At 36.1% G+C, this 1,153,433-nt stretch overlaps 3 protein-coding genes, 1 non-coding gene and 2 pseudogenes across 11 annotated transcripts; 5 read left to right on the forward strand and 1 right to left on the reverse strand.

Annotated features, from left to right (window-relative positions):
* Nucleotides 1-65,387: 65,387 nt before the first annotated feature.
* Nucleotides 65,388-65,850, forward strand: LOC114238051 (programmed cell death protein 5-like; the record flags this gene model as incomplete). The annotated part of the gene is made up of 1 exon (XM_028166760.2): nt 65,388-65,850. A coding segment is annotated over one exon (321 nt), but the record flags the coding sequence as incomplete, so codon positions are not given.
* A 3,613-nt stretch (nt 65,851-69,463) lies between these two features.
* GALNT13 (polypeptide N-acetylgalactosaminyltransferase 13) lies at nt 69,464-643,634 on the forward strand. 6 transcript variants are annotated; one of them, XM_057551814.1, is made up of 13 exons: nt 69,464-69,689; nt 104,575-104,645; nt 134,943-135,188; nt 285,351-285,519; nt 398,987-399,153; nt 399,775-399,982; nt 402,726-402,896; nt 425,344-425,461; nt 460,277-460,457; nt 565,245-565,384; nt 592,870-592,968; nt 623,428-623,562; nt 639,629-640,000. In XM_057551814.1, exons 3-13 carry the CDS (start codon nt 135,047-135,049, stop codon nt 639,815-639,817), a joined length of 1,719 nt encoding a protein of 572 aa, XP_057407797.1. In that variant the 5' UTR covers nt 69,464-69,689; nt 104,575-104,645; nt 134,943-135,046; the 3' UTR covers nt 639,818-640,000. The 6 variants fall into 6 exon arrangements, with proteins under 6 accessions (XP_057407797.1, XP_057407798.1, XP_057407796.1 ...); XM_057551815.1 differs by lacking the exons at nt 69,464-69,689; nt 639,629-640,000 and adding exons at nt 69,739-69,816; nt 643,188-643,634; XM_057551813.1 differs by lacking the exon at nt 69,464-69,689 and adding an exon at nt 69,739-69,816.
* A 44,290-nt stretch (nt 643,635-687,924) lies between these two features.
* Nucleotides 687,925-707,823, forward strand: LOC103004236 (lysocardiolipin acyltransferase 1-like; annotated as a pseudogene).
* An 89,373-nt stretch (nt 707,824-797,196) lies between these two features.
* On the reverse strand, nt 797,197-797,329 carry LOC114238075 (small nucleolar RNA SNORA72). The gene has a single exon (XR_003623503.1). It is a non-coding gene; the product is annotated as a small nucleolar RNA SNORA72 (small nucleolar RNA).
* An 84,921-nt stretch (nt 797,330-882,250) lies between these two features.
* Nucleotides 882,251-1,048,861, forward strand: KCNJ3 (potassium inwardly rectifying channel subfamily J member 3). 3 transcript variants are annotated; one of them, XM_007183091.2, is made up of 3 exons: nt 882,251-883,418; nt 893,840-894,056; nt 1,045,547-1,048,861. In XM_007183091.2, exons 1-3 carry the CDS (start codon nt 882,717-882,719, stop codon nt 1,046,131-1,046,133), a joined length of 1,506 nt encoding a protein of 501 aa, XP_007183153.1. In that variant the 5' UTR covers nt 882,251-882,716; the 3' UTR covers nt 1,046,134-1,048,861. The 3 variants fall into 3 exon arrangements, with proteins under 3 accessions (XP_007183153.1, XP_007183154.1, XP_007183155.1); XM_007183092.2 differs by lacking the exon at nt 1,045,547-1,048,861 and adding an exon at nt 995,875-995,939; XM_007183093.2 differs by lacking the exon at nt 893,840-894,056 and having other exon boundaries at nt 1,045,547-1,045,630.
* A 55,738-nt stretch (nt 1,048,862-1,104,599) lies between these two features.
* Nucleotides 1,104,600-1,104,970, forward strand: LOC103004521 (heat shock cognate 71 kDa protein-like; annotated as a pseudogene).
* Nucleotides 1,104,971-1,153,433: the final 48,463 nt, after the last annotated feature.

Consider the following 1,153,433-nt stretch of genomic DNA (forward strand, 5'->3'; position numbering starts at 1 on the left):
TTGAATACATTACATATTTGATGCAGAAAATACATAGCAAGAATATCAATGTGGCAAGAATAAAACTTTGGAAAATAGCATAAACACGGAAGAGAGGATCTGGCAGGAGAGCCCAGGAAGGACAAGTTCTAGAAGTGAGATAGCTACAAATGTATCTTGAAACCAAGGGGAGATGACCTAATCTTGAGGTTAACAAGACAAAAGAAGAAATAATCCCTGGAGCAAAGGTTTCTGTTTCTTTTCCTAGTTGCGTATATATACCAGAAAAATCTTCTACAACCCTCATTTTCTCCACTTCCCTTCTTTCATCAGTCACCTTCAATGGCTCCTTATTGCTTTGAGGGTACATTTTACTCACAACCTGGATTTCCACCCCTCCTTCTAATTGGCCAGGACCAAGCCTTATATCTGTCAATGTGTACGTCATCTCTCTGCTCTATTTCATCATATCTCCTTATTACTGCCTCCTATATACAGTTTATTATTTCTAATTCCATAACTCAAAAAATTGACATATGCTACATTTGAGTGTGTGTCATTTGTATTGTTTTCTGTACATTTCTGTGTATGAAATATTTCATTATTTATAAACTAAGCCAATGAAAAAAATATTTGGGAGCCATGGGAAATAATTTTTTACTAAATAGGAATTGTTCATAATTCTACTACCTGTTGGTAACCACTATAAAATGTTGGCCCATATCTTTTCAGTCTTTTTCTATATATATGTCTGTATGTAATTATTTTATTGAGTGTTTAGATTATTTATATTGGGATTATGCTTTATAGTGTACTGTAACTTACTGTTACCATGTGAAGGTCATGCTGAAAGTTTTACAAAGCTTTATTTTTCCCAGCATGATTTTTGAAGGCTACATGTTAAAGTTTTGTATGTCCAAGTTTATATAATCCGTCTGCTACTATTGGTCATGAAAGTGATTTTCCTGTATCATAGAAATGCTTATTTGAATCACACTCTATCTTTAAGATAAATTTCTAAAAGCCGATAAGCATGTTCTTAAGGAATCTGATTTGTATTGTCAAAGAGTTCTCCAGGAAAGTTGTATATTTAATTTGGGAAGAATTGGCATACTTACAATATACGTACTTCCTGGCAGAAACATAGCAGACTTCTTCATTGATGTGACTTGGTGTTCTGAGGTAATATTTTACAGATTTTTTAATACAAGTTTTATACAATTTTCCTGTGCATTTTTAATACTCTTCTTTGAGATAAAATTGTTCTTTCACTTTCTCTCTACAATCAAAACCCAGGACATTCTTCAGAAAATGAGCACAATATTCTATAATCTATAACTCAGCTTCCTAATCCTTTAATTGTATAGTAGAATGTTTCTCAACTGATAGTTCCTCAAATGACAAAGATAAGCTATACTACTTCCTACTGCTCGTTCACTCTGCTTTCTCACTTCTGGAATCAAAACTGTAAAACTGAAACCTATTTTGAAAATACTCTTCCAAGGTTGGACAATGGCGTTGTTAGTTTCCTTTGTTCTTTTCCACACAAGAAAATTGCCTTCCTGTTTGACATGTTATGTATCAAAGGAAATTTCACATCTTTGGATATAAGGACTAATAATCTAACCTGGCAAGTAAAATGAAAGAGAGCATTTACTTATATTTTATCCCAACAGTATTTCATGCATCTCCATAAAACCTAAAATGCAAGCAAGATAGAAACACTAGTTAAACAGATGAGTGAATACTCTAGAAATTTGGCAGTTTCAGGATGTAATTTCCCACAGTGTACATAGATTTTCTCTTCTAAGGAAGTTGATCCTATTAATGCTATACTTATTGTGATACCTCTTAGCAGATTACTTTGAATTTTCAGAAGGTGAAAGAAATGTCCTTTTTACTATGAAATGTCTGTTTTAGCAGTCAGTATCAAAGTGTTGAGTTCAATCTTGAAGACAGGAAACAAAGATGGGCAGCTTCAATCTTGGAATTTAAAATTACCCATCAAAAGGACTTTTATTTCTCTTTCTTAAGATCTAAGTTAATAAACTTTTAAATTAAATCTCACCTAAAATTCAAAAAAAATGTTTCTTAAAAATCTTAACATTAAAATATTAGGTGATAATTTAGTGTCCTACCTTTATTTTTTTTTAATTCAGAGACTTTCACTGGAATTTTCTTTAAAATTTCTCTCGTTTCAATTTTTTCTCTTTTAGAGTTAGTTTATCATCAGTTATTCAGAAAGATCTCTAGCACCATAAAAAATAATTTAATATAGCAACGTGCAGCTAAACAGATCTATGCCTAAAATTTTTTAAACCAGTGAATGTTAGCTTAGGTTCTCAGAACATATTCTGTTAAGTATATTAGGAAAACTTCACATAAAAGCAATATATCAGAAATTTTTTGAAGCAGAAATAAGACAGATTTAAGCAATGATAAGCATAGTAAAAAGATGTGTTATTTCTGTCTCTGGTAAAGAAATCTTTCACTTATAGGTAAAATAATGCTTTAGCACAGTTCGTTCCATTTTGTTCCTTACCATAGTTTCAAAACACAGGTGACACAAATGAAAAAGAAGGTAAGAAAAGGTTAAACAAGCCTAGCAAATTTGACTTTTATCTGAGGGTGGTGGTGAGTGGCCTAAATTTGTTTGTTTGAAGCTTTCCTCACTGTGTCAGTTTGCATTCATTTCTCTTTTTAAAAGAGTCACACAACTAATATCTTGCAATTGATTGACAGTCTGTTTATAATATTATAATTTATAGACAAAATAATCCTCCTGCATTATTTAAACTCGGTTGGAAAATTGGCTGAAAATTGGGTCAACTTGGGGGAAATTATAACACAGTAGCTAATTTTGTAGAAACCTTCCTTACAAAGCTAGTAGGAAATGCACTCCCTGTTTACCGCCATCAAAGCTGAAGGGATTATTCTCAGTGGAGGAAACAATGAGCCGAATTACCTGACCTTGGACTTGCTACACACCTGCCAATGATCACAGGAACTACCTGATGAACTCCTGGACACAAAACAAGAAATATATTCAGAAAAACAAATCCAGTTAGACATCTTTTTTGTCCCATTCACAAAAACCAATCTTTGGAAGTTTTCTTTATGACTTCTACAAAAAATACAATTTCCTCTTGGATTCCACCCAATTTAAGGTTACAACTGATTCCTCAAAGAGAGACAGTTGTGGATATTCACTATTAGAAAAGATTATTTCACGTTTTTATCACCGGGTCTGTTTCTTTTTTCTAGTTAGTTAAAGGCTACTCTCAATGTCATAAGCTTCTTAAATTCACCTGCTATGTCAAGGGTGAAAAACCATGCCCACAGGCAGTCAATTCACAATTATTTACTTAAAATAAACTATCTGTGGTCCATTTTATACCCATAATAGGGTATGTAGGTTGGAGTGCTCTCTTCTAAGCATGTGCTCTTTCCTCCACCCTTGACTGGCATGCACTGGCAGATAAAATTGTACCAGAGTGCAAGGAAGACGAAAGCCCTCTCTTACACTCCGTAGATCAGAGAGTACAAAATTCACTTGACTCCTTTCTTGCACACATGCAACTTTAGTAATGAGGGCATTTCTGTGCAGATGGGGAGTTTATATAGATGATGTGTTTCATGCAGGAAAGAACCCATTACAGTGCACAGCATCAATGTTTTCCACTCGACTTGTGGCCCATGGTCAGGCAGATTCTGGGATGCCACAGATTGGGAGAATGTGAGGCCAGTTACTGTGGAACAGAGGAGAGAAGAGAGGGTAGAGTGGGAAACGTTTCCTCCCGAATACAAGTGAATCTCAAAAAAAAAAATAAAGAAAAGAAAAAGGTATCTGTGCTGTGATCTGCACTATGCATTATTTAATAAAACACATTATATCTGTCATAACGAACTCCAATGTTTATATTCCGCAAGCAATCTAGTGGCACTGAAATTGCTCATATGGAGTAACTAATGGAAGCCCTGGCTTACCAATTGCCATGGCAAATGATCTTTTACAACACTAAAGATGATCAGTTAAGCATAACAGAAATTATATCATGAATTTAGTACACTGAAATTTAAAGAAAACATCTTTGGCTGTATACAATGTTTGAAATTCAATGCATGTTTCCAAATAAGCATAGAAGACATTGCTATAAAATACAGTTTTTGGCCAAAATATTGTGTTTCCAGTGTAATGAGGTGTCTATTTATAGAATTTTGTATATTGTCTCATGAAGGTGAAAGTGGCCTTGTTGCCTCTCAATATTTTCTTTGGTGCCGTAAACTTAAAAAAGAAAAGTTAATGTCGATTCTCTCTCTACTGCCTATCTGGTTACTGAGCCCTTCTACTGTGAACAAATATACGTTTTACATTTTCAGCAAATAAATGTAAATCATTAAAGGGAGTAAATTTCTCTTCCCTTACATGTTTGGTGCAATGAATTAAAAGGTTTATTTTTTACCATTAATTTCATTTTAGTCACATTTTTTTCACAAATGGAGAGAAATGTTTTCAGCTTTAGTTTTGTATGACCTGTATTATCAAAGGAAGAGTTAATAATGCATTTGATGATCATTAACATGAAAGCTAGCACACGGGCCACAATTAAAGCTTACCTAGTCAGCAGACACAGAAGAGAGGTGAATAGAAGAGAACCTAATGGCAAGTCTGTTAAGCGTGCCATTGACAGAAGGGTTTAAAAATTTTTTTAGACAGTAAAAGCATCTAGTACCCAGCTTCAGTCTGAGAGAGAAAAATGTCCAGAAGCATTGCCATTAGGCTGTAAATCACTACTGGAAAGAGGTAAGCTGTGTTTCCATAAGTAGTTTAAAAAAAAAAAAAAAATGGCTTGGTGTTGCTCTTGGTCTTTTAAAAAGTGTTAGGTTGTCATCGGACCAAAGACCTTTTTTGACCCACTCTCTGAACTGACAAAATAGCATTCACTTTGCACAGGTTAGAGACGATCAAACTCTCCTAAGAATTAATCACATTGGCTAAACATGTTTAATCTCATGGGATCCCTCTAGGACGTTTCCTATGACTCTGCTTCCTATTTCACCTCCAGTCGGCAGGGGTAGAGATCAGAGGCTTAATGTGTTTCCCTGAAGAGCCCGCCAACTACATTCTTTTTGGTCACTAGTAGTACATTATAAAAGAATTACAAACCTCCCCTTACAATCAGAGGTAGAACTCCTGTGGGATTCAGTTACACCTTTGAAATGAAGTAAAGATAAAATTACAACAAAGACAAGCAGTGCATAGGCCTGCCGTCTGACCTTACTGAGACCCCTCTCTCATGCTATTGTTGGCCTATTGAAGTATTCTCGTAAGCATGTTAGAAATACACTGATATTTGGCCTAAAGCCAGTGGAAGCACGTGGTGTAGAGTGCCTTCTATACTCTATTGTGTCTTTCTGGAGTAATTCTGACATAGGTTCTACCATCATCTAGCCCCCAGCTACTTGTGGGCCACACCACTGGAATTACCTGGAAACTTGTTAGAAATGAAGAATCTCAGCCCCTTCCCAGAACTACTGAACCAGTACCTGCATTTTTAAAACATCCCCAGGATATTTGTGTGCACACTGAAATTTTAGAAGCCCTATTCTATGTTTCCCTATTTGATTTAAATCAATACATAACTTGTTCTATGCTAACCAATAGTTTCTCTTAATCTTACAATTCAGGGTTTCCTGTGTTTTTTCTCCTGCTGCCTTTTTACTTTTCACTGGATGCATGAAAAATCACTTAAACTTTTCAGTTTTCAATTAAATTTTGAACAAAATTTACTGGTGATAAATATAACAAGGAGTAGAATAATTAGAGGTAAAACAGAACATATAAATGAATTATATATTTTCTGAGTTATTCCTGAGTGTGTGTGTGTGTGTCACTGTTTAATCCTCTATGTTTTATGTGTACTTATATCTTAAGATAGATGCAGTGTTTACTACTGATGATGCAGTGGTAGTAAATTGGATTCCAAAATCTTCAAAAATGAACTGAGACTTTAACACAACATAAAAATGTCCTGTTAGATTTCATAAAGATATACTTGCAATCAATTAGCTCCTGTTTCCTAGTGAATAGGGAATAATTAAATTTCCAAAAAGACTCCTTTAAGAACCAGTTTTAAGGGGAAAATTCATTATAGTGTTGTTGCATGGGAAAAGATTCTTTTACCTAAGTTATTATAACAGATGTATTAATTTTCAAATTGGACTCTTTAAAAAGTTATGTTTGGAATCTTTCCACGGTATAGTTAAACCAACAGTTCTTTAGAGTTTACTACATTTTACTTAAAAATAGTTAAACTGATTTTTCCATATTTCTATCTGTATAGCACTGAGTGCATTATTGCTGATGTTTTAAAGAGGATATTATAAATGTTTCTGAATAAGCATGTATGTGCATCTGAGAAGTACTGGTAGATTATTTTCACATCATACAGACACCAACTCTATATTTGTTAACTAGTTCTAACAGGTTTTAATTTTCCAGAATGCAAAATGCCAGCTCATAAGCCTACCCCATCTATTGGATGACTTAATAAGTGTCCATATGAAGAAAAATGAGGATTATGAAGGCCATAAGAAAAGCCAAACACAGTTACAAATAAAGTGAAACCTTGGTGGATATTTTCTGTTAAAAGTCAATATTTATTTTATCAAGTTGTATGTGTTCTTGTTAAATTTAGAACATCAGTCTTGCTTCATTTCCCTGAAAGGATTAAAAGGGCAGCTGCATAAGCCAGAGCTTCTTGGGGCTTCTTAACCTCTTATTTAGGTGGCTTCAGACTCTGCTTACCTCCCCCCCCCCAGCCTCCCTGACCAGAAAGCCTCCTAGAGTTGCTGGAAATTCCATTCATTTCTCCACACTCAAACCCTGAAAACATTCGTATGTGCTAATGAAACAGGGAGTGATGTAAAGGAACTGGACAGACACCCAGGAGTCTCAACAATTGCCAAGCCAAACCTCTTTAAGAACCAAGAATTGTCAAGTAGCTATCCATTGCTTCCTATTCTGTTGCACTGCCATTAAGGTAACTGTCCTCAATCATGTTTTTGTTCCAAATTACTTACTGTCTATTCCTATGAAGAACATATATTTCCCTATCCCATATCCCTATATCAGGCTTGATTGTATGAGTTAGTATGGCCAATGAAATGTGAGCAAAAGGTGACAAATGCTATTTCCAAACAGAAACTCTCCCTCTTTAGAGGAGATAAATGCTATCTCTCTTTATACTTGGCCAGGAGAGCGGCGTGTACCTGAATCCTAGAATGAAGAAATGGAACAAAGCTACAGCTAACCTATGACTTATGTTGTACATGATGTGAAGGAGAAATAAGCAATTTTTTGTTAGGCATTGAAAATTTCGGTTGTTTGTTATGGTAGCATGATCTTGACGAGGCTGACTGATAAAGTGATCAGCTATCCTCTCTCTCTGTCAACTAATTTCTCTTCCCTTTAGTGCTCTCCTCATTCTTGCTCTCGTGTGTTCTCTTTCTCTCTTTTATATATAACATTATATATATATATTTTTTTTTCATTGTTTCTGCTTATGTATATAGTATCATGTCTTCTCCTATTGTGACTTTAGTTATTTTTGGACTTCTACATCTTTCCTCTTCTGTTTCTAACACTGGCTACCAACCCTCTAAGACTCTCATTAAAATGCCCAAGAGCATAAGTCATTTTATAATCCTTGTTGAATGGAATTCTCCTGCCCAGCCGGTTAACTGGCCACTAGTCAGCCTTTATATTGGTATATATAAGGAATCTGTTCTGGCATGGCATTTGCTATGTGGATATTATTTTGGTATCAATTTCTATGATTGAAAAAATATTGCATAGCTTTAAGTTTTCTTAGAAATAATGAATATTTATTAGAGTCTCCCTCTTCAAGGCTTTTTCAAAACATTAGCATCTATTTATGGAGTAACTGTACAATATTACCATGGAATTTATTAAGGAAATCCAGAAGTAACCAGAAACTATAATAAAATTACTGTGTTATGAGTCCATCTAATCCTTAAAACCACCTTTCAGGTTTACAGTTCTTAAAACATCAGTGGATATGGATGCCAATTTCATGAAACATCCCTGAGAATAATACATCCTGAGTTTTTTTTTTTTTTTTTTAAACTAATTATAGCTACTTTATTTATTTATTTTCTTTTTTTTTTTTTTTTAATTTTTGGCTGTGTTGGGTCTTCGGTTCGTGCGAGGGCTTTCTCCAGTTACGGCAAGTGGGGGCCACCCTTCATCGCGGTGCAGGGACCGCTCTTCATCGCGGTGCGCGGGCCTTTCACCATCGCGGCCCCTCCCGTTGCGGGGCACAGGCTCCAGACGCGCAGGCTCAGTAGCTGTGGCTCACGGGCCCAGCTGCTCCGCGGCATGTGGGATCTTCCCAGACCAGGGCTCGAACCCGCGTCCCCTGCATTAGCAGGCAGATTCTCAACCACTGCGCCACCAGGGAAGCCCCTGAGTTATTTTTATAACTTAGAGTGTTCATCCTGCAGAGGAGAAATAGCTTCAATGTTCTTTCATTTGTGTTCAATCAATTTTTCACAAGTTAATATTCCTATACAGGCCTGTTTCATTTAGTTACAGCATTACAGAAACCAAAGGTTCAAAATACCTCTAGGAAAAACCCTCAGAAAAACTGTGAAGTTTGTAATGACAGCAGAGGGAGAAAGAATGAATTAGAAATAGTACTGGGTCTTGGCCTTAAATGTTTCTGCTATTTTTTGGGTGTGTGATCTTCACTTCTCTGAATTTCAGTGCTCAAAACCATAACACAAATTAGATTCAGTATTCAGTACAACTAGTTGGAGACTCTCATTTTGATGACATCCTATATTCCCCTAATTCAATGTCTACAATTACAGGCTGCCTCTGTAAACTTAGTCTTCCTCAGGACCAATGTTAGCCTATTAGGCCAAACAGCGTCTCACACTTTCACCTTTCTCAAACTCATCTTTCCCCTGTTCCAAATCCAGATGAATATTTTCATTGTCTTATTTAAGTAATTAACTTATTTCATTGTACTAATGCTATGGACTGAACTGTGTCCCCATAAATTTCATACGTTAAAGCCCTAACTCCCAGTGTGACAGTGTTTGGAGATAGGGCTTTCTGGAGGTAATCAGAGTTAAATGAGGTCATAAAGGTGAGTTATAATCTGATAGAATTGGTGGCCTTATAAGAGGAGGAGGAAAAAGAGATTTCTCTCTCCCCGTACATACAAAGAAGAGGTCTTGTGAACACAGCAAGATGGTAACCAATTGCAAGCCAAAAAAAGAGGTCTCAGAATGAAACCTACTTTCCTGGCACCTTGATCTTTGGACTTCCCAGCCTCCAGAACTATGAGAAGTTTCTGTTATTTAAGCCACTCAATCTATGGTACTTTGTTACGGCACTCTGAGCTGACTTCGTAATTAATCACTATATTACCTCCCATCCTCCTAACACACAACCTGCTGGAGTGGAAATGTCAGCTTTTGTCAAAAGCCTCTTTAGACATCCTGAAACCAGTGAAATGGCATAAATAGTAGGGATGGAATGTCTGGCTTGGAACATGCAGCAGAATAAAATTAGCGTTAATGTGATGATAATAAAGAGCAGATAAAAGATTCTGCCAACAAGGGGAATGTGTCAGAGGTGACAAGACTTATGTGGAAAACCCTCAATCTGATCATCCTCTTGTTCTCCTTCCTTGGTTTTCAAAAAAGCTAGTGACTAGTTAGAATGGAAAAGGAAGAGTAGTTATTTCTTTCTTAATTATTTAAAGAAAATGTTTAATTTTTTCCCTATGGTCTGAAGAAGTTCTGAGCAAATGATGTAGAAATAACTAGAAGAAAAATGTAATTATTTCATGTTAAAATAGGGGACAGAAAAGTATAATGTCAAACCCCATACATTTTTATAATATAAAAGAATGGATCAGAATGACATCTACAGAGAATGAAGCAAATCAGAAAGATATACTCAAATGAAGTATGAACAGTTTCACATTTTATTTCTAAGTGAATTGAAAGACATAAAAATGTTATAAAATAAAAGAAATAACTTTAATAGGACTTAGAAAAGCTTGGAACATGAGTGACAGAATTTAAGAAAAAATTAGATATAAAAGAAAATATTATTAGAAACTAAAACTAGACTAAATTAAACACAAGAACAAATGAACAAAAATTTGGAATATAAGTATATATGTAATTATGTAACATGTATAATATAGCATATGAAATATAATGTATAATGTATGTGAAATAAAAATGAAAGAGTGAAAGTAGAAAAATTAAAAATCAAAAAGAAAAGAGGGGTGGGATAGGGAAAGTGGGAGGGAGATGCAAGGGGGAGGAGATATGGGGATATATGTGTATGTATAGCTGATTCACTTTGTTATAAAGCAGAAACTAACACACATTGTAAAGCAATTATACTCCAATAAAGATGTTTAAAAAAAAAAAGATATGGAAAAGGAAAAAAGGATTAAATTAGGAAGTGGGAGCTATTAATAGGTAAAGAAAAGCCAATATATGCATAACAGAAATCTCCGAAAAAAAAAAAAAATCAAAGCAAGGGTATAGAATAAATATAGCAAGTAACTTATACTGAAAAGAAAAACTTATATTGTCATTAAACTTTTCCACACCAGTGATTTATATCAAAAGAAAACTGAGCAATATAGTAAGATACTCAAGATATGAAAATGTGAGCCACAAATTTTACAGCAAGCACAACTTACTTTCTCACATAAAGGTGACAGACTAACTGTTGTTGACATGTATAAATTCAGGGAAAATTGTTCCCTTTTCTGAGGAATCCATTAGAGGGCAGCCATTCAGAAAATCAAAATGAGTAGGGAGACATTGACATAAGAACTAGTGATGAACTGTAAACATAGTTATTTGTAGAATTAATTTTAAATGAGAGTTAAAAGGGAGAGAATATAATATCTTCAGACCATCTATATATAGTACACCTATCCCAAAAATGAGGGGCGGGGAGTATGAGAATAATATATGCAAAAATATTTTTTGAGAATTATCAGTGGAAGTGGTGATATTAATATTGTTATTATAAGACTTTAGTATATGTAATGTGTGGGAAAAATTAGTAATTGTGGAATTTTTCATTTCTAAAATCCCCTGTGTTCTTTAAAACCAGGATTCTAATTCATGGTGAGGAAGAAAACATATTTAGATGTAATACAAATGATTAATTTTAAAATCCTGTAGTACTAAATTTGAAATGGAAGTATGAAATCAAGAGTATTTATCCTGATACATATTATATGTATATATGTAGTGTGTACATACATGTGTGTATATATGTACATATATACACAAATAGTATGTGTATGTGTGTGTATATACATATACATACATACATATAAATATAAATGTATTCATAGCTTTAGCACCAAAAAGTCTAGAAACAGTGGCCAACTCAGGAATAATTAGAATTTTTAGCACCAAGTATGCAGGTTGTAGTCTTGAAATATCTCTTACCATCAAAATACTATGCTTGGAAAAATATCTGATGGCAGATCTGGGGCAGCCTATGTACCAGCTAAGCCTAGAACACTTCGTTAAACCAGTTGGTTATGAAGCTATCAAAGTTTACTAGGGTAATGTTTAAAATGACTAAGATTATGTCAAAAGGAGCAAATTTGAAGAAGCTCCCACTGGCCAAAGATGGGATAATTTATACTTCAATAAGGATAATAATTGCAATTGATTTAAATTTATAGATAAACTATCTTTAAAATAGTTAAATAAGGGGAAAGAAACAAGCACATATCTTGTACCACTGACTAACTAAGTAATAGATGAGGAGTATCTCTTTTAGTAATACTTCAGCTAAAAAATAAGCAATAAATGATGGAATTGAAATACTATTAATTTGGCAGATGTTGAATGGCTATACAGTATTCAAAGGATCATAAAATTATTTTAATTGTTTTATCAAATACTATGTATTTACAAACATTTATAAAAATATGAAAGATATAAAGAATAGTGATACAATGAAGACTTGTGTTCTATCCCCCAGTTTAAGAAATATGTTAGTAACTTGGAAATTCTCTATATGTCAGACCTCCCATTCTTTCTCATAGGTTATTTCATAAATCAACTTGGCTACTGTCAAAATTTCTTGTTCTGTGCTATTTCCAAGATTTTATTCCATTGCTTTACATATATTATGTACAGTTATTTTAAAGTCTGTGTCTAATAATTCTAATATCTAGTCTTGAGATCTTGAGATTATGCTGTCTAGAATTTCCATTTGACCATGGGATCTTGTCTTCTTGTACATTTTGTAATTTTTTTTTCCATGAGTCCATAATTTTTGGATCTTTATTTATGAAAATGCAGTTTGAAACTTAGATTAAAGGTGTCTTTTTTCCTAATGAAAAAGCATTTTTTGCATATGCTTTTGATAGATGCCTGGCTAAACTATTAACCTGGAAGCATTTTCAAATGAACTCTCAACTTGAGATTTTTAAGGCTGCCCTACAGAGGTGAATTTTCTTATCACTGGCTCTTCAATGTCTACTTAAGAGTACATGGAACAAAGTAAAAATCAATACAAACAGCCAAAAGAGCTATATTTAATATTGTGGGTGGCACTTTAAAACGTGAGTTATAGGGATATGACTATGTTTTTTGTCCTATAATACTGACAACCTTCTTGTGTTTTATATGGTTTCTCATTTTATCCTCAAACTACTCTAGACAGTTAATATTAGCCACATTCTATAGTTAAAGAAACTAAAGTTCATAGAATTTAGCTAACTTTTTCCCACAGCATTATCAGTTTGTGCCTGGTTTTTCTGTCACATTCCATTACTGTAGGACTTGGAGGTGGAATAATTTTTCTCCTTAATTCTCATTACCAATTTCAGCCCATTTCTCTTTTCTGCTCCCTTTTCTTAAAGACAGTCCTTTGGAGTGCCTGATTTCAGACTAGATTTCCTATTAGTTCTCCATTTTGCTGTCATCCAAAGTTTTGAAAGTTCTTCTCTTAGTTGTTAAATATCTTAGTACCAAGCTCATTCCCTTTGCAACTTTATGCCTATCATTTTCCCATTTTACCCTCAATTTTATTGATGTGTTTAGTACTTAGCCTCTCACAAATGTCATATATAAGCACCCTCCTCTGACCACCTCCATGCTCTTTTGAATTCACTTTAGCTTCTTCTCTCCAGCAATTCTTTTGCCTTCACTGAAGCATCCAATCTTTTGACCCAACCTATTATTCACTGTCATCTGCCTTATCTTATTCTCAATTTTCTCTTTAACCATGTTAGCTTCCATGATTAATCACTTTAATCACCCCTTGTTGAAACCCTCAACTCCTCTGCCTTTCTGCAGTGCTTTCAAAACTTGCCTGACAAAATGCCAAATCTGATTATGCACATCACTCTGCTTACTCTGTACACGCACCTGAATATCTGAACATGCCTGGAGAGAAAACAGAACCATACTGACTGTTTTGCACTTTAGATTTCTAGTCACTAATCTTCAGTGGGCACTCAGGAGTGCTAAGCAATCCTCTAATTCCCTAGTAAATTTGCTGGTCTACTCACCAAGATGATTCTTTCCTATTTCCCCTCTCTCAAACATCTTAATCCCTCTCATTTTCCTCGAGGACAGTCAGTAACATCTATTCTTGCTTCACTGATAACATAGAAGCCACCAGGAGACAATTCCCTTGTCTTTTTATCATCAAATCTTTCAAACTCCATGCACATGCATCCAATACTCATTGGACCACTTAGGATGCTTTTGCCAGCAAGCAGCAAAATACACTATTAAAACTGTTTTTTGGGTTTTTTTAACATCTTCATTGGAGTATAATTGCTTTACAATGTTGTGTTAGTTTCTGCTGTATAACAAAGTGAATCAGCTATACATATATATTATATCCCTATATCTCCTCCCTCTTGCATCTCTCTCCCACCCTCCCTATCCCATCCCTCTAGGGGGTCACAAAGCACCGAGCTGATCTCCCTGTGCTATGCAGCTGCTTCCCACTAGCTATCTATTTTACATTTGGTAGTGTATATATGTCCATGCCACTCTCTCACTTCGTCCCAGCTTACCCTTACCCCTCCCCGTGTCCTCACGTCCATTCTTTATGTCTGCGTCTTTATTTATTTCCTGGCCCTAGGTTCTTCAGGACCTTTTTTTTTTCCAGATTCCATATGTATGTGTTAGCATACGGTATTTGCTTTTCTCTTTCTGACTTACTTCACTCTGTATGACAGACTCTAGGTCCATCCACCTCACTACAAATAACTCAATTTCATTTCTTTTTATGGCTGAGTAGTATTCCATTGTATATATGTGCCACATCTTCTTTATCCATTCATCTGTCGATGGACACTTAGGTTGCTTCCATGTCCTGGCTATTGTAAATAGGGCTGCAATGAACATTGTGGTACATGACTCTTTGAATTATAGTTTTCTCAGGGAATATGCCCAGTAGTGGGATTGCTGGGTCGTATGGTAGTTCTATTTTTTGGTTTTTTATGGAACCTCCATACTGTTCTCCATAGTGGCTGTATCAATTTACATTCCCACCAACAGTGCAAGAGGGTTCCCTTTTCTCCACACTGTCTCCGGCATTTATTGTATGTAGATTTAAAAAAATTTTTTTAAATTTTTTAACATCTTTATTGGAGTAAAATTGCTTTACACTCGTGTGTGAGTTTCTGCTGTATGACAAAGTGAACCAGCTATACATGTAGATTTTTTGATGATGGTCATTCTGACTGGTGTGAGGTGATACCTCATTGTAGTTTTGATTTGCGTTTCTTTAATGATTAATGATGTTGAGCATTCTTTCATGTGTTTGTTGGCAATCTGTATATGCTCTTGGAGAAATGTTTATTTAGGTCTTCTGCCCATTTTTGGATTGGGTTGTTTGTCTTTTTGATATTGAGCTGCATGAGCTGCTTGTAAATTTTGGAGATTAATCCTTTGTCAGTTGCTTCATTTGCAAATATTTTCTCCCATTCTGAGGGTTGTCTTTTGGTCTTGTTTATGGTTTCCCTTGCTGTGCAAAAGCTCTTAAGTTTCATTAGGTCCCATTTGTTTACTTTTGTTTTTATTTCCGTTTCTCTAGGAGGTGGGTCAAAAAGGATCTTGCTGTGATGTATGTCATAGAGTGTTCTGCCTATGTTTTCCTCTAAGAGTTTGATAGTGTCTGGCCTTACATTTAGGTCTTTAATCCATTTTGAGATTATTTTTGTGTATGGTGTTAGGAAGTGTTCTAATTTCATTCTTTTACATGTAGCTGTCCAGTTTTCCCAGCACCACTTATTGAAGAGGCTGTCTTTTCTCCATTATATATTCTTGCCTCCTTTATCAAAGATAAGGTGACCATATGTGTGTGGATTTATCTCTGGGCTTTCTATCCTGTTCCATTGATCTATATTTCTGTTTTTGTGCCAGTACCATACTGTCGTGATTACTGTAGCTTTGTAGTATAGTCTGAAGTCAGGGAGCCTGATTCCTCCAGCTCTAGTTTTCTTTCTCAAGATGGCTTTGGTATTCGGGGTCTCTTGTGTTTCCATACAAATTGTTGAAATTTTTTGTTCTAGTTCTGTGAAAAATGCCATTGGTAGTTTGATAGGGATTGCATTGAATCAGTAGATTGCTTTGGGAATTATAGTCATTTTCACAATGTTGATTCTTCCAATCCAAGAACATGGTATATCTCTCCATCTGTTTGTATCATCTTTAATTTCTTTCATCAGTGTCTTATAGTTTTCTGCATACAGATCTTTTGTCTCCTTAGGTAGATTCATTCCTAGGTATTTTATTCATTTTGTTGCAATGGTAAATGGGAGTATTTCTTAAATTTCTCTTTCAGATTTTTCATTATTAGTGTATAGGAATGCAAGAGATTTCTGTGCATTAATTTTGTATCCTGCTACTTTACCAAATTCATTGATTAGCTCTAGAAGTTTTCTGATGGCATCTTTAGGATTCTCCATGTATAGTATCATGACATCTACAGTGACAGTTTTACTTCTCCTTTTCCCATTTGGATTACTTTTATTTCTTTTTCTTCTCTGATTGCTGTGGCTAAAACTTCCAAAACTGTGTTGAATAATAGTGGTGAGAGTGGGCAACCTTGTCTTCTTCCTGATCTTAGTGGAAATTGTTTCTGTTTTTCACTATCAAGAATGATGTTGGCTGTGGGTTTGTCATATATGGCCTTTATTATGTTGAGGTAACTTCCCTCTATGCCTACTTTCTGGAGGGTTTTTATCATAAATGGGGGTTGAATTTTGTCAAAAGCTTTTTCTGCATCTATTGAGCTTATCATATGGTTTTTATCCTTTGATTTGTTAATATGGTGTATCACAATAAGTGATTTGCATATATTGAAAAATCCTTGCATTCCTGGGATAAACCCGACTTGATCATGATGTATGATCCTTTTAATGTGCTGTTGAATTCTGTTTGCTAGTATTATGTTGAGGATTTTTGCTTCGATGTTCATCAGTGATATTGGCCTGTAGTTTTCTTTTTTTGTGACATCTTTGTCTGGTTTTGGTATCAGGGTGATGGTGGCCTCGTAGAGTGAGTTTGGAAGTGTTCCTCCCTCTGCTATATTTTGGAAGAGTTTGAGAAGAATAGGTGTTAGCTCCTCTCTAAATGTTTGGTAGAATTCACCCGTGAAGCCATCTGGTCCTGGGCTTTTGTTCATTGGAAAAATTTTAATTACAGTCTCAATTTCACTGCTTGTGATTGGTTTATTCATATTTTCTATTTCTTCCTGGTTCAGTCTTGGAAGGTTGTGCTTTTCTAAGAATTTGTCCATTTCTTCCAGGTTGTCCATTTTATTGGCATAGAGTTGCTTGTAGTAATCTCATGATCCTCTGTATTTCTGCAGTGTCAGTTGTTACTTATCCTTTTTCATTTCTAATTCTGTTGATTTGAGTCTTCTCCCTTTTTTTCTTGATGAGTCTGGCTAATGATTTATCAATTTTGTTTATCTTCTCAAAAAACCAGCTTTTAGTTTTATTGATCTTTGCTATTGTTTCCTTCATTTCTTTTTCATTTATTTCTGATCTGATTTTTTTATTTCTTTCCTTCTGCTAACTTTGGGTTTTTTCTGTTCTTCTTTCTCTAATTGTTTTAGGTGTAAGGTTAGGTTGTTTATTTGCGATTTATCTTGTTTCTTGAGGTAGGATTGTATTGCTATAAACTTCCCTCTTAGAACTGCTTTTGCTGAATCCCATAGGTTTTGTGTCATTGTGTTTTCACTGTCATTTGTTTCTAGGTATTTTTTGATTTCCTCTTTGATTTCTTCAGTCATCTCTTGGTTATTTAGTTGCGTATTGTTTAGCCTCCATGTGTTTGTATTTTTTACAGGTGTTTTCCTGTAATTGATTTCTAGTCTCATAGCGTTGTGGTTGGAAAAGATACCTGATATGATTTCAATTTTCTTAAATTTACCAAGGCTTGATTTGTGACCCAAGATATAATCTATCCTGGTGAATGTTCCATGAGCACTTGAGAAGAAAGTGTATTCTGTTGTTTTTGGATGGAATATCCTATAAATATCAGTTAAGTCCATCTTGTTTAATGTATCATTTAAAGTTTGTGTTTCCTTATTTATCTTCGTTTTGGACGATCTGTCCTTTGGTGAAAGTGGGATGTTAAAGTCCCCTACTATGATTGTGTTACTGTCAAGTTCCCCTTTTATGGCTGTTAGCATTTGCCTTATGTATTGAGGTGCTCCTGTGTTGGGTGCCGAAGTATTTACAATTGTTATATCTTCTTCTTGGATTGATCCATTGATCATTATGTAGTGTCCTTCTTTGTCTCTTGTAATAGTGTATTTTCAAGTCTATTTTGTCTGATATGAGAATTGCTACTCCAGCTTTCTTTTGATTTCCATTTGCATGGAATATCTTTTTCCATCCCCTCACTTTCAGTCTGTATGTGTCCCCAAGTCTGAAGTGGGTCTCTTGTAGACATCATATATATGGATCTTGTTTTTGTATCCATTCAGCCACTCTATGTCTTTTGTTTGGAGCATTTAAGCCATTTACATTTAAGGTAATTATCCATATGTATGTTCCTATTACCATTTTCTTAACTGTTTTGAGTGTGTTATTGTAGATCTTTTCCTTTTCTTGTGTTTCCTACCTAGAGAAGTTCCTTTAGCATTTGTTATAAAGCTGGTTTGGTGATGTTGAATTCTCTTAGCTTTTTCTTGTCTCTAAAGGTTTTAATTTCTCTGTCAAATCTGAATGAGATCTTTGCTGGGTGTAATCTTGGTTGTAGGTTTTTCCCTTTCATCACTTTAAATATGTCCTGCCACCTAAAACTGGTTTTAAGATAGGGTTTTTGATATTTCCTTAAGGAAAACCAGAGATACGTGGTTTCAGGAATGGTTAATTAAACATCCACCCCTCTACTTATCTACTGGATCCCATCGCCCCTTAACTTGCTCAAGGATTTTATCCCTCAAATAACCCCCGTTTCTTTTGCATCAGCAATTTCTCCCTTCTAAGTAATTATTCCCCTTATCATACAAATATGCTTTAATATTACTTCGTTGAAAAATTCTTCCTTTTAACCTGAAGATCCCCACCAATTACACCAAAGAAACAAAAATTTTTGAAAGTTGTGTATGATCACTGTCTTCACTTTCTCTTTATTCCCTCTAATGAGATTAAATTATTGGCAATCTACGTACATTTTAAGAACTTTTATCTAGTTAAAATTTTTGTATTATTATGAGTTACTGTCATCACAGGTGTTCTGAATGTGTTTCACTAAGTTCCATTGACTTTGTCTTCTTACTTATATCTTTGTTATTTTATAATAACATCCATTATTTTAATTAATACCAAATAGAAAAGAAAGAGAGCTGGGAAAAGAGAATTGAAGAATAAGGAGAGGATAATGAGTGTATGGAAAAGATCAGCAAAATTCTTGGAAAAGTGTAGGAAAGGATGGAGTGAAGGGAAGACATCTTTATATGAGGGACTGTCATGGCCATTGTCTTTAGAGTCATGACCTTTTATTAAATCAACGCAGAGTACCATTTACATCTTTGTGGACTGCAATTTGTCTAGTAAAATGCCTTCCTTATAAATAGGTACAAAGTAGTTATTTGTCCATTTAAAATTTTCAAATTATAGAATATTTTCAGAAAGACTAACCAAACATCACATGTAATTTGCACAATCACTTGGTGAGGAAAACTGAATAAGAATGACTATCTTTGTTTTATTGCATCTGTGATTTGGGACCAGTCATTTAACCTCTCTGAGCCCTAATTTTATCATCAGTAAAATGAGTATAAAGGCCCATATTAATAGAGCTTTAGTGAGGATAGAATTAATTTAGCACCCAGCACATAGCAAGGGTATTTGTGTTATCTGTTTTTTTTGTTTTTTTGGGTTTTTTAAATTTTTTATTTATTTATTTAGTTAGTTAGTTTTGGCTGTGTTGGGTCTTCGTTTCTGTGCAAGGGCTTTCTCTAGTTGCGGCAAGCGGGGGCCGCTCTTCATCACGGTGCGTGGGCCTCTCACTATCGCGGCCTCTCTTGTTGTGGAGCACAGGCTCCAGACGCACAGGCTCAGTAGTTGTGGCTCATGGGCCTAGTTGCTCTGCGGCATGTGGAATCTTCCCAGACCAGGGCTCGAACCCGTGTCCCCTGCATTGGCAGGCAGATTCTCAACCACTGCGCCACCAGGGATGCCCCCGTGTGTTATCTGTTAATATTATTATCATTATTATTTTAAAGAAAGGTTAGACTTACCCAACTGCAGAATGATGAATTCTTGATTGTAGTCCAGGTATTTTCATTTTTAAATGATCTTCTGCTTTACCATATCATTGGATTCAGTGGGTATCACTTAGCATGGGTTTAAACATAAATTTAATTCCAGGCAAATTTTTATTTCCTTTGGGAGATTGATATTTGTCTTCTTTCCAGATAACGAGAATTAAAAAACTGATTAGCTTTACCTCTGTTCACTGGCTGCTGAGAAGCTGAATCAAATTTAAAGTGTAATCATAGCAAATTATCTGTCTTTATTGCCTTTATCTTCATTGCTTTTATCTATTTCTTATTAGTATTCTGCTTTTCCCTGGTAATTATTTTTTACATATATTTTCTTATTAGCTGTCCTTCTGAATTTCTTAGAAGAATTACTCACCACTGTTGAACAAATAAATCTCTGCTACTACTATTGTTGGAAGTTGCAATGTAGAGTTACCCATGCGAGAAGTAGGTAAATTGCAAGCCAAAGCCTACAATTTGAAGCTTCCACCCTTGTGGCTTTTTATTTAGGGCTCATAATTGAAACCATTATTTGTTTTCTCTGTCTGTGATGTCTTAATATATGCGGAATAGTTCTTCCAATTGTCAGTTACACAAGCCTTTTTTGTTTCTCAGGCTCAGCTGCTCTGGGGGATGACAGTCTTTCTTTTGAAGTGCTCACACCAGGGTTCTTCAAAACACATATGCCACAGAACCTGTACCTTTTTTCAATCTCTATCTCTTTCTAAATTGAGATATAATATACATAGTAAAGTGTATAAAGTACAGTACTCTTAATTATGCAGTTTAAGAATTATTTGCATGTTTACACCTTTTAACCACCACCCAGATAAAGATATAAAGCATTTCCAGCACTCCATGAGATTCCTTTGTGCCTATCTTGTCTATACCACTTCCCCCAAGAGGTAACCACTATTCTGATTTCTATCATCATCAGTTAGTTTTGCCTGTTCTTGAATTTTCTGTAAGTGAAGTCATACATACAGTATTAACCTTTTTGTGCATCTGGCTTTTTTCTTCCCACTTCACATGTCTATGAGATTCATCCATATTTTTTCTTGTGCCTGGTATTTGGCTGGTGTTATTTGTTTGATTGCTTGCTACACATAAAAGGCTCTACTTAGCTAATACAACAGATTGTTCTATTTTATTGTTATGTCCTATTCCATTGTATGAATATAACTCAATGTATATTTCGATTCTCCTTTTGATAGACATTTGGGTTGTCTCCAGTGTGGGAGTATTATGAGTCAAGCCACTTTGAGCACTATATATTGGCTGTAAAACCATCTCCATCTAGGTATTTATATGATGTAGAAGAGACAAAATTACAGCAACATACATTATTTTACTTTCCTTCACTCCTGGGTTTTTGTTGTGAAACTCCTCGATTCTTTGTAAAAATGTGATAAAGATGGAAGTCTTGCAAAGGAAGAGGAAAGGAAACTAAAGGACATAAAATACCAGTTAGAAGGATAGAATGGGAGAATTTCATTTACTATGAAAAATATTTCTCTACACAATTTCTTCAGAATCACAAAACTAATAGAAATTTTAGTTTTCTTTACACCATGTTTTACCTTATTACTTTGCACCCACAGCATAATAGAGAGAAGAAAAGACTTGTTTAGCTGTGGCCATCTCCTACAGATTATTTTCCTCCCCAGTCCTAATTTATATTCCTTTCTCTTTAACGTTGGCCCCTTACTCCTTTGCTTATCTGAGGTAGAGGCAGAGAATACCCAATGGTTTTCCTAATCTGATCTTATCTGGCAAACACTGGTAGTTTCTCTATAGTGTTTGTACTGCTTTCTCTATGCACAGAAATTGTTCCCTTTCTTATATAAATGATGATATCTTATAGGAATGTGACTTTAAAAGATCCTCCAGGTTTTCTTCATCCTTACAAAATTATCTGAACCATTTTACATGCAGACATATAGTTATTGTGTTATCTTATTCAATGATATTGCTGATAGATTAAAATATATTAAAAAATTCAAAACGGTTTTCCCCTTCATCTTACCTTTTCTCTTTTTATCTATGTTTCATTTCTTATCAACTTTGTACAGAGATCTGATTTCTTGTTGAGTTCATCACCACATTATCATTCTTTACTTACATTAGAGTCTGTATATGAGTTTTGCATTCTTATCTATTTTCTTGACAGGGATTCAGAATCTAAGTATACAGTTCTCTATTGCAAACCAGTGGAATAATATTACCAAACTGGAGGTAGAAAGAGAGTGAACAAGTGTAACACTGTTTTTCAGGATTTGGGGGGACTGAAGCATTTATATATTGATAAAACAAACTTAATATCATGTAATATTGTTACTTAAAATATATTTTAAATATTTATTGGCTATCAAGAAAACTAGAAAAGTGTTCTCAATTTTCCTAAGTCTTAAACCTAAGCAACTTTGAGTAAATTCTGGAATAAGAAAGTAACAGATCACCCAGACCAATTCCCCTGCCTTAGTCAGCTCAGGCTGCTTTAAAAAAATACCAAAGACTGGGTGGATTAAACATAAGAAATTTATTTCTCACTGTTCTGTAAAATGGGAAGTCCAAGATCAAGGTTCCAGTCAGCCAATTCAGTTCCTGGTGAGAGCTCTCTTCTTGGCTTGCAGACAGCTGACTTGTAGCTGTGTTCTTACTTGGTCTTTCCTTAGTATATGCACGCAGAAAGAAAGAAAGAGACAGAGACAGAGAGACAGACAGAGGCAAAGAGATGATTTGTTATAAAATCACTAATCCCATCTTGAAAACCCCACAGATTAGGGTTGTTGCTCTAACTGCATATTGTCAATGAGGTCATTCACTTGGTTGCATTCGTCTGGAAGCCAGGCTGGGCCTGAAGATTCACAAAGGCAATTTGGTACTTCCCCACATCATCTCTCTTTCCTTGTGGTGTCTCATCCTTTAGTCTCTACATGGTCCTCTCCCCAACAAGCTAATCTGTAACTCCCTGTAGCATGGCATCTGCCTTCCAGGAGAGAAGAGAGAGCTGCCGGGCATCTTAGAGTCCAGATCCAGAACAGGCACATTGTCACTTCTTCCACATTCTATTTATTGAAACAAGTCCCAAGCAGTCTAAATCAAGGAGTGGAGTGGGGGACAGTAAAAATAGACTCCATTTCTTGATTAGAGGAGCCACAGAGTCTCATCACCAAAGGCTGCAAGATAGGATATCATTGCAGCCAACTTTGGAAACATTCAACCACATCCAGAATGTAATAAAATGGGCCAGGACTACCTCTTCTCCCTTACCCTCTGCCAATCAATGTTCCTGATTATTTTCATTCCCATGTTCTCTCCACCCAGTTTCAAAGACCTTCTGACTCAGGCTTTATGAATTCTAATCTTGAACACTAATTCTGACCCAACTGAATTTTTTATAATATGTTAATAGACTTTAGTTTTTAGAATGATTTAGGTTCATGACAAAATTGAGTGGATGGTACAGTGATTTTGCCTGCTCCCACTCATGCATAACCTCCCCCATCAGAGTGATACATTTGTTGCAACTGATGAACCTACATTGACACATCATTATGTTTGGACCCAAAGTCCATAGTTCACATTAGGGTTTGCTCTTGGTGTTGTACATTCATTGATTTTGGACAAATTTATAATGATATATGTCTACCATTATAGTATCAATTGGTCAACACTTGTATTCTTCTGAAATACAGTTTTGCTCATTCTTTTAACTGCCTGAGGTTGAAAATCCCACCTCACTGAGAGGAGGTAGGGAAGAATTGATCAGTGTTGAAACACCTCTGCTTGTCAGAAAGATTCTCCACAGAGTGAATACAATTCAGTGCCTTATAAATATTATTAATTTTTCTTAGTTTTATATGTAAGCTCTATTTAAGTACTAAAGACCATTACCACACTCCCATCTAAGCTTTTGCTTGCTCTTTTCTAAACACTCTTATCCTCTGTCATTGTTTCCAAACCCTTCACTAGCCTGACCATTGTCTTACCTATGGGCTTCATTTGGCTGATATATCTCTTAATGGGAACACAGTTCATTTGGAGAGTCTGGGCAGTGCAAAATAGAGAGTGTCATCTATGCCCTACTTCTGGACACTATAAATCTGTTGACACTCTTGTCTTTGTTTGAGCTTGCGAACAAACAAAAATTCTTAGGTTTTGTTCACACTTTCTGTCCAGTCATCTCTTCCTCATCCTAGAGATAATACATCCATTTTTCTGTGTATAAACTTAAGTGAAGTGTCTGGGGACATTTGAAGAAACTATTGAAAATTTACATTCACCTCACTCAGGTAGAGCCCGACAAAAAAATTGAGGTATATACATCTTCAAATAAAACTTCTAAATGAGAAACTCATAATTTTTAATACGTTAAGATTTACTCCTTCAGACTCATTAATCTCCAAATCAACACATTTTGATACTGTTAAGTAATAGCTATAAGCTACTTCATAATGGGGGCAATGCAGATCTGGTTAAGTAAGGTCATTAACTCTGCATGTCTTAAAATAAGAATGGTTCCATTCTTAATAAGTTTTTGCTAAACATAATGGAGCATTTAGAAAAAAAATGTTCTCAAATAGTTACTTGTCATAAAATCCTGAGGTAAGATTTTGTTATAGGTCTCAACTCCTATTATTGTGTTCCATTAAAATGTGCTGAAGGTTTATTCTTTTCTATTAAGAAAAGTCTTCACACCTGAGATTCTTCATTCTAATACCCATCCAAGTTTTTAATCCTACACCCTGATATACATTTATTTATTCAGTTAAAAATGTCAGTTTCTTCTTTCTATAAAATGACTATCCATGATAATCCCTCTATTTTCTTCATTCCCTCATTCAACACCTGTGCTAGATGGAAGGCATATACCAGTGGTCCAGGCAGGCAAGTTCCATGCTTCTGTGGAGCTTACATTCTTATGGGAAAAAATAAATAACTAAAAATATGTTATAATTTTAAATATAAGTTCTATGAAGAAATGAAAGAGGGGATTAGGATGAAAAGTAATGCAAAGCAAGGAGAAGTGAATGGAGGGAAGAACTACTTTACAGGCAGTCCGAGAAGGGCTCTCTGAATCTGTGGTGGTATCTGAACAGAGACCTGACTCCTGAGAAGGAGACAGTCTGAGGAGATGTGTAGGTATTCAGGTCAGAGGCACAGAATGTGTGAAGGCCAGAAGGTGGATCAAATTTTGTAAGAAAAGGGGGAGTGGTAGGAGCTGAGGTCGGGGAAGTGCGGAAGACAGTTCATGAAGTGATTCGCATGCCATGCACATATTGTTCAGCTTTTAGTTCTGAATACAGTGGAAACTGTAGCAAGAACTGCTGGTGCCACACTTAGAAGTATTCTTAGATCCATTTATCAGGCTACTTAAAAGGCTGCCATTTTTTAGTAGGATCTACAGCAAGAGACAATTTTGTGACAAATTCAGATTGTGGTGCAAGCAGTCTTGCCACTTGATGCACAAGGTCTGGCAAATTCCAGAGTTCTTTAAGTATTTGTGGTAAATAATGGCAACATATTGAGTCTCAGGCAACCCCCAGTAAGAGATTTCAAAGCAGAGTCTTTAGCTTCTAGAGCAAGATCAGACATTATACAGGAGAGAAACCTACATTGTTCAAAAAGCATCTCCTGCCATGGTATTGGGCCCTGGTAGAGAAAGTAACTGACCACAGAATATCAAATGTCTGTGCAACCAGAGTTTCCATCATAAATTAGTTTTTTTCACCCACCAAGTTATAATGTCTGGCAGGAACAACAACAAACCACCATATAAGAGGAGTGCTACATGTGGGATCAGCCCTTAGCAGATGGCTCAGAGCCCAGTGACATTCCTGCACCAGTGACTCTCCCTCAGTATAATTACATACAGAGTTTAATAAGGTGTTTATTAAGTCTGTCTGATAGAGGAGGAAAACTCCTGGCTGGGTTCAAAGGTGTATTGACCCACACAAAAATTTGTACATGAATGTTCATAGCAGCATTATTTATAGAAGCCAAAAAGTGGAAACAACCCAAATGTCATCAACTGATGAATAGAGAAAAACATGTGGTATATCTATAAATGGAATATTATTCAACCATATAAAGAAAGTAGTACTGATACATGATACAATATAGATTAATCTTGAAAATATTATGCCAAGTGAAAGAAGTCAGTTACAAAGGACCACATATTATGATTCCGCTTATATGAAATGTACAGAGACAGAAAGCAGATTAGTGATTGCCCATGGCTGGGGGAGATGGAAGGTTTGGTGGATGATGGATAGCACTTTTTTGGAGGGAGGGTCATGAGAATGTTCTAAAATGGCAACATTGTGATGGTGAATGCACAATTTTGTGCATATACTAAAAGTCATTGCATTGTATACTGTAAATGGGTGGGTGAATTGTATGGTGCATGCTTTATATCTCAATAAAGCTGTTTTAAAAGAAGATGGATTGGCTTGTTAGCATGCTAAAAGCTTAAAATTGGTTACTGATACATTATAGCTATAGGTAGCAGTGGTCCTGAAAGACAGTGATGAGGGGTTAATCCTCCCAACTGGCAGAACTTTGAGCAGGACTCCTAGTCACCAATTTAGAGGGGAGAGAGAAGTGGTTGAAATTAAGGATATACACAGATACTTCATCAGTGGCAAATAGTTTGGTTGATTGTTCAGGGACATGGAAGGAGCAGGCCTTGAAGATCCAATGCAGGAAGGTCTGGGAAAGGAGCATGTGGATAAATCTATAAGAAGGAGCACAAAATGTGTGGATCTTTTTGTGTCACATTAATGACTACCAGGAACATCCACCATACTGAAAATCGGTGGATAGAGTGATCATCCCACAGAGATCAGCCAATTTCTGCCTTCAACCATTTCACTGCTTGCACAATGGGCCCAAATTGGAGAGGCTCTGGGAGCAAGGATGGGGAATATATATAGGTCCAAGGCTGACCTAGCTACCGTTGTTGCCAAACATCTAACCAGCCTCAGAAAAAACTCTGAGACCCCATTCTTCCAGGAGATTAACAAGTAACTTGGAACAAGTTGATCACATCAGACCTCTTCCATCTGTAGAGGGGCATCAATTCAACATTATTTAGGTGGATACATATTATGAATATGGTTTTACATTTCATGCCAACAGTGCCTCAGCTAGCACCACTATTCAAGGGTTCTGACTGTTTGATTTATCAAGATGGGACTCAGCATAATACAGCCTTGGACCAAGGAATCCACTCTTTTTGAAGGAGGTGTGATAATGGGCATATGACCATGGACCCCACTGCTTCTGCCTTATACCATATCATGGTGAAGCTGAGAGATTGATAGAACATTGGGGTGATGTGATAGGCAGAATTCTAAGATGGGTCCGCAAGAGTTCCATCCCCTGCTGTATACAACACATTTTCTCCCACTTATTCAATCAAACACTAATCTAGCTTTTCTGTAAAGGGATTTGCTTATGTGATTAATATTCCAAATCAGTTGATCTTAAGATAGTGTGATTATCTGGATGGATCTAGTCACATGAGCCCTTAAATGCACACAGTTTTCTCTGGCTGGTGACAGAAGGGGAAGTTAGAGATTCAAAACACCAGAATGATTTGGTGTACTGTTGCTGACTTGAAGATGGAAGTGGCCACTTGGCAAGGAATTCAAACACCCTTGATGAGCTGAACGTAGCACCCTGATAACATCTAGCAAGGACTTTACAGGGGACTTTAGTCCTAAAACCACCAGGAACTGGATTCTGCCAGTAACCTGAATGAGCTTGGGAGTGGTTTTTTTTGTCCCTGAGCCTCCAGATGAGAGCTAAGTGCAACCAACTCTTCGATTTCAGCCTTGTGATACCCTGAATCCAGCCAAGCTGTTCTGAACTTCTGACCTACAGAAGTGAGCTAATAAATGGGAATTATTTTCAGCCACCAAGTTTGTGGTAATTTGTTACATAGCTATAGAAAACTAATACAGATGGCCTCTGAAAGGTATACCTAGAATGCCAATCTTACGGAGTTGGGACATTTTCTTTCAAGCTGCAGCATATACTTTGAATTATCAGCTATTATATGGCGTTGTGTCCCAATAGGTAGAATAATTAGGTCTGAGAACAGAGAGGTGGAAGTAAGAGTGAACTATCTAATTGTCACTTTTTACTTTTCATCTCTACAACTTTAGGCTCGTTTGGACTAGAGATCTTGGTTCCAGGCATGACGTGATATGGCCTTCCACCAGGAGATGCAGGTAAGGTTCCAATAAACCTGAAGCTATGGTGGCCACCTGGTCATTTATCGATCCTCACACCGGTAAGTACAGATAAAGAATGGAATCGCTTTACTGCCATGAAGAATTGAGCCTGATTTTCTTGAAGAAATAGTGATGATCCTATTTAATGGAGGCAGACATGATTATGCTCGGAACTCAGGGAACTTATTAGGGCTTCTCTTGTTTTATTTTTGCCCAGTAATAGCCATGATTAGGCAATTACAACAGCTACAGCCTGCCAGATTCAGCCTGACAAGTGTACAGTAATGAGAGGTTCAAACCCCTAAGGGTAGAAGGTAACGAAGACCCAAAAGGCTATTCACCTAGTGATTCTCAGCTTGGAGAAGGGGAAAATTTTGTCCCCTGGGGGACATTTGGCAATATCTGGAGACTTTTATGATCACAACTTGGGGGAAGGTGTACTACTGGTATCTGTGGGTTGAGGTCAGGGATGATACCTGACATCCTACAATGCCCAGGGCATTTCCCATAACAAAGAATTATTTGTCCCAAAATGTTAACAGTGCTAAGGTTGAAGAACTCTAACTTAATTCAACATAAATGCTGACCAACGTTAAATGGAATGTAGAAGCAGTGATAGAGGAAAATGATAGATATTAATCTCCACCTTGAGATCAATTTCAGAAATGGACTCGTACTGTTGTATGTCTGTATGTATGTAAAGAATACAAGCCATTTTCCTGAGATTAAGTAAGTCATGCATGGATCAGAGTGGTACAAAAGGTGCAGTATCATTTAGCTCTCAGGGTTCCATCCTTGATGGAACTTAACTTTTCTAGGCCCTCAGGCCTGCCTTCCAGTTGTCAGTGTCTATGACTCTTTGCTTGAGTGCTCTCTCTCTCTCTCTGTCTCAGTCTCTCCCTCTTGGTCCACGGAGGCTGTTCTGCATGAATGAGTGGCAGGCCAGAAATGCTGGGGAATCAATGCCTACGGTCCCCAACCACCATCCCTTGTAGGAACAACCTCAACAAATGTCTAACAGGAACTGACTTCTTTGCTCAGTCAAGTGGGATTACATGAGGCACATGTTCTATGCTGGCTTCTAGAATTCCCTATAGGATTCATCTTCACTTGCTCACACTGGCAGTTTGCTTAGTAATGCACTGTTTATGGCTTTTTCCCTTTTTCTGTCTTACGTTCCCCAGTCTGACTGGTATTCCTTGGGATCAGCTGTCAAATAAATTATTTGTACTTCATCCCTTACCAAGGTCTGCTTCTGGGGAAACCCAAATTAAGACAAACTTTTGGAGATTTTTAAGGTGGAGAATGATGTCATCTAACTGACATTTTTAAATAGCTGCTGTAGCTGTTTCATAACAAATGGGCAATTGGGAGGGTGAGCCATAGTGTAAGCAAGAAAAGCAGATAGAAGGCTGTTTCAGTAGTTCAAGAAAAATGCTGGGGGCTTGGACCCAGATAGTAGCATTGGATTAGGTTACAGCTGGGTAGATTGGGGAGAGAGCTGGAGATTGAGAAAAATGTGAAAATTTTGGCATGAATAATTAGATGTGTTCTTAAGAAAATGAGGAAAAGGAAGCTGCTGATACATGGGTGCTGAGGATATAGAACATGGCCGAGGGAATAAAAATTTCTTTTTTTTACACGTGGTCATTTGGTGAACTTTAACTTCTAAGGTTAGGTGCTGGGTAGACAGTTAAATGTGTGAATCTGGAGCTCTGAGAAGAAGTCAAAAAATTAAGCTTGAAATAATAAACATATGACTGGCATTTAGCCTATTAGTTAACCTAGAAAATAGAATTTGATAGTTGATATCTGACAAATGCTCAGAAAAATGCTTGTATACTACTGAACTTTAGAGAACTGGCAGTTGAAGTCTGAATTTAGAGAAGTCTGAATTCTTTTATTTTGCTATTGTAGAAGAAGTCTCTCCAAATTTAGTTTTGGGGACAGTGAGGAAACCTATTGGCTCTAAGAATGATGTTCAAGTTCTGAGTAAATATTTCCTTCTTATATGAAAAGAACAACTATACCTTAGCAGTCTGATTTTATAAATGGCAACTTTTAAAAGATATTTTAAGAAGTAAAACAATCACTAATCATTTCACCATACTGAGACAATAACTATTAATTTTTTGTATATTATCTAACATCATACCCAAAACATTATTTTGTATTTTGCTTTTAATTTTTACTTTGCATGTTTTGAAAGGTTTCCAAGTTTATCAAATGTTTATTTTTAGAACACTAAAACATATCAGTGCAACATATTTCATCACATAGCTCTACTACAATTTACTTATTGTTAGACATTGAGTTTATTTACAATTTTCTATTACTATAATAGAATATACGCTTACCAAGCCTTTGACTACACCTCTGTTCATTTTCTCTGGTTAGATACCTAGAAATGAGAAAGTTATTTAAGGTTGTAGGCACATATTGTTATCATGTATTCTAAGCAGGCTATACCAGTTTAATACTGCCAGCTGAGTGTGGGAATGTCCTTATTATCGCCTTGGCAATTTCATACAAAAAATATATATAAATTTTTCATCTTATCTGCATTTCTCTAATTACTAAAGAGAATTAATTTTTCATATATTTTTTGCCATTTTTATTTCTTCTTTCTCATTACATGTTCAGATACTTTGCTCATTTTTCTAAGGAGAAATGTTTGTATCTATCATTTGTTTATAAAATTTTTGCATGACAAGAACTGTGTCTCTTTTTCTGTACAAATTTGCAAAATTGTCCCTATGTACCATCACCCTTTCATTTTTGCATGTAATGACTTTGTTTACAAAATTTGCACATTATAGGTAGTCAGTCGAACTCTTCCTTTGAAGTTGTCCTTTCTTTGTATGCTTATATATTATTTCCATACTCTGAACAAGTAAATGGTAACCATTATTTTCTTCTATTTTTTAGTGTCCTTATTTTACATACTTGAAATTTTAATTCAACTGAAAATAAATTTGGTTTCAAGTGTGATATATAAAATAAAGATATCTTAGATTTCTTCCTAACACCATGTATTGATTAATCATTACAAATTTGAAGATATAACAGAGTCTATTTCTCAACAGTTTGTTTTCTTTAATTAATTTCACTGTTTATATTGTGGAGTATTGTTTGCAGTATTGTTTATCATGAATTTTCATGTTCATACTATAAAGTCACTTTTATTATGTTGGTTGATTATCTTTGCCAATTTTTTTAAAATTACAGTTGAACTCTAAAATATTTAAGTTACCATCATTCTGCCACCCAAACCATTTATATCTATAAAGGTACTTGGGGAAAATGGACATCTGTTGTACCATTTACTATGTTATTGTCTCTCAAACCCAAACCCACCCTTCTACACCCTGCTTTGTGATGCTGGAGCTCGGGCTCTACAAGCCACATTTCCTCTTTGTGTCAACTTCTTGGAGGGAGGCTATAAATCAAGAGAAGGGTCAAGGAACTAGCTCCTTCTTATCTGCTTCCTGTGGGCTCCAGGTATACTTCCGTTCCTGTGAGCATCTCCCTAGCAACACTTCTCCCCTTTGGCAGCAGCAACTGTATTCATTTTGCAGATTTTCCCACCTTCACAGAATCAGCCTAACTATGTCCCCTCCGAGACCTCAGCACCAACTGCCAGTGCCCCCTCCTCAAAGGTCTTTCAGTTCTGTGAGACCTCCGCAAACGTCAAAGTATTAACAAATCCAACTTCTTTCCTTTGTTTCCTCAGCCCTAGGAGTGGTATCCTTGTGATTTATAGAGTTCTCTTTTTACCTCAGTGATCTAATTAGGGGCTTTATACCTTTCTCTTTTAATTGGGTTGATTATTTTCCTGACTGGGCTCTAATAACTGGAACAAAGTATTTCTCCTCTGTATTCGTCAGGGTTTTCCAGAGAAACAGTACCAATAGGCTGTACACTTATATATGATTATATACAGTTATGAGATGGGCAAGTCCCGAGATCTGTAGGGTGAGTCAGCAAGCTGAGGACCGAGCAGAGCTGCTGATTTAGTTCCTGCGTGCAGGCTGGCAAGCTCGAGACTCAGGAAGAGCCAGTGTTTCAGTTAAGTCAATCAGTCAGGAAGAATTCTCTCTTACTCGGGGGAGTATCAGCTTTTCTATTCAGCCCTTCACTGGTTGGACGAGCGGCACCCACGTTAGGGGGGCAATTTGCTTTACTTAGTCTATTTAAATGTTAATCTCATACAAAGACACGCCCACAAAAACACCCAGAGTAACGTTTGACCAACTATCTGGGCAACCCAATGCCCAGTGAAGTTGACACATAAAATTAACCATCACATCCACATTTATTGACTTAACTTTTAAGTCTTTCAACAGAATTTCATAGTTATAGCTATACATTCTATATTATGCATTTCTAGTTAATTATGAAGTATTTTATGCTTTGTTGTTTGTATGCTGGGAGTAGCTTTCCAATATGCTTTCTAGCAGATTGTTGCTGGGATAAAGGAAAACTTTATTTCCATTTTCATTTTAAGTGCTTTTTTTTTTTTTTCTGCAGTTAATGAAAAAAGAGAACTATACATTGAGAGGATAATTATGTTTCTAACAGTATATATTAAAAACCTATGCTAGCATAAATTGAAGCTACCTGTTTCATCAATGCTTGAACAACCTGACTGTCTAGGTGAAGGTCTATATCATAATACACATTCGCTGGTAAAAAAATGGGGAAGGCTTAGTGGAGACTAGTAAAGGCAGGAAATGTCACAGGAGGCATTGCTAAAACTGACAATTATTTCCAAAAGAAATTCTATTTATAGTGAATTACAAATGTTATTGGTGGATGTGAATTAGAATTAGAATTAGAATTGGTTGTTTGCTAACAGAGTTCAATATGAATAAATGTCTTTGGTGATATTGTGTTATAGTCCTTCATTTCAACCAAAGTCAAAATGAAGGGATTAAATTAAACTGAGCCAGAATTTAGATTAGGTAGGAGAAGAGCCATTCTCCTACCTAATTGCATTAGAAGGGCCATTTTGTAATATATTTATATAACATATTTATTTAGTATGTCTTTCTTTAGAATAGGGATAGGCAAGCTTTCTCTGTGAAGTGTCCCATAGTAAACATTTTAGGCTCTGTGAGCCAGTCAGTCTGTCACAGTTACTCAACTCTGACTCTGTAGTGTGAAAGCAGCCACAGACAATAATAAACAAATAGGCAGAGCTGTGTTCCAACAAAACTTTGTTTACAAAACAGGCAGCAGGCCAGATTTGGGCCCTGGGTTGTAGTGTGCCAACCCCTACTTTAGAATATTAGAAGAGAGAATGTAAAATCTACTTGCCAGGGAGAAACATTTTGGTTTTTAGCAGCTCTCAAAATATGGTGAGAGTTCAGGGCTTTGTACCACCAAGCTTTCTCTTCCATGTGATCTCCTTCTGAGGCTACTACTGGGTATCTGCACCCTGCAGTCTTCTGACTTATCACCCTGAAAAGTGTTGTATGATTTCTAAGTCATGTTACTGATAAAAGTTGTTGAATCTTCCTCCAGTGGAATTTTTCTTTTGTTATTTAAACATACTTAAGTTTGTTTTCATTATGATAAATTAGCTATGTTACTATATTGGCCTGCCTATCCTTACTCTCTTGCAAGGGAAATTGCATCACCTGTAGCTTCTTTTAGTTACGTAGCTATATTTTCTGCTCTAAAGCCGCCCTCACTTTCTGGATCAGGGGCCTGTGGTTTCTTCTAGAGAAGCTCAGTCACAGACTGGCCACTGTGTTGCGATGTACCTAGTGTGCCAAGATGAGATAAACCAGGAGATGCAAACTGGAAAGCTCCCAGAGGCCAGGCAGATAATATAAAAGACTGAAGGAGGCCAGGGTAACAAGTAGTTTCCTTTCTGCTGCTTAGAGGTTCTCCTCTAAAATAAGTCAGTGCATAAAGACAAAATTAAAAGGCAAAAGAATTTCAGCTTAGTGTGGGACACAACTGGGAGAGGTGGCAACCTGGACTCACAAGCTCTGTCTAGAGGGCTGTAGCTAATCAGCCCCAAGTCATTGTTACTTTGAAAAGAATGTCTAGTGTTGCCAGAAATTCTCCCTACCCCCTTCCTCCAAGGGATAGCAGAAATTAAATTTTTTTTCTGGAAGAAGTTTTCAACTTGTAAATGTCAGGATAAAACCGTGTTATGGGGCCAATAATGTGTCAGTTTCAAGCAAAACAGATCTGGATGGCTTGAAATAACCCTTGAGCCACAATTTACAGCTTCTGTAGTAGAGAGCAAGTTTCTTTTTGGAGAATTTAAATTTGGAAACATAAAGAGGCAGGTAATAGGCTTGTGTAAGAGGCATAAGAGGAGGAAAGAAACTGACAGAAAATGAGACAGATTTGGAGCCATGGCAAAATGAAATCATCTGTACCTAGAACACAGGTTGTGCGTAGTAAATATTTGCTTTTCAAATTGAATAAACAAATCTTCAAGTTAGATATTTGAGCTACCATAAAGTATGAGTCAGCAGAGTAAGTCAATTGGCAGTGTCTATTGAGAGAAGAGCAGAAAAGACATGCAAAGAAAAATAGAAACTCAAAAGGTCATCATTTACTCTATGAGAGAAAAAGGAAGAGAATGTGGTCACTGGAGTTGCCTCTTTTCATGATGCTTATTCATTCTAGTTCTGGACCTTTACCACGCATAAGCTTACAATAAAGTCTTCTTACCCTGGGCTAACTTCAGTGGATTTCTTTTCTTTGTAATTAAAGAATCTTAACCAAGCATATAACATTAATGAGTATAGCTGGTTGTTGTAAAATCAGTGACTATAGGATCATGGTGGTTCATCTTATCTGTGGGGTCCAAAGAAAGCCCATAGGCAAAATATGTTCAACTCCTAAACATAGGAATTATTCATCATCCAATGATGTACATTGTTGTCAGTTAATTTAAGATTATAAAAGTCGTTACCTATCATTCAAAGACTCTTATGCAATCTTTGGTGCAAAAATTTCAAAATACATAAATGCTTTGTTATCCAACAAGTGTATACTTCATAATATAAAAAAGACTATCCAACTATCACATATATTTATATCATTATTTTAGTGCTATCATTTCATGTCATATTAAAATATTTTAAATATATATTTCAAGAACAGATTTTAGATTTATGGAAACTGATGCCAAAAACTCAGCCTCTGTACACCAGTGCTGAATTGAATCTGGCAGACAGAATTTTGGGTGAAGTAGAAAAGAATAGCTTTATTGCTTTGCCAGGCAAAGGGGGACACAGTGGGCTCCTGCCCTCAAAAACTGTGTGTCCCCACCCGGGGGATTTGGTGAGGAGTTTTATAGCAATAGTTCAAGGGTGGGGTTGCTGATAAGATTAGGTTGTGTGCAGGGCCTTCACTACTTTAATTTGGCTTCAGGTAATATCTTGATGAGCTTCTCTGGTTCCTTTAATCTGGCCTCAAGTGGTCTTCTCTGGAATGAAGAATGCTACATCTTCCAATTGGGGGTTTTAGTTTTATAAAGAGCTCAAAAGATATTATTATGTGTATCCCTTGAAGGGGAACCAGGACCTTGCTCCAAGGCTGCACTATTGTTTCTTGGCTGTTCCTCTCTTATCTCTGCATCCCCTCCCTTCCCTGATTAGCAACTGTTTGAATCTGCCCTCTGGAATTCAGGGAAGGTCATGGAGGCTGGAGTCTATTCCCTACAAGAAACGGGGGACATGTAAAGTCTTCCATGCCCAGGAGCCCCACAGGGTCCTGCTTGGTTTCACAACTAACAGATTAACTCAGATTTTGATGGGTAATGAGGCCACTTGTTCCACGTGACTTGAGGCAATTTGGCTACTCTAAGATTGACTATCAGATTAATCTATACTAAGTCCATTTTAGTCTGGCCACTTTTTGGAATAGTGAACTTAGCAAGAGCACTAAATTAGCCTTAATGTGCTGAATAAAATAAAGCAATATGGGTTGATTTTTTTACACCAATCCTTGCTTAAGATAATATAATTTTAAAGACTTTAATTTTAGACTTCCATTTCCAGTTGACAAATTATCAAAAAAAATCTGGAGAAAACATGCAGCTTTAGCTATGGTTTTAAAATCCGAATGCAATGAAGGTGAGATAACACAGGAAGAATTTATTGATGTGATAAGAAAAAAAGTATTATAAATTTTTATTTTAATTATGAAACCATCTCACAGTATTTTTGAACTTGAAATCCATGTACCTAACAGATTACTCATAATTTGTAGCTTCATTCGATGCTGAACTTTTCCTGAACTGTTTTGAAATGTACATTTTTATTATTTTTTAAAATTAATAATACAATTAGAAACTGGAAAATCTGGGCCCATGTTAGATGGACTTTCTCTTCTGAATCACCATGGAGGCTTTGCATGTTCATGAACTAAAATACTCACAACTTCAAGACAGGGAGTAAGGAGTAAATAAAACACAATTTTAAAGTTAGTAAATGTACTAAAACAATCATGAAAATCTGGCTCTATAAAGAGTTTAAATTTGCCATTAAAAGATGTCTTAGAAATGGTGAGAACATAAAACATTTTTTTCAAAAAGTGGTGGGATAGGAGATGGGGTGACAGGTACTCTTGGTAAGTGACTATGCTTATTTTTCTCTACTGCCAATTAATGTGGTTGGCACGGATAGCTATTGCGTGTTCATTTACTTGCATTTTTCTATGTAAATTTGCCCCAATGCACTGAAGAACTTTAATTACAAAAAAGTATATACAAATAAAGTAACACATAATATAATATAAATCCATTGGCAAGAGCATTTCACTGGACTGTTTTGGATACATTGTTTTTCTCAGGGTTTTGAAAATTTTTGGCATTATGTAATTATTATCCTAAAATATCTATTTACATAAACTTACTTTCACAATTAAAATTACATGTTAAGAAACAAAATAGGAATATGTGACATAATGCAAGAGTGATTGGCCTTATGAACATACTTGAGGATCAGAACATTCTATGTAATCTGTGTAGTAAATCAATAACTTTTCAGGAAGCAACAATCTGATCATATTGAGAAGCATAAAATGTTTAGTAAAGAACCACAAAATTCTGAGCTTCCAGTTAAAGACTTTCTGTGTGTATCAGGGTCCAAACAGAAAAAAGATGGAGCATGCAACTGGGTAATTTGAAAAAAGCTTAATAAAGGGAAGAACAGAGGTAAACCACAGGGATAGTGCAATACCCTGAGGCTTGTAACAGCAGCTTTTAACAGCTATGTTGTGAGGACTGCCTGGCAAACAATATATAAATAAAATAAAACCTTAAGCAAACAATAGAGTCAGCCCAGAGTGACCATGGAGGGAGGCGATTCAAGGATTATATACATTGACCTCACTCTCTTGCCTCCCTCTAATCTCCTGATAATGTTGCCCATTGGGTGAAGTCAACCAGAAGCCTTTCAGACCACAGTTCAGATTACACAAGAATGGTGAGTGCAATTGAAGAGGTAGATCAAAGTTAATCAACACAGATCCCAATTTCTTATATCTCGGCCTTTGTATGTGTGTAACCTTGGAAAGTTACTTAACCTTTCTAGGTCTGATAATCTTTTAAATACCATCTTTTAAATACCACCCCTTACAGTTGTAAGCTATCATGATTCTCTGAACACAACTTTAGAATCAGTTTTGCTTTAATTTGCAAGGTTTTACACTACTTAAAATCTATTTTAAAAATATACTTTAAAATCTCATAACAATTTAAAGGTTTACTTTCAACTACTCCTAATTTTTATATGCCTTTATGACCCTATTACTTACTCTTGGCAATTAACCTAACCTTAAGTACAAAGGTTCTCTAGTAAGAACTTTAGCTATTTAAAATTTTTCCTTCCTATAAAGGAATTCTTTTGAGCCTCTAATCATTTCTCCTCTATAATTCATTATTTTTAAAAAAATATATATGTTTACCTACTTTTCTTTCTTTTTTAATTAATTAATTAATTAATTTATTTATTTATTTTTGGCTGTGTTGGGTCTTCGTTTCTGTGCAAGGGCTTTCTCTAGTTGCGGCAAGCAGGGACCACTCTTCATAGCGGTGCGCGGGCCTCTCACTATCGCGGCCTCTCTTGTGGCAGAGCACAGGCTCCAGACGCGCAGGCTCAGTAGTTGTGGCTCACGGGCCTAGTTGCTCCGCGGCATGTGGGATCTTCCCAGACCAGGGCTCGAACCCGTGCCCCCTGCATTGGCAGGCAGATTCTCAACCACTGTGCCACCAGGGAAGCCCTTCATTTTGTTTTATATGTAAAAATTTTCATCACCTTTAAAACTATGTAGATATTTAACCTAAAATAATCTATTCCCTTATGATTTTAAAACCCAGAATTCTAGTGTAAATCTAATTTATTGCTAGATACTTTTACTTAGCATGAAAAATTATTTTCAAAGAACATGAATAAGTGACTAATATTGATTGAGCAGTTTGAGTCAAGCAAATTTTGAGTTACACATTTTATACCTATTTTTTCATTTAAACTTACAAAATCCTCATATTACATATGTTACATATGTTATTACATGTTTTTACATGTTACATATGTTATCACACACGTAACATATGTTGTTACACATGCTACACGTGTTGCTGCACATGTTACATATGTTATTACATATGTTACGTATGTTGTTACATATGTAAATATGTTGTTGCATATGTTACATATGTTGTTACATATGTATTAATGACTGATTTAACAGAAGAGGAAATTGAGGAGTAAGGATTTTAAAGCCTAGGTCACATAAGTAATAAGTGGTCAAGCCAGGATTTGAGCACATATCCATCTCATCCATCTCACTTCCTGAAATACCCAACATAGTATTTATACTCTTCTCCAGCTTTCTCTAATAATTTTTACTATACAAGATATGCCTATGTTTTGAGAAAATCACATGAACATCTGTGTTATGGTTAGATTTAAAGTTTAAAGTGGAGCATCTGTAAGTACAGAATTATATTGAGGTCCTTTTTTAGTAAGTGATCTGTGTCTATAACAATGTATTTTTGAGATCTAGAGAGTTCAACACTCAAAGTACACAAAAGATGGTGTTTACATTTTTAATTTTTATTGTTGACATATTTCAGATTTAAGATTTAAGCTTGTTGATCCAAGGGAAAACAAATGAGGCAAGTACAAAAATCTTAGGGAATGTGTTTTCCTATACAAAAGAAAGTACAATGCATGTAGAGGAGGAGGGTAGAAGTTTAGAGTGATTATATTTCCAATAATGGTAAAATAGCTTGTTGGTGAGCAACTACACCACTGAGAACAACTAGAAAAGAAGAGAAAACAAAAACAAAACAAAATCTGACTAGCAACGTAGCCAGAATGTGAAGAAAGGGAAATAAATTGAAATAAGCCTGATATTTAATCCCTTTTTCTTTTAAAATTATTTGCCAATTCATGTCATACAGAGGTGAGAGACCAAGAAGTTAAACAAAAAGAGGCGTTTAATGGATAAGTAACTGCACAGATTTTCAGACGTCTCATAAACTGATGAGACAAATATTGAAGAACAGAGAGTATCGAAGAGAAGAGGTCCTGGATTGTACATTTGGGAACCTGAAAGTGTCACAACCTGAGAGCAAGAGTGACCTGGAAATACACCTGCTTTCACAAAGGACTGAAAAAATCTTCAAACTAGCTCAGTCCCCAACTGGATGAAGGTCATCTTTTCTTACTCAAACTGCCTGCAATAAATCAGAAGTATGTATTTTTTTCTTATGGAAAGAGACTATATCAGTTAGAACCTGATTAATTTTTTATTTTTTATTTTTTATACACAAGGACTGGCATATAATAAAAAATAAAAATATCAACACTGCCAAAAGAAAGGCAAATTATAAAATAAAAATCAGAGGAAAAGGAAAACACATTACTCCACCAAATAATCCAAATATTGGAGTAATCATACATGGACTTTAAAATAACTGAGATTAAAGTGCCCTGGAAAATGTATCACAAAATTGAAAATGTCACCAAGAAACTGGAATATATAAAATGGAATATATTGGACATTCTAGAACTGAAAAAAATACAATAGATTTTATTAAGAATTTAATACATATATAAATATATAATAGCAAATTAAACATAGCAAAAAAGAAGATTAGTGAACAGGAAAATATGTCAATAGGAACTATCTATACTGAAGCACGGAGAATAGAAAGAATGCAGAGTATGTAAAAAGAGCTTATGAGACATGATAAAAAGATAAAGCATTGGTATTTTGGAGGTTCCAGAATAAGAGAAAGGAGAATGGGCAGAAACAATATTTGAAGACATAGTGGTGAATATTTTCCAAAATTGGCAATAGATATTGTGATGGTTAATTTTGTGTGTCAACTTGACTGGGCCATGGAGTGCCCAGACATTTGGTCAATCGTTATTCTGGATATGTCTGTGAGGGTTTTCTGGATAATATTAACCTTTGAATTGGTGGACTGAGTAAAGCAGATTGCTCCCTCTAATGTGAGAAGACCTCATCCAATCAACTGAAGGCCTGAATAGAGCAAAAAGTCTTAGTAAGAGGGATCTCCTCCTGCCTAATGGCTTGAGTTGGAACACTGGTATTTTTTTGGCCTTCAGACTCAGACTGAAACATGAGTTCTTCTTGGTTCTTGAGTTGGCCAGCTTTCAGACTGGAACTTACCCATCAGCTCTTCTGGTTCTCAGGCCTTTGGACTCAGACTGGGACTACACATTGTCTCTCCTGGGTCTTTAGCTTGCCAACTATATACAGATCTTGGGAATTCTCAGCCTCCATAATCACAGCATGAACCAAATTTGTTTTACACACATACGCAATCCTATTTGTCCTGGAGAACACTGACTAATATAGATATTAAGCTATTCAAGAATTTCTTTGAAACCCAAGCAGGATAAATATAAATTATCACACTTCAGTATACCACTGTCAAACATTTATAAACCAAACACAAATCTTAAATGCAGCCAGGGTAAAAGTGTATTATTTTCCAAGAATAAACAACAAGAGAGCTGATTTCTCAGAAGAAATAAAGGAAAAAATAAGACAGTAAAATTACATATTTAAGGTGCTGAGAGAAACTGCCAGACTAGTAAAATATCCTTCAAGAATAAAGGCAAAGTAAAGGAAAGGCTTTTCCAGACTAACAACAATTTAGAGACTTCTGTATCAGTATATAGGTACTAAAAACTTACTAAAGAAAGTTCTTCAGGCAGAAGCAAAATGATTCAATATAAGAATAAAGAAATAAAGGAAGATGCATGAAAAATGATAAATGGGGAAGTCCAAATAGATGTTTTGTAAAACACTGATAGTTATTGTTTCAGGGGTTTAAATATATGTAGAATTCAAATAGAGGATTAGAATACATACAAGGTGGGAGGGAGGTAAAGAGAGAGAAAGTTATCAAAACACTACCATTGTCAGAGAAGAAACAAAAATAGAATGTGTGTTATAATATATACAGATATTCATCAAGAAAAAAAAATAAATGCATACTTAAAAAGTGAATGAGATCACAGCAAGATCTTTTCTGACCCACCTCCTAGAGTAATGGAAATAAAAACAAAAATAAACAAATGGGACCTAATGAAACTTAAAAGCTTTTGCACAGCAAAGGCAACCATAAACAAGACAAAAAGACAACACTCAGAATGGGAGAAAATATTTGCAAAAAAATCAATGGACAAAGGATTAATCTCCAAAATATATAAACAGCTCATGCAGCTCAATATCAAAAAAACAAACAACCCGATCAAAAATTGGGCAGAAGACCTAAATAGACATTTCTTCAAAGAAGACATATAGCTGTCCAAGAGTCACATGAAAAGATGCTCAACATCACTAGTTATTAGAGAAATGCAAATCAAAACTACAATGAGGTATCACCTCACACTAGTTAGAATGGGCATCATCAGAAAATCTACAGACAATAAATGCTGGAGAGGGGGTGGAGAAAAGGGAATCCTCTTGCACTGTTGGTGGGAATGTAAATTGATACAGCCACTATGGAGAACAGTATGGAGGTTCCTTAAAAACTAAAAATAGAATGACCATATGACCCAGCAATCCCACTACTGGGCATATACCCAGAGAAAACCATAATTCAGGAAGACACATGCACCCCAATGTTCATTGCAGCACTATTTACAATAGCCAGGAAATGGAAGCAACTTAAATGTCCATCAACAGAGGGATGGATAAAGAAGTTGTGGTACATATATACAATGCAATATTACTCAGCCATAAAAAGGAATGAAATTGGGTCATTTGTAGAGATGTGGATGGACCTAGACTGTCATACAGAGTGAAGTAAGTAGGAAAGAGAAAAACAAATACCATATATTAATGCATATATGTGGAATCTAGAAAAATGGTACAGATGAACCGATTTGCAAGGCAGAAATAGAAACACAGATGTAGAGAACAAATGTATGGACACCAAGGGGGGAAAGGGGGGGGAGCGGGGGTGGGATGAATTGGGAGATTGGGATTGACATATATACACTAATATGTATACAACAGATAACTAATAAGAATATGCTGTATAGGACAGGGAACTCCTGTGCTATACAGCACGGGAGTACACTTCACTGTACAGTAGAAACTAACACAACATTGTAAAACAACTATACCCCAATTAAAAAAAAAGTGAATGAGGATTTTAAAAGTGCTGAAAACAGCAGTTAATCAAAAAAAAAAAAAAAAAAGGAAAATAGGGGGGAGAAGTAGAAAACATTTGTAAGATAGTAGATTTAAACTTAAGTAGAAATCACATTAAATGCAAATGGTCTAAATAATTTAATGTGAAGATGATAATAGATAATTCTCATAGCAAATTAATTCATGAGTCTAATATAGAAATAAAAATAAACACTTATTATTAAAGAGTTTAACTCATTCATGAGTAAACTTGGCATATGTTATAACCAGTTCAAAAGAGAATTCTAAGAACAGGCATATTTATAAATCAGGAATAATAAAATCAATATGTATATAGTGGGAAACTTTTTTCCTCAGTATGGGAGGAAAGATAAATCTCCACCAAACCAGACATCATTTGCATATATACAAATTTACCGATTTATGAAATAGCTCAAAGATAACGAAAGGCTAGAATTAGTTAACCTGGAGAGATGTCCACATTAAAACAATTTTTTTCCAGTAAAGATTTCTAAAATAAATATAGAAACAAAATATAAGTCATGCTGTTTATAAGAGAAACAAATACAAGGATACACGAAAATTGAAAGTAAAAGCATGAAAAAATATATTGCATGTAAAAACTAACCAAAAACCCAGTGTAGTCAAATGATTATCAAAGAATTTAAGAAAAAAAGTATTAATATAAATAATATATTTCACAATGATAAAGGGATCTGTCTACCAGGATAGATTATTTATATTGCAGTTGTAAATTTTAATGCATCTAATACTAACCTCCCCTCAAATTATATAGAAGGAATTGACAGATTTAAATAAATAGACAAATCTACAAGCATTACCAAGGATTCTGAATACACGTCTCTCAGTAACTCATAGAAGCAGACAAAAAATAATAATAATAATAGAAGATTTGAATAACATGATTAACAAATATATGTGCTCATTAACACACATACCCAACACACATAATATTGCACCCCAAACTAAAAAAGAATGATGTAGATATGGAACATATACCAAAGTCCTAAAAAAAAATTGAAAAAAATGAAATCATACAGAATGTTTCTCTGATCATACTGGAAATAAACTAGGAATCAGTAATAGAGATATCATGAAAATTTCCACATATTTAGAAATTAGGCAACATAATTCTAAATAATCCAGGGATAAAAATGTAATTATAATGAAAATTTGAAAACATTTTGAGCTAAGTGATAATAAAATTAAGATATATGTCAAATTAGTGTTATCCAGCTAAAGCAGTGCTTAGAGGAAAATGTGCAGTATGTATTAGGTTTGATTTTCCCAGAAGCTCTCCCTAAGTCAAGGATGTATTGGGAAATGCTCTAGGGAGAAACTGATAAAAGAGTGAGTGAGAAAGCAGGTTGCTGAAATGTAAAAAGCCACAAAATATGTGATTTCCTCTAAAAACTCAACCTCAGTCTGATCCTGTGAAGAACTCTAGAGAGAAAATTTCATCTCAGTGTGAGTCTCCTCTGGAAGCCAGAGAGAAGGCCTCTGGACCTCTGAAACAGTTAGCAATTGACTAGTCTGTTCCAGGAAGGTGTAAACTTCTAGGCATCTCAACCTCTCCAAATAGTCAAGGTGGCTTAAGTATTCCAAAGGGAATTCTTTGAGTATGGTCTCAACTGCAAGCCAGAAACTGGGAGATTCAAAGGCACTGGTAAAAGGTATTTGAGGGAATCTATGTACCATACAAGAGGTATTTAAGCTCCTGGGCACTTATGGATCTTCATGGATGAGGTAGTTTCAGTATCCTGAGGGTAATACTCAGAGAAAGATTATAGCTATCCACGGTCAGCAACAAAGAAGATAGAAAGTAGGAGATGGGTATATAGCACTGGTAAAATGAATACAAGAGGATTTGAGCAAGGCATTGATGGTGTCCACCAGATACACTTAGGCTGAAAATTAGTCTCTAAGATTCCATCTCAAGAAGTCAGAAAAGTATAAGTAAATTAAATGTGAACAATGTAGGAAGACAAAAATAGTAAATATGAGAATAGAAATTAATGACTAGAAAGCAAATATGAAATAGAGAAAACGAACTAAGCCAAATGTTGTTTCTTGGAAAACACTAGTGAAATTAATCTGGTAATATTACCTATCAAGAAATCTGAAGAAATACAATTTACCAATAACAGGAATTTTAGAAAAGGTGAGTATCATTACAGACCTTACAGGTAATAAAAACATAATATGAGGAAATAATGAAAAAAAAAACCCTATGCCATAAAAATTAACATTTAGAGAAATACACAAATTCTTAGGCTAAAAATAAAGTTACCCCAAATGGAAACAATATGAAATAGATAATCTGAAGTTTTCATAGCTATTAAAGTAATCAAATCTATATTTGAAAACCTTCCCAAAGAAATTACTGGCTCAGATGGTTTTATTGGTGACGTCTACAATATATCAAAGAAAGATATTGTACTAATATTATGAAAATTCTTTCAGAGAATAGAAAAATTTATTTTCCAAGGCCAGCAAAATCTTGATCTCAAAACCTGACAAGGACATTAGAAGAAAGAAAATTACAGGTCATTCTCTCTCATTTATTTAGCTGTAAAAGTATTTAAATACAGTATTAGCGGGCTTCTCTGGTGGCGCAGTGGTTGAGAGTCTGCCTGCCAATGCAGGGGACATGAGTTCGAGCCCTGGTCTGGGAAGATCCCACATGCCATGGAGCAACTAGTCCCGTGAGCCACAACTACTGAGCCTGCGCGTCTGGAGCCTGTGCTCCACAACAAGAGAGGCCACGATAGTGAGAGGTCCGCGCACCACGATGAAGAGTGGCTCCCGCTTGCCGCAATTAGAGAAAGCCCTCGCACAGAAACGAAGACCCAACACAGCCAAAAAAAATAAAAATAAAATAAATACAGTATTAGCAATCAAAACCAATGAAATATGGAAAAATACTATATCAAGATCAGGTTGGATATATTCCAGGAGTGTAAGATTGTTTTAATATTCAATTCACTGCACTAACAGAATAAGGTAGTAAAAACTATATTGTTATCTCAATGGAAGCAGATAAAGCACATGAGAAAAAATAAAATATTCAGGATGAAACTAGGAATAGAAAAAACTACCTTAAGCTGAAAAAGAACATCACAAAATTCTACAACAAAAATCATACTAAATAGTGAACTATCTAGAGCTTTCCCTTAGAAAATAGAACAAGACAACAATGTCTGCTCTTAAGTCTCTTATATCAATAATGAACTGAATCCAATATTGTATTCTTGCTTAGCAGTGAAGTGAGGCAGGAAAGGGAATAATGATAAAAGGGTTAGAATTCTGCTTGCAGCGAAATGTATGAAAAAACAGTTTTCAGACAGTGATGACTGGGCAATGGGAGATACCGATCTATCAGAAAGGGGAAAACAACAAGGTGAGTTCTACAATTACCACAGTTTGTGACCTTGAGAATGTAGGGAGGGAAAACCGAGATAGGTCTCAGCAGTCTCCCTGAGTTGAGGGGACAGAACTGGGAGGACAAGGAGGGCAGAGAGGCCAGGCTTGTAGAGTTTGCAAAGCAGACGTCTGGAGAGCTGCACAGAGAACTCAAGAAATCTGTAATGGGCTCTTTAAATAGTCAGCTGAGTACTAATAAGCATATATGTGTAGAACCTACCTGGGGCTGCCAAAGCAGAAATAGCAATCCTTGGAGTTCACACAGGTCTGGGAATGGATTCTGTTCCTATTAGTAGGATGCTGGATAGAGTCATCAGAATGGTTTCATCTCTGTAATGGGGAAAAAGCCTAGAATAAAAGCTGTTCTGGTCCTGTCTAACAAATCTCAAAATCTAGCCTTGAAAAATATCAATCTATTGCCAGACAAATTAGCTGTGTTTCAGAACAAAGCCCAAGGAAATGTATAGAAATACAAAAATTTCAGCATTCAATGTCTGTCATCCAAGCAAAAATTACCAGGAAAGAAGCTGGAAAATCTGATTCATGATGTGGTGAAAAATCAATCAGTAGAAACAGAAACAGAGGAGACATGTATGGTAAATAATAGACATGGACATTAAAACAATTTTTATAACTATATTCCATACATTTAGATGATGGGGAAAGATTGTGCATGATTAGGAAATGTGAATATATATTTTAAAAAATAACCAAATCAAACACCTAGAGGTGAAAAATAAAATTTCTGAGATGAGAAATGCATAGGATAAGAGTAAATGCAGATAAGACATTGTAGAAGAAAATGTAGAATAGTAACAGAAACTAAAAGGATACAGGAGATAAGAGACTAAAAAAAAAAACAGTGGAGGAGCATCAGGATCTATGGGACATCTTCAAGTAACCTTGGTGTAACTAGAGATCCCAATGAGGGTTGAAGGAGCTGATAGGGGAAATATTAAGAAATATTTACAGCTTCCCAGTGCCCCAATCCCTCCCAGCACCACCAGACGTGGACGTGCCCACCAGAAAGACAAGATCCAGCCTCATCCACCAGAACACAGGCACTAGTCCCCTCCACCAGGAAGCCTACACAAGCCACTGAACAAACCTTAGCCACTGGGGGCAGACACCAAAAACAACGGGAACTACAAACCTGCAGCCTGCAAAAAGGAGACCCCAAGCACAGTAAGTTAAACAAAATGGGAAAACAGAGAAACACACAGCAGATAAAGGAGCAAGGTAAAGACCCACCACCTAACAAATGAAGAGGAAATAGGCAGTCTACCTGAAAAATAATTCAGAATAATGATAGTAAAGATGATCCAAAATCTTGGAAATAGAATGGAGAAAATAAAAGAAACGTTTAACAAGGACCTAGAAGAACTAAAGAGCAAACAAACAATGATGAACAACACAATAAATGAAATTAAAAATTCTCTTGAAAGAATCAATAGCAGAATAACTGAGACAGAAGAACAGATAAGTGACCTGGAAGATAAAATAGTGGAAATAACTACTGCAGAGCAGAATAAAGAAAAAAGATTGAAAAGAATTGAGAACAGTCTCAGAGACCTCTGGGACAATATTAAACACACCAATATTCGAATTATAGGGGTCCCAAAAGAAGAAGAGAAAAAGAAAGGGTCTGAGAAAATATTTGAAGAGATTATAGTTGAAAACTTCCCTAATATCAGAAAGGAAATAGTTAATCAAGTCCAAAAAGCACAGAGAGTCCCATACAGAATAAATCCAAAGAGAAACACACCAAGACACATATTAATCAAACTATCAAAAATTAAATACAAAGAAAAAATATTAAAAGCAGCAAGGGAAAAGCAACAAATAACATACAAGGGAATCCCCATAAGGTTAACAGCTGATCCTTCAGCAGAAACTCTGCAAGCCACAAGGGAGTGGCAGGACATATTTAAAGTGATGAAAGGGAAAAACCTACAACCAAGATTACTCTACCCAGCAAGGATCTCATTCAAATTTGACGGAGAAATTAAAACCTTTACAGACAAGCAAAAGCTAAGAGAATTCAGCACCACCAAACCAGCTTCACCAGAAATGCTAAAGGAATTTCTCTAGGTAGGAAACACAAGAGAAGGAAGGAAACACAAGAGAAGGAAAAGACCTACAATAACAAACCCAAAACAATTAAGAAAATGGTAAAAGGAACATACATATTAATAATTACCTTAAATGGAAATGGATTGAATGCTCCAACCAAAAGACATAGACTGGCTGAATACATAGAAAAGCAAGACCCATATATATGCTGTCTACAAGAGACCCACTTCAGACCTAGGGACACATACAGACTGAAAGTGAGGGGATGGAAAAAGATATTCCATGCAAATGGAAATCAAAAGAAAGCTGGAGTAGCAATTCTCATATCAGACAAAATAGACATTAAAACAAAGACTATTACAAGAGACAAAGAAGGACACTACATAATGATCAAGAGATTGATCCAAGAAGAAGATATAACAATTGTATATCTTCTTTTGTATAATTGTATATCACCCAACATAGGAGCACCTCAATACATAAGGCAAATACTAGTAACCATAAAAGGGGAAATATCAACAGTAACACAATCATAGTAGGGGACTTTAACACCCCAGTTTCACCAATGGACAGATCATCCAAAATGAAAAAAAATAAGGAAACACAGCTTTAAATGATACATTAAACAAGATGGACTTAATTGATATTTATAGGACATTCCATCCAAAAACAACAGAATACACTTTCTTCTCAAGTGCTCATGGAACATTCTCCGGGATATATCATATCTTGGGTCACAAATCAAGCCTTGGTAAATTTAAGAAAATTGAAATTGTATCAAGTACCTTTTCGACCACAATGCTATGAGACTAGATATCAATTACAGGGAAAAAAATTGTAAAAAATACAAACACATAGAAGCTAGACAATACACTACTTAATAACCAAGAGATCACTGAAGAAATCAAAGAGGAAATCAAAAAATACCTAGAAACAAATGACAGTGAAAACACGATGACCCAAAACCTATGGGATGCAGCAAAAGCAGTTCTAAGAGGGACGTTTATAGCAGTACAACCCCACCTTAAGAAACAAGAAACATCTCAAATAAACAACCTAACCTTATACGTAAAGCAATTAGAGGAAGAAGAACAAAAAAAAAAACCCCAAAGTTAGCAGAAGGAAAGAAATCATAAAGATCAGATCAGAAATAAATGAAAAAGAAATGAAGGAAACAATAGCAAAAATCAATAAAACTAAAAGCTTGTTCTTTGAGAAGATAAACAAAATTGATAAACCATTAGCCAGACTCATCAAGAAAAAAAGGGAGAAGTCTCAAATCAATAGAATTAGAAATGAAAAAGGAGAAGTAACAACTGACACTGCAGAAATACAAAGGATCACGAGAGATTACTACAAGCAACTCTATGCCAATAAAATGGACAACCTGGAAGAAATGGACCAATTCTTAGAAAAGCACAACCTTCCAAGACTGAACCAGGAAGAAATAGAAAATATAAACAGACCAATTACAAGCACTGAAATTGAAACTGTGATTAAAAATCTTCCAACAAACAAAAGCCCAGGACCAGATGGCTTCACAGGCGAATTCTATCAAACATTTAGAGAAGAGCTAGCACCTATATTTCTCAAACCTTCCAAAATATAGCAGAGGGAGGAACACTCCCAAACTCATTCTATGAGGCCACCATCACCCTGATACCAAAACCAGACAAGATGTCACAAAGTAAGAAAACTACAGGCTAATATCACTGATGAGCATAGATGCAAAAATCCTCAACAAAATACTAGCAAACAGAATCCAACACACATTATAAGGATCATACACCATGAGGAAGTGGGGTTTATCCCAGGAATGCAAGGATTCTTCAGTATACACAAATCAATCAGTGTGATACACCATATTTACAAATTGAAGAATAAAAACCATATGATCAACTCAGTAGATGCAGAAAAATCTTTCAACAAAATTCAACACCCATTATGATAAAAACCCTCGAGAAAGTAGGCATAGAGGGAACTTACCTCAACATAATAAAGGCCATATATGACAAACCCACAGCCAACATCGTCCTCAGTGGTGAAAAACTGAAACCATTTCCACTAAGATCGGGAAGAAGAGAAGGTTGCCCACTCACCCCAGTAGAAGTCAACATTGTTTTGGAAGTCTCAGCCACAGCAATTAGAGAAGAGAAAGAAATAAAAGGAATCCAAATCAGAAAAGAAGAAGTAAAGCTGTCACTCTTTGCAGATGACATGATACTATACATAGAGAATCCTAAAGATGCTACCAGAAAACTACTAGAGCTAATCAATGAATTTGGTAAAGTAGCAGGATACAAAATTAATGCACAGAAATCTCTTGCATTCCTATACACTAATGATGAAAAATCTGAAAGTGAAATTAAGAAAACACTCCCATTTACCATTGCAACAAAAATAATAAAATACCTAGGAATAAACCTACCTAAGGATACAAAAGACCTGTATGCAGAAAATTATAAGACACTGATGAAAGAAATTAAAGATGATACAAACAGATGGGGAGATATACCATGTTCTTGGATTGGAAGAATCAACATTGTGAAAATGACTCTACTACCCAAAGCAATCTACAGATTCAATGCAATCCCTATCAAACTACCACTGGCATTTGTCACAGAACTAGAACAAAAAATTTCACAATTTGTATGGAAAAACAAAAGACCCCAAATAGCCAAAGCAATCTTGAGAAACAAAAACGGAGCTGGAGGGATCAGGATCCCAGACTATACTACAAAGCTACAGTAATCAAGACAGTATGGTACTGGCACAAAAACAGAAATATAGATCAGTGGAACAGGATAGGAAGTCACACACTTATGGTCACCTTATCTTTGATAAAGGAGGCAAGAATATACAGTGGAGAAAAGACAGCTTCTTCAATAAATGGTGCTGGGAAAACTGGACAGCTACATGTAAAAAAATGAAATTAGAACACTCCCTAACACCATACACAAAAATAAACTCAAAATGGATTAGAGACCTAAACGTAAGGCCAGACACTATCAAACTCTTAGAGGAAAACATAGGCAGAACACTCTATGACATAAATTATAGCAAGATCCTTTTTGAGCCACCTCCTAGAGAAATGGAAATAAAAACAAAAGTAAACAAATGGTACCTAATGAAACTTAAAATCTTTTGCACAGCAAAGGAAACCATAAACAAGATGAAAAGACAACCCTCAGAATGGGAGAAAATATTTGCAAACGAAGCAACTGACAAAGGATTAATCTCCAAAATTTACAAGCAGCTCATGCAGCTCAATATCAAAAAAACAAACAACCCAATCCAAAAATGCGCAGAAGACCTAAATAGACATTTCTCCAAAGAGGATATACAGATTGCCAACAAACACATGTAAGAATGCTCAGCATCACTAGTCATTAGAGAAATGCAAATCAAAACTACAATGAGATATTATCTCACACCAGTCAGAATGGCCATCATCAAAAAATCTAGAAACAATAAATGCTGGAGAGGCTGTGGAGAAAAGGGAAACCTCTTACACTGTTGGTGGGAATGTGCATTGATACAGCCACTATGGAGAACAGTAGGGAGGTTCCTTAAAAAACCAAAAATAGAACTACCATACGACCCAGCAATCCCACTACTGGGCATATACCCTGAGAAAACCATAATTCAAAAAGAGTCATGTACCACAATGTTCATTGCAGTTCTATTTACAATAGCCAGGACATGGAAGCAACCTAAGTGTCCATATAGAGATGAATGGATAAAGAAGATGTGGCACATATATACAATGGAATATTACTCAGCCATAAAAAGAAACGAAATTGAGTTATTTGTAGTGAGGTGGATGAACCTAGAGTCTGTCATACAGAGTGTAGTAAGTCAGAAAGGGAAAAAAATGGTTCTGAAGAACCTAGGGGCAGGGCAGGAATAAAGACACAGACATAGAGAATGGACTTGAGGACACTGGCGGGGAGAAGGGTAAGGTGCGACGAAGAGAGAGAGTGTCATGGACATATATACACTACCAAATGTAAAATAGATGGCTAGTGGGAAGCAGCCGCATAGCACAGGGAGTTTAGCTTGGTGATTTGTGACAACCTAGAGAGGTGGGATAGGGAGGGTGGGAGGGAAGGAGATGTAAGAGGGAAGAGATATGGGGATATATGTATATGTATAGCTGATTCACTTTGTTATAAAGCCGAAACTAACACACCATTGTAAAGCAATTATACTCCAATAAAGATGTTTAAATAATAATAATAATAATAAAAGAAAAGAAAAGAAAGAAATATTTACAGACTTACCACGTTTGATGGAAACTCTAAACCCATAGTTTTAAGAATCTCCACAAGAAAGAAGAAAACTACACTGTAACTTATCATAGTCAAATTGCTTAAAATAAGTAATAAAATCTCAGAATTACCAAGAGAAAAAAAAAAGACACATTACATTTAGAGGGACAAAGAAAAAATTTCAGTGTAATTCTTGTTGAAAACAATTCAAGTCTAAGGTAATGAAGCAATACCTTTGAAATGCTGAGAAAAATGAAACCCCACAATCAATCTTGAATTCTGTACACTTATCCTATGTAAGGGAAAATATCTTTTTAAAAATTTAGCCAATTAAGGACTTTTAGAGAGAAAGAAAAGCTGACAGAATTAGTTGCCAGCAGATCTCCACTCTAGCAAATTATAATGAAACCTCTTCAGGCAGAAGAAAAATGATGCCAGATAAAAACATGTATCTACACAAATGAACGAAGGGCACCAAATATGTAAATATATAGATAAATATAAAATACCATTTTTCTTAGTTTTAATATCTTTTTTTAAGATAATGATTTAAAGCAAAAGTGGTAACAATGTATTATAAAATTTTCAACATATGAAGAAATAAGATGTATAACAAGAGTAGCACAAAGGTTTTAAGAAGGGAAATAAAGTATACTGTTGTAAGGTCTATACTATATGTGACATACAATATTACTTGAAGGCAGACTGTGGTAAGTTAAAGATGTATACTATTAATCTTAAATCATTTGTCAAAATAACAAAGAATTACAGCTAATAATCCAAAAAAGGAGATATAATGGAATCATAAAATTACTCAATCTAAAAGGAGGCAGAAATAGAAGAAAAAGGAAACAAGTAATTAATACATGCAATAAATAGAAAACAAAGAGCAAGATGATAGATTTAAATCCAACTGTATTAATAGTCACATTAAATGTAAATAGTCTAAACACAAAAATTAAAAGGCAGAAATTGCCAGACTGGATAAATTTTAAAAAAGAAAAAAGACTTAACTATACCCTGTTTACAAGAAAGATACTTTAAATATATATCAATACTATGCAAACATTCAGGCTGCAGTGGTTATGGTAATATTAGATGAAGTAGGTTACCTAGTCAACAAGGTTTTCGGAATTTCAAAATACATAGAACAAAAATGCAATGAAAGGAGAAATAGATATATTTATAAATATTTAAAGATATCAACAGTGCTTTTTCTATAAGTGATAGAAGGACATGGAAAATCAGTACTTATATAAAAGACTTGAAAAACACTATCAACTGAATTGACTTAATTGAAATTTATTGAACAACCCATGCAACAACAGTGGAACACACACTGTAAAATGGTATAAGTACTGAAAAAAACACTATGGTGATTTTTAAAAACTTTAAACATATAACAGCCATGTAACAGCCATTTAATTCTCAGGTATTTAGTCAAAATAAATGAAAGCATATATCCACAGAAAGACTTGTACACAAATGTTCATAGCAACTTTATTTGTAAGAACCCAAATCTGGAAACAACCAAGTATCCATCAACAAACAAATGGATAAACAAATTTTGATATATATATGGAATACCCCTCAGCACTGAAAAAGAATGAACTACTGATACATGCAACAACATGGATTAATACCAAAATAATCAGACAAAAAATAATATAAACTGTGTAATTCATTTATATAAAATTCTAGAAAAAGCAAACTAATCTATGGTGACATGAAGCAAAATAATGATTGCCTTAGAAAAGGGAAGGGAGTTGGTGTGAAACTCACCAGGGAGCAATTACAAAAACACATGCAGAAATTTTGTGGGCTGATGGATATGTTCATTATTCATTGTAGTGATAGTTTTAAGGGTGTACACATATGTCAAAATTCATCAAATTGTACACTCTAAGTCTCTGAAGTTCATTATATGTTATTTATACCTCAAAAAATCTATAAATATATACATATTGGAAAGAAAGAAATACAACGGTCATTATTACAAGTAACAATTAAGGACCTAGAAAATCCAAAAGTAACCACAGATAAACTGTTAGAAATATGTTGCTAGATATAAAATTAATATATAAAAAGCAATTATGTTTCTAAATTTCAGAAATAATTTTAAAATAAATATAAAAATACAATTTATATTATCAAATAAAGTTAAATTCCTCAGGATGTAATGAAAAATGCATAAAATATTTGTAAAGACAACTTCAAATATTATTGAAAATAAACAAGGGAAACAATAAATGGGAACATATAACATATTAACAAATAGGAAGAGTCAATATTTTAAATATTCTTTTTTTTTTTTTTTGGCCATGCTACACAGCATGTGGGATCTTAGTTCCCCAACCAGGGGTCGAACCCATGCCCCCGGCATTGGAAGCGTGGAGTCTTAACCACTGGACTGCCAGGGAAGTACCTTTTTTTTTTTTTTAAAGATTCATTTCTTCACAAATTAATATATGGTTTCAGTATAACTCAAACAAAACCAAGCAGATTTGGAGGGAAAATGGACAGAATGATTCTAAAACGTATATGGAAATGCAAAGGGCTAAGAATAATCAGGTCAATCCTGAAGAAGAGGAAGAAAAATGGACTTCAGCTACAGAAATCAAAACATTATCATACTACATTAATTCTGGCAATGTGATATTACTATGAAATATATCTTGCAATGATATAGACTCTGGAAACAGTTCTACATGTATATAAATACTATATTTGTGACAAAGTTAGAATTTTAGAATGATGAGAAAGATTGTTTTCTCAATAAATGGTATTGAATCAATTAAATATCCACATAGAAAGGGTTAATCTTGACCTATATCATATATTAAAAATTAATTCCAACATAATATAAATTCAAATGTCAAATGTGAATCAGGAATGCTTCTAGAAATTAACATCAGAGAATATCTTCATGACCTAGGAGTGGGGAAAGGATTCTTGAAAAAGACATCTAATGCATTAATCATAAAAAAGGTTGAGAGCTCTTAGAACTCAATAATAATAAGAAAAATAATCTGATTAAAAAGTGGGCAAAGGGAAAACAAACAAAAGATGGGCAAAGGACCTGAATAGACATTTCTCCAAAGAAGATTACAAGTGCCAATAAACACTTAAAAAATTATTCAACATCATTAGCCATCAGAAAAATGAATATCAAGGCCACAATGAGATACCACTTCACACCCACTAGGATGGCTATAATCAAAAAGACATAATAACTAGTATTGTCAATGATATGGAGAAATTGTAACCTTCACACACTGTTGGTGGGACTTTAAAATGTTGCAGCTGCTTTGGGAGAGGGTCTGGCAAATCCTCAAAATGTGAAACGTGGAGTTACTGCATGACCCAGCATTTCTATTCCTAGGTATATACTCAAGAAAAATGAAATCCTATGTCCACCCAAAACTCATATATGAATGTTCATAGCAGTATAATTCATAATAGGAAAAAAAGTGAAAACAAATTCAAATGTTGAATGAATTAATAAATAAAATGTAATGTATCTATGCAACTGAATATTATTCAGCTTTAAGAAAGAATAAAGTACCAATCTGATCTCAGCAGTCATTAGGGAAATCAATTGAAATCCAAATGAGATATATCATGCCAGAATGCATACAATTTTAAAAGACTAAAAATTTCTTGCCTAGATAAAAATGTGAAGAAACTGGAATTCCCACACACTCTAGTCAGTAGTGTAAATTCATGCAATTACTTTGGAACCATTTTTGGCCATTTCAAATAAATCTGATATATCCTCTGATTCATCAATTCTTCTCTAAGGAAGAAAGTGTGGCGAGTATCAGCCCCCAGAAATGAGTGTATGTGTTTACCAAAGGACATCCATCAGAATTTTCATAGCAATATTATTTGTAATAACCAATGACTAGAAACAAACTAAATGTTTGCCAACTCTAAAGAAGAGTATAAATCATAGCATCATACAGAATACTATACTGCATTGATAATTAATGATCTACCAGTACTTTCAACACATGGGTGCCTTTCATAAACACAAAAATGAGAGAAAGAAACCCTATGTGAAAGAGTGTGTATGATTACTTTATATTAAGGTTAAAAAATAGGTGTTAGAAATCAGGATACTGGATACCTTTGGGAAAGAGGGAAGTAGTGATTCGAGGAGAAACATGATAGAGCTTCTTGGGTTTTAGTGATATGTTGCAACTGCGTTGCATCAAGTTGCAAGAATTGATTGTTAAATTTTTTAATTTTGCAAGCTGGTTGGCATCAATTTGGTAGCTTGAAACTGGCCATGCTGGGAGTATTCACATTATGGATGTTGTGTTTTTTCAGTGTGCTTTTGTTTTTTGTTTTGTTTTGAGGTGGGGGGACTAGTTGTTATATACTTATCAGCATAATACTGGTCCAAGATATGCTCACTTTGTGAAATTCACAGAGTTATACACATGTGATTTGTGAACTTTTCTTTATTTATATTCTACTTCAAAAGATAATTCATATTTCAAATGAGAAAAAAGTGAAAGTCACTATAATTTCAAACAAATATCCTTAGTATAGGTTAATCCTAATCCAGAGAAAGTGGAGCAGGAGAGCTAGGTAGGCAGCTGTGAGAAGCAATGGGGCCAAAGCACTAATACAATCATTGATTTATCCGTTTTCACTACTTAAGTCAAAGGTCATGACCTTTTATTTTTAGAGGTCAGACAGGTGACATAAAAGAGTGAAGATAGAGTTTGCATATTTATGCACATAGGAATATTCTGTACCTCCACACAGAAATTTTTTTCTATTTTCCTTGAAAATCACATACTTCTTCTTGATATATTTGTAATCTGGTTGTTAGGATATTGAGCCCTTATATCAGACTGACAAGGTTTGAATATAGCTTTTTTATTTTTTAGTTATGTGATCTTGGACAAATTATATAACTCTACCTTCTAGTTTCCTCATTAGCAAAGTAGTGAACATAATCATACCCCATCACTTATTCATTCAAAGAAACTTATGGAGCAAGGGCTATGGGCCAGGGATGATTCTTAGAGAATGGGATATAGCAAGAAGTAAAATATACAAAGATTCATTATCTAAAATTGTTTCTATTATAAGAGGGACACAAAATAAATAAGGTACATAAGTAAAATCTGTATGTGGTGCTAGCCATGAAGGGAAGTCAACTAGGGAAGGGAAATAGGGGTGTTAGTGGCTTAATATTCAATTACCTGGTTAGTTTTCACAGAGAAGATGACATTTAAGTCAAAACTTAAGATACAACTCTTTGGGGGAAAGGTGTTATAGGCAGAGGGGACAGGAAATGCACAATCATGCTTGAATTATTTGAGAAATAGCAAGGAGGCCAGTATGACTGGAGTATAGTGAGAAAGTGTCAGAGATATAGGCCACCATAAGGATTCTGAGATGCGGGTGTGTGCAGAGTTTTGAGCAGAATAGTAACGTGACCTAACTTGTATTTAATGGGATCAGTTCAGCTGCTTTGTTGACAATAGATTCAAGGAAGGCAAAGATGGAAAAAGGAGGCTGTTATAATATATAATCCACATGAGAAATGACAGCTGCTTAGTCCAGTGAAGTAGCTCCATTTTGCATTTAGCAAAGTAGGTTCAATTTTTCTAGATCTTCTAATTTTTTTTTAAATTAATTAATTAATTAATTAATTTTTGGCTGTGTTGGGTCTTCGTTTACTGTGCGAGGGCTTTCTCCAGTTGCGGCAAGCAGGGGCCACTCTTCATCGCGGTGCGCGGGCCTCTCACTATCGCAGCCACTCTTGTTGCGGAGCACAGGCTCCAGACGCGCAGGCTCAGTAGTTGTGGCTCACGGGCCTAATTGCTTCGCGGCATGTGGGATGCTCCCAGACCAGGGCTCGAACCCGTGTCCCCTGCATTGGCAGGCAGACTGTCAACCACTGCGCCACCAGGGAAGCCCTAGATCTTCTAATTTTTAAGACAAGCCACATATCAAGATTTTTAGTGAAAAATATCCTAATTTTCTAATATTGAATTAATTTGTTTTGTTTTTTTAACACATGAAGACACATATACAAAACCTATATCTACAGATGTTTTACTGGAATCATTGTGTCGCTGGAATACTGCTTCTAGTTCTCATGACTGCTCTTTGTAGCTAGGTCTATTCTTCATAAACAGGCGAGTCTCCAATCAGGTTCTGGCTTGATGTTTCTCCTTACTTATTCCCTACTTTTTGGTATTGGCTTTCATTTCCGGTACTGAATCTTGAAATATGACACATTATTAGAGAAATATATCCCTTACTAGAAGAAACAAATAGGAAACTTACTAGTGTTCTTTTAGCCCTGGAGAGCTATTTTTGGCAATATTTTTTCTTGGATATTTATCTCAAAATATGAGAGGTTAATAACTGACAGAGGAAGTAGATGAGTAAAACACTATCCAACTATTAATATTAGAAGAAAAAAAGCAACAACATAGATTGGTTCTGAACCACAGATAGTGACTCTAAAGTGCAGATTGGGGAACACTTTCTAATGTTATTGACATACCCATCTAAATTTCTATTTAAAAGTGGATATTTATTTTAAAATTTAAAAATCATCATTTCAGGGACTTCCCTGGTGGTCCAGTTGTTAAGACTCTGTGTTCCCACTGCAGCGAACAGGGGTTCAATTCCTGGTCGGGGGGCTAAGATCCCACATGACACGCGGTGCGGTCAAAAAAAAAATCATAATTTCAGAACTTTCTAATGGGAGACTTTGCAAAACCTTGTAGTAAATTCTGCATTATTATTCAGTATTAATAGAATAATTGGCTTAGAATTCAGTTCAGATAGTTCTGTAGCATGGTTTATCATGGTGAAGTTTATAATTTATATGTGTAAAATTGGCTCTTCTTTCCTTTGGAACCAATAATAAAAAGTCAGTAGTTAAAAGGTAGATTTAAAAAGTGGGAAAAAGAAGTCCTAGATATCTACTTCTCAATAATGGGTAAATAAATCAAACTAGGAATATGAGAGAGAGTTACCTGCTTATTTACTTGGTCCTAAATTGGTTGGATTGTATCCTCTTCTTCTATGTGCAAAGTTACAGAGGATTCAGCAGGTGGTTGTTGGCAAGATGTTCTTCACAGAGGAGCATTCATTGCCTAATTAGGGGCCATTAAAAAGGTCGATCATGAAGAGACTGATAAAAAGCCAGTTTTCTCCTGGTATGCAGTGGTTATTGAGGAGAGAAGAATATAGGCCTATGTGATGATACATGCTACTTATTGGGCCCTTATTAAGTGGCAGGCACTCAGTTCTCTCTACTGGGACATTTTTATGACCAATGCAGACAAAGCCCATGGAGCTTACATTTTAAAGTGGAATCTGTATGCATATGTGTGCTCAAGTAGGGTTGTGTGTGTGATGCTTGCACACGTGCACTTGTGCAAATGATAGGGGTAGCAATTAAGACTCAGCAACTTTTCATACTGCAAATGTTTATTCTGATTCTTGGTTAGAACCATTACTGAGTTTAGAGATTTGAAGAGGGGGAAAAGCAGTGAGAGAATTTCTGATATGTACTCAGTTTTGATCACCTTAGCTCCTATCCCAACATTGTTCCCAAAGCAGGGAGCATGAAATCTAAGATTCACCTTAAGAACCCATTATATTTGAAAATTGATAACAACAGCATTTAAAATACAGGAAACTTAGAAATAGTATCACTTCTTGGGTACCTAGTATGAGCCAGGTATATATATATACTGCATCATTTAATTCTTAAAACATCTGCTTTGATATATAGTGCATACTTATTTTACCAAAAAAGTGACTACTTCTCAGAAAGGTACATGCCCAAGGTCACATTGTTGCTAGGTGTCAGAACATTTACTCCATGTCTGTTTTGCTTGAAAGTCTACAAACTGATTGTGGCCCTCTGAGCTTGAGAAGAAAGATGATGTATATATGAAAACACATACACATGCAATTTTGTATAGGTTGATGAGTAAATATGAGTGTGATTTTTTCATTTACTAATTTCTGTGCTTTGTTTATGATGGAAATGGAAGCGGAAGCACCCCCTTTTGAAAAGCTGATTCTAATATAGTTAACTTTTGATGTGCTTTCCTTTCTTCAACGGGTTTCTAGAGGCCATGACACTAAGTTTTATATCAATTTTTAAAATCTAGCTACTGGCAGCTCACATGGCTTGTGGATTTGGGGGGAAGGAAGTATTAATTTCAATTTTTCACTCTGAAAAATTTCATCATTGAGTACTGAAGTATCCTTGAAAGTCAATATAACGCCTACATGTTACGTGGTGTACTTAGTCCCATTCTGTGTTTAATGAGAGGTAACTCTAAAAGCTGATTTTCACATTCAAGAATCTTAGAGGAATTAGAAAGATAACTCTGGGCATTCATAAAATTAAAAGTTAATTGTGCTATAATTCATAGATTCACACACACAGACACACATGTACACACATATATATGTACATATATAATGACGTTTTGTTCAGAGAAGCAGCAAAAATATGTCAATCAAATTTATATAGCTGAAAATATGGAAAGGTTTTGAGAACTGTTTTGTATATTCTTGGAGCAAAGATACACTTAAATACATTAAAATCTATCTTCTTTTCAAACTTGAGTAATTGTTAACATCTTAGTATATAAATCGTGAAAGGTTAACTCCCTTGTTTATGAAATTCTTCTTGGAGTCTATTATTATTCTCTTTATGGCTAATAAAATTGATTGCTTTTATATGATACTAGTGATTGTTCCAAGACAATAGTACCTTAAAACATCATTGCAAAGCAGCCGCATAGCACAGGGAGATCAGCTCAATGCTTTGTGACCACCTAGAGGGGTGGGATAGGGAGGGTGGCAGGGAGACACAAGAGGGAGGGGATATGGGGATATATGTATACGTATATCTGATTCACTTTGTTATACAGCAGAAATTAACACAACATTGTAAAGCAATTATACTTTAATAAAGATGTTAAAAAACAAAACACAAAAAAATAACATCACTGCATACTCTACCCTAACATGTCTTCCTTAATATTGTCTATTAAGTTTAAAATCATGGGGCCTATTGTTTAAATGTTCCATAATTTTTCTTATTCTTAATCTGTTAAGTTTTAATTCTATACTTATTACAATACCTTACATTTGTAAAATGCTTTCTATTTTTCAAGGAAATACATATATATACACATATATACACATATATATATATTTCCTCTTTCTATATCATAATATAACTATTACATATTTCTGACTTAATAGATTATTATGCATTTCAGGCTAATTAATGAAAAATCATAATAACATGTTCACTTTTTATATTTAACCGGTAATATAATATGAACTACTAATCTTTCAAAATGAAGTGAAATATATCTTTATTTAAATTTCATAAATTCCTCACAGTTAATTGCAGTCCCCTTTCTTACTAAATGATAGTCATTTTTCTGTCATTTAATGTTGAGACAGTTGCCTCATCACATAAATTTGGCAACACAAATGGATTTAAAGTGAAACAGATTCTCTCCTTTTATCCAGACTCTAACTGGATATTTAGATAGAGTTCAAGACAAAGAATTTGTGACACTCTACTGAATACTTTCTACTTCCTGTTCCCTGTTAAACACTGAATAATTTATGAACTTGACTATTTAAAATTTTCTTGTCCAGTACACATAATTTTTGTTTTGTACATTGTGTAGCAGCATAAATAATTTGCCTTGAATAGGATAGCTGAAGAAAAATGAGGCTGAAAAAGAAAACATCATATGATTCTGGGAATCATTTTTTAATATTTAAAATTAAAAATAGTGGCTTTGATACTTTTCTTTGTTCCTTATATCTGACTTTCACTCTGTAAGACGATAGCTTTTACCTTTGTGCATTGATGGAGTAGAGAGCTATGGTAGCTATTTGTTGGCTAAAATATTCTGTGGTTGTTACATTAATATGCTGGAGTTATGAGTAAAGCTTCAAATAACTAATTAAAACACACTGGAAAATTCTTCATTACAAGAGGGTGATGTTTTAAATATAGCTTTAAAATACAGAAATCAATAAAGTTTACCTGCCATGTAGTTGTTTCCAATAAGCATTCATATTCAAATTTTAAATAGAGAGCATTAGATTCTTAGATGTGAAAATAGTTTTGCCAATATAATGGATTATTCCTGACCTTTAACAAGCAAGTGAAATATTATTGACAGGATGATATAACTTAGTACATATATTTAATGAATACATGGCTAATACTCATTATGTGCCAGGCATTGTACTCAGTGATACAGTCCCTGCTTTCCAGGGATTTATCTTCTAAGAAGGGTTACGTCCACATGGTATATATAAGTGAAAAACTCTGAGGTTGTGGATATGTGATTGCTTCATGTTTTGAACTCTGATGGTACTTAACATTTTACTTCATGTTTGCCTTTTGATTTAATGGAGATACAGAGAGGTTAAATGATAACAAACCCACATTCCCTTAAGTGAATGCCAATGATTTTCCACATTGTCCTGCTTTCCGTCTACTTATATATCTCTATTTATGAATGCTGAATAGTGGCTTAGTTTCTTCCACATTGGCCTGCTTACTATCTATTTACGTATCCCTGTCAATGTATGTTAAATAATAGCGTAGTCAGGCTGGTGTGACCCCTAAGTTAGTTGGGAGACACTCATTTGTCGCTCTCCGTGGTGCTGAAAGATTTTAGTGGGCTAAACATGAGTTGTTTCCCCTAATTCTTTGGCACTAATGATTACTGCCCAATCAAGAATTCAAAACAAGGAGAGAAAAAAGTCTAGGAAAGGGAAGGAAAGATAACATAGGACGATAAAGGAAAGGGAAGGATAAAAAAGAGAAAGGTTTACAGGAAAGGCATAGCTGTTGATTAATAGGTGGTTGGATTGATTTATTCATTAACAACAAAAGTTTACTGTACAACAGGCACCCTGCTTGGAGTGAAGTTACAACAACTCCCTCCAACCCCACTGCCACCTTATAAACCTATACTTTACCCTGGTGTATCCTACTGTATATTGGAGGAAACAGACATTAATCACACAAATATGGAAAACTAAATTTGCAACTATGTTAGATGCTAAGAAGGACACAGGTCTTTGTGGATCATGAAATAAACTAGAGCAAATATTAGTGTATCAATATGGAGCTTGGTTAAAAATTAGTTATATTTTCTTCACATTATTAAATTATTATTATAAAAATAATATATCAAGGAAGATAAGATCTACTGAATTGTTTGACTTCCAATCTTTAAAAAATATTTTAATGAGATCTTGCCTCCATGAACTCAACTTTATATTTATGCTTGAAATAGCTATAATATTTCCTAATCATGACATTTTCAATGATGATATAATAGTTGGTCAACATCAAAGGTGAGAAAATTTGTTTGCACAAGTAGGTAAAAAGGAGTTTAAACATTTACTTTTATGACCAAATATTTATATCTGTTAAAATGGTATTTAAAATATATCAGCTCTACTTTTATTTCATTAATAGTTGTGATTTTGAATGTTTGTGGATATAAATGGATTTCAAATATGTTCAAAATGATTATCAGAAAAATAAAAATAATTATAAAGTTTGAGTTTGAAGAATGCCTAAGCATTATTAAAATAGCTAATCTGCAGTTGACATGGCTACCACAAAAAATAGCAAATCAGCTGCATACAGAATAGGATTATCTGTTATTTCTGTTGCTGGAGCTTTGGGTCATTAACTGGAGCTATGCTCACTAGAAGTTCCTGCCCAATCTCCTTGCTCCCCCATCTGCAGTGGGTCACATTTTGAACTTCATGTGATGTTCCTTTGCTCCTGAAAAAAAAATCCTCAAATCATTCCATGAGCCCTTGTCAGTTGTTTGCAGCTGAATGCTGAAGCAGATGTCCAGAAGTAAACACCTCTTTATCTATGCCACAGGAAGAATTGAACACACACTCAGATACCACTGGCTTAGGCCATTATCCAAAGAGCTGTGAACAAGTTTCTTATGATCAGAGGCTGCCTGGCTATGGACTCTGGCAACTTGAGGCCACCCTACTTGGCAACTCCTGATGGGTGAGGTGATCAGTATATCATGTGATATCTAAATATCATTTGTGGCAAACTAGTTTGAAAGCTCAGCTCTTGGCCTGTTTCAATTTTCTTCTGAGAATTTGTTACCACCTGCCATAGTTACATACTTGCTTATTTGTTTAGAACATAGCACAACAAAATGTAGCATTCATGAAAGCAGAGTCATTGTCTTTTTGCTCACTGTTGTAGTCAAGTTGCATGGTCTAAGTATTCCATACATATTCATTGGATGAAGGACTAGACTCTAAGTTCAATGGGGCTGTCTTTATTCTTTATCTTCAGTACCCACCCCAGTGCTTAGCTCATCGTAGGTACTAAGGAGGTAAGTAGGGCCCAGATTATAAAGGTTTTGTAGGACATGTTAGGAATTTTAGACTATTTCTTAAAAGCAATGAAAAGCCACTGAAGTATTATAATTAAAAAGAAGTATTGCCCTCTCCCCGCCGTGCGGGGTCTCGGGCGGCCAGCGGACCACGTGCTGCCCTGGGCGGGTGGGGGGGGGCCCTCTCCCGGGCAGGGGCTGGTTCTCGCCCGGGCAGGCATTGGTCCCAAACAGAATTCTCATCCCCTCGGGTCTCTCGGTGCCCTTAGCTCGTGGATCTAGCCTGCTTCGACTAGCGTTCCTGCCGAATGTTTTCTAGAATTTAATTGTACCGACCCAAGGGTCTGCTGTGTGCCAGGTGCTGAGGGTACAGCGGGGAACATCGCCTTATGGAGTTGACAGTCCCGGAGAGGGCCAGGCACCAAACTAATCCCGTAGATAAAACGCCCAAGACCCTGGCGATGTAGCACAACAGGAAGCAAAGCAAAGGGAAGCAGAAATGAGAAACAGTATCTTAGCCCAAGTTCTGGATCAGTCAGCCCGGGCCCGATTAAGTAACTTAGCACTTGTAAAGCCTGAGAAAACTAAAGCAGTAGAGAATTACCTTATACAGATGGCACGGTATGGACAGCTAAGTGGGAAGGTATCAGAACAAGGTTTAATAGAAATCCTCGAGAAAGTAAGCCAACAAACAGAAAAGAAAACAACAGTTAAATTCAGCAGAAGAAAAGTAATGGACTCTGATGAAGATGACGATTATTGAATTTAAGATGTCTAGAGACTGGGACTTAATGGAGCAATTCTAGGACAGATAATACTTGGCAGAAGTTAAGATCTTGATGTGATGTTTACTTTGTTTACTGTCTATATGCCTTTTAAAAATAAACTTGTTATGCAAAGTAAAAAAAAAAAAAAAGAAGTATTATTTCACTAAAGTAGATTTTCACTTTAGAAAATAAAATTCTTGCTTTCTGATTCTCTTAACAGAGAAATGTTAGGCATCTCCTTTCTCCTACTCATCCAATCTTAACCTCTCTGAGTTATATAATACATTTTTCCTACTCCTTCACTGCTAATAATTTGCCCAAACCTGACAATTTAATTTCAGCATATATATGTGTGTATATGTAATTTGCCTTCTTGGTTAACCACAGGATGAGCAAGTGTACCTGATAAACTCATATTCATATCTTCAGTATATTCTCCATCTAAGTCACTCTGTGCCTTATAACTGATTAATTGTACAGTGTTGGTCATCCCATTTATGTAAACAAATACTTGCAGTAACTCCTTATGGATTAAGTATAAATTTTTAGTGTCCTATTTGAAACAAAGTACAATATAAATTTTTATTATATTTAATACTCATTTACATAAATTATTACATCTAACCTTCTTGTAAGATAAGCAGACTGTTTCTGCTCTCATTTGAAAGAAAAAGAAGGAAAGAGAAAGGAAGGAAGGGAGGAAGGAAGGAAGGGAGGGGAAGGGAAGAAGGGAGGAAGGAAAAGGGAAAGAATATAGCAAATGTTGGCAAGGATGTGGAGAAATAGAAACCTTTGTGCACTGTTGGTGGGAATGTGAAATGGTGCAGCTGCTGTGGAAAATGGTAGGAAAAGTTTAAAAGAGAATTACCATAAAAAATAAATAAATAAATTCAAACTTAAAAAATGTTGCAAACTTACTACAAAGAATTCCCTTATATTCTTCACCCAAATTTAACAACTGTTAATATCATTCTCTCTATAGATGTTTCTGAATCATTGTGAACAAACTGTAGTCACTAGGCCCTTTTTATTCCAAAATATTTCATTAGAGTAATCACAGTATAATTAGCAAAACTAGGACATTTAATATTGATACAAAAGTAGTTGTAATTTAACACAGATAAAAGACCTAGAGATGAGATATTACAGAGTTTATTCATATTTTGCCAATTGTTCCAACGTCCTTTATAGTTATGTATTTTTTCCAGTTGAGTATTCAATTCACGTTGTATTACATGTTGCATTTAGTAGTCATGTCTCTTTAATATCCTTTAGTCTATAACAGTTCTTCAGCCTTTTTTTTTTTAACTTTCATCACAGTGTCATATATGAAAAGTACAGATATTTTGTGGAGTTTCTCTGTTTAGGTTTGTCTTTTGCTTCCTCATGATTATAGTTGATTATGCTTTTATTTTTTGGTCTGGAATACTAAATAAATTATATTGTGTCTTTCTTAGTGCATCACATCATGAGGCTCATAATGTCACCTGATTCCATTATTGGTGATTTTAATCTTGATCACTTGGTTAAGACGATGTCTACCAGATTTATTCACTATAAGAAATATTTTTTCCTTATAAATTTCCCTTGTAATTGAGAAGAAACTATGGATTACACAAATGGCCTCAGGTACTTCCTTCCCCTTTGTGTGTACATTCTTCTCTGCAATATGATTTTGCAGTTTCACCCATCAAGACATGGAGTATATTACTTCATCCTTTGAATCTGGGCTTGGCCATGTAACTTCCTTGGGTAAATGTGTGTCAGCAGAACTATGAAAAATGCTCTACATTGGAGTTTGCACTCTTCTGTTGCTTTTCGGAACAATTTGGAAATTATAGATGTTTATTGTTTTAAGCCACTAAGTTTGGGAATGGTGTGCTATACAGCAAAAGATAATAATTCCCAGGGAGATACTTTGGGACTACATAATTAACTGCATGTATAACTTTTACCAACTAGTTTTATGATTCTTGCCTTAGTTAAATATTACTACAAAGCTTGCAAAATGCTATTGCTATCTTTTTTAGAGATGAAGAATGTAAGAATGGGGGCTTATATGTTTTTCAAGGACATATGTCTAATAAGTGGCTCTGCCAGCATTAGAAGCTCAATCTTTTACCTGCTGGTCCATAACTTTTCTCAATATGCCATACAGAGGTGAGTGATGTGATGACAGAACTCACAAAAGCAAGCAATAGAGAAAAAGACCAGTGTCCTTGGTGTTATGAGTGGCACCCTGTGTCCTCACACATGCACAAAAAGCCCTCTGGTAGATGCTCCCTAATTGATGAGATGGGGGCGGGGGGTTGGGCAGGATGGACAGTGTAGGAGGAAACATTAAATATAGTTATTTTCATACCAGTTTAGATAATAATTGATTCATGAAAGGATATAAAGATAACATCTCTAAAAATTGCCTTTCATGAATATAATCAAGAATGTCATTGACATACTAGATTAAAATTAATATATGTTTGTACAATATGGCTCTTAATATTTTTGGAGTAGGTCTCATATCCTCCCCTACTTTTGCCACATAAACTAAAAAGAGGGAGCTAAGACAACATGAAGTGACCCTGTGAGAGGAGGAAAGGACCCCTATGTTACCCCCTCTCACAAATAAGAAAACTGAAACTGTACTAAGTCAAGAACCAAAACTAACCAAGAGTCAAAAGTGAATAAATGGCAAAGCAGAGACTTGAACTCAGCAACCCCAATTTCCTGGAAGAGTCCCTCCCACATGGCAGTGGGGGATAGGTCCCAAGTCTCAGAATGCTAATAATACCTCAGTCTTAAATTTGTGCCTTGTTCCATGCACTGTTCTAAAATCCTTACATGTATTTTAACTCATTTAGTATCATGGACTTTTTATGACACTACACAGTAACTTTACTCTGAAATGCAAGCATTCAGGCGCCTGTGTGTGTGCATGTGTGTGTGTGTGTGTGTGTGTGTGTGTGTGTGTGTGGTGTCAAAGACCCTGTCTTCCTGACTGAGAAAGGAATTCAAAGCCTCGCTTTTTTCTTTACCGCTCCCTAAAAAATTCAAGAGCACAAGGAAGCGCTTTGCGTTTCCAAGTCTCTTACAGTGCTTTTGGTGGCAGCAGCTGTCACTAGCCAGAACACTAGGATCCTGGCAGGGTAAACGAACTGTAATGGACAGGAGGTCAAACTCTTGTCTGTCCTTTCTGCTTCAGGGCGCCTAAACCTCAAGTTCCCCGCAGCCTCTCTCCACTGGAGAGCCGATAGCGGGGGTGAGGTTGCTAGAGCGTTCCCCGAGGGCCGTCTGCGAGCCCCTGCACCCCCCCTCCCCACGCCAGCACCCCTCTAAGAGGCGCTCTGGTGCACTGGGCCGACATAGTGCACGCAAGCCTGTTTTCTCACGGTGGGGCCCGGGGGCGACCAGGGGTCGCCGGACGCTCTCGGCGGAAAAGAGCCGACCCCTCGGTTGCAGCTGGGGGCCGTGACTGCCAACTATCGCGGGACTTGTGCACATCGCAGGAGCGCCAGCTCCAGAAGCAGCTGGAGCGCGCTCTGTGCGCACCGCCCAAGCCCGGGGAGGAGCGGGAGCCGGGAGGGAGGAGGGCCGGGGGGGCTGGTTACGTAAATGATACTAGCCCCGTGAGAGGCCTTCAGGCTGTGGCTACGGGAGGGGGAGGAACCACGCGAGGAGGAGGGGCTGGGAGGGAGCGGGCCGGGGTGGGAGGGGGGAGGGGGGCGAAGTGACCAGGCGGTGGCGGTGTCTCTGCCGAGGTGACAATGTGCTAGGAGCCCTCGCTCGGTCTCCTGCGCCTCCTCGGCCTCGGCGCCCGCTCTCGCGGAGCCCCTCCAGCCCGCCGCTGCGCTATGAGGGCGCCTCTCCGGGGCTGGCCGAGGCCGGAGCCGGCTCGCTCTGCTCGCGGGCAAGTGTGAAGAGAGAGGCGCGGGCGGGAAGCGGGGCTGCGCGCGGCGCTCGCGGGCCGGCGCGGGTTCCAGGTGAGCGCGGGCTCCGCGCGCCCCGCACTCGGCGCGGCCGGCTGGCGCCTGCCGGTCTGGGTCGGAGGCTGAATTCCGTGCGTGGACCGCCGTTCCCTCTTCGCGGGATCCCTGGCCACGATAGCAGGTCTCCGTCTCTCTCTTGCTTCCCCTCTCTTCCTCTGATTGTCTGGGGCGAGTCCTCTCTGGGCGGCCCAGAGTGCCCGGGTGGGCGCCGCAAAGTCCCGCAGCGGGTGGCAGGGCTCAGAGCCGAGCGCCCCGGGTCGGTCCCGGGGCGGGGGCGCCGGCGAACCCGGTAAGGCGGCCTCCCGGGCTCTCGAAGCGCGCTCTCCCGCTGCTGCAGGTGCCGAGGGAGGACCGAGAGGCGCGGAACTTTCTACCGCTGCCCGCCCTCTACCCTGCTTTCTCCGCTACCCGGCCGAGCTGAGGGGCGCTGGCCACCCTCTGCGCTCCGGTGGCGCTCGGCGCCGGGGGCGGCTCGGCCTTCCCGCCCCGGCAACTTTCTCCCACTAGCTGCGGGCGGCCGGGGGCTGCGGTGCGCGGGCGCTTCTACACCGTCCGTCCGACACCGGGGACGCGCTGGGTCTCGGGTGTCTTCCTCGACGGTTGCCTTCCTCTCTATTTCTGCTTTCCTTTGCCTCTCAGTCTCTCTGTCTGTTTCTGACTCGGTTTCTTTCTCTGATTCTTTCTCTGGCTCACCGCACCCGCTCCGGGTCTCACTGTTCCTTTTTCGTTCTCTTTCTCCCTGTTTTTCTTGGGATGTCCCCGTGTGCCTGTTATTCTGTCTCTTCCGTTGTCTCTCCGTCTTGCCGTATTTTCTCTTTCTGTTTCTGCCTCTCGCTGCCTGTCTCCCTCTCTTACCTCTCCTGCCTGGTCCTCCCGAACACCACCAGCTCCCAGATCCCGAGGCTTCTTGTCCAGGAGATCACACCCCGGCCCGCCTTCTGGGCACCTCCAGGTACAGAGATCTCCAGGTACAGAGACCTCCCTTCTCGGGGCCGGAAGGGACGAGGGGATTGGAAACAGAGGGCTCTTGTCTGGGCTGTCATAGAGTCGAGGGGCTGAATGAGGGTCGCGAGGGCCGCCTGCCCTCCCTGGGTCCGAGGGAGCTGCGCTGCCACGAACCCGGGCGCACGGAGGCTGCTGGTTTGGACAGCGAAAGCTGCGGGCGCCCCTCCCCTTACCCCGTTCTTTGACTAGGATCAGTTGAATTTCCAGGTGGAGAGCCTACATCTCCAACCTTTACAGGCAGCCACGGGAGGAGACAGTGGGCAGATAAACACAGAAGCTTCGGGATCCAGGGAAAACTAACCTGGAAAGGGTGGGAGCTTTCCTGAGGCAGAGGTGTTGCTGACGGAGGAGAGGAGCACTGGGGATTGCCTGCTTTCGACTGTCATAACACTCAATCCTTGAGCGGTTTCCTTGGGAGAGAGCGCGGTCACTCTTCCCACAAATACAGCATGAAGATTTTATTTGCAGGGGTAAAGACACTTGGCTGCCCGAGCCCCCTGAAATTTCGAGCATCCTTGGGGCCCCCAGATCTTCAGCTTTGTATGAAGGCTGCCTTTGCTCAGGGTTGCCCCCACCACCGTGTGTGTGTGTGTGTGTGTGTGTGTGTGTGTGTGTGTGTGTGTGCGTTCATGCCCTCTAGTGTTAGAGAAACCTGCTGGTTTGAGACTATTGCAAAGTAAGGTCAACCTATTGGTGACTTACTTTTGATCTCTCATCTTCCCAGATCATTCTCCTTGCCTTCACCCATCCTTTCTTTTTCTTCATCTTGACTTTTCTGTTGCATTACTAATCTTTCCTTTCTCCGGATCTCTGCAAACTCCTCCTCTCCTGCAGAATTAGAACCTTAATATTGAAACCGTTTGAGTGATTTCAGAGGTGGATAGATTTGGAGAATTTTCACAGCCTAAGGCGGGCTTTGAACATAAGAAACGTGCATTTCTCTGCACCATTCACCACAAACCAGGATTTCACATCTCTTCCTTATGCCCCTGCCCACCTTCAACTCCATTGAGAATTTTCCCTGGCTGCTTTTGCTTGTTTAGTTAAATGTTTTTAATTCACCATTTCTGTGATGCTCATCCCATTCCAGGGCTTAAGCTGCTTGCTTAAGTAGAGGCACTGTGTCTCAGATAAGATTTGGGGGAGAAGAAAAGAAAGCTTTTCCAAAGGAAACACAGTGCTGCTGGTATAGATTAATTCTGGATCCCAGTGTCCAGAGTGGGACAGGTGCTGTTTCAGATATGCAGGCCCTAGCACAATGTAGGAAAACTAGTAAATGCTTGCTGGAAACTTGTTGGTTGATAGATTACCATGGAGCTAATTATTGGCTTTGAAGTTACCTAGCTATGCTTATAAGCCTACATACGAGAACTTGAATTCTGCCTCTCTTTTTTGTTTCATTTAGTCTTTTATGAATGGGAATTGAAGACTAGTAGAAGGGATGTTGAAACGTGAGTCCTCTGTGTCGTTTTAACTCATTCGCTGCTTGAATTTGCCCCTCTGGGCAAGTGTTTAACTTGACTGATATTCTTTAACAGTCACTGCAGAACTAAAGAAATGAGTTTAGAGGCTCTGATGGGTGGCCTCTCTCAACCTTCTTACCTGAAAGTGAACTAGGGCATGACATCATTTGCGAGTGAATACTTTCCTGTGTGTGGTTTTTTTTTTTTTTTAAATTAATTAATTAATTTATTTTCGGCTGTGTTGGGTCTTCGTTTCTGTGCGAGGGCTTTCTCTAGTTGCGGCAAGCGGGGGCCACTCTTCATCGCGGTGCGCGGGCCTCTCATTATCGCGGCCTCTCTTGTTGCAGAGCACAGGCTCCAGACGCGCAGGCTCAGTAGTTGTGGCTCACGGGCCTAGTTGCTCCGCGGCATGTGGGATCTTCCCAGACCAGGGCTCGAACCCGTGTTCCCTGCATTGGCAGGCAGATTCTCAACCACTGCGCCACCAGGGAAGCCCTTTTCCTGTGGTTTTAACAAGTGAAAAGTTCTCTTTTTTAATATAAAGAACAGATGTATCAGCTTAAAATATTTGGGGGCTATAAACTGATCTTCAAACTGAATCACTTACCGTGAATAATTTATAGGTTTCCTTACTGCTTCAAATATATATGAGAGGTGTGATACTACATGTATATGAGAATTTGCCAGAGTACCTGGAAATGTAATGCCTCCTGATACAATGTACTAGTAGGAATCCCTGTGCTGCAATATTGCTGTTTTGATGATATGTTAGTTACTTCTTAAAATAGTTGGGGATTTACCATGAGTATTGTTCAGGAGCATGTTCAAGGCAATTTTGCTTTAAAAATATTACTTATAAATCAACTCATACTCTATGCAGTTTTTTTTGTATTTAAAAATAGCAAAGACATAGTGAAGGTGGACATGCTGATATTGGTTGAGTTACCTTCTGATTTCTAACTGATAAGAATATTGAGACACATTTAACTTTCTAACAATGTACATTACTTTCAGGTTAAAGTTATGTCAGAGTGAAATACAGTGCTTCCATTTTGCCACCTTGATTTTTAGAAGTGGTAGTTGTACTAGGAACATTTCCATGTAATAGAGATTTTGCAGCTTTTTAAAACTTTGGCATTTTAGGAAGAGGGTGAGAGAACATGAAATAAATGAATATTTTTATTCTTTCTAGTTAGGAAAATGAAGAAGATATTGGTGTTTCTGAATAACAAGAAAAGTATAGAAAATGGCTGAGAGTAAAGTATGAATAAAGTCCCACCATGTGAAATAAATAACAATACATGTCTCTGATAAGTGTTTATTGTGCTTTATGAAAATGAACAGATCCTATAGTTTTGTCCTTTAATTTGCCTTATTAAACATCCTGTTTTCAAGAGGCACCTTTTGCAATAAACAACAAATTCTGGATTGTGACTTTTAATACATCACGTTTTTGGGCTCATGTCGCCATCAGTAGTAGGAACATGTAGACATCTTAAACCTATTGAGATCTAGCAGGACCACTACTTTGAAATCTGAGTGACCATATGCCTAATTATTCAAGAATTTTAATTGGGCTTTGGTTCTAAATGCTTCCTGTCATCAGAATAAACACATGTGAAGCATCAAATCAAGACTTAAGTATATTTATACTCATATTGACTCTGAAGTCTATTTGATGACATTTCTCAATATCCCCCCTGCCCTCTCCACCAGATATATACTAAGCATATGTTTGAACAGATAAATCACATTTAAAGATCCTGTACTGTCTGCTTTGATAAACCATTTACCATTTTAGCAGATTAGACTTCTATTTACAATTTCTATCTTAGAGCACATTGTTTAGTTAAGTATTTCTGCCATTCAGTTACAGGCATACATTTTTTTTTCAAGGTTTAGGTGGTGTTTTTATTTATTTTTTTAAATTAATTTTTATTGGAGTATAGTTGCTTTACAATGTCGTGTTAGTTTCTACTGTACAGCAAAGTGAATCAGCTATATGTATACATATATTCCCTCTCTTTTGGATTTCCTTCCCATTTAGGTCACCACAGAGCATGGAATAGAGTTCCCTGTGCTATACAGTAGGTTCTCATTAGTTACCTATTTTATACATAGTATCAATAGTGTATGTATGTCAATCCCAATCTCCCAATTCCTCTCACCACCCCCCCTTACCCCCTTGGTATGGATACATTTGTTCTCTACGTCTGTGTCTCTACTTCTGCTTTGCAAATAAGATCATCTATACCATTTTTCTAGATTCCACATATATGCATTAATATACAAAATTTGTTTCTCTCTTTCTGACTTACTTCACTCAGTATGACAGTCTCTAGGTCCAGCCACATCTCTACAAATGACCCAATTTCGTTCCTTTTTATGGCTGAGTAATATTCTGTTGTAAACAGGCATATATATTTTTGAAGAGTCCAGCTTTCCATTGTGAAATTTAGTACTTAGAGAATTCAAAGAAGTTTGTGAAAATGAATACACATATGAATTTAGTAGTAGTTGGTCATTCATTGAGGGCATTATAAGCAGTTATCTTTGGGAGCAAAGTATAATCAAATAGGTTTTATTCATTTGATACTTCTTCTTGATTCAAATTTATATCTATTTGTATGTTTTCAAGGTAGTTTATTTATAATAATATGTTTAATTGGTCCAAGATGATTACCAAGAAATAATTACAGGTGGCTAAAGACCTCTGTGTGATTAATATGTATTCTAATGTCCCTTTTAAATACAATAACTAAAATTCATTTTTAGCTATGAGTTTTCCAATTTTTTTTTTAGTATATCTGGGACCTATTTATTGAAGCTGAAATTCTTAATTTTTAAAAGTTATTACTGCAGGTTATTAAGAGATTACTGGAGCCTAACTTTCCTCTGAGGGCCCAGCTTTACTCAAATGTCCACATAATTACAGACCTCATGAACTATCAGGTTCTCTCTTAATGTTTACTATAATTGTCCTCCCTTCACAATAGACCTAAAGTAAGATGCAAAGTATCAATTGTTAAAAATTGTTCCGTATTAACGGTTAATCCTCCCAACATAGCTTGAGAGGGATGTAGGGAAAGTAGTGACTGTTACCATCATAGGTGTGAACATATTTGTGATTCTATTTTCTGTTATGTGAGAAAATTAAACACACTGTCCATATTAAATACTCAGGCTTCTTTCCTGTTTTTTTTTCAGGAGTGCTTACTGTTAAGATATATGGGAACTGTCCAAGATATATCAGGATTTTTAACATGATGTAGAATTAATTGGGACTCTGTTTAGTACATTAAACTACATTGAATTGTCACTTAAATCTTATTTAAGGTCTTGTAGAACATTATAGGAAGAGTGTGATTAAATTCTTCGTTGGCACTTTGGTGAACATAATACATGTGCTAAGTAGCCACTGTAAATAGAAGAATTTAAAGCACAGCCTGCACATTCAAAATCTTCTAAATTACACCTCAGAGACTGTAGTAAATGTCAACTTAGTCTCTTGCCTAATATTAATTGCCTTGATATTGTAACCACAGTGCTTTTTTTTGGTTAAGAAATGAATTTTGACATATGGGGAGAATTATCTTATTGTCGATCAGAAGAATAATAACTTAATTTCCTCTTGAGATTTTTGTTATATAATTAGTTTTAGATAGAGAGGATGAGATTTACATGACTATCAAGACCCACATGCAGTACTGCCATTAGTCTAATGAAAAAAAACTGGGAATAAATACTTGGAAAAAAATATATGTAAAGTTACAGCCATTTCAACTTATTTATGAGGGAGTTAAAAATGAAGAGTTACAAACTGATAAAATAACTAAAATTTATTGGATACATACTTTGCACTTGTATTGTGAGTAAGTAAACATCTAATAGCTTGAACTACATTTTATCCTCATAATCGTATGAGCTGTAAGTAGTTATTACTATCCCCATTGTATAAATGAGGAGTCACTTGCTCAAAGTCACACAGCTAATATGTACCATTAGGGCCGGGGATCACATCAGTTCTGTCTGTCTCTGAAGCCAGTGCTCTGATAGTTCCCAGTCTGACATTTTCACTGACTAATAAAATTAAAAAAAAAAATGAGCATCAACCTCCATGTGAACATTTTCTTTTGCATGGTAAGAATGATTCTTAAAAGTCTATTATCACCATCATTTTATAAAAGACTGCACATTGTAACACCAACTAAGGTGGCAGTACTAAATCTCAAAATATAGTTCTTAAAATAGAATAAATTTAGCTCCCTGTGCATTTTTCTACATTGCATTTATTTTTCTAATTTAACAAAGACTGAAGAAAATTTCATCACAGTCTGGTAATTTATTTCACCACATTCTGTAGCCTGCGGTTGGGAACACTTCCTTAGTCTGAACCACTAGATATACTGCCTACCCAGTGGATCCCGAGCACCCAAGCAGCACAGGCCAGCATGGTTGTGATACTCATGACTTGGTCCTTATAGCTGTTCCCTTCTCTTTCTACTTGGCAGTTTGGGCAATAAGATTTGTACCTAGGAAGGATGCTAGCAATTACACTAGCCTCAGTTTATTGCATCAGTGTTTCTTGAAAGGATTGGAGAATTGGAGGCAACTTGCTCCTTCGTGGCACGTACCACAAATCACTGTCACTAAGATGGTGCCAATCTGTGTCCTTGAATAAAGAATGAATGCTGGGCAAGAACAGAAGGAGCGTGTCTTAAGAACTTATTCTGTCCTTCCCTTTAACCGGTATGTCCCAGCCTTTAGGGATCAGTTTGCTCCTTTTTTACGTCTTTGTTTGCCTTGGTGAGGACAACGCAGTTTTGCTTTAGGTAAGAAAGAAAATTCCAAAGCTAAACTTCTGCTCTTGGAAAACTGGCTGATGCTATTAAATCCCAACTTGCTTTGGATAGTGACTATTGCGGCCATTGAAGAGGAAAAGGACGCTGATGGAGTGTGTGAGATGTAGTTAAACTGAACTGTGACATCGTATAATGTCACTGCTGACAAACCACTTTGGAAACTGAAATTACCTCAAGAGATTTTTGTTTGTTTGCTTGTTTTAATACAGGTTATCAGATCCTACTGATACAGATTCTCATTTGCCTGGGATGGATCCATAACGATCTATCTTCATAAACATTTTTCCAGATGAGACTGTTGTACAGTGAGGTTACAAGCAACCAAACTACATCTAGTACATTTTTCAGATTTATTTAATTATTTTTCTTTAACAAAATATAGAAGCTACTATGTTCTGGACATTGTTCTGAGTGCTTTACAGATATTAATTCATTTAATTATAACCACCCTCCAAAGTAGGTTTTATTAGTACCTCTATTTTACAGGCAAGGAAATTGAGACCCATAAAGGTTAAGTAAGTTGTCCAGGGTAAGCTGATGAGTGACGGGGTACGGACTATGCCATTTTGATGAAATGATTTAAATGATCTGCTTTAAGTCACAAAGTATGAAGCAACAGAATTGGAAATGGAACCCGTGTTTCTATGTTTTGTTTCCTATTTGAGTAAGTTTTGCCTTTGAAAGTGAAGGAGGAAAATCTGACCAACAAACTCAGATTTGTAGAGTTGGAAACAAAAAATATTTACCTTTTAGAAGTCATAGCACCAGATTAAGAAAGAAAACTAATTATGAAAGGGACAATAAAATAAATATGGAAAAATCAGAGTGATTTTCTCCAAGTAGATTCATTCTTGTCTCTTCATAGGTGCAGGCCACCCTCCCCCCTCCCCGCCCCAGTCCCCAGTAAAAAAGAAAACAAAAAACAAGTTAACACACAGTGATGCAGACCAAAGAAAAAAAATTAAAATCTATAAGTAGGATTTCTATATATAGACTTCAATCTATAACTAAGATCTACATCTGTAACTAACCTAATAAGAAATAGCTTATTTTCCTGCAGTACTATTCATAAATTGTTTAAATTACATTAGGAAATACTAATATTTTCATAAATATTAGTATTGGAAAAATCCTCCTGAAACTTCTGGATTTTTTTCTCCAATATGTTTTTTGTAAGCTTTATATATTATAGAATATCTATATTAATTTGTAATCACTGTTAATCTGTAAAGAACTGATGTATTAATCTTTGATGAGGTACATTTTTCTCCTTACTTCTGGCCTTTGGTTGATTTTTAGCAACTTTCTGTTACTTATTTTGGTTTAATACACTCCTGCAGTGTTTAATGATGTTTCTTCAGTCTTAAAAATATTATTTTAGACTGACTGATACTTGGTTAGATTGTGTAAATTATTTGAATTAGATACCCTAGTAATGAGTCACTCTGGTTTTTTTAAAAAATAAAAATCTACTTAAAAACAGTTCGGTTTTCAGATTCTTTAAGTGAAGTGAGGTTTATGAGATTACTGATTAGCTGAGTTTTAACACTTAGTACTGCAGTCTTTTCTCTTTCTCTCATGGCAAATTCCACCTCTTTTTGAATCCTCAAGACTCATGTTTCTTTAATTCTCTTGATAGTTCAGTCTCAAATGGGACTATACATCCCTCATCCTGAAAAATATTAGAAACCAGCCTGTGTCTGTTCATAATTCAGATTTCACTCATATCCTATAGATTTTCAGTGCAGCCCTGTGTTTTCTTCTCAAGTAAATACTGTGTTTCATCATTTCTCAATACACTTTTTCTTCCATATCTTTTTCCCGCTCCTCTTTCCCTTTCTTCCTTCTTCATGATGCTCTCGACTTTCAGTTGCCTTTCTTCTGTGGCTTAATACATCCTCATGTAGCAGGCCTGGACTATCTAACTATCTATTAGTTCTCTTGATTCTATATAAAAATGTAAATAAAAAAGAGCTCTTGTTCATTTCATCATTTAGTCCCTGAGTAGGTAATAGACAGACTCTCTAGCTCTTGCATCTGGGTCATTTAACCGGAGGATGGGGATTCTAAATTCGCATCTCATTACCTTTGTCTGCTTTTAGAATTGTGTGCTTGGGCCCCGTGGTCAGTTGGCAGGCCCTGGCTCCAAGGGACCACTGTATTATTTGAGGGGATGCCAATTTCAGTGGCCACACAGTTCTCACATTCCTTGGTCAGATTTTCCTTATAAAATTTCCAATATGTATTTCATTATTAACTCTAGACTATTGACTTCATGTCAGAAATTCGTTGTGATATTAATTGATAGATTGTGATGGATAATTTTTATAATTTATGTTCTGTGGCTCCTACTCCCATTTCGGGATAGTATTTTTCCTATGAGTTAAACCTAGAGCATATATTTTGTCACAGATTTTTTAAGAATTTTATTGTTGTGCACTAAGTTGAGATGAATTGTAGGTAATTGGATGGTGCAGCTGAATTAACACGTTGAATTGCTGGTTATGAGACACTTCATTTGCTGTTGCAGACAACAGTAGGCCCATTTTGCTTCTACAATGCACAAATTCTTATTACCTATATAAAATTCTAATTCAAGTGGGATAATATGTATGCATCATTCCCATTCCTTTTGTAGGGAAAAATAACCTCCACAAATATAAGATATGTGCAACTATCTCATTAAATAATTTTGAACTTCAATACATCTTTTTTTTTGAGAATGTTAGTGAGTTATTGCCCACAAAAAGAACATTTCAGAAACATGAAATCAGTAGTCCTTTTTACCGTGTGTACCCTAAGATACATGCAGATGTGCAGTTTGCATTTATTTCAGTACAGAGACTTGTCTGAATGATTCTTAATAGCAGTGTCGCCATGATGACTATGGTGATGTGCAACAGTATAATAATTACGTTTGTTCTTGGGTTTTCTTCATTTTAGGTGTTTTAAGGGCAGCTTCTCTAGGTCAGTGAAAAGGCTTTTAAACAGGCGAGTATTTATTTTACAAGGAAGGATTGAGGCGTACCTTTATCTAAACTTCCTCCTGAAACCTCATTAATTTATGCATTAAATTAAGGCATTAAAAAGATATCAAACTGTTACAAATTGGATGCAATGAAGCAAGGCAGAGGAAACTGCCAAAGATGGGGCGAGGAGGGAGCCCTTTTGCCTGAAACAAGCACCCAAAGGCTTAAGGTTCAACAGTGCCAGGAAAAATAGAGGGCAGAAGTGAGACGCTGGGGCTGAAACAAAATCATCAACGTGGATAGATGGACTAGCCACCCTTCTATTCACCAATTCTACTTCCTACACAAATATCCTTGTAGCAAGATTTTTTTCACTGCCCCTCCTGACCATCCCCCTTAACATAGACTAATGAAATTACATGGACTGCTGAGGGACAATAAGGGCAATTAGGAATGCATCTTACAACGGTAGAATAAATTCTCTTTTATTTTGATACTTAGGGACTTTAAGCCTAATGATTAGCTGCTGGCTTACCCTAAAGTAAAGTCTTCTAAACAACAAGACCCACTCAAGTACAGAGGGCTCAGCCATTTCTGTTCCTTTATTCTTAAATATAAAACAGCAACCAAGTATCACCAGACATTTAAGAAATAATTTAAGAAAAAAAATTAACAAAAATATGCAACATGAAAAAGAGACAGAGCCTTGGCTTCAAGATGGTGGAAGTGTAAGACACGGAGATCACCTTCCTCTCCACAAATACATCAGAAATACATCTACATGTGGAACAGCTCCTACAGAACACCTACTGAATGCTGGCAGAAGACCTCAGACCTCGCAAAAGGCAAGAAACTCCCCAAGTACCTGGGTAGGATAAAAGAAAAAAGAAAAAAACAGACGCAAAAGAAAAAAGAAAAAACAGAGACAAAAGAATAGGGATGGGACCTGCACCAGTGGGAGGGAGCCATGAAGGAGGAAAGGTTTCCACACACTAGGAAGCCCCTTCGTGGGCGGAGACTGCTGGGGGTGGAAGGGGGAAGCTTCGGAGCTACGGAGGAGAGCGCAGCACAGGGTGTGGAGGGGAAAGCAGAGAGATTCCCACATGGAGGATCGGTGCAGAGCAGCACTCACCAGCCCGAGAGGCTTGTCTGCTCACCCACCGGGGCGGGTGGGGGCTGGGAGCTGAGGCTCGGGCTTCGGTTGGATCTCAGGGTGAGGACTGGGGTTGGTGGCATGAACACAGCCTGAAGGGGCTAGTGCGCCACGGCTAGCCAGGAGGGAGTCCGGGAAAAGGTCTGGAGCTGCCGAAGAGGCAAGAGACTTTTCCTTGCCTCTTTGTTTCCTGGTGCGCGAGGAGATGGGATTAAGAGCCCCGCTTAAAGGGGCTCCAGAGACGGGTGCGATCAGCGGCGATCAGCGCAGACCCCAGAGATGGGCATGGGACGCTAAGGCTGCTGCTGCAGCCACCAAGAAGCCTGTGTGCAAGCACAGGTCACTCTCCACACCTCCCCTCCTGGGAGCCTGTGTAGCCCGCCACTGCCAGGGTCCTGTGATCCAGGGACAACTTCCCCGGGAGAACACATGGCGCCCCTCAGGCTGTTGCAACGTCACGCCGGCCTCTGCCGCTGCAGGCTCACCCCGCATCCGGACCCCTCCCTCCCCCCGGCCTGAGGGAGCCAGAGCCCCCGAATCAGCTGCTTCTTTAACCCCGTCCTGTCTGAGCGAAGAACAGACACGTTCAGGCGACCTACACACAGAGGCGGGTCCAAATCCAAAGCTGAACCCCGAGAGCTGTGGAACATTCTCCAGGATAGATCATATCTTGGGTCACAAATCAAGCCTTGGTAAAGAAAATTGAAATCGTATCAAGTATCTTTTCCGACCACAATGCTATGAGACTAGATATCAATTACAGGGAAAAATTTGTAAGAAATAGAAACACATGGAGGCTAAACAACACACTACTTAATAACGAAGAGATCACTGAAGAAATCAAAGAGGAAATCAAAGACACCTAGAAACAAATGACAATGAAAACAAAATGGCCCAAAACCTATGGGATGCAGCAAAAGCAGTTCTAAGAGGGAAGTTTATAGCTATACAAGCTTACCTTAAGAAACAAGAAACATCTCAAATAAACAACCTAACCTTACACCTAAAGCAATTAGAGAAAGAAGAACATAAAACCCCCAAAGTTAGCAGAAGGAAAGAAATCATAAAGATCAGATCAGAAATAAATGAAAAAGAAATGAAGGAAACGATAGCAAAGATCAATAAAACTAAAAGTTGGTTCTTTGAGAAGATAAACAAAATTGATAAACCATTAGCCAGACTCATCAAGAAAAAAAGGGAGAAGACTCAAATCAATAGAATTAGAAATGAAAAAGGAGAAGTAACAACTGACGCTGCAGAAATAACAAAGGATCATGAGAGACTACTGCAAGCAACTCTAGCTAATAAAATGGACAACCTGGAAGATATGGACAAATTCTTGATTGAATGATGAACCACCTTCCGAAACTGAACCAGGAAGAAATAGAAAATATGAACAGACCAATCACAAGCACTGAAAATGAAACTGTGATTAAAAATTTTCCAACAAACAAAAGCCCAGGACCAGATGGCTTCACAGGTGAATTCTATCAAATATTTAGAGAAGCGCTAACACCTATCCTTCTCAAACTCTTCCAAAATATAGCAGAGGGAGGAACACTCCCAAACTCATTCTATGAGGCCACCATCACCCTGATACCAAAACCAGACAAAGATGTCACAAAGAAAGAAAACTACTGTCCAATATCACTGATAAACATAGATGCAGAAATCCTCAACAAAATACTAACAAACAGAATCCAACAGCCCATTAAAAGGATCATACACCATGATGAAGTGGGGTTTATTCCAGGAATGCAAGGTTTCTTCAATATACGCAAATCAATCAGTGTGATACACCATATTAACACATTGAAGGAGAAGAACCATAAGATCATCTCAATAGATGCAGAGAAAGCTTTAGACAAAATTCAACACCCATTTATGATAAAAACCTTCCAGAAAGTAGGCATAGAGGGAACTTTCCTCAACATAATAAAGGCCATATATGACAAACCCACAGCCAGCATCGTCCTCAATGGTGAAAAACTGAAACCATTTCCACTAAGATCAGGAACAAGACAAGGTCGCCCACTCTCACCACTATTATTCAACATAGTTTTGGAAGTTTTAGCCACAGCCAGAGCAATCAGAAAAGAAAAAGAAATAAAAGGAATCCAAATCGGAAAAGAAGAAGTAAAACTGTCACTGTTTGCAGATGACATGATACTATACATAGAGAATCCTAAAGATGCTACCAGAAAACTCCTAGAGCTAATCAATGAATTTGGTAAAGTAGCAGGAAACCAAATTAATGCACAGAAATCTCTTGCATTCCTATACACTAATGATGAAAAATCTGAAAGTGAAATTAAGAAAACACTCCCATTTACCACTGCAACAAAAAGAATAAAATATCTAGGAATAAACCTACCTAAGGAGACAAAAGATCTGTATGCAGAAAACTATAAGACACTGATGAAAGAAATTAAAGGTGATACAAATAGATGGAGAGTATACTATGTTCTTGGATTGGAAGAATCAACATTGTGAAAATGACTCTACTACCCAAAGCAATCTACAGATTCAATGCAACCCCTATCAAACTACCACTGGCATTTTTCACAGAACTAGAACAAAAAATTTCGCAATTTGTATGGAAACACAAAAGACCCCAAATAGCCAAAGCAATCTTGAGAAAGAAAAACCAAGCTGGGGGAATCAGGCTCCCTGACTTCAGACTATACCACAAAACTACAGTAATCAAGACATTATGGTACTGGCACAAAAACAGAAATATAGATCAATGGAACAGAATAGAAAACTCAGAGATAAACCCACGCACATATGGTCATCTTATCTTTGATAAAGGAGGCAAGAATATACAGTGGAGAAAAGACAGCCTCTTGTATAAGTGGTGCTGGGAAAACTGGACAGTTACATGTAAAGTATGAAATTAGAACACTCCCTAACACCATACACAAAAATAAACTCAAAATGGATTAGAGACCTAAATGTAAGGCCAGACACTATCAAACTCTTAGAGGCAAACATAGGCAGAACACTCTATGACATAAATCACAGCAAGATCCTTTTTGATCCACCTCCTAGAGAAATGGAAATAAAAACAAAAATAAACAAATGGGACCTAATGAAACTTAAAAGCTTTTGCACAGCAAAGGAAACCAGAAACGAGAGGAAAAGACAACCCTCAGAATGGGAGGAAATATTTGCAAATGAAGCAACTGACAAAGGATTAATCTCCAAAATTTACAAGCAGCTCATGCAGCTCAATATCAAAAAAACAAACAACCCAATCCAAAAATGGGCAGAAGACCTAAATAGACATTTCTCCAAAGAAGATATACAGATTGCCAACAAACACATGAAAGAATGCTCAACATCATTAATCATTAGAGAAATGCAAATCAAAGCTACAGTGAGGTATCATCTCACACCGGTTTGAATGGCCATCATCAAAAAATCTAGAAACAATAAATGCTGGAGAGGGTGTGGAGGAAAGGGAACACTCTTGCACTGTTGGTGGGAATGTACATTGATACAGCCACTATGGAGAACAGTATGGAGGTTCCTTAAAAAACTAAAAATAGAGCTACCATACTACCCAGCAATCCCACTACTGGGCATATACCCTGAGAAAACCATAATTCAAAAAGGGACATGTACCAAAATGTTCATTGCAGCTCTATTTACAATAGCCAGGACATGGAAGCAACCCAAGTGTCCATCAACAGATGAATGGATAAAGAAGATGTGGCACATATATACAATGGAATATTACTCAGCCATAAAAAGAAACGAAATTGAGTTATTTGTAGTGAGGTGGATGGACCTAGAGTCTGTCATATGGAGTGAAGTAAGTCAGAAAGAAAAAAACAAATACCGTATACTAACACATATATATGGAATCTAAGAAAAAAAAAAAAAAAGGTCAAGAAGAACCTAGGGGCAAGACAGGAATAAAGACACAGACCTAATAGAGAATGGACTTGAGGATAAGGGGAGGGGGAAGGGTAAGCTGTGACAAAGTGAGAGAGTGGCATGGACATATATACACTACCAAACATAAAATAGATCGCTAGTGGGAAGCAGCCGCATAGCACCGGGAGATCAGCTCTCTTCTTTGTGTCCACCTAGAGGGGTGGGATAGGGAGAGTTTGAGGGAGGGAGATGCAAGAAGGAGGAGATATGGGGATATATGTATATGTATAGCTGATTCACTTTGTTATAAAGCAGAAACTAACACACTATTGTAAAGCAATTATACTCCAATAAAGATGTTAAAAAAAGAAAAAGAAGAGACACCAAGATAAATGAAAACCAATGACAAAAAATGACCTTGCATGGTACAGATCGTTTAAAAAAAATCATAAAAGAGACCAAAAAATGAAAAATTTTTAAGAGATTCAAGAAAATATTACATTCATAAAACAAGAAGATGATAGGGAAGAGACAAAAACTAAACGAGAAAAACTGTTGGAAATTAAAGATTTTCAATCAGTAGTTTTAAGGGACGTTTGTAATTTCAAATACAGAAAGTCTCTCAACAGTGCAAAGAAAAAGAACAAAAAGATGAGAAAGATGAGTCACTGAATCTCCCTGAAGTGTGACTTCCTGCTAATTGGAGTTCTGATTGTAAGAAAACAAAAAAAAATAAAGTCAGAACATGTTTTAAAAATTAATAGAATAATTCTCAAATTTATGAAGGAAGATGATTTGCAACTCAAAATTCCAAAGAAAACTAAGAGAAGGAATAATTGACTATATTAATAGGAAGAGTATGGAGAAATGTGGAGTGTGGTATGTGAGATAATTTAGATAATGTCTAAAATACTCTGGGTCTATTTGTTTGGTCAAAGTATGTTTTAACTTGATTTTTTAAAAAAATATGGTTTCTTTAGGTGTGTCTGTACTAAATCTGTACCAGATTTCCAGAGATTCCAGTCACTCTCTGTTGAATCCCCCTGGTCCATAAAGACATTTGAATTTAAGCTTTTTGTTGTGGAACTAATAAACAATTAAAGGTGATTCCCTCTGAGGAAAGAAACAGGTTGGGGTTCGGGGAGGGGGCTCCTCTGTATAAAGAAATATAAATCCTTGGAACTTCTGTTACTAAACACAGTAGCAGTCTTCCCTTACAGTATGATAAAGATTATGGGACTAAGAGGAGAGAATTGGATTCTAGTCCTGGTAAAACCATTACTAAATTCTGTAGCGTGTCATTGAAGTTCTTTGGATCTCCGTTTCCTCATCTTTGAAATGATGCAACTGGTAAAAAAAAAAAAAAAAAACCTAGTATGACTCTATGTTCTAGTGTTTATTTATTTTGCAAATGTAGGTCTATCATTTTCTTTGAGAATGAAATGAACTATAAATTTTCTAGGTCTTATTTTCTTATAATTAAAAAAATAACTTTTATTTTTGCTGATGTAAAAATACAAAGCCTTACTGAATGATTCTCTAGAAGATTTTATGTCCATTCCACCTCTGTTTTCCTGAACATTTAAATAGTACTAAACAATAATTTTAAACAACATTTTGTAGTGGTTTCCATATAGAGACGGTAAATTTTATAGTCCTCTGCGTTATTAAATTATACCAGTTATTCTGATTACCTGATGTGTCTGCAGATTCACAGAGGAATTGATAGATGAAGGATGGCCATTTCAACATTGCACAGATGTGGGGATATTGCCATCTTAGATCGGCAGCTGCTCTGGAAGTTCTCACTGCTTCTTATTATTTGGACTAACACTTTAATTTTGTAGCTAATCAGAAATAGTTGCTTTAAAGATGCTAGCTATTCCTAATGAATGTGAGAACACAGATGGGTCCCATAAGAAATGTCTAACCTGCTGGTTGTTAGATTTCTCTGTGTGTGTGTGTGTGCATGCATGTGTGCTTTAGCATCTTTTAACTACGAATATCAATTCAACAAACCAAAAGAAAATTGTAATAGCTTTCTATAGATAGATAGAAATAAAGAGATTGACAGAAAGAGAGAGGGACTGAGGCAGAGACAGAGACAGACAGAGAGGGAGAGGAAGAGAGATAAGGAGGAATGAGGAAGTTTCCCAGTCTCTCCCCACCACCAACTTGGGGCTTGTATACCACAATAACGTATTGTGAAAATTGAGAACACAAATTACATATTAAATAATATGTTAAGATCAATTACGTATTAAATAATATGTTAAGATCTAGTATTTTTATGATTTGGAAGGATAGGGGATTCTGAAATGAGAAAAAAGTTAACAATGAGGCATTCTTTAAAGCTGTGGATATCTGGTTTCTGTTGACAGGTTGTGATAATAATCCCTTGGGTCCCCTCCTTTTACCATTTGCTGAGTGATCTGGTTTTTGGACAGTCACTGGGGGCAGTGAAGAGCTCCTCTGTCCTGTTATCTCACCTGGTTTGATGAATCGAGGGTCCATTAAATTTCCTTTTAAAGGTGAAGTTCTTGGCCATTAATTAGAACCGTTAGCATATGAACCATCCCTTGATTCTAAGATAAGGAAAATGCCTGGACTCAAGTTTGGAAGAGGCAGTGGAACATGGTTGTGCTAAAGCTACAAGTTTAAGACTATGGTGCCTGCATAAATGCAGTTCACAAGTTCTGAATTATCCAATTACTTAGCAGAATGACAAAGCATATTTAGATAGCCTCTGTGGGATTTAGTTACTTCATCTTTAAAGTGAAGGTAATAGTAATAGTGGCTAACACTAATACGACCCAGGTTTCTAACTGGTTTTGCGGGTCTCTTTTAAGTGCTTTACATAATATTAGCCCTTTTAATTCTCACGATTCTAAGAGCTAGATGTTTATTTTCATCTACCTAATAATTATAACTGCTTTAATGTGTTGAGGTGACAGTGCATGTAATGTACTGATTATTGTGCTTGGCACTTAGCATGCGCTTAACGAATACTAGCTGTTATTAGTGTATCTCCTCTTCCAGGGTCCTCTATGGGCATTTAGTATGGCAGGTGCCTAGTAAATCTGGCCTGCTTAACCGATTTCTGAAATAAAATTCTCAGACCTGGAAGAGTTACTGTCAAGAGTAACTGCAAAATCAGATCCCAGGAGGCAATAAATAAATAGCAGTCAAAGATAGGATTGAAGCCAAGCAAAATAGAAACACAGTAAAACTATATTAGTGAAATATTTATAAATCTTGTTTAATAGAGAGTTGAAGGTAAAAGAGGGAAGGCAAAGGAATATCATATCATGATAAATATATCATAGTATTGCACACATTGTACACAGTGCTAAACACTGAAATGCCACTTTGCAGAAAGTGCATCTAGCTTAAAAAAAGGGTGGTAAGAGTCTTCTGTTTCCTTTAACTTCTAGTTAAAAAATTTTAGTGTCACTGCTGATTTTTGTTAGGTGTTCTTGGCTATGTTGAGCGGTCATCCTCCCCTTTCCCCTTAGTTTTTTGATCAGCTTTGACTGTTATTTTTTCTTGGCTGATTCTTAGAGAAATTGAAAAGTGAGTGCTTTTTTTGTGTGTGTGAGTATGAAAAATAGTAACAATTTTAAAATGTTTCCAATCCTAGCCTTAGTCCCTTGAGTGAAAAAGATGAAACATTATTATTTTTTGTTCTTTAGAGACACAGACTTCATTTTTAGTATGTGATGTCTTGTTGTTTTTAGTGATTTTTATAAAAGCTTAATTGGAGAATTTCTATTTTTTTATGTAGAAGGACATAATTTGAGATAACAAATTGTAATTGATTTCTCATTTAGAAATATTTGAATTCCAGTTCTCTTTTCTTGTCATATGAGGAGAATATGTTGTTTTGAACACTGATAGTTTGTCAGTTCCTCCACAATAATTTGTACAAATGATAATTGTACATAAATTCATAAACTGCTGGTGGGAATCTAATGATGCATCATGCTGTTTCTGATTTATTTCTGAATCATTTGCAGTCTGTTGAAATGTACCAGGACTAATTGTTTAATGTAACCTGTAACTTCCTCAACTCCAAAAACATGTTCAGTAAAATAGAATATTTATTTTTAAAAAATGATGAAGGACTAGCTTATGTTTTGTGAGAGTTTATAAGAAGTGGTTGTATGGGTTATTAAATAGTTTATGTGTTTTATCTGTGTTTAAAACTCCTTTTCATATTAAAAATAATGAAATTAGTTAAATAACCTTTTACTACTTTTCTTATTGTGATCCAAACAGTTTTCTAGAGCTGCCTAAAATAACGTTGGGTCCTTAGCTTACATTTGCCTAGTACTCCTGTTGCCTCCCATTCTGAAGTTTTGTGTTTGAATATTTTTTAAAAGTGATTAAAAAGAAAAGTTTAACTTAAACTTCAACAACCTTTCAAGAAATCTCTACATGAGAAATAATTACAATCAAGTAATAACTCCTTCTGTGTCTGGGAACCATGTATGAGGTTAACCATTTTCAAACAAGGTTACATTAAGTCACAGACAGACAATTGATTTTTTTGTAGTGTTGCATCTATCTGCCAAAATACTCCACTTGTAATTATTTTATAGTGTGATAGTCCACCGATAATTAACCTTGTAAACTCACTTTGTGAACAGTTTTCATTTTATTTAAAAGTGCTTTGGAAGTTAGTAGCTCACAAAAATATTCACCATCATTGTAAATATAAAACCAAGATATAGAAAGATTTAGCATTATCATTGGTTTTGCAGTGTGTTTTTGACTAACACTAAATCAAAGGTATATACTCTTTCCTGTCACAGAGCAGGGCTGATGCCCACTATGTGTGTGTGTGTGTGTGTGTGTGTGTGTGTGTGTGTGTGTGCCCACGTGCACACGAGCATGCGTGTTCCACAAAGGGCTTCTACTGAAAGTTGAGTTTTTCTTTTTATGGGTTTCCTGGGTATTTATTTATTTATTTTATGGAATATTGATTTACAATATTGTGCTTTAGGTATACAGCAAAGTGATTCAGTTATACATACATATATACACATACAAATTATTTTTCAGATTTTTATCCATTGTAGGTTATTATAAGATATTAAATATAGTTTGCTGTGCTGTACAGTAAGTCCTTGCTGTTTATCTATTTTATATATACTAGTGTGTATCTGTTAATCCCATGCTCCTAATTTATCCCCCCCCCACTTCCCCTTTGGTAACCATAAGTTTGTTTTCTATGTCTGTGAGTCTGTTTGTTTTATAAATAAGTTCATTTGTAGATTCCACATATAAGTGATGTCATATAATATTTGTCTTTCTCTGTCCGACTGACTTCACTTAGTATATAATCTCTAGGTCCATCCATGTTGCAACAAATGGCAATATTTCATTCTTTTTTATGGCTGAGTAATATTCCATTGTGTATATATACCACATCATCTTTATCCATTCCTCAGTTGATGGACACTTAGGTTGCTTCCATGTATTGACTATTATTGTAAGTAGTGCTGCTGTGAACATTGAAGTGCATGTATCTTTTCCAATTAGAGTTTTCATATTTTCCGGATATATGCTCAGGAGTGGGGTTGCTGGATCATATGGTAGTTCTATTTTTAGTTTTTTAAGGAAACTCCATACTGTTTTCCATAGTGGCTGCACCAATTTACATTCCTGCCAATAGAGTAGGAGGGTTCCCTTTTCTCCACACCCTCTCCAGCATTTATTATTCGTAGACTTTTTGATGATGGCCATTCTGACTGGTGTGAGGTGATACCTCATTGTAGTTTTGATTTGCATTTCTCTAATAATTAGTGATGTTGAGCATCTTTTCATGTGCCTGTTATCTATATGTCTTCTTTGGAGAAATGTCTATTTAGGTCTTCTGCCCATTTTTTGATTGGGTTATTTGTTTCTTTGATATTAAGCTGTGTGAGTGGTTTGTGTATTTTGGAAATTAAGCCCTTGTCGGTAGCATCATTTGCAAATATTTTGTCCCATTCTGTAGGTTGTCTTTTCATTTTGTTTATGGTTTCCTTTGCTGTGCAAAAGCTTATAAGTTGGATTAGGTCCCATTTGTTTATTTTTGCTTTTATTTCTTTTGCCTTGGAAGACTGATCTAAGGAAATATTGCTACTATTTATGTCAGAGAATGCTTTACCTATGTTCTATTCTAGGATGTTTATGTTGTCATGTCTTATATTTAAGTCTTTAAGCCATTTTGAGTTTATTTTTGTGTATAGTGTAAGGGAGTGTTCTAACTTTATTGGTTTATATGCGGCTGTCCAGCTTTCTCCTGGGTGTTTTTAAGTGTGGCTCTCCATGATCTCTTGGGCACCACTCAAGTTACTTATTTTATGATAATTCAGATTTATTCTTGACTGTTAATTGTTTTATTAACTTTAGAGTTTGTTTTGACCTTTTGTTGGACCAAATTAAGTTTTGGTCTAACTTTTTTAAACTTCCCTATCTAAAACCTTATCTTCATTATAACTTTCTTTTCAGGTTTAATTCAATAGTTTTGAGTTTTTAGCCAATCTTCCAGGTTCACACCTTCTACTTATTAGAAAGTTCATGAATTCCTATCTTTTTGCTGATACCCATATATACAGCTCCCTTTGCAGGGCCAGGTGTGTTTATTGAAATGGCCTGATGCCAACAACATTTCACCACCACCAACTCTTCATATACCCTTTCACTTTCTCACTCCTCTTCACAATAACACACCCTAAAACCCCCCCATTTAGTCATTTTTTAGCTGATGTTATTTTCTGTCCATCTATTTTTTTATCATATATGTATTTAGCACTTGCCTAGGAAAAAAAAATTATGTGATTTTAATAAAGTTGTATGCATCTGTATTTTATTATAAATCTCTAAATACCCATGCACTTTTAATTGGCCAGAGGGCTACATCTCACAATAACTTGATATATAAAATTGTGGGCTAATAAAATGTTGCCACATTTTCATACGGAAGTGCACTTCACTGCTGCATGAAATGATTCCTGCTTAAGCAGTCAGTATACATAATCAGTTAATAAATCTGGCTAGTGGTTTGGGGGTCTACTTGGTTTAAGACACTATGTAAATGCAAGATCAGGAGCTTCCAAAATTTCGTTAAGAGGCACATACTTACAGATGGGTTTTCAGCAAGGGGTTCATGTGCACTGCATGCAATTACTGAGTGCTTTTGAAATTCTAAAGCCCTGGGGGTCCACGTGGCAAAATCCTTTTTTCTTTGGGTCTGCCCTTCTTTCTTTCTGTCAAGTCTCTGCCTTACTGAAGTCTCATACTATTAAAAAGATGACTTTCTCTTTCCTGTTTCTAGGGGTTATGTCCTCATTCGAAATGAACAACATTTGCAAAATAGAGCTACATATTTTCATAAGGCCAAGCCATTCTGTCAAGAAAGGGTCTCTTATACCATAAAAAATATAAATGTCAAATCTTTCCATGTGAACAATATTACAAATTTATTAATAAGGGGCATTAATTAGAGACATTGTTATCGTGTAGAATGTTTACTTTTTCTTCTCTGTGTTTTTCAGCAAAGGCATTCAGACTGTGTTATTCGTGGCTGTATTCTATAGGAAAATGTGTGCCTTTACCACTGTGCGGGGGCTTCAAGGACAGTGAGCTTCTTCAGTAGCTAAAATTCTCATCTGATGATATGCTTGGCTGATTGCCATCAAGCAAGTCATTCAGAGTACTTAAGAATTCTGATTTCACACACCGTGTGTCAGTCTCAGGGGTAAAATTCACACTGCACCCCAACTTCAAACTTTTTCACGTGTTAACTTTCTCAATCCAGGTTCACACCTTCAAGTCATTAGGAATTTCATGAATTCCCGCCTCCTTGTTGACACCCATATATAGAGCTCCCTAGGCAGGGCCAAGTGGCCCAATATCAACATCAACAACAACAGAAAGGAAGGAAGGGAAGAAAAGGAGCTTGTATCCCTAGAATGATTCTGTGCTGCGCTTGGCCTGTTCTCCCTCCCTTTAAGCAGCTGCAGTCCTGTGGCTTGTGCCTCAGACCCCTTCACTGACCTTGGCTTACAGTGCTGTTAAATCTGAGTAAGGCAAAGCTTTCCTTTTTCCTTCCAGCAAGTCTCGGGAGTGAGATCGTGTCACTGGCATTTATCCTCTGACCCTCAGCTCTGTTTCTTCTTGAAAGGGCACTAATCAAGTTGTCCCACTATGGATGCTCATGAAGCATTTAACATAAGTACATACATTTTTCTTTCTGCAGTATAATGAATCCTTCCTTTCATCGTCCTAAATTGTAGATGTATATCTACATCCATCTGTCTTTAATAGATTATGAAATGCGAGAAGGCAGTCAAACGTAGTTCTTTTTGTGCTGTACCTAGCAAAGTGTCCTACACAGTTAAGTCCTTCCTACATGCATTAATTAGATTGCACATGTACAGAGAGGTCCCCTAGGCCTTCCAAAGCTGTAGACGCTACTTTGGAAAATGATGCAGGCCCAGAAGGATTTGGGTCAGTCAAATTTTTATCTGGCTTTCCCAGAAGGATAGTTGAAAATGCCTTTCTACTGTGCTGTATTAATCTCTTCCTTGTGATGTTCTTCCCTCTCACGTTCCATTGTCAGCTCGTCAAAGATTGTGCACTTTCTGTACTTCTTGTCAAACTCATTGGGTATTTGAAATAGCAATGTCTTTGTGATTTTCACCAGAGTGGCCCAAGAGTTCTGCCACCTCTGTCATTTTAAAGAATTTGTCTGCAACTTGTTTCCTTTGCAAGGGACATAAGTCACAGAGTTTAAGATTGAAAGGGATCTTGAGGGTGATCCTGTCACCCCACCTTCCCTCAGTCAAAGTGGTACCTAATCTAAACCCAAGACTGACATCTTTCTTTAAAATAAAGTTACTCCACATCGTGTAGTCCATTACCTACTCCACGCTGCCAATAGGGGGATCTCACTACATATAATTCTGGGCATGTAACTCCTGGGTGTAAAAACCTATGAAAGTTCTACAGGTTAAATTTAAAATTCTTTAGTATTGATATATCATTCAAAACCCTTCATAGAAATTTATCCCAATGAGCTTTGCAGCCTCACTTCTCATTTGTTACCCTCTCCTAATCTATTTTAAGGATTCACTGAATTATCTCTTTGTTACCTGGACATGGCATAGATATCCATGACTGTTTCTTTGCTCGCACTGCTTTGTAGCCTTGAATTACCTATCTTGTCCTTTCAAGGATCAGCTTAAATGCTAACTCTTTTTACAGGATTTCCCCAATCTCCAGGGAAGAATTTTTTCTATTCCTTTTTCCAGTTCCCACAGTACTTTGTTCTTACTGCTGTTGCTAACTTATACCATGTTATCATGGTTTTGTCTTCCTCTGTCTCCGATTTTAAATTATAATCTTTTTCACAGTGGAGGCACCACATTCCTCATTGTTCCCCCGAGGCCTACTAAAGTCCATAATATAGCTAGTTATTCAATAAATGTCTTGAAAACATTGATTCAGTAGGATAAAGGGCTGTGAATTTAATGACGCTCTATTGAATGAATCTTTGTGACACTCCTCATATCTGTTTCTAGAATATGATGGGAATATAAAAATATTAGCATAATCTATTCCAAAGATAATCACCACAAATTTATCAAAATAGTGGGTTCAAGAGGGTATTTAAAAAACATTTAATTCCAGCAACAAGCCACAACTTGAAGTCCCTTTCAGCATTTCTGGAGAGTGGACCTTCAACTTCTTGAACTCTTCATTTGGCCCTTTCTTAGGGAAGCCCATTCTATTTTGTCATTCTTTACAGTAAGAGGGCTTTTCCTTATTCTGAGCTTAAATTCTATTCCTTGTGACTTTTCTCATTGGTCTTATTGGTCTTAGTTCTGCTTTTTGGGAGCACAGAAAACAAATTTAAGCTGTTTTCCACATTGTCAGTTCAGCATTCAGGTTTCTGCTATATATTCTGTTTTACAGGCTGAATGGCCCCAAATTCCACTGTGTGTGTGTGTTTGTATGTGCACATAAATGCACACACACACACACACACACATATATATATATCTCCATGTTTTATACATATATATATATATAAAACTTCTGTGTTAGTGCACGATCAGCCAGAAAGCAATCGAAAATCATTTTAACTGGATGTAAGATAACTTGCATAGATAGAGGTAGAGACAGAGACAGAAAAATAGGTTACCATATAAACAATTCACATTCTGGTCAGTATATGTTCATATATATAATTTTAGATTTTACATAAATAAAGGATGATAAATATTGCGTTATACTTCTAGATTTTAAATTCTAGGATGATCACATTTTCTGGTTATTTTATTGCTATGCAAGAAATTATCCATACATTTAGTGGCTTAAAAATAGCAATTTATTCTAATCTCTCATCGTTCTGTGGGTTGACGGAACTCAGCTGGGAGATCCTCATTTGGGGTCTGTCATGTAGTTGCCATCAGGTGGTGGCTGGGACCGGAGTCACCTAAAGGCCGGATGAACTGGACGCCAGTATGGTTTCTTTACTCACATGTCTGATACCTTGTGCTCCTCAAAATGGCCACTCTCTCCAGAAGAGTGGCCTGAACTTCTTCCATGGCAGCTGAGGTCTCCAAGAGGCAGAAGACAGAAGATGCGAGTTAAGGGTTACTCCTGGTCTGGTACAGTGTTGCTTCTATCATATCCTCTTGGTCAAAGGAGTCCTAGTGTCTGCTCAGATTCCAGGAGGTAAAGAAATAGCTTCATCTTGTGATGGACGAGTGTCAAGCTCACACTGCAGAAGACCATGCAGAATGGGACATGTTGTGGTCGTCTTTGGAAGATACAACCTGCCACACTCTATATTTGGATGGTGTAGTGGAGTTAAGGATGCACTTTCAATCAGTTTTAACTTATTCTCAGAAGAAGTGAATACAAATGTGTACATTTAAACAGTGGTGTAAAACATAAAGAAAGCACCAAAATTGTCCATAAAACATAATAGAAAACTAACTCACATCCTCTACCTAAAGTTCATCACATATTTACACTACATTTCTAATTGGATCTCATGACTTGAAAAGTCCCAGTTCTAAATTTAGGTTCAAAAGAAACTTCACTTAAAAAAAAGCTAATATCTAAATAATCTTTAGTTTCTGGAAATTCATTTTTAGTGTGTATATAATCTCTCCTGCTACTGTTAAAGCAATTTCATTACTTGGAGTCTAACTTTAAAAATAATCCTTCATACAATTAAATATAACTAAACTACTAGGTATTTCCTTTTATGAAATATAAATTTTTCTATTTGAGCCATTTTTAATGTATTGTAATTTCCTAAATGTTAATTCTTTCCATTCCTCTCCTCTGAATTCCTTTGAATTTTTTTTCATTTTAAGTATTATTTGACATATGAACCCTAAGATTTGCTAATATATTCTGGTCAAATAATCATTAAATCCTTGACAGAGAAACATTTTCTTTATTCTTACCTGCAAATTCTCAAGTAGTTGTATGTTTCACTTAGAAATTGTGTCCAGTGTTTGCCCAGAGTGGCCTGAAGAAATTAGTGCTTTATTTTTCCCTCACAAAATATGAAGTCTTGATGTCAGCAGTCCAAGCCTGAGAAGCCTTGGCTCTTTAATGTCACCAGGGATCTTGGATTCTTGTAGACATTTTAAGATCTCAAAATAGCTGCCAGAGTTCCAATCATATCTACATGTTGGACAGGCAAAGGCCAAAGAGCATAAAGTACATATAGCATCTAAGGCCGGAGAGAATAAATATTGGGGAGGCAACTGGTAGGTCCAGCCATATCACATCAAAAAAATCACATTTTATTAACTTTTTGCGAATTTAATCTTACTGCTTACTTATGCCCCAATTTTGTCTATACTAGTCTCCAGCTCTTTTAATGCTGAAGTTCTGCCTGATTTATAGCTCTGTATTTGGTTCTTACATATGCAGCGTGTTGCTTTTGTTCCCTCTGAGTTTTCAAGCTAGTATTCTTTCTTTTTGAATTATAAGATTTTATATATATATATATATATATATATATATATATATATATTTGCAGAAGGTTTGCAAAATTAAGTAAAATATTAAAAAGTAAGTTCATATTACTTATATTTTTACATTATTCAGAGATCATAACTATTAACATTTTGCTGTATAGTCCTCCAGTCTTTCTGAATTTTATACATATATTGTGTATATGTAAATACATGTGTGTATACATATTTATAATTATTTACACAATTGCTACTTTATTCATCATGTTATTTTAGAAAGTATTTATATTGTTTTAAAAATATATTGATATATTGAAGATTTCTGCATATAGATAAATACTGTTTGAGACATGAGTTCTGTGGCTGCCTGGCATTCTATCATCTACACAAACCACACCTTACTTAGTTGATCTCTAATTGTTAGACACTCTAGTTGCTTTGAAGGATTTACAGTTATAAATATTATAAATGACACTGATGAAGTTCTCTGAACATAAATCTGCCTGAATCTCTAATCTGTTCTTGGAAAAACTTCATGAAAGTGAAGTGAGTCAAAAGGTAGAGATATGTAAAGGAAGAGGTGAAATTTTAACAGTGAGTAGAAAGTAATGAGGGAAGGATATAAAATAAATCATGCTTTACTGTGTGTTTGCTGAGAGTGAGGTTAAGTGAGTTAAGCAAACATCTTTCACCTTTCATCTCTGAGGACGAAGGATCCAACATCTTCTCATATCTCTGCCGGTGAAGCAGGGGATGAAGGTGAAGGCATTCAGTGTTCTTTACAAGAGAGGCTAGTGAATGTTTGGAACAATCACTTTGCCAGTTCCTTGAACATTCAGTGGAAAAAAAGTGAAATAAAGTAAAGGGAACAAAGAATTGACTGAGAACCCACTTGAGTTAGGAAACAGGTCTTGACTTCTCAACTGGATGAATAGAGAAGAGGGACGGATGAAACAGTCTTCAGTTAGGGAATGCCACAATGTAGACACTGTCTGCAAGGTAAGCACACTGTCAAAAATCAAGGGATGAGGGTGTTCAGGATCTTGGTCAAGGCATTGCCTACTGTTTGAACCATGGAGTATACCCGATATGGAATTATGCAGTGACTTAAATTGGCTAATGGGCTTCAGGAGAATTACATTTTTAAATGCAATGTTGAGGAGATCCTGATTCGGCATGCTGTTCATGATAGAAGTTATCATAGGATTATTACCAAGCCGTATTTACAACAGAAAGTGTACAAGGAGTTGACTTAGGGTTCTTGAATGCCAAATGAAAATGGGGAGGGAGAGAGAGAGAACACAGTGATGACTTTAGAAGTTATAGATTAATCAGCTTGCTTTGATATCTAGGAAAATAGAATAAATCAAAAAGACATTTGATTTTTCATACACCTCAAAGAGCAGAACAAATGGGGGTAACAACCAACATGGCTTTAAAAGAAGTAAATCACTGCAAGTTCATCTAATTTTATTATCTGACACAATGACAGGACTTAAATATGAGGGGAAGCAAAAGAGTTCATATATCTTCATTTCAGTAAGGTTTAGTTTTTATCTCATATGACATTCTCATCAACCAGTAAAGAAAATGTAGTCTTGGGTAAAGGGAGGCATGGTTTGTTATGTGTTATTGAATCAGTGGCCTGCCAGGGCAGACCAACTGAGACTCCAGAAGGGTTGATTGGGTGCTTATACTGAATAATATTTGTATTAATCTCCAGAACTTAATAATACAAAGTATGGATTCTACAGACTAGGAAAGTTGCTAAATCTGTGTGAATTTGCAAGAATACAAAGTAAATACAGGAAAAAAGAAAGGTGGCTAAAGTAACTTGAAGACTTATGAAAACTATCAATTAAGGTGGCACTTAAAATGCTAATAGCTAACATAATAAGATGTAAATGGTAGTATGTAGACATACTGATGCATTGTTGCTATAAATTAGAAATGAGACTTGGTAGAGGGGCTTGGATTATTCAGGGGTCTCTAGTGTTTTCTGTCTTTGCTTGCATCACGCGTCATGTAGTAATCAATCCTCTTGTATGTTCTCAGTTACAAGACTGTAACATATCTTCATCTTCCTTAGGTCCTGTAAAATCTCAACTGTTGCTTCCTAAGAAAATAGAAAGTGTTAATTCCTCCAAAAATAAATAACTATTTTACTTAAAACTGCTCTGTTTCCATGCTTTTCCATACGAACAATTTTTTATTTCAAGGTCAAATTTTTGGCTAACCTCTTTGTAGACATTTTAAAAGGTAAACTCAACACTTGTAACACCAAGAATGCATAAAACTCAATTCAAGACATGACAATATGAAGAACTGGGGCCAAATCAGGACACAAACATGCAAAAAATACTGTGTCACAACTGCAAATGGCTGCAGTGACTGTAAAATATAAACTGATTGTGGGGTTGTTTAAATATGAAAATATGAAAATTTTGTGCATCTGTGTTAATAAAATATAGTTGAGCAAATTTTAACAGCCTCATGCTATTTGATCCAGCAATTTCCCTTCTGGGTATTTTATCCTGAGGGAACAATCATGCTATGGCAGAAGATACATTCAGAAGGACCTTTGTAGTGTTTTTTATTTTTTGGTAACTGATACTTGATAACAAGTTATAGATAAAAAATAAATCAATGATGGCATCTATGGGATACCAATCAATGAAATAATTTTGCATTGTAATGATAAACAAACATAATGTTGTCACGGAATGAAGTTCACAATAGAGTAAAAAAAAAGAATCTATGAGTTTTTATTGTATAATTCTTTAAATAATGGTTTGGAAATGAAGATAGTAAATATATTGTTTGAAATGAAATATATTGTTTTAGGAATTAAGGGCGATTTTTATTTTTTTATGTTTCTTTTTTTCCTGAATTTGAAAAAAACAGAAGTTGGTAATTTTGATTTAGAAAAACAGTCATATAAGGAAGAAACACTTACACTGATGACCTTCAAGGACTGTTTGATAATCTTTTTTTTTTTTCTTTAATTGCTCAACACTTTTATTTGTGCATATCACTTTATTATTTAACTTTACGTTACTGAATTCACTGACTGTAATATTGTTTGTATGGTTTATTTAAAAACCCAAAGCTAAATTCCATATTTACTTTCATTCTCCTTTATTTTATGAATTTAATATGCATATATAAATATATGTTATTAAAAAGATATCTGATTTAAATATATGCATATTTAATATATGAATTATATATAATATATAAAATGCAGGAGAATGTGTATATATATCTGGATTTTTGTTATTTTAGTTGTCCAAAAACATTGAGCAATGATTCTGATTTGTTTTTTAACTTCTTAATTTTTTTCTTAATTTAAAAACACTTCATTGATTATCTCTTTGGCTATTTTTCTGTGGTCCCAAAATATCTCAATGAAAGTAAGACATTTATTTATTTCTACCTATTTCCTCTAATTTAAAATTTTGATATAGCTTCAAACATACAGAAAATTGTAATTATTATACTTAAGAACCCTGAATACTCTCTGTCCAGATTCGTTAGTTATTTACATTTTACCCCTTGTGCTTTATTATTTCTGCTTGCTCTTTCTCTCTCCATATATGCTCATATATATATATATATATAGATAGATAGATATAGATATGCGTTGTATAATTACATAATTATATATACATATACGTATGTATATATGTACATATATATAATGTTTCCCTGAATCCTTTGAGAATAAGTTACATGCAACGTGCTTCTTTACTTGAAGTACTTTAGTGTGTATTTCCTAAGAATAAGGACATTTTCCTATATAACCACAGTACAGTTGTAAAAATTAAGAATATCCTTTTCAACAAAATACTATTATATAACTCACGGTGCATCTAGGATCACACGTGCATTTGGTTGTCATGTCTTTTTAAAATTTCCTTCAATCTGGAACATTTCTTCAGTTTTTAATGACTTTGAAGAGTTCAGGCCACATATTTTTAGACTTTCATCAATTTGGGTTTTCCTGATATTTCCTAATTATTGATTCAGTTTACACATTTTTGGCAGACATACCACAGAAGTGATGTTGTGTCCTTCTCAGGTGCATCATACTTGGAGGCTTGTCACGTGTGTTTGTGCCGTTTTGATGATGTTGTCTTCGATCATTTAGTTAAGGTGATCTCTGCCAAGTTTCTCCATTGTTTTCTCCATTGTAATTAGTAAGTGATTTGGGGAAGGTACTTTAAGACTATGGAAATATCCTGTTTGTCAACACACTTTCACCCATGAGTGCTGATCCGCAGGTGTTTTCTTGACTAAATCAGTTAACTATAATGTGTGCTTAGTGGTGATTTTCTAACTCCAAGGTATATTCTACAGAAGGGAAGAGTTTTCCAATTCTTCCTTATATACTTTCTTTTATTTATATTTTATATTCTGTAATGAAGTTTAATTCTTCATAATTATTTATTCTGATTTTCCAATTGTCCCAGATTTGACTTGTGAGAATTTCTTGAAGCTGGGGCCTAAGTCCTTTTGACTTAGCCCCATCATTTTAAAATGCCTTATTCCTCCCCAAGAAAAAAAATGTTGTCACCTTGAATTCCGTATACTTTTTTTTTTTTTTAATTTATTTATTTTTGGCTGTGTTGGGTCTTCGTTTCTGTGCGAGGGCTTTCTCTAGTTGTGGCAAGCAGGGGCCACTCTTCATCGCGGTGCGCGGGCCTCTCACTATCGCGGCCTCTCTTGTTGTGGAGCTGGAGCACAGGCTCCAGACGCGCAGGCCCAGTAGTTGTGGCTCACGGGTCTAGTTGCTCCGCGGCATGTGGGATCCTGCCAGACCAGGGCTGGAACCCGTGTCACCTGCATTGGCAGGCAGATTCTCAACCACTGCGCCACCAGGGAAGCCCCCCTGTATACTTTTAAGTCTTCTCCCTGTGTTCACGTTATAATATGTCAGGATAATTTTTCAACATTTTCACAGTTTCAGTGGACTTTCTGAGAGTGAATTTTGTGTCACTCTTAGGACCTTTGTTTTCTTCTTCTCTCTCCCTCAGTTTCTAGACCCTTTAGATAGATCACTGTAATACATATAGTGGGAGCTTGAAAGGTAGCTCTGTTAGAAATTGGTGTTTAATTATCTGTTTACAGGTAATCTGACATTTTTATTATCCTCCAACTTCCAGTTATGCTGAAGGCCTAGGATTTGTGTGTTTTTATTTGTATTTGTTGGCCGTATATTTTACAGCGTGTGTGAAGAGTTTCAGATTTAGGTGGCTGCTGTTACCACAATTATCCCAAATTACAGGTCCATGTTTTTTAAGCATTCTACAAAACATATTGATATTTTAAGTTATTTGCAATATGCCATGATATAACCAGAATGTGTGGGTTACATTGTTTTACCTTTAGTGGTCACTGTTCTCTTAATCTAGTTTATTTAATTAAATTAAAGGTTTTTTCTTTATCATTATAATTATTTTGTCGAATAGTACACCTATCAACCCAGGAGGTATCTCTCTGAAAGATGTGTCCATTGTAAATGAAAAATCATGATTTGAGATGATTAATGCTTATGACTATGTACCAGTCAACTGTGTTTTAAAATTTCTCCTTTAGCTTTAAAAATTATCAAATATATATTTAAATACCCGGAATTTCAAGCCCATGAAATTTTAAATTGTATATGTAGGTTAAAATAAGGTCATCAATAACGCCTGATTAGGAGAGTATAGTGAAATGTAGTTAGAAGCAGTCACTTCAACTAATGAAATATGCTCTTGGAGGATAATTAATATTATTCTTCCTGTTTCACAGCAAAGAGGTCTGATAGTAGTTGGTAGGTAAAGGGGTTTTTTGGATCAGGAGCAAATCTCTCTGGTGCTTGACAACTGCAGAGTAGAAGACAATTTGCAAAAGTAGGAATTAGATGAGTGCAGGAGGCATGTCCCATGTGAGACTGGCAACCATTTCTCTGCTCTCTGGAAGCTGTGAACCCAGCCTTAAGACCTTAAGATATCTTTGCTCTTTCAAAAAAAAAAAAAAAAGAAATTAGAACTCTTATGAGAAATCTCTTGCTTTTGAATATTTTTTAACATGCCCCAGTTTGCAACTTCTGCCCTGCAGGAGGTGTAGGGGCTAGTAGGTGTTGTAGTGGAAGAAACTGGGGTCGGAAAAGCTGGCTCTGAGTCCAGCATCACCCCTATTAGCTGTGTCAAATTGGGGAAGTCATGGAATTAGTGTTAGCTTCAGTTCTCTTGCCTAAGAGGATGACTATACTAAAGCATGAAGAAATACACAGACCTGCTAATTGTTATAACTTTATAATTCTATTGAAATTATGTGTGGACATGAGTTTGTATCTTCTATTAAGCTCTGAGTTTTAAACTTAGAAAAATGAAATTTATAAAAATACATGGTTTCTTCAAAACTTTTTGACTTACTTTTGACCTTTAACTATAAATTCGCTAACTATCTCTAGTTTCCTACTTTTGAGAAGCTCTCTGTTGAGGATTAGTAAAATCATTCATTCCTGTACCAGGTAGAGGCCAGTGCCATCCTTTTGTCTTACACACACTAGAGGAAGATAAATTAATTAGATGTTCGACTCAGAATGCCTGTTCTGCTGTTGAACTGTTGATTTGGTAAACTAGTATTTCTGCTTAGTCCTATAAACAACTAAATATCTGGGCGGAAATTCTGCTGGTTGCTGAAAACTAATGTCTCTCTAAAGATGCTTGCTACTTTGTATTGTCCATAGTGTGTTTAATCTGTCTGAAACAACATGTTGTACTTTGAAGGGTTACTTTAATTATCATTACGTTGTGTTTTGTTTTGTTTCATTTGAACAGTTCTTTTATAAAACAGTATACCCAGAAGCATAAAATTCACTTAAGCTGAAATATTTTGCACTTTGAAATTACTGTGCTTTCCCTAACACCTCTCCCCTAAAACGAACACATTAATTAATGAAATCTGATTAAATAACTTTCTCCTTATAATTGGCCTTCTGAAAAAAAAAAGAAATGAATGTCTATTTTTGTGAGGTGTGCAAGTGGCATGCCTGCATTTTTCTCAGTATATTGTTTTCAATTAGAATTGAAACGCAGTTACAAAGTGAATTGGTGTAATTCTCTGCATAAATCAAGCAAAATTCTCCTCCGACTCTGATCTTCATATATTAGACAAAAGTACATTTGTAAAACTTGAATTATGTAATAACTACCTAAAATCTCCAACTAAATTTACTTATAAATATCTCATTTTTGAATTGCTTTTATGTTATTCTGGCTTGTTCTGGGGGCCTGTGTTTTTTGCCCCCAGAACATTGGAAGCCAACGTGCAGATTCATCTTAAGAGTGTCCTCCTTGACTGATGTATAGAATGTTTGCATATAGTTGGGAACATTTCTGTTCATCAGCCCATTATAATATACTAGATGTATAATCTATATTTTGCAAAAGCTCATTTCGGTATGTTAAAATATGTGGTGTCTAAGTGAGTGTTGTTCTGGATTAGTTTTTCTGTGACCTTGGCAAATTGCTTACTCTTTTGCATTTCTTTCTTTTCACAGATGCATTTTGTAGGAGTATTTTGAGGATGAATGTTTGCAAATCATTTTGAAATTGCCAAGTGCCACATACAGTAAGTAATATGTATTTTTATTTTTCCACTCAATTGCAGTCATGCTGAATAAATTTGGCAGACAGTCAGGAAGAATACATTTCTATTTACAGTTCTTGATATTTGTGAATACTGAGGAAAAATGTATATAAAAGATAAAGATTTGAGCTATTTGCTAGTCTGAATTAAGTTGTATAATTTCAAGATTTCTAATGACTGATTTTACATTTGTTCTATGTACATAACTGGTACATAATATTTATCACTTTTTATTTAAGTGAGTTTTTTTCCTTTTAATCATAAGTTGACAAGCATGAAGAAAAATTAGTGTTATTAGCCAGTGTTGCTATGGAGATTTTAAATAGGAGTACAGAATTAAATATTTGGATTTGCTGAGGATTAAGATTTGCTGTGTATCAGGCATTTATATATTTTGTCCTAATTCTCCCCAAAATATTTTAAGATTACTATTTTTATTCCCATTTTATAAATGAGAAAACTGAGATCCAAGAAGTTTTAATAACTTGTTCAATATCTATTCAAAGTGAAGACCTGGGCTTTGATCAAAACACACAGCTTTTCAAAAAATATTACCTTCACCAACAACTTAGAAAAAGTTAAATTAATTTTATTTAAGAGCCTGAATATTTAAATATTTATTTAATATTTAATAAGAATACAAACATTTTCTAATTATTTCTTTGGATTTTTGTTTTGCTTAAGCAGTATCATGGAAATGTTGCAAATTTTTTTTCTGTATCGTCTGTCATGTCATTGCTTCCATTTCAAATGATGCTTTCAATTCCTGACTTGGATGGCTTTGAACTAGTAGGAAATAAGTGAAAATGTTAATTCTGAAAGAAAGTTAATGAATCACCTAAATTATTCTTTGATGAGAAGTGTTTAGAATTAGAGTTCTGAAATTCTCTAAAAGTCATCTTTCATTTATTAAAAAAAGCAAATGCTCTTACATTATCATTTTAAAGTTGGAAGGAACCATAGGATCATAGAGTCCTAGCCTCTGCATGCCCAAATTCCTTGTTTGATGAATTGGGATAATCTGGAGGACAATTCTAAATTAAAATTTCCAAAAAATGTAGAGGCAATGATGTCAGTATTGATGTTTGTACATTGTCTCCCAGTATAACTACTTCAAAAAAAAAAAAACAAAACCAGGTGGCATAGTGTAGTGTTTTAAGAATTTTGACTCTGGATTCAGACTTCCTGGGTTTAAATTCTGGATTTATCTCTTTTTAGCTGTGTGACTTTGAATAAATTACTTTAAAATGTCTCTTTAAAATGGACATAAGATTAGGAACTACTGAATTTGTGGTGAGTTAATACATGTAAACTATAGCACAATTCCATCTACATAGTTAATGCTCGATTAATGTTCATGGTTATTAAATTGGAATTGATTCATTTGGATATTTCAATTCAAGTATGTTTGTTAATAAGCATCATAACTTCATGATCACGTCATATAAAATATACAACAAAGGTACTCAGTGAATACTGTTGATTGATACGCTCAAAAAGAAACTAAACTTCAGCTTTCTTCATACACAAATCAAGATGCTCTTAGTGGATGCTTTTCCTCCTTGAACTCTTAGTGAAGAAACAAACTATTTAGTCAAACAATATGTATATCCTATTATGTGGTGATTGCAAATCTAGACTGAAAGTGTGTTTGTGTGCTTTTTGGAGAAAAGAGGGGGAAGTTGTGTGCTTATGGAATCTGAAATGCTTGTTTTGAAGGAAGCCAGGCAAACTTATAGATACAGAATAAAGAGAATTGTTAAAATGATTGTCAAATAATTTGGAGGAACAACCTCATCCAATGTTTTGTTAAACGATTCATGGAAATTGAAGGGATGTGGGCAAGAAAAAATATATGTTAAGTATCGACTCTATCCCATGCACTTTGCATTCAACATCTAAGTTAATGTAAGCAATAATATCATGAGGTAGATATGATATTATCTCAATTTTCATGTGAGGAAAATGCACCACAGAAAGTTTAAATCTATCATTCATGGGAATGAAGCTTGAGGTTTATCTAACTTTTTATTGAAGCATAATTGACATAAACGTTGTGTTAGTTTCAGGTGTACAACATGATTCAATATTTGTATATATTGCAAAATGATCAGCACACAAAGTCTAGTTAACATCTATAACCACATATCCTTATACATTTTTCTTCTTGTGATAAGGACTTTGAACATCTACTCTCTTAGCAAATATCAAATATGCAATACAATATTATTAATTATAGTCACCATGCTGTACATCACATCCCCATGACTTTTTATTTTATAACTGGAAGTTTGTACTTTTGACCCCCATCACCCATTTCACCCACCCTTCACCCTCTCCTTTGGCAACCACCAATCTGTTCTCTGCATCTGTGAGCTTGGGGTTTTTGTTTGTTTTAAAATTCCACATGTAAATGAGATCATATGGTATTTAGCTTTCTCTGTCTAACTTATTTCACTTAGCATAATGCCCTCAAGGTCTGTTCATGTTGCAAATGGCAAGCTTTCATTCTTTTTCACAGCCGAATAGTATTCCATTGTGTGTATATATACATCTTCTTCATCCATTCACCCATTAGTGGACACTTAGGTTGTTTCCATATCTTGATCATTGTAAATAATGCTGCAGTGAACATGGGGGCACATATATCTTTTCAAGTTAGTGTTTTCATTTTCTTCTGATAAATACCTTGAAATTGAATTGCTGGAGCATGTGGTAGTTCTATTTGTAATTTTTTGAGGATCTCCCATACTATTTTCCACAGTGTTTGCACCAATTTACATTCCCACCAACTGTGCACAAAGGTTTCCTTTTCTCCAGATCCTCACCCACATTTGTTATTTCTTGTCTTTTTGACAATAGCCATTCTAATATGTGTGAGGTAATATCTGATTGCCGTTTTGATTTGCATTTCCCTGATGATTAGTGATGTTGAGCATCTTTCATGTGTTTGTTGACCATCTGTATGTCTTCTGTGGAAAAATGTCTAATTTGAATCTTCCACCCATTTTTTTAGAGGTTGATCTAATTCTAAAGCTTCTTTTCTTTATCCTCTTAACCTGATGTTGAGCACTGAAATTGTGACTGATCTTTCTTTTATTTGCCTAAAAACCTTACTCTCAAACCTCAGATCATAGATATTAATTCTTTAGTAAATAAGTAGTTGATAATTGAATTTCAACTAAATAAATGACAATTGCTTTATATTAAGTGTTGGTAGGACCACTCAGCAACCCAAAACTTATTACCTTGAAAAAAGTGCTGTTTGAGTACAGAAAACTTGAAAAATACCAAAGTTTCTTCCCTAAGGCCAGAGATCATATCTTATGCTTCTATTAATCTTACTTCTTAGAATCTGAAGTGACTGAACACACCTTTTTCTTGCAGTTCTTCAGCCACTTCATGCAATGCTGAGAGGTTTGAAGAGTCCAGCTTGACTTAATCATTCTCCTCCCTAGTCATCATTTTCAGGAGTGTCCAAACTCAGGGACATCCTTAACAACATACCAGCCACACTGATACTTTCCTTTTCGCTCTTTGGTGATCTTCATCTTCTTCCATTTCAGTCATCCATCAATCCCAGTCCCTTTACACATCACTTCTTGAAACAAACCATTAGCAACATTCTACCTCAGGTATATTTTCAAACTTACTAGTATACAAAATATTATTGCTCTAAAAATGAATGGGTCAAGTCTTTGGTTGTTCTCACACTACTCTTGGTTTTGAGCCTGAAGGACTTATGGAATTCTCCTACTTCCAATTTCCAGAGTTGATCTCTGAAAGACAAAGCTAGTGATTACATTTAATAATTCTATTTCACTCAATTCAATAAATACTTATCACATGCTGCCATAATATGAGAGGCACTGTGTTGGTTAAGTATGAGAGCAGGTGGGAGGGAGAGACAAAAATGACTTTCAAGAAAATTCTGTCTTCAATTTGAGGAAATAAGATATGCCCAGGCCTAAATAAAGCAGAGGATGTGGTATTAGTTTATGATATCATCAAAATAGTCTAAACTAGTCAAATTAATAAAGTCATTTCAAATAACTTGAGAAATAATAAGGTTATATTAATGTATACATATATATGAAAAATAAAGCATTAGAAGAGATTTATGAAAGGAGATACAATTCTAAACTGCATTCATTCAAAGTTTCACCATGGAGATTGCATTTGTGCTAGATCTTTATGCAGGTGGAAAATATTAACAGAAAAATCAAGGAAATGACATATCCAGGGTTAGAGGTGAAAAGGTATACTTCACATTCAATGAATGGTCAATTAATTAGTTTGACAACAGAATAAGTTTCTTGTCTTGGACTGAAAACAGAAAACACTGGAAAATAAGGTTGGAGCTAGTTTGTAGGAAATACTGATCATCAGAATAAGAAATTTGAATTTACTAGGCAATTGACAAAACAAAGAGAATATTTTGTAAGACCAATCCTGTGAACAAAAGTTTCTTATTTGAATATTAATCTGGTGTTGTCTTCACGAAGGAGTCCAGTCGTAGTCAAGAAGAACAATTTATAGGAAAATGTAGCACTATAAGAATGAAGGAATGAAGGTGAGAGACCTAGGTCATAGCAGTGGGAATGGAGAGAAAGGAATAGATGTGGGTGAGATTTTGAAGGCAATAGGTCAGGAAGTAATAATAGTAATTAACACTTGTGTAGCATTTACTATGTACTTGGCTCTGTTTTAAATGATTTACATTTATTATTTAACTTAAACTTGAAACAACCGTGAGCAGTAGACGCTAATGTCATCCCCATTTGCACAATAGAAACTGAGGCAGAATTAACTAAGTAAATTGTCCCAGTTCAAATAACTAGAAAATAGCAAGGCTGATACTCGAGCCCATTCAGTCAAACTCCAAAGGATCCATAGTTCACCACTACATATCATTCCTCTAAAAAATAACTGAGATTTCCAGGTTGACTGAACTGGAAAATGATGTTACCAATAATCAGAGAAACATATTTTTTTTTTAAGAGTTTTCCCTTTGTTTAGTTAAGTCTTTGGTAGGGAGAAAACTCTTCTGACCTTTGGGGAAAAATATCCCTGTAGCTGGGATGAATCTTCTATACATATGCACTTCTATGCTGGGCAACAGGAACAGTGTAATTTATGATATTGCTCAATTATAAATGAGGTAAGTAAATATGTCATCTTAATGTGATTTGTCTCCCTTCCTTAGCAGAGCTTACAATGAAACAAGGATAGAGTGCTAAATTAAAGATTTAATATCTTGTATCCATGAAAGATTAGTATTTCAGACTTAGTTTACCTATCATACTAAACTGTAATTTTGACAAGAGAAGAAAACTAACACCTAGCATAGGGAGTATCTCTCTTTTTCTATATTGGAGACATAGTAGAATGCATGGGTTCAGATCTTAAAATGAGACCTCTGTAGCTGTGTAACATGTAAGCTCTCTCTGCCTCAGTCTCTTCACCTCTGAAATGTGACAGTAATAGTACTATGTCTTCTGAAAAGTGTAAAGATCAAATGAGATAAGGTACTTACAGTGGCTCCTAACACAGTAAATTCTCAGTAGATGTTAGTTATATTCATTGAACTTTGTCTCATATACAGTTGACCCTTGAACAACATGGGAGGGAAGTTAGGGATGCCCACTCCTGTGGAGTCAAAAGTACGCTTACTGCTATCTCTGCCTTAAAAATAAAGGAATTGATAAATGATTCAACCAAAGGCAGGAAGCTGAAACAGTTTGGATAGAATCAGGACTCAAACACTAGTTCTTTTGATTTTACATACTGTGATCTCTAATGAAACACAAACTCTTCCCCACACTTAGTTAAAGAAAATACAGGTACTATATTTATTGAAAAAAATCCATGTATAAGTGGACCCACATAGCTCAAACCCATGTTGGTTAAGGGTCAACTGTATCATAATTTTTAATTTGTAAAATTTAATTACAGAATTATTGCCATTTTAAACATTTTTTACTGTGAATTTTTATACATTAATCACACAAAACAATAATTTTTATAAGCAAAGACCCATGCATCCATCATACAGATCCAGAAGTAGAACATTTTCTGCATTCCAGAAACGCTGCTTTTACTTCTCCTAAAGATTAACCCCCCCTTCCATCAATTCCCTGACAGATAACATTTTTGTGACCTTTGCAGTAATCATTTCCTTGCTTTTCATTAGAGTTTTAACCTTTCATTATGTGTCGCTAAATACAGAATTTTAATTTAGCTTGATTTTTGAATTTACATAGATAATAGTCATATAACATGTATTCTTTTGTGTTTGGTTTCCTTTCCTGAACATGTATTTCTACGTTTCATTAATTTTTTTATGTGGTTCATTAATTCTCATTGCTGTATGGTATTCCATTGTATAAAAATACTACATAGTATTTATCCACTGTGTTGTTGATGGACATTTGGGCTGTTTCTAGGTTTGGGCAATTATGAATAATGCTACTATGAACATTCTTTTAAATGTTTCTTGCTGCACATGTACATGCATTTCTATTGGATATATACTTGCCAGTGAAATTGCTGTTACATTTTATGCAAATTTTCAATTTTAGTAGATATTGCCATACAGTTTTCCATAGTAGCTATACCAATTACACTCCAGTCAGTAGTATATGAGAATTCATAACTGTTTCATCCTTACCAGTACTTGATTTAATCAGTCCTTCTAATTTTAGCCATTCTGATGAAAGTATAGTTTACATTTCCTTGTTGAATAAGGCGGTCATGCTATGTGGTTTAATTGCCGTATGTTTATTATTACTTATAAATTGTTCAGGTGCTTTTGCTTATTTTTCTATTGTGGTGATTTTTAAAATTGTTAATATGCAGAAATTAGTTATATTTGTATTAAGAACCCCCTATAAATTAAATGTTGCAAATACCTTTTCCCTCTCTGTGACTTGCTTTTTCAATTTCTTAATGGAGTTTTTGATGAGGAAAACTTTTTAAGTTTAATCTTGATTATATTTTTGCCTCTTTGCATTTAGATTATTCCAGTTCAGTTGATTTTCATGAATGGTTTGAGGTAGAAGTGAAATCCTATTTTCCTTTCAAATGGATATCTAGTTGTTACAGAATCATACTGAAAATTCTCTCCTTTGCCTACTACTCTTCATTGCCAACATCATAAATTAAATGTCCATATGTCTATGTTTTGGGGGCAATTATTCTTTTTAATTGGTCTTTTAGTGTCTTCTTACTACTTATGACACTATTTTAACTATGGCCACTTTTTCATTATTCTTTTTTTAAATTTTTATTTATTTATTTATTTATTTATGGCTGTGTTGGGTCTTCGTTTCTGTGCGAGGGCTTTCCCTAGTTACAGCAAGTGGGGGCCACTCTTCATCGCGGTGCGCGGGCCTCTCACTATCGTGGCCTCTCTTGTTGCGGAGCACAGGCTCCAGACGCGCAGGCTCAGTAATTGTGGCTCACGGGCCTAGTTGCTCCGCGGCATGTGGGATCTTCCCAGACCAGGGCTCGAACCCGTGTCCCCTGCATTGGCAGGCAGATTCTCAACCACTGCGCCACCAGGGAAGCCCCCATTATTCTTGATATCTATTAAAACACACTCTCTGTCTGACTTACTTCACTTAACATAATACCCTAAAGGTTCATCCATGTTGTCAAAATATATGTGGAATATAAAAAATAAATAAATAAATACATGAACAAACCAAACCAAAACCAAACACATAGTTACAGAGAACAGAGGGGTTACCAGAGGGGAAGAGGTAGAAGGTGAAATGGGGAAAGGGGGTCAGCAGTACGGTGACTTACGGAAAGTAAAATTTATTGGTGGTGAACACACTGTAGTGTATACAGAAGTCGAAAAACAATACTGGGCACATGAAACATATAATTTTACATACCAATTAAAAAATATTCTCCCACAGTATTTTTATTCAAGGAATCTTGACTTTGCCTTATTTCATATAAATTCTAGAATTACTATGTCAAATTTGACAAAAACGTTAGGATTTTAGTTGGGATTACATTCAATCTATTGCTAAATAAATTCTTAAAGAATTGGCATAATTACAATGTTGACTTCTTTAATCTATGAACATATACAAAGTACATACTTTATATATTTAGGTCTTTTTAATTTCTCTCAATTATATTTTCTGGCTTTCTGCATAGAGGTCTTATTCATTGTGGTTAATTTGTTCCTAGAAGTTTTACACGGCTTAATATTATTATGTATTATATATTTTTTAAAACTTAATTTTCTTTCTCTTCCTCATATAAAGAGATGTAATTTTTATATTGACCTTGCATACAGCAGGTTGTAGACTCACTTATTAATTTTAATAGTTTTTGAGTGGATTATTTTGGATTTTCTACACAAAGAACTATGTTGTCAGTGATCAAAGATAATATTATTTAATAGTTTTCAAATTTTATACTTTTACTTTTTTTTCATATCTTATTGAATTAGCTAGAATGTTCAGAACAAGACTGAATGAAAGTGGGAAGAAGAGTGGAAATTCTGTTGTTATTTCCAAATCAAAGGGAATACTGTCACCATTTTGCTATTAAGCATGATGTTTATTGTAATGGATTTTGTAAATATCATACATTAGATTGAGAAATTTATTTTTATTCTGATTTTGTTGGGATTTTTAATCATAACTGGGTTTTGCATTTCATCAAGTGCTTCCTCTGTATCTATTGAGATTATCGAATGATTTTCCTTTTTTTCTTTGTTCATCTAACAGTTTATACGGATGGGTGTTTTTTTTAAAGACTTCCAGTTCCAGCAGCAGTGCTGCTGCTTCCTTGTGCTTAGTGTGGGTCCTAGAGGGCCAGAGGATTTTTCTCGGCCTCTGTTCTCTACCCTCCTACGCTTGCAAAATGCAGGAAGCCTCGTGTCACATCTTGTACCTCCCCAGGGTAGACTGCTGGTGCTTGTTACTTGGCGCTGTGCTCCTGGTGGGAGCGGAAAAGCTCTGGGTTACTTTGCTCCAGTCTTAATCTTACAATGTCCTGTGCATCTGGGCCTTAGTTGTGTGGCTTTTTCAGTATTCCTACCCATTCCTCTCATCATGCTCACCTTCTTCCTGGATTCTGGGGTTATTTGGTGAGAGAAAGTGTCCTGCTCTTCCCCCAGTGGGAACAGATCTCTGCGTTGCGTTAGGGTGAGATTCTGGGCTCAAGAGTGTTACCTGCTCCTCCAGCAGGGCCTGATGACTTTTGCTTCTACCTCTTTCCCAGAGACTGTGCATCTTTTCCAGGGCCCTTGGGGGTATGAGGGTTTTCTGTCCTAAAAGGCTAAATTTTGCTTTTTATTAGAGAAGGGTGTGGGGGAAGCAGAAAGGGTTTTGTGCCTTTGTGACACCAAAGTGCTCTCTCTGGCTTTCTGCCCTGACCTTAATCTTGCTGCTGAGCTGCCAGGAGATGCTTAAAAAAAAAAAGAGCTTATGAATGAGTATGTATGCCTTTGTGTCTGGGAGATCCCAGGGTGTCTATACTATTCTGTCAGCCCATTCTGGCCTTTGAGTATTTGTTACCATTTTAGCTGTTTTCTTCTTACCCACTTTCAAAATGAGCACCCATCCCTCTCATGTTCTGCTAAAGGTGAAATCGTTCCTATGTCCTGTCTCTCCTCACAATGGCTGTTACCCTTTGAAATTGAGTTAATCTCTTGGCCTTGTGACCCCAGCTCTCAGATGAGCTCAAGAAAAGTTATTACATTATAGATTATCTGGCCCTTTCTCATTGTTAGGATAAGAGTGATATTCTGTTGTGGCTTTTCACCTTCTAAGTGGCAGGAAAACTGCAAATTTTTTTTAATATATATATATATATTTTAACCCAGCTTTTTAAGTTTTCCAAAGCAAGATGAGTTTTTTTTTTTTTCTCTATACATTACCTAGTCTGCACTTACCAGAGCCAGAACTCTTGAGTCAATACTATTTTTAGTAGTTCCACACAAAGCGAATTGCTGCTATCACAGTTTTGTGAGCAATTGAGGCTCAGTGGGTTATGTATAACAAAATTTCATTGGTTTAAACAAGGTAGAATTCAAGTTTTCTCCTGCATAAAGGAGTCTGGTCACTGGCATGTAGGGCTGGAATTGTGGTACTTTGGTCATTAGGGAATCAAGTTTCTTTATCTAGTTCTGTTCCAACATTTTAGCAGTATGACTTCATCCTCAAGGGTTTTCCAATGGCTAAGCTGACTCCTGGATCCCAGCCATCATATTTGGGTTCTATGCAGCAAGAATGAAAAAATAAGACACAAAAGGGAGGAGATATGGGGATATATGTATATGTATAGCTGATTCACTTTGTTATAAAGCAGAAACTAACACACCATTGTAAAGAAATTATACTCCAATAAAGATGTTAAAAAAAAAATGCAATGGTAAAAGGGCATGCTACCAGCTGGTTTAGCCCCGCTCAAAAATATTCCCTGGAAACTCTACCCAATATTTTCTACCTGACCATCATTACTCTTTGCTGCAAACAAAGCTATTATGTATAGTGTTTTAGCTGCACACACAACTCCTCTGAACGTGTCCCTAGTAAGGAAGGGGAAGATTAGTATTGGGTAGGCTCTTAGCAGTCTTAGACACAATTAGAGGATGGAGACTACATTTAAGTAATCAGATTTCTGAGACAGGATGGTATGGATTAAAATACACAGGTTCTATCATCAAACAGAGCTGGGTTCTGATCTCAGCTCTGCAAATTACTAGGTATGTGACCTTGAGCAAGGTCCTTATCCTAACTGGTCCTACTTGCTCAGCTGTAAGAGAGCATGATAGCAACTACTTGAAACATTTTTGTGAGGATTGAATATGATAATTCATGCAAAGGGTCTATCACATAGGAGAGGATCAATAAGTGGTATGTTTTATTGCGCCCACCTTATATTAACATAAATTCAGTTCTTTAAGGGAGGAGAGAGTCTATTCATGACTAATACTGATTGAGAGCATAGAAAGGCAATTTGCCTTGTTTCTCTTGGGTAAAGCTTTTACCTTTTAGCTGGGATGGAGAGTCTCAATTTCTACCCTTTAAATAGATCCATTATATTCTTTGAACTATACTGAAATATTGCTCAAAATTTAGGTTTATGATAGTAATATGTATGTAATGTCAAACCGAGAAACAGATAAGAGGAGTTCTAGTTTGAATTCTACTGCTAGAAGTTATGAAACTTGTGAAAGTCATCAGAACTCGCTGGACCTCAGTTTTGTCAGCTGACAATGAATTAGGTGGACGAGTGGACCTCCACTACCTATTCCACAGCTTTAAAGCACCACAATTCTATGCATTTTTATTTGCCCCAGACAGATCTTCTTGTCAAAAGAAATATCCTAAAGACCAGGAAATAAGTGATAAAGACATATTTAGTCAAACTAAAGTTGAATTTTTACAGGAACTGGCTTGGTGGGGAGGTTTTGCCAGTTCTGAAAGAAACAATAGGTATTCGTTAAACAACATGGTGTGTGTTAGAAAACTGGCTTCAAATTCTGGTTGGGAAGATGCTGGCTTAGATAAGTGTGTCATTTGGGGCAAGTCACTTAAATTCTCTGAACCTTAGATTACTTATTTATAAATTGGGCAATATTTATTAAAGCCATGATGAGCGTAAAGAACAACATAAAAGTACTTTTAAAAGCTGTACAACTTTAGTGCTAAGCTATTTAGAAGGTCCAATGGGTAAAGTACAGAAAATACCCTCACTCTTTGGTATGGAGATCGTAAGATAAAATTTTATAAATAAAATACAGCAAAATAAAGCTACTAAGGACCACTGTTTTAAAGTTTGTGTTAGATTTTGCCAATGTATTTTTCTGTCCATGTTATGTTGTAGGAAGTGGTATGTCTAGCTCACCCCAGAGAGGCCAGACCAGCAAGGCATGTGTATGACTTGTGTATGAAGTCTCTCCTTGAGGTGAATTTCTAGATGTGATCTTTCTCTCCATCTGAGGCATTCAGCTTGCGATCCAGTGAAGCTGAAACAAAAAGCAAATCATCTGCAGTGTGTGGCTTTTAGGGCTGTCTACTCTCCTCAATTTGTCCAGTCGAAGTGACAGTTAAGGCTCCTTCTCTATAAATAGCAAGTTATTAGTAAAAGCATGGTTGCCATATGGCAAAACAGTCTCTGTTGTTAAACTGATTAAATGCAACAACAGTGTCTGGTCTTTTTTTTTTTAATATTTTATTTATTTATTTATTTATTTATTTATGGCTGTGTTGGGTCTTCGTTTCTGTGTGAGGGCTTTCTCCAGTTGCGGCAAGTGGGGGCCATTCTTCATCACGGTGCGCGGGCCTCTCACTATTGCGGCCTCTCTTGTTGCGGAGCACAGGCTCCAGACGCGCAGGCTCAGTAATTGTGGCTCACGGGCCCAGTCGCTCTGCGGCATGTGGGATCTTCCCAGACCAGGACTCGAACCCGTGTCCCCTGCATTGGCAGGCAGACTCTCAACCACTGTGCCACCAGGGAAGCCCTCAGTGTCTGGTCTTTAAGAAGATGTTATGTTCTGTGATAAAAGCCTAGAGATTATTTTTGTTTTAAAACTTATACCAAGCTTATAGAGCTTCTGCTTCTAGATGTGTATGTGTGTTTATTCATCTTGTCAGCACCTTTTAAAACTCTAGAATGTATATTAAAGTGTGTAAAGTGCACTAATATTAAGTATACAGATTGATGAATTTTTACATAGTTATGTACTTGTGTTACTACTACCCAGATCAAGATACAGAACATTTCCAATCCCCAAGAAGTTCCCCTTATATCTCTTCCCCATCAATAACCTTTTGGTTTTTAATATTCTTTAAAATTTTGGCTTTATGATAGTGCATATGAAAAGGTAGGAAGTCTTTTGAAGGGCAATCCAACCTCTTTAAAAATGTTGGAAGTATTAATAATAGTTTCAAAAAATAAAAACCTCTAAACAATGATGAATAATGCAATGAACTATAGTAATAATATTGTAAGCAATAAACTTCATTACACATTCACTGGAATGAAACAGAATTGCAATGTGGAAACCTTATGAAATTCTATCCAAATCTTCCACCTGCGAACCAAAAAATAGAGCCACCACACAGGCTGGTGAATGTTCCATCGGTCATGTTGCCAGGCAACCTCAGTCAGTACCAGAGACACCCAATTGAGCAGCAGAGAGTCAAACTAGAAGGTATCTTGGAAACAGTAGGGTCCAGGTGAAAAAGAGGGAGGGAGGAGGGAGAGAGAGAGAGAGAGAGAGAGAGAGAGAGAGAGAGAGAGAGAGAGAGAGAGAAATAGAGTCACTTGGGCATTTATCCATGTTAGTCACGACCAGTTTCCCTCCCCCCCCCCCCACCCCAGTAACATGCAGCTAGCTTAGAGCAAAATTCTTTGGGTTTCTACTTACTTCACTGTGCTTTCCTCCTTTGCTGTGTCTGTAGGTATGAGTGCAAAGGTTTGGCGAGATGCATCATCATTAATTTTTAGGAAAGAAGGGTGTTACAAGTCATTTTCAGCCCATCCAAATCATGTTAACTAAGAGTTCATTGAGATTTGAATCATACAGTATTCTGTTTGCTTTAGTCATACTTAATAAATCTGATTTTTAAATTGATATACTTTGTTAAAAAAAATGAAAAGTATAAAATAAAATACCTACCACCTGGAGTTAACCCCTTTCGTGGAAGGCATAAAGGAATAGCGAGGGAGGCATGCCTGAGTCCCTCTGGGCAGGCATCAGAGGTGATATACCCCAGGCAAACAGGGTGAGAATCTGGGATGACAACTTCAGCTGAGCCCTCTACTCTGAGATGCAACTTCTATGTATTTTTCTAGAGAGGTATATCTTCCATTCTCCATAATTTGGTATAAAACATTTTCTACTGTCCTGTGCTCTAACCTCACACTACTCTCCTTTTCTCCTTCTTAAAAGATGCCATACAGAGAAAATAGCATCTGTGAACTGCAAGGTTCCTGCTAATTTACTTCTATCCATAAATCCTTTCATTCTTCCCTTCTGATGTGTCTTCCTCCGTGAGCCAGTGCCATCATGCATGCTCTGGACCTTACACCTGTATGTGTCCTAAGAGCCCTATAACTCAAATGAATATTTTCCTCCTCTTCTGTATCTTCAATCTTCTCCCTCTTTCCTGATTTCCTTCGCATTGGCATTAAACATGTCAAAGTATCTTTCTGCTTAAAAACAAATAAGCATCTATGCACAAATCCTCCCTTCATTCCAAGTCCACCTTCAGCTATACAGTAACTCTTATCTCTACTCACGATTAAACATTTCCAAGAATTGTTTCCATTCTCTGTCCCAAATCCTCATCCTCCATTCACACCTCAACACACGGGGGCTTGCTTTCCCTGCTTGTCTGAAACTGTTTTTTCTTATACCACTGAAGTTAGTCCTGGGACTACATATAGACTATACTTCTTTGATCTCTTAGCATGATCTTGTACCATTAATCATGCCCTCTGTTTTACAATATTCCTTCTATTGGAATCTTTAACACTACACTCTCATGATTTTCTCTTCCCTTGATAGACCTCGCCCAATTTCACTTGTAGGCTTAGCTTTCTTTTAAATTGGACTCCATAGGATTCTTTGTGGATATTTTGATGCCTTTAATTAATATTGGTTTGCTAACTCCCTCATCTTTATCTGTCCTAAAATTCAACTCCTATACTCACCTGCCTTCTGGGCAGTCCTACTTTATGTCTCATAGGTGCCTCAAAATCGTCAAAGTCTACCAGCGAATTTATGAACACCCCTAATTTTTTATATAATAAACTTAATTAAGAGATATATAAAGTGATGGAATGCATAAAGAACAAAGTAAAAATAATAAAATGGGTACTCTTAACAATGGACCTGCTCTTAGCAGGTCTTTGATTTTATCTGGAAATACTGTATTAAAAACTCTGAGAGGAAAGATGTCCCAAGCATCTAGCATAGGGTTGAGAGACTTTAGGTAGTTAAATTTGCCAAATAAATGAAATAAATAGCTTATATTTGAAGGAATCTTAAATGCTTTTCTCTTTCTGAGTTGTCTTAACAAAATTTTTTGCTCATCATAATATTGATCACAATAGTAGCAATAGCTAAAATGTACTGATTAGTTACTATGTGCCGGTTCCTCTGATTCTCATTTTATGTGCATACTCTTTCCCATGACCTTTTAAGTAGGGAGAGCTCTTATTGCTATTTGATAAATCTGGGAACAACTGGACTTAGTTGGGCAAATTAACCTCTCCAATATCTCCAAATTGAAGGATGGCAGAGATAGGACTTGAATCAAAGTCTGTCTAATACCCCTAGCCATACTGCATATGGCTGCATTTTTAGAAAAAACAACACTTTGTATGTTTCTGTCTCTTTCATATAAATGTTCATTGTTCTGGTATTTTTGTTATTATTTAGCCTCTTCAGTGTCTTAGTAGTAGCACATGACTACAAGTACAGTCTTTCTTAGGGATCATCAATTGTCATTTTGGTTTTGGTTGGAATAAAGAAAGAACTTAAAATATGCATTCAGGCGCTGGGTAAGAGAAAAGGAGCTTCTGTATAATGGCCAGTGGAGATTATAGAGAAATATTGGGATGGTCAAGAGATATGGTGTTTTCTCCATAGAAGAGGAAGAAAATACAAGAAAGCTGGAAAAGAATGGGAAAAATAATTGACATGTGGAAAAAACAACTGACAAACATATCCTGCAAAACCAATTGTAAATTGAAATGAAAAATCCTGGTTCGGTGACTTTTATAACTGGAAAAAGAGGAGAATATGGCGAGGAAATGAGATGAATAAAAAAGGAATATACGAAATATGATGAAGAGTAACATGATTAAATCTGATCAATGAGAAATGTAATTTAATACAATGAGAGAGTGTGAATAACCAGGAATTAAAATTGGTATAAAGAAAAAAATCCCATGCAGCAGTTAATAGGTTTCATTGATTCAGATTGCTGCCTTTGTACCTATCTGCCAGAAATGTGAAGCAAAAAGAAAAATAAAATGTTGATTGCTGTTCTGGTGGTATGGAGCTGAATGGATGTGGGAAATCTGATAATTTTTATATTGATTATGGTTTTTTGCAAGAGAAGAATCATACCAGCATTTTCTTTCTCAGTTTGAACACTGTTTCATTTCACAGAAATTAATAGATAAGAGATTTTGATGCAGAGCACACCTACTGATTTGTTCAGAGGTCAATCACTGGTTGGAATTATTTATTCTGCTTATCAAAATCAAAAGAAAGTATCATAAACATTCAGCCACATAAATAGTGGAGCTTTTCCTTGTACTAACAGATGTTATTGATCTTGAAGCTTTATACTTTGCTGTTTAAGCTATGAAACTGTAAAACCTTTGCAGAAAATTTATGAGTTGTTTGCTTTTAGAATTTGACTCTAAAATTTTGACCTTGACTCAAAAATAAGCTGTAATAAGAAAAACTGCCTATTAATAACATTGTTTCTCACTGCTATGATATAATCTATAAAAATACCATTTCTAGAAAGTAATCTAACAATTGAGATAAGTTTGAGTAGGGTGATAATCACTTTTCTCCTGCCCCTTACTACTCCCTCGTCCCCCACCATATTCCCCATTGCTAATTTCTGGTGAATAATACTGAAAGAAGAATTGTTTCCAGAAGTTGATTTAATTGGCAACAACAGGCACAAAATGATAAATGCACATACATTTTTTTGTACCCCAGAGATGTAATGTTATTTAATTATTGTATTAAAATGATAACTAAGGTCACTTAAGACAGTATTTTTAGATTGGTTGTTTAAAAACAGACTGTAGGATAGATTGTATTAGCTGTATACTACATCTGGTTTTTTTTTTTTTTGGACTCTGAATAAAAACAAATACTGGGGTGCCTTGCTTTTAACAGGGAGGTTTTCTTGGTTGTGGTAATTTGATTTTTCAATCTAATCATTTTTGCCATTATCTCAGTAATGATTTTTTCAAATGACAGTATACTATTGATAGGAGACTTTTTCTAGAGTAGCAATCACTGTAGTTCTCAGGTATTTCAATTAACATGCCATTTCAACCTGAATCATTTATAAGGGAAGAACATTTTGGGGTCTGAATAGGTATGTCTTCAATATATTACAGTTTCCTTACATAAGTGAAATACAAAATCCATTTGTGTTGTTTCTTTCGTAAAAATGTAGTTGGATTTGATGAAATGCAGGCTGCAACACTGAGAGTGATTAGAAGTCCTTAGTCTTCCCCAGTTTCAGTAATTGCTTTTAAATATTGGTCCTGATGGTTTTAAGAGGGTATTTATTTGGAAGAAAGGCCACAAATGCAAACAGAAAAAAAATAGCTCCTGCATCTTGGGTGAAACTCCAGGTTTGGAAAGTTAGCCATTTTTTAAAAAGGAATGTGGAGGTTAATAGAATATGACATGTAGGGTGAAATTTTATCTTTCCAAAGTCACATAGATTCTCTAATACTGGAGACCAGTAGAAGAGAGAAATTCTGAAACAGAATACTTAAATCAAGCTTTATTTTTAATGGGAGGTTCTGCCTTCCTTTTCTTTCTTATTTATTCTGTTTTATGAATAACTTTTGACAATCCTTTGGGTCTTTCTATTTGTTATAATTTATCATAACTGTGTATACCTATGTACTCTTTTTATAAATAATGCTGTCATAACATTGTCTATGAAGCCTTTTCTTTAGTATGGCGTTTTAACAAGAGAGTTTTGCAGTGGAGAAATTTAGGATTATTTTTAAGAAAGCAGGTCAAAAATCATTTTTATTTTTAATAAACCACATTTCTCCCCAAAAAAGTTTTTACCAATTTACATTTCTACCTGTAAGGACCCATTTTATCCCATCTTCGAGAAAACATAATTTTCTCAGAAACAGTGTTTAATTTACAGTTTTTTAATTGGCATAATCCCTAATTAAATGAAATAATAGTTTCCCCAGATGATAGGGGAAATGTAACCTTGTTTTCCGCTTGCTTACTCATGTGCTTATATATCATGGTAATCTCTGCTCAATTTTTAAATTTTGTAAAGAGGCATATTTTTCTCTTTCTCATGTATTTTTGGCAAATATCCTTACTTTATAATATTTCTGTGTTTTCTATTATTGGATTACATACTTCGTTATATTAGATTGCTTTATATTGATTAACAAGTTACAGTTTTTAGCAATTTCCTATGACAATGTTGCTCTGCTAATAAGAATATGAATGTTAATTGTTGGGGGATATAATAATTTTACTTTACTTTTAATTAATTGGGGGCTAATTATTCAATATCCTGATTTTTCACTCTTTATTTACTTCTTTCCTCTAATTGCCTGTCTTTTATGGCACTTAATTTATGGTTAATAACTTCACCAGGAAGGTTGCAGAAAAAACCCCGACAAAACTGAAGCTGCAAATCAAACTAATAAGTAAGGATATAGTGGCTTTAATAAAGTGTTTTTTGGTTTTGATTTTTGCTTCTTTTGAGTGGAAGAAGTTGAATATTTTACTTGTTAATAATTTTAAAACTAGTTTTAAGAAAGGTGTGCATTTCTCTCATGTATCAATTATGGTAAAAATTTTACTAAATTAAAATATTCAAGCCGACAAATAAAATTTTATTTACATTTGTGTAATTTTAGGATAGAATATCAGAAAGCAGCTTTATTTAGTCTATTTTACTTTTGGAGTTTTCTGTAACCAAGACCCTTCTGCATCCTTTCCTTTGTGCTGCTGGGATCCTTTTGTGCCCTAGAGTTCTGGGCTTTTGTTTGATGATACTTCACTCTCTTTTTATCTCGCACTAATTGCTTGTTGAAACAGAGTGGCTGTGATATAATTTTACAAGCTAATTTAATATTATTCTTCATTATTTTCTACATATAAACACCCCTGTTTTGAAAAGAATATCTAGACTATAAATAGCCACATTACCCTGACTATTTCAAAGAAGGAACACTTGTAATTCATTCCTTACATCTTTTGTCATGAAGAATTCAAAATCCTTAAGGCCAGCTAGGAAGTAGGAAGCTGAGGTTAAGATTTTCTAATGGTTTAGTGTCTCAGTGGATTCATTTATTTTCTTTTTAATCATGAGATTTATGGCAGAAGATGGCCAGCTTGCTGGTGAAAGTCTACTGGGGACTGTCTAAATGCTCTACTGTTGTCTTAAATCTCTGGGTTTTATATCCAGTTGAACACTTTGGATTTCTGTTTGCCTCTCTTAGCAACTATTAATGAACAAGCTTAAACCACTAGTATGTCATGTTATAAAATGAATACTGAGCAGTTATTAAATACCTTAAACAAATGAAAGATGAGCAGTTTTTAGGTTGATATAGTTTTTACAGCACTTAATTTCATTATTTTTTGAGGGTCATGTATTTCTTTTTACAAGCTTTTTTTAAATGAAGACTTAATTTCATAATGTTTTAATGAGAATCTATTGCTTGTAGAGTCTCATTAACATATATTTTAGGCTTTGACATTCACAGTATCTTCATAGAATGGATATTGCTGTACCCAAGCGTGACTGAAAAGACCAGTGTGTAAAAAACTGCCTTGAAAAATGATGTCTGCAATATATACATTCTCTATAAAGCTTCACCTTTCTTTCACTCTCTCTATACCCAATTATTCTATCTGTTGCTGTATTCTCTTAACATTAATAATTACACATTATAACTATCTGTTGAAAAGAGTTCCACATCTTGGAATCACTGCAAATGTTTCACTTACCTCTTTTCTTATCCCTACTCTGACGCTCTTGTCTATCTCCCCTACTGGATCGGAAACAGGAAGGCAGAGATTGCATCTTTGTATCTGTTTTATCTTTGGTGCCTAGCATAGATGTTGGCATCTGTGTAGATACTCAGTTTTGTCTGTAGGATAAATGAAAGGCGTACATTACTTTTTATAATTAAAGTAGTAGTTTTATTCTGGAAATAATACATGCTTTTATTAAAAATTCAGAACTACAGAAGACTATAAATCAATTCTCCTCGTAGAGATTATCAAGTTTAGTGCGTGTATCCTTTTAGAAAAATTTCTGTATGTATGAAAATCCACACAACACATATACACACACACTTCCTGATTTTTCTGTGTGTGATGATTTCAGGTCTCTGAAGGGTCTGGAATTTGATTGTACTTAATTAAACACTACTAAGTTAGATTGTTACTGTGTCATGGACGTTGGCAGACTAGACTCCTGTGTCAGGGCAAAGGACAGTTTTAGTCATGGCACAGTAAGTAGCTTAAGTTTCAACGTGTTTGCCCCAGCTCCCCTCGCCGCCCAGATGTCACAGAGGTAATGGGGACCGCACCAGTGGATGCCTGCACGCCGGACAGGCTGCATTTCAGGAAAAGAACGATAACCACAGGGAACCCACCCTTTTATCGAAAGCAGTAAAAGGTTGCTCTTTGTCCCAGAGAAAGACCTCACCTCATTCTTTAAGTTGCTCGCTGTAAACACAGCCCTGAGAAATGGCCTGTGTGAAGAGTGTTTGGGGCCCTGCCTATAGGCATACACAGCGAGAAGTTTAGGAGTGTGAGAGACCCTAAGGAGGAGGGTCTCCCAGCAATAGCTACCTTTGGGTCCTCCATCATTTTGGCTTCTGGTGAATTTTCACATGAGTCTGCCATTCCGTTGAACATCTTGATTAATCTGATAGAGGCTGGGAACGATTCCATTCAATTTTTCTCGTACTGTATTTACTTAAGGTTATTACGAGCAAAACTTAAAACAGCAGGATTAGGCAAACCTGCAGTTTTGACTTCAATCATGTCTCCCAGGGTCCTGGACTCAATCGTTGTAAATAAGTCTCAGAGGGTATCAGTGGGTCTTATTTTATGCAGCCCAGATGTAGTCTAAGGTCACCTTATTATCCAGGGTGACTAGTGCAAGAGAATTTAGCCCGATTTGCTGATCCTTGGTTGTCATTGCAGTAGGCAATCAAGTACCTCAGTCCCCAGTGGCAAGATAGTCCACAGGCCAATCTGCCCCAGATCCAAACATAAAGTCCAAAGGGACACGGGTTACTCTAGTTCAATCTTTGTTGATAAACTTGATTTGGATCACCATTACATTGATATGGTTAAGCATGTGCCGTGTCACTGAAGACTTATTTAAAGCCTGGATTGCCATATAGAGCATAACCCAAAGCTGCTCAGACATCAGGAGAAGCAGAGAAAGGGTCTCTTTTTGGTAGCTGCCATTGAGGGCATCAGGCACAGCAGGCTAGTTCAGATCTGGTCATGCCCATATGAGTGTTTCGGTTTTATAGCATATGGATGAGGTGACAAAGAGATAGTAGTTCAGACTGCCAGCTGCGGAAGCTGCTTCACTCGGGCAGGCCATGTGATTATATTGCCAGGCTCTAATGTTGGGGTGACAAAGAGAGTATGAATTGACCGCCCCCCGCCCACCGCTTCCCTCCACCTCTTCGGATACAATTTGTTTTCTCCTCACATATCAGGGTTGTTAAGCTCCCTCCATAGCCATGACATTTTGTGTGTCCTAGCCTAATAAATATAACATCACCTCTTTTTTTCAACATCTTTTACTGTGACCCAGACCTTTCATATGGAAGGGTTAAATATGAGTGGGACAAGGGCATTTTTACAAAAACTACAGATACCACCTATGTTGGCTCACATTGTCCATTGTAGTTGGATTCCATTAGCAGTGTACACAACAAAGAGCTTATTACCCTCATGGTCTAGGACCATGTCAGTCCAACACAAGAATCCAGGTGGTGGAGTCAGAATTAAGTTTTAATGCTCCAGGCCTCTCTGTGTCTGCACTGCCCATTAGAGGTATGCCAACTGGACTGACTTGAGGTTGTTGTTGGGGAGAGAAAAATGCACCATGTTCAGGAATGGACAGGGTGGAATCCATCTTTTCAAAAATAATTTTATAAAATTCCCCACCCATTTCATCCTGATCATTAATCAGTAGGCGGCCAAGAGAAGATGAACTTTCTTTTGGGAAGACCAAACTTAGTAAGCCACTGTCTTGCTCAGGTGGGTGGACCAGGAGTTGATTAGAAGTTTGGTCAGGTGTCTTTTTCAGTCAGTTTCTGAGGAGGTCATTCCAACATTCAGCAAAAACTTTGGTAGAGTTTATGGAAAATCTAATACCTTTACTATTACTTCATCATTGAGTGGCCTTTGCGACAGAAGACACAGCATTGTCAGACTGTAGGCGGTCTGGAAATCAGAAAACGACCCAGTTTAGTTTCATGAGCCACAGTACTGTTGCCAGAGGTGGCTGATTGGACGAGAACAGCAACAGTGTAACCTGAGACTGGGTAAGATGATGACTTGGGTGCCTGTACCAAACAGAGCCATACTCAAACAGAGCTGTAGGTGGAAAATCTCCTCCCACCATCCCCCCTTAACTTCTGAACCATATTTATACAGGTACATATGAACTTCAGTCTGCTCTGGTGAAAACCTCCCTCACCTTCACCCTTAATCATATTTTTGTCTTAAAGCAGTTGAAGTCAGGGTAGAGGGGACCAGAGGTTTCAGAGGGCATGGAGCAAGAGAGCAGCTTTATGCTGGTGAACAAGTTATTTTCAGTTTAGAGCACCATTCACCCACAGCTCAGCCAAATGAATGTTTAATGTTTTCAGTTTTCATTATTATGACTTCCAGGGTTTGTTTAATTTTCCCCACATTTTTACCAGACCTTTTACTTCTCGGTCCTTCTTGCATTCATTCATTTAACAGGTGTTTATCAAGCACCTATTTTGTGCCAGAAAATGTTTTTGTTGTCTTAAGGATAACACAGAGAATAATAGGCATAATTCCATGGGGGGAAGCAGGCAATAAATAAATTAACAAGTACTAGTGATATGTATTCCGAATAAACCACATAAGTATATTGCATAGATGGTGGAAGGGCATTATCTCTGATAAGTTGGCCCAGAAAAGAAGACTCTGGGGATGTTTGAGCAGAGATCTGAATAAAGGGTGAAGGGTTGTGCCATTGGATTACTTAGGGGAACGGCGTTCTAGAGGGTACTTCAAGCACAAAGATTCTGGAGTGCATTAAGTAAAGGAGAGAGAGTTAGAAGATGAAATCTGAAAGGTAGTCAAGGTCCAGATTTGTTTGTGTTATAGCGAAGTTAGGGATTTGGAATTTACTTTAAATGTGATAAAAAAGCCATTTGTCAATAATGATCAGAACATAGAAGAGATCTGATCAAACTTAAGTTTTAGCATGATCAGACTGCCTTCTGTGTGGAGAATTTCTATGGGGGTGTATTTAAGAAAATAGAGTGATCCCACTCCTATGTATATACTTGAGAAACAAATACATATGTCTGTATAAAAACTTGTACATGAATGTTCATCACCAAATTATTCATGATAGCCAAAAAGTGGGAACAACCCAAATGGGGATCAACTGCTACATGGATAAATAAAATGTGATATATCCATACAATGAAATATTATTTGTCAAGAAAAAGAAATAAAGTACTGGTACATCCTACAACATGGATAAAGTCTTGAAAACATTATGCTAACTGAAGAAGACAGTCACAAAGGACCACATATTGTATGACTTCATTTATATGAAATGTTCAGAATGGGCAAATCTATAGAGACAGAAACTCAATTAGTGGTAACTTAGAGCTAGGGGCAATGGGAGGGTTGGAGGGTTATAGCAAAGGGGAGTTGCTTTCTTTCAAGGTAATGAAAGTGTTCTATAATTGATTGTGGTAATGGATGCACAACTCTGTGCCTATACTACAAGCCATTGCATTGTACACCAAATGGGTGAATTTAATAGTATGTGAATTATATCTCAATAAAGATGTTTAAAAAAAAAGAAGTTGAAACAATATGTCAAGTTGGTGATGGTGGCTTGGTTTAGAACGGCAGCAGTGGAACTGGTGAGAAGTGTGTTAAATCTGAAGGTAGAGCCAACAGAATTTGCTGTAAGATCAAATAGGGGATGTGAAAGAAAAGAGTTGCCAGAAAAGAGTACAAAGTATTTTGGCTAATTTACGTCAAATTCTGCCTAGGAGTTTTGTAAGATGATTGAGAATTGACAATTGGACTTGGCCATGACTGTATCCAATATGTTTTCCATATAGTGGAAGGAGCTTAAGCCTGTTGAGTTTAAAAGAGAATGGGAGGGTAAGGATATGGGATGTGTAGACAGTGATTATACATAATTCTTTGCAGAATTTTGCATTATAGGTGAGCAGAGAGCTGGAAGGATCACTGAAGAGGAATGTGGGTGGGGTCAACTTGGTTTAAGATGATTTTCCATATAGCATCTTTGTATTGATAGAAATGACTCATTCGAGAAGAAAAACTGGTGCAAAAGAGACAAGTGCATCTGTAAAATTTGTGAATGTGTGGGAGCGGAGGGTGTTGTACTCCTAAAAGGATAGTTCCTCCATTGTCACACTTGGACTTGCAGATTTAGGGGTGGCAGTAATAGGAACCAGCAAGTTGATACACTCCACGTGGCAGTATGCAAAATTCTCTTCTGATTGTTTATATCTTCTCTGCTAAATGAATACATGTAGTGATGAGCTGAGAGGAAATAGTATGGAGATGGCAGTCTGAAGGCAAACAAGGTGCAAATGTTATCTGAGGGATGGAGATTGATTTGACTAGAACTATTGCAGGATGGCTGCCAGGCACTGCAAGTCCAGTGTGAATTCATAGATTTAAAATGAGAACAGGCAGCATATTTTTGGGGTTTCTTTCTAGTCATGTTCATCTGTTTGCATGTAGGAGTGGTGTAGGGGAAAGTTAAATTTAACCAGTGTATTGGTTTGCTAAGGCTGCCATAACAAAGTATGACAGACTGGGTGACTTAAACAACAGAAATTAATTTTCTCACAGATTTTAGAAGTCCAAAATCAATGTGTCAGTAGAGTTGGTGTCATTCTGAAGCCTCTCTGTGTTGTGTGTAGATGACCACCTTCTCTGTCTTCACATGGCCTTTCCTCTGTGTGTGTCTGTGTCCTAATAACCTCTTCTTAGATAGATACCAGTCATATTGGATGAGAGCCCATTTGTATGACCTTATTTTTACTTAATTACCTCTTTAAAGGATCTATCCCCAAATACAGTCACATTCTAAGATACTGGGGGTTAAGACTTCACATATGAATCTTTTGGGGGGAGGGAGGAGTACAATTCTGCACATAAAACACTGCTGGAGTTTTAAAATTTAAATATATTGAAGTGAGAGAGGGCATATGTAAGAGATATGAAGCCTTGTTCTCATACAGCTTACTATTTAAGAAAAAGGGACAAATAATAAACAAATTACAAAAAACCTTTTTTTAATATGCTGGGAGGTTGTTAATGGGTACCAAGAGAAAAATAAAGTGAGCTAAGGAAATATAGAGTGATTAAGTTGTGTGCTCTTTTATATAGGTTGGTAGGAAAGCTCTCCGTGTGCTAGAAGCTAAGATTTGAAGGAAGTAAGAGCAGGGAGCTATGACCATATCAGTGGGCAGAGAAAAGGGACTGGTCACTTGGTAAGAAATGAGATCAGAAAGGTCATAAGTAGAAGCACTCTTATCTGATGCAATTGGACTATAATTTCTTTAGTTAATCAAAATGTCATTAAATCAGGGAATCATATAATAGGTACATAACCATTTTGGTTTTGCCTTAAGAAAATGAGCTATAATTTACATAGAGTGAAATGCACAGATCTTAAGTGTACAGTTCAATGAGTTTTGACAATTGTAAAATCCTGTGTAACCCATACTCCATCAGCAACTACATCTGTTAAATATATTTTTCATAATTAAATATAAAATATATTTGTAATGCTCAAATATTGAATATATTTAACGTTAAATACATTTTCAATTTAATATAAATATACTTTAAATACTGAATATATTTGTGATGCTCATCTTGTCTCCTGACCCCCTAAACATACATACTGAACATATACTGCTTCTAGAAGGATTGGGGAAGAGAATTCTCATTCTTTTTATCTTGTTCTTTCTATGCTGTTCATGATGATAATATTACTACTAATAATAACTAGTGTATATTGAACTCCTCCTATGTGTCAGGCACTGTTATAAGAGCTTTATGTGTGTTAATTCATTAGATACTCAGAGTCTTATGAGGTAGCGCCTACTGTTCATATTTTGTGAATAGAAAAATGGAGGCATAGAATATCTAAGAAACTTGAATTAAGCCTTACAATTAGTGAGTGTGGGAATCCCGATTCAGATCATGGCATTGTAACTCTGCAATATAGAGTCGTAGGTCTTATGCTTGGTTTCATCCTAATAGTCAAATTTTATGAATATTTGAAATTTCCTTAGTTTAAATGCAAGTGAAGTAATTTTTTTTTCTTCTTTTCCATCATCTTTCCACATGAGGCATTCATTTAACATTATCATTGACTGCTTCTTTGTCTCTTAGTGTATCTTTCCTTGTGGCATGGGTTTTACGGTTTACAGTGGTTTTTATGGTGGACTCTGGTTTAGGCTGCAGATAGATTCCTCTAGCCCACCTGAATTTTAAATCTTCATTCATGTGAAGATCAGACTTTCTGTCAATAAGACCTGTAACTAATTCAGGGTATTTTTTCAAAGCTTACTCACTAGATGTATCAGTCCTTAAACCAAACTGCATAATTGTTCAGTCATCAGCTCTCAGAAGCTCCTGCCTAGCTATTTAAAACATTTAAAGTGTGTTGGGTCCCTGCAAGTTCTGGAAGTACTGCCCACAGTCTTCCACGAGCTTCATCCTTGGGCAGCCTCAAGTATAGCCTCATAAAACAGATTTAATAAATTTGCACCTATTATGCAGTTTTCTACAAAAGAAAATATTTGGCTACAGTAAAAATATGTCTAATAGCAACTAGAGTAGATTCCCCGGGTAAGTGATAACTTCCTAATTAAAAACAAAAATTTCTTTCTTATTTTAAAAACATAGTTACCAAACTCCTAAGCTTCACTTAGATCTTATTTTTTTATATTTGAAATACATTTTTTTATAGAATAGTAAAAATGGTGTATATTTTCAAACAAAAATTCTGTAATACCTCAGAATTTCTGGCTAACACCATTATCTAGTGGGCAAGAAGAAAAGGAAAGGCAATATGACTAGCAAGATGGCACTTGAGGACTTCGCTGGTGGCGCAGTGGTTAAGAATCCGCCTGCCAATGCAGGGTACACGGGTTCGAGCCCTGGTCCGGGAAGATCCCACATGCCGCAGAGCAACTAAGCCCGTGCACCACAACTACTGATCCTGCGCTCTAGAGCCCGCAAGCCTCAACTACTGAGCCCACGTGCCACAACTACTGAAGCCTGCACGCCTGGAGCCTGTGCTCCGCAACAAGAGAAGCCACTGCAATGAAAAGCCCGCGCACCGCAGTGAAGAGTAGCCCCCGCTCGCCGCAGCTAGAGAAAGCCCACGCGCAGCAACGAAGACCCAACACAGCCAAAAATAAATATAAATAAATAAATTAATTAATTAAAAAAAATAAAAAGATGGCACTTGATAGCTTTCTAACTCCTGACGTTTTCCTATCTAGAGAAATATTTTTAAAGAGGGGAATAACTGTGCTCAAAAGATTTTGAAACGATTAGAAAAGGGGTCGTATTTTTGGATAGAAGAGCCTGTAGTTTATGCAAAGTTAGTCATGCTGCACACTGATTTGGCAAGCCAGGGATATTGCAGAACTTGGATTTGGCTTGAAAACAGAGTAGTGTTTGCAAATAAATAGGGACTTACTGGAATAAAAACATAATACAGATGCTGATTCTCTTAAATAAACCTGGGCCACCAACTGTGCTTATGTTGGTTAGTGTTACTTTGTATATGGTACCATGCTTCTGCTCAATCAGTTTTGTTCTTATGAAGAGGAGTATTGAAACAGTGTACGAGATTACTATTTTACAAGTACCACCAGATAAAGAATGACAAAATTTAGTATGTTTTAGGTAGAGGTGTTTTCACAGTAGGTAGAATTAAAAACTTGAAATATATAAGGAAAGGTTGTTTCATAAATAAAAATGTTTACAGCAGCTTAGTTTTATCACATAAAATAGTAAAGTCAGAGTTTTCTCAGTGTTAATATCTTGACATATAGGTGTACCAGGGTATGAAGTTAGAATAATTTGAGTGATGCTTGAAGTGGCAATAAGATGTGATTTTCACTTTCTATTATGGCTAAAGTTTAAATTAAATTCTCAATAACCTCTACTGTTAGGCTTTTATTAGGAAATGACTTATCTTAGACATTTTAATATTAAGTGATTTCAGGTTTTCTATTATAATAATATTCTTTATATTTCTTTTAAAAAATGTTCTCATTCGTTATTTTGCTTAAGCCTTACAAGTTTGTGAGGTGGATGGGGAAGGAAATATAAGTAAAGAAAATGAAGCACAGAGAGGCAAAATGCCTACCTAAACTCATGTTTCCATTTTATGACACAGCCAGGGATGGTTCTTTTTATGTCTTTTATTATAGATCTTTATGATAAAAAGATCCTGTAATATATAGATCTTATATAATATATAGATTTTTATTATAGGATATTTTATTTTAAGGTATTCCTTCTAAATCTGGGAATGGCCATCTAGTTACCATTAGTGCTATATATGCTTTTCCATAGGACTTTTTTCTACAACAAACTGAAGGCACCTGTTCCATCTTAGGACCAAAGAAAGACAGAAAATTTAACAGCTTGAATTGTTTCAAATATCATATTCAGTGAAATATACATAAAGTAACAGGAAATATATATATGGGAATCCTTCCCTTGTCGTCAGGTTTAGAGGTTGAGTTCCAGTGTTTAGTTATAATTTTTACAGAAAAATGAAGTTGAAACGAAATAAAATAATTAGCATGCCATTTTTTCAAGAAAAATAACAAATAAACCTCAGATATCATGCATTCCTTGGATTTGTACATTTTGTATCTTTCTGTTTTAAATATATGTTGAATAAATGTAAATTTTATGTAGACATTGAAAGTAGAGTCTTTGTTATAATAATTTTTTAAATTGTCACTTCATGTAAACTTTGAATTTGTTACTAGTCTGGTTAGATTTGTAACAGGCAACAGCATTTGTGTTGCTTTATGATGCAAAGTCAGCTGCCATTAATTTAAAGAACTTCTGCCTCAGCAAATTGTACATTGATGTTTTTATTTTGAGACAAGTGTTTCTGAAATAGTCCAAGTATCTTTGTATTTAATAGCTGTTTCCTCAAATATCTGTCAAAACTGTTACTTATCTTATTCACATCAATAAATATATACTTCAGTTTCTATTATTTTAATGTAGCAAATTATATGAGACTTTTATTTTGATATAGTTACTGTATAGATAGAAATGAATTAACCAGGTAGTTATTGTTCTATGTAGTGTAAATAAAACAAATATGTGTATGGTATTGAATATCTCTCAATAATTGCACACATGTCTTTGTCATGCCTTTAGAATTCTTGCTCTGGTTATTTTAAGTCACTTTATATTAATGTATTATCCTCTGAAATTATTCTCTGATAATTTCTTTGAATTTGTACTGCCCATTCTCAAATGCACATTTGTAGTGGATACTTTCTATGCAGACCAGCTGGGCTTTTTAAGTCTAAATAACTGGTGACTTATTCCATGTAATTGCCCTTTTTGAGAATCTGAGAATTTTTTGTGTGTGTTTGTTTTATATCTTAACATTAATAACTATGTGTTCTGTAGGACAGTTTGCAAGTGTTATCGTATTTGGTCCTCATAGCAAATCTTTAAGTTTGGCATTATTATTTTCATTTTATAGATGAGAAAACTGAGGCTTAGAAAGTCTCCCCTACATAGGAAGTAAATAGGCCCAGGCCTATCTATGCATAAAGTCCAGCTCTTAGCCACTGCAATATATAGTAGTCCAGGATGATTTCTAGTTCAGCAGTATTGGCTCCTTAAAACTGCTGAATCACAGTAAATTTAGAATTGCACTATTTTACAACCTGGTGCTTTACAGAATACCATGAAAGGACTTTAAGAAAAAGGCAATACAACTTGAAGAAATCAAGTAGTTGTCAAGGGCCCAGCAGAGTAGTGGCAGATCTAGGATTAGCTGTTAGAATTTTAGCCACCTGGCTTACATACAACTTTCATTTATTTGAGCTTTTAATTCTGAACTTGAAGGCCAAGTGCCGGTATATATGGGAGCATTAAATAAGTCATATATTTCATGTTATATCACATTTATGCAAAATAAACTGTTCAATAATTAATTTTTCTTCTTTTTTTTTTTTGTAATACAGTGGGATGCATCCTGCCTTTATCCTGGAGTTCACCCCTGTGGCTTGGATTTGTCACAGTTGTATCTGTCTCCGATCTCTGTGTTGACTAGAAATCAAGGAAAGACATGAGGAGGTTTGTTTACTGCAAGGTGGTTCTAGCCACTTCACTGATGTGGGTTCTCGTTGATGTCTTCTTACTCCTGTACTTCAGTGAATGTAACAAATGTGATGACAAGAAGGAGAGGTCCCTGCTACCTGCCCTCAGGGGTAAGTGCTTATGAAGCAAATGTTTCTTTCATAGCGATAAAAATGGTGGTGACTCATGACAAAGCATGAAATTTCAAAATAGAAGTTTATTGACTCAGAAGTGCATTTGGGCAGAACTATTAATGTACATTTAACCATGGGAATGCTACTTTACGTTTCTTGGCCTCAGGTGTCTTGTCAGAAGAAATGAGGAGTTAGCTAACCTCTAAGGTACCTTCTAATTCTAATAATTCCAATGTTTTGTGACTGTAGTGAACATTCAAATTGGACAGAATTTTAAATTTAGGCTTCCAGAAGCATAAGCCTTTAGAGTCCAAGCACATAACATAAAAGAGGAAAACTACTGAAGTGAGATGGTGAGGATTGTAGCAAAATGAGACTACACATGACAGCCCTTAAAACTTCCAAAAGCAATGCAAAAGAAAAAGGCACAATGTATTTTTAACAAAACACATGTTGGTGGCCAGATTTAACCTGTGGGCTACCAGGTTGTTGCCCTATGTTAAAGGCAAAAGATAATTTCAAGTGTATTACAAAGTCACTTTAACTCAATATTCCCTATTTAGGAACCAGTTTCAATGACTAGATAAGAGTGAATGCTAAAGAAACATAATAATTTATATAAATGGTGTTTTATTAAGTAAAGTCATAGAGATTCATTTCCTGAAGTTATTCCAAGTAATTTTTCTATGCTTTCTGTTGACTTAAATACCTATTAATTTACTTCTAAAATATTCCTAGTAAATGAGTGCTTCTAAAGTACTTAAGCATGCTTGAAATTAGTTTTATTCTCATTGAATTAAACATTAAAAAAAAAATCTAATTTACATTAATTCTCTACTTAGCAAAGTGTTTCTTTATAGACATGACAAAAGGTAAACTTTGAGTCCCTGTTGATATGTTTGTATCTTTTGGAAAAGTGGATCTAAATTACTGACTTGAGATTTGCATTTATTTAATGAATGTAATCTGCTTTTAATGTTACAGATATTCTTGAGGTTATTTATTAATCAAAATATGCTAATAAAATGAATTTCATTGATACTATCAGTTGTGTGAGGTTTAGGGAAACAGAGAAAAGCATTTCCAAAAATTAATTTTTGTCAAAAGAGTTTGTTGGACATCTTTAGTTTGCTTTGCAATAATGCTCTGGCCCAATTGGAGAAATTCTGATTATCTTCCTCTTTTCAAAATGAGTCTAATTCTCTCACTACAGTTTTTGACTAGTACAAAGAATTGAGAGAAAGTACTTTGGAACTGACAGAACCTAGACCCATTTAGGTAGTTTACATACATTTTTTATGCCTTTAACTAGAATTATTCAAAGAGGAGAACTTTATGAGTCCATCAGTTTTTGATAAATGAATATGGGGATTAATTTGCTGATCTTTGGTTAGGATCCCAGAATAAATCAGCCTTTTTTGTTTTTTTGTTAGAACCAGTTGAGCTGCTGCTTGGCTGAAAGTGGAAGTGTGTTTTGATGGATCACATCAGTTTAGAATGATCACTTTATTATTTGTTGAACGGAGACTTCTAGATTGGTCACAAAAAATGTTATAATCTGATTCAGCAAAACTATGACAGCCTTTTCTGGAAGTACCAAAAAAGCAGTTTTGCTGATTTAAGTGCTTAATGCTCAGTTTCAAATCTCAAAATGTAAAATTTAATGATGCAAGGCAAAAATAGTAATTTTTCCATGTACTTAAACTGTAAAATTAAACAATACTCTCTTTATTTTTAAGACTTATTTAATGTTATACAGTAATATTTGTCTTGAAAAAATGAAAGTTAGGCTTTATGGTTTTTAATTTCATATTCTACTGTTACTTATTATTTCAGAATATTATTTTATTTAGGAATTTGTGCCATGTATTTCAAATAATATTTTATTTACAGGTAGGTGATGTTGTGCAAAGTGCACTTGACTGAAACTTTCATGTTCTAGATATGTTAAAAACAGGCTTTTTTGACAAAAAAGTTGACCTTTCTGGACCTTTGTGTCTCCATTATTAAAACAAAGGGCTTGGAATAGGTGTTTTCTGAGATCCCTTCTAGTTCTAAATTTTAAACAGTTTGTAAATACCCAATATTAGCATACACTCTGAATTAATTTTTGAGATATGTTCATTCATTCACCAAATCATCAATTATTTAAGTGCCTCTCAAGTTAACATGTTGTACATCTTAAACTTACACAAAGTTGCATGTCAATTATATCTCAGTTTAAAAAAAAAGAAGAAGAAGAACATAGCCCAGTAATGGGCAAAGAAAAAAATCCCAAGCATCAGGACCTCTGGCTTCATAGGTGGTATAACAAGATTACCCCACAGTTAAAAGCCCAGCTTTGTTGACCAACCTGGTCCTCATCTCCTCCGCCTTGAATTAGTTGTATGACTTTTGGCAAATTCCTTAACAAAATCTTGGTGATCAAGACTGTAGTAATTGGCACAAAGGGTAGACAAACTGCACAATGCAACAGAATAGAGACCGTAGAAGTACACACACACACGTTTGGAACATTCAGTATATGACTGAGGAAGCACTACAGATCAATGGGGGAAAGAAGAGCTCTTCAATAAATATAGCTGAAAATAAAATGGTAATCTGGGTGGAAAACAGATAAAGCTGTCTGCTTAACTCATGTCATAAACCAAGATATACTGTGGAAATATTAATGTCACAAGAAAACTTAACTTTTAGCAGAAAAAATAATAGGCATTTATAAGACCATGAATTAAGGAACAATTCTAAAACACTGTACAAAATCATTGACCATAAAAGAAAATATTGATAAATTTGACTATATTAAAATTGAGAAAGTTGATTCACTTAAATATACCTTAAAAAAAGTAAAAAGGGAAGTTACAAACTGTAGAAGATGTTCAAAGAACATGTAACTGAGAGGTTATTGTCAGGTATATATAAATAACTCCCGTTATTAGTAAGAGAAGCCCACATAGGCCAACAGGAAAAAATGGGCAATAAACATGAATAGACACTTCTTGGAAAAGGAAACAAATATAACAAAACTAAAAAAGAACCTTATGAAAAAATATTTAACATTAATTGTGATGAGGGAAATGCAGACCAAGACTTTAATGATATATTTATATTCATTCAATTGGCAAAAATTAAAAAGGCTGATAATACCAGTTGTTAGAGGTGATGCATCTCCACATTTTTATAGTAACTTCAGATAACGGTTTGGCATCATCTCTGAAATCTAAAAAATTCATGGATGACTCAGCACTCCTAGTGATATAAGTTTTTCCATATAAACAAATGTTTCATAGTGCTACTGTTCATAAAAATAAAAGCTGAAAATAATCCATAGGTCAGTCAAAGGAAAAGCTGATGTATGAATAGTGATATAAAATGAAATAGAATAGTATATTTTAGTCAAGATGAATGAACTACAGCAACCTGTACCAGTATGAATTAATCTTCATGATACAATAGTAAGTACAGAAGTTATATTGATATCTTTCAGAGATGATATATGGCATGGTACAGTTTGAAAAGCTAAAACTAACTAAAAATTTAAAATACACACTTTAGGACTCTACAGAGATACGACAAGACTTTTTATAAAGCAATAAAGCTAATTATGAACATAGGATTTAGGATGTCGTTTGTCATGTGTAGGGGGCAACAGTGGCATGGGGTGGGTGTGAGTACTTTGACTGAATGTGGGGCGTAATTAGGGTCCTAGATTTGTTTTGGATGTGGGTTTGATGTATCTGTTACCTAATACAGATAACTAAGCGAGTGAATAAGAGCCACTGAATGGATTTGAAAAAAATGGGAAGCCACTGAAGAGGTTTAAAAGACAGCAGACATGATCACCTCTGTGTTGTGGAAAGATCACATGTGGAGACTAGATTGGGGAAGAGCCACCTCTTCACGGAGGCAGGGTAGGAAGTTGTGGTAGCCTTTCGTGAATTCTCTGCGGGAAGTGAGGCCTGCTTAGAGTGGAGTAGTGCCAGTGAGTTGTGAGAGAAGTGGGTAAAATGAAGAGGTATTTGAGATACTGGGAGCTTGCTTGACTGGCTCTGGCAGGTGGAGGAGATGGAAATGTCAAGGACAGATCTCAGGTTTCTTGCAGGGCATTATTTGATCCAGGTTCCTGAGAGCGGAGATGGAGGAGGAGACGATTTGAGGGTGGATATTGAGTTTATTTTGGACATGTTGAGTTTGAGACATGTGTTGGGCAACTGAATGGAACGGTTCAGTAGGAAGTTGACTACATTATTAAACTCTAAATATCAAACTTAAAAGCCATCATTATTCTTTCTAAAATGGATTACATTCTTCTCTTCCTTATTAAATGGAGTATATGGGATATAATTAAATCTTTGCTTCTGAGTCAGCATTATCATTTCATACATAAATTTTTGAACGATGCTGTAAAAAAAAATGATTATTTTAGGGACTTTCATGGGAGCACAAAGACTTGTTCCAATATTAGATACAGACCCTTGAATCCTTTTCCTTTTCCTATTTTCTAGAGGATTGCTTTTGGGTCACATAAGTTCTTGTTAGGGGAGTGTGTTAACTCTTTTATGCCACTCTGGGGCCACTTAGAGCTAAAATGCACTGAAGGATATTTCCTTCTTATTTATTTATTTATTTACTTACTTACTTTATTTCTGGCTGTGTTGGGTCTTCGTTTCTGTGCGAGGGCTTTCTCTAGTTGCGGCAAGCGGGGGCCACTCTTCATCGCGGTGCATGGGCCTCTCACTATCGTGGCCCCTCTTGTTGCGGAGCACAGGCTCCAGACGCGCAGGCTCAGTAATTGTGGCTCACGGGCCCAGCTGCTCCGCGGCATGTGGGATCTTCCCAGACCAGGGCTCGAACCCGTGTCCCCTGCATTGGCAGGCGGACTCTCAACCACTGCGCCACCAGGGAAGCCCTGAAGGATATTTCTAACTCCTAACTGGTATGGAGTACTAAGTGGTGCTGCTCCCAAGTTGGAAGAGTTAGAATAGCTATTTGAGAGAACAGGTATTTAAAAGGACCAGTGCTGCTGCAGTGCACCCACAAACGCTTTGGGTACGTCTGAGGTCACGTGGCCAGTCTGCATGAGCACCATGCATAATGAGTCCTCCTCCACCTCCTCCGCCCAGGGCCGCACGTCCTCAGGCAAGTTAATTTGTCTCTCTGGGCCTCAGTCACCATCTGTAAAACGAAATGGATATGAGTCATGGTTTTAAATCATGCTCATCTCCAAATGAAGAATTATGTTTCTAGCTATTTTTTTCAATAAAACTATGGAAAATGAACTATTTTCGTATCTGGCTTTTGGTCAGTCCATAGACAATGTGTAGTCTGCTATGAGAACTGGCGATGTGGAAGTGACATGGGGAGAGGTCTGCTTAGAAACCCCAGAAGAGCCTTCTCATCATCACAGAAGACAAAAGGGATTTAAAGTTATGAAGGGAAGGAACCTGCAATTCTTTAACTGATCTTGAATCTTGAACATATTACACATACTTGGGAAATGAAATAAAATTTACCTTCAAGAAAAGGGGAGGGAGAGGAACATCTAAGAAAGAGTTGTTGCTTGTATATAGACAAAGATAAGTACATTAGCCAATGATAACAAAAATAATTATAAGCTATGATTGTTCTAAATTCTTTACACATGTTAACTTAATTTTCACAAAAAATATGTGAAGTAGACGTTCTTCTTCTTTTACATATAAGGAAACTGAGGCAGAGTGAGCATATGGGGAAATCACTTCTGTGTTTCTCTTTTACTCACACACGCAATACTTCTAATACCAGATGTGTGGACTTTTCCCCCACACCAAGCAATTCTCTGCAACATCAGCTGAGTGTCCTACAATTCTGACACTGCCTATCTGGAGTGAGCACCAGACCCCACAAGTTAAGGGCTCAGTCCCACAAGGATGCCCCCACTTCATACACGGATCGCCGGTCCCAGGTTGTCACCAGTACTTCTGATCGACCAGCTATAACTTGGCGTTTCCTTGACCTCTTCTTGAGTTTGATAATTTGCCAGAACACCTCATGGAACTCAGGGTAACATTTATTTACATTTACCAGTTTATTATAAAGGATATAGTAAAGGATATGTGTGAACAGCCAGATGAAGAGTTACATAGGTTGAAGTCCAGAAAGGTCCCAAGTGCAGGAGCTTCTGTGCCCATGGAGTTGGGGTGTATGACCCTCCTGTCATGTAGATGTGTTGACCAACCCAGAAATTCTCTGAACCCTATACTTTTGGGATTTTTATGGAGGTTTCATCATATAGATATGATCGATCACCAAGTCAGTCTCCAGCCCCTCTCCCATTCCTGGAGGGTGGGAGGTAGAGCTGAATATTCCAAGCATCTAATCATGGCTTGGTCTTTCTGGTGACCAGCCCCATCCAGGAGCTATCCAGGAGCCCACCCAGAGTCACCTCATTAAAACAAAAGATGCTCCTATTAGATGCTCTAATCCCAGGAAATTCCAAGGGATGTAGAAGCTCCGTGTCAGGAACCAGGGTCATGGACCAAACATTAGAACAAAAGATGTTTCTGGTGCTCTTATAACGTAGGACATTACAAGGGTTAGAGTAGCGCTGTGCCAGGAGCTGGAGCCAGAGACCAGTACCTCCTATGATTTCACGGTGTGGTTAAGAGGGAGTGCCAGAATTTTAACAACCAATGGAACAGGAGTTGGGTGTTACAATGCAAGTTCAGTAAAGGGCTTTGTTATCACTTAATGCCAGTTTGCACTGGAGTTTAAGTGCCATGCTTTCATTCAAATACCAGTATGTAGTACACAGTCTGAAAATGTGAATTGAGTGTCTTGTCTTCATTCTCAGAGACACTAGAGAGACTTAGCCAGAACTCCCTGTCTAGTAGGATGTATAAATCCCAGTCAGGAAAATATTTCCTAGGGACCATTCTGGTTTCAGATCGTTTATAAAACAGTATCACCTTATCTGGTATTTTAAGGTTTTGCAAAGTTACTTTCATCCACTTGTATCCCTTAAGACCTCTTCACTGCTGCTCTGAATTGGCGGAAATCAAGAAGATGAGTGGAATTGTTGACTGGAATCTCAATGCCATACCTCCACGTTTCCCTTGGTCCTGCCTGGGACCCTCCCTGGTTTCTTCTCATAAAGCTGGGGACAGGATCTTAGTTTCCCAGCCAGGGATTGAACCTAGGCCCTGGCAGGGAAAGAGCAGAGTCCTAATCACTGGACTGCCAGGGAATTCCCTCTTTTGTTTCTTTCTAAATGATCTCCTTGTAACATTAACGCCTAGCCATGTACTTATTTATTAAACAGTAAATATTTGTTGATTTTGTTTGATTAATCTTTAGTGCTTCAGGGGAGAGTTCCTGTGAGTAGGTGTGAGAGGAAACTGAAAACTTGTGAATTAAAGTGTTAAAACTAACACCACATTTGGGACTTCCCTGGTGGTGCAGTGGTTAAGAATCCGCCTGCCAACTCAGGGGACCCCGGTTTGAGCCCTTGTCTGTGAAGATCCCACATGCCGCGGAACAAGTAAGCCCGTGCGCCACAATTACTGACCCTGCACTCTAGAGCCCGCGAGCCACAACTACTGAGCCTGCGTGCCACAACTACTGAAGCCCACGTGCCTAGAGCCTGTGCTCCACAACACGAGAAGCCACTGCAATGAGAAGCCCGCGCACCACAACGAAGAGTAGCCCCCGCTCGCCGCAACTAGAGAAAGCCTGTGCACAGCAATGAAGACCCAACGCAGCCATTAAATAAATAAATTAATTAATTAATTAAAAAGAAAAAAAACCTAACAACACCACATTTTTCTTGTTTTTTAAAAATATGACTTTACCTTTTGGGGGGAGGGTAGGAGAGTGTGATTGGTTAAAATGCACTGTCAGTATTGGAATTGCCCCGCATAAATTATGATGACCACTGGAACCTTCAGGTGATAATATTTATAGTCATACAAAAAGTGGGACACATGGACAGTCACCTTGGATTAAAGGCATGTATGTCCCAGATAATTTTCGATCAAGTTTATAAATAGTTTTCAAAAGTTAATAGGCTTTATACAATTTTGCCCTTTGATTTTGCTTTTGCCTTTCATAGTTTTATTTATAATTCACTCTGAGCCTGTCTCCAGTCCACATGGACATAGCAATGTCAGGAAGAAAAATAAGTTGTAATAATGAACAATTATGAGGTTTACTGTGCCAAGTGCTTTATAGATACACTGCTTCGATTAGTTCTCACAGTGGCATTGAGGGTAGGTACTATTATGATTCTCATTTACATATAAGAAACTGAGATCTGAAAAGGTTAATTAATTTCCCCAAGGTTGCAAAACTAAGAAGAGGGAAGAAAGGGCTCACAGCTTGGTTTGTCAGACTTTTGAGCCCACACTTTGAACTACAGTGTTATGCAGTGTCCCTGACTCAGGTGCCTAGACTCCTTTAAGGCAAAATAATCATGACATTTATATAGTATTTATAAAATATTTACGCATATAGGAATATTTCTGGAGGACAAAGAAGGAGGTGGCCACGACCTTGGGTAAAAAAATGTCTTATTTGATTAGGAGAAAAGTACTCTGGCAGGCTTACCCGTCTGAAAGGTAGGCTTTCAGACTTTAGCAATTTTATATTTATTGAGTTTCTACAGTATACAAATTAATTTAGGTTGCAATTTTCCTCAGCAGTTTCCTTTGGGGCCAAGCCTCTGAAGTCTTACAAAGATTGATTAAAAGTTCTGAACAGTAGTGAAGCACTGTTTTTTCCCAAAACTTTAATAAAAACTATTGATACAATTTTTGCATCCATTTATTCAATGGTACTGGGCTAGGTACTATGAAATATCCAAAGTTTAATCAAATAGAACATCTGTCTTCAGAATCACACAGTCTACTGGAGACATGACATGTACATTACAGGATAGAAAGTGGTGGCTGGTGTAAGAGAGATACCAAGTAAACTGCTGTGAGAGGCCCTGACAGATATAAATTATGTGGACATTTGAAAATTGGGAGGGAGCAAGTACCAGGAGGGAATAAATTATCAGGGGAAAGCTATTGGCTTTCCCAAAATGAGGATGTAAGAAATCAGTGAATCGGTTGATTGGGGCAGAGTCAGACTCAAAGGGGATTTCTAGATTTTAGGTTGAAAGTTAGGATAAAGACAGATTTTAAAGGACTTTGAGTGCTGGGGAAATGAATTTTTAACTTTGTTCTTTAGGAAATGGGGAACTGTTGAAGGTTTCTGGAAAAGAAAAGATGTGTTTATCATCAGATAAGGTTTGGAAGGGTAATGCAGTGCTGTTTATTAAATATGCAAGAGAGTAGCACTAATACATTTTTATTTTTTTAATTTTTTTTATTATTATTTTTTTAACATCTTTATTGAAGTATAATTGCTTTACAATGGTGTGTTAGTTTCTGCTTTAAAACAAAGTGAATCAGTTATACATATACATATGTTCCCATATCTCTTCCCTCTTGCATCTCCCTCCCTCCCACCCTCCCTATCCCACCCCTCTAGATGGTCACAAAGCACCGAGCTGATCTCCCTGTGCTATGCGGCTGCTTCCCACTAGCTATCTATTTTACATTTGGTAGTGTATATATGTCCATGCCACTCTCTCACCCTGTCACATCTCACCCCTCCCCCTCCCCATATCCTCAAGTCCATTCTTTAGTATGTCTGTGTCTTTATTCCCATCTTGCCACTAGGTTCTTCATGACCTTTTTTTTTTTTTCCTTAGATTCCATATATATGTGTCAGCATACTGTATTTGTTTTTCTCTTTCTGACTTACTTCACTCTGTATGACAGACTCTACCTCCATCCACCTCATTACAAATACCTCCATTTCATTTCTTTTTATGGCTGAGTAATATTCCATTGTATATATGTGCCACATCTTCTTTATCCATTCATCCGATGATGGACACTTTGGTTGCTTCCATGTCCTGGCTATTGTAAATAGAGCTGCAATGAACATTTTGGTACATGACTCTTTTTGAATTATGGTTTTCTCAGGGTATATGCCCAGTAGTGGGATTGCTGGGTCGTATGGTAGTTCTATTTTTAGTTTTTTAAGGAACCTCCATACTGTTCTCCATAGTGGCTCTATCAATTTACATTCCCACCAACAGTGCAAGAGGGTTCCCTTTTCTCCACACCCTCTCCAGCATTTATTGTTTCTAGATTTTTTTTTATCTTTATTCAGACAGAGACTCAGACGCTTAAGTTTTATTTATTAATTAAAACCACTTGAATTAGATGGTAACTAAATGGAATATTAATTCATTTAAATTCTTTGCTCTGTAAATTAACTGGTAGAACAAGAAAGTTTTCTGTTTTTGTAAAATCAAGTTTAGATAGTGTATAAAAAAGTAACTCTTCAAAATCTTTACTTATTTAGTATGAAATAAAATGAGACAATCCATTCAACAAACATTTGAGTGCTTGATTGTGTCAGAGCCAGGGTTAGAAAAATAATCACTCTTATTTTCACGTTTAGAGGGGGAGAAAGGAATTCAGAATTGTATGAATGAAATGTCAGCATATCAATGCTGTGCTATCAGGAGGAGTGAGAATATATGAAATAAAGAGAAAAAACATCAATAAGCCAATATCTGCCTTTTGAGGACAAGATCTAATTTTCAATTCCATAAAGACTAGAGTAGACTGAGCAGAGAATGGAGGACAAAACGTATTACCAAATAGTCCACCAGTAAAATGGAAATGGACAAGTTTTATCTCTACCCACTGGAAATCATGGTCACTAAAGGGCTGTGTTGCAGCAGAGACAGGTACTCATCCTGGGTGCTCAATTAATAATTGTTGAATGAATGAAGAATAAATGCACAAGCAGCGTGGCACTTTCTGAATGTTCTCATGATAATAGAGTATCCAGTATAGGTGGATGATTAAGCAACTTGAAATAACTCAATTATCATGGCAAACATATTGTTGTTGTTGTTACTGTTTACACACATAGTCCAAACGTTTTCTTTTACTTTTTATTGGCTTATGTAGTTTGATTTATAGCCCCAACTGGCAAATGTATAGCCAAGGGACTCTCTTTTTTTCCTTCAGAATGTGTCTTGCGTTGTATCAGAGCTTCTATTGCTGAGCAGTATTCTGTTGTATGTATATATTACAATTTGTTTATCCTTTCACCTGTTGATGGACATTTCCATTCTTTCCATGGCTGTTGTGAATAAAGTTGCTACATTTGTACACAAATCTTTGTTTACATATGTGGACATATGTTTTTACAACTCTTGGGTAAATATCAAGGAGTGGTAGAGCTCAGTCATATGCTAAATGTATTTTAATTTTGTAAGATACTGCCAGTCTGTTTTCCCAAGTTGTTAGACTTTGCTATTCCCATCAGCAACATAGGAGAGATTTAGTTACTCACATCCTGGCCAACACTTCCTAGTCAGTGTTTGTAATTTTAACCATTTTTGTGAGTTTGTAATGATACATCATGGTGGTTTTAATTTGCGTGTCATGATAACTAGTGATATTGAGATTTTTTTCATGTTTTTTTTTGGCCAGTTTTCTTTTATGAAGTGTTGGTCAGATTCATTTGGCTATTTTGTAATTGGGTTGTTTATGGCTTGCCTTTTAAAATTTTTTTAAAGGTATCTTTCAAAGAGCAGAGATTTTTTTATCTTGATGAAGTCCAGTGTATCTTTTTTTCTTCTTTTATTGTTCTTTCAGTATCCTATTTAAGAAATCTCTGCCTATGCCGAGGCCACTCTGTATTTCTTCTAGATTTATGGTTATAGTTTATAAGATTTGAGTTAATTTCTATGTATGATGTGAAGAGAGTCAAGGTTATATTTTTTCAAAATAAAAACTCAGCTGTTCCAGAAACATTTGTTCCTTGAAGATAAGAAAGGAATGGATTTTAGAAATAAGAACAACACTTCATTGTAATATTTCTCAGTATGAATCTATAGGTTTTTCTATTGCTTATATGTATGATTTAGTTATAATTATTTGAGTTTAGTTTCTAGAATTCATTGCATATTATACAGAATTGATGTAAAATTTGTTATATAACTTGAAAAGTATCCAACTGTTACTAACCAAATCTTCTTTAGATATTTTAACTTGAAGGCAAATGAAAAATCTAATCTAATTTATCATATTAACATAAAAAAGTACTATTTATTTCTCTGATAATAAAATTAATAAATAATTATAGTAGTAAAATATAAAATACAAATAAAGAGAAGAAAAATAATGTGGAATGCCACCCAGAAATTTCCCATACTAAAATAAAATTTAATATTTAAACTTTTTTGATCAATATAGCATGAGCATTTTGTCCTGCATGAGATAGCTTTCAAAACATAGTTTTAATGGGTAATATTTTATCATGTGTATTTATCATAACTTCCATAATTAACTACCTTTCATTAATTTTCATGTGTATTGCTCCTAATTTTTTTACCACTAAATAATGTTATAAACATTTTTAGGAAGTTGTTTTTAAACAATTTTAAACATATTGCTGATTATATTCTTAGGCTGTATTCTTGGTTATGGGATTTATTTTTTAAAGGTGTACATATTTTTAAAATTCTCTTGATAGACATTTTTAATGACTTCCTGGAAAGGCCACTAATATTCACATCTCATTATCAATATATGAGAATACGTATCTCACCATGTTATTTGTAATTTAATTTAAAACACATTTGCTAATTAGAGTACTTTCTAATCACAATTTTAAAAATCATTTTTATGTTTTATTGTACTTACATTTTTATGTTTTATTGTATTTACATTAAAATTTTACTATTAAATACTGAACATAAATATATGCTGTCCTCATGTTCAGAGTTTTGAAATGTAAAGATAAATGGACGAAGGCTTAAAAGATGTGATATATTAGACATTGTAGAATACATTAAGCAATTACAGAATCTGGGTGTTGGTAAAATTCTGCTTCTAACTATGACACATTTGGTGGTACCAGTAAACTCCATAGGGAAAGGAAGATAAATATAAAACTTTGGGCTGTAATTGGAGGAAAGACCTGTTCAGGACTAAACTGAGAGGTTCTTGTCTTCACAAATTCTTTGAGTTTTTGTTTTTAATTTTTTTCACATTGAATGATTTGATCTGTATGTATTTTATTTTTGTGTAATAATGAGGATGTATTTTTTTCAATAATTACTTGTGATGTCTTTCCTCTCATTACTGATTTGTAATGTTAAAATTGACATGTAGAAAATCTTTATATCTAGCAAGATCTTTATATGGTCTAATTATTTGATTCTGTTGATTCCTTTCCATATGACTAGAAATGATACGATTTTAAATAGTATTCCAGAGTTAAACTATTTTAATTATTTAGTGTTATATTATCTGATGAAACACTTGACAAGTTGCAAACTGCTGTAGTCAGGAAAATGAGTACATTATAGTTCTAATCTTGGCTTTGCTACTTTTAGGGTGTCTCCCTCTCCCTGTATCACTGTGCCTTGATCTATAAAATGAGAGGCTTGGAGCAGACCTACTCTTCTCTGTATCTAAACTTTATGATTTTTTTTCATGATAAATGAATGGAAAGTATTGTGTTATCATTGAATCTCACCATATTTCTAAATAGAATCAGGCTGTGGAAATGTGCTAGAATATTCATCTAAAAATTACATTTGGCATTACTAGAACCAGTATCCTTAATCTTTTTTGTTTCATACTTTTTGGAAGTACTTTCACATGAGTTTTCTTATAGGTCTGTCTCACTGATTCTATTGAGTTGGTATAATGAGTGGGGATATTGGATATAAAATAGTATAGTGGCAAGAACACCCGTCCTGTGGTTGGAAGATCTGGACTTTATCATGGCTCTGGCCTTAACTAGAAGTCTTATCCAAACATAATCTCACTTCCTCCATCTTTTGAGGATTAAATAGCTGCACTAAAAAAATGCTTTAGGAATCATAGAAAACTCTACAAAAAGAAATTAGTGCAAAAAGACCCCTAATTTACCTGAAGTTAATAGTTCTCAAAACAAAATCTTATTCCTTTAAATAAAAATACTTTACAAATATTGTTATTATTAAAAATCCCTTAGGACTTCCCTGGTGGCGCAGTGGTTGAGAATCTGCCTGCCAATGCAGGGGACACGGGTTCAAGCCCTGGTCCAGGAAGATCCCACATGCTGTGGAGCAACTAAGCCCGCGTGCCACAGCTACTGAAGCCCGCATGCCCTAAAGCCCATGCTCCGCAACAAGAGAAGCCACCACAATGAGAAACCTGGGCACCGCAACAAAGAGTAGCCCCCACTCTCTGAAACTAGACAAAGCCCGCACACAACAATGAAGGCCCAACACAACCAAAAAAAAAAAAAAATCCCTTAAATATAATACATGATTCCCTCTTTGGAAGATTAATTCTTCTTTCAAGTTACAGTAACGCACAATCTTTATTTAAAAAATGTTTTTTCAATGTAGAAAAATATAAGAAAGGATATAAATATACCTATAAGCGAACCACATATAGATTATTATAATTAAAGTTTTGGTTTTTTTCTTTATATTTCTAATAGGGATCATACTTTATTTCATTTTTATATTCTGCTTAAGTCTTTGAATTTATATTTTGGACATTTTCCTGCCACATCAAATATTCCTTAAAACAGTTTTACTGGCTGTACAATATTCTATCTCATACATCATAATTTGTTTCCCTCTAGCTTTTAAAGGGAGGATAAAAAGTATCAAAAGTCTTTATTAGTTCCTCACTTATAACTGTCTTCATTATTTGCTGCTGTGTAGTATGTTTCTATTGTAGTTTTGTCGTTTTCTTTAGTGTAATTGATGAGTTGTAATTTATTTCATTATTAATGTACCCATTTTGGGCATGCCTAATTTACTCATTATTACATGAGATATAAACTGGATCTCAAAAGATAGATTCCTGGAGGTGAGAAATTGTTGTTGAGGAGATTGGCACTCCTATAGAATTAGAAGTTTTGTGTGCATAATTAACAACATCTTTACCATCATTAGAGCTACTGCTTATTTTCTACTGTATGCCGGGCCTTCCACTCAACCATGTGCTGTATCGTTTAGACTTCAGACATCTTCATGAAGAAGTTAAGAGAAAATTATCTTAATAGAATTTTCTGAACTCACTGTTTTGAATTATTGCTTTTAAATATAAACTACTCACACTATCAAACTCTTAGAGGAAAACATAGGCAGAACACTCTATGACATACATCACAGCAAGATTCTTTTTGACCCAGCTCCCAGAGAAATGGAAATAAGAACACAAATAAACAAATGGGACCTAATGAAACTTAAAAGCTTTTGCACAGCAAAGGAAACCATAAACAAGACCAAAAGACAACCCTCAGAATGGGAGAAAATATTTGCAAATGAAGCAACTGACAAAGGATTAATCTCCAAGATTTACAAGCAGCTCATGCAACTCAATAACAAAAAAACGAACAACCCAATCCAAAAATGGGCAGAAGATCTAATTAGACATTTCTCCAAAGAAGATATACAGATGGCCTACAGACACATGAAAGAATGCTCAACATCATTAATCATTAGAGAAATGCAAATCAAAACTACAATGAGATATCATCTCACACCGGTCAGAATGGCCATCATCAAAAAATCTATAAACAATAAATGCTGGAGAGGGTGTGGAGGAAAGGGAACACTCTTGCACTGTTGGTGGGAATGTAAATTGATACAGCCACTATGGAGAACAGTATGGAGGTTCCTTAAAAAACTACAAATAGAACTACCATACGACCCAGCAATCCCACTACTGGGCATATACCCTGAGAAAACCATAGGTCAAAAAGAGCCATGTACCAAAATGTTCATTGCAGCTCTATTTACAATAGCCAGGACATGGAAGCAACCTAAATGTCCATCGACAGATGAATGGATAAAGAAGATGTGGCACATATATACAATGGAATACTACTCAGCCATAAAAAGAAATGAAATGGAGGTATTTGTAATGAGGTGGATGGAGTTAGAGTCTGTCATACAGAGTGAAGTAAGTCAGAAAGAGAAAAACAAATACAGTATGCTAACACATATATATGGAATCTAAGGGAAAAAAAAAAAAAAAAAAGGCCATGAAGAACCTAGTGGCAAGACGGGAATAAAGACACAGACCTACTAGAGAATGGACTTGAGGATATGGGGAGGGGGTGGGGTGAGATGTGACAGGGTAAGAGAGTGTCATGGACATATATACACTACCAAATGTAAAATAGATAGCTAGTGGGAAGCAGCCGCATAGCACAGGGAGATCAGCTCGGTGCTTTGTGACCACCTAGAGGGGTGGGATGGGGAGGGTGGGAGGGAGGGAGATGCAAGAGGGAAGAGAAATGGGAACATATTGTATATGTATAACTGATTCACTTTGTTATAAAGCAGATGCTAACACACTATTGTAAGGCAATTATACTTCAATAAAGATGTTAAAAAAATATATATATATATAAACTACTCCAATCAGTTTCTTTCCACTATGACTTCACCAAAAAGACTTTTTATGAAGACAACTTACCTCCTCCCTCTTACTAAATCCAATGGCCAATTCTCAACTCGTAACTTGCTTGACTATGAATAACATCCGAAACACCTTAATCATTCCTATCGCCTTGTAATACTTTTGTTACTTGTCTTAGAGGGTATCACACTCTCCTGATTTTCTACCTCATTGACTGCTCCTTCTCAATCTCCTTTGCAGGTGTCCTCCCTTCATGTCACCTTTTAATGTTGAGGTAGCTCAGAAAATGGGATTGGATTTATCTGTTCTTTATCTATACTCACTTCTTTAGTAATCTCATCCAATCTGATCTCATTGCTTTATATGCCATCTTATAATTTTACAACTTGAAAATTGATAAATCCAGCTCACACGTTTATCTTAATTTTTAGATATTTACAACCAAGGCTTACTAGATATATTCTTTTGGATTCTGAGACCTCTCTAACTTACTGTGTTTGAAATTGAATTATGAATCTTCCACCAAAGACTTCCCGACTTGCAGTCCTCTCTACCTCAGTTTTTAGCAGTTCCGGCACTCCAGTTGCTTAAGCCAAAAATCTTAGTCATTCTTAACTCTTCTCCTTCTCTCACATTTTATATTAACACATCCTATTTATTCTTCCTTCTGAATATATTCAGAATTCAAGCACTTCTCACCAGTTCATTGGCCTCCCTGTTTCTACCCTGCTCACCTATAATCTATTCTCAACAGTTCAGCCAGAGTGATTCTTTTAAAACTTAAGTCAGATAATGCCTTTCCTCTGCTCAAACCACTTTGTTGTCTGTCACTCACTCAGCTGGAAGCATCAATGATTATTTTCCTTTTTCATATAACTTTATAACATTAATAAAAATTTGTGCCTTGATATATATGCTAATTTATATAAATTGGTAGAATATTTCATAACTGCTTTAATAGGTTGAATAATGTCTGAAAAAAATTCATGTTCACCTGGAACCTTAGAATGTGACCTTGTTTGGAAATGGGATCTTTGCAGATGTAAGTATTTAAGATGAGAGTTACTGCCTTAGGGTGGACCCTAAAGGCAATGAACCATGTCCTTCAAAGAGAAAGAGTAGACAGAGAGAGACACAGAGGAAGAAGAAAACCATGTGTAAATGGAGGCTGAGATTGGAGTTATGCTGCCGCAAGCCAAGAAATGCATTCCAGAATCTGGAAGAGTCAAGGAAGGATTCTTCCCTAGAGCTTTTGAAAGGCTCATGGCCATGCTGACAACCTGATTTTGAACTTCTAGCCTCCAGAACTGTGAGAGAATAAATCTCTGTTGTCTCAAGCCACCAGGTTTGTGGTAATTTGTTAATGGCAACCCTAGAAAATGAATACAACCACTAAGAACCATTTTTAAAATGTTCCATAGTCTTGAAAGCATAGAAAGAGTGAAGACATGGCTTGTCCCAAATCACAAAGTAGCTCAGTCAGGATACTGACAGTGATATTAAGAAGTCTTCATCTCTGGTTCAGGTACTATCGCAAATACAATTCTCCATCTTTTTAACTTTAATATAAAGCTAAAAATAAAATATTTTAGAGTTATGTAGGAATACATATTTCAGAAAGTCACCTCTGCTAGAAAAAAAAGGTTAAGAAATATTGAGACTATATAAACTTTTACCAACTTATATAAGCAGATTACTGGAGTGATTGTCTTATTTCATAATTTGAAGTTCTCATTTCTCATGACAAAAGGAGCTACAATGAATTGGAAGCTATGTCATAATATGTGCACGTAACTCTTTATAGTAGGTACACAGCGTAAATCTCACTAGTATGGATCACTCAGGGTTATCTATAAAGTGGCCTATTGGTAGAATTTATAAGCATTTTAGAATTGATACCCATATGACAAAGAGCAAATGAAAAGTGGTTACTGGTTCATAGACTTTTTTTTTCTAACAAAGAAATTAAGATCCAAGGAGGTTATATCAACTATCAAACTTAGACAAGTAGTAGAGGCCAAGGTAAACCTACTGAGAGTCTTGAGGATTCCAACCTAGAACCCTACTTAAAAATTATAGTGGGCTTCCCTGGTGGCGCAGTGGTTGAGAATCTGCCTGCCAATGCAAGGGACACGGGTTCGAGCCCTGGTCTGGGAAGATCCCACATGCCTCGGAGCAACTGGGCCCGTGAGCCACAACTACTGAGCCTGCGCGTCTGGAGCCTGTGCTCCACAACAAGAGAGGCCGCGATAGTGAGAGGCCCGCGCACCGCGATGAAGAGTGGCCCCCACTTGCCACAACTAGAGAGAGCCCTCGCAAAGAAACGAAGACCCAACACAGCCAAAAATAAATAAATAAATTTATATTAAAAAAAAATTATAGTGACCATTAAAAGGGCCTGTACAATTTGCAGTCTTGCTTTTGGCCTCATGAGTTTTACAATGTCTCTTCCAGAAATGCATCACGATCGTTATATTTTTTTGTTCCCAGTGTCATTAAAAGTTATTTATGTTTACCAAGAATTACACACAAAATCCATTAATGCATTATTTTGGATGTACTTTGGTGGAATATATTTTATAGCTCAGTTACTAGCAATTCACTGAAGATTTCTGCAATCCCAAGTTTAAGGTTATCTGCTTCTCCTCTCAGTTCACATAGTACTTTATCTAAACTTCTTCCATCATAATCTCTTTATTTTCAGGCTATTTATGTGCATTTTGTTGTTGTTGGTATTGTTCTTACTAAGGGCACTTTGTATTCGGGGAGTAAGATCCATTTCTGACTCAGGAAATAATCTGAGTGTCTTTCATAGAGCAAGTACAGAACCAACATTTGGTGAATGAATAAACTTTTTACTACTTTGGATATCCTTTTCTACTTTCACTTTTATTTTTACTGTGGTTCTTTGAAGATCTTTCAGTTATCTATGCTATTCACATGCCCACCAAGTGGAATGAAATGGGCATGACCATGTACAGATGATCTTGTCTTATTACTTGACATAAAATGTTTGATAGAACCTGTTGATGACTGTTATGAACATTGTGTGCCCTCAATAAATATTTGTTGAATGAACATTTATAACAGGTCTGCATTTCACAGGTGAAGAATAATTTGATGTTACCAGTGATTTATAGACTTTATTTTGACAAGTTCCTAAAATTATCTGGACGTCATGCTTTTTTCTTTGAACTATATTGCTGCCTTGTTGTTCTTCTCCTTCCCATCTATTCTCCACAATGATGGCAGATAAATCTTCTTGAAACACTACTTTGATGCTGTTACTTTCCTGCTCAGTGTCCTTCAATAACTTCCAACTAATGGCAGCTCAAAGTCATAACTCCTTACTCTGGTACTAGAGGCTGTCTGCAGTCTGACCACAGCACAGAATTCTAGTCTCAGCTTTAAATGCTTTACTAAAGATTAGTGTGTAGTGGTTAACACACGGACTTTAGGGTGAGAAAGATGTGCATTTTAATCCTAAATTTGTTATTTCCTAAGGATGTGACCTTATACACTTCATTTGCCATTTTGAGCCTTAGTTTCTTCATCTGAAAAATAAGAATAATGACCACATCTACTTTCATTCCATTCTTCAATAAATATTCATTTATTGAATCACGAACTATGTGCTAGGCACTTCTCTAGATGTTGGGGTAAATCAATAAACAGATTTGACAAAATTATTATGGAGCTTGAATGCCAGTGGGGAGGATAGACAAGAAATGGAATAAATGAATGAATAACCTAAATAAAAAATAAGAAATCTTATTTCAGAAGGTATAAGTGCTATGAAAAAATGTGGGTAAGGAATTTTAAGAATTGGGAAGAGGTGGCAATGAAGAGGGAGGATGGAAATCAGTCGTGGAACTACTGAGGTATTTTTCCTGCCTTGCTTTCCAGAAGTCACAGAGCTACCAGAAGAATTCAGATTTTAGAGATAAAACTGATTCAAGTTTCCTATTACTTGTTGGTCAGAGGGTCCTAGGACACTGGAGTTATGTGTCAGGAAAAGAAGTTGGTTTTGACACTTTAATCTTCCTGAGTCTTTGTAATGTAAAATAGTCTAGATGAAGAAAAAAATGAATGTTTTTTTCTTATGTGATGAGAAACTTTCAGAATTCTTGATCAGTGTGTTATATGGGTATTACCATTAGAAAGAATAGAAAATGCTTTTATACCATTCTCTGCTTGCACGTGACCATCTTTGTTTTCTCTGTGTTTGTGTATAAATACACAAATTAGGTAGAAGGAAAAACACATGAAGAATTTGGGCAAAGTATTTATTCTGAATCTTAATTCAAGGCTATATACATCTTCATGACATTATTGATTTCCCCCTGATAACCCTGACAAGGCATTCATTGGCATTCATTGACTAAAACCAAAATTCTTATTGTGCCTTCAAGTCTGTGGATCATTGGTTCTTAACCTGGAGGACTTAAAAACAAATGCTTCTGTTTGAATACCACTTCTCCCTCCCTCTGCTGATGGGGCTTCTGGTGGGGCGTAGGCACTGGTGCTTTGTAAAATTCCTCAGGTGACTTAACGTGCAACCTGGCCTGAGAACTATTGATTTAACTGATCTAGATTTTGCCTTTCTTCAACCTCATCTCCTACCATTCTCTCCATAAATTACCTTTCTCTGCACATAGGCCTTTTTTCCATCCCCCGAAAACTGCAAGTTACTCTCATCTCAGGATCTTTGCATTTTCTACTTTACTGAAAATGCTTTCCCACAGATGCATTCACTTAACATTTCAACAAATGTTTATTGATCACCTTCTCTCCCTACTGTGGATAAAACTGAAAAAAAAAATCCCTCTTAGCTTGGCTGCCTCTTTCTCATCATTAAATGATTCAATTTAAATATCAAATCCTGATGCACCTTGCCTAACCATTTTAGCGTAAATAGCCAGTTCTAAACTATTCTCTATCTCCTTACCCTTTTAAATTTATAGCCCTTATTTTGTTATGTATTCTGGATTTGTCTAATCTATTTATGTATTATTGTGTCTCTCACCTTTAGAACATATGCTCTAGGAAGATGAAAATTTTGTATGTTTCATTCAACATTTCATTCTCAGTGCCTAGAATAGTATTGGTTATTCTGTAATATTGGAACATACTATTGGAACACAGTAGGTACCCAATAATTAATGAATTAATCAACAATTATATAATATTGTACAACAAAATTTGGGCTCTAGAGTTCCTAAACTGAATCTTACTGACCATAAAGCTACTGAAGCATAAGCTTTAGGGTCCATATGATCAGGAACCATTTTTGATTTTATATTCTTTGTAAAGACGTCCTCCAAAATTAATACATTTCAAGCTTTGTAAAACCTGGATGTCACATGTATCTCAACTAAATTTTCTGCCAAGCTAATCAGATATTAATCTATCAGAATAATATTTGTATTACCTTAATTACACAAGTAAAATAATTCTCCTGTAAAGAACAGGCTGTGTTGGAATCATGTGAGGTGAGTGAATAAAACATTTGGAACCAATAATAAATGTCTGAGGTAATAGCTCTCTTTGGAAAACAAGAGGAGTTCATTTTAGCTTTTATTTCAGAAACAGGTTTTTCTGTCAGTCTTCTACGTTGGGCTATTTACAATAACTTACTTAGTAAATATATTTAATACCATACTGTTAAGTAATTAATTGCTGCAGAGCATTTGATATTTGTATATTTACTAGAACATTTTCGGTAAAAAATGAATGACATGGAAATATGTGAATTGGCAGTCTTCAATGCTTGATTGAGAGTGGTGTGGTACTCATACGCATGTTCAAATTACAGAAGTAAGGTTCAGTTTTTGAAATTCTAACTTTTTTTCAAGATCACACTCACATCCGTACCTGTTGAAGTCTTCCCTGAATCCTCTAGAGAAATATAATGTCTCAAACCTAGGAATTACTGTATTTTTAAAATATTGCCTTTAATTACTATTATTTGTATACAGCGTTCTTCCTTGAGGATACTATTCATGCCTAAATCGTCCTGTAGCAAAATGGGTTTCATAGATTTCCTAAAAGTGTTCTGTCAGTAATGTCTGTGCTTCCCAGAACTTTGCAAATGGAATACTGAATTTAATGCAAACTAAATTTCTCTGAGGTAAGAAGACAGAGTATTGTCTATAAACTCCATAAGCTATTGATTAATTGCTGGCATTCCTGGTTCTGAGTCAGAAACTTTCCACTTTCTCCCTCCCTAAGATGGAAAGAAAAGTTGAGGAAAGAAAAGCTGAAGAAGCTCCCTACATTTTCATTATGGCCGAGACCCTATAGAGTTATGCTTGTATCATCATCTCTACTTGCAGTGAGGCAGCCTGGGTGTGAATTCTTTCTTTGTGTGATTTTTGGCAAGTTTATTAGCTTTCTAAGTCTTAGTTTCCTCATCTATTAGATAGGGATAATAACAATACATTAATATACTACATACTTCATAGGGTTATTATTAGGATTAAATTATGTGATATCTGCAGAAAATTTTGCATAGTCCTGAGAACATTCTGAAATGACTATTATTAATTAAATTAGTAGTAGTAGTAGTATTTTGTTATTTTAAATCTAGGTTACTCTAGTGTAGCTATCCAGGGAAAGCTCATGCAAAATGTCTTTAAATTAATTTATATTCACCTTTAATAAAATTACACAAAATCAATGGTTTTGAACTTTAAATATGGATAATTTCATGAATCTTATCAGTAATTCAGCTAGCCACACTTATTTAAATAATTGCCAGGTTGTTGAGGGGCAGAGGATCAAAAAATTAATGTGGTAATAAAGGCTTCCTTGCTTTTGAACAGATCAATATCTGTAAGTGAACAGGAGGCATTTACAGCTAAATATTTAGGAATGAAATAAAAATAGATTCACTGTTGTGGGATGGAGCTAGGGATCTAAGATTATGGTCTCTGCCAAAACTTAGTGGCCTGAATACATGTTCCTCTTCTACCATCCTCCCTTTCTGTAATTCTTGTTAATATCAGTAGGTATTGATATGCTTGGATGCTTAAAAGATATTAAAGAGTCAAGCTCTTTAATCAGTAAAAGCTTTGAAAATACAAATGCAAATCATAATCATTCTCTAGTAGAATCTTTGTACATAACATCATATGTACAAATAAAACATTTGTATGTATGATTCTAGACATTCTTCAACCTCATTAAGTTTATAAGATAGCGGAAATGAAATAGAGAAGAGCAATTTCAGAATCTAAAATGAGGCTGATCTGCTTCTTGAAAAGAGACTAAAAGGATTTAAAACTTTAAATCTTATCAAAAGTCTACAGAAATCAAATGAAAGATAGGTCATACTCTTCTCCAGATCCCAGATTATCACTTACAAATTCAGCCGATAAAGGCTCATGAAGCTCTATTATGTGCAAGGCATTATGCTATGTGCTGGGATATGAGCGTAAGCCAGACAGTCCAGCAAATGTGAACATAAACTTTAAAAACAGAATTGCATGTTGATTTACAGTTGTGATAAATGCTTCTAATCCAAAGTGATATGACAGCATTTAAATAAATGACCAGCTCTTATCTGCATCAAGGCCCTGCAGCAAACAGGAACTGACAGATTTTCAAGACTGAGAGAATGGTAATATTGCTGGAGGACAGAGCCCAAGGAAGCTAGTGGTGTGATCAAGTCATTCTAGGTTATATTAAGAGGTTTGCTTTTAATTTTAAAAGGAGTGGGACACCACTGAAGGATTTTAAACAGGGAAGACCTAAGGTCATAACTAACTGCTGTGTGAAAAAATAGATTAGAAAGCCTGAGGAGTGGGTGGGAAGGAAGACCTGTTGGGAAGTAATTGCTGAAGGACACATAATGGTAGTTTGAACCTTTTAGTAGCAGTAGAGATGGAGAGTGGGAAAAATAGATGGACTTGAGAAAGAAACATCTAAGAAGAGTAATGGGCATAGCTTATAGACAGTTGGAAATTGAGGATGAGTGAGAGGGAGGTGATGAGGACAATACCAGGTTTCCTTCTTGAGCTAGTACACGGGTGATCGTGATCTTTGCTAAGAAAATGAGTTTAGTCTTGGATATGTTACACTTGAGGTACCCTTGAGAGATTCATGGAAGAGTGTTGAGTAGGCAGTTGGATACATGTTTCTGAGGCTTAAAGAACTAAGAGGCAACTTTGAAATTTGAAAACTATCATTTTAAGGCAAATGAAAGGAAATACTTCTGTACTCATCCTATGAACCTAGGAAACTTGTCATCTTACTTTTCTTGAAATGTGAGTAGGAAATAGTAGGCTTGCAAAGGATTTGGAAGCATGCAGTGGTTTGCAAGCTTATTTTTTTTCTTCTTCTTTTCTCAGAGCTCTAAGGTATTGTGAAGGAGCCTCAGAGCACCCTGTGTACTAAGGTAGTGCCTGGGCATAGGAAGCTAGGCCCTTAAACTCCTTTTCAAGGAAAGGAGTTCTCTTACCTAAAATGTGAGTTGCAATTTCAAATATTATACTTTTAAAAGGATGCATTTTTTAAATTAAAAAATACTTACATTCCTGGATGGAAATGCTCTGATCCATTATTAAAGATGAGTAAGGGGTCTCAGTTCACATCCATAACACATGAAGATGAAGTCATGAAGGACAACTACTCATAATTATCTCCCAAATTATTTCTTTAGAGACTAAATATTAGATTGGAAGGACTGTTTGTTTGGTCTCATGAAAATTTATTTTCATCATTGTGATAGTTTTGAAAGATAATTTTCAGAAATGATAGAGCAAAAGTAGCTTCAATTTGCAGGTTCATATTGTGAGTTTTGCCTTGTCACCTGAGATTTGCAATTCACTGAACCAGATTATCGCCTTTCAGCTTGCAGATTTTTTCTAGTTGCATGGATTATAGACTAGTGATCCATATCCAGTATTCCTCTTCTTGAGATGGAATGGCCTATTTTGTCTTGCCTAGTTACTTTTTTCTAAAGTCTTACTATTAATATACTATACATTTTATCATGTCTATTAATGTAATGTCATCTGCAGGATTAGTGAGTCGTCTTGCCCTTTTTCTCGCTATGAAGGACAATTACCACACACAGAATACCCCTCTACTACAGTACCTGTAAAGGTAGAATTTCAGCTTTCTGATGTTCTTTTAAACTAACACTCAACTCTAACAAATCTATGCTGGGAGAAATTAACATTTTTTTTCTCTCATATTTCACTACAATCCACAAGAACAAACACAGTTTCAACGTTGATCATTTTAGGCCAGTGAAACATTAGGAATCAAAGTGACAGGCTCAAAGAGAAGTTATACTATGGAATTAAACTTTATGATCCATTTGCAAGGATGAAAATGTACGTGGCTCATCTTAATACGTAAATACTGCTAAATTTATTTAAATATTGATCTGTTTTCAGTAGAAGGATTAAATGAATTTCAAAATGGGGAAGTTATAAATAAATATATGCAAAACATTTTCTTCTGTATACAAATCCTGTGCCGTTTCCCTTTACAAGTCTGTAAATAGATTGCTGATAACTGCAAATTCTGTTGTAAGTTGTAACCATCATCTATCACCAAGTTTATATGTTGAAGTCAGTGTTCCTAAGAAAAGATAGTGACAGGGACAGATTAGTTTCTTCATAGCATCTGTCAGTATAGATAGCTACCTCATTTTATAGGTGAAATGCTTAACTATCTTTAGCAGGTAATATGGGGCTGACTCTAAAATCCACTCTCTATTTCCTTTAACAGGTAGCATGATGAAGCTATAACTTCTAACTTGACTTTCAGAGATAAGTTGAATGATCTTAACCACACATGATGTTTTGTTTATCAAGATGATGTATAGACGATCACATAAGTATAACTTTATACAAAAATGAAACAAAACAAAACAAACACCACACAGACAACAGCAACAAAGGCCCCCAAAACAGATAACAGTAGTTCTGAATCTGCCTGGAGAAAAAAAAAATGTATTCGATAAAAAGTTTTAGTGTTTTCTGTGCCAAGGTGCTGAGAGTATTTAAGGTACTGGGTATATTTAAGACGCTGAGAATTTTTGTTAACACTTGGAAAGAAAAAAAACAAGACTAAATTTACTTAAATTATTGAAAGGTGAGCTATTTCTATCTGGAAATAATTTAGGTAAAAATAAGACGTATTTTCTAGAGTTAATTTTTCAGAAACAAAAAGAAAATTTGCTATGTCTATTCTATCTATAAACTGTCTAATTTTCTCTATTATGTACAGAGTGAAATTTGGTATCAGTAGTGTGTAGTGGGATGTGCTATAGCTTTCTGCAACTTTTACTCTTTTTAAAATAAATACAAATGTTACTTTAGTCTTTATCAATTCTGAGCTGGGGTAGAACGTCCAAAGAAATTTGATACAGGTTATTACATTAGCTTAAAAATATAATTATTTATGGCATTGAAATGTTATCATCTCTACATTATATAATTTTAAGTAAGAAAATTATTTTCTTTTTCTTTCTTTTAAATATATATCTCAGTTTTTTCTACCTAAATACTAAGGTATGTTAATCAGACTGAGATATATATTTATAAACTTTGTAAATATTAGAAACTACAACTTAGATTATAGATTTAAAATAATGTAATTTAGTTCCTTTCACCCTCTTTCCTCCATTTAATTTTTGCTTTGGTTAAGATTATTTGGTAAAGTTAGTCTGTGATCATACACTGAAGTGTCCATTAGATGGTTTATGTTCATAGTAATGAAAGGTTTAGGCTTTAAACATTCTCTCAAACTGATTTCCAAATATGACAAACTAAAATTCATTTGCATAATGAACTAATAGGAAAGATTTTGAGTGGGATTTATTTCATTGCAACCCTTTATGTCCTTGGCATTCTATTTTAACTTTTAATGCCCATTTAACATGTGGCAGTGAGTATGGTCTAAATGAACTAAACATATTTCATTCTGTGCCCTTTTTAGTGTGACATACTGGCAATTTCAAGAAAGGTGGTGTCACTTACCTTGTTCCCTTTAGAGAAAATATTGTGCTGAATCCTAAAAGAAAGGAAAGATAACATGAGAATAGAAATAGGTAACTGTTTAATGGTATCACAGAACTGCAATAAATTTTACTGTTTCGCTTAAGGAAAGATCTATCATATTTGATTATACCTGTCATCTTTAATTTTAAAGTTTTATTTTTTACAATAAAATGCTTCTTTAAGGAAATACATTGAATGCTAATTTTTTATTTATAGGGACTGCAGCTTTAAAAATTTAATGACATACCTAATTCTTACATTGTATTGTGGTCAGGGATCATTTCCAATAATATAATGCTTTCTTTGAGTTCTTATGTCTTAGGATTTATGTAGAATTTGAAATTAAATAAAATAGAGGCCACATTTATGGAAACCTTATTTTTGCGATTGACTACTTAGATCACTGGCAATAGTTCTGATGTAGAACACAACCACTGTGTTTGTAGTTTCATCCTAGATACTTAAAAGTATATTTGGAGGCTAGTATAATAAAAGGTACTATACTAGCTCCAGAAGACTTTGATGTACTGAAGGCAGCAAGAGAAGTTAACATTCACATATATGTATATTAAAAGTGAAATTTAGAGAAACAATTACCTTTAATATTATCTAAATATTACTAGTAATAATATTAACATTAATATTAGTAATGTTTTAGTAATATTGTTTAGTATTACTATTACCTTTAATAATATTTAACTCTTGCTAATTGAATTACATAAATTCCAACTTTTAATTTCCATGAGATGTATCACAGTCTTTTTTTAAGCCAAATGGTAAGTTACCCCCTTTCAGTTTTTTCTTTAATCAGCTTTATAAACAATTGCATTCACCAATTTTAAGGGTGCACCATGATGAGTTTTGACGAACATACACAGTTGTGTAGTCACCAACATGGTCCTCTCCCCTCACCCCAGCCCCTGGAAATCACTGACCTGGTTTTTGTAACTATAGTTTATGTCTAACATGTCACTGATGATTCTGTTTACTTCTTAAGGTGTTTTCTTTTCCTCTCTTTGTTTCATTTTGGATAGTTTTCATCACTATCAGTTTCACTGCTCTTATCTTCTGTAGTATTGAAACTACTGTTAGTTCTACCCAGTTCTATTACTGTATCTCTATAGGGACTTCAATAATAAAATATGCATAATTTTTCAAATGACTATGCAGGATCAAATCCTGTCTCTGACGTTTGAACATGGGGACTTTCATTTGTAAAATGAAAAAAAAATTATATGTGCCTCATAGTATTAAATGCAATCATTTATTTATGTATAGCCCTGAACAGTAAATAGTAAACTCTCCGTGGGTACTCTCCATGTTATTTTTATTATTACTCAGTATTCACGACTTATTAAATGACGATTCTTGGATAACTAAATATGTTCATTATTTCTAGTTGTCAGGTCAGAGCATCGCTTTCCTAAGGAAAGGCCCCTTGCTTCCTGGTTAATTCCTCTTCCTTCCAAAGTTCGAATGTCAATTTCTTTTGAAGTCCTCTTGACAGCATTCTGCTCAGATTTCTCTCCTCACCTCCACACATACAACATAGCTTCTCTACTGGTAGTTGAGTTTTGTGAAGAATTCCTTTCCTATTCACTTGGTATTCTTTTTTATATCAATTTTTATATTAAACTTAGATTTATTTATGAATTCCTCTCCTTTGGACTGGGAACTCCTGGAGAAATTGGGTTTTCATCTTATTTGTTGTATTTTCAGTACCAAACATAATATCTGGCATAATAGTTATATAATATTGAAGGGCAATAGGTAACAAATTCTGGAAAAACCAATTAACTTTCACATGTGTCATTTTCATTTTAGCAGTTTTGATGGAATACATCAGCTTCACACATTAATGGGCTTCCTTCTTACCTATGTTGGCAAATTGCAGAATATGAAGAATTAGCCCCAACAACTCCTTGACAATACATGAAAACATATCCTGACCAGATGCCTCCAGAAACATTCCAGGCCTGTTTGCCCAATGCATTTCTCTGTTTCATTATTTGTAAAAAAGCTCTTCAGGAGGCCAGATTTGGTGATGGTTTGCAAAGCTGTGTTTTTATTGGAAATCTTTGGCTGTATATAGTTTCTTTGGTATAACTTGTTATGTGATCTCAGCACAGTTGGACAGGTTAGAGCACTTTTCTACTCTTGTGGTAGTTCTAAAACTGGCCCTCAGCCAGATTATCAAGCATTATCTACAAGTAATGTGAAGTTGCTAGATAGCATTTCCAATGATGAGGTACTGAAACACTGAGCAGGAGCCCCTGGGACCTACCTTTCTCCTACTCTTTGATTCTGGCAATAAAAAGACAGCTATATCTCTGTGACTTTGCCTCTTTTCCAAATCATTACCTTACATTTGCTTTTTAGAGTTAATAGTTGGCTTCCAAATATCAAATGCTACATGCGTTGATATGGAGGTTGATTTATTCTTGGAAGAGTGTCACTTAGAGATTACAATATTTTCTTTTTGACTCTGGGCTTTCGAATCAGAGGAGAAACATGACATTCTCAAATAATGTATATATATCTTATTCAAACAAAAGGGAAAGATTGCTACTGTTCCAAAGGAGATGTTCCAGTTTTAATTAGCTGTAATATGATTAATGGGTACTTGAACTACAACAATATATTTGATCATATAACAACCATCAGCTATATAAATACCGGAATTTAGTAATCACACATTTGAAAATCATTAAGATGGAGACATAATCTTGGCATCCCAATTTGAATTTATGGACATTTGCAATTGTAAAATTGCCTTGGTGTTTATTTTTAACCCCTCAACCCTGAAAACCTTTTATCTCAAGTTTATCCCAATAACTTGTGGCTAGATTTTCATGTCAGAGTGGAAGACTCAGTGTTCTGTACTAGTGTTTTGAAAAGTAAAACACCCTCTAATTGTGGAACCTCTACAAAGAGCCCAGCCTGCCCCCCCCAGATTAAGGCTATATTGGGTTTAGCCCAGTGGATGAAGGGGGGAAAGTGAAAACTGTAGAAGGTTAGGCCAGAGGCAGCAGGATCTTCTAGGTTCTGATAAACTTTGGATTTTATCTGAAGTATAGTGGAAGCCATTGAAGAATATTGACAATAGAGGAAGGGCATGAGAGGGAAATGACATAATTAGCTTTACATTGAAAAAATCTCATTGTGAATAGTATTTAGTAAAGAGTTGGAGGGAAATAAGAGGAGAAGCATGAGGACCGATAACTAGTCTATTACAGTAATCCAAGGGAAGAGAAGAAGGGGGTTTGAACTTAGGAGGAAGAAATGGAGATGGAGAGAACTGAGTGAAGTTGAGATACATTTATACACAAATGTGTCTTGTTAATAGATTGGATCTGAAAGATGAATGAGTGGAAGAATCAGGATGAGATTCAGAACTCTGGCCTAAGCAATGTATAAATGCTGAAGTCATTTAAATAAAATTGAACAACCTTGTGGGGAGAGGAATTGATTGGGAGTAAGGGGAAGGAGGGTTCTTGTGAGACCCCAGTTTGGTGTTGGCTATTAGATTTGAGAGGCTCATAATCCGTCTGAGTGGAGTTGTTAGGCAAGTGGTAGAAAAATTAGTCTGGGCTTAGTTAAGAGGACTTTGCTGCTTCTACCTTGGAAACAAAATAAATACTTCACAAGAAAATAGGTACATATCCGAACATTAAAGGAGATCAATATTATTAGACACAATCTTTGTATTTAAAGATCTTACATTTTAATTGGAGAGATCAAATGTATATATACACATTTAAAGAGTCCCAGGATAGAGCCTATGTTGTGCTTATTGTAAGGAATTTGGGCATGTTAACTCATGCCAGAGCAAAACATAGGGATTATATTAGTGTGAGGTGTCTTTGAAGAAATTATACTACAAAAGTAAGTGCTGAAAGATGACCTCAGAGTCTTGGCCTCATAGAAAAATCATAGAAATAAGATTTGCCCCTTAATTTCCTAGGCATAATACCAAATGGAATGGAACTCATCCTGAGTTTGGAGATAACTGACTTTAAGCCAATGGAAATATATTTTTTGCAGAGAAGGATGTTATAGAATCATTCATTTGTTTTTCTAACTCTGTCGCATCTTTTGCAATAGAATTAAATGGAAAAGATTTGGTCAAATAAAAGAATTGTAATATTAAGGGCTCTTTGGCAATCCGCAAAGTAAGCACTAAGTTCCATAAGAACATGGTGGGAAAGAATACTGTGAATCAGGAATTAAAAATATGGGCAATGTTGGAATAAAGCACTGGCAGTGATGTCTAAGTCAGCTGACATCGTGTGGTTGTGAGAAGCAAGGACATTAGTGGCCCTCTGAGTAGTATGTGTCCACCTCCACTCTTGAGGAAATTGTAAAATTTGAGAGGACAGTGAGGACCTAAAGTCTTAATATGTAGTAAAGGCTATACATATTTTTTTTAAAAACCTTTGAATTATTTATTAACTTTTTTTTTTTTTTTACTGACCTCAGGTGACAAAGTGAGAAGGGTGGTTTATGCATAAATCAGGAAATATATTGAGTCTATGAAAGAGTAAATGCCAGAGATGGTAGTGAAAAAGGATGAGCCCCTCTCCCTGAGAGAGTTATCATGTTGGATTTAAATTGAATCCTACCAGATGGGGTAATTTATGTCAAATTTGATTAATCCTGGCCATGGTACATGCTTGCCATGATAGAGAGAGGTGTGATTATGGAGCAACTATTAGATATTATTGTTAAAATAGCTTGACCAGTATATCCGGAATCCCTGAATCCTCTCTTAGTCAAACTTTCCCAGAAATTTTCTAGGGAATTAATGCATAATGATTCAAACCAAGGCAAAGCAATGTTTTATGCAGATAGATTTGGTTCTGCTGAAAACTCCATTATCTGACTTGTGGCCTTAATAATCTAGATCAAATTACCATGATAGGTCTGCATTGTACATTTCAAGGTCTAAGTATAAAGCTAAGTCTCAAGTCATACCCCCCATTGCTTGAAAAGGCCACATCCTTTAGGGCCAGAAGGAAAGAAACAGAGAGTGGAGAGTTCTTAGTCTTTGCCTGATTATTTATATGCCTTCCTCTAAGCCATCAGTTATTAAATAAATGTGGCCCAATTATGACACTAAAAATCAATCCATTTAATTTTCCCCTTTGGGTTGGTGGTGCACAAGGAAGCATGGAGATGAAGTGAACTTTGAAGCAAACTGATGGGTAGACTTTGGATATCTGTAAAGATGTGGAATGGTCTTGGCCAGTTGGATTGTGTGAGGAAATGTATATGAATGTAGAAAGCCCAGGATAATTTCAGGGAGAGAATGAATATCACAGAGAACTCTCTGCTGAGCATTTTCCATATCTATTCACACTATAAAATACGGCAGCAGTAAAAAGATGCCTTAGGAACTTAGTTAGAAATGTTAGGTAGTAAAAGATACTGATTGAAGTGATATTCTAAGGCATGTTGATAGGATCTCAGAACTCATGAAGTTTTGGACAAAGAAAAGTCTAGAGGTAAATAAACCTGTCAGAATACAGGTAAATACACTTGTCAGAAGACAATAATATTAGTTCCTTTATGAGAAGGATGATACCTGTAGAGAGAAAACAAAACAAAAAAGATCAACAGTGTATCAAAATATGCTCATTGAAATGTAGCAACACATCAGAGTTTAATCTTTCTTGGGTCTAGAGGAGGTATACTATTGATAGCAAAATGACTAGCATTTATTGAAGGCTTCCAGTGAACAGTTCTATACAGCACAAGTATTATTTTATTTACTCTATCTATAGGTTGGTGCTTCACCCCTCCCCTATTTTTTAGATGTAAAAAAATTGTCACACAGAGCTTCAATAACTTGCTCAAGATCATACAATTAGTAAATGGTGGAGCTGGCATTCTATATGAGTCAGCTATCATTTAAGAAAAGATGAAAAATATGTAAAAAGGTGGCAAGCTGTCGCAGAGGAGCAAGAGAGAAGATATATTTACCAACAATGTGTTCTTGTATCATAATTTGTATTTAGAAGACTTTCCACACTTAATTATATGGATTGCCAACGTTAGAATCCTAAATCTCTGTGGTATACAGCATACTTGGAATAAATAAATGAGTAACTAGTATGTGCTTTCAGTTTCTTAGAATAAAGTCTTTCCACATTTAATGTAGAAATGAAAATGAGTCACTGGAGGATGATAAATTTTAGAGATCCCTACAAGGGAATTAGCTTCACTTAATCATATTTTAAAAATATGTTTCAGAGTCTGGCGTGACATTCATTACAGAGAGTGGTGCTCTGTTACTTTGGAAAGTAAAACAAAAGAGTAGGCTTGAGAATATGGAATGATAAATGATAAATAAACTGTGCTGGAAGCCAGTTTAAATGAGTAATCTAATGTGCACTTTTCTAGTCATACAGTTTACGAAGCAGAACTTAAAGCTTTCTTCTGAAACTTTGAGCTGGTTCAGACTAACATTTTAGAAAATTGTTGTACAAATGATGAAAGCTATTGTCTCAACATTTGTTGAGCAGACTGAAACACAAAATCGGCTATTAGCCTAAAGCTTAAATACTTTCTAGGAGGGGGAAAACAACTGAAGCTAGCAAATCGACTTCTGTTTGGGGTCGGTGCCCAGAGTTCTGCCTAAATTCACCTGTGGTAACTTTCAAATCTCTGGAGACATGTGCTCAACTGACCTTTAGGAAATGGAGCAAAGAGAAGCAGGGCAGATTTATAGAAAACCACACTCGGAGTTTCACTCAGCAAATCCTTCTCCGGGATAGTCAACCAGAACAAATCATCACATACATTTCATAGAAATTGAAGCCTAACTGGGAGAAGGACAGAACCATTCTTCTCTAATGTTGGGAATAGTGTACAGCTCGTTCCAATAAACCATTTGGCTGGGGCAGGATTGTGCTGGGACAAAGAACGTGAGAAGGAGCTGACTCCTGGCTGAGAGGAAGGCTGGGGGTGGAGAGGACTGAGCATGAGCCTGAATAGGGTAGCAGAGAGAGAGACCAAGAGTACAGAGGGTCAATCCAAAGCAGAGAGATTATGAGACCTGAGCCTGCACTGCAGGACGTGGGCAAGATTCAGAAGAGAAAGGGTGAACTTTTTCCCAAGGTGCAAGTCAGGGAGGAGTCTACGGGCAGGGGAGTGTAAAGAGCGTTTCTCCCTCAGAGACTGGTCTTCACTCTTCAAAGAAGGAACTATCATTCAAGCACTGTTGAGTTATGTTACAAGAAAAGAAGGAATTTGGGGGACTTCCCTGGTGGCGCAGTGGTTAAGAATCCGCCTGCTAATGCAGGGGACACGGGTTTGAGCCCTGGTCCGGGAAGATCCCACATGATGCAGAGCAACTAAGCCCATGCACTACAATTACTGAGCCTGTGCTGTACAGCCTGTGAGCCACAACTACTGAGCCTGCGTGCCACAACTACTGAAGCCCGCGTACCTAGAGCGTGTGCTCCACAACAAGAGAAGCCACCGCAATGGGAAGCCTGCGCACCGCAAGGAAGAGCAGCCCCCGCTTGCCACAACTAGAGAAAGCCCACACGTAGCAACGAAGACCCAATACAACCAAAAATAAATTAATTGTTTAAAAAAAAAAGAATGGATTTGGTGTAGTTCATTCTACTGAAGAGTTTAGAAGCTAGTGGTGAATATAGACCTATAAACATAATTACCGTATAATGTATTAAACAGAGACATTATCATGTAGTGGTCAAGGGCATGGGCTTGTACCTCATTTGATTCTTATTTCTGCCACTCCTGGACAAGTTAACCTTGAGAGATTATTTAGTTTATAAGCTTCTATTTCCACTTCTTTAAAAAGGGTTAATAACATTACTGATGTTATTGGGCTGTTGTTGTGGATCAGTGTTTTGAAGATTATCAAACCCTTCCACTTTACTAGGGTCAAGATTAGACTTAATGCCAAAGATAGATGTAAACTTTGTGGAAGGCTGATGGCATCAATAATGTTTGAAATAATGTGAGAGTGAAGTCACACTACTGAAATATTAATTTCATAATTGTTACACTACTTGGGAAAACTAAACCTTTTACAGAAATAATATTATTTTTCCTAAAATTTGAAGAATGAGTCAATTATCATTGGTATATTTTTATGCTATGCTTTCAATCCATGGGTTCTTCTAAGTAACGACAATCAACCACTGTGTTTATTTAAATATTTGAATATCACGGGGTAGAAGAACTCAAAATGAAGTGATAAGTAATAGTTCAGTGTATTTTAATATCTCATATGCATGTTTGCAATTAGTGTGGTAAGATAACATATACTTGTTCATCTGACTAATTTCTAAAGGAAAAGTTCCAGCACAAACCATGCTTTGATGAAAATAAAATAACAGTGAATATCAGGAATATTTAAAGCTATTTAGAATGCATATTGCAAACTACCTCAGTCTGTAGAAACATATCTGGAGCTAAAATAGAATAAGACCAAGTAATTTAATACTAAATTATTCATTTTTTATATAATTCATTGAAAAAACATGTATGGACAAAGTTGGATTCAACCTGAACACTGAATGACCTGATTTTACAACTTCCTTCTGGGCTTCTATGGTCACAGAACTGTTTTCTTAGTAATAATGGTGATTCTGGAATAAGTGTATCTGTTTCTAGTAACTTTCCTAAAATACAAAGTGCATTTGTAATATAATGTCCTGGATTATCATTTTAGTTTGGGAAAATATGACAGTACTCATAATTTTTTCTATTTTAGAAAACAAGGTGGAATAAAAACTCCTGGCAGCACTAAGAGCAAAAAAGTCAATGTGTTCTAACTGCTGCTTCATCACCCATGCCTATTAGTCAAGTTAATTATTATCCTCGAAGCCCACAGAAGTAAACTAATTTTCATGATTGTTTTCCTTGCACACCTTGTATCTTTCCCTAATTCTCAATTTTCTCCCATCATTAAAACTTTAAAACCTTACAAATGTCTACTTTATAAGAAAATATACTGTGAAATCAGACATGATATAGTTTGGGGAAGCATTTACTTGATTAGGGAAGGTTAGTCCAAGCTTTTCTTTACAGGGTAATTTTGAGAAATTCAGAAGTCCTCTATTAGGACTAATATATTTTATATTCTTACCAAGTATGTAAAGTCAATTTTTAAACACACACCAAAAAGTTTAGATAATTCAAACACCAAAGTGTTACAACAATTAAATATTTTAAGTTGCTATATTTAGCGACTATAGATTTTTGCAATAAATTAAATATCCAATTCATGCTGAATAGGTGGATAAATTTTTTAAATGGCTGTAAATTCACTAAGTAAAACAGATTAAAATATTAATATTATTTAATATACTGAATTGATTACGGCTACACTAGAAAAATTAACAAATGATTTTTTTCCAAAATTCACTGTAGAAGCCAGCATTAATATGGTTAAATTCTACTAACATTTTAGAAGAAATGCTGTAAAAATGCAAACATTTTGTGGTAATGATTTTTATCCTCTTGCTTTTCAAAAAATGTGTGTAAGCCCACTGTGCATCCATGATCATACTTTAATTACTTAGAATAAAAGAAAAATTTTCTTATTATTTAACTCATGTATTTAAAAAAACATTTTAAATAGTATAAAATATCAAATAATTTAAGAAAGTTGAAGTCTAGTGGAATGAACCCATATATATCTAATTAAGATAAAAAATATTGTCATGGATACCTCTTAGGTTAGTATAGATGCTTTTGAATTATTTGCACATGCAAAATTATTATTTATCAACTTTTAAATAGATTTGTTATAAACATTTGCTTATCTATTTGAATCTTTTCATTTTTTAAAGTTCATTCATATATTTAACAATTTTAAAACACACATTGGTAACTTGTGTAAAATAAGTAAATCAACTCTTGAATTGCTTAAGTGGTAAAAAGAAAAACCAAACTTTAAAGACTTTCAATTCATTTTAATTAAAACACATTTCACTTTATTTTACTCTTCCAAACTTAGTCCCGTGTCAGATATACAAATAAACACCAACTGCATATTAATTTTGGAACCAATAAAGCATTTTTTAATAAATTAATAAGATAAGACATTGCTGTTGCTCTCAACTTAGAGGCAACTTAGACATATTTTCAGTTATTTCATAACTGACATTTTAATTTTATTTTAATCATGTTGAATACATAGTATTCTTGTCTACGTAGTATTCTTATCTACATTTGATTTTTTTTTCCCACAGGATTATGCCTAATTGTTACTAGTTTACTATAGAGTATCCAAATAAATTATTCAATTCCCCTGAAATTATAAACTATTCACTATGGACCTGACTTCATAAAATGGAGTTAAATACAGTACATTGAAAATGAGATTAGTTTCTAACAGAACATGGAATTAAAATAAATATGGGTCAACTTTTCTTGCTATGTATTGTAAATTGGTCTTTCAAAAATTTTTTTATTTGCTGCTACCATCTCAGTGGGTCCAAAGATTAGTACTTACCTTTAATGATACCAGTGCCACAAAAATTGATCTGCTTTCTCTCAGTTAGCTCGTTGATGGCATAGGATGAGCAGCTATTACAACTTTTCCATTGGTGAGAATACTTATAGCATAATTATCTTTCAAATGTGTATCCTTGATTGTGAAGAGAATAAATCTTTACAAAATTCTAATAAGCAAATAAACATACCAGGTGGATAGTGGCTCAGTAATATCTGGATTTTACATATTATTTTATTGCTTGTAGTCTCAGGAAAATATTTAGTCACTAAAGAGTTATATTTCAAGTTAGAAAAAAATGGAATGGCAAATTTAGTCATTTTAAATTTAGGATTTACATAATATGTAGCTTTAGAATTCAGTCACTGTGAGGAAAGATGATCATATTCTGTGTGTTTCATTTTTGACCTTAGGTTTTACCGCTTTTAATTTCTGTGACTACTACATATTTTTGAATTTTGTCTTTTTAGGTCATTTTAAATAATTAAACTTTAAATTTATATCACGGTTTTATTGAAAATGATTTAAGTTGTTGGTTGGTGAAATGGCTGTCATATTGATATTGCTACACAAGCAGTAATTAACTTACCTTTTAGAGGAATTCCAAGCAAGATACTACTATATTACTGTTTTGGAAGCTTGATTACTTATATCATTTTTTTTTTATTGGTTGTGAATTTTATTTTCAGGGTTATGCTTTTACTCTGTGAGATTCTTGGTGTGTTGGAAACTTGTACCCACTATTATATTTTTTAAAATCCACTTTAAACTCTTCACTACATAATCTGCGAGACTGAAGTGCTAGTATCTCTGATTTATCGTTCAGTTGTTTGCACTGTGACAGAATTTATGGCCCCAAACAGTCATGTGGAAATGAGAAATAACACTGGAATCTACATGCAGCCTGGGACCCTTTGCCCTGTGTCCCAGAGGTGTATCCAAGCATGGGGTGGATTTATTATCCTCTTTCTTCTTGATGGGACCGCTTATGGACTAATTCAAAGATGGGCACAAATATAAGGGGGAAATTTCACATATATGCTTTGATCTCTTTGTTTGGTGGTTGTTAAAAATTCCTGCTGCTATCGAGATGAGCTAGATTAATGCTTCTCAAACTTTAGCATGCCACAGAATCACCTGGAGAGACTGTTAAGACACAGATCCTTAGCTCTAAGCCCCAGAGATTCAAATTCAGTAGGTGTAGGCTTAGGGTCCTTAAGCTCCCAGGTGTAGCTGATACTGCCTGTTCATGGACCACTTGATGAGTAGCACTGAGGTGGATAACGTTAACCAAGCAAAGATATCAACCAAATGTTTAAACCTTTGAGGAGAATGAGTACATTTATTAATTAGGCACACAAAAACATCTTCCACATGTTTGAACGTTAATAATTAACAGAACTTTAAGGGCCCAAATTTGGTGGTAATTATGCTGAACATCTATTTTTTGTTTCATAAAAATTTTACATTAGAATAATCCTGTGAGATTCTTAATTCCCAAAACTCACTGAACTAGTTTAAGCCTCAGAATAAAAGCTGTTTCTCTTAATGATCACTTATCAAAGAAAAATAATAACATGCAAATTATTGATTATTTTAAAGAATATTTTAAAAAATATCATGTCTGATGCATACACTAAAATTTTTGCTTAATGTCCTTGGTGGTGTGAATTACAATTAAGTAGAATGCTTAACGTTAAAAGTGGAGTTTTAAAATCTATTTTCTAATTAATTTATCACAGATGTTACTGATTAAAAAAGCAGCTTTTTTTCAAACTTTACAACTTGCTAGCTTATTATTGTTATGCTACATCTTGTAAATTCACCTTTTGCAAATAAAATCTCATAAGATACCCGAATAAACAATTTCGGGGTCCAGTGATGGTGGACCATCTTGTTGCAGATTAGCATTCCTAATAAGAACAACCAGGAAACCTGGATGCTATTTTTTTTTAATAAATAAATTTAGCTAACGTGTTTGAAAATCAAGCCAAGGCAGGGAGCACACGAGGGGCCAAGGCTCCTGGAAAGAAGGGAAGCTGAGATGGGAGCCCAGCATTCAGATTTATTTCTCCGGTAATTGCTAATTTGCAAGTGAAAGTTACTAGACTATGAAGTCAAGCAGAGCTTCTGATAGTTTTCCAGGGCTATGGAGTATACCAAGCACCCCAAGGAGGAGCTGTGATAAATATGCAAGCTTTCCACTTGAAGCACTGAAGGGTGCATCTTGGATATAAGGGTTGTGCTAGGCAGAATTCTAAGATCACTCCCCAATACTAGGGTCAGCAGAATTCTAAGCTGGCCTGAATGATCCACATCCTTGTATCATCCCCTCCTCTTGAGTGTTAGAGAACCTCTCAGTATGATAGGATATCATCATGTGATTCGATTTAACTGTGTGACAAAGGTGAAGAGATTTTGCAGATGATTTTGAGTTAATCACAAAGGAGATTTTCCTGGGTAAACCCAACCTATTTACATAATTGCTTAAAAGCGTGACTAGGCACTTTCTAGTGAGAGAGCTTCTCCTACTGGCCTTGCAGTAAGAAGTAGCCATGTTGTGAGAGGGCCCTGTGGCCTCTAGAAGTTGAGAACCGCGAGAAAACTGGGACCTTATTCTTGTAACTGCAAGGAACTGGATTTTGTCAACAATCATGTGAGCTTAGAGGAGGATTCTAAACTCCAGAAAGGCACATGGCCTGGCAAACAACTTAATTTCAGCCTTAGTAAGACCCTGAGCAGACGGCATAGCTCAACTTTGCCTGAAATACTGACCCATGGAAACTGTGAGAATCTTCAAAGGTAAGATGAAAGGTTTTGATTAGGTAATTTGTATAGTGCCTTTCATTTCTAAGTGTTATATTCCCTAATTGTGTTAATATTACATCCCGAATTGAGGTTTTTAGAATGGACTCTGTGTGAAGAGATTTGTTCTTTGTTTCATTGAAAAGGATTTTATATACCTAGGAAAAGCCCTATGAGAAAATTTGCCAAATCCTTAACATTTGATGTCATTTTGGCTATATTAGGCATAGGATTAGAAAGTGCTGGATGGGAGAAAGAGAAGAAAACTCTAACATTTTCTTTACACACTTCTATACTTTTGACTTTTTGGTAGGAGTGTTTACTCTTCAGCCTCTTGCACCCTGATATCAACTTTGATATCCACACTAGGGCCAAAAATTATTTCCATGTGCAGTCCTGAGGGAGTCCATTACCAACTACAGCCTAACCTCGATTTAATGCTAGTGAGGAATCCATTCTGTATTCAATGAAAAGAAAGAGGCCTCATGTTGCACTTCTTCCCCATATCCACTCCTTCTTCGGTGCTTCCCAACTACAACCATAACCATCAAATTTTGGTTTCTGGATGTCTAACCTCAGTTTATAATTTACTTCATTATTCTTTATTGGAATCTTATTATAGTTGATAGGGTGATCCAAAATCTTTCTCTCAAGAAACAGGGAATCGAGTCTGCTTACTCACTCCATGCTCCTTTATGGACATTTGTGTTACCCATTATCTTGCAACATAATGCCATATTCTCTTCCTATCTGACCTTAGTGTATTACCACTTGTGCTAATGATTTATTCCTCTTTGGGGTCAATTTTCTAGTTGTTTTTTCTGCAACTTTTTATCTGTCTGACAGTTACCTGTATCTACCCGACTAAATATACCAATAGAAAATATATATAATTTCCTTTTATTGACATATATATGAAATAGAAAAACAAAACAGAACATGCACATACTATGTACAGAAAAATATATATCCAATCTTTAAGCCAGGAAACAAGCATTCATATATGTCAGCACAGGAAATTTAAAAAGATAATAGGTACTGCTTTTCCAACATCAGGGTTTGAAGTGCTTCAATTTTTACATAACTTTAAGATTTGCCATAATAACTTAAAATATAAAATCGCCAAGTTGTGAGTGGAGAGTATGAGAAAAAAAATTAACAAAATTACTTATTTCCTGATACTAGATAAGACCCAAGGCATGGCATCACTGATTAATTTTTTAGGAAATCCCTTTGCTGAAGTAAGGGTTTGCAGTTAATAGGTGGGATTCTGCCATTTATATCAGTAAGGGGTGTCTGTAAACTGTGGCTGGTGACATCGCCATGTTCTCTTCTCCTTAACGATACCTCCGTGGTTTCTCAGTTCCTCTATGAGAAAAGCCATCTCTCAGTGAACAACGTTATTTATTCCGGATTTTAAAAACTAATTTTTTAAAATTTCACTTGGAAACATATGTTACTCACCACATTGCCATCTCTACACTAGTCGCCCTGAGGCTTGGAGGAAATGAACAAAAGCTTAAATTTAAAAAAGATAACGTCTACAGGGAGGATTTTACTCCCAGATATTTTGAATGTTCCTAATTGCAATCATGTTTTCTTCCCTCGGGTATTTAGCTTGTTAGTGCCATAATTTTGTATTCTTCTACCTGAAAAATAAATCCTATGTTCTTTCTTTAAACTTTTAAATCTTTGTAGTCCCCCTAACATCTTACATAACAAAAAGCAAGTACCTGTAACTATGCGAATTCTGATGTGAAAATGTGAAAGTTTTAGGTACAGCCTCAGGTGCCAACCAAAATGAAACTAATTAGTATCTACTTGTTCTAGGCAGTTACCAACACATATATAGCAAATTAGGTTATTCTTTGTCTTAAGATACATTGTTGGCCTGAAATAGACTGCCAGATATTTCTCCAGCATAGATGAGTTTATTTGGGATCAGCAGAGAATTGCAGTAGGGGATCTGCAACTATGGTGAGCCATGTGCAAGTTCCCTCACTATAAGGGAAGGAGAACTCTTCTACAGAGAGGAAAAGGAAGTTGGGAGGGCTATAGTAATCAAAGAGTCCCAAAGTATATGTGTCCCACTCTGGAGAAATACCTGACAGACTGACACAGACCACTTGAGAAGCATGTGCCTTTGATTGATAGTGGAATGGGAATATTGACTATTATAACTATAACTTAGCTTAATACAGTCTAAATAATTTTAGATGGCTCCCTCTCAATTTTCCATGAACAGTTGATCTCAGTTTACAAGATTGGAAGCTGGGACAAAGTGAATGAAACAGAAATTAAGTTGCATATAGGATTATAATATTGGATTGTTTGTTCATGAACATGGAGGCAATTTTTACAGCTTTAGTTTTTGAAATTTAAGTTTTTATTGTTAGCCTCCTCAGAAGAGATTGGGCAGATTGTCATTGTGCCAGACCCTTAAATCAACAAATCAAGCCAACCAGATGATTTGAATAACTTATATGAAACAGCTAGGAAAATGAATAACAGTAATAATTTCTACTTTTAAATGAGATAAAAAATCAATAACTGAATGCTAACGGGTGTGATGTAGATGATCATTATTGAAAGGACAAAGTGATAAATCAAGGGGAGGTTTTTCTTAATGTGCTAGAGCTTAAGAATGAAGAAAATGGAGTTAATAGGAATTTCCTGAGAGTGTGGGTAGGAAAGTACAAGTAGAGACATGGAGGAGTTGTGTAATGTATCTGGCAGGATTATCACATAGATAATAGAAGATTGATGAGGAACCCATGATCTTGGGACGAATGGTGTATCCATAGGCAGCGTGGTATCCCATGAAAAGCACTGCTAGGAATTCAGAGACCTCCTTTTTTATTCATAAAGTGGGAATTGTTGATTCTGTTTATTCTAATATGAATTTTTGAGTGTATTTTTAAAACTGTAAGTTATGTGAATGTTATAATTGTTATTGTTAAATGTAAATGAACTTATATCTGCATATACTCTTAACTTACCTGTATAAGTGGGAATGGGAAGTGTGGAAGTACTAGCTTTGGAACCATAATATGCTCACTGGTTTAGAAAACCATCAAAAGCCATTCTGTTCTTAAATAATTGCTATGATATTACAGTGTAAACTGAAGAACACTATCTTTGGAAATAACAAACACACTACTTTAGGTCTTATTCAAAGCTTTGTTATTTATAAATTACTAAGGTGTTATATTAGTAACATTTGGAAATCTACATAGTTTACAAGAAATTTGGCACGGATGTAATGACTAGTATTTTTTATTGCCTAGATGCACAAAAATTAACTTCCTATATATGACTGACAAAAGTATTTAGATTTCCTGCCAAGCATGAGCAAAACCAGCACTTTTCTGAAATACAGGGTTAACTTTTCTTCTCTAAATAACCATTTTTAATATTTTTGAAACTTATTGTGTTTGTATCTTGCCACTGCGACTTGACGTGCACAGTGTGGACTTTATTTTGATTCTTTATATGGACTATATTCGGCATTGCATTATAACTGCCTTCTGAAATGCTGAAATGAGCTTTAGTTATGACATGTACTGTCTTCAGATTCTAACTTGTATCTTTAGTACATACAGGTGGAAATGAGGTTATTTGCTGACACTTGTCATTGTGTATTGCTCTTTTATGCCCCCCAAAGTTGTTCTTTTTAATCAGTGTACCTTTATTCCACTTCAGTTTTCATAGCAAGTAAAGATGTAATCATGTCAGATTTCATTCTCTCCCTTTTGCAACTGAGGAAATTGCTAATTAGAGAAATTATTGGATTTTATCATTGTCACATATATTCTAAATGGGAAAACTGGTTTAGACTCAAGTTCTTATCTCATGTCTTGTGGTCTTTATCATATATCTCTCTAATTTGTTATAATAAAATTTGAGTGATTTTTAGAGGATTAGGTAGTTGTAGTCAAACAGAAGAGCAAACAATGTATACTGACATATCACTATTTTTGTTAGCAATATTTGTTCTATTGTTTCTAATTGTTTTTCTTTTTTTAAAAAAAATTGAAGTATAGTTGATTTACATTGTTGTGTTAGTTTCTGGTGTACAGCAAAGTGATTTTATATATATAAACATATATATGCTGTTATATATATATAAATATATATGCTTTTCCATTATACTTATTACAAGGTATTGAATATAGTTCCCTGTGCTATATAGTAGGACCTTGTTGTTTATCTATTTTATATATAGTAGTGTGTGTCTCTTAATCCCATACTCCTAATTTATCCCTCCCCCTGCCTTTTCCCTTGGTAACCACAGTTTGTTTTCTGTCTGGATGTCTGTTTCTGTTTTGTAAATAAGTTCATTTGTATCATTTTTTTTTAGATTCTACATATAAGTGATATCATGATATTTTTCTTTCTCTGATTTACTTCACTTAGTATGATTATCTCTAAGTCCATCCATGTTGCTGCAAATGGCATTATTTTGTTCTTTTTTATGGCTGAGTAATATCCTGTTTTGTGTGTGTGTGTGTGTGTGTGTGTGTGTATGTATCAAATCTTATTTATCCATTCATCTGTCGGTGTACCCTTAGGTTACTTCCATGTCTTGGCTATTGTGAATAGTGCTGCTATGAACGCTGGGGTGCATGTATCTTTTCCAATTAGAGTTTTCATCTTTTCTGGATATATGCCCAGGAGTGGGATTGCAGGGTCATATGGTAACTCTTTTTTAGTTTTCTAAGGAACCTCCATACTATTCTCCATAGTGGCTGCACCAATTTACATTCCCACCAACAATGTAGGAGGGTTCCCTTTTCTCCACACCCTCTTCAGCATTTATTATTTGTAGACTTTTTGATGATGGTCATCCTGACTGGTGTGAGGTGATACCTCATTGTAGTTTTGATTTGCATTTCTCTAATGATTAGTGATGTTGAGCATCTTTTCATGTGTTTATTGGCATTCTGTATATCTTCTTTGGAGAAATGTCTATTTAGGTCTTCTGCTCATTTTTTGATTGGGTTGTTTTTTCTTTGATATTGAGCTGTTTGAGCTGTTCGTATGTGTTGGAGATTAAATCCTTGTCAGTTGCATCATTTGCAAATATTTTCTCCCATTCTGTAGGTTGTCTTTTTGTTTCTATTTTTATATGTAAATATTCAAGGGTGATAGCAACCTGAGAATTATTCTTTTGGAAATCTCAGATGGTATATTCCCAGCTATAAATTCAAAATCCTAGTAAATGTATGAGTGAAAAACGATTTTTACATTTTCATTTGTTTTGCTATTATTGCATTGTTATTTATTGCTTGGGGTTTATTCTCTCCTATAAACTGGCATTCACAACTGTAGGAGGAAAAAAAATGTATTTGTAAAATGTAATCTGTTAGCCCCTCCCCAGCAACCTAGACACAGCTGATTGGCCACACATTATCCAAGCTGAGCCAGTCAGATTCTTTCAGAAGTTTAGAATTGGGATTCATTGATGTTAGTCTCTATGGTCACTCAAACTAAAGTAATATGAACTCAAAATGGAAGGGTTCAGCCTTGCTTAGTCTATGTGTACAGAAAAGCACAGAAAGCCAACCCAGAGAGAGAGTGAGGAGAGGGGGATATTCTAAGAAAAAAACAAACCAGATGTATGGAGAACAGCATGATCAAGAGATTAGGTATCCTCAGAGAAATAAAGATTCAGGTTGCAGACATTTTTTTATTCCCTTATTCTAGTTCCCAGCATCTTGACTGAACAACTTGCTCTTGGCTTCCTTGAGTTGCACTTGTATTGTTTGTTCATTTATTTTGCTTCATTCTTACAACCCTAAGAACCTTAACTAAGACATAAATTAAATCAAAGCTTTACCAGTCTCATATTTTGAAAATAAACACATGTTTAACAAAAATAAAATTTGCCTCTAATCCCACCATCTGGAAGTAGCTTCTGTTAATGTTTGGTATATTTTGTTGTAATCTTCTGTGTATGCCAGCATGCACTTGAGCACACACACACACACACACATATTAATTCTAACTGAATCATGATCAACAGCATGTATAGTTTTATGTTTTACTATTTTTATTTAACAAAATTATTTTTGGAGATGGTTTTTATTTATGTAACACCATTTAATGAACCATTTTCCTGTTGATGATCATTCTGATTTTTAACTTAAAGGATATTAACTGTAACCTCATTGGTTCTTTGACTTTTTTTAAATTTCTTTTTTATTCAACAAATCTTGTGTCCACTGTGTACCAAATAGTTTGATACAACTAACTAATAAGATATGTTTGCTTACCTTGTGGGGATTAGAGCTTTAATGTAAAAGAGCAATATGTTCATCAAATTTAGATCAGTCATTTCTTTGAGGGAAAAGAGGTGAAGAAGTGCTTCTTAGGGGGAAACTGGGTCTTGAACTGAATATTGACATATGAATAAATGACTGGAGAGGAGGGTACATGTGAAGCAACAAGAGATAAATTAGAAAGGTAAGCAGGGCCCAAATCATGGCCATTATATAGGCAATGGATAAAACTGACAGTTTCAAGGAGGAGGGGGACTTGGGAGATTTGCATTTTCAATTGATTATGTGACAGCAGAAGATGGATTGCTCAGGTGTAAAACTTGATGTGAGGAAGCTACTCGAAGCGAGAAATCTGCTAAAATAGTCCATGTAAAAAAAAAAAAAAAAAAAAAAACAAATGAGATCCAATATCACCACATTAGGAGTGGAGAGAGATTAAGTTATGGATATATTGAAAAGATGATTTATGGTAGTTGATGACTGTCAGAGGTGAAGGGTAAGGAGAATCCCAGATTGTTCTCAGTCTTCTGGCTTGCTACTATTACTTGTTACATAGAATACAAGAGAAGGTGCAGGTTTACTGAAAGATGATGAGTATTAATTTAGATGTGTTTGGCTTGAGTTACCTGTTGACATCCAGGTAGAGATGATCAGTAGTCAGCTGTGTACTCGTCAGTTCAGGCTGATTATAAAATTACCATAGACTTGTGGCTTAAACAACAGAAATGTATTTTCTCATAGTTCTAGGGGCTGGAAGTCCAAGATCAGGGTGCCGACATGGTCAGGTTCCGGTGAGAGCTCTTCTCCTGGCTTGCAGTGCCCACCTTCTCTCTGTGTCCTCACATGGTGGAGAGAGAGTGAGCAAGCTCTTTCACTCCCTCTTCTTCTAAGGCCACAGTCTTATCAGATTAGGGCCCAGCCCTTATTACCTCATTTAACCTTAATTATCTCCTAAAGATCCTATCTCCACATACTGTTACCTTGGGGCTTAAGGCTTCAGCATATTAATTTAGGGGAGACACAATGTAGTCCATAGAAGCTAGATATAAACCTAGAATTTAAGTGACATTTTGGAACTGGAGATATAGTTGAGTATGCCTCATGAGAATAGATGAGTATGCCCAGGTTGGACATCCAGAGTAAGAAAGGAAATGGGTCAAGAACTCAAAGATTCATGTTGCACTCTATGATTCTATGTTACATTGTTTGTAATGAACATTGTTAACAGCACAGCATTTAGACTTGCCAACTATATAAAAATGTTGTTTGATGTCTACTCTTCCATAGTCAGCAGATTACAATTTTTTAATGTTAGATCTTTTAAAAAATGGTCATTGATGAAAGTTTGCATGGGATTAGTAGGGACAGATTGTCGAATAGGCAGACAATATCCAATTGGAGAAAATCTGTCACAGATGTGTCCCCCTTCAGATGCCAAACCATAGTGGTTCTCTATTTGGAGTCATTTGAATGATACACGAGATATATAACTCAGAGGACGTGAACTTAGAACTGTTCAAGCGTGAACTTTCCTGAAAGAAAGAAAAAATTTTTAAAGAGTTTGTTTTCAGAAGGAAAGATATTGAGAGTTAGTGTTAAGAGAACTTAACATTTTTAGTGTTAAGAAAAGAATGTTAGGAAAAGATTTACAAAATACTGTATAATATATAGAAATATAATGAAGGAATGTATAAGTAGGAATTGGAAATCTGTCTCCAGATATTCCACAGAACAATTTGATGACAAAGGCATTTCCATAAGCTTAAATTTAACATTATGTTGAATTTAAAAAAGAAATTAAACAATATTTGTTAAAATTCATCTCATATGTTATTAAATATTACATATCAAAAGTATATGTGAATGACATGAATATTACATATCTTCTTTTTTGGTAAACTTTGCCTATAAAATTTTGGTTTTTGCCATCAAACATGAACCTTGGTTATCACATGGTAATAGCTGTATCTCTAGAGCATTGTGGCCCAAGAAATATGGCGAACTATTAGTTAATGCTGAACCTCCTAGCATGTAAGGACATTTGGTATTTAGACAATGATATGAACTGAAGGGAATATTGACTTTGTCTTAAACATTACTTTCTGGATTTTTAGAAGTATTTAATTGAGGCCCAAATCAGAAGCTATGTAAGGTCACAGTATATTACAGCTTATTATTTTGCCTATAATATTTTGCTGCGGAAGTAAATTTGATCATTTGATAAATTTATTCTTCACAAGGGCATGATTATTTTTTTTCTTCAATAGTCTGTAATTTTATTATAGCTTGCAAATTGATTTTTTGTTTTATGATTTGCACCAGTATATTTGCAAGCATGAAACTTTAATATCCCTATCAATTGGGGTGTTATTCCTTCATTTACTTCTTTCTACGTAAACATATGGTTTTAGGAAATGCATCATAATTGCCCATTTCCAGTCTTCTAATATCTTAATATTCCATGAGTTCTAATAAATAATAGGTAACTTTTCTGTAATTATTTTTACCAATTCGTTCAGGTAGTTGGAGCCTTGCCCAGAGTACATTAAATTTATTTATAATTTAACCTGACATGTGTGTATGAGAATTTGCTTATACTTTAGTTATGGTTTTTAATTCTGCTGCATTTTAAGGGACATGATCATGCCTTTATAAAGACATATTATACAACGTATGGATCAGTAAGTAAACAAGAGACTTCTAGTTTCTGCTTGGGATGTAGAAATCTGGATGGAACATTAACCTTTAAAACAGCAATAATAATAAAAGCTGGACAATCTGAAAATTCAGTTTTTCTTGGACACAGCAGAGAGCTGAGGTGATAGGGCAACCAACTAACTTGAAACTTAAGACAGGACACAAGCACTTGTTTGCTTGGGTCCGATGCCATCAGTCAGAAGTCATGTATGAAATCAGTTATATGTGGAATCTAAAGCAGCTAACTCATAAAAACAGAGTAAAATTGTGCTTACCAGGGGCTGGGGGTTGGGGGGATAGGGGAGATGTTTAAGTGTACAAACTTGCATCATGTAGAAAGTAAATCCTAGAGATCTAATGCACAGTATAGTGAATATAGACAACAATATTGTATTATAATCATCAAACTTGCTAAGAGACTAATCTTTATTATTCTAACCACTAAGAAGAGATGGTAATTATTTGATGTGAGAGGTGCTAATTATTGCTACAATAGCAACCAAATTACAAATATAAATGTGACAAATCGATGTTATATACCTTAAATTTACACAACGTTATATGTCAAATATTTTTCAGTAAAAACAAATTTAAAAATGAATTTAACTGAACTCTTTAATTAATAAAGGCAATGCAGGTTAGAAAGAGAATATAGTAAACCCAGAGGCCGCAGATTTAAGGGGGATTTTTGTTCACTTGTATGCTTTTCTCCGTGGACCTTAATGGATGCTCATTAAGAAAAATAAAGGTTGGCTGGCTGGAGTCCTCAGAAAGCATCTATTCTAGCACAGGCTTAGTGTAGGATGCAGCAGCCACTCTGGGAAGGGCAGGAAACACCACCTGGATTTTTCATTCCTCCTTCTTTATAGAAGAAAAGCCTCAAGCTGCTAGGGGAAGGGCAAACCATGACTCATAGCGTCCCAGCTGAAAACCCACTGAAGCAGGGGAAAGACAGCAGAAAAATACCCTCTTTCCCTAGAGAAAAGGCAAGAATATGCCTAGTTACAGATCTACAGCTGGAGGAAGAAATTGAAGTGCTGAGAGGAACACAACCTCTAGGCCCAGAGCCACAGAATCTAGTTAAGACAGGGTTAATCAGAACAGAAGAGAATACCCATCATCCCGGTCTGCCACCAAACAGGCTAACAAGCTTCAAATAAAAGTAACAGTGCAACACTGCTGGGTGAGTAAAAGAACATGCAGAGAGACTTTCTCAGAGGCACAGAGCAAAGGGAAGACTAAAGTTGAGGGTTGAGAAGCTATTGAGGAAAATCCCTCCATACAACTAGTCCCTACCCTAAACAAAGATAATACTTGAAGAATATGAATCCTGTGATGCAGACAGTAAACTTGGTAACAATAAATGCCAAATCTGGCTCAACTCCTGAGCATATTGATCCAAACCCTAGCACTAACAGAAGGACAGTCACTCTCATTTAAAAACATAAAAACTATTTACTCAGTCTCTAACGTCCAGCTTTAAAAAAAATTTATGAGGCACACAAAATGAGACAATAAAATGGACACACTGCCAAGAAAAAAAATTCAACAAACCAGACATATGACCCAGATAATAGAACTATCAGACACATTTTAAGTAACTATTATTAATACTTTAAAGACCCTAATGTAAAAGGCAGATAATATGCATATCACATAGGCAATTTTAGCAAAGCTGGAAACCATAAGAAAGAATCAAACAAATGTTAGTAATGAAAAACAGTAATGGAATTGAAGAATGCCTTTATGGGCTCATCAGTATGCTTGGTACAGCTGAGCAAAGACTTATTGTACTTGAATAGTAGGTTCATAGAAATTACTCCGACTGAAAAACCAAGAGGAAAAAAAGTTTAAAACATAGAAAAATCAGAAAAAAACAAGAGTTATAATATCAAGTAGTGCATTTGTAATACCAGAAGTAGTTTTACATATGTGTAATTGTAATCCAAGATGGAGAAGAAAGAGAACAGAACCAAATAAAATTTGAAGAAAGAATGGCAAATAATTTTTTTAAATTAATAAGAAAAACGTTGAGAATTTAATGAGAAAAAAAACGAGAAACACCAAAGCACAGATTGAAGAAGCTCAAAGAAGAAATTACAACCAAATGACAAATTAAGACAAACAGAAAATCTTGAAGACATCAGGAGGAAAAGACATATTATACACAGCTGACTTCTCATCAGAAATAAATCCAGAAGACAAAGGAGTTGGAAGTCAAACATCAGGATTTAGTATAATCTAGAACTTTAAAATGGCCCAGAACTAGGTTATATTTCACCTACACTGGTTAATGTCACTGCAAGTTGTCTCTCCATCACTGAACTATATATATAGTAAGAAAATTAGCAGATGTCTAGTGTACTGTGATTGAACAGTTATTTTTTTGGAAGTAGGAAAACTATTTCAAAGTGGAGTCATTTAAACTACTAATTGATTTTAGTTTAAACAGTATGTTTGATCCATGGAGGCAGACATATTTTGATCACTGTGTTATTTATTAGTGCCTACATCAGTGATTGGAACATAGTAGATATCTGATGCATATTTGTTGAAAATTTTGTTAAATGAATCCGTAATGAGAACACATCATAACTAAATACAACAAAACCATTTTTCTAAGGCATGCTTTAGTAAAATCTAGAATACACACACACACACACACACACACACCCCTTGAACATGTTTTAGTATTATTGTGCTACAAATATTGATTGAACCTTACTCATAGTTGGGGGACAGAATAATGAAAAATAATTCGCTTTTAGGTGAAGACCTCCTTCCATGCTTAATATTGTAGGTACCCAATAATCTTTGCTGTTGATAGACTTATAAACCTGGCTTTCTATTATGTCCTTATTTTTTTGATGATTTCTTTGTTCTGGTGTTTCTAATTTGTCCCTAATAAGAGCTGAATGGTTATTTCTCCTAAATATATATATATATATATATATATATATATATATAAATGTATCTATTTTGAAGAATTATTGATTAAGAGAAATTTTTGTCCCATTTATTGATGCGGTTTCCCAACTCTTAGTGTCCATCTTAAATACTGCTATAGCAGCAGTGACTTCTCTAGAGACCTTCTTCAATCTTAAAGTCAGAATAGTTAATATTACAGCTCCTTTGTTTACATTTATCTCTACTGAAAATAGCAAAATTGATCCCTCGATATATTCTAATTGCCTAGAATGTGACCACAAATTCTGCATTGCAGTTACCGTCATGGTAAATGCTGTTTACCTTATGCAAAATTTATAGAATGATGACAAAACAAAAGCTTCTGAGAGAATAATTGTTTCACCACAAGGTAGTTTTATACATCTCAGACTCCATTCCTAAAGTGGAAATCAGCCTTGACTTATCATTGACTCATTTGATGCACACAAGTAATGGCAAGAAAATATACAGTATTAAAGAGACATTCTATTCTTCAAGTCCCATGTGTGTGTGTCTGTGTGTGTACACACATGTATATATATGTATATTTTTTCACATAAACTTTCTTCTTTTAACTATTTTTTTTCATTTTTCTTTACACCCTCATGTGTTGTTGCTTTTACCTCTACAACCTAACACAAATCTGCCCTCTAATCCAATAAGGGGAGAAAGACAACACTGCCAGAGTTGATGAAAACTCAGAAGTCCACAAACTTGGCTGCACATTGGAAACACTTGTGGGGTTTTAAAGAAATATTGATGCCTTGGACACAGCCCCAGGGATTCTAATTTAAAATTTCTGGTGCATAGATGGGATATTAGGATTCTAAAAATATCAACTCCCCAAATGTTCCTAATGTGCAGTAAAGTTTGAAAACCACTGCTCTAGAAAACGTAGTATATAGAAGTACCTAATAAGCAAGGCTTCTTGTGTATTTTAAAACAAGAAGCAACCATTTTATTAATGTTTTATGATTTACAAATGTGCTGAAGTTATTTTTATCAGGAATTTAAAGTGATTTGATGTACCACAGCAATCTTCAAGAAGGGGTATGAATTAAAGTGTAACTTGTTCTTTTTGTGGAGTGTACGTAAGGGAAAATGACCCGCCTTAAAAGTCAGAAAACATGGGTTTGAGTGGTGATTTTACCAGTTCCTAAGTATATTGCTTTGGCTGGGCTTCTTATGAAACTTCCTTATGTATAAAGTACAGGTAGTATTGTAGTCCTTATGGTATTTTGCAATTTCAATGGAGTATGTGAAGGAAATTCTTAATCTTATAAGTACTGCACAGATTTTAGATGTAATTATTCACTGTTATCTCTAGCCTTTTATGTGTACAATGTATGTTTTTGAGATCATTTTACTGACGTATTTACTGTTAACTCATTCATGTATGTTTTCATTAAGTAGTCCTTTATTCAAATGCCTGCTATGTGTTTTTCAGACCCTTGCTGGGTATTGTAGATACAGAGCCACACCTGGTTCCTGTCTCAGTTGAATCACTGTCTAATGCAGAAGAAAGATACACACACACACACACACACACACACATACACAATTGTATTTCTAATGGTGAGAGAAAGCTAAAAGTCCAGGATATGCATCACTAAAATATGAAAATGCCAAATCCAGAAGGTCATTTTGGAGTCCTTTAAAGCCTAAACCAAATGTATTCAAATATAAGACATTTTTCTGATGTCTCTTGGGCACTGACGTTTTGGTCCATTGAGTGGAATACACTGTGATTAAGAAAACGTTTTTATTGGGAGGTAGTATAAACTACTAATGGATAAAGGTGTAGACTCTGAAATCATGTTGTCTTGCTTCAAATCTTTGCTCTACTGGAAGTCAGCCACACAACCTCAGGCAGATTTTTAAATTCTGTTTTACTCTCCTCATCTGTAAAATAACAATACCTACCTCTCAGAATTGTGAGAATCAATGAGGTAATACCTTTAAATTTCTTTGAATGATGTGTGACACATAGGGAATGGGCATTAGTCACAATTTATTGTAAAATTGCTCTGATGATATTGCTTAGTCAGGGAGAATATCCTTTCTGCTTTTGTACGTGTCAAAATATTTAAGTGGAACTATATTACTCTTAAGGTAGGTGCGAGCCATTACTGAACTAGAGAAAAAATGATTTCATTAGCAAGATAAAGGAAAAAGTTGGCAAATGTGAAATACTTTTATTTTAAATCATCATATCAGTATTTTCTTTTTCTGCTTTCTGACTCAAACCTATTCATTATTATTCATAAGACACTCGTATCCTTTATAATACCATGTGGTAATTTTAAAGAGAACATCTGTTTTTGTAGAAAGTGCTGCTATGAAACTTCATCAGTAGAAAAATAGTAAACCTCTATAAAAAGTTTAGGACTACTGCTAAGGCATGGGATTTATATTGATTTGATTTGACTGTTTATTATGTGTAGGACACAGTTATAAGCTAAACTACACATTTCAGATGGATTGGTATTGTAAATTCAGTGGTTATCTTGTTCTTTGATAAAAATCTTTATTTTATAGATTTCAGGGCTTCTGAAGGGTCTTATGAAATGTGGCTTCCTCTTCCCTGGCTGAATGTGTTTTTTTGTAAAAATTACTCAAGCTAACTTAAATGGGGAACTCTCTGGACTTTTTTTAGACTATGGTATTTTGCTTGTTTTTTCCAATAAGTACATTGTCACTTTTAGGCATTACACTCTTGCTTCTTTTATTTATTTATATATATATATATATATATATATATATATATATATATATATATTACAAAGGAGTCTCTTGATAGATTCAAAAAATGGAAATTTTTCATTGCCTTTTTAAAAAAATTTTTATTGGGGTATAGTTGATTTGCAATGTGTTAGTTTCAGGTGTACAGCAAAATGAATCTGTTATACAAATACATATATTCTCATTGCCTTTTAATTATAATTTTTGTCTTAGAAAATGTGCTGTGGTTTTCTTTCTGGGCCAGTATTATGACAGAATTGAACTAAACCAATGTAAACACAGTATTAACTTTACACATGAGAGAAGAAGTATACCATGAATTAATTTACATAAATCATCAAGATGGCCATAAAACCTATTGAAAAGTGAGAAGTTCAGAATTCCTTCAGCCTAGCTTATCCTGTTGAGAGTACGTAGTTTTAAACTGACGTAAGAATTTATACAGATACTCCAGAAAATTTCTCTTACAATATAAAATATAATTTGTATATAATTACTGCTGATATAGGAAACCTCTAATGTCTTCCAAAATCATCATGATGTTGGAGATGAGCTTTATAATACATAGCTAATTCAGATATAGATTTTACGACTTTTTCTTCTTTGTTTCTACACAAACTGCTACACCAACCAAAAATAAAATTGAACTAAGGTATGATTTTTTTCCTCATCACAAGGCTATGTCTAAGACTTAATATTAAATCACCATAATACGTGTACAGCCACAAATCAACTGCTAATTTTATTTTTTTCCTGACATTTAGAAATAAAGACAGAGAAAAAGAAAAACAATTCAGAATAGGTGAAACAACTTTATCAACAAGAAACATCTAATTTATTCAGTTAAACGGTTTATTGGTGCGTTTTCCCCTTGGATTGTAAGCTTCAATAAGCCTTTTAGGGCTAAAGCTTGTGTGTTTTCTTTTGTTCTGTACCTTGAACAGTTCTTTGAACATTTGGATGCTAACTTCTGCTATGTTTCCATCAAACTTCATGCCTTATAGTGTTTATAGTTAGTTTTTCTCATGTTTGTCTTTCTGACTAGTTTTTAAATCTCACAACAATAAAATAATATTTCTTTCTTTCCATGGCATTGTATAAACTAGGTGTTTGGTGAATTTATGGAACAGATTCAAACCGAAAACTTTAAACTGCAATGTTTTCTAATTGATTTAAACACATCACAATGCAAGTGGTATTCTTTCTATACAATAACTGTACTCCATCTACTACAAATATATCAACTCTGTGACTTGATACGGAAGACTTACTGGCAGCATATCATAGCTTTTAAAAGGAGGAGCAAGGTCAAGATTTTGATGGGTAAAAAGATTGGAGAAGCAACTCAGGCAGAACTTGGGTTCTACTCTGAATATCCATTATGATTTAACTTCTTTGGATCTCTTACCTTGCACAGAAATTGGAAATGATCACATTTGCCCCATCTAATCAGTTTTTTTTTTCAGCCACCTTAAAGATAGGTACTGAGTACTATTATGTGCTACTCATTCTTCAAAGTACTAAAGGTTTAATCCCTACCTTCAAAGAAGGATCTTACAGTCAGTGGGGTAGACAAACTAGCAGACTCTTTTATTACAGGGTTACATGTTACAGCATTATAATTTGAGTTTTATTTCTTGGTCACAGCTTAAATGACACATCTTCAGAGAGGCGATCCCTGACCACCCAGTCTAAAGCAGTCTCCCTGACAATATCATAATCATTTTTAAAGTGCACAACACTCTCTAAATCTTCCTTCCTTCCTATCATTCGTTTGTCTATCTATATCTATCTATCTATCTGTCTATCATTTATCTATCTATCTAATCATCTGTTTTGTTTCTCCCAAATGAAATGTCAGTCCTGTGACAGCAGATGCTATTTTATTCACTTTTTTCCCAGTTTTATTGAAAAATAAGTGACATACATCACTGCATAAGTTTAAGTTGTACAGCATAATGGCTTGATTTACATATATTGTGAAGTGATTACTATAATACATTCATCTAACTTCCACCTTCTCATACAGGTACAATAAAAAGAAAAGAAAAAGATGAAAAGAAAAGGAAAAAAAAAACTTCTTATTATGATGAGAAAAATTAGGATTTACTGTCTTAAAACTTTCCTATATATCATACAGCAGCATTAGCTACAGTTGTCATGTTGTACTTTACATTCTAGTACTCACTTATCTTATAATTGGAAATTTGTATCTTTTGACTTCCTGCATTTCTCCTTCCCTCACACTTCGCTTCTGGTAAGCACAAGCCTAATCTCTTTTTCTCTGAGTTTGGTTTTTATTTTAAGTGAGATCATAACAGTATTAGTCTTTCTCTGTCAGACTTATCTCACTTCACATAATGCCTTCAAGATCTACCCATGTTGTCACAAATGGTAGGATTTCCTCATTTTTAATGGCTGAATAATATTCCACAAATATTTATACAACAACTTCTTTATCCATTTATCCATTGATGGACACCTAGGCTGTTTTGATGTCTTACCTATGTCTTGCCTAAATAATGCTGCTATGACCATGGGAGTGCAGATATTTTTCCAAGTTAGTATTTTTGTTTCCTTTGGATATAATCCCAGAAGTGGAATTGCTGGATTATATGGTAGTTCTACTTTTAATTTTTTGAGGAACTTTCATACTGTTTTCCATAGTGACTCTACCAATTTACAATCCCACCAAGAGTGCACAAGTATTCCCTTTCCTCCACATCCATTCTAGTGTTATCTCTTGTCTTTTTGATGATGGCCATTTTAACAGATATGAGTTGATATTTCATTGTGGTTTTAATTTGCATTTCCCTAGTGACTAGAGATGTAGAGCATCTTTTCATGCACCTGTTGTCCTTTTGTATATCTTTTTGGAGAAATGTCTATTCAGGTCCTTTGCCCATTTTTAATTGGGTTATTGTTTTTATTGCTGTTGAGTTGTATGAGTTCCTTATATATTGTGGGTATTAACCCCTTATCAGATATATGGTTTGCAAATATATTTTTCTATTCCGTAGGCTGTCTTTCACTTTGTTGATCGTTTCTTTTGCTGTGCAGAAGCTTTTTAGTTGAATGTAGTCCCACTTGTCTATTTTTTATTTTGTTGCTTATGTTTTATATGTCATATCGAAAAAATCATTACCAAGACCCATGTCAAAAAGCTTTATTTTTATGTTTTCTTCTATGATGTTCATTGTTTGGGGTCTTACATTTAAGTCTTTAATCCATTGCAAGCTAATTTTTGTGAGTGGTGTAAGATATAAGTCAAGTTTCATTCTTTTACATGTGAATATCCAATTATCCCAGCACCATTTATTAAGGAGACTATCTTTCTCCATTGAGTATTCTTGGCTAGCTTGTGAAATATTAATTGACTGTATATGCTTGGGTTTATTTCCAGGCTCTCAATTCTGTTCCATTGGTCTATTTGTCTGTTTTTATGCCAATACCTGTATGTTTTTAAGACTACTGCTATATAGTTTAGTGTGAAATCAGGAAGGTTCTCCTCCTTTGTTCTTGTTTCTTAGGATTTCTTTGGCTTTTTTGTGATTCCATATAAATTTTAGGAGTGTTTTTTCTACTTCTGTAAAAAAAAGGAAAAAAGAAAAAAAAGAAAAGAAAATGCCATTGGAATCTTAATTGAGATTACAGTGAATCTATAGATGACTTTTGTTAATATTGACATTTAAACAATATTAATTCTTCCAATCCATGAACATAGGATACCTTTTCATTCTTCAGTTTCTTTCATCAGTGTCTTTTAGTTTTCAGCATAGAGATCTTTCATTTCCTTAGTTAATTTATTCATAAGTATTTTATTGCTTTTGGTGCTATTGTAAATGAGATTTTGTTTATTTCTTTTTCAGGTAACTATTGTTAGTGTATAGAAACACTACTGATTTTTGTATGTTAATTTTTTTATTCTGCAACATTATGGTATTCATTGATTAGATCTGGAATTCATTGATTGGATATGGCAGTTTTTTTGGCTGAATCTTTAAAATTTTCTATATATAAAATCATATCACCTGCAAAGAGACAATTTTATTTCTTCCTTTCCAATTCTGATAACTTTTATTTATTTTTCTTGCCTGATTGCTCTAGCTAGGACATCCACTACTTTGTTGAATAAGAGTGGTGAGAGTGGGCACTTTTGTCTTATTCCTGGTCTTAGAGGAAAAGCTTTCAACCTTTCACCATTAAGTACGATGTTAGCTGTGAGCTTGTCATATATGACCTTTGTTGAGATATGTTCGTTTCTTCTATGCCTAATTTGTTGAGAGTTTTTATCATGAATGGATATTGAGTTTTGTCAAATGCTTTTCTGCATCTATTGAGGTGATCATATGATACTTTCATTCTATTAATGTGGTGTTTCATATTGATAATTGTATAGTGACCTTCTTTTTCTCTTTTTACTATTTTTAGTTTAAAGTCTATTTTGTCTGATATAAGGATAGCTATTCCTGCTTTTTTTGGTTACCGTTTGCTTGAAATGTCTTTTCCCATCCTTTCAGTTTCAGTCTGTGTGTGTCTTTAAGACTAATATAAGTCTCTTGTAGACAGCATATTGTTGGATCTTGTTTCTTCATCCATTTAAGCCATTCTGTGTCTTTTGATTACTTTCATTCATTAACATTCAAAGCAATTATTGATAGGTGAAGACTTACTACTGCCCTTTTGTTAAATTTTTGGTTTTTTGTACATCCATTGTTCCTTGTTTCTTATCTAGCTGTCTCTTTTTGTGTTTTGATGTCTTTTGGTATCAGTATGCTTTGACTCTTTACCATATTGTGTTGTATAATTACTACAGGATTTTCCCATGGTTACCATTAAGCTTACATAAAATATCTTAAACAAATGAAGCCCTATTTTAAACTGATAACAACTTAACTTCATTAGAATTCATAAACTTTACACTTTCACTTCTCCTTCCCTTCACATTTTAGGTGTTGCTGTTACAATTTATATGTTTTTTATGTAGTGCTGCTAATAACAAATTATTGTAATTATGGTTATTTTCACTACTTAAACGTTTAAGCTAGAGTTTTGACTTATGTACCGCTTTTACCATGTTGCAGAATTTAACCATGACTGTGTATTTACCATTACTAATGAGATTTATGCTGCCTTTTTAAACTTTTATGATGTTAATTAGCATTCTTTTACTTCCACTCAAAGAATTCCCTTTAGCATTTCTTGTAAAGCAAGTCTGGTTTTAATGAACTCCCTCAGCTTTTGATTGTTTTGGGGATGTCTTTATCTCTCCTTTGTTTCTGAATGACAACTTCACTGGATATAGAATTCTTGGTTGACATTTATTTTCTTTTAATATTTTGAATATGTCATCTCATTTCCTGGCCTGAAAAGTTTCTGTTGAGAAATCTTCCCCTAGTCTTATGGGGTTTCCCTTGTATGTAACTTTTCTCTTTTCTCCTGCTGCTCTTAAAATTTTTTCTTTGTCTTTGACATTTGCTAATTTAATTATAATGTATCTTGGTATAGCTCTATTCAGGTTCTACCTATTTGGAGTATTTATGGATCTGGATGTCCATTTTTCTCCCCAGGTTTGGCAAGTTTTTAGCCATAGTGCTTTACATATACTTTCTGTCCCTGTCTCTTTCTCTTCTTCTGGAATTCCCATAATGTGATTTGTTTTCCATTGTGTTTCATAATTCCCATAGGCTTTTATCACTCTTTTTTATTCTTTCTTTTGCTCCTCTGACTGGGTAATTTCTAACGTCCTATCTTTCAGGTCACTGATGCTTTCTTCTGCTTTGTTGAATCTACTTTTGAAGCTCTTTTGAATTCTTCAGTGCAGTGACTGTATTCTTCAACTCCATGATTTCTGTTTTTTGTTGTAGTTTTTTTTTTATGGTTCCTATTTCATGGTTGAACTCATGCATTGTTTTCCTAATTTTGTTTAGTTGTCTGTTTGTGTTTGCTTGTAGTTCACTAAACCTCCTTAAGAGTATTATCCTGAATTCTTTGCCTGACAGTTCATAGATCTTCATTTCTTTAGGGTCAGTTATTGGAGCTTTCTTAGTTTCCTTTGGTGTCATATTTACCTGACTTTTCATGATCCTTGATTTCATATGCTGGTATCTGCACATTTGAGTAATGGGGCTCCTCTTCCAGACTTTATAAGTTTGCTTTGACTGAGACAATTCTTCATCAGTCAGCTCAATTTGGATTTCTGGGTGTGTCTGCTGTAATGTCCTTGATCAGGTGGGGCCTGCTATTATGGTCTATTTTGGAGCAAGGCAACTGTTCGAGCTCTGTGGACAGAGAAAGGGAGATGTGGCATTGGCTGAGAAAGTTAGATAGGACTGCTGGCTTGGTTCCCTGCCCAAATGAGGCTGTAGGATGAGTTCTGGGGTTGCCTGGAATCTCTAGTCAGACGTACTAGATGGTCAGGACTGGATACTATATTCAGTAGTAGATGGGACTATGAATTAGCTTCCCTGCTCTGGCAGCAGGCCAAGTCCCAGGGCCTGTACAGCTCATTGTTTGGGGACCTGAATCAGGTCCTGAGTGTGCAGTGAATTCCCTGATTAGGTGAGGCCATCAGTTTTACTCTGCAGTTGGGAGAAACTACATGATGTTCTCTCTGTTCAAGTGTCACTGTATGTAGGGCTGGTGAATGGGCTTTGTAGCTTCCTGTGTGCTCTGTTTAGGTTGCCTAGTCAGACCCACTGAAAGCTGTATTTAACAATGAGTAGGGGTATGGATTAGATTCCCTGCCTGGATGCAGTAAGAGAAGCAGCTCTAGAACCAGTAAAGCACTTTGTTTGTTGTCTTAACTCAAGCTGACCTGCACCCCAAGTTCCTGGCTGAACAGGGCTACTGGCTTTGGTCTGAAAAACTATTGGATCTGCCTTCCTTTCTCTGTTTGAGCACTGCTGGGTCACACTGCTTTCAGGTGTATTCACCAGCCCTTCTGGCAAATAAATAAGCACAGATAAAGCAACTTCATTCCTTGAATGGGTATTTATTATGTGTTTACTGTGTTTCAGAAACATAGTACTTGCTCCTGGGAATACTGTGTGAATCTTAGCTTGCTGGGGAGACAGACGTCAACCAACTATATAATTACAAATAATTGTAAATACAATGAATGAATAGTCCAGGGTGGCAAACAACCATGTAACAAAATATAACCTAATATGAGAGATCAGAAGCCTTTTGAGGAAGTTTCATTTGGACTAAAACTTGAGTGACTTGAGTTAACCATGCAAAGGTAGTGATACTGTCATACGCAAAGGCACTGTGGTGGTGGTAGCCGGGGTCGAAAGTGAAAGAAGTATAGGTGACCTCTAGGGAGCACATGGTACAGTAGGAGAGATGTGACCAAGATCTTGAACCCAGAACATGTAGAGCATTTTGCTCCATATTAATAGTTAATATCAAAAAGCAAAATGTATATAGAGGAAATAATATAAGCAAAGGAAAAGAGAAAAAAGTCAATGATACATATAGTCCTGAGCTATAAATGGGTTACTTTGAAAGATCAACATTTTCAAAATCTCTTCTCCTACTTCTACTGTAAGGATTTAAATGTGTTTTACACACACACACACACACACACACACATGCATAGGAACACACACCCATTGCACACAGAAATAAGATATCTATGAAACAGTTGTTAACAGTTATTTGCTAATCGCTTATATTTAGATGGGTAAATCTTTGAGAAAGTAAAAAGCTATCTGTCCAACTGAAGTAAAGTAAAAACAATAGAGAATGGAAAATTGCAAATACATTTATAAATAAGTCAAACTATTTATTGAATATCTACTTGGCATAGAAGGAGATAAAACAGCTAGTTCTACTTTCAAAAAATCAACTGAGAGCTAAAACTTATATATGTAAAAAGTATCATAGCAAACACAAGGCTGATACATAATTTAAAAGGGAAGAGATGAGTAAGATCTGGGCTTAGTTAAGTATTTAAAGCTCTGAAAGGGATCAGATTTGAATTTGATTTTGAAAAAAAAGGTGTATATTAATGAATAAGTGGGGAGAATGGGAAAAATGTTAATAACAAAGGCACAAGGTCCAAGTCAAAGAAGTAAGAATTAGCTAGATGTGTAAAGTTAACGTAGATTGATTTTTATGAAAAGACTAAGTTCAAGAGTATAAAAACCAATACCTTAAATGAAAGTTACCTTGACAAAATATTATAATGAAGTAGATCTTGCACTATGAATTACAAAGGGAAAATAATTCAACATCTAGTTAAAATTCTAGAGAAACTGGCTAAAAAGCTTTCTAAAGCATAATATTATCATTTATGTATGAGTTGAAACTTTGAATTATCTTCAAATATAATAAAAATTGATCTCTCTTAAAAATATTGCCTTCAAAGTAATTTTCCTATTTTTGAGATAAATACCTTTCTTGTTTCATGGAATTGCTTCTTAACATCCTACATTTTTATTTTCAAAAATATTGAGCCTAAGTAACAATTTTTGCTAAAACATGTACAAATACTTCTTCACAAGGCCCTTTAAAATAGCAAAATATTGCTTTTCTTTTTGTTAAATTGGTTACAAGCTAGTTATTTACTGATGTAATGGACACTTTTGCTATGGATATTACTTTGTATCAATTTTATATCTCATGTAATGGTAAGGTATTTTCTTCTAGGATTTCTGTGGAATATTTCACAAGATATCATGTCACATGTAGTTACATTGTTTTTGTTTAAAATATTGTTAGAGTATCATTAATATACTCCTACACATTTTAATATAAGAAGATACCAAGGCTTACCATTTTCTTAAAACTCTGAAGTTAAGTAATGCTTTAGGTTTTTAAACATCAGAATTACTCTTAAATCTATAAAAGTTGTTTGTGGATTATCTGTTTTTATAATGCTTCCAGCTAATATGGTACTATACATATATTAGATGATTAATCCTTGTTTTGTCAATCAGTTATCATGCATCTATTTGGAATCTTCTGTGGAATAATTACTCTGATATATTCTGGGAATATATAAATGAAAAAAAAACTGCATGATCCAAACCTTCAAATTGCTCACAGGCTACTTGCTGGGATACTGTACAAGGAATATGTTATAAGATTATCAATGTAAAAACAGAGTTTGTACAAAATAGAATTTTGGAGAAGATGTGACCAAGTCTGCCTGGTGAAGTCAGGGAAGACTTCATCAAATAGGTGCAATTGAAATGCTTTAACACATGTATAAGAATTTATGTGAAGGATAACAGAAGAAAAGGCATTTTAGATCGAATCTCCCAGTGTAATAACTTGGAGACATTCACCATCAGTCATGTGCCAGGATGATATTGCTGGCTTGGGGATGTCACAGTGGTAGAAGTTGACCACTATGCCAGGTGCTAGATCAAGATGGGCCTTGGTTCCCCTGCTTAGAGCTATAGTTTGGTGCATTAAAAAAGGATGGAGTGACAAAGAAGAGAGTTAGGATGCTAACACACTGGGCTAGGTGGGGGATGATGAATAACATGGTGAAGAACACAAAGAGGCAGTACTAGATGTGAGAGTCTTTTAAGGAGTCAGTTCAGTAGTATTTAATGAATGACTGGATGTGGGGGAGGGTAAAGGGGAGGGATAGTGGAGGTTGACTCTTGGGTCTGTCTTGGCTGAGTATGTAAAGGGAACCTGGGACAAGAGCAGCTATTTTTGGAGGAGATAATGAATTAACTGTTATGTTTAACCTGAGGTAATTTTGGGAGATACAGGGTAAGATATCCAGAGGGTAGATGGATTGTTAGGTGCAGCTCTGGTATTATCCATTTGGAAGGCATCAGGTGGCAATGGACTGGCTATTAGCTGGGCTTCAGAAGATGTGGTGTCTATGGTCAGTACAGGGGAAAAGAGAAGACATTCTGGGCTGACTGGTGACATGATCTTAGAATAATGAGGAGACAGGCATTACTAAACTGAGTGTGTTTTGGAGTAATGAGTAATAAGGATGGATCGTGGACCTACAGGGCGAGGCCAAATTATGCAGAGAAGTAATAGAATGATTGAGTCCTTTTTAATTGAAAAGACTTTTAGAAAAGGGGAATGAAATCACATGATGGAAGAGCTGTTTAAGGATAAGTGATCAAGTTGAGGTTGAAGGGGGAGGGCTTATTACAGTCAAACCCATGTGAGTTTTGGTTCCCGTGGTTAGAAGAGATAGAGGAACATTACAGACATGATACAGGAAACTAAGAAAAATAATGAAATGGAAATTTATATTAAAATGACACAAGATAGATAATTATTAGTGATTTGCTTATACTTAACAAATGTTCTTTGTTGTTATCATGCTTCTTCTTATCTTGCTCCAATTAGCCATTTTTCTAAGAAAACATTATGATGCTTGCTTCAGTCATCTCTCCATTTGGTCTTTTCCTTCTGTTCTGCTTGACTCTCACTCATCTTTTCCTCTTTGTTTTTGCTGTCCTGCTGAGTAGGCAGACAGCTCTGGAGGCAAGTTGTGTTGCTTCAGGAGTATGGGGAAGAAAAACATGTCCTGCAGTTATTATCTTGCTTTCTTGGCAGGCACAGAGAAGCAGGCTTTAAATTCTAGTGAAAACAACTCCCTTAGTTTCAAGGCAGCAGTTCTGAGGTTCCTGTGAGTTTAGGGAAATAAAAAAAAAAAAAGCAAGAACAAACAAACAAAAAAGAAACCTAGCTGAAAGCAGAGGGACTCCAGATTGCCTTTATCTCTTCCTCACTGACACAAAGATCCAATACACTTTGACTGTCAGTGCATTTTTGCCATTAAGGTCTTTCATTTATTATTTTTCTGTCTAGTAAATGTGGGGAAAACATTACAGGGCTATTGATGAGACCATGATTGCCATTTGTAGACACAAATTTCAACATGGGTCTGGAAAAAGTTGAATCTTGGCCATCTCCCTTTAGGTTTAGTGCCTGTGCTGCCACCTTGGAATGACACTGTGCTATTTATTCTCATAACTGTTTTATAGATTTTTCCTAATATCTGACAAACTGTTCTTTTAATCCTCCATGAAAGAGTTCTGGGCAGGTGAAACCCCATGTGTTCTCAGAAATTGTCCTTGGTAGTTTGGCAGAATTATGTACTCCCAAAATCTAATGTTGCGGTCCCAACCCCCAGTACCTTTAGAATATACCATATTTGGAAATAAGGTCTTTAAATAAGTAAAAATGAGGCTGTTAGGGTGGGGCCCTAATCCAATGTGACTGGTATCCTTATAAGAAGAGGAAGTGAAACAAGTGTTGTGCACACAGAGGAAAGGCCATGTGAAGACACAGCCATCTGCAAACTAAGGAGAGAAGCCTCAGGAGAAAGCAAACCTGCCAACACCTTGATCTTGGACTTCTAGCCTCTAGAACTGTGAGAAATAAATTTGTTGTTTAAGTCACCAAGTCTATGGTATTTTGTTCTGGCAATCCTAGAAAACGAGTACACTGTATTTTCCAGTTAGTAAGTTTGTATTTTTCCTGAGAGAACTTTTGGTAGCCTATAACTTATCTCTGCTGTACTAAAAATATGAGACCTCCTGAGGATTTGATGAGGCTTTCTCTTCTCCTAACCTGCTTTTACACTTGTAGTATTATACCAGAGCTAAGTGTTTTCTGTTCTCATTTTCTTGTTAGTGTGATGTGTTTCACTTAGTTGCATCTTTCATTCTTCTAGACATTGTGAGTACATTTGTTAAAGCTGAAATGAGAATCTCAGTAAATGAATAAATAATGATTTAGTGACATCTGCAGTGTCTTAAACTTTTATTGATCTTCAAGAATGGGATTTTCTAGTAGAGAATAATACATCAGGGTTTCTATAGATTTTATTAAATATGATGCATTTTCAAAAACCTATGTCAGAAAGCATGTTCTCTGATCAACACGAAGACTATACAGTTGACCCTGGAACAACGTGGGGGATGGTCTGTGCAGTCAAAACTCTGAGTATAACTTCACAGTGGGTCCTCCGTACCCACAGTTCTGCATCTGCAGATTCAACCAACTGCAGGTGGTAGTACTCTAGTATATGTTTAGGGAAAAAAATCCATGTACAAGTGGACTGGTGCAGTTCAAACCTGTGTTGTTCAAGAGTCAACTGTATAGTGATGTAGTCGAGAGTATATGATCTAGAGTTAGCAGGCTGTGGTTGAAATCTTGGCTCAGCTTCTTGGAAGATGGGTAACACTGAGCAAGATGATTAAGTTAAAGTCTCATTTTTGTCATCCATAGAAGAAGGTTGATAATAATGGTGCCTAACACGTAGGACTGTGGTTAACACTGATAAGAGAATTAATAAAACAGCACTGGCTCATGATAAATACTCCCTACATCTAAGCTATTATTATTATTTTCCTGAATCCTGTTGCTTGCTGGTCTGAAAAATCATTTTGTATTAATATTCCTATTAGAACCTTATTGTGATATTAACTTAAGGCAGGGTTTCTCCCCCTTGGTTCTGTTGACATTTTGGACTCAATAATGCTTTATTGTGAGGGCTATCCTGTGCATGCAGAATGTCTAGTAGCATCTATGAACTCTGTGTATCAGATTCCATTAGCCAGTGCCAATGGCCCCTAGTTATGACAACTAAAAGCACCTGCTTGACATGGCCAAATGTTCCCTGGGGGACAAAATTGTCTCCAGTTGAGAATCACTGGAAAATATTTGATTGACAAATAAAAACCTGATTTGGAAAATATTACATCTATTGCCTGCTGCTTAAGTAAGCTAACCTGATGCTTGATTTATTTTAAGTGTTACTATTGGGATTTTGTAAGACAGTTTTTCTTTTAAAATACAATTAAACTAGGTCAGCTGAAATGTAACACATAATTTCTTTTATTGTGGCATAAGGCCAAAATATCTTGGTATGTCTTTTTTAAATAATAATATATAGTAATGAAAAAATATAATTGACTTAATAATTGATCAGATGCATTGTCATGAAGATCTCTATTTGGATAAAACAAGTTATACCCACATCTTATCAGAGTAAACTCAAATATTATCAGCAATGGAAGTAACTACTGTCTGATGTTTCTCATGTACTGTAGAAAATTTGACTAAAGTAGTATTGGGTGTAGGAGAGAGAAATTTAAATATTCATCAAAGTGTGCTGCCATATTTCATGGTCAAAGGTGTAGAAAGATGAAGTATGTGGGGAATTTTAGAAAGTACCATAGATGTATATTTTGTTAGAGAAATAAAATACATGGTGGTTATATAGATATGAATAATTCCATCCTCTACATTACAGTATTAATGTGATGTTCTTGTGTTTTAAACAATAGAACCAGTAAAACAATAGAAAGTTTTTTTTAAAAGTCCAATGTATTTGTGTAAATCCCAAAGTTTAATATATCAAATCTTATCTCTGACATTTCTTTGGGATCAGTCAAAATGATTAGCACCTGTCAATTACCATCCATTACTCCTTTGCTTCTTGGAAGTTGGGGTGTATCATTACCGTATACTGGTCCATGGAATAGTAATATATGTGTGTGTATATATATGTGTGTGTATATATATACATATTTCTTTAATACATGTATCATACAGCTTTTGTCATTCTCAGAATTTTAAACTTACTTCTTTTATTTTCATTTTCTTGGATACATTTTCTCTTGGACCAATTGCAGCAGGTCTTTCCAAAATAAGAATATAGCTCTATCTAAACATATCTTGCTTCCTCAGTTATTTTAAATGTTTATTATTGGTTTGGGTTTTTTCTCAATGTTATTCTAATTGTGCCATCAAAAAATTAGATGCAAAATTTTTTTCAATCCTACTTCCTTTCTCCTTTCTTCTTTTTGTCTTATAGAGTCAACATTGAAATCAATAATAGAAAGAGAAACAAGGGATTTTAAATGTAATGGTAATTAACATTTGTATAATTTCCCATGCATGACTTTTTTAAAACTTTCATAACTGTACGGTGATGCAGATGTAATTGCTTGTGGTGGGAAAACTTGAGCCTGTGGGTTGAACAGGGCTTGGTAGGTGGAGCAGAAAGAGGCAGAATTGGTATTTGATCCTCGTTTCTCCAACTCCATAGCTGGTGCTCTTTTGTTGCACCACAGTGTCTGCTGGATAAACTTCTCTCACATTTGTTGCTGAGAAAATGAACTTGGGTTCCTTATTGTAATGTGTAATTCCTTTTGGTGGAGTCTTTGAAAGACCAATAAAGAGAGCCACAAGGTTTTGGAGGATGATGAAGTACTGCTCCCCCCAGCTTTTCTTCATTTTACAAAGCCTTGAGAATCTCTTCTTCTGATGCTGAAAAACACAGCAGCCAGTTTAGAAGGGAAATAATATTGAAATATAAATATTCATTTTAACAGTTAAATATCAGGTATGGTGGAGTGCTCAAAGAGGGAATATGTGAATAGATTGCTGCTTTATTTTCAAGGATTAACAATATTAGGAGATATACATGTAAATATATATATTACATATATACATACTATATATGATATTTATACTATATATATACTATACTATCATACTATATGATATTTATGATATGTATATATGATATATGTTATGTATATATGATATATATTATGTATACTATATATGATATATAGAGAGATATATAGTTTATATACTATATATATAATAGAAAAGTGAGTTGTTTTACTTCATGGGATCCAGCATAGTGAAATATTTTAATGCTTAATATTTTCATTATGGCATTTTTCTACATACTTATCATCTTCAAAATCAATTAATCATCATTTCAGAAATACTGTGTCCTTATATTGTACTACACTGGAAAAGCCCTGAATACATCATTGAAAAGTTTAAAAGAAATCACATGTCATTTGTTTCAATAACCAAAGCTGAGTATTTTCTGTCTGTTTTATAGCACAGACACACTATTTGACCCCCACTGTGAGGACATAGGACATTATAAACTCCAGAATAGAATTTCTCTCGGAAACTTTGGGAGCATTGTGTCAGACTGAGGGGTGGTACTCAGATAAGAGCCAGCAGTAGTTCTCACTCTCAGTAACAATATCTGTCTGATCATCTCATGAATCGGGCATTGTCTGAGTGGAAATCAGAAGATAATGCCAAGGAGACATCAAATGCGCAGAATGTTCCGTAGAGTAAAACTTGTTAAATTTCACTCCTGTTTAAATCTCAATTACTGAAAGAAGCAGGTGGTGAAAAATTATCTCCTTTCTAGAAGTTAAGCCTTTAACAATTAAATATTAATTGGGGTTTGAATCTAGTTAAAGAATCTATTTAATTTAGCTTTTCTCCTCTAAATAGAGTGTACATACTCATTGGTACAAGTATTATTAGGTGGATGGAAGTCATTAAGGTGTTTAGATACAAATTACTTTTCTTTCTAGATTAACATATTATAAATTCCACTCCACTATATGAACTTTATGCTCTATATGTAAACCTGCTTTATTTTCAAGGTTTAACAATATTAGGAGATATACATGTAAATATATATTACATATATACATACTATATATGATATTTATACTATATATATATACTATACTATCATACTATATATTTATGATATGTATATATGATATATATTATGTATACTATATATGATATATAGAGAGATATATAATTTATATACTATATATATATGGTACTCAGATAAGAGCCAGCAGTAGTTCTCACTCTCAGTAACAATATCTGTCTGATCATCTCATGAATCGGGCATTATCTGAGTGGAAATCAGAAGATAATGCCAGGAGACATCAAATGTGCAGAATATTGCACATTATAATGTGATTCTCCTATTTAGCAAAACATTTTATTCAGGGTACTGTCCCATCCAAACTCTAAACGTTCAAAAGTCTATTTAGAAATGATTTTCATTTATAAAACACTATATATTTCTCATTGTTCACACTTTTTAGCAAAATCAAAGTTAGGATGCAAAAGAAAATAGTTTGAATTTTTTTAACTTGTTTTCCTGGTTATACTAATATTCCTCTACCATCTCACCTCCCAAAACCAGCCTGACTGCTTGAAAATCTTCATTAAGAGCCATTGCTTCTTTTTTTTTTTTGTCCCAGTTTACCCTTCCCCCTCCCTGTGTCCTGAAGTACATTCTCTATGTTTGCATCTTTATTTTTTTATTTTATTTTTTTGCATTTAAGAAAGCTGTTTAATTTTGTTAAATCTAGTATTTACCAAATTTTTTTTTTAACATCTTTATTGGAGTATAATGGCTTTACAATGGTGTGTTAGTTTCTGCTGTATAACGAAGTGAATCAGCTATACATATACATATATCCCCATATCCCCTCCCTCTTGCATCTCCCTCCCACCCCCCTATCCCACCCCTCTAGGTGGTCACAAAGCACCGAGCTGATCTCCCTGTGCTATGCAAGAGCCATTGCTTCTTGAATAAAGTCCAAACTCCTGAGCCTCTAGACTTTGCCTTCATGAGGGCAGGCACCTTGTGTGTCTTGTTTGTGGCTAATATTGTCAGTGCCTGCTGGTGTGCCTGTCTTTTGGTAGGCACTCAGGAAATATTTGTCATAGGAAGAATAAATGTCATAGCAAGGCATGCATTATCTGACCTCAGTCTACTTTCCGAAGGTTATCTCCCATAACTTATCTCCACATATTCTATGTGTTAACCCAGTGAGCTTATTCTTTCTGTTCCCTGCACATACCCCCACTTTCTCCATGCATTTTAAGTGCTTTTTCTCCTTAACATGGCGTGTCATCATATCTGCTTCTCATTCTAAGAACCACCAGCTCAAGTGTAGTCTGTTCCTATGGTTTCTCTAATCTTCCCATTTAGATTTTTTTCTTTTTGTCTTCTTAAAACTACCTCAGTATTTTGTTTGCATTTCTTTTACTAAATATTTTTCTCTTTTCTTTCAAATCACAGTTACTGGATATATCTTTTCTCGCCTCCTTGAGGTGCCTAAGAGGTTGGAGTGTGTCTTAACTCCTCTTGCTTCAGTGGTACCCAGCATAGGCCCTTCAGTGTGCTGATGCTCAATGATTGTTGAATGAATGGACACATGGCTTCCTTGTCCACACTTCACTACAGAATTGATTATCTTTTAGTTTGTCACTTGTTTCCTGGATATCTTAAAAACGTCCCACAGTTCATGTGATTCATTAGGAATTCAACAGAATTTGGCTCTTAAAGTTATCTGAAGAATAACTTTTGATTTGAGATACATAACAGGATTGAACATTGAACTGGGCGGAAGAATCTTGACTTCTATGATTGCCTTCTCTACAAACTGGTTAAATAAACTGGTATCAGAAACAATGATTCAAAATAACTAACATCATGTGAAAAAACACCTAATATGGTGTATGGTAATAATAGGTGCTCAATAAATGCCCCCCCTTTTTTATCATTTTCTATTTTTCTTTCCCTTCACTTTCCTATTCTCCTTTCCTTTCCTTTTCTGTCATCCCATTTGATAATAGTAATTTTCTTAAATAAATTTTAATCCTTTTAAACTTTTAACTCTTTGAAAACTTCTATGACCTGGATTTTATATCAATTCATCTTTTTTTCTTTTAGAGCCTTAAAATTTGTCCAGTTTTTGCATACGGGAAATCAATTTGTTTTATGTTGACTATATAAAGCAGAAGACTAGTGAAACAATACTGCCTTAAGCTCCTAGGATGAAGTATATGAATACAGCTATTTTAAAAAACATTACTGGTTGGCAATACCTAGATATGCTTCTGGCATCTACTTCCTAAGTCTCCTTCAGAATGAATTGCTTAAATAGAGAGGCCAGATGTAGACTCACACATGTATGGTCAATTGATTTTCAAAAAAGATGAAAAGGCAATTCAAAAAATTACATTAGAACAATTGAACATCCATATGCTGAATAAATGAACATTGATCCATATTTTGCACCATATATAAAAATTAACTAAAAAATGGGTCATAGGCCTATATCTAAAACCTAAAACTATAAAACTTTCAGAAGAAAATGTTGTAGAAAGTTTTTGTGACCTTGTGTTAGGCAAAAGGATTTCCTAAATAAAACTCCAAAGCATAGCCCATAAAATGAAAATACTGGTAAATTAACCTTCATCAACATAAAAAAATCTGCTATTCAAAGACACTGCTGAGAAAATGAAAATACAATCAACCTACTTGTAAGTTATCATATACCTGATAAGGTTCTTTTACCCAGATTATATAAAGAGTTCTCAAAACCCAATAATGAAAAAATCCAAACAACCCAATTATTAAAAGGTCAAAATATTTGAATAGATATTCAGCAAAAAGTTATACACCAAGTAAGCACATGAAAACATGCTCAGCATCTTTAGTCTTTAGGGGAATGCAAATTAAAACCACACTGTGATACCATCTTATGCCTACTGGAATGGTTAGCAACAACAAAATTGATAATACCATGGAGAGCAAATTGGACTTTTAAATCCATACATTGCTAGTGGGAATGCAATATAGTATGATCACTTAGGAAGACTGTTTGGCTGTTTCTTAGGAGGTAAAGTCACAGTTACTGTGCAACCCAGCAATTCCATTGCTAGGTATTTACCCAAGGGAAGTAAAAACTTAGGTTTACCCAAAGACCTATATGCAAATACTTAGAGCAACTCTGTTCCTAGTCACTTGCAGACAACCCAAGTGTCCTTCAACTAGTGACTGGATAAACAAACTGTGGTACATCCATTTAATGCTATACTTCTCGGCAATTGAACTAACTACTGATAAATGCAACAACTTGAATAAATTTCACATTCATTATGCTAAGTGGAAATCTGGACTCAAGAGGCTATAAACTGTATGATTCTTTTTATATGACATTCTGGAAAAAAAAGATGTTTATAGAGACAGAAAACGGATCTATAGTTGCCAAAGGAAGGGGACAGAGGGTGAAATTTTCTACAGAAGGGCACAAGAGAGTCTTGTGGGGATGGAACTGTTTTATGTCTTGATTGTGAAAGTAGTTACACAACTGTGTGTGTTTTCCAGAACTGATAGAACTATACGCCAAAAAGGGTGAATTTGGGGGTAGTGGAACTACTATTTTATAACTCACTTTTGGTGGTGATTATATGGCTGTAACTCTTAGAACTGTATGTAAAAAAAAGGTAGGTTTTTCTGAAGGTAAATTATGCTTTAATTTAGAAAATTACTTATTTCATAATCATTCGGAGAAAGTTCACTTCTAGTTACCTTGGAACCAAAATTACATAAGTCAGTGCTAAGTAAACTCTGGTTTAAATAGAAGATTGGAGGGTAAGGACCAGTGTTGCCACAGCTGATGCGATTTCTGGGTCCTATTATGGGTATTTCTACCTCTACTAAGATATCTGGGAGGTTAAGAGTTATTGGGTGTGGGGTCGGTGTTTCTGGTTTGATGCAAAGAGTGAGTAGGCAAAGGAACTCTGGCTGGAGGACCCTGCGGGAGGTACATTGGCCTTGGCCAATTAAAATGACACTCATAAACTTTGTGGGTTCCTTAGTGAAGAAACAGAGTCAAGTCTTTTGTGGCTTCTTTCTTTATACTCATGGATTCAGGAAGAGAAATATTGTTCTTTCCTATCCTCAGAGACAAGTACGTGTGAATAAATATGAAGAAGAAAGAAAAAGTATTTTTTTAAGAGAAAAGATCTCTTATATCATCATATTGCCTCATAGGATGACTCACTCAATGATGGTGCTTAATTCAAATTGTTTTTATTTGAAACCTAGAGAATTTAGCTATTGTGAAAAACATTTAAAGTGACTTTACAATTAAGGAAAATTGAGGCATGGCAAAAAGCCTAAATAATTTGCCGGTGGTTGCATAGCTAGTTAGTTGCCAGGTCAGCCGTTTAACATAGGATGCTTCATGAGTAATTCTCAGCCTTATGAGTTTACCCACATCAGGTTTATATTCTTCTCACCTCCCCCAACTACAGGACTTAAATCATTGGACAAATTACTTAACTTTTTGTACCACAGTTTCTCAAAGTAATTGTAATGATAGCACTTATCCCATAGAATCATTGTGAAATAATACATGTAAATAACAGTGTTTGACACATAATAAGTGTTCAATAAACTTAGCTTGTTTTTATTTAAAACAAGTTCTCTTTCTATAGGGCTATCTTGCCTCCCTGCCTGAGACAAGTATCATTTCTAACATTGAGTTCTTTTTGTGTTAAGGTATTTAGATCCTGTGTCAAACAGTAGAGTGGATGTTTTTAGATATTAGAGTATTCGTAAAGGAGTTTAGATAATTTGCAGTTTTATGACTTCGATTTTAAAGAAATAGGGTGTAAAGAAACTTGTAGTTTGAATTTGGGCTAACAATGGATGAAAGGCCAATGTTGAGAGTCACTTTTGAGGTAAATGCTCTTTTTTGGTTTCTTTTTCTGACTTTCCTTTTCTTATAAAATCAAAGAGTATATCTGTTCTACTATGTTTTGGGTGATGATAAACATTTAACAGAATGGGTAGATTTTCCTATTAGTGTACCGACAGGTAAAACATTGGGTTCTTGACACTTCTCTTTCTCCTTTTACCGCCTTCTTGCATGAGGAATTGATCATTTCCCTTTATTTTATAATCACAGTAGTTTTCTTCTTTGCTTTTACTCTCTTCACATGAATACAATGCATTGTTTTTGCATGAAACTTTTCTTTTACGTTCACTTTTAATATTTTATCATTTGAATATCTATTATACTGATGGGAGGTTTTCTATGTATGATTGTTTCCTTTTTATAGTGCAGGTTCAGTGTCTGTAAATGTAATATATATATATAAAAGTTTCAGGTGTACAGCATAGCATTATAATTTGGCATCTGTATACACTACAAAGTGATCAGCACAAACCTAGTTACCATCCATCACCATACAGCTGACCTCCTTCCCCATTTCACCCACCGTCCAAGCCCCTTCCCCTTTGGAAACCACAAATCTATTCTCTGTATCTATGAGTTTGTTTGGTTTTTTTTTCTTTTTTAGATTCCACATATGAATGAAATCATATGGTACTTGTCTTTCTCTGTCTGACGTATTTGACTTAGTATAATATCTTCAGGATCTGTCCAGGTTGTTGCAAGTGGCAGGATGTCATTCTCTTTTTTTAATGGCTGAGTAGCATATATATAAATATACCACACTTTCTGTATCCATTCATCTGTCCATGGACACTTAGGTCGCTTCCATATCTTGATTATTATAAATAATGCTGCAATGAATATTGAACATAGAGGTGCATATATCTTTTTGAATTAGTGTTTTCATGTTCTTTATATAAATACCCAGAAGTGGAATAGCTGGATCATACAGTATTTCTAGTCCTAGTTTTTTGAAGACTCTCCATACTGTTTTCAATAGTGGCTGCACCATTTTACAGCCCCCATCAACTGTGCATGAGGGTTTTCTTTTCTCCACATCCTCTAATATTTGTTATTTCTTATCTTTTTGCTAATAGCCATTCTAACAGTTGTGAGGTGATATATAATTAAGGTTTGATTTGCATTTCCTTAATAAGTAGTGATGTTAAATCTTTTCATATGCCTGTTGGCCATCTGTATGTCTTCTTCGGAAAAATGCATATTCAGATCCTCTGACCATTTTTTAATTGTTCATTTGTTGTTGTTGTTGAATTCTATGGGTTCGTCCACATTTTTGTTATTAACCCTTATCTGATATGAATTGCCAATATCTTCTCCCATTCAGTAGGTTGCCTTTTCATTTTGATGTTAATTTCCTTCTCTGTGCAGAAGCTTTTGCTTTGATGTAGTCCCATTTGTTTATTTTTGCTTTTGTTTCCCTTGCCTTTGGATTCAGATCCACAAAATCATTGCTAAGTCTAATGTCAATAAAGTTACTGTCTGTGTTTTCTTCTAGGAATTTTATGGTTTCAGGTTTTACATTCAAATCTTTAATCCATTTTGAGTTAATTTTTGTGTATGGTATAAGATAGTGGTCTAGTTTTATTCTTTTGTATGTGGCTGTTCAGTTTTCTCAGCACCGTTTATTGAAGAGACTATCCTTTCTCCATTGTATGTTCTTTGCTCCTTTGTTGTAAATTTATTGTCCATATATGTGTGGGTTTATTTCTGAGCTCTTAGTTCTGTTCCATTGATTTGTGTGTCTGTTTTTGTGCCAGTACCATACTGTTTTGATTATGGTAGCTTTGTAGTATAGCTTGAAATTATGGAGCATGATACATTCAGCTTTGTTCTTTCTCAAGATTGTTTTGACTATTCAACATCTTTTTCTTGGTTTTCTTTTTGGTGCCCCCCCCCCCCCCCGCACTGTGAATGTTTTACATGCTACGTTTTTCTTATTTTTCTTCCAGAATGCTTTCTGAACAATTGTGTTGTGAATTTCAAATAATATACTTTTATTTTCATGCTCTGAAGCAACATTCTCTGTCTCTGCTACTATCCATATGAGAAACAAAGATGGAAAAGTGATAAAAGAAACAGAAACTCAACCATCAAAGTTGCTGCCAGTTGATTACTTATTCTAGTATTTAAGAGATTTATTCATGAAATATTTTGCATTTCACTTAAAAACCCATGATAAATAGGGAAAAAATTCTTAATATTCATTTAAAAAAATTAAGGTATAAATCATGTGTGCAAGCATATGTACAATTCCTCAAAATTATATTTGTGTACAAATATTCACAAGAATAATTTCCCCATTCTGTACTGACTCCCTTCTTGGCCTTATTCTTCCATTTATAACATCCCTAAGTGCCTTATTTCCATTTATAACATCCCTTGAGGAATGTATGCTGGTAGCCAACAGAGCAACTTCTGTGTAGCAGGAAAAAAGCAATCAGGCTGATCAAGTTGACAATAAAAATATTGGTAGAAGTTTCTTTACAGGAAGCTTTATGAAGTGAAAACTGTATCCATAATAAAATATCTAAGCAATTAGAAATTATGAGAACACCTTCAAATGGTCTTTAAATGCTCTGTATAATTTCAGTGGGTTGTATGACATGTTCAGTGTCTAATTATATTGCTAAAATGTGATGTGGGACAAATTTTGTTAAAAGTAAAAGAATTCCTATTTAACCCTTTGCATATGTATGCCAAATTTCTCTCCTCAGGCAAAGTTAAGTGGAGGTTTGATCAAGGATCTAGACTTTCTGGGTCACTAAATCCCACATAAGTATTTCTCTACTCATATGATTTCCCTTATAAGTAGGAATTTTTGGCATACAGTATTTTACTTTGCTACTTATGTAGATACAGCTATCACTCTGAAGCAGCAGTTCTCCCTATGAGAAGGCAAGATACTATCTTTGATAGGTTTATCCACAGCAGGAATCCTTCTTCTTGAGCCACATTTTCTAGCCTGTAACCTGTAGATCTTCTTTTTTTCTTTTTGTTTCAACCAGTATTGTTCAGGAAATACAGACTGAAATAAATACAATGCCTTTTTTATGGGACTGTGATCAGTCCATTAGTCATCTAGTATTTATAATCTCACCACAGCATTCACAGCAATTCAAACATATCCCTTCCTCTGCAACCTGTACAGAGTTTCAGAAACAAAACAAATGTATAATCATTAAAACAGGGATAAGCACATAATTACAAGATTGCATTGAGTTTCAGCTATAAGAATGGGAATGACTATTTAGCGGAAGTATCCTAGGTACAATTTTAGGGAAGAAAGCTCTATGGATAGGAAGAAGGATGCTGTTCTATGGAATTAAAACAGTCTGAGTAGAGTAGAGGAGGTTCACTTTTAAAAATAAGCAGCTAACTACAAAGACAGCACAAAGGCAAGTTAGTGTCTGTATTCATAAACATATGCTTGTTAAATTTCCAGTTTCAGCCTCATTCTCATTAAGAATATTACATTTCAAATAGGCTTTTAGAGGCTTGTGACCTAACCAGAACAAAGGCAATAGGATATGATCTAATGGTCATTCTCCAACTTTAATGCATAATATATCTGTCTACTGGATCAAGCATTGGCTCTTCCGTCAGGCAAAGAGATTAACTGAAATCTAAATTTTATTGTTAAATAAACCAATAAGAAGTTTTATCTTTGTAGTTATAATTCTGTGATAGGCTTTTCTTCATGACAGAATTACTGATCCCACATAAAGGCAAAAGCTTAGGTAAGAAAAATGTGTTAAGCTGATTTTATCCCTATTTCTTAGAGCTGTGCATCTTTTTATATTGTCAAGTTGAAAAGAAAAAGAAAACCAATGAGTTATTTTTCTGGATAAAATAATTGGAAAACATGTTGGCTAAAGTCAGTACAACTCTGAGTTTTTCTCCGAAAATGCTCTCCAATTTGAAAATAAATAAATAAATAAATTCCTGAGTTGATGATACATTTTATTTGCCTATAATAATTTAAGTGTTACTGGAGAGTTAGGTTTATCTTATTCATCATAGAAATATCTTAGTAGCATCCTTACATTTTTAATCTAAGGCAAAATATTGATCAGCCTATCCTAGGATGTAGTTAATACGTTAGCTGATCAATTTAACTGTTCTGATAGCTTCAGATTCATAGATCAAGTGCTTTTTATAGTATTTAGAAAATCTTGAGTTCTTGATTCTTGTGCTTGAATTAATTTTCAGTCTTCTTGCTGTACTTCAAGTTATTATTGGTAGAGCCATCATTAAATAAATGGGAATTTGAAATCAAACCCATAGCTGATACTGAAGAATTGCTCAAATGTTAGTTAAGCTCTTAAATATGCCTTTGCTTAAAGCACCATGACCCAGGATCCCTGAATTTGTTACAAACACTAATAAAATTTTCATGGTACTCTAAGGGTGATAAAGAGTGTTAAAACAATAAAAATGTTAGCATGTTTATGTGACATTTTGAAAACAGTCAATTACCTACATGTAGTAAAACTAAAACATTAGAAAAATTAATTCATTTTAGTCTTTGGTTGAGTTTTCATTCTTTTGTCTGGGCTTTTATATAGGCTTCTTTTATCTGACTACTTACAACTGAAGAAAACTTTAAGAAAAAAGCAAGAAGGAAACTTCTTCTTTTTCTCAATTTTGAAACAATTAATACGTTGACAAGTTGCAAAAAAATATACAGGGAGGTCTGTGTGCTTTCTTATTCTCTTCTTTTTCTCCTTTTTATTCATTAAACATTTATGCAGTACCGACTTTAAGTGCTGGGAAAACTAAGGTGAATGCAATAGACATAGCCCTGGAAAATTTCTTAATCGATTATGGGATAGAGACACGTTAAGAGATAACCCCAATCAAATATATTAAGTGCCATGGTGGTACAAAGAGAAGTAGAACCACATAATCCAGCTTTGGAGCTGAGATGGGAGTGGAGAGCAAATATAAAGGGGAGTAATGACAAGATAAATCTTTCTGTTTTGGTATGTTTGAAATATATATACAGAAATATTTGAGTAGGATTTACTCAGAAATTAGAAATTCCTTTTTTGTGAAAAAATTGTATTATGATTTTAATACATTTAGATATTCAATATCATTAACCTACAGAATATGTTTATTAGAAAAAAACTTTGAGTACCTAACAATTTTGGAGGCATTCAATACATATTTTTTTGCATGTATTAATTCATCAATTCATTCAACAAATTTTTATTGAACACTTGCTTAGTGCCAGTCACTGCACTTGAGTCACAGGAGGCCATAAATAATAAATGGAATATATAAATGATATAGAAAGTTATGACAATAATTCTTGTGAAACAAAGAAAATAGAAAAGAGTGGGGGATAGGATGTTGGGGATGAGGGACATCTTAGAAATATTAAGTAGGAGGTCTTAGTAGACCCCTTGAAAAGGTGACATTTAAGAAAATACATAAAGTTTATCTTGTGGATCTTTGGAAGTTGAGCATTCCAGGCAGTGAGCATAGCTAGTATAAAGGTGGCAATCATGCCTGCTGCATTTGTGGGGCAACAAGGAGGCCAGTTTGGCTAGAGGAGAGAGAACGTGTTGAAAATTAGTAGGCAGTGAGTTTTGAGAGGTAATGGGAAAAAGATCACTTAGGGCCTTTTAAGCAGGTGTAGACTTTGGGTTTTACTTTGAGTGAAACGAGGAACCATTGTAGAGTTTTGAGGAAAAGTGTGACATAGTCTGTCTTCCTTTTAAAGGGATTGTTCTGGCCACTGTGTTAAGAAGAGATATTAAGAGAGGCAATCGGAAGGATATTATAGTAACCTAAGTGAGAGGAGAAGGTAGTTCAGATGAGGGTGGAGCAGTGGAGAAAGTGATGAGTAGTCAGATTTTATATTTTGAAGTCAGAACCAATAGTTTTTGCTGATGGATAGGATTTGAGGTACAAGACAGAGATAGGAATCCAGGATGACTCCAAGATTTTGAGACTGAGCAACTAGAAGATGGAGTTAACATAAACTGAATGAAAGAAAATGTCCCCTTTTACCTAACCTGCTGATATTAATATTCAGTGGTAGAATTCAGGTAGATTTTGTTAAAGAATATGGACAGAATGTTTTGAGAAAAATGGAGGGAAGATAAAGAAAAATTAGGGAAAATAGCTGTCTTTTGTATTTAAATTGCTTTTAGTTACTTTGACCCTTCCTTTCCCTTGAATGGTCTTTAGGATGTTAACCATGGCTGCAAGGAGAGTGATAAAATTTAAGTGATAATAATTTATAATGTAAATGATCAGAAATAACATGGGCTTCATTTCGTGTTTAAGGTGTTGCTTCTGGTAGCCATATATAAATATTTAATCCCTACCAAACTATATATGCACCATTACGTTAAGCTACTCTGTAGAAATCTTTTGAGAAAACGTATGATGCTTCCTTTTTTTTTTTTTTTTGATGTGGACAATTTTTAAATTTATTTATTTATTTACTTATGGCTGTGTTGGGTCTTCATTTCTGTGCGAGGGCTTTCTCTAGTTGTGGCAAGCGGGGACCACTCTTCATCGCGGTGCACGGGCCTCTCACTATCGCGGCCTCTCTTCCTGCAGAGCACAGGCTCCAGACGCGCAGGCTCAGTAATTGTGGCTCACGGGCCCAGTTGCTCCGCGGCATGTGGGATCCTCCCAGACCAGGGCTCGAACCCGTGTCCCCTGCATTGGCAGGCAGATTCTCAACCACTGCGCCACCAGGGAAGCCCATGATGCTTTCTTAACACAATTAGTTTCATCTTTTTTTCATCTGTGAAACAGTCCATGTAGATATTTCAAAATGATTAATGTTACATACTATTTCACTGCTTCTACTAATAATTGCATTTTTTGTAATATACAGTTTTCAGAATATTTTCAGCATTTAAGTACATTCCATTTTTTTGTAGGTTTTTTTGTTTTTTGTTTTCCATTAGTATTATGTACCAGACAAGATCCCTGCAAGAAAGATACAACACTCTCAAAAAAGAGTGACTGCGGAAAAGCTTAATAAAGGGAATATTTACAAAAGTGTGGGCAGGGTTAAAGGAAACCAACAAGCGACAGTGAAGCTTGGGCAGTAGTCTCACAGACTAAGGTTGCTGTTACATCCCCTAAGCAAGGGAAAGAAACCGTTTTGCAGGTTCCTGAAGATAGAGTTGTAGCTTTAAGTACAGTTGTGTCTGTTCAAAAGGACCACTCAAAAGAAATAGTAAACTTCAGTAGAGGAACAAAGGAAGCTTGACCTAACTTATCTCACACATGGTGATCCTACTTGCATATCTCATTGGATAAACACAAGAGAATACCTTAGGAAAAGGGAGCCAATTCATTCAGTCCATAAATGTCAGCATCCAGAGGGACACAGCAAACTGTAGAGAGCCAGAGACCAGATTTGGAGGAGCAGAGAAATCCAGCCAATGTGAAATTATATTTTGCATGGGAGGAATTGATTTATATTGAGATCCACAAAGACATCAAATGTTATGACCCCTCATTATACTCCCCAGTAAATACATTTTGCAAATAATTTTACTTTTTTAGTTTATACATATTTTTGAATTTTTATTAGAAGATATTGTCAAACATAGAAAAGTTGCAAAAATAAGAGTATTATGAAGAATATCTGTATATCCTTTAACCAAATTTATTCTTGTAAACATTTTACTGCTTTTGCCTTACCATATACTCTTTACCTCTTTCTCTAATATATTTTATGTTATACTATTCTGTTCTAAGAACATGGCCAGCCAGTAGGACCTGGGTCCTTGACTAACAACTTCCTCAGAGACTGCAATGCGCTGGCCTCCACCAAGTCTGGTGTGGGCAGCTTTCCCCCATGAGGCCCGAAAGATCACACACCCAAACACCGAACTTTGGCCAGGAGCCAGACTCTTCAATACTTTGTCATAAATTATAATTTCATGAATATTATTTTTCTACCTGTGAGTCCACCTTTGTTTTAGTCTTAATTGTAAAAGAAAACATATGGAATGCTCACCATCAGTGCCTTTGCAAGTTTTTCCAGTCCTCTCTTGGTTAGATGAAGCTCATCCTCAAGTAGACTCCTCAGGAAGTGTACACGTGTACAATATTCCCTGAGTCCTTCACATTTAAATCTGTTTTTCTATAGCCTTGATACTTAAAAAAAGGTTTTGACTAAAGATAATGCCTTTGGCTCACGCTTTTATTCTTTAACTTTCTCAAAAATACCACTCGTGCTTTGCTTTGTATTTGTTTTTGAGAAGTCTATTAACATTCTAATTCTGTTGAATTTGCATCCCTTTTTTTGAAGGTTCTGAGGACTTTGTCTTTAAACTTTAATAGCTTTGCTAGATATGTGCCAGAGTTTACTGTTCTGTTCGGAGTAAATTCAATATGTGGAGTCAGGTATTCTTTTGTTTTCAGAATGTTTTTTGATTATCATTGTAAATATTGAAATATTAATTTTTATTCTTTTGGTTTTCCTTTTTATAGACTATAATTATACATGCCTTGGACTATTGGTTTTTTAAAAATTTTATTTATTTATTTTATAGAGGACGTTCTTATTAGTTATCTATTTTATACATATTAATGTCTATATGTCAACCCTTATCACCCAATTCATTCCTCCCCCACCCCCGCCTTGGACTATTTTTGATTGTCTTCCAATTCAAACACTTTCTCTCTGGCCCTTTTTACTTTTTTTAAATATAATTTTTTATTCTCCTGGGGATTTTACTTCTTTTATACAATGGCCTTTATTAAATTTTCATTTGAACCTCTTTTCCCTTGGGAATCTTTTCCTTTAGTCTTTATTTCTGATATGTTACTCTTTTTCTTTTATTTCTTTTGTGAGTTCATTCAGTTCTCTTTTCTTCTAATTTGTCCATTTCTGGTATTAGTTTTTGTATTTATAATTCAAGGTGTTTTTTTCATGACCCCAAATACATGTTTTAGGATGTTTAATTCAACTTGGAATGTTTTTGTTATTTCTTTTAGCTTCATGTTTGTTTCTTAGGAGACAGTTTTCATCAGTGGAATTGCTTTAGTCACAATTTAAAAATTTTAAGTCATTTTATATTGACATTGTCTGCTTTTTTCTATTGTTTATTCTATGAATAGCATTCTTAATTCAAAAGTACAGTTTGTCATTTTTGCTCTTTTCTGTTCAGTTTTTAAAAGAGTGTTGTTGATTGGTGTTGGAGAGTTGAAGAGTTGGTGTTTTGTCAACTTTTTCTGCAAGAAGCATTAATTTTGCCCTGTTATTTTCTCGTATTCCTTCATGCCTCATTCCAGCCTCTTTATATTTCTTTCTCTTCAGGAAGCAGTGCTTCTTCCAGGCTGCCACTGCTGACCCTGTATACCACCAAGCCCCTTCTCTATAGCTAGTGTTATAATCAACCACATTTTACCTGAATTTATTATTTTGGAATATAATGCTGCAGTTTGTTTTTTGGGAATGATTTGGTCTGTGTTTCATCTATGTCCTCTGCTTCCTTCACATATTTTCTTGGAGTCTCTGACGCCTTTTCTCTCTCGCTCTTCATACCTGCAGGCTTAACATCAGGTGGAAACTCTGCTGGAATTTTCTTTTCTCTGTTTTTAAAGATTGTTGTATTCTCTGTCTCTTAGTGATATTGAAGTCATGGGTTATTTTTGGATTTATTTGCCATTATTGTCATTTTTATGATTTATTTGGAAGGGTGTATGGGGGAGATTCAGTGTCAGTTGGCCATCATTGTTCTCCAAGCCCAGCAATATTCATTTATCTTTATTTTAAACAATATCAACAACAGCAGCAAACTTCAAAAACTTTAGTTATTTTGTTTAAATAATCACAAAGTTTTACTGTTAAAACTGCTGATTATGAAATGAGAGATCTGGTTTCAAAAGCAAGGGATTTTTGGCAGAAATATGTATTCTATAAAAGAACAATATATAAAGTTTCTTATTAGCATAAGACAAGTAACAAGAGACATACTTTTTTAGAATTTTGATACTCTAATGACATTAAAATATTTGTGACACAAAGCTAATCTGCTGCTTAGTAGTGATATAATTAATCATGAATAACATTAAGAAAAATGTTTAGTAACCAGCACATATTTACAGGTTTCTGAGAAAATGTTAAGTATTCTAATTTATCTCTGATTTTTTCTAAAACAGTTGGCATACTTACTGTTTTGACTAAATTGACAGGGCAATTTAGTCATTCTACCAGTTTGATAGACATTTTAATGTAATTAGCCACTTCTTTGAATAACATCATTATAACTTAGAGTATTTAGAAGTCAGTAAGATCTAACTTTAATGACTGTCAAAAACTGAACACGAGTTTAGGTGGAATGTTCCTACCTTGAAAAAATGAGACAAATTTTCAGATAAATTTCCACTATTTGGTAGAATGAAGTTGATGGTAGCATGCCATTGTTGTCACTGAGAGAATTTGGGGAAGAAAATGACAGATATATTACAGATTCCTATTTTTAAAGGATGGCAGAAAGCTGTGAAAACAAAGAGTAGTTGAATTAAAGTTTCAGATAGGGAAGAGCCTTTCTCAGGTGTCCTGAAATTATGTCATTGGCTTTTCTTCTCTTTTTCTCTTCTTCAATCTCTCTCTCTCTCAATCTTTCTCTGTTCCTCCCACCCACCCTGGACATAGGGTTGGTTTGGGTTAGACAGAATTAGTCTCATGGAGGAATGAAATATCAGAGCTTTTCATATTTTGTCATGTCACAGATCAAAAACTAAAGGAGAGACAAATGGCAGCTCTTCCTATCCCCTCCCTCATGGGCATGTGCTGAGCTCTGGGATCATAAAGGAGAATAGGTTCTTAGTTAGGAAAGTCAGAATCAACTTCCCTTCTTATTATGTTGCTTGGGAAACAAAGTCCCACTAGAGGGAGGAGCCTGAAATAACCATGAAACAGATTTCATCCTTTTGATAATTGAAAATAGAGGGTGGGCTAAGTGTAAGTAAAGTTCCAACCCAGCCTCGACTCAGCTTCTCAGTCTACCTGCCTAATGGAAGAAATGCAGCCCACTTGGGGAATTATTGTAGGAATTTTATCTCAAAGTTATTTTTAGTGTCTACATAAACTAATAAGAGAAAAATACTAGACATGCTAAGAGGCAAGAAAATGTGGCCAGTAAGAGAAAAGGCAGATAATAGAAGCAGAACCACAGGTGATCCAAACAAGGACTCACACATGACTATTATAAATATGTTAAAGAAAATAGAAGGAAGAATGGAAAAAAATCAATGACAAGAGATCTTAAACAATATCTGAATATGTATATGTGTGTATATATATATAAAATATAAAATCAAATGGACATTTTAGAACTGAAAAATACAATATATAAAATTAAAAATTCATTGGATGAGGATTAACTGCAATCTTGACAGAATTAATGAGCTCAAGTCAGGCCAGTGGAAAACATACAAGGTGAAGCTCAAGATGAAAAACTGAAGAAAAAGAAAATATATTATAGGAGAGATGTATTATGTAGTCAAAAGGGTAAAAAATGTAAATGATTAAAATCTCAGAAAGAGAAGAGATAGACAGAATGGGACACAAACAATATTAGAAAAAAATAATACATGAGATATTTCTAAATCTACAGATTTAAGAAATTTAGTAATCCCTAAAAGGTATAAATGTGAAGAAAACACCACCAAGACATAGCAGGGCCAGATATCTGATGCCAAAGGTAAAAAGAAAATCTTGAAAATAGCCAGAGTAAAAAATATACATTACCTTTGTAAGAGCAACAATAAGACTGGTAACTGACTTTTCCCTGTTGCAACAAGAAAACATGAAATGATGTATTTAAAGGGCTAAAAGAAGAAAAAAAGTCAACATAGAATTCTACACTTGACAAAAATATTCTTCAAAAACATGTACAAAATAAATACTTTTTAAACAAAACAATGTGTCTATAGCAACTTTCACTACAAGAAATACTAAGAAAGTTCTTTGGCTTGAAGGAAAATAATTCCAAATGGAAGCACACACTGCAAAAATAGTAAAACAGCTCCAGAGTGGTCAATTATAGATACAGGTCAGTATATAAAAATCACTTCTATTTTTATATACTAGTAACAAACGCTTACAAAATGAAATTTTAAAAATACCAGCTATGATAGCATAAAACCACAAAATACCCAGGAGAGAACTTCACAGATGTGTGAGATCTCTATACTGAAAGCCTTAAAACATTGCTTAGAGAATTTAATGAAGAGCTAAATAAATGAGGAATATAATTGATCTATAGATTTATTACTATTCCAACTATAAGTATAGTTTTTCATTTTGGTGAATATTAATTAGATAATTTTCATGTTTATATGGACATTCAAAAGATATAGCATAGCTAGTACAATCCTTAAGAAGAATACATGCTACCAGATTTCAGGACTCATCATAAAGTTTGAGAAGTTAATAGAGTATGGGATTAGTGCAGGGATCAACAGGTCAACCAGTAGGACAGACTGAAGTATAGAAATAGACCAACACATATACATTGGGGAAAGGATGATCTTCTAATGAAAATAGTGATTCTTTCTTTCCATACATAAAATTAACTTGAAAAATGGCAATTGACAGAAATATACAGTATCATTCATTTTCTATCCCAGGTGACTCACACAGTTCAAGGAATATATTAAATAAATAGTTGATAAATCAGTGACACTTAACATAAACCTCATTACTGAGAAAATTTTATTAGAATGCATAGTTAAGACTAGCAATATGGCTGACCCAGAGTTTAGCCTCCTAGAACCTTCCCTATTGAGGGTTAGAGGAATATAAATGAGGGCTGTTCCTACAGGTGCTTGATATATGACCCCAGGTTTAACTTAAGGAGATTCATAACTGAGCTGTCATCCAAGGATTTATAGTTTTGCATTAACTGAGCCTATCACAAAGCAGAGTTGTTTACTTGGTTTTGAGGTTGGTAGAGCAAAGAAGAAGTGGAAGGGTAGTCTTTCGTGTTGCTTCTCTGTCACTAAATAAGGGAAACTTCATCATATAAGATGATTTCTTAAATTTCTGAGATTTAACATTATACTATCATATAGTTCCACATGTTGATAACTCCATACAAATTAGTTGACTCAAGAAGGTTTAATCTAACTTACCATGAAAACCAGATATAGGAGAGACTAATATGGATGAAATAACATGGGGCTGGTATATTTTAAAGAATATGAGAGGACTTGGAAAAAGAAACAAAGAAAAACTGTTAAGTCACAAAAAAAAGAAAAAAAACTACTACTTTTTCCTCTTCATATTGTGATAAAGCATGATTCAAGTTTGAGATAAGAAAAGTTGTAGCATTTAGCCATTATTAAGGAGATCTTGAAATACTTATGGATGATTTAAAACGGATAATAATGAGGTTTTTCTATAAATTGTGTTTCTACATTTGGTTGCCTTCTCTAAAACTTCTGGAATTAATCCTAGTCAGGGAAATTGTAATTTTCCAATAATGAATTTTCAAAATAAAATTGAATGCTTCATAAATGTTTTCTGATTTATTACTTTTTTATTCAAGTTGGCACTTTTTCTTAATTCAAGTATCATAGCTTTTCTACCAATATTCCATTCAATACTAAAAACTAATAACTGAAATGTATTTTCTTTCATTGGACTTATACTGGGAATTGATGCATTTGGATGAAGAGCTCATAATTAAAATTGTTCAGAATTTCTGGGTTTTTAATGTTACACCATATGTAACAAGCTAATTTAATATCCTTAATAGTAATACAGTGTCATCTCTAAACATTAGAAATTTATAGGTGAACACTTCCACTACCGAAAGCAAAAAAAAAAAAAAAAAAAAAAATACACTTGCAGTTTCATCTTTCTGTTCTTGGTTATATCTTTTTTATAATTCCAAATACCTTTGAACTTTAAATTCTGTGTAAGTACAGTAAACCCTCATTATCTGTGGATTTTGTGTTTGTGAATTCACCTACTCACGAAAATATACTTGTAACCACAAAATCAATACTTACGATGGTGCTTTTATACTTATTCTTGCACATATGCAGAGCAGCAGCAATTTTTAGTTGCCCAATATACACATTCCCAGCTGAGAAGGTAATGCCCGCCTTCTTGTTTTAGTTCTTATGCTGTAAAAAAGCATCCTTTTAGCAGTCTATTTAGTGCCACGTTCTTTGCTTTTTTTTTTTTTTTTTTCTTGGTGCTTTTGCTGCTGAAAATAGCCCTCAAACATAGTGCTGAAGTGCTGTCTAGTGTTCCTAAGTGAAAAAGGCTGTGATGTGCCTTACGGAGAAAATGCATGTGTTAGATGAGCTTTGTTCCACCGCGAGTTCTAGCGCTGTTGGCCGTGAGTTTAATCTTAATGAATCAACAATAGGGTCCACCCAGAAAAAGGAAGAGAAAGTTCACTGATCTGTACATGAGGCCACTGTACAAAGTGCCAAACTAACGTGTAGTGCATGATAAAGCTGTGGAAAAGACGAGAAAGTGGCTAAACTTGTACATTCATGAGATGATGACCCATAGAAAGCATAGTGGACAGCACTGTTGTGAGGCTGATAGCCAAAGAAATTTACCGTCACGTTACCCAGGGTTAGGAAAACGCTAAACACTTCTCGGTTACTGCTAGCTGCCTTGCTCATTTCAAAGGGTAATACAGCAAGAAAATGTTAAACTTGCAAGTGAGGCAGGTTCTGCAGATAGGAGGCTATAGAACAATTAAAAAAAAAACAAAACCCTGCGAAAAGAGTTATGTAGAAGAGTGGATTTTCAAGGCAGATATGTCTACCTTAATTTATAAGGAATTTAGCAAACAAACCTATATGACGCAAATAGTGTTTTGAATGACAAAAATGCTGTGACCACAGGCTTGCAGGAACCTAACTCTGTATTACCCCTGAGAACAATAGTTCAGTATTGATTAATTCAGTATTCACAGAAACTCTATAGAACATAACTACTGAAAATAATGAGAATCAGCTGTACTTTATCTATTACATATGTGCATAGTAATCGTGCTTGAGCATCAGACTTCTGTATGGGACTGTTGTTCATATCTAGGGTGGAAAACAAAACATTGACATATAGCTTACAGTCTATTGTTCACTGTCAAAGAGACTAAAGCTGATTGCAACTTTTTCTCTTTTCATTACCATGTATTCAAGACTTGGCTAAAAAATCACAACCTAGCCCTACAGCTCATAACTGTTAGTAGTTTATCAGAGCCCATACCTATACTTCCTTGTTTAATGCTCCCTCATCTACAGCATTTCACCCAAGAGATTATGTCATGCTTTAACAGAATCAGTTGAACATTGTTGCCTTTTCATAAGTAAGCTTCATAAGACTGAAGCTACCCATCTGTCTACCCCTGAGAAACCTTAGGACAGGTAGAGGTGGGTCTGCAGCTTCAGCATGTAGATAAAGTTGATACGATGAGACTGAAATCTGCTAACAAATTTTTTTACTGGAAAATTATTGACTGGCTATCAGGAAAGTGAAGAGTTAAATGATGACAGGAGAAATTTCTCCTAGAAGGATAAAGCAAAGTGTAACAAATTCCTCCCTACCTTGGAGAAGTAAGAATATGTAAACATTTGTATGACTCCCGGACTTGTATATGTTCTATGTTGGTGATTCTCAAATTGAGGTCTGTGGACCTCTGGAGATTCCTGAGACCTTTCCAGAGGGTCCATAAGATCAATATTTTTTTTTCATGATAATACCAAAATATTCTTTGCCCTTTCATTTTGTTAAATTTGCTCTTATGGAGATAACAAATAGCGAGTTGAGTAGAACTGCTGATACCTTCATAAGAATGAAGTCAATGAGTATATATCATTTATGATAAAATGGGACGTAAACATAAAGCACTTATACCTCATACTGTCTATGCAGTGGCTGTCTAGAGTAAAAGCTCTTGTGCAATTGTTTGAGTCGTAAGCTAATCTAACTACTCTTTTCATAGCATCATTTTAAACTGGAAGAATGACAGAGAAACTATGGGGATTTAAAGTTGGTTATTTGGTAGACATTTTCCTTGAAAGATAAAGTGAGTCATTCACCTCACGGAAAACAATTAACAGTATTTATTGCCAATGATAAAAGTCGAGCTTTCAAGTGGAAATTAGAATTTTGGAAAACTTGTATGTCTTCTACTGTGAAGTTCGTAGTTCCCTAATACTTAAAGGCTTTTCAGAGGAGATTAGTGATGATATAAGCAGATGTGATTTTTTTTTTATATTCTATATGAAATGTCCCAACATTTGGAAGATCTGCATAACTCAAACCAGTATTTCCTATGCATAATGTTACAGTGCATGATGTTACAAAATTATTCATAGATTTAAAAAGCCAGTTCAAAGTTTAAGGTGGACCAGCAAATTTTATCTGCTCTAGTATCAAATATTCATTGTATGGCTTCCATTTCCTCATTGCAAGTAACCTTTCAGAACCTATTACTTGTTGAATTTTGATGTAGTATCAAAGAAGCGTATCCACAATTATTGGAAAAATGCTACAAAAATACTTCTGTTTTCTAACTGAATATATGTGTGCAGCAAAACAGTGTAACCAAAAATAACATATTGCAACAAATTGAATTCAAAGGCAGATATGAGGATTCAGCTGGCTTTTCTTAAAGATAGATACTATAGAGATTTTTTTTAATGTATAAAAATGTTACTCTTCTCACCAGTTTTTGGAAAATATTTTACCTTAAAATATTTTATGTGTTAACATGTATTAGGTTTATTATTATTTTACATTAAAAATAATTTTTGAAATGGGTAGTCTTAATTTTTAATACAGTAATTGTTGATAGCTATGGCCAAAACAAACAAATGCTCTTTGGGTCCTTAATCATTTGTAAGAAAGTAAAGAAGTCCTAAAAGCAAAGTTTACACTACATGTTGAAGATATCTCAATATGCGTATAAATTTTCATTATTAAGTTATGCTTAAAAGTAAAGATGGCAGTTATACAGAGTAATCAAAAGGAAGGTCTTGGGACTTAGTTATTTTATTACCAATTGAGGTAGGTAGGTACCAATACTGTTTGACACAGTCCCTGGAGTAAGTACATGGGAAAAGAATGACAGCAAAATTCTTATTCAGTTGTTATGTGGTGAAAGGATGTAGATAAACCACAAGAACAGAAGAAATATTTTGCTTGCTTGAGGTCTGGAGAATCAGTCAACTGGTATAGCGTAACACCTCTTCTTATTCATGAGTGGGCAGTAAGATGCTAACATTTATTGAGAACAGTTTTTACATATATGATTTTGTTTCCTTTCCACACAACCAGTTGAGGTGGATACTACTATCATCATTTGGTAGATGTGGAAAATGTGGCTCATTGACTAAGCTGAAATCACACAGAAGTGAGTGAGTTAAGCCTCAGCCTAGGTATTCTCAATACCACAGTCCTTGCTATTTCTGTTGCACCACATTGCAATGAGACGGATTTCTGTTTTTTTCCTTTTTCGGTTTTACATACATATACATACAATAAATAAAACCTGGTATGTTTTAATTTTAAATGATTTTTATTATTATAAAATTAATGCATGTAAAAATTGAAAATATAAAAGGCAAGAAAATTACCCATGTTTTTCTGAAATGAAGTTACCGTATACTCCATTTAATATATCTGTCTATAATATCTTTATAAATATATATATATATTTAACATTCTTATGTATCATTGATATTCCTCTATATTCCTCTGTAACAGTTTAATTTCCTAAGAAGAATTTAACTGTATGGCTATACCAGAATTTATTTAATGGATTCCTCTTATTAAGGATCAATATGCTTCCAGTATTTTGCAACTGTAAATAATGTAGCAGTAGATACTCTTCAATTAAAATTTAGAATATATCCATCATTCCTTCCCCAGAAAAATATTGAATCTGGAATTACTGATATATACCTCTGAATTGTACTGCATATATATATATATATATCTATATCTATATATATATATATCTATTGTTAGGTTACTACTGCAATAAATATTTTTGTTTTAATGTTAATTTTTTATTTTTATCGCTAATATCACAATGAGCTTTACATTGTTTCATATGATCATAAGCTATTTACAATTAAAAATATTTATTAAGATATTACTAGAAGTAAGCATCATCAATTATATATTAATTACTGCGTGCCATGCACTGTTCTAAATGTCATATATATATGTATGTATATACACAAATATATATATTATACCGATGTAACAAACAACCCAAGATCTCAGGAGCGTACAACAGCAACCGTGCTTTATTTCTTGCTCACATTACATATCTGTTGTTGATCAATAGCAGCTCTGCTCTACCTTTTCTTCATTATAGGACCCAGGCTGAAGAATTAGTCTCTATTGGGATTTTGTCAATTTTATGACAAATGGGACGAGAAAAGGCTTAACCATACAATGACTCTTAAAATTTCTGTGTATAAGTCACTTTTGTTCACATGGCTTGACCGAAAGAATTAAATGGCTAAACGTATCTTAATGGGGTGAGAATGTATAATCCTTTCATGTGGAGGGGCAACACAAATCACAGATCAGTCATACTTTCAGTGGGGAATGGAAAATATTACCTTCTTCATAAGGATGGGTGGCAAATACTTAGGAACAAAAATATCTGTCACATTAGATACTATCACTTTCCACATTTTATGGTTGAGAAAACAGAGTTCTAATGTTTCTAATATTGAAAAACAGCAAACTTAAGTAACTTGCCCATACTCAGAGATTTAGTAAGTGTTGGAGCCGGGATACAAGCCCAGGCACTCTGGTTTTAGAGACTATGCTCTGGTCCAATGATACAAAATAAATTACATCCAGTAAAAATCACCTAGCACCTCATAGTATTTTATAAATATAACAGATCTATAATTTATTGTCCAAACCTGGGCCCCTTTTCTGATAATGCTTAACTGAATGGGCTATATGGACCAGTTTTAACCTAGGGCTATCCCAAGGAAACCAAGATGAGTGGTTAAACTAGAGACAATTTTTATAAAACATTGTACTATTTGACAGTAATTAAGGGCTTTGGCAAGTTTGGATAAGGAGTATTAATCATGTAAACACAGAGGCTTCACTGCAAAATACATGAAGTAATACCATTCAAGGCATAGTAAATTTCTAAGTTGGCTTTGCTTGTTTGCTGTACACTGTAAGTGAAACTTATTAATCTTTGTAGTGTTTTCCAAGATGGTCTCTAAAATTGGCTCTATTTTAGTTTACTCTGAAGTAGTAAATATCCCTAAAGGATGCTAAATAATAGTTCCAAAGTTTTAATATTTAGAGTAGAATAAATAATCAAACCTAAACTAAGAATTGATTAGTGTAACAATGAAAAGGACCAAGATTTTCTGACCTGAGATTCTGTACCTGTTGTTGTGTGTGCTTAGTGAAGGGATTTATAAATGTAGCTGAGTATACAAACTATAAAAGTGTATTAATTTTGACATTGCTTATTCATGTACTAGAAACCTTTAGGGGAGTTTTGGTTTACAAGCGTTTGTAAGCTTACCAGACTCATTAATTGCCCTGGAGAACTTTTATTTACAAGGCTTCTATTGGCTTCTAATGTTCAAAATTGGAAAATATAGGATCTGAAATAAGCAGAATATTCCCAAAAGAAATACAAAATAATAGTAAACAAATATATATTCCATATCACTTGTGATGTTATTTGTGAATACCCCTTTAAATTACAATAAGACACCATTTTCATCTACCAAACTGGAAAAATTTTTTAAAAATATAACATTCAGTGTTGGTGAGGGTGTGGTTAGATGAGCATTCTCATATACTGCCAGTGAGAGTTTAAACTGACACAACTTCTGCGGAAAAAAACCTGAAATAGTAGAGCAAGCTTTTATAAATATTTCTACACATTGACAGCAAGGAATTTATCCTTTGGAAATACTCATAAATTTGATGAAAATGTATCTACCAGTATTATTTATAATATTGAAAAACTGGAAATAATAATGAATGGTTAAGCAAATCATGCATTGTCTGTTCATATGATATGTCTTGTTGTGAGTGTGTTTATGTTCATCTTATTTGGGATTCTGTGTTTCCTGTGCCTGTAGATAAGTTTTCTTCTTCAGGCTCAGGAAGTTTTCAGCCATAATTTTATCAAACACACTTTTGACCCTTTTCTCTCTGTCTTCTCCTTCTGGGACCGTCCCCACCCCGACCTCTTCCAATGCAAAAGTTAGTATGCTTGTTGTTCCAGAGGTTCCTTAAACTGTTCTCATTTATAAAATCTGTTTTTCTTTTTGCTGCTCTGATTGGGTGATTTCCATTATTCTGTCTTCCAGGTCACTTATACCTTCTCCTGTGTCACCTAGTCTGCTCTTCATTCCTTCCAGTGTGTTTTTCATTTCAATTATTGTATTCATCAGCTCTGATTGGTTCTTTCTTTATATTTTCTAGTTCCTTGTTAAAATATTCAGTTAACAGCTTTATTACTGATGCTTTGAACTCTTTATCTGGTTAATTATTTATCTCTGTTTCATTAGTTGTTTTTTTCAGGGTTTTTTTCTTGTTCTTTCATTTGAAACAAATTCCTCTGTCTTTTCATTTTGTTTAACTTTCTCTGTCTCTATGAAATTAGGTGAAACAGTTACCTATCCTGGCCTGGAAGGAGTGTCCTTGTGTGGGAGCATCCCTATGCAGTCTGTGTGTGCCCAGTGGCTTTGGTGGGAGAGCTAGATCTGAAGTGAGCATTGGCTGTGCCTTCCCCCAGGGTGTGCTGGCAGCTATCATGTTGGTGGGAGGTGGGGCTGGATATGGAGGGGCTAGAGCCAGAGCCAGGTGTGAGCTGGGGCTTCTTTTATATTCAGTGGCCATCACCACCTTATCAGTGGTGGGGTTGGGTCCCAAAGTGCTGGAGCAGAAACCATGAATGTAGGGTCTAAGCAGGGTCTGCCGTTCCCTCCAAGTGTGCACTCTCCCCCTCCCAGCAATGGCAGCTTTGCCCCAGAGGGAAGCAGTGCTGAAGCAAGAGGGGCTGGAAGGGGCACCTTGTGCAGGTTAGGGCATGCCCTGGGCCAGTCCCTTCACAGCAGTCAGAGTTCCAGACAGCTCCAGATCCACTGCCTCTGTGAGAGCCAGTAATGGCCGCACTCACCCCATTCGGATGCAGTGCCAGATCGAGCTGGCTCCGTCCCTTCCCAGTGTGCACTTTTCTGGGCAAAAGCAGCCTTTAACCTAGCGGAGAGCTATGCTGGAGATAGAGGAGCCAGAGTCCTGGGCAGTGTCAATCTGCTTCCACTGCCTTGTTTCCAGGAGTAAACAAGTGTGTGTGCTCTTCGCAAGCTGAGTCTAGGTTTCTTACAGCCCTCCTGTAAGTCCCACTGATTTCCAAACCAGCTAAGGGGACTCGTCTTCCTGGTGTCAGACCCCAGGGCTTGGGTACCCACCATGTGGCTCAAACCCCTCACTCCCCAAGGAGGGTCTCCAAGCCCTTGATATCCTTCTCCTCCTCTGTGACTCCTCCTAGGAGGGTGGGATCTTAGCTAACTGCTTTCCTCCCTTCCTACCCGACTCTGTGTGGACTTTTCTTTACAGCCTTGGTCATAGAAAAGCCGTTCTACCAGTCTCTGGTTTGTTTTCAGTGAGAGCTGCTCCACATGTAGATGTATTTTTGATGTGTTCATAAGGGAGGTGAGCTCAGGGTCCTCCTACTCTGCCATCTTGATCTCTTCCCTTTCTGTATCTTTCCAAACTACCAAATAATTGCACATGTGAGATAAATGATTGAGACTAAATTACTAACACATGTTTGCATTCACACAGACAGGCAGTATACAATGCTTGAAAGAGCAAACTCTGGACCCAAATCGCTTGTGTTTGAATCCCAGTATGTATTACTACGTGACCTAAGGAAAATTACTTAACTTCCTGTGCCTCGGTTATCTCAAGTATACTTATGTGGGGAAAACAATGCTACCCATCTCCAGAATTGTGAGAATTGCCTGAGTTAATGCTTACAAAACACTTAGAATAGTTCCTGGCACATAGCACGTTTAGTTATTATTACTGGAAGATAATTTCCTCTCTCAATGACTACAATGATTGCAGTATAAACATAAACATATACAGACCTGGGAATAATTTGTTGGGAGCTCTACTGTTATATGTAGGGATGTTGGAGATAATCGACATGTAGGCTAATCAGGAATGTGTGATAACCTGATTGCTTATTGATTAATTTATAATTAGATAAAACTTTTTAATGATATCCCATAACATTCATGAGCTTTTAGAGGATGATACTCTTACAGTATGTTGATAAATATTCGTGGAGCAGGGTAAAAGCAAGTCTTTAATCTCGATAGAAGACATTATGCAAATAGTTTTCCTTAATTGAAATTTTCTTTTTTAAACTTAGATAATTGATAAATAAGAATACTTTGAAGTACAGAAAATAACCTTTTAAGTAATTTACAAATGTAAGTTGTTACTACTTTTCTTATTAACTATCACTATCAAACATAAAAATTTAATACAAAAAATCAAATAACTTTGAACCCTCTTTAATAACATTGAAAATATTGAGAAAGAATATTGAGCTAAATGAACATTACATTTTACCCTTTTGTTTATTTTTAAATAGTTTTTTTTTTTTAAGGTAATCCATATTATGGACTTGAGAATATTTGAATATAATGTGCCCCCAAAATACTTTCGACTCCTTCCATCCCTTTGTTTTCTTAACAACCTTTAGTTAATAGAGTTGATGATCTGCGCAAGTATTATTTCAACAAAGCATGCTAGGAAGGAAGTATACTGTGGAAGTCTTTATCTAGGCAACTTGGCTGCTTTACTTGGCATCATTTATTTATTCTATAAAAATTCACTGGGTATGGACGAGAATATGGGTGACTCTCGTCCAGTCCTCCCCACTGATGATTGAATGAAACTAAGGGGGGAAAAGAAGAAGAAGAAGAAGAAGGATTAGGGGTTATCTTTATGACCAAGGTATTGAAATGGTTGCTTTAGCGTTTAATGAATAAATTGAGAACAGAGAGTTAAATAGCAATAAGGAAAAGTTAAAATGCACCTGGACTAGGATATCAGTCTGTAAATATGATTAAATTCTAGACCCAGCAATCAGTAGAAGGAAATTTTAGATTTTTTTTTTTCCCCTTAGGGTTCTTAAAAAACATGGTTTTCCTATAAGGAGGTGGCAAGGGGAGGAGCGTTTACTTGATTTCTAACTTGGCACCCTCTATAGATTCTCCTGACATATTACATTGCCAAATTCCTGGATATCCAGAGCCCAAAGCATCCTTCCATACTCCAGAGGCACCTGTATATTCACTTTCTCCCTAATCCTTAGGCTCTTCTAATGATGTTATCAAAGCACGATGATTTCAGCTATTCGTCTCTGTGCACTGGGGACCTACGTCAGCAAAACTAACTACTAGTGTTAGTAATTTTGCAGTTCCTTGGGTAAATTCAGAGATCAGTCTCTCTAAGCAGAGCATCACATTTATTCTCTGAAACAGAGAGCAGAAAGTGTTGGATTTTGAAGAAAGTTTATTTTTTCATTCTTTCCATGGCCTCTAATATATGTCACCATGTTATGTGGTCACACTGAAACATTTGATATTATATTTTATGTTGCTGTGCATACAGGATTCCCTGATACTTCTCATACATCCTGAGTTTTATGCCCTCGCTGTCTGGATGTACCTGGGGAACCTCTATAATCCAGTTGATTTTAGTATAAACTCCACGAAGAAGTTATGAAGCCTGCAGACTCATCCTCTATCTAAGTCTCTCCTTCATTTCTGGATACTGATCTCCACCCTAGCACCCTTCTCTTGACTTTTTCATTTCTAATTTCCTTCTACATTCTTTTCATATTTGGTACCACCTCAATATTAGCATACACACTTCTTTTTGAGACAGAAGCAGGCATGCTCTTAGCCTTCTATGTCTGCTCTCTGCTCCACGACTGCCTCTGTTCAGGACTCACCTTCTTATAATGACTTAAATCAGTTTTAATTAAGCAATGCCTTTGTGTCCTCTTACCAGAAAATCCACATCACTGCCCATGAGTTCCTTTTATGTAGCAGAACCAGCAGTTCTATTTTAGTCCTTGCTATGAGTGAATGATAGTAGAAAAATGGACTCTGATGGACCAAACTCGGGTCATAGACCCTGGACACACCCTGAATTACTTGCTACTGCTATTCCACACCCAGATTATACCCCTTTACCCCACATTGCAATGATTTTTCCCATACTACTGAGTGACTTCCCATGGATATGAATGTTATCAGAAACCGAATGCAGTTTACTTTGAAAATAGTCCATTGTCAAATGACCATTGATTTATCTTATTCATGTTTGGATAATATGTCTGGTGTTTAACAATATGAGGTAGCCTCAAGCTTAAATGGACACTTGTGGTCGAACCACAATAAAGCAGTGTGCTTGAGCCTTGGGTTCTCTTAGTCTCTGGACTCTAATTCAAGCAATTTCCTGTCTCTACAACCAAAAGATTCTTTAAACATTTTATAAATGAGACAGATTTCTTCTCAACTAACATAGGTTAGTAGTACCTGGCTCCAGGGTAAAATCCAGAAACCAGTATACTATTCCCTGTCCAAACAGATTTTCTGGGTACAGGCTTATTCTTAACTATTAGGAGTGCCTTATATCCATGAGTGTAAAGAAAAAGAACACGATCATGGTTTTATGAGCTGACATTTGGCCAAGTGCTGTGTGTCTTCAAAGCAAGAAGCTTTCTCTACCATGTTTCAGAGCAATTGAAATTTCTATATGACATTAAAAATCTCTTCATATTTATTTCATAAACTTTGAAAATTAATTTGATTATTGATTCTATTAATTTCCTTGTACCTCTGTTTCCTCACTTCTTAATTTGGGTTGTTGAACACAATGGTGTCTAAAGTTCTTTAATGCTCTCACTTTCTGAATTAGCAGGAATGGTTGTGTTTTGAACATACCTTATCTGCACCTCTGTTATGATGAATATCATGAAATGTAGTAAATAATTCCTTCCCTCAAAGGAAGAAATGATAAATATCAAATGATTGGTAAAAGATATAAGTGGTGTTGTTCAGCTCTCTAAGTTGGAGAAAGAATAGGCTTCCTTGAGGAGTGAAAGGTGAGAGAGACATCTTCCTTCTGTCCTCTGCTGTCTGATGCATGTATGCCTCTTTTTGGGACTCACCTTTTTATAATGACTTGCACACTGATAATTAAGCAGTGTCTGTGTCCTCTCATCTGATAGTCGCATTCTGTGTGCCATTTCCCTTTCTGTGGGAGCAACAGTTCTAGTTTAGTCTCTGCCGAAGTGAAAAAGGCAGCAAAGTAATGGTGGGGGAGGTACGGGTGACAATGACAGGCTTTAGTGTCAAGAGGAGATGGCCAGGACAGGGGAGTCCTGGAAAATAAGTGTTAAATGTCCTGAGGAATAACTCAACCTTGATGTTTTCATGGATAATAGGAAGGGAGAAAGGGCTGTATTCTGAACCCAAGGGCTGAAGGGGCAGCTATTTTGAGACTGTCCATCTGGTGGAAGTGGAGAGCAGATTGGAGGGGTTTGAGAGAGTTACCATGTATGCAAATGGCTGCCTCAGGAATACTAAAAATATATGCTTTTCAGTTTTTACTATAGGAGAGATTTAACTTAAACGCTATCTGTTGGTGGCTATTTTTAGAGGCCCAAGCAGTAATGCTCCATAAGTAATATTTTAACTATAAATGTCGCTTTTTATTGTAATAGATTAAAGGATATGACAAAATCATTTTTATTAAGTTCCTTATATTTGTTTTCCTGGGATTCTCTCTATAATCTAATTATGAATTTATTACAGGAAATTTGTTACTGAACTGGTTAACAAGATTCTTGGTTTATATAGTTTCTACTATACAAATCCGACTTGGATTTTATTTTAAAAAATTGGTTGATATATTTGAGTATGAAAAGGACTGTTTAAAACTAAGTTAGATCCATAAAACAGTATTACAACTCTAAGGTAAGCTCACTAAATTTCAGGAAATTAATTTTAAGTATAACGTAATCCCTAAATTATTTAAATATTCTTAGAAAGGTCATATTTTATTTAAAACTGCTTACTATATAATACTAATGTTTTCACTTGCCTCTATCACAAATGCTGACAAACCCATGTATGAAAACAAATTCATCTTTCATGCCAACAAAGGTATTGGTTTTAGCTAAAATAATAGGGAAGCTTGCTCTTAATGTTCAGATAAGATTTTATGCTATTGAGTACTAAGATAAACTAAGATAAACTTCAGTACTAAGATATTATGAATATTTCCTTCGTCATTCTGAATGTTATTCTTTCATTTTTACTCCTCTTCATAGACCAATGATTAGTCACGTTTTATTTAAAATTGTTCAGAAATCTTTTATATTTTGAGTAATTTACCACAAGCATCAATTTTGAACATTCACATCAAATTTTGTGGCTAAGAATGAAATTCCTATATTGTCTGTCATGGTTCAAATTTTTTTTTTTTTTTTTTTTTCTCACTGAGGCAGTTTAATTGCTTTCAAGCAATTTCAAGGTCATGCTTAGTTATTGGTCCTGTGCCTGGTCCTACAGAGGATTTTCCGGAATGAAAATGCCAGAGAACCCAATTCCCACACAATTGATTTATATTTATATTCCTGCTGAGCTGTGTTAGTCCCCTTTCACCCACCCCTCCCCTTGCTCAGGAAATAGAAATATTTGGCAGGACTAATTCTCAGAAGATAAAAACACTCTAATGGAAGAAAAGTGCCAATTTAGATAATTTCTTTGAAGAAGAAAAATGTTCCTTATTTTCTTGCTTAGGTTTGAAATAGTGGGAACTAAAAATTGTGGATTGGGACTCACTGTTATGACAATGAACAATTATGATTTTCATATAAGCTGAAAGTACAGTATATGAATGACTGTTTCTGTAAACCTTTGTTGTTTTCAGGTGCAGTTTAGCCTCACAGAGCTAGTTGTAGTAATAATTACATCCAAAGGAACAAATTGGAGAAACCACACTTAGAGGTTTCATTCAGAATTCCTTGACTTTGTGAGAGACAGGAGGGTGTGTTAAGAGTCTGTGTGCCCTAACTGATGAGGTGCAAAGAAAGCACTAAAGCCTGGAGAGTTCCAGAGTCTTGGGTTTGATTTCTGCTTCCATCATTTAATTGAAGTAAACTTCAGGCAAATTACCTAAACTCTGAGCCCCGCTTTCTCATTGATCAAATAACAGAGTTTCTATGAGGATTACATGTGATAATATATTTTAAGCTTTAGGCATAAATAGGGTTCATCTCCCTCCCACCTTCTGATTTTTTCAAATGAAGACTAATTCATGAAAATTTTATTTTCTCAAGTCCTTTGTAATTTGGTTTGTTTAATTTTACAGTGTCATTATTAGTCTATGTTAAAAAGTTATTATACTGTGTTTGTTGCCCATTGTCAGTAGACAAACTTTCAGCAAGCTGTAGTATGAAACTGACCAACCCTTCTTCCATTTGCCTTTAGTGAGATGTATACTTTTCTCTTTGCACAGAAAAATCTTTTAATATATACTTTTAAGGTTTTGTCTGAGCTAAAGATATGAGTACTTGTAAATTTATAATCAGTATTCTACATACTCATCTACTTAAACTTTTGATTGTGTGCATCTTTATTCAGAGCACTAATTTTTTTTTTCACCCAATAAATGTAACTCTGTCCACAGAAGATTTACCTTTGAATTTGTTTTTGGTGATACCTTAAAGTATGAGTTAACTTTTAGAAAACTGCTGTTTAAATTACAACTTGGGAACTAAATATTTACTAAAGCAAGGTATACCTATTTATATTTCTAAATGTTATCAACATAACATAGAGGGAACTGGCAGATTTATAACCTCAAGAAAGTGACTTTATTAAAGAAGATGGAATTAATTTACAGATGTACTATTAAACACAACTAAAACAGCTTTCTGGATATAAAAAACAAATCTAGCTTGTGATGAAATAGGTGGAATTCACTACATGGACTCTGTCATCGTCATTTGTTTTTCATGAAAGAATTTTGTTATCTGTATAGAAACCTTAACTGTTTGTCAAAAAAATTGTTCTTCTAACAGTGTTACCTATACCATTGGCTCATGAGCTAATTTTTCAGAAGTTGTACAGATTAGTGGAGCCTTAGATAAACACTATGGTACATGATTTTTTTTTTAAAAAGTCTCTGAATCATTAAGTATCAAAATATGTTGCATGTTAACTGAAGGCACATTGTGTGTGTAATTCATAGCACTTATATTCTGATTATACAGACCTTTTTTATTTTTTACAGGGTCCTTTTTTACTTTAACATTCATGAGTCTGTCTTGGAGTTTCTTCAAATTCATTTTATTTTAATGAGACTATGATTTGATATCATAATCTATTATAAGTTTACTTGTCTAGGTCTTGCTGTCAATTTGTCACCATCGCTTTTTTTTTAAAATTTTATTTATTTATTTATTTATTTATTTTTGGCTGTGTTGGGTCTTCGTTTCTGCACGTGGGTTTTCTCTAGTTGCAGTGAGCAGGGGGCTACTTGTGGTGTGCAGGCTTCTCATTGTGGTGGCTTCTCTTGTTGCAGAGCCCGGGCTCTAGGCGCGCGGGCTTCCGTAGTTGTGGCACACAGGCTCAGTAGTTGTGGCTTGCGGGCTCTAGAGCATAGGCTCAGTAGTTGTGGCACACGGGCTTAGTTGCTCCGCGGCATGTGGGATCTTCCCGGGCCAGGGCTTGAACCTGTGTCCCCTGCACTGGCAGGCGGATTCTTAACCACTGCGCCACCAGGGACGTCCACGGGGGCCACTCTTCATCACGGTGCGTGGGCCTCTTACTGTCGCGGCCTCTCTTGTCGCAGAGCACAGGCTCCAGACGCGCACGCTCAGTAGTTGTGGCTCACGGGCCTAGTTGCTCCACGGCATGTGGGATCTTCCCAGACCAGGGCTCGAACCTGTGTCCCCTGCATTGGCAGGCAGATTCTCAACCACTGCGCCACCAGGGAAGCCCGTCACCATCACTTCTTGACTCCAAACAGTTGGAAGACTTTATTCTTCTAAAATGTGATTATGTTTGCTTGACTAGTAGTCTTCAAATATATTTATTCATGCACCCCCTAAAATAACTGAAATTGTGTAAATTCGATAACATTTTCAAATTTGATAAATTCAGTTTAGGCTGCTACTATATTTATGGTGCACTTTCCTGTTGTTACTCAGTATTCCCAGAATGAGGACTTGTTGGACATGTTTCTGTCAGACCTCAGTGCTGGGATAGGCTGACCTTCAGAGCAACAGTATAATTTTCTTGGAATAAAAATGTATAACTAAAACTCTTCATGTTTTTCTCTTTTCTTTGTCAAAAAAAGAGTCAGAACTAAATCTGTATCTTGACTTCATAGTTATTTTGAATCTTATAACATTTTTGCAGGAATTATTCATGGCTATATGCTACTGATTGTTTTCCACTTTCCATTAATGCTTTTGTTTTGGAGAGTTTTCAAAGTGTTTCTGTAAATTGTCTTATATCCTTTTTGAATGAAGTAGATTATAAATAAAAAATAAACAGAGAACTATAATACAGTGTGAAAAGTTTTACCATTTGGTGAAAATGTATTAACAGAAGTGGTCACAGGCTGTGTTCTTTATACTTGATTCTTTACAGTAGCCTTGAGGCTCTAATTTTGTAAAAGTAACCCCAGACTTCATCTCTTCTGTTCTATCCCATTATTCTTTTTTCTTGTTTAATGTTTAGTAGATATGAAGAAGAAACTATTCTGTACTTTCATTGAACTAGATTCAGATCCTATTTCCTTTGCCTGTTAATCTTACTTTAATCGTCCATTTTCTATGTATTTTAAAAATATTTGTCCACCTTTTCTATGAGTGTTCTGTATATAGTTAGTCATTTCTATATACAGCAAAAAGTAGAGGTAACCATGCTTGTTTTAAAATAAATATCAGGACAACTTTGGGAAGCATTTTGCACAAAGTATTAGAGCTATGTTTGTTGTTCAACACCAATTGCCAACTGATTGCTCTATTGTTTTTAAAAATGCCTGGGATTATAAATTTCTGCAGAGTCTGATCCAATTGCATTGACTCCTTTGCAGAGGTAATGTTAGAGACTAGTCTTTGAGATTTGTTCTGAAGCCAGGAGGACTCTTCTTGCCTGTTTCTTTATCTGGTTTCCTGCCCCCTCCAGTTCTCACTTCCCAATAATTCTCGTTATGGAGAATGCCTTTAGGCTTGATCTTCTCTGCACTCTGTTCTAAACAAAGCTTGTTCCTTTGGGAAGAACTTTGGAGCTCTCTGTTTTTATGGCCTGCCTTCCCCCTGGCCAAAATCTCTGTGCCTGTCTGCTCTGAAGCTGAGGGTGGGACAGTGGTCTACTTTTCTTAGGAGTGACACTCCTGTTTCACAAGAAGGATACTGATGGAGGTGGTAGCTTCTGGTCTTCTTGGTTTGCCTCTCCTAGCATAGAACTTTTGGCCTATGGGTGTGTGTTGGGGCAAATGTGATTAGGCCCCCACTATTCTTGACCTGCCAGGTGTTTTTTCACCCTGCCATACCTGGGGTATGGGGTATGGCATACCCAGGCCACTCAGCCATTATTGTCTGGAATAGAGCTTCTGCAACACAGACCTTTGGTGGGGGAGGGGTGTTGAGAATGTTGTCTGTCTACAATTTAAAATTTATTTTATTAATTCAAGCCCCAAATGTAAACCCATTAAAAATAGCAAACTTGTTTTACTCATTCGATCCTTTTGAAAACCCAGATTTTCTATGCTGCAAAATGTACCTTCAGCACTTTTCCCAGTCTACTTTAAAATAACCTCTGTGGTTGAGCTTATTCCACAGTCTCAGGAAGCTGTTCCATAATTCATTTTATTGTTCGTAGTCAGGAAGTTGCTCTGGGTATTCTGAGTAATATTGAGTAAACTCAATATATTGAGTTTAATTAAACTCAAATTTAGTTTAAGTAAAGTTTAAGTAAACTCAAATTTCCTTTACTGTTATAAAAATAAGTTTTCTCAATTAGGATGATTTATATTTATCCTACTCCCTTTTATGCCCCTGTTTCTTTCCCCATTTTGCATAAACATGTATGTTACAATTGTCCAACAGAAATATCTATACATCAGCACCCTTTAAAATTTAAAAAATCTAAAATGCAGCATTAAAGAATGTAATGCACCGTATTAGATTTCTTTGATATAGGAAGAAAACAGCAAATGTTCTCATTAGAATCTTTTGCATAATGGTTTAGGTTCTTAATTTGATGGGCCAGACTAAATATTAAATATAGAATTAGCAAAATTATTAGCAGGGATGAAAAAGGGTAATTCAGTAAGAGCCAACTGTTGTTATAAAAATTGCTTAAAATGATTTCAACTACATAAATAAACTATAATATTGTAATGATATACAATAAATAATATTTTCCCTGTTTTATTGGTAAGACTATATTTGAAGTCTAGGGCTCAAGGTATTTGAAGTCTCTGATAATATTCTTGTTGAGAAGATTTCACTTTAGAATGGAGACAATACAGTATATGCTGAATGACATATTTATATAGGTTTATTCACCTATGTCTATATAGTTTTATTAACTTATTTAACTGATAGTTTTATTTTTAATATTTATATCATTTTATGTACTTTCATAAATGTATAAATAAATTTGATTTGTATTCAGTTTTTAATCTTCTACTCTTATTATTGATTAGAATGATGATAAAAGGGCATACTTATTACATGTTAAAAGATGGCCAACCTGGGGAAGATATTGATTATGTGGCTCAAAAACTCAAGACTCTCAAAATAATCTTCACAAGCTGAAGAAAATGATCATATCAGTATATACATATAGTCTGTATTAAACATTAAAATATGCTAAATAAAAGGGATGACATTACCGTTTATCATTTTTATAGCATACATCATGTTTTCTGGTTGTATGTTATTAAACTTGTGCTTTCAACAGTTTTAAATAGAAGAATTGAAGACCATTGATTAAGAACTTTGCCATTTTCAGTATCTTTTGTAATAGGGGATTATTATATTAAATCATTTTTAAAATCTAATTTATATATATAATAGTGTTCATAAACCCTTTCCTCGGAATTCTAAGCGTTTCCGTCAGACAATGAAACATAATGGTTAAACTGAAAGTTTTTATTTTTCACTCTATTGGGGTAATTATAAATATTTATTTAGATATTAATTAATGGCTTAAGGAGATCAAGTGACCAGTGTAAGGCTCTATAGTCAATAACTAAATGGATCAGTTAGATTACAGAACTGATTTGAGCTAATCAGATATTTAATGGTATCCTGAGTGTTTATTATCAAAATTTAGATAGGCAGAAGCCCTGCCTGGCAATGCTGTTATCACAAGCTAAGTATAGAGAATCTTGCTGTCAGGGGAGGCATTTTATGCTTCATGTCCGCCAAAAATGCTGTAATTTAGTTGTGTATGGTTGTTCAGATGGTTTCGAGTCGGCGCTTTGACAGTCTAAGTTCCAGCTGCTCAGGCCTGTGAGTCCTCCTGTGAAAAATTGTAAACTCCCAGCTAAGTTAACTGCAGTAATTTTTGACAGATCTCATTTATATTGGTAGGGATTACTCTACACTGCTCTCTTTAAAACTAATTTGGTTCTAAAATAAGAGCCAATTAAAATTATTAAGAAGAAAATTGAGGCAACGTTTGACGTTTTGTATGCATTAGAAGGCCCTATCTTTTCTGTGAAGGTGTTTTGCTAGACTAAATGAGATATGCAAAATGTCTGTTATAATATGGATCTTTTGGAGTTTAAAAGCAACTACCCAATTTGAAATGCTTGCTCCATGTAGGCTATATCTCCTGGAATGCTGAAAATATCTCCTCCAATTAACTTAATTAACTGAAAACTGTCACTGTTGGAATTGCGCTGGCATAGTCAAATACTTAAAATGTACAATTATTCTTGCTAGAACCAGAAGTTGCTTTAAGAGGACCTAGGACTGTACTTAGCATCAAGACTAAGAAATTTATGGTTGTACAGAAGGATCGTTTACTCTATAATCAGCACTACCAATGGTAACTGAGATGAGGTTAGGTTAGCACCTAATTTTCAATAAGAAAAATAAATTGTGTGTACTCGGTAAGAGGCATGAAACATGAGTACAGGGAACATTGTAGGATGTAGGCAGCTGAAGGTACTTCTTTACTTTAAAGGACTCCTTGCAGAGAAAAATGACTTGTTTCTGTGCTGTGCCCAAGTAAGTATCTGGATTGTGTCCCACTGCTTGTTCAAAAAATATAGAATATTCAACACATCTACTTTTATAGCACTAAGTAGAAAAATTTAAAATATAAATTCAAGTACTTAAAGGCTCAAAAGATTTCATGTCCCATTAAATGAAAATAATATAGTCCTACTTATGTCTCAATAGAATCTCAATTGTAGAAGAAATAAAATAATATGAATAAAGAAAATGAGATGTGAAATAGGTAGTAAATGCTGAATATTTCTTTTAAACTGTATTTTTATCAACTATTTGAGGACAGAGGATTCTTTTATCTTTTTCTTTGGCGCCTTTTCTTTAAGTGATATTTGTAACCAAAATATTAGTGATTGTGGAGATTAAGAGAAAGTCAAAATACAATTAATGCTTATCTGTAGTCAACACTAATCCCCTTAAGCATTTAAAAAACATTAATTTTAGCTTAATGCAGTTCATCAGTATTTGTTTAGCATCTGTAATATACTATGCTGTGCCAGTACAGAAATGGATAGTACATACTTGCTGTGGGTTTGGTGAGGAAGATGAATTAGTTACTCATTTGCACTAGCTTCGAAAAAAAGTCCAAACTGAAAGTTTAGGGGAGACTTCTTGGAAGAGTTGCCACAATAAAGGTAAAACAGTTAAATAAAAATAAATACAGAAAACTATTTACAAAATATCCTGTTAACATTTAAATTATTTTGCCAGACTTTGTTTCATTTGAATCTCATGGAGATTCCAGACATTTCACAGGATAGTTTCCTCATTTTGCAAATGAGACAATGTCTCATAATATGGTAAATATCCTTGCTCAATATCTATATACTTCAGTATACAATTAGCATATCATAAAACTTAACTCCAACCCAGGAAATCTTGTTCTAAATACTTCCCCCCCGACCCCCAAACTACATCAAGCTGTTTGTTAAACTGAATAAAAGTAGTATATAAATGTGACCACATAAGGCAATAAATGGAACTGCCTGTTGACTTATTTTAAAAGTAGTATCTTTTGATGTGATGGTTTTGTGCCCATTTGCTACATGTAGAGTCTGTCACTGTTTAGAGGTTGGCATTTAATTTTCCCAAGATGTTGCAGAGAGTTATCTCCGAGTTCATAAATATAAAGTGTCTTTAAAACTGGGCACATGTTCTGTGTAGATAAGTTATTATTATTGTTTTTCTCAAGCTTGTTTCTTCTGTGTAAAACTCAATGCTATTGAGCAGCCTGTTAAAGCCAGCTGGACAAGTTCCTATAAAACTAGGCCACCAGGCAGTTTCCAGGGTAGCAAAAGTATAGTAGCTTCCCAGTGAGACGAGCAAAAAGTGCAGTCACGAAAGGAAATATTTGGGCAATGAGGTTCCCTTCTGTGAGATGGCTTGCTGGGCTCAAAGCCTTGATGTAATGCTCTGCAGCTTCAGCATATACTCTTATCATCCTTTATTACACTAGTCGCCTATGATTACTAAGGCATTGACTTTAAGACACAGGATAGCAAACGTGTAAAAATTATTTACCAGCAGTAACTCTTGTCTTAAAATTGCCACTTCAGATAAACTCTAAAGACCTATTTGGTTGAAGAATAAATGTATCTTTTAAAATAAAAAGTAAGATTTCATTTTAATTGGTACATATCATAATCTTGTATTCAATCAATTTTTCTTTCTCTGTGTCTCTGCCTCCTTTTCTCCCTCCCTCCCTTCCTCTCTCTTTCTCTCTCTCTCTCTCTGTTTCTCCCCAAATACATTTCAATATTTAACTTGGCACTGAGTAGTTATGTACAATACTTAATTGGCTGACTGATTTCACTTCCGAAGGAAAATATTTAACACATTCTCTTGGTTTACACGTTAACTATTTCTCTCCCGGTTAATTATCTTGCTTGCCCTCATCTTCAGTATTTCTATTTTCAGAGCTCTCAGTCTTATATAACCTAATTTATTTGTTGAATTAAGGAGAAAAGATGAATAAAATAATTTTATGTTCAAAATAATATAATGCATATTACTATTTTTGTTACTATACAATGCTTTCTGTCAGTTAATTTCCCAGTACCTACACTTATTTCATTGACTCCAGGTCTAGTTTTAAAAGCTGAATATTTTTGGAAAATAATATGGAAAAGAATATATATATATATATGTGTGTGTGTGTGTATGTGTATGTATGTATGTATATATATATATATATATATATATATATATATATACACACACACACACACACATAAATATAAGTGAATCACTTTGCTGTGCACCAGAAGCTAACACAACATTGTAAATCAACTATACTTCAATTTTTTAAAAAAGCTGAACATTTTTTTGTTTCAATAGAAAAAATACTTATTTACAGAGGATGAATGTCTGTCAACTCTACCTGATGCAAAATTGTCTGATGTGAGCGATGTTTTCGAAGTGAGAATTCCTACCGCAAACGTCTAGTACTTAATAAATCTGACCTGTGTTGTTCAGATATAGCCAATTTAATGGGGCACCGACAATTTTAGTGGCTAGATCTTTTCTGTGATTCTTTGAGCTGTTAGTTTATTGTCCAGATGTTCTGATATCTTTGAGTATCATTTAGTCTAATCACTACTTCAAAATTATTGGAGATAGTAGATTTGGTACTTCGTCATGTTATATGATGAGTTAGAGAAGAATTTATATTACTGTATCATAAATTTGCTTTTTTAATATTTTTATAACTGTATTTCAGTAGAATTAATGTCTCATATAACCCTATACATTTTATTTTATATATTTAAAACATTAATCTGAAAAGAGCTATAAGAGCTTCACTGGAATGCCAAAGGGATGTATGGAACAAATGAAGGGTGATGATGACTCCTATTTTTAAAGGTTTAATTTAATATTTACTTTCAAATCATTGCCAAAAACAGGCTAATTTTTGCACTCCACTCCCAATTCATTTTTGTCCTCAAATCTCTTTCTTTATGCATAATGCATATGGTCTCTCTGCAAGAAGAGAAAAGGAAGAGAACAGCTTTTTCTTTATATCTGAATAGAATTCAGTTCTATTTATTTAGTTCTATTTATTCATGGGTTGTGCCCAAAAGTGTTCTATTTATTAAACTTAGAAGTGAATAACATGGATTACTTATGGGATTATTTAGAATTTGCATGTTTTTATCTGAATAAATTTTAGGAAATTAAATCATATTTTATCATATTTTAAAAGGCACTGGCTTTAATATTTATAATATTGAATACATTGATTTTGATTTTGTACCTTATGAAAGATTTCAGTGTTAATCATGAACCCCATAAGTTGAATACTGTCTTTTTTCAAAGTATGCTCATCAGCTCCTATAAACCATAAAATATGTAGATTCAATAATTGATTTTATTCTCTCCAGATACCACATCTGTTGATAATGTTTATCTTCTCATTAGCAACGTGTTAGACCTGATAATGATTTGAAATTTCTCTCATATCTGAGAACAGGTATTCTATTCTATATATTATTAGTGTATGTATAGTAAGGAAAATTATATTTATCCTTAAGATATCACTTTTATTAAAATACATATTTTGTAGACAAGCAAATTGAAACAGGATTTGAAGTCTCCCAGTGAAATTTATGTAACATTGAAAGAAAATAAAATCACAAGAAAATAAAATCACAAAATATTGTTTTTCATCCTCATTCCTGATACCATTCTTGGCACTAGGTACATACCTACTCCTCTTCTGGCTTCTGGCTCTAGAACAAACTCAACTAGCATAATCAGTAGAGTGGAGAAAAGAGACAAATACTTTTGTTATGAATCAGAAGAAGTTCATAAGAGGCATGCCATCTTTCCAACTGGCTGTGGGCAATGACATTGAAATGGCTATAGTAATCTCAAACTGAGTTAAAAATAACAAATATGTCTCAACACTGAAATGGTTCTCAAGCCTTCTCATCGCATATATACAGTGGCTCAGAGACTTGGATACACAGAAATGTTTATCATCACTTACAGTATTTTCTCCAATGATATTCTTGCTTTTCATTTTTATCATAAACAACCATTCCCTTTGCTAACACTGATTAGTTATAAAATACTATATTTACACCATGTAGTTCAAATACGATTAATAACTTCTTGCTTCCAGGATAAATCCAAAATTAGTAGCGTAGTTATCAAGTTCTTGCGGGCAATGTCTATGAGGAATACCAATAAATAGCAGCCCTCTTCCCTGCATGGGTCCTAAAAAACTGAAAAATATAAAAAGGTGTTAGTATTTGCAGGTTAAAATAGGACTTCTATTAATGATAAAGATTAAATTGTAAGACAGAGCTTCGTATGAGAACCAAATGGTCCTATTAAATGAATCAGAGAATCAAGCACACCTGGCCAGTGTGACCCAGGGTACTTGGGAATACATATCTTGTACCATCAACATAAGTAAGTAAGTAAATAAATAAATAATTTTTAAAGCCTTGAAACACACAACAGATCACATCCAGAGTGATCTTGTTTCTTGTGATTGTTAGGTCTTTAACAGGGGATTTGCTGTACATTTACACAGTTTTTTTCTTTCAAATTAGTGCTAGATTATTGTTTTATTGAAATTTTATTTTGTGCTTACTCTGTTGAAAGCATCGTACTAGGTTTAATGGGGAAATAGAGACTAGGAAAGTCTCTGTGCTCCCGTAGTTCATAAACTAGTGGGTAAGATGGATGCACAAATAAAAGCAATAACACAAAACCTCTGGGATGACACTAAATATGGGAAATGCTATTACATGTGAATGATGTGCTATGACAGTAGGAAGGAAGAAAGTTAAATTTCTGTTCAACAAGAGATCCTACTTAGAAGAAAAATGTTTGAAATAAATCAGAATTAAGAAAAAGCTTGTTTCTATATTTTTCTTGATAAACCTAACAAGGAAGATAATATACACTATTCATTAAAATAATCATATTATTGAAACATCTCTCAGGAAATATTCTGAAATTTGAAACTAGTACCTGTTCCATTGTGACTCTTCATCAAATACTGCAGTACTCATCATCTCCGTTAAATATGCCTAATACAATAACTGTTAGGTTGTGAAAGGTCCTTCAGATTTAGATTTTGCTTAGGAAAAAAATAAGAAGCTTAACAACATCTTATTTTTTCATATTATAAAGAACTTGGACAGGATTTTTAAAAGTTTATTTGGACCAGTCTAGAGAATCTAGATAGTGCTGTCCCATACAACTCTCTGCAAAGCTAGAAATATTTTAAATTCTCACTGTCCAGTAAAGTACCTACTAGCCCCATGTGAGTCTTGAGTACTTGAAATGTGACCACTGCAACTGAGGGACTGAATTTTTATTTTATTTCAATTAATTTAAATTCAAACAGCTACATATGGCTAGTGGCTACTATATTGCACAACACAGCTTTAGAGAGTATTTATGAAAACTATCTGGGGTATTCTTGGTTAATTGATGAGGCAAGGAAGCCAGAATGACAAACCAAGGTAGAAACTGTTGAAGCCTCTCCTAGTCCCTGAAGCCCATTCAGCCCTCACTCTTCTCCTTCAGTACATAACTAATGAGGTAGGTTTCCCACTGAATGTAAAGAACAAGTAAAGGAACAAGTGATCCAGACAATTGGAGTCATGAAAAATGATGCATGTAGAAGGTGGCAAAGTGAAGCCACCTGCATCAGGAAAGTGACAGCTAATGGATTTCATAGTTTCCTTATCTATGTGCATGTCCAATAGGCAACACTCGGTTCCTTGCTGAGTAGATCCTCAAAGTGAATTAGCTCTATAATCAGAAAGGAGTAAATAAATGGGAAAGATGGCAAGTAGAATGCCTAGCATTTGGAGTTAATGGAATGGAGGGGCTCTGGAGAGATTTGTTCAAAGTTGACCACAAAGAAAAATTGGGAGCCATTAACAGAAATACCCAGGGAAAGAGGTTGGTTTGAAGGACAAGATGATACTGTTGTAGTCCTGGAATTTACTTGAAGGACCTGGTTATGCTTGCCTACTTTGGTAATGTTTACTATCCACGTTATTAAAAACAAAAAAGAAACCATCCCCCGTATTTTGGTTAAATCAAACACTAACTAGATTGGGTATTTTTCTTGTATTTTTTGTTTTAAGACTACCATTGTTGTATTTTATTCACAACTATGAGGTACATAAAGTGAAATAATAACATCAGTTTTCTTTTTCTTTTTTTTTTTTAGATCTTTATTGGAGTATAATTGCTTTACAGTATTGTGTTAGTTTCTGCTGTATAACAAAGTGAATCAGCTATATATACATATATCCCCATATCTCCTCCCTCTTGCATCTCCCTCTGACCCTCCCTATCCCACTGCTCTAGGTGGTCACAAAGCATCAAGCTGATCTCCCTGTGCTATGTAGCTGCTTCCCACTAGCTATCTATTTTACATTTGGTAGTGTATTTATGTCCTTGACACATTCTCACTTCATCCCCGCTTACCCTTCCCCCTCCCTGTGTCCTCAAGTCCATTCTCTACGTCGGCGTCTTTATTCCTGTCCTGCCCCTAGGTTCTTCAGAACAATTTTTTTTTTTTTTAGATTCCATATATATGTGTTAGCATACAGTATATGTTTTTCTCTTTCTGTCTTACTTCACTGTATGACAGACTCTAGATCCATCCACCTCATTACAAATAACTCAATTTCATTTCGTTTAATGGCTGAGTAATATTCCATTGTATATATGTGCCACATCTTTTTAATCCCTTCATCTGTCGATGGACACTTAGATTGCTTCCGTGTCCTGGCTATTGTAAATAGAACTGCAATAAACATTGTGGTACATGACTCTTTTTGACCTATGGTTTTCTCAGGGTGTATGCCCAGTAGTGGGGTTGCTGGGTAGTAGGGTAGTCCTATTTTTAGTTTTTAAGGAACCTCCATACTGTTCTCCATAGTGGCTGTATCAATTGACATTCCCACCAACAGTGCAAGAGGGTTCCCTTTTCTCCACACCCTCTCCAGCATTTATTATTTGTAGATTTTTTGATGATGGCCATTCTGACTGGTGTGTGGTGATACCTCACTGTAGTTTTGATTTCCATTTCTCTAATGGTTAATGATGTTGAGCATCCTTTCATGTGTTTGTTGGCAATCTCTATATCTTCTTTGGAGAAATGTCTATTTAGGTCTTCTGCCCATATTTGGATTGGGTGATTTGTTTTTTGATACTGAGCTGCATGAGCTGCCTGTAAATTTTGGAGTTTAATCCTTTGTCAGTTGCTTCGTTTGCAAATATTTTCTCTCATTCTGAGGGTTATCTTTTCGTCTTGTTTATGGTTTCTTTTGGTGTGCAAAAGCTTTTAAGTTTCATTAGGTCCCATTTGTTTATTTTTGTTTTATTTCCATTTCTCTAGGAAGTGGGTCAAAAAGGATCTTGCTGTGATTATGTCATAGAGTGTTCTGCCTATGTTTTCTTCTAAGAGTTTGATAGTGTCTGGCCTTACATTTAGGTCTTTAATCCATTATGAGTTTATTTTTGTGTATGGTGTTAGGGAGTGTTCTAATTTCATTCTTTTACATGTAGCTGTCCAGTTTTCCCAGCACCACTTATTGAAGAGGGTGTCTTTTCTCCATTGTATATTCTTGCCTCCTTTATCAAAAATAAGGTGACCATATGTGCATGGGTTTATCCCTGGGCTTTCTATCCTGTTCCATTGATCTACATTTCTGTTTTTGTGCCAGTATCATACTGTCTTGATTACTGTAGCTTTGAAGTACAGTCTGAAGTCAGGGAGCCTGATTCCTCCAGCTCTGGTTTTCTTTCTCAAGATTGCTTTGGCTATTCGGGGTCTTTTGTGTTTCCATACAAATTGTTGAAATTTTTTGTTCTAGTTCTGTGAAAAATGCCATTGGTAGTTTGATAGGGATTGCATTGGAAATGTAGATTGCTTTGGGTAGTATAGTCATTTTCATAATATTGATTCTTCCAATCCAAGAACATGGTATATCTCTCCATCTGTTTGTATCATCTTTAATTTCTTTCATCAGTGTCTTATAGTTTTCTGCATACAGGTCTTTTGTCTCCTTAGGTAGGTTTATTCCTAGGTATTTTATTCTTTTTGTTGCAGTGGTAAATGGGAGTGTTTCCTTAATTTCTCTTTCAGATTTTTCATCATTAGTGTATAGGAATGCAAGAGATTTCTGTGCATTAATTTTGTATCCTGCTACTTTACCAAATTCATTGATTAGCTCTAGTAGTTTTCTGGTAGCATCTTTAGGATTCTCTATGTATAGTATCATGTCATCTGCAAACAGTGACAGCTTTACTTCTTCTTTTCCAATTTGGATTCCTTTTATTTCTTCTCTAATTGCTGTGGCTAAAATTTCCAAAACTATGTTGAATAACAGAGGTGAGAGTGGACAACCTTGTCTTGCTCCTGATCTTAGAGGAAATGGTTTTGCTTTTTCACCATTGAGAACGATGTTGGCTCTGGGTTCGTCATATATGGCCTTTATTATGTTGAGGTAAGTTCCCTCTATGCCTACTTTCTGGAGGGTTTTTATTATAAATCAGTGTTGAATTTTGTCAAAAGCTTTTTCTGCATCTATTGAGATGATCATATGGTTTTTCTTCTTCAATTTGTTATTATGGTGTATCACATTGATTGATTTGCATATATTGAAGAATCCTTGCATTCCTGGAATAAACCCCACTTGAGCATGGTGTATGATCTTTTTAATGTGCTGTTGGATTCTGTTTGCTAGTATTTTGTTGAGGATTTTTGCATCTATGTTCATCAGTGACATTGGCCTGTAGTTTTCTTTTTTTGTGACATCTTTGTCTGGTTTTGGTATCGGTGATGGTGGCCTCGTAGAATGAGTTTGGAAGTGTTCCTCCCTCTGCTATATTTTGGAAGAGTTTGAGAAGGATAGGTGTTAGCTCTTCTCTAAATGTTTGATAGAATTCGTCTGTGAAGCCGTCTGGTCCTGGGCTTTTGTTTGTTGCAAGATTTTTACTTACAGTTTCAATTTCAGTGCTTGTGATTGGTCTGTTTATATTTTCTATTTCTTCCTGGTTCAGTCTCAGAAGGTTATGCTTTTCTAGGAATTTGTCCATTTATTCCAGGTTGTTCATTTTATTGGCATAGAGTTTGGTTTATCAATTTTGTTTATCTTCTCAAAGAACCAACTTTTAGTTTTATTGATCTTTAGTATTGTTTCCTTCATTTCTCTTTCTTTTGTTTCTTCTCTGAACTTTATGATTTCTTTCCTTCTGCTAACTTTGGGGTTTTTTTTTCTTCTTTTTCTAATTGCTTTAGGTATAAGGTTAAGTTGTTTATTTGAGATATATCTTGTTTCTTGAGGTAGGATTGTATTGCTATAAACTTCCCTCTTAGAACTGCTTTTGCTGCATCCCATGGGTTTTGCGTTGTCATGTTTTCATTGTCATTTGTTTCTAGGTATTTTTTTATTTCCTCTTTGATTTCTTCAGTGATCTCTTGATTATTTAGTAGTGTATTGTTTAGCATCCATGTGTTTATATTTTTTACAGATTTTTTCCTGTAATTGATATCTAGTCTCATAGCATTGTGGTTGGAAAAGATACTTGACATGATTTCAATTTTCTTAAGTTTACCAAGGCTTGATTTGTGACCCAAGATATGATCTATCCTGGAGAATGGTCCATGAGCACTTGAGAAAAAAGTGTATTCTGTTGTTTTTGGATGGAATGTCTTATAAATATCATTTAAGTTCATCTTCTTTAATGTATCATTTAAAGCTTGTGTTTCCTTATTTATTTTCATTTTGAATGATCTGTTCATTGGTGAAAGTGGGGTGTTAAAGTCCCTTATTATGATTGTGTTGCTGTCAATTTCCCCTTTTATTGCTGTTAGCATTTGCCTTAGGTATTGAGGTGCTCCTATGTTGGGTGCATAAATATTAACAATTAAGACATCAGTTTTCGTAGGCAGAAGAATACATTAAAGCTTCAAATGAGAAGTTTGATTTATTGTTAACAGAGGATCAGCAAACAAAATCAGTATCAGTTACATACATCAGTGGGATCATATTCAAAACATTTAAGAGCTCTTCCCAAATTTATGTATGTGTGTATGTATATGTGTGTGTGTGTTTGTGTATATGTGTGTATATATATATATATATATATATATATGTATATATATATAAATTATACTATGAACCTGTATATAGAAACGTCTCAACACCTTTTCTTTTTTTGACATCTGACACCATATCCTTTCATTTATTTTTAGAAAACTGTAGGGGTGAAAAACTTTTCCTTTCTCAAGGCTCTTTGGATGATTTAATAATTATATTGTCATAAGCCAGATTAATGAGAAAAATTTAATTTCGTATGTACAGGAGCCCCATTAAAAATATGAGACTTAAAGAAGTGATCAAGGCAGACAACTTTTATATCCTTTAGTCAAAGAAACAATAAATATGTGAAGAATTTAGAAGACAAAGAAATTTGGGCTTGGTGTAATAAATTAGGAAGTAACAAGGTTTATTTATATGGCCTTCTTTCCCCTAAATTCCCTATCTCTGGTGATAAGGATGTCTCTCTTTTTCCTGGTACAGGAGGGTACCTTTTACATGGGAGATTTATTTTCTGTTTTCAGGGGCATAAAGAAGGGTCAGAGTATACTTCTTGCACTGGCTGTTTCTCAAGCAACTTTAATTCAAATAATCCATATGCCAAAGTAGCAACTTTGGGGATACCATATTTTGCTCCACTTAAAAACAAAGGATAACAACTTTTCATGAACATAATATGCAAAAGAATGTATTTCAGACTAACTTTAGTCATCTTAAGGTTTTTAAAATGATTTTGCTTTGTTAGCAATGATCTCATTTTGGCTCAATGGAATTAATGGATATATTGAGTTAGACTTGAAAAGGATGTTTGAGAGTATGTTATATATATTTATTTCAGTTGGGGTTGTATGATATGTTTATCAAATCAAATTGAATTGAGGCTTGTTAGTGTTGCTTTGGTCAGATGTTGTTTATTTCATTGTTAACAAGGGATAAACTCTAGGACAAGGCAATGCTCAGACTTGAGTTGTTTAGCAGTTATACTTCAGATAATAAGCTGAAGCTGTTTATATCACAGCACAGGAAGTACTATGAGAAATGAAAAATATATGAGTAGAAACAAATACTCAAAATTATGTGGAAACTAAAATCTGCTCTTCTCTAGCAGAATTTGTCTCTGGCAAAATACTTGGAGTCAGTAAAATATACTAAAATAATATGAATTATTACTATAAAATATAGTGTCATGTAATTGTAAAAGTGTTGCTCATAGATTTTGGTGACTATAAATAAATCTGCTGTAAACATTCACACACGGGTTTTTATGTGAACAAAAGTTCTCAAATCAGTGGCTAAATACCCATGAGTGTGATTGCTGGTTTTAAACGTAGTGTTTAGTTTTGTAAGAACCATCTTACAGTCACTTGGAAGCCAAACTGTCTTCCAAAGTGACTGTACTGATCTGACATGTGAGCTTGAGAAGAATGTGTATTTTCCTGTTATTAGAGTAGTCTATAAATATCAATTAGATCAAACTGATTCATAGAACTATTCAGGTCATCTGTATCCTTACTGATTTTCGACCAACCAGATCTATCAGTTACTGAAAGAGGAGTGTTGACATCTTTAATCATACAGTGGGTTTCTCTATTTCTCCATACAGTTCTATCAGATTTTGACTAATTTATTTTGGTGTTCTTTTGTTAGATGCATATATGTTGAGGATTATTATCTCTTTTCAGACATTTGACCACTTTATCATTATGTAGCACCTTTTTACCCCCGATAATTTTCCTTGTTCTGAAGTCCACTTTGTCTGAAATTAACATAGCTAATTCAGCTTTCTCTGACTTGTGGTAGCATAATCTGTCTTTCTTCATCCCTTTACTTTTAACCTAGTCTTTATATTTAAAGTGGTTTCTTGTAGACAGCAGAGATGCAGTTCCATTTTATTAATCCACTTGGACAATTTGCCTTTAGTTGGTGTATTTAGACCATTTACACTTAAAATGTTTATTTGTAGTGTTGGATTAATATCTTCCATGTTTGTAACTGTTTTCTATTTATTACAGTTGTGCCTTGCATCATTTTTTCTCTACTACTTCTGCCTTCGCTTAATATAATTGTGGTTTTATATGATTCTATTTTATTTTCTCTTACTGTATATATATTTTTAAAAATTTGCATTTCTCTAATAATTAGTGATGTTGAGCAGCTTTTCATGTGCTTCTTGGCCATCTGTATGTCTTCTTTGGAGAAATGTCTATTTAGGTCTTCTGCCCATTTTTGGATTGGGTTGTTTGTTTCTTTAATATTGAGCTGCATGAGCTGTTTATATATTTTGGAAATTAATCTTTTGTCCGTTGATTCATTTGCAAATATTTTCTCCCATTCTGAGGGTTGTCTTTTCATCTTGTTTATGGTTTCCTTTGCTGTGCAAAAGCTTTGAAGTTTCATTAGGTCCCATTTGTTTATTTTTGTTTTTATTTCAATTACTCTAGGAGGTGGATCAAAAAAGATCTTGCTGTGATTGATGTTAAAGAGTGTTCTTCCTACGTTTTCCTCTAAGAGTTTTATAGCGTCTGGTCTTACATTTAGGTCTCGAATCCATTTTGAGTTTATTTTTGTGTATGGTGTTAGGGAGTGTTCTAATTTCATTCTTTTGCATGTAGCTGTCCAGTTTTCCCAGCACCACTTATTGAAGAGACTGTCTTTTCTCCATTGTATATCTTTGCCTCCTTTATCATAGATTAGTTGACCATAGGTGCGTGGGTTTATCTCTGGGCTTTCTATCTTGTTCCGTTGATCTGTGTTTCTGTTTTTGTGCCAGTACCATATTGTCTTGATTACTGTAGTTTTGTAGTATAGTCTGAAGTCAGGGAGTCTCATTTCTCCAGCTCCGTTTTTTCCCCTCAAGACTGCTTTGGCTATTCGGGGTCTTTTGTGTCTCCATACAAATTTTAAGATGATTTGTTCTAGTTCCATAAAAAATGCCATTGGTAATTTGATAGAGATTGCATTGAATCTGTAGATTGCTTTGGATAATATAGTCATTTTCACAATATTGATTCTTCCAATCCAAGAACTTGGTATATCTCTCCATCTGTTTGTATCATCTTTAATTTCTTTCATCAGTGTCTTATAGTTTTCTACATACAGGTCTTTTGTCTCCCTAGGTAGGTCTATTCCTAGGTATTTTATTCTTTTTGTTGCAATGGTAAATGGGAGTGTTTCCATAATTTCTCTTACAGATTTTTCATCATTAGTGTATAGGAATGCAAGAGATTTCTGTGCATTAATTTTGTATCCTGCTACTTTACCAAATTCATTGATTAGCTCTAGTAGTTTTCTGGTGGCATTTTTAGGATTCTCTGTGTATAGTATCATGTCATCTGCAAACAGTGACAGTTTTACTTCTTCTTTTCCAATACAATATATACTTTAACTAATCTAAGTATATCTTCAAATGATGCTATACCATTTCACATATAGTACAGGTAATTTTTTTTTCCGTTTTAAATATGCGTTTTAATAGAAAGTTAAAACCTAACTACAATAGCTGGTCTTCCTATACTCTAAGACATTTATAGTACAGGTAACTTTTAACAGAGTATTACCAATACCTCCATCCTATGCCTCGTGACATTTCTTTCATTCACTACTCTTATCTATATGCTATCATCAACCAGTATCATATTACTATTATTACTTTAGACAGTTGTTGGTCATTTTAAACAATCTTGGAAAGGTGATTCAAAAGAGATAGGACAGTCTTTCCAACAAGTGGTGCTAAAACAATTGGCTATCCACATGAAGATATAAAACAATAACGACAGAAAACTGAACCTTAAACTAAACACTTATCTATTAAAAATTCATTTTCAATGGAGTATAAGCTATATGTAATAGGCATAACTATAAGAATTGTAGGAGAAAATCCAGTGACTTAGGGCAGTTAAAAATTTCTCAGGTAGGACACAAATGAGCAAATAATAAAGGAAAAAGACATTGATAAATTGGAGTTGATAAAAATTTAAAATTCTGTTTTTCAAAAATACCGTTAAGGAAAAAAAAAATCACAAAGTGGCAGACAACATTTGCAAAACACATATCTTATAATGTACTTTATCCAGAATACATAAAGAACCCCTATAACTTTATAATGAGATGACAGACTACCCAAGTAAAACAAATGGGCAAAAAATTTGACCAGACGCTTCACCAAATAAGATCATTTGATGACACATATGCACATAAACAGATGCTGAACATCATAGCATTAGGGAAATTCAAGTTAAATTCAAAAGAAGAACACACATGTACTAGAGTGGCTAAAGCTAAAAGACTAAAAATACCAAGTTCTGGCTAGAATGCAGAGCAACTAGAAATCTTATTAATTGCTGGTAAAGATGGAAAAAGATACACTTTGGAAAACAGTTTGATAGCTTCTTGTAAATTTAACCATGTACTTACCATATGCTCCACCAATCCTATTCCTTAATATTTAACCAGGAGGATATGTCCACACAAATACCCATGTGCAAATGTTTATAACTGCTTTATCTTTAACATCTAACAATTGGAAATGATCAAATGTCCATTAACTAGTGAATGAATTAAGCAAATTTTGATGCCTACTTACTGAGAAGTACTACTTAATAATAAAAAATAAATTAATGCACAGAGGAACATGGCTAAATATCAAAAACATCATGCTAAGTAAAAGGAGGCAGATACACAAAAAGACAAAGAAAACTGAATAGTGTGCAATTTGATTTATATGAAATTCTAGAATAGTAAAAATTGTAGGAACACAAAACAGTTACAGTGGCTATTGGGCTGGAAGTGTGAGAAGTGGATTGTCTGCAACTGAGCACAGTGAAACTAATTGAAGTCTGGAAGTAGTGTATATTTTGATTTTGGTGGTGATTATATCTATATACATTTGTCAAAACTAATCTTAAGGATGAATTTTATTGTATGTAAATTATATTAATATATCTGATTATAAAAACTTTAATGGGATAGATAGAATAAACATCAAACAACCCAACTCTTGGCCAGATTCTCATAAATTCTCACAGTAAAGGCCTGTTTACTTCAGTATTCATTACCCTCTACAAGTTTGCCTTTCAACAAAAATTTCTAAGGCATGCCAGAAGGCAAGATAAAATATATTGAGAAGCAACAAAGTCATCATCAGAACCAGACTCAGATGTGGTTCAGTGCTGTAAGTATCAGATATGGAATTTAAAATGATTATGATAATGTTACACACTCTAATGGAAAAGGTTGACAACATGCAGCATCACTTGGATAATGTCAGCAGAGATATGGAAACTATAACAAAAATTTAAAAGGAAATATTAGAAATTAAAAACACTGTAACAGAAATATAGAATGCATTCAGTGTGCTCCTGGCAGACTTAACATAAGCAAGGAGAGAAAGAACAAACTTGAAGATAGGGCAGTGAAAGTTACTCAAACTAAAACGCAAAGAGAAAAAACATTGGAAAAGTTTTTTAAAAATCCAAGACTATAAGAACAAGTAAAAAGTGTAACATTTGTGTAATTGGAATAACAGAAAGAGAAGAAAAGGAAAACGAGCAGGTAAGATATTTGAAGAAATAATAGTTTCCTTGAACCACAGATCCCACAAGCTCAGAGAACCCTAATAGGATAAATAACAAAAACACACACCTAGGCAGGTCATATTAAAATTGCAGAAAACCAAAGACAAATAGAAAATGTGAAGGGGGAAAACCTTACAGAGGGATAAGAATTATAACAAACTGCTTATCAGAAACCACGCAAACAAGAAGAGAATGGAGTGAAATCATTAGAGTGTTGGGGGGAAAAAAAAAACTACCAGTGTAGACTTCCATATCTAATGAAATTATCCTTCAGTAATGAAAGTGAAACAAACATTTTCTTAAACATAAACTGAGGAAATTGATTGCTTGCACACCTGTACTGTAAGAAATTTTGAAAGAAGTTCTTTTAAAGAAGCAAAATAACATAGCAGAAAGTTGGATCTACATAAAGGAAATGTGTCAGAAAAAAAGCAAATGAATATCAGTATATTGATAGTGTTCTACACCCAAAAGATCTATTTTTACAAACAAGGACCATGAGAGATAGAGGTGATATCTATTGAAATATCTGAGATCAGCAAAAATTGGAAATGGGATCGTGTGTGACTGACACACAGAGAAGCATAAGTCAGCTTTTATGATGTCCATCTAGAGAAAGAAATTTTTGTCATGTGGACATAAAATGTATTTCTATAGTGTCCTCTCTAGAACTGTGTAGGGGAGTTGAAGCTAATTGTTTCCTTATTGATGCCCCTACAATGCCTCAATCTAGGCTCACCTACAAAGGTTTGCCAGATGGAGCTCAAGACAACAAATATGACACTCATACTATTTATCTAAATATTTACAATTTATAAATCAATATCAAACTATCAAATAAAATATATTTTACCCTTAGAATAAAAGCTATAATGAGATGTAGCTGCATACTCATTTTTAGGCCCAAATCAGAAATGATAACAACATCTAGTAGTGGTGAGGATGTGGAACAACTGGAACTCTCACACATTGCTGGCAGGAATGTGATTTGGAGAAAGATTTGCAATTTCTTATAAATTTAAAAATACTCTTACCATACAATCCAACAATTTTATTCCTAGGTGTTTACTCAAGAGAGATGACTGCTGATACACTCAGTATCATCTCTACAGACGCATCTTAACAATATGCTGAGGGAAAGAGATCAGACACAAAAGGCTACATACTGTATCATTTTATTTATACAGATGCTATAAAAAACAAATCTAAACTCTATTGACAGAAGACATAGGAGCAAGTTTGAGCATCTGTGTGGACTTGACTGGAAGGGCACATGGGGACTTTGGGAATGATGGATATTCTGTGTTTTGGTTGGAGGGGTGGTTAAATAGATATATACGTTTGTCATAATTCGTTGAACTGTACACAAAATGAGTGCATTTTATTGTGTTTAAATAATATTTAAATAAAGTTAGTTTTGAAAAATATACCTTAACTATGAGGGCCAAGAATTAACCTTAAAACTAGTGGCATTTCTGGGTTTTCTTTTCTTTTTTTTCTCTTTTTTACCTGAAGATGGATATGACTAGAATCTACTTCATTATCTCAGGAGATATTTAATCATCCAGAAGAGGGCAATCTCATTTATATGGAAGTTAGGGAAACTATATTTGTATCTAATAAGTATATAGATGTGATAAAAAAAGAAAGAGATATCCAGTATTCACAGGTTTCTAGCCAGGAGAAATATGCTCACAGGCTTGGAACAATGGATTTAGAATAAGAACCAGGTACATTTGTCATTAGGTATTAAATTGATTAACTTATTCTGACTCACTAAGGTTTGCTCTTTTATGTTTTATTATATGTCTGTGTCAAATTAACAATATGCAAATTAAGCTACTATCTAAAGGGACTTTATGTTTCCTTCAGAAATAATTATACAATTATTAGAATCATTTTGTAAGGATGAAATATTTGGTTGTATAGACTGCCTATGCTTTGTCACAAGGCAGAAAAGTCATGGCATTAGGGAGTAGTAAAATATATACACTATTCTCTTAATACAATATATCTCTCACTTGTAGGGAAAATTTAATTATTTTTAACAGATGTGAATTCTCTGAGTTAACATGAAGAATATCAGTTCCGTATTAAAGAGGGGAATTTTAAATCAGTGACCATGAGATTAAGTTAAATTGATTACAAAAAGGAAAAATACTGTGCTCTGAAAATTATTCAGTAGAATTTGATGCCTTTAGATTGATTTTAAATATACAGCATATTTTCAGCTAAATCAGAGATCCTGAATTGAGTTTTGGATTGCTTTGCTATCAAACAGGTAATTAAAGTAAACCACATTAAAAGGAATGCTGTAAAAACCTTTCTGGAGAGATTTTGGGCTGATACGGGTGTGTGTGTGTGTGTGTGTGTGTGTGTGTGTGTGTGTGTGTGTGTGTGTGTGTGTGTGTGTGTGTGTTTACTGGTAAATAGCGCAGACTCTGAGGTTAAGCTGCCTGGGTTTGATCAGGACTTCACTTATTAACTGGGCAAGCTTTGACATTAAGTTTTCTCTATTTCTGTGTTTCCTCTTCCATAAAATTGGGATTGTGATAACTAGTGCACATTCCATAAACTTGTTATGCAGATTGAGTTAAGTATTCTGCTAACAACAGTGCCTAGCACATGAACACAGCTTAAGTTTTGCGTGTTTTGTTCTTGTTTATATTGGACAGTAACACAACTTTCCAACGAAAACTTTCTAGTGGTACTGGTAAGAAAGATATCATAGAAGAAAATGAAAACTGTTGGTGGGTGAAGCAGAACTGTGGAATGTATAAGGTGTAAGAAACACTAGGGTAGAAATTTGTTCTGTATTGTTTACTGACATGTGCCCAGCATCCCAAATAGACCCTGGCATAGTGAAGTCAATAAATGCTTGTTGAATTAAATTGAATTGAATGTGAGGAGATGGTTCCACCATATCTTATAAGAGTTAAGTGTTCAGTTATATCTCAACAATTAAAACTAAACATGCAATATACATAAAAACAGAACTTGAAACTGTTTAATGAAATACTACCCCACACACGGGGCTTCCCTGGTGGTGCAGTGGTTAAGAATCTGCCCGCCAATGCAGGGGACATGTGTTTGAGCCCTGGTCCGGGAAGATCCCACATGCCGCGGAACAACTAAGCCCGTGTGCCACAGCTACTGAGCCTGCACTCTAGAGCCCCCGAGCCACAACTACTGAGCCCATATGCCACAACTACTGAAGCCCACATGCCACAACTACTGAAGCCCACCCACCTAGAGCCCATGCTCTGCAACAAGAGAAGCCACTGCAATGAGAAGCCTGCACGCCGTAACAAAGAGTAGCCCCCGCTCGCCACAACTAGAGAAAGCCTGTGCACAGCAATGAAGACCCAATGCAACCAAAAATAAATAAATGAAATAAATAAATTTATAAAAAAAAATACTACCCCACACTTGAAAAAAGAAATCTGCATGAACTGGATAATTTGTAGGCAGGAAGAAAGGCTACAAAATGTCTTGATAAGTTGTTGGGATTTGACAGGACAAAGAGAGGGTGACAATAATTCACATTAGATGAGAAAAATGGGAAGAAGAGGAAAAACTCTAAGAAGAAAAAATTTTATTAATCTATGAATTTCTGAGTTGTACTCTGTGGGGAAATATATCCTGAACCTTGCACAGTTAAACTTGACAAAGTTTGGTTCTGTCTTCCCTGCTTTCTTTCTTCTAATCTGCATAGTTTAAAATGAAGATTACCTAAATAATTACAGTTAAATAATTATAACTTCTGCCTTGCACCTCCTCTTAAGCTTGCTTTAAATTTATGGGAACATCTTTTAGCAAGAGCAGAATGCTTTCACATAATGATCCCATATTCTTTCTTACAAGGGAGATATCGTACCATCTTTACCATCTCAAGCTGGGGATCCCTAAGTAGTTTTCAGTGAGTGAACATGTTATGTCAGTTAATGCAAGGCAATAACAAGTTGCTACTATCACATGATTCTGCTTATTTGGATGTGATACTCAGTATGTAAAGGAACTTTACTGCATTAGTCTACCTGCTTTATTTTCCCATGAATCTATTTTTCCTGAGACACTTTTTATTGTTAAAATCATAGAGATAAATTTGCAAAACATTTGCAAGCTAAACTCTGTTTTGTATCTCAGATAGCTGAGGTAAACTGGCTCTAAACAATTCTCTGTTGAAAACACTTTTGTGCATTCAGACAAAACACCTAAATTTCCAATCTTGAGATATTGTGAGTCTATAATTTTATAAGCTATGTAGGTGTCTGGGTTTTGATGAATGCAAGTCAGTATGGCAAAACGTGATGCATATAACCTATCCAGATTAAGTCTTTTCATCCAATTGGTCTCCCATTTGAGACTGTATGAATTAGCAGAGTACATAGGAAAAAAGAAGCCAGAATGAAGAAACAGAGCTGGAAGGAAACAATATCTAAAGGATAGTGAAATTTTTGTTTGCTGTGCCACAATGGACAAGGAACTAAAATATGGTCAATAAGCAATCTTAAAATCCACTTATTAAAAAACTCATAGCTGCACTTCAATAAAAGGAAGCAAAACCACCTCATTTTGAAATCACTGGAGTATTTTTACCTCTTTGAAATATAAAATAAGAAAGGTAATAATTCAAATCAGTTTATTCATGCAGAGGAATAAATATAAAATAACTGAAAATAAAACAATATAATGATACATATGAAACTAGCTGCCCCTTCCCAGTAGCATGAATAAAGAGCTATTAACCATAAATTGCAATGGAATTACCTATTGGATGACATTAACTACTAATGCAAACAAATTTTAAAGTTGTTTCCTAAAGTGACTGCTATTACTTATTTCTACAGAAAACTGGATCTATTACAAACGTTGGAAGGCAGCTATGCCAGAGTAAACTGCTTTTCCTTCAGGTTAAAATAATTTCATGGGAAAAATTACTCAAAAGATTCATAGTTACCTTGAAACTCAAGTCCTAGGGCAGAATCTCCATAAATAAATGTTAACCTCAATAGGTTTTATGTAGTGGAGGATTAAACTAGCAATGTCTATGTAATGAAAATTAAACACTTCTATAGGTAGTTATGAAAAGGTGACAATGAAATTATTAAATATGAAAGAAAAAAGTAGTATCGGTAAAGATATTTTAAAACATTACCATCCCCCAAAATCTGTGTATGTATGTATGTGGGTATACATATATATTTTTGCACAAATATAAACATATATGTGTGTATATGCATACATATATATGATATACGTATTATATATAGTCAGGTAGAATGTTAAGGATTTTAAGAGTAAACTATAGAGAAAGAAGAAGAAAGGGGTCATTGTTTCTCCTCAGGCTCAGAGCACCGTCTGCTGTTTTTTATTGGGTCACTAATTTAATCTGTAGCTTGTCTAGGTGAGTAAGCACCCACAATTTGCCCTTGACCCTACGAAGTAACCAAAATTTCCTTTAATAAAAATGGTTTAGATAATAAAAGCCAGGGTATATTTGACAGTATTTCATATAGATCTGATGAGTTTTAAGGAAGAGTGTGTTCACTTAAATATGTACCTTACTGGTGGTTGAGCATTGTGTTGATTTTTATAACAGCATTTAAATTTTAAAATTATCATACTTCTTTGGCATAGACAGTAAATGCTTATTAAATGAATTTTGATTTAGGCCTTGTGTATTTTGAATGGTGAGTTCCTGGAATATTTGAACACTTAACAAAGGACAAAGGTAGTATATGATGGATTTCTGAAATTTTAATGACTGACATATTTGCATTATTCAGCCAGCACATTCAATTTAATTCTATTGACTATTAAATAGTCACCCTTTATTATAGCATATTATTAGTATTTTGGTTATTTTTATTATTATTAACTAACAAAATGCCTGGAGGCAATGGAAAACTCACAACTTAGTACAAAGTAATGCTAAGTAATAAGATTTATAATAACTGTGAATAAATGCAAAGATCAGCAGCTGGTTTATACAGATGGCCAATAAAATGTGTGAATGCCCAAAACATATAAGGGGTAGCGGCAGGAGGCAGGTAGTGATTAGCTATGTGATCACTGAGGTTAGCTTTTAGTTTGGGTAGAACATTGGACTTTTTTTTCCTTCTACCAGAAATTGTCTCATGAAAAATAATTATCAAAATGTTACATTTCACATCATGATGCCTTTTGCAGCAAATTTACATCAGTTTGTTCTGATGGCCTGAAATTATTGCTGGAGCTTCTGAAAAAGATCTGATTTAAAAATCAAGTCACCATTTAGGTAATAGGAAATCTGAGTCCATTACTTGACAGCTAAATTGAAGAATTGATGTAATTTCATTTTTCGGAATTTACTGATGAAAAATGCAAGCTTCCTGTGAGGGTTACATCTGATAATTCTGAAATGCAAACCTTACAAACCTTCAATTAGCCCCATGATGTTTTTAGCATCATAGAAACTGGCAGTATTTCCTACTTCAAGGAATATATTGTGATTAATACTTTAAATGAAAGAAGAAAATTTACTTTCATGGTTTCATGCTATGTGCCTCACCATTCTAATCTTCCTTTTTCAGTTTTTGTCCTCCCCACCAACCCCACTCACCATTCCACATCAGAATATATACATATATACAACACCTTAACACACCTTATGCCATGAAATGTGACAATGTGATTATCAGTAAAGGCAGCAGAACATGTCTACCATTTGAACTTAATCCATATATTTGCCCTAAGAAATCCTATCCAGTAATTTTATTTTTTTCTTGATATTGTACCATTAAGAATAATCAGTAAGAAGGTCAACCCTTTGCCTAGCATGAAGAGGTGAGTACCAAAATGAAGTAGTACCTACATAACAATCAACCAGCGATGACAACAGACAACATCTTTTGACAGCAAAGTGTCTTGAGACAAGAAGAAATGTGTGCTATCATCACTGTATTTACAGTAATTTGCAAAATGTGCTATAGGCACCCCATGTTACTTCATTGGGGTGGGAAAAGAAAATATTACAATTTTTCTTTATTTTTTACCTTACCTCTAATTTTTTATTTTTGGTTTGCTGCGATACCTATATTCATCATCAACAAAAAACATGAATTATTATGAATATGTGCTCGTACAGTTTTTAATTGATTAGAGAACATGGCTGCAAAAGAAAATGTTGAAGACCGTTAGGAAAGTATATTAGAGAGTTAAAGTAGAATTCAATCCAGAGAAAATGATGGGTTAAGTGCTAGTTAAACTGGTCAAACCATAAACTTTGTCATGTAAGTGGGGAATCCACTACAGCTCCCACATACCTTTTTAAACTTTTATAAGCAGGAAACAGATGGCACTTTCAAGCAAGTAGCCAAGGAGAGTATAATTACAAGGCTGTTTACAAAAGAATCAACAGAGTTTAGAGAATGCAACAAAAGATGGTTGTTCACTGGCACTGGCGCTAGTAATCAGGGGTTAAGTCATTACCACTCCTGGACTTTAAATGGGAGGGGAGGAAACAATTATATGAACTCGTAAAAAATACCTCTATGGAGAGGGCTACCTGAGAGACTATGGCCTGTAGTTTGAGGACATAGCCAGTTTGTGGCTACCACACAAAAAAAACCCAAGGGGGTAAATGTCTTGATTTTATTTTGTCTTACTGTCCAACTTCTTACTGGTTAGTCTCATTGGCCAAATCCAATCTGAAGCCAGAGAAGACAGTGTATAAAAGTCAGCCTCGGGCTTCCCTGGTGGTGCAGTGGTTAAGAATCTGCCTGCCAATGCAGGGGATGCGGGTTTGATCCCTGGCCCAGGAAGATCCCACATGCCGCGGAGCAACTAAGCCCGTGGGCCATAACTACTGAGCCTGTGCTCAAGAGCCCATGCTCTGCAATGAGAGAAGCCACAACAATGAGAAGCCCATGGACCACAACATAGAGTAGCCCCTGCTCACCACAACTAGAGAAAGCCCGTGCGCAGCAATAAAGAACCAACACAGCCCAAAATAAAAGCAAATAAATAAATAAATTTATTAAAAAAAAAAAAAAAAAGTCAGCCTCCTGGGGCATAGTTTGAGAAAGGTTAAGAGTGGAACGTGGATCTGGAGGAACAAATGGAAAATTTTCTGCATTCCATTCCTCTTTTTTTTTTTTTTTTTTCAGTATATGCTCTTTTCCAGGTAAAAAGTATGTGTCCCTAGTATAAGGGATATGTGAATCATATTAACTACCATATTCTTATGCATTGATATCAGTTTTATCATATTCCCAAACAAAATCTAAAATGTTAGTAAACCTCAGTGCTCTTTGTATAAGGTAATCTAGAAAAAAAAAGTAAGGAAAAAAATTCTTAAGATAAAATATAGCTGCTATAGTCTTATGACGTGTAGCTGCTCATGAGGTCTTAGATGATAATTATACATTCTTTTAGCTACAACTATTCTACGTGTATCCTAAGCTGTGTCAGTAACTGGTCTGTATGGTATGATCAGACGAGTTACTAGTGGTATGATCCTGTGTTATAAGCCTGATTGGTCTACCTTTATTGTGTTGCCTCATTATTCTATTACCCAGCGTATCACATAAATAAGACACTCCAGAGAAACCTCTAGGTTCAGAAATAGTTCTCCTTGCCCCCATTATGTGGCAGCAATCTAATTTCCTACTGGTAAATAATATCAATCATCTCAAGCACTATTGTTGTCCCTTTCTCTGTAGAGAGGGTTAGACAGCTTAAGGAGTTCATAATGGCCAGAGGACAGACTCAATTTCCAATTTTACAGATCCTTGATTGTGTTCTCTAGTGGAAGCATTTTTTCCCATGGAAACTAGTACCCTTCTCCCCATAAAGGCTAGGTTGTAGACATAGAAATTTTCCTTCAGTGACTTAGCTGATAGAGGCCACTCTCACATCCTCCCTTGGTTCCTGGACCTGTGCATTCTGTCTTAGGAGATATGACATTATGCATTGGATAGTGCTTTAAGGTACATAACATCCTGTGGGATGGCATCCCCAATCCACAAGATTTTTCTCCCCAAAGTTCCTATAGTAGTCTAGCACATTATTCCATTCTATCAAGTCAATTGCTTCTAGATGTTGAGGGCTTGAGATTTTTTTCTTTTGGTGAGCCCGTGGTCATTTTCTTTTTCCCCCCATAAATTATTTCCCCTGGTCTGTGGTAAGATTATGTCAAAACCGAAGTAAAATAAAAGTTTTGTAAGTCTACAAATGGTGGTGCTGACAGAATTGTGGCCAGAAGAGACAGATCCCAGAAATCGGTTTCTCCCTTTAAGAAGACATTTTTTTTTTTTTCACAATGATGAAAGGGGTCCAATAGAATTGACCTCATACAAGTTGGTGAAGAATGGTGCCGTATGATTGGCTGTGTGTTGTCTTTTACTATTGGCAAGTCGGGTGGCCATAACCATGTCAACTGTGGTGAGAAGTTCATGTTGTCAAACCAGTGCCTAGTGTGCATTTGTGCCATCCTGGCCTATTAGTACTTCTCCAGCAAGCACTGGATTAATTGAAAAAAAAAAAAGAGAGAATGACAGCTATAGGAAGGATAATTTTGTCCATGTGATTATTGAGAGGCTCCTCTACCATGGAAGCCCTCTCTGGGAGATTACATGCGACCTGAATCTCCATCTTTTGTGCCCATTTCAAGGGGACCACTCATATACTCCTCCATCAGACCTCTTTGCCATTGATTTTCCAGTCTTGGTGTTTTAAGTCCCCTATCAGTTGTCCAACCTGTTAGCCACTGCTCATGGATGAGTGTAGATCCCTAACTCAAGCCATCTCTCCTGTCACACAGTATTCAGCCAAATTTCCTCTCTGACTTTCTGCATGATGGGAGGATTTCCTTTCACCCACTGACTTTCAGGACCACCCCTGAGTAGAGCTGTAAAGTAGCAGCTTTTAACAAGGACTAGTAGATTCTTAGTTAATCCAGCCTTGCACTGTTTCTTCCTTCATTAACTGGTCATAGGGCACTCCCCATGAAATAAATTATAGTTGTGAGTGAGAGAACCAACCGTCAGCAACCCCACAGAGAAGGAACCAGGGAAATAAATACCTCAACCTCGTTCATCTCCTATCCCCTAATATCTGTCAGTGCCTTCCCAACCAGAAGTCAAAGGACAGGGGAACCTGGATGATGTGAAATAGAGGTCAGCAACCCTTGACACAGTAGGCTGGAGATGTTGCAGAGGGAGACCTAGTGGACCAAATAGACATTCAGCACAACTGCCGTCAAAAAAGCACAATCCAGCAGTAAATTTAATTTTATGGCTTAAAATACTTTAGGGTATTTGAGATGAACCATTTTTCTGCTCACAGTATTATAATTTTTAATTGCAGACCTTTGTGAAGGATTTTTTTTTTTTTTTACTTCTGACATGTGGAATCATAAGAACCTCCTGAGTAATATTTGCTTCACATTTTCTGTGACTAATAGTAGCTAATAAATTTCGAGCTTTATCGGACATCTTATGCAGTTTCATAAGTAAAATGTTACATTCAGAAATCATTTAAAAAATATGTATCTACTACCTCAATTAGATGTACAGTCAATGAATGCAGTGCTTTTTTTTTTTTTTTTGGCCAAAGTGGGTATATTTTTGCGAACTTGGTGAATCATATGTGTGATGATATATCAAATGCTGAGAGTTTATTATTGTGTATTTTAGGAATAATTTGTAGTGTTGGGTTATGTAAGGGGCTTCTTTAAAATGGCCATTGTTCCACTGCGATGTCTCCTTACAGAGGGCTTCCCAATGCATCTTGAAGCCAAAATTCGTGTTCTGTTTCCAAAAAAAAAAATTTTTTTTTTTTTGGCAGTGTAGGCAGAAGTTGGGGGATGGGGAGATTTCCTATTTAAAGCTGAGACTAAGGTTATTACTAGAGCCATTGCAAGCTGAGGACCTTTTCAATACTTTTAATGAGGAATCTCATTCTTAATGCAGAAGGAAATAATTTCATGTTTCAGCATTATTATATTACCTTAGTGAACATTTTAAAAGTTGGGTCCGTTGTTTCCAGGAAATATTTATGACTGTAACAGGTGCCAAACAACCTCTTAATGTACAGAAGAATAGCGCTGGCTTTAATAGACATGTAGATGGTTTTGTAAGGACGATTGTGAAAGGAGAGTGAAAACATTTTATACTAATAAAGAAATTTGCTTTTTCCTAAAAGAGGAACCAAGAACTTTGCTATCTGTCCTTACTCAAATAGTTTTCCTTATCTGTAAATTATAGTGGAGCTCCTATAATTTCCTTATCTGTAAATTATAGTGAAGCTCCTGTGAGAACTTTCCTGCTAAAACAAACCATAATTCTTTATGATACTCTTCTACCTGCTCGTCATCTTAGGTACATTAAGTAGCTTTCCTTCTTTCAGGAACTCCACTCAACACTGATGCCTTCTTTTTCATTCCCCCAACATCCACTAACCTCACCTTCTGTATCTATCACCGTAAAAGCCATGTTATATCCATCATCACTGAAACCAGAGTTTTGGTTAATATGCAGCTGAAATCCCCTTATTAAGTACAGTTGAACTGATTTAAACAATACAGATGATGCTAAAGAAAGAATGTAAAAGTTCTTCTAATCTAAGGAACCACTGCAAGTCTCCATTGGTGACAGATGTTTATACATCATATAAATTTTTTTCATAGAAATGGGCATATTTTTTAGTATTGTTTCATGACCTCTTTTTTCACTTAAGTATAATATGAACATCTACATAATTAAATATTTTTCTATAGCATAATTTTAATTACTTTATGTTTTCTGTATGTGGATATAACATAATTTATATTGTATTTAAAATGTAGTATATGTAGTATTTAGTATAATATATATGTAGTATATAGTATCTATATGGAGAGGGAGAAAATATACATTTATTTTTTTCTTGCATGTAAAAACATATAATATTACTTTAATTATCTATGCCAGTAAAATTTGGGACATATCCATATTTCCTTAGAATATATTTTTATAAAAGATTTCTGAGTCATAATTTATAAGCTATGTTTCATTTTCTTTTATAGAATATTACAGGAATGTGTGATACGGGCATCTACTGTAGTACATATATGCATTGGCATATAATTTCCATTTATGTAACACTGTGAAGTTATTTAAATATTTTACAAAGGAAGAAATTATGGACAAGAAAGAAAAGTCCATTATTGTAAGGCTAATTGCTGCCAGTATTTAAGCAGCCATACTTTGTATTGAGTTATTATTGAGAACCATTTGTAATAGTTACACAAACTACTATTTTTAATAAAAATTACCATTGGGGTCTGAAATAGATTAATTGCATACTCCACTTTATTTAAATGGTTTCTTTAACTATCTGCTTAGGGTCTGATTTGTGATCTAATTAAAACCTCTTAAGGCCATAGTCTTCACACATTTTAATTGTGTGCCACTATCTGTAGAAATTTTTCAGCTTGTATTAATGTATCTAAATTTATTTATTATGCATACATATATTATTCTCAACCTAAATATTAAATACTAGTGAGGACTAATTTTTAATATAAAAAATAGGTATGAAGCAGAGATTTTACTTTTTTTAAAATACCACATGGATCATTTTATACATCTGAGGTGGGAAACACCTCTACTTTAATTGCTCTGTTCATCAGTCTCTCGACAGAACTAGATTGTCTCAAAGTTTCCTTCTACTTTTTTGAACTTATTCACTGATTGAATGAATGGTGTCAGGCACTGAGCTGAGTCAAAGTTGAGGCAGAATACATTGGTGAGTCTTCATAGACCAAAGGGGAAAGAACAAAGTGCTCTAATAAAAATAACACTACCAGGTATAACAGATAGGTCTGCAGTCCCAATGGTTTAGCAAAATAAAGTGTTTTTGCTCTCATATAAATTATGCAGTGGGCATACCTGATCAGCTGGTGGCTGTCGTCCAAGCGGTGATTCAGGCATCTATGTTACCGCCTCCTTGTGATGGCTCTGCCGTTTTCAACACGTGGCTTCCAAAGTTGCTATAGCCAAGGAAAGAGCATGGAGAATTGCACATGGGAAATTATTATTGGCCAGGCCCATAGCATTTCTATCCTCAGTTACAAAACCACACTTAAATGTAGGGGAGGCTGAGGAATGTTGTATATCTGTGTATCCAGGAGGAAGTAAAATGGGACAGTTCACTAGGTAGACTGTCTGCCATTACATGTAAACAGATAGTGGTAATGGAGTATTATAAAAGGCGTAATGGAATAAAGTAAAAGAGCTATAAAAACAGAGAAGAGAGAGTGTTTACCTTATCTGAAAGTTGAAATTGGTGAACAGGGATTATTTCAGTCATCAGACAGAGGAGGAAATTCCTAGCCAGAAGAATATCAGAAGGAAAAGTCAAAAAAGATGAGATAAACAATAATTATATTATAGCATGGTTAATCTGTAATTTCCTCATTAAATTTCCACCATATTTTCAAAACAGATTCTTAAACAAATTTTTAAAGATGTAGACTAAGGAAGAAAATTAATTGAATCACCGTTTATAATAGAGATTATGGAAACAACATAAATGTTCAAAGACAAAGAATTAGTTAAATAAATCATGGTAGAGCCATGTTATGCTATATTTTGCAGCCATTATAAGGTAGGTATGGATTCACATATTTATTTGGGTAGATTTTCACAATTGCTTTTTAAACGATAAAAACAAGTATGTATGATAATGATAAATGAAGTGATAAAATTCAGCATGCATGAATGGTCATATTTAAAATACATAAGTATGTTTCTGAATAAATTAAAGTTGACCATTCAAGCAGAAGTTTAACTGATTTTTCACTTTTTTTTCATCGTGGCTACCTACCTATCTCTATCCATCTTTCTTTCTCCCTTCTTTCCTCCCCTTTTCTCTCTTTCTTTATTCTTTCTTTTAAATGAGCATATATTATTTTTATATATAATAAAAAGAATATATTTTTGATTTAAAAAATAAGTAAAAGACAGTTTTGGAAATTAGTGTTCCCTTGGTCCTGTGAATGATCTCTCACTTTGCTGGTGGAAAATGCTGCCTTATTAATATCTAAAAAGGGGTACCACCCTACTGGGAAATAGTAGCTAATATCTGCTGGACTTGATCCCATTGGAGCTTGCTATTTGCAACATTCTTGCTGCATAAAAATCTAGTTACTGAAATGTAATGGGCAGAAACCAGAACACCACATATGGCCATGTTAAAATTTTTAAAAAAGTATTATTGACAGATGTATCAGATTTATAAAAATGCATAGTATTTTTAAAAGTGTAGTAAATGAATTGCCATTTATTCCCACATAAAATAGAATGAATTTTGTTTGATATATATGTATATATATATTAAGCTCTGTATTATAATATTGATATTTGAAGTCTGTCATTGTTTCTAATAGAAATGGGCCAAAGTAAAGATATACTGAGTTCCTTTACTTTAACAAGAATTATTCTTTATAAACTCAGGGTCTGTAGATTTGCAAAAGAGCATGGCCCACGGAACACTGAGTGGAAGGCAAAATGGTTTGGATGGTGGGATGGTGATCCAAGGGCTAGTGTGATTTCCTCATCTTCTGACTCCACTGCAGACTTGTTTATGATTGACAAGACAAACAGCATTGTCTTAGGGAAACTGATTTATTAGCCATGAAGTATGAATATTCAAAGATGAGAGAGATTAAAAGTCAAGGTTTTAAATTTATTTCAATTGACAATTTGGAAGAGATGAAAATTAGAGAAGAGCTGCAGTATCATTGAAAAGAAAGATTTTAAAGACAAATATACAGAAATTAACAACTGAGTAGATCTGAGGATAGAAATATAATTTGAGGTAATTTTTTGGAAAGTATGGCAGATGGGATAACATTTAGATTTTGGTCCAATGTCATGCTTTTACCAATATGCATCATATATTACTGTGTTCTTTAACATAATAAAATCACTACTTTAAAATGACCTAATTTTATTTTACTCAAGTTTGTTTTTAAATATAAACTGTCTTATCTCTCTTTTTTCAAAGAGACAGTGCTTATTGTTAATGGGATATTTCTGCAACTGAAAAAGTGTTCATAATGTACATAAGCCAATAATGCAATTAATATGTAGTATTCGTTTTGGTAGACTGATCAGTTGGTTTATTTATATTTTGGTGGCCATGATTTTATCAATGGGAATTCTGTGATAAAAATAAATCTCATTTAATCTATACGGTATGCACTATGTTAAAGAAAGTGAAAGATATATGTTATATATATGTACATATATATAATGATTCTGCTTTTATATTTTAACAAGTTTTATAATGTCATATTGAGTCAAATTATCTATCATTTTTAATTATTTAACCATATTATTAGGAAGAAAATACCTTCCAGCATAGTATATTAATTTATTTTTACAGTCCAAACCAGATTTGGAATTGGGACATTTCCATCCATATTTAAATAAATAGTCAAGGTATAATGTAGATTTAGTTGCCTTCTCCATTATATTTGCCTATTAAGAGTGGAAAAGTAACACCAAAACTTCAATGACTTTTCTTTCTGTTTTTTTACTTTGGCCGTGGAGGAGCATGGTATCTTGTAGGTGTGTGGGTGGATTTTTTTTTTTCTTTAAACTATGTAGAGGTGAGAAATAAACAGGTGAGAAAAAAAATAAAAGTTGCTATTTAAAGGTACTGGAGGTCAGAGATAAACGACATACTAAACTGCACAATCTTTTCTATTTCCTATTTATATTATTTGAATTAAAAAAAAAAAAAACTGCTTCTTCTAGCAATATGTATTCTGCCAGGTAAGAGCCAGGAAAAGAAAAAGGCTGCTTCCACATTATAATCACTTAGCATTTTTTCCTTGAGCAAGGTGAAAAATACCAATAGGTCTGCTCATGCATAAGAAAAAACATTTTGTAAAATGTCAAATATGCATTCATTAGAGGCTATTATAGAAAAATATATTTAACTTTGGGGAGGAAACATTTTAACCTGATACACATTAAGTTGTCATCTATTCTTCACTAAGAAGTGAGAATAATTAAGGAGAATGATTATATGTGCTTGCAAACTAGTTCTAAGTATATGGATACTGTTTATGACAATTTTATCTTTGTTGATAACACTACAAGATGATATACTTACTCTACCACTGACAAACTATAATTTTCATAATGCTAAGCAAAGGAAATGGTCACAGCTTTGAATATATTACAAAAAACAAGTACTTCAATGTGCTATAACTTGATCTTCATTCTCTACAATGATGGAGTTGAGCCCCATGGTTTTTCTACATAGCGTAAAAGTCATTCCTATCTATTTCATAGTCTTGGTAGCATTGCATTGATGCTAGCGCCTTTCTCTGCAATGTAATGTGTTTTTGTTGGAATTTATAGAGGACATTTTAAAGAACTGTGAATGGTGAATGAATTGCTTTCTTAATTTCTAAAAATTCTAATTTTTTAACCTCAAATTCTTTAAGCTCTCTTTAATGTATCAAAAATCAAAAATTCTTTTTCCCAGAAAAAAATTAGTCCTATATTTTCTTTTTTTTTTTTTTCTTTGCCTCTGAGTCCTTGTGGGATTTTTTTTTTTTTAATTCAGACAGAAAGTCACAAAAATTATACTCATCCTCATCAGTTCACTCAGTCCCATGTAATTAATTTTTTTTCATCTTGATCTTTTGTTAGCACTTTTATGAGTTCATCAGTTTTTCATTAGAGTTCTGAAAATGCTTATTCATTCAGTTCAGCAGTACAGTCAGTTACCAGAAACCTGTACTTGTCAGAGTCTTTTCCATGAATTTCTTGAAGATGAAACCCTTTTATAGGAACATATTTGCAAAATCATCAGAGTACACTCAGAACTGTCTGTAAATGACAAAAGACTTAAAAATGACCACGGTTAAAGATTTGATGAAAGTTCATAATAATGCAGTTGACAAGAAAATTAGTTATTTCTGAGATATACATTTTAAAGTAATAACTAGGATTATTACTTATAACATTATACCAGAACATATAAGATTTTTAGAAGTTTCCTGTAATGTCTGAAACATTTATATTAACATATTTCCATACATATTTCCATACAAATACAAATATAAGATTTTTAGAAATTTCATGTAATGTCTGAAACATTTATATTAACATATTTCCATACATATTTCCATACAAATACAAATATAAGATTTTTAGAAATTTCATGTAATGTCTGAAACATTTATATTAACATATTTCCATACAAATAACCCAATGAAAGTTTAGTATTAGTTGTTTTGTTTGTTTTTTTATACTGCAGGTTCTTATTAGGCATCAGTTTTATACACATCAGTGTATACATGTCAATCCCAATCGCCCAATTCAGCACACCACCATCCCCACCTCACCGCAGTTTCCCCCCTTGGTGTCCATATGTCCATTCTCTACATCTGTGTCTCAACTTCTGCCCTGCAAACTGGCTCATCTGTACCATTTTTCTAGGTTCCACATACATGCATTAATATACGATATTTGTTATTCTCTTTCTGACTTACTTCACTCTGTATGACAGTCTCTAGATCCATCCACGTCTCAACAAATGACTCAATTTCGTTCCTTTTTATGGCTGAGTAATATTCCATTGTATATATGTACCACATCTTCTGTATCCATTCGTCTGTTGATGGGCATTTAGGTTGCTTCCATGACCTGGCTATTGTAAATAGTGCTGCAATGAACATTCGGGTGCATGTGTCTTTTTGAATTACGGTTTTCTCTGGGTATATGCCCAGTAGTGGGATTGCTGGGTCATATGGTAATTCTATTTTTAGTTTTTTAAGGAACCTCCATATTGTTCTCCATAGTGGCTGTATCAATTTACATTCCCACCAACAGTGCAAGAGGGTTCCCTTTTCTCCACACCCTCTCCAGCATTTGTTGTTTGTAGATTTTCTGATGATGCCCATTCTAACAGGAGTGAGGTGATACCTCATTGTAGTTTTGATTTGCATTTCTCTAATAATTAGTGATGTTGAGCATCTTTTCATGTGCTTCGTGGCCGTCTGTATGTCTTCTTTATAGAAATGTCTATTTAGGTCTTCTGCCCATTTTTGGATTGGGGTGTTTGTTTCTTTGATATTGAGCTGAATGAGCTGTTTATATATTTTGGAGATTAATCCTTTGTCCGTTGATTCATTTGCAAATATTTTCTCCCATTCTGAGGGTTGTCTTTTCGTCTTGTTTATGGTTTCCTTTGCTGTGCAAAAGCTTTGAAGTTTCATTAGGTCCCATTTGTTTATTTTTGTTTTTATTTCCATTACTCTAGGAGGTGGATCAAAAAAGCTCTTGCTGTGATTTATGTCAAAGAGTGTTCTTCCTATGTTTTCCTCTAAGAGTTTTATAGTGTCCAGTCTTATATTTAGGTCTCTAATCCATTTTGAGTTTATTTTTGTGTATGGTGTTAGGGAGTATTCTAATTTCATTCTTTTACATGTAGCTGTCCAGTTTTCCCAGCACCACTTATTGAAGAGACTGTCTTTTCTCCATTGTATATCTTTGCCTCCTTTGTCATAGATTAGTTGACCATAGGTGCGTGGGTTAATCTCTGGGCTTTCTATCTTATTCCATTGATCTACGTTTCTGTTTTTGTGCCAGTACCATATTGTCTTGATTACTGTAGCTTTGTAGTATAGTCTGAAGTCAGGGAGTCTGATTCCTCCAGCTCCATTTTTTTGCCTCAAGACTGCTTTGGCTATTCGGGGTCTTTTGTGTCTCCATACAAATTTTAAGATGATTTGTTCTAGCTCCGTAAAAAATGCCATTGGTAATTTGATAGGGATTGCATTGAATCTGTAGATTGCTTTGGGTAGTATACTCATTTTCACAATGTTGATTCTTCCAATCCAAGAACATGGTATATCTCTCCATCTGTTGGTATCATCTTTAATTTCTTTCATTAGTGTCTTATAGTTTTCTGCATACAGGTCTTTTGTCTCCCTAGGTAGGTTTATTCCTAGGTATTTTATTCTTTTTGTTGCAATGGTAAATGGGAGTGTTTCCATAATTTCTCTTTCAGATTTTTCATCATTAGTGTATAGGAATGCAAGAGATTTCTGTGCATTAATTTTGTAACCTGCAACTTTACCATATTCATTAATTAGCTCTAGCAGTTTTCTGGTGGCAGTTTTAGGATTCTCTATGTATAGTATCATGTCATCCGCAAACAGTGACAGTTTTACTTCTTCTTTTCCAATTTGTATTCCTTTAATTTCTTTTTCTTCTCTGATTGCCGTGGCTAGGACTTCCAGAACTATGTTGAATAATAGTGGTGAGAGTGGACATCCTTGTCTCGTTCCTGATCTTAGAGGAAATGCTTTCAGTTTTTCACCATTGAGAATGATGTTTGCTGTGGGTTTGTCATATATGGCCTTTATTATGTTGAGGTAGGTTCCCTCTATGCCCACTTTCTGGAGAGTTTTTATCAGAAATGGGTGTTGAATTTTGTCAAAAGCTTTTTCTGAATCTATTGAGATGATCATATGGTTTTTCTTCTTCAATTTGTTAATATGGTGTATCACATTGATTGATTTGCGTATATTGAAGAATCCTTGCATCCCTGGGATAAATCCCACTTGATCGTGGTGTATGATCCTTTTAATGTGTTGTTGGATTCTGTTTGCTAGTATTTTGTTGAGGATTTTTGCATCTATATTCATCAGTGATATTGGTCTGTAATTTTCTTTTTTTGTAGTGTCTTTGTCTGGTTTTGGTATCAGGGTGATGGTGGCCTCATAGAATGAGTTTGGGAGAGTTCCTTCCTCTGCAATTTTTTGGAAGAGTTTGAGAAGTATGGGTGTTAGCTCTTCTCTAAATGTTTGATAGAATTCACCTGTGAAGCCATCTGGTCCTGGACTTTTGTTTGTTGGAAGATTTTTAATCACAGTTTCAATTTCATTACTTGTGATTGGTCTGTTCATATTTTCTGTTTCTTCCTGATTCAGTCTTGGAAGGTTATACCTTTCTAAGAATTTGTCCATTTCTTCCAGGTTGTCCATTTTATTGGCATAAAGTTGCTTGTAGTAGTCTCTTAGGATGTTTTGTATTTCTGCGGTGTCTGTTGTAACTTCTCCTTTTTCATTTCTGATTTTATTGATTTGAGTCCTCTCCCTCTTTTTCTTGATGAGTCTGGCTAATGGCTTATCAATTTTGTTTATCTTCTCAAAGAACCAACTTTTAGTTTTATTGATCTTTGCTATTGTTTTCTTTGTTTCTATTTCATTTATTTCTGCTCTGATCTTTATGATTTCTTTCCTTCTGCTAACTTTGGGTTTTGTTTGTTCTTCTTTCTCTAGTTTCTTTAGGTGTAAGGTTAGATTGTTTACTTGAGATTTTTCTTGTTTCTTTAGGTAAGCTTGTATAGCTATAAACTTCCCTCTTAGAACCGCTTTTGCTGCATCCCATAGGTTTTGGGTCGTCGTGTTTTCTTTTTTTTTTTTTTAACATTTTTTTTTTTTTTTTAATTTTATAGCTACTTTATTTATTTATTTATTTTATTTTTGGCTGTGTTGGGTCTTCGGTTCGTGCGAGGGCTTTCTCCAGTTGCGGCAAGCGGGGGCCACTCTTCATTGCGGTGCGGGGACCGCTCTTCATCGCGGTGCGCGGGCCTTTCACTTATCGCGGCCCCTCCCGTTGCGGGGCACAGGCTCCAGACGCGCAAGCTCAGTAGCTGTGGCTCACGGGCCCAGCTGCTCCGTGGCATGTGGGATCTTCCCAGACCAGGGCTCGAACCCGTGTCCCCTGCATTAGCAGGCAGATTCTCAACCACTGCGCCACCAGGGAAGCCCGGGTCGTCGTGTTTTCATTGTCATTTGTCTCTAGGTATTTTTTTATTTCCTGTTTGATTTCTTCAGTGATCTCTTGGTTATTTAGTAATGTATTGTTTAGCCTCCATGTGTTTGTGTTTTTTACGTTTTTTTCCCTGTAATTCATTTCTAATCTCATAGCGTTGTGGTCAGAAAAGATGCTTGATATGATTTCAATTTTCTTAAATTTACTGAGGCTTGATTTGTGACCCAAGATGTGATCTATCCTGGAGAATGTTCCGTGCGCACTTGAGAAGAACGTGTAATCTGCCGTTTTTGGATGGAATGTCCTATATATATCAATTAAATCTATCTGGTCTATTGTGTCATTTAAAGCTTCTGTTTCCTTATTTATTTTCATTTTGGATGATCTGTCCATTGGTGTAAGTGAGGTGTTAAAGTCCCCCACTATTATTGTGTTACTGTCGATTTCCTCTTTTATAGCTGTTAGCAGTTGCCTTATGTATTGAGGTGCTCCTATGTTGGGTGCATATATATTTATAATTGTTATATCTTCTTCTTGGATTGATCCCTGGATCATTATGTAGTGTCCTTCCTTGTCTCTTGTAACATTCTCTATTTTAAAGTCTATTTTATCTTATATGAGTATAGCTACTCCAGCTTTCTTTTGATTTCCATTTGCATGGAATATCTTTTTCCATCCCCTCACTTTCAGTCTGTATGTGTCCCTAGGTCTGAAGTGGGTCTCTTGTAGACAGCATATATATGGGTCTTGTTTTTGTATCCATTCAGCCAGTCTATGTCTTTTGGTTGGGGCATTTAATCCATTCACGTTTAAGGTTATTATCGATATGTATGTTCCTATGACCATTTTCTTAATTGTTTTGGGTTTGTTTTTGTAGGTCCTTTTCTTCTCTTGTGTTTCCCACTTAGAGAAGTTCCTTTAGCATTTGTTGTAGCGCTGGTTTGGTGGTGCTGAATTCTCTTAGCTTTTGCTTGTCTGTAAAGGTTTTGATTTCTCCATCAAATCTAAATGAGATCCTTGCTGGGTAGAGTAATCTTGGTTGTAGGTTCTTCCCTTTCATCACTTTAAGTATATCATGCCACTCCCTTCTGGCTTGCAGAGTTTCTGCTGAGAAATCAGCTGTTAACCTTATGGGAGTTCCCTTGTATGTTATTTGTCGTTTTTCCCTTGCTGCTTTCAGTAATTTTTCTTTGTCTTTAATTTTTGCCACTTTGATTACTATGTGTCTCGGCGTGTTTCTCCTTGGGTTTATTCTGTATGGGACTCTCTGCGCTTCCTGGACTTGGGTGGCTATTTCCTTTCCCATGTTAGGGAAGTTTTCGACTATAATCTCTTCAAATATTTTCTCTGGTCCTTTCTCTCTCTCTTCTCCTTCTGGGACCCCTATAATGCGAATGTTGTTGCGTTTAATGTTGTCCCAGAGGTCTCTTAGGCTGTCTTCATTTCTTTTCATTCTTTTTTCTTTAGTCTCTTCCGCAGCAGTGAATTCCACCATTCTGTCTTCCAGGTCACTTATCCGTTCTTCTGCCTCAGTTATTCTGCTATTGATTCCTTCTAGTGTAGTTTTCATTTCAGTTATTGTATTGGTCATCTCTGTTTGTTTGTTCTTTAATTCTTCTAGGTCTTTGTTAATCATTTCTTGCATCTTCTCAATCTTTGCCTCCATTCTTATTCCGAGGTCCTGGATCATCTTCATTATCATTATTCTGAATTCTTTTTCTGGAAGGTTGCCTATCTCCACTTCATTTAGTTGTTTTTCTGGGGTTTTTTCTTGTTCCTTCATCTGGTACACAGCCCTCTGCCTTTTCATCTTCTCTGTCTTTCTGTAACTGTGGTTTTTTTCAGTCCTATATTTTCTGACATTAAGGTTACAGACCAGAATATGTAAAATATCTATTATCTACCTGTCTATCTATCTATCTGTCTATCTCTACCAATCTAGATTGAGAATCTATTTCCTTCTAGATAGATATAGATACAGACACAAAGATAAAATATCTATGGTCAGTGGGTAGTATTATATAGCCTGATTATGTCCTTTACTTCAGAATTAGAAGGACTCCTATGGAAACTATAAAAATTCTTTTTAGCAGTTTCTATGGAATCAAAACTTAAAGAAATCCTAGAAATGAAAAGTACTTTAAGCCCTATCTAAGTCCAGCGTCTCACCAACAGCACAAATTCACCCAAAGCCAACGCCAACAACTCCATCTGATTTCAGGGACAATAGGCTTACTAACTCCTGAGGGAACATATTACTGTTAGAATTCTAATTCATAAATTGAACAAAACATGCTTTTTCATAAAATTCCTGCCATCATTTCTATTTTTGCTTCTTAAAGTGAATGAGAGTCTTATAAGCTTTAAGATAACTTTTTTAAATAGTTTTAGGTCGAATACATATATCTTTTTCATTTAAAAATTTCCCGGTTCTTACCATTTTTCTACGTATAAGAGGATTTACAGACTAATTACCTTCATGATACCCGTATCTGAAGTTCCCCAGAGATGCCTAAATCTCTTTTATAGTTTGACTCCTGCCATTCCAAAGTCAGAATAACCTTTCACAGAAAATAATCTACTGGAAGACCCATTGTATATTAGTACTAGTAATATCAGTCTCGATGTTTTATAACTATGGTCAAATCAGAGGAAAGTCTCCTTATTGTGTTCTACCCTAGTTTTGACCATATTCTTATATTATATTAGAATTTATATTCCATGAAATGCTGTAACTTATGGATTATTTTCACATGCTTTTTATCCTCTAATTTTGTATTGAAGTATAGTTGACTTACAAAATTGTGTTAGTTTCAGGTATCCTGCATAGTGATTCAATTTTTTTTTTTCTTTGCAGATGATATTCCATTTTAGGTTATTACAAGATATTGGGTATAATTCCCTGTGCTCTACAGTAAATCCTTGTTGCTTATCTATTTTATACATAGTAGTTTGTATTTGTTAATCTCATACCCCTAATTTGTCTCTCTCCCCCTCCCTTTCCCCTTTGGTAACCCTAAATTTGTTTACTATGTCTACGAGTCTGTTTCTGTTTAGTATGTACACTCATTTGTATTATTTTTTATATCCCACATATGAGTAATATCATATAGTATTCATCTTTTTCTGTCGGTCCTATTTCACTAAGCATACTATTCTCTAGGTCTATCCACATTGCTGCAAATGGCAATATTTCATTCTTTTTTATGGCTGAGTAATATTCTATATATATACACATATATATACATATATATACACATATATATGTGTGTGTATATATATATGCTTGCCACATCTTCTTAATTCAGTCATCTGTTGATGGGCACTTGGGTTGCTTCCATATCTTGGCTCTTATACACAGTGCTGCAGTGAACATTGAGGTACAGTGCATGTATCTTTTCAAATTATTGTTTTAGTTTTTTCTGGATATGTACCCAGGAGTGGAATTGCTGGATCATATGGTATTTCTAGTTTTAGTTTTTTAATATTCTTTAATTTTTTAAATACATTTTAAAGTAATCTGGGTCCAAAGATTTGCCCTTTAAAGTATATGGAAATTAAACTCAGTAAGATTAATGTGTTAGGTGCTATAATACAGCAAAATGTTGGAAGAATCAAGACCAGAACTACCAGTTTCTTTCATGGTAACCTAATTTAATATCATTATGAGAAGTAAGTTAAGGGTACATTAGGATTAACTGGAACCTTGGCTTATTACTATATGTTAGCATACATACAGACATATGCATGCATGCATGTGCCTACACACACACACACATTGAACCATGTATTTTATTGCTAGAAGGGACATTTGTGTGGTGATAACTTGGAGGAAATGGCAAGAACATTAGCTTGTATAGAATCCTGAGTGTGCTTAATAAAAACAGTCAAGCGCAGAATATTGCTCTGAAATTCCAGTTATGGAACACATAGCCTCCAAATCCAACTTGACATTTAAAATTACATGTCACCGCTATGAAAGTTCTTTTCACTTATTTGAAAATGATTTGACAAAGAAATCAAATTCTGATGGGGATAAAGCATTGCCAACCTTACTTGCTTTTATAAAGATATAATGGCAGTAGATATTTGAAATACCAAAATATTTAAGTGGATGTGAAAATAAATTAATCTTGGTAAATTTTTAAAATTTCTCTTTAATCATTTTGCACAACTTAGTCTGCCCAGAGCTCAACTTCATCCCTCTCTAATAAGTGTATTAAAAAACATTAAAGAGAAGTTTTAAGTTTGGGTGTTTTGTGTTGCTTAATTATTAAGTCTTAATGATTAGTCAGATCATATGATGTGTGATAGACTTGAAGGACAACATGCAGCATTGAGTTAATGAATTAAAATAAGTTGTTTCTTTAGTGCATGGTTTGTAAGTGGCAATAGAGATTTGATGATTGTATCATTAAGCCAGTTTATAATTGATACCCTTTAGAATCTAATCCAACACATGAGTTTATATTTTCAGTTCATTATCTGTATGTTTGTATGTATGTGTGTACCTGTGTGTGTCTTACAGCTGTTATTTCAAGAAACCAAGAAGGGCCAGGAGAAATGGGAAAGGCTGTGCTGATTCCTAAAGATGACCAGGAGAAAATGAAAGAACTGTTTAAAATCAATCAGTTTAACCTTATGGCCAGCGATTTGATTGCCCTTAACAGAAGTCTGCCGGATGTAAGATTAGAAGGGTGAGTTTACATTTGTTTTATAATCTTATATATTAGCAATCCCCAAATTTCAGAATATCTCAGAACTTCAATTAACTCAGATTATTTGAAATCTAGAGCTATATGGTTCTGAATACCTTTGCCATAGCAGGAATTAACTGTGCATACGTATGATGAGAGATATGAACTGTCTTTCTCTGGCAGAGCAAAATATGTTACTTGCAAAGACATTGCAGAATACACAAACCTAACAGGTTTTTTTCCTTCATGAGATGTCTTTTTGTTTTGCTTTGCTTTATCTTGCTAAAAATAGAGCAAACATGATCTTTGATAAATTATTTTCTTGCCTGTATAAAAAGCTCTTATACTTTGCTTTGAAAAACTATATGCTTTGCTATTCCAGCATAAAAATAGCCAACTGCCTGTGTGATTCTTTGACCCTTTAAAATTATTTATTGTGAGCTCTTTAGCAATTTATGATGCTATTTATCGATATAATTAGAAAGCTCAGTTAATCAGCCATGGAGGAAATACTCACTTGGAAATAATAATACTGCATGAAAAATTATGCTGAAGAATTCAGCACTTATGTGATTAACTGTAAGCCATGCTCTAGATAGTTGAACATATTTTAAATGGAGGTAATAAAAATCAGAATATTTAGTGGCAGTATTGTCATCCTTGTATACAGTCCTTATAAAGAAAACTCTTGGCACTTAGAAAAGATAGGTCCTCAGTTTGTAGAAAATCTCCAAGTTTACAAATATCCTCCAGAACACACTTCTATTTAAAACGAAGTTGTTCTTTTAGACATGTAATGGCCTATACATAGTTGATGCATACAACGTTTGCTACATATAATGGCTTATATTACATTAGTGAGATGGTGACATTGACATATTTACTAAACATGATTTTTTCTCCTTTCTGGATTACTTCAAATAAGACCAAAATAAATTAATCCAAGCCTTGTTGAGATGCTGGCCTGGGTTGTCAGAAGGTTCATTTGATAGCTAAGTAACTGGTTTTGTATACCCCTGTATGCTTTTGAAATGTCTCTCTCAACAAAACCACAAATAACTACATATTATGGATATTTTTGGTTCCTAGCAAATAGCTTAAGCATCAAATTTAACATTTTTGCATTCCAAAGGCTTAAATAATTTTACAGGTAGTTCTGTCCTTATTTGTATGTGTGTGTGTGTATATGTTTAGGTACATTTGAATTTTTAAAGAAATACAGTAAGCATATTCTTCTAAGTAATTTTGAGCATTTTATATGCTGAGTTCATAATGTTATAATGTTGCTTTTATTACCTTGTTTTATATACTATGTTGTGATAAAATGGGAAAATGTGATACTTATATGTTCAGGAAAACCATGTACACACTATTTCAAATTTTTTTAAATCTTCATTTTCAACTATCAGAACATATAAAATTAAATTTTATATCAGATCTAGTATAAAATTAAGGTAAGAACTATTTTAATACAGAGCCGTCACAAAAGAAAAAAAGAAGCAACATCATTATTGAGCATCCATTTAAAATATCTGTGGCCAGTGGTATTACTTGTTTTAAGAATTACTGAGTGTATTAAGTACTTGAAGATTTAAGTCTTAAACTATGGAACAATTCAACATTTTAAAAATGTAGGATTCAAATATCAGTATAAAAACTATAAAAAAATGCCATACCTACTGTAGATATTATTGCTTGAATTTTGAGATTTTGCAAATAATAGTAGTGAAATAAATCATTTTCTGTTTTATTCTTATGACAGCACAGTGTATGCAATTAGTAAAAAAAAAAAAAGAAAAAAAAAAAGAAAAAAAGAAAGAAATACCATCTACAATTCCTAGACAAATCATAAAGTGTGTGTGAAGTTCACTGAGGACATTTGCAAGTCATCTTGAATGACTCAATTGTGACTGCCTGGGAACAACTAATGTTGAGAAACACACCATGAATCAGACATCCAAACTTATTTAAAAGATGTAAAAAGCTGTTAATACTCATTTGATGTAGAAAACTATATTTTTTCCAATTTTGGTATTACAGTTTGGTTTTTGGATAGTTACATCTCAAGAGATGACACATAAAGCTAGCCTCAGTGATGACTGAAATATCAAGATATAAAAAGATGGGATTTATAAATAATTAGTTTAAAAAGATCTTATTTTAGTGAAAACTAGAGTTGATATTTATTTAGAAAGGGTCTGAACTGCCCAAACTGTGAATTCATTAAAACATCTCAGCATATTTTATGACTGCATTCAGAAAATTGTCCAAATAGTTTAATGTTGTGTTTGGCTTTAATATCAATCTACAAATATTTGAAGATGTGTTCAGAGTGTTGACCTGAAACAAATAGACTGCCAGATATTTCTCCAGCAAAAATGGGTTTATTTAGGATCAGCAGAGAATTGCAGTTCAGGGTCTGCGACCATGGCAAGCCACATGCAAGTCCCCACACAGCAAGGGAAGGAGAACACTTTTATAGAGTGAAAAAGGAAGTTGGGAGGGCTGTAGTAAACAAAGAGTCCATGGCATTTCATTGGCTGAGTTCTTGCCAGGAAAGAAGTCTTTCTTTGTCCAGTTGGACTCTGCTATTCTTGCAGGGTATGAGACTCCCCTTTCTGATGCCCAAGCTCTATTTAATTGAGGTTTCTGTTTATTAATTTTTTTACATATCCCTCTTTTGATCATGATCTTTCTCTAAAAGCATCACTGATCAAGAGTCAGGTTTTCAGGTTTCAGTGGTTTTTGTCCCTCCGTGTCAGGAAGGATCTTTCCTGGGTGGTGTCTCATGTCAGAGGGAAAGTGCTCAGATTGGAAACCTATTAAAGTCATATTCGGGTAACAAGGAGGGTGAGGAGGGAGGACTCTCAGGCATTATTATTTAAAGTCTCTATGTTGTCAAGATCATAGACATTGGCGATCATCTGATGTGTTATATCATTATCAAAGGTTTAGCAGCAAACTTCCAACAGGCCTGCTCTGGATATCTTGGGAAAACTGTCTCATCAGATGTCCTCTCCTTCAATACTGGGAATTTTTTTTACTTTTAGGCCACCAAATTATGTGCGGGTCCAGTCAGTGCTTGGCGCTCATTTTTAGGTGTGTGTGTCATGGAAATCCAAGAGTCTATTCCTTGGGGTTTGGTGGCACAAGGGTTGCTTAGCAGTAACCTGATAGTGACCTTTCCAGCAAGGTTGAAGAGAGTACTTCTGGAAGTGTCTTTTTCAACAGACAAAATCTCAGGTTGCAAGGTATGATGCTTGAGGTCTTCGTCCTGCAAGGGTGCACTGTGAACAGATTGCTCTACGAAAACTCAGTGATTTTTAATACAACAAATTAGGTCTTTGCAATATTGGAGGGCCTCTCCTTTTAGCAGTTGTGGGTCAAAAGAAGCAAGAGCCAAGTGCACTGGCGTTCTATCACTATCTCAAAGGGTGAGAGTTTATGAGTTCAAAAATGGGTGAATCTGAGATTTAGAAGGACCAACCACAGTGCTTCTGGCCAAGCTATTTGGAGAGCCTCTACAAATTTTGCCCGTTGAGTCTTAATGATGCACTGAGTGTGTTCTTCTAAACCAGAGGACTGAGGCTGCAATCCACACCAGTGACAGTGCTGTAAAACCAGCCAAACAGCAAAGACTTGGCAAAGCACCTGGCCAATAAAATGGGTTACTCGAACACTATGAAACTCAAGAAGACTTCTTCTGGGAAGGAATAATCTTTCCCAACTTTAGCCACAGAAGAGGCAGTAAATGGTCTGCAAGGGAAGGTTTCACTCCACGGCGAAGACATATAGACTGTGACTGAGACATATTTATATCCATTAGACAGAGAATGTTGTATGAAATCCAGTTGCTAGACCTCAAATGGTCCATTTGGCAGTTTCAAATGTCTGGGAGCAGTAGGAACAGACTTCCCTGGGCTGTACTTTGGACAAGTGGGACAGTGAGGTAGGCACTTTTTGTGGCCCTGTTAATGTTTCCCCACCAATACTGATTCATGAAGGTCATCATTTTTGTCAGTAGATCAATGGTTTAATGCACGTACAGTAGTGAGGAGTGAGCATTTTAGAGTCTCAGGTAGGACTGCATTGTTATTTGGTTCAAACCAGAGCCTTCTCTTTTTATCAAACCAACAATAATTGAATTTCCAATCTTGTTTTTCCTTTTCTGAGGCCAATTGTTGGACCTCTCAAGCCAGTTTTTCTAAATTATCATTTGGATAATTTGGAAATACCTTTTGGACCATGACAGAGGTTTTGGATGCTGTTGGTTTCTTTAAGGACAGCATTCCTTGCAGAAATATCAGCAAGGTGATTTCTCTTAGCGACCAGAGATTTCAAGTTTAGAATATCCCAGAATCTTAATAATAGCTAAAATGGCAGGTAACATTATTGTGCACAATAATTCCTGAACATAAGGGCCATTTTTAATGTTATTTCCACTGGAAATAAGGATGTTGTGGAAATGTTGCTTCCACAACATTCCAAAATCATGAGCTACTTCAAAAGCCTATCTACTGTCAGTATGAACAGTTTTGTCCCTGGCTAAAGTTCAAGCCCATGTAAGAGTGTGTAATTCAGCCTGTTGAGCTGAAGTAGCCACAGATAAAGATGCTGCCTCAACAACATCATAACAAATTATGATAGCATGCTCAGAGCACTATTTGCCATTGTCACCTTTAAAATAAGAACCATTGGTGAACCTTCAGAAGTCAACATTACCTAATGGAATTTCTGATAGATCATTATGAGGAGTCAGGAGGTGGTCCATCAGTGTTAAGCAGTCATGAGGAACTTTGTGGGTGATGGAGGGGAAAAGAGTAGCCAGGTTAAGGTTATTATAACAGAAAAGAGTTATGTGAGGGGCAGTTAACAAAAGAACTTCATAGGAGGTAAGACGGCTGGTGGAGAAATATTGAATGTGGTGAGAATTCAGGATAGCTTCTAATGCATCAGGTACAAAAATAGTTAAAGGGAATTCCACAACAATTTTCTTGGTGGCTTTAACCAAAAAAGGCAGTGGTTGATATGGCACTGAGGCAAGACAGGTATCCCGGTGTCACAGGGTCTCGTTGCTGGCTATAATACCTTATGAGTCGATGGTGGTCTCCATATTTTTGGGTGAGTACCCCAAGATTATTCCCTTCCTTTTCATATACAAAAAGGAAAAAGGAATCCGATAATTGGGATGCCCAAGGACAGGTTGCTTCATCAAACTCTCCTTTAGGGCCTTGAAAGCTGTGTCTTCCAGTTCTTTCCATAAAACTGGATAAAATTGGGTTGGGGTTGTTATTGTTGAGTAAAACATGCAGAGGTTTGGTCATAAGAGAGAAATTTCAAATCCAATTTTGGCAAGAATCAAGTAGCCCAAGGAAACCTCACAGTTGGTGCTTACTTTTGGTTTTGGGGAAACTTAGGATACCATGAAGTCTCTGTGGATCTAGGTAGAGCCCTGTTTTTGATAGCATATGCCCTAAATATCAAACCTGGGGGACTTCCCTGGTGGCACAGTGGTTAAGAATCTGCCTGCCAATGCAGGGGACATGGGTTCAAGCCCTGGTCTGGGAAGATCCCACATGCCATGGAGCAACTAAGCCCGTGCGCCACAACTACTGAGCCTGAGCTCTAGAGCCCGTGAGCTGCCTACTGAGTCTGCGTGCCACAACTACTGGAGCTTGCACACCGAGAGCCTGTGCTCTGCAGCAAGAGAAGCCACCGCAGTGAGAAGCCCATGCATCGCAACGAAGAGTAGCCCCCACTCGCCGCAACTAAAGAAAGCCCGCATGCAGCAACGAAGACCCAATGCAGCCAAAAATTAAAAAAAAAAAAAAAGAAAAAGAAGAAAATATCAAACCTGGGTTTGGCCAAACTGCAATTTTCCTTTGGTGACCTTATGTCCCTTTAAGACTAAAGGCTTTAACAAGCAGATGCTGTCTTCCTGTGAGGGCACTTGAGAAGGAGAGTAAAGAAACAAATCATCCAGATACTGCAACAGAGTAAAACCTCTAGGGAACTTGATGTCATCCAGATCCGCCTTCAGGATTTGCAAGAAATAAGAAGGACTCTCAGTAAAACCTAAGGCATTACTGCCCAGGTGAATTGTTTTTTCTTCCCAAGTGAAGGCAATAAGTACTGGCTAGCTTCATCATCTGGAATACTAAAAATAAATTGCATAAATCAATTACATTAAAGAATTTACTTCCAGTGGGAATGGATGTTAGTAAGGTATGAGGGTTAGAAACAATACGGTGTCCAGGGATAACAGTGTTGTTTATTGCTCTGAGGTCCTGGACAAACCTCTACCCTCAGCCCTTAGGTGTTCTCACCAGTAAAATGGGAGTGTTACAAGGGCTAGTACAAGGGGTAATGAGTCCTTGAGCCACGTAATCTTCTGTTATGGACTTTATGCCTTGAAGGGCTTCTTTACTTATAGGATATTGATTAATTCTGGGAAGAGGTTTTGAGGTATCTAATTGAAATTTGACTGGAGGTACGCTGTGAATTTTGTCACATCAGTTGAAGATTTTGCCCATATGGAAAGTGGTAGTTGATTCAGTAGGGACAAGTGACCAGTGTTTTCAGAATCTGCTTTAGTACCATCAGAGTAAGAACAAATAAAAGATGTCAAAGGGCTATTTAATTCACCTGGGGGTTACTTTGATGACTACTGTCAATTTTTAGAATTATTTCCCCTCTGGGAGAAATAAATTCTGGCATGATACTTCTCTAAGCCTCAGCTTAATAACTGAATAGGGGCAGAGGAACTAAGGATAAAAGAGTGAGGATCTCTCAAAGGACCTAAACAAAAGGGAATAGGTTCAGAGACAAGAACCTCTTGAGGTTCATTAGAAATCCCCACTATTTGAACTATTTTAGTACTCCGAGGGAGGGGTTGCTTTATAGTAGTGGGGTTGAGCACTAAGCATGTGGCTGTGGTGTCATTTAGGACAGGAAGAGATTCCTCCCCAATCGGAAGAAATGTTTCTCCAAGTCAGGAGGGAGAACTGGGAAGAGCCCCTGTAGATCCCCAGAGCCCTGTCATTGAGAATAAGGACGTTGGGAAGGCTGGTTAGAGGGCTGAAGGTGCCTGAAGTGCTTAAATTTGTAATAGTCTCTTTTCCAATGTCCTGGCTCTTTGCATTAATAGCAGAAACTAGAGGGTTTCGGTTTTGTGTAGGAGTTTCCATTTGCTGGAGTTGAAGATGAAGAATTTCGGTGGCCTTCTTTGGAGGTGACTCATCTAGAGTAAGAGAGCTACTTTCCAGATTAAGTAAATGTGGAGTGGACATAGTTTCCCATTCCATCTGGGTCCTTTTTAGTAGAAGGAAGAGGTCCCAGTTCAGCCCATTAATAAACTAGAGTTAAGAGCTACTTGGATGGAATCAACATCTTAAGGAAGACCAGAATTTTCTTTGAAAACAGTCTGAATTCAATAATAAAAAATCACGAACAGGTTCAACATATTTTTATGTGCAAGCCTGAATTTTTTTCTAATCAACAGGCTTTGGAAAAACTCTAGGAATTGCTCAATGATGTCATCTAGCAATTGTCTGAGACTGATCATGTAATAAGTTAGTGGGCTGTTCTCCTGGTTATAATTCTAGTGACCTTGCAGAACTTTCCCAATTAGTGGTTTTCATCCAATACTAGACCTGACCTTAATTGACAAGCATATGATCTAGCTGATATAAGTCAGAGAAACCAGGGTGATAAGTTTGAATGAGTATAAAATAAATTTCTCCACCATCCGAGAGGATCTTTGGTTACTTTGGGAAAATCTTTGACTATGGCTCCTAGTTCAGCTTTAGTCAAGGGAAGATAAGAAACTAAGGGTTTAGCCTCTGGAACCTCAGAAAGCTTAATTTTAAAGGTACATGTTCTGACAACTTTAAGAGGAAAAGGGAGAGGGGAGAGTTTCAGAGAAAAGGGAAAGATTGGCAAGAAAATTAAGTATGGGGGAATTGAGGGTATATTGGAGGCAGCATAGAATGGATGGAGGCAGGCGGCACCAAAGGTGGAATCTGGACATGAGGAGAAGAGCAATCGAGACAAGATGGGACGAGAAGCAGAGCCTAAGACAAAGAAGCCAAGGAAGGAGAGCCTGGGGCTTTGGGAGCCATTGTTTCTCTCTTTAATCATTTGTTTGCCTTAGTTAATCTTAAAATCATACTTTGCAGAGAGGCAATTTTAGATACCTGATAACATTGGGAAGCCTCAAAATACCAATTGAAATAAGTGTTCCAGTCAGTTTTGGAAATTTTTGAACCAGTTCAGTTTTAAGGAAATTAAGTTTAGGGATTTCAAAAGTTCCCCATCATGGCCATTGAGATTCTAAATCGCCTTTGGTCAAGTCAGTCCATTTATTTAGAAATTGTGCATGGGGAAGGACCTTGGTTTTAAAAATAAAATTAGCCAGAGTCCCTGTAGGGAAGGCACCCTCAAAAAAGCTAGATAACTGGGATCCCATTTCCTGGAGGTTTTTCCTTTAGAGCAAAGAAAATTTTCAAACAGTTTAAACAGTTTGTAGAACAAATGGCTTAATTCAAAAGCTTGCAAGCCAGTCCTAGCCAGTCCTTAGAAAACATTGGTCCTGGAGGAGCCAGGCTGAAGGCTTTTTTTGTTTTTTAGCCAGTCTTCAGAGGACAGCCCTTCTAAAGGAATAGGCCAAAAGTTGAAAAACCAGAACAGTTTCATCTGAAGCAGCCCCTTCCTGAAAGAGTTGAGCCAAAGGCATTTTTAGACAGGTTCAATTGAAATAGTCTGATCTCAAGATCACACCAAAGTGCCAAAGGAGTAGTTACACACAGAACAAAACCTTAACCAGAAAGACAAAGCCTTTAAATAGATCCTGAATAAAGCCTGCAGGGCTTCAAACACAAGAGGATGTGAGCTGAAATCCAGGAAAAACTTCACATTCCCGTGCTGGCGAGAAATGCAGTGAGAAACAATGGGCTCAACTGTAGGTACCACACCTGTTTGTTCCGCAGCCCTGGAGCCATAGGGATTCTCCTCTGGTCCCTGAAAAGAGCCACCAAAATTTTGACCTGAAGCAAATAGACTGCCATCTCCAACAAAGATGTACTTATTCAGATCAGCAGAGAATTGCAATTCAGGGTCTACAAACATGGCAAACCACAGGCAAGTCCCTGCACAGCAAGGAAAGGGAGACACATTTATAGGGAGGAGAAGGAAGTTGGGAGGGTGGGAAAAAAAAGTCCATGGCTTTTCATTGGCTGAGTTGTTGCTGGGAAAGAAGGGGAGTCTCTCTTCTTCCTGTTGGTCTCCACTGTCAATGCGGGGCATGGGAGCTCCCCCTTCTGATATCCTGACTCTGTTTAATTGAGGTTTGTCTTTATTAATTGTTTTACAAGAGGAATAAATCTAAGTAAATATCCCATGTTTTCAAAGAGAAGAAACTAAATAAAAAATGTTTTTTCATGGAGGCAATTGTGATGAAACATCAGGACAAATTGGAGTTAAGTTCTAGAATGTCCATCCCTAGGGATGTTTAAATTTTTATATTAATTTGCTTATTTACTTAATATATTTATTAAATTTTATATTACACTTATATATTATCTTTAATTATTTGAGGGACATAAAATGATAGTATCACAAAGAATCATGGTACTTGGATATTTTAAGTACAGTGAAGGCTGAAGCACTTACCAAATTTCTTACTTTTTTGAAGGCCCTCAGTTTCTGGGATTCTTGTGGTTAAATCTATATAAATATAAATAAAATTCCAGACAGCTATAAGCAATCCTCTCTCCCCTTTGCCCATCCTCCATAAATTAAAAAAAAAAAAATAGTACAATGTCATAAAATTCTATTCAGAACTTTGAGAAAAATGACTAGCAACTTGCGTCAATGGATCAGCATTAGGGATTAGTTAGCATGTTTCTCATCTATTACGGGTCTAATATTTTGTAAATTGATATAGTTTGAATTTAAGAAACTGGGCCTAAATATTTCTGTTTAAAAAAGCAAGTAAATAAGTGTCATTTTGTTTGGTTTTCAATGTAAGAGTTTTCAAGTAATATTTAAATAAGAGAGAGAGAATATATTACCAAACTAAAGAAACCCATTAAGTGATATTAAACACATTATTTTAGCACCTAATATGCTGGTATGTGCCAAATACTGTTCTGTGTGCTGGGGATATAGCAGTAAACAAAACTAAGTCTCTGCTTCATGGAATTTAGAACAAATAAAAGAATGAAGAATGGTAAGCGATAGAGAATAGAGCAGTAAGGGGAGGCCTCTTTAAGAAACTCTCATTTGAGTAACCTGAGTGGACCTTAAGCAACTAAATGTTATAATTTCCCTTTACTAATACACAGAGCTGTTACATATTTACTGGGATCCTGAAACAGACAATGCTAGAAATATAGCAGACCTATGCATATATAAAACTCCATAAAGATACAAAAGCAATGGAACAAATGTTAAGCAAATGCATAGATGTATGTTTGTTTGTGCATGTGTATTTGTATCATTTTTTGAAAAGAGTGAGCTATATTTCCATGAAATCCAGCAAAAATCACAATTTGGTTTGCAAAAGCTGTCTGCAGCCAATGTTATCCCATGCCTCTAGGCTTTTCTGAAGCAGAGAAAGCAATATGACTATGATTATAATCAATGACGTACATGACTGTATTCCATTATACGCAAAACAAATAGGTGGAACAAAAAGCCTACTGTGGAGAAATTTTTCAAATAATTAGGGGGAAAATCTCTAGGTATGGAGCCAAAACACATAGGTTTAAGATCTGGCTCTGTGGCTTTCTACTGGATCTTGGGTAAGCCATTAATTTTCTAAGCCCCAGTTTGCTTTCACTGATGAAACCAAGTAATCAGTCAACCAACCAATCCCTGTCATTTACCTAATATAGGTTTAGCCTTGAGAACAAGAAAATGGATATAATAGCCCCTGACTGTGAAGAGTAAAAAGAATATATTTACATAAACAACAAATTATATTATCGTATGAACACACTAAAAATGATGAAGGATAGAATTGTGCTGAGTTCCTAGTGAAATTTTTAGATTCATTATCATTATTATTCTGTGCAATTCTTTTATGTCCTAGCCTTCTTTTTTGGACTAAGCAAGGAAACTTTTTAAGCAATTGGCTTCTCCCTTTACTATGCCATTCTTTTTGAATAAGAAATTAACAGTAATTATTGAGTGAATATTTATAAAATAGCTGTGGCCAATTAAAACGAAATGTTAAGGTTTTTTAGCATTTACTTGTATTCAGCCATTTAATAGCACTTCAAGTTCTGGTATTGAGTTGTTTGAAGGTTATAATGCAGCTGGCATTTAAATATATTTCATTAGGGAAAAAAATGAGGAAATAGGAAATTTATTTCAGCTATTTATATCCTAGACAAATAACTGCTTCTTACGTATGCACGCTTGCAAGCTGATAAAGAGAAAAAGACTCTAGCGGTCTTGCGATATTAGCGGAAAGGAGCTGTAGCATACAAATTCTGAATAAGATGCTCTCAAAGGACAAAGAGTTTATTTACTATATCAAACAGAAATAAACCATAGTATATATTTTTTCTGTGCTCAATCTCATAAGTATACCTTTATATGGATTATCTTTCCTATGAATTAAAATACAATAAATACAGCATTGATTGCACTAGGAGATATAGAAAATGAGACTATTGGATTTCTGAACTCTGTTCCACATCTTTTCTTTATAATTTGAGAATTACTACAACTTTCATATGCTGGCAAAAATTCTGCCTCTGAAGATAATAATAATTTCTATAATACTTTGATTTATGTAATGTGCTCATGTGTAGAATTAATTTCACTTCCCCAGTTAGAAGTGGTGTGTAAGAATCTCTGTCTCTGTGTGTTTGTGTATGCACATAAATATATACATTTATATATATTTATTTGAAGAAGATAGAGATGATAGGTATTATTATTATCTTTGAAATAATAATACTGTTTCACTATAACTTTCCTTTCAAATAAGAAAGTTGATTACAACATGTCTAAGTATGTTTTCAGGGACACATTTGTGTACCACTGTAGGCAGAAAGCATGCTGCGTAACTCCATTTACACCTGAACTACCCCTCGACAATCTATTTAATTTTCTAACAACTATTACTTTGACTTTTTAAAAATTATAATAAGCTATACAAAACATAAAATTTACCATCTTAACTATTTTTAAATATATAGTTCAGTAGTGTTAAGTATGAAGGGGGTCAGAATATGCCATCTTTAAATATACCACTTTGGCATGAAGATTATTTTGACTAAAGGCAATTTAGAAAAAACAGGCACAGGAAAAGCTGTCTTCCCTCCCTTGTCTGCCTAAAAGCAAGGCAAGTTTCCCTCGTGAAGATGCCCCTGTCTCTTGAACAAGAAAAGGAACAATAACCTTTATCACTGGTGATGGACATGGCACTGAGATGACTGCATAAACTCAACCTTACTAAATAACCCTTATCTTCTGTTAGCTTCCCCCATATATTTGCCTTCCCACATTTTACCACCCCTAAAAGCCCAAATACCTTTTCCTTTGTCTTTTCCATGATTCATCACCATTTGTTACAATGACATCTAAGACCCCCCAACCCCAGCCCGAGTTTAACCACTTCTTTTGGGTCTTCCTTTATTTTCTAAAAGACCTCCATATACATAAAAACCAAAACATTAACATCAAAATAAAATGTATATGCATTTTCTCCTGTTACTCTTTTGTCAGTTTAATTGGCTGGCCTCTGGTACTAACCCAAGGTGAATAACCCAAAGTTTTTTCACTACCCTACAAGTATATGCGCACTGTTGAGGGACCAGTCTCCAGAACTCTTTATCTTGCAGAACTGAAACTCTATACCTATTAAAAAACAACTCCATATTCTCCACTATCCCCAGACCCTGGCAACCCCCATTTTAATCTCTGTCTGTATGAATTTGGATATTCTTGGTAACTCATATAATTGGAATCATACAGCATTTGTATTTTTATGAGTAACTTATTTCACTTAGCATAATGTCCTCAAGGTTCATCCATGTTGCAGCATGTGTCAGAAATTCCTAACTTTTTAAGGTGAATAATATTCCATTAGATGTATATACCACTTTTGTTTATCCATTAATCTGTCAGTGGACACTTGGTTTCCTTCTACCTTTTGCCTGCTGTGAACAATCCTACTATGAAGATAGCTGTATAAATATCTCTTTGAGATCCTATTTTCCGTTCTTTCGAGAAATGGAATTGCTGGATCATATGCTAATTCTGTGTTTTGAGGAAGCACCACACTGTTTCCTGTAGCAGCTGTACCATTTTATTTTATTTTATTTTTTGACATGAAATAAGTCTATGACATTTTTTTTTTGTTTTTGTTTTTGATATGGACCATTTTTAAAGTCTTTATTGAATTTGTTACAGTATTGCTTCTGTTTTCCTTAATGTTTTGGTTTTTTGGCCACGAGGCATGTGGGATCTTAGTTCCCCCACCAGGGATCAAACCTGCACCCCCCGCATTGGAAGAAGTCTTAACCACTGGACCACAGGGAAGTCCCTATGGCTTATTTTTAAATGAGAAAAACAAATTACAGGGCAGTTAAAAAACAAAAACAACTGAGAAAAGTAAAATTATTTATCACTTCTAGCTTAGAAATGAGGCCTTGCCTCATCACCACTGTAATACTTGTTAAATGACCACCTCCAGCTGAACCTATATACTGACCTTTTTTGTTACAACAGAACAAACATTTCATCATAGATATGTGGAAAAAGTTCTCCAGAAGTAGCTGAAATAGCTTGGTTGTGAGAGCCTTAGACTGAAGTTCTAAAGGTCCCTGGCTTGATCCTGGGTTGTGGCAATGGTTTTATTATTTTTATTTATTTATTTTTTATTGAAACATAGTCGATTTACAATATCATATTAGTTTCAGTTGTACAGCATAGTGATTCAGCATTTTTACAGATTATACACCATTGAAAGTTTTTACAAGATAATGGCTATAATTCCCTGTGCCTTGTTTCTTATCTATTTTATACATAGTAGTTTGTATCTCTTTATCTCATACCCCTAATGTGCACCTCCTCCCTCTCCCCACTAGTAACAACTAGTTTGTTTTCTATATCTTGAGTCTGTTTCTATTTTGCTATATATGTTCATCTCTGTCATTTTTTAGATTCCCCATATAGGTGATATCATACAGTATTTGTCTTTCTCTGACTTATTTCACTAAGCGTAATATTCTCTAGGTCCATTCATGTTGCTGCAAATGGCAGAATTTCATTCTTTTTTATATTGCGTTTTTTATATTTATGTTGCTTGTTTCTGTATTATGGCTATTGTAAATAGTATTGGTATGAACATTGGGGTGCATGTATCTTTTCAAATTTGTGTTTTTACTTTTTCCAGCTATATATCCAGGAGTGGAATTATGGTAGCTCTAGTTTTAATTTTCTGAGGAACCGCCATACTGTTTTTGATAGTGACTGCACCAATTAACATTCCCACCAACCATGTTCAAGGTTTTCCTTTTCTCCACACCCTTTCCAACATTTGTTATTTGTCAATTTTTTGATGATAGTCATTCTGACAAATGTGAGGTGATACCTCATTGTTGTTTTGATTAGCGTTTCACTAATGATTAGTGATGTTGAGCATCTTTTCATGTGCCTCTCAGCTATCTGCATGTCTTCTTTGGAAAAACGTCTATTCGAGCTTTCTGACCATTTTTGATTGGATTGTTTGTTTTTTTGATATTGAGTTGTATGAGCTGTTTATATGTTTTGGATATTAACATTACAAATATTTTCTCCCATTCAGTGGGTTGTCTTTTCATTTTGTCAACAGTTTCCTTTGCTGTGCAAAAGCTTTTAAGTTTAATTAAGTCCCATTTTTGTTTTATCTCCTTTGCTTAGGAGACAGAATACTACAATTTATGCCAAAGAGTGCTCTGCTAATGTTCTCTTCTAGGAGTTTCATGGTTTCAGGTCTTACATTTAGGTCTTTAATCCATTTTTAGTTTATTTTTGTATATGGTGTGAGGAAATCTTCTAATCTCACTGTTTTATATGTGGCTGTCCAGTTTTTCCAGCAACACTTATTGAAGAGACTGTCTTTTCTTCATTGTATATTTTAGCCTCCTTTGCCATAGATTAATTGCCCAAAGGTGTGTGGGTTTATTTCTGGGATCTCTGTTCTGTTCCATTGATCTAGGTGTCTGTATTTATGCCAGTACTATGCTGTTTTGAATCCTGTAGCTTTGTAGTATAGACTGAAGTCAAGGAGTGTGATACCTCCAGCTTTGTTGTTTTTTCTCAAGATTGCTTTGGCAATTCAGAGTCTTTTTTGGTTCCATATGAATTTTAGGATTATTTGTTCTAGTTCTGTGAAAAATTTCATGGATGTTTTGATAGGGATTTCTGTAGATTACTTTGTGTACTATGGCCATTTTAATAGTAGTAATTCTTCTAATCCAAGAGCATGGGACATCCTTTTATTTCTTTGTATCATCTTCAATTTCCTTCATCAATATTTTATAGTTTTCAGAGTATAGGTCTTTCACCTCCTTGGTTAAGTTTATTCCTAGGTATTTTATTATTTTTGATGTGATTTTAAACGGGGTTTTTTTTTTTTACTTTCTCTTTCTGATAGTTTATTATTGGTGTATAGAAAAGCAACAGATTTATGTATATTAATCTTGTATCCTACAACTTTGCTGAATTCATTTATTCTTATAGTCCACAGATGGAGACTTTAGGGTTTTCTATGTAAAATATCATGTCTTCTGCAAATAATGACAGTTTTACTTCTTCCCTTCTAATTTGTATGCCTCTTATTTCTTTTTCTCGTCTGATTGCTGTGGCTAGGACTTTCAATACTATGTTAAACAGAAGTGGCAAGAGTGGGCATTCTTGTCTTGTTCCTGAACTTAGAGGGAAGGCTTTCAGCTTTTCATCATTGAGTATGAGATTAGCTAAGGTTTGTTATAAATGGCCTTTATTACATTGAGATATGGTCCCTTGAAATCCTTTTTGATGAGCGTTTTTATCATAAATGGATGTTGAATTTTTTCAAAAGCTTTTTGTGTATATGTTGAGATGATCATGTGATTTTTATCCTACCTTTTGTTAATGAGGTGTATCACATTCATTGATTTGCAAATATTGAACCATCCTTGAGTTCCAGGAATAAATCTAACTTGATCATGGTGTATGATCCTTTCACTGTATTGTTGAATTTGGTTTGCTAATATTTTGTTGAGGATTTTTGTGTCTATATTCATAAAAGATATTGGCCTGTAACTTTATTTTTCTGTACTATCTTTGATTGTGGTATCAGGGTAATGGTAGCCTTGTAAGATGAATTTCGGAGTGTTTCATTCTCTTTGGTTTTTTGGAATACTTTGAGAAAGGTAGGTATCAATTCTTTGTTGTATGTTTGGTAGAATTCCCCTAGCCATTCTATGCTAGGCTTTTGTTTACTGGGAGAATTTTTTATTACAAATTCAATTTCACTACTAGTGATCAGTCTGTTCAAATTGTCTGTTTCTTCTTGATTCAGTCTTGGCATTTTGCATGTTTCTAGAAGTTTGTCCATTTCTTCTTGCTTGTCCAGTTTGTTGGCCTATAACTATTCTTAATCTCCTATTTTTTGGTATTTCTATGATATCAGTTGTTATTTCTCCTCTTTCATTTTTTAAAAAATTTTTATTTCTTGAGTATTCTCTCTTTTCTTCTTGGTGAACCAGACTAAAGGTTTGTTGATTTTGTTTCTCTTTTCAAAAAACGAGCTCTGGGTTTCATTGATCTTTTCTACTGTTGTTTTTAAATCTCTATTTTATTTATTTCCTCCCTGATCTTTATAATTTCCTTCCTTTTTCTGACTTTGGACTTTGTTTGCTTTTCTTTTTCTAATTCCTTTAAGGTGGGAGGTTAGGTTGTTTGAGGTTTTTTTTTTTTTAATTGAGGAAAGCCTGTATAGCTATAAACTTCCCTCTTAGAAACTTTTTTCTGCATCCCATAGATTTTGGAGTGTTGTGTTTCCATTTTCATATATCTTGAGTTAATTTCTTATTTCCTCTTTGATTTCTTCATTAACCATTGGTTTTTTTAGTAGCATGCTGTTAATCTTGTTGTTGTTTAGTGTTTGTTCTTTACCATTTTTCTTTCTGTAATTGATTTCTAGTTTCATACCATTGTAGTTAGAAAAAAAAAAATGCTTGATATAATTTCTGTTCTCTTAAATTTGTTGGAACTCGTTTTGTGGCTAGCATGTGACCTATCCTGGGGAATGTTCCATGTGCACTTTAAAAGAATGTATATTCTGTTGTTTTTGAATGTAATTCTGTAGCTGTCTATTAAGTCCAACTGGTTTATTGTGCCATTTAAAACCACTGTTGCCTTATTGATTTTCTGTCTGGATGATCTGTCCACTTATGTAAGTGGGCTGTTAAAAGTCCCCTACTATTATTGTAGTGTTGTCAATTTCTCCTTTTATGTCTGTTAGTATTTGCTTTATATATTTAGGTGCTTCTGTATTGGGTGCAGATATGTTAACAAATGTAATATCCTCTTCTTGTATTGATTCCTGCATCATTATATAATGCCCTTCTCTGTCTTTTGTTATAGCCTTTGTTTTAATGTCTATTTTGTCTGAAATGAGTATTGCTACCCCCACTTTCTTGCTGTTTCCATTTGCATGAAATATCTTTTTCCATCCTCTCCCTTTCAATCTGTGTGTCTTTAGCTCTGAAGTGAGTCTTTTGTAGGCAGCATACATAAGGATCTTATTTTTTTACCCAGCCAACCACCCAATGTCATTTGATCAGAGCATTTAGTCCATTGACATCTAAAGTACTGGGTTGGCCAAAAGGTTTGTTCGTTTTTTTTCCATAAGATAGCTCTAGTAGCACTTAGTTCTCTTTAACTTCATTCAAGACAATTTTGTTAGATTTTGTGTGACAGCTGTCATATCAGTGTGCACCTAAAAAAAGACATCAAAATTGGTGAATTTTTGTGTAGCCATTTTAATATCAAAGATGGAAGATAAAAAGCAACATTTTCGGCATATTATGCTTTATTATTTACAGAAAGGTAAAAATGCAACTGAAATGCACAAAAAGATTTGCACAGTGTATGGAGAAGGTGCTGTGACTGATCGAACATGTCAAGAGTGGTTTGCAAAGTTTCATGCTGGAGATTTCTCGCTGGACGATGCTCTGTGGTCGGGTAGACCAGTTGAAGTTGATAGCAATCAAATAGAGACATTAACTGAGAACAGTCAACATTATACCATGGGGCAGATAGCTGACATACTCAAAATATCCAAATCAAGCATTGAAAATCATTTGCACCGGCTCGGTTATTTTAATCTCCTTGATGTTTGGATTCCACATAAGTTAAGCGAAAAAAACCTTCTTGACCATATATCCCCGCATGCAATTCTCCACTTAAACATAATGAAAACGTCTGTTTTTAAAACAAATTGTGATGGGCAGTGAAAAGTTGATACTGTACAATAATGTGGAACAGAAGAGATAATGGGGCAGGCAAAATATACCACCACCAACCACACCAAAGTCCAGTCTTCACCCAAAGAAGGTGATGTTGTATATGGTGGCTTGGAAGGGAGTCCTCTATTATGAGGTCCTTCTGGAAAAGCAAACAATTAATTCCAACAAGTACTGCTCCCAGTTAGACCAAGTGAAAGCAACACTTGATGAAAAGCGTCCAGAATTAGTCAACAGAAAATGCATAATCTTCCATCAAGATAACGCAAAACTGCATGTTTCTTTGATGACTAGGCAAAAACTGTTACAGCTTGGCTGGGAAGTTCTGATTCATCTGCTGTATTCACCAGACATTGCACCTTCAGATTTCCATTTATTTAGGTCCTTACAAAATTCTCTTAATAGAAAATATTTCAATTCCATGGAAGATTGTAAAAGGCACCTGGAACAGTTCTTTGCTCAAAGATAAAAAGTTTTGGGAAGATGGAATTATGAAGTTGCCTGAAAAATGGTGGAAGGTAGTGGAACAAAAGCGTGAATACATTGTTCAATAAAGTTCTTGGTGAAAAAGAAAAATATGTCTTTTATTTTTACTTAAAAACCGAAGGCACTTTTTGGCCAACCCAATAATTATTGATAGCTATGTAATTATTGCTGTTTTCCAGTTGTTTATGTAGTTCTTCTCCGTTCATTTCTTCTTCTTTTTGTTTCTTCCTTGCAGTTTGATGATTTTCTTTCGTAGTATGCTGTGTTCCTTTCTTTTTAGTTTTGGTGACTCTATTGTAGGTTTTTTTTTAAATATCTTTATTGGTGTATAATTGTTTTACAGTGGTGTGTTAGTTTCTGCTTTATAAAAAAAGTGAATCAGCTATACATATACATATATCCCCATATCTCCTCCCTCTTGCGTCTCCCTCCCACCCTCCCTATCCCATGCCTCTAGGTGGTCACAACTGTGGTTGCCATGGGGTTCATAGTTGTTGATCCATAATTATATCTACTTGTTTCAAACTGGTAGTCATTTAATCTTGCTGGGTAGAATATCCTATGTTGCAGGTTTTTCCCCTTTCAGCACTTTGAGTATATTATGCCACTACCATCTGCCCTGCAAAGTTTCTGCAGATAAATCAGCTGATAGGCTTAGGGAGGTTCCCATGTATATAACTTTTTGCTTTTCTCTTGCTGTCTTTAGAATTCTCTCTTTAAGTTTTGCAATTTTAATTATGATATGTCTTGGTGTGGATTTGTTTGGGTTCATCTTGTTTGGAACCCTCTGTGCTTTCTGTATCTGGATATCTGTTTGTTTGGGTTTTTTTTCCTTCAGGTTTGAGAAGTTTTCAGCCGTAACTGCCTCAATACATTTTTGATTTGCTTCTCTCTCTCTCCTTCTTCTGGAACCCCTATAATGTGAATGTTGGTATACTTAATATTATCCTAGAGACCTCTTAAATTCTTTTCATTTTTTATAAATTTACTTTTTCTTTTTGCTGTTATGATTAGGTGATTTCCATTATTCTATCTTCCAGATCCCTTATGTGTTCTTCTGTATCACTTAGTCTGCTATTCATTCCTTCTAGTGTGTTTTTATTTCAGCTATTGACTTCTTCACTTTTGATTGGGTCTTTTTAAAATATTTTTAAATATTTTCTAGTTCCTTGTTAAAATGCTCACTGTATACATTATTTTTTCCCCTAATCTTTTAACGTTTTTATTACCAATGCTTTGAATTTTTTATCTGGTAAATTGTTTATTTCTGTTTCATTATTTATTTTTTCAAAGGTTTTTCTCTTGCTCTTTCAGTTGAGAGTAGTTCCTCTGCCTTTTCATTTTGCTTAACTTTCTCTGCCTCTTTTAATTTAGGTGAAACATTTACTGATTGTGGCTCTTGTGTGAGAGCATCCCTATGCAGTCTACATATGCCCAATGCCTCTGTGAGAGAGCTGGATTTGATGTGGGTCTGGAGGTAGAGGGGATAGAGCTGGCATCGGGTGTGAGTTGGGACTTCCTCTCAGTTCAGTGGCCATCACCACCCTATAGAGGGTGTGGTCTGATCCCAAGTTGCTGGAGCAGAAACTCTGAGGGATGAGTTCAAGCTTGCTCTGTTCCCTTTAAGTGTGTGTTTTCCCCTTTCCCTGTACTGGGACCCTTGCCTCAGAGGGTCATTGTGCTGAAACAAGTGGAATCCATGTGGACTCTCAGCTCATGTTGGCTACAGACCAAAGTCCTGTTCACTGCCTGTGCAGGTGACCACAGCTCTGCTCAGATGCAGCCTTGGGTGCAAGTCCCTTTTGTGCTTCACAGCAGATAACTGCCCCCAGCCTCCATTGCTCCCGCCCTATTGTGAACTGTTCTGCAGGGAAGGTGGGGCCCTTGTGGCCTCTCAGTGTGTATGGGGCAGGTGAGCTGAAGTTTAGTAGCTGCCATCAGAGATCTGGGCCGCTTTTTTTGCACCGGGTAAGCTCCAACAATGCCACTCCCTCCCCATCGATGCTAAGCCCTGGGACCAGGTCGCATCTGCGTCCCACAGTCGAGTCTTCTCCCCAGTCATGGCTGTCCCAGATCCGGTGCTGCACTGTGATGTGGAGTGAGTGGGGCCAGAATTTTTGCCCAACTTGGTCTGAGGTGTGCTGTGAGGCAGTCTCAAGAAACTCAGCAGCCGGTAGAGCAAACCTCTCTCCTCCCTGCCTCAGGGGCAAGCCAGTGTGCGTACTCCCTATGAGCAGAGTCTGGGCTTCCCACAGCCCTTCCGTTAGTCCCAAGGGTCCTCCAACCAGCCAAGGGGGCTTGTCTCTCCCACATAGGACCCCAGGACTGGGGTGTCCAGTATGTGGCTCAAACTGCTCACTCCTCAGTGTGGGTGTCCCCCCCCTTGTAATCTGCATTTTCCTCTGAGTCCGTTTCCAGGGGCACAGTTCCCAAACTAATTGCTTTTCTTCCCTTCCTATCCAATTATGTGTATATCTTTCTTACAATCTTCATTGTACAGCAGTTCTTCTGCCAATCTCCAGTTAGTTTTCAGTGAGAATTTTTCCATATGTAGATGTATTTTTGATGCGTTCATGGTGGGAGATGAGTTTCATGCCCTCTTACTCCATCGTCTTGATCTGAACCTTGGGGCTGTACCATTTTACATTCCAGTGCGCAAGGGTTCCAGTTTCTCCACATCCTTGCCAACATTTTTTAAAATTTTCTTTTTTTCTTTCTTTCTTTCTTTCTTTTTTTTGATAGTAGCCATCCTAATGGGTGTGAGGTGGTATCTCATTGTAGATTTGGTTTGCATGATTAGTGATGTTGAACTTCTTTTCATGTGTGTTTTGGCCGTTTGTATGTCTTCTTTTGAGATATGTCTATTCAGGTTCTTTCCCCATGTTTTAATTGAGGTATTTGTTTTTTTGTTGTCACTGAGTTGTATGAATTCTTCATAAATTCTGGATATTAACCCCTTATCAGATATATGATTTGCTAATATTTCCCCCCATCTACAGGTTGCCTTTTCACTCTGTTGATTTTATCCTCTGATTAAAAACAGAAGTTATTAATTTTGATATAGTCCAGTTTATCTATTTTTATTTTTTTGCCTGCACTTTTGATGTCATATATAAGAAAATATTGCCAAATCTAATATCATGAAGCTTTTCCCCTATGCTTTGTTCTAAGAGTTTTAGAGTTTTAGCTCCTGTGATTAGGTCTTTCATCTACTTGAGTTAATTTTTCTATGTGTTATAAGGTAAGGGTCCAACTTCATTTTTCAGCATGTATATATACAGTTTTACCAAGATTTCTTGAAGAGTGTTCTGTCCCCATTGTGTAGTTTTGGTACTCTCGTCAAAAACAATTTGACTGTATCTGTAAGGGGTTACTTCTGGGCCCTCTTTTTATTCCATTGGTCTATGTGTCTGTTTTTATGCCAGTGCTAGAGTTTTTTGATTACTGTAGCTTTGTAATAAGTTTTGAAACCTGGAAGTGTAAGACTTCCAACTTTGATCTTTGAACAGTTTTTTTAAAGGTAGACACTTTCTTCCCAGAATTGCAATTATAGTTTTCAGCTTTCATTCACAGCCTCATCTTTGTATAAAACAAAAATCTTTTATTATCTTATGTATTTGCACTTATCAAGATCTAGTTGTGTAGCCGTGAAAACCAAATGATACAGTTCTCCATTAGAGAATGTTATACATGCAAGACAGAAAATGTATTAAAAAATATGGTATATAGAAATATGAGTTTAGAGGTACCATTGTATGGAGGTGAGGTGAAGGAAAGCTTTATAAGAGGGTGTATTTGGAGCCAGGCTTTATAGGGTGGATGTGTGTGGAACCACGTTAGATAGAAAGGAGATAACATTTTGGGCAGGAAGAAAAGCATATTGAGGAGAAAGCCAGTTCTGATTAGATCAAAGACAGTGAAACTACTTGTTAAGAACATGGATTATAAGCAAACTGGGCTTTGTATCTGGCTATTATTTCATTTTTACTCTTAAGAGTTTATATATTCAAGCTGACCAAATACATTTTTTCTTTTGTTTTGTAAATTGTGATTGAGAAAGCAGAGAACTTAATTTTTATTTTCTAAATCTACCATGGCAATTATATTTTTATTTACATGTTTCCTCACGTAATTTGGGACTAAAAGGGTTTTTATACTTACCCACTATTATGGCTGTTAATGTTTTCTTCTGTGTGTGTATATATATATATTACATATATGTATACATATACACACACATATATATAGTTTTCTACATATGGATTCTCTGTAATTTGGGGCAGAATGTTTATTTTTTAATCTTCATTAAAAAATAGAGCTCATATAAATAAAATGAGATAGTTTTTGTTCTAAAAAAATAAAGAAAAAAATTTAAAGGTAATGAGAAAAGCAGTCTTTAAAATGCAGAAATTTTGGATGATTAAATGGAAAAAGGTGATAGAGTCTAGACAGAAACTCTATGAGGCCTTGTTATACCTTGTACAACTAGAATGGAAGTTGTAACCAGCCATTCTGGATCACAGACGTAGAGAAGATGATGAAGAATCTTAAAAACAATACCTCTGCCTTTGTTTAGACATGTCATGGTAGGCAACATGGAGGCGTTGGAGCAGAAATATGCCATGAACAAAATGATACTTAGGAAGAGATATATCTGAAGTTTTATATAACAAATATTATAGATAGGAGAATCTTGAATTTAACAGGATTCCCTACTGGCTATTATATTCATGTAGATATGATTAGATAGGAATTTGTCTATAGCAGTTGCCTTAGAAATAAAAAACAATGTGTAGTAATATGCTAAAATGAAGGGAAATGATAAAGAACAAATTCAGGATAGCTTCAGGAGAGATGGGCATGTAATTGAATTTTCAGTTGTATGTGTGTGTGCATGTATCTGTGTTTTGAATCTGAAGCAGATAAGGAGGAAGGACAGGAACTATAAGTAGAGATGATCCCAAGTATATTTTGAAGTGATATGTCAGAACTGGTGACTGAATACAAGGCAAGAGAAAACAGAGGAGTCACAGATGACTCTAATGTTTCAAATTTGAGTGACCAGGAGATGGGTGGTATTGCTGATTTCATACACACACATAATCCCACTCACACATACACTTTCTCACATATACAGAGGCATACTTACCACTGTTAATCTGGGTAGTGAAATTAAAATGTACATATTTGATAAAACCAAGGGTTATAGAAACTATTGTTATCTATAGTTTCTATAAAAGTTTTTGCCAGCATATGAAAGTTGTAGTAATTCTCAAATTAAAAAGAAAAGATGTGGAACAAAGATTAGAAATCCAATTAATATTCTCATTTTCTATTTCTTCTTTGTGAAATCATTACTATATTTATCTTTACAGTGTTAGCAAAATTGAGTAAAATATAAATTAAGAAAATTTTGAGATTCTAATATTTCTAAAATTGGCCCTTGCAAGTTGATTTTCTCATTAAAATGTGGAGTTTTTTCCTTACTATATGAAAAAAATCCGATTTCAAAAGTAAAGAAAGTTTCTTAAGAAACATTTGCATATTGATTCAACTTAAGAAAGTATGTAGTTCTGCTATTGCTACAAAAATCCTATGTGAAAGGAATATATGACTTCTATATAAAAATCTTCCAATTTTTTTCCATGGACAGATGTTTTCTATACACATATTAGTGCCTTAAGGGAAGGCTAAATTGGTCTAATGCCAACTTGCAATGTTATTTTTCTGAGGAAGAATTTGATTTCATAGTTAATATAATTTAACCCATGAAAGTAAGACAGTTTCATTGACATGGAGATGTTGGCATGTCTAAAATTCTCATAATATATTGCAATTAATATTTTCATGACCTTGAAATGTCTCCTATAGAAGCCAATCCACTTTCTGAATGACAGTTGCTTTATAAATAAGACAATTTGTGCTTAGTCTTTGAATTTAAATGTTTAATATCTTAAATGCTATGTAATTTTGTTGTATCAAAACATATTGAAAACAATGTCAAAAATAAATTTCACTATGTATACTCCAAGTTCAACTTGAACTGTGTGGAGCATATGTAATAGTTATAATTTTAGGACAGCAAATATATGTGTACAAATACATGTCCCACTATACCCTTATTTATTGCATTTAACGCATCTTGCTTTATTTTTCCCCTGAGGAAAGGCATTATTTCTGTTCCTTTTCTGTCTTTTTCTTTCTTAGCAGTGAAAAAGTATAGACATAGATAGAGACATTTTCACTAAAATGTCATAGGAAGCTATCTGTTTATACTTTATGAGATAATTTTTTAAGACAGTATTCTAAGAAATTCAAATGGAAAGATCCAGTATAAAGTAATTATTTTATCATCATACTAAGTAAGATAAAGTTAAATTTTACAATGTAAGTTAATAAGTAAAATTCAATTTCATAAACACTCATCCAGTGCCTCCTTTCTGATCAGTATATTGTGAGAAATTTTAAAGCAAATGTAGCACACCATCCCTATCCTTAATGAGCTTACATAACATAGTGGTTAGGGAAAGATTTTTTTCTCCCATGACTCAATTAATATACATGAATTAATAAATTATGTAATAATAGTAAATGTAGCTAATAGTCAATATTTGTTGAATTTTTACTACCTGACAGGCATCACATTAAGTAGTTTACCTGCATTATCTCATCAAATTCTCAGTGAAAGCCCCATGAAGTATATTCTATGTTTTATTGTGTTTGTTTTATGGATTTAGAAACATACCCAAGAGGTGAAGGAACTTCTCCAAGGTCATGCAGCTGACATTTGAATCGAGGCAGTATAACTCCCAGTGTGTGCTCTCAACCACCAGAGAACACCAATGAATGTAACAGGGGAAAAAACAAGATAGAGAGTTATGTTACAGAGAGCTTTGTAGAAAACATGAGCCCTGGGTTAGCCCTTGAATAATTATGTGAGACATACAGATATAAGAGAGCACAGAGTGTCCAAGGGAGGAAGAGATGAGGAGTGGACAAAATACGATGACTATATGGTGTGCTGAAGAGAATGACCTAATACAATAGTGAGTTATTTTAAGGACTACTCGTGTAGTCACGCTGACTCATACAGTTATGGTCACTACATTCAAGGAAGCCCCTGATGCTATCCATCAACTACATGAAACTTCCCTTGTCTATTTTCTCTTCCACTTTGTGCATTATTATTTCATAATTTCAGCATTCCCTTCACACTTTTGATACCTCTTCTCCAATCCTTACTCTCAGCTTATGATATTACTTTCTTTTTTATTGAGAAAAATAGAAGGAAATAGAAGAAAACTTCCAGTAGTCCCACCATCACATTCACCCTCTTACTTGCATTTGCAGCCCTGTACTCTGCCTTCTGTCCTATTATTATGAGTGCATTGTCCCTGCTTCTAATGACAGGCAGCCCATCTATTGCATACTGGATACCCTCCCCTCTAAATTATGCAAGTGCATTGTTCCAAAAACTCTGCCCACCTCTTCGACATCAATTGTTTTTTCTCTCTTGGTTATTCCTAGCAGCATGGAAGCACACTGTGTATTCTCTCTTAAAAGCAAACAAACATATAAATAAAATACCTCTTGAGACAACACTTCTCACAGGTACATCCACTTCTCTTCTTGTTCAAAATCTTGAAAGAATTGTCTACATTCACTGTCTTTGACCACTCCCCACCTCCATTTTGTCCTAAACCCACTTCAGCTAATTTTATTCTTCACAATGCCAGCACTACTGCTCTTGCCAAGGTTGTTGATGATCTCTGTGTTGCTCCATTTAATCATATATTCTCAGATTTCATAGTTCTTGAGCTAGCAGCATGGTTTGACACAGTTGATTTCTATCTCCTTTTTGAAACAAATTTTTCACTTGGCTTCCAAGTTACTATGGTGTCCTAATTTTCTTATACCTCTATGGGCTTATATCTCTTTGTTATTTACTGGTGCTTTTTTGTTTTCTCTCCCTAACCTCTAAACATAGGTATGTCCCAAGAATAAGTCCTTGGAGTGGGCCTATTTTCTGTCAGTACTCACTCCCTTGGCAATTTCTGTAGTCTCTTCATTTTAAATATCCTCTTGACCTCCAATCTTGACCTCTCCTCTGGCATCCAGAATTGAACATCTAATGGTGATCTCTTTACTTGAATATGTAACACTCATCTGAAACTTAACATCTCCCAAACTCAGCACCAGATAATCCCATGAAACCCCCTCTTTTCATGGAGTCCATCATCTTAGGAAATGTAAACATCACTCTTCCAGTTACTCATGCCAAACCTTGGAATCTCATTTGAGCCTGCTCTCTTGCAACCCACATCTGACACATCAGCAATTTCAAAATATTAGCTCTTTTCATCATCCCCACTGCTACCATATTAGTCAGAGCCACCAACAGTTTTCCCCTGAATTATTGTAGTAACCTACTAAGTGCTTTTTGTTTTGTTTTGTTTTGATTTTTGCTTTTCCTTTGGTGTACCCTACAGTCTCTAATTCGATATAATGGTCAGAGTGATCCTATTAAAATTTAAGCTACTTTTTGCTACTACTTTGTTTAAATCTCTCCAATGCTTTGCATCTCCTTCAGTGAAAAAATCAAAGTCCTTTTAATGTCCTACCAAGCTCTACATGATCTAGCTTCCCATTACATCTCCCACATCCTGTGTTAGTACTTACCCACCTTCTCTCTCAGTTCCAGGTACAGTGAACACTGGAGCACACGGGGAGCACTCCCACTTCAGGGCTGTAGAACTTTCTATTCCCTCTGTCTGGGATGTTTGTTCCCTGAATATTCTTATGGTTTGCTCCCTTACCTTCAAGGTGTTTGCTAAATGTCACTTGCTCTCTGGGGTCTTCCTTGGCCACATTATATAAAATTATACACCCATGACACATTCTATCTCCTTTCTCTACTTTATTGTTCTCCTTTATACTACTGGCTACTTAACATAGAGCACGTTTTACTTATTTATCTTCTTTATTTTCTGCTTCCCACACTAGAGCATAAGTTCATTGAATGTAGAGATCTTTCTATGTTTTATTCACTGCTGTATCCCCAGCTCTTAGAAGAGTTTTTGCTGTATGATGGGCACTCAATAAATATTTGTTGAGCAAATTTATAAGTTAATAAATGATAGGATATATTCTGATGGTATATAGGGGATGTGACAGGTGGAAAATCTTGACTTTGATTTTGTAATCAAAAGAGAGCTGTTACAGGTTTTCAGAGGGAAACTGACATGATGACAGAAGTATATAGATCTGCATTGGGCTAAGCTGGCATTTTTGTCATCTTTTCTTTCAGCAGGACAGTTAGCCTGGAGCAGAATAAGAAAAAAATGAAAATTGGAAATAGTTCCATGTTGGGAATACTACAATGTGTTCTGTGAAAAAAGATCAGAAATAAATGAGTAGCTAGAATTTAGTGATAGCTAAGACAGTGCTAACAAATTGTTAAATTTTAAGTTGAAGTGTCCTTTTTTTAGTTTCCATTTATTGAGAAATTACTGGGTGCAAATCACTATGCTAGGTACTTATAAACCATCAGCCTTTTGTTCTCCTTCTCAATACTCAAATTGGGCTTTAAAAGTAAGTGGCATTATTCCCATTTTACAATTAAGGGAACTGAGGGGAGAAGAGACATTTTTGTTTAGGCTGAACTATTGGAAATGGCTGTTTTTCCATAATTTCTTCTAAACTTGCTGCCAGAACTGTCTTCCCAGTCTTTGGATGATTGATTTAGTTGCATCTTGTGGCTATTTTCAACTAGTACAAAAGCCACATTTTCAAATAGTAATGGTGTAACCTAGTTTTTGGGTAAAAGTGAGTGGCCGTCATGTTCTCCAATGTGGCAGGCATCCATGTTTTCATTTTTAGTGAGGGGCATTTTGGAGACCTCTTCACTGAACAGTTGTCAGCATGGACCAAACACCTCAGCTGACATCTTTTTGTCTCCCACCCCAGCCCAGGTTTCTGCTTCAGGCAATAAACCAGCCAAAGACTTGCTTCTGGGGCTCCCTGCCTCAGCAGACAGTCCCATAGTGCAGAGCCCAACCTAGAGGGCTTGAATCCAGCTACCTTTTACCCTGTCCAGTTGTTTTTAGAAACCCGTGGCTCCTCGCCACCAGAAAGTGTGGAAATGTACTTCTTCAACCACTGATACTTCTTTTCCCCACCCAGTCCTTCAGACTCCTCTAGAATATTTCCTGCCTCACATATCTCCAAACATCAAGGAAGTCATGCCACTGTTCCCCAAGTGCTTTCTCATTGTATGAGACCAGCGCATTACTACAGGTTACAGTTTCACAGCCAATAAATATCTATGCAAGAGTGAGGTGCTGATCTCTAAAAAGCAGTCACAACTTCTGAAAATTAATATCTTGGGATCCCTGTCATTTGGCTTGAGAAGTGAAAAGTACCTTTCTTCCCTGCCCCAGAAGTAGGAAATACCACCACATATCCAATGCCTTTGAATTTCTTTACTTCATTGAACACTTCTTCAAATTCCTACTCTTCTCTCATAGAGTCTGGAGGAGGGTGATAGAGATTCAGAGTCACAGTATCCGCTCTGATATCTTTCCAGCAGTTTCTTTTAGAATTTGGGTTACCTATCACTTTCTGGCTTCAGTTTTGAGACTGGCTGAAATTCCAAAAAAGTATTTTTCTTATGCCATTATACCTATCTATATTTATCTTTTATCAGACAGCGTACAAGTTGTAAAGCCAGAATTTGTACAAGGCTCTATGACTCCAAAGTTGTACCCTTCCTGATGTTCCTTACTTGAGTTCCTGGAGAGGGCAGAGGACAATGAAATATGTGTAGAACAATGAGGAGGCAATGGTAAGAAGATTGAGATTATAAAGGGCAAGCATACATATCTATGAAATGCTGCAGTGTATCTTGTTCAATGTAAACTTGAGGTCCAATTAATGTGTACTGTACTATTAACGAGTACTCAGCTAGAATGGATATGTCTGCATTTAAGGCATCTAGAAGTTCATGCCAAATGCATCTCAAGACCAGATGATTTAAGTGGACTCTGGCATAGAAAGGAAAATGAATGTGAGTCCTACAGTGGTACCATTTTAGGGAGTCCAGAATTGACATGCATTGTGGTGGGAGTGGGGCAAGAGGCACAACAGGACTGATTAAGTGGGTGTCTGAGACAGATGGTGTAGACTTCAAATAAAGAAATCCACAGGGTGGTGGATAAGTAATGATGAGGGTAGCATTGAGGAATAAAGAAAAACTGGCCATGGACAACCCAGTTTCAAGAATTCAAGGAATGTAAGATGAGATAAGATCTTTAAATGTTTACTACCTTTGACAATAAAAATTATGCAAGATCAAATAACACTTGGAAGAATGTTTCTTTCAGTGTTTTTGTTATAATCTCTTATTATAGTCAAGAGGATCAGGTAATAAGAAAAGATAAGACTGAGCAACATATCAGAATCAAGTATATCTTTTTAGAAAAAATTGTTGTTTTTCCATCCTAACGTAAATACTCCATCAGAAACAAACAAACAATAAACTGAAGTTGAGTGAGAAAACTTGTCATATACCTGGAATTTAAGTAATAAAGAATATTTCATTGGTAAAAGAGCCACCAATGTGCATATGTGGGGAAATGTCGATTTAATCGTGAAATTTTTGTGTCATGTACAATTCCAAAATAATATAGTAACTTAAAAAAAAAAGACATTTAGTGCCTTTCATAAACAGTTTCAGTCATCTGAGAGTCAGTTCAGCTGTGAGTGATTTTAACAGAAGTAAATTGCTTCAACTGTGTGTTTAATAGACTGTGTCACAAAAGTGCAACTCGAAAACAGGAGGCTGAAAGACATGAGGCAGACATGAGATGCATATGTTTCAGCCATAGCCTGGCTGTGGCAGATACCTCCTGGGAGAGCCTGGCTGGGGCTACACAACTACCATGTTTTCATATTTCTTCTTGATAATATAGGGGGTAGACAGAGATAGGGTCTCCCTAATAAAGCATATTCCTTTGTTTTTATATATGCATGGAATATTTGTGTCTTACAGAGAACATTGTTAGAAAGAGATAAAGTAACACAAGGTACCCATTTTCACTATGCTTAAAAATGGCAACCCAAAATACTTATGGGTAGATTATTAGTTTTACCTTTATGAAATTATAATGATAAAAGTTTTAGTTTGGTGCCACTTTTAAAGATGTGAGTAGATTTCACATGGCCCTTGTTGTGTTTGTAGCGACCCTAACCCTTACAGTTATGTTTCCCACTGACATGTTTTATTACATTCAGTACACAAAACGTCAGATGAGTTAGTCTCATCATCATCACGTATAATGGTTAGCTGAGTTCCTCAAAGTCATTTATGAAAATGGACCACACTATGTCTCAACCCACAGTCTTTGAATACATAGGAGCTCCCTCTTCATCTCACTGCTGTTGTCCATTTGACAGCCAGGCTGTGGCAGCTATGTGACCATTGGGGCAGTTTTCCATTTGACATATGATAGCTGTGCATCCTTTGGTACAGAACACACCAAACTAGTTCAACTAACTCATTCAAGAAATACATGTCATTGGAGCCTAACACATGCCAGGAACTGTGCCAGATCCTATGACTGCACATATGAGTTAGACATATTCCCTGCCACTGTGGGATTTAAATTCTAGTTGAGGTAAAGAGAAACACACACAAGAAACACCTTGTATGTTTGAAAACTTTTTGCATGATCAATTGATCTGCTTCTCTAACACACACATATAGCACTTTTAAAAATTGTATTTTTCGGGCTTCCCTGGTGGCACTGTGGTTAAGAATCCACCTGCCAAAGCAGGGGACACGAGTTCGAGCCCAGTTCCAGGAAGATCCCACATGCCGCGGAACAGCTAAGCCCGTGCGCCACAACTACTGAAGCCCACGCGCCTAGAGCCCATGCTCTGTAACAAGAGAAGCCACCGCGGTGAGAAGCCCGCGCACCACAATTACTGAGCCTGCTCTGTAGAGCCTGTGAACCACAAATACTGAAGACCGCACACCTAGAGCCCGTGCTCTGCAACAAGGGAAGCCACCGCAATGAGAAGCCCACACAGAGCAGACAAGAGTAGCCCCCGCTCGCCGCAACTAGAGAAAGCCCGCACGCAGCAGCAAAGACCCAACGCAGCCAAAAGTAAATAAATAAATTTTTTTTTAAATTGTATTTTTCAAGGGCTGATAGAAGACTTTTAATACTAATTGAGCTTTTGATGATTAAGCAACTTTGAGGAATTAGTTTAAACGTCTGAAAGTTTAAAAAGAAAAGGCAAAATTTTCTTCGAATGAGCTTTTGGAAGTAGTCACAACAGAAGCAAACTTCTCCTTTGCCAACAGCAAACTTCTCTTTTGCATTCAAATAAAGGAAAAGGCTTTTTTCTTTTTCCTTTCCTTTCCCCTTCTCTTCCTAAACATTTTGGTCCAAAAGCCATTAGGTAGGGCTGAGCCTGGGAGGAGGGCCATGGTCAGCCAATCAGAGTGAGAGGCCATGCAGGATGAAGAAGGTGTCCGTGTGTGGTGCTAGTGTCCGAGCCTGTGGAGTACAAGGAGGACAAACACACGGGCATCTGAGCCCAAGCAGGGTGAGGAGAAAGGCCTCATAGCTAAGTGCACTTGTATGGGGTGTCAGAAGCTGGGTAAGTTCAGATGCCAGTCCTGTGGGAGGTGGCCTGGAATGGCATATCAGAATGTGAACAGCACTAAGAAAGCATCCTCACAGGAGAGCTACCAAGAATGGTTAGCGCCTGATTGAGGTGAACAGTGCTTTCACATGAGGGCCAGCCTGTTGGAGGATTCATAGCCAAGTCAGATCTGCAGGACATCAATGCATGAGGAGAGGCATTTTGCATGAGGAGTCCAAGTGGGGTGAATAGGTTTCCATGCAGAAGCTGGCTCAGGGCAGGATGCTGGATCCTAGGTAAGGTTGAGGAGGACTGCTGGGTGTCAGGGTAGTCCAGAGCTGCATGGATAAGGTGTGGAGGCAGCTGGCCACATAGAGTTAGGGCAGCACCCTATGCTGAGTTTCAGAGGTCATGTATATGGGGGAGATGACGACAGAGGTGATGGGAGATTGGTTTCATACAGTGGGATTGATCAAATAAATCAGGATTCTTACTGTCAAAAAAGAGAGATAAAAACATGGAAAGGGAAAATTTAGAATGAACCCTGTGGAATTGGAATGGAATTGGGGATATCAATATTAACTTCTAGATTCTATTATAGAAAGAAAGGTAAAAAGATATTTTAAAGGCAAGTGTGCATGTGCATCCTATGTGCTTGGGTATGTGTGTATACACACACACATACACACACATATATTCCGACTGCTGTCCACTGAGAGGGCTTGGGAACAATGACATCCCAATAACAGTGAGCATACCTATCACCCATATCTTGAATTTCTTAATAAATCTAAAAGGAATCAGAGCTCCTTAGAGAAATGCCTTATTGCTGTCTTGGGTCAGGGATAGTGTGAGTTTAGAACATCTTGTCCCGAGAGCAGGGGAGGGCAAACAGAGTGATGGAGGATCCAGAAGCCAGGGTGAAGGGGCTCCAACTACCCCAATTTGGGACAAATTTAATGTCAAATAAATAATGATATGAATGGATCATAACCTATTGAAAAAAAAATAAGATTCCATGAATCTATACTATTGCGAATAAATGAATACGTAAGTAGACATTTTGGTGAGCAATGGAACATCTAAACAGCTTTAATTGTCCTCCACACAAAAATACTTATTAATTACAAAGGGAAAATAGAGGATACTGTGTTAATTAATGAAAGTGAACACCATCAGCAATCGGATGAGTCAAAATCTTACCCCACCTGATTGTGTGTAGCAGCTCTTATTCAATATTCCTGCCAGAGATGTGTAATTTGAATCTAATCATGAGGGACATTAAACACATTCAAGCTGAAGGACATTCAACAACAAAAACTGGCCTGTAAACTTCAAGATGTCAAGGTTATAGATGTCAAGGATAGCCTGAGTTTGAAGAGCCTAATGAGACATGACAGTCATATGCCACTCATGAATTTGAACTTGAGCCTTTTGCTATAAAGATATAAAGACTTTATTAGAACAGTTGGTGAAATTTGAACAGGGTCTGAGGATTAAGTGGTAGTAATGGGTCAATTCTAATTCCTTTATTTTAATTGTTATATTGTAGTTATATAAAAGAATATCCTTATTTGAAGAAAATTCTAAAGTATTGAAATTGATGGCTCATCATGCGAGTAACTGTATCTCACATCATTTGTGCTACTTTGTGTTTTTGAAAATACAATTTTTTTAAGTCGACATAATTGAAGATGGGTCATTTGTTCAAAATTATTTCAGAAGCTGAAAAAAATATGTTTGTAGTATCTTAAGTATTATAGATTAGTTTCCTTATGAAGATTATTCTACAGTAGGTTTATTAGGGAGTGCTCTTGGGATTAATATCTTTGGGCAGGAAGAGGAGGAAGCAGGATTGTGCAGATGGAAAATTCCAGTGGTTTGCTGATAAATGTTTAATATATGGTTCTCTGAAATAATAGTGATATTTTTAAAGCCCTGATTTATATTGTTTATACTTTCCCATAGTGTGAGTACTCTCACTGTGGCAGATTTTAAGGTACCCACTTGGCATCACTGGATGTAAAGTAGAGGAACAGTTAGATGCACAAACCAGCCCTGGCGTGCTGCTACTAGCCAGTTCCAGCACATCACTTGAGTTGAGCTGTGATGCAGTCTGAATGGAAGCTTCAGCCACTCCTATGGGAAGAGTTTTGAAGTTAGAACGCACTTTCAAAATGGTCCCAGATTGGCATAAGTGGGCCAGATCACTATACCCATGGATTGATCAGCCATTGAATACAGGTGCCTTAGGAAGAGGGCATGCCATTGAGAAAAATCAGCTCTCTTCCCCCCAGGCAGTCTTCAAAGCCAGCCTGGCAACTGGGGCTATTTGCCAGCAGCACTCAAGCATTTGGATGTTTGTTTGTTTGTTTTCCCCTGTGTGAAGAATCTAGGTAGCAAGTCATAGCACCCATCATGTTCAGTGATGAATCCTCATATTTGGGTCTTACTCAATTCATAAGAAGAAATCAGGGACCATATATATATATATGGATCATAGAGAGAGAGAGAGAGAGAGAGAGAGAGAGATAAATAGAGAGAGAGACAGACTCTAAGAAACTCTTCTCACTCCCAACTCTGTATCTGCTCACACCATATCAGGAGTTCCAATCAGTTTTACTTAAAACTCCTAACTTTAGCGCGTTCAATGACATTTAAAACAAAAAAAGTTATGAAAAGTGTGCATTTTTTTAATTCTGAAGAACCTTTATAAATAGAATGATAATCTGGGATATATAGAAAAAGCAATTTCTTTCCCTCTTTGGAGGTAGCTTTTTGCAATGATAGTCCATCTTTATTCCCATAGTGTTTCATTAAGTTGCCAGTTTTCGGAGGCTGAAGGGTGCCACTCCCCCCTCCCCCCGCCCCATATGTCTACATCCCAATCCCCAGAACCTGTGAACGTTATCTTATATAGCAAAAGGGACTCTGTGGATGTGATTAAGTATATTGAGATGGGGAGATTATCGTGGATTATGTGGGTGGGCCCAGTGTAATCACAAGGGTCTTTAAGAGGCTGCAGGAGGGGTCAGAGTGAGAGAGAAGGCCATGTGACAATGGAAGCAGAGACTGGAGTGACACACTTTGAAGAGGGAGGAAGGAGTTGCAAGGCAGACTGCAGGAGCCTCTCCAAGCTAGAAAAGGCAAGGCAGTGGGTTCTCCCCTCAGAGCCTGCAGAAGGAACCAGCCCTTCTGATGCCTTAGCTTTAGCCTAGTGAAACTAATTTCAGCGTTCCGGCCTCCAGAACTATAAAAGAATAAATTTGTGCTGTTATAAGCCACCATGTTTGTGGTAATTTGTGACAGTAGCCATAAGATATGAATACACCAACCTACCCAAAGGAGAGCCCCAGAGTCGAAGGTGTTCTTCTAGGTCTGGCATTCAAAATCTGCTTAAGGATTACAAGGACTTGAGATGCTGATTGTAGGTGATGAGCAGCTTTCGTGGGATGTAAGGAGTCCTCTAGGTTGACCTTTGTACCAACTATTTTTCTTTGGTTTCAAGGATGAGAAGCCATTTCTAACTGAAACACAAACTAAATATATTTATAGTATGTGAAGTAATACATAGAATCCAAGGGAAGAGGAAAAGTGAATGTCTAAATGCACAGAAACCCAAGCATGTCCAGAGATTGGGGGAACAGGAGCATGACTTCTGGAATGAATGAAGCTCACCTGGCTTTTGGGCAGGCCAAGATTCCGATTCCAAAAACAGGCTTTTTATTGTCCAACTTGGGTCACAGAAAAGGTGTACTTTTAACTGATAGGTCTACCAAGACTATGGTCAATGGGGGGGACGTAGGAGATATCATTCTTGACGGCTCTCCACTTTGTCTATGGTGACCATAAATCTGATTGACTCAGGTCTATACCTGCTGCCTGGAATAATTATTAATTATTAAGAGCCCAGTATGGACAATAAATCATATAGTTATTATAACTCTATTGCTTCTGCCAGAGAGGCAGCATAGTGTCATGGCTAGTGTCACAGACCTCCTCTTTGATCTGTAACCTGGAAATAATAATAATGCCTACCTTTAAGATTGTGGTGAGATTTAAGTGAGCTAAAATATGCAAAAATATGAAATACTAAAATGTTGGAACAGCATCTGAGTATTATTACATTTTCCTCGTGATGTCATTTTATATTCTCCCGAAATTATTAAATAATAAAATAACCCTATAATAAAATTCCAACATGAAAACATCCAGCACTGGTGATTAAAGAAAGGTTTAACTTAACAAATGATGCCTCCAGAACAACTTGTGTAATTTGCTGGGAAATCTTTGGATTCAGAAGGCCTTAGTCAACTCCAAAATTGAACAAGCAGTAGTCGTGCCTTGGGTATTTTACTTAACCTTTCTCAGCCTCGCTCTTCTCAACTGTTGGGTTGTTAATGATCAAAAATGATATCTTTAGGGGCTTCCCTGGTGGCGCAGTGGTTGAGAGTCTGCCTGCTAATGCAGGGGACACGGGTTCGAGCCCTGGTCTGGGAAGATCCCACGTGCCGCGGAGCAGCTGGGCCCGTGTGCCACAACTACTGAGCCTGCGCGTCTGGAGCCTGTGCCCCGCAACGGGAGGGGCCGCGATAGTGAAAGGCCCGCGCACCACGATGAAGAGCGGTCCCCGCTCGCCGCAACTAGAGAAAGCCCTCGCACAGAAACGAAGACCCAACACAGCCATAAATAAATAAAAGATTTAATTAAAAAAAAAAAAAAAAAAAAAATATATATATATATATTAAAAAAAAAAAATGATATCTTTAAAGCACATAGTATCTGGCTGGACTTATTAGACACTCAGCCATGTTGATTTCCTTCTCCTGGCTGAAAAAACTGACTAAGCCTAGAAATATTTTTTCAGACTGCACAACTACATAAAGGGCTTGGAAGGAGTCTTCTAAACAAACTTCCCCAGCCAGAGGAACCCCAACCACTCTTTATCAAGTTACAAAATTCTCATTCACAGCGTGGGACGCGAAGGGGTTAACACTACCTTCCATTCTAGGAACTCCTCCTCAATCCCACTTGCTTCCCACCATTTCCCTATAACTTAAAGCATAATAACCTATAGTAACTATATTATAAATTTGCATGCTTTCAATCTATAAAATGGTTTCACATACTACATCTCAAATGAATTTCATAACAGCACATGAGTTGGCAAGTTAGATAATAATCCCATTTCACAGATGGGAAATACGAAATTCCAAGAGGTTAACTGACTTGACATAGCCAATATCGTTAATAATGGGAAGAGACAGGCAGGATAGGAAGCTAGTTTTCTTGACTCCAAAGTGTCTGTCTACTTTGAACACTCTGAGGTCCTTGACTCTGAAATAGAAGCTCCTGGATGTCTTATCAAGGTGAGCAGCAGTGAAGTATGAACACATAAGTGCTAAACTGTTTCTCAGCTTCACAACTTGTTTTATCAGCTATTTCAAGATTATTCCACTTGAGAGTTTTGTACTTCTGCCCTGCTGTGAGTCACTAATGATATAATCCATTTGTGGAAGTGGTGGTAAATTGTGGGTTATGATAACTTTGCTAGGAGTTTCTTATTAATTACTTGCCCTCACTTTCCATCTGATACTTTGTTGTTTAGTAGACATGGTATTTGTGCTCAACATAGAATGAAATACAGAAACACATACATATACACACACAGGGTTAAGCTAAGCAAGTGAGGTTTTACTTTACTTGACCTTGAGTTTGCATATCAACTATGAATCTGGATTCCTTAAAACTGAGTTTGAAATTACTTAAAAAGAATTTTGAGGGTCAGTTTCAAATGGCCATTCCCAATAAAAATCTTCTTGGAACTTAAATTAGGCATAATTTAATTGCAACAAGTTTACAGTATATGATTTTCTTAGCTTGTTATCTTCAGGAAGGAGATTTAAGGTGCCTTGAAATTGTGCAGGCTCAGTCTCTTCGCTGATAGGTTGAATGATCGAAGAGTAGCTAGAGAGTGTCAGCAAACCTCTCATCAAGTCCCAGTGTCCGCGTTAAGGGGACGTGGAGGGAGGCAGTTGCAGCCACTGTGGGAGCTAGGATGCACAGCCCTAGCCTAGAGCACAAAATCTGTGGGGCCACACAGAAAGCAGATACCAGTCTATAGAGTAAAAAAGGCTGAGAAATCAGGGAAATATGGGATATAGGGGGTATGATTAAATAAGAAATTCAGGGAAATAAATTCTAGGATTTTCTAAGCTTGCATCCAGTTCTATGAGCATGTTAGAAAGCATTTAATGGAATAGACACACATAAAATTTGAAAACTTGTCTAAATAATCCTTTTTAGTTAAAGGAAGTTTTTAAGCAAGACTAATAGGAGTTTTTGACTGTTATTAGATTTACTTGAAGGTATAACATGTATTTTAGCCTCTATGTAAGGATACACAGGAAATTTGACTTTTGCTTTACTCGCTTTTTAGATTTGGCGTTGAGAAATAAAGCTGAAGCTTTTTGAAAATTCTAAGCAATTGTGAAAGTGGGATTTTGTTTTTGTTTTTGCTCTCTCTCATTTTTTATTGTTGACTACAATAGATCATCACCACACTTTTCTGGCTGCATATCTATTATCATAAGGAAATGTTTTTAGTCTTAGGGAAATAAGGAAATTCTTCTTGTCAACATAACTACATTGCTGCCCATACGCTTCATTAAAAAGTCTCTGCATAGTAAAAAGAGATTTATCATGAGTTCTTGTGAAAACTTGAGCTGATATTATTTCATTTCAATTTGGTTGTAATAACCATTATCTTTTTCCTAAGCAAATTGTGGTAATATTTCCTATCATTTTGTTAGTTTGATTAGAGAAGTTGTAAATTCAGGTTTTCTAGTCTTTGAAAAGAACCAGTGAGCCAAACATCTGCCTAGTCTTACCAAATAAATCTATGACATCATTGGGAATTTAACTAATAATTTGAAAATATTTACTTTTAGCTTTCTCTCACTTTCTGAGGAAGCTTGGTTTATGCAACGAATATATCTGTGTGTGGCATAACTAATCTGTTCATTTCAGCTATTCTCCTGATCAATACCCTGGTCAACTCAATTTATAGAGAACCACATCGATCATATCACTTTTGACATCCAGAAGTTCATTGAGAAAGATCTGAGTCTTCCTATTGCCTGAATAACCACATTTCTAATGTACATACCAAATATAAAAGGCAGTAATCAAATGGCAGGATTGAGAACTATTCTGGATGGAATAATTCAAGCCAATGGGATCCTTAGGGCTAACTTGGAACAGGAAGAATATTTTTACCAAGTTCTGCAGGGTTTCTTAAACTTTAGGTGTCATGGACTCCTTGGGACATCTGGTTAAACCTATGGGCCCTTTCTCAGAATGGACAAAAATATGAAGAAAAGGAAAAAGAAGCCAATTACATAGAAACATATCCACTAAACTATTTTTAAATAAATTTTGTAATAGAGTAATATGGCCTGCCACGTTACTTCTATCTTGAGGTACTTCTAATAACTACCATAATTTCAAAACAGTGTCAAATATAGATGCAACTATGATATGCTTATGAAAATATCTATGATTACTATTAGAGTCAAAGTAACAGGTACTACAGTATGTCCATAGTTTGTTACCTACATTTATAATTAAAGTAAATGCTGTTTCTCATTTAGAAATATGTATTTTTCCTATCCAAGTTTATGAAACCCTGATTTATATCCATGCACCCTCTTTGGGGTAATAGAAAGCCACAATAGGCAACCTTGTGTCAGTTGTTCCTCTGAGAGGTAGAAATTATAATAAAAGTCTTGGACTATGCTATTTAGATTACACACACACACACACACACACACACACACACACACACCACTGTCCCGTACACACTCAGGAAAAAAAGGAATGTTTCCCATTTTTGTATTTGAATTTCTGTCCCTCTTTTATGAGGCTATGTGCCTCTTGGAAAGTCTGCACGATCCAGAATATTTTTGTTGAAGTTCTAGTACAGGAACATATAATTTAATTAATAAATAATCATCTTAAGTAACCCTGGTATCAAAAGAATGAAAAGCAGTTACTTTGGTTTAAGATACAAGTCTATTAGGAATACTGGTATGAATGCTTTTATACAAAATGGAAAAGAGGAAACAATTCTGATGGAGATGTTTCTTTATTCTGTAGTGTTTCTGTTATGGTTATTGCTGTATTCATATTCCCCTAAAAATGTGGATGTTGAAAAATAGTGTCCGTTATGTCTCATTTAACACATCAACTAAAGCTAAGGAAAAATTCTTCATGAGAATACTATCAGTGACTTAATATTATCCAAAAATTATTCTTAGGCCATATTTATAGTTTGGATGATCTAGACCAGTGTTACTCAAACTGTGGGCCAGGGACCAGCAACATCTGTACTGGCTGGGAAAGTGTTAGATATGCAAATTCATGAGCTCCCTTATGATCTGTTGAGTCATAATTTGGGGGAGTATGGCCAAGGGATCAGTCTTTTAACAGACACAGAGAATGGTAAACAACAGTAACAACAACCTGAATTAGTTGCCAATATTTAAACAATAAAAAATCTTCACATTATAAGAATCTAGAATTCTAGTTTCATGAAAAAAAGAAAAAAGGAAAGGCCAAACTTCTGTGTTACATCCAGGCAATAGAGTATTATTTAGTGATAAAAAGAATGCACTTTCAAGCCGCAAAAGGACATGGAGGAAACTTAAATGCATAATGTAAAGTCAAAGAAGGAAGTCTGAAAAGGCTACATATTATATGATGCCAACTACATGACATTCTGTAAAAGGCAAAACTATGGAGACAGTAAAAAAAAAAAAAAAAAAAAAAATCAGTGGTTGCCAGGGCTTAGGGCCTAGGCAAGGAGGGATGAATAGGTGTAGCCCAGGATTTTAGGGCAATGAAACTATTCCGTATGACGCTATAATGGTGGATACATGTCATTATACATTTGTTAATAATGATGTCTCTCTACTGGCTCAGCAATCGTAACTGAACATCCCACACTCATGCAGGTTGTTAATGACTGGAGACACTGTGCTGTGTAGGTCGGGGGTGTAGAGGGAAAGGTGGTATAAGGGAAGTCTGTATTTTCTGCTCATTTTTTCCGCAAACTTAAAACTACTTTAAAAAATAAAGTCTGTTAAATATGTATGTAGACACCAGACCAAAAAAAAAGGATCTGGCAACACTGGGCTAGATTTTTAGTATAATAATATCCTGCAACTGAGTAGTAGCCATTCTCTTCTGAAGGGCTCAGACATATCAGTTTGCCTCAATGCCCAACTTTCCATTTTAGGAATTTGATTTATATACTCCAAGCCCTCCCACCTTAATCACTCAAATAATCCAAAAGTAAGTTTTAAGAGCAGAATTGTCATTCCATTCATTCCATAATTGAAGTCCTGTCCTCTTGAGGCCTCTTGGTGAAATGACCTGTCTCCATATCTGCTACTCCTACACCTCGCTGTGATCATTCCTCGATGGACCAGGAAATGCCTTGCTTATTCTAGCTGGTTTACTACTCTTAGGTTGACCTCTATGAATTAGGTGCTAAAAGATAGAAGCTACTTGCTTGAGGTCATAGGAGCACTAAAAGGAAGAAGTGGTAGCACTTGTCTACCTGCCTACCAGCATACAAAGCCAGTGCTCAGAATTGCCGGCCTTGACCAAAATGTCCCTGACAACTTTTGCATTTGACAGGTTTGACAGGGCTTTTTCAAATGGGAAGTAGAATATGGAATGAGGAAATAATGTCTAAAACATGGGAACTGCTAAGTTTGAGAAATAACTCAAAACTTTGCATGTCTTCCCTCTCATGACTACCTCATATTGATAGTCACTGTGTCCTTAATTCTATCAGTGACATATTCCTCAAGTCTCTCTCCACTCTTCCAGTTGCACTGTCCTCATCATTTGCTGCCTGAGGGTTTGCAATAGCTTCTTAATTTATCTCCCTGCCGTCAGCTTTGCGGTCAACTTCCTTCCCCATTCAGCCAGCTCCAATTTCTTTCACAAGTCTGCTAGAATTATCTTCTAAATGCAAATATGATCATATGGCTCCCTACCTAACATCTTTCACTGACATCCTAGTCGAAATGCCTTGGCATCATTTAAACTCCTTCAGACACCCTTTCTAAGTTCATCTGCAGCCACTGCTCCAAAGGTGCCTCAGGATCCAGACATACGGGATGCACTTGGCGTTTTTAAAGCACTCAGTTTTCTCTTACTGACATAACCTTTTTACTATGTTGTTCTCTTTTCTAGAATTTCCTTCCTCACCAAGTCTGCCTGATAATCTCCCACTCATCCTTCACCACCCAACAAAATCATCTCCTTCCTCTAAAATCTTTTCTAATTCCTCCCACCCCTAATTCTACACCAGGTCTGGTTAAGAAGTACCCCTCACCAGAGTACCCTCTTTACACCTTTTTAATAGCACTTATTATATGGTTTATTATGATTATTTTTTTTACATGTCTGTTTCCCTCCTCTAAAGTACAAATCAGGGACTATGTTTCCTTTGTTTCTCTTTTCCTAACGTATAGTAAATATTTAGTAACTGTGCAGTCAACAAACAGATACATGCATACATAGGTGAATTAATCTGCATGTGAAATCCATAATGTTATTTTTTTCAGCCTGATTTCATTACAGTTAAATTACAGAAAGGGAAATTTTGTGACAAATTGCACATATGATTTAACTTCTTGTAGGTTTTCTCATAGTCACTTTAAAATTAGAAGTGTGCGTAAAGTTTTTCCAAAGTGAGAGAGGGTAGGGAGAAATTATGTAAAATGTGGAAGATAATCCCTGAAACAGAGTGATATTTCCAGGGTTGTAGGATTGAGTGGCAAATGACTTTACTAACACACTTGTAAATTTTTTTTTTTTTTACTCTGAAATAAGCCCTGAGGATACGCTAAATGTTAATTTTTAAGGGCTGTTCCTTTCATCTGACATTTATAACTTAAAGAGGCTTCAGCAATACTTTCGTATCCAGGCTGAACAGCGTTTCAAGAAAAACATTTAACTGTCAGTGTTGTTGGGTTTGGGGCCCTCTTTCATGATGAAAATTTTGAAGAGTGTTTTTGGCTAACTCTGACATAATTCTATTTGTTACTTGACTGCATATCCAATTAGATACTTTGGGAGGCAGATATTTTTGGACATGCATTTCTCTATAGCTGACTTAGAGTGCATTTTATTATGTGCTTGATTTGAAAACAAATATCACAGCAAAATTTACAGAAATATGCTGCTTAGTTTGTAGTGTAATTCACATACTCAGCGTGAATACCCGATTTATGAAGGTGTCATCAAGCTGCTTAAACCAACCCAAACACACATAATACAGATGGCATTGAAGGCATCAGTGCCTGAAAAATAATTTGTGACATCTGTAGCCTTCTCATAATCATTTCAGGTTTTTGTGATTTTTGTTCAGTGACTATTTTAAGCTATTTCAAATACATGGAGATTCATAGCAACATGGAAATTGTTTTCCTGAGCATTAAAAATTAAAAAAAAACTATATAATTATTCTGTAATCTTCTATTACTTTAACGTAACTAGTATGTTAAATATGTTTTGGTAGTTCATTTTCTTTCCTTGTTTGTGTGTGTGTGTGTGTGTGTGTGGTTTTATTTCTCAGTCAGTTCAACAAACCACTTATTTAAAAAAATCAGTGTAAATATTCCTTCTGAATATCTACAGTTACAATTTCTTAATGAAAGGTACACATTTCTATCATTATGTATTTGTTGAAGCAAGTAGATTTATTTCTGCTTATAAATGTAATAAATGCATTTGGGAATTTTTCTAAAAAATTTATAACCACGTAACAAAAAAATCTAAAAATTACCACCCAAAATAAGCATAGTTAAACATTTGCTATTCATGATTCCAAACTTCTTTTTCTAAACTAATATCTCATATAACTATCTCTATCTGTACATGTAACTAGGCAATTCATCTATGTATGACTTAGTCAGATTTTATGGATACTTTTTAAAAAATCTGCTCTGTGTATTTAATTTCGTGGCTATCTTTCAATATCAATTAACTGTAGATTTTCATAATTATGATAATGATAAAAGTATTCAATAGATATACTCTTATTTAATTACTCTTTTATTGTTGTATATTGAGTCATTTTTATGTTGTTGTAGACCATATTGACAAGCATTTAATAGGAGAATAGGCTTTAGAAGTAAGATCAGAATCCAGAAGCACATTAAGAAAATGAGAATCTAGTCTTTAAAATAAAAATATTTTATCTTTGAAGAGAAAGCATTTTAAGGCTTAATGACCAATAAGGCATTTATTTAATACTCATATTTGTAGCATTTCTCACATTTACATTAAAATTTTCCTTTATGGTAAGTACTTCAGTAAAATAACAATTTTAGGTTTTATTACGTGATTTAAATTGAATTCGTGCTTTTCCCAAAAAGATAATTAAAACTTGAAGATGAAGCAATGCCATTTTGCTTTTTTAAAGCCAGTACTTTTGATAAAATTTCACAACATGAGATATCGCCGTTTTTTTTTTTTTTTTTTTTTTTGGCCCTGTGGCACGTGGGATCTTAGTTCCCCAACCAGGAATGGAACCTGGGCCCTTGGCAGTGAAAGGATGGAGTCCTAACCACTGGACAGCCAGGGAATCAAAGATATGTTCTTTTTTTATATATATACAATTTCATTTATTTATTTTTGGCTGCGTTGGGTCTTCGTTGATGCGCGTGGGCTTTCTCTAATTGCGGTGAGCAGGGGCTACTCTTCCTTACAGTGCGCGTGCTTCTCATTGCAGTGGCTTCTCTAGTTGCGAAGCATGGGCTTTTGGCACGCGGGCTTCAGTAGTTGTGGCACAAGGGCTCAGTAGTTGTGGCACGCGGGCTCAGTAGTTGTGGCACACAGGATTAGTTGCTCCGCGGCAGGTGGGATCTTCCCGGACCAGGGCTTGAACCCGTGTCCCCTGCACTGACAGGCAGATTCTTAACAACTGCGCCACCAGGGAAGTCCCAAAGATATGTTCTTTTTAAAAACTGGGGTATGGGGGTATATGGGCATGTGGGGGAGAAGGAATTCATTATAATTATTTTTACCACAGAGTTCTTAGAAATACACTTGGAAGCTTTTCTTAACAGTTCCAAAATTTTAATAGATACAATGTACAATAGACAGTAAAAGAGAGGGAGAGAGGGAAGACACAGAGAGGGAGTATAGACAGCGGCAGAGAGGGTGTAGACAGATTCAGAGTAGAGACAGAGACAAAGAGAGAAGAGACAGAGGCAAAATGTAGATGGGACAGAGTGTAGACAGATGCGGAGACGGATGGACAGGGGCAGAAAGCGTGGCTGTATGTCATTCACCGCTCCCAAAACCAGAAGGAACCCCCTACCTACTGTTGAGAAGGTTGAGATCTCAAACCTCAGAAGGTCCAGACACGCCCCGCTCTGGGTGCCAGCCTTACCTCAGAAGGTCCAGACACGCCCCGCTCTGGGTGCCAGCCTTCCCCGTTTCCATTTCTGTCTCTCCGTTTTGAACTTACGATGTCACCCTCTCTTCTGTGACAGGGTCCTTCCCTGCCCCACCCCCTCCAGGGCCCACCCCTGCATCTTGGGGTGGAAACTTGTCCTTTTCTCTAAGTCTTGCCCCCTATCCGTAACTGCCTCTACATCTCCCTCCCCAGCCTGAGCGATCCCCCCACCCTTCCCTTCCCTGTGAATAATCTTGGGCCCGCCATTCATTCATTCATCAAACATTTATAAGCAGTTCCCATGTGCCAGGCCCCTGCTCAGCAATGTCAGGGACCCCTTACCTAGGCCCTGTCTTCCCCCACCGCCATCTATCTAGGAGGGGTGGGGTATGGGAGGGCCATGTAAGCAGTGATAACAGCGTGCTCTGAGTTTGATGGGGGAACATAAGACACTGTCAGCCTCAGAGAAGATACCTAACCCGGCCTAGATGAGAGAATGGGACAGGCCTGAGTCTCCGATGTGACACCCGGACCACCCAAAGCCCCGCCCTCAGCACAGAGCCGGGCTCAGAGAAGATGTGGTCCCTCAGCCTAAGGGATTTGTGGCCACGCCCCTTCTCAGACCCAACCCATTAGCGAGAGATACCGCCTTTTAAGTTTTCACTGCAAAACACTTTTTGCAGTTCACTATAAACAGCTACTAGATTTCATATGTAAAAATAGAAATCATTTATTTTCTTATTTGATCCAGGATAACTGCAAGTTACATTTACATGTCTCTTGGAGGTTGTCAACAATTTTTCTTACTTTAGAAAATGCATTACAGATAAATACTTAATATTAACAGTATTTCATCATTTTAATCATTCCCTTAATATCTAAGCCAATATTATGAATGTCGAAGTCCACTAATTAGTGTATTCTTTAATAACATTTTTAGACGTTCTCTTTTTTTACTCTTATATTATTAGTAAGTATCTCTCCTCTCTCAGAAAGTCTTTTAATCTGGAAACCTAATAAGAACAATAAATAAGAGTGAAAACATAATTGAAATACTGACTAATACTTAGAGGATTCTTACTGACTGTGAGATGCTATGCTAAATATTTTATATGCGTTGTCTATTAAATCTTCTTGGGGCTGTTGAGGCTGGTACTATCACAGCTCTCTTTGCTTATAAAGAAACAGACTTATTATATAGAGGTCAAATAAATGGACCAGGCTGACAGAGCTAGTAAATTGAGAAACAGTTTCAAACTCAGGCTGTCTGGCTTCCAAAGTTGTGCCCATCATTTGACTACCAATAGTTTCTTCCATGCATGTATAGTTACCCAAAGGGCAAAAGCACAGAGTACTACAATTGTTTTGTGAATATGGTGGTAGTATTTCTAGATATTTGAAAGTTGTCATCCTATTCTACATACCATGATCAGAACTAGTCTGAGCCTCAAGGGCTGCTCTGGTTTACAGTGATGTCGGTTCTATTCTGGAGTCATTAAGGATCTTTCTTTCCCACTATCAATGTGGAGAATAAATCAATAGTTCTCAAACTTTAATCTTAAAATTTGTTAAAGGACCCTCAAATGGTTTTTATATGTCGATTATAACAAATGATATTTATTTTATTAAAAAATAAAACAGAAAATATTAAATAAATATTTATTGATTCATTTAAAATAACAATAAACCCATTATATGTTAAATAAAATGTTTTTATGAAAAGTATTTTACAAATTTAGAAACTGAGTAGTATTAACCTCTTTAATAGCAGTCTTAGAAAACTACTGAAATCTTATATCTGCTTGTGCGTTCAATCTGTTGGAAAGGTTGGTTTGGTTTAAGTATATGAGGAATATTAGACCTCACAAAGATGTATAGTTGGAAAGGGGAGATGTATTTTAATAGTCCTTGAAGATAATTATGGATATTTAAAATTTAATACTCCACCAAAACTCAAAGATGCTACACCAAAACTTTAAGAAAGGTAGTTTCTTAAAGATCACCTGCGATGTAGCATCTGAAACAATATCAGTGAACTTTCTATACTCTGCTGTATTAAAATCTTCTACTCATGCAATATTGGTAACATTATTTATTGTTTACTGGGGAAATATTTGTTCACTGAATTATGTTTGTTTTCCAAATTTAACCCATTTCCTATCACACAGTTTGACAGATTTACAATAGCAAAAAATCTCATTGGTAAATATCACAGCCAATCTCATCATATAACTTTTATGTAGCTGTTAAGCTATTTATGAAGCTGTTGAGCTCAAAGAGATGGATCCAAGTTCTCCCAGATTGTAATTTTTGCTCTAAGTCTTGACTTTTTATCATTGGCAAAAATCTACTACCGTCATTTGTCTTCCTTGAAAAAAGCAATGATTTTTGTTAATTTTCAAGAAAACGTCAGGCAAATTCCCAGTTGTTAAATGATAGCTTGTCTGTCAGTTGTTCCTTCAGGTAACAATAACATTCCATGAAACAAGCAGCTAGTTAATTTGCAACTCAGGTGGTCTCAAGAGTGCTTTTCTTTAGACAACCATTAAATTTAGGTATGTTGCAGGAGTGCTTTAGGCATTGTATTCGTCTGGATTCTCCAGAGAAATGGAACCATAGAAGGTGTGTGTGTGTATGTGTGTGTGTGTGTGTGTGTGTGTGTGTGTATAGAGAGAGAGAGAGAGATTTATTATAGGAATTGACTCACTCAGTTATAGAGGCTGAGAAGTCCCACTGTCTGCTGTGTGCAAGCTAGAGAACCAGGAATGTGGGTGGTGTAATTCAGTCTGAGTCTAAAACTTGAGAATGGGAGTTGGGGGGTGGCGGCAAAGGAGGCTGATGGTATAAATCCCTATCTGAGTCCAAAAGCTCAAGAACCAGGAGTGCTCATGCCCAGGGGCAGAAGAAGATGGATATCTTAGCTCAGACAGAGAAAGCAAATTCTCCCTTCCTCTGCTTTTTTGTTCTATTCAGGCCCTCAACAGATTGGATGATACTCACCCACATTGTGGGGGGGGTGGGCATCTGCTTTACTCAGTTCACCAGTTAAAATGCTAGTCTCTCCTGGAAGCATCCTCACAGACACACCCAGGAATAATATTATTAATATTAGCTATCTGGGCATCCCTTCACCCAGTCAAATTGACACATAAAATTAACTATCAGAGGCGTACTTTCCATTTCATCACACAGAATATTTAAAAGGTATTTGTTATTGTTTGTACTGCTTGTTTGCTGGGAGATGTGTTACTATTGCTTTTTTACTGGGAGGTATATTGAAGGATTTAATGTTCTCTCATACAGTTTGGTGCTGAAGGAGCCAACAATTACTCACGATTGATTTTAAACCATCAGTGCAAATGTCAACTCTGAAATAAAGGCAAATAACATCTTAGTTTTGTTTGGAAGCTATTTGAGAAACCCTGCAACAATCCATCCACATTTCTTTACTTGATTCTCCTTGAAATTAGCTATGGATATTTGTGAGCTAAAGTTGTAAAACTGTTTTTCACAGTTTTAAGGAGATTTTCAAATTAAACCTATGACTTTGATCCTGAATGCACAGGAGGACTAATTTAGAATAATGGGTTGCATAAGAACCTGCTGTATAAAAAAATTTTTTTTAATAAAAATAAATAAATTAATTAATTAAATAAAATTCAAAAATAGAATAATGGGTTGCATTACTTGTAGCCCCTCTCTTTGTCTTCAAACTTAAGCTAAACCATATAGGAAGGCAGATAGCAAGGAAGTGTTCCAACGTCTCTTCAAAATTTATATAAACAGACTGTATATTAGGCAAGCACTTTTCTCACTAGCCACCATATTAGCCTGAGTAAATGTGAGAAGCATGATAAAATAAGAGAACCAAAAGAGACTGAGTCTATTATGAAAATGAAATTGCACCTAAGCAGTCTTGCGATATTTCTAGTTTTATACATTTTACAACAACGATCTGAATTGGTGAATTTATTGTTCTACAGAAAACTGTCATGGTTATATGAGGAACAGCAAATTCTGGACTACCAATCCATGTTGCTTGATCAAGACATAATAAAATCCTTGAACTTGATGCTTTGTGTCAAATATATATGATTTTAAGTTATTTTAAACTGTCCACATAAATGTGGTTTTGATTATTTAAATATAATTTTAATAACTTTGTTTGATCATTCTTAGAAACTTCTTGAAATAGATGAGTAAATGAATAAGGACAAGATAGAAAAAATTTTTTGAAACGTGTGTGGAAATCTCTAGTGGAATCGATTCTGACCGGCTTGAGCCAGAGCAAGCATCTAATATATCAGCGCTCACCTCTTGGTGATTTTGGACATTTCTCTCTTTTGAAAATGCTGGTTGAGGCAAGTAAGTCCAGTGGTACATTTATAAATGTATAAGTATAGATAAGCTATCCTTTATAATTACTACAGCACATGACTCAGTAATCATGCTAAATGTTGTAGTAGAACAGGGATACATATGAGTTCAAAACGATTAGATTTGAAGCTTGAACAACTACCTGAGATCACACTTAGAAATGAAAAACTGAAAATGGTGGAAAGAAGTACAACTAATTTGAAGTACATATTGAATATATTAAAGACGGAATTTTGTTTATATTACAGTTAAAAATAAAGTAAAAATCTTTTCTGTCCCTATGGCATTTTTATTAGGGTTCTTTTGACTATAAGTAACAGAAATACAACTCATATTAGTTCACCAGTATGAGGTAAATAATGTACATTGTCATCCTCTATTAGTGTTGATGAGAAGAATTTCCTTATTTTACAGAATAATTAAGCCAAGGAAAGAGTAGTGATGCAGCTGGGAATTGGGCATCTTTCTCTGTTTCTCATTTCCACTCTTTTCTCTGCAGTAACTTCATACGCTCACACTGTTGTACCACTTCCCCAAACAGTGGAAAACATGGCCTTCCAAATTTTTATCTTACAGTAACTTGACTCCTCTGGAGAGATGGCCAAAAATTAACAGGGAAGGGACTCATTGGACCACCTTTGGTCAGACAAACACTGTGGACCACACAGAATAATGACCAAGAACTAAAATCATGGAAGTCCCCATTTGTACTAAATGGATAGAGTATAGGATGATGACAGTATCCAGATAAATAATAGCATTGTCCCTGAAGAAGGGAGTAGCTGGTAGGCAGAAAAATAAATGTATGCACTGCAGAGATTCATTGTTACAAGATTTTTTAAATTAGTCTATTAAAAGTTATTATAAATTATAGTCATAAAATGTATCCATTATGAATAAAAATGAAATCCATTACTAGGCTGACTACCAGCTGAGGAAAACAAAAACACAAAAAAATGCTATGATTATTAGCCCAGCTGAAGCTTTGCATGTAAGTTAATTAGTACTTATTAATGTTAAAGCAGCAAAAGATAAGCATATTAATCTCCTAACAGCAAAGAACATTTGATAAACAGCAGACTATTTCTCAATTAGATTGGTGAATGTTTCATTTATACTTGCATATAACAAATGGAGTAAGATGTGACTTTTATTATTTTTGTTTACTTTTGAGTTGGAAACAAAAAGTCATCATAGGGAAAACAAGTATTTTATTTCATTCTTAAAATATAAAGCATTATCTCACACTCAAAATACGGCCTTTCATTTTTCTGCACCTTGCCTTAAATTGAAATTATTTTTAAGTCTCTGCTTTCTCCACTTACTAACTATAATAGTCTTGAATCAATTATTTAAATGTAGTGTGCCTCAGTTTCCTAATATGAAAAACAGATCTAATAATCCTATCTCATAGGAGTGAAAGTTTTGAATGAGGTGATATAAAGGAAACACTTTGAACTGGGATGATTAAAGTGTTTCTCTTCATACATAATTCTTCTTCCTGACCTTTTTTTTTTCCTAACCTTTCTGAAAGTAGCACATATAGAGAGAATGGAGACATTCTCAGTCATAAATAGGACATATAAAACTAAGAAGTGGGATAAAAATTAGAAGTTAATTTAGAAAAAAATAGATTGAGACTAAATATGTATGACTAACAGCACACATCACCCGCTCTTACTAAGGTGGAGTGCAGGGAAAATGTTTTAGTGATAAGTAAAGCTGTTTTACCAACATTAGTAAAAATTGCCTCACATCAGAGAAAAAAAATAAAGAGGCACATTTTTATAACTACAATAGTGCTGCTTGAATTCTTCTGTCATTAGCTTTAATTTGAAAAATGCAAGGGGTAATCAAAACCATAAAAAGTATGAAAATAAAAGTTTTAAGCCAAAGTGTCCAATCATAAAAGAAACTTTGTTTTTCTTCTTGTGTGTTTGTGTTTTCACTGTCTTGTTCTCAGTGAAATTCTCTCAAATGCTCCTTAGAGGCAGGCTTGCTTGCAGCAGGTTCCGTGATGTGAGAGAACTGTAACGCAATTTTCTGATTTAATAGTGCAGGGCTATTCAAGCATGAAATTAACTCCTTCATGTAGAGCAATCCCCTTTGCCTGGCAAGTCAAGGCTCAAAAACTTGATGTCTACTGTGATTACAGCTGTTGACCCAACCAGTTGTTGCTGGAATCAGAGTTAAGCTTTTCTGTTTACCCTACTGAAGAAAATATGCCTCTTCAGACAGTTACAAGGTGAAAATAGATATGGGGCTTTTATTAGAATCTAAGCACTATGTGATTAACATGCTGGGTTAAAAAGAACCAGATAGGATTATAGCACAGATGGAAAATGTTGTATTTTTTAAATTGGCTAGAAAATGTTTTCATTAGGTATAAACAAGTTTCTTTTAATAAAAATTCTACCAGGTTTAAAAATTATAAAGGAGGCAAAATCTAGCTCAGCTTTGTCTCTGACCATCTGCTATGCTAGAAACAGTCAATTTGTTTTTTCCTCATTAACTTAAACACCCTAAGTGCTGTTTTTTTTGTTTTGTTTTGTTTTTTCCACTGAGGCCTGTGAAGTCCTGAAAAAGGTAATAGTGTACAGAGCTGTTCAGTAGCAATCTAATTTGAACCACAAATGCGAGCCGAATATGTAATTCTATTTATTCTAAGGGGTCATTTTTAAAAAGTAAAAAGAAACAGGTGAAACTCATTTCAATAGCATATATTTTAATTCACCCAATATATCAAATACATGATTATTTCAATGCAATCAGTAAAAACCATGTTTGATGAGAGATTTTATATTCTTTTTATATACTAAGTCTTTGAAATGTGGGATATAGTTTACACTTATTGTAATCTCAGTGTGAAGCAGCCATATTTGAAATACTCAGTAGCTACATGATCCTGTTATTGGGTGGTACAGATCCATTATCCTTAAAATCCTAAAACAATCTGGACTCAAGAGTTCTTGGAACCCTTTAATAAGTGGCAAACACTGGAGATGTGGAATGGTTGGGAGGAAATGACAAGGATACTTAATTTAGTTGGGGCCTTTTTCAATATGATAAGGCTATAAAGGATGTTTCCTTTCATGTACAATGGAAACAATAGCAAATATTCACACACACACACAGAGCACTATTTCCCTGGCTCACTTACTTTTCTGGTCTTGAGCAAAATATAGATTAAGAAGTTTAGATTTATTTAGATTTTAAAGGATAGAAAACTACTATTTCAGAAGAAAAGGTAGATCTGGAAAGGTTACAGTTGGAAGCAAGAAAAGTGTCATTGTTGGATGAGATTTAGGGAGAGTGATGGGAGAGGTTGAAGGAAGAGAACATTTCCTTGTGCGATAGGACAGTAATCACCCTGAACTATCCATTCCATTGCCTCTGGTAAAGACTTAAATAACTTTTTAGCGTGATGAGATGTTGAATTAATGGTTTTTAGAATGTGACATGATACCTAGATGGCTTATGAAGCTGGCTAGGTTTATTTGGGTTACGTTTATATTCACAGGGGTTAAGTGATGGACGGAATAGCTTTATTTTTAACAAATACTGAATGTGCCTGTCACCAGTTAAATAGTGTACACAACTGTCTATACTTGACAGAAATACGAACTAAAATTGTGTTTTGCCTTTTTGTTTTTGTAAGTGAACTTGGAAAAACACTACGTCTATCTTTATAAAATTTACTTTTTCATTATCCTTCTTAGCCAGAAATTAGGTTGATGTTCATAGAGGTTTCTAATAAATAATTTCCGTTTATGTCAAATACATAACATTTTCAGAAACACCTTTTAAATTTTTTAAAGTCAGTACTTGGAAGACGAGGAATTTTCTCAGCAAATTCTAAAAGTTTTAAGGTTGTTGTTTCGTGATTTACTTAAGACTTAGGTGTAGCTTGAATAAAATATTAAAATACCTTTGTTGCCAAGGGCTTGTTTCAGTATTTTAGAACCACGTTAACTTAAAAATGACATTAATAATTCACATTCACAGCAACACAAATTGAAATTTGTCAAGTTCTTTAAATTGGCTCTAAGTTCCATGTCTTGCATAAAAGAGCTATTGACAAACATTAATTAAAGTAGTTAAAGAGTAAATATCACACATGCGTTTCTGAACAAAAAAAATATAAGCATCATGCATGTGTTTTGCTTCAGATCACGATAAGATATCAGATGTCTCTGGCTATTTCTGAATAACGATGGCAAATAATTTTGTTTGAAAATACCTGTAAAGAACTTATAATTCTTGCCCACAGAATCAGATAAGCATAAATATATGTATATACCTATGTGATTCACCCCATCTTCTCTCCAACAAACTTAGATGATACTGATATCTCTAGCTGGTTGTTTTTCATTATTACTAAATAGAACCCATGGGCTCAGGCTGGAGGTATCCAAGTTTGTGTCCTTCAGTTGTCTCTCCAGAATTAGGGTGACCATCTTTCTGGGACAGTTGCTGGCCTTCCTTAGAGCTGACCAGTCTGCTATAGGCAATTAGTTCCTGAAGAACCATGACTGAATATCACTTGAACGTTAGAAGTTTTCCTCCTTCTACAACTTTCCTCAGGGGGCCTGATTTCCTCCAGACACCTGGTCTGTGGTCAGTCACAGTGCTATCTTGACAGGGTCTGACAGAAACACACTGCTCTGTCCAAAGAAGCTCCCACTGGAGTGCTGCACAGAATTCCCCTTTGCCACAGAGATAATAACTAACGACAATTTTCCTCACCTAATTTACCTCCACTAATTCCTTGAGGGTGAATGCCAAAAGTTTGCTTTGCTTTCTAATACTTCCAGGCAATAAGTGGCCTCTGGAGCCAGACTTCCTGGGTTTCAATTCCAGCTCCACTTCGTACTAGCCATGCTGCTTTGGGCAAGTTAGTTAACCTCCCCATGCCTCAATTTTCTCATCTGTGAAATGGAATAACAATAGCAGCCTACCTGTTAGGATAATTGTGAGGATTAGATGAGTTGAGGGTCAAATGAGTTAATTCATGTAGACCACACTGAATAGTGCCTGGCACTTGGTAAAAGACCAATGGATGTCAGTTACTATCATTACAGGATAATAGTATTCTCACAGCAGTGATTTTAGATTGCACACCAGAACTACCCAAAAAATTTAAAAAAATCACAGTATTTTAGCCTCAACCTAGACTTACTGAATTAATATCTTGAAAAGTAACCTCCATCATGTGTTCTTTGTAAAAAAAGTTCTACAAGTGTTTCTGATATGCAGCCAAGTTGGAGACTGACTGCTTTAGGAGACATTATCATTCTAATGGATGTCCAGTTTTGAGTGGTTATAAACTGATCATGTACTAACAGCGAGCACGCTGTGTTTTGATTCTAGACCGCTATTTAATATCTGTATTTACCTGGAGATCTCAAATGAGGGGATGAGACTAATTTTATCTATGCCATACACATGTAGTGAAAACAGTGGAATTAGAAAAAGGTGCACAAGCGGTCAAAGTTTAGCCATGAAAAGAAAATGTAGACAAAGAGAGAAATCAAGATTTCTGTTAAGTGCCTTGGAATGAACCATCATTTCCTAGGGGATTGATGGTGAACTTATTGGGTCTATTTGAACCAGATGGTGCATCTAAATCTTTTTATGTCTTTGTTTTCCCCTAGACTTCCACAGTTCCTTCCAGAGTACAACTGCACTCTACTCAGGATAAACTTCTTAGGTTATCTCCGTTATTATTGTTAGCTCAGATTTATTAAAGGCAGTCAAACACTATTTATTGGGAGTCAAACACTATACTTGTATGGGCTTTGCATGATTTTATCACAACAATGCAATGAACCAGGAACTAGTAATATCACCATTTTACCTATAAGGGATGTGTGACCAAAGAGCTTAAGCAAATTGCCCAAAGCCATACAATTTAGAAGTGATGCAGCCAGGATTTTAAGCATTTTAACCTTAAAGAGTCAACCCCAGAGCCACATTTTTAGCCGCTGCTCTGTGCTGCTGTCTCCCCCAACTGCAATTCCTCAGCAAGATCCTTCTGAGATAATACATCCCTTTCTACAGGCTACTGTTTCTGAGAAATGAAAATATTCTTACTTAGGAATTTCTCTCTCCTGACTTTTGTCTTTAGCTCCCAGATTTGGCCAATACCATACCTCCTTATCTGAAATGGCTGTTCTTAGCATTTCAAGTCTGAATGCTATTGAGAACTGTTTTCCATTTTCTTCTAAAAACTTACCATGGGAGAAATACAGCCATTTCTCCTTCAGGGTTCTTTCCTTTAGACATGATTAAATACTCTATATCAATATATGTGCTCAACCAGGTGAAACAGGGAATTCCTAGGAAACCATAATTCTCGTAAGTTTTAAAGCTGCTTCTCACTTCAAATTGTTCAGATAAAATACTTCACCTTAAATTCAGCTTTAATCATATCATTCCAATCTTCTCTGCCCTTAGCACTTCTCAGATTTTCAACACTTTGGTCTGACAAAGAAGGTTTCATATATCTTTCTTTGTTTAGTGCTTAAGGCCTTCCAACAGATGGGGAATATAGCACATAGCTTCTTAGTGGTAATTAAACATGGACTTCTTCAAATTTTGAAAAAGTCACAGCTATTAGACTTGAATTATTCTGTCTCAACTTTTAGACTAGTGGATAATTATATGTGCAAACCAACCCTGCACAACTAAGTTCTTACAGTGAAATGATTTTGCCACTGGCAAACATTCTTCCTGCTGCCCACACCCACTTTGTGGTAACAGAACGCCAACTTCACTCTGAAGAACTGTACTACTTCTATTCATAGAACTATGATTTGGGTAATATTGACCCAACCAGGCTAGAAGCTGAATTTATGAAGTCCACTCTCCTGCCCACATTCATTTCATCAGGCCTGGGTCTGTGAGTCAGTTTGAACCAATAAGACATTGCAAATATTTGCTGGTGTTCTCTGAGTATGAAAGTTCCTCTTTCCTCTGAGGAAGCATGGGGAAATATGGGCCCTTTTCTTTTGGATATTGGGATATAAGATTGTAAAGGGACTGTTGCAGCTATTTACTAGAGAGAGAGAAAAGCCAGTCCTAGAAAGGATATGATATTAAGAAAAAAAAAAAAAATCTCTAACAGCGTTGCGAGAATTCAGATCAAACCATATGGGAAGTCAGAGAACCCTGAACTTTTCTTGCTTACGGCTATGTTGTCTGGGAATTTGATTACACACAACATAAAGAGTCCTAATGATACTTCAAGAGAGAAAAAGAGGAGTTCATTCTTGAATTATAAATCTTTACAGTAGTTCTTTTATTTGTTTTTAATTTTTTTTTAATCTACCAGTGTTAGTCACACCAAAGACACAAGGAAGTGAATTCCTTATCTAATCATAGAGTCAGAGGTAACATCAAGACAGAAATATGTAATATAATAGAATTCGATTCCTGTTTAAAGGCTTTGATTAAATCAAACGATTGATGTGTATTTGAAAGCAATGGTGAAACTAATAGGAGGCTACTACTGGTCGCTGTTGGTAAGTTTACTTTTAATTATATCAACTGTGATCATTACAAATAAAACCATGTTTGAATAGTTACATTGTAATTGTAGATATAGACTTTTCTGTTTTTTGATGCTCTTTGTATTCCAATTTCAAATAATGAAGTTCTCTTAAAACCATCATTTCGTGAACTTTCTTTTGAATACCTTTGGCAATGTAATTGCTAAGGGGTCATCAGCCTATGTTTAAGCCCCATGAGTTCTAATTTTGTTTGGTTCTGTTATTCTCCTGCTTTCTACATCAAAACATGAATTATTCCATTGCTATTCCATTCCCTTGGTGCCCAATAGAAATTCTATTTACACATGAAAGCCTTTTAGAAATTTAAAGATATATTTCATAACTCTTTTTTCCCCAATCTCTAACATCTTCTTCAGGATAAATTCCCTCAACATTCTCAAGTTTTTGATTACTTTTTCAATGTGTTATAAATATAACAGGGTGCTTTCCCCTTAAGGATGTGACTACAATCTTGGAACAGGAAATTGGGATGGAGAAGGTAACTGAAAGAGATTGTAACTTCCTCCACTTTTATGGAATGCGACTTAGAGTTCTAAGGGATACTTTGAGCATATAGCCCTTTCAGCTGAGATTACAGAACAGAATATAAATGTTATTAACCTCAACAAAATAAAAAGTAAAATGACAGCAACAAGAAGACAGAATGGGGTAGAGTTCAAGGGTTGAGGCGTTAATATGCTCATCTTAAAAACTGGAAAATCAAGATATACTATTTGTCTTGCTTTGTTGACAGCAAGAAATAGAGATTTAAATATGGTACTTACAAATATACAAATATCACTAATAGAGTAATTGACAATAGTATTAAAACTATATTGCAAAGAGGAGCATGATATAAATGAACTAAATATTAACCTATTATAGCTGAATTTCAATGGTTATTGTTAAATAACTGAATAAAAATGAGCATATATGTTCAAATTAAAAAAAATAATAGTTTATTTGCAGCTATGGAAAAATAACAACAGAAAGGGGCTCCAAGTATATATATATGAGGAGCTGGACACAGTGGGGAGGATAATTAGGAGATTATGGCTTATAATTGTAAGTTCCTCTATAATTTCTTTAACCATTTGCATGTATTGTTTTTATTAAAAAAATTTTTTTTTCAATCATCATTTTTTTAAGTTCAGAAAACTGATTCTGTTCTGCCACTAGTGACTCTCTTAAATGTGTGTTATATCTAAATTTTAATATTTTTTTTGTTAATGGAAGAGTATACCTATTATAGGATTACTGTAAAAAATGGAATGCAAGAGGAAAGGGGAAATATTTTCACTCTAAGAAGTAGAATAAAATACATTATAAATAAATGTTTTTAGGTTTAGTATATTGGAAATACCTTGATTTTAGGGAAGATTTTAAGCTGTATTATGCTTTCTTTATAATCAAACACAAGCACACAGTGTGTACATTAAACTTCAGGAAGCTTGAGATTTAATCACTTTGCTTTCCTTAACACTTTATCCAATATCACAATGGTTTACTTAATTTGATTTTTAACTTTTATGCAATTTAAGACAAAGTAGTTAGTGAGATGGTTTTGCAACTATTTAACAGTAGAAGCTAAACAAGATATGTCTGAGTGGAGTAATTTTTGCTTATTTATATGTTAAAATATTTTATTCGTGCAAAAATAATCAGTCTTATAATTTTGTCGTAAAATTTGATTAGGGACATAAAACCGGAGAGTGTAATACTATTAGAGTTTGGAGACTCTGCATTTTTTTAAAAATCTAATTTTAAATGTGTCTCTTTTGGATTCCAAAACAAGATTTTTTGACCCCAGGGTAAGAATCTTTTATCTGAACTCTGTCTTGAATTTTCTAAGACTTGTCATAATCAAGGCTTAGATTGAAAGCATAATACATTATTCAGATATGCAGTATGTCCTTCATCTTATAATTGCAGAGCAAGAAGCCCAGAGACATGCACAGTTGCCATATTCCACGTAGACTCCTCAGAAATCATATCTTCAACATACATAAAATTATTTCCACTAGCAAGACATTTTTTTTAGCTGAAGGTGGTGGAGGGATTAACTCAAAGAAACTTAAATATTAAGGCATTGAAGTTTCTATAAATTGTTATCCCTAAAGATTTTATTTTAGGAATCATAATGATACGTTGGGCAGTGAGCATAGAATTGCACGTTGTCCTTGCATATTGAAGTCAATTCTCTAGGTATTAAACTTAGGCGTGAAGAGTAATTTTTCTTGTCTCCTTTACTCGAATTAAAAGCTCTTGCTACTTAAACCATGGCAGTGGGTGTGGCGAATAAGGAGAGGATCCCTCCAAAGATAGCAATGTGTGGTTTGGTGAGGGTGTGGAACGAGGATGGAGGAATGCCACTGCACTACTTTTAAATGCGTTTTCCCATGGAATCTATGCTATACAGTTTGGCTAACGTATATGACGATACTGTTCATCTTTTTACCTATACTGTGAGCTAAAGAGGCTTTAGGGGCTTAGCCTAGAAAATTCAACACCTTATATAATTTTGTTTTTCTAAGACAATGCAATCCAATTTTGCAACAACTAAATGAACTTTAAAAAGATGTTTTGGAATATTATCAGTTCTTACATTTGAGGTCACTTTATATGTGTGCGTGTGTGTGTGTGTGTGTGTTATCATATTGGGTGGTATATGTGTAAATAATATGTTTTGTATTAGTTCCTGAGAGTTGTTATCAAGTTCAACTGCCTGATTGAAGGAATCATGGTCGGCCTATGAAGAGTTGTCATAGGTTTTAATAATTTAATCTGAATGACTGTGCAGTGATGAAATTATAATGACAGTAGTTAATAAAGACAATAGAAAGTCTTGCATGAATGTATATCGATGACAGCTGTGGGAGAATAATTCTCTCTAGGTGCACTTTTGAAACCCTGGCATGTCATAGAGGCTTTGTCTGATTTGTTGATGTTGCTTTCTTGACAGAAATTCAATTTAGGAAGGAAGTTCTAAGACCAACGCATCTGTTACTTGCTTTGTGAAGCATGGCATTGAAAGCTGTCTCACACCTATTAGCAGTCATGACAAGAAGACATTTGTGATGACAGCATACATGTGTATTGTCAACCTCTAACTTTATTTAGAGTGACATGGGATTGGTCCCCTCCAATAACTATCCCAAATGGGCTTAGATAATTTTGCCACTTCAACACAAAGACAATCAAAATTATAAGCCATAAAATGTTCTTTAGATCACATTTTTTTTAAACATCCTTCATTATCTGCTCCTTTCACAGGCTTCCTTTATCTTCATTTGTGTTCTGATAACGGTTAAGAGTCAATGCTAAATGTTTTTTGCCACAATCATGTGTATTTGAGAATTCTTTGTTTTTCACTTACACAACTGGCATCTAGTTGAGCAGGTATGTCCAGAAAGGTTGATTTGTCTGTCAGTGGTTTCCTTTTACCTAAGCTCTTGTTCAGCTGGAGTGACTCATGTTGAAGGATACTGGTGCCGTCTGTGGTTCGTGCTTGACATCTCAAAGACTGAGAGATTTACCTAACTTTATTATTGCTGTTTACAATCTGTCTCTTGACAGTCACATTTTCACAACTAACCTGCATGGAGGAAAGTAACCTGCTGGCATTTATACTGCTGGTACTGCTTACCCTGAGATTTAATTCAATCCAAAATGCTTTTATGAAACACCGACTCTACGTCTGGCTTCAGGAGAAGTTGCTCTTTGTCTAGCAGGGAAGACAGATAGATAAATACATGACTGAAGAAAAATGCAGACATATATAAAGTGTTAATGGAGTATCTGTAGTGGAGAAAATGAGAACTTTGCCTTTCAGTGGAAGAGGCTCAATCAGGGTAGTCAGAGAAACCCTAGTAAGGTAATATTTGAACTAGATTTTGAAGGATATATGTATTTAAACTGCATATAGTAAATACGGCATGTTCCCTGATTAAGGATCTTTTTTTCAGGGAACACTGCATCTCTGAATGTCCTTGAGAACACAGTTCTGCTTTTGGATTAGTATAAAAATTAATGAAAGCAGCATATTTTTTTTTTTTTTTTAATACAGATCCTTCAGGTGGACTCTTCACAGGTTAGGACGATGGCTAACAGTATCCTCTTTCTTTGACCAGTGTCGGAATCCCAGAATAACTTAAAACCATATGGTGAAGTAATAGATTATTAGCTTGAGAGAATTTAGGAGTTTTATTGGCAAACTGATGGCCAATACCAAGGTCCAAGCTTCTGTCACTGAAATATTTACTAATCTCATAATTTTATCCATCTTTCACCACCATGACATTCTATATAGAGAGATGCTTTGTTTATGTTTAGAATCTAGACTCTTGATATTCCAAATAGGCTAAGACCATATTCCTTAGCACTTCATGATATATATTAATAATCCCAATTGACCACTGTGAGTGATTTCAGCCTAACTGGGCATCAGATTCACCCAGGGAAATTAATAAAAAGGCAGAATCTTGAGCCTAGCATTGAATGTTTTGCTGTAGTAGGTCTGGGGAAGAAAAATAAAATAAGGACTTTGAATATGTAATTTAGGTGATTCTGATTGTTAGTCTGTGAACTGGGCCTGGAAACCATTGATTTAGATTTTGTATACCAGTTGGTGAAATATGCATTTCTTACATTTTCTAGTCTGTGCTTTTGTTCTCAGAGGCTGTGATTAGCCCCCAAACAAAAATATCCCAGCACTTAAAACTTACTGCAACCCAGTTAGGGGAGATACTTCATAATGAAATTCATTGTGAGTACTCATAACCATTCAGCCATTTTTGTCTTGAGCAGCCCTGGCAAAAGATGATGGGGGAATGAATTGTGAGTGTTTTATATTCCTTCTTGTTCACTTCCAATTCTGTTTTCCTGTTAAACCTCTGGATGATTAATAACTTATTAATATTTTGCCTTAGGAAGCTCTTAATATCTCAAGGTTGAAAACCATGCTGTCAAGCTATCAGGATTGACATCCCCACTTGTAACTGAATTGTCTTTTCTGTGATATGTCGCATGTCATATATATGTACATATATGTATATTTTTAATGTCAATTTCTACATATATGTATATTTCTACATATATGTATATTTTTCTACATATATGTATATTTTTAATGTCAATTTTTCCTTTTGCTTCAAAACCACCTCCTACTCTTGTAATTTCTTTCAAAGTCATTCACACTAGAAGCCTGAGGCTTGCCCTAACTTCTAAATCCTAGGGGACCCCCTTCATCTGTCCGACCTCCGGTCTTCCCTACGTGAGTGAGTAACAACACCTTCCACCCAGTGCTTTGGAGAAAACTCCAGGAGTCTTTCTAGATACTTCTCTTTCAATTATACCCCATCCTCAATTTCAACTATCTGAAACACTTATTCATCTAACTCCATAATGCATCCTGAGTCAGTCCACTTTTCTCTGACTGTTAGGCTGTCACCCTACATCACTGCCATTGCCCTTGTTGCCTATCTCCAATCCATTATCCACAGAGTAGCAAGAGGGGGGGACCTCATAAAAATCACGTATGACAATGTCACCACTCGGTAGCAAATTCCCAGTAGATTCTAAATACGTTAAATGAAATGCAAAATCTTTACCTACTAGGTCATCAACAATATGGCTCCTCCCCACCTCTTTGACCATACTTAACACAGTCCCACAAGCTCACTGTGGTCAGACGTACAGGACATAGTACTGTTCTTTGGACACTGAAGCTCATACCCTCTGGACCACTGCCCTTTGTTATCCTCTGAGGCACTTCACTCCTGACTGACTCCTTGTTAATCAAGTCTAAGTTCAAACATCAACCACCTCAGATAGCCTTCTCTAAACAGCCTAACTATAGTGCTACCCTTCCATTCTCTCTGTCAATACTTTACCCCACCTAATTGTTTCATGGAATTTAACTTTTTTAAATTGTATGTTGATTTAATCAAAACTTGCTCCCCTTGAAATGTGATATTTTCTCTGTCCTGTTATTACCATACCCTCACCCTGGAAAAGTGCCTTATACATTGTAGGTACATAATAAATATTATTTGAATAAATGAATTAATACATTTCAATGCATGATAACTTGAATTCTTGACTTTTTTTTCCATTCTAAAATCTGAATTATGAGAGGACTTTAGTAGGTTTTCTTTTTTTAAACTCCCGATTATTAATATTCTAACAATTCTTTCTCCAGTTTTGATTTCTCTGCAGTCTCTCTTCCACAGAGTTGCCAAAGTTAAATTTCTAAACGAATAAGATGATGGACTTTTACCGTTCCCCAGATCCATAAGATAAAGTCCAAAGTCCTGAGCACGGCCTAAAGGCATTTTGTAGTTTAGTCTCCGTCTTTATTTCTGCCTTCATTTTCTGTTACTTCCCCTTATGAACCCTACTAACCAATCACATAAAACTATGTATAGTCTCAGACATACCATAGTATTTTGTGATCCATGCCTTTGCCCATGTGAGTACATTATTTCTATGGCCGTTCACCTCATTGTCAGTTCTCCCCTCTTCATGGGCAGTTAATGGCTTGTACAAGTCTCCATCTTAGCATTTATTATGCCAAATGGTCATTAACTCTTTATGTGCTACTGTAGCTCTGGAGACTAACATAGTGATCAGCATATGTTCCAAATGTGCAAATTGAATGAGAGATGGATGGGTGGATGGAAGATGTCTTCCTAGTAATCCATGATTATCATGTGGACAAGATCCTTTCTAAATCATCTGAGTTTTGCCTTGACACAGGGCTTTAAATGTGCTAAGGTCTTAAAACTATTTATCAAACGAGTGTATAAAATAACTAATTACTTATTTTTTTATAAGTTTTTATTTTACTTTTTAAATTTAATTTTATTTAGTTTTTTATACAGAAGGTTCTTATTATTCATCAGTTTTATACACATCAGTGTGTACATGTCAATCCCAATCTCCCAATTCATCCCCCCCCCACCCCCCGTCGCTTCCCCCGCTTGGTGTCCATACGTTTGTTCTCTACATCTGTGTCTCAATTTCTGCCCTGCAAACCGGTTCATCTGTACCATTTTTCTAAGTTCCACATATATGCGTTAATATACGATATTTGTTTTTCTCTTTCTGACTTACTTCACTCTGTATGACAGTCTCTAGATCCATCCACGTCTCAACAAATGACCCAATTTCGTTCCTTTTTATGGCTGAGTAATATTCCATTGTACATATGTACCACATCTTCTTTATCCATTCATCTGTCGATGGGCATTTAGGTTGCGTCCATGACCTGGCTATTGTAAATAGTGCTGAAATGAATATGGGGTGCATGTGTCTTTTTGAATTATGGTTTTCTCTGGGTATATGCCCAGTAGTGGGATTTCTGGATAATATGGCAATTCTATTTTTAGTTTTCTAAGGGACCTCCATACTGTTCTCCGTAGTAGCTGTATCAATTTACATTCCCACCAACAATGCGAGACGGTTCCCTTTTCTCCACACCCTCTCCAGCATTTGTTGTTTGTAGATTTTCTGATGATGCCCATTCTAACTGGTGTGAGGTGATACCTCATTGTAGTTTTGGTTTGCATTTCTCTAATAATTAGTGATGTTGAGCAGCTTTTCATGTGCTTCTTAGCCATCTGTATGTCTTCTTTGGAGAAATGTCTATTTAGGTCTTCTGCCCATTTTTGGATTGGGTTGTTTGTTTCTTTAATATTGAGCTGCATGAGCTGTTTATATATTTTGGAGATTAATCCTTTGTCTGTTTATTTGTTTACAAATATTTTCTCCCATTCTGAGGGTTGTCTTTTTGTCTTGTTTATGGTTTCCTTTGCTGTGCAAAATCTTTGAAGTTTCATTAGGTCTCATTTGCTTATTTTTGTTTTTATTTCCATTACTCTAGGAGGTGGATCAAAAAAGATCTTGCTGTGATTTATGTCAAAGAGTGTTCTTCCTATGTTTTCCTCTAAGAGTTTTATAGTGTCCAGTCTTACATTTAGGTCTCTAATCCATTTTGAGTTAATTTTTGTGTATGGTGTTATGGAGTGTTCTAATTTCATTCTTTTACGTGTAGCTGTCCAGTTCTCCCAGCACCACTTATTGGAGAGACTGTCTTTTCTCCAATGTATATCCTTGCCTCCTTTGTCATAGATTAGTTAACCATAGGTGCATGGGTTTATCTCTGGGCTTTCTATCTTGTTCCATTGATCTATGTTTCTGTTTTTGTGCCAGTACCATATTTTCTTGATTACTGTACCTTTGTAGTATAGTCTGAAGTCAGGGAGTCTGATTCCTCCAGCTCCTTTTTTCCCCCTCAAGACTGCTTTGTCTATTCGGGGTCTTTTGTGTCTCCATACAAATTTTAACATTTTTTGTTCTAGTTCCGTAAAAAATGCCATTGGTAATTTGATAGGGATTGCATTGAATCTGTAGATTGCTTTGGGTAGTATACTCATTTTCACAATATTGATTCTTCCAATCCAAGAACATGGTATATCTCTCCATCTGTTTGTATCATCTTTAATTTCTTTCACCAGTGTCTTATAGTTTTCTGCATACAGGTCTTTTGTCTCCCTAGGTAGGTTTATTCCTACGTATTTTATTCTTTTTGTTGCAATGGTAAATGGGAGTGTTCCCTTAATTTTTCTTTCAGATTTTTCATCATTAGTGTATAGGAATGCAAGAGATTCTTGCATTAATTTTGTATCCTTTACCAACTTTACCAAATTCATTGATTAGCTCTAGTAGTTTTCTGGTGGCATTTTTAGGATTCTCTATGTATAGTATCATGTCATCTGCAAACAGTGACGGTTTTACTTCTTCTTTTCCAATTTGGATTCCTTTTATTTCTTCTTCTTCTCTGATTGCCGTGGCTAGGACTTCCAGAACTATCTTGAATAATAGTGGTTCGAGTGGACATCCTTGTCTCGTTCCTGATCTTAGAGGAAATGCTTTCAGTTTTTCACCATTGAGAATGATGTTTGCTGTGGGTTTGTTGTATATGGCCTTTATTATGTTGAAGTAGGTTCCCTCTATGCCCACTTTCTGGTGAGTTCTTATAAATGGGTATTGAATTTTGTCAAAAGCTTTTTCTGCATCTATTGAGATGATCATATGGTTTTTATTCTTCAATTTGTTAGTATGGTTTATCACATTGATTGATTTGCGTATACTGAAGAATCCTTGCATCCCTGGGATAAATCTCACTTGATCATGGTATATGATCCTTTTAATGTGTTGTTGGATTCTATTTGCTAGTATTTTGTTGAGAATTTTGCGTCTATATTCATCAGTGACACTGGTCTGTAATTTTCTTTTTTTGTAGTATCTTTGTCTGGTTTTGGTATCAGGATGATGGTGGCCTCATAGAATGAGTTTGGGAGTGTTCCTTTGCAATTTTTTGGAAGAGTTTGAGAAGGATGGGTGTTAGCTCTTCTCTAAATGTTTGATAGAATTCACCTGTGAAGCCATCTGGTCCTGGACTTTTGTTTATTGGAAGATTTTTAATCACAGTTTCAACTTCATTACTTGTGATTGGTCTGTTCATATTTTCTGTTTCTTCCTGGTTCAGTCTTGGAAGGTTATACCTTTCTTAGAGTTTGTCCATTTCTTCCAGGTTGTCCATTTTATTGGCATAGAGTTGCTTGTAGTAGTCTCTTAGGATGCTTTGTATTTCTGTGGTGTCTGTTGTAACTTCTCCTTTTTCATTTCTAATTTTTTTGATTTGAGTCCTCTCCCTCTTTTTCTTTTTAAGTCTGGCTAATGGTTTATCAATTTTATTTATCTTCTCAAAGAACCAGCTTTTAGTTTTATTGATTTTTGCTATTGTTTCCTTTGTTTCTATTTCATTTAATCTTGCTCTGATCTTTATGATTTCTTTCCTTCTGCTAACTTGGGGTTTTGTTTGTTCTTCTTTCTCTAGTTCCTTTAGGTGTAAGGTTAGATTGTTTATTTGAGATATTTCTTGTTTCTTGAGGTAGGCTTGTATAGCTATAACGTTCCCTTCTAGAACTACTTTTGCTGCATCCCATAGGTTTTGGATCGTCGTGTTTTCATTGTCATTTGTCTCTAGGTATTTTTTGATTTCCTCTTTGATTTCTTCAGTGATCTCTTGGTTATTTATTAACGTATTGTTTAGCCTCCATGTGTTTGTGTTTTTTACGTTTTTTTCCCTGTAATTCATTTCTAATCTCATAGCACTGTGGTCAGGAAAGATACTTGAGAAGATTTGAATTTTCTTAAATTTACTGAGGCTTGATTTGTGACCCAAGATGTGATCTATCCTGGAGAATGTTCCATGTGCACTTGAGAAGAAAGTGTAATCTGCTGTTTTTGGATGGAATGTCCTGTATATATCAATTAAATCTATCTGGTCTATTGTGTCATTTAAAGCTTCTGTTTCCTTATTTATTTTCATTTTGGATGATCTGTCCATTGGTGTAAGTGAGGTGTTAAAGTCCCCCACTGTTATTGTGTTACTGTTGATTTCCTCTTTTATAGCTGTTAGCAGTTGCCTTATGTATTGAGGTGCTCCTATGTTGGGTGCATATATATTTATAATTGTTATATCTTCTTCTTGGATTGATCCCTGGATCATTATGTAGTGTCCTTCCTTGTCTCTTGTAACATTCTCTATTTTAAAGTCTATTTTATCTGATATGAGTATTGCTACTCCAGCTTTCTTTTGATTTCCATTTGCATGGAATATCTTTTTCCATCCCCTCACTTTCAGTCTGTATGTGTCCCTAGGTCTGAAGTGGGTCTCTTGTAGACAACATATATATGGGTCTTGTTTTTGTATCTATTCAGCAAGCCTGTGTCTTTTGGTTGGAGCATTTAATCCATTCACTTTTAAGGTAATTATCGATATGTATGTTCCTCTGACCATTTTCTTAATTGTTTTGGGTTTGTTTTTGTAGGTCCTTTTCTTGTCTTGTGTTTCCTACTTAGAGAAGTTCCTTTAACATTTGTTGTAGAGCTGGTTTGGTGGTGTTGAATTCTCTTAGCTTTTGCTTGTCTGTAAAGCATTTGGTTTCTCCATTGAATCTGAATGAGATCCTTGCTGGGTAGAGTAATCTTGGTTGTAGGTTCTTCCCTTTCATCACTTTAAGTATATCATGCCACTCCCTTCTGGCTTGTAGAGTTTCTGCTGAGAAGTCAGCCGTTAACCTTATGGGAGTTCCCTTGTATGTTGTCATTTTTCCTTTGTTGCTTTTAATAATTTTTCTTTGCCTTTAATTTTTGTCAGTTTGATTACTATGTATCTCGGCATTGTCAGTTTGATTACTATGTGTCTTGGCGTGTTTCTCCTTGGCTTTATCCTGCCTGGGACTCTCTTCACTTCCTAGACTTGCGTGGCTATTTCCTTTCCCATGTTAGGGAAGTTTTTGATTATAATCTCTTCAAATATTTTCTCTGGCCCTTTCTCTCTCTCTTCTCCCTCTGGGACCCCTATAATGCAAATATTGTTGTGTTTAATGTTGTCCCAGAGGTCTCTTAGGCTGTCTTCATTTCTTTTCATTCTTTTTTCTTTATTCTGTTCCACAGCAGTGAATCCCACCATTCTGTCTTCCAGGTCACTTATCCGTTCTTCTTCCTCAGTTATTCTACTATTGATTCCTTCTAGTGTAGTTTTCATTTCACTTATTGTATTGTTCATCTCTGTTTGTTTGTTCTTTAATTCTTCTAGGTCTTTGTTAAACATTTCTTGCATCGTATCGTTATTTGCCTCCATTCTTTTTCTGAGGTCCTGGATCACCTTCACTATCATTATTCTGAATTCTTTTTCTGGAAGGTTGCCTATCTCCATTTCATTTAGTTGTTTTTCTGGGGTTTTATCTTGTTCCTTCATCTGGTACATAGCCCTCTGCCTTTTCATCTTGTCTGCCTTTTTGTGAATGTGGTTTTTGTTCCACAGGCTGCAGGATTGTAGTTCTTTTTGCTTCTGCTGTCTGCCCTCTGGTGGATGAGGCTATCTAAGAGGCTTGTGCAAGTTTACTGATGGGAGGGACTGCCTAATTACTTATTAAGTGGTTAAAATAATGGTATTCTAATATCTTTATCTGAAGGAGAATTATCTTCCTCTTAAAAAAGTATATTTTCCTATGTTTTACACCTGTGTTCTCTAATATAGTAGCCACTAGTCACTTGATTCTACTGACCACTTAGAATGTAGCTTGTGCAAACTGAAATGTGCTATAAGTATAAAATACTTGCATAGACATAGTAAAAAACAAAGAGTGTAAATTACCTAGGTAATAACTTTAAGTGGATTACATACTGAAATGTTAATAATTTGGATATATTGTGTTACATAAGCTAAATAATTTAAGTCAGTTCTACTATTGATTCTATTTAAATCAATGTTACTTTTTTCTTCTTTAATTTGGCAACTAGAAAATTTAGAGTTACATGTATGACTTGTGTTTTATTTTTATTTTATTACAAGTGTAGTTGTCTTTTTCCAACATGTCTCTTATTTGTTAACAGCAGTCATTTCTGACACATGCCATGTTTATCCCCATGATGCTATTCTGTTTCTAGGAGTTCCTCTTTTCATCATATTTTCTTTTTGTTGAGATTAAATAACGAAGTCAGATGAGTGTCTCTATCAGTTACCCTCCCAAGTCATAATAACCAAGTGACTCAGTTTCATTTTTACCTCCACCACCTGAAAAATCTAGAGATTATTTATTTCCAAAATTTTGGAATATGCCCAACTTTAGTATCAGAAAACAATTTACGGCTTTAGTTTTCTTTATTTAAATTTCATTCAACTTTATTTGTAAATGTTTTATTTTGCATTGTGTCCTATGTATAAGATCTGCCTTACACGGTTTGGGACATTTATGATTTTTATGTTTACTTATAGTAAGGCAAGTTTGGTTTTTGAAAACTTTTATGTATTTTCTTTATTTGAGTGAGAGTCATGGTTCTAAAAAGGTCTGCTTATTTAGGCACAGATATTTACCTACTAAACATCCTATGTTTAGGGTCACATTTGTCTCGGAGTGAAAGAGGAAGTGGACTTTGAAGTTAAGGAGTAAGTATAAGGTCAATAGTAAAGAGTCTACTTCACCAGGTAGAATCAGCCATCAGGATGCATGTATAAAATTTGTTCATCTGCCTCACCTCTGATAGCATGTCCTATTCTAGGACTTTCTTATCTTTTACCTGGATGACTTCAAAAATCTCCTGACTGCTACCCAGTACTCTCTTCATCAAATTTATTCTCCGTACACATGACTACCAGAGAGATGATTAAATATTTATAACCTGAAAATACAACTTTTCTATGTAAGAGCCCCTGTTAATCATTAACTATCAGCTCATTAAGTACAGAGATGAAGTCTAAACCCTTGGATAGAGCATTCATGGCTCCCATGTAGTTGAACTTGTGGCTGCTTCTCCAACATTGTGTCTTGCTGGCTACTCTCTACTTCCTGACATTTTCTAGCAGCACAATAGCATCTTTCTCATCTCCACACTCTGCTCCTCTGTTTGCCATTACTCAGTTCTACTGTTGCTCTCTCCTTAAAAACCTGTTACTTTATCTGTCATTTCCAAACCCATTTTATTATGTATCTGTTTATTATAAATCTCCCCACTTGACTTTTCTATAAGGCTGAGATCTTGCCTTATTTTTTGTGGCTTAGTTTCCTCATAAGTGAGAATGACACATTACTTACTTTATAGGAGGATGAAGTGAGTTAATACATGTACCTGGCAAATAGTCAGTGTTCATTGTGTTAGTTATATTGAGATTATGTTGTCGTTATTATAATTATCAATAGCAGTAGTAGTTTGTTATTATCACTTTGTTGACACATAGTAGGCACTCAGTAAATGTATGTAGACTGAATAAAATTAGGTAATCAACTTCACCGAGGAACCCAGGAATAAGGGACAGGAAGAGAACTGATTGAATTAAGAAAGACAGAAGTGTGATAAGAAAGTTGGAGGCCCAAAAACCTCAGCTAAAACTAGTCATGCCTCCATCCTTGTCTGAACCTTGATCACTCAGTTCGACTGTCCCCTGAGGACTCATTTTTCACATAGTCATTATAAGTTCCCTCAGAGACCATAGTAAGTATTAGCTGATGTTGGATAGGATTAAGGGAGCATATGTAATGATGAAATGGGACTTTTCAGTGTACCCTCTATAGCAATATCCTGATTTACTTCCTACAGTTCTATACTACTAATTTGACTCTTTTCTACTTAAACAATAAATAGTGTAATTTTTTAAGCAACCAATAAAGCTGTTAGCAATTTTTACTAAATTTTCAATTAGATGAAAGAGGAACTATATCATGTAATTTCTAAAAACAGCATTAATTACCAAAAGATCATCCCAGAAAACCTGTAAAAAGAATAATTCTATATTAATTAATAGTTGGTTTTTTCTTTGTGCCTGGCATTCATTATTCAGTAAACGTAACATGTTGATTTATAGGATAGGACTAGTTCCTGGGCTTTTGAGTGTTTATTATGAGAAAAATAGAACTTAGAGTCAGAAAAAATGAATCTGTATATTGTATTTATAAAAAAAATGAATATAGTAGTATTGAATATATATTGTTATAAATGTAATATATGAAATGGTATGTGAAATCTAATAATATTAGATCATTTTATTGATTATTTATTATGTTTTCTTATTTAATCTTTACAGTAAGTTGGGGCTAAGGTTAAGTAAGTTTCCTAGAGACATGGAGTCACAAAAGCACAAGGTCCAACCTAGATCTGTTTGACCCTGGAGTCTGATATTTGAAGCACTGCACTATTTTCTTTTAGTCACTTATGTGTGTATGTCTGTGTGTGTGTGTGTGTGTGTGTGTGTGTGTAGCTTATTGAATATTTATGCCTAGAACAGTGCTAGTCATACTTTAGATGAGCATAATATGTTTTTATCACCACAAATGCCCTCAAGTGTCATAGCTTTTCATAATCACTTATTATAATTTCCCTTCATGATCCCTTTGAATCTACATATATTTTATATCACATCTGAATATTTTTTATAAGGAGACCATGACTGTGTTACTTGTATTGAAGTACAAAGAAGTAGAAATTCTTTTTATTTCAACTAGGTCTCTGTTGTGCTGGAAGGGGTACCCATAATAATAGTACTTAAGAATTTGATGAGTAGGTCTATATATCCCCTTTATATTTTCTGTATGACTTTAAAAACAGTGATCAAGTCCCTACCAACCTGTCCTAATTCCAGATCAAAGAGTCAGAATCTTCGGTGTGTTGACGTATTAAAACAAAAACAGGAAGGATTAAAGGGAAAAAAAGGAAAGGAAAAGAGTTTGTGAAAGTTCAGGAAAAAGAAAATCAATAAAAGGGAGTAAATAGGTTTCTGACTGGATAAAATGAGAATACCCAAATCCTTCATAAAAGCCAATTTAATTAAATCTCAGGATACATGGGGTTCTGCTGTTATGGTTTGTTGACCTATTTTTAGGTCACAAATCCTCAACGGAGGATTTAATGAAAGCTTAGATTCTTTTCTCCCAAGCAAAATGCATGCATGCAAATAAATACGAAATTTTTTCATGTAATTTCAGGGAATAAGACCCAAAGGATGGACTTTAGGTAAATAACTTCTGACCATATCTATAAATTAAGATTCACTTTACTGAAATGCACTCAGCTTCCACTCCCTCCTGCTAAAGATGTTTTCCTTCTAAGCTATAACTTTTTTTTTTTTTTTTACTGCTTTAGCACTCATCTCCTCCCATCATTTACATAATGCTGATGTTAGAAAGTTTGTTCCCAGTAAAAAGTTTTAGAAAAAAATCCAACCTTTCAAATATTGTCCTCCATGCCTAGGACAATATTTGAACATCTTCTGAGTGATCATTGCATGTTTCTTCAATTCTAGTCATATGTCCATATATCTCTTATGACAAAATCAGTAAATTTAAACTTCTTGAGGGATATTATGTCAACCTTCTATCCTAGTTTCTACACTAGAGTGATATACAGTCTTTCTGTATTTTAACTTTCTTACATGTTCATGTAAAACATTTAGATCATTAAAATTCCTTGAATATTCAGGTCGTTTATCTTAACAATGGTGTTCATAGGGTTTTTCCCCTGTTTTTTGTATTTTCCTCATATTTTATGAATATTTAGTTATTGGAAAATGCTACCAACTTTTGGTCATAAGGTATAAAGTGCATTTTAAATAACATTTTATTAATTTATGTACTTACGGAATATATGTACCCAGAAACTTGCTACATTCCTGGAATACAATGTGATTGATACAAAATAGACTCTGCCCCAGTGAGGCCTACAGTTTAGAAGAAGATAGCTGATATATCATTAAGCCACAAAAGGGACCTGTAATTATAATTTATAACAAGTGGAAATGAGGAAATGTCAGGGTATTATGAGATAAGATAATTTATGAAGGGACTTAGTTCACAAATATATCTGGGATAATATATGTTTATAATATTTGGGGGAATATATATATTCAAGCTGAGGACAGTAGAATGACTAGCATCTGACCAGATGAAAATGGAGAATAAAATTTGCATTAAAGAGAAAAACCTGACTTGAAGCTGGAAAAATCTTGGCACATTTAAGGAAGTAAATGAAGGTCCATATGCCTACATATATAAGTTATTGGGAGAATGTCAGACAACGTGGTTTGAGAGGTAGGCCTATTCCATATTATGCAGGGTCTTGAGGGTTATGTTGAGGAGTTTGTATTTCATTTAAATGTAATGGGGACCATTTAATGGTTTCACACCGGGGAATTATATGATCATAATTCCATTTTTTAAATATTGTTTGAATGGTTTTTGAAAAGTGGGTTGGAATTGGACAAATATGGTGGCAGGGAAAGCCTTTAGGAGGCTATTTTTCTACTATTGGTAAGGGAATTATGGTGATTTGAACTAAGAAGGTATAGTGATGATAGGAGCAGATAGATTCAAGATATATTTAGGAAATATAGTTGACAGAATGAGGGTGGGTGGGGCAGTATTAGAAATGACTCATAGGTTTCTAGTTTAAATAACTTAATGGATATGGGTATCATTTATAGAGATGCTGAAAACTAGAAGCGTGGTAGGTCTGATAGTTGAATTTTGGGCCTGTTAATTTTGAGATGTCTGTGGGACATCCAGCAAGTACTGTCCATTCTTTGCCCTTGTCCTAAGCTTATCTTGAATCCAGCTCTAATTTTCCATCTCCTTAGGGTAAAGCCTCATCATTTATTACATGGTTTACTAAAACCTTCTCACTAGTGATCCACCATATGGACCTAGCTTGTTGTGCTTTTGTTTTTCCTTCTCATCCTCACTCTCATCTTATTTAAATAACATTATCCCAGCTCATAATAAGGGGAACCATCCTTTCGCTACTATCAGTCTATGTTGATTAGAGTGGAATTGCTGCCAACTCCCTGCCTTGAGGGGTGGGCTTGTGATGGGTGTGCTGTTAAGAGCAGTGTGTTCCTCCAGCCACAATGTTGGATTCAGGAATGACACTTGACTAAAGATGATCTATGAGAACACTCACTCAATTTGAATTTGGGCTGCTTGGGGAAATGCCATATTTTTCAGACGTATTGCTGAGCTGGGTGGTGTATGTAAGTCAAAAGTTTCTGGTGGCTAGTTCTGCAACCACATGTGGAAAGAGAAATCAACATAGAGGAAAATTGAACCTAGATGGAGGAGAGGGTTGCAACTTTCAACCCCTTTCCCTGACCTCCCTGGAGGGACGAGGGGCTAGAGATTGAGTTCAGTCACTATTGGTCAGTGATTTAACAAATCATGCCTATGTAATGAAGACTTCATGAAAACCATAAAAACCCAAAAGGAGAGAGAGCTTCTGTGTTAGTCAACACATGGAGATGTGGAGAGAGTGGCACACCTGGAGAGAGCATGGAAGCTCCATGCCCCTTCCTTCATACCTTGCCTTTGCATCACTTTTATCTGGCTGTTCCTAAGTTATATTCTTTTATGATATACTAGTAATTCAACAAGTAAACTGTTTTCCTGAGTTCTGTGAGCTGCTCTAGAAAATTAACTAAACCCGAGGAGGGGGTTGAGGGAACATCTGATCTAGAGCATATCAGTCAGAAGCACAGGGAACAACCTGAACTTGTGATTGGCCTCTGAAGTTCGGGGGTAGGCAGTCTTGTGGAACTGAGCCCTTAATCTGTGAGATCTGACTCCCAATTCCAGGCAGCTAGTGTCAGAATTGAGTTAAACTGTAGGATATCCAACTGTGTGCAAAGATTGCTTTATATTTGAAAAACTATCCCACATTTGGTGATCAGAAGTGACAAAAGTGAAGCTGAATATTAAAAGTAGAGAAGACACCCTGGGTGAATGTTTTTCTTTTAAAATTTGATATTCAAGACTAGATTCAGAGTATGTCATCATTATAAACTGTGGCATCTGAAGGAGTGACTGAAGGCTCTTCATTCTTATAGACCAAAAACCTATTTATACTGCAAATACCGCATAACATTAGAGAGCTGTTTTCCTTATATATTTCCATATTCATCACCTTCCAGGTATAAAAACTGATTGGCTTTTGAGTATTTTTTCAATAATATTCAAGAAGTCAGTGAAATAGAGTACCACTGTACACATGAGGTTATCAAGCAGTTGATATATGGCTAGTCCTAATTGGGATGTTCTATAAGTGTAAAATATACACTGATTTTGAAAACAGTGCAAAAAAGGTATGTAAAAAACCTCAACAATTTTAATTTTGATTATGTGTTGACATGATGATATTTTGGACATACTAGTTTAAATAAAACATATTAAAACTAAAAAAAGAGAACTATATGTTAACTATCATTGTTTTGGAGTGACAATATAATATATGCGTAAGATTTTCTATATCATTTTCAGCATTTTCGACATTTTCTACAATGGATGTCTAATGCTTTCACAATCAGAAATAACACACACACACACACACACACACACACACACACGCATGCACACACACACGTGCACGCACACAAAAGAAAGAGAATGTCCTTCAAGGAGTCTTTTTCTTCTTAGCTAATGGAAGCAAGAACAACGCTTGCTTTGGTGGAGGGGAAGGAACAGCATTTGGTTTCTTGGGTTTTTTTAAATCTCTGTAGCTTTTAAAGAGAATATGAATGCTGCAAAACACTCATTTCTTCTATGCTAGTTAAATTCGGCACTCAGGGCAGAGGCTAAAGATCACATTGTTAATTTTGATTTTGATTTTTCTGAAGGGCAAGAGATCAAAAACCTTTTAAGGAATTAATGTCCATTCTCAATTTTGTTAAGAGGGTGATGACTTATTGGGTCAAGAATGTTGACTTTCTTCTCCTGTTCTTCCCTCAGTTTCCTCATCTGCAAAATGAAGAGGTTGATGCAGTGATCTCTAAGGTGTCTTTAAGATCTCACTTACAGTAATTCTAAGATTCTTCCTGCAACTCATGTATTTACCATTTGAAAATGCATGCTCCAAAGTGAAAGGTCCAATTCTTTAATTTGCTTTATACTGACATTATTCTAGTAACTTGCACAGAAGCCCACATGGGCAGTTCTTTGAATATTGTTTTCTAGTTGTACAAATATTAATGTGTATAATAGAAATTTAAAAATATAGAGAAAAGAAAATAAAAATCACCTACAATCCCACCAGTGTAAGAAATCCCAACCTTTCACAGTGTTTCCAGTATTTTTTCAGTGCATGTGTAATTTATTTTTAAAAAATTGATCTAATTTTAAATTTTATCTATTGTGACATATCCCCATGCAATTAAGTTATCTTCTAAGTAAGCAGTTATCTGAAACAGCTAGATAAGATTTAATAATTAAACATTTTTCTTCATTAACTATAAAAAAAACTAAAAAAAAGAACTTAGTAAGAATGTAGTTGTTTTATAGATCCTATTTCCTCCATATGAAAAACGTTCTAATTGTTTTTCTGATTATTCATTATGATAACAAATTATGAATTTGAAATGTAAATGACTTCCATTTCAAAAATACTCCAAATATTACCCTTCTATTTATTAAAATGAGACTAAACCAGGAAGATCCAAAATATTACAATATTAGTTTACTTTGTTTTTATTTTTTTATAAATTTATTTATTTATTTATTTATTTTTGGCTTCATTGGGTCTTTGTTGCTGTGTGTGGGCTCTTCTCTAGTTGTGGAGAGCAGGGGCTACTCTTTGTTGTGGTGCACAGGCTTCTCATTGCGGTGGCTTCTCTTGTTGTGGAGCACAGGGTCTAGGCGTGTGGGCTTCAGTAGTTGTGGCATGTGGGTTCAGTAGTTGTGGTGCATGGGCTTAGTTGCTCCGCGGCATGTGGAATCTTCCTGGACCAGGGCTCGAATCCATGTCCCCTGCATTGGCAGGCAGATTCTTAACCACTGCACCACCAGGGAAGTCCCACTTTTCTTTGTTTTTAAATCATTGCAATTTTGTATAGGTAGAACTTTCAGGATAACCACTTTCCATAGATTTTTATCAATGTTTTTGCATATATGTATTAGGAAGAAAATACAATATTAATCTACTTCCCTTCTTTAAAGTGCTTTGTAAATGGCAGGTATATTAAATATCTTCCTTTTATTTCTATTTTTTAAATTTATTCAATTTGCTTCTATCTTCCTAAAAGACTTTTATATTTTATACTAATGGAGAGGGTGGGAGATAGGAAAGGTCTTTATCATTTATCTTACCTCTAGTAAACACTACCTTGAAGAACATGTCAAATATCAAATAAAATTTAAAATTCAGTTTCTAGTGATGAAATTCTCACTATTTAGTACATAACTCACATTTAGCCTCTTATTTTGAAACATAAAATTGAGCAAAGTACTATTTCTGGAGGGGATTATATCTGGCCATACACTTGGAAACCAGCCTGGTGTGCTTGAAGGGAAAATGTAATTGTGTAAGTTAGTGGAAAGAAAGGTTATCAACGTTTTAAAATGTATATGTTAATTTTGTATATTATATGTTTTATTCTAATTTGTATACCTCTTGATTTCAGTGGCATCAAATGATATTATACACACATTCTGGCAGTTGTTAGCTTCATGAATTTTATAGCCCAAGCTGACTCTGATAATTCCCTTACATACATAAAGCTTTGGAAATAGCTATCCAAAAAAAATCCCTTGCTGAGGAATTAGCACTCCAGTAATATAAAAATTATGCAATGTTAAGATTAAAATAATTTTCATTTTTCATGATTCTAAGCAAAGTGAATGCTCATGGCTAAAAATAAAAAAGCAACAAATTAAAACTGCACAGTATTTAAAGTAGAAAGTAAAAAAACAAACAAACAAAAACCCTTTTCAGAAAAACATTTCAAGACATTTTCAAAAGAGTCTGTGTGAACAGAATTTATTAGACTAAACCTCTGACCTTAGCTGACAATAGAAAAATCATCCAAAATAAGATCTCACCTAAGCAGTCTATGAAGTATACACTGCAAGGAAAGACCAGGAATATTCACCAAGACAGGAAGCATCTAACAATGACATAGTGTGGGGACATGAGGACATTTCAGCTTCCAGGACACCAGAATATGACAGCAGATAAACAGATAATCAGATACTAGATTCCAGGAAATAATAGAAATCTGATGAAGGAGCTAGTCAATAGAAGGTCAAATACATAGATCAGTGAACCCAAACAGAGAATGGTCTGACAGTGGGGTGTCAGTAGTCAGCCTGAGACACTGGCATTCAAGCAGGATTATATTGATATTTACTCAGAGACTGTGAAGAGGTGATGCTATCTATACATTCTGGTATCAGCCATAGACAGAGATGTGTCAGTAACCACAGTTCTTTCCTCATTCTTTGAACCCTCCTTCCCTACTCACTCCTTCGACAGCCTATAATCACTCTGACATCACTTCTATCATATAAACAACCAGGTAAATAAGCCTACATACAAGAAATATGTCCTCAACCCCCAATCCTCCAAATGTTGCACTATTTCTCACTGTTCCTTAACAGCCAAAATTTTAGAGAAAGTAGTCTTCACTGACTGTCTCTACTTACTTACCTCCAATTTATAACTCTATCTAGTGTAATCTTTCTGTCCCCAAGACTCTGTATTGAAATTTCTCTCAGTAGGGTTACAGAGGGTCTCTGTGTTGAGACATCCAGCAGGGACTTTTCAGTCTTTGTCTTACTATGTGCTACTGACTGTGCCTTCCATGAAAGCACTTTGTCTTGAATCTTATCTAAATTCTCTGAGTTCTTCCAAGGCTCCTCCATGAATTTTGCCTCTCACATCTTGACCATTAGAATCCATTCTTGACACATATTTTTTCATGCATTATTACCAATTTGTGAGAGATTATCTGTTGATAATTTCCCATTATCTGTCTCAACATTTGACTAACCCCAGAGCTTCAAGGTCATATATTTTATCTTTTGCTTACCATATCTTCTTGTATCTATCAAAATCAAAGTCAACAAATGACCTAAAATGATGCATGATCTCTCTCTTTGCCTCTTCCGTACCAGTTCCTCTTAGGGTATTGCTTATGTCTGTTAGTGATACTTGAAAATCTGAGGTCTTCTCAAACTCCTCCATATCTTTCCCCACACATCAGAATTAATCACCAAGACTCAAATATCTACTGTGTGTCTTTAATTTTTATCTTCTTCCTAGCCTATTTTAATAATGATTATAATAATAATATCTAACATTATTAGCTATGTTCTCACTATGATGCAGTCACTGTGCCAAGTGCTTTACATGTTTCAATTCGCTTGATACAACATCTTTATGTGTTGTAATTAATTCCATTTTAAAAATGAGAAAAGATGAAAGATGATAAGGTCACTCTACCAATTTGCCATCCCAAGTAAATAATGGGGTCAAGGTTTGAATCTAGGTGTTCTGATTCCAAAGCCTGCCTCCTAATCTCCTTACCTGTCGCCATCTTTCAAATATTACCACTTCCCAAACTTAAATCTAAATCTATATTTAAGGCATATTTTTAAGGCAATACCAGTTGGAAATCCACATTAATAGTATGTTTTACACCAGTAGCATGCCTCAAGTTTAGTTTCACTATTTCAAAAGTCTCTTACAAACAAACCACTTCAGCTTCTACTTATGATGAAGTCACACCTCACCTGATCCTGCTCCCAGTTGAGCTGTTTTGAGATGGCCTTGGCCTTGGGAGCGCTTTGGGAGCTAACATTTTGCCAACACACCTCTATGGTCTCTGGCCCCAAATGTGCCACGATCAGACCCTGTTCCCTGCTGAGGTAGAAGAATGCCACTCTCCACCTGAGAATGATGGTTTTTAGCAGAGTTTGTGGTTTTCTAAAACAATTAGTGCTGAAATCTCAGTCTGTGGGCACATATGACCTCTAGATGCCTGATGCACTGAGATAAAATTGTGTTCAGCGAGAAGGAAGCTAATTTCTGATAAGTGAGGAATGATGAAATATCTCATATACTTCATACTCAGCTTCCAGAGCAGATCTATGTTTGTGGCCCTTGAAACAAACTATTTGGGGGTCTTCTTTAAGAGAAAAATAATAAAAAATGAGATTATAAAATTCGATAGTGTGCTGAATAGGCTGTGCAATGGGCTCTGATGCTTGATCTTCTTTGGCTTTATGGTACGTCTGCCTTGATCCACTTCATTAAGTATCAGAATCATGTTGACTCAACAGTTACCCCCATGAGTGAATGTTCCATATGTTCCAAGAATAAATTTTATCCATGAGACATAAATGAGAAGTTTGACTGTATAGTAAAAAAAGACTTGAAGTGATTTTAGAGGTTACAATGTAGAATAAGAAACTGAAAATAAATATTAGGATTAGGAAAATCTTGAAGCTCAAAAAACTGATGAGAAACTAAGTTACTCAGTGATGTACCCTCCCCCCCAAAAAAAAGGAATCACCCACTTTCCAGTACTCACATTCTCTCAGAAATTATCAAATCATTTTCTTCTAGATCACAGGCTCTTATGTTAATTTCCTTTATGTTTATTTCTTCACTTGAGATCTAAAAACTACATGTTCATATATGCATACATGTACATGTGCATATAAACAAACATATATGTATTTCTGAAGAATCAAATATTATTTTAACTTGGATATTTATATTATGACCTTGTGTTAGAAGTTCTTAAAATGTTAGTATTATACAAAATCCTACACTGGAATTTCTTATTATGAATGCTACTAATTTGGTGTTAATAACACTAAAAAGCAAGCTGTAACATCAGCAGTCAAGCATGAATCATCTTCATCACTATGTTCAAAGCCAGTATCTACTATAATTAGGATTCTTATGAGAATAAATCCTTGACTTAGTACTTCACCTAATTGAATTGTTCTGTTTTGGGGGTGGGTATTTCTTTTGACTGTTGGCTTGAGGTTAATTTTGTTTCCTAAAATTGGAATCCATAATGTACCATTTGAGTTCTGAGAGAGGAGTGACCTTGAGTATGTAACAGTTTAACAATAACACTGCAGTAATTTCTCCTTGAAGTATGAAAGGCAGTAAATACTAGTTGAGGTTTCTAGTAACAGATTCTAATGATAACTCACTTATTCCTTCAGCATGTGGAAAAAGGAATTAGATCTGACCCTAACTCTACTCACTGCTCTTGAAACCTTTCTTACGACATGGAGACATTCTCTTTCGGAACACAAAGATTGCTGTTAACATGAAGTTTGTTGTTGTCCTGGCTAAAAACACCTCTTATTTCTCTTATTACAGCAAATCATGTGTTTTACTTTTTATTAGTGTTTGAAGTGGGGCACAAAGTGGCCTTTCCTTTTTTCCTAGAGGCTACACTATTATAGTCCTCCAAGAGATGGGATCACCCCAACATTTCTCTGTAATAGTTTGCAGTTCCTCCATAGTTGTCTCAGTTCAAGCTTTGTTTGTTATATTGGGAAAAATTTTAAATGCTAGGTATGACTGCCTTTTACTAACATTTCAGGAACATTTTTATCTTTTCTCTTCACCATTTATTCTGTATATACCTTTGTTCTATTCCTGCCTGTTCCCTTTGTACAATTTACAGGTTGATCTCACTCTCCCTAGAGAAGAAAGCATTGAGTATTTACTCTATAAATCCTACACAGGAAGTCTTAATGAAATCAAGTATCTAACCTAGATAAAATTTAAATTCCTAAAAGAATGCTATAAAAAATTCTACAGTGAATTATAAAAATTATTGGTCAATGAGAAAAGCTTTTGAAAACTTTCACTCCTTTTCCTAATCAGTACTATGTTGTTTCAACGAAAATATGTATTTTAAACAGCCAACATCATGAGAGATAAATAAGGTTTAATAATAAGAAAACCAGACAAGGATAGACTATACAAAAATGAAAGAAAAAGTACCTTATAGTAATCCCTAAAATTATTTTTGAAAAACCACTGAATGAACTTTGACCTGGCCTGTTCCTTTGGTTTTTAATATGTTGCTATATGTTTCAAAGGAGGTGAAATATGTAAAGCACTCGTATTTTATGGGTGAATTTCCCCCAGTAGCTCCTAGATATACTGAAGAGACAAGGTCACTGTTCAGGGATTTCAAAGACCTAGAATTTGATCACAGCACAGCCACCAACTATTTGAGAGATTTTGTCAGGTTGTTTTCTTTGTCTGTGATTCAGTTGCCCCATCCATAAAATTAAAGTTATTAGGTGGTCTGTAAGGCCCCTTCTTTGTCTGTGATTCTGCGGATACTATTACAAATATAATATAAAGCAAGGGAATAGGAAATATACACTCACACATAGCTTTGCTCATGTGGCAAGAAGCATGGTTTCTTAAGGGTCTTGGTTCCTTAGTAAGACCCAGTCTTGATATCAGTCATTTCCCCCTCCTCTTTTGCTAGCTTCCACCTCTGCTTCCTACATCATGGGGCCAAATGTCTCTATGGATATAATTCTTCAGAAAGGAAATGGGGTTAACTGTCCCAGGGAGTAAATTCCATTGCTGGTACCAGGAGTCTAAGCCATATGAAAACTAAATGAAACAGGGGTTGCAATGAGAAAATAGAAGCTAAACCTCCCCAATGTGGTTCTCTCTCAGGAGAAGTTAGGAAAAAGAGTCAGTGCACAAATGTTGTCTCTTCAAGTCGGGACTGATTGAGCAAATGTAAGTGTATGGAGTAGCTTTATGAGCAGGAGAGCACCATTGATGGAATAGGAAATACAGATGTGAACAGAAGAGAGAGGCAAACAGTTTTTTTTCCCCCTACTTTATTCCCAAAGGAATAAAAGCAAAGGAGCGTGCCAATTAAATAAATCATAAAGAAGACTAAATTATGATAAATTTCCAGGCCTAGTCCAGAGCTTATGTGTGGCAGAGCAGAAATACTTATTTTAAGTATGTGATTTCTATTTTTTAAATATAAAATTGTAGCTTCTGGTTAATTTATTTGAACATAATATCTATAATTTCTTTAACATATAGAACTAGAAAAGTATTCACCTTTAAGTATTTAATCAGGTGGTCTAAAGTCTTAAATATGATTTAAAAGAGAAACCCATTATACTGATATTCAATTTGTTTTATGGAATACAGATCTGAATTTTTTAAATACTGAAATTAAGTGAACACGTACATGTTTTAGATAGCTCAATACAACAGACACCAGCAACATGCAAAGGCTGCTGGACGGATAACAAACCTCTTGGGCAGTAATTATAGTCACTATTTCTCTTCACTAAGTGATTGTAGATGAATAGTGGTCTACTTTGCTAGAATCCCTTACTTCATTTTTAATAAATCATTTGGAAATTATCTTATTACAGGTAAAACTATTTATCACCCAGGATTCTCATTCTTTAATAGTAATAGCTGCTCTTAACTAACATTACATTGAAATTAAGAATAGATGTATTTGACATTTTGATATTGCTTGCAGTCACTGAAGCATGATATTTTATGTTACATTTAGCAATAACAATTGAGGCTCAGGACATTTATGAAGTGTAATGATGAGAAGGGAGTAATTGATATATGGAGATTGCTTTGACTTCAGTTATTCATTACAATTCAGGAAATGCTTGGTAATATGTTGTTCTTCAGATTTTTTAGGTAGAAAGAGAAGTTTACTTTTTTTTTTATTGGGGGGGTGTGTGTGTGTATAAGAGAGAGAGAGAATATAATGTCTTATACAAAAGAGCACATAAGATTTACATATTTCATTGTATTTAAATTTTATACTAAAAGGAAAAAAAACTAAGAAAAAAGTAATTAAAAATCAAACTCTAATAATTGTGCTGCAAACTTTAAGGGGGAGTGCACTTATACTTTGAAATGCATTAACATAAGATGGATAGGGAATAAACATGCCAGAATAACAATGCAAAAAAAAAAAAAAAGCTGTAAGAGAGAACTTGGTTTACCATACAATAAAACATAGTATAAAGCTCTATAATTAAAACAGTGTGATAGTGAAACATAGAAAAACAGACAATGAAATGAAATAGGATGTATAGAGATAAATAACAAGAATAAATGGAAGTTTAATATAACAAAGTGACATCTCAAATCGCTGCCCTGCTCCTAATAATAATAATTGGTTAGTCATTTGGAAAAAAGATATAACTGGATCCATACTTCACACCATGCTAAAGAATAAGCACCATATCAATCAGCAATCTAAATTTAAAAAAAAAGGTGAATTCCTCTATAACCTTGATGAAGAGAAATACTCTTCTATTTGTCATTATAATGCATGTGCATAAAAGAATATATTGATACATTTGAATACATGTAATAAAAAGCCTTTCACATGGAAAAATATAAGTAAAATAAAAATATAACTATCAAACTGATAGAAAATATTGGCAGATATATCACAAATAAAGGGACCATTATTTCTATAATTGAAGATTTCTGAAGAATCCAAGAGCACAAAGCAAAACAAACAAGCAAAGAAACAAAAAACCTTCAAAACAAAAACGAACAAAAAACTAGAACAGGTATTTACACACACCACACACACAGATGGAAAGTTGACTTTTAAACATATTAAGCACATTGAAAGATGTTTGACTTCATTCCTCCTTCGAAAAATGCAAGTTAAAACTTCTTTGAGATATTTTTACTCACCTATCAGACTGGTAAAAATTTTAAAGTTTGATAACACTTCCTGTTTGCATAACTATGGGAAAACAAAAGCTGTCAAGCATTGATGATGGGAAAGCAAATTGGCACAGCGTTTATAGTCAGAGGTTTGTCAATGTCTAATAAAATTGTATGTGCATTTACCTTTGAATCAGCAATTATACATCTAGGTATTTACCCTGAGACAACCCCTTGAAATATATGAAAAATATACATACACAAGACATAATTAGAGGCAATAATCATCAATGGATGGTATAACTAGTGAGTGAAATTTTGATAAAATAGAATATTTTACAAAATCTCAAGTTATCTCCTCACAAGAGATTACAATGGGAAAATATATTGGGGAAACCTGGCAGACTCCACCCTACTCAAGTGGTCAACATTAATATTAGTAATGACACAAATCAACATCATGAGCCTCCTGTTATGATGCACTAAGGATGACACAACATCACTTCTGTTGTACTCTTGCCCCCAGATGGTGACCTAATGATGTGGAAACACCAGACAAAACTCCCTTCCCCCAAAATGATGTGCCTGTTGTTGCCATTGATAAGAATGGTTGTATTTAATGGGAAATAATGGGGACAGAAAAGAAATTATTTCTTATTTAAAACTGGGTGGGAGGGCTTCCCTGGCGGCGCAGTGGTTGAGAATCTGCCTGCCAATGCAGGGGACACGGGTTCAAGACCTGGTCTGGGAAGATCCCACATGCCACGGAGCAACTAGGCCCGTGAGCCACAGCTACTGAGCCTGCGCATCTGGAGCCTGTGCTCCGCAACAAGAGAGGCCGCGACAGTGAGAGGCCCGCGCACAGCGATGAAGAGTGGCCCCCACTTGCCGCAACAGAGAGAGCCCTCGCACAGAAACGAAGACCCAACACAGCCATAAATAAATAAATAAATAAATAAAGTAAAACTGGGTGGGAGAAATATAAAAAAAAAGAATTTCATGATGCATATAGTCTTTTAATTGATACTTAATTTAGCAGCAATTAAGCCTTTCAATTACTATTTGATATTTTAAAATTTTTATCTTAGTAGATAATGAAACTTGGTTTGTATTATTTAATTTCGTCACTTGTTTTATACATGAGACTTTGATCTTAATTTTGTTCTCATTCATGGATTTAAAATATTTTTGTAAAAATATATAACATATGGTATTTATGTTCTGTGATAGGGGAACAAAGTATAGTTGTTCCCTGAATCATTCCTTCAGTGTCAGAAATCCATGATATTCAATTTCATAGAGTATTATTGAGTATAACTTATACTGTTTTACTTATGTATTTTTATAAATAAATATAAATATAGATATAGATAGGTATATAGACATGTAGTGCATTATAGCAAACAAAGCTAGAAATAAGTGAAAACACTAAGCCAAAGTGAAAAAAATAAGTTCTTACAAAGCCCACATACTTTACTCCATACAGATAGGCTTTGCACAATGACCCCATTCAAATAAAGTGCAATGACCTGCCTGATTATTTGCCCCACTATTCATTATATCTCCAATTCTTAATCTAAAGATACAACTGTGCATTTGAAAACAGAACTAATCATCTCTGTAGTCAGGATAATTAAAGTATTTTAAGGCTTAGGGCACCCCTGTAGAGTTGTCCAGTGTGTGCACTGCACAAAGTCATCCAGCTGAAGGAGTGAGTGGTGCAGACTTACGATGCTGTGGACCTCAGTGAGGGGCTGTGTCTCACTGGAAGAAAGAATGCCTCTTTCTGGGTACAAAAGCCAAATTTGCTATTAAGTCTGCTGTAGCAGGACTCCTCTGTCCAGAAGGCACACATTTTTCTAATCACACAGTGTAAGCTAGTTGTGGCCCTGATTCAAGTTCAACAAGTCCGTTTCACATCTTTCCTCATCCTGTGTATCACTTTCAGATACCACTTTGATCCTAAGATGTAGTTCCTATGTTATACCGTAATCCATGAACTGAGTGTGCTTCCTGTACTTGTGTGTCAATACATTTAGCCCAATAAAGCAGAACCCCAGTTTTTTCATGAGTGAATTCTTTACTTTCTCTGACCTTTCAGGGACTGTGGTCTTCTATTTCTCAATATATTCCCTGGATCCTTGTTACTTGATACTATTCCCACAAATATCACCGATTTCTCTGTTAGTATCTTTCTTTTGCTTGTTGCTAGGCATCCCATGGCAGTGCTTTCACCCCTTGCCAACACTGCATCGTTCTTTTTTTTTAATCATTTTTTTTAACATTTGTTTTTTTTTATAACATCTTTATTGGAGTATAATTGCTTTACAGTGGTGTGTTAGTTTCTGCTTTATAACAAAGTGAATCAGTTATACATGTACATATATATCCCCATATATCCTCCCTCTTGCTTCTCCCTCCCACCCTCCCTACCCCACCCCTATAGGTGGTCACAAAGCACCGAACTGATCTCCTTTGTGCTATGCAGCTGCTTCCCACTAGCTATCTATTTTACATTTGGTAGTGTGTATAAGTCCATGCCACTCTCTTACTTCATCCCAGCTTACCCTTCGCCCTCCCCATGTCCTCCAGTCCATTCTCTACGTGTGCCTCTTTATTCCTGTCCTTCTCCTAGGTTCTTCATAACTAATTTCTTTTTTTGTTTTTTAAGATTCCATATATATGTGTTAGCATACGGTATTTGTTTTTCTCTTTCTGACTTACTTCACTCTGTATGACAGACTCTAGGTCCATCCACCTCATTACAAATAACTCAATTTCATTTCTTTTAATGGCTGAGTAATATTCCATTGTATATATGTGCCACATCTTCTTTATCCATTCATCTGTAAATGGACACTTAGATTGCTTCCATGTCCTGGCTATTGTAAATAGAGCTGCAATGAACATTGTGGTACATGACTCTTTCTGAATTATGGTTTTCTCAGGGTATATGCCCAGTAGTGGGATTGCTGGGTCATATAGTAGTTCTATTTTTACATTTTTAGGAAACCTCCATACTGTTCTCCATAGTGGCTGTATCAATTTACATTCCCACCAACAGTGCAAGAGGATTCCCTTTTCTCCACACCCTCTCCAGCATTTATTGTTTCTAGATTTTTTAATGATGGCCATTCTGACTGGCGTGAGGTGATACCTCATTGTAGTTTTGATTTGCATTTCTCTAATAATTAGTGATGTGAGCATTCTTTCATGTGTTTGTTGGCCATCTGTATATCTTCTTTGGAGAAATGTCTATTTAGGTCTTCTGCCCATTTTTGGATTGGGTTGTTTGTTTTTTTGATATTGAGCTGCATGAGCTGCTTGTAAATTTTGGAGATTAACCCTTTGTCGGTTGCTTCATTGGCAAATATTTTCTCCCATTCTAAGGGTTGTCTTTTCGTCTTGTTTATGGTTTCCTTTGCTGTGCAAAAGCTTTTAAGTTTCATTAGGTCCCATTTGTTTATTTTTGTTTTTATTTCCATTTCTCTAGGAGGCGGGTCAAAAGGATCTTGCTGTGATTTATGTCATAGAGTGTTCTGCCTATGTTTTCCTCTAAGAGTTTTAAAGTGTCTGGCCTTACATTTAGGTCTTTAATCCATTTTGAGTTTATTTTTGTGTATGGTGATAGGGAGTGTTGTAATTTCATTCTTTTACATGTAGCTATCCAGTTTTCCCAGCACCACTTATTGAAGAGGGTGTCTTTTCTCCATGGTATATTCTTGCCTCCTTTATCAAAAATAAGGTGACAATATGTGTGTGAGTATATATCTGGGCTTTCTATCCTGTTCCACTGATCTATATTTCTGTGTTTGTGCCAGTACCATACTGTCTTGATTACTGTAGCTTTGTAGTATAGTCTGAAGTCAGGGAGCCCGATTCTTCCAGCTCCGTTTTTCTTTCTCAAGATTGCTTTGGCTATTTGGGATCTTTTGTGTTTCCATACAAATTGTGAAGTTTTTTGTTCTAGTTCTGTGAAAAATGCCATTGGTTGTTTGATAGGGATTGCATTGAATCTGTAGATTGCTTTAGGTAGTATAGTCATTTTCACAGTGTTCATTCTCATTCTTCCAATCCAAGAACATGGTATATTTCTCCATCCGTTTGTATCATCTTTAATTTCTTTCATCACTGTCTTATAATTTTTGGCATGCAGGTCTTTTGTCTCCTTAGGTAGGTTTATTCCTAGGAATTTTATTTTTTTGTTGCAATGGTAAATGGGAGTTTTTCCTTAATTTCTCTTTCGGATTTTTCATCATTAGTGTATAGGAATGCAAGAGATCTCTGTGCATTAATTTTGTTTCCTGCTACTTTACCAAATTCATTGATTAGCTCTAGTAGTTTTATGGTAGCATCTTTAGGATTCTCTATGTATAGTATCATGTCATCTGCAAACAGTGACAGATTTACTTCTTCTTTTCCGATTTGGATTCCTTTTATTTCTTTTTCTTCCCTGATTGCTGTGCCTAAAACTTCCAAAACTGTGTTGAATATTAGTGGTGAGAGTGGGCAACCTTGTCTTGTTCATGATCTTAGTGGAAATGGTTTTAGTTTTTCATCATTGAGAACGATGTTGGCTGAGGGTTTGTCATATGTGGCCTTTATTATGTTTGAGGTAAGTTCCCTCTATGCCTACTTTTTGGAGGGATTTTATCATAAAAGGTGTTGAATTTTGTCAAAAGCTTTTTCTGCATCTATTGAGATGATCATATGGTTTTTCTCCTTCAATTTGTTAATATGGTGTATCACATTGATAGATTTGTGTATATTGAAGAATCCTTGCATTCCTGGGATAAACCCCACTTGATCATGGTGTATGATCCTTTTAATAGGCTGTTGCATTCTGTTTGCTACTATTTTGCTGAGTATTTTGTCATCTATGTTCATCAGTGACATTGGCCTGCAGTTTTCTTTTTGTGTGATGTCTTTGTCTGGTTTTGGTATCAGGGTGATGGTGGCCTCGTAGAATGAGTTTGGGAGTGATCCTCCCTCTGCTATATTTTGGAAGAGTTTGAGAAGGATAGGTGTTAGCTCTTCTCTAAATGTTTGGTAGAATTCGCCTGTGAAGCCATCTGGTCCTGGGCTTTTGTTTGTTGGAAGATTTTTAATCACAGTTTCAATTTCAGTGCTTGTGATTGGTCTGTTCATATTTTCTATTTCTTCCTGGTTCAGTCTCGGCAGGTTGTGCATTTCTAAGAATCTGTCCATTTCTTCCAGGTTGCCCATTTTATTGGCATAGAGTTGCTTGTAGTAATCTCTCATGATCCTTTGTATTTCTGCAGTGTCAGTTGTTACTTCTCCTGTTTCATTTCTAATTCTATTGATTTGAGTCTTCTCCCTTTTTTTCTTGATGAGTCTGGCTATTGGTTTATCAATTTTGTTTATCGTCTCAAATATCCTGCTTTTAGTTTTATTGATCTTTGCTATCGTTTCCTTCATTTCTTTTTCATTTATTTCCTATCTGATTTTTATGATTTCTTTCCTTCTGCTAACCATGGGTTTTTTTTTTTTTGTTCTTCTTTTTTCTAATTACTTTAGGTGTAAAGTTAGGTTGTTTATCTGAGATGTTCCTTGAGGTAGGATTGTATTGCTATAAACTTCCCTCTTAGAACTGCTTTTGCTTCATCCCGTAGGTTTTGGGTCATTGTGTTTTCATTGTCATTTGTTTACAGGTATTTTTTGATTTCCTGTTTGATTCCTTCAGTGATCTCTTGATTATTAAGTAGTGTATTGCTTAGCCTCCTTGTTTTGCATTTTTTACAGACTTTTTCCTGTAATTGATATCAATCTCATAGCATTGTGTTTGGAAAAGATACTTGATACGATTTCTTAAATTTCCCAAGGCTTGATTTGTGACCCAAGATATGATCTATCCTGGAGAATGTTCCATGAGCACTTGAGAAGAAAGTGTATTCTGTTGTGTTAGGATGGAATGTCCTATAAATATCAATTAAGTCCACCTTGTTTAATGTATCATTGAAAGCTTGTGTTTCCTTATTTATTTTCATTTAGGATGATCTGTCCATTGGTGAAAGTGGGGTGTTAACATCCCGTACTGATTGTGTTACTGGTGATTTCCCCTTTTATGGCTGTTAGCATTTGCCTTATGTATTGAGGTGCTCCTATGTTGGGTGAATAAATATTTACATTTGTTATATTTTCTTCTTGGATCGATCCCTTGATCATTATGTAGTGTCCTTCTTTGTCTCTTGTAATAGTATTTATTTTAAAGTCTATTTTGTCTGATATGAGAATTGCTACTCCACCTTTCTTTTGATTTCCATTTGCATGGAATATCTTTTTCCATCCCCTCACTTTCAGTCTGTATGGGTCTCTAGGTCTAAGGTGGGTCTCTTGTAGACAGCATATATATGGGTCTTGTTTTTGTATCCATTTAACCAGTCTATGTCTTTTGGTTGGAGCATTTAATACATTTACATTTAAGGTAGTTATCAATATTGTATGTTCCTTTTACCGTTTTCTTAATTGTTTTGGGTTTGTTATTGTGAATGTTTCCCTTCTCTTGTGTTTCCGTCCTAGAGAAGTTCCTTTAGCATTTGTTGTAAAGCTGGTTTGGTGGTGCTGAATTCTCTTATCTTTTGCTTGTCTGTAACGGTTTTGATTTCTCCATTGAATCTGAATGAGATCCTTGCTGGGTAGAGTAATCTTGGTTGTAGGTTTTTGCCTTTCATCACTTTAAATATGTCCTGCCACTCCCTTCTGGCTTGCAGAGTTTCTGCTGTTAACCTTATGGGGATTCCCTTGTATGTTATTTGTTGTTTTTCCCTTGCTGCTTTTACTATTTTTTCTTTGTATTTCATTTTTGATAGTTTGATTAATATGTGTCTTGGAATGTTTCTCCTTGAATTTATCCTGTATGGGACTCTCTGCACTTCCTCGACTTGATTGACTATTTCCTTTCCCATATTAGGGAAATTTTCAACTATAATCTCTTCAAATATTTTCTCAGTCCCTTTCTTTTCCTCTTCTTCTTCTGGGACCCATATAATTCAAATGTTGGTGAGTTTAATGTTGTCCCAGAGGTCTCTGAGACTTTCCTCAATTCTTTTCATTCTTTTTTCTTTATTCTGCTCTGCAGTAGTTATTTCCACTATTTTATCTTCCAGGTGACTTATCCATTCTTCTGCCTCCGTTATTCTGCTATTGAGTCCTTCTAGAGCATTTTTAATTTCATTTATTGTGTTGTTCATCATTGTTTGTTTGCTCTTTAGTTCTTCCCGGTCCTTGTTAAACATTTCTCGTATTTTCTTCATTTTATTTCCAAGTTTTTGGATCATCTTTACCATCATTACTCTGAATTCTTTTTCAGGTAGACTGCCTATTTCCTCTTCATTTGTTTGGTCTGGTGGGTTTTTACCTTGCTCCTTCATCAGCTGTGTGTTCTCTCTATTCTCATTTTGCTTAACTTACTGTGTTTGGAGTCTCCTTTTCGCAGGCTGCAAGTTCATAGTTCCCGTTGTTTTTGGTGTCTGCCCCCAATGGCTAAGGTTGGTTCAGTGGGTTGTGGAGGGGACTAATGCTTGTGTTCTGGTTAGTGGGGCTGGATCTTGTCTTTCTGGTGGGCAGGTCCGCATCTGGTGGTGTGTTTTGTGGTGTCTGTGACCTTATTATGATTTTAGGCAGCCTCTCTGCTAATAGGTGGGGTTATGTTCCTGTCTTGCTAGTTGTTTGGCATAGGGTGTCCAGCACTGTAGCTTGCTGGTCGTTAAGTTGAGCTGTGTCTTAACGTTGAGATGAAGATCTCTGGGAGAGCTTTCGCCGTTTGATAGTACGTGGAGCCAGGAGGTGTCTGGTGGACTAGTGTCCTGATCTCAGCTGTCCCACGTCATAGGCACAGGCCTGACACCCAGCCGGAGCACCAAGACCCTGTCAGTCACATGGCTCAGAAGAAAAGGGAGAATAAAAAAGAAAGAAGGAAAAAAATACAATAAAATAAAATAAAGTTATTGAAATAAAAAATAAATAATTATTAAAAATTTAAAAAATTAAAAAGTAATAATAAAGAAAAAAAGAAAGAAGAGAGCAACCAAATCAAAAAACAAATCCACCAATGATAACAAGCACTAAAAACTATACTAAAAAAAAAAATAACGGACAGACAGAACCCTAGGACAAATGGTAAAAGCAAAGCTATACACGGAAAATCACACAAAGAAGCATACACATACACACTCAGAAAAAGAGAAAAAGCAAAAAATTATATATATAGTTGCTCCCAAAGTCCACCGCCTCAATTTTGGGATGATTCGTTGTCTATTCAGGTATTCCACAGATGCAGGATACATCAAGTTGATTGTGGAGATTTAATCCGCTGCTCCTGAGGCTGCTGGGAGAAATTTCCCTTTCTCTTCTTTGCACAGCTCCTGGGGTTCACCTTTGGGTTTGACCCCGCCTCTGCGTGTAGGTTGCCTGAGGGCGTCTGTTCCCGCTCAGACAGGATGGGGTTAAAGGAGCAGCTGATTCGGGGGCTCTGGCTCACTCAGGCAGGGGGGAGGGAGGGGTACGGATGTGGGGCAAGCCTGCGGCGGCAGAGGCCGACATGACATTGCACCAGCCTGAGGCGCACCGTGTGTTCTCCCGGGGAAGTTGTCCCTGGATCACGGGACCCTGGCAGTGGCAGGCTGCACAGGCTCCCAGGAGGGGAGGTGTGGAGAGTGACCTGTGCGTGCACACAGGCTTCTTGGTGGCGGCAGCAGCAGCCTTAGCGTTTCATGCCTGTCTCTGGGGTCCGCGCTGATAGTCATGGCTCGCGCCCATCTCTGGAGCTCATTTAGGCTGTGCTCTGAATCCCCTCTCCTCGTGCACCCTGAAACAATGGCCTCTTGACTGTTACGCAGTTCCAGACTTTTTCCCAGACTCCCTCCTGGCTAGCTGTTGGGCATTAGCCCCCTTCAGGCTCTGTTCACGCAGCCAACCCCAGTCCTCTGTCTGGGATCTGACCTCCGAAGCCCGAGCCTCAGCTCCCAGCCCCACCCATCCCAGCGGGTAAGCAGACAAGCCTCTTGGGCTGGTGAGTGCAGGTTGGCACTCATCCTCCATGCGGGAGTCTCTCTGCTTTGCCCTCTGCACCCGTTGCTGCGCTCTCCTCCATGGCTCCGAAGCTTCCCCCCTCCGCCACCCACAGTCTCTGCCCACGAATGGGCTTCCTAGTGTGTGGAAACCTTTCCTCCTTCACAGCTCCCTCCCACTGGTGCCAGTCCCATCCCTATTCTTTTGTCTGTTTTTTCTTTTTTCTTTTGCCCTACCCAGGTATGTGAGGAGTTTCTTGCCTTTTGGGAAGTCTGAGATCTTCTGCCAGCATTCAGTAGGTGTCTGTAGGAGTTGTTCCACATGTGGATGTATTTCTTATGTATTTGTGGGGAGGAAGGTGATCTCCACGTCTTACTCTTCCTCCATCTTGAAGGTCTACCCCACTGCATTGTTCCTGATACAGACTTGTACTCTGAAACACCATCCATCACAATTCACTCTGGATATAGAGCCCCACTTGACCAATTGAACTTTCTTTCATTATCTATAACTCCATCTTTCCTCAAGAATATATGGTTTATAATATATATATGTATGTACTTGATACACAAATGAATATTTTACATTCAGAGAATCCTTTAGCTAGAAAGTCTCATTAGAAGAATACTGAGAAGAAAGGGTTCTTTTCTGGGAACATTTCAGACCTTTTCTTGAAAACAGTAGCTATAGTATGATAGGGAGTTTTCCACACACTTCAGAATGACTCCATTCTTGATAGTTAAGTAGGTTACATTGAAACTGGAAAATGTTTGACACAGTGAAAACCCAAATTTTGCAATGTGGTCATAATCATGCAAAAGATGTAAATGCACAAAAACCAGAAAAAAAAAAAAAAAAAACCCTGGTCGATTAACCAAGATGGCGGAGTAGAAGGACGTGCACTCACTCCCTCTTGCGAGAGCTCCAGAATCACAACTGGCTGCTGGACAATCATTGACAGGAAGACCCTGGACTTCACCAAGGAGGATACCCCACGTCCAAGGACAGAGGAGAAGCCACAGTGAGACGGTAGGAGGGGCGCAATCAGAGTAAAATCAAATCCCATAACTGCTGGGTGGGTGACTCACAGACTGGCGAACACTTATACCACAGAAGTCCACCCACTGGAGTGAAGGTTCTGAGCCCCACGTCAGGCTTCCCAACCTGGGGGTCCAGCAACGGGAGGAGGAATTCCTAGAGAATCAGACTTTGAAGTCTAGTGGGAATTGATTGCAGGACTGTGACAGGACTGGGGGAAACAGAGACCCCACTCTTGGAGGGCACACACAAAGTAATGTGTGCATCGGGACCCAGGGGAAGGAGCAGTGACCCTGGGGGAGACTGAACCAGACGTACCTGCTGGTGTTGGGGGGTCTCCTGCCGAGGCAAGTGGTGGCTCTGTTTCACCGTGGGGATAAGGACACTGGCAGCAGAGGTCCTGGGAAGTTCTCCTTGGCGTGAGCCCTCCCAGAGTCTGCCATTAACCCCACCAAAGAGCACGGGTAGGCTCCAGTGTTGGGTTGCCTCAGGCAAAACAACCAACAGGGAGGGAACCCAGCCCCACCCATCAACAGTCAAGTGGATTAAGGTTTTACTGAGCTCTGACCGCCACAGCAACAGGGAGGGAACCCAGCCCCACCCATCAACAGTCAAGTGGATTAAGGTTTTACTGAGCTCTGACCGCCACAGCAACAGGGAGGGAACCCAGCCCCACCCATCAACAGTCAAGGGGATTAAGGTTTTACTGAGCTCTGACCGCCACAGCAACAGTCAGCTCTACCCACCACCAGAGCCTCCCATCAAGCCTCTTAGATAGCCTCAACCACCAGAGGGCAGACAACAGAAGCAAGAAAAACTACAATCCTGCAGCCTGTGGTCCAAAAACCACAGTTACAGAAAGACAGAGAAGATGAAAAGGCAGAGGGCTATGTACCAGATGAAGGAACAAGAAAAAACCCCAGAAAAACAACTAAATGAAGTGGAGATAGGCAACCTTCCAGAAAAAGAATTCAGAATAATGATAGTGAAGATGATCCAGGACCTCGGAATAAGAATGGAGGCAAAGATTGAGAAGATGCAAGAAATGATTAACAAAGACCTAGAAGAATTAAAGAACAAACAAACAGAGATGACCAATACAATAACTGAAATGAAAACCACACTAGAAGGAATCAATAGCAGAATAACTGAGGCAGAAGAACGGATAAGTGACCTGGAAGACAGAATGGTGGAATTCACTGCTGCAGAACAGACTAAAGAAAAAAGAATGAAAAGAAATGAAGACAGCCTAAGAGACCTCTGGGACAACATTAAACGCAACAACATTCGCATTATAGGGGTCCCAGAAGGAGAAGAGAGAGAGAAAGGACCAGAGAAAATATTTGAAGAGATTATAGTCGAAAACTTCCCTAACATGGGAAAGGAAATAGCCACCCAAGTCCAGGAAGCGCAGAGAGTCCCATACAGAATAAACCCAAGGAGAAACACGCCGAGACACATAGTAATCAAAGTGGCAAAAATTAAAGACAAAGAAAAATTACTGAAAGCAGCAAGGGAAAAACGACAAATAACATACAAGGGAACTCCCATAAGGTTAACAGCTGATTTCTCAGCAGAAACTCTGCAAGCCAGAAGGGAGTGGCATGATATACTTAAAGTGATGAAAGGGAAGAACCTACAACCAAGATTACTCTACCCGGCAAGGATCTCATTCAGATTCGATGGAGAAATCAAAAGCTTTACAGACAAGCAAAAGCTAAGAGAATTCAGCACCACCAAACCAGCTCTACAACAAATGCTAAAGGAACTTCTCTAAGTGGGAAACACAAGAGAAGAAAAGGACCTACAAAAACAAACCCAAAACAATTAAGAAAATGGTCATAGGAACATACATATCGATAATAACCTTAAACGTGAATGGATTAAATGCCCCAACCAAAAGACATAGACTGGCTGAATGGATACAAAAACAAGACCCATATATATGCTGTCTACAAGAGACCCACTTCAGACCTAGGGACACATACAGACTGAAAGTGAGGGGATGGAAAAAGATATTCCATGCAAATGGAAATCAAAAGAAAGCTGGAGTAGCTATACTCATATCAGATAAAATAGACTTTAAAATAAAGAATGTTACAAGAGACAAGGAAGGACACTACATAATGATCCAGGGATCAATCCAAGAAGAAGATATAACAATTATAAATATATATGCACCCAACATGGGAGCACCTCAATACATAAGGCAACTGCTAACAGCTATAAAAGAGGAAATCGACAGTAACACAATAATAGTGGGGGACTTTAACACCTCACTTACACCAATGGACAGACCATCCAAAATGAAAATAAATAAGGAAACAGAAGCTTTAAATGACACAATAGACCAGATAGATTTAATTGATATATATAGGACATTCCATCCAAAAACGGCAGATTACACGTTCTTCTCAAGTGCGCACGGAACATTCTCCAGGATAGATCACATCTTGGGTCACAAATCAAGCCTCAGTAAATTTAAGAAAATTGAAATCATATCAAGCATCTTTTCTGACCACAACGCTATGAGATTAGAAATGAATTACAGGGAAAAAAACGTAAAAAAGACAAACACATGGAGGCTAAACAATACGTTACTAAATAACCAAGAGATCACTGAAGAAATCAAACAGGAAATAAAAAAATACCTAGAGACAAATGACAATGAAAACACGACGACCCAAAACCTATGGGATGCAGCAAAAGCGGTTCTAAGAGGGAAGTTTATAGCTATACAAGCCTACCTAAAGAAACAAGAAAAATCTCAAGTAAACAATCTAACCTTACACCTAAAGAAACTAGAGAAAGAAGAACAAACAAAACCCAAAGTTAGCAGAAGGAAAGAAATCATAAAGATCAGAGCAGAAATAAATGAAATAGAAACAAAGAAAACAATAGCAAAGATCAATAAAACTAAAAGTTGGTTCTTTGAGAAGATAAACAAAATTGATAAGCCATTAGCCAGACTCATCAAGAAAAAGAGGGAGAGGACTCAAATCAATAAAATCAGAAACGAAAAAGGAGAAGTTACAACAGACACCGCAGAAATACAAAACATCCTAAGAGACTACTACAAGCAACTTTATGCCAATAAAATGGACAACCTGGAAGAAATGGACAAATTCTTAGAAAGGTATAACCTTCCAAGACTGAACCAGGAAGAAACAGAAAATATGAACAGACCAATCACAAGTAATGAAATTGAAACTGTGATTAAAAATCTTCCAACAAACAAAAGTCCAGGACCAGATGGCTTCACAGGTGAATTCTATCAAACATTTAGAGAAGAGCTAACACCCATCCTTCTCAAACTCTTCCAAAAAATTGCAGAAGAAGGAACACTCCCAAACTCATTCTATGAGGCCACCATCACCCTGATACCAAAACCAGACAAAGACACTACAAAAAAAGAAAATTACAGACCAATATCACTGATGAATATAGATGCAAAAATCCTCAACAAAATACTAGCAAACAGAATCCAACAACACATTAAAAGGATCATACACCACGATCAAGTGGGATTTATCCCAGGGATGCAAGGATTCTTCAATATATGCAAATCAATCAATGTGATACACCATATTAACAAATTGAAGAATAAAAACCATATGATCATCTCAATAGATGCAGAAAAAGCTTTTGACAAAATTCAACACCCATTTCTGATAAAAACTCTCCAGAAAGTGGGCATAGAGGGAACCTACCTCAACATAATAAAGGCCATATATGACAAACCCACAGCAAACATCATTCTCAATGGTGAAAAACTGAAAGCATTTCCTCTAAGATCAGGAACGAGACAAGGATGTCCACTCTCACCACTATTATTCAACATAGTTCTGGAAGTCCTAGCCACGGCAATCAGAGAAGAAAAAGAAATAAAAGGAATACAAATTGGAAAAGAAGAAGTAAAACTGTCACTGTTTGCGGATGACATGATACTATACATAGAGAATCCTAAAACTGCCACCAGAAAACTGCTAGAGCTAATTAATGAATATGGTAAAGTTGCAGGTTACAAAATTAATGCACAGAAATCTCTTGCATTCCTATACACTAATGATGAAAAATCTGAAAGAGAAATTATGGAAACACTCCCATTTACCATTGCAACAAAAAGAATAAAATACCTAGGAATAAACCTACCTAGGGAGACAAAAGACCTGTATGCAGAAAACTATAAGACACTGATGAAAGAAATTAAAGATGATACAAATAGATGGAGAGATATACCATGTTCTTGGATTGGAAGAATCAACATTGTGAAAATGAGTATACTACCCAAAGCAATCTACAGATTCAATGCAATCCCTATCAAATTACCAATGGCATTTTTTACAGAGCTAGAACAAATCATCTTAAAATTTGTATGGAGACACAAAAGACCCCGAATAGCCAAAGCAGTCTTGAGGCAAAAAAATGGAGCTGGAGGAATCAGACTCCCTGACTTCAGACTATACTACAAAGCTACAGTAATCAAGACAATATGGTACTGGCACAAAAACAGAAACATAGATCAATGGAACAAGATAGAAAGCCCAGAGATTAACCCACGCACCTATGGTCAACTAATCTATGACAAAGGAGGCAAAGATATACAATGGAGAAAAGACAGTCTCTTCAATAAGTGGTGCTGGGAAAACTGGACAGCTACATGTAAAAGAATGAAATTAGAATACTCCCTAACACCATACACAAAAATAAACTCAAAATGGATTAGAGACCTAAATATAAGACTGGACACTATAAAACTCTTAGAGGAAAACATAGGAAGAACACTCTTTGACATAAATCACAGCAAGATCTTTTTTGATCCACCTCCTAGAGTAATGGAAATAAAAACAAAAATAAACAAGTGGGACCTAATGAAATTTCAAAGCTTTTGCACAGCAAAGGAAACCATAAACAAGACAAAAAGACAACCCTCAGTTGGGAGAAAATATTTGCAAATGAATCAACTGACAAAGGATTAATCTCCAAAATATATAAACAGCTCATTCAGCTCAATATCAAAGAAACAAACACCCCAATCCAAAAATGGGCAGAAGACCTAAATAGACATTTCTATAAAGAAGACATACAGACGGCCACGAAGCACATGAAAAGATGCTCAACATCACTAATTATTAGAGAAATGCAAATCAAAACTACATTGAGGTATCACCTCACTCCTGTTAGAATGGGCATCATCAGAAAATCTACAAACAACAAATGCTGGAGAGGGTGTGGAGAAAAGGGAACCCTCTTGCACTGTTGGTGGGAATGTAAATTGATACAGCCACTATGGAGAACAATATGGAGGTTCCTTAAAAAACTAAAAATAGAATTACCATATGACCCAGCAATCCCACTACTGGGCATATACCCAGAGAAAACCGTAATTCAAAAGGACACATGCACCCGAATGTTCATTGCAGCACTATTTACAATAGCCAGGTCATGGAAGCAACCTAAATGCCCATCAACAGACGAATGGATAAAGAAGTTGTGGTACATATATACAATGGAATATTACTCAGCCATAAAAAGGAACGAAATTGAGTCATTTGTTGAGACGTGGATGGATCTAGAGACTGTCATGCAGAGTGGAGTGAGTCAGAAAGAGAAAAACAAATATCGTATATTAATGCATGTATGTGGAACCTAGAAAAATGGTACAGATGAGCCAGTTTGCAGGGCAGAAGTTGAGACACAGATGTAGAGAATGGACATATGGACACCAAGGGGGGAAAACTGCGGTGAGGTGGGGATGGTGGTGTGCTGAGTTGGGCGATTGGGATTGACATGTATACACTGATGTGTATAAAACTGATGCCTAATAAGAACCTGCAGTATAAAAAAACAAACAAAACAACTAATACTAAACTTTCATTGGGTTATTTGTATGGAAATATGTTAATATAAATGTTTCAGACATTACATGAAATTTCTAAAAATCTTATATTTGTATTTGTATGGAAATATGTATGGAAATATGTTAATATAAATGTTTCAGACATTACATGAAATTTCTAAAAATCTTATATTTGTATTTGTATGGAAATATGTATGGAAATATGTTAATATAAATGTTTCAGACATTACAGGAAACTTCTAAAAATCTTATATGTTCTGGTATAAGGTTATAAGTAATAATCCTCGTTATTACTTTAAAATGTATATCTCAGAAATAACTAATTTTCTTGTCAACTGCATTATTATGAACTTTCATCAAATCTTTAACCATGGTCATTTTTAAGTCTTCTGTCATTTACAGACAGTTCTGGGTGTACTCTGATGATTTTGCAAATATGTTCCTATAAAAGGGTTTCATCTTCAAGAAATTCATGGAAAAGACTGACAAGTACAGGTTTCTGGTAACTGACTGTACTGCTGAACTGAATGAATAAGCATTTTCAGAACTCTAATGAAAAACTGATGAACTCATAAAAGTGCTAACAAAAGATCAAGATGAAAAAAAATTAATTACATGGGACTGAGTGAACTGATGAGGATGAGTATAATTTTTGTGACTTTCTGTCTGAATTAAAAAAAAAAAATCCCACAAGGACTCAGAGGCAAAGAATATACAAATCAATTTTCACTGCAAAGTAAAGGAGCTGTTGCAGTGGAGGATTACTGGACTGAATGTCAATATTATGACATAGTATGAGTGTGTTTCATGTTTGGTAATTGCAATCATTGTTGCTTTTGTTGTGGTCATCCATGTACAATGCTTGGTGTCAGTCTATTTATCTCTTGTAAAAATAAAATACAGTGTGTGTGTGTGGGAAAAAAAAACAAAAAAAAACAAAAAAACAAAAACAAAACAAAACAAAACAAAAAACCCTTGTGAAAATGAAAAAAAAGAGAAGGAAAAGGGAATAAATACATAAAATGTTCTGGGAGGTTAGGAGAGTGAACAGTTGGATATCCGTGCAGGAAATACACTTTCATTGAGGAAGTGTGACTTGAGTCCTACCATGAATAATGTGTGTGAGCACTTCAGGGAAGACAGCATTCCAAATATGAGGAATTCTAGAGATTGAGGAAGATAAAGGCATGAGAGAGCTTTGTTTCCTGAAGGAAGTTTGAGATGTTCAGTATTGCAGAAGAGTTAAATGCTATGGTGAGAGGAGAAGGTGACATGTGTGAGACTAAGCCAGGAAGAGCCTTTAGATTTTAACATTAGGCAGTGAAGAGCCATCAAAACATTTGAATAAAGGAGTGGCTGCTTAGATCTGCATTCTGATCTGCAATGAGAAGGATATACTTTGGGGGTCAAAATGTCCCCCAAATGCACCATATTGATGCCATGCAATAACTTAGAGAAGGGATGATAGTCTATGCAGAGGACATAGTAACAGCGAAGGATAAGAAAGGTACTGAGGGAGGAATCATCGGATTGCTGACTCATGATGTCAACATCACCACCATAATGTCAACATCAAAGTTTCTGCCTGTGTACCTGTGCGGTGGTTTCATTGTCTAAGAGAAGTGAAACCTATAAGGCTTAGGGTGGTCAGTTGACTTGGATAAAGCCATGAATGAGGACAGAAGCAAAGCTTGTTCCAGATTCCAGGCCTTACTGAAATCAGTGTTATTTTCACTAACAAATGTGAGAGTTTAAACTTATGAATGACAATAGTGAGTAATTTTGTTGCAAAGTCACTTTAATTATAGTTACTGCATTCTACAAGCACATTCATTTTAGACAACTCACTGTTAAGTACTTTCAATAGCATGAAAGAGTTATATTCAGAGGTCATAGAAAGAGAACAACCTTCTAAATTCATGTTCCAAAACAACAAAGGCCACAACACTTACTTGAATGGTGTTCTTTTACTTCTAGATACAGAGTTGAATTATAGTTCATTTCCAAAAAAGAGAGTTCTTCACAATAGAAAAAATATAAAACTTGTTTGTACAGTGCTTATTTTTATGTGCTGGAAAAAAGAGATTGTTTAGCAACTGTTGACATGGAAGTAACTCCAGTGGGAGTACACGGTTGCCATTTATTTGGTAGAAATTAGACTTATGATAAGTTTTATTTTTTAATATAAAGCAGATGTCAACTTAGTGTACCCAGTCTGTTAAAGTCAAGATAAGTCAGCTTAAACCCAAAAGAATCGTCCTCCCAAGATTTACTCAGTTCCCTGGTAGACATTCTTTTGTGACTGCTTTCTCAGTTCCTCACAGTGCAATCCAGATACTACACCTGGCTTCTTTCTTAAATGAGAGACATACTTATGTAATTACCAATGCAGTGCATTTATGAGTAGAGCAAATTTAATGGATAATAGGAAGGGAGGTGGGGTTGCATTATAACATTGTAGTCAAATATGAATTTTAGACATAACTCATCTTTAAAACATCTTGCAGTCATCACATCACTGAGGAAAGTCCACTGGCCACTTTAGCCTCTCATCATTTTACTTGCTCATCTCCTCTCCCTAGTCCCTTTTTACTCCTTTCTTTAGTCTTTCCCACCTCAAGTGCCCACCCCACTGGAGCAAAGCAAAATTTCCCCTCACCTCATTCAAAACAATTAATGTTTTCCTTTGTTTTCTGGGAATGCATACCTTCAGGCTCCCCAAGTACCTATTCTAAGAATTCTCCCTAACAAAGGCAGTTTCTTCTCTAAATGAGAAAGGGCCTTATCCTATCAGGAAAGAGGTTGAATAGCAGCTATTAAAGTCAGATTTCCAGGGTTCGAAACCCAGCTCTGTCACTTAGAAGCAAGTTACTTAACTGATCTGAACATTAAGTTATTATCAAATGGGAGTAATTTAGAATAGTATAAGAATTGTAATTATAATTATTATAAGAATAATTATTATATGATTATTATATAATATTATATGATTATTATATAATATATAGTTATTAATGATTATTATAAGAATATTATAAGGACTCCATAAAAGATCACCAGAGTAACCACCACCTTAACAGACAGTTCTGTTGAGTTCTAGTAGTCTTGGAAAGAGAGGCCATGTTAGAGATTTATCGAGATTGGGGGTCTGGGTTTAAGTGGCTTAAGACTGGTCTTTTAATGCAGGAATCTTATTGAGCCTGGTGGACATACTGAGGAAAAAGTCTTGAGGTCAACTGATAAGCAAGCAGTTTGTTTAGTTAAGATATATATTGTCCTGAGAAGACAACCAAGCAATGTACTCTCCTTAAAAGGGGATTGTTTGAGCAATTAATTGTTTGAATAAATTTATTTTCTGGAAGTTCTTGAAGCATGCAGTGAAGCTATTTATGAGTTCATAGCCTTCTCTTGGTTCTGATATTTAACCTGTGTGATTGCAGGAGATTTCAGTTCTCAGGGTCAAATGAGATGATACATAGAAAACATATAGTACAGTGTCTGCTACGTAACTAAGAGTTCAGTAAATGTTTGCCACTTAGTACTAGCTTTCTTATTATGATGCTTCTTAAATCAGAGCTTGACTACAGGAGGAGATGGCCTAACTAGCTGAGGAATGCAGGATTTGATAATCAGACTGACCTATAGGGTGGGGATCTATTCCAGCTTTGGTAATAGGAGGGAACACAAGTTGATAAACTTAACTCATGGATATTCAAGAGCAGGCAAGAAGCAGAGATCTCAGCAGAAATTGACCCTTTGAGATCTTCCAGCAGAAAATAATAAGCAGAGGTTAAGGTGAGCAGGAAGATTTAATAGCAAGCAGCCACAGCCAGCAACAGAAATTTCAGATTACGGCAATAAATGATGTATTTTTTTTTAATTTTATTTATTTATTTATTTATTTATTTATTTATTTAATCAGTCATCAATTTTATACACATCAGTGCATACATGTCAATCCCAATCGCCCAATTCAGCACACCACCATCCCCACCCCACCGCGGTTTCCCCCCCTTGGTGTCCATATGTTTGTTCTCTACATCTGTGTCTCAACTTCTGCCCGGCAAACCGGTTCATCAATAATAAATGATTTAAAAGAACTAAAAGGGAAAGAGGCAGGACCTTTATTCCACACTGCTACACTGGACAAAGAAGTAAAGCAGTTCTCAAGCCAGGATGGTCTAGACACCAGACCTGTTATTGAAAATGCATTGGAAGTAAGGAATAAAATGGATGCTTGGCCACAGAATCTAAGAATAAAAGACAAGTTAATATGGCTATGGTCAGAATCCTATCAGCAGCAAGGCTGAGCCAAATAATTATAAGACCTTATCTGTAATATTTCATATAGTGCTTGATAATATTAAGAATAGTATAATAATAAATTACATTCATATAATTCCTTAATAATTCCATTTGTTTCCTCAAAAGTCCTGTGATATAGATGTGGCAAGCAGTTTTACTCCAATTTAGGTGATGACAGAACTGAAACTTCAAGAGTTTGCTCATAGATCCTAATGGCAGAATGAGGAGATAAACATAGATTTTCCAGACACAGAGCCTTCTCCAGTATATCAAAATAGAATGATGTTACTTATGTTTGAGGGGAATGTGCTGTAATAAAATGACTTGCAGACCAATTTTCTGATACTCTTCGCCTTTCCTATCCCGAGCTCATTTATTTGCCCTGGCTCTAGAAACTTGAAAACCAAAACCAACTGAAAATATAAAAAGATGTAGAAAAACTGGTATTTCTACACCTCTAGTTCAGATTATAATAGTGTAGAACTATGGTTGGGGGACTTCCCTGGTGGCACAGTGGTTAAGAATCCGCCTGCCAGTGCAGGGGACACGGGTTCGAGCCATGGTCCAGTAAGATCCCACATGCCGCGGAGCAACTAAGCCCGTGTGCTACAACTACTGAGCCTGCGCTCTAGAGCCCGTGAGCCACAACTACTGAGCCCTCGTGCTCCACAACAAGAGAAGCCACCGCAATGAGGAAGACTGCGCCCCGCGACAAAAAGTATCCCCTGCTCACCGCAACTAGAGAAAGCCCATTCACAAAAACGAAGACACAACACAGCCAAAATTTAATAAATAAATAAATAAATTGATTTTAAAAAACTACGATTAGGAAGTTAATCTGATAATTAATACAATAGCCTGCCTCTTGGTGAAGTTTTCATGCGTCAACCCCTTACTAAATATATTTTGTGACATGCAGAAGGCTAGTTTCTGGCGACACAGAGATAAATAAGATTAACCTTCCCTCTTCTTTTTAAGAAGCCCCTAGTCTACTGGATTAGATGTATTTGTTGTGAACGAGTATAATAAGTAAAAGGATTGAGGCATATATGAAGTACAAGGTTGGGGGAGGGGCTGAGTAGTCTTCTCCGGGATTACGGAAGTAGAGAGAAAGAAATTCCCTGGCTCCCTGTTCCTCCTTTCTGCTGCACAGCGCTCTCCACCCAAGGTCCTCATGGCATATTTCAAACAGAAACTGACAAGCAGGGGCGTCTTGGAAGAGCATCCTGCTCAATAACTCTCCTGCTCCGCCCACCCCAATACTTAGAAGAAAACAGAAGGAGCAAAGAGTAGATCTGATAGCAAATAGGCAAAGGATGAGTACAGGCTCTACCTGGATGTTAAAATAAAGGTGATTGGGACAGGTGAATAACAATTTGATTTTGTAAAAAAAGAAAAAAAATTGAAATAGTCAAGTAATGATGACTTACAGGAACTTACTTTTGGAAGGTTTAACACAATGGAAGTACAAATCAACATACAGAAACCCATGCAAAAGTAAGTGCTTCATTTTACTGAGGCACCAAGCTTTCAATTATGAAAGAAACACTTTCCTGTTGCCCAAGTTTTCTTTGCAGGGGTGCATTGGAAAATGATGGAATTTCTCTCTGTGAATATAAATGTTAATGATGGGGAAACATGGAAACCACACATAATTCTGCAAGGTTCAATGCAATTCCCACAGCTCTTAAAAATAAGAAGTATATAGAGGACTTGTAAGTCTTTATTTTAAATCACTGTTATTACTCTTCTTTGTTTGAGGCAGTTAAAAGTATTCACTGAGCAGCAATCCAAAAAGGCATGCAAACTACAGTGTTGACAGCCTTTGTTTGGAGTCCGAAATGCACTGTGTCTAACTAAACCACTGTGTAATTATGGATCCTTTGTGATTTCCCATTCTCATCTTATAGTCAGTTTTTCTTTGATATGGCATGTTGTGTTCAGTAGCTTATCTGAAATCATCAATATGGTTTTGAAAAGGATAAAATGAAATTGTAACAGTCTGTGTTCCCATAATGTGTGCATAGCCAAAAGAAAAGATGGTAAATAGGTACACTATCTCACTATTTCCATGTTCCAGACAGTGGAAAAATGATTCTACCCCCGAATTATCTCCAAAGAAGAGCAGTTGCATTTATTTCTCATATATTTACAAATCAACAGCTGATACACAGAAAACTGAATGAACATTAATATGTATCCAGATGACAGAAGAGATTGTAAATGAAGTAGGGACTTTCTGACTCCAGTACTTATAATTAAAGGAAATAGTGCCTTATTTTAATTCATATAAACACAAAAAGAGACACTAACCTTATACATCCTATTTTAAAATGTTGATGTAAGCAAAAAGAAGGTTTTACATACATATATATGTATGTATATCATATCAGTGTTTCTGTTAAATACATTTAGGTAACAGTTGTCAGCTTTGGCTGCACATTCAAATCCCCAGGAGAGATTTCTTTTTAATCCAATTACCCATGGCCATACCCCAGACCCCTAAATCAGAATCTCTGTGGCTGAAACCCACATATCAGTAATTTTTTTTCAAGCTCATGGGATGATTCCTATGTGCAACTAAGAATTAGAGCCAGAGATATATTATTACAGAATTAAAAGGAAATAAACTTTCATTTTCTTTCAACTATTATAGATTTAGAATGTCAAAATATAGTGCAAATATGAAATGCTGCTGTGATAAAGCTTATGATCTTATTGGAATACCAGATTTCAGGAGCTTAATTTGAGTATTGGGTATCAGATATTCCTTTCAAATTGATGAAAATTGCTGTTGCAGTCTGCCACTTTTACTCTCAAAGTTAATTACATATACATTGTGTTCCCACAATTATGTCAAATTTTCCAGTTCTATTTAGATGTTTACATAAAAGAGAAATAATGTCTTTGAAAGACAGGTTGCTAAGAGTATTTGATCTATATGTACCTAATTTCAATGAAAGCTGTCTTTCTATGCTTAGTTTTAATAAAATGATCCTAGGAGAATCTACTTCTCTTTTTGACTTAAAGATAAATATTTATAAAGATATAAATTATTTAAAAAGGCATAAAAATGCTTTTTTTCTAATTTTTCAGATACCAACAACATCATTTAAGACATCTAGCATATAATATGGAGCAGAAATCATTACTATTACTAATATTATTAAATAATAAATTATTTTATTAGTGGTATTATTTATTACTTTATTATGCAGAGTATTGAACTAGCTCTGTGACTTGAGACTTGTATTCTGTGAAACAAATATTTGAATTAGTCAACTTTGAAAGTCCTTTGCAATTCCATCTTTTGGAGATTCTGAGCTTTACTCTGCTGTGTAGACCAAGCAATGTCTACCACACATTTCAGAGTACATAGTTTAATCTTATTATGAGAGATGTAAAAGCTGAGGTGAACAGTGGTGAAATTCTTCCTGTAATACCACAGAGAAGAAGTTTGTCATGTGTGAGGGTGAAGAGATTATTAGAGAAGTCCAAACTATCTATTTATTTTAAGTACTTACCTCCACCTACATCATATAGGTTCCTTGTTTTGTTTTGTTTGTTTTTAACTATTTCTGGAAAAATCAGCCAGTTAAAAAAACTCTGCCAGTTTAGATACTAAAGGCATTAAAAAAAAAAAAAAAACGTGAAAAAATCAAACAACACTTTAGTACTTATCTGTGGCTAAAGAAAAAATTATTGTATTCACCTGTTTTAAGTGTACGCTTTATACCTTTTATATGTCTGAAATCAGGATGAGTTTTACAGTTAATGATTAGTTACAAACATTGTCTACCAGCTGGCAGTTGTCATGTAGGCAATATTCCTTAAGCTTGTGTGAATGTGGTCATGGCCGTTTACATAGTCAAACTTCAACTAAGTTATGTGCACTATTTGTACTGTATGTGTAGAGTTTGTCATTCAACATTTCTTCAGAAAGATTACAATATGATTCAGTATTAGAACAAAAAGTTATTGTCTGAACAGAAAGACAAGGAAACAGTGGCAAAAATTATATTTCATTTGATGAAGCCAATATTTATGGTTGGAGCAATGACTGCAATTTCATATTTTCTTGTTAATCAACAGCTGACTGATTTATAGAGCCTTGTTGCTTATCATGTCAACCCAGGACCAGCAGTGTCCACATCACCAGGCATCTTATTAGAAATTCAGAACCTTGGGCCCATCCCAGATCTACTGAATCAGAATCTGAATTTTATCAAGATCCCAACATAATTCTTTTGCAGCTAAAAGTTTGCAAAGCACAGCTTTATAGTACCAAGTAGGAGACTCACAAGATGAAGTTGTTTTGTATTTTGTTACTGAGGTATGCGCTAAATGCATGCCTCTCATTTGTTAAGCAATACAACCTAAAGCTGGAGAAATCCCCTTAGAACAGATGAAAGAAACTTCAAAGCAACAAGAAACTCGTGTGACTGATTTATAAGCAAGCCTGAAAATATTGATAGGAATCTATGTCCAAATAAGTTTAAAAGCTTTTTCTATAGGCTTTACTTAGGTATTGAATAGAGCCTATTCAAGATAAGAAAGCATTATATTTTAGTTTATTTGACAACATTTTTCTAGTGGAACATAAAATTTTTCCTAGTGAAACATTTTTCTTTCCTAGTGGAACATAAAATCATGATGTATCTAACCCTAGGTGAAACAATAGGTTTGATGAATTACGGGCAATAATTCAAGTTCAGTGTGTCACAAATCCATTAAAAACCATGAAAATAAAAACTCTTGTTCATACGTATCTATGCACTTGAGATAACTGGGTAAACTGACATAGAAAATGATTAATTTGTGCAACAAGAATTATCCTATAAATTATTTTATTATTACACAAAGTTTTCTTTGCTAAATAACTGTTTACATAGGAGGAAGAGGAAGAATTAATAGCATATTAGCCACATTTTATTTTTATGCTACATTAAATAATGACATGGTGGAAGTTTTCTCTAAGTAAGCAAAATAGCTACATTAATAGTAAATTAGTTCATTATAACTTTGTCACATATTATGAATATAAAATTAACATTTGTGAGTGGACTTTTTTTAACCACAAAAATAAAGCATGCTGGAAATAGTTTAAGAAGCTGGATCCAAATGTCTGCTTTTATTTCGATATTTTAAATGATTTATCTAAATTAATATCTCATGCATTTTTTCTTTATTAGCACTTAGTGTAACACGTGAGAGATTTAATTTAAAAGAAATGATTTGTATCCAAATGATACTAAGTAGACTTTATAGACTGTTATCCTTGGGTTAATAAACCAGTATTTGTTGACTGTTGGACAGATTTCAGCCTGCTTTTCCAGCTTTACTTCTTTATTGATGATAGTGATTATCTTTATGATACATTTTGTTCAGCATGCTGAAAGTGAAGGGGGTGTTTTGCTGAGACAGAAGAATGGAGGTTTGAGGAAAATCATGGCAAGAACCTTTCTGACTTACCAAGACAGCTTTCTAAGTTCATTTACTGATGAACTGCCTGGAGGCACAAGTCAAATGATGGTGAAGCATATAGAAACCATTTGAATCTTGCTACCAGAATGGGAAGAGATGACTATGAATCAACCTACTTTTCACCCCCTACATTTTGATTTTTCTTATATACACAGTGTCCTATATAGTGTGGCTGCTTAAAGAATGTTATTCAAATAAATATATGCTGAAAAAATGTTATGGTTAGACACATGCACATTCTTATCTGGCTATATTGCAGAGCACTTCACTGAGTAGGTGATATTTTAGACTGTTTTAAAAGATGATTAAAATCTCAGCAGGCATGCAGTCAGTATTTGTTTTATTACATGCCTTTGATGCCCACACTTTAGTGGATTTTTTTTCACTCACCTGTGAAGGAGACTAATTTTAACGATGCTAGTTTTGTGTCATAGATTAGGTCATTTATTGGTGGGAGGGTGTATCTGGTTCATTTTACTTTATGGAATTATTTTAATTTTCTAGCTCTTTAGAGTATTTTACAGGAAAAAATAACCTAAGGTGAATAAACTTCTATTCCTGTTCTGGACACCCAGTGACATTCTTTTTTTAATATTCTGTAATCACAGTGATTTAACATTATGTGACAGAAATGTCTAAATGTTGAAAGTTGATATGGGTGAGAGCCATCTGCATGTTAAATTTGGGGTGACCACCTAGAACATGCTGCATGTTATTTATCAAAATGTACCTTTTTCGATTGATGGCTTGAAAAGTAAAATCTGGAGTTCTTTTAACTTATAAGCAAAATTAAAAGTTTTTCTCAAAATATCAAGTTCTAAAAGTAATAACAATTATGATGTAACCTCTTACTAAATAGTGTGCTCCAGTGATCAGAAGCATCTGAATCACCTGGAAACTTTTTAAAAGCTGCATATTCTCAGGCTGCACCCCAGATCTTCTGAACCAGAATCTGCATTTTAAGAAATCCCTAGGCAATTCCTCTGCACATTAAAGTTTGAGATGTTCTGGTAGCCTATACCCTTTCATAATCTCTGATTTTGATTGTACAGTACTCATTGAGAATCTGTAAAGTGTATCCTTGCCCCTAAATCTTTACCTCAAAGTAGACATGGATTATGGCATTGTCAAACAGAATAGAAAGCATACGTGACTATATTTTAGAATAGAAAAAATCATTTCAGTTTTACAAGCTTCAAAACCCTGTGAACCTATGCCTTTTTATGTTCTTAAGACTTTTTGAGTTATACAATAATTCTTTTTCTAAACAAAGAAGACAATTATATCTACTAAGTGAATTCATCTGTCCCTGTTTTACCTGGTCTTCTATTGATAGACTCAGAATGCTATTTTAGCTTTCTTAGACTTGTGTAAATCATGCCTCGTTGTTCCCTGGAGTTAATGTAAAATTAGTCAAAAATAAAATCAGTTAATATTAATAAGTATGCATATTTAATTTTCAAAGTGCCAAGTGATTACTCACAGCAAATATTAAAAGGAAAATAATTTTAGATAATCATAAAGTGTTTCTGTAGTAAAGGGCTTTCAAGTCTAAAGTTGTGTCATAATGGATATTTTTATTACAATGATCAGAATGAAAAATGAACTTCTTAGCATGTCCCTCTTCTTTCCTCTCTTCCAGATGCAAGACAAAGGTCTACCCTGATGAACTTCCAAACACAAGTGTAGTCATTGTATTTCATAATGAAGCTTGGAGCACTCTCCTTAGAACTGTTTACAGTGTTATAAATCGTTCTCCACACTATCTACTCTCTGAGGTCATCTTGGTAGATGATGCCAGTGAAAGAGGTACAAATATTTTTTTTGTATATTTTTTTAATTAGAAAGCTTTACTGTGTTCAAAAAGATAAATGGGCAATGATCTGTATTTTCCTTGTAATTATACTAACTCTGTAACCACCTATCAAATTTTCATTAATATACCAACTCCAGAAACAAGTAACTAATTCTTTGTTTATCTCATGATTGCATGGTTCTTACTAACCTAAGAAATCAGCCAAAATGACTTTCATAAGTGTTTCTTTTTTTTCCAAGCTCAGTTGATCTTATGACTGAGCATTTATATGACTTCGTGGATATTTGTCTTTTTATTTTTCTTAGTGTAGGTAAAAGAAAAATAACTTATAATTAAGGAGATTGCATTTGCCAATGTGGCCCAGTTTCTAAATTAGATTCTGGTATATTAACTTCCTAGTATATCCTTATCCTTGTCAGCCAAGTGACAGAGTCATAATGAACTGTATACTAATTCACTGATGAAATCTCTACATCTTTATTTTGTACAATGCAAAAAATGTTGATAGGAGTTTACCACCATTTCTGCGTGTTGAATTTCCATCTGGGTAGTAGTATCTCTTCTCTGTCTTAAAACAGTTTCAAAACTTTATAAATTCTTATTGCACGTTACAGATTTTCTCAAGTTGACATTAGATAATTATGTGAAAAATTTAGAAGTGCCGGTAAAAATTATTAGAATGGAAGAGCGCTCTGGGTTAATACGTGCCCGCCTTCGAGGAGCAGCTGCTTCAAAAGGACAGGTCATAACTTTTCTCGATGCACACTGTGAATGCACGTTAGGATGGTTGGAGCCCTTGCTGGCAAGAATAAAGGAAGACAGGTAAGAATTCATGTGTTATGTCTGTCTGGGTTTTGACTGAACCTGTTAGGACCTTTTCAGCTGTCCATCAAAACTTTTCTTCCAAGTTGCTATTTTCAGAATGTTTATTTCCTAGCTTTTAAAAAAGTAGGCCCCCTACTCCTTATTTAATAAAGATCTTGGCTTATTTATGCTGAACCTGAATATTTGATTAAGAAATAGTCAGACAATTCAAATAGTAAAGATGTGCTGAATATTCATTTTATAGGTGACGGAAATCAGTCCAATCAAAAATAGTATCGTATTTTATAAAATACATTTTCAAAGCACCTTTGTCTTCACCATCACCCTGTGAGGTAGGTAATAAAGGTATTCTTGTCTGTATTCAATAAGAGGGAGGAACAAATGAGTTAAATAACTTGTCCCAGTTATTGGAAGTGATGGGAACAACAGTTTAGTTCTTCCCACTCCCAGAACAGTCTTCCCTCTACTACGTCAGTGCCCTTATTCAAAGTCTAGTCCAAAGCCACCCTGAAGATCTTAAAAATAAACTCACACTCATGCACCCCACTGAAATGAAATCAGGATTAAAAAAAAAAAAAAGCATAGAAAGCACAGCTGTAAGAATGTTTAATTATTTAAATAATATTGTCCTTTTGTACAGACATATTATGAAACCTGAAAAGTTGAAGAATATAGAAATTAAGAACCCTCATAGTTAGCTGAAATTCTTTCTGATGATGATGGTATGAAGTGGGTTTTTTGCAGATACTCGTAAACATGGATGGTAAATGAGTATCATTCCTAAGCGCCTAACGAAGACAGCTATGCTGATTGCTGTCTGATATAGTAACAAAGCATTGCATAACACCTTGCTTGCATAGTCATTTCACCTACAGTAGAAAGGTCTTTTTAGAATTGAAGTTTTTAATTAAGCTTCCAAGACAGGGGCTGCTTAGTGTGAGCTAGTGCAGCTGTATCACATAAATGGCAGGATTTGGTACTTGCCAGGAAGATGGATAGAAGTTGTCAGTAAAATGAACCATAGCAGTTGAAGAAAGCAGTGGGAACCTTTTAGTCAACTGAGTGTAATATATGGCTAATGACATTTTTCCATTCTGTGTATTGTACAGTATGCACAGGAAGGTAAGGTTGGCAAAGTAAAATGAACTTAGAACATCTTAAATTCATTTCCTGGCAGCTTTTCATATATTATGCTGCTTTTTAAAACATGTGTTTCGTATTCAACTTAGTGAGTTTTTAATATAGTGTTGTTTCACTATGGTCATGAATGGATCATTTATTTTTTTCATCTAACAACATATTTAGGTTGTATTTGCATATAGTGAACTCTAATGCCTTGTCCTGCTTATATGTTCTAAAGTTGCCATAACTAGATAGTAAGGTCCTATTCAAGGTTATTAGATCTAATTTCATCTGCCTATAATTTAAATTATTAAATGTAATGAAGAAAGAGAGAAAGATATTGCTTTTATAAGGACCAAAGTTACCAAGAAGCTTTTCCAAGGCTAAATTAAATCTATTAATTTCAGAGGACTCTACGCTTTGGCCAATTGTGTGGCATATAAGACCTAATAGAAAATGAGTGTTGGTGATGCTGGTGTTAAAAAACCAGAATAAATAATGGACAGCATGTCCTTGCTTTCCACATCTATGGGTGATTCAATTGTATGTTTACCTTCTATCTTATATGAAAAGGAAGCTCTACTCTTAGGAATTAGCTACAAACAAGGCACAGTTGTTTGAACATTTACTGTGGAGATGACAAAAGGTTGATCCCATAATAAAACATATAAGCCTGGAGTAGGGGAAGACTGGAGAAAGCACAACATGGATTAAAAGAGTACCTAATGATCGCCCACGGTGAAAAGTTCCTTACCCTAAAAAGCCACCATCAAGAGTATCAAATCTGTATATGTATAACTGAATCACTTTGCTGTACAGCAGAAATTAACACATTGTAAATCAACTATATTTCAATAAAAATAAAAAAAACCCAAATCTCCTGGCTTTTCCTCTTACTTTAAGAAAAAATGGGTCATGAAACACCAGAAACTGAAGTTGCTTATCTTTTCCCATCTTAAAATATGTAGATTGTTAGTGTAAACTTGTTTTTTTTTTTTTATTTTAGTGTAAACTATAAGTCTAGGACAATTCACTCAGAAATTGTCATGACACTAATGTCATTCATAGGAAATATTTACTTATACTGATGATCATGATATTTATCGTTACTTCTTGGATTTTCATTTGGTTGTTTTTCTATGAAGATTTTCTCTGAACTATCTCTTTAAACTTACCTATCGCCTTTGAGAGTCAAACTACCAGATCTAATTTGCCATCATTCATTCTTCACTCCCTGCATGCTGTTGCTTTTCAGTGGTCTATAGCTAAAATGATGCATAATATCAAAGCAGCTCTACTAATCATGCTGTGAGTGGAGGTTTTATGAAAAATAGACCATGTTCATCCTGCTGAGTTAGTATTTAGAATGCATTTGAAAGTCAATTTGAAGATCAATTAGTATATTTGATTAGATTATACATGATAGAATAAAAGTAGACTGAAGTAAGATGCAGTAAAAGGAAGTAATTTTACAGAGAAAAAGAATAACATGAAAATAAAGGCAAATTAAAGTCACAAAATAATTAAATTTCAACATATCAGCTATATTAAGTTTAAAGAAGCTAAGGTAACATTTAAATTATTATTTATATGTAAACTGATTTTAATTTTTCTGCAGGAAAACAGTTGTATGCCCCATCATTGATGTGATTAGTGATGATACCTTTGAATATATGGCTGGGTCAGACATGACTTATGGGGGTTTTAACTGGAAACTGAATTTCCGTTGGTATCCTGTTCCCCAAAGAGAAATGGATAGAAGGAAAGGAGACAGAACATTACCTGTTAGGTATGTAGAGCATATCTTCCAAAGCATAGCATGTGTATTCCTATAATAATTAAGGAATATTATCAATTTGTATGCTCATTTTTTAGACTTTTGAAGACATACTTTTTATTCATATGCATATATGTATTATCATGTTTTACATGATCATCTAAGAATCAATGACAATATTAAATCTAATTTAAATTGCACAGACAAATTAAGTACTGGAAGAAGTGCCAATTTTTTCAAAATTGTGTATTCTTATATTCAAAATATATGTATTGTGAATTTTCTATGTGACAGGTATGTGTTAACCTTGATACTTCAGGTAGATGTAATATAATTTATAACAGAGGTATAACCAAAAATGTTTTAGTAAATATTTTAAATTTACCAACCTTAAAGAGCTATCTTCCCTATAGATACAAAAGAAAGATCCATTTGGAAAATTTTAATATATGAACAATTATGAAGGATTTATTGTTTGTTCCAAATTATTTAAAAAGCTACTTAATTTGAAATATTTATGTTTAAAATATGTGTTTGCCCTTAATACAAAATAAGAACTATCATATAAATATTTAGTTGTCTAGATAAGCATTATCTACTTTATTAACATAAAATTATCACCTTCTTATTTTAATATATTATTGTGTACCTCTTGCCTGCAACCAAAAATTGATTTCCTGAACAATACTTGGGGAGGGAGTTCACTAGTTTAGCTCTTTAAAGATGAATTTGGTAAATCATCATTTGGTTGGAACAATAAAGAAGTACCCTAACATTCTAAAACAATATATATAACCCATTATCTAGACAAGAATGTCTCCTAGCCTACTGAGAGAATGACTTATCCATTGGCAAGACTAATTATATAATAATTAATTAAAACTAGCTCAAAAAATTGCCTAATGGAAGTGAACAGCTCTAAATGCTTGTTATTGGACAATTAAATATTGGGTCTGTTAACCCTCTTAAGGATACATTAACTACATCAAAGAGAAAATAACATGTAGTTCCAAACAGTTGCGTAAGGATGCAAAATTATTATGTCAATATTTGGAGTGTAATTTAGCAGTCCTTAACTCTTGCTGTCATCTTCACATTCACCTTGTATTATTGATCCTTGCCTCTAACAACTTGAGGAAATACAATGGCTCATATTACCATTGTTTTTTAGAAATCCTATTTTCTTAGATCATGGTTTCATTTAGTGTTAGATAATTTTTCAGCTTCAGATCCCAAGTGAAAATTATCAAAATACATGACCAGTACACTCAAATATAGACAATATGTTATTTATTTGAAAAAGAGGTTTAAAAGATTACATGTGCATACTTATTTTTTTAACACATTGGCAAAAGACATACTTTTTTAAACTTTATCTTCTCACAGAGTCAAAAGGTAAATAATTAAGAGCTAGCCAACATTCATAGTAAGAAATTGCTCATCTTATTCATAAAAGTAAAGATCTACATAGAAATCTACCATTATTTCTCATCTTTCATTAACTAAAGCAAAAGAGGAAACATCCAAATTGCTATATTTTCATCACAGTTTATGTGATTTTATTGTAATAACATGGAGAGATTATGAAATCTGAGTATATTTTATTTGTTTGCCTTAGTAACTGCACAGTATTTCACTGTGAAGGAGCAATGTTTCAATGTTAAGAGAGCTTGAGCAAGAGAAAGAGAAAGCTCAGTCTTTGCTGAAGTTTCTAGATTCTTATGGCAAAAGGTTAATTAATTCACTGGCTCTGTTGTAACAGCCTGCAGGTAATTTTCATCAGCATAGCTGTAATGTGAACTTTCTTTGTACTTGTAATCTATTACTCGAGGATGTGATCATTTTTCTCACATTCATACAAACAGATAAATCATTCTAGGTGTTAAAGACAATTTTTTTCCTACTTGATTAACAGAATTCTAAATAGCTAAAGTGATTAAAATTAGGTTGAAATTTTGGTTTTCTTAGCTGAATGCTTTATTTAAAATGTCAGTTATGACAGAACTTTCTAGTGACTATAATTGGCTAGTTAGTCATCATTTAGAAATACAATCATTCATTTGCATACATAGAGGAACAACTTGAACTTGTACCCTAACCTTAGTTATACCTCATTTAAAGTAAAGTTTATAATGGTTATACTTATTATTCTATTCTCAACCTCTGGGCTTTGATATTTTCTTTTTGATAATAAATGGAGTTTGCGAAATGCTTGGCAATTGTGAAGTTATGAGTATGGAATAATAGCAGAGCATACATAGTCCAGCTTTGTTCTTCTTTCTATTTAGTTTTCTTTAATCAGTAAACTGTCCTTGATATTAATTTAGTAGTCAAATTATATGACTTTTCAGGAATATCTCAATTATATGTGCAACAATACAGTAATCAAATCGTTAAACCAGAGGTCATAAACCAGGAGCCTGTGTGTCAAATATGCTCTGTTGATGTGTTTTCTTTAGCCTACATAATGTTTTGCACTTATTAAAATTGCCAACATTTAAAAAATGAGATATTTTAACTGGTAGCGTAAGTTATCTGGTAGTGCAGATAATCTCCCAAATCATTTAATTAGTTTGGGGGTGTAGTATGCATTTTTTCTATATAATAAATATAACTGTTCAGCTGATTTGGTTCAGGCTATTGAAATGAGTTGGATTCCACATGCAAAAACACATGCGCGAACACTGTTGAGCACTGTGTTAGGTTCTACACATGCAAAGCTGAATAGAGCTATCTCTGCACTAAAGTTGCTCACTATCTGGCGCCAGCTGTAAGTCTGCTGGATAAGGGGAAAAGGGCAGCACAACTGGCTAGAGAGTGGATGTACAGGAGTTAAATTGTGTCAACTGATAGAGTGGTGTGTGCTTCTGGAAAAGAACCTGGCTCTTTAATCTTATTGATGGCGTTAGTCTCCTAATTATGCTCTGTAAGTAACCCTAAATAAATAGTTATAAAAGTATTAGTTTCTACTTTAATTTCTCACTGATTGAAATAGATTATTTAATTAAAAGCCTACGGGTTATTTATCAAGTCTATTTATCTTTCTTTACCCTTTGTGTCTTACCTTATGGACTTTTTTCACATTTAGTCATTATTAATATTCTCAGTATGGCTCCCCTCTTTCTTACATTGAGTACCATGTTCAGTATTTTTCTAAAGTAAAACAAAAGAGGTTTAGATTTTCTTCTAATCCATGCTAGCATAATAAATGAAACATAAATGTATTGATAACTATGAGTTTTTATTTCTGACACATTTGACTTTGGTATCCATTTTTATTAACATTTGTCTTATCTCATACATTTATTTTTCTCTCAATTGGAATTAGGAATTTATAAAGAAGATCAAATAAATTAAACAATGGTATTAATAACAACTTAGATTACAATCATTGTGAAAAGCTCTTGGAATATTCACATATATTATTTCCTGTATCCTTCTAGTATGATATCATAGAAGAAGCATTAAAGCTGGCTTTGGAGGATCTGGGTTTTATTTCAAGCTACTCCTATTGGGAATTTACCCAATTCTTCTCAACTATAAAATGGAAAATTATTCTCCCTGCCTTGCTTAACTGGTGAAGTGCTATAAAATATTAAATGAAATTTGAAACTATTTGCAAATAGTTATTTTATCCTGCTCTGCAGTAGTTATTTCCACCATTTTATCTTCCAGGTCACTTATCCTTTCTTCTGCCTCAGTTATTCTGCTATTGATCCCATCTAGAGTATTTTTAATTTCATTTATTGTGTTTTTCATCATTGCTTGGTTCCTCTTTAGTTCTTCTACGTCCTTGTTAAATGTTTCTTGCATTTTGTCTATTCTATTTCCAAGATTTTGGATCATCCTTACTATCATTATTCTGAATTCTTTTTCAGGTAGACTACCTATTTCCTCTTCATTTGTTAAGTCTGGTGTGTTTTGACCCTGCTCCTTCATCTGCTGTGTGTTTTTCTGTCATCTCATTTTGCTTATCTTACTGTGTTTGGGGTCTCCTTTTCACAGGCTGCAGGTTCGTAGTTCCCGTTGTTTTTGGTATCTGTCCCCAGTGGCTAAGGTTGGTTCAGTGTGTTGTGTAGGCTTCCTGGTGGAGGGAACTAGTGCCTGAGTTCTGGTGGATGAGGCTGGATCATGTCTTTCTGGTGGGCACGTCCACGTCTGTTGGTGTGTTTTGGGGTGTCTGTGACCTCATTATGATTTTAGGCAGCCTCTCTGCTAATGGATGGGGTTGTGTTCCTGTCTAGCTAGTTGTTTGGCATAGGGTGTCCAGCACTGTAGCTTGCTGGTCATTGAGTGAAGCTGGGTCTTGATGTTGAGATGGAGATCTCTGAGAGATTTTTGCCGTTTGGTATTATGTGGAGCTGGGAGGTCTCTTGTGGACCAGTGTCCTGAAGTTGGCTCTCCCACCTCAGAGGCATGGCCCTGATGCCTGGCTGGAGCACCAAGAACCTTTCGTCCACACGGCTCAGAGTAAAAGGGAGAAAAAATAGAAAGAAAGAAAGAAAGAGGCTATAATATAGTGAAGTAAAATAAAGCTATTGTAAAGCAAATCTATACAGACAAAATCTCACCCAGAAGCATATACATATACACTCACAAAAAAAGGAAAAGGGGAAAAATTAATATATCCTGCTCCCAAAGTCCACCTCCTGAATTTGGGATGATTCGTTGTCTATTCAGGTATTCCACAGATGCATCACATCAAGTTGTTTGTGGAGCTTTAATCCACTGCTTCTGAGGCTGCTGGGAGAGACTTCCCTTTCTCTTCTCTATTCGCACAGCTCCTGAGGTTCAGCTTTGGATTTGGACCCGCCTCTGCGTGTAGGTCGCCTGAGGGCGTCTATTCCCCGCCCAGACAGGACGGGGTTAAAGGAGCAGCTGCTTCGGGGGCTCTGGCTCACTCAGCCCTCGGGGAGGGAGCGGTACGGAGCAGGCGGGGCGAGCCTGCGGCGTCAGCGGCGTTGTGACGTTGCACCAGCCTGAGGCGCGCAGTGCGTTCTCCCGGGAAAGTTGTCCCTGGATCACGGGAGCCTGGCAGTGGCGGGCTGCACCGGCTCCCAGGAGGGGCGGTGTGGAGAGTGACCTGTGCTCACACACAGGCTTTTTGGAGGCGGCAGCAGCAGCCCCAGCGTCTCACGCCCGTCTCTGGGGCCCGCGCTGATCGCTGTGGCTCGCGCCCATCTGTGGAGCTTGTTTAGGCGGTGCTCTGAATCCCCTCTCCTTGCGCGCCGTGAAACAAAGAGGCAAGAAAAAGTCTCTTGCCTCTTCAGCAGCTGCAGACTTTTTCCCCGGACTCCCTCCCGGCTAGCTGTGGTGCGCTAACCCCTTCAGGCTGTGTTCATGCAGCCAACCCCAGTCCTCTCCCTGCGATCCAACCGAAGCCCGAGCCTCAGCTCCCAGCCCCGCCCGCCCCGGCGGCTGAGCAGACAAGCCTCTCCGGCTGCTGAGTGCTCCTCCGTGCGGGAGTCTCTCCGCTTTGCCCTCCACACCCCTGTGGCTGCGCTCTCCTCCGTGGCTCCCAAGCTTCCCCCCTCTGCCACCCGCAGTCTCCGCCCGCGAAGGGGCTCCTAGTGTGTGGACACCTTTCCTCCTTCATGGCTCCCTCCCACTGGTTCAGGTCCCGTCCCTATTCTTTTGTCTCTGTTATTTCTTTTTTCTTTTGCTCTACCCAAGTACGGGGGGAGTTTCTTGCCTTTTTGGAGGTCTGACGTTTTCTGCCAGCGTTCAGTTGGTGTTCTGTAGGAGCAGTTCCACGTGTAGATGTATTTCTACTGTATCTGTGGGAAGGAAGGTGATCTCCGCATCTTACTCTTCCGCCATCTTCTCTCCTCCCCGCAAATAGTTATTTTAAATTTATTTCTGGTAATATAAGTAACAGATATATGCATTGAAAAATAAATGTGACAAGTATCTATAAGTTTAAAGAAGCAGAACACCAATGAACCAGCTCTTTTAGTATTTTGTTATATTTACTTCCAGAGCATTTATTTCCAGATACATTTCCCCACAATTTAAAAATTGCTATATCATTAGTATTTTTCTATGCCATTAAAATTTTATCACAAGTAAAAATTTTAATGGCTGTTAATATCTAAATTTTTTTACTAAACCCTGTCTCTATTTTTAATAGTCTAAAGTCAACTAAGAGTTTTACACTTTGTTTTTGCCATGTATGTCTGTGATCTACAGTTTTTGCAATAATGTAATCTGTTTAGAATTATGCAATCAAGCAATATGAAATTTGTTTTAGTATTCTTGATACCTTTTGCCAATTTGATTTTCTTGCCCCAAATCATCACTGACTCCAATTTATAGTTCCTCTAGGAAGTATAATAAATGAAAAACACCTAGTTTATTCTGTAAAATCTTATACAAATATAAGACAATGTTTGTAATTCTATAATAGCAACTAGTAATATATTTCTTAATTTTTATCTATCAGGTTTTCTTTATTGTATTTTCCTCAGTCTAATGAAAATACACTTTTAAATTGGAGGAAAGAAAGCAGAAACAGATAAAGCCTGTGAGACACTTCTTTACAATAGGAGATACTAAAACAACAGCACAGGGAAAGGTCAAGGCTGTGCATAGAACAGACTTTGAAAGGACTTTAGAATGTTCAACAGTTCAACATTCAACCCTACTTGTGTTAAAATCTAATGTATGTTGACTTTGAGAAAAAAAAAAATTCTACCTCAGGTGGAATCTTTAAATATGTATTCTTTGGAGAAAATAGTACATTTACAGTATATTATTTCCTAATGGTTTAGGGGATAATTTACAAGACTTTCCTAGCAGTCTGTTGAGATGAGAAGAAAACAGGAGTGGTATAGAAAGATTACAGGGTGATGAACTAAATATCACATTTATATACTGAATAATTGTATCACATTAACAAAAACATTTTAAAACATCTGGCCCCATTGTTATATTGACCCCTCTGAAGCATTAAATGAAAGCAAAAGGAAAGGTTAACATTTGCACCATTTACTGTACATTCTCTTTGGAAGCTTAGAGTTTTATCAGGTGGTGAGGATTATGAAAAAGGATTAAGGAAAAAGGAAAAAATAACTATTCCTTTTTTGGTAATATAGGTCTTTAAGCACACGTTAAGGTATCTGATTCCAATATTTCATGGTAAATGGATTCTTTGGCAGAAAAATGAGCCATTTGCCCATACTAAACAGAACTATCCTTTAAAAATAGCTTTGATTAGGCTTGGAAGAGGGGCTGGAAAAAGTTGCTGCTGCAGGCAGCCTGACTTTAGGAAGACCAGCTTTAACTACATGTTGAAAATTTTATCCCATAAAACAAAAACCTAGGTCTGAGGGGGCTAATGGCAGACTCTGGGAGGGCTCATGCCAAGGAGTACTTCCCAGAACTTCTGCTGCCAGTGTCCTTGTCCCCATGGTAAGCCACAGCCAACCACTGCCTCTGCAGGAGACCCTCCAACACTAGCAGCCGTGTGGCTGACAGGGTCTTGGTGCTCTGGCCAGGTGTCAGGCCTGTGCCTCTGAGGAGGGAGAGCCGAGTTCAGAACATTGGTCCACCAGACACCCCCCTGGCTCCACATAATATCAAATGGCTAAAGTTCTCGGAGAGATCTCCATCTCAACGCTAAGACCCAGCTCCACTCAACAACCAGCAAGCTACAGTGCTGGACACCCTATGCCAAACAACTAGCAAGACAGGAACACAACCTCACCTGTTAGCAGAGAGGCTGCCTAAAATCATAATGAGGTCACAGACACCCCAAAACACACCACCAGACGTGGACGTGCCCACCAGAAAGACATGATCCAGCTTCATCCACCAGAACACAGGTACCAGTCCCCTCCACCAGGAAGCCTACACAACCCACTGAACCAACCTTAGCCACTGGGGGCAGACACCAAAAACAACGGGAACTACGAACCTGCAGCCTGCAAAAAGGAGACCCCCAAAACAGTGAGTTAAGCAAAATGAGAAGACACAGAAACACACAGCACATGAAGGAGCAAGGTAAAAACCCACCAAACCAAACATATGAAGAAGAAATAGGCAATCTACCTAAAAAAGAATTCAGAGTAATGATAGTAAAGATGATCCAAAATCTGGGAAACAGAATGGAGAAAATACAAGAAACGTTTAACAAGGACCTAGAAGAACTAAAGAGCAAACAAGCAATGATGAACAACACAAAAAATGAAATGAAAAATTCTCTAGAAGGAATCAATGGCAGAATAACTGAGGCAGAAGAATGGATACGGCACATGGAAGATAAAACAGTGGAAATAACTACTGCAGAGCAGAATAAAGAAAAAAGAATGAAAAGAATTGAGGACAGTTTCACAGACTATTGGAACAACATGAAACACAGCAACATTCGAATTATAGGGGTGCCAGAAGAAGAAGAGGAAAAGAAAGGGACTGAGAAAAAATTTGAAGAGATTATAGTTGAAAACTTCCCTAATATGGGAAAGGAAATAGTCAATCAAGTACGGGAAGAGCAGAGAATCCCATACACGGTAAATCCAAGGAGAAGCATGGCAAGACACATATTAATCAAACTATCAAAAATAAAATACAAAGAAAATACATTAAAAGCAGCAAGGGAAAAACAACAAATAACACACAAGGGAATCCCCATAAGGGTAACAGCTGATCTTTCAGCAGAAACTCTGCAAGCCAGAAGGGAGTGGCAGGACATATTTAAAGTGATGAAAGGGGAGAACCTACAACCAAAATTACTCTACCCAGCAAGGATCTCATTCAGATTTGACAGAGAAATCAAAACCTTTACAGACAAGCAAAAGCTAAGAGAATTCAGCACTACCAAACCAGCTTTACAACAAATGCTAAAGGAACGTCTCTAGGCAGGAAACACAAGAGAAGGAAAAGACCTACAATAATAAACCCAAAACAATTTAGAAAATGGTACTAGGAACATACATATTGATAACTACCTTAAATGTAAATGTTCCCACCAAAAGACATAGACTGGCTGAATGGATACAAAAAGAAGACCCGTATATATGCTGTCTAAAAGAACCCCATTTCAGACCTAGAGACACCTACAGATGGAACGTGAGGGGATGGAAAAAGATATTCCATGCAAATGGAAATCAAAAGAAATCTGGAGTAGCAATTCTCATATCAGACAAAATAGTCTTTAAAATAAAGAATATTACAAGAGACAAAGAAGGACACTACATAATGATCAAGGGATCGATCCAGGAAGAAGATATAACAATTGTAAATATTTATTCACCCAACATAGGAGCACCTCAATACATAAGGCAAATGCTAACAGCCATAAAAGGGGAAATCGACAGTAACACAATCATAGTAGGGGACTTTAACACCCCACTTTCACCAATGGACAGATCATCCAAAATGAAAATAAATAAGGAAACACAAGCTTTAAATGATACATTAAACAAGGTGGACTTAATTGATATTTATAGGACATTCCATCCCAACACAACAGAATACACTTTCTTCTCAAGTGCTCATAGAACATTTTCCAGGATAGATCATATCTTGGGTCACAAATCAAGCCTTGGTAAATTTAAGAAAATTGAAGTAGTATCAAGTATCTTTTCCGACAACAACGCTATGAGACTCGATATCAGATACGGGAAAAAATCTGTAACAAATACAAACACATGGAGGCTAAACAATACACTACTAAATAACCAAGAAATTGCAGAAGAAATCAATGAGGAAATTAAAAAATACCTAGAAACAAATGACAATGAAAACACGACGACCCAAAACCTATGGGATGCAGCATAAGCAGTTCTAAGAAGGAAGTTTATAGGAATACAGTCCTACCTCAAGAAACAAGAAACATCTCAAATAAACAACCTAATGTTACACCTAAAGCAATTAGAGAAAGAAGAACAAAAAACCCCCAAAATTAGCAGAAGAAATGAAATCATGAAGATCAGATCAGAAATAAATGAAAAAGAAATGAAGGAAACAGTAGTAAAGATCAATAAAACTAAAGGCTGGTTCTTTGAGAAGATAAACAAAATCGATAAACCATTAGCCAAACTCATCAAGAAAAAAGGGGAGAAGACTCAAATCAATAGAATTAGAAATGGAAAAGGAGAAGTAACCACTGACACTGCAGAAATACAAAAGATCATGAGAGATTACTACAAGCAACTCTATGCCAATAAAATGGACACCCTGGAAGAAATGGGCAAATTCTTAGAAAAGCATAACCTTCCAAGACTGAGCCAGGAAGAAATAGAAAATATGAACAGACCAATCACAAGCACTGAAATTGAAACTGTGATTAAAAATCTTCCAAGAAACAAAAGCCCAGGACCAGATGGCTTCACAGGTGAATTCTATCAAACATTTAGAGAAGAGCTAACACCTATCCTTCTCAAACTCTTCCAAAATATTGCAGAGGGAGGAACACTCCCAAACTCATTCTACGAGGCCACCATCACCCTGATACCAAAACCAGACAAAGATGTCACAAAGAAAGAAAACTACAGGCCAATATCACTGATGAACATAGATGCAAAAATCCTCAACAAAATACTAGCAAACAGAATCCAACAGCACATTAAAAGGATCATACACCATGATCAAGTGGGGTTTATCCCAGGAATGCAAGGATTCTTCAATATACGCAAATCAATCAACGTGATACACCATATTAACAAATTGAAGGAGAAAAACCATATGATCATATCAATAGATGCACAGAAAGCTTTTGACAAAATTCAACACCCATTTATGATAAAAGCCCTGCAGAAAGTAGGCATAGAGGAACTTTCCTCAACATAATAAAGGCCATATATGACAAACCCACAGCCAACATTGTCCTCAATGGTGAAAACCTGAAACCATTTCCACTAAGATCAGGAACAAGACAAGGTTGCCCACTCTCACCACTATTATTCAACATAGTTTTGGAAGTGTTAGCCACAGCAATCAGAGAAGACAAAGAAATAAAAGGAATCCAAATCGGAAAAGAAGAAGTAAAGCTGTCACTGTTTGCAGATGACATGATACTATACATAGAGAATCCTAAAACCTACCAGAAAACTACTAGAGCTAATCAATGAATTTGGTAAAGTAGCAGGATACAAAATTAATGCACAGAAATCTCTTGCATTCCTATATACTAATGATGAAAAATCTGAAAGTGAAATTAAGAAAACACTCCCATTTACCATTGCAACAAAAAGAATAAAATATCTAGGAATAAACCTACCTAAGGAGACAAAAGACCTGTATGCAGAAAATTATAGGACACTGATGAAAGAAATTAAAGATGATACAAATAGATGGAGAGATATACCATGTTCTTGGATTGGAAGAATCAACATTGTGAAAATAAGTCTACTACCCAAAGCAATCTACAGATTCAATGCAATCCCTATCAAACTACCACTGGCATTTTTCACAGAACTAGAACAAAAAATTTCACAATTTTTATGGAAACACAAAAGACCCCGAATAGCCAAAGCAATCTTGAGAACGAAAAATGGAGCTGGATGAATCAGGCTCCCTGACTTCAGACTATATTACAAAGCTACAGTAATCAAGACAGTTTGGTACTGGCACAAAAACAGAAATATAGATCAATGGAACAGGATAGAAAGCCCAGAGATAAACCCACACACATATGGTCACCTTATCTTTGATAAAGGAGGCAAGCATATACAGTGGAGAAAAGACAGCCTCTTCAATAAGTGGTGCTGGGAAAATTGGACAGGTACATGTAAAAGTATGAAATTAGAACACTCCCTGACAACATACACAAAAATAAACTCAAAATGGATTAAAAACCTAAGTGTAGGGGGCTTCCCTGGTGGCGCAGTGGTTGAGAATCTGCCTGCTAATGCAGGAGACACGGGTTCGAGCCCTGGTCTGGGAAGATCCCACATGCCACGGAGCATCTGGGCCCGTGAGCCACAGCTGCTGAGCCTGCGCGTCTGGAGCCTGTGCCCCGCAACGGGAGGGGCCGCGATAGTGAAAGGCCCGCGCACCGCGGTGAAGAGCGGTCCCCGCACCGCGATGAAGAGTGGCCCCCACTTGCCGCAACTAGAGAAAGCCCTCGCACGAACCGAAGACCCAGCACAGCCAAAAATAAATAAATAAATAAATAAATAAATAAATTAAAAAAAAAAAAAAAAACCTAAGTGTAAAGCCAGACACTATCAAACTCTTAGAGGAAAACATAGGCAGAACACTCTATGACATACATCACAGCAAGATCCTTTTTGACCCAGCTCCTAGAGAAATGGAAATAAAAACACAAATAAACAAATGGGACCTAATGAAACTTAAAAGCTTTTGCACAGCAAAGGAAACCGTAAACAAGACAAAAAGACAACCCTCAGAATGGGAGAAAATATTTGCAAATGAAGCAACTGACAAAGGATTAATCTCCAAGATTTACAAGCAGCTCATGCAGCTCAATAACAAAAAAACAAACAACCCAATCCAAAAATGGGCAGAAGACCTAAATAGACATTTCTCCAAAGAAGATATACAGATGGCCAACAGACACATGAAAGAATGCTCAACATCCTTAATCATTAGAGAAATGCAAATCAAAACTACAATGAGGTATCACCTCACACCGGTCAGAATGGCCATCATCAAAAAATCTACAAACAATAAATGCTGGAGAGGGTGTGGAGAAAAGGGAACCCTCTTGCACTGCTGGTGGGAATGTAAATTGATACAGCCACTATGGAGAACAGTATGGAGGTTCCTTAAAACACTACAAATAGAACTACCATATGACCCAGCAATCCCGCTACTGGGCATATACCCTGAGAAAACCATAATTCAAAAAGGGACATTTACCAAAATGTTCATTGCAGCTCTATTTACAATAGCCAGGACATGGAAGCAACCTAAGTGTCCATCATCGGATGAATGGATAAAGAAGATGTGGCACATATATACAATGGAATCTTACTCAGCCATAAAAAGAAATGAAATGGAGGTATTTGTAATGAGGTGGATGGAGTTAGAGTCTGTCATACAGAGTGAAGTAAGTCAGAAAGAGAAAAACAAATACAGTATGCTAACACATATATATGGAATCTAAGGGAAAAAAAAAAGGTCATGAAGAACCTAGTGGCAAGATGGGAATAAAGACACAGACCTACTAAAGAATGGACTTGAGTATATGGGGAGGGTGAGGGGTGAGATGTGACAGGGTGAGAGAGTGTCATGGACATATATACACTACCAAATGTAAAATAGATAGCTAGTGGGAAGCAGCCGCATAGCACAGGGAGATCAGCTCCGTTCTTTTGACCGCCTGGGGGGGTGGGATGGGGAGGGTGGGAGGGAGGGAGATGCGGGAGGGAGGAGATATGGGAACGTGTGTATATGTGTAGCTGATTCACTTTGTTATAAAGCAGAAACTAACACACCATTGTAAAGCAATTATACTTCAATAAAGCTGTTTAAAAAAAAAGTAAATTAAACCTTGTCAAAACCTAAAATAATAAAATAAACAAAATAAAGAAAGAATAAAAATAGCTTTGAAACTGTGTTCCATAAACTCTACAGGATTTGAGCAAGCTTCCTTTTCTCAGAGCCTAAGTCAGCATAAACTTTTAAAGTAACAGTTTCTTCTCTACCAAGATCTGCATCTCCTTACTCAACATATGTTCAAATGAGTGTTGTGGTGTGCAGTATTCCACTAAACTTCCCATTTTTTTCTCTGAAAAAACCTTTAATTACATTCAACATGCAATTATTCGTTACTCTAGTAAAAGAATGGCTATGCCTTTGATTCCTTTCTTCTGTTTTCTATATTGAGTATAGTTGACAGAATATGGAAGGACAGAGAGATACTCACAGCGTCTAATTTTCCTTTGGTTTCTAAACCTTCACAGAGGTTAACAAAATGAAGTCATTGTATTTTATGATTTGAAAAAATCAAAATTATGGCAATATTTCAACTATTTGCCTCACATTTGTGTAAATAATAAAATATTTATGCTTATCATTTCTCTTTATCATGGTTTATAATATATGGGAAATGTTATTAATACAGAGCTAAACACTAACAGTCTAGATATTGTGTAATTTGACCATTTCAAATAACAGCCTAAAGCTGTGCTATGGTCTCATAAATCTTCTTTACACTTTTTCTCCAGAGATCTTGGTTATTTCCCAAGTAAGATTAAATAGAATCCTGATATATCAAAGGATTAGTGAGAAGAAATGATGTTTCAATAACTTTAAAAGAAATTGCTTTGAAGAGCAGTACTAACATTCACAGGAAAACATGGTACATAAATTTGGAGCTTGAAATCAGAAAAAGTGTATTTTGAATTAGCTACCTCAAATCCTTTGTTGTGTGAGTTATAAGGATAAATTGAGAGATGACGGATTGGCAGATGATGAGATAGATAGATAGATAGATAGATAGATAATTTATATGTAGAAAGAAATTGTTTTCCTCACTGGACCACTAACTACCTGGGGGGGTCCTTGAACAAGTCATTTAAATACATTGCAATTAAATTTGGTTGACCAAATCTGTAGGGCTTTTAAAACTCTAAAATATTACAATTCTATTAAAAATTGATTAGACTCTGAAAACAATAAGATAAAGCTGATTATAATCTTGATAAACAGATGTTTTCCTCTTCATTAAAATTAGTATTTAAATGTGCAGTACTTGCTTTGTGTTGATACTATTCTAAGAGTATTACATTAAAACGTATATCCCCATTTTACAGACGATCAAATTAAAGCATAGAGTTTAAGTGACTTGCTGAAGGTCACACTGTGGGACTGAGTTTTGAACCCAGTCAATCTAGATACAAAGTCTATACTCCTAAAAACGAATTGGCTGCCTCTTAGAGTCTCTTTACTGTCTGCCTGCTTTTCACACACATGGTGGTTATCCCAGTGTGAAGTACGGGATATATTGTCTTATTGGAGAAAATGCAGGCCTTGCATTTTAGCATTACTGAATAATCAAATGTATTCTATCACAATTTCTTTGGACTTATCAAGTTCTGCTGAAAAGCTTCAGTATTTTTCCAGGTCAGATGCTTACTTTTTGAGTTCTTTACTACTCTACATTGTTATATAAAGCTTTATATCTGTAATTCTAAAATACTATCAAACTCAATCCCCAGAACTCTAAGTAGAGGATAAGGTCTTTAAACACCCTAGAATTAGTGAAGGCATCTTTATTATCAATTTAGCAGATGTAAGCAAAGAATTTTTTTTGCAATTTCAGAAATAAAATTGCAGGTAATTTTGACTTTCAAACATGGAAGGCAAATACTCAATATTCATAATACTCAATAAGAAGTGGCAATTGCCTTGAGAGAAACAGAGTGCTATAGTACAAGGTAGAAGGGAAAGATTACAACCGAACTGGAGGGAAGAGGCTTGTACTAAGGCCAGCCTGTATGGAATATATAAACTTTGCATTGCCCTAAGAATGGAGCAGGTTTGAACATATAAGGGGAGTTTACAAAGGAAAATTCAAGTGGCAAATTGATGTGAACAAGTGCACCAAGGTGGGAATGTATGAAGCATTTACTGGTATAACTAAACACTTTAAGTACAGATAAATAGTTAAAAGGAATGGAGGAGCTCATTGGGTAGGTCCAGATCCCTGCTGCCAAGATAAAAAGCTGGAATTTATTAAAATAGGTTTTGGAACATCTGGTTAACAGTTTCAGAGGAATTCTGATTTAGAGAAATTAATCTGGCAGTGATTTGTAGGATACATTTTAGAAGTAGCAGACTCTAGAAGCAAGAGAGTTCCATTAACAAATGGTTAGAAATAAAAGGACTAAAATTGGAAAGTGACCATGATAACAGAGGTAAGTGTCAAAAATACTTAAGAAAAAAAAAGGAAGTATTTGGGAAATGACCAAATGAGGCAAAAAAGAAAAAGGTGCTGGAAGGTGGTTTGATGAAATAAGGTCTGATGAATAAAGTCTTAGGACGCTAGAAAAAAATAGAGGACTTTGAAAGAGAAACAGATGTGGTAGCACATTCTCAGTTCTATGTTACATACACTGAGAAGAGTCAGAAGGAGTTTTTTAAGTAAACATCTAGTGAGTACTTAGAAAAGCACAACCAATGCAGAGGAGGGAAGAGAGAAAAGACAACATAGATCAGGAGTCATCCTCATAGAGGTGATGGTTAAAGGCATATGACCGATGATCTGATACAGGTAAAGAGTTAGAAAGAGAAAAGTGCCACTGAGAGACCCTTGAGAAGACTACATTTTGGGGAAAATAAGATAATTATTAAGCACATATATCTGCAAAACAATACTGTAATGGTATATTATACTCATGTCACAGATGTCAAACTAAGAGCTTGACTGAGATCTGATAGCCAGCAAGGGAAAGGAAGAGGAAGGGGAATCAATAAGCATCATAAAATAAATATTTAAACTGATAGAAGGAAAAACCTCTCTAGAACAATGCAATGGGAGTCAGAAGTGCAAAGAATTTAAGCAAGGAGGTCGGTAAATTGTGTTAAATGCTTTCAAAGGAAGAAGGCAAGGAAAGGCTGTTGAAGTTCATAATCAATGGGCCCTTTCAGAAAGAGGTTATTATAGAGATGGGAGCAAGATCCAGATTCTAGTGAGAAGGTCAAGAGGAGTTGAGGGAGTATGTAGAAAGTATCCTTTCAATAAGGTCACCAGTGAAGGGAATAGAAAATATATGTCCCTGGTTTGAATGAGTAGTAGGATGGAGTGAAGATGTATTATGGTTTAGGGTAGAAATTAGTTGAGCAGTTTTGTAAGCTCAAGGGGACAATCTAGAAATCAAAGACATAAAACACAAATGTAATAGTCAATGAACAAGTAGCTGAAAGAGTACAGGCATAGCTCAGAGATTGTGGGTTTGGTTCCAGACCACTGCAATAAAGCGAATATCACAATAAAGCAAGTCACAAATTTTTGGTTTCCTGGTGCATTTAAGAGTTATGTTTACATTATGCTGTAGTCTTTTAAGTGTGTAATAACATTGTGTCTAAAAAAATGTACATAGCTTAGGTGAAAAATACTTGCTAAAAAATGCTAACCATTATCTGAGCGTACAGTAAGTCATAATCTTTTGGTGGTGAAGGGTCTTGCCTCAGTGTTGATACCTGCTGACTGTGGGAATTTCATAAAATAAGCGACAGTAAAGTTACCCCATCGATTGACTCTTCCTTTCACAAATTATTTCTCTGTAGCATGCAGTGTTGTTAGATAGTATTTTATCCATAGGACTTCTTTCAAAATTGGAGTCAATCCTCTCAAATCCTGCCACTGCTATATCAACTAAATTTATGTAAAATTCTAAATCCTTTGTTGTCATTTCCCAGTTTTCACAGACTCTTCACCAGGAGTAGATTCCATCTCAATAAACTATTTCCTTTGCTCATTCATAAGAAGCAACTCCACATCTGTTAAAGGTTTGTTATGAGATTGCAGCAATTCAGTCACATCTTCAGGCTCTATCTCTAATTCTAGTTCTCTTGCTATTTCCACCACATCTGCAGTTACATCCTACACTGAAGTCTTGAACCTCCTAAAGTCATCCTTGAAGGTTGGAATCAACTTCTTCCAAATTCCTATTAATGTTGATATTATAACCTCTTCGCATGAATCATGAATGTTCTTAATCGCATCTAGAAGGGTGAATCCTTTCCAGAAAGTTTTCAATTAACTTTGCCCAGATCCATCAGAGGAATCACTGTTTATGGCAGCTATAGCCTAATGAAATGGGTTTCTTAAAGAATAAGAATTGAAAGTCAAAATTACTCCTTGATCCATGGGCTGCAGAATGGATGTTGTGTTAGCAGGCATGAAAACAACATTAATCTTGTTTTACATCTCTATTAGAGCACTAAGGTGACCAGGTTCACCTTAGTAAGTCTCAACAGTGGGCTTAAAGCATTCAGTAAACCATGTTGTAAACAGATTTGCTATCATCCAGGCTCTGTTGTTCCATTTATAGTGCACAGGTGGAGTAGATGTAGCACAATTCTTAAGGGCCCTGGGATTTTCAGAATGGTAAATTAGCATTGGCTTCAACTTAAAGTCACCAGTTTCCTTAGCCCCTAACAAGAGAGTCAGTCTATCATTTGAAGCTTTGAAAGTCAGGCATTGACTTCTCCTCTCTAACTATGAAAGTCTTAAGATGGCATTTTCTTCCAATATAAGGCTGTTTCATCTACATTGAAAATCTGTGTTTTAGTGTAGCCAACTTCAATAATTATCTTAGCTAGATTTCTGCATAATTTGCAGCTTGTACATCAGCACTTGCTGCTTCACCTTGCAGGTTTATGTTATAGAGACAACTTCTTTCCTTAAACCTAATAAACCAACCTCTTCTAGCTTTAGAAGTGTTCTTCTGCAGCTTTCTCACCTCTCTCAGCCTTCATAGAATTGAAGAGAGTTAGGGCCTTGCACTAGATTAGGGTTTAAGAGAATTTTGTAGCTGGTTTGATCTTCTATCCAGACCACTCAAACTTTCTCCATATCAGCAATAAGGCTGTTTTGCTTTCTTAACATTCATGTGTTCACTGGAGTAGCACTTTTAATTTCCTTCAAGAACTTGCCATTTGCATTTACAACTTGGCTGTTTGGCACAAGAGGCCTAGCTTTAGACCTATCTCGATTTTCAACACGCCTTCCTCACTAAGCTTAATCATTTCTAGCCTTTGATTTAAAGTGAGAGATGTAGGACTTTTTCTTTCACTTAAACACTTAAGAGATCATTATAGGATTATTAATTGGTCTCAGGGAATAGGGAGGCCCAAGGAAAAGAAGAGAGACAGGGGAACAGCTGGATGGTATAGCAGTGAGGACACACACAACATTTATTGATTAGGTTCACTGTTTTATATGGGCGTGGTTCGTGGTGCACCTAACTACAATAGTTAACATCGAAGATCACTGATCACAGATGAGCACAACAAATATAATAATAATTTAAAAGTTTTGAAATAGTGTGGAATTACCAAAATGACACAGAGACATGAAATAAGCAAATGCTGTGGGAAAAATGATGCCGATAGACTTACTCAACTCAGAGTTGCCACAAACCTTCAATTTGTAAAATACACAATATCTGCAAATCTCAGTAAATCAAGGGGTAATAAAAACAAAAAAAAAGTATGCTTAGAGTCAGAAAAGAGCTGGCTGAGGGCAAAAGGGTGAATGCTATCCCACAGTGAGAGGAAAGGAGACATTCTTTTCTCTGAGACAAGAGGAAGGAAGAGGCCCTGAGAAACATATACATATTAACGTAGAGATTGAGGGAGGTTAAGAGTTCATGATTGAGAGAGTTTAGATTTTATGCATTGCCTCAATCTTCAATTTCTTGAGAAGAGTCCAAAACTTTTGGAAAATATTCAGTTAAAAATGAGACAGGTGAACAAATAGAGGTAAAAGGATTGTTAGGTCTTTGTGGACTTGCAGAGGGTCAATAACATGGACTTGTAGCGGGACCAGATGACCTCAGCTTATTACTTTTTTAGTGATTCTCTAGGTCTTAGGAGCAGAGGTAGATGAGGAAGGGTAAGTTTACCCAGGAACTAATATTTATAAAAAGAGAATGGGATCAGTCAGGCAAGGACAGAGAACCTAGGGTGCTCAGCTAGGTGCTCGCTGACATGGCAGGGTCTTGGAGAGGGGGTGGGAGGAGGGAAACAAACAATTTCTGCAGGGAGTTATTCTGTGAGAATATGGAGTAGCTAAGGAATGATAACCATCAATGAAGGATAAAAAGTGACTTCCATAGGATTGAAATAGGAGGGGTTAAAAAATTAAAAGGTGTGGCAGATTTCAGAGTTCAACCTCTTGGATCTGAAGTGTTTTTAAATGATTTTGAAATCCAAAATGAGAACATGTATATGGGGAGCCAAAATTAATTGAAGGACACTTAAGATTTTGATTGAATGATTAACATCAGCAACAACAAGAAAGATGTATTACCCAGCCTTATTAACAATTTATAATGTACCAAGCGCTGTGCCAAGTGCTTCAGTTCTATTAACTCAGTTCATCTTCACCTACTTACTGTGTGGTAGGTAATATTTGCAGCCATTGGGCTGATTATATTTTCCCCAATAAAATTGATGGAATTGATTGGTCTGACATTGCAGAGACACAACCTTAAAAAGACAATTTTAGCTAACTCAACTATAATCAAGGTTTTTAATTTTCTAGGTACCCTGAAAACTTAAGGTCTGCACAGGAATATGTAAATAGTTCATGGGGGGACATTACAGAGCAGTTAACTTAGAACAGAACATGCTACACAGCACTGTCTGCGGCTGTAGATATTATTTAAGGCACCACCTCCAGACTGTTTGAGAGAGCTGACATTGCAAATACAAAAAAAAAAAAATTCTCCCTAGGAACATCCATCTTCAGAAAATACAGGAATTTTTTGAGCAATATTTTTTTAAGCTTTTGTTACTTTTCAACTAAAAGTAAAACTTATTTGAGTCATTTTTATGGTTAAGTATATAATTAATTGTAGCCATTTATAATATATTTCTCACATATTTGTAGGAATTATCACCAACTGTAAGATGAAAGTCAATACATGTATTTAAGTTAAATGCATTAGTTCCCTATTAGTAAATAGATAAGTGAACAGGCACTCTAATCGTTAAAAATGCATCCTTAACATTCTTAAGCACCTGGTTACATTATGATAGGGTAATTGCAGCAATTTCTGTTCCTCATTTCATTAGACTATTCAGCACTATAATACCTTATACAGTTATTTACATGGAGTTCCAAAGCCCCAATCAGGTGAGGGTCATGGCTACTCCGTAATTACCATCTGCTTAGCTTTGTTAGTGTTTCTCTTTATTACTCTGTAGGTCAATGATACTGTTCTTGATAGGAACCCAGCAAGACCAAAAGTAATAAAACAGCTCAGACCAAGTGAGGCTCTGCTACTCCAACTGATGGACAGTTAATTACCTGAGTATAAAACAGTGAGAGCACTGGGAGAAATAGAGAACTCTGTGTTATTGTAGATATCCAAGTACAATATTATTTGGTGGTTTTTCAATGAGCTACACTGTTCAGTTAGAGAACATGATCATATCCTGTGGCAGAAGAGGATATAATTTTGAGAAAAATAGAACATTTGGTTTTCTAACAATCTCAAACTATCCTTGAATAACTCAGGGGTTAATCTGAGTATAATTTATAGTCAGCCCTTGGTATCCAAGGTTTCTCCACATCAGAGGATTCAACCAACCATGGGTTGTGTAGTATTGTAGTAGTTACTGTTGAGAAATATCTGCATATAATTGGACCCAAGCAGTTCAAGTCCATGTTGTTCAAGGGTCAGCTGTACCTGGATGAGCATTCCAAATCTAAGTTATTAGATCAATTTCTCCTCTTTAGCAGCACAGTAGACTTATCTGGGAACTTTATACAATATCAAAGATCTGACCGCACTCCTGGCCAATTAAATCTAAATCTGCAGAGAGTGGCACCCAAGCATGGAAATGTATTTTTTAAAGTTGCCTCAGGTGCTGCTAATGTGCTACAAAGGTTGAAAACCTCTATTCAAAAATAATCATTGCTAATATAGATTCATTTGTGAACAACTAGAACTTTCTTTTTCAGTTTCAGTTCATATTGCTTATACAGAAAGACTTGTATGGTTCACACATTAACCACTGATTTTAATGAAACTTTTCAAATTAAAAATTAATTATTCTTTTTGAAACTTAACACCTGACTTCTTAGTTTCTATAGAGAAAGTTTGAATATGAGAACCAAAAGTATTTATTCCTAGTAAAAAGTTTTGGATCTTGGCCAACTGTCCTTCTAAACCTGTGAAGAGCATACAGGATTTATGTTTATCCATAGGGTTATATGATTCATTCTATCATTTTAATTAGGTAAACAGCTGTAAACAATTAGATATAAAGTTCTACGGTACTTATGATACTTATGTAACTATCATTAGATACTTATTGCCTATAAACATTTTACAGCATTTAATATTTTTCATATTTAAATAGGCTATAGATCTTTTTATAGAGAAACCACTTCCATATGTTTCTAGAGTTCATATTAAAATAATTTATAATTAAGTGACAAAAGACAATTGGTAGTTTCATGACCAGTTCATCTCTTTACGAATAGTGCTAAGAGCCCTAACTTCTCTTCACTATGCCTTTCAGAAAGGATGTATATGCCTCTGTCTTAAATGGCCAGTGTTCCTTCCTTGTATCTGTTTGATCACCTATAAGAAAAATATAGACTAATCTAAATTTAGTTTTACAGAAAGTGTGAAATAAAATGCTATTTATTAATTTTAAAACCTCTAACAACTTGGCTTTATGTTTCCAGTTTGAGATTTTTGAGTACTATTTTTTTAATTTAAAATGTCTCAAAAATATTTGCTGTAGTCTCATTAAACTCCACACATTGTTTTCAAAAGATATTCTTTTCTTTTTGTTTTTTTTCAACTAGGACCCCTACTATGGCTGGTGGCCTATTTTCTATTGACAGAAACTACTTTGAAGAGATAGGAACTTACGATGCAGGAATGGATATCTGGGGTGGAGAGAATCTTGAAATGTCTTTTAGGGTAATTGCATTTTACTTTATTTTTTGACTCTGAACATACTATGCTGTAGCATGCACATATAGACTCAGTAATTTACTGTCAAATCTTTTTTGTAAAGTGATACAAATTACTGATCAGTTGGTCATTTTAATACTTGTTTAGAAACTCCGCTAGAGTCTTTTTGCATGCAATATTTACTGTTAAATGGGAAATTAGAGGCAATTTTTAAGTTTTCAAAATAATTCTTTTATACATAATTCAGAGACACTAGGGCTTTTCTAAAAAGATGGGCTTTATTTTTTAATAAAGCATTATCCTATGAAATCACTTTGTGTTTTTGAACTGAAACTTGGAAGTGTTTATGATATCTGAATTTGCAAGTGCTGCTTGAGGTTATTCTCAAATACCTTTAAGAATAACCTGTGGTCAAAGGAATTCTGGGTAATTCAAGTAACATGACTGTTTTCACAATCATAGACATTATTGTTTGATAAATCAGTTTTAATAATGCAAATGCACTTATTAAATGGCCTTCCAAGTAAACAAAAATTAAGAATTAATCCCTCATATAACCAATACTAGGAAGCATATGAATAATTTTAATACATTATTACATTCAAAAATTTTAAATACACATGAATGTTCCTTCTTACTAAGAAACAATAAGGGATAGCATACTGTTTTTTTCTTCAAACCACATTCAGTATCATTTAAAAAATGAGTTAAATTAATAATACTGTTGTTTTTTTCTTTCCTATAATTTAACCTGAATGATTTGAAACACTGTATCGTTTTGCTGGCATTATTTGCACAACAAAATTATTAGAGTTTAGCTATATTAATCTATGAAGTTCAAGAGTTATACCTTTTAATTTCTTATTTAGAAAGTAAACTTTGTTTTTCACAAATATAAATATGTTTGATGTTGTGTAAGCAAACGTCAAAATTTGAGAATAAGAATTACTTTGAATTTATATAATGTGGAATTTAATGGATTTTGGATAATCTGAATTATTTTAGAAGGACTAGGATGTCCTTGTTATACAACTTTTTGCCTATAAATCTTCCTAATAGTCCAATGTCTGAGAAGATCATCAGTTAATGAAATTTTATTCTTCCCATATTTGCTTATATACTCATAGTCGGACGGAGCTTGCTCCACAAGACTTAGTAGCATACCCAGGAATGTCTTCTTGTTATGAAGTACAGAATACATCTTTGCACAATCTTTGGGACATTTGGGGACCCAACTTTTTTACTCAGTGTAGTTCTCAAAGTGCAGAATATAAGAGCTGACAGTTTAAAAAGGAAGAAGAGAAAAGAAAGAAGGAAAGGAGGTAGGGAGGGGGGAAGAAAGGAAAGATAGTATACTCAAGACCTTAAAAACAATTTTCTCTTACCCTTAGATTTAATGAAGAGAGCATTTACACATTTGTTAACCAGTATTCCTTGGATGCTGTGCTGGAAATTCATAGGGAAAAAAAATCAGCATAGCAGTACTACTCTTACCTAGTGATCCTATTGCCCATCTTTTTTTTCCTTCTTTCCTAATATTCTTATTCACCTCTTTTCTGCTTACCTGTTAAGCTTGATTCTCTGCCAGTAGACTCCCCTTACTTTCATCACAGAGCTCCCAGACTAGATGGATGCTCTTCATCTAACTGATTGAAAGATGTGTCAGGGAGGAATGTATTAGGAAGGAATTTAGTGGAATAATGTGATATGCCAGGAGAACATGATCAGGAAATACAACAGAGATATTAAGGTATCAGAAAGGAAGATTTGAAAATATGGTATGTGATGCAGATACCAGGTGAACAGAGTGAAAGCAACTAGTGGCCTTAAGAATGATCAGATCACTAAATAATAACACAGGAGGTTTTCTGTGATTGGTTGTTTGAGATTATTAAGAGATAAAGTACTCCTGAGTGACTGGTCTTTGATTTAGTTTCCGTATGCTATCAATAGAAACAAAATCTATATTTTGCTTTTTATTAGACTCTTGATTCATGTTTTACTTTACTTTTCTTTCTATGACATGAATATGTGTTAGCTTAATAGTTGTTACCCTGGCTGAGGAAGATATTGAGTGAGAGAAAACGCTGGAACAGTACATTAGCAAAGGGATGACACTCTCCTTTAGATTAATTTCATAACAAGATGTGTGACTTCAGGAAATGAGAATATGTTGGAGATTTATAATCAGAAGATCTATGTCTAATATCCAGCTTAATTATTATACAACAAACATATATTGAACATGTAGTATGTCCTTTACACTTTCCGGATCCTGAGACTGCCAAAGTGAAGAAGGCCTGATGCTTTTACTCTCAGGGAAGCACATCTCAAAGAAGAGATACATAGGTATCAGTGACAGTAAAATGTGATCATTTCTTTTGTAGATTTATGTATAAGGTTTTCTTGTCTCCATCATGTTAGTATAGGCAAATTACTTAACCTCAACTGTGAAAAGGTGGTTATAATAATAGTAAAGTTATAGTTGTTTTATAGCTCTGGTCTATGTAGATTTGAGGATGAAAAACATAGAAATATTAAATTCCTGCAAAAAACTAGTACTCTGGCTGGCCTTATGGGAGTTTAAGCCAATTCAAAGAATACACTTTGGGGGATTTATTTATAACAGTATCACTTGATCTTTGATGCCCAGAGTATTGTAAGTACTGACAGACCTTGAATATCTGATGAAAACTGGAGACCCCCCAAGAAAGATGCATCCATCTCCTACACACAATAGGTTTGAACACAGTTTCAAAGTGTTGAAAAATCCCTTGAAGTCTCTGGATAAAAATTCTTGGCATAAAATAATAGTGACTTCTAATATTTATAGAGCTAGTAAGTAGAATAGTTGAAAATTGAACCCCAGCATTCTGAGACCAGTGGCCGTGCTGCTAATTACTATACCACTACCTCCCCTATAAAGGTCCATCCCTCCGTAACATGACAGCCCTGACAGCTGATGGTGTTATCAGGAGAGAGGGGAGAAGCTAACATGCAAATGCGATCTTCCTGAACAATGCTGAGATGGCTGTCTCATCTAGTGACTTATCTTCCTCTTATAGGCTTTAGCCTCTTATGGATAATACATGTCCAATAGCAGTGAGAATATGTACAAGTAGATCCTAATGCTCCTGAAAACTTAGTCTCAGATACTGTTCTCCACTCCTTTACACAACAATCATCAAAATAACATAAATTCCAAGATGTAAATGTAAATTTAAACTGGTATTATTGATTTCCTACTCAATAGGTACAGGGCATACAGTTGTGAACAAAATAGACAAAACCATGTGTCCTTACGGAACTTATATTTTAGTGAAGGAGACAGACAATAAACAAGAGAAGCAAAATACATTAATATATTAGTGATAGGGCTTCCCTGGTAGCGCAGTGGTTAAGAATCGCCTGCCAATGCAGGGGACACGGGTTCCAGCCCTGGTCCAGGAAGATCCCATATGCCACAGAGCAACTAAGCCCGTGCCCCACAACTACTGAGCCTGCGCTGTAGAGCCTGCATGGCGCAACTACTGAAGTCCGTGCGCCTAGAGCCTGTGCTCCGCAACAAGAGAAGCCACCACAATGAGAAGCCCACGTACCACAACAATGAGTAGCCCCCGCTCGCCGCAACTAGAGAAAGCCCGCGTGCAGCAACAAAGACCCACTGCAGCCAAAAATAAATAAATTATATATATATATATATATATATATATATATATATATATATATATATATATACTGGTGATAAGTGTTAAAGAGAAAAAACTAAGGAAGAGAAAAGGAATATGAAATGGTAGATCCTGCAAATTGTTAGGGGTTGAAATTTTATACAGGAAGAACTCAGAAATGAATATTCATATAAAATAGTTTATGACAAAATTAACCCAGTATAGTATGAATTTATCATCAAAGGTATCATCTATCTTTAGAAGTCCAATGCACTATCCATTGCACACAGAGCCACTCATCTATCTTTGAATAATATCCCTGATGTTATCAGTACCACCCAATAAGCATCACCACCTGAAATCCTTGCCTTGCATGAGGCAATAGCACAAGAGCATTATTTCCAAAAGCGCACAATATGTGAGATAATCTGTCACTGTAGAACCAACTGAGGTCATTAAAAAGAGTCAGAAGACAGCAAAAGACTCAGAAGAGTGTCCCACTGCCCTGAAGCATAGACTAGTGGTTACAAGAATGGTCTGGGAACGAGGTAGCCTGTGTTCAAGACCTAGCTCTAGCACTTATTAGCTGTGTGAGTTTGGGTAAGGTAGCATGTCTCCTAAGCTCTAGTATGTTTGCATCTAGGCCTTAACCATAGATAATCAAATGAGAGAATGTTCATGAAAAGCCCTTTAAAGCCAGAATATGCAATACATATATAAAATACTGCTGCTCTAAGTGTTAGTCAGTATGTGGTTCTAAATCTCTCCTGACCAGAAAGAGATTAAATTTTAGAAAAAAACAAACAACAACAAAAAAAAAAACCTTTCTTTTTAGACTGCTGCAACATCCTCTGAGATAACCACTGACATTCTAAGAACTTACAGTGTAAAATGTTTACCTACACTCATAAAATGGCTTAAATAAAACAACTGAGTTTAAAAAAAAAACAGGAAAGTGTCATCTAGAGTTGGTGTAACAGGTACTGAATTTATACATACACACACACAGACAAACCTAAGTCAATTTTTTAAACGGACAAAATATATATGGAAAAAGAGGTTCAAGACATCAGACAGTAAGTCATAAATGATGATGGTCTCTGAGAGATGGGAAACAAACAAGGAGGGCCCTTGAGTTTCCTTGGCTTACTGCCTTGAGATAGTGTCTAGACTTCAGCAACATGAAGGGAGACTTAGCCAGATCCCAGTGGACTCCATGAGTTGAGGAAATGGACCTGGGTGTCTGGAGAGCTCAAGGCAGCTAGAATTTAGTGGACAGAGTAATGGAGAGGAGAGAGCTGCACAGACAGAGAACTCATGAAATATGGAGTACTGAACAGTGCACATGTGTGAGAAGATGACCCAAGTTTGAGGAAAAAACTCATAAATCTTAGAGGTCTCACTGCCCCAGTGCTCACTTAGGACCAGCAATAATGCCTGTACCCTCCAACCACACTGATTTGTGGAGCATGGTGTAGAGTAAATATTGGGAAACTACATAATATGCTTTGACATAGGCCATGCAACAGAAAGAAGTCAAAAGTAAGAGTAATAATATTTTGGACTGAATGAAAATTAACATAAAGCATATCAAAGTTTGTGGTGCCACTAAAAGCAATACTTAAGGGGAATTTATAGCACTAAATGTCTATATTAAAAGAAGAAAATATAAACGATCTAAAATCAATGACTTCAGCTTCTTCCTTTAGGGACTGGAAAAAAAGGAGGAGAGTAAATCCAAAGTATGTAAGAAAGGAAATAATAGAGATCAAAATAGAAATTATGAAATATAAAAGAGGAAAAGTTTAGATAAAAGCGAGTAAATCAAAAGCTGTTACCTTGAGAAGATCAGTAAAACTGATAAATTTCTGACCACACTTAATAGGAAAAATAGAAGATACAAATTACCAACACTGGAAATGATAGCAGTCACATCATTATGGATTCTACAATTCTGTAAAGGATTAGAAAATATTATTTACAGTGTTATGTCAATAAACTTGGCAACTTTGATAAAATAATTTCCTTAAACAACAAAGACTATCAAAGAAGAAGAAATAAATCACAAGAAGAAATAAATCAACCCAATAATCGTATATTCAGCAAAAAATAAATAAATAAATAAATTTGTAGTTTAAAAATCCTTTTCACAGAGGAAACTCCATTGCCAGCTGACCACACTGGTGGATTCTACCACACATTTTGGGTGGAAATAAGAACAGTTCTATACAAAGTTTTAGAAAATTGAAGAGGAGATAATACCTCCTGACTCATTTTATGAGGTCAGCATTTTCAAAGAGCAAAACTTGACAGAGACATTACAAGAATTGAAAACGACACACCAATGTCCCTCATGAATATAGATCCAAAAATTCTAAATAAAACTTTAGTAAATCAATCTTCTCAATATGTAAAATGAATGTACATCATAACTAAGTGAAGTTCATCCCAGGAAAGCAAGACTGGTTTAACATGCAAAAATCAATCAACTTAATTCACCAAATTAACAAACCAAAAAAAGAATAATCAAACAACCATTGGAACAAATGCCGAAAAGTATTTGATGAAACCCAAATTCTATTCCTGATTAAAAAATAAAAAGAAAGTGAGAAAAAGCCCTGAGCAAACTAATTATAACAGGGAACTTCCTCAACCTAATAAAGGGCTTTTGTAAAAATCCTACATCATTATTTAATGTTGAAATACTGAATGCTTTCCCCATAAGACCAGGAAAAGATAAGGGCATTGGCGTTTACCTATTCTACTTAACGTTACGGTGGAGGTTGTAGGCAGTGGAATAAGGCAAGAAGAATAAACAAAACATTAGAAAGGAGAAAGTAAGCTGGTCATTACAGATGACATGATTGTCTAGAAAATACAACAGAATGTATTTTAAAAAAGCTACTAAAACAAACATGATCTTATGTTTGCAGGATACAGGAATACTATAGTTGTTGTATTTTTATATACTTGTAACAAACAATCAAAATTAAAATAAAAAGTAATTTAAAATAGAATCAAAAATATGAAATAGTGATAAATCTGACAAAAGATATGCAAAGACCTTTACTCTGAATACCACAATATATTGCTGAGGGAAATTAAAGAGGAACTACAAAAATAGAGAGATATATACATTTATGATTTGGAAGACTCCATATGCTATTAAGATGTCACGTGTATGGACACCTAATTTAAAAGAAATAGGCAAAGGCTATTTAGTGGAAACAGGATAGTATTTTTAATAAATAGTACTGAAACAACTGGATATCCATGTGGAAAAAGTATCTAAAATGCACACCTCACACTATATAAAAAGTTAACTTAAAAGTAAAACCTAAAATTATGAAATTCTAAAGAAAACATAGGAGAAAAATTTTTGTGACCTTTGATTAGGCAACCCATAAAGGTAGAAATCAATAAACTGGACTTCATCAAAATGAAAAAAAATTTGCTCTACAAAGCCACTGTTAAGAGATTGAAAGGACAAGTCACTGACAGGAAGAAATTGTTAGTAAATAATATATCTGATAATGGACTTGTATCCAAAAAAAAAAAAAAAAAAAGACCCAAAGGTTCTCAAAACTCAGTAATAAAACAACCCAAGGAAAAATAGCTCAAAGATTTGAAGAGATACTTTACTAAGGAAGGTATATAGATGGCGAATAACCACATGAGAAAATCTTTAACATTATTCTTTATTAGAGAAATGAAATTAAAATAATGAGATAGCACTACACATGTATCAGAATGGCTAAAATTTAAAAAGACCATGTTGGTGAGGATGTAGAAGAGCACATACGATTGAGGTGGGAATGGTACAATGGTATAATAACTCTGGAAAATAATTTTACTATTTCTTAAACAGCTCCTAGGTATATCCCCAAGGGAAAGGAAAACATGTCCATACAAAGAGATGTACAGTAATTTTCATAGTAGCCTTATTTGGAATAGCCAAAATCCAGAAACCATGCAAATCTCCATCAAAGGTTAATAAACTATTATTTATCCATACATGGAATTCTAGTCAGAAAAGTGAGTGAACTATTGATACACCCTAGAACATTGTGAATCTTGAAATAATTGCAAATGAATGAAACAAACCAGACAAAAGGATAACATACAATATGAGTCCATTTACATAAAATTTTAGAAAATATAAACTAACCTGTGAATGGCAGGAAGCAGATAAATTGTCTAGGGTCTGGAGATTGGGGTGGGAGAGGAGAGCTGGAGGGAAGGATTACAAAGGGTCATGTGAAGACTTTGGGGGCTAATGGAGATATGCGTTATCTTTTTTTTTTTTAATTTTATTTATTTATTTATGGCTGTGTAGGTACTTCATTTCTCTGCGAGGGCTTTCTCTAGTTGCGGCATGTGGGGGCCACTCTTCATCGCGGTGCGGTGCGCGGGCCTCTCACTATCGCAGCCTCTCTTGTTGCGGAGCACAGGCTCCAGACGCGCAGGCTCAGTAATTGTGGCTCACGGGCCCAGTTGCTCCGCGGCATGTGGGATCATCCCAGACCAGGGCTCGAACCCGTGTCCCCTGAATTGGCAGGCAGATTCTCAACGACTGCGCCACCAGGGAAGCCCCATGCGTTATCTTGATTGTGGGGACACGGATTTCACATATGCCAAAACTTATCAAATGGTACAATTTAAATATATGCAGTCCAATGTATATTAATTATACTTCAGTAAAGCTATTAAGTATTAAAACACACACACACACACACACACACACACAGAGGCATCTTCCAAAGAGAAACAAATGAAGGAAAATTGTAATTGATGGTAACTAGTCAGCTGTAGACCTCTATAGTTTAGGGGAGATTCTCATTATTCTCATTATATCTTAGCCTGGTTTCTTTTAAATACACTGGATATGATTCTAACAATCTACTTCTCAGGACAGCTATGTGGATTAAATAAGACAATACTTATTGAATTTTTTATAAACTGTACCATACTGTGGACATTTTAATTTTATTATTATCACTACCCTTAAAAAATAAGCTGTTTTGTCAACAGCCAATAGTTTAATTAACAGGGTGGAATTTACTTTAAATGCCCCAATTTTCTTTCCTTCCAAGTCACTATGTAAGCAGCAATATATTTATCTGAAGAACATAACCAAGTGAAATGTTTCATGATGTGAAATCCATTTATTTCCAAATTGCACAAGAAATGAGGTAGAAAAGAAATGAGAGTTGACATAATAAATAATGGAAAAATGAAAGGCAGAAGTTTTCATTGAACAGAATAGCATGGTAAATGAGGTGAAAATATTTGTAGACTTTTTGGGGATTGTGGTACCCAGGCTTTTGAAAGTACTAAAAGAAAGTAAAGAATTTTCTAGAAATATCCGTGCAGTTCTAATTTTGACAAATGAAAATGTCAGTCATAATAATTTGTTAAATAGAAATCAATTTTGACAAAAGTCTAGTTGAATTATTTGTTAGCATTCTTTGCTTTTATTTAAACTTAATTCATGCAAATCTGAGCATACTGGATTTTCTATCAGTGTATAAAACTTGACTGTTTTTGTTTTATTTGGCTGGTCATAGAAATCAGACTATAATAGAAATCTTTTAGTTAAGTTAACTTAATCTAACTAAGTTCATGTGTTATCCACATGAACTTAGTTATCCTTAGTTATCCTTAGTTATCCTTTTGGTGGAGATGGTTTTGTGAAATAGTTTGATTTAAATATAATAAAGTACTCTCTTAATATTAACGTAGAGATTTCTTAGCCTCTTTTTCCCCCCAGATTTATTGAGGTATAACTGACAAAAATTGTATATATTTGAGGTTTACAACATGATGTTATACATATGTGACGTGGGAAATGATTACCACAATCAAGCTAATTAACACGTTCATTACCTCACATAGTTATCTTACGATCTACTCTCAGCAAATTTCAGGTATATAATACAGCATTATTAACTATAGTCACCATACTGTACATTAGATCTCAGAATTTATTCATCTTATAACTGAAAGTTTGTACCTTATTGGCCTCTTTTTTAAAAAAGCCTAAGAGGTCATAAACTTAGACATAAAAGTCCAAGAGATCATGTTCACGTACAGCCTCCATAAAGAATATAAACCAATATCAATGATTTAGTCCAGCAAACTACTCTAAGGTTACCTATCTGGTGCAGGATAAACCTTAAACACATTGCAGATGGCTTAAAATTTTTGCTTCTGTGCTTACAGTTAGATTTTCTGGCATGTGGGCCACCACTCTAACTTAAACAATTGTTTAAGCATCTCTCTTTATTCAGTCTCCTTATCCTTTGTTTAATTGATATTATCGAATAAAATATTTCTAGATAAGGGATAGCTGAGACTTTGTTTCTAGGGACTATGTTACATCTATTATATATTTTTAGAACATTGGGTCAGTAGGATCATATAATGGTATTTAATTAAGGTGTCTATAGAGAACTCTATTTTTCCAAAATAAATGGGTTAGAATTTTATTTTGAATGTTAAGTACAATACATACCTGATTTCCTGTGTTCCCTTAGAAAGCACAGGTTAACGACAGGAAAATTAGATATTAATCAAACTTTAGGATAGTGTTAGAAAATGTTAGCAGAACTTGTTTTGCTTTTAAAATTATAATAGCCTAAGGCTTGGTAATTTTCATAACTATACCTCTTCACTTGAACTTTCTAGTTCACTGAAGCAGAGTATGAGAACAGACTTACACTGGATAGCCATCTATGTGATGTTTCACCTCGTAAACATTCACTACATGGAGACATACTTAGTTTTAGAAATATAAGGCATTGTAGGAGACTTAGGTACACTAGAACTTGTTATTAATCTCTGGTTCCCTTTTACGGTCACTTAGTTATCTCTTAAAGTGATTTTTTTTTGAAGAATATTCTTTGGGGTTGTTAGTACCACTCACAGTTTATTACCTTCTTGAACCAATAACATTCATTGCTTCTTTTTCATGACCTCATAAAGTCTTATCATATGAGTGTTTCTCTGAAAATGTAAACATATACTATATATGTCAACCTGCAAATATACTCATCTAATGTCCAAATTATTCTGTCTGCTCTCTGTTTATCTTATCCATTTATCTGTCTATCAATCATCTATCGATCTACCTATCTATCTAAATTTATGTGTATGTGAGTCTGAGTGCAAATAATTAAATATTCATGAAGACTCAGAATGCAAGTCTCGTAGTTATTATAAAGGATATAATGTGACAATAAATATATGGATTTTAAAGTTTACAGCTTAAATGATCTCTATTGCAAATGAGTGTTGAGAGATACTCACCAGACATCCTGAAGGAGTTGGGACTCAGATAATTAGGAGAATTAGTGAACTATGAAACTCTGAAGATAGATAGAAATGAAATGCATAAAATGAGAAAGAAATGGAATGAAAATGATATAAAAATAGTTATCTGTAAAATCTACATTTTTATTTCCATTAATATATAAACCAGAGTTGAGTGATATTTTTACAGGGTTTATTCAGAAGTCCTTATTGGGAATAAATTTTACTGCAAGATCACTCTAAATTTTTCTTCTGTCTTCTTGAATTAAACCATTAAATGGAAATAAAGATACAGGAAAGAGAAACTATTGATTTCTGAACCATGATAGAAACATTTTTGATGATGTTATTCTTTAACAAATGCAGGTACATTTCAGAGATACTAAGAGGAATTTCCCTGTATATAGCAATAGCAATAAGCCAGATGTACCTAGCTTTTTACTGAGTTTTAGCACATTAAGAAACCAACAATCTTTATTAGAGACAAATATCTGAAATGTCACTTTTGGGAAACACACTACAATTCTTTGACTGTTTTCTGATCCTTCTCTGCTAATGTGCTGATATCCCATGTGTATTCACATTAACTATAAAAATCTTTATGATCCTTCTGGTGCTAAATATGAAAGACTTCAATTTAACTGTTTGAATTTATGGTGATAAAAAGCGCTTTTCGAAGAATTTAATGTGCTCAGAATTATTGCAAAGAAAAATTTGACACTTTCTGCCATGGCCATATTTTACTAAAGCTTCCCATTAAGTGTACTTAATCATACAAAATGGCGCTGAGAATTAAGTCAGTTATCCTGCTAATTTACATTTAAAGTGTGCCTAAAATATTCTGATAATGAAATGTTTAACTTTCTTTTTGTATCTAAATATGTGCTCAGTGAATTAACTTTGAACTATTTATTTTACAAATTAAGGTTCCATTTTTTTTTTTTAAACATCTTTATTGAAATATAATTGCCTTACAATGGTGTGTTAGCTTCTGCTTTATAACAAAGTGAATCAGTTATACATATACAATATGTTCCCATTTCTCTTCCCTCTTGCATCTCCCTCCCTCCCACCCTCCCCATCCCACCCCTCTAGGTGGTCACAAAGCACCGAGCTGATCTCCCTGTGCTATGCGGCTGCTTCCCACTAGTTATCTATTTTACATTTGGTAGTGTATGTATGTCCATGACACTCTCTCACCCTGTCACATCTCACCCCACCCCCTCCCCATATCCTCAAATCCATTCTCTAGTAGGTCTGTGTCTTTATTCCCGTCTTGCCACTAGGTTCTTCATGGCCTTTTTTTTTTTTTTCCCCCCTTAGATTCCGTATATATGTGTTAGCATACTGTATTTGTTTTTCTCTTTCTGACTTACTTCACTCTGTATGACAGACTCTAACTCCATCCACCTCATTACAAATACCTCCATTTCATTTCTTTTTATGGCTGAGTAATATTCCATTGTATATATGTGCCACATCTTCTTTATCCATTCATCTGTCGATGGACATTTAGGTTTCTTCCATGTCCTGGCTATTGTAAATAGAGCTGCAATGAACATTTTGGTACATGACTCTTTTTGACCTGTGGTTTTCTCAGGGTATATGCCCAGTAGTGGGATTGCTGGGTCGTATGGTAGTTCTATTTGTAGTTTTTTAAGGAACCTCCATACTGTTCTCCGTAGTGGCTGTATCAATTTACATTCCCACCAACAGTGCAAGAGTGTTCCCTTTCCTCCACACCCTCTCCAGCATTTATTGTTTCTAGATTTTTTGATGATGGCCATTCTGACCGGTGTGAGATGATATCTCATTGTAGTTTTGATTTGTATTTCTCTAATGATTAATGATGTTGAGCATTCTTTCATGTGTCTGTAGGCCATCTGTATATCTTCTTTGGAGAAATGTCTATTTAGATCTTCTGCCCATTTTTGGATTGGGTTGTTCGTTTTTTTGTTATTGAGCTGCATGAGCTGCTTGTAAATCTTGGAGATTAATCCTTTGTCAGTTGCTTCATTTGCAAATATTTTCTCCCATTCTGAGGGTTGTCTTTTTGTCTTGTTTACGGTTTCCTTTGCTGTGCAAAAGCTTTTAAGTTTCATTAGGTCCCATTTGTTTATTTGTGTTCTTATTTCCATTTCTCTGGGAGCTGGGTCAAAAAGAATCTTGCTGTGATGTATGTCATAGAGTGTTCTGCCTATGTTTTCCTCTAAGAGTTTGATACTGTCTGGCCTTACACTTAGGTATTTAATCCATTTTGAGTTTATTTTTGTGCATGGTGTCAGGGAGTGTTCTAATTTCATACTTTTACATGTATCTGTCCAATTTTCCCAGCACCACTTATTGAAGAGGCTGTCTTTTCTCCACTGTATATGCTTGCCTCCTTTATCAAAGATAAGTTGACCATATGTGTGTGGGTTTATCTCTGGGCTTTCTATCCTGTTCCATTGATCTATATTTCTGTTTTTGTGCCAGTACCAAACTGTCTTGATTACTGTAGCTTTGTAATATAGTCTGAAGTCAGGGAGCCTGATTCCCCCAGCTCCATTTTTCGTTCTCAAGATTGCTTTGGCTATTCGGGGTCTTTTGTGTTTCCATACAAATTGTGAAATTTTTTGTTCTAGTTCTGTGAAAAATGCCAGTGGTAGTTTGATAGGGATTGCATTGAATCTGTAGATTGCTTTGGGTAGTAGAGACATTTTCACAATGTTGATTCTTCCAATCCAGGAACATGGTATATCTCTCCATCTATTTGTATCATCTTTAATTTCTTTCATCAGTGTCTTATAATTTTCTGCATACAGGTCTTTTGTCTCCTTAGGTAGGTTTATTCCTAGATATTTTATTCTTTTTGTTGCAATGGTAAATGGGAGTGTTTTCTTAATTTCACTTTCAGATTTTTCGTCATTAGTGTATAGAAATGCAAGAGATTTCTGTGCATTAATTTTGTATCCTGCTACTTTACCAAATTCATTGATTAGCTCTAGTAGTTTTCTGGTAGCATGTTTAGGATTCTCTATGTATAGTATCATGTCATCTGCAAATAGTGACAGCTTTACTTCTTCTTTTCCAATTTGGATTCCTTTTATTTCTTTGTCTTCTCTGATTGCTGTGGCTAACACTTCCAAAACTATGTTGAATAATAGTGGTGAGAGTGGGCAACCTTGTCTTGTTCCTGATCTTAGTGGAAATGGTTTCAGTTTTTCACCATTGAGGACAATGTTGGCTGTGGGTTTGTCATATATGGCCTTTATTATGTTGAGGAAAGTTCCCTCTATGCCTACTTTCTGCAGGGCTTTTATCATAAATGGGTGTTGAATTTTGTCGAAAGCTTTCTCTGCATCTATTGAGATGATCATATGGTTTTTCTCCTTCAATTTGTTAATGTGGTGTATCACATTGATTGATTTGCGTATATTGAAGAATCCTTTCATTCCTGGGATAAACCCCACTTGATCATGGTGTATGATCCTTTTAATGTGCTGTTGGATTCTGTTTGCTAGTATTTTGTTGAGGATTTTTGCATCTATGTTCATCAGTGATATTGGCCTGTAGTTTTCTTTCTTTGTGACATCTTTGTCTGGTTTTGGTATCAGGGTGATGGTGGCCTCGTAGAATGAGTTTGGGAGTGTTCCTCCCTCTGCAATATTTTGGAAGAGTTTGAGAAGGATAGGTATTAGCTCTTCTCTAAATGTTTGATAGAATTCACCTGTGAAGCCATCTGGTGCTGGGCTTTTGTTTGTTGGAAGGTTTTTAATCACAGTTTCAATTTCAGTGCTTGTGATTGGTCTGTTCATATTTTCTATTTCTTCCTGGTTCAGTCTCGGCAGTTTGTGCATTTCTAAGAATCTGTCCATTTCTTCCAGGTTGTCCATTTTATTGGCATAGAGTTGCTTGTAGTAATCTCTCATGATCTTTTGTATTTCTGTAGTGTCAGTGGTTACTTCTCCTTTTTCATTTCTAATTCTATTGATCTGAGTCTTCTCCCTTTTTCTCTTGATGAGTCTAGCTAATGGTTTATCAATTTTGTTTATCTTCTCAAAGAACCAGCTTTTAGTTTCATTGATTTTTGCTATTGTTTCCTTCATTTCTTTTTCATTTATTTCTGACCTGATCTTTATAATTTCTTTCCTTCTGCTGGCTTTGGGGTTTTTTTTTTCTTCTTTCTCTAATTGCTTTAGGTGCAAGGTTAGGTTGTTTATTCGAGATGTTTCCTGTTTCTTGAGGTAGGCCTGTATTGCTATAAACTTCCCTCTTAGCACTGCTTTTGCTGCGTCCCATAGGTTTTGGGTCGTCGTATCTCCATTGTCATTTGTTTCTAGGTATTTTTTGATTTCCCCTTTGATTTCTTCAGTAAACACTTCGTTATTAAGTAATGTATTGTGTAGCCTCCATGTGTTTGTATTTTTTACAGATCTTTTCCTGTAATTGATATCTAGTCTCATAGCGTTGTGGTCGGAAAAGATACTTGATACGATTTCAATTTTCTTAAATTTACCAAGGCTTGATTTGTGACCCAAGATATGATCTATCCTGGAGAATGTTCCATGAGCACTTGAGAAAAATGTGTATTCTGTTGTTTTTGGGTGGAATGTCCTATAAGTATCAATTAAGTCCATATTGTTTAATGTATCATTTAAAGCTTGTGTTTCCTTATTTATTTTCATTTTGGATGATCTGTCCATTGGTGAAAGTGGGGTGTTAAAGTCCCGTACTATGATTGTGTTGCTGTCGATTTCCCCTTTTATGGCTGTTAGTATTTGCCTTATGTATTGAGGTGCTCCTATGTTGGGTGCATAAATATTTACAATTGTTATACCTTCCTCTTGGATCGATCCCTTCATCATTATATAGTGTCCTTCTTTGTCTCTTGTAATAGTCTTTATTTTAAAGTCTATTTTGTCTGATATGAGAATTGCTACTCCAGCTTTCTTTTGATTTCCATTTGCATGGAATATCTTTTTCCATCCCCTCACTTTCAGTCTGTATGTGTCTCTAGGTCTGAAGTGGGTCTCTTGTAGACAGCATATATATGGGTCTTGTTTTTGTATCCATTCAGCCAGTCTGTGTCTTTTGGTGGGAGCATTTAATCCATTTACATTCAAGGTAATTATCGATATGTATGTTCCTATTCCCATTTTCTTAAATGTTTTGGGTTTGTTATTGTAGGTGTTTTCCTTCTCTTGTGTTTCTTGCCTAGAGAAGTTCCTTTAGCATTTGTTGTAAAGCTGGTTTGGTGGTGCTGAACTCTCTCAGCTTTTGCTTGTCTGTAAAGGTTTTAATTTCTCCATCACATCTGAATGAGATCCTTGCTGGGTAGAGTAATCTTGGTTGTAGGTTTTTCTCCTTCATCACTTTAAGTATATCCTGCCACTCCCTTCTGGCTTGCAGAGTTTCTGCTGATAGATCAGATGTTAACCTTATGGGGATTCCCTTGTGTGTTATTTGTTGTTTTTCCCTTGCTGCCTTTAATATGTTTTCCTTATATTTAATTTTTGACAGTTCGATTAATATGTGTCTTGGCGTGTTTCTCCTTGGGTTTATCCTGTATGGGACTCTCTGTGCTTCCAGGACTTGATTAACTATTTCCTTTCCCATATTAGGGAAGTTTTCAACTATAATCTCTCCAAATATTTTCTCAGTCCCTTTCTTTTTCTCTTCTTCTTCTGGGACCCCTATAATTCGAATGTTGGTGTGTTTAATGTTGTCCCAGAGGTCCCTGAGACTGTCCTCAGTTCTTTTCATTCTTTTTTCTTTATCCTGCTCTGTAGTAGTTATTTCCACCATTTTATCTTCCAGGTCATTTATCCTTTCTTCTGCCTCAGTTATTCTACTATTGATCCCATCTAGAGTATTTTTAATTTCATTTATTGTGTTTTTCATCATTGCTTGGTTCCTCTTTAGTTCTTCTACATCCTTGTTAAATGTTTCTTGCATTTTGTCTATTCTATTTCCAAGATTTTGGGTCATCCTTACTATCATTATTCTGAATTCTTTTTCAGGTAGAGTACCTATTTCCTCTTCATTTGTTAAGTCTGGTGTGTTTTGACCCTGCTCCTTCATCTGCTGTGTGTTTTTCTGTCATCTCATTTTGCTTATCTTACTGTGTTTGGGGTCTCCTTTTCACAGGCTGCAGGTTCGTAGTTCCCGTTGTTTTTGGTATCTGTCCCCAGTGGCTAAGGTTGGTTCAGTGGGTTGTGTAGGCTTCCTGGTGGAGGGAACTAGTGCCTGAGTTCTGGTGGATGAGGCTGGATCATGTCTTTCTGGTGGGCACGTCCACGTCTGTTGGTGTATTTTGGGGTGTCTGTGGCCTTATTATGATTTTAGGCAGCCTCTCTGCTAATGGATAGGGTTGTGTTCCTGTCTAGCTAGTTGTTTGGCATAGGATGTCCAGCACTGTAGCTTGCTGGTCGTTGAGTGAAGCTGGGTCTTGATGTTGAGATGGAGCTCTCTGGGAGATTTTTGCCGTTTGGTATTACGTGGAGCTGGGAGGTCTCTTGTGGACCAGTGTTCTGAAGTTGGCTCTCCCACCTCAGTGGCACGGCCCTGATGCCTGGCTGGAGCACCAAGAACCTTTCGTCCACACGGCTCAGAGTAAAAGGGAGAAAAAATAGAAAGAAAGAAAGAAAGAGGCTATAATATAGTGAAGTAAAATAAAGCTATTGTAAAGCAAATCTATACAGACAAAATCTCACCCAGAAGCATATACATATACACTCACAAAAAAAAGGAAAAGGGGAAAAATTAATATATCCTGCTCCCAAAGACCACCTCCTGAATTTGGGATGATTCGTTGTCTATTCAGGTATTCAACAGATGCATCACATCAAGTTGTTTGTGGAGTTTTAATCCGCTGCTTCTGAGGCTGCTGGGAGAGATTTCCCCTTCTCTTCCCTGTTCGCACAGCTCCTGAGGTTCAGCTTTGGATTTGGATCCGCCTCTGCATGTAGGTCGCCTGAGGGCGTCTGTTTCCCGCCCAGACAGGACGGGGTTAAAGGAGCAGCTGCTTCGGGGGCTCTGGCTCACCCAGGCCACGGGGAGGGAGCGGTACAGAGCAGGCGGGGTGAGCCTGCGGCGGCCGAGGCCGGCGTGACGTTGCGCCAGCCTGAGGCGCACAGTGCGTTCTCCCGGGGATGTTGTCCCCGGATCCCGGGACCCTGGCAGTGGCGGTCTGCACCGGCTACCAGGAGGGGCGGTGTGGAGAGTGACCTGTGCTCACACACAGGCTTTTTGGAGGCGGCAGCAGCAGCCCCAGCGTCTCACGCCCGTCTCTGGGGTCCGCGCTGATCGCCGCGGCTCGCGCCCTTCTCTGGAGTTCATTTAGTCGGCGCTCTGAATCCCCTCTCCTTGTGCACCAGGAAACACAGAGGGAAGAAAAAGTCTCTTGCCTCTTCGGCAGCTGCAGACTTTTTCCCCGGACTCCCTCCCGGCTAGCTGTGGTGCGCTAACCCCTTCAGGCTGTGTTCATGCCGCCAGCCCCAGTCCCCTCCCTGCGATCCACCAAAGCCCGAGCCTCAGCTCCCAGCCCCGCCCGCCCCGGCGGCTGAGCAGACAAGCCTCTCGGGCTGGTGAGTGCTGGTCAGCACTGATCCTCCGTGCGGGAGTCTCTCCGCTTTGCCCTCTGCACCTCTGTGGCTGCGCTCTCCTCCGTGGCTCCAAAGCTTCCCCCCTCTGCCACCCGCAGTCTCCGCCCGCGAAGGGGCTCCTAGTGTATGGAAACCTTTCCTCCTTCATGGCTCCCTTCCACTGGTGCAGGTCCTGTCCCTATTCTTTTGTCTCTGTTATTTCTTTTTTCTTTTGCCCTACCCAAGTACGGGGGGAGTTTCTTGCCTTTTTGGAGGTCGGACGTTTTCTTCCAGCGTTCAGTGGGTGTTCTGTAGGAGCAGTTCCACGTGTAGATGTATTTCTACTGTATCTGTGGGAAGGAAGGTGATCTCCGCATCTTACTCTTCCGCCATCTTCTCTCCTCCCCCCCATTTTTTTTCTTAATGGAACAGGAAAGTTAAAGCAAATAACTTCCAAAAATATTTCTAGTTTTGAAATTTTAAGGATCATTTATATATCTTGGGTTTGGTGAAATGAAATAAACCTGCCATTAAGTTCAAACAAAGTTTGCAAGTAAATTTAGTTTGGAGAATTCACTAATTAACTCAGAAATATTTGTTAGTAGTTGGACATACAGACATGTGGAAGATCAGTCCCTGGTCTGATAGAACTTGTGCTATAGGAAGATGATAGACAATAAATGAGTAAGCAGAAAAATAGTCTGTTAAATTCAGATCAAGGTGAGTGCCTTGAAGAAAGTAAAATGAGAGGTAGAGCATTGCATTACCTTAGAGTGGTCAGGGAGGACCATTCTAAGGAAGCATTTTAGCTGAGACCAAACTGACAGGAAGAATCCAGCTGTGCAAGGCTTTGCAAAGAGAACATTCAATGTAGAGCGTAATGCAAGACAGAGTATTAAAACTCTCATTCCAAGTCTGTAGGAGCACAAATATCCTATTGCTTTAGGGGAGGGAAAGCTTTCTTATTCAACAGTTAAGAACAATTTATTCTCTCAGAACAATATTTGCTGAACAAACTAAACTCCCCTAGGAGTTTATTTTTTGATGAGGCTTTACATTTGAATAGTGCTTTATAGAATTCTTTTACACATATTATCGTAATGGATCTCAGTAGCTTTTCTCCCCCCATATATCTGGTTTTAACTTTAATGCATTTGTAATGTTTGCATTATACTTCAGATTACCTCTCTATAGCAGTCAGGTATCAATCTACCCTCATCTTATCCATCAACCAATATAAATAATTATATACCTAGACCTGCGCTAGACACTCTGGATGGTATATCTGTAAGGTATACCATCTCCAAATTGCTTGAGAGTTTGGAGAGTATAATGGCATCTAAGATCATTTCAAGTTGCAAACATAAAACTCATTAAGTTCAAAGAAGGGAGAGATTTCTGTGATCTAAGATAACCAGGGAAGAATTTATAAATGAAAAATTCAAGAGTCTTGCCTTATAGACAGAAGGGCAGAAGAGGAACAGGGGCCAGAAATCAGTGAAATCTCAGATCTTTACTCTTGTGATCCTACTTTGTGCTTTGAGCCATACCTATGTTTAGGCTAGAATGTCTGGTTCCCCCGCCTTTTGTTTTCCCTCTTGAGAATAAAATATCAGTAAGCCATTAAATATATATTTTGCCAAACTAGGCTTCACGTGACAGAGTTAATGAAGTATCCATTAAAAACTCCAGAAATTGAACCTATTATTTTTTTTTATATACCTATATTTGACCCCTTGAAGATTTCTAGGACAAAATTCCAAAACTGTTGTTTCTATATATGTTCATTCAATTAGGAAACCTAGTGTACTTTGCTAACCAAAATGAACACATTCAAAATCAAATTCATGTACTTTTTATTAAAGAGCCAAATTTAAATCTCTATGGTAACTACTGCAGTAAATGTACAACATCTTAAGCTATGATTATACTGTCACTCTTAGTGATGTCTGTCTTAAGTACATGACTATCAGTCGTTTCACTGTTGTTCTAGTCAACCAGAAATGTAGTTTAAAAAGGAAACCTATGATGAGATTTATTTAAATAAGGCTGAATGATTTCAGCAATAACTGATTCTAGATGCCAGGAATGATTCTTTTGAGGGTGTGAGATAATGTGGAGGGAAGACTTTGATCCAACTCTTCAGAATTTGAGTATTATGTACCAATGAAATTGAATTTTAAGTGCCATTGAAAACGTAGTTGGAGTTTTTAAATAGATTTTTAAATCACTCTTAAAAATATATCTATGTTGAAAAATTTCACTGTATCTGCAAAAATTCAAACTTGATGAATTAAAAATTCTTAAAATATTTTATTATCAAACTACCACTGGTTTACACTGCAAAGACGCTAAAATTGAAATCAAAATTTGGTGTAGCATTTCTCTATTGCCACCATGATGTGCCTGGATACTAAAACATGTTTCTACATGAGCTTCTCCATTGTCAAAGATTTGACTACACTTTTCTACTCATTTTATTATTTCATAGTTCAACGATATGCAGTCTTGATCTTATATATTTTCTCTATTTTAATTGGTCAACCAAAATTTTATTTGTTTTATTTTAATCTTTTTATTGAAGTATAGTTGATTTACAATGTTGTGCCCATCTCTGCTGTACAGCAAAGTGACTCAGCTATACACATTAGACATTCTTTTTTTTATATTCTTTTCCACTATGGTTTATCATAGGATATTGAATATAGTTCTCTGTGCTATACAGTAGGACCTTGTTGTTTTATTTATGTTTTTAAATTCTGTATTTTAATTGGTCAACCAACTTTATATTCTATATTTTTATTTGGGTTTGAGAAATCATCTTAACCTCTGGAATTCCTGAATTAAGATAGGAATCTATAAATAAATTGTTTAAGGGTAAAATGTCCCACACTAACCCTGTAATGATGAATGGTAATTAGACCTGATGAAAGACTAGTGCTCCTTGATCATTTCCCTGGCCCTGCAAGAGAAGACCCCAGGAACTACAATCTTTCTTTTCATTTTGGGGGGACAGAATGGAAACTTGACTCTTTAAGGTCATGGAAAGTTAAAGGTGTACCTGAGGAAGTTGGAAATGTGTTACAGAGTAGAGGCAAAGTATAAGGCAGGTGACAGATTTGAGAGTTAGCTTTACAGAATTGATAGTTTAATGAGCATATGAGAATGGATGTTTGCCAAGAAAGAAAATACAGAGGGCGGAATAGCAAGGCATGTCCTTAGGTAGCACCTACATTTAGGGGTGGGAGAAAAAAAGAGAAAGCAAACGCTAGGACAAAGCTGTCAGGGAAGAACAAATATATATATCAGAAGAACTTAGAATGTTATGGTGATTGTCAACAGTGTCAAATGCTGCAGAGAAGTGAGAAAGAATAATGAGAGCTCATAAAAAGTTTCATGTGTAGTTTCAGATGATAGAATCGAGATACTAGAATATAAGATGTTAAGAAAATTGAACTGTAAAGATAACGTAGAGAAAAGCCAAACTTTTTAAGAAGTTTCTCAGCAAACAGGAAAGAAAATGCATGGTAACTTAAAGGGTAAATATGATCAAAGTAATTATTTTATGTTTGCTATTCTTTTATTTTATCATAGGAGATAAAGTAAATGTAAGATGATAGAAAGGATTTAACAATCTAGAAGGTACTGAAGAAGAAAGAGAAAGGAACAACTGATGAGATAAATATCTACAGATGTTGCAAGAATATTCTAGATATAATAAAGTACACCTGTGTAATACTTTTTAGTTTACAACACAATTTTATGCTCACTATTTCACTATGTTCTTACCAGAGCACTGTGGATGGGTCGTTGTTATTGTCTTATTCTATAATTAAAGGTTTTGAGTTGCTAAGAAACTAAGAAACTAAGTCGTGTGGCTGGAAGTTGTAAGGGCTGAGCATCAAACCCACACCTTCTGCTTCTACTCTAGAATTCCTCTATTTGAGTTTAAGGTCCTAAAGGCAGGATATTTAACTTTGGAGAGTTGACCCTCTTTCTTAAAATGGAGAAAAGAAGCTAAGGCTATATGAGATATTTCAAGGTGGAAATGAATAGAAAGTTGGAGCAACTGTTTCTGAGCTCAAGAAAAGTGGAAAGCAGAAGATTATGTACAGAGAGGATGGGACTGATATTGGGAGCTTGATGAGAGGAGACAGTTTTGGATTAAAGGCAGATTCTTCAGCAAGCACCTGAATGAGCAATGATGTTCTCTATGAAACAACCTTTAAATGTCCTAAGAATGACCTCTTGCAATTTTAATGAAACAGAGAAGGGGAAATTATCTTCCCTGTGCTTTGAGCATCATATCTGGAGAAATAAACCATGCACTGCCTTCTCCTGGTTTGTGACGGATAAGTGGGCAAAGTAACATTCTACGTGTTGCTATTTCATGGTTCCTCCTTTACTCTTCTTCTAAAGTGTAATGTAACCTACATTGACTACTACCAATTTGTTTTTAAAAAACTAAAAACTGTCAAAGTAGAGTATAACTTCCCTTCATAGTGAGTTTTGTGGGTATTTGTAATGAGCGCTTGAGGTGATATCAATGTGGGTATTTTTATATGTTTCACATTTATCTCACTAAACATTTTACAGCAAAAAAAAGATACCTGTAAGATGATTTTTGGAAGGGAATCATAGTGTTCCATAGATGGCATTCGAGTTTTATAGGTGTTGCCAAGGGAAATTCTTTATCTGAAGCAAAATGTATAGCTTTGTATGAAAATGTCTCAGGTCCTTGATAAGAAAACAAAATGTCTCCAGCTGATTAAAAACCAGGAAAAGAAAATTCTGTCCATGAAGGGATTATGGTTGAAGTGAGTACCTCTTAAGACAGTCCTTTTCTTGTAGGCATGAGAGACTGTTCTTCAACTGTCAAGTGCAAACTGATGACTAGACATTAATATGCTCAGTCCTAACACTCACAACACCTAGACTGGCCTGTGAGCTACTTGAAGACAGAGAGCCATGTTTTATTGTCCTTTCTCTATGCCCCAGAGCCCAGCATGGTGCTTGACACAAAGTCAATGGCTAGTAAATATTTGCTCGGTAGATGCCAGCCAAGTTCTGAGGGAAAATGCTTGAGAGGAGAGAGGTCATTCCCTCTCCTCAAATTTGTCACGGGCCTTCGATTTGAAAAGCACTTGACAGCTTTGCAAGTTATACAGGAAGTTTCATTTAAACTAAAATGTTATAGCTGCAATCAGGGGAGGTGGATGGTTTAAAGATGGAGAAATTGAGTCACTGAAGGATAACTCTTTTGGAGGTACCAGGTTTTCTTTTCCTACCCCATCCAAGTTCTTTTTAAGTATCTCTGGCGTTCGTAAAGAGCACGAGATGTTGTCACGCACTGTAGCTGGATACCCAGGTGGTCTACTGGTATTCAGAGGGGACCGTTCTGGCGTGAATTCTAGGGCAGCATCACACAGCTGTCATGCGCTGCTCTGTGGCTGCAAGCGGCAGATGTTACAGATGCCTGACAGGCGGTCAGATCGTCAGACACAGGAGGACACCAGTGTAAAATGCAAAATATCTGACCCAAGTCTCATTTAATAATCACAGACCCTTTCCATCTAGTTCTCAAAAATCTCATCTATATACAATTTTTCACCATTTAAATGTATTTGTAGGATTAATTATACAATGAGGAAAGCACAAATTCCAATCATTCTAGATTTTTCTTAGTCACTAGTCCCCTTAAAAGCACTAACAATATTCCAAAACCTCCAGTATTATCAAACTTTAAGATTATTGATTATTGAAAGATGAACAAGTGTCACTATATTGCATATTATCTGTGTTCTTTTTTCATGAATTATCTGCCTGTGACTATCTATGCTAATAAGAAAGCAATACTTTATTGTAAATATGAAAAACTAGGTCCTAATTTTCTTAAGCAGAGCCACCTTATCTTACATCGGAGTTTCAATATCCGGTAGGCTACTCGATGGTCTTCATTTTCACATGTCATTTAAGCAGCAGATGGGAGATTTGCCATAACACAGTCAGGACTATGTGTTGCTCTGTTGATCTAAAGGGGAACTGGGAAATTCTGCAATACCAGCCGTCCTAATAAGATGTGGAATAACGACAGGTAACAATTCTCCTGATACCAGGAAACACAGTGGCCATAATGTGTGGTAATTCTGAAGGTCAGAATGCTCCAAGGCTAAGAAAGTTGTTGAGAGGCAAAAAGTTAATAGTGGAATTTATATATTAAAATGTTGGCCTGTGTACATTTAAAGGTATTGCCACTATTCTTTTTTTTTTTTTTTAATTTATTTTTGGCTGTGTTGGGTCTTCGTTTCTGTGCGAGGGCTTTCTCTAGTTGCGGCAAGCGGGTGTCACTCTTCATCGCGGTGCGCGGGCCTCTCACTGTCGCGGCCTCTCTTGTTGCGGAGCACAGGCTCCAGACGCGCAGACTCAGTAGTTGTGGCTCACGGGCCTAGTTGCTCCGTGGCATGTGGGATCTTCCCAGACCAGGGCTCGAACCCATGTTCCCTGCATTGGCAGGCAGATTCTCAACCACTGCGCCACCAGGGAAGACCCATCCACTGTTCATTTTAACTGCTGAGAATGGGTGTTTGTGTTTGAGAGGAGTGGGAGATGAGGTTAAAAGGACTCCGTCTGTGACCACAACTACCTCACTATACTTGTGATGCACACTGGTTCATATACAGACTGCCTCAGTTCCTTTTCAGAACAATTCCTCCACTTCGTCACATCCAGTATGAGCACACCTTTTCATGCTTCTGCTCTGTGTTGCTTCTCTCCCTTCCTTGTACCTCATCCCCTACACCTCAACCCCCAAGAATCACTTGCTAAGTCTTTGGCAAAGGAAAAAGATGAACTGGCTTGGGAGACTGCCCTTAAACTCATTTCAGGATTAGTTTGTTAAGTCCTTTATCAAATGAGTAGATATAAGAGGGTCCATTTTGAATTTGGGGCTTTCAGGAGGTTCAGTTCTAAGTTAAGAGACAAAGTATAAGGGAAAGCAGTTGATAACTGGATATTTTTAGAACCAAATTAATGGGATATATGAAATGGTATAGATTCAACTCAGAATTTTCTACATTTAATGCCAAGGTGAAAATAAAATCTTCAAACAAATTACTCTAAGATATGGCTATTTCTTGAAAAACTCTTGGAGAACAAAAGTGCTTTTGTTGTTTTCCTTGTTTTCATAACATTTGTGACCTTTCTAAAATAGAAGTCCCAAACTTGAAGGGAGAAGACACATTGATTGCCTCAGAATAAGTTTTGCAAACTCAGACTTTCTCTTGTTCAGAGAATGGTATCTTTACCATGTACCTCTAATACAGCTAAAGTAAAGTAAGCTCATCTAAGGAGGAAAATGTGGATTCAAATTTTGGAGAGTTTTATCATTCCCATCTAAAAATCTGATCTCTGAAAGTGGTATTTACTCTATGCAAAGAGATTAATCTGAATCCTAGAAACCCAGAAGAAAACTTAGTCTTCTTTTACATGTGAATTTTCTGAGGACTGTCAAGCTTAAGTGACTTGTTCCAAATCCTGCAATCAATTTGTTTTGATTTCAAGTCCAGAATCCAGCTTTCCAATTTCAAATCAGATGCTTGCTTCTCTTTTTCATACAAATAATAATTCTATTTTAAAAATTAAATTATCAAGTACTGGATAGATTCCTAGACGTGTTGAATCTGTGATCTCTGGCAACTCAGGTGAGCACTTAAAGGCCACAGTAGCTTGATGTACAAGAGTCTTCATCTTGAGACGTTATGGTGATATCAAGATATGACTTGAGCTCTAGAGACCTCTTCCAGATCGCATAAATGGCCTCAATTACACTATGAAGTGAAAACTAGGTTAAGAGACAAACCAACCAATTAAAGAAGACATTCCCCAAATCAAGCTGACTATGAAGAATAACTGGGAAGTCTCTTGTCCAGAATGAATAGAAAATGCCTACTGAGCCCCTTATCATGCCTTCCATACCTCCTGTGTTTCTGCCAACTTATCAAGGATCACAGCGCCTTCAGGATCTCACTGAAGGCTCTTTTAGACTTTGTTTCAACTGTAAGAATTAAAGGATTTGTCATCAGTCTACTTGAATACATATAAACAAAATGGAGACTTGAAGTGCTGAAGGGGATTATTTGAAACAAACAATGAATGTAGAGTGAGATAGGCTGAAAACTGAGTCATAGTAACTTGTTTCATTTTTCACTTTGCCAGAACTAGGAAAATAATAGCTTTTGTTCCCAATTCCACTTTATAATAGATACATTTTGTGTACTCTCTGTAATTTTCCAGATTTCTCTATATCAATATTAAGAGATCAATCAGTTAATATGTACTGAGCACCAATATTTCAAGCATTTCTTAAACTTTGCACACACTTATGTCACAGTATATGTAAGTTGTGATTTTTTTCACTATGTGTGAATTATACCAGTTACGTAAAGTGAAACACGTGATGATGAAATTCAGTTTCATAAAGTGACTTTCAATTTCATGTGACGATGAAGTTCAGTTTCATAAAGTGAAATGTGTGATATGTTTTCTCAAAGAGATAATAATGTGGTCAGGGAGATAAGACTAATATATACAAATAATATATTTATGTCAATATGCACACACATAAATATACATGCCCACACACAAATATTTATCAAGATGGCATACTATATAGAACTGAGAGCTAAATGGGGTAGAGTGGGATGGATGTACAGTAGTAAATGCTATGAGTCAGTGAAAATTAAGATCAGTGAAAGATAGCATAGTTAAGAACTGGTTACTGGAAGAAAATGTATATGAAATGAGCTTATTAGAGAGGACAACATAGATAAGGGAAAGCAATACAGTAATTCTTAATTTTAATCCCCCAAATTATGTCAAGTTATTGAATTCCCTTCTGTTTCCCTTGTCATCATTCTGGTCCCGGTCATTCTCATCTCTTTCCTAGATGATTACAATGACCCCTTAATAAATCTCCCCTATTTGCTTCCTTCCAATTCTTTTTCACATAAAGGCTAAGTATTGTTACGTGCACTGCTTTGCCTCGCTCCTCACAACAACCCCCTGAGGTGGCTTCTTCAAGACATGTTATTACCTGAAACCTGAAGCACAGAAAGATGAGTTCACCCAGCTGGTAAGTGGCAGAGCTGGGATATGGTCTCAGGAACTAGAGCCTACACACTCATAACCATTGTGCTTCGTGCCCTCCGTGATATATCGTTGTGGTGGTTGCTATTAAAGCCATATTAAGCAGTGACTTTGTGCCAGTGACATTACATGTGTGGGCCGGGGGTGGGGGGTGAAGGTTAGTATAAAATAAAGCAGCTGCATGAGTTTGGCATAACATCTGGACAGCTAGAAACCATTGTAGCACCAGAACTGAGATTGCAAAGTTGGAGCTTGTGAAGTTTATGAACCTTAATTAAAATGTCACTGATGGGAATAAAGATGCAGACATAGAGGATGGACTTGAGGACACAGGGAGGGGGAAGGGTAAGCTGGGACGAAGTGAGAGAGTGGCATGGACATATATACACTACCAAATGTAAAATAGATAACTAGTGGGAAGCAGCCACATAGCACAGGGAGATCAGCTCAGTGCTTTGTGACCACCTAGAGGGGTGGGATAGGGAGGGTGGGAGGGAGACGCAAGAGGGAGGAGATATGGGGATGTATGTGTATGTATAGCTGATTCACTTTGTTACACAGCAGAAACTAATACAACATTGTAAAGCAATTTACTCCAATAAAGATGTTAAAAAAAAATGTCACTGATGTAGGTACCAAAAAACATGAAAAGGATAATGTATGTTAGTTAATTGTCTTCTTTCTAGGGGAAGAAAATCAGGTACATAATCAAATGAGCAATGGGCATTTTGCATTTTGATTAATAACCTTCTCCATCATCAAAAGACTCTCATAAAAATATCTGGGAACAAAGACAAGTTACCAGCTAGCTTCAATCATCTGTGGATAAAAGGACAGTTTGTATGTTACACATGGTCAAATTTATTTGAGAGAAGTAATATACAAATATTAATCTTTTTGGAAGCCTAGAAAATAACAATCAGATATGCTCAATGATACAAAGTAATTCGGACATCACATGTTTATGTGGATGAGACATCATGTTTTATTCAGTTTATATTGTATGTTTAAACATTGTAAAATAATTTCAGAGAACAAAATGTAGTGTTCTAATTGGGAATGAATTGGCAATTCTTTTAAACTCCTCACCTAAGTCCCCAGACATTGATATTGCAATTTCAAAAAGAGGCAAAACTCACCAAAATGTAGCTAAATATTTTTTAAGAAGCAAGAATCAGCTAATAATCTACATATGTTGGTTTTCCTGAACAGCAGGAACTAATATACAAATAACATTTTATTTCCTCCCATATGAGGTGTCAGGCATGGTGCTTGATACACACAATCTCATTATGGTCTTAGGAAGCAGTTATTATTATCCTTGTTTTCCAATGGGAACATCAAGGTCTTGGAGATGTAAATAATTTTCACCAGTGTACATAGATAGTAAGTGAGAGAGCCCCTAGAAAATTCTGTTTGCTTATTTCCAAGCCCAAATTCTTAATGACTGTGTCATACTCTTCCTTCCTTTTTTTCTTCTTTCTTTCCTTTCATCCATCCTTCCAAAATATTTATTAAAGATACACTAAGGGAAATTATCATGGTAGTCATTAGGGACTCCACTCAATTTGAATTCTCTCCACTTTAATATTTAATCATATAGTTTTCTGGGAACTGTTTATTTTTTAATTATTTCACATTACCCAAATGTCTACTAAGTACATGGCAACTGTCTGGTCAATATTTGATCAATTAAATATTTTGTTTTTATATTAACTGGGTATTATCATGACCAGATATCAGCCTAATTAATGCATAATGTTATGCTTTTCTACCTTGATCTTTTTATTTTAGTGTAAATTTGGGGGAGATGCTTTACTTTGGAAATGCAATATGAGTATTTATTCACACATTCTATGAGCACAGATGGCAATGGGAAAAGTACGCATTTTATTCCAGGAGTCAGTAGAGTATGATCCACAAGCAAAACACAGGCAAGTATCCACTGAGTTATAGAACAGTTACCTCCACCTCTGTTATCTCTCCTAAATATACTAAAAAAACCTGCCTCCATCTGTGAGAATCAACATCAGGGGCAGGTTCTCCTTCTGTCTTGTAAATCAACAGTCATTATTGAATTATGCCTTTACATGTACACACAAAGATCTCATTGCAAGTTAGAGGATAACCAAAAATCACTTTCATATAAGGAGTGAGACCACTGGAACTCTTCTTTTAAAGGATTTCAAACTAGATTTTTTTTTTTTTCTTTTCTGTGTGCAAGCTTGGGCCATAGAAGCCATAAGCATACAAAGCCAGGGTAGGGCCAAGAAGTGGCAGAGTAGAAATAAAGTACCCTCACACAACCACAGTGCTAATCCATATTTGCAAAAAGGCAAATTGGGAACCCTGAGGACAGCTGTAAATCACTGGTTTGTTTGCAGTAGGGCTTATTGCATAGTCTGAATTTAGTGAGCACACACACTTAAAATGGTTTTCCTTTTTCTCCAATCATTGCTTCATGCTCTGAAGAATATTCCTTTCCAATCTGACATCATTTAGCACAGATTCTATAGCTTTCTGGTCACTTTCAGTTATTAAAAATACTAGTAATGTTCAGCTTAAAGGCTTTGATTTTGTAAGCAATCACAGTTCACATTCTCTTCTCTCCCCAGGACAATGCTGATAGAAGCTCTTGGAATGGGGAAGGGCAGGGTTCTCTGGGTTGCCACTTCTACACTGTATGGGGTCAAATAAGAGGGCTAGAGAAACAGCAGGTCTTACCTGAAATATTTTATGATGTCTGCCTGTTGTTGGCTCAGTGTGGTTCCACTTGCTCCTAGTGGCCTCCATCTGTATGATAGGCTTCTATACATGGTTTCATTGTTTTCTTAAAAGTGTTCTGAACTTCACCTTTTACCGCGTCTGTTATCCAAGGCCCTTTTGAAGAGGGAAATCTCAGTCTCTATCTCTCACCCTGTAAGGTCCCCAGCTGCCTTTTTCAGTGGTACATCTCCTTGCTGATCTGCCATATTGCTAGTCCCACAGATCACTCTTTTCTAGTCTATATTCCATGCTCTATAGAGTTTTGAAACCACTGAAGTCTTGTCCAGTTGTCTCCAAAGACCACTCCCTTCCAGGGTCACTGCATCACTGGACCTATCAATTTTGCTGGAACAAGCTTCTTCAATAAACCCCAACCCACCTTCAGGATTCTCTAGACTAGAGGTGGTCCCCATTTTACTAGGGTCATGTTTTTCCCCACACTTGAGGCCTTCCCATAGACTCACTCACCATATTCTGCTATGTTCCAATGGGAACACGAGGCTAATCTGCTGAGTTTGCTGCTCAGCAAGTGTCCAGCCAGGAGTGAAATGCCAGTCTCTCCTTCATTCATTTAGTTCCCTTATATGACTTGGGTGAAGGAAGAAAGGAGCTCTTTAGTCATACATAATCCATAGAGGAGAAGGGAAAGCTCTACGACTCACACTGTGCTCCTCACAATAAGGGAAAGGTTTTCAATTCCCCCTCAGGTATAACATATCATATGCTAGTTCTTCTGAATTCAGGGCACCTTGCTGAATGGTGTGGTCGCCATACAAACACCTGAGTACTTTACTAAATCATGTTTTTAAGAGAGAGAGAGTATGAGTTGGACCGAATGGTTGCTTTGAAAACACATTAAAAATTAAGACTGTGTTATTGAGCAACCTTGTTTGCCATAAGCCATCAACCATTTCTGATGTTTATTTGTTGTGTTGTGACCTCCAAAGACCTTCCTCAGTTCCCAAGACATGTGGAACAGCAGTTGCATATCATTTTGCTAGACTACTCTGCCTAGTTTAGTACTAAAAATATTTCCTTAAAAAAATGCAATGTAAAATCCCTCCAAAAATATGTCTGTTTAAATCTTGTCATTCTGCCAGGGATGCTTTTTTAATGTGAGTCTTGGTAGTTAAATTTGAGTTTCCATTCTTCCATTCAACCAACATACAGTGACACCTACCATGTAACAAGCGCTGGGCTGGGCTCTGGGGGTGCAACCATGAGTAGACCTCTCCACTGCCCTTTTTGAGTCTACATTCTAGTTGGGGGAAAATGTGCATAGCCAAACAGAGAAATAAATTGCAGATTGTGATAAGCAATGAAGGAAACAAATAAGGTGCTATTAGAGAAAATAACTTGGGTGGGGCACTTTAAATATGGCAATTAGGGAAAATCTGATGAGGTGATATGTTAGCTGAGATGAGAAGTATGGGAAAGAGGCAGTCCAGTGAAGGGCTGACAGAATTGTTTTCCAGGTATAAGGAAAGCACGTGTTGAGGCTTTGGTGTGTGAAAAATATATGTGATTTGTTATTCTAGGAAATGGCAGAGGGCCAATATCATCGTAGTTTATTGACAGAAGGGGAGAGTCATGTAGTTCTTAGAGGTCCTGACAAAGGACTTTATTTATATTCACAGTGCAGTGAAAAACCATTGAAGGATTTGAAGCAGGGAAGTAAAATGACATGATTAAGAATTTTAAAGACCACTCTGATTTCTCAGCAGAAAACAAATTATAGACGAGCAACAGTGAAAGTAGAAAAACAATTAAGAGCCTATTACGACTGACAGACAAGAGATGTTGATGATTAGGACAAGGATGGTGGCAGTAGAGACAGAGAGAGATGGATATACTGAGAATTGTTTTATAGATAGCACCACCAGGATTTGTTAATGGATGGAATATAAGTGATGAAAGAAAAGAAGAGATCAGTGATGATTTCTAGGTGTTTTTTTGGGGGGGAGAAGGGAGTTCTGTTGTCATTTTTGTTTTGTTTTGTTTTTGGATTGACTGCCTGGGTGAATAGTGGCTCCATTTATTGATGGTTTACAAAAAAAAAACTGAAAGAAAATAAGATCTGGCTGACAAGGTGGAGATAAATTAACAATTCCACTTCAGACACGTTTATTTGGATGCCTCTGAGTCTTGCAAGAGGAGGTATCAAGTCGGTGTTTGGATACACAAGTCTGGATCCCAGAGGAAAAGTCTGCGCTGAGATGTTACTGCAGGGGTTTTGTGTATTCAGATCATGCATAAAATAATAAGAACAAATAAGACCACCTAGAGAATGAATAAAGAAGGAATAATGCCAACATTTAAATAAAAATTTAGAGTGAAAATGTATAAATAGTGAAGGAGTAGGATGGAAAGCAAGAGGATCCAAGAAAGGAGTCTGCTGGATATTCATCAAAGGAAAAATTTGTGATTTTCATCATGGCAATATTGTGGGACTGTGGAAATAAACAGCATTTCACAATGAGTAGAAAAACGGATGAAAATTGAGGAAGGGATATAACGTATATCAGTAAAAATTTTATATTAATTATAGTGAGGGGAAACAGAAAAAAGAGATATGTTGGATGGGAATATAGATCAAGGGATGAACTTTTTGTTGTGTTTTGTAATTTTAAAAATTTGTTTATCTCTATTTTAAATCTGTTTGAAAGATAGGAGGTTTAGGAGGTATTATGCAAAGATAGGCATAATCCAATTATGAGGGAAATGATTGATGTTTCAGGAGAAACTCAAGGGGAGGACCAAATCAATGAAGTCGTTAAGACAGACTTAAGTAATATGCTCTAGACTGACATATAAGTATTGATTTGTCTTTGGTAGGAGAAGGATCAACTTCCTCCATTTTAATAGAAAGGAGGACTGTAAAGAGTTGTGTAATTACAAGAAAGTTTATAGACTTTATGCTAGAAAGATGAGAAAGTTACCAATCAATAAAGTAATTTGATTATTTAAGAATGAGCCACCCGTCTTTCTAGGGAAATGGTGAATTCCATTCCTCTTTTATATTGTCCATCATTTCAGTGTTGGGTTGGAACATCTTTTCTATTAGCATCACACTGTTTAAACAATTAGAAAATGAGATAGAATAGATTGTACATGTAATGCGCAAACATTGTTGATGAGTACAACTTATTTATCATCTTTCATCTTCTAGAAAAAATGTCTCTTACTGCTACCCAAGACCAATAGCAGCCCTCTTCTCAGATGAATATTACTTGAGGGATCAATAGGAGAAAACCTTTTCTTCCAAAATAAGCAGATCTTCTTAAAATAAGAATAATGTTATTTATGGTATAAAGCCAAGTCCTTCCAATTACAGATGGCAATAATTATGACTTTCATTTATTGGGATGAATAAATGTAGTATATGTATATATATATATATTTTTTATATATTTATATGTATAATATATGTATATAACACACACATACATATACATACTATTATTGTAACCTATGGCTATATAATATAATTTTATAGAAATGAATGTTTTATGGATACTTAATACCTATCCTCAACTGAACAGTAAATCTAGGATACCAAGAAATATATAGCATTTGTCTTTCAAGGGTTCATAATTTTAAGGGAGCAATAGTGAAGTAAACAATTTAAAATATTGAGTTGGCCAAAAAGTTCATTCGGGTTTTTCCATACAGTGTTACAGAAGAACTCGAATGAACATTTTGGCCAACCCAATACATTGTAATATGTTCTTAATACAACTGTATTTAAAGTACAAAAGTCACACAATACTAAATCTCCCCACAGAGCTTCCTAGAAGAAATGATCTTGGAAGTGGGCTTTAAAGGATACATAGAAGTTGAATAGATGTAAAGGATACTTAACATGCTTTAATAAAAATAATAGCGTATTCAAAAGCCTAAGATACAGGAGATATGGAGAGGTGAAAATGAATGGTTACTTGAAGTTCCAGGTGGATGGGGTATAGCAGATTCATTTTCTCCAAATCAGACTTAGTTATTGACCATGGCATCCAACATGTACAAATTCATTTATTTATAGAAAATTTTGGATACCAAATATCTATTAAATAGAAATTAGGTTAACTATTAGAAACTGAAAATTAGGTAGTCAAATAAAGGCACACAAAAATAATTACATCTTCCTCAATTCCAATACTACAATATTTAAATACATCAAACTCTTCCAAATTAGAATCCTTTGCCAAACCCAAGTATACCCATTCTAAATTGTGTGTTCATCTGATGTTTGTTTGAACCATGTAAGATCTGAAGATTTGGTCTTAACTGAGTTAGCCTCAGTTGCTTCTCAGACAATATTACTGCATTATCTGCAATGATTGCTATACAACAATTGCTCTTTTTTCCAGATTTGGCAATGTGGAGGCTCATTGGAGATTGTGACTTGCTCCCACGTGGGTCACGTTTTTCGGAAGGCAACTCCATACACTTTCCCTGGTGGCACTGGTCACGTCATCAACAAGAACAACAGGAGACTGGCAGAAGTTTGGATGGATGAATTTAAAGATTTCTTTTATATCATATCCCCAGGTAAGCAATTCTGACATTTTCTTCCTCTGCAGGGTAAAATAAAATATTAAACCTGCTGAGTATGTGTTGCATTATTGCTCCTCTTCTACTAGTTTAAATAAGATATTGTTTATCACCATAATATTGTAGAAAATTGTGTTTGAGAAGTTGTCCTATGAAGTCAATTTTGACCTAAAATGAGAAAGACTATACTTATCTCAAATGCCTAAATATTCTTTTTTCTTTGTTTCTTTCTGGGCACAAGTATTATGCTAAAAAAAATGAAGTAATCAATATATAAGGCGATCCAAATTTAACTGACATGTACCAGCTCAATTTAAGAAAAAAATTTTAAGGGAAGTAAGTCTTTATTTCTATGTTACACACATAAGGCTGACTGAGTTGGTAAGGAATTTTTTTAATGTTTATAAAGAGATGTTTTCTACTGCCTTATTTTCTTAAATATCTGAGTAGGGAAAGATGAAATGATTTCCTACAGAAACAAGATGGAAAACTGTGCAGATATAAAAATTTTTATTTTTAAAGAATATTAAATGACAGTAAATTACTCATCCATAAATATGTGAAAAAACATAATATGGGACAATAAAATATTATCCTACTTTAGTTACAGAGAAGGATAGATATGGAAATAGAAGTAAATTTAGGCTATTGCTGGGTAGTGAGATTATGAGTAATTTCATTATTTTCCTTATACTTTTCTATATTTTATAAATTTTCTTTATAAAACAATTATTTTTCAAAATTCATTAAAAACAAATTTTAAAAGAAAATAATTAAAAAATTAAAAAAATTTTAAACATCATTAAAAAAGAGAAAATAAATAAATCATTGTGAGAAAACCCCATTACTGGTTGGCATCATTATGAGTTATTGCATTCTTTAAAATTTTCTAGGATTTCTCCAACAGTCATATTAATTATTTAAAAAAACCTCTGAGATATTACATTTTTTAAGGAAAAAAAGAAACATATGAGAAGATACAAATAAGAGGAAGACACAGGTATGTCTTCAAGATCTCAAAGTCCAGACAAAGAAACCAAAGCATAAATTAATATAACAGGAATTCAGCTGTATTTATAAAATAATTTGTAATGTCCTATTTTTGATAGTTTATGATAGGCCTTACAGTCATCAATGCCATTATTATGTAACCTGTAAGAACAACAACAAAAATCCATGCCCACATCCTCTTTTCTACATTATCATCTATCAGAGGTTTAGAAAAGTCAGTGTGGGTTCTAATTGACATGCTCTGGTTCTGAAAGTATGTATAAGGCTGTGAACATCCTTCTTTTATAGATGAAAAAGGGAATGAGCAGTATGAACTTTCTTATTAAGATCCAACATTACTCCACAGAAAAGAAAAATTGGGGCAATGCATGTGTAATGTGTGATTAGGAGATGGATTTTTTTCACACATTTTTAACCCTCCTCTATGTCAAGAAGCTATTGCCAGGAACACTATTTCGCATATAGTTGTATTTCTCTTTACAATAGAAACCCAGTCCAGATGTTATATAACGTTTTCATTTTCTTTTGATGATACTTTTTGAATTCAAATCATTACTTGTAGAAATATATAAGCTCAAATATGAAAAAAGAATTAATGGAAGAAAGAAATGTGTTATGTGTGATTATATACAGCGTACATTTGGGAATGTAAGTAATTGAGAATAATTGTAACCATATGTATTCTATTCACTCATGATGAATATTATTTGTAAAAAGTCAGGTGTTAGTCTTTTGTATAATTTCCCATTGAGTGAAAAAGGCAGGTAAGTGGTAGAACCATTTCTCCAAACGTAATGAAATGTCAAGCTTTAGAGTTTAAAGGATGAAAAAGAATGCCTGCTATCTGGAACTAATGACTTGCTGCTCAAGAGGGACTGTTTGTATATTCTGGAAAATGTAGTTTTTACGTTACAATAAATATCATTTGGAAGGTTATTATTCTTATAAAATGGGCTCATTTAAGCCCAGAAATTACTTTGGAAAGCAGTAAAAGGACATTTGGGGAATATGCTGAAAGTATCTGGGAATTTCCTAAGGGGCATTTATGCTTCTGGATGTCTCAGAGACAGCATCGCTGAGTGTGGAACCTGCCTGCTGTGTGTGGGCAAAGAGGGAAAACCAAAAATGTGAAACAATAAATTGCTTCTCAGTGGAAAAGGAAGAAGGGAAGTAAACTGGAAACTAGAGTTGGATGCCTATAAACAATGCTAGCCCTAGCAGGTTTCAAATCATCCAAAAATCAGATAAAGTAGGTTGTATTGGGGAAGTCAGGAATCTGTCATTTGTATGATGGCAAGCCTTTGTTGAGTGGGATAACTATTTTTGTCATTACTGGCAGTTTCTGTTACTCTTAAAATCAAAATCATGGATTTCTTCGCTATCATCTAAAATTGTTGGGTTTCTATTTTTCATCTAAGTTTGTAATTAGAGAAGTTGGTATGGGGGAGATTGGAGGGACACATGCTTGCACATTTACACTTAGAATTATACCTTTTTCTATAGTATACATAAACACACACATGTTTACGAAAAACTCTAAAACAGTTTATATTGAGTTTTGTTTAAGTCTCCAGAACCTCCATAATAATCTGGCTAAGGAAAATGTTACAGTTCTTTCTAGAAGCACCTCCATGTATCTGTTCATTTGCCCAAGATGTTTTATAAGGAGACTCCCATTTTTTTATACCAGGGTTTCTAGTACCACATCTTATTCTCCACTTATGCAGTTGTTCGAAATGTGATCTTTAAGTACTGAGTCTTTCTGATTGAATTTTGACAACAATTTTGCTTCCTTCCGATATGCTCCTACCTACTTTATTTTTTGGTTTCAGGGATGCTTCAGTTCTGTCTTGAACTAACTGGGTATTCTTTCTTTCTCAAAAGTGTATTTCCTGCAGTTTCGATACCATGGCCAATCCATCATTGCTATGTACTATATTGTCTTATTTTTATTACCTATATCTATTGCCAAAGTAGTTCAGAGACTTGTATTTACCATGCTTAGCAACTTTCCTGTCACTTTGCAGTCCTTGAAAGAAAATATGTGTTGAATACTTAGAAGAATAAGTGAATGACTAAATGAATGAGTGAATTTTTGAAGGGAGCCACTTTTGTTTCTTCTTTTCTACTGAATTCTCCATGGATATCTCCTCTATACCAGGGAATCTCTTCATAAGAATTGCAGCAAATCGGAACCCTTTGTCCCACTTCTCTAATCCAACCTGAGAAAGGACCCACTGATAAAAGAGAGGTGAAAGGTATTCTTCATATGCCTGCACTATCATTCCTCTGAGTCTGCCATCAGAAAAGAAGGTCCCATTGGCTTATCCGTGTGCTTTGGGTTCTGTGATTCCACCGTAATCACTGGCACACATAGTCATATAATCTTACCTTCCAGGACTAATACAAAAGTCTAATAGGCACAATTTAGAAGGACAATGACATTTTCTAATAGAGCAGCATAATACAAGAGCTCATAAACTTAAAATAAGATACTTTTACACATGTTGATTTGTATTTTTCTCATGACCCCCATTAATTTAAAGTTAAAAGGAGTCATATAAATAGCTACATGTGTGAATTACTTTTATCTGATTTTTTTCAAAATATTTACTCTATGTCCTAATCGTCTTGCCCTATGTCCATTAGCCATTGGCAATATTGATAGAGTTGCAGTGTCTAATTATGTCTCCTAAATGGGCATATGAATGAAGAGTAGAAATACTTTGAAATAGTGTTGAAGAATGCATTTTCAACATTTGTTTAGTTTGCTTTTCGGCTGTATTTTTAAGGATGCAAATACTATAGCATCATGATTTTTAAAGCCCTGTAGGCTCTTAAAGCCTGAGGCAGCTTTTACTAGTAATTGGGCTGTTTCAGCTTGAGCCAACCTGATTGTCCTAGCAAGTCCTTTGAAATGATGTGATGTAAGCAGAAACCACTCTGCACACAACACCCCATTATAAATGGCAACGTTTTTTTTCCTATTGGTCACAGGTAAAAAGCTTAAGAATTTTAAAATAGAGTGTAGTCACAGAACTAACCATATATTTGAAATGCTGGCTGTTCTATAAATATTGATTTTCTTTCTTTGGGGAGGTAGATTTCTAACAGTGTATCAATTGACATGGTGATTAGATGCAGCTGTCCTTACATAACCTCCGGTTGTTCTTTTTCCTTTTCTTTATGGACAGCTGTACTCTTGTTTTGAGCACAAATTGAAGATAAAATGGTAAAGACTCCCCAAACATATCTTTAAAGGTATTTATATGTAACTGGGAAAACAGCTTATTTTCCTTGACATTATTGTAGTATTTTGATCTGTATTCCAAGTAAGCATTTAAAGAAGGATCCTTGAACTTATTTTGAAGGTTAACTCTCAATTGCTAACCTTTCAAAAATGCTTTCGAAAACTCAGCTCATCAAAGGTAGTCTTTGTTAATAGCATCTTCGGATCATTATTAAAGTTTAAGGACTTTATTCATTTCTATCTCTTGAAATTTGTATCTATAAAATATAAATGTTTTTCAACATGCTGATTTTTTTTAAAGATACAATATTTAATAACCAGCCCTTTGCGTTTAGGGCCTAATTTCTTTTATGAGTCATAAAAATGTGGTTCCAGGCTGATTTCATAAGCACAGGTTTTGATGTTTCCAGCAAAATGTGCAGCATGTAGATATATATTTTTTTTAATAATCCAGAGATATCAAATTTTGGTTGGGTTAACATGAATTCATCTGAAAAGAGTGTGGCACTTCTGAAAGTAAAGTATGTTTGTACCTATGAATTTTGGATTTTTATTACTTAATAAATGCTTTTTTAGCAGTATCAACCATGGTATCGCTGAGCGAATATGATATTATGAGGAGGAAATTCTAAATCATTTTGATATGCTATATTGTAATAACACAATTCATATACCTGTGTGATTCCCTTGAAAAGCTAAATGTTGAAGTTAATGATGACACCTACATTCAGTATTGTTGTAGTGGACAGACAACTGCTTTTCCTTGCTGTAGTCGATCACTGGTCAATTTTTTTTTTTTTTAAATAGTAATTTATTTACAAATGAAGAAGTTAAGATCTACAGTAAGTCCCCTACATAGAAACAAGTTCTGTTCCGAGAGCATGTTCATAAGTATAATTTGTTCTTTTTTTTTCACACACACACACTGTATTTTATTTTTACAAGAGATAAATAAACTGACACCAAGCATTGTAAATGGATGACCACAACAAAAGCAACAATGATTGCAATTACCAAACACGAAACACACTTATACTATGTCATAATATTGACATTCAGTCCAGTAATCCTCCACTGTAACAGCTCCTTTACTTTGCAGTGAAAATTGATTTGTACATTTTTTGCCTCTGAGTCCTTGTGGGATTTTTTTTTTTTTATTCAAACAGAAAGTCACAAAAATTATAATCATCCTCATCAGTTCACTCAGTCTCATGTAATTAATTTTTCTTTCATCTTGATCTTTTGTTAGCACTTTTATGAATTCATCACTTTTCCATTAGAGTTCTGAAAATGCTTCTTCATTCAGTTCAGCAGTATAGTCAGTTACCAGAAACATATACTTGTCAGAGTCTTTTCCATGAATTCCTTGAAGATGAAACCCTTTTATAGGAACATTTTGCAAAAGCATCAGAGAACACCCAGAACTGTCTGTAAATGACAAAAGACTTAAAAATGACCACGGTTAAAGATTTGATGAAAGTTCATAATAATGCAATTGACAAGGAAATTTAGTTATTTCTGAGATATACATTTTAAAGTAGTAACTAGAATTATGACTTATAACATTATACCAGAACATATAAGATTTTTAGAAATTTCATGTAAAGTCTGAAACATTTATATTAACATATTTCCATACCAATAACCCAAAGAAAGTTTAGTATTAGTTGTTTTTTTTTGTTTGTTTTTTTATACTGCAGGTTTTATTAGTCATCAATTTTATACACATCAGTGTATACATGTCAATCCCAATCGCCCAATTCAGCACACCACCATCCCCACCCCACCGCGGTTTGCCCCCCTTGGTGTCCATACGTTTGTTCTCTACATCTTTGTCTCAACTTCTGCCCTGCAAACCGGTTCATCTGTACCATTTTTATAGGTTCCATATACATGCGTTAATATACGAGATTTGTTTTTCTCTTTCTGACTTACTTCACTCTTTATGACAGTCTCTAGAACCATCCACGTCTCAACAAATGACCCAATTTCATTCCTTTTTATGGCTGAGTACTAGTCCATTGTACATATGTACCACATCTTCTTTATCCATTCATCTGTCGATGGTCATTTAGGTTGCTTCCATGACCTGGCTATTGTAAATAGTGCTGCAATGAACATTGGGGTGCATGTGTCTTTTTGAATTATGGTTTTCTCTGGATATATGCCCAGTAGTGGGATTGCTGGATCATATGTTAATTCTATTTCTAGTTTTTTAAGGAACCTCCAGACTGTTCTCCATAGTGGCTGTATCAAGTTACATTCCCACCAGCAGTGCAAGAGGGTTCCCTTTTCTCCACACCCTCTCCAGCATTTGTTGTTTGTAGATTTTCTGGTGATGCCCATTCTAACTGGTGTGAGGTGATACCTCATTGTAGTTTTGATTTGCATTTCTCTAATAATTAGTGATGTTGAGCGGCTTTTCATGTGCTTCTTAGCCATCTGTATGTCTTCTTTGGAGAAAAGTCTATTTAGGTCTTCTGCCCATTTTTGGATTGGGTTGTTTGTTTCTTTAATATTGACCTGCATGAGCTGTTTATATATTTTGGAGATGAATCCTTTGTCCATTGATTCGTTTGCAAATATATTCTCCCATTCTGAGGGTTGTCTTTTCGTCTTGTTTATGGTTTCCTTTGCTGTACAAAAGCTTTGAAGTTTCATTAGGTCCCATTTGTTTATTTTTGTTTTTATTTCCATTACTCTAGGAGGTGAATCAAAAAAGATCTTGCTGTGATTTATGTCAAAGAGTGTTCTTCCTATGCTTTCCTCTAAGCGTTTTATAGTGTCTGGTCTTACATTTAGGTCTCTAATCCATTTTGAGTTTATTTTTGTGTATGGTGTTAGGGAGTGTTCTAATTTCATTCTTTTACACGTAGCTGTCCAGTTTTCCCAGCACCACTTATTGAAGAGACTGTCTTTTCTCCATTGTATATCTTTGCCTCCTTTGTCATAGATTAGTTGACCATAGGTGCATGGGTTTATCTCTGGGCTTTCTATCTTGTTCCATGGATCTATATTTCTGTTTTTGTGCCAGTACCATACTGTCTTGATTACTGTAGTTTTGTAGTATAGTCTGAAGTCAGGGAGTATGATTCCTCCAGCTCTGTTTTTTTCCCCTCAAGATTGCTTTGCCTATTCGGGGTCTTTTGTGTCTCCATACAAATTTTAACATGATTTGTTCTAGTTCCATAAAAAATGCCATTGGTAATTTGATAGGGATTGCATTGAAAATGTAGATTGCTTTGGGGAGTGTAGTCATTTTCACAATATTGATTCTTCCAATCCAAGAACATGGTATATCTCTCCATCTGTTGGTATCATCTTTAATTTCTTTCATCAGTGTCTTATAGTTTTCTACATACAGGTCTTTTGTCTTAGGCCCTAGTTAGGTTTATTCCTAGGTATTTTACTCTTTTTGTTGCAATGGTAAACAGGAGTGTTTTCATAATTTCTCTTTCAAATTTTTCATCATTAGTGTATAGGAATGCAAGAGATTTCTGTGCATTAATTTTGTATCCTGCAACTTTACCAAATTCATTGATTAGCTCTAGTAGTTTTCTGTTGGCATTTTTAGGATTCTCTATGTATAGTATCATGTCATCTGCAAACAGTGACAGTTTTACTCCTTTTCCAATTGGTATTCCTTTTATTTCTTTTACTTCTCTGATTGTTGTGGCTAGGACTTCCAAAACTATGTTGAATAATAGTGGTGAGAGTAGACATCCTTGTCTCGTTCCTGATCTTAGAGGAAATGCTTTCAGTTTTTCACCCTTGAGAATGATGTTTGCTGTGGGTTTGTTGTATATGGCCTTTATTATGTTGAGGTAGGTTCCCTCTATGCCCACTTTCTGGAGAGTTTTTATCGTAAATGGGTGTTGAATTTTGTCAAAAGCTTTTTCTGCATCTATTGAGATGATCATATGGTTTTTATTCTTCAATTTGTTAATATGGTGTATCACATTGATTGATTTGTGTATATTGAAGAATCCTTGCATCCCTGGGATAAATCCCACTTAATCATGGTATATGATCCTTTTAATGTGTTGTTGGATTCTGTTTGCTAGTATTTTGTTGAGGATTTTTGCATCTATATTCATCAGTGTTATTGGTTTGTTATTTTCCTTTTTTTGTAGCATCTTTGTCTGATTTTGGCATCAGGTTGATGGTGGCCTCATAGAATGAGTTTGGGAGTGTTCCTTCATCTGCAATTTTTGGAAGAGTTTGAGAAGGATGGGTGTTATCTCTTCTCTAAATGTTTGATAGAATTCACCTGGGAAGCCATCTGGTTCTGGACCTTTGTTTGTTGGAAGATTTTTAATTACAGTTTCAATTTCATTACTTGTGATTGGTCTGTTCATATTTTCTGTTTCTTCCTGGTTCAGTCGTGAAAGGTTATACCTTTCTAAGAATTTGTCCCTTTCTTCCACATTGTCCATTTTATTGGCATAGAGTTGCTTGTAGTAGTCTCTTAGGATGATTTGTATTTCTGTGGTGTCTGTTGTAACTTCTCCTTTTTCATTTCTAATTTTATTGATTTGAGTCCTCTCCCTCTTTTTCTTGATGAGTCTGGCTAATGGTTTATCAATTTTGTTTACCTTCTCAAAGAAATAGCTTTTAGTTTTATTGATCTTTGCTATTGTTTTGTTTCTATTTCATTTATTTCTGCTCTGATCTTTATGATTTCTTTCCTTCTGCTAACTTTGGGTTTTGTTTGTTCTTCTTCCTCTAATTCCTTTAGGTGTAAGGTTAGATTGTTTACTTGAGATTTTTCTTGTTTCTTGAGGTAGGCTTGTATAGCTATAAACTTCCCTCTTAGAACTGCTATTGCTGCATCCCATAGGTTTTGGATCATCGTGTTTTCACTGTCATTTGCCTCTAGGTATTTTTTGATTTCCTCTTTGATTTCTTCAGTGATCTCTTGGTTGTTTAGTAACGTATTGTTTAGCCGCCATGTATTTGTGTTTTTTACGTTTTTTTCCCTGTAATTGATTTCTAATCTCATAGCGTTGTGGTCAGAAAAGATGCTTGATATGATTTCAATTTTCTTAAATTTACTGAGGTTTGATTTGTGACCCAAGATGTGATCTATCCTGGAGAATGTATCATGTGCACTTGAGAAGAAAGTGTAATCTCCTGATTTTGGATGGAATGTCCTATAAATATCAGCTAAATCTATCTGGTCTACTGTGTCATGTAAAACTTCTGTTTCCTTATTTATTTTCATTTTGTATGATCTGTCCATTGGTGTAAGTGAGGTGTTAAAGTCCCCCACTATTATTGTGTTACTTTCGATTTCCTCTTTTATAGCTGTTAGCAGTTGCCTTATGTATTGAGGTGCTCCTATGTTGGGTGCATATATATTTATAATTGTTATATCTTCTTCTTGGATTGATACCTTGATCATTATGTAGTGTCCTTCCTTGTCTCTTGTAACATTCTTTATTTTAAAGTCTACTTTATCTGATATTTTTGATTTCCATTTGCATGGAATATCTTTTTCCATCCCCTCACTTTCAGTCTGTATGTGTCCCTAGGTCTGACGTGGGTCTCTTGTAGACAGCATATATATGGGTCTTGTTTTTGTATCCGTTCAGCAAGCCTGTGTCTTTTGGTTGGGGCATTTAATCCATTCACGTTTAAGGTAGTTATCGATATGTATGTTCCTCTGACCATTTTCTTAATTGTTTTGGGTTTGTTTTTGTAGGTCCTTTTCTTCTCTTGTGTTTCCCACTTAGAGAAGTTCCTTCAGCATTTGTTGTAGAGCTGGTTTGGTGGTGCTGAATTCTCTTAGCTTTTGCTTGTCTGTAAAGCTTTTGATTTCTCCATCGAAACTGAATGAGATCCTTGCCGGGTAGAGTAATCTTGGTTGTAAGTTCTTCCCTTTCATCTCTTTAAGTATATCATGCCACTCCCTTCTGGCTTGTAGAGTTTCTGCTGAGAAATCAGCTGTTAACCTTATGGGAGTTCCCTTGTATGTTATTTGTCATGTTTCTCTTGCTGCTTTCAATAACTTTTCTTTGTCTTTAATTTTTGCCAATTTGATTACTATGTGTCTTGGTGTGTTTCTCCTTGGGTTTATCCTGTATGGGACTGACTGTGCTTCCTGGACTTGGGTGGCTATTTCCTTTCCCATGTTAGGGAAGTTTTCAACTATAATCTCTTCAAATATTTTCTCTGGTCCTTTCTCTCTCTCTTCTCCCATGTTAGGGAAGTTTTCGACTATAATCTCTTCAAATATTTTCTCTGGTCCTTTCTCTCTCTCTTCTCCCTCTGGGACCCCTATAATGCAAATGTTCTTGCGTGTAACATTGTCCCAGAGGTCTCTTAGGCAGTCTTCATTTCTTTTCATTCTTTTTTCTTTATTCTGTTCTGCAGCAGTGAATTCCACCATTCTGTCTTCCAGGACACTTATCCATTCTTCTGCCTCAGTTATTCTTCTATTGATTCCTTCTAGTGTAATTTTCATTTCACTTATTGTATTGTTCATCTCTGTTTTTTCTTTAATTTTTCTAGGTCTTTGTTAGACATTTCTTGCATCTTCTTGATCTTTACCTCCATTCTTTTTCCGAGGTCCTGGATCATCTTCTCTATCATTATTCTGAATTCTTTTTCTGGAAGGTTGCCTATTTCCACTTCATTTAGTTGTTTTTCTGGGGTTTTATCTTGTTCCTTCACCTGGTACATAGCCCTCTGCCTTTTCATCTTGTCTATCTTTCTATGTTCCTCCTTTTCACTCACAAACTTCAAAGTCAAATGAATATTGAAGTTCTTTCTATTCTACCTGCTAAGTTCTCTCAAATTTATCAGTTATCCTCATTCTCACACTCATCCTGCATCCTGATAACCTCCTAAGTTTCCTGATGGCTCTCCCTGCCTCAAAGCTTGCCCTCCCTTCACTCACCCTTACTGCTGGAGGACCTTCCTAAATTTTGATCTCTCACTTACCTAAGGACCTCTTAACACAAAGTCAGAAGTCTAGAACATGACCAACAAGGCTCTATGTGATCTGGTACTTGTCCAGCTTTCCAGTCTTTCACCCTATACTTTCAACCCTAGCAGTCCACATACCAACCATGTAGAACTATATTCAGATACAGAGCTCAACACACTCCCTCCTGCTTTTAGGTTTTTTCATATGTCTAAAACAGTATTTGATGAGCTAATGAATGCTGCTACATGTGCATAAAGTACCATCATCATCCATCTGCATTCATCATTCATGTATCAAGTTTGATATAATTTCCCCCCAGGAAATCCAATGGCTCCCTGTACTTCCCCTGTTGTAGCATTTATGCATTTTTTTAAATTTTTATTTATTTATTTATTTATGGCTGTGTTGGGTCTTCATTTCTGTGTGAGGGCTTTCTCTAGTTGCGGCAAGCGGGGGCCACTCTTCATCACGGTGCGCAAGCCTCTCACTATCGCGGCCTCTCTTGTTGTGGAGCACAGGCTCAGTAATTGTGGCTCACGGGCTTAGTTGCTCCGCGGCATGTGGGATCTTCCCAGACCAGGGCTCGAACCCGTGTCCCCTGCATTGGCAGACAGATTCTCAACCACTGTACCACCAGGGAAGCCCGCATTTATGCATTTTTAAAGTATTTTTTCTCCTCTACTAAGCTATACGAATAAAGGAACTATCTCTTGCTCTCTTTTATTAATGTGTTTGTTTGGTTCTGTTTTTATTTTTAGTTTTTGAGTCAGTCAACAAATATTTATTGAATGCCTATGATTTTTCTTTTTTTTCAAATTGGAGTAACAGTTGATTTACAATGTTGTGTTACTTTCTGCTGTACAGTACACTGAATCAGTTATACATATACATACATCCACTCTTTTAGATTATTTTCCCATATAGGTCATTACAGAGTATTCAGTAGAGTTCCCTATAGAGTAGGTCCTTATTAGTTACAGAGTATTCAGTAGAGTTCCCTATAGAGTAGGTCCTTATTAGTTATCTATTTTATGTTTAGTAGTGTAAATATGTCTACCACCATCTCCCAATTTATACTTCCCTCCTTTCTCACCTGTTTCCCATAAGATTGTTTTTTACATCTGTAACTCTATTTCTGTTTTGTAAATAAGTTCATTTGTACCATTTTTTTAAAATTCCACCTATAAGCAATATCATATGATATTTATCCTTCTCTATCTGACTTCATTTGGTATGACAATCTCTAGGTCCATCCATGTTGCTGCAGATGGCATTATTTTGTTCTTTTTTTATGGCTGAGTAATATGGTTCTGTTTTTAGATACAGTTCATTAAGCTCAATATTTTTTTAAATTTTATTGCATATGTCCAGAGGCAAATAAAATGTGTTTCCATCACCACCCCTGTCACCCTTCATTCAAATCCTTTTCCTATGCACTTGCATAACTATACATACATATACACACACATATATAAGTAAATAAGATCATACAATGAGTACTATTTTGATTTCCATTCTTTTAATTTAATAATATGTGCTGCAGTATTTTATACATAATTCACAAAGGATTGTATCATTTGATTTTGCAGATAAATAGTATTATACTATACAGATTTATCAGAACTTATCTAATCATACCAATATCAACAAGTGTTAGGTTTCAGTTCTCTGCTATTATAAAAAATTATAGAAACATTCTTTTTTTTGTTTTAACATCTTTATTGGAGTATAATTGCTTTACAATGGTGTGTTAGTTTCTGCTGTATTACAAAGTGAATCAGCTATATGTATACATAAATCCCCATATCCCCTCCGTCTTGCTTCTCCCTCCCACCCTCCCTATCCCACCCCTCTAGGTGGTCAAAAAGCAACGAGCTGATCTCCCTGTGCTATGCGGCTGCTTCCCACTAACTATCTATTTTACATTTGGTAGTATATAAAAGTCCATGCCACTCTCTCACTTTGTCCCAGCTTACCCTTCACCCTCCCCGTGTCCTCAAGTCCATTCTCTACATCTGTGTCTTTATTCCTGTCCTGCCCCTAGGTTCTTCATAACAATTTTTTTTTTTTTTAGATTCCATATATATGTGTTGCATATGATATTTGTTTTTCTCTTTCTGACTTACTTCATTCTGTATGACAGACTCTAGGTCCATTCACCTCACTACAAATACCTCAATTTTGTTTCTTTTTATGGCTGAGTAATATTCCATTGTATAAATGTGCCACATCTTCTTTATCCATTCATCTCTTTTTTAAATTTTATTTATTTATTTATTTTTGGCTGTGTTGGGTCTTCGTTTCTGTGCGAGGGCTTTCTCTAGTTGCGGCAAGTGGGTGCCACTCTTCATCGCGGTGCGCAGGCCTCTCACTGTTGCAACCTCTCTTGTTGTGGAGCAGAGGCTCCAGATGAGCAGGCTCAGTAGTTGTGGCTCACGGGCCCAGTTGCTCCGCAGCATGTGGTATCTTCCCAGACCAGGGCTCGAACCCGTGTCCCCTGCACTGGCAGGCAGACTCTCAACCACTGCGCCACCAGGGAAGCCCTATCCATTCATCTCTTGATGGACACTTAGGTTGCTTCCATGTCCTGGCTACTGTAAATAGAGCTGCAATGAACATTGTGGTTCATGTCTCTTTTTGGATTATGGTTTTCTCCGGGTATATGCCCAGTAGTGGGGTTGCCGGGTCACATGGTAGTTGTATTTTTAGTTTTTTAAGGAACCTCCATACTGTCCTCCATAGCAGCTGTATCAATTTATATTCCCACCAACAGTGTAAGAGGGTTCCCTTTTCTCCACACCCGCTCCAGCATTTATTGTTTCTAGATTTTTTGATGATGGCCATTATGACTGGTGTGAGGTGATGCCTCATTGTAGTTTTGATTTGCATTTCTCTAATGATTAGTGATGTTGAGCATCCTTTCATATGTCTGTTGGCAATCTGTATATCTTCTTTGGAGAAATGTCTATTTAGGTCTTCTGCCCTTTGTTGAATTGGGTTGTTTGTTTTTTTGATATTAAGCTGCATGAGCTGCTTGTAACTTTTGGAGATTAATCCTTTGTCAGTTGCTTCATTTGCAAATATTTTCTCTGATTCTGAGGGTTGTCTTTTCATCTTGTTTATAGTTTCCTTTGCTTTGAAAAGCTTTTAAATTTAAATAGGTCCCATTTCTTTATTTTTGTTTTTATTTCTATTTCTCTAGGATGTGGGTCAAAAAGGGTCTTGCTGTGATTTATGTCATAAAGTGTTCTGCCTATGTTTTCCTCCAATAGTTTTATAGTGTCTGGCCTTAAATTTAGGTCTTTAATCCATTTTGAGTTTATTTTTGTGTATGGTGTTAGGGAGTGTTCTAATTTCATTCTTTTACATGTAGCTGTTCAGTTTTCCCAGCACCACTTATTGAAGAGGTTGTCTTTTCTCCATTGTATATTCTTGCCTCCTTTATCAAAGATAAGGTGACCATATTTGTGTGGGTTTATCTCTGGGCTTTCTTTCCTGTTCCATTGATCTATATTTCTGTTTTTGTGCCAGTACCATACTATCTTGATTACTATAACTTTGTAGTATAGTCTGAAGTCCAGAAGCCTGATTCCTCCAGCTCCGTTTTCCCTTCTCAAGATTGCTTTAGCTATTTGGGGTGTTTTGTTTTTCCATACAAATTGTGAAATTTTTTGTTCTAGTTCTGTGAAAAATGCCAGTGGTAGTTTGATAGGGATTGCATTGAATCTGTAGATTGCTTTGGGTAGTATAGTCATTTTCACAGTGTTGATTCTTCCAATTCAGGAAAATGGTATATGTCTCCACTTGTTTGTATCATCTTTAATTTCTTTCTTCAGTGTCTTATAGTTTTCTGCATACAGGTCTTTTGTCTCCTTAGGTAGATTTATTCCAAGGTATTTTATTCTTTTTGTTGCAATGGTAAATGGGAGTGTTTCCTAATTTCTCTTTCAAATTTTTCATCATTAGTGTATAGGAATGCAAGAGATTTCTGTGCATTAATTTTGTATCCTGCTACTTTACCAAATTCATTGATTAGCTCTAGTAGTTTTCTGGTAGCGTCTTTAGGATCCTCTATGTATAGTATCATGTCATCTGCAAACAGTGACAGCTTTACATCTTCTTTTCCAATTTGGATTCTTTTTATTTCTTTTTATTCTCTGATTGCTATGGCTAAAACTTCCAAAACTATGTTGAATAATAGTGGTGAGAGTGGACAACCTTGTATGTTCCTGATCTTAGAAGAAATGGTTTCAGTTTTTCACCATTGAGGATGATGTTGGCTGTGGGTTTGTCATATATGCCCTTTATTACGCTGAGGTCAGTTCCCTCTATGCCTACTTTCTGATAGATTTTTATCATAAATGGGTGTTGAATTTTGTCAAAAGCTTTTTCTGCATCTATTGAGATGATCATATGGTTTTTATCCTTCAGTTTGTTAATGTGGTGTATCACTTGTTTGATATGCGTATATTGAAGAATGCTTTCATTCCTGGGATAAACCCCACTTATTCGTGGTGTATGATCCTTTTAATGTGCTGTTGGATTCTGTTTGCTAGTATTTTGTTGAAGATTTTTGCATCTATGTTCATCAGTGATATTGGCCTGTAATTTTCTTTCTTTGTGACATCTTTGTCTGGTTTTGGTATCAGGGTGATGGTGGCCTCGTAGAAGTTTGGGAGTGTTCCCCCCTCTGCTATATTTTGGAAGAGTTTGAGAAGGATAGGTGTTAGCTCTTCTCTAAATGTTTGACAGAATTCGCCTGTGAAGCCATCTGGTCCTGGGCTTTGTTTGTTGGAAGATTTTTAATCATCGTCTCAATTTCAGTGCTTGTGATTGGTCTGTTTATATTGTCTATTTCTTCTTGGTTCAGCCTCAGAAGGTTGTGCTTTTGTAAGAGATTGTCCATTTCTTCCAGGTTGTCCATTTTATTGGCATAGAGTTGCTAGTAGTAATGTCTCATGATACTTTGTATTTCTGCAGTGTCAGTTGTTACTTCTCCTTTTTCATTTCTAATTCTATTGGTCTTCTCCCTTTTTTTCTTGATGAGTCTGGCTAATGGTTTATCCATTTTGTTTATCTTCTCAAAGAACCAGCCTTTAGTTTTATTGATGTTTGCTATTGTTTCCTTCATTTCTTTTTCATTTATTTCTGATCTGATCTTTGTGATTTCTTTCCTTCTGCTAACTTTGGGTTTTTTGTTGTTCTTCTTCTTTGTCTAATTGCTTTAGGTGTAAGGTTAGGTTGTTTATTTGAGATGTTTCTTGTTTCTTGAAGTAGGATTTTATTGCTATAAACTTCCCTCTTAGAACTGCTTTTGGTGCATCCCATATGTTTTGGGTCATTGTGTTTTCATTGTCATTTGTTTCTAGGTATTTTTTGATTTCTCTTTCGTTTCTTCAGTGATCTCTTGGTTTTTAAGTAGTGTATTTTTTAGCCTCCATGTATTTGTATTTTTTACTGATTTTTTCCTGTTATTGATATTTAGTCTCATAGCATTGTGGTTGGAAAAGATACTTCATACAATTTGAATTTTCTTAAATTTACCAAGGATTGACTTGTGACCCAAGATATGATCTATCCTGGAGAATGTTCCATGGGCACTTGAGAAGAAAGTGTATTCTGTTGTTTTTGGATGGGAAGCCCTATAAATACCAGTTAAGTCCATCTTGTTTAATGTATCATTTAAAGCTTGTGTTTCCTTATTTATTTTCATTTTGGATGCTCTGTCCATTGGTGAAAGTGGGATGTTAAAGTCCCCTACTATGATTGTGTTACTGTTGACTTCCCCTTTTATGGCTGTTAGCCTTTGCCTCATGTATTGAGGTGCTCCTATGTTGGGTGCATAAATATTTACAATTGTTATATCTTCTTCTTGGATTGATCCCTTGATCATTATGTAGTGTCCTTCTTTGTCTCTTGTAATATTCTTTATTTTAAAGTCTATTTTGTCTGATGTGAGAATTGCTACTCCTGCTTTCTTTTGATTTCCATTTGCATGGAATATCTTTTTCCACCCCCTCACTTTCAGTCTGTATGTGTCTCTAGGTCTGAAGTGAGTCTCTTATAGACAGCATATATATGGGTCTTGTTTTTGTATCCATTCAGCCAGTCTATGTCTTTTGGTTGGAGCATTTAATCCTTTTACAATTAAGGTAGTTATCGATATGTATGTTCCTATTACCATTTTCTTAATTGTTTTGGGTTTGTTTTTGTAGGTCTTTTCCTTCTCTTGTGTTTCCTGCCTAGAGACGTTCCTTTAGCATTTCTGGTAAAGCTGGTTTGGTGGTGCTGAATTCTCTTAGCTTTTGCTTGTCTGTAAAGGTTTTGATTTCTCCGTTGAATCTGAGTGAGATCCTTGCTGGGTAGAGTAATCTTGGTTGTAGGTTTTTCCCTTTCATCACTTTAATTATGTCCTGCCAGTCCCTTCTGCCTTGCAGAATTTCTGCTGAAAGATCAGCTGTTAACCTTATGGGGATTCCCTTGTATATTATTTGTTGTTTTTCCCTTGCTGCTTTTAATATTTTTTGTTTGTATTTAATTTTTGATAGTTTGATAAATATGTGTCTTGGCGTGTTTCTCCTTGGATTTATCCTGTATGGGACTCTCTGTGCTTTTTGGACTTGATTAACTATTTCTTTTCCCATATTTGGGAAGTTTTCAAGTATAATCTCTTCAAATTTTTTCTCAGACCCTTTCTTTTTCTCTTCTTCTTCTGGGACCCCTATAATTCAAATGTTGGTGTATTTAATGTCCCAGAGGTCTCTGACACTGTCCTCAATTCTTTTCCTTCTTTTTTCTTTATTCTGCTCTTCTGTAGTTATTTCCACTGGTTTATCTTCCAGGTCACTTATTCGTTCTTCTGACTCAGTTATTCTGCTATTGATTCCTTCTAGAGAATTTTTAATTTCATTTATTGTGTTGTTCATCACTGTTTTTTTGCTCTTTTGTTCTTCTAGGTCCTTGTTAAATGTTTCTTATATTTTCTCCATTCTATTTCCAAGATTTTGGATCATCTTTACTGTCATTATTCTGAATTCTTTTTCAGGTAGACTGCCTCTTTCTTCTTCATTTGTTTGTTCTGGTGGGTTTTTACCTTGCTCCTTCATCTGCTGCGTATTTCTCTGTCTTGTCACTGTAACTTACTGTGTTTGGGGTCTCCTTTTCGCAGGCTGCAGGTTCGTAGTTCCCATTTTTGTTGGTGTCTTCTCCCAGTGGCTAATGTTGGTTCAGTGGGTTGTGTAGGCTTCCTGGTGGAGGGGGCTGGTGCCTGTGTTCTGGTGGTTGAGGCTGGATCTTGTCTTTATGGTGGGCAGGACCACATCCGGTGATGTGTTTTGAGGTGTCTGTGACCTTATTATGATTTTAGGAAGCCTCTCTTCTAATGGGTGCGGTTGTGTTCCTGTCTTGCTAGTTGTTTGGCGTAGGATGTCCAGCACTGTAGTTTGCTGGTCGTTGAGTGGAGCTGGCTCTTAGCACTGAGATGGAGATCTCTGGGAGAGCTTTTGCCATTTGATATTACATGGAGCTGGGAGGTCTCTGGTGGACCAATGTCCTGAACTCGGCTCTCCCACCTCAGAGGAACAGGCCTGACACCTGGCCTGAGCACCAAGACCCTGTCAGCCACACGGCTCAACTTGGTACAAGGGATGCTTGCCAGTGAATTAAGGTGCGAAAAAGACACAAGGAATAAATCCCTCAATCTTTTACTTTAAGTTTTGAATAACTCTGGCAGATAGAAATACAGACTTTAATGAGAAACAACACACACCTTATGTTCCAGGCACTTTGCTCTGCTTTGATTTCTTTGTCCTCGAGTAGCACACAGTCCACAAAAGTATTGCGTGTGGTGCCAACTCTCTGTGTCCAAAGACCAGAAACAATCTTGAAGCAACATTTTTGTGAACTTGAGAGGTTAATTCTAAGAAATGTAGTAGCATTAAGAAAGAGAGCTCTGGCAGAATTATAGATCAGTGGAACAGGATAGAAAGCCTATAGGTAAACCCACACACCTATGGTCACCTAATCTATGACAAAGGAGGCCAGAATATACAATGGAGCAAAGACAACCTCTTCAGTAAGTGGTGCTGGGAAAACTGGACAGCTACATGTAAAAGAATGAATTTAGAACATTTTCTCACATCATATACAAAAGTAAACTCAAAATTGATTAAAGACCTAAGTCTAGGGCCAGACACTATAAAACTCTTAGAGGAAAACATAGGCAGAGCATGCTTCGACATAAATCTCAGCAAGATCTTTTTTGACCCACCTCCTAGAGTAATGAGAATAAAAACAAAAATAAACAAATGGGACCTAATTAAACTTAAAGGCTTTTGCATAGCAAAGGAAACCATAAACAATATGAAAAGACAACCCTCAGAATGGGAGAAAATATTTGCAAACAAATCAACTGACAAAGGATTAATCTCCAAAACATAGAAACAGCTCAGCGATATCAAAAAAACAAACAACCCAATCAAAAAATGGGTGGAAGACCTAAATAGACATTTCTCCAAAGAAGACATACAGATGGCCAACAAACACATGAAAAAATGTTCAACATCACTAATTATTAGAGAAATGCAAATCAAAACTACAGTGAGATATCACCTCACACTGGTCAGAAAATGATCATCATCACAAAATCTGCAAACAATAAATGCTGGAGAGGGTGTGGAGAAAAGGGAACCCTTTTGCACTGTTGGTGGGAATGTAAACTGGTACAACCGTTATGGAGAACAGTGTGGAGGTTCCTTAAAAAACTAAAAATAGAACTACCATGTGACCCAGCAATCCCAATATAGGGCATATACCCAGAGAAAACCATAATTCAAAAAGACATATTCACCCCAGTGTTCATTGCAGCACTATTTACAATAGCCAGGACATGGAAGCAACCTAAATGTCCATCAACAGAGGAAAGGATACAGAAGATGTGGTACATGTATACAATGGAGTATTACTCAGCCATAAAAAGGAACGAAATTGGGTCATTTGTACAGAGATGGATGGACATAAAGATTGTCATACAGAGTGAAGTAAGTCAGAAAGACAAAAACAAATATCATATATTAACACGTGTATGTGGAATCTGAAAAAATTGGTGTAGATGATCTTATTTACAAAGCAAAAATAGAGACATATGTAGAGAACAAACATATGGATACCAAGGGGGAAGGGGGGAGTGGGATGAATTGGGAGATTGGGATTGACATATATACACTATTGATACTATGTATAAAGTAGATAACTAATGAGAACCTACTGTATAGCTCAGGTGCTCTGTCGTGACGTAAATGGGAAGGAAATCCAAAAAAGAGGGGATATATGTATACATATAGCTGGTTCACTTTGCTGTACAGTAGAAACTAACACAACTTTGTAGAGCAACCATACTCCAATAAAAATTTAAAAAAAAAAGAAGAAAGAAAGCTCTGGTGGCAGACTGCCTGGATTAGTTCAAATCTTTGTTCCATATAACCCCTCTATATTTACTAAACCTCTCAGTACTTAGTTCCCTTACTGTCAAAAGGAAATATTATAATAGGGCTTTCCACATAGAGTTTTTTGAGACTTAATTGAAAAAAAGATACATAAAGCACTTAGAACAATGCCTGGCAAATATTAAACATTCAATTAGTGTTAGATATTTCTGTAGTTATTGACCAGATTGATTCATAGAAGTAGATTTATTGGATCAATAGATATGTACATTTATATTTTGGTAGACATTTTCAAAACTTCCATCCCAAAAGACTGCAACAGTGCTTGAGCACTTACACTATACTATTAATATTCCAGATTCTCAATCCTTATTTTTGCAAATATATTTCTGTGTGTACATATATGCATGCATTCATTTATATTTGCATATATTTACGTGTATATACAGTTTCTCTTCTCACACTGCTGCTAGAAATGAACGTCTTTCGCCACTTTTTTTTTTTTTTAATTTATTTATTTATTTATTTATTTATTTTGGCTGTGTTGGGTCTTCGTTTCTGTGCGAGGGCTTTCTCCAGTTGTGGCAAGCGGGGGCCACGCTTCATCGCGGTGCGCGGGCCTCTCATTATCGTGGCCTCTCTTGTTGCGGAGCACAGGCTCCAGACACGCAGGCTCAGTAGTTGTGGCTCATGGGCCCAGCTGCTCCGCGGCATGTGGGATCTTCCCAGACCAGGGCTCGAACCCGTGTCCCCTGCATTGGCAGGCGGACTCCCAACCGCTGCGCCACCAGGGAAGCCCTCGCCACTTTTTTTATTTGGATTTCTTCTTTTCATTCATATCCTTTATTCATTTTACTCTTGGATCTCTTTTGTTCTTTTATATATTCATAGATCTTTATGTATTCTGGAAATTCATCTTTTGTTTGTTATATACATTTCAAGGGTTTTCTCCCAGACTATTACACATGTTGTAACTCAATTGATATAAAAAAAGATATTTTAAAAAATAATTTGTTTATGTAAAATCTGTTTATCTTAGCCTTTATGGCATTTGGGATTATTTGTTTTTGTAAAAACAGTTTCCCCCAAGCCTAGTACATTGTATGTGCCCTGGAAGTATTTGTTGAATGATTTAGGTTTTATTGAGTAAAATGCATGCTTTTTTTTTTTTTTTTCAAGTGGTCAGTGAGCTCTCTGGGCAATAAACATGAGCAGAATGCCAGAAACAGATAACACTCCTTATACAAAATATTGTTATCTTTATCCATGGAACATAAATAAAACTATCAGCCATAAAAGTTATGATTTTAAATAAATCTATTAATATATCAGTTCCCATTACAGTAATTCTTTCCAAGTGTCTTGAATTGTATTCATGGTTCATAAAGTTAATAAACAGATGGTATAAACAATATTTATTGAATCTTACAAAAATATTGAATTGAACAGTAAGAGTGGATCATTGTATTGTCAAAGTCTTTGATTAGCAATTCAACAACTATTTCTGATAATTAACCCCTTATATAATGTTACTATTATCAAATCTGGGCAAGTTCAAAGTATTTCTAGAGTGAATAAATATAACTTAAGTTCTAGTATAGATCTGTTCACAGAATAATCAGTACCTTCTAGGGTTTAGATACCAAAATCATTTATACATTTAGTTTTTGCACCCCCCTCAAACAAAGTGTGTATAGCCCTAGTCTAATCAGTGTGTGTGTATATGTGTGTATGCAACCAATGTGGTACTCTGAAGTTTCCAATTAGTAAATTCTACCCCAGTTGGATTGGATGGATCATGATTAATTTTCATTTCCTTAAGGCTTGTTCAACTAGTCAAAGTAGAAGATGTCAGTGTTTTTTAAATTAGTACAAATGATCAAGAACACTTGTGTAAGATTCATGGGTTTTTACTGTCAGGAGTTGGCTGAGAGTTTTTGTTTTATTTAAGAGCATTAAATATGAATCAAACATGACTCAGGTGCATACAGAGGTTTTTATCATACCTACTTTCATCTTGTCGTCTTCAGAGTGCCCTAACTTCATTATTTAATTTTAGAATAACTAAAATTGAACAGCTTAAAAATTATATAGTCAGTACATTGCATTTCAATCCTAATTCTTAACTGAATTAAGTGGATCACTCAATACTCAGCAGTGGTCATTACATAAATTTACTGGTGGTCAGGTAGTTACACATTGCAGATTTCGTATTTCTAATACTCTCAGTTTAAGTCCCCCTCATAAGGTGTTCTGGTGGACCATCTTTGCCTAATTTCTATGTTATCATTATCCTTTAGCTATTTTAAAATAAAATAGTAAAATATGAGTTTAATTCTGGAATTACTTAGTTACGTCAACTCATGAAAGTGAGCAGTGTCAAGGATAACTTTTAGAGAATTAGGAAACCCAATCTTTTCTAGATCCAGTAATGATATATCAGGTAGTTTAAACTTTTCAGATGTGCTAAGTTGAGGCTCTTTAAATAGTCCCCTGAAAAAATAAGACAAAGCCAAAAAAAATAAATAAATAACCTACCCACATACTTGCTTACCAGACATTCAACTCTAATGAAAGACTACCTCAGCATCCTAATAATTTACAATCCATTGCCCTTGGGAGTAGCTCTTCTTTAGCATAATAACACAGATTCTCTAGAAAAGAAAAAATTTATTTTTAGTAGTTGTCTTTATCTAGTGGGTTTATGAGTTGAAGAGAGCTTTGCATCAAGTCCTTGGTAGGAAGGAATGCTGAACAATGGATATAGACCAGGATGAAAAGGTGCATTAGGGAGAAAAGGGGAGGGCTTTGCAAAGGGAAGGGGAGACAGTTTCTGAAAAGGTAGGATGCCTGTTTAACAAATAGGCTTTCTGCATAATTTTATCAGAAGCAGCAGTAATATGGAGTAGTTACTGTAGATGTGGATTGTCAATGCCTAAGAGCAGGTGGCTGCCATATTGATAACTGTCTGGCTCTGAGTCACTTGATGGAAAGCTCTACTTTAGCATCTACTTGGCTCTATTTTATTTCACTGGGCTTTCCCGTGTTTAGAATCACTGTATTTTATTAACAAAAAAGTGAACAGGAAGGAAAGCAATGAGGTACGGGCTTCTTGGCAGGCTTCCAAGTGCATATACCACAGGGATGTTGTCCAGAAATGTTTGTGTCACATCCCACAATGTGCGCACAGAAATCTTTTTCCTCGTGGCTGTCAGTAAAGAGCAGTAGAGGAGGTTGGTGGCTACGTGGTAGAAACTACAAATGCATGGTCTAACACAAAGCATACCATAAAAGCTTTATTTTATTTGTAAATATACTAACGTTCCCCAATGGCGAACCTTCTCCACATTCAGTCTCCACAGCTTTCTTAATTATCTTACACTGCCAGTCTAGCCTGTCCTAGGCATGGAATAGAGAGATTCAAGAAGGCTCTTTTTTTCTTCTACTTTCAGATGCCATCTCATTCTGGTACTGAAAGCCGGATCTCTCTCTGCACAAACCTACGTCATCCAAGATTCTAAATTTGATTGCTAACCTCATCCCAGATTAGATTCCTGGGGACATTAACACTGAAAGGATGTTTTTTTTTTTACCAGTAGAACCTTTTCCAGTAAGAGTTACTTGATGTTTTGGTTCCCCATTTTCTTCTGGTATTTATTGGCCTCACTTGGGAAAAGCCTCAAATCTAGGTGGGAAAGACAGTAAGTAGAAAACCAGCTCAGGGAAAAGGTATTAGCTACTAGCATCATAGATGTGTTTTTGCTTAAGAGTTGTCCAGGTAAATGGAAGATGAGAGGGGATGCCAGGATCTAGCATAAGCGATTATAGGCCAGGGAGGAGTAGAGATGGAAGGGGAGAAAGAGACCCTAGGGTTGTAACCCAGGAGTCAGCTTGGCTACATCATGATGAAGGGCACTACATCTGGATGAAGAAAGAGTTGGAACAATAGTAGCTGTCTCTTACAGGTGGAGCTTTGGTGGTGTTTTCCATTATCAGCCTTTCTTCCTTTCTCCTAATCCATGATCCTTGGCAAGGGACCCCTATTTTTCCATACCTGCTTCCAACTGCTTTTATTCTACCATCTTTTTAAACTCCTTAGTTAGTTGAATATAATCAATAACTGCTATGTCTTCTCATCCTCTTGTCTTCTCTGCAAATTAAAACATTAATAGAGAAAATATTTCAACTTTTTTGATCAAACATGTATTAATATAGAAGCAAAGTCATAATCCAGAATTAGCTATGTAACCTTGGACAATTATGTAATCTCTTTATGCCTCAGTTTCTGCATCTATGAAGTGGGAATTTTATAATATTTATCTCACAGAATCTCTTTTGATATTTTGAGATTCTCGTTTATCTCACATATTCCATTTTTGTGAGCAATAATGAGATAAATTATGTAAAGATATTGGAACTGTATCTGAAGCATACTAAGGACTTAATAAATTATAGATAATAATAAATATCTGAAGAAATAATAAAAGAAAGCACTGGCCCAGGGTCAAATATTTTATACATAAATATGTGTGTATTCTATTATTTTTGGAAAAGTTATTTAAAATATTGTTGATAAATAACATATATGTGACAAAATATTTGTATAATAAAATGACATCTTCTTTGATATAAGAATACACTTCTGGCTTACTTTAAGGCAATGTTTGTCAACTTGGGGCAGAGATCACAAACTGCTTTGAAAATCTGTGAAGTATATAATAAACTATTCCCAGTCAGATACATAAATACACAACCTTATTCATACAGATTTGGAATTCATGGAAGCTTTCATTCCTATTTATGGAATTTGAAGGTACCTAGAGCCCAGGACCCTGGGTCTAGGACTCTAGCTTTAAAGGCAAGAAGGTAAATTAGAAATCTTGTATTCGAATTTAAGATCTAAACATGTAGATTTTTTAGATTATTTTGGGAAAGTGACAATCTCTGGGGTATTGAATATTTTCTTTAAATTAGCAGCTGAAAATGATGATCTCTAACTTTATTTCTAACTTCCTATATTCTTATGAAACAACTAGCTTCTCCACTCCTTTTGAAAGATGAGACCATTTTCAGCCACCTGATTATGTTGATACAAAGGGGATGATTCAGTAGCACTCACTAAGGAGGTATGCCTTCCTCCGACTCAGGTCTTTTAAATTGGAACAAGGCACAGGGGGCAAGAGCCAGAAACAGAGAGGATCAAAGCCTTGCTCTCAGAGACTAGGAAAACAATTAAATAGGAATATATCTGGATGTTGTGGCAGCCTTAGTTTGAAAGGCTCTGACTCAGGGTAGAAAGCAGTTTCAGAAGTTATAATACCATTTTGTTTATCTTTGTCTTTTAGTCCTTCATAATTTTATCCTTGATACCTAGACTTTAAAATTGGTGGTAGTCAGGTGTTATTATTAGTTAGTGTTGATTCTTGTTTTCTATTACCGCATAGCAAATTATCCCAAAACTTAGTGGCTTAAAACAGAAGATTTCATTATATCTCACGATTCTGTGGGTCAGGAATTAAGGCAGGGCTCAGCACAGTGGCTCCTCTGCTCCGTATGGCATTGACTGAAGTTACGCAGTGGTATTCAGCCGGCACGTGGGATGGTCTGGAGAGTCTACCATGGCTCCTCTTGCATATCTGGCCCCTTGCTGTGATGGCTGAAAGGCTGGACTGAGGTAGGATGGTCAGCTGAAGTGCTTATCAGCGGCCTTTGCAGCATAATGGTCTCAAGGTACTCAGATAACTGTCAAGGAAGCTGTCTTCCCCTAGAGTAAATGTTTCAAGGGACCTGGGCAGAGCCGCAAGTATTATAACTTATAAGAGCCTTGAGAATCCCAGAATGGCCCTTCAGCTACATTCTGTTAGTTTAGCAAGTCATTAAGGCAGACAGAATCAAGGAGAGAGATTTTAGACCCTATGTCCGTCTCAAAGGAAGGAGTAACAAAATATCTGCGACCATCTTTAATCTATCACAGATTTTCCCCCTAAACTTTGGGTAAAGAGGATTTAGTTAATCACACTTTTTGGTTCATGGCTATGGCTTTCTTTCTTCTTTTCTTTCTTTCCCTTCCTCTCTTCCTCCTTTCTTCTCCCCCCTCCTCCTCTCCTCTTTCTTTCTTTCTTCTCTTTTTCTTTCCTTCCTTCTTTTTTTCTTTCCTTTATGTCTCATTATAGATAACATTATCATTTGTTTAATATGTATATTTTGTTTGAATGATTTATTGAAAACTGTGTATTGTTAGGGGTTAATTTATTTTTAATTAGTATAAATGGCATTGAGTTATATATGCCATTTTTTTCTTCTCTTTATAACATAAACATTGTGATTTTAACACCCATTCCAGGTTTTTAAGCACACATCTATATGCTGCAAAGCACTCAGTGGTGGGAATCCACTGCATTTTAACTATTCACTTTCTTAATGATGATTACTCAAAGTAGCCCCAATTCCCTGCCACCATTAACATTATTTTCTTCAACAAATAGTATCAAATATTAACTGTGTGACAGACACTGTTCTAAGTACTAGCAACATACATGTTTTTATGAACTTATATAAGAATGGGAAAGGGGATTTATGCTCTGGAGCAAAATTTGTGAGTCATAGAATTTCATCGGATGTTTTTCAGAATCCCAGTATCTTATTCCAGGTTCCTATTAACTGTCCATGTTTTTTTCATTAAGCAGGATTCATTATTTTTTAATTTTTAAGTGTTTATTCTATTTTGAATATGTAATGTATTCAAATAGTTCAAAAATAAAAATAATATAACGAGGTCAATACGGAGAAATCTTGATCCAACCGCATTTCCACCTATCCCATTCCTCTTCCATTCTTTGTCTTAATTTCTTCTGCATCATTCCAATGAGAAATCCTTGATTTTGATGTAACCAGATTCGTTGATTTTTTTTTTTTCCTGCCTTTTGGTTTATGCTCTTGAAGACTTCTTAGAAAACATTTTCTAGTATTTTTTATTCTTTAACATTTCATTTCTTTATCATCTTATTAGTATGAGATATTGTATTGTCTTAAATATTCTCAATTATGTCTTGTTCTTACTAACTTGAAAATCATGTGCAAAGGGTACAATTTTACTTTACTAATTTTTTAATACATAGAATCTGATCTTTGTCCTCTGGAGGTTATTGAGCAGCACAATGCATGAAGATTTTTGTTTGTTTTTATATTGTGCTATATTGAAATGACACTTTTTGAGAAGCTTTTGCAAATGACTTGGCAAATGCTACATCAGCATCTTTTTTGCAGCTCTGATCTGTGGAGATAAGGCAGATTGTTTTGCCTCAGGAGCCCATGGTCTTCCTGAAGGGAAAGAACCAATCCTCTTTCAAGTTCCACAATTAAGGGGTTAAACTAGGGTGGCCACAAGAAAGAAACTTAATTGCAATGAAGATAGGGAGGACCAGTGGGCCTTACCTGACCCTGAATCAGACAATGTGGGAGTGGGCACAGTGGCTGTCGTACACAGAGCCAAGATGAGGCTGCCAGGTGTAACTGAGCGTTCCTGGGGCTGGCTGCTCCCGGCAATTGTGTGGTCATCTGGGACTGGCAAGTGGGACTAGTAGGTGGAAATATTTCAGCCCCACCACAGTGCCCTGGACATGGCCTCCAGAAGTAGCAGGTGGTTTCCAATGAAGAGACTTGACCTTATTTATGAGATGCTTCACCCTGTTAAAAGTGTTTGCCTCCTTTTCACTTCTGTCTCTTTATGGGAGACCCGGCCAGCATTCCTCCCTCGGTCTTGAACCTGGTGGCACTGGTCCACTGTAGTTGGAATCTCCACCACCTCATCTCTATGAGGTCATATCCTGGGGCATCTTAGCGCCATGTAGAAGTGGCTGGGTGAGGAAGTCAAAAGTGCTTCCCAGTAGAGAGCCTGGCCAGTTTGAATAGGAACATCTTCATCCCTGAGCCTAAGCTTGAGAAAGGAGTCAGATCAGCTTCACAGGAGAGCTAGGTACCACCTCAGGGCTCATGGCCATCCCAGAACAGAAAGCTTTGCTCCTGCCCCTAGTGTGAGACACAGTTATTCAAGGCAGCTTTAAGTACCAGTCTGTGGTACTTTATTATAGCAGCCAGAACTAACTAAGACACCACTGTAATAGAATCTGCATTTTAACAAGATCTCTGGTGATTCTTGTTCATGTTAAAGTTTGAGAGAATCACTCGCTCTCATTTTTATCCTCTCTGGTTGGCTCTCTTGTTTTCCTCTGGCCCCTGTAACAGATGCGCAGCTTTTTATTCAACATTGAGCCCCTTAATTCTAAGATCAAAGCACTAAGCTTTATAATATGATTTCTCCATAATACAAAGGGATTCCAGGCCCCCTCCTCCCAAAATAAGACTCCATGTTAAATTTGAATGTCAGATCAACAACAAATATTTTAATGTTCTGAGTAATACTTGATACTTGGGTCATATGTATACCAAGAAATTAATTGTTGATAATATGCAATGCAAATTTAACTGGACATCCTGTATTTTTATTTTCTACATCTGGCAACTCTACCTATAGACCAAAACTCCCCGTTGTAGAACTAGTAATTCCTGCCAGCATCAATATGAATATTTGCTAAAACAGTTGTATCTTTTTATATAACAGTTTTTCAGTTCCTTTCAGACAGAAATTGAAATCCTGGTCTCTGCCCTCTACTAAGCCAGCATCTATATGCCTTTGTATACCTACAAAAGATGTCATTGAACAGATCCTTATTATCTTAAACAGGAACTGGCCCTGAGATACAAAACACCCTACTTTCTAACATTTGTCAGAAGAAAGGACTTAAAATTAACTATGAAAAGCCAAAAAATCCTGTTTTGAAAATATTCTCCAACATAAAATATCGGTAGCAACTAACTCTCTGCAGTAGATTAAATCTTTCAGGTGCCAAGGGTACATTTCACAACTAAGTCATTCTGGCATGCCCATCAGGAGTCCCTCTTGCTTTAAATGTGATACTCTCTCTGCTGGATCACTACTAAAGGTTAATCTAGTCTTGGAGGATGACTGGTAACACCTGCTTTGAGTGGGTTTTTTAAGGTCAAAATTGTCTCTGCTATAATCTGTGCTGGGAATTTGCAGTTGAATACAGGATTGGTGCTGGGGGGTAACTAAGACGTTTTCCTGAAGAAATCTTTTATTGGTCGTCCTTGGGCCCAACTCTGTGTGGAGAGGAAGTGCACTTTTATTTGAATGGAAGTACTGGATGAGAGCACGCTTTAATTTCAATAATGTAAAGTCTGTCCCTGCTCGCCAGGTTTCCAGAACTTAGGTAAATGACCTTAATCAGCAATATTATTACTGCAATTTAAACTCTGACTACAGGAGTATTAGTGATGTATAATTTGTAGTTTCTACTGAAAGTCTCATAGAAGATAATCTAAGGCATATGCTGCTAACAGTGCACCCCTCTGTATATTTAAAGTCTATTTTTGGATCAAATTAGAACATCAGAGTGCTATAAATGTAATCATATCACTGGTAGAATGGCCTCTTCTGAATTCTCTTTTTAGGTTTTGCCTTCAAATTTTATCAATTGTCATATAAGATATGGTCGCATGCGTTTTTAAATTTTCACTTTTTAGTCTTGTTAACCTCATTTTCCCCTTTTATATTACATTTACATAATATTTATATTAATTTATATTGATATTAGGGACCTAGTGTAGAAGATTTTGTTTGCTTTTATTATGCAAACAAACGTGATAAAGTACAGTTGAAAGAATAATATCAAAATAAACATCTTTGTACACAAATGCTGTTTAAAAACTAACTACTAACTGTACATTAAAAGCACCTGTGGGCCTCTTCTTAACTGCCTCAAATTGGCCATCCTGCTGCTAGAGTTGGGTGGTATCCTAAATGTTGTGATAAATATTCTCTTGCTTCCTTCCCTTACTGATTTTTACCACATACATGTTTATTTGCTTGCTTTTCATCTTTTATATAACTCGAATTATTTTGTATGTATTCCTCTGAACCTTATTCTTTTGCTCAGTATTATATTTTTAATGTTCCTCCACACTGATTCATTGTCACTGCTGCATAGTATTCTATGGTCTGGCTATATCATGTTTATTCCTGCTACCAAACATGGCTATGTGGGTTGTCTCCAACTATCTCATTGTAAATGATGCTGCTCTGAACATTCTTTGACATGGCTCCTGGTGCACAGGTACAAGAGATTCTGTAGGGCTTGGTACCAAAAATGTGTGGTCCAAGGATTAGCTGCGTTACCTGGAGCTTGTTAAAAATTCCTTGCCCTAGATCTACTGAATCAGAATCTGCATCTTACTGTATCTTCTATGGCTATTAAAGGTTGAAATGCACTAGTCTGTGGGATATATCTAGGGGTGAAATTGCTAAAGCCCAGCATTTTTCCCAAGTTAATGTGCCAATTCTAATTGCTACCAGCAAAGTTCCCCTTGCCCTAACACTTTTACCAGCAATGGCACTGTCAAGCTTTAAAATAGTATAACATGGAGAATGTGAGAATTGTGCTATTTTTATATTTTTCTGATTATCGGTACTTTATATAAATGCAGTTGATGTTTACATATCAATCTTCTATTGGTTCTTCTTGTTAATGAGGTTGAACTTCAGTTATTTGTTGGCCATCAATATTTCTTCTCTTAAAAGCTTGTTCATAATTTCGTTCATTTATTTGTTTGCTTTTTATTGTTCCCTTATTGATTTTAAGGTATTCTTTATATATTCTGTTTATTATTCCTTTGTTGGCTAATAGGTGTTGAAAGTATTTTCATCCAGTTTGGGCCTTGTAATTTTAATCTCTTTATGAGGTTGTTGATTAACTGAAGTTCTTATTTTTAATAATAATGAAATTATCAATTGTTATAATGGTCATCAGTGTGTGTGTGTGTGTGTGTGAGAGAGAGAGAGATTGTGTGCTTTGCCAGTTTGGTTCCTTTGGGCATCTAATTCTTTACATTTTTGGAAACAGAAGTCATAGTGAGGTTCCCATACCTGGACCTTCCACCGCCTTCATATCGTAGCTAATGAGTTCTTAGTGGTAGTAGTGTACAGACAAGAAAAAAATAGCCATATGGGAAACAAAGATCACATCATAGCCAGGCAGATGATTTGCACCCATCTTCAAAGCAAGATTCCAGAAAAGACACAATCTTACTAGGAACCCAGTCAGAGGCAATTAAAACACACACACACACACCTGGAGCAAATGCTGTCCTATAGGAGAATGGGCAAGTGGTAAATGAATGAACAAATGAACAAAAGTAGTATTTAATTTTTCGAATATATTTGAACACTATGTATTTATAATTTATGTCTAATCACCCAATATTGTCCAGCATGTAAGTTGCTTCAGACATTATGACCTCTGAGAAAAGCTGAAGGGTTTGATGGTATTAAAGAGAAAAGAATTGAGGTTGTCATTAAGTGCATGTGACTATGAATGTTGTATATGTATATGAGTGTTGTATAAAAGATAAAGAGATATTGTTTTCTACATCAGCCGAATCTAGATAACATAAACCCAGACTTTGTAGCCCGATGGTTCAAGGCCTGGTTTTACAAGACTTGTCTAGTTACAGTAAATCCTTGAATCTTAATGGGTCTCAGAAACCCATCTGGAAAATGGGAATAATAAATTCCGTCCTAGCTACTCCACAGAAAAACTGAGTATCTAACCAAGTGAGACATTAAAGGAAATGATAAGTTGTCTATAAAGCCCTGTTTCATGGTTTGCAAAGGAGATCTCTTTTTTTAAGGAATATTCTTTACTGGGCCCAATATTCTAGATGCTGAGAATTCAAACAAACAAGTTGAGGAGACGCTTTACAGTAACACACCTACCTATTCTAGTTGCTCGCCCAGCAACACAGGTATCACCAGAAAGTGAATGGATCTCCCTGTGCTCAAACTTGTCAGTAGCTGCAGCTTATGCTTCCCCACTCCCAGAGCCAGATGTCTGGTAAGGTATCTGTTGAGATCCGGCAGAGTTATGAAAGTATATTCAAGCCTAAAATCAAATGAAGAAAATTCATTTGTTTTCTTATCTGGCAGCAAAAGAAAATGAATGAAAAATAAGAAATCTATTTACCATATATCTGTTTTCTATTACTCAAATATTCTGTTGTAGGAAAATAAAAAGCACACAGGTATGTGCTGCCTCCTTTGGAAACTTTTCTACATCTCACGTCTCCTTTTCCTAATTCTTCCTGAGCAGAATTAGGCATTTCATTCTCAATGCTTCTGTAGAATTGCTCAAACCTTGGGTTGGAAATGTCGTACTGATTTGAAATGATCTGTTTATGAGTCTGCCTTCCCCACCAACAGGGACGTGTTTTAGGAAGCCAGTCTTTTCCTCTTTGTATGGCCAGGACCTGCATAGATCTGTACCTGGGATTCAGAAGGGCCTCAGGAAACACTGACTCTTGAAAAATAATGAAAGTTTTAAACTTTTCCTTCAGACCCTTTAGTATGAAGTATGTTCTGAAAGAGGCAAGGAGAGAAGAGAGCTTGAATACATGACAGAAAATGGAGAGGTTTGGGAAAAGAAAAAGCACATGACTTTATTTTTCAGAAAGCTTGGTAATAATAGAAGGCTGTGTCACTGCTTCCACTTAGCCCTGAGCAAATGAGGATTTTTCACTTGTCAAAGCAATGCTCTCTGTTCATGTGGATACATTTATGGAAGGGACATAGGAAAGAGAGAGCTACTCCAACAAAGGCCATTACAGAGAAGGGTCCTAGGAGTCTGTTATTAAGCTTAATATCCTCGGTGTTCTGGCACTGTAAGGGCTCAGCTATAGAACAAATAGGAAACATGCTTGTGAGAGAAAAATGGATTTTATTTCTGCAGAAAGCAGAAAATAAGCCAGCCGTTGAAAGGGGAGAATAAGAAAACATTGGAACAATAGAAAAGAAGTGGGATGCCTTTGGAATGATATTATTTTAGACACTTAGGATAGGGCTAAGGAGTTTAAAGCCCTGAGCTGGAAGAAAATTAGGTAGTTCTGTTTATGTGGCAACAAATTTGAGTTGTAATGAAACGTATATGAATAATTTTTGCTATGAAATCTTGAGTGCATTTTTTTTTCATGAAGAAATGTTGAATTAAAAATCGTACTCCCCATTCTCATTAATTTTACCACACAGAGGTGAATGAAGACAAGTAAATAAGGCATTAGGATGCAGTTTAAAAAGTAGGATGGGGGATGGAGAGATGTAGAACAGAATGTATAGAAAGTCTTCTGAAAATAGCTTTAGGAAGCCAGAGCAGTCTTTCTGAGTGAAGCGATTTCAAAGCCAAAACATAAATGATAAGCAGAAGTTAGCCAGGGACAAAGGAGACAGTGGGGAAAAATAGAGTTTTCCTGACAGAAGGATCAAAGTTTGTCACTGCAGGGAATTAAGAAAGAGCATGATGCTTTCCAGGAACTGAAAGTGAGAACTTTAGTATGTTTGGAAGAGTTAAGCAGCAACATGGGAATTTATCTCAAAGCGCAACGGGGTGTCATTGAAGGACATAAGTGAAAAGTGAATTATTTTGAGAGATCACTCTGACTGTTATATGGTAAAGGAATTGCAGTGGGGATGAGACTGAAGTTTGCAGGATGTATTCTAAACCAAGTGTAAAATGTTGACCGCCTAAATTTGTATAGTAGTGAGAATGGAGAGATGTACAAAAAGTCCAGGGGTACTGTGAAGTAGAAATAACAAAAGGTAGTGAATGCTTGAAAGTTTTAAATTAAGAGAGAGGAGGAGTCAAAGATGGTGGCGAGTCTTCTGAAGCAAGCAACTAGATGGACAGTTACTGCCTTTGTTTGAATGGGGACCCCAGGAGAAATTTCTGGGGTAGTGGCTATAGGGTTTAGATGACAAAGACTGAAAATCCACATCCATTACCCAACATTTTTTGCTGTGTCATATTTATAGCTCAGATGTATTAAGTGCTTAGAATGCTTCTAGTTCTGATTCAGTTTTAGGATTGTTTATTGATTTCTTAGACATCAATGAGTTATCTTGGTGGATGTTATAGGAATCCATATTGAACTTATGATGTGTCGAATACTATGATATCCTACAGCGTTTCAAAGTGCAGGCAAAAAAAAAATCTCAAGATGACAGGGAAATGATTTATAAAAATTTGAGATTAGCTTGAAGAATCATATCTTGAACACTAATGGAATGAATAAATGTCTTAGTTTTCTGTTATGGCAAAGAAAATCTTATGGGAATCTTCTAGAATGTAATTTGTAAGGAGACAGAATGGAATGTTTAAACATCTTATAAAAGAGAAGAGAAAAAAAATGTCCATGAGGAAACATGACAATGAGAGTTCAAAAGCTATATAAATGACTGGCTGTGTGATTGGCACCCCCAACATAATGAACTCAGCTGTCTTTGAAGCTTTGCAAGTTACTACAATTGTAGATAAAGGCCTGTCTGATATGATTTTTCATGATTAGTATCCAAGCAAAGGCACTGGGTAAGTTTCATTTGTTAAAACAAAAGGCTAGTTTCAAACAAAGCATCAGCTGCCACTTTCAGATTTGGTAAGAGAACAACTCACTTTTTCCTTTAACAGAAATATTCATCATTTTAATTTGTCTAGCAGAAGGGATAAGCTGCTAATTGCCTTTACAATAGCAAGAACTATTCATTTATAACTTATTCATTGCTCAACACTGATGTTTTGAACCATTTTTGGCATTTCTTTTGTAAATCAGAGATATAAAGAATTCATCTATTTTAAATGAATTCAAAATTAATATTATAATATGAAATAACAGAGGAAAGTAGGACAGTGTTACAGAAAATAAATGCCTGCACAATTGAGGATTTGCAAAATTATTTGCTTCCTTCAATGACTTTGTTCAACAAATGGCAAATGCTAAACATCATTATTTTGAACCCAATAATATGATTGTATTTCTTACTTTCAAAGAATAAAGCTTTCTAGATAAAGCATTTTCTTTAATGCAGCACTAGAGCAACTAGATAAAGAATCACTTTGATCATTAAACCACTTCATTTAATCATTTTTAATAATTTATATTTCTGTTATCATAAAAAGAATATGAAAGAAAAATCTTTCAAAAAAAGATTTTTTTGAAAAAGGCAATGAGAAACAACTATAAATCTAATACCAGTGATAATCACTGTGAACATTTTTGTATATACTCTTGTAATCTCCAGATAGAAAACAAGAAAGAAAAACAAGTAGTCTACATATCTTGAACATCTTCCAATTCAGAAATTATATTTACACTTCATTATGACTACATTATGTTAAACTATGTGGATTAATCAAAATTATTTATTCAAACCCTAATTACTGGGATTCTGGGTCATTTATTATAAATGGTATAGCAGTGAACTTTTTGGAATTAAATCTTTACCTAACCTTAGTATAAACTATTAGAAATTAAAATTCTGGGATATCTAGTAAAATAAAAGAATCACATTTCCTCATGATCTGACAGCTTCCTTTATCTCTTCTATTTCCTTTAAGTCTACATTTATGTCTTTTTGTGTCTATTCATTAAGTATCTACTTGGTACTTTAATTTGTTAGGAAACCTTAGGGATTCTAATATGAATAATGTATAGATAATGGCTATAAATAAGCATATGTCTTTCAGGATGAATGACAAATACACAATAATACCAAAGGGCAGAATAGCATGAATAGTGGGCCAGAGAAGGAACTGAGTGCCGTCTGCATACAGAACTATTAAGCACACCCAGAATTTTGATTCAGTGAGCTCCTGCTATGTTTGGGATTAAAAGAACAGACTATGAGGCACAACTGGAATGGTTAGTGGTAAAAAATATTTTAAATTAGAGGTACAGTTTACATAGTCAACAGCCATAGACTTTGCTTTTCTTTTAAAAATGGCCCTCACCTGGCCAACACAAAGACCATCAGGGAAACCAGAAAGCTTTGCCAACCCAGGCAATTAGAGACCGTGCACATGGGTGATAACTCCTGCGCTCTAATCAAGGATATTCTTGGCTCCTAGCTCATTTGTGAGACCACAGGGGTCAATTTCAATTTCAAATCATCAATTGAGGTTATTTCATTTGTAGAACCTCTCCTATTAAGCACCAAAGGAATACAAAGTTATTCAATAGGCAGAACATTTTATTTACAGTGTGGTTATATTTAAATGATGCTTTTATAATTCAGAGATCATTTCTTTTGTCTAAGCAAACTAATAAAACCATAATCTTTTAAAATCATAATCTTTTAAATATATTTATAACATTAGTTTGAAAATGATCAAATTCATTTTCTAATTAAAAGCCCTTGTTTGTAATTATAGCTTGGCACCTAGTTTAAAAATTTAACGTCCCAATATTTATTAGTAAGGGAAGCTACAGTGAAATTAACTGAGAACTCCTCTGCAGTGGGACTTCCTACTGCAAGAAACTTCTGGTATACCTAACCGTGTAAATCCCTGGAGCAACAGTTCTAATTAGTTCAGAGTGTTAGAGTGCTTTTCTGGGGGATATGACCAAAATGGCAGAGTAGGAAGACCGTGAGCTCACCTCCTCCCAAGGGCACAGCCAAATTACAACTATTTATAGACAAATATCTTTGAGAACAACCTGAAAACTAGAAGAAAAGATTTTCTACAACTAAAGGTATAAAGAAGGAACCACTACAAGACAGGAAGAATGGGCAGAGACATAGTAGAGTCAAGACTCACACCCCCAGGTAGGTGTCCCACAAACAGGAGGAAAATCACAATTGCTGAGGTTCTCCCCAGAGTTATTGAAGCAAGCTAAGTGTTCATCAATAGACAAATGGATGCAGATGATGCGGTATATATATACAATAGAATATTACTCAGCCATTAAAAAAAATGAACTCTTGTCATTTGCTACAACAGCGTGGATAGACCCAGAGAATATTATGGTGAGTGAAATAAATCAGACAGAGAAAGGCAAATACCACATTATCTCACTTATATGTGGAATCTAAAAAAACAAATAAAACAAAATGAAAACAGATTCACAGGTACAGAAAACAAAAGAGTGGTTGCCAGAACAGAAGGGGTGGAGAGGTGGGTAAAATGGGTAAAGAGAATTAAGAATTACAAAACTCCGGTTATATAATAAATAAGTCACTGGGATGTAATATACAGCATAAGGAATATGATCTATAATATTATAATAACTTTGTACGGGGACAGGTGGTTAGTGGACTTGTGATCATTTCACAATGTGTGCAAATGTCAAATCATTATATAGTACACATGAAAATAACATAATATTGTATGTCAACTATATTTCAATAAGTAAATAAATAAATATAATGTTCTTTTCTGCTTCCATGCTCTAAATGTTATCTAAGCAAAAAAGTTATAATCAGTAACTTTGCAAATATACTATCTCTAACTATTAATAAATGAATATAAATTTTAAATGGTTAAATATTTTACTATAATGACTTATGTATGTATTTCCATCAAAGAATCCCTGATATGCCTGGCAACCTCTGGTGGAGTTTCATGTCCCATATGTTAAGCATTCCATGTTAGGGCCAAGGTTTAAGTGGAAATGCTACTATTTAAAATGTAAAATGGTGATGCAGATTAGTTCAGTATGAAGAGACATTAGAATGCCACACCAGATATATTTAATGTGATTTACCTAATTACAAAGTAATATATATTCACTGAAGAAATTTTTTAAGTATAAATGGACGAAAATGGCATTAGAGGTAAATTATGGGGAGGCAGGAAAAGAAGAGGGATAAGTGGGGCGTTTAGCTGTGTAATATTTTGTTTTTAAAAAATAGATCACAAGCTAACATGGTAAGCTATTTGCCTTTGTTACACCTAGATTTCGGGTACATGGTTTAACTTATCTATTTTTTAACATTTAAAAAACTAAAATAAAACATTTTAAAACACCCGTAAACTTACCACATAGTGTTACTCATTCAGCATTTTAGTGTTCAGCCTTCCAGCCATTGTTATATGAGTAACCAAATTTTGTTTTGTTATAAATGTGGAATTGTAATTTTTTTATGTTTGTGTTTGAACAATGTGTTATGTGTTTCCATGTAAGATATATTACATATTATAGGTTATATATGTACATATATCTACATATCTAGACATATAGATAGATAGATAGATAGAATTAACATCACTCTATTCCATTAGGCATTTTAGTTAGTTGTAGGGTTTTTTTTTTCTATCACAAATTGAGTTAATTGTTGCAATGTTGATTTAAGTACTTCCAAAATGTCTTTTAGGACATTTGCGCAAAACTATACTCAGAATGATCAGTTTAAAAATCTTGGCCAACTTCATAGGTGAAAAATCTCCCATTGCTTTTATATGAAATTAATTTTTTTCCCAAATGTGGAGTTGTGTTTAATTTGCCCATAGTTTAAATGGAAATACTGTCCCAAAGAAATTGTGTTTTAAGGATACCGGTATGTTTTAATCAGGTATAGTAAAACATGTGGATATGGAAACGACTGTCATGAAATGTTTGTTATACTCACAGATCCCTAGAAACAGGAGGCATGGCATGCCATACGAGGTGGGGGGGGGGGGGCAACTTGGGAAAGTTCCAGAATCAGTCAGGAGGCAGAGGGAATGAGAAAAATGTGGACAAGAGCCTCAATTGTGGTTTCCATGGGAAGGCAGGGTGAGCAGGCTTAGGATTGGCTGATTTGAATATTTTCATTAGGCTCTAGTATTAATATATATGGACTGTCCCTAGTTGTCTGGTACCTGGGTGACTGGAGCAAGTGGTAGTAGTGGCCCCAGAGTTTGAGAGTCCTGTGGAAGAGGTGGCTGGGGTGTGAGCTCTGTACTGGTTGGTTTGCATTTGGCAGGCACACATCCTGCTAAGTTGTTTATCTCTAGAAAGTAACTGACCCTGGGAGGGTCCGTCCATCCAGGGTCAGCAAGGTCTCAGATGTCAATGCATCAGAATACAGAAAATAAGAAGGCATGGTTAAGACAAATTAGTATAAAATGTGGTGCTTTTAAAGAATGAGCAGGTGTGCGTAATGCACTTGGTGGATAAGAGACCTAGACCAAAGATAAGTTGGTTGTGAAAAGTATTTACTCATTCATTAGGCAGTTATTTTCTGAGCACCTACTACATGTTAGGCATTCAGTCATGGGCAAAACCAGATGCAGGCCCTCCTGTCATATACTCTGAACTTCATTTTCAAACACGTTATACTGGAGTAGCTTTCTCATAGTTTATATTAATAGAAGAAGTTTCAAAACCAAGTGTAACTAACATGTAGTTGGTACATCTACCATTATTTTCTATATCCTCTCTATATGAGAGTTTTTCAAGTTTGTCTTGCTCTTTAACAGAGATAATAGTTTATAATCTGTTGATCACAATTTAGAGGAATTTTAGATAATTGCAGGCTTTTTTTGCAGTGACTCCATAAACTAATAAACATATTTTAGGCTACTATTCCATTATACTTGGAATGAAACTGCAGGCGTTTTTTCCCTAATACAGAAGTTTTTACACAGACATATTTGACTGGAAATAATGAATAATAAGGATTAACATTTGCTTTGAGTTTTTAGGGAGAGTTTTAGCCTTGAATACTATTCAGTTCACATGCAGAAATGGATATCCACTTTAATGGCATTGGGAATTAAATGATTAGGTTTTGCCAATTACTGATTTAAATTCTGATTCCCTAAGAATGATTGCAACCCCATTTAGTAGTGAAAACTCTATTTTGATAATCAGTTTTTGTTCCTAAGCCTTCTCTCTCTGTATACACCAGAGTTTCTCAGATTGATGGCGTGATTCCCAATGACTAGAAGGGATTTTTATGTTCAATCTACTAGAAGTTTATTGGTAGATAAAATATACTTTCAGTTGTAATACATGTCTTATAAACATATGCTTCATGTTTGTTTATCACAGGAATATTTTGCAGGTACATTAATACCTTGATGTAATACAAACTGATTTTAAAAGCAGCTATCTTATTTCTGTTTTTTTTTTTTTAAATTCAATATCTAGATTAGATTTTTTTTTTAAGTTTAATTTTTATTTATTTATTTATGGCTGTGTTGGGTCTTTGTTTCTGTGCGAGGGCTTTCTCTAGTTGTGGCAAGCGGGGGCCACTCTTCATCGCGGTGCGCGGGCCTCTCACTATCGCGGCCTCTCTTGTTGCGGAGCACATGCTTCAGACGCGCAGGCTCAGTAATTGTGGCTCATGGGCCTAGGTGCTCCACGGCATGTGGGATCTTCCCAGACCAGGGCTCGAACCCGTGTCCCCTGCATTGGCAGGCAGATTCTCAACCACTGCGCCACCAGGGAAGTCCCTATTTCTGTTTTTAAATGATAGACAGGGAAAGAATTGGAATGTTGTATGACTTTGAAGTAATAGAACCCGTTGACACTTTCTAAGCCAGCCAGCAGAGTATTGTTTTATTCCCATTGCCTGTCTCCTAGCAGATCTCCATTGCCCCAACTTTCTAACTTGATTAGGAGACGATGGTACCCTCATCCCCCATCTTCTGCTTACGACTCCATTAACTGTCCTTGAACCCCTTTATCCCTTCTCATCCTTCCTCATGTGCATAGTACACGTATATTCTTCAAATGCAGTACATGAAAAGCATTTAGCTCTTAATGCCACTCGACACTGTTTCCATAATGACTTCAATTTAATTTTTTTATTAATTTTTATTGGAGTGTAGTTGATTTACAATGTTATGTAAGTTTCAGGTGTACAGCAAAGTGAATCAGTTATACATATACATACATCCACTCTTTTTTTAGATTCTTTTCCCACATAGGCCATTACAGAGTATTGAGTAGAGTTCCCTGTGCTATACAGTAGGTCCTTATAGTTATCTATTTTATATATAGTAGTGTGTATATGTCAATCCCAGTCTTCCAATTTATCCCTCCTCCACTTCCCCCTGGTAACCATAAGTTCATTTTCTACATCTGTAACTCTCTTTCTGATTTGTAGATAAGTTCATTTGTACCCTTTTTTAGATTCCACATATAAGAGATATCACATGATATTTGTCTTTCTCTGTCTTACTTCACTCAGTATCACAATCTCTAGGTCCATCCATGTTGCTGCAAATGGCATTATTTTGTTCTTTTTTTATGGCTGAGCAATATTCCATTGTGTATATGTACCACATCTTCTTTATGCATTCCTCTGTTGATAGACATTTAGGTTGCTTCCATGACCTGGCTATTGTAAATAGTGCTGCAATGAACATTGGGGTGCATGTATCTTTTCGAATTATGGTTTCCTCCGGGTATATGCCCAGGAGTGGGATTGCTGGATCATACGGTAGTTCTATTTTTAGTCTTTTAAGGAACGTCCATACTGTTATCCATAGTGGCTGTACCAGTTTACATTCCCACCAACAGTGTAGGAGGGCTCCCTTTTCTCCAAATCCTCTCCAGCATTTATTGTTTGTAGATTTTTTGATGATGGCCATTCTGACTGGTGTGAGGTGATATCTCAGTGTAGTTTTGATTTGCATTTCTCTAATTATTAGTGATGTTGAGCATCTTTTCATGTGCTTTTCAGCCATCTATATGTCTTAGGAGAAATGACAATTTAAATCTTCCACCCATTTTTTGATTGGGTTGTTTGGTTTTTTAAATATTGATTCATTTCTTATTTATTGTTCCTTGTGTCACCTGATGTACTATAGTGATGTTGATGGTGAAATTGAATTTTTTCAAGATTCTTCTTCCTTTGCTCCTTCCATATCTGGAGAAAACTCACTATGCCATCACCTTGAATTTAGATTCAAAATTAGTCCTTCATTAAATTCAGATTACAGAGGCCATGAGACAGAAATAAATATGTGAGTGTACTTGAGTCTATTGTTTATCGTAAAATGATTAGTAGAAAAATATATAGTAACCTCTCTTTGTAGTGATCTCATGTTGAGCAGCCTTTAATTTATAAAATATTTTCAAAAACATTTATCATATTTTATCATCACAATAATATACATATAAGTTAGGCAGTTATAGAATATCTTTTTGCTTTATCATGTATATGTGTATATAGGTATATATGCATATATAGGTATATATATGTATACACATATGTGTATATATATATAATAGATAACTTTTTATCTTATTTTAGTCCTACAGATAAAAATTCAAGTTATAGACTTTTGAACTTACTGAAGTTCACACAGATGTAAAGTGACATATTCAAGACTCAAGCCCAATATGTGTGTCTCTTGATCTAAAGTCTGTCCTACTTTTTCTTCTTTTTAGTAGGAAATATAGGCATGCACAAAGAAAAGGAATAAAGATTGCCCACAGTTCCATCACCAAAAAATGCTCAGTTATCCAACAAATACATTTTGAATTCTTACTATGCCAGGTACAATTCTACTCTACTAGGGTGAACTACAGTGAAAGAAGCAAATAAAAATATGTACTGTCATGGAGGTTACATTCTAGTAAGGTGATTTAAATAGTTAAAATGTGCAGTATTTGTCAAATGGTGACAATGTGATGGAGAGAAGCAGGAAAGCAGGAACATACTGGGATTGGAGATATGGGATGTAGTATGAAATCGATCAATAATCAAGAAATACCTCATTGAGAAATTAACATTTGAGCAAAAACCTATGTTCCAAGCATTAGATACAGTATTCCAGACAGAGGTGTGACTGTCATGCTTCAAGCGCCACAAGGAGACCAGTGTGGCTGCAGCAAGGTGAGCAGCAGCAAGAGCTGAGGAAGATGAGGTCAGACAGGTTGGGAAGGGGGAATAGAGGACATGGGGAATGTAGGGGAATTATGTAGGACGCAGCAAGGACTCTGGCATTTTCTCTGAATGAAATAGAGCCATTAGAATGTTGTGAACCCATGAGTGACATGATCTAACTTAGATTGTAACAGATCACTCTGAATCTTGTATTGAGAATAGGCTGTAGATGGCTGAGGGGAGGGGACATAGTGGCACCAATTGGGAGCCTACTGCAGTAATGATAATGGTAAATGGCAATGATGGTAACAGTAGGGACGACATGAAGCGATTATATTCTGGGTATATTTTGAAGTTAGAGCCAAGAGTATTTGCAGGTGGAATAGATGTTGTGCTGTAAGAAAAATAAAAGAATCAAGGGTAGATTCAGGTTTTGGCCTGAACAAATAGAAAGCGGAGCTGCCATAAATTGAGATAAAAGGACTATGAGAGAAACAAGTTTAGGAGAAAGATCATGAGTTTAGTTTTGGACATGTCAAGTTTGAGATGAACTTTAGATATCCAGGTAGAGATATTAAGCAAGGTTTTTGAAATATGAGTCTAGGGTTCAGAAAAAAGTTCAGGTTGAAGATATAAATTGGAAGCCATCAACTTGTAGATGATTATTAGGTCAGAACACTGGATGAGCTCACCAAGAGAGTAGGTGTAGAGAAAATGAGATCTAATAAGGAATGAGTGCTAAGGCAATTCAAAGACACTAATAATAGAAGAGTTAATTCACCTCTCCAAAGGTGATTGAGTTATTAAGTCAGCATGTAAGGAAGGAAAACTCTATAGTAAACATTAATCTTAAAAATTCCCTAAATCACCCATAAATTTCAGTATACATGGCTTGGTTTATGCCAGAGGTTGGCAAACTATGGCCATGGGACAAATTCAGCCTGCTGTCTTTTTTTAAATGAGAGCTAAGAATGTTTTTTACATTTCTAAATGACTAGGAAAAATCAAAAGAAGAATAATATTTTATCACACATGAAAATTCTATAGAATTCATATTTCAGTGTCCATAAATAAAGTTTTATTACAATATAGTCATGTTCATTTTTTTATGCATTATTTAGGGCTGCTTTAACACTCCAAGAGCAGAGCTGAATAGTTGCAACAGAGACTGAATGTCCCACAGAACCTGAAATCTTTACTACCTGGCTCTTTACAGAAAAGGCCTGGCTCGTACAATTCTATACAGTTGTATGTATGTATGTACAGTAAAGTGCATTATATAATTAAGAGTGTGTATATATATATATATATATATATATATATATATATATGCAAGATATAATTCTTCAGCGTTTTTAAAGACATTTAAAACATTTTTTTCTTTTGTAATGAGCATACATTTAATTCACCTGAGTTAAGCTCACTGCACTTATTATCATGTCTTGAGCATCTGCTATGTGCCTAGTGCTTTGTGAGTTATCACATTTAGCATGAATTTGCTATCCCCATTTTACAGACAAGAAAGTTGAGGATCAGAGAGATTGAATATGTTATCAGAATACAAACTCAGGCTGATCTGCGTTTTAAGTCTGAGGTCTCTTTTATCCTACCACAACCCTGCCATGTGGAGCTAAGCATATGGGGCGTCAGCACCTGACATACTGTATGCAGATCCAGCAGGTCCTCACAAAGGAGATCCAGAGATTTGGAGAATATTCAGAAATTTGGAGAAAGGTGAGAGAAATGGTTTTTAAGGTGTCAATATTAAAGAGCTGTTACCTGACTCAGAAGACTTAGAACTATGTGTTTTAGTGGGGACTTGAGCACTATCAGTAAGTGCATACATTTACTCATTCCTAAGTTCATTCATTTTAAGAAAATGGTTTTAATATATGGTATTAGGCAGTTTCCTGAGATCTGGAGATAAAAGAGGTAAATGACGCGTTCCTTGACTCCAAGAAATTTTCAAACCAGTGAGCAGATAAACAGGCAACTTTATTACGAATATTAAAAGAGGTAAATGACACGTTCCTTGACTCCAAGAAATTTTCAAACCAGTGAGCAGATAAACAGGCAACTTTATTACGAATAAGGTACAAATAAAATGTGATCTCATAGGTCTGATGCATTAAAATATGAAACATTTCATTTTTTTAAAGTGTATTTAGATATTCATTCCTAACCCTTGACATTTACAAGAAGTCAGTCAACAAACTACAGCCATACCTTTCCCAGCATGCCTTTTGTGTCATCTGTCAAATGGCATTCTGACTTGACTGAACCTTACATATGATGACATCCTGGAAGTCTTAGGTAATCTTGAATGTGCTATCCCAAATTGTGGATACAACATCATGCTCAGTAAAATGCACTTATAATGACTGGTATAATTAGAAAGAGACGAGTCCTCCTACAGGTTTTTGGTTGCTTGAAATGAGATAGTAGATTATGAAAATATTTTGAAAAAAAAATTTCATGAGCTATTCAAGCTTGGGAAGGTGGCTGTTCTTATTGATGTTACTGTACTTAATCCACCTCTGAGAAGAACATTTTTCATTTTGAGAAGACGTGTGATTCTGTCACTTGTCTATTTATAGACGATATTTCAATTTTTTAAGTGGCCCCTTAGTGGCTTGGAAATACAAATACAGCTGCAAATATACACTCTTTTCTCTTCCTTTTGAGAGCCTTATGACCCTTTACTTGATAAAATATGTTTTTAAGAAAGGTTTTATGCTTCCTGTCTCCATGATCTTTACAAATTCTTTATTAGGCAGTGACAGTAAGCTCACATCTAAAACTGTCTGCTTTTAAAACACAAAAGACTTTGTTTGCAAACTCTATAATCACATGGTGTAAATTTATACAATTTAAAGTAAATTAACTCATACTACACAGCTCCAAATGGAAGGGGTTCTTGCTTGTTGACTGGCCTGACAAAGACTTTTAACACGCCATTATGTTGCTGTTATTGTCATCCTTTTATCTTCGAACTAACATAACATTCTGACAGTGTTAAAGGACATCTGAATTTTTCTGCAGAAAGCAGCCCTGAGCTGACATCAGTGCTTTCACAAAGGCATAAAATAACACTGGCAAAGATATTAGCTTGACATCATGGGGAAAAATTGTTAGGATGGATTTATATCGAAATCCATCATCCCATTTAATCTTCACAGAAACCATGTGTTGTAGGCATTATTGTCCCCATTTTTCATATGAAGAATTCAACTCAAGACAGTTAAATACTACGCCTGTAGCTACATAATTAAGAGTTGGTGGAGGCAGAACCAAACTCAGGTTTTCTTATTCCATTTTTTTGTTCTTTCAACGATATAGTCTTGGGGAATTCCCTGGCGGTCCAGTGGTTAGGACTTCATGCTTCCATTAAAGGGGGCCCGGGTTTGATCCCTGGTCAGGGGATTAAAAACAAATATATATATGTATATATATAGTCTTGGAATACTACTCCCCACACCAGAAAATCCAAGTACTCTTATTTCTAAGGTGTTCTCATTATGCCATCACCATTAATCATTAACTACACAGACAAGAATTAGTTAATGAAATTAGCTGGAGAGAATAGAATTCTAGAAAGGTGTATTTTGTTGGCCAGTGGAGGGTAGAGTAGGCAGGATAAATTTTAAGCTTGGAAAGAGTTCACTAGGATCAGGTGATAGGCTTCAGGACCATGGGAGGATATTGTATGGGCTCCAAGAATAGTGTGGTTAAAAATATGGAAAAATAGAGAGAGAGAACAATAGGGGACTGTTGCTAAAAACAAACTCCACATTCTGTAGAACTTTGCTCCAAATTGGAAATGCCTTGGGATCCACTATTTGGGGAATTAAGTCAACAAGGGTAGGATTTTCCCATGAGCAGCCTTTGTATATCTCCTGAGATAGGACTCTCCAAAGAACTCTTAGATAACTATGCACTTCACTCCTAATAGTACATATTATTGATTGAGAGTGATTCTTCTATCCTTTGCTGTTCTTTCCTGACCGCTTAGTAGATGGAAAGTGCATAAATAATTCCCAAACAGCTGGAGCATGAGACAGATGGTCCCCTGAGATCAAGAATAATCCCACAGAAAGAATCCAAGCTCACCAAATGGTTCAATAACTTCCCATGTTCCCTGAGTTGAAGATTTTCCCCCAACAAAGAAGTAGCCAGTCTGTAGGAACTTTGTTACTCAACAGCATAGTCTGCAAAGATGAAAATGCTCTATAATCCTGCACTGTTCCATATGGTAGCTACTAGCTATATGTGCCTATTGAGCACTTGAAATGTACCTAAGATGACTAAGGAACTGCATTTCTAATTTTATTTAATTTAAATTAATATAAATTTAATTATGTGGACAGCACAGCTCTAGAATAAAGACAGGATGAGGCTTGACCCAAAGCATAGCCCTAAAATCAAGTCACTTTTGAGACCTAGAATGCTAGTGTCACAAACTCCCAATAATTATAGACGTTCAGTCTCTTCTGGGATCCTCACTAACTCTGGAATGGACATTTTCAGAGTCTCTGTTGTAAAGACTTTCAAGTCAGCATTTACTGACAATGCTTCTAAGCTTCACTGCAGTCTAACTCCTCCTTTAGCCATCAGTAGGACTTTTTATCCCAATATTGTCAAAACAGCAAGTTTGAGAAAACTTCATTTATATGTGTTCACTTTCTCTCTATTTACCCTCATCCTCCGTCCAAAATCTCTATGATAGTCTACAGTAACACTTGATTCTTTATCATTGAAGTTCATATAGTAATACTTTTTATATCCAGGTCAACATAGTGGGAAGCAGAGAACCTTCATTTGGGAGACTTAGGTCCAAGCCCTAGCTGTAGTTCTACTGGTTTCTGAGCTTGGAGCAGGGAATTATTTAACCTCTTTGAAACTCAGTATCCTCGTCTGTAAAAATGAAATAATATATATTGTACAGAATCATTAGAGGGATTAAATTAGAGAAATATATATGACGGTGCTTTCCAAGAAATAAATAAATAGAATACTAGGAAAATATCAAAAATTATAATTACTTTGTCAGTCATCTACTTTCTCACAGACTTCCCCCTTCTTCCCATTTCTAAAGTTGCATCCCTAATATCTTATATTCACAGCAGACATTATTTTTTCAACATACTTTTAAATATAACACCATGTATTTACTGCCTAATGCATAGATTCTCTCTTAGACTCTGATCGAATGTCTGTGCAATTTAGAGTTTCCAGAAATATTCTCAAAAAATATATAATACATAATCATTGTACACAGCAACCAGTGCATTCCATGGTCTCATTCTGGTATGAAAATTGTCCACCACTCCTGCATCTGTTCATCTGTTATCCAGTTATTTATTACAAATTTACAGTTAAGAATAGTATAACCTCATTTAGAAAATTTGAAGGGGGAAATTCAGTGTTAGAAACTTAGAGTTTTATTAGGCATCAACACCAGCAGTAATCATCATTAATTTAAATTTTAAAATAATTAACGGGTGATTAATCCTTTCTCAATATTTTAGTTTGTATCCTTGGATTAATAAAAATTCTGGATATTTTGTTTTATGTTTATTTAATAGTTGTATTTCCGCTTTTGTAAAGTCTGTCCTTTTGCCCATTTATTTATCAAGGCCTTAGTGCATTATCATTTATGTGAGCACATACTATATAAAAGATAATAACCCTTGATCTCTCATGTTTCTTATAAATATAACGTTTTATTCCAAATTCCTTTCTTGTTCTTATTTTGGTAACAGATATTTTGAAGATCTGATTTTTAAATTTTTATGTATTCAAAACCTGCAATTATTTTTCTTTTTTTTTTAACATCTTTATTGGAGTATAATTGCTTTACAATGGTGTGTTAGTTTCTGCTTTACCTGCAATTATTTTTCTTTGTAATTTTTTCTATATCTTCTCAACTTTATAAATCATTCATCCTTCCATGGTTTAACCAATTACTGTGAAATCTAGTCTCTCCATACCAATCAGTCGCCTGTACAGTATATTTTGTTTGTTCTTAACTTTGTTTTTTTCTGCTAATATTGAAGCTAATAGAATTAAGAGGTTATATTGCCAGAAAAGAGTCATGGAAGAGAAATGTGTAGTCTTTTCATTTCTGCCCAACTGAAATGACGGACAAAGATTATAGCAATAGGTTTCCAATGGAGGCACGAGGGACTAGCCAAGTACTACAGTAGGTACTTGGCATGTGTGACCTTATTTTGTGTTCACCACAGCTTTCAAAAGTAGGTATTATTCTTATTTACAGAGGAAGCAACTGAGGCTATGAGAGGCTAAGTACAGTGGTAAAATCATACAGCCAGAAATCAGAGGAGCTGGCTGCCTAAGCCAGATCCAGCTGGCTCAAAGTAAGTATTCTCTTCACCAGACAGGTATTTCTGAAGTCTCTAACCTTACCAGGACTTTCTGTTTATCCAGTACCTTCATGTGAATAATAATTCAGAATAATGATTCAGAAATAGCTAATAATTATTGACCCTTCCTAGGAAGCAGGCACTCTGCTCAAGATTTGTCATGCTTTATCTTATTTGATAATGACCACAGTAATGTAGAGTGGTATTATATGTCTATTTTAAAAATGAGGAAATAGAGACTGAAGGTAACAAAGTTATGAAGTATTAGAGGCTTATTACCATGGTCTTGTTCCTAACTCTTGGCCCTTAACCACTCAATAATCCTGCCTCATACTTACTCTGTACTTGACTCTTGTCTCATACTTTAAATGCCTTCCCAGTCATTGAGAGTGGAAAAAACCTACTCTTATGAATCATTGCTCAAATAATTTTTTAGCACATTTCTTTGATTAGGCACTCAGTATATTCACTGCCAATTTAATAGTGTTAGTAGTGCTTAATAGTTTTGCAGTGTTAAAATGTGCTTTCTTTGTTTGCTTGTTTAAGTGTATTTTTACCAGGCAGAATTTACAGTCAAGAGGGTAAAAACACCCACACCAGTGTTAGGTTTCCTCGCATGTCCTAGAGCTCCTTTGAAAAACAGCATGCATTCCCTCCACACAGGAGTGTTGACCCTGAAGTCTGCCATATTCATAACAAAGGCACAGTGTCTGTTTCATGTTTGGGCCTGGCCTGTCTCTGATGTGCTATGAGCTGCCTCCTGACCGTGTGTCCCGGCAGGGGAATCTATTTGAGGAAGTCCCAATACTATTTTATACTAGACAGTCGGAAAGCCTTCACAAAGCAGACCCTGACACTTTTAAATCTGCAAGGTCTTGGAAATGCACTTGAATATCTGGCTCTCTGGAGTCTGCACGTTATTCAGAGGTGAGCATTAAGGATGAAAGAGCATAGTCAGAATCAAACAGAGCCTTTCCAGAACTTTTTAAAGGGTCACGGAAATGAAAAGACTAGTGGATTCATTCTAATAATTCTTCTTTTCTCCATTTTTCACTAAATTTTTAGAAACACATAGCGTGATTTCAAGATCACCACTGTTGCAGGTTCACTAAAATACTTTCGATACCAAATTATTTGAAGTTATCATAGTATTTTAAAATATCATAACAAATTATACTGGTTCTATTAATCAAATGCCATTCTAGAGAGTACCAAGAATGTCCCAAAGAATGTTCACATGAACAATCATCAATAAACTGATTTGTATAATCCAAGGAAAGAGCCATAAAGTGGGAATCAAAGGATCTCCATTTAACTATCATCAATAATTAAACACATAAATGAGGGAACAAGTCACTGGATTTATCCTGTTATAATTTCCTATCCATGAAATGTGGGTAAAATAACACTATCTTATCTTGCTTACAGACACATTGCAAGGATCATGTAAAGTACCATGTAAAATAATTTAAAGCAGTTTTAACAAAAGGGACTGACTTCCAGGTCTTCCTGCTCCTTGGCCAAAATATAGATGAATGTGATAAAAGTTTTTAGTTATAAATATTTCCCTTAGAAGTTAGAAGAAATCAAAATGTTATTTGCATAAAATCAAATTATTCACAAACAATACTGTGTTAGATCCAACATTAAAATTGTCACAAGTCATGTTTTAGGATGTGGCTGACCATGGCTCAGTTTATTTGAAATCATTCAAATTGCTAAAGACCTGAGAACTGATATAAATCCAAACACTAGGGTGACACAGGTGCAGAAAAAGAAGCCAAGAGGGAAGGAGATGAGCGTATCCAGAATCTGATGCTAGGAAGTGTCAAATCTAACAAACAGACTTAATATCCTAAATCTATGGACTCTGATAATAGGTGGCCACCCAGGCCCAAAGGAAACATAAAATGGATCCAGCATTAAGTAACTCAGTCTTGCTCATGATTGAGGAGCATAATGAAGCTAGATGAAAAGCAGGAGGAGGACCGCGCCAGTCGAGTCTGCTCAAAGTGTCAGGGCTCTGCTCATTAGACTGTGTGCAGATCAGAAATAGAAGTCAGTTCTCTTAGGTGTTACTAAGAGCAAGAGAGACACTCAGTAACCTAGAGCCTCTGAGATTCAAGGACAAAAGAATAAAGCTGTATTAAAAATAGACCGTTAATTCAGAGTCAGAACAGCAGTAAGAATGACTTTTGTTTATTTGTTTGTTCATTCAAAAATATTCATGAATTCCCTACTCTGGACAAATGAACATACTGGTTTCAGGAATGTAGCAATAAAGGGCACAGTAGCCCTTACATGCTCACATTCTAGTTAGGAGACATGCAGGCAAACAGACAGGAAGTAGCATTGTGTGGCAGGGAGCACAAGACATGTGGGGTTGAGGCAATGGCTTCCCAGAGAACTTGACACCTGCATCATGTCTTAAATGACAAGTAGAAACTGGTAGTGACACTTCAAGAAGAATATGTAAGACAGAGGAAATGTGTATATATATGTGTGTGTGTGTGTGTGTGTGTGTGTGTGTGTAAAAGCTTGGTTTATTGGAGTATAGTAAGTACTTTGCTATTCCTGAAGATTAAGGTGCATGTATGGGCAAAGGGGTTTGAGCTGGAGGTGTGGATGCAGAATTTGAAGCTGAAGAGAAAGAAAGTTTACAGTTTCATGAAGGTCCATGTATGCCACATAGAGAGCTCTAGTCTTTATCATGAAGAACATAGGGAGGCATTGAAGGACTTTTAACCACAGGAATGACAGCACAGTTTTCATTCTGAGTCAGTCTAAGCATTAATGGCAAGGCCCTGCAATATCTTTTGGAAATGATGTAAACATGACATTATTTTTTGAAAGATCTCAGATTTAATAAACCTGAAAAATTTTCATTTGGAACCATGAGTTAGCATTATAATATTTTTTGCATCTTGTTGTAGAAGTTTTCAGTTGTGAGCTTCTAGAGCTGAATTGAAAAAAAAAAAAAAAAATCAGTAAAGACCAGAGTTCTATTTCATGAGATCATTCAGTCCCTAGTACACAAATAAATCTCTTATAAAATCATATTTATCCATGCTTCTCTATCACAAGGAAAATATAGTTCTAAACACTTTGATCAATAAAACAAGTAGTTTTATATAAGCATATAAAAAGGAAAAATAAAATACACATATTAATCAATCATAGAAATCATAAAAACTTCACCATAATGTCATTTTTCTTTGAAACAAAGTATTTACTAAATGCACCATCTTTCGGGAAGTCTAATTATTTCATGTGAAATTTTTCTACATTTCAGTTCCATGAGGATATTTTTTTTCATACTTTTTCAGTGGTGGTTGACAATAATAATACAAAGTTAGATTACATATTATTTCAATTTAAGGAGTGTATTTACACAATTTTATTTGGTTGTAAGTCTTATAACGTTCTATGAAGTAAGTATCACGACCCCTTTTAATAAATGAGTAAATTGAAGCCGAAGGAGGAACAGAGACTCACCCAGTGTCACTCCATGTACATGCCTCAACCCCATGGAAGTCAGCCGGCCTCGCCTTTGCTCTAATAAACAATAAAGTGAACCACTGATGTGTCGTTGTAACTGCCCTCCCATAGCTCCACCCAACCTGCTCCTCTTCCGGGCCAGTCTCTCTCTAACTTTGTACCAACTTTGGTTTCCTTAAAACTTGTTTTCAATTCTCAGGTAAATGAAATAGGTGTTACCTTTACACATTGTCTGAAAAGTAAACTGTGTTGCCTGCTAGTCAACAAATGCTACTATTTATTTAGTGTTTGTTGATACTGTCAGACATAGTTCTATGTGCTGTCCATGCCTTATTTCATTTAAGCCTCATAACCCATGAGGTAGGTCCTTTTTTATTTTTTAAATTAATTTATTTATTTAAAATTTTTTGGCTGCATTGGGTCTTCGTTGCTGCACGCGGGCTTTCTCTAGTTGTGGCGAGCGGGGGCTACTCTTCATTGCAGTGCGCAGGCTTCTCATTGCAGTGGCTTCTCTTGTTGCGGAGCACGGGCTCTAGGTGCACGGGCTTCACTAGTTGTGGCACGTGGGCTCAGTAGTTGTGGCTTGTGGGTTCCAGAGCGCAGGCTCAGTAGTTGTGGCGCTTGGGCTTAGTTGCTCTGCGGCATGTGGGATCTTCCCAGACCACAGCTCAAACCTGTGTCCCCTGCATTGGCAGGCGGATTCTTAACCACTGCACCACCAGGGAAGTCCCAAGGTAGGTCCTTTTATTTTTCTCACTTTACAAATGAGAAATTTGAGGTTCAAAAATGTGGAAGAACTTCTGATGACAGTCTGCCACATAGGACGTGGTGGAGCAAAGCTTGAATTGAATCCAAGTCAGTCTGACTCCAGGGCTGGTGTCCTTGCCAATGCCGCATTGCCCCTCTCTTCCATGGCCACCATTATAAGAAGTGATTCTCAATCCTCCTACTTATGTTCCTTCTGTGTACCTACTAGTGTAGGAATCTTCAGTGTCCCTCCTCCTCCGTGTCTCCATTGCTCTTCTCCAGCTCTGCCTACTAAAGCTTATTTAGCCTCCCTAGGCGCTCTGAGGACTTAACAAGTCCAGTGCAGAGTCTAACTGAGAGCGTCTTCTCTGGGCAGCATCCAGTTACTCTTACCAGTAGTATCTTTACTTATCTTGTTGCTCTGGTCCTCTGGCAACTAGAGACTAACTTTGAATGACAGCTCCTCCGGAATGAGTGCTGGCCTTTTCTCTGGTGAATGGGTAATTTTCTTGTTTAAGGTCATGGAAAGATTGTGAGTTTTGCATTACAATGACCCGGTTTCAAACATCAACTCAACCGTTTACTAGGTGTGCAACTTTCATCAAGTGACTTAAACTCTTTGAGCTCAATTTTACTATCTGTATAATGGATATTACTATAAAATATAGCCCATTAGGCTTATTGTCAATTCAAATTAAATAATGGATAGAAAGGACATTAGCATAGTGCCCCCTGTATACAATAGTTAGGCTTCAAAAAGCCCTTCTTATCATAATTCTTAACTCTAGGTTTTCACCAATTCTCTCTTCTCTACTCCAGCTCTTTCATGCCTGGGTTCCTGTACTTGAATACTAGTGTTTCTATGCCTGCGACGTCCCATTTGTTTCTATGATACCAATTCTCTAGCTGTCTTGGTCTCTGCTATAATCCTTCAAAGACAGAAATTAGACTGGAATTACTAGTTGGAATTTAATAATAATCATACAATTCCTAACTTCTGTGGACTGATTTTGAATTTATGAACAACTTTTAAGCTTTAGTCCCCACTCACCTGCCAGCAGAATAATGCACTCCAGGCTTGCACCCATGCTGACTCCTATGTCTTGCCTCTTCCCAAGCTCAGGTTGTATTGCCTGTACATATAGATACTAAGTACTTTCGGATTTGCCATCTCATTTGATTGTTTCAATAAGTCAGTTAATGGCTTGTAAAGGGTCAGATGAAGAAATAGAGACCTGCCTTTTTAAAATAATATTTAATCGAACCGTATGAAATTGCCGATATTTGAACATTTTTGACCTACACAGTTTCTTATGATTCAATCTAATACCTTCTTAAACATGCAGGATGTGAGTTCTTTTTCTTGGTTCTTGAAGTGCATCAGCACAGTTACCTGTAAATGTCACACTTCATCCTGACGTTATGGTATTTGCCACATTGAAATGAGAGAAGCCATCTTTAAGCTTTCTACTTTGGCACAAAACACGGGATTCCAAAAGACAGATGCTGTCTTGATGTCATCAACTGGCACAACATGAAACCCTCCTCAGCTTATTGCTTCTCTTCTAGAACTCAAGAAGCTAAATTCTTGGCCATACTTAGAAGGTTGCCTAGATGTTCTTACCTAGTCTTATATCCACTAATGCTTCTGTTAAGTGTTCGATATGAGAAGGACTGGTAACCTTTTGTGGAAACCTATAAAGCACAGTATTAACCAATATATCCTTCCTAGCACAGTTAAGTGACACGTTGTAAACTGCTTAATAAATCTTCTTTAACTGAATTGATAAATAAAATAACTTAATCGGGTACAACTTAATGAGTAGTGTAAGTGTATTAATATTTTATTATGTAAAATAGTTTCATATCTATTCTGTTAAAAATAAGAATCTGAAAGTAAATGATTTCTGAAATATATTCGTTCTGAGATATTCTCTTGTCTGAAATTAGCTAAATCATGTTACCAAAACATTAATTTTCTCAGAATAGATAAAATAACATACATCAATTAGACATTGTGCCTTGGGCACTTTACTTAAAAGTGTTTGTATTTTTACTGATTTATTTTATAAGCACTTCTTAGCACTACTAAACAAGATTCTTCAGAGTCGCATAAGTTTTTTTTCTAAATGCAAATAATAATTATGATTATATTCTTTTTTTTTTTTTAACTGTGTGGTTTTTTTTAAAATTAATTTATTTATTTTTGGCTGTGTTGGGTCTTCGTTTCTGTGCGAGGGCTTTCTCTAGTTGTGGCAAGCAGGGGCCACTCTTCATCGCGGTGCGCGGGCCTCTCACTGTCGCGGCCTCTCTTGTTGTGGAGCACAGGCTCCAGACGCGCAGGCTCAGTAGTTGTGGCTCACGGGCCTAGTTGCTCCGAGGCATGTGGGATCTTCCCAGACCAGGGCTCGAACCCGTGTCCCCTGCATTAGCAAGCAGATTCTCAACCACTGTGCCACCAGGGAAGCCCCTATGATTATATTCTAATTAAATTCAAAGCTTATGTTTAAAATGAAAGAGAAAGGTAGTTTTTGTATGAACACCCTTTCACTAAAGTTGTGATCAAAGATAACATGGACAATTACTACAAAAATACTGTTTATGCTTTAGTTTACAAAAGCCACTGGGTGCCTCTAACCTTCTCATGAGGATGTTATTACAGAATTTAAATGATTTTAAAAATCTTGTTGGTGAGTGTGGTGTTTAATGAGGAACACAGAAGTCTTTGTCATTATCAAACCAACTTTAATCAATAATAGCACTGTCCTTACAGTCTCCATATTAAGCTAAAACACCCTAAATAATTTTGTTTTGTGGTGATATGTTATCCAATAAATTTTTTGTGTCCCAGCAGTGATTTTACCTGTCTACTATTCTATCTGTGGATAAAATAGTATTATTTTTTCCTCAAAATTTTATGAAAATTTTCAAACACGCAGCTAAGTTGACAGAACTTTACAGAGAACAACTGTATACCCAACCACCTACATTCTGCTATTAACATTTTACTATATACTTCCTTTATCACATACCTATCCATCTACCTAGCTTTCTGTCTAATAATCCATCCTATTTTTAATCAACTTCAGAGCAAATTGAAGACATCAGTACACTGCCCATAAATACTTAAATTTAATACTTTAAGTATGTAAATACTAAATGTTTAATATTAAACATTTAATACTTAAGTACTTTAAAAGCACTGAACACTTAAATAGCACCAACTAAAGTCAGTATTTGTTTAGAGGTTTTTTTTGAGGTGAAATTTACATACAATGAAATATAAATATCTTAAGTGCATATTTCTGAGTCTTGACAAATGTATACAATTGTGTAAACCAAGACTCTATTCAAATTATAGCACATTAACATCACTGCAGAAAATTCCCCTGTGCCCTTTACTTGTCAGTCCATCCTCCCAAAGGCTGATGTTTTTGAACAATGGATTAGTTTTGCCTGGTCTAGAACATCATATAAATGAAATCATATAGTAAGGCCTCTTTTATTGTGCAAGTTTTTTTAGACTTATCTATGATACTGCATGTCTCAGTGGTCTCTTTCTATCACTGAGGAGAATGCCATTGTGTGAATACACCACAGTTTGTTTATCCATTCTCCTATTAATGAATGTCTGGGTAGTTTCCTGTTCTGTTTGGTCTTGTTTTGCCATTATGAATCAAAATGCTATGAACATTTATGAACAAGCGGTGCTAAGGCAGCAATCAGGTAGCTGGTGACACTTAAGATATTTATATTTCACCATTCCAGGGAATGTATGGTGGTATCTCATTGTGGTTTTAATTTTTATTTCCCTGGTAACTAATGATATTGAGTACTTTTCTTGTGTGCTTATTGGCCATTTGAATGTCTTTATTTGAAATATCTCTGTTCAGATATTTTCCAGTTTTTAATAGAGTTGTCTTTTTATATTATTGATTTGTAGGAGGGCTTTATGTATCTTATATATCAGTCCTTTATCAAATATGTTTTGTAAGTATTTTCTGTTTGTGGTTTGCCTCTTATTTTTTAATAATGTCTTTTGATGAGCAGAATTTTCAGAATTTTGGTGAAGCCTAATTTGTCAGTGGTTATTTTATAACATCCTAAGAGTTTTTTCCCTACACCCATGTCACAAAGTTATTTTCACAGGTTTACTTCTAAAAGCCGTATGGGCTTAGCTTTTATATTTAAGTCTGTGATCAATCTTAAATTATTTTTTATGTGTAGTGTGAGGGAGGGGTTGAGTGTTTTGTTTTGTTTTGCCTGTAAAGTTACTCAGTTATTTCAGCACCATTTTTGAAAATATTTTCATTTCCCCATTGTGTTGGTTTGGCACTTTTGTTGAAAATCAAATGTCCATTTAAATATATGACTATTTCTGGACTCCTCGTTTTGTTCCACTGACCTGTGTGTCTGTGCTTTTGCCTACCACACTGCTTTGATTACTATAGCTTTACAAGTCTTGAAATCAGGTAGTTTAAATCTTCTAAACTGGTTCTTTTTCAAGATTGTGTTGGGTAGAGTAGGTCCCATCATTTTAATTGTCCATTTAAAAATAATAATTGGCTATTTTACACTGTTGGGAGGTACAGCAGGAACTGGCAAAAAATATTCACTTTATATGAATACTTTTCTAAAATAACTCGGTTTTTGTTTCTCTTCAGTGTCTATATATCTAAAAATTTAACTAGAGTTTTGTCATTAATGGATTGGTCATCTTAGGAAGATGTAGTGTTTCAAAATATTTCCCTAGAAGGTAGGGATTCTTTAAAAGTTCCTAATAAGATACTCTTCAATTATTTAAACATAATTTAAAGTAGTAAAACATGTGAAACTTCTCAAACGTTGAAAGTAACATGATTTCTGTATAAGAATGGTTACAAGAGACTTCTGATTACATAAGCGTAGTGCTGATTCTTGTAATGTTCATGTGTGTCTGGGCTATTTCCTTTTTAAAAATTAATTAATTTATTTATTTATTTTTGGCTGCGTTGGGTCTTTGTTGTTGAACACGGGCTTTCTCTAGCTGTGGCGAGCAGGGGCTATTCTGCGTTGCGGTGCGCGGGCTTCTCATTGCGGTGGCTTCTCTTGTTGTGGAGCACAGGCTCTAGGCACGTGGGCTTCAGTAGTTGTGCAGTAGTTGTGGCACACAGGCTCAATAGTTGTGGCTTGTGGGCTCTAGAGCACAGGCTCAGTAGTTGTGGTGCACAGGCTTAGCGGCTCCGCAGCATGTGGGATCTTCCCGGACTAGGGCTTGAACGCCTGTCCCCTGCATTGGCAGGCAGATTCTTAACCACTGCACCATCAGGGAAGTCCCTGGGCTATTTCTTATTCATCCCTGTACTATGGTAACTCTTAAGATGCCTAACAACAAGTTGTCTATGGACCTAATTTATTGGCCTTTTTGGTTATTTTAACTATTGAGCTTAAAAGAAGATGCCATGTATTCCTAATGAAATTGATGGGACAACCCAGGCTTTTGAATAAGACATGTTTAATTCTAGGCACCTAATAGGTATTTGGGATATGTTCTTAGGTACTATTGATGAGAGCCCCAATTCCTTGAACCATCATCACTACTGCAGATAATTCCAGATTGAATTTTCATTCTTATTTCAGATAATGTGATTATTGTCTCTCTTTAGGCAAATGTAGTTTTCCTTAAGCCATATGAGATGAATTGCAACTCTGTTTGGCATTGTTTAAAATTTGTCTTTAGGAAATATATTTCAGATTTTGGTGGATGATTCCTCAGAATATATGTTACATAATAGAGTGCAATCTGCCTTTTAAAATCATATGTGAAATCATATATATGAAACATAATCATAAAACATATGTATGATATAGTAAAAGTTTATTATACAACCGTGAAAGGTAAGTTGTTCAATTTCATTATTGCTGATATGCTTAACTGATAACCCCAGAGTTTATTTATAAATGTAATAATAAAATCTCACAGCACCCACAGGACAGCTTTCAGTTTGAGAGACTGCATAAAATGAGTTCTTTCCTCAAGCAAAACTATCTACTTAATAATGTTCTAGAAAGTAAGACACTGTGTTCTGAGGTTAAATTATTTTTGATAATGGACTGTGAGGTCACATTTTCTTCTTGCTGCCAGCGGACCAAAGAGAGGATTTAAAATTTTACTGGTTAGAGCTAAGAGTCTCAGTCTCAGCGTTCTGCCTTTCTTCCTGCCAGTATCTTTAATTGCCAGTTGTTCTTATTGAGAGCAGAATTTCTTGTTTGTCATCACATTCCCCTTGAAATTAAAATGGTTTCAAATGCCTCAAGTGGACTTCATTTAGGTCTGATATTGTTCACTAAATCCCTACTAAACACAATTTCTAGAGATTTCTCTTTGATCACCGTTCTATTATTATTTGTGAGCAAAGCCTCTGAGTTGGTTGAAAACCTTTTTACTTTATTTTCTACAAAGTTATCTACAGATTTTCCCCTTAGCTCTCTACTGTTAAGCAAGTAAATTTAAATCTAACTGCTATTAAGTAGATTTTTCTTAGCACTCTTTGGTAAAAAAAAAAAACTTGAAGAAATGTGTCTCTGGTGTATTATTCTGATTTTCTAAACTCAGACTCTAAAATCCTGTGCTTTCACTTAAGAGCCTGACAACTGCCAGTTTTCAGTATGTTCAGATTAAATTTTAGTTGTGAGAAATCTAGATCCATGGAAAAAGTGCTTTTTAATCAGTTCTTGAAATCAATAATGCAATAAAGCAATACATGAGAAAAATTATTTTTAAGAAATTTATAGGGTAGATATCATGGAGTATTCTAGCTCATTTCATATTTAAGTAAGTTATTTTGTCCCTTACACTAAATTATTTTATTTAGGAAACCCCATCACTGGTACAACTTCTGGTAAATAAGTACTCTTTTCAATTTTATATGGCCAATATATTCTACTTTAGATCAGTATTCCCCGAACCTCTGTCCTTAATTTATCTCTTCACTACTTTTGCCATATCATAATCTATATTTACATTTTTAAAAATTGATTTTAAATCTCCTTACAATTTAACTGAGCCTTAAACTATGAAACTGTAGGTTGATACGTGTTAAATAAATACTTAGCTATCAAGATGTAAATTGATATCCGTATACCACCTAAAAGTCATCATTTTTTCCACTAGTGGTACAGGTATCTCTGTTTAAGAAAAGCTTTCAGTTGTCTTATATGATCTATTATATATAAATGCATGCATTTGACAATACATGTTTTTATTAACCTGGGGGTTGATTGAAAATAAAGATGTGGAGATTCAGGCAGTATGTTGAAAATAATATTGTATTGGAAATTAGATAAATTAGATCTACCTTCTAATTGCCTTTGTATCTTTTTTTTGTGATATAATTTTGAGTACATATTTTTCTGAGGCCAAATCAGTTGTTTCATCTCCACATTAAAAGTATACATTCACTTACATAATCTTTAAGATCCCTTCTAGCTTTTAACTCTAGGGGAGTCAAAAATACTTTATAGCACTCTTGAAAGATGAGTGCTTAATATTTGGCAATGCATTTTTTTTTTAAGTTGTATTACTATTACTATTTTTTTGGTTTTGTTTTTCTTGTCTTGTAGTACTGATAAGAGTGCTACCCTTTGTTTTCATAATCAGTCTGAGTTCTTGTAACCTCATTAGAGTTCACTGTCTGCCTTGGGATCCCAAGTCGATTCGTGGTTTCTCATTTGGCTACATGTTCAGTTTAGGACATAGCGCTTCTGATATTCAATGAATGCAAGTTCTTTAGTTGGCTGAGTTTAGTCACTACCAGGAGGCAATGATGAGGCACTGTGCTTTGGCAGAGAACAGTTGGAGAAAGACTTGACTTTGATAGTCTCTGTAACATTGGGAAAGCTACTCAAATACTCTGGTCTTCCACATTCTCCCCTGTAACAAAGCTACATTTATTAAAACTGCCACGAAAGTATTGCTCAAGGGATAGCTGATCATTCAGTGGGGTGCTCAGGACACTCTCTAATACCCCAATATCAGTCATGTTTGACATTCAGCTAGAGTGATGGCAGGAGTAGGTAGATATCACTGGTCTTTTGGTGTGCGCCTTATAAAGGATAAAGAATGACTGTGAACCTCTGTTATGTTCCAATGGGCCTTATAAAAGAGACTGCTAATTAAATGACCAATTAAGATAAATTACAAATATTTTAACTTTTCTCTTTTTATTTAAATTTACTAATTATTCTTTGGTCCTCTATACTGAGGTTCCAACTTACTCATATCAGTAAATTTTGAGTATATGTGAGCTTTAAGTGGACTCTGCCCTTGCAAACTGTAAATATTTCTGTAAAATGTGACTGTTTTTGCATATTGCTTAAGGAATACTTGACTTATTAAAATCATCCTCTGATTTGCTTTGCCCTGACACAAATTACATGGTGTTCTAAATATACATATTAAAAACAAGAATGCTGCTCTTCCAAACAGCAAGTTTTGTTACCATAGAAGAGTGATCCAGTTATCTTTGATATTATTTTTCTTCCCTCTTATTTCCTTTAGAGAATTACTCAACTTAGAAAAATCTGCCATTTTTTTTCATAAGGTGATTTCTTTTAGGTGAATTGTGGTATTACAAAAAAATTTTTTTCTCTCTTCTTCATAATGTGAACTCAGAGCTGGTTATCTTTTATTAGATACTTTGGTTGAAGATCAGCAAACTGAGAGATCACTTATAATGCTAAGCCATTTCTATAAACATCCATAGAACTATGTTCACTTTTATGTAAAATTTTACATAAAAATGTCAAGGTTCAAAATCACTTAATTTGACATTTCCATGTTATATAAGAACGTACTCTAAACAATGGGAAAAGGTTACACAGGACTGAAAGTAAGAATCATAATTGGTGCTGTCTTGGTTTTGTTTACTTGTTTGCTTTTTCTTTGTCTTTTCAGAATTTAAAGAAATGAATCTTACCATTTTTCAAAATATTTCCTCACTTGCTGATTTGATTCACAAATTTGTGTGATCTTTTAACAAAGGGCCTGCCCATTTTCTTTGTGTTGTTCCAATTTTCATACATCTAACTTTAGTACTTAGATACTTGCCAAGTGCAGTCGTCAGCATTTTTAAGTCTACAAGTAGCTACGATGAAAGAAATGCATGGCCTTCATTCACAGTACTATGAAGTTTTTTTTAACTCACTGAAATTCACTAAAAACAGAGCCTATTTTCAGCCATTCCTTATTTCAATCTGCATTCCTTGCCTGAATAACTGTAATAAAATAGGACAAAACAAATTTTGATGGGCAATTTCACCACAGCCCATCTGTTTAGTTATGCTGTGAGGCAGAAACCTGGGCTTATCTGTCCCACTGCTTGTAGGGCTGCCTTACTAAAGTGTGGAGAATCAGAATGACAAGATATTCATTTATTTCTATTTCTGTGCTGTTGGTTAACTCCCCTTCCCGCCCTTCACAGCAGCACTAAGGCAGCAATCAGGTAGCTGGGTGATACCAGAGATGAGAGCTCAGATGGAGTTGGAATAGACCAGGTATCCCGTTCAAGGCGGTCCTGACCAAAAAGCATTAGTGGAATGAATCCAAGCTATAATCCGCTAGGGAGAACTGAGATTCGATCACTAGAGAGACCAACTATATACTCCAAGTTCAGATGACAAGAGGGATAATTAAAGTGAGGGTTCAGAGCCAACAGTGAGCAGGTGGGCAGAGACCAGATCGGCATCAGAGCTGGTCATAATCCAGCAAAGCGGATTGCTGCCTGGAGCCATGGTGACTGGAACTACTGTTTACCAGCTGGAGGTTTCCTAGGATTAAAAGATCAGGAAAATGCTGTCAACTGCTTCAGTACTTGAGGACTAAAACTAGGCAAATGTGAGAACAGGACTTTCTCCTTACTTTCCTGGTAAAATTCCTCAGATATTCTGCTTCATTTGACAGACTGAAGGGAGACAATCTGCTTGTGATTCATGGGTCGCTTGTTCTTTCTCCAAAATGGCCTTGCACATTTTATTATATTTTATTTGAATGTAAACACAATTACTGAGCAATAAATAATGATTTTCCCTACCCACTGATTACTGAGTGCATGTTGATGGTAGAGATGCATTGATCTGTACAAGCCCAGCTTAAAATGGGGCAGATGGGTATGTAAAGGTTTACTCAAAATCAATGTGAATTCGATTGCTGCTCCCCAGTAAAATGGATTATAAGTTAGAAGGGATTATAAGAAAATGGCTATTTTCTTAAACCTAATGTGATAGAATGCTGTCTAAGGCAATCTGTAAAGGTGGACTGACTCAAAATGTAGCCCTTAAAAGTCAGCATTCCAAAAGAAACATATGATTTAGTGAGCAGAGACATAAATATCAGATGAAGGGACCATATCGTGTCTCTGAAAGTGTAGTTAATGAATTTTAGCAAATCTCGGGGAAAAAAATGCCTGGCAATAAATCTTGTACAAAAGAAAGATAATCATGTTCTTTTGCGTTAAACGGTATTACATTGACTGCTTTTCTCCCTAGATTGGGTGTTTGCAAATATTCACATATATATATATATATATATCACAGTAGTTTAGTCATTGTACTGTTCTGAATGCAAGAGTGCTGACTGGAGGGCTTCGGTTAAAGGAAAGTCATTAACATTTATGTCCTTGTTTACTGCTGTCGCTTACAATGTAAAGAAAATGATCGTCTCTGTACAGTCCATTGGCTGCCTATTCAGGCTACTTCCTTCCTTTCACACAAAAAGGTCTAGCCATTCAAGTCCCTGAATATTAAGGGAATAGACTATTCTTTGTCCAGGTCTTTTCCTAGCTAGATCTTAGAGGTTTGCAAAGGCCAGGCAGGAGAGGAAGGTGCCAGAGGGGGTGCAGCCAACAGGGTTTTAGCCCAGTACGGTGTGCTGCTTTGGCAGAAAAGCGAAACGCATTCTAAAATGATTGTGGGCTTCTGGTTTCCTACCGGAGATGCGCATCAGATGGGTTGTGCTTATGATCCCATGTCCATTTTTAGAGTGATTTGCAACAGTGTACCTATGTGTGGATAGATATCCCCCAAAAAGTCCATTTTCATAAATGAGACTGCTCAGTAAATCTTTATTGAGTATATGTTTTGCACCAAGTAATATACTGTGCACTCAGGATTTAAAGAAACATAAAGCAGAGCTCCTGCTTTCAAGGAACCCCCAGCTTGTTGTGCCTGCATGATAACCATCAGGCAATATAAACGCTATGCAAGCTGCGTGAAGACGATGCTCCAAGAGCCCAGAGGAGAGACGGTGATATTAATCCAGCCAGGGAGGATTGTAGCATTTGAATTGGGTTGAAGATGAATCATACTTTGCAGGATTGGAATAGCAGGGAGAAGATGGGATTGGTGAAAAAGCTAGGGAATTCAAAAGAGAGAAATGAAGCTACAATGCAAAATTTGGAAGGGTGGGTTAAATAAGTAATTAGAACATAGAATGGTTGGTGGGAAAATAACCTAGAGGGATCTTGACTATACAGCCTGTTTTCCCTGTATATTTTTCAGACTAAAACCTAAAGGAAAATTATTTATTTTTGTCTGACTATTTGAGAAAGCTTTTATTGAGCAGAATATGCTCACCACTGTGGGGTGTAATAAGGAGTGGGCATATTTGTAGATCAATAGATTTAACCATGTATTTTTATATACAGTTTACATACATTTATAGTATAAACATTCCTTTCAAAGTTGGTGTGTGTGTGGCCTTAATTAGATGATAGTTCCAGTTCTGACACTGGCCAAATAAGTAATTTTTGCTTAAGTTATTAACCCTTTTGGAATGTAACTGGATGGTCTCTAATATTTATTTCAGCTATAACCTTCTTTGGAGTGACCATATAATTTTTTGGTTCAAAGCAGAATATTTGGAGTCAGACTGTCTTAGGTTCAAATCCTAGCTCTGATGCTTACCTGCTGTGTAGATGTTTTCATTTTGCTGTAATACGGGGTACTCTCTGATCCTCAAATTTCTCTTGTATAAAATAGGATTAAAAATAGTGCCTACTTATAAGGTTGCCTTCAGGTTAAATGTAAAGTGTTTGGGTTACTTTCTGCCACAGAGTGAGTCCTTAACCAATGCTACCTATTATTACTATGATACTGGATTGGTTAGTAAAATAATAATGTCCACTTAATTTCTTAGCCTTTGAATGTAGAAAACCTGCCTTTTTACCAATATTACTCACCTCAGCCTTGGTCAGTGACTCCTCAGGCTTGCATTTTAGTTCTGGCTCTCCTAGGACTTCATAGTTTAGCTTCTCTTACTCCCCTAAGGTCTGATTTATTTTTGGAAAACTAATTAGACCCATTTCTTAAGGTAACTCTCCCTTGACTGCCAAACTTGATCTAGTTGTTCACACTTCTGGGTAAGAGGTACCACCACTGTTAGCCTAGTTGCATGGAATTGACACTGACTAGGCTATCACTTCAGAAAGAGAAAATAAGGAGTAAAGTAGGCAGTGAGGATACGTAAAGAATTGAGGGACCATAGAGAAATGGGGCACCCTATTATTTTCACAGAAACAAAAGAATGGGAGTGGTCCTTAGAAGTTTCTACTCTAACATGCATTGTGAGAGAGCGGCAAAAATGACCACGGATTCTTCCCCTCCCATCAAAAGTGAGTCTAGTTTTGCACCTCTTGAGTATGCACTTTGCCTTTGTGGCCTAAGTAACATAGAGTAAGTTCTGAGCCTAGGACTGAAGAGGCCCATATGCTTCATCTCTCTCTTTTGAAAGGGAGAAGGCTTGCTGTGTGAGGAGGCCACTTCTAGCCCATTGGAGGCTCTGAGAGACGTGTGGAGAGACGCTCTGTTACATCCCTGCCTTCCTAGCCAAAGTCATCATAAACTAGCCAGCCCTCACCAACCTAGCAGCTCCTCACAAATGCAAAAGGAAGGAAAGAAAGAAAGAAAGGAAGAAAGGAAGGAAGAAAGAAAGAAAGAAAAAGAAAAGAAAGAGAGAGAGGGAAGGAGGGAGGGAGGAAGGAAGGGAGGAAGGAAGGAAGGAAGGAAGGAAGGAAGGAAGGAAGGGGACAAAAAGCCCAGCTAAACCCAGCCAGATTACTTACTGACTTGCAGAATGGTGAGCTAAACAATCGGTTATTGTTTTAGGCACTAAGTTGGGGACGATTTGTGCTATAGCGAAAGTTAACTGCTACATTTACCAATGCATGAAGCACCTCTAAACCGTCCTCCAAAAGCGGCCAACTAGCTTTTGCATTCAAGAAGACATTCCATTCGTTTTCCCCATATTCATTTTCATGACTGAGGAGACTGTACTGGCTCAATAATTAGTTTAGGTCAATCTTTAAAGTCCTTTAAAATGTTAAATACAATAATTGAGTTTTCACTATAACAGATTGTTTTTTTTCCCCCAGGAAATTGCTGACTAGATGGCCACAGTTTGTTGGCCCAGTTTGGGAATATTGAGTTGGGAGATCACTGAGCTAGCAGGATTTAAACTCCACCTCCCCTCTGGGTCTCCTGCTACTTTCCTGCCAGCCTCCTCCCTCCACCCCTGTCATATTCCATCCCCAACCTCAGAATAAGAACTTTATTCTCCTTCCTTCGTACCACCTGTGGGGTTGGGTGATGGATAGGGGCACTATAACAGATTTAAATCACAAAATGTGCAGTCTGTTTTCGAGGTACTGAATTCCATTGTGCAGCTTTTAAAGTGTCATTGTCTTAGTGTTCATTCTGATGTCTGATTTACTTTAACCCAGTAATATTTTCTAGGCTTAAATGCATTCAAAGCTTGTTTTTCTGTTTTGTTTGTTCGCTTTCTCGCCAAGCATTTCAGATCTCTGGGGTGCTGAAGTTTTCTGAATCCAGTTTTTATTTTTCTAACTCTCTCTAGTTGTGTCATATCTTTGTGTCAAAAACCCAATAGGCTTAGTAAACTAGATGTGTGCCTGTCCAGCCAGCTCACCCCATTTTGAATCACTGCTCTTTCATCACCCATTTTCATGTTATGGCTTAGATGTGCTCAAACTTTGGCTTGCTTCCAGCCTTTTCGGAGTGGCACTCTGAACTATGTCTATGGCATTTGCTTCATCTTTTTTTGGGTAAATGTCCTGATCATTTATTTTATGGATTTCTGTGATGGACTAGTGAGGATTCTGCCAGCCATAGTTATCTCTATCAGTGCATCAGCTAATTGCACGACCTTTTCTTAAAAATGCAATTTCGCTGCCATCACTGTTCTGCACACTCTGACCCATTATAGTAATGAAAGAAAATTAAACCATGCTCCGAAATATGAAAAAAAGCTAAGAGCAGCATGTTGAAATGAAACGGTTATGTCTGTAGCCTAAAATTTAAATGTTGGGCAAATTCTTTGTCTGCAGGGAGTTTTTACGTGAAGCTCTTTTACTATAAATATAAAAGATAAAGACTGGAGTTAAATAGAAGTGTTGAATTGACTCCCCAGGCCTGTGCCTTCCACATCATGTTTATGCAATCGTGTTTTTAAGTCAGTGTCTTTATTCATCTGAAAATATCACCCAAGTGCGTTATCCCATCTACAAAGGAATCACAGTTGAGCACTGCTCAGTGGGTTGGCATAAAAGTTTTAATCCCTTTATAACCATCAGATGAAACTAACTGGTGGTCTAAAAAGTGAAACAGTCTAAATCGTTTACCTTTCACTAATTATTTTTTGATGTAAAAATCATTTACAATTCACCATCCTTGAGCTGCAAATAACATAAGGTGAAAATCACACAGGTTATGTATTGAATGGAGTACAATGAAAAGTATCTTATATTGAGCAAATAGAGGTGAGATACTGTTTTCTATCTTTTCAGAATTCAGATGATAACAGAATATCTATTTGTAAGCAAGCAATATTGCATTGAGAGACAAAGAAATAATTTACAACTTTTATAATTATGAAAATGTCATTTCTAATTTTATCTCATGGAGTTAAAATAGAAACTTAATGTTCAATTAATTAACCTCAGTTCTGGGAACATTAATAATACAACCTTGTTGTTGGCAAGAAGACATTTAACCTAACCTAACTTTATGATGTATTAACATATTGTTCAATATTACTTCTCCTGTGGGAAATGAGCAAAATTTGATGGTTATGGAGGAGTGGGCTTAAAGGTTCAAGGGATAGCATAACATTTCCAGGAATTCCACCAAAGCTATGAGAATAGTGTGATAGCAATTAGAAAGTACAGCAAAGTAATATCCTAGAAAGACTACTTTGGACCCAGTGAAATCAGATCTTACCTAAAATGCTTTGTTTTCTAATGATGTGTTTTAGAAATTAGATTTTAATCCATTTTCCTCTATGACTGTTAAGTATTGTTATCTTACCCTTTCTTTGCGCATTTGCATTTTCTATTTTCTGCAAAAATATAACTGCCAATTTTGTACCTCATAGATAATCTAGTTCAACACCCCCTTACTTTACATATGAGAAATAGAATCCCATTTAGTTGCGGTGATTTTCCCATTCTGCTCTACTGCTTTCTTCTTCTTGAATGGGTAAAATCATTAACTTCATCGAGGCTCTATTTATCCATTTACTTCATTCACTAGACACCTTTGTCAAGTCTGTTACTACATTAGGTTCTGGGAATACAAGAATAGACATGTTCTTCCCATAATCCAATCAATTGTTGGATGTAAATAAATAGTTTTTATACAAATCATTCCTGCTGTAATCTTCAATTTAAACAAACCAGAAAAACACAACTATACCATTATCAAAGAATAGAAAGAAAAATATAGTTGTTCTGTTTATAAGCTTAAAATATTTAGAGAAGAGAATAAAAAATGTTTCAATACATGTAATTAGATTGATTGACTGACTAAACAGTCTTTACTGCACTGAAGGAACTATCTCTATAAAAGGAACCCCCTTTGTAGCCAAATCTTCTGAACGATGTCTTCAGTGCAAAGAAGAATGAGTATTTCCCTCCAGAGAAAACTGATCTAATATCTTGGTGAAGAGACGTAGACCTATGTCCATTATTCTAAAGTCAATGCTATTGACATCATCAAATGCTTTTATTCTTTCCACTAGAGTACTTAAGAAATAAATATCATTGATGAGAACTAAAGCCTGTTGATGTGTTCCTGTAATTAATCTTAATTAATAATACATTAAATAATTTCCTGATTGTGTGCACATACATCACTTAACATTGATTTATGCCAAAGCCATTAGGAAGGATTTTGTGGCATATCACAGCCAAGGTTATTCTTTTCTTTATTTTTTTTTTCTTCCTTACCCATCAATAAATGTCACAGTTACCAAGAATGAACTAATCTGATATTTTTATTTGAAATGAAAGTATGGCTCCTGCCTCCTTTAAAAAAAAAAAGATTTCAAAAATTGTGTCTTTGTCTAAAATATATAGTTTAGAAAGTATGTGTATATGTATGTGTATACATATGTATACATACATATACACAATAATGCATATATATGTGTGTGTGTGCACATTTCTCTATATGTATAAATATATATATACAAATTTTATACATTTGTCACATATGTATATATAACAGAGAGAATTTAGTCATGAACACCATGCCTGTCATACATGCACAGTTTCAGACAAAAGTCATGCTAGGTTCACCTACTAAAGAGAGGAATGTGATACTGACAACCAGAACCCAGTAGGAAGACTGGGTAAACCAACAGACATCTCCTCTTTTGGACTAATGGGATAACAAATGCAATGAGTTAAACTGTTAAAGCAAATTCAAATCTGCTCCAAATCAGCATCAATTTCCAAAATGTGGACATTATATAATATATATATTATTATATAGTATATATTATATATTATAATTATATAATATTACATATAATATATAATATATATTATATAATTATATAATATATATTATAATATAATATATAAATTATATAATATCAAGATTTTTGAGCACAGTTAATCAAGTGAAAATTATCAGGTGAAAATTAAGGTGATCTGTAAAGGGACTAAGGAGAAATACACACACAATGGGAGGAACCCTGTCCATAAGATGGATAGAGACTGGGATGAACAATGACCAATGTGTTAAAAGAGGTCACCAGGGAGGAGAGAAAGAGAGAATAGTTACACAAGAAAAGCAAGGCCAAGTCTGAGGTCAGACAGTCATAAATGAGTCACTTCCAAGATGTCACTAAAGGTGCAGGAACCCTAACAAACTGAGTCAAATATTGAAAGTAAGCATATGGGGACTGATTAGTTTGGATTATGTGTGATGTAAATCAAGAAATACCGTGCAGTACTCTTTCCTTGATGCCTGGTTGGATACTATGAGAAGAAGGAATTTCATTGCAACTACCTGTTTTTTTTTTTTTAAATTATTTATTTATTTATTTATTTATGGCTGTGTTTGGTCTTCGTTTCTGTGCGAGGGCTTTCTCCAGTTGTGGCAAGTGGGGGCCACTCTTCATCGCGGTGCGCGGGCCTCTCACTGTCGCGGCCTCTCTTGTTGCGAAGCACAGGCTCCAGACGCGCAGGCTCAGTAGTTGTGGCTCACGGGCCCAGTTGCTCCGTGGCATGTGGGATCTTCCCAGACCGGGGCACGAACCCGTGTCCCCTGCATTGGCAGGCAGACTCTCAACCACTGCGCCACCAGGGAAGCCCGCAACTACCTTTAATCTTCAATTATTTAAGTACCATAGGTACTGTGATATCTTTTTTAAATTTAGGCTATCCATAACTAAGTTATATATTATATTAATAATAGAGCCCAAAGTTGATTTGGTCTGCAAAATAGAATTTATCCTTGGAGATGAATAGCATAGAATTTGACTATATCCTTGGAGGAATCAAAATAAAGTAGTTAAGAGCACAGGTCAGGAACATCTGCCTTTACATCCAGACTCCAATCAGTTATTAATTATGTGACCTTGAGAAGGCAATATTGCCTTTTTCATCCTCACTTTCTTTATATATAAAATGGAGAAAATACTTTTATCTCAAAGATTTGAAAGAAGATTAAATGAATTACTATACATAAGGTGATTTTTCACCACAGCTTGGAACATAGTAAAATCTCAATAAACAATTGTTGTTGTTGCTGTTTATTAGTGGTGTAACCCTCTGAGTTATGACAAGGTTTTAGAGATCACCATTAAAAATACATATTAAGAAGATGAAAGAGGGGCTTTCCTGGTGGCACAGTGGTTAAGAATCCACCTGCCAATGCAGGGGACATGGGTTCGAGCCCTGGTCTGGGAAGATCCCACATGCCGTGGAGCAACTAACCCCATGCGCCACAACTACTAAGCCTGTGCTGTAGAGCCCGCGAGCCACAACTACTGAGCCAGAGTGCTACAACTACCGAAGCCCGCGCGCCTAGAGCTTGTGCTCCGCAACAAGAGAAGCCACTGCAATGAGAAGCCCGCGCACCTCAACAAAGAGTAGCCCCCGCTCACCACAGCTAGAGAAAGCCCGCACACAGCAACGAAGACCCAACACAGCAAAAATTAATTAATTAAAAAAAGAAAAAGAAAATGGACTTTAAAAAAAAAAAGATTAAAGAAAGATTGGATCCTAAAAGAACAGGAGAAAACGTGTTGCAAATCAAAGAGAAACATATCAATAAAAGATGGTGTTTGAAGGCAATAAAATGAAGAAATGAACTTTGTTTTTTAATTAAAATTTCTGTAATGGGGTAGAAATAGAATTTGCTTTATACAGTGTGGAAAGTTCCTGGTTTGAGACAAGGGATGTTTAAACCGTGAATGAAGAGATAAAACACAAGTGATGCAAATCTAAGCAGGATCATTCGGCTTACTGACGAGGAACAAAGGAATTCAAGACTTTAAGAACCTTCCTATATGCAAGGAAAGGGAAGTTAACCATATCAACAACCTCCCATCTGGATGTGGTACCTGGAAATAGAAAAAGCTGGCCACGACATAGAAATCCCTGCCAACATTGAGAAACTAGCAAAGCCCTCTCTGGGTGAGTGGCTGACCAGTGCAGACCAATCTTTCTCTTAAGGAACCATGGGTGCTGCTTACGCGGGGTGAAGAAAATTCTTTTATGAAGGATATTCAGTCAGATGCTTCCCTAACATTACCTTGTTTATGTTTTCTTTGTGGAGTTAAAAACCTCCTGGGTTTTAACTTTGGAGGAATTGGCCAGAGTCAAGGAGCTGGCTTCAGTTGGCCTAACTGTGGAGCTTAAGAGCCAGAGCTCTGAAGTCAGATTTTGTCAAACAGATTTGACAGAATCCTGTTTCTGTCATTGCCTTGCTGTCAGATGGCTCACAGTTAGTTGATTTCTCTGAGCCTCAGTTTTCTCATTACTAAAATAGAGATAACACTTGCATGATACAGCTATGGGAACGGGGCCTGGGACAGAGGAAACTCTCAATAAATGTTGACTATTGTCATTATTACCTCAGTGTAACATCCCAGAAAATTCTCCACCACTTTCTGGCAGCTAGTAAGAGATGAGGGCAACAAGATGTTACTGGGGGACCATTCTCTTTAACTTCCATCAAAGGTCAGATCTTGCTGGTTTTGTACCACAATTCATCAAGTGAATGTTCCATTGTGTTCTAGAATCATAGAGTATCTGGTGGAGACTTTAAGGGGCCACCAAGTTTACTTTCTTGAGGGTTGTGCTTAATTTATCCAAGGCAAATCTTTCCTTGGCAAGCCCTAAAAGCCCGAGACAGAATTTCTTTCAGATGACACTGTCTAGTTGTATCTAAAAAGGACTTTGAGAGAGGCTGCATGGTGCTGTTGAGTGAGCACACACTTTTTTTTTTTTTTTGCTTTTTTTTAAAATTAATTTTTATTGGAGTATAGCTGCTTTACAATGTTGTATCAGTTTCTACTGTACAGCAAAGCGAATCAGCTATATGTACACATATATCCCCTCTGTTTTGGATTTCCTTCCCATTTAGGTCACCACAGAGCATTGAGCAGAGTTCCCTGAGCTATACAGTAGGTTCTCATTAGTTATCTATTTTATACATAGTATTAATAATGTATATATATCAATCCCAATCTCCCAATTCATCCCACCTCCCCTTTCCTTGGTGTCCATATGTTTGTTCTCTATGTCTGTGTCTCTATTTCTGCTTTGCAAATAAGATCATCTATACCATTTTTCTAGATTCCAGATATACACGTTAATATACGATATTTATTTTTCTCTTCTGACTTACTTCACTCTGTGTGACACTCTTTAGGTCCATCCACATGTGTACAAATGACCCAATTTTGTTCCTTTTTATGGCTGAGTAATATTCCATTGTATGTGTGTACCACATCTTCTTTATCCATTCCTCTGTTGATGGACATTTAGGTTGCTTCCATGTCCTGGCTATTGTAAATAGTGCTCCAATGAACATTGGGTTGCATGTATCTTTTCAAATTATGGTTTTCTCCAGATATATGCCCAGTAGTGGGATTGCTGGATCATATGGTAGTTCTATTTTTAGTTTTTTAAGGAACCTCCATACTGTTCTCCATAGTGGCTTTATCAATTTACATTCCCACCAGCAGAGGGAATATAAAGCAAGAGGGTTCCCTTTTCTCCACACCCTCTCCAGTATTTACTGTTTGTACTTTTTTTAATGATGTCCATTCTGAGTGGTGTGAGGTGATACCTCATTGTAGTTTTGATTTGCATTTCTCTAATAATTAGTGATATTGAGCATCTTTTCATGTGTTTGTTGGCCATCTGTATGTCTTCTTTGGAGAAATGTCTGTTTAGGTCTTCTGCCCATTTTTTGATTGGATTGTTTGTTTTTTTGACATTGACCTGCATGAGCTGTTTGTATATTTTGGAGATTAATCTTTTGTCAGTTCCTTCATTTGCAAATACTTTCTCCCATTCTGAGCATTGTCTTTTCGCCTTGTTTATCGCTTCCTTTGCTGTGCACATAATTTTTAAACAGCCTGGGCTAAATCCTGCTCACTTACCTGTAACTTTGGTTAAGGTTCACTTATATGAGCTTCAGTTTCCTTAAATGAAATGATATCATGATACACATGTGCCTGAGTTTTGTGAAAATTATTTAATAAACAGGTATATAAGAACTATACAAAATGTTTATCCAGTCAGCTCTCGGGAAAGGAGGGAAGTTGAAGACCTCTGTTTAATTATTGTGTGTTTGCCAGCACTGTATCAATTCCTCACATAGCTCTTTGAAATCATTTGAATGTTTTTCAGATCATGGAATTTGTCTCCTTTTACACAAGGCCTTTTGGCTTTATTAAATTTTGGTCTGAGTTCCAGATATTTACTCATTCAACAAGCATCTGTTAAGCTACTACTACATACTAGGCATTGTTCTAAATGCTAGTGATGCCACAGTGAACAGGGTAGATACAGTTCCACCACTCATAGAGTTTAAATTTAGTGGAGTAGATGAATAATTTACGAGTAAGAAAATAAATAGGACAGTTTCAAAGACAAAGCGCTGTTGAGAAAATAAAATAGTGTAAGAGCAACTGGAAGAGATGGCTGCTTTTGATTGAATGATTCAAAAAGGCCTCTCTGTGAAAGTGGCATTTAACCAATGAATAGGTGCAACCATATAGCAATCTGGGAGAGAATGTTTAAGGCAGAAGACAAAGTGCAAAACCCTTAGATAAGGATAAGCTTGATATTTCTGAGGAAAAGGAAGAAAATCTGTCTTAGTCTTCTCAGTCTGCCGTAACAGAATACTGTAGACTGGGTGGCTTAAACACCAGAAATTCATATTCTCACAGTTCTGGAGGCTGAGTAGTCCAAGATAAAGGTGTCAGCAAGACAGCTTTCATTCCCAGGCCTCTTCTCTTGGTTTGTAGGCAGCTGCCATCTTGCCGTGTGTTCCAAACCTCTTTGTGGGTGCACGATGAGATCTCTCCCTCTCTCTCTCTTCCTCTTCTTATAAAGTCTATAAGATTATAATCCCTATTGGAGTGGGCCCCACCCTTATGACCTATTTAACATTAAATACATCCTAAAGGCTCTATCTTCAGCTATAGTCATATTTGGGGTTAGAGTGTCAACATATGAATGGGGGGTAGGGGAGGGACATCAGTCTGTAGCAGCTAGTGAGGCATAATTAGTGAGGGAGGGATTGATACAAGACACAGGTGGAGAGGTAGAGAGGGACTAGGTCATGAAAAGTCTTCTAGATTATTCTAAGGAGTTTGATTTTATCCTAAGTGATGGGAACTCATTGGAGGATTTGTAAAGCATATTAAAATATGACTTACGTTTTTGAAAAATTACTGTGGTGGCTCTGTGGAATATTGAACATAAAGGGGAAAGAGAATAACTAAGAAAACCAGCTTGAAGGCTACTTTTACAGTCAAAAGGAGAACTGATGGCAGCTTCAACTGGGACAGTAGTAAGAGGGAGGGCATAATTGATCTGAATTAATATATGCCATAGAGGTAGAGTCAACAGGGTTTGCTAATAGATTGGATGGAGAGGAATGTTAGGAGAAATAAAGTAAAACTCTTTAAGATTTTAGTTACTTATGAGCTACTGGGTGGTTGGAGGTGCCATTTGCTAAGATGGAGAGACTGGAGGAAGGGCAGTTTCAGGTTGGGTAGGGCTGAATCTGGAGTTTTGTTTCGGACTTGTTGAGGTGCCCCCCCTAGTTATTCAAGTGTAGATGTCAAATAGGCAGTTGGACTCAAATCTTGAGTTGTTAGGATAAGTGTTAACAATTTGAGTGTCATCTGCTTATGGATAGCATTTAAACCCATTGAACTGAATGAGATTTCCTATGAGAAAGCTTAGATTAAAACAAAGAGAGTCTCAGAATCGAACCTCAGGGCATAGCACCACTTAGAAGGCTAGCATAGGAGGAGGCACCAGAGAGAATCCAGGGTAGCTGCTGAGGTAGAAACAAAGCCAGAAGAGTGTGGTGTTGTGGACGCTAAGAAAAGATCAGCTGGCAGAAAGAGAATAATCACTTGCCTGGAGTGCTGCTGAGAATATAAAGTGAGGATAAAAAGTGACTAGTATATCTGGTAGCGTGGAAGTGATTGGTGACCTTGCTGAGATTCAGTGGAGAGCTGTTGATGGAAGCCATCTTAGAGTAGATTGAAGACCGAATGGGAAGTGTGGAATTGGAAACAGAGAATACACACCCATGTTTTTCAACCCTGGATTCACCTTGGAATCACCTGTTGAACTTTGGAAATTTCCAATATGTAATCTCAGAGCAGGCTAATCTCAAATCAATCATAAAAGAGCTTCTGGGAGGGAGGGGGAGGACCTCGGAAGTATATTCGGAGCTGTATTTTTAGAGTTCCCCAGATAAATCTAATATGCTGCTTGCATTGAGAATCACTACAATTGACAAATGTTTTCAGAAGTTGTTTTGTGTGTGTGAAAGAGAGCAGGGAGGTGACTATGTAGCAAGAAAAGTGTTTGTTTTTGTTATTACTGTTGTAGTTTTGACGATATTTTTTTAATCAAAAATACTGGAGGATATTTATGTACCCATGAGAAGATCTAGTAAAGAGGGAGAAATTGATGATTCAGGGTAAACAACAGCAAGAGGAAAGTCCTTGAGGAGGCCAGAGGGGACAGAAATTGTATAATTTCAAGCATCTTATCTTCTGTTGGCAGGAGTAGACATTTTTATTTCCCACCACTGGAGGAATAGATTTTGCCCAATTTGCAGCTATAGTCTGATCCTGAGTGGGGAAAAGGTATGAAACAAGTCCTTAGTTTAAAAAAAAAAAAAAAATGCAATTTTAAAAAAGTCATCATACATGTTAGTGCTTTAGTTAAATATTAATTTACCATAGAAACATTAGTCTTTTGGGGTCATTATGATCAAGAGCCTGGGCATAACATATAGAAATACTCATCTATCCCATATTTAGTTAATTAGGAAAGAACAATTTATTTGATACAGAGCTTTTCAAAGTTTAAGAGCACAAGCCTAAGACCTTATACCTCACCCAGACAAATACATAAACAAAATGAAAATCCATTACCTAAAATCAAATTTGATAAGTATTATAATGTATTAGAAAAGAAGAGATGCTTTCATCAAAATTGGCAGATATAGAAGGCTACTTTTTGGTGAATAGTCCAGACATCTTTGTGAAGATTCTAAAGCTTAATGGCTTTATAAAAAACAAATAAGCCTTTTTTTTTTTTCAGTTTATAAGAAAATTACTTGGATTTATACAGATGGTTTAATTCAAAACTTCCAAGAGTCATCAAATTGAGTGAGGCTTTATTGTCACACTAACTTGAAAATTGTTTAATTAGAGAGGAGAATAGAATTTGCTCAGGCTAATAATCCTAAAGGTCTCAAGATCTTAGGGTGTGGAAGAATTCACTATTTCCTCTGCTTTGCTGATATATTTGTGTGGTTGTACATTTTCCCTAGTAACTAGAGGCAATAGAAAACAGATTTTTGGCCTCTGAAGCCCTATTAAGAAAGAGGTTATTACAAAATTCACGCAAATATTTATGCACAAATGCATTTATCACAGTGTCATTTGTAATACTGTTCACGGATAAGATCTGACAACAGTAGGGACCTGAGTAACTAAATAATGGTACATTTAATAGATTATCATGCAGCCATTAAAATATTTACAAAGTGTTTTTTATTAGGAAATTGCTTAGGAAACAAAGTAAAATAAAAATGCAAAATACAGTAGGTTTTCAGCTAGGTGAAAAATACATAGATGATAAATACTAAAAGGAAATGTCATAAAATGTTTCTTTTGCTCATTTCTGGGTAGTGGGATTATATGTGATTATTACTTTATTCTTCCTTTTCTGTATATTTTCTGTATATCCTTCCTTTCCATATATTCCACTGAAACTTTCCATGATGACTATACACTTCCCCATGTTAAAAAAAGGTCATGACTTTTATAGGTGAACTCAAATCATGAAAATGTTATAAACAACCACACTTACTTTTTATTCCTTTTCAATATATGTTAAAATAAGTTAAAAGATGGATTCCATCTTTCATATAAACATTAATATATGTCTAAAAATATTTTCAAACTTTTTTTAAGGACACTATTTCCGGGAACTAAAGTAAACTAAAATTGAATTTTGGTTTTATAAAGTCAAAACACTAATTTTAAAAAGTATTTTAAAACCAAAGAGTCATGAAAATATTATGAAAAATGAATACTGTGCAAAAAGGATTCCTCAATTTATAATAAAGTTTCACCACCTGTAATTTATTACCAGATGCTAATGCTGAGATCAAGACATCTGGCATAATATATGAGAAAGCGTACTAATTAAAAAGGGAAAAGAACATTGAATTTAGCTGTTTTAGTAATCAAACTAAATACAGGAATGACATGACAAAATTGAAGTTGTATTATATGTAAGTTCTCACAATTTAAATTGAGACTTGAATATGAATAACACCAGAATTTTTCTGTCCCTTTCTTCTTTGATTCTGTGTGTTCACATCTCTATAATTCAAAGCCTTGAAGGTAATTTAAAGATCATTGAATCCAGTGCCCCTCCCCAATTTACTAAGAAAAAAAGCAGTGTCCCAAAAGTCATATTCCTTGTTGAAGATCACAAAGATAATAAGAGATAAAACAGAGAGCTCCCTCAGTAAACTTTTTTTCTTCAAAATCTTATATAAAAACCATACCTATTTTGTTTTTATTTTATTTATTGAAGTACAGTTGACTTACAATATTATATTAATTTCAGGTGTACAATGTAGTGATTTGATATTTTTATAGACAACACACCATACAAAGTTGTTATAAAATATTGACTATATTCCCTGTATGGTATATTACATCCTGTTATTTATTTTATAACTGGTAGTTTTTACCTCTTAATCTCCTTCATTTATTTTGTGCCTCTCCCCACCTCTCTTCCCTTTGGTAACCACTAGTTTGTTCTCTGTATCTGTGAGTCTCTTTCTGTTTTATTATATTTTTTATTTGTTTTGTTTTTTAGATTCCATATGTAAGTGAAAACATATGGTATTTGCCTTTCTCTGTCTGACTTATTTCACTAGGCATAATACCCTTCAGTTCTATCCATGTTGTCACAAATGGCAAGATTTCATTCTTTTTTATGGCTAAGCAGTATTCCATTGTGTATATATATCACATCTTCTTTATATATTCATCCGTCAGTGGGCACTTAGGTTTCTTCCATATCGTGGCTATTGTAAATAATGCTGCTGCAATGAACATGGGGGGGCAGATATCTTTTCGAGTTAGTGTTTCATTTTCTTCAGATAAATACACAGAAGTGGAATTGCTGGATCACAAGGTAGTTCTATTTTTAATTTTTTGAGGATCCTTCACACTGGTTTCCATAGTGGCTGCACCAATTTACATTCCCAGCAAGAGTGTACTAGGGTTCAGGCTACAGTATTCAAAATAGTATCCTACAGGCACAAAAAGGGACACAGAAACAGAATAGAGTCCAGAAATAAACCTACCCACGTGGTTGATTAACCTATATGAAAGGAGGCAAGAATATACAATGGGGAAAAGACAGTCTCTTCAATTAGTAGTGTTGGGAAAACTGGACAGTTACATGTAAAAGAATGACACTAGAACGTTTTCTCATACCATATACATACATAAACTCAAAATGGATAAAAGACCTAAGTGTAAGACTTGAAACCATAGAACACCTAGGAGAAAACATAAGCAGTATGCTCTTTGACAACTGTCTTAGCGATATTTTTATGGTCTGTCTCCTCAGGCTAGGGCAACAAAAGCAAAAATAAACAAATGGGACCTAATTAAACTTAAAAGCTTTTGCACAGCAAAGAAAACCATAAACAAAACAAAAAGACAACCTACAGACTGGGAGAAAATATTTGCAAACAATGTGATGAACAAGGGCTTCACTTCCAAAGTATACAAACAGCCCATACAGCTCAATATCAAAAAAACAAACAAACCTATCAAAAAATGAGAAGACCTAGATAGACATTTTTCCAAAGAAGACATACAGATGACCAACAGGCACATGGAAAGGTATTCAACATCACTAAAATCAGGGAAATGCAAATCAAAACCACAATGATATACCACCTCACACCTGTCAGAAAGGCTATCAACAAAAAGACAAGAAATACCTGCTTTTAAAATAAGCATCCTATGTTTAATTTTTTTTAATTTAATTTTTTAAAAATTGCTTTGTCTTACAAACTAGCTGACTCAAAGACACAAAATCAGTTTTGATCACAGAGTGGTAACAGCAAATGCTTTTCCATCGTAGGTATGAATCTCACCTTGGCCTTGTAACAGTGGTTTACAAGTGTGGCAGGAGTACTGCTTTGATGACTTTTAAGGATTTATAAATAGAGTGTGAGTAATAACAAAGATATTCAGAGCTCTGTGTGGTTTATGCGTAAGTTGCTTTGTTTGTTTAAGGCAGATTTCATACATCTGAGCGCCAGTTTTGGTCTCTTAAGTTGTGAGACGACAGTTGAGTTCAGATATGCTATAACTCCCCAAAGACTTTTGTGAGTTCTTCCTCCAGACTTGTCAACTGAGACAGTTCACCAGTTATAACAAAGTATTATCTTTATTTCTGGCCTCCTCCCTTTTCCTCTTTCCTTCTTTCTTGGCTCTTGTGCAGTATAGAAATTGGGGCTCTGGGAGACGAAACCCTCCATTTTGCAAATTGGAACATTATTTCACTGTATTGCTATGAGCCATTTAGATACATGGCGAAGCTCCAGTATTCAGTAAACAACATCCAAATAGTTTATCCAGATCTCTTCCTGCTAAAGAAAGGACACTTACATACTGTTAACCTAGGGACGTTGTTGTAGTTGTTGCTTTTCACATCTGAATTCAGTATATTGCCTTTTTGACCTTAAAAGTATACAGGAGATGGTTAAATGAGTTTTCAATGAGATGTGACCTGATGAATCTTGCTTTAGTACAAGGAAAAGTGATGAGCAGTTAAAAGCCATTACCAGAGATAAGGCTCTAAATTAAAGCTCAACTGTACACTTCAAAACTGAGTAACGAAAAGGGAGTGGGGGACCCAATACCTAACTGTGATGCAGTTCAGTGGAAAGAGGGTGGTACTGATGTCAGGTATCCTGGCTGCCCTTGCAGAGGTTGCCGCCGTACATAATTGTTTCATTAGTTCGACTTATAAAAACATGGAAAAACCATTCAATGACACCTTTAGAATTAAAGAAAAGTGTGGTTTTTCTGTCAAAGTGTAAATTCCATATTGAGATTTGAACTGAAAAAAAAAAAAAAATTACTCAGCTTAGACTGTACATTGGAATGCCCCAAACCCAGACTTTTTAAACTACCCTGGTTTTTCATATCTTTCAAAGAGACAGAGAGCAATCTAATAGACTAATAGTGATTTAATTCATCTAATGATTAAATCTGATCAATTATTTAGAATGCAGTCATTCATTCCCTGGACAGTCAAGTGTAAGGATAATCTACGGATGTTCTCAGAGATAATGCTCAGGACTCTGGTAAGAAGGCAGAGGTGACCAGCCTAAGAAAGGCAGAAAGAGGCCATAAACAGGGACAAAGAGAAAACACTGTGTGGCCATGCCCACGAGCCTCACCCCTCAGGAGAACCCTTTGCTCATCCCAGAAAGCCTAATTCAGAATGTCTTTCTCTGCTCAGATTGCTCCAAAAGAACTCTAATGTAAGGAAACAGATATAACCACTAGCCTAAGGAATGTATCACTGAGAAAGGGCAACAAGAATGTGGACACTAATGCAGGAAGACAAGCAAAATTGCAGCCACCAAGAGCCCAGTTTCAGGAGTCAACGATTTATTTATTCTTTGCTTTCTCATTCAGCTCGTAGGGGTCAAAACAACTTGACTTTGATAATGAAATTTTCAAACCACTTACAAAGCAGGTAAATTGTGGTCTTTCTGATATGCTCTCAGGAGAGCAAGTGCTTTTTTTCCCCAGCTATTTCCAGCTACTCTTTTCAGCAGGAATAGCAAGTCCAACTGCAAGCTTTGGAAGCAGTTTGAATTTTAAAAGGGAAAGGCTTCCATCTACTGGATTCTTTGAGTAATAAAGAGTATGAGAGTCCACAGCAGATTTTCTTCTGGTGTTGGCCATGCATAACCTGGCATGTCCACTTAAAGGTTTCATAATTCTTTTAACTTGCATTTTATTTGAAGAATCTATCTGTTAATGAATACATTCAGCTTTTACAAAATATAAACCCCACTTTATGTCACACAAAGGAGTCAAAAGAAATATATAACTTGCCTCTCTTTTCACTTGGAAAAAGTGATATGGAGCAGTAATATAATCAACAAAACTTATATTTATTAAGAAAATTCATAATAAAAATAACCTTTCCTGCAATATCAAGATGATTGGAAAAAATGAGGCGTTTTATTTATACAGTCACTTCACTTTTTTTCATTTCTGAAAATTATCTTTTCATGAACAAATCTCATCTTCATTAGAGTGCCCCTACTTTGAGTTCAGCTAATGCTACTTAATGACATACCATCTTGTTCATATGTTGCATCACCCAGTTAGATAATAGCAGGAATCTTTTGGGGACATACTTTGAAGTACACTAGAGGGTATATATACAGTTTAAGATAATTCATGTAATATTTCTTTTCTGTAATCTTTCACTGAGTCAGTACGAAGAGGTAAAGATCATTTTTTCCTCGGTAGAGTTGGATTCTTAAAAAGAATGTAAGAGTTTAGAGCTTTTATTTAAAACAAATTACGTAACAGAATGAAGATGTGGGTGCAGAATAACTTTTGGGTGTCTGGTCTTACTGAACTCTCATGAACTTGTAATCCCAATTTATGTCAAAGTCATACTGAATATCTTTTACACTGAATAAAAATAAGCAAGAATTGGCAGATTAATGTCCATCTATAACTATGGCCATTATATGAAAAATTAGACAAAATTTTAAAACAATGACAATTTTTTTTTACTTCAAACTCATAGATATCGAAGACAGTCTTATTTGTGGGTTTTCCATTGTCCCATGAGGCTAGATTGAAGAAATAAAGCAGAAAAATCTTAATATCTGTCTCCTAAGTTACAACAAATATCTAAGGATTCCCAGATGGGTTCTCTATGGCTTTAACTAATTCCTTCCCTTCTAAAGTAGTGAATATAAATTTTATACCTAAAAAAGAATAAATCTTGGGAAAGTAGAATTCTGTTAGGGTTGCTATTTTGAATACTCTTAGCACCAGAATCTGGAATATACTAGAATGTTAGGATTGACCCAGTCAAGATAGGACCTTAAGTGTACCTGCAAGATTTCCTAAAATAGTACTTTTGAGACAGTGAAATGATTTGCTGAGAATAATATGCAATGTAAATAGTTTATGTTTACATATATTAGCTTGGTAAGTATATGTAACAGGTATTAAATTATAAAATGATGTAATAGTTCCTCTTTAGTAAGGACCTATTTTACTCCTGTGGCTTCCTCTTTTTGAGTTTTCTGTGTTCTGTTGTCTTTTTTAGTGACCAACCTTTTCACACATCTGTGACTCATGTTGATTGACACTGGGAATTTTTTTTTAAACTTTGTAAGTCTTTTAATAAATGTTAATTTTTTTAAATACAAAACTTATTGCTTTTTCATACATAAAAAGATCAATTGAAATATAATCTTTAAAAACCAAACATATATATCTTATTTATATTAAGTTAAATATTTATATTAAACATGTGTTCCCAGACAGCAAAATAATTTTTTGTAATTCTACTATACTAATAGACCTATCTCATGTATGTCTTTTTTTTAAATAAATTTATTTATTTATTTTTGGCTGCTTTGGGTCTTTGTTACTGCACACAGGCTTTCTCTAGTTGCGGCGAGCGGGGGCTACTCTTAATTGTAGTGCGCAGGCTTCTAATTGCAGCGGCTTCTCTTGTTGCGGAGCACAGGCTCTAGGGTGCGCAGGCTCAGTAGTTGTGGCGCGTGGGCTCTAGAGTGCAGGCTCAGTAGTTGTGGCGCCCGGGCTTAGTTGCTCCGCGGCATGTGGGATCTTCCCGCATCAGGGCTCAAACCCGTGTCCCCTGCGTTGGCAGGCAGATTCTTAACTACTGTGCCACCAGGGAAGTCCTGGCTCATGTATGTCTTAACTAATTTGTCCTTCTGTAGGTGTGTGGGTTTCATGAGTTTCTCATGAATGATATATGTGTATGCATATGCTAATACATGCATGTAAATGTACATGTTCATGTGGGAGTGTGAGTGAACATGCTTATTAAGAAGAATTATTATTTTTTTACATCTTTATTGGAGTATAATTGCTTTACAATGTTCTGTTAGTTACTGCTGTATAACAGAGTGAATCAGCTATATGTATACATATATCCCCATATCCCCTCCCTCTTGCGTCTCCCTCCCACCCTCCCTATTCCACCCCTCTAGGTGGTCACAAAGCACTGAGCTGATCTCCCTGTGCTATGCGGCTGCTTCCCACTAGCTATCTATTTTACATTTGGTAGTGTATATATGTCTATGCCACTCTCTCACTTCGTCCCAGCTTACCCTTCCCCTTCCCCGAGTCCTCAAGTCCATTCCCTACGTCTGCGTCTTTATTCCTGTCCTGCCCCTAGGTTCATCAGAACCATTTTTTTCTTTTTAGATTCCATATATATGTGTTAGCATACAGTATTTGTTTTTCTCTTTCTGACTTACTTCACTCTGTATGACAGACTCTAGTTCCATCCACCTCACTACAAATAATTCAATTTCATTTCTTTTTATGGCTGAGTAATATTCCATTGTATATATGTGCCACATCTTCTTTATCCATTCATCTGTCGATGGACACTTAGGTTGCTTCCATGTCCTGGCTATTGTAAATAGAGCTGCAGTGAACGCTGTGGTACATGACTCTTTTTGAATTATGGTTTTCTTAGGGTATATGCCCAGTGACACTGGGAATTTTTTTATCTTATTTTTACATCAGATAATTTCTTGGCATTTGTGTCAGAGAGAGATAAGCCTTTTCTTTGCACTTGGTCCACTAACAAAATCAAGCCTAGACCTTCTAAATTTAACAATAAAGGAAGAATCACTCTGTAGCTTTAGTCTATGCATTAACCTTAAATTATTTAAAAGAGACTTTAAAAAGGAAATAAAATGAAGTTATACAGACGTAGTTCCTCTGACTCAAAAGTAATAGTTCATTCACTCATTCACTTAACAAACATTCATTATTTAATATGTGCCAGGCATTCTTCTAGGTCCTGAGGATGTAGAAGCACAAGAAACAAAGATATTATTTTTATGAGCTTACCTTGTAGCATGAAGACAGACAATAAATGAGATAAGTAAATAGTATGTGTGATTATGGTAGTAGCTAAGGAAATTAGTGGATAATGAAAGGGGACTAAGCGGAATGGCCATCATTTTAGATAGGGTGGTCAAGAAAGGCCTCGCGGAAAAACTTTAGTGATTTGACCATCCTGGCACAGTGGACTCCTGCTGGAATGAAGCTCAGGGGTCTCTAAAGACATGCCAGCCTTTTGAGGTGCATCCCATTTTAGCTGGGTTATTCTGACCTACCTCCCCATGATCAGGTTCCTATGACCCCCATCATCTGGGAGTACCCTTAAACCCAAGCAGACTACTCAAATTTCAGACCCCATGACCATTTCACCTCCAGTTTCCTGTCCAGGGAACTGACACAGGGAACACCAATTCTCTGTAAGAGAATCCTATCCCTATATACCACACTTACATTCAACCCCCGTTCAAGAATATCACAGGGATCGTAGCAGGAGGTTGCTCTGCTATACTTGCTCAACGTTCATATTAAAATTGATTATTTGTTCCAGATGTTACTGTGCCCTCCTGGCTGGCTATCTTACAAATGACCTGAAATGTGTTGCTTTGTGCCTCTTCTCTTGAGACAGTCTAGAAGTGTATTATAACTAATATGTTAGAATGTCTTCTTCATGAGCTTCCTTCTAATAAGAAAGCCTGAACTCCAGGAAAGTTACTTCAAAGCAATTATTCAGCTTCTCTGTTGTAGGTGCCAAATCTAATGTAGTTTACACATGCATAAAACTTGCATTTCCTTTTTTCTATGTTAAACAATGCAGAGGGCAGGTTGGTTGCAACAATTTCGTGTATTACAAAGGCATGTATTTAAAGTCATGTATTACAACGTCAAAGAGTTTTTCTCTGATTAACCATAATTACTTTGTCTTACATAATTAAGAATCTTCTCTCTGCACTTAAAATTTGATAAACTGTGACTTAAAAAAAATGTTAAATGCCCAGTCTCATGAAGATTTCTTGTTATGCTATGTAAAATGGAACCATAATAACAGCAATAATTTCAGAGAACATATAATATGTGGCTGGAAATACATAATGTGTGCTTAATAGATGATCCCTAGCTCTTTTAAGCAGAAAACAAAACTACATTAGCAGCACTTTTTTTCAAAACCACCTAAAGTTTAGTCATTTGCCCATCTTGGCAGGACAGTTGAAAAATTTGTATTTGTGTATGCTAATAAAACATATGTCATATTGGCTAAGGACTAACAGTATGTTCTAATAAAATAAACGCACCATCCAAAATGCTATGTAGCTTTTCCTCCTTTTTAAGAAAGCCTTAAATTGGATTTTATTAACAAGGTTTGATCAAATGTTCTTAATCTTTTGTTAGTGTTACTATTAACCATCTTTAAGAGTAGAGACCTTGGTTATGAAGCTATGAGTGAAAGTTAAAATATTGCTTTAGTGTAAATAATTTTAAAGGAATTCATCTTTGGTCTATTACCATTGTCAATATTCTCCCACATTTTCAGTTCCTTAGAAGGCTGTTGGATTCTCATGTTGTATATCTAAAAGAAACTTAATAATCACCTAGAAACTATTTAAATGTAAAAGCATACTGATGTGTTAATAATTACTGAATATTACTTAATTACCTAATATTACATAAGTCCTGTAGTGTCTGTATTCTGTAAATGTTGAAACAGCATTGGTTTATTGTCAAGCAGAAGTCTATAATTATACCATATAGGGCTTCCCTGGTGGCGCAGTGGTTGAGAATCTGCCTGCCAATGCAGAGGACACAGGTTCGAGCCCTGGTCTGGGAAGATCCCACATGCCACGGAGCAACTAGGCCCGTGAGCCACAATTACTGAGCCTGCGCGTCTGGAGCCTGTGCTCTGCAACAAGAGAGGCCACGATAGTGAGAGGCCCGCGCACCGCGATGAAGAGTGGCCCCCGCTTGCCACAACTAGAGAAAGCCCTAGCACAGAAACGAAGACCCAACACAGCTAAAAATAAATAAATAAATAAATAATTTTAAAAAAAAATTATACCATATAGTACGTAACCATACAATTTTAATGTTCTTAAAAATATGTGATGAATTTGGTAATACTACCTTGCAGAGTATTTCTTAACTCAGTAAATACTGAACATTGGGAAGGAAAAAAAATACAAGATTGATGACTACCTAAAAAAGATTAAAGGGATTAAGATTGGTGAGCCCTGTGAAAGTATTAATAACTAATAACTATTATCTGAAGTAGCAAATATCTTAATCCATGACTCAAATCACTGAAAATTGCTTTAAAATTTTTCCAAGCCAGCAGAAGGAATGCAATTATATTAAAATAATTTCCCATTTGTATCTAAAAATTCAAAAAGTGGAATAAATAAGACTGTAATCGGGCTTCCCTGGTGGCGCAGTGGTTGAGAATCTGCCTGCTAATGCGGGGGACACGGGTTCGAGCCCTGGTCTGGGAGGATCCCACATGCCGCGGAGCGGCTGGGCCCGTGAGCCACAATTGCTGAGCCTGCGCGTCTGGAGCCTGTGCCCCGCGACGGGAGGGGCCGTGATAGAGAAAGGCCCGCGCACCGCGATGAAGAGCGGTCCCCGCACCGCGATGAAGAGTGGCCCCCGCTTGCCGCAACTGGAGAAAGCCCTCGCACGAACCGAAGACCCAACACAGCCAAAAATAAAATAAATAAATAAATTTAAAAAAAAAAAAAAAAAAGACTGTAATCTATTACTAGGTTATGAAATACTTTACTGCAAAGTTTATGTAACTGAACAAAAGCCATTTATAATTTTCTGACATAACAATAGTTAAAATATTTGAGCTCTCACTTTGTGCCAGGGTACTTTGTATACAATATCTCATTTATTGTTTCACAATGATTCTATGAAGTAGTTACAATTATTATGTCTATTGTACCTTATACAAGTAAAGTAATTTATTCAAGGTCATATGGCTAGTATGTGGTGGATCTGGAATTCATAGTCAGGTGGATCATTCACACATGCAATACTGGAATTAGTCATCTAAGTTTCTGTTGCTCTAGTTTTCAGCCTAATCCTTTTTAGACTCCAGTACGATATTTCAGAAAAATGGAGTTAGAATATCTTTCTTTATGTATTCTTAAATGGATCATGTATTAATACTTCCAGATGTTCAACTTTAAAAGACTTTTTAAATGTATATATTAAGAAGTAAGTGATTATCTAAATAATTTCAAAATATTCTCCCCTAATTTTTTTTTTTTTTTTTTTTAGTTCATAGTTTTCTAGGAAGTTTTTTTAAGATGATAAAGAAAACATTTCAGATACAGTCTAAAATGACACAAAAAGGCAATGAACTATCTATTGATGTGTAATAACTTACCACAAACCTAGTGGCTTAAAACCACACACATTTTATTGTCTCATATGTCCTGTGGGTCAGGAGTCTGGGCAAGGCCTAATGGGGTCCTCTGCTTCAGGGCCTCTCACATGGCTGCAATCAACATCTCAGCCAGGTCTGCTGTTTCACTCAAAGCCCAACTGGGGAAGGATCCGCTTCCAAGTTCACATGATTGTTTTCAGAATTTAGCTCCTTGCAGATTGTCAAAGTGAGGGGTTCAGTTCCTTGCTGGTTATGCCAGCAGTTTCATGCCTCTCCATTGAGACAGTTGCATATTGCAGCTTACAACAAGGCAGCTTAATTCACCAAAGCCAATAAGGGAGACAGCAACAAATCAGCTTAATTCACCAAAGCCAATAAGGGAGACAGCAGCTTAATTCACCAAAGCCAATAAGGGAGACATCTTGCCAGCAAGGTGTAAGTTCCGATCTTAATGTAACGTCATCACCTTAGTGACATCCCCTCACCTTTGTCATATTCTGTTAGAAGCAAGTCACAGGTTCTGCCCACACTCAAGGAAAAGGGACCACAACAGGGGCCTGAATTCCAGAAAGTGGGGGCAATCAAGGCCGTTTTAGAGTCTGTTTGTCACAGAAAATAATACAGAAATAAAGCATGATTAATTCTTGGTAATAGCCAAACAACTTTTATTTCCCTAAATATTCCTAAAAAATAAAACCAGATGGCATTTTGTGTAATGCCCATCCAATTCACTCTCCATCTCACCCCACCCATAGTTGATTAACATTTCAGCTCAATGGTCACTTCCTTGGAGAAGCCTTCCTGACCTCTCCTCCCTAACCACCAGCTAGGATCAGCCGCCTATTCTATGCTTTTATACTCTGAGCATATCTCAGATACATCTGTAATTTTACATTTGGTAATTTTCATTTGTGTTGGTTATTTGATTAACTACTGACTAAGCCGTGAGGGAAGAAACTGTATGTAGTTTTTGTTCAACACTTTATTTCTATCACCCAGTACAGTATATAACACAGAGAGAGAAACAATGAGAACATATTGGGTGAAGAAACATGTTAAAAGCACTGAACTGAAGTCGAGAGACCTAGGTTCCAAGCCCTTTCACTTATCAGCTGTGCTACTTCATGCAGGTCCAATTAGCTTTCTGAGCCTTAGGTTTTTTTCATCTATGAAAGGTCAGTTCTAACTCAGTTAAAATTTTGATGCAATTTTGTGATTTTATACTGTTCTTAATCAGTAAATATTTACTGCATTGAAATTTTTTCCCTGAGTTTTCAGTAACTACCTCCTTTATTTTCTGACCAATGATGTTGAGGTTTTAACCTATTTGCAACAAGCAAAGTCAAAGGACAGGAGAAATAATGTGAGACACTTAAATCAACATTTGCAAGTTTATTTATATTTTAAGAAACACTCCTGATATTCTTCAGAGTTTGTGCATTTGAATACCATAGCTATGGTATGATTCAAAATGCTTTCCTTTCCCTTAGACAAATCAAACCTTCACCAGAAAACAAAAAACTACATTATACACATGCTATTCCTTTCAAGATGTTGGCATCCTGCCTTCCCCTTCAGCTGCCCAAACCCCCAGAGGGTTTGTTGAATTAGATGGTAGCATAGACTTAGACCAGTGACATCCTAAGAAAAATACGAAGCTCTAAAAAAAAGAAGAGAGGCATCTTAGAATTCTCTGTGTAATGAAGTACTAGACTCTAATGTAGAAGAATATTTTAGCATCACAATAGTACAGCTGACACACTTGGCCTGTTTTCATCATTACTGAACGTTGCCCTTACTTGGTAACTGTGGAGAAGTTCTCATACCAAGCAGTGTTAAGTGTGGTTTGTGAACTGTATCTTTTGTATGCAGTAAATAAACTTTGCTTTGCTTTCACTATCAAGTCTTTGACATGACTGGTGCTAGAAGAAGATAAATACTGCATGGGAAACCCAGGAACAATATGTTACTCTACCTTTCCCCCCAATCATAAGTCAAACTCATGCTTATTGAAATTTTTGTCATGGGTTGCTCCATAGTAAGAGTGCACAGTGTCCCTGGGGTGACTAATGACTCTTCTGTAGCCTTTTTCAGCTCACTCATTTGTAGTAGTTCAGGACAGAAGGGGGAAATTTTGTTGTTGACAATGGAGGTTGAGAATATTTTTATAATTTTTATTTCAAAACAGAAATCGATATGTTCTCTTAGAACAGTTTTTCTTTTTCTTTTAATCTGAATTCCTACTGTTTTTAGTAGTTTTCTTCTTAACTGAAAAACCATGATTACGGAATTTGTGTTTTTCTTGTGTGGTGTATGTGTCAAAATCACCATAATGCACAAACGTAGGTAGGTGAAATATAAGTACAGAGATGTGTGGAGCTTCAGCTTCATTTTACTAGTACTTTGGGGTTAGAAAAATGCTTGGATTGAGACCTTAAATGATACCTGTAGGAGTGCAATTCTGAGAAGTCTTGAAAGTGAGGTATGCTGTGCTTCTCACTGAAAGGGCATCAGGGCCAATGTTAAAGTTGTTGATTCCCACTCCATCTGATATACAACAGAAGTGTGCAGGCTCAGAGAATTACTAGCCTACTCTTCTGTGATGGGATGATGTGCTCCTTGAGGTCCATATCCACATTAAAACAATAGCAAACATAATAGGTAACATTTAGTGAACACTTACTATGTATCATGCACTGTTTAAGTGTTTTACTTGTTAACTCATTTAGTAATCACAATAACACTCTAAGGAAGATGCTATTATTATGCCCATCTAATAGAGGAAAAAACTGAGGCCCTATGAGGTTACATAAATTGCTCAATATCACACATCTAGTACATTGCAGGGCAGAATTCAAACCCAGGCAGTGAGAACCAGTCTCTCTCTAAGTGAACTGATGTGTTCTTAATCTCCTTTAATCATATCTCCGTATATTCAGAATTATTTTCCTTTGCTGAATAAACAAATATTTAAAAGATACAGAAGTCATTCCTGTTGAAATATACACACACACACACACACACACACACACACACACACACTGTAGGTTTACATTTTGTTAGCCTAAATAATCAAGAACTGACTATGTGTACTTAGTATTTCTTCTGTTTGAAACGTGCTCCATAATATAATCTCAGGTATTGCTTTAGTTTATAAAATGTAATAACCAATTCACACTAGTCTTCCTGGGCCATATTAGTTTTTTTTTTTTTTTTTCTAATAACTCACAATCCAAAAACATAATTAGATGTACTTATTGGCTTTGCAGACAAGGCTGACAAAATACAGACTAGGAAAATGCACTCAAATATTTAAAATTGTTAATGATGTTCTTTGTTAATGAAACCAGGTAATGCTCTGGAGCCAAATTTTGTATATAATTATTTCTCTCCCCACCCCCCCTCCCTCTCTCTCTCAACACTTTCAGTAAGTGTTAAGTAGTAATTCTAAGTCATGAAAGCAAATAGAGACATATTTCTTAAATACAGACATACTTCTCTCTTTTTTCTAATTTGTATTGGAGTATAGTTGACTTACAATGTTGTGTTAGTTTCAGGTGTACAGCAAAGTGAATCAGTTATATATACACATATATCTACTCTATTTTTTTTTTTTTTTAGATTCTTTTCCCATATATGCCATTACAGAGTACTGAGTAGAGTTCCCTGTGCTATACAGCAGGTTCTTATTAGTTATCTATTTTGTTTATAGTAGTTGTATATATGTCAATCCCAATCTCCCAGTTTATCCCTCCCCCTCCCCCTTATCCCCTGGTAACCATAAGTTTGTTTTCTATATCTGTGACTTTACTTCTGTTTTATAAATAAGTTAATTTGTACCTTTTTAGATTCCACATATAAGCAATATCATGATATTTGTTTTTCTGTGTCTTACTTCACTTAGTATGACAATCTCTTGGTCCAACCATGTTGCTGCAAATGGCATTTTCATTCTTTTTTATGGCTGAGTAATATTCCATTGTATATATGTACCACATCTTCTTTATCCATTCCTCTGTTGACGGACATTTAGGTTGCTTCCATGTCCTGGCTCTTGTGCTGCAATGAACATTGGGGTGCATGTATCTTTTCGAATTATGGTTTTCTCTGGGTATATGCCCAGGAGTGGGATTGCTGGATCATACAGTAGTTCTATTGTTAGCTTTTTAAGGAACCTCCATACTGTTCTCCATAGTGTCTGTACCAATTTACATTTCCACCAACAGTGTGGGAGGGTTCCCAAGACATACTTCTTACACACACATATATGGGAGAAAGTGAGAGAGAGAGAATGAGATGGAATGAAAAAGAGGGAAGAGAGAGCATGTGCCAGAGATCAGTACAACTAATATTTAAAGAATAACTATTGGCACCAGGTACTGTTCTAAGAACTGAACATAAATACACCCATCAATGAATATATGTGTTTGTATTTACTGCCATTGTCTCGGTTTAATTAAAATCTTTTTTTCATAAATTTATTTATTTATTTATTTATTTTTGGCTGTGTTGGGTCTTCGTTTCTGTGCGAGGGCTTTCTCTAGTTGCGGCAGGCGGGGGCCACTCTTCATCGCGGTGCACGGGCCTTTCACTGTCGTGGCCTCTCTTGTTGCGGAGCACAGGCTCCAGACGCGCAGGCTCAGTAGTTGTGGCTCACGGGCTTTGTTGCTCCGCGGCATGTGGGATCTTCCCAGACCAGGGCTCGAACCCGTGTCCCCCGCACCGGCAGGCAGACTCTCAACCACTGCACCACCAGGGAAGCCCTAATTAAAATCTTGCAATGGAAACTTGCTAATGAAAAAATTTGAAAAGCATATAGAATTTTTCCCCCCACAAAGGTTTTTCTCTAACAGGATCAATTTATGTCCTGTAAATGACTAATTTTTTTGCTTAGACATAGAAAATACAATAAAGCTATGTTTCTCAAAACGTTTTCAATGGAGTATTATTGTCACAAAATTTTTCAGAAAGGACAGTTAAATTTGGGAAATATTACTTTCGATATTCAAAATGCACTGTAACATAGTAAAGGTTATGAGAAGTCTTGTAGTAAAGATACTTACTTGACTTTAACTCATTGTTTCTATTAAAATATGACCAGCTAATGTTTAAGTACTATATTTCATCTAATTTAAGCTGTCATCAATTTAAAGATCACCATTTTCTTATTTGCTACTAAGAAAAAGTCTCCACTTTAAGTATAATGTATCACTTCCTTTTCACTTAAAATTATTTTGTCCCTATTACGGGAACTCTTTCAGACATAAACTATCCAGATAGCTTTTTGATCATATGTCATTCTTGTACTACATAGAATTTGTTTTAAATAAGCAAAATAAATTGGTCAAGCAACTTCTTCATATTTGGAGGCTGACTCTTTTGAATCACTTTTCAATGCAGATTTACTGCTGTGTATGTGTTTTCCATCCACTGTCATTCTCAGTACCATCAAGATGATTGATGATGTGGGCTTTCTTAAAACATTGTTATTCCTGGGATTTTCTTTAAAGTCCCTAAAACCATTCACGAAATTTTCATCTTAGCACTTTCTTGATCTTACCAGAAGTATCAAAGGAAAGTTTTTCAGACAATAATCAGGATGTATTTAAATGCCTATTGATTTAAATTTGCATTAATTAATTACTGAAACTGCAATTGGCTTGTTATTCTACAAAGAGGAAAACAAGTTTGCACATGTTCAAGCAGCATCAGTTACAATACAATGTGTTTTGCGCTCGAGCAATTGTAAGATGCCATTGATTATAAAATATATCACTACTTCAGAGAAGATATAATAATATGTGTCATGAAACTGAAGAAACAGTTATCTCCAGCATCCTGCAGAATGAGGAATGGATAGTACAAAATTCATGAAGCATTTTATGGAAATATTTTGGTTGATCATTCAATTGCACACTGAAACTTTCTGGCTTGTATTTAATTGTCAAATCAATAGAAAAACTCCCAATTATGTCATTACTGATCATTTATTTCTATGAATTCAAGTTTGTCCTGGATCTTGGATCACATTGATCTGTTAGGACTGGGAGAATTTGCCAAGTGGATCCTATCCTTCAAGGAATGATAATTACCATGTCGTGTACCACTATCCAGGGAAAGATATCTCTGTACAGGTTTTTCAAAGTTTCTCCAATTTTTCCATGTTGTTCTAGTAGAATGGGCAAGAGCTTGGACTGTGATAAATGGATGTGAATGACTTCTGATCCTCCTCCTGATATTTTCTAAGTAAGCTTGAGCATGTTATTTAACCTTTTAAAGTCTCAATTCTTTCATCCTTAAACAAACAAACAAAAACAATAATAGATAGGGATATTACAGAGATTTAATGAGAAAGTATGTATGAGTATCTATAGTGGACTTAAGGAAAAAACATGAAGTGAAAAAATTTAAGAATTACTTTATGTTTAAAGTAATTACTGATAGGTATGTACATACTGCCATTTTGTTAATTGTTTTCTGGTTGTTTTTGTAGTTCTTTTTTGTTCCTTTCTTCTTTTGCTCTCTTCCCTTGCGATTTGATAACTATGTTTACTGTTATGTTTGAATTCCTTTCTGTTTTGGGTGTGTATCTACTCTAGGCTTTGGATTTGTGGTTAGTATGAAGTTCATATATAACAGCCTTTATATATAAATATTTTAAGTTGATGATCTCTTACGTTTTAATGCATTTTAACAACCTGCATTTTTACTCCCCCTTCATGTTTGTTATTGACATATTTTACATTTTTTTGTTTCATGTATCCTTTAATTACTTATTGTGGATATAGATATTACTACTTTTGTCTTTTAACCTTCCTACTAGTTTTATAAGTGGTTGATTTACTTTTACTGTGTGCTTGCCTTTACCAATGAGATTTTTCCTTTTGTAATTTTCATATTTCTAGTTCTGGTCTTCTCTTTTAGCTTTTGCTTGTCTGTAAAACTCTTTATCTCTCCTTCAAGTCAAATGATAGCCTTTCCAGGTAGAATATTCTTTATTGCAGGTGTTTTCCTTTCATTACTTTGAGTATAGTGTGCCACTCCCTTCTGGCCTGCAATGTTTCTGCTAAAGTCAACTGATAGCCTTTATGGGAGTTTCCTTTAAAAATGTAACTAGTTGCTTTTCTCATGCTGCTTTTAAGATGCTCTCTTTAATTTTTGCCATTTTAATTATAAATTGTCTTGCTGTGGACCTCTTTGGGTTCATCTTGTTTGGGAGTCTCTGTGCTTCCTGGATCTAGATGTCTGTTTCCCAGGTTAGGGAAGTTTTCTGCTATTATTTCTTCAGATAAGTTCCCTTACCCTTTCTCCTCTTGGGACTCCTATTATGCAAATGTTAGTATACTTGATGTTTTCACAGAGGTGTCATAAACTATCAGCATTTAAAACTTTTTTTCTTTCTCTGTTCAGCTTCAGTGATTTCTACTCCTCTTTCAGTCCACTGACCTTGTCCTCTGTGTCATCTCTGTACTGTTGATTCCTTCAAGTGTATTTTTTTATTTCAGTTACTGTACTCTTCAGCGCATTTTGAGTCGTCTTTATATTTTTTAACTCTGTTAAAATTCTAAGTTCATCTCTTCTTTTCCCAAGTTTGTTGAACATCTTTATGATTATTACCTTTAAGCCTTTGTCAGGTAGGCTATTTATCTTCACTTCATTTAGCTTTTTTCTATGGTTTTATCTTGTTCCTTTGTTTGGAACATATTCCTCTCTACCCTCATCTTGCCTAACTTTCTGTGTTTATTTCTATGTGTTAGGGAGGTTATGTCTTCCAATGTTTGAAATGTGGCCTTATTTAGGTGGCTTCCTATGGGGCCCAGCAGCACACTCCCCTCTGGTCACTAGAGCTTTGTGCTCTTTATGCTCTATGTGGCAGCATGTTGCCTTCTGCTGTGGCAGAGCCGACTACTGTTGGCTTGCTGATAGGCAGGGCTGGTCCCTGGCCAGGTTGGTTGCCAGGCCTTGCCTGGTGTGGTGGCTGCTGGTCCCCTAGTGGGCAGGACTGGGTCCTGGAGTGGCTGGCTGCAGAGCCCAGTGGGGTGCAGGGCTGGTTTCTGCCTGCTGGTGGGCAGGGCCAGGTCTTAGAGTGACTGGTTGATGACCAGGGATGCCAGGGTTGGTGCTAGCCCACTGACAGGCTGGGTCCCAGCATGGCTGACTGTGGGGCCCGGGGGTAATGGGAGTGGTGCTGGCCTGCTGGTATGCATGGCCCAGTCCCCACTCAGCTATCTGCATACCATGCGGAATCGGGGCTGTTGCTGGCCCATGGCACTTACAGGGTAGAGGGAGGATTTCAAAATGTCACTTGCCAGCAATAATGTTATAGGAGTAAAATGATCCCCCCAAAATAGCGGCCTCCAGTGGCCATCTCCTTCTTCATCCCCAGAAGGAGACCCAGTTGTCTCCTGCCTCTCCAAGATCAGCAAATGGGTCTGACCCAGGCTCCTTTCAAGCTACCATCTCTGGGCTTTGATTTGGATTGTATGAGATTTTGCATGAGCCCTTTAACAGCGAAATCTCTGTTTCCTATAGCCTTCCCACTCTCCTAAACATAAGCCCTGCTGGTCTTCAAAGCCAGACATTCTAGGGGCTCATCTTCCTGGTGCAGGATCCCTGGGCTAGGGGGCTCAATATGGGCTCAGATCCCTCATTCCTTGCAGAGAACCTCTATAATTGTGATATCCCTCCCATTTGTGGGTTGCCAACCCTGAAGTTTTGGGTTCTGACTATACTGTGTCTCCATCGTTCCTACTAATCTTATTGTGGTTCCTTCTTTTTTTTTTAATTTTTATTTTATATCGGAGCATAGTTGATTAATGATATTGTGTTAGTTTCAGGTGTACAGCAAAGTGATCCAGTGATACATATGCATGTGTCTATTCTTTTTCAAATTATTTTCCCATTTAGGTTATTACAGAATATTGAGCAGAGTTCCCTGTGCTATACAGTAGGTCCTTGTTGGTTATCTATTTTAAATATAGCAGTGTGTACATGTTAATCCCAAACTCTCAATCTATCCCTTCTCCCCACCCAGTAACCATAAGTTCGTTCTCTAAGTCTGTGACTCATATCATACTATGTGGTTCCTTATGTCTTCAGTTGGAATAAATCTTCTGGTCATTTGCATAGATAGTTATTATGCAAATAGTTATAATTTTGGTTTGTCTCTGGGAGGAGGTGAGTTCAGGGTCTTCCTACTCCACCGTCTTTGCCACCTTCCGACCTGCCCACACTTTTGACTATAAAGATCAGATAGACTTAAATAAATTGAGAAGTTGTCTGATATTTGATTCTTCTGTGTGCTACTGCTCTCAGCAGAAGCTGTGATCTTTGTACAATTCATTATTTCATTTTTATTCCGTTAAAATAAAATTGAAGTAATAATAGTAAATGATAAATTTAACAGATAATCACTGTGTATTATTAGCTGGCATGTGTCATCAGCCTCTTAATATAGTTCTATCCAGTGACTTCCTAATGAACGGTTATGAGCCTGGGTAACTTGTATGCAAATTAAGAATGGGTAAAAATTAAAATGGCAGATTAAAAGAGTATTTTTAAACTAAAAAAAAATTCCAACTAATCTGCTAAACATCTGACACAATATAGTACTTAGATACTCTAGAATACAGTAATCCTTAGTTGGCTTAAAAATGATCTTTTTATTACACTTGAGAAGGAAGAAATGTAGATACTTATTCAAAAAGCTTTTGATGACAATTTTTCAAAGAAAATAACAAAATAAGGATGATTTTTCTCTTTATAAGGAATTTTGAAAATATCAAAAAATTCTTAGCTGAAACTATGTATACTTATCTATAATAATCAAGTATATTGTTAATATATCATTGTACATAAAAAACTTTGGCTGTACAGTTTTAACTTTTGTGCTTAAGGAAAAAATAGATTTTTTAACTTTTTTTCTTTCTCTTTTTTTAGTAGCAAAGGGAATGTACTGTTTTTATTTTTCAGTTATTTTTGTTGTTCCATATATTTTCATTCTACTCAGTTATGATGACAGTGTAATAAAAATTCTTTATATTTTATTTACTTTTCCCATATTTTATAGACATAATTATTTCAATACAGCAATTATATTTTGTCAGTTAGGTATACCATTGATTTACTTAAGAATTCCCTTATTGAAGGAAATTATTTCCCCTTTTCTCCACTTTAAGCTATGCTGCAATATGTATTCTTATGCACAAAACTCTAAACTTTAGTCTATAATCAGGCTATTCTGTCATCAGGTACTTTGATTATAGGTAACCAGAACTATTAGGCTTATTAGGTATCTACTTGGGAAGAACTTAACTGAGATTATTATGACCTTCTATCTATTATCTATTTAAAGAATTAAAGCATAATTGTTCTATGTATCTAAATTTAATACTACCATGAAATAGATTTTAAAATGATGAATGACAGGTTATTAAATAAAACTGACCATAAATGTTATCATTTACCTATTAATCAAACCTGCAAATGTAGAGTTACTTAAAATACTTTTCATTCTAACTCATCATGAAACTCGGTCAGAGCTTCTCCAGCATTTGTGCAAGTCCCATTGAAAAACATACCTTAAAAACCTGCAACTCCTGTAAGTTGCCTTTGAAAAAAATCATAATTCATTGATTCCTTCTATTGCAACCTTCTTCCCTCACCCTATTCTATTTTTGTCATAGCATGTATCACCTTCTAATGTATTACTGTTTGCTTATGTTTCCTTACCCTAGAATGTAAACTCCATTGAGGAAGATACTTTTGTTCACTGATGTATCCCAAGTGCTTAGAAAACGGTGCCCTGTATATAGCTGGAAGATGATAAATATCTGCTGACTTAATGTTGGCCTGGCTTATGCTCTCTCTCTTTGCCTGCTTTTCTTTCCATGTTTATCTTACTCCTGTATTGGCTTCACTGTCTTAGGCATTCTCTCTATGGTAGCCTCAGCAGCTCCAGGCTTTAATCATCTTTATAGCTAGCAATTCCAGAAGAAACAGAGCTTCAACTTCCTAACAGTCCTAGAAAGTTGTCAGAGTATACTTTTATTAGCCTGGATAGTTCACGTGCCCATTCCTGAGCCAATCATTATGATGGGTTGTTGAGTAAGGCTGAGAAACGGACTGCTTTGATTGTCTTGGGTGTTACTCAGAATTTGGCCTGAGCACAGCAGCATCCCCTGGGAATTTGTTAGCTATGCGGATTCTCAGGCCCACCTCTAGACCACCTGAATCAGAATGTGAATTTCAGCAAGATTCACTGGTGATAATGCCTTTATTCTATGATCCCAGTGGAGCCGGAAAGGCAGGAAGGGGAACACGGTCACCAAGACACACAAAGTGAAAGTGGGGCTGTGATGGTTGCCCAAAGAAAACTTGAATGCTCTTACCAAAATGCAGAATGGATGTTGGGCAGGCAAAAACAACAGGTGTCCATTACAATACATAATATGTATTCAGTAATTATTATATACCACGTACTGTACTATGCCTTTTTCAGACATTATTTAGTATTCACAACATCGTACAAGATATCATCAGACAGAATACCTTAGGCTTCAAGAGATTAAATAATTTGTCCAAAGTTTTCTTTGGAGAGGCAATGAGAGAATTAACCTGTGATACGATATCACGTACTAACAAGTATGCTGGAGAACAATTAAGCAGGATAGAGGGATAGAGCATTACCAGGATGATAGGAAGGGTGATCAATTTAGATAGGAAGGTCAGGGTGAACCTGAGGGAGTAAAGTTTGAGCAGAGATTTGGACAAAGTGAAGGACAACTCATCTAAGTTCCAGGGTAATACCTTTCCAGACAGGGGGGAAAAAGAGAAAGAGAAAGCCAGTGTTGCTACAATGAAGTGAATATAGGTGATTAATTCAGAGAGATAACCAGAGTCATTTCATGAAGAAGCTTTGGCCATGGCTAGGATATTGTCAATTATTTTTAGCACAATGGAAAACTACTGGAAGCTCTGGAGCAGAGAAGCACATGATTTTATTTATATTTCAATTATATTGCCTAGGGAGCAGGCAACAGTAAATAAAGGATAGATGCAGAAATGTAAGATGTCAGGAGGACGAGTGAAGAGGCTATGGCAATGCTAGTCTAGGCAAGAGATGAGAGAGAGTGGGACGAGGATGGTGATGGGGATGGTAGAGGGGCTGGGGATATACAGATAGTCCCTGACTCATGATGATTCAACTTAATTTTTTGACTCTACTATGGCATGAAAGCAATATGTATTCAATAGAAACTGTACTTCTCAAATTTCAGTTTTTGATATTTTTCCTGGCTAGCAACATGCAGCGTGATGCTCTCTTGAGAAGCTAGGCGGCCCCAGCTCCCAGTCAGCGTGCAATCAGGAGGGTGAACAACTGATATACTTAAAACCATTCCGTACCTACTCAATCATTTCTGTTTTTCACTTTCAGCTATTCTGTATCCATTCAATCATTCTGTTTTTCACTTTCAGTACAATATTCAATAAAGTACATGAGATATTCAATAATTTTTTATAAAATTGGATTAATGTTAGATGATTTTGCCCACTTGCAGGCTAATGTAAGTGTTCCGAGCACATTTAAGGTAGGCTCAGCTCAGCTATGATGTTTGGTAGGTTAGGTGTATTGACTGCATTTTTGACTTAATGATATTTTCAACTTATGATGGGTTTTTCAGGATGTAACCCCACAGTAAGTAGAAAGATCCATATTGTGAATTGCTAATGAATTGAAAGTGTGTGCGAGATAAAAGGAATACTCCCGTGTTTTTGCCTTGAGAAAATGGGTGGATATTTGTGCTACTTACTGAAATGTAGAACCTTGACGATGGATCATGTGGGAAATCAAGAGGACCTTTTTAGACATGTCAAATTTGACACACCTATTAGAAATCCCAGTAAAATTGCTGGGTAAACAATGGGATAAACTACTTCAGAGAGGTTTGGGTTGGCAATAGTTTAGGAAACAAGTGAGAAGGTATTTTAAGCCATGGAAATGAATAATCTAATTCAGACTCTGTTTCATAGTCACTCATTGACACAAACTAACAAAGGTCTCACCATCTTGTAGCTGCACACACAGGAGTATGAGGCCTGTGGCAGAGGAAAAGAGAGCTGACGGGTCTCATACAAGTCCTTCTATTCTTACAACCAGAGGGACATTGGTCAGAACCAGTCAGATGTCCTTGCCTAACTGCAGCGTTCTGAGAAATGTGGAGGAATTGATGAAAGTTTGGTGAGCACTTCTGTGTCTTACCTAATACTGAATATCTTACCTCTAAGTAGGAAAATATCCATACAGAGGGGAAAAGCAATGCTTACCAAAATATCAAGTCCATGGTATTTTTGTGCATTTCTAATGGTAATCTCAATAAGCTCTATCATTCTCCACCAACCACCCTTTGAAAAATCTGATGTGGGCAATTAACATTTTCTCTTATCTCATGTAAAATATATGCAAATGAACCTTTAAACTTTCTTCCAATCAGAAAAGTGCTCATAAAAGCCTCCTAGGAAAAAATTCTGGAGCCAGGAATACTAAATCTGAACATGATGAAAAGGGAGCATACTGATATATAAATAAGCCACTTTGAGTAAATTTGCCCACCTCGAAAATGAAACGAGAACCGTAAAACTAAATGTTGAACTAAGTCCTTTGAAGCAGCAGTGCCTTTTTTTTCTGGGTCCAATAGCATCTTTTTATAAGATGATATTCAAGACCATATATTTGTGTAGCTCTTAACACAAAGAGAAATTCTTTTAGTGATCTATTTTGTAAATGTTTCTGAACCTCTTCTTTTGAAAGCTGCACTCCAGATTGGAAGTTCTGGATAGAATTATTTTGAAAGGAAGTATTTATCTGTCTAAAAAGCCCAAAGATCACGTTGTTTTCATCCAAACACTAGCTAGAAAAATCAATATTTTATCTTAGAAGGAAATGGTTTGGCTGCTTAAGCACAGCAGAATGCTTTCTAACAACAGTAAGACATTTAATTTTGAGAAAACAAAAATTCTGAAAGAAACAGGGGTGGTGGGGGGTGGGAAGGACGGGCAGGTGATTGAGCTTCAAGAGTATCGCCTCATTTGAAAATAGTGACCCAAGTAATGGTATTAGTTACAGACATTTCAATTTCCTAAACAGTTGTTCCTTTCTTACAAAATGACTAATTGGCTTTGCTGCTTGGTTGGGACAGAATATACTAAATACTGGGCCATTTTTTTCCTGTGCCAAAGTCTGGTTGCTTACTAGTCTTAAACATGTTAAACAGAGACCTTTTCAAAATAATCTAAGAAATAATTGTCATCTTATCACAGTTATTTAGTCACTTCAATTGTCATTTTAATATTAATGAGCAATTCATGTCACCGTATCTTTTATATAAAACTTAGTGGCATTGTTATTTTTCTCAACTAAAGAGCATTCTTTTATGATCTTCAATGGAAATATTCATTTTAAATTCATATAGTCTATTATATGAAGTACAATTAAGCAATTTTAATATACACATGTAAGTATATTTCATTTACTTATGTTTCTTTATTCTTATATATTTACTAACTTACTCAAGGATTTGAAGTGGTTTACGCTAACTTGTAAAATAAGATAGGAAAAAAAATCAATAAAAAAATATTAGGTCTATGGTAAACCTAGATAGAATAAAAATTCAAGAAGAAGGAAAATTTAGAACATATATGTGCCGTCCATTGTGAGGACTATATTTATGTAAATTTCTCATGAAATCCACAAGTGGTGAATAAATGACACTAAAGGGAAAATATGAGCAATAATAAAAATAGTGGAGCTACTGAAATTTTTATTAAAGAGAAACAACCACGTTATCACACATCTCAATTAAGCTTTGATTATGAGATACTAAATTAATACCAAATTACACTTAGTTGATTAATTATTGAATCTAGGAAGTACAAGTACTTGGTGATAAATATTTGCATTTGAAAAGTTATAACCAATGGAAAACCTTTTAATATCCATTTAATGTACTAATTGGATGATAGTAAGAAAATCAGTGTAGTAGCAGCTGCATATGCAATTCAATTTGATGCAAGTTTAATTATAGACAAAAAAAACTGATAGCAAAGTAAACAGTGAAACAGTGCTGAAATGAAAATAGCACAAACTGATTTGTGTGTTTCTCTGCAAAATTGCAGGTGTTGTCAAAGTGGATTATGGAGATGTGTCAGTCAGAAGAACACTAAGAGAAAATCTGAAGTGTAAGCCCTTTTCTTGGTACCTTGAAAACATCTATCCGGACTCCCAGATCCCAAGGCGTTATTACTCACTTGGTGAGGTATGAATTATTTATTTTGGTTAAGTTATAAATATATTTTGCAAAAGGAGCAATTTCTAAGGAGCTCAATATTTTTTTTAACATCTTTATTGGAGTATAATTGCTTCACAATGGTGTGTTAGTTTCTGTTTTATAACAAAGTGAATCAGCTATACATATACATATATCCCCATATCTCCTCCCTCTTGCATCTCCCTCCCACCCTCCCTATCTCACCCCTCTAGGTGGTCACAAAACACCGAGCTGATATCCCTGTGCTATGTGGCTGCTTCCCACTAGCTATTTTACATTTGGTAGTGTATATATGTCCAAGCCACTCTCTCACTTCGTCCCAGCTTACCAATCCCCCTCCCCATGTCCTCAAGTCCATTCTCTATGCCTGTGTCTTTAGTCCTGTCCTGCCCCTAGGTTCCTCAGAAACATTTTTTTTTTTTTTTAGATTACATATAATATGTATGTGTTAGCATATGGTATTTGTTTTTCTCTTCTGACTTCACTCTGTATGACAGACTCTAGGTCCATCCACCTCACTACAAATAACTCAATTTCATTCCTTTTTACGGCTGAGTAATATTCCATTGTATATACGTGCCACATCTTCTATATCCATTCATCTGTATATGGACACTTAGGTTGCTTCCATGTCCTGGCTATTGTAAATAGAGCTGCAATGAACATTGTGGTACATGACTCTTTTGGAATTATGGTTTTCTCAGGGTATATGCCCAGTAGTGGGACTGCTGGGTTGTATGGTAGTTTTATTTTTAAGGAACCTCCATACTGTTCTCCATAGTGGCTCTATCAATTTACATTCCCACCAACAGTGCAAGAGGGTTCCCTTTTCTCCACACCCTCTCCAGCATTTGTTTCTAGATTTTTTGATGATGGCCATTCTGACTGGTGTGAGGTGATAACTCATTGTAATTTTGATTTGCATTTCTCTTAACGATTAGTGATGTTGAGCATTCTTTCATGTGTCTGTTGGCAATCTGTATATCTTCTTTGGAGAAATGTCTCTTTAGGTCTTCTGCCCATTTTTGGATTGGGCTCTTTGTTTTTTTGATATTGAGCTGCATGAGCTGCTTGTAAATTTTGGAGATTAATCCTTTGTCAGTTGCTTCATTTGCAAATATTTTCTCCCATTCTGAGGGTTGTCTTTTCGTCTTATGTTTTCCTTTTCTGTGCAAAAGCTTTTATTTTTTATGTTATGAATAAAATGCTTTAAGGGTTTTTAAACAGATCTATTTTAAATGACTTCTCATAAATTACAAAGACCATAAAGGTGTATATCACTGGGATTTGTAAAAAGTAAGAACATAGTTGAAGATGGAATAAATAGTATTTTCTTGTTTCTTTAGAGAACTTTAAAAAGGTCTCTAAAACTTTTTAGTCATATGGAACTTACACTCTTAAAATTTATTGTAAACCATGAAGAGCTTTTATTTATGTGGGCTCTAATTATTAGTATTTATTATATTGAAACAAACTGGAAACTTTAAAATTTATTAACTTATTGAAGGTAATATGTAATAATCCATTACACATTAATATAAGTAACATATTTTTGAAAAATATAAAGCAAAACCAAATAGTAAGAAGAAGATTACCATAATTTTTTTTTAATTGCATTAAAAACTGGCCAAAAAAAGATAGTTGGATTCTTACAAATGCTTCTATATTCAGTCTAACACACCATGTAGCCTACGGAAGACTCCTTGTACATTCATGAGAAGTGAGTGAAAAGTATCATCATTATTATTATCAAAATCATATAGACTTTGTGGACACACAGAACCCTTGATCTGCACCATCCTTTTTCAAAATATTTTTTTTATAAATATTTTCACTTCTTTAATAAAACTTTTTCACTCACACTCATCCAGAAAGCTACTTTTTCTAATTACCATGTGCAATTCAGAGAATAACCCTAACCTAACTTTATTTCTTCTTTCTCTATGACTTTTAGAATTTTTATTGGAGTATACTCGATTTACAATGTTGTGTTAATTTCAGGTGTACAGCAAAGTGAATCATACATATACATATATCCACTCTTTTTTAGATGCTTTTCCCATATAGACCATTACAGAGTATTGAGTTCCTTGTGCTATATAATAGGTCCTTATTAGTTACCTATTTTATATATAGAAGTGTGTTAGATATCTTTCCCAATCTCCCAATTTATCCCCCCCCCCTTTTCCCCCATGGTAACCATAAGTTTGTTTTCTACATCTGTGACTCTGTTTTGTAAATAAGTTCATTTGTACCTTTTTTCAGATTCTACATATAAGCGCTATCATATGATATTTGTCTTTTTCTTTCTGACTTACTTCACTCAGTATGACAATCTCTAGGTCCATCCATGTTGCTACAAATGGCATTATTTTCTTTTTTATGGCTGAGTAATATTCCATTGTATGTACATACCACATCTTTATCCATTCCTCTGCTGATGGACATTTAGGTTACTTCCATGTCCTGGCTATTGTAAATAGTGCTGCAATGAACATTGGGGTGCATGTATCTTTTCGAATTATGGTTTTCTCCAGATATATGCCCAGGAGTGGGATTGCTGGATCCTATGGTATCTCTGTTTTTAGTTTCTTAAGGAACCTCCATCTGTTCTCCATAGAATGTACCAATTTACATTCCCACCAACAGTGTAGGAGGGTTCCCTTTTCTCCACACCCTCTCCAGCATTTATTGTCTGTAGATTTTTTGATGATGGCCATTCTGACTGGTGTGAGGTGATACCTCATTGTAGTTTTGATATGCATTTCTCTCATCACTAGTGATGTTGGGCATCTTTTCATGTGCTTTTTGGCCATCTGTATGTCTTTGGAGAAGTGTCTATTTAGATCTTCTGCCCATTTTTTGATTGGGTTGTTTGAGCTGCATGAGCTCTTTGTATATTTTGGAGACTAATCCCTTGTGGGTCTCTTTGTAAATGTTTTCTCCCATTCTGAGGGTTGTCTTTCTTTTCATTTTGTTTATGGTTTCCTTTGCTGTGCAAAAGCTAAAAGTTTAATCAGGTCCCATTTGTTTATTTTTGTTTTTATTTTCATTATTCCAGGAGGTAGATCAAAAAAGATCTTGCTATGATTTATGTCAGCGAGTGTTCTGCCTATATTTTCCTCTAAGAGTTTTATAGTATCTGGCCTTACATTTAGATCTTTAATCCATTTTATTTTTGTGTATGATGTTTGTTAGGGAGTGTTCTAATTTCATTCTTTTACATGTAGCTGTCCCGTTTTCCCAGCACCACTTATTGAAGAGACTGTCTTCTCTCCATTGTATATTCTTGCCTCCTTCCTCATAGATTAGGTGACCATAGGTGCATGGGTTTATCTCTGGACTTTCTGTCCTGTTCCATTGATCTATATTTCTGTATATGTGCCAGTACCATACTCTTTTGATGACTGTAGCTTTGTAGAATATTCTGAAGTCAGGGAGTCTTATTCCTCCAGGTCCGTCTTTCTTAAGATTGCTTTGGCTCTTTGGGGTCTTTCTGTGTTTCCATATACATTACAATTTTTTTGTTCAAATTCTGTGAAAAATGCCATTAGTAATTTGATAGGGATTGCACTGAACCTGTAGATTGGGTAATATAGTCACAAAATATCTATTATCTTTAGAAATTTAAAAATTGGCTTTATCATAACTATACAGGCATATGTGCCTAATACATATTCAATTGCTCAAAATAAGAATTATTCCTTTATGAATTATATGTTCCATACTGTTAACTTCCCACCTAATGGGGATTAGGTTTGAGAATCAAAACTAATTTAATATTGGTTGTAATTAAAGCATTTCAACAGCAATAATACATGCATTTCAAAAATATTTATTACATTTGTTGAATCTGCCATTTTTATAGGTCATAACAATAGAATATCTGAAAATTCAGTCTAATGCCCTTTGGTGCATTTGCCAAGATATCTATGACTTTATCCACTCCATAACTATAAACATCACTTGTGATTAACTAGAAAATAATTAAAGAAAAAAAATGCAATTTGTTCCTAGCTGAATTGTTTTTAAAGGCTGTTTGTTTTTCTGTGCCTTATCCATGCACTGTTTGCCAAATCTTCACTTACTCATCAGCCAGGTAAATATCTCTCTATAGAATTTTTCAGTTTACATCTATTCAACATTAATCTGAATACTGCAGTGCAAAGGTTCATGTGTAATAACACTGAATACACTACTTTCTAGGTGTAACTTTAGTCACTAGTCCTGTGCCTCTGGTGTTTTTGGTTTTGTTTGTTTTTTTTTTTTTTTTTTTTTCCACACACACACACTGTATTTTATTTTTACAAGAGATAGATAGACTGACACCAAGCATTGTACATGGATGACCACAACAAAAGCAACAATGATTGCAATTACCAAACATGAAACACACTTATACTATGTCATAACATTGACATTCAGTCCAGTAATCCTCCACTGTGACAGCTCCTTTACTTTGCAGTGAAAATTGATTTGTATATTCTTTTCCTCTGAGTCCTTGTGGGATTTTTTTTTTTTTTAATTCAGACAGAAAGTCACAAAAATTATACTCATCCTCATCAGTTCACTCAGTCCCATGTAATTAATTTCTTTTTTTTCATCTTGATCTTTTGTTAGCACTTTTATGAGTTCATCAGTTTTTCATTAGAGTTCTGAAAATGCTTATTCATTCAGTTCAGCAGTACAGTCAGTTACCAGAAACCTGTACTTGTCAGAGTCTTTTCCATGAATTTCTTGAAGATGAAACTCTTTTATAGGAACATATTTGCAAAATCATCAGAGTACACCCAGAACTGTCTGTAAATGACAAAAGACTTAAAAATGACCATGGTTAAAGATTTGATGAAAGTTCATAATAATGCAGTTGACAAGAAAATTAGTTATTTCTGAGATATACATTTTAAAGTAATAACTAGGATTATTACTTATAACATTATACCAGAACATATAAGATTTTTAGACGTTTCCTGTAATGTCTGAAACATTTATATTAACATATTTCCATACATATTTCCATACAAATACAAATATAAGATTTTTAGAAATTTCATGTAATGTCTGAAACATTTATATTAACATATTTCCATACATATTTCCATACAAATACAAATATAAGATTTTTAGAAATTTCATGTAATGTCTGAAACATTTATATTAACATATTTCCATACATATTTCCATACAAATACAAATATAAGATTTTTAGAAATTTCATGTAATGTCTAAAACATTTATATTAACATATTTCCATACATATTTCCATACAAATACAAATATAAGATTTTTAGAAATTTCATGTAATGTCTGAAACATTTATATTAACATATTTCCATACATATTTCCATACAAATACAAATATAAGATTTTTAGAAATTTCATGTAATGTCTGAAACATTTATATTAACATATTTCCATACATATTTCCATACAAATACAAATATAAGATTTTTAGAAATTTCATGTAATGTCTGAAACATTTATATTAACATATTTCCATACATATTTCCATACAAATACAAATATAAGATTTTTAGAAATTTCATGTAATGTCTGAAACATTTATATTAACATATTTCCATACAAATAACCCAATGAAAGTTTAGTATTAGTTGTTTTGTTTGTTTTTTTATACTGCAGGTTCTTATTAGGCATCAGTTTTATACACATCAGTGTATACATGTCAATCCTAATCGCCCAATTCAGCACATCACCATCCCCACCTCATCGCAGTTTTCCCCCCTTGGTGTCCATATGTCCATTCTCTACATCTGTGTCTCAACTTCTGCCCTGCAAACTGGCTCATCTGTACCATTTTTCTACGTTCCACATACATGCATTAACATACGATATTTGTTTTTCTCTTTCTGACTTACTTCACTCTGTATGACAGTCTCTAGATCCATCCACTTCTCAACAAATGACTCAATTTCGTTCCTTTTTATGGCTGAATAATATTCCATCGTATATATGTACCACAACTTCTTTATCCATTCGTCTGTTGATGGGCATTTAGGTTGCTTCCATGACCTGGCTATTGTAAATAGTGCTGCAGTGAACATTCGGGTGCACGTGTCTTTTTGAATTACGGTTTTCTCTGGGTATATGCCCAGTAGTGGGATTGCTGGGTCATATGGTAATTCTATTTTTAGTTTTTTAAGGAACCTCCATATTGTTCTCCATAGTGGCTGTATCAATTTACATTCCCACCAACAGTGCAAGAGGGTTCCCTTTTCTCCACACCCTCTCCAGCATTTGTTGTTTGTAGATTTTCTGATGATGCCCATTCTAACAGGAGTGAGGTGATACCTCATTGTAGTTTTGATTTGCATTTCTCTAATAATTAGTGATGTTGAGCATCTTTTCATGTGCTTCGTGGCCGTCTGTATGTCTTCTTTGGAGAAATGTCTATTTAGGTCTTCTGCCCATTTTTGGATTGGGGTGTTTGTTTCTTTGATATTGAGCTGAATGAGCTGTTTATATATTTTGGAGATTAATCCTTTGTCCGTTGATTCATTTGCAAATATTTTCTCCCATTCTGAGGGTTGTCTTTTCGTCTTGTTTATGGTTTCCTTTGCTGTGCAAAAGCTTTGAAGTTTCATTAGGTCCCACTTGTTTATTTTTGTTTTTATTTCCATTACTCTAGGAGGTGGATCGAAAAAGATCTTGCTGTGATTTATGTCAAAGAGTGTTCTTCCTATGTTTTCCTCTAAGAGTTTTATAGTGTCCAGTCTTATATTTAGGTCTCTAATCCATTTTGAGTTTATTTTTGTGTATGGTGTTAGGGAGTATTCTAATTTCATTCTTTTACATGTGGCTGTCCAGTTTTCCCAGCACCACTTATTGAAGAGACTGTCTTTTCTCCATTGTATATCTTTGCCTCCTTTGTCATAGATTAGTTGACCATAGGTGCGTGGGTTAATCTCTGGGCTTTCTATCTTGTTCCATTGATCTATGTTTCTGTTTTTGTGCCAGTACCATATTGTCTTGATTACTGTAGCTTTGTAGTATAGTCTGAAGTCAGGGAGTCTGATTCCTCCAGCTCCATTTTTTTGCCTCAAGACTGCTTTGGCTATTCGGGGTCTTTTGTGTCTCCATACAAATTTTAAGATGATTTGTTCTAGCTCCGTAAAAAATGCCATTGGTAATTTGATAGGGATTGCATTGAATCTGTAGATTGCTTTGGGTAGTATACTCATTTTCACAATGTTGATTCTTCCAATCCAAGAACATGGTATATCTCTCCATCTGTTGGTATCATCTTTAATTTCTTTCATCAGTGTCTTATAGTTTTCTGCATACAGGTCTTTTGTCTCCCTAGGTAGGTTTATTCCTAGGTATTTTATTCTTTTTGTTGCAATGGTAAATGGGAGTGTTTCCATAATTTCTCTTTCAGATTTTTCATCATTAGTGTATAGGAATGCAAGAGATTTCTGTGCATTAATTTTGTAACCTGCAACTTTACCATATTCATTAATTAGCTCTAGCAGTTTTCTGGTGGCAGTTTTAGGATTCTCTATGTATAGTATCATGTCATCCGCAAACAGTGACAGTTTTACTTCTTCTTTTCCAATTTGTATTCCTTTTATTTCTTTTTCTTCTCTGATTGCCGTGGCTAGGACTTCCAGAACTATGTTGAATAATAGTGGTGAGAGTGGACATCCTTGTCTCGTTCCTGATCTTAGAGGAAATGCTTTCAGTTTTTCACCATTGAGAATGATGTTTGCTGTGGGTTTGTCATATATGGCCTTTATTATGTTGAGGTAGGTTCCCTCTATGCCCACTTTCTGGAGAGTTTTTATCAGAAATGGGTGTTGAATTTTGTCAAAAGCTTTTTCTGCATCTATTGAGATGATCATATGGTTTTTCTTCTTCAATTTGTTAATATGGTGTATCACATTGATTGATTTGCGTATATTGAAGAATCCTTGCATCCCTGGGATAAATCCCACTTGATTGTGGTGTATGATCCTTTTAATGTGTTGTTGGATTCTGTTTGCTAGTATTTTGTTGAGGATTTTTGCATCTATATTCATCAGTGATATTGGTCTGTAATTTTCTTTTTTTGTAGTGTCTTTGTCTGGTTTTGGTATCAGGGTGATGGTGGCCTCATAGAATGAGTTTGGGAGAGTTCCTTCCTCTGCAATTTTTTGGAAGAGTTTGAGAAGGATGGGTGTTAGCTCTTCTCTAAATGTTTGATAGAATTCACCTGTGAAGCCATCTGGTCCTGGACTTTTGTTTGTGGGAAGATTTTTAATCACAGTTTCAATTTCATTACTTGTGATTGGTCTGTTGATATTTTCTGTTTCTTCCTGATTCAGTCTTGGAAGGTTATACCTTTCTAAGAATTTGTCCATTTCTTCCAGGTTGTCCATTTTATTGGCATAAAGTTGCTTGTAGTAGTCTCTTAGGATGTTTTGTATTTCTGCGGTGTCTGTTGTAGCTTCTCCTTTTTCATTTCTGATTTTATTGATTTGAGTCCTCTCCCTCTTTTTCTTGATGAGTCTGGCTAATGGCTTATCAATTTTGTTTATCTTCTCAAAGAACCAACTTTTCGTTTTATTGATCTTTGCTATTGTTTTCTTTGTTTCTATTTCATTTATTTCTGCTCTGATCTTTATGATTTCTTTCCTTCTGCTAACTTTGGGTTTTGTTTGTTCTTCTTTCTCTAGTTTCTTTAGGTGTAAGGTTAGATTGTTTACTTGAGATTTTTCTTGTTTCTTTAGGTAGGCTTGTATAGCTATAAACTTCCCTCTTAGAACCGCTTTTGCTGCATCCCATAGGTTTTGGGTCGTCGTGTTTTCATTGTCATTTGTCTCTAGGTATTTTTTTATTTCCTGTTTGATTTCTACAGTGATCTCTTGGTTATTTAGTAACGTATTGTTTAGCCTCCATGTGTTTGTCTTTTTTACGTTTTTTTCCCTGTAATTCATTTCTAATCTCATAGCGTTGTGGTCAGAAAAGATGCTTGATATGATTTCAATCTTCTTAAATTTACTGAGGCTTGATTTGTGACCCAAGATGTGATCTATCCTGGAGAATGTTCCGTGTGCACTTGAGAAGAACGTGTAATCTGCCGTTTTTGGATGGAATGTCCTATATATATCAATTAAATCTATCTGGTCTATTGTGTCATTTAAAGCTTCTGTTTCCTTATTTATTTTCATTTTGGATGATCTGTCCATTGGTGTAAGTGAGGTGTTAAAGTCCCCCACTATTATTGTGTTACTGTCAATTTCCTCTTTTATAGCTGTTAGCAGTTGCCTTATGTATTGAGGTGCTCCTATGTTGGGTGCATATATATTTATAATTGTTATATCTTCTTCTTGGATTGATCCCTGGATCATTATGTAGTGTCCTTCCTTGTCTCTTGTAACATTCTTTATTTTAAAGTCTATTTTATCTGATATGAGTATAGCTACTCCAGCTTTCTTTTGATTTCCATTTGCATGGAATATCTTTTTCCATCCCCTCACTTTCAGTCTGTATGTGTCCCTAGGTCTGAAGTGGGTCTCTTGTAGACAGCATATATATGGGTCTTGTTTTTGTATCCATTCAGCCAGTCTATGTCTTTTGGTTGGGGCATTTAATCCATTCACGTTTAAGGTAATTATCGATATGTATGTTCCTATGACCATTTTCTTAATTGTTTTGGGTTTGTTTTTGTAGGTCCTTTTCTTCTCTTGTGTTTCCCACTTAGAGAAGTTCCTTTAGCATTTGTTGTAGAGCTGGTTTGGTGGTGCTGAATTCTCTTAGCTTTTGCTTGTCTGTAAAGCTTTTGATTTCTCCATCAAATCTAAATGAGATCCTTGCTGGGTAGAGTAATCTTGGTTGTAGGTTCTTCCCTTTCATCACTTTAAGTATATCATGCCACTCCCTTCTGGCTTGCAGAGTTTCTGCTGAGAAATCAGCTGTTAACCTTATGGGGGTTCCCTTGTATGTTATTTGTCGTTTTTCCCTTGCTGCTTTCAGTAATTTTTCTTTGTCTTTAATTTTTGCCACTTTGATTACTATGTGTCTCGGCGTGTTTCTCCTTGGGTTTATTCTGTATGGGACTCTCTGCGCTTCCTGGACTTGGGTGGCTATTTCCCTTCCCATGTTAGGGAAGTTTTCAACTATAATCTCTTCAAATATTTTCTCTGGTCCTTTCTCTCTCTCTTCTCCTTCTGGGACCCCTATAATGCGAATGTTGTTGCGTTTAATGTTGTCCCAGAGGTCTCTTAGGCTGTCTTCATTTCTTTTCATTCTTTTTTCTTTAGTCTGTTCCGCAGCAGTGAATTCCACCATTCTGTCTTCCAGGTCACTTATCCGTTCTTCTGCCTCAGTTATTCTGCTATTGATTCCTTCTAGTGTAGTTTTCATTTCAGTTATTGTATTGGTCATCTCTGTTTGTTTGTTCTTTAATTCTTCTAGGTCTTTGTTAATCATTTCTTGCATCTTCTCAATCTTTGCCTCCATTCTTATTCCGAGGTCCTGGATCATCTTCACTATCATTATTCTGAATTCTTTTTCTGGAAGGTTGCCTATCTCCACTTCATTTAGTTGTTTTTCTGGGGTTTTTTCTTGTTCCTTCATCTGGTACATAGCCCTCTGCCTTTTCATCTTCTCTGTCTTTCTGTAACTGTGGTTTTTGGTCCACAGGCTGCAGGATTGTAGTTTTTCTTGCTTCTGTTGTCTGCCCTCTGGTGGTTGAGGCTATCTAAGAGGCTTGATGGGAGGCTCTGGTGGTGGGTAGAGCTGACTGTTGCTGTGGCGGTCAGAGCTCAGTAAAACCTTAATCCACTTGACTGTTGATGGGTGGGGCTGGGTTCCCTCCCTGTTGGTTGTTTTGCCTGAGGCAACCCAACACTGGAGCCTACCCGTGCTCTTTGGTGGGATTAATGGCAGACTCTGGGAGGGCTCACGCCAAGGAGAACTTCCCAGGACCTCTGCTGCCAGTGTCCTTATCCCCACGGTGAAACAGAGCCACCACTTGTCTCTGCAGGAGACCCCCCAACACCAGCAGGTACGTCTGGTTCAGTCTCCCCCAGGGTCACTGCTCCTTCCCCTGGGTCCCGATGCACACATTACTTTGTGTGTGCCCTCCAAGAGTGGGGTCTCTGTTTCCCCCAGTCCTGTCACAGTCCTGCAATCAATTCCCACTAGACTTCAAAGTCTGATTCTCTAGGAATTCCTCCTCCCGTTGCCGGACCCCCAGGTTGGGAAGCCTGACGTGGGGCTCAGAACCTTCACTCCAGTGGGTGGACTTCTGTGGTATAAGTGTTCGCCAGTCTGTGAGTCACCCACCCAGCAGTTATGGGATTTGATTTTACTCTGATTGCGCCCCTCCTACCGTCTCACTGTGGCTTCTCCTCTGTCCTTGGACGTGGGGTATCCTCCTTGGTGAAGTCCAGGGTCTTCCTGTCAATGATTGTCCAGCAGCCAGTTGTGATTCTGGTGCTCTCGCAAGAGGGAGTGAGAGCACGTCCTTCTACTCCGCCATCTTGGTTAATCTCCTCTGTTTGTTTTCAAATATGCAGTATTCCCATGTTAGCACTAATGTCACAGGGATTTATTTATATTCAGTACATAAAATATATGAGAGTGTTTTAAACTGGAACACTGTTTGCATGCGAGTTATTATTATAATCTAGTTCCACTGAAGATCCCCAATAAAATACCTAACATTCATTTCTTTACTGAAAAGTTTGTTGGATCAAGTGTGAATCTGACTGTACCTTTAGAAGAAGGGAGTTTTTCTATTCTTGTAGTAGAGTATTTCTCCCACGGTAATCAATGGACCCAGCTGATGAGTAAACACTGATAACTCTTTCTAAAAGACGGTATGACCAGGGCCTATATAACAAGACAGATATGAGTAAAGAGGGCTTTTTGGAAATTCTCTGAGGCCACTGGGGTGACTCCTGAGAAAGATTCAGGGCTCTGAAATGGAACCTAGATGTTTACTTCCATGTTAAAAATTCAGTTTTATGCTTTCCTGCACTACATCAAGAAACCTAATTAACTGACTTTCTGAAAAAGTGAAAATGAAGTGTGGGAAAATTCCTTTATACAACCTACTGATTTTAAAGTAACTATCTTCTGTAATGAATCTTATAGAAATTGTCTGAAAAACTTTTAATGATAGAGATTACACCTTTCACGGTTTTTGAAACATATCCAGAAGAGGCAGCACGTTGTACTGAAAAAATCCCAGGCTTCGGAATCAAGCAGAGGAGGGTTTAAATACTGACCTCACAGTTTAAGACTCAGGTAGCACTAGGTCTTCTCTCTGGTACTTGTCAGCAGCAGGAGGGTAATCATACAAGGTTATAGTGATGATTGAGGATACAGAGCATCTACACCACCACCTAGCAAGAATTAGTAGTGGCACCAGTAGTTACAGGTATTGTAATTATTATAGCTACTATTTACTGTTTTCTTACTATGTCAAACATTATGCTAGATGCTTAATAATAATTGCAGTATTTAAAAATCACAATTCAGGTTTTGTTATTATCCCCAATTAAATATGGAACCTATATGGAGAAAGTTCATGTGATTGACCTAATGGTTATAGAGCTAACTAAATATTGGAGTCAGGATTCAATACATTTTAGTCTGACACTAAAGCTCACTTTTTCTTATAACTAGAAGGAGAAAATAGATTATATTACTATATGTTATTCATTCAAAATGCTTTTATTAAATAAGAGATTAAGCTAGAACCTGTGTTATATGCTAACAATACAAAGTCAATAAGGAAAGACCTTTACTCTTAAGCCATTCTACTGAAATGGGGGTGGGGGGATGGCAAAAGAGAATCAAACAAACAGGTAAGAAATTAAGTAGAAATAAACATGTGGTATATAGGCATGCTATAAGCTGCTGTTTCAAAAACCCAATAAATTCAAAAATCTATGAGATATATTAAGTTTTGAACTTTCTGGAATATTAATTACTGCAATTTTCCACTTTAAAACCATCTTTAAAGAGATGCAATCCTGCACCTGTTTCCTTGGAAACAGAAGGACAAATTCACCAAGCACTGCTTTCTAATTCGATTTTGCCTAGTCATGTATACATAATTTGATGGACACTTTGATAATGAGTTCGGGATGAACTGTTAATGGACAACAGTCATTTACTTAAATCTTTTTCTTTCTTACTACCTGTCATTAACCATCAATTAAAAAATGTAAAAAACTACCTTTCCTTATATATGAAGGTACTATCTCTCAAATAGTTAGTCTCAAAGTGGTATCGGGTGTCCAAAGCTACTTATCTAGAGGACAAAGTTATTTCTTTGTAGTAATTCATATGTACTCCTCACTTAATTTCAAATGAAATTGTTAGGATTTAACAATTTACAATTTCCTTGAGTTTCAATGTTTTTCAAAGCCTAGATATTTAATATTGCAGCGCATTGGTGAATATAAATATTTTCATGTCAACTTCTCTTTATAACTTCCCTAGTTGTATTGCAAGATAGAGGCAAACATGGTATTCAGTTTCTATTATCGTGTATTGTCACCAAAATAATCATCAGTATTGATATCAGATAGCTGTCTTAATTTCTTACATTTGCATTTTACTCAGGTAATTGAAATATTACTTTACCCAGCCCGTGAATTACACGCAGCTTCCAATGGGAAGTTAAAAGCTGTGCAATTGCTTTGAACTAAAACCTTTAATTAAGTAGCTTAATGAAGCATATGCCTTTTAGACTTAGTAAGCAGATCATAATGGAATAAGGCAGTAGAGCTTCTTGCAGCATTAAATTCTCTCTTAAGTAGCCCTTTAGCTTATGTATATTTAGCATGTCAGCTTCTGATCTTGTAAATATAAAAGCTAATTCAAGTATAAGATTGAAAAATGGCTTTATAAAGTAGTAATGCTTCACCCTAAATTTTTGGCCTCAGACGGGCCAGCATTTTGGAAAAAATGTGAGCTATGTAGAACACAAGAATAGAGAGGGCAAGAAGGGAGAGAAGAGGATTGCTGGAGCCAAGTGACTTTTAACTCCTGGGGCTTAATATTTTCATTTGCATGCTGCTTGGAAGACGTTTTGACATTAGTCTCTGCATTTTGTACTGCCTGCTTGACCTCAGCACTTCCTTTTCCTCTTGTATTCTTTAACCTTATCAGCTAGTTAAGATCCTTGCACACATTGACACTGTGTTCCTTAAATATTGTTAAAGAGCAAATTTAAGTAACTAAAAATAGACATCATCTATTGAAGCTGCTAGGCTGCAGGGATTAAGGATAAAATCAGTTACTGCCAAATGCAGAGGCTAAAACCCTGAGAGTGTTACCCTTTCTGTTGGTAATCAGGAGATCTATTTATAAATTCACCATCTTCTTGACCCTTTAATAGGATAACCAGTAAGAAAGCCTCATTTTATACAGCTTGGCACAAGTGGGGGCATTCTCTCTGCCCATGATGATATTTCCAAAACTCCTTGGGACCAGTAGCTGATTTTCATCCCAGTGTAACTAAATATGCACATATACAGGCAGAATATATTACTCTTCATCAGATGTTAACCTTAAAGAATGTTGGGCTGGGTAACCCACCTATGGACAAAATGAGTGAGTGAGTATCTTACTAGAAAAAAAATTTTTTTTTTTTTTTTACTTTACACTGCTGATAAATAAATTAGAATCAATTCTATCACTTAAATATGTATTGGCACAAACAACTGCAACAAACTATATTCCAGTTAAGCATTTAAGAATTCTCCTAGGATTCTTGTTTGCTTTTGTTATCCACCAAAATAAATGAAATTGTTCAGTTTTCTGTATTCTTTACTGTTTTGTTGAAGGAGGGTAAGATATCACATATTCATAATTTTTAAATCTCACAGTCAGGACATTCTAAACCCAGGTTTACATAAGAAGTCAGCTTGGGTTTGTTAATTAAATAGATTTTGCAAATCTGTGTAAAATCATCCTTCTGATTTATTCATAATTTGGTTAAGAGAAAATATACTTAAATGCATATTCACTGCAGCAATTAATTACATGGAAATATTAACATTAAACTCTGGAATTCACTGCAAATGTGCCTATTTCCTTCTTTACAAAGTAAAGAGAAACCAAAGGAGGTTGACATATTTAAAATAATGATAATGAGTAACAATGTGCAGTTGAAAGATAAGCATGTGCTGGAGTAATTAAAGCCCAAAAAAAGCTAGTTTAAGTTTAGACTCTTATTTTAGAATGAAGTTTACCTGTTAGTTTTGAAGTTCAAATGTGGTGAGGGTGGGAGTTTATGACTCTTTTTTAGAATTGGAGTTCTCATTGTTGCTTGCTGTTACAATCCAGTAGAGGGAGCAAAAGCTAATGAACAAACCATGAAAGTGGTAAGAACATTACCAATGATACTACCAATGAGTAGAAACATTTAGAAAAAGACTTGCTGATTTCAAATATTAAAACACAAGTGGGAAAAATACTCCCAAGTTTATGTCATGAAAGATTGTTCTCAGGCAATAAAAGATTATGTGTAAACAAAGAAATGTCCAAGCAGACAACAAAGTTAAAACTACATTGGCCCTACACCATATATTCAAAGCTATACCACAACATAAGGAATGAGTCACAAGAATTTCTCAGAATGCAGAACTACCCGTATGTTCTACTTATGTTGATACAAGTTGGATTCTGTAAGGAGTTTCTATGGATGAAGTTCCTCCATGTTTGTTTGCCTAGATTTTTCTCAGGATTAATGAATGGCATGATCAAGCAATTGGTGTTGTCAGGTAATATGACACCAGTGACAAGATCAGGATCTTTCCTGAAATTTCATTTCTTTGCTTAAATAACATTCTTTGGGAATATATATATTTGCCTCAGTTCCAGGGTGTTCTTACAATGGTTCTGATTTTAAAATCATGCAAAATCATCCTATATCTGATCATCCTTTGCATCTCAAAAGATGAGATGCACAGTTTGAACTTTCCTGTATGCCAGTATCTTATATTGGGCATTAAGATTTGCTTGTTGAGGACTGTCAGAAGACACTAGTGACTATTTTTCTGTTTGAAGAAAATATTACAGATTCCCACTGTTAGGCTCATTGACTTGAGAATAACCTGATGTACATCAGGCTGCCTTCTAGATGTACATGCATTTTTTTAAAAAATCTGGATATCATAGGACTACTCACAAAAACCTCTCAGAGATTGTCTCTATCCAGATGATATGTCCTTCTCAATTTTTTAAGATGGGTATTGATAGCCCTGTTCCCTGACACTCCATATTGGTATCCAGTGTCATGATAGCCAGAAGTCATTTTCATGACCTGGGCCCAACAGTCTGACAGACACTCAGCATGGAAAGCACTTTGCTTCTAGCCTTTTTGACCTGGTTCCTCAGGTCTGATCCTAGGCCCCTTTCATGTTCCATGTGTCTTTGCCACTGTCTGGATGACCTCTCATTTACCTTTACCTTTATTCAACTAGAACTTAATCCTCCCTTCCTCCTTATAGGACTCCTTTCTGAACAACACTGCCTACCTGTCTGGATGGCAGGACTAGCCAATTCCCAAACTCACTATAATAACTTTCAATAACTTATTTGGACAAACTACTTAACCTCTTTGTATCTTAATGTTTTCATGTGTAAAATGGGGGTAATAGGTTGGTTTTGAATTAGTTATTACACGTAAGTGCTTGGGACAGTTCATGGCACATACAATTACAATTATAAATAATAATTATTATTGTGGTGATCGTGGTGGTTGCCATCCCTGTCTCATTCTGACAGCTTTCCTAAAACTAATGACTCCTAATTATTTCTAGTCTCCTAGAACCCATGTCCAGCCAACCTCACCAGATTCGACTTGGGTTCCTATACTATATCCTCTTAGCACCTGCTGCATTCTAAGGGGCAATTAATATTACATGTCTGGAAACCATCAAACCAATTTTTAGAAAAGTTAGAACATGTCATGAGTAAAACAGGCTCCTTTTCATGAAGTCCCCAAAATGAGTCTATTCTGGAATTCTGAAAAAATAGCAGCAGCAGTGACACTGTTTGAATCTCTTTGAATTCCTCCATTGAGGCAGAGAGAGCATCCAGGTTAGCAAAACCAAAAACTGATGGACAACTTTAACAATAAAATTAGGTGACAAGATATTCTCACCAATCCCAAAATATGACCTGTAAAATTCATGACCATATGATAATACAATCATTGCAGCAGGAAAAAAGGGAAGCAATGGGGTGTCATCTGATGGAAATGAGACCAGGATAACACCTGAGTTGCCAATAGATACTCATGAGAAATTGTTTTATGCCAATTTAATAATAGTAGTTGAAACTGGGAGAAGTGTTTTCATAAAATCCAATGTGCAAGTCAGTGAAAAGTCCCCTCTCTAAATGTCTGAAGGGTCTGACAACTCTGCAGCCTGTGAATTCTTACAACTCAATAGCTGAAGCTCTTTCTCAGCAGAAACTTCAGGGAATAAAGCCCAACTTAAGGAGGTAGGGACAACGGTGACAAAGTCCAGATAAAAATGGGAGAGGTCAGGGTGGGGCAGGGGGGTGGCAGTAGAGACAAGATAGCAGAGTAGAAGGACTTGAGCTTGCCTCCTCTCACGAAAACACCAAAATCACAAATAACTGCTAAACAACCATTGACAAAAAAGACTGGAATGTACCAAAAAAGATAGTCTACATCTAAAAGACAAAGAAGCCACAATGAGACAGTAGGAGGGGGCCCATGTGCAAAACAATCAAATCCCATACCCACTGCGTGGGTGACCCACAAACTGGAAAATAATTACATCATAGAGGTTGTTCCACAGGAGTGAGAGTTCTGAACCCCACATCAGGCTCCCCAGTCTGGGGGGCCTAACATTGGGAGGAGGAGCCCCCAGAGCATTTGGCTTTGAAATCCAGTGGGGCTTCATTGCAGAAACTCCACAGGACTGGGGGAAAGAGAAACTCCACCCTTGGAGGGTACACACCAGGACCCACGGAAAAAGCAGGGACTCCATAGGAGCCTGGGCCAGACCTACCTGCTAGTCTTGGTCTCCTGGAGAGCAGGGGGGTGGCTATGGCTCACTGTGGAGAAGAGGACACTGGTGGCAGAGGTACAGGGGAGTACTCATTGGCGTGAACTCTCCAGGAGTCTGCCATTTTGTCACCAAGTCCTGGCCCCACCCAACAGCCTGTAGGCTTCAGTGCTGAGATGCCTCAGGCCAAACAAGCAACCTGGTGGGAACACAGCTCCACCCATCAGCAGACAGGCTGCCTAAAACCTTCCTGAACCCACAGCTATCCATTAAACACACCCCTTGACACAGCCTGCTCACCAGAGGGACAAGACCCAGCTCCACCCACCGATAGGCAGGCACCAGTCCCTCCTACCAGGAAGCCTGCACAAGCCTCTTAGACCAGCATCACCCACCAGGGAACAGACACTAGAAGCAAGAGGAAATACAATCCTGCAGCCTGTGGAACTGAGACTGGAAACAGAGAAAGTCAGACACAATGAGATGGAAAAGGAATACGCACCAGACAAATAGAAAAGATAAAACCCTGGAAGAACAACTGACTGAAGTGGAGATAGGCAATCTACCTGAAAAATAATTCAGAGTAATGATGGTAAAGATGATCCAAGATCTTGGAAAAAGAATGGAGGCACAAACCTAGAAGATACAAAAACAGTTTAACAAAGAGATAAAGAACAAACAGAGTTGAACAATACAATAACTGAAATGAAAAATACACTAGAAAGAATCAATAGCAGAATAACTGAGGCATAATAACTGATAAGTGACCTGGAAGACAGAATGGTGGAAATCACTGCTGTAGAACAAAACAAAGAAAAAAGAATGAAAAGAAAAGAGGACAGTCTCAGAGACCTCTGGGACAACATTAAACACACCAACATTTGCATTATAGGGGTCCCAGGATGAGAAGAGACATAGAAAGGGCCCGACAATATATTTGAAGAGATTATAGCCAAAAACCTCCCTAACATGGAAAAGGAAACACTCACTCAACTCCAGGAAGCGCAGAGTTCCATACAGGATAAACTCAAGGAGGAACATGCCAAGACATATATTAATCAAACTTACAAAAATTAAAGACAAAGAAAAAATATTAAAAGCAACGAAGGAAAAGCAACAAGTAACATGCAAGGGAATCCCTATAAGGTTATCAGCTGATTTTTCAGCATAAACTCTACAATCCAGAAGGGAGTGGCACAATATATTTAAAGTGATGAAAGGAAAAAACCTACAACTAAGAATATTCTACCTAGCAAGGCTTTCATTCAGATCTGACAGAGAAAACAAAAGCTTTACAGACAAGCAAAAAATAAGAGAATTCAGCACCACCAAACCAGCTTTACAACAAATGCTAAAGGAACTTCTCTAGGTGAAAAAGAAAAAGCCACAACTCTAAACAAGAAAATTAGGAATGGGAAAGCTCACTGGTTAAAGGCAAACATTTAGTAAACATAGGAAACCATCCACACACAAATGATATCAAAACCAGCAATCGTGAGAACAGAACAATACAAATGCAGGATATTGGAAACACATTTGAAATTAAGAGAACAGCAACTTAAAACAATCTTCTATATATATATATAGACTGCTATATCAAAACCTCATGTAACTGCAAACCAAATATCTATAATAGATATACACACAAAGAAGAAAAAGGAATACAAACACAACACTAAAGAAAGTCGTCAAATCATAAGAGAAGATAATAAAAGAGGAAGGGAAGAAAAAGACCTACTAAAAGAAATCTAAAACAATTAACAAAATGGCAAGAAGAACATACATATTGATAATTACATTAAATGTAAATGGATTAAATGCTCCAACCAAAAGATGTACACTGGCTGAATGGATACAAAAACAAGACCCGTATATAAGCTATCTACAAAAGACCCACTTCAGAGCTAGGGACACATACACACTGAAAGTGACAGGATGCAAAAAGGTACTCCATGCAAATGGAAATCAAAAAAAAACTGGAGTAAGCAACACTCATATCAGACAAAATAGACTTTAAAATAAAGACTGTTAGAAGAGACAAAGAAGGATACTACACAATGATTGAGGGATCAATCCAAGAAGAAGATATAACAATTATAAATATTTATGCACCCAACATAGGAACACCTCAATACATAAGGCAAATGCTAACAGCCACAAAAGGGGAAATCAACAGTAACACAAGAATACTGGGGGACTTTAACACCCCGCTTACACCAATAGACAGATCATCCAGACAGAAAATAAACAAGGAAACACAAGCTTTAAATGACACACACAACAAGAGACCAGATGGGCTTGATATTTATAGGACATTCCACTCCAAAGTGGCAGAATACAGTTCTTCTCAACTGCACACAGAACATTCTCCAGGTTAGAGCACATGCTGGGCAACAAAGAAAACCATGGTAAATTTAAGAAAATTGAAATACATATAAAGCATCTTTTCCAACCACAACACTATGAGATTAGAAATCGAACACAAGAAAAAAAATGTAAAAAACACAAACATGTGAGGCTAAATAATATGCTACTAAGCAACCAATGGATTGCTGAATAAATCAGAAAGTACCTAGGGACAAATGACAATGAAAAGACGATGATCCAAAACCTATGGGATGCAGCAAATGCAGTTCTAAGAGGGAAGTTTATAGCAGTGCAATCTTACCTCAGGAAACATGAAAAACTGCAAATAAACAACCTAACCTTACACATAAAGCAACTAGAAAGAAGAGTGAACAAAATCCAAAGTTAGTAGAAGGAAAGAAGTCAGAAAAATCAAGCAGAAATAAGTGAAATTGAGATGAAGAAAACAAAAGCAAAGATCAATGAAAGTAAAAGCTGGTTCTTTGAAAAGATAAACAAAATTGATAAACTTTTAGCCAGACTCATCAAGAAAAGAAGAAAAAAAAAAAGAGGGAGGGCCAAAATCAGTGAAAATTAGAAATGGAAAAGGAGAAATTACAACAGACACCACAGAAATACACAGGATCATAATAGACTACTACAAGCAACTATATGCCAATAAAATGGACAACGTAGAAGAAATGGAAAAACTCTTAGAAAGGTGCAACCTTCCAAGACTGAACCAGGAAGAAATAGAAAATATGAACAGACTGATCACAAGTACTGAAATTGAAGCTGTGATGAAAAAACTCCCAAAAAACGAAGTCCAAGACCAGATGGCTTCACAGGCAAATTCTATCAAACATTTAAAGAAAAGCGAATATCTGTCCTTCTGAAACTATTCCAAAAAAACTGCAGAGGAAGGAACACTCCCAAACTCATTCTTTGAGGCCACCATCACCCTGACACCAAAACCAGACAAAGATATCACAAAAAAAGAAAATTACAGGCTAGTATCACTGATGAATGTAGATGCAAAAAATCCACAACAAAATACTAGCAAACCTAATCCAACAATACATTAAAAGGATCATACACCATGATCAAGTGGGATTTATCCCAGGGAAGCAAGGATTCTTCAATATACACAAATCAATCAATGTGATACACCATATTAACAAACTGAAGAATAAAAACCATATGATCATCTCAATAGATGCAGAAAAAGCTTTTGACACAATTCAACACCCATGTATGATTTAAAAACTCTCCAGAAAGTAAGCATAGAGGGCACAAAGACCATATATGACAAACCCATAGCTATCATCATTCTCAACTGAAAAGCTGAAAGCATTTCCTCTAGGATCAGGAACAAAACACGGACGTATGGTCTGGCCACTTTTATTCAACACAGTTTTAGAAGTCCTAACGACGTCAATCAGAGAAGAAAAAGAAATAAAAGGAATCCAAATTGGAAAAGAAGAAGTAAAACTGTCACTGTTTGCAGATGACATGATACTATACATAGAAAATCCTAAAGAGCTACCAATAAACTACTAGAGCTCATCAATAAATTCGGTAAAGTTGCAGGATACAAAATGAATATACAGAAATCTCTTGCATTCCTATATACTAACAACGAAAGATCAGAAAGGTAAATTAAGGAAACGATCCCATTTACCACTGCATCAAAAAGAAAAAAATACCCAGAAATAAACCTACCTAAGGAGACAAAAGACCTGTACTTGGAAAAGTATAAGATGCTGATTAAAGAAATCAAAGATGACACCAAGGAATGTAAAGATATACCATGTTTCTGGATTGGAAGAATCAATATTGTCTAAATGACTACACTACCCAAGGCAATTTACAGATTAAGTGAATTCCTATCAAATTACCAATGGCATTTTTCACAGAACTAGAACTTAAATTTTTAAAATTTGTATGTTAACACAAAAGACCTCGAATAGCCAAAGCAATTCTGAGAGAGAAAACTGCAGCTGGAGGAATCAGACTCCCTGACTTCAGACTATACTACAAAGCTACAGTCATCAAAAGTGTGGTACTGGCATAAAAACAGAAATATAGATAAATGGAACAAGATAGAAAGCCCAGAAATAAACCCACACACCTATGGTCAATTAATTTACAACAAAGGAAGCAAGAATATACAATGAAGAAAAGAGAGTCTCTCCAACAAGTGGTGCTGGGAAAACTGGCCAGTTACATGTAAACGAATGAAACATTCCCTAACACCATACACAAAAATAAACTCAAAGTGGATTAAAGATCTAAATGTAAGACCAGATACAATAAAACTCTTAGAGGAAAACATAGGTAGAACACTCTGACATAAAATTGTAGCAATATCTTTTTAGATTCACCTTCTAGAGTAATGAAAAAAATAAATAAATAAACAAATGGGACCTAATTAAACTTAAAAGCTTTGCACAGCAAGGAAACCATAAACAAAACAAAACGACAACCCACAGAATGGAAGAAAATATTTGCAAACAATGCAACGGAGAGGGATTAATCTCCAAAATATACACGAAGCTCATGCAGCTCAATCTCAAACAAACAACCCAATCAAAAAATGGGCAGAAGCTCTAAATAGACATTACTCCAAAGAAGACATACAGATGGCCAATAAGGACATGAAAAGATGCTCAATGTCACTAAATTATGAGAGAAATGCAAATCAAAACTACAGTGAGGTTTCACCTCACACTGGTCAGAATGTACATCATCAAAAAGTCTACAAGCAGTAAATGCTGGAGAGGGTGTAGAGACAAAGGGAACTCTCCAACACTGTTAGTGGGGATGTAAATTGGTATAACCACTATGGAGAACAGTATGAAGGGTTTCTTTAAAAACTAAAAATAGAACTACCATATGTCCAACAATCCCACACTCCTGGGCATATATCTGGAGAAAACCATAATTCAAAAACAAACATGCACCCCAATGCTCATTGCAGCACTATTTACAATAGCTAAGACATGGAAGCAACCTGAATGTCCATCAACAGAGGAATGAATAAAAAAAGACGTGGTAGGGCTTCCCTGGTGGCGCAGTGGTTAAGAGTCTGCCTGCCAATGCAGGGGACACGGGTTCGAGCCCTGGTCTGGGAAGATCCCACATGCCACGGAGCAACTGGGCCCGTGAGCCACAATTACTGAGCCTGCGCGTCTGGAGCCTGTGCTCTGCAACAAGAGAGGCGGTGATGGTGAGAGGCCCGCGCGCCGCGATGAAGAGTGGCCCCCACTTGCCACAACTAGAGAAAGCCCTCGCACAGAAGCGAAGACCCAACACAGCCAAAAATAAATAAATAAATAAATAAAATTTAAAAAAAAAAAAAAAGACGTGGTATATATTGATATATACAGTAGAATATTACTCAGCCATTAAAAATGAATGAAATAATGCCATTTGCAGCAACATGGACAGACCTAGAGATTATCATACTAAGTGAAGTAAGTCACACAGAGAAAGACAAATGTCATATGATATCACTTATATGTGGATCCTAAAAAATGATACAAATGAACTTATTTACAAAACAGAAACAGTCTCACAGACTTCAAAAACAAACTTATGGTTACCAAAGTGGAAATGTGGGGGGAAGGATAAATTATGAGTTTGCGATTAACATATACACACTACTATATATAAAATAGATAATCAACAAGGACCTACTGTACTGCACAGGGAACTCTACTCAAAGCTCTGTAATAACTTATATGGGAAAGAATCTGAAAAAGAATATATATATAGATATATAATTATATATCTATATATATATAACTGGATCACTTTGCTGTACACCTGAAACTAACACAACATTGTAAATAAACTATATTTCAGTAAACATTTTTTTTAAAAAATGGCAGAGTTGAACAGAACCAAGAGATCTCAAAAAACAGAAGGCACTTTTTTTCAACTCTTTCAAAAAATACAGGAACAGATCTAGATTAGTGAAGTTAGAAATGGTCTCCAGTGTAAACATTTCCTGTAGGTACAGCTGGAAACATTTATTCTTAAACATACCCAATGGGTAGCAGGGAAATCAGCTTTGCTATGAAAACCTCCTTACCTTTCCACCAGCACTCAGAGTTTTCAAAATGATTCACAAAATTAACAGGCTTCTAGTTACCAACTACTCTATTGTGTTTTCCTGATAAGGGGAGTTTCAGCCCTGATTACACATTTGAATTATCTGGGGAGCTTTTAACTGTATTCTGGTCCTACTCTAGACCATTTGAATCAGAATCTATGAAGTTCACTGAAGCAAAGTAGGAGTACATTCTAAAAGCTTTCCAGGTGAGTCTACAGGGCAGCACAGGTGGAAACCATTGAAAAAGAAGTTACTCAAAAAGAAAAGTAACTGTAATGTCACCATTCAATATCAAGACATGCTATACCTTCCTCCAGAATGGTGTTTGCCAAACTTTGTACATTTTAATCACCTGGGGAGATTTTACAACACCTGATGGACAGGTTACACCCTATACCAATTAAATGAGAATCATCTGGGCATAGATACCAGGCATCAGAATAGTTTAAAGATGTCAAGTGATTCCCCCCATCAGGAAGGAAGGGAGGGAGGGACAGAAAAAGGGAAAGAAAGAAAGGAAGAGACAAAGAGAGAAAGAGAAAGAGAAAGGGAGGGAGGGAGGGAGGAAGGAGGAAAAATTACTTCCTAATCAAATTCTCCCTCTTAAAAGATCCAGAGAATTTGTTTCCTGAAAGAAAAAAAATAAAAAGGAAAGGAAAAGAATAGAAAAGGATCACTACCATAAGAATAAAGATAATAAAGAGTAAAATGATAGCTCTACAAAAAATGAAAGCACACCAAAACTTTATGCTCATAAGACAGAGGAAAATTGTAAACTAATATTTCAAAACAAGCCAAGGGAAATTTTATAATGATAAAATAAGTAAAAGAACAATATAAATCAAATTTAGAAAAACCTCTGAAATGAGGGCCTGAAATGCAGGAAAGAATTAGAAATTAAAGAATGAATTATTTCAGAAATGAAGGATAAACTTAAAGAACAGATGAGTCAATAATCCCAGGAGAAAATGCCGTAAGAGTTTTAGAGGGGGGAAAGGAGGAAACTTTTAAAAATAAAAAATAAAAGACAAAACTATTGAATAGAAAATGACATATAGAGAAGCAAGAAGATCCAAAATAATAGAATTTCCTAATGAGAAAAAGCAATGAGACAAAATGAACACTAAAAATTATAACTCAATATTTATTGAATTATATATAATTCAATTATATATAATACAATATTATTCAACATTTACCCTTGAAAATAAATTTGGAACTACATATTGAAACAGAACACCATATACCTGAGCAAGTGATACAGAATGAATTTTAAGATATGTTATGGTAAACCTACTGAACTTAGTTTGGCATCCAGGCAAACAGACATTTGTAAGAATAAGGGAAAGAAAATCAGACTATCATCAGACTTTTCAAAAGCAACTATTTATGCTGGAAGTGAATAGAGTAACATTTTAAAGATACTCAAGGAAATATATTGTAAACCAAGGATTTCAGATCCACAAAATGGATTTTCAAGCATAAAGACCACAGACACAGTTATCAATGTGTAAGAACTCAGAATATTGTTCCCAGTAAATGGAAACATCATCTACCTATTTGCTCAGGCCAAAACTTTGTAATGCTTCTTGATGCCTTTTTTTTCTCTCCTAGCTCATTTCCAATTCAATTGCAAGTCCTACTGGCTCTACCTTAAAAACATCCTAAATTTGACCTCCCCACCTCCACTGTTATCCTATTATTCCAAGTAACCATCATCTCTTGCTGGCAATGACTCAATAGTCTCCTTATTTGTTTCTCTGTTTCCACTCTTGCCTCCCTCTAATCATTGGAACAGGGCTTGACCACACTGCTCAGTTCTGCCCAACCCCTTACCAAGTGTGAATTCTACTCCCCACTAATTTCAATTGCTGATTGGGGTTTACTGCAAATGACAATACTTTTCCTAACTCTGGGAACCACTACCTGACCATAGGGTTCTGTACCATACAAAAAAGTTGAATTGTATAAACCTACTCCAGCCTCTATAGAAGTTTCTAATCATATTCATTTGCCAGTAGGGAGAAACATGTACCTAAAGCATAGATAACTATTATAAATAAATATATCCAAGTAATGTGTGAGTGAACAGTAATATGTGTCCAAATAAGAGTCAGAGGTAAGAACTTTTCTGAAGCAGAGTGGACAAGTACAAAATATACTACTTGGAGGTAAGACTAAGGAAAAAATTCTAAAACATTCCATCTACTAGAAAGGTTTTTCTTCTTTTTTACATTCACTTGTGCTTGATTTAGTAATCTGGGCATCTTTAAACTCAATAACTGGCTTTTGTAATTGCATCTGGCACAAATATGTATTAATGTTATGTTAATTATGGGACTAATGCAGTGTTTGAGTGTAAACCATGAATCTTATGTTTACAGTTGGCAATTTAATCTTGGTTTTGAAGAATTTTCATGTGAAATCACCATTTAGCCTTGTAATAGCTTTTCTTAGGGTCAGCTGCTTTCCACTAAGTTTGGCACTGGGAATGAAAAAAGATGTGTATATTTTAGTTAAAGAAATAAACAGTGTAATTAATCTTTATAAATGTACAGAATGGAGCATCTAGTAATGAAGCAACTAAAAATACATAAATTTGAATATTTGACCAATTTGTTTCTATTCCTTTCTCTATAGGACATCACAAATACACTATAGTTATCTGAGTGGAATTTGGAAACCGTCCTAATTTTAAAAGGATTTTGGGAAGAATTCCTAATTTATAATATGTAGAGGTTTTCTTCTTTTCTGATACTATGCTATAAACAGAGTGCCTCTTGACTGGATGGTAATGACAATGCTCACGCTATTCAAGTTTACTTGAATGAGTGTTTAGAATCTTAAATAGATCTCAGAATGGACACAGAAAAATAAAAATAAATATTTAAAGCAATGTGTTCTCCTTGGAGAAATTTCCTTATGAACTCATATTATTTTGTTACCAATTTGCAATTTGAAAATATCAGAAAAACTTTCTGACTTACATTTTTGTGTGTTTCCTTTAGATAAGAAATGTTGAAACAAATCAATGTTTAGACAACATGGGCCGCAAGGAAAATGAAAAAGTGGGTATATTCAACTGTCATGGTATGGGAGGAAATCAGGTAAACTCTCCCTTTTTTATCAGCTTCATATTTGGGGGGAGAAATGTTGTGTAAACTATTCAGGTAGACGATGGCTTAGGTTAGTAAATTAATGGGCATTCTAATCAAGAATTAATTTGCCTATGTTATTATCCCAAGTATTGTAAGAAAGCACTGAAGAATTTAATAAAAAGAGCAACATCTTCAATGAAGCCTATGGTGAATGAGGACAGCCAGATATTTGAGACTCATCTCATATTACCATGTATGAGTAAATGAGGACTACATTTTATTCTGTTGTTAACTGAATCATATAAAATAATCACTCAACAACTATGATGTTTTCCCAATGGTGATTATCCTAAATTTCTTTTTCAAATGTTTACATATGTCATGTTTTCTATGACTTTGGTGGTTTAATAAAATTTTAAAGTGCATAGATAAGCACATCTGTTACAACTTGCTTTGGCTATCTGAAGACGCCCTTTGGACCAGGTAAAAATGTCTTTAAACAAGATTTATACTTGACTGAAATTCTAGGACACCTTTTTCTGTGTGACAGTCCAATTAATTATCAGAAACTTATACTATAACAAGGATTCTTGTGCTCTCTGTAAGCACTGGAAAGTAGCACTGCAAGGTGGGCCACGTGGAGGCTACTTGGCTGTGAGTCTTGCTGCCATGGCTACTTTCAGAGGCTGAATTTGGAATTCGTGGGAACTTATAACAAAGCACAGAGATAACTGCTCCTCTGTACACAAGTTGTCTAAAAGGGTCAAGATGAAGCACAGGAGTGAGCTGTTTATCTAGTGCTTTAGAGTGAGCTGAGGAAGCAAAAATTATTCTGATCAGCACAACACGATGGTTATATTTGTAATGCAGCTGAATGTATCAAGAATTCATAGCGAGATCTTATGGATCAAGATGGCAGAGGAGTAGGACGTGGAACTCACCTACTCCCACCAATACAACAAAAATACATCTATAAGTGGAATGATTCGCACAGAACATCTACTGAACACTGGCAAAAGACCTCAGATTTCTGAAAGGGCAAGAAAACCTCCCCATAACTGGATAGGACAAAAGAAAAAAGGGAAAAAAATAAAGAAAGGAACTCGGATGGGAACTGCACCCCAGGGAGGGAACTACAAAGAAGGAAATTTTCCTAAACCCCGGAAAGTCCCCTCCACAGTGAGGAGATCAGCCAGGATGGAGGAGAAGCTTCAGAGCCTCAGAGAGTGCAGCAACCAGTCTGAGGAAGGCAAGACGGAGGGTGACCTGCACAGATGGTCACCGCCGCCCTGTGCTCCCCAGCCTGAGACACTTGCCCACCACTGTGGGCAGGGGCTGGGTGCTGAAGCTCGGGCTTCAGAGGTCAGATCTAGGTAGAGGACTGGGATTGGCTGTGCAGAGACAGCCTGAAGAGGCTGGAGTGTGGCAACCAAGGGTGTACTCAGAAGAAGCTTGGACACACCAGAGAGACAAGGTGCCATTGTTGGGGAAACGTGCAAGGAGAGGGGTAGGAGCGCCATAGGAGCTTCTTTCCCTGCGCACACTCTTAGGCAACAGGACACCACCTACATGAGCTCCGGTGGTGGGCACGAGCCACCACCGCCACTAGGAGACCCACAAGCAGGTGCCAATCGCCGCCCCTGCTGTCCCGGGAGGGCGCAGACTGCCGCTGCTGTTGGGAGACCCAGGAGTGAGCACTGTTCACTGCCCCTGCCGTCTGGGGAGCACGCATGGGCAGCGAGCAGTCGCCAATCACTGCCCCTGCTGCCCCAGTGGTGTGCAGGATGCCACTACCGTTGCGAGACCCAGGAGCAGGTGCAAGGATTCTTCAATATCCGCAAATCGGTGTGATACACCACATCAACAAACTAAAGAATTCAAACCACATGAGCATCTCGATAGATGCAGAAAAAGCTTTTGACAAAATTCAACACCCATTTATGATAAAAACTCTCCAGAAACTCAGCATAGAGGAAACCTACCTCAACATAATAAAGGCCATATATGACAAACCGACAGCTAACATTATTCTCAACTGTGAAAAGCTGAAAGCATTTCCCCTAAGATCAGGAACAAGACAAGGATGTCCACTCTTGCCACTTTTATTCAACAGAGTTTTGGAAGATGCTCAACATCACTAATTATTAGAGAAATGCAAATCGAAACTACAGTGAAGTTTCACCATCATCAAAAAGTCAGAGTGGCCATCATCAAAAAGTCTACAAGCAATAAATGCTGGAGAGGGTGTAGAGAAAAGGGAACTCTCCTACACTGTTGGTGGGGATGTAAATTGGTACAACCACTATGGAGAACAGTATGGAGTTTTCTTTAAAAACTAAAAATAGAACTACCATATGTCCAGCAATCCCACTCCTGGGCATATATCCAGAGAAAACCATAATTCAAAAAGATACATGCACCCCAATGTTCATTGCAGCACTATTTACAATAGCCAAAACATGGAAGCAACCTGAATGTTCATGGACGGAGGAATGGAAAAAGAAGATGTGGTACATATATACAATGGAATATTACTCAGCCATAAAAAAGAATGAAATAATGCCATTTGCAGCAACATGGATGGACGTAGAGAGTATCATACTAAGTGAAGTAAGTCAGATAGAGAAAGACAAATATCATATGATATCGCTTATGTGAGGAATCTAAAAAATGACACAAATGAACTTACTTACAAAACAGAAACAGTGTCACAGACTTCGAAAACAAACTTGTGGTTACCAAATGGGGAATGTGGGGCAGAGGAATAAATTAGGAGTTTTGGATTAACATATACACACTACTATATATAAAATAATCAACAAGGACCTACTGTATAGCACAGGGTACTCTACTCAATATTCTGTAATAACCCATATGGGAAAAGAATCTGAAAAAGAATGATGTATGTGTATAAATAAGTCACTTTGCTGTACACCTGAAACTAATACAACGTTGTAACTCAACTATACTCTAATATAAAATTTAAAGAAAAGAAAAAAAAAGGATCCATAGAGAAAAAGCCAGAAGGAAATGGCCCTGTTGAATTTTGCCACCATACTTCAAATCAGACTTTTGTATGATTCAATGGAGAACACTAAAATGAAGTTTCTCCCTAAAACCAAACAAACAAACAAATAAAAACAACTTAATTATTAAAATGTTAATTAGTGCTACACAGTTTGAATTTAAGCAAGAAAATATTTGAGTCAAACTTTCTAAATTGCAGCATGGGAAAACGACCATATGAAAGAAGACGATAGAAACAACAACATAGCCAGAACAATGACAGCACTCAAAAATGGTCCAGCTTACTATACTGATTCACGAGTGTGAGAGGCTTCTACTACCAAAACCCAATGGAGTCCTGATGAATTCAGCCTCAAATGGCAAAAGCTGTCAGAGGACTAAATATATAGGGGTTTAATTTTTTCACATAATAAGAAATCTGAAAGTAGTCAACTGTTGATAATTTGTTCCAGTCCTCAATAAGTCCACCAAGAAACCAGAAGCTTTCTGTCTTTCCATTCTTCTTAAAGTTAACTTTTATCATCAGCTGATCACAGGAGGGCTGCTGAAACTACAGACATCATGTCCACATTCAAAGCAGGAAGAAGTGGGGGTAGAGAAGAGTTGAAATAGCCATGTCTGTCCTTTCATTAGGCAAAGCAAATGCCTTCCTAAAGGCTCAACACATCTCCATGTATGTCTCTTTGGCCAGAAATGTGTTACTTGGACACCTCATGGCACAAAAACACTAAATACTTCACCTCACACTCATGCACAGCTTCTCCTCACAGTTTATTTACCACGGGTATTGGGTGGACATTTAGAAGTGTCTCCCATAATGTGTTTCAACAGCTTATGAAAAAATCCAGCTCATCACCTGCACAGTGATTACCTGCAGAATTCTAAAAGGGAAACATTATTTATGAAATCACTCTGATTCTAATACAGATGAAAATGAGGGAGGAAGATCCTTCAGGTGAATTATCCTCATGGAATCAAGGTGCCAAGGTTACTGTTAAAATGGATAACCAGGGGCTTCCCTGGTGGCACAGTGGTTGAGAGTCTGCCTGCCGGTGCAGGGGACACGGGTTCGAGCCCTGGTCTGGAAGGATCCCATATGCCGCGGAGCAACTGGGACCGTGAGCCACAGCTACTGAGCCTGCGCATCTGGAGCCTGTGCTCCGCAATAAGAGAGGCCGCGATAGTGAGAGGCCCGCGCACCGCGATGAAGAGTGGCCCCCGCTTGCCACAACCGGAGAAAGCCCTCGCACAGAAACGAAGATCCAACACAGCCAAAAATAAATAAATAAATAAATAAATATTTTTTTTTTAAAAAAAGGATAACCAGTCATATACTTAAATTTGTCTAAATGACATGGAACACCTAGATCATAAATGTGTAAAATTACATTATTCATTTACATGAATAATAACCAGAAATAAACTATCCTACTCTACTGTAAACTTCCTGTTGGCTGGGGCTATGTCTTACTCCTCTCTTTCTCCCCAGCACGTGGCACTTAGAATATGATAGGCACTTAATAAATACTAGTCAAGTAAATAGATGAAAGAATTCATGGTCAGAATAATGGATTTATACCTTAGTACTATGTAGACATTGCCAAAAATGCTGTTATTATCATAGAAACCAAAAGTATAGACAGACACCAATTTCAGGGATTCATAAATAAAGGGAACAAATAAACAGCAAGTAAAAAACCCATACCTACATATTTTCTAATGTCTCTGTTATCTACTTAATCAGATAAAATTTAAAACCAATATTTTTTCATCTATGTGAATACTTATTCGTGCTACAAATGTTGAAAATGCTTATTGAAGCCCATTTTGTTACAACACAAATAATGGAAACAAATATGTACCAAGAGGAGAATGTTTAAATAAATCATGGTGTATCCACAGTTCAGATTACTACATAGCCACCAAAATGACTGAGAGGTCTAAATGTACTCTCATCAAACATTGAAAAGAGGGAAAAATAACGCACAGTACAACTTACTTTGAATTTTGAATGATCTCATTTGTGGAAAATGTATGTGAACATTTTCCTCTATATAGTATCTGTAATATATATATGTAAATGCTATACAATTTATTAGAAATGTATACATATCTATTTGGAATACAAATGACCTCTGGAGAGATGATTAAGCTGGTATAGGAAATTTTACTTTTTACCCCATATTTTTCCATATATATTTACTACTTTCATAATTAAACAAATAAAAATGGAGAAACTGAACTGTTGAGAATAAAAGAACATCATTTTATAACACTATTCAGATCTGATTAATTGGGTAACTTATCATGATAAGTTACTTAGTATTTTTTGAGCTTCAGTATTTTATCTATAAAATGCATAAAAATTTTCCCTCAATTTTTTTCTCTAAAGATTAGTAAAAATTTATGAAACAACTAACATTAGCATGGCATATACTAAATAGTACATTTTGGTCTACGGCTATTAATTATTCTCTTTATTATTTCCATTTGTGTTCTCAATTATCTCTGTTTTTACTTCTAAAAGTAAAAAATAAAATGTTTATTCAGTGGCTAATGCCAGAGGCAAGATAAAAGCACAAGACACTTCATGGTATCGTTAAGCTCAATAAAATACACTGCCTCTCCTGTTATTCTAACAAATATATATTATGAAAAAATTAAAACATCACATAAAACCCTATTATGGTATCTTTTTGATGGAACTCAATATTTCTAGCATGATTAATAGATTAATACTAGGGACATGTTTAAAATTTTGACTTACTTTTAAAAAGAACAGATCTTAGGATTTTATTGAGAATGAATAAATTATTGAGAGAGCTACCTTCTCTGTCTTTTATTGCTATTCTTTTATGTTACTGTGGAAACAGCATCTATTTTTATGGTTATTTAGTTTTGAATTTTTAGAAGTAGCCCCAACTCCTAAAAATATTCAAATCTCGGACTTCCCTGGTGGCACAGTGGTTAAGACTCTGCCTGCCAATGCAGGGGACACAGGTTCGAGCCTTGGTCCAGGAAGATCCCACATGCCGTGGAGCAACTAAGCCCGTGTGCCGCAACTACTGAGCTTGCGCTCTACAGCCTGCGAGCCGCAGCTACTGAACCATGTGCCACAACTATTGAAGCCCACGTGCCTAGAGCCCATGCTCCGCAACAAGAGAAGCCACCGCAATGAGAAGCCCATGCACCACAACAAAGAGTAGCCCCGGCTCTCCGCAACTAGAGAAAAGCCCACGCACAGCAACAAAGACCCAAAGCAGCCAAAAATAAATAAATAAAATTTTTTTTTAATTTAAATTTCTTTTTCCTTCTTTTACACAGAAGTCAAAACAAATGTTAATGCTTTTTTTTTTTTTAAACATCTTTACTGGAGTATAATTGCTTTACAATGGTGTGTTAGTTTCTGCTTTATAACAAAGTGAATCAGTTATACATATACATATGTTCCCATATCTCTTCCCTCTTGCATCTCCCTCCCTCCCACCCTCCCTATCCCAACCCTCTAGGTGGTCACAAAGCACCGAGCTGATCTCCCTGTGCTATGCGGCTGCTCCCCACTAGCTATCTATTTTACATTTGGTAGTGTATATATGTCCATGCCACTCTCTCACCCTGCCACATCTCACCCCTCCCCCTCCCCATATCCTCAAGTCCATTCTCTAGTAGGTCTGTGTCTTTATTCCCGTCTTGCCACTAGGTTCTTCATGACCTTTTTTTTTTTTTTCCTTAGATTCCATATATATGTGTTAGCATACTGTATTTGTTTTTCTCTTTCTGACTTACTTCACTCTGTATGACAGACTCTAACTCCATCCACCTCATTACAAATACCTCCATTTCATTTCTTTTTATGGCTGAGTAATATTCCATTGCATATATGTGCCACATCTTCTTTATCCATTCATCCGATGATGGACACTTAGGTTGCTTCCATGTCCTGGCTATTGTAAATAGAGCTGCAATGAACATTTTGGTACATGACTCTTTTTGAACTATGGTTTTCTCAGGGTATATGCCCAGTAGTGGGATTGCTGGGTCATATGGTAGTTCTATTTTTAGTTTTTTAAGGAACCTCCATACTGTTCTCCATAGTGGCTGTATCAATTTACATTCCCACCAACAGTGCAAGAGTGTTCCCTTTTCTCCACACCCTCTCCAGCATTTACTGTTTGTAGATTTTTTGATGATGGCCATTCTGACTGGTGTGAGATGATACCTCATTGTAGTTTTGATTTGCATTTCTCTAATGATTAATGATGTTGAGCATTCTTTCATGTGTCTGTTGGCCATCTGTATATCTTCTTTGGAGAAATGTCTATTTAGGTCTTCTGCCCATTTTTGGATTGGGTTGTTTGTTTGTTATTGAGCTGCATGAGCTGCTTGTAAATCTTGGAGATTAATCCTTTGTCAGTTGCTTCATTCGCAAATATTTTCGCCCATTCTGAGGGTTGTCTTTTGGTCTTGTTTATGGTTTCCTTTGCTGTGCAAAAGCTTTTAAGTTTCATTAGGTCCCATTTGTTTGTGTTTTTATTTCCATTTCTCTAGGGGCTGGGTCAAAAAGGATCTTGGTGTGATTTATGTCATAGAGTGTTCTGCCTATGTTTTCCTCTAAGAGTTTGATAGTGTCTGGCCTTACACTTAGGTCTTTAATCCATTTTGAGTTTATTTTTGTGTATGGTGTCAGGGAGTGTTCTAATTTCATACTTTTACATGTATCTGTCCAATTTTCCCAGCACCACTTATTGAAGAGGCTGTCTTTTCTCCACTGTATATGCTTGCCTCCTTTATCGAAGATAAGGTGACCATATGTGCGTGGGTTTATCTCTGGGCTTTCTATCCTGTTCCATTGATCTATATTTCTGTTTTTGTGCCAGTACCAAATTGTCTTGATTACTGTAGCTTTGTAATATAGTCTGAAGTCAGGGAGCCTGATTCCTCCAGCTCCATTTTTCATTCTCAAGATTGCTTTGGCTATTCGGGGTCTTTTGTGTCTCCATACAAATTGTGAAATTTTTTGTTCTAGTTCTGTGAAAAATACCAGTGGTAGTTTGATAGGGATTGCATTGAATCTGTAGATTGCTTTGGGTAGTAGAGTCATTTTCACAATGTTGATTCTTCTAATCCAAGAACATGGTATATCTCTCCATCTATTTGTATCATCTTTAATTTCTTTCATCAGTGTCCTATAATTTTCTGCATACAGGTCTTTTGTCTCCTTAGGTAGGTTTATTCCTAGGTATTTTATTCTTTTTGTTGCAATGGTAAACGGGAGTGTTTTCTTAATTTCACTTTCAGATTTTTCATCATTAGTATATAGGAATGCAAGAGATTTCTGTGCATTAATTTTGTATCCTGCTACTTTACCAAATTCATTGATTAGTTCTAGTAGTTTTCTGGTAGCATCTTTAGGATTCTCTATGTATAGTATCATGTCATCTGCAAACAGTGTATCAAGTATCTTTTCCGACCACAACGCTATGAGACTAGATATCAATTACAGGAAAAGATCTGTAAAAAATACAAACACATGGAGGCTACACAATACACTACTTAATAACGAAGTGATCACTGAAGAAATCAAAGGGGAAATCAAAAAATACCTAGAAACAAATGACAATGGAGACACGACGACCCAAAACCTATGGGATGCAGCAAAAGCAGTTCTAAGAGGGAAGTTTATAGCAATACAAGCCTACATCAAGAAACAGGAAACATCTCGAATAAACAACCTAACCTTGCACCTAAAAAATTAGAGAAAGAAGAGTAAAAAAACCCCAAAGCTAGCAGAAGGAAAGAAATCATAAAGATCAGAAATAAATGAAAAAGAAATGAAGGAAACAATAGCAAAAATCAATGAAACTAAAAGCTGGTTCTTCGAGAAGATAAACAAAATTGATAAACCATTAGCCAGACTCATCAAGAGAAAAAGGGAGAAGACTCAAATCAATAGAATTAGAAATGAAAAAGGAGAAGTAACCACTGACACTGCAGAAATACAAAAGATCATGAGAGATTACTACAAGCAACTCTATGCCAATAAAATGGACAACCTGGAAGAAATAGACGGATTCTTAGAAATGCACAAACTGCCGAGACTGAACCAGGAAGAAATAGAAAATATGAACAGACCAATCACAAGCACTGAAATTGAAGCTGTGATTAAAAACCTTCCAACAAACAAAAGCCCAGGACCAGATGGCTTCACAGGCGAATTCTATCAAACATTTAGAGAAGAGCTAACACCTATCCTTCTCAAACTCTTCCAAAATATTGCAGAGGGAGGAACACTCCCCAACTCATTCTACGAGGCCACCATCACCCTGATACCAAAACCAGACAAAGATGTCACAAAGAAAGAAAACTACAGGCCAATATCACTGATGAACATAGATGCAAAAATCCTCAACAAAATACTAGCAAACAGAATCCAACAGCACATTAAAAGGATTATACACCATGATCAAGTGGGGTTTATTCCAGGAATGCAAGGATTCTTCAATATATGCAAATCAATCAACGTGATACATCAAATTAACAAACTGAAGGAGAAAAACCATATGATCATCTCAATAGATGCAGAGAAAGCTTTCAACAAAATTCAACACCCATTTATGATAAAAGCCCTGCAGAAAGTAGGCATACAGGGAACTTTCCTCAACATAATAAAGGCCATATATGACAAACCCACAGCCAACATTGTCCTCAATGGTGAAAAAGTGAAACCATTTCCACTAAGATCAGGAACAAGACAAGGTTGCCCACTCTCACCACTATTATTCAACATAGTTTTGGAAGTGTTAGCCACAGCAATCAGAGAAGACAAAGAAATAAAAGGAATCCAAATCGGAAAAGAAGAAGTAAAGCTTTTTTTTTTTTTAAGCATGTTTTACTCAGTTACCTTTCTAAAAGAATGCACTTTATATTTCTAGACAATTATACCTTTAACCATTTCTCCTTGCAAGGGTGTTTTTGTAGTTTAGGTTTTTTTAATTTTGGAGATATCAGAAAGAAACTTACTTTTCAGTAGTTCTTGGAAATATTTTTCTTAAACATTTAGATAATCAAATATCCAGCATACTCTTCTCTCCTCATTCCTAGCACCTGGCACAGTGCTTGGGATACTGTAGGCACCTAATAAAAATTAGTCAAGTAAATAGATGAAAGAATGCATGGATGTTTTTGTATCAGGAATACTGTAAAAACAGGGTAGCAAGTGGAGAATTATTATTAAATTCAACACTTGATCATCTTGAGGTGGTCTCTTTAAAACCTTAGTAATAAAAGACTTCTACCTCAAAGAATAATGACAAAATTTGATACTCCATCCCTATCTGCTTTCAAAATGCTTTCTTTTCATTAGCAAGTAATATCATGATGATCATTAAACACATTCGAAAGAATGAAAATAAGAATATGATTAAAACTTGAACATAAATTTCTACAAGTGAAAGAAAGAACTTAACAATTTACTGGTAGAAAGTGTGTTACTAGAAGTTATGGGATTGTCTTCTTTATACTTCTGAAAAGATGATGTGGATTCCTGGAAGCAGTTTCATGTCCCCTACAGTACTAATGACTCAGGTTTATATCTTCATTCCCAACCTCTCTCCTGAGCTCTGGAATCTATTGCTAATTAATAATTGGGATTCTTTACAGGCATCTCAAAATCAAAGCTTTCCAAACTGTACTCATTTTCTTCCCTTTCACACAACCATCCAAAATTACAATCTGACACAGACACTTCACTTCTGAAATTTCACTGGCCACCAAATCCCCTATTTCTATGAAAATAATGTCCCTTGACTCCTACCTCTAAGTCCCTTTAAAACTAGGACCTCTGTCTTTGTCCTAGCCTACACCTTCTTTCACCTGTATGGTAAAAAAACAAAACAAAACAAAACAACCCAACTCATTATTTCCATATATCATATGGAATTCCATAAGTACATTCCATACATGGCATATTAGAATTAAAATCAGATTAAAATCTCCAGCAATTCTTCTCTGTCCAAAAATAAAGTACAAATTCCCTAGTTATGATATTCAAAGCCCCTCTTAATTTCATCCCCATCTGGCTTTCCCGCTTAATCTCCCTTGACGTTATAGTTCCTGTGCTCTAGACATGTTTGATAATTCTTTATTCCTTGCATGTGCACGTTCATGTCTCCACAGTTCACTAGTACTGTTCTAATTGCACTATTGGCCAAATACTGCTCCACTCACAAACTTAAGACATGCTCACTGTTTAAAACCCAAATAATTTAGCTTCTTTTCTGCTACCTATTGGCTAACAACTTCTTACCCTAAGCAGGGCATATTTTAATGGATAAACTATAATTTATTTCATCAATCCTGTACTGTTTAACATACAGTGTTATTTATGACTTTTCATTGTTATACCCCAGGCTCATCAATACCCTTGTAGCTAAAAACTGGTGAGCTTCCATCCATATTTACTTCTTTAGAAAGAATGTCTACAAGTAAGTTTGCTAGATCAAAGGTTATGCAACATTTTAAGGTTTTTAATATATAGTGACAAATTGTCCTCTTTAATGTTTCACCAATTTAATAGGACAAATAGCTAAAATAGGAAGAGGTACTATGATATACATTTAACATGCATTATCCTCTTTGGTTTTTACAACAATCAATGAAGTACATGGTGTTATTATCCTGATTTTACTCATGAGTTTAATGGAAACCCTGAGATTAATAATGTGATTGAGGTGGTAAAGCCAGTCTGAACCTGAATCTGCCGACTGCACACCAGTTTTACATTCACTGCATCTGTATTGATTCCCAGCCACGCTCCCCCAGGACTGTGATTACAGTGGCCAACCCTAACTGGATACTGTCTTTTCCTTGTTTCTCATCTTAGCCAGTTTAGTATGGAAGAAACATTTTATCTTACTTTAAATCATATTTCTAACATTATCAATGCACATAAGCATTTTTAAAGTTGGCAGTACTTTATGAATTTCACAGTCATGTTTTTGCTTATGTTTTCATTGGAGTTTGAGGTGGTTCTTTATTCTCTTCACCACTTATAAAAACACTTCATTAAGATTATTATCTTCTGCCATACACATTACAGATATTTTTCTGACTTGACATTTTGTTCACATTGTGTTTTCACATACAGACTTTTAAACAGTTTATCCCAATGTTTGTCTTTATGTTTTCTCTTTTTGATGTCAAAATACCATTCTTTTCTAATGAGGTGCTTTTACATGACATTTAACATCATCTTAAAGGAGCCAATGGTAAATAGGTCTTAGCCTCATTGGGCATATACTAGATCTACTCAAATACTGACACTAATTTTTACTTAAAACTTATATAAATTTTACTTAAAATATATATAAATTTATATAAGTGGGTCAAATTAGATTAATATACTATTTATAAAATAAACATTTTTCTTTGATAAAATGTACATATATCATATACATAATATATAATGTATCAATATAAAATTTTTTAAAACCAATGGTATTTCCCTTTGAACTACAATATATCTTTAATCAAAAATAGGGAGAAAAGCAGCCTTTGTACATATTGTACTTATTCCTTCTAAAGACCAAAAATGTAAAGTAATGGAAAAACACTCACATTTTAGCAAATGCATTTATAATGTTTCTCTTTCTCCCTGTAGCCACTCATTTGGAGAGAGCTAGAAAGCACATGGAAACATTCCATGTAATTTATTGCAGTAAATGATTCAGAGCCATTTTTCAAGGTAGCAAGCCTTTAGGGAAGCTTATGCTAGCCATTTATTAAAACCCCATTGTCTGCCAAGATAAAGAAGAGGTCATTAGGTATTATCTCATACTTTCATACAAATGTCTCCTCTTCCTCTAAAACGTGATTATTTATACTTAAGAAGAATCTAACCTTATGACAGGTACATTACAAATTTTGAAAGTAAACAAATACCTTCTCTCCTCATTACAGACCCTCTCCTAGAGAAAATTATTTTAGTAATACATTCTAATATACTCATAGATTGTAATGGATATATTCATTCAAGAGATATGTATTCATTTTAAAGTTTACCTTTTTATACATAAAGTTTACATCTTATAATTACTTATAAGCCATTTCTACACTAGTTTGGTCCCCTTTTAATAACGTGCACACTGGAATTAAAACTCACCAGGGATTTCACAAAGTAAAATCCCACAACGGCCTGTGAGGAAAAAAAAGAACATTTACTGTTCATTAAATGTTTAAATGAGTTGGATACATGAGAGCTAGAAGAGAGCAGTTATTATAACCTCTATAGAAATTGGGATTATTCCAAGAGCCTTTCAGTCTCATTAATGCTTGGCTGGGAGAACTTCTCTTGACTTTGGTTGGCTTATGCTCCTACCAGGAGACTAAAATATACTGAGGATGGAATGGTAAATTGTCTCAATCACTCATCCAACAAAACTTGGTTATGCTAGCCTATAACAGATACTCTAGATGAGGTTAGCAGATGATGTTAGTAGGAGGAAATATCTAAAGACATACATTTCACATTGACCTGGTTTTTCAGGGGGTCATGTGGTATGTGTTCATCAAGTTCATCAATACAAGAGTTAGTTCCCTTCCAAGTAAGTCTCAGCAGGGCCTGCTATCATGGGATCAGTCTGGTATCAAAAAACCCTTTGGGATACATATACAAGTCAATGAGACCATTATTTCTATGCTACTCTGTTTATTCTTGATTCTTTTCATTCTATTTTCCCAGGAAATTAAAGCTCCAAAATCATACCAATTCCTGGGCTTACACCCATTGCTTCAAACTGACTAATGCACATTTCTACTTGAATGACCAAGTGTAGCCTCAAACGCAGTGTGTCTATAATTAACTCATCTTTCATGAAAAGCCCTTTTTCTTCAATCTTTGTATTCATCTATCTTTTACATTTTCTTCTTTTATCTCTTATCACACACCCTGCCCTTCTCGAACTAGGCACTAAGCCTTGTGGATTCTTTCTACAAGAAAGAATTTCCCTATTCCTTCTTTTCTTTTATTAATAATTCTACTTTCCAAATCCTGGCCTTGATTGCTTCATATTTGAGTTACCCCAATAGTTTCAATATAGTTCCACCAGAGCTCCAGCCTGTCTTTACTCCACCCTCATTCAATAATGAAAACGCCTTTAAAAATACCATTCCCAACTGGAAAAACAAAAAACTTTAGAGCCCCCAGTTATTATAAGATAAAATTAACATTCTTTACTAGTCAAAGCTCTACACAGTCTGACTCCTTCTTACCCTTGTAATTTTATCTCCTGTTGCTCACCCATACAAACTCTCAACTCTATCAACTCTATTGAGTATAGCCAGAACAGACATTTTAAAAATTGTTACTGTAATCCATTTTTTAAAATCATATCCTTGCCTTTTCTTTTACCCACCTGATATCACCTTTCTCCACTTTTCTAACTACATAAATTCTAGTTTATGTAATTCCATAGTTTACATTGTTCTAGTTCTACTTCAAAATTCACCGTCCTCCATATAATAATTTGTTTTTTTCTGATTTTCAATGTACATTGATACTTCCTTTTTCTGAACTCACAATACTTTAATTTTTCGCATTTGTTTTTTACTTACTCATATACCATATCTCGATGTTTCTCTTTTAACTCTCATAATTTCATTCAATTGTGTTTATTCAACTCATTTCCAAAAACAAACTGTAAACTTTTCTTGAAGCAAGTATTAGTTAATTTCCTTTTCTTAATCCTTCTACAGTAATAAGTGCTTATTGAAAGAATGAATGGGTAAACAAATTCATACAAAATTTTCAAAGTTACTCAAGGACCTGCTGTTAACTCAGAAATAGCTTCAAAATTTTAGGGAAACCACATAAGGGAAAATCTTCCTGGAAGATGAAACTGTTCCTATGAAAATGCCTAGATTTGAGGCTGTAATAGGCTGAAAAATGACCCGCAAATGTATCCACATCCTAAGCCTTGGTACCTGTGAATGTTACCTTACATGGGAAAAAGGACTGTGCAGATGTGATTAAGGATCATGATATAGGAGATTGTCCTGGATTATCTGGTTGGCACTAAAAGCAACCGCATGTATCCTTATAAGAGGAAAGCAGAGGGAGATGTGACACACACACAGACAAGGAGAAGGAAATGAGACCACAGAGGCAGAGACAGGAGTGATGTGGCCACAAGCAAAGGAAATATAGTCTGTTGCCAGAAGCTAGAAGAGGCAAGGTACAGATTCTCCCCTAGAGCCTCCAGAGGGAACACTGCCTTGCTGGTTCCTTGATTTCAACCTAGTGAAACTGACTTCAAATTTCTGGCCTCCATAACTGTGAGAGAATAAATCTCCATTGTCTTAAGTCATCAAGTTTGCGATAATTTGTTTCAGCAGCCACAGGAAACTACTGTAGGTCCTCACAAAGAAAACTCCAGGAAGTCTCTAGCTCAGTGTTCTTAAGCAATCCACCCCTTCGGAGGTTTAAGATACAAGATACGAAACCTTCCTCAAAGTTAAAAACATATATTACTTTATCTTGCTACTTCAAGAAATCAAGTAGTAGCTACAAAGAATGGCTCTAAATTATACTGGTCCTACAGAATATTTTAATTATAGAAAATTTGATTTTGGATATTCCATTTTAACTTGAGTATTTGTATTCTATTTTAGTGCAATTGTAGTAGTAAATAAAATTGTCAATAGCTCTAAATCCTATATTAACAAAAATTTTAAAGTATAAAATAACTAAAAGTGAATCCATAAATATTAAATGATGATGGCCTTTTCCATTAATAGTTAATAACTTCTGCACAGAAGTTTTAAAATTGTTTTTTCAAATCTTAATTCAAGAACTGAGTAAACAATCAACAGGTAACATTTTCTTAATTCAAACAAATTACATTATCTTTTGTATTAAAGAAACACGTATTAAGATTGGAGTTGATTAAAACTTGCAGGAACTTAAACTAATGATCTTATTCTGCCTAGTTTTGCCTGGCCAGAGTGTTTCCTGGAATAGAAATAAATGGCAAATTTGTTGTGTTCAATCCTTTTCTTTCCCCTTGTAGGAGTTACTCAGAGATTGTGGGATTGTTTTCTTAATATTTCCAAAAACTGAGCACTAGTATTGTCTATTTCTTAGATCTATCTTTTCTTCTAAGTGTTGTACAGTCCAATTTTATGTATTTCTGCTTAATGATAGTTAACATCTATCACATTTGACACTTTTTTTTTAAAGCTATGGAAAAATTGGCAATGCAAGTCAACCTAGAAAGCACTTTTACTATTTTACTGTAAAGTGTTTAAAATTAATACCTGAAATCCTACATTCATTTAAATAAGCCACAACTTTGGCTCCAAGCTTTCTAGCTGTAAGTACAACACTGGTTATATGATTTTTGGGTCAATAATATAAAAACAAACCAGCTTCAAAAAGGTTCAATTATTTCTGGTGTTGAGATAATAAAAATGTCTACCCTGATTCCTGATAAGGAGAGCATTATATGGAAAAGGAAAGGCACTGGACTAAACTTGGAGGGGTCAACAGTCTCTAGGAGGGCATCTAAGGAAATGATGATGATATCAAAGTATGTGCACATAATGGGACAAAAGAAATACTTATTCTATTGATTAATCAATTAAAGTGTATCATCATATCAACCCATGCTCTAAAAAGCTTAAAATTAAATTTCTATAAAGCTTAAATATTAAAATACTTTAAGATCTTTGGGAAAATTCACATAAATTTGTATTCATTTTATTAATGGAATTTCCAGAATATTTTGAAAAACCCCCTTTGAAAAGTGAAATATCACACACTTTCACAAAGCAGAAAATTTAATACTACTGTATTTTTACAAAATACACACACACACAGGCATATGTACTTCTCTTATTGCACACCATCAACAGAACTTTTCTTACTGACAAGGGTAGACTGTTAACCGAAAAACTTACTAAAAGAAAAATATTTTGCTACTAGCAGTATCAGTGTGCTCCCTCAGCCCACCAGTTTCTCTCTTCTGAAGCTTCTATTACTTAGAGATGGACTATAAGCTTTCTGCTAACTTCATCATGATACGTTTGTCTCCACTGAACAATTCAGTCCCAGAAGAACCTTCCTCCTCTGTATTTTTTCAATCTTCTAAACCTCATTCCTTTCTCTATTTTATCTTCAAATGCTTTCATCCTGTCTTAATGCATAATTCTTGACTTAACACCCTGGTCTTAATCATTACCCTGAGCTGCTTGCTTGTTCAAGTCATCTTCCTGCCAACATTTTACTATATTTAATATTAAAAAATTTAATGGATTGAATGCATGAATCTACTATATATGAAGAATATTAAGGTCCTTTGAAATGATCCCCTCTTCTCCCTTAGAGAGTGTGTGCGCCTAAATTTTACTGAGGACATAAATAATTATTTAATATTACCATTTGAAGCACTCTGTAATAGCTAAAATAATATCTTGGCTTACTCTAGTAGAAAAAGCCACTTTATTAGTTTCTAAGTAAGGTAAATAATGTCTGTAGTTTCTAAATTAACAGTGTTGGCTACCCCAGTTTTATATTCACCAGAAGCCAAGCAGAGCCCATACTTATGATTATATGTTTTGCTATACCTAAGATTTTCTTCATCTTACTGTATTCCCAATTCTATCCTAGTTAATAAATTCTTACAGTATTGGAAGAAAGTAACAAGTAAGGGTACACCTAGGGTTTTTTTCCCTTCCAAATATGAAAACTTGTTTTTTGGGGAAGGAAAAGATAACACATGAAGCCTAGATAACAAAAAACTGGACAAGAAATTTATGTTCAAATATTTAACTAACCAATGCAAGGAAGAGAAACGAAGTTTAGAAAAAGGAAAAGTCTTAAGAAATCTGCAAGCCAAATAAAATGTCAGGTATAATATTTTTATAGCACCAAGATTTTTAAGGCATTCTTTGCTTAAAACTCACCAACTTTTAAAAGATGTCATCATATACAAGATTTTATTGAGGATAACCCAAAATGAGGAGACTAATCAAATGCAAGCTTATACACTTACATGGCTGAAAACAAAATGTTTTAAATATTTCATTTGTTCGCAAATAACTATATATCCCGTATATATTTTGCCTTGTTGTTAGAAATCCTGATATAACAATAGTGACAAGATAGCAACAAAATATCTTCCATATTTTAATGACCTTAATTATACATTCTTTGTATCAAATAAAAAAATTATACCTGAGATATCATGGAATTGTCATCATTTTTCTGTATAAACTATGAAGAACAAATCTTTCTAATTTTTATTAGGTATTTCTCCTAGTTAACAATGTAGCCTCATCTTTACAAACTATTGTTTTTATTTATATGGAAGCCAATATTTCTCCTTTGCATGAAACAATTTTTTTCTACATTTTTCTAGGATTAATTGCATCCTACACTAAATTAAAGCATATATCCACAGTATGAGTTGGTTTAGTTATTAATATCTTTTAAGTTCTTTCTGGGTATATTATGAATGCTTCTTCCCAAAAGCCTATGGCAGTGATGGGGGTGGAAATTATATTGAACACTACTCCTATAGTAAACATTTGCAGGTGTTTTAAGTATGTATATATAATTTGAGTCTCACAATAACCCTGAGAGGAAGGTATCATAATTAGGTTATATACTTCATATACCCTACTACACTACACCATACTTGATCTGAGTCAGCTTTGGTGAAAAGTTAAGATATCATCAGAGGACCTGAGTGTCAAAATCCCTCTGTGACTCTTAGTCTGCTTGGACTGCTATAACACAATACCATAGACTGGGTGGATTAAACAACAGACATTTATTTTCTCACAGTTCTTGAGGCTGGAAGTCTTAGATGAGGGTGTCAGCATGGTCATGTTCTGGGGAGGGCCCTCTTTCTGGCTTGCACACAGCCACCTTCTTGCTGTTTCTTCACATGACAGAGAGCAAGCAAGCTCTGATCTCTTCTGCTTATAAGGGCAGTAATCCCATCACAGGGCCCCACCCTCATGACCTCATCTGAACCTAATTACTTTCCAAATACACCACCTCCAAATACCATCACACTGGGAATTATAGCTCAACATATGAATTGGGGTGGTGGGGTGACATTCAGTCCATAGCACAGGTGTTATGAAGTCCCTTGTCCTTTCTGGTCCTCAATTTCTAATCTGTAAATTGATACAGTTGAACTAGATGTTCATCAGTTAATATTCTTTATCTCTATTGCTAGATAGGCAAGAGATAAGTCCAGATGATTTGTGTAACCTGCAGTCTAGTGACGAGGACACGAATTTAGAAAGCTTGAATTTAGGGGAAAAAAATTTAGAAAACAAATGTTTTTAGAAGATAGAACAATGTGAAAATTTTGAGCAACCTGCCAGTCACAAAAAACTGATGATTTAAAGAAAAAAGAACCTATTAATCAGTAATTCATTGAACACCATATATATATATACCCAGTAATATATGGGCACCAAGAGGAAATAAATATACACTTAAAACTCAAACTTCTTTTTGTGTATAAGGATGTAGGGAAGATGCTGTTTGTTACATGACATAGAGTCCTTTCCATGAGTAACCCTAAGAGAATTTCATGCTGCACTGAGTATTGGAAGAGCTGTTTGCCTCATGAGAAGCAGGTTTTTCTTTTCTTTTTTACTCCAAATAACATGGTTCACCCAGAGACAATAATTTTATAATATTAATTATAAAATTAATAATATTCTATGGACAAGTATTTATCCTGGCACCATACTTGGATTCTTTTTATTATATTACCATTTTTATGTAGATGGATTTTGTCTCATCTCTCTCTCTATATATATATATATATGTAAAATTCTGTTTAAATCCACTTCTACTTTTTAATGAGATTAAATATAAATAAGTAAATGGGCACACAATCCCTACCCTCCATCTCAAAGGGAATACAAAACAATGATTCTTGAAACAAAGAATATTTGTACTATTATACAGAAGGCATTCAGAAAAAAGGTCTGATACGGACAGGAGTGGGTCTAAAATGCTTCTCAAAGCTGTCAGGGAGCACAGAGAACGGAGTGTGTGCAAGGACAGCGAGGACACTAGCCAAAATGGAGTGGAAGGCCTGGACTAGGGAGAGTGGAAAATTAAGGTTTATAAGTAGTGGAGCTAAGATTTTAATAGAATGTAAATGTCAAGCAAGGAAATTTTGACTTGAGGGGACAAAAGGAGCAATAATCTTTCAGAGTGCAAAGGTTGCCAAAGGAGAGCTTGTAACCTATTTCTAATACAACCTCATGAGAATACTTGCACATGCACTTTTGTTATTAAAAATGGCATAGTGAATGTGGCCAAAATGAAAAGGGCTTTTTATTCTTGTTATTTAGTACCCAAGTATAATTTCACCACAAGCAGGGACAGACTACAGAACTTTTTGTCAGTTCCTTTCTTTTATTCTATTATCAAAGGACTTGATCCAACACTGAGCAAGAAGCTACATGTGGTATGTACAGAAATGATACCTTTCCATTAAAGGAAAAAAGGCTTCAGTGGGTTACCATGGAAACAGCCTACCGTCCATTCCAATTTCTAGTAAAGAATCTTAGTCTTCTAATGAAAACCTACCAGATAGATATACTTCTACTCCACCTCTCTAGTTGCTAACTTTCTAAACAGATTTTGCAGTGTTCTTTTTATTTAAAAGAAGTAAAATGTGCTTATTTGGCTGGGATATGCAGAAATTGTTTAAGAGGCACTTTTCTCCCCCCCAAGAAAACAGCAGCTAGCAAATTCAGAGGTGCACCGTACAGTCCCTGTAACACCAAAGAATGATCAAAGTGGTCTCCCTAGGTCACGGTGGCCAGTGTTCAATCCACATCTTACACACTGATGAGACCAAGTACTATTTCTAGGTGGTGGAAATCATTACGTTACAATGTGCTCACTAAAGAGAACTTTTCTTCCTTCAGTGGCCCAAACAAGTGGCCCATGAGCTAGATTTATTTTTTACTATGAGAATCTTGACGTGTTACATATAAATCTAATATAAAGACATGGCCCCCAGTTTTAGACTGAAGTTTTTAGAACATGTTAATATTGATCTCTGAGATCTCCTATACAGAAGAATTCCAAATAATTTATGTAGACAAGTCCCCCTCCAGAAGATGGAATTTCTCTCTCCTCCCGCTTGTGTGTGGGCTGTGCTTACTGACTGGCTTTCTAAGAGTAGAATATGGAAGCGGGTGGTGGTGACTTTGCAGTGGAGAAACATGGCAAATGCTGCCTTGGGTGAGTGATCACGGTTCTACACTGTGAGTCATGTTAATACCACGCAGCCCTGATAAAACGTGAGGAGAATGGCACTTCACTTTTGTGATCTTCCCCCCAAAAATCTATACCCCCAATCTAACCATGAGGTGAATATTAGACAAACCCAAACTGAGGTACACGCCACAAAATGCCTGCCTAATGCTCCTCAAAACTGTCAGTCATCAAAAAGAGTAAAGTCTGAGCATCTATCAGAGCTGGCTAAGGAGATATGATGACTACATGTAATGTGGTATCCTGGATGGGATCCTGGAAAAATGAACATAGGACCATATGGGAAATTTAAGGAAAAACCTGTGAAATCTGAATAAAGTTTGGAGTTTAATTTTTAAAATATCCCAGAAGCAAAATGTTAACTGTGTGAAAAGAGCATGGGATTTGGAGCCTGACAGACCACAGATCAAAGACAGGTTCTCCCACTTGCAAACTGAGTGACCTGGAATTTATCTAACCTTTTTGAACCTCACATTCCTTATTTGAAAAAAAGAAATTATAATACTAACCCTGGGACTTCTCTGGTGGCGCAGTGGTTAAGAGTCCGCCTGCCGATGCAGGGGACATGGGTTTGAGCCCTGGTCCAGGAAGATCCCACATGCCGCGGAGCAACAAAGCCTGTGCGCCACAACTGCTGAGCCTGTGCTCTAGAGCCTGCGAGCCACAACTACTGAAGCCCGCGTGCCTAGAGCCCATGCTCCGCAACAAGAGAAGCCACCGCAGTGAGAAGCCCATGCACCACAACGAAGAGTAGCCCCTGCTGGCTGCAACCAGAGAAAGCCCACGTGCAGCAACAAAGACGCAATGCAGCCAAAAATAAATAAATAATGTATTTAAAAAAAAAAAAAAACTAACCCTGAAAAGTTACTGAAGAAACGTATAATTTATGATATATGCTATATCATATTTAATATACTAATATTTAAAATGACTGCTATCTTGCCAAACACACGGCAGGTTATCCCAAAATGCTGGCTTTCTCTCCTTCCACCTGCTTCCAGCCCAACATCCAAAAGGCCAGAATCTCTGTCCCTTTGCCTGCTGGTTTTCTCTGCCAGAGGCTGCTTTGCCCACCTCGTCACATCTGGGGAATTAATCAACTCTACTCTCTGGAAGCACACCTCAAGCAAAAGCTGAGGGCAAGTGGTATAATTATCCCAGGTCCTTCACCCTTCCAGGCAACTGAACCTGAGGCTTGTTCCATCTGGTTGCCAGTTTCCCAACAGGATAAGGCTCCAGTTATCTACAGTGTAACTAATTTGTAATATACCCTTTATTGGCTACTTTGCCTTCCCTGCACTCCTACTGGTCTTTCTTGGGATCATCTACATAATAAAAACTACTTGCACTTGAATCCTTGTTCAATGTCAGCTTCTGGAGGAAGCCAAACTAAATTGATCTTAGTTGGCAGCAATGATGAATGACATAAGTAGGATTTCTTTAAGCTTGAAACCACCTAGAAAAGTTCAGTATTATTTGATTCAGTGCCAATGTTGTGCTAATAATATGGAGGTGAATTTTTTAAATTATGTCTAATTTAAACTAAAGGATAGTTTACCTTTACAGATAAGATGCAGTTACAACAGATACACAATAAGAGTTTCTTTGTGCTATCTTAAGGACATTATAATTTGCCTTTTGAGACTTAATATATTTAATATAATTTTTCTCTAATTATATGCAACATACCAGTTTTAGGAAGTGTCTAATAATACAATGTATGTGGAAAAGTTTTGAATATAAAATACCAGTAAAAATATATTCAGAAATGATATCACAAAGTCTTTTATCATTAATTTGTGGCTAATAAAACAAACACTAAAATGAATATATAGTCTATATATATACATATATATGTCATGTGAATAATATATATTATTACTGCTATGTTTATTTTACATTCACAGGCATAAATGAGTAAGAACCTCAAAGACCAGATATCTTGCTGCTCCATGGTTCTAACTAATGATATAGTCATAAAGGGAAAGTATGTATTAAATTGCCCATGACTGAAGGAGAATATCCCATCCAGGAATTTACTTCCCTTGCAATTTATATGTGTGAAGGCCAGTTCTTCAGATAAAAAATATTTAAGGAATAATTCAGTGGGGGAGAACATAGGAAAGAATATCATCAAAAGAAAGCTAATTTGTTACAGAAAATCAATACAATGAGAACATCAAGAACAGAGTTCAAGCAGGTTGGAATAGTGGAGGAAACTCTTACAGAAATGTTGGCACTCACTTGGATGTCTGCATATCAAAGTTTCATGAATGGCCTATATGGTTTAGATAAAGCCTGAAACATTTAACATTCTCAAAAGTATCAATGAATAAATAGATGGACGAATCACTGAATGAATAGATAAATGATAGAGACATAGCATGGGAGAAGGTGTTCTACATGGTGAGAATAATTTAGTTTTTGCATGCATCTCCTTTAACCTGATGGTCACTGTATTAGTTTCCTATTGTTGTATAACAAATTACTACCAATTAAGTGGCTTAAAATAACACAAAATTATTAACTCACAGTGTTATAGGTCAGAAATTCAGGCACAACGTGGCTGGGTTCTCTGCTCAGGGTCTCACAGGACTGAAATGAAGGTGTTGGCCAGAGCTGTGATCTTACTGGAGGCTCCAAGATTCCTGGTTATTGGCAGATTTCAGTTCCTTGAATTTGGAGGACTGAGGGCCCATCTTTCTCAGTCTGCAAAGACACAGTCTTATGTAACATAATGTAATCATGAAGTGACTTTCCTGTCATGGTCACAGTCTCACCAACATTCAAGCGCAGGGTGTTAAACAGGGCATGTACACCAGGGGACAAGAATCTTGGGGCCATCTGAGAATTCTACCACAGTCACATAAAAAACAATATCTGCCATTCAAGTGTTATCTCTTGAGGTATCTTTTGGAAGGAATTCCTACTAGGCTTATATTTGCAATTTATATTCTTCAATATTACAACAATACAACATACAATATGAGTAAACATATTATGAGTATGAGTTTTATGAGTATTATGAGTATGAGTAAACAATACTCATACAACAATATGAGTAAATATTTGGAAAATATTTGAGTATAGATTCCTGAATTGCAGACTTCCTTTAAAACCCTTCAAGGCAGAGTAAGTTATTAAACATACGTAAACTTTAACACCAGTAGTGTTTAAAATGGGAGGATTTAGCAATGAAGTAGAAAGAAAATAGAAACAACAGTCACATTTTATTATATTAGTGCATCCTGCTTATTTTATTACCTTATTCTCTTGCTCTGTTTTCCATAAAGTATACGAAAGAACTCCAAAGAGAAATTGCTTTCATTGAAATTCAGCAAGTAATTACTGGACACATACTCTTCTCCTAGAATTGTTTCCATAGGTATTCAAAATATATCTCTAGCATTATTACTGGGGCAGCGAGGTTTAAAAAATAAAACAAAAAGATGAGACTAACTGTAATCAAATGTAGATTATATGCCTGGATTTTGCACAGATAATTACTGATACTGAGATGTCACTTGGGCTAAGTACTGTGTTTAGAGTTTAGATGAATTACCTCATTCAGCCTCTGAAATAGCCCAGGAAACAGGAGGCATCTTTATCCCTTTTCCCAGATAAGGAAGCTAAGGTTTGGTCAAAGTCTCACAGTAATTCTTTCTGAAGCGTGTGGAGGAAGGTCTCAAACCCTGGTCGTGTCATTTTCCAAAGCCCATTGTGTTAGCGCTGTTCTGCTCCAAAGATATGCACAGATGATATCACATCTACAATAAAGTGCAGATAAGCTATCAGGGTAAGAGTAGTTACAAAAACGCTACATGAAGAAACTGACGAATGTACTAAGACTTTAAGGAGGTGGTCTTTTCCTGGGCAAAGTGGAATGGATAGTCCTAATGATATGATCAGCACATACCAGGTCAGGGATGGAAGAATGAGGTGACTTGCTGAGCACCAACAGGGAACTACCAGAGTGTTACATACAGTTATATTGAAGTGAAAGGGGAAAGAGTTAAGCCTTCATAGGTGATACTGAGGACAGACTGGGAATACTGAACTTGAGATACACACTCACATCTTGTTTCTAACAAGTCTTTTAGAGCATTAAAACTGTAAAAGACCATAGATGCCATGTAGGCATGTAAGGTAAGAGTACACAGCTAGAAGCTACCTACATCTCCTTACCCTCTTCTATATAAACCACTGGGCTAACAGGCTATAAACAGAATCTGAAATCAATTAAGACAGAAAAATCTTTTGTCTGAGAGCAAAAGTCTCTTTGCTTGGCATCTCCATTGATGAATTCAATTCCATCTATGCATTCTCCATGCTAATATCAGGATGGTGTGATATATAGTAAGAGAGAACGTGTTAAAAAATAAATCACACTGCTAAATGTTGAATTTTTATTGCTAAACAATTTTCTTTGTTATTTCAATATAAATGTTCCTGGGCTATTTTTACAGAATGAGGAAAAAACTATTATGATATGTTTATTTTCTTATAATTTGTCCTTCTGGATGGTTGTTAACAGATTTCTCAAACTGACTGTATTTCAAATACCTAAAGGGATTCCCAGAGGGCCCAAAGCTCCAAAATGGGTATGTAAAGGGCAGTATGGTCAAGTGAAAGAACAGTGGCAATGAGCCTGGGGTCCAGAGAGACCTCTTTCGCTAAGAAGCTCTGGCAAATTGGGTGAACCCTGTAACTTTACTGACCTCAGTTTCTTCATCTAGAAAGTGAAGCAGTTGGCATAGAGTAACATATAGAGTCTCTTCAAACTGTGAACTTTTATAGTAAATACTGTCCTGAGGAACTCAACAGGAAAAGTATTTTATAAATTCAGAACTAAATCTAGGGAAATCACAACCTGTATAATTAACAAAGCTGAATCAAATACACATGTGAGCCTTTTAAATACACACATATTTTTTGGCAAAATATTTCTTTATCTAAGGATAAAAGAAGGAAAGAAACCTTATGTTGAGACAGAGCCAGCAGAGGGCGTTTAGTCCCCAGGCCTCTTGCTGAAGGAGGTGTGGTCCAGGTCCCAGTAACATAGAACAGTGTCCTTGGTTTGCAACTTGGGCTGCTCTACAAGGTTTTGTGAATGGCTGCTATGCTGCTCTCAATTATTCAAAGGGGTAAAGGTATAAGAGTATTTTTAAAGAAATAGCTATACATTAGGATTTTAAGCAAGATACAATTTTTAAAAGAATGTATTGACACATGCTTTCATTGTGCGAAGTAAAGTACTAATTTACTGCAGAATATTTTAGACAATTCTCACACAGTCCTTAAAAAATGTTTAAATGTTGTTTCAATTTTAGATATTTGAAGAATCATAAAATAACTTTGGACATACTTCCCAAAAAGAAAAATCCAGAACAAACTGTATGCATGTGTGATATAATGAAAAAGTTTACCTTCTCTGAAAAAATATTAAGATTAAAAGGAATTGAGACTGGGCTTGGCTATCATCTTTCATATGTTGCGAGTTATTCCTAAACTCATTTGAGTGCATCAGTTCAGAGACAGAAATCAATCTAACCTCAATAAAGTATACATAAAAGCAAGTAAATCATCTAGTCATAGTAAAGAACCACTTTACAAAGATATATTTAAATGGAAAAATGATTATGAAAATGATTGCTCTGATGCTTTTGGAAAGTATAACTGGATGTTACAATTTTAGGCCCAGATATTGAGATACAATAGATTTGAAATCTAAAATCCAACTTTTCTATGCAAAATTTGCAGTGACATTTGGAAAGGCTTCAACCAGCATTAGGAATAAAAGGAAGTGTATTCGTTTCCTCAAACTGCTATAACAAACCATCACAAACTGGATGGCTTAAAACAAAAGAAATTTATTGACTCACAATTCTCGAGGCTGGATGTCTGAAATCAAGGTGCCAGAAAGGGCATATTCTTTCTGAAACCTGTAAGGGAGAATCATTCTTTGCTGCTTCTAACTTCTGGTGTTTGCCAGCAATCGCCATGACTTGTAGATGCATCAGTTAATTTTTTTTCAATTGCAAAGTCCAAAGAAAGATAATTTCATATACAGGGCCAGAGAGTATTCTACAGATACCTTTCTTAAATGTGATGTAAATTACATATCTATTAATTGACCCAAAAATGAATCAAAATTAGAAATTGAGGAACAAAGAATGCTTTGTGGACTTCTCTCTAGAACTTTCAATAGTTAAAGTTTCCAAACTATCATTAGAGACCTGAGGAGAATTGATGCTCAGGCCATGATTATACTCATTATGCAAAATTAATGATGAATATGGATGCTTTGGTATCTCCATTTACATTGCCATCTGTATACAACTAAAATAAAGCAATTTCAAAGTGGAAAATTATCCTTTACATTGATATAATGTGCAAAAGAAATTTCTCTAGAAATTACCCTCTCTCACATCAAGGTTTACTACCAGATTCATTTATTTAATTAAAAATGCTTGTAATTGTATTAAAAAAAATGCTAACCATGTTTGGGAAGGATACAAATACTTATCTTAGATGGGTGTTTCCTTTATTCTTCTTTTGGTTACTGTTTTTCCATGAAAAGTATATACATTGAAAAGTATAAAAAGTATACACATATACATGATACTTCAAAGATAGGAAAATCTTTTCTGAATTCGATACACGAAATCTATAATATATTTTATACTGTTTAAATAAATGAACTTTATACACTTCCCAAGTTTTTATATTGTTAAGTAAAATGTATAACCTTTGTGAAAATTTTCCTTTTAAGATATTGGCTTAAGAGGGTACTTGGGTTCCATCACTGACTTGTGCATCTCCCTCTTACCACTACTTGTGATCTTCCTAGAAGCCCTGAGTAGCAGTGCTACAGAGGCAACCATTTCAAGACTAACTTAGTCAGCTTACAGGCTAGGACTCAGAGTTTATAAGTGATTTGTAGAGCTGACTTCCTCAGATTTCATCAGGTTGCTTTGGGAAATGAAAAGACCTTGAAATGACCTTCCTCATCATACTCCCTCTCGATATTGCAAAGAAAAAATAAATACCCACAGAATACTGAAGCATGCTTATCATAACTAACAGAAGAAAACAACTTTTATAATTATGTATTTAATAACCCTCATAAAACTTTAATAATCAACATTATAAATAAATTATTCACACTAGGAACAAAATAATAGAGGTTATTATAGCATCAGTTTGAATTAGCTAACAATGAGTCTTCTACCTACCTTGACATTTCTTGGATATTTTGGGAAGAATTATAGTCAAGCCCAGTCAAAACCACATGAGAAAGGTAAACATAGAGCCTGCCTTTAAGGAGATCTCTAAAGATAATTCTACAACCTTCAGAAACCCACTGACAATATTTAATAAAGTTTATGTGATGTACTTATGTTATAGAAAGGAAACTGATGAAAAACATCATTGTCCCTAGACTTAGGGAATTGGTCATATGGTGGTGGTAACAAGGACTGCCCTTTACGGAGCTCCATAAAGTTTACAAACTTTATTTTATTGAACCTGTTGTGTAAGTTTTATAAGGCAAATATAGTTCAGAAAATACAATGCCACCAAATAATAAGAATTTAATAATGTAGTTAACATCCTCTAACACCACACAGAAAAATAAACTCAAAATGGATTAAAGACCTAAATGTGAAACTGGATACTATAAAACTCCTAGAGGAAACATAGGCAGAACACATAAATCGCAGCAATACCTTTTTGGATCCATCTCCTAGAGTAATCGAAATAAAAACAAAAATAAACAAATGGGATCTAATTAAACTTAAAAGCTTTTGTACAGCAAAGGAATTCATAAACAAAAAGACAACCTACAGAATGGGAGAAAATATTTGCATACGATGCGACCTACAAGAGATTAATCTCTAAAGTATACAAACAGCTCATACAGCTCAATATCAAAAAAAGAAACAACCCAAACAAAAAATAGGCACATCTAAACAGACATTTCTCCAAAGAAGACATACAGATGGCCAAAAGGCACATGAAAAGATGTACAACATCGCCAATTGTAAGACAAATGCAAATCAAAACTACAATGAGGTATCACCTCATGCCAGTCAGAATGACCATCACCAAAAACTCTACAAACAATAAATGCTGGAGAGGGTGTGGAGAAAAAGGAACCATCCTACACTGCTGGTGAAAATGTAAATTGGTATAGCCATTATGGAAAACAGTATGAAGTTCCTTAACAAGCTAAAAATAGAACTTCCATATGATCTGCAATCCCACTCCTAGGCATATATCCAGAGAAAACTGTAACTCGAAAAGATACATGCACCCTAATCTTCACTGCAGCACTATTCACAATAGCCAAGATATGGAAGCATCCTAAATGTCCATTGACAGAGGAATGGATAAAGAAGATGTGGTATATAAATACAGTGGAATTTTATTCAGCCATAAAAAAGAATGAAATAATGCCTTTGCAGCAACACGAATGGACCTAGAGATTAACATACCAAGTGAAATAAGTCAAAAAAAGACAAATATCATATGATATTGCTTATATGTGGAATCTAAAAAATGATGCAAATGAACTTACAAAACAGTAACAGACTCACAGACATAGAAAACAAACTTGTAGTTACCAAAGGGGAAAGGGGTAGGGATGTGAAGGTATAAATCAGGAGTTTGCGATTAACATATACACACTACTATGTACAAAACAGATAACCAACACAGACCTACTGTATAGCCCAGGGAATAATACTCAGTATTTTGGAATAACCTATAAGCGGAAAGAATCTGAAAAAGAATACATAAACATCACTTTGCTCTACACCTGAAACTAAATATTGTAAATCAACTATTACTTCAATTTAAAAAAGGAAAAAAAAGTTAGAATTACAAAAATAATAATAATTTAGTTTGTTAAACTGAGTCTTCACAAAAAGCACATGACACTGTACATATTTTGTAGTTGAAGAAAAGGACGCAGAGAGATGAAATAGCTTTCTCAAGATCACAGAGCAGAGATCATTTGAAAATACAAGTTTATCTGATATGAAAGCTTCCACAGATAAATCTGCTATACTGCAACTTTTTTTTTTTAAAGAAGATATTATTTTATTGGCTGACTCTTATATTTTCAGGTATTTTCTTATACTGCTGACAAAGAAATCAGAACCGATGACTTGTGCTTGGATGTGTCTAGACTCAATGGACCTGTAATCATGTTAAAATGCCACCACATGAGAGGAAATCAGTTATGGGAGTATGATGCTGAGGTATAGTATTTTCTTAATTTATTTCTTATTTAATGCTTAGACTCAGTTATGTATTTCAAATAAATTTAAATCCTAAGCTATTTTTTCTCTGCATTGAAAGAATTGTATTTTCAAGCATGCATGCTCATAGCTGAAAACATTAGGATGGTATATCATATAAATAGGTTTTTGCCAAACTAGGCCATTAGTATAAAATATACATAAGGAAAATAAAGTCATTTTTATGTGCTTAAACTTTGTTATCACCATGTACATGCTCAACATAAATTAGGTAATGGGCAGACCATGCCTATCTGAGAGATGTGTGTGTCCTGTATGAAAATGTGCATACAGGACAATATCACTAATATTCTCATATTTTCAAATTTTAAATTTTACATAGTTGTAATCGGTGATATTTATGCTTCTCAACTTAAAGGAAAAAAGAAAATAGCCACAAGAATTAGCATGAATTAGTATTCTTTACATTAGTAAATACTTTACAGAATTCAATGAATTAATTAGATACATAATCAGCTAAAGAGTATCTTCACAATATAGCACATTTTTCTGATAGAAGAGAGGGATAGAAAACAATGAAATTACTGTTGGGAATTTATAGCCAGGCAGTGTGTAAAAACCAGATCAACCATCAGATGGAGCTAATAAAAAAAGAAATATTTTCCTCTGCATAAAGAAGGTGCATTGAAACAGCTGCATTTCTTTCAGTTCTCTTTGCTTAGCAAAATGAATTGGTCATCTTTGCTACATTTTCCACATCATTAAATGGTCGGTGACTTATTCAAAGATAAGTAAACTTTGTTCTTACAAGATAAATAATACAAGAGAGATAAAAGAATTTCACAGATGCAGTGTTCTATGCAAGCCTATAATACTCTGCAAGAGTAACATTTTAAAAACCAACCTTCAGAGTTGTTGGTATTACTGATAGTTTAACAAGATCTTTTTAAACACTTTTTGAATGTCAATTTTATTTGCAAGATGTAGTTTCTTAAGTGGAATATCAAGAAAACACTGAATTCTAATGTGATCTGAAACTAGTTATGTAGGGTTAAAATTGGGCCCTAAAATTTATACAAAATTACCAAGCTCCTTAGACAACAAATATTTTTCTTCTGGGACATTATTAAAGACAAACACCCTGAATCCTTCCTATATTGCACCAGTGTGTCCTATTCAGACTCTTGCCTTCCTAATACGTTGTTCATCTTCTCTGTCTAACCATCAGGTCTTCTCTTCAACTGTTATCATCCATCACCATCCTTTATGTTAAGACTGGGGATGGATGCTGTTTCCTCCAATAATATGTGTGGGTCATCCTGGACCCTGAGCTCCCTACCTCTTCAATGAGGAAAAGTACAGATAAATGTACAAATAAAGGAGAAACAATGCAAGTTTCAAAATAAAAACTTTTGTTGTTGTTGCTCTTTAGTTTTCACTAGGAAACAAGGACTTTACTGGGCTTGTGCTAAAAAACAAAGAAATCCAGCATATATTAAAAGGAAAGGGAAATGAGTGTACGTATTTTTTATAAGATGAAGCAGAATTTCAGAATACCACATCTAATCTTTAAACTTTTCTATAATTTTTGAGTGACAACGGCTTCTATAGTCATAATTCAAATTCCTTCATATTTGAAATAACTATTTTTGGTAATTCTGTATATTTGTTTATATTTTTATCAGCCAGTAGCAAGATTACTGAATATTAGGGGATTTTGAAAGAAAAGTGAAAAAAAATAGCTAGCTTCAGCTAAGATATAGTTTTTTGTAAATTTACTATTTTGGATAACTAGTAGTTATTCTGTTGCAGTATTTTAGAGCGCTGTTATATTTTGTGTCATGTAAACTTTATTTCTAAAACACACACGATAAAGCTTATGTCATAAATGTTGAGAAATGTTTATTTTTAAATAAATAATCCAATCATCTTAATAATTATATAAGTTTAATTTACTCTCCTATATGTTTAGGTTTTCAGAATTAAATTGTGATGTTCAACTTGTTTAAATTTAAAATTTTAAATCATAATGTAGATTTTTTTTGCCAAATTAAAAAATGTAGAAATCATAATGTAGAGAAGACACATGAGAATAGATTATAGAAATAATGCACTGCCTTTCTGGAAATTTCAACTTTGAAAGAAAACACTGATTTTATTTGTGAAGAAGTCAGCGGAAAGACATGATTTTTTTAATGAAATTGAAATACAATATTTATTTTTTATAATTACCTTTTCTTTAAGTTTTAGGTTTATGATCACTTTAAGTCTACAAAATAGTCTCAACAATTGCTATCCAAAGTGTAATTCTAGGACTAGTGCCATCACCTGGGAACTTGTTGGAAATCAGGGATCTGTGAGACCACCCTAGACACACTAAGTCAGAGTCTGTATTTTAGCAAAATCCCCAGGTCATTTACGTGCATGTTAAGAGTTTAGGAAGGACAAGTCTAGACAGTGGCCAAACATCTGCTTATCTTTCTTAGTCTTTTTATATGCACTACTGAAAAATATTGCAAAGTTAGGAAAAAGCATAAATACGTTTTAGAAAATGACAAGGCTTCCAGGAGAGAGGGAGGAGGGAAATGGAGCATAAGGGTGAGAGGTGCTGAGATGAGAAAGGGGAGTAATTGCCAAGCAGCTCTAGTTTCATATTACAACCAGTGGAAAGTAGAAATGGCACTTGCTATTTTTTAAATTCTTTATCTACGGCTATCAAGGGCAAATTAATACTTCTTTGAGAAACCTCTGAGGTGGCGCACTTTCAAAGCAGAATAAGGAGTTCACAGAATTACAGAGCTGAAATGTACCTTTCAATTCTCTCCTTTTAGCCTTTATTAGGAGGAAGCTAAAGTACAAAGATTACACCACCCATGGCTGAGGCAGGATTTAGGTCCTAATAAAGTAATCAAAGAAAGCTAGTTATCAATACAATTGTGAATCTCACAGTGTGAACAACTGAAACATTCCATCACCTTATCTCACATAGTCCTTTCAATCTTAAAAAAGCAAGTCATAAATGGGAAAATTGTTCAAATATCCAGAGAAAAATTGAAACAGTATTGGTACAGGAAGGGGGACCCCTTCCAGGGCCCGAGAGTGGGCTCTCGTGTAACACTTGGAAATGAATTGTCTGAGGAGACACACATGCTGACAAAGCAAGAGACTTTACTAAGAAGGGGCACCTGGGTGGAGAGCAGGAGGGTAAGGGAACCCAAGAGGACTGCTCTGCCATGTGGCTCGCAGTCTCGGGTTTTATGGTGATGGGATTAGTTTCTGGGTTGTCCCTGGCCAATCATTCTGACTCAGGGTCCTTCCTGGTGGCAAGTGCATTGCTCAGCCAAGATGGATTCCAGCAAGAAGGATTCTGGGAGGACATGTGGACTAGTGTCTCCTGTCTCCTTTTGACCTTTCCCAAATTCTTCCGGTTGGTGGTAGCTTGTTAGTTCTATGTTCCTTACCAGGGCCTCCTATTGTTAAGATAACTCATGCAAGTGGTTACTACTGGGCCTGGCCAGGGTGGGTGGTTTCAGTCAGTGGTTCCCCTAATAACTCCCCCGGAGAGACTTCATACTCAAGATACTTCTTGGGAATTGGGGTAGAGGTCTCTTTCTTCTGTAACTACTTCCTGCTGAGAATGGGCATAGTCCTGCCTAGTAGAGTAGAAGTCTCTCTCCAACTGATCTAAATCAAGGTATTCTGTGCCCAAAACCAGCATTCACCCTCGTGGTAACAACAGTTTAGCCTGAAACTCTTGGAGCCTGTTGGAGATGAAACAGACAGGGGCCAAACGGGAGGTCCAACAGGATGGTCATCACCAGGCCCAGAAAAGGAAGGCAAAATCTGGGGTGAGAGCTGCACGGTGTGTGACTTCCTTCTGATTGGTTGGTGGTGAGGTAACAGGGCGGTGCTCCAGGAACCTTGTGCTCAGCCTGAAGTTACCATCCTCCACCTGGGTGGGGGCCTCAGTTCCTGCAGAAGAACTCAAAGATGTTGTTATGCATACTCCTTAGGAGGAACCAGGACCCTGCCCCAAGGCTGTACCATATTTGACTGCTCCTCCCCTGTTTCTGCATCCCCTCCCTTCCCTGATTAACAACTGTTTGAATCTGCCCTTCGGAGCTCAGGGAAGGTCTAGGAGGCTGAATGAAGTCTATATCCTATAAACAAGAAACAGGGGACACAGAAAGGATTTGTATTCCAGAGCCCCACAGAGTCCTATCAGTTTTAATTCAGGAAACAGGGTGATGACAGCTCTGGCCACTTCCTGCTAAAATGGGGCATAGTCCTGCCTCAATTTGGAAAACAGACACTGAATTGGGAATATTTCTGAGTTCCAAGTCCTGGATCTGAGTCTTGTATGACTAAAATCTCAGTCCCTTGATCTGCCATTTTAGTGTAACAGACCAAATTAGAAGTAGTTGGAAGAGTGACAACTGGAATTTTAATAGGCAAAAAAAATCTCATTTCTTTTCAGGAGAATAAGCCTGAAACCCAGTCTGGACCAGGCACTTTGGAGAGACTTGTAGCCACGTAGCCAGTTGTCTAGTTTTATCTAAGTAGGTTTTAACTTTTAAGGTGGTGTTAACACAAAGATAACAGGTGCTACTGGTCACCATACATGTCTCTTTTTTTTTTGTTAATGTATGATCTAAAGCAACTCCATTGTCTAAAATGTAATAGTTACAAGAGGAGACCTTTAAAAAGTAAGGTTGCAGTTACCAGCTGCCAGCAGACATTGTTTTGAGAATGGCTGGTAGCATCCAATTCTGACACAGCTCAGAAAACTCAAGTTCTTAGCAATACAAGGACTTGTCTGAAATCACACCCATAGTGTCACCTAGTTATTTCATTGGCTATCTGAACCACAGCTACTCCATTCTGACTTTTAATTGTAATACTATCCTTAATATAGCAGATGTCACCGTTAATGATGTTAGTATTTCTCTAGATATGGGAAGATACAAGAATTTGGGCTCATAAAATCTCCTCAAAGTATTTAACTATCTAAAGGCCTGTTCTGCCAGTTTTTCTCAGAGCACAGAGTGCCTCATTCCTGATCTCCACCCTGAATTCCTTTCAGGGGGTGCTGAAGATCAGTGGCCACAGTGGCGATTGACTTAATCCTTGCAGAAGCAGATGGCAAGTGCCAGTTTCCAGTCAGCAGGGCCCCTTCATGGTCATAAATTTGGTAAATTCGACCATGGTTTGGGGGAGTATTTCATGACCATTTCGTCCCACGGTGCTGGGAATGCTCATTCCCAGGTCTGGCAAAGATTTCGCTGATAGGCCACTCAATGTGCTATTACTGGACTAGGTCTTATTAACAGTGCCAAAAATCTCTGTACCACCTGTCTTACTAGCCTCTTACAAGTCCAGAAAAATATTCCCTCTTGTTGCTTCATCCCATATCTAGAGTTGTGCTATTACAATCATTGATCTCATATGGAACTACATATCCTCATTTTATCAGAGGCTCAGTCACACATTTGGTAATACAAGAAACAACAATGTTGTAAAACAGGCAATATAAAAAACAATATAGCTAGCAGATTAGTGAGGTCATAAGTAGGAATATAAGTCAAGAACTTCCATTAGGTGAAGCCCAGTATATCGCAGGTCATCTGACTTAGTCTGTTCTGTACCAATCCCTATCTTTAAGGGAAATTATATATTGGCATTGTCCATAAGGCACCCAGTGCAGTTTCCTAGTGTTACTAGACTGATTATCCTTAGTATGATTTATTTGTTCCCAACAGAGAGGAGCTTTTTACCTTAAATTACTATAGCCTGGTGTTATCTATGTAAATCCGTCCCATAATTGTGGGAGATTTTATTACTTAGCTGAAACTTTGCTTGTTGCTCTGATTGAGCTTGAGTAATAGAAGAACACTTGTATTTATGGCCAGGGTCAGAGCAACTTGTATTTATGGCCAGGCATTATTAATTGACCAGGTGAGGGGATTCCATCTAGTAATATCAATAGTAACCTGAACATGACTATAATTTTTTTTTGAAAGTAAATTTCCTCACAGCTAACCAATTAGAGCCCTGGAGTGGAGAAATCCACCAAGGTAACCCAGAAGTACTAGACACAGGTAACTGGCCACAAGCCCAACAACTGGATTGATTTTTAAAACTAGCATAGGATCATGCCTATGATAGAAAGGCATTTGATTCATACGCAAAGGTCCAAGAATCAAGAAAACATTATAAATGATCATACGAGTCAGGTCCAGGATCTTGGGCTAGCTATTTCTGATAACGTCTTTTTCTCATCCTAGGAGGAATGTAGTTTCTCCTCTGTTTGAGCACTGTTTTAAGGTGAGTTTGAGGTCAGCAGGCCTCTCTATAGACCAGTCCGGTGCAGGGGCCCTTTGTAAGTGGAAATTAATCCAAGAGTCAATTCCCTTCAGTTTCACTGTGCATGAGCTAGTTAAGAGTACCTGATAAGGGCCCTTCCGTCCAGGTTGGAGATAGTCCTTTCAATTATGCCTTTTCCAGCATGCATAATCCCCTGGTTGCTAGTTGTGGGGCATCTGATATTCATCCAAAAATAGATTACTGAGATAAGCTTCAGAAACAAACTTAGAGTGTCCTTCAATTAAACTTTACATTAATATAACATAACAGCAAGGAACTATCTGCGAGGTGAGTCTTAGTAAATACAGACCGCCATTAACAAAACTGGAATTTAATATTCACTGAAACAATCTTTTTCTCTCTAAAGTTACCCTCGTTTTTACCAAATATAACCAAATTAAGACTAGTCTGTTTGCAAAATAAGTCTGGTCTCAATAAACTTGGCGTGATGATTTATATAACTGTAATTGATCATATGGGCTTTCTGCTTGCTGAAACTTTTATAAGGAGTCTCAGACTGAACTTTTAAAAGTCCTCTCAGGACTAGGAAAGTCATGCCAAGGGCTTATCACAGATTTTGCCTAACAGATCTAGGTGAATGCCTTCCTTTTCAAGGTCCCCAAAATACCTTGAGATTTCTGTACCTGTTATTGAGGTAGCCCTCCTAATTTATCTGATAAAGCTGCTGGAAACCTAAGGGTTTTCACTCTTGAAGGAGCAGATAGAAAAGATAAATGTTTCAATTCTGCTTACAAAGGTATAATTTACCAAATTACTGTAAGTCATAATTAGTGTAAGGGGGAAGGTTTTCCTTACACCTGGAAAACACAGATTTAAACCAGTAATTTTTCAGATAGAAACCATAAAAATTACAACCATATCAACCAGTTCACTCAGTCCTGTGTAAGTAATCCTTTTTGTTAACAGCTTTACAAAGCCATCAGGCTTCCCATTAGAATTCTTCAATTTCTTACCCAGTTCAGCATTATGGTCTGAAAGTCAGAAACTTGTATTTATCCAAAAGTCCTTTCTATAAATCTTCTTGAAGAGGAAGCATTTTTGCAAAGGCATCAGAATGAAACCATATCTGTCTATAATGACAAAAGACTTCAGGAGGTACCTTTAAATCTGTTTACAATGCAACTGACAAAGTAACTTGGTTACTGCTGTGACATACACTTTCAGATAATAACTAGAATTATGACTGATAACATTTTACCAGGACATATCAGATTTTTAGGAATTCCATATAATCTCTATATCTATATTAGTAACATGTACCACACAATATAACCTAAGAAGATTAAGTTCCCATGTAATTTAATGTACCAAATGAAACTAATTAGTTTACATCTCTCTTTGGGATGTTTCAGGGGTCCTTTGAAGCATCCCAAAGTTAGCTAGAGGTCAAAAGGACTTCATTAGAATTTGATTTAGGAACTTTTGTCAAAAAAATATCAAAAGGGTTTAAAACAGTCAGATAATATCATAGGTCACTGTGAAACAATAGTTATTCACTTAGCCAAAGTAACAATAAAAGATTTCAAAAGCAAATACAGATCACTCAAAAGGTAAAGAAACTTAAAATCTGTTATCAAAGGCAGTTCAGCATTTTAGGAAAACCTGTCCTCTTAACAGAGAGAACAGCCAAATTCAAGTTTTGCACCAGCTTACTTTTAAAATTCATTTACTCAATCAAATTTATTTCAAACTCAGTCAGCCCTGACCATGCACAAAACTCTTTTCTTGGGGTCCACTTTCCACAAAACTTTTTATCACTTTCTGTATCCATCACTTTATTTTTCCATTCAGAAACAGCCACCTGTAAGTCAGACCTACTTCCTTTTCCCTTAATAAAATGCAATTCCATGCCTCATACCTTTTTTTTACTGAAAACACACATCCTACTTTCTTTAAGCAACCATGGACTGTCCTTTATATCAGCACTCTGCAGTTTGGTAAACATAAACCCAAATAATTTCTTGAAAAATGTGCTTTCTTATAGAAAATATCTCAGTGTGGCACCAAACATATTTATTAACAGTCCTAAATACCTTTTGTTTCTCTGCAAAAGGAAGCCAATGTTCAATAATTAATGTTTCAGTATCTTATTTGGGAATGACCTAGCTATTCAATAACCTTCCATCACTTAATTTAGCACAACTCTAGAATTTCAAGTTACCAGAATCTGGAGAGACTATTTTAGACAGACATTCCTAAAGCATAATTATTCTTAATAGAGTTTATCTAAAAGCTCTTATCTCATTTACATTTTCTTTCCTTAAAAGTTTCTTTACATTGAGTTTTGTTTTGTTTTTTTGCTGACAAATTTGTAACAGATATAACAAGATTTTATTTAGCTTATATTAAACCTAGGTGCAGTAAAAGTATTACACTTAATGTTGATAACTCTGAAGACATGTCTGTATCAATTAGATTTGACAAACTTATACATTAATACCAGATATTAATTTAATACTGAATATTTCCCAGTTCACGTGAACCCGAAATTCATTTACTTTTAAGTCAGTTGAACAGAGCTCATTTACAAATTAACCTCAGCAATATTATCCAAAGACAAAGACACATACTGAGACATACAAATATCCAGACAGACACAATGAAAGATTTAGCTTCATTTTCTAAACTTAGTCATAAATCAGGTATCACAATATAAAATTCACTAGTTTATAAATAACAGTTGGAATAAGTAAAATTTTTAAAGGCTTCTTCCCATTTTCCTCTCAGTTGCAGGAGTTAGAGATGGTCTAGATAAGGGTTCCTGAGAGCCCTGGTCTCAAGGCACAGAGAGAGAAAAATCATGTTCTCCTAGTAGGACTTGTTCCCTTAGGGTCAAAATTCTGAAAAGACGTTTGATCAAGCTTGCTTTTACTAACTGTATATGCAAAAAGAACCAGTTTTCAAGAGTTTTACCTAAACCAACTTTCTCTGGAGTCTAAACAATATGGGCCACACATATTCCCATTTCACAAGGCAGAAGGGCCATCACAAATCACAACACAGAACACAAAGTATAAAACACACACAGGCCCGGCCATCCTAATGAGACACTCCCTTAAGTACAAAATTGCAGTCTCTCAGAAAACCTCCTATAGAGACACAGAACTTCAGATCCGAGTACTAACAGAGTAAATGGAAATATCTCAGGTCTTCAAAAATTTCAAAGGAAGGAAAGGAGGCCAGGTTGAAGGAAGAGGGGAAGGAAAGGGGACAAAAGGGGTGGCCTTATGGATGTCTCCTGCCACCTGCAGACACCCAGGTGTCATGTGACCCTTCCCTGGGCTTCTAGGAAGGGAGGACGGGAACTCAACCCTACCAGAAACAAGAGACCAGACCAGAACCAGAATTCGAGTTCTCTGCCCACCAGAGGTGATCAGGCTCCGACCCTCAGTTCAGGCTGAAGCCCTTCAAGCAGACTCCTGCGTACAGGACCAGGACAGAAATAAAAAGGGTAGGACAGGAGAGGTTGAAAAGAGGAAAGAGAGGGAAGGGGAAAGAGGTCAATACAATCTCTTGTTCCTTACCCTGTTGGGGCACTCTGGCCAGTCGTCCGCGTCAGGAGGAGACCAGGGAAAAAAGGGTCCCGGTTGCGGCCACCGCGTCTGGTCCGTTGGCAGGTGAGCTGGTCCCCGCGTACCCTGAGTGGTCAGGATGTCAGTCATAGCAAAGAAGAGGTCCCACCAAAGTCGCCATTTGTTGCAGGAAGGGGGACCCCTTCCAGGGCCCGAGAGTGGGCTCTTGTCTAACACTTGGAAATGAATTGTCCGAGGAGACATATGTGCTGACAAAGCAAGAGACTTTATTGAGAAGGGGCACCTGGGTGGAGAGCAGGAGGGTAAGGGGACCCAGGAGGACTGCTCTGCCATGTGGCTCACAGTCTCGGATTTTACAGTGATGGGATTAGTTTCTGGTTGTCTCTGGCCAATCATTCTGACTCAGGGTTCTTCCTGGTGGCACGCGCATCACTCAGCCAAGATGGATTCCAGCGGGAAGGATTCTGGGAGGATATATGGACTGGCATCTCCTGTCTCCATTTGACCTTTCCTGAATTCTTCCAGTTGGTGGTGGCTTGTTAGTTCCATGTTCCTTACCAGGATCTCCTGTTGTTAAGATTAACTCATGCAAGTAGTTACTATCGGGCCTAGCCAGGGTGCAGTTTCAGTCAGTGGTTCCCCTAATGGTATCATAAAGCCTCAAAACATGGAGTCTTTCCAGCTGCTTTGGTTTGTTTACTTCTTAAGTGAGTGGGGGGAGGAAAGAGAAGGAAATAAAGTTTACTGAATGTCTTTAATTCTATCTGTTTTCTCGTGCAATTCTTACAACAGTTCTGTACGATATTATTATTTGTATTTTTCACATCAGTCAAGTAGAGATTAGTGTGTTTAAATTCCTTGTGTAGATCTGCACAGCCCAGGTTTCTGGCACTAACTCCAGCAATCTTTCCACTACACTACCTTGCTTCCTGAGGTCACTGAAAAACTAAATATAATTGGATGCTTTCAAATGATGACTGATGATCTTTAGACAGGTGGGACCTGGGACCCTCTGCTGCAGTGCTTGCACCTGGACAAATGTCTCCTCAAGCTACAAATTACAAAGAAACTAAAAGGGACTAAAAATAACTGTGTGCATGCGCAGCTGGGGCAAATTATGGACAAAAAAATACAAAAAGACCAAAAAACCCAACTGCCACTTCTAAAGAGCCGGGAGCAAAGACAGGGTACTGCCCATGCCCCCTGCACACACCAGCTCGCGCCCCTCCCCCCTTGGAAAGGCCACAGGAGTGAAAAGGTTCCCTTGCTCGCTCCCCCAAGGTGGGGGGGTGGGGGGGTGCGAGCTTGTTCCTCATATGGGGTGAGGGTAGGGGTGTGTTCAGGGGTCGGGCCAGAGGGGTGGCTTAGGTGTTTTTCCCACCCCTTTGGTGGTGTTGTGCACAGGGCGCATGCATAGTACCCTGCTTTTGCTCCCGGCTCTTCAGAAGTGGCAGTTGGGGTTTTTTTTGGGTCTTTTTGTATCTTTTTGTCCATAATTTGCCCCACCTGTGCATGCACACAGTTATTTTTAGTCCTATATAGTTTCTTTGTAATTTGTAGCTCAGATGTTTGTCCAGGTGCAAGCATTGCAGCACTGCAGCAAAGGGTCCCAGGTCCCAGCCAGTCTCAATTTGATAAGTTAAATGTACAGTATTACAAATGAAAGAAATGGTTAAATATTATCAATTATTTGTGGTACCAAATTGTATTCACACAGAATTTCTCCTTTCCTTAATAACTGGAAAGATGTACTGCAATAAATTTTGTCTATTTAGATAAACAGGCAGTCATAAAACTACTCTGTCAGTATGGTCTGATTGCTTACGAATTTTAGCCACATGTATTCATAATATAATTAATTAATATCTAATTGTTTCACCTTTCATTTGAATGAAACTAAGAACTTGTTGGTAATAAATACATGTCTTTGGCCAATTCTGATTTGAAATATGGAGTTTCCCACTTTCCTAACTAAATATTTCTTAAACAACACAACCATGCATTTAATTCAGTATCACTTTATACCTGGCCAAATATGTTCATTTTGGGGGCAACCTGAGCATCATTAGCAAAACTGGAAAATCCCCACCTGGTCTAGAATCTCTTGAAAAAATTACTTGAACACTTTGGTGCTTTGAAAGCCCATTGCCACAAAGTTAAAACAAAAGGAAAAAAACCCTATATCTCATCTCACTGAAATATTTTAAAGATTACTGTTATAAAGGTCTGTCATTCATCCATTCTCTTTTATTCAAGTTGTCTTATATTATTCTATTTCATTGCAATTGGGTTCCAATCCATTTGAAATCTGTATTTTCCTGCAATAAGTGCACATAATCACATTTCTTTTTGAACATTCAGGCGGCTACATACAGTGTGAGAATCTAATTTTAGAACAGAACACTTATGCTCAACAAACACTATGCAACAAAGAAAAAAAAAGGAAGCAAAATATGGTGCTAAAAATAAGTCTTGTTTTTCATGTGACTGAGCAAGTTGACTGAGAAAATGCTTGTTATGAATTTGATATCCATCTGTGTCAAATGTTTCTCAGAGACACAACATCAGGAATTTTTTTTCAGTAGGTAAAATATATGGGATTTATATTTACTGAAATCACAGAAGCTTATATTTAGATTTTACTTAATACCTCCTCTTTTATTTACCTTTATCAGAAAGCAGGTAAATGGGAATATAATTTCAAGGTAAGTCATCTATAATTGCCAACCCAGCCATTTCCCTGAGTAGGATTCCTAATAAAAATAGTGGCTTGATTTACCTTTTGAAGGCTGTGTATATCAGACAAGTATTATATTTCCATAGTCCCACTGACCCAGAGCTGTGATTTCTTATGTAGAAACAATTAGCAAATAGGAATTTCAGTAGTTTAGTATTGCGCTTTTAGTTCTTGTTTGTTAAATACCTACACTTGCACACTTATTTTTTTTAATACTTACATTCTCTTCTAACAAGTGCACAGATCACCTTGTCAGGAGATCATACTTAAAATTTTAAATAAGAACTTCATTATATTAATATTTAAATAATTGTTATTCTGTACTTGATCAATAGGGGAAATCCTATTGTTTTTGCTATTAAATACCTATAACAGTCCAAATTCAGTCTTTCTTTACCATTATATATAATAAAATTAACCAAGTTTCATTTTAAACTTTTCGTATGGCATCTTTTAAACTGAGACCTGTATGATTGGTTCTTCAATCAACCATACAGTCACTTCTATCTGTTCATTAAAATATCAATTTTTTTTACTTAGTGCTTTTTCACCCAAAGGTATGACCTAATTTTATAATTTTATGATTCTTATTTTGTCACCAAAATTGTTTCCCTAGCCTGATTCCAGTTGGCTTTCAGTAGTAATTGTATCTTTAAAAGGGTAGATTTAGAGATACTCCATGACACATCTTGTTTCAGATAGCAAAAATATGTTTAAAGGCAGGAAGTATTAATTTTTTCTTATGCATCTTAAAATAGTATGATTGAAATTTTATAAATCCCAGGAAATACTAATGCTTTATATTTCAACAGAGAACAATTAAGTAATGCTATGTTATAAAGAGAAACCAATACCAGCCTAGGGTTCATATTATCCTGTTTTCTAGTCAATATTTTAAATAATGCTATAGGAAATGATATTTGGCAGTAGGCTGCATGTCAGCCTGTATGTCACATTGCCTTCAAAACTGAGTTAATATGACAGTTTCCTACAGCTGCGAGAGGCATTTGTAACAAATATGACAAGCGCTGGTATGCTTAAAAAAGAGCATTTAAAAGAAAAAATATAAATATACAATATATTTATATATATATATAAATATAAATATCCAATATTAAAAAATCCAATATCCAATATAAAAATATCCAAGGTCTTGAATACAGCATAGGAGAAATATAAATTAACCAATGAAAATGAAAAAAAAAGGTACTTAAATAACTATAAAAACCCATTAAATAACTGTAAAAAAAAGTCATTTCATATGTATTCTTTTATCCATTTCTTTATTTATCCTGTCCATATGTCAAGAAATGTTTATAGTGGCAACACACAATACTGATGCAGATGCAGTGAAACTGACACAAATACAGTATTCTGGAATAGAGTAAGCACAAGAAAACTGCTGTTGCTATTATTGCAAAATAATTATTACAGATTTTTTAAAAATTTACTAATATGTATTAAAATGTTCATACCTTTTGATCTTGTGATTTCACGTCTAAGAATCTTCTCTAAAGAAATGATTATAGATGTGGAGAGAGATGTTCAGAGATGTTTATCACAGCATTATTTATAGTAGCTCCAAATTGGCTATCCCCCAACCCCAATGGAAAAGTTAAATGATTTTTGGCAAGTCTCCTTTGTAGAAATTTTTTATTTTTTAGGTTTTTAGAATATTTAATTATAAGAATGATGCCCACAATATAAAGTGAAGTCTATTTAACTAGATGAGCTCAATTACATAAATTTGCATAAGGGATTAAAAATACTAGAAAACCAATACAATATTAACAATTGGTATCTCTTCTAGACAGAATACTCAGGTAAAAAAAAACTATACTTTTTTTTTCTCAAACAAATGAAAGCACTAAATGTTTTTGTGGGTTTTTAAAAATGAAAAATAATTTTTTATCTCAAAGGAGTTGTTTCAGATTTCTAATTTCTTCTGGTTTATGGTTTTTCAGAAGTACCTAGAGTGAAATTTCTTTGAATTTTTTTTCATTGTCATTCATGTGATGAACATTTTGGGGGAAAATATTACAAATATGTGTTTTTTTCAACAAATATATTTTTTATGGAAAAGTTTATACTGTATTCATGTTCTGGAGGTACATTTCCTGAGTATAAGTAAAATCAAGTTTTTATTTTTGTTTTAAACCAAGGAAAACTTTATAATTCATTTTTCTTTTTAATAACACATGAAATTCATAATCATTAACACTGCAGTCTTTGATGTTAACATGACATTTACCAAAAAAATGTTCATTGCAAAAAGAAATCACTAAGGGTAGAGGATTATCAAACCCAGAAATTTAAAACAGTATAGATAGGAAAGGCAAGCTTGATTTCATAAAAAGCCCAAAAAACTAGTCTCCTTAACAAATCAACTATATGGTGAACAGTATCATTTCACAAATAAAATTTATTATATATGATAATGTTACCTTTCCTATCTTTGTAAATCATTTATCTACCATTTGACTGTAGAAAGTAAGTCCTTGAAATGGAAAAATCCAATGATTTGTATCCAGTAAGCTGCCCAAGAGATGTAGTTTAATTTTATCAGAATTTATTTTCTGTATTGGTCTTCCACTAAATATTTCAATCAACAAACTTATAGAGTACCTCATGTTAGCAGGCACTGGACTTCATGATGTAGATAGTCATGGTCCCTGGCATTCCTGGAGCTTATGTTCCTGTGGAGGAAATAGATGGAAAACAAGAAACAGACAAATAAATTAATTACAAATTAATTAGGAGAATTATGTCAAATTAAGAGCCCAAATGGAGTTAATCATTTTCTTTTTCCTCCCTTCATTAACTTTCTAACTGACATTTAGATGAATGTAGCAATGCATATGTGGAACACTTTTAATGCCACCAGATTAGCCCTGTGAAAACACAGTGGAAATAACTTGAGTACCATACTGTACAAACTAAAGCAAAGCCTTAAAGCTAAATTATCCCCTAGATTCTTCCCTGGCATCCACTCAAGTTCAGGGCAAAGGAATGAGGGAGCCAAAGACCACAACCGAAAACTCACTGCACTAATCAACGGTTTTGAATATGCACTCACAAAATAACTCATTTAATGCTAAGAACATTTTATTGCTGGAATGAACACTAAGCATATAACCTTTTCTATCCAAAATAAACTTTTGCCCCAAATGTTTCATCATTTGATCTCAGGCTCTTCTCCATATTCTCAGTCTTATCTTCAGTTACTCCTACTGAATACAGTTGACATGAAAGTCAGCTAAAGGTATGTGGCTCACAGCTCCATGGATGCAATTATTGTGACGTGTGCTTTCAGTGCTTATCCCGTAGAAATTGTATGTTGCTGAGAATGATTGATTTATTACTGCCTTTGTACTAGATTTTGTCATTACTCATTATTTTCTTTGTCAAACAGACCCACACTCTTCTTCACATACTCACCCAGTCCTGTCTCTCAGTAAGCAAAGTAGCTGATGGCTCCCAACAGCCCACTGTGGAAATATGTAATGATAACCCTTTGCAAAAATGGCATCTAAGAAACTATACAAGAATGGAAATTTTTAGAAACATTTTTAAGAATTCTACTGATTACTTTCTCAAATAATTTCGGAGGTTTGTGTTGCAGACTTTATTAAATTTATTTTAGTGTTTTTCTTATGTTTTGTTATTGAAATTTAAACTTATTTCTTTAAAATGTGGTTTAAAAAAATCTTTATGTGCTATTTCTCCGTGGAGTAATTTTTCTGTCTTTTACTTCTTAGCTGCTCATTAATTTGGAGGCTGCATATATTAAGTGGTGTTTGTCTATTATTAATTAATAGGTATTTTCCTATTATTAATAAGTATTAATAGGTATAATAGGCATATATTAAGTGGTGTTTGTCTATTATTAATTAATAGGTTTGTCTTTTATTAATAGGTATTTGTGTATTATTTATTAATAGGTATTTTCTTTATTTCAAATATACACATGCATAAGTATAACTGATGGAATACATTATGACATATTAGCTCTTTCTAACTATAGCCATGTCTATATGACAATAGGCTTTGTAATAGAGCTGAAAAAACCAATAAAAAAAACTAACATAGCCCAAAAATTGTTTTTGGAACACTGAAATTATTAAATTTTGTTAATTTTTATTTAGATACTTTGTGTGCAGATACAACATATCCTTTCTAAAATTTACTATTTTAACCTGAAAGTTAAAGCAAATGCATTATTGAAGACTAAGATGTAATTTTCAATAACTTTATGAAGTAAACTATTTCTGAGCATTTCTTTGTGGTTGGTTAAATGATATAATTATAATAATAAAAGCTTTTAAAAATTGTACTTTTCTGACTTGTATGATTTGTGAGTATCTTCTCAGTAGGCAGTAAAATGAATTATTATTCAGTTCAAGTCCAATACGTACCTGTCCTAGTTCTTGATCTTAAGGGGATTATTGTCCTGTAAATAAAAGCTATTATATAGTCCAATACCTCGCTATGAGAACACATGGGAAGTTAGGGAGTTATTCTGGTTCAGATGAATCAGTTAAAGGTTGAATTGAGCTTGGGATACTTGTGACAAGGCTGGGAATGGAAGTATGGAGAGGAGGGGGAAGAGGGATGTTGTTTAGATTAGACTTACATTTGAGACAAGGGCATTCCAAACATACATTGGAAAGCTGGAAAAGTCCGGACCTTTTGCACAAGGCAATTTGCATATATTATCTTAGTTTGTTTTCAAAGAAACCAGACCTGGTAGGTGCAATGCCCACCAAGTGGTCATCTCAGATTTAACTATTTAGTCTCACAAAATTACAAGTCTTTTGCACTTAAAGAGGCCCACTATTTGCCTTCCTATCTGGCATTATAATGCAGTTTATCAGATGCAGATGCAGTTAATCAATCAGAGGTCATTTTTACTGTAAGTCATTGTTGCCTATAAACATAGTTAACAATTTTACCCTTAGGTTGCAAGGGATCACAGATAGCTGACTAAAGGTCAAATTTTTTAAGCAGTAGGGGAAAGAGCATTTTTCCATATTAGTAAGTATAATTAAGCATCTGACAAAGTATGTCCTCAGAACGATTTGGTAGCTTGCCCGAATTTTCATGGCTAGTAACTTGGGAAGCAGAAATTCACACTTATTCACACTTATGGCTATCTAACCCTAAAATGCCTGATCTTTCTACTCCACTACACTGAAAAGGAGAGTATTTTCCTTGGTTGGTTATCTTAACAGCAGCGGCTTTTGACTACTAATGAATTCCTTCAAAGAAAATATTTATGCATTTTTTAGAAAGAACAATACTAATATTTTAAAAATTATAATCATATATGTAATTGACAACACACATTCAATCTAATCCTTAAAGTCATATACGTGTTTTTTAAAAGATCTAATAGAAGCAAACAAGGGTAAGTGGCTTTTTTGGAAAAGGACATATATACACAAAGGACTCAGGTACGTAACAAAAATGAACATTTTGATTTTTAACTAGAACTTTCTAGAAAAAAATGCTTGTTTTCTTTTGTATCTTTTTCCAAGTTGGCTTTTGGTTCATAAATGAACAAAATAATTTCTGGCATCATAAGCATAAATCAACTATCTTCTTGCCTATCTTTGGCCATTTCTTCTTTTGTCCATTTTTCAGTATAAATGGCTTGATTCCATGTATTGAAAAGAGCAACAACAAAGGCCTAAATCTTCAAATCTTCACATCTAATAGCCTTGCTCTTTTAATTTCCTGTTTGTTGTCTATTAAGCATCCTTTACCACAAGCCTATTTTCCATTCTATCTTTTCTCAGGACAGCGCAGTTCGGGGTGTTTGTAGTCCTAATCCAAAACAAATTATAAGTGTCTAGGCAGTGTTTCACCACCATTTTTTTGCATGCCCCCTGCATTTTTTATCTTCTGACTTTCAATATAATATCAAGAGCCCACCCCCCCAAAAAAAGTATTTGTCTACCTTTAATTTTGGTAATTTGCAACAAAAGTATAATATATGGATACTTTTTTCAAGATATATCTCCAAATCACCTCCCATATTCAAACATGTCTCTTCTGGCTGGGGAGTTTTTCATGTAGTATGGTTCTAGGCATTGCCCATGAAACTGAGCAGAACTGTATATGATAATGTATACAATTAGTGCATAAGTTAGTATGTAAAACCATGTGGACTTAAAATGTATATCTGAAAAGTCCAAAAATATGACTTCAAAATGTAAATGTGAACTCAGAAGACTGGTTAACCTGGTGCAATTATTGGAATTACATTTCAGCATTTGGGTACTGAGAGGATGATTATTAATATTGTTGTTATGAAAATATATATAGGTATAATATTTTAAAATATATGTCCATCACATCTCTGTTTTTATTTGATGCTGGTATTTTTTAAGATCCTTAAAAATGCAAACTAAATATGGTGAGCACACCATCAAGTAAGATAGATCTTTGTTGCTATGGTAATTACTCTTCTACAATGAATGTCTCACACAGATACTATGGGTTGTATAGTATTTTGAAAAGGGAACATCTCCAGCAGTTTTGTTCATCTGGGTCACAGCTGTGACATCTCTTTTCATATTTACCAAATGGTTACTAAGTAACACATGCCTAAGAAAACTAAGATTCTGTAAAAGCTTGTTAATATTTGCACTCCTCAACTGAACTCTAAGCTCACAAATGGGCTTTTTGCAAAGGAGCCTGAATTCTTGGCAATGCATGATAAATGTCGGCCAATTTCTTCAACCATCTGCAGATAAAGGTGCATTAGACAATGATAAAACCATAACAGTGAAAGTTGTATAATAATTAATTCAGAGCCACCTGTACACACAATTCCTTTTACAAACATATCGCAATGTTTATACCAAAAAAAAAAAAAAAAAGGATTTTTTAAAGAGCAGATTTAATCCAATGTGCTAGTGAAGTTTAAGATAAAATATGTTGCACTGATTATTGGTTATCTTTTACAGAGACTCACCTTGAGACATGTTAACAGTAATCAATGTCTAGATGAACCTTCTGAAGAAGATAAAATGGTGCCTACCATGCAGGACTGTAGTGGAAGCAGATCTCAACAATGGCTGCTAAGGAACATGACTCTGGGGGCATGAAGACCATTTCCCCTAAGCCATGAAAGTGTCTACACTTATGCTTTTCCATTATTTCAATTAGGAAAAAATATTAACTTTGTTGAATTGAAACTTTTAAAATCCTTTTAGTATTCTAAAACACAGTTGTTTATAATTCATTTTTAGGAATGTTTGCTTATTTCCCTACTAAAATTTGTATCTGATTAAAAAGCACACAGACAGAATAAATAACAGCAAACTGTTATTAAACATCAGAACAACTTGAAAAACAAATTGTGTTTGCTTTTTAAAAAAAAATTATTGCCATCATGTCACAGGATTAGTTGGGGGGGGGGTATTTTTATTTTTTTCTTATAATGTGGAAAAAGGGACAATGTAAATGCCTTATAAAATAACTTCATTATGAAATGTTATATTGTTTTATAAACTCTGTTTCTACTGGACCTTCATGGAAACATGTTGAATTTCTATGTCAACAGCAAGGCCATACACTGAATTACTTCTGAGCAATGAATTTGTTGCTCAAAAATCAGTTCCAAATTTTGTACCAGGAAAAAACTTAAATTGGATATTGACATCTCATAGAGTTCTTATAAAAACATCACATTTAAACAAAAAAGTGGAGGAGAATTTGAAAATTCAATTTAAAGTACATGAAATCAGAAGAAACTAGCTAGTCATTGAGGGGAGCAAAATGAAGCTAAAAAACAACAATTGAAACATTTTAAAAAGATATTCTGTTTGGGTTGCAATCACTTCTAACACAGGCTGAGTGTAACAATCAGCTTGGTCCCAGAATTGATGTGGGAAACTCAATTTTTAACCACTTTGTCTCATAAACTATACAGTTGTTTCTCTCTTCACTCTAGAGACTGGGACTTGTCACTTAGGCTACACAGAATTGTAGGTGAAGGGTAGAGTATTAGCCCTAATTTTTAATTCTTTGGCATTTAGGATTTTAGTTAAGTCACTGTGACTACTTTATTTTTATATTTAAATAAAATAATGCATTACTATCAGAATTTCATTGCTATGCCAGAATATCGAAAGTTTTCATCACTGGGGGAATGAACTCAATATATATCCATTAAACTTTTATTTTAACTGAAATGCTAGATATCATTTGCCATAAATTATGACTCAAGGAACACAGTCATAATTAGGCTACCTTCACATGTTCTTTTTCCATCTTAAAGCACTCTGTGTTCAAAATACATAAGTAGAAAACATGAAAAAAAAGAAAAATCTGTGACACCATTTGACACCATTTAAAATGCCCATAAACTTGCTCTACATACGTATTTTATTCATTGTAAATGCACTCAGCAGCTAAGAGAAATTTTAGGCAGGGGGTGGTGGGGGAATGGAAGACGTGACCTCTAGAGTAGAGGATATCATATCGTTGGCTCTCATCCTTTCTTTAAAAGCTCTAATAGAAAATATTAATCAGTTTGATCAGGTTGGCTACAGGCAATCAATCTCTCTCTCTCTCTCTCTCTCTCTCTCTCTCTCTCTCTCTCACACACACACACACACACACACACACACACACACACACGGAGCTCACTTTCTAAAAGCTAGTAATATCGTGTACAATTTTCTCAGCTAGCATTCCTTCCTTTTTTGGCTTTAAACTGGTATAACTCTAAGGAAGAATTATACTACATGGAGCATTTCAGGTTTACTCCTTAAAGTGTAGACATCCCTCACCTCAAAGTCTCTTGAGAATACCTGAATTTTTTTTCCATCTTTAAAACCCTTTGCGTTCAAAATACATGAGCAGAAGACATGAAAAGGAAGAAAAATCTATCCGTGAAATTTGTGCTGATATGTTTTAAATTTATTTAAATTTAAAATTATAAACAAAATTTTAATGTCGGGGCATTTTTTTCTGACGAGAAAATCCATTGCTTACAGCAAACTTCTAAGGAAGCTGTGACTCCTAAGAGCTAGTAAACCACTGCCATAAATTGACAGTGGTCTCACAAGTCAACTGAGGTCTGACTTGACAATCACATTTTCCATTTTAACTCTCTTCTTCCCTCTTTTCCTCTCGTCCTGACTAAAATATGACAAAATGTCCCTGCAAGGCATTCTTCCTTAAATTTAAAAAGCTTAAACACTCAAGAACTCTTTTATACAATCTGTTTCACTTATTATGGACTTGTCAATCAAAATGCATATGTTATCTAGTGAAGAGTCAATGACAAGTTTTTAAAAATATAGCTACTCCACTGAAACTGAATTTGACACATTTTGGAAGCATTTTAAGTATTTGAAAGTTCATTATGGTCATAGCAAAAATACAGGAAATATGAAAACTGCCTGAGCTTGAATGCCAGAGAAGAATTTTCAAAGAATCCTCATATGGTTTCAGCAAATGCTGTGTCTAACAAACAAAAAAAAATATTAAATATTACAAACCACCAAAAACTAATGACTAATTAAATTTTCTTTTCAAAAATACTGTGTTCAATACAGAAAATTAAAATCATGAGTGGATTCACAATGCATTCATCTAATACACTCCTTGTCTATGAAGCTAGACTAATAAATACTTCAAATGACTTGAATCTTCCTCATCTGAGGTCTTCCCCATTGAAGTTAATGTCAACTCCAGGCTTCCAGATGCTCAGATCAAAACCCTAGAGTCACTTTTGACTCCTCTCTTTCTCTCTCAACTTTAATTCATCAGCAAATTCCCTTGATTCGGTATCTGAAATATAACCATGAACCAATGACTTGGCACCACATCCACTGTGTCACTACCTGTAACCTTTTAAATTGAAATATGCATATAATTTGGTTTCCTAATTTCCCAATCCTTGCCCCTAATTGTCTTTTTTCAATACAACAGCCAAAGTCATTCTGTTAAACATAAATTTGATTGTTTCACTTCTCTGCTCACAACCCTGTGACTTCATGTTTCTCCAACCAAACTTCTTACAGTGGTCCTCAAGGTCCTTCATGAATAACATCCCTCTACACACACACACACACATACACACACACATTTCTGACTGCCCCTTACTTATTCTACTGTGACTGCCAAGCAAATTTCTGTCTTAATGTTTTGTTCTCTTGCCCAACAGAACTCTCACTCATTTCCTTTATGTCTCTGTTCAAATACCTCATCAGTAAGGCAAACCCTTCTCCCTCCTGCCCTCTCTATTCCTTGTACACTCTTTGACAAACTACAAATTTGCTTCTTTATATTTTGTCTATCATTCTACCTCCTCACCCCCCAACATCCCCATCTCATACCCTAGAATGTAAGCCTCCTAAAACCCTGCACTTTGGTAGTTTTATTCACTGTGATATTCCTGGTAGAGTTCTTGGCACATGGTAAATATTCTTTAAACATTTATTGAATTAATGAACTGAAAAATGTGTGTTAAATTTGCTAAGTGCTACTGTATCATATTTTTGGCATATTATTTTATATTTTAAAGTAAAGTCTAGTAATATATTTAGACAGGATTTGCATAACTGTCTCCAAATATAATTTTCTTACTAATACTCTTCACATTCATGTATGGACTATGTTTTGTTCTGTATGATAAAATATCCTGCCTTATGGAAATGAAACAAGACATTTTATAAACATGCTACTGTATTATATAAGTTGCTCTATTAAGATAAAGTAATTTTTATTTTTATTTTTTGGTTGAGTTCGGTGGCCATTTGAAGGCAAAGATTTTTATTTCTAGAGGGGAGACATACCATTCTCTTAAGAATCATATGTATTTTCATGGTTTCACAGGAGCAATTACTAAATTTATTTTCTATGAGCAAGTCTATGAAAAAAACACAATTGTAGAAACTTTGAAAGGACTTTACAGATGACCTAGCCTTAGTTTACCTGTTAATAGATAACAAGCCTGAGACCCAGATGTGTAATGTGGCTTGCCCAAAGATCATATAGCTGTAATCAGTGTTGCCAGGACTCATCATTGTTAATATAACCTAATATTGTCTTCAATTAAAAAGCACTCAAAAAAGGCACAATAATGAGAAAAATGTCTTTGTTAAACATTTTATGGTAAGTACATTGATTATTCAGAGATATATAAATTCTCACTACCTTTCGTGCTTAAATAAGATTAGTTCTATAAAAGACTGCTATAGACAATAAATAAAGACCTGCAGCAAAAAATAAAGAGATTAACAGGAAACAGAATGATTACAGAATATTCTAGTATTACTGGGCAATAGCCTCTTCTGCAGTAACTAACAGAGCATCCTCCCCCCTCACTTCTATTTTCCTTATAATTATGTTCAAAGTAAAAGATTGGCCTACAGCTTGCACAGAATTAGACCATCTATTACTGTGACCATTGGGTAGGTTCTAGGTTATGCAGCTTCAAAGACTGCAGGGTAATAGGCAGAGACTTATAAGCTCCCCAGTGGAGCTCTGCAGACTGTCATAAACACAACCCACAATTTCAATTTTGCCATGGTGCTTAGAAACAGCCTAATAATAAAAAGGGGGAAAAAAGTAAAGAGAGAAAAGAATACAACAATAAAACAACAGGAAAGATTTTACCTTTTTAATTTTTTGGTGGGAGGTTAAGAATATAGTACAAATTGGTTCCGTAAAACTTAAAATTTTGGCTACCCCCCTACATTGTTTTCACCACTTGTGAAATGATGATCTTATCTGATCACAACCATTTTATTGGCATCTTATTTACAGATGCTAAAACTAGTTTCAGAAGAGGCAAAACTTGTATGCATTCTCAAGTTATAATGCATGCTGATTTAATAAATACGAAGAATTTAGGAAATTCAAGATCTTAATGGATGTGTCATCATCTACAATCTGTCTTTATGCACAGCTGATATCTACAAATCTTGAATAAATTTCCAGTCAGTTGGGCAGCAAAAACTTGGTTAAGTCTTAAGACAGTTTGTGTTTCAGGATTCAGCCACTACCTAACATTTTTTCTCATTTTTCCTCAATATGTCAAAATACGGAATCAATAAAATCAGCCACTCTTCTGTATAGCACACAAACACATCTGGTGTGACTTACACCATGTTCAAATTGCTGTTAGGTATAAGGTGTTGTATGAATTTAAGGTACTGAATGAACACCAGCAATGTGTTTTAAATAGTTTGTATAAATTTGTGTCCAACTTTTGTTTTATATTGTTCAATAAGTTCTAAAGGCAATTTTAATTGTATTTGTTTAAAAAAATCCTTCTAAAATACTAGTGATGCAGGGCAGCTTTTTTGTTAACTATCTTTTAAGATAAAGACCACTTCTATGATATTTATATCATCATTATAAAAAGTTATCATTTTGCTTTTGTTTTTAGCTAGGGAGAACAAATCACTTAATATTTTGTTTTTAATGAGTAAGAATGAGGACGGGAAATTAGATGATTAAGGCTATATCTATAATGGTTAAAACATGAAATTTTCATCATGCTTTTAATTTGGGATAAAATGAATGTAAGCTGCTGCTTGGTTTCAGTTGTACTTTCAGATAAAAATAGCACAAGTGGGGAAAAAAAGGACTTGATGATTTTATGATTTTTTTTTTTTGGAGCTTTTGCTTTTTCGGTCAGTGTAGCCACAGCTAAGGAGAAATAATTTCAAAACTGTTTTAGATTCATGCTTGGCACACAGTTCTTTAACATTTATAAAAGTAGACTGTGCATCAAGAATTACACATTTTAAATGTTGTAAGCATTACTAAATAATTGTTCCTCTGCTATAAATTTCAATATTTATACATTTTTGTAGAATTAAAATATACTAATTTAGTCTTCCTTTATGTTGTCTTTTTAAAAAATTTTGTCAGCATTTCAAACAAATAATTTCAATATTTTATGCTTATGTTCCATTTTGTAGATTTTAAATAAATAATAAGTGCCTATGGATATCTCTTGGCAGTAAGAAAATACTGTGGTCCCAGTACAATTTTGATACCAAAAATATATAAAATAGAAACATTAAAATGTGCATATTTTAAATTTATCATTTTATTTACTTAAAATTGTTTGATTCTTTTCTTTTTCTGTTTATAAAAATGACTTGAAATAGAAAAGTTAACATTTGCTATTATATGATGAAAATTATTTTTCAGAATACTGTGCATCATACCCAATTCCTTGATTCGTGTGCTGGAATCCTGGAAGACAAGTCTTGTCAGAGTTTGGAGGAGCAGGTGGAGGCTACCCACACTACAGTGAAGTGATTCCCCAGGATCAGCCCTACATTCCTAGCCACACACAGAATCAAGGGATAAAACAATAAAATACCATTTCATTTGCTAAGCTAAAAGAAAGAAGGAAGGAGGAAGGAAGGGAGGGAAGGAGGGAGGGAGGATTCTAATATCTATTTTCATAATTTTATTCTGAAGAAAACTCACCTAAAATATTGCATTATGTCTGCATGATTGAGAAGCTCACTGATTTGAAAACATTATGAATAACACATTGCTTCCAAAACTTTTTCTATAATTGTCAGTAAGAGTAAAGGATATTGTCTAGATTTTATATCTTATGCCCAAAAAGTCCCTTCTTGGCTTTCTGTAACCTGGTGGGACTCCAAGTTACACCTTTTTTTCTGCTACATTATTTTCTGTTACTCTTGTCCAACAGCACAACCTTGTCTTTCAAGTGCACCCCAATGTTTATAGCAGCACTATTTACAAGAGCCAGGACATGGAAGCAACCTAAATGTCCATCAACAGAGGAATAAAGAAGATGTGGTACATATATATTGAAACAATGGAATATTACTCAGCCATTAAGAAAAATAAAAATAATGCCATTTGCATCAACATGGATGGACCTAGAGATTGTGATACTGAGTGAAGTAAGACAGAAAGAGAAAGACAAATATCTTATGATAGTACTCACATGTGGAATCTAAAAAAAAGTTACAAATGAACTTATTTACAAAACAGAAATAGAGTCACAGATGTAGAAAACAAACTTATGGTTACCGGGTAGGGAGAAGGGGAGAGGGATAATTTGAGAGATTTGGATTGACATATAACACACTACTATATATAAAATAAATAACTAATAAGGACCTACTGTATAGCACAGAGAAGTCTATTCAATACCTTCTAATGGCCTATATGGGAAAAGCATCTAAAAAAGAGTAGATATATGTGCATGTATAACTGATTCACTTTGCTGTACACCTGAAACACAACACTGTAAATCAACTATATTCCAATAAAAATTTTAAAACAAGAATACAAAAAAAATTTACTTACTGCTTTTAATGCTCACTTACTTACTGCCTCCTTCTCTCCACCCTCCACGCCCACCAAGCACCCACCACTTGAATAAAAAATACCAAAGAGCAGGGATCTCAATTACATTGTGATAATGCATGTATCTAGAACAACGCATGGCACATACTAGGCACCCAATAAATATTTTTTGTGTGCCAAATGAATTCCATATTTTCTCCCTTCTACTGGTGTACTATATTCCATGCCTAGGGTGAGGGGGAGGCAGAAAGAAAAGGACTTTGATATTTTTCTTGTTCTTTTTATGTTGATACATTTTAACCTCCTCTTTACTTTTTAAATGTCCTCCTACTAAGATTACATTGTCTTTCTTCACTGCAAAACTATTAATTTTTAAGGGAATGGATGTATTTGGAACTTAAGACAACTCCATAATTATATGAGTATTAGAGTAATTAAATTTGGTATGACTCAGATGGGCACTTTCCCTCTAACAGAAGCATGGTATTTTGTGATAGGATAATGGAATGTTAGGATGACAAGGCAGCTGGAGATGTGATCAACCCCTGAATCATAAAATAATATTTGCTATCACAGACTAACTTTATTTGTACATATATATTGTTATTTCTCTCTAAGGTTTATTTGTAAAGACTACATATATACTACTTCCACATTCCTAGGAATATACATTTAAAGTGAAGACATAAATTTATAAATTCCAAATTTAAAAAATACTGATAATTAAATTCTCCCTACAGCGCCCTTTATTAGGGTCAACATTTATGTGCACGAATCTCTGGAGTTGAGTAGGGAAATGGGCTTCTCCCTCTTATGTTTGTCAAACCTGAAGTGGTATCAGCTCTCCACCTTGACACTCTCTTCTCTTCCACCTACCACCGATAGATCCAGGAGGCCCTAACACTGTATCATTTTTGGCAAGAGGTAGAAGTGCTGGTGGCAGACTCTGAAGACCTAAGGACAGTTGATTGCACCCAACAGAAATCTCTTTCATTACCAGTCAAGCAGTAGACTGGTACTCTTGCTTCGCCACTCTTGTGAAGTTAACCACTCAGGTCAGGTTTTTTAACCTTGAAATAGATCCTGATATTTTAATCCTATAATTAGAGTGTGGTGGGAAGAGTAAGAATTTTAAAACCTGGTGACTTACATTGCCAACTCTCTGTTGGCTGAGCTGGCAAGCTTCTTGGTCCTTATCAGCCAACATGCCCACTAAGGGTATTCCTTGAAGGGCACTTGAATGGATTAACAATGACTCAGGTAGAGTGCCTCTTGAAAAAAAATATGAGCTACCTAAGGGCAGGTTTATGGTATGTATGACATGTTGAGTGTTGATTCCTCCATCTAGAAGAAAAGCTGATATAAAGGATGGTTTTGATGGATAAGAAATGTCCAGGCACTTTGAAACACAGGAGAATAAGAGGACCTACAAAAACAAACCCACAACAATTAAGAAAATGGTCATAGGAACATACTTATAGATAATTACCTTAAACGTGAATGGATTAAATGCTCCAAACAAAAGACACAGGCTCACTGAATGGATACAAAAACAAGACCCATATATATGCTGTCTACAAGAGACCCACTTCAGACCTAGGGACACATACAGACTGAAAGTGAGGGGATGGAAAAAGATATTCCATGCAAATGGAAATCAAAAGAAAGCTGGAGTAGCAATACTCATATCAGATAAAATACATTTTAAAATAAGGAATGTTACAAGAGACAAGGAAGGACACTACATAATGATCAAGGGATCAAACAAGAAGATATAACAATTATAAATATATTTGCACCCAACATAGGAGCACCTCAATACATAAGGTAACTGCTAACAGCTATGAAAGAGGAAATCGACAGTAACACAGTAATACTGGGGGACTTGTAACACCTCACTTACACCAATGGACAGATCATCCAAACAGAAAATTAATAAGGAAACACAAGCTTTAAATGACACAATAGACCAGAGAGATTTAATTGATATTTACAGGACATTCCATCAAAAACCAGCAGATTACACTTTTTTCTCAAGTGCACACAGAACATTCTCCAGGATAGATCACATCTTGGATCACAGATCAAGCTTCAATAAATTTAAGAAAATTGAAATCATATAAAGCATCTTTTCTGACCACAACATTATGAGATTAGAAATCAATTACAGGCAAAAAAACGTAAAAAACACAAACACATGGAGGCTAAACAATACGTTACTAAATAACCAAGAGATCACTGAAGAAATCAAAGAGGAAATCAAACAATGCCTAGAGACAAATGACAATGAAAACACGACGAACCAAAACCTATGGGATGCAGCAAAAGCAGTTCTAAGAGGGAAGTTTATAGCTATACAAGCCTACCTCAAGAAACAAGAAAAATCTCAAATAAACAATCTAAACTTACACCTAAAGGAACTAGAGAAAGAAGAACAAAACCCAAAGCTAGCAGAAGGAAAGAAATCATAAAGATCAGATCAGAAATAAATGGAATAGAAACAAAGAAAACAATAGCAAAGATCAATAAAACTAAAAGCTGATTCATTGAGAAGATAAACAAAATTGATAAACCATTAGCCAGACTCATCAAGAAAAATGAGGGAGAGGACTCAAATCAATAAAATTAGAAATGAAAAAGGAAATGTTACAACAGAAACCGCAGAAATACAAAGCATCCTAAGAGACTACTACAAGCAACTCTATGCCAATAAAATGGACAACATGGAAGAAATGGACAAATTCTTAGAAAGGTATAACCTTCCAAGACTGAACCAGGAAGAAATAGAAAATATGAACAGACCAATCACAAGTAAGGAAATTGAAACTGTGATTAAATATCTTCCAACAAACAAAAGTCCAGGACCAGACGGCTTCACAGGTGAATTCTATCAAACATTTAGAGAAGAGCTAACACCCACCCTTCTCAAACTCTTCCAAAAAATTGCACAGGAAGGAACACTCCCAAACTCAATCTATGATGCCACCATCACCCTGATATCAAAACCAGACAAAGATACTACAAAAAAAGAAAATTACAGACCAATATCACTGATGAATATAGATGCAAAAGTCCTCAACAAAATACTAGCAAACAGAATCCAACAACACATTAGAAGGATCATAAACCATGATCAAGTGGGCTTTATCCCAGGGATGCAAGGATTCTTCAATATATCCAAATCAATCAATGTGATACACCATATTAACAAGTTGAAGAATATAAACCATATGATCGCAATAGATGCAGAAAAAGCTTTTGACAAAATTCAACACTCATACATGCTAAAAACTCTCCACAAAGTGGGCATAGAGGGAACCCACCTCAACATAATAAAGGCCATATACGACAAACCCACAGCAAACATCATTCTCAATGGAGAAAAACTGAAAGCATTTCCTCTAACATCAGGAAGAAGACAAGGATGTCCACTCTTGCCACTATTATTCAACATAGTTTTGGAAGTCCTAGCCAAGGCAATCTGAGAAGAAAAAGAAATAAAAAGAATCCAAACTGGAAAAGAAGTACAATGTCACTGTTTTCAGATAACACGATACTATACATAGAGATTCCTAAAGATACCACCAGAAAACTACTAGAGCTAATCAATGAATTTGGTAAAGGTGCAAGATACCAAACTAATGCACAGAAATCTCTTGCATTCCTATACACTAATTATGAAAAATGTGAAAGGGAAATTAAGGAAACACTCCCATCTACCATTGCAACAAAAGGAATAAAATACCTAGGAATAAACTTACCTAAGGAGACAAAAGGCCTGTATGCAGAAAACTGTAAAACACTGATGAAAGAAATTAAAGATGATACAGATGGAGAGATATACCATGTTCTTGGATTAGAAGAATCAATATTGTGAAAATGACTACACTACCCAAAGCAATCTACAGATTCAATGCAATCCCTATCAAATTACCAATGGCATTTTTTACAGAACTAGAACAAAAAAATCTTAAAATTTGTATGGAGACACAAAAGACCCCGAATAGCCAAAGCAGTCCTGAAGGAAAAAAACGGAGCTGGAGGAATCAGCCTCCCTGACTTCAGTCTATACTACAAAGCTACAGTAATCAAGACAATATGGTACTGGCACAAAAACAGAAACACAGATCAATGGAACAGGATAGAATGCCCAGAGATAAACCCACGCACCTATGGTCAACTAATCTATGAAAAAGGAGGCAAGGATATACAATGGAGAAAAGACAGTCTCTTCAATAAGTGGTGCTGGGAAAACTGGACAGCCACATGTAAAAGAATGAAATTAGAACACTCCCTAACACCATACACAAAAATAAACTCAAAATGGATTAGAGACCTAAATGTAAGACTAGACACTATAAAACTCTGAGAGGAAAACATAGGAAGAACACTCTTTGACATAAATTACAGCAAGATCTTTTTTGATCCACCTCCTAGAGTAATGGAAATAAAAACAAAAATAAACAAATGGGACCTAATGAAACTTAAAAGCTTTTGCAAAGCAAAGGAAACTTCAAACAAGATGAAAAGACAACACTCAGAATGGGAGAAAATATTTGCAAATGAATCAATGGACAAAGGATTAATCTCCAAAATATATAAACAGTTCATGAGCTGAATATTATAAAAAAAAAAACAACCCAATCCAAAAATGGGCAGAAGACCTAAATAGATATTTCTCCAAGGAAGACATACAGATGGCCAAGAAGCACATGAAAAGCTGCTCAACATCACTAATTATTAGAGAAATGCAAATCAAAGCTATAATGAAGTATCACCTCACACCAGTTAGAATGGGCATCACCAGAAAATCTACGAACAACAAATGCTGGAGAGGGTGTGGAGAAAAGGGAACCCTCTTGCACTGTTAGTGGGAATGTAAATTGACACAGCCACTATGGAGAACAGTCTGGAGGTTCCTTAAAAAACTAAAAATAGAATTACCATGTGACCCAGCAATCCCACTACTGGGCATATACCCAGAGAAAAGCATATTTCAATAAGACAGATGCACCCCAATGTTCACTGCAGCACTATTTACAATAGCCAGGTCATGGAAGCAACCTAAATGCCATCAACAGACGAATGGATAAAGATGTGGTACATGTATACAATGCAATATTACTCAGCCATAAAAAGGAATGCAATTGGGTCATTTGTAGAGACGTGGATGGATCTAGAGACCGTCATACAGAGTGAAGTAAGTCAGAAAGAGAAAAACAAATATCGTATATTAACGCATATATGTGGAACCTAGAAAAATGGTACAGATGAACCAGTTTGCAGGGCAGAAATAGAGACACAGATGTAGAGAACAAATGTATGGACAGCAAGGGGGGAAAGTGGTGGGGGGGTGGGTGGTGTGATAAATTGGGAGATTGGGATTGTCATATATACACTAGTATGTATAAAATGAATAACTAATAAGAACTTGCTGTATAAAAAAAAAAATTAAAAAAAAAATGTCCAGGCATTTTGTATCTATCTTTCCCCTCATTTTCCCAGCACGTATGAAAATTGGCTTCTGTTTTGAACCACAAACGGACTAAAAGCCCTGTGCTTACCCTTTGTGGGCCCCCAGTCAGTGCAGTAGGATTTAAACTAGAACATCCTGGGGCAGTCACATTCTGGATTGTAGGCACTTTACGTAAGAAACTCTTCACATCAGCTTCTCTGAAAATTATCACTTTACATTTGCAGAAGTAAGCCCAGAATGAAATCATTTTTGGCCATCTCTCAGTAGCTACTGTACTGAAATAAAAAACTCTGCTTATGATAAGCTCTATTGATCCTAAATTCCGGGTTTCACAGATGAATATTTTAAAATGATATCCAATGCTATTAGGGTTATTGCTGCATGGTTTGTCAAAAGATGCAATTATGGGCTTCCCTGGTGGCGCAGTGGTTGAGAATCTGCCTGCCAGTGCAGGGGACACAGGTTCGAGCCCTGGTCTGGGAGGATCCCACATGCCGTGGAGCAGCTGGGCCCATGAGCCACAATTACTGAGCCTGCACGTCTGGAGCCTGTGCTCTGCAACAGGAGAGGCCACGATAGTGAGAGGCCCGCGCACCGCGATGAAGAGTGGTCCCCACTTGACGCAACTGGAGAAAGCCCTCGCACAGAAACGAAGACCCAACACAGCCATAAATAAATAATTAATTAATTAATTAAATAAAGATGCAATTAGCATCAAAGTTCATATTAATGTACATGTGCCTGTACACGAATCATTATATAAGTTATTTCTAGCTTTAAGAGCTGAAGTTGCCAATAGCATTGAACTTAAAAATATTAATTAGTATCAAGGATCAAAAACTAGACCATTAACTTTTCCCATGACTTATTAGCATATTTTCTAATATTTAATAAGTTCTAATACTAAGGTGAATTTTAAAAAGCTGAAATCATATCAAGCATCCTTTCCAACCACAACACTATGAGATTAGAAATCAACTACAACAAAAAAAAACTGTGAAAAACACAAACATGTGGATGCTAAACAATATGCTACTAAACAACCAATGGATCTCTGAAGAAATCAAAGAGGAAATCAAAATATACCTAGAGACAAATGAAAATAAAAGCACAATGATCCAAAACTTATGAGATGCAGCAAAAGAAGTTCTAAGAGGGAAGTTCACAGCAATACAATCTTACCTCAGGAAACAAACAAACAAAATCCCAAATAAACAACCTAACCTCACACATACAGCAACTAGGGAAAGAACAAACAAAACCTAAAGTTAGTAGAAGGAAAGAAATCATACAGATGAGAGAAGAAATAAATGAAACAAAGACAAAGAAGACAATAGCAAAGATCAATGAAACTAACAGCTGGTTCTTTGAAAAGATAAACAAAATTGATAAATACTTAGCCAGACTCATCAAGCAAAAAAGGGAATGAATTCAAATCAATAAAATTAGAAATGAAAAAGGAGAAGTTACAACTGACATCACAGAAATACAAGGGATCATAAGAGACTACTACAACCAACTGTATGCCAACAAAATGGACAATCTGGAAGAAATGAAAATATTCTTAGAAAGGTACATGCTCCCAAGACTGAACCAGGAAGAAACAGAAAATACGAACAGATCACAAGTACTGAAAGTACTGAAATTGAAACTGTGATTTAAAAAAAAACCCAACAAACAAAAGTCCAGAACCAGACGGCTTCACAGGCAAATTCTATCAAACATTTAGAGTTAACACCTATCCTTCTGAAACCGTTCCAAAAAATCATAGAGGAAGGAACACTCTCAAACTCATTCTATGAGGCCCCCATCACACTGATACAAAAGCCAGACAAAGTTACCACACACACACACACACACACAAAATCACAGGCCAATATCACTGATGAACATAGGTGCAAAAATCCTCAACAAAATACTAGCAATTCGAATCCAACAATCCAACAACACATTAAAAAGATTACACACCATGATCAAGTGGGAGCTAACCCAGGGATGCAAGGATCTTTCAATATCCGCAAACCAATCAGTGTGATACACATCAACAAACTGAAAAATAAAAGCAGTATGATCATCTCAATAGATCAGAAAAACCTTTTGACAAAATTCAACACCCATTTAAGACTGAAACTCTCCAGAAAGTAAGTGGGCATAGAGGGAGGATACCTCAACATAATAAAGGCCATATACGACAAACCTACAGTTCAAATCATACTCAATGGTGAAAATCTGAAAGCATTTCCTCTAAGATCAGGAAGAAGACAAGGATGACCACTCATGCCACTTTTATTCAACATAGTTTTACAAGTCCTAGCCACAGCAATCAGAGAAGAAAAAGAAATAAAAGGAATCCAAATCGGAAAAGAAGAAGTAAAACTGTCACTGTTTTGCAGATGACATGATACTATACACAGGAAATCCTAAAGATGTTATCAGAAAACTACTAGAACTCATCAATAAATTCGGCAAAGCTGCAGTTACAAAATTAATACACAGAAATCTGTGGCATTTCTATACACTAAAAACAAAAGATCAGAAAGAGAAATTCAAGAAACAATCCCATTACCAATGCATCAAAAAGAGTAAAACACTTTGGAACAAACCCACCTAAGGAGACTAAAGACCTGTACTCTGAAAATTATAAGACGTGATCAAAGAAATCAAAGATGACACAGACAGATGGAGAGATATACCATGTTCTTGGATTGGAAGAACCAACACTGTCAAAATGACTATACTACCCAAAGCAATCTACAGATTCAATGCAATCCCTGTCAAATTACCAATGGCATTTTTCACAAAATTACAACAAAAAAACGTAAAATTTGTATGGAGACACAAAAGACCCCCAATAGCCAAAGCAATCTTGAGAAAGAAAAACGGAGCTGGAGGAATCAGGCTCCCTGACTTCACAATATCCTACAAAGCTACAGTCCTCAAAACAGTATGGTACTGGCACAAAAACAGAAATATAGATCAATGGAACAGGATAGAAAGCCCAGAAATAAACCCACGCACCTATGGTCAATTAATCTACAACAAAGGAGGGAAGAATATACAATGGAGAAAAGAGAGTCTCTTCAATTAGTAGTGCTAGAAAAACTGGAGAGCTATATGTAAAAGAATGAAATTAGAATACTCTCTAACACCATACACAAAAATAAACTCAGAATAGATTAAAGACCTCAATATAAGACCAGGTACTATGAAACTCCTAGAGGAAAACATAAGCAGAACTCTCTTTGACATAAATTGTAGCAATATCCTTTTGGATCCACCTCCTAGTCATGAAAATAAAAACAAAAATAAACAAATGGGACCTGATTAAACTTAAAAGCTTTTGCATAGCAGAGAAAACCATAAACAAAACAAAAAGACAACCTGCAGAATGGAAGAAAATATTTGGAAACAAAGCCACCAACAAGGGATTAATCTCCAAAATATACAAACAGCTCATAAAACAACAACAAAAACAAACCCAATCGAAAAATGGGCAGAAGATCTAAACAGACATTTCGCCAAAGAAGGCATACAGATGGCCAAGAGGCACATGAAAAGATGCTCAACATCACTAATTATCAGAGAAATGCATATCAAAACTACAGTGAGGTATCACCTCACACTGGTCAGAATGGCCATCATCAAAAAAATCTACAAACAATAAATGCTGGAAAGGGTGTGAAGAAAAGGGAACCCTCCTACACTGTTGGTGGAAATGTAAATTGGTACAGCCACTATGGAGAACAGTATGGAGGGTCCTTAAAAAACTAAAAATAGAGCTACCATATGATCCAGCAATCCCACTCCTGGGCATATATCTAGAGAAAACCATAATTCGAAAAGACACATGCACCCTAATATTCATTGCAGCACTACTTTTAATAGCCAATACATGGAAGCAACCTAAATGTCCATTGACAGAAAATTGGATAAAGAAGATGTGGTACATGTCTACAATGGAATATTACTGAGCCATAAAAAAGAATGAAATAATGCCATTTGCAGCAACAAGGATGGACCTAGAGATTATCATAAGTGAAGTAAGACAGAGAAAGACAAATATCATATGATATCCTTTGCATGTGGAATCTAAAAAAAACTGCACAAATGAACTTATTTACAAACAGAAACAGACTAACAGACTTAGAAAACAAATTCATGATTACCAAAGGGTAAAGGTGGGGACGAGGGATAAATTAGGAGTTTGGGATTAAATATACACACTACTATATTTAAAATGGATAACCAACAAGGACCTACTGTAGAGCACAGGGAACTCTACTCAATATTCTGTAATAACCTACATGAGAATAAAATTTGAAAAAGAATGTATGTGTATAACTGAATCACTTTGTGGTACACTTGAAACTAACACAACATTTTAAATCAACTATACTCCAAAATAAAATAAAAATTAAACTAAAATTTTTTTAATGTTAACTAACAATATCAGTAATAATGTGATTAACATGATTAATAATATGAATATTAAGTAACAGTCATCATTTAAATAAACTATTTTTAAGCACCTATTTTCTGAGGACTAAAACTAAATATTTTTAAATGATTTTAATAGACCCACTACCTACTTTTTATGAACTTATGAGTTAATATGAGTGAATAATAATATTTTTGTAGTAATTTTTGAATTTTCATCAGTTTCAAAAGTTTCTATTCAGCTTCCTTTCATATCAGCTTAAGACCCTTCTTCTTCAGTTATTGTAAACTTCTTAGATTGCTTAACACCTTAGAGTAACTTAGTGTAAAAAAAAAATAAAAAAGCAAGGAAAATTATCAGTTTCAGTTTTTATAGCTGAGTTATATATACTATTTTTAAATGAAAAGTTCAATGAAATTGGCACTTGCGGACTTAGATTTAACAGGCTGAATCAGTTTTGTACTTGAATCATAGGAAAATCTTCATTTCACAGATGAAGATGTAGTGTGACGTTTAGGTGATCACCAGAGAATTAGTTGGACCAAAATTCAATCCCACTTTTAAATAGATCTGAAACATCATGGATCACTGTTTTCTGCAGTATCCCATGCAGTCAAAAATATCATGCTGACTCCCAACAAATCAGTACTACTTTTTAAAAACTTTCTCTTTTTGTGGACTTCTTTGAGCAGCTAGAAGGATTAATCTTCTTCTTCATCAAGGTACAGATAACATAATACTGCATAATGAATATTCTAATACAGTTGTTTACTCAGTGATTGCTTGTTATGTAATATGAACTATAATTTCAAAATATGTCTGGGATATCATTCAATGTATATTATATAACGTTAATTAATAGCCAACAAATGCATTTCTCTAAGAATCTTTAAATAAAAGGGGCTCATCTCAAGGAAAGAACAGAATCTTTTGTTCCTTGAACTGTACCTGAATCAAAAAAGCAAAAGTAAAAAATTTACAGATGCACTTTTTCACACTGAAGATACACAAAAAAATAAAAACAAAAAAGAAATGACTACAAACAAGGCTAGGCATTACATCAGTATTTGTATAAAAATATTTTTGTATAGCAAAACTGCTTTGTACACTAAAAAAATTAAAATATCCATCATTATGGAGCAGGTTGAATGAGCTTTGGTATAATCACATAATGGGATATTATACACTATTGGAAAATAAGCAACGATTTTCTATATCAGGGGTCCCCAACCACTGGGCCGCAGACCGCTACGGGTCCTCAGCCTGCTAGGAACCAGGCCGCAGAGCAGGAGGTGAGTGATGGGGGAGCGAGCGAAGCTTCATCTGCCGCTCTCCATCACTCCCCATTGCTCACATTACTGCCTGAACCATCACTCACGTTACCGCCTGAACCGTATCCCTCCCCCCCACCCCCCCGTGGAAAAACTAACTGTCTTCCACGAAACCGGTCCCTGGTCCCTGGTCTATATGACTCTGTAATGATCTCAGTTGAGATAAAAATTAAATAGATAAAAATATCAGGTTGCAGAAGAATAGCCGGTTATATTTTCCAAGAATTGTGCAACATTTTTCATCAAACATACAACATGCTAATCAGAACTCCGCTTCTCCTCCTTCAAGAGGTGGAATATACATATATTTATCCCTCCCTTTGAAAACTGGAGGATTTTTTGACTGTCTCAATTAATAGAGTATGGTGGAAGTGGCATTATGTCACTTCCAAGATGATTAACTTCTACAGCCACCAGGTTATTTTTGACCACATTCACCATGGATGGGGTGGCACTAATCCTGGATGTGGATTTGCCTTCCTTTCCACAATGCTTCTTCCAAAATTACCATCCTTGGATTCATAACATGCCTTATTTGCCTTCATGATATTCCACACAATATCACTTCTGATCAAGAAACTCATTTGCAGCAAGTGTACAATAGGTTCATGCTTATAGTTGGATTGGCCTTTTGAAAACTCAGTTATGGAGTCAAATGACTTACAACACTTTGTGGGGTAGAGGTGTATATTTTCCAGGATGCAGTATGTATTCTAGATGAGTGTACGGTTTCTCCCATAGGTAGGATTTATAAGTCTGGGAATCAAGGGATGAAAATAGGAGTGGCTAGTCTCTCTGTAACCTCTGAGATATTTTAGTTGCTTCCTATATCTGTAACATTGGACTCTGCTGGTATAGAGGTCTTAGATTAAAAGCGAGAAACGTTTCCACCTTCAATGCATACAGCAGTGAATAATTAAATTAGAATTAGCAGGCAAGAAAGGGATTGATTTATGGTACTTGCTGGATAGATTGATCCTGAATATCGAGGGAAATTTGGGTTGCTACTACACAATGGGGCTAAGAAAGAGGACAGCTGAATTCAGGAGATCCCCTAGGGTACTGCTGAGAACACCCATGTCTCCAATGAGGCACTGATTCTAGTAGCCCAGACATTCAGGAATAAAGATTTAGGTCCAGGCAAAGAACCACCATTCATCAAGGTGCTTGCCAAGGACAAGTGGAAATACTAGATGTAGTGGAAGAGGGACATATATTGGATGACAAGTTGACAAAAGATGGACTGTGGTGGCTTTGTATTGTTTCAACTTAGCTTAGTTGGAACTAAGTTTCCCAGTATTCTCTTCCATGCACAGTTCTAGTTTAGGGTTGGCCACAAGCAAAACTGGCATAGGATTTGAAGACTGATCAGAATCAGCTGCTAGGTTCACTCAGGTCAGTGTGAGATCAGACACTGTTGCAGCTCAAACAGTTTATGACATTGTGGTGGATCTGCATAGGGCAGCTGTTTGACAGGCAGCTCCTCCAACTTCCCCTGGACCTCCTCTTTCAACTTCTCTGAACACATGCTGGGTGCTAATGTTGTGACAAAGTGTCCTAGTTCTTTTGCAGGTTGCCCACACCATCAAAGTCAGGGGCTTGGAGATTCTGACACCCCATTGCTGGTTCAGGTTAAGAGATGGATGTGGATCTTCATAGGTCCTGGTTTGCCCTCCCCACCCATCCACCCCTGTTCTCTTAACTTTATGTGAATCATTCCTTCCTGCTAGTCCTGCTGACTTCAAGCCCAGACCCGATCCAGGGGTACTGGGCTTACACAGACAGTTAAACCAGGTTGTGTAATGTCTAATCCTTACAATAAATCCTTTATATCACTCACAGTGGTTCTGCTTTATTGACCAAATCCTAATAGATTCAGGAAGAGCTTGTACAGTATGCTGAATTTATTTTTTTAAGAGAAAAAGTGGAAGGACACAGTGAGGGAAACTATCAACAAAACAAAAAGGCACCTTACTGAATGGGAGAAGATATTTACAAATAATATATCTGACAAGGGGTTAATTTCCAATATATATAAAGAACTCATACAATTAAATATCTAAAAAACAAACAATCCAGTTAAAAAATGGGCAGAGGACCTGAATAGACATTTTTCCAAAGGAGATACACAGATGGCCAACAGGCACATAAAAAGATGCTTAACATCACTAATCATCAGAGAAATGCAAATCAAAACTACAGTGAGATACAGACATCAATTGAAACCTGTCAGAATGGCTATCAGCAAAAAGACAACAAATAACAAGTGTTAGGGAGGATGTATAGAAAAGGGAATCCTCATGCACTGCTGATGGGATTGTAAATTGGTGCACCCACTATGGAAAATGGTAAGAAGATTGCTCAAAAAATTAAAAATAGAAGCACCATATGATCCAGCAATTTCACTTCTGGGTATTTACCCAAAGAAAACAAAAACACTAATTTGAAAAGATATATACACCCCAACGTTCATTACAGCATATGTACAACAGCCAAGATATGGAAGGAACCTAAGTGCCACCAAGAGAAGAATGCACAAAGATGTGGTATACATATACAACGTAATATAACTCAGCCAAAAAGAACATGAAATCTTGCCATTTTTGACAACATAGATGGACCTAGAGGGTATCACACTAAGTGAAATGAGTCAGAGACAGACAAATACCACATGATCTCACTTATATGTAGAATCTAAAAAACAAAACAACAGACTTACAGATACAGACAACAAACCTGTGGTTGCCAGAGGGGAGGAAGGTGGGGGTTTAAGAGTTACAAACTTCCAGTTATAAAATAAATGTTATGGGGACATAATATACAGCATAGGGAATATGGTCAATAATATCTTAATAACTTTGCATGGGGACAGATTGTTACTAGACTCACTGTGGTGATCATTTTGTAATATATTTAAATACACTATATTTTGCACCTGAAACTAACATATTGTATTGTCAACCATATTTCAATTTTAAGAAGTGGAAGGATTATCTGGAAAGTAATAAAAAAATGGTTACTCCATCGGAAGGAAAGAGTAAGAAAGGGAGAAGGTGAAGCTGGAAACCTAAAGTATTTTGGTTCATAGTTTTGACTTTGGAATTATGTCAATATTTTTCATGAATTAAAAGCTTAAATAAAAACAAACAGAAAACCAAAGCAATCCCTTAAAATGGAAATGAACCAAAATAAAATGAACAGTGTATAAGGTTGGTGGAATAACCAGATATAGAAGGATTATTTCAAATGACTTTTTAAAACACAATACTTTTTTTTTTTTTTTTTTTGGCCACACCGCACAGCTTGTGGGATCTTAGTTCCTCCGACCAGGGATTGAACCCAGGCCATGGCAGTGAAAGCGCCGAGTCTTAACCACTGGTTCGCCAGGGAATTCCCAAAAAACACAAAACTTTAAATAAAAATTGTACAATTACATATTCTAAGGTCTGAAAAGAACCACACAGATTTTAAAATGCTTTCAGTGGGCAGGTTTATTTTTAGTGACAATGCAGGTAACTATACTTTGTGTATATACAAACTATTTTATATACATATGTATTATTGTAAAATAAAGCAAATATAATTATGTTAATGTCTAAAATTTGTATATTTTCTGACTCTGTGCCCTGAAAAGTCCTAGAAGCAAAAAGCATCTCTAATGCTCATACTGTCATTTCTTACTGCAACTTCCTATGAGAGGAAGCAGGACTCCTTGGACAAATGGCTGACTCAGAGTCTAGGGCAGGAAATGTAAAAGATGAACCTGAAATATCCATTTGTACCTAAAAAAGGAAGAAATCCATCAAAGAAAGAGGAGCCAAGAAACTCTGGCATTGACAGGACAGCTTGAACATCAAAAAGAATAATGGCTGCAATGGACTGAAATCATAAAATATGTTAAAATCCATGAGTTCTGAAAACAAAACAAAAATTAAAAATGAAAAAGCAGAGCACAAATTATTGGTCTCCTTAAGAGTATACAAGGGCACCGCATCATTATTTTGAGAACTGGCAAGGAGGAAGAATCAAGCATCTAGCCTACCTGTCTTCAATAGAGTTTCAGAGTCGTAAAATTGGATATAAAGATCTTCTTTATGTAAGAATCACGGCTAATAAATGCAAGGATAATGATAAAACTACCAAGTCACTATTTTGCAATATCAAATAAAATATCTAGGCAATACCATTAATAGATGCTAAAATCCTTAGGTTAAAAATTTGATAGATATATGAGAGAGAGATGGCACTGTGGGAACCTATTGATGAATCTTTACAGTAAATTTAGACAACCAGGTAAAACGTGTCTCTTGATGGCATGCAAGAGGATGCTCAATAAGTAGATCTAGCTACCTATTCATAGAAAATAAAGAAAATCATTGATGAAATAATCAGAGCAGAAAGTTTAGCATTGTTGAAGTTTGGCTATAGGAACATGGGAGTTTGTTTTATTATTCTCTTTATTTCTATGTGTAACACTGGTAAAGAAATATCTCTATATTGGTGAAGAAACATTTTAAGGAGCAGCTTAATTTAAGGTCCTTTGAAAATCTGCAAATTGTATGATTCCATACTTTTCTTCCTTCTCTATCATTTTACAAAGAATGGTATGTATACGTGTTACTCTATAATGAAAACAAAGTATTATAATAAGATGTTGCCCTTGAAGTGAGAAATTTGGCAATATTTCTAATATTTGTGTAATGTGTGACTTACTAAAAAGAAAATAAAACACTTCTGGTTTTAAAATGTTGTTTTTAAATTCATGTTTTGTAACAGAACTACAAAAATGAAAGACTTCTGCTTTTTTAAACCTTAAAAAAATCTTACTGGTAAAAAACTACTGAATAGGTGTGTCACTACGATTAATTTTGTTTGGGTCCGAAGTTCAGATTTTGATTATTTCTTCCTTTTGAAAATTTCTTCTAGCAGTGAATTTATGAAAGTGCATGTCATTTTAAATCAATGAGTGAGTTTTATCTAATGAGCTCAGAATCATAGGCATATGATATAACAATGGCATAATAATAAGCTTAAATGAGTTTGGGAAACTCTTCCCTAGAATTCCAAGTTCTCGGTTTCCTTGTAACAGGTAATGGGTGGGCAGAGGCAAGCTTCCTAACAGCAGTAATCAACAAAAGTCATTTGCAAACCCATTTTTCTCTAAAGAAACTGTATCTTGATGATTTTCTTTTACGGACAGTAACTGTGCCTTTGTGGCTTGCCCTTTGTTCTCCAGTCCACCTGAAAATATTATGGTTAATGGGTGGACAATGAGGAATGAATGAAGTAGGAGAAATCAGAGATCAGAATGCCCAGACCAGCTCTAAGATGTTAAGCAACTAACAGTTAAAAGAGTTGCTGAAAAAGTGAAGAGCTGCTCACCAGAGCCCCATCAGGGAATGTTTTCCAAGGCAGCTGCACAAATAGACCCATTGAGTAGGGCAGCTTTCACCCTGCAAAGTTTGGAAACTATATCCTCTAGGCTTCTGCCTCCTGCTGTAGATCCATACGGTATATTAATGGCAGGCAAATAGTAGCATGCTGTGTCCAAATGCTCAGGGCATTATTTTCTTTCCCTAAAGTCTGCATCACGGAATATCTTACAAAATGTTTCTAAAGGTCATTTGGAATCTTCTTGAAACCAAGAAAACAATGAGATGGCTGGAAATGTTCAGACACTTCCTTTCAAATTGATAGCTGAAAATACAATAAGCCTATATATATGTCATTATCAAGACAGCCTTCATTTTCCGCAGAGATGGTCTCTCCCAAAGGAAGCAACATACCTTCCTTCAGTATAGTCAGTGCTGAAGTTCTTAAGATATATGTTGTTAAACTCCTATCCCAAACCATTTTGCATATTTCCATAAATACTGGGTTGGCCAAAAAGTTCCTTCGGTTATTAAGTAAACATAAAGGACACATTTTTCATTTTCTCCAAGAACTTTATTGAACAACCTGTTCACCATTTTGTTCCACTACCTTCTGCCATTTTTCAGGCAACTTCATAATTCCACCTTCCCAAAACTTTTTATCTTTTTGAGCAAAGAACTATTCCAGGTGCCTTTTACAGTCTTCCAAGGAACTGACATTTTTTCCATTAAGACAATTTTATAAAGAAATAAATGGAAATCCGAAGGTGCAATGTCTGGTGAATACAGTGGATGAAACAGAACTTTCCAGCCAAGCTGTAACAGTTTTTCCCTGGTCATCAAAGAAACATGTGGTCTTGTGTTATCCTGATGGAAAACTATGCGTTTTCTGTTGACTAATTCAGGGTGCTTTTCGGCGAGTGCTACTTTCAGTTGGTCTAATTGGGAGCAGTATTTGTTGGATGGAATTAATCATTTGGTTTTCTGGAAGGAGCTCATCATAGAGGACTCCCTTCCAATCCCACCATATACACAACATCACCCTCTTTGGATGAAGACCGGCCTTTGGTGTGGTTGGTGGTGGTTCATTTCACTTGCCCCACAATCGGTTCCATTCCACGTTATTGTACAGTATCCACTTTTCATCGCCCAGCACAATTTGTTTTAAAACCAAAATGTTTTCGTTACATTTCAGTAGAGAATCACAAGCGGAAATATGGTCAAGAAGGTTTTTTTTCGCTTAACTTATGTGGAACCCAAACATTAAAGCGATTCACATGACCAAGCTGGTGCAAATTATTTTCAACACTTGATTCGGATATTTTGAGTATGTTGGCTATCTCCCGCTTGGTATAATGTTGACTGCTCTCAAGGTCTCGACTGGATCGCTATCAACTTCAACTGGTCTACCCAACTGTGACACATCGTCCAGAGAGAAATCTCCAACACAAAACTTCACAAACCACTTTTGACACATTCGATCAGTCACAGCACCTTTTCCATATACTGCACAAATCTTTTTCTGCGTTTCAGTTGCGTTTTTATCTTTCTTGGAATTATAAAGCATAATATGCCGAAAACATTACTTTTTTCCTTCCCTCTTCAATCTTAAAATGGCTACATAAAAATTCACCAATTTTGATAAGTTTTTTTAAATGCATGCTGATATGACAGCTGTCACAATACAATCTAACAAAATTGTTTTGAATGAAGTTAAAGACAACTAAGCACTACTAGAGCCACCTTATGGGGAAACGAACAAACTTTTTGGCCAACCCAATATAACTTCATTCCTGTCACAGGTCATTTCCAATAATTAGAAAAGAGTTACTAAAATGTAGAAAATCAAAATCCTCACAAATGCGCAGCTAAAGATTCACCCAATGTTAAGATTCTTAAACACAAGTCTCATTTTTCCCCAATAAGCAGCAACACCGTTTAATATAAAATCCTCTGCAACCAATTCTTTTCAATTCTAATAAAATTAGTAATGACGTTGATTAAAATAATCATAATGGTCAGAATTAACATGCTTCCATTTGAGAAATATAGTTATTTACCTGTGAACAAGTTAATGGTATTTACTGCTTATAAATTAAGACAAAATATTTACTGTATAATATTGTAATTATTAGCAAAATTAAATTTTGCTTAATAATTTTGACATTCATGAAAATCATGTCAAAGTACTCCATTCTGAGGAGTGTGTGAGAAGGGAGACTTATAAAATCATAAAACTTTAGAGCTGAAATGAACTGAGATCATTTCATATAACTTCTTAACTTTTTCACAGAAGGAAACAAGAGGCTCACGAAGGCAGGAAAGCAATAAGGTCAGCAGGCATCACTACCTTTTTTAGGAGCATGAAAATTCTGGCCCTCCAACTTGGGTAGAGAGGTGTCCATTCCTGTCCTCTCTGATTTGCATTCTTCCTTTTGTATACTTATTCTTCATGCCATTTCCAAGTATATGGTATAAAAACAATTTGGGGCAGTAGCATTTAGGTCTGGGGTGACCTATTAATTTAAGGTGAACCTGCTCTCTCTGTACTCACAATAAACTCTGATTCCTCTATATCCAATTGGGAGATTCATGGGCACCAGAGGCTACTCCATATCAGGATAAGATGAAATAAATATAATACAGGTAACAGCTTCCTAAGGATCAGACACTGTTCCAAAACCCTTTATATGAATAATCTCATTTAAGCTGCCTGCCTTCCATGAGCTGGTTATCACAGATGATGAAAGTAGAGCACATAACATTCCAAGTGATTAACCCAAATCATATAAGCAATGTAAGTGTTGGATCCAAAATTTCAATCCAAAGCTTATGAATCTAGACCCTGTTCCTGACAATTATTCTATGCTAAATATGAAAATTATGCCAAATCGACCATTAAACATTGCATTTGCAGTTAATTTTTTAAGGTTTCGTTTTGGTTAAGTTCAACTTTAAGAAGCATGTGTTCTATCACAACTCATAAAAAGTAAATAACACTGATAGGATTTTGTCTTGGGGATGGGAGGTGATTCCTATGGAAATAGAAAACATCAATCTATTCAACAAATAGTATCTATTTTGCATATCACGCATCAGGCATGGAGATACAGTAGGAAGCAAGAAAGACGTAAGGAACACAAGTTGTATGACAAAAAAACAATGAAAAAAAAATCCAATTAAATTTTAGATTTAAAAATTTTTCATGAACTCTTTAAAAAGTAGAAGAGATGGTAACTTGATGATTAGAAAGAAGAAAACAAGATAGCTTCTAGAAGCAGAAACATGAAGACTGACTTTTTTTTTTTTTTTGAACACTGACTTTTAAAGAAATATTGAGCACTGAAAACACTTGACGTCAAAGACCTTTTTTCTCCAATATTGATTAGCGTAGAGGAAAGACCAAATTCCCTTTTGAAGGAATAACCTTGAAAGAGATTTCATTGGGGCAGTGAGTGAGGAAAGAAAGAGCATTTCTTTCTTTAGCTCTCAAGAAAGCATCCATTTTTATTTCTTATTCTTCCCTGAACAAAGAAAAGGTCAAGGGAATTTTTTTTAAACCTCTGCTATACAGCCAGTAAAAGAAGTTTCTTCCATACTTCTTAAGTATGGCAATGAGATTAACAGACAATAAGACCATCCAGAACATACAACGTGGAATGTGCTTTAGTCTTTTTCCCCCACAAGATAAATCAGAATATTAGAAGGGAAAAATGAAACTTATTAACACTACAATGGGAAACAGCAGTGAATTTGGCACTGATTTATTTTTATTTATCTCATTCTTCTAACACAGTGTACTTCCCCTTGATCAAAATTAGAAGCAAACAATCCATGTAATATTCATATAAATTTGACTGAGGACTTCTGGGCTATATTCTTACAAAATGATTGTGTATGTCCATATTAACACATTAGTCTTATATAGAAAAATCTGCTGGGTTAATTCTCTTCGTGCTATTCTAGACAACACATGTAATTAGCTCTGAAACTAAAGCTTGCTGAAGAGGGTGACTCATATGCAAATATATCTTTGCTCCAGTGTGCAGCAGTAAGGAAAACCTCATCATCTCCAGTCTCTGCCAACTGCTTTAAATCTCAGCACCTAGATACTTGTTAGACATTCTTCCCTGAGGTCAAGAGATCTTTTTTTCTTCAGGACCAGCTGAGGAGGCACCACAGTGGCTTTCGGACAAAGGCTCGTGTGTGGTCACATCCTCAGGAAAAGAGTGCTCCTGTCTGGGTCCCAATATCTAAGGAGGGGCTATGCCAATTCTTATCCAGGACATTTGTTTCTTAAATAGCAGCACAGAGCCTTCCTATTCTGATGCTCCCACGTGGTTTACTCTCTACTTTCTCAGGGCTAGAATATTTTGTGAGTGAAAACTCAGAGAAATACAGGTGGCACCTGAGTTCTTGACAATGCAATCACAGAATTACAGGAGAGGAGAGACAAGATGGAGATGTAGAAGTACGTGAGCTCACCTCCTCTCCCAAAAACACCAAAAGCACAACTAAATGCTGAACAACCAATGAAAAAAAACATTGAAACCTAACAAAAAAGATATTCTTCATTCAAAGACAAAGGAGAAGGCACAATGAGATGGTAGGAGGGGTACAAATGCGATAAAAATCAAATCCCATACCCACCGGATGGGGAACCCACGAAGTGAAAAATAGTTATATCACAGAGGTTCTCCCACAGGAGTGAGAGGTCTAAGGCCCAAGTCAGGCCCCCTAGCCTGGGGGTCTGGCATAGGGAGGAGGGGAGGAGGAGCCCCCAGAGCATTTGGCTTTGAAGGCCTGCGGGGTTTGATCACAGGAACTCCACAGGACCGGGGGAAACAAACTCCACCCTTGGAGAGCACTCGCAAGGTCTTGTGCGTACTGTGACCCAGGGGAAAAGCAGTGACTTCAAAAGGAGCCTAAGGGCTTCCCTGGTGGTGCAGTGGTTAAGAATCCACCTGTTATGCAAGGGACACGGGTTCGAGCCCTGGTCCGGGAAGATCCCACATGCAGTGGAGCAACTAAGCCCGTGCACCACAACTACTGAGCCTGTGAGCCACAACTACTGAGACCATGTGCCACAACTACTGAAGCCCGCACGCGTAGAGCCTGTGCTCTGCAACAAGAGACACCACTGCAACGAGAAGCCCGCACACCGCAACGAAGAGTAGCCTCCACTCACCGCAACTAGAGAAAGCCCATGCACAGCAACAAAGACCCAACACAGCCAAAAATAAATAAATAAGTTTATTTAAAAAAAAAAAAAAAAAGGAGCCTAAGTCAGAACTACCTGCTGGTCTTGGAGGGTCTCGTGGCAAGGTGGGGGGCAGAAGTGGCTCACTGTGGGGATGGAGACACTGATGGCAGTGGTTCTGGGGACTGCTCATTGGCAAGAGTGCTCCTGGAGGCCACCATTTTCTCACCAATACCTTGCCCCACCAAAAAGCTTGTAGGCTCCAGTGCTGAGATACTGCAGGCTGAACAACCAACAGGGCAGGAACACAGCCCCACCTATCAGCAGACAGGCTGCCAAAAATCTTCCTGAGCCCACAGCTTCCCACTAAATCCACCCCTTGACATGGCCCTGCCAACCAGAGAGACAAGACCCAGCTCCACCGACCAACAGGCAGGCACCAGTCCCTCCTACCAGGAAGCCTGCACAAGCCTCTTAGACCAGCATCACCCACCAGGGGACAGACACCAGAAGCAACAGGAAATACAATCCTGCAGCCTGTGGAAATGAGATTGCAAACAGAGAAAAACAAACAAAATGAAATGACAAAGGAATATGTACCAGATGAATGGAGAAGATAAAACCCCAGAAGAACAACTAACTGAAGTGGAGATAGGCAATCTACCCAAAAAAGAATTCAGAGTAACAAAAGTAAAGATGATCCAAGATCTCAGAAAAAGAATGCAGCCACAAATGAGAAGATACAAGAAATCTTTAATTAAGACCTAGATAATCTAAAGAACAAACAAACAGATATGAACAACACAATACCTGAAATGAAAAATACACTGGAAGGAGTGAGAAGAATAAATGAGGCAGAAGAATGGATAAGTGAGCTGAAAGACAGAATGGTGGAAATCACTGCCATAAAACAGAATAAAGAAAAAAGAATGAAAAGAAATGAGGACAGTCTAAGAGATGCCTGTGACAACATTAAACATACTAACATTCGCATTACGTGGGGTCCCAGAAAAAGAAAACAGATAGAAAGGAACTGAGAAAATATTTGGAGATAGTAACTGTAAAATTCCCGAACATGGGAAAGGCAACACTCACCCAAGTCAAGGAAGGGCAGAGAGTCCCAGGCAGGATAAACCCAAGAAGGAACATGCCAAGACATATGGTAATCAAACTGACAAAAATTAAAGACAAAGAAACAATATTAAAAACAACAAGGGAAAAGCAACAAATAATGTACAAGGGATCTCCCATAAAGTTATCAGCTGATTTCTCAGCAAAAATTCTGTGGGCCAGAAGGGAGTGGCAAGAAATATTTAGTGATGAAAGGGAAGAGCCCACAATAAAGAATACTCTACCCAGCAAGGTTATCATTCAGATTTGATGGAGAAATCAAAAGCTTTACAGACAAGCAAAGTTAAGAGATTCCAGTACCACATAAGCAGCTTTGCAACAAATGCTAAAGGAACTTCTCTAAGCAAAACAGAAAATACCATTACTAGAAAAAAGAAAATTATGAATGGAAAACCTCACGGGTAAAGGCAAACATAAAGTAAAGGTAGGAAATCAACTGAACACAAAATCACATCAAAACTAGCAACTGGGGCTTCCCTGGTGGCGCAGTGGTTGAGAGTGCACCTGCTAATGCAGGGGATATGGGTTCGAGCCCTGGTCTGGGAAGATCCCACATGCCACGGAGCAACTAGGCCCGTGAGCCACAACTACTGAGTCTGCCCGTCTGGAGCTTGTGCTCCGCAACAAGAGAGGCCACGATAGTGAGAGGCCCGTGCACCGCGATGAAGAGTGGCCCCCGCTTGCCACAGCTAGAGAAAGCCCTCACACAGAAATGAAGACCCAACACAGCCAAAAATAAATAAATAAATTTTAAAAAAACAAAAAAAAACTAGCAACTGTGAGAGGATGAGAGCACAAATGAAGGCTATTGGAAATGAATTTGAAATTAAAAAAACAGCAACTTAAAGCAATCTTGTTTTTATATAGACTGCTTTATCAAATCCTCATGGTAACCACAAACCAAAAATCTACAAGACATACACACACAAAAAGAAAGGGAGGGACTTCCCTGGTGGCACAGTGGTCAAGAATCTGCCTGCCAATGCAGGGGATTCAAGTCCTGGTTCAAGTCCTGGTCCAGGAAGATCCCACATGCCGCGGAGCAATTAAGCCTGTGTGCCACAACTACTGAGCCTGCTCTCTAGAGCTCACAAGCCACAACTACTGAGCCCTCGTGCTACAACTACTGAAGCCTGCATGCCTAAAGTCCATGGTCCGCAACAAAAGAAGCCACCACAATGAGAAGCACATGCACCGCGACGAAGAGTAGCCCCTGCTCGCCACAACTAGAGAAAGCCCGTGCACAGCAACAAAGACCCAATGAAGCCAAAAATAAATAAATAAAAGTTTTTTAAAAATTAAAAAAAAAAAAAAGGGAATCCAAACACAACACTAAAGTTAGTCATCGAATCACAAGAGAAGAATGAAACAGGAAGTGAAGAAAAAAAGACCTACAAAAACAAATCCAAAAGAATTAAGAAAAATCGCAGTAGGAACATAGATATCGATAATTACCTTAAATGTAAATGGATTAAATGTTCCAACCAAAGGACATACACTGGCTGAATAAATACAAAAACAAGACCCATATATACGCAGTCTACACGAGACCCACTTCAGATGTAGGGACACATACAGACTGAAAGTGAGAGGATGGAAAAAGGTATTCCATGCAAATGGAAATCAAAAGAAAGCTGAAGTAGCAACACTCATACCAGACAAAATAGACTTTAAAATAAAGACTCTTACAAGAGACAAAGGACACTACATAAGCATCAAGGGATCAATCCAATAAGAAAATATAACAGTTGTAAATATATATGCACCCAACATAGAAGTACCCCAATATATAAGGCAAATACTAACAGCCATAAAAGGAGAAACCAACAGTAACACAATAATAGTGGGGGATTTTAACTTCCCACTTTTATCAATGGACAGATCATCCAGACAGAAAATCAATAAGGAAACACAAGCCTAAAATGATACATTAGACCAGAAGGACTTAATTGATATCTATAGAGCATTCCATCCAAAAGCAGCAGAATACACATACTTCTCAAGTGCACATGGAACATTCTCCAGGATTCAGCACATGCCGGGCCACAAAGTGAGTCACAGTAAATTTAAGAAAACTTAAATCCTATCACGCATCTTTTCCGACCACAATGCTATGAGATTAGAAATCAACTATAAGAAAAATAACTGTAAAAAACAGAAACATCTGAAGACTAAACAATATGCTACTAAACAACTAAGGGATCACTGAAGAAATCAAAAAATGCCTAGAGACAAATGAAAACGAAAGTGCAATGATACAAAACCTATGAGATGCAGCAAAAGAAGCTCTCAGAGGGAAGTTTACACCAATACAATCTTACCTCAGGAAACAAAAAAAAAAAAATCCCAAATAAACAACCTATCCTTACACCTAAAGCAACTAGAGAAAGAAGAACAACAACAACAACAAAAACCTAAAGTTATTAGAAGGAAAGAAACCATAAAGATCAGAACAGAAATAATTGAAACAGATGAAGAAAAAAATAGAAAAGATCAATGAAACTAAAAGCTGGTTCTTTGAAAAGATAAACAAAATTAATAAACTTTTGGCTAGACTCATCAAGAAAAAAAGGGAGAGCGCTCAAATCAATAAAGTTAGAAATGAAAAAGGAGAAGTTACAATAGATACAACAGAACTACAAAGGATCATAAGAGACTACTAAAACCAACTATATTCCAATAAAATGAACAACCAGAAGAAATGGACAAATTCTTAGAAAGGTACACTCTCCCAAGACTGAACCAGGAAGAAATAGAAAATGTGAACAGAACAATCACAAGTAATGAAATTGAAACTGTGATAAAAAAAAAAACCTCCCAACATACAAAAGTCCAGGATCAGATGGCTTCACAGGTGAATTCTATCAAACATTTAGAGAAGAGTTAACACCTATCCTTCTGAAACTGTTCCAAAAAATTGCAGAGGAAGAAGCACTCCCAAACTCATCCTATGAGGCCACCATCACCCTGATACCAAAACCCAACGAAGATACCAAAACCTGACAAAGATACCAAAAAAAAGAAAATTACAGGCCAATATCACTGATGAACATAGATGAAAAAATCCTCAACAAAATACTAGCAAACTGAATCCAACATCACAATGAAAGGATCATACAACATGATCCAGTGGGATTTATCCCAAGGATACAAGGGTTTTTCAATAACCGCAAATCAAACAGTGCGATACACCACATCAATAAATTGAAGATAAAAACCATATGATCATCTCAATAGATGCAGAAAAAGCTTTTTACAAAATTCAACACCCATTTATGATAAAAACTCTCCAGAAAGTGGGCATAAAGGGGACATACCTCAACATAATTAAGGCCATATATGACAAACTTACAACTAAAATCACACTCGTTAAAAGCTAAAAGCATTTCCTCTAAGATAATGAACAAGACAAGGATGCCCACTCATGCCACTTTTATTCAACATAGTTTTGGAAGTCCTAACCTTGGTAATTAGAGAAGAAAAAGTAATAAAAGGAATCCAAACTGGAAAAGCAGAAGTAAAACTGTCACTGTTTGCAGATGACATGATACTATACATAGAAAATCCTAAAGATGTTACCAGAAAACTACTAGAGCTCATCTGAGAATTCAATAAATTTGTGGGATACAAAATTAATACACAGAAATCTGTTGCACTCTATACACTAACAACAAACACCAGAAAGAGAAAATTAAGGAAACAATTGCATTTACCATCACATCAAAAAGGTAAAATACCAAGGAATAAACCTACCTAAGGAGGTAAAAGACCCGTACTCCAAAAACTATAAGATGTTGATGAAAGTAATCAAAGATGACACAAACAAATGGAAAGACATAACATATTCTTCGACTGGAAGAACCAATATGTCAAAATGACTATGTTACCCAAAGCAGTCTACAGATTCAAAGCAATCCCTATCAAATTACCAATGGCATTATTCACAGAACTACAACAAAAAAATTTTTTAATTTTTATGGAAATACAAAAGACTCTGAAGAGCCAAAGCAATCTTGAGAAAGAAAAACGGAGCTGGAGGAATCAGGCTGACTATACTAAGACTACTTCTTCAGACTATACTACAAAGGTATAGTCATCAAAACAGTATGGTACTGGCACAAAAACAGAAATATAGATCTATGGAACAGGACAGAAAATCCAGAGATAAACCCAAGCGCCTATAGTCACCTAATCTATGGCAAAGGATACAATAATATACAATGGAGGGGCTTCCCTGGTGGCGCAGTGGTTGAGAGTCTGCCTGCCAATGCAGGGGACACGGGTTCGAGCCCTGGTCTGGGAGGATCCCACATGCCGTGGAGCAACTGGCCCCGTGAGCCACAACTACTGAGCCTGCGCGTCTGGAGCCTGTGCTCCGCAACAGGAGAGGCCGCGACAGTGAGAGGCCCGCGCACCGCGATGAAGAGTGGCCCCCGCTTGCCACAACTAGAGAAAGCCCTCGCACAGAAACGAAAACCCAACACAACCAAAAATAAATAAATAAATAAATAAATAATTAAAAAAAAATACAATGGAGAAAAGACAGTCTCTTCAATAAGTGGTGCTGGGAAAACTGGACAGCTACATGTGAAAGAATGAAATTAGAACACTCTCTAACACCATACACAAAAAATAAACTCAAAATGAATTAAAGACCTAAATGTAATGCCGGACACTATAAAACTCTCAGAGGAAAACATAGGCAGAACACTCTTTGACATAAATCGCAGGAAGATCTTTTTTGATCCACCTCTTGAGTAATGAAAATAAAAACAAAAATAAACACTTGGGAACTAATTAAACTTAGAAGCTTTTGCACAGCAAGGAATCCATAAACAAAAGAAAAAGAAAACCCTTAGAATGGGAGGAAATATTTGCAAACAAAGCCATCAACAAGGGATTAATCTCCAAAATATACAAACAGCTCATACAACTCAAAAACAAGAAAACAAACAACCCAACTGAAAAATGGGCAGAAGACCTAACTAGACATTTCTCCATACAGATGGCTAAGAGGCACATGAAAAGATACTCAACGTCGCTAATTATTTGAGAAATGCAAACCAAAACTATGAGATATCACCTCGCACCAGTCAGAATGGACATCACCAAGAAATCTACAAACAATAAATGATGGAGAGGGTGTGGTGAAAAGGGAACCCGCCTACAATGCTGGTGGGAATGTAAATTGGTACAGCCACCATGGAGAACAGTATGGAGGTTCCTTAAAAATCTAAAAATAGAGCTACCATATGATCCAGTAATCCTACTCCTGGGCATACATCCAGAGAAAACTGTAATTCCAAAAGATACGTGGGGACTTCCCTGGCGGTCCAGTGGTTAAGACTCCGTCCTTCCAATGCAGGGGGCGTGGATTCGATCCCGGGTCAGGGAACTAAGATCCCACATGCCATATGGCGTGGCCAAAAATATATGTATTTTTAATTAAAAAAAAAAAAGAAAGATACATGCACCTCAATGTTCATTGCAGCACTATTTACAATAGCCAAAACATGGAAGCAACCTAAATGTCCATCAACAGAGGAATGGCTAAAGAAGACATGGCATATATATACAATGGAATATTACCCAGTCATTAAAAAAAAAAGAATGAAATAATGCCATTTGCAGCAACATGGATGGACCTACAAATGATCGTACTAAGTGAAGTAAGTCAGACAGAGAAAGACATATATGGTATCACTTATATGCGCAGTCTAAAAAACTGATTCAAATGAACTTATTTACAAAACAGAAACAGACTCACAGACTTAGAAAACAAATTTATGGTTACCAAAGGGGAAAGGCAGTGGCGAGGGATAAATTAGGAGTTTGGGATTAACATATATACGCTACTGTATTTAAAACAGATAACTGACAAGGGCCTACTGTATAGCACAGGGAACTCTGCTCAATATTCTGTAATAACCTAAATGGGAAAAGAATTTGAAAAAGAATCGATATATGTACATGTATCACTGAATCACTTTGCTGTACACCTGAAACTAACACAACATTGTAAATCAACTATACTGTAATATAAAATAAAAATTTTTTTAAAAGAAAAAAAGTCTCAGCACCTAAATGATTGAGACACTTAAAAGTTCTCTGTTTCTTACAGCCCTTTTGGATTGATCCATTGTTATTTTAATCTTTATAAAATAAACAACTCTTAAGGATGGTGGAATTATTTACTATGATTCGATTGATACTGGAAGGGCCTTAATACCAAAAAAAAAAAAAAATTCTAACACAGCCTGGGTCATACATAATATTTTCACATTTAGCAACAATACATGGCAGGCATTGCAAGTGTTTGTTGAATGAATGGATGAATCCCTTTTGGTCCAAAAGTTCAGAAGAAACCTATCAAAATGAGATTAGAGCTAATTGAAATCAAGGCCCTTTTTAAGTGGAACAGCTTAGGCCTTTGAAGGGACAGAGAAAGGAGAGTGGAACACCTGGAGGTCATTCACAGGCCATTAAATCCAGAGGAGAAGGTCTCAAAGACCAACTCTCCAATTAACTGCTTTGTACAGCACCTTGGATAGAAAGTCATAAAATCATAAAATTATGTGTGTAGACCTTATATATTGAAACTATCAGGTAACAACGCTGATATTGTTATTATATAAATGGGAATTGTGTCAATTATGAATTATTGCTCTGGCACAATACTAACAATGAATTATCAGAAATGAAGATTTAGGGACTTCCCTGGTGGCACAGTGGTTAAGAATCTGCCTGCCAATATAGGGGACACGGGTTCGAGTCCTGGTCTGGGAAGATCCCTCATGCCGCAGAGCAACTAAGCCCATGCGCCACAACTACTGAGCCTGCCCTCTAGAGCCTGCGAGCCACAACTACTGAAGCCCACGGGCCTAGAGCCCGTGCTCCACAAGAGAAGCCACCGCAATGAGAAGCCCGCACACTGCAACGAAGAGTAGCCCCCGCCTACCGCAACTAGAGAAAGCCCGTGCACAGCGACAAAGACCCAATTCAGCCAAAAATAAAATAGATAAATTTATTTAAAAAAAAAGAAATGAAGACTTAACCTTCAGAAAAAATCGTTAGTAAGCCTCTGTTATTTTAGGCATTGCAAAAGATCAAAGAAATATAGGGAGAGGGCTCCCACACTTTATGATGCACATTATTTGATGCTTATAACAATAAATGGGTATTATTTTCTATTATGTTGCAGATGGGCAAATGAAGCTCAGACAGGTTAAATATTTTGTTTACTGTCACATAAATAGCAAGAAACTAAACTAGAAAATTTACCAGAAGCCCATTTCCTTTTTATTATTCTACTCTGAAAACCCACAGTAGAAAAAAAAAAAAAAAACTGCAGAGTAAGCACCAACACTCTTGGTAGAAATCAGCGGGCAGAAAAATTACATTAGCAGTGTGCCTGGCTCATAATAGCTCACCTAACTAATGCGTAAGGAGTCTGTTAGCGAATGAGTAACACATTTAACACATTGATCTTTAAAATATTTTTATTGGTTTGTATCACTGACCTGGTACCATTAGAATATCCCCTCAACCCTTACCACCCTTTTGCCTAAATTAGCTGCATGGTTGCTTTTAGTCTCTATTTTCATGGCAACTGAAAAGATATGGTGAACAGGGTCTTCTTTTTTCACTACAGAATCTGCAAGTCTAGCCACAGAGGAGTGACTTATTAAAGATTAAATTAGAAAAGTGTTTTCTCATCCTCTGTCCTTCAAACAATTTTGGGTTTGAATCTTCAGACTTAGAAACCAAGTTTTGCAAGTTCCAAAGTTACATGAGAACATGGAATGCAATCTTTAAAAGACAAAAAAGGGAAGAGAGTGCATCCTAATCTTCAGAACATTCTCAGGGGTTTATTAATATTTCCCCCAACAAGCTGAAACTATGACTTCAAATGCCCTTGAGGAAATTTGTTACAAAGCCAGGGATGTGGGTGTGGACTTTGGTCTATTTTTATTCCTTCCTGAAAATTCTCTTTGGTTTTCACAACAAAGAAGTGGTGGAAAGGATAGCATTATTAATTACTTTCTCCGTGGTTTATTTATGTTTCATACCCGGCGGCTACTGGATTGAATTTCTGGGGAGAATGTGAAACATGTGAGAGTCCAAGAATCGTGTGAATACCCACCTGGAGATTCTAAGATAGTGAGCCTGCACAAAAAACCTATGGAGCGGGTATAGTGACTTGTTACTTGAATTACCTCACGATACCTGGAAGGTGAGGGCCTGGGAGAATGCTACCTGGGAAGTTTCCTGATGTAAACATTTGAGTTTATAAATAGAAAAGAGTACGCTGAGAATTTACCTTCCAATTCAGCATGGTTTTTTTTTTTTTAAATGCAGCTATAGATAAAGAGTTATATAATTTGTTCTAGATTCAGAACCCAGACTCAAGATAAAATACCGGCTCTAACACTTACTAAATATACCACCTTGAGAAGTTAGTCTCTTTAATCCTTAGTTTTTTTAATATGTAAAATGGGGAAAGTAATAATATCTACCTCATACAGTTGTCTGGATAGTTCAATGAGATAATCTATATTTATTACTTAATAACAGAAGGTGAGGCACAGGAGTGCTCAAAAATTATTTTGTTGGTGATTATATTCTTATAGCACTCAAGTTGTTCTCACATTTATGATCTTAAGTTTCTTCAGATAGCTACAAAATAAGTAGTAGCCTCAAATTCCTGGAGAATAAGGTTTCATGAAACCAACAAAGGAAACAAACACTTCATCAATTAATTAAAAAACGATAAAAATTAGGAAGAACAGAGTAGAGAAGGAAGGTTTTCTTGCCTCGGTGCATTCAAGGTTGAGTTATTCTATCCTTAAAAGGTATAGGAAGAGCAAAATAATAACCCCCTCCTGTTACTATCAATGGGGATATTTAGTTGACTAGAATATGTGACTTTCTCAGGATCATAGAATGATTTAGTCGCAGATGGAAACCAGAAGCCTCGTGAGTGTTAAATCCCCATGGTCAAGGCTGGGTCTTTTCCAGGCTTTTCCGTTTTTACATTGTTCTTTCTACTACTTGACAATGGCACATTAAAAACACTAAGAGGGCTTCCTTGGTGGCGCAGTGGTTGAGAATCTGCCTGCCAATGCAGGGGACACGGGTTCGAGCCCTGGTCTGGGAAGATCCCACATGCCGCGGAGCAACTAGGCCCGTGAGCCACAATTACTGAGCCTGCGCATCTGCAGCCTGTGCTCCGCAACAAGAGAGGCCACGATAGTGAGTGGCCCCCGCTTGCCGCAACTAGAGAAAGCCCTCACATAGAAACGAAGACCCAACACAGCCATAAATAAATAAATAAATAAATATTTAAAAAAAAAAAAAAACACTACGAAATTTTAAGACTAAGAATATTTAGGGAATTCTCTGGTGTTCCAATGGCTAGGACTCTGTACTTTCACTGCTGAGGGCCTGGGTTCAATCCCTGGTCGGGAAACTAAGATTCCACAAGCTGCACGGTACGGCCAAAAAAAAAAAAATATTTTAAATTTTACTGCATACTTATGAGGTAGTATCTGTCATCACACAGTAATGACAACACAAATGATAGATAACGGTAGTTACTGCTCTTCGGGAACCACAAGGAACATGACCCAGACCAGGGCTCTATTCATGGAGCCCAAGCTTAGCCCATATACCTGATAGAACTTACCGGAGGGAATCAAGCATATTTAATGTAAAAATTTTGACTACAAGATATATTCTGGGCTTCCCTGGTGGCGCAGTGGTTGGGAGTCTGCCTGCTGATGCGGGGGACACGGGTTCGAGCCCTGGTCTGGGAGGATCCCACATGCCGCGGAGCGGCTGGGCCCGTGAGCCACAATTGCTGAGCCTGCGTGTCTGGAGCCTGTGCTCCGCAACGGGAGAGGCCACGATAGTGAGAGGCCCGCGCACCGTGATGAGGAGTGGCCCCCGCTTGCCACAACTAGAGAAAGCCCTAGCACAGAAACGAAGACCCAACATAGCAATCAATCAATCAATCAATTAATCAATAAAAAAATAAATCTTAAAAAAAAAAAAAAAAAAGATATATTCTAAGATTGTGTCTGCCACTTTAACCACATTTTACTTCTTATCCTTGTAACAGTGATCGTTCCTATTGTATGTGATTATAAAGATCAGATTGTGGCTGAGGCTGAACTGCATCTCTTTGCAGGGATATTTTTTTCAAACTGCAGAGGTTCTGGTGTGTTTCAATTAAAGTTGAGTTACTCTTACCTGGTTAACTTCTTTAATCCTTCGCTCTCTCCCATCCTGTCACTTCCCCAGGATGTTCTTGCCTGGGTGTCAGTCAAAGCCAGGTAACTAGTTATAAGTGCAAGCTAGGGCTCTTTTGTCCTGCAGGGCACTTTTCTCTGTTAGTAATTCATGTTTGTTACTGAGCTTATTTCATTAATGCTCAACGACCTGCACTATGCTATAGTTTCAGCTAAAGCAGAGACCGTGTTTCCTTTACTCAACATTATCTCCCCAGTTCATTATAGTGCTGGGCACCAAATGACATCCAACAAATATCTGGTGACTGAATACTTGTTTTGAATTAGGTGGAGAAATGGTTCCCTGGATTGTCATAAAAAATTTACCCCCTGTTCATTTTTGGATAAAAGATTTATCTGAAAGTAGTATCAATAGTTCTAAATTTTAGTTTTCATGAAACTTCTGATCAGTGACATTTTTAGGCTTTTATCCAAAAATAGATTTTTTATTTTGGGTGGAAGGAGTCACTGAGTTTGTGTTTATAGTGGATAAGCAGATAAATTCAAGTGTCAGGTTGGTGATTGGTTCTGAACTTTTAGAGAAGAGTGAAAACTTTCTGTCACACCTGAAGTCGCCACATGAGTGTTGTATGCAAGGCCAGTGCTAGACAGCCTGGTCCTTACCAAGGTCCTCTGCGGACAGCTCCACAGCAAACAGCTGGATGACTGGTCCAAGCATGGATATCTGAGAGGGAGTAGCAGCCGGCACAGATCAACCGGCCTATGCCTTTCTTAAGAACAATGAGCTCTTGAATGTTTTTGTTTTTGCTAGTTAATTTTGGTAATTCAATTACAGTTTTAACCCAGAAGTTTGCTGACTTATAACCCCTCACTCAGGACTAAGGGAGCACAGCTAGGAGCTCCCCAGTTGTCTCTAGGCATTACAAAGGGGTGCCTCGCCTGTACCATCAAATTTTTTTGTTAGCTTCAGTACCACTGTGGTTTTTTCCCATCCTGCTTTGACTCCCTCTTGAGTCTTGTCTGACCCTGTTGGGAAATTTTTGCCATTTCCATGACATACATGGGAATGCCTATACCCAATGCCAAGAGACGCTATCTCTCTCTTTCTACATACCGCTAGCTTAAGTGCGGAAACAGTGCTGAGTTCCATGTAGGAAGAGGAAGAAGGTTCTCTCCAACTTCTAGACATGTCACTCATGCTGTGCAGCCTAGGTTCCAGTTGCAGAAACTGTTTTTAATCATATAGACTGTTTATGTTTTATCAACGGGATGCCACAAAGGCCCCCAACAAAACCAGACTGAACCTCCTAGATCCAAGATATCGGGCAAAGTAGGCTAAAGGTCACAACTTTCCTTGCCCTGATTTAACGCTGTGTTTGTTTCAAAATTACCTGGTGTTGGGCAGAGATGCTTTGCAGCTCTACGTTGAGAGATATACAGTGGTCAATGGCCCTAACTGGCTCTGACATGACCACAGGAACACACCTGTGCAGATGAAACCTAGAGGTGTCAGAAAGTCACCTTTGCTTCCTTACCATGCTAAGATCTTTGCCCAAAGGGGGGATCTGCCCTCTGCTAGGCACAATATGGGCCTGAAGGACTGCACAATGCACAGGCTATTCCTGGAAATCTCCACCCTTTCCCCCAGTTTCTGATCCTGCACGTGTCCCTTACCCCTTAAAAGTCCCCCGCTTTTCACCCTTCAGAGAGAAGGTGCCTTTAGAGCCTGAGCTCCCTTTCTCCATTCTCTGGCCATTGAATGAAAGTCTGTTTTGCTTGCACCAAACTCAGTTTCCTTACTGGCAGCGTGAACCTGAGCAGGAAAGAACTCCCTGACCAGGCAAGAACTCCCTGACCAGGCAAGGGGACTTTGGTTCAGCTAGGGCCCCAAGAGGAGGGCTTCATGTCTACTTCGGTAACAGACCTAACTTCCTACCTGAGAACTGAACTTTCACAAACCATCCAAGGAACTGTTTCTGCAGATCTGACCTATAATTCCCATTCACAGATAACCAATTCTATGAAAATTATATGCTAGACACACTGCCCTAAACTGACACTGAAGGAGAGAGAACGATGCAGGTTCCCATCTCATCAGTTGTTTTCCTGCTCTCCATCCCTTCCTGCTACAAAGAGGGCAAGATTTGAATGTAGAAAACTGGGACTTAGCTTAGGGTGACTTAGCTAGTCTTAATGTCTTCTTACCTAGGCAGCAGTACTGATAAGAAGAATTTTCAGGGGCACCCTAAAAAATTAATATTATTTCTGCCACCCTCTCTTCTCCATCTCTTATCCCAACTTCTTCTCCGTGGAAATTAAGAGCTTCTTAGTGTTCGGCGTCTAAATATTGTCCCCCTGTTTCTTTCTGGCCATCCTAATAGTTTCATGTCATTGCTTACCCTTACAAAGCAAGAGGCTGGGAAAAGAATTACATACATTTCAAAGAAGCAGAGGAAAAATGTACAATCACAATTTTTCTAAACTAAATGCTTTAAGAAAAGGGAAGGCAGGGACCTATGATCAAGAAGAAACTTGTTTAAGCTGAGGGGAATGTTAAGACTGCCTCGGTCAGTTACAATTCAGAATTGTCATGGGAAATGTAAAATCAACCAACCAACCAACAGCCAAACCAAGAAATCCCCAGACCCCAGCTGAGATCAATTAAATCTGTATCTTTAGTGACCTGGGCATCAATATATGCATTGTACTTTGGTAAAGAACATACAGCATGAAATCTACCTTCTTAACAAATTTTGAAGTGTAAATACAGTACTGTTAACTATATGCAAGTTACTGGACAGATTTCTACAATTTTCTACAATTTTTACATCTTGCATGGTTGAAACTCTAACCCATTAGAAAATATGGTTTATACATATCATTCAGGCTTAAAAGAGACGGACATCCTGTCACATGCTGCAACAGGGATGAAGCTTGAGAACATTAGGTTAAATGAAATAAGCCAGCCACGGAAAGATAAATACTGCATAATTCCACTTAAATGAAGTATCTAAAATGGGCATCAATATTTTTAAAAGCTTCTCGGGCAACTGTAATGTGGCTTGAGAATCACATGTATAGTGCTGTTCCCATAACACCCATACTCCAAAACCCCTTGACTGAGCTATGAGGATATTCCTCATCCTTCACTATTTTACCTTCCTTGCTCCATGATTTCTTTACTGGAAAGGATTATTTTAGATTTGGTGATGGTGCAGTCATTTCAGTTTTAGTGATGGTGTAAGTGTTAGGGAACCATTGACCAAAACCACCCACCCTGGCCAGGCATGATGATGACTGCTTGCAGGAGTTATCTCACGACAGGAGGTCCCAGTAAGGAACACGGAACTAACCAGCTACCACCAGCCAGAAGAATTCAGGAGGGGCCAAAAGGAGGGAGGAGACGCCAGCCCATAGTATGTCCTGCCTACCTCCCAGAAACCTTCACATTGGAATCCATCTTGGCTGAGAGATGCGTGCACCACCAGGAAGGACCCTGAGTCAGACCAAATATGGGCACAAGCAAGATGATTGGCCAGAGACAACCCAGATATTAACCCCATTACCATAAAACCTGAGACTGCAAGCCACGTGGCAGAGCAGTTCTCCTGGGTTCCCTTACCCCACTGCTCTCCGCCTGGGCACCCCTTCCCAATAGTCTTTTGTTGTCGGTACGTGTGTCTCCTCAGACAATTCATTTCCGAGTGTTAGACGAGAGCCCAGTCTTGGGCCCTGGAAGGCGTCCCCCTTCCAGTAACAACTGGTGACTCTGGTGGAACCCCTTCTTTGCTACGAATGACATCCCAACCACTCAGGGTACTCAAGGACCAGCTCACCCGCTGACAGACTAGACCCAGCAGCCACAACCGGGACCCTTTTACCCCTGGTCTCCTCCAGACTCGAATGCCTGGCCAGAGTGCTCCAAATGGGTAAGGAACAAGAGACTTTGTTGACCTCTCTTCCCCTCCCTCTCCCTTTCCTCTTTTCAACACCCACCTATCCAACCCTTCTTCCTTCTATCCTGGTCCTGGATGCAGGAGTCTGGTTGAAGGGCCTCAGTTATCTGAGGGCCGGAGCCTGATCACCTCCGGTGGGCAGAGAACTCGAATTATCTCATATCTAGTTTCTGATTGGCCCGAGCTCCCATCTTCCCTTCCTGGAAGCCCAGGGAAAAGTCCCGTAATGCCTGGGCATCTGCAGGTGGCAGGAGATGTCTGTAAGTCCACCCCTCTTGTCCCTCCTCCTTCCCCTCTTCCTTCAACCTGGCCCCCTTTCCTCCTTTTGAAATCTTTGAAGACCCAAGATATTTCCATTTACTCTGTTTGTCAGTACTCAGATCTGAAGTTCTAAGTCTTCATAAGAGATTTTCTGAGACACTACAATCTTTCCTCCCTGTCAATTGTGCTTTCTGTTCCTGGGGGTATAATTGGGTGACAGAAGCCCTCCATCAGACACCCTGTTTCTATAAATTCAGTCATTTGGTTGTCTAACTGACCGAGTGCTTCCAAGTGGAAGTGGTTGACGGGGTTCCATACAGTCTCACCTGGTCTTGGATGAAAGTTAACACCTCAGACGTATGTCTACAGGTTAACTTACCAACTGGGACCAGCCCTACAGGCCCTCTGATTGTGCTTACCACTGAGCATTTCCTTTGGCACATACACAATCAGGCACTCTGGGACCAAGAGAGAACTTACAACCTCTCTAGAGGTTGTAGAAGCCGGCACTGGTCCTCTGGCGACAGGATACAAACTATACAGCCATCAAAATGGGAAACAAGCCTAGTTTCCCTTCGGACACATCACTGGGTTGTCTTTTAGTTCACTGAGAGGGATACCGGCTGGATGGACTAAAAAGGAAAAAAACGTATCAGATGTTGCACCCAGGACTGGCCTACTTACTCCTTGGGGTAAGAGGGAAAATGGCCCCCTTTGGGGTCACTAGGATTTAACACCATTTAACACGAGGGTAAGAACGATGAGGTTCCCTGTGTCCAAGCCTTTATGGCCCTCTTCCAAGATCCCGAGAAAAGGAGAAAATGTAAGCTCAGGGACCCTGATAAATGCCCTTTCAAAGTACTTTTGGCAAAGGTTGGGACGGAAGACACCCTCTACGTTCTCCTGATTCCCCAAAGGCAGACGGGGAGGGCAAGGGAAGGGAAATTCTGGCTGCCCCGGAGACCACAAGATCTGGGGAAAGTCTCCTAGCCTCAGCTCCGCCTCCTTATACCCTTTCCCCCATGAGATTACAATCAGGAAATAAGCTTTACCCTCCACATGAGGAAAGGTAAATTCAGGCAAAATTCATCCATGAAGAGAAGTACCAGATGGGGAAGGGAGAATCATGCAGGTTCATGTTCCCTTTTCCATGCAAGACATCACCCAATGTAAGGAACAAATGGGTTCATATTCTGAAAACCCCCAAAATTTAGTGATGAATTTGAGCGTCTTAGCCTTAACTTCTCTTTCACATGGAGGAATGTGATGGTCATTCTCACCTGGTATTGTAATGAAGAAAAAGCTAGAATCCTAGATCAGGTCAGATCAGTGGCTGATGAACTGCAGTGGATGGATGCCGACCTGGCCCCTGCAGAAGAGGCAATCCCCTCTGCAAAGCTGGATTGGGACCCCAACACAAATGCAGGGAGGGAATCCCTAAGACACCTCATTATTAGCCTACTGCAGGGAATGACCCAGGGGGTCCAGAAGGCCATTAATTATAATAAAAGAGGTTACCCAGAGAAACAGTGAAAATCTGGCCCTCTTTTTGAGAACGCTCATGGAGGCCTTCAAAAATGTTACCCAAATCGATCTACAAAGTGTTGAAGGTACAGTCCTACTGGTCCATTCCTTCATAACCCAGGCAACCCTGGACATAAGGAGAAAATTACAAAAACTAGAAAAAGGACCAGAGACCCCATCTCTGAGCTAGTGGATGAGGTTAAAAAAAAAAAAAAAAAAAAAAAAAAAAAGGTGTTTCTAAATAGAGACCAAGAGGAGGAGGCCAAGAGGGAAAAAAGAGAAGCCTGAAAAGATAGGAGGATAGAGAAACAGACCTGATTCTTCGCCAATCTACAGGCTAAAGTCTTGACCTTGGTTCACCCTACCACTGGGTAAGGCCCATGGAGAGAGTGAGAAAGGGAAAAACACCTTAGGGGTCACTGTGGCTGAGACGAACCCAGTGTGCCTACTGCAAAGAGGACGGACATTAGAAAGGGGAGTATCCACATCGCCCTAAGGGAAGGCATGTGGAGACCCGTAAACCTGCCCTGTCTGTGTTAGTCCTGGGAGACCAGGACTGAAGATGCCCAGCGGCTCGACAAGCCCCCTCAAATGGTGAGATCCAAATCACACTTCTTAATCCTTGGGTGATTCTGCAAGTAGAAGGTAAGGATGTGAACTTCCTTTTGGATACAGGGGATGCCTTCTCTGTTTTTCCTTTCCAGCTAGGACCTTTAAACTCCCTGACTAAAACGGTGACAGGGGTACACGGAAAACCCCAAAACTCAAATTTTACTAAGCCCCTCCACTGTAAGGTGGGCAACTGGCAAGGGACCCTTCTTATATATCCCCAGTTGCCCTGCTCCCCTATTGGGGAGAGACCTCCTTTGCCACCTCCAGACCAGAGTGACTTGGGGAAAGCTAGAAACCAATAACTTTCTTTGTCTGGTGTCTGAACACTTGCAGTCAGACACAGGAAAGAACTCCCTCCCTTTCTCGGATGAAGTCAATCCCCAGGTGTGGGATGTCTCTAGACCGGGACTAGCTATAAATGTTTCACTAGTAAAGATCCTCCTGAAGCTAAATGCTCCCTACCCCTGGAAAAGACAATACCCCTTGAAACCAGAAGCTCTTGAGGGCCTTAGACTGCTAGTTAACAAATACTGGGATTTTGGAATCCTAATCACCTGTGAGTCTCCCTGCAACACCCCAATCCTCCCTGTTAAGAATCTGAATGGATCTTATCAATTCATCCAGGATCTAAGAGTGGTCAACGAGACTGTGGTTCCCATCCACCCCACAGTCCCGAAACCAATATACCCTTCTATCCCAAGTCCTGGGAACCTCTAAGTACTTTTCAGTGCTGGACCTTAAGGATGCTTTCTTTCGCATTCCCTCCATCCTCAGTCCCAAAAGCTCTTTGCCTTTTTGAGTGGCAAGATCCAGAAACAAGGTAAGCCATACAGCTTTGCTGGACGCAGCTACCACAGGATTTCAAAGGCAGCCCCCATATATTCGGGACTTCCCTGGGGAGAGAACTAAGACAATTAACCTTAACAAACAGTAACCTAATACAATATGCAGATGACTTGCTCACAGCAAGCCCAGACTTTACTAGCTCTCAAATGGATACTATTAAAACCTTAAATTTTCTTTATGAAAGGGGATATCAAGTGTCCCTTAAGAAAGCTCAAATAAGCTTAACCCAAGTAAAATACCTTGGGTTCATAATTACAGAAGGGAAAAGAATGCTCGACCCTCAGAGGAAATCCTTTATCTTAAATACCCTCTATCCCCAAACTAGAAAACAGCTTTTAGGGATAACTGGGGTTTGCCAGATCTGGATTCCCATTTATGGGAATCTGGCCCGACCCCTATATGAAAAACTAAAAGGGAAAGAAGGGCCACCTGACTGGGATAAGACCTGTAAGGTGGCCTTTAATACTCTGAAAGAGGCCGTCACTATAGCCCCAGCTTTAAGCCTCCTAAACCTAGAAAAGCCTTTTAGGTTGTATGTCTCTGAACGGGTGGGAACCGCTTTGGGGATGTTGGGACAAATGGTGGGGCCTGTATTACAGCCTGTGGCCTACCTCTTGAAACAACTAGACAAGGTGGCCAAAGGCTGGCCCGCTTGCCTCTGGGCAGTAGCAGTCACCGCTCTTATGGTTAAAGAGGCCTCTAAATGGACCCTGGGTCAACCCACCACAGTGCACACGCCCCACCAGGTGCAAGCAGTCTTAGAGACTAAAGGGGATAGAGGAATGGCAGGAGGGTGGGGGAGGGTGGGGGAGGGATTACCCAATACCAGACCCTCCTCGTCACCCCAGAAATAAAACTAAGCATCTGTCAGACTTTAAATCCAGCCTCCTTAAAACCAGATCCCCATACTTCCCCCGTAGACCACCAATGCATGCAAGTTATAGATGAATTATACTCTTCTCGTCCCAACCTATCTGAGACACTAGTAACTGACCCAGAAGGAGAATGGTACAAGGATGTCAGTAGTTTCGTGGAAAGAGGAGAGAAGAAAGTGGGATATGCCACAGGGAGCCTAGAAGAAACCAGGGAGAGGGGGTCTCCTCCCTCAGTCACCTCAGCCCAGAAGGCTGAACTTTTCACCCTGACAAGGTGAAAGGTTCACCACTGCTCTCCACCTGGCCGCCCCTTCCCAATAAAGTCTTTTGCTTTGTCAGTATGTGTGTCTCATCTGACAATTCATTACGGAGTGTTAGACAAGAGCCCATTCTTGGGCCCTGGAAGGGGTTCCCCTTCTGGTAACATAAGCTCTGAGTGCTTAGATACGTGGATATGTTCTTGCAGATGCTGCTGGTAACGAACTCTCCTTCTCCCTCCTTTTTGGCTTACATATTCTCAGTTGTGTTTGGGCAGTGACATGCGCAAGGAAAGCAGACCCCCACACCCAGAGATTCAGGAAATGGGATATGATTGATCAAAGACAAGTAAGCTGAGGGCTACCCATCTGCTTAGGAGTAAACATGACCCAGTGCTGGCAAATAAGATGTAAGAGAAATTGTCCTGGGTTGCTACTGGGCAGGACTTTTCTCCCTGATATAAAGAGTGAGAAATCTTGCCTTTTCTTCTTACTTTGGATGGATTGCATAGCAAGTGATGCTTAGAGCTGAAGCAGCCCTCTTGCAACCAGGAAGCAACAAGCTAAAGGATGAAAAATCACTACTGAAGATGGCAGAGTAGAGAGTTAAAAAAGAGCCAAGTTGTTAATGATACTATGTGACTGTACGTCGCTTAGAATCACCTACTTCCAGATTACTTTATGTGTATATAAGATTTCTTTTTCTCCCTAAGCCAATGTTAGTTAATTATTATTGTACTTACAACTTCAAGTATTCTATCTGATGATATATCATAACATGATGAGCAAAAACAGACTTATGAAGAGGTTGCAGAAGTCATCAGTACAAGAAAAGTGCTATTTTTACATCTTTGCACATAGCCACAATTCATCTCTCTTTCCACAACACAGTAGAAACACTTAGCAGAGATTCCCTTGTTTTAAAATTATTGATATGTGTGCCTCTCTTCCCTATTAGACTGTGATCCCCCAGAAGGTAAAGGCTATGTTCTCTTTATCTTGGAATCCCCTCCAGCCCTAATTTAATGCTTTGCATGTGCTAGCTCAGTAAATGTTGAATTGAGCAAATTGAAGTTTCAAGTCTGTAGCTGAGTGATTTATGAAGAATGGGATAATGTGTGAGTTGCATGAAGTTCTCATGGAGATAAAAATGTTGGGAAGATTAAACATGTCTTCAAAAAACACTTTACGAAATGAATGTCAAGAGATCTTTTTATAATAAGTTGGTCTTTGTACCATCACCATTTTCCCATAAACACTCGAATTATTAAGTTTAGGTAGAATAATCACACTAGAAAATCCTTGTAACTTTGCTTCAGTGATAAACATTTGGTATTCCTGATTAGTTCACTAAAATGGCTGTTTTATTTTATTTATTTTATTTGGATTGTGATTCTTTTTTCAATGTTGTCTACGACCTTAAAGGATCATGTGAAAGTACTAGCTGCCCTCCATCTCTCTCACCTCAGCAACAGAAACATCACAGCAGTTTGGCTCACTTGCCCAGCAAGGACAGTCATGTGCACTGATAATGGAGTTAAAAATAACTCTCTCTGTTTCGAATTCAGGATGGGTAGGAGACCCATCAGCCTCCAAGGCCACAGCCTTTCAGAACTGTCAACTGCCACTCAAGCAACTTAACATAGCTGCGAGGCATTTCAATAGCAAATATGTTCCACACAGCCAGAATGATTCAAGAGTGTGCAAGAGAGAAGGAAATCCACTTAGGGTGGCATAAACTCAAAGGGTCTCCTTTGTTAAAGTTATGTGAACTCTCATTTAACATTATTATTTAATTGTACATAGAGCTCTAAGGTGTCTTAGGAGGCTCTGTAGTCATGTAGCCCTTTGACTCTAGGAAGGTCAGTGTCTGCACCATCCACCACAGATTATTAGCTATTCAATTTCTAAAGGTTGCCAGACATGGGGATTTCACTGACATTGAACAGAACCTGACCTGGTGTTAATCAGCATTAGAGTAAAGCAGTTATTTCATCTGATCTGTTAATCACTGTGATATGAAATAAATGGTGTATCTATCTGAACTTGCCAAGGAGACATGAGGAGCCATTTTAGACCAGCCTAAGAATAAAAATTTAAACTTCATCACTAGAAAAATTAACAATTCTGTGCACAACAGATTCCTAAACTTTATTCCCTTTTGACCATCAGTCTCATTCTAAATCCTTTTCAAGAAGACTCATTCCGGGACTTCCCTGGTGGCTCAGTGGTTAAGAATCCGCCTGCCAATGCAGGGGACACAGGTTCGAGCCCTGGTCTGGGAAGATCCCACATGCCGCAGAGCAACTAAGTCCGTGTGCCACAACTACTGAGCCTGTGCTCTACAGCCCGCGAGCCACAGCTACTGAGCCTGCGTGCTGCAACTACTGAAGCCCACGTGCCTAGAGCCTGTGCTCTGCAACAAGAGAAGCCACCACAATAAGAAGCCTGTGCACAGCAACAAAGAGTAGCCCCCCCTCTCCACAACTAGAGAAAGCCCGCACGCAGCAACAAAGACCGAACACAGCCAAAAATTAATTAATTAATTAATTTAAAAAAAAAAAAAAGAAGACTCATTCCAACCCTAAGCCTGATGCCACCCATCCTTCCTACTCTTAGCAACTCTAGCAACATGAACCACAGTCATTTTTCAGGAGATTCTATTGTCTTATTTTGTATACAAATAGTTGTATGTGTGCTGAAGTATGGCTCCTTGCTTTTACTGCAAGGTAAAGTCTATAGTTCTCACGTCTCAGAAAACTTTTCACTTTCATGTGGTCTCTTAACCAGATAAGGATAAATCTGAAAAAATATGCAAGGTCTGTGCACACACTGCAATCTACAAAATATAGCTGGGAGAAATGTTAAAAGATCTTTAAAGATGGTCTTTTTTTTTTTAATTAGTCGAAAGCCTCAATGTTGTTAAGATGTTAGTTCTCTCCGAGGGCATTCTCAGGTTTAATGCAATCTCAATCTAAATCCAAGAAGGAATTTTTGTAGAAATTGACAAGTGGATTCTAATATTTTTAAGGAAATTCAAAAGACAAAACATCTTTAAAAATGAACAAAAAGTTTTGGAGCATTAACACTATCTGATTTTAAGACTTATTCTGAAATGACAGTAATTTTGGAGTGTGGTGTTGCTATCAGGACCAACAATACATCAATGAAACAGAGCAGGGAATCCAGAAATAAATCCAGATATATTTGGACAACTGATTTTTGACAAGGTGCAGAGATAATCCAGTGGAGAAAGAATTTTTTTTTAATAGTGAGGCAACAAATGCAGCTCTAGATGAAGAAGATGAACACAAAGAAGAAAGAACTTCAATCCATAGTTCACATCTTTTACAAAAAATTATTCAAAAATTTAGTAAGTTTGAAAACTAAAACAATGAAACTCCTAGAAGAAAACAAAGGAGAAAAATCTTTGTGACCAGAATTAGGCAAAGATTTCTTAGATGACACTAAGATGATACTTAGATGAACACATACAAGGGAACAGTTGCTTCTGCTGGAGTGGTCCTGTGCAAGAAAGGAAGGGAGCTGACTGCAGGATAAAGGGAGGAAGGGCTTCTAGCCAAAGGAGAAAGCAATGCAAAGTTAGGATGAGTGAGAGGGCCTGGGTGCCCAGGGGTCAGACCAGAGTTTTGCACGTGTTGCTGAGAGAGAAGTCAGGAAAGGTTAGAGCAAGATTGTGAATTCTCAGCTAAGAGACTGACTTTATTCTGTGGGCAGCAGTACATATAGAAGGATCTTAATCAGATGAGTGACGTGATCAACTTTATGCTCTGGAGAGAGGACTTTGGTGGTGACAAGGTTAAAGACAGAATGTAGGTTAGATTAACCAAGATGGCGGAGTAGAAGGACGTGCACTCACTCCCTCTTGCGAGAGCTCCAGAATCACAACTGGCTGCTGGACAATCATTGACAGGAAGACCCTGGACTTCACCAAGGAGGACACCCCACGTCCAAGGACAGAGGAGAAGCCACAGTGAGACGGTAGGAGGGGCGCAATCAGAGTAAAATCAAATCCCATAACTGCTGGGTGGGTGACTCACAGACTGGCGAACACTTATACCACAGAAGTCCACCCACTGGAGTGAAGGTTCTGAGCCCCACGTCAGGCTTCCCAACCTGGGGGTCCAGCAACGGGAGGAGGAATTCCTAGAGAATCAGACTTTGAAGTCTAGTGGGAATTGATTGCAGGACTGTGACAGGACTGGGGGAAACAGAGACCCCACTCTTGGAGGGCACACACAAAGTAATGTGTGCATCGGGACCCAGGGGAAGGAGCAGTGACCCTGGGGGAGACTGAACCAGACGTACCTGCTGGTGTTGGGGGGTCTCCTGCCGAGGCAAGTGGTGGCTCTGTTTCACCGTGGGGATAAGGACACTGGCAGCAGAGGTCCTGGGAAGTTCTCCTTGGCGTGAGCCCTCCCAGAGTCTGCCATTAACCCCACCAAAGAGCACGGGTAGGCTCCAGTGTTGGGTTGCCTCAGGCAAAACAACCAACAGGGAGGGAACCCAGCCCCACCCATCAACAGTCAAGTGGATTAAGGTTTTACTGAGCTCTGACCGCCACAGCAACAGGGAGGGAACCCAGCCCCACCCATCAACAGTCAAGTGGATTAAGGTTTTACTGAGCTCTGACCGCCACAGCAACAGGGAGGGAACCCAGCCCCACCCATCAACAGTCAAGGGGATTAAGGTTTTACTGAGCTCTGACCGCCACAGCAACAGTCAGCTCTACCCACCACCAGAGCCTCCCATCAAGCCTCTTAGATAGCCTCAACCACCAGAGGGCAGACAACAGAAGCAAGAAAAACTACAATCCTGCAGCCTGTGGTCCAAAAACCACAGTTACAGAAAGACAGAGAAGATGAAAAGGCAGAGGGCTATGTACCAGATGAAGGAACAAGAAAAAACCCCAGAAAAACAACTAAATGAAGTGGAGATAGGCAACCTTCCAGAAAAAGAATTCAGAATAATGATAGTGAAGATGATCCAGGACCTCGGAATAAGAATGGAGGCAAAGATTGAGAAGATGCAAGAAATGATTAACAAAGACCTAGAAGAATTAAAGAACAAACAAACAGAGATGACCAATACAATAACTGAAATGAAAACTACACTAGAAGGAATCAATAGCAGAATAACTGAGGCAGAAGAACGGATAAGTGACCTGGAAGACAGAATGGTGGAATTCACTGCTGCAGAACAGACTAAAGAAAAAAGAATGAAAAGAAATGAAGACAGCCTAAGAGACCTCTGGGACAACATTAAACGCAACAACATTCGCATTATAGGGGTCCCAGAAGGAGAAGAGAGAGAGAAAGGACCAGAGAAAATATTTGAAGAGATTATAGTCGAAAACTTCCCTAACATGGGAAAGGAAATAGCCACCCAAGTCCAGGAAGCGCAGAGAGTCCCATACAGAATAAACCCAAGGAGAAACACGCCGAGACACATAGTAATCAAAGTGGCAAAAATTAAAGACAAAGAAAAATTACTGAAAGCAGCAAGGGAAAAACGACAAATAACATACAAGGGAACTCCCATAAGGTTAACAGCTGATTTCTCAGCAGAAACTCTGCAAGCCAGAAGGGAGTGGCAGGATATACTTAAAGTGATGAAAGGGAAGAACCTACAACCAAGATTACTCTACCCGGCAAGGATCTCATTCAGATTCGATGGAGAAATCAAAAGCTTTACAGACAAGCAAAAGCTAAGAGAATTCAGCACCACCAAACCAGCTCTACAACAAATGCTAAAGGAACTTCTCTAAGTGGGAAACACAAGAGAAGAAAAGGACCTACAAAAACAAACCCAAAACAATTAAGAAAATGGTCATAGGAACATACATATCGATAATTACCTTAAATGTGAACGGATTAAATGCCCCAACCAAAAGACATAGACTGGCTGAATGGATACAAAAACAAGACCCATATATATGCTGTCTACAAGAGACCCACTTCAGACCTAGGGACACATACAGACTGAAAGTGAGGGGATGGAAAAAGATATTCCATGCAAATGGAAATCAAAAGAAAGCTGGAGTAGCTATACTCATATCAGATAAAATAGACTTTAAAATAAAGAATGTTACAAGAGACAAGGAAGGACACTACATAATGATCCAGGGATCAATCCAAGAAGAAGATATAACAATTATAAATATATATGCACCCAACATAGGAGCACCTCAATACATAAGGCAACTGCTAACAGCTATAAAAGAGGAAATCGACAGTAACACAATAATAGTGGGGGACTTTAACACCTCACTTACACCAATGGACAGATCATCCAAAATGAAAATAAATAAGGAAACACAAGCTTTAAATGACACAATAGACCAGATAGATTTAATTGATATATATAGGACATTCCATCCAAAAACGGCAGATTACACGTTCTTCTCAAGTGCGCATGGAACATTCTCCAGGATAGATCACATCTTGGGTCACAAATCAAGCCTCAGTAAATTTAAGAAAATTGAAATCATATCAAGCATCTTTTCTGACCACAACGCTATGAGATTAGAAATGAATTACAGGGAAAAAACGTAAAAAAGACAAACACATGGAGGCTAAACAATACGTTACTAAATAACCAAGAGATCACTGAAGAAATCAAACAGGAAATAAAAAAATACCTAGAGACAAATGACAATGAAAACACGACGACCCAAAACCTATGGGATGCAGCAAAAGCGGTTCTAAGAGGGAAGTTTATAGCTATACAAGCCTACCTAAAGAAACAAGAAAAATCTCAAGTAAACAATCTAACCTTACACCTAAAGAAACTAGAGAAAGAAGAACAAACAAAACCCAAAGTTAGCAGAAGGAAAGAAATCATAAAGATCAGAGCAGAAATAAATGAAATAGAAACAAAGAAAACAATAGCAAAGATCAATAAAACTAAAAGTTGGTTCTTTGAGAAGATAAACAAAATTGATAAGCCATTAGCCAGACTCATCAAGAAAAAGAGGGAGAGGACTCAAATCAATAAAATCAGAAACGAAAAAGGAGAAGTTACAACAGACACCGCAGAAATACAAAACATCCTAAGAGACTACTACAAGCAACTTTATGCCAATAAAATGGACAACCTGGAAGAAATGGACAAATTCTTAGAAAGGTATAAACTTCCAAGACTGAATAAGGAAGAAACAGAAAATATCAACAGACCAATCACAAGTAATGAAATTGAAACTGTGATTAAAAATCTTCCAACAAACAAAAGTCCAGGACCAGATGGCTTCACAGGTGAATTCTATCAAACATTTAGAGAAGAGCTAACACCCATCCTTCTCAAACTCTTCCAAAAAATTGCAGAAGAAGGAACACTCCCAAACTCATTCTATGAGGCCACCATCACCCTGATACCAAAACCAGACAAAGACACTACAAAAAAAGAAAATTACAGACCAATATCACTGATGAATATAGATGCAAAAATCCTCAACAAAATACTAGCAAACAGAATCCAACAACACATTAAAAGGATCATACACCACGATCAAGTGGGATTTATCCCAGGGATGCAAGGATTCTTCAATATATGCAAATCAATCAATGTGATACACCATATTAACAAATTGAAGAATAAAAACCATATGATCATCTCAATAGATGCAGAAAAAGCTTTTGACAAAATTCAACACCCATTTCTGATAAAAACTCTCCAGAAAGTGGGCATAGAGGGAACCTACCTCAACATAATAAAGGCCATATATGACAAACCCACAGCAAACATCATTCTCAATGGTGAAAAACTGAAAGCATTTCCTCTAAGATCAGGAACGAGACAAGGATGTCCACTCTCACCACTATTATTCAACATAGTTCTGGAAGTCCTAGCCACGGCAATCAGAGAAGAAAAAGAAATAAAAGGAATACAAATTGGAAAAGAAGAAGTAAAACTGTCACTGTTTGCGGATGACATGATACTATACATAGAGAATCCTAAAACTGCCACCAGAAAACTGCTAGAGCTAATTAATGAATATGGTAAAGTTGCAGGTTACAAAGTTAATGCACAGAAATCTCTTGCATTCCTATACACTAATGATGAAAAATCTGAAAGAGAAATTATGGAAACACTCCCATTTACCATTGCAACAAAAAAAATAAAATACCTAGGAATAAACCTACCTAGGGAGACAAAAGACCTGTATGCAGAAAACTATAAGACACTGATGAAAGAAATTAAAGATGATACAAATAGATGGAGAGATATACCATGTTCTTGGATTGGAAGAATCAACATTTTGAAAATGAGTATACTACCCAAAGCAATCTACAGATTCAATGCAATCCCTATCAAATTACCAATGGCATTTTTTACGGAGCTAGAACAAATCATCTTAAAATTTGTATGGAGACACAAAAGACCCCGAATAGCCAAAGCAGTCTTGAGGCAAAAAAATGGAGCTGGAGGAATCAGACTCCCTGACTTCAGACTATACTACAAAGCTACAGTAATCAAGACAATATGGTACTGGCACAAAAACAGAAACATAGATCAATGGAACAAGATAGAAAGCCCAGAGATTAACCCACGCACCTATGGTCAACTAATCTATGACAAAGGAGGCAAAGATATACAATGGAGAAAAGACAGTCTCTTCAATAAGTGGTGCTGGGAAAACTGGACAGCTACATGTAAAAGAATGAAATTAGAATACTCCCTAACACCATACACAAAAATAAACTCAAAATGGATTAGAGACCTAAATATAAGACTGGACACTATAAAACTCTTAGAGGAAAACATAGGAAGAACACTCTTTGACATAAATCACAGCAAGATCTTTTTTGATCCACCTCCTAGAGTAATGGAAATAAAAACAAAAATAAACAAGTGGGACCTAATGAAACTACAAAGCTTTTGCACAGCAAAGGAAACCATAAACAAGACAAAAAGACAACCCTCAGAATGGGAGAAAATATTTGCAAATGAATCAACTGACAAAGGATTAATCTCCAAAATATATAAACAGCTCATTCAGCTCAATATCAAAGAAACAAACACCCCAATCCAAAAATGGGCAGAAGACCTAAATAGACATTTCTCCAAAGAAGACATACAGACGGCCACGAAGCACATGAAAAGATGCTCAACATCACTAATTATTAGAGAAATGCAAATCAAAACTACAATGAGGTATCACCTCACTCCTGTTAGAATGGGCATCATCAGAAAATCTACAAACAACAAATGCTTGAGAGGGTGTGGAGAAAAGGGAACCCTCTTGCACTGTTAGTGGGAATGTAAATTGATACAGCCACTATGGAGAACAATATGGAGGTTCCTTAAAAAACTAAAAATAGAATTACCATATGACCCAGCAATCCCACTACTGGGCATATACCCAGAGAAAACCGTAATTCAAAAGGACACATGCACCCGAATGTTCATTGCAGCACTATTTACAATAGCCAGGTCATGGAAGCAACCTAAATGCCCATCAACAGACGAATGGATAAAGAAGTTGTGGTACATATATACAATGGAATATTACTCAGCCATAAAAAGGAACGAAATTGAGTCATTTGTTGAGACGTGGATGGATCTAGAGACTGTCATACAGAGTGAAGTAAGTCAGAAAGAGAAAAACAAATATCGTATATTAATGCATGTATGTGGAACCTAGAAAAATGGTACAGATGAGCCAGTTTGCAGGGCAGAAGTTGAGACACAGATGTAGAGAATGGACATATGGACACCAAGGGGGGAAAACTGCGGTGAGGTGGGGATGGTGGTGTGCTGAATTGGGCGATTGGGATTGACATGTATACACTGATGTGTATAAAACTGATGCCTAATAAGAACCTGCAGTATAAAAAAACAAACAAAACAACTAATACTAAACTTTCATTGGGTTATTTGTATGGAAATATGTTAATATAAATGTTTCAGACATTACATGAAATTTCTAAAAATGTTATATTTCTATTTGTATGGAAATATGTATGGAAATATGTTAATATAAATGTTTCAGACATTACAGGAAACTTCTAAAAATCTTATATGTTCTGGTATAAGGTTATAAGTAATAATCCTCGTTATTACTTTAAAATGTATATCTCAGAAATAACTAATTTTCTTGTCAACTGCATTATTATGAACTTTCATCAAATCTTTAACCATGGTCATTTTTAAGTCTTCTGTCATTTACAGACAGTTCTGGGTGTACTCTGATGATTTTGCAAGTATGTTCCTATAAAAGGGTTTCATCTTCAAGAAATTCATGGAAAAGACTCTGACAAGTACAGGTTTCTGGTAACTGACTGTACTGCTGAACTGAATGAATAAGCATTTTCAGAACTCTAATGAAAAACTGATGAACTCATAAAAGTGCTAACAAAAGATCAAGATGAAAAAAAAGAAATTAATTACATGGGACTGAGTGAACTGATGAGGATGAGTATAATTTTTGTGACTTTCTGTCTGAATTAAAAAAAAAAAAATCCCACAAGGACTCAGAGGAAAAGAATATACAAACCAATTTTCACTGCAAAGTAAAGGAGCTGTTACAGTGGAGGATTACTGGACTGAATGTCAATGTTATGACATAGTATAAGTGTGTTTCATGTTTGGTAATTGCAATCATTGTTGCTTTTGTTGTGGTCATCCATGTACAATGCTTGGTGTCAGTCTATCTATCTCTTGTAAAAATAAAATACAGTGTGTGTGTGTGGGAAAAAAAAAAAAAAAAAAAAAAGTACAATGAGGTATCACCTCACACCAGTCAGAATGGCCATCATCAAAAAATCTAGAAACAATAAATGCTGGAGAGGGTGTGGAGAAAAGGGAACCCTTTTGCACTGGTGGTGGGAATGTAAATTGATAAAGCCACTATGGAGAACAGTATGGAGGTTCCTTAAAAAACTAAAAATAGAACTACCATATGACCCAGCAATCCCACTACTGGGCATATACCCTGAGAAAGCCATAATTCAAAAAGAGTCATGTACCCCACTGTTCATTGCAGCACTATTTACGATAGCCAGGACATGGAAGCAACCTAAGTGTCCATCGACAGATGAATGGATAAAGAAGATGTGGCACATATACACAATGGAATATTACTCAGCCATAAAAAGAAACAAAATTGACTTAATTGTAGTGAGGTGGATGGACCTAGAGTCTGTCATACAGAGTGAAGTAAGTCAGAAAGAGAAAAACAAATACCGCATGCTAACACATGTATATGGAATCTAAAAAATAAAAAAAAAATGGTTCTGAAGAACCTAGGGGAAGGACAGGAATAAAGACGCAGACATAGAGAATGGACTTGAGGACATGGGGAGGGGGAAGTGTAATCTGGGATGAAGTGAGAGAGTGGCATGGACATATATACACTACCAAATGTAAAACACATAGCTAGTGGGAAGCAGCCGCATAGCACAGGGAGATCAGCTCGGTGCTTTGTGACCACCTAGAGGGGTGGGATAGGGAGTGTGGGAGGGAGACACAAGAGGGAGGGGATATGGGGATATATGTATACGTATAGCTGACTCACTTTGTTATACAGCAGAAACTAACACAACATTGTAAAGCAATTATACTCCAATAAAGATGTTAAAATAAATAAATAAATAAATAAATAAATAAGACAAAAAAAAAAAAAAAAAAACATCTATGCACCCCAATGTTCATAGCAGCATTATGTACAATAGCCAAGATTTGGATGCAACTTAAGTGTCCATTACCAAATGAATGGATAAAGAAGATGTGGTATATATGTGTGTGTATACACACACACACACACACACACACACACACACACACACATACATATATGTGGAATACTACTCAGTCATAAAAAAGAATGAAATATTGCCATTTGCAACAACATGGATGGACTTGGAGGTTATTATGCTAAGTAAAATTAGACAGAGAAAGACAAATATTGTATGGTATCACTTATACATGGAATCTAAAAAATAAAATAAACTAGTAAATATAACAAAAAAGAAACAGACTCACAGATACAGAGAACAAACTAGTGGTTATCAGTGAGGAGAGGGAGTGGAGAAGGGACAAGAGAGGGGTAGGTGATAAGTACAAATTATCATGTATAAAATAAGTAAGCTACAAGGCTATATTATACAGCACAGGGAATATAGCCAAAAATTTATAATAACTATAAATGGAGTATAACCTTTAAAAATTGTGAGAATCACTATGTTGTACACATGAAACATATAATATTGTAAATCAACTATACCTGAATAAAAAAACTTTTTAAAAAAAAAAAAAAAGACAGAATGTAAGGAAGAGACCAGTTAAGGGCAGTTTCCATGCTCCAGACCATGAGAGATGGCATGAGAGGTGGTGAGGGAGTGATCCAGGGCATTAACTAGGACAGAGCAAAGTTCACATCCGCCACACACATTTTGAAGGCAGAATGGAAGATTGGCTGGTTGTGAGGACTAATGGGGTGGGGTGGGGGAGGGGAGCACCTACTGAGCAAGTAAAGAGAAAACTAAGGTGTTTTGTTTGCTTTGATTTTTTGATAACTATACTGTTGGAGATTGGAGATACCATTAATTAATTTAAGAATAAGGATAGAACAGGGAGTTCTTTGTTACTGAGTTTCGGGAGAACTGTAAACCCCTTGAGGTTGTTGGGTCAAATAAGGTATAACAGAACCAGGCTTTACAGAAACCTCTAGGCTTCTGATTTCTGAGACTATAGAACACTTAATTATATCATCAAAGTCAGCAGGGTCTAGTGTAAACGTGGCCCACTGTAGGAAAGGCACTCAAAGGGAAGAATCATCTAAGGCACCATTGAGAGAATGAAAGGCAAAATACAGACTGGAAGAAGAAATTTGCAATTCATCTGTCTGACCAAAGACTCACATCCAGGATAATCATGGTATCATGGAGAGGGATTTACTTTATACTCACTCTATTTTGGGGAAGCACTTTTGGAGAGGGATTTACTTTATACTCACTCTATTTTGAGGAAGCAGTTTTGGAGAGGGATTTACTTTATACTCACTCTATTTCAGGGAAGCATTTTTGGAGAGGGATTTACTTTATACTCACTCTATTTTGGGGAAGCATCTTTGGAAGCATTTTCATGTTAGGTCCCTTTTCACCTTTGATGTTTGTAAACCCATCTTGGTGTCACTGGATCAACAACTGCCTTGTGGCAACCCGGCTCACACTACCTGTGGCACTGCTGGAGACCATGTTTGGTGTAAAAGTGATTATAACAGGTGAAGCATTTGTTCCTGGAGAAAGAACTGTTATCATGAATCATCCAACAAGAATGGACTGAATATTTCTGTGGAATTGTCTGATGAGACATAACTACCTCAGATGAGAAAAAATTTGCCTCAAAGCCAGCCTCAAAAGTATTCCTGGATTTGGTTGGGCCATGCAGGCTGCTGCCTATATCTTCACTCACAGGAAATGGAAGGATGACAAGAGTCATTTTGAAGACATGACTGATTATTTTTGTGATATGCATGAACCACTTCAACTCCTCATATTCCCAGAAGGGACTGATCTCACAGAAAATTGCACAGCTCGAAGTAATGAATTTGCTAAAAAGAATGGACTTCAAAAATATGAAAATGTCTTACATCCAAGAACTACAGGCTTTACTTTTGTGGTAGACTAAGAGAAGGTAAGAACCTAGACGCTGTCCATGACACCACAGTGTCATATCCTCATATCATTCCTCAGACAGAGAGGCAACTCCTCAAGGACTTTCCCAGGGAAATCCACTTCCACATCCACCGATACCCAGTGGACACCCTCCTCACGTCCAAGGAGGACCTCCAGCTCTGGTACCACAAGTGGTGGGAGGAGAAAGAAGAGAGGCTGCACTCCTTCTACTTGGGGGAGAAGACTTTTTACTTTATGGGACAGACTGTAATTCCACCTTGCAAGTCTGAGCGCAGGATCCTTCTGGTCAAATTGCTCCCTGTACTGTACTGGACCCTGTTCAGCCCTGCAGTGTGCCTGCTCTCATTTGTACAGTCTTGTTCAGTGGTATTTTATAATCATCATTATCATCTTCGTGCCGCGGGAGAGAATATTTGGTGAACTGGAGATCACTGAACTTGCATGTTAACGTTTTTTAGACAGACAGCCACATTTAAATACAAAGAAAAATGAGTAAGATTGTAAGGTTCACAGTCTAAAAACCTAGGGGATATTCTGTAAATGTTTACAAATGTCTAAGCCTTTGTAAAATGAGATGCATTTTTGCACGACTATGTCAAATATTTCTTACTACCATCATTATTTGTTAAAGATATTTTGCACTTAGTTTTGTGGAAAAATACTGCTACACACACGATTTTTTTTTTTTTTAATCTCTGAATGTAATTTCAACACTGTGTAGCAGGGAGCGACCCCTGTGAAATAACTTAGACCAGAGCATTAGTAAACAATCATCAGGCTGTTAGCAGACAAGGTACACACAAGATTCTCTTCAAGGCCCAATCCTACTTCCTAACAAACTCCCCAGACTAGAGGCAGATTTGGGGCTCCTGGGCAATTGCCTGCGGAGGTGAGGGCCCTTCCTCCTGGCTTCCTCTCGGCACTTTCCCCATACTCCTTTCTATGCCAATCAAACCCTTGCATTCTTCCTTAAGACCAGAAAACAGAAACCCTTTGTCCTTAAGCTGAACAAACATTTTGATAGGAAGCCCTTAATTATTCATAAAATCTTGGCATTTAGCCTTGCGCTGACCTAGACGTCAGAAGACCACCAGCGCCCTCTACTCACCAGAAAATAAGACCTAGATGAGTCTCACAGAGCAACCAGAGGCTCTCCACTCAGAAACCTTAGTTTGAATTTTTAATGCTAGGAATTCATACAGTTTAGTTCCGCGTCTGCATAACCTCGCATGTTTAGTGCTGGTTTCTTCACAGCTTATCGGCAGGTGTCGCTTTTCTGCATTAAAAACGGTGCTCATCAAGTCATTTACCATTTTAAAGGAAAGCGTAGAAGAACGTTCTGGTACTGCCATCAGAAACTCTCTTTTGAAGTTATGTCTTGGTTGACACAAAAAGGAAGGTTATTGTATTTTCTAACTGTCCATGGGTGTTTAATTTCTGCCATTAAAACAATAACAACAATGCTTACACACAGGGCCCTGTGGTTGAACCTAAATTATTCAACCGTTGTAGCTTTGACAAATTTTATTCTTAAAACCAAAATGGTCACGCAAAAGTGAATCCTTTTTTAATTATAGTGAGGGATCTCTCTCTTTTTTAGTCCCAGGTTTCCTCTTTCATTAGTAAAATTTAAACTCACTTTTGACCAATTGTTCACCTAAAAATTCCTGTTTATTTAGAGTCAATGGAAAATCCAGCAAACCAATGGCACCAATCTCCTTCTGAGGCAAAGAAACGTGGTCATTGTTTCCACTCCACTGGAGCCCTACAACTACTTTTTTTGTCATTATGGGAAGGCTGGTCTGAGCAGCAGAAAATATGGGGCAGTTACAAGTCTTTAGCAAACAGCAGATTAAGCAAACCTGTCAGCTTATTTCTGCCCTGAACCAGCCTAAAACGCTGTTTCTTGCTTTGCGTACTCTTCTGGCGAGAGTGCCTTCTCATTAATTACAACTCACTTTTGCTGGACAGTGATTTCCACCCTTCAGTGGACACGGCTTCGCTGCGAGCTGGACTTACCGAGCAGACTTCCAGAAAGTCCTGGTTCCGGCAGCACTCCGTTGGCACACCATTTTTACTGGAAGGGTACTAACTGGCTCTACTGAAACGCACCAATCTATATGTAACTCCTCCCCCCAAACCTGTTTTTAATCCTGTCAGGGGCTACTAATTCGTTATTATGCACATTTGCTCCAAACCCAGCTATTTAACTTTCCTGCTTTTAAGGTGGTTATTTTTTAACATTTTTTTTCCTTAATAAAAGAGGTTTCTAATTTAGGTCTCTCTCAGACTTATTTTGGTTAGATTTGGAAACCAGAAATAGTTTAACAATCAGGATTGCATTTGTCCTGGGTCAGAGAGAAAAGCTGTGTGTTCTACCCCACAGGTGTTTGTAATGTAGCCTCTCCCCCCTTCCTCCAACTTCTCATGGCTTTTTCATTCAAGGTTTGACTTTAAAGGCATGTCCTCTTTAACCCTCTGAAACCTGTAAAAGGAGAACTTTCTTCTTTTTAAAACACGTTTTCTTTTGATCGTAAAAAATAGGCTTAAGATAAAATGCAAACTCTTTTTTACCTAACCAGAATTCATAAGCACTGAAACTGAGACATTGTACTTGCCCTAAGAGTTAGAAATGATAACTTCAAAAAGAGAAAATTTGCCTTTTTTGTTTTTTGTTGTGGGTTTTTTTTTCAATAAGGCTTCTTTTAAAATGGTAATTTGTGTTTTCCCACACAGCTTTTTCTTCTCTTATTTAAAAAAAATTTTTTAAGAAATATACAGTCTATGATTTGAAATCTAAAATTGATAACAAAGTGTCAAGTAGAGCTTAATGCAGCTTCAATATTGTGCTTGGCCTCAATATTGATCCCCCTCCTCACCTCCCACTCTTGTCACTCTAGACTCAGCAGCTGCTTGTCTGGCTGCATCTTATTTTTTCCACTTTGGAAAACAGTATGAAAGTTTCTAGAAAAAAAATACACCTACCATATTATCTAGCCATTCCACTCCTAAGTATTTATCAAAGAAAATTAAAGTATATATTCATACAAAGATTTGTGCAAAAATGTTCATAGAAGCCTTATTTGTAAAAACCCTAAACTAGACATAATCCAAATGCTCATCAACAGAATAAGCAATTTGTGGTATATCTATGCAATGAAATATTACTCAGCAATACACACTATTGATAAACACAAAATTGTGAATGAGTATCTCCCCAATTATGCCATGCAAAATTGAAACAGAAAAAAAGATTATATACGATTCCACTTATATAAAATGCAAATTCATTTATACAGATTGAAAGTAGATTAGTGGTTGCCCGGGGAGAAGGTTAAGGATGGGCAGAAGGGAGGGATGGATCACTGGGAAACTTTTGGGGTTGATTGATATGTTAATTACCTTCATCCTTGTCATGATTCCTTGTGTATACATATGTCAAAATAGCAAATTGCATACATGAATGTGTACAGTTTATTCTATGTAAATTAAACATTTACTATTGTCATCAGTAAGAGCATCACCAGTTTTACATGTGCAGTAAGTTAACTCTCCTAAGTTTCTACTCAGATATTTGAGTCAGCAGTGATGCACTTAGCTTAAAAAGAAATAAATTAAAAATAAAATAAAAACATGAAGAGGAATAGTGTAGTTGGCAGCCATGAGTGAATAAATGAGTGAATCCCAAATATGCTCCTTCCTGGCAGATTCCATTTGAGAGCAAAGAGCAGAGGGAAGAGTGCTAATGTAGAGTCTTGCCTTTGCAGGTACTAGTTATCCAGCTTTGGGAAAGACAACTGACATTTTTTAAGACCTAGCTTCTTCATCTCAGAAAGGACAGCAATGATACCTATTCTGGCATCTGCAGGTTTTTGGTGATGATCAAATTTGATAACTACATAAAAGCATGTTAGAAGCTGTGAAATACCGCATAAACGTAAATAGTGAAAACCACAAAACCAATTTACCAGTGGATCAATGTAAGGAAATGCAGTATGGGCACATTAGAAAATGGATTTATTTTTTTCCATTACTATTTTCAAATAACTTTTGTCAAATCCTTTTCCTTTTTTCTGCATGCTATCTCTCAGATGCCTTAGATTTTTTTAGACAGTCTCAGGAATTAATTTTTCCAAGTATAAAAATATTAGTTCAATTGAAGTAAAATTTTCACTCTCTCATTTGACTGAAAGCTTGCAGGGGAAGTGAAACGGAGCAGGACTCTGTGGGGTTCCTGGGCACAAAAGCCTTTCTGTGTCCCCCATTTTCTTGTTAGCAGGAAATAGGCTTTATTCAGCCTCCATGACCTTCCCTAAGTTCCAAAGGGCAGGTTCAAACAGTTGCTAATCAGGGAAGGGAGGGGATGGAGAAACAAGGGAGGAGCAGCCAGGAAAAAAAAAAAGCAATAGTGCTGCCTTGGAGCAGGGTCCTGGTTTTCCCCAAGGGATATTCATAACAATACGTTTGAGCTGTTTTACAGACACTGAACCACCCACCAGGTGGGAGAAGTTAACTGTATGCTGCCCACAAGCACGTAGACCCAGACCAGTTGTAACCAGAAGGTTGATGACGCTGACTCCCACTTACCTCACCCCCAACCAATCAGAAGAATGTCCCCCAGCTGACCATACCCTCTTTGAACCATTACTATAACACTCCTCACCACCCCCTCCAAGTCGGGGACACACAGTTTTGAGGGCATTAGCCTGCTGTGGTCCCCTTTGCCAGACAAAGCGATAAAGCTGTTTTCTACTTCACCCCAAACTCCGTCTCCGAGATCAATTTGGTACTGGGGTACAGAGGCCGGATTTCGCCTACAGAAGGCTGGTGAAAGGTTAATGTTGCTCTGTATCATCTTTTCCACCTGCTGGTTCCCTGTCTCCTAACTCCACAATTGCAAGCACGGGTTGACCAATTCTAACTCGAATGGTGCTCTCTAAATTTGGCTTTGGCGTTCTCTGCGACATGCCCAAATGCTATTTTTCTCATGGAGTGATTTTGTGACTTCGTAGAAGATCCACTCACCTGTGACATCCCACAGTCGACTGTCTCCTCATAGGCGACTCCTCCCTCAGCTCCTGGCTTCTACTGAGTTGGCGTCCACCATCCCTTGAGGCCTTGCATGTGGGGTGCCTTTTAGCAGGACTCAGTTCTAGCTCAGTTCTGCAGGGGCCACGACTGACTCTTGAAAAACAAGCACCTCTGGCTGCCCGTGGTAGATGAGTGGCTCGTTCCTACTGCAGACTTCGTGTTTCTTTTTACACGAGCAGCTCCGGCCAGACTTTGACTTTTAGAAGTTGTTTACATACGAGACATACACAGTTGTTGTGGCCACCCAATTTCAAAGGACACATGTCAAGTTCTCCAAGGGGTTCTTTTTCTTTTTTTTTTTTAATAAATGTTTATGGCAGCCGTCGCAATGTCTCCGTGCTCTCCACCGGCTGCTTGAGTCTCGCAGTTCAGATGCCAGGTGCCAGAGCGCTGCGAAGCACCGCACAGACAGGCTTCTTTGGCTTCAAACACCCCTGCAGGAATGCAGGGCAAAAGACGCGACCGCAGGGCAACTGCACCGGCTGCTCAGGCCCCTCTAACCATACGGGCCACGCGAAACGGCCCAGGAGGCCCTCCGTGCCACGGGAGGGCCGGCGGCGGCATCGCCATCTTCCTGCCTCGGAGCCGCAGTGCTAAAGCGGCCGGAAAGAAGGAGCCGGAAGGGGCGGGACGAGGGCGTCCAAGGGGTTCTCTTGAGCGCCGTGCTGCTTGATTAAGGGAGGTGAAAAACCTGTCCTTTCTCTGAACAGGTGGACAGAGAGAAAAAGACAACCCTTTGACAATCTTCACAAAGAAGTTTCCCCGTGCATTCTTCCTCCTGATGTTCCTCAGCATTCCTTTCGGTAGTCTTGAGGTGGTAAGAGGGCTGGTCTCTCTCATTGCTTTGGAAAGTGAGGGTTCTTTGACAGAGCTTGTTCTTAGTTTAGCCAGAAATTTCCAAACAGGAAAAGGCTTTTTAACCTCCTATTAAAAAGACTAAAGTTTGATTAAAGAATGGAGAAGAAAAAAAAAAAAAATGCAAGGAATGATCTGTTGAAAGTATGTTGATATAATTTTTAGGTCCTGGTAATGAAACAATACAACTATATGTCTTTTTATTATTTTTATTTTTGCATTTTTTGAAAAAGAAAGCATGTCTTTGCATACTCTGATCATTTGTAAGCCAGAATAGTTTGTAAGGACTATTGAGTATGTGATGGTTTTCTCATCAAGAATATAAAATGGAAGGAAAGTAATGATTATGGGAAGAGATGTACTCATATAATTGCTAATTTGACTTGTGTGCTCGTCTTTAATAAAATAAAAAAAAAAAAAAGGATAAATCCGTTGCTTTAATTTTCAGAATAAGCCTAGGCTGTGGAGTTCTTCTCTTCAAAGTTAAAATTATAATGATAATTTTACTTACTCTGAGCATAGCTTTTCAAAAACCATGAAATTATGGGAGCAGATGTCAAAGTCGATAACCGTTATTGTAAATAAGACTATTCGTCTTTCCTATCCTTTTCATGTGCTATGACCAGAGAGTTTCCATATGAGGGAATGTACCTATGATTGGAAAAATAATTTATATCCAATATCTCAAAATCATTAGTGTATATACATATTTAACAATTTAATTAACAAAAACAGAATAATCATTTTAAAATATTTATGTGTAAATACTTCAAAATGTAAGAGCTGTCCTGCCTTAATTATACATAGTAAAAACAATACTTAAAATCACTTTATATAGAATAGTTAAAATTTTGTCTGCTATTCTTCAAATCTGTTAATGTGAAAACTGTGACTTGTTTACTTTCTTCGCTAGTCCTAGAAGAAATATTTATAGCTTAGTTACTGAGAAACTGTCATTCTGTATTCTTAGGAGGCCACTTGTTGTCAGACAAATAATGCTAGGAGGATAAAACATATGCTGAAAAAAACTACACACAAACAGGATATTTGTTTTATTTTCCTTTTGACGAGTAAAGTTACATGGTATTAACATCTAATAGCTCTGACTCCATACAGGGAGTATTTTGATGTCTTCATATATAAAACAAAACAAAACTAAGAACCAAGCAGGATATTAAATACAAAGGGTGTTACATATGGTTGTAAATATTTTATATCTGGATTCAGAATTGGATCAAATACCCTAAAACTGCTTAGTCCCCACATCCTAAAAATGTGTCAGTAGTTTATATATTATTTTGATTGACTTGGGCAATGAACGGTTAGGTAAAATTTGACTCAATCATTTAAAATGCTTTCTAAAAAATTTAAAGAATTAGAAGCTTGAGAATTTATTTTATTCTTGGAAGGTTTTTAACAGTAATTAAGCGTGTATTTTAAAATAATTAGATTATTCATGTACGACATAATTCTTCACATTCCCCATGAAGCAGAATTGGGATTGCCTGCAATAGCTAAACCAAAATACTTAACCCTCTAGTTTTCATTTGTTCTATCTCCATCTTTTGCTTCTACTTTCATTGTCCATCTCCTCTTCCCTTCTACATTTTATTATAGATGCTAAAGTGCTTTTGCTCTCTTCTTATCTCTTCATCCTTTCAAAACCAATGAGGCATTTAGGTAATCTTTTTAAACTTGCTGATTTATAAGCTGATGACCCATTCATTTTAAGAAGTTTTAGCCAGTGCCTTAACTCTACCAATGCTTGGTCTTTTAAGCCTTTCTAATTGGGGATTTTGACATCTTCAAGCATAATGCAAGGTATTTTAAGGGGCTGGCAGATCCCTGAAATTATCCTAGAGCAATTAACAAGAATCGTTTTAAAGATCAGGATGACGGTGATGTAAGGATTGTCAAGGAGATATAAGGCAGAAAGGACTTGTTCCCAGATAATCTCTTCAGAAGTCAAAATTGAGACCAACTGCATCCAGAGTTTAATTGCCAGGATTTGGACATGAGATCACCTGTGTCAACTTGACTTACGCACTTTTTCCAGGAAATTCTTTTTTTTTTTTTTTTAATTTTACTTGTTTATTTATTTATTTATTTTTGGCTGTGCTGGGTCCTCGTCTCTGTGCGAGGGCTTTCTCTAGCCGTGGCAAACGGGGGCCACTCTTCATCGCGGTGTGCGGGCCTCTCATTATCGCAGCCTCTCTTGTTGCGGAGCACAGGCTCCAGATGCGCAGGCTCAGTAGTTGTGGCTCACGGGCCCAGTTGCTCCGCGGCATGTGGGATCCTCCCAGACCAGGGCTCGCACCCGTGTGCCCTGCATTGGCAGGCAGATTCCCAACCACTGCGCCACCAGGGAAGCCCTTTCCAGGAAATTCTTACCCAGGAAAATAATGCTGTAAAATTACAAATAACTTCAGAAAATTCCTAAGAACCAATTTGTCCAGGCAGATATTTGTCTCACCTAAGCAAACAGCTAATTTATCAAATAAAAATTTAATTAAATTTGAATTAAACTACTGAGACGAAACCCAAAGCCTTATAAATATCTTTATCTGATCTTGCTCTTCTGAGATCCTATTAAGACTGTCAAGATATTGTTCACCCAGAAATAACTTTGATAAACTTTGCTTTGCTTGATCAAAATGTTATTTTGATGGTCTTTTCAAGGGAGTAGACAGTTGGCAAATCTTAAGTTCTGTTTCTGGAGGGGATTGTTGTTATTTTATTCTAAGCTGACCTGTCCTGCACAGATGACCCATACGATATCCACTGTCCACTCTCTGCCATCCTCCCTATCCTCAGAGGGACACTGTGGGTCTCTTCTGTGCTCCAGTACCACAGGGGAGATATTCTGTTTGTAAAACTATGTACAATTTAGTTTTTATTATCATACCCTCACCAGAAACTGTGATTTCTACCATCTTGGAACACTTTCTTATCTCTGATTGCTACTTCTAGAAACTACATTTCTGATAGAATTGTCTAAATTTTGGTAATTTAATTAATTTTAGCACAAGACTTTGGGAGTAGATAACAACTGAGGTGTCTGAATGCAAATATTCCGAGATTCTCTGAATCTAGCTTGTTCTTGGATTGTGTTCTCTTTATGACTAGGCAAGACAGCAGGACTACAGTATCTGCCATTCCACTAATTATCATAGTTGATTTAGCAGATTTGCCTGGCACATCGTTTTTTCTTCTCAGAAGAGCTACATGGAATTTTACTGAATCTCAGAGTTTGTTTAAAAGTATAACCTTCTTTAGTAGTGATCACAGTTATTGGAGTTCAAAGAGCAGAACAGTGGGCTTCCCTGGTGGCGCAGTGGTTGAGAATCTGCCTGCCAATGCAGGGGACACGGGTTCGAGCCCTGGTCTGGGAGGTTCCCACATGCCGCGGAGCAACTGGGCCCGTGAGCCACAACTACTGAGCCTGCGCGTCTGGAGCCCGTGCTCTGCAACAAGAGAGGCCGCGATAGTGAGAGGCCCGCGCACCGCAATGAAGAGTGGCCCCTGCTTGCCACAACTAGAGAAAGCCCTCGCGCAGAAACGAAGACCCAACACAGCCAAAAATAAATAAATAAATAAATAAAAATTAAAAAAAAAAAAAGCAGAACAGTAAGAGTGAACTCCAGATTAGCAGTCTGTGAATACAATGCATTTATTCATTTACTTTATACTCTGAGGTCTTAATAAGATTATGATGAGGAGACTTTCCATTCCAAATGACTTCTAATAAAAATAATTTAGAAAGTTATCGTTATTAATGTGACCTAAAAACCAGTAAAGAATGGACAGACTTAAAACTTTGTCAGCTGCACTCAGGATGACCAAAAATTTCATGAAGTCATTGGGCTTTAATGTATTGAGTTCTGATTTTAGGTTGATAAACACATGTATGATACTTTCCAGAAATGAAAATGGATTGTAGAATATGGTAAATCGGGTTTTAAGACAGTATAAGTAAAATATTTACAGATTTTATTTTCTAAAATTTAAAGTGTTTGTATAAAAGATACTTACATAATACTTAAACATTTAATAAAACTGATTAAATTACAAGCTAGGTCAGCATGTATAACTTATTTTAGGGAAAATAATTAACATCATGATGTATAATAAATCCTACAGATAACAATATGAACATTCAAATGTAAAATAGGCAAAATAATTACATTTGAAACATACATAAATTGAAATATAATGGTCAATAATGTTATGAAAACATTCCATTTTGCTAACAGTCAAATAAATAAAAGTTAAAATACCAATAAGATATAACTTTTCAGCTGTCACACTGGTAAAATCTTTTAAAAGTCTGATTGTAGCCAATATAAAGGCTCATACACAGCTGATAGAAGTCTCAACTGATGCCACTTTTTAAAAAAGAACAATTTGACAATGTATATCAAGTATCCTTAAATGTATCCTTAAATATATATCAGGTAAGCTATCCTTAAAGATATTCACACTAACACATAAGTATGCAATGCTATAGAATCAGGATACTTTTTGAAGCACAGTAATTGCACAAGAAAATGACACAAAATAAATATTTACCCATAGAAATTTGATTTTTTTAAAAATGGATCATCCATACAATGGATTACCTGCAGCCATTAAAATAATGGCATAAATCTACATATACTGACACTAAGATATGTTCACAATTTATTGTAAATAAAAGTGCATGCTACAAAACATAGTATATAATCTCAAATTGAGAAAATTAAAAGTATAAGGAGGTAAGGAGTTAGATATGGAGATAGGTAGCCCCCTGAAGACTAACCATCTAGTTTAACAATGGTTGTTTCTGCAAAGTAAAATTGTAAGAACAAGGTGGGAGGGGTTCATTTTCTGTTTTAAACACTTCTTTATTATTTAAATGAGCCTATTTTATTGGTTTTATATCAAAAGAGAAACTTCCATATTAAGAATAAACTAATTTTGGAATCCCTCTCTGGCTATTATCCAATTTATAGTGTTACTTCTATATGCTTTACCAGTTATTCTTTGTCTGAAAATTGCCATTCCTATCTACCCCAGTCATTCAGATATTTTTCCAGTACTGCTTCTTTGAAAAGGCAAGTAGGAATACTTACCACTTTACCTGGAAATTTCTAATATCTGAACCTTTGCTGTTGAATCCCCCAAGATGGTAATGTAGAAAGTGGAAACAGGGCAATATCAACTCTCCAGATACCTACTTTGCACAGTTAACGATGGTGCTGAATTGACCCTGGAGAAAAAGTCTTTATAAAATACCATACACTATTGTATATCAGAGAAGCTCATGGATGCTTATCATTCCTTCTTAGATTTATGAGACTTTGAGCCTTGGTCACCCACTTCGGGTGGTTAAATGCTGTTCCTGGCAATTGCCACCTGACAATGCAACCACCACCAGTACTAGGTATAATGACCCACCAGGGTACTGTCCTTACCACTTCCATGTTTTACCAAGCAAGCAAAATGGCATAAGCCCTTCTGCATTTATAGAAGATGGTTGAGTTCTCAGGGTCAGACATCCAACAGGTTTGAGTTTAATTCCCAACTCTTCCACGTAACAGCTCTGTGGATTGAGACAAGCTATGAAGCCTCTCAGGCTCTGCACCCAATCTGTAAAATTGCAGTAATAGTAGTACCTACGTCATAGAGTTATTGTAATAATTAAATAAGATAACACATGCAAAGTAGTTATCACAGTGCCTACACATAGAAACACTCAAAATATTGGATCTTATTGTTTATATACAGTAATAAGATATACATATTCATATGATGGGGCTTAAAGTATGCTTATGAAATTTTAGTGTTCACATAAATCCATAAAAATCTTCTTAAAATTCAGATTATTATTCACCAGGTCTAGGAAGGACCTGAGAGTCACTGAGTATCGAAGCATTAAGGGACACTGACAACCAGCTAACTATAAAGACTAAAGTCTGAAAATAGTGTCTGAAATCCCACACATAAGTATTTCTTTAGGTTGATTAATTGGACCCAGGAAGGCTAAATTAGGTTTTACCGAAGATGGAGGACATTTTACCATGGAGTCTCATGAATGAATTAGCATTAGAGTTCATCAGATTAGCTAGTATTCACTAAAACCTGGTCTTAAGAGAATGAGACACACAAAAAATGCATGTTTACATTGGAATATGAAAAAAAGAGGCAAAGATCTAGAACGCAGAGATGTGTCTGGGTAGAGGGGCTAGCCGGGGTCTTTGTGGCAAATGACATCAGAGTCTGCAGAGTCTGTAAATGGGATTATCTAAAGGAGAGGGGAGCACTATTAGAAACAAGAAGGGTGTTGGAGATGAATTCCCATCCTTGACTGTTCAGCACAGAGACAGCCCTGAAGATGTGAGTATGATATAAATACTGGGAATTAAAAAGATAAATAGCATTCTGGTGGCATTTGGTCTTAAAGACAATTGTACAATTTTGTTTCTTTTAAAAGGGTTTGGAATATGAAATTATTCTTTAAAAAAAATAGAAATTCTTTGGTTCAAAAATACTGAATTTAATAGAATTGTTGATTGATTTATTTCCATGCTGGAAAAACCTAATTGCCTACACTAATGAAAACTAAACAATATAAGTAATTAATAGCACTATTCAAGTTGTTTAATAGTGTCTTATTTCTCAAAAGTCTTATGTCTACAGGCAGCTTCAATCCAGTTTTTCAAAACCAAGTTTAGATCCATCATGTATTGTTACCCTCAAAAACCCAGTTTAGTAGATACTGTGATTCTCTGAAATATTCAGCATCAGCCCCCATCAAGGGCAGTTCTACTCCGGTTGGTGTGGCATTCCAAGGAAAGTAAAAGGAGAAGAGCAATGTCCATTTTCTGGTTTTTGCCTATGTTACATGCTTCTGATTAAGGGGGTATTGCACAGTAATTACAAAGATGTTAAACAATCTCATTGTCTTTCAGAGAAGGCCTGTCAATATTCTTTTGAAACAGAGCTATGCCTATGCTGGGCAGTGCGGCCAAAAAAAAAAAAAAAAAAAAAGAAACAGAGCAATGAATTAAAAGCTAGCTGAGGGATAAAGAAAATGTTAGAGGTAATGATCATTTTTAATGACTAAAGGGGAGCTATCAAGTGGGATGCTAAAGAAATTGTGTGAGACCTCACAATAACCATCTCTCACATTAATCACCCAAAAACGAAAGTAAACATACTTTAATTAAATCTGCAGATAGTACTAAATAAAGTTCATTGTTAACTCTGATGGAGGACAGTGTTTTTGTGAAAAGGACTCTCCCAGTTGGAAATAAGGTAATAAAATGCCTGAGATATGATTCCCAAACAATCCATATTTATCAGGATATTAGCATCTTGCAATGTAAAAAAAACTACCTTTTCTTTTTTCTTTCTTCTCTGCTTCTTTTTTTTTTTCTTCTCTCAATTTTTCATTATGCAGTACTCATTATGGACAAAATTGAAAATATACATAATTAAAAAGAACAAAAATTAATAGCTACTATTAACATTTTGTTCTGTGTTTCCAGATAATTTTCCCTTAGGTATATAACACATTCACTACCATGTTTGCAAATGGATTGACTTCTCTAATTTTTAATTTTTAATAGCAATCTATTTCTCCATTTTCAGGAATCTGGAGCTGCCTGTTGCTTCAGCTGATCAAGCACAGGCTTTTACATGGACACCGCTCATCATGGAAGCTGCATCTCTTATTTTGGTTATGTCCATAGCTATTCCAGTAGCTGGCTGAACTCTGAAAAAAGTCAGGCAGGTGGAGCAGAGAGAGTGCAAGGGAATTTTTAACCAGTAGAAACAAGGTGACCACATTTTCAAAGATGTTACTTTAGCTGTAAATACATATTAATATAACCAGAAAACTCAATGATCACATTTGAGTCATACAGGTACTTTATAAGAAAGAACAACTATTTTAAATCTTATTTCACCATTTGAAAAATTATTATTTTATTTATTAAGTGGTAAAATATACATAAAATATTTTACCATTTTAACCATTTTCAAGTGTTCAGCTCAGTTCCTTTCAGTACATATACACTGTTGTGCAGCCATCGCCACCATCCATCCCTGGAGCTCAGTTTATCTTGTAAATCTGAAACTCTTTACAATAACGCCCCATTCCCCTCCCTTCAGTCCCTGGCGACCACCATTTCATTTCCTGTCTCTATGAATCTGACTACTTTAGGTACCTCATGTAAGTGGAATCATATATTATTTGTCCTTTTGTGACTGGTTTACTTCACCTAGCATAATGTCTTCAAGGTTCATCCATGTTGTAGCATTTGTCAGAATTTCCTTCCTTTTGGAGGCTGAATAATATTTCATTGTATGTATAGACCACAGTTTGTTTATCCATTCATCCTCTCATGGACATTTAAGTTGCTTTCACCTTTCAGCTATTGTGACTAATGCTGCTTTGAATATGGGTCTAGTCCCTGCTTTCAATTCTTTTGAATATATGCCCAGAAGTAGAATTGCTGGATAATATGGTAATTCTGTTTTTAGTTTTTTGATGGATGGCTATACCATTTTCCAAAGTAGATGTACCATTTTATATTCATGCTACCAGTGCCCAAGAGTTCCAATTTCCTTGCCCACACTTATTTTCTATTTTTATAGTAGCCATCTCAATGGGTGAAACTTTATTTCACTTACATTTGACAATGTATTTTAACTGAGTTATAATTAACATACAATATTATATTAGTTTCAGGTGTACAGCATAGTGATTTGATATATTGGTATATTATGAAATGATCAATGCAATAAAAACAGTTACCATCCATCACCATACAAAGCTGTTACAATACTATTGACTACATTCCCTATGTGTACATTACATCCCCTGACTTACGTATTTTAGAGCTGGAAGTTTGTACCTCTTAATCCACTTCACCTATTCATCCATTCCTCCATCCCCTTTCCTCTGGTAACCACCAGTCTCTGTATCTATGAATCTGTTTCTCTTTTGTTTTCTTTGTTCCTTTGTTGTGTCTTTTAGGTACCACATATAAGTGAAATCATATGGTATATGCTTTTCTCTCTCTAACTTACTTCAGTTAACATAATACCCTTTAGCTCCATCTATGTTGCCTCAATTGGCAAGATTTCATTCTTTTTTTCTGGTTGAGTAATATTCTGTTGGTGAGCATCCTTATGACCATTTCTTTGAACTCTTTATCAGGTAAATTACTTATCTCTGTTTCTTTAGGGGTTTTTTTTCCCCCCTGGGGATTAATTTTTTCCTTTCATCTAGAGCATGTTCCTCTGTCTCCTTATTTTGTTTGACTTTCATTTTTTGTTTCTATGAATTAGGCAAAACAGCTGTCTCTCCTGGTCTTGAAAGAGTTGTCTTGTGTGGGAGTGTCGCCTGTGTAGATTGCTTGTGCCTGGGGCTTTGGCAGGCCAGCTGGAGCCAGAACAAGCGTGGTCCAGGAGGAGTCCCTGCAGGACTCAAACAATGGCGCTTGCCAGCACCCCTGACTCCCGAGACAGCTCCAGCAGTTCCCTGCCTGTTTGGCAGGAGCTCTAAGGTTAGTAAATAGATTTCCTTCCCTTAGAGTCTAGGTGCCCTTTAAACTGCTGGGTTTTTGTTTTTTATTTTTTCTGCTGTGTCCCAGAGCAGGAGACTCTGCCCTTGGGACCCTCAGCAATATCCCTCCCTATTGCAATTCACTGCATTGGGGGTGGAGTTCCCCTGGATACTGTGTCTACATCTTCCTTACCCGTTTCTCTTGGTCTTTCATGTGCAGTAGCTGTTCAATCAACCCTCAAGTCTTCAAGAGAAATTGCTCTATATAGATTCAGTGTGTCCATGGTAGGAGGTAAGCTCAGAGTCTTCCTACTCTGCCATCTTAGACCACTCTTGACAGTGTTTTTAATTTAAGCTTGAAAAAGCATGGCTATTAGACATGTTAGTTTTTGTTTCCATTTCAGGGAAGGACAACTGTTATTGATAAAATAATAATTTGGTAGATTATTTTTGTAAAATGAAGTTACTAATTACTATTCATTGAAAGAGAGAAGTAGATTTCCATTTCCCTACAAATATATTATGGAAAGCTTTCTTCCTACTTCTTTATACTGTCCATTAGAATATTATATTTGATTTAGAAGAACACTACATTTTTGCAGAGACAAAAAGGAATTTGTAAGTGATAAAGTCACTCAAATGTGACATATGTCAACTCACCATTGCTTCCATACTGACCTGCTGTTCTCTACTTTCGAGTTGGCCAAATATATCATAGATATTTCTGTTAGCAATTAGAAGCATGAAATTTTATGATTAAATACTTTAAGTCTTTAAAGAAAAAGAATTCATAGAAAATTTTAAATACAGGAAATAACCTTTATTTGTTACATGTCCAACTTTTACTCACTGCCAAACAGAAGCAAACAGAATGTAAGCAAAAGAAGTAAATAATACACCAGAAAATAAAACAACAATAAGCTTGATGAAATCTATTTTGTTTCTCTCTATTATTGCATAACAATACATAAGCACAACCATCTCCCAATCGCTCGAACATCCCTTTCTCTTCAAGGCCCTTCATAATAAGCCTATATGCTAGTGCAGGTATTGACTGCATACTATAGAACAAAGGAATAAAGAGAATGCTGATCTCATACATTTACCTAGTATACATATCATTCAGAATTATATCAATTCTTAGGGAGAAGTAGTACAGTGCGACATTATTAGATTGCCAAACACATAAAATCTCTCACTTATTTCAGTGATTGTGAGCCATTTCAACAGACACCTGTGATTGCTGAGAGCAGAGTACAACGGAAAAGAGTAAGAATCAAGTGGGAAGCTTCAAACAGAACTGTGGTCAATGAACACATCAGTAAAGTGAAAATATCTAATTCTCCAGTTGCTGCCCACAATTAAAGAGATTTTAAGATCTTGACTTTTGCTCCTTACCTAAAATTGATGTTTGGCTTGATTTACTTAATTTACTAGTCTTTAATTCTAAGCTCTCAAAGTCTCATAGTCTCCTAGTTCTTTCTGAAATGGAACCAACATATGTGGAGCATGTGGGATTTGTGAATAATGCACTTCGTTGGGCCAACAGCCTCAATGCCAACCTAATTGTTCCAAGTAGTGGTTTGTTCCTTAATGAAGATTCCACAATGCAATTGTTGTAGAAAAATAATCATTACTTTAGGACAGATGGCAAAGTGGCAAGATGGGGAAATGGTCCATATAATTCTGACTCTCAATCCTGAGTCTGATGAAGGATAAGAGTTTGAGTACTCCAGGAGGTGTATTTATACAGCTCTGAATCACCCACTTATTGCTCAGCAATTCATTCTCTCTTCCTTAAATAATGCAAACTTTGCCTATGGGGCTGAAAAAGTAAATGACAATGTTTATCCTTTAACTAATTAAATACTTTGAGTAATGCCAAAGCATGGTTATGTTTTTCCCTCTGTGTGTATGTGTTCTAAATTCTGAAATACAAGGGGAAGAAATAAAACTGGAAGTCCAGATAAGTATATTTTTAAAATTAAAACATAAATGACTCAACCATCTGTATTTTTTTTTGATTAAATGTGAATAGCTCTGTTTTTTGACTTTCGCATTTGTTGCTGTAGCTGTAGATCTATATGCAAATATCATGTATGTATCTACTTCCGCAATATGCCTCTCTGGGACTATGAGCTTATGGACACATATCTTAATTTAATAATGAAAATCTTTGGTACATTGCATCAATTAAACTAATACTTAATTGACTTATTATTCTATTACTTATTATTATCAATCATTTTTTGGTTCAATCATCTACTAGAATATATAATACTATTGAAATTTTTCTTGACGTAACATCTAAACCTCACCTAACCAAGCATTAGCGAAATTAATGATTGATTGTATCAGGAACTTTTAAGCCAAGCTCAGTAAAGCCTTGTGAAAATTTTACAGAAAAATTTGTGAATGCGAATACACTTTTCTTCTAAGTGATGTTATTTGAATAAAGCACCTAAATACTGTATATGGCTATGAGACTTTACGTTGCCTGGCCCCTACATAACTCTTTATCCTCAACTTGTACAAGCTCTCCCCCTCCCCACCCACATTTATTGTTCCTTAAACTTGTCTTCCTGGCCTGCAAATATAAAGTCCACTCCTATGCCCCAAATTTATAATTATTTACCCTTAGTTCACAATTCAAAATCAACTGTCATTCTCTATGGATTTTTCTGTAACCCTAAAAATGTGCTTTGTTTCCCCTGTTTGATATTCCCATGACATTACGTGACTTCCCTTCAAAGCACTTATTATAGTTAAAATTAGACTCATGGTTGGTTATTTGATTAATAGCTCTTCCCTCCTTTGGACCCAGAGTTCCACGAGGGCAGAAAAAACAGTTTTTTCTTGCCCATCATATAGTCCCCAATACCTTTCAAGGAGGCAATAAATATTCTTTCAATAAATGAGTGAATAAGTGAACCAGTGTTGATAAATGTTATGAGGAGACTCAGTATTTTCTATAATATTTAAAATAAAATAATAACAACAATAATAATTTTTATAGAGTAATTAAATCCCAACTCTCAGGATTTTCTTTTCTCTATCCAAGGTTTCAGGTTGTATTTTACAAACCTGCATAAAAGAAAAAAAAGGCCTACTGGAGAATATGCTATATGTGCATGTAAATAGGAAATTAATCTCAATTAGTTGAGGGCTATTTAACTACTAGGAACGATCATTTAATGAACTGGGGGGGTTCATTAAATAGCACTTTCTTTTTTCTATGCCTTCTATAATGAACCAGAAAAGGTCTGCAAGGGAAAGTAGGTGACTCTTGCAAACCCAGCTGTAATCTGGACCATCCTGATGGCAGTGAATTATTCTCTTGCTAAAGCGTTTTATCACCACTGCTGAAAATATGTTTCTGACTAGGATGAACTATGTCCTTTTGCTCCAGTTTCCCCCAAAATGCTCAAATTAAACTGAGTACATATTTCCAATTACAAGTAAATTCTAATGTTATAATTTGCCTGCTACGCTAAAGGATCTTACTAACTAAAATTAATGAGCTGGAAATGCTGCTGCAGCTTGGCCTGTGAGGGGGATGTTGAGGGGCTATGGATACAGGTGCTGATAGCGAGCAGTAGCCTGGCCCACTTCTAGGTGGGAAATATTTGCGAACACATGAGTTAGCTGCTCAGCATGAAAATTTCCTGAAAAGTATCGGTCTCATGCTGTAATAGTTTCCTACTGTGGGCTTCCAACTTTCAATACCTAGAGAACTTGTGAAAAATGATGATTCTCAGCCCCATATTCAAATATTCTGATTTGGTTGCCTTCACAAACATCTCAGATCATTCTGATACCAGTCAGTGTTCTATGGACTACAGTTCTGGGCACACTGGCCTCCTCAGCAACCTGCAATTGACTCCTGTTGGACTCTCTAGTCCTGTTGACGCTAGTCACTCACCCTGCTTCGCTTCCAACCTACTTTCTAGTTCCAGAGAGTGCTAACCTTAACACTGAGGCTGTTTGATAACGTTTGCCTTTTTTCATACATTTCCCTCTTCTTTTTCCTTTATATTTATTTATTTATTTTTGGCTGCGTCTCGTCTTAGTTGCAGCACGCAGGATCTTTCATTGTGGCGCGCGAGCTCCAGAGCACATGGACTCTGTAGTTGTGGCACACAGGCTCTCTAGTTGTGGCACGCAGGCTCAGTAGTTGCGGCACACGGGCTTAGTTGCCACACGGCATGTGGGATCTTAGTTCCCCAACCAGTGATCGAACACGTGTCCCCTGCATTGGAAGGCAGATTCTTAACCACTGGACCACCAGGGAAGTCCCCATTTCCCGCTTCTTTGATTGACCTTAACCACCTTCGCCATATTGAGGTCCAATTTTCAAGGCTCTTACAGATGTCAACTCTTCTCTAAAACCTCAGATCACTACCCTTCTCTGTGTACAGCTATTGTATACCACACAGCAGAGACAGCAAATAGACAACATACAGATGGACCTTCTCCATCCCATATCTATGGTAATCATCACTAATTGATCATGCTTTTGACTCAGTTCCAAACCCTTCTAAACCATGTTCCAGAAGCTACTACCTACCTATGAGGTTTGGCGGCTGAAATGAAACCTGTTAGTCATTCTGGCTGTTAGTTTTTTAAATTATTATTATTATTATTATTATTGCTATACTATTCTATAACATTAATTTGTTTATATGTGTGTCTCCTACTAGACAGAAACAGGGATCATGCTTTATCTTTATACACCATCAGCTCCTATCCTAGTACCTGGCACAAAGTAGGCCCACAGACTTCCCTGGTAGTGCAGTCATTAAGAATCCACCTGCCAATGAAGGGGACATGGATTCGAGCCCAAGTCCAGGAAGATCCCACATGCTGCGGAGCAACTAAGCCCGTGCACCACAACTACCAAGCCTGTGCTCTAGAGCCCATGAGCCACAACTACTGAGCCCACATGCTGCAACTACTGAAACCCGTGCACCTAGAGCCCATGCTCCACAACAAGAGAAGCCACCACAATGAGAAGCCCTCACATCACAACGAAGAGTAGCCCCCACTCTCCACAACTAGAGAAAGCCCACGCGGAGCAACGAAGATCCAACACAGCCAAAATAAATAAATTAATTAATTAATAAATCTTAAAAAAAAAAAAGTAGGCCTACAATAAATGTTTGAATGAGTTCATAACTGAATGATACTGCTTTCTTGAGGAAGGTAAAGATTTTCTGTGTTCACCTACTCTTCAGAAAGAACTTCTGCTCTTTTAGCGTTAAGATTATAACTTCACTCAATAAGGTCTTTATAATCATTCAATTGAGGGCAAAAGCTAGATGTAAATTAGTCTGACTGAGAAATATTTTAAGTATATCATTTGTATTAATATGCGGTGAAGATCTCTAAACCAAGACATATAACCATGAACCTTTTCTTACTGATATTTTGAGTAAAGAATTGGATACTGCTCTACCTCTGATCATCAGGAATTAACAGGTGATGAGAAATCTAAGGCTAAAGTCTCCTCTGTCAATTCTTGGGCAAATGTCATTTTATCATCATAGCAACAGCATTTGTTAAATATCCTCTAAGCTTCTGACTTTAATATACAAGAGTTTCACTCTACTGACCTGCCCTTAAAGAGCTTCAATAAAGCTTATTCTTCTTAATGGTGTGCGATAAGATTGCACTGGAATGGAATTGGCATAATCAGAAAGAAGGAGCCAAGAGGAACAAATGTTCAGAGCAGAATAGATACAATTAATAAATATCTTCAAAATAGAAACATTAAACTTTCTAAAGTCCTTGTTATTAACAAGAATACTATCATTCATAACATTACTGTTGGTTTATATAACAAGTATCCTCCAAAGAACTCAAAATAAAATAAATGTACTGAAGATAGCTGTTCAGTTTTGTGAATTGACTCTCCAAATAAGTTATTAATATGGGTGAGAAAAAAATAACCTATAGGCCTAATTAGTCTAGCTTCCAGAGCTCTTTGAAATATGTCTAGGCATCATGCAAATGTTTGGTGAGAGAATTAGCTGGCAATATACATGCAGTATATTAGCTGGTATATACATTTATGGGAGGTCAGTTTCAAAGAATAGCACTGATGTTTTTCCTGAAACATCAGGAGATTCATTATTTTAAAAAGATCTCTTTATGGCTGTTCTGATTGTCACCCTTGAGTTTTGTAAAACTGTTCACGCTTTTTTTCTTTTTTAAACATCGTCCTCATTCATTCTATTGGTTTAACAAATGCTCTGAACTGAGCATTTATGTTTAACCTCCTTGCTTAATAGGAAATACAACAGTGAGAGATTGGCATATCTCAAAATGCTCTTACTTAAAAAAAAGAAAAGAAAGAAATCTCAGAGTTGTAATTGCCAGTAAGGATGATGTGGGTCTCTCAGAGAGGCAGCATGATATGAGAATAAGACTGAGGGCCTTGGGAGAAATGCAAGATGAAGTACGAGGTTGTTAATTATAGCAATGGTTATAATAGCAATGACTGGGAACAATCTAAATGCCTAATAACAGTGGACTGGTTAACAAATTATGATACATCCATGTAAAAGAAGACTAGGTAGCCATAATAAAAAAACAAGTTTTTTTTTCTAAGCTGATAATGAAAATTAATAACTTTTTTTAAAAAAGCAAGTTGTAGAGGAACATATATTATGTGATAGTTTGTGTTTTTAAAAAAACAATTATATATGCACATATATACGTTTTTGCTTATTAATGCTTATAATTTTTCTTTTAGGACACATCCAAAACTGTTAACATTGATTACTAACGTTTAGAAATTGAACAATGTGATTATAAAACATTTTCAAAAAATAAGCAAATACAGTTTTAAATCATTAGTTACATTATAAAGGATATGGACACCAGACTTTTTTCTGGGTTTGAAGCTTGGCTCCACGGCTTGTAGGCTATGTGAATTTGAGTAGTTTCACTTTGTGGATCAGAGTCCTTGACTACACAGTGGGACTAAAATAGTGCTTATTCCACATCCTCTGGGAAGGACTAAATGAGATAGTACCTTGAAAGCATCGTCTGACACATAACAGCACTCAGTAAATGATGCCACTATTATTAAAGTATAATACCTCACTGAGCTCATTTGCCTGGTTTAATAGTCCTTTCTCTTTCAAAAGTGGCCCAGAGTTAAAGAATGTTTTCACTTCCCATCAGCTAAGAATTAGAAGGAAAATAAAGAAAAACTCTATAAATTTTAAAGTCTGATTTTTTTAAAAGCTTTATTGTGGTTTCTTGGTTACATACTCATTGAAATGGGATTTCTCACTCTATGAATTTGCAATTTTTAAGGTTTCAAATGACCTACTTGCTAATTGTAATTCCTTTCTCCGTTTTCTTTCTTCCTAGCTTTTGCAGCTTCAAATTTCCTTTCTCATTCTCTGAATTCCAACAAATGACCATATTTACACAAACGAGAAGTGATACGGAATCCTTGCTGTACCATGTACAGATTCCTGATGCTCCAGCTTCTCAAGCTTTCCCACCATTAAGTTCCCTGTAGTGGATATTCTCTACTTTGCTGCTATTTTCTGAGGATCAAATTAGGCTGTCAGTGTGAAAAGGCCTGGCTTACATTAAATGTCCTATTTCCTTTCCATGAACAATTCTATTCTTACTGAGTCTGTAATTAGTTATTTTTTGTTTTTATTTTGCCTTCTTTGCTGGTTTTTTATCTTCCTTTACATGCCACTCTTTCTACAAACCCTAGCCAAATGCAGACTTTCCCAGGCTTAACACCTGGTCAGTCTGTTCCCATAATGAACAGGTGAAGACAGTAGAGTTAACATCATGCTATATCATTGGTTATATTTGTAAATAGTTGTATATTCATTTTCTCCATTGTAAAATACACACTTCTTGAATATACAGTCGTCCTATCAATTTGTTTTCTTCAGGGCTATTTTACCTCTCAGACAGCAGGCACTCAGAAATGATTTGTTGATTGTTCATTGTAAGCAGGTGAAATCTGAAGACTTTATATTTTTATGAGAATGTGGTTTTTTTTTCAAAACACACTTCATACTATTAAAAAAAAAAAGGATACCGAGCTTGAACAAAGGATATTTTTCTCTAATTTGTGATTTATATAAAAAGTTCATAAAGGAATAACCACTCAAAACTGAACATTTGTAAAAATATCTTTATTGCATCTAATTACATGACATGAAGTCTGTCTGAGACAAATATGGAAGAGTGGTCAACTGTTTCAGTGATTTATTTCTCTATAACAAACTGGTTATATTGATTTGGGTCTTCCAAGAAGCAGATACCAAGATGGGATTAGATGCACAAGACATTTCTTGGGAGAAACACCTATGAAGTAAACAGAAAGGAAGCCATGGAGGGTTTGCTCCTGTGAAGGACAAGAAAGGAAGGAGGATTGGGTAAAAGGAATTTTAGATTGTAGCACAGTTCTCATAATGTTTTCACTCAGCTGATAAGGAATCCTCAAGCCAAAGTCATAAGCTAAAGCATTCCTACGCCTCTGCATTAGTGCCCCTGCCAAGCAAGATAGTTTCCACCTGTTGATGGTGAAGGACTAAATAATTTGTGGCCATCTTTAACTCACCACTCTTCTCCCTCAGTCTGATGACTCTCACTTAACTTCCCTTGATTTGACAGGCCCACCCTTCAAATCCCCTTGTATGGTTCTGGATTACGTTGGCCAACAGGGAAATATGTGTGAGATTTGGAAAGTGGAAGTGAAGTAGCACTCCCTCCTCTCTGAAAGTCTGGAGTATTAGGTGCCTTGACAACACAGACCCATGGGTGGTAAGAGGTTCCAGCTTCTCCTTGCTCTCCCCCACTCCATGTCCAGCTTCCACCCAACTGCTGATCTTATTGACCAACAGTGGTCCAGAGCTCATCAGCAGCCTGTGGGCTGAAGACCAGAGAGGCAGCAGTTTCCCTTAGACTTCTCCACCAGCTCACCCTTCAGAGTTCTACCTCAGTGGCTGCACTTGCTGGCTTCTCACATTGACTGACTGGTAGGCATCTCCTCTGATCCTCCTACTCTCACGTTCAAACCTTTCCTTGCCCAGTGTTTCCCCTAATTTTGTAAGGTCTGATTTTTTACAATAAATCCTTTATCACATAACTCCTAGGAGTTCTGCTTCTCTGATTAATTCCTGACAGATATACCATGTAACTCTCTTCCTTACAAAACTTTTTAATTGATCTTTTAAATCTCTGGAATGCAACACTTTAAATTTTATGAGGAAGAATTTTAGATCATTATCATTGATTTTATTTTTATCGCATTACATTTTCTGGGACCAATTATGCTTATGAAAAAGTACACAAAACAATAAAAGGCAGGTAGTCAAAAGTATTTATTGACAACATTTGTGTAGAAGTCTATACAGTATACTGTGGAGAGAACCATAAAATCAATTAAAGAAATGGTCCCTTACCGAAAGTCATTTGACTAAAATTGAAGACTGTATTCTTTAGGTACAAACAGTAGAATCTCAGTGGCTTAACACACAAAGGTTTGTTTTTGCTCTCACTATATGTCTGGCTTAGGCCACTAGGGAGATTTGCCCTATAGCATCAGTAGGGGACCCAGGCCAAAGTAGATGTCACCATTTGACACGTGCATTCTTCTAGTGGAAGAGACAATTGAAAGGTTGAACTCTTCTATGCTTTTGCTCAGAAGTGACATATCACTTATTCTTCAGCCCATTAGCCAGAACTATTCACGTGTCCTTACCTAACTGCAAAGAGGCTGGAAAATATGAGGGAAAAGATGGAATGTTTCATGAGGACCACTCACTCGGCCACAAGTGGCAAATGATCTGCTGAGCAAGGATGAGTGGTTGTAGATAGGTCAGACTTCCTAGTAAAAGAAGAAAATTAGAGATTGTTGATTAAATGCTGACAATTAAGTTGAAATCTCATGAGTGAAAAAAGTGAATAGAAGGGAAAATAGTGAAAGAGTAGAGAAAGCTTAAAAATCAGCTGAGGGGATGGTTAGTAAATAATAAATAAACACGAATAGATAAAACAAGATAAAGATAGATAAAGGTAAAGAAGATACGGAAGAGAGTACTATTATGAAATTATGCACAATGGGTAAATTTACAGACATAAAATTAAAGACTTTAATGCTTGGCTATAATCTAGAACAAATTTTATTTGTTCTTTAGATGAGAGAACTGAGATCCAAAAAGGTTGGGAATTATGCAAGGTCTTACAAGTATTTTCCTGCAAAGATATAGGATATAAGACATGTCTTCCTTGATTGGCCTCCATAATACACTGACTGACCATTGGCCTTTTATGCAAATGAGACATCAACACAAATAAGCATTTAGTGTTAACTATACCCTGGAGGAAAGTAACCAGTGAGTATCAACCTAACACTTGCAGTGAAGTAATGACAAAATAGATCTGATAGTGCAGCCAGGAGGAGTGGAACTGGTTAAGAGAGGGAGAGACAGCAGATAAAGACTATCTATTTGCATGGTTTAGACAGTATTAAATATCAAATTAAGAGGTATTGGTACTTAGGACATCTGAGCTGAATTGTGGCTTAAGCTTTTTTAAAATTACAATTTGTGCTTCATAATTTTAGAACTTTGCAGTTTTATTTCTTCCAGGTTTTCTTTTGGCGTAGCCTGTCACAAAATTCAATTTTAAAAAGGTCAAATCTATTAAAAAGCAAAAGTGCTTGGGCTATTTTCTTGTTCTTCCTTTGTACATTCTTCCTTAATTTTGAATGGTTAATTGGAAACCAGCTTCAACTTCAAATGCCCAGTTGTAGTTGAAGACAGCTACCCTTGTAACTGTTGCTAGCTGACTGTCAAACCTCCTCTAGAGACCTGTCCTTACTGATTTGGGAAAACTTGAGAGCTGAATTAACCAATTGTACCCTGTGTAAGGGAGAACAACAGGGCTTTTAGCTTTGGTGTCAGCAGAGCAAGTAGGAAGTGATCCTTTAACAGTTCCCTCTTGATAATGTTAGAAATTCCTTTGATCTCATGTCTGGTTCTTCTTGTAATTAGGAAGGCTCACTTCTTGTCAGCCCCCAGATAACCTTGAAATCCATTTTGCTATCAGGTAAAAGGCTAGGTGGGTATACAACCAATGTGTTGTCTTTCTGTATGTTTAATACACTTCTCTCTGGGTAAGACCAGAGCTCTGGCTCTCAATAAGGGAAATCCTGGCCCCTCTAGTTACCAGCTTCTATCCTTAAGTAGGCTACCCAGGCTTCACTTCCTTTAGTCTTAAAATTGAGCTAATAATAGACGCTGTCATGCAAGGTTGTGTTGAACATTAAATGAGATAGCACATGTGAAGTCTTTAATATACTGTCTTAGAAATACTAAGTAATTTGATGAAAGCTAATAAATGATAGAGTCTGGATTTGAACTGGATTCTATATCTTTCCTCCACAATAAATATAATGGTGGGCCCATAAATGTATCTGGTTATCATCACTATTGTCTTCAAGAAAATCGGTTAGTTCCTGTGGAATTACCAAAGTTATGTGAAACCTTTTACTCTCCTCTCTATTGCCTTAGTGCAATACGGTTAAAGGGAAAGGACCTTCATACAAGTGACAAATACTATTCAGTAGCCCATAATATGTGCCAAGTGAACAGTAAGTTTTAGGTATATTAAGATTTGGGTTGAGGGAGAAATTTCTTAAAACTGATGTGAACAGGCAAACTTCGTGAAGAGGGGACTTGACTAAACTTTGAGGGATTAATCAAGTGTGGATAAGCATAATAAGAAATAGAGTGTATCCCAAGGAGAAATTAAATGAACAAAGACAAAGAAGCTGGTATGGATGGGGGATAATTAACATATTTGGCTGCTGGAATGATTTGTGTAGAGAAATAATAGGAAATGTATTGAAAGAGAGAGACAATGATGAATGAGAGAGCACTTCGAATGCCAAGCTAGAGTACGGATAATGGTAAATTGATGAAAGGCTTAGGACCTTTGAAGAAATATTTTATATTCTGATCAAATTTGCTTAAAAATGCTGTCTGAAATTGTGCCATGTTTTCAGCTAACATTGGCTCAAATTTCATTAGTTAGATAAGAATCTCCCATTTTTCTCAGTTTAGTAAAATCTATCTTTCCATCTTTTTTACAATGAAAGAAGAAATCAGAATGCCTATTTGAAGCTCCTTAGGAAATATTAAAATAAACACCAAAAACATAAAACTTATAAACAAAAAAATTCCTGACAGAAAAATTTTCAGTAGAAAAAATAAGACAAATCTTTATTTATAGAATAATTAGAAAATAATTTATGTCTAATATTATCTTTACTATTATGAACATAATAAGACTATATCAAATCTAAAGCCTGGAAACACGTTATTGTTTTCATGGCCACAGAGGATGTTATATTATTGATGTAGAAATTGACATTCTGTAGGCTGTGGGATGGAACTGTGGGCTATATAGCTTTCCTCTCCTGGTCTTCTACAGACTCTGCCTTTGTTAACCTGGTAAGTGATTCATAAAACTAATTATAGATATTACTTGATCAAAAAACCCGAAATACTACCTCTAAACCTACACACTCACACCCTCTCTACCATGTTCTATCATTCTTTTCTAGCGTTCTCTATTTTAACAAATAGGACAGTCATCTATGATTTTTAAAGTCTGGTCAGTGTTTGTAGGAACATAATCCAGCTCAGTAGTTAATGCTTACCAACATTTCTTTTTTATAAATCTCTGTTTTTAGAGGTTTACCAGTTAGCTTTAAAAATTCTGTTATGGTTTAGAACTTGGTTCATGGTGTACACAAACTCTGTCAAGACAAGGTGGTTTGACCTCTTTTTGTTTCTCTTTAAAACAAGCTATTTTGACTACTTCTTAGTTTCAGAATAGCTGGGCTAAAATGAGATTGTAATTTTTATACTTACTCTCTCACAGCTACAAAAATGGCTTCATTAAATGAGTAAAAACGTTTTAGGTCATCACACTCTTATGTGAAGGGAAATATATTTAGTAGCATAACAAGAATTTGACATTTTAAATGTAGTCAAATTCTAAAAAGTATTAAGTTGCTGACTGACTGCCAATTATACATATATTAGGAGTGTTTAAACAAAAGTTAGCATTTCTTTCCAGATTTAGAGAATATTTTTTTGACAGTCTCAGACTCAACTCTTTTTCAAGATTCGCTTACAGCCACCCATGCTTGGATAAACTTTTTAATTCATCTCTCTTTTTTTTTTTTTTACTCACAGAGTCTTAAGTTTATTGAAAAGTATTAGAAGGATATTGTTTGAATCTCAGATATAGCGTAAACCTTTTTTGTTATTAAAAGAGACATGACAGTATTAAAAAAATTATGACAAAAAGTAGCTTATCAATAAATTGCAGATATTTGCTCGTTTAAATTTTAGTAATAAGAAATGTTACTTACATTTTATAAAGCTTAATAGCATTTAAATCACTTTCTAAGAAGATTATGTAACTTTATACTCACAGTGATAAGAAAGGGAGGAGAAATGTTATCTCCATTTTACAGCAAGTAAAAATAAAAGCTTCGGAATTTGTATTTCTTTTGATTCAATCGCTCTCACCTCTCCCAGTAATCTTAATTGTGAAATCAGGGTGCATTTCTGGGGATATATATTCATTGCTCTGTCTGACATCAATACTTAGCTCTCCCTATTTCACTCACAGCTCCAAAGTGAATTGGAGAGTGAGGTTGCGACCTAGCTTCTCCGAGTAGCTGTAGCACTGTCATCTTGCCATCCAGCCAAGAACAGCATGGCCTGAGCAGGAGGTGGGAGCTGCCTTAGCTGTTGGGTCAGTTTCTTCTGTCCTCTATTTTGCTTAAACTTGCTTTTTTGGATTAGTATCAAATTTCAAATCCCCTTCGTTTTCACTCTTTCTTACTGCATTTCCATCCATTTTTAAATTACCTGGTAATACTGTGAACACAGACATATTCATCAGTTCGAGGTTGTGGGTTTTGTTTTTGAGTGTGTGGTTAGTAATACTGCCGCAGTGGTTGTTATAGTAACCAGTTCTCTTTAGCAGAGGAAGGAATATGGGCATTTGACAATGCCTAAGATTTAATAGAAGGAGATGAAGTTCCTAAATTTCATATTTCACTAGGAGATGAATCTAGGGCAACAGCTATCTTTTAAAGTCTCTCTTTTTAAGTAAAGGATAAAGCAGATGCAGGTGCCAACTTCCCTTTTTCCTGAATTAACTTGGATAAATTGTCTCCGTCGGGTAGTTTGTTTTGTTTATGTAGTTATTCATCTAACGTGTGTCCAGAGATATTAGGCAAAAGTGCCCGAGTTACCAGGAAAAATGAGCACATTACATAAAGCTGCAAAGTTAGTTTTATATGACATGGCCACTCACAGCAGGCAATTTGCAAAGAACAACATTCTCAGTGGGCTCTTCCGTCTTGCTTCTTGGTTTGATTTAGCTCATTTGTTTTAATTATTCTTTATTTCATCTGTTGGTTTGAAGCACATTACTTCTTTACTCTCCATTCTCAGTTGTTTCCCAGAAGCGGTGTCACTAACAGATTTATTTTGGTGCAATAATAAGAATATCAATATACATACTCCTGCTTAAATCAATGTGCATACACATATATAAGATTTAAAAATATTTTATCATAGAGTATCGGAGTTACTTTTATTCACTTAATGTACTATGGAATACTTTCCAAATTAATACATGACAATATACCTTATTAAAATTAAAGAGTGCATAGTCTGTTTGCCTACTAATGAAAAGTTAGGTGCCTGCCAACTTATTGCCCTGAGTAACCAGTGTTGTAATGAGTGTTCTTATCTGCAGAGTAAGCATTGATGGAAGAGAAATGGCTGCATCATGAAACAGGAACATGTCATGTTTTATAAATATTGCTAAACTGCCATCCAAAGGATGTCACCACTTACAATTCTATGAATGACATATCAATATAAATGTGCCAATTTCTTTACATCCTCATCAATGACAGATATTATTTCTCTTTCAAAAGTGTGTTGCCAATCTGATAGGCAAAAAATGGTATTACATGGGTGGCTTTATTTTGGAGGAAATAGGGGAGTGAAGACCTCTTTATAATTGTAAGTATGGAAGCCAACCCTTGAACAGGTTTATCATACATATGGAATACACATATATATATATATGTGTATATATATATATATATATATATATATATAAAAATTACAAGAAATTTTCTTGTAATTTTTATACAATATCGTTCATTACACAAAACTACATTTTTGTGCAGTCAGATCTGTCTGATCTTTACTCGGGAGCTTCTCTGTTTTCATATGTTTTAATACCAGTATTTTATTTTGTTGTATCATTTTAAACTTTACATCTTTAATGGAACTTGAGTAAATTTTCATATATAGTATGACATACACATATAATTTTTCCCCCAAATTGAAAGCTATATTTATCAACACATTGAATAATTCATCCTTTTCAAATGGCTAGAAAAACACTTTACTATTTACTAATTTCTACATATAAAAGCATCTACTGTTAAACTTTATTTTCATCGATTGATTCAATTCCTGTAACAGCACCATTATATACACACATACACACACACAAAATTTATAGAGTAATATGATATATCTTTACAATATTGTGTCTTCCCATGCAGAAATGTATTATTTTTCTCTAGTTTTACAGAAAGTCACTTATGTTCTTAAATAAAATAGTATATATTCTATTAGGTAAGTCTAGCATATTTTGGGTTACATTAACTTTCAGTAGGTTATAGATTTTGTTGCTACTATGATAGGGACAGTCTTAAAAGTATGTCCCAATTTGTCTTATCTGTGTGTAGAAAATTTTAGATTTTTATTGGTTATTTATCCAAATAACTTTCTAAATTACCATGTTAGCTGTATTTGTACTTTACAGGGTATTCTTTAATGAGAACGCTTCTCATGTTTTACCATTTAAATACAGATACTATAAGTTTCTAGATGATACATTTTATCAGGTTAAGTAAGTTGTTTTTGTTGTTAAAATACTTAGAAAAACTTGTTTGGTGTTAAGTATTGAATTATGTAAACTTTACAAAATGTATCAAATGCTTCTGGGAAAATTTAATGCAAGATGTGAAAAATCTACATACTGAAAATTATAAAATATTTCAGAGAAAATAAAGAACCAAACAAATAGAGATATACACCATGTTTATAAACTGGAAGACCTAATAGTGTTACAATGTCAATTTTTCACAAAATCTAAAGATTTAAAGCAATGTTAGTGAAAACCCCAACAGGTCTTTTTTTCTAGAAATGACATGGTAATTTAAAAAAGTATTTGAAAAGAACTAAAATAGCAAACAAAATTTTTAAAAAGAACCATTGGAGATTTTGCCTTACCTGAAATCAAGACTGAATTTTTAAATATAGTAAGAAAGACAGTATGATATGGGGAAAAAATAGATCGATTACTGGGACTTAATATAGAAACCAGAAATAGACACAAAGCATATATGGTCAAATGATTCTTTTTCCAACAGTCAAAAGCAATTTCTTTCAATTAAAAAAAATCTCTGTAATAAGTGGTACTGATATATTTATGGAAAAAAAAGAAATCACTTTGATTCTTATCTCAGACAATTTAGAAAAATCAGTTTGAGAAGGATCATAGGCCTAAACATAAAGTCTAAAATACAGAAAAAATAGAATATTTTCATGATCTTGGCAAAGATTTTCTCCTTCCTTCCTTCCTTTCTTTTTTTCTTCTGTTCTTTCATTTTTCATTTTTTTTAAGCAAGACGTCACAAAATAGGAAACATCATATTTACAAATTAGACTACATCAAAATTATAAAAATAACTGCTACGGAAGTCCCATTAACAATATGAGAGTAAAGCTACAAATTTGGAAGTATTTCTATATAGACTATATATTTGAAAAAAAAATTCCAGCAACTCAATGATAAAAAGTCACCCAAGAAAAAAATGGGCAAAAGACACACTCAGACACTTCCTCAAAATTAACATACAAAATGAAACATGAATGGCCAATAAGTACATGAAAAACTATTAAATATAAGATAATGTAAATGAAAACTTCCAGTAGATACTACAACACACCCATAGGAATTCATAAAATAAAAAAATGATTGACAAAATCCAAATATTATAGAGGGAGTGGAACAACCAAAACTCTCATCCATGGGTGATGAGAGTGTCAAATTGTACAACCACTTTGGAAAACTGTTTCTTAGAAAGTTAAAATACAACTTACCAATACCACTCATAGGTATTTATCATAGCTACCTATCTACAAAAAGCCTTACACTAAAATGTTCATAGTAGTATCATTATCATAGCAATATAATAGACAAATACAAGAAAAGATCCAGATTTCTATCAATGGATGGACAAAAGTGGAAGCTAAGCAGCAATATAATAAACAAGTGATAATGCAATAAAAAGGAAAGAAATATTGCTACATTCAAGACCATAGATAATTTTAGAAGTATTAAGCTAATTGAAAAAAAATGTATGAGTCCATTCATATGAAATTTTTGAATATGCAAAACAAACTTATGATAGAAATCAGATCAGTCGTTGCTTCTGTTGGGAAGGGTTTGAGGTTGACTAGGAAATAGACATCAGGGCACGAGGAAACTTCCTGGGGAGATGGAAATGTTTTATATTTTGATCTGAGTATATCACTATATGTAAATACCTCAATTAAACATACATTCTTCTCATCAAGAGGCACTATCAAGAAAGTAAGTAGACATGCTAAACCATGGGAGAAATTATTCTCATTACCTTATACCTGACAAAGTAACTTTTATCCGGAATATATAGTAAGCTCATTCAAATCAATTTTAAAAATAAAGACAACTGAATTTAAAAATGGGCAAGGAACTTGAATGGATACGTCACAAAAAAGATGTATGAATAGCCAATTATCACAAGAAAAATTTCTGCATATCATTAGTGATCAGGGATTGCAATTAAAATCACAATGAAATATCACTATGTACACATTAGAATGACTAACTCTAAAAATACTGAAAACGTCAAAAGTTGGTGAGCATGCAGTGCAATTGAACCCTTACATTGCTGAAGGTATTGGAAAATGGTACAATCACTTTGGAAAACTCTTTGGCACTTCCTGATGAAGTTAAATATGCATCTACCTTACTATCCAGCAATTCTACTCCTGGATATTTACCTGAGAGAGATGAAAATCTATGCCCACAAAAAGGCTTGCACAGGAATATTTATAGTGGCTTTAGTCATAACAATCCAAAACTCAAAGCAGTGCATATGTCAATCAACAGGGGAATGTGAAAACAAAGAGTGCACTGTTGATACAGAAAAACAAAATAGATAAACCTCAAAAGCATATGTTGAGTAAAAGGCCAACACAGAAGAGACCCTATTGCATGATTCCTTTTATACAACGATAAAGAATAAGAAAAAAGAATCAGGGACTTCCCTGGTGGCACAGTGGTTAAGAATCCGCCTGCCAATGCAGGGGACTGGGTTCGATCCCTGGTCAGGGAAGATCCCACATGCCATGGAGCAACTAAGCCCCTGCGCCACAACTACTGAGCCTGCGCTCTAGAGCCCACGAGCCACAACTTCTGAGCCCACATGGCTACAGCCCGTGCTCTGCAACAAGAGAAGCCACTGCAATGAGAAGTCTGAATACCACAATGAAAAGTAACTACAGCCCCGCTCACCACAACTAGAGAAAGCCCGCACGCAGCACCAAAGACCCAACACAGCCAAAAATAAATAAATAAATAAATTTATGAAAAAAAAAAAGAATCAGAACAGTGGTTGGCTATTGAGTGGTAGTATTTGAAATGGGCATGAAGAAACTTGGTGGGGTGATAGAAATGTTCTATATCTTGATGGGTTGGTAATTATATGAGTGATTACATCAATCAAGAGTTATTAAATGTTTATTTAAGGTCTGTGCTCTTCACTATATGTAAATATTACCTCAGTTAAAAGATATATGTAAATATTTATTGCTCTGCTACATGTGATGTTAATATTTTGAACAAAACTTATTGCTAAAAATTAAGTGGTGTACCAAGCTTATAAAATATTATTCTGACCAAGCGTGCCAAGGCAAGGATGAGTGATAAGCAGGACAGATTATTCTTTTGTGACTATTAAAAGTACTAAAGTGAGAAATCTGCAGTTTAAAATAGAAAACAAACAAATGTAATCAGTGTTTTCATAGCAACAAATGTTGGAACCATTGTGTTCTCCCGTGAACTGTCACAGAGTGGTTTTGGGTTTCTGGGGTAATACTAGTGGCAGTAAGTGGTAACTACTCTTGTCTAGTTAGAAAAACCCTTCTGTAGTTAACCATTTTCTCCCTCTTTCAACCTTGTCTGAATATAATGTATTCTTTCCACGTCAGTGCATTTTAAAGTTTTCAAAAACCATTTTTTAACCCTAATAGTTCTATCCAATAACATTGTTACATTTGCTATGGATTTTTGGATTTTGTTGGGGATCGAGAGGAGCGAGAATTTGGAATTGATAAATGTTTCAATCTTGGCTAAACAAGTTAACTCTGGGGGTCTTAGGAAATTAAATGAATATACCGGAGCTATAGTAAGACTGAGTTGCTTTAATGTACAGTTACAAAATATATACGTAAAGTACCTTGGTTTTGGTAAAGGCACAATAAATGTTGGTTACCTTTTATTCCATTTCTACGCATATATATGAGGTACCAAATCATTCTGCTTTATTCATTCATTTATTAAATGATTTACTTAAATACCAATTATCACACCTATTCAGTACTGCAGAAAAAATTAGTAGTAATATCAGAGAGGAATATAGAAAAATGAGAGAAAACAGGAAGAAATAAAGATTAAATTCTAAAAGCAGGTAACATGCCTTTATAAAGGTTTTCATAAACTAACTTAAAATAACGTACTAACATATTCACAATTGTTCGTGAACTCCATAAAACATTTAAAAATAAATAAAAGGATGCTTTTGAAATAAATTCTGGGATTCCAGTGTAAACAAAGTTGACAGACCCTGTGTACTTACTTCCAGTCATTTCCCAAATCTCATTGAAACGACAGAAAAGAATATGATTATGAGAATAAATTCATAATAGTACCAGCAAGAAAAGGTGCCACCCACAAGCCAGAATAGATAGGAATTCAGAAAATTACAAAACAAATGTTATCAGTTTGAGAAAGAAACCCAAGAGAACTAAGGATTCTGCAACCTCAAAGTGGAAATCTCTCCAAAAGCTGAATTTCCTCAGTACAACCACCATAATCCCACCGTCAGAGGCGGCGGTGCAAGCTGACCAAATGAAAAGGCCATGTGGAAGGATTTATCTGTTTGTTACATGATTTTCAGATTAAATCTGCACATATAATTCTCCAAAAAAGAAGGATGTGATTACCAAGGAGTCTTCCAGACTTGGCAAGAGAGGCAGAACAGTGTCACAGCTACTGAGGCCACCAGAAGGTAAGTCATCCTTCCTAGAATAAAAGGTAAGTTACCTTCAACCCTAGAGGGAAGGCTCCCCAGGGGCAGACCTTACGCTCCCTTGTGCAGCCCCTGGCTTTGGGTTTCTTGTGAGTCTTCATCTACCCCACATACAACCAGCTCTTCTCATGGTGAGCTCTTCTCTAATTTGATGTCCCAGATAACATCATCTCTTCAGGGAAGACTTCCATGACCAACCTACGTCGAGTAGACCCCCCCCACACACACTTTGTTAGTCTCTATCTCAGCCCTCAGAGCATTTATTACTATGACATTTATTCAGAGCATTTATTACGACTATGACTTGGAATTATTTTATTCGACTGCTTACTTCCATTTGTCTCCTTCAATTCAAATGTAAGCTCCATCCCTGTGACACTGTTTCTGGTTCATGGTGCTATTCCCTACTTTTTCCAGAGCCTGGCAAAAACAAATAAGTTGCTCAACAAAAGTTTGTTGAATGAATGAGTGAATTAGAAAGGTACCCATGGAACAATTAAAAATAAGCCATAGTTTTATTTACAAGGAAAAATTATTTCCTTAGAAATAATATAGGATATGTTCTTTGAAAGCAATGCAATACTCTAGAAATTAGTCACAAAATAATAGCAAGAAATGAAGCACAGAAAATCTATCTCTATGTAACTAAACCCCTTATAAGTAACTCAAAATAAAAAAAAAAACCACTGAAATTACAGATATTAGAAATGGATGGAGATCAAAAACTACACAGATAAATGGTTGTTTATATGCTTTAGAAACTATCTTATTACTGAATAAAGCATGGGATCAAAAGAAAAAAACAACTATTTCCAAGACCTTGTTCTAAAAGAAGACCTTAATAGGATTGACCATCTGACCATCCATAGTTTGTATTATAGGTTCTATTTGCCGCCTGTAGCAGCTTCAAACCTAATAGTGGTGAGATATTTAAAAATCAGTTGAATGCTAGTTATTGGACACACATTTGCTCATACAATCCTTTGCTGTTTTTAATAAGTAAATTATTCCAGTGCAGACTAAAAGCTGTTGAAAGGGTCTGAGGGTCTATCAATAGCAGCCCAACCCTACAGATACTCATGTTAGAACCCTGCTACTGATGACCACACCAACACAGCCCACACTTCCTATATGATATGCTGGTCCTTCCAAAACAACTCAATTTTATTTTAATAACTGCTCAATGTCTCTCTAGGAATGTTGCATAAATAACGTGCCTAATATTAATCAGAGTTCAGTCTCACACTTAACTTGTGCTATGGGCTGGAAACTTAAAATTACATTTCTTAGACTCCTTTGCCAGCTGTTCACTGGTTAGGTTCTGCCAAAGCGAGGCACTTGTGCTAGACTGGAATTTAAAAAGAGAAGAAGTCATTATTATTTCTTCTGTGGCTTCTGCATAGCAGGCTACTGGCGATGCCCCGGCAGTAGGGAAGGCTAGCACTTCAGATGGAGAAAGGACTCCAAGCTCCTGCACTATCGGTGCGTGGCCTCCTAGCCGCCTGCCTGTCTAACTTAGTGGCATTTGCACTGCACTCCCTGCGGGCACGGCAGCCCACTTTAGAGACGGGCTTTGAGTGAAACTCATTTCTCTTTCACTCCCTGACCCTTCTAACACTTTTAGAACCAGTTCCTCTATTAAGTACTGTTTCAAATAACTAGGGTGGTTTTGGTTTCTCAGCCTGGGTGGATACAATTTGAGATATAGAGGAATTTGAAGACTTAAAAGGGTTATAGAATATAGATATTATTGGGCTGTGCCCCACAGTCTCGCAATCCTTGTCATTGCCCAGCCACTAGACCAAAGAAAGAACCCAGAGTCAGCAACACAGACATCAATGATTTATTGGATGGGGAAACTTACAAGGCAGAGGCAAAGGTCCTGGAGCAACAGCCCACCAGGTACAGCCTGCAGCAGGCAGGACTCAGAAGCAATATTGGCTACACAAGGGAGGAGGAGGCTATCAGTTATAGGGGGCATAGCATCAGAAGGGCTCCTTGGTTGCCAGGGTGACTGCTGGACAACGTGTCCCCACAACTCTTTGGGTAAGCAAACTTTGCGAGGGCTGCTGTTTCCTGTTGATGACCAAACGTACTGGAGGGCTAGAAAAATCATTAGCTGGGGGTCTGGCTGATCATGCAGGTGGTTACTGATTAAGCTTTCAACTTAGGAGGGGAAGGTGATCACGCCCTTAAGGTAAGGGTGAGGCAAGACCAGGTCGGGCAGGCGTTGTACAGAGAACAAGAGAGCAGCCATCTTATTGGGCCTGATCATACGGATATGAAATCTGAATAAACTATGAAATACTGTGTTGTAGTTAAGAGCTTGGGCAAATAAGTGCTAAATAAATAGTAGTGGCTATTATTTATTCTGTTTACTGAACAATAGTAACATTTAAAAATTACTCTTAACTAGTATTAACTACAGGGATTTGTTAGCTTTAGGAGGAGTAAAACTTGGAATGTCTAACTATATATGGGCTCTTCTGTTTCTTTCATTATCTAACTAATTGGATTAGGACAGTTCTGGTAATCTACTGCATAGTTTTTGCATATAGCCCTTACTGCTCTATTAGGAAACTAGGTTTCCCTTTGGCATGTAAAATTTTTGCAGGTTAGGATTTTAAGAACACCATCCTAAAATTAGCTCTTGAAAGAAAAATATTCTTGGAAATATATTTACCAAGAATACATGACTCAGGATAAATATTTCAGTGATGTTATTTTTGTAATCATATCAACTTGTATCAAAGCATACTCCTTGGAGAGCTTCAGACATCACCTTATTCACTGCCAGAGGGTCCATTAATTCTGAAGAGGTTTAACTTTTGCCAAAAATTAACATTTCCTAGCTTTGTCTTTACCATTTGTAGCTTACTCCAGAAACCAAAAGATGCCATGATTACTGGGGCAGGAGGTTGGGAGTGAGTGTGGAGTGAGGTGGGGAAGATTTTTTAACAAGAGGTTAAATAGAAGAATTACAACATGGAGTTTTATGTGAAATGAATGCCATAAAAGTGATAAAATGCATAGGTTTTGCGAGTAAAAAGCTTACTTATTATTTGAAATTGTGTATTATTTTTTAAAGTATGTACTTCATATATACAGATCTATTTCAGATCCCTAGTGTTTGTAAGATAAGTACAGAAATATAATACTATACACATTACCCAAAGAACCATACACTTCAACCTAAAGTGTAAGAATTGTCCTACTGAGCAAATGATTCCTGGCAGATGAAATAATGTTATATGAGCTATTTTTAAAGTGGTTAGATGTATCACAAAGCTTTTCAAGAAATATATACTTTAAAATCTAAAGTTAAAAAAGTGTGTGCTGTTCCTCTAAATAGAATGTCTAATACAGAAAATAGAAACAAGTTAATTTCAGTTCTAAAAATTTCATATAACAAGTCTGCTGGAAATTTTTGTAGAGTTTAGTGATAAAAGCTTGGCACAGGGATTGGGAATTTATATTCTAAAGACGTCGTGCATTCTTTCTTATGGACCAAACCAATTGTGGTGAGGGGAAAAAAAGAATCAGCCTTCTGTTTTCTGGATGCGGATTTGAAAGCTAAAACAAACTCTCTTATTAATGTTTAATTCTTATTTTTTAAATTGATAAAAATATACACAAGTAACGCTATAAAATAAAACTTGATTGAACTATGAGAAATCTAAATTTATAGTCCCCAAACAGCTCATAACTGGGGGTAATATCTTAATCCATTCAGAGTCTTCATTCTGGATTATAGGAGACGCAGGCAGTAAGAAACCTCTGTTAATAGGGTACCCCTACTCTAGTCATGAGCAAGTAAAATCTGCAGAAGTCTTTAAGGCCTTCTGGCTTAAAACATCTCTGGCCTTGTTCAACAGCAGAAAGAGACACTGGAAAATGGCCTTTTTCTCATGGGGAGAACCACCTCTCCCTTGGCTTTTCAACCATTGATGAAACCTAAACAATACACAGAACTCTAGCTAAAATGCATATGCGGAGTAGAAGCATATAAAAGGTGTGGGAATGAAGATACTGAATGATCACACAAAGCACATGTGTAGGACAAGAAGAATGTAAATATAAATCACAAGGAGTTGAAATATACACTCTAAATTCTCTGTCATTTTCCATAGTTGATTTGTTTGTCCGCTTTTTCAGCTAATAGGAGATTTGTTATGGAGTGCTTTTGGGGAAAACACCTGTGAGAGGTAAGGAAAGGGAGCAAGATTGGGCAAAAGGAAATAGTCTTAAGGAAAGTATCAACTGACTTTACTGGGAATCTCAAAATGGGATAACCTTCAGAGCTGCCCCAAAAGTTGGATCAAAAAGGCCAGATCTTTACCCATGTCAATTAAGCACTGCTTGTATTCTGCCTCAAGAAGGAAGAATGGCCTTGGGTGAGGCAGATCTCAGCTAAGGCAATCCTCAAAGGGGACTGCTAGGTGAGAGATGTCTGCTGGCAACATTTTCAACAGTTGAGGTAATAAGACCTTTAATTCTGAAGAGAGTCTGGTGATATAGCCAGCCTCCCCTACAGGCCACTCTCTGTGTGGCTCAGATCCATTTCTTCAGATAAAGTCTGAGACACCTCTTATGGAATTCTAATGGACCTGTCTTCCTGATGTCTTGAACTTCATTTCTGAGGGTTCTGGACCTCTGGTCACCATGGCTTTCTCAGTCTATTTACTGCTAAAATTGACAAAGGGAGCGAAGAGTGGCCCCCAAGTTGGTCACTTAAGCACTGCCCATATTCTCAAGTGCTCCTGCTGTGTAGTAGCAGCCCAACTCTTCTTCTTGCCTGCTGGTCCCTTGACACAAGGAGCTTAAGCACTCAGGTGGCGATTATAGTTATAGTTTAATGGGACTCTTGCCAAGTCCCTGACAGAAGTATTCCCTAGCAGAAGCATTTATTATTTTATTAGAAATTAAAAATATTTTTTGCAAGAATTTTCCAACCCAGGATCTTTTAAGAGTGAAAGGGAATAATAGTAGGCAAAATGTGCTATATGTTTACTGTAATCACCTATGACTCAGTGAAAACAATTATGCAACTGTTGCTAGGGAAGAAAATCTTACTTAACATAATAACACACAGAGTTTTATTTTAATGGAGTGGTTGACTTTTTCTGTACTGTTTTATTGTTATGGATGATTATGAAGGGCACATTAACATGGGATAAAGATATCTTTCTTTTATGTGTATATGGATGTATATATTTTAGAACAACTATGCAAATGAAACTTTTGGTAGGTAGATGAGCATTCAGGATTTCTCAACTTTCACCATAATTCAAAAAAAAAAAAAACTTTAGAGAAAGATTAATGTCATTATCTCTAACTTGTAGAAGAGCAAAATAACAAAAATAATGAATCCATTATAAATAACCTAAGAAATTCCTGCTCTGTGTATGTGCTCTGAATGACTACTAAAAATAAGATATTTTTCCTTGGTCAGAATATTTTTTTATATTGCTCATCCAAGATCAATAGGGCTAATGCTTTGGAATATCCTGGAATGTTGAATGGGTCAAATTTTGTCTTTTGGACAATGAGGGAAAAAGGAAGAAAACTAAAAGACTACAATATTAAAAATTAGGTATGAGTTGTTGACATTTATGTATTTATGAATGCTACATAACTATCCATGTTTATATGTAAAGAGAAATTGACTTTTTCTGAAAAGGTGGATGTACCTTGTTTTATTCACTGTAGACTGGGTATCTAGGAGAAACCAATGAGTAATATTTTCTGTGTATTCTCAAGGGTCAATTGCACTTCAATAAAATCTCTTACACTTTAAGGAGTAAAGGTTTAGAATATTTGACTACTGAGTTATCTTTATAATTTTCATATTTTCACATATTTTCACTACATCTTTCCAGTGGATTTATTTTCATTCTTCCATTCTATTCAATTACCACATCAAGTTAACTATTCAGTTCTTTCAGTTTTTTGTACAAATAAGCTTCCCCACAAAGTTTATTTAGAGTCATGGCTGCAGAATATTAGCAATTTGCCAGCATTTAGGTGCTAAATGTGACTGTTGCACTCTCCCAGCATTTCTTACAAATGCTTTGTGTGTAACTATAGAAAAATAATGTATTTGTGCAATTAGATATTCTGTATTTTGCACCCTTAACTTTTGGGAATGAACATTCCTATAAAGCCAAAAAAACACAACTTGGAATTTGCTTAGCACATGGAACTTTAAAAGTCTTATTATTTACCCTTACAGATGGGTGAATTAAGTGATTGTAACTAAAAAGAAGTAACCCAACACCACTTACCACTTGTTTTAGATTTCAAATTTTAACACAGAAAAGCGATATCATCTCTATTACTTTTAGGGGTTCTCTATTGTTCTAATTCTTTCCTGTTTTTTCTTATCCTTATTTTGATATAATTTTCTAAAACTTTTCCAATAAATTGGATCTCTAGTATAAGAGAATTTTCATTGAGGAGTCTCACTAGAAAATTCTAAGCATTTAAACAATTTTTCCTATTTAGAGTTCAGTCATTGAGTCTTAACAACAAGGTGCTTATAACAAGTAGCTTATGAAAAGCATTATAAAAAAAAAACGTCTATCATTCCTGTTAGGTGAGAATGCATGAGGTAGTTTCACATGAAAAAGCTAAGGCAGAGTCAGAGGTATAAACAAGGCAGCATTTCTTCACAGGCATAGATTACAAGTACTCATAGATGGAAAGATGCATCTGTTGGAGCAGTAGGTCTGGGATGCTCTTGAAAATTATGATTCATTACTGTAACATGATGATTTGTGAATAAGAGAATCTATCCTGGGATGTTCGGATTCCACTAAATGTTTTAAAATCAACAGTAACAGTCTATTTCCATCATTGGTGATCTAATCACAGGAAATGACATCAATCGAATATTTACTATGGAATAATTCTTCCATGACTTGTATAATATATTTTCTTTTTCAAAGCAGCACGAAACTTAGCTTTTCCATGCACTATGCATTATTTAGGCCTCAACTCAACCATCAATAACTCAGAAAACATTTACTAACCTTAGTGATCAATTCAACTATGTAAATGTTACATTATTATAGCTTCATTGATATCCACTTCTTAATACTTACCACAGCTATAATTTTACATTTTATCAAATTATTTGATGGCTACGCTTCTACTAGATTGTGAGCTACATGACAGGAAGTTTGTTCTTTGGTTTTATTTTCTTTCTTTTTGCGGGCAATAAGATGGTGCTTTCATCATTCTACAACCAGTGACTAGTAGAATGCATGGCAAATAGAAGGCAAATAAAATGTATTTAGTACCTCAGGGAATGAATAATGAATAAGAGAAGAATTGAAAATCATTACTGATTTTAATGATCTGGGTAGTTGTCAGGTTGAAAAATGAAGAGAACCAGGTCAACATGGCCTTATGTAGGTTAATTTTAGCATCTCCTCTCAAAACAACAGAAAAAATACCAGTGAAACATGACACACATAAACAATATTTTAAAAGGATTAACTGTGCTAAATAAAACCAATAACCAACAAAATGTTAAACACCTCTGTACACCAAAAATGGGAAAAAAACCCCATAATGGGTGAACTGGGCAGATGCCTCACTGAAAGCTGAAAAAAATGATGGCTGTGGGTGGGATAATGGAGATCAAAAGCACCATACAGGTGACAAGGTCCAAAGCTAAGGGGGAAATTATGAAAATAGGGGAGTAATGGCCTGTGCAAGACAAATAAAAAGATTTCAATCATCATATGAGATCAATAGCCTGGGCATAGACACTTTTAAAGCTTCCCAGGTGATTCTATTGTATAATCAAGGTTGAGAAACATTGACTAAGAAAAGTTATTTTCATAAATAGACATACCTTGTTTTTAATGTGCTTTGCAGACAGTGCATAGTTTATAAATTGAAGGTTTGGGCAACCTTCCACCAAACAAGACTATTGGCATCATTTTTCCAATAACATTTGCTCACTTTGCGTCTCTGTGTCATATTTTGGTAATTCTCACATTATTTCAAAGTTTTTCATTATTATTATTATATTTGTTACAGTGATCTGTGATCAGTTATTTTTTTTATGTTTTACTTATTTTATTTTATTTATTTATTTTTGGCTGTGTTGGGTCTTCATTGCTGTATGTGGGCTTTCTTCTAGTTGCGGTGAGCGGGGGCTACTCTTCGTTGCAGTGCACAGGCTTCTCATTGCGGCGACTTCTCTTGTTGCGGAGCACAGGCTCTAGGTGCACGGGCTTCAGTAGTTGTGGCATGTAGGCTCAGTAGTTGTGGCTGGCAGGTGCTAGAGTACAGGCTCAGTAGTCGCGGTGCAAGGGCTTAGTTGCTCCATGGCATGTGGGATCTTCCCGGACCAGGGCTCGAACTCATGTGCCCAGCATTGGCAGGCAGATTCTTAACCACTGCACCACCAGGGAAGCCCTGATCAGTGATTATTGATGTTACTATTGGAAAAAGATTATGACTTGCTGAAGGCTCAGATGATGGTTAGCATTTTTTAGCAATAAAATATTTTAAAATTAAGGTATATGCATTTTTTTTAGACATAATGCTTTTGTACACTTAATATACTACAGTATAGTGTAAACGTAATTTTTATATGCACTGGAAAACCAAAAAATTTGTGTGACTAACTTTATTGCAGTGGTTTGAAACAGAACCCACAATATCTTTGAGGTTTTCCTGTGCTTAACAAAGTATGCACAATCTCTGTGAAATACCTGCTACAAATAGAAAAATGGACTCTACGTGCTCATAGTTCAGAGAATAGGAAATAGGGATGGCCATACAGTGAAATAATTGTGTAAAAATGTATTCCAGTTAAGCAGTATTCAGAGAAATGAAAATTAAAGCATTGTTGAAAATTATTCCATATTCAGATATACGTAAGTGTGAAAAAAAGAACCTTAAATGTTAGACAGGGTGTGGAGAGATAGAAACATTTATAGATTACCAATGTCAATGTGATAATAAAATGACTGAGGAATGTTCTGAGTTAGTACTAAAGGCTTGAATAGTTTTTAAATAAACTTTGGGCAAGAATATTTCATTGATAATGCTCTATATCTTATATTGAATCATAGCAGAAAACATTTGATTTTAGGTGGTACCATTATTAGTGGTTTTAGTTTTGATCACTTGGCTGTGGTAGTGACAGCCAGATATTTTCTTTCGAAAGGATTTTCTGTTGCACTTAAAAGTAACCTAAGAGGTAATGTGCAAATATTTGCTTCTCATCAGCCTTTCATCTCATGGTTTATCATTTATTAATGATATTTGTATGAATCAATTATTTCATTGGGGGTGGCAAAATTGTGATTTTTCTAATTCTGTCACTTTTTCTTTATTAGCTGGCATTATTACCTAATGATAAGACTTTGATGATCCACTGTGGTGAACTCCAGTGCCTTATAAAAATGCAGGGTAAATCGTTAATTTTTTATTTTTAATTCCAATTTTGGAGTATTGTTTGTGGGCAGACTACTCTTTTGAGAAGCTTCATTGTTTATAAAAAAGTGAAGAAAAGGATATAATTACTTTTTCAAATAGAAATATAACTTTTATTTATTTTTTTTAACATCTTTATTGGAGTATAATTGCTCTACAATGGTGTGTTAGTTTCTGCTTTATAACAAAGTGAATCAGCTATACGTATACATATATCCCCATATCCCTTCCCTCTTGCGTCTTCCTCCCACCCGCCCTATCCCTCCCTTCTATGTGGTCACAAAGCACCGAGCTGATCTCCCTGCGCTATGCAGCTTCCCACTAGCTGTCTATTTGACATTTGATAGTGTATATATGTCAACGCTACTCTCTCACTTCGTCCCAGCTTACCTTTCCCCCTTCCCGTGTCCTCAAGTCCATTCTCTACATCTGCATCTTTATTTCTGTCCTGCCCCTAGGTTCTTCAGAATCATTTTTTTTTTTTAGATTCCATATATATGTGTTAGCGTATGGTAATTGTTTTTCTCTTTCTGACTTACTTCACTGTGTATGATGGATTCTAGGTCCATCCACCTCAGTACAAATAACTCAATTTTGTTTCTTTTTATGGCTGAGTAATATTCCATTGTATATATGTGCCACATCTTCTTTATCCATTCATCTGTCAATGAACACTTAGGTTGCTTCCATGTCCTGGCTATTGTAAATAGGGCTTCAATGAACATTGTGGTACATGACTCTTTTTGAATTATGGGTTTCTCAAGGTATATGCCCAGTAGTGGGATTGCTAGGTCATATGGTAGTTCTATTTTTAGTTTTTTAAGGAACCTCCATACTGTTCACCATAGTGGCTGTATCAATTTACATTTCCACCAACAGTGCAAGAGGGTTCCCTTTTCTCCACACCCTCTCCAGCATTTATTTTTTGTAGATTTCTTGATGATGGCCATTCTGACTGGTGTGAGGTGATACCTCATTATAGATTTGATTTGCATTTCTCTAATGATTAGTGATGTTGAACATCCTTTCATGTGTTTCTTGGCAATCTGTATATCTTCTTTGGAGAAATGTCTATTTAGGTCTTCTGCCCATTTTTGGATTGGGTTGTTTGTTTTTTTGATATTGAGCTGCTTGTATACTTTGGAGATTAATCTCTTTGTCAGTTGCTTCATTTGCAAATATTTTCTCCCATTCTGAGGGTTTTCTTTTCATCTTGTTTATGGTTTCCTTTGCCGTGCAAAAGCTTTTAAGTTTCATTAGGTCCCATTTGTTTATTTTTGTTTTTATTTCCATTTCTCTAGGATGTGGGTCAAAAAGAATCTTGCTGTGATTGTCATAGAGTGTTTTGCCTATGTTTTCCTCTAAGAGTTTTATAGTGTCTGGCCTTACATTTAGGTCTTTAATCCATTTTAAGTTTTTTTTTTGTATGGTGTTAGGGAGTGTTCTAATTTCATTCTTTTACATGTAACTGTCCAGTTTTCCCAGCACCGCTTATTGAAGAGGTTGTCTTTTCTCCATTGTATATTCTTGTTTTTTTTTTTAAAGGCACAGGCCTTTTTTTTTTTTTTTTAAAGATTTATTGATTGATTGATTGATTACTATGTTGGGTCTTCGTTTCTGTGCTAAGGCTTTTTCTAGTTGTGGCAAGTGGGGGCCACTATTCATCACGGTGCGTGGGCCTCTCACTATCGTGGCCTCTCTTGTTGCGGAGCACAGGCTCCAGACGCGCAGGCTCAGTAGTTGTGGCTCACGGGCCTAGTTGTTCCGTGGCATGTGGGATCTTCCCATACCAGGGCTCAAACCCGTGTCCCCTGCATTAGCAGGCAGATTCTCAACCACTGCGCCACCAGGGAAGCCCTCCATTGTATATTCTTGCCTCCTTTATCAAAGATAAGGTGACCATATTTGTGTGGGTTTATCTCTGGGCTTTCTATCCTGTTCCATTGATCTATATTTCTGTTTTTGTGCCAGTACCATACTGTCTTGATTACTGTAGCTTTGTAGTGTAGTCTGAAGTCCAGGAGACTGATTCCTTGAAATATAACTTTTAAAAGAGTACCTTCATATTCTATGAATACACACTAAATGTCCCACATGTTTAACTTACATAGTGAAAACCTTATGTCTTGTATACCAAATGCACTTTGCTAATCAATTAGCTATATTAGATTGTAATACACTAAAATTTTGACTCCAGTAATGAATTTCATTGTTTTTCCATTTGCATTGCTCAAGTAAAGTAGCATATGGAACAAAATTCAGTGATAGTGTCCAACAAAATCTTTTTAGGTATGTTGCTTATTTCAGGAGCTTCTTTCAATAAGCAATTTCAGGATCAAGATTAGATTCTTATCAGTTATCCTCTAATTTCCTTTTTCAAACAACATTGTAGTTTGAGTTAATTATTTCTGAAAACTTGGACTTTACTAGAAGTTGTTTTCTAAAAACAAATGTAAATGAACGTATTAATTATTGCCCTTACTTTTATTGCATTAACTCAGAGTGGGTAAATTTACAGTATTTATGATTCTGATTTTATCTTCATCATCTTTTACCTTCAAAATATTTTCTACACTTTAACTTATCTTGCCACCCCACTCTCAAAATATGGTTTTCCATTATTCAGTGCATGTGTGTGAGAAATGCCCTGTTTTAAATAATTAGACATCTTATTTACCTTTCAGCAACCAATGTCTTATTAGTCTCTTTGGGGACTAACTGACTTCATTAAAATTTAAACAAGAGTCTTTAAAAAATTCTATAAAAGTAGCACTGATTAGTCAAAACAAGAAAAAGAAAATTAGCCTTACCCTGTTAAACATTAGCATCGAGAAAATTGCTTAATAAAGCTACATTAAAATTTTAATTTAATAGTCAAAACATGGCAGAATTCCATGCACACTTCATTTACATTTTTCTCTCTCAAACACATCATGGGAATTAAATAAAATTGATATGATGATAGTCTACTTTATCTGCAGTCAAATTTTAAAAATTAAAAAACACATTACTTTTCAATTTTAAAAAATTAGGTCTTTAAAGAAATCTCAGTTCTTTTACCAGTTAAGGAAGCACAAGGACCCAGGTATAATGGATATATTTTCGAACATTTTCCATTTTTTTCTATTTTATAAAATTTTGTATGCAGGTTATTTCAATAATGAATTTAATTTGCCTAATCCATATTTTTTTTGTATTTGAAAATTGTTATTCAGAACTAGTTACAAGTTTGCCATAAACGAAATAAAGACAAAACAATCATAAGCTTAATTATAAATATGAATTTATAAATTAAATTTTATAGAAATCATTGCTAATTTTGCAAAAATTTTTCCAAATAATATTTGCAAAATGTACGTTTCTTATTATTTTGCTATATATTTTGCAATTCTGTTGCAAGCATTCACCTTTCAGTTCATATAACACAATGATCCTTATGGTGTCTGAACACAGAAACCATATTGGGAGTTTCTAAACTTTTTACCCTTCCTCACAGTGTGAAAATGGTCTGAATTTTTCTCACAAAGAAATGTGATTGAGAGATATATTACCACTTTACTTCAAAATTCAAAACCTTGGGCTCTAAGAAAGACATAAGCAAAGTTAGTATTTTAGGTTAAAGAGAAGATGCAAAGGGCTTGAATATATATAACACGGGTGTTATGTAATATTTATGGCATAACATAGCATAGCATAAATAATATGCTAATATTACATATTAAAATGTGTTTTCCACAATTCCATAATAGAGTAGAAAGAGCTAAGATCTGGAAGATATGAAAGCCAGAAAAAGTATGCTTCAAATCCTGCCATATTTCTCACTTGGGCAAATTTCTTAACTTTTTCCACTTTCTTTTCTGTAAAATGGGGCAGAAAGATACCTAATTTACAGAGCTTTTTAGGATGGTCTGAGATAATACTTGCAAATAAAAAATACTTGACATCTTTGTGCTAGGATAGCAATAAGTACTTTCCATATACCAAATTTCCAAAATCCTTTATTGCAGATTGTATTATTATCCCAAATTTACAAAGGACAAGAGAAAAAAAGACCAAGGCTCTGTGAGAGTGAACACGTGGCCTGAAGTCACCCAGCTTGTGTAAACAAGGATCCAAATCCAACTTAGCTTGGCTTGCCACCTACTTCCTTTAACACACATCAGCTTCCACAGAGCTAGGTATACAGTAGGTGCTCAAGAAATGCTGACTCCTTTCCTCACTCTTTCCTAAAGTTAAATATCCTGAGGAAGTAAATTCATTTAGACTTTTGCCAGATGTCTTGCATTTGCTATGGAACCGAGATACAGACAAACAGTGAGTGATATAAAACTTCACTATCAGTGTTAAAAAATAGGAACACAATTGTGGAAAACAGACAATATAAGGGCAATTTTTGCACTCACCCCAGTGCTTTATGATACACCTGGGACAAAAGTTTAGTGGGCAATAAAGTTCTCTGCCCAGTGTTATTACCCACAGCACAATCTATGATCATTTTCTGTCTGTAGTTTGTCATTTGGGCTGAATTTACTACTAAAGAAAAAGACATATTGTCAAGCCAGGAACATAAGTTGTTTGTTGGTCTTTCCAGCAGACATGGTAATATGTGTTGGGATCCCCACTTGGTTTCATCAGCCCCTAACAGGAGTATTCTCTGTCACAGAAGTGATTTAAATTTCCTAACTAGTTAACTTTTTTGAGAAATCATGTACTTGGTTGTTTATTTTGACGAGTCTTATTTGTTATCCTTCATTTTCTTATGCTTACTTATTCCTTCTCATCTCAGAGTCTTTTAGCCTCTGTCACTGAGTGAGGATGATTTAAAAATACAGAACCCATGTGTCCCATCCATTGGTATTCTGTTTGGATCCTCAATTTACTCATTCTTAACATGCGTGTGTCCTGAGGCTGTGCTTTCTTTAAACCAGAATTAGAAACTCTCTGCCCCCTTTAAAACCTACACTTAGGAGAATGTGCATGAGAGTTATTAACAAGGATATTACTTTCCTACATTTCTGTAGCTCTTTGTAATGCAAATTTAAAGCTTTCACATGCCTTTTATGCTCTTAACTATACCTTAAATTAGAAAGGTAAGTAACATTATCCAAATTCACAAACTGAGAAATTTAGGAGTCAATTATTTGTAAGGATACCCAGCTGGTAATTAATACTCAACACTCAAACTTGAGTCAGGATTTCTAATCCACTCCTTTTTTCAGCAGATAACAAAAGAAAGAAATTATCATAGTTTCATGTCATTTATTTCTTAGCTGCTTTAAATAATGTTGAATAACTAACTTAATTTCTTGGCAGTTTCCTAAAAAAAACAGAGATAATATTTTTATATCTTTTTATCTTACATTTTAAAGCAAAATAAAAGCACATGGTACTGTATGAATGAACTGCCTGTCATCCCACTCCTAGGCTGAGCAAAATTTTCTATAAAAAGCAACTTCTCAGTGTAATTCCATTGAATCTGGAAGCTACTGCGAATATGTTAAGCTTGGCATGAAACTAAAGTCAGCAGAACAATTAAAAATTGGTTGGAGACATCTGGTTTCAATCCTGACATGTAATGAGGTTAGAAGTCATCACTTCCTTCCTTACAACAAGAAAAAGCTGAACAGATTGAAAATCAGTAACTTTTCGTGGGCCCATCAGAGAACTGTGGCTGTAAGGAAAATTGCCACCCTGAAATCTGGAGAGACAACTAACTCCATGGAGCTACAGGTTGAGATTTGCTTACCTGAAGCAGAAGTCTCTGGAGCCAGGTATCAACCATGCTTTCTGTTTTATATATTCTGATGTCTTGACGTCTGGGGTCTTGCTGACTCTGGAGGAACTCCCCCTCTCAAGGTTAGCTGATTCCTAGAGATGATGAGCCACCTGCCAGCAACTGTGCTTTTCAAATGCAAACCAACCAATTCAGAGCACGCACACAACCACCTCCTTTCCTAAGCTCTTATATCTATTAAAGAAATTGAACTAAATATTAATATACAGTTGACCCTTGAACAACATGGGGGTTAGGGGTGGGACCCCCATGCAGTAAAAAATTTACATATAACTTTACAGTCGATCCTTCATATCCATGGATCCACATCCAAGGTTCCATATCCTTGGATTCAACCAAATACAGATCATGTGGTACTGTAGTACGTATTTATTGAAAAGATTCCCTGTATAAGTGGACCTGCACAGTTCAAACCCATGTTGTTGAAGGGTCAACTATATTCCAAAAAAGAAAGCAAGAGGCTCAGATTTTTTTACTGTTGAATTTTACCTTACATTTAAGGAATAAATGACATCAATTCTCTACAATCTCTTCCCGTAAATAGAAGCAGAGGAAACCCATTCTAACTCATTTCATGTGGCCAGCATTACCCCAATACCAAAACCAGGTAAAGACATTACTAGAAAAGAAAACCACAGATCAGTCTCTCTCATGAACATAGATGTAAAAATCTTCAAAATATTAGCAAATCAAATCTGATAATGCATAAATTATACACCACACACCACTACCAAGTAGGATTTTTTTCAGGTGTGCAAGGTTGATTAAATATTTGAAAACGAATCAGCCAATATAATCTATTATATCAGCAGGTTAAAAAGGAAAATCACACGATCATATCAATCGAGGCAAAAAATTGACAAGATCCAATAACCATTTATGATTTTTAAAAAGTCACAGCAAATTAGGAATAGAGGGGAATTTGCTTAAGTTGATAAAGAACACCAAGAAAAATTCCTATAGTCATTTTGATGGTATGGATCCTTGATATGTGATACAAATGGCACTTTACTTCTGTGTTTTTCCTTTCAAAAACTATAACCTCAGACTAATTATGAGTAAAACATCAGACAAATCTCAGGTGAGGGACATTCTACAATCTCTCTGATCAATATTCCTCAAAATTGTCAAGGTCATTAAAAACATGAAAGTCTGAGAAACTCTTAACAGCCTAAAGGAGCCTAAGGAGATATGATGACTAAATGCCATGTGGTGTCCTAGAAGGGATTTTGGAACTGAAAAGGACATTAGGTAAAAATTAAGGAACTCTGAATAAAGTATGGGCTTTAGTTAGTATGTATCAATATCAGTCTTTAATTACACCAAATATATATGCTAAGATAAAACGTTAAGGATAGGGAAACAAAGTGTAGGCTTATGGAAACTCTCCGTATTATCCTTTTAATTTTTCTGTAAACCAAAAACTACTCTAAAAATAGTTTATTTTAAAAAAGATATCAAAGGTATCCGATATCAATCTCAACATTTTCCAAACAGCTATGTTTACAAGTCTTTGTTGTAGACTGCTCCTTAGCTTGCTATTAAATGTATATAAACTTTGCTCTGTACTCAGATGTTCTCTTTACCTTTATTGTTCTGTGTTTCCTTGTTTGTCACTTGGGTAGAAAGGACTGAACAATTTGGAAAACTCTCTTAGTATTTGTTTCCTATTGAAGGCATGTCTTGTTTTATCAGAAAAATCATTTAATGATATAATTCGCATCCGTTCTCAAAAAGCAAAGAACATTTTTTTAAAAAAATAGTGATAAAGCACATTTTCAAAAATATTGAAATGAAATATTTCTTTCTGTCACGTCCTTCCATATTATGCCTTGCCTACTCTAGCCCTTTTCAGCCATAGGCACTGAGGCTGTTAAGTGCCAGATTTAGTCCTGCCTTCTTTCTGAGCTAACCGTTATGTATTAGTCTTTTGGTCTGGACAAGGTGAAATGCAGGTTATTCATCGTTGGGCATAGCTAGACAGCAAGTCCAGTCCTGTAGATTTGATTCTCACATGCACTGGCTTCCTCCTCTTTCCAAACTGTCCCAGGTAACCCAAGTGCCATGATGTCTTCAGGCTTAGCCTGAAGTGGAAGTTATAATACTAATACAGCACAGAATATTCTGTCACAAATAATAATCCAATCCCAGTCTTCCATGAGAGTTTTTCAATATTTGAAAACAGTCATCAAGTCACCCAGAAATGTCCTGATGAATATATACATTTTCTCCAGATGAAGTGTATACACTTCTGGATCCTCCAACACCTTGATTATCCTTTCAGAAAGAGATCTTCCATTTGGATGTGGCCCCCAAAGACAGGACCATTATCCCAGTGCTAAACCCAATTATCACCATCTTCACTATCAAGTGCCTATGAAAATACTAACATGACTACCATATAGAGTGGTTTGTGGAGTACAGTACATAGAAATACCAGACAGTGTTCTGACTTTTAAGTTCTAAAAATTTTATAAAACAATTAGAAAATATGAAGCATGTGATAAATCCCCACCGAGTATCTAGCCATGAAGATTCCTGGGAATTAAGAAGAATCAGAGGTCACTTAAATAGAGAAGGCTTTAGGGAGAAGGTGGTTTAAAGCTGGACCTTGAAGGACATAAGAAATATTTTTTTCAGAGGAAAAAAGCTATTTTCTTTCAGAAAGGGAGAGGGCATGCTAAAGTCATTATCAGGGGCTCATCTTCTGATCAGACTTTTAGTATATAGCATGAGATAAGTTGCTTCAAATATGAGAAGTTTGAGAAAAAGGAAGATGATTCTGAGCACAGAAATCCTGATATAAGGCTCTTATACCAGACCTTACAGAACATTCAGAAGATTCAGGGACAATTATCTTGTTCATCCCTTAAGCCTCAAAGGACTCACTCTCAGGACAGCAGAAATGTGGTTTGAATAACCAACATGGACACCAAAAAGTTCTAAAGACACTTATGGTCTATAATAATAAATCTTGAATCCTTGAAACTCTAGAATCATACATCCTAAATGTGGGGCTAATCTGGCATAAAAGGCTGTGGATAATGAGAAACCTTAATCATAACAACAAAAGTTTTCTAATTTTTCTGATATGACCTTATATCTATACAATTGCCTTTTTTTATATATATATTGTTTTAAAATTGTTATGTTTGAGCTTTCCAGGATAGAACCTGTGTTTTTTTCCTCTTTGTATTCTGAGGATATAGTGGAGCCCTCATCACATAGTTGATGCCCAGTAAATGAATCTTCGGCAGGTGATCTACTGAAAGTTTTTTAGCACAGGGTGAGTGAGATCAAAACACTATTTGGAAAAGATGACTTTGGCAGTGGCGAGACGTGAATTGGAGTGAGGAAGACTAAAAATCAGAGGTGTGCTTGGAAGGTTAAGTGCGTGAACCAGGAAGACTACAGAAGAAATGCCATCCAAGGGTCCATGGAGAAAGAATCAACAGAATTTGTTAATAATCAGATGTGATAGAAATCCTTGCTACATAAAGAGTGAAGACCGAGCCAGCAATATTGGCATCTTGGAAGCTTGTTAGAAATGTAGACTCACGGGCCCCAGGGGAGACCCAGTGAATCAAAATCTGCATTTGAACAAATTCCCCAGGTGATCTGTATGCACATTCAAGTTTGAAAAGCACTGGTCAAAGAGGAAGGAAGAATAAAAGATGACAGGCTTCATTCTTTTGTTTCCTAGTCAAAGGATGTCTCAGTATTTTCTTCTTTTACAGATCTCTTTACAGATTCCTATGAAGTGACACTAGGCCAGGAACAGGTGAAATATATTGGTTGTCTCAAAGATCCAGAGAAACAATTGAGAATTTTTTTTGTGGAAAATAAAGCCCCGTTATCCACAGAAGGTATGTATACCTTTAGAAAACTCATAATGAAACATGAAGCAATGAGGTTTGTTTTCTATTGCATTTCTGTGGCAAATGCTTCTTAATATCTTAGAGAATGCAAGGTCCATAAGTAACCTTAATTCTCAGGTACCCCAGTGAGGCCCTCAACTCAAGTTTATCTTCCCCATAGGAACTTAAAAAAATCTTCTTTATATCTTTTATTTCTAATAGTCTTGTTCTTCAAGACCATTCCTGAAGCTAAATTCTAATCAGTTAATACAGTAGATTACTTGTAGTGTGACAATAGGTTAATGGTAAGAGTACATAATATACATAATGCTTATAATATGCCAGGCACTGTTCTAAGCACTTTATCTATACCAACTCATTAAATCTTCATAACAACACTATGATGTAAGTAGTATTAACATAGCCTTCTTCATTTTACAGGTGTCACACTTGGAGAATCATTTCATTATGTGATTTCAAACTACCTCTCTGTGTTTGCTAATTTTTAGCTTACATAATTATGTTTTTAAATTGTTTTTTTGTAGGAACAAAAAAACCTAGACCCTTATGAATTGTCTGAATTGAGAATCCTCAGATGGTTTGAAAATAGCATTTTTGAATTAAGTGAAAACTCTTTTGGAATGTCTCATACCAGATACACACTTACCATCTTTCCTTTCAACAAACACTTTTCCATTAATTCTGTTCAGACAATTTTGTTGACACATTTTTTATTATCCCAGAAAAAATAATTTTCTAAATGTTTCACTTCTGAAAGATATTAAATCTTGGTCCCAAAATAAGGTATATAAAAAATTTCAGAACTTTTATAGAAGTGGTAGGATACCCATGAAACCGACTTCCCCTAAAACTGAGTTCGCCTGCCAAGTTTATGATTGACCCCTCCCTATTCAAAGCTTTATTCTTTTGTGTTGTTCCCTTTCTTGTCCCCCTCTGACTTTAATCCTGTGCTAACTAAACAATAATCAACCAGAGTCAGATGTCTAAAATTGCTGTTGTCTATAACATCGTTAATGTATAAACTCAGGTTGTTTCTCCAAGGCAGGATGAGCTTACACACCCCTGGGTCAGGGACAACCAGACTAGAGACTTGTAAGCCATAGACGTTCTTTTTTTTTTTTTAATTTTATTATTTATTTATTTTTGTCTGTGTTGGGCCTTCGTTGCTGTGCGCCGGCTTTCTCTAGTTGCAACGAGGCTGGGGGGCTACTCTTCGTTGTGGTGCATGGGTTTCTCATTGTGGTGGTTTCTCTTGTTGCGGAGCACAGGCTCTAAGCGTGCAGGCTTCAGTAGTTGCAGCATGCAGGCTCAGTATTTGTGACACACGGGCTTAGTTGCTTCGCTGCATGTCGGATCTTCCCGGACTAGGGATCAAACCCATGTCCCCTGCATTGGCAGGCGGATTCTTAACCATTGTGCCACCAGGGAAGTCCAACCATAGACATTCTGACCCCCAAAACTATTATCAAGAAATGTCACACGACCATGATTAACCTCAGCTTCTTTGTTCTTCCCTTTTAAAAGACCCCTAAGTCAAAGACCAACTTGGAGTGGATCTGAAACTTGTCTCCCACTGCCTTGCTTGGTGTTCTGCAATAAACACTTTGTTACAAACACCCACTGTCAGAGTATGGCTTTCTGTGATGCTGGCGCAGGAGCCCATTGCTCGGTTTCATCTAGATACTCTACTTGTTTCTGCTTAGTCATTAATTACCTGCCTGCCCTCTGACTCATCACATGACCTCTATTGCTTCATCTGTAAAAGGAGAGTCTCGGACTAAGTGTAATTGTTTCCTTTGTCCTAATCCTGTGGATGGACAATTCAAGATGGAGGGCCAACAACATCCCATCAGAGACCAGATTAGAGGCCCTACTGCTGAGCCACCTTATGATGTTGCAAAGATGCCCGTGGCTTTCTTGTTACTAAAAAGGAGGAAATAAAAGAGAACTCTGCCAGCAGTCTACTCATCATGAATCTATGCAATGGTGACAGTTAATCTCCTCTTCCTATTAATAGATGCAGATGCCTAGGGGCTTAACATTTTCCTACTAGCTTAATAAGGAGAAAAATATTGAAGGGGAGGCAGACAGAGATGCCTAATTGCATAGCCAGCAGCTATTGCACTGTTGCTCAAAGGGACAGACTCAAAAAGAAGAGAAAAAGGAAAAAGAGGCAAAATGGTAATTCAACATTGCCCACGCCAGCAACTTGCCCAAAGGAAATTAAAAGCAAGTCATTCTGATCTGTTTTGGTGCATCTTTAGGAACACATTCAATTAAAAACCCAGATGAACTTTCAGTTACCATCATGACTGCCCAGCTATATAAAACAAAGCTAAAGCTATATTGATCTCCCTGAATAGGCCATGGAATAATTACTTCAAGAATACAAAAGAAAAAAAGAGCTAAGTCCCCCTGGTTTTGCAAAATCATTGTGTTTTTCCAGTTCAGGAAGTTATCAGGACTCATTATGCTCATATGTTTCATGGACATTTGATCACAGGAAGCTTGTGATAGGGAAAGGGTCATATATGTTTGTAAAGTGGAAAAACATTTCATATATAAGTGAATTATTGCATTTTTTTCTAGCTAAATAGATTTCTAACACATCTAAAGTACAACACCCTAAGAGTTACTTTGGGTTCTTCAAATAATTTGTTCCTGGAAGAGAAAAATAGTACCTTGAAAATAAAATGTAAATTGAGAAGAAATTAAAGGTTATATAAAATAGGCCAAATCTTGCACACTGAATTTATCTTTGAGGAGCTTTCTTTGAATGATGTTTATTAAGCTGCTATTCTGATATTACAAGTAATGTCTTCATTAACCACATTGCAAAGAATCTAATTTGTACCTGGGAACTACTCAGTACTTTTAAATTGATCACTTTTGTTTGAGTGCTTACTATGAGCCGGGTCTTCTACTAGAGGCTGAGCACATAGGTATGAAAAGATCATTGCTTTAACCTGAGTACGTTAATGAGGAATCAAGGCTGTTGCTTGCAAATAACAAAACCTCTGGTTAACTTCTTGTATTTCCCCAAAGGGGGTAAGTGTGTTTGGATTCTGGGAAGCCCTGAGGTAACTAATGTGTGCTGTAACTCTAATGAAAGTTCATGTAATTTAGCACAAATATGAGATTTGCCTCAGACTGTTTGGAGAGTCAGAGAAAGGAATATAGAAGTCACAGCATTTGAGCATAAGTTGAAGTTAGAGCACTTTCAACTTTGCAAAATTTTATCAGGTTGCTTGCTAAAGTGGTTGTCTCAATCCACACCCACCAGCCATATATGAGCTCCTGTTGCTCCACTTTCTAGCCAGCAGTTAACATTGTCAGACATTTAAAGTTTTGCCAATAGGATAGGTATGAAATTATAAAACATATGGTTTTATTTTGCATTTTTCCATTTAATAGTGGGGTTGAGGGGGGACCTTCAAGATGGTGGAGGAATAAGATGTGGAGATCACCTTCCTCCCCACAAATACATCAGAAATACATCTACCTGTGGAACAACTACAGAACACCTACTGAATGTTGGCAGAAGACCTCAGACTTCCCAAAAGGCAAGAAACTCCCCACATACCTGGGTAGGGCAAAAGAAAAAAAAAAAAAAAAACAGAGACAAAAGAATAGGGATGGGACCTGCACTTCTGGGAGGGAGCTGTGAAGGAGGAAAAGTGTCCACACACTAGGAAGCCCCTTCACTGGTGGAGACGGGGTGTGGGCGGTGGGGAAGCTTCGGTGCCACAGAGGAGAGCGCAGCAACAGGGGTGCAGAGGGCAAAGCAGAGAGATTCCCGCACAGAGGATTGGTGCCGACCAGCACTCACCAGTCTGAGAGGCTTGTCTGCTCAACCGCTGGGGCGGGTGGGGGCTGGGAGCTGAGGCTCAGGCTTTGGAGGTCAGATCCCAGGGAGAGGACTGGGGTTGGCTGCGTGAACACAGCCTGAAGGGCTATTGTGCCAGAGCTAACCAGGAAGGAGTCTGGGAAAAAGTCTGGATCTGCCTAAGGGGCAAGAGACCATTGTTTCAGGGTGCACAAGGAGAAGAGATTCAGAACACCTCCTAAACGAGCTCCAGAGATGGGTGTGAGCTGCGGCTATCAGCGCAGACACCAGAGACGGCCATGAAATGCTAAGGCTGCTGCTGCAGCCAGCAAGAGGCTTGTGTGCAAGCACAGGTCCATACCTATCCATACCTCCCCTCCCAGGAGCCTGTGCAGCTCACCACTACCAGGGTCCCGTGATCCAGGGACAAATTCCTTGGGAGAACACATGGTGTGCCCCAGTCTGTTGCAACATCATGCCGGCCTCTGCTGCCTCAGACTCTCCCTGTATTTCAGTTATAACTACTGTACCCCTCCCTCTCCCTGACCTGAATGAGCAAGAGCCCCCTAATCAGCCACTGCTTTAACCCCCTCCTGTCTGGGCAGGGAACAGATTCCTGAAGGCTACCTATACACAGAGGTGGGGCCTAAACCAAAGCTGAACCCAAGGACCTGGGCAAACAAAGGAGAGAGAGGGAAATATCTCCATGCAGCCTGAGGAGCAGCAGATTAATTCCCCACAGTCAACTTGATGTACCCTGCATCCCTGAATAGACAACGACTTATCCCAAAATTGAGGTGGTGGACTCTGGGAGCAACTGTAGACTTGGGGTTTGCTGTCTGTGACTGATTTGTTTCTGATTTTTATGTTTATCTTAGTTTAGTGTTTAGCGCTTGTTATCATTGGTGGATTTGTTTATTGGTTTTGATGCTCTCTTCTTTTGTTTTTAATGATTATTAATTTTTAAAATAATTTTTTCTTTTTTTTATTTATTATTTTTATTTTTTTTCTTTCTCTTTTTCTCCTTTTTCTTCAGAGTTGTGTAGCTGACAGGGTATTGGTGCTCCAGCCTGGTGTCAGGCCTGAGCCTCTGAGGTGGGAGAGCCAAGTTCAGGATATTGGACCACCAGAGACCTCCGGGCCTCATGTAATATCAATTGGTGAGAGCTCTCCAGAGATCTCTGACTCAAAGCTAAGACCCAGCTGCACCCAACAGCCAGCAAACTCCAGTGCAGGACACCCCATGCCAAACAACTAGCAAGACAGGAACACAACCCTACCCATTAGCAGACAGGCTGCCTAAAATCATACTAAGTTCACTGACACCCCAAAACACACCACTGGATGTGGCCCTGCCCACCAGAAAGACAAGATCCAGCCCCACCCACCAGAACACAGGCACCAGTCCCCTCCACCAGGAAACCTACACAAGCCACTGATCCAACCTCGCCCACTGGGGGCAGACACCAAAAACAACAGGAACTACAAACCTGCAGCCTGTGAAAAGGAGACCCCAAACACAGTAAGTTAAGCAAAATAAGAAAAATGCAACAGATGAAGGAGCAAGGTAAAAACCCACCAGACCAAACAAATGAAAAGGAAATAGGCAGTCTACCTGAAAAAGAATTCAGAGTAATGACAGTAAAGATGATCCAAAATCTTGGAAATAGAATGGAGAAAATAAAGGAACTTTTAACAAGGACCTAGAAGAACTAGAGAGCAAACAAACAATGATGAACACCACAGTAAATGAAATTAAAAATTCTCTAGAAGGAATCAATAGCAGAATAACTGAGGCCGAAGAACGGATAAGTGATGTGGAAGACAAAATAATGGAAATAGCTACTACAGAGCAGAATAAAGAAAAAAGAATGAAAAGACTTGAGGACAGTCTCAGAGACCTCTGGGACAACATTAAATGCACCAACATTCGAATTATAGGGGTCCTAGAAGAAGAGAAAAAAAAACAGACAAAAAGTATTTGAAGAGATTATAGTTGAAAACTTCCCTAACATGGGAAAGGAAATAGTCAATCAAGCCCAGGAAGCACAGAGAGTCCCATACAGGATAAATCCAAGGAGAAACATTCCAAGACACATATTAATAAAACTATCAAAAATTAAATACAAAGAAAAAATATTAAAAGCAGCAAGGGAAAAGCAACAAATAACACACAAGGGAATGCCCATTAGGTTAACAGCTTATCTTTCAGCAGAAACCCTGCAGGTCACAAGGAAGTGGCAGGACATATTTAAAGTGATGAAAGGGAAAAACCTACAACCAAGATTACTGTACCCAAGAAGGGGAGAGTAAATCTGATTACCCATTCAGATTTGCTGGAGAAATTAAAATGTTTACAGACAAACAAAAGTTAAGAGAATTCAGCACCACCAAACCAGCTTTACAACAAGTGCTAAAGGATCTTCTCTAGGCAGTAAGCACAAGAGAAGGAAAAGACCTACAATAACAAACCCAAAACAATTTAGAAAATAGTAGTAGAAACATACATATCAATTACTACCTTAAATATAAGTGGATTAAATGCCACACCCAAAAAACATAGAATGGCTGAATGGGTACAAAAACAAGACCCATATATAAGCTGTCTACAAGAGACCCACTTCCAACCTAGGGACACATACAGATTGAAAGTGAGGGGATGGAAAAAGATATTTCACGCAAATGGAAATCAAGAGAAAGCTGGAGTAGCAATTCTCATATCAGAAGAAATAGACTTTAAGATAAAGACTATTACAAGAGACAAGAAGGACACTACATAATGATCAAGGGAGCAATCCAAGAAGATATAACAATTGTAAATATTTATGCACCCAACATAGGGGCACCTCAATACATAAGGCAAATGCTAACAGCCATAAAAGGGGAAGTCAACAGTAACACAATAATAGTAGGGGAATTTAACACCCCACTGTCACCAACAGACAGATCATCCAAAATGAAAATAAATAAGGGAACACAAGCTTTAAATGACACATTAAACAAGATGGACTTAATTGATATTTATAGGACATTCCATCTAAAAATTACAGAATACACTTTCTCCTCCAGTGCCCATGGAACATTCTCCAGGATAGACCATATCTTGGGTCACAAATCAAACCTTGGTAAATTTAAGAAAATTGAAATTGTATCAAGTATCTTTTCAGACCACAACGCTATGAAACTAATCAATTACAGGAAAAAAACTGTAAAAAATACAAACATATGGAGGCTAAACAATATGTTACTAAATAACCAAGAGATCACTGAAGAAATCAAAGAGTAAATCAAAAAATACTTAGAAACAAATGACAATGAAAACAAGGCAACCCAAAACCCATGGGATGAAGCAAAAGCAGTTCTAAGAAGGAAGTTTATAGCAATACAATCCTAACTCAAGAAACAAGAAAAATCTCAAAAAAACAACGTAACCTTACACCTTAAGCAATCAGAGAGAGAAGAAGAAAAAAAAACAAAACCAAAATTCAGAAGGAAAGAAATCATAAAATCAGATCAGAAATAAATGAAAAAGAAATGAAGGAAATAATAGCAAAGATCAATAAAACCAAAAGCTGCTTCCTTGAGAAGATAAACAAAATTGATAAACCATTAACCAGACTCATTAAGAAAAAAAGGGTGAACACTCAAATCAATAGAATTAGAAATGAGAATGGGGAAGTAACCACTGACACTGCAGAAATACAACGGATCATAAGAGACTACTACAAGCAACTATATGCCAATAAAATGGGCAACCTGGAAGACATGGACAAATTCTTAGAAAAGCACAACCTACTGAGACTGAAACAGGAAGAAATAGAAAATATAAACAGACCAATTGCAAGCACTGAAATTGAAACTGTGATTAAAAATCTTCCAACAAACCAAAGCCCAGGACCAGATGGCGTGAGAGGCGAATTCTATCAAACATTTAGAGAAGAGCTAACACCTATCTTTCTCAAACTCTTCCAAAATATAGCAGAGGGAGGAACACTCCCAAACTCTTTCTATGAGACCACCATCACCCTGATACTAAAACTAAAGAAAGATGTCACAAAAAAAGAAAACTACAGGCTAATATCACTGATGAACATAGATGCAAAAATCCTCAACAAAGTACTAGCAAACAGAATCCAACAGCACATTAAAAGGATCATACACCATGATCAAGTGGGGTTTATCCCAGGAATGGAAGTGTTCTTTAATGTATGCAAACCAATCTATGTGACATACCATATTAACAAATTGAAGGATAAAAACCATATGATCATCTCAATAGATGCAGAAAAAGCTTTCAACAAAATTCAATGCCCATTTATGCTAAAAACTCTCCAGAAAGTAGGCATAGAGGGAACCTTCCTCAACATAATAAAGGCCATATATGACAAACCCACAGCCAACATCATTCTCAGTGGTGAAAAACTGAAACCATTTCCACTAAGATCAGGAACAAGACAAGGTTTTCCACTCTCAGCACTATTATTCAACATAGTTTTGAAAGTTTTAGCCATAGCAATCAGGGAAGAAAAAGAAATAAAAGGAATCCAAATTAGAAAAGAAGAAGTAAAATTGTCACTGCAGATGACATGATACTATACACAGGAAATCCTAAAGATGCTAACAGAAAACTACTAGAGCTAATCAATGAACTTGGTAGAGTAGCAGGATATAAAGTTAATTCACAGAAATCTCTTGCATTCCTATACACTAATGATGAAAAATCTGAAAGAGAAATTAAGGAAGCATTCCCATTTACCATTTCAACAAAGAGAATAAAATACTTAGGAATAAACCTACCTAAGGAGACAAAAGACCTTTATGCAGAAAACTCTAAGACACTGGTGAAAGAAATTAAAGATGGTACAAACAATAGAGAGATATACCATGTTCTTGGATTGGAAGAATCAACATTGTGAAAATGACTATACTACCCAAAGCAGTGTACAGATTCAGTGCAATCCCTATCAATCTACCAATGGCATTTTTCACAGAACTGGAACAAAAAATTTCACAGTTTGTATGGAAACACAAAACCCCGAATAGCCAAAGCAATCTTGAGAAAGACAAACGGAGTTGGAGGAATCAGGCTCCATGACTTCTGTATGGTACTGGCACAAACACAAAAATATAGATCAGTGGAACAGGATAGAAAGCCCAGAGATAAACCCACACAAATATGGTCACCTTATATTTGATAAAGGAGGCAAGAATATACAGTGGAAAAAAGACAGCCTGCTCAATAAGTGGTGCTGGGAAAACTGGACAGCTACATGTAAAAGAATGAAATTAGAACACTTCCTAAGACTATACACAAAAATAAACTCAAATTGGATTAAGGACATAAGTGTAAGGCCAGACACTATAAAACTCTTAGAGGAAAACATAGGCAGAACACTATGACATTAATCACAGCAAGATCCTTTTTGACCCACCTCCTAGAGAAATGGAAATAAAAACAAACATAAACAAATGGGACCTAATGAAACTTAAAAGCTTTTGTACAGCAAAGGAAACCATAAACAAGAAGAAAAGACAGCCCTCAGAATGGAAGAAAATATTTGCAAATGAAGCAACTGACAAAGGATTAATCTCCAAAATATACAAGCAGCTCATGAAGCTCAATATCAAGAAAACAAGAAACTCAATCCAAAAACGGGAGGAAGACCTAAATAGACATTTCTCCAAAGAAGATATACAGATTGCCAACACACACATGAAAAGATGCTCAACATCACTAATCATTAGAGAAATGCAAATCAAATCTATAATGAGGTATCACCTCACACCGGTCAGAATGGCCATCATCAAGAAATCTAGAAACAATAAATGCTGGAGAGGGTGTGGAGAAAAGGGAACCCTCTTGCACTGTTGGTGGAAATGTAAATTGATACAGCCACTATGGTGAACAGTATGGAGGTTCCTTAAAAAACTAAAAATAGAACTACCATATGACCAAGCTATCCTACTACTGGGCATATACCCTGAGAAAACCATAGTTCAAAAAGAAGCATGTACCACAATATTCATTGTAGCACTATTTACAATGGCCAGGACATGGAAGCAACCTCAGTGTCCACCTACAGATGAATGGTTAAAGAAGATGTGGCACATGTATACAACGGAATATTAGTCAGCCATGAAAAGAAACAAAACTGAGTTATTTGTAGTGAGGTGGCTGGACCTAGATTCTGTCACACAGAGTCAAGTAAGTTGGAAAGAGAAAAACAAATACCGTATGCTAGGCATATCTATGGAATCTGAAAAAATAATGGTTCTGATGAACATAGGGGCAGGACAGGAATAAAGACGCAGACGTAGAGAATGTACTTGAGGACATGGGGAGGGCGAAGCATAACCTGGGACGATGTGAGAGAGTGGCATTGATATATATACACTACCGAATGTAAAATAGATAGCTAGTGGGAAGCAGCTGCATAGCACAGGGTGATTAGCTCGGTGCTTTGTGACCCACCTAGAGGGGTGGGATAGGGAGGGAGGGAGGGAGACGCAAGAGGAAGGGGATATGGGGATGTATGTATACATATAGCTGATTCACTTTGTTATACAGCAGTAACTAACACAACATTGTAAAGCAATTATACTCCAATAAAGATGTTAAAAAAAAATAGTGGTGTTGAGGATCTTTGATGGTTATTTCATTTTCACTTCTCCCAATTTCACCTTCTGTGATGTCTGTTCATATCTTTTGCCTATTTTTTTCTACTGCATAGTTTATAATTTTCCAATTGAGTTGTAAAGCCGTTTATTATTAATTCTGGTTATGAATTCTTTGTCTATATTACTGATGACAGGGTAGACAAAATCTCTATGAATTATATCAACAGTTTGTTTCTGGCATGACACAAATTCTGCTTGGTGTCTAGGCAACTCTTTAAGGATTTAAGTTACTTTGAATTTGTGGTAACTTTATGACCATGTTGGGGAAAGAAAAATGGAAAATTGTTGATAGGCCACTCAGAATCTTTTGGGTGTAAGTAGTTATATGGCTCTGACTGGGTATGGGAAATATAGGGGAACATGGAACATTTGATCAGCATACTGCCTCTATCACCAATACATTTTATCACATATGAAATAAAATATTAATGTACTAATAATTCTTATGAGTGGGTGTTTCATTTTATAAAAGTATTTCCCAGTGATTATTAAGCTGTTCATATGTGTTTGTCTTTTATATGTCAATGTGATAAATTATATTAACCAATGTTTGATTGTTCAATCAACCTAGCATTAGTGGTAAAAACCCAACTTTCTCATGATCTACTCTATTTTTATATGTTGAAGGACTCAGATCACTAGTATCTTGTTTAGAATTTTTATACTATGTTCATCATATTGAACTTTAATTTATCTTTCTTGTAATTTTTGGCCGAATTCGTCATGAAATGAGTTGGTAATTTAGTATTTCCTGAGAGAACTTGAAGGCAGGTGAAATTATCCATTCGTTGGATAATGTGTAGTGAACTTGCCTGAGAACTCCATATATTCTTGTGTTTTGATTCTGGTTTGTTTTTTGTTTTAGGGTGTGGATGTGTAGGTTAACATCTATTGATTTAATTTCTTAAATAGTTACATTTAAGTATTCTACTTTTGGGGGTCAGTTTTACTAAGTTTATTTTTCTTGAAAACTTTCCTTTTCACCTATGTTTTGGCATGAAAGCAATTTTAAAATTCTCTTTCACCTATACTGTATCTATAATTGTTGTCTTTTTGTATGCCAATCAGAGGTTTGGGTTGTTTTATTTGTCTAGCTGACTTAAGAAAACACGGCTTTTTACTTGTTTGACATTTTTTGTTTTCCTTTTATTAATTTCTGCTCATATTTTAATTATTCTGTTTGTTATCTAATGTCTTACATTGAAAGCTTAGCTCATTAATTTCTTTTTGTTCTCTTCTAATATAAAAACTTTCAGAAAACAAATTTTTCTTTAAATTCCTGGTAGCTGTGTGCATCACACTTTGATTTGTAGTATTTCTTTATCATTCAGTTCTTTGTCTTTTTCAATTTACACCATCATGGTCCTTGTTTCGTTTTTGGTTTTTGCCCAGTGAGATATTTTGAGGTTGTATGTTAGTTGTACTTTGAGGTATATGGGTTCTTTCTGATGACTCTAATTTTCTGATATCTATTTCTAGTAGCATTGTAATTTACATGAATCAATTATAAACTATTTTTGAGATTTTATGGCTTAAAATGTGATGTTTTATTTATTAATATAAGCTTGATAAATATGCATTCTTTAACTTTGGAGGTAGAGAAATCAAGCTGATAAATTGTATTGCTAAAATAGTTTCTATAAATTTGTGTCAGCTTGATCTATTAATTTAGTAAGAAAGTTAAAAATCTTAGATGGTGAATGTTTGCATTATGAGGCTGTGTTAATAAGCTTTCAAGTTTAGAACAGAACAATACTTCTGATAAAATGAACCTTTTGTCCTTTAGTAGTGACCCTCTTGCTCCCTGACAGTGCTTTGTTTCTTAAAGAATAGCCTCATATTAATATAGCAACAGCAGCATTCTTTTGCTTATATTTGACTAGGTATCCTTTTTCTTTTTGACTTTCAAGCTGTGTTTTTTTTGTTTTTTTACTCTTTTCAGAAGCCTAAAGTAAATCGTATATCGACAAATGATAAAGCTACAGCAGCTGAGGGAAATTTCAAGTAACTTCGCTTTTTTTTAAAAAAAAATTAATTAATTAATTTATTTATGGCTGTGTTGGGTCTTCGTTTCTGGGCGAGGGCTTTCTCTAGTTGTGGCAAGTGGGGGCCACTCTTCATCGCGGTGCGCAGGCCTCTCACTATTGCGGCCTCTCTTGTTGCAGAGCACAGGCTCCAGACGCACAGGCTCAGTAATTGTGGCTCACGGGCCCAGTTGCTCCGCGGCATGTGGGATCTTCCCAGACCAGGGCTCAAACCCGTGTGTCCTGCATTAGCAGGCAGATTCTCAACCACTGCGCCACCAGGGAAGCCCTCAAGCCGTGTTTTTAATGTAACTCTATAAAACAATATGCAAGTGAATTTTCTTTTGTATCCAGAAAATCTTTGATCACCAAACATTCTTATTCTATGCACATTTGTTGTGATTATTGCTATATTTGGATTTATTTCTATCACATTATTGTGCCTTCTGTAAGACCTGATTTCGCTATTTATTAACCTCCTTTCCTGTCTTCTTTGTATTACTTAGTTTTCTACAACTGTTTGGATATTAAATACTGCATTTGTATTCTTCTCATGGTTACTTTAAATTTTTTCTGTATTTACAAAGTTTAAATCAAACCAATCTCTACCTTCTTTCTAAATAATAAAAATCTTAAAAATGTCATATCTTTCCTGTCAGTCCTGACTTACATGTTATTGTTGTCCAGTGTTTCAGTTCTTCCCAACTTTTATTCCCCAAATAGATGTTGTTATACTATTATTTTTTTAATTCAATTACTCTTTGATTACATGTTAGTAATTACTTTCTCATTTCTTTGTTCACATTGCTGTGTTGAATGTTAGATATTTCTACAGGATCATTTGCACATTTTCCTTATTCCTGAAGTACATCCTTTAGAAATTCCTTTAGTGAAAGTCTATTGATGGTAAACTGTTTCATTTGTCTGAAAGTGTCTTAATTTTACCCTTGCATCACAATGAATGTCTTTATTTCATCCATGTTTTTCAATAAGAATTTAACTGAATATGTTTTAACTCTGACTTTCTTGCAGCATCTTGAAAACATTTTTCCCTCTCTTTTGTCTTCTGCTGTTATTAAGAAGTCTGCATCAATATACATTCTGAATCAGACTGTTGCAACTCAAATTAGACCTCTGGAAGACCTTTCCACTTTTTCACATTGCATGAGCTCTTTTTATTTTGTATCTTGTACATTTTGGGTTGTACCTTCAGATTCATATTTCCATGTCATTAATTTCATCTTCAGTAGTGTAAAGTGTGCTGTTTAACCTGTCCTTGGAGTTATATTTTATTTTAAAGATTACATTTGTTTCCTTAAATACACTCTAATTTCCTTTCAAATCTGCCTAGAGTTTTAAAATTGTATCCTGTAGAAAGACCCTATGCTCCTTGATCATGTTCTTATTTCTCTTATTAGGAATTTAAGCATTTATTTCATCATTTTAATTAATCAGTTTACTTTAAAAATCCTGTCTTTCTTTTTCTTTAATATACTATTAAATTTCTATTTAATATACTATTTTGTATTCCACATCTTATAATTTAAATGTACAAAACCCTCGTGGGACTAAAGTGTGTTGTTTTTGCAAATTCTCATGCATAACACTCATTCCATATCAGTGTGAATTGTGAGCTGATGTTCAACTGCATGACAAAACACTGAATGTCAATCCAGTGATGATGAATTCTCAGAGACATTTTCTTGCACTCAGAGCCTTGGCCAGGATAGATGTAGTCCCAATCCATTCCCTTTCTTGGGCAATAAATGGTCTTTAGCCTCTATTTTAAGGATCTGATTTTTGTGGGGTATGCCAACTCCCCAACCTTGCTTGCTTTCAGAATCTTGTCTCCTGTTCATAGTGTGCCTGTTAAGTCAGATGTTTCTTAGCCATGGAGATTGGCATACCCCTGACAACTGATTAAAACTCTTGTTTCCACTCCGTTGTCATTTTTGACCCTGGGCATATCGCTTAATTTGGGAGAATGTTTGTTGTATTTGTTCCAGTATTTCTAGATATTTGGTAGTAGGAAGCATTTTTAGGCAATATTGACTCCTAGGTTACCAGAATAGATACCAGTCTTATGTGTTCTGTTTAAAAAGGTAATCACATTAGGAACTGCACCTAACTATGGAAATGCTCAGAAGCAACAGAATGTAGTGTCAGGTGCCAAGCTGCTCGGCTTCTCATTCTGATCCCATCACTTAATTTTTTCATCTTCGATACATTGCCTAACTTTTCTCTGCCTTCGTTTCCTCATCTGTAAAATGAGGATGATGCCTTATGGCTTACTTTGAGAAGTGAGTCAGTAAACCCAGCAGCGCTTGTGTGTGCATTAAATTTTAAACAAATATGAATTGATCAGCATATCATATGTAAGTAGAAGCATTAAGTTACTTTCACAGGAGCTGAAAATGGAATTATCATCTCCTGTGCTGCTGGTCTCCATAAGACACTATGTAGCTTCTGTATTATGTTGACAAGTATAATCCTCACAAGAAGTCTTTTAAGTGTGCAAGTATATTTTTATTCCTATTCTATATATGAAGAAAATTGCTCACCCAAAACTCACACTGCCTTTGCATAGTTGAGTAAGAATGAAATCCAGGTTTGTCTTGCTCCAAAGTCTAAATTTGACATCAGAAGATTTAAGTTCAAGTCTAGACTCCGTCAGTTACAGTTTTAAAATAATAATATCCAATACTTATGTTGTACTTTCTATGTGCCAAGAACTGTTTAGGAGCATTTAAACTCATTTGTTTACCATAATAAGGATTTGAAAAAGGTGCTATCATTTCCATCACTCCACTTTATGGATGAGGAAACTGAAGCACAGAGAGTTCGAGTAGCTTCCACTAAGTCTCCCAATAAATGAAAAGTAGAGAAGAATTTGAACCCAGTGTCTAGTTCTCAAGTCCATACTTTATTAATTTGTGCTATAGAACTTGTGCAAGCATCCTGTTCTGCCTGAACTTTAGATTCCTCATCTGTAATATGAAGATTAATGTACATTAAGAGATTTTTATGAGGATTTAATAACGTCATGCAGATGAAAGGTTTGTTTTGTTTTATTTTTTTAAAACCCTACAGCATCTTAAAATGAAGGTCTTTACATGAAAAATTTTTGTACTATGGGCAACAATTTAAGCTCATAAATGAATAAATTGCAATCTTGATAGCTTAATATTTACTTTGAATTGTCTTTTATCCAAAAGAGGTTGTCAACACTGAAATGATTATTTCATCAGCTTTTGTGGAAAAATGAATTTCATCAGAGTGATCCCATCTTGGCTACCATTTATAAATATTTACTTATATCTTCCCCTTTCATTATAACAATGACAAATCATGCTTCATCTAATCGTGATTATATGAGTGATTTAAGAAACATTGAATTATTTTTACATGATTGAGGGTTTGGATATTCAAGAGAGTTGAAAATTGTCAACAGAGGCACCTGTGAATTGAAGAGATTAGAAATTGCATTGTTCATGTTTGAAATTTTGAGGCCTAAGATAGATATGGATATATTATAAATATCTGCCTAAACTTCTTATTCCAGCCCCTTCAGCTTCTCATGAAGTGAAATATCTGTATGGATATTACTTTGTAGTAAAATAGAAACTTGGGGAGGTGCACTTTTTTTTAGTGTCACAACCAGCTAATGGGAAGAACTGACTTTTGACATTATCTGGATAGAAATGTCCTGAAGACCATAAATGGGGATGACTTTCAAAATGAGATTAATATTAATCGTTTTTATTTAGATGCTTCAGATTGAGTATGTCCTCTATACTATGTGTTATATTTTTTCATGTACGAAATACGACAAATTTGTTTTGATCAACTCACTTGCATGATGTAGATTTTATCTCAATTCCTCAGTTTATATTAACAGGTCAATTATAGTAGTGTTTAGCTGCAGAGGAGCCATCAGAAGACTGATAAAACACCTTGACTGTGCTGAGAGCAATTATGAATACAAGCAATAGCAGCTTATAGAATAGGTGTGAGATTCATCTGCAATATAATTTACAGTAGTGGGAAATCAAGCAGTTCACCAGGGCACAGTCCTTTTCCTAAATGACTCAGAGAGAAAATAGTTACAAGTAAGAAATGTTTTGTCTGAAGCAGTTTCTTCAAGGGTAGATGTTTCTTCACTTAAACTGAAAGGTTGATACATTTTTCTGTTCTTTTATTAGCATTGTCTTCTTATGATTTTCTATTCTTTTTACACTACCAGTGTGTGAAACTATTTCCCCAATATGCATGATTGTGAAAGATAAAGAGGGTTTTTAAGCATAACAATGTATTTAAGCTATATTTTCATTCCTATACAAAGATATTTACCTTTTTTATTGAATGGCTGTGTAATATTTCACAATATTATGATCTAATGCCATTCTCCTATTAAACTTTTAGGCTATTACTATAATTTTGCTACTAGAAGCAATGTGACGATGAACACTTTTGTATTATTGTGTACACATGGCTGTATAGAATCTTAAATAATGATGTTTCTGGAGGTAAAAACTATGCCCATGTTAAATATCACAGACACTGCTAACTTTCCCTTCAAAAGGCTTATGCCAATATATACAAACATAAGCAAGTGAAGGAGGAGGGTTTCTCCCCATGCCACCAACATTCTCAGTCTATCTTAAGAAATTTTTTAAAAATGTGATTGTATTCGTCTCTCCACACCCCTTATTGATTCAGGTATAATTGATTTACAATATTATATTAGTTTCAGGTACACAACATAGTGATTAGCTATTTTTATACAGTACAAAATGATCACGATAATACGTCTAGTTCCCATCTTTGACCATACAAATTTACCACAATATTATTTACTATATTTCCTATGCTGTATATTACATCCTGTGACTTAGTTTATAACTAGAAGTTTGCACCTCTTAATCTCCCTGACCTATTTCACCCATGCCCCCCAAGTCATTCCCCTTTGGCAACCACCAGTTTGTTCTTTGTATCTATGAGTCTCTTTCTGTATTTGTTTGTTAGTTTTCTTTTTAAGATTCCACGAATAAGTGGGAGTCCCCTGGTGGCCTAGTTGTTAGGATTCTGGGCTTTCACTGCTATGGCCTGGGTTCAATCCCAAAGATTCCACCAATAAGTGAAACCATATGGTATTTGTCTTTCCCTGTGTGACTTATTTCTCTTAGCGTAATACCTTCAAGGTCCATCCATGTTGTCACAAATCAACATTTCAGTCTTTTTTATGGTGGAGTGATATTCCGTTTTGTGTGTGTGTGTGTGTGTTTATATCACATTCCATTTTACCCATTTTTTAAATATCCATTCATTTATCTATGGACACTTAGATTGCTTCCATATCTTGACTATTCTAAATAATGCTGCAGTGAACATAGGGGCACTTATATCTTTTCAAATTTGTGTTTTTGTTTTCTTTGGGAAAATAACTAGAAGTGGAATTGCTGGATAATATGGCAGTTATATTTTTAATTTTTTGAGGAACCTCCATACTGTTCTCCATAGTGGCTGCACCAATTTACATTCCTACCAACAGTGCACAAAGGTTCCCTTTTTACCACATCTTCACCAACATTTGTTATTTGTGGTCTTTTTGATGATAGCCATTCTGACAGGTGTGAAGTGATATCTCATTGGGATTTTGGTTTACATTCCCCTGATGATTAGAGAGTATTTTGATATGAAGACTGTGTTTGAATTATTTTTTATTTTATTATATTTTACTGCAATTTAACTTGTCCCTCAAGAAGCAGAGAGAGAAAAATCAAGTTATATTGAACAAACTAGAGATAGTGCTCACAGTTATTATTCAGATATAGGAAAATAAATTTATTGCTATTCATTAAAATGACAATTTTTAAATTGACCTAACTTCTATATTTATATCTTTATATACATATATTATTTCATAAAGAAAGACTTTCTTTCCAATTTCCTGGGAATGGAGGATGAAACAACAATTAAATAAAATGGGAGATGAGAAGGTTTTTCAATGAAACTAAAATGATTTTTAAAGCCCAGAGTAGCTCCTGGCCTTAGAAAATTGACTCATTTGTGCAAAAGATAATTCTCTAGCTGTGGTAGTTGACTAATATGATAACACTAAAGACCAGTTGACACTGTATAGTGAATACATGTAATAGTGGCTTTCTAAATATGTTGTTAATTTCCCTTGAAAACCGCTTTACATTTTAGAAGTACCAGCTATGAATAAATATTTCTATAATATACTCTTACTTTCAGGTTTTTAGAATTATTTATAACAACTTGCTGCATAAAAAGTTGTCACATTTCCAAGTTGCTAAACAATACATAAGTTGCTAAATAATTTTATATAGTATTAGTTCTACTATATAAATTTTAAATATATTTGAACTAAAAATGGAGTGTATCAAGTATCAATACATTACATTTCATAAAATATTGTTTTAAAATTTTATTTTGTAACTTAAAATACTAAATAAGATCCCCAAACAATGTAACAAATATAGCACCACCCCCTAAAACCTAATTATTAATATTCTGTGAAATTTAATTCCAGTATTTTTTTAGAAGAATAAAACTGTGCTTACGTAAAGGATTAAATTGTCAAAGCAGACTGGTGAGAATCACATTTAACCAAAAGAAACAACCTTTCACTGGTACTGCATCTACATGTGTTCAATAACTGGAATTGTGACTAGTTATGGTTCTGTAAATTCTGGATTCCATCAACGTTTCTATTTCTTGTTGACTTAGTTTTTATAAGTTGGAATTTTCTAGGAATTTGTCTATTTCATCTATACACATTTTCAGGTTTCTTGGTGTAATGTGCATAGTCATATTTTGATATATTTGTGATGTTGAAGGTTCTGTAGTACTCCACCCTTTCCATTCCTGAAATTGTTTTATGGTGTCTTTCTTTCTTAATCAGTTTCACCACAGGTGTGTAAATTTTACTTATATTGTCAAAGAATTAACTTTTAGCTTTGTGAATCTTTTATTATACATTTGTTTCCATTTCGTTATTTTCTACTTTGGTGTTTATTATTTCCTTCCTTTTACTTTCTTTGGGTTTATTTGCTGATTTTGTTTTATTTCTTTTCACCCCAGCTCTTAGAATGAATATTTTATTAATTTAAAAGTACTTATTCTTTTAATATTTACATTAAGCTTGACAAATTTTCTTCAAAGTAATCTTTTAGCTGTATCCTTTGTATTTTTATATGATCCAGTTTAAAATATTTTAAAATTCTCATAATTTATTTGTTGATCCATTTGTTACAATCGACCCTCAGTATCATGGGAGACTGGTTCCAGGACCCCTTGCAAATCGCGGATTCTCAAGTCTCTTATATAAAATGGTGTAATTTGCATTATAATCTGCAATTTCCCATATACTTTAAATCATCTCTAGACTACTTATAATACCTAATACAATGTAAATGCTATGTAAATAGTTGCAAATACAATGTGAATGCTATTTAGATAGTTGCCAGTGTGCAGCAAATTCAAGTTTTGCTTTTTGGAACTTTCTGGAATTTTGGGGTGGTATATTTTTGATCTGCAGTTGGTTGAATCTGTGGATACAGAACTCACAGATTAGGAGGGCCAAGTGTATTTGCATTTGTATTGTACACTTACAAACATGGGATTTTTCTAGTCATATTTTCTTTTTTTTAATTTTAATTTAATTTAATTTAATTAATTTATTTATTTTTGGTTACATCAGGTTTTCGTTGCTGTGTGCGGGCTTTCTCTAGTTGTGTCGAGCAGAGGTTACTCTTTGTTGCAGTGTGCGGGCTTCTCATTGCGGTGGTTTCTCTTGTTGCGGAGCACAGGCTCTAGGCACGTGGGCTTCAGTAGTTGTGGCATGTGGGCTCAGTAGTTGTGGCACACAGGCTTAGTTGCTCTGCAGCATGTAGGATCTTCCAGGACAAGTGATAGAACCCATGTCCCCTGCATTGGCAGGTGATTCTTAACCACTGCACCACCAGGGAATTCCCTAGTCATATTTTCTTATTGTTTTCTAGCTTAATTTCATTGTGTTCAAAGAACTTCTAATGAATAGTATTCCACCATGTAAATATACAAAGCAGTTTACTCTTTCTATGGTTGACATTTGGGTACTCACGGATTTATATGTGTGTGTTTTTATTCTCCAGATTTGTGGATTTATCTTTAGACTTATATAACTGTAGCCTTATAAAACTTGATCATTTGTATAACTTTGTATGTAACATATATAAGTTTATATGTAACACATAATATTTATTTAGCCTGGTATTACTATATACATTTACCTCATTTATTTTGAAGCTGTTTTATTAGGTACAGATAAATTTAACATAGTTATATCTTTCTGGTTAACTGAAACTTGGGATCTGGTCTATTTAGAGTATTCACGGAGATTGTTTTTCTCCTTTGCTAATTTAAAATAAAAATATTTTAGATTTCTAATATATCTAAATGGTAAATTTTCTTATATATCCATTCTTGTTTCTCTTAATTCTTAATCCCCCTATTCTTATTATAAAGAAATCTTTCCATTATTTATCTCTTTGATGGTTTGTGCCTAAATCACAACTATGAAGTCCCTTTCTTAAGGTAACATTCACAGGGATTACGATATGGACATATTTGGGGTGGTGGCATTATTTGGTGCATTAACTCCATTTTGTTTCATTCACCTATTCCTCTATCATACTGTCTTATTTACTGTATATGATAGATCTTGTTATCCTGTAGAATAAGTATAAGAATTGTTCTTCTTCAATATTATCTGTTATTCTTTGCCCTTTACATTTACATCTTAATGATTATCGACTTGGCAATTTCCACATGTACACACACCTACTGAAATTTTCTTTTGATTGTAAAACATCTATAAATTAATTTGGCAAAATGTGACACCTTTATATTTTTGTCTTCAATTATTCCATGGATTTAGAAGGTACATTTAAATTTTCTAAACAAATACATCTATTTAGAAAAAAATTCTATTAAAGTAAACTAAACTTCTGTAGGTCAGAATCATTCAGTGTATACCCAATTAGTTTTAGAATATTAAATATAACTGACTCCAGTTACCTATGCACTTACTGATTCAATGTTAACTTGAAATAGTTCCTGCTGGTAATCAATTTGCTTGTGTTGTCATCTTTTCTATTCACTAACTTGCTGAGGCCAACTTTCTTCCTTGGATCTTGGTTCTCTAGCTATATTTTTTTCATTTATATTTATTCCTAGTTCTTCATGTGTGCTCCTGATGAGAATAAAGGAAACCAAAGACGCTCAGCATAGTTGTAAAACAAGAAAAGCCTGATTTGTAAAGAGATATTGCAGACATATTTTCCAGAATGTAAAATGTTAATTCAGAGTCTTTGCAACTTCACTACCTGCACAAAATATGTCTAGAGACGCCAGGGACTTTAAAAGATATTTTAAATGATTTATCTCCTGTATTGAGTCAGGTTCCCTAGAAACAGATTGAAATGAGTATTTGCGTACATGAAAGAGACTTGCTAAGGGCAAAAGCTATAAGGGAGTTAGGGGTGCTAGATAGGATAGAAGTAGCAATACAACTTCCAGTTGTCAGGTGAAGTCCAGCCTCACCTTATTCCTCAAGGAACTCTGGAGCTTATATTGCAATGCAGATTCTGTTTCAATTTTGGGCAATAAAGCAAAAACTTTTGTAATCCCCACCAGTCTTTCACTGAATATACATCTGGTTGTATACCCTCAAGGCAACCCCCAGAGAGATGGTTTCAATTACCCAGGCAAGACTCAGAAGTTACTGGAGAAGTTACAGGTGTGAGCCTTGAGCAACACTTGTGGCTGTTGAGGGATGGGCTTATTGAACAAGTACAAAGGATTCTGGTGGATGTGGTTAGGGCCACCATCGTGTGTCACATCTTTATTCCCTTGAGAGCTCTCTTTTACATGAACCAATGCTTATAACAAATACCTATGTCATTATTAATCATGATTTCTTAGAATATATAATATTATTTTATTGTTTAGAATGAGTCATAAGAAATTCACTAGTCTGCAGGTACACATAATTTTAGAAGAATGTTCTTTGATTTCTTATGTGGGCTTAAAAATTATATCTGGATATCAAACATTTTGAAAGGAACACATATTGAAATTGTATTGTGAATTAAGGGGATATTAATAGAATTAAAGGCCTACAAAAGACACTGGTTAACTATCTACCATAAAGACTTCCCTGTTTTTTCTTTTCTTCTCAGACTATTTCAAAGCCTACCTTTATTGCGACTGAGTTATGGCCAATAAGATGTGCATGGCAGTGATGTATATGACTACCAACACTGGCCTATAAAAATCTCTCATTTTACCCTTCAGGCTTTATTTTGCTGTGTATGTTGGATGGATGTCAATGTTTAAGGTGGCCTTGTGGGACGTGCATTCTAGATGCAGACCTTCCATCAATCTGAGTTCCTGAATCACTAAATACTGCATACCCCCTCCTTGCCTCTAGTTGAATTTTAAATAAGCAACAAATAAACTTCAATAATATGAAGTAGTGGAGATTTCAGGGTTTATATAATACAGTAGCTACTGTTAATTTACTTAACATGCATACCAAAATATATTTTCAGCGACATATAGATTATAAAAATTGTTAACCATATTTGTGTGTGGCAATAAACCAAGTTTAAAATCTTTCTAGTCTGTAATTATTAGAAACGTATTTTAGATATTCTCCAATAGTAAATAGTATTGCTTAATATCGTGAAGCTAAATCTCCTTTGGCTTTATATATTCTGCTTAGTCTTTAATATAATTATTGAAGATGAAGAAAACAGGAGTAATTTTAGACAATGTAGAATGTGAACATTTTAAGGGTTCTGAGGGCAGTTGTAAAATTTCCCAAGAAGTTTTTTAAAAAATTTTCTTTAATTTTATTTTCCTTTATTTTTTGGTAAAACTGTTATAAATTGACCCTGAGCCACAGTTGGTATTGGATCTATTTACTTTTCTACTCTCAGCTTATATAGCCAAGCTGCAAACCAACTTCTCAGGGAAAATCAGAAAATATCTATTCTTTCAGCTACAAATTTGATTACAGTAAACTCACCAGGTACTGAGGTGAGCTTTTACTGGAAAGATTAAAGGAAACGTGTCTGCTCAGATGCAATATTTTATGCTCCTGATATTCTTCCAACCAAAATAATTTTCAAGAACGTAGAATCTCCAGAAATATCATATCAAAAATAGGAAGGTTGGGCTTCCCTGGTGGCGCAGTGGTTGAGAATCTGCCTGCTAATGCAGGGGACACGGGTTCGAGCCCTGGTCTGGGAGGATCCCACATGCCACGGAGCAGCTGGGCCCGTGAGCCACAACTATTGAGCCTGCGCGTCTGGAGCCTGTGCCCCGCAACGGGAGGGGCCGCGATAGTGAAAGGCCCGCGCACTGCGATGAAGAGTGGCCCCCGCTTGCCGCAACTAGAGAAAGCCCTCGCACGAACCGAAGACCCAACACAGCCAAAAATAAATAAATAAATAAATAAATAAAGTAGCTATAAAAAAAAAATTCCACTAGTCTAAAAAAAAAAAAATAGGAAGGTTAATTAGTAACTCAATAACATTCATTGTCACAAGAGCTTGATTTACCAGGGAGATTATCATCAATGAAGAGCAGATATAATTCAGAGAGGTTTTGAGAAAGAGAAGACAAAAGTGAAGGCCTATGTTGGATTTCTTTTTGTTGATATCCTAGGAATAAATGTGCTGTTTGTGAATAAACATTCTGTTGTGTCCGAACAGTGGAAAGGGATGAGTTCATCCACCGTGGAGGACAAGACAACACCAAAAGTTCCCACTATAGGTTGCAGCCAGGGCCAATCTTTTCTCAAAACAAATACAGAACTTAGATGGGTTTGTAACTACATTATCTTTAAGGCATTTTCTTTCTTATAGCCATGCTTACAAATCTGATGGGTTTTCTGGGGGGAAAATTCTATATAACATGATAAAAGTTGTGGTGCTGTTACCTGGGTCATTGTGCCTTCAAAAAGAATGTTATTTGAGGAATAATTTATCACAGTCTTTCCTTCTTTTCCATGCTACTGTTTCCCAGAAACATAACTGTATTCATAATTATGCTTAAGCATTATGTTTGAAACTCAGGAAATTAAATGTATGTTCTACAATATTTTCAAAAGTCAAAGCATGTGTACCTAACAATAAATATTTATTAATCACCTATTTAGTTAAAGACATGTTAGAAGAACAGTATAGAATTCTAAATGTGTTTAATTTTATTTCCCGTGTTTAAATATGATTGTGGTGATCTGAACTATTTCTTCAAAGGCTGTTGTAATAAGGCTTCCTTCCATGGAAGATTTCTAAAGATCTAAATTGTGGATTATTATTATTATTTTTTTTGCTTTGGAAAGTAGTAATTGTCTTTCTTTATTGCTCATGCCAGTAAACTATGTGTGATTAATCCATACATGTTTTCCAAAGAGCTAAAAAAAAATTTAGGTACTAGGTTACAACTCCTTTTTTAGCATCATTATTTGAGATTGTGTAAAATAAAACAAAAGTTTACCTGTAATTATTTTTTATTCTATTGGTGATGGGGGTCATGCAGAATACTTTTGTTCATTTGAGTTTCTTAAAATCCTCAAGGTCATCAGAATTCCTTAGTAAATTGCTAAATGGAAAATGAAAACACTCCAAGATTGTCATTCAGTTTCAAACTGCATCTAATCGCTTAAGTAAAATGACATCTTTTCCAATCACATACAGAGATGTTACTCAAGTGTTCTTTCAAAGGTGGCTATGAGATACGGTGTGGTTTAGATACTACCTGAAGATTTGATCCTGACTAACCATACAATTTCGAGGAGCGTCATGGAGACTCATTTGCTCTCCTAAACCCAAAGATTTATTTAGGTAAAATTCGGATTTGGTGAAGTAAGTTAAGATGTGGAGGGAGGTTGGACATTTAGGGTTGAAGGAAATACTTACACATATTTAGCCCGTAGTATTTGCCAAGTTTTGGACTAGGTACTTCATGTACAGTATTTTACTGAATCTTCATAACAGCCCTGTGAATTAGACATCATTTTCCCTGTCGTACAGCCAGTGGTCTTCTAGGGTTACAGTGAGAGAAATGCAGAGATAAGAATTCCAATGGGCTATTTTACTTGAGATCATGGTTGCCACCTTACTTAGTGCCTTCTAAGAGTCTTACTCTGCACCTTCTCCCGGAGACAAAGCACATCTCTCTGAGCGCTCCTGGGACCTTCATCCCTCAACTTTTCTTGCCTTGTGTAAGGCACTGAAGTGAGAGAGGGGAAAACCATCTGGGGTAAATAGCTGTGAAAACGTGGATACAGGTTAAGGCCTGAGGAGCTATCAACCTCTGAGAACTCGAAATCTTAAAACAGAGAAACAAACCTATTTGTGGGTTGAATTCCTAGGTGTTTCCCTCTTAGATGGCCAAATCAGTTCAGCAGGAAGGGTAGCAAAACCACTGATATGCAAATTCCCCATATCTGTGTCTCAGAATAGCAGGTTTCTCACAGTAGCAAGACCAAAACCTTGACTAAAAAGCACTACTTGTCTTCTAACTTGATTGGTTCTTCCCAGCCCCACTCAAATCCTTGCAAACCTAAGAGACAGCAGGGGATGAGATTAGTAAATCCATCATAGTAAGTCCAGCCTTGGCTGGCCAATGTTTATCTCTCCATGTCATCCCACCAGCCCTGTGCCTGGGAATGTCTGTTTTGAGCTCTTACTGTATATTATTTGTGCTGCTTAGTTTCATTCTTAATTCAAAAATAGCTTGATGGCAGTCTATGTGGTTCAGGACACCCCCCCCCGCCAAAGATGGCACCTTGGCATATTGTGTAATTCAAGGTGAAGGAATTTGAGAAATGGTATGTGCAGGAAGAACTTTCTGACCGTCCCCTGAAGCAGGTCATAAGACTCTTATGTGAGGGATGCCTTCTCTATATCCGAAGAAAGGAGCATCCTTATCTCCAAAAATAAAGAGACACAGAGAAGAATCTGTACAGGCCTTGCCTCACCTTTGTCCTATCACATCTTTCAACCACTTTTCATTCTTCATCAAACTAGCATAAAAACACTCGGGTTTCATTGAGTCTTCATTCCCTTATGAAGGTCCCGTGTGGCTTAAAACTTATATTAAATAAATCTGTATATTTTCTCTTGTTCATCTGTCTTTTGTTACAGGGACACCAGTCAAGAATTTAGAAGGGGAGAAGAAAAAGATATTTTCCTCCCCTACGAAATTATTCTCCTCATCCTGGTTGCTTGTAGAACCATACGCATAACTTGGGGCAGCAATGGCACTTGCAGAATTCGAGAGGCAAAGCTCAGTATTGATTACCATCTGTGTCAGAGAGAGGGAAAACTTTCTCTTATACCATTTGTTTTTACCATTGCTTAGCTTAGCACTTCATATTTTAAATGGGAAAATTCCAAAGCAAATAAAATATCTAAAAAGCCACCACTGCATTCTATGTAATAAGAAGGAAAACTAGCAGCAGAAAGGTGAGATTTATATTTCTAGAGTCTACCTTCCAAGTGACATCTGCATTAAAAGAGGTGGTAGGAAGGCAAAGAGACACTTCTGTTATATAGGGTAAAGTTCACGGAGTTTTTAATTGAGAGAAAAGACTGACGAAATAGCAGAAGGCAAAACTTTTGTCAGTATCAAAATTATTGATGAGAATAGAAAACAGTCTGTGTATGCCTTATTCAATAAATTTTTTCTGCACTCTATATCTATTTATATTACAGCTGTCAGAGTAGGTGCAGGTTTTCAAACAAATAAACCCAGGCAACGTGTTCACTCATGTTCTGTCTCACTATTTATTTATCTCAAGTGCAGGGTTACAACTCGCCCTCAGACTTGCATCCTGCCTCTTCATAACCATGGCATTTCTAGCAAAACTGGTGTCAGTCTACTTGAAAGTGCATTTCCATTTCTTCAGTGGACTAATTGTCTCCTTCAATGCCACATACACTTGCAGAGATTGTAAATTAAGCCCTAGAAGATAAAACAAGTTATATAGTTATTAATGAAATGACATGGTACCAGAATACATCAAGAATTTAGCAAAGTGGAAATGCTTTACCAGGCTATAGTATGTATAATCAAGTAAATCTTGCAAATGGTAAAAGTCGAACAGAAAGCTATACATTTATTTCATTGTGTAGATGTCAATATGATGACACTTGTTAGTATGTATGAAATGGTGATTTGGAGTCTTTCCTAAAGCAGTAAATGATCATCATCCATAGATGCCTCCACTATTTCCCTATTGACTGGCAATCTGATATTTAACTAAACTAGCTTAAACTGAAATGAATTTCAATTGCACAATTTCCTTTGTGAGCATGAGCAGATTGCAATTTTAAAATTCAGTAGGCTATGTTACATCTGATATTAACATATCACAGGAGGAAACTGATTTCTTAACCAATTGTCACTTAAAAAGAGAGACAAAGAGTTAGAATAAACCTTGGGCTTGCAGACTGCAGGCATAGAATATTTGTTCCAAAATAACAACAACAACAGCAGCAACTAGAAAACTGAATTTTGACTTAATGAAAGTATATTGAGATCTGGCTAAACAAATTACTAGGCTTTGTTAGACAAGTTTTAAAGAATACTTGAAACTAAAATAATACTGTTTCTATGGCAAAAAATGAAGGGTTTAGTATTTACTTGGTTATTCACTTACATACTCATTCTTTTTTTTTTTTTTCTATTTATTCATGAATAGACATGTATTAAGCACCAATCCCTGGGACCAGATATAAAAGTTAAAACAGATTACTGGCAACAAATTTTATCAGGTTGCTAGTATTTAAATTGGTGGGAATTATATGATAATCACATAATAGAGGATAACTTTTTTTTTAATTTGCCAAACAGTGTCTATGAATTGCTTTTCATCGAATATATGTTTGTAAATACACATTGATATCAATATAAATAGAGATTTGACAGGACTTGATTCATTTTGTTAAGTTTGAAAATTTTACATTTCATTTAAAGAGAGATTGCTTCTAACACAGTATCTGCTGAGAACATTTTCAGCACCAAATATCATCACCCATGTCCAGGGCCCCAGAAATGCTGATGGAAACTAAGTAGTGAAATACTTGGGCTTTTCTTTTTATTTCCTGATGTCATGGGCATCCTAAGACTCTTTGGAACTGAATGGTGCTATTTTCAGATGACCGTATATGTGTGGCTCTTCAAAATTTCTTCATCGTTTGTTTCATCTTTACCATAATAATATTTTTATGTTTATTTTATTTATGTATTTATTTATTTTTTGGCCATACTGCACGGCTTGCAGGATCTCAGTTCCCTGACCAGTGATTGAAGCCAGGTCTCAGCAGTCAAAGCCTGGAATCCTAACCACTAGGTGACCCGAGAACTCCTACTATAATAATATTTTTAAAGCATTTTGGTATTTGCATTTCTTCTTTTCTACTTCTACTTCAGTTTTCCCAAAGTCGTGCGAAATTTCCCCAGTCTGATCAACACACTCCAAATTCGGATGCATAAGTAGACAGCCCTGCTGCCCAAATTCTCCTGTGTGTCTAGCAGACATAAATAAGTAGCTCTCATTAAAGCCTTCACTGCCACCTTACTTGTTAATATAAATCATTAAGAAAGGGAGCAGTTCTGTTCTCAAAAATGGTTCCACTGACAGCTCTAAGAAAATTAGAAAACATTAGCCAACGTAAAGTTAGGAAGGGCAGAGACTTTATACGTATTTCCTTCTTTATTTCCTAAGCCATAAATCTATGTCAAGTGTCTACTTGATATTTGATCTTTACTGCATTGAAAAACTTCCATAGTATTTTCATCAACAGTTTTTTATTCCTCCCAATACATTCTGGTTGTAATGAAATAAATTCTATCTTTAAGTTATTTTTCAGAGTTAAGGAAACAAAAGTTTGGCAACCCCATATTTTTCCTTTAACTCCTTTTCCTCCCATCTTTATCCACCTCAGGAACGTTAGAACCCTCTAAAGTTTGTTTGTTTAATTTACAAGTAATTTATTTTCCTATCTTTTCCAAGTGAATCGTATATTATGCTACATTCATGAGTTGCGATAGTCAAGTGTCACTGATGGGATTGCCAATGTCTGCTCAATGTGGCCACTTTAGCACCTCTACCCCTTACCCAGAAATGTTTATATGACCGTAGACCTTCATTCTTTGTCCTTAAGCAACATGATGTCAAAATAGGCACTTGGTAGATCCAAATGATTCTTGAAAAATAAATCAATAAATTGCTTGGTTCCAGTGGCCAGGCAATGAAATATTTAATTCTTTAGCATCTCACTTTTGTCCCCTTGAGTTTGTATATTTGCCTAGGTATGGGAACTGTGACCTCAAGCAGTCTCTTGACTGCTGCCACAAATTGTGCTGTAGTTTGACTTACCTAAAATGATGGCTATCCTCCTTTTTCTAAGAAAAAAATCAGCTTTTAAATACATAGATTTAAAAAAAAGGTATATTGATTTTGGCGGTCCATTACACGAGTCTCTTAACCTTTATGTTTGAAAATTTTCATAACTGAAAAAATAAAAAAGTCCAGTTGTGTTATGTGAAAAACAAAATAAATACGTAGATAAATCTGGCTTTAAATAAAACATAGTAATGATAGCTTTAACTATTCAAATAATTAAGAACCCCAGTTGTGTTCTTGTCATCTGAGTCACATATTTGAAGAGGGAAAGGGGAGTGGTTTTGAATTTAACAGGATGAAAACTATGTTTTTATTTTACTTTTTTAACCTTTTGCTTTGATGTGGGCCTATCATGTTTTTCAGTAAAACCAGGATCTGCTTTATCTGTTACAATCAGCATGTCTTAATGAGCCCCATGCAGCTGCTTTAAGAACTGGAGGGCTTGGGGAGCCAAACCTTTGACTCCTCACTTTCATAACTTCCTGCCAGAGAATCTTCCTTCGCATGAAAACCATAATTTAAAAAGCTGGTTACTGCTCAAATCAGGTTTATTTTGGAACTCATTAGATGAAGGAGATTTGTGACAACAGCTGAAAGAACAAAAAATATGGGGAAAAAAAACCCCTAGCAGCTCAGAAATAAATAAAACTGATGATTATAAAATATCTGCTTTATTTTTAAGAATAAAGGACTATTATTCCATGTTAAATGTGGCTGCCATTCTCTGTGAAAGCATTGAAAATTCTAACATATTTTATTCCTTAAGTTTTTGTTCTACTTACATTATTTCCAACTTAAAAGCCAAAAGCAAGTCTTTTAAGACAAAGCAAGCATATAATTTACCTTATAGGTAATTATTGCGGATAAGAAACAAAAGCTGGAGTTTCTTTTTCTTTTTAGAGAATTTTAATGGTCTTACCCTCAGATAGCTTATGATAAGATGCCAGATTAAATAAATAATATTTTTATTTTATTTTATTTTTTTTTTAAATGAAAGCTTCTTTATTTCTTTATTTTTGGCTGTGTTGGGTCTTCGTTTCTGTGCGAGGGCTTTCTCCAGTTGCGGCGAGCGGGGGCCACTCTTCATCGGGGTGCACGGGCCTCTCACTATCGCGGCCTCTCTTGCTGCGGAGCACAGGCTCCAGATGCGCAGGCTCAGTAGTTGTGGCTCACGGGCTTAGTTGCCCTGCGGCATGTGGGATCCTCCCAGACCAGGGCTCGAACCCGTGTCCCCTGCATTGGCAGGCAGATTCTCAACCACTGCGCCACCAGGGAAGCCCAGTAAATAATATTTTTAAAGAGTGCACTTGATTCTCTCTAAAACCAAAAGGAAAAATCTACTCACCATATTTACCCTTTGTATCTAAGCTACCCTCAATTAGCATTTTCCTAATTCAGGAGGTTGTTTGGAAAGGCCAACACATCACAATTGTCTTGTACATGCTCTGCCCTGCACGTGCACTGGAATGCTGAGGTCCATTTCTCCTAGCCATTTTCCAAAAATCTTTTTGAGGATATCATCCATTCATTCATGCTTTCATTTTTCAACAAATATGTATTGATCTCCAACTGTGTTTTATGTTCTGTGCTGGGGATATAGCAGTAAACAGGAAAGACAAAGTCTGTCTTGCCCTCAAGAAGTTTAATTTTAATCAGGGAAACCCACAGCAAGCATAAAAACAAATTAATAATTAAAATAATATTAGTAAAATAAAATCCTGGGTGCTATATTAGTCATGATGATTTGGTAGGACCACGTCGAGGATGTGTTTAAGCTGAGAAGTGAGTGAGAAAATGAGCCAGCTGTACAAATGGCTGGTGTAAGAAGACTCCAGGCAGAGGAAACTATAAGAACTAAACCCCTGAGGCTGGCATGAGCTTAATGAGGAGCTGCAAAAAGGCTGAATTTTGGAGCCTGATGAATGAAGTGTGAGGTAAGGGGCTGAGGTAATGAAGCTGCTGCAGCAGCAGCCAGATTGAAAGGAATCACTTAGGCTGTGGAAGGAAGGAGGGGTTTTTTGTTTGTGTTTGTTTTGTTTTTCTAATAATATTATAGTGAGGATTTTTATTATGGGAAATATAAGATCTGATTCATACTTTTAAAAGATCAGGGATGAAGAATGGGCTCTAATTAAACCATATGGAGGGGGACGGGCTCACACACGGGTGCGTCTATCCTACCACTGCTTCTATTTAAAAGACAATATGCTGCATTGTGTGTAGCATGATTCTTTGCGGAATCTTTCATATTAAAGTTTAAAGGAAAGTTTCAGTCAGAAGCCTCTAAGTTTGTTCCTTATAGCCACATTTTACTAAGGTGTCTTTTCATTGTTTTCTGGCCTTTCTGGCCTGAACAGGGAAGAGCTTCCACTCAGTGACACAGAGACCAGTTGGTCCACGTGTCTAGTAAACTCTCCTCTTCCTCCAAGACCAATCCCAAATGACAAGGTGCGAATTTAAAGATGTATGATTTGTGACCTCAGCCAGCTGACAGTCACATTTATAGCCAAAATCATTGCAAGAGATACCCTGAAAAGAGCTATACCTTAGTGTAGACACATTACAACAAGGACAAAAAGAAGGAGAGAATATTCCTGACTTGAGGATGTTAGGGAAGATTTCATAGAGGACGTGGCATTTGAACAAGAACTAAAGATGACTTGAAGAAGTTCTAGGCAGAGAAAACTTGAATATGAAATTATCCTTAAATTATAATAGGAAAGCATTATGAAGTAATGTATGTAAGTGTGAATACATTTGATTTTAAAAATAAAAGGAAAAGCCCAAGACTTCATTAGAAAATGTGAACATTTCTATGTCACTGGCAATGGTAGGAAATGAAATTGAAAATCTTGATACTTGATACTTAGTAGACTAGAAATTCCTCCACATCCTCTCATAATCATACTGATTTTCCATTTGCATCATGAATGTGGACTCTCTTTAAGCAAGGTGCAGTATGCTTTGCTCTTTGAGTTGGAAACATGTCTCCCACATATTAGTTTTGTCAGTGTATTTAATGTTTGTTGTCTCCTTCAAAGGTGAATTCATTTTGACTGAGCCGTTGCTCCTAACAGGCAATAGGTTCACATATTGTTTTAGGTTCTGCTTCATAAAGCAGCTGTAGATTTTACTTACTGCTGATTCATATTTTATACTCATGAATTTAGTTATCTTCCATCCACTTCAGTTATTCCAATCTAAAGAAGGTATGGAGTTGCAATTCTATACCAGTACTATAAATTGGCTACTACATAAAATTAAGATGTGCTCAGCTACAAATAACAAAAACTCAACACAACTATTTTTTAAAAGGAGAGATACTTATCTCATAAATCCAAAATATAGAGCAACTACTAGGTTGATTGAGAGGCTAAACATCAAGAAGACAGTTTCTTTCAATCTTTTTGCACTGCCATTCTCATCATACTGAGTTGTCTTTTTAGACTGGCTACACTCATGGCCTCAAGAAGATTCTCAGTTCCAGACATCCAGAAAAACTGGTGGTTCTAGTATTGTGTCCCTTTATAAGAGTTAAGAAACTTTACTAGGTGCTACTAGCCAGACTTCCTGTAACATCTCGTTGGCCAGAATTGAAACACTTGCTCTGTCTAAGCCAATCGAGTATAACGGCAAAAGTGATGAGACCACCATGATTGGCTTAGACTTATCTTCCTCAGAAACACATGACCTTATCTTTCTTAGAAACACGGAACCCTGAACAAAATCAGGGTTCTGTCTGCAAGGATGGAGGAGCATGAAGGATGGTCTTACAGGTAGGCAACCAACAGTATTCACCACTGCAGCATTCCTGAAAGATGTTTCTTCTGGAGTATTTTGACATTTGTTAATTACATAGTATGATCTCTGGGTAAATAACACTCCCTTAATACCTGCCTGAACCTTGGAGCTTCCAGTATCTATTGGTCACTCATTTGGAGAAAGTGGAGAGGACCAGATATCAAGGTTGCTACCTTTTGGAACATAGTCTCAGGAATTTGAACTGAACATTGGAAAATTTTAATACTGGTCCTTGCTCAATGCCTTTTTCAGTGCCAACCATTTTGCTATTAGAATTTGTTGAATTCATGCTGTTCTGCGACTGCTCAGATATTTTTTTTTCCTCATCTAAGTATTTTCTCCGATTAGTAGATTTATTTTTCAAGCTTCTCTTTCATCAAAGTGTACCTGTCATATCTTCTGAACCACTTCTGATTAATCTAAGAAACTAAACTTTATCTTTGTATCCACTGGAACTAGTAGATTTTTTTTAGAGGCATCTCTCAAGCAACAGAAGTGTATTTTGACAAAGGTATGGAGATTCTAAAGATTATTCCAAAGAGGACACTCATTGGAAAAGAATCTTCTAGTCTGCTGCCTACTTGGCATTTGATATTTGACCATGCACTGGTTATACCACATCTCAAAATTAAACATTCCTACCTCCTTCTCTTTAAGGACCAAGTGAAACAATATGTTTAAGAGGGTGCTGTCATTGTGAGGTGCTGCCTCATCTGCCAGTAAGGAATTCTTCTTGGGACCTGGGGCAAAAGGTACAATCTGAGAGCCCAGGACCATGATGAATGGTGCTCCAGGAAGCAGCAGTTTCAGTTTCAGTTTTCAACAGAAGCAAAGAGTGGAAACTCTGACAGGTGATGGTGTCAAAAATCTCTGGGAAGCCAAGGAGTAACTATTTTACAAGCTATTAATGTTTTTTTTTTTTTTTTTTTTAAATGAAAGCTTCTTTATTTATTTATTTTTGGCTGTGTTGGGTCTTCGTTTCTGTGCGAGGGCTTTCTCTAGTTGCGGCGAGCGGGGGCCACTCTTCATCGCGGTGCGCGGGCCTGTCACTATCGCGGCCCCTCCCGTTGCGGAGCACAGGCTCCAGACGCGCAGGCTCAGCAGCTGTGGCTCACGGGCCCAGCTGATCCACGGCATGCGGGATCTTCCCAGACCAGGGCTCGAACCCACGTCCCCTGCATTGGCAGGCAGACTCTCAACCACTGCGCCACCAGGGAAGCCCCGCTATTAATGTTTGATGTCCAGCTACCTAAGAAAAAATCTCTTTAATTTCTATAATTGATGAGCAGCTATGGTATAGTGACACCAGTCAGAAAATAAATATTATAATGATTATGCCAAGTGTCAACTCTTTATACAGAAACATAGCATTAAAACAACTAGAGATCACCAGCTCTGTATATGTGTAGAGGCATAAGGAAATTCTGATGAATCTCACACTGGTGTAATAAATGTATGGCTTTACAATCTACATACAGAAAGTGGGTCTTCAATGTCCTGAGTATTTAAAACAACAAGAAAACTTTATTTGAAGGTTTTGATGATAGAAGAGGGGAGTTAAAGAGCTTCCATTTCTTTAATCTTTTTTTCCTCCTTCAGTTTTTCCAGATTTCATATCTGTCTTTCTCTCTGAATGCCAAAAATATTTTAACTTAATAGGGTCTTGAAAAATGATTTAAATTATTAAAATATAGCTCCTGCAGGTATAAAATGTTCATCCAGGCATTTTATTCTTCCCTATTTCAGAATGACTTTCTGCTCTTCTCCCCACTTCTTGGGTTTCTCCACTTGTCTGAACACAAGTGACATCTCTTATGTGTAAAGACTCAAGTGAAGTACCGTAAACCATTTCCTTTTTAATGTTTTCCATTAAGCAGTGCCTCTCGCTGTCAAATAGAAACCCACGTTATTCTCTTTTAGGCTTAAGCCTGATAAGTTGTTTTTTGCTTGGAGTACTTTTCTGTTTTACTTTGCTTCTGAATTGCTTCTTACATCAGGTTTTTTTGCTCCATGACTCCATTAGCCCACAGTACTTCTTTGTATTTTGGCCTTGTTATCCAGTGGCATAGGATATTCCAAAGCCCTAAGCATCTGAAAACATGATGATTTAATAGCAAACAGTGTAGAGAGCCTAATAAAAATATGATTGTGAATTATAAAGTGTAAAATTTAACAAATGTAGTTTGAGAAGGAAACATTACAATGACCAAGAACAAAATAAAAGTTTCATTTCTTTGTCAATCATAGGTAGAGTGTGATAGGACAAACACTAGCTCGGGAGTCAGAAAAGATCACTAACAACCTTTCTCATCTATTTTTTTTTTTCTAGAAAATAAAACACAATTTTTTAATTCATTTAATGGCAACTGGTAATCATCAAATTAGCAATGGTTATCTTCAAAAGTTATTACACTAACAGTGCTGTCATTTCTCAAGGTTGATCGGATACCTAGAGTCACAGACATTTCCCACATAAGATGCATCATATAAATCAGACTTTGTTTATCACCAACATTTATACAACCAGACCTAAGAAAAGAACTAGGTCTGGGGACACATGCATGATCTTAATATAGCGAATGTTTAGCCTGCCCTGAACCTCTATCATCTTATACAAGTCACTTTATCCTCCTGACCCTCTGTTTCCACATTTATAAATATGGAATTTTGAGCTAGATGGTCACTACAATCCCTTTCAGGTCAAAACAATCTCTGATTGTTAATATAATAGATATCTACTTTAGGTTATATTATTTTATCTTAATATGTAGGAAATAAAATTTTAATGTCCTTCTTTCCTGAAAACAACTTCTAAAGCACAATTTGTAATTATAGTTCAGGAGAGTCTTATCAGAGGGTACAGATATTTTAGGCAGTTTTCTATAATAAATCAGAAAATTTCCCAGGAGAGTTTAGGACAGGGGCAGCTGCATACAATGTTTATTAGAGAATATTGATTACATCTCAAAGAAAGGAAATCTACTTGAAAGGATATTGCTCTATATTTCCACTCCATTTTTCAGTCTTTAATTCTACAATTGCAGTCTGAGTCTTAATATAAGGTTTTTGCTCCTCATACAGAAAATGTATTTGGTAACTGTCCATTTGCTACCCAATCTGGTTAATGGGGTAGAACAGGTTCATTGCTCATAATGTATCCCTTTCTATCCAAATCAATTTGTCTTTTTATTTTAAATAACAACCATTTAGATAAACAATTTGGATAGAAAGAGATATCATTAACTTTATTTGGTTCTACGATTTTGGATATCAAGAGTCCAGACAGCAAGATTTGAATGTGAAGGATGTGGAAAGTACTATGTATACTTGGGGAAGCAGAATTACTTACTGAAAAGGGTATGAGAATTCAAGTAAGGAGAGTCAGGTTTACTCAAGTCGTTTTTCGGCCATTTACTATTTGGGTGACCTGGAAGAAAAGAATAGACAAGATATATATGTTAGGATTCATGGTTGTAAGTAACAGAAAGCAGCAACTCTAGCTAATTAAGTGAAATTTGATTTATTGCAAGGATCTGGGTAAGGCTTGGGGACTGAAAAGAATAGGCAGGAACTAATACCTGTTCTAAAGGGCTAGAAAGCAAGAAAAACAGAAACTGTTTCAAATCTGGGACAGCTGCAGGTATAAGACAAAAGACATAAGCAGCTACTGCCCCCTGTCCCACTGGGATAAATCACCTCTAAATATTCTCCCACTCTTGCCTCAGATGCTCAAGATTCAGTGCCTTTGAAGGGAGACCAGGATTGTGACATACATGGAGCCCAGGTGTTGTTGGCCAACATAAGGGAAGATATGACACCTTTGACAGCCATAATGTCAATTGTTCACTCCCTGCAAGATGACCAAAATGGGGCAGAAGTAATTCCTTAACAGGAAATTTAGGTGCTATGAGGAAGGAGGCAAGGATCCTCACAGACAAAAATTAATTAATGTCCATCGCATAGCAAACAAACAAACACAAAACATTTAATTTCTCTGATCTTTATCTTCAAAATTATTCAGAATAATCATCACAGTATATTATTTAGCTCTAGACTGCTATCAATTCTACTGTGATTTCTATAAATGTGTTATAAGTATAGTTATTACTATCTATACTCACCAATGAAGATACTTTATAGAAAAAGATAAAATATAAATTATCAAATAAAAACTATAATTTATTTCTGGAAACGTTAAAAAAGTGGAGAGTTTTTTGACAGTTTATGCAAGTGTCATAACATCATTGTAGTAGGTAGGAAGGTGTCCCAAAAGGTCTATAATTTTTCCAGATTAAAAGATAGATATAGACTAAACAACATAACAAGAAAATGGTTTAGAAATATGATTATATTCTTACCTCTTAATAGAGGTAAGAGTCTGAGACAACCATTAAGAACATGGGCTTTAGACTGAGTCTGAATCTTGCTACTTGCTGACTTACCATCTTTGTGACCCTGGGCAAGGTCCTTAACTTTTCTATGCCATAATTTTGCTTAGCTCAAAAATGGAGCTGACAATAGTCAAGTGTACCTCATAGAACTATCATGAGGATTCCATGAATTAGTATTTGTAAGCACTATGCAAATATAATATTAAAACAGACTTAAATATCATTCTTCCCAATGCAGACTCTCACTAATTCATATAAATGATGTATATCAAAGAGTTGTTTCTTTCTTCAGTTCATTGAGTGTCTACATAAAACTCCACGTTATTGGGTGCTTAACAAATATAGATGAAAATTCAATGGGTATGTATATAAGCTAAATAAATCAGTTTCCAAATTTGAGTCATTGTGTTACATTTCCATTGTAATTGCTTGGGATAGAGGTGATATGTTGTAAATATCATACAATTTCTGAAGCTGATGTTATACTAGTGCTTTTTGACTTCTAGTACTAATACACTGTTAAAAGGCTATTTCATAAGAACATGAAGAACTTAAATCGATCAGTAGGTAGTGAAAGACTAAAAATCCTACCAGGATGTGTTCATTTAATTTTGTTTTGTTCTTTTAAACAATGAATCCATAATGTATAGCTCTCAGGTGAGAAAACAATATTGAAATCCTTGTGTAGCACTGTTGAATCAAATCTCATTCAAGGGATATAGATGTTAAAACAATTTTATAATAAAATGATCTCTCTCTTAAGATGGTTGCCAGAGACCAAGACCTCACCAACTTTTTAAAAATTTGTTTCTTTGTTTTACTTTTCCCCCTTAGTTATTTACCAATCTCTGATTATTACCTATTCTACCTATAGCCATCTTACTCAGTTTTAGCCATACACATTTATTCTGAATCTCATTAAAAAAATTAGGTTGTTTAGTATATGGCTGTTTTCTTTTTATATGAGCTTTACAAATAACAAGTGACAGGATTGGCCATCCAGTAAACCACAGTTAAAGAATATGGTTTATTCATAACCGTGTTAATCAGTTGGCAGAATTTTCTTGTTAGTCTTCTGATAAACCAGTCACAAAAATGACCAAAACCCTCTTTGGTATAAAGAGAAGCAAGGCTAATTTGTTAAAATATTAGCCCTAGCTTGAAAAATGTAGAGTCTTAGTCATTATGTTTTCTAAAATGTTTGTAATAATTTTAAAAATTATTCTGTAATTATCACTTTGATGTGAACTACTTGAATTCGTGTATTTTAAATATGAAAATAAAAGAGAATTAGCTTATGGTCTGAGATCTGGACTTCAGAATTTTTCAAATTTTAGACTACCTAAAATGAAAATGAAGCATTCATTATACACAATCCTTATCATTGTGACAATTTTACTTGATGATAAATAATAAGGAAAAAGTCATTTTTTCCCATCAAACTGAAGTAGGCATATTGATATCTAACTAGAGGAAATAGTAGTCAACTTCAATATTAATATATTTGATTTCCTTGTTATAAATGCAGATTTCTGGTTGTCACTTCCAGAGATTCTGATTTGTTAGATTAAAAAAAAACAACATTAGGACATTCTGGTGCAGAAATTCAAGCACCAGATTGGAGAACAGTGCCTATATCAGACATTTTTCTTGATTTTTTACAACTCCATTGGTAATTATAATAGAGTGGGTGACCCCTTACCTGAGATGTAGTTCTCACTTCAGCCTCACTCTTGGCAAAAATCCACCTTGTTAACAAGGTTTTGACTGTAATAGCAGGTAGCATTCTCCTCAGGCATCTTTGCCTAAACAGTGACAGCCAAGTACTTTAAGTGATGTTTCTTTGCCCTACCCATGACCTGTGAAACTGCTATTACTGTCAGTGAAAAGATGGAGGAAATCAAGTGAACATAGAAAGGAGAAACCCCTTACTTTTAGCCACCAGCATTTTTTTATGATGAGATAATCTGTCAATGGCTGCACTTGTTATCTCAGCATAAATGACAATGTACTGATTCACTCACATCAGATGTGCAAATTAGAGAAGACCAAAAGCTAGCATCATTTTACACCCAAGTTTCAGAGGAGAGATGCATTGACTCTATTTCTTACATGGCTAATTTGCTGAGACCACTTAATATTAACATTGTGTATGTTTTACTGTCATGCAGCTTTCTGCCTTGAGTTCTGCCAGCAGAGGCAGTTCAGTTACCCTCGTCCTCAGGTGCCTCAGCCTTGCTATTGGAGCCATCACCTTTTTCGATAAAAAATAGACATGCACAAGTTTAATGATGCACCAATACATGGCTTTTAAAAAGCCCTGTAGAAATGTATAAACTATTCTTTAAAAACACACAAGAATAAAATGTCATATGACAAAACTAGTCAGTGATGTGATGCAATTAATGGTCTGTGCTAGAACTGCCATAGCAAGGCTTTTCATACTCTTATAGCCACCAGGCATTGAATAGATATTAACACAATACATCTATTTCCTTCTTTACATATTATTATCTATATAGTTGGAAGGTATAAGTCAAAATAAAGTGTTTTGGTAGAAAAGACATTCTAAATTCAAACAGACCTATGTTTGAATCTTGACCCCTTCTGTTACTAGCAAGTTTACTTAGCCTGTATGAATTGGGGTTCTACCTCACGGGATTTTTCTGAAACCGTGACACATTAATAATTTTAAAGTGACAAATTGAATCTCAGTAAATCTGGGTCTCTTTTCTAGGTGCGTAGATGTGGAAAATGTGCTATTTTGTGATGCTCTAATGCAGATATATTTATGGTGTAGACTCCCTGTAGACTGAAATCACATCAGCATAAAAAGACGTGATGGCAAAGACAGAGCAGTGATTTTGATGGCCTGGGGTTAACATAAACAAGATTAGTAGCTTTATTCTATATATAGTCCTATGCCCTTTGCATAATCATATTTTGTGATTTTTAAAAAAATTACATAGCTCCCAAAATTATTTTCACTTTAAAATTTATTTATACTTACTTTTCTGTAATGAGACTTTCAGCCACATACACAAAAATCCCAATGAAAATGTTAATAAAAATAGAGTTAGAAAATCATAACTGAATAATACAGCAAATGGCCAATATGGTAAATGCAAAAAAATAAAAATCATTCAGGCCTCATGTTTGTTTCCAAGTTCCTTTTAGCCAGGGTAATATTTGTAAAACAAGTTACAGCATTTTATCATCATAGGATAAGATACATATCATTTCTTCAGTTGAAGTAAGAAAAATTTTCAGATGGGCCTTCAAAACAGACATTTGATGATAAAATGGGCAATATTATTGATAAATTCTTGATAAATATAGAAGCAAATTTTCTATGACTATTTCAGATCTTTAAGGATCTTAAGATATGATAAGTATTCATAATTCAGTGAAAGTTATCCTAAGAAGCCCTAAGAAAATGTGATCCACACATGCATTTTTCTAGCGGTCTAAATAATATTTATAGAAGTGGATAAAGAATGGAAAGCATTTTGCTTAAACAACTTCCCATGAATATTACTTCCATAAGTTGAGATTTTAAGACTGGGTGATTTGATGTGGGTTAGTAATATCAGTGTTCTCAGTGCTGACTGATAGTAAAATCAGATTCTTTAGAGATCAGCTGAGCATAAGACAAAACTGATAAGCCATTAGGAAAGGCACAAAGTGCATCCATGATTTTCTCTTCATTAAATATCTCCCTACTTCCACACATGTGGTCCAAGAGACTCCAAAACTTACGTTTGGCGATGAAAATACTTATAAATTGCTTTTCTGTTCTCTTCTATTTTTTGACCTTATGTATGATTAAAGCATAATGTCCTTGATTGTCTCCTTTTCCAATTCCCTGTACATCTCTCACTGAACTCTCTCTCCTTAGACCCTTGGGGATTATCTACACCCTACTTAATCAGAAGATGAGGCCTTTATTCTTTAATTCATCAACAGCTTCCACTTCTAATGACAAATTTATCTATTTCTCAACTTTATCTCCTTGCCTCTAATCACAAATGATACAAGACATTGCTTTTTTCTCAGGTCAGTCCAAAGGTTAACCCAGATCAACCCCATGTATGCCTGACCTCCATGTCTTACTGTGAGCTCTTCACTGCACTTCATACAGCTTTGGTGTTCTGTAGCAGACTTATAGGTGGCCTGCCCATGTCCCCTGGGCCTTACTATTTTAATGCACTAACCCCTACATCTCTTTGCCTGGGCTTTCTCCATGGGCAGGGCTGCTGTGCTCACATGCACCTCATATGGAGGTCCTAGAGAATTAATCACCCCTTTCCCTGACCTGGCTTCAGCCCTCAAATGATGACTTAAGAAAGCTGGTATATAAATAGTCCAGCCCTCTTGCCCCACAGGTGGGAAAAATATTAGGCGCATGCTCTACACTGCCTTCCAGAGTTTGCCAGCAGGATTAAATTCTAGCGACCCAGAGTAGTAACTGACTTAATTATACACCCTTCATTGGCTGCTGTCCTTTCTGTCTTACTTTATTCCTGCCTGACCCAGGTGCTTCCTGAGATCGCTTCCCAAAGAAACAACTTAAAGCCAAACCTTAGTCGCAGAACTTGCTTTTTGGGGGAGAATAAAAAAATTTTCCTTGCATCTAACTCTGAGTCCATCACATAGTAAGAACTTTATAAGTGACTATTGAATGAATGGATGAATAAATAAGTAAGGTTAATGAACCATGAATCTTGCCATGTTATTGGATTTATTTTTAAGGTTTGGAATGACTCAACGACTGCTCTGCCCATATTTTTGCACTACATGAAATTCAGAATCATGTCTAGAATGTAGTAAACTTAGATTGTCTTTGTTAAAATTGCTTCACCTGGGCTTCCCTGGTGGTGCAGTGGTTGAGAATCTGCCTGCCAATGCAGGGGACACGGGTTCGAGCCCCGGTCTGGGAAGATTCCACATGCCGCGGAGCAACTGGGCCCGTGAGCTACAATTACTGAGCCTGTGCTCCGCAACAAGAGAGGCCGCGATAGTGAGAGGCCCGCGCACCGCGATGAAGAGTGGCCCCCACTTGCCACAACTAGAGAACGCCCTCGCACAGAAATGAAGACCCAACACAGCCATAAATAAATAAATAAATAAATAAGTAAAATTAAAAAAAAAAATTGCTTCACCTTCTCCGTGCATATTTTTCCATATTGATATTTTTCTAGATTGTAAAATATTTCCAGAAGGATAAAGCATGTGCAGTCTACACACTATAGTTCTCAGATAGAAATTTAGGGTAATGATGCCAGCTCTATTTTTAAAACAGATCACGATGACAATTGTAAGCTTCTCCTGTTGGTGTGAAAAACACATCTTTGCTGTGCCTCCTAAATAAAAAATAAAACCTAGTCACAAGAAGGCACAGCTGAGCTAGGGACAAGCTTCATTGGAATCCCTTATTATTTCTCAGCTTTGCTGGACCATCACGCCCCTGAGTTTTTTGTGATGTTATCTGTCTTTCCTAGCTTCTCAATAAATGTAAATAAAATTAGGTATCGTGTCAATAAAGAAAATTATACACACAAAAAATTAGGTACCATGTCAAACTTTCGGATTTGAACGTGTTTTTCTCCTTGCCCCACAGTCCAGTGGAGGGAGCAGTGCATCACCCAGAAAAGCCTCAGCCACCTACGTACCTGAGTATTGGACTCTGAGGTAGACAGATTCTCGCATTTCTATATGAGGTTATCCCTGGCAGAAACAGAGCAGAGGCTCAAACAGCAACGCTACTGAAAATGGAAAGGACAGTCACTTTGGTAGAATTTGAGAGATTGCGCCAAACATTTCTCAAGCTTAAATCTCTTTCATGATCAGTTCTTTTACTGATGCATTACAGATTCCTCTGAAAAAAGAAAATAGCTTTCAGAAGAAGAGAAAGACACTCCAGGGCATTACAGGTCACAGACGTCCTCACCAGGGTTAGTTAGCTGGGAGCAATGGGTGAGATGGTTCGGAGCGTGAAGCTTGAGCTCACACGCCAAGGGAACCAGGTTCAATCTGGCTCTTTCACATATTATTTGTGTGTTGTTATACAAGGGATGGAAGGCTTTTAACGTTCAAATTCTTCACCTTAAAAACAAAAAATGATAGTATCCACTTCATAGTAAGGTTGTGAGTATTAATGAGATAATGTTTATGAAGGGCTTAGCATAAACAGGCCAATAGTATCTTAGCGAACATTAGCCCTTTTTATTAGATTGATTGAAATTATTTACCAGGGCCCTGAGGAAAAGGGACATGTTAATGTGAATTTCAGTGTGAATTAAGAAAAAGGGGAAATTACATAGAAAGGAAATTCTAGGGAGGAGATAAATGATGGGTATCGAATTTTGGAGGCTGCCCGATGTGTCCACTGGAATTAGAAACCTGAGAATTGAGGTAGAAAGGGAGGAAAGAAGGACACAACAGAAGGCTAGACTTTACTTCCAGTATTCCTTACCTCTTGATACCCACCTGAGAGTCACATTTAGAAATCATAGCTTTTCATAACGTGCTGAATCATGACGCTCTTGGACAGGACAGATTCATCTAACAGAGGAGCCAATCCATCTTCTGTAGATGGTAGTGTTGTTTCATAGAGAGGACTTCAGAGGAGGAAAAGGAAAATTGTGAGTTAATTTTTTTTTTTAAAGGAATTCCTTTATTTTTATTTTTTATTTATTTATTTATATTTGGCTGTGTTGGGTGGGTCTTCGTTTCTGTGTGAGGGCCTCCTCCAGTTGCGGCATGCGGGGGCCACTCTTCATCGCGGTGCGCGGGCCTCCCACCATCGCGGCCTCTCCTGTTGCGGAGCACAGGCTCCAGACGCGCAGGCTCAATAGTTGTGGCTCACGGGCCCAGTTGCTCCACGGCATGTGGGATCCTCCCAGACCAGGGCTCGAACCCGTGTCGCCTGCATTGGCAGGCCGACTCTCAACCACTGCGCCACCAGGGAAGCCCGTGAGTTAATATTTATTGAAAACCAAAGAGACTAAAGAGAGAGACACTTATTATAGCACACACTGAGGAATACACTCAAGGACAACTGTACCAGATGCCAATTTGCAGTATGTTCTAGGGTAAAATGGGGGAAAATGGAAATGGTTTTCCAAACCCAAGGTAAAAATGAATACAAAGGGTAATAACACTAATAATATTTGTAAATGAGGAACTCAATTACAGAATATTTTTACACTCTGAGTCCTGGTGCTTCTTAATTTTGAGATATAAATTAGGTTAAATTTCTTCTACTTTAAAAATGATTCCCTCTGGTATAATCTTCTTTAATATATAGTAATAGAGCAGCTCGAAAGCTTCCTCACAGAAGATTGCCACAGCAATGCCTCTTCAATATACATGCACAGAACCAGGGGGTTGGGGAGGGGGAGGAGAAATACAGGTGAAATACGTTGGACTCTAGAATGTAATATAGTTGATTTTCAAGGGAAAAATAAGAAATCTGAGAGAAAAGGAGAAAAGGGAAAGCAGCAAACCGTGAGAATGTGCAGATTATTTTAGCATTGGTCATCTCTCGTCTCATCTCGTATAACTCAGAATATACCTCCGGAAAACCTAAAACAGAGAGACATTGCTCCTGAAAGACTGGCAAGGAGCGTGGACACTAAGATCATCTTTAAGGTATGAGCAGGGGAACAAACAGAGCTCATGTGAGATTGCCACACCAAAAAGGATGCTCATCACCTTTATTCCCAGCTGCATTTTACGCCCAGTGTTCACATCTTTACCAACATTTTTGTGCTTTTTACACTCTAAAGAAAAATTGACTTGAACATAGTTCAGCATTGAGTTTAGCTATTTCATTTTTGTCTTGAACATTTTGGTCCTAGTGAAAGAAGAAGTACCTGGCAGAATCAAGCCAGTTAAGTATATAAAGAAGGCAGTGCTTGACTTAAATATCACCCCTGCCTTGCTTCTTTTGGTGACCTCTCCTTCCTTTCCTCCCTTCCTATGTCAGTTCTCAGGTGCCTAATTCTAGTGGACACATTGGGCCACCTCCAAAGTCTGATACCCATCATTTATCTCCTCCATAGACTTTCCTTCCTATGTAATTTCCCCTTTTTCTTTATTCACACTGAAATTCACATTAACATATTCCTTTTCCTCATGGCATGGGTAAAGAATTTCAATCAATCTAATAAGAAGGGCTATTATTTCTTTAAATAAACTCTCTGCTCCTTTCTCCCCCCACCCCTTCTTCTTCTGGGATATCCATTTTCCTAAAGTTTCCCTTCCTAAAAGAGTTCAATAGTTCTTATAGAATTTTGTCATTTTTTGAGATCTTAATTTTCTCTCCTCTCTTACTTGTATCACTTCTAGATTTCTATCTTCAAGTTTGCTAATTCTCTTTTCCATATGGTCTGCTCTTTTTTAAATGCTTTTTAACGCATTCTTTATCTCATTTATTGTATTCTTTAGCTCCATAATTTCTGTTTGGTTCTTTTTTAGAGTTTAAATCTCTGGTCAAGTATTCCTCCTGTTCATGAATTTTATTCCAAATCTCATTGAACTGCCTTTTTGAGTTTTCTTGTAGCTCATTGAGGTTCTTCATGATAGTGATTTTGAATTCTCGTTAGATTCACTTTACGTTTAGTTTCTAGAGAATTGCCATTTTATTTTTGTGATACAGTGTTATAGGGATTCTTCACAGTGTTTGATGAGTTGCTCTTCTGCCAGTGCACTTGAAGTAGCAAACATCTTCTTAGGTAAAGCCTTTTTTCTTTTTTCCCACTTCATTCTATTCAGCGGGTTAGAATTAAAGGGCTTTCTATTGGTTTCCAGTAGGTGGCGCTACAGTACAAATTTTTGGTTTCTCTTACCTGAGCTACCCCTGGTTATATTTGAGAGTTGGCACTTTCCACCCTCTACCACCTCTCTCAGAGGTGTTGCCTGGTGCCCTTGTTGTCCCTGCTTGTGCCTCTGGGGTCATTGGTACCTTTCTGCTGCTAGTGTCAGTGGCATCCCTGCCTGGGGCACAGGGATGGCAAGCCCTTCTGCCACTTCCGAGGTCTCTTGTGTTGCAAGCTCTGCTGCCGTGGGAGGAGGGTGAAGGGGAGGGAGGAGCCAGGGTAGCAGGTGCCTCTGTCATGTCTGGGATTGTTGGATTTGTGGGTGCCACTGCTGTGGACAAGAAGGGTGGTAAGAGTCATGAGCACGTCCATCACTGGAGGGACAGGGCCCCACTGCCACTGCTGCTTCATTCCCTGTGGCCACAGACATCACTATGGCCGAGAGGCTGGAACTGTGTGCTGCCTACCCTGATGCTACTGTGTTCTCTGGAGCAGCAGGTTCAGACACCACAGCTAAGGATCTGGGATTGCAGCATCACTGGGTCCCCTGTCCCCTGGTTCTACTTTCTCTATGTGTTTCAGTCTACCCACCTTTAGATGTACAGATGTGTGGAATTCTCCAGTGTCCTGGTGTATTGAGTAGAGGCACCTTTGTTGAGCTGTGGATGTTTCACTGGTTGCAGATTGAAGGGGAGAGACAAAGGGAGTGTCTCATTCTACCATGATACTGACATTACTCCCTGCAGATATCTTTTAATGCATTTAATCTATACAAGTCTAATACAGAAGTGGTTATGAGGAAATGGATTTTTATTGCCTGCAAGCTGTTACACTTAGAAGTAAGAGAATTGAATCATTTAATTCATCATATGAACGGTAAGTCTATGTATGACAATAGAACTCTAAACTACAACTTCATCAGCAACAGGCCTGGGAAGCCAAAGCACAACCTCTGTAGACCTCAGCTTAGAATGGTCAAGACTTGGTCAGTGACTTCCAGCTTCTCTAATTTTTGCCTACATAGGAAGCCAAATATATTCCCCTGATCAAGCACATAAGATACCCCACTTGTAGTTAGCCCACCTTCTCATGTCAACAACTTCCAATCGATGCATGCCTGAAGCATTCTTCTTATTCTTTTATTTTTAATTTTTTTTCGCTATAAAATTTTCCCACTTTCTTGCCTGCCTTTAGGTCTCTGGCAAATACTAGTGGTGGTGGCTGATTCCCTTGCTATAGTAAGCTCTGAATAAATAGGGTCTTTGTTCTCACTTTGGTAGTCTTTATTTATTTCCAAAGTGACATGTTTTTTGAGCCTGGATACATTGTGCATTTTTGTTTCTACCTTTGAAATTAAAATAATATAGAATTATTATAATAGTCCAGTTGTAGATTGGTCTTTCTTGTTAGTTTTGTGTGGAATTCTGTGGTTACTATCACTAAGTACATTCAGTCCTTTTTACATTGCCAGATATTTTTTCCATATTGTATCATATATTGTTACTTGTCTTTCTGTTTTTGTATTTCTCACTTAGAAGTAAATGTCATTCTTATTTAGGTCTCAGTTCTCAGAATTCCATGTCCTTTATCTTCTCTGTCATGGTTCCCACAATATATCTTTTATTTTCTTATTCTGTTCTGTTTTTTCTCCCTTTGCTTTTAGTCTACCCTAATTAATGTAGGTTTGATTCTACCACTGTCTTTTGGGATTTCTCACATTCTCTTATTTCTTCACCTATCCTTTCTGTGTCTCTATTCCTATTTAACTTTGTTTACATCTTACAAACATCTGCACCATGTACTTTGCAATGTTTCTGAAGACTTCAGCCAGAAATCTTCCAATTTTTTTTCTACTTACTTATGAAAATAGTTTCCAAACTACTAATCTTAACACTGGGGAAAGAGTATATATCAATGAGTATGAAAGAGATAGTCTTCAATTAGCACATTCACTTTGATTCTTCCTGATTGTGCTGAGTTAGTCAGATCTCTTAACTCCTGTTTCTTAATTTTCTCACCTGAGAGTGGGAATAATAATATTTACCTGTTTTGAGCCATTGCAAATTCTTCTTTTGGAGTTAGTTCGTAGGGTAAGCATGAATCAAAAAATTTTTCCCTGTCTTCTTTGTGTTTGTGCCAGTGGTTCTTAAATTTCAGTAAGTATGAAAATCACCTGGAGAGCTTGGTAGACCACAGATTCTTGGGCCCACCCACAGAGTTTTCACAGGTTGGGGCCTGTGAATATGCTGTATTTGTGTTTCTAAAAAATTCCCAGGTGATGCTGATGCTGGTCCATGGTCCCAGGACAACACTCTGAGAATCTCTGCAGTGTGCTTTTTTTTTTTTTTTTCCCCTGTATTTTGTTTCTGTTTGTTTCCCAAAGGTAAAACACATGATGCATAACTCAGGTCTCTGCTTCTCAATGAATTACCATCAATAATAAAGTCCAGGAACTTTTCTCTGCCTATGGTTTTAATCTTATTTTTGGCTCCAGTGCTACTGTTTGTTTTTGGTTTCTTGGATATATTCATAGACATTTTAACAGAAAGTGTAGAGGACAAGTATTAAAGCTAGAAAATCTTGTAACCATATTAATCCAGGAGTCCTATATTTCTATATACAATTTCACCATATGTAGCCAGTTAATTTGCCTCTTCTGATTGTAAGTTCAATGTTACAAAATCCATGCTTTAGATTCAGAAAATGATGGATTATAACTTAACCCTGACAAATGATAACCAAGAATAATTTTTACTATTATTAGTACTATTTGCCTAGCACTTTATTGTTTACAATATAGTAACAAGTATGGTTACAAGTTGGTTTCACACATGCAATCTCACTTAATCTTCATCACAAACAGGCTATTTTGGTTTTATTTTCCCCATTTTAGAAGTGAAATTACTATTGCTAAATGATAGCACATGGCAAGGCCAAGCTTCGGCCCATGTTTTCTGATTCTAATTCCAGTGCTCTCTCAAATACAGAACAGGTAGTGTGTGAGAAGAATGGATGAACAGACGGGACCTTCAAGATGGTGGAGGAGTAAGATGTGGAGATCACCGTCCTCCCCACAAATACATCAGAAATACATCTACATGTGGAACAACTCCTACAGAACACCTACTGAACGCTGGCAGAAGACCTCAGACTTCCCCAAAGGCAAGAAACTCCCCACATACCTGGGTAGGACAAAAGAAAAAAGAAAAAACAGAGATAAAAGAATAGGGATGGGACCTGCATCTGTGAGAGGGAGCTGTGAAGGAGGAAAAGTTTCCATATGTTAGGAAGACACTTCACTGGTGGAGACTGGGGATGGGTGGGAGGGGAAGTTTTGGAGCCATAGAGGAGAGCACAGCAACAGGGGTGCAGAGGACAAAGCAGAGAGATCCCCACACAGAGGATTGGTGTCGACCAGCACTCACCAATCTGAGAGGCTTGTCTGGTCACTCAGTGGGGCGGGTGGGGGCTGGGAACTGAGGCTCCGGCTTCAGAGTTCAGATCCCAGGGAGAGGACTGGGGTTGGCTGTGTGAACACAGCCTGAAGGGGGCTAGTGTGCCACAGCTAGCTAGGAAGGAGTCCAGGAAAAAGTGTGGAACTGCCTAAGAGACAAGAGGCCATTGTTTCGGGATGCGCGAGGAGAGGGGATTCAGAGCACCGCCTAAACAAGCTCCAGACGGGCGTGAGCCACAGCTATTAGCACGAACACAAGAGACCGGCATGAAATGCTAAGGCTGCTGCTGCAGCCACCAAGAAGCCTGTGTGCGAGCACAGGTCACTATCCACACCTCCCCTTCCGGGAACCATTGCAGCCCACCACTGCCAGGGTCCTGTGATCCAGGGACAACTTCCCCGGGAGAACACGGGGTGCACCTCAGGCTGGTGCAACGTCACTCCGGGCTCTGCCGCCGCAGGCTCGCCCCACATTCCATAACCCTCCCTTTCCCTGGCCTGAGTGAGCCAGAGCCCCCTAATCAGCCACTCCTTTAACCCTGTCCAGGCTGGGTGAGGAAGATACGCCCTCAGGTGACCTACATGCAGAGGCGGGGCCAAATCCAAAGCTGAACCCCAGGAGCTGTGCGAACAAAGGAGAGAAAGGGAAATCTCTCCCAGTAGCCTCAGGAGCAGCAGATTAAATCTCCACAATCAACTTGATGTACCCTGCACCTGTGGAATACCTGAATAGACAATGACTCATTACAAAATTGAGGCGATGGATGTTGGGAGCAGCTACAGTCTTGGGGTGAGCTTTCTGCATCTAATTTATTTCTGGTTTTATGTTTATCTTAGTTTAGTATTTAGAGCTTATTACCAATGGTAGATTTGTTTATTGATTTGGTTGCTCGCTTCCCTTTTTTTTATATATATATATTTTTTTCCTTTTTCTCTTTTTGTGAGTGTGTATGTGTATGCTTCTTTACGTGATTTTGTATGTATAGCTTTGCTTTTACCATTTGTCCTAGCATTCTGTCTGTCCGTTTTTAAATTTTTTTTATTTTTTAGTATAGTTTTTAGTGCTTGCTATCATTGGTGGATTTGTTGTTTGGTTTGGTTGCTCTCTTCTTTCTTTCGTTCTTTCTTTTTTCTTTAAATTATGTTTTAATTCTTTTTTATTGTTAATTTTTTGGTATTTTTTATTTTAATAACTTTATTTTATTCTTTCTTTCTTTCTTTCTTTCCCTTTCTTTCTTTCTTTCTTTCTTTCTTCCTTTCTTTCTTCCTTCCTTCCTTCCTTTCTTCCTTCCTTCCTTCCTTTCTTTTTCTTTCTTCCTTCCTTCCTTCCTTCCTTCCTTCCTTTCTTTCTTTCTTTCTTCCATTCTTCCTTTCCTTCTTTCCTTCTTTCTTTCTTTCTTTCTTTCCTTCTTTCCTTCTTTCTTCCTTCCTTTCGCACTTTTCTTTTGAGCTGAGTGGCTGACAGGGTCCTGGCACTCCAGCCAGGTGTCAGGCCTGTGCCTCTGAGGTGGGAGAGTCGAGTTCAGGATATTTGTCCATCAGAGGTCTCTCAGCTCCATGTAATACCAAATGGCGAAAGCTCTCCCAGAGATCTCCATCTCAACACTAAGACCCAGCTCTGCTCAACAACCAGCAGCTACAGTGCTGGACACCCTATGCCAAACAACTAGCAAGACAGGAACACAACCCCACCCATTAGCAGAGAGGCTGCCTAAAATCATAATAAGGTCACAGACACCCCAAAACACAACACCAGTTGCAGGCCTGACAACCAGAAAGACAAGATCCAACCTCATCTACCAGAACACAGGCACCAATCCCCTCCACCAGGAAGCCTACACAAGCCACTGAACCAACCTTAGCCACTGGGGGCAGACACCAAAAACAATGGGAACAACGAACCTGCACCCTGCAAAAAGGAGACCCCAAACACAGTAAGTTAAACAAAATAAGAAGACAGAGAAACACACAGCACATGAAGGAGCAAGGTAAAAACCCACCAGACCAAACAAATGAAGAGGAAATAGGCAGTCTACCTGAAAAAGAATTCAGAGTAATGATAGTAAAGATGATCCAAAATCTTGGAAATAGAATGGAGAAAATACAAGAAACGTTTAACAAGGACCCAGAAGAACTAAAGAGCAAACAAACAATGATGAACAGCACAATAAATGAAATTAAAAATCCTCTAGAAGGAATCAATAACAGAATAACTGAGGCAGAAGAATGGATAAGTGACCTGGAAGATAAAATAGTGGAAATAACTACCACAGAGCAGAATAAAGAAAAAAGAATGAAAACAATTGAGGACAGTCTCAGAGACCTCTGGGACAACATTAAACGCAGCAACATTCAAATTATAGGGGTCTCAGAAGAAGAAGAGAAAAAAAAAGGGGACTGAGAAAATATTTGAAGAGATTATAGTTGAAAACTTCCGTAATATGGGAAAGGAAATAATCAAGTCCAGGAAGCACAGAGAGTCCCATACAGGATAAATCCAAGCAGAAACATGACAAGACACATATTAATCAAACTATCAAAAATTAATACAAAGAAAAAATATTAAAAGCAGGAAGGGAGAAGCAACAAATAACAAGGGAATCCCCATAAGGTTAACAGCTGATCTTTAGCAGAAACTCTGCAAGCCACAAGGGAGTGGCAGGACATATTTAAAGTGATGAAAGGAAAAACCTACACCCAAGATTACTCTAGCCAGCAAGGATCTCATTCAGATTCAATGGAGAAATCAAAAGCTTTACAGACAAGCAAAAGCTAAGAGAATTCAGCACCACCAAACCAGCTTTACAACCAATGCTAAAGGAATTTCTCTAGGCAGGAAACACAAGAGAAGAAAAGACCTACAATAACAAACCCAAAACAATTTAGAAAATGGTAGTAGCAACATATATATCGATAACTACCTTAAATGTAAATGTATTAAATGCTCCAACCAAAAGACATAGACTGGCTTTAGGGATATGAAAACAAAACCCATATTTATGCTGTCTACAAGAGACCCACTTCAGACCTAAGGACACATACAGATTGAAAGTGGGGATGGAAAAGATATTCAATGCAAAAGGAAATCAAAAGAAAGCTAGAGTAGCAATTCTCATATCAGACAAAATAGACTTTAAAAAAAAGAATGTTACCAGAGACAAAGAAGGACACTACATAATGATCAAGGGATCAATCCCAGAAGAAGATATAATAATTGTAAATATTTATGCACCTAACACAGGAGCACCCCAATACATAAGGCAAATGCTAACAGCCATAAAAGGGGAAACTGACAGTAACATAATAATAGTAGGGGACTTTAACACCCCACTTTCACCAATGGAAAGATCATCCAAAATGAAAATAAATAAGGAAACGCAAGCTTTAAATGACACAATAAACAAGATGGACTTAATTGATATTCATTGGACATTCCATCCAAAATAAACAGAACACACTTTCTTCTCAAGTGCTCATAGAACATTCTCCAGGATAGATCATGTCTTGTGTCACAAATCAAGCTTGGTAAATTTAAGAAAATTGAAATTGTATCAATTATATTTTCCAACCAGAATGCTATGAGACTAGATATCATTACAGAAAAACGTCTGTAAAAAATACAAACACATGGGGGTTAAACAATATGCCGCTAAATAACCAAGAGATCACTGAAGAAATCAAAGAGGAAATCAAAAAATACCTAGAAACAAATCACAATGAAAACAGAATGACCCAAAACCTATGGGACGCAGCACAAGCAGTTCTAAGATGGAAGTTGATAGCAATACAATCCTACCTCAAGAAACAAGAAACATCTCAAATAAAAAGCCTAATCTTACACCTAAAGCAATTAGAGACAGAAGAACAAAAACACCCCAAAGTTAGCAGAAGGAAAGAAATCATAAAGATCAGATCAGAAATAAATGAAAAAGAAAGGAAGGAAATGATATCAAAGATCAATAAAACTAAAAGCTGCTTCTTTGAGAAGATAAACAAAATTGATAAACCATTAGCCAGACTTATGAAGAAAAAAATGGAGAACACTCAAGTCAATAGAATTAGAAATGAAAAAGGGGAAGTAACAACTGACACTGCAGAAATACAAAGGATCATGAGAGATTACTACAAGCAACCATATGCCAATAAAATGGACAACCTGGAAAGAATGGACAAATTCTTAGAAACGCTCAACCTACCGAGACTGAACCAGAAAGAAATCGAAAGTATAAACAGATCAATCACAAGCACTGAAATTGAAACTGTGATTAAATATCTTACAACAAACAAAAGCCCAGGACCAGATGGCTTCACAGGCAAATTCTATCAAACATTTAGAGAAGAGCTAACACCTATCCTTCTCAAACTCTTCCAAAATATAGCAGAGGGAGGATCACTCCCAAACTCATTCTATGAGGCCACCATCACCCTGATTCCAAAACCAGACAAAGATGTCACAAAAAAAGAAAACTACAGACCAATATCACTGATGAATGTAGGTGCAAAAATCCTCAACAAAGTAATAGCAAACAGAATCGAACAGCACATTAGAAGGATCATGCACCATGATCAAGTGGGGTTTATCCCAGGAATGCAAGGGTTCTTCAGTATACACATATTAATCAATGTGATAAACCATATTAACAAATTGAAAGAGAAAAACCATATGATCATCTCAATAGATGCAGAAAAAGCTTTCAACACAATTCAACACTGATTTATGATAAAAACCCTCCGGAAAGTAGGTACAGAGGGAACTTACCTCACCACAATAAGGGCCACATATGAGAAACCCACAGCCAACATCATTCTCAATGGTGAAAAACTGAAACCAGTTCCACTAAGATCAGGAACAAGACAAGGTTGCCCACTCTCACCACTGTTATTTAACAGAGTTTTGGAAGTTTTAACCACAGCAATCAGAGAAGAAAAAGAAATAAAAGGAATCCAAATTGAAAAAGAAGAAGTAAAACTGTCACTGTTTGCAGATGACATGATACTATACATAGAGAATCCTACAGATGCTACCAGAAAACTACTAGGAGTAATCAATGAATTTGGTAAAGTAGCAGGATACAAAAGTAATGTACAGCAATCTCTTGCATTCCTATACTTGAATGATGAAAAATCTGAAAGAGAAATTAAAGAAACACTCCCATTTACCATTGCAACAAAAAGAATAAAATACCTAGAAATAAACCTACCTAAGGAGACAAAAGACCTGTATGCAGAAAACTATAAGACACTGATGAAAAAAGTTAAAGATGATACAAACAGATGGAGAGATATACCATGTTCTTGCATTGGAAGAATCAACATTGTGAAAATGACTATACTCCCCAAAGCAATCTACAGTTTCAATGCAATCCCTATCAAGTTACCACTGGCATTTTTCACAGAACTAGAACAAAAAATTTCACAATTTGTATGGAAACACAAAAGACCCTGAATAGCCAAAGCAATCTTGAGAAAGGAAAACAGCTGGAGGAATCAGGCTCCCAGACTTCAGACTATACTACAAAGCTACAGTAATCAGGACAGTATGATACTGGCCCAAAGACAGAAATATAGATCAATGGAACAGGATAGAAAGCCCAGAGATAAACCCACACACATATGGTCACCTTATCTTTGATAAAGGAGGCAAGAATACACAATGGAGAAAAGACAGCCTCTTCAATAAGTGTTGCTGGGCAAACTGGACAGCTACATGTAAAAGAATGAAATTAGAATACTCCTTAACACCATACATGAAAATAAACTCTAAATGGATTAAAGACCTAATTGTAAGGCCAGACACTATAAAACTCTTAGAGTAAAACATAGGCAGCACACTCTATGACTTAAATCACAGCAAGTTCCTTTTTGACCCACCTCCTAGAGAAATGGAAATAAAAGCAAACATAAACAAATGGGACCTAATGAAACTTAAAAGCTTTTGCACAGCAAAGGAAACCATAAACAGGATGAAAAGACAACGTTCAGAATGGGAGAAAATATTTGCAAATGAAGCAACTGACAAAGGATTAATCTCCAAAATATACAAGCAGCTCATGCAGCTCAATACCAAAAAACAAACAACCCAATCCAAAAAAGGGCAGAAGACCTAAATAGACATTTCTCTAAAGAAGATATACAGATGGCCAACAAACGCATGAAAGGATGCTCAACATCATTAATCATTAGAGAAATGCAAATCAAAACTACAATGAGGTATCATCTCACACCGGTCAGAATGGCCATCATCAAAATATCTACAAACAATAAATGCTGGAGAGGGTTTGGAGAAAAGGGAACCTTCTCTCACTGTTGGTGGGAATGTAATCTGATACAGCCACTATGGAGAATAACATGCAGGTTCCTTAAAAAACTAAAAATAGAACTACCATACGACCCAGCAATCCCACTACTCGGCATGTACCCTGAGAAAACCATAATTCAAAAAGAGCCATGCACCACAGTGTTCATTGTAGCAATATTTACAATACCCAGGACATGGAAGAAACCTAAGTGTCCATCGACAGATGAATGGATAAAGAAGATGTGGCACATATATACAATGGAATATTACTCAGCCATGAAAAGAAATGAAATTGAGTTATTTGTAGTGAGGTGGATGGACCTAGAGTCTGTCATACAGGGTGAAGTAAGTCAGAAAGAGAAAAACAAATACCATATGCTAACACATATATATGAATCAAAAAAAAAAAAAGTTCTGAAGAACCTAGGGGCAGGACAGGAATAAAGACACAGAAGTAGAGAATGGACTTGAGGACATGGGGAAAGGGAAGCCTAAGCTGGAACGAAGTGAGAGAATGCCATGGACATATATACACTACCAAATGTAAAATAGATAGCTAGTTGGAAGCAGCCTCATAGCACAGGGAGATCAGCTCGGTGTTTTGTGTCCACCTAGAGAGGTTGGATAGGAAGAGTGGGAGGGAGACGCAAGAGGGAGGAGATATGGGGATATATGTATATGTATAGCTGATTCACTTTGTTATAAAGCAGAAACTAACACACCATTGTAAAGCAATTTTACTCCAATGAAGATGTTAAAAAAAAAAAAAAGAAATTGATGAACAATACCATTGAAAAGTTGATTAACAACATAATCAAACCTCTAAGACATCAGGGCACAGAACTTCGGTTTAGTACATCACACTTGACTCCTACCCTCTGCAAGCTATCACAGCAGAGAGCATTCTACTGCCTTCTCTTATTTTGTAAACCTATTTAACATTGAATTTTGCGTTTATGATGATGGACCTATAAAATTTGAAAATGATTGCTGAAGAATTTAGCAGTTTTTACTTGAAATCCAAAATGCCAGTTAAGACTCTATACATGTGTATTTATGTTTATTTTGTACACATTATTTATATTATGTATATATACTGTGTACCTGTATACTATCAATATCTATATCTATATCTATATATATTTTTTTCTTTCCCTTTTCTCTCCTTTGGAATACGCTCAGATTGCTTCCTTTGGTGGTTTAGCTAAAGCAAAGGGAGAGAATTACATTGCATTGAACGGGTCTGAAATTTGTCTCTATTTCCTTCAGTCTTCTTTGGAACTAGCTGAGTTTCTGTGCCAGAGTGCCTTCTCCCATTCCACGCAGTGTTGACATGGAAATTCCATTTCTAACCTCTCCTCCTTGCATTGAGCCTTCTACTCTATAAACATTTCATTTTCCTCCTCAGCGTGACTCATATAAAGAGCTTTTGCCTACCCAATGTATTAACCGAAGGTGGAAATTGTACTTGATAAATTATGAAAGGATAGCATTAAAGCTAAGCTTGTTTTACTGATAAATGGGATTTTCAAGCTTTAATGGTATGTTTTCTATCTTAAGCTCCTGGGATTTTTACCATTTAGCTTTTGAGATTTGATGAGGATACATGGTTTTTATTTGCTAACGAAAGATTAATTTGGTTGCTACGATATCAATTTCATTTTACTTTCTGAACATGTTTTACTTCTCAGCTCCTGTAGGAAGTTGAAAATTGGATAGCATTTCCTCTCATAGTGAGTCGGCAAGGGTCTCTCAACTTGATATGAATATATTCTACCAGTGTTTTAATTCATATCTTCTGAGCTGAAAATCTATTTTTCAGAGTTCTTTTTTCACAGCTTGTAATAATAAGGTCAAGTTGGTCATTGCAATCCATTAAATGTAATTTTAATTGGATGACTTTACTGCACCTAAGATGTTGCAGACTCGATTTTGGGGTGACCGTATAGCCCACTCCTCTCTCTTCTGAAAGCTACTCCTTGCAGTTTCTTTTGTACCTTGAAATATTGTCCACCTGACCATGACATTGATTAAGTTGGCTTTTTGTTGGATTTCAAAATAACCTTAAACAACTTGTTTATTATTTTTTGGAAGTATTCAAATTAGCTATTTGAAACTTCCAGGCTATGTTTGTTCTTGTGTATTTTCTGGATTACTTTCAAATACACAATTCAGAGATTAAATCATGTTAAATTAACAAAAGTTAGGTAAAGGTAATTTACATGTAAATGACTCCTGATTGTTCAAGACTAGGTCATGCACAAGTGCTAATGGCATGATCAAAGGGTAAAATAAAGTAAATTTTATAATTGGCACTATATCTTGACCTCAGGGATGTGTAAGTCCGGTTTTCACCTTTTTCAGAAGGTCAATTGTTCTCTTTGGATAATACTAAAACAGAGAGGCAATTTGCATAGTGATAAAATATGTAGGCTGTGAAGCCAATCTGGATTCCATTTCTAGTTCTGCTACTTCCTGCCCGTGCGTCCCTGGAGAAGTTACTTTTATATCTGTTTGAGGAAGAAATCCGGAGGATGTGACCACCAGTTGACCCTCGAGCTGGATCTGGGCAGGGCAGTTGGAGGCTACTTACCCCTGTCCCTATCTTTGTGATGTATGCTTTGCTCACCATTTCCACAATAGGAGCCATTTTCAAGGATGCAGCCTTGAGAGAATAAGATGTTTGAGACCATCTGGATGATACACATGACAGCCCAGTTAAGATCTCTATATAAACTTTTAAGATTCTGGTGGGCAGGTGCAGAGATCTACTTGTCTTATGGCTGCCCAAAACAAGACTTGTATGTAAGTTCCTTTGCTAATTAAACCTGCCACCTACCAATCTGGAGTGGTCTGCCTCTTTCTTTGGTGTCTCCTGGTCCTCTGTGTACACCAAGACTCCATAATTCAATTTCTCTAAAATGAGTGTAATAACAGTGCCTTGCTTCATAACATTCTTGGGATATTTAAATGCACTAATACCTTCAAACACATAGGAAGCACTCAAGAAATGATGTTGATGATGCTGATGATGATGATTATGAACCCAGAACTATTTATTCTAGATTTTCTCAATTGTTTTTCTCACTAAACAACTTTAAAATGTGATTACAATACAGAAATATGCCACACATAAACTGTTGTTTTACAGCTTTATTCCAGCATAGGATTCATCAGGGAACATGTGTTTTATTCAGAATTGTCTCATGATGACAATTTGGATTCCATTTCAATCTAATTAATTTCATCATATTCATGAATGTGCCAGACCTCCATGAAACTCAGAAATTACATTCTCATAAACCCTGCAAAGCCTCCTGATTCATGTGCCAAGACCTTCATACAAGAAAGGGCAAAGCAACACTTTAAAAGAATGTAGCACCATTGCAAAGCTACTTGGAAATACAGCACATAATGCTTGGCTGCAGGCCATCATCTGTGTTAGGAAGCTTGGAAACAGAGTACCACTGTGTCCCACAAGGTGTTACAGCACATATGGTGAACTGCTCTTTATGAAGGCTCCTGAGAAGTGATCCGTGGTTGGGTCGAAATAAGTTTGGCTCTGCATTCTCTGCCCTGCTCTGGCAAAACTCTCCCTTTACCTTAAAACAACCCCTTTACTCTGGGCAAAAAAAAAAAAACCCAATACAGCTGTAACAGACGACATAAAAAGCATTATATCAATTTATGCCTCTCTATTGATTTTATTCAAACCTCATTGCATTTTGTAGATGTGGATATCATGAATTTTTCACTTCTAAGAGCTTTAGGATGTGATGGGTTGTTTATTAGAAATGAATTCATGATTATCTTTATTCTTCCATTTCGATCTAGGACACAAGCTATGTATTTTTCAGCTTTTGGCTGAAAGAGGAGTTTCCAAGTTATTTGTCCTTGAGGATAACCTGGAAAGTGAAGCAGAATTGCCAGGTGATAGACAGATGACAGAGTATGAGTGTACTTAGCACAAACCACAACTGATACAGAATCTATCCTTTCCTGAGAAAACATGCATTTTCCATCGAGTGGGGCCCTGAGAGATCCTGCTGCTTTTCCTTTCATAGACTTTTATTAAAACATTATTATACGCCAGACACTGTGTTAACTAGTCTGAGAGATTCCCAGGTGAATCATGCATTCTCCCTTTATTAAAGTGCTAATGGTTTAAGAGCAGATCTAGACTCACAAGCTACAAATAATACCATGATGTGGAGAATACTATATGAGAAGTTCTGTATACCATGCTTTGAATACAGGGCAAGGAGAGATTAATTCGGGCTGAGAGCTTAGGTTGCTGCTGAGGATAAATATTTAGGAGATTACTGAGCTGAATGTTAGAGAATAAATAATAGTTTTCCAGGCAGAGAAATGAGGTCAGGGCATTTGAAGCAGAGGAAGAAACACTTATAGGTCTGCGGTATCAAGAGGAAACATGGCATGCTCGGAGAAGAGTGAGACATCCTCATCACACATTTCTAGGTTGGAGCCTGGAAATGTGTGAAAGAAAGACTAGAAGAAAATCAGCCCAGAGAGGTGGAGTGGGGCCTGGTCATGAAGAGCTGTGGAAGAAATGCTGAACAGTTTGATTTTCCTGTAGGGAAAAAGGGGGAAATCACTTTTTGATTTAGAAACATAATACTTTGTATCTCGAGGATAGATGGAAGGAGGAGAAATTCATGGCTGGGAGTTCAAACAAGAGGAGGTTGCAACACCCCATATGAGAGATGAGGGAGAACTGCCTACAGAGTTACACAATGAAGACAAAGAGGAAATAAATTCAGGGCTCCTTTTGGAAGGAGAAAAGACAAATATGCACTGCTGATGGGATAGGTGCTAGAAAGAGAAGATGAGAATGAAGTCTTGAAGTTTCAAGTTAAGTGGATGACAATACAACAAATGATGAGAATATGGGTAGAGGAAGAGGTCATATTAACATAGATGAGAATTATAAGATTAGGATGCTAATTTGGAGAAACTTGTGGGTGACTCAGGAGGAGATAACTAATGACATTTGGAAATATGATTTTGGTGCTCAGTAGTGAGTTCTGACTTGAATATATCAATACCTAGAGGGTCATTAGAACCACTGGCAATGGATGAAATCAACCAAGGAAGCATGGAGATCAAGAAAAGAAAAATGACTGTTATCAGAATGATCTGATCTGATCAGATCTGCTCAAATGATTAGAAAAGAAAAAAAAAGAAATGCAGAGAATGGTTTTTGTCAGTTGAGATGCTTTTGGATGCAATGAATGAATAAACCTTATTTGGGATGGCTTAATAAGAAGAATTATCTCGAATGGGAGAATTCCATTCCCTGGACCTTACAAATATGGTCAGATGATTTTTCAACTTTAAACTCTTCCTCGGGCTGGCTTCACTCATCAGCACCAAATGGCTGCTAGAAGCAGTTTAGGTTATATGCTTGGGAAGAGAGAGAGAATAAAAATACTCTCTTAACCATGGAAATAAAAGCTGTTCCCTTCAGACTGAAAGAACCAAGTAAAGCCTGTGCCCATCTCTGGTCAAATAACAATCACTCGGGAAAGGCCATTTTGGCTCACCCACATGAGGTATAGGATCCCAAAATTGGCTGGGAATAATTAAGACCTACTGAATATGATGCCCTCTGGAGGTGAACATGCTGTCAGCTTCCCTTGAGTGAGTTGGGAGGGGTCTGAACAAAATGGTGGTTATATGAGGAAGGAGAAATAAGGAGAATGGTTTCTGGATAAACAAACAACAATCTCTACCACACTGGTATTCAAAAAGACAAAATGTGGCAATTTACACTTACTGACTATTACTAAAATTCAGGCATGTTGGTGTGCACTTTACATACGTGATCAGATATGTTTCCTAAGGAATGATTATTTTTGTTGTTGTTTTAGGACAGAAAGGAAATAGGACAACCTGTGGGGCAACAGCCTCATAGCACTGGGTTAGTTTTCTGAGAGTAGAATCTCAGGCAGCACTTGATATCCAACATTTGCTAAATACTTAAAAAAATTTTTTTATTGAAGTATGGTTGATTTACAATGTTGTGTTAATTTCTGCTGTACATCAAAGCGATTCAGTTACTTGTTAATCCTAGGTAGTTTGCTGGATTCTTCCCATGGGTTGTCTCAATTAACCCTATCAATACTTCAATGAAATAGTCAACCCTGCACAGGATCACATCAGTAGTATACGGTGGAATCAGTGCTCAAACTCAGTCCTTAAAATTCCACAGATCAAAAAATCAGGGTCTTTTTCCACCTCTGGCACTCCTGTCATCACACACCACCCCCATCCGTCAAGGGCAAATGAAACAGGGGTTTGAAAGCTATGGGAGTTGTCAGGTACTCTAACGATTGAGTTGGAGTTCTGATAGTTTGGACTGAACTCTAGCTGACAAAACAGGAAGAAGCCGAGAAGGCTGAGGTTAGGAGAAGGATATTGCTTGTTAGGCACAAATATTCCCATGGCTTAGCCTCTTATTTGAGACCGATGGCTGCCAAGACTAACGCTAAATCTTCTGTGGAGGGATAAAAGTTCCTGTTTGAGTTGGATTGGCTTAAAGACTTGTACAGAATTTTTGTGTAAAGAACATAAATGCCTGTGGTTGAGAAGGTGTAGGAAAGGTGAGCTTTGGTAATACTGCTCATCCGCTAGCTGCTAAGCATCTACGACACTGGCTAATTGACAGTCATCAGCATTCACCCTCTCCTATAGAGGAAGTTTGCTAAAACCTCACCAAACAGGCTTGAACTCTTACCAGTTCCCAAACCAAATCTTTTAAAGCACTAACTGTTTATGATTTCTTGGCCTCTTAACTCTCTTGCTTTTGGTTAAGACTTTAATATTTCATCTATCAGCATTATCTGTATGGCATAGTGTATGTAAGACAGATTTCATTTTGATGAAGTTCTGACTTGGAGTGTCATATTCTAATCCTCTCTGGGAAGTCCCACATCGTTTCCTGAGCTACCTTCAGAGAGAGCCTCTTCTGATATTTTGCTGCCAGCCTCTCATATTCCTGAGCCTGAATTTTCCTGCATATAGTGTTCAGACCCTGTTTCGAGATTCTGTTCCCAAAACTTGCAGTGTTCCTCAATCTGCCTTTCAGAGCAGAATTCTTCCTGGTCTCACTAATTATTCTCCTCAGGAACTTGAACCCTGACTCCTACTAGTTCAACTTGCCCTGGGTCTGAATAGTGAATGGAGTTACCAAACAGCTCACCTCTGTGTTGAATATTTCAGGTAGCCATCCTACCCCTGTGGGCAATTGACCCAGAGATATCTGACAATAAATAAACTGCCCTGCCTCCCAGATGGACACTGAGTGAGAACACGTACCACTCTCAACTCCACTTCCTCTGTAGCTTTTAGTGGAAGCTAAAAAAAAATTAATCCAAAAAGTTTATATATCACCGATTTAAAAAAAAAACATATTATTTGATATGTATTAATGGCTTCATATCTTATTTATTTATTAGCATAAAATGTAATTGACTTTTCAATCAAATCCAGAAAATATACTGTGATAATTCTGGAAAGGAATTCCGACCTTGCACTCAGCCTATAATTTATGTGATTGAAAATGAACTACTTATGCAATTTGCAGTTAATACAAATTCAGTCTAGCTTGAACTATTGAAAAATCGTGACTATTGACAACTATCAGTTAAGAAATCTTAAAACCAAGGCAAACTACAAACTCTAGAATCCCTCTATGGGTTATAAAGAAAAAGATACATTTCCCCAAATTACTTTTATATTTTCAATCTGTCAATCTGAATTGATGTCACTAATTTGGTAACAAATTCATCTGTATTACTTCTGGCTTGATAGGAGCTCAGGCTGTAATAACCAGCTCTTCTGGGATTCTGATGCTATCAGGAGGCCAATTTTGTGAAACATTTTAGAGAAATAGTACTTATATAAAATGGGGACATTGTTCATGCAATTGATTGTACTTGGTTTATGTTCCTCTCTTTTAAACCAGGTAAATGTCTGAAACTGAATACTTTTAATGCTTTTCCTCTCCCAGCTCCCCATTATATATAAGGTGGTTGAAAAAGAAATCAAACACTTTAGAAAATATATTACTCAGTAAGTTAGATATATAAGAATATGTTGTCAAAACAATCTGAAAAGAGGAAACGTGAATATCATTAAACATGTTCAATAGGACTCCTTCATTTCACAAGGCACACATCAATTTTGTGGTCTAATTCTTCCAAGATCCCTCTTTTGTGTGTTGTCTTCCATGATTGACATGGGTTTTACCATGTGTTCCGTCTTTTCCTAAAAGCTGTGAGAAAGAAGTCTTACAACATCAAGGTTATTAATTTATCCCTCTCAGAGGAGTCTTATAATTTGCTACCTGGGGATCTGGGCATCGACTCTTCAATTATTCATTATATATATGGAGTGTGTATATATATATATATATATATATATGTATATTTTTGCTTTTCAGATATTTATTATAATTAATAATTATATCATGTTAAAATAAAATAAAATAAAAGTAAAAGTTGTTACATTTCTTGACCACTGTTAGAAGATATTAAACAAATGTTTATCTTTCTGATTTGGCAGACAAGGTAGGTTAATTACAGCATTATTTTATTCTAATTTTGAATATTTTACAAATGGCAAGAACAAAGAAAATAAGGAAGCTATAAAAAGTAATAAATACTTTTTGAGATGCTCTCAGAAATTAGCACTTTTTCACCATATGTAGATAGATATAGGAGGTCTTAAATATGACATTTCTCAATAAAAGTTCTGATGCAAAAGGTGTTTTTTAACATGGATTTAAATAACAGAAAACAGGAAAATTGCATTATTTCATATCACATAGATCATTAGTTTGTCCACTGCAGACATAATGTAGATGAAAAATATTAAAATTAGCAATGCAAAGATAACTGAGGAAAATCAAATTTGATATTGAAATGCAGAAGACAAGTATGTACAATGTACCATGATTTATAAAGAAGGCTTGATTAATAGTCGTGTCTCAAAATTTCTAATTTTCATACAAGTTATTTCATATAACTAAGTGATGCACTGGATTTCAGAAATCAGTGTTTTGGTATAGTAGTTAAAACACACGGATAATAGTATGAGAGGCAAGAGAGAAAATGTTTTTGAATCGACTTCAACATTACAATATAACTCCAATTATCATATATGCTTTATTCTTTGATAATTTCCTTAAAAGAAAACTAATATCTAGATTTAGTCTTTGAATGACCCAATGTCTCAGCACTGAATATCTTAAAATTATTTTACCTAATGTTTACATTCATGTAATAACATGCATGTAGTTACAAAATATGGTTGATATCTGTTCTATATCATGATACAGTATCCCTAAGAAGAACATTTTTAAAAGTCACAATGTATACATTAGAAGAGACTAACTCTAGATGTCAGAATAATATCTAAAGGCCAAATTAATGAATTTAGCTTTCATCATGTTTCATGAAAGATGCACATTTCTTTTTTTGTTGTTTTAACATTTATTGGAGTATAATTGCTTTACAATGGTGTGTTAGTTTCTGCTGTATAACAAAATGAATCAGCTATACATATATATATATATATATATATATCCCCATATCTCCTCCCTCTTGTGTCTCCTTCCCAACCTTCCTATCTCACCCCTCTAGGTAGACACAAAGCACCGAGCTGATTTCCCTGTGCTATGCGGCTGCTTCCCACTAGCTATCTATTTCACATTTGGTAGTATATATAAGTCCATGCCACTCTCTCACTTCGTCCCAGCTTACCTGTTCCCCTCCCCGTGTCCTCAAGTCTATTCTCTAAGTCTGTGTCTTTATTCCTGTCCTGCCCCTAGGTTCTTCAGAACCTTTTTTTTTCTTTAGATTCCATATATATGTGTTAGCATATGGTATTTGTTTTTCTCTTTCTGACATACTTCATTCTGTATGACAGACTCTAGGTCCATCCACCTCACTACAAATAACTCAATTTCATTTTTTTATGGCTGAGTAATATTCCATTGTATATATGTGCCACATATTCTTTATCCATTCATCTGTCGATGAACACTTAGATTGCTTCCATGTCCTGGCTATTGTAAATAGTGCTGCAATGAACATTGTGGTACATGACTCTTTTTAAATTATGGTTTTCTCAGGGTATATGCCCAGTAGTGGGTTTGCTGAGTCATATGGTAGTTCTATTTTTAGTTTTTAATGAACCTCCATACTGTTCTCCATAGTGACTCTATCAATTTACATTCCCACCAACAGTGCAAGAGGGTTCCCTTTTCTCCACACCCTCTCCAGCATTTATTGTTTGTAGATTTTTTAAAAAATTATTTATTTATTTATTATTTTTTATTTTTGGCTGTGTTGGGTCTTCATCTCTGTGCAAGGGCTTTCTCTAGTTGTGGCAAGTGGGGGCCACTCTTCTTCGCGGTGCGTAGGCCTCTCACTATTGCGGCCTCTCTTGTTGCGGAGCACAGGCTCCAGACACGCAGGCTCAGCAGTTGTGGCTCACAGGCGCAGTTGCTCCACGGCATGTGGGATCTTCCCAGACAGGGCTCAAACCCGTGTCCCCTGCATTGGCAGGCAGACTCTCAAACACTGCGCCACCAGGGAAGCCCCTGTTTGTAGATTTTTTGATGATGGCCATTCTGACTGGTGTGAGGTGATACCTCATTGTAGTTTTGATTTGCATTTCTCTAATGATTCATGATGTTGAGCATCCTTTCATGTGTTTGTTGTCAATCTGTATATCTTCTTTGGAGAAATGTCTATTTAGGTCTTCTGCCCATTTTTGGATTGGGTTGTTTGGTTTTTTGATATTGAGCTGCCTGAGCTGCTTATAAATGTTGCAGATTGATCCTTTGTCAGTTGTTTCATTTGCAAATATTTTCTCCCATTCTGAGGGCTGTCTTTTTGTCTTGTTTATGGTTTCCTTTGCTGTGCAAAAGCTTTTAAGTTTCATTAGGTCCCATTTGTTTATTTTTGTTTTTATTTCCATTTCTCTAGGAGGTGGGTCAAAAAGGATCTTGCTGTGATTTATGTCTTAGAGTGTTCTACCTATGTTTTCCTCTAAGAGTTTTATAGTGTCTGGCCTTACATTTAGATCTTTAATCCATTTTGAGTTTCTTTTTGTGTATGGTGTTAGGGAGTGTTCTAATTTCATTCTTTTACGTGTAGGTGTCCAGTTTTCCGAGCACCACTTATTGAAGTGGCTGTGTTTTCTCCATTGTATATTCTTGTCTCCTTTATCAAAGATAAGGTGACCATATGTGCGTGGGTTTATCTCTGGGCTTTCTCTCTTGTTCATTTTTCTACATTTCTGTTTTTGTGCCAGTACCATACTGTCTCGATTACTGTAGTTTTGTAGTATAGTCTGAAGTCTGGAAGCCTGATTCCTCTAGCTCCGTTTCTCTTTCTCAAGATTGCTTTGGCTATTCGGGGTCTTTTGTGTTTCCATACAAATGTGAAATTTTTTGTTCTAGTTCTGTGAAAAATGCCATTAGTAGTTTGATAGGGATTGCATTGAATCTGTAGATTGCTTTGGGTAGTAGAGTCATTTTCACAATGTTGATTCTTCCGATCCAAGAACATGGTATATCTCTCCATTTATTTGTATCATCTTTAATTTCTTTCATCAGCATCTTATAGTTTTCTGCATACAGGTCTTTTGTCTCCTTAGGTAGGTTTATTCCTAGGTATTTTATTCTTTTTGTTGCAGTGGTAAATGGGAGTGTTTCCTTAATTTCTCTTTCAGATTTTTCATCATTAGTGTATAGGAATGCAAGAGATTTCTGGGCATTAATTTTGTATCCTGCTACTTTGCCAAATTCATTGATTAGCTCTAGTAGTTTTCTGGTAGCATCTTTAGGAAGATGTACATTTCTAAAAGTTCTTTTCTAGAGTATGAAATTCAGTGCAGCTATTAGCAGAAGGGAAGGGGCACACTAATACCTAGAAATGGATTTTAAACACACGGGAGGTAATTGTTATGAGCCAAATCTACCAAACTTGGCAAATGTGGAAAATCTAAAATGTTCTCTAGAAGATGAGAATAAATGGATGGTTATTGAAGTATAATGGTGGAAAATGAAAATATAATTTTAGTATGGCAAGAGTATAATAATGAGAAAAATTAGAGTTATTGAAATGGAAACCAGTACGACATATCTGCAGAATGTACATTTTTGTCATTTCTTGTCTTATAGGGAGAGATGCCATGTCATACAGGGTTATCAGAAAATTGTCATGCAAATCAGGACACATTTGAGTATGAGTAAGAGTGCTAGTAGTAATGATCAGTACTACAGGTAAACTGAGACATAAGTTTACCCAAGGTGGCAAAGGTATTTTCAAAGAATGCCTCGGCCGAAATTCTATTCCGACTCTTATCAGTGCTATAACCTCTCTGAATATGTTGCTTAGTTTCTGTATGCCTGTTTCCTTCCCAGTGTAACAGGAATAATATTAGTATTTAGGGTTGTTGTGTGGAAGTCTTCTAAAATTACTATATAGGTTTCTAATATTGCTGCATAGTATTCCATTAATAACCGCACATAAATTATTTAAGAAATTAGGTTATTTCTAATATTTTACTATTATAGATAATGCATCAAGTCATTTCACATATATGTGAGAATATATGTATATTTCTGTAAATTCCCAGGTTTGGTATTGCTGGGTCAAAGGGTATATGCATTCAATGTGTGTCTGAACTCTCAAAAGTTTGTTTTAGAACACAGGAAGATATACATTTAATAATATCAGAGATAATGAATATAAAGAGCAATGTCACACATATACAAATTTCTGAAATTTCCCTCTTATAATGATTATTTAATTACTTACATCCAGAGAATTTCTCTGTGGCTTTAACGTTTCATTGGTAAATGACAGTGTCTCATTACATTTTTCTCCTAAATTTTTGTCACTCCCTAGACTTCCATTTTAAGTTTTTATTTTAAAGAAGCAGCTGATAGAATTTTGTGTTTGCAGAGGAGAATAAGGAATAGGAATGAAAGGTAAAAGAACATGGCAAATTGGTGTTAGTAGAGGGAAGATGATTTGATGATAATGTTCACTGTCTTTTTAATTCAGTTGAAGCACAGAAGCAATTCATTTTCCTCATGCTTAACAGAATCATTTACATTTATTAAGTGATTTATTGAGCCTTGCTTGTATCACTCTTATTTTGATACTCTCATCCCAATGATGTACTCTTCAACTAAGTACTAATTTCCAGCAGATCATGGTAATTAATGCTAGTTAATTATTTAAAATGAAGTAAACATGCTGAGAGAAAAATCAATATGTCATTATTATTACCCAAGTAAACTTTAAAATGCTGGAGCAAGCCCTGGAAGGACCTGAGTCCAGTCACATTTATGGCCTTTCTGATTGGATTTCTTCTTATGCTTTTAAGGCTTGCTTTTAAGCTTTTAAAATGGGGTCTGGAGTAGCCCTTACTCTAAGGCTGGTTTCAATCCACAATCGAGGTGCGGCCTGCATTGGATCTCTACTGAATGTCCCTTATGTTCAACATGTGTCTCTATTCTGACTTCTGGGGACTCAGTGACTCCTGACTATATGATCTCTTGAAATTATTTGACAAACTGTAGCATGATAATTTTCCATTCTTTTAAAGTTTTCTCTACTCTGCTTTGTGGACTTTCACTCTATACATGTACAAATTAATATTTATTCATATACTCTAGAACATGCTGTGGCCCCCTTGATCTCTAACACTTGGTGGTATGCCATATATAATTCCCTCTCCTTGAGTGTGGGCAGGATATGTGACCTGCTTTTAGCCCCAGTAGAATATGGCAAAGATTCTGAGGTTTCACTTCTATAAATTTTACATTATACAAGATCCCCTCTGAGCAGACTACAGGAGAAATTCACTTTTCTACTGGTCTTAAAGAAGGAAAAAGCCATGCTGTGAACTGCTTTTAAAAAATGCCATGTGGCAGGAAGTTGAAGGTGGCTTCTAGGACAAAAGGGCAACCTCTAACCAATGTCCATTAAGAAGCTAAGGCCTTCAGTTCTATAGCCAAAAGGAGAGAAATTCGACAAGCTGAGGAAGATTTAAAGCAGATCTTTCGCCAGTTGAGACTCTGGATTTTGCCAGTAGACACCTGGATTGCAGCTGGTGACTGAATGAAGCAAAGAACCTGGCTAAGTTTTGTCTGAGCGTCCTACGTACAGAAGCTGTGAGAAAATGATTGCATATAGTTTTAACCCAGTAGTTTTGTGGTAATGTATTATGTAACATAGAAAACAAACACCCTAATGTAAATTTCTGGAGCTCTTTGCATAGCTACCTCCTTTCTGGTATTCTGCCCTGCAAATTCTAGCTACCTCAGGTACTCCAATCTCCAATATCTGTCCTTGCAAGTCATCAAGTTAAGATTGCTTAGGTATATTTTGGCTCTCCTTGCCTATTCTGCATTCTAGAAATTGCCTCCGTATAGATAGCTGAAGCAAATATAGGGCTCACTATGTTTGTTTTCCTTACAGCAGGGATCACATTTCCGCACTGCTTGTTGTCCAATGTTTGAACATAGTTGTTTATGTATTTGCCTATTTTTTTTTTTTTTTTGGTTTACAGCAGGGTTGTAAATTCTAGTTCTGTTACTCCCTTATGGAGAATTTATATTCATTTTTGAAAGATACATTTTCTGAGTGCAGAATTTCAGGTTGAAATTTCTTTCCTATCAGTGTTTTAAGAAAATCCATATATCCTAGCTTCCATTTTATCTCCTGACAATTCAGCTGTCACTTTTGTGGTTGCTCCTTTGAAGACAATGTCTCTTTTTTATTCAGTTGTTTTTAAGATTCTCTCTTTGGATTTGTTTTCAGTGATTTTACTATTATCTTATTATTTTGATTTTCTTTGTATTTATTGTACTTATGGTTTTCATTGTTTTTTAAGTCTATTGGCTTCATGTCTTTCATCAGTTTGAAGAAATTATAAGCTTTATCATTTTTTTAAAATTTCTCCAGCCTTGTGTTATGTCTCCTTTCTGTCTAAAACTCTAGTTACATTTAGACATTTTCATTGAGTCTCATAGCTTATATATTTTTTCTGCATTCTCCATTCTTTCGTTACATCAGTTATCAATATGGATATTTCCTTCTGACCTACATTCAAGTCCACTAAATCTCTTTTCAGCTGTATCTAATTTTGTATTAAACCAATACTCTGAGATTGTTCAGTTTTGTGTTTTTCAGTTAGTTATGGACTTTGCATTTGGTTATGCTTTATAGTCAAGTTTCTGCCAGACCTCTAAGTCTTGTCTTTTGTTTCCTCAAGCATATTAAATACAGTTATATTTAAATCCATTGTCTGTTAACACCATTATATGTGCTTCTTAGGTAACAAATGCTGTTAGTGCCCTGCCCATATGTCTTAGGCATTTATCTCTTCAGGTCCAAGCACTCTTTTGCCAATATCTCTTCCTCTCTGCCTTTGCAGTTTAATTTTGCTTATGGGAGCATGCTTGGCCTAAGCAAAGTGCAAGCTGGAAAAGTTAAAGAGATAACATCTGCAGAAGTAGCATTCATGTAATGATTGTTTAGAAGTTGATGGATAAAACTCCAGCTTCCTCATCCTTTGCTTGGGATAACTCTCAGACATGTTTTACAATATCTCCTTAAGTTCTCTAGGGAGATTGAACTTCAGTTATCCTCAGAGGTAATTAGCTCAATAATGCATCCTTTATTAGTTTTCTTCTTTTCCCTTTCTTATATCTCCACTCTTCTGAAAAAGTTATCTGGAGTCATATCCCTTCAAAAATATTTTTACTCAACTTTCTTTCTCAGAGTCTACTTCTAGGAAGAACTCATTTCACATAGCTTTTTTTCTCCCTTTGTATTTTCTTCATTTTGATTGAGAGTTAGTTGTGTTTTAAAAATTATAGGAAAAAGTTAAAAGTGAGAATGATGTTATATTACTCTAAAGAGGATTTCAGTTATTTCCTGGCATGAAACCTGTATCTAGAGCAGGGATTGGCAAATTTTTCTCTGTACAAATTCAGATAGCAAATATTTTAGGCTTTGAGGGCCATGTGGCCTCTGTTACAACTACTCCAGTCTGTCACTGGAGCAAGAAAACAGCCATTGACAATAAAAAAACAAATGAATGTGCTGTTTTCTAATGAAAGTAACTTCAGTTAATTTACAAAAACAGGTAGCAGGCCAGATCTGACCCATAGGTTATAGTTTCCTGACCTCTGGTCTATAGAAACATGCAATCCCAGCTCTTCTTTGGTTTTCCTGCCTATCTCTGGTCATGGCTCAAAAATCTCCACTCCTTTGTTCTCTAGTATTTCTAAATACTTTTTACAAAATATATTGAACAGCTCTTCTAGATCTTCTCAGTGGGAGAGTTTGTCCATATTATCTACTCTTCTGTTACTGAAACTGTTACCCCTATACTTTACTTGTAGTTATCTGTGGTCAGTTTCTCTCATTCTTTGAAAATTTCCTAGTTTATTGTCATTAATTCTTGTACTTCAAAATTCATATACATGGTTCTTCCATTACACTGACCTCCTAGACACTTCATCTTGTTCCCACCAGTGATCGTGTCCATTATGAATCTACTGCTTACTCTCATGGCTATATCACATCTAGATCTTGTCATTATTAATAAATGTTTTAACCTGAGACCAATATCTCCTTTGTTTCTCTAGAACCCCTTCTTGACTTTTTTTTTTTTTCCCTTCTTGACTTTTAACAGTCTGTTTTGCTCCTTCCTCGTCTCCCAGACCAAGACTCTACTGTATAAGAGTTCAGCAGCCTCTCTTCTATCTACACTCACTCTCGTCATGACCTCTTCCAGTCTTGTGGTTTCTTCTCAAGGCAAGGCAGGAATCCACAGGAGGGTGGGTCAGAACAAGTCAAAGGAATTGTCCACAACCGAGAAGCTGGGAATAAATTTTGGAGTTGTGGATTTAATTCATGGCCAGTTGTGAGGCCAAATGCTATGAAAGGAGATAGTAAAGAAAAGAAACCTTGAAACTGGAGGAATTCTGGCCTCAGAAAGAAAGCTTTCCAGACACTTTCTTTTTCAGTGGAAGCAAATTACAGAAATCTTCCAGGCATTACTCCAGGATATGAATAGTTTAAATGCATTAGGAAGATAATGAAAAGACTTAAGTAAAATTATAGTGGTCCTAATTGTTTGCAAGCAAATTTCCTTTTTCTTTCTTACTCTTTTAAAAAGCCAACTAGGGCTTCCCTGGTAGCGCAGTGGTTGAGAATCCGCCTGCCAATGCAGGGGACACGGGTTCGAGCCCTGGTCTGGGAAGATCCCACATGCCACGGAGCGGCTGGGCCCGTGAGCCACAACTACTGAGCCTGCGTGTCTGGAGCCTGTGCTCCCCAACAGGAGAGGCCGCGATAGTGAGAGGCCCGCGCACCGCGATGAAGAGTGGCCCCCACTTGCCGCAACTGGAGAAAGCCCTCACACAGAAACGAAGACCCAACACAGCCATAAATAAATAAATAAATAAATAAATAAATATTAAAAAGCCAGCTAATTAGGAAGAATCTTCTTCTGTACTTTTGGTCCATGGAATTCCAAGTATATCCTATTGAAGATAAAGAAAAACATTGCAGATATTATCTCCAAGAAGCTTGACAGCTACATTGGAGAAAGTTCTGAGACTTCTGTATGTTCTGAAAAATTCTTCCATTGCAACATCTGGAAACTTTTTTTCTAGTTTAGTTCCTTTTCGCTATCATGATAATAAAACAAAACCAGCCTGTAACTTGTAATTTGTACCATCTGGAGACAAATAAGAACTAAGCTCTCCATTGCACCTCATTTTGCCCCTTCAGGGATATTTACCCTTGTAGTTTTCAGTACAGAATCTTGCCATATTCTTGTGAAATTTTGAAATTTTATGACACATAATACTATTCCTTCCACTCTGGGAAAGTTCTAGGTCCATTTAGGCACTCTTAGAACTTGGCTCTAGAGGTTTTCCTAGGAATACCAAACTACTAATTCCTACATGTCAAGTTGAAGATCAAAAGAGAATGAAGATTATTGTCTTTTACTTCTATTTGAAAGAGTATAGGGTTATATAGAAATGTCTACATTCTTATTCTTACACAGAAATGTCTACATTCATATTCTAATGGATAATTGCCTCTATTAGGTCTCTATAGTTAAGTTATAGTTATTTAGAAAATTATTATATAACAGCCGGTAAGACCTGGTTACATCACATAATAGCTCTATGCTTGAGAAAATATTTAAACTCTCTTTGCCTAAATAACCCTGTAAATGGGTTGTGAGGATTAAATAAGATAACTACCCCATAAGACTTCCAATAGTGCCTGACATAAGAAGCACTCAACTGATAGATTCACTCATCCTCCCCATCTTCATAATACTTTTTAAATTTTCATTGCATATCAGCTTTTGTAAAGAGATAAAATCTTACAAATATATTTGTAATACATTAACCAAGAAAATCAAAATAAAGTATACTTAATGCAACTCTATAAAATGTTAGCAGGTAGGAAAGGATTATACAGCTATTTGCAATATCCAAAGTAGTCGCATTTTCATGAATTTTTTCCTAATAATATTATTTTTGATAGATTATTGTTTTAATTTAAAAAAGAGTCTCTTATTGCTTTTAAACTAATCTTCGTCTCCTGACAATTAGTCTAGCCCAACTTTGTTTTCAGTTTGGTCGGTGAAAATGTGCACAGAAAAATCCTCTTAGAGGACTGGCACTATTACCTACACTGATCTCTATTGATCATCCTTAAAAGATAGTTCAGCCTCCTAGTGAATTCTCCCAAGTCACTACATCCTAGGGCAGAGAGTTCTAATTGTTAGAAACTGTCTCCTACTGAGTTTAAAGCTGTCTCCCAGTTATGGATACCAGTTGATTCCCGTTCTGCCTTCTGAAGCTCGACCTGTAATTCTAACATATTTTCAGGAAAATATCCCTTCATTCTTGTGAGAGGGGATTTAAAACAAGCCTAATCAAACAACACGTTTATGAATGTACACATCTGATTTATTCTGAGCTTAATCTTGAGTAAATAATAGAGCATTTACATAAATTTTATGGCTACTTTTTATTTTAGTATTCTAATTTTAATGTGATTTATAATATTAATTACATAAATAAGTTATTTCAGCGATTGCTATTGGTAAAATACATTGCTCTGTTTTAAAACTGAATTTAAATTCAAAACTGAACTTAGATAAACAGTTGAAATATTTTAAAAGCATTTTCTATTATTAACTATGTATGATGTTCATATTAGGATATATATTACAAGCTTACAATTTATAGGCAATGAGGTTTTTTATTATCTTTAGCTTTGGATTTGTAAAATATATATATATATATATATATATATATATATATATATATATATATATATTTGAGCTTTTGAAAGGAGAAATGCTTTTGGGTACAGTAACCGTGCAAATATCATTCCAGCGGGAGAATTTTTGGAGAGCTCTGAATAATAGAAAACACAGCTTAGTAATCATAGTTATCTTTCTGGTAGGGTTTTCTTTCCCAAACACTGTTATACATAGTTCCAAAGATTACTAAATTACAAAAAATGGTCATAAATGTGGATCTGAAGTAATTCTCTTCTATTTTTTGGTAGTTTATCTTTAACCTGATTTTTATTTTGGAGTATCATAAAATGCAACACTATTTGAACTTAAAATACTTATTCTATAAATATAGTGTTTTATAGTTTTTAAAATTTAGAGTTTTAGTGTATTGAGCATTTAAAAAAGAGGGCCTTTTATTTAGTTACTCATTTTTACAGTTTTTAAAATTTAGAGTTAATTAACTGGAGTATATACAAAATGGTACTCAGCATGGTGATTTTACTTCTTGCCAAGATTCTATGATCCTTAAGTCATATTTAGAGATTTAAGATTATTTTTCCTTCCTCAGACATGTGAAGATAAAACAGAGTGGAGAAAAGGTAGAGTTCTAAAACTATATTCCCTAACAGTTAGTATTTTAAGGTATAAGCCTTTATTTCACAGTTGAGGTGACAAAATAAAAGGCCATTATTTTCAACCTCATGTTAGAATTATCAGGTGTGAAGTGTTTATTTTCTCTAAGTTTTTCTTCTTCCAATTTGCTCCCCTATTTAGAATTTGGAAGAAGAATGAGCAAATTAGCCAAGAAAGAGACTTTTATATGCTTTCACAAAGTAACTAATGCTTTATTCAATAGATCATTGGATACAAACAGTATTTATTAGCAACAGCTTTGCAGTAAACTAGGCATTTCCTTAAGTATATTTAACCCTATGGGTGAATGCTGTTATTTCTATTATTTGGATAAAGAAACTAAGGCTAAAGAATTATACAATTTACCTGGAGTTATATAATGCATTGAAGTTGCAATTTTAAAATAAGTAAGTCTTAATTCTTCTATAGTTGTGGCATTTCCCACGTTACTGTGCTGCTGCTACAATAACAAGATACCAGATGATCAAATTAGTTATATACGAAACCAGAATTCATATGAGACATTCCTGATGTAAAACCTTTGGAAACTCTATATACTCAACCTAACACTCTTTTAAACAATTATAGTATGACCTAATATTGAATGTATTATATTGACACAAAATACATTTGCACATAAATTGATTACTGCAATAATTCAGTGAATTAGGTGGGATGATTATGTACTGACCACATAATTAATAGATAAGGAAGTGGATTCAAAGAAGGCTTAGATTTATAGGTATAGAAAGAGAAATGTAAGAAACTCTCAAAGCTTCCCTCCCCCGTCCCTTTCCCTGTTTAAAGGCCCTAGACCATTCTGCATAACCATCATTCGCCCTAACAAATGCAGACTGAGAATTTCTCTCACACACACACAGTTTTCTGTTTTTTTGTTTTTTTGACTTTGTAACTTGAATTAGGACGTGGTACCAGACTCGGTACTCAATAAGTTTTGTGGTAAGGCTCTATAGGAGATTTGTAGAATTTCTTCCTCAGAAGTTATAATTTAAACTAGGAAGGAATAGAAGCAAATTTAACATGCCTATGTTTTTAAGTTGATATTTCAATCTTCAATTTGTATAACTTTGAAAAATTCATTATGATTTTTCTAAAGCAATTAAAGAGGAAGTAATTCACCATTGATTATTTTTTTTATATAAAAATACAAAAAAAGTGCTGAGAGCTATTGTGGCTTGAGTAGTTATAACATTGTTTGATTGTTCTTTTCTTCCCCAGTATTGTTCTGCATTTGGCCACTTTTGCCACAATGTGATGCTGACATAATATTTGACAGTGAAGGGTTTTTAGGCCAACAGGTCCAAGAGCCATGAAACAAAACTGGGTAACAATTAAAAAGGTTTCTTTCATCTTCACAAGAAAACTGGAATGCAAAATGACAACTGTGCCTTAGGCATAATTTTTGAAATTTCTCTTTCTTCCTCTAAGGACTATTTTTCTGAATATGATTTCTCATCAAATAGCCTCCCCTTGTAGACATGATTGAGCAATCCAACCTTTTACTTGATTCAGTCATTCCCTAAAATGCCTCTATATTCTAAATGTAAGTTTTAGTGTGGCTTACCTCTGGGCTAGTGAACCTCAGGTTTTCATCTAGGAAAGTATAGAACTTAGATTATTCTGATACACTGAGCCCGTCATGTAATTATAACAGACATAAAAAATTCAGATTGCCTTATTGACTTTTAAAATTATATACAAGCAAGCACTTGCCACTCACTGTTGTTCCCTTACCCATTCTTAATATTCTGGGAGCAGAATATTCTTTTGAGATTAAAAAGTGAGGCAAAAGCTATCTTTTGGTGTCAAGGAGTGCAAGTAAAAAGACTGTCCAAAGACAGTGTTCAAACTACAATGATGCACAGAAATTTTTCTTGGTACTTGGTACTTTTTGAATGTTGGAACAAAAATAAAAGAATGACATCTTACATGTGGATGTTAAATGGCATTATAAATATGGATTTTTCAATAGAGAAATTCTATCTGTCTATTTATCTATCCATGCATCATCTACCTATCTAGAGAAATGAACAGGAATAAGTACAGAGAGACACTTTCTTATTTTACAAATAGGTAAAATAAAACCATTTACTACAGCTGCAGATAACATTAAAAGGATACCAGCTGAACAGTGGTCTCACAGAAGGTAAAAGACAAGCTAGTAAATGATTAATAAATAATAGTTTTAATAGCTAATATGTAGATTATGCCAAAATGTACGGAGATGATACATACTTTATATACATTATCTTATTTAATATAAAAGTCATATGATAGTTACTACCATTGTCCTGATTTTCAGATAAGACAACTAAAACATAGAAAGATTAACTACGCTGCTCAAGTTTTATTATGAACTGAATGCTTGTGTACCCCCATATCAATATGTTAAAACTCTAATCCCCAAAGTGATGGCATTGGAGGTGGGACCTTTGGGGGGTAGTTAGGTTTAAATAAAATTTGAGGGTGGGAAGCTCATGATGAGATTAGTGCCCTTATAAGAAGAGGAAGAGACACAAGATCTCTCTCTCCAGGAGCACACCCTGGGGAAAAACCATGTGAGGACACCGTGAGAAGGCAGCCACCTGCAATCCAGGGAAAGAGCCCCTACCTGACTCCAAATATTCTGACACCTTGACCTTGGACTTCCAGTCTCCAGAACTGTGAGAACTACAACTCTGTTATTTAAGCCACCCCTTCTGTGGTATTTTGTTATAGACCAAACAAGTTTACATGCTAGTAAGTAGCAGATCTAGGACTCCAAATTCCTCTCTGCCATATTCCAGAGCATATGCACTTAACTATTAAAATATAAACTTGGATAAATCATGTTTTATCTTCCTACCACTCTGGCTAACATGGTTTTGTTCCAGTTCCCAAGATAAAAAAAGAGTGGATGGGATGAATCAGGGAATCTGTTCAATAATCTACCTTATTTCTGGGTCATTCCTAGAAGATCCTTAAGCATTTGCTACTTTTGTATTTACTTCAGAGATTTTTGAGGGTTCTAAGGCTTTGCCTCCTGGCTGCCATAGAATTAAGGTTTTACCAGAACACTAATCTTCCAGATACAAACTCTTTGTTGCAAGGAATGTATAGTATTCCCCATTTTAAATGCTACATATTAAATTTAAATGAGCATAACATGGTGGTTGTTATTGACTGCATGTTTATATCCCCCCACCAAAATTATTATGTTGAAATCTTAACTCCCAAGGTGATAGTATTAGGAGGTAGAGTCTTTGGGAGGTGATCAGGTCATGAGAGCAGAGTCCTCATGATTGGAATTAGTTTCTTTATAAAAGAGGCCCTAGAGAGCTCCTTCACCCCTTCTACCATGTCAGTACATGGTGAGAAGACTTCTAGGAAGCAGGCTGTTACCAGACACTGAACCAGCAGGTACCTTGATATTGGACTTCCTAGCCTCCAGAACAGCAAGAAATAAATTTCTATTGTGTATAATCTATCCAGTTTATGGTATTTTGTTATAGCAGCCCAAATGCACTGAGACAGTGGTCTTGGATAAAACAGTGGCTATAACGTTTGTCAGAGAGGATAAAACAGATATTAAATCAGAAGCAATTATTTTCAGTTAGAGTCATCCTAAGTGAATTAACCAGTTAGTATTTTAGAATGTTGGTAGACTTGTAGTCTTGTTCTGAGGCAGATTCAATTTGAATACACATTCATTTGTCACTCATTAGATTAACAAATATTTAATGGGTTCCTACTACATTCAATACATTGCATTCATCATAATGAGAATGCAAATATGAAGACTAATGAGTTTAAGAGAAAAACTTAGCAAATATTAATGTCATGAGTTTTACATTTGAATATCTTTGGTAAAATGGGACAAAATTATAACAAATGACAAAATACACTCTGGAAAATCCAATGCTTTTATTTCAGTCATGTAAAAACCTTCTTTTATGCATAAACTTTACTAGCTCTGCTACAATGAGACACATATATTTGATCTGAATTTCAAATTCTATGCACCTTCTCATGAATATTAATATAAATATTACTAAGAAATTACCAACATGAGTGAGAGTAGGAAAAAAGGAAAAAATTACTGGCTTGAATAAACCTTAGATTTACTAACAGAGTGAATCAAATCAAGGAGCAGAAGTCAGACTCTGATTTGTGGTGTAGGATTTCAAGGTTTCAAGCTCACCAACAAATGGAAGAAGACAAAGGAAATTACCTAAAAATTTTTTTACAGTGATATGATACTTTAGAATTTTTATTGGGACCTTTAGTCTCAAAGGTCTAATAGGCTAATTGGGAGAAAAAGAACAGCAATGTCTTAAGCAGACAATAAGGATATCAATTGTGTGAGTGGAGTAGGAATTTTGGGCTTGCTAACCAGATACCCCTCTGAATTTGGCCCCATCTTCTCTGAAGATTTCTACAGTGAGGAAGAACTAGTGGAAGGCAAATCCAAGATCAAGGTACTGACGATGCATTCTAATGCTTATGAATGAAAAACACAATTACACAACATGGTACCACTCCCACTAAAAACAAGCTCTCAGGATCGCAGATCTGTTTATTGCTGAAGTCCCTTTGCTTTACTTCTGCCTTTGCCCTATTCTTATGTGTAATTGAATACTGAACTTGAGACTTTGACTCCTGTCCTTTATTCTTTGCCCATGTTCACCCTAAGAACATTTTTCCTCTTTTGATCTATTAAACACTGTATCTGTGATAATGTTTCTGGTCCCATTGCATTTTTTTTTCTGACAACCCCATGTAACCAAAATTGGAGGATAAAAAACCACTCTTGTGTCAAATCCTACTTTTTTGTCATTCTCAGCAACCCACTGCTCTTCCCAACCTCAGCAGCCTACCACCTCCCTCTTCCACTTTCATTCTCTCCTCCTAAAAGTGATCATATATACAACTCAGTGATATCTCTGAATATTCCAGCATTTCCAAAAAAGGATGAAAAGGATTGTGGTGGGAGATAAATACTTTTGGGAAGGTAACCAAGAAATGATGAGTCTTGAAGGCAGCAGGTAGGATTGATTTGATTTGAGAGGTGATTGGGAAAGTTCTGCAGAGTAAAGATTTCCAGGTATATACGTGTGCATATATTTAGGGACATTTAGCAGGAACTACATTCACAAGCGAGGCCAGGCTATTACAGTAGATGATGTTTGAAGTGATTAGGAATTAGACTAAATATGTGACTGAAGAATTCAAGAAACTTATCTAAATAACTTGAACTCTGAAACAGTTTTCATGTTTTTTTCTAGCTACCGATTTCTTTTCTCCCTTTCTGGGAGAATAGAGTCATTTACATCTAATCCTAAACTGCTTTGGCAAAGTACATCCTAGGCAGACTTTGATAGTCAACCTAATTCCACACTTGGAACATAAGGATTTTATTTTTATTGCAATTAAGTTAAATAATTAATTAATTTTACAACATCACATGTCTTTTTATTTTATTATTATTATTTTTTCTTTCCCTGTGAGACAGATTTACTCTGCTCCCCATTCGGGAGGCTGGAAATTAAACTTCTTCACCTCTTGTGCTTGTTTCCATCCCTCTATGATCACCCAGGACTTCTGGGACTCTGTGAGGCAGAAATCAAAGATATTTGCTGGGTCCCTGCTCCATTTGCTTTTTACCTATAATGTCACTTCTCTGCCACTTCATGCTGAGGTTCAGCCCTGCAGTCTACCCTTGTTTCTTGGACACTTTCCTATAGAAGGGTTAGAAACACCCCTGACAGCAGCCCTCCTTGCCAACAAGGCCGTGGGCCTGCAGCCATTCCATTTGCTTTTCTGCCCAGTCTTGGGGAAGTGCTCATTCTCTCCATGATCTACCTTGTCCATCTCCCCTAATCAAAGCATTTCCCTCCTTCTATATTCCTTGCAAGACCTTTGTACAAAATCCCACTCAGGGGACCTTTAGAAGCTCAATGCTAGCTTCTTCTAGAGTTGGGTGGAAATTCTAAAATTAATATGGAAATCCAAATGTCAAGAATAGCTAATGCAATTCTGAAAAAGAACAACAAAACTGAAAGACTTATACAACTAGGATGAAAGACATACTATAAAGTTACAGTAATTAAGTAAATGTGGTTTTGGTGCAAGTGTGTGTGTGTGTGTGTGTGTGTGTGTGTCTGTGTAGGGGGATGGGGGCAAATGGTCAATGGAACAAAATGGAATCTAAAAAGACACCCTCATGTGCAATTACCTGATTTATGAAAATGCAGTGTTCTTGATGTGCTAAATCATTGGATATTCACATGAGAAAATATGCTCACTCTCCACACCTTCATCAAAACTTATCAACCTTTTTTTCTATTTTCTTTATGCCATATTATTTTTGCTTTAATTTGCATCTCCGTGCACATGTTGAGTAGCTTGTCATTTGTTTGTTGGCCTTCTGATTTCAAGACTGGGGTCTTCTATAACTTACATCTTATAAGAACCTGCTGTGTAGCACAGGGAACTCTACTTCACCTCGCTGTACAGTAGAAACTAATACAGCATTGTAAAACAACTCTACCCCAATAAAAACAAATAATAGAAAAGAATATAAATATTTAGAGAGCTGATCTAGAAGACAAGAAGGGAAATACTATGCAGACAGATAGCTGAGAAATCCCAACAAGAATTAATCCTTTCTACTCATTGTTTTTCTTCCAGAACATTGCTTGAGCCTATATTCTGGCATCAACTTCATTCTTGTTACTAGAGTTGGACAGTTTTACATCTATCTGCTCCCATTAGTTAATAAGAAGGACATCAAAACCATGTTGCTGTTTTTATCTGGATCTACCAAATATACAATAGAGTTCTGCCCATTTTAGACCTGCAATAAATATGTGTTGAATAATGTAACATTGAGATTGAGGAGAAATCTTTCAAACAGGATATACTGGTTTTACAGGTCTGTGAATGAACTTCCCAAAGCCTATTCGTTTGTTATAATTCAAAAACAAACCTAGTATTCTCCAAGAGACTGTACAAAGTCATAATCTTTTGCTCCATAGTATTAAAATAATATATTTCTGAGTGGGTAATCCACAGAAAAAGGAAAACACAATTTAAAAAAATACCTGTTTCAAATAATCCTGTAAATTCATTTTTTACAAGCAAAATTTGCTGATAGGATTTAAATGTCCAATTTGTGATGTTAGGCTATGGTAGGAATATCTGGACAGCTTCTAGAGAACCCCTCTACTGTAGACTTTTCCAATAAGTATTTTCTCAAAATATCCATAAATATGCAGCACACCACAACTGAGATAGGATGAGGAAGACAAGGTGACTAATTGGATAAAGATACATGCTTAAGAATCATCATTGAATATTTAAGTTGCTATTTTGGTCTCTAAATTGTGACCTAAAAGTAAATTGCTCATGTATCAATAATAGTCTATTTAAAACATATTTAATAATGTTGCCCCAAAGGGCTTATTAACATATCACACAAGACGTGGTTTATTTTAGAAGTTATTTTAAAAGCATGAAAAGACAGAAAAGGAAGTTTCTAGTCCAAAGAAACATTATATTTTCAGCTCCATAATTATTGTCATTTACAGTGCTGTAAAGCTTTAATCCAGGGGAAACTCATCAGTGGAATATGACTCAGTTTGATCTGAAAGTCCTTGAGAGGAGGAGAAATATCTGCAGATGGTGGTTCATCTGCATCGTGTAATTACAGTATATGTTCACACTCTAATAAACCTAAAAATATATGAACACCAATATAGCCAATCCTCTGAATAAGCAATAACTAACGAACATCTGGGAATGGCTGCATGACTTATAATTGAGTAGATAATTTCCAAATCAGTCAATGAAGTGGTGGCTGTTAATTTCTTAGGGTAAGTACATACTCCAGTGCCACCTAGGCATTTAACAAGCACTAGAACCATTTGAAACATTTATTTGTGCAAGTTATAATATTATATAATTTTAAATAAGTCTGTGTGTGAGAATGTACTTCTTGGAGATAAACTGTCACACGGTTGGGTGAAAAACTGCGAACATTGATAAAAATGATTCTAGGAAAAGCAGGAAAGTGGGAAAATAAATAAGTTCTGTTAATATACTTACTGTAACCATAGCTGAGCCATAGGGGAAAAAAAGCATTCTCAGGAAAAAAGATTCAGAAAGGGCCAATTAGTACTAGCCTCAGTTCCAAAGACATCTCATTTTCTGTTGCGTTTCTAATTCAGCTACACTTAGCATTTTTGTAACCTTTGCAGAAAATGAATTGCTGAACTTATTCACTGGAAAACATTACATTCTTTCAGACAATAGTATTCTAAATTTGCTATTTTAGCTTGGTGTTCTGGGCTCCTCGTTCCCTGAGGCTGCTTCAACAAGCGTAGCTCTGTTTTTACTTTTGTATTTCAAATGCCATTAATGCTTGTTTTAATAATGCACTGGGCTACCAAAGAGAAAGGTTTGAAACCTACTTTTGTAAGAATATTTTATTGTAAAAAAGCTAGATCAGAGAGGACCTTCAAGATGGCAGAGGAGTAGGACGTGGAGATCATCTTCTTCCCCACAAATACATCAGAAATACATCTACATGTGGAACAACTCCTACAGAACACCTACTGAATGCTGGCAGAAGACCTCAGACTTCCCAAAAGGCAAGAAACTCCCCACGTACCTGGGTAGGGCAAAAGAAAAAAGAAAAAACAGAGACAAAAGAATAGGGACGGGACCTGCACATCGGGAAGGGAGCTGTGAAGGAGGAAAGGTTTCCACACACTAGGAAGCCCCTTCGCGGGCGGAGACTGCAGGTGGCAGAAGGGGGAAGCTTCGGAGCCACGGAGGAGAGCACAGCCACAGGGGTGCGGAGGGCAAAGCGGAGAGACTCCCGCACAGAGGAGCGGTGCCGACCAGCACTCACCAGCCCGAGAGGCTTGTCTGCTCACCCGCCGGGGCGGGCTGGGGATGGGAGCTGAGGCTCGGGCTTCGCAGGTCAGATCCCAGGGAGAGGACTGCGGTTGGTGGAGTGAACACAGCCTGAAGGGGGCTAGTGTGCCACAGCTAGATGGGAGGGAGTCTGGGAAAAAGTCTGGAACCGCCTAAGAATCAAGAGACCATTGTTTCAGGGTGGGCGAGCAGAGGGGATTCAGAGCATGGCCTAAACGAGCTCCAGAGATGGGCTCAAGCCGCTGCTATCAGCACGGACCCTAGAGACGGGCATGAGACACTAAGGCTGCTGCTGCCGCCACCAAGAAGCCTGTGTGCACGCACAGGTCACTATCCACATCTACCCTCCTGGGAGCCTGTGCAGCCCGCCACTGCCAGGGTCCCGTGATCCAGGGACAACTTCCCCAGGAGAACACATGGCATGCCTCAGGCTGTTGCAATGTCATGCCGGCCTCTGCTGCTGCAGGCTCGCCCTGCATCTGTACCCCTCTCTCCCCCTGGCCTGAGTGAGCCATAGCTCCATAATCAGCTGCTCCTTTAACCGTGTCCTATCTGAGCGAAGAACAGATGCCCTCAGGCAACCTACACTCAGAGGTGGGACCAAATCCAAAGCTGAACCCCAGGAGCTGTGAGAACAAAGAAGAGAAAGGGAAATCTCTCCCAACAGCCTCAGGAGCAGCAGATTAAATCTCCACAATCATGTGATGTACCCTGCATCTCTAGGATACCTGAATAGATAAGGAATCATCCCAAAATTGAGGCAGTGGATTTATATGATTTTGTCTGTATAGCTTTGATTTTACGATTTGTCCTAGGGCTCTGTCTGTTTTTTTTTTTTTTTTTTTTTTGTATAGTTTTTAGTGCTTGTTATCATTGGTGGGTTTGTTTTTGGTTTGGTTGCTCTCTTCTTTCTTTCTTTCGTTTTTTTTAAATTACTTTTTAATTTTTGAATTTTCAATAATTTTTTTATTTTTTATTTTTAATACATTTATTTTATTTTATTCTTTCTCTCTTTCTTTTTTTCTCCCTTTACTTCTGAGCCATGTGGCTGACAGGGTCTTGGTGCTCCAGCCGGGTGTCAGCCCTGTGCCACTGAGGTGGAAGAGCAGAGTTCAGGACACTGGTCCACCAGAGGCCTCCCGGTGGACCAGTAATATCAAATTAGTAATATCAAACTAAATATTTATTACTTAAAAATTAGTAATACTGATATTACTAAAAAATTTAGTGATAGTACTAAAAAATCAGTAATATCAAACGTAATATCAAATGGTGAAAGCTCTGCCAGAGATCTCCATCTCAACACTAAGACCCAGCTCTGCTCAACAACCAGCACACTACAGTGCTGGACACCCTATGCCAAACAACTAGCAAGACAGGAACACAACCCCACCCATTAGCAGAGAGGCTGCCTAAAATCATAATAAGGTCACAGACACCCCAAAACACAACACCAGTTGCAGGCCTGACAACCCGAAAGACAAGATCCAACCTCATCTACCAGAACACAGGCACCAATCCCTTCCAACAAGAAGCCTACACAAGCCACTGAACCAACCTTAGCCACTGGGGGCAGACACCAAAAACAATGGGAACAACGAACCTGCAGCCAGCAAAAAGGAGACCCCAAACACAGTAAGTTAAGCAAAATAAGAAGACAGAGAAACACACAGCAGATGAAGGAGCAAGGTAAAAACCCACCAGAACAAACAAATGAAGAGGAAATAGGCAGTCTAACTGAAAAAGAATTCAGAGTATGATAGTAAAGATGATCCAAAATCTTGGAAATAGAATGGAGAAAATATAACAAACGTTTAACAAGGATCTAGAAGAACTAAAGAGCAAACAAAAAATGATGAACAACATAATAAATGAAATTAAAAATTCTCTAGAAGGAATCAATAGCAGAATAAATGAGGCAGAAGAACGGATACATGGCCTGGAAGATAAATAGTGGACATAACTACTGCAGAGCAGAATAAAGAAAAAAGAATGAAAACAATTGAGGACAGTCTTAGAGACCTCTGGGACAACATTAAACACACCAACATTCGAATTATAGGGGTCCCAGAAGAAGAAGAGGAAAAGAAAGGGACTGAGAAAATATTTGAATAAATTATAGTTGAAAACTTCCCTAATATGTGAAAGGAAATAGTCAATCAAGTCCAGGAAGAGCAGAGAGTCCCATACAGGATAAATCCAAGGAGAAACATGCCAAGACACATATTAATCAAACTATCAAAAATTAAATACAAAGAAAAAATATTAAAAGCAGGAAAGGAAAAACAACAAATAACATACAAGGGAATACCCATAAGGTTAGCAGCTGATCTTTCAACAGAAACTGTGCAAGCCAGAGGAAGTGGCAGGACATATCTAAAGTGATGAAAGGGAAAAACCTACACCAAAGATTACTCTACTCAGCAAGGATCTCATTCAGATTCAGTGGAGAAATTAAAACAGTTAAAGACAAGCAAAAGCTAAGAGAATTCAGCACCACCAAACCAGCTTTACCAGAAATGCTAAAGGAACTTCTCTAGGCAGGAAACACAAGAGAAGGAAAAGACCTACAATAACAAACCCAAAACAATTAAGAAAATGGTAACAGGAACATACATATTGGTAACTACCTTAAATGTAAATGGATTAAATGCTCCAACCAAATGACATAGACTGGCTGAATGGACACAAAAACAAGACCCATATATATGCTGTCTACAAGAGACCCACTTCAGACCAAGGGACACATACAGACTGAAAGTGAGGGGATGGAAAAAGATATTCCATGCAAATGGAAATCAAAAGAAAGCCAGAGTTCTGATTCTTATATCAGACACAATACACTTTAACATAAAGAATGTTACAAGAGACAAAGAAGGACACTACATAACGACCAAGGGATCAATCCAAGGAGAAGATATAATAATTGTAAATATTTATGCACCCAACATAGGAGCACCTCAATATATAAGGCAAATACTTACAACCATAAAAGGGGAAATCGACAGTAATATAATCATAATAGGCGACTTTAACACCCTACTTTCACCAACAGACAGATCATCCAAAAGGAAAATAAATAAGGGAACACAAACATTAAATGATACATTAAAAAAGATGGACTGAATTGATATTTATAGGACATTCCATGCAAAAACAACAGCATACACTTTCTTCTCAAGTGCTCACGGAACATTTCCCAGGATAGATCATATCTTGGGTCACAAATCAAGCTTTGGTAAATTTAAGAAAATTGAAATCGTATCAAGTATCTTTTCCAACCGCAACGCTATGAGACTAGATATCAATTACAGGAAAAAAATTGTAAAAAATAAAAACACATGGAGACTAAAAAATACACTACAAAATAACCAAGAGATCGCTGAAGAAATAAAAAATACCTAGAAACAAATGACAATGAAAACATGACAACACAAAACCTATAGGATGCAACAAAAGCTGTTCTAAGGGGAAGTTTATAGCAATACAATCCTACCTCGAGAAACAAGAAATCTCAAATAAACAACCTAACCTTACACCGAAAGCAATTAGAGAAAGAAGAACAAAAAAACCCTAAAGTTAACAGAAGGAAAGAAATCATAAAGATCAGATGACAAATAAATGAAAAAGAAATGAAGGAAACACCAAAGATCAATAAAACTAAAAGCTGGCTCTTTGAGAAGATAAACAAATTTGATAAACTATTAGCCAGACTCAGCAAGAAAAAAAGGGAGAAGACTCAAATCAGTAAAATTAGAAATGAAAAAGGAGAAGTAACAAATGACACTGCAGAAATACAAAGGATCATGAGAGATTAGCACAAGCAACTATATACCAATAAAATGGACAACCTGGAAGAAATGGACAAATTCTTAGAAAAGCACAACCTACCAAGACTTAACCAGAAAGAAATAGAGAATATAAACAATCACAAGCACTGAAATTGAGACTGTGATTACAAATATTCCAACAAGCAAAAGCCCAGGACCAGATGGCTTCACAGGCAAATTCTATCAAACATTTAGAGAAGAGCTAACACCTATCCTTCTCAAACTCTTCCAAAATATAGCAGAGGGAGGAACACTCCCAAACTCATTCTACGAGGCCACCATCACCCTGATACCAAAACCAGACAAAGATGTCACAAAGAAAGAAAACTATAGGCCAATATCACTGATGAACATAGATGCAAAAATCCTCAACAAAATACTAGCAAACTGAATCCAACAGCATATTAAAAGGATCATGCACCATGATCAAGTGGGGTTTACCCCAGGAATGCAAACGTTCTTCAATATAGGCAAATCAATCAATGTGATAACCATATTAACAAACTGAAGGAGAAAAACCATTTGATCATCTCAATAGATGCAGAGAAAGCTTTCACCACAATTCAACACCCATTTATGATAAAAACTCTCCCAAAAGTAGGTATAGAGGGATCTTACCTCAACATAATAAGGGCCATATATGAGAAACCCACAGCCGACATTGTTCTCAATGGTGAAAAACTGAAACCAGTTTCACTAAGATCAGGAACAAGGCAAGGTTGCCCACTCTCACCACTATTATTCAACATAGTTTTGGAATTGTTGGCCACAGCAATCAGAGAAGAAAAAGAAATAAAAGGAATCCAAATCGGAAAAGAAGGAGTAAAGCTGTCACTGTTTGCAGATGACATGATACTATACATAGAGAATACTACAGATGCTACCAGAAAACTACTAGGAGTAATCAATGAATGTGGTAAAGTAGCAGGATACAAAATTAATGCACAGAAATCACTTGCATTCCTATACACTAATGATGAAAAATCTGAAAGAGAAATTCAGGAAGCACTCCCATTTATCATTGCAAGAAAAAGAATAATATAGCTAGGAATAAACCTACCTAAGGAGACAAAAGACCTGTATGCAAAAAACTATAAGACCCTGATTAAAGAAATTAAAGATGATACAAACAGATGGAAAGATACACCATGTTCCTGGATTGGAAGAATCAACATTGTGAAAATTACGATACTACCCAAAGCAATCTACAGGTTCAATGCAATCCCTATCACACTACCAAGGCATTTTCACAGAACTAGAACAAAATATTTCACAATTTGTATGGAAACACAAAAGACCCCAAATAGCCAAAGCAATCTTGAGAAAGAAAAACAGAGCTGGCAGAATCATGCTCCCTGACTTCAGACTATACTACAAAGCTACAGTAATCAAGACAGTGTGGTACTGGCACAAAAACAGAAATGTAGGTCAATGGAACAGGATAGAAAGCCCAGAGATAAACCCACACACATATGGACACCTTATCTTTGATAAAGGAGGCAAGAATATACAATGGAGAAAAGACAGCCTCTTCAATAAGTGGTGCTGGGAAAACTGGACAGCTACATGTAAAAGAATGAAATTTGAACACTCCCTAACATCATGCAAAATATAAACTCAAAATGGATTAAAGACCTAAATGTAAGACCAGGCACTATATTACTCTTGGAGGAAAACATAGGCATGACACTCTATGACATAAATCACAGCAAGATCCGTTTTGATCAACCTCCTAGAGAAATGGTAATAAAAACAAAAATAAACAAATGGGACCTAATGAAACTTAAAAGTTTTGCACAGCAAAAGAAACCATAAACAAGATGAAAATACAACCCTCAGAATGGGAGAAAATATTTGCAAACGAAGCAAGTGACAAAGGATTAATCTCCAAAATTTACAAGCAACTCATGCAGCTCAATATCAAAAAAACAAACAACCCAATCCAAAAAAGGGCAGAAGACCTAAATAGACATTTCTCCAAAGAAGATATACAGATTGCCAAGAAACACACGAAAGGATGCTCAACATCACTAATCATTAGAGAAATGCAAATCAAAACTACAATGAGGCATCACCTCACACCAGTCAGAATGGCCATCATCAAAAAATCTACAAACAATAAATGCTGGAGAGGGTGTGGAGAAAAGGGAACCCTCGTACATTGTTGGTGGGAATGTAAATTGATACAGTCACTATGGTGAACACGATGGAGGTTCCTTAAAAAACTAAAAATAGAATTACCATACAACTCAGCATTCCCACTACTGGGCATATATCCTGAGAAAATCATAATTCAAAAAGTGTCATGTACCACAATGTTCATTGCAGCACTATTTACAGTAGCCAGGACATGGAAGCAACCTCAGTGTCCATCAACAGATGAATGGATAAAGAAGATGTGGCACATATATACAATGGAATATTACTCAGCCAAATAAAGAAACGAAATTGAGTTATTTGTAGTGAGGTGGATGGACCTAGAGTCTGTCATACAGAATGAGGTATGTCAGAAAGCAAAAAACAAATACCGTATGCTAACACATATATATGGAATCTTAAAAAAAAAAAACTGGTTCTAAAAACCTAGGGGCAGGACAGGAATAAAGACACAGACGTAGAGAATGGACTTGAGGACATGGGGAGGAGGAAGGGTAAGCTGGGACGAAGTGAGAGAGTGGCATGGACATATACACACTACCAAATGTAAAATAGATAGCTAGTGGGAAGCAGCCGCATAGACAGGGAGATCAGCTCGGTGCTTTGTGACCACCAAGAGGGAGGGTGGAAGGGAGATGCAAGAGAGAGGAGATATAGGGATATAAGTATACGTATAGCTGATTCACTTTGTTGTACAGCAGAAACTAACAGAACAATATAAAGCAATTATACTCCAATAAAGATGTTCGGAAAAAAAAAAAAGCTAGATCAATACTTGACATCAACAGGTGAATCTTTTAATGTGAAAATTTCAGGAAAATAACAAAACAGGATTGAAGAATAGATATTTTTTGAAAGAGGACTTTTCTGGTACTTATCTATAAATGTTGCATTGAAGACAATCTTTTTAACCTATAGGAAACATTGGGGCTGCTCTTACATAAAGGAAAGGCACACGAACCAAAATAATAAAAATAATAATTTTGGATTTTGGTATGACTTCATCATTTCTGGTTTCCAAAGTTCCAATACTACCCTTTCCTTATTTTTTGGATTAAAAAAAAAGAATGTGAATAAAAAGAAGGAGCCAGCGTCCTTTCTTTTATTCAGTTGTGAGCATTGAGCTAAGCACTTAAGCATTATCTTATTTAATCTTTAAAACAATTTGCCTAAAGTAGGCACTATTTTTGTTCCAATTTTATAGAGAAACTAGGCCTGGGCAACTAGATCCTTAAAAATCTGTGCTCAACACCATTCATGTTCCAAACTCACTTCCTTTTCTTTCTTCATCTCTACAAGGAAATGATACTTTGAGACAACTAAGGGTGTGGCATTGTGTAACTAAACTAGCCCTACTCTCTCTTCTGTTCATATTTTTCTTGGGAATGTGAATAGCAGCAAAAATAAATGCTGTGTATTTCAGTAAACTCAAAACAGAAGTACCTATTATTTAGATATACACGTATGATTAAGCAGAATTTTTTCAACTTAGTGATCAACGATTATTTTTCCCCCAAGTAGACGCTGCATCATTTATTTTGGTGTAACAGATGATGCCAAAGCCCTTTTCCTTCAAACAGTAGAAATTAGGTTATTATGAATTTGAATGTATGCATTGCTATTAACTTATTTTCTAATCTCTCGACTAGTTTCTAAGAAATAAAAATGATTGGCTCTAATTCTTCAGAAAGAATTTTTTTTCTATTTTTTTTTTGTTGTTGTTGTTGCCTTCACAAGGTGTCATCATTTGGTACTTTACAACAGACTTTAGTCCTAAATCTGATAAATTTATTTTGGTTGTTATTTTAAAGTGACTTTTCTACCTGACATAAAATGATTTTAACATCTTTCATCTGATATTTTGTACTTGGTAGTCAAAAAATCATATGAGTTGCTATGACAGTAGACTTTTTTTTTAATGAATTAACTTTTGAGACAACATTGGTTTATAACATTATATAAATTTCATGTGTACAACATTATACTTCTACTTCTGTTTACACTACAACATGTTCACTACCAAAAATTTCATTACCCTCTGTCACCGTACAGTTGACCCCCCTTAGCATTTTGCCCTCCTGCCCCTAACCCTTTCCTTTCTGGTAACCACTAGTCTCTTCTTATTATCTATGTGTTTATTTTTGTTTAGTGTGGTTTGTTCATTTATTTATTTATTATATTTCACATATGAGTGAAATCATATGGTAACAAGGATGTGGAGAAAAAGGAATCCTTGTACGTTGTTGGAGGGAATGTAAGTTGGTACAGCTGCTGTGGAGAACAGTAGGGAGGTTCCTCAAAAAATTAAAAATAAACCTAGTGTATGATCCAGCTATTCCACTTCTGGGTATTTATCCATAGACTACAGAAACACTAATTTGAAAAGATACATGCACTCCTGTGTTCATCGTAGCATTATTTACCATAGCCAAGATATGGAAACAACCTAAGTGTCCATCAACAAATGAATGGATAAAGAAGATGTGGTATTTACATGTTGTGGAATACTACTCAGCCACACAAAAGATGAAATCTTGACATTTGTAACAACAGGGATAGACCTTGAGGGTATTATGCTGAATGAAATAAATCAGATGAAGAAAAAGACAGCAGATCTTAAATGTTCTCCTTACAGAACAAATTACAATTATGTGATGGATGAATTAGCTAACCTTAAGCAGTAATCAGGTTGCAATACACATGTGTATCAAATGACCATGTTGTACACCTTAAACTAACATAATGTTGTATGTCAATTATATTTCAGTACAGCTGAGAAAAAATAAAAATTAAAAAAATGGAAATACTATGTTTGGTTTCTGTAATTACGTATGTTCTCCTGGCCACGTGATACTTCTTTGTAAGTTATTTGCCTTGATTTCAGGAAACTGAAATAAATAATGAACACCTCTTACAATTCATAATTCATACAATTTATTAGAATGGTTATTGTTAAAGTCTGAATTCTAAACCTCCGAAGTTCATATGTTGAAGCCCTAACCATTAGTATCTTATGATGTGACTGTATTTGGAGATTCCAGGGATGCATGCTGGCACAGAGGAAAGTTTATTTTATTTATTTTTTAATATCTTTATTGGAGTATAATTGCTTTACAATGTTGTGTTAGTTTCTGCTGTACAGAGGAAAGTTTATATAAGACACAGGTGGAACCACAAGACACAAGAGAAACCAAACTCGCTGACATCTTGATCTTGGATTTCCAGCGTCTAGAACTGTGAGAAAAAAATGTTGTTTAAGTCACCCAGTCTGTGGTACTTTGTTATTGTGGCCCTAGAAAACTAATACAGGGTTTATTAAGATTCTTTATTGTATAAGTATGTCTGGACATGGGAGAAGAACATAATTCATTTGGACAGAGCAAATTGACAGCTTACCTCTTCTTTTCCTCACTCAGTCGCTTACAACTGTTTAAGCACTACGGAAAGATAGCCAATTTAAAAAGTGCTCTGAATCTATGAAATGAATATTTTATTATTATTTTTCTGTCCAATTTTAGAGAGGGTAATCATCATAATCACTATACTCAATTACTTATTATCTAAATGATATGACATTAGTCAGATTCCAAACTCTAATCATGACAAATCATCAAACATTAGAAAACAATTACCTGATAATGAGTCAATCTAAATAGTTTGGATCATAAAACCTTCTATCTCACCCCTTCTCTGCTTCTATATTTCCTCAAATCCATTATTCTCACTCAAAAGAGTGACCTTTCCAAAATGCATTTGATCATGGCACTTTTGGGAAAACACTTTTGAACTGTTCTCCCATCCATTCAAGATAAATTTCAATCTCTTGAGCATGTCACAAAGGGTCTATGGTAACTTGATGACTGCTGCCTTTTCAACCTCCCTCCCATCGCCCCCAACTAGTTCTCTGCAGTCCAGCTCCCCAACCTGCTGTGTTCCTGGGTTTTCTCACCTGTTTGTCATTTCACCTGCTTCTCTCTTTGTTTATTCTTTCTTAACCACACCATGTTTGACAAATGAGTGTAGTGGCTAAGATGAGGGACTCTGATGTTAGACTTTGTACCTTCAAATCCCAGTTCTGTCACTAATTACCTGTATGACCTGTCTCTGCTTTAGTTTTCTCATCTGTATGTATCTGCATGATAAAATTCATATCAAAATTAACATCCTAGGATTGTTATACTTAATAAGTTAATATATGAAAAGAGAACATTATTTGACTCATTATAAGCATTCAATAAGTTTTAGTTATCAAGATTTAGCATAGGGTCTCCTCCTCTGGGGAACTGTCCCTGACTGGGGTAGCTGCTCTCCATGTGTTTCCATGTTATCAAGTCCATACTACACTCTATTTTAATTGACTATTACAGTAGCATCTGTGATACAAACTAGAAACAACTTGAAGAGAAGAATAAGGTCTAGTTTTCATTGCATTCCCAGAGCACATCTTTGCATCAGATATACAGTAAGTGCTCTATAAATATTCAGTGGATAAGTGAATAAAAAAATGAAAGAGCTGTGTTCGACTCAAAGATTAAAAACGCTTCAAATAAATATCTGAGAGAGATGTTGTTCTTATACATAAATCGATTTGTCTATAGTGACAATTTCCATTTCTTCTACCAACAAGTGTTTTTAAATATTGACTCAATCGGAAGCAATTTTTCATTATGAAGCCATCAAGTTTATTAATAAAAATTTTGAAAATATGAAAAAGGAAAAATAAACGTTAAAACACCCATAATTATATTATCCAAAGACCAGTGTTATTAATATTTTAGTATATTTTTTGTCCTTTTACTCAACAAAAAATCTAATGTAAATATTTTCTATGTCATTCCAATATCTTAGTGAACATAGTCCATCCAATAGATACACCATTTGTTACTTAGATATTTCTTATTGTAGGTCATTGGGTTTGACCAGTTTTGTTAGGTTGTAAGCAATGTAAGCAATGAATATCTTTGTATATGAACCTTGTTTCTGCTGTAGAATTACTCCTTGGAATGCTATCTGAGTAACTGAACTTCCAGTTTAAAGTCTGCGGACACCCTTAAGATACTTGAAATCTACTCATAGGTCGGTTTTCAAGAGATTTATATTAACATATGTTTTGTGAATTTTTCTAGTATTTCAAATTACTGTTATAACTGTGGAAATTTTTACTTATCAAATAAATATCTTCCTTTGAATTATTAGCTGCACTTTCCTAGTCTCCTTTGCTGCTTACTCACATCTTGCTAGAAAATAATAATTTTCTTATAGTTATTGTGCATTAGCAAATACGACAAAACCATCCGTAATGATCATTTTTCCTTTGGTAAATGGGAGGGAAAGGTAAAGAAAGTCAGAAAACCAAAGGCACAGAGGGAGAGAATGGGATGTTACTTGGGAAGGATGTCTTGATGCTAGATGGGTCTCCTCATTGCAAGGTCCGTTCCTCCTTCTCTCAGGATTAGAAATTAAATTAAATTTAGAGATCACAGGATTGTGGGGGACAGTTTCCTGTTAAATACGCTAAAAGGAGCTGACGCATAAAAACCTGAATGTCAAATGACTAATAATCAATGATAAGAATAATTTTATTTACTGCTCAAGAAATTTTACATGAGAAGCCAAATTATTATAAAAAATTACTGGGTGACCGTGAAGTTAGGAAACAGAGAGTTAGTTGCGATATCTATGGCAAGTGTTACCAAGCCAGGAATAGAATACAGCCTTCCCTCCTCTTGGATGTACCTGTTCTATAGAACCTGTGATCCTATTATGGAGCATTGTTGGCATGTCAACAGTTGCCCATTTGGCTTATTTTTCCTTCACAGCAGAGAAATCTACCTCTTGATAACATTGTCTCACATTAGGTATGTTAATATTTACAAGTTACAGAATCTAGTTCAACTGTCTGATAGTCATTTTGTCTTATGATGGTGACAGTGATGACCATGATAATGTTGATGATGTTGAAGCTAAAATGATGACGTAAAACTGCTTTGTGCTTTTCTGCTTTAGTCCTCTATAAATTGTATCTATAGTTTAACTCAATAATCACAATCTTTCGTGTGTTTTTTTATTTATAAATTCATGGCTAGGATGAAGAGGGAGATACCTCATTCCCATGTACTAAAAAAACCCCTGTGAATATTATACAATTTCTTTGATTGTCAATATACAATTGACATGATAGTATATAATATGATGTAATAAGTTCCTATTTTTTTTTTAAATTATAGGAAGTCAGGCCCGTATAGGTAAGACCATTTATTCCCTTGCTTAGTTATAGAGTAAGCACAACTTCTGTCTTTAGAACTCTTTCATACCCAGCACCAATTTTGGATTTGTTCATGGCTGTCCTTGAAATCTCTCAGATTCTGCTGAATTTCAGAATTCAGTTGATAACTCAATCTTATATGTCTGCCACTGAAGTCACCCAAATCGCCTGAACCATCACTGAACTTTGTCTTTCTGCCTTTCTCTTTGGCTGCTGTGGCTGCGATGGATTTATCTTTCTATTGTGTCGTAATTCCTGTTTCCCAGTTGCTGTCAAGGATGAGCCTGGCAATGGGACCCACACATCTCAGCAGAACGCACAGGGCTTGGCGTAAGCCATTACTCTGGCAGCACGTGTGGGCACTTTTAGGAACGGCTTTGCTGCAGTTGTTCTGACTACAAGGCGAGGCTAATGAAGCAGCTCCAAGAATTTTTTGTAGCAAAAGCAATTACCTCGATGTGGGGTCTGAACAACAGCAACACGACCTTCCATCATGACACTCTCTTTATTAATATTTTAATTACTTCTGTGCAGATACCCAGTAATATTGGCAACATTTTATCTGGTGAATTTGTCTTGCTGCAACCCCTGGATCATAGGTCAAAGAAACTGTTGTAGCAAAATTTGGGAGAAAAGATTCGTTATATATTTATACTTACCATTATATTCCATAAAAATGACAGCATTTTTTTTCACTTCATTAACTTTGCTGACTGCTGACTTCTTTTTGCCCTTGGTTCTAACATATACAAGAAAATGGTTGTTACTTAAATAATACAACAAAAGAAATACCTATAAAGGACATAAGACTCTTCTGAATATTTCAAAATATTGACAATGATGGCATGCCATTTTGAGTAATACGATTATATAAAGATAAGTCTAATTTCTGGCATGTGATTTATTTTCATTCATTGATAATGCCGTTTGTGGTTATCTTTCTTCTAATCAAAATTTGTATGCTTCTTTGTACAAAAAGATTTAATTTACCTCTGACTAAAGCACAAAAGCTTAAGTTACTAGAACTTTTGAGGCTGAATATCCCAATATTTGAGATATTTCCGCTTTCATACAGGCTGTTCTCCCAGGATCAAGTGACTCTTAACTCATAACATAGACGTTACTTTTGTCTTCTTGTCATGTATTCTGTGAAAATATACAGCTCAATTGAATTAAAATATAGCAGATAACATAGATTGGTGGCATGTGTGTGTGTGTTTGTGTGTGTGTGAAGAGAGAAGTGAATGTGTGTATCGACTTGTGATTATCTGTGGTGGAATTCTGCTTTATATTCATTGGCAACATTTATATTTTAACATAATTGACAGTTCCTAATCAGCTTAATTACCTGTTTGTTGACTTACTGTTTTAATTAGAAGGCCTGGAATTGCAAATAACAGAAAACTCCACTTTAATTGGCTTAAGAAATAAAGGAACATTTTAGTTGAGTAGATTTATTGCTGGAAGGAGAAGGGCAGGCTCAGGATTGGCTTTATCCTGAGGTTTGTAATATCATGAGGGATCCAGCTCTGTGTCTTTCAGCTCTGTCCATCTTTATATATTGGTTTTTCCTCATGATGACTTTATTAAAATGACTGCAGCAGATTTAGGCCTCACATCTATATGCGAAATCATCTAAGGAAGGGAGCCCAGTTGCAACACTTCAACAGTCCTGAGGTTTACCATTATTGTGTCAGTTGAGAATGAATATTCAGGTCTGAACCCCATGACTGTGGCGAAGAGAACGGGATGTACTGTGTCAAGGTCACATTCCCACACCTGAAGCTTGGAGGATGCCCAGGTCCCATTACCCATACCTGAAGCTGGGAGGGGAGCCAATTTTCCTGGAAACGCTGGGATCTCTAAATAAAAACCAGAGACTGTTGGAAAGGATTAGGATAAAAAGAAAATGCATACTGAAGACATAATCCACAAATATAGTTATTTTTTTAAAAATCTGCATTGCCTGCTGCAAAAAAAAAAAGTCTGTGGTTCTCACACGCTCATCTCTCCTTTCTATATGGACTGACATGATTCTAACCGACATTTGAGCTATTCCTTGTGGTGTCCGAGAGTGGGAGTCAAAGAGGAGTTCGGCAGGGAAGCAGAATGAAGAGAAAGCTGGACCATTTCCCAGCTCTCCTGAGTCAGGTCTTCACAGTATGGCTTCATTAATCTCTTTGAAGTCATTTCTCAGAACATCAGACACACATTCAAATGTTAGTACAAAAATACATTTCAAAGACAAATAGGAGTGTTTTTCACACCACGTATCATTTTGGATTAACCACGTCTCTTTGATTAGGTGTAACTATTCCTCCAGGTTTTAGCAAATAGTGGCTTCAGGTAGGCCCAGGAGAGATAGTCAAAATATTTAACAAATGCTATGTCATGGGCTTCTGCCAATCACTGCACCCCCAGCCGAGAAGATGGGCTGCCACCTACTGTCCCTAACCTGTGAGTCCTGGTTAAATGATAGCCTGATTAGCTTCTTCTGCAGGGAACCCTTGAGTAGTTGCAGTGGATTTTTAAGATTTAAGAAAGATTTATTATTTAAACCATGCAACTCTAGCGGTAAAAACGGATGTCAAACGGCTTGATATTTGTGAGTGTGAGGTCTCTTCCGTCTCTTTCACTATTGGTCTGAACTTTTCTACTACAATCAGTAAGTATAAGTTGCTGCTGTTGTTTAAATAGATGGTTTATCAAACACACTTAAGCTTTATCATCACGAGGAACAAATAAATCCACCTACTAATTATAAATTATTTCTCCTATACCTATATAACCAACTTATTGTTTTACTTTTCATCTGTTGCTTCAATGTCAATGATCTGTCAATTATCTTTTACTTTATCTTTTGCGAGAATGTTTGCTGAAAAAAAGCCATCATGTCTTTGACTGCCATCCACCAATTGTTTGTCTGCATTCACAGCTCTGCCAGTTTTAGAGATGAGTAATTACAGGGCCCACACTTGAGATCTGCCAAGCCTTAAGAGAAGGATCATTCTGTTAGAAAACTCAATTTTTCTCAGAGAGGCACTGCTGGTAACTTCTGGAAAAATTTTAGTAGCTACTTTTCTCTAGTCACCTTTAGGTTCCTGAGGCCATAGTCACTGTTTTCAGATTCACCATGGAAGTAATACTCTGGAGCCAAGAAAATCAATCCCCTTCGTAGGTCAGACAACATTTAGACATATTTCTCTAACATCAAGAATAAATAATATTGGCATATGTAGATCTGTTAATAGCTAAAATAAAAATCAAAGAAACTTTTATTGAAATGATTAGAACTGGATTTCCATTGACTTTAACTGCTACTAGAAACTGCTTCTTAACTGAGTCTTCCCTTAAGTTCTAAGCCAGAGAACAGAAAAATAAAACTGCTTTGAAGGATCATTTGGAAACTATTGATCTCTTTTTTTTTTTTCCTCCTTCTCAGAATAGGCAATGCAGTGTCTTAAGCATAGTTAGAAGAAGCACATATTGACCATACTTTAAATAAGTTTAAAAAATTCTTACTGCAATATTTTATACTTTCTTTTTAATTCAGCCCCTTTCTCATCTCTGTAATAATTCATAGTCCCTAGAATCAATGTGTTGTCAAAGAAGAGAGAGTACTGGGCTTGTCAGTATGACAATTATTCCCAAATTTATTTCTGTATTCTAGATATACATACTCAACTTTTTGCATTTAAAACTCAAATGCCCAAGATGGAATTAAAAACTTGATCCTCTTACATTTTTTCCTATTTAGAAAATGGCAGAATCTTGTTGCCATCTATTGCTTGTAGAAACCCAGGAGTCACCCCTCACTCCCTCACTCTTCACCCACACCCAGACAATCAATTGATAATTTCCTGTCAGTTTTATCTCTTAATGTACCTTGAATCCATCAACATTTTATTCTTCACTGGTATTTTCCTCACCCAAGTCACTTAATCTTCTTATATTCACACTTTTCCCTCCCTACTCAATTCATTCTGTCCCAGCTGTCAGCATGAGTGTATAAAAAAAAACGTTCAAACCTGATAAGGACACCCTCTTATTTAAAAGCATTGAGTGGCTTCCATGACTCCTAGAATGAAAAACAAACAAAACCACTGGCCTTGACCTTGCACATAGGACTTATATCAGTGGTTCTCAGTCCTGGCTTCATATTACAAATATCTGGGATAGATTCTTTTAGAATATTTCAGGCACCCCTAGGGAGATTGATTTCACTTTCTCAATTTTATTTCTGATCTTCTAGGGACAGAGTTCTGTTGGTTTAACCAGACATGCAGGCTGGAGTAGACAGGTAGAGGGATAAATGGAATGGAAGTTCCCAGAAGATTACAGAGTCCTGGCAAACCAATCAACAGGGATTCTATCACCCAGCTTGGGAAATGTTGGGAGTAGAGTTATTGGACAACTGCTGACATGGTTTCCCCTGTGTATTAGTCAGAGTTCTTCTGAAAAACAGAACCAATAGGATTGGATCTATCTATCATCTATCTATCTATCATCTATCTATCTATCTATCTATCTATCTATCTATCTATCTATCTATCAGAGCTATCTCCTATAATTGCAGAGACTTAAGTCCAAAATTTGATGGGAGAGGCTAGCAGGTTAGAGACTAAGGAGACCTGTAGTTCAAGTCCAAAGGCAGCCTTCTGGTGACCCAGGAAGAGGTGTTGTTGCAGATGAAGTCTGAAGGCAGTGTGCTGGAGAATTTCCTCTTGCTCAGTTGGGAGTGGGGAGGTCAGACTTTTGTTCTAGGCAAGTCATCAACTGACTGGATAAGGTCACCCACATTATAGCAGGCAATCTGCTTTACTTAGAGTCCACTGATTTAAATGTAAATCTCAGTCAGAAACATCCTCACAGAAACATTCAGAATAATGTTGGACCAACTATCTGGGCACCACGGCCCAGCCAATTTGACACATAAAACTAACCATCACACCCTGTTTGTTCACTTTCTTTTGTGTAGCCTTTTAATAGATTGTTATAAGTGAAGGCAGGGTATGTAAAAGTGTTATCTGTTAATTCTGGACTATTTGCATGAGAATTACGAGGAAAACTTTTTAAAGGACAGATTTCCTGAGTCCCAGTACAGGTTGATGGAGTCAGAACTTGCCTCTTTTACTAACTCAGCAAATCATTTTCTACCTAGTAAAATTTGAGAATAATTTGTGTTTCTTCTGTAATACCCTAATCAAAAAGTATTTATTATTATTTCCTTGGATTGTTTGCTTTGCTATGTACACAGTAACGATCAATGTGCTTGCTTTCCATTGTCAGCATTACCCAGAGTTCTCAAGGGCCTGAGCCAACAATTTTGTGAAGGATATGAATACAATCCAAGAAAAAACTATGACTTTATTACCATTGTTGTTGTCAGGAATAGGAAATCATACATAATATTTGCTTGGAATGGCACTGGAAAAGTAACCTTGCCCTAAGTTGCTTTTACCTGCCTTGCAGAATAGTCTAAATTTAAAGAAAACTGTATAACCTTTGGATCATACTATATATTCTTCTGATGAATAAAGATGTACATGAGATGAACCTGTCTTTATTATCTTCTTACAGTGAATTAGTGAACCTGCATATAAAAGCATTTTCAAAATAATTTCCTTAGAATGCAACTCATTTCAAAAATTGGTTTGGTAGCAAAAAGTTCAGTGAGTATTTTTGTACTACATTGCTTTTTAAGATTTATTATGTACATTAAAGAATATTAGTGATTGTGAGAACTAGTCCAGTTAAAAAATTATTTCATTTGTTTTTCTAAAATGTCCCAAACTGGTTTATCTACAAAAGCATATTTTTATATAACAGTATTTAACATACTTCTGAAACATATTTTGGAAGATGCTAATTTAGCAGTTCCTGTCTTTAAGTATTCATTCAATAATAACCATTTTTGAGATCCTACTCTGTTCTAGGCAATAGCTTATGCTCTGGGGCATACAAATATGAATAATATAGAGTTCTTATTCTGAGGGAAGGCACATTTTAGAATTTCCAGAAACATAAATGGATAAATTGCAAAACTATGATGTAGATGTTTAATAGATGCCTGAACAGTGAGGTACAAGGAGTTGAGGATTATATATTTGTCTTCTAGGTAAATGAGGTTAAAAATATTGTTTAAAAAAAAATAATCCTTCTGTGAGAAGTGGGAACAAGGGAGGTTTTAAAACAGGATAGGGACATGATCAATTAAAAATGCTTTCAGGAAGATCACTTGGCAGGAATTTGGTGGAGGGACTATAGTAAGAGAGCCTAGTGAGAGAAAGAACAGATGGGAAGCTATTGCAATATTTCAGATGAGTGATTCTAAATTTCTGAATTAAGGCAGTTGCAGTGGAATTAGACAAGACAAGCCAGACCCAAGAGACATTCTGAGAAAGAACTGACAAGAGAAGCTGATGTGTTGAATATGGGGAAGAAAGGAGTCAATGATGACTCTGAGATTTCCATCTTAGGGCATGGCAGGGATGGTACTCAAAACAGAAGAAGGGGCTTCCCTGGTGGCGCAGTGGTTGAGAATCTGCCTGCCAGTGCAGGGGACACGGGTTCGAGCCCTGGTCTGGGAGGATCCCACATGCCGTGGAGCAGCTGGGCCAGTGAGCCACAATTACTGAGCCTGCGCGTCTGGAGCCTGTGCTCCACAACAAGAGAGGCCGCGATAGTGAGAGGCCGGTGCACCGCAATGAGGAGTGGCCCCCGCTTGCCGCAACTAGAGAAAGCCCTCGCACAGAAACGAAGACCCAACACAGCCATAAAATAAAAAAATAAAAACAAACAAACAAACAAACAAAAAACAGAAGAAGGAGCACTGATGCGTCCTGGGAAAGGGGTATTGATTTCAGATCTGAACCCACAAAGTTTGATGTGCTTGTAAAGCAACAACGTGGCAGAAATATTTATATGGAACTCAAAAGAGATCAGGGTTGACAAAGTAGATCTGGAAGTCATCGACCTATAGATAATTGCATTTGAGAATGTCGACAAGAACATTCAGAGAGCACAGAGTGAGGAGGAAACAGAAACAAGACAGGGATCTGGCAAACCTAACACGTATAGTACAAACTAATGGGTGAAAACTCTCATAGAAGACCAAGAGAATGCAATTCAATGACACTGAAGGAGAATAAGGAGAGGGTAGTGTTTTGAATTACAGGGAAGGAAAGAGCTTTGAAAAATACATCAATGCATCCCTCAGTGCTGCACAGAATTTGGACTTCCCTTAACATTTTTGTTTTCTTTGCAGCCTCCTCCATTCCCAGTGTGCTAAGAAGCTCTTCTTTAGAGATGAATATGCATCAACATCACCTTCTATTTGATATTTTCATTTTCTATATTCTTCAATCTACTGGCATTTATTTTGGGGTAAAATGTGGCAGACAGGTGTAAGTTGATACCTGCCTTCCACACAAAAGTAATTTCTTTTTGGTTTCAGGTATGCATTACATCAAAGTAGTTCTGCCTCAACCTTTCTGTCTCACCTGTTTCACTTGTTCCAGCCCCAGTATCTATAGCCAGGACTAACTGGGGGTAGACTATGACCAACTTCACAACACAGGCCTCCTGCCTCCTGCCCTAAGACGGCCTTATTGAAGAGTAGTGATTTAGAGGCATTTCTATTTGATGTCAAAATATGTGTAAACAGACTGTGTGTGTGCGCGCGTGCACGCGCACACGTGTGGGCATGTTGGGGGAACAGGAGTAATTAATCTCTTTGGGGCACGTCCTTGACTAACCAATAATGGATGGGAGGAGGGGGCAGCTAGAGATCAATTTTTCTGCCTCATGAGAAGCTGTTGTCCATACTGCCTCTTAGAAAATGGGCTTTAAAGGTGGAGCAGTCAGTCAACTCAATCCTTGCATCCTCTATTGGCTTTCCCCCTTCCTGGCCTCATTCTCCTTTCCTTCACTCTTGCTATCTGGGATTAGATTCCCTTACGTAGAGGTATCGCATAAGCCTTTGCCTCTGAATCTACTTTCCACTGACCCCGAGCTAAGACATTCCTCAACAATAACAACAACAACAACATTTATTAAGAACCTGTTGCTGCTTCACTGGTTTGGAATTCTTTTATGATATAATAGATTTTTAGGTGGCTTCTGGGTATATAATGTGTCCAGTTGGTATCTCTTTAGCTTATTTATTATAGTTATGTAACATATTTTGGTATGAGATTTACCAATTATCTTCACAGTATCCTTTATTTTCCAAATGTTCTTACTTCTTTCCGTTGATGCATAATGTTATCAATGTATAATGTGATCACTGTGTCATGTGACCCGTGTGTAATGTTATCAAAGTTACAGCTGTGCATCATTCGTCAGGAGCCTGGAAAGTCATGAACAACGCAGTAGTTACCAAGTCCCTACATTTCTGAAATAAAGTGCCAGACCTCTTTGAGACATGCTCGGAGATTATGAAACTGGTTCAGTCAACATTATTTCACCTGCCGTTTAAAAGGCTGTAGCGAGACAGCTTTTTAAAGAGTTGACAGATTATTGTGTGTCCTCCTCACAATTTCCCATGAGGGAAAAAAATAAAAGATAAAGCCAGATGGTAGGATTTTCAAGAGAATATTTTGTAAAGCTTGACATAGATTCCCTGGAGCTTGAGGGACCCTGGAACAAGAACCTGAGTCACATCTGGAAAGGGGAATGAACAGCTTTGCTTGAATAAGGCAGCTGAGGCAACGAGGTAAGAGGTCTCTCCCTGGGAGCAAGCTGCAAAGTATCTGTGGGGAGTGGAACTGGCTGTGGACCACTTTGAAAAGTCTCCCAAGGGTGCTCCTGCTTGGAAAGCAAAAGAGAAGAGAGATGTACACCCGAGGCAGGAAGCTGAGGAAGGAACTCAAGGCAGCCAGCAAAGTCCGTCTGCAATCGGGGGGCAGCCGTAGGGAAATTCTGAGGATTCTCAAAAAGAACACTCAGAACATCTTTAAAAGAGGAAATCTTCAATCAAGGAGGCTAATGGCCCGAGGTTCAAATCCTTTTAGTTCTCTGTCACTTCATGAACAAGACAGTGAGGCTCGGACTTTGGTGGATGCCAGTAGTAGGGCACATTAGAGCTGCTGAGGGGGACCAGGGTGGCTCAAGGTGAGGCACTGCCTGCCTGAACCAGCACCTGAGAGTTGCCTCTGGAGCACACCTAGGAGACCGTTTTCTCTACCCAAGGTTCCAGTTCTGCTGACTAAGATTTTCTAATCCTATGTCTGGCTACCTCTGAGGAAGACAAATCTAGTCCCACGAGCACTGGATCAGGGTAGAAATCAGCTTCCTGCCACCTCGTGGACACAGAACACGTGGCTTCTGTTGCATTATCTCTTAACCACATGGGACCACAATCTTTACCAAACTAAGGCTATGGCCTCCTCTGTGCATAAGGAAAGCAATTCCCAGTGATTCCAAGATGGGTTACCTTTCCCAGCAATGTTATCCTCAGTGATTCCACAGTAACTTCCTGTCTTGTAATGTAGCATCGGCTTTTCACACTAAAGAAGAAAGAAGGGAAATCCACACATCTAATCTCTTGTAAGGCAACCAGACTGAAATGTACCTATTACATGTGAGCTCCAGAGGGCCGCTGAGCTCTACTTAGCACAATGATTGGAATATTCCAATCAGAATGACTGGAGTACTCCAGGAGGGACAAAGACAGAGTGTATAAATGAGTAGAGAAAGAATTTGATCAATTATTTTCTTAAAACTTGAAAGAGTAAAAGTTATGCAATCTCCTTGTCTGTAGATAACCTCTTTTTTGTTGCCACTTGATCCTAGCATTTTCTTTTCCAACTAATGCAACTTCCACCATCCATCACATTTTTGATGGGAATCTTCTGGTGGTCACTTGATGTTGTTGAGGTATAAGTCTAGATCTGGTCAAGTAGCATAGGCTTATTTTTGTTTTATTTTTCCTGCTCTGTCTCCTCTCAGGAAGTGGAAGGTTCCATACAGAGGAGGAACCTGTGTGTGCTATCAACTTGTCACTTCTTGGGTCCCGCCTGAGGAATGGCACGTGGAGCTGCCTCTATTGGACATTTTACTCTCCAGCTGTGACAGCCTCTATTGTGAAATTGGGATCAAGATTACTCCATCTCACAGCAGCCAGGCTAGGCATTTTTTGGATACACTAATGTTCAGAAACCAAGCTTTTTCATAATAGCTCTCTCCTGCAGTGTTAATACTGTTCCACAAGGGTACCAAAGCGTGCTGTTTATATGCAACATTTTTTTTTCCCCCACAGAGTTCTTAATGAAACAGCTTATTCTTTTAAATTTAGAATCCCATCAATCCTTCCCCACACCTGCATATTTGTAAGACTCATGCATTATATTAGACCATTAGTGCCTGGATAAGAGATATTTTGTGTGATAGATAACCTATGGCAGAATTGCTCATCCCACTATGACTAAGGCTTTGTTACAGTACTAGCTTCTCAGCCTCATTCCTTCTTCCCTTGGAAGGAAAGAACTTCCTTTCATGAGGCTTTTAAGTCCTTCAAGGAATTCACTTTCATTAGCTCAGCCTCCTCATTCCAAAAATGTCAGAGAATCCCAGAAGTGGACACAGTTTGGGGTGAAGTTGGCATCTCTCCTTCACCTTGCCTCCCTTCCATTCCGTCTATTAAATTCCAGAGTCAAGGAGGATGGACTATACCTCTTAGAGCGCTGTAGTTTCTCAGCTTGCCTGGGGACCACCATGAGAAAGGAGGAAAGGTCTGTGTTGATGAGGTTCTGTGCCCCGATCCAGCTTCAACAGAAGTAGCTCTGCTTTTACCTCTTTTATTTTTCCTTCCTCGTAAGTTTTCTTTTAAGAAGGAGTTCTAAGACTTTTATTCTTCCCCATCTTCAATTACAGTTCTAGACAGTACATAGGATCATGAGTTATTTAGCATTAGAAACTATTCAAAGTAACCCTGGTGTTAGTGCAGCCAAGCATACTTTATTGCAAATAGATGATGAATACTATGCAATTCTAGAAAACAATATAAATTTTTCTTCTTTCCACAAACTCATTGTGACAGGTTCATGAAACTAATTTATTACTTATAGGTGTCCTGGCTTTTGAAAATAAAATTCCCTTGCGTTATAATGTCTGTATTAAGATGTTTCTTAGGAAATCGTATATATATATTTTTAATCACTGCTACAAGTTTTTGCTTTTATTTGGGGTAGACCCTGAAGTTACAGCTTTTCATACTGTTTGAAAGACATGTAGAATTGAAGTATCAGTGTCACTTCTTATAGTACAGCTATTTTGCCTTTAAATAGCACCAATTTGTTCATTCTTAGGTGGGTTTACTTTCTAAAGTCACTATTTGAAATACTCTGCTAGTGTTTCTAGATATTTGCAGTTATTTTATTTACTTATTTATTTTTTAAGGATTTATTTATTTTTGGCTGCGTTGGGTCTTCATTGCTGCACGCGGGTTTTCTCTAGTTGCGGCAAGGGGAGGCTGCTCTTCCTTGCGGTGCGTGGGCTTCTCATTGCGGTGGCTTCTCTTGTTGCAGAGCACGGGCTCTAGGTGCGCGGGCTTCAGTAGTCGTAGCTCCCAGGCTCTAGAGCTCAGGCTCAGTAGTTGTGGTGCACGGGCTTAGCTGCTCCGCGGCATGTGGGATCTTCCCGCACCAGGGCTTGAACCTGTGTCCCCTGCATTGGCAGGTGGATTCTTAACCACTGTACCACCAGGGAAGCCCCTGCACAGTTATTTTAATAGCCTAGCCCCTCCCCCCGATCTCTGAATTTCAAAATGCTCTCTTCTCACTTGTGTCATTTTGTAACCCACACAGAACACAATGAAAGGTTAATGGTGATAAAGCTGATTTGGTGCAGCCGCCGATCTCTTTGACTTAGTGAGGAAAATGTTTTCAATAAACCTGCAAAACAAAATCAGGATTATAAACTGAGGGTCATTTTGGAGCCTCGTTACCCTTCACAGAACTATTCCAACTTGATTTGAACCTTATGGTTTTACTCAATCCAAAGCCCTCAAAGAGATTTCTCTGATTTTAGGGGTTGTTTCTTCCTGCATCTTTTTACCTTTCAGCTCTTGCAGCTGCAAGGACCACCTTGGTTTTGCCTTATGTCAAGGGAAGTATGAATTCCAGGCACTTCACTGGCTTCAAAAACTATCATCGTACCGGCGAACTTGGTGAATTTTGAAGACTGTCATGGGGAGGAATGATACCTCCCAGAGTGACAGGTCCCCCAGCCCAGTGCTGAGGTCTCTCTCAACTCTTTCTTTCTTCCTCTTGTCCTCCTTCCTCCCTCCCAGGACTAACAACCACCTCTTGGGGCCTGACCTTGAAACAGTTCCATCTACTTTCACATGTCTCAGAGACCGCTCAAACACTTTCACTTCACAAAAAGTGTTCTGGTGAATAATTCTTTCACCATTTCGATACAGGAAAAATTTAAGGAAGGTTTTCGTTTGCTTTGCTTCCAGCAGGAGTTTTGTTGTTGTGGAGAGTGAGTGGGGGCTATATTTTTGTTGGATTGTTAAGAAGCCAATTCTTTTCTTATATAGAGGCAAGGACTTGGGTGGTGGTAGTGGTGGAATGAGATGGTCGGTGGATTTCTCCTCCCATCAATAGGCAAAGGTATCCTGAATAAGGATAAGAGTGAATGAAAGGGCCTATTAGAACACAAATAGCAGAGCCAGTGTAGGGTAACTTCAGATACAGCCAACATTGACAGAGAAGCAAGAAAATGGGAGTGAGTAGGGAACGAAAGTAGGCACACTCATTTCTGTTGAGTTGAGAAAACAGAGTCTGTAACTTGTGGCCCACAACGTTATTATAAAGGAGGGTCAATATGTTAGAAATCTTTTGAGTTTAGTTATTGGTTTAATTTCATAATATTTCTGTTGCGGCATGCGGCCTCAGTGGTGGCTCATGGGCTCTAGAGCACAGGTTCAGTAGTTGTGGCGCACAGGCTTAGTTGCTTCGCAGCATGTGGGATCTTCCTGGACCAGGGCTCGAACCCGTGTCCCCTGCATTGGCAGGTGGATTCTTAACCACTGCGCCACCAGGGAAGGGCTGTAAAATCATCTGTAAGCTAATAGCAAATTAGAAGTTCTCCATGTCGATTTTTTTTTCATTTAAAGACAATCTTTGAATTTGTTTTTCACTGAATTTGAAAATATTTTGTGCCAGATATTAGACTCTTTGCTTTATGTAGATTGTCATTTAATTCTCACATCACTGTACCTCAGTGAGGTAGAAGCTATATCTATTTCATTTTAACAATGAGAAAAGCCAAGAACAGGGAGGTTAGTAACTTGCCAAGGTCACAAAGCCAGAAATTTCAAAGTGAGGATTCATATTCCAACAATTAGGGGCAAGTGCAGAGGTCTTAGTCAAGACCCTAAAAGCCTAACGATTTAGGTAACTTTGAATTGTCTTTTGAGCATCCAATGTATCAGTAAGTATCAGGATGATTAATAGAGGGAAATGTTAGTAGTTTGTTATCCCTAATAAAACAATGCCTTTTAATTATTTTTTAATATTTAAAATGTATGATGACAGATTTATAATCACCTTACAGATTTTACTGATTGATTTAATAAAATATTTTCACAGTATATGTTTTTGTCCCACTGATCTACCTTTTATCTCGCTGAGTAGAGTCGGAACAGGAGACAATATGGGGATTCAGGAACAAAGGGGCTGGATATCTTAGTCACTTTGCTTATATATTGCAAAGATTTTTATCACTGTGTCATTTGGGTTTGTTTTGTGTTATCCAAACTTCATTAGTGATTGCGGTCTCCTCTAAATATGTGGACTTCATATTCAATTTCAGAAGAAGAAACATTTTGAAACAATGTGCAAATAAAGGAGAAAAATAAATGACACTTCTCTTTCAGTATGACTACTTGATAGTAGGGATTCAGAAAGGCATTTTAATTATTAAATGCTTTGCATTAAGATGTTTAGTCGATATTTTTCTTTCAGGAGAATCACAGTAGTGCGTGCTGTGTTGGCCACTGGTAACATAGCTAATTTAATGGCACAGTTTAAATGAATTCTGCTGTCTACATTGTCCTTCATCTATGTTACCTCTAACATTTGGTATGCAAACTTTCACAGCTATAGAGGTAGCCTTGTCATTCATTGGTATTGTCAAGAAGCATAAATAATCACTATGTGACATTTTGACACAAGGGTTTATTTAGTGATGTTTGCATACTGACATTGACAGAATATGTGAGGACATTTCATCAGCGGCAACTTTAGCCTCACAGAATGCAAAAAATATTATGTACTTTACTGATGGCTAGAACTGGGCTGTGACCTCCTTCTTCCATCTTCTCTTTCTCCCCTTCTCTAATTGTTAATCCTTATTATTTGATTTTGCTAAAAACTACTGCGGAAAGAACTTTACTTCTATGTACATGGAAAGTTAATTCATTATTTGGTCATTTCACAGCATGTTTAATTTCTTTCTTTGACTTTTCACCTTGATGCAAACCAAAAACAATACAGAGATGTAACTGTTGAACAGCAGGCATCTTCTTTATATTATATACACAATAGATTGCTAATACCCATCCACTCTCCCTATAGAGAAATCCACTAATTAAAAAAATTTGTCAATCACCTAAGCTCTTTTTTGGAGAAGAGACTTTCCAATTAGCGGCTAGAGATGAGAGAGGGGAAAAAGAGTAGCTTTGGTGAATCATTACATTTAATTATTACTTCAATGCCAAGATGTTTCTAGAGCCACAGTATAATCTGTGGGTTCACAATAAATAGGTAGTAGCTCTCTATGAGCAAATTAGATACAATTTTTACTTTCAGATCAGTTTTGAACAATAATTGCTGACTTAACCGGAAATTTGAATTGCTGAAGCAACCACTTTGTAAGTTGAAGGAGGAACCACATAACAGGGAAATGGAGAGTTTTAATGCAACCCCAATCTACCCCTGGACTTTACTAATCCCCAGGGCCTCTTCTGTTATCTCATGGGGAATATGAAGATGATCTCTGCAAGACTGGGTCATCACTAACATGGGTGAGTTTACGCTGTCATTTTACTGAGTGAACGCAAAGCTAAATGAAAAGTATTGAGAGTTTTCCCTGAGTAAAAACTGGGAGGGATTCTAGAAATAAGTGTGTATAAAAAGGACATCCTAGTTTCTAGTGGTTATTGTCTTTATTTCTGTAATTCTTCTTCACTTGCTCCTCTCCAAATAATCACATAACATAAAGCAGATGTCCAGCTCTGCCGATCCCAGCTTGGCTGTCAGCCGACGTGGCCACACAGGTTCGTGGGTGATGTGCTCTGCCACTGGTTAATCAGTAATCTTTGTGAGAGTTTTAATTTTTGTGCTCTTTCTTCTTTCCTTTCTTCTTCCCTCCTTTTCTTTCTTCCTCCCTCCCTCCCTCCCTTTCCGAGTTTCGTTTTTAATTCATGAAAGTATGATAAATAGTGGCGAAGAAAGATTTTAAAGACAGAATTTTTACATTCACATCCACATTCGCAGAAAGCTGTAGAAACATTATTAATGAAAAAACTTAAAACATTAATGGGCTTAAGAATTCAGTGGCCCCAGATCCTTCCATCCATGTTCATTATTTATGACTGTGGATGGTAGGATTGGATGAAACTGCAGTCAACCCACACTGCGTCCTGCTTTGCCCAGGTGCTTTTCCAAGGAGGGGAAGATCCTCCTGTCTGCTTGCATTCAGATCCACACGTGTTGGGCTCTGGCGATTTGTGAGAGTACAGGGGACAAGGGGGTCCTAATCCCAACTGTCTCTCTTTGGTGCCAAAGAATGGGGCCTCTGAGTGGGGGGAGAAAGATTGATGATACTTACATGTGTGGCATTTCCCAGGGACGCTCCTGCACTAATAGGTATGCAGTTCCCAAAATTAGTGTTTCCCAATCCTAGCTGTGTTGTCAGAACCACCAAGGGAGTTTCTGAAAAATACTGATGCCTGGGCCCTATGCCCAGAGAATCTGATACAATTATTGGGGTGGAGTCCCAAGGTGATTCTAATGTACAACTAAAAACTATAAACAGGACAATCAGAGTTCAGAAAATTCTGTATGTTGTTCTACTCTTCTTTCTAACCTGGGATTCCTGCTGTGAAAAGTTGCTTGATTTCTGTTCTCAATCTCTTTATCATCTAGGATCTTTCATAACTTCTCTTTTACTCTCTTCTCCTGTCCTATGCCCAACTGTTCCATGACTCCTGTCTCTCTCTCTCTCTCTCTCTGTCAAGCCGCCTCAGTCTTGGAAGATGCTAAAAGAAGTTATATATATATACACACATATATATATTTTTACCCTCTAGAAGACTATAAATGAAGCCAAGATCAACATGGCCATGGGCTATTACTACCCACCCCCCGCCCCCGCAAAAAAAAGAGATTCGTGTCATTGTACCAGGACAAAACTGAAGATTTACGCACACAGTCATAAACAGTTGGTTAGATTATACTAGTATTTCTGGGTATTTGTAACAAAACTTCTGAAAAGACCCTGATAAATTCCACTTCTCTGACTGGCAGCCTTGGATGTTTGCCACTTGATCTCCCTTCAAGAAAAACCTGCCGTCAGGTGGAAGGAGTGCATGGGATGGGTTGGCCTCCAGCTACAGCACCTTTCCCAGTGTGAAGCAGATTTCAGCCAAAGTCATGTTCTCCTGAGGGCAGCCCCCAGCCAATGACAGCTCAGCAAGCCCAGGAGGACCCAGCCATCTATGCTCAACGTTGTACTGTTCCCATGGCCAACTTTTGCTCCCCATTGGCAAATTTGCATAATAGTCTGAGTGTCTCTCTATTCAATTCTGTTTTCTCTCCTTTCTGTTCATTAATGTCAGATCAGCATCACAGCCTAAAGGCTCTTTCTGCTTCATCCTGCCCCTTCCCCTTTTATCTTAGGTGTTACCCCTAAGAAACCTTCTGCCTTCCTAGCTTTGTCTCGGTATCTGCGTCCCAGATAAACTGTACTGGCACAATCTGTCATTCTAACATTTTAATGAAAATTACAAAAGTTGCATTTTTATTTTCCACTAGTGAAAAATAATTACAATCTTTTTTGTATACACTAGCACAGAAGATTCGCGTGAAAAATTTACTCTATCACCATCAAAATGCTACTGTTTGTATTTTTTCTTCCAATATTTTAATGTTTGTAACTTTCTATGAATATAATTTATTTCTTATCTTATTCCAATTATGTAGAAATGTTACCTCCTAGAAATCTTGTTATTAAAATTCTATCTTCAGATTTCTAAAATAGAGTCATTTGGATAGAGGTAATTTAATGCTTAAAAAATGTAAGTGATTCCAGTTTGATAGGTTTGGAAAATTCACCTTTGCTGGAACAGTATTTCTTAAAGAGACTTGTTCTTCTGAACGTTAATAAAACAATCTTCTTCCTTTAGATGCTTACCACATTGTATTACTTATTATTATTGTTGTTGCTGTTAACATATTTTGTTGGCATTACGTTGTCATCATTTATGACCTGCACAACCCTTGGCATGGCACTAGGCACATGGTTTATGCACATTAAGTGTGTATTGTATTGAACTAAGTAGCATTCTTGTACATATTTTGACATCTGGGACTTCATCCTTATTCTCAGGGGAGAAATCCTCAGAAGTATTGATATAACTTCAACTGACACAATAAAGAAAGGAAATTATTTTTTCCTTCACACCCTTCCAACAAACCTTTGAGCCTGATAAAACAATTATTTCTTTTCTAACAGACCTCGAGTTCTGGAAGACTTTTTTAAAGTCCTTATTCTTTCATAAACCAGAGTATTCCCATGTATAGCTTTGGAGTAAAGAGAGGGTTTATGTCAGGAAAACCTTGCTAAATAAATGGTCTCCAAGTGACAATGGCATTTTGCCTTTCTCTGAATCCTCGGGCGGAGGCCAGAGTTTGGAGCCAAGATGAAGGGCTGGATGAGTCATCTGCTATGGTATGGCAATGCCTCTGTTCTCAAATCTGCGCAATCAAATCTCAAACTGATTTCTCCCTTTCATTTCTTTTCCTTCTTTTTTTGGCAAGAGAGAAAATAACTTCGGTATCTTTTTTTAGGAGGGTTGAAAAAAAAAAGGAACACCATTCTATTGCCCAAAATTGCATACAGAATTTCAAAGAGTGACCTCTTCCCAGATATAGCAGAGCTTATGGTGGTAATGGGAATGTGTCACCTTTTGGAGCGTAAGACCTTCAGATCCCAAGTCTGCCCATCTCTTCACCGGACTTTGGAGAATGGTAGGATTAGGAGTAAAGGAGTATTAAATATAATACCCTTTTCACCCGGGAGTAATTAATATTTCTGGCCACGTGAACTATTTCGTGGTGGGAGTCACAGTGGCAATAAGTGAATGACGAGGAGATGGACTCCAGGTATCCTGAGATGTTCAAAGCTTTGCTTTTTTCACTGTTGGCAGATTAAGTCATTTTTAGAATTTGGACTTCTCAGGGGCAGAGGTTTTTTTTCTTTTACATTAAATCTACTCTTTTCTCCACACTGTTCTGTTATATAATAGGGTGAGTGTATGTGCAAAGTCATGCTTTTTCAGTATTAAAACACAGAATCATATCCTTCATTTTTAAAGTTACAGTTATTTGTGTTATTACTAATTTTGGACACAGCAAATAAGACATTGCCAGAAACATTTCTGGGAAGAATAAATATGCAGCTTGTTTAGAACTGAGTTTGTTGTTAAATATAGCTTTGATCTCCCCTCCACCCCGCCACCGCCCCGGCCAAGAACTGCACGGTAGTTTGTTTACAATCTACCACCCTATCTTTAAATGTTAGACTCCAAATGTGTATTGTGTATTCTGTAGTTCTATTTTCCAGGTTGTTCTGGCTTTGTGGTCTTGGCTGAAATTGTGTGCCTCTCCTTCCTTTGACCCATTCTCTTCACAGTGTTTCACTTCAGTTCATCAGACAGCACCTGATTAGGTGGCCTTCTGTCATCCATTCCCTACACATCCCGCCTGGCCTCAGCACCGTGGGGCTGGCTGCCACCCAGAACCTCATTATGGAAGCAGCTGTCCTGACAGAGGAAGATGCGTTTGGTTCATCTTTAAACATTTTCAAGGAGTTGGACTCAAGGTCACAAATAGGCCAAAGGCTCAGTCACGTTTCAAGTGTGACATGATGGCATCCTGAAAAATCTTTAACTTATCAGGCAATACTCTTTCTCTCAAAGAAGAGAGACCTTGAAAATGGGCAGACATGTTTTGGAATCCCTGCTCTACCATCTTGCTAGCTATGTCATGGGAATACTAACTGTAAAGCTCCAAGTAAGTTGCCTGGCACGTTAAAGTAGGCTCAGTAAATTTTAGTTCTCTCTAAAAATGTATTAAATATTTATCATGTGCAAGGCCAGGTTGGGTAGCTGGAGTGCTAGATGGTATCAAAATAGTAATAGGTGGACGCTCAGGGTGCTTACTATTTTATAGGGGAAATCTTGGTAAATTCTGAGCTCAAATACAGGCTAGAAAGTAAAAACCACATTGCAAATCTAGGGGAATGAGAATTCAGAGAAGGGATGGATTACGGCTAGTGGGAGGATAAGGTAAATGTGGGGGAGATAGCACTTGAAGTAAAAGCTGAAGGAATTTTTCCCTTCTCTTGTGTGTACATTAGAGATGGTAATTTGGACTTTGTAGGGATAGAGAAAGAATACTTAAGTGACAGGACTGCAGTTGAGCAAATGCAGTTAATGTTTGGGTAATTGCTAACAATCAAAGTTGGCTGGATCAGAGCCCACATTAAAGGGAAGGTAGGAGATAATTTTGGAAAGATAGGTTAGGCTATATTCTGGTGGACCTTAGATCTCAACCTGTATGAGAAACGTGGTGGAGTGGAGGGAGACCTTAGCTATGGAGCAAGAATCCTAGACTCCTTTCTAGGCACCTGGGAAAAGATGGCAGAACAACTAGGTTCTGGAGATTCATTGTTTTGGGTTCAAATCTCAAAGTTTCCACTTATTAAGTCTGTGACAGTCAGCAAGTTATTTCCCCCTTCTAGCCTCTAGAACAGACCACGTCTCTTGAAGTATAAAATTATTTGTTTATAAATTTAGTTGTTGGGAAATGGCAAAGGTTTTTCCTAGAAAAGTGTTTTTTAAAAAGTGGGAATGTTTAAAAGCTTGGAAATGAAATAATTAAATGAAACTATCAGAGAGCTCTTTAGTTTCCATGCCACTGCTTAACATATACGATTCTAAGGAGACAGATCTAGTAATACTACCTAGGACAATTTGAAGGAGTAAAAGACTAAAGGCAAGAATATCATCTGACTTTGGGTCTAAAATGAAATGGGGATTTGAAGAAAGTTAGTACTATTTTTAAAAGAGAGATATTGCAGTGGGGCAATCAAAAAGATTTGGCAACTGATAGAATATCAGTTCTAAAGCTAACAAGCACAGGAATGATTACTTTGTTTTAAATTACATGCTCTTTTATATTAACTTATTTAAGTGACCTGATTTAGTGATGACTTTTTTTTTTTAATTTTATTTATTTATTTATGGCTGTGTTGGGTCTTCGTTTCTGTGTGAGGGCTTTCTCTAGTTGCGGCAAGTGGGGGCCACTCTTCATCGCAGTGCGTGGGCCTCTCACTGTCGTGGCCTCTCTTGTTGCGGAGCACAGGCTCCAGACGCGCAGGCTCAGCAATTGTGGCTCACGGGCCTAGTTGCTCCGCGGCCGCGGCATGTGGGATCTTCCCAGACCAGGGCTCGAACCCGTGTCCCCTCCATTGGCAGGCAGATTCTCAACCACTGCGCCACCAGGGAAGCCCTAGTGATGACTTTTAATTCTGCATTACTCAATGCATGTGGGGTTTCTAGTGACATATCTATATGGGTATATGTTATTGATCCAGCAAATACTTATTGTGGACCTGGTATGTGACAGATAGTGTTCTAGGTGTTGGAGACAAGGTCCTTGCTCTTGTATTCCAAGACTCTGTTGGAGGGGGAGAGAAACAACAAACAAATGAAGAAAATAGTGGCTAGAAAAAGAAGTGTCATGAAGATGAACTAAGATGATATGGTAGGGGGTACCTGGAAAGCCAGTGAAGGGGGTCCTTTAGGAGGACGCATTCAGGCTGAGCTGAATGACTGAAGAAGCCAGCAACGTGGAGTGCCAGGGCAAGAACGTTCCAGAAAGAGAACACAGATAGGCAAAGGTCCAACGATGGCGATTATGCCTCAGTGGGTTTCAGGAATTAAAAGAAGCCAGCCTGACAAAGGCATCATGATTAGGGGGAGAGTAGTCAGAGATAAGAGGAGAATATGTGTTAGTTCCCAACTTGGGGCCAACTCCAAACACTCATTCCTCATCTCTTGGCCTTGTTGCAATTTTACAGCCCAGTCTATGACATCCTTCGCAGCAAAAGGAGTTAATAAAACCACATTCATTCTCTTTTTTTCAGGTACCAACTTTGGGAAAATGTTCAAATTCCCAATTTTTCAGAGTAGAAAGCTAGGGGTCAAAGATGTTTAGTAACTTGCTCAGGGTCACACAGTTTGTAAATGGCAGGGCCAGAACTCAACCAGGTCTTATGATCCAGGCCCAGAGCAGTTTCTGCTTCCCACAGTGTCACTTTCCCTTCTTATGTAATCCTAAAGAATCACAGTCACTGACCTCTTATCAGAGAGCCTGCAGGAGATGTCTGTAACCTGGGATAGGCGTTTTAACCAAAGGACAGTGAAAGAGTCCTCTATTTATGGCTGACAAGGTGCAGGGCTTACCTGCACTAAGGTTTAGAGATAGAGAATTAGAAGGGAGCACCTATTGGCAGAGAATTGGCAGAATGATTACGTACTTATTTTCCTTTGCCTGGGAGTCTTACAGCAGCCCCTTGCTTTCATAACCCTGTGATTTGATAATTTTCCAACAAATTCAATTTTATGTGTTTGGACTGAATGGAATATGCCATAGGAGACCCATAGCATCTTAGAACAAACATGAAATGTGGTAAATAAGCTGATGTTTACGCATGGGCACTATATTAGCTGTTTCTGCACTTTGCCCCTCCATTAAGTTAACTGCCAGGCCTGGGCCATTACAGTCCAGCCTTGTTCCCTCAATTACAGCCACACATTAACTCCGGACATTCCAAGTCTTTCTAATAGCCATTTTCAGGGAGGACCGTGAGCTTTCCTAGGAGTGCCTCCCCTCCTTTCTGTTCCCATCTTGAGCCCCCTCTGCTACTTGCAACTCTGAGTTCTGAACAGGCTTATCTCGAAGCCAGTCGGGATGCCTGTTTATGATGCATCCTCAAACCCAGGCATCCGTTTACACGAGAGCCCTAGTTAGAGAGGCATATTGTACTTCTCTCCTTTCAAAGAGCACATTTGCTGCTTGCTGGGGGCTTTCTGCCTGATGCAGGGGGGCGAGGAAGGAGAGTTCCTTTGGGAGCAGATTTAGAGTCGCTTCTCATTGGAGGGGCTCGCTTTTTCCTGAGCTGCCAGACGCTGCAGGCTCAACTGAGGCGCGGAGGTGCAATTCAGGCTGGTGAAACAGTGGAGGAAGGCAGGGACAGGCGGGGCTAGCGCGGCTCTGCAGCGGCTCACAGGCACCAACACACACAGCGCTCTCCCGCCGCCCCCTGCTCGAGCCTCGCTTCAGCTAACCGGGGCCACAGAGACGCGGACAGGGAGTGGGGGACCGAGGAGGGGGCGAGGACAAGGCAGGAACCGTGAAGCAGAGGAAAAGCTGGAGCGGAGCTGGTATTTCACCTGAGAAGTCTGCCCCGCATCCCGAGGCTCAACCCCCCTACAGCTGAACCGCTGTCGCCTGCTGGGAGAGCACGGCGCCAAGGAACCCTCGAGTCCCGCTCCCAAGTCGTTCTGTGCCCGGCGCGCCAGGATCCTTCCGGTGGGGGGCAGCGCGGTGCCCTCAGGAAGGTGCGGAGCTTGGGGGACCGGCGTTGGCGCCCGTCGTGGTGCCCCAGGAAAAGTAGGGGCGAGGAAAACCGCCTTCAGGGCAGAGTGCGAGGCCAGGCTGCCGCTGCCGCCGGCAGCGCCGCCTCCTGCGCTCTCGCCTTGGGTGAGTGCTCGGCTTTAGCGCACCGCCGCGTCTCTGCAGCGCTCGGGGGCGGCCTGAGGGCCCCGGTGGCGCCCGCAGAAACTCAGCGGCCCGCGGACGGCAGGCGGACGCGTCTCCGGAGTCCGGAGCGGGGACTCTGAGCCCGGAGGGCGCGGGTAGGGGCTGCTGTACCCGTGCCCGGCAGACATGCCTTTGGGCGGGATTTGGGCCAAGAGATAGGAGGCGGGAGCGCCGGAGGGAGCCGGGAGCCGTCCCGCGGGGCGGGAGACCGGGGAGCGGCGGGGAGGGGGGGAGGGTCTGGTCCGAGCAGGTAGCGCCGCTTCGGCAGCCCGGCGAGTTGGCAGGTGGGGTGGAACTCGCTTGTCAACTCATCAATCTTAAAACAGTCAGTTTGGGAGCGCTGCAGGATAGTCAGGAGGGCTGCGGGAAAGCAAGAGGGGGCCCGCGGGATGCCGGTGGTGAGGGAAGAAAAGAGAGGCCTCGAAAAGCTTGGGGGCACATTTGCGCTCGGGGTCCTGGTCCTTGCAGCCCTCCTGCCTTGAGTGTGGGAGCACACTTTTTTTAAGACTCAGTGTGGAGAGAAAGCCTCCGTCCCAGTGGAGGAGAGGCGTCTGCGGGGGGCAGAGACCGCAGCTACCTGCCGGGTGCGCCCCCCGCCCCAGGCACGCCGGCGTTCGTCCCCCCTTTCTCTCCCGCTCCCACCTCCTCATTGGTGCTGGTTTGCAGCGCTCGGCTCCTGCGCCTTCGCTTCGCGTTTGAATCTGGCTCGCCCCTCCGTATTATGTCTGCACTCCGAAGGAAATTTGGGGACGATTACCAGGTAGTGACGACCTCGTCCAGCGGCTCGGGCTTGCAGCCCCAGGGGCCGGGCCAGGGCCCGCAGCAGCAGCTTGTGCCCAAGAAGAAGCGACAGCGGTTCGTGGACAAGAACGGCCGGTGCAATGTCCAGCACGGCAACCTGGGCAGTGAGACGAGCCGCTACCTCTCGGACCTCTTCACCACCCTGGTGGACCTCAAGTGGCGCTGGAACCTCTTCATCTTCATTCTCACCTACACCGTGGCCTGGCTCTTCATGGCGTCCATGTGGTGGGTGATTGCCTACACTCGGGGCGACCTGAACAAAGCCCACGTCGGCAACTACACGCCCTGCGTGGCCAATGTCTATAACTTCCCTTCGGCCTTCCTCTTCTTCATCGAGACCGAGGCCACCATCGGCTATGGCTACCGCTACATCACCGACAAGTGCCCCGAGGGCATCATCCTCTTCCTCTTTCAGTCTATTCTCGGCTCCATCGTGGACGCCTTCCTCATAGGCTGCATGTTCATCAAGATGTCCCAGCCCAAGAAGCGCGCGGAGACCCTGATGTTTAGCGAGCACGCGGTGATCTCTATGAGGGACGGAAAACTCACGCTCATGTTCCGAGTGGGCAACCTGCGCAACAGCCATATGGTCTCCGCGCAGATCCGCTGTAAGCTGCTCAAAGTAAGTGCTACCCGCCCCCTCCCCACCTGGCGACCGCCAGCCCGCAAACCCGGGAATTAACTCACCTGAGAGCCATCCTCAGGCTCCTAGTCTTGCCTAAAGCCCCAGGTAAACTTCCTTGTTTGGGAGCTGGGGAGGGGGTGGGGGACTGGGCAAAGAGAGTACAACCGACGGTTCTGTTCTTTTCCCACCCACTCTCGTGCTCTTATTTATTTTATTTTATTCTTATTTATATTCATCGGATGTATTTGTGTCACTTTCTGGAGGCTCCTGGACCTCTGAGGTACACGAGTGCCCTGTTCTCCTTCCTCCCCTTGCTGCTTTGCTCTTTAGAGAGCTTTTGAGTTGTTGTCAATAGGCTACTCCAGTAAACTTGAAGTATTAAAACTGAACAGCTTTTAGTTTGAAGAAAAAGGTGCTGAGATTGCTTTAATTTTCACTTAGGGCTTTTCTTTCTTTCTTTTTCTTAATTTCTTTTTTTTCCCCCTAGTAGTATTTAGCAGGTGGATTATTCCTTCAGACCCAAGAACATTGATTCTAACTCTATCTGTGGTCACCTTTTTTAAACAAGTACCCAAACCAGAGAAGCAGTTTATAAAGTGGAAAAACAACACCTGGTTGTTTTCAAGTTTTATTTTTACCAAATATTTTCCTAGAGAAATATTCTGTGAAAGCATGAGTGCTTTTCCTGTAGAGTCTCTTATTAATTTTATTCTTAATTGCCTGTTTCTATGAAGCCTTTGTCAATTACAGATTTCACTTGAAGCTTTTCAGCATCCATTAAAGAAGATTGCTTCCTACCATCAGCAGTGTAAATGCTAAAAGAAATTGCTCATGGAGTGATTACTAAAGCAAGGCCCATCTAGTCGTTAGAGGGCACCATTACAAACAAGAAGAGAAGCCCACTCTAATCACTCACCCAATTAGAGTCTGGGAATGAGGGATAAAAGCCCAGTTCTCTATGTGTTATTTACAATCCATCTTTTTGAGGGATTTGCCTTAGATAGTTTTCAAATGTTCATAAATTGAAAAGATGACCTCAATACAGTCTTAAAAATTTATCTGAGATTGCATGGAAAAACCATAGCCCCATTCAGAACTCAGCATTAATAAAATGAAAATCTGAAATATTTAAGTTGAGATTTTGCCTTTGAGATTTCAATTTTACTCTACAGGTCTTTATCGTTTTACACAGCCTCAGTTTATATGGTAGTTAAAAGTGGTCCAATGTGCTTTAAAAAAAATTTGGCTCTTGTGTCATTTTCATTACTCATTTACAAGGTCTTACCCTAATTATTCTTGACCATCTTGCTCAGTATAGTGTTGGACTTAAAGCAGCTCAGTTGTCCTGTCACTCCACATCATATGCATATTTACTATGCTACAGACAGTAAACAAACTAATTGTGTATAGCTTACTGGAAAATTTTCAACCTGGTTCTGCTGTATATGTTAATTAAGATAATTGTGAATAAATAATTTGAGTAGATCATATTCTTTATAATTAACTCCAATGGGCTGCATGTAATTTTTTTTTTTTAATTTAACTTAGTATATCATGCTATGGACCACATTTGAACTGAGTTGTTTGGATCAGGCTAAACATGTTGTAGACATGTTTGTTGCAGGGGTGTTTGTTGTATGTGCCTATTTCTATGAATAGAACAAGATATATAACCTCTCTTTTTAGGTTAGGCCTACCAGCAACACTTTGTAAATGTAGTGCAAAAGTCTCGGGCGTGGAATCCATGTTCATGTGTCACTTTGAGATTTTTACTGAGGAGTAGTTTATCATCTTGATTGGTGTATTGGAAACTTAAAATTAGACTCTAAAGGTCAGTTATTGCTGTTCTCTAGTTTTTCAAACATATAAATACATTTATTAAAACAAGTATCTTTTTGAGGAAACATATTTAGATGTTTTTAGACTATCAAATTTTATTTTAATAGTCAGAAATAATTAGAATTATTCTACATAGTAGGTTTTGTTTTTTGTTTTTGTTTTTTTACAAAGTTGTAGTGAATCTGAAGCACCCAGTGTCTACACTGGTTCAGGACACTGATAGTGATTTTTATGCAAGTACCACATATACCACAAGGAGTGTCCTGATCAAACAAAAAAAAGATTTCCGTTGTTGGCAAACTTGGAGCAAGGTGCTATATTAACACAAGGTGATAAAAACATCTAATTAAAACAATATGTATAATGTTCTTATAAAATTCTTTACTTTTGATTTTTGGGAAGATGTCAGTGCTAAAAGTAAAAATAATTGGCATGTGGAGTCAATTTATATTTAAACAAAAGTATGGTGAAATTCTGTCCTGCTTTTTTTGTGAGGGGAGAGGGTTGATCAGTGGCAGCTCTTCATCCAACCAGTTACTGGAGTTTGCTTGAAGTTGATTTGTCCTGTAGCCATGGTGATTAAAATGAATTCTCATAGCTCTTGTCATTTCCTTAGACTTCATTTAAAAGGAGCCATGTTTTATTAAGAAACTAATAACATTCAGCAAAATTAGAGGGAAGATTTGCCTTTAATAAGTGACTCTCATTTTCTTTTAGGGACTGAGATGAAGTGACCCAAAACAGCCAACTAGATTTTTAAAGAGAAGCTATACCAAGATCTTAAAGCAGCAATATTTTGATATTGGTCTTATACATACTTACTAAATATTATTACACATATTCAGCTTCTTCTCTTAACCCATGTTTGACATTTTAAATGTAAAATTTATGTATCTTTAATACAGAGAAATACATAGAATTTTAAGGCAACAAAACCATAATATTTAATAATAGTAATTAGAGTCTATATGAGTTCTTCCTATTACCTAATTTAATTTCATTTATATTTTTCTATTGCTGTTTTCTTATTTGCTGAATAAAAGCTTATTTATCAGTATTAATATAAGAATTATATTTGATGATTTAAAGCACTTCTATTCTTGTAAAGAATAGAAAGTAAGAACATGCATATGGCTTTCTAATCCTTGCTACTGTGAAGTTTTCTGTGCATTTTCTTTTTTTTTTGAATTCTGTGTCTTGATGGAAGTTTTTCTCTTATAACTTCTCTAATTTTTAATTGTTGTTAACTTATATGAAAGCAAATTTTATTTCAACTCTATTCCTGTCTTCCAAGCTTGCAAATACTGAAATTTATTTCAATATTTAATTATAGATTTTCCAACTTAATGCCTGGAGCGATCAGTCCTTTTTCTATTTAGAAAAAAAAGAAAGCAGATTACATAAAAATTTAAGAATATAATTGGAAGTTATTCTTTAAAGTTTATAACATTATTATGAATACAACTATAGAAAGCTCTTTTAAGATGAATGTTCTTTCTCTTTCCCTCTTTTCATCCCCATGTTGATGTTTTATTTGAATTTTCAATTTATTTTAGTTGTCTTTTTTTTTTAACCTAAAATATAGGAACTAATGAATAGCATGGTCATGTTAAGTTAATATAACATCCAGTTTAAAATTTTAATAAAAATGCCTGGATTAAGGAGTTGAGACTAATGGTTGATACATTGGACCCTGTAATTCAGTGTTGGGTTTAAAGGATTTGGAAATCTCACTCCTTCCTACAAATCTAATACTAATAGTTGACTGGCCTAGATTTCCATCTTATTAGGGAAAGATTTAAACTTTTTGATACATTATTCAAGAATTTGCACACTTATTATCCAGAAGCCATCACAGTTACATGTATACATATGTGTGTGTATATATATATGTAGACACTCAGTCAAACCTTATTTACATAAAGTAAACATAAAATCAATTATTGTTAGATCCATATTTTGAAATTAAGAGATAAGGATAAATTTTTCTCATAGAAGTATAATTTTATATCTTCATATTTTTTTTCATGGCATATAGTCATCGTCTTCCTTTCCTAGGATGTCAGCTATGCAACCCTTAACTTTCACCTAATGAAAGGTAATGATGCCCAGTTATCTTCTAATATATCACATACATTATTTTTATACTCATCTTTTCTATTCTCCATTTATATGGATACTCAAAATTGGATGCTATCTAGTTTCCTCATATGAATGTGATCCAGTGCAGACGCAATAAAAACCAAAATTGCATCTGCAAAACTAACAAGCTCGTCATTCCCTTCATATACCTTAATATTTTGTTAATCTTTTCACCACAGTGATTCCTGGACCACTTGATTCCTGATTTTTTTCATATATTTATTAGTTTGTCTTCATTCCATACCTTGCACTTTAATGCAATTATAGTTTTGACTCTATATGACCCTATTTTGTATGACTGACTCTTCTCTCCAATTGGTCTTGGTCAATTTGCACTTCGTTTTAATCTTGAGATCATTAGTTATCTCCTTGAAAAAATTAATTCACAAGTGAATATCTATTAAAAAACTCTCCTTCTGAACATCATACAAGTGGTTAGTAAAAAGATTCAAGGAGTCTAAGACTGAGTACCCCAGAACTCTTGGGGCTAGATCTTATAATGGTCAGTGAGTTTTTTTAGGTGGGTTTATTATGTCTTTAAAAAAAAAAAAAAAGTACAGTTTCTATGTAGTCTAGCTTTGCTTTCTCTGACACAAGTACAATAATTCTGTAATAGGTATAGAACTTGGGTTCTTTTTAAAGACTGTGATTACTATTCTTCTTTTAAATAGTAGTAATATGTTGTTTTGTTTGTTTTGTTTTTTATTTTTCATATGGTTCCTGAAAAAGACAGGGTGGCTTGTGCTCAGGGGAATACAGTGTGAACAGAAATAAGGACATAAAGACCCAAAAATAAACAGTAGTAGGTAAGAACAAATGATGAAGAGAAGCAGGAAAAAGCACATGGTGGATTTGAGGGTGTTTCTTGAGTAGGAGGGGAATGTGCAAGTAGGGTTGCAAATCCTGTCCACAGTTATTATAAATTCCATAAAAAGTCCTCAAGGAATTATAAAGCTGTTCTTTCATTTAAATGGTACAGAAGCCTCACAAAATTTATTACAATATAAATTACATTCCATCTATAAGTTACTTTCTTTTCATAAAAGTGAACATATTTTTATGGGATAATTGGCTTAGCATTAAAAATCTTTATTTTAGGCTTGACGTTGGTCATATTTTTTTCCACCTGAGGATTGATGGAATTTCAAACTTAAGGAGTCAAAAGAGGGGAGTTCCCTGGTGGCACAGTGGTTAAGAATCCTCCTGCCAATGCAGGGGACACAGGTTCGAGCCCTGGTCCAGGAAGATCCCACATGCCGCAGAGCAACTAAGCCCATGTGCCACAACTACTGCGCCTGCACTCTAGAGCCCACGAGCCACAATTACTGAGCCCGCGTGCCTCAACTACTGAAGCCTGCGTGTCTAGAGCCCGTGCTCCGCAACAAGACAAGCCACCGCAACGAGAAGCCCGCGCACCGCACCGAGGAGTAGCCCTCGCTCGCCGCAACTAGAGAAAGCCCGCTCACAGCAACGAAGACCCAAAGCAGCCAAAAATAAATAAATAAATTTATAAGAAGTCAAAAGAAATGTATAACTGTAGAAAGTCCAGATGAAATTCTAGGTCCACACTTTCTTCTGCCTGACTTTAATTTTGGTCTGAGTCCCAAAATCATTGTGAGAAATGCTTTGAGTCACAAGGCATTGTTGTTCTTTATCCTGGTACCTGCTTTTGGCTCATTTCCAAATTTTAGATGCCACATAGTACTCTGACCTCATTGCATGTAATTTTCTTTCTGACTTCAGCATATATTCAACACACACACACACACACACACACACACACACATTGCACATTTAAAGAGGAGAAGTGACATTACAGATAAAATGGTGGGAAAGTGGTAGGCAAGAAGGGCTGCCCTCTCTGTCTTCAACTACATTTTCCTTCTTTTCCTTTCTGGACCACTGGCCCTCATTACCTTTTCCAGTAGGTACGTGTGAAAAGTGGTGGGGAGTGGATCACGCCTTAGAATATTATGGAAGTACATCTCAAGTCAGATGTTAGAGATTAATTTTTTTTTTTTCAAAATTCCCCTAGCTTCCCTCCGAGCTAGGAAAGAGCACAATGGCTATAATTAGAACACAGTAATGGGTTGGAGAGATGGGAGAAAGGCAGCAAAGAGATTGATTGTATTGGTGAAGTGTGTCCCTGCTGAATGAATGTGGGCAACTGATCACAAATCTCCCAGAAGGAGGATAGCGAAATGTGGATCTACTTACGCCAAGGGCAGTTCTAAATGTGTATCCCAGAGCGGTGTGTGTGTGTGTGTGTGTGTGTCTTTGTCTTTGGATACATACGCTACAGTCCTTTATCTGTAGTAAGAAAGCTATTTGTCTGTAAAGTACATGATGATAATAATCCCTTCCAGGCATCTGTGACTTTTGATTCCTTTTCCACCTGTAGTCAGAAGTTGTAATTTATTATCTTCCAGGCCTTTTTGGTCTCTAAGGGAGTTCAAAGTCATTTGACATTAGCTGCTTCTTTGAAATTAGTACATGTGACTATAAAATGAGGCACAAACCTTAAGTTCTAGACATATATCCATGTGGCATATAATTAAAGTGTGTGTAATAGAAATACTACATTTCAATAGCAATATTTTTATTACAAAGAATAACTTAGAAATTATTGCCAAAATCTAAATTGCACACAATCATTTCAAAAAATCCAGGAGGTTCTACTTATAATGTTTTTGGACAATAAATTTAAACAAACTTTATGCCTTAGAGTTCCTTGATTTTTGTCTTAACTCTCAGAATTTACTATAATGCAACCGACCAGAAAGTCTTTAAAATGGCAGAAAAATCTTTATTTCCTTCCCCAAAATATTTCATACAATTGATAATAAAAGTTGTATGTTAAGTTATTCTCAAGTGCTAGTGTTTTCAAATTATGTTCTAAATTTTTAAGAATTACCAATTTTCCATGAACTGTTTTCCCTTCTGCCTTTTCCCCACTTATTTATTCAATAGTTTCAAGATTCTAAATGATTATTTCATCAAGTAAAGTCAACCTTAGAAATTTTAATAATTTATTGCATCACTCTTCACCTTAAACAATTGTTTAGAATTGTTGTTGATCTCGACCGTATCTATTTACGTATTATCCAGGAAAAGATCATGGCTCTGTGTTCCCTTTTGGAATTAGGAGTCTTATAGAACCAGAGGAGATAATGTAGACCAGGGGCAAACTGCTCTACTAATGAAAGATTTCTTCTTTTATCATAATTCTTAAGATGACATAATAAATAAAGGTTAAATTGGTTTTTAACTACATTTTTTTTCTGCCTATTATCAAAATTTCTGGGTGAAATATGGTAATTGGTATCTAAATAAGAGAACTAGAAATGGATGAAATATCATTGCTACTGATTTATTACATACTCAAGGTACAGATCACAGTTTAATTTTATAAAGGCACATCCATAACTCCTCTTTTTCCTTTGTATCTTTTATGTATGTGTTACAGTTCCTTGAACAAAAGTTCTCTAACTCCACTTACACAAGTTGAGAGACTATAACTAACATAGGCTTCTTTTCCCCCCTTGTTCCAGAAAAATCTCTGGAATTGCCCCAGAATTAGAAAAGCCTAGATTGGAATTCCTTGTAAACCTAGAGTAGAATGTGCATGCTTCTGCAAGTGTATTTGGTAGATATATGTCAGGTTCTGGAACATCGTATTTGGCTGAGTATTGATAAGATAACCTTGCTCTGCCTAGGAGCTCAGACTTCAAACAATTCCAGTGCTCCAGGCACCTGCCAAACACCCTTCACTCCTCTAAACAGAAAAGCTTTCTCTTTAACTCACAGTGAGTAATAGGCTTCCCAGTCTATTACAGAGTCAGAGAAGCAAACAAAAATCAGGGAGGTAAGCATACTGATAGTTGAAATATCTGTTGAGCTAACAAAAAGGAAGAAGAAGTGAAAGATAAGATTGTGGATATATGTAGTACCTCAGAGTCATTTAAAGTAAGATTAAATTTATCCACTGGAAAATAATTATCAGAGAATATGTAGGGAATTTCACTTATCGGAAAAAGATGTAAGTGTGGAAAACATCTTTCAAAGAAATGAAGTATTGCTTTCCCCATAGTATCACAAAATAGGTGCAGTTGTCACCTTTGTTTCTGCCAAGACTTGGATAGGATATAAAGCATTTGAGAAGGGGTATAGGCATAATTTTGAGTATATGGAACACATTTTTAAAATCGGAAGATAACGTGGAGTCTGGAACGTTATGGACGTTAATGGAACAGATTCATGCATATTTAAGTCTAAATTACCTACATATGAATTAACTGCTTTGCTAAAAATAAAATATTTCTTATTCTAGGTTGGCATTCTCCTGATAACCTATCTGTTTCTAGGCCACTTCTTTTCATGGGTTATTGAATGAGCAGAGGATATAGAAGCTAAAGGGTACTCTAAGAATGAGGTGCAAGTATAAATAACAAATATATAAGTAAGGGAGATGAATTTTAGCCTTGGTGTACGTATATAAAAATTAGAAAAATATATCTTCTTTGGGGGAAATTATTTTAAAATAAATGGGAAACTGAGTTTAAAAATTATGTTTTTGAACATTTTTATTTCATGCAGAAAAAGCAGAGCTTAGAATAGTTGGTAAAATGACCCAAATTCTGATCATTAATTATAAATGTCAGAATACCACCTTGTGTTTATATAGCACCTGTTTCTTAGTAGGTGAGAGAACAATGACCCAGGATTTTTGTTTTTATTTATTTTTGTTTTGTGTTTGACTTTTATTTTGTTACATTAATCAATACATGTTATACAACTGTGTATTTGCAAAGATGCTGGTCTCATCTGTATTTTACCAATTTGAGAATATATATAGAAAGATAAATGAATTCTACTGGCTTAGAGATGACTAGTTTTCTCCAACATTGGTTGTTAGAGCTGCTGTTTTTATTTTTGCACCATCAGGTTTTTCCATGTTTTTTTTTTTTCTTGTCAGTAATCATTTTTCTTCTTCTTTTTAAATTTTTAATCAACTAGTAATAAGGCAGAGAAGAAAAATAGTCTCAGTATTTTCATTGGACTTTTTTTCTACACAAATAAAACTCCTGAGTATCACTAATTACAAAGTAGCCTCTCTAATTGACTAGTTCTGCTTTTGAGACTCTGCAATTGCTGCGGTAACAATTTGCCACCAACTTGGAACTCTTGGTTTTGTTTTGCTGTGGAGGACAGCTTACTAAACCATATTTTTCAGTGTTTTCAGGCTCGTTTACAAAGCCAGTGTCTTTCCGGGAACTCTGAAAGTAAGGATTTTGTCTTCAATCTACCGATTCATTGGACAGACCAGTGTTGCAGAGTCTGTTTTGTTTATTAAATTTGCTTTGCAAAGAGTCTCTTAAGATATATTGGCTTCTTCCAAACCCCATTCAACCAGCAGCAAGCCTCCCTCCACCCTGATTTTTTTAACCCAGCTTTTATTTTACCAGCATTATCATATAAACTTGAATATTTGCTTATCGTGATCCTTATAAGTAACATATATGAAAAATGAATAGAAAAGAAAGATAAGTTTATTTTCATGGTTTGCTAATTGTTAATAATCACATTTAATTTTTTTTAGCATGCAAGCAGTTTGTTGAATTAAGCTTTACAGTGATTTATACTGATACTGAGTGCCACTGCCATATGAAAGTTTTAGTAAACTACACGTTTGTCTAATACAGATTTTTTAAAGTGCATTTTGATTTAAAGAAATTCAGTTGAGCACAAATTTTCACTAATTTTACAATTCATAAAATAAATAGAGAAATAACTTTAATGCAGTTTATTACTAGTAGTTCGAAAGCCACAAGTTAACAGCATCTGCCTTTATTTTTATTATGTGAGCTGTTGTGTACATAACATTATTCAATATGATAACATCTTCACTATTCTATTGTAGTTTCTATCTATCTGTTACTTTTCAAAGGTCCTGGAAAAATAAATTATTATGTTTGCTTTGTAATAATGCAATAAATCTGTTTTTAAATTATGATCAACCTTTTTTAGCTTTAACAAACTCTGTAAGAATTGCCTACTTATTTGCTTTGGGAGGAAAAAACATCTGGCGTATAGTGCATTATCATTTAGTGATTTATGTCAAGCAGTAGCACATATACACTTAGTTCCACAGTTTGTGTTAACAGCCATTGTTGGACCAGGCATTTCTCCAAAGCTCATGAGTTAGGGACTGGTAATTATAGTAAGTCGTGTATTATAAATAATGCATGTATGTTCCACATGAGCTATGTGGGATTTCGGCCCATTTGCTAGAACATAGCTGCATAATGATTTGTTTGGATTTTGTTGCAGATGATTGATAGTGCAGAATGTTGGCAATGATGTAAATTACTGTTGGGCTGCCTTGCAAATTTCAGTACAAGTGGTGATTTCTTCTCTTTTTCTGTGTGCTTGTCTAGTCTCGGCAGACACCTGAGGGTGAGTTCCTTCCCCTTGATCAACTTGAACTGGATGTAGGTTTTAGTACAGGGGCAGATCAACTTTTTCTTGTTTCCCCCCTCACGATTTGCCACGTGATTGATGCCAAAAGCCCCTTTTATGACCTATCCCAGCGAAGCATGCAAAGTGAACAGTTCGAGATTGTCGTCATCCTAGAAGGCATTGTGGAAACAACTGGTGAGTAAAAACATAGATATGTCATGAAGTTTCTTTATTCCATAATAACATTATATTATATGAACAATACCTATCATGGTTTGGGCTAAATGTCTCAGCTCGCAATAATGAAAGTAATGACTTGTCTGTTATTTCTTTGTAACATTAAGTTGATACTGCTTTGAAAATGAAGATTTACTGTTGTGATGATTGCATTTGTAATGTTAACTCAGAAATACTTACTGCAAAAAAAAAAAAAAAAAGAAAAGGAAACTGAGATGACTCCTAGAAATGATTATGATGTTCTAGTTTAACTGCAGACTTGGATTTCCTATAATCATATATTTTTTAAAAGATTTAAGGTTAAAATAAATTCAGGGTAATTAGTGAGCAGCCTGAACTCAGCATGCATATTCTTGCCTTAGGGATGGTGATTCGGGTGTCATTGATAGAGCTTTGATATGCTACTATATGCAACCTCAGTGGAAAATTCCCTGTGTGTGTGTGTGTGCACGCACGCGGGCGCGAGCCACACTAAAGTAGCATTTTAATTTCAAAGTGGGTCAGTAGATTTCCCCAGCTGAACCTTGACCATAAATTTTTTGAAAAGAAATTTTCTTGTTTTTCGGCTTTGGTATAGCTATGTGCAGTATGTTACTTCTTAGGATGTGATATAGCGTTGCTATGCTGCAATACCCACAGTTTGCTACTCTCTGAGGAGAATAAGGTTGGCAAAGGAAAGAAACAATAAATCAGAGTATATTATTTGGGGCCTAAGCATTGCCAGTTGGTTTGGAACCTGCTGGATGCTTGAGACTAATAATGGAATATTTACATAATTATATCTATCTATCTTGAGTTTTACCCTTGCTACAAGTAGTGAGAAAGCAGGAAATACTTTAGCTTTTAATTTTTTTCTACCAATATCATTCTAATAATCTTAAAGTGCTAGTTATTATGTAAAAACTATAGCGTTGAAAGTAACATCGGCAATAGCATAGATACATTCAAGCCTTATATCAAGGTGGGAGACGTTACATAATGAAAGAATCTCCCACCTTGATATAAAGCTTTGTCCAAGGAGCAGGGGGAGGCAAGCCATTGTAATCTTATCCATCTGTTACGTAACACCGATTTGAAATTTGGGCAAGATACTTAATCTCCGTAAACTTTTTTTCCCATCTCTCTAAAAGGAGAATGATATAATAACCACCTTGAAGCTACCTGTTGTATTACTATTATTTTATTATCATTAGTGCTTCACTTTAAAATTTAAGGATTTTGAAGACAGTGAGTAAAGACTTAATTCATCAATCTATATCTGGGATTTGATTTCTGTGGACAATTTCATGGTTTAAATTCTCCAGTTTTTTAACTTAAAATTGAATTGATGTCATAGTATATTTCTAAAATATCATATATTGATAAATAATGAAGCCAATTTATAAAGGCTTCTAGTTCAAGAAATCTTTACATTTAAATTTTAGTTTTTATTTGTCTCGTTTATTGAAGTAATAATATATTGTTAGAGCTTAAACAGCAGATGTTTTTATTGATTTATTTTTATAGCATATGGTTCTATCTTTGACACAGCTGCTTATAGTTTATTAATTGCTTATTATTATTCTAATCACTGCCACGAGTGAAGTTTCTGTTTCACTTGACAGTCTTAGAAATCTTTCACTAGTTCTATCTATCAATCTATCTATCTATCTATCCATCCATCCAACCATTTTTCCTACTTATCTCTGGTTAGTGTGTATTTCTTAAGAATGAGAAAATTTTTCTATAAAATCACAGTGCAATTAAGAAAAAATCAGGATATTAAACAATGATACAGTGCTATTATTTAGCTCATAGTCTACCTTCACATTTTATCAGTTGTCCTAGTAGTTTCTATCACAGCGCTTTTTTCCTGGTTCAACGTCAATTTAAGGATTATGCCCTCATTTGTTTACTTGTCTTCTCAGTAATTTCCATCTTAGCCCTTTTTTCCTGGTTCAACATCAATTTAAGGATTATGCCCTCATTTGTTTACTTGTCTTCTCAGTCTCATGATGAAATAGTTCCTCAGCCTTACTTTGTGTTCTTGACCTTGATGTACTTGAACAGTACAGGCCAGGTATTTTGTAGAATGTCTCTCAATTTGGATTTGTCTGAGGCTTCCTTATTCATTATTTATTTTTTTGATTTTTGACTTCTACATAGGCATCTTAAGGGAATATTGAATCAGGTTGTTTTTAAAATACACCTATGTATTCTTGACTTAACTGATGTGTCTTCATCAGATTTCAGAGGATCGTGGTTAGTAAATGATATTCTACATAAAGTCATTTGGAGTTCGTAACATTATTCATTAGGACTGTAGATTTCATTTTACCATTTTCTGCCCTCTCCCCCCCCCTTTTTTTTTTAAATTATGAACTGGCAGAGACTATTTTCCACAGAAAATGTGAAAACTTGACTGGAGACTGAATTTCTTATTTAGAGATTGCCTTTTATGGAGAAAAGATTAAAACTTGCTTCCTCTTAACCTCTTAACTAAGCCTGTTTTCTAGATTTAATATAACAAGAATAACAGCAAAAACATTACTCATAATTTTTAGAATTTATTTTGTGGAAAATTTATCTGACATTTTGTTTGTGTATATGCCCTAACTGATTAAATCACACATTTTTCAAACTCTGAAAAATCTGTCTATATTTTCTGACCTCCCTGAGTCTGGTAAAAATAACATAAACATTCTTATGTCCATAGGATCATTTAAAGTTATACTGAGATTTATTTAGATTCATTTTTTAGGATGTTTCCTCCTTTATCTTCCCATTCACAATACTTTCTCATAATATTTATTGCTTGGAATAAGACAAATATGATCTTTTGTGATGTTTTGAGACATCAATAATACCATTTTAGCTCCAGTGTTTTTTGTTATACAGGCTTGTGACTAAATGTTTACTCAACAATGTAACTTTCCATCATCATATTTAACATTAAAACACCAAGTTTTTTAAAATCATTCATTCATTCACTAGACAAGTAACTGAATGTACGCTGTGTGCCTGGAAATATTTGAAATACTGGCAATATAGTAGTGACCAAGACAGGCAGAATCCCTTTCCTTATGAAAGTTATATTCTAACTGGAGGAGGAAAACTGCGAAACAAAAGAAAAAAATAAATAAGCAAGGTATTATCACATAATAATGTGTCAGGAATAAAAACCAAAACAAAGCAAGGTTATGGAACAAAGAGTGCATCCCAGGCTTAGGTTGACGGTTAGGAAAGGTCTCTCTGAGAAGGTGACACCTAAGCGGAGACCTGCCTGTCGAGAAGGACCTCCTGGGCCTGTCTGGAGGGAGAACACAGCAGAGGCTGAGAAACAGCTGGTACAAGGGTCCTGAGTCGGGAACCAGCCTGATTGATTCCAGGAACTAAAAGAAGGCAGTGGTGGTTGGAGCATAGTGAACAATGTGGAGAGTGGGGTGAGGAGAAGTTCGAGAGGTCGGGGGTGGGGTGTGGGTGCACCTCTGCACTACAGATGATTGCATCGCATCAACAGCGAGTGCTGGGATTCGATTCAAAAGCAAAGCCTGCATTTACATGCTAGAGTAATAATTTAGTAATCTCAAACTCTATATATATAACAAAATAAAACACACATTTTTTCCCCTAGTGGATTGCATGTAGTTTATTTAAAACCCAGTGACCCCAATGCCTAGGGAACGCGTAAAACTTTAGACTGTTACCACTTTTTCGTATTAACAGTACTACCCACACGGTCCCCAGCCCCCAAGACAGGCACATAATTGCTCACTTTGCTGCGGTCCTCTGATGAGAATCTTCTGATCTCATTTAGTTTTTGCTTCTTCCCTTCCTGTAGTCTCAGCGGGAGTGATAGTGGTGGTGAGGAGGGGGATGAAAAATTAGAAGCTTTCTCATTTCCTTGAAAGTTTCAGCTTCCAGCTCAGGACTCGCAATAATTACTTTCCCCACTTCCTTGGCAATACTCCTCAGTGATCAGGTTCAGGGATTGTTGCCTTCTTTGCTTCAAATGAGTTGGACTTTCACTTCCAACAAGGAACACAGCATTTGCCTCTTCATGAATAACCTTTGCTTCTTGGCTCACGTAGCAAATTTCTAAACATAGGTTACCTCTAACTGTTGCTCTCTTTGCTGATTCTCCCAGGGGGGAGAGCACTGCTAGAGGCAAACAGCATTGCAGATTTGGCTCATTAGAACTCGATGCTTTCAAACTTCAATCTGCTCTCTGCTGCTATTTGGCAGTCTTCTTAATTGTCTTTTCTGCACTCCCAGGCTCTCTCCCCATGGGATCTATTTTAGACCTTTTCTCTCCTTCCATGCCCCCAGTCCCAGCTGTCCTATCCCTTCCTAGGCCTACTACTCTCCACCTAGGTTATCGAAAAGAATGCGACACTTCAATTTGTATACATTTTTTTTTACTCTCTTTATCCTTTTCTCATGGTTGTCTCCCCTTTTTCTTTCCTGGTGTCTGTGAGGAAAATGTCTTTATTCTTCTCCAAAAGCACCTGCTTTATCGTCATGTTTATTACCTGTGACTCAAGCGCCAAGACTTACTATACCTAATACCTAAAATCCCTTTGACTCTCTTTGTTCTCAAACATGTCCAGGTCTTTCTTCATGAAAAACGTAATCCGGTTATTTATTCCTTTATACTCAAGGTTCTTTCTGGGATTCAGAGACACCACATTCTACCTCTCCCTCTTTTTCTGTTTCTTCTAATTTTTATTTTCCAGGTGTTCCTTATACCCTGCATGGCTCCCTCTTATAAATTTTTCCTGGATCTCTGCCCTTGACTTCTTCCCTCTTGAATCTAGACACTCGATTTTTAAAAATGAACCCACAAAGTATGCACAAGTCCATTATTTCTTTTATCTCCAGCTATGAAATCTCTCACCTGCTGTGGCTTTATATATGCCATCAATTTCCAGGACATTTGTCCACTCGGATGTCACTATTTTAATTCAGAGTCAACTTGTCTAAATACCAAGTAATCATCTTACCCTCAAATTACATCCTCGTCTGGAAAGTTTGTCCCTATTAATCATGGCTCTTTTGTCGAAGACCTCCTCCCCTTTTCTTTCTTTTTTACATCCAATTAAGTTGTTCATTCCACAATATCTGTTGAGCACCTATTACAGGCTAAACAGTATTCTAGACCCTGGGGACACATTAGTTAACAAGACACAATTCCTTTTCTTGTGGGTATTTATAATCATATATGGAAATCAGACAGCAAAATGAGGAAGTGCCTCATTTAGAGTTAGAAAATAAGTGCTATGGAAAAAAAGTAAAGCAAGGCAAGAGGGTTTGGGAGTGTAGGGAAGTCAGGGTAGGCTGCAATGAGAAGGTGACATTTAAGCCCAAGCAAAGTATCCTGAGTAAAACGAATCCCTTTGCTTTGAAGGGGATTTCAAGTAGAGGTTCAGCAGTTGTAAATGCTCCAAGGGAGCAGGTACCTGGCTTCTGCTCTCTGTTAGTGGTGTCTCTGTAATTCAACTCTTCCTCTGAAAGTTCACATGATAGTACTTCTAGATCACAGTAGTTGTCTCGGGAATGGATTTAGTACCTGCTTACATGCAGATTGTGCACTACTGAATGTTCGCCTGGTGAATATGCTTACAACACTACTATCATGATATACCTGTGCTCAAAAATCCCTGATGACTGCCAGTCAAAATGCATGTGTTCCTTCCTGAGACAGTTAGGCTGCCCTGCTTACTGTAATGTCCATACACTGGGGCTCACTGTTGATTCCCATGTCTGCGATAATACCATTTTCACCACCTAGGATAGCATTTCTGTCTTCTCTTACATGGCATAAGAACTGCCATATTTGTTCAGTCTTCCCTGGGCACTTTAGTCCATGTGCTTTCCTTTAATCACTTATTTAAAATACTGTTTTTTACTATGAAGGGGCTATTAAATACATGCTCATTATAGAAAAAATTTTAAAAATACAAATATGCAAAATAAAAACCTTACTCTTATTTTCAGCTACTATACCATTAATATATTGGTCATGAACCTTTCAGGTGTCTGTATTCAGATATATTGTTATATTATGCTACATGTACTGTTTTATAACTTGCTTTATTGTATAATATGTTTTTAACCTCTTTCATGTCAAATTACAGTTCTACACCATTCATCTTAATGGCTTTATTGTAGGCCAATTATGTATCTATCTTAATTTTTATTACCTATCTCTTGTCTGGAATTTTTAGGCATTTCCTTTTTAATGAGATGCTCTATAGTCCATAGTTTAAATTTATTTACCACCAACTTTACTATTTTATATAAATTCTTAAAGATGGAATTCCTAGGTAAAGGGACGTATACATCTGTTGGTTTTTAATATCTATTTCAGGGTTGCTATACAGAAAGTTGGTACCAATTTACAACTGGCTATGAAGGTGCCTATTTCCTCATACCCTTGCCAACAATGGATATTATAATTGGTTTCATTTTTGTCTATTTGACATTATTTTATTCTTTTTGATTACTAGCAAGGTTGAAATTATGGTATCTATTGGCTATGAATTTTATTTCATGAATTCTCAGTCACTATTGCTCATTTTGCTTCCAATTTATTACTTGCATAAATTGCTTGTAAAATTAGCACATTACTTTGAAAAACCCTGTCCCTAGTAGTCTGTCTACTATTATTAAAATAATTTCTTTATATATACATGTATAATTTTTTCACATTCATTTCTTATGTGCTTTATTACATCTCCAGATAAACTGTAAACTGCCAAGATTGACTGAGGACTGTTTTGAGGCTGTATTTTTTTTTAATGTATATCATAGGTTGCAGAAAGTAGTAGATATCAGTAAACACTTCTGATCTGTTTGTTGTTATTTTAAACTGATTTTAATAGAGTTGCTCTCTTTTTATAAGCTTGCTTTCTGAGTCATAAATTGTTTTCTTATAGGAAATTGATCAACAAATGCTTGTTGATTATCCGTATTATAGTAGGTGTAAGATAGTACAAAGATGATTAAGGAGGAAGCCCACAGTCCAAAGGGAGAAAGAAGTTGAGCTAAACTGAGTGTTAGCAATATGTGCTCAAACAGATGTTATGTCACACTACAGTATAGGCCTAGAGTAGTGGTCCCGGATGGATTTGTTCTTAAGGAGTCTGAAAAAGCCCCCCGCCCCCCCGGCAGAGGACACAGCATGAGGTGAGACAGGAAGGTGAAGGAGGTCATACAGAGGGTAAGGAGAGCTGGGTGTTCTGGCCCAAGGGACAGCAAATGAGAATTCACTTTGTTAGAGGAGTCAAATCATTTGGTATGGTCTGAGTAGAGGACAGGCGGAGGGGAATTGGCTGGAGATGAGCCTATCCATGAGGCATGGTTTGAACCTAATCCTACAAGCGATAAAGCCCTTGAAGGACTTGAAGCAGGAGAATGCCATGATCGTATTTGTAAGATTCAAAGATCCCTCTGGCTGCAGGTGGAGGACGGATTGAGTGGGGCTGAGACCAGAGACAGACCAGGTGTTAGCTGTTACAGTAGGCCAGACCAGAGATAATTGGGTCCTGCATGAAATTGTCTGACTCAGGCAACTATGTGACTGTTGAAAGTAATGAAAAAGGCCTCTGGTTCCAAAACAGTTACTTATAATTAAACAAGAATGGGAAAAAGTGCTCCAGGATCCTTCCCATTGAAATTCCGCAGGCTACTTAGAAGAGGCTGAGACACCCAGAGAAACAAAAAGATAAATTGAGAAAAATAAATAAAACAGCACGAACAAGCCGCTGACTCTTCTCCTGACTAGTGAAAAAACAGTTGGAAATTTCCTAATGAGTAAATCACAGAGCAGAAGCTCAGCTTGTGAATAATTGAGATGTGCCTACAATTTTCCTCTATGAATGATCCTACAATATTTAGCTTTATGAGTTGTAATTAGTCGTTATACTTTAATGATCCAGCGGAAGATAGTGATCGGCAAACCCCTAGTGTTACTGCAAATGAGCTAGCTCTCTCCTGACCATTGGAAATTTTCTTCATCCTTCCTTATTGCAGGTTCTGAATCATTAGTCTGTGAGCTCCTTGTATCTGTTGTAGTCAGGACCTAAATCAGGTATGTCTTGTTTACCTCTCTGGTTTCCCTATTCCTGCCCAGATTGCTATTACCTTTTAAAGTAATTGCTGGTGTTTCAGAAGACTTACCTTATCAAGTAAAAGTCCATGACCTGTGGATCGCTATATATTGGAAATCTCAAACTACCCTCCTCCAAGTAACATCTATGATTATATATATATTTTAATATTTATTATTTCTTAATTGTGGTGGTTTTCTCTTTTAGAGATATCTTTTCAATAATTTGAGTCAAAATAAAACTCAAATTTTTGAGAACCATAGAGTCTTTTTTAATATAAGGCAATTTTTTATGAACAATTCCTAAATAAAATCCTAGTTTATCGTTTTCTTTTGATAGGCTGTTATAGACGTTTTTCCAGGGACTTTAAAAAATTAATGCCTAAATATTGAGGCATGAAGTAGGATGACCAACTCTCTCCATTGGCCTGAAACTGAAAGGTTTTCTGGGGCATGAGGCTTTCATTGTTTAACCAGGAACTCTGAGCAAACTGGGACGGTTAGTCAACCAACTTAGCAGTCAGAAATGTTGGTTAGTCACCCAATTTATCAGTCAGGAATGTTAGTTAAGCCTTCTTAGATGTCTGCTTCAATGTATTGGAGAAGTTTGCTTCATTGGTAATGGATTAAGTCTTTTCAAACTTATGATTGGAGTTACTCTACTGTTTTCCACATTCCACATTCAATATTGAAGCCTCAAAAATACATAAAAAGAATATTTTCACATGTTATTTTCTCTATTATTTTCACTGCTATCTTGTATAGAATATTTAATTAATACAATCCTTAGCATTTTAGAATGAAGTTTCTCATTTGTTGTACTGGAGGGTGGTATGGGTAAATTACTGGGGATGAGGTGAGTTGGGGAGGGTTGACACTATATTTGTCACAATCTTGCCTATGGCAGATATGATAAAAGAAGTCAGCAAACCTTGTAGATAATCAAGCTAATTGTTAAATGTAAGCAAGGGGGATTGTAACTGGGGAAAGCAGTTTTGGTTAAGATGTGGCGTAGTCCAGTGACAAGGAACTTCATAGTTTAGACATTAACTAAGTAATTTTCAGAGATTTTCAAGGTAAAGTCCTGGTACTACCTGCATTGGAATCCCATGGGAAGCTTATGAAAATGCTGACTTTGGAGCCTTTGCCTAGACTTACAGTATTCAAATATCTGATGTTTGTGAACCAGGAAATTTGCATTTGTGATAGGCACCCAGGTGATTCTTATTAAGAACATTAAAGTTTGAGAACTACTCAATTTCAGCTAGTAAAGCCACTAATATTTATTGAATTAACTACTCAGCTAAAATATTTTGGACTAATTTAGCATATTGGCATGTGGTAAAAATGAAAGAGAACATAGCTCTTTAAATTTCTGAAGTCTTCAGAGATGAAGCTTTTTTTTTTTTTAGAATGTGTATATATTTATTATAAATAATTGGCTTATACAATTATGGAGGCTGGTGAGTCCAAAATCTGTAGTGTGGGCCAGCAGGCTTGATACACAGGAGAGCTGATAGTGCAGATAAAGTCCGAAAGCATTCTTCTGGAGAATTATCTGTTGTTCAGCAAGGACACTCTTTTCGTTCTATTGAGGCTTCAAATGAGTGGATGAAGCCCACCCACGTTATGGAGAGCAATCTGCTTTACCCCAAATTCACTGATTTAACTGTTAAAGAGATGAAGCTTTGTGTCGATTCAGACTGTGCTGATCAATGTAGCCAAATGCAAATTAATGTGGGTGGAAAACGGTGAAAATCAGGAGTATGAATTAAAATGCATTGCTATTCATCATCATAAGGAAGAACAAGATGTGATAGCTATTGTGGAACATTGTGTGAAGATGTAATATAAATACCAAACAAGGATGTTAGTGCCACTCACTGCTGGAGAGAATTCTGATCATTGAAATCACTACACATGGATTTGACCAGAACACTGCATGCAAGTATTTACCGTTTCATAGAGGGATTATCATTATGCTTACTGCAAAGTTCAAAAGGACAATTTTTTTCATAATTTTACACTAAGACTAATGCTGGCTATTAGTCATTAAAGCTAAACTATTTGAGGGCTTTGTTTTCTGGGGTAAATATTGTGGAGATTGCAGAGATTAAAGAGAAATATGCTTTTAATAGGAAATGGATAATGAGTGAGTAAGATTTGAGATACAGATAGAGTGAGTTTACCTTGACAAATAAGGATTCTAGACCCACTTTGCATTGCTTCACTTTGATTAGTTACTACTTTGTTCTAGGCGCTATTTGAAAAAGAGCTAAAATCAGTGACCCATTCAGCTCATAGAGGAGAGCTCGGAACCGCAATTCAAGTGGGAAGTCATGGCTGCCGTTGTTATTGTTGCAGTTGAAAATGAATGTTGAATAAAATAAAAATATATGAAGTTATTTTATAAACTGTGGCATTTTAATATTTATTAATGATGGTAACAAAGTGCCATTACAACATTGAGAAGCTCTCAGCATGGGGCAGGGGAGGAAGGAAGACGATTAATTCTTTGTTGTCCAAGGATGACTTACCTTTGTAACCTACATTGTGCTGGTTATAGGTGGGGTGTATTTGCTGAATGTCTTGTGCCAAATGTATACTCATGAGCCTGAAAGTAGCTCTAGTTATGATTATTCCTGCTGCCTAGTTCAAAGAAGAGTTTTGTCTAGACTATTTCAGAGGGATGATTAGATCTTAAAGGCTTTTGATGAAAGAGCATCTTAGTCTTCCTAAATTACTGTCAAGCAAACTTTTCGTACACCTGTAAATAATTTTTAATTTAATTTAGGCCTTTAATTTTATTTTGTTTAATTTTATTTTTATTTTAGATTTCTTGTCATTTAAGTTGGAAAATGTCCTGACGTTAGTTTTCAAAGCCCTATTTAGGCACATGTAGTACCAACTCTGTCGCATATCTCAACATTTAGATACAGGTAAAATCTGAGTCCATGAGAGGAAAACTTTCTTCCAAATATACATAATATGAGGGGATAACTTTGGGAAGTGAAGAGCGCAGGGTGCTTTGATGATTATAGAATGTTTCGACCTTAGGAACTGAGTGTATGTCTGTGTATAAGCTCCCAGCACTTTTTTTTTTTAGTACTTTTTCGGTGCTAAGGGTTTACTTTCTGACTCATGCTCCTGATTCAGCAGTTCCCCAGAAATGGCTCCAATCCTTCCGTATTTGGCAGCACTACTTAGAGAATACAGAGAGAAAATGATGTAGCCTCTTTGTATGTGTGTATTTATTCAGATTAGCATTATCGGTTCCAAAAATGTTTTAACATGTGTTATCTGTTTCTTTCTGGTTTTGCTTTGCACTACATTTCTCCCAGTGGCTTTTTTCAAATATGCTTCATTACCCTCCATTTTAATTTGTGTACATTAAATGCAAAGGTTTGTTAAGCTTATTTGGATTATTCTCTTCATTTAGTTAAGGTTTTCACATTTTATAGCCTGTAAATTACAAAATGGTAGCGACTCACCATAATCCCTTATCAAAATGTTTCGGAGTCTTAAGTTTTTAAGGCCAATTTGCTAAAATCGAGGACAGACTTTGGTCTTGAACTTTCAATGTCTCTCTTATGCAATACACTGATGGTCTATTGTTTTTTATTCAGTTATTTACTATTGTTTAAATTCAGTCTAACAAGCTGAATTTTGCTTATCTTTTAAATGTGTCTAAAACCTTACTAAAGAAGGGACCTAACCTTTACAGAGTGCCCTCCTATACTCCAGGTTCTACTAGACCAGTACTACAGATATCAGTTAAAATATTGTACCTTATTTGAACTGATCATTTAATCATATTTGCCCAATATGATGTCTTCCCTGGCTTGGATATGTTTGGTTAAATCTAATATGCTATTTTCAGCTTCAAAGAAACATATTTCTTCCTTTTCTTTACACTAGAAGCCATAATATTATCGGAACCAGAGAAAGTTGAGAGGAAGAAAAAAAAGGCACATTTATGATTTTTAAAACTTAGCTGTTACCTAATTGAATAATAGAATTGGAATGATAGTTTTATAAAGATAAAGTGCGCCTTAGTAATAATCTAGTTAATTTGGAAATGGAAACTCTGATTCAGTGAGGTAAAACAACTTGCCCATCTTTTCAGAACCAGTTGGTGGAAGAGTCTGGAATATATTTTTGCACTTTGACTCTTACTGTGGCATTCTTCTCATCACCAACAATGATTCACTTATCTAAATGCAATTCTTGCTTACATTCTTCAAAATAATTTATAATGATGGAGATTATAATTTTTTGAGACATGTCAAGGATTTTCTCCCTATTACTAGAGTTTAAATTTTAGATCAGATCAGCTAGTTGCCTAGCTGAGTAGAGGGGAAGGCCAGTCAAGAGATATATGCCTTATAAATAGGACTGGTCTTGAACATCATTGCAAAGTCCTTTTCTTGGGTAAATACAATACAACTGGTAGTTATTGAGATCATCATATTTTTCGATAACTATGTATTAAGCAACCTCTGTATTTCAAGCAAAGTTCCAGGCACTGGGTACACAGTGATGAATAAGAAAGTCTGAGGGCCCCAGCCAGCAAAACTCATGATCCAGTGAGAGATAACACTTACCCAGGCAGTGAGAGTAATGTAAACTGGGAAATATACCATGTTAGTGGGAGATGTGTAAAGGCCACAACCTATGCTTAGAAAGGATAAGGGAGTTAGCTAGGCCAAGAGGGGTGGAAAGAGTATTATTGGAAGAGTGAACAAAGTTGGAAGAGACCTCAAGTGTAACAGAAACAGAAAACTTGGCTTTGTTTAAGGTACTGAATGATATTCACATGGTTAGAGATAGAATATATGTAGGGTAATGGAGAAATAAAGGAGTTTCAGGAGATAGTAGTGGAAGAATAAAGGCTGGAAAATGTAGCACTTTTAGTCATTTATGTTTTTGCACTTAATTGCTACGAGTAATGAGGAGCCACAGATGGCTTTTAAGCAGAAGGATGACATGATCATAACTGCATTTTAAGGAAAAAAAATCACTCTGGCTGACCTTATAAAAAGTATTAAACAGGAAAAACTAGAGATGGGTTGATCAATTAGGGTGTTAGAGCAGTAATTCAGATGAAAAGTGATAATCTGTTGCTAGGGGAAGTTTGAAGAAGCATCCATTTTTGGCTAGGATATTGGAAAAGATTTGTTGAAAACTTGAAGTATGTAAAATTTCACGTTGCCCTTGATGAAATTTGATGCCTGAAGGTGAAGGAGAAGACACAAGATGAAGCAGCTGCAGACCTGGGGGTGCAGAATGCAGGGACTATATAGCAGAAGAGTTTCTAAATTCAGATTTGGACTAAAGAGTGAGATGTATGAAGTGGAATAAGCCCAAAAGGTAAGGCTAAAAATGTATTGGGAGGTCGTGGATAGGCCTGAGGGCCAGAGCTTCAATTTATTGGGCAAAAAAGAAGGTATAACAGGTTTTAGAGCAGGAGAGTGCTATGATCAGATTTGTACCTAAGGTCTCTGGATAATAGTGTGTAAAATAAATAACAGTAGTGTATATAACATTGTCTTTCTCATTTCATTGTTTTCTATGTTCATTTTGTACCTCCTGGGAGAGGAAAGATAAGTAAAATGGTTATGGTTTGGATTTCTTTAGCTTTTGAAAAATGCTTTACATCAATATGATATGCAAAGTTTGTAAAGCAGATGAGATATGCTCAATACTTTAGTTAAAATAAATGGTCCTAAATTATTATTTTCAATCAAAATTTGTTGCAAAAATTTATTCTTTAAAAAAATTTAGATACATAGAATGAGTTTGTCTTCAACATGATCTTTTAAAGATCCACTACAGTGTGGTATAAATAATAAAGTGTCAAATTAGAATTGGAATTTAAAAACCTTTTTTAGAAGAAATCTGTGAAGATATTGAATTCATTCAGTTATATATTTGTACTCTATAATTTAAAATTAAGTTCTAGAGAGCACTTTTGAATAACACCCCAACTGTCTTTCAGAATTCTTTAAGAAATAAAATTATGACTCTGTGAAGAAAAATAAAATCTCAGAAATTTGATATATGTTAAAATTAGATGAATGCTTTGTGTGAAGATAAAAATGACAATTTTTATAGTTATGGAGATTAGTCTATTAGTGACAATATCTAACTAAGAAGATACTATGAGTATCTGAACTTACAAAATGTTGATGTGTGTGTTTGTATAAATGTGCTTTCTGATGAGAACACTTAAGATGAACCAAAAGCTGATATTATTATTATTATTATATTTTGATCTTTGCTATTATAAGGATAACTTAGTTCAGTGAGTGCTAAATATAGATAAATTCTGCCCTATTTTTTGAGTAAAATACATTTTAAATTGATCTAAGGGAAAAAAGGTATAGATAAGTCCATTTTTCCTTGGGGTCAAGGATTTTCTTTCACTGTGTTGCCACATTGAACTTCAAGTTGTTATACATTTCCTGCTCATGCAGTGGTTTTTACTCTGCAAGCAAAAGTGAGAGTAGAAAATAACCTGTTGAAAAATGCCTTCCCTGACACCTTTCATTTCTTGGAATTGTACCAGCAGTCATGTGCCCTAGGAGTGGGTTATTGCCTTTACGTGGTAACTTTGCCATGCCTCAATATTGTGTAGTTTCAAATTGGAAAATGATCTTAACTGGCTGGGCAAATAAAGTCTGATGTAATGGGTGAAAGTAAATTCTATTCTACTGTTATAAATGTAATGTTTCACTTTACATTATTTATAAAGTAAAATGTTACATTTTATTTTTATCCTATATATCTACCTTTAATGCAGAGCTGAGATGTAAAGAAGTATTACTTAACTCTGAAAGAGTTTTTATGACTCATCTGGACTTTTAGTGTTTCCCTTGGGAGATTCTCCTGCAACTTAATGGTTCATATTTCAAAAATAATTTTCTTAGACATTCAAAAAATCTCCTTCAAAAAATAAAACTTCACTGATAATATCAACTAGAGCCTTTTGATTTTTTTAAAAATGAAATCTTTAAGATTTCTACTGTTTTTCTTTCTTGAATTTTATTTTATTTATTTTTTTATACAGCAGGTTCTTATTAGTCATCCATTTTATACACATCAGTGTATACATGTCAATCTCAATCGCTCAATTCATTACACCCCCACCCCCACCCCCCGCCGCTTTCCCCCCTTGGTGTCCATACGTTTGTTCTCTACATCTGTGTCTCAACGTCGGCCCTCCAAACCAGTTCGTCTGTACCATTTTTCTAGGTTCCACGTATATGCGTTAATATACGATATTTGTTTTTCTCTTTCTGACTTACTTCACTCTGTATGACAGTCTCTAGATCCATCCATGTCTCAAAAAATGACCCAATTTCGTTCCTTTTTATGGCTGAGTAATATTCCATTGTATATATGTACCACATCTTCTTTATCCATTCATCTGTCAATGGGCATTTAGGTTGCTACCATGACCTGGCTATTGTAAATAGTGCTGCAATGAACATTGGGGTACATGTGTCTTTTTGAATTATGTTTTTTTCTGGATATATGCCCAGTAGTGGGATTGCTGGGGCATATGGTAATTCTAGTTTTAGCTTTTTAAGGAACCTCCATACTGTTCTCCATAGTGGCTGTATCAATTTACATTCCCACTAACAGTGCAAGGGGGTTCCCTTTTCTCCACACCCTCTCCAGCATTTGTTGTTTGTAGATTTTCTGATGATGCCCATTCTAACTGGTGTGAGGTGATACCTCATTTTGTAGTTTTGATTTACATTTCTCTAATAATTAGTGATGTTGAGCAGCTTTTCATGTGCTTCTTGGCCATCTGTATGTCTTCCTTGGAGAAATGTCTATTTAGCTCTTCTGCCCATTTTTTGATTGGGTTGTTTGTTTTTTTAATATTGAGCTGCATGAGCTGTTTATATATTTTGGAGATTAATCCTTTGTCCACTGATTAGTTTGCAAATATTTCCCCCCATTCTGAGGGTTGTCTTTTCATCTTGTTGATGGTTTCCTTTGCTGTGAAAAAGCTTTGAAGTTTCATTAGGTCCCATTTGTTTATTTTTGTTTTTATTTCCATTACTCTAGGAGGTAGATCAAAAAATACCTTGCTGTGATTTGTGTCAAAGAATGTTCTTCCTGTGTTTTCCTCTAGAGTTTTATAGTGTTCGGTCTTACACTTAGGTCTCTAATCCATTTTGAGTTTATTTTTGTGTATGGTGTTAGGGAGTGTTCTAATTTCATTCTTTCACATGTAGCTGTCCAGTTTTCCCAGCACCACTTATTGAAGAGACTGTCTTTTCTCCATTGTATATCCTTGCATCCTTTGTCATAGATTAGCTGACCATAGGTGAGTGGGTTTATCTCTGGGCTTTCTATCTTGTTCCATTGATCTATATTTCTGTTCTTGTGCCAGTACCATATTGTCTTGATTATTGTAGCTTTGTAGTATAGTCTGAAGTCAGGGAGCCTGATTCCTCCAGCTCTGCGTTTTTCCCTCGAGACTGCTTTAGCTATTCAGGATCTTTTGTGTCTCCATACAAATTTTAAGATTTTTTTGTTCTAGTTCTGTAAAAAATGCCATTGGTAATTTGATAGGGATTGCATTGAAGGTGTAGATTGCTTTGGGGAGTATAGTCATTTTCACAATATTGATTCTTCCAATCCAAGAACATGGTATATCTCTCCATCTGTTAGTATCATCTTTAATTTCTTTCACCAGTGTCTTATAGTTTTCTGCATACAGGTCTTTTTTCTCCCTAGGTAGGTTTATTCCTAGGTAATTTATTCTTTATATTGCAATGGTAAATGGGAGTGTTTCCATAATTTCTCTTTCAGATTTTTCATCATTAGTGGATAGGAATGCAAGAGATTTCTGTGCATAAACTTTGTATCCTGCAACTTTACCAAATTCATTGATTAGCTCTAGTAGTTTTCTGGTGGCATCTTTAGGATTCTCTATGTATAGTATCATGTCATCTGCAAACAGTGACAGTTTTACTTCTTTTCCAATTTGGATTCCTTTTGTTTCTTTTTCTTCTCTGATTGCTGTGGCTAGGACTTCCAAAACTATGTTGAATAATAGTGGTGAGAGTGGACATCCTTGTCTTGTTCCTGATCTTAGAGGAAATGCTTTCAGTTTTTCACCATTGAGAATGATGTTTGCTGAGGATTTGTCATATATGGCCTTTATTATGTTGAGGTAGGTTCCCTCTATGCCCACTTTCCAGAGAGTTTTTATCATAAATGGGTGTTGAATTTTGTCAAAAGCTTTTTCTGCATCTATTGAGATGATCATATGGTTTTTCTTCTTCAATTTGTTAATATGGTGTATCACATTGATTGATTTGCGTATATTGAAGAATCCTTGCATCCCTGGGATAAATCCCACTTGATCATGGTGTATGGTCCTTTTAATGTGCTGTTGGATTCTGTTTGCTAGTATTTTGTTGAGGATTTTTGCATCTATATTCATCAGTGATATTGTTCTGTAATTGTCTTTTTTTGTAGTATCTGTGTCTGGTTTTGGTATCAGGGTGATGGTGGCCTCATAGATTGAGTTTGGGAGTGTTCCTTCCTCCTCAATTTTTTGGAAGAGTTTGAGAAGGATGGGTGTTAGCTCTTCTCTAAATGTTTGATAGAATTCACCTGTGAAGCCATCTGGTCCTGGACTTTTGTTTGTTGGAAGATTTTTAATCACAGTTTCAATTTCATTACTTGTAAATGGTCTGTTCATATTTTCTATTTCTTCCTGGTTCAGTCTTGGAAGGTTATACCTTTCTAAGAATTTGTCCATTTCTTCCACATTGTCCATTTTATTGGCATAGAGTTGCTTGTTGTAGTCTCTTAGGATGCTTTGTATTTCTGAGGTGTCCATTCTCCTTTTTCATTTCTAATTTTATTGATTTGAGTCCTCTCCCTCTTTTTCTTGATGAGTCTGGCTAATGGTTTATCAATTTTGTTTGTATTCTCAAAGAACCAGCTTTTAGTTTTATTGATCTTTGCTATTGCTCTCTTTGTTTCTATTTCATTTATTTCTGCTCTGATCTTTATGATTTCTTTCCTTCTGCTAACTTTGGGTTTTGTTTGTTCTTCTTCCTCTAGTTCCTTTAGGTGTAAGGTTAGGTTGTTTATTTGAGATTTTTCTTGTTTCTTGAGGTAGGCTTGTAGAACTATAAACTTCCCTCTTGGAACTGCTTTTGCTGCATCCCATAGGTTTTGGATCATCGTGTTTTCATTGTCATTTGTCTCTAGGTATTTTTTGATTTCCTCTTTGATTTCTTTAGTGATCTTTTCGTTATTTAGTAACATATTGTTTAGCCTCCATGTGTTCGTGTTTTTTACGTTATTTTTTCCCTGTAATTGATTTCTAATCTCCTAGTGTTGTGGTCAAAAAAGATGCTTGATATGATTTTAATTTTCTTAAATTTACTGAGGCTTGACTTGTGACCCAAGATATGATCTATCCTGAAGAATGTTCTGTGTGCACTTGAGAAGAAAGTGTAATATGCTGTTTTGGGATGGAATGTCCTATAAATATCAATTAAATATATCTGGTCTATTGTGTCATTAATAGGAAATAAGGAAAGCTTGTGTTTCCTTATTTATTTTCATTTTGCATGATCTGTCCATTGGTGTAAGTGAGGTGTTAACGTCCCCCACTATTATTGTGTTACTGTCGATTTCCTCTTTTATAGCTGTTAGTAGTTGCCTTATGTATTGTGGTGCTCCTATGTTGGGTGCATATATATTTATAATTGTTATAACTTCTTTGTGGATTGATCCCTTGATCATTATGTCATGTCCTTCCTTGTCTCTTGTAACATTCTTTATTTTAAAGTCTATTTTATCCGATATAAGTATTGCTACTCCAGCTTTCTTTTGATTTCCATTTGCATGGAATATCTTTTTCCATCCCCTCACTTTCAGTCTGTATGTGTCCCTAGGTCTAAAGTGGGTCTCTTGTACACAGCATATATATGGGTCTTGTTTTTGTATCCATTCAGTGAACCTGTGCCTTTTTGTTGGAGCATTTAATCCATTCACGTTTAAGGTAATTATTGATATGTATGTTCCTATGACCATTTTCTTAATTGTTATGGGTTTGTTTTTGTAGGTCCTTTTCTTCTCTTGTGTTTCCTACTTAGAGAAGTTCCTTTAGCATTTGTTGTAGAGCTGGTTTGGTGGTGTTGAATTCTCTTAGCTTTTGCTTGTCTGTAAAGCTTTTGATTTCTCCATCAAATCTGAATGAGATCCCTGCTGGGTAGAGTAATCTTGGTTGTACGTTCTTCCTTTTCATCACTTTAAGTATATCATGCCACTCCCTTCTGGCTTGTAGAGTTTCTGCTGAGAAATCAGCTCTTAACCTTATGGGAGTTCTCTTGTATGTTATTTGTCATTTTTCCTTTGCTGCTTTCAGTAATTTTTCTTTGTCTTTAATTTTTGTCAAGTTGATTCCTATGTGTCTTGACCTGTTTCTCCTTGGGTTTATCCTGCCTGAGACTCTCTGATTTCCTGGACTTGGGTAGCTATTTCCTTTCCCATGTTAGGGAAGTTCTTGACTATAATCTCTTCAGATATTTTCTCAGGTCCTTTTTCTCTCTCTTCTCCTTCTGGGACCCCTATAACGTGAGTGTTGGTGCATTTATGTTGTCCCAGAGGTCTCTTAGTCTGTCTTAACTTCTTTTCATTCTTTTTTCTTTATTCTGTTCTGCGGCAGTGAATTCCACTATTTTATCTTCCAGGTCACTTATACGTTCTTCTGCCTCAGTTATTCTGCTATTGCTTCCTTCTAGTGTATTTTCCATTTCAGTTATTGTATTGTTCATCTCTGTTTGTTTGTCCTTTAATTCTTCTAGGTTTTGTTCTTTAATTCTTCTAGGTCTTTGTTAAACATTTCTTGCATCTTCTCGATCTTTGCCTCCATTCTTTTTCTGAGGTCCTGGATCATCTTCACTATCATTATTCTGAATTCTTTTTCTGGAAGGTTGCCTATCTCCACTTCATTTAGTTGTTTTTCTGGGGTTTTATCTTGTTCCTTCATCTGGTACATAGTCCTCTGTCTTCTCATGTTGTCTGTCTTTCTGTGAATGTGGTTTTTGTTCCACATGCTGCAGGATTATAGTTCTTCTTTCTTCTGCTGTCTGCCCTCTGGTGGATGAGGCTATATAAGAGGCTTGTGCAAGTTTCCTGATGGGAGGGACTGGTGGTGGGTAGAGCTGGCTGTTGCTCTGGTGGGCAGAGCTCAGTAAAACTTTAATACGCTTGACTGCTGATGAGTGGGGTTGGGTTCCCTCCCTGTTGGTTGTTTGGCCTGAGGAGACCCAGCACTGGAGCCTGCAGGGTCTTTGGTGGGGCTAATGGCAGACTCTGGGAGGGCTCACATCAAGGAGTACTTCCCAGAACTTTTGTTGCCAGTGTCCTTGTCCCCACGGTGAGCCACAGCCACCCATCACCTCTGCAGGAGACCCTCCAACACTAGCAGGTAGGTTTGGTTCAGTCTCCCCTGGGGTTACTGCTCCTTCCCCTGGGTCCCGATGTGCACACTACTTTGTGTGTGCCCTCCAAGAGTGGAGTCTCTGTTTCCCCCAGTCCTGTCGAAGTCCTGCAATCAAATCCCGCTAGCCTTCAAAGTCTGATTCTTTAGGAATTCCTCCTCCCGTTGCCAGACCCTTAGGTTGGGAAGCCTGACATGGGACTCAGAACCTTCACTCCAGTGGGTGGTATAATTATTCTCCAGTTTGTGAGTCACCCAACTAGCAGTTATGGGATTTGATTTTATTGTGATAGCGCCCCTCCTACTGTCTCATTGTGGCTTCTCCTTTGTCTTTGGATGTGGGGTATCTTTTTTGGTGAGTTCCAGTGTCTTCCTGTTGATGATTGTTCAGCAGTTAGTTGTGATTCTGATGTTCTTGCAAGAGGGAGTGAGAGCACTTCCTTCTACTCCGCCACCTCCAAACTCCCTTTTAGTGGTTTTGATCATATTCCTGCTGTCATTCACTAGCCAGACTGTAAATGTTTATTTTCTGTTTATTTATTTATTTTTTTCTTTCCAAAATTCTTTTTTGGAAACTTGTCTTCTACTACTTTCTCCATTTTATATCTTACCACCTCCACCAACTACCTGGGTGTTTTGGGAAGATATCTTTTCTTTGAACATTTCCTTCTTTGGAAAATGGTAATAATACCTTCTCCACTTACCTCTCAAAGTTATTCTGAGAATTCAAAGAGATGATGTACAGACGATGCGTTGCAGAATTGAAGTCCTATACAGGAAAACATCCTCAAGCTCACTGTGTCTTCCATTTTTCACTCTCCCCCGACCCCTGTGCCACCTGTTTAAAAACATAAACTTATATGGTTTTATTTCCTGTATTTTTCCCTAGGAATTTCTTTGATTAATTTATTGTGTCAAACTTTATTTCACTAACTCTTGACAATGCTCTTAACTTTCTATTTTTAACTATTTGGTGTGATCTACACAGATCTGCCAATAACCTGAAGATTATTTTAATTTATGGAAAGAGTATAAACCAAATTTCTTCAAAAGCTGCACCTTTCTGTGTTTACAGAATATTGTGGGTTCTTTTATATGGTTTCCCACATTAGCAGTTTGATTATATTGAAAACTAGAGTGCAGACATTATACATGTTATTAAGTTTTTCAAATGGCATTTAGAATAGTCTTCTACCTGCATGGCCAATTACTGTGGTAGAAAGACTGCTGAGTCAGAATCCAGTTTTGCCCCTAAATGGCCATGTTATCTTTGCCAAGTCAAATAATATTCCTGAGTAAAATTTTCTTTATTTACAATATATGAGTAATATTCCTTGTCCTGGCTTTTGCTAAGACAAAGGGAAATTACTATTTTATGAAATTATTAACTGCCATAATATATAGAATATAATGATTTTGATGAATGGAAATGACAATATCATTTGTTATGTCATTTTCATCTTATTAGTGTTTTATTTATGTCATGATTTCTCAATTATATTTCTTTAACTCTTCTTCTTCTTCTGCTGGTTGTATCAAAATTTCACTACCAAATGTAAAGTAGATAGCTAGTGGGAAGCAGCCACATAGCACAGGGAGATCAGCTTGGTGCTTTGTGACCACCTAGAGGGGTGGGATATGGAGGGTGGGAGGGAAACGCAAGAGGGAGGAGATATGGGGATATATGTTTATGTAAAGCTGATTCACTTTGTTATACAGCAGACACTAACACAACACTGTAAAGCAATTATACTCCAATAAAGGTGTTAAAGAAAAAAAAAGAGTATTTTGTGTCATTTTGCATATAAGTTTAGTAAAGATATATCGTCATTTTTTGACAGTGTAGTTATAGCCAGTGAAATCACTGATACACTTGACCTTGTTTATTCTTTATAAAAAGCCTTGTGGCTTACTTTTATCCACCATGTTATGTGCTTGTCTCTATGTATTTTAAAATACTTTTCTCTGATGCTGGGTAGCCATATAAATGGCTACTTTATACTGATGTCAGTTTGGAAGGGGAATATCTAAAAGATCATATATTCTTAAAGCTTTTGTCATGTTGCAGTAAACCTCTTCTTTATTAATCTACCAAAGATTTGATTTCATTTTCTGGAAATTTATGTGGTGGGTTCCTAGAATCACTGGAACAAATCTGTCATCCTTAGTAAAGAGATTTCAGTATTTGCAGAGTTGACTCACTATACAAGAATGTGTTGCATGATATTTCAACTTGCTGATTTTAAAATATGTCAGTTGGTAGAGGAGAGTGGGTTGTTTGTTTAATTTAAGAGAGTTAACTTACCTGTGACTGATTATAGGTATAGACTTCAGAGTTAGATTGCCTGGCTTTAAAGACTATATGCTATGTATTACTCACCTTGATTCTGGGAAAGTTGATTAATTTTCCTCTGCCTTGATATCTTCATAGGTAAAATGAAGGTAAATATTTTTCCTATCTCTTTTTCTTTGTGTATGTGGTGGGGGGGGATTAAACTAACAATATTAAAACAAGATAATGTAGTGAGTGTGCTTAGTATATTATCTAGTATTTAAGGGCCACCCAGTAAAATGACTAATTGCTATTGCTATCATCAAAATCTTTAGTTCTTAGTTGAACTCATTTTTGAACACTAACACTGTATTAATATATGTAATATAATACCAATTTCCTTAGACTAATTCTCTAACACTATTGACTAATGATGAGCCCTTTTGTGAAATTACAATGAAATTTTGTTAATGAGTACCAGAAATGAAGCCTTCCTCAGTTTCCGCAGGTTTTTAGTTGAAAAGTCCGGGTTTAGCATGACTAAAATGAATTGAAAGTTGTATTTATTTATGCCAGTTTGGAAGGATTACATCCAAAATTTATAGTTTTTACAGTTACCTTTGCCAACTAGACGTGGAGGAATTTCATCTCTCCTTTATTTGTAAGTGCTATAAAATGTCATAAAGTTCTAACAAGAGTAAGGAGCTTTCCTTTAACTGAGTCAACCATGGTCATTTAATTAAGTTCCTCTTGAACTGGTCCATGAACCTGAATATAGTATTCGATGTTCAGAACATTCCTCTTAGATCTTTTATGTTTAACTCCTAATTGACCTTTTTTTTTTCATTCTGTGGCACTATATTTTTGAATGTGTGTTTCAATAGCTTAATCATTTTATAAACCACCACCGGTAAAGCATGATATTGGCATATAATGATGGACAAAAAAAAGTTAATTATTCTGACCTCTCGTCATCAATAAGAATCAAGGACTAGGGACTAAAACACTATATATCTAGAGCAATAGAGACTATATATATCAGTTTTTAAAAACAAATGAATAAGAATAATTAATGTTTTATTATAAAGCAAACTATAATGAAATAATTTTAAATCAGAAAGCTTGATTTATATTTGCAGTATATTTTCTCCTAAATAATACTGTATGAATTAGGCATGCATTTGATGGCAAATAGTAGAAAATCCAGCCAACAGTGGTTTCAACACCTAGAGCTTTATTTTTTATCTCTAGCAAGATGTTCGGAAGCTGGTAGACAGGCTGGTCCAGCTGCTCAAGGATGTCATTAAAGACTTACACTCCTCCTGTCTTCTTGCTATGCCATCTTTAACATTTGTCTTTTCTAACAGTGGCCATGATGGCTGCCTCATTTTATTTTTTCCATTTATAATGCAGCTTTATTTTATTTTTTTAAACACAAGTTCTTATTAGTTATATATTTTATACATATTAGTATATGTATGTCAAACCCAATCTCCTAATTCATCCCCCTCACCCCCTGCACTTTTCCCCCCTTGGTGTCCATGCATTTGTTCTCTACATCTATGTCTCTATTTCTGCCTTTCAGACTGGTTCATCTGTACCATTTCTCTAGATTCCACATGTATGCCTTAATATACGATATTTGTTTTTCTCTTTCTGACTTACTTCACTCTGTATGGCAGTCTCTAGGTCCATCCACGTCTCTACAAATGACCCAATTTTGTTCCTTTTTATGGTTGAGTAATATTCCATTGTATATATGTACCACATCTTCTTTATCCATTCATCTGTTGACAGGCATTTAGGTTGCTTCCATGACCTGGCTAGTGTAAACAGTGCTGCAATGAACATTGGGGTTTATGTATCTTTTTGAATTATGGTTTTCTCTGGGTATATGCCCAGTAGTGGGATTGCTGGGTCATATGGTAATTCTAGTTTTAGTTTTTTAAGGAACCTCCAGACTGTTCTCCATAGTGGCTGTATCAATTTACATTCCCACCAACAGTGCAGGAGGGTTCCCTTTTCTCAACACCTTCTCCAGCATTTGTTGTTTGCAGATTTTCTGATGATGCCCATTCTAACTGGTGTGACGTGATACCTCATTGTAGTTTTGATTTGCATTTCTCTAATAATTAGTGACGTTGAACAGCTTTTCATGTGCCTCTTGTCCATCTGTATGTCTTCTTTGGAGAAATGTCTATTTAGGTCTTCTGCCCATTTTTTGATTGGGTTGTTTGCTTTTGTAATATTGAGCTGCATGAGCTGTTTATATATTTTGGAGTTAATCCTTTGTCTGTTGATTTGTTTGCAAATATTTTCTCCCATAATGAAGGTTGTCTTTTCATCTTGTTTATAGTTTCCTTTGCAAAAGCTTTTGTTTCATTAGGTCCCATTTGTTTACTTTTCTTTTTATTTCCATTTCTGTAGGAGGTGGGTCAGAAAAGATCTTGCTGTGATTTATGTCATAGAATATTCTTCCTATGTTTTCCTCTAAGAGTTTTATAGTGTCAAGTCTTACATTTAGGTCTTTAATCAATTTTGAAGTTATTTTTGTATATGGTGTGAGAAAATGTTCTAATTTCATTCTTTTATGTGTAGCTGTCCAGTTTTCCCAGCACCACTTATTGAAGAGAATGTCTTTTCTCCATTATATATCCTTGCCTCCTTTGTCATAGATTAGTTGACCATAGGTGTGTAGGTTTATCTCTGGGCTTTCTATCCTATTCCATTGATTTATGTTTCTGTTTTTGTGCCAGTACCATACTGTCTTGATTACTGTAGCTTTGTAGTATAGTCTGAAGTCAGGGAGCCTGATTCCTCCAGCTCTGCGTTTTTCCCTCAAGACTGCTTTGGCTATTCGGGGTCTTTTGTGTCTCCATACAAATTTTAAGATTTTTTGTTCTAATTCTGTGAAAAATGCCATTGGTAATTTGATAAGTATTGCATTGAATCTGTAGATCGCTTTGGGTAGTATAGTCATTTTCAGAATATTGATTCTTCCAATACAAGAACATGGTATATCTCTTCATCTGTTTGTGTCATCTTTGAGTTCTTTCATCAGTGTCTTATAGTTTTCTGCGTACAGGTCTTTTACTTTGTTAGGTAGGTTTATCCCTAGGTATTTTATTCTTTTTATTGCAATGGTGAATGGGATTGTTTCCTTAATTTCTCTTACAGATTTTTCATAATTATTGTATAGGAATGCAAGAGATTTCTGTGCATTAACTTTGTATCCTGTGACTTTGCCACATTCACTGATGAGCTCTAGTAATTTTCTGGTGGCATCTTTAGGATTATCTACATATAGTATCATGTCATCTGCAAACAATGGCAGTTTTACTTATTCTTTTCCAATTTGTATTCCTTTTATTTCTTTTTCTTCTGTGATTGCCATGGCTAGGACTTCCAAAACTATGTTGAATAATAGTGGTGAGAGTGGACATCCTTGTCTTGTTCCTGATCTTAGAGGAAATGCTTTCAGTTTTTCACCATTGAGAATGATGTTTGCTGAGGGTTTGTCATATATGGCTTTTATTATGTTGAGGTAGGTTCCCTCTATGCCCACTTTCCAGAGAGTTTTTATCATAAATGGGTGTTGAATTTTGTCAGAAGCTTTTTCTGTATCTATTGAGATGCTCATATAGTTTTCCTTCTTCAATTTGTTAATATGGTGTATCACATTGATTGCTTTGCATATATTGAAGAATCCTTGCATCTTTGGGATAAATCGCACTTGATCATGGTGTATGATCCTTTTAATGTGCTGTTGGATTCTGTTTGCTAGTATTTTGTTGAGGATTTTTGCATTGATATTCATCAGTGATATTGGTCTGTAATTTTCTTATTTGTAGTATCTTTGGTTTTGGTATCAAGGTGATGGTGGCCTTGTAGAATGAAGTTGGAAGTGTTCCTTCCTCTGCAATTTTTTAGAAGAGTTTGAGAAGGGTGGGTGTTAGCGCTTCTCTAAATGTATGATAAAATTCACCTATGAAGCCATCTGGTCCTGCACTTTTGTTTGTTGGAAGATTTTTAATCACAGTTTCAATTTCATTACTTGTGATTGGTCTGTTCACATTTTGTATTTCTTCCTGGTTCAGTCTAGGAAGGTTATATTTTTCTAAGAATTTGTCCATTTCTTCCAGGTTGTCCATAGAGTTGCTTGTAGTAGTCTCTTAGGATGCTTTGTATTTCTGAGGTGTCCATTCTCTTTTTTCATTTCTAATTTTACTGATTTGAGTCCTCTCCCTCTTTTTCTTGATGAGTCTGGCTAAAGGTTTATCAATTTTGTTTGTATTCTCAAAGAACCAGCTTTTAGTTTTATTGATCCTTGCTATTGTTTTCTTTGTTTGTATTTCATTTATTTCTGCTCTGATCTTTATGATTTCATTCCTTCCACTAACTTTGGGTTTTGTTTGCTCTTCTTTCTCTAGTTCCTTTAGGTGTAAGGTTAGATTATATATTTGAGATTTTTCTTGTTTCTTGAGGTAGGATTGTATTGCTATAAACTTCCCTCTTAGAAGGGCATCCCATAGGTTTTGGATTGTCATGTTTTCATTGTCATTTGTCTCTAGGTATTTTTTGATTTCCTCTTTGATTTCTTCAGTGATCTCTTGGTTATTTAATAACGTATTGTTTAGTCTCCATGTGTTTGTGTTTTTTACGTTCTTTTCCCTGTAATTGATTTTTAATCTCATAGTGTTGTGTTTGGAAAAGATACTGGATATGATTTCAATTTTTTTAAATTTTCTGAGGCTTGATTTGTGACCCAGGATGTGTTCTATCCTGGAGAATGTTCTGTGTGCACTTGAGAAGAAAGTGTAATCTGCTATTTTCAGGTGGGATGTCCTATAAATATCAACTAAATCTTTCTGGTCTACTGAGTCATTTAAAGCTGTGTTTCCTTATTAATTTTCTGTCTGGATGATCTGTCCATTGGTGTAAGTGAGATGTTAAAGTCCCCCACTATTATTGTGTTAGGTCAATTTCCTCTTTTATAGTTGTTAGCATTTGCCTTATGTATTGTGGTGCTCCTATGTTGGGTGCATATATATTTATAATTGTTATATCTTCTTCTTGGATTGCTCCCTTGATCATTATGTAGTGTCCTTCCTTGTCTCTTGTAACAGTCTTTATTTTAAAGTCTATTTTATCTGATATGAGTGTAGCTACTCCAGCTTTCTTTTGATTTCCATTTGCATGGAATATCTTTTTCCATCCCCTCACTTTCAGTCTGTATGTGTCCCTAGGTCTGAAGTGGGTCTCTTGTAGACAGCATATATATGGGTCTTGTTTTTGTATCCATTCTGCAAGCCTCTGTCTTTTGGTTGGAGCATTTAATCCATTCACGTTTAAGGTAATTATCAATATGTATGTTCCAATGACCATTTTCTTAATTGTTTTGGGTTTTCTTTTGTAGGTCCTTTTCTTCTCTTGTGTTTGCCACTTAGAGAAGTTCCTTTAGCATTTGTTGTAGAGCTGGTTTGGTGGTGCTGAATTCTCTTAGCTTTTGCTTGTCTGTAAAGCTTTTGATTTCTCCATCAAATCTGAATGAGATCCCTGCCAGGTAGAGTAATCTTGGTTGTAGGTTCTTCCTTTTCATCACTTTAAGTATGTCATGCCACTCCCTTCTGACTTGTAGAGTTTCTGATTAGAAATCAGCTGTTAACCTTATGGGAGTTCCCTTGTATGTTATTTGTCATTTTTCCCTTGCTGCTTTCAATAATTTTTCTTTGTCTTTAATTTTTGCCAATTTGATTACTATGTGTCTCGGTGTGTTTCTCCTTAGGTTTATCCTTGTATGGGACTCTCTGCGCTTCCTGGACTTGGGTGGCTATTTCTTTTTTTTTTTTAAAAAATTTTTTTTTTATAGCTACTTTATTTATTTATTTCTTTATTTTTGGCTGTGTTGGGTCTTCAGTTCGTGCGAGGGCTTTCTCTAGTTACGGCAAGTGGGGGCCACTCTTCATCGCGGTGCAGGGACCGCTCTTCATCGCGGTGCGCGGGCCTCTCACTATCGCGGCCCCTCCCGTTGCGGGGCACAGGCTCCAGACGCGCAGGCTCAGTAGTTGTGGCTCACGGGCCCAGCTGCTCCGTGGCATGTGGGATCTTCCCAGACCAGGGCTCGAACCCGTGTCCCCTGCATTAGCAGGCAGATTCTCAACCACTGCGCCACCAGGGAAGCCCTGGGTGGCTATTTCTTTTCCTATGTTAGGGAAGTTTTCGACTGTAATCTCTTCAAATATTTTCTCTGGTCAGAGTTAAAAGCAGAAAGAGGAGGGAAGAGGAAAGGCTAACAGAGCTTTCTCCTAGAGAGACTTTTACATTGTATTTAGGAAAAGACATTTCCTAGGAGAGTCTCTCTCCATTGCATTGGTCAAAACCTCCTCCAACTCTCTTGTTCCAACTGGAAGAGTTTTAGAAATTGAATATTTTGAGCAGTGCATAATTTCTTAGATGAAATACATTTTTAAAGGTTAGAATGAAAATCTTGCCTTTTATATGTCAGTCTCCACTTAAACCCTGTGAGGTAAGCCAAGAAAGCTACTTAATAGGTTAAAAGTTGCTAGTACTACACTTTGTCTTTATTTTTTTCCCTACCATTATGAGACTGCTTGTAGAGCTAAAGCTTGGTAGAAAGTGAATTTTTCCCCCATGTCTGATTCTGCATATGTTTGTTTTTGAAATTTTGAAATGTCCTAGATATCCCAAGACAATTTTGTTGCTATGGAATTTGTCATTGTTTCCTAATTAACATAGTATTTATGGACTTTCTCTTTCTCAACCCTTACTTGCTTTTCTTCATGGCAGGCCATACGTTTCTTATCCACTGGTGTTTAGATAAATGAAAGACAATTGCAGACTTCAGTGGACTCTTTAGAAACATAAAAACATCTTACAGGGTCATATTTTGGAACAGGATTCAAAAAGATTTGTGGCTTTAATAATTTTTTTTCCCTTTTGTATCACCACTTGGTGTGAAGTTTTTCTTGGATGCAGTGCCAGTCTGGCGACTCAAGTAGCTCATTAGCTGTTCATTTCTGCCTCCTTTGCATTATTTCACTAACTCCCACCAAAATTCAGTGTGTAGCTCTGAGCCTGCTTAGAACAATCTGGCCAGATATCATTCAAAAACACGTATTATTTACAGATCACTTGAAAGTACCAGGGATTAATCAAGGATGGAAAGTACAAAATCACATTTAGCTTTTATCAGTGATTTATTTTAAAAGTGGAAAATAAATCAGATGTTTAGTGCATTTCTAGGAAACAGACGCTAAGTCTGCCCGCCACAACATTAGAAAAAGCAAACAAATAAAAGCTTTAGTATTGATTTTTGGTTGAACCTATTGATATGTAGACATTTTGTTTCTCAAAATCTACTTTCCTTATACAGACTTAGAGACTAACCAGCCAGTTAACCTATGGTAAGAACCCACTGAGCATTGAAACAGATTCTGACCCTAGCAGATTCCATTTTTTTTACCTTTTTTAAAGTTACTGTAGTATAACTGTCACTGAATTGGCTATCTATGCTTAAACCTAATTCTCAAATGATTTTTTCTTACTCCAGATTAATTATACATTTAAAGTTAAAAAGCATAGATTCTTACCTTCTATAAAATTAATCTTCAGTATTCTACTTTTCATTGAGATATGATAAACATTTCAGTGAAGGGTCAGCTTTCTTTCCATTTTCCCTTACAGAGAAAAAATGCCGTTCCCCCCCAGGAAAATTAAATAAAATAGAAACTAAAAGTGTCCTCCTGAATATTTTCATCAGTTTTAAGTTGAGGCTGTCTTTTGGATGACAGAAACAGCCTGAGTAAGGGATGCAATGCCAGCCTGCATTGTCTCAGGTACATGCTTACAATAATAGAGAATTACATGCGAATTTCCTTATTGCCTTGCATTTTAAGGCCAAAGTTCCAAAGCTGAAATTCCTAAATGATAAGTGCCTTACATCATAAGGTGGTGCTAGATATGCTTATGTAGGACTTTTAAAAAGATAGCAAAATTGGTGACTATTAACCCTTATTGCCAACTTTCATTTGGAAGGCTATTGTTGAAATGTATTAATGTAGAGTATGTCAGTCTACTGGGGAATTTTTTGTCCTAGGGCACTTCTTCATCCCTACGGCATAGAAGATTAGAGGAGAGAGCCTAGTGAGAGTTCCTATTAGAAGCTGACATGAGTTTGTCTTCAAGTTTGGTGAGCATAAGTGAACACAGAGAGTGCTTGGAGAAGATCGAAATTTTGTGCAAATTTACTTTCGCAAATTTTACAGACTATTTGACTACATGACTATATTGCTAAAGCCTTTTTCAGAGATTTGGAAGGATCCCATCCAAAGAGCCCTGAGCTTAGACTACCTTATGTTTATGATAAATCCACCTCTTATATAAACTAATATTTGCTTCCCATTTTCTAAATTCATGGAAATTCATGAAAATTTACTGGCGATGCTTGAGATGACAGAGTTCTGCATGACTGAAAAAGGCTAATGTATCTTGAATTTTGCCTGGCAAGCATGCCTTAGTTTGCCAAAATCTCACTGCATATCAAAGGAAGTGGCTGGGCTTCATTTCCCCTGAGGGAATCCTGCCCAAGAGGGCTTTTTGCTGGAGGGAGTTAAGAAAATCTGGGATGGTTGATTCCCCATGGTCTGGAATTACAGTCCCCTTCACCGCCCCCCACCCCACACAAAGGGAGTGAATTAGTGAAACACCAATTATAAGAAATTGTGAAGTGCCTACACACACACACACACACACACACACACACACACACACACACACACACCTCCTATGAAAGAACCAGCAACTAATGATTGCTAGAATGGAGAACAGGACAACCAGCTTGTATTAAACGAGATGGAGCTAGAGAGGTGTCAGTGTTTCAGTCCTCTGCTTCTAATCACCACTCCCACTGGCCTTTCCAATTTTGCAGAACCAGCGGATGGAAAGAGGGTGAGGGAGGCGATGGAGAGAGTGAAGGACCAGACCACATGCCCCTGCTGATTTGGAGGAACAAAAATTAAATTTGACATTGAAGTTTGATTTTAGACAAGACTGAGCCATTTAGTAGTAAAAGTGAATTGTAATGATCAGTAAAGGGACTGTTCTATCCCTGAAAGTTGAGATGTTGTCATTCTTTGAAGAATCAGGATCCAACAGAGTGAACTAAAAGGCAGAAAATAGAGAAAAAGGAAGCTTTTTTCTCCTGTTCACATCAAATTCAGGTTGTTCAATAAGCAGGTTCCGTTTATGTTCAGTCAAGTAATAGCATTGGCTTTAGCTCGCCGGACTTTGCACCCCATTGTGGGCCTGTCTCCAGGTCACGGGAATGAATATCTTAATCTGTGTTCCTATTGACAGAAACCACCAGAGACTGTAAGGCAATCAGCCTTACAGGGTAAGAAGAGACATAATTATGTGGCAGCTTTTCTCCAAGCATGAAGGGAAACCCTGGAAATATGCTTAGTAAAATCCTACATTATTTTGTTTTCATCGGGGATGTAGTTAATTAAATTTGCTTGAATTATTGATGTAAGTACAAAATATCTTTGAATATTAAGAAATCCATTTTAAAAGCGGGACTTGGCATATATAGACACATTGCCAATTGCTCTGAGAATTTAGTTTTTCTTTATATATTATCATACATGGCTTCATTTATTTATCATTTTAATATTTATTTCCTTCAGAATAGTCAAACTTTCTGAAAAAAGTTACTGTTTGTGTATCTTTCACATTTTCCTCCATAATATCTTTTCAGAGAAGCAAAACAAAACTGAGAAATTTTGATTTTGAGTGACAGTTACTGGACTGTTTCATAGAAAGGTATTCTGGTTAGAATTTTAGCTCTATCCTTTTAATTTGATACAATAAAATATATAATAAGCTCAATTTTGAATTTTAAGTTATAATTCTTGACTGTTAGGAGGTGGTTACTGTGTCCCCATAAATGTCCTAGGGCAGTGTGTACAATGTATGTGGCATTACTTTTTGGAAATTTGCAGTGTCTTCTGAATCATTCTTGCAGTTTCTCTTTCCTATGTGCCTTCCTCTTTCTCTCTTGTTGCTGTAAACTATATACAGTTTTCCTGAACTTGTCATTCATTGGTTGGTATAATAACTCATAAAGTTAATTATTGCAGCTCTTGATGCAGGTCATTTTAATGTCTAGAACCAGAGCCTGTTTCAAAACTAAGAGACACTCAAAGCCATAAGAAATATCTTACCTTCCTGCCAGCGTATCTTGCCTTTTTAGAGTGGGAGAAAGTGGCAGGGAGTCACTGGTCTAAGTAAAAAGCAACAAAACAAAACAGAAAGACCTAACATTGGATTCTGCTTGTAGCCATGCTTGTTTAACTTATTCTAGCACCACTTACTAATTCTGAGGGTTTACAATGTGTGTATTTAACAAGGCAATAGAAACTGTAAAGAGTAATGAATGTGGGGAGGAAAGATCAGACTCTTACTCTTAAAATTATACATATGAAAGAAAAAAGAAACCAAATTTCTATGCAAACAGAGTGACAGAGACAAAGTATACTATCCTGCCTGAGACATCTAAAAAAGGAATGCACTATATTGGACAACAGTTTTCAGGACATTGGATATCAGACAAGGAAAGGCAGTGATCCCTGAGAGACAAGAAACAAATGAGCTGAGCCCACGACTGCCCCCGCTGACCGCCTGCACAGCTTCCAGACTGCAGTGCAGGGAGAGGGCACCAGGTGGAGCCTGGCGGTTTCCCTGAGGGAAGGGGACGAGCTGGGAGCCCAGACAGATGAAAGTGGTAGAATATTCCAGAGGAGAGAGCTGCACAGAGACAGACCTTTGGAGATCTGCTGAGGTCTACAGCCTTCAGGCTCATGTGCATGGGGAAACTACCCCAGGCGAGGGAAAGAACCACTGAAAAAGATTAGAGGGACCAGTAACCAGAAATCACTCACGGCCAGGGAGAGTTCTTGTTCTCACCGGCCAGAGTGGAAAACCTCTTAATTCACGGGACCTCGTATTTCAGTCTTAGGGGAGAATGCGCATAAAAATATACTGAAGAGTACTCAGGCTAATACTTCAAGATATAATCTTCAATGTATGCTTTGGCAAATAAGTTCTTTCTGTCTTTATTTTGACACTGGGGAAATAATTCAGTATTTTCATTTGCGTTTGGCAACTGACTAATATGGTATTGTGTCTTATAGGCATGTTATGTGAGTTTTCTTCTCTGTAAATAGAAATGAGAAGCAGTGAAGTGTAGAAATGGAAAGACTGGCTGATGGGAAGAAAATCTCCTTATCAATTTGCCTTAGAATGAAATGAAATAAAAGTGGATAATAAGGGTTTCCTGGAGTGAAGTAAAATTTGAAGTTGACAAAATGTTCACCTATGGTACTTCTTTTATTAACTCTTTTCTTTGGATTATTTTTTATTGGTGGTGTTTGTTTTTACTCATATATTTAAAGAGAAAAGAGGATTTATTTATTTGAGTCTTTTATAGAGCTGTCTTTAGTAGCTCCTATCTCCTTAAAACGCAGTCCTTATTAATGATTTTATTTTCTTCTGAAACACTGAATAAGCTAATAACCAGTCTGGGTTACTTTAGTGCTTCTTGTCACCTAAAACACAAGTAGAAATTTATATTGTTCTTTTACCTTTTAGAAATAAAGAAAATAAGAGCTAGATTTTTCTCATTTTTCCTTTCATTTCTTGAGAATCTAGAATTACTTCTGATATTGGGGTGCTGAATAAAGCTTTATAGTCCAGTTTTTCTTACCCAGTTTAGATCTTTTACTTACAAAAACTGAACAGAATTTGCAAATCACAAGGCTTTATCTTCATGTAAAAAGTCATATGATTTTCAGCTTGCATGGCTATATCGTCATACTTCCCAAACAAAGCAAAACAAACAAAACAGCTTTCTTTACGTTTATGAGGTTTACTTAAGATGGATACCTTTCTAGAGATTACCATCTGGCAACCTGTGTGCTGGATTTAGTTTATTGATGTATATGATGCCCATAGTTTTAAAATAATGCTTGATATTTCTTTATTTTTTTTAAACCAACACTTATATAACTTGGAGATTCAAATAGAAGTATGGATTTTCAAACTTTTTCTTGAAAACTGAGATTCAACAATACCAGGCTTGCTTGATTGGGCCAAGCTGAATAGCAGCCGTTCTCTGTCCCTGGGCCACTCTCTCTCCAGTTTCCCACAGTCCTCCCACTGTTGGCCTCACTCATTCATGTTACCTGCTTGACACTCTTTGAGTTTGCGAGCTCTGCTTTAGACACTAAAGCCCCAGTCAGCAAGTACAGTTTCAGATTCAGCCTGGTTGTCAAACAGCTGAAGATTATGAAATCTTAAAAGCCAAATTCCTCCTCTGATAGAAGTGAAAATCTAAAGGGAGTAAAAATCCAAGTTCAACAATACTTGAATAAGCATGAAATAGGTTTTACTGAAGGCTTTCTGTGTTTCTGGATCATAAATTCCCCATGTAATGGTATTAATTATAGACTGTTTTCATTTTTAATGCTGACTGCTATCTTTGAGTTATCAGTTCTCATTATCAGGTCTCTGTCTCTGTATTGTTAAAACAGCAGGAGAGATTTCTTTATTGTTTTTCTTCAACTCTGCACTGTCACTGGAAACTATTTTTAGTAACGGCTTCTGTTATTATTATTTTCCTGATTGATCATATGTTCCCTGTTGTTGCCAATGATTAAAAAAATACCTCCTGGTCTCTTGGAAACTAGTTCAATACAGATTTTACTTTCCATCCCACAAACCAATATGTTCATTTTTCTTAATAGAATTTTAGTAGTATAACTATTTAATGGAAGCCATTCTTCATTAGGGAGGGTGCTTTTGTTTTCTCCTTAATACTTTGTTGCCGTTGTGGTTACTGATGCTTTTTTAGAGAGAAATTGTAGAGCTCTGATGTCATGCCCTAGATGAGACTTTCCAATTTTAGCATCTGTCCCCTTGGCATAATTCCTGGTGTTGACAGTTGGGTAAGAAGACACCCCTGGGTTTTAAGAAGTCCTCCTGCTACAGATGGTGAGTTTTTGCTTGAGTCTGCTTTAGCACTGACTCTTTAATCTCCTTCATAGTTTTTTTTTTTTTTTTCGGTGAAAGTTTTATGTAATCAAAAACTGAGAAGTTTCTCGTATAAAATCATTTTACTGTGGCATAGGATATGAAATCAACAACAAATTTTGAACTGGCCAAATCTACCAGTTCTGGCTCTGCTTTCTACCAGACAGAAAGTAAGACAAATTGCAAATAAGACCAAGACAAAGAGTTCAGTCATTTTTCTTGAGCTTTTGTACTGAGTACCTAATAACTGAATATTTTACTCACTATGACATAGCTTTCCAGAGAATCTTGTAACTGGAATAATTAAAGTTGAGAGGATATATGGTCTGTATTTCTGGTCAGTGCTACCTCTATACTTTCTGAGAAACGTATTTTAATAATCTTAAGAAATATTTATTGAGCACTTATTATAGGCTAGTTCTTATTTTAAGTGTTTTCATGTATTATTTAAATCTCTTATCTTATTAGGTAGACACTGTTATCACATTTTACAGGTGATGAAACTAATTGTCAGAGAGGTTAACCCTAAAGCCACACAGCTAACCAATGGTGCCTTTGAGATAGGAGCCCTTGCGGTCTGCCTCTAGACCATGTGCTGGTGACCAGTATGCTGCACTGCTTAATTATCTCCAGGTTACTCTATAAACCCCTTTTGTGCCACATTTGTTTGATAAGTTTAATTCAAACTATCCTGTATAGAAATAAAAATATATTCTGTTTAGCTTTGCTATAACATTTTTCAGTATTGTATTTTAACAGAAAGTTTTGCTCACCCCCAACCTTAGGCTTTTTTCTTCTTTTTTTTTGGTCTTCTTTAAATGGGTGACAAGGAATTGATTGTTTTAAAAATTATAAGAATTGTTTTATTGATATTGGGACATGGTCATTTCTTCATTCAAATCTGTGGAAGCAGGTAGAACTGGATGAAAATTTGAGCAAAAAATATTCCCAATATCTATGTGGAAAATCATAGCTGGAAACAGAACTTAGAGTATTGACTTGAGGTTTCAGATGGCAGGTTTAACATGAGTTTAGCCGAAATTTCATGGAAATGACAGAAAAATATATGTGCAAAAAAGTGAGTCCATATAAGAATCTTGGGAAGCAGGAAAGGAAACAATCAGTAAATAGGCCATTTTGATGAATTTCTAAAGTGCGTAAAACAAATGAAATGGAGTAAGGGAGAAATCAGAGGAGAGAAATTCAAAACAGAAATATCGAAACTGAAATCTGTTCAGAGCAAAGAGACATTGCTGCTTATGGACCTCATGAAAATCTTCCCCTTAGGGAGGCTGATAGACAGGGATACTTGAAGACAGTCTGCTGAAGAGGTGGTCCGTGTGGGCCCCTCTGCCCCTCTGCTAGGCTTCAGTGTTTGTAACCTCGATAAATCTGGGAGAACAGTTGTTTAGGTTAAGTGAGAATTTTCTCCTGTGGGGCTGAGGGAAAGATGATATGGGTATGGACTGAGAGAAGAGCCAGACAAAGCCCATCGAAGCCTCAGGACTCCACACTGCTAAACCAGAGGTGCTTTTCCTGTTTGAAAGGGGCTCTTAAATTAATTTAGATGACCCAGCTCTGTGATGCTTAAAATGACAAAGAGAAGTCAGTTAGGGAGATGAAGCTATTACAGCAAATGAACAGACAAAGATGTACCAGGCAAAATGAACTCAATGATTTTTTAAAAATCAAGTAATATATTATTTAGAGACTAATGCACCAAATAGAAAAACAATTGTTAAACGTTGCAGTCTATCAGAAGATAGGGCTTAAACCTTTTGGATAAGAAATATAAGAGACTCAAAAACAAATACAAAATAATAAAAATGAATTACAAAATACAAGGGCAATTTGACAAATCTACAATGATACCATATTTCTGTCAAAAGTAATACATCAAACAACAGCAAAACTAAGTAAGATATAGAGGATATTATTCAAGAAGATTAGCAAATTCAGTTTATTATATGTATTGTAAAGTGACCGCGGTACCCTACTGAGAATAACTTTTATAGATTTATAGAATATTTGCAAACATTAAACATACATTAGGCTATGGAGAAAGTTGCAAAATATTTCCAAAATTGATGCTCATTTGGCCACATTTCTTGCTACCATGAAATAAAAATAGAAATTCATAGCAAAAGATATATTCTTTACCTGACTAACCCCAATCTATAGCTCAGGAAATTTCAAAAGTTTAGAAAATGTAAAAATCAAACAAGCAACAATTTACTTTATGAAATTTGAGTTCAAATAATTCAAACTAAATTTACAGACTATTTGATTCAAAATGACCAAGAATTCCACAAATTAAATCCTGTGTGGCGTGCAAATTTATACTCTTAATGGTACCTATTAGCAAATAAAAAAGGCATAATGAACTCAACTTAAAATAGAAAAGAACAATAAAATAAAGCTACAGAGGTAAATGAAATGGTTAGAGAGTAAAACAGAAATTTGTTAATTAAACCTCTCTGGTCCCAAAGTAGAAGAGAACACTGAACCCCCAACCTGATTGTTTAAATGGGCAAGAAAATTGACAAATAATTGGCACATTAGAGAGAGAGAGAGGGAGACAGAGACAGAGACAGACAGAGACAGAGTGAGGGATGGGAGGGAGAGAACATGCTATGCAAATGACTCTTTGAGAATAAAGGTGAATAGCAATCTTGATATCAACAACAAATATAATAAAGATGAATACATAATACAATTGTGGAATTGAGATTTGCTACTCATAAGACATGTTGCATATATGTCACCTGTGGGTTCTATTTAACTTACTTTAAAGTCTTTTAAAATTAAAATCACAAAGGCTGGCTTTGAATTACTGATTTCAGATTATGCAGGTTTCTAAGGAAAAAATAAAGACATCTACGTATATATTGCAAGATAGTGTATTTAGATGCCTTATGTTTTCTAAAATAACCTTGCTTTGATGAAAAGTATCTGATTATATTCACATTACAGATTGGAATATTTTATTTGTATTGTTTTGTCATGAAACAAACTTTCTGTGTGCACTAAATATTTATAATTATACCTTACAGGTTTTTTTTAACTTTTTATTTTATATTGGAGTATAGCCGATTAACAATGTTGTTATAGTTTGAGCTGTGCAGCAAAGCGATTCAGCCATACATATACATGTATCCATTCTCCCCCAGACTCCCCTCCTCCCATCCAGGCTGCCACTTAACAGTTATTTACATATATTTTTCTAGAATAGTTTCACTTTTGCTAAAGTGATCTATAAAATGTATATATCTACAAATATAGGCTTATGTATATGACAATAAAAGCGTCTTGACTTTTTAACAATGAATCTAAATACCATAAATAAATATATAATAAATAGAGTAAGTATGCCAATAAAAGGGCTTAGAAATTAACATGGATACCTCTTTGGTTCTTTATAGTATTGAGCTTAGAGTTAGGAAAAATCAAGGACTCAGTCAGTTGCCCTACAATTATGACTATGCCTCATAAGGACCATTTTCTCCATAAATTTCTTATTTAAATTTGTAATGGAGCTCTATTTGATATATCCATTAGGAAGTCTAATATATATTTCAGGTTCAATAAGGCTGAGTCTAAAAGATGTGGATCTGGGCAGACTCCTGCCTTTCATAGGTACAGAAAAAAAGAAAGCACATTTACTGTTTTCAAAAAGCACACCATTATTTTTTAAGATGGAAATGTGATGAATGTAGTTGTTTATTTTTTAAGATTGTAAGGCAATTTAAATTGCAGAATACAAGAAGATAAGCTTTATTTAAATATCTTCTAACGTGATGGTCTTTTCCTTTTATAACATAGACTTGGGACATGAGATTTACAAGTAGACTTGATTTTTATTTACTTTTGTACAAGTAATCAATGTCTGTCACCTCATTTGATCCTTAAAAAACCACTGTATATTTAAAATATTCTAATTTTATTAATGGAGAAGCTGAGAACCTCAAAGAAGTTCAAAAGTTTGTGCAAAGGTACATAGCTCAAAAGTGGTGGAACAACTCAATGTGCTATCCTGCAAACCTATTTACTCTTGAACTTAATGTTCATTAGCGGTATTACTCATAATAAACTATTTTGCACTTGTATTGTTATTACATTTTTAAATCCTTCAGGACAGATTTTATGCAATGACTTTCCCAAGTACTAAATATTTCTGGTAGGCTCTGCGTAAATGTTCATTAATTGATTTTTTTTTTTTTTTAGAATTATCATTGTCTACTTTATTTATTTATTTTTGGCTACACTGGGTCTTCGCTGCTGCCTGCAGCCTTTCTCTAGTTGTGGTGAGTAGGAGCTACTCTTTGTTGCAGTGTTTGGGCTTCTCATTATGGTGGCTTCTCTTTGTTGCAGAGCATGGGCTCTGGGCGTGAAGGCTTCTGTAGTTGTGGCTTGCAGGCTCTAGAGCACAGGCTCAGTGGTTGTGGCGCATGGGCTTAGTTGCTCTGCGGCATGTGGGATCTTCCTGGATCAGGGCTCAAACCCGTGTCCCCTGCATTGGCAGGCAGATTCTTAACCACTGCGCCACCAGGGAAGTCCCTCATTAATTGATTTCTGAACCAGACTGGTTCCTGGAGGGAGAGAGGTAGTTGTTATGTAGGAATTAACCTTTGAACCAGTGAAAAGTAAAGTAAGTTATGTACCATCAGGAGCAAGGTAGCCAAGTATTTGAAACTCTCAGGCAATTTTCTGTTTCCAAATGTTCTGCTTTCTGGCTTTCCCATAGTCTAGGCAGAAAACAACATTTTGCTTTTACTTTTTGACTGAGATCTCCTATTCTTGATCTTGCTTCTGACTTGACTTTTTCTCTTGATTGATCTGCCGGTTTTAGAACCATCAGCCCTTCCTCCTGATTATTTCTCTCATTTCAAGCTTTTGTTTAGGTTCTGTGTTATACAGTTGGCCCACATATCCATAGGTTCCACATCTACAGATTCAACCAACCAGGGGTTGAAGATATTAAAAAAAAATTCCAGAAAGTTCCAAAAAGCAAAATGTTTCCACTCACTGGCAACAATTTCCATAGCATTTACATTGTATTTATAACTATTTACATAACATTTACACTGTATCAGGTATTATAGGTACTCTAGAGATGATTTAAAGTATATGAGAGGATGTAGGTAAGTTATATGCAAATACTACCCATTTTATAAAAGGAACTTGAGAACGACTATATTCTAAGTCTGATTAACTCAGACAGAGTGACTCAGAAGCAGCAGCTAGGGCATCTTTCTTGCCAATTTCAAAACCAGTTAACATTTTTGAGCCTTAATTTTTTAAATTAAACTTTTTATTTTGAGATAACTGTAGATTCACATGTACTTGTTAAGAAGTAACGCAGATCCCATGTACCCTTTTACCTCATTTCCCCTAATGGTAACCTCTTGTAAAACTACAGTACAGTATCACAACCAAGATAGTGACATTGGAACAGTGAAGATACAGGATATTTCCATCACTACTACATGGATTGCTCATGTTGAATTTTGAAAGTTCTTTATATATTCTAGATGCTAGTCTTTTGTTGATTATGTGGTTTGCAAAAATTCTCACCCAGTCTGTAGGCTTTCTTTTTATCATCTTCACAGGATCTTTCAGAGGGCAAAATTTTTAATTTGAATGAGGTCCAATATATCAACTTTCCCCTTTATGAACTGTGCTTTTGGAGTGAAGTATAAGAACTCTTTCCCTGGCCCTAGGTCCCAAAGAATGTCTCCTATTTTTTTCTAATAGTTTTTTAATTTTACATTTTACATGTAAGTCTGTGATCAATTTCGAGTTAATTTTTGTATAAGGTGTAAGATCAGGGTTCATTTTTCCATGTATGCCAATGAATGTTGAATTGCTCTAGCACTATTTGTTGAAAGTGCCATCTTTCCTCCATTGAATTGCTTTTGTACCTTTATCAAAAACCTAGAGGGGTAGGATAGGGAGGTTGGGAGGGAGGCGCAAGAGGGAGGGGATATGGGGATATATGTATACATATAGTTGATTCACTTTGTTGTACAGCAGAAACTAACACAACATTGTAAAGCAATTATACTCCAATAAAGATGTTAAAAAAAATCAGTTAGGCATACTTGTGTGGATCTGTTTTTGGATTCTCTAATCAGTTCCATTGATATATGTGTCTATTCCTTTGACAAAACCAAATAGTCTTATTTCTATAGCTATATAATAAGTCGTAAAATCAGGTAGATAGATTCTTCCCACCCTATTCTTTTTCAAAGTTGCTTAACTATTCTAGTTCCTTCGCCTTTTCATATAAATTTTAGAGTAATCTTATGTCTATAAAACATCTTGCTGAGATTTTGATACAAATTGCTTTAAATCTATAGATCAGTTTGGGGAGGATTGGCATCTTTACTATCTGCCAACTCAGGAACAATATATGTCTCCCCATCTACGTAGATATTCTTTGATTTATACACTCAGCCTTTTATAGCTTTTCAGGACACAAATCCTGTATGTGTTTTGTTAGATTTACTCCTAAGTATTTCCTTTTTTATTGATTGTGAATGGCATTATACTTTTTTAATTGTGTCTATGTGTTCATTTCTAGTATATAGAAATAAAATAGATTTTTAAAATATTTATATTCTACCTTGATATAGACTGAATATTTGATGTCCTCCCCCTCCCCCTCAACTCATATATCGAAATCTAATCCCCAGTGTGATGGTATTTGGAGGGAGAGCCTTTGATTTGATTCAGTCATGAATGTGGAACCTTCATGAACAGAAATCGTGTTCATATAAAAGAGACCCTAGAGAGCTCCCTTGCTCCTTTTACCTTGTGAGGACACAGGTAAAATGGCCATCTTTGAGCCAGGAAGAAGACACTCACCAGACAACAAATTTGCTGGTGCCTTAATCTTGGACTTCCCAGCTTCTAGAACTGTTTGTTTATAAGCCACCCATTCTAAGATAATTCTGTTATAGCAGCCTGAATGGACTAAGACATACCTGTAACCTTGCTGAACTCCCTTATTTATTCTAGGAGGATTTTTATTGATATGTTTTTTGTAGAGTTGCTGAAATTTTCTACATAGAAAATCATGTCATCTATGAAAAAGCACAATTTTATTTATAAATTTCTTTCTGATGTGAATGCCATTTATTTTATTTTCTTGCATAATTGCACAGGCTTGAACTTTCAGTGCTATGTTGATTATGAGTTATTGGTATGGACATTCTTGCCATATTCTCTATCTTAAAGAGCAGCATTCAGTTATTTAACATTAAATATAGTATTACCTATAATTTTTGCAGATATTCTTTATAAAGTTGAAGAATTTCCCCCTTTTTTCCTATTTTCTGAGGGTTTTTATTATGAATGAGTGTTAAATTTTGTCAAGTATTTTTCGGCATCAATTGATATGATGAGTGATTTTTCTCTTTTAATGGGCTAATGTGGCAGATTATATGAACTGATTTTTAAATATTGAACCAGCTATGCATCACTGGAATAAACCTCACTTGGTCATGGTTTATAATTATTTTTATATGTTGCTGAACTCTATTTGCTTATATTTGTTAGAGATTTTGGCATCTATGTTCATGAGGGATATTGATCTGTGGCTTTTATTTTTTGTACTGTTTTTGTTTTGGTATTAGAGTAATACTTGCTTCATAAAATGAATTTGAGAGTCCTTCCTTCCTCTTCTATTTCTTTGGAAGGGATTATGTAGAATTGGTGTTAATTCCTCTTTAAATGTTTGGTAGAATTCTCTAGTGAAACCAACCTGAAGATTTCTATTTTGAGAATTTTTAATTAGGAATTAAATTCTTCATAGTTACAAGGCTGTTCATATTTTCCATTTTATACTGTATTTTGCTAGTTTGTGTTTTTTTAAAGAATTAGTTCATTTTATCCAAGTTGTCAAACTTTTGTGTGTAGAATTGTTCATAATATTTTGTGTGTAGAATTGTTCATAATATTTTCTTATTAAACTTCTAATGTCTACAGGGTCTGTAGTGATAACTCTTGTTTCATTACTGATGTTTGTTATGTTTACCTTCCTTCTTTTTTTGTTACACCTTTGATAAAGGTTTGTTGATTTTGTTGATTGTTTCAAAAAACCAGCTGTTTGCAACATTGATTTTTTTAGCTGTTTTTCTGTTTTTAATTTCATTGTTTATGCTCTTGTCTTTATTATTTCCTTCCTTTTGGCTTCTTTGGGCTTATTTTCCTTTTCTTTTTCTAGGTTCTTGAGGTAAGGTTTTAGAGTATTCATTTGAGGCCTTTCCTCTATGCTAATGTATGCATTTAGTGCTATACATTTCCCTCTAGTGTTGCTTTGTCTGTATTGAGCTTTGTTGTATTTTCGTTTTCATGCAGTTCTGTGTGCTTTTTTGATTTCCCCTGAGATTTCTTCTTGACCCATGAATTATTTAGAAGTGTGTTGTTTGGTTGTCAAGTGTTTGGATATATCTTGTTACAGGTTCAGTGGGTACTGGAAATGAATGAATATTCTATTGTTCATTAGTGGAATATTTTATAAATGTTGATTAGCTCCTGTTGGTGGCTGATGTCTCAACTTGTTTTATATCCTTTCTAGTTTTCTGTGTAATTGTTCTATCAATGGTACAAAAAGGTACTTTTGAGTTTCCAACTATAGTTGTCAATTTGTGTACTTCTCCTTTCATTTCTATCAAATTTTGTTTCACATATTTATCATCTATGCTGTTTGGGTACATACACATTTAGGGTTGTTATAACTTCTTGGTGGATTGGTTCTTTTATCATTATTTAATGTCCTTCTCCGTCCCTGGTAATTTTCATTTCAATTATTGTGTTTTATACTTCTAAAATTTCCATTTTGTTCATCTTTATGTCTTCTACTTGTTTGCTGAGACTGTCTTTTCAATTTGTTTCAAGTGTCTTTACACTTGCTCACTAAAGCATTTTTGGGATGTCTGCTCTCAATGTTTTCTCAGATAATTCCAACATCTTTGTCATCTTGGTTTGATATCTATTGGTTGCCTTTTGTCATTCAGTTTGAGACCTTTCTGTTTCTTGGAATGACTAGTAGACATTTTACGGGTCTCTGAACCTTATTTAACCCTTCTAGTTTAGGTGGCTTCCTCTGACACTGCTTGGATGGGGGAAGGTAAAGTACGAGTAGAAATCTAGGTTCTCACTAAGCCTCCATTGACATTGGAGTCTCCTCCTTAATGCTGGGCAGGGGTGGGAATTCTGGCCCCCTACTAGGCCTCCACTGATACCTCGCAGGCTGGGAGGTGCAGCAAAGCCACCTTACTTGTCCCCAGGTGGCCTCCACTCTCCACTGACTGTATAGGTGGAGGGGTGTGACATGGTTACTGGTGAAAGTTCTGTCTCTCTAGTAGGCCTCCTCTTACACTACCATAACAGCACGGGGGTGAGGGGGATACTTTGTTACTGCCAGCTGGGTGTAGAAGTCCAGGCTCCCATGTAGTCTCCACTGACAGAAGAGGGGTGAAGGTAGGAGGCCCCTACTCAGTCTTCTCTGAGACCCCTCCAGTAGGAGAAATGGGCTACCTTGTTACTGTCAAGTGAGGGTAGAAGTCTAGGTTTCCCACTTGACACTTGCTGGTGTGTGTGGGGTAGTGCTAAAGTTTTTCTGTGGTGTTTGACTGGAGTAAGATTATTACCTAACAGCTTTCCATCTTGCTGGGCTGTTCTTTTTCTTTTCCTTTGGCTAGAGGGAGCAAGCTTTTGTTGGGGCTTTTCATATCTGTGCCCATTGGTGTTTCTTGGTTGTGAGTTCTTTTGTTCCAAGTCTGGGATATATATGAAGTAAAAAGGAAACCCAGTGAATTAATTACCTTGTCTTTCCTTGGGCCCTGAGATCCACTGCCATTTTGCGTTTTTCTCTTTCAGTTGTCTTGTGTTTGCTTTATATATAATGTCCATGGAGTTTAGTTGTACTTAACTGGAGAAACAGGGATAAGTATATTCACTGTATCTTCCCAGAAGTGGAAGTCCCTGTGAACTTTAATTACTTTATTTATAAAATGTATATCATATAATCTATTAGCTGGTTCCCTCCTAGAGAAATTTATGAAATTTTTGATTCTTAGACAAACATATACTACAATTATAAAGACATGTAATGATATTATCCTCATTATCACTACTGGTGGTAAGGATATACATACACACATATAATATATATTTATTTGAAATTTATTTATTTTGAAAAGGAATGATAGTGAGCACAAAAAGTTCATAAAGATGGCTGAAGTGACATAGGAAATTAATAAGCACCAAACTCTTCTCTCAGATATTTCTTGTTAGAACTTCCTGGAAAATCATTTGTGAAATGTATTTCCTAACTTATTACATCGTAATTATATGGACAGTGTTTTTATCTAAATGAGCAATAACAGCACACTACTCAGATCATAGAAATAAAATCTAGTCTGCCTGTTGTAAAATGACAGTAAGAGCTTCTAGCAAGCAAACTACTTCCGGCTGTTGCTATTGAAAGATCAGGGAAGCCCCAGAACATTACTCTTGTGCAGCAGGCAGTACATACCAAACTTGCAGTACTTTTTCATTGCATAAACCACTTTAGAGTTGTACTTTATAGTCTATTAAGTAAGAAGTGAATTGAAAATAATGCCTCTCTTGGGCTTCCCTGGTGGCACAGTGGTTAAGAATCTGCCTGCCAATGCAGGAGACATGGGTTTGAGCCCTGATCCAGGAAGATCCCACATGCTGCAGAGCAACTAAGCCTGTGCGCCACAACTACTGAGCCTGTGCTCTAGAGCCCGCGAGCCACAGCTACTGAGTCCATGTGCCTAGAGCCCGTGCTCTGCAACAGGAGAAGCCACCGCAGTGAGAAGCCCACACACTGCAACGAAGAGTAGCCCCCGCTCACTGCAACTAGAGAAAGCCCGCACACAGCAACGAAGACCCAATGCAGCCAAAAATAAATAAATTTAATAAATAAATTTAAAAAAAAATAATGCCTCTCTTGAGAAGTCAGTATTACACTTGCCATAAAATGTATACCTTTTGAGCTGTTAACAATTATTCCTTTTACTCATTTATCAGTGTGATTAAGGCTATATTCTCTAGTTCTTTTAGAATGATTTGCAAAATAGAAGAGTTGTAAGACATAAGGCTAAGGAATTATTGAGGGGGAAATTGAGAAAATTCAATTAGTGTTCTACTTCACTTTTTATCTTTTTGATTTTTTTTAAATAAAATTTATGCAACAAGGTATATTCCTAAGAAGAAAACTAGTGTCCAGGATTTTTTTATTGTTGTTGCTGTGGTCCCATTAGGGAAGAATGAATCTAATCTGTCTTCTACCCCTATTGTGGGAAAGTGGGGGGTGAAGTAGGGGGGTAAAGTGGGGTAGTACGTCACCACATTAATGTTCTTAAAAGTCTGAGCTCTCCTTACACTACCCCCCATCTACCCTCACTACAAATAAACAGTCTTGCAATCTCATGCCTGTTCCAGATAAAAGATAGAAGAGATTGTTGCTTGAATTTGAAAAGGACAAATAACCCAACATGAAGGTAATTTCTCAAGAGAAATGGGCTTAGAGCTATAGGTCTTAGAAATGGTAAAACTTTGATTGAGCCCAGAACCCTATGGAACCCCAGAGGAAGGCCAGATGTTTGATGGAGTGATATTTGGCTACTGGGAGCCAAATACCAAGGACTGTGACTTTGGGAAATAAGGTGAAAGATTCCAGTGCCAAGGCAGGAAAGCAGCTCATCTTCAATGAACACACGGGCTTGGTCAGGGAACATTCCCACAGTGACCAGTTCTCACTAAACTTAAAGTTCTTCTTCAAGTTTTCTGGATAAAATATGCCTCCCTGGGACTCTAGTAAATCTCTAGGGATCATTAAGGGTCCTTGCCTCTACCATGTCCCACCCCAAAATATAATACATAAGTAAGTTAGAATTTTCTGTCACCCTTTTGTGACAAGAAGAAATAAACCATATAAGATTGTTTTGATTTTAAAAAATAATATCTTGACTTTTCTTCCACCTGAGTTCATGAACCAAATTCACACCTATTGCACATAGGCCTATTTAAACAATATTTTTTAAAAAGTGACTCCTATTTTAAAATCAAATTAAAATTGATTGATTGCCTGTTTTCTTTTTCTTTTTTCTCTTTCATGTGCTAGAGATACAGTAGCCTTTCAAATAAAACTTCTGTAAAAAATAAAAATGTGTTGGCATCTTAGAGGTGCGATAGCTCACCTTGATTGTCCCCTTTAAGAACTGAAAAGTCGAAAGTTATACGTGGGTTCTCTGGTAGAGGCTGGTTTTTCCTTTCCAATTGTTGAGGTGTATGATATTATCCAGTGAGAGCAAGTGAGGAAGCAATTCTATGTGACATTTCTAGGATGACTGGTGCCCTTTGTCTTATATCTTGGAACCAAACTCATTCAGTTGTAAGATCTAGTTTAGAAGAAATATGAGTAAATTGAAAACTACATTGATTAACAAATTTCTTAGAAACCTATACTTTTCTTTATTCAGATGAAAATAGAATAAGTAATGATTTACGTGCTCAGGAAGCAGTGATAAAATTAAAATTTTTCTTTTAACTATAACTTTCAGTGAGAAGACTGATATACTGGGAAACACAAATTGTTTCATATGATTTTAGGAGATTAGACATTTGGTAAGTATACTACAGATATGGACGTATTAACAGTTCTCTGTTAGCTGCTTGACTTTTCCCTAGCTCAGTGTTGAAAAATGAAGTAGCTTGCAAAGCACTGTACAGGTTTCAGCTGACCAGACTCATTGCAAAGAGAACTATTAATATTTTCATTATTCAACATTAGCAGGAATCATTTTCATTTCATTTTTAAAAGTTACCAGATGCACTACATAATGGGAATCATTGCTTTTATTTTTGGTTGGAATGGGCAATGGTGGGATGAATTTGTGTCAACATACAAGTCAATCTGTTCTTATAGAAGCTATTAATTTTGTATAAATTATCATTTAGGAATTTAGCCACTCACCACTAAATCACAGATTCACTGACAAGTAAAAGACCTTTCAAATGTGTTTAGTTGATACCAAATGACCCCCCTGAAACTAAAGTTTTCTCAGATATCTACATTTGTAGCAAGCTCATCTGTATGTCCATGGAAAAGTTGGATTTGCTCAAAAGTTTCAGGAGATCTGCTGTGTCATGGTTCATGAAGGTAGTTAGCTTGCCAACCCTTAGAATGGTACCCCAGTTTTCTGTCAATCTCAATGTTCTGCGAGTATGCTGTGGACAAACAAGTAAAATAATCTTTGGTTGCATCTGATTGTCATAGTGTTGCATAGACATAACCCCAAACTGTTGAACTCTACAAGAATGTAACTCATCTCAGAGGGTTGTAACCCAAGATATTTTATCATTTGCTTTTCTGTATTTTAAACTGTCATTGAATACTGTTTTTGTTTGTTTGTTTTTGTTTTTTTTGCTTACTGTTATGATCGTGGTAAAGAAACATGACTTCTCTAATACTTATTTCTCTCATCTAAAATGGGAACAGATTATTTCTGAGAGTACGATGATGAGTATATGTTAGCCACTAAATAAATATTCACTCAACTACCTTTTTATAGATTCAAAACTCTTAACATCCAATTAAGATGCTACATTTTCAGAGGTTATCTTTTTCTCATATTTCTCCCTTTGAACAATGTTTAACAGTAGACCTATATAAATATTATGTGTGCATATAAATGGAAAAGAGCCATGTAAAGACCTTCTTTATATATATATATATATATTTTAAATAAATTTATTTATTTATTTATTTATTTTTGGCTGTGTTGGGTCTTCGTTTCTGTACGAGGGCTTTCTCTAGTTGCGGCGAGCGGGGGCCACTCTTCATCACGGTGCGCGGGCCTTTCACTGTCGCGGCCTCTCTTGTTGCGGAGCACAGGCTCCAGACGCGCAGGCTCAGTAGTTGTGGCTCACGGGCTTAGTTGCTCCGCGGCATGTGAGATCTTCCCAGACCAGGGCTCGAACCCGTGTCCCCTGCATTGGCAGGCAGATTCTCAACCACTGCGCCACCAGGGAAGCCCCCTTCTTTATATTTTATTTGAGCACAATTATATTATGCTGCTATAATTAATCAGGTGATTAATTAACAAAGCCTCTTAGCTTCAATATCTATAGGGTTTGGTTATAAGCTTTGCTAATTCATAATAGTATTGTAATACTAATTATTGCTAATATAAGTAAAATATCTATACTGAACAAACTTTCAGATAAAACAAATGTGTGAATTATGGAACTTTAAAAAGCTTAACCTTTTGTCTTCACTTAATACAATGGTGACATATTCCAAAACTGATTAGAATTCCTTATATGTGACTTTCTGTGAATTCTTACCTTGAAATTATACCATTTATTGGAATAGGTTCTGAACTGTGGTCTAATTCCATTCTTTCATGTCAGCCTTGCATAAATAAATAGACAAACACATAAGCGACAATGGTGAAAACACTACATTATCAATTTATCCTCAATCCCGTGGATGCTTCTGCCTCTTATACAACTTTATCACAAGATAGAACTAATTAAAGACATGGCTTTGATTTACCTTTGTGGATTTGTTATTAGTCATAGGCCTTTGCTTGTTTCCTCTTCATTGCGACTCTTCATAGGTCATGAGTAGAATGCTAAGATATATAAGCTGTGTAGCTAGAATGACAAAAATATCTTCATAATTGCCTATATTTTCTAGAGAGAAATGAGTATTCTTCACTTTTGCCTTTAGTGATAAGGAATTATTTTTCTTCAAATAAACTTTGAAAATTTGTATTTGGGACTTGGCAAATTGAGCTTGGCAAATTGAGCTTCATATACGATCATTATAATGGCAAAAACTCTTTACTATCCATATTGCTTTAAAATTATAAGGCTCTGATGAATTTTTATTTTTCTATTTTTTTGAGATAGAAGTTTAGCCTGCTAACTTCCAGTAATTTTTCTTTTCAGATATATGTTACACATTTCCCTCTAAGATACAAATTCCTCTCTAAGGAAAGCTTTAGCTTTATCTCACAAATTTGGATAATGTAGTTTTTCATTAAATATAAAAATATTTTCTATTTTCTAACCATTTTTAAGCTAGGGTATTTAGAATTTATTTCATAATTTTCCCAAATATGTGGCATTTCAATTTAAACTTTGTTATTAATATCTATCTTAATTACTTTCCATACAAAGAACATACCTTATGTGATTTGTATCCATTGAGCTACAGTGTACAGTAAGTCCCCTACATACGAACCTTCAAGTTGCTAACTTTCAAAGATGTGAACGTGCGTTCACATGTCCAATCATGTAAGTTAGTTCAGGTGTCTGGCGTACATTGTTACGTGCAGCTTGCCCTCCGGTCTCCTATTGCTGATGATCCTTCAGCTCTACTGTCTCCCACCTCCTTTCCCTCCTCCAGTCAGTAATTCTTCTTGCCTCTTCACTCGATGCCAGCCCCTATATGCCAGCTGTTGTACTGTCCTACTGTACTTTTCAAGGTACTCTACAGTAAGATTAAAAAGTTTTCTTTATTTTTGTGTTTGTTTTTTACGTATTATTTGTGTGAAGAGTATTATAAACCTATTACAGTACTACATAATCGATTGTGTTAGTTGGGTACCTAGGCTAACTTTGTTGGACTTACGAACAAATTGGACTTACGAGTGTGCTCTCAGAATGGAACTCGTTCGTATGTAGGGTACTTACTGTACATCTTTATTGTGTACTCCTTTCTATGTATTTGTTACATTTCACTGTAAAAGGTTGAAACACTAAAATGAGTTCTCATAATATGTAATAAAATCATAGAATTATATTTTCCAGAAAAAAATAAAAGACTTAATTGTTTGCTTCTATTTCATTAGTTTGCTAGAGCTGCCTCAGAAAGTACCACAGACTGGGTGGCTGAAACAACAGAAATTTATTTTCTCACAGTTCTAGTGGCTAGAAGACCAAGATCAAGGTCCCAGCTGGGTTAGACCTTGGCTTGTAGATGGGCATCTTCTCCCTGTGTCTTTACATGGTTTCCTTCCGTGTCTGCCTCTAGTAACTCTTCTTTCTATGACATAAGTCATATTGGAGCAGGGCCCATATGTGATCTCTTTTCAATGTAATTACTCATTTAAAAGCCGTATCTGCAAATATAGTCACATTCTGAAGTGTTGGGAGTTAATTAGGGCTTCAACGTATGAATTTTGGGGGGACACAGTTCAGCCTGTAACATCTATTAAAATTGCTTTTAATACATTTAAAGAAATATAGTTTCTTTCATTTCAATTAATTCCTTCTTATAACTATCCATGCAAACGAAATTGCCTGGTGTTACCTTGAGTGCAGAATAAAATACAATCTTGAATACAGAAACAACATATTGGTGTACTCAAATTGAGATTACTTTTCTTTTAAAATATACTATTATCATTAAAAAATTAATACAACAAAAAACAGTAGTTTTCCTTTACAACACCAATGACCAATTAAGAAATGTGATGGAAAATCAAATCCATTCATAATAACAACATAAACTACCACACACACTACAAAATACATATGAATAAATTTAAGAAAGGTGGAAGATACCCAAAAAGTATGAAGCTTTATAGAAAGATATAAAAAACTTAAAGAAATGGAGAGACATGTTTCTAGTTAAAACTAAACTCTATGATGTAAAATATTGGTTTACTAAAAATTATCTATTTGGTGCATCCTTAACTGCAGGAATAGGAAATATTATGAAACTTCATTTGATGATAATAATGGTGATCATGGTAATGGCTACCCAGTAGCCTTTCCTGAATACTTACTATTTGTAAGTTCCTAAAGTTCTTCAAACACGTATTGCGTGTTAGGTCCAAACATTTCTCAAATAGTTACTCTTTGTAAGATCCTGTGTAAACCTTTGTACCTCTAAATCTCTTGGTCTCCTCAACTGTAAAATTGGGATAATAATTGTTCTAGTAAGACATGAAGTGTTAGGAAGTTTGGGATTCTATTGAAACTATTGGATGTAAGGATATAGAACTGTAATAAGTAAAGGAAGCTGTTGTAAATGTGACTAGATGCATATTAAAACTTTTGTAACAAAAAACATCATGAATAGAGTTAAAAGATGAATGGCAGTCGTAAAGAAAACATACATGAAATATGACAAATTATAATGTCTAAAACATTTAGTAGATGTAACCAATCAGTATATGAGACAGTTTAATAGAAGTAATATTGAACAGTTCTTATGTACCAGTTAATGTCCTAAAACAGCAATCCTATTTGATTAGTATTATTATTGACCTCAGATGAAGTCCTTAATCTTCTCTTATTGCACACAAATTTTGTGTAGTGAATTATAATATAATGACCATTGTTTTTGTAGCAAGCCTTTTTGAGCTATTGAAATATTCTTTGTAATGGTCTGCTAAAACTATATTTATGAGGTCAAAGGCCAATAATATGACAGCTCCCCATGCTTTCAATACAGGTTATACCAGTTATACTGCCCCATAAATGTTTATTTATGTAATGTTTATTAATAGCAGAATTTCTGATTGACTTGAAGCCACTTAGAAATAGCATGCTGGCTTATTAAAATTTTGTTGACACTAACATTAGTGAAAATGTCTCCTTTATTTCATTTGTTATTTATTGTTGCCTTTACTTGGATTTAGGATGGTAAGATATCATCTTCATTGTAGTATTAGTTCTGGATCTCAGCACTGGAGCATAAATACCTTGTCCTCCACCCAAATTTTAATTTCAGGGAGACATTTTTTTTCTCTTTGGTTTGTTTTAACCATGTGAATGCCTTTTACTCACAATTTTAAAATGGCATTTTGAAAACATAGTGTGTCTGCAAACTTTGAAAAACTGGAGGTGGAAAAGGCTTCCAGAGGCTACTGAAAGGGTGGTGGGGGGAGAGGAAAAATTTTGGCATTAATATATTGACAGATTTTAAACATCGTTCAGATGATATTTCAAAAAAAATTTTAATATATTTATGTCAATACTATGATAATAGATGCTCATTTATCCATGAAATTTGTTTTATCCTTTCTTTTAAGAAACATTATTTTGAGATAATTTTATATTTACAGAAAAGTTACGTAAATAATATAGGGAATTCCCACTTACACATCATCTAGCTTCTTTTTATGTTAATATCTTTTATAACTATAGTATAATTAATTGTGAGAACCAGAAAAAACATTAACTCAATAATTCTTTACTACATACCTAATTTGAATTTTACCAGTCTTTCCACTAATATATTTTTAAAACAAACTTTTTATTTTAGAATAGTGTTAGATTAATAGAAAAATTGCAGTTTCCTTCTATTTCTAGTTTGTGTCAAGAATAAGTGTTGACTTCTATCGAGTACTATTTATGCATCTACTGAAGAGTCATTGTTTTCATTTATTCCATTGATGTCTAAGTCACATTGATTATTGGGTGTTTAATCAACCTAGCATTCCTTCAGTAAACCTTGAATAAAACTTTCCTTCAATAAATACTTCAATATGTGATATACTATCCTTTTTATATAATGACGAATTTGATTTAGAACTTACTTAGGAATTTTCATGTATATATATAGTGTATATATATATATATATATATATATATATATATATATATATATATGTATTTAATATCCATCCATCTCTTGGCAAGTTGGTTATGAGGTTATACCAGCCTTATGAAACCAGTTGGGAAGACCTTTTCTCTATCTGAAAGAATTTGTTTAACATTGATATTATTTATGCCTTAAATGTTCAATATAATTCACTAGTGAAGTTATCTGGGTCTGGAGTTTTTATTGAAGAAGTGTTGCTATCTTAATTTTTGGAGGAATAATTCACAAATATAATTGGATGTATTTAAATTGTACACTGTGTTGATTTGATATATGTATACATTGTAGAATGTTTACCAAGACCAAGATAATTAACACACCCATCACCTCACACAGTTAACATAGTTATTAACCTTTTTTTCATGGTTGGAATGCTTAAGATCTACTCTCAGAAACTCTCAGGTGTACAATACCATATTATTAACTATGGTCACCTTGCTGTACATTAGATCCTCAGGATTTATTCTTCTTGTAATTAAAAATGTATACCCTTTGATCTATATCACCCTATTTCCTCCTTCTCCAGCCCCTGGCAACCACTGTTCTATTCTCTGTTTCTGTGAAATCAGCTTATTTCATTCGGCATAATGCCCTCCATGTTCATTCATGTTGTTGCAAATGGCAGGGTTTTCTTCCTTTTTAAAGCTGACTAGTATTCTATTATATCTTTTTTTTCTTTTCTTTTTTAATTTATTTTTTATTGAAATATTATTGATTTAAAATATTGTGTTAATTTTTTCTGTACAGTAAAGTGACTCAGTTATACACATATATACATTTTCTAAATATTCTTTTCCATTATGGTTTATCCCAGGATACTGAATATATTCAATAGTTCCCCTGTGCTATGCAGTAGGACTTTGTTGTTCTATATGTAATAGTTTGCATCTACTAACCCCAAACTCCCAATCCGTCCTTCCTCACCTCTCCTCCCTCTTGGCAACCATAAGTCTTGTCCTCTATGTCTGTGAGTCTGTTTCTGCTTCGTAGATAGGTTCATTTGTGCCATACTTTAGATTCCACATATAAGTGATATCATACGGTATTTGTCTTTCTCTTTCTGACTAACTTCACTTAGTATGATAATCTCTAGTTGTATCTATGTTGCTGCAAATGGCATTATTTCATTCTTTTTTATCACTGAGTAGTATTCCATTGTATATATGTACCACATCTTCTTTATCCATTCATCTGTCAATGGACATTTAGGTTGTTTCCATGTCTTGGCTATTGTGAATAGTGCTGCTATGAATATAGTGGTGCATGTATCTTTCTGAATTATAGTTTTGTCTGGATATATGTCTAGGAGTGGGATTGCTGGATCATATGGTAATTCTATTTTTAGTTTTCTGAGGAACCTCCATACTGTTTTCCATAGCGGCTGCACCAACTTACATTTCCACCAACAGTGTAGGAGGGTTCCCTTTTCTCCACACCCTCTCCAGCATTTGTTATTTGTAGACTTTTTAATGATGGCCATTCTGACTGGTGTGAGGTGGTACCTCATTGTAGCTTTGATTTGCGTTTCTCTAATAGTTAGTGATGTTGAGCATCTTTTCATGTGCTTTTTGGCCATCTGTATGTCTTCTTTGGAAAAAGTTCTGTTTAGATCTTCTGCCCATTTTTTGATTGGGTTGCTTATTTTTTTGTTGTTGAGTTGTATGAGCTGTTTGTATATTTTGGAAATTAAGCCCTTGTTGCTTGCATCATTTCTTTCTTCCTCTCTCTCTCTCTCTCTCTCTCTCTCTCTCTCTCTACCACATTTTCTTAATCCCTTTATCCACTGAAGGAAACTTAGGTTGCAAGTGTAATTTCTTTATCAGGTATAGCACTATTCAGACTTTCTACTTTTTCTTGTATCAGTTTTGTCAATTATTTGTTTATGTATTCTAAGTTGTCAAATTTATTGATGCAAGTATTACAAGTATTATCTTTGTAATATCTGCAAGATCTATAATGATGCATCTCTTTTCATTCCTATAACTGGTAATATGTATTTTCTCCATTTTTAATTCATCAGTCTTGCATGAGATTTATCAACACTTTAAAAGTTTTTCAAAAGATAAACTTTTGACTTTATTGAGGTTCCCTGTTGTATGTCTGCCACTTTTGTCATTGACTTCTTATTAACATTCTTTTTTCCTTTTTTCTATTTCTTGTTGAGTTGGGTTACCATATTTTCCTAGCTTTCTGAGATGAAAGCTTAGATTATTGATTCTGGATTTTTCATTTAATTCAAAATGTTACCTAGTTTTCATATGACAAATTTTGTCACATAGGTTTTCTTTTCAGAGTTTTGATGCTAAATATTATTTGAATATTTTATTTAATCTGATATTTTATGCATTTACAAACATTATTCTGCCTAAGCAATTCATACCAAAAAAGATTAAGACTCCCTGTGAATATTTGTGGCCACAAAAATTACTCAAATTCAAATAATTTTGATTTTTGGTAGAGTATATTAGATTGTTTCTCTCCGTAGTCAACATTTTATGTTCATAAAACCTGAGGGCAGAGATAGACTTTTCATCCTAATGTTCTCACTTGTGTTTTTTTCCACAGAAAACTGCTTTTCCTTATAGTTTGGTATTGAATCCAGACTAACATGTTCTTTATTGCTTTTAAGTTTACATAGAAATGAAATTACACAAAATAAATGTAAAAATTATAACATAATTTCATCTAAAGGTTAGTGAGATAGATTGGACAGTTTGGGTTTGGAGTTTGCCTCTGGCTTCTGCTAGCTTTTTGATATCAGATAAGTTAACTAAACTTTCCTAGAGTTTCTTCATCTGTGAATTGGGGATAATTAATATAGCTATGGATATCTGGAAGATTCTGTCACCAATTCTGTTATGTTTTAAGTGTGCTATTGTTCTTCTACACCATCTGCCTCTAAAGATGTCACTTTGAGGACCTTCACTTTTTACTTTTATTCTGATGGTCTTCAGCATTTTTGCATTATGGTTCCTGGATTTCCAGCCAGTTTATATCTTTATATAAATAGCATACATGGTACATGCCTCCTTATTATCAGTATTTGATCAATCCTAGAATCTAATCTCTGTCTTCCTCACTTCAGGTCAATAAGAATTTCATGTTTAGATATAGATGGTGCCTCTGTTCTACAAGTTTCTTATATTCTTCATTTTGTGTACATACAATGGGACTTGATACAAGTACCAAAGGGAGTTAGTTATTATCTATTAATATAAATAATAATGATGGTGATTGTAGCAATTATCATATATATTAATTACCTCCTATATTTAAAGTTCTATCTTAAGCATTTTATATTCATGTTATTTTATTTGTCAAAACAACAATATACTGTGTACTCAATAGCTGATATCCTCTAGTGTAGTTGTGACTCATGTTTGATAATTCAGTGAATATTAAATAAATTCATATTTTTATGTATTAGAAATCCATACATTAGATTTCTATAAAACTGCTTCTATAGAAGGTTCTATGTTCATAGTGCCATTTTTTATTAAATATGCTATGTGGTATAAGAGAGCAAATACCTTTATTTTCAGTTTAATTTAACATTTAGGACAAAAGAATTTGTTAAAATTTGTAAATTCTAAGAAATTTATAGTAGAAAGAGCCCAAGATATATGTGAGAGGATTTTGTCTGAGATTTACTGGGGAACTATATGATCTTGGAAAAGTTATAAAACTTAACAATTCTAGGCTTCTCTATCCTTGAAAATTAAATAGGTATAAAGAAAAATGATGATGACTTCATAGGCCATTAGAAACACATTAATAATGAATTTAAAAGGTACTTTTAAATGACAAGGCATTATATAAATATTTTCACAGCAAGTATGAGTTTTTTAGAGTGAAATACAACATATTAATAGATAAAATATTACAAATGAAGAATATAAGTCAACATATTTGAATGCAACAGAATGTTCTTTCCATTCCTCATTTTTTTTTTCTTTTTGGATCTTTCTTTCTGGATGAGCAACTAAGGAAAGCTGCTGATTTTGTATTTGTGAGCAGCAGAGCGGTATAATAAGTGAAGTGAATATTTTGAGGGAAGAAGGTTTAGTATTGCGACAGCTGGTTCAGGCTGTTCCTTTATCAGAAATAGTGCCTCTAGACTATCAAAAGTAGGAATAGGAGCTTAAAATACAATTTTCACTCAACCAAGTAAACTCTGCCCTTTTTCTCTTCTTATATTCGTCTCTGTATCTCCCAACTTACAAATGTGCACATTTTGGCTTTCTTTCCCCCTTCACATGAGATCTTATTAAGTAGTATGAAATAGAAGAAAGATTTGGATACTAAACTCTATTTTGCAAGCTTAGTTTTAATCTCCAATTTTGATGGTATCCTTAAAAATTCTCCCCTTAAAGTTGGAGAAATGCTCAACATTTCAAGCTTATTGAATATAATCTTGACTAAGTAAGTTTCTTTAATTTGAGGCATTTTTGTAAATCTCTTGACAATAGAGAATCTTTTGACAATTATTCCCTACATCTAAGTTGAGTGCTTTTGCAGGGATGTTGGTGGGGAATCCTTCAGAATTTCAGAACAAGGATTATTTTAGTGTGGGGAGGATGGCACTTGGTCAGCAACATTGTTCAGAATTTATGTCAAGTTTGACTTCCAGAGAAGTGGTAGTATTTGAAATACAATTAAATACAAATTAAAGACATAAAGCACACAAGGTAGTGATGTCCGAGCTATTTCTAACCAAGTACATTTGCTTAGTACTCTTGGGTGTCCCTGGAGGGATTGCAATCTTGGACAACAGGTTAGATGTGACAAAGGGAAAAGCTTCTTTTTTGCCATGAAACAAAGGCTGATTCTCTTAATTGGATTAAATAATAAGCTGAATATATAAGAGGACAGTTTAACTACTCAAAAATCCAGTTTTAAAGGAAAGGGTACTTGTAGATTGTCTTGACAGCTCTTTTTTTAGCCTTTTCTTCAGGGCATTATGCTAAGTGATTTTAAGTTTGCAGCTTACACAGTTGATTGGACTCGAGTTTGTCTAGAGGCCTCTGACAGCAGTAAAACAAGGCTCAGAAGCAAAGAATTAAAATAGATGATGGAAATTCCCTGGTTTTGCTGACTCACGAACAGATGGTGCTCCTCATCCTTCCATTAAATGCTCTTTTATAACATTCTTGTCTGTAGCCAACCCAGAGTGAGTCTCATGGCTGTAAAGCCCAGGTTTGTGTGGAATTGGGCTGAATTTTGGAACAAATTCACAGTGCTGGGACACTAATGTCAATTCTTAGTCCTTTGTACAGTTGAACTGCACCCCAGTCTAGTGTTTGGACTAAGATGACTGAGTTTCAGATGTACCAGAAGGATGTTGCACTTTCGATATCAATGTGGTTCTAGAAGTCCATTGATTTGCCATTTGAGCTGGTTCCTTTTGTGATATACTTTAAGGGCCTTCTTCATATTGGTTCTATTTCAGTTTAATTTTATTTATAAAATATTTCAAACATATGGGTAAGAGGAAACATTTGTGGGTCCACATCCAATCTTAACAGTTGTTTACATTTTGAAATGTTTGTTTGAAATTTTGTGTTTTAAAAACACAAATCGCTAAGACCTAACTACATTTTTTTTCTTTCCACATTCTCCTTTCCCCAAGGAAATTACTATTCTGAAATGACATATATCAATACCATGCACAGTTTTTTATTTTCATCATACCGGTATGCATCCATAAAGACAAATTTTGATTATTCTGTCGATATTTAAAATGCAAGTAAATTACATAATGTGCTACTTGCTTTTTTTTTTTAACTTCACTGTATGTGTTGAAAACTTACATCAGCTTATCAGTTTCTGGAAAAAGACTCTCTGGAATGCTGATTAGAATTTCATTGAACTTTTAGATTTATTTGGAGAGATTTGAAATTTTCATAATATTTATTTGGAGAGACTCATAATCTTCATAATATTCCCATCCTTATATGTTTTCAATATCTTTTCTTGTTTTATTATGCTTTTTAGGACACTCATGTATACTGAATAAAATAGATGATATTCTTTGACTTTATTACTATTCTGTACTTCGAAAGGAGTGCTTCTAGATTTTACCATTAAATATGAATCAGATTAGGTATTTTTAAACTTCTTAAGATCACTGCCTCAGAGCTTGTGAGAATTATGTAAAATGTGGTTATTTATTATACTTGCTTTTTAAAATTTACCTTTTGTGGTAGGCAGAAAAGTGGCCCTTCAAAGATGTCCATGTCATAATCCCCCAAACATGTGAATATATTACCTTACACATCAAAAGAGGCTTTACAGTTGTGTAAATTAAGGATTTTGAGATTGGGAGATGATTGTGGATTAGCCAGATGGACCCAATGTCACTTCAAGGGTTCTTATAGTTTAAAGAGGAAGGTAGGAGGTAGAGAAAGAGTTGTAACTGATGGAAGGAGACTAGGTTGATGTGGCCACAAACCAAGGCATGTGGGCAGCTTCTGGAGGCTGGAAAAGGCAAAGAATGGATTCTCTCCTAGAGCCTCTAGAAGGAACTCAGTCCTACCAATTCCTTGGTTTTATATTTCTGACCTCCAGACATGTAACATAATAAATTTGTGTTTAAACCACTAAGTTAGTGGTAATTTGTTACAGCAGAAATAGGAAACAAATACGCCTTCTGAAGAAATTGCTTTGCAAGGCTCTGATCTGATTCAGCGTGAGGAAGAAAATACCTTTAATATTATGTATCAAGTAACAAATGCTGTATCTACTTTTTTTTTAAAGTTTTTTTTTTAATTAATTAATTTATTTATTTATTTATGGCTGTGTTGGGTCTTCGTTTCTGTGCGAGGGCTTTCTCTAGTTGTGGCAAGTGGGGGCCACTCTTCATCGCGGTGCGCGGGCCTCTCACTACCGCGGCCTGTCTTGTTGCGGAGCACAGGCTCCAGACGCGCAGGCTCAGTAATTGTGGCTCACGGGCCCATTTGCTCCGCGGCATGTGGGATCTTCCCAGACCAGGGCTCGAACCCGTGTCTCCTGCATTGGCAGGCAGATTCTCAACCACTGCGCCACCAGGGGAGCCCTTTACTTTTAAAACTTTTTTATTTTGGTGAGATTGATCTAGAGCTTTATTCAGTCTTACCAAGTGTATATAGGTGATGTATCCCCATGCCGCCCAGAGCGTGGGCCAGAATTTTACGTCTGGCTGAAGATGAGGGAAGCAGTTACTTGTTGTAAGTGAGATCCGGACTAGGTGTTTGAAGACCTGACAGTTACTTATTTACAAAAGTGTCCCCAGCAAAACCAGTTCACCTCCTGGGAACTTGGTTTCCATATTTTGTGCAGCAGGATTGATAATATTTCCTATCTCCAAGGGTTGTTGGCAGAAAAGAATAGGATTTTGTATATAAACAGTCAAGAGATAACACAGAGGGATATGGTAAGAGGGCCTCTAATCCTGGAGGCCTGCGCATTGGGAAATAGTATCAAAAAGAGAAAACAAATTGAAAATCAAAATGGATGAGATCCTTTCTAACTGTGGCTGTCATATTAAACTGCATATTGACTTGAAAAATATTGTAGGTAACCTCCACTGATTATTGAGAGGGCTGGGAAGCTTTGGAGGAAATGGGTTGGGGAGGTGTGGGAAAGGGTTCCCTGCAGGTGGTCTGCTGAAAGTGCAGAGAATTCCCCATTCTACCTTGAATTATCTGCTCAGGCAGGTTATTTAATTCTCCAAGCCTCAGTTTCTTCATCTGTAACACGAGGACAATTCCAAAGCTTTCCAGAACTGTTGTGATGATAAAATAAAGTAATGAAACTACCTAGTCCAGTACATTTATATTAGTAACTTCGGGATTCACACTTCTGGCAATCAATTTTGTGAGATTTTCACCTGGTTATTAAAAGGTTAAATATGTTATACAGTGCCTTTCTAATTTCTTTTTTATGCCATGACCAGAATGAATCTAGTCTGATTTGGACAGGTGACTTCTTGTATGGCCTCAGTTTTCTCTGCCTTAGCATGAGGATATTTGAGAGGCTGAATATAAACAAGTGAGAAGATTTAACTCTAAACCTATCACATACAAACTACATGTTTAATAAAAAACCACATCCCTTCTCTTTCTCTTCGCTGTTGTGCAGCCACTCATATTAGGAGGACTTTTTAAAGAGTGTATTCTGCTTATCATAGCCTTTGTCTGACGGTTTATAGCTGGTGTATGGGGATCCCACCTGGATTATCCAAAGCTGTCGTTGAAACAACGAGCCTCCCTATACTCAGTTGTGGCGTCAGTTTCTGTTGTCAGCTTACTACATCACCAAATTAATATGAAAATACTGTAACTATATCAATTATATTCTGGGATAAAAGAAATATCAATGTTAAAAGTAATGAAAGTAATCATTTAAAATGGAAGCTAAAGGGTGAAAGCATTTCTGATCATAAAATGCCCTCCTTTCTTTGTCCCTTTAGGTTTTTTGGTTTGACCAAGTTATGCTTGATCAACTGTAGAATCTCACAGCTGCTCAGAGACCAACACAAGCCGTGATACGGCCATTTAATCACTGTGTAGGCCTTTGTGTAGATAACTTATTTTCCTCGCTGTGTCACATTTTACAGCAGAAGGAATAGTTGAATACTACATACAGCCTGGCATTTCCTTGAATAATTAAAATTACAGCCACTAATCTCTTCTTCCTTTTACCCTAAGGATTATTCAGACAGAATAGCCTTTTTGATTACATTTTCCCCTACCTTTCTTGAGTGAATTTTGAGAATTTGCAATTGTCTACACTGGCCTCCATCTATACGAGCCCTCTCTTGGTTCAGTAGATGCACTGTATTCTTACTATTTAGGAGTCTGCACATGCTGTTCCCTTTTCCTGGGATGCCCACTGATCCCCACCGACCCCAAACACACACCCACATACATACCTATTTAAAAGCTTCTCAGCATCGTGAACATTTTGGGTCAGATAATTCTTTGTCAGGGTGGTGGTGCATGCAGGCTGTGCTATGCATTGTAGGATGTTTGCGGCATCTCTGGCATCTACCCACTAGCGCGCCTGCAGCGTCCCTCCCAGTCATGACAACCAAAATATTTTCAAGCTTTGCCAGATGTCCCATGGGGAGCAAACTCACCTTCCGTTGAGACTCACTGCTTTAGTGCTTACTGCAACTGTTACTTCTTTTAAGGAGGACTTCTTGGATCCCTTAAAGTAACTTGACTCCAGCCACGCTTATCTATTCTCAAATCAGCCTATGCTATTTGTCAGTTTCCTTTGTAGCACTTACCACAAATAAAATGACGTCATGAATATTTATTTAGATATTTTGCATGAGTTGTTTTTGCTAGAATGTAAACTCCAGGAAGGAAGTGACTTTTTCTGCCTGGTTCTGCGCCATATTCCTAGTGCCTCGTGCTGCCGCCCACATATGGCAGGCACTCAATATGCATTTGTCACCTTAATGATCTTTGATTTGGGTTCTGTTCATTTCCTACTGCATAAAATTAATAGTTTTTAAATGAATGATTCTTTTTTTTGTTGTTTTTTTGTTTTTGTTTTGTTTTGTTTTTGCCTCATGGCTTATAGGATCTTAGTTCCCCAACCGGGGATCGAACCCCGGGCCCATGACAGTGAAAGTGCCAAATCTTAACCACTGGACCACCAGGAAATCCCCTGAAATGAGTGATTCTTTGTGATCCCTAGAGTCCCAACATTGAGTTTTGTTATTGTGATTATACTCATCCTTAGCCCTGTGGTTCCCAAACCATGTGCCAAGGTACCCCACTGAACTCACAGGGGCTGTGGAATATTTTACATTTTCAAGGAAAGTACAGTAACATTTCCCATACACCCTGCAAACCACTAGCTCAGCTTAGTTCAGTTTCAACGTTAGACTGCATTCCATTACTTTTGATGATGTCATATCTTTGTGAAGGGTAGGTTTTCGACAGTGCTGTGATATAAAGCTATTACCAGAAGGAAGGTTAGTGTGGAACAGAAAATGGGGGTGGTGATGTTCAAAGTGATTACAGGATTTGAGATATGGCGCCAAACAGGTGTGCAGGTGCCAAACAGGTGTGCATACGCCAAGAGTAAGTACCTGTGGTTATTTAGGAATGAAATAAAATGCTATTTTTCTTTTGATTTATGTTACTAGTTTTTCAAGTGCCTACCAAGTTATTAAGGACATAAATAATGAGTAAGTTGTTTGAATTTAACTATTTAATGAACAGAATAAATAGGTATTTCTTTTGGATGAAAGGGTAATGAAAAAATTACTGAAGCAGGAAGGGAGTAATGAAGAGAGAAAGTGTGGAAATCTCTGCATTTGCCAATTTAACCATTTTCATTCTAAACACTTTTTAAAAAAATTGACACCAGTTTCTAGTTCCTTATATAAACAGTAACGTATTTTAAAGGGTCTGACTATAATATATTTCTGACATGATATATCATTATGACTTGTAAAGGAATACGTGGTAAGAAACTTAAGATGGATATGAGCTGCAAATTTTCTTCTGCCATTATGCTGAAGCTCAGTCCTCAAAGAAAATGAGATTGGTTTTAGAGGATTTTCTAAGTTACTCAAAGTAGAAAGAAGAAATTTTAGTGAAAATAATCCATTCTTATTTATAGTTTTCATTTTCATCGGGATTGTCTGTTAATGCTGAAACTGAGCTATTATCTTAAGTATATGTTAGACCTTATCACTGTATCTACCAGAGGGTTACTAAACTACTCATAGGTTATTAATATCTTGGCTGTACTAGGTAAGGTTCTTGTAAGAAGTTATTTGGAATGGACCTTAACTGTCACTTTTAATTAAACTCCAAATCTCCTTGCTTTTGCTTTTTCAATAACTTTTACTAAATTGTGCCATAGATTGCATAAATGCCATTATAATTAAAGCAAATTTATTTTAGCTGAAAATCCAAATCCTATTTAATTGCTTGGACATTCTTTCCATTTGTAATAGACTCTATATACCAATCCCAACATTCTGTGGTTATATGAATTACTGCAGATATGGATGGAAGGGAAGCTTTATGAATCCTGAAACTATTAATAAACTTTGCTTAGTCATATTATTCCTCTATTGGTAGTTTTAATGCCAATAGAGGAATAATATGAAATAATAATATATAAATTTTCAGTAATAAATTGAAGTCTTTTAAGAGAAATTTTTAACTGTGATTATGTCTACAGACTTGTATTATCACTAGCTCTGGAAAAGTACTACAGTGAGAGATGAAATTTTGAATTGAGTTCCATACTTCGAGGAAATTCAATCATTTACAATTCTCAGTATTAAACATATTTACAAAAATATAATATTTTTACGCTTTCTCGTGCCCTCTCCATTAGTTCATATCTTTGCATTTCACAGCTGTCTCAACAGTCTTCTTTGAAATTCTAGGTATTGTGCACCAAACAAATTAGTTAAGAATTTGTGTCACTGAGACTTCTTGGAAAGACGAGTAGAATTCATGTTGGTGAAATTTTCCTAGTCCTAAATTCTGCTCAAGCACAGCTCTTGGAAACTGGAAGCAGCATATTTGGCAGATTGAAGGAACTGAGAAATAGGATTTTTTTGCCTCTGTTTTTTTTTTTTTTTTTCTTTATCTCTTTCTTGCCTGCAGTGTTTTAAGGATGAATTATTGTATAGTGATTATTTTGTACCATTTCTAATTAGACGATTTTCTGATTTAAGGGGGCTGTGTTCTGTTACTTTATTCATTTCATGACTGATTAATTTTAAAATATTGTTCTTGTTACTGTTTCACAATATTGGGGAGGTAGTTAATTAGGGTTAGGTTAGGAATCATAAGGATCCATAAAGATCCTGTAATTTTCATTAACTAGTTTATTAGAAGGAGTTTTGCTTTTCCCTACTCTAGTCTCTGGATGACAGTTCCCTTAGAGCAAAATACTGAAACCATACTTTTGAAGGTGCCAGCAGAATTTGATTGATGTGATAAATTTGTGATAAAATAAATGTTAAATTTCCTTTCATAAACAATAAGCCTCAAGAAGATAAATTTTAAAGGTTATTTGTTAAAAGTAATTTGTTCAGAAGATGAAAAAAGAAAAAAAAAACGTTTAGTCTATTACACACACACATGCACACACACAAACAAACAGGGCTTTTTAATAAATGATAGAGGGCTTTTGATAAATGATGCTGGGACAAGTAAACGGTCATCTGGAAAAAAAATAAATTTTAATCTATAGCTCACATACATGAGGTAAATTGCAAACATATCAAATATAAGAAATGAAGTTATGAAAGTACTAGATAAAAATATTGGGAGATTGCTTGATGAACGTGGAGTGATGCTGTGGGAAGCTAACTGGATAGCAGTAAGAAGGAATCGGTACGAAAGTTTAAAGTTACTGGGGTCAGATAGCTGAAAAGATAAAGGTAAGGAGGCAGAATAGGACAGACCCAACTCTGGGAATTGAAGGGCAGTGTATTCCAAAAGGTAGAACCCATTATACCTTGGGCCATTTATCAAGCCGTTGTTCTCCATTACAGTTGGTGTCAGCTGTATCCAACATGGTCACAGTGTTCTGAGAGTCCAGTGGAAAAGAAACAAACACTTTTCAAGAGGAAAGTAGACTCTAGGTACTAGACGATGTCGTTGATTGATGGCAAGACCATAGCCTTACACTGAGGTCAGGCGGTGGATTCCTCTAATCATTACGGGATAAATTGATACTAGCAAGGTGGGTTATACAAGTTATGAAATAAAGAACTTGGAGCACAAAATTAGTGGTGGCTTCACACAAAGGGTGACTTGTTACAAAGTATCAGGAATAATATACTAGTTTGAATGACTCTTGTTTATGTCTGGGATTAATAAGAGAAACCACATAGGGTCGTGGACATTTAGCCCATGTGTCCTGGGAAACAGATGCCAAGATGGAAATGAAAGAAAATGTGTGTCAGGATGCTGGAAATACATAAGCTGACACTGAGAAAGATGACTGGTTTTGAGTGAGGTCATAAGCCAACATTGACATTAACCAATCATCTGTAATGAAAACTTGAATTTAGGGAGAAATCTAAACAGAGAGAAAGGATTTCAAAATTGTTTGCAAAGATGCAGGAATGTTTTCGTATTTTATATACCAAATAATATACTCAGTGGATCAGTCTCATTCCCCTATCCCCATCTCCTTACATTTATTTTCTCCCTGGGATAGTACATTGAAAAAAGAGAGAGAACAGAGATAAAAGCTGAGAATGACTATGGTAACAATTTCTTTCTTATCTCAGTTGTTTTTTAATTTGTTGCATACTCCTGGAATAAAGAAAACTCTAATGTACAATTCATGGGTATTAAAAACGCATCATGGAATTTGGAATGGTTGAAACACGGTAATATAAAATCTACGTTAACAGTTGCTTTTGTTCTTGAAATATGGTTTTTGATGGTATGATGATGAATGGTAATCTTAACCTTTTACTTTCCTTGTTACTTTCCCTTAATTGGTGGAAAAGAAAATGTACTTTGGCAAGTAAAAACACGTCTAAAATATTTGAGTGATTTTAAACTTTACCTCTGAAAATCAGAGCAATGCGAAAGCTGAGAATCATTCTGAATTATTATCCTTAAATTTCTGTTTTCAGAGGCCATTTCTTGTAGTTTGGATCAGAAATGGCAGTGGCAGTCTTTTCAAGCCTTCTTGCCTTTACCAATCTCGGTGTCTAAAAAAGCTCAGAAAGTTATAATTATTCGACTGTGCAGTTAACCAAATGTGTTGAAATTTCTTTTTCGAAAACACTTATACTAACTCAGTATTGTGTTAAAATAATATTTCCAAGTTTAAAATTACTTTATTATCATTCCTGTGAAAATCATTGGATAGTTAGTGCTTTTTGATGCACAGATCATCGGCCTTTAGGAAGTCCGGTGGCAAATTCCAGTGAACAGATTGGGACAAAGCAGTAAAGTGAAGTAAACATGGGGACTAAGAGACTCTGGGTTAAAAGTTATCATATTCAATATGGGGTAAATGACATAGTTTAACAATTGAAATTAACTTTTAATTTATATTAATTGATTTATACTTATTTTAATGTAGTCTTTGCTTTCAATACATAAACACCTCCTGAATAATTTACTGAATTTCTTCTAAGCATGACACCATGGGATTGCTTTCTGTTTTGATAACTGCTGAGATTAGCACCAAAAGATGAATTTTAAGAGTTTGTCTGAGGGATGGTTGTTAAATCTGGCATATTTTTGGACCATGGGCCATTGTACTAGGTAGTTAGCTTAAGTGTGATTCTGAAATTAGGAATTCGGAAGTACTCTAATGGAAGCATTAGGATATTAGGTACCTAGAGTTTGGGGAGAGATTTTGTGATCCAGAGTTTCTTTGGAATACTTTTCGGTTTTGAGCAGATCTGTGGTGCTGCCAAATTCATTTCTCTCCCACATGTCAAGAACGGTTGAGCTAAGAGTTATGTGAAGTCGTGTTTCAATTAACGCCTTTTGTTTCTGATGTGGTATCACTAGTATTTTCATGTTATTTTAATAATTCAGACTCTGCCCTTTTGGGGTTGCATATTTTTCTTTTATGCACTTTTAAAAGTTTTAAAGGGTTATTAAAGTGACTGAATGTCTAATATTCATACTTGAGAGCATATCTTAATATGTAAATTATACCTGCTAAAAAGTTTGTGTAGTCATTATGAGATGTTACATTATTTCTTTAATACTTTGTCAGAGAATAATTTTTAGATACAAATTCATTCGTCTTCAGCTATTTTTATACTTACTATACAACTGTTAATACCACCAATGCATAATTGCTAGAGGGTTTTCTTTAACTCTGTCCTTTCCTAAGAGTTCATATTTCCAATTATGGCATCCCAGTGAGCTGCAAAAAGCGTCATCAAATGTAGTTTTGTCACATTAAGTTGGCTAAGGATGGATATTGGTCTCCGATTTTATTAAATTAAAAAATTTTGAACAGTAAACTTTAATATTTTAATTATTTCCTAGTATACCTTCTATCATTTGCCAATCATAATTTGCTTTCAAGCACATAATTTCTGGAATGACACATATCCTCAAAAAAAAACCCCAAAAATCTCACTGGTCCAGGACAAATGCCTTAAAGGAAATGTTTTAGAGTAGAACTAGTTCCCTCAGATGGTAACTAATATCCATGTCTGTAAACTCTGCTTCATTTCATCTCCAACACTGACTTAACAGCACTTGGATAAAGAAGGCTATACTTATCCACTTGCATTTCTTCAGTGTTTTAACTTGAAGTAGTTTATGGTCAGATGAGTAAATTTAATATTTTGTATCAAATATTTATGTACAGTACAATCTTTATTATACCCCAATAATACAAACATTCAAAGTAAGAGAATTGATTGGTTTAGAGTTTTATATTCACAAATGACTAATATTATAATTCCCTGCAACACCTTTGACTTATTTTAGGATTTAATTATTTAAATTAATCATTCATGGAGAAATATTTATTTTTTAAAGCATTATGTGCTTCCATTATTTTAAAAAACTAACTGTAGTAATAAAGGGGCAAATATTTTGATGAAATGGTGAAATCAGGTGGGAACACTATAATTAACAGGTGATGGAAACCAAGTACCCTGCTTAAAATTACCAATTTTATAAGTAATGTGTTGAAGCAATTCTGTAATACATGGAAAGAACTTAGAATTCTAAACCTGTTAGCAAAAGCAAATGCAAAGTAATTTTTCTAAACCATGATTAGCTTTTAAGGATGTCACTTATTTTTAGCATTTATAATGACAATATAATAATTGGGCACTTTTTTATTATTAAATTCAAATGAACATCCCATGCAGCTATTACTCTTTTTTAACCTCTCTCACTGAATTTTATTTTTGCTAAATTTTATTTCTTCTAAGATAAAAGAATTGCCTTCTTTATAATACTTATTGAGTATCACAGAACAGTGTCTTTCCTGTTGGGTAAAATTAAAAAAAAATAATTTCAAAAAAGCTTGGTCAGTTTATTTTGTTATTCAGGAACCAGTATTTTGTAGAAGAGTTTTTGCTAAACCACTCATCTATGTTATTTGTATCATATTCCTGTATTCCTGTATTACAGGGCTGTTTGCTTCACAGAATTGGGTGTCTATCTTTTTCTATGTTGAATGTTTCCTAAATACATAAATTCTGCATTTTTTTTCTTTCCTAAAAGTCACTACTGCTAAAAAATACAAGATTGAATTTATAGCATATTTTATAAGTAAACATTAAAAATAATCAAATAATAAGATTCTATTAAATATACTAATTGAATTAAAATACAGTTTATTAATGTCATTATGTAACACAACATTCATTTTAGAATCAAGGGAATCAGTATGTGTCCCTTTGGAATTGTATAGAACTTTTCTGCTAAATGACTGGGCATAAGTAATTGCATAGAACATTGAAAGGACAAGACTTTAAACCAGGGCAACCTGGGGAGATGGGAAAAGTACCAGGAGGGAGGGAGACAATGGAGTTTAGGTACACTTGACTTGTCTATGAGACAGACAAAAATTCCCTTCAAAATGCCGAGCATGCTTTTTTCTTATTTTGTTTTGCAGTTCACAGCAAACTGCAAACTGAAAAAAAAATTTTATGAGCATTTTTGAAAGGAATTCAGGAGAAAGGAATTCTTAGGGCTTCTGCCCTTCAACTCTCTCATGTTTTTCTTTCTCATCCTCCCTCTCTGCCTGGAAGTTTAGAGAATAGATGGGGAAGGAACTTGAATAAAAGCAGTTGCTCACTATTGGTCATGATAAAGAAGTGCACAGAATATATTGACATACATATAATTAATGAATTAATTTATAAACTATTTAATTAAATTTAGTGTATTTGAAGCTGAAGATTTCAGACATTTCATGGTAATTTTCAACCATAATATTTAGTAAAACATGTTTTTTCCATACCTAATACAGGAAACATTCTTTCAATTATGTGATCATATCTCTACAATATGATTCAGTAAGGACAGATAAGTACTTTACAAAATTATTCTTGATTATATTGAATTAATATCCTAGTCTCACTGAAGATATAGTTCAATGCTGATAATACTGGAAAGAGATGACAGTACTAAATGTTTAGCAATGTTCCACAAGATTATTAAACTTTTATTATTTTTTGTCTTGTATATTTTTGTTTTGTAGTAATCCATTGGCAATAAATAGGAAAAAAGCCTTCCACATTAAAAAAATTAGATTTTCAGAAGAGTGGAATTATGTTCTGATGTTTTATTTTAAAATGACATCACACATACCAATCACTCAGTTTCTAAATGTTCCAAAGAAATTTTTTCAGAAGTCTTTTCAACCAGTTTTCACACACACACACACACACACACACACACACACACCATCATCATCATCATCATCAAATTGGAAAGATGCAGTTGGGGCATGAGTTGACTTTGTGTGCCGTCAAAAATTACTGACCCAGTGCAAGCCAGACAACTATCAACAATCCTGTGAAAGTCATAAGTTATCTTCCTCTTTTCTGTCACTTTGACAAATTCTCTTTATCTTTTGTTTCTATTTCACTATGCCCCCCTTTCCCATTCACTGCCAGTGACCTGATACTTTTTATAGCTCTGCATGGTGAAGGATGTTGGAAAGTGATAATTATTATTATAATGTTACTTTTATTTCATCAATATTTATTAAGTGCCACCAAAAGCTCCAGTTACATGTTGAATAGATTGAAAAATGATAGTTGTACCATTCTTGCTCTTGAAGGGATCAAATTCCAGAGAGGAAGAGAAATGAGAGAGAGGGGAAGAGAGGAGAAGAGGCAAGAAGAGTGCGTGTGTGTGCATGTGTGTGTGTGTGTGTGTGAGAGAGAGAGAGAGAGAGAGAGAGAGAAAGTGAGAGAGAGAAATGTGGGGACACATATTCCAGAGTAATGTGATAATCTCACTAATAGAGTAATATATGCTGTTATATAAGGGGATACAGAAAAGGAAAATCCTACCTTGGAAAGGCCACGGAGGAATTTACTCACAAGGAAATATTTGAACCGAATTACTAAAAGGAGTTTTTGAGGCATACAAAGAAGGGATTTTTATGAAAGGGAAAAAAGGTACAAAGGTAGAAGACGGTCTGGCAAATGTGCACAATAAGTATTTCAATATGGGGAGGTGTGTGTGCGCACACATGTGTGTGTGTGTGTGTGCGCGTGTGTGCGCATGTGCACATGTATATGTGTACATGTTGTGAGAGAGGGTTGTGTGTCAAGTGAGTTGACTGCTGGATACTGAGATTACTTTCTCAAATGACTTAGTTTTATCCCGTAGGTGATGGAGAACTATTTTAGTCAGAGGGGACGTAATAGGATTAACGTCATAGAAACTGACTGTCATCAGTGGGAAGGATGTTAGAAGAGGAAAAGACTGGTAATAGTGAACAGGAAGAGCAAAAAGCAGATGGGCTTCAGATCAAGGCAAAAGAAGTGGGGATGGAATAGAAGAACCTGATTATTGCTGAAGTGGGTTAGCTGGAGGGAGAGGGGATGGGTCCAGTGAGAGACACCTGAGTTCCAGCTGGCACAGTCTCTCAGGTGTGGGCTACAGGAGGTTTGCGGTTATGATGTTCTTGTTTTATCCATATGTATTATTCATATATGTTGTGCACATCTATTTAGAAGCTATCCCTCAGGATTTCCTCTTTCCTTGAACAGAAAGATTAGTATGAATAATTTATAAATATCCAAGAAAGAATAGTCTCTTTTGGTAGGCAGATTCATAACCCCCCCCAAAGATGTTCACATGACTCCCAGGACCTCTAATTATGTTACACTACAAGGCAAAGGGGAATTAAAGTGGAAGGTGGAATTAAGGTTGTTAATAAGCTGACTTAAATTAGGAAGAGTCCCCAGGATTGCCGGCTTCCTCAATAAAGCTATCCTTCCTTTTACCCTACCCCCAAATAAATAAATAAATTAGGGAGAATATCTTGAGTTATCTGGGGCGGTCCAGTGTATTCACAGAGGTCCTTAAATGTGGAGAAGAATATCAGAAGAGTCAGTGTCAGGGTGATGAAATGTGAGAAAGACTCAAATAACCACTGCTGGCTTTGAAGATGGAATTGGGCCATGAGCCCAGGAATTAAGGTAGTTTTTAGAAGATGGAAAAAATCAAGGAAATTAATTTCCTCTACGACTTCCAGAAAGGAACGCAGCCCAGACGATACCTTGATTTTATCCCAGAGAGACCCATTTCAGATTTCTGGTTTATATAACTGTAAGGTAATCAATTTGTTTTAGACTACTAAATTTGTGGTAAATTGTTATAGAAGCACTAAGAAATTAATTCACCCTGGAAAATCAATGAGCCTTATGACTGTAACTTTTTCCCTATAATCTTGTGCTTAATTATTTACATGAAGATTACAAGTGTTTACATTAGTAGTAAAACATCAAAAACCTTTGAATTTTAGTCTTTTGTTGACAGTAAAAACAGTCTAGAGAGAAAAAAAGAAGCAACACAATAATAAAACAAAAATATAGATGCAAGAATTAGCCATAAAGGCTCTGTTTAGAAATTTGTACTTAAGTAATATGCATTTTAATTACTGAAATGATAGTAGAATTCAATAGCATTCAAGGTCTTGGCTTCTGATTGGCTTGCTTCTTGGCTGCTGATGATATAGTAAGATAAAAATAGATCTTAAAGGGAAAAAAATATTTGGATACTTCTTACTTGTCTGAACTGTATCATAATTTATTTACTGTAGCTATATCTACATATAGAGATTAATGATCTAAGTGTGCAACTCATCTGTGACTTTTTATTTCTCCCACTTTGCCTACCTTATACTTAGTGGGAGCTCAGTAGAGACTTAATGAATTCAATTGCTTTTATTCAGTGTTTTATTGGGTCAGGCTCACAATGGTGAACTGGTGTGTACTGCTGGGCAGAACGTTCAGTGGTTTTGAGTTCTGTGAAATGTTCTCAAATGGGTACATAATTCTTTGTGCCTTTTAAGCTGTTCTTGTGATTATTTGACCTGTCAGTGAAATTGAATTGAGCAAATTATTGTTTAATTTGTGATATCTTAGGAGCTTCTTCTTGCTCATGTGCAGAGTGATTATTGGCTAGTGTTATCTGATGAAGTAGTTTAAAGAAGCACCATCGTGCTTGAGAAGAACTATGGGGCCAGAATACCTGGTTAAATGTGGTTCTGCTATCTGCTTACCATGTAATTCTGGGCAAGTTCCTTATCCTTTCTATGCCTCAGTTCCCTTATGTGTAAAATAGCGATAATAACAGTGCCTATCTGAGAAGGATGTTGAAAGGATTAAATGAATTAATATATTTAAGATACTCAGGACAGTGATTGGCTCATGGTAAGTGCTAGATAAATGTTAGCCATACTTATTTACTCTACATGCGATTGAAAATGGGTGAAACATCCATTTTAAACTGTTGTGAAACATAGCATAAGTATTCATATGTCTACAAAGCCCGTGCACACACACACACACACTTTCACCTCCAGCATGCATTTTACAGATCTGAAAATGGAGGCAAAATGACATGATAAACTATCTGCTAATAAAACTATGTCCCCAACTGCCTGTCTGATGCCATGCATGGGAACTAATAAAATGTTCCCTTGCAATCTGCCTCAGTGAAAGATTTGGAAGAGAAAGAGTTTCTTACAGTCTTCTACTCAGATCAGTCATCTACAAGGTATTCCCGTTTATTTTGTTTACTTTCTCAGTTGACCAGGGTGTGTGAAGATACAAAATGAGAATAAGGGTTACAATTCCATTACTTCAGCCAAAATTTCATATGCCTTTTGAATGAAGAGCTCCACATTTAAATCATGAAAGAGTACTTTTTACTGAGCCTGCGCGTCTGGAGCCTGTGCTCCGCAACAAGGGAGGCCACGATAGTGAGAGGCCCGCGCACCGCGATGAAGAGTGGCCCCCGCTTGCCACAACTAGAGAAAGCCCTCGCACAGAAACGAAGACCCAACACAGCCATAAGTAAACAAATAAATACATTAATTAAAAAAAAAAGAGTACTTTTAGCATGTTTTGGTGAAGAAACACTCGGAGGCGACTTTGGAGCAACAAAAATGACTTGGATTTCAAGAGCGTTGGAATAGGCACGGACGTTAAAAGATTTTTATCTGCATCCCCCAGTGCATTTTGCATGATTCCAGGATTTTTTAAAAATGAGCTTAAGTAATGTTCACAGATCTATTCCTTGTTTTTTGTACTTTTTGTTTCACTTGGAATCAGACAGAGACAAGGAAACATGGGAATATGGTTTTTCATGACACAGTAAGAGAATGGCTCCTTAGTACATGTGTTTCTGCCACCACTAACTTCCTGGATTAACCACAAAATTATAATATTTCCATGTCTTTAAAAAACATATAGAAGATACCATGACTAAATCACAGTTTTAAGTGACTTATAAATGTTAACTTGTTAAATCCTCATAAAAACTCTATAGACACTAGACTATCCCTATAGAGCAGAGGAAAATGAGGCACAAAGAGGTTAAATAACGTGCCCAAGATCTCACAGCTACAAAGTGGTGGAGTCGTATTTGAACTCAGGTAACCTTATACTCTAGGTTTCTGAACTATAAGACACAGTTTTCTTTTCCATACAAGAAACTCATTAGTAACTATTTCCATTATTCTATTTTTTAAATGCCTAGTTTAAATTCTATGTATGCTACAGCCTTAGAATGTATTTGGATTACTACCCTTTTGTTGGATTTGGTGCAGTAAACTATTTCTCAAACACATATCATAACGAAATTCAACTTGGATTTATGAACAAATGATGGAAGAGTTTGGTACTCTTTCCATTTTATAAACTTTAAATTAAAATCCATTTTTAAAAATGTTTTCTTGATGGGAGATAAAGTTGGAAGTTCATAATATACCTCATTAAATTTTACGGTATTACTTTAATGATATAGCAATAACTGTGCAAAGGGTAATTTGGTTTTCCAATTGGTAATGTTAACAAGGATTTTCAAACAATGTTTAATATTTACAAGTTCTCACTTATCACAGAAATATTACTTATGACCATTTCTAAACTGGACAAAATTTATATTTAGCTTATCTATCTGAACCAAAAAGCTATTGACATTATATAAAAGAAAAAAAAAAACTTTTGAGTGGAAAACAGATATGACTTTTATAAAAGATTTGGCTTTTATAATAAAGCCAAAATGGAAGACAACTTCACTTTCTAAAAGGCAGAGTGCTATTTTTAAACCCTATGGTGTCAAAAATAGTCCCAGTTGGGCTGCCTGGATTTGTGCCTTTGGCCAAGTTACCTACCTCCCTGTGTCTATTTCCCAGTTAATAAAATGCTCACAGTAACTGTGGAATCACAAGAATGAAGTGATTCAGTATGTAAAGCATTTAGAATAGTGCCTACAACATACTAGTGAGATTTTGTTGCTGTTGGAATAACTGATGGTGGTGGGGAGGAGGGAGAAGAGGAGGATGAGGAGGGGGAGAGCTTTCCTGAACTGTGATCCCAGTGTGCTAATAGCAGATAATACAACAAGTCAACGTTCTGTAAGTGAAACCTTACTCCAAGTGTTGCTATCAACTGTTCTCTCATAGAGAATATTTGATGATTAAATAAAATGTGCAATTTCATGTAAATGGTAAAGATGTGTGGTAAAATCATTATATTAGTTTACTACGGCTGCCATAACAAAATACCAAAGCCTGGGTAGCTTAAACAAAAGGGATTTATTTTCTAACCGTTCTGTAGACTAGACATCCAAGATCCAGCTGTTGGCAGGTTTAGTTTCTTCTGAGGTCTTTCTCCTTGGTTTGCAGATGGCCACTTTCTCACTGTGTCCTCACATAGTATTTCATGTGTCTGTGCTCATCCTTGGTCTCTGTGTCGGAATTTCCTCTTCAGTCGGATTGGAGTAGGACCCACCCTAATGGCCTCATTTTACTTAATTACGTATTTAAAGTGCCCATCTCCATATGTAGTCACATTCTGAGGTACTGGGAGTTAGGGCTTCAGCACATGAATTATTTATATAAAAGAATGCAATTCAGCCTGTAAGAGTCATATTTAGGGCAAATGAATTTAAGACTAATGACTAAATGTCTGGAACAACTTTGAAATGTCACCATCTCCTTTCAAAGTTTCAATCTTGAAATTGATGGGTATCTGTCTTTTAGGATTACCTGTTGTGATATGAATGTCATCTTCTAAGGAAATGGATTGACTCTAGTATAATCACTGTGCTCACTCAGAATGAACCTATTTTAAAAATCTGATGGAAACTTTTGAAATAGAGTTTTGACTCCATATGTTTAGAACTGAAATGACCACTAGTTAAAAAATTGTGTTTACTTTTTATCCCCTCACTTTAAGAACTGATGTGAGAAAGTTATAAAATTTTCCTTCTATAGACCCTTGGGAACTTAGGGACACTAAAGGCCCTTTCTGAAAAAAAATTACTCAAAGTTATAGATATTTTACTCATTTATGGAGTATTAGACAATAGACATGAGGAATGTCTTTTGGATCAATGATGTTATCCACCAAAGCTACAAAACTAACAATTGGTTATTGGACACCATTTATATGAGGAATGAAATGTCATTCCCCATGTTACTCCCAGCCAGTCAAATTGTTTCTTAGTACTCAATGCTATTGTATTTTGTACCATTGAGGTGCAGATATATTTTCAAGATTCCTCTGTCATTTATTACACTGGCCCAAACAAAACAAATCAAAACCTCTTCTGATGGCATCAAGATTGCTGTGCATCATTAATAAAGGTATTATCATAAAAAAGAGTTTCATTTTAGTCAAGTGAATAAAACAGGAAACTATATATACTCCTTTGTTTAGCACAGTATTTTCTAAAAGCTGAATTATAAAATGTATTATTTTTAATGAAGAACAAACCAAGGATGAATTAGCCATGGTATATCAGTATAATGCACATGTTACAAGGGAAGCAGAAGATTTAATAGTTATGTTTGCAAATATAAACCAGAGAATATTCATTTGTTATTTTAAATTTAGTTTACTATACAACATAGAGGACTCGAGATATCAAGTGGGAACAACTGGTGATATTGCTTGGGTTTTTTTTTTTTTTTTTGAGTCTTCAAATAAATGTTTTTTCTGCCACTCTAGAGAATGTATGTCAATTTAAAAACAGTTAAAAAATATATTGAGATGAAAAAGATTTCTATACTTGGAACACGAAAAACATTTTTTGTATTCTGTTTTGGAATTAAGGTTCCATTTCATTCTCCTTGCATTTTCTGTAACATGAAATATTACTGACATTGCACTGTCTTCCTCTTGTTGTTTTTCCAGCTCCTCCATTCACTAATGGCTCTTTCTCCTAGCATTCTTTCTGAAAAAAAATTGATTTTCAGAATATTTTTTTCTCTTATATGCCCTTTTCACTGGCTTTTTGAAGAAAACTTCAGTAGAATTTCAACATATCTATATGGAACTGCTCCACACCAGGGATTGAGTCAACCTTGTTTGTTCTTCCCTCCTTTTGTCTTTCCCCTTTCCCCACCACAGCAACCATTGGATGCTGCTTAGAAACCCTAGGGAACTAGGAGCAAGGTATGAATGTGACTGCTCCAAGCATTACAGAAGTGTTTATTTACCTCTTCTTTTTTTTTTTACATAAATTTATTTGTTTTATTTTATTTATTTTTGGCTGCGTTGGGTCTTCATTTCTGTGCGCAGGCTTTCTCTAGTTGTGGTGAACAGGGGTTACTCTCCCTTGAGGTGTGCGGGCTTCTCATTGCAGTGGCTTCTCTAGTTGCGTAGCACGAGCTCTAGGCGCACAGGCTTCAGTAGTTGTGGCATGCGGGCTCAGTAATTGTGGCTCAGGGGCTCTAGAGCACCAGCTCAGTAGTTGCAGCACATGAGCTTAGTTGCTCTGTGGCACGTGGGATCTTCCCGGACCAGGGATCGAACCCGTGTCCCCTGCATTGGCAGGCTGATTCTTAACCACTGTGCCACCAGGGAAGTCCCTATTTACTTCTTCTTATTCTTTCAGTTTTCTCAGACTTCCCCAAGTCCAATTCTCATCACGAGCAATTTAATAAATACAAAAGCCATATCAGGGTGGATTTAGATGTAGGTAAGTGTGGCATACTTTCCCCACTATTCAACCTGTATTTCTCAGTTTCCTTGAACTTACACTGTGTCCTTCTGCATTCATGTATTTTTTTCCCCATGATTTTCCCTCTAAGTGGAAAACAACTTCTTCTATCTACCTTTTGAGAAGCCATATATCCTTTGGTGGTCATCTCAAGTATTCCAACTGTCATTCCATGGTGCTTTCCAACTAAATGAGATTCAAAGATGTTTGTGACTCTAATCTTACCCTTCCTTGTAATATAACCCAAAATATACTTGTGTTAATTCTTCAAAAAACTCCTTGAGTGGAGGGAAGAATGTTCAGGAAAAGACTTAGGCATTTGTCCACACCATTTCTTCAGTTTGGAAAGTTAAGAAATTTAAGAAATAGAGTGGCTGATATTGCCATGAAATGCATGAAAAGTGAGATGAGAAGAGCCTTGAAGATAACCAATATTTAAGATACAGTAAAGGAGGCCAATCAGAGAAAGTAAGAAGAAACACACACATATCACATATCTATATTCTTTACTGATAAATAAGGTAAATACAATCTACATGAATATAGTTCATACAAAATGTGCACCAGGCAGAACAGAAATATTGAGAAGATATAATAAAGAAACTACAAATTATTGCAAATTATTGTATTCAGTTGCTTTTGGGTGGATAGGGGTTACTTAAATATGAACTCATGAGTGAACTCATGAGTGGTCTGTGTACACCACAGGCTGCTGGTATTCCAGAATTTGAATTGTGGTGCTGTACTGCTACAATTGAGAAAAATGGCAGTCTTTTCTCATTTTACAGAAGAAGCAATTTACTGTATAAATTTTTCTTGCATCTAAATGGATGTTTTGCCATTTTCTCTTATTCTTTTGATACCACAGCTTGTCTGCTAGCAAACGTAGTCTTTTATATAAATATTGATGGGAAAATTTGAGAAGGCTGGTGACATTTATAATAGACAAGTGTTTTGTACGGCTACATGTTCTTATTTTTAAAATATTAATTTAGAATATATTTATGTTTTCTGATATTAGTATTGCTATAGTTTTTAAGATTGAGTAAAAGATATCTCTAGGTGAGTTTGAGATATGTTTCAACTCAAGTAGGAGAACAACTAGTCAAACATATTTGAAAGGATAATTTTCAAAAAGTGAGGTGGCATACTCCATGAAAAATGGGGAAATCCTGGAGAAAAAATGTTATCCAAAATTTGCCTTGGTGTGAATATGAGGGTTTTAAACAAAACTATGTTACCTTCTCTTGATTTAGAGTGATTCGTGATTCTCACTCTGAAATTCAGTTTTAGGGTTTGAGAAACTTTTGCCACGTGGTCAAATATTTGTTGATGTGAATGTTAACTTTTGCTATTATTGGTTGTCCTGTGGTATATTGTTTTCATAACCCTTAATTAGCTGAAGGCTCAGAGATTATTTTACATTTTGTAAAATATATTACTTATGTGGAAAATGGTACATTTTTGTCTTTGGTTTCAATTCAATCTTTAAAATGTTTATTAAGTACCCATTATGTGAAAAGTACTGTGTTTGCAGCTCCAGGAAACGCAAAGATACAATTTCAGACTATCTCATGGAGTAGAAACACTCAAATACCCTTAACTCTGATAAAATCAGACTGGGAAGTGTACTCTATATGAGTAAAAACAGCAAGTTAAGACATGTGAGGAGCATTCTTCAGTTGAAGTGAGTCTCTCAAGTGTGAATGTGATAAATAATTTTGGAGAAGATAACCTGCTATATTCTTGAAATCTTTATACTTTAAGCACATCATTATTCATTTCAACATTGTTAGAGAATAAGGATTTGTGCATACATAAATTTTCCAGACAACTGTTGCTTACCTCCTCAAACACCAATTCCATTTTCAAGCATGATTTTTAAAATTTACTTAAAAAGTAAAATAGAATAATAAAAAAAATGAAAACAAAATTGTTAAAATCTCACTGCTGGGACTTCTAGCTTTAGCTTTGACATAAAGAGCTTGAGACTTTTTCTTAGTTGTATAATATTGCAATAAGAAAAAGCACATGGATTTCTGAGTATTAGATTTCTTTCTAACCAGCAAGCCCAGAAGTTACCGTTTACCTAGGGCCTAATAGTAATCAGGCTAAAGTGAAGAAGTCATTGGCCCCAGGGGAAATTAAACCCACTATTTCTTTGAATTTACTTTGTTTGTTGGAATATCATGGGGCTTTTATATGAGGAAAACACTAAGGATACATATTTACTTTGTCTAGGAATCTGAATTGTGTGAGTTTGCTTTATGAAAGGCTTTACTGGAAACTAGAGGAGCAAAGGGATCTTGGAAACTAGAATTACTTTCTTTGGAAAATACTAACTCTACATGTTATGATCTTAATAGACTTAAAGAATAGGGATAGAAGTCTGCTCTGATTGTTGAGATAATGCATTCAGAACTGCCTTGAAATATACAAAACACCATTCAAATGTTAGATATCATGATTTTATTAAAACATAAACTCTTCCTGACAAAACGAAGAAGTACCCATGAAAGATACATAGAGAAAATAATTTTCTTTATCCTCTGTTCTCAGCATTATGGATATGTATATTTACCCAGGTATCCCACATTGTCCTCTAGAATCTAAAATCTTTGTTGACATTCTGTGGAGAAATGTGTAATTTTGACACTGAAGAGCCCAAACAGGAAAGGCTTTGGATATTCAAAAATAAATAGGTAGATAGAAGAAAAAAATTTAAAGGCAGTGTGATGGAGAGAATAAAGATTTGTGACAGAGAGCATTGGAAGCAAAATTTAAGTAAACAAAATGAATACTAATGTGATCAGAGTTCTCTAGTAAGAATATTATTAATAATACATCCTAATATTTTAGAAATTCACAGAAATCAAGTTCCATCCACTCTGTTCAATAACAAGCAGCTGTTTTACTACGTGTAGGAAAAGGGGAAGGCAACTGATCTGTTTCATAAATACCACTGTAATCATGGGGCATGATCTTGGCTCCCTTTCATGAACAGATAGATACCAGATAGTATTCTGACAAAAGTCCAAAAATAGCACAACTTTCAAGACAGGTTGACCAAATTACACAAAGTAATACAAAGAACTAAAGAGATATCCTATTTTGCCTTCACAGGTAATACAGTCATGTATGGAACAAACCTGAACTTTAGTGAATCTTACTTTGACAACCAAATTACTAGGGAAATAGAGCAACAGACACCAAACATAACCTGTACCTTCTTCTGACACTTTTGATGCTTTCCTAATTATCTTGTTGCATGAACTTCAATTATCTCCTCCACTTGCTTTCCTTATTCCTCTTAATACTTGTCCCGAAACGGACACTCTTAAATTACTCTGAGGCTTCCCAAATGAATGATTAGTGAGGCAGGATGATAGATACACTAACATTTAGCTATTTCGTTTGTATTTCATTTCTCACTGTAATTTTGTTGTGAGGTTATGTGCTTTGCAGAAAGTTGCCCCCCCTTCAAAAAACTCAAACATCTTTATAAGGGTAATCATAAAATGTAAGAGTTTTTCCTTATTTTTGATGACTAAGATTCTGGGGTTTGAGGGGATGAGTTTCCAATTAGAAGGCATATGTTTTCAAGTCTATATCCCTCCAAATGTGGTGGTCCTAGCAGAGAAAAGCAGAGAAAAGCTCTCTGGAATGTACAGCAGGAGTTGAGTAAGAGTCCGGAGGGTTCTTCTAGGGAGTTTTTGCTCCTTCTGCCTCGGAATGGGGTAGTGGGAGGACCCCAGCAAGGTAAGAGGGTGATCTTTGAATAAATCAGAAAAGTACCCCAATAGAGATGACTAGTATTTGGATTTCGACAGCCTTAGTTAAATAAGACTTTGAACTTATCCTCATGTTTCTCCTCACCTTCTTCAGTCTGGGGAGTCAGAAGATGTCTAGTGATAAGAGGCTAGGAGGAGGAGGTGGAACTTAAAGGGGGAGGGGGAAACACAGGGAAGAATACCAAAAAGAAAGGGAAGTCCCGCCTCCACTGTCGGCCTTTGGTTGTGCTTGATCTAGGGCAGTATTGCAGTTTTAATTGGTTAAGATTAAAGTTTTAGTAGCTTAAAATACATAAAATAAGAACTGCTTGTTAATTAACTTCTGAAAGTGGTTAAAAATCAAAAGCATGTGCCCCAAATTCTGTCCAGGGAAGAGGAGGAAGGGGGCACACAAAGTTAATTTTGGAAAGCTATAATGTTAAAAAAATAAAGTTTCTTATTGCTCGTTGAACTTTCTGAGTCCATGTTCTTCAGCGAACTGTTTACACATACTTTACCTCATTTAATTTTCATGAGGTGGATTATATTCTTATTGTCATTTTAAATAACGTGAGTCGAAGAGAGATTACAAGACCTGTCTGAGTTCATACAGCTAGTGATTAACTAAATCAGATTTTGAAACTAGACTCTGACCAAGAAATCTGCTCTTTTAACCAATATGGACAGGTGTCAGAGCTGGTAGAATAGGAAGTAAGGAAGTACAACTGTAGAGAACAGAAATAAACTAGTGATCTAAAAGCTCTGAGGGAGATAAAGGCAGGAGAGTTAAAGCAGGGGTCTGGGAACCGGGGCATCCAAGCAGAGACCAGAAAGCCTTCAGTATTATTTGACAAGAACAAGTCACAGTTTTTCACAGCCAAGGATGGTGATTCAAGCAGAAAGTACACCAGATCCAAATGGTTAATCAGCAAGATGCCTAATAGAATGGGGCAAATGCACTGGCAAACAGAATTTATTTATTCATTCAAGAAAAATACATTAAAAATATCTAAACCTGCAATTAGGGGCCAGGTTCTGTGTTACTCCCTGAGATTAAATTAATCTAAAAAGCAAAAAAGCTCCAGTCCTCATGCAGCTTCTTCAGAAGGCAAAGTGGAAGTAGAAGTGGACAGTTTCTTGAACTATATTTTTGGTATTGGCTTAGATTTCTCAATCTAAAATATTTTTTTTCTTCTATTTTATTGAGATGTAATTGACATACGGCACTCTATAAGTTTAAGGTGTGCAGCATAATGATTTGATTTACAAAACTTCATGAAATGGTTTTTTACAGTGAGTTTAGAGAACATCATCTTGTATAGATACAAAATAAAAAAATAGAAAACCCTTTTTTCCTTGTGATGAGAACTCTTAGGCCTTCCTCTCTTCACAACTTTCATATATAACATACAGCAGTGTTAATAATATTTACCATGTTACACATTACATCCCTAGTACTTATTTATCTTATAGCTAGAAGTTTGTACCTTTTGATTACCTTTCTCCATTTCCCCTCCCTTCACCCCCCACCTTTCATAACCTCTTTTTCTATGAGTTTGTTTGTTTGTTGGTTTTTCATTTTTAGTTTATAGGGCTTCCCAACTGTAGGTGCGTACAAATCAATTTTCAGATCTGTTGCACAACAGTCCACCGTGGTCCACTTGACGTCTTACATGTCTTGCAGAATGTGCCAAACCATCCTTTACCTATGCCCCTTCTCAGATTGTTTATGCAGCTGCTGATTCTGAAAAGTAGGGAAATGCATCCTAGGAGTGCATCCCTTAGTCCTGAACTAGACTTGGTCTCCCTCTGGGCAGAACAGAAGCTCACCTCCTGCTTGCCTGTAAGAGCAGAGGATTCCCTGAGTTCAGGGTTCCTCTCTGGTGGCATGTCCCACTGCACTTACAACTCCACGTAGACCTTTCGGTTATCCTGTGGAATTTAGGGCTCAGGGAACTAGAGCACCGATGCTCAAACTTTTGCTGCTGATTTTGCTGTGAGTGATAAAGTTAATTGTCCTCGATCCAGGAGTCCTGTGTCTTCTGTGAGAAACCATGGAGCTGTGACAGGCTAACTTATGAGCTCATATAGTTATTTCAGTGTGAATTCTCCTGCTTCTAGCACTGAATCACACTTATTTAAGTAGTGTACAATTCTAAAAAAATTCTATTTGGAGCAATGCAGATTTTGTTTAAATCAGTCTATCACAGATTAGTGATTGTATTGGCCTGGAGAACCATTCTGTATTTTGATCATAGCCGAGGGCAAAGATAGAGGTCTTGTGGCCTCACAGAATGATTGACCTTGTTTATTTATTCCTCTTTTAGTTATTTGTGTGTGTTTAGACATGACTGTTCTATCTTAAAATATTAACTTAGTTTATCGTGCTGTCAACAATGCTTCAACCCACTTGAATAGAGAAAGGTCTTCTAAACAAAGTTGCCATTTATGATTTTAAACAAAATCATGGAATAGGAAAAAGATAAAGGAACTCTGTATCACAAACTCCTAGCATAAATTTTCAGAAGGAATTAAAAATAAAATGAAATTTTATTGGAAATGAAAACCCAGCGTTGTACTAAATAGAGCATTGGAAAGTGCTTCTTAAAATGGTCAGTTTAAACTTAGGCACCAGGCTGACTCAATTTTTTCTTTCCTCAGAATATAGTATAGTTTCTAAGGATTCATATCATGGCTGTTGAAAGTAAAAGACTGCAAGTTCTTGGGGAAATAAGTGAGCTAATGAAAAATGCAAGTCACATAAGAATTATATTGGTGAATTTGCGTTGTGTTTTCCCCTCTCTTTGAGGCAGTTCAATACCTGCAGTCTGCTTTTCACCACTTCTTTTTGCTCCGTGGAAAACATCCACTGATGACATTGAATCGTTTTGAGTAATCAAAGGCAACTGCGTAAAATCCATCAGGATTGTGCCTTCCAGGCACACGCGCATCAATTTATGGTGAAAGCTGGAAACTGTACGCATATATCTGAGCAGATGAAAAAGAGGAACACAGCGGTGCTTGAGTGCTCTGCCTTTTCACATCTTTTTGAAATCATGATTTCTAGGACTATACTATACCACAAAAATTCAGAAAAATGTGATTGCATGACTTTACCATGACTACATGATCCTCAATCTTTATTATATTCCTTACACGCATAAAGTTTTCTAAAGTTATTTCAAAAAGCAATATCTGTCATTTAAAACCTATAAACAGAAATCTTCTGAATGAGAGCATTGCATCATACAATATTCATCATCTTAAGCTTCTCAAATTTTAGGTTTGCCAAGTATTGGCTATTGGATAGTTCTTTTAAATACACACACACACACACACACACACACACACACACACACACACACACACACACACACACACACACACACATGCAGAAGCTGGGCTGGGATTTAAGTTTCCAGAAACTGGTGACTAACCTTTAGTACCTATGTCTGTAAGCTCAGCAGCTAGTACAAGGAGCCTGGCATTTAACAAATATTTGTTGGTTGAATGAATAAATGAGTGAATAGTACCACAAGAAATGGTCATGATTTGAACATAGGTAATTGGATTTAATGCCTCTAGGCACTCATACTGCAGATTCTGAGCCTAGACATTATGGTAATTCTTTTTTTTTTTTTTTTTTTTTTCATGAAGCAAATGCCTTGGTATTTTCAGGGACTGTTGTGTGTTCTCTTCCAGCAGTGTAAGGTGGAGGTGTCTGGAAATGCCTATAAGCTTATCTATGAGGAAAGTTTGGTTTTGTTGAATTGGGAGCTGACAGTTCAAATCTAACTGGGAGAATCAGATTAATCTATAAATTTATATCTTGGGCCACTAAGTAAGAACTTCTGTTGCTTTATTGATAGGAAACTATTGTTCAGATTGAGTTGTTTTTGTCAGGTAGGAGAGAATATATATTTTGTTGTCATTTCTCTTTGATGTTTTTATTTCCTTTAAGATAACTGATTTTACTTGAGAAACTTTTGTTCTTATTCAGTATTTCCTTTCAATGTTCTTTAAAACATATCTGCCAAGAAAAATAATTCACCTTCTTGCAAAATGTTAACATTTTCAATTTTAAGTAAGAGCCACCTTGCCAACAGTGTTATTTCAAAACGTTTGATTTGTCATGATATGTTCAGTCTATTTTTAAGGTTCTCCAAATTGAATTTTGAAGTTGGTGCTTGTTCCAAGTTAAAGCAGTATGCAATATGTTGCAGTACGACTGAGTGGAGGAGAAAAAGTGATCCAGGAATAAATATATCTAGAAGAGCACTCACAGCTACATTCTCTTTTTTCGTTTCCCCAGCAAAGGGGATTAACCTGCCAAGTGGCATCTTGCCCTCAAAGTCATACTGGATCTCATTTATGAACAAGTGTAATCATTACTTTTGATGAACATTTCCACTTATGTGAAGCACTAAATATTGTTGAATAACAAATAAATCTTCTGAATTCTCATCCTTTTCAATCAAAAGTAATTTTGTGCCTAGTTCTATTGACATAAATATGTACACAATACTCAGCATGTAGTAGGTGTTCAGTAAATATAAATGATGAAGTGTTGATATCAATTAAAAAAAGCCTAGTACTTTCCCTATCAAAGAATGATTGCAATGTATTTTTTTCTTTCCTAATTCCCAAACTGTATGCCAGCCACTGTGTAATGGGATATAAAAATGAGTGTAAAACAATGTTGCAGCCATCCGGAAACTCACAGTAAGCCAGGGATACAGGTCTGTAATACTAAGGGAGAAATGTTACACAGGACACTTCATCAAGGAAGGCTATCATTTTAGTAACATTTACAAGTATTTGGGAATAATCTGATTGAAACTACCACTTTGAAGAATCTACTTTTCGAACAACCATAATTTTCTTTTCTCTATGAAGCCTATATTTTAACTTTAGCAAATGAGTATGCATTGTTGAACAGAAACATGCATGTCCCTTGTCACAAATCAATGCTCTACAGTAAGTAACTTTGGTTGACATCGTGTAACTTTACTAGATTATATTCAGATTTATAATATTGAAAAATATATGCTGATTTCATCTATGCAGAACCTGTTTCAATTTTGTTAATTTTTTTCTTCATATGTTCTATGCCTAAGGAAGCCTATTATGTTGACTTTCTCGTTCCTCCTTTAATTGGCTTGGTGTGCAATTATATATTTTCTACAGTTTTAGAGGAAAATGAGTGTTTTATAAAATTGGAGATCATAAATCTATAATCTCAAACTAGGAAAATAAAAATCAAGTCAAACCATCTCTTTGAAGCTGAAATTATATTTTACTGCCTATTGTATGTATGAATATTATATACTATGTGTTCATATATACATGTATGTGTATAGTGAGTGTGTGTATAGTGAGTGTGTATGTGTGTGTGTGTATATATATATATATATATATATATATGTATTGCTTCTCATTTAGTGGGCAATCAACCCTTAAAATTAATTCCCTATGGCTATTTCACTATTCTAATATAATAATATTCTTTATTATACTTCATTTTATAAATGTTTCAGAAACTTTAAATGCCAAAACTCAATTTGTTTCTTTTTTTTATTAACTTCGTGTATAACTTTTTTCCTATTTAAAAATTTTCAAGTCTTTTAGCTTCTTAAGGGCATTTTTATTTAGTATTCCAGAGCCAATCTAGTAGGCTAAAAGTCTTTCTTTTAAGTGCTTTATAATATTGATTTGCTACCTGTCTAGATGAAATAGATTATGATTGGTATTTTTGTTCTTTAGATTCTTGAAAAGCAGACCTTTTTTGGAGTAATAGAAGAAACCCTGGTGTTTTATTTTTGCATTTCTTTGTGAGGTGATTTTCTTTTTATCCTTCTTGTTAAATCAGTGTGGAGCCCAAAGCATCATTACAGCGTAAGGAAAGACTTAAATAATTGGATTTCTACCTGGGAAATTGGATTTTGAGGAATTGAATTTCCCCATTGGAGTGTGAATGTCAGTTACTCAAATTCTAGGGGAAGGGCATCCTTTGGAATATCCTTGCAGACTAATTCACAAAACCCTGGACCATTGTTATTTTCTACTAAACTGCAGAATTTTTCATTGGCATTTCTCCTACTATCACTTGCATAACATGGGTTATGGATTAAACAGCAAACTATGCTGAGTGTCTGAACAAGGATTGTGACATAGTGCTGAATTACATAATCGTGTGAGGTTATCTGAAGTAATTGAAGTCTATCTTCAAGGTAGAAGATTTACAAAAAAGAGACTCATTTTAGGAATGGCACTTAGAATATACAGTAAGAAAAGAAAAGATGCCAAACCAGGTAGATACTCAATAGAACTTCTGTGGATTTCTGTGGATATAAAATATCCTGCAGAGTATCTTCATGCAAAAGGGAAAAAATGCAGTTTTTCCAATTATGTTGTCTAGGCAATGTTTAAGTATCCCAGTTAGCTGTCTTTATTATTTTCTCCCAGTGATTCACGGATACGTTGACATAATTATTTGTTTTGTGTCTTTTAAACAGTAGCCACCTTGTTCAATGAGGTGGCACCTTTTTGTCCTTACTCAGTTGCTGTTCCTGGGTCGTGTTTTTCCATCAAATGCAGGCAAAGTATTTAATATTTGAAAAGCTAATATGGAAGTCTGTGTTGCTCACTCATTTTCAAGTCATTGAATTCAAATCATGTGTTAAAAGATTATAATAATAATTATGAAATAATAATTTGTGATAGTAATTATGAAAAAAGATACTATATAGCAGAGTTGAATGGCTCTATGCAGACACCACTTAAAGTAGGTTACCTGGGTTATCAACTGAATACTTTGTTAGTTTTTTTGCTGTTACTACTTAAAATTTGGAAGGGTACTTAAGAGTCATCAAATATATTTATTAGGAGGAGCAATAATTTCAATTGTGTAAACTATTCCTTTAAAGGTAGAAAAGTCTTTCCAGAATACTTGCTTCAGGATCTGTGGCTATAGCTGGCTGAGTCTATTCTATTCTAGACCCATTCTCGAACCCGATTTACACTGATGACCAAAGGCACATAGCCTGTTCTGGAGTGTCTAGAAAGGGCTCACCTGCTCAGGGTGTAGGAGAAGGAAAAGCCTCAAACTAGATGTTTAGACTACTGGCCTATAGATATAATCTGTCTCTTATTTGTGTCACTGAGCACCTACTGAGACATACTATGCATCACCTAGTGTTCTAGCTGCTTGGCATATAAAGGCAGCTGTCACCTTTCCGGTGCCTAAGCATTCCCATTACATTCTATGGAGCATCTTTTGATTTCTTCACTCATTTTGTAAAATTGAATATTAACATGTGTGATTGTGTTTCACAAAGTTGATGTGAGACTTAAATTAGATAATGGATATTCTTCAAAAAGCCTGAAATTTGATACCATGATACATGTAAAGATATACATTTAATTACAAAAGTAAAACATGAAATATGTCCTTTGTTTAAAATTTCCAATAACACAGAACTCTGTAAAATAAAAAGTGAAGTCTCCCTTTCCCAAACCTCACTGTTCACAGTTTGGTGTGTTCTCTGATGTTTTTAGCCATGTCCATGCATACAATGCAAATACATTTATTTTTGTTATTGTTCCTGTTTTAGTATTACTATTTTATAAAAATGGGAGCATATTTTATATGTATGTATCTATGTATATATACATGCATATGCATACATATATACATGTCCATTAATATCATACTATAACTTGCTTTTTTTTCTGAAAGATATATTGTGGGCATTCTTCCCTATATACCATATTTTATGGTATGTATGATGATTTATTTAACCATCTCCCTTAGACTGAACATTTAAGTTGTCTCTACTTTTTTTTAACATTAAATGAAGTTGCAACAAATGTCATAGTTCATTTATCTTAATGCTCAGCTTCCAGTATTCATGGGCTTTATTCTTTTTCATTGACTTATTTCTGCACTGAAACCACACTATATTAGTCACTGCAACCTTTTGTATGTTTTGATATCAAGAAAGGCTAGCCTTCCTTATTACTCTACTTTTTCCAGAAATATCTTGGCTGTTCTTACACAGTTTTTTCTTCCAGATGGACTTTAGAATCAACTTGAAAAGTTCTACAAAAAAAAAAAAAAAAAAACCACAAAAACAAAAAAAAACCTTGTTGAGATTTTGATTGAGATTGCCCTGAATTTTAGAGGTATTTGGGAAGAGTTCACATAATTAAAGTGTTGGAACTTTTGTCTAGGAACCTTCAAAGTTTAACGACGTGTCTTACATTTGGTGTGTGGTGAGCAGGATTGCTGTGGCTGAGAAACAGACTGTGTGTGTGTTGGATGCGTGTGTGCATGCATAAGTGTACGCTGGGCTGGGAAAAAAAGAGGGCTGAATACATAAGATTGGCGTCTTTGAGGATTCTATGTATGATTTTACAAATTTGTGGGAGGGTGGCATAGAAGAAGGGGATGGATAGAGAAGCCAATAATGTAGTCAGGTCCTAGATATTTCCCAGGCTCTACTTGCTGGATTCAAACACCCACTCTTCTTTTACCTTGGACAACTCAACATGTAAATCCTATTATCTCTAGAACTGTCTCCAGAATTCTTAGAATAGAATCCTCTTCCTCATTATTTCACTCCCATCTACCATGCCAGCCACTTTTCTGGTTCTTCTCCAAGTGTAGGTTCTTGGGACCTGATATTTCTGTGTATGTATCCTGCCCTCTGTCCCCTTCCTGGGCATTTTACTCCTTAATAAAGCTAACACTTAATTGGTACGTAATATGCGTCAGGCACTGTTCTCTGTTCTTGGGACTTATCGCTGAAGAGCACAAAAAATTCCGATCCCTCATGAAGCCTATATTCTAGTCATAATATATAAGAAATTATATTGTACATTAGTATGTGCTAAGCACTAAGCATAAATAAAAACAGAGCAGAGTGGGATCATGTAAGAAGTAGGTTGTAATTTTCAATAAGATAGTCAAGACAGAGTCAACAAAAAGGTGACATTTGTACCAAGTCTTGAAAGTGGCAGGGGGATTAGCAGTGCAAATATCTGGGCTGTACAGTAAAAAGCTTGCTTTCATTGCCCTTGAAACTCAAAAACAGGTCAAGAAAATATGTACGTATTCCTTCATTTGTGTTATGTTTGTCTAGTCTTCAGTGAGTTATTTTGATCTATAGGTTCAGGTGCTTCCCATCCCCAGCTCTGGAAATGTTATTGTCCATAACTTTGAGTACAGCTTAGTTTGTTCTAGCTTTTTCTACAAGAATCCTTGGAATTCCACTAAAATTCAAACAAAATGAGGGTAAGAGGTCAACTTCTTTCAACTTATGAATTCTATAAAAATATGGACACAATTTTAGAGGCAAGAGGTTTTAGGTTTTGTGCAGTCCTAGGAAAAAAAAATAAATGTTTGTTGAATGAAGGAATGGGAATGGATGTATAGGTTTGCCCATCACTCCCCCCACCATTCTATTTCCCTCATATCTATTATATTTACTGTAGCTTTTCTTTCAGTGACTTTCTTCTTTATGTTCAGCGTACTTATGTTTTTCCTCTACATCACTAATTTTCAGTTTTTAATTCTGCTCGTTTTTAAAATTTAGTTTTATTTTTTAAATTTGTTTTTATTTTTTAAATTAATTTTTTTAACATCTTTATTGGAGTATAATTGCTTTATAATGTTGTGTTAGTTTCTGCTGTATATCAAAGTGACTCAGCTATATGTATACATATATCCCCTCTTTTTTGGATTTCCTTCCCATTTAGGTCACCGCAGAGCATCGAGTAGAGTTCCCTGTGCTATACAGTAGGTTCTCCTAATTCTGCTTTTTATTGCCTTCGATATGGATTTTAATTGAGCTTTAGTATTTAGGATATTTTGCATTTTCCCCTTATTTCTGCCAACTTCTTTTATAATATCTTGCTCAACTTAGCCTGTCTTCTCCTTGTGGCCCATTTTCTTGTTTCATAGAGCTTGATGCTCTTTGATAATACCAAACAATTATTTTCAAAAGTATATTTGAATCCTATTTAAAAACTATTTATTTATTTTTTTTTACTGTAGTGCTTTTCCATAGTGCCTTTAGAGGAAGTTTTGGCTTGTTGTATAGATTATGTTTTAAGTTAAAAAATATATAAAAGCCTCATTGAAAGATGGCTGTGCAAAGCAGGGCACTTGGTATCAACCCCGTCAGAGGAGCAAGCTCCCATGACCTTCCTGTCCCCAAGAGCCTCCTGCCTATCTGTATCCCACATGACTTGGAGGAGGCAGCCAGTAGTGTTTTTGGAATCTCTTGTAGACATTCTCACTTTCTTTAAAGCCTCAGATGTAGAAGAGAAAGTGAATGTTAAGCCTGTGCACTCTGGAGCCACATGCCTGAGTTTAAATCCCACTTTTGTCCACTTGTGTTCACTGCATGACCAAGGACAAGTCACTTACCTTAACTTGGTAACTTACCTGGCTTCATTATCCTGATCTAGAAGATAGAAATAAAATGCCACTGACTATAGAGGGTTGTCGTCAGGATTAAATGAGTGGATATATGTTAAATATTTTAAAGAATAATTAGCACATAGTGAGAATTTAGTAAGAAGAACACCAACTCTAAGTGTTAGCAAATTTAATTTTAACGATTATATATAGATAACAGAGTTTTTATTTATTTGTTTCTGTTTACTCAACTTTAAAAGAGAACAACACATATATCAGTTGTTAGCTTTTGTGTTTACCTATCTCAGTTTTCCCAGGCTCCTGCAATATTCCCCCTTTTGTATTATACCTAGAATTAAAACAAAGCAGAACCTCGAAAATTGAACTTAGCCCCATCTTCTTAGTATGTATGAATGTACTTTGGATCTGTATGCTGCTGCTTTGGAATTTTATCCTGCTCTGGCTATTTGATTCTGACTGTAGTTCAGTCTGGGCCAATGTATAACTGTTTATATGTGTCTTTTTTTTTTTTAATTTTTATTTATTTATTTATTTATTTATTTATTTATTTATTTATTTATGGCTGTGTTGGGTCTTCATTTACTGTGCAAGGGCTTTCTCTAGTTGCGGCAAGTGGGGGCCACTCTTCATCACGGTGAGCGGGCCTCTCACTATCGCGGCCTCTCTTGTTGCGGAGCACAGGCTCCAGACGCGCAGGCTCAGTAGTTGTGGCTCACGGGCCTAGTTGCTCCGTGGCATGTGGGATCTTCCCAGACCAGGGCTTGAACCCGTGTCCCCTGCATTGGCAGGCAGATTCTCAACCACTGCGCCACCAGGGAAGCCCCTATATGTGTCTTTGATGAAAGAACCTGCTACCCATTATGTGATGTTATCAGGGTTTTAAAAGGGGTTTTGTTTTTTGTTTTTGACAACAGCTCTTCAGCTGTACTGTGCCTGTAGTCTTTTTGTCTATAGAAAGTGCTGGTGGGGACAGAAGAAGAGTGGCCATGTGGGGAGGCATGATTCAGTATGGCTGGGGGGAGGGAGCAGAGTTGTGCTGCCCTGTGTTCTGGTTCCTGCTGTGACTTCGTTCTGTTACCTCATCCATACTTTCAGTTACTATTGCCAGTTTTGCAGCTGTGTATCTCCAAAGTGTTTTTGAGCAGAGAGCTTCAGAGAAAAACTTAGAAAATCTGGATCACAGGTTCTTAATCATGATTTTATCCTTCATTCTGGAACTAAATTATTGTATCTCCTTAATCATAACTTCAAAAACCTAGGATTTAAATTCTGGCTACTAAAATGTGTACTTTCACATGGGGGTGTGCTGACTTTTTTTATCCTCTGTCATGTATTTGAAATCAGAGTGAAAACAGTTAATTAGAGCATCTCGTTAACAAGATGCCTATAGAAATTGATGTATTGTGGCATGAAAAGGAAATGTAGTCAAATTAATAGTGACATTTGAGCTGAAGTATAATACAAAATGAGTAAATAATGCTGATTACCTTGTAGATGAATAATAATGCTGTTCTTACTATGAAAATTGTTCTATTTTAAATATTATTTTTGAATTGCAGGAAAAATTAAAAAGAACACAAGAAAGATTACAAAATCTAAGAGTTGTGATAGTATCTTAGTATTTCAATGCATTCTATATTAAAGTAATTTTTAAAGCTTTTATATTTCTAAGAAAGATTTATTTCAGGGTTATTAGGGCTATTTAAAAATTTAGAGGGCTAGAATTTCATTAGCTAGGATTTTTCTCAAAACATTTTACTTTTTGAGCATTGGTTTTATTTATAAAATAATGAAAAGAATACCTACTCCAAAGAGTAGTTTTTCAGATGCAGTGAACGATGATACATGAAAAATAGCACAACACATAATGTGGCACCAAAGATAGTTAGTGAACATTAAATTTAGGGGTACAGGCTTGTGGGATACCTTTAAGAAAATAGTTATAAGGGTTTCAACTTAACAGACAAGTGCAAGTTTTAGCTAAAAATCTAATCAGTAAATTAACTGCACAGCTATTTATGATATGATGTCAAGTGCTTTGCTCGTCAGTCACACACTTTTCTTTATTTCCTCCATTGCCCTTATTTGCAAAAATTCTGTATTTCCAGATTGTCTAGCAGATATTTCACGTTATTGTAACATAGAGAAGTGGTCAAGTAACTGAGGATGAAGGACAAATCATATCCCACCATATTCTCATGATAAATTTTCTGCTGAATTTCTCATGAGATAATAATAGCTCAAATATACTCCGCTGTGACGAGTAAGTGCCAGGTACCATGCAAGGTGCTATTTATGTAGCATCCAACCCTGTAAAGTAGATGTTATCCACATTTTACTGATGAATAATTCCAGAGGGAAGGAATGGAAGAGTTTATCCATGTGCACATACTAAACAACAATGGTGTTGAGGTTGAAATCTGGATTAGTTACACTCAAAACCATGTTCCCAATTGGAGGAATGCTTGCCAACATTTGACATGTTCTTAACGTGTTTTTTTTTTTTTAATTTTTATTGGAGTATAGTTGATTTATAATGGTGTGTTAGTTTCAGGTGTACAGCAAGGTGAATCAGTTATACATATACATATATCCACTCTTTTTGTAGATTATTTTCCCATATAGGCCATTACAGAGTATTGAGTAGAGTTCCCTGTGCTATACAGTAGGTTCTTATTAGTTATATACTTTATATATAGTAGTGTATATATGTCAATCGCAATCTCCCAATTTATCCTTCCCTCCCCTTATTCCCTGGTAACCATAAGTTTGTTTTCTACATCTGTGACTCTATTTCTGTTTTGTAAACAAGTTCATTTGTACCCTTTTTGTAGATTCCACATATAAGCGATATCATGATATTTGCCTTTCTGTGTCTGACTTACTTCACTCAGTATGACAATCTCTAGGTCCATCCATGTTGCTATAAATGGCATTATTTTGTTCTTTTTTATGGCTGAATAATATTCCGTTGTATATATGTACCACATCTTCTTTATCCATTCCTCTGTTGATGGATATTTAGGTTGCTTCCATGCCCTGGGTATTTTAAATAGTGCTGAAATGAATATTGGGGTGCATGTATCTTTTCAAATTTTGGTTTTCTCCAGGTATATGCCTAGGAGTGGGATTGCTAGGTCATATGGTAACTCTATTTTTAACTTTTTAAAGAATGTTCCATACTGTTGTCCATAGTGGCGGTACCAATTTACATGTTTGAGGTTCGCTTTTCTCGACTCCCTCTCCAGCATTTATTGTTTCTAGATTTTTTGATGATGGCCATTTTGACCGGTGTGAGGTGATACCGTATTGTAGTTTTGATTTACATTTCTCTAATAATTAGTGATGTTGAGCATCTTTTCATGTGTTTGTTGGCCATCTGTATGTCTTCTTTGCATAAATGTCTATTTAGGTCTTCTGCCCATTTTTTGATTGGGTTGTTTGTTTTTTTGGTATTGAGCTGCATGAGCTGCTTGTATATTTTGGAGATTAATCCCTTGTCAGTTGCTTCATTTGCAAATATTTTCTCCCATTCTGAGGGTTGTCTTTTTGTTTTGTTTATGGTCTCCTTTGCCATGCAAAAGCTTTTAAGTTTAGTTAATCCCATTTGTTTATTTTTGTTTTTATTTTCATTACTCTAGGAGGTGGATCAAAAAAGATCCTGCTGTGATTTATGTTATAGAGTGTTCTGCCTATGTTTTCCTCTAACAGTTTTATAGTTTCCAGCCTTACATTTAGGTCTTTAATCCATTTTGAGTTTGTTTTTGTGTATGGTGTTAGAGAGTGTTCTAATTTCATTCTTTTACATGTAGCTGTCCAGTTTCCCTAGCACCACGTATTGAAGAGACTGTCTTTTCTCCATTGTATATTCTTGCCTCCTTTGTCATAGATTAGGTGACCATAGGTGCATGGGTTTATCTCTGGACTTTCTATCCTGTTCCACTGATCTATATTTCTGTTTTTGTGCCAGTACCATACTGTTTTTTTTAAAAATTGGAATTATTTATTTATTTATTTATGGCTGTGTTGGGTCTTCGTTTCTGTGCAAGGGCTTTCTCTAGTTGCGGCAAGTGGGGGCCACTCTTCATCGCGGTGCACAGGCCTCTCACTATTGCGGCCTCTCTTGTTGCGGAGCACAGGCTCCAGACACGCAGGCTCAGTAATTGTGGCTCATGGGCCTAGTTGCTCTGCGGCATGTGGGATCTTCCCAGACCAGGGCTCGAACCCGTGTCCCCTGCATTGGCAGGCAGATTCTCAACCACTGTGCCACCAGGGAAGCCCCCATAGTGTTTTGATGACTGTAGCTTTGTAGTATAGTCTGAAGTCAGGGAGCCTGACTCCTCCAGCTCTGTTTTTCTTTCTCAGGATTGCTTTGGCTATTCAGAGTCTTTTGTGTTTCTGTACAAATTGTAAAATTTTTTGTTCTAGTTCTGTGAAAAATGCCATTGGTAATTTGATAGGGATTGCATTGAATCTGTAGATTGCTCTGGGTAGTATAGTCATTTTCACAATATTGATTCTTCCAATCCAAGAACATGATATATCTCTCCATATTTGTGTCATCTTTGAGTTCTTTCATCAGTATCATAGTTTTCTGAGTACAGGTCTTTTGTCTCCTTAGGTAGGTTTATTCCTAGGTATTTTATTCTTTTTGTTGCAATGGTAAATGGGATTATTTCCTTAATTTCTCTTATGGATCTTTTGTTGCTAGTGTATAAGAATGCAAGAGATTTCTGTGCATTAATTTTGTATCCTTCAACTTTACCAAATTCTTTGATGAGCTCTAGAGTTTTCTGGTAACATCTTTAGGATTTTCTATGTATAGTATCATGTCATCTGCAAACAGTGACATTTTACTTCTTTTCCAGTTTGGATTCCTTTTATTTCTTTTTCTTCTCCAATTGCCTTGGCTACGACTTCCAACACTATGTTGAATAATAATGGCAAGAGGGGACATCCTTGTCTTATTCCTGATCTTAGAGGAAATGCTTTCAGTTTTTCACCATTGAGAATGATGTTTGCTGTGGGTTTGTCATATATGGTCTTTATCATGTTGAGGTAGGTTCCCTCTATGCCCACTTTCTGGAGAGTTTTTTATCATAAGTGGGTGTTGAATTTCTTCAAAAGCTTTTTTTGCATCTATTGAGATGGTCATATGATTTTTATTCTTCAATTTGTTAATATGGTGTATCACATTGATTGATTTGCATATATTGAAGAATCCTTGCATTCCTGGAATAAACCCCACTTGATCATGGTGTATGATCCTTTTAATGTGTTGTTGGATCCTATTTGCTAGTATTTTGTTTAGGATTTTTGCATCTATGTTCATCAGTGATATTGGCCTGCAATTTTTTGTGATATCTTTGTCTGGTTTTGGTGTCAGGGTGATGGTGGCCTTGTAGAATGAAATTGGGAAGAGTTTGAGAAGGATAGGTGTTAGCTCTTCTTTAAATGTTTGATCGAGTTTGCCTGTGAAGCCATCTGGTCCTGGCCTAACCCGTTTTAACATTAAACATAAATAGGCTATAATAAAAAATAATCACACATTATCAGTTTTCCATTATTACATCATTTGAGTTTTTCTATATTTTAATATAATATTTTAGGCAGTTCCCAAGTTGCAAATGGATTCTCTTCCAAAAGTTCATTTCCAAATCAGATTTCAAAACATGAAGATAAGAAATAACTTTTATTTAAATTTGACAGAAAGCAACTATCGACAGAGGAAATAAAGAGGTAGATGGAGCTCTATAAAACTCCAAAGAGGGACCTTTTTTGAAGTACTAATGAAAGGAATCCTGAGAAGAACGAACAATTTTCCTAGGAAGTCCCTTCAGCAATTGGAATATGCATGCATGTGAAAAGTCATAATCTATAGGTATGTGTACAAAAGAGGTGGATTTAATAACTGGGAAAAGACTTTTAAAAATAGGGTTGAATTTGCAGTATTTTGTACAAACCCTGACGTAACAGACTAAAGAGAGGACTGAAAGGAAGTGATGGACATTTGGGGCAAAATAATTTCCTCTTGTGTTCATGAGGTTTTTGCCATCAGTCTGTGGTGGCTCTGTTGTTGAAATGGTATAAGTGGCTGGATAGGAGCAAAAACCTGGAAGTATTAGAAGAACCCTGGGCTAAGATGAAGTAGAAGTCTTGTGAAGATGACTCATTTTGTACTCAAAATAGGGTATCTGAAAGTATCTGTATTTTTTTCTTTTTCTGCTTCAGAAGACATATCAATAACACTTTGAAATGATTTTAAATTTGTCTTTTTCTCTTCTTGATTAATTAGTCAATGGTAGTACAGGGATAATTTCAAAGTGGCCGCATCCTATGAATTACAAATTGTAACAAAGTAACTAAAAGAATGTATTTTTACTTTGTAAACTCTTGGTATCTAGTTTTCTGGAGCTTTGCAATGAAAGGACTGTAATATAACTCGATTTAAATTATTTTTAGTAGTGAATCAAACTCCTTTTAACTATTTGCTTTATTCAAGTGACAGAATGTGATATGAAACATGGGCATGTTGCAGTTACATAGTTTGTTTTTAAAAAGTTTATATATCATATACAAATTAAAGAGAATGATGATAATATTTGTCAACTTTAAATAAAGTGATTACCAGTTTAGAAAATAGGACTTTGAAAAAGTTGATGTTTAATGAGTTATAAACAGGATTACATAATACAGACATGGGAAATTTACTAAATAAAATGCAAAATGTTCCAATGTTTTTAAACGACATAAACATACAAGGAAATACAGGAAAGTAGTTAAAAATATGTTCTGTGTCCATATTTGTGGGTCAAATTCTAGTCCAGCCACTTTATAGCTAGTGTGCCTTTTATGAATTATAAGGACATATTCAGGTTATTTTTTTTGGAAGACGATGAAGAGATGTTTAAATAGAATACGGTTATATCCCATTCAAAATAGGGTTGTTTCTCTCAAGAACTGTGAAGGTTCTGAAACTTGATTTTACCCTATTTGCAAGCTAACAAGTCAGCTGACCACCATTACATGCATGCTGGCAGAAGGCACAAGACTCCTCAGTTGGAGACAATGAACCTTATGACACATGGCACAGAAAGCAGCATGAGCATCAGCATATTTGTCTGCCCCCCATGCCTCCCATGTCCCACTAGGGCCATGCAATGGGCCCAGAGAGATGCTGTACATGCAGTGGGTTTGTTTCACAGCTGAGAAACCCATGGACACGTACTTTTTGAGCAAGCAGCAAATATCACAGCACATGGCAGAAAAGCAGATCCCTCTTCCATTGGAGAGCAAGCAGCTACGTGGTTGTCACACTCTGGTGGACTTGGCCTACTTAGTTGCTTCTGTGACTAACTAGAAAAACTGCTCAGTATCAGGAGATGGATAAGCTCTGCATTTGGCACACTCAGCAAGAACATGCAGGTATACGCAGAGCCCAGGCAGACTGCCTCTCCCCTCAAAATACCCTTTAACCCTACACTTTCTTATCTGTATTCAAATTTTTACATGAATATTCCACCCTGTGGGCCACTCTGGTTAATCTGATCAAGAGACTAGACCTATATTAGTTCAATTTGTCTCATAGAACATTTAATTAAAGCCAGGACTCCAAACAGCGGCATGGAGCCAACCTGCAGCATCGACCTCAAACATGACCCCCAGGGTCCCAGACTCAGCCAGCTGAACAAATTCCATAAAAACCAGGGTATATACTTTAGAAAGGCACACGACTTTCTCTTTAAGTCTCTGCATTAACCTTTCTTTTTTTCAGAGGAATTACTCCAGGTACAGAGATGTATTAAGGATTTCACCCGTTCCACCTTGGTCTGAAAGAAGGATGTGTAGGACAATCTTCCATAACAGTCTTGGCCAGTGAGTTGAAACTGACCTAAATACCTTCTATGTTCAAAGTAGTATCATTGATGACTTCATCTAGTTAAGGACACATTTCTTACCACTTTTCCTAATTGGATGGCCCCTATTGTAGGGATAACTACCCAATGAGTAAATATACCAGAAGTCAGTCATTCATCCCTCCTGGGAGCTTCCCATGTAACTAAGGGTGTCCCATTCCCAGGAAATCTCCGCAGTCATCTGAGAACTACAAGATCCACTGGTAGTGTTTCCTTAAACACTTGAAGGACTCTTTTGACCACTCCTAAGATACAAGTCAAAGCAATTTACAGACAAGTTAATATCTGGTTTCCACACAACTAGTACAGTCCCAGAGGCAAACGTGGTGCCCCTGGAAGGAAGGCGTTAATTGCAATGCCTGTTCACCCCGAGTATGATCTACGTCAGTCAGGGGACACAGGGTAACAGTATTTCCAACGTGGCCTCCTGGCCAGCTGGTAAATCTTAAGTTCCCCAATTCTAGTTCGGCCTGTGTCTTCAGAAGGATTGTCTGATGGCAGTCAGTCTGACCTATATTATTTTTCTAAACCACCTGCCAGGTGACACTCATCCGTCCTGTGGAATAACCTAGTGAGAAAGATGGGAATGGAGGTGGGGAGACACTTAGAGGTGGTGAAAGGCATTTTGCATGGGAGCTGCAGGAGCTGGGACCACCTTCTCATGCTTCTGATTGACTTCTCTATAAAGTTATAGAACCTGGAGATCAAGTCAGGGTCACCACCATTTCATGGGGAATGGCAGATCTAGGAGTCATTTAAATGTAAGCAGTTTACTACCCTTTGGGAGAGTGTACCTGGCTATTTTTCTTTTTTTGTGAAGAAGGCTCCAGAATGGCTTGTAAAGGTGAAAGATCATTAATGTCCCTTCCTGCTCTGAACCTCCTGAGTTCTAAGGTGATCCCTCCCCAGATGTTGGCATTGTTACTCTCCCTGTACTCCCATAAAATCAGCATATCCCGTTCTGGTAACTATAAATTCACCTTTCCTCTAACCATCCTCTCCATGCATCCAGACCTTTCATCCAGAGTGTCAGATGGAAGAGGGATGAGGGCACTTTGATAACATTTTTTCAGATGCATTAATAAACCCCACCCCCCGCCTTGCCTCACATGGGTCTCTGTCATGGACTCAGACATCAGTGTATTCAACCTAGTGATTATTATCTTTATGACCTGAGGACCATAGCAACCCAACAATAGAATTCAGGTGGCTGAACCAGAATTAAGTTTGAATTCCATAGGCCACCTTTTGGCCAGGCTGCCACTCAGAAATTACCTGCCAAGCTGGCCTGAGGCTGTTATTAGAGGAGAAAAAGAAGCGCTGTGGGCAGGAATGGTACGATGGGATCTGAAAGTTTCAAAAAGAGGTCTATATAACTCCTCAACCCTGTGGTCCTGATCATTACCCAAGAGATGACCAAGAAAAGATGAACTATTTGGGAAAACTGCCATATTTAGTAAACTGCCTTTACTAAGGTGTGTGAATCAGAAGAAGGTGAGGGAGGTGCAATCAAAAATCTTTTTCAGAGTAGTTTTTCAAAATCCATGCCACTTCTTAATGACACTAGCATTTAAGGATGAGGAGAAGCATGAAATGTCCACCAAATACCTGGACTGCTGGCTTAATGCTGGGCAGTTTTTGTGGCAAATGTTGTATCATTGTCAGAAGTAGGTAGGTAAGTGGTCTGGAAAGCTAAACACATGACACAGTTTAGTTTCGTAGGTCACAGTGATATAGCTGGGGTTGGCTAAGCAGATTGGAATAGCAGCTGCTTCATGCTGCCCCATCAGCTTATTTCACCAGCTCTAGGCACTGCAGGCAACCCTGCCCAGAGTGGGCATCTTACCACATAGCAGAGGAAGGGCAGCAGGACGAAAACCTTCAACTCCTGATAAGTCACCCGGTTCTTTCTACTGATCTCCCCAGTCAGATAAGTAAGACCGAGTGAGAGGGGTTTCCCCAATATCTCAGCTCGAAGAGAACTTCATTTCAATAGGCAGAAAACTGGGAAGAGGAGGGAATGATATCGCCTAAAGAGTGCTAGACTACACAGTAAGCTAATTACATAAGATAATCAGGTTAATTGCCAAATTGAGAGGCAAAGTGAATTCTTTACAAAAGCAATTATCAGAAACACGCATACAAGGCTGAGAATAAGTAACATTGGATGGACAGAGTAGTCAGGTTTTTCTTTCAGCAACATCTACAATAGAAAGCTTTGGCTTGGGGTTTTTCTTTTATTCACCACTTTTCTATCAGAAGCAGAAAGGTCAATGGTGTCTTTCTTTTTTTTTTAAAACATCTTTATTGGAGTATAATTGCTTTACAAGAGTGTGTTAATTTCTGCTGTATAACAAAGTGAATCAGCATTATGTATACACACATCTCCATATCTCCTCCCTCTTGTGTCTCCCTCCCACCCGCCCTATCCCTCCCTTCTATGTGGTCACAGAGCACTGAGCTGGTCTCCCTGTGCTATGGGGCTGCCTCCCACTAGCTATCTATTTTACATTTGGTAGTGTATATATGTCCATGCCACTCTCTCACTTTGTCCCAGCTTAACCTTCCCCCTCCCGTGTCTTCAAATTCACTCGCTACCTCTGTGTGTTTATTCCTGTCCTGCCCCCAGGTTCTTCAGAACCATTTTTTTTTTTTAGATTCCATATATATGTGTTAGCATACAGTATTTGTTTTTCCCTTTCTGACTTACTTCACTCTGTATGACAGACTCTAGGTCCATCCACTGAACTACAAATAACTCAATTTCATTTCTTTTTATGGCTGAGTAATATTCCATTGTATATATGTGCCACATCTTCTTTATCTATTCATCTGTCGATGGACACTTAGGTTGCTTCCATGTCCTGGCTATTGTAAATAGAGCTGCAATGAATATTGTGGTACATGACTCTTTTTGAGTTATGGTTTTCTCAGGGTATATGCCCAGTAGTGGGATTGCTGGGTCGTATGGTAGTTCTATTTTTAGTTTTTTAAGGAAACTCCATACTGTTCTCCATAGTGGCTGTATCAATTTATATTCCCACCAACAGTGCAAGAAGGTTCCCTTTACTCCACACCCTCTCCAGCATTTACTGTTTGTAGATTTTTTGATGATGGCCATTCTGACCTGTGTGAGGTGATACCTCATTGCAGTTTTGATTTGCATTTCCCTAATATTAGTGATGTTGAGCATCCTTTCATGTGTTTCTTGGCAATCTGTATATCTTCTTTGGAGAAATGTCTATTTAGGTCTTCTGCCCATTTTTGGTTTGGGTTGTTTGTTTTTTTGATATTGAGCTGCATGAGCTGCTTGTATATTTTGTAGATTAATCCTTTGTCAGTTGCTTCGTTTGCAAATATTTTCTCCCATTGCAAGAAATGGCTTTTCGTCTTGTTTATGGTTTCTTTTGCTGTGCAAATCTTTTAAGTTTCGTTAGGTCCCATTTGTTTATTTTTGTTTTTATTTCCATTTCTCTAGGAGTTGGGTCAAAAGGATCTTGTTGTGATTTATGTCATAGAGTGTTCCACCTATGTTTTCCTCTAAGAGTAATATAGTGCCTGGCCTTACATTTTGGTCTTTAATCCATTTTGAGTTTATTTTTTTGCATGGTGTTAGGGAGTGTTCAAATTTCGTTCTTTTACGGTAGCTGTCCAGTTTTCCCAGCACCACTTATTGAAGAGGCTGTCTTTAGTCCATTGTATATTCTTGCCTCCTTTATGAAAGATAAGGTGACCAGATGTGTGTGGGTTTATCTGTGGGCTCTCTACCCTGTTCCATTGATCTACATTTCTGTTTTTGTGCCAGTACCATACTGACTTGATTACTGTAGCTTTGTAGTATAGTCTGAAATCACGGAGCCTGATTCCTCCAGCTCTGTTTTTCTTTCTCATGATGGCTTTGGCTATTTGGGATCTTTTGTGTTTCCATAAAAATTGTGAAATTTTTTGTTCTAGTTCTGTGAAAAATGTCATTGGTAGTTTGATAGGGATTGAATTGAATCTGTAGATTGCTTTGGGTAGTATAGTCATTTTCACAATGTTGATTCTTCCAATCCAAGAACATGGTATATCTCTCCATCTGTTTGTGTCATCTTTAATTTCTTTCATCAGTGTCTTATAGTTTTCTGCATACAGGTCTTTTGTCTCCTTAGGTAGGTTTATTCCTAGGCATTTTATTTTTTTTGTTGCAATGGTAAATGGGAGTGCTTCCTTAATTTCTCTTACAGATTTTTCACAATAAGTGTATAGGAATGCAAGAGATTTCTGTGTATTAACTTTGTATCCTGCTACTTTATCAAATTCATTGATTAGTCCTAGTAGTTTTCTGGTAGTATCTTTAGGATTCTCTATCTATAGTATCATGTCATCTACAGACACTGACAGTTTTACTTCTTCTTTTCTGATTTGGATTCCTTTTATTTCTTTTTCTTCTCTGATTGCTATGGCTAAAACTTCCAAAACTATGTTGAATACTAGTGGTGAGAGTGGGCAACCTTGTCTTGTTTTTGATATTAGTGGAAATGGTTTCAGTTTTTCACTATTGAGAACGATGTTGGCTGTGGGTTTGTCATATATGGCCTTTATAATGTTGAGGTAGGTTCCCTCTATGCCTACTCCCTGGAGAGTTTTTATCATAAATGGGTGTTGAATTTTGTCGAAAGCTTTTTCTGCATCTATTGAGATGATCATGTGGTTTTTCTCCTTCAATTTGTTAATATGGTGTATCACATTGATTAATTTGGATAGATTGAAGAATCCTTGCATTCTGGGGATAAACCCCACTTCATCATGGTGTATGATCCTTTTAATGTGCTGTTGGATTCTGCTTGCTAGTATTTTGTTGAGGATTTTTGCATCTATGTTCATCAGTGACATTGGCCTGTAGTTTTCTTTCTTTGTGACATCTCTGTCTGGTTTTGGTATCAGGGTGATGGTGGCCTCATAGAATGAGTTTGGGAGTGTTCCTCCCTCTGCTATATTTTTGAAGAGTTTGAGAAGGATAGGTGTTAGCTCTTCTCTAAATGTTTGATAGAATTTGCCTGTGAAACCATCTGGTCCTAGGCTTTTGTTTGTTGGAAGATTTTTAATCACAGTTTCAATTTCAGTGCTTGTGATTGGTCTTTTCAAATTTTCTATTTCTTCCTGGTTCAGTCTTGGAAGGTTATGCTTTTCTAAGAACTTCTCCATTTCTTCCAGGTTTTCCATATTATTGGCATATAGTTGCTTGTGCTAATCTCTCATGATCCTTTGTATTTCTGCAGTGTCAGTTGTTACTTCTCCTTTTTCATTTCTAATTCTATTGATTTGAGTCTTCTCCCTTTTTTTCATGATGAGTCTGGATTATGGTTTATCAATTTTGTTTACCTTCTCAAAGAACCAGCTTTTAGTTTTATTGATATTTCCTATCATTTTCTTCATGTCTTTGTCATTTATTCCTGATCTGATCTTTATGATTTCTTTCCTTCTCTTAACTTGGGTTTTTTTTTTTTTCTTCTTTCTCTAATTGCTTTAGGTGTAAGATTAGGTTGCTTATTTGAGGTGTTTCTTGTTTCTTGAGGTAAGATTGTATTTCTATAAACTTCCCTCTTAGACCAGCTTTTGCTGCATCCCATATGTTTTGGGTCATCGTGTTTTCATTGTCATTTGCTTCTAGGCATTTTTTGATTTTCTTTTTGATTTCTTCAGTCATCTCTTGGTTATTTAGTAACATATTGTTTAGCCTCCATGTGTTTGTGTTTTTTAACAGATTTTTTTCCTCCAGAAATTGATATCTAGTCTCATAATGTTGTGGTTGGAAAAGACACTTGATATGATTTCAATTTTCTTAAATTTACCAAGGCTTGATTCATGACCCAAGATATGTTCTATCCTGGAGAATGTTCCACGAGCAGTTGAGAAGAAAGTGTATTCTGTTGTTTTTGGATGGAATGTCCTATAAAAATCAATTAAGTTCATCTTGTTTAATATGTGATTTAAAGCTCGTGTTTCCTTATTTATTTTCATTTTGGATGATCTATCCATTGGTGAAAGTGGGGTGTTAAAGTCCCCTACTATTATTGTGTTACTGTCGATTTCCCCTTTTATGGCTGTTAGCATTTGCCTTATGTACTGAGGTGCTCCTGTGTTGGGTGCATAAATATTTACAGTTGTTATATCTTCTTCTTGAATTGATCCGTTGATCATTATGTAGTGTCCTTCTTTGTCTCATGTAATAGTGTATTTTAAAGTCTATTTTGTCTGATATGAGAATTGCTACTCCAGCCTTCTTTTGATTTCCATTTGCATGGAATATCTTTTTCCATCCCCTCACTTTCAGTCTGTATGTGTCCCTAAGTCTGAAGTGTGTCTCATGTAGACAGCATATATATGGATCTTGTTTTTGTATCCATTCAGCCAGTCTATGTCTTTTGTTTGGAGCATTTAATCCATTTACATTTAAGGTAATTGTCGATATGTATGTTCCTATTATCATTTTCTTAATTGTTTTGGATTTGTTATTGTAGGTGTTTTCCTTCTCTTATGTTTCCTACCTAGAGAACTTCCTTTAGCATTGGTTGTAAAGCTGGTTTGGTGGTGCTGAATTCTCTTAGCTTTTGCTTGTCTGTAAAGGTTTTAATTTCTCTGTCGAGTCTGAATGAGATCCTTGTTGGGTAGAGTAATCTTGGTTATAATTTTTTCCCTTTCATCACTCTAAATATGTCCTGCCACTCCCTTCTGGCTTGCAGAGTTTCTGCTGAAAGATCAGTTCTTATCCTTATGGGGATTCCCCTGTGTGTTATTTGTTGCTTTTCCCTTGCTCTTTTAATATGTTTCTTTGTATTTAATTTTTGATAGTTTGATTAGTATATGTCTTGGCATGTTTCTCTTTGGATTTATCCTGTATTGGACTCTCTGCGCTTCCTGGACTTGACTATTTCCTTTCCCATAATAAGGATGTTTTCAACTATAATCTCTTCAAATATTTTCTCAGACCCTTTCTTTTTCTTTTCTTCTTCTAGGACCCCTATAATTCGAATGTTGGTGTGTTTAATGTTTTCCTAGAGCTCTCTGAGACTGTCCTCAAGTCTTTTCATTCTTTTTTCTTTATTCTGCTCTGTGGTAGTTATTTCCACTACTGTATCTTCCAGGTCACTTATCTGTTCTTCTGACTCAGTTATTCTGCTATTGATTCCTTGTAGAGAAATTTAAATTTCATTTATTTTGTGTTTCATCATTGTTTGTTTGCTCTCTAGTTCTTCCAGGTCCTTATTAAACGTTTCTTGTATCTTCTCCATTCTATTTATAAGATTTTGTATCATCTTTTGTATCCTTACTCTGAATTCTTTTTCAGGTAGACTGCCTGTTTCCTCTTCATTTGTTTGGTCTGGTGGGTTTTTACCTTGCTCCTTCATTTGCAGGGTATTTCTCTGTCTTCTCATTTTGCTTAACTTAACTGTGTTTGGAATTTCCTTTTCGCAGGCTGCAGGTCCATTGTTTTTGCTGTCTGCTCCCAGTGGGTAAGGTTGGTTCAGTGGGTTGAGTAGGCTTCCTGGTGGAGGGGATTGGTGCCTGTGTTTTGGTGGATGAGGCTGGATCTTGTCTTTCTGGTTGCAGGACCATGTCTGGCGGTGTGTTTTGTGGTGTCTGTGAACTTATTATGATTTTAGGGCAGCCCCTCTGCTAATTGGTGTGGTTGTGTTCCTGTGTTGCTAGTTGTTTGGCATGGGTTGTCCAGCACTTGAGCCCACTGGTCATTGAATGGAGCTGGGTCTTAGTGTTGAGACAGAGATCTCTGGGAGAACTCTCACTGATTGATATTATGTGGGGTCGGGAGGTCTCTGGTGGTCCAGTGTCCTGAACTCAGCTCTCCCACCTCAGAGGCTCAGGCCTCACACCCGGCCGGAGCACCAAGACCCTGTCAGCCACATGGCTCAGAAGAAAAGGGAGAAAAAGAAAGAGAGAAAAAATAAAATAAAATAAAATAAATAAAGTTTTTAAATGAAAAATTAAAAAATTTATTAAAATTTAAAAAAGTAATAAAAAAAGAAAGGAAATAAGAGAACAAGGAAACCAATAAACAAATCCAGCAATAATATCAAGTGCTAAAAACTATACTAAGAAAATAAATAAAATAAAATAAAAACGGACAGACAGAAACCTAGGACAAGTGGTAAAAGCAAACCTATACAGACAAAATCACACAAAGAAGCATACACATACACACTCACAAAAAGAGAAAAAGGAAAAAAATTATATATATATATTAAAAATAAAGGAAGAGAGCAACGAAATCAATAAACAAATCAACCAATGACAATAAGCTCTAAATACTAAACTATGATAAACATGATACAGAAACAAATTAGATGCAGAAAGCAAACCCCAATTCTACAGTTGCTCCCAAAGTCCACCGCCTCACTTTTGGGATGATTTGTTGTATATTCAGGTATTCCACAGATGCAGAGTACATCAAGTTGATTGTGGAGATTTAATCTGTGGCTCCTGAGGCTGCTGGGAGAAATTTCCCTTTCTTTGTTTGCACAGCTCCTGGGGTTCCGCTTTGGTGTTGGCCCTGCCTCTGCATGTAGATCGCCCTCTGGCATCTGTTGTTTGCCCAGACAGGAGGAGTTTAAAAAGCGGCTGATTAGGGGGCTCTGGCTCACCCAGGTTAGGGGGAGTGATGGGTACGGAATGCGGGGCAAGCCTGCGGAGGCAGAAGCCGGCATGACGTTGCAACAGCCTGAGGTGTGCCATGTGTTCTCCCGGGGATGTTGTCCCTGGATCACGGGACCCTGGGAGTGGCGGGCTGCACAGACTCCTGGGTGGGGAGGTGTGGATAGTGACCTGTACTTGCACACAGGCCTCTTGGTGGCGGCAGCAGCAACCTTAGTGTTTCACGCCCGTCTCTGGGATCCCGCACTGATAGTCGCGGCTCTGCACATCTCTGGAGCTCATTTAGGTGGTGCTCTGAATCCCCTCTCCTCACGAAACAATGGTCTCTTGCCTCTTAGGCAGTTCGAGACTTTTTCCCGGGCTCCCTCCCGGCTAGCTGTGGCGCACTACCCCCCTTCAGGCTGTGTTCACACAGCCAACCCCAGTCCTCTCCCTGGGATCTGACCGAAGCCCAAGCCTCAGCTCCCAGCCCCGCCCGCCCTGGCAGGTGAGCAGACAAGCCTCTCGGGCTGGTGAGTGCTGGTTGGCACTGATCCTCTGTGCGGGAGTCTCTCCGCTTTGCCCTCCACACCCCTGTTGCTGCGCTCTCCTCTGTGGCTCTGAAGCTTCACCCCTGCACAACCCCCGTCTCCCCCAGTGAAGGGGCTTCCTAGTGTGTGGAAACTTTTCCTCCTTCACAGCTCCCTCCCACTGGTGCAGGTCCCGTCCCTATTCTTTTGTCTCTGTTTTTTCTTTTTTCTTTTGCGCTACCCAGGTATGTGGGGAGTTTCTTGCCTTTGGGGAAGTCTGAGGTCTTCTGCCAGCGTTCAGTAGGTGTACTGTAGGAGTGTTCCACATGTAGATGTAGTTTTGATGTATTTGTGGGGAGGAAGGTGATCTCCACGTCTTACTCCTCTGCCATCTTGAACATCCCACACTGTGTCTTTTTTTAAAATTAACTTTAAACTGAAACCCAAAGCCTTCTTGACTGTGTGCTAATATACATCAATAATAAACATACTTCCTAGAATAAAATATTTTATCTTTACCTGATATTCAAAGAACTAGTATTACATACCTAGTTTATACAAGTTTTTATACATTTGTATGAATCTTCATAAAGAAATAACATTACCTATTTCACATAATGAATATGAAATTTCACATCATTGAAAAAATGTGTATTGTATATATACATATTTATTTAACTTACATTTTTATGTTATTTACTTATATTTTTCCAAAATTTAGTTCCGTACCACATATATATGTGCAGGGCACTAAACATGGTTAAAGGTGATTAAGATTTGTTCTCTACATTAAGGTTAAAGAGTAAGAAAAACTGGCAAGACAAGGGCACATTTAAAAACATGTCCTACTGGATAGGCTAAATTAAGGGCTAATTATTAATGCAATTTATGAAATTAAGAGTTTATGTTCTTAAAATAATACTATCATAGGAACAGAAAGAAAAGTTAATCAGAGCAGAAGACCCAGAAATAGATTCAGCATATCTTAAACTTGGCATTTCAAATCAATATTTATTTTTAAAAAATCATTAAATGGTACTATAACAGTTGGTTTACTATTTAAAAAGTGTTCAAAAATATAAAGTTCACGTGAAGAAAAAAATAAAAATCAAACCAAAATTAACTAGATGGAAATGTAATTTAAATATTAATTTGAGCTCAGTTGTGAGTAAGCTATTAATTAGATCTGTAAAAAGAAACTATAATAGATAAATACATAAAACTTACTTTCCTGGCAAGTGCTCTGGTCCTCACTCTCTTATAAAGTTTTATCAGAATAAAAGCATTTTATTTGCCAGTCGTCATGTGTGGTCCTTCCGCTATTCCAAGTTAAAGCTTATTTTAGAGCTTATTATTATGATGTCTCTTGCATTCTCTGGTCCAGAGCAGAAATAGGATGACTAGGTTTTTTCCTGTGTGGGATAAAGCCTGGATAACTATCTTTCAACCTTTATGTATTTATTAATTTAACTGTATATTTACTATGTTCCAAGCAGTACTCTAAGCACAGTGTAAAAGACTCACTTAAACCCAGGTATACTCTGATTGACACCTGGATTCAGGTGAGGGACCTGAGTGGGGAAAGGCCATTAAGAGTATTTTGGGGACACCTAAATCTGAAACGCATGGTCAAAAGAAAGATAGGAGACATGGCAAGTGTTAAATGATAGGTTTTGGACTTTTTGATGATGGCCATTCTGACCGGTGTGAGGTGATACCTCATTGTAGTTTTGATTTGAATTTCTCTTATAATTAGTGATGTTGAGCATTTTTCATGTGCCTTTTGGCCATCTGTATGTCTTCTTTGGAGAAATGTCTATTTAGATCTTCTGCCCAGTTTTTTGATTGGGCTGGCTCTTTTCTTTTTTTTGTTTGTTTGTTTGATATTGAGCTGTATGAGCTATTTGTATATATTTGTACATATATTTTGGAGATTAATCCCTTGTCAGTCGCATTGTTTGCAAATATTTTCTCCCATTCTGTAGGTTGTCTTTTTGTTTTGTTTACAGTTTCCTTTACTGTGCAAAAGCTTTTAAATTTAATTAGGTCCCTAATACAACATTGTAAATCAACTATACTTCTATTAAAAATAAATTAAATTAAAACAAGAAAATATCAAATGAATCTGAAAAAAAAAAAAAAAAAGACAGGTTGTATGAAATGTGATAGGGATGAGAAAGTGATGCCTCTAAAGTGGTCCCTTATGCTTTTATGCTTTGGGAGCCTCTGCTAATGAAGTAGTTCCTCAGGAAAGAGAGGAGTGTTTGGGAATAGTTTTCAACTTTGTTTCAAGCCCCAGCATCACTTCCTTGGAGAGCAGCAGCTTGGTCTCCCTTTGGCCCCTATCAGCTAACCATGACCCCCCCCCACACACACACACATTTTGTCCCTTCTTGTCCCATCACCATGAGTTGCTCCAGCAAGCCTTCAGGTTTCAGAAATGTCCAGGAAAGAAGCAATTTTCAGTGTGCTTTGAGCTGTCAGTGAAAAAGGATAGGAGAAGGAGAATTGCAGGTGTGCAACAGAAACTGGTGGTATTTCTTCCAATTCTGCCACACTTAAGAAGCCTGGAGGAAGGGTTTGGCCCCTGTTGCTTGAAGTTCTCTTTAAAATAAAAATTAAAAAAATACTAAAAACCTCCTTGGGTTTTAGATTGTTCCCTAGGTGTCAATTGATGGGCAAAGGAAAAAGTCTCATTTAGCAGCATTTCCTGGGGGTGACAACTAGATAGAAAATTCTGTAAGAGGAAAACGATTTACTTTACGAAAAATACAAAATACCTTGAATCAACTTGAAAAGAAATTTTAGGACCTATTCTAAGAGCATTACAAAAATAATTGAGTGGCATTTATTTATTCCTTAGACTGATTATTATACAAAAGAAAATTTGACTGTCATCACCCTCAATGAGAAGAATCAATATTAGAATTTAAGTAAAACTTTACTTAAATTGATCTCTAAAATGAATGCAGGTGTAATCAAAAGCTCAGTAGACCCAAACAGGCACTTATATAATCAAGGAAATTTTGACAGACTGCCTTGTCACAGTGTGGAGGATAATGAAAGTATCCTATTTGTTAGTTGAAAAAGAAGCATAAGGACAAAAATTAATATATATATACATATATATGTATTTAAATATATGCATATGTATTTTTTTTAATTTTAAAGAAATCTTAAAAAAAAATCTTGATCCAAGCTTTCCTAGTGTATTATGACCATTCTATTGTGAGAGCTGCAGAATATTTTGAGTTCTGTTAAGGCAAATTAGAAACATTCTAAAGTTGTTTCATATTTCTTGTAGGATATTGGTTTCATGGTAAGACAGTGATTCTGAGTCTCCAGGGTAACCCCGTTTTTTCAGACTAAAGAATCTTTTTAAACATTGACAGATCTTTCTCTTTTCTCATTCTTAAAAGCACAGTACAATTCTGGGAGTTGATATGGGCTCTACAAAAGTTTGTTTTGATTAATTTGGTTCTCCTAAACCCAGGTGAAGAGACATTAGTTTGTCGACACTTCATTTTGCTATGTCATATGTCAGATTGCCTAACATATGACATAGTCAGTGAATGAAGCTGGAAAAGGGGCAATAAAAGCTTCATTACACATATTATGGATATTATCAATAATAATGATCAAAACTAACATTTATTGAGCACTTCCTGTGTATCTCATATATTGTTACTCCTTTTCACTCAATGTCTCTGTTAATCCAGGCAGTATCCACAAGCTAAGTATTATTATTGTCATTCCTGTTTTTCAGATGCAGGAATTGATGTTAGTAAGGAATTGAAGTTAACTTATTAACCCAGGTTACACAGTAGCTGGATTTCACACCCCTAAGCATCGTTTCCGATGGCTAGAGTTTCTTTCGTATACTTAGTCATCAGCAGGGGCTGCTGTCCCATGTTTTTTGTTTTGTTTTTTCCCTACCCTGTGTGCCCTCATTAGTAACCAGCTTTCAGCCATGCCCCAGTTTCTCTCTGCCTGGCACAGCGGTCTTTTCCAAGTGCAAACCATAAGCCTTACTTGAAGAGTAGCTGACAGGAACCCACTGCCCATGAAGTCTCTTCTTGGAGAGCATGATATTCATGGTCCTCTAAGAGCTGCTCCACTTGTTTCTGGAATCATGAATCAGTCACCTTTCCATTGTCTGATTCTTTCCACATTCTATTTGGCAGAATTTACTTCTATTAGGATCTGAATTTAAGTCATTTTTTCCCCTTTCTCTTACGTGTTTTTGCTTACTTTGGTGAATTCTGATAAAGCATAACTTTAGATAGATATGGTAATATGCCACTGTTCAAGATACATTTGTTATTATTTGGGGTCAGTTTTACAATTTTCTCAGCAAAATATGAAATAACATGTATTAGATGTTGACATCATCCAGTAAGTCGAAACAAATTTCACTATAGAAACTGAAATGCGTAACTCTTGTGATTGATCTTATAAATGCAACCTTTTTGCCCTAAGGACAAAATGTTAAGAGTGGAGGAGATTTTGAGTTACAAACTCTGATGGTGTCAACTGGCATCTTCCTCACATATAAAGAACTACACATTGTATCCCGACTGCATCAGAGATAAATGCATTATCCTTATAATAGTGTGTTACAAAATTGGGTTTACATGCCCCAGATAAATAGTCACAACCTGTAGCTTTAAAAATGTGTATACTGATCAACTGGTTGTGCTGTCTACACAGTTGCCACTCACTGTGCAGTTACTACATATCTCTTTAACTAAATGGTGTCACCAATTCCAGTCTTCACACATTCTCTTCTATCCTGTCATTACTTCCTCAAAACATCTGCCAAGATTATTACCTGATGCACACATTTTTTAAAGAGGTAGCTTTTCTTTATTAACTAAATTGAGTGATTTCTCTTGGTTTTTACTTAATTGTGTGACTTTTAACATAGATGACATAGCTCCATTCCTAGGGGACAAATGTCATTTTATGAATTACTCACAAAGCTTTCGAATATATCATGCTTAATATAATGTACAGGGGTAATAATAGTATAAGTCATGGTGATTTGTAGAATATAAAAATAAAGTATGTTAAAGGAGGAAATCAATATAGTAAGCTGATAAAATTATTTTTGCTCACTTTTCGGTCTTTTTCTTTTATAATTATCTCAGTAGAAATGCCTTCCAGGGTCTTCGGGTGAAAATATACAATCAGTGATGTTAGGTGCATTATTGTGAAAGGTGACCACCCAGGACCATTTTAAGATCTTTGTAAATCCTAGGAATACAGTGGTAACAAAAGGATTTATTGTAAGCTGGCAATTTAACAAAAGACTTTTAGAGCCAGAAAGCAATTCTGGAAAAGATCACAGCCATGAATAGGTAAGACAGTTAAAGTAGGCACCATGACTTCCACAGAAGCAAGGCTGGTGTATTTATGGCATGTTGAAAGTTCAGGAATAGCTGCTGTGGCCCCCAGGAGTTAGGCAGATAGGAGAGTAGAGTTGCCTAATTTGTTTGACTTGTATTCAATATAAACATTTCCTTTAAAGCTGTATTTCAATATAATTAGTTTTCTGTATCCATTTTTTTTCTCCTTAAGGAAGAAGTTCTTCTTAGCTTCTTCAATGTATGTTTTGAATTAAACTCAGTCCTAAAAAGGTAAACATATATGGTTATTAATTCTGCTATAGAGAGTACTCAGGAATTTAAAAAATATCAACAGCTAATTCTGTTCCAAAGATCTGTATTAATAATTGGTAATAGCAAATAGGTTCTCCTGCATTTTATTCAGTTCTTTACCTCCTCTTTTTGCTTTCTAAAACTGCATTAGACATTAATATTGATTGTAGAGTCAGCTTTCAACAGTGTCCTTCTTTGTAATTGATTTATAGGTTTATTACACATGCCCTTGTTCACCAGAAAGAGTCAGTGCTGAATAGGTGGAAAATGTATGAGTCAACCCAGTTTTGACCTTATGTGTACTTATGCATAGACATATTTGAAGCACTCATGTGATTTGACTGGGGACAGATCCCCTTCCTGTCTTCCTCATATCCTGGTCTCCTCCCTTCATTCTACAAGGTCCACATGAGCAGACTTCCTTACTTCTTCACTCTTAACATTCACAGCCTCACACTCTGCCCTTCAGTCATACGGGACCCCTTACTATTGTTTATACTTACCAACTTTACACCCATTCAGGGCCTTTGCATTTACTGTCCTTTTGTTGAACCCCTGTTCTGCCAGATATTTTCCTGGTTTCCTTTGCTTACTTTATTTATACATCTGCCCATCAGGGAGGTGTTTCTTGACACCCGACATATGGATGCATACTCTGTCGCACTGCTTTATTAGTCCTCAAAGAGCTTATCATTGCCTAGCATGATGTTATTCAATTATTTATCTTTTGTCTCTCCTCCCATTAGAATATGTATTTCATGAGGGTGTTCCTTTGCCTGGCACATAGTAGATTTTCGAAATGTTTATAATTGAAATAATTAAGGAATCCTTTAGGAGAAATTCAGAATATTTTTAATGTAAGGGAGTAAATTAGTTAACATAATCAAACAAAAAGATATAAAAGCTACAGTAAGTGAGAAAAAATTGCTGTACATAATGCTATGCAAAAGGGACTCTTGATTGTGGGACTTAATCAAAGGTTTTAAAAAGTTGTACATTTAAAAAAATTTTCACACTACAGTATGATTATCACTGACTCAAAAGAAAAAAAATCGTAGTTGTTTTTGGTTTTGACTCGTTTTTAACTTTTCATGTGTGTTACATTTTGGAGCCTGCTATCTATATGTATATGTATCTATATAGATACAACTATAGATACATACTTACATATACATATATCTATGCCTCTATACCTCTATATCCATCTGTCTGTCTACCTATCTATCTATCTAATCACACAAGGTGGTGTTTGGATAAATGAGATTCCTAAGCCAAAGGAAGTCATATTCGAGTTGGGGAAAAAAAGCACATCCACAAATATTATTAAAGATATGTGAAATGTTGAGAATATAAAAGAACTAAAAATTGACTGTAATAAGTTATATGTGTGCTATTTAATAAATGTAAATAGGTACGTATTGATTGACCATCAGCAGTATTCTTTATAACTTTGGGTTATAAAGTAATAGAAAATTATGTATACATCAGCAAATGTTATAGTAAATAACTTACCATTAAACTTTCAGTTTATGGAAGTCTTGGAAAAACAAATTTCCATGGGATGACGTTTTCATATAAGTGTGGATAATTATTCTGTAGATACATTCTGAAATACGAATTTAAAGTGTAGTTCAGAGTTAGTCCTTTATCCTTATTGCAATTTCTCATTGACTTTTACTTTCGTCACTAATAATAGTTTCATATCTAAAAGACAAAGCCTTGTGAGAGGTTTTAAACAGCTCAGGACTTTGTTTTTGTTCTCCTGGCAAGTCATTTGGCCCTGAGGCATTATGTCATATCCATGCAGGTCCTCAGTTATAAAAGTGACTAATGTGAGAAAACAAGAGGATGCCACAATCATTTTAGTGCATTAATTGCATTCAACATACAATCTTTTTCTTCCCCCAGATAATGAGAACCCACGTTTGTTTTTTTTTTCCCATTTATTTCATATTTCTTTTTCATCCTAATAATAACCTGCAATCTGCAGCCTTAATCATGATAAGCAGTCTCAAGTCACTTTATCTCATCACAGTGTTGGATAAACACTTCTGATTTAAATTTCAATCATTCTACATTAACAGTGCTGATATGAGCCTTAGATGTCTGATGGAAATTCTGCACAGGGATTACTTAGTAATTATTGGTTTCATTGAGGTTTATGTTAGAGCTGTAGTTAGTGCAGTGCCAGAAGTCCAAGCCCCAGAGAGCAAGCCAGGCCAAGCTTGTGTGATCACTGTAGTTCACCTATTAAATATGCCATAAAAAATGAAATTAAAGTCTCTACTGGGTGATCAAACTGTCTAAAAATCGTATAGAATTTTAGAATCATGGACATTTAAAGATGTGACAGCTCTATTACATTATCTAATCAACCTCCCACCCCTATCTTTCTCTTGAGGGACTGTTCTCTTAGTGCCGTTTTTGATTATTTTGTCTAGTCTATTTGAAATGACTTGGTCCATAAGACTTCTATACTTCCCCCAGGAGAACTTTCCCTGCTCTAATAGATTTCATTGTTAGAAGTGTTTCTTAATTGCTAAATCTTTCCCCTTTAATTTCATGCTATTGTCTTATTTTAACCTTTGTTTTATTGTCTGGTTGTTTCTATATATACAGACCACATCTCAAATAAGTGTTACATTTATCCAATTGGGATTGAGAACAGGGGCAACAAGAAAACTTATGAAAGGTAAAAGTCGGTCAACCAAAGTCATACTTATTCACCAACTAAGTAGTTCTATTAATTAATATGTCTGTTAGATACTGAAATAATCATTTTTATGTAATTGTCTCTTCCTCCATTTGTTCGTATATTAAAATACTGAGCCATGCTTGGTCATTCAGAGATGTTCGTCCCCTCACCCTTGGTGGTGGAGGGAGAGTTAGAACAAATACTCCATTGACATGTGCTATGGACTGAATTGTGACCACTAAATTCATTTGTTGAAGCCCTAAACCCCAAGGTGACTATATTTGGAGATAGGACCTTTAAGAGGTAATTAAGGTTAAATGAAGTCATGAGGGATGGACCCTAATCCAGTAGGACTGGTGGCTTCATAAGAAGAAGAAGAGAGACACCTTTCTCCCTCCCTCCCCCCATCTCTCTCTCTCTCTCCACCCACCCCCCCAGCCACGTACACTCAGAGGAAAGGCCACAAGAGCCCTTATTGAGAAGGTGGCTGTTTGCAAGCCAGGAAGAGCGCTCTTCCCAGGAACTGAATTGTCTGGTGCCTTGATTTGGACTTCCAGTCTCCAGAATTTTGAGAAAATAAATTTCTGTTGTTTAAGTCACCCAGTATGAGGTATTTTATTGTGTCAGCCCAACCGACATGATGGATGCACCTGACATTTTGTTTGTCAGTAGTGTGCTAAGATAATAAAAATCCCATAGCACTTGCATTTTAGTTGCAAAAGCTTTTCTTTATTACCTTGTGAGATTCTCCTGCAGTCCTCATAGTGGGCACAGAGACTGCCAGGCAGCCCTCACTGGTCATGAAGCAGTTGGGGCACTCAACAATATACAGCCAGGGAACGATGCGGAACGGGGCTGAGAATGAGCCCAGAAATCTGTTCTGGTTGTGTGACCAAGCAAAAGTTAAAGAATATAAACTTTTTAAAAAGAAACACAGATGTGGAAAGGATGTTATAATGAACTCCCATATACCCATCCCCAGATTCAACCAATATCAGTGAAACATAATCAGTGCTTAATTTTCCTTCCCGTAGAATTTTAAAGTCAAATCCTTGACATCATAACATTTATCTCTAAATACTTCTGTTTTTTTTGTTTGTTTGTTTGTTTTTTAATTTATTTTTAGCTGCGTTGGGGTTTTTTTTTTAACTTTGGGTTTGTTTGTTTGTTTGTTTATTTATTTATTTATTTATTTATTTATTTATTTATTTATGGCTGTTTTGGATCTTCGTTTCTGTGCAAGGGCTTTCTCTAGTTGCGGCAAGTGGGGGCCACTCCTCATCACGGTGCGCGGGCCTCTCACTATCGCGGCCTCTCTTGTTGCGGAACACAGGCTCCAGATGCGCAGGCTCAGTAATTGTGGCTCACGGGCCTAGTTGCTCCGTGGCATGTGGGATCTTCCCAGACCAGGGCTCGAACCCGTGTCACCTGCATTGGCAGGCAGATTCTCAACCACTGCGCCACCAGGGAAGCCCACATTGGGTGTTCTTTACTGAGCGCGGGCTTTCTCTAGTTGTGGCGAGCGGGGGCTACTCTTCATTGCGGTGCGAGGGCTTCTCATTGCAGTGGCTTCTCTTGTGGAGCACGGGCTCTAGGTGCACAGGCTTCAGTAATTGCAGCACGCAGGCCCTGGAGTGCTCAGGTTTCAGTAGTTGTGGCACATGGGCTTACTTGCTCTGTCACATGTAGGATCTTCCTGGACCAGGGATCGAACCCGTGTCCCCTGCATTGGCAGGCAGATTCTTAACCACTGATCCACCAGGGAAGTCCCCTTTATATTATTATTATTTTATTTATTTTATTTATTTATTTGTTTTTTGGGCACACCATGTGGCATGTGGAACTTCCCTGACTAGGGATCAAACCCGTGCACCCTGCAGTGGAAGCGTGGAGTCTTAACCACTGGACCACCAGGGAAGTCCCTTGTGTTTGTTTTTTTTTTTTGAAAATAATTTGTTCTTCTACATTCATAATACCATTATCATAACTAAAAAATTAAGTATATCTAATGCTGAATTCATATTTGAATTTCCCAGATTGTCTTTAAAAATGTCCCTCTGCAGGTGATATGTTCAAATCAGGAGCCAAATACACTGTGCACTTTGCGTTTATTGTGTCTCTCTCTCTTTTTTTTTTTTTTCACTTTCAAATTTGAGATAATTTTAGTTATTGAAACATTGCAAAATATTACAGAAAGTTGCAGAACAGCCTTCACTCACCTTCCTCTAATGTTACCATCTTACATAACCATAGTTTAATGATCCAAGGGAAGAAGTTAGTATTGGTACAAACTATACACTTCATTTGAATTTTACCAGTTTTTCACTGATGTCTTTCCCCCCCACCCCAGAATCCAAAGGGTCCCTTATATATACAGCCCAATCTCCCACTCCCTTACCCCCAGTCAACTAAGTAAAAAAACCAAAACAATTGATGGGCAGAATGTCCTACATTCTGAGCTTGTCTGAATGCTCCCTCATGGTCTTACTGAATATAGACCTGCATCTAGTGTATTTTCTGAGAACTGGAAATGAAAGCCGAAAACATAATTCAATTTAGGTTTATCTTTTTGACAAAAATATTTCAAAGCTACTGCTGTGTACTTAATGTCATATCACATCAGGGCACACATAATGTCTGCTTCTTCCACTTTAGTGATGGAGATATGTTGAAGGATGCAGGTGGTCCCAACCAGGTTATTCTATTGTAAATTTCCCCATCAACTTTTCTCATGATTTTAGTATCCACTGATGATCATTTCCTGAATCATTATTTCATCTGGGGTTGCAAAATCATGGTAATTTTCTAATTTTGTAGTTTCTTTTATAATTTGCTATCTGGAATGATACTGTAAAAACAAATTTGCCCTTAATGACTAGAGTTTTTTAGTTACCTTGTGTATTAGTTGGCCAGAGCTGCCGTAACAAATTATTACCACGCACTCAGTGGCTTAAAAACACTCTTAAATTTTTTTTTTGTCACAGCTCTGGAGGCTGCAAGTCCAAGACCTGGATGTCAGCAGGTTTGGTTTCTCCTGAGCACTGTCTCCCTGGCTTGCAAATGGCAGTCTTCTCACCATGTCCTCACATGGCCTTTTCTTTGTGCTCTTGCACATCTGGTTTCTCTTTCTCTTCTTATAAGAACACTAGTCCTATTGGCTTAGAGCCCCACGCTGATGACTTCATTTAACCTTTTTTACCTCTTTAAAAGCCCTGTCTTGTAATACAGTCACATTCTAAGGTATGGGGGCTTAGGGCTTCAATTTATCAATTTTGAGGGGACACAATTCATTCCAAAACACCCTGAATTTTAATTTTTCCATTTAATTACCAATTTTTTATAGTAAAGGGTTGGTGCTTCAGGTACCTCCAATGAAAACGAGAAATTTTATTTTTTCTTTTATTTTGTTTGTTTGAACACTTTGTCTCTCTTTATATCTGTGTCTGTCTATATCTATTTATATAGATAGATATGTTTTTAAGTACTATTATGAGTTCATGGATTATTGTACATTCAGTGTTTCTATTAATTGTACTAATTATTCTTTTTCATGCTGAAATTACCCATCTCTTATCAGTAGTAACCGTATCAACCTGGTTCCAGTGGTCTTTTTACACACTTCCATTAGATTTAAAAAAATATATATATCTTTATTGAAGTATAATTGCTTTACATTGTTCTGTTAGTTTCTGCTGTAGAACAAAGTGAATCAGCTATACGTATACTTATATCCCCATATCCCTTCCCTCTTGCATTTCCCTTCCACCCTCCCTCTTGGTGGTCACAAATCACCGAGCTGATCTCCCTGTGCTATGCGACTGCTTCCCACTAGCTATCTATTTTACATTTGGTAGTGTGTATATGTCAATGCCACTCTCTCACTTTGTCCCAGCTTACCCTTCCTCCTCCCTGTGTCCTCAAGTCCATTCTCTACATCTGCGTCTTTATTTCTGTCTTGCCCCAGGGTTCTTCAGAACCAGTTTTTTTTTAGATTCCATATATATGTGTTAGCATACAATATTTGTTTTTCTCATTCTGACTTACTTCACTGTGTATGACAGATTGTAGGTCCATCCACCTCAGTACAAATAACTCAATTTTGTTTCTTTTTATGGCTGAGTAGTATTCCATTGTATATATGTGCCACATCTTTATCCATTCATCTGTCGATGGACACTTAGGTTGCTTCCATGTCCTGGCTATTGTAAATAGTGCTGCAATGAACATTGTGGTACATGACTCTTTTTGAGTTATGGTTTTCTTAGGGTATAGGCCCAGTAGTGGGATTGCTAGATCATATGGTAGTTCCATTTTTAGTTTTTTAAGGAACGTCCATACTGTTCTCCATAGTGGCTGTATCAATTTACATTCCCACCAACAGTGTTGGAGGGTTCCCTTTTCACCATACCCTCTCCAGCATTTATTGTTTGTAGGTTTTCCGATGATGGCCATTCTGACCGGTGTGAGGTGATACCTCATTGTAGTTTTGATTTGCAATTCTCTAATGATTAGTGATGTTGAGCATCCTTTCATGTGTTTGCTGGCAATCTGTATGTCTTCTTTGGAGAAATGTCTACTTAGAATTCAGCTCATTTTTGGATTAGGTTGTTTGTTTTTTTGATATTGAACTGCATGAGCTGCTTGTATAATTTGAAGATTAATCCTTTGTCAGTTGCTTCATTTGCAAATATTTTCTCCCATTCTGAGGGTTGTCTTTTCGTCTTGTTTATGGTTTCCCTTGCTGTGCAAAAGCTTTGAAGTTTCATTAGGTCCCATTTGTTTCTTTTTGTTTTTATTTCCATTTCTCTAGGAGGTGGGTCAAAAAGGATCTTGCTGTAATTTATGTCATAGAGTGTTCTGCCTATGTTTTCCTCTAAGAGTTTTATAGTGTCTGGACTTACATTTAGGTCTTTAATCCATCTTGAGTTTATTTTTGTGTATGGTATTAGGGAGTGTTCTAATTTCATTCTTTTACATGCAGCTGTCCAGTTTTCCAAGCACCACTTATTGAAGGCGCTGTCTTTTCTCCATTGTATGTTCTTGCCTCCTTTATCAAAGATAAGGTGACCATATGTGTATAGCTTTATCTCTGGCCTTTCTATGCTGTTCCTTTGGTCTATATTTCTGTTTTTGTGCCAGTACCATACTATCTTGATTACTGTAGCTTTGTAGTATAGTCTGAAGTCAGAGAGCATGATTCCTCCAGCTCCATTTTGCTTTCTCAAGGTTGCTTTGGCTATTCGGGGCCTTTTGTGTTTCCATACAAATTGTGAAATTTTTTTGGTCTAGTTCCATGAAAAATGCCATTGGTAGTTTGTTAGGGATTGCCCTGAATCTGTAGATTGCTTTGGGTAGTATAGTCATTTTCACAATGTTGATTCTTCCAATCTAAGAACGTGGTATATCTCTCCATCTGTTTGTATCATCTTTAATTTCTTTCATCAGTGTCTTATAGTTTTCTGCATACAGGTCTTTGGTCTCCTTAGGTAGGCTTATTCCCAGGTATTTTGTTCTTTTTGTTGCAGAGGTAAATCAGAGTGCTTCCTTAATTTCTCTTTCAGATTTTTCATCATTAGTGTATAGGAATGCAAGAGATTTCTAGGCATTAATTTTGTATCCTGCTACTTTACCAAATTCATTGATTAGCTCTAGTAGTTTTCTGGTAGCATCTTTAGGATTCTCTCTGTATAGTATCATGACATCTACAAACAGTGACAGTTTTACTTCTTCTTTTCCTATTTGGATTCTTTTTATTTCTTTTTCTTCTCTGACTGCTATGGCTAAAACTTCCAAAACTATGTTGAATAATAGTGGTGAGAGTGGGCAACCTTGTCTTGTTTCTGATCTTAGTGGAAATGGTTTCAGTTTTTCACCATTGAGAATGATGTTGGCTGTGGGTTTGTCATATATGGCCTTTATTATGTTGAGGTAGGTTCCCTCTATGCCTACTTTCTGGAGAGTTTTATCATAAATGGGTGTTGAATTTTGTTGAAAGCTTTTTCTGCATCTATTGAGATGATCGTATGATTTTTCTCCTTCAATTTGTTAATATGGTGTATCACATTGGTTGATTTTCATAGATTGAAGAATCCTTTCATTCTGGGGATAAACCCCACTTGATCATGTTGTATGATCCTTTTAATGTGCTGTTGGATTCTGCTTGCTAGTATTTTGTTGAGGATTTTTGCATCTATGTTCCTCAGTGACATTATCCTGTAGTTTTCTTTCTTTGTGACATCTCTGTCTGGTTTTGGTATCAGGGTGATGGTGGCCTTGTAGAGTGACTTTGGGAGTGTTCCTCCCTGTGCTATATATTGCAAGAGTTTGAGATGGATATGTGTTAGCTCTTCTTTAAATGTTGGATAGAATTCACCTGTGAAGCCATCTGGTCCTGGGCTTTTGTTTGTTGGAAGATTTTTAATCACAGTTTCAATTTCAGTGCTTGTCTGAAATTGGTGTGTTTATGTTTTCTATTTCTTCCTGGTTCAGTCTTGTAAGGTTGTACTTTTCTAAGAATCTGTCCATTTCTTCCAGGTTGTCCATTTTATTGGCATATACTTGCTTGTAGTAATCTCTCATGATCCTTTCTATTTCTGCAGTGTCAGTTGTTACTTCTCCTTTTTCATTTCTATTTCTGTTGATTTGAGTCTTCTCCCTTTTTTTCGTGATGTCTTGCTAATGGTTTATCAATTTTGTTTATCTTCTCAAAGAACCAGCTTTTTGTTTTATTGATCTTTGCTATTGTTTCCTTCATTTCTTTTTCATTATTTCTAATCTGATCTTTATGATTTATTTCCTTCTGCTAACTTTGGGGTTTTTTTGTGCTTCTTTCTCTAATTTCTTTAGGTGTAAGGTTAGGTTGTTTACTTGAGATGTTTCTTGTTTCTTGAGGTAGGATTGTATTGCTATAAACGTCCCTCTTATAACTGCCTTTGCTGCATCCCATAGGTTCTGGGTTGTCGTGTTTTCATTGTCATTTGTTTCTAGGCATTTTTTGATTTTCTCTTTGATTTCTTCAGTGATCTCTTGGTTATTTAGTAGTGTATTGTTTAGCCTCCATGTGTTTGTAGTTTTTACAGATTCTTTTCCTGTAATTGATATCAAGTCTCATAACATAGTGGTTGGAAAAGATACTTGATGCAATTTCAATTTTCTTAAATTTACCAAGGCTTGATTTTGACCCAAGATATGATCTATCCTGGATAATGTTCCATGAGCATGTGAGAAGAAAGTGTATTCTGTTGTTTTTGGATGGAATGTCCTATAAATGTCAATTAAATCCATCTATTTTAATGTATCATTTAGAACTTTTGTTTCCTTATTTATTTTTATTTTGGTTGATCTGTCCATTGGTGAAAGTGGGGTGTTAAAGTTCCCTACTATTATTGTGTTACTGTTGATTTCCCCTTTTTGGCTGTTAGCATTTGCCTTATGTATTGAGGTGCTCCTATGTTGGGTGCAGAAACATTTACAATTGTTATACCCTTCTTGGGTTGATCCCTTGATCATTATGTAGTGTCCTTATTTGTCTGTAGTAGTAGTTTTTGTTTTAATGTCTATTTTGTCTGATATGAGGATTGCTACTCCAGCTTTCTTTTGATTTCCATTTGTATGGAATATCTTTTTCCATCCCCTCACTTTCAGTCTGTGTGTTTTCCTAGGTCTGAAGTGGGTCTCTTGTAGACAGCATATATATGGGTCTTGTTTTTGTATCCATTCAGCCAGTCTATGTCTTTTGGTTGGAGCATTTAATCCATGTACATTTAAGATAATTATCGATATGTATGTTCCTATTACCATCTTCTTAATTGTTTTGGGTTTGTTATTGTAGGTGTTTTCCTTCTCTTGGGTTTCTTGCCTAGAGAAGTTCCTTTAGCATTTGTTGTAAAGCTGTTTTGGTGGTGTTGAATTCTGTTAGCTTTTGCTTTTCTGTAAAGTTTTTAATTTCTCCGTCGAATCTGAATGAGATCCTTGTTGGGTAGAGTAATCTTGGTTGCAGGTTTTTCCCTTTCATCATGTTAAATATGTCCTGCCACTCCTTTCTGGCTTGCAGAGTTTCTGCTGAACGATCACCTGTTAACCTTATGGGGATTCCCTTGTATGTTATTTTTTGCTTTTCCCTTTCTTCTTTCAGTATTTTTTCTTTGTATTTAATTTTTGTTAGTTTTATTAATATATGTCTTTGCATGTTTCTCCTTGGATTTATCCTGTATTTGACTCTCTGCACTTCCTGGACTTGATTGACTATTTCCTTTCCCATAATACGGAAGTTTTCAACTATAATCTCTTCAAATATTTCCTCAGTCCCTTTCTTTTTCTCCTCTTCTTCTGGGACCCCTGTAATTCGAATGTTGGTGCGTTTAATACTGTCCCAGTGGTCTCGGAGACTTTCCTTGATTCTTTTCATTCTTTTTTTCTTTATTGTGCTGTGGTAGTTATTTCCACTATTTTATTTTCCAGGTCACTTATCTGTTCTTCTGACGCAATTATTCTGCTTTTGATTCCTTCTAGAGGATTTTTAATTTCATGTATTGTGTTGTTCATCATTGTTTGTTTGCTCTTTAGTTCTTCTAGGTCCTTATTAAATATTTCTTGTATTTTCTCCATTCTATTTTGAAGATTTTGGATCACCTTTACTATCATTACTCCGAATTCTTTTTCAAGTAGACTGACTATTTCCTCTTCATTTGTTTGCTCTGGTGGGTTTTTCTTTGATCCTTCATGTACTGGGTGTTTCTCTCTCTTCTCATTTTGCTTAACTTACTGTGTTTGGGGTCTCCTTTTCACAGGCTGCAAGTTTGTAGTTCCCATTGTTTTTGGTGTCTGCCCCCAGTGGGTAAAGTTGGTTCAGTGGGTTGTGTAGGCTTCCTGGTGGAGGGGACTGGTGCCTGTGTTTTGGTGGATGAGGCTGGATCTTGTCTTTCTGGTGGGCAGGACCACATCCAGTGTTGTGTTTTGGGGTATCTGTGAACTTATTATGATTTTAGGCAGCCTCTCTGCTGATGGGTGTGGTTGTGTTCCTCTCTTGCTAGTTGCTTGGCATGGGGTGTACAGCACTGGAGCTTGCTGGTCATTGAGTGGAGCTAGGTCTTAGTGTTGAGACGGAGATCTCTGGGAGAGCTCTTGCTGATTGATATTATGTGGGGCTGGAAGGTCTCTGGTGGTCCAGTGTCCTGAACTCTGCTCTCCCACCTCGGAGTCTTAGGCCTGACACCTGGCCAGAGCACTAGGACTCCAAGTACATGGGGAGTTTCTTGCCTTTTGGGAAGTCTGAGGTCTTCTTCCAGCATTCAGTAGGTGTTCTGTAGGAGTTGTTTTACATGTAGATGTATTTTTGATGTATTTGTTGGTAGGAAGGTGATCTCCACGTCTTACTCCTCTGCCATCTTGATGGTCCTCCTTCCATTAGAGTTTGACCGTTTTCTTGTTTTTCAGCACAAGAAGTCAGAGTCTCATCTTGTGCATTTCTTTTCCAAAACCTGGAATGTGATAATTCTTCAAAATACCCAAGTTTTTTGTGTATTAAAATAATATTGAGAATCATAGTCTGGACACATGAGTCAAAAACATAGACACTATCTCCTTGAAGTGCATTATTTTCATGGGCAGTTGACTATTGTACAATTATTGGGCAATTGACTATTAGAAAGTAATCTACTGTAATGGTTTAAATGTTGAACATATTTAAAAGAAATATTTTCCTGTATCCTTTCAAAATCAAGTTATCTACAAATCATTGTCTGCAGAGTACTTTAAACAAAATTCCATTAGTTTTATATTCGTCCTTTCTAGGGATGGCTTTCTGATTTCAAGAAAGGAAAACCAGCCTCAGAATGTTACAGTCATTGGATACAAATGCTTGCACCAAAACCTTTCCAAGAAAGAAAACAAGAATGCACTAATTTTTTCAAATAAATGTGCATCTGTCTGGCAGAACTACACCAAAGACTGCCGTCATGCTACTTTTTAGTTTATGGACTTAGAACACCTCAGCATGCCACTGTTACTGCTCACTACCTACAATCCAGTTGTCAAAGTTAATGATGTTGTTCTCCACAAAAACATTAAAAACCAGGTGCAGTGTAATATTTTTCTGACTCCAGTATTTAGGTTTGGAGCATGATCTCTGCGGATGTTTACAAATGAAGTTGAGCAGGTTTTTAAATATCTGAGGTGGAGTAAATCTGTTACTTTTTTTTACTATGTGAAATTAACACTACAATACTAAAGAAGGTATCCATACTACTTTCATCTCCAATCTCTATACCTTATAATTATCTTGAACCACTGGGACACTTCAGCAGCTCTAACTGACCTAGGACAACATTTAAATATGTTTTATTCAATTTCTGTCATTGACAAAATGAAATAGTGAGTGTGACGTATACTAGAAGAATTGGACCCAAGACAATCTGTCCGTTTATTGTTATCGAGAAAACCAGTCTCTTTCCATTTGCCTTTGCTTCGTTGACAAGATGAACTGTAACCAGTTTAGCCACTGTAGTTGAAACTCCATGTAGCACAGTTTCTGAGCATTGTATTGTAATGATGGGTACTATGTTTCCATGGGAACAGAATATACCTATTAGATTACAAAAGTAAGGTTCTAATTGCCACAAGTAGATGAATCATTATTTTAATTAATGTGCTCATAAGATATTGTTAAAACTATATTTTAATTGCTCAAATTAGTATAGCAAAAATATCTTTTCTAAAAACATCAGCATTTGAGTGTGCAGCATACCAATAAAGAGTAGGATAAAAAAATTTGGTGTAGTAGAAAAACAGTTCATAGTACTTTATTATCAATGCTTTTAGCTTGACTAAGCAGTAGCTGAGTCTACAAGTTAAATTTAGCATTGAATATTTTGTGAAAATATTGAAGTTTGGGATTTTTTCTAACATGAAGGATATTATTTTAATGAAGTACATGATACCCTTATATCCAGTTTTTGGATAGCTTGGAACTTTAACAGATGATTCTTCACAATTTATATTGCAAAATAATATTGATGCAGCACTAATAGAAAGTATGCCATATAAATCATGCATATGCAACATTAAGTTTTCTTTTATCCATTTACTATGGTACACTAATGTAATTTTAAGAATAATAATTGAAAGATAAAAAGACAGTGATACAACGAGGAACAGTTAATGTTGATATAGAATTAGAACATTGAAGGGGGATAAAAAACAAAGGCCAGGGTGAAGTAAAGAGGACGGAGATACCGTAGAGACTTCCCATATCTAGTCAGTGAATGAAGTCCAGTGATAATTCATGATTATATTTATTCAATCTTTTCTTTTTTCCCTCAATCAACAAATATTTTTCAAGGACCTAAGATATGGTAATCTCATAGATCCTAATGCCTCTGTCTCTCGCATGTAATCGCCTGTCTCTAATTTTACTGCCATCATTAAACTCTGAATATATCATATTCCTTCCTTGTCTTATATTGCCCCTCTCAATCATGTAAATTTTCCATATATTTTAAGCTCAGTTCATATGTCTCTCGCTCTCCTTTTTTTTTTTTTTTTGGCCACGTTGCATGGCATGAGGGATCTTAGTTCCTTGACCAGGGATCAAGCCCACCCCCTCATCAGTGAAAGCATGGAGTCCTAACCACTGGACCACCAGGGAATTCCTATATGTCTCTCTTCTTGAATGGTGTTTCTGATCTCACCCACAGAGACCAATATTAATTACTTTCTTTTCTGTTATCTCAATATATGTACATATATTTCTTACTTTATTCATATTGCTTTTTTGTGAGCTATTTGTTTATAATTTTGCTTCTATATAAGGCTGTGATGTCCATTGAATTAGGGGTTTTGTGTTATTTATTTATCTCTGGTCTGATGACCTTTTAGTATTTGGCAAAAAGAAAGCACTCACATAATTGTAGAATGAATGAGTGGATTTTTGGTGTGCAGTATTTGGCCTCTTTGCTTTGGTTTTAAAGGAATGTGAATTTGAGAAAAGTTTATTTGGCCTTAAGTTATCTTATATTAATTATTAATATATTAATTAATTAAATATAAAGGTTGAATATATTAATTAATAAAATTAATATTTATTCCTTGAAATACTCATGCCAGTCTCCTTAAATATTAAATATCAGCCCTTCATTTTTAACAAAGATTTGAATGCCTAATGTAATAGATACCAAAGCCACACTGCACCAGAGTTTAGTCCTTTCAAAACTATTTAAAAGTCAAGGTTCATTGTGGGTCTATCACTGAAATAAAACCAGTGAACAATCTATAAGGAACTTAAGATATACCTCTTGCTTGCAGTGGTATTCCTTCTATTTAGAAATATTTAAATGCATTTTAAAATACAGGGAAACTGTATATTTTTAAATTTTATGACACAGATCATAAATATGCATTTTCATGTATAGAAATCAGAAAGCAGAATCCAGCCACAAGAAAACCGGATGAGGAATTGTGAACTAGAAAATGGCTTATATCAAAAACATGTTTATAGTTAACCTTCCAGGGGATGCAGGCCAAAGCAACTACTGTAAACTAATGACTGTAATAGAGTCTTCTTGAAAGGGCTGTAATAAACCACATGTGAAACCCCTTTAAGGGAAAATAGTCATGTGGATTATTTGGTGCTAGCAGTCCTGTGCAATCTACTTAAGGGAGACTTTTGAAAGGGAAATCAAACAATTCTGAAAGGGAAGTGATCACCTGCTAGGTATGTGACACATGTAAAATTCTTCAGTGCTTATGTGTTTCCCTTAAAGTTCAATCTGCTTAGTATGGCTTCATGGCTATGACCTGGTTACTACCTACTTATTTGGTATGTCATCATCGCTTCCTTATTTTTAATAGTCTGTGTTTGTCCGTAACTGGTTTTCTTCAATATATTCGATGTGTTTTCTGGCTTCCCCTTTGGGCATTCTAGTTTTCCTATCACTTGGCTTGGAATAATCTTCCTCCCAATTTACCCTTTCATTATCATCCCTCTGTGTACTCTCAACCATTGGAGACCTTCTTACTTTCCCTGACCTGGGTGGGTGCCTCAGCGTTGTGTTCCAGAATTTCCTAGAGGGAAATTATCACATTTTATTGAAATGTTGTATTTAGAAATATATTCTTTGCTATACCCTTATGTCAGCTAGAGTGGGGAATCAAACCTCTTTTATTGATCGATTTGTATTCAGTGCCTAGTACAATGGTCAATACCTAAATTCTTGAATGAGTGTATTAATGACATAACTAAAATATCTAGAGAAATGTTAAGTAGCAAGTTGCAATTTTGAGGAGTTAGCCATAGGAATGAAGACTCGGGGCCCCAAGGACCCTGCAAGATTTTTCATTAGCCATCATCTATTACAAACGAGCTTAATTGTACATTCACACTCAACCAAGAATACAGGGCTGGGACAGAAATTTTAATAGTTAAAGATCAGTGGTAAAATTACCTAACATGAACTCACTCACCATTTGTTTTGTTGAAAATGTTCTCAGTAATACTTCTCTCTTATTTTTTGGCCTTATATGGCAGGCATGGTACATATTTAAATTAGAGGGGAGAGTAAGAGAGAAAGAGAGACTGACTGAGGGTCTGACTCACTTCCCCATATCATCCTCGGTCACTTGGGTACTCAAGATCCATGAATTGTTTTTTGAGGGCCAAAAATGCAACTGGACTCACCTGATCTTTAGAAAGGGCACAGACGAATAAGGAATAGTCTTTGCCCAATGAGGTATGTGAAAATGTCCCTAAAGAGTAGTTCAGAGGACATAGCATTTGAACAACAGATTTTTTTCCTAAAATGTTATTAGCATCTGAAAATTTTCTGATACTTATAAAATATTTATAGAGTCTTTAACCCTATGTTATTTTCTCTTTATTTATATAAAAGGGAATTTGATGAAGATATTCATTTACAATGTCAGTTCATGGAGTTTTGCTAATTTAACTTAATGTGGATACAACTTTCCCACACAGATAAAAAACTGTTTCCACACATATAATTAAAGGATTGTCACTAACCTTTGTTTTTCAGAGATAAAAGGTGTTAAAGTTAATTTTGTATTGAACTAGAAATAGATACATGTAGATAATTTTGAACAGTTTTTTCTCTTTGGCAAGAGCACTTCAATAATCAAGGTATTTAGATTAGATATTATGGGTTCCGGCAACATGACTTGCTCTGAAAATGCTGCACGATGAGTCCAGAGAGTACCAATTCTGTTATGCATATTTTGACTGGACATTTTATTTTGCAGATAATCCTACCTGTACATGTATTTGTATATGTGTAAGTGTGTGTTTGTTTAGGGGGATATTTTCTGCAATTTCATTTTAATGTAAAGTATATACACTTCATGCAACAGAATAACTTACTAAATTTGTGTACATTTGTAATTACTGCTCAAAAACAGCATACATGGTTTAGGGGCCCCTGGTCATCTTGTACAGTTTTGTTTTCAAGAATGTGTAAATCTCCATTCCTTTTATGTGTGTGTATCTGAGCCTCCAAGATCCCCATTTCCCTTTATTACTGGTACGTTCTGTTCTCTAAGATGACAACCTTTTGCCAAATCAAATCCTTCACTCCTTCCAACTTAATAAATCTGCCTTTATTCCACATTCTGATCGTGTAATGTAAGCATATCTTTTAACTAATTTATACCCTCCTTGATTTACTGAGAAAACCTAACTCCTCCAAGCAAAGTGTTCTGACATGAGCTGCTTTTTGGCTTAGTTTTTTTGGCTAACAATGTACATTTCTTTTATACTTCAATTAAAGAAGTTCTCAAAAGAGCCCCTCATTCCTGTTGACTTGTGTGTTGATAAAATCTATCACTTTTATGTGGCTCAGTGCTCTAACTGAGAAATTTCCCTTAAGACTTTTGAAAGGTGATATTTTTCCTAAGTCAGCTTAACAGATATTCTACTAAATAGGCTGCTCATGTTGATGACTCTCTCTGCTTGTCAAGTATGAAGAGACCATTGCCTCTTTCCAGTGATGACCCCTACTTGAAATACAATTTATAGCAGGCGCTAAACCTCTAAGAGTCTCACAAGATAATGATATTTGGAGGACAGAGGATCAATACGGAGGAGTAAACAAATTGAAGATGGAAATGTATAGCTGCTTTCATATGTTCAGAAAATTATCAATTTTATTTAAACAGGTACATTTAAAAGATTTCATGCGTAATTAGGTTTTTAAGATAGATGCTATATCCAGTGTAATATATTCCAATCTAGTAGATGTTAATAGACATTTATAAATATAAATGCATTTTATAAGGCATACAGTTCATGATAAACATAATAAGCAGTTTTGTTCTCTGATGTCACTATTAATGATTCTAATAATCAGATTCTGGAAATGACAATATTTTTTCTGTAATTCAGATTTTAGAAAATATAAGCAGACTGTCGGAAGACTAATAGTATGTTAGTATGTTATATATACCATATCCATATTATATATATAATATTCTGTTATATATATAACAAAACATATATATATATATGTATATATATATATATATGCACACTAACATGTAATATGTTAGTACAGTCTAACAATATGTTAGAGTCAAGAACACATTTTTGAGTGCATTTCTATGCTCTATTAACCTTCATACGAAATAGATGACATGAGTTTGACATTTGCATTCTAGTTGTGTTAAAATTAAGTCATAGAAGATTAAATAAATGGCCAGAACAGAATGACTCCAGTTTCAAAATTTCTACTACTTATCTGTTAGCATATGCATTTAAAAATTTTAAAGCATGCTTTTCACATGATCACTGGGTGTGTAGGTTTCACTGGCAAGAGCCACCCTCTGAAAACCTCATGCACCTGAACCTTGGAAAACCTACCCAAATGTTTTAATAGATATCAAGATCTTTAGGTAGCCTAGTAGAACTCACAGTGACTTCAGCCCTGCCCACTTCCCACATGAAAGAACAACCAAGGTAGAGTAGGGTAGATTCTCAAATGCTGAAAGAAAGAAAGGTTGAGTTAAAAGTTTCCAGTATGTTTAAGATCATCAGTTTGCTGGATGAGGGAGGAGTGCTGGCATTTCTGGGTATTGATTTGGGAAGACTGGTTGGAGAATTTCAAGTAATCGGTAGCTTTAGTACCGTCAGGGTTGAGTAATGTCAACATGGAATGACAATGAGAACAGCAGTTCAGATGGACTCTTGGTTCAGTTAAAACAGAGCTATTCTATTCTGGCTTGAAGCACAAGGTTAGGACATAGGCTTCACTCCCAAGCTGTTCCCTTGAATGGTGCTGCCTCTAGCAGAGGTGGGAAATCTCTTATTACTCTCTTTTTGTCCATGTCTTTGGATATGTAAAATCTTATATCCTTTCAAGATCAAGAACTTTTGCTCTATATTGCTAGATAGATAGATTTAGGGATAAAATATTTAGTTTGAATTTTTCAAACAAAAGACAGTGGAAAGTAGAATTTACTTAACCAATTCACGGTATTAAAAAATGTGTTATGCCAAATATGCTGTCTTAGATATAATAGATTTTATGTAATATTTAGATCTAAAGTAATAAACTTTTAAAAACCCTCTATACCACCCACCATATCATCCTGGTTCTGTTATTTGCCTCCTTGCCCTAGTTGAAAGTAGCTGATAGGACCTCGGAAGAGGTATACCAAGGTTTAAAACACAAACATTATTTTAAGATGGCAGTAAAGAGAGAGACAGATGGCTGTTCCCTTCACATATTCTAATAACAACCAGAACTGTTAATTAAAATAAGAGGTAACTCAGAATGTAATTAAACCTATACTGAGGATGAAATTAATCTGGATGACGCAGACAAGATCACAGCTCTCTTCATTTTAAAGCAAGGCTTTAGATTGTGTTCAAATTAGTTGGTCATTGAACTCACATTCCCATTTCACTTTTCTAGTGTTGAAATCATCTATAAATTGAATCATGCTATAAATGAAAATAGGTGAGGCTGGCACCTGTATAGGAAGTTGCTCCTGTACCTCAATTTTCCTCTTTGACATAAGTTAGTGTTTTAGATTATGTTTCCTAAGGCCTGTCTAACTTAAATTATTCTGAGTTCTTTAATTGTGCTATTCAGGCTAATAAGATTGTTCAGCTTACTGTAGACATAATTCTTTGTCAGAGTTCTTAATAGAGTACATTTTTTCTTTGCCTGTTTTGCTCTCGTATTCCTGGAAAAGAAACAGTGAATCGTGGCTGTGTTCCAACAAATTTCTATTGATTACAGGAAAGTTAATGGCTTCCATCAAAACTATATTTTAACATCACCAAATCACTGTAAGATTATTGATACCTGTTTGTTCAGAAAGGAACCTTGGAAAAACAATTGCATTAAGATGCACTTCATGTATTTCAAACTCAATGTATTTAATCTGATTAGTTGGCTGAGACCCAGCTGGTGCTTTGTCAGCAGATCAGGAGTAAAACAAAGAAGCTATAATTAATGAAATTAATGCTAGATATAGAAACTTGAGATTTGAGGAGACATTTCGGTCATAACATTTCCTTTGAGCTTAGCAGAATGGAGAGACAGTTTAGTTGGAAGTAATTGTTCTTAGTTTAATGGCACATGGTTAGATGAGGATGATTATTTTTCTCGTGCTACTGGCTGCTAGGACTCTAAGTTGGCAGGCATGATGGTACAAAACTGTCAGACAAATTTAATCAGAAAGTTCAGAAAATAAAAGGGTATGATTTAATTTACTATTTTTATCTTCGCTTTCCTATGAGAAGTACAAGTAAAATTTCATGGTATGTCCATCCATCTTCGTCATTCTAACAATATGATATTGTTGGTCTCCAGTCTTTCTCACCTTCTAAATCCAATCAGTTTTCAAGTCTTGTTAAATTTGCCTCCTAAATAGCTTTTCAGTCTATCTCCACAGCCATTGTCTTTTAACACAGCTTCCCAACTGGTCTACTTGTTTTAGTCTTGCCCTGATCCGATATTTTCTCCATGGAGCAATCAAGGTGATTTCTACAAAACGCTGTCAGACAGTGTCACAACCTCTGATAAAACACATCAATTATCCCCCACTGAGTGGAGCAACGCATTTTTTTTTCAGGTGATATGTACAAATTTCCCTCAATATAAAACACCAGATACTTCCTATCAGATAGAGGTTTTTCAGCATTCCAAGGAAATGAAAGAGTTCAACCTTTCACTATAAAAATAGTTTTGTATAATAAGATCTTGGTTCTTGAAAATTAATATTAAAATCTTGATAATAATAGTAGTACTAATAACAAACATCTATTGAGTTCTCCATGAAATCAAAGAATGGAAATTGTGAGGAAGAGACCTCAGGCTAATTGCCAGGTGCTGTGGAAGGCTGTTTTCTGCACTAGCTTTGGGCTGGGGAAACATGATGTCAGATGAAGAACAGTGTTAAGTGGGCAATTTGTACGGATAAGATGTGTACTCGAGGTGAAATAGGGAATGCCTATAAAAGGTATGCATGTGTAATTTCCTTCCAAAGTTAATAAATATTAAGAACCGATAAATTATAAAACAATTGCACCAAAGTAATGGCAAATCTTTTTAATTGTGCATGCAGTCTATGTCACTAAGCCTTGCTTTGATTGCATGTTATAGCGCTTTGTGGGTGCAAATCTAGGAAGGGATGGATGCTTGCATAATTTGGGGGGTCTTTTTAAAGAAAAAAGAATACAAAATTATGAAACCAAGTATATGAAAGTGAAAAGGACATGTGCTAGTAAAAGTCCTTGATGCTTAAGCTTCATAAGTATCATCTTAAATCCACCTCTGGCAGATTGAGGTTTTGAATGTTTACTTTCTGTTTCTCTTGAAAAATAGTCTATGCACATTTTCCTCTCTCTTATGGTGATAGGAACATTTCTTCATTAAGATCCTAGAGTATTTTCATAACAGTCCTAGACTTAGAATGTATATGATAAATACTTTATAATAAGCTCTACTTCTTCCACTGTTTATTATATATTATATGCACTTAAAGAATTCATGTCTGAAGGAAGATTAAGAAAAGAGTATGTATTGATTAAGGGAAGAAGTAGATTAAAAAGAGCATGAGAACAGCCTAAAATAACTAGGAGCTGTCAGTATCAGAGGGAATGGAGCCCCTGTAGATGGCATAAGCAATAATGATGGTTTAAAATTACAGAGGGGAAATTTTGTTTATATTTTTTAAAGAATGATTACATAACTATATCTTTGTTTGAGGAAACTTTGACATTAAACTTAGGTTTTGAAAATTAGCTTAGGCTACATAGAAGACATACCTATTTCTTACATCCATTCATTTTGTGGACATAAAATACAGGCACAGTAAGAGAGATGTGCCCACTTACACTTATGTGAATAGGCTAGGTATTGCCTAATGTGGTGAGCAGGGTGTTTAGAATATACAAACTGAAGAACAACAAAATAGGGTGTTTCATTATGTGATTTTTCATTCCACCCTTAAAAGTAATGTTTTAAACACTTTTTAAGTGTTTAAGACCCCTTTATGGATTCTAATAATCAAAATTTAGAAATTGCTAAAGAAAACAGATTTGGTAGTACATCTCTGTCAATAGTTTTTTTTTCCCCACCATATGCATCATGGTACCTAGGTTCATCTTTAAGACATACTGAAATGGTTGAAATGTAGCATATAAGCATAGATAAGGGCTCCTGAGGTGTGAAAAAGTTAATTCCCAAAACAGAAGTAATCTGGCTTCATCACTTACAATCAATGTACTGAAATTGACACATCCTTGTCAGCCTACGTCCATAGTTTACATTAGGGTTCACCTTTTGTGTTGTGCATTCTAAGTTTTGACAAATATATAAAGACATCATACAGAATAGTTTTACTGCCCTAAAAATCCCTGGTGTATCAGCTGTTCATCCCAAAACGCTGTATTGATTAATCTTTTCACTCTCTCCATCACTGCCTTTTCCATAATGTCATATAGTTGGAATCATACAGTATGTAGCCTTTTCAGATTTGCTTATTTTCACTTAGTAATATGCATTTAAGGTTACTCCATGTCTTTCTGCGGCTTGATAGCTCATTTATTTTTTATCACTGAATAGTATTCCTTTGTGTAGATGCACACCAGTTTGTTTATCCATTTACCTACTGAAGGACATTTAGGTTGCTTCCAAGCCTTGGCAATTATGAATAAAGTTGCTGTAAACATTTTTGTGCAGATTTTTTGTGGACATAAATTTTCAACTAATTTGGGTAAATACCAAAGAACCTGACTGCTGGATCATATGGTAAGAGTGTGTTTAGTTTTGTAAGAAGCTACCAAACTGGCTTCCAAAGTGGCTGTACCATTTTGCATTGCCACCAGCAGTGACTGAGACTTCCGGTTGCTCCACATCCTCACCAGCATTTGATGTTGTCAGTGTTCCAGATTTTGGCCATTCTAATAGGTGTGTAGTGGTATCTCTTTGTTATTTTACTTTTCAGTTCCCTAACAGCATACAATGTGGAGTATCTTTTCATATGATTAATTGCCATCTGTATATTTTCTTTGATGAAGTGTTTATTCAGATCTTTTGCCACCCCCCTTTTTTTAGGTGCAGGTTTATTAGCTGAAAATGAGATAGTAACTACTTCACAGGGATTCTGAAAATAAAATAATTCATTTAAATATTTTAGTATAGACTCTGGAATATATGTACATAAATTTTAGAGGATATTGTTATAGACCATCTACATTACATCATAATAACATGTCTGAAACAAAACTTACTGCCCACACCTCATCCCACCAATCAGCTTCCTTTCCCATTTTTTAAAATCAATAGCTCCAATATTCTTCCTTTTGATTTTGTTTAAAAGATTTCTATTATTCTTGACTCATCCTCTAAATGCAGACAAATTTATATCATTTTTCCTATGGAAGTTTTGTTAAATAAAGACATAAATTAGTGAATAAAAGTCTTAGAATAATTTTGGGTACCTTTATGTCAATATCATACACATTTCATGTATTTTTCAGGTCAATCGAATGAAATATAACCTTGTTTAACTTCGAGAATGTTTATCAGGAAGAATAAAATATTACTTGAAATAAAATAACTGCATGATGTTATTTTCTAATCCTTGTTTTTGCTGTTCAAAAAGTGATGTATCTAAGGATGAACATCAGTAGCTGCAAGTCTATTAAAATAGGTAGAATATATAAGACAGTAGTTTCTAATTATGACTGATACAAAAATTGATACCTGTGGGTACGTACAGTCACAAAATGAACCTCTTCTTTACCAATTATTAATTCTATCTTATGATTCCTAAGTGGGCCTCTGGCCAGAGAGCTTGAGTCTTAATATTCCAAGCGGATTAATTCACTTTCCTTCTCTCCTTTCTCTTTCCCTTCCTTATTTAGACCTTGGTTATTACGTCCTAATTTAGACCCTTGTAATATTAACAAGCCTTTGAATATTAGACAGTTTTATGTATTATATATCTTAGCATCTTTTATATGATATAAATAATTCCGTTCATAAATGTCAAAACTTTCTGCAAACATATATACGATAAAATTTCCCCACAAGGTCACCAGGCCAGTTGAGAATTTTGCCTCCAGATCTTGGATACCTTAACAGAATGCTGTAGACAGATCATTTTTTACTTAAAACCTGGGGAAAAAAATCTAGGCTGTCTTAGGAGTTGAACTATATGTTAGCATAAACTTACAGAGTTTTGTTATCACTTCCTTTCTGAAATGTCAATTTTAAGGAAGTTACTATTTGCATCTCATATGCTATTTTCCTCAGCATTTTTATATCTTTGACTTTTTACTCTAAGTGATCTTATTTCGTTTAATTCAAATAATTTAAAGTACTATCCAAGGAGATGAGAAACTATGTAGTTTAGGGAAACTTTTTTTGTTTGTTTTCATTTTTATTGGAGTATAGTTGCTTTACAATGTTGTGTTAGTTTCTACCATACAGTAAAGTGAATCAGTTATATGTATACATATATCCACTCTTTTTAGATTTCCTTCCCATTTAGGTCACAACAGAGCACTGAATAGACTTCCCTGTGCTAAACAGTAGGTTCTCATTAGTTATCTATTTTATACACAGTAGTGTATATATGTCAATCCTAATCTCCCAATTCATCCTTCCCTGCTACTTCCCCACTGGTATCCATATGTTTGTTCTCTACATCTGTGACTCTATTTCTGCTTTGCCAGTAAGTTCATCTGTACCATTTTTCTAGATTCCGCTTATAAGCAATATTATACGATATTTGTTTTTCTCTTTCTGACTTACTTCATGCCGTATGACAGTCTCTAGGTCCATCCATGTCTCTCAAATGAGAAACTATTTTGTTCCTTTCTATGGCTGAGTAATATGCCATTGTATATATGTACCACATCTTCTTTATCCATTCCTCTGTCGATGGACATTTAGGTTGCTTCCATGTCCTAGCTGTTGTAAACAATGCTGCAGTGAACATCGGGGTCCATGAATCTTTTTGAATTATGGTTTTCTCAGGGTATATGCCCAGTAGTGGGATTCCTGGGTCGTATGGTAGCTCTATTTTTAGTTTTTTAAGGAACCTCCATACTCTTCTCCATAGTGACTGTGCCAATTTACATTCCCAACAACAGTGCAAGAGGGTTCCCTTTTATCCACACCCTCTCCAGCATTTATTGTTTGTAGATTTTGTGATGATGACCGTTCTGACCTGTGTGAGGTGATATCTCATTGTTTTGAAACTTCTAATATTTTGACTTTGAAATACCTGTTTATGTCATGGCAGAAAAATTAATTCTTTCAGAAGACTTGTACATACATGTTCAAACCAATCATTTTCCTTTAAAATACATGTGCTAAAATATCATATATTTTGTGATTATTACTGTGATGTGGCATTTTTCATACCTAAAATAAAAGCCACTCAGTAATAGTTCCCATAAAATTATAGGGACTTCATTTTTCATTTAGTCTTTGTAAATAACGTAACAGCAAAATTACAAGCAAAATTCTCTGACCTTTTACTGCAAAGCATAGAACCAGAACAACTGCTGAATTGCAAATATTTATTCAGGCTCTGTTCTAAGCCTGCAAGCAGACAAAATGTATTTGAATTTCTGCCAAAGAAGATGTTAAAAAAATAGCTATAATTTGTGATTGAAAAAGATATAGCAACCTATATAAAAAGTCAGTCTCATCAATTAAGGGGAAAATAAGTTTTCAGTTGTCAGGTAAAAATGGATTTACTCCATTTTCTAAGGTGATCAGTTATAGTTGCATAAGGGATAGTTTCCTCAAAACTTTAGATTTAACTAGAGGTCAGGTATTCAAGTGTATCAAAATATTCAAGTAATTTAATTATCGTATGGTTTAACGGTTAAATGCAGATAAATCTAACTTCTAGTAAATATATCTGGTTGTACATCTGTCAGTGTATAATTTCACAAAAGTGTAAGGAGAAAACAGTGGTTTCAGTGGATAACAGACTGGTTATCACTGAGTGTGATTTATTATTAGCAAGCGTGTCTTGCTTCTTTGTGCAGGAATCATTCATATTCTATATAGTGATTATATATATTTTAATATTCTTTCCTCCCTACTTTACTAATCAAAATAAGAAGCTCTTAGTATAGTTGTTTCAAAGTCAATTTTTGAGTTCATGTTTTGAACTAATTAATAGTTCATCAACTTAAAAGCAAAGAAAACAATCAAGATTGGCATATTACATATATCTATTTCATTAATAATTATATCCCTTCTTTTTTTGTTGGTGACAATCTCTACTGGTGGTGAATAAATTACTAATGGGTATGGGAGCTCTGATTCATTCAAAAAGTTGACTTTTCCTGCACTGCCATTTTAACCTTCCCATTTTTCCTCTTCCTCCATTCCTTCTACTGTCTCTCCCCAAGAAAGCATTGAGCATCTAATACCTGGCACAATGTTGGATACTAGCGATGCCAAGGTGGATAGAGTTCTCCTAAGAAGCTTATTCTAATGTGATATTTGTCTGTAACCGTAATGAATGAACAAACAGGAACTGTATCCTAAATTCAAGTACAACTGGTTGTGCCCTTACACAATCGGATGTATGCACAAGTCTTTCCCCACCCCAGAATGTGTTTTTCTCACATGGTGGATGTGGCCTATGTGGTAAACTACTACTCATTTTTCAAGACTAGGTTTAAACATGGAGGTCGAGAGGTTTGGTTGATCCTTCAGTCCATTGCCGTAGCACCTGGTAATTTAGCACCTAGAAGAGTGCCTGGCAGAAAGGAGATGTTTAACATGTTAATAAATGTTAAGTATTATCACTGATTGAAGTCAATTATGTATGTCATTGAGATATTTACAACACCTAGTGGTCAGGGAATATTGTTGTGTGTGCCTGTGCATACGTGCATGACAATAAGACACATTTAAAAGACAATAAATTAAAATAGAAAAATTGGGAAAGACTTCATAGAATTAATGACACTTGATCTGAGCTTTGAATATGAAGAATTATGTCAACAGGTAGAGAGATGGAAGAGGACATTTTAAGCAGTATAAGTAGCATAAACCAAGTAATATGTATGGAAAACAGTACTTACTAATAAGAAAGTCATCCATTTAAGAAAATTGGAGCAGAATAGCATAGAGGTTAAAAAAAACTGGCTCTGGATTTACCATCCTTTGTCGTGTGACATTGGAGAAGCTACTTCCCCCTCCTGATACCTCAGTATCGTTGTCTGTCATATGTAAAAAGAATAGTACACACTTCATAGAGTGGTGGGGAGAATTATACGATAATACATATAGAAAACACTTAGGATCTGGCATATATATTTTACTATGTGTTGTAGTTATTGTTGTTAAGGTTTTTAAAGAGCTAAAACTATAGTGGTAACTTAGAGCTAGATTTTGAAGGAACTAGGAAGACATGCTAGTAACTATGGGGTTTGTTTATTTCTTGATTAAATTTTATTTAGTTAGTTTAAATATCACATATTCAAAAGTTACTAAGTCCCACCGCCTAATATCATCACATTAGGGTTTAGGGTGAAAATTCAACCTATGAATTTTAAGGGAACACAAACAATTCAGTCCCATACATTATACAAAATGGTTCTGAGTGACATTTTAAAGCAAAGTTTTAGGAATATCTTTTAAAATGGATTAATCTAAGCATTTAATTGCTGTAATTTGTGTGCAATATTTTTTAAAAGTTGACAAGTGGTATTGCTTCAGATAATATATCAAAAGTTTTTCTTCCCAATGACTAGGGATAATGTTCACCAAAATGATTAAATTCCAGCATTATCTGAAAGATGTTCTGTTTTCTTTTAAGCTAGAAATTTATTACATTTTCCCTTTGAAAAATATCTTTTATGATGTCAGTCTCATAATATAGGGTATTTCCCAACAGTAATTAGGTTACATTATACCTATACCATTAAGATGCTTTGGAAGCTAAAAATCATATCTTAACAGGAGAAAACAATAGCATGAATGGATTTCGGTAGCTTTGTTTTGTTTCTGTAATTGTCAATGCAAGAAAGTATGTTTTAATAGGTACCATGAAGGAAGAGAGGAAAAGATGAGCAAGAATGGAACACTTCTACAGTTAGGGTAAGGGAGTTATAATCATTTGAAAGTGTACTGGGTAAATTCTGCAATGCTTCGGTATGAAGTGAGAGTGGAGAGCTGAAGATAGTGCCTTGTCAACAAAGTAGAGAAGTTAATTGTATTTTGAGGGAAATAGTTGCTACTGTAAAGTTAGTCACACTTGTGCAGGGCAGGCCAGGTTGACAGTGCTAGACTTGACTCAGTTCATTATGTGTGTAATATAGACCTTTCCTCATACTCCAGGTAAATATAGACAACATGGTCTATATCAAGTTAATAGAAACTAACAAGATGAAAATTATTTCATTTGCCTTGAGTTGATTCTAAGAAAGAAAGTGATCACTAAAGAATTGAAATATATCTAAAATGACCTTTTAACTAGTTGGAACCCCAATAATAATAATAATTGATAATAGCTACCAATTATTGAACCTTTATTATTTTCAGATATATGGTAGACCCATTAAGCAGGTATTATTTATAATCATGATAGCCTTATAAATATGTTATTATCCCTTATTACTATTGATATTTTTTAGTAAACAAAGTTCAGATCATTGAAATACTAAGGTCTTACTAATAATGTATGGTTAAAACAGCAACAATCTCATTTATATTCAAAACCCATGTTCTTTTGCTTAATATTACCTTGATTCTCTTAAATATATTTTCAGCAGTATGATAATGAATTCCCTGTCATATTGTCCATCTGCCATTGACCCTTAGCACCTGCACTTATATTCCTTTCTGGGAATCTAACATTTTGTTCTGTTGGTCATGGTTAAAAGTCTATTTTCTTTTCTTTTGCTTTTCTGGGAACTTAGAAACCTAAAGTAGTACATTTGAAACATTTATTGCTAAATTTCTTATTGACACTTTATTTTCTAACAAATATAATTGGCTTTTTCTTCTTGTTTTTATTTTTATTTTTATTTTTTTAGATTTCTTTGTCCTAGCCTAGGGAATAATAGCAAACTGATGTCTGAGAACACATTGTAAGACCAAATGCTTGTAAATAATAGAGGATAATATTGGGTTGAATGTATGCCAGAAACTTCTACTCCTCACTAAAAGTCTGTCTGAGCAAAATATGTTGAACTTTAAAAGTAAAGAGATTCCATTTCTTTGAAAACTGCAGTTTCTGGTAGCCATTTATGTATTCTTAGTTAGCTTTGCAACCAATATCCCAGAAAAGCCTGATGCCATGACCTTAGTATTATTGAACAACAGTGTACATGGGGTCTTTGTATTTTGTAAACAAGATAAAAAAGTCCCAAACATCATGTGCTTCCTCAGAAAGTTTATAGTTTAAATTTGGGTTCAGTGCCAGTGCAACACAATAGAGAGAATGCAGAGAATGCCAAGTGAGCCTTACAGCCATTACATCTAGGGGGATGGGTGAAATTTTGGAAGTGCTTTAGGGAAGACACAGCTACAGACCTTATTCAATAATCCTCAGAGCAGTGCATAGGGTGCACTAGGAAATTCCTTTGTGATATAGCACATGCTATGCATGTTAAGCTATTAGTCAATTCAGTTATAAAAACCACTGCCAATGTAAAGAAAAAAATAGACAAAGGGGACAGATTTAAGATATTATTACTTGGCTAAATATTTCAGTTGTGCATACGTATGTGTATAAATGAAATTTGTAGAGTTATGTAGCCTGTATTTAGGGACTGATGGATGAAAATGACCAATTTTTATTGTACAAGCAATGTATATATATATATATATATATGTATGTATATATATATAAATTACATAGGTAAGTTACATATATAACTTAATTATATATACATCTCTATTAAATAATTTCACTTAATTCTCAGAATATTCAGGTGAAATCAGTAGGGGGGGGGCTTAATTTTACAGATGATGAAATTGAGGATTAAGAGATTTGGTAGTTTTTTTAAAGATCATGTATTAATTAGTGGTGGAGCTGGGGTTCACATGCCTTCCTCAAACGGTTGTGAAGATTCCAAAAAGTGCTTAGAAAGATAGTTGGCACATAGTAAGCCCTATAGCGATGTTACCTATTATTATTATTATGACACGGCTCGTTTGAAGGAGATTTGCTTTTATTTTCCTTTTTGTTTAGTGCACACATGATAAAGCGCAGCCACAGCCACCATGTTATTGGAGAACTTCCCCCCCCACCCACCCCCTCAGCAACTTCCATACTGACTAAGGTTTAGATAAAGCCTCTGCTGTGCAGAAGTTATCGATTGCTTGGTATTTTCTGTGTTGCATCATCCAGACATTCCCCTTGGTCTGTGGTTATACTGCATTTAACCATCTTGTATTCATCTCATGTAGGTGACATATGCACCATCTCTGATCAGAAGAAACAATAGGAAACAACTGAGTTAGAGGTATTCTGAAAGTTTAATTAAGGACTTGTCAAAATAACAACTCATTTTGCCATTTTCACTCAAAAAGCTTTCAGACTTCTTATTTGAATGAACGTTCAATTTAGTTAGGGAGATGAACTTAACGATGTAAAGGCAGAATCAGTAAAGAGCAAGGTCAAAAATAAAGAGATTAGACTCCATTGCCTCTATCATTTTAAATTGAAACACTACTTTGGAATAAATTAAACAACAACATATAGTTTCTTTGTCCATGAATCAAGGCACAGGATAAGTCATTTTTTCACAAAATGTTTTTTATCTAAGGATTCAAAAGTCCCAGCTATTTCCAGTTAAAGCAGCATCTGTTGCTTTGCCAGTTTCCACAGAGATGAGCTCCTGTTGATTTTCATCACATTTGTTCAAGCCTGGAATCTGGTTAAAACATGCAAACAGTCTCATTGCCAGTTAAGAGGTGCAATCATATAGTATCTTTTTACCTGAATTTATTTTGATTCAAATGGCTTTTGTAATTATAAATCTAAGCATGGATTATTTTAAACTAATTTGGCTTAAAGTAAGTAATATCATAAGATAAAGCATTCTAGAAGGAAGAATACTGTGATATATTCATGTTCTTAGAAAACAATTATATTTACTTTAAATCTTCTCAATTGAAATCCGTATTCTATATTTTCAACACCATTTTGGGTGTTACTTTTTTGGGATAACTCGTAAAAAGAAGTAGTTTCTCAATTACATCTTATTTTAGCACATTGTCTAAACTGCAGATTGACCATCATAGAGATTTTCCTGTTATCCAATTAATAATGCTTCCAAATCATTATCCATACGTTGATTGCACATTAACATTTTGAGGTGAAACCAGATTTTAAAACGATGATGTTGTTGAATTGGAAATGTCTGATATTTGTGTACCTACTTTTAATGAAAGTGTAAAAGGAACAGCAGAAGAACAAACAAAGGTTAAAGTGCTGGCAAATGTTCTTCATTTCCAAAGTATTATAGTGGACTGTAGCCACTCACCTTGCTGAGACCTTTTTAATACACCCCAAGTTTCCATACTTAGTCTTCCCAGCTATTCTAGATAATTAGGTGGAAAATGTTGAGAAACCCTAAAAAATTGAGAAGATGAGTAATGTATCTTCTTCTGTAGTTCTGAAATATTTTGAATGTTTAATTGACCATTTCAAAAGAAAATTGCTATGTGATACCTAGCAATTTTTAAGTTTAATATTCTATATTACTAATATGGGACAAATTACTAATATGTCAAAATTCTCCACTTATATGAATGCATTATCACTAATTTCCAGGAAAAACAGGAAATGCAAATGCTCACCCACAGAATGATAAAAAGAAAAGCAGTTATGATGGAGCATTGCCTGATACCAAACACTGTTCTGTACACTTCACTTATCTCAAACTCTCAACAGCTTTATAAGAGGATATTGTTATCCCTACTATGTAGAAAAGTAAACTGAGGCTCAGAGAGCTTTAAGTGATTTTTACAAGCTGTTTAGTAGTGTAATAGGAAGCCTAATTTATATATTTTTCAATTATATAAAAATGTTGCCTCACCAGTGTTAGTTTGCTATGAAAGGAAGTAAAGTCAATTTCATATAGTAGAATAAAATCCTTACCTTCCTTTTCAGTCAGAATTATCCACTGGCATTTTAGTAATAACACTTACAGGTATTTTTACATGAACAAACATTTGAAATACCTGTTTCCATTGTAGATGTCATAGTACCTTAATTATCAATATCCTGTTTCCTCAATGTGAACATTTTACAAGATTTTATTTCCCCCATTTTTTTTCTTCCATTTAAGTTTCTCTAGTTCTTCTCTATGACTTCTGACAACTACATAGGAAGCAACTCAGGGTAGGCATCAGGGATCAGCCACATAGTACTTTATAATGATAAATAATGGGGACAGAATTTTTATTTTTAATTTCATAGTCCTTTCCTAATGTAAAGAAAAAAGTCACTAAATATGGGCTCAGAATGTGATAGGAATCAAATTTTGTTTCAATATGTAATCTATTGTTGTTAGAAATAATTGAACAGAGTTCATGATCTTAATTTACTTCAGCTCTTAATATATACATGCATTTATAGTGATCCTTTTTCATAAATTTATATAAATTAATACCCCAAACTGGCAAGTATACGTAAAGAATTCATGAGAGTGATTGCTCTTGGAGAGAAATTAGAAGGTACTTCTTCAATTAAACAGTAAAGGGTACTTACTCATTTTATTGTTTCATATACTAATGGATAAAAACATCAATATTTGTTCTTTATTCCAGGTAGTTTGCTTAATATTTAAACATCTCGAAATAAAACCAAGTAAACATATTGGGAAATATACTTTTTATCTTCTCTAAATAAGTGATGTTCTATAATTTTTTCTCATGAAATATTTAGTCAGAAACTAGAAATCTGTTTGAAAATACAGAATGATACTGTGTGCATGTCTATAAAATGTACAAATCACTTTTTAGTGTAATTTTGTTATCTTCACATATAAATATTTCTGGGTGCTACTCCTGATATGATAATGATTATGAAGACTAGTATTGGGTCGCTGTCAGATTTCCACCATGACAGTGAGATTGATAAGTTGTTTAGAATCAGGTTCCCAACTAAAATAATAGAGACATCATGGCAAAGTAAAAACAACAACAAAAACAGAAGTTAGAATACCAAATTTTCTCTACAACTTCCTAGATCTGTGTGCCAGGAAGGGCGAGAGATTTAAATTCTCTGAGCATTATATTCTTTATCTTTAAAATAGACATAAAAGTATTTTCTAATCAAGATGATATTGATAATTAGAAATAATACGGAGAGAGAGCACCTAACATAGTGCCTGAGATGGGCATTTATTTTCTACATAAATTTCTTTAAAAGCTGTCTGGAAAAAGACAATATATATGTCATAACAACTGATTCCCTGGTAATATAGAACTGATAATAATTATAAGGTAAGATTTTGGAAGGATTCAGTGAAGGATTTAATTTATCTTCATATGGTTTTTGAATTATGCAGTTTATTTCTAATTCTAAGTATTGCATGTGTGATTGCTAGTCAGAGGAAAAAATACAGAATATCTCTTTATCCAAACTATACCAGGCTTAAACACAGTAGAAATTATTTATAAAGTGACAAAGGGAGAATAGAAATGAAAGTAGAAAGACTGTCATTACTTGTTTAAATTATACTTAACTATTGGAAAGATGCATTTTTAAAATTCATCTATTATTTTACACTTTAATAGCCTTTAATAGAGGTCTGATAGTAAAGGTAGAGGACAGTGATGACTTTTGCAACTTATAGAAAATTGTACCTTTTGACTAATATAAAACTGAAATGTAATATACGGCTTTAATTTATTCATATATTTCCAGTCTTCACAAAGGAATATTCAGAGGTTGACTGATTTAACAGTAACTCAGTCTTAACATATGATTAATGAGAACAGAATTGAGTTAATCAGAGTAGCATAAGGTAAATGATATCTAAGCAACATAATATATAAATAGCAGCCTTTCACATCTTATATCCAGCATCAGTTTCAGATATTTGTATAGCAGGGATAGAACTTGCAACATCACAGTGGCCCAGATTACTGATTTTAGCATAAGGATTTCTGAAACTTGAACAAAAGTTCAATCTGGCCCTAAAGGTCCAGAATAAGGGAATCTCTACAATGACTTTACATTATATGACATAGAAATATTTTCAACTTTTATTCATTTAACAAATACTTGGGATGGTTATCTTTGCTTTCATTTATAAAAGCCAACTATTTTTAGACATTATATGGCTCATTTTACATTTCTGTACGTGTAATTTTATTTCATGCTCACAGCAGTCCTGTAAGACAGGTGTTGCTTTTTATATTTTACTCTACAGAAGAGGAAAGTGATACGCAGTTAAGTATCCTTCTTAAGTTAACAAGCAAAATGAATTGCTTAGTTCCAAATGCCTTAACATGTGCTTCTACTATGTGTAATTTATCAAGGACTTCCTTTTTGCTTTCAGGGATGACTTGTCAAGCTCGAACATCATACACTGAAGATGAAGTTCTTTGGGGCCACCGTTTTTTCCCTGTAATTTCCTTAGAAGAAGGATTCTTTAAAGTTGATTACTCCCAGTTCCATGCAACATTTGAAGTCCCCACGCCACCTTACAGTGTGAAAGAACAGGAGGAAATGCTTCTTATGTCATCCCCTTTAATAGCACCAGCCATAACTAACAGCAAAGAAAGACATAATTCTGTGGAATGCTTAGATGGACTAGATGACATTAGTACCAAACTTCCATCTAAGCTGCAGAAAATCACTGGAAGAGAAGACTTTCCCAAAAAACTCTTGAGAATGAGTTCTACAACTTCTGAAAAAGCCTACAGCTTGGGCGATTTGCCCATGAAACTTCAACGAATAAGTTCAGTACCTGGCAACTCAGAAGAAAAACTGGTATCTAAAACCACCAAAATGTTGTCTGATCCCATGAGCCAGTCGGTGGCTGATTTGCCACCAAAGCTTCAAAAGATGGCCGGAGGAGCAGCCAGGATGGAAGGGAATCTTCCAGCAAAACTAAGAAAAATGAACTCTGATAGATTCACATAACAGAACACCCCTTCAGGCATTATTTACTGTTTGATTTGGTAATAGTCCAATATTTGGCTGATGAGGTAATCCTCTCTAAGGGATCTGAAAGGTACATTTTTTTCCCCCAGTCATATATACATATTTGAGAACCCTTCCTTTTCAAGTATTGCTAATGTGCAAAAGAAAAAGTTGTAAAGGGAGGACATCAGAAGGAAGTTCTTATTAACGGGCATGTATTGTCACATCAAGCATGCAATAATGTGCAAATTTTACATTTAGTTTTATGGCATGATTTATATATGGTATATTTATATTGTATATTCTGGAAAATGTATATATATATATTTAAAGGGGTGGTACTCTGCACAACATTTCTAACATACGTATTAAGCCAAACATGAATTGATAGCTTTCAGGGTGATAAAACTATATATATATATATATGTGTGTGTGTGTACACATAGTTTTATATATACACACACATATATGTACATATATATACATACACATACACACACACGTACATACATATATCTGATAAAATTGTGATGTTTTGTTCAAAGTTGTAGTTCTTGTGCATGTTTACTTTATTAGGCTAGGAAGGCTTCTGGCATTAATTATTAATACCAAATATTTTAGCCTTAAATTATTTGTCATTTTAAAATCTGATTTAATGTTTTCTGCTGTTTAAGGTCCTGGAAGGTTTTCAATTGTTCTTTATACGAGGGAGTCACACAAGTCTGTGCTACTTATGGCCCTGCAAAAATATAACCATTATATATTTAACGTGTAAATTTTGAAGCATACTAATACGCTGACAATTTCTTATGATTTTTAAAAGTTACTAGTACTGGGGAAAAATAAGTATTGCCATTTTGAGAGTTGGTCCTTTCCTGGACTGATTAAAGTCTGGAAATCTCTTTTATATACGATCTAATACAAATATGAGCTCTGAACAAATGTTGAATCACTGTAATAGTAGCGAAGTTATATTGAATATATTGGAATCTGTGTGAAATTACATAATTAATGGTCCCTGTTTCAAACTGAGTCAATTGGTAACATTTTCACTCTTTTTCTCAAACTTTTGTCATTTTAAAAACCAGTAATTTATCTTTGAGGAGATAAAACAATACAATGAAACAGATGATATGTATTTATGTGTAAAATATGTATGTCTCATTGAGTCTCTTTTTATGCCATTCTCCTGTTTGTGGCATTTGTTATAGCAGGACAGACTCTTTTCCTTACCTGGGAAACCTATTTCATCCCTTGCCTGTCACTCAATTCAGAAGGAATGTTTTGTATATACCTGAGAGAATTTAAAATCAGATAACTTGAAGATATTTTACCCATGTGAGTTTTATGTTTTGTTTTGTTTCGGTAAACACTCAATTTATTGGTGTCTTGGATCTCTGGCCCACCAAAATAATTTTAACAGTACTATTTTTTGAACACAAAGGTTTGGTATTTATGACTCATTAGTAGGAATCAAAACTATTCCTCAGAAGAACACATGAAAAATAAAGATTTGGAATGCAGAGATTTTAATGAAAATTTACAAGTGCTCCTTATCAGAATATCATGGATTTTCCTATAAAACTTTTTGGGGCATTGCAATTAAGTCTGTCCAGAATTAATCTATTTCTCCTTATAAATTGTAAATCCTTAATAGCTGGTTTGCGCTCCCACCATTTACCATTGTTTTCAGCAATCCTGTGATGATTTTCGTATTGGAAAATTATTACATCAACAATTCTATCATTGACTACAATAATGCCTTCTGGCTACCTCTGTATCAATCAAATTCTGCAGGTGCAAACATATACCAGGGAATTGTTACTGGCAAAATGATCAACCTTGAGCATCCAACCACTGTGAATAGATCTGGTTGCCCTAACCCTTACCCCCAAACTTTCTTATTTGCTGGATATAGGAAATGAAATAGTAGCAGAGAGAGAAGGGGACCCAGGGGCTACAGTATATTTATTATCAGTGGAAGAGACTGCACAGATCATTTAGTCCAACTACTGAAAACTAAACGGAGCCATCATTTAATTTGGAGAGTCATTTTAATTTGTTTTTGGCACCAAGAGGAATATGAGACCAAAAATAAACTCTCCAAATATATTCATTCATTCATTCAACAAAATTTTTGCATGTCTTTAATGTTCTAGGCATTTTTAGCTCCTGTAGATTTGGATATGACTAAGTCAGAGGAGGTCACTGCCCATTCAAACACTGCATATCAGTAGGAGGTGGGGAGGAGGAGACAAAAAACAAATGACACAATTTCACAGTCAAAATATCAGTTAAGGGAAAGAAAACAGGGTAACATGATGGAAAATGGGTGAAATAAGAAGTGATTATTTTAGAAGAGGTGACTGGCTTAGGGAGGGGGTGATATTTGAACAAAGACCTGAATGATGAGAAAGAACCACTGTTGTCAAATTAATTTTTCTTAGTCAATGCTATTCCTTTATCTTTCCCACATATGTATGGGAAAGGTATGATTTCTGCATGTAATTGCAGTTTAACCCCTATTGCTAAGTGGATCATAGGTCCCGGTTTACCCAGGAGAGTTCCAGTTTATACCTGTTGTACCTGTGTAATTATTACTAGTACTCCCTTTCACTCTTATAATGTCCTGGTTTGGATGATATATGGTGACTCTACGTTTTTGTTGAAACTAAATTATGAAGTCTGATATATTTGGATAAAAATAAAGAATTGCTTTTTCTTCTCATTTTGCTGATTTTTTTGACACTGGTCATTGCAAGCAAAGTCATCTCAGTTTCATATATTTTAGCCTGTAGGACTTCTCATCAAAGTGATTTCCTGTAACGTTTGTTCAATCTGTACATGACATGTTTTCCTAGCGGTGAAAAGTTATGCATATTATTGACTGGATAAAAAATAAACCTCTGTTATTTCCATTTCAGGAATTTGTAAGAGCTCAAATCAAAGGGAGTAAAAGTCAACTTAAGTCAAGATAATTTTCAGCCCACCAGTATGGTGACTGAAAAAAAAAAAAAGAGCAAAATCTAATGTGTTCATTGAACTGAATAATTCAACTTAACTAGAAACTAGTCCCTTTTAATGGGATTTTCATGGTATAGCTCCTGTCATGGTAAAATATTTCATTCTATTTATCAAAATGATGTAAATTAAAAAAAACACAATTATTTTGATAATGCCTGTTTTCAATTTAAATATCCTTCTCACCAATATGTGAATATGCTTTTGTAAATATATATTAAACTAAAAATAAGGATATTTTATCATTAATTATTTCTGAAAAAATTCTTATGCTGTTTTAAATTCATCCTTATGTGGCATTAAATATTCTGAAAAGTATTTAGTTGTCTCAGTACTCAAGAGCCACTTTGTGGAAGTAGAATGGAACCATAATGGATGATTTCTCTGGGAGGAAAAGTGAGATTCTGAGGAAAGTGGCTTACGTTCTATTTGAATGAAAGTTTCTACCATTTCATACCATGAAGAGAGTTCAGCGTGATTGCACAGCACATCTGTGAGCTCTATTCCGAGTATGTGCTTGAGTTATGTTGTACACATTCAGATTAGCATCACACTAATTGCATTGTCTAGTATGCAGTTTATTATTATTTAAATGTACAAGGTCATTTAGGTTACAAAAACAGAAACTTATGTAATCAATACTGAAAGTTCAGTTTTATGAAAACTGTATTAAACTTTCAAAATATGATTGGGTTAAATTTCTATAGCGTGCTCATCATTTTTCTACTTCCCAAGAGTTAATTACTCACATTACTTGATTTGGTTTATCATAAGACTTTTAACTCCTAAAAATCAATGATTCAATGATTGAAAACTTATAATTCAATCATTATAAGTCATTCCTTGAGGGTTACTTTTATTTTGGCTCCTTACTGGTGAGATGCTTCAGCGATATGGAACCTGAATTTAATAATACAGATTATTTGAGACCTGCATTTCTTGGAGGAAGCTTCATGACCATCTTACCCTTTGCTGAACCTGAGTCTCAAAAGCCACAGTAAGTAAAGCAGACAAATACACAGTTTTCCTGATTTTGTTTAAATATCAAATCACCTTTTAGAAAAGCGCTCAGTTACTTTTTCTGACAGTGTTTCAAAGAAAAAGTGTTTTCCTAATTTTAGATCAGATGAGTGCGATATGTCATATGTCCAACTCTGACACCTCACAGAATTAATCTGCAAAGCCAAGTTCCTGTAGCTTCTGACCTAGAGGAGTTCAAAAAGGGTGATCCTCCTCATCCAGTAGAATTTTTTTCCAAATCATGATTTTTTTTACCTGAAAAATTTTCTTGAAATCATGGCTGTTTCTGAATATTCAGGCTGTGTAGGATCAATGAACAAAAGATATGGTAGGGCCCATTATCTCTTCTCATTCCTTACTAAGATCGGCATCCAATTTAACTCTTGCTTATCCTTTCCCAGCTCCACGAGTCAATCACTTGCGTGCTGATTTGCACATAGTATTTGGATCTTCACAACAGCTCTGCATGGTAGAGAGTATCTCCATTTTACACTTGAAGAAACTGATTCTCAGACAGGTTGTTTAGAGAATCCACAAACCTGAGTAGTCTCTGCCCTCTTTGGTGGTTCTATTGATATGCAATTGCTTCTTCTGGATTTTCCGTTTGGGGGCATTTTCTGTTTACTTTACACGGTGGTAGATGAAGGTCTAGTTCTATTTCTAAAACTTGCTGTCCACCACACCTCTACTACATACACCCTACCCTAAATTCCCAATATTGTTATATTGTTTTCATATTTTTAATTAGATTAATTATCAGTGTTTTAAGATCTGCTGCATTTGAGCCCATACGTTTTGATCATTTTACTCACCCTCACAGCCTTTTCCTCCCTAGAGTTGATAGAGTCATTTTTTCTTTGCTTATTTATACATGTACTTATCACTAATTTAGCCACAGTGTCCTTTCCAATTATAAATACTTTCCTGTTAATTCTTCAAACACATAAAATATTGGAACAGTTTTCTGTTCTTGACGAAATCCCTACCAAAGCATCCTGATCTGCTCAATTTTGTAAATTTCTCTCAATTTATAGCTGTTGTCTTGGGATCTCCCTTTATCATCATCATGGGGATTCCATTCACCTCTTTCGTGGTATAAAAACATGCTTCATGGAAAATATGCAGCTTTCTTGGTTTACTCCTTGGTTTTTCTTTTTCTTTTTTTTTGGCCATGCTGCACGGCATGTGGGATCTTAGTTCACTCCCAGGGATCGAACCCGTGCCCTCTGCAGTGGTAGCGCAGAGTCTTAACCACTGGACCACCAGGGAAGTCCCTAATCCTTGGTTTTGATAAAACACATTTTCCAGGAGTTTCTCGGGGGAAAAAAAAAACCTGGTAGTAAACGTTTTGAAATCTTGATTTCTTTAAGTAAATTAATTCTTCCCTAATAATTAATTTTAAGAGTCTTGTCTAGTGTAGAAATGGCATTCCTTCTGAATTTCAGCAACATTGTTCCTTTTTCTCCTACTTTCCAGTGTTGCTATTGAAATGCGTGATGCCATCAAGTTTTTTTTTTTTTAAACATCTTTATTGAAGTATAATTGCTTTACAATGGTGTGTTAGTTTCTGCTTTATAACAAAGTGAATCAGTTATACATATACATATGTTCCCTTATCTCTTCCCTCTTGCATCTCCCTCCCTCCCACCCTCCCCATCCCACCCCTCTAGGTGGTCACAAAGCACCGAGCTGATCTCCCTGTGCTATGCGGCTGCTTCCCACTAGTTATCTATTTTACATTTGGTAGTGTATATATGTCCATGACACTCTCTCACCCTGTCACATCTCACCCCTCCCCCTCCCCATAGCCTCAAGTCCATTCTCTAGTAGGTCTGTGTCTTTATTCCCGTCTCGTCTTGCCACTAGGTTCTTCATGGCCTTTTTTTTTTTTTCCCTTAGATTCCATATATATGTGTTAGCATACTGTATTTGTTTTTCTCTTTCTGACTTACTTCACTCTGTATGACAGACTCTAACTCCATCCACCTCATTACAAATACCTCCATTTCATTTCTTTTTATGGCTGAGTAATATTCCATTGTATATATGTGCCACATCTTCTTTATCTATTCATCTGTCGATGGACACTTGGGTTGCTTCCATGTCCTGGCTATTGTAGATAGTACTGCAATGAACACTGTGGTACATGACTCTTTTTGAGTTATGGTTTTCTCAGGGTATATGCCCAGTAGTGGGATTGCTGGGTCGTATGGTAGTTCTATTTGTATTTTTTAAGGAACCTCCATACTGTTCTCCATAGTGGCTGCATCAATTTACATTCCCACCAACAGTGCAAGAGTGTTCCCTTTCCTCCACACCCTCTCCAGCATTTATTGTTTCTAGATTTTTTGATGATGGCCATTCTGACCGGTGTGAGATGATATCTCATTGTAGTTTTGATTTGCATTTCTCTAATGATTAATGATGTTGAGCATTCTTTCATGTGTCTGTAGGCCATCTGTATATCTTCTTTGGAGAAATGTCTATTTAGGTCTTCTGCCCATTTTTGGATTGGGTTGTTCGTTTTTTTGTTATTGAGCTGCATGAGATGCTTGTAAATCTTGGAGATTAATCCTTTGTCAGTTGCTTCATTTGCAAATATTTTCTCCCATTCTGAGGGTTGTCTTTTCATCTTGCTTATGGTTTCCTTTGCTGTGCAAAAGCTTTGAAGTTTCATTAGGTCCCATTTGTTTATTTGTGTTTTTATTTCCATTTCTCTAGGAGCTGGGTCAAAAAGAATCTTGCTGTGATGTATGTCATAGAGTGTTCTGCCTATGTTTTCCTCTAAGAGTTTGATAGTGTCTGGCCTTACACTTAGGTCTTTAATCCATTTTGAGTTTATTTTTGTGCATGGTGTCAGGGAGTGTTCTAATTTCATACTTTTACATGTATCTGTCCAATTTTCCCAGCACCACTTATTGAAGAGGCTGTCTTTTCTCCACTGTATATGCTTGCCTCCTTTATCAAAGATAAGGTGACCATATGTGCGTGGGTTTATCTCTGAGATTTCTATCCTGTTCCATTGATCTATAATTCTGTTTTTGTGCCAGTACCAAACTGTCTTGATTACTGTAGCTTTGTAATATAGTCTGAAGTCAGGGAGCCTGATTCCCCCAGCTCCAATTTTCTTTCTCAAGATTGCTTTGGCTATTTGGGGTCTTTTGTGTATCCATACAAATTGTGAATTTTTTTGTTCTAGTTCTGTGAAAAATGCCAGTGGTAGTTTGATAGGGATTGCATTGAATCTGTAGATTGCTTTGGGTAGTAGAGTCATTTTCACAATGTTGATTCTTCCAATCCAAGAACATGGTATATCTCTCCATCTATTTGTATCATCTTTAATTTCTTTCATCAGTGTCTTATAATTTTCTGCATACAGGTCTTTTGTTTCCTTAGGTAGCTTTATTCCTAGATATTTTATTATTTTTGTTGCAATGGTAAACGGGAGTGTTTTCTTAATTTCACTTTCAGATTTTTCGTCATTAGTGTAGAGAAATGCAAGAGATTTCTGTGCATTAATTTTGTATCCTGCTACTTTACCAAATTCATTGATTAGCTCTAGGAGTTTTCTGGTAGCATCTTTAGGATTCTCTATGTATACTATCATGTCATCTGCAAACAGTGACAGCTTTACTTCTTCTTTTCCGATTTGAATTCCTTTTATTTCTTTGTCTTCTCTGATTGCTGTGGCTAGGACTTCCAGAACTATGTTGAATAATAGTGGTGAGAGTGGGCAACCTTGTCTTGTTCCTGATCTTAGTGGAAATGGTTTCAGTTTTTCACCATTGAGGACAATGTTGGCTGTGGGTTTGTCATATATGGCCTTTATTATGTTGAGGAAAGTTCCCTCTATGCCTACTTTCTGCAGGGCTTTTATCATAAATGGGTGTTGAATTTTGTCAAAAGCTTTCTCTGCATCTGTTGAGATGATCATATGGTTTTTTTCCTTCAATTTGTTAATATGGTGTATCACGTTGATTGATTTGCGTATATTGAAGAATCCTTGCATTCCTGGGATAAACCCCACTTGATCATGGTGTATGATCCTTTTAACGTGCTGTTGGATTCTGTGTGCTAGTATTTTGTTGAGGATTTTTGCATCTATGTTCATCAGTGATATTGGCCTGTAGTTTTCTTTCTTTGTGACATCTTTGTCTGGTTTTGGTATCAGGGTGATGGTGGCCTCGTAGAATGAGTTGGGGAGTGTTCCTCCCTCTGCAATATTTTGGAAGAGTTTGAGAAGGATAGGTGTTAGCTCTTCTCTAAATGTTTGATAGAATTCGCCTGTGAAGCCATCTGGTCCTGGGCTTTTGTTTGTTGGAAGGTTTTTAATCACAGTTTCAATTTCAGTGCTTGTGATTGGTCTGTTCATATTTTCTATTTCTTCCTGGTTCAGTCTCGGCAGTTTGTGCATTTCTAAGAATCTGTCCATTTCTTCCAGGTTGTCCATTTTATTGGCATAGAGTTGCTTGTAGTAATCTTTCATTATCTTTTGTATTTCTGCAAAAGATATTCTGTATTTCTGTGTCAGTGGTTATTTCTCCTTTTTCATTTCTAATTCTATTGATTTGAGTCTTCTCCCTTTTTCTCTTGATGAGTCTGGCTAATGGTTTATCAATTTTGTTTATCTTCTCAAAGAACCAGCTTGAAGTTTCATTGATTTTTGCTATTGTTCCCTTCATTTCTTTTTCATTTATTTCTGATCTGATCTTTATGATTTCTTTCCTTCTGCTAGCTTTGGGGTTTTTTTGTTCTTCTTTCTCTAATTGCTTCAGGTGCAAGGTTAGGTTGTTTATTCGAGATGTTTCCTGTTTCTTGAGGTAGGCTTGTATTGCTATAAACTTCCCTCTTAGCACTGCTTTTGCTGTGTCCCATAGGTTTTGGGTCGTCGTGTCTCCATTGTCATTTGTTTCTAGGTATTTTTTGATTTCCTCTTTGATTTCTTCAGTGATCACTTCGTTATTAAGTATTATATTGTGTAGCCTCCATGTGTTTGTATATTATACAGATCTTTTCCTGTAATTGATATCTAGTCTCATAGTGTTGTGGTCGGAAAAGATACTTGATACGATTTCAATTTTCTTAAATTTACCAAGGCTTGATTTGTGACCCAAGATATGATCTATCCTGGAGAATGTTCCATGAGCACTTGAGAAAAATGTGTATTCTGTTGTTTTTGGGTGGAATGTCCTATAAATATCAATTAAGTCCATCTTGTTTAATATATCATTTAAAGTTTGTGTTTCCTTATTTATTTTCATTTTGGATGATCTGTCCATTGGTGAAAGTGGGGTGTTAAAGTCCCCTACTCTGATTGTGTTGCTGTCGATTTCCCCTTTTATGGCTGTTAGTATTTGCCTTATGTATTGAGGTGCTCCTATGTTGGGTGCATAAATATTTACAATTGTTATACCTTCCTCTTGGATCGATCCCTTGATCATTATATAGTGTCCTTCTTTGTCTCTTGTAATAGTCTTTATTTTGAAGTCTATTTTGTCTGATATGAGAATTGCTACTCCAGCTTTCTTTTGATTTCCATTTGCAGGGAATATCTTTTTCCATCCCCTCACTTTCAGTCTGTATGTGTCTCTAGGTCTGAAGTGGGTCTCTTGTAGACAGCATATATATGGGTCTTGTTTTTGTATCCATTCAGCCAGCCTGTGTCTTTTGGTGGGAGCATTTAATCCATTTACATTTAAGGAAATTATCGATATGTATGTTCCTATTCCCATTTTCTTAAATGTTTTGGGTTTGTTATTGTAGGTGTTTTCCTTCTCTTGTGTTTCTTGCCTAGAGAAGTTCCTTTAGAATTTGTTGTAAAGCTGGTTTGGTGGTGCTGAACTCTCTCAGCTTTTGCTTGTCTGTAAAGGTTTTAATTTCTCCATCAAATCTGAATGAGATCCTTGCTGGGTAGCGTATCCTTGGTTGTAGGTTCTTCCCTTTCATCACTTTAAGTATATCCTGCCACTCCCTTCTGGCTTGCAGAGTTTCTGCTCAAAGATCAGGTGTTAACCTTATGGGGATTCCCTTATGTGTTATTTGTTGTTTTTCCCTTGCTGCTTTTAATATGTTTTCTTTATATTTAATTTTTGACAGTTTGATTAATATGTGTCTTGGCGTGTTTCTCCTTGGGTTTATCCTGTATGGGACTCTCTGTGCTTCCAGGACTTGATTAACTATTTCCTTTCCCATATTAGGGAAGTTTTCAACTATAATCTCTTCAAATATTTTCTCAGTCCCTTTCTTTTTCTCTTCTTCTTCTGGGACCCCTATAATTCGAATGTTGGTGCGTTTAATGTTGTCCCAGAGGTCTCTGAGACTGTCCTCAGTTCTTTTCATTCTTTTTTCTTTATCCTGCTCTGCAGTAGTTATTTCCACCATTTTATCTTCCCGGTCACTTATCCTTTCTTCTGCCTCAGTTATTCTGCTATTGATCCCATCTAGAGTATTTTTAATTTCATTTATTGTGTTTTTCATCATTGCTTGGTTCCTCTTTAGTTCTTCTACGTCCTTGTTAAATGTTTCTTGCATTTTGTCTATTCTATTTCCCAGATTTTGGATCATCCTTACTATCATTATTCTGAATTCTTTTTCAGGTAGACTACCTATTTCCTCTTCATTTGTTAAGTCTGGTGTGTTTTGACCCTGCTCCTTCATCTGCTGTGTGTTTTTCTGTCGTCTCATTTTGATTATCTTACTGTGTTTGGGGTCTCCTTTTCACAGGCTGCAGGTTCGTAGTTCCCGTTGTTTTTGGTATCTGTCCGCAGTGGCTAAGGTTGGTTCAGTGGGTTGTGTAGGCTTCCTGGTGGAGGGAACTAGTGCCTGAGTTCTGGTGGATGAGGCTGGATCTTGTCTTTCTGGTGGGCACGTCCACGTCTGGTGGTGTATTTTGGGGTGTCTGTGGCCTTATTATGATTTTAGGCAGCCTCTCTGCTAATGGATGGGGCTGTGTTCCTGTCTTGCTAGTTGTTTGGCATAGGATGTCCAGCACTGTAGCTTGCTGGTCGTTGAGTGAAGCTGGGTCTTGATGTTGAGATGGAGATCTCTGAGAGATTTTCGCCATTTGGTATTACGTGGAGCTGGGAGGTCTCTTGTGGACCAGTGTCCTGAAGTTGGCTCTCCCACCTCAGAGGCACAGCCCTGATGCCTGGCTGGAGCACCAAGAGCCTTTCATCCACACAGCTCAGAGTAAAAGGGAGAAAAAATAGAAAGAAAGAAAGAAAGAAAGAAAGAGGATATAATATAGTGAAGTAAAATAAAGCTATTGTAAAGCCAAGCTATACAGACAAAATCTCACCCAGAAGCATATACATATACACTCACAAAAAAAGGAAAAGGGGAAAAATTAATATCTCCTGCTCCCAAAGTCCACCTCCTGAATTTGGGATGATTCGTTGTCTATTCAGGTATTCAACAGATGCAGGCACATCAAGTTGTTTGTGGAGTTTTAATCCGCTGCTTCTGAGGCTGCTGGGAGAGATTTCCCTTTGTCTTCTTTGTTTGCACAGCTCCCGGGGTTCAGGTTTTGGATTTGGACCTGCCTCTGCGTGTAGGTCGCCTGAGGGCGTCTGTTCCCCGCCCAGACAGAACGGGGTTAAAGGAGCAGCTGCTTCCGGGCCTTGGCTCACTCAGGCCGGGGGGAGGGAGGGGTACGGAGGAGGTGGGGCGAGCCTGCAGCGTCAGAGGCCGGCGTGACGTTGCACCAGCCTGAGGCGCACAGTGCGTTCTCCTGGGAAAGTTGTCCCTGGATCACAGGACCCTGGCAGTGGCCGGCTGCACCGGCTCCTGGGAGAGGCGGTGTGGAGAGTGACCTGTGCTCGCACACAGGCTTTTTGGTGGCGGCAGCAGCAGCCTTAGCGTCTCATGCCCGTCTCTGGGGCCTGCGCTGCTCGCTGCGGCTCGCGCCCATCTCTGGAGTTCGTTTAGGCGGCGCTCTGAATCCCCTCTCCTCACGCACCAGGAAACAAAGAGGTAAGAGAAAGTCTCTTGCCTCTTCGGCAGCTGCAGACTTTTTCCCGGACTCCCTCCCAGCTAGCTGTGGTGCACTAACCCCTTCAGGCTGTGTTCACGCCGCCAACCCCAGTCCTCTCCCTGCGATCCACCAAAGCCCGAGCCTCAGCTCCCAGCCCCGCCCGCCCCGGCAGGTGATCAGACAAGCCTCTCGGGCTGGTGAGTGCTGGTCGGCACTGATCCTCCATGCGGGAATCTCTCTGCTTTGCCCTCCGCACCCCGCGGCTGCGCTCTCCTCCATGGCTCTGAAGCTTCCCCCCTCTGCTACCCGCAGTCTCCGTCCGCGAAGGGGCTTCCTATTGTGTGGACACCTTTCCTCCTTCACGGCTCCCTCCCACTGGTGCAGGTCCCGTCCCCATTCTTTTGTCTCTGTTATTTCTTTTTTCTTTTGCCCTACCCAAGTACGGGGGGAGTTTCTTGCCTTTTGGGAGGTCTGACGTTTTCTGCCAGCGTTCAGTGGGTGTTCTGTAGGAGAAGTTCCACGTGTAGATGTATTTCTAATGTATCTGTGGGAAGGAAGGTGATCTCCGCGTCTTACTCTTCCACCATCTTCTCTCACCATTAAGTTTTAATCCCTTGTATAAAACTGATTTCTCCCCTTAAAGCTTATAGGATATTCTAATCTTCCCTGGTGTTCTAAAATTTCAAAATTTCTGCATAAGTGTGCAACCATTTTAATCTTTTGTCATGTGCTTTCAATCTGGAAACTCATGCCCATCAGGAAATTTTTCTTAAGATTTTTTCCCTTTATTTACTCCCTTCCATCTTCCTCTGTGCTTCTTTCTGGAATTTTCATTATTTGGATGTCAGAACTCTTGGGATGATTTTCTAATATTCTCATATTTCCTCTTTTATTTATCTCTTTGTATTTTTTCTCTATTTTCTTAGAGATTTTCTTAATTTTATCACCTATGACTTTCACTTATATCCATCTATTTGATTTCATTTATCTTCCAAGATGTTCATTTCTTATAAAGTAGTCTTAATATTCAAGAACTTTTTGTTGTTGTTGTTCTCTAAAGGTTTCCTTTTTTAAAGGTTCTTTTTCTTGTATCATAAGTGAAGGATTTTAGCTCTCTCAAATTTTTGATAGTGTGTTTTAAACGTTTCTTCTACCTTCATTCTGTTTCTAATATCTTTTAATACATATGATTTTGTATTTATTTTCTACGGAGGCAACTAAAAAGATTATTGAGGCTCTGTGCAATTGTATGCAGTATGTCCAAGCATACGTAGTCTTCACTTTTCAGTGACATGGTTGGACTATTTATGGAAGTTATTGATAGTATCTTTAGGCTTCTTCTTTAAGGTCAATGACATTGCCCAGATAAGACTCTTTTAATCACCTTCCTACAGAGGAGGTACCTGGCCGCCATTGTTCTGAGAACCAGTTGAGTTGATTAAAACAAAAGAAAGTGCTTTTTAAACAGACTTTCAAGAGTTCTTCTTGCTACTGTCTCCTTTCCTGACCTTTTTGCTCTGCTATGCCTTTAAAATTCCTCTACTATTGTTTCAATAGTTTCAGGAAGTAGCAGTAGTAAATACTTATATTTAATCTACCATTTTGAGAAGACAGGCCAGCTTAAATGTATTAGTTTTCTATCACTGTTATAATCAATTACCACAAATTTGCAGCATAAATAACACGAATGTATAATCCCACAGCCTGTAGCTAGAAGTTTGACATGGGTCTCATTGGGCTAAAAATCAATACGTTACCAGGGCTGCAATTCTATCTGGAGGATCTAGAAGAGAATTCATTTTCTTGATATTTTCAGTTTCTAGAGGCCATCCATATTCTTTGCCTCATTGCCCTCTCCTTGCATCATCAAAGCTGAGAAAGTTGCATCTCTTTGTGCCTTTCTTTCATAGTCATATCTTCTTCTGACTCTTCTACCTTCTGCCTCCACTTTTAAGAACGATTGTGATTACACTGGGCTCATGTAAATAATCTAAAATAATCTTCCCATATCTGTCCTTAACGTAATCACATATGCCAGTCCCTTTTGCCAAGCAAGGTAACATATTCACAGGTTCTGGAGATTATGATGTGGATTTCATTGGGGACTGTTATTCTATCTCACTAATCTTTCTTACTTACCCCCTTTTATATAAAAAGAATGTAGTTTCAACAAAATATTTTTTCCCCATATCTAAGTATATTTAAAAATAGGGGCAGCGTTTATTTTCATTAATGACATCCTTCCTTGTGAAGAAACGTATTTAACAAGACATTATTTAATTATTCTCTTAGGAATCTATTTTTGTCCTAGTTGTGAGCAAATGTCTGACCAGGCTTTATTTTCCAGTTCTTCACAGAGGAGGAAAAAACAAAACAAAACAAAACAAAACAAAACAATGTTTCATTAAATAGATTGAAAATAATGTCCATAACTTTGATGTCCTGAATCTAACCTTGTACATCAAGTCTACTTTTCTTGGTTAGTGTCCTATGCTTTGGTCTTAAAAAATATCAAAGGTGGATTTAAATTTCAATACATAACCTAAAAGCTAGTGTCAGTATTTGTTGGCAGAAAAATATGTGCCACATAGACACTTAAAATGTACGAAAGCTTGTGACCTAGAAATTAATTTTAGAAAATAAATTCCATTGTATTTTAACCAAAAGAACAATGAACTGTATGCAGAGACATTGCATGGGCCCAAGGGAGTTGGTATTTTGATCAAGGTTTACGTTTCAGTGGTTGACTGAATGAAAAGGGGAAATCAGAAAATGTCACTTAGATGAAGTTTTATTTTTGTAAATCAAAGTTGATAACATGTCTTCTACCCAGTATTCCATTATTATAATGATATGGACTTACAGTGATAAAGACTTGTAAAGTCTATGAGATATATGGCTTCCTTTTTTATTAAAGCTTCCTAAATAAATGATTGGTTTTTATAATCAACTTTTATCTCTTCTCCCTCTTACACTGATGAAGTGACTTTTTGGTTTCATAAGCTATTTGTATTAAAAGGAAAATTGTGCACAGAATTGTTGCAGGAAGGGGGACCCCTTCCAGGGCCCGAGAGTGGGCTCTTGTCTAACACTCAGAAATGAATTGTCCAAGGAGACACACGTGCTGACAAAGCAAGAGATGTTATTGGGAAGGAGCACCCAGGCGGAGAGCAGCAGGGTAAGGGAACTCAGGAGAACTGCTCTGCTGTGTGGCTTGCAGTCTCGGGTTTAATGGTGATGGGATTAGTTTCTGGGTTGTCTCTGGCCAATCATTCTGACTCAGGGTACCTTCTGGTGGTGCATGCAATCACTCAGCCAAGATGGAGTCCAGCGAGGAGGATTCTGGGATGTTGGTAGGACATGTAGACTAGCGTTTCCTTTCTCCTTTTGACCTTTCCCGTATTCTTCTGGTTGGTGGTGGCTTGTCAGTCCTTGTTAGTCCGATCTCTGTCGTAAGATAACTCATGCAAATTGTTACTGTCTTTGCCTGGCCAGGGCAGGCAGTTTCAGTCAGTGTTTCCCCTAACAGAATAAGACAATTAATTATATTATAGACTTGTATTTTTGTATAGGTTTGACTTCACTGGCTCTCACTTTCCCTGTATATAAAATTTATAGTATGAAACTATATTACATTACATTCTGAGATTTGTATTTCACATTATTCAGAATTTTACTTAAAATATCTAGATTTGGACATGTGAATGAACTCTCTCATCCACCTGTGGTTTTTTGACTAAGTTGACTCACGTTTAATGTCAGACACTTTCCATTCTTGATGACTTACAGAGTTGATATTTAACGGTAAAGAAAACATTAAGTGGCAGATATTTGGTAAATTGAGATCTATTCTGTGATCAAATATACAGTTTCTTAAAGAAAGTAAAATTAATGATAAATCTTAGGCTAGTTAGTGGATAAAATAATTATTGATGATTAAGTTGGAGGACAAAAAAAAATTGCATGGAGAAGTATACATTACAGTTAGTCTCCCTCTTGGATGAGAATCAAATGTTGGTACAGTTGGAATGGAGCACTAACTGCGAATGACCAGTATTTATACCAATAACGTATTCTGAATCCATAAGTTATTTTTCAGTCACTGGTTATATATTTTATTTTGTTTCTTTTCCCAGTACCCTATATTAATATTTTCCAAATTGTCAAGCATGCCTTTTATATAAGGGAGCTCTTACTTGAGGATGCTGGAATCAATTTTACCATATGCAGAATCTGTACCACCTGTTGTCCATTGACATGAACTTTCTGGGCACTCATCCAGTTTGAAATTAACTGCAGGGTTGTCACATCCACGGAGACCCATCATCTTAAAAGCTTCAAATCAATAAACACTTGTTTGGTCAATTTTGTGTGCCTACTATGTTGTAGGTGTTATGATATACACTAGAGTTATAGAAGGTAATAAAAGCTTTTCAAACTTGTTAGAAATGACTGTTAATGAAAATACAGTGTTCTGAATGTTTTGAAGCATAACTGCAAAGGATACTATGGGCACACTGAGGAAGAAAGTGATCCAAATCATATCAGGTGTGGGATTGGGGTGGGGTTAAAGAGGGTGGAAGGATCTTGAAAAGCATTTTGCAGTAAAGGTTACTGGGATTGTGTTTTCAGAGATTTGGAGAAATTACGTAGATAATGACAAGGAGAAGTAAAGGAAGCAGTGTTACAGATTCATAGAGTTTGGAAAACATGTATTGCAAATATAAGTAGATCAGAAAGACTAGATCATGGGGTATGATCATGGGGTACATTAATATAGGTGATAATCAGAAAATAAGTAGGGACCCATTCATAAAGGATATTATAGCCCTCAAAAAATAGTTGGGTTTTTATGTGGAAGACAACTTTTAAAGATGTTAAAAGGACTGTGGAATCAGATATGTATTTTAGAAAGTTCATTCTTCCAGTATACACAAGGGATAAATAAACTCCACAATTTTTATTTCATTGGAACCAATATATTTTTCCTATACTTTATTTACAGCTTGTATCCCTCAGAATTTATGAGGCTTACAAAATGTTATAGGACAATATAAGTAAGACTGAATACACAGAGAGATGAGAAAAAAACAAAAAACATATTCTTACTGTAAAGTTAATTTAAATACTATAACTGAATGTAATATTTCACTCCTGGCAAGTAGGGGGAGAGAAAGAAAATCATTTTATGTGGTTCCCCTTATCTGAAAAGGAAAAGGCTAAAAATTCCCCAAAGAACAACCAACAATTTCAGATCTTTTTAGCTCTCATTATACTTTCACAACATTGTCTCTTTCCTCAACCATTGCAATCAAGCACTCCAAATTACCTGAACTGGTCCCCAAAGGAAAGTGTTGTCTGAAAGTTTATTTCCTCTCTTTCCTTCACTTGATACATTTAAGAGCATTAAGTTGATTTAAAGAAAGATGGTAAAATGCAAACTCTGAAGAAGTAAATATAAAACAATATAACAGTTTTAATATTGGCAGCTTGCTAATCAAGAGGTCATTTTGGTATCAGATATGTGTTTTAGAGGAAGAACTCCTTTCATCTCTAATCCAAGATGGAATTAAAAAAAAAGCAATATCTAGTGTTGGCACATAAGTTTGAGTCATCTGGAATAATATTATAGACTTTCTATTATTTAAAATTTAATAATTAAAGATTCACTGGTTAAATCACTAGAATTTAAAATTTATGCAACAAAATGTCTTTTTCCGATAATTATTTGCAGAGAAATAAAATCGTGATTGTTATTAGACATCACTCAAAGAAATAAATGTTCGTGCATTGACCCTTTCATTCAACCTTGGGATTCAGCATAGTGACCCACCAATGTAGACCACATCCCTGGAATGGTGTGAGCTTTGATGAGATACAAAACAGAGTTGCTGCTTTACAATTTTAATTTATAGCTTTCACCACATCTAGGGAAAGAGAAATAAAAACAAAGCCAATCAATGGTATATATCTTGGTGTCCCCCAAATCATATAGATCATTTGAAATTTCAATAAAATTGAATTGAATTGACCACCCTAATCAATATCTGGAATGATGGGCACAGATACAGTGTATTCTCTAAGTATCTTGGTTGGGTTAGACAAATGCAAACCTCCACTTGGTTTCACCATATAACCCTGGTTTAATTTATATCTTGTGAAAAGTGAAATAAGCATGGCAGACATTTTTTTGCCATTCTAAGATAGATTTAATTTTAATTAAAGGTTTAACTTTAATTTTCTTTCAGAATAATTCCTCAACTTAGTGTGCTTTCTTGGAAGAAATTCATTCCTGAACTATCTGAGTATGCAGTATGTTTACTGGCAGCTGACTTGGCATAAACCAAAAGCGAAACAATACTGAGAAGCCTGAAGATAAGAAAGCAGGTCAGCCAAACTCCATCTCACAGTAGTTTTAAAAAAATCTGAATCTCTGATCACTATTCCAAGTACTTGCTTTAATTAGTGTTAGAATTCATACCTATTCAGTGCATTAAAAATAACTAGATCATAGTTTCAAAATGATAAATGACCTGATATATTTTGGTGTACATATATTTATACACATTCTCAGAAAGTTTGAAATGTAGAAATAATACTCTTTGTTTGAGAGAGAGGAAAGAGACTACAATAATTATTTTAGCTGTTTGCATTCACATATATGAATGATTTCAAAATAAATACGCAAGTTGTAGGAGAATTATAAAATACTCATAATTTTTTAAGACATTAGGTGGACTATTTTTGTATTTATCTGTGAATGAGACACTCAGATCATAGAATAATTTTAGTTGAGTCTAGAAGAGGAAACTAGTTCTAATGCAGAAAATTCAGTGGCTCTAGTCTGCAACAGGCCTCCATGTAAACAAACTGAAAGGTTTGAATAGATTGCTCCATATTGTGACTTGATTGTCATTAATTCTTTTCAGGAAACAGGTGACCCCTTATTTGCCAAAGTGTAGAACCATTTTTCTTTCCATATTCATCTTCCACATAGAAGTTACTCCTATGCCAGTGAGGACATATTGGTATTGAATTACAACACATTCTCTTCCAGAACTATGGTACTGGGTGCACAATTACTGTTCCAACCATCCTCAGAAAGTTTTAGATACATGCCCACTGAACATTTTTTTTTAACATCTTTATTGGAATATAATTGCTTTACATTGTTGTGTTAGTTTCTGCTGTATAACAAAGTGAATCAGCTATATGTATACTTATATCCCCATATCTTCTCCTTCTTGTGTCTCCCGCCCACCCTCCTTCTAGGTAGTCACAAAGCACCGAGCTGATCTCCCTATGCTATGCAGCTGCTTCCTACTAGCTATCTATTTTACATTTGGTAGTGTATATGTCCATGCCACTCTCTCACTTCGTCCCAGCTTACCCTTCCCCCTCCCCATATCCTCAACTCCATTCTCTACGTCTGCACCTTTATTCCTGTCCTGCCCCTAGGTTCATCAGAACTTTTTTTTTTTAGATTCCATATATATGCGTTAGCATACGGTATTTTTTTTTTTTTTAAAGGTTTGGGTTCTTTTATTTATTTATTTTTTTTTAATATTTATTTATTTATTTATGGCTGTGTTGGGTCTTCGTTTCTGTGTGAGGGCTTTCTCTAGTTGTGGCAAGCGGGGGCCAGTCTTCATCGCGGTGCGCGGGCCTCTCACTATCGTGGCCTCTCTTGTTGCGGAGCACAGGCTCCAGATGCGCAGGCTCAGTAATTGTGGCTCACGGGCCCAGTTGCTCTGCGGCATGTGGGATCTTCCCAGACCAGGGCTCGAACCCGTGTCCCCTGCATTGGCAGGCAGATTCTCAACCACTGCGCCACCAGGGAAGCCCTAGCATACGGTATTTGTTTTTCTCTTTCTGACTTACTTCACTCTGTATGACAGATTCTAGGTCCATCCACCTCACTACAAATAACTCAACTTTGTTACTTTTTATGGCTGAGTAATGTTACATTGTATATATGTGCCACATCTTCTTTATCCATTCATCTGTCAACGGACACTTAAGTTGCTTTCATGTCCTGTCTATTGTAAATAGTGCTACAATGAACACTGTGGTACATGACTCTTTTTGAATTATGGTTTTCTCAGGGTATATGCCCAGTAGTGGGATTGCTGTGTTGTATGGTAGTTCTATTTTTAGATTTTTAAGGAACCTCCATACTGTTCTCCATAGTGGCTGTATCAATTAACATTCCCACTAACAGAGTAGGAGGATTCCCTTTTTCTCCACAACCTCTCCAGCATTTGTTGTTTGTAGATTTTTTGATGATGGTCATGCTGACCAGTGAGAGGTGATACCTCTTTATAGTTTTGATTTGCATTTCTCCAATGATTAGTGACACTGAGCATCCTTTCATGTGTTTGTTGTCAATCTGTATATCTTCCTTGGAGACATGTTTATTTAGGTATTACACGCATTTTTGCATTGGGTTGTTTGTTTTTTTGATATTGAGCTGTTTGAGCTGCTTGTATAACATGGAGATTAATCCTTTGTCAGTTGCTTCATTTGCAAATATTTTCTCCCATTCAGAGGGTTGTCTTTTTGTCTTGTTTATGGTTTCTCTTGCTGTGCAAAAGCTTTTAAGTTTCATTAGGTCCCATGTGTTTATTTGTGTTTTTATTTCCATTTCTCTGGGAGGTGGGTCAAAAAGGATCTTGCTGTGATTTATGTCATAGAGTGTTCTGCCTACGTTTTCCTCTAAGAGTTTTATAGTGTCTGACCTTACATTTAGGTCTTTAATACATTTTGAGTTTATTTTTGTGCATGGAGTTAGGGAGTGTTCAAATTTCATTCTTTTACAGTAGCTGTCCAATTTTCCCAGCACCATTTATTGAAGAGGCTGTCTTTTCTCCATTGTATATTCTTGCCTCCTTTATCAAAGATAAGGTGACCATGTGTGCGTGGCTTTATCTCTGGGCTTTCTGTCCTGTTCCATTGATCTACATTTCTATTTTTGTTCCAGTACCATACTATCTTGATTACTGTAGTTTTGTAGTATAGTCTGAAGTCAGGGAGCCTGATTCCTCCAGCTCTGTTTTTCTTTCTCAGGATTGCTTTGGCTATTTGGGGTCTTTTGTGTTTCCATACAGATTGTGAAATTTTTGTTCTAGTTCTGTGAAAATGCCATTGGTAGTGTGATAAGGATTGCATTGAATCTGTAGATTGCTTTGGGTAGTGTAGTCATTTTCACAATGTTGATTCTTCCAATGCAAGAACATGGTATATCTCTCTATCTGTTTGTGTCAACTTTAATTTCTTTCATCAGTGTCTTATAGTTTTCTGCATACAGATCTTTTGTCTCCTTAGGTAGTTTTATTCCTAGGTATTTTATTCTTTATGTTACAGTGGTAAATGGGAGTGTTTCCTAATTTCTCTTTCAGATTTTTCATCATTAGTGTATAGGAATGCAAGAGATTTCTGTGCATTAATTTTGTATCCTGCTACATTACCAAATTTATTGATTAGCTCTAGTAGTTTTCTGGTAGCATCTTTAGGATTCTCTATGTATAGTATCATGTCATCTGCAAACAATGACAGTTTTAATTCTTTTCTGATTTGGATTCCTTTTATTTCTTTTTCTTCTCTGATTGCTTGGCTAAAACGTCCAAAACTATGTTGAATAATAGTGGTGAGAGTGTGCATCCCTGTCTCGTTCCTGATCTTAGAGGAAAAAGTTTCAGTTTTTCACCATTGAGAATGATGTTGGCTGCGGGTTTGTCATATATGGCCTTTATTATGTGGAGGTAAGTTCCCTCTATGCCTACTTTCTGGAGGGTTTTTATCATAAATGGGTGTTGAATTTTGTCATAAGCTTTTTCTGCATCTATTGAGATGATCATATGGTTTTTCTCTTTTAATTTTTTAATATGGTTTATCACATTGATTGTTTTGCATAGGTCGAAGAATCCTTGCATTCCTGGGATAAACCCCTCTTGATCATGGTGCATGATCCTTTTAATGTGCTGTTGGATTCTGTGTGCTAGTATTTTGTTGAGGATTTTTGCATCTATGTTCATCAGTGATATTGGCCTGTAGTTTTCTTTCTTTGTGATATCTTTGTCTGGTTTTGGTATCAGGGTGATGGTGGCCTCATAGAAAGAGTTTGGGAGTGTTGCTGCCTCTGCTATATTTTGGAAGAGTTTGAGACGGAGAGGTGTTAGCTCTTTTCTAAATGTTTGATAGAATTCACCTGTGAAGCCATCTGGTCCTGGGCTTTTGTTTGTTGGAAGACTTTAATCACAGTGTCAATTTCAGGGTTTGTTATTGGTCTGTTTATATTTTCTATTTCTTCCTGGTTCAGTCTCAGAAGGTTGTGCTTTTCTAAGAATTTGTACACTTCTTCCAGGTTGCCCATTTTATTAGCATATTGTTGCTTGTAGTAATCTCTCATGATCCTTTGTATTTCTGCAGTGCTAGTTGTTACTTCTCCTTTTTCCTTTATAATTCTGCTCATTTGAGTCTTCTCCCTTTTTCTCTTGATGAGTCTGGATGTTGGTTTATCAATTTTATCTTCTCAAAATACCACCTTTTCGTTTTATTCATCTTTGCTATTGTTTCTTTCATTTCTTTTTCATTTATTTGTGATCTGATCTTCATGATTTCTTTCCTTCTGCTAACTTTAGGGTTTTTTTGTTCTTCTTTCTCTAATTGCTTTAGGTGTAAGATTAGGTTGTTTATTTGAGATGTTTCTTGTTTCTTGAGGTAGGATTGTATTGCTATAAACTTCCCTCTTAGAACTGCTTTTGCTGCATCCCATAGGTTTTGGGTCATCGTGTTTTTGTTGTCATTTGTTTCTAGGTATTTTTTGGTTTTCTCTTTGATTTCTTCAGTGATCTCTTGGTTATGTAGTAGTGTTTTGTTTAGACTCCGTGTGTTTGTATTTTTTACAGTTTTTTCCTGAAATTGATATCTAAACTCATAGCATTGTGGTCGGAAAATATGCTTGATATGATTTCAATTTTCTTAAATTTACCAAGGCTTGATTTATGACCCAAGACATGATCTATCCTGGAGAATGTTCCAAGAGCACTTGAGAAGAAAGTGTATTCTTCTGTTTTTAGGTGGAATGTCATATAAATATCAGTTAAGTCCATCTTGTTTAATGTCTCATTTAAAGCTCGTTTCCTTATTCATTTTCATTTTGGATGATCTCTCCACTGGTGAAAGTGGGGTGTTAAAGTCCCCTACTATTATTATGTTATTCGTGATTTCTCCTTTTATGGCTGTTTGCATTTGCCTTCTTTATTGAGGTGCTCCTATGTTGGGTGCATAAATATTTACAATTGTTATATCTTCTTCTTGGATTAATCCCTAGATCATTATATAGTGTCCTTCTCTGTCTCTTGTAATAGTCTTTATTTTAAAGTCTATTTTGTCTGCTCTGATAATTGCTACTTCAGCTTTCTTTTGATTTCCATTTGCATGGAATATCTTTTTCCATCCCCTCACTTTCAGTCTGTATGTGTCCCTAGGTCTGAAGTGGGTCTCTTGTAGACAGCATATATATGGGTCTTGTTTTTGTATCCATTCAGCGAGTCTATGTCTTTTGGTTGGAGCATTTAATCCATTTACATTTAACGTGATTATCGATATGTATGTTCCTGTTACCATTTTCTAAATTGTTTTGGGTTTGTTTTTGTAGGTCTTTTCTTTCTCTTGTGTTTCCTGCCTAGAGAAGTTCCTTTAGCATTTCTGGTAAAGCTGGTTTGGTGGTTCTGAATTCTCTTAACTTTTGCTTGTCTGTAAATGTTTTAATTTTCTGTCAAATCTGAATGAGATCCTTGCTGGGTAGAGTAATCTTGATTGTAGTTTTTTCCCTTTCATCACTTTTAATATGTTCTGTTACTCCCTTCTGGCTTGCAGAGTTTCTGCTGAAAGATCAGCTGTTAACCTTATGGTGATTCCCTTGTATGTTATTTGTTGCTTTTCCCTTGCTGCTTTTAATATTTTTCCTTTTTATTTAATTTTTGATAATTTGATTAATATGTGTCTTGACATGTTTCTCCTTGGATTTATCCTGTATTGGACTCTCTGCGCTTCCTGGACTTGACTGACTATTTCCTTTCCCATGTTAGGGATATTTTCAACTATAACCTCCTGAAATAATTTCTCAGACCCTTTATTTTTCTCTTCTTCTTCTGGGACCCATATAATTCTAATGTTGGTGCATTTAATGTTGTCCCAGAGGTCTCTGAGACTGTCCTCAATTTTTTTCATTCTTTTTTCTTTTTCCTGCTCTGTGGTAGTTATTTCCTCTATTTTATCTTCCAGGTCACTTATCCATTCTTCTGCCTCAGGTATTCTGCTATTGATTCCTTCTAGAGTATTTTTAATTTCATTTATTGTTTTGTTCATCATTGTTTTTGCTATTTAGTTCTTCAAGGTCCTTGTTAAACTTTTCTTGTATTTTCTCCATTCTATTTCCAAGATTTTGGATATCTTTACTATCATTACTCTGAATTCTCCTTCAGGTAGAGTACCTATTTCTTCTTCATTTGTTTGGTCTGGTGGGTTTTTACCTTGCTTCCTCACCTGCTGCATATTTCTCTTTCTTCTCATTTTGCTTAACTTTCTGTGTTTGGGGTCTCATTTTCTCAGGCTTCAGGTTCGTAGTTCCTGTTGTTTTTGCTGTCTGCTCCCAGTGGGTAAGGTTGGTTCAGTGGGTTGTGTAAGCTTCCTTGTGGAGGGGACTTGTGCCTGTGTTCTGGTGGGTGGGGCTGGATCTTGTCTTTCTGGTGGGCAGGGCTGCATCCGGTGGTGTTTTTTGAGGTGTCTGTGACCTTACTGTGATTTTAGGCATTCTCTCTGCTAATGGGTGGGCTTGTGTTACTCTCTTGCCAGTTGTTTGGCATGGGGTGTCTAGCACTGGAGCTTACTGGCTGTTGGGTGGAGCTGGGTTTTACTGTTGAGATGGAGATCTCTAGGAGAGCTCTCACTGATTGATATTACGTGGGGACGGGAGGTCTCTGGTGGTCCAATGTCCTGAGTTCAGCCTTCACACCTCAGAGGCTCAGGCTTGACACCAGGCTGGAGCTCCATCACTCTGTCAGCCACATGGCTCAGAAGAAAAGGGAGAAAAAAAAAAACAAAAATAAATAAATAAAATAAATTATTAAAATAAAAAAATTATTAAAATAAAAAAAATTTTAAAGTTATAATAAAAACGAAAGGAGAGAGCAGCCAAACTAATAAACAAATCCACCAATGATAACAAGTGCTAAAAACTATACTAAGATAAACATAAAAATCAGAAACAAGTCAGTCGCAGGCAGCAAACCCCAAGTCTACAGTTGCTCCCAAAGTCCACCACCCCAATTCTGGGTTGATTCATTGTCTATTCAGGTATTCCACAGATGCAGGGTACATCAAGTTGATTGTGGGGATTTTATCTGCTGCTTCTGAGGTTGCATGGAGAAATTTCCCTTTCTCTTGTTTGTTCGCACAGCTCCTGGGGTTCAGCTTTGGTTTTGGCCCCGCCTCTGCGTGTAGTTTGCCCTCAGGCTTCTGTTCTCACCCAGACAGGAGGGGGTTAAAGCAGTGGCCGATTAGGGGGCTCTGGCTCACTCATGCCAGGGGGAGGGAGGGGTACGGTAGTTATTACTGGAATGTGGGGCGAGCCTGCGGTGGCAGAGGCCGGCATGACATTGCAACAGCCTGAGGCACACAGTGTGTTCTCCCTGGAAAGTTGTCCCTGCATCACGGGACCGTGGCAGTGCACGCCCACTGAACTCTTACTTAATCTGTGTTCTTTTCACATCCAGCACAAAGGTAGCTTCTAACATAAAATATATGATATAGTTGCTAAGTGCTATTTTCCTGATAAAGTCTAATTAAACCAACTCTTTTGATCTCCCACCCTTGAGTGAGACATATATGGGCCTGCCTATCTTTGAATAATAATTAAGTTATGCATTATAATAACTCTACTACTCAGAAGTAATGTGAAGAAGATAAGTAAGAAATATTCCTTTCCTGTGTCTGTAGGATTCATGGAAGCTTGCTTCTTCAAAGCCAACAATGGAAAGAGAGCCAGGTGCTACACTTTTATGTATCACGTATATGTAACTATCCAAATCACATCATCTTTCCCACATTCTTCTATGTAAGCAAGCCACAGGTCCTGCCCACACTCAAGGGCAGGGATTACATAAAAGCATTAATACCAGGAGATGGGGTTCATATAAGGGATTTCTTTTCTGTCTGCCTTGAAGACTATGACAATTTTGATTAGAATTTAACAATCTGAAATGATAGATACATTTCCAAAATTACAGGTCAGCAGGAAATTGTCAGAATATGTCCTCTGCTGCTCTTTCCATCCTAAAAAAAATTATCAAATATGTAGGACTCCACACAAAACTCTAAGTAGCTCACTTTTTTTTTTCTTTAGTAGCTCACTTTTATATAGTCCTACAAAAGTTTCAAGATTTCTAAAATGACCTGAAGAAAAGATGTCTATCTCTGCATCAGATCTTACCCATGATGTTAAGTGAGACTTCTATAGGAAAAAAAAAAAAAAATCTGTGTAGCAGTATCTAGAAGAGGTAATTTTCTATTTATCTTTATATTAATATTTTTCTTCCTAATATAATTATAAATAGGTAACTCTTCTGTTTACTTGCTTATTTAATCATTATTTATTTTATTCTTTTTTTCTGTTTTTAGAATCCTTATCCACAAAGAATCTAAGAATCTAACTTTTAAAATACAATAAAACTGTAAAATTATTTTTTAAAATTTCAAACATAAAAGTATGCCCAAACAAAAGGGACAAAAAAATTAAACAGAAATATGTGACTTAAAAGGTCACATTGGATTTTAATTGGGCTGAGAATTTGGGTTGAGTTTGCAGGCAAAGTAATACGAAGAACATTTATTTCATTTTTATACAGAAAAACTCATTGGAAAATATGGCTGTCTGTATTAAAGTTGAAGCTATCTATGTCTAGAGTCAGTATTTCCACTCCTTTGTACATGCACTAGAGAAACTCAGGCACATTTATACCAGGATACATGCAAAAGGATATTTACAATCGCATTGTCCATGATGTTGAAAAATAAAAAGAGCCAAATATCCTTCAACAGTAGAAAGGAAAAATAAATTGTTGTAAATCTATACAATCAAATCCTACAAAACAATGAAAATAAAGGAACTAGACTACAGATAACAGTGTGGATTAATCTTGCAAGGATAATATATAAAAAAGAAAAAATTAAAAAAATTAACTTCTCATATGCATTTTTTTGCAAAGGAAAACTTAACAGATATCTTAAATGACGTCATCAATCAAATTGCATCTGCAACCAGGTTCTGTAATAACCAGGCTTGTGTAGCTTTATCCTGTAGCCTCCCTCTGTAAGTAATAAAACATAACAACCACCACCATCATTACAACAAAACCACACAAGCTAAAATTTGAAAGTTTGAACACACTTATTTGGGTAACCACTTATAAAACTCAGCAAGAAATGTGATATTGCATTTCTCATGAAAATGGTCAATAAGAAAATGGCCATTTTTGTACACATTCATAGTCTAAATATTATTCTGTTTCCAAAAATCAAAATGTCACTTATCTCCTATGTTTTGAAGTTTTTTGGTATTTTTCTAAGTGAGTATTTAGACTATAATAATGCCTTTGTTAAAAGGGAGCAATTTATCAAAGAGTTAGTTCTTTGATAACTTGGGCTTTCTTTTTCCCCTTAAAATCTTTTCCTACAAAAGTAACTTCAGTACGAGTATAAGCAAAAGCATACAAATGCACTCAATCATTGAATTCACCATCTATTTTCAAAGAGCAAGTACTTTTAAAACTGACTTAACTACAAATATATTTCTTTGTGGTAAGGTCAAAGTACAACTAAATTTTAAAAGTACAAATAAGAGCAAAGATTATTTCACTGAAATTTTTTAAAAAAGCAAAACCATCTTTGATTATAACTTTAAAAATCTTCATTTCTCTGGGTTAAAAACATGGTAACTTATTTTTTTGTTGTGCATATTAAAACTTTGTTGACTAAAATGTTTGAAAGATAGGCCATATACACATTTCAGCTTCTGAGATCAGTTTTTTAAATCAAATATTGAAAAGTTAATTTGCAAATTTCAATTTAAAAAATTCATATGGAGTATATTTAAGACAGCATCTTTTATAGTGCACCTCAAAATCAGTAAGATCTTTAGATAAATTTGATTGCAGAATGGTGATAATACTTAAAAATGTTGACGTTTGTATCTGTAAACCCATTTGATGAAGTAATAATAGTATCACTAAATTGCAAAAACAATTGTATCCAGTTCTATAGAGAATGAAGTTTTAAGCAATGCAGCAAAGAGTAAATGCATACAATTGAAGATGGCAGCAAGAATGAGTGCGTATATATGAGTATATATAAGTAACATTCCAATAATGTGGAAGGGGAAGTGGTTTTTTATTCAGCTGAAATGGAAAATTTGTGAAAAGAAGTTATATTAAGAAGTGAGGTGATTTCTAACAGGGGCCACAGGCTGCAATTGTCTCTGAGAATTAAAGCCTTGGGAAGATCAAATGTTTGCCTGTATGATTTGGATTGCACAGCTTGACTAATGAAACAGGTGAAAGGGGAATTGTTTGTTTCAAAAGATGATTTGTTTGATTTGACAGTATTATGTAGGAAGGAGAATTATAATAAAATGAAGCAACAAGATAGAGAAGGAGACAAATTATACATTTGAAATGTACTGCACTGGTGAATGTAGGATGGCCGGCAAATGCTAATAAACTCCTGATTGTTAGTCTTTAGCCCCTCAGCTTCTAGTTGTCCAAGCTCTTTAAGGAGTAGGCAGTAAGCTTTTTATTTTGGTTTTTGTGTTTCAAGAAACCAAATCCAGCCAAGTATTCCTTGAGTCATGTAACAAATCCTTATCATTCGCCATCATTACAGTAATTCTGGAGTCGTATTTATGGAGTCCTTACTATGTGCTTGGCACAGTGACAACTCTTTAATGGGGATTTTATTCTTTTTAACCTTCACAAGCATTCAATGGGATAAAAGTAATCATTACCCTCATATTAAAAATGATAATATTGACACACAGAAGCATTAAGTAGTTCTTTTAATGCAGGAAAGTACATGTTCAATGAATGAAATAACTATATTTCTTAAACAAATACATATTTTGGAAGACAGAACAACCAAAACAAAAATATTTTTATGGAGTCTATATTGTATTGTTGTATATATAAGCATAATTTTAAAAAATAGGTAAAATACAAGATCTGTAGATAGTGATAATTGCTAGACAGAAAAATGTAGGAGGGATGGTAGGAAGTGCTAGAGAGGGGGGACACAAAAAGTACTTACTAATATAGTGACATTTGAATAAAGACCTGAAGGAGGTCTCAGAAGCTCTGTGAAAAGAAAGCATCCAGAAAGTGGGCATATTCTCAAGGCAGGAACATGGTTAGTGATTTAATTTTAAGAAATAGCAAGGACAATTTAGCAAGTAAACAAAAGCAAAAATAAACAGATGGGACCTAATTAAACTCAAAGGCTTTTGCACAGCAAAGAAAACCACTGACAAAATGAAAACACCTACTGAATGGGAGAAAATATTTGCAAATGATATGACTGATAAGAGGTTAATATCCAAAATGTATAAACAGCTCATACAACTCAGTATAAAAAAAAAAATCCAATTAAAAAATGGGCAGAGGACCTAAAGAGACATTTTTCCAAAGAAGGCGTACAGATGATCAGCAGGCATGTGAAAAGATGCTCAACATTATTAATCATCAGAGAAATGCAAATTGAAACCAAAATGAGATATCACCTCACTCTTGTCAGAATGGCTAGCATCAAAAAGAACAGAAATAACAAATGTTGGTGAGGATGTGGAGAAAAGGGAACCGTGGTACACTTTTGGTGGGGATGTAAATTGGTGCAGCCACTGTGGAAAACAGTACGAAGGTTTCTCAAAAAGCTAAAAACAGAACTACCATATGAGCCAGCAATTTCACTCCTGGGTATATATCCAAAAATATAAAAACAAAAAGAAAAACACGAATTCAAAAGATATTATGCCCCAATGTTCATAGCACATTATTTACAGTTGCCAAGATATGGAAGTAACCTAAGTGTCCATCAACAGATGAATGGATAAAGAAGGTATGGAATACTACTGAGCCATAAAAAAGAATGAAATTTTGCCATTTGCAACAACATGGATGGATTTGGAAGGCATTATGCTAAATGAAATAAGTCAGACAGAGATAGACAAATACTGTATATCACTTTTGTGTGGAATCTAAACATTAAAACTAGTGAATATAACAAAAAAGAAACAGACTTATTAGAGAGAACAAACCAGTGGTTACCAGTGGGAGAAGAAAGGGGGGAGGGGCAAGACAGAAGTAGGGGATTAAGAGATACAAACTATTATGTGTAAAATAAATAAGACCGACGGGTACATTGTACAGCACAGGGAATATAGCCAATGTTTTATAATAACTACAAATGGAGTATACCCTTTAAAAATTGTGAATCAGTATGTTGCACACTTGAAACATATAATATTGTACATTCACTACACCTCAACTAAAAAATTTAAAAAAAGAAATAGCAAGGACAATTTAGCTAGGGATGACTGCAAAGGGTGAAGTAAAGACAGTGAGGTAATGGGAGGTGGTGAAGGGTGAAGACATAAAGTTGTGTGTAATATTTTAATGATTTTGAATTTTACTGACATGAATGAGAAGTTATTGAGACAATATTGAGCAAAGGAGTGACATTGATGTCATTTACATTTTATATGATCACACCAGCTGCTGTGTTGAAAATAGATTGATAAGGGGCATGGACAACCCAGGGAGACCATTGAAGAGGTGTTTGCAATAATCCAGACAGGAGATATTGACCAGACAAGCCGGGAAGCAGCTGTGGATTTAGTGAGAAGTGGTTGTATTCTGTATTTTTGAAGCTAGCTGACAGGATTTGCTGGCATGGTAGAATGTAACAGCCCTTATAACATAACACATGGCAAATCAAACTGTCCGTACCTATTTTGGAACCCTTGCTCTTCCACCAAAGCATCGTCTAAATGATAACTGTCAAATAATACACAGATATAAAAGAAAAAATTTGCTTGCAAAGAAGTCTACAAAACAGGTACCGGTTCACCAAATAAAAATACCTCAGGTGTTTAAAGGAAAAAATAATCCACTAGAATAGCAAGATTATTGATGGAAACCAGTTGTTGAGGGAAGCTGCTATTTCCCCACATAATTATCGTATTTGCAAGGCTTGTCAGAGATTTTCAGAGATCAGCCCTCTAAAATCGACGGGAAAATGGTTTTTCTTGAAGGAAGTTTCAGGAATAGCTCTAGACACTATTTAGCAGACAGGAACGAAGTGGAGATAGGGTTACTCTGTTTTAGGAGGAAGATTATTTATTTATATTGATTTATCTGAGAAACCAAAATTCCTTTTTTTTCTTTTTCTCTGCCATGGGTTCTGTTGCTCTGCTCACTGTAAATAAAGGTGGGACAGGTTGTCAGTTTTCTCTGACATAACCTATGTTAGCAATGTTAAGTGGACTGTACCTGAGCTTTGCCTCCATCCCCAGGCTGGCCGAGGCAGCCCAGCTGCACAGAGCTAGCTGGCTTGGGCTTTGGCTGAAGGGCTGACACCCAGCCTCTGGACACTCACCAAGCTGTACCCTGAGCTCCTCACCAGATGGGGATCCTTTTTACCTAATTGCTCAGTCCAGGGAGGAAATTTTTCTCTAATGTGTCTTTGTACAGAGTTCCTTTTTCTAATTTTCACAAAAGTGCTGATTTGTTGAGTTTTTTAAAGTAGTATCATATCAGTATGACCAATCCTAGATAAGAGAACAATACTCTTGTTGTCAGGTTCAAGTGCTATACTTGTGATACTCTAAAATATAATTAAGAGAGGCAGAAATATTAGCTTTCCTAATACATATTAGTTCATGTTAACACAATTATACAGTTTACGAATTTAACTAAAAACAGGTAAGTAATGGATAATCAGAGGACTCCCAGATGGCAAACTCAGATACTAACAACGTATCTCCTCCTCAAAAGATTCCTATTCATTATTTTAAAAAATATTTATTTATTTATTTGGCTGTGCCAGGTCTTAGTTGCGGCACACAGGATCTTTTAGTTGTGGCACACGGGATCTTTACTTGTGGCATGCAAACTCTTAGTTGTAGCATGTGGGATCTAGTTCCCTGACCAGGGATCAGACCTGGGGCCCCTGCACGGGGAGTGTGGAGTCTTAGCCACTGGACCGCCAGGGAAGTCTCAGTTCCTATTGATTAATCACAGGTAGATAGAGACTTGTGGTTGGAGAAAAAGTTTAGGAAATGATGGCTAAAGTCTTCTGAAATAAAGAGAAATGTGATTTTTTTCAATAAAATAAATGTCAATTTTTATTACTGAACTGCTGTTCAGTAGAGATAAAGTGATGAACAGAATAAAGAAACTGAAAAATGATGTCTTAGCTGTTAGCAGAGACCATTGTTATTAGCTTATGATTATTGCCAGGATAGCTAAAACTGTTCAAAAAACTCCAGAAGTTCTGAGCACTCAAAAATTTCATTTTGGATTTAAAGGGAAATGAAATGTCCATCTCCAGTGACAACCTAAAGGGTTGTCCAATACGACATGATAGATATGACTTTGAGTCTCAATATATTTGGTTCTTAATGTTATTTTTCAAATAGTTAATATAGCCACATGGTATAAAATTCAGAATTTACAATAGGCTGTGTAGTGAAAAGTGTGACTCCTATACTTTTCTCACTAACCTGCTTTGTTCCCATCCCCAGAGGCAAAGACTATTGCCAGTTCATTTTGTAGGTATCCAGAAATATTCTATGTAATTATATGTATAATAACCACAGCGTATTCCAGACATTTTATGCAGTTCTAAACCTAGAAATCATAGAAAATTATGTGTACTCATATTTGTTTTTACATAATTGTTTATAACTATATATGTATATAATTATATTTTAAAATTGTGTTTTCTCCTAACATGGTAACATACTACAAACGTACATTCAGTCATCTAAACCTTTTTTTCTTTTTTCCACTTAATGTGTCTTGGAATATAACTGATAGATAAAGGCCTGGAACTGGATTTGCTGGGTTAAAAATAGTATGTGAATTTTATATTTTATAGGCATTGCCGTATTGGACTGCATAGAGTTGGCACCATTTACACTCTCACCTTCACTGTTATCAACCAGCCTATTGTCTGCCCACCCTCACCCACCTACACAATTGGTTATTAATTTCAGTTTACATTTTTCAATCTGTCAGATGAAATAAAAGTGCAGTGCAGTTTTAGGTTGCATTTCTTTCATTTTGAGAGAAATTAGGCATATTTTCACACTTTAAGGTCCATTTTGCTTTTTCTGTGAATGTACAGTTTATACCTTTGGCATTGTTCTGCTGAGTTGTTTTTTTCATATCTCTCAGTTTTACATCCTCCTGTGAAAACAGGTCTGATTGTGTGGATGGTAAATTCTCCCACTTTTCTTTGAGTTCTGTAAAAGTTCAATTTGAGCTTACCCTATTTTACACAAACACACAACTTTGTCTGGTGTCACAGATTAGATTCTCATTTCGTATGAGATGTTTATTAAGAAGCACATCAAGCATCAGAATTTATGGAAGCAGCAGAAGGAAAACCCAAACTATGATGCAGGTTCCATGACAGTTCTGCTGACCGTATAAAGAGCTCTGAGACTAAAATGGCCCGAGATGCCAGGTCTGTTGTATCTTCATTGATCAAACACTGGTTGTAGTCACCTGAAAAAGAAAATTATTTTGACGCTTAGGAACTGAGGTGACCCTTGTATAGACTGAGAACTGAAGGCTGCTGCCCATGGTGTCCCCATAACAAGGGTCACAAGTCCTTCACTGAAGGGGGATTGGATGGGTGCACATCATAGAATCCACAACTAATCGGGGCAGAGCCTTGATGAAAACCTGAATATGGGATTATCTCTCTCACTAATTCTCTTTTGAAGTGCATGTATTTGGTACTTGGCATTGAATAACATTTGAATCACATGTATACATTGTTTTTAGGCATTTCATTGGGGCTTAATTTGATTCTTTAAGGGAGTTCTTAATTCTTTCTTCTAAATATATTAGCGATATTGTTAAGAAGCCAGAATTCTTCATTGTTATCACAAGATTAAGAAGTTGTTCTGTTTAGTTTGTACATTTGCATTGAAGATAGGCTTCATTTAGCAGATATTTATCAGTATTTACCAGTTGTCTCAGACCAGTGGGTAGGGATTTTTCCCCACTGAAAAATATTTGAATGTGTCAAAATATTAAAGTCATTCCACAAGTTTGAATGAGTGCATAAATTAAAAAAAAATTAACAATAAGGACTTGAGAAGAAAACCAAAGACACAGTACTAGAAACAGATATGGCTGAGAAACTGATTAAAATATGTGACTATATACTAAGAATTCTACTTATATTATTTTAAAATTATAAGCTAATCAAAATAAAAACATTTTTATTTTACTTTAGTGTATACAGGAATATATAATTTTGTTTTTAAAGTATTTTAGTTTTAAATAGTTCACCATTTTTAAAGTTTACCAAGATAATATATCATATTGATTGTATAATAGATCATTATTTTAAAAGGATATAATTTTAATTATTTAAATGACAACTTTTACTAGTAAAATGTCTCAGACTTGCTAATGATGTTAAAGACTATAAGGAGCTGAATTCAGAAGCCACTTGTACCTGTATTATATCCAAGCTAAACATGATGACTTCCTAGTCTTGTGAGGGCAATGTAGGCTTCCAGTTTCTGAACAATATTGCCAATAGATTTAGAAAAAGAATGTGTAATCCACTTTTGCACAGGATGATTAGACACCTGACTGTATTTTAGACACACTTATTTGTATATGTATTGCAATAAAATATATTTCAATGTAGTTTAGCAAAAATTGCCCATAAAATGGATGGGAGTCTGAACCAACTAACTCAAAGGAAAGAGTTAGCAATTTCTAGAATTAGCACAATATGTAGTCAGTGAAAGGGATTAGTGTTTAGGATACAGAATGAGAACAAGAATAATTTTGAAAACGATATATGATTGGTTAGAAAGTACAAAAAAGTGAAACTTGATTTCAAAAGTATTTCTATATGCATCCGTTTTGGACTGTCATTTTTTCCCTTCAGTTAATTAAATCAAAATTTGATTATTCTCACCCATCAATATTTCATACACTGCAAATAAAAATGCAATGGAATATCATAGCTAAGACGGAACAAGATTGTAAGATCGATTAATTAAATTCTGAAGTTAGGCCTTAAAAATAGCTTTGGTAAATAATGTATTACATTTTGTTACAAAGGGCAATTTAAACACATTTTGACATAATTAATACCTCCATAGCTCAGGAATTGCTTGGCAGGTCTCCTAACTTCATTGTGGTTAAAACTGCAAACCTTAAAGTAATGGAATTTGTCAATCAATTCTATTATGTGATTGGATAGTGGACAAAATTTAACTCTACGCTTTTTCTAAGAAATGCAAATCAAAGATGCAAGTAGATATACCAATAAAAATGCTGCCCCAGATAAACCTGGGGTAGCTGTATTCATAACAGGCAAAACAGACTTTAAGGAAAATCACTTTTCCAAAGATGATGAAAGGCAACAATCATGAGAAGATATAACACTTTTCAGCCACAATGACCAAAAAACATAAGTTAAGTTATATAAACAAAAATTAATAAATTAAAAGAAGATATCGGCAAATTCACAATTATAATGGGATAGTCTGACACACCTCTTTCAGTAATCGATTGAAAAAATTGACAAAAATTATTAAGGATATTGGAAAAGTAAGATTTGTAACAAATGCAATGACTTTATATGGGACCTTGCACTGCAGAAAAAATAAAAAGAAAGAAGGAAAAGGTAGTATGATATTCATGCTGTTTAAGTACACCTGCATTATTCACAAAACCTGATTGGATACTGAGTCATGACACAAGTCAACAAATTTCAGATTACTAAAATCAAAGAATCTACTCTCTGGTCATAGGACAATTTAGCTGTTAATCAATAAGACAAATCCAGCAGTTTTTTGGGGTTTTTTTTAACATCTTTATTGGAGTATAATTGCTTTGCATTCTTGTGTCAGTTTCTGCTGTATAACAAAGTGAATCAGCTATATGTATACATATATCCCCATATCCCCTCCCTCTTGCATCTCCCTCCCACCCACCTTATTCCACCCCTCCAAGTGGTCACAAAGCACCGAGCTGATCTCCCTGTGCTATGGGGCTGCTTCCCACTAGCTATCTATTTTACATTTGGTAGTGTGTATATGTCACTGCCACTCTCTCACTTCATCCCAGCTTACCCTTCCCCTCCCCGTGACCTCAAGTCTGCATCTCTATTCCTGTCCTGCCCCTAGGTTTTTCAGAACCATTTGTTTTTTATGTGTTTTATATGTGTTAGCATATGGTATTTGTTTTTCTCTTTCTGACTTACTTCACTCCGTATGACAGATTCTAGGTCCATCCACTTCACTACAAATAACTCAATTTCACTTCTTTTTATGGCTGAGTAATATTCCATTGTATATATGTGCCATATCTTCTTTTTCCATTCATCTGTCAATGGACACGTAGGTTGCTTCCATGTCCTGGCTATTGTAAATAGAGCTGCAATGAATATTGTGGTACATGACTCTTTTTGAATTATGGCTTCCTCAGGGTTTATGCCCAATAGTGGGATTGCTGGGTCATATGGTAATTCTATTTTTAGTTTTTTAAGGAACCTCCATATTGTTCTCCATAGTGGCTGTATGAATTTATGTTCCCACCAACAGTGCAAGAGGATCCTCTTTTCTCCATACCCTCTCCAGCATTTATTGTTTGTAGATTTTTTGATGACAGCCATTCTGACGGGTATGAGGCGATGCCTCATTGTAGTTTTGATTTGTATTTCTCTAATGATTAATGATGTTGAACATTCTTTCACGTGTTTGTTGGCAATCTGTATATCTTCTTTGGAGAAATGTCTCTTTAGGTCTTCTGCCCATTTTTGGATTGGGTTGTTTGTTTTTTTGATATTGAGCTGCATGAGCTGCTTGTATATTGTGGAGATTAATCCTTTGTCAGTTGCTTCATTTGCAAATATTTTCTCCCATTCTGAGGGTTGTCTTTTCATCTTGCTTATGGTTTCCTTTGCTGTGCAAAAGCTTTTAAGTTTCATTAGGTCCCATTTGTTTATTTGTGTTTTTATTTCCATTTCTCTAGGAGGTGGGTCAAAAAGGATCTTGCTGTGATTTATGTCGTAGAGTGTTCTGCCTGTTTTCCTTTAAGAGTTTTATATAGTGTCTGACTTTACAGTTAGGTCTTTAATCCATTTTGAGTTGATTTTTGTGTATGGTGTTAGGGAGTGTTCTAATTTCATACTTTTACATGTACCTGTCCAGTTTTCCCAGCACCACTTATTGAAGTGGCTGTCTTTTCTCCATGGTATATTCTTGCCTCCTTTATCAAAGATAAGGTGACCATATGTGCATGAGTTTATCTCTGAGTTTTCTATCCTGTTCCATATTTTTGTTTATATATCCTGTCCTATATTTCTGTTTTTGTGCCAGTACTATACTGTCTTGATTACTGTAGCTTTGTAGTATAGTCTGAAGTCAAGGAGCCTGATTCCTCCAGCTCCATTTTTCTTTCTCAAGGTTGCTTTGGCTATTCGGGGTCTTTTTTGTTTCCATACAAATTGTGTAATTTTTTGTTCTAGTTCTGTGAAAAATGTCATTGGTAGTTTGACAGGGAGTGCACTGAATCTGTAGATCGCTTTGGGTAGTATAGTCATTTTCACATTGTTGATTCTTCCAATCCAAGAACATGGTATATTTCTCCATCTGTTTGTATCATCTTTAATTTCTTTCATCAGTGTCTTATAGTTTTCTGCATACGGTTTTTTGTCTCCTTAGGTTGATTTATTCCTAAGTATTTTATTCTTTATGTTACAATGGTAAATAGGAGTGTTTCCTTAATTTCTCTTTCAGATTTTTCATCATTAGTGTATAGGAATGCAAGAGATTTCTGTGCATTAATTTTGTATCCTGCTACTTTACCAAATTCATTGATTAGCTCTAGTAGTTTTCTCGTCACATCTTAGGATTCTCTATGTATAGTAGTATCATGTCATCTGCAAACAATGACAGTTTTAGTTCTTCTTTTCCTATTTGGAATGCTTTTATTTATTTATTTTTTCATCTCTGATTGCTGTGGATAAAACTTCCAAAACTATGTTGAATACGAGTGGTGAGATTGGGCAAACTTGTCTTGTTCCTGATCTTAGCGGAAATGCTTTCAATTTTTCACCATTGAGAACGATGTTGGCTATGAGTTTGTCATATATGGCCTTTATTATGTTGAGGTAAGTTCCCTCTGTGCCTACCTTCTGGAGAGTTTTTTATCATAAATGGGTGTTGAATTTTGTCGAAGGCTTTTTCTGCATCTATTGAGATTATCATATATAAACCAGAAGTTTTTATATGTTTAAAAATTAAGAAAGCACTTCAAATTGTCCATGGTTCAAAGAAGAAATTGTAATGGGGATTAGATAATATTTAAGAATGCAGTTAAAGCAAAAGAGAATTTAATACCTTAAGTGCATGAAAATATTAGAAGAGGAAAGTAATTAAAATTAATGAGCTAAGAATATCTCTCAAGAAGCTAGCTATTTAAAAAGAGCAAAATAAAAGCAAAGAAAATAAGATGAATAAAATAATCCAGACAATAACAAGAATTAATGAATCATAAAGCAAATAAAAATTAGTGATTATTAGCAAATTTAAAAATTTGACAACCTCTCGCAAAATTGATCAAGAAGAAAAAGTAGGTAACAAAACAATATCAGGAATAAAGAGGTGAGTATCACTACTGATGCTGCAGTTAATAAAAAGATAAGAAAAGGAAATTATGAACCATTATTTTGATGCCTTTGAAGATTTAGATGAAATGAAAATTTTTTCTAGAAAATATTTCAATTGTCAAAATTGACATAGGAATGTACAGAAATTATAAATCTATAATCATTATAGAAAATGAATCAGTAAATTAAAGTCTTTTTAATATTTATTTGTTTGGGCTGTGCCGGGTGTTAGTTGTGGTGCAAGGGATCTTCATTGCAGCACGTGGGATCTTTAGTTGTGGCCTGCAGACTCTTAGTTGCAGCATGCGGACTTCTTAGTTTTGGCATGTGGACTCTTAGTTGTGGCATGCGGACTCTTAGTTGTGGCGTGTGAACTCATAGCTGCGGCATGCATGTGAGATCTAGTTCCCAGGCCCCCTGCATTGGGAGTGCAGAGTCTTACCAACTGGACCACCAGGGAAGTCCCAGTAAATTAAAGTCTTAAGACAAAGAAAACTCCATGGATGGATGGTTTCTCTAATAAACTCTATCAAACAGTCTTGAAATAATTTATTTAAATGTTAAGCAATTTCAGAGAATAGAGAATGAGACACTCCAGATTGTTTTTAGTGATCGGCATAATCTTAATACTACATCTAAAACAACATTTTTAACTTTGCCACTATTTTAATAAAAGAAATTTTCCCTGTCTTTCCCCAGAAGTGATGTCCTTGTGATTAGGAGGGGACAGGCAAAAATCTTGCATTTTGTTTTAATTGACCCTTCCATTGATCCAAGCTACAATCTTTACAGTCTTTGTTGCAACTTAGAAACAGATTGGGTTTATAAGTGTATTTCAACTTTGGACACCATAAAAGGAAGGTGAGAGCTGTCAAATTGTGGTCCCTTCCAGCTGATGCTGTCTTTTAAGTTTACTGTCTCTCTGTATCTTTAACTATGGCCTGCTGATAAACAAATACACTACTCAGTGGTAAAGAGTTATTGGTTGCCAGAGACCAAATACTTTACCTAACACATTTCATTTTTAGTAGGACATTTTCTGTCAACACCAAGATCTTAAGCCAAAGCAATCACAATAATTTTTAAAAAACACACACAAGTATATGTGGGTAGGCCCCTTGTTGTTCCTAAAAGCACAGTATATAGATAGATAGATAGATAGATAGATAGATAGATAGATAGGGTTTATAGATAACTACCATTTATATGTAATATATCAAGTTGGAAAGATGATACCTGGAAGATAAGACATCTAAGAACTGCCCCCTTAAAAAAAATGCACAGAAGATAAAAGAAAGGGAACTATAAATAATACTACCCATAATGGACAATTCTCTCTATATTTTGATGACTCAGTTTAGTATGCAAGTATGCATCAATTTTTTCCAGTATATTTCATTAGACCTTTTTCTGATTTTTCGAAGCCAAAGTCTAAATCACCAAATAGATAACAATACATCTCTTGAGAAGATGCATCACTCTGAATGCACTAATGGGGATTCTAAAGAAGTCTGTCCAATGTCATAAAGAAATACAAATGTATTTTATGTGGTATTTCCCAGATATAATTTTATAAGCAGATCTTTCTTGGTAACTTCCAATAATTTCTTTTTCTATGTCCTTTTAAATTATTACCTTAGAGATATATGATAGGAAGAAAAGGATACATAAAACTGATGTTCAATGAAAGAGTAGCTCTAGCAGTTAAAATTCTTTATAGACAAATTAATATATTAATTCAAATTCCTTTCCATGGTAACACAGTCCTCAGTGAACTGACTCTGGCCGATCTCCAAATTTTCAGTTTCTTCTCCCACTTCCGAATCCAACTTGGCAGGCCACCAAAATATATTTCTTGAAATAAGCCTCAAACGAGTATTAGTAAACATAGATAGAAAACAAAGTTTTAATAGGTACAGAATTTTTGGAAAGCAAAGTCATATACAGGTATTAAGCTCTAAAAAGTACAGAGACATGCATGATTCATTTAAGTCATGCATAGTCTTGATTATGCTACAATCATTAACTCATGATATCACACAAAACACTTTGTGTTTCTGCACTGAATTCAATGATAATGCTTTGGGGTTCACATGAAATTTGGTTTTTAACCCTTTTGGTTTAAGTGCATTTTACACACATGAAATTCACTCATTCTAAACAATGACTTTTAGTAAATCCACAAAGCTGTGCAAGAGTCACTTAATCCAATTTTAGAATCTTTCCATTATCCTCAAAGATCTCCCCTTTGCAGTCACTGTTTTTTCCAAACCCCACCTGTAGGAGGTCACTAATCTCCTTTCTGTCTCTTACAGATTTGCCTTTTTCTGAAGATTTCATATATATAGAATCATAAAAAATATGGTCTTTTGTGTCTGAATTCACCCACTTAGCATAATATTTTAGAGGGTCATCCATGTTGCTGCATGGTACATCAGTAGTTTCTTCTTTTCTATTGCTGATTAATAATATTCCATTGTACAGCTATATCACCTTGCGTTTATCCATTACTCTGTTGATGAGCATTTAGGCTGCTTCCAGTTTTTGGCTACCGTATTATGAATAATACTGCAATAAACATTCTCATACAAATCTTTTTTGGTCCTGTGTTTTCATTTCTTTTGGGCAGAATCCCAGAAGTGAATTTGCCGGTTTGCGTAAATTTATGCTCAATATTTTGAGAATTACCAGTTTTTCAAATTGGGTCCACCATTTGACAGTTCCACTGCAAGGTATGAGGGTTCCCATTTCTCCATATCCTTACCACACTTACTACTGTCTGTTTGAGTATATTATCCTAGAGGGCGTAAAGTGATATTTTATTGTGGTTTAACTTACATTTCCCTAATAACTAATGACATTGAGCATTTTGTCATAGTGCTTAGTGGCTAAGTATATATTTTCTGTGATGAAATATCAATTTCAAGATTTTATTAATTTTTATTGGGCCAAAATTATAATTGTATATATAAGATACAAATACTTTTACCATATCTGAATTATAATTATTTTCCCTCTTGTGTTTCATTTTCTTAATGGTGTCCTTAGAAATAAAGTTTTTAATTTTTATGAAGTCCAATTTATCGTATTTTTTTTTTATGGATCATGCTTTTAGCATCACATCTTAGAAATCTTTGACTAATCAAAGTCATGAACAGTTTCTTCTGTTTTCTTATGAAATATTTATAGTTTTAGCTCGTGCAATTAAATCTGTCACGCATTTTAAGCTAATGTTTGTGTATGGTGTGAGATACATATAAATATCTGCATGTGTATATCTTATTGTCCCAGGATGTTTTTTTGAAAAGTTCATCTTTTCCCTTCCAAAATGCTTTGACACCTTTGTGAAAAATCAATGTACCACAGATGTAAGGGTTTACTTTTGTATTATCAAACCTGTTCTATTGATCTACTTCTCTATTCTTATGGTATGACCAGACTGTCTAGATTATTGTAACTTAAAATTAGCAAGTTTTCAAAGTAGATGAATAATTTAACACAGGCATACAGTGTTATGTATCTATGTTCATGTGATGAATTTACTAACTAAATCATCACATGAACACAGATAATCTTTCTACTATTAGAAGAAATGCAAATTAAAATAATTTTAAAATTCAAATAAATTCTTATTAAACTATAACAATGAATTAATGAGTTATAAAATCAAAAATCACCTTAGACTGTGTATTTTTACGTTTGAGTCTACACCCTGGAAATATATATGAAGAAAAAAAAAGCTTTTTAAAAAATCTTTTAGCAAGGAACACAATACAGTGTACTGCATGAAAGTAAAAAAACAAACAAACAAAAAGACTGTCCCAAGCAACCAAAAAAAATGAGGATAAACCGTATAGAATACCACAGTGTCAGTAAACTGAGAAAAATGTGCACTCTGTCAGGCATGAAAATACAGTATAAGAAATAGATTAAGTTGCATAACCAGAACTGAAAATAAAACAGAAATAGTGATTAGAGCATTTTACTATATTGCTTTGGATAAATGACAAAGGTCAGATGTAAATTTGGTGTGATTAAATAGCTTTATTAACCTCATGTTTGTTTGCCTTGTAAATTTACCTAACTTTCATTGGATGTACTTCTTCTGTATAATTGCCCAGGGTCATAATTATTACATACAAATACATATTGTAAAACAGTAACATAACTTCATAAAAAAACTCTCCTCCTTTTCTCTGTGTGTGTATATGTATGTGTGCACGTGTGCACGTGTGTGTCTGTGTGAGGCAACTAAAAGGAATGTGTGAACAATGGAAACAACAAAGAGAATATTTCGTAATCTTATTGGAGAACAGACTTAACAGACTTCAGCATTTGTGGAGCAAGAGTTTTGGGAAAGGAGGATGGATTTCAGGTGAAAGATCAGATTTGTTGAGTCAGGAAGACAAATCAACAGCCACAGGGTCCTAGAGAATTTTTTCTCAGCAGTAGTCCTTACATTTTTAATGGTTTCATTATTTATTAATCTTCCATTCCTTGCACTTTGTGTCACTTCATTTCTTGCCATTCAATTTACTCTCACTTATACCTCACATTCACTACACCTATTCTACAATTCTCCTGTCCTCATATCTCTTATTAACTCCAGACTATTATTGTTGACTCCATCTTTGAAATGAAAGATGTTACCATAGGTTAGGGTCTCAGCACTACAGAGCATCTATTAGCAAGAAACCCAAGGGATAAATAGCAAATGATTAGTGTGTCTCATCTGTCCTCTGAGGCAAAGATAGCACTATTAGTGTTTTTTCCTACTGTGAAAAGAAAGGGCAAGGACCCAGCTGAGATTTAGAACAAGCGATTCTGGTAAAGACCTCTGTTGCAGTGCAGTTTACTTTCCAGCGTCCCAACACACAGAACACTGACATGCTCTGTGCAAAAATTTGATATCAGGAGATTTCAGAAATAGGCACTGAGATATAAAATCAGACAGTTTTTTCCTAACCATGGTGAATTTCTATATTATTCTCCTAATATTGAATTACTGCTGTGAAAGAGGGAACAGAAACATTATTTCCTGCTCATGAGATGGCCATTATTTAAACAGTTTCATACAAACACATGTTGTATTAATTGTGATTTGACTCTGGCAAATTTGATGTGTTTTTTAAAAAAATCTTCCTTTTTCCCTCCTATAATCATCCTATGGATTGACATATTAGCATAGTCTTTTCCATTGTTCTAACAGCCAAAAGTAACCTGTATTCTTTTTCCATTTAGGTCATGGAGGTTAATTGGCACTGTGCCTACTGACTTATTAATAACGGCTAGCATGCAGAGGACTTTTTTTATTAAACCATTCTGCATTCAATTTATGATGCTTGTGACTCATGATGACTTTGTAACTGTAAGAAGAGTATTTATGATTTTTGATTAGCAAAAGAAAGATTAGCTTCACCTTGTAATGTCAATAAAAAAGAAGACAAAAGCATAATGAGTCTTCCAAATATATAGTTCACAACATAGTTGTAAACACTTTGATTTCTAAATCAATGCTTCTGTCCAAGAGAAAACATAATTGCCTTCTACTAGTAAATTTAGCAGTTACCAACAATTTTAATTTTTGGTTGTTAGACCACAAAGTATGGTGAGATCCTTTAAGACACAATTCTGTAGTTATCTTAATGATTTGCATGTTGGCTTTTATGAAATAGTTTTAAGTTTTTAAAAGGTATGGTTTTACTGATTGCTTTTGTTGATTACTTGGGAATGAATTCATTGCTTTTGGAAAAGGATCATTTGATAGATTTTCACTTTTCTGCTCATTTATAAACTTTAATGTCGAATATAAAAGTCACTAAAAAGATTTAATTATAGCTATATGAGATTATACAGAGGCATTCCCTGGATGTATGTGAATGAGAAGATGACTGGTCTCCCTTCTTCTGCATATGTATACGAGTATATGGTTCTATTATATTTATGTTTCCATTCCATTCCAACGAATAGTACCGGAAGACATTCATTAACAAGTAGGGTGGAAATAAGGGCACAAATATAGGGTGAAGAAGAAGAATAAAGAGGAATAAAACAAAACTGAAGAAAAAAAGAAAAATATTGTCTGAAAATAAAAACAATTTGGTATGTGGTTACAGTTTTTTATTCAAGTAAATTCAATATACTTGATAATATATATAAAAATATCATAATTATATTTTTTATTTAAAATGCTAAGATCAATCAGTTAAAAAGCAAATTAATCAAACTGATTTTAAACCCTTGGTGAGAGACAATTTCTTTGTAAATAATGAGAGCCAGCGGAATTCTTCTTTGCAAACCTTAGTGACACACATGGATTTGTACTATTCATACATTTGACAATTAATAAAGAATGCATATTCTTTATTATTTGGGTAAAAAATTTATTTTAACTATTGCCACAAGAGAATCCATGAAGAAGGAATTTTAAAAAATTTACTTACTGTTTCTAATTTGGGAAGGGTACTTTGATTGACTGCCCTGGGAGGGGAAGTCTAGGCCTTTGATGCCTTGTTCTGTACAAAACAAAGTAATAACCATACTGTTATTCATAAAACACAAATAAGGAATTTGGAATTTGCTGTAAGCAGGGAGAAATTGGAGTGTGGGAAGGGAAGTAGTCAGGCAACAAGACACATAAGGCTGGGTTTCTGGGGAAGGGTGGCCAGAGAAAAATGCCCACTTATGATGAGGCCAAAGAACTTTTAAGGATAACAGGACATGCAAGCTTTTCTGACCTATAAAAGTTTTTCACCACTCAAAATCTTCACTAAAATTTCCCATGCATTAAAAACTTTGGATGCAACAGTTGGGGGAAAAATGAGCAAAAGTGATTTAGTTGCCTGTCTAGGTTAGTGTTGTAAAGCAGAAAGCAAGTGCTCATGCAGAGAGGGCTTCAAGTCAGAATTCGTTTATCAGAGGTCACTACTGGTAGTTCAAAATTGCCATGAAAATATAAACTGTCAAAATTTTACTTACGATTTAAGGAAAACTTTCCACTTCCCACAGTTGTTTCTGAATAACACTGGAAGTCAAAATCAACTCAGACTCAAGCAGATAATTTGGGGTTTGTATGTTGTTTTGCATGTTATTTTGTGAATAACCTTCCCTGTATGTTAACAATGCCACAGGTGTATCCAAGTGCATTAAAGTTTTAGAAGCCCAGTCCTATAGCACTACAGGCCAAATCCATGCTGTGCTCTATGCAGAAGTGAGATAAATGTTAATCCCACATGATTTCTCATCTGGAGATCTGAGAGCTCTTTATGCCTTGTGCCTGGTGTAAAAACAGTCTTTTTATTTTCAGCCTAGAGTTTGTCTCTCCTTAAGCCCTCAGGCACAGGTTCATTGCCCCTGCCAGGGAATTATTATCCAAGACAGCACCATGCTATGTTCAGCACAGAAATCTTTTCTCTAATTCTTTTTTTAGGTTAAAAAAAAATCTGTCTTGCAAATAACTCCTAGTGGACTCACCAAATGTTCATCAGACAGGCCTAGAAACAAGCTGACTCAAAATCTTGTGACACTACATCCAATTATAAAGTGATACAGTGACGTGGCTGGGATAGATCTCTAAAGCTACATTGCCTGGATTTGAATCCTTGCTTCTTCATTTACCTTCTGGAAGATCTCGGGCAATCTACAAAATATTCCCTCAAGTCCTCATCTATAAAATGGAGCTAATTATAGCACTTATAGATTAATTGAGTTAACCTATGTGAATGTAAATATTTTAGAAACTTTCCCAGAATAGAAAGCATTAGAAATATTATATATTAGAAAATGTTGAATGATAAATATTAGATAATATTGTTTCTATAGCACAGCAATATGATTTAGTCACTAACAGTGACCATGTTTCTCTTTTTCTACTTTAACTTTTCCCTCGGATCCTTGGGTCTTGAAAAATATCATATGGGTTGATTAGGCAATGAGCTAGCCATTAGTACATGCAATTAGGATGTGAGTGGTAGTTCAGGGCCTTCATGCACTCATATACTCAACAAATATTTATTGAGCTCTTAATATGTACTATGACTATGTTAGTGTCTAGGAACACAGTGATGACGATAATTAATCCCCGTCCTCAAAAAAGTATGCAGTTTATTAGATAGGTATGCAAATTAAAAATTATAAAGACATTAATAATAATGAGAATAATGTATGAGAAGAGGTGGGAAAATAATCAAAGAAGCTATTAGGTTGATTTGTAAGAGCAACATAGAGTGTCACAGAACAGGCAACAGTAACCTAAGACTTGAAAGAAGAGTAAGATTTTTTTCCATAAATAAGTCAGGTTGAGGATTTCTGAGAAAAGAACAGCAAATGCAGAGATGGTGCTGCAAATGGGAATTGTGCTTTGGAGACTGCAAATAATTATAAATTCCTGTAGCATAAAGCTTGGGGGTGGTAGTGGTGGGCAAGGGGGCCAAATGACAAAGGCCCTGCATGCCATGTAGTAAACATGAAAATTTCTCTTTCAGGTGAAGAGAACCATTGAAGAATTTTGAACAAGGGCGTGAAAATGATGTGATTCACATGATGTCTCCCTGGCAGACGTGATGACAGAAGGACTCAGGTACCAGGAACAAGTGAGGCAGCTATTGAGTGTTCAGGCAAAGTATGATGATGAGTTCCTTGGTTAGAGGGAAGCTAGTGGGATAGAAGACAAGGGATTTAAGAAATACGTAAGTGGGAGAATGGTCTCAACTTCATGATTGCCTGGGTGCTGTGAATGTGGAAATATGAGGCAAGAACCGCTTCTGTGTTTCTAGCTAAATGCTGTTGAATAGATGTTGAAACTGACATGAGGTTCTAACTTCACTTGCCTTCTAGCCTGAAACGCTCAGCAATGTGGATGACCTTTACTCTACGAGGTCACTTTAAAACTGCATAGGAATGACCTACACAAGGAGGACTGTCACCTGCCATTTCTACCTAAGAACGTATTAATACAGTTTATCACATTAATCATCGCATTGAAATATATCTTTATAGCAGAACCTTGGAAGTATAAACCATATGGCATATTTAGGATTTAGGTCTGGAAGACAGTACTGTGAGAGCCCTGCTTCATGACGAGCAGCGACTTTACTGGAGGTGGGGAGCGGGGTCAGATAGGCTAGAGACTATACAAATAGACACACACATATACTGTGAAAAGTTAGGAATAAAGTGATAGAAGAAGCGATGAGTAAATTAAAAAAGTAAATGAGGGTCAGAAAGTTCTCAAAACTTTCATACTTTGTGGATCTGTGCTGATTATTTAGGCAAGTGAATAGTAGACAGTATACAATAGTAATGAGAAAAATGTATACTTAATTGGCATTATATAAAATAGTTTAATATTATATAATATTAATGCAACAAATAGTGTATTATGTTATAACATATACCATATATAATATACTAAATACATAATAAAAAATAGTAAGCAAAGAGACTCATAGCATTTAGGCATGTTCATATGAACTAACTACAATTGGCATCAGTTCGCTAGCCAACAGTATTGCATCTACATTAGGTCATCATCAGAGAGAAATATAAGGAGGTCAAGGTTGATTTCTCACCTGTGACTCTCAATACTCAATCATTTTTCTCCATTATCTTGTAATATATAGATTTTTAAAATATGTTCCTTTTATGATTTTTAATATACAGTTTAGCTTCTTCGTGATAAATTAAAAGTAGTTCAGGAAATTATTAAAGTGTTGGGGTAGATTTGGCTACACATATGCAATTAAATTCGGAAACATTTATCAAACTCTGGCTGTAAGGCTCCAAGATATTAATAATTACATATAAGAATGGGTGATAAAAATTGAACTTTGGTTTTTTTTTTGATACATTGCTTTATAAAAATATTATACTAGTAGTAAATCAAATTACATAAAATCTATATGGGCTACCTTACTCATAGAAACATTTTATTCATATCCTTAAATTGATTATGGTAATCCCTGCACCTGACATAAGGTGGTTTTAGGAATTTGAGGCATTTTCCCCTTGATCCCAGGAAACATTTACGGAGTAACAAGCATGTGTTAGATAATAGGGCACAGAGATAAGACATGGTTTCTGTACTCAGGGAACTTACAGTTTAGTGGGCAGACATAGATAATGCAGTACATAATAATTCAGCTTGTTAGGTGATATCACCTGTAAGGATCAACTTTATGATAGACACTGTAAATAATAGTTATTGATTGGCTTTTTTGTGTCAGGCACTATATATAACATTATCTATAATTACCACAAAAACCCTGCAAAGCAGGTTTTCTTTTGACTTTTATAGATAAGGAAAAGAAAGATTAAAGAGGTGATAGATTGTTAATGTCATAGCTGCAAAAGGATGGTTTCAGTCAGGATCACATTCCAGGGCTACCTGACTGTGTTTACAACTTTGTGAGCTACATGTCACCCTCTATTCCATGAAACTATTTTTCGAAGCATAATGATATAAAGGCAACTTCTATGTTTAAAATTTATTTTCTAGGATTATCTAAGTAATTTGTAGGTGATTGATCCACTAAAACTGCTATATCCATCCAAAATAAAGAATAACAAACTCTAGATTGTTTATCAATAAGTTGTCTACTACATTTGAAGAATTAAAGCCTTTTTCTTGATGATATCTTTTGAAGCTAGTGAGCTTCTTTTGGTGTCTTTCTGTCTTCACTGGGATTTGCTGAGCTACAGTAAGTCTGTCCCTTTCAAAATCTCTTTGCTTTCAGAAAATACCTCCAATCTAATGTGGAGCAAAGCAGGACATAAGCCCCACGGCTACATGTAGACAGATCTAGGAGGAACGAATTGGGACATGGTCAATGTAAACTGGCGGCTGAATCATTTGGCACTAAAATTAAACTCATCAGAATTATGGTCCCCAAAACTATAGGCTGAAAATATGTAACACATTGCTAATTTGAGACAATAACACACAGATTTTTTTTTGTTATATTAACTTATCTGAAGCAATGTAATCATTTGTTGTTTGCAGAAAGCAACCCGTCCATAAACTACATTGACTTTACACCATTTTGGCTTGAATTCTTTCTTAGGTGTTTAAGCAGTGCAAATTCCCACTTTCTATCTTTCTGCTTCACTCTGTGTTATTCAAACTTGAAAAAGTTCTCACCACTTGAATACCCTTAGTCTCTATCACAATAATGGCTAGCAATTTTGCACTGGGTTTGTCAAAGTGAGTTTCCTGGCTAGTGGCCATTCCTCAAGGTCTACTAATACTGGATACATGGAAACATTCACATACTTTTGATGGGAAGGTTCTATGACAGACATTACTGGATGGCAATTTTGCAATATATTTCAAAAATTAGAACATACTTAGCCCCTAAGCAATTTTCCTGTGGGAATATATCTCACAAAAAATATGGAAGAAAGCATGAATAAATATGGATAGGAATATTCATCAAAGAAACACTGATATTAGTAACAGTAGTTGGGAAAAATAAATGCAAAAACTGAATGGTTATTGTTAATATAAATGATACTATTAATAACATTAATAATGCCACATACAAATTAACACTTTAAGCATGATATAATAGTAACATCTCTCTTTACAAAAACATTGTAAAGAATCCACGTGGCAAATGTCTTTGCAGATCAATAAGATTTACACTTGTTCAATTTATACTTGAAATATACATATATTTTTTCAATAAATGGATGTTACTACTGTATTTTCAAGTGCATAATATAGATTTCATTGGCATAGTTGAGATGCAGAACATTTCCATCACCACAAGGATCCCTCATGCTGACCTTCTAGAGCTAGACCACATCCTTATTTGTCCACTCTGTCCCTGACTCTTGGTGACTACTAATCTGTTCTCCAGTTCTATAACTTTGTTATCACAAAAATGTTATAGCAATAGAAATATAGAATATGTAACCTTTGGGGATTGGGTTTCTCATCCAGAGTTGTCTGGAAATTTATTCAACTCACTGCATGTATGAAAAGTTTGTTATTTTTTATTGTTAAATGATATTCCATGTGTGAATGTGACACAGTTACAGTAGTTGCATGTTTAGTTTTTAAGAAACTGCTAAACTGTGTTCCAGACTATCTGTATTCTTTTACATTTCTACCAGTAGTGTATGAGTTATGTAGAATTTCCCGCCAGCATTTGTTTTTGTCACTATTTATCCTTGCCAACATTTGTTTTTCTCATTATTTTTAAAATTTTAGTCATCCTGATAGGTGTGTAGTGATATCTCATTGAGGGTTTCATTCCCTAATGGCTAATGATGTCAAACGTTTTTATGTTCTTTTTGCCAACTTATAGTCCCTTCAGTGAAATATCTGTTCATATTTCTTTCATAATTTTGTCCTATTTTCTTTATGACATTTAGATTTATAACTCTAGCATCCTCAATCAAAACAAAAGTATTAATAAAAACATAATCATATCTTAGTTTTCAGAAAAGTTTAGGTAATTTTCTCATTTAGTTGAAAATAGTGTAGAGTCATATGGGCCAGAAAATAAAATTATAATACCCCCAGACCTCAGAAATATAGATTAGCCAAATGTTTATATTTAGATGGACAAAAAATGTATATTGTGAAGGATCAAATGCGTAATTATTGACACTAATATATAGTAGGATATTTCCACTGAACTCAATCTTTATTTTATGAGGCATTATTTTTACCTCTTTTTTTTTTTAATCTTTATTGAGTATAATTGCTATACAATGGTGTGTTAGTTTCTGCTTTATAACAAAATCAATCAGCTATACATATACATATATCCCCATATCTCTTCCCTCTTGCGTCTCCCTCCCTCCCACCTTCCCTATCCCACCCCTCTAGGTGGTCACAAAGCACCGAGCTGATCTCCCTGTGCTATGGGGCTGCTACCAACTAACTATCTATTTTACATTTGGTAATGTATATATGTCCATGTCATGCTCTCACTTCGTCTCAGCTAACCCTTCCCACTCCCCATGTCCTCAAGTCCTTTCTCTACGTCAGCATCTTTATTCCTGTCCTGCCCCTAGGTTCTTCAGAACCATTTTTTTTTTTTTTTTAGATTTCATATATATGTGTTAGCATATGGTATTTGTTTTTCTCTTTCTGACTTACTTCACTCTGTATGACAGACTCTAGGTCCATCCACCTCACTACAAATAACTCAATTTCATTTCTTTTTATGGCTGAGTAATAATCCATTGTATATATGTGCCACATCTTCTTTATCCATTCATCTGTCGATGGACACTTAGGTTGCTTCCATGTCCTGGCTATTGTAAATAGAGCTGCAATGAACATTGTGGTACATGACTCTTTTTGAATTATGGTTTTCTCAGGGTATATGCCGAGTAGTGGGATTGCTGGGTCATATGGTAGTTCTATTCTTAGTTTTTAAAGGAACCTCCATAGTGTTCTCCATAGTGGTTGCATCAATTTACATTCCCACCAACAGTGCAAGAGGGTTCCCTTTTCTCCACACCCTCTCCAGCATTTATTGTCTGTAGATATTTTGATGGTGACCATTCTGACTGGTGTGAGGTGATACCTCATTGTAGTTTTGATTTGCATTTCTCTAATAGTTAGTGATGTTGAGCATTCTTTCATGTGTTTGTTGGCAATCTGTATATCTTTTTTTGGAGAAATGTCTATTTAGATCTTCTGCCCATTTTTGTGTTGGGTTGTTTGTTTTTTTGATATTGAGCTGCATGAGCTACTTGTAAATTTTGGAGATTAATCCTTTGTCAGTTGCTTCATTTGCAAATATTTTCTCCCATTCTGAGGGTTGTCTTTTCATCTTATTTATGGTTTCCTTGGCTGTGCAAAAGCTTTTAAGTTTCATTAGGTCCCATTTGTTTATTTTTGTTTTTATTTCCATTTCTCTAGGAGGTGGGTCAAAAAGGATCTTGCTATGATTTATGTCATAGAGTGTTCTGCCTATATTATCCTCTAAGAGTTTTATAGTGTTTGGCTGCAGAAAACTGTAAGACACTGATGAAAGAAATTAAAGATGATACAAACAGATGGAGAGATATACCATGTTCTTGGATTGGAAGAATCAACATTGTGAAAATGACTATACTACCCAAAGCAATCTACAGATTCAATACAATCCCTATCAAACTACCAATGGCATTTTTCACAGAACTAGAACAAAAAATTTCACAATTTGTATGGAAACACAAAAGACCCCAAATAGCCAAAGCAATCTTGAGAAAGAAAAACGGAGCTGGAGGAATCAGGTTCCTGGACTTCAGACTATAATACAAAGCTACAGTAATCAAGACATTATGGTACTGGCACAAAAACAGAAATATAAATCAATGGAACAGGATAGAAAGCCCAGGGATAAACCCACTCACATATGGTCACATTAGTTTTGATAAAAGAGGCAAGAATATGCAATGGAGGAAAAAAACAGCCTCTTCAATAAGTGGTGCTGGGAATACTGGACAGCAATTTTTATAACTCTTAAATGATGTTTATTCAGTTACCTTTATTTCACACCTAGATTGATGGAATTTTATCTCAAAGTACTGGCAGATTATTGTGTAAATTTTGCATTACTTTTATTTTTTAGGGTGTTTCATTATCAATTTCTAAATATGCAAGAGGATTCTTCAAAAACATGTTATTACTTTTAAAATGCCAGAATACAAATGTGATATTATTCACATGTTAAAGCCTTATATTTGAATGAGAGATAATGTAGACGTTTAAAAAATTTTTGGTATAATAACCTGCCACTGCTGGCCATTTATAACCTTTTGTCACAGAAGGATAACTAAGACCAGTATATAAACTGTTATAGTTTCCATCTTGAGTTCATTGTTAAAGTAGACTTATAAAAGATCATAGAAAATTATAATGGGCTTCATATATTATTATTTTTTAATTTTGCCTTTATAAATAAATTTTCTATGAAGTTAGCTATAGTCCCTCCTATTATGCATTAACCTCCATCCCCCACCTACTCAGGGACATCACGCTTGTACAGGAAGATATAAGATTTTTTATTTGAAGACTACAATGAGACATTGGAATTGAAATTAAACAATACTTCTTATAATAATATAGAGAAGATGGAAGATTTAGAGATTTCTACACTAAAAGCTACAAAACATTGTAGAGATAAATTAAAGAAGACCTAAGTAAATGCAAATATGTACCATGATTGGGGACTGGAAGAAAATAGTGTTTAGATATCGAATTCTTTCCAAAATTAATCAGTGCAATCTCAACCAATTTCCTGAAGTTTTTTTGTAGAAATTAACCACTCAATTATAAAATTTATATGGAAAACACCAGAACGGCCATAGCAAATTTAAAAACTAACAAATAAATTGGAGAACACAGAATATTAAATCCCAAGACTTGCTGTAAATGAAAACATTTCAGAAAAACAAAAGCTAAGAGAATTCAAGGCAGTGTTGTTTTAGAAAAGGAAAGACATATATATCAGTGAAACATAACAGAGTCCAGAAATATACCCACATATATAAGTTTATTGATTTTTGACAATGGGGTCAAATTAATTCAAAGGGAAAAAGAATAGTCTTTTGAACAAAGGGTGCTATAATAAATGAACTTCCATATGCAAAAAGAAGTAAATTTTTACTTTTACATCACATTATATACAAAATTAACTTGAAGATATAGATCTAAAGGTAAAACATAAAACTGTAACAGTTTTTGTACCTTAGGTTAGGCAAATATTTCTTAGAACAAAAAGAACATGAACCATAAAGAAAAAGCTAATAAATTAAACTTTATCAAAATTTAAAATGTCTGCTCTTCAGAAAACACTGTAAAAAATTAAAATATTTTCTGCCAGTGGAATGGCAGAAAATACTTGCAAAACACATATCTGATAAAGCACTTTTATCCAAACTATATGAAGAGCTCTTACAACTCAATAATAAAAATGAAAACACCCCAACAAATTACAGGGCTAAAGATGTGAACAAAAGAGCATATATGAACAGGAAATAAACTCATGAAAAGATGATCAGCATAATTAGTCATGAAGGAAATGCAAATTAAACTCATGATGAGATACTTCTACACATCTGCTGTAATGTTTAAATTTAGAAAAACTGATAATTCCAAATTCCGGTGAAGATGCAGAGCAACTGGAACTCTCCTACATTGTTTTGGGAAAACAGTATGGTACAGCACTATGAAAAACAGTTTGGCAGTTTCTTATAAATTTAACTATACACTGAACATATGCACCAACAATGCCACTTCTAGGTATTTACCCAAGAGAAATGAAAACATATATCTACATTAAGACCTGTACACAAATAGCTATAGCAGTTTCATTCATAATTGCCAAAACTGGCAACAATCCAAATGACTACCAACGTGCAATGGATAAACAAATGTGGTTTTTCTATACAAAGGACTACTTCTCAGTAATCAAAAGGAATGAATTACTGATATATGTAACAATATGGATGAATCACTAAAGCATTAGGCTAAGTGAAAGAAATCATTTATAAGGCTACATACTTTATGATGGCATTTATAAGACACTGTGGAAAAGACAGAACTATAAAGACAGAAATTAGATCAGTGATTTCCAGGGATTTGGGATAGGTGGAAGGAATGAGTACAAAGTTCATGATGGAAGTTTGAGGTGATGAAAATGTATCGTGACTACGATATGGTTTCAATACTATATTCATTTGGCAAAACTCATTGAACCACATGCTTAAAAAAAGGTGATATTTACTTTATGTAAATTATACTCCAAGAAACATGACTTAAGATGCATTAAATTAAAATAACCATAGTTCTTATAAAATTTGGATAGGTGTTTCTGATTACTAGATTTCGTATAGCCTTCTTTGTTTCTTAGGATTATGGCCAATCCCCAATAGCATTTCAGAGGGCAAAGAATTCTAAAATGAGATAGTGTATTTTCCATCCTTTGGGAACTTGCAATATGACAGATATCATTGTAACTGAAGACATTTGATTATTGTCAAGGCTTAAAATAATATCATGAATAATCAGTGGTATAATAAATGCTTTGGGGGTGGTAAGTTTGATTGTGGTCTTTTATGTACCTTTCATGTCTCTATATTTTTTAAATTAATTAATTACTTAATTAATTTTTGGCTGTGTTGGGTCTTCGTTTCTGTGCGAGGGCTTTCTCCAGTTGCGGCGAGCGGGGGCCACACTTCATCGCGGTGCGCGGGCCTCTCACTGTCGCGGCCTCTCGTTGCGGAGCACAGGCTCCAGATGCACAGGCTCAGTAGTTGTGGCTCACGGGCCCAGTTGCTCCGCGGCATGTGGGATCCTCCCAGACCAGGGCTCGAACCCGTGTCCCCTGCATCAGCAGGCAGACTCTCAACCACTGCGCCACCAGGGAAGCCCAATCCTCTATATTTTTGTTATTTAAATTTGTAAGTCAATATTTGCATTATTTCATTATTAGAATTCTTACAGTTAATTATGCAGTGCTTTCTAATTTTAGAATCCCTTTTCAGTTAGTGCAACACAAGAAGTAGAGCGCTTTCTAACAACTCTTACTCTAAAATTTAAGGAACAAAATGCTTATTTAAGAAATGGATATTCAGAAACCAAATTTAATTTAAAATTACCTTTCCATTTTGCATTAATCTGCAGGCATACTATACATGAATATTCAGATCAGGTTGAGCAAACAAATAAGAGGAGGTTACCAGAAGAAACGTAAAAGAAATATCAGATAGAAAAACAGCAAACAGTTAATTATTCTGAGCACTTACCATGTGCCAGGGTCTATTGTAAGTGCTTAACAGGTATTAATTTACTTAATATTCAGAAAAAACCCTATGAGATAGACCTTTTATTATAACAAGGAAACCGAGAATGTAAGAATGTAATAAATTGCCAGAGGTTGTCTGGATAATAACAGAACTCATATTCCAACCCAGGCAGTCTGGTTTCAGAGTAAAAGCATCTATAACTGTCCTTGGAAGATATAGAGTCATAGTTATATGAAAAGAAAAAAAATTCCTTCCTAGTATAAACCAGCAAGAGGGTGGGGAGTGAGGGAATTAGGGAAGACTATGTGCGAGAACTTCTGAAGGCCTGGGGAATGTCCAAATCAGATATAAACTCATAAAAGTCCAGGAAAAAGGAAAGATCAGGAGATAAAACACACTCTGACCAACTCAACCACGTAGTACTGTTTTGGAATAATCTCTGGCTCCTTTAATCAGGAAATTATTAAACTTCCACTGGGATACAGATCTGTATTTCTAATGGGAAACAGATTTGGGGAGTAGAAAGTTAGGCAGGATTTATATTATTAAAAGGGTAGAAGCATCATCCTTGTTCTCATTCTGAACTAGCCTGTATCTGATGATGAAGCTGCTGGACCACAGTAAGTTGATACCAGAATTCAACCTCTCTGGAGCCACCCCCATTGTGGGACCAATCAAATAAAGTCTAATTATAAAGAGAGATTAAATTTGTTGAAACTAGGAAGTATATACACATCAACTACTAATCTCTCTGACAAGTTTCAAGGCCCATGAACGTCTAATACCATCTTTTAAATCCCTGGTAATCTGTCACTTTGCTCCAGAATACAAAATCTCTTCCTTTTAAATGAAGCTGCTCGTTAAATAGACCCTAATAATGTTCACTTTGCTGACTTACCTAGTTTCCTTTTCTTGTAATGCACTTGCTTGCTCTTTTCAAATTCTTTGATTTTTGAGGCTTATTTGAGATTACAAATTTGTGCACATTTATATTGCCTTCACTTGTGTCAGCTTCTTCTGCCCTATTACATCTATATTTCATATTTCATATTCATATATCATTGCATTTCATGTCATACATTTATATTTCATAGTTCATGACATTTATCACTTATAATGATGTAGTATTGCTTGAGAATGAAGATAATATTTTATATGTAATGCTTACTCTTTGCAAATAAAGTTGCACAGAATGGACCCTTTATATGTAGTTGTTGATTCAAATAGAAACTATCAAATTAAATAGGTAAAGGGACATCAATTATGAGATGCAGCCTGACACAAAGTATTCGTATTTTGATACTTTGAAAATTAATATAACAATAGTAATAAAATACAGAATAAAATATAACTGAATCCATGTATGCCCCACTAATATTTGTCAAATGTTAATATATAATTTTGCTTCAATTTTTCATGAAAGTAGAACATTATCCATAAATTTTAAATCTATTTTTTTCTCCACAGTTCTGTTGCCCTTTTGCTATGTATTTTGTAAGTATTCTTTTAGATCATGAGTATTATAAAAATCAGATTAGTTAATTCATATAGTCTTACAGTTTATGGCTTTATCATAAATATATATATATATCAATTAATATATATATGCATATATATGTGTGTATGTGTTTACCCTATATGTACTTCAACAAGTAGAATACATATACATATATATATATATATATACATGTATACATATAAGAGCAAGAAAGATACCGAGGATATGGTCCAGGAAGCTGAGAAGTACAAAGCTAAAGATTAAAAGCAGCAGGAAAAATTGTTTTCCAAGAATTTGCTTGAATCTTATGCATGAAAGCAGCTGTTGAAGATGAAAAACTTCAAGACAAGATCAACAATGAGGACAAACAAAAATTCTTGATAAGTGTAATGAAATCATCAACTGGCTTGAAAAGAATCAGACTCCAGAGAAGGAAGAATCTGAACAGTTGCAGAAAGAGCTGGAAAGTCTGCAATTCCATCATTACCAAACTCCAGAGGACAAGAGGCAGACCAGGGGACTTCCCCGGTGGTGGAGTTCTTCCATCTGGTGTGGCCTCCTCTGGGCCCACCACTGAAGAGTTAAGTCAACCTTAGCATAGATTTAACATTGTTCCACACAATAAAACACTGAAGGACCCAAATTTGTAACAAATAACATTGCATCTTAAGCATTCTATTCTAAGTGGAAAATGCAATGTCTTAAATAAAACTGTATTTAAACTTGGCACCATGAAGATGTACATACATATGTGTACATACGTGTATATACACATATATGTATCAATATATATGTGTTTATATTATTTCCAACTTTCACTTCTTTTCACTATTTCAAACAATGCTGCACCTAACGTTCTTTACAGCTCTCCTTGTGTACATGTTGTGTTTCCAAAAGGAGAATGACTACCAAAATTACATTAGTTATATGCATTGCAAATATTTTTCTCAGACTATAGATTTCCTTTAACTTTATAGGGATAATTTTGTCCTTTTTTTTTTTTTTTGTCCTTTTTAAAAAAAAAAATCTTTCTGCATTGATGTCACAAAGATACTTTCACTTATTTTCTTGTAAATGTTGCAATGTTTTGCTTTTTATGTATAGGTATTTAACCCATCTGGAACTTATTTTTGAGTATGGTATGAGGTAGGTATCTAATTTATCATTCTCCATATGGAGAACCAGTTGTCCTAGCATCATTTATAGGAAGAGTGTGTCCTTTCCTTGCTGATGCATAGCACTTATGCCAAAATCACCTTCCAAAATATTCAGAGGTGTGTTTATGCCACATTGCCATGAATTTTTTGTGTGTCTTTTACTAGTCTCTCTATTTTGTAGAACAACTATATACTTGGCTAACACTACTCTGAAACCACATTGTTTTAATTAGTTGATAAATTCTGAAATATGATGGACAAGTTCCTGTTACTTATTACTTTTTAAAATTGTCTTGGCTACTCTTGCATTTCTTTATATGCCTTTTAGATAGCTTGGTAAGTTTTATGAAAAACCCTGCTGGTATTTTTTTTGGAGCTACGTTAAATTTATGAGTAATTTGGGGAGAATTATTATCTCCAAAGTGTTGAATTTTTCCATAAAATGTTGTATTTCTCATTCTTTACTTCCTTTCATGCCTTTTAATAAAGCTTTATTAATTTATACATTTAGATGTTGGACATTTGATTTCCTTATTTATAGATATGTTACAGTAATTTAGGTATTTAGAGTAGGATTTTAAAAATTATGTTAACTTGTTCCTGGTATATGAAATATATTAATTTTATATAAATTTTATAACTGATGATATTGCTGAATTTCTCATGAATTTTCATGAATTTTTTTGTTTTTGAATTTTTCTGTGTTTAAAAATCTAACATCTATGAATAATTACAGTTTTTTTTTCTTTCAATCCTTAAACCTCATTTCTTTTGCTAATTAATTGCATTGACAAAAATATCCTCTTGATTCAGTTTTTAAAATGCACAATTTAGATTAAGGAAGTAATTCTTTATTTTGCAAATTTGTTTTTGTAATGTAGTTTATAATACTTTCTTATAACTACTTATAACTATGTCTACCTCTAGCATTACTTTTTAACTTTTTATTGAAGAATGACATATACACTAGTCATAAGTGTATGATGATAAATTTTTATGTATATATGCACCCAATTTTCTAAGTGTTTATATCAATTTAAACTCCTGCCAGAAATGTACAAGAGTTCTAGATGTTCTTCCTTGGCATACACCTGGTATCATTAGCTCTTTTACTTATAGCTTTTGTGATGGGGTATAATGATCTCCTGGTTTTACTTTGAACTTCCTTGATAACTAATGATGTTGCACATATTTTTCCATGCATGCTGGATAATTTTATGGATATATTTTATTCAAATATATTATTGCAAGTCAGATTTTCCTTCTTATTCTCTTATTATTATCATTTGATGAACAGGGGCTACTTAAAATTTTTTTCTTTTATGGTTACTACTTCCTGTGTCTTGTTTAAAAATTCATTACTATCCCAAGGTTATGAATTTATTGCCCTAGGTTTTCTTCTAGCAAGCTATTGTTTTATTATCAACATTTAGGCCTAAGATCCATCTCTAATTAACTTTTATGCATGGTTTGAGATAATGGTCAAAGTTTTGCTCTGTTTTCTTTTTTTTAATAGATATATAATTGACTGAGTACCATTTTTTGATAAAGACTATTGTTTCTCCACTAAATTGTGGTATTTCTTTGGTCATAAAACATGTCACTGTATATGTTTGTGTCTATTTTTGACTCTATTGTGTTCTAATTATTTGTTTTTCTAAACTTATGCCCAAACCACCTTCTTAAATATAATAATTTTGAAGAAATCTAGATATCTATTAGTCTAAGTTTTTAGCATTTTATTTTCATGTTTCTAAAATTATGTAGGTTTCTTGTTTTCTAAGTCAGTCTCACTTTAATTTTTTCTCTTTCATGAGTGTTTTCAAAGAAGCTTGTTTTTCTGTTTTTTGTTATTTCTTTTTTTTGTCCTTTCCTATTTTAATTATTCCTACAATTATCATTATTTCTCTTCTTTTGGCTTTACATGTTGTACTTGTTTTCTACTGTTGCTGTAACAAATTACTGCAAACTTTGTGGCTTAAACACTCATGTTAGCTTATAGATATGTAGGTTAGAAGCCCAGGTGAGCGTTCCTGATTCCTCCTCTCTTGGCCACATGAGGCGAAAATCAAAGTGTTGGCTCCCTGGGCTCTTCTTGTCTGAGGGAGAATCTTCTTCTAAGCTCATTCATGTCATTGGCACAGTTCAGTTTCTTGTGGCTGTAGGGCTGACATACTCGTTCCCTTGCCCTCTGACAGCTAGGGGCTTCTCTCAGCTCTTTAAAGCCATCTGCACTGATGTCATGTTGAGCCTCTCCATCATCAGAACAGCAAGTCAAGTCCTTCTGGTGCTTCAAATATCCCTGAGTTCCCCTTCTGCCACATCTCTTCTTCTTCCAGAAAGTCCTCTACTTTTAGGAGCTCAACACCAAACAAAACATGTTGTACAATTTCATCTATGGTTATAAAAAGGAGATCAGTGGTTGCCAGGGCCACAGGAGTGGGTTAGAATTAATTGGGCAGGGTTGGGGAAAGATTTTGGGGGATAGAAATCTCCTATATCTTGCTTATGTTAGTGGTTAAAAGGAAATGCATTTGACAAAACTCTTGAACTGTCAACTCAAAATGGATTCAATTTGTATAATGCAATTTATACCTCAATAAAGTCGATTTCACAAAACATGGTTCACTGTTGTTTAGATGAGCAAGTTTATAAGTTTGATCATTTGTTTTAGGAGGTGTCATAATGTACTAGAAAAGAAAGGTAGCTTTGTTTTATCCAGATATATGTTAGAAAAGTTTTAAAATAAATGCTATATAGCAGAATAAATATTTTTTGATTATAAAACAGAGGAGTGTTCAGAAAAGAAAACAAGTTTTAATGTCCTTCAGGGCCTCAGGCTGAATCCCAGCAGAGAGAAAAGATACAAACATTCATTCTAGAAATTTGGAGTTCTGAGAGTTATAAATGTCTGTACTAGATTACGCATTTGCTATGCCTTTCTATCTAAAATTTATTTTTTGGACTCTGCATTTGGAGTGTTTCTTCCACAGCTTTAATGACTTATATGCCAATAAATGCAAAACATTTTAAAATAAGAATAGCTTCTGAGAAAGTCAATTTCAACTCCTTTTTGTATGTCCTGCAACATATTTTCCATTTTGTGTTAACTACAATATTGATGATTGTTTTGACCAATAGCAAATCCCTCTCCATAATTAAAATGTCATATTTTAAGAAATAATCCTCTCAGAAAAATTCCTTTGATTTGATACATGTTTAGATACCCTCTAAACAGGTTTTTCAATTTTTCATTTAATTTTTAAAATTATGGTAAATTAATTATGCATAACTATGCATAACGTACAATATACCATTTTAAAAATTTAAGAGTATAATTCAGTGACATTAAGCACATTCACATTGTTGTGCAACTATCACCACCATCCATCTTCAGAATGTTTCATCTTCCCAAACTGAAACTTCATAATCATTAAACAATAAAGTGTCACTCTCCTTTCCCCAGCCCCCAGCCACCATTGTTCTACTTGAATCGTCTCTGTGAATTTGGCTATTCTAAGCACCTTATAAAGTGGAATCATATGATATTTGTCCTTCTCTGAATGACTTATATCACTTAGTATAGTGTCTTAGTATTTAATGTCAACAGGATTCATTCATGTTGTAGCATGTATCAGAATTTACTTCCCTTTTCAGGCTGAAAATTTTCCATTATATGTGTGCACCTTCACGTATGACCCAGGTACTTTGTTACCTGCTGCTTCTGTACTGGGGCTTGGAGCAAGTGAGTTTTTGCATGCGAACTTCAAGAGCAAATTCATCATTTCCTATAGCACTCCAGGTCTCCCAGATGTAAGCCCTGCTGGTTTTCAAAGTCAGACATATGGGGGCTCACCTTCCCAGTGGAGGTCCCCAAGCTGGGGAGCCTGATGTCGGATTCAGAGCCCTCACTGTTCAGGGAGGACCTTTGAGGCTATGCATCCCTCCTGCCTGTGGTTCATAGCGCCAGCGGTGTGGATCCCAGTGAGACCATGTTTCCACTGTTCCTAAACATCTCAATGTGGCTTTTTCTTTTTACCCTCGGTTTCAAAATATCTTTTCTGCTAGTCTTCAGCTTATTCTCACAGATAGTTGCTTTACATGTAGTTGTAATTTTGGTGTGTCTGTGGGAGGAGGCAAGCCTAGGATTTTCTTACTCCACCATCTTCTAGCATGAGTTTCTTTTTTCTTCTTCACAATTTCACAGATAGATTTGTTCTTATCATAGATCTTAGCCACCTCAGCATATGATTATCCTCCTTTCCTTTTCAAGTAGAGAACTTTCATCTTTTCACTTAAAGGAAGCACTTTATTGCTTTCTTTGGCGTATCTGAATTGCCAGCATTACTACTTTTGTGCTTTGGGGTCATTATTAAGGAAAATAAGGGTTTCTTGAACACAAGCACTGAGATATCAGAATAGTTGATCTGATAACCGAGATGACTACTAAGTGACTAATGGGCAAGATGCACTGGGCAAAGGGATGATTCAGGTCCCAGGCAGGAGAAGCAGGACAGCATGAGATCTTATCATGCTATTCAGAAAGGCCTGGCCTTCAATTTAAAACTTACAAATTGTTTATTTCTGGAATTTTCCAATTGATATTTTCAGACCATAATTGACCACAGATAACTGAAACCATGAAAGCAAAACCACAGATAAGGGGGGGCTACTCTATAAGCATAACTCATATTTTATACATATATATATAAAACTACCTAATAAAGATACACTACCTAATAAAGATAATAGTTTTCTAAATCTGATTATTTAAAATATTAGATATATAACCTACAAATTACCAGTGAATAGTTATCATTGTTCTTCAAGTGTGTATTTTTCTCTCAGTTGGTGATTCAGTGTATCTCATTACTATCCATCTGTTAAATTAGCCTTACTTATAATTAATGTCATCTCCAATCAAAACCTCCTACACTTAAATACAACAATGCATTAAAAAACCGGAAGTTCTTTTTTTTAATAAACGGAAAGCACTTCAAGTAAAAATTTGAAGCAGTATTGAAAATATCATTTCCTGTTAGTAGGTTGCATAAAAATTATATGAAATGGATCAGAATGGCTTGAGTCCTCTCCATGCTTAACAGGTTAGACAGTAATGGAGGTGTGATAACCCTTCACAACCACTGTGTTAATGCTTACTTCCAGCTCATATATCTGCCTAGGACAACTAACAACTCTGTGATGGTGTTAATGATAGAGAGAGAAATCCAAGAACAGCCTGCTTATAGAGTACAGTCATGTAGATTCTTACACAAGTCTTACACAAGATAGCAGGAACTTTCCTGTTCTCAGGTTTCCAATATCTGGAATTTACTTCTAGTAGTGAGTTCTGGTTTACTAGTTATGATAATGTGAATATATAACCACATTGTTTATTACTTATTTTCTTCCTCTCTACCAACCACCTTGCCACCCAAGAAAATGAAAATGATGTTAATAAAGGGAAGAACCATATTAATGACAAATGTTTGACTTTTTAGATAAGAGGCATCATGCTAAGCAGTTTACCTTCATTATCTCATTTTGACCTGAGAAAACGGTGGCTTAGGAAGAATAAATGTTAGAATCAAACCTAAATTAGGAGTTAAATAAATCTGATTTTGTTAGTTTGTCATAATAAATGTAATGAATATCAACCAAATATTCTAGAAGAGTTTGTGGTTAAGATCATGTCTTTAAGACCACCTTTTCCAACTGCAGTGCTCCTATCCTGAGGCAACATTCTAACAGTCTTTGTGTTTTAGTTTCTTTCAGTGATTTCTTCCATATTTATAGATAATGTTGTTTTCTGTTAATTTTTTAAAAATATCTTTATTGGAGTATAATTGCTTTACAATGGTGTGTTAGTTTCTGCTGTATAACAAAGTGAATCAGCTATACATATACATACATCCCCATATCTCCTCTATCTTGTGTCTCCCTCCCACCCTCCCTATCCCACACCTCTAGGTGGTCACAAAGCACTGAGCTGATCTCTCTGTGCTATGCAGCTGCTTCCCACCAGCTATCTATTTTACATTTGGTAGTGTATATATGTCCATGCCACTCTCTCACTTTGTCCCAGCTTACCCTTCCCCCTCCCCATGTCCTCAAGTCCATTCTCCATGTCTGAGTCTTTATTCCTGTCCTGAGCCTAGGTTCTTCAGAACCTTTTTTATGTTAATTTTTTATTTCATCAACTTCAGGCAATACTTCTTGACTGCATCTTATAAACCTAATGATTTATCTCTTTACCTCCTCTTTCTTTGCCCTCTCATCTTCTCAGTGTTTGATAGTTATATTATTATTTTATTAGTACTTATTGCTTACTTAACTTTAAATATTATAATTGCATTTTTATGTATTCTTTTAGTCACTTTAAAGTATTTATTGACATCCTTGTTTTGAATATGAGAATGATAGTGTCTCTAAAATTCTTTCTCTTTTCTTCCCCCTTTCCATATACTGTCTTTATTCTTTTTAAACTTACATTGTCAAGGTAATAAATGTTATATTATAGCCTTGATCACAGTTAAATCTATGTCTATACTTTGGATGTGAAATTTGAGGATAACTTTAATATTTTGATTAGGCAAATATTGTTCATCACTAGCATGTGCACGTTCAATTTCATTCTAATGTCACTGTCCCTGAGTAATCCAGTTAATTCACAGACAAACCTTCATTTCACTGCATATACATGCTAATTTTAGAACCTCGATCCTCTCCTGGGTTCTCACCAGCAGTCACATGGCCCCACCTCTTTAGCATCCATGCAGTAGCTTCTGGTTTATACCTTCTAGAAGTTTAAAAAAGCCTATTCTATAATAATCACTCCTATTCACTCTCTTTGCTGTTATGAATTTATTCCTTCTATGTACTTTTAAGAAGGTTTTGTGGATGAAAAGAGGGCAGTGCATTTGCACAGTCTGCCACCTTCAAAAGAAATTCATGAAAATTGTAACTTTGCTCAGCTGTCTCTATAGTCCCATATTCTTCTACATGAATATGGATGCTATACACAGAAAATCCTAAAGAGGCCACCAGAAAACTACTAGAGCTAATCAATGAATTTGGTAAAGTTGCAGGATACAAAATTAATGCACAGAAATCTCTTGCATTCCTATACACTAACAATGAAAGATCAGACAGAGAAATTAAGAAAACAATCCCATTCACCACAGCAACAAAAAGAAAAAAATACCTAGGAATAAACCTAACTAAGGAGGAGAAAGAGCTGTATTGAGAAAATTATAAGATACTGATCAAAGAAATCAAAGATGACACAAAGAGATGGAAAGATATACCATGTTCCTGGATTGGAAGAATCAATATTGTGCAAATGGCTACACTACCCAAAGCAATCTACAGATTCAATGCAATCCTAGCAAATTACCAAGGACATTTTTCACAGAATTAGAACAAAAATTTTACAATTTGTATGGAAACACAAAGACCCAAAATAGCCAAAACAATCTTGAGAAAGAAAAGTGGAGCTGGAAGAACCAGGCTCCCTGACTTCAGACTATATTATAAAGCTAGAGTAATCAAGACACTATGGTACTGGTACAAAAACAGAAATATAGATCATTGGAACACGACAGACAGCCCAGAGATAAACCCACACAGCTATGGTCACCTAATCTATGACAAAGGAGGCAAGAATATACAATGGAGAAAAGACAGTCTCTTCAATAAGTGATGCTGGGAAAACTGGACAGCTACATGTAAAAGAATGAAATTAGAACACTCCTTAACACCATACACAAAAATAAACTCAAAATGGATTAAAGACCTAAATGTAAGGCTAGACACTATAAAACTCTTAGAGTAAAACATAGGCAGAACACTCTTTGACATAAATCGCAGCAAGATCTTTTTTGACCCACTTCCTAGAGTAATGAAAATAAAAACAAAAATAAAACAATAGGACCTAATTAAACTAAAAACTTTTGCACAGCAAAAGAAACCATAAACATAACAAGAAGACCACCCTCAGATGGAAGAAAATATTTGCAAACGAAGCAATTGACAAGAGATTAAACTCCAAAATATACAAACAGCTCATGCATCTCAATATCAAAAAAAAACAAACAACGCAATCCAAAAACGGGCGGAAGACCTAAATAGACATTTCTCCAAAGAAGACATACAGTGGTCAACAAACACATGAAAAGATGCTCAACATCACTAATTATCAGAGAAATGCAAATCAAACTACAATGAGGTATCACCTCACACTGGTCAGAATGGCCATCATCAAAAAATCTATAAACAATAAATGCTAGCGAGGGTGTGGAGAAAAGGGAACCCCCTACGTTGTTGGTGAGAATGTAAATTGGTACAGTCACTATGGAGAACAATATGGAAGTTCCTTAAAAAACTAAAAATAGAACTAGCATATGACCCAGCAATCCCACTCTTGGGCATATACCTTTAGGACACCATAATTCAAAAAGATACATGCACCCCAATGTTCACTGCAGTACTATTTACAATAGCCAAGACATGGAAGGAACATAAATGTCCATCAACAGAGGAATGGATAAAGAAGATGTGGTACATATATACAATGGAATATTACTCAGCCATAAAAAGGAACGAAATTGTGCCATTTGCAGAGATGTGGATGGACCTAGACACTGTCATACAGAGTGAAGTAAGCCAGAAAGAGAAAAACAAATATTGTATAATATCACTTATATGTGGAATCTAGAAAAATGATACAGATGAACTTATTTGCAAAGCAGAAATAATAGAGACACAGATGTAGAGGACAAAGGTATGGATACGAAGGGGGGAAGGGAGGGTGGGAGGAATTGGGAGATTGGGATTGACATATATACACTACCATGTATAAAATAGATGACTAAATGAGAACCTACTGTATAGCACAAGGAACTCTACTCCATGATCTGTGGTGACCTAAATGGGAAGGAAATCCAAAAAATAGGGGATATATGTATACGTATAGCTGATTCACTTTGCTGTACAGCAGAAACTATCACAACATTGTAAAGCAACTATACTCCAATAAAAATTTTTAAAAAATGAATATGGTAGTGCTGGATTCAACATCTAGACTCTTTTTCAATTATGTCTAGATGGCACTGGAAATTTTCCAATACCACTCTTCTAGGAAAAGGCAAAAAGGTTGGGTCAGGCCTCAAGGTATCATGTAAACAGGTAATATATGTACTATGGTCAGTGTTCCTGGGATGGCAAATCAGTAATTATACAGTATTCTTTTCCCCTATTCCTTCTTACCAGCTTACCCCAGGGAGGGGACTTAATTCTCACTATTATTTTACACCTAAGAGTAGTGTTAGGTATCCAATTATTGTTAGCTTACTACTTTATCTTGCTTAGGGAGACTAAGAATAAAAAAAAGCATACTATTTTATTCTTCATATAGAACTGACCAGTAGAGGCTTGTTATTTTTTTATTGATGAGAAGGCACAAATGTAAGATCACTATCCTTTAATAACCTCCCAGGAAAAGAAAATCTTCACAATAAGATTTCATAATTACTGTTTCTCACTGTAGGTAAGCTGGTGTCAGACACAGAGTACTGAAAATCCACAGGGGAATGGTGGCTTGAGGAAAAGTAGCAAAAGGAAAAGGAGAAACACCAGAGTGGGGCAGGTGACATCTTCTGTTCTGGAAGGAAACTAAGATCCAAAAGATAAGAGAAACTAAAAACAAAAAAGAAACCAAAAATTCCAAACAGGTTGGCTTCAGGCATTTAGAGGAACCACTTTTATAGCTAAGAGTTCAAGGTTGGGCAAAGGGAAAATGTTGTATCATTTCAGCATTTGGACAGCATTATTTAGAACCAAATTTAAGTTTGTGTTGATTACAGGGATGTCCCAATAAAGATGAAAAAAATCAGAATACGGTCCCGCACTAGGACATAAGGTAAATGACAAGAGAAAAAATGTGGAAGGGCTCTTGTTCTTTTTTTTTTTTTTTTTTTTTTTTTTAAAGGATTTTCTTATTTATTTATTTATTTATTTATTTATTTTTGGCTGTGTTGGGTCTTCGGTTCGTGCGAGGGCTTTCTCCAGTTGCGGCAAGCGGGGGCCACTCTTCATCGCGGTGCGGGGACCGCTCTTCATCGCGGTGCGCGGGCCTTTATCTATCGCGGCCCCTCCCGTCGCGGGGCACAGGCTCCAGACGCGCAGGCTCAGCAATTGTGGCTCACGGGCCCAGCTGCTCCGTGGCATGTGGGATCTTCCCAGACCAGGGCTCGAACCCGTGTCCCCTGCATTAGCAGGCAGATTCTCAACCACTGCGCCACCAGGGAAGCCCAGGGCTCTTGTTCTTTGACCAGCATACAGATTATGATATTTGAACCAAGGAAGTGGGGAAACTTTAGACAGAATCTACTAACCTGAGGCCAATGCTCCCCATTGCATCTCGGTTCTGTTACGCTGTAGGTTCTTTGTTCTAGAGCATAGGACCATAGATTGCTTCTAAACCCCACTTGTTCTTGGCAATAGATTTTCTAATACTCTGCAGTCTCATCTTCTTTTGGTTAGGCTGGGAGAGATGTGGATTAGTAATTTACCTTTCAGCTTTACAAAGTTCAAAACTTACTTAAATATGATTGTAAAATTCTTCTTTAAATTTTATCTAAGTGCCTCATGCTACCATTTTATTTCAATTCTTCCTTTTTAACCTCTTTACTGCAAATTCAAAAATCAATCCTTGAATACACAATGCTTTCCAGCAGGTATCCACAAGGACAAATCAGACACCCCCTCGTTTCATGCTCCGTGAACTCTATGTAAAGGTAGATATAAAGGTGAATTGGCACAATTAATCCTCTTTCTCTGATTTTCTATTTCCTTACATTTTTTCCCATATACTACATTAAGAACCCATCCAAAAGCTTTGTCAGAAAATATACAACGTTAAAGAACAACCTGCTTCTTTAATGCTGTGAGAATCTATACCATATAGAAAGCTAACGTGGTAAATTCAGGATAATTTCAGTCTGATGAACATGCAAGACTCAATCTGACTTCAAGAACCATCAATCTAAAAGTTTATCAAAAATCACTTGGGTCCAATCTATTTATTATCTAGTGCTATCACTCAACTTTTTAAGCATCTCCTAAAACCAGACTTAATTACGGCAAAATGGGGTTATCAAATGTAAAATACCAGATGTAAACTAAAACTGAAAAATTGTATGAAGCTTGGATCGAACACATGCTGCAGGACAAAAGCACATCATTTAGTAACACTTTTTTAAGAATATAATTTGTCTCCATTTAAATGCAGCAACATATGTTTATGAAAAAATGGAAAATATAGACAAGAATATTAGAATGTTTAAACCAATAAGAGGGTTTTTTTCGTTGTTGTTGTTCCTATTTCTTTTGTTTGTTTGTTTTAAATCCATTGACATGCCCAGGGCAGAAACTTGCATTGTGAAATTTTGCAAAGAATTCCACTTCTAGAAAGCAACCTACATTAGGCCTAATGTTTAAGAATAGCTTGAGTTTTATAGGCAAAGGGTGGCGAAAGTACTTTAGTAAAGCTCACCCATGCTGTTCTTGCTGATGGTACCTCCTGCGATGCATTAAACCTTCTCTGTGTGCCAAATAGCTGTGGTTCTTTTTTTTTTTTATTTTTTTTTTAATTTTTTAATTTTATTTTTTTTACTTTATTTATTTATTTATCTATTTAAACATCTTTATTGAAGTATAGTTGCCTTACAATGGTGTGTTAGCTTCTGCTTTATAACAAAGTGAATCAGTTATACATATGCATATGTTCCCTTATCTCTTCCCTCTTGCATCTCCCTCCCTCCCACCCTCCCCATCCCACCCCTCTAGGTGGTCACAAAGCACCGAGCTGATCTCCCTGTGCTATGCGGCTGCTTCCCACTAGCTATCTATTTTACATTTGGTAGTATATATATGTCCATGACACTCTCTTACCCTGTCACATCTCACCCCACCCCCTCCCCATATGCTCAAGTCCATTCTCTAGTAGGTCTGTGTCTTTATTCCCGTCTTGCCACTAGGTTCTTCATGGCCTTTTTTTTTTTTTCCCCTTAGATTCCATATATATGTGTTAGCATACTGTATTTGTTTTTCTCTTTCTGACTTACTTCACTCTGTATGACAGACTCTAACTCCATCTGCCTCATTACAAATACCTCCATTTCATTTCTTTTTATGGCTGAGTAATATTCCATTGTATATATGTGCCACATCTTCTTTATCCATTCATCTGTCGATGGACACTTAGGTTGCTTCCATGTCCTGGCTATTGTAAATAGAGCTGCAATGAACATTTTGGTACATGACTCTTTTTGACCTATGGTTTTCTCAGGGTATATGCCCAGTAGTGGGATTGCTGGGTCGTATGGTAGTTCTATTTGTAGATTTTTAAGGAACCTCCATACTGTTCTCCATAGTGGCTGTATCAATTTACATTCCCACCAACAGTGCAAGAGTGTTCCCTTTCCTCCACACCCTCTCCAGCATTTATTGTTTCTAGATTTTTTGATGATGGCCATTCTGACCGGTGTGAGATATCTCATTGTAGTTTTGATTTGCATTTCTCTAATGATTAATGACGTTGAGCATTCTTTCATGTGTCCGTAGGCCATCTGTATATCTTCTTTGGAGAAATGTCTATTTAGGTCTTCTGCCCATTTTTGGATTGGGTTGTTTGTTTTTTTGTTATTGAGCTGCATGAACTGCTTGTAAATCTTGGAGATTAATCCTCTGTCAGTTGCTTCATTTGCAAATATTTTCTCCCATTCTGATGGTTGTCTTTTGGTCTTGTTTATGGTTTCCTTTGCTGTGCAAAAGCTTTTAAGTTTCATTAGGTCCCATTTGTTTATTTGTGTTCTTATTTCCATTTCTCTGGGAGCTGGGTCAAAAAGAATCTTGCTGTGATGTATGTCATAGAGTGTTCTGCCTATGTTTTCCTCTAAGAGTTTGATAGTGTCTGCCCTTACATGTAGGTCTTTAATCCATTTTGAGTTTATTTTTATGCATGGTGTCAGGGAGTGTTCTAATTTCATACTTTTACATGTTCCTGTCCAATTTTCCCAGCACCACTTATTGAAGAGGCTGTCTTTTCTCCACTGTATATGCTTGCCTCCTTTATCAAAGATAAGGTGACCATATGTGTGTGGGTTTATCTCTGGGCTTCCTATCCTGTTCCATGGATCTATATTTCTGTTTTTGTGCCCGTAACATACTGTCTTGATTACTGAAGCTTTGTAACATAGTCTGAAGTCAGGGAGCCTGATTCCCCCAGCTCCATTTTTCGTTCTCAAGATTGCTTTGGCTATTCAGGGTCTTTTGTGTTTCCATACAAATTGTGAAATTTTTTGTTCTAGTTCTGTGAAAAATGCCAGTGGTAGTTTGATAGGGATTGCATTGAATCTGTAGATTGCTTTGGGTAGTAGAGTCATTTTCACAATGTTGATTCTTCCAATCCAGGAACATGGTATATCTCTCCATCTATTTGTATCATCTTTAATTTCTTTCATCAGTGTCTTATAATTTTCTGCATACAGGTCTTTTTCTCCTTAGGTAGGTTTATTCCTAGATATTTTATTCTTTTTGTTGCAATGGTAAACGGGAGTGTTTTCTTAATTTCACTTTCAGATTTTTCGTCATTAGTGTATAGAAATGCAAGAGATTTCTGTGCATTAATTTTGTATCCTGCTACTTTACCAAATTCATTGATTAGCTCTAGGAGTTTTCTGGTAGCATCTTTAGGATTCTCTATGTATAGTATCATGTCATCTGCAAATAGTGACAGCTTTACTTCTTCTTTTCCGATTTAGATTCCTTTTATTTCTTTTTCTTCTCTGATTGCTGTGGCTAACACTTCCAAAACTATGTTGAATAATAGTGGTGAGAGTGGGCAACCTTGTCTTGTTCCTGATCTTAGTGGAAATGGTTTCAGTTTTTCACCATTGAGGACAATGTTGGCTGTGGGTTTGTCATATATGGCCTTTATTATGTTGAGGAAAGTTCCCTCTATGCCTACTTTCTGCAGGGCTTTTATCATAAATGGGTGTTGAATTTTGTCAAACGCTTTCTCTGCATCTATTGAGATGATCATATGGTTTTTCTCCTTCAATTTGTTAATATGGGGTATCACATTGATTGATTTGCGTATGTTGAAGAATCCTTGCATTCCTGGGATAAACCCCACTTGATCATGGTGTATGATCCTTTTAATGTGCTGTTGGATTCTGTGTGCTAGTATTTTGTTGAGGATTTTTGCATCTATGTTCATCAGTGATATTGGCCTGTAGTTTTCTTTCTTTGTGACATCTTTGTCTGGTTTTGGTATCAGGGTGATGGTGGCCTCATAGAATGAGTTTGGGAGTGTTCCTTCCTCTGCAATTTTTTGGAAGAGTTTGAGAAGGATGGGTGTTAGCTCTTCTCTAAATGTTTGATAGAATTCACCTGTGAAGCCATCTGGTCCTGGACTTTTGTTTGTTGGAAGGTTTTTAATCACAGTTTCAATTTCAGTGCTTGTGATTGGTCTGTTCATATTTTCTATTTCTTCCTGGTTCAGTCTCGGCAGTTTGTGCATTTCTAAGAATCTGTCCATTTCTTCCAGGTTGTCCATTTTATTGGCATAGAGTTGCTTGTAGTAATCTCTCATGATCTTTTGTATTTCTGCAGTGTCAGTGGTTACTTCTCCTTTTTCATTTCTAATTCTATTGATCTGAGTCTTCTCCCTTTTTCTCTTGATGAGTCTGGCTAATGGTTTATCAATTTTGTTTATCTTCTCAAAGAACCAGCTTTTAGTTTCATTGATTTTTGCTATTGTTTCCTTCATTTCTTTTTCATTTATTTCTGACCTGATCTTTATAATTTCTTTCCTTCTGCTGGCTTTGGGGTTTTTTTGTTCTTCTTTCTCTAATTGCTTTAGGTGCAAGGTTAGGTTGTTTATTCGAGATGTTTCCTGTTTCTTGAGGTAGGCTTGTATTGCTATAAACTTCCCTCTTAGCACTGCTTTTGCTGCATCCTATAGGTTTTGGGTCGTCGTATCTCCATTGTCATTTGTTTCTAGGTATTTTTTGATTTCCCCTTTGATTTCTTCAATGATCACTTCGTTATTAAGTAATGTATTGTGTAGCCTCCATGTGTTTGTATTTTTTACAGATCTTTTCCTGTAATTGATATCTAGTCTCATAGCGTTGTGGTCGGAAAAGATACTTGATACGATTTCAATTTTCTTAAATTTACCAAGGCTTGATTTGTGACCCAAGATATGATCTATCCTGGAGAATGTTCCATGAGCACTTGAGAAAAATGTGTATTCTGTTGTTTTTGGGTGGAATGTCCTATAAATATCAATTAAGTCCATCTTGTTTAATGTATCATTTAAAGCTTGTGTTTCCTTATTTATTTTCATTTTGGATGATCTGTCCATTGGTGAAAGTAGGGTGTTAAAGTCCCCTACTATGATTGTGTTGCTGTCGATTTCCCCTTTTATGGTTGTTAGTATTTGCTTTATGTATTGAGGTGCTCCTATGTTGGGTGCATAAATATTTACAATTGTTATACCTTCCTCTTGGATCGATCCCTTGATCATTATATAGTGTCCTTCTTTTTCTCTTGTAATAGTCTTTGTTTTGAAGTCTATTTTGTCTGATATGAGAATTGCTACTCCAGCTTTCTTTTGATTTCCATTTGCATGGAATATCTTTTTCCATCCCCTCACTTTCAGTCTGTATGTGTCTCTAGGTCTGAAGTGGGTCTCTTGTAGACAGCATATGTATGGGTCTTGTTTTTGTATCCATTCAGTCAGCCTGTGTCTTTTGGTGGGAGCATTTAATCCATTTACATTCAAGGTAATTATCGATATGTATGTTCCTATTCCCATTTTCTTAAATGTTTTGGGTTTGTTATTGTAGGTGTTTTCCTTCTCTTGTGTTTCTTGCCTAGAGAATTTCCTTTAGCATTTGTTGTAAAGCTGGTTTTGTGGTGCTGAACTCTCTCAGCTTTTGCTTGTCTGTAAAGGTTTTAATTTCTCCATCGAATCTGAATGAGATCCTTGCTGGGTAGAGTAATCTTGGTTGTAGGTTTTTCTCCTTCATGACTTTAAGTATATCCTGCCACTCCCTTCTGGCTTGCAGAGTTTCTGCTGAGAGATCAGATGTTAACCTTATGGGAATTCCCTTGTGTGTTATTTGTTTTTTTTCCCTTGCTGCCTTTAATATGTTTTCCTTATATTTAATTTTTGACAGTTTGATTAATATGTGTCTTGGCGTGTTCCTCCTTGGGTTTATCCTGTATGGGACTCTCTGTGCTTCCAGGACTTGATTAACTATTTCCTTTCCCATATTAGGGAAGTTTTCAACTATAATCTCTTCAAAAATTTTCTCAGTCCCTTTCTTTTTCTCTTCTTCTTCTGGTACCCCTATAATTCGAATGTTGGCACGTTTAATGTTGTCCCAGAGGTCCCTGAGACTGTCCTCAGTTCTTTTCATTCTTTTTTCTTTATCCTGCTCTGTAGTAGTTATTTCCACCATTTTATCTTCCAGGTCACTTATCCTTTCTTCTGCCTCAGTTATTCTACTATTGATCCCATCTAGAGTATTTTTAATTTCATTTATTGTGTTTTTCATCGTTGCTTGGTTCCCCTTTAGTTCTTCTACGTCCTTGTTAAATGTTTCTTGCATTTTGTCTATTCTATTTCCCAGATTTTGGATCATCCTTACTATCATTATTCTGAATTCTTTTTCAGGTAGACTACCTATTTCCTCTTCATTTGTTAAGTCTGGTGTGTTTTGACCCTGCTCCTTCATCTGCTGTGTGTTTTTCTGTCGTCTCATTTTGATTATCTTACTGTGTTTGGGGTCTCCTTTTCACAGGCTGCAGGTTCGTAGTTCCCGTTGTTTTTGGTATCTGTCCCCAGCGGCTAAGGTTGGTTCAGTGGGTTGTGTAGGCTTCCTGGTGGAGGGAACTAGTGCCTGAGTTCTGGTGGATGAGGCTAGATCTTGTCTTTCTGGTGGGCACGTCCACGTCTGGTGGTGTATTTTGTGGTGTCGGTGGCCTTATTATGATTTTAGGCAGCCTCTCTGCTAATGGATGGGGCTGTGTTCCTGTCTTGCTAGTTGTTTAGCATAGGGTGTTCAGCACAGTAGCTTGCTGGTCATTGAGTGATGCTGGGTCTTGATGTTGAGATGGAGATCTCTGAGAGATTTTTGCCATTTGGTATATACGTGGAGCTGGGAGGTCTCTTGTGGACCAGTGTCCTGAAGTTGGCTCTCCCACCTCAGAGGTACGGCCCTGATGCCTGGCTGGAGCACCAAGAGCCTTTCGTCCACATGGCTCAGAGTAAAAGGGAGAAAAAATAGAAAGAAAGAAAGAAAGAGACTATAATATAGTGAAGTAAAATAAAGCTATTATAAAGCAAAGCTATACAGACAAAATCTCACCCAGAAGCATATACATATACACTCACAAAAAAAAGGAAAAGGGGAAAAATTAATATATCCTGCTCCCAAAGTCCTCCTCCTGAATTTGGGATGATTCGTTGTCTATTCAGGTATTCAACAGATGCATCACATCAAGTTGTTTGTGGAGTTTTAATCCGCTGCTTCTGAGGCTGCTGGGAGAGATTTCCCCTTCTCTTCTCTGTTCACACAGCTCCCGGGGATCAGCTTTGGATTGGACCCGCCTCTGCGTGTAGGTCGCCTGAGGGCGTCTGTTCTTCACTCAGACAGGACGGGGTTAAAGAAGCAGGTGCTTCGGGGGCTTGGCTCACTCAGGCTGGGGGGAGGGAGGGGTACGGAGGAGGCGGGGCGAGCCTGCGGCGTCTGAGGCGTCGTGACGTTGCACCAGCCTGAGGCGCGCAGTGCGTTCTCCCGGGGAAGTTGTCCCTGGATCACGGGACCCTGGCAGTGGCGGGCTGCACAGGCTCCCGGGAGGGGCGGTGTGGAGAGTGACCTGTGCTCGCACACAGGATTTTTGGAGGCGGCAGCAGCAGCCCCAGCGTCTCACGCCCGTCTCTGGGGTCGGCGCTGATCGCCGCGGCTCGCGCCAGTCTCTGGAGTTCGTTTAGGCGGCGCTCTGAATCCCCTCTCCTTGCGCACCGCGAAACAAAGAGGCAAGAAAAAGTCTCTTGCCTCTTCGGCAGCTGCAGACCTTTTCCCGGACTCCCTCCCAGCCAGCTGTGGTGCGCTAACCCCTTCAGGCTGTGTTCACGCCGCCAGCCCCAGTCCTCTCCCTGCGATCCGACCGAAGCCCGAGCCTCAGCTCCCAGCCCCGCCCGCCCTGGCGGGTGAGCAGACAAGCCTCTTGAGCTGGTGAGTGCTGGTCGGCACCAATCCTCTGTGCGGGAATCTCTCCTCTTTGCCCTCTGCACCCCTGTGGCTGCGCTCTCCTTCGTGTCTCTGAAGCTTCCCCCTTCTGTCACCCGCAGTCTCTGCCCACGAAGGGGCTCCTAGTGTGTGGAAACCTTTCCTCCTTCACAGCTCCCTCCCCCTGGTGCAGGTGCCGTCCCTATTCTTTTGTCTCTGTTATTTCTTTTTTCTTTTGCCCTACCCAAGTACGGGGGGAGTTTCTTGCCTTTTGGGAGGTCTGACGTTTTCTGCCAACGTTCAGTGGGTGTTCTGTAGGAGCAGTTCCACGTGTAGATGTATTTCTACTGTATCTGTGGGAAGGAAGGTGATCTCCCCGTCTTACTCTTCCGCCATCTTCCCCACCTCCAGCTGTGGTTTTAATCCACGATCATTAAAATACCGAGTTTTAAAAATCCTGGAGGCACGGAGCTTATAACTAAGAAATACGAAAAAAGAATAACAATGTTCCAAGGAGGAATCCAGTTATCTCTAAGATCATCATGTAATTATTTCTAATTGGTTGGCTTGTGAACAAAAACAAAAACCTGGATTCTGTCAAAGAGTATCTAAAAAACAGATTTTTCTGAATTGAGTTTTAAGTTTTTGTTTCTATAAACATTGGTGGTATATACTTAAATTACCATGAAATTCTCATATTTGTCCCATAGAAAACTGCCAGAAATTTAAAAAATGATAGAAACTCTAATTTCCCCAGTTAGACAAAAAGTCAAAATTAGGGATAATATGGGTTGCAAAAGTGGATAGAGAATTCACATTTCATAGTCACCCCAGTATTTCAAATTTAATCATTCTCACCAGCATAGAATTTTTTCTTAAATTTCAACTAATATGAATTTGTTATTTATCACAGGTGACACTTTTTCTATTTGCCCAGCCTCATTATAGACCAGTAAACACTATCAGTTTAAACACTTACAGGTGTATGACTGCCCCTTTTTAGAATTAGACGGATGTTGCATTTCAATATGATAAAAATACTATTGATTATCTAACACTTAAAATGGTTTGGTAACTGGACTTGTGGTGGTGATCATTTTGTAGTGCGTACAGATGTTGAATTTTAATGCTGTAAACCTGAAACTTACATAGTAAAAAAATGGTTTTAAATGATGATGGATCACATGTAATCCTGTGCCAGTTGATGGGTCCAAATATAAATAAGCAATGCATCTTTACTTGATTTGATATTCACAGCTACTATATTTAGCACGAAGGCTCTTGAGTACAAAGTACAATTCTTTGGTAATTTTAATTAACAAATGGTAAATTCTCAACTTATTGGTCATTTGGAATTGTTTCTAGTTCTGTTTTCCGAGGTATAGACAGGTTGCAATATTGTGGTATAGTGTAAGCTTATATTTACCTAGAATACAATTTCTTTTAGTCTAAATCTAATTTAATTCCTCATCCAGGGATCCTATACTAATCAGAGATCAAAAAGCAGCTTGAGCTATTCTATCATTAGCTGCTCAAGGTGATCTTAGCTCTCACTATAACTCTGTGCTAAGGTGGGGAAAAGGCAAATATGGGATGAATTAAGCAAAAATCCAAAAAAATTAAATATAGAATAAAGATATAAACTCAGATATTGCCTGTGAATCTTGAATGGTTACATTCTGACAGGTATGAGGAAGCACTGCATTTCCATAATCAGTTTTCATTGCTTAAATATCTAATCACACGCATCATAAGTGGGGCACTTAATTGAGACATAGAAGAGATGGTGTTATATAAATAATTTGTTTTGTTGAAATATCTGTATCATAATCTTCTGCTTTCTTTTTTTCCTTTTCTTAATATTATAATTTGAAGTTAAGCTATTATTTGCCTACCATTGGTTTTATAAAATTAAAGATGATTTGATATTCAACAAGAAGATGTATGATAATACAGAAACATATTTTATTAAGTTCAGTAGATCTGTCTTTTGAACAGAGGTGGCTGCCTACGTTTTAGTGATTTCATTTGTGATATCAGGTTACACTTAAGGAATACAAGTCTCAGCGATCATGTTTGGGTTCTGCTACTGAGTCTCTAAGAAAAAATTGGTAAGAGACATAAAGAAAATTTTATTTAAATTAAGAATTTTTTAAAAAAGGACAACTCATTAATTATTTGAAGGGAAAACTATTATAAAGTCAAAATCAATGAGTACAGATCAATATAAATGGAATTGGACCTTTGAACCAGGCTGTATGGGTTCTAATCCAATCCTGACTACACTACTTAATAGCTATGTGACCTGGGACTGATTACTCATCTACTCTGTGCTCATCTCTAAAACGGGGATAAAAGAGTATCTACTTTGTAGGTTATTTTACAAATTGAATTTGTCAACGTGTAGAAAAGATCTTAGAGTAGTACTTGATATAAATTAGTATTATATGAGTGTTCTTTCTTATTGTTATTATTATTTATTTAAATGAGCTATTTTTTCCATATTGCTACATAAAATGACCCCCTAGTTCATGTTCAGTGGGCTGACTATGAATCTAAGTGCAGATAACAGATGTGAAAGTCTTTATGCAAAGGATTAGCACTTTGTGTTATTTAATACCTAGCCTAATCCAAATGTTTTTGATACGCTGTATGGGCCTTGCAGTCATTTAATATTATGATGTGATACAATGGAGAGATACTTCTACCCAAATCAATCTTCTAAAGTATTAGGATCAAAACTCTAATGTCTTTATGAAACATGAGAAATTTCAAATCTCATTCCTCCTTTCCTGCATGCCGTCTAATTTACCCATGCCTCTCCTTGTCAGTAAACACTGAGACTCTGTTTATCTGATAACAGGCTTTTGTACTACACTTCTCTCTTCTTTGATTGAACCCTATGTGTTCTCTGTGCCATAGTGAACTAAAAAATACATTTATTGCTGGATTTGTTATTTTATAACATATATTACACATTTTATTTCAGAAAGAGATACTTCAATGTATTAGAAGTTAATATCTTTCTCGGGTAGATTGCCTCTCTCCACTTTGTGCCGATGTTGCTTGCTGCTGGTTAGCAGGGCCTGATCACAAGGCAGCTGTCTGCAGAACCCCAGGGGGCTCTGGAGCTGGTGCTGGCTCACTAGTGGGTGGAGTCAGGGTCCAGAAGACTCCGGGCCGGGGCTGTTGCCCGCCCACAGGTGGGTGAAGCCAAATCCTGAGGTTACTCCTGGCAGGCAGAGCAGGATCCTGGAGTCTGGCTGCAGAGCCCAGAGATCAAAAGCTGGTATCAGATTGCTAGTATCAGATTGCTGGTGGGGACACCAATTTCTGACACAGTTGGGTTTGGGGTCCCAGGTGTCCTAACGCTTGCATTGGCCTGCTAGTGGGCAAGGCCTGGGCCCAGCTGGTCCCAGGCTAGGGCCTGACCTTCTGTGGCTAGATCTGCAGGCTGCAAGATTGTGGTTTTCTTGCATCTGGTGCCTGCCTCCTAGTGGCTGAGGCTGGTCTAGAGGCTCGTGCAGGCTACCGGTCAGGAAGGGCTGGTGCCTGCCCACTGGCGGGTGGAGCTGGGTCTTGGCTCTCTGGTGGGCAGGGCTGAGTCTAGGGGCGTGTCCGGAGGCAGCAGTGGCTCAGGAAGTCTTTAGGCAGCCTGTCTGCTGATGGGCGGGGCTGTGTTCCCACCCTACTGGTTATTCGGCATGAGGCGTTTCAGCACTGGCCCTGCAGGCTGTTGGACAGGAGGGCTGGGTCTCGGTGCTAATGAGCGACAAGGAGAAGCCCACGATGGCGGCTGCTCCAGTGTCTCAGTTGAAAGGAGCTCCCAAGTGAGGCGGCCGCCTGTGTGTATGTCCCCAACGCGAGCTGCGGCCACCCCGTTGCCTCTCCAGGAGACCCTCCAAGACCCGCAGGTAGGGCTGACCCAGGCTCCTATCAAATTTCTGCTTTTGCCCTGGGCCTCCATGCATGTGAGATTTCGTGTGCGTCCTTTAAGAGGGACGTCTTCGTTTCCCCCAGCCCCGTAGGGCTCCTGAAGGTAAGCTCTGCTGCCTTTGCCTCACACTTGTCAGAATGGCCATCATCAAAAACAACACAAATAAGAAATGGTGAGGATGTGGAGAAACAGGAAACCTTGTACACTGTTGGTTGGAATGTAAATTGTCTTTTCCAGCCACTGTGGAAGACAGTATGGAGATTTCTCAAAAAACTAAAAATGAAACTGTGACCCAGCAATTCCACTCCTGGGTATATATCTGAAACAAACAAACAAAAAAAAACCCCACTAATTTGAAAAGACACATGCATCTCAATGTCCATAGCAGCGTGATTTGCCAAGATACAGAAGCAACCTAAGTGTCCATCAATAGATGAATGGGTAAAGATATGGTATATATATATATATTATATATAAATAATGGAATACTATTCAGCCATAAAAAGAATGAAATTTTGCCATTTGCAGCAACATGGATGGATTTGGAGGGCATTATGCTAAGTGAAATAAGTCAGACAGAGGAGGACAAATACTGTATGATATCACTTATATGTGGAATCTAAAAAACATAGCAAACTAGTGAATATAACAAAAAAGAAGCAGACTCACAGATATAGAGAACAAACTAGTGGTTACCAGTGGGGAGAGGGAAGGGGGGGAGGGTTAACAGAGGTGTAGGGGAGTAAGAGGTACAAACTAATAGGTATAAAATAAGCTACAAGGATATGTTGTACAACATGGTGAATATAGCCACTATTTTACAACAACTATAAATGGAGTATAACCTTTAAAAATTGTGAATCACTATATTGTACACCAGTAACATATCATATTGTACAGCAACTATACTTCAATTTGAAAAAAGTCAGTAATATTTTTAAAATATTGTTATTTAGGAACTATGAAAACTATTAAAATGATTACTTTATATAAAACACAGTCTATTGTCTAAGCGCATTATTCCAAAGAGCAGTCTTAAGGAATAATATAATTTTCTTACAATATATACAATGATAATTATTACTTTATTTTAAGTATATTATTGATAGAGAAAAGAATTTGTACTCTAACAATTATAATTTGTAAATGGATTGAAATGACCTTTGTGTGGTTTAAAATAACATTGGATGGAATCACATGAAAATTACAAGCCTTAAGGATACTTAATGTCCCCTCATCTTTGGCAGTGCATCTTGGTTTGTTTTGTCTTTTCTGTTTCTATTCAATGAAGAAACAAGTGGTAACAGTGTACCTGGAGACTCTGTTCTCTATTTGTCTGGGACCCAAGGTTTAAGAACTACTGAGATGAAAATCTTATCAGGTTCCAACTGCATATGGAATAAAGCAAGATGGACCTCTATTGAAGTTTAGTCTCAAAAACACAAATCTCAGTGGCATCAAAATGTCTCTGCTCTTCCCATTCTTATTTCCCTTTTCAGTAAAATGCCTCTGCTTAGGGCAAGAGTAAAGTGCTCCTCTCAGTTTCAAGGTTTATTAGTCATCAGAGTAGCAAATACCTCTATGACACCAGAGTTATTATTGCTTCAAAAATTTTTCCTATTTTCTTAGGAAATAATAATGAGGTAGAATTTTAACAACAAAACAAAACAAAGAATTTGTAAGTACGGGGGCATTAAAAAAATCATCCTGAGACCTCAGTTTAAGTTAGAAAAAGCCCAAATTTCATTAACCACAATATCCATACACTTCGCACATGGTCTGCACCTATGTATTTTGTCTTAAATTCTTAGTATCTATTTAACACTTTTCTACATAATGGAGAAACCAAGGGCCTGAAGACTTTCATAAATATGCAAGCAATTTAGTCTACAGTAAGAATAGGAAAACTCAAGACTGTAGGCAACAGTGGGAAAGGCATGAAAATGAATGCCATGAGTGGTCATATTTTAGATAAGGCTTATTATAACCAGAATGCAGCAGTTCAAATGTTTACAACCCATGGTGCGTAGACCTGAGAACAAAAATAAATGGAGATAGACAATATTCCTTTAGCTGGCTATTTTACAAAAACCCAAATCAGGGAGGTTATCTAGAGAGAAAGTAGTCAATCACAAAATCATGTCACAGGGGGAAAAATATCACAGTTCATAAATTGGTGGCTCAACAGGTGGAATCCACATTAAAGTATGCGGGTTTGAATCCTTGATCTTCCACCTGCTAGTTGGATACCTCTGGGAAAGTCATTTCACACCTCTATGCTTCATTTTTCTCATCTATACAATGGTGATGATAATAGTAGCAGTACTTTCTTGTAGGACCATTTGAAGATCAAATAAATTAAGATCTGTAAAGTGTTAAAATATCTGATCCTTGTAGGCATTCAATGGTTTATTGGTATTAATGAGTGAAGAAAAAAATGAAGAACTATCTAATGAGAAGAGGTATGAATATGTAAGGCGTTGGCAAATTTTAAGTAACAATTAACATGATCAGATCATATCCATTGTTTTTGCTTCATTTAAAAAATCACATTTAAAATAATAGATTCAGAACAATTTTAAAAATTTATGTATGAGAGATTAAAGGTGATATTTTTGTCAATCAATATATTTAGTTCAATTCTTATAGCATGTGCAGATCAGAGTTACAGGAAAATTTATTACAAACATATTTCAAGGTTTATCAAATTTTGAAAAGTTTATGAATATACCTTTCCTCTCCTGTATCCCTTAGCCTTTTTACTTGTCTTCTTTGCTTCTTAGTTTATTTTTTGATTTTGAGCACACTTTAATCTCCAAATTATTTCAACATCTCGCACTAAAACGTTATTTTTCCCCAAAGATTGCCCTCAAGATGTATTTTATATTATTTAACTATTGCCTAGGTTCATGGTTTTATTTTGGTCAATCATAGATGATACCAAAAGTTAACTTTAGGTTATTATATAGCCTGTTCCAAAAGTATCTGGTAGATGGGACCTGCTGGGTTATAGTTCTTTGGCTTTTTTGTGGGAACTCTATTTGCATCAACATTCATTAGTTTTCATACAGAATTACAAATTCCCTGGAACAATTTTAATATAAATTTTTCCCCTATTTTCTTTTATAATTTCACATTATGATCTGCATCATTTAAACGAAGTATAAATAAAGCAACTGTTCTGAACAAAGCAGACAAAGGAAGCAGTCGCCTAGCAACAGAAATCACAGAACAGATCCTGAACTCCTACTCAGATGGAAGCTTCCTACCCCAGCTCCGTGGTGAAAGCATTTCTTAGTATCCATTCTCTCACCGTGCATGCCCCTGACACTGAGAGAAGAGGCACCTTTTGATCCTGCAATTAGATGGAATTGGAAATTAATAGGCTTCACTAGAGTTTGTACCATTTTCTCTGAGATCCATGAATTACTATACTGAAGATGATGAATAAGTTACATGCCTGACATGCTCTTACTTTTGTTTTAGAGCTGAGTGACTGTGTACCTGAGAATTATTCTGAATGCTCAAGGGATGACCATATGGGCTGAGATGGAGATTAAAATGCATCTGAATCTGTGTGTGAACAAATCCAAAACAAGCACTGGGACAGCCTAGAAACCAAATCAGCTTGATGCACCCTTATTGAGAATGCTGTTGTTTACAGCTCTGGGAATTACACGTGAGGCTTTGTGAACCCATGCAAATTACAACTAATTTAGATTTTAATTCATATCATAATTCGCTGTGTTTGAACATAGCAATCTTCAAAAATGATGACAGATTTTGTTGTCTTGCCTTATGTGTGTGTGTTTTAAATTTCTCTCTGAAATTCGTATATTAAGAAAGACCAATATATTTTAAAATTATTTTAAAATTATTTTGAGATTGTAAGTTAAGCTTTTTTTTTTCTTTATAGATGTCAGGTGCACATTATTGAACTGGGTCAATCTTAATTTCTATTTCCTTGTATGATAGCATCATTGGTCCTTGCAAGGCCCCCTGCATTTAAAATATTTACTTAGCTAGCAATATTTTTTGAGTGCCAACTATATGTCTGGTTGCCTCGTGAATAATGCAAGCCTGGTCACTGATGCTAAATCTGTGGGCCAATTCATGTATAGTTTCAGGGTGGATGAAGCTGGAATGCCCTCCCAAGTGGGCAAACTAAAACTAATTCAAATCATAAGTACCAACCTGAGTGGAACATAATTGAAAAAGATCATTTTAAATGCAGTATGAAGTGTAAGGGGAGAGCATGTGAGACCACAGACAAAAGAGAAAGACAGTAGAACGGGAGCCAAGTTGTTCATGGAAGCATGAAGAGAGTGTAAAGTGGAATGAGGGATGTGTTTGAGGACCCAGACCATGGATTTTTAGTGGGGACTGTCTATGTGGGTACGGGGAGGGGGGCAAGTTGGTGGCTGAAAGTACTATGTTCCAGCTGTGCCAGGCGTTGTGTTCCAGGTTTTGAAGAGCAAGTGAATAAATAAATCAAATATGGTCATGGCTCTCAGGAGTTAATGGGAGAAGATGAGCATATAAGTTAATGATTCCTATAAATTATGGCAAGCTGAAGAACAGAGATATTCCCAAGGTACGTTGCAGAATAAAAGGGAGTTAACGGAGAATAACACTGCAGAGGGGAAGTGTAGTCAGAGTATGATTCACTTGCACAGACAGCACTTTCTATCAGTTCCAGAATAGTTCAATTCAGCATGATGGTAAGGGATTTCCAGGTATCTCTTCACAGAGATTCAGTATCCACTGCACAGCGGTATCTACTTTCCAAAGATATGGCTTCCCACAGTTCCTAGAGCCCTATCAGTTTCTATCATTATGTACCTTTTCTCACCTGTCCAAATTAGGGCTCCTCTAAGGCTTACCCTCTCAGAGCAGTTGGCCTTTCTCCCTCTTGAAGATAAATGCCTGTATTCTTTTCCAAAGTTCTCTTTCATTTTAATAAAGTAGGTTCTTTCTTTAAAGACTGCACAAAAGTAACACAGAATGGGAACAGTTTACGGGCACTCAACTAAATGTTCTTTTTCATTCTATGATTGTTTTCATAGTTTCAAACTTGCTGTGAAATGAAAACAAGCATAAAGCTAGAAAAAACTACTGGGACTGGCCAAAGTGCTAATTATTTATTTCCCTCTCACCTCTTTAATTGTTGTGGTGAAATGCATGTGATCAGCATAGGAATTCATGGCAGGTAGGTGGCTTCTCTGATAGATTGTTCTGCCCACATCATTAAAATCTCCACAGTTCATAGACTCATCCTGCTTGAACCTCCATCTTCCACATTGTGTAGGAATGCAGAGTTCGTTTGGATTGAACATTAGGATATTTTCCTATTCCTAACGGTTTCTTCTTTCTGTATGGCATATAACATTAGAAGGCACCAGAGGCTCCTTGAATTGGGTGGAAGTTAAACTCTGATCAGTGACATCAAGAATTATTCCTTTAGCTCTGAAGCAATATTCTTCCATGAGGAATAGCAGGGTGAGAAGAAAATGCACAGGAAATTGAAGATTTAAAATGGATGTTTTGACTCCATCATTTACTTATCATATTGCTTTGTTAGGTAGTTGAAGATCTAAGAGCTCAGCTTCTTTTGCTAAAAAATTAGAGTAATGCCTAGTTCTCTGTGTATTAGAGGATGCATTTTTTTGTTTGTTTTTTTTGGCGGCCCGCAGCACGCGGGATCTTAGTTCCCCAACCGGGGATCGAACCCATGCCCCCTGCAGTGGAAGCGCAGGGTCTTAACCACTGGACCGCCAGGGAATTCCCTCTGTTGGTATGAGGATTAATTGAGATAAGCAGAACAAAAGGTCTGTCCCATAAGTGCTCAACAAATGTTGGACCCCCTTTCGTTAGTTTCCCTTTTGCTTTATCCTGATGCTATCAGTCTTTTTCCTGGACAAGACTTTGGTGGCATATCTATTAATTACTATTAATGTGTGAATTTAAGCACTGAATATTGTCACACCTCTGCTCTAGTGAAAAACTACCTGCTGACAGATTTGCATCCCATCCTTCTAAATTTTGTGTCGTCTAGTAGTGTTTTTTTATTGTGAACCTGACATTCCAAGTGCATTCTCTTTATTGTTCAGGCCCCACTTGCATAGCTGGCAAGTGGAGTTTTTTCTGGAATTTACAAAAATCTTCAGCCTTTGCCATGATATTTACACATAGTGGTATCTATGACAATTAAACTTGGCCTTCGGAATTCTTCCTCCAGCTACATAGGGAGAGACTCTTGACACCTGAGAAGAAATGTTTCATATACACTGATAAGAGAGCATTGGTAATTAGGGGTCTGTCCTCTCCCAAATTTGGACAGAGTTGTTTCGCTACATTTGTATTTGTTCATTTATTACTTACTTGTTCATCAATCGTTTAATGAATGCTGATTATATTCCAAAAGGCCTTGTATTTGCCAGGTTTTATGTTGTAAGGCATAGACTGTGACTTTTGCTTTCCCATAGTAATGTACTTAGTAAAATGTCTTACACATTAATAACTCTCAATTATCCTGAAAATGATTCTTGGGAAAGAATTGCTTTAATAATTTACCATTTTCTGGCTCCCTGTGATCTGATGGATTACACACGAAAGGAGATGGGTTAGTGGATTTTATTAGCATAAAGGGAGTAATTTTACATTTTCTATGTTATGTGTACTGATCTTTCATTATTGGAAATTGGTCAGGTATATTGCATCATACTCATGCCACATCTTTGTCAATTCAGTATTCCACTGACATTTTTTAATAAATAGCGAAGTTTAGTAATTGACTATAGAATAATGCAAAGGTCAGATGGCTTTGGGATCTGGAAATACCCTCGTATGAATTTTACAGATGATATCAGTAAATGCCAAAGGACAGAAAGATCAATAATTGACCATCTTAGGGCCAATATAATGTGATATAATGACTCTATCTCTGTCTGTCTCTCTCCTTCCTCTCTCTCTCTCTCTCTCTATTGAGAAAGATTAAGTGATATATTTTCAAAATATCAATTCCATTTCATTTTTTTAAAAGAGATTTTCCTTTTTATATTTTTAAAATTAATTAATTAATTAATTAATTTATGGCTGCGTTGGGTCTTCATTGCTGTGTGCGGGCTTCTCATTGCAGTGGCTTCTCTTGTTGCAGAGCACGGGCTCTAGGCATGCTGGCTTCAGTAGTTGTGGCTCGCGGGCTCTAGAGCTCAGGCTCAGTAGTTGTGGCACACGGGCTCAGTTGCACCGTGGCATGTGGGATCTTCCCGGACCAGGGCTCGAACCCGTGTCCCTTGCATTGGCAAGCAGATTCTTAACCACTGTGCCACCAGGGAAGCCCCCATTTCATTTTTTGAAAGGTGTCCTTATGTATAGTCTGAATATAGTCAGAAAATAAATATCGGAATGCTGATGGATGTCTAACTTAGAGTGCATTTTTTCTTCAAGCTACAGTGAAAGTTATATACTGGTTCTTACCAGATACTCATCCAATTAAATTATCATTGGTGTATAAAGTTTAAATATCAATAATTAATAACATATTTTACATACTTTATAGTGATGCAAGTAATTTGATTTCATTTTACAGATGATGAAATTGGAATTTAAGGAATTATAAAAGACTTGTCCTTTACAACAAATTCAGGGCTTCGAAACCTATGTACCCAAAATCATTCCAACTCTGCTTAGTTTCTATTTCTTAACATGACTGATTTTTGTTGAGGCTATATAAATGTGTAGGTAGTCTTACAAAAAATACAGAAAAATAAGACCTGGATTTTGCTGACCGACATCAACACCATTTGTTGAGACATTTATATTCTTGCTTTCAAATACACACATGGCCCTTTCTCTACAGAAGGGCTTCCCAAAGGGTAGTCTACAGGCTCTATCCATCAGAATCACCTGGGAAGTCTGAAAAAATGAGTATCGCCTACCGCCTAAACTACCTGGATCAAACTCAATGGGAGTAGGAACCTGGGAATTTATCATTTTAACAAGATTCCCTCATCATTGTTATGTACCTAAAGTGTGAGAACAGCCACTAAACTATTGTGGTGTTCCCCCAAGATGAGAATGTATTTCCAGACACCTTCGGTTATCTGGAGAAGTTGTCCAGGCATGCAGATGATACTCGATAGTATAGCACAGTACAGTCCTTTCAGAGAAAAAAGAAATCCACACAGAGCACAGAATGTGATGTCTCTGCAGCTTGAAACAGGGAAGCATGTTCTTGGGAAAAGTGAATTTCTTTCAAGTGTGATCAGCTTTATTGTATGTAAAAAGGAGTATATTTGTAAGTTTGAGTCTGGAATCACAATCTGCTTTTTAAAAATGTGTTTAACTTCTCTTAAAAAGGCAGTAATCAACTGAGAAATTGTCTATATGGTCTATCTAATACAACATTGTCCAATACTAATATAACATGAGGCAAAATGTGAGCCACATATGGAATTTCAAATTTTTCTGGTAGCCACATCAAAGAAAAGGAAAAATAAACAGGTGATAGAAATTTTAATACTATATTCTATTTTAACCAGTATACAAAAATTTAATTTCATCATGCAATATACAAATTATTAATGAGATAATTTACATCTTCTATTTCATCTCAAGTTTTCAAAATCTGATACGTATTTTGCACTTATATAACATTTCAATTCAAACTAGCAGTATATCAAGTGTTCCATAGTCACATGTGGCTGGTGGCTATCATATCAGACTGTGCAGGTCTAAAAGAAAAAGAAGAGTTTTTTTCAAATCTTGTGATTACCACTTCTATACCTGGCGATGTCTGTCAAGTTACATAACTTTTAGAGCGGTAGTTTTCTCATCTGAACAAATGTAAATTGGGAATAATACACAATATATATCTTACAAGACCTCCATGTCAGTTACTCTGTAAACACAAGGTACCAGCTATCTCTGTGCATGTATTGATATGTGCTGGTGTGATGGTATTAGGAATGACTAAAAAAAGGAAATCTCTGTCATCTTCAAGTTTAATAAAAAGGTGAGGTTAAGATTGCCCAGGAAGTTAAGGGCACAGAAATGTTCTTTACAGGGTACAGAGATAAAGGTTATGAGCCTAATACAGAATTACAATTTTGTGTTTTTGTTCATGAAGGTCCTTTATTCTCACAGAGATAGGGTATAGATGACAAAACCACAGTATCTGCTGTACAACAATATACCATCAACCTGTGCTTTTGTTCATGAAGGCAGATAAGGAGAGCTAAGAACAACCTGATTTTAGTGACTTATTGGGCAGCTTAGTTATCCATCAACATCCCAGATCTATAAGTTGAAATGGTTATATCTTAACAGATCACCTCACCAGGAAAAAACATTACCTAAAATGTCTTGTATTTGTGCTACATAACACTAAAAGAAGTTCACCAAACTACTTTAGAGGTCTATAACAAGTATGGAAAAGTGTTGGCATTCTAAAAGACACATCTGAGACTATTTCATTTTTTTTTTACTTTAAAAGATGAGGCAGTTTCTGAATACAAAGGTATTAGCTATGCTTCAGTGTGTTCTGGGATTATATGATTTATAGTACAGTTTGTGTCACAAAATGAAATGACAAAGGGATAAAAGGGATACTTATCTTTTATTTAGATAGTTCATGTAAGGAGAGAAGAATGGATTCTAATGTGTTTTATTTATTTATTTATAGGGAATAAGTACAGTGAAGCAAAAATTGTACAAAATTAAATATTAAAGCAGGTTTAATAACTACTAATTTATTTATTTATTTGCAAACTGTAAAGGGAAAGATGAGTGGGGAGAGACAGAGAGGCTTGGGTTTTCTTACTTTGATTAGGGTGAACATTTTTGAAGCTAAAGCTATAAATAACAAGTTTTCTTACACTCAGTCTACTGAAATTCATGGCATTTTTGGCTTAAAAAATTCCCTATTATTGTTGGTGCAGGCTAATGTTTCTGATTTTTTTTTTTTTTTTTTGAGAGACAGGAGCTTGTATTCTCTAACCCTTTCTTTCTACAGCCTGAACACTCAGATGGCTAATAATTGAAATTATGTGTTCATGGCTTACCTTATTTTTACTTGTTTATTCAGTCTGCAATGTTCTTTTTGGAGCTTTGCATGTCCAAAGTAGTAAAACAAATTAATGTATCTTTTGTTTTCAGCAGACCTGTCTCCAGAGGTAATTTCCTTTAAGTTAATGATTTAGGTTATTCTTCCCACATATGTCACATGCCACGGCTTGGCATGATTTTGTTTGCACTTCTCAGAGTATGAGACCCAGACAGCGTGTACAATATTCACAACAAGGATTAGAGGCACCTTGTTGAAAGCAAAACAAAAAGCTGAAAATAGCAAAGCCCACATCCCACTTTTTCTTCACTTCTTTTTCTCATTAGCACAGATTATTTTCCAGAAATGGCTCCTTACCAGATGATTCTCTGGCAAACATCTTTTTAAAGTTCACTATCTCTCTCATGAGCCAGTTCTAATTTAGGGTGGTTGGAAGTGTTGATTATTAACACCGTCTCATTCAGATACCTCAGCAAGCATCTTCTGAGAGTCAACAAAAATCTGATGCTAGGGTGGGATTTGTGTGAACAAAACAGTGCACCTTAAGGGACTGTCATTCTTAAGAAGCTTATAAAAATAAGAAATCAAAATATAGGGATTCATAAGAGAGATCCAAAAAGTATTTGAAACAACATACATGATTAAGAGAACCTAGCTTTAAAAGCCATAGCACAGTTGTCGCTTGGTATCTGTAGGGGATTTGTTCCAGGACCCCTGCAGATACCAAAATCCACAGATGCTTAAATCCCTTATATAAAATAGCATACTAATTGCATATAACCTATGCACATTCTTCCATATATTTTAAATCATCTCTAGATGATTTATAATACTGAATACAATATAAATGCTGTGTAAATAGTTGCCATCATGTGGCAAATTCAAATTATGCTTTTTGGAACTTTCTGGAATTTTATTTTTCAAATATATTTGATCAGTGGTTGGTTGAATCTGGCAGCATGGAACCCATGAATAAGAAGGCTGACTGTATCTGCAAAAATACCTTAAGTTTGTACAGAGTTCAGATATTACTCTTAACAAGTGTAGTTATGGCATTCTTAATATCCAGGAAGACTGTGTCAAAACCCAAGAAGAGTAAGATGTAGTTCCTAAATTCATATAGCTCGAGTCTGGTGGAGAGAAATTCACATGTGAATAATTTTAGTACAGTAGTCCTCCCTGGTCCACATGGGATACTTTCTGAGACCCCCAGTAGATGCCTGAAACCATGGATAGTACCAAACCCTATATATACTATGTTTTTTTCCTATACGTACATATCTATGATGAAGTTTAATTCATAAAGTAGGCACACTAAGAGATAAATAACAATGACTAATAATAAAATAGAACACTTGTAACAATATACTGTAATATAAGTTATGTGAAGGTGGTCTCTGTCTCTCTCTTTCAAAACATCTTATTGTACTGTACTCACATTTCTTCTTGTGATAATGTACGACAATAAAATTCCTATGTGATGGGATGAAGTGAGATGAGTGACAAAGGCATTGTGATATAGTGTTAAGCTGTTTTGACCTTCTGACAATATGTCATAAGGAAGATCATCTGCTTCGGGTGATCTTGAATCATTGAGCCATGATGACGGCAGTGGTTGGATGTCAGGAGCAGACAATGGGTGGGGATCCCAAGTGGGACGGAGTAGAATGGTGCAGGATTTCATCACACTACTCAGAACAGCAAGCAATTTAAAACTTATAAGTTGGTTTTTCTGGCATTTTCTATTTAATATCTTCAGACCTAGGTTGACTGTGGGTAACTGAAACTGAGAAAATTAAAACCATGGATAAGATTGGGGAGGGGGAGTGGCTATGTAATACATAAGAACTATTTAGTAGAATTATGTCTGTGATTCTTGGAAGGCCAAGAGGTGGGGTCATTTTTCCCTGATTGAGGAGAAGGGTTCCAGTGGGGCTTGACTGAAGAAGTGATACCTGGATGAATCTGGAAGGATGAGTATATGTTTGCTAAATTGAAAAGAGGATGAAAAATATTCCAGGCAGAAGAGCCAGCAAAAGAGAACATGACTCATTTAGCAAAACGTGGGATGTTAAGGCATACATGGGAATATGTAAGGATGTTTATAGGAAATAGGTACAAGGCAGACCCTGAAAAGACTAGGTTTGCTTGCTATATTTAAAATTGTTGCTTTGTGGCTCATTTAAAATAGGAGATTATTACAATTAACTTCTTTCCTTGAAAAAACACTCTGCCTGAAGGTTCTATAGGCATAGAATGAGACTTGGAGGGGGGGTCCAGGTAGAAAGCTATTATAATAATCTAAGTAATGGATGAGGTGGGCACAAACTAAGGAAGTGGAAGTGAAAATGGAAAAGACCTGGATTATAGAGAAATGTGGGAGTGGGAATTGACAAAACAATGTCTGAATGGACATGGAAATTGAAAGAAGCCAAGAAATTAAAGATAATTCCTATATTTGAAGATTGGGCAACTGGATGGATGTTCATTCGCCAAACCAAAAACCTAGTGTATAGGAAGAGAGGCAAGTTCAAGATGTGGGGTGGTTGCTATAGTTTATATACTACTTGTTGTCTAAGTCTTATGGCATGAGGAAACTGAGGCCTGTGCTCATAAGAATTCATAAAGGATCCTAGAACTAAAAACTTCTTAGTTCTAGGAACAATCTATTCCTTTTATTCTCCTGTATTATTCTATGGGACTGCTGAGCATACTTCTAAAGTAGTCTCGGTTCAAGGCTGCAGGTCCTTTCTTCCTCTGCTAACCTCCCATGATTTATCGCAGGTTCAAGCTCTTTTTGTTGGAATTACAAATATTTGGACTGAAGTCAGATATCTCACTGAAGAAGTAGTGAGAAAAACTGAATAATAGAAAATTGGAATCCAGCAGGTGATTTGACAGAATTATAGAAGGTCTGTGGGACAATGAACGTGATAGCAGTTCGTTCTAGAGACCCTCTGTTATAGGCTTCCAAAATCTATTACACCATAGGCGACAAAGTACTAACTAGATTTTAAACTGCAATACTCAAAGACTCAATCAGAAATTGATAAACCACTGAAACAGTAGATAGCCTAGTCATTGGGTCCAATTGGTTTAGATGATATTTTCCATAGTTCTTCCTTCCTTCTGGGATGGGAATGAATTAATGCCAGTGCATTATGTCTTTCTGAGTAGGTGAGTAAATTGAATGAATTTACAATAGTATTGTAATCTCCAAATCTCTACAGACAGTCAAGATCAGAGAATTTTTGTAAGGAAATTGTGACCCTGGAAGCATGCCACGTAATATGCATTTTTGTAAAACAGAGCCTAGAGATGGTTGAATTGAGGATCCCACAGTTTTCTAGGGTAAAGAGAAAAAACAAATGTAGGATGATAGAAATGCTTTTCTAACATTCTCTTAATGCATGGACCATGTACCATTTTTAGGCAGTTTCTCAACTCAAGGTGATCAGATGTTGCATGTGCTCAGAATGAGGTTGTTTATGTCACTTTAGGCAAAATTAGATATAAGCCAAGTTTATCTTTGGCATTCAAATTTGCATTTTCTCTGCCTTTCTCCCCAGTCACACTGGCTGCCCTCCCACTCCAACCCCTCCATACACTCTGTATTATACTCCTTTCTTATTTTCTCCATCCTCAGTCTGCCAAAGACTTCTTTCAAGAAGGCACTGGGTAAACTCCTTCACATTAGGGTTTATATTTTTGATGAGACTTAAAATGTTCATTATTTTTTGGGGGGAAGATTAGCTTTTCCCTCAGCCACAGGAAGGAAATGTTGGTAAGAGTGAAACTGAAAGGTGCCAGCAAACAAAGTGAGTGATAGGAAGACCACTTTCATCATCTTTCTTGGGTCTGCCTACCATCACCATGCTCTTATTAACTGACGGCATTGAAAGACAGATGCTCTCTTTGACTCTCTGCTTTTACACGTAGAAACAAAAGAAAGTATGCTAAAAGTGATTTGGATATCCAAACTGGTTTCCCGTCTCCCTGCTCTTTACCAGTGACATATGAGGATATTCCAGGAGATTATCTACTGTTAGATTAGTTCTCTCTCCTGTAGTTTTGTTTTGAACTTTTTTCTTTCTTTCTTTCTTTTTTGTTTTTTTTCAGTTAGTCTAATGGCTAAACATGCTCTCCTTTCTTCTCTATGTGTTCTACCACATTCTTTCACTTGGAATTCTTTTCCATTCTAGGTCTATTTCTTCGCCCCCCCCACCCCCCTGCCATGTATTCCAGGTTTCCTTCATTAAAAAAGAAGAAAAAAAAAAAAAAGTTCTTTAATGCTCATCCCTATGGGGCAGCATGCAACTCATAAGAATAATAACTAACAAGGGTAAGTTCTGAATAATAACCCCTTTGAAACCTCATAAAGGGCCTTCCCAATCCTCCATATACCCACCTACAAACCATAGAATTCTCTTTTTCCCTGGTTCAGTAAAAAGATCTCAGATACGCTGAAAGCTGTATGTGGAAATGCAAAATTATTATTATATTTTTAAACTAAGAATTAGAAAACCAAGAAAAAGTGAAATAGAAACATTTTAATTGGTAAATTTTTATAGGAGGAAGTAATTAAAACCTCTATGAACAAAATTAATACATATGTATTCTTTCATACCTACTTTTAAGAAATATGTCAATTTAGCTTTACTGATTGATTAAGTTTCTAGACACAGAAGAGTCTAAATTTTTTCTGAAGACATCATCAGAGGAACATGAATATGGATAAGTATATATATATATTACTTAACCAAAAATAATACAAGCAATCATTAAACAGATGGATACTTTTATTCACTTTTTAGTTCCTAAAGATTTTTCATTACAAACCCACGTCATGTGGATATTTTAAAAATACAGAAATAGATATTTATTCAGAGTACATTAACTATCAGTGACAAAGTTTTATTCTTCTCTAGCTATTCCTCCTTAGAACGATTTTTTTTCCTCAAAAAATCAGGTATGCAGAGAAGACAATGCACATGGTGAGTAGGAGGAACGGGACCAGTTCAGTCCAAACACAAACTGTCCTCACTTGGCTCTCTTTTAAGTTGAAGTTAGGATAGTTTGAGTGGTTATTTTCATCTTTAAAATGCATGCCCAGGAGCCCTAACATAATTTGTCAAGACAGAGGAATTTTAGAAACTTCCTAGGCCAAGTTATTTTTCCCCTGTGATTGTCAACCCCACATTCTCATTCAAAATTCCAAAAAAATGACTCCCGAGAATTAAGCAAAACCTAATTTCTTTCCTGAGATCATTAGCAGAACATTTTGCGGGCTTAATCAAGGAGATACCTCATTTGTAAAATGGCTCGGTGGGAATGGCCATCTTCTACCCACCCTCACTCCCCTTATAATAACTGATTATGAGAAACCTCAGGAAATGGGGGAGGGAGAAACCCCAACAAATAAAGATGGCTATGGATTAAACAGCAGAAACTGAATAGGCTTCTCCACTAGAGGGTCACTACCTTTGCGCAGTGAGGGCTGATGGTGGACACAGCTTAACTTTTGGATTTGGATTTTGGATGCTCCAGACATTTCATAAAACATAACATCTCCTGCAACATAATCACGACACAAAAACCTTTAACTGAAAGTTCCCTATTGTATAGTTTACTTAAAAAAAATTGATCAACATTCTATCTGTTGAGGTGGTTGTTTTGTAAGGTATGAGATGGGGATCTAACATCCTAAAAACAGCAGCAACAAAAATAACAAGTGGTTCAATTTTATGTGCTGAAGATTGTTTTGTTTCGTTTTGCTCTTCTTGGATTTTGGGATCTGGCTTTAATTTCAGAATGTGATTTTTTTTCTTGAATCACTCCTGAAATATTCACTTTACTAATTTTAATATAGGCTTTTCTTCTATTAATTCTGTTCCTGCGGATTTAGTTTTTCAATTTGTTCATATTGATTAGTCTCTTTGATTTGGTTGCAACATCTCTGAAAAGATGAGTGGTTGCCTTTGCCCGTAATTGCGGAGAGGGGAGTGAATCATAGACTTGGAAAATGGACTCTATTTCTTAAGCTCTAAGGAGTCATGCTCTTTATCCCCAGTGGCTTTTGATTATAATAAAGCTCTCAGGTGATTATTTGAAAGAGGGTCTGGATAGGAGAAAGAGTATACTGGATGACTTATCATGGGCACTGCTCTGATTCTCAGGCGCCAGCTCCCATGCTTACTCCGAGAGTGTCGGGTCAGAACTCCCACCTCAGAGAGCAGTGCTGACTCCTTTAGCTTGGGTCCCTGTTCTCCAGTCTGCTGCTACTGAGAGTAGGGAGAGTCATATTCAACTAAGTTTATTTTGACCACATCTCATGTTTGCCAGCCTTTATTTCCTCTCTTCCTGGTTCTCTTGAGAGTTCTGTTAGGAGAGAAATGTGTTTCGTTACTGTTCATGTTTTCTTTCTTTCTTTCGTTTCTTTCTTCTTTTATTTAAATGCCTCTGGCTTCTGGTTTATGTTTAGGGTAGTATGCTGTGTTCTGTTGAGTAGACTTTGCTCTCAGTCTACAGTCATCTGCTGTACTCCATCTAGAATACCCTCAACTCTCTTACTTTGATAGTGGTATTATGTACTTCTGATTTTACTTTAAAAGCATATTTATTGTGTACTGTCCCATGGATTTGAGGAGGGAGGCTAGGTTATTGGAACTTTTCTTTCTTGCTTTCTGATACATTTTTTCTCCCTCTTTCTTCACCATCACTTATTCTATCTGCCATTTATCTTCACCTATGATTTTGAAGGTGTGTAAAATGTATTAAGTTTGGTTTTATCTTTCTATCCAGTATTTGTTAACATACTTTGAAAGTTGATATCCAAATTGTTGGGATCACAACTTTTTCTATTACATATCTTCTCTTCAAATATGATTGTTTACTTTTGTTTTCCATTTTAATCATATTTGCAAATTTACTGAAAAAGAAATATTTGATGGCTTTTAAAGATCACTGTCTGCATTTTTTTTACTTAAGTCTGGGAATTTTTTTGCTTTGATGAAGTGAAAATCCTGAGTTTCCTCTGCCCCCGACCCTGAGAGACATACGTTATTCTCTTAGAGAATATGTATTCCCTAAGTCCTTGTATTCCTGGAAATGTCCAAGTACTGCTTTCACACAAGAAAAGCAACTAGGAAGGATATAAAATTGTATGTGCATAGAACAAATATTTCAACTGATATTTCTTCATTGTCTTCCAGCATTTCTTATTGATTTTTTGTGGCCTCACTCACTATCCATGTGTGTGCTAGTTAAATTCTCTTCCTAGAATTATAGCTGGGGGTGGTAGAGGGAAGGTTGATGTGCAGATCTCCCAGAAAAATTTTCAGGTCTCAGAAGGTATTTATCTAATTTCCCTCTGTTCCTCTGAAGTGCTTTTTCTGTACCTACAATTTTTTACTCCATCGCTCTGAAATATTGGAGCACTTAAAGATATCAGAAGTCTACCTCCCAACATACACCTACATACCTACACATGTATGTGCCCTGTCATACCCCCCTCCCCGACCCTGGCCACCTCAGGTTTTAGAATCAATCAGTCTACAAACAGAAGTACTGAGTTCGGTTTGGAATCTGGAAATCAATGCTCTGATCACCTAAGGGTTATAATCCTTGGCATCAAAGAATTGCTCTCCATTTTCATATCTGGTGGATAAGTTGTTTTTCTTAACTGAATCTGATATTTTTGTAGTTAGTGGAAAAAACTTCTTGTACTTAGTAGCAGTTCTAAATTTCAGCGGGTATTCTTTTTCCATTTACCTTACAGGTTTTTCAGGGATAGTTGTGATATGTTTCATCATGGACGCTTGTGAGACACTACTTCCCTGTTCATTCCAATACCAGTGCTTTTCTAATGTAGTCTCTTAAAGGGTGTGCATTCCATTGATATTGTTCTTAATTCTACACCCCTGAATTACCTCTATATACTGTTAATGTCTCCTCAGTTCCGACCCACAAGGCAAAGTTCAAAGTTGTCTCTATGATTGTATTATTTCTTCAATTCTCTCAATATCATCTGTTATTTTAAAACTATGTTTAAAGGAAACAATTGCTGCCCTGGACATCCAGAGGAGCTCTCACAGTGGAATTAAGCAATCTTAAATGCTTCAAAGAAATGTAGTGGTCAGTTCTCGTCAGAACCACAACATTTAAAAAATGATCCACTGTGTCTTCATTGATAATAAATTGTCTAATTCTATTCATACCAATTCAACCTGATGCAATGAATAGTCTCTAAGAACTAATTTGCTTACCCCTTGTAAAGAACATAATGGCTTCTGTTACCCTAAATAAATGATTAAAATGATATAAATTTTAAAACTCAAGTTTTTATAATAATGGTATAAGAAAATAAGTTATAGATGAAAACATAATCAAGTCAAACACTATATGTATATTTTATATGGGCTTCTAAATTTATCAGAGATCCTTATAAGAATTTCAATTTAAAAAGAACAAATGTTATCTCAATAACATTAATATAAATTACTGTGCTATTATTGTTTACATAAGTATGGAAAGTTAATTTCCTTGAAAAAATATATAAATAATATAGAAAGAAATATTATCTAATAACGATCACACAAAAACATCATAAATGACAACAGGGGCAATTAATTATTCATAAAAATTCCAACACTCAGAAAACTATATGAAACATTTGTAAACTCAATTCTCCCAAACAATATGCATTTTCTTTTTCCCCCCTCATCAAGTAAATGTTTAAACTTTAAAAAAATCAGTTTCAAAGTACACAGGTAATCTTTTTATAGTATAACAATTTGAACGGACATTAGTTTTCAAAAAAGAAATGGATAAGAGCAACTTTTTCCAAGAAACATAGAGGCAAATACCCCAAGCAAAACAATCTACTTAGTTACTGTTGCATTGTTATTACAAAAGCACTAGAGAGTTCTGAGTGGTATAAAGGGAACTTCTGGACACAAAATTCTTTGAAGCCTCATTAGTAGCCAGTAATATTATCTCTACATACAAGGACAATCTAGTATCATGAAAAGACCATGGAATGCAGATGTCTGCAACCTCTCTAAGAAAATTATGGCGTTTCCTAATGTTGTAGAATCAAATACAGAAAAGCATGAATGGGCTTTACAAATTATAACACTGAACTAAAATCCAATAATAATATCTGTCATCCAAAGTTCTCTTTGTGTCACAAAAATCATAAGTGTACAGTAAGGACTCAACCAAACAAAAATGTTTGAGATTGCTTAAATGGTTTATAAAATATTTATAAATGTGTTGAAGAAGTCAGTTTGGTATCTGGAATGTAACATTATTTCAAAGCCCAGAGTAGATGCAATGATCTTCATCTTAACAAAAGCAAATTTGACTCAATCTAATGTAAAAAAGAAAGTGGTTTTCAAATTGAGTCATGTTTAAAAATGGGCAGAAGACCTAAATAGGCATTTCTCCAAAGAAGATATACAGATTGCTAACAAACAAATGAAAGAATGCTCAACATCACTAATCATGAGAGAAATGCAAATCAAAACTACAATGAGGTATCACCTCACACCAGTCAGAATGGCCATCATCAAAAAATCTACCAACAATAAATGCTGGAGAGGGTGTGGAGAAAAGGGAAGCCTCTTGCACTGTTGATGGGAATGTAAATTGATACAGCCACTATGGAGAACAGTATGGAGGTTCCTTAAAAATCTAAAAATAGAACTACCATACAACACAGCAATCCCACTACTGGGCATATACCCTGAGAAAACCATAATTCAAAAAGAGTCATATACCACAATGTTCATTGCAGCTCTATTTACAGTAGCCAGGACATGGAAGCAACATAAGTGTCCATCGACAGATGAATGGATAAAGAAGATGTGGCACATATCTACAATGGAATATTACTCAGCCATAAAAAGAAATGAAACTGAGTTATTTGTAGTTCAGTGGATGGACCTAGAGTCTGTCATACAGAGTGAAGTAAGTCAGAAAGGGAAAAACAAATACTGTATGCTAACACATATATATGGAATCTAAGGGGGAAAAAAAAAAAAAGGCCATGAAGAACCTAGTGGCAAGACAGGAATAAAGACACAGACTTACTAGAGAATGGACTTGAGGATATGGGGAGGGGGAAGGGTAAGATGTGACAAAGTGAGAGAGTGGCATGGACATATATACACTACCAAATGTAAAATAGATAGCTAGTGGGAAGCAGCCGCATAGCACAGGGAGATCAGCTCTGTGCTTTGTGACCACCTAGAGGGTTGGGATAGGAAGGGTGAGAGGGAGGGAGATGCAAGAGGGAAGAGATATGGGAACATATGTATATGTATAACTGATTCACTTTGTTATAAAGCAGAAACTAACACACCATTGTAAAGCAATTATACTCCAATAAAGATGTTAAAAAATTTAAAAATAAATAAATAAATAAATTGGATGTTGTATTTCCCCAAAGGAAAGCACAAAACATTTATTTCATTTGTTTAGAATATTCCTCATCTTGATATACACTTGTGATCTCATGAGTCTTGACATTCCAGATTAAATATCACCATCCATCATTTCTAACAAGCATTGCCTGTTCCTACAAACCACAAGTGATATCTCCTTTTCTTGGATTAATTATATTTCCTTGCCTTAAATTATGCATTTAATTTTGACTAAAAGATCTACACCTGCCAACATATAAATAGGAATAAAAATTTAAACACAATTTCCTGTATGTTCAGCTAGGGATAGTGAATGGTGCCTGTGATTATAACAGAGGAAGTTACCCTAAAAGGGTGCAGCCTTTATTAATGTTGTAGTCCTGATCTGGTCAATTGTCCCCTGACCTCCAAAAACCAGAGTAGTTTATGTAATTTTCCTTTTTCTGCTACATAATGTAAAATAGAGAAAAATTCATTTCTGGTGCTAGCATATAGCAGTAGCAGTTAATTTGCAGAAATAAAGGAGAGTTGAGATTCCTCAACTTGCAGCACTGGTATCAAACTGTATGATAGCTAACAGGAAAAACCATACTATGTGTATATATCTTTGATGGAGACTCCGTAATAAAGCCAAGACTTGAGCAATTATAGACAGATATTGAAAATTTTCAATTTTTATATCTTTGTACTAGTATGAAATACACAAAAGTATCCAAAGCAGCCACCAAAGAAGATGATCCAGACAAGATCAGAACGGAAACATGTGTGGTATTCATATCTGAATAGGAGTATAATAAGCCATTTCCAAAGTAGAAGAGATTATAAGAAACCAGAATGAATTTCATAAAAGCTCAGATTAACTGGGGTTTGTACTCTAGGTATTTTTTTCCTCTCTCTGAGTTATGAGAGCTCAAGGGGGATAAGCAATGGTGGCCAGTAGTCTTGCTTTGAATCCGGGTCTCACTTCTCTTTCATCTCCCTACCTCTCATGTTAGGAAAGGTATTCCTAACATGATCCTGGTATTCTCCTGTGATTGCACATCGGAATATTAAGCCAAAGAGCAGAATTATAAAACACATTTATTTACTGGTTCGGGTCCTAGGTACACTTTGTACCTCATAATGAGGGTGGTCAGTGGAGAGTACGGTGGAGATAACTAATGTCTTAAATCTAATTCCTCAAGATAATCATTGCACTCTAAATTTGTCTGTTTCTGTAAGTTTGAGAATCATTCTAACATAAACAATCTCATTTGGTTGTCATAACAATGTTTAATGGCAAATGTTCTGAGCCAGGCCTTGTGATTAGTGTTGCAGATACAGTAGTGAAAAAAATGACTCATGGACATTATAGTCCCATAAGAAAACTAAAAAAATTATATACCGTCAAACTACAATAAGGCATGTAAAGAAAAGAATAAGGTTCCATAAGAGAGAATAATACGAGGGAACAAATTTATTTTGGAGAGTCATGGAAGCCCTCCCTGAGGTGATCATAAAGATGAAACTTGAAGAACAAGAAGGATCTGGACATAGGAAAAGTTTGGGAAACAGTTTCCAGATCTAGGCAGTCACTTTAGGGATGCTTCAAAGTCATGCATCTAATTAGGTAGCAGAGCTGAAATTTAGCAGAAATTTCTGAAAATGATAATTAACATTTGTTTAGCACTTTTCAAAGTACTTTCAGGTTTATAATCTCATTTAATAAGCACACTATGAGGTGGGAAACTTGGGAAATGATTGATAGGTAGAAAACTTGCCATCCTCCTTTTGACTTAGTTTCTATTATTAATTGTGAAAGAAAAAATAAGCTGAGATTAGGTTAAAGACATTCTGAGTGACATATGAATTGTTTGTAGGTAAAATATTCAGTAAGATACTTCCCATTTGAACAATGCTGAGAGTGAATGTGTCATCCAAATACTCAGAAACATGTGATTAGATGCTAATCATTTACCTTAATTGAGCCTACACTGTGCTTAGAGCTTTGTGTGAGGTATTTTAAGAAGAAAAAGGACTGCATGGAGAAATAAGCAAAGTTTTAAAACATTCTAAAAATCTTTCAGTATGGACTTGGTAGACACACAAGTATATTTAAATATTTCTAAGCAATGAATCTGTGTGTGTATACCAATGTGTATACATGTATATATATAATAGATAATATATATGTATTTATGTATATATATATATGTATATATATATATATAGGCCATAAATATGTTTTACTTCACATAGTCTGTATCAAATTATTCTCCTATTAAAAATGACAATACATATTAGCTTACCTAAAATGTTGCTAATTAGATGAACAGACCTTAGTTGAAACTATGAAAAAAAAATTAAAAATACATTAATATGCTGGAACAACTGGATATTCACCTACAAAAAAATTATCTCAAAAAGGATCATAGACCTAAATGCAAAAATCAAAACTATAAAACTCTTAGAAGATGACATAGGAGAAACCCTAGATGATCTTGGGTATGGTGATGCCTTTTTAGATACAACATCAAAGACTTGATCCATGAAAAAAATAATGGGTAAGCTGAGCTTTATTAAAATTAAAGACTCCTGCTCTGCGAAACACAGTGTCAAGAAAATGAGAAGACAAGCCATAGACTGGACAAAAATATTTACAAAAGCTATCTGATAAAGGATGGTTATCCAAAATGTACGAAGAATTCTTAAAACTCAGCAATAAGAAAACAAACAACCTGGTTGAACAATGGGCTAAAGACCTTAAGGGATACCTCACCAAAGAAGATATACAGATAGCAAATAAGCATATGAAAAGATGCTTCACATCATATGTCATCAGGGAATTGCAAATTAAAACAACAAAGAGATACTACTACACACTTATCAGAATGACCAAATTGTGCAATGCTGAAAATAGCAAAAGCTTGTAAGGATGTGGAACAATAGAAACTCTCATTCATTGTTAGTGGGAATGCAAAATGATTCAACCACTTTGGAAGATAGTTTAGCAGTCAAAATTAAACATACTCTTACCATAGGATTCAGCAAACTGGCTCTTTGATATTTCTTGGGATGAGATGAAAACTTATGTCCACCCATAAACCTGCACATGGATGTTTGTAGCAGCTTTATTCATAATCTTCAAGACTTGAATGCAACCAAGATGTCCTTCAATAGGTGAATGTATAAATAGACCGTGATATATACAGGCAATGGAATATTATTCAGTGTTAAAAAGAGGTTCTCTGTTTTAGCATGCAGATGATCCATGTGGGTTCACAATTGTATCTTTTTTTTTTTATTAGTAATTTTATTTGAAAACATCCTCGAACTTACCAAAAGGATCCAAGGACAGTAAAAGAAACTTTTTTTTTTCAGAACCATTCAAGGATAAGTTGCCAACCTGACGCTTTATCACCACAGAACATCTTAGTATATGAATCCCACGGTCAAGAACATTCTCACAGATAGCTGTAATACAACTATCAAATTCAGGAAGTTAACATCAAAGTATTGTTTTTCTTTTTTCTTTTTTTTTTTTTATTGGTTCACATGACTTTTGTCTGAAAATAAGTAAAAGGAGCAAAAATAAGAGAGTTGTTAACAAGAATTTTTGCAAAATATTTAAAGCACATAGCTACTACATCAGTGAAAGTACTGAACAATTCATTTGGGGTAATGTTGCAATCATGCTCATATAGTTATAATAAGAAAATAAATTCTGAAAGTTAAGAAAATAAACCTCATTTCATATTTCTTTCTTAAGTTCTAATAAGGGAATGGCTATTTTAATTCATATCTATAAATGCAAATGCATTACACAGAATAAATATGTTTGATGTAACTTATCAACCTATCTTGACCTCATTTATAACAACTGCATACTTGATTTTATTATTAAGATTTTTTAAAATAAATTCCCTCACTAGAATATGTGAAAGAATTACGATAAGCCACTTTAGGAAGGCTTTTAACTATTTGGGGTTGTTATATAATAATCATCACCATAATGTTTTAGAGATTCAAATTCTAAGGAAAAATATAACTTGTGTGTGTAAGCAAAAGTTTCCTTTTTCTTTTTTTTAATTTTTTAATTTAATTTTTAAATTTTTTTATACAGCAGGTCCTTATTAGTCATCAATTTTTTTTTTAAAGATTTATTTATTGATTGATTGCTGTGTTGGGTCTTCGTTTCTGTGCTAGGGCTTTCTCTAGTTGCGGCAAGCGGGGCCACTCTTCATCGCGGTGTGCGGACCTCTCACTGTCGTGGCCTCTCTTGTTGCGGAGCACAGGCTCCAGATGCGAAGGCTCGGTAGTTGTGGCTCACGGGCCTAGTTGCTCCGCGGCATGTGGGATCTTCCCCGACCAGGGCTCGAACCTGTGTCCCCTGCATTAGCAGGCAGATTCTCAACCACTGCGCCACCAGGGAAGCCCAGTCATCAATTTTATACACATCAGTGTATACATGTCAGTCCCAATCTCCCAATTCATCACACCACCATCCCCACCTCCCCCCAATGGCTTTCCCACTTGGTGTCCATATGTTTGTTCTCTACATCTGTGTCTCAATTTCTGCCCTGCAAACTGGTTCATCTGTACCATTTTTCTAGGTTCCACATATATGCATTAATATATGATATTTGTTTTTCTCTTTCTGACTTACTTCACTCTGTATGACAGTCTCTAGATCCATCCATGTCTCAACAAATGACCCAATTTCATTCCTTTTTACGGCTGAGTAATATTCCACTGTATATATGTATCACATCTTCTTTATACATTCATCTGTCGATGGGCATTTAGGTTGCTTCCATGACCTGGCTATTGTAAATACTGCTGCAATGAACATTGGGGTGCATGTATCTTTTTGAATTATGGTTTTCTCAGGGTATATGCCCAGTAGTGGGATTGATGGGTCATATGGTAGTTCTGTTTTTAGCTTTTTAAGGAACCTCCATACTGTTCTCCATAGTGGCTGTATCAATTTACATTCCCACCAAAAGTGCAAGAAAGTTCCCTTTTCTCCACATCCTCTCCAGCATTTGTTGTTTGTAGATTTTCTGATGATGCCCATTCTAACTGGTGTGAGGTGATAACTCATTGTAGTTTTGATTTGCATTTCTCTAATAATTAGTGATGTTGAGCAGCTTTCCATGAGCTTCTTGGCCATCTGTATGTCTTCCTTGGA

The sequence above is a fragment of the Balaenoptera acutorostrata genome, chromosome 8 (genome assembly GCF_949987535.1).
Source record: "Balaenoptera acutorostrata chromosome 8, mBalAcu1.1, whole genome shotgun sequence".
Classification (NCBI taxonomy): Eukaryota; Metazoa; Chordata; class Mammalia; order Artiodactyla; family Balaenopteridae; genus Balaenoptera; species Balaenoptera acutorostrata.

Bases quoted from the DNA above. Each gene is read 5' to 3' on its own strand.
- KCNJ3 (XM_007183091.2), top strand. From the start codon at position 882,717: ATGTCTGCACTCCGAAGGAAATTTGGGGACGATTACCAGGTAGTGACG. The intron at 883,419-893,839 runs GTAAGTGCTACC...GTGCTTGTCTAG, and splicing joins TCCGCTGTAAGCTGCTCAAA to TCTCGGCAGACACCTGAGGG. The intron at 894,057-1,045,546 runs GTGAGTAAAAAC...TTTTGCTTTCAG, and splicing joins AGGCATTGTGGAAACAACTG to GGATGACTTGTCAAGCTCGA.
- GALNT13 (XM_057551814.1), top strand. From the start codon at position 135,047: ATGAGGAGGTTTGTTTACTGCAAGGTGGTTCTAGCCACTTCACTGATG. The intron at 399,983-402,725 runs GTAAGAATTCAT...ATTTTTCTGCAG, and splicing joins GCAAGAATAAAGGAAGACAG to GAAAACAGTTGTATGCCCCA. The intron at 402,897-425,343 runs GTATGTAGAGCA...TTTTTCAACTAG, and splicing joins GACAGAACATTACCTGTTAG to GACCCCTACTATGGCTGGTG.